The 1,153,433-nt window shown below is 39.2% G+C and overlaps 3 protein-coding genes across 4 annotated transcripts; 1 reads left to right on the top strand and 2 right to left on the bottom strand.

The window, feature by feature from the left end:
- Positions 1-368,767: 368,767 nt before the first annotated feature.
- PLK2 (polo like kinase 2) lies at positions 368,768-374,986 on the bottom strand. The gene is made up of 14 exons (XM_075136495.1): positions 374,666-374,986; positions 374,037-374,144; positions 373,766-373,882; positions 373,443-373,572; positions 373,072-373,159; positions 372,568-372,663; positions 372,140-372,338; positions 371,900-372,047; positions 371,389-371,486; positions 370,635-370,758; positions 370,129-370,369; positions 369,900-370,029; positions 369,701-369,811; positions 368,768-369,579 (listed from the first exon to the last, which is right to left on the bottom strand). The coding sequence occupies exons 1-14, from the start codon at positions 374,885-374,887 to the stop codon at positions 369,388-369,390; spliced, it is 2,004 nt and encodes a 667-aa protein (XP_074992596.1). The 5' UTR covers positions 374,888-374,986; the 3' UTR covers positions 368,768-369,387.
- Positions 374,987-438,716: 63,730 nt separating this feature from the next.
- Positions 438,717-571,721, top strand: RAB3C (RAB3C, member RAS oncogene family). Its single transcript, XM_075136396.1, has 4 exons — positions 438,717-439,145; positions 506,689-506,807; positions 558,012-558,136; positions 570,051-571,721. Exons 1-4 carry the CDS (start codon positions 438,918-438,920, stop codon positions 570,236-570,238), a joined length of 660 nt encoding a protein of 219 aa, XP_074992497.1. The 5' UTR covers positions 438,717-438,917; the 3' UTR covers positions 570,239-571,721.
- A 41,044-nt stretch (positions 571,722-612,765) lies between these two features.
- PDE4D (phosphodiesterase 4D) lies at positions 612,766-1,146,823 on the bottom strand. 2 transcript variants are annotated; one of them, XM_075137366.1, is made up of 16 exons: positions 1,146,704-1,146,823; positions 1,063,119-1,063,354; positions 738,877-739,068; positions 724,657-724,693; positions 719,706-719,779; positions 718,379-718,428; positions 662,628-662,740; positions 626,239-626,332; positions 622,488-622,660; positions 621,399-621,497; positions 621,145-621,309; positions 619,327-619,426; positions 615,399-615,553; positions 614,752-614,874; positions 614,067-614,249; positions 612,766-613,465 (listed from the first exon to the last, which is right to left on the bottom strand). In XM_075137366.1, the coding sequence occupies exons 1-16, from the start codon at positions 1,146,743-1,146,745 to the stop codon at positions 613,061-613,063; spliced, it is 2,241 nt and encodes a 746-aa protein (XP_074993467.1). In that variant the 5' UTR covers positions 1,146,746-1,146,823; the 3' UTR covers positions 612,766-613,060. The 2 variants fall into 2 exon arrangements, with proteins under 2 accessions (XP_074993467.1, XP_074993468.1); XM_075137367.1 differs by lacking the exons at positions 1,063,119-1,063,354; positions 1,146,704-1,146,823 and adding an exon at positions 767,113-767,445.
- Positions 1,146,824-1,153,433: the final 6,610 nt, after the last annotated feature.

Below are 1,153,433 nucleotides of genomic sequence, written 5' to 3'. Positions count from 1 at the left end.
GGAGGCCACTTGGAGCTGTGGGTCACTTCAAACTCCTTTCCTCTTCTGTCTTTGCAGACAGGGTTCTTCATAATCTTTGACATTGTACACCCTTTGATTTTACCAGCTCTGGTAGTGGGATGTAGAAGGCAGAACTGAAATGATCTTGGGCAAAGAACAATAAGTATTTGCACAAACATGGAGCTGTTGCATTTTCAGGATCAATGTGTTGTTACTGATGTGAAAACCTCGAATGCTATGTCTCCTAGCTAGCACTCTCCTTTGTTAGTCAATCTTTGTGGCTGGATCATCTTTTTGGCTCTCTGGATGAATACTCATTGAGGTAATTCCTGGGCAGTCAAAATGTATATACCTGGTTCTAAAAGCGTAAGGACTTTTTTGCTCAGCAGAGCCAAAAATGAGATGTGTGTCAGAAATGTTTCTGGAGAGCAATTATTGAATTTTTGAAACTGTCCTTAGGGCACTGAATGGCACCATGAGGAGCTCTCTGAGCCACTGTTTCAGATGAAAGCTGCTCTGTGGGCACCATGTCCATGGACATGTATTTTTAGCCTGTACTGGATCTTACAACTTTGGCAAAAAATTATCTCTGAAGACGAGTGGCTGTTTGTCTCAGTAGGCAGATAAAGAGCAGATACACAGAAATATGGTAACTTTGAGGTTGTGTGGGTACAGAGAAGGGCAGTATTGCCCTGTTTCTCTCTTAGACCCTACCAAAAACACGACTGGGAAGGCTGAAACTCTTTCAATCTGATGTGGAAAATGCTCCATGGACTGTTGTATGTGTAATCTTTAGACAGAAGCCGTGTGGACCAGATGATGAGGTGAGAATACCAAAACTGAGTTTTGCATTCTGCATAGAAAAGCAAATACTTGTCTCTTGTTTTCTTGGAAGAGGGATGCAATGTCAATTTTCAAGGGAAAGGAAAACTCACTTTTTAACACCCTGGATAAATAATTGCGAACCCTATAAACTTTTGGCAGATAAATTCTGTCCTTTGAGTGTCATGGCACACTGTGATTTTCTACTGAGGCACATTGATTTAAATCATCATTATTAGTGAATTTTTTTTTTCTGGTATCATTTACCACAGTGACAGGTATTACAGAAAATTGTAAAACACATAAGATAACCTTTGGCAGATGCATTTATGGAGTTTCTTGAAGAATCAATTTTTTTTTAAAGTATTTAACATTTTATCAAACTGTTTAAAAAACTTAGATAGTAAGAAGTAGAGTAGCAAGAATTGGCTTCCATCACATCATGAGGACACTTCACATTCATAGTGTTGCTGGTGTTTGCAGCAACCTGATCTATCTTATTCTCCACAGCTCATTCTAAGAATTTCTGGTACCTGTCATCATCAAATTCACTTCCCTTTTATTAAAGAATAAAATTGGATATATATGCATGGTTTGTAATTGCATAATGAGCATGCCTTGCTTTTGGATTTTGGCTGTCTAATTCTTACATGGTCTTTTGAAAGCAACCTGTCTTTAAAAGTTTTGAAAACAAACTCCATCTGTCCTAGCAACTATGTCTTGTCTCCTTCCTTGATTATGCCCACTATCAATTTCTTTTCTTTTCAAATAAAAACATAGATGACTAAATTCTCCAGTCACTCCCTGCTATTCCCTCTGACTGTGAGTCCCTGAGCAAACAAGATTTCTCATGGGTGGTTTGTAAGGAAATGGAAGACAAGGGAGAGAAGGGGAGAATTTGTCAGAGTTTCTAATTGAAATTATTGGCGTGATAACATTACAGCTGGAAAAGCAATTTGCCAGAGAAACAGCGGTGAAGGTGTCTGCAGAGAAAGTATACCCTGGTTATCACCGAAACCTCTGCAGTCGACTGAGGCCGCTCCGTACTCCACCAGAGCAATTCAGTACTGGGTGGCAGAGCAGTGGGCTTTCATGGCAGTTGGGATGTCTGCAGGAAGGATCACTGGACATGAGACATGCCAGATATCTCTAATCCAAACAAGAATAATTTCAGATTATTTTAGCTATTGAAATAGATTCTTCCCCCTCTGCTCCACTCTCGTGAGACCCCACCTGGAGCACTGCGTTCAGCTCTGGGTCCCCCAGCATAAGAAAGACATGGTCCTGCTCAAGTGGGTCCAGAGGAGGGCCACTTGAAAAAGATGACCAAGGGACTGGAGCACCTTGCCTATGAGGACAGGCTGAGAGAGTTGGGGTTGTTTAGCCCGTAGAAGAGAAGGCTCCGGGAAGACCTTATAGCAGCCTTCCAGTACTAAAATGAGGCCTACAGGAAAAAATGGGGAGAGACTCTTTATCAGGGAGTGTAGTGATAGGATGAGGGGTAATGGTTTTAAACTGTAAGAGGGTAGATGTAGATTAGATATTAGGAAGAAATTCTTTACTGTGAGGGTGGTGAGACACTGGAAGAAGTTGCCCAGGGAAGTTGTGGATGCCCCCTCACTGGAAGTGATCAAGGCCAGGTTGGATGGGGCTTTGAGCAACCTGATCTAGTGGAAGATGTCCCTGCCCATGGCAGGGGGGTTGGAACCAGATCATCTTTAAGGTCACTTACAACCCAAACGATTCTATCTATGACTCTATGATTAATGGAAGGGCTTTTTTTCAGCACTTAAGTCTTGTCCAATGCAAGTCACTGGTAAAGTATTTGTTATCTATATAACTTATGTTTGATCGCCTATGGTAATTCTACCCTAGAAGAACTTTTCTCCAAAGTCCTATTTATTTAAACAAGGCTAAGATCAAAGCCTCTTTCTGTAACTCACAGAGCATTTTTTTCTGAGTTGTTGAAGGAATAAGCCTAGTTGAGTGAGATTTTTAAAAAGCTATTTTCTATTTTATTTGAAAGACTACTGTGTGCCTTTAGAAATTCAGAAGAAAAGTGCCTTGTCTGAAGAGTTTTAATTTGCAAACTTTTTTTGATTCTGAGAATGACTTTCATTGCCTTTTTTATTTTTTGCTTCTCCCTTACTAAACAAAAATGACCAAAAAGTGAGAAGGAAAACATTTAAAGACTGTTTTAATCTGGAGAGCAATGTAGAGAGAAGGAAGAGAAAGTATGTATGGAAATTCGGAGGTAGGGGATGCGGAAAAGGGAAATAAGTGTCTCGTTTTTTTTCTTTTCCCATTTTTTCCCATTGCAGGGGGGGAATGACAGTAATCCGTGAGTAATTTTTCACTGTTTTTTAAAGCACCTTTACTTTTCTTTTTCCCATTAACAATTTTTTTCAGTGAAAACGAATGTAGTATTAATCTAGCCACTGGAAGAACTGCAGTAAATTTCACTTCTTCCATATTTTCAAATGATGCTGTAGATTGAGATGTTATACACAACTGTTAGACTATATGGTGTGCAACGGCTGCCATTAAATGGAAAAGTCTTGCTGCCTTTGACCTCATGGAAACGTTGTTGATGTCAGCAGAGGAATGATAGGAATCAGGTAGAACTTCTGTTCTAGAAGTCATGGACATGCAGTAAGGAAGAAGGTTGTGGTTTTACAGCAGCTTGGGGAGTGCCAGTAATTCAATATTTGTTTATACTAACCCGTGCGTTTCTGAGCACCTGGCAGCCAGATGGGATCTGTAACAGTAGTGAGCACACAACTGCATTGCTGTTGCGTTAGTAAGTGTGCATAACGCAGGCTGTGCCGGCTGTTTGCTGGCGTGGGAATAGAGGTTATACCTGACCTGGCAAGGTGTTTTGGGGGCAAAGTTATCCTTCCAGGTGTTTTGGAACAAATCTGCATTGGCAATAGTGAGTTTGCACCAATTCAGCAACTCGCACCATGCAGCTGTAACAGTTTCTAGCTGTGATTACAGATGATGGTCTATGTAGTGATCAGAGGTGCCAATACGGGGCTTCTACATGTCTATGGCTGTAGCTGTAAGCTGTTGATATGGAAGTACTGAGCTAGATAAAAGGCCTCTGCAGAGCTACTGGTGGCAGGGAAGCTCCTTGGATGCTATGTTTGTGCTCTGGATGCCAGAGGCTTGCACAGCCAGTGCCACTGGGGTTTTCTGGATGAAAAAAAGGGCTGTTCAGGTGTGGCTCGTCTGCTGCAGACCCATGTGGGCAGAGCACAGGCTACCCTGGGAGACCAGCCCTTGCCTGCACGGGAACGACTTGCAGAGGTTGCACGCACCCTCCGTGCAGGGGAGGGGAGCATTAAAGCACACGAAACTGTTTTGTTTGGGGATTGGCAGAGGAGTGGCCTGTATGAAGTTTGGTCTCCTGAGATAGTACAGGTAGGGTGAGTTTTAAAATGAATCTGCTCTTGTCTCATGAAGTAATTGCATCTGTGTAAGGTGTGTTCAGATCTCTATCTAGCTTATTGGATCACATCTGTTCAAAAATTTGTCTGGTGTTGTGCATTATACTAGATAGCTGTTTTGCATAGGAATCATATCTCACAGAAATGCATCAGTTCCAGGGCTCTTATTGAAGATTTTGCAGAAAGAGTGCAAGTGATTATGGTCACAAAGGTAGTGAGTCTTACTCCATATATGTAATAAACACACTTCCAACATGGATTAATGTCATCTTTTATAATTCTTTCCTGTTTGTGCCATGCACCTCTTAATACGTTTTGGATGTAATATGTCTGTGGTTCGAGTAGCAACTGATGTACCTGGATAGCTGTAGTAAAATCCTTACTTAATATGATCCACTGAACTTAAACTTTGTTATAGTTCTACCGTTTTTGTGGTTGGTAACACAATGAACACGCAATGAATCTAAATATCGTCCTCAAAGAGACTCTCTTCCCTTGAAAAGACTTGGTTTGGGCCAATGCTGATGCCAACCATAAATCCTAATTGCATCCCAATTTGCTAGCAGGTTTCAGTTTGTAGCTTTAGTAAAGAAACTATTCCCACTTCCATGTGGGAAAGATATTTTTCCAATTAACTATGTGCTAAGTCCAAAGTTTGATTTGCACAAGTATTTGTGCAAACAAAACCCCTTTCTTGCTTGGATGCTTGTGCAAAGAGAGAATAATAAAAGGAGTATGCATGGCAAATCTAAACTTAGGGATGAAATTTTGTGAACTTGTTTGCATTCACTTTTTATTTTCACAGCTCAATTAACCTCAGAGGAGTTGCTTTGTATTTCAATAAAAAAAGAATCATAACTTGTTGACACAAGTTGATGGTGTTTTTTTTCTTTATTGGTTCATTCAATTTACAAGTGGCTGAAGAGTCAGCATCTGTGAAGAAAATATAAAAATCATGCATTATTTTTATTTTTCTCTTGTGTTTTGTGGTTTTGGTATTTTTGTTCTGTTTGGAAAGAATCAGGATGATGTATTCAGGTCATACAGAGGTAGAAAACTGCCTTACAATTTATTGGCAGCAAGTGAGATGTCTGAAGAATGTGTGTTAGAAAATTATTTCTTTTTCCTTTGTTCTAAATAGACTGTTCTGGATAAATTAGGCCAAGAATCTTGAAAATCCTGGCTTGGCTGGTCTTTACTTGACTGGTGTAAAATGTTCTTTATAGTTATGAAGAAGTCATGCATCTCTTAGTAATTGTTGATCTAGTATATACTGGAAATCTGAAGGAGTACTAAAATTTGGAAAAGTCAAGTGTAATATCCAGTGCTTATAAGTCTATTGTCTTGTCATCCCTTGCAAGGAAAGAAAAAGGAAATATGGGGGTTCAGTGATAAAGAGATTAAAGGATTCGGAATGTATTTAATGGAAGCCACCATGATTTTGGATGAAATTAATCATGTCAAGAAACCTTCATTTGATTCTGTTTCATTAAAATGCATAAAAATACAATGATGGTATTAATACTGCATAATCTCTAATTTAAAACTAGCACACTATGATATCAATAAAGCAAGTACTGCATGGATTAAAAGTTGGACCAAAAAAGAAACGTCACCAAATGGAAGTATTTCTAGCATGTGCCGTGTCCTAGATTATTACCAAGCCTTACACTATTCTGTGTTTTCATCAATGATCTAGATGCAAATATTCTCATACTGTAATCAGCAGTGATTTTATGTTATGAAGATTGGCAGAGTTTTAATCAATGATGAGGACATAGGAGCTGGAGGGAGGAATCAGGATGTCTCAGTATAGGAGGCCTATTTACACACAGTTTGCTAATACAAATACAAACTTCTCTATTTAGAACCAGGCAATGAAGGTTGTCCCTTAAATAGGAAATCCAAAGCAGTGAGTCTGGAAAGGCTATAGGGACTGATCTGTCCCTTGCCATGCCCTGGGGTAAGGGAGGTTGATACTGTTATCAGAAGAGCAATGAAGACGAGGAGGGAAGGGAGAAGGGGGACCGATGCTGCAATATGGTTTGCACATCCAGAGTCCACTTAAAACGCAGAACAACTTTGAAGTTGGTGATGACAACAGCTACAAAAGCCATTGCAGGGCTGAAGGGACAGCCTGTCAGTGAACAACTTAAAATAACTCAGTCTACTTAACTTAGCAAAAGAGGGCTGAGAAGTGATTTATTTAAATTTTGTAAGTATCTTCAAGTAATTTTTATTTGCCTGTAAGTTACATGCTTTTTTCATGGAAAGCAAATAGCAATAGACTGAATTAAGAAGGTAAGAATGGAAAATTTCATTCCTTTAAAACAATACTGTTCATTTTTACAAGAGGTAAGCTTCAGCTGGAAAAGTTATGCTTTAGTCAGAATCATGCTGTTGGGTTCAATACAGGGTAATTGAATGAAATTTTATGGTTAGTGTTTTATAAACAAGCAGCCTAGATCCTTGAGTGCCGTTTATTGGTCTTCTGTTTTACAAATCTAGAAACTGGAAGGAAAACCATGGATAGTACAACTGCATCTTAGCTTGCCCTTGAGTAAGGCTGTAATGCGTTTTGGACAGCAGGCTCTGTGAATCTTGGCTTTCTTTCAGATACTACAAATAAATATTTGACTATATAAAGCTCACGTAGGTACCAACTTGAAATTTCTATTCCTCCAATCCACATAAAAAGTTAATCTGCAATTGATTGTTAACCAAATTGCAATGAAGGCAAATGAAATAAGTTCTGAAATGGAAGAGACTTGAGCCTGTTGCTTGCTGTCTTAGGTTGAAGAGTAAGCAGAGATGACACTGCTTTGGGGAATTTTCCCTTTCCTCTTGCCAGCGGAAAGCTTCTTCCTCATGTGCTCGTTCATTGCTGCCATTCTTCAGAGGTTGCTCCATGTGCTGAGGCTGTGTCCCTGTGTCCTGGTTCCTCTCTCCATTGCGCCGGCTGCCTGGGAGCAGGTCATGGGCCCTGTGGTGAGCAGAGAGGCAAAGACCTCGTCTGATGCCTCAGAGCTGATGGGAGGAAGGTAGTCACCAGCAATGCCCTCCCTTTGCTGTGTATCCACATTATCCCAGGAACAACACCCTGGCTGCTCTGCCAGGCAGCCTGTTAAGCTGCCTAGTGGAGCTAGAATAAATTGTGAAGAGACCACAGGGTGTTGCAGGGTGAATGCCGAGCTGGTGCTACCTGCCTGACCGGGAAATGCAGAGAGTGGGTGTGGAGCGAGGCCCTAAGAGGACCAGTAGAAGCTTAGGATACTTATGTCTACTAGTTACCTAGAGGAAGCCAGTACAGACCATGTCAGTACAGCACTTGAGGCCAAGCTAATTAAATCCGCTGAGAGAGATAAAATGCAATGGCAGGTATATTACCTTGAGCTTCGTGCGATGATAACATGGTTACATTACCCTTTTCAGGCTTGGAGCATGGGCAGAGCTGGCCTGCATCTGCCACAGTTTGTGTTGTAAACATCCCCAATCCAAACCCAAGCACAGGTGCACGGGCTTGGCCATCTTCATGATGAGAAATCAGCAGTTGGGCACTGCTCAGAACGCATCACTTCCGTTGTCCTGGGCCAGCATGTCCATGGGAACATGCTTTGAATCCACACCTTATGGATAAGGGTTTTATGCCTAAATGACTGGGCAACACTGTATAGCAAAATAAACTGTACCAAATCTTAGAAGTATTCTATAATCAGGGTCTACTCAAGACTATAATCTAACTTGATGCGTTGCTCATCTCTGTGTTGCTCTGCGTGACCTGTATTCAGCAAGGATGGGCACCCACATTAAAGATTATTCTTCTGGGAAATATCTGAAGCCCTATCCTGCAGAAAACATTTGGTAAGTGGATTCTTGCACGCTTTCAAAAGGACTGTAAGATCTGCAGGTTTTTGGCAAAAGTTTATGTTAGGATTGAGAGCTGAAATCGCACAACAGAAGAACTTGGTTTCTTCTCAGACAGCTAATTTTGTGGCAGAAAGGTCTGGAATAGCATACTGAAACCTGTTCTGCCTGTCAGATGATTGTTATATATCAAAGAATACAATAGCAGCCACTCCCACGTAAAATTAGCTTTGTTTGTGTATTGCCTACCAGAAAAGTATATTTAAGCACAAGAACAAAATGTATCATGAGGGTTGAGGATTTCTATGGTTTGGTTCTGCATCTCCTCATTTGACATTTGTGTAGTTTGACTGATTTCAGTGTACTTACACTGATACAAATAATATCAGGTCTTTAGTGTAGAATCTATTTGAAATGATGCAGGTTGTTTTTATATTTGTGCTCTTCGGTTAAGCTTTGTTTTTAAATGTGGGCTCCATTGCAAAAATGAGGCTGTGTCTGCACATGTTTTTTTATAAGTAGGATGTCTTTGTAATACTGGAAGTCTTAAAATAGCTGAGCAACATGATATCCTCACACATTCTTTTCTAAAGCTGATACATCTGTGGTGGGATCACACATTACTTGGATATAATTTATTAGCAAAGCAGGGAATTTTTCTCTGGAAGTAATCTCTCCCCACCCTCCCCAAAAAAATGCAGTTCTGAAAAATAGGGAAGTTCCATGGAAAAAAATCAGTTTTGCAAAAAAAAAACCCCTACCTCGCCTGATTTTCTTCTCCCCATTAAAAACATTAAACCAGGAATTCCTAGATGCATTTCTCCTGGGCAGACCACGATGAGGGTAGCCAGATCTCTCAGATCTGGGCAGGTCTCCATAGTTGGTACCTAGCAATGCACGACTCAACCCATGTTGCCAAATAGTGCAAGCTGCCACCCTTCATTTCCATGCTAAGGCAATTTACACTAGCTTTATGGCACGAAAATGTTCTTCATCAAATGTCTGAAGGAAAATGACAATATTTTTCTCTTTGTTTGTGGGGAAATATCTTATTTTCCAGAGAGCTGTCTGTAAGCCAGTTGACTGGACAACTGTAACAGATACATCTGTTCTCCTAGAGGACTGTGATTCTTGAAACCACTCCCCTAGTTTTGATCTTAACCTGCAACTGGAAAATGTTCTCCAAGGCTGGGTTTCTGTGTTCTGGTTCTAAAACATTTCATGTAAAACCCTGCTTGAAAATTAATGTTTTGGTCTGGGTTTAAGATTTTTTGGGTAAACAGAGATTTTCTTTTGTCACGCTATTCCTGCTGCATGTGAAGCATAACTCAGTTGATGACCACATGTGGATGATTTCAGACTACAAGGATATTTTAGTTATGTTCATAGTTATGTTTAGTTCATAGACATATGAACATATTCAATGATTTATTCTTTCACAGGCATTGAGTAACTGATTCAAAATTCAGTTATGGCTAGAAATGAAGGGTGGAAACAGAGGCAACAAAGGTCAAACGAGGTCTTTTGACTACTAGCAGCAGCTACCTTTGGCTGAGGCTACATGGTGCTTTGTGCTTGCACATGGCAAAAGGACCGCTCTCTCTGATAATATCATCTGGCAATGTGTCCTCAGAACCTGCGGTGAACATGGTGCTTAGATGTACTTAAAATTCATAGTTTTTTAAACTTGTCAGAAAAGACTGTTAGACAGCTGTCTTAAAAAAGGGGAGGGGGGAGGAGTAATGAAAAATATCTCCGTTTGATGGCTATGTTTATACAGCAGAGCCCACATAAATAATGAAGTTCCCCTCTCTTCTGTGCTTTTGGGTAAAGAAATAATTGCAGGCAGCATAAGGGCAAGAGTATTTGCTTTGGTCCTGGCATTTCTGGAAGACACTTTGGACATAGGACAGTAGTGCAGTGTCATAGCAATCTTAGTTCCTGCACCAGAGACTACACTGTAGGTTTGCAAAAAGGTTTTGATAGGCATGACACCATCTGCTCCTTCATATCCCCTGTGAAGAATCAGCTGTACATAGAATTATACTGGTTTTATACCAACATCTGAGAATACTTTGGAGCCTTTTGTCAAGGTTCAGAGTCAGAAGTTGCCAGGAGGCCATAAGATCAAGTAAGATATCAAAGTCCTTCTTCCCTAATAGTTGCATAATGTTGGCATGACATATGAGGAATAAGATTGCCGTCCAGTTTACTATGGCTTTTGCTGGACAAATTTCTAAACAATAAAAAATCCTTCATGAAAGACCAATTTATGTGGTAAGGAGTGTGCGGTCAGTGTGCCAACATGAACTGCTTGCTTACATTGACTGCAAGGAAGGCAAATAACCAGGGATGCTATCTATCAAAGCGAAGACATTAGCCTGAAATGGAAATATTATTTACTTGAAGGGATGAGGAGGTTAAAAGACTCTCGAGGAAAATATGTGGCGTAACTTTGAGAGACACTTCACTGCTAAAAGTCAGTATAGGTTTTGGGAAACAGTACAGAGAATGTAGAAACTGAAAAGAATATAATTTATTTTTATCTGAGGGGCTGAAGGGCAGAGTTTCAAATGAGGTTTCCTTCTCCTTGGAATTTTATGGGACTTTTAAAGAGGAACTGGAAACTGATGTGCACAAAAGCTTGGGTCTGTCTGTGATCAAGCAACAGCTCGGCCAAAGGAATGGCTTTTTCTAGAAATCTATTTGAAGGTGAACAGAAAAAGCTTCTGAGAAGTCATTAGCATCCCAAGTACCACAAACCTGGGGTGGAGGATTGTGGCAGGCTCTGTTTATTTTTGATGCAGCCAAAGGAAACATGCCTTACAGACTATTCCTGAGTACTTCACATGTAAAATAAAACATAAATAGGAATATTAATATGATTAGGACCTGGGTTATAGCATTCATTCATCCTTAGCATTTATTTTGTGCTCCAGCAGAAGTAACAAAGGAATAAAAATTCCTTTTGTGCTCTCCACTTGCTGAACTGCAGGACCTTGCTGGGTTACTTCGCCTTTAAGGAGCAATTGAGGGCAAGAAGTTGGGCTGTGTCTTTGGTGTGACCCATTGTTACTACTTTGTTTTTTGAAAAATGGTATTTGCATGCAGTATTTGCTGCAAAGGGTATTTGCTGGAAAATCGACAACATGCTTATTTTTCAGAGACCAAATTATTAGCCTAAATGCTAATAAAACCACTTTCTTATTCTATTTAGTGATGTGAGGTGGTGACATCACTATGATATCATATCAATATGATATCAACTCCGTGCTAATATCATGTATTAAGCTGTATCATCCTGGTTCTTGTGTGTTGCTGTCTTTAATCTAGATATGTTGTTTGGATCTGTTTTGCTTTGATTGTCTACAACATATTCCTCAGTGAGTGAATTAGAAATACACGATTAAAGTCTTAATGAAAATTTGATTTATAAATTTTTATTTTGCTCTCAGAATATACAGGAAATGACAGATGCAGTTTATATCAGTTCTGAGTTTGTGGAAGGTTCCTTAAGGAGACGAACCAGTTCATTTATGAGATGAGCAAGTTGATGGAGCAGGGCAGCACTTAGGACAAACCTTAGCATCCCTTTAACTTTTTAAATAAAGTCCAAAGACTGCAGAGTCTCCCGCTTCTTCTCCCCTTCCTTCTCCCGCCTTCCCCAAAAGTGCTCACTGCGGTCTGGAGTTTCTCTTGCAAAGGTGGAGGCTGCCTACTTCATACCTTAGATATAACATTTCCCAGTGTGTGCTAGTGTCCCAGAAGCGTGCAAGACAGCGACACGAGGAGCAGGGAGGCTGCAAGCCCTGGGAGAGAGATGCAGCATCTACTTCCAGCTCCAGCCTTTCCCCCTGGCATGTGCCTGGCTTAGGTGCAGGATTTGCCCATTGCCACGGGCACTTGTCCCGATCTCAAACGTTGCACCTGCATGCCCTTTCGGGGTGGCCCTCGGTGGTGGTGCTCACACCCTGCACACACAAAGCAGAATGGACCCCTGTGTTTTCATCACAACAAATGCTACCCAGTGAGTTTTTCAAAGCCCTTTGCCAGCTGGTTGATGCAGATAGCAGAGCTATTTTGGCAGCTACTGGAGGCAGGGAGGATGCAGCCAGGTTGTTTCCAGGGCTTACGAGCCTCCTGGCCCTGGGAAGGGTGTGAGCTCTGGCTGCTCTCTCCTCTATCAAGATGAGTTATTGTGAAGGTTTGAAATTGGTGTCATAACAAATGTTCAGGCTTGGGAAAAAGTTTTGAGGTCAGACCTGAAAGGAGGGATAATGCCCTTTTCCCAAGACTGTCTCTTTCCCACAGGTGCTTGTAGATAACTATATGATGCTGAAGATGATAAGATAATTAAGCTGCTAAAGGCAGGCAGCATTTGAGAATAAACCTGGCAGCTGCTCTGTGAAGTGGCTTTGGTTGAAAGCTGTGTCCTGGTAGGGTGAGCTGTACAAACTGTGCCGCAGAACCAACAAAAAACACCTTTTTGGCACAGAGAAGAGTGTCGGACTGATTCACAGGATCACAAGTAGGTTGTGGCCTGACAATCGCTTTATTAAGCAAAGCTGTCAAAGTGGGAGCACGTTTCTTAGGAAAATCAATTGCCCAGATTCAGGTTATATCAATCCCAGAGGGCAGGTTTCTGAGCAGCCCCACAGGCAGGTGGCTGGGAAGACCAGTGAGTTTGCTGGCAGCTGTCCACCACGATTTCTTTGCAATCCCAGCCCTATTCAAAACATCTGGACTTTCATAAATAGGTGTTTTTCATTGGGAAGATGTTCTCCCAGAAGTTCTGAGTTATTTATCCATTGTTATTTAACTAAAATAATTGCTCCTAACAAGGGATAGCCAAAACCCCAGAGCTGAGTCAGCACTCCTTTAGGAGCAAGCAAATAACTCTCTGTTAATTCTTTAAATATCCTCCACTGCTACTTAGTGCTTTCCACCTGAAATACTTAGTCTGAATAATAAGAAAAAAAATGTAGCATTTCATTTTCTGAGCAAACATTCGTGTAACCTAGATGAGAGTAACTCTGGGTATTTTTAGGAGTTGCTGCTCAAAATTCAGTCCTGTTGTAGAAGGTCAGATTTCACGGTGTGTTTTACTTTTAAGAAGTCTAGCAGCCAGATAGGAGCTGAATGTGTTGAACTGGGACATAACCGCCTAATATGACTAGTTAACCAGCAGTGTAGCTCTGTCTCAAGGTTTGTTTAGATGTTGCCTTTAGACTGATGATGAAAGTTTATGGTTCAATATATAAGCATGCCTAAATCTCAGACAATTGGCATTCTTGAGACTGTGGTAGATTCCTCTAGTGCACTGCCTTGCAACTACTTTGCTAGGAGACATCTTAGTTTGTGGATTAGCTCTGATTTTAAATCTGGCTTGTGTTTAAAATAAAACATTTATTCTTATTTTGTTGAACTGGAAAATAAGAAAAAATATTGTTACCTTAGGACTTTTTTTTTTACATTTTTTAAATTATTCAGTGTTATGTTCAGAAACATTTCTAAACAAAGTTATTTTTAAAATGAAAAATCAAACCATTTCTTAGTATTTCTCTTCCCTTCTCTCCAGGCTTTTTCAGCTGAAACTAATAAATAAATCATGTGCCTGTCTGCAAATAGTTATAGTTGTACCCAAATCTGCATTTTTGCCCAAAAAATTATTCAACTGAAAAACCTTATCCTGTGTTGTATGAGGTAATTCTGCTTCTTCAACTCTTTGAAAGAAATCAGCACCCCAGTGTAAACACAGAATAGGCTGTGGGATGTTATTCTGTGTACTTTTGTAGAAGAAACTATTTCCCTGCTAGTCAAAGATCATTTTTCAGAGCTGTGTGGGTCTGGTAAAACTAGAGTTATATACCCTTGACTTTTATTGGTTCAAAGTATAACTAAATAGAAATGACTGGGTGCATAAAGCATATCGATGGAATTAGGATTTCCAAACAATGTTTTGAAGAACACAGATGTTGAGAGACACTGCCTGACAGAGCTGTGTGGGACATGCATGAATCATAGCAGGAGCAGGGTAGAAAAATCAGCTTCTGTCAGAGAAGAGCAGCCTATTACACTGAGAGGAAAAAATGGTGCTATTGAAACTTGACTTGTTCTATGTGCCATGGAGCCTTCTAGGATCACGGGGTAAAACCAAAGGTCCCTCTGGAAACTGGAAAGATGAGAGGCAAAACCTGACCTTTGGTTGTCCCTTTAGGAGAATGGGGAAAAAGCTGGCTTCTGGTGGGTTTGGTGACTGAGAAGAGCATTACCCTTGTGCAGGTTCCACAAAATGGTGATTGCTGCATTGATGGGAGGTTCTTAACAGAAAGTTTGTTTATTTTTGGAAATGGTAGTTCCAAAAAGAATTAGGAAAGCAGAGGAGGAGTCATTTTTGAAAGTTTCAGTATGGTTCAAATTATTTCAAGATGGTGGGACTTTCTGAAGTAGCAAACCTGGCTTAAACGCATTGCATGGAAATCTTGCCCTATTCCGAAATCTCTGTCCAAAGGCTCAGCTTTGGTGAGTGGTTCCAGGGCAGAAAACCTGGACCTGCTGTTGTGGCATCAGTGCTGGGAGTAGCAGGGTGGTTTTCCTGGCGTGGAGGTAACGTGATTCCTTTACAGAGCTGTTTTAACAGGATTATCTCTAACCCCCATCATTTCACTCCTCTGGTCTGTCAGGCAGCCCTATACATGTGAGGGGCAGGAATGGGCAGCTCAACGGGAAGCTGTGAGCTGGCTCTGCTGCTGATGGGAAAATGCAGGAGGAGCGCTGGCCTGGGGTACAGGAGAGGGGGAGCACAGGAGCCTCAGGAGAGGCCGCTGGGCAGGGGGGAGCAAAGGGCGAGGGGGGCACTACAGGGCATGGCTAGCCTGGGTGGGGAGCAGCGGGTTTGTTGCCAGTGGAAAACTTGGACTGTACTCCTTTTCTGCTTGTTTTCGAGCTTGCTTTGACCTCTCGAGCTGAAAGAGAGACATGGGAAGGAAGAGCTTTCTTGTGATAAGAGCAGGAGCCTATGCTGCACGTTCCTCCCACGGACCAAACAGGAAACGTTTGCCGACAGCATCCCCTTATCCGTCCTCATTGCTGCTCTTCCCAGCCAGACGCTTCGAAGGTGTGTTCTCGCTTGACCTCCTTGTTGTCAGGTTGTCATGAGGTTAACACAAACTCATTATCCCATCATTTTTGTGGTCGCAAGGGGATTTACACACAGGCTGAAGAACTGCAAAATAGATTGAGGGGAGGGGGTTAGTGTAAAGAATAATCCTGCCAGGCTTTAATTTTTCCTCATTTAGCTCCTCAGTCCCTTCTCCTTTTTTTCAGTGGATCAGTATCCAATTTTACTCTTGAGCTTGGTTTGACCAACCCAACCTGAACCCTCAGTATTTTACCTCTCCAAAATCGCTCACGGTTTCACCTATCAATGCCTGTGTGGTTACAGAAAGAACCATACTCTGGACAGGGCTGCAGGAGCACTGAGCGGGGGAATCACCCCTTCCCTCAGCCTGCTGGTGCAGCCCAACCAGCCTGCCTGCTGTGGGGCACTGCCGGCACCTGCTGCTCTCCTCCCCAAACTTGGTGAGGGTGCACTGCATCCCACTGCCCAGGTCACTGGGGAGGATGCTCAATAGCATCGGCCCCAGCAGGCTCCCCTGAGAAATGTGACCCTTAACTGGTTGCCAGCTGGACTGTGTGTTGCTGACCCCTGATTTTTAATCCTGAATGTCCCTCCAGTATCCCAGCCCACCCTGTGGTTCACTCAGCCTGTCCTTATTTCTAGTTTGGATGCAAGAATACTGCATGTGAAACGTCTTGCAAAAGTCAAGGTATACATTACTATTGCTAATCTTGACATTTGTTCTTTTATACATTTTTTTTTTACTTTTTAAAACACCTAGATATTTAAAAATACCAGCAAAATTTATTTTAAAAAAACCAGACTCAAAATGTAAAGGCTGTACCAAACTTTGATAGCTTTCTTGCAAGATATTTTTAAATACTCTTACTTGTAATTCTCAGAGGCTTCCATTAAAAGTTTGAGACAATAACATCTCTCCATGGTGGCTACTTTTATATCTGCAGTACCTAGTGTTACTAAGCAAGGGATAAAATTATTATTATTGCTATCAGAGTACAGCCTAGAAACAACCAGGGGAGGTGGGGCCCCAGAAGAAAACGCAGAATTACTGAGACTTGCTGTTGTTTGGTGGTGGTGATGTTCAGCTGCAGAATGAAAGACAAAATGTGAAATTATATTTTTAACAAAAAATAAAGTAGGCATAATAAAACCAAGTCAAGACAAAACAAGAAAAAGGTCAGTATTGATTAAAGATTGTTATGAGTGAACTTTTACTTAACAAACTACCAGATGTATAAATACTATGTTCAACTTCAGATAACTGGAAGGGTAAATTTTTCAGGGGGCTTTGAGGCAGAGAGCATGGAAATGATGATAAACAAGACTTCAGTCTCTTTGTAATTCTGTGCCAATTACTGTCACACCAGCTTTTCTTGGATCATTTCTAGCCACAGCTGGAGCCTTTGGAGGTAAGAAATATTCCTCATACCACTATCCCTGGGACAGCAGCTCAGGCTCCAGCTCAGCAAAGCACATGCCTGACTTGAAGTCTGCGTTTCTGATCTGTGAGGCACGTGAATGCTGGCTGGGAAGTGCCTCAGCCCCAGGATTGCCTTAGTCCTGTTATCAGCAGCGTGAGTCTTGGCCATGTGGAGGGGAAAATCCCACGTCTCTGTTTGGATTGTGGTGAGAGGAAACTGTGAGCAAAGGAAATCTTCCCCTGCATGGGGCGCGAGGAGCCATGGGGAAACCTCCCCTGCTCCTCGCCCTCCATCCCGGCGCAACCAGCAGCCCGCAGCTTCAGGACAACATTGTTGTGTTATCAAAACATGAATGACTACTTGTCATTTATCTCACCAACATATTTTTAAGCCTCAGCCTCTGTCAGCGCTCTATACTGTCTGGGTTTTAATCTGCTTTGTTTGTACTCTTACAAGCAGGTGACGGAGGCCCTCTCCAAGCAAAAAGAAACACTGATTGCTTTGGTCTCTTCCACTGAATGGTTACATTTTGGCTTTGATTCCTTTTCCTTTTTTAAGTCACTCTTGCTCTTCCATTGTTTTTAGTTTGCAATGTACATTGTTGGTGTAAAGTTTTCTCCAGATACATCCTTCCATACCTCCTTCTCTCTCCCCCCTCTAAACTATGCTGTCAATATAAAGCCATATAAATAGACTCATTAGTCAAAATACATCTTCCCAGCTTTTGGTAAAGCAGGGGATGATCCAAGGGGTTTTTCTGAGCTTTACAAATATGGCAAAGCTATTTTTTGTGGTGTGTTCTGCATGCCATTTCCACATGTGATAGCACAGACTTTCTGCTTCATCATGCAATTGAATAAGAACATTTTAAGCACCTCAAATATAAATAGAGGGCATTTCTGGAAGGTTGAAATAGGATCATACCAACTGAAACATGTCAGTGTTGGTTTGCTTGAAGAGGGAAATGTTTGAGCAGTGATTAGATTCTTAGTGCTAGCTCTTACCAAAGCTCACAGTCAGTCAGGTAGAGCTGGGTAAGCACCAAGAGCAAGTTCCAGCAGATAACACAGAAATCAGTGGCCATTGTCAGTGTTTCCAGCAGCACTGCTGTTTTCTTTACTTCAAGGCAAAAGAAACAGGGCTGAGTGGTAGTTTTTGTTAAACTATTTCCTGGCAGCGTGCAGGATAAGCTTATTTGGAAACAAACATATTTTTCTAATCCCTGGCTAAGAAAACTTGACATCTATCCCTATGCGTGGCATGATTGCTCCAGCAGGCTTTCCCACATGTATTGTACCCAGACCTGTTACTGCACACATTGTTGTAAATATATTGTGGTGGTGGTGGTGGTCTGTTTCTGTTTTTCTTTCCTTTTTATTTTTCCCTTGTTTTTTTTTCCTTTCTCTAGTATATGTCTTGCCTGTCTGTAGAGAAGAGTACTAAACAGATGCATGGAGAGCATGGGGTACATACATACCTATTTTTTAACATCTTCTGGTTTATTCAGGTCCTTCCTTTCTGACCCCCAGGGAAATCTTCCCTGTGTGAAGACACCTGCCTGCACCTGAGAGAGAGTGTATTTTCTGGCACTGACCAGGAAGCACCAGGAAATTTGAAAAAAAATTCCTCCTCATTGCCTTCCATGACTAAAACTTTCATTTTCACAGACATGATGTCAGAAATTGGATTCTACAAGTTTTACTCACAGTTATAAGATATTGTTATGTGTATAAAATGAAGATTCAGTTTTCCTTTCCCTCTGGGAGCTGGGCTAAAACACCAAAACCAATAAAAAGCTAGCTATAGAAAGTAGAGAAAATGCTTCGCTTTGCAATAGCCTGTTCTCACAGCTTTTAATGTATAAACCTCTAACAGATAACAGGTTTTATTTAAAATGCACATTATTGCATCAGCAACATGTATGGTAATTTCTTAGTCTACTAGAGATGTCATAATTGCTTCTTTTCTTTAAATAAGTTTGTAGAATAGACCTTCTTACTCTGTCAACATGTTCCTGATGAACTATTTTATTAGCTTATCTTATTGTTGCTTTGTACTTGATGGCTTGGTAAGAAATACATTTACTGTCTGACTGCATTAGAAATAGATTTGCAAGGTGGAAGTAAAGATGGTCATTCATGGGCAGCATGAACAAAGGAAATCTACAGCAAGCTTTTACACAGGGTAAGAGCCAGAGAGCTGATGGACCGTTACCTCTGTGGCACTTGCTTAACAACTTGCTTAAGAATAATCCATTGACTTTAGGTGCTATTGTTTTGGTGCAGAATTGGTCAGACTGGCTTTGTGCATTCTGACCATGAGAAATGTTTGCAAAAAGATATTCTGGAATTCCACTCGTCTGGTTTAGTTTTGAAGCAAGGTTCATAGAAAGGGACAGCCCACCTACTGTCTGGATGGGTTTGGGCAGGTCAGCAGTAAAGCGAGCAGCAGGATGTCAGAGGCGGGCCTGAAGATGGTCATGTGAGTTTACCTGCATGCTGGAGTCGATGGAAGGTGCTGGCATGGCAGGGTGGAGCGCAGTGCTGGGTGCTTGGTGTTGGGCTAGCCAACAGTGCTCAGTATTTTTCACTAAAATACACAATGTTTTTTATCTGGAGTCTGTCCATCATGATGAGCAGTTGTGAACGAGTTAAAGTGCTCTCTGCTCTTATTTGTCCAGGTTATCAAACACTTTCAGATGCAGAAAGGAAAGCAGTATTTAAGAGCTGTTGCTATTGAGTTATCATGCAAGACGTACTGGTAGCTGGGTGCTCCAATTTCAGCCAGGACACTCCAAGAATTTGAGGGTTTGTGGGATGCCTATGTGTGTATGTAAATGCCCTTCCCTAATCCTAATCAACCCTTCCCTCTTCTCCACTGTCAATGTTATTTGAGGCATCTGTAGTGCAGAGGGGGACCATTTCATGAGCTATAAACACTGTGTGTATATTCCCTATATGTACCCAGACCCTCTCTTCTGCATACTCAGGATTTGAACATCCTGCATCCTCAAAGTACTTGGGGAGTTTTTATAATGGGAAATGAATAATGGTTAAACTCGGGCGCATGCTTCAGGCTTATGCTGAACAGCTCTATGTTACACGGCCCAGCCAGTGGTGCTGCACATATGGGTCAGTCTGTCATGTATGACTATGGGCCTCGTTGTTCCCTCTGCATGAAATGGTTATTCCCCCAACAGCCAGCATCCCAAGCTGTCATATGTTCTGAAAACTCTTACATTTCCATGAAAACATGGGAAAAGCTGTGTCCTGTCATGGGTGATGAAGGATTTAAACATAAACTACAGGAAATCTCGGACTGGCAATTGCATCAGCAGCTGATGACCCTTCTGAAGCTGAAGCCTGCAGCTCAGAGCCCCATTCCTCAAGGTGGGGATATGCCTTGCATTATAGCTACTTGTGGTGCCAGGGAATGGGAACAGAAATGCGACAAGTGAGCATATGATGGATGCAGAATTTCTTTGTTCTGGATTTTTTTTTCTGAAAAAATAAATATACAGGGTGAGAATGTATGCATTTCCATTTAAGAAGAGAAGCACAAAGCTTGCTGGCCAGTGTGTGTCTGTGAGAGAGGGAATCAGGGTAGCTTTTGCCTGCCTTGTTAGTGAGCCATTTTATGATTTTTGACATATGTTAGGTGTACCTAGAGACTTGTGTTAAGGTAGCTCATCTGAAGCTACTTGTGGACGGTGGTGCTGTCAGTAGCCCAGGGCTTTTTGCTACCTCCCTGCTTAATAGAGGACACTCCCTTTCTCAGTTATTCCCTGAAGGAGATCTTCATAGCTTTCTCATGGAAAGCATGCCTTTTCCTCTGCTGTCAAGGAACTAAAACTCATGTGAGCAGTGCATTGCCCATCCCTGCAGACAGCTGTGCCTGGTAGTGTGCTCGGCAGGTCCTGCCCTGTCCTGGGTTTTGCCCATTGATTTTTGCCCACTGTGTTTGACGGACTCTGCGCTGTATTCCTCACTCCCAAAAGCAGGTGCAGATTTTACAAGTGCGATACACAGATGGTGTTTCCACGGCTTCGGCTCTCTCTGCACAAATAGCTCTTTCCCCAGGAAGGGTGGACAGGATCTGTTGCAGCAGTGGTGGCAGCATGTCCTGGCCACTGGCTGTGGGCTGAGACACAGCACGAGGCGAGACGTGAGCCTCTAGAGGTCACTGACACACCAGGGCTGGCGGCGAGAGGGACAGGGCTGCTCTGGGCAGGGTGTGTGCAGCAAGCTGTGTGTAAATAACAACAAAGAGCAGAGCAGATTTTGTGCTTGAGATCTGCTGCAAAGACATGAATGAAATGAGAGGCAATGGCTTGTCCAGAGGAGATGCCTGAGGCCCTCAGGGGCACTGTACCGCTCTGTGGCTGATATAGTGCCATGGGATGGAGGTTTAATTCATCCGGCAGCACAAAACTACCATGGAAAGTGCTGCAGCCGTAGGGCCTGGGCATGGGGCTGATGTCCTGAGGAGCGGACAGGGGCGGGGGGAGCTTCCTAACGACAGTGACCTGTGGGTACCATCGCAAAGGCTGCCAGGTTTGCCATGTAGCCATTTCCCCAACCTCACCTGCCACGTGGTGATGCAGAGTGCTGTTGCTACATGTAAGCAACGCCTGGGTTCCCAAAATCACCAATGCGTCAGAAGAGGGAACGATTAATTCGTTTGTAGAGTGCCTTCTTGCGCCTCCTTATAAGAAACCCCAAACGGCTGGGAGAAACCAATAACCTGCTGACGCCAGCCCAGATTCACCCCGTGTGTGTGTAACCACCCCGTATTGGTGTTAATGGTGAAAAGCAAGGAAGAGTATAGTCAGGCAGGGAACTCTGCCCAGGGGTGGAAGAGGGAGCTGTAGTAAAGGGGTATTTGGGCTGGGTAGGACCTGGGGTCCCTAATGCCTGCCATGGAGTCACCACGCACCTAGCTCAGGCACCTGAAACGTGCTGCAATAACTGCAGGTCTCCTTGGAAAAGAAAAACTGTCAGGGATGTCAGCCAAGGCATGTCTAGTAGTAATGCATAAGGACTGTTTCCTTTGTAGTTTATCACTGTAAGGTTTAAGTAAATTTTATCTTCTAATGTGTTTCCCCTTGAAGTCACCAAGTCGGACAAGAAAATAAAGCTCCGTAGTTCACAACTGTGAACGCGTAAATGTTATTGAAAAGCCAGGACGTGGTGGGGGATAACACTGACGGGGAACTGTCCATCTCCGCTGACCTGGGCGTAGTCGCCCTCCTTTCTCAGCATTGTTCCTCCTGCACTTTGAGCTGGGGGGAGAGGAACTCCCACCCTGCAGCTCCCACTGCCCGTGGCCCCCCCGCCCTCCTCTCCTTCCTCACCCACCCTCCGCATGAGGCTGGCTGCCTTCGGTCAGAAAATCTGCTAGGCTTTGCACAAACGTCTCCTAATGTAAATATCAGAGCACTATAGAAACCCTCTCTGTTGGTGCCGGTTCTTCTAAGCTGTGCTTTCAATGTGCTGACTGCGTTGGTTCTTATCATAAGTCAGTCTCAGCAATTAAGTTTCTTTTGATCACTTGGGTGTGTGTGGGGTTTTTTTTTTCTTTTTAAGTACACTTTTAATAGTAGATGAATGTAGTGACAAAATATACAACCGTAAGATTTTTAATTTAAAGGAAATGATAGTTAATTGCTTTGTAAACTGACCAGACATTATCATGCTTCTCCATACAAAAGAATAGTTTTAAATGTCAATTTTATAGAGGAGAATACTAATGAGGAATATTACTTTAAAACGGGCCATTTATGTGCGTGTAGGAACACGTGAAATTTGGCATACAGATTTTGAGTAGAGTATGTTAGTCTGATGTAGTTTACTATGCTGTTTCACATAAACAGCTATATGAGTGATTGGTGAAGTTTCTTTGCCCATATAGGTATGGTACCTGGGTGCTAGTGCCCCTGAATGTGTAGCTAATTAAATATGGCCAGTTCTACACCTTGTTTCTAGGACTTCCTGACAGCCCCATGCCACCATCAGTATCTGCTGTTCAGTCCCAATGAACACAGAAGTGTTTTTCACTCAGTAGCAGACAGATGCTCAATGGGACTCACTCCCTGAGTTTTTGTGTCCTGGACTTTTCTTTGTCCCTCTTGACAGCATTGCATGTTGCGGAATGTTGCTGTACCACCCCAGATGCGTTCTGCTCCATGCAGTATTAGACCTCTCCAGAGTGAAATATAAGGGAACAAAATTTGAGCTTTTGTTTTAGTGTGAATTTTAGCGCTTGCTATTAACGATTTGCATTCTACAAACTCTCAGCAGACTAGAGCATGTCCCATCGCTCACAGTAGCTGGGAATGTCTGTGGTCTATTTTGTTGAGCAAAATTACATTTCTGGGGCTAGCTCTCGTGAGTCACAAGACATGATTTTTTTGCTGCAACTACGAATATTCCAAGCAAATCCCTCTCATTTTAGGGAGTTAGATCACAACCTTCTTGCAGCATACGTGCAGGCTGCATTTTTAACATAGCATGTGACAGAAGTGTTGCTGTAAACTTTTTGATGAAGACGTGACCAGAATGCTCAGCTTTTCTTGCTGTCAGTGGTAGTGCAAGGACAGCACTGCATTTGCTGGTACCTATCCCAGTTGGAGCTCTTGGTTACATTTGCTTTGTACATTGCATTTGATACGTAGATTAGTATTTTTGTTATTTGATGAAGACTACAAATAGTTCAGACTCATATAATTAAAAACTAGGGGTTATTTATATATAGCACCTCCAGTGCTCCTCCTCGGAGAGCTTTTGGGTGAAGCTGGGCAGGTATGACTATGGATGTTCCATAATTGCTGAGGTTCAACCCAGACATAGGGCTCTACTCAGGTGCTGCTCACTGTAAAAGGAGGTTTCTATCATGCAAAACTCAGGGTTTCTTTTCTGTAACATCTCCCTCATAAGCATGTAATTTGTAGCTACTGTGAGATTTCTTATTCCGTCCTCAGAAAATTGCCTCTCTTGTTTTGGGTAGCTATACAAACTGCAAAATATGATTTTGTAGCATGCTTAATGGTGGCAACTCACAAGTGTTTTCTTACACCATGGTAAATGCAATGTAATTTAAAACCAGAAGAACTTATGTATGAATCAATTGAAGGTCCAGCCAGCCCAGTGTCCTATTGCAAGCAGTGGCCTGCTTAAAGAGGAGGATGAGGAACAGGGGATGTAGCAAGTGATTATCCTCACCTCCAGTAATTGATGGTTTAAGAATTTCCTGTGCTAAAGTTTGCATCCGGACCATTGTGTCTAATAATCACCAGTGGGTTTATCCTCCACAAATCCCTTCTTTTTTTTTTTTCAATTCCTTTTATGCTGTGGCCTCCACAACATCCTGTGGTAATGAATTCCACACTTCAATTAAGAAGTTATGTGGAAAAAGCATTTCCTTTTGTTTAAGCCTGTTCATTTCTTTGGGTGACTCCTTATTTTTGTATTGTAAGAAAACATGAAAAATCATTCTCTACAAACCTTCTTCATGGCATTTATAATTTTGTAGTCTTCTACCATATTCTATTCATGGTTTGTTTTTATAGTATTTGATTTTCATTTACCTCTCTTCTTGAGCTTTGTCAAGCAGTCCTCTTGAAGAAACCTAAGACAAACTTGATTTAATCAGAATGACAAACTAGAAAGGTCAAATGAAAAAACAAATTAATTTAGTCTCTCCTTTTATAGAAGCTCTTCCAAACCTGCCATCATCCTGGGCTCCTCCACCTGTACCTTTTTAGTTTCTACATATACCGTGAGGTGGATTGGTATGAACTACCTGCAGAGCAGAAAATACATCTGTGTCATTGCTCCGAACAAAAGTGTAACTACATTATCCACTTTGACCTGTACTGCTTTCATAAAATTTCTTTTATTTGTTTTGTTTGATAATCATTGAACTCTGATGTTTTTTGTGTACTAGCTTTCCCACATGCTTTTGGCTAACATAGTCTATCATTATGCATATCTACTTAAGATTATTTTTTCACCCACATATATTATTTTGCACTCACTAGAATTTCATCTGCTACTTTCTTCAGGTCACTCTGCTGTTCTCTGCTTTGATGTTCTTCAGCACATGCCCACAGGCAGTTTTAGGCTGGATAAGCCTATTTTAAATCAGTTTGATTATTTTGAAAATTCAGGTCAGAAATGCTGTAAACCAGCCTCTTTACTGGTCTGCTGAGTGTATGTGGGCAGTGATAACAAGTATGATTTAAACCATCACTCTTTACCTTTTTGATACAGACTATTCCTTTAGCTGTAGATTTATATGAAGACTGTAAAGTCTGTGCTTGAACAGAGAAATCATCTGAAACTTGTCTGCGCTGTTCAACCAAGTCTTAATACCAGCTACTGCTTGAGTGAGCCAGAGAAGTGATATGAATGCAACTTTCCCATTTCCAGGCAATCTGAATGCAGACAAGGAATTTCTCTCTTGGAATGGCAAAAATCTTGCAATCCTGAACCTTTTCAGTGGAGAGGACAAGCATCCAGCTCTGCCCAGCTCTGGCTATGAGAAGCTAAAGATTTGATGGGAAGAAGGATGTTCGTACTCCTCCTTCTCCTGAATTCTGTAAACCTTCATAATGCTTTTCACATCCTACCACCCCATTTTATTTCTGAGTAATTGTTTTAAAAGCCATTGTACCTGAGTTCAGCCCATCATTCCGTGCTGCTCTTCTGGGTTATTTTTCATAACACAACCTGTTTGTTTCTGCAGGCAGTGCATCCAAACAGATGCCTTTCCGTGCCACTGTCTGTCCAGAACAGAGGACCAAGGCCTGCCATTGCAGGAAGATCTCCTGCAAAGGTAGAAATGAGATCTTTGAATGCTCAACTGGGCCCCCAAATACCTTCAGTTTATATTGCTGTACAAAATGTGCCTATGCTGTACAGAAGCATATGGTCTCTTAAAATGAAAATTGTCTTATGATCTGTGTATTAGCTCCTCCAGCATAGAGGGCACACACATCTGTTGTTCCTAAAACTGTTTTTGTAGCCACCCTTCATGTGAAAAAGGTTGTTTTCCATAACTGGATTAGACTGAGCATCATGCAAAGCTGATGTATGTGCATCTGGCCAGCCAAATAGGAGGAGCTGCAATATAGCATGATGACTCTGGCTTTTTTATTTGCTTGTTTACAGGTAGCTTTTACAACCTGTCATTATGTTTGTGGCTGACTTTTGGGAGTATGGGTTTTAATTTACTTCCCTTTATACATGAGAATGCGATGGTATGGCGGGCACATCCTTTTCTGTAAAACATTAACATATCCTGGAATGGGAAGAAGTAGTAGTTCTGTCAATATTAATACACCTACCTTTCCTCTCCAGAGGCTTGCATGCCTAATACATCATTAAATCCAGTAAAAGAAAAGCACTGGCTTCTCTCTTTTTGAGACCAGCATATAAGAGAAGTGATTCTGAACTCTCTGTCATGCTGAGACAGCATGTGCTGTTAGAAGTTACTATATTTCAGCATTAAAAGCAATATAGAAAGTACAGCAGCCTGACTGAAGATGTATTTCAAGATCTTTTCCCCTTCTACTGAATAATATTTACTTTGTTTTATTTGAGCAGATTTTAAAAGATCATTATAGTTAAAGTAATTACCACCAGTTTAACTCTTGTACTAACATTGCTTTCAGATTAAAAAAAAAAAGAAACCTTATCTTTTTTACCATGACAGATGATAAATGAGTTTAAGTATGTATAAAAATGGAGGGTCAAAATCCTCCAGATCATTTTTCTGTTCCCATGCATATGTTAAATACTGAGAACATAAAGGTCTACAAGCTAAAGGAAACAAAATCAGACAAGCAATATACTGAAAACTTCAGGGCTCAGCTCTCTTTTTAAGGGTATGATTGAAATTATTTAGTGAGAGCATGACAGCATTATTGTGACTAATGTAGATTGGCTGTATTGGTGGACATCACTGAAAAAGGAGATTTTTGCAAAAGAGATTTTAATGACGACAGGGTGGTAGACATTGCATGACTTTCAGCTAGGCAGGTTTTCTAGCTGGCCTGTCTGGTCTGTGCATAATTTGCTTCCAGTTACTACCCGCTAGAGAAACCTGTTGTTCACTCCTCCTATGATGCTAAGTGTATCAGCACTCCTGGAAATACCAGTTGCTAAGAATAACAAGAGAAAATAGAGCCAAAGGGCTTAATGTGTTAATTGTTTGCAAAATGTTCCTGGTGCCAATTTCCTTAATTTCTCCGTGAGCTGGGGCTTTTTGTTAAATCCACAGAAATTCTCCTTGCTGTTTTCATAAAATGTAGCTACTTTATCTGAACTGAAGCTCCTCTGGTGTTGCAGGATGTGGGTGGCAGAACTCTGAAATGCTTTTCAACTAATCTCCCCAGAATCGTGTTTACGGGATAACGCAATAGACACAGTTTTGGAATTACACTTTCAGCACAGCTGTCATGTGGAAAATCTCTGGCTAGAAAATATTTATGGGAATGGCCTAGAATAGCCCACCAGTGCTGCTACTGTCTGAGGTCTCCTTTTTGCTATCTATGGGTCTGCTGAAGAAAAAGGTAATGTGTCAAGGAAAGAGATGTGGGAAGAAAAATCCTTTGTAGCGATGGTAATAGGGGCCGTGCCAGCTCCAGAGGGAGCCTTGCTTATTTTGTGTAATCAGAATAGGCTGTAAAAAGATGATGGCAAGTGAAAGGATTTTAATGGGAGGGATGAAGGAACTGTTTTTACTAGCTTATATCTGAAAAGGTGGATTTGTGTGACACTGATGAGACTGATGAGACTCGTCTCCTTTATAGCTTCTCTCAAACCTGAAAATTTCTGCCATTAATTTTGTCACTTAGGCAAAATTCGGCCAGTTAGGCCACAACCTTTCCCAAAATCTTTAGCTGTGGTGACCTGGATTTCAGCGCGGTGTCTCATGGATAGTCACTGTATCTCCAACACCATGCTGTGTTACATCTTGAAAGAAAACTAAGGCAGATTTCTGCCAAAATTACACTTTGTGTATGCTGCTTGGGCTCTCTGAATGTGACAATATAATAGTGTTATCGATGAGAAATCTGCAGAGTCCCAACTGTAACAGTCAATTTTGCTCAACATAAGAAAACCGAAATTGCTGCTTGGGCTTATTCCTGTGGTTCATTAAATCCAGCCCAGGCTTTCAGTAGCAGTGGTCAGTGCCAGAAGCACTGAAAGCATAAAAGAAACTGGCCCCATTGAAAGATTTGAGATAACTTGTCTTCCTTCTGTTGAAAGTTAAACTTAAGGTGGAATTATAACTTTTTCCATAAGGTATAAAAGTAATTGTGTTTTTAAAAACTGTGGGTTTTTAGTGTTTAACTTGCTAAGTAAAGCCTTCAAAAGTTAGGATATGGCAAGCTAGTGCTTGTCTGTGAAATTGTACTTCCACCCCTCGCTTTTCAGTACATAGATGTGGTAGGGAATCTGTAACAGACCAGCCACTGGAGTTTCAGCCATGTAATGTAAAACTAATGGCACAGGGAGTTAAAACTCCAGTCCAAGACCATGACCTGTAATGGATGTGCTTGAAACATGGCTCATTTTAAGGCAATCTCATGTCATATACATGAGATTAGTAAAGTGTCTTCAGGCTCTTGGAAATCATCAACTTCACCACCAGGTCATTCAAGGTTTTGCTATTGTTACTGTTGCGTGTATAAGGCCTCTTTTTACTACTTGCTTTTAAACCTTATTATTTTGAAGAAACCCTTTAAAACCTTGCTTATTTTCTAAGTCATCTTGAACGTCAGGTACCAATAGTAAACACTTATCAGAAAGGCAAATCTTGACAAACCCTGTTGGCTGCCTCTGGCGGGCTGCGGGCTCTTTGCCAGTGCTGCCTCAGTCGAGGACAGCTATTGGAACAGACCTCTAAATTATCTGGACTCTTGTTTGATTGCCTCGTTTTTGTCTACGAGTCCTGCCTGCATGCTTCTGATTACGTTTACAGTGAAGGCATAGTTCTTGTCTTGTGAGCATCAAACTCTTTCCCTTGCATCTTCCTGGGAATGAAGCGATTGCCATTACCTAATTTTCCCAGGGAAATGAAGTTGAGGTGCAAGAGGGCAGCAGTCATATCCACTGACAGGCCTGACAAGAAAACTTAATGTAGGCTTAATGTAAAAAAGGAATAAAACGGCATCTGTTACCATTCCTGAGGAAATACGCGTGCTGAGAAGAGGCTAAATAAATAAGAGACAGGTCTTTTTTGGGGGAAAACAAAAGGATTAAGTTGGCTAAGCTATATCTTGTCACTCAGAGAGTATGAAATGAGGGTTTCTTTTTTTATTTGTCTGCAGCTGGCTTATATTTCTTTCTTGCTTCCATATCTCCCTCTCGCAGAAAGCTGCTGGTCATATGGCTTCAAGGCTGTTACTGCGTGCAACACCAAGGCTACTTTGTAGACATAGCATGCCAAACAAATGATGGTCTTGGTTTTCCATGGAAGACTTACAATTCCGTGTAATCAAAGTGGGCGCTGGAGGGAGGAAGATGGGAGAAAGAGGTGGTACATGTCTATTGGAGTGTTAATAATAAGGCACAACATTCCTTCTAGGCAGTCTGGTAGGAATTTCTGTTTTAGCTAGGAAAGGCCTAGTTTTGGTCCTCATGATCCTGCACTGAGATAGGTTTACTGGAACAAGAGCAAGAAGAATTTAAAAATCAAGTATTCCTGATATCTATGTGGTCTTTGTAAAGGTTTTTCGTTTGAGTGTGACTATCTCCATCTCTCCCTCCTACAAGATCGATACTGTGTTTTTCAATCACCTCTGTGTTGTGTGGGTTGATAAGAAGCAATGTTTACTGTGTTGCTCAGCTCTGAATAAGCTGTGTCGATGTTGCAGGTCAGTCAGTGCCCATCCTGCAATGAAAGTCTTAAGAGGGCCCCCTCTTAAGAATTAGCATTTCTGCATTGGTGGTGAAGGACAAAGGTCATAAAGTAAAAGGGACTTGCCTGTATACTTTATCTTCTTTTCCTGAGTTACATTTGTGTATATGTTTGATACTGTTTATTCTGCAAGTGTGTCACACTGAAAGGTGAAAATTTTTTGAGTTATGGATTAGCCAACTTGCATTGGTGTCTTCTATTTTGTGATCTTCAACTAACTTGGCAGGTTGGTAGATTCTCTGAGGTCTCAAAAATTCTTAGGAAATTTTTCAAGATCTCTTCTTCACTCATGTTTAATATCCAAGAAATATTTAAGAGTCTAAAAACTTAAGTGTTGTCTTGCTGTTCTACTGGAAACGCTGCTCATTTGATTGCTTGTCGGCTGCCTTGATCTGTTTTTAAAATCTTTATGCCGATATGCTCTGTCAGCTATAAAACTGTTGGCATCGACTTAGTTAATGCTTATGAGTTTTTTTCTGGTCGGCTCATTATTCTGTTTCATCAAAGGTGACCTACTTGGGTGGTAGCTGCCATGTATGAGAAGTGCAGACAGTAACTTATGCAGAGGCTCGTGGTGTATAGTACTGACCAGGCATGGCCTAAAATAACCCTAAGCTGGACTGCTTAGCAAGGAGTTGTCACTTCAATGCTTCAACAAGTCCTCCTGAAAGAGGTAGGCATACAAAGAATTTCCGAGGCTTGACAAAACCTGTCCATGGAGGTAACATTTGAGGTAGTCAGCTTCATTTGTGCACTTGCTGTTTTGGCCTTTCAACTTCATTTACAGCCCTGCAATTCAGTACTTTCGAATTTCCAGTTTAGTATGTATTTTGCTGTCTGGCAGAAATTATAGTGGTTCTTGGTGCATTTGAGGAAAAAGCCAGGGGGAATTGGGGAGAAATTAATCAATATTTTCATGTAGCAAATGTTTCTTTTGAAGTCAGCACTATAAATCAAAGAGATAGTTAAACCTCAAATACAGGTTTGATAACGTAAGCCTATCAATAAATCAGCTTCTCTTCTATGAAGATTTTTTTCTCTTTGAAATTGTCTTACAAATAGTGTAGTCTCATCTCATTTGATAAAGAGAGGATAATGTTTATGACAAGAAATTCACAAGGTCTCCTCCCTGAGTGCATATGAATAGATAAAGGAGCTGAAGTACCTTTAGAAAACAGATATTACATGAAATGTGGGACACACCTCCCTCACCCTCCCTCATATTTAAGAACTGGAGTCCTGTTTTATTTTCCAGGGTGAAATATGTGTTGGTATTTTACACTAACCTTATTATACTGGTCTAATTATATTGGTCTAATGATCAAGGATGTTTTTGCAAGAGAGCTGTAGAGCGCTAACGCAATGTCATGATCTTTCTCACCCTCGAGTTACTGGGCCAAAGAATGTTCTTTATTCTACACTCCTGTGAGAGGGTGAAGGTCTATAATCTGAACCATACAGAAATTCAGTGTGGTCAGAAAACATCTTATGGCCAAAACCCTCTGAAAACTGTGATTGGAATTTCAAAGAGAATACTCTTTAAAACAAGGAGCAAATTACAGTTTTACCTGAAAAGATGTCCCCAGACACCTGAAGAAGTCCCTAAGCCACCGAATAGCTCAGTCTGGCAACTGTTGTATGTCTTATGCAAAGCAGCCCCTGGTCTGTATGATATAATTCTAAATTAAATGAGTTTTTCAATGTAACAATCTTTTATTTTGAACACAACTCATTTTGCATTTAACAGCATCCAAAAAGATGTTTTCTTCTTTCACTGAGGGAAACTGAACCTGAAAGAGATGGAGCTTTGCGTACATCTGTCTGCTCTGAGAACCATACCCGTAAGAACTGGCTCCAAGTTTTTGCTGTAGGTGTTTCACATAGAGATTTCTTAATTCCAGATCTCTTTCCTCCAAAAGAGAAAAAGGCAAAACAAAAATCTAATCCTGCCTCTTGGGCTCAAAGCTGTGCAGCTGTTTGAAATCATTATGCCATGTCTGAGATCTAAAGTAAAGAGAGTCCCTCATATAAAAACTAAAATTGTCTGATTAAGTCTTTAACGCTGTATAATTACCTGTTTAAAAGGGAGGACTTAATTTTTGGCAATTTCATGGCCTCTTACAGGAAAATGCAGAGAAAACTCCCAAAACTCAAATTCTGTCAAAACACGACTGGCAATATAACTGCCATGTGTTCTTCTTAGGGAAATAGCTGCAAGGTTATTTGTTAGCCTGGCAACATAAAACATCCTGCAAGCCCTGGAGACCTCTGAGTATCTGCTTACAGACAGAATCCAAACGTTGGATTTATGCACAGGAACATCCCCTAGGATGTCCTCAAAACATGAACTCCTTACTTTTCCCACAGGCCAGGATTTGCTGTCAATTTTTGGTATTCATGGCAAGTGCTTGTGGGAAGGGATATGTATGCTAGTAGATGACATTCTTCATTACTGAAGCTCTTTCAGTTTATGTTTGTGTTCTTCTCTCTCTTCTCTCTGCTCACGTGAAGTTCCCTTTGCTGTGTCCTATTTGCCCCATGAGTCCTCAAGCTCTAGAGAAAGCAAGGCATGTGAGGGATAGAAAACAGGTAGGTAGAGATGGTTCTATATTATTTTCTATTCTGAGATTTTTTAAGTGACAGAACAGGCTTCAGGTAACAGCTGAAGCTGAATGTTTGCTGTCCACTGGTAGTTTATTATTCTGCAGGCATTGTTCAGCTTCTCATTTTGGAGTATTTTCGAAGTGTGGCCTGTTTTATCATGGCAACTATTTAAGACTGTCTTTCAGGTCTACTTTCTTGCCTCTTCAAGTTGCTGAAAGGTTTGTTTGTATAGAGGCACCAATCTTAATCCTTTCACAGCTGTCACAGTCTGCCCATTTTAGAAGTTTTTAAGGTTTGCAGGGATCATCACATTATCTTTTTTTTTTTTTTTCCAAATAATTGTTTAGGTTCACTTATATGCCCAATATCAAACTCATTGCTATATGGAACCAAAACTATATGGAATTCTTTTCTTCAGAAAATTGAAATATGTTGTCCTCAGAAAAAAGGGAAGGTGCCAGCAGTGCTTGATGCCTCTGCCAGTGCAATGAAGTGTGACTGGGTAACACATGTCTAGATAATCCAAACTGACAACATAGCCCTCCTTTAAAAGAGGGTTAATGATTCTCCCACACTACACTTCCTCCCAAAATGATTTGAGGGACAAATTACCGCTCTCACTCAAACTTCAAGGTTAATGGGGTAAAATAATTCAATGTTGTCTCAGAGTTCTTGGTAGTGTCTCCAGCTCCAGCTAATTCCAAATGTTTTTAATAAAACCTAAAAAACAAACAAGAAAAACAGAAAAAGCAGCTCTCAATCCATTTCTGTCTGATGTGCCTTAGTAAAGATCTGTAGAAGAGTCTTCACAATATTTTCTCCTGTTATTGTCAGTACAATTCCTATGCAATCACTGATGGGTCTTGTTATAGGCTGTGCTTAAAGGCTCAACCCAAAGCTCTTGCATTGCAGGGTAAGGTTTGGTATGAGATGCTGAGTAGCATGCCTTTGAGAGTTATGCTGATGAAAAACAACTGGGCTCGCTTATGAGCTGTCTTTCCAAGAGAAATTACTTGTCAAATACTCTATTTTATAGCCTGTCCTCTTTGCTGGAGTACAGGAGGATGAAGCTCAGCAATCATTAGCCTTCCAGTGCTAATGTAGGCTCTTGGCCCCTGGGATCTATAATGTACCACCTAGCTTTCTGGAGCAAAAATTGAGAGCACTGTGACTCATATCAGCAAAAGTCTCCCTTCCCTCAGGGAATAAGAGTATATGTGTGTGCGCGTGTTGGGGGGAATGGGAAGTGGGCAGGGAGAGAGTGCTGAAGAGGAGCCATACGGGTTCCTGACCATGCTGATGCTGCCTCTTGCCAGTATTGAACTCTGCAGTGAAGATTACAGCAAATGTTTGATTGATGGCTAGTTTATCTTCATTTCTCCACCCTGTTTGGAGTCTGTGCCCTCATGACTATTGGTCAAGTAGTTCACATCCCATGCTTTTGTGAACACCCATTGCCACCACTTTCTGAATCGGGCACTACCCTGTTGTTGTGAGTTCAGTATTTCAGACCTGTGTGCCTGCAGAGTGGCCACTTAGGTTTTGTTTTGACAATGAAATTACTAACTCAGCAGATCCCAGGGGAGAAAAGGCATGGGTGGTTTTGATGCTGATGCAGCTAGGGTAGGTACACTCAGGGCTCAGTACTTGGGGATTTCCTTGAGTACGTTGAAGCATTCTGCAACCTCTTGTGCATGTGTTTAACAAATTTGCTAACTCCATGTAGGAAATCACTTTTCTATTAGCAAAGAAATCACTCTTGGGAGAGAGCAGAACCTGATATCAATTTGAGTGGGATTTGGTCTCTTTTTGTGTTGTTTCAATTCTGTCTTATGTTGCATAAGGGACGCTAGTCAACTAGGTTGTGTTAAGTAGCATCATTATTTCAAAACAGTCTGGGGATACTCTGTTGCAGAAGGAAGAACCAACATATTTCTGAGACCAGTGCATCACTCTACATCCTTTTATTGGTATAAAAGTAACTTCTTTCCAGTTTCAGTGTTGAAGTAGGAGACTCTCACAGCTGGGAAACCTTATGGTGATCTTAGTGCTCTTCTGTGCTTAGAATGGCTGGAAAAGATATTTCAGACAAAGCTTCAGAATCAGGGAAGCTGCACAGCCGTTCTTGGATTTGGGGAAGAAAAAGTTATGTGGGAATGAAGAGAAGATACTTAAACGTGTAGAAAACTATTCGTTTTCTTCCTTCTAATAAAAAATAGTTACTATAGTGTTGAAATGCTTCATTTGTGAGCCGAGAGCTGTGGAATATAAACAGTAACCTGAAATGTTTTAAATGTTTTAAATCTCGGTAAAGTCTCAAGTTCAGTACTCACCTTGTTAGAAGTATTTGGTAAATGATATGTGCCCTGCATACAGATCCTATGTTTTGGAGCAGATTATCTCCCAGATACGGTAGGTGGAAAAGAAAAGGGATATAATAATGAAGAAGACAACATTCATAGAATCATAGAATCATAGAATCATAGAATCATAGAATCATACAGGTTGGAAAAGACCTCTAAGATCATCGTGTCCAACCGCCAACCCAACACACCATGCCCACTACACCATGTCCCTAAGGGCCTCATCTACACGTCTTTTAAATACCTCCAGGGATGGTGACTCCACCACTTCCCTGGGCAGCCTGTTCCAAGGCCTGACCACTCTTTCAGTAAAGAAATTTCTCCTAATGTTCAATCTAAACCTCCCTTGGTGCAACTTGAGGCCATTTCCTCTTGTCCTAGAGGACAGCTACAACCCTAAACTTCTGAGTGTGATAAAGATTGTTTTGGTCCATAGTATATTAAGATCAGGAACTGTCTGAGACCATAAACAAATTTTAATTAGTGTGATCTCTTATATGATTTGAACTGAGTTTCTAACATTAGTAAACATGAGTTCTGTCAGTAACTGTTGGATATTTTCCTCCTTATTGAATACCTGGAGAAGAATTTGAATATCCGCATTATAGGCAAGGCTGTAGTAGAGTCTACACATATTTGGCAGGCATAAATGGAAGCCAGAGTTACGAAATTATATATTTGTATTTGCTGAATGTATTTGTCATAGTCATAAACACATTTATTTTGTAGGCAACAGAGCAAGCTGTGCAGTAACGTCCATAATACTTTTGTATTTACAGAGACTAAGTGGTGTGCCAGTTTTCTTTCTCACACAAAAGCATCCTTTTTATTATTACCTCCACCCTTGTTTACAATTTGCCTAGCATAATTGTTATGTTTCTAGCTGAAAGAAAAGGGGGAGCTAGAACCACACAATTGTCTTAGTATGTCCAGTCTTCCTTTTTGCCCCTAGTTGCTGCATGGTGTTTTTGAAGAGATGCAGAAATGTTAACAAAACTATCCGTAGGCCAAAAGTGTTACTGGAAAGACCACATTTTGTAATGGTTTAGATCTTGCAGGGTCTAATTTAAATAATAAGTAGATCAGAACTCTTTGTGATAATGGCTACGTTTATGATTCAAAGCATCTAGGGAAAGACAGATAATCAAAAAAGTGGAATAACTTGTTGAGCTTTCTTTGAGTTGGTGGGAGAGTGAATTTCTCTACTAACCACTGAAGAAACTGGAGGGAGTATTGGCCTTCTGGTATTTAATAGCTCTATGGTTTAAATGGGGCCAAGGTTTCACAAGTTTCCACTGCCTCACTGATGCTTAGTACTCATTCACATTAAGGACAGCCTACCCCATTCTGAGGGTGAAATGGCTCTAATGTGGGAGTAAGCGGTATTTACTCCCATTTTTAAGGCCTTTTTTAATACTAGAGCATCATAAGCCATTCTTTAAGTAAACAGGCCCTGGGAATTGAAGCGTATCAAAACAAAAACAATAACAATGGTCCTGGTGGTTTGGCCTGTGCTCAAGAGCAAATGTGTGGGAAAATACAATAATGTTCAGGCTGATTGAAGGTGATCTGATGGAGAATAATGGGTAGGTAACTCATTGATTAAATTCTTTATAGATCATATATCTTCCCATGAATGAGTTGCTAGAAGTCCATGGCACGGGCACATCCATCAGTTCTCCTAGAATGGTTGTGACATGGAGTCTGAACTTCGCACTTTCTCGGTGTGGCATTTTGTCTAGCTTTTGAAAGTTATATTCAGGTTTCCAAATCATGGGCACAGTCCTGTCATTGGAGACTGGCACTATAAAATGGCAGCAGGCAAGGCAAAGAGGAGTGTTCTGCTTTGATCATTGCACAGGTTTTGTGGCTGCAGTTTTAAAACTTGCTCTAACCCCCCTGAGATGGCTGGTCACCATTCATTTTCTTCTTGTGTCATGAACATCAAGCAATGAGAAAAAAAAGCCTACAGAAAATGTTCAAACGTTGCATAAAAGTTTAAGAAGCACCTTATTTATCTAAGAATGAGAGATGTTTAACATAAGTTACTTTCCAGTATCATAATGGTCCTGATGGACCATTGGACTTCAGGTCCCTAATTCAGCAAATAACAAACAAAAAGAAAATGATGTTTTGAGACAAATGTTTGTTTGACTCTGGTTAAGCAGATTTTTTTTTCTTATGAGTGAAATACTATAAATCCTTTATTTATGTTGAATTATTATATTCTCATGTAGGTTTATAGGCATACTACAAAGGATTTTCTGTGCTTTCCTTTCTAAGGTGAATGAGTCAGTTTTAAGAAATTTTTAATGAGTCAGAAATACATGCATTGTTTTACGTATGAGTCACTACGAAATATGATCAAACATTATTTTTAAAGATTAAAAAGTCTCTTAAGCAGGAATATTGCAAATATATGACCAAATATATGATCATACATTTCATGGCCTTCTGCCTCCTGGTTATTTACTACTGTTATTATGGCTATTTCTGAAGAATAGGAAAGGTGTAGATAAAAAAATTATAATCTATATTTCTCAAATTTATGTGTAAGAAAATAACGGAGTTCTTAATTTCAGCTAGTTAGGAATGGGCTGCTATTGTACAACACTGAGCAAGTTACTTTGCATGTTCTGGTACGTTGTCTGTTTTAATCACCTCACCTCTCTCTGAAATGCCAGCCAAAACAAACCCCATTATTTAATTTCATTTTTAGGGATTTATTACTGTTAAATTCAAGAATTCACCACTCCTTTTAGATATAAGCCAAAAGCATTAAATAACCCCAGAGAATATTGTATTATCTTTTGAGCCTCACTCTTTAAGATGATGTCGTTGAAATGATTACAGCAGCTGGACCTGGGACTGACAAAAGGAAGGGCTGATTTCTGTAGAAATTACATCCCGACATCCTAATTAAGACCTTCCTTTCTGATATCCAGTGGTATGTGGGGCAGCTTCCTTTCTCCCCTTTCCTTGACACAACTTGTTGAAGAGGAATGCGAAGGCTGGGTGTGATCTTCCCAACATCAGAGTGAAAGGAAGTAACATACCAAACAGATGATGGCATAAGTGCTGCTGAATCTAATTCCACCTCCACCCCTCTGGGTCACCACTCAGCAGTATTTCAAAAGGCTAAAGTCAATAGTAATAACAAAAAGCCTATTCAAGATCTGTCAGTATTAGAAGTGGAGATAGAAGGAGAGCTAATTAAAAACTGAATTTATTGATATGTTGCATGTTTTATTTTACTGGGTAAGCTGTGCTCAGGCACTTTGCAAGTTCAAAAGGTAAGGAGACTTCTGCACCAAGAATGCACTTGGAAGTGCTGACTGCAATCCATCTTTATAGAGCTGGGTAAACCTGTTCAGCATGAATAACTGTGCTTATTCTCCAGACAGGCTTTATTCTGAACTCAGTAGTGTGAGCGTCCCCATTCCTGATGGTACTTACTTTGAGGGAGGTGATGGAAGTTGGTTTACAACTTTTATTAATCCTCCCCCTGCAACTCTCTCACGTTTCTCATACCTGATGCTGCATTTATTTGTGTGAAAACCTTACAGCTATCCAGCAGATATTACTTTTCGACATCGCCTTCCTGGAAAGGAGTGATTAGTCAAACAGCACTCCTGATGCATTCATAGAGGTAGGGGTGTGGAGGGAGACATAACACCGGCTGCCTTTCTAGGCAGAGCTACCTCTGCATAGTTTTGTTGCTTTCTGGCTGCACTTCATACTAAGTACTTGAGGCTGCCTTCAAGTTCCCTTGGCATCAGGAATGGCAAGGGGATTAAATGGAGGCTTTAGTGCATTACGTGGGCATTGTCTAAATGAGCATCTATATACTTGTGGAAGAAGGCGTGCAGGGCTGTCTACCTGGTGGACCCGCTCCACGTAGTGGTGGTAACCACTGAGCCAAGGAGCCTTTTTAAATAACTCTCCATGTAGCATAGCCTGTCTTTAATGGAATTATTGTGGCCATCAAAGACAGACCCCAAATCCATGCCTGGCAGTGTAAATACAGTCCAGAAAGGCCGCCAGCTCAAGCATCTCACTTCTGTAGAATGACAGGGGAGATGTAAGCTGTGGTGAAAATAAAGACATCAAGAAGTTGTTAGATCTCCATTAACTACCTCCTGAGAGGAGAAGGCCTGTCTAGATTCAGGCCAATTGCTCTGAATGATGAGCCAGTACTGCGCAAAGAACATACAGCTAACCACCCCAGACGGTGCACACGTGTTAGCATTGAGCGCTCATTCACATTTTCTACTTTCTCTGTATGCTTTGGTATACTTTTCAATTAAAGTGTTTCTCTGTTTCCAAATACATATTTCAGGATCCTGTATACCAAAGTTCAGAACTAAAATTTATTTTTCACAGTGTTATCTAATCAAATCACAACAGTAGCCATGCATTTTATGAATGCTCAGTAGTTTTTTGAAGAATAAAATTAGCCCTGCGCTCTTGCACAACCTGACTATAATGATGATGCACTATGCATGAATGATGAAAGGAAATGATTTGGCAAGGAATTAAAAAAAATGTAAAGATGAAAAGTACATTAAAAGTTTCCTTTCTAATCTTGAGAAGATATATTAACCTAGCAATATTAAGCTGATTGCTTTGGGTTACTATAATTTGAATATCATTTAATCTCCATTTAAAATAGCTGCATTTTTTTTTATTACAAGCTTCGATAGGAAAGTCAGTGATAATGAGAGTTTGATGCTTTACTTATGGACACTTTTGCTCATAGCTCAGTGATGCCTCTGTGAGATACCTTGTGATAATTTGTCGGAGAAGGAATTACCCTATAACATTTAATCATTACTTCTTTGATGTGTGGTGTGGTTAACACGCATAACATACCTGATTCAAATAACTTAGCCTTGATACAGAACTATCTCATCCTTTAAGTTATATTGATTTTTGCCATAGCAAAAAGAGCTTGCACTCCATAATGCAAATATGTAGAACATGCGGATTTACACCTGTCCACAGGTATGCTGAAGTTCTCTAGAGATTCGGGACAAATACCGATATCTAAACCCAAGAAATATGAATTAGAATAAGCATTTCACAAACGTGCTGGAAGGAATGTAAAGAATAAGACAACGTACTGTGAAGGTACAATACACAGTACAAGGCCAGCTGTAAGAAATGCACTGTGTAATTCCTACGGACTGAAATTCCATATCTAAATAACATGATTTTAGAATCTGTTTTACAGCATCATTCAACAACTAAGATCATAACAGCAACCATAAGATGGAAAGGAGGCAGACAAGGTCACAGGAGCACAGAAAACACAGTGACACTGGAAAACCTCAAGTATTGCTATGGGAGAGAAGAAGGAATTACTGAGTTACTTCCGAGAGGTGCACACAACCCATTTCAAGGTGCAAGTAAGGTGGCATTAAGGTGTTCTAATTTTTTTAACTAAGGGGAAAACAAAGTCAGTTTGTCTAGCCATAGATAACCAGGGTCAAAAGGAACACTCAGGAGAAACAGAGTCACTACAGAAAAGCCCGATTAATTGTTTCAACTGGTATTGACCAAGGAGAAGGGTTCTTGCCCCACAGTCCATCACTACAGAAAGAGAGAATCTAGAGTTTTAACTGTCAATTTAGAAGCAAATTTAAAAAAGAAAAGTTTTAGAAGACATGGATAAAATGAATGTTAAAAAAATTGCCGGGATCAAATGGTTTTCATGCAAGAATTATAAAAGGACTCTGATATAAATATTTATGTCGCTTAAACATAGTTCAATAGGCATAGAAGGTAAATAGCATGGTGCTGGTCTTTAAAAAAAAGGTGTGGAGAAATATCATTGAAGACACAGTCCAAAAGGCTTCTGTACCCTGCAAATTTATAACTGTAGCGAAATAGTAGAACTGTACATTAACCATAATAAAATAGCAGAACCAAACATTTACCATAGATATCTATGACTTCCTTTTGGAGTAGAAAGGGTAGTTTTTGCAGGTCATACCACACAAACCTGTCAGAATTCTTTGAGGGGAGCTGAAATTTTGTCCATACGTAAATCCAAAGTATGAATCTGAATATAAAAAGGCTTTGACGTGGTTCTTTATTGAAGAATAATGAACTCAAGTTCTCACAGGAGAAGAGAGCTTATTTTTCTGTGGAAAAGCAACCAATTAACAGATAAGAAATAAATAGTAACAACAAAGAGTCATCTTTCACAGTAGATTGCCAGCAAGAATGAAGGTCCACCTCAAGCTTCTCTAGTACTGACATGTGCTGACCAGCTTGCTCTTAAATGATCTGCTATGGGGATAAGTTGTGAGTTGGCAAAGTTTGCAGATTACATGTAGTTATTGGGACAGTCCAATCAAAAGCTGACGGCACAGGGTTGCAGAAAGATCTTAGAGTATTGAACAACAGCATGATAAAAGAGCAGATTAAATTTAATGCTGGTAAGTATGAAGTAATACACATGGGAAAAAAAAAAACCAATTATTATAAGTACAGCCTCTAAATTAGCATTCAAGAAAGAGATTTTTGAAAACATTGTTTCACTAGAGGTTAAACCACCAGTAATACTATTAGAAATTTTTACTGTCTTCTAGTTTTATGGTGTAAGAGAATAAGCAAAGGATGGTTTCCAGGCAGAGGTATTAGCTTTGCCAGTAACTTAACTGTGAAAATACTCAAATATTAACAAAGAAATAGAGAAGAAGAAGAAAAAAAAAAAAAAGAAAGCTGCACTGTGCTACTGCAAAGCCATGGTTTATCTGTGCCTTGAATATTGCATGGAAAGCTGGTCATCTTATTTCATAAAAGTAGCAATAAAGCTAGAAGATAGTTTGAGAAGTTTGTCAAAGCTGAACAGAGGTATGGAATTACTTCTATCTGAAGAGAAATAAAGTGGGACTCTTCATCTCAGATAATAACAGGTAACACAAGACTGTGGGGCATCTCATAGAAAGGTCAAAATCATAAATGGCACAGAGAAGGTGTGTAGAGCATAATTTCTCACAATGCAAGAGATTGGTGGGATCAGGTAAAAAACCAAATGAAAAGGAACCTACCTCTCCAAAAAGTATATAATCAAATTAAGGTGTCTGTTGTAATGGATTTGTTAAAAGTATAAATGGATTAAAAAAGAGCCTGGGCAGCTTCACAGATCATAGTCCATCACTGGCGCAACTTCCAGCTTGACAAGTCCCTAAATTACTAACTGAGAGAAGCTGAAAAGATTTCTCAGCAGAAAGGTCACAATCTCCTTGCCTTGTTTGTCATGTTCCTAACCACCCACTGCGGCTACTGTCACCGTCACTGTGGTGGGGTGGATGAACCAGTGTCTTAAGCCCAAGTGAATAATTTCAAATCCAGCCCTGGTAGTGGAAAAAACAATCAAAGAGGCCTTATTCTGCCAGTATTCCAGCATTATGACTCATTTTTTATCTAATGCAATCTTCATGCCAATTAATCATATGGGTTGCAGAACAAATATTTTCATTTTAATAAGAATGATAGAAATTTGTATGTTGAATATGATCTCTATTCTTTCTGTGCTCAGAGGAACTGACTCACCAGCTAATGTTAATATCCAGTTTGTACTTAATATGTTCAAAATATAAGGGTGTAAAATTACTCACATTGCCACTTCATTAATTTACATAGTAAATGTTCCTCATCCTACTGCTGTGAGTGAACAACTACAGAAAATGACAAGTAACAGAGAAGAGACAGTAAAACTTTTCTCCTCTATTACGCTATCTAAAACCATGCCCACATAGGAACAAGAACGTATTGCTTTCACAACAGATATTTTAAGAGAAAAGTATAGGTATTAAGCCAATATCAAAGAGTTTTGTTGTTATGAAATTTTAATTACTTGCATTTGAAATCACTGAAAAGCTAATTTTGGAGTTGGGAAGGAAGTGCAGCTTTCCTCAAAGCAGTGTTATTTTTGCATTTGCCCGGTAAACCCAGTCCTTATAGATCTAGATGTCGTGAAATCAAAAGTTGCGATAATGCCATGTCACAATGCCATGCTAGAATATCACTTGCTTAGTCATTGTCCTCTGGAGAAGCAGTGTATGAACTATCATCTCCTGGGAAAGCCATAAACCTAGAAAAGCCTGTTTTTTTCACAGCCTATCTCTAAATGGAAGGAACCTCCCTTGTATTTCCTTGCATACCCACTCAGTAGTGTCTAGCATGGCATCTTTAGATCAAAGCATCTAATGATTTAGCTCTGTAGCATAAGGGACAAAGAAAAGCACCAGGCATGTCCAGAATTAGCCATGCTTTGCAGTAAGTGAAAGCCCTTTCGGTAAGGGGGGCAACTTTATTGGATTTATCATTGCTGTGTACCCTGTACCACCATTTACAGTAGGTTGAAGAAAGCTGTGAGTTTGCCAAGAGTTTCTCCTTGTGATGTGGGGGACTTCAAACTTCGCACTGGGATAAATAACTTTGCAAGGTTCAGAGGCTGTGCAGAACTAGACCCAGTGATGGAGGAGGAATACTATATATGTCCATGTATACTTATGCACTCTCTCTGGACAGCAGAAATTCGTGGGCAGAGGGAATTGTTGATGCCACCACATTGCCTGTAAAGTGAGAGAGCCCGCTGATGGCTGGCTCTCAGTCTAAGAAGTGGCCTGGATTTTGCGGTTGATGGGTAGAATAGGGAATGACCTTGGTCAGGAGAGAAAAATCTCCTGAAAAATACAGGCCTTCTGAGAGAGGTGAGATGGTGATTCCCAAGATTAAGTCCCTGTGGCAGGGGCTGATGGCTGACTTGGTTCTACCTGCTTGAGCAGAGGTGAGTTTGGTTCTTTCAGATTCACTCTCTTTCCATGATAACAGTTTTCTGCCTGCGCTAGGTCATTGAGTGCAGGGTGGCAGCTAAGGACAGTTGTGCATGAGGGTATTTCATCTTCTCTCCAGATCCCCGCCGTGGTATATCAGGCTAAAGAAGTGGAAAGAAACCGTGCCCTTGTGCTAGGATTGCACCAGCTACCAGCACCCCTGGAGGAGTGAGAGGGCTAGAAGAGAAGCTCATGTACCCTCAGACCATTATGAATTCTGCAGGTGAACTTTGTATTTTATATTTTTTTATATAAGGGTTTGTATGATTTCATACTTTTAGAGTCCAGGTTGGGTTGAGTAAGGGCTGTGATTTCTTAAGACTTCTAAGCAATTTTGGATAGTTTCCATCAACTACACTGAAAGCCACTACTGTTTACAATTCTAGCAGGTACAACATACGTATTACAGAAGCAGATAAAACTGTCATCTGTTTGCTATGAGAAACCTAGACAAATACCTTCAATACCAGAAAATGCCTAGGTTTTCAGTGTGATCTGAAGAAAGAGGCTTGTGTCTTGATCTCCGAACTACAGCTCCTGGCTCTCATGAGATGGCTTTCATGTTAATTGTCTCCTCAAGGTTATTTCTCAGGCTCTTGGCACTGTGTTGGCTTCCTTGGCTTGTTACTCAAGCCTGGCATTGTCTTTTGGTTATTCCTGCTATTCATATTCCTACTGCTTATCTTGGCCTCTCCACTCTGTTTCTCATCCTCCCTCAACAGAGTTGGCATTACTACCTTCCCAAGCTTTTCTCTTAGAAGCTCTGACAAATTTTTTCATCTCCCAAGGCACATCTATTAATTCTCCTAGCTGATCCTTATCTCTACCAGGTTTCTCACCTGTTCATTTGCCCAGAGCTTAGCAGTGTTACAGCACACCTCTTAGTTATTCCAGGACATTTCTTATCCCCAACCATACCTTCGCTTCGTTTGCTTTGTCATGTGTTCCATCTGCCCATGGAATTAATCTCTCAGGATCCACTTCTTCCCTCTCCCAGCTGGTATGGGTATAGTGGAGCTGCTATGAGAAATCCTGCTTTGCCAATTCCACTCAATCAGAGCAACTAGCATTGCAACTGGGGATGGACTACCCAGGTACTTATAAAGTCTGCCACGTTCAGACAGCCCAGTATCCCAACCTTCAGGGACCATAGATGGGCAAGCAGAACTCCTCAAACAATGGCCTGTGAATGTCAGGACAGGAAATAGTACCGATTTTCTGGTGATAGTTGTGCACAGAAACTTTTTAAAATGAAAGAAAAATGTATGAAGTTAGATGAAATCATATTTGCAACAACTACAAAAGAAATCTCTAGCAAAGTTTCACCATCATTGCACTGCTTACTGTATTGAGCCTCCCAGACAGCCTGTCCCAAAATACACAAAGAAACAAGGAGACATGTCCAGGCATGCACTTTCATTTGTGATTTTACTGGTGTCCTTTGACAGCTCGAGAGAATGAGGTGACTCTGCTGAGCCCAGTTCCTCTGGGAGCTGCAGGTTTGTGTGCCCTCTGCACCCTTTCCAGACCTGCTAGAGGTGTTGCCTCTTCCATCTCCAGAGCTGTTACCCTTTCACCAGCCACAACAGCATCATTAACACCAAGTTCAGTTACTCTGCAGAAAACCAGCTTGTGGGCTGTAAGCCTGAGCAGCTCAAGGGCCTCCCTAGGCTGGTAGGCATCACTGCAAGTCAACAACATGCGAGTGCGAAGAGTCCAACTTCAGTCTTTGCCTGGGGCCTCTGTGAACCTTGTGCTTTCCCTCACTGTCACACTGCATGCTCATGTTGTTCAGAAGAGGGTATGTACTGACCTACTTCTGCTTGCTACACTGTGAGATCAAGTCTCCTTACTTGCATCCTTTTCCATTCTGCATTGCAATTCTGTGCTGAGCAATAGTTTCTTATTACCATATACAGTCTATGTTGAAGATAAAAGGTATATGCCATGAACAAAGGCCATTAGTTTTAACTAGCTTCCTTTCAGAGAAGTTAAAGGATTTTTCTGCATCATAATATTTTTGCTGTAGCATGCACTGAGTCCTACTCATCAGAGTTTACCATGTTCAGATAACCTGCTTTTGGAATTTGTGTGGGTTGTGACTTTAATTTGCTTCTTAATGAAAAAGAAGCAGCCCGTCAATGGCATTTGTGCAGATGAATCCCTCTGCTATGATGAAAGAATTTATCTTCATATTCAAAGAATGCAATTGTCCTGAGTCAAGTTCTGCTAATCAGAAGCTATAAACAACCCAGCTCTGATGAGCAATACTAAGTGGGGAGAATGCAGGTAATCAAAAAAATGCAGCTTTGCAAGTGAAGCGCCTGAAAGTATATAAGTGCTTCTGTGCAGCGTACTCCTGGTCTGCATAAAAATAAATAAATAAAAATGAGAGTATTTTATTTTTATCATGTAGGAGTTGCAAAGCACAGTGGCTCAGTGGTATGATCAACAGATTTTATTCTTGGAGACAAAAATAACATGCAATCATCCAGCAATAAGAAAAACATTTGAAATCAACCTTTCCTTCTTAATCTCCTATACATTGTAATTTTTTGCTTTGGGCCATATCAGAAACCTCTTACTAAATGAACCGTTTCTGGAAGAGCAGGCTTTCTATCTGAATAGGAGATCTCAGCCTCCTAAATTAGAGGCAGAGCAATAAGCTTCCACTTGGAGGCTTTGCTCCACCTTCTCTCCGATAGTGAGAGACTAACCAAAGCCAAATCTGAGAAAGAAGCAGAAATGAAACCAGATGGCAGGAGACGTCTCCCATGCATCGTGGTAATGTTACCACTGCTTTTACTGATTAGTGTTAGCTGCAACTTGATGCTGTGATTTGTAATTCTGTTTCTCTGGCAAAGCTAACTGGACCAACAAAGAAATCACAAGATCAGAGGAAAGCCTCTCAGCATCTGATTCTAGAAGGTTTTGGAGGATTTTTCAAGGCTCCTCCAAAACATTTTAAAAGACTTTGCTCTTTCAGTGAGTATCCAAATTATAGAAGTCGTGCATGTATGATAATGCACTGATTTCCTTCATATAAAGTGTAGGGGTTTTTTTGTCCTTTAACACCATTTGCAGTTGGGATAGGATGGTGAGATTATGAAAAAAAATTAAAATCAAATTTGCAAATATATTACTCAGAATTTTCAAAAATCTCAAAATTATGAGTAAAACAGCAAAAGAAAATGAATGATCTACCTTTTGGATCTAAAGAACTTCTACCTGTGATATATACACATTTTCTTACGCAGTCACAAGGGATGGGTTAAAATTTTAAATGATCAGTAATAAATAATGGTCTTAGGCCATTGTTCAGCATTTAGAAAAATTAAAATTTTTGATGCCTCAGGGGTTAATTTTCTTCACTCACAAACATGAATTGGTTGTCTTAACTGATAATATTAAGGAGAAAAAGGGCAACATACTTAATTCAGGACGACATGCAAAACAAATTCCTCAAATCTATCCATTTCACGGTCCTTGGCTTTGGAGAGGCAGCAGCCGAGCCAGCACCTTGCTTGCCCTCCTCCAGCCACCCCTCGTTCCGGCGACCCTGGGCAGGGAGCTCCTCCTGCCCCTGTCCTCGCAGCAGCTCCCTGCTCGCCTGGCTTGCAGGCAGACCTGGCTGGCCTCTGCTTCTGGGAGGTGGGGAATTTTAGGCATCAATGCCTAGATCATATGCAGGAAAATATTTCTAATGCTGAGCAATACTGCCAAAGTATCACAGGGCAGAGGTTTCATCAACATTCCTCTTCTCCTAAAATCCCTGCCATAACAGCAAATTGAGGTCTCTCTTGCAGCAGCCTCCTGGGAGTGCCTGAGCTCCAGAGAAAGGGACAGCCAGCTCAGCACAGTACCCTCTGAGCTCTACCTCTTAAACACACACACCCAAAACATGCATTAGCTCCGAGAAACAAACTCTCATGTCACACTTTAGGTTTCACGGAGGAGTGATTTTGAAGGACTTCCAAGACAGCAGGGTTGTTTTTTTTTTTTTTTTTGAACCCTTGACTGGAATGTCATACCGGGTTTCTAAACTTCCCAGTGACCATAAAATTATCTCAACAAAATGCTGTACAAACACAAGACTCCTTTTCATCTGGAAAAAGGAGTCTGGACTGCTGAAATTTTGGCTGCCACTTCTAAATCTTCACGTGCAGTGAAATCCGTGATTTCGCTTGTGAACATTGCACTTGGCAGAAGTACATAGAGGAAACTTGTATTCCTGAATCTATATTTGATCCAAGTGTCTTCCAGCAGTTTACAATGAGCCACCATTTCTCGAAGTCCTGCCTAAGCTGCAGCAGTGCTTTGGGGAACGATACTGAGCTTTGTGTAGGATTGACGCAGGGAGCATCCAATGCTGAATCTAAATTCTGCTGGGGGAGCAGTGAGAGGTACAGAAGACTCATTTGTCTGTGCCTGTCAGTTAAAGGTAGTTGTTAGGGTTGCGACAGGGTAGCACCAACATGGTCTGCATACAGGCAAAATCAGCCTTATCGTTTGGACAGCTGAAAGAATCATTTTACAAGAGAACTGCTTTTGCTTTCTTGTACTCCTTGGCCCTGTTTTGGAGTTAATAATATTGTTGCAACTTTTTCTTAATGAGTAGCTTAGCTCCTGGAGTCTTAGGAGGAGCCCTCTGAGCTGATAAAATATTTGGTGGGCTGGTTCTCATGAAGAATATGCTTTTGTTTTTTTTCTGTGTTGAAGGGCTTTAAGATCTCAACCTGGTAAATTCTGCAATTCTTTTTTCAAGAAACAATGTTTTGAAAATTAATAATTCAACAAACTGAAAAGCAGGGCTGCCAGGATTGCTCAGCTATTGCTGTTGTGTTGTGCGGGCAGACTCACGTGAGCTGCAAGTCTGCCTTGAGCACGGTTTGCAGATTGGTTGCAGTGGTGTGGGACTCATTTTGGGCTGAAAGACCTCCCCAAGAGCCCAGGTGAAGAGATGGTTGGTGCCCAATATTAAAACTAACCCTAATGTGGGTTTGCTTTATAGAGACACCAGTGTTGACACATAACCCGAGGGAAGGAGGATGGGCTGGTAAATGCAGCGTGACAAAGTGCTTTTGTGTAGGAGGTAAGGAATATGTTCAGTCCTCAAAAATAGCCACGCAGCCCTTGAAAAGACGACAGGAATTTACACATGTAAGTGAGAGAGTGGTTGAGCTGAGATACTGGAGTTGTGACATCCACTTTGAGTTTTTCCTCTGTTACTCATGATCTTCCATTAAAATTTGTCAGGAGTGTGCACAGTGGGGATGTGAAAGGGGAGAGGAGCAAATCCCATCTTCCTGTCGGAGGTGTCAGCCCATGTTGGGCTATGTGGTGGATGGGTCTTCAGCTGAGGACTCCCGCAGTTATTGCCCAGCACCACTCCTTCTCCGTATGTTTTCTACACCTGTTTTAACTACCTAGACAACAGGTATGGCATTGTCTTGCAAATGCGTGAGTTCCCAGCACAGGGCAACAGGAATCTGGGCAGGAGTAAAGCACACTGTTGTCTCTAAACCATTGCTTGACAAGTGGAAAGGGATTGCAGAAAAATCCCAAGGACCCCAAGGAGGCTTCTCTAGCAAAGTGCAAGGACTCGGGCTCCAAGCTTATGTGTCCTTGTTGTGCACAACAGCAGTAGCCTCCTGGCCATTATTTATTTTTGCTGCATATGTGTGAGGAAGAACTCAATACCTTTTGGATATTGTGGTTTACACCAGCATTATTCATGTCTTTTCCCAGGCCTTTACAAGCTGGGAAAGTCACCTTGTGTTCAACCAATACTGGGTGTATCCTGCTTCAGCTATTGTCAGGGAGCCAGCATTTCATCACTCAGCAGGCACATTGCAGTCGCATAATGGAGGCAGGAACTCAGCTGAAATAAAGCAATGCTGAGAGCTTGTCAGAAATGTAAATGATATTGCACCTATTGTCAGCGACCTATCCTCTATTGTTCTCACAGATGTTTCCCAGCCGAAAAAATGCTGGGGAACCTGCATGATGAAACCAATGCCTGCTTACTGTAACATGCTCCGTCAGGAACAGCTAACTGATCTCATGCTGCAAATAGCATACGTCTGTGGTAAGGAAAACTGAGTACTGAAACCTGGTGTTCATAGCGCTGCAAAGCTGCAGCTGCATAGTTTCCACTGGCTGTGTCAGCATCGTGGGGAAGGCTGGAAATGCACAGTTTACCACAGTCTGGGGGGAAAGGTGGTTCCTCCTGACCTGTGCTGGAAGTAAAGATAAAAGGGTCTCACCAACTTTGGTCCAGAAGAAGAAGGATTGCTCTTCATAGAAAAGCGAAAGAACAGGAATTTAGATGAGAGCCAAGCAAAGAAAAACTCTAGCCCCAGTAAGTTCACAAGGGATTTCTGGGTACGGTTTGTTTAGCTGTCCTTAAAGAAAGGAAATCTGAAAAGATGGTGGTTTTTAGAAACTGAGAATAAATATGCAGGCATGTTGACATATGTGTTATTGACAGAGAGGTGAGATGCCATTTTCTGCAAGCACATTACTTTCAGGTACCTTACTGTGAGTATTTTGCTCCATTTCAACAGTGTGATACAATCATTTCCCACGATGCTTATAACCCAGGCCTTCAGGGTTTGCTCATGAGGACAGGGCTTGCTTGTATGTATGAATTTGGCTAAGCCTGACCACAGAAGAGGGCCTAACTCAGAATTTTCCTTATGTGAACTTTGAGATGTTGGAAATGCTTCTTATGCTGAATGCAGAGGAAAGTACCTTGATTAACTTACTGAGTATATTTTTGCAATAGTCTTGTTGAAGTGATAGGTGTTTTGACCTTTCGTGTATTTAAACCATTTCAAAGAACTCAAATTTCAAATGGGAAATTGCTTTGGAAAGGAAGGTGGAGATTTCATCTTGGAAATGTCAGATCGGTTGCTTTAATAAATGTAAATCTCTTAATGAAGGTTTTATTTTAAAAATGGAGAGATCCTTAAATGCCAGTCCCTTCCTGAAAACAGTTTCTGCTTTGATGAATTCTTGTTTTCTGACAACTAAAATATTTTGTCAGAAGACATCCAATCTGTTGTACGTGCAAGCACTTCTGTCGTTCGGAAGTACCGCAGGCGCTTAGTCAGTAGGTAACAGAGAAGAGGATGAGTTAGCGGGTCATTGCCCTTTGGACAATTATTTTTGGCCAGTGGCTCCTAATGCAAAAGAATTAAGGAAAGTTGGCAAAGAGAGACAAGGGAGAATAATTTCCCATTTCCTCTTCTTTCTCATATGCTTACATAATATGAAAAAGAATGCCACTTTTTCGGATTTCTTTCCCTACCACTTTCTAAAATTTCTTTCCCTGAAGTTCTCCTCTTCATTCCTCCCCAAGTTTCTTTTATGCCTTCTCTACTGTTTGGTACTAGTTGGTACTTCAGTATATTTCAAAAATTTAGTTCTAGCTTTTTCATTAGGACAACAACAGTCCTAAAGTCAGATGCAAGTAATGACATTGTGTATGTACATTGCAGAAGTACTGCTCATCACTTTTAAGAGGAGTTTCCCATGAGGTAATGGCATGAGTCAGCGTGGAGGCTGTGCAGCACAGACACAATGAAACGGGTAATTTGCACAGAGATAAGTGTGATTTGTTTTGTGTCTGTTGTCTTGACCAATTCTCTGATCATACCAAGACCTCTCTCTTTTTTTCAGTAGTGATGTTTGCAAGAGAAATAAAAATGTAGGCATACAGTTCAGTGTGATGTGAGGCTGCACATCCCTGGAAGAAACTGCAAAGACAGCTAAGGAAATCAGTTACTTGTAAGTACCTGCCAGACAGTGAGTGCACAAGGTCAAATTTGGTCTGTGGAAAGATGCAGGCAACTTTTAGCAACCTTGATGGAGGTGACATGTTTGTTCTTGGTTTGGTAGGAGCTGGCCTAGACATATGAAGATGCTTTGCTGTAAGAAGAATTTTTTCTTTACCAGAAATACCTCCTCGATCTAATAACGCAACACATGCAAAAATAGCCTGTGTATCAGTCAGGTCTTTTTTCCTTTCTGTTTAACTCCCCTTTGCCTTGCTAGGTGTGAATGGAGCCACTCTTCTCTGAGTCCCCCTCCACTTTGGGGTCCTTGGAGGCAAGGGGATGAAATGCAAGGTCTTGTATTCACATCAGGTTGAATGTGATCTTGATCCCTTACCTTTCCCCTTCCTATAGAACCACAATAAAATGTAGCAACCATTTATTTCATGGTTGACCTTCCACGCCATTCATCTTAAGCCTGAATAGCAGAGACACAATACAGACATGTACTTTCCTTTTTCACAAAACCTCACTGCAGGTTACTTTGTGATATCACAACATGAATTTTTTTGATTTAAAGCACATTCTTCTACTTATTTCTAGAAGCCTGCCTTGTAATGGGTCACTCGTCTGTAATTTGCATTTTAAACCTGTCATCAGAGAACTGCTTAGCAATACCTGTTGCAAGTATCTTTCTGCCTCCATCTCATCTGCCTTTAATCCACTGAGTGGGTGTTTGCCTTTGATTGTAAGAAAGTTCCCAGATGTGTCACCTTTCATTTTCAAATTCTGGGAAGGTATCTTCCAGTCGTTTGACCATTTTACCCACCCTGCCCAAATTTAAGGCCATGCCTAGAAAAGGAGATTCTGCAATGTTCCCAATGATGATAGGATTTTTGGGGCATTTCTTGACCTGGTGAGACTGCATAAGAAAAGGGAATATCCCTTTTGTTTATGTGGATGAAATTATCAGGTTGGGAAACTATCATCTCAAGAAAATGGGAGAGTTTATTTCAGTGTCTGAGCTAAGAAATAAATCCCCAGTCCCTTGAGGAACTGGTAATTAAGTCAAATTACTTAAGGCTTTGCAAAACACAACTTTTTCCACATTAAAAAAAAAAAAATCACAATTTTATTGGTTAGGTGAACATTATTTATGTGATTAGAACTTCTGGTGTATGATGGGTGCAAGAAAGGAGGAAAATGACCACAGCAAACACAGAAGCATGTGAGTACACAGTAGCACTAAACACTTTTGGTTAAACGTGTCTGGGTTTGGATTCACGTCCTTGGACAACCCCAACACACAGTCCTCTTAATTCTGGTCAAAATGATCCTATTTATCTAAACTGAATGGGAACAAATGCTATTAATTGAACACAGATGGAGTTTTGTTATATGATCTAGAGTAAAAAGAGAAAGACAAAAAGGGCTATTTAATCACTTTGAAAATGACCTTAAATACTTTTCTCATTCTTTATACAAACAGCAAACATCACTACTGTGTTCTTTCATGAAATTAAAAAGAACCCATGACCATGGGTGCATGGGTGCTGTGGAGCTGTAGGCTAGGTGGTGCTGAGACCTCCTGTTCAGCTCTCAGCTGACTTTTTGCAGAATTGAAGAGCTTGTTTTGTGCCACAGTCAGACCAAATGTGAGAGAAAAGCTGCATTGTGCCAACTGCATCTGCCAATGGGTAGGTTCATGATTCAACTACTGAACATGCTTGTATTTAAAAACAAACAAACAGCTTACAAAGAGAAGCAGGGAAGAGTACATTAAAAATGTATTTACTGCAAACATGCCTTTCAGCCTCCCATTGAAGCGTGCGTGTTGGGATTTGTTCATCTCCAGTTGCTGTGCGATGTTTTCTTCAGACTGGCAGACAAGGGTTTTCTTTACATGCTGTTGGGCCTGGATCCCAGGCAGGAATGTGATTATGTTAAAAATCTGATCAGTAAAGCAAAACTCCACTTTAACCTGAGAGAACAAAACCGCGGGTATCTGGTTGCAGCTCAAGGCACAGAGTCATCAGGGGGCTCTTTGAACCCTGGCACACTATGAGATATGTAAGGAATCGCACAGACTCACAAATGTTGGACTTTTGTACTTCATCTCTTGACATTGGAATAATTTACAAACCAGAATTGGAGTTCATCTCCCCCTTTGGGGTGAGCACTTCTGTGCTGTGCATGGCACCCACCCGGCGAGGGGCACCTTTCCCCTCCCCTGTTGGCATCCGCATCTCCTCCTTCCTGGCCCAAGGGTCTGCATTTCCTTGCTGCTGCCCTGCCCTCGCTGCTGTCCTGAGGGAGCATCCCTTCTCCTTCCCTGCCCCACAAACACCCCACACCTTGTCCCCCCACTGCACAAGCGAGGCTCGTGCTGCCATGTGCATTTAAAAAGAGAATCTGCTCATGCCAGTGTGGCAGAGGGCACTGTTAAACTGGCTTGCCTTCACTGTTGGTGTTTCAGAGGAAGGCCAATGTGAGGGACAACAGGCAGAGGACCAGCCCCCATGCTTGCACCGGGGCCAGGGGGGAGCGGGACGCATGCAGTGGGTCTCAGCGTCAGCTCTGCTGAGCAGATTGCAGTGCTCCTGCCACGAAGAGGCACTGGCTGGTGAGAACATCTGCGAAAAATTATGCAAAGACTTAGAGCAGAGTTTTCGCAAATAAAATCATTGTGATTTGCACTGGCCCTGAACTGCGGTGTAGGTCTGCCTCGCATTTTCCCTTGGAAGTAATCAATCTAATGAATTCTGCAGTGGTGCTTACCTTATTATGAAAATGACAGCGCAAAATCCAAATGGATGCCATCCTCTGTTCTATACCTGTGGTGCAAAGAACATTGAAAGGTTGTCCATAGAGTGCTTTCCAAAAGTATAAATAAAACACCGTACTCTGGCTTTCAATTTTGATTTATTGCACTTATTTTAATGCTTTCATTTTATTTGATTGCTTGTATATGAGGAAGAGAGAGAACAAAAACTGTGAGTGTGATATTAGAATATATTTTTTTCTCTTTTCTTTTTCACATAGGTCCTGAAATGAATAAAATGAGGTCAAATAAAGTTTTAAAAATTCAGTTAACCCTAATTTCTACTAGCAGTAGTATACGGACCTCTCCTTTTATGCCCACGGATTTTCTTCCTCAGAAAAATTAGGCTATCTTAAGAGTTAAGTAAAGCTGATAAACATTGTTTAAATCAATGCAAGGGGTGGGTAAAGAGATTTCCTCTGGGATACCAGCAGAAACTATTTAAAAGTTCAAGGGAAGAAGCTTCCACAGCTTTCCCGGTGAGACAGTCTTGCAGCTCATTAGTGCTTATTGAGTCTTTCCTGTTCTTTAGGCCCACCCTTCCTTTATTTTCTTATAGTGAGATATTATTTTGAGATAATAAAATGTAACAGGACTGGTCAAGTTTGCAGCAAATTGAAACCCTGTTTAATTCTGCACACTACTACTAATGTTTTCTGCTATAACACCCAATAATTTTTGCTGACTAAATTGCATTTTTGTCTTGCTCCATATGGCAGTGCTTTCTTAGGGAAATGTAGTTGCTTTACTTGGCTTGAAATATGAATAAAACCTAACAGAAACCTTTCCCTGAACCTTTCTTCTCCGTCTAAGCCTACTTGCGTGTATAGTAATTCTGTATAAAGGTCACTTCCAATTTTCTTCACCCTGAAGGCTTCCCAGTAAAACCTCAGAAGATGTCCTGACAAGCTCTGCCTGACATCTTTGCCTCCAGTTTCAAAGCGATGATGACACCACCGTGTTTGCCTCCCTGGGAACCTGGCAAAAGCCCGAGCGTGCACAAAGAGAGACTTCACTCATTAAAACATATAGAGATGTCATACAAAGGAGCCTTTTCCCTTTATCTCTAGATAAGATTTTAAAGAACGGAAGGGAGGGAAGAGAGGAGAAGACCTTTAATGCATTGTCTTTTATATTAATGATTTCCATAGGACTTTCATCATAGCAAATCTCAAATTTCTTAAGATCTTATGGACCGTTTAATCACACATGCACACATGCACACATACCATCACCTGTTAACTGCATGGAAGTTGGAGGCCAAACTAACTCAGGCACACAAAGTTTGTGAGCTGCAATGCCATGAAATGCAGTCTTACGGTAACCTGGACGACACAGGTCACTAAATGCTGGCATTGCTCTCAGGGAGTGAAAGTCATCTGACTTCAGTGGAAACACGCTGACCTGTTTCCCAAGCCAGTTTGGCCTGGAGCTGGGTTTCTCTGCAGAGTGCACAAACCAGTTTACGCTGTATGAACCATCCCATGGGAGCAAACAGGTCCTCGCCACGCTGCCCCCTCCGGACCCCCGCACCCATGTCCCCACTACCGCTCTCGCTCACCGCAGTCTGCCTTCTGGGGAGTAAAATATATGTCCCGCAATTGGTTTTTCATATTCTGTTTAACTCCTTTTTTTCAACAAAGTGCCTCATTACATCAGATTGGCGAAAGGAAACAATTTGCCAGTTGGCCGGTTTTTAGCATACCCTGAACGGAGTCTTGAATAGTTCCCATAATATTAATGTATGGTGTCTTTGTCCTCAGGGCATTTGCTATTGCCAGATGTTTCTCTCTCCTCCTGCTGCATGAAGCTCAAAATTGCAACATATGCTGCAAAACACATTTCTTTGTTTCTTAACTCCTGCACCCACATTTTCACCTGATTTAATCAGCATAGCTAAAATCAGTCTAGGGCAGATATTCAGCTCTTCTGGAGATACTCTGCCAGGCACCTGGGTCTGCCTGGTTGCTCCTAAAGCCCTTGCAACAGGATAGATTTCTGTGCAACCCTTCCTTCTTCTTCTCCAGAAGTATGCAAAACAGCACCTGTTTCTTCAGAGTCAGGGATTTAGCAGATGGGGCAAAATCAGCTTAATGACAAAGACAAATAGCAGATAATGTAACGCGGGCAAGAGTGGAAATAATGCATACATTTTACTGTTGTAAAAGGACAAAAATAAAGCTGTGTGCATCCTTATTCAGTTCCTAAGCCTGCCACTGCCAAAGTGAAACGGATTTTGTGCGCTGAAGATACCTGAGCAGGAGGCAGTGAAATCCGAGGTGGTGAGCACGCATGGTCTTTGGGACCACAGATGGTCTTTGGGGAGCCATGTCCATGGAAGGGGTCACCACCACCGGTGGCTCATTACTGCTCTTCTGCCCCATGTTGCTACACAGGACAGGTGGCCCACAGCACAGTTCATGTGCTGCTCCCTTACCTCCCACCGTGACCAGGAAAATCAGGTGGGGCAGTCTGAGCAGCAGACATTACCTTTAGGCCCATTTTCCCTCTTACGAAGCCCTCCACCAGCAGAAGACTGGAGGCAGCAACCCTAGGCTGGGTGCTAGTGAGCCTCTGGAGGTAATCACCTCTCCCACCAGTATGCCAGGAGCTAGCAGCATGAGTGATGGCCTTAAAAACTCTTAAATGTCTTTTATTCAAGAGCAGTGCTCTGCAAAGATTACAGCACTGAGAAAGGAAAGTCAGCAGGGGTCTATGGTCGAGTTAGGGTCAATGGATTGCTTCATGTGTGTCCTGTGGCCAAGGGCAGACACGTTTCAGTGTTTTTATTTTTTTAAACATCAGATGAACACTGAATTTTCAGATTTTCTGATGTTTTTGTCTTTGAGAAACCAAAGCCTATTAAAGATACGCTCTCTCCTGCTCTGCAAGTGGTCATTAGCTATTTCAGTCCAGGGGAAAAAAATAATTCCTTTGAGAAAACCAATGGTAACTCCTTTTTAATGTCTCGTTTTCTTACAAGTGGGATCTAAAGGCAAGTCCTAACCATGGTCCCCTTACTATCTGAAAAACAACTTACTTTCTTAACCCAGGTGCTTGGTAATAGCAAACAATAGTTTTACTATTTCTTTTTTCCCTTTTGAAGGGTATTGACAGTTTTCTGTTGCTAAATAAAAAGAAGGTTTTCAGTTCAGCAGTCTGACAAATGAGGCATTGTACCAATCTATACTCATAATCAAAATGAACGGTGCAAAACAGATCTTAGCAGCTCTTGTAATAGCTGTAAGTGCTGCGTTTTGTAAAGGAGTGATTTTGTTGGTGCAATAACATTTCATCATATCTTGAACAAAGCCTGTAGGGTGATAAGAGGACAGATAAAATAACACTTTATCTGTGCAAAGAGGGTATCCACGGCTCGCAGAACATCTATACAACTGAAGTTCCTTAAGACTTAAGGAAATTTTAGCCAAGTCTTTTTCCTCAAAAGAATCTTGGAGTAAAATATAAATTTGCAAGCTGTATTGTAAATACATAGGTAGCTGAAGATGTTAAATTATTTTATGGAGCCTTGATGTTTTTACAATGACCTTTTATTTGAAGTAATGGGAATATTGGAGCTACAAATTCTAGCCAGAATTTTAATGAGTTTGTCTGAGCTGTGCTCGCATCTCTTTCACATTCATTTACAAGGAATGTCAGGACCCCTGACCATATTGTGTAAGTCTTCACTAAAGCAGTAGGAAGTCATATCCTTCCAAGTCCGGGAGGGCCGAAGTCTAACTCATGGCTGGTTGTAAGGAGTCCCTGCTGGGGCTGATGCTGTCGAGCATCCTCCTCCCTTGGAGGATGCAGATGGCCGACGCAATGGGAGGTAGCGCACTCTCAGCATGTTTGGGGATGACACCCAGCTGGGGAGGGCTGTGGGATACTGGAGACCAGGGCTCTACAGGGGCGCCTGGACACTGAGAGGAAGGGGGGCAGCATTGTGTTTATGGCATTTATTAAATAAATAAATAATAAAAAAAAATAATAAATTCCACTTTGAAATTTTTTGCTTACCCTTCTTACTGGAAAACAAAACTCAAAAAGATGATTTAAGAGACCAGTCACTATGTAGCAACCATATAAAACTCTTGAGTTCCAGTTAATTCTTGAAAGCTGATGTAATACAATTAAAAATAATTTAGCCCTGTGTTTGAATAACAATGAGGAAAATATGTCCTCTTGGAAAATGTTTAGGGAGGGAGAAATAGTTCATTGTGAATTATTTGGTTGATTCTATTCAATATTTTATATCCTTGTGAAGTTCAGGATCACAGGGAGCATGGAAACGAATACTTTCATCCTAGACCAATTTCTGTTACTGGCAAAAGCCTGTGTGACCGAAAGAAACTCAGCAGGAGGAAGGCACTTGGAAAAAAATGTTGATAGCAGAGTGACGAAGTGCGTCTTGTCCACCCTCGTTGCACTATGCAATCCCACTAATTCCAGTGACATAGCATGAGTAAAACACCCAGTACTTTGACCTGCATAAGAATCATACCACACACTAGGGAATGAAGAGGTCAAGAAAAGGAATATTCCACTCCCCAGACTCCATTCTTTGCTACATAGTTAGCTATAGGTGTAATAGGGAATTATTTCCTACCTTCCTCAGGCTATTTTAATGAAACACTTTCATTATATTGGTATAACTATGTGCATGCGAACTCTTTTTTATTATAAAAGCAGATATATGTGAATTTCAGTAGTGCTGGGTTCTTTTTTTTCGTCCATAATTAAGTCACCATTAACCTTTTCTGTTCTAAAACAATAATACTGGCTCAGAGTGAATATATGTAGTGGAATAAAAAATGTTTTGATTTTCAGTTTGAAGGTGTGTCAAATCTGGCCCAGGATCAGGCAGGAGGTGGAACGTGCTGTGGTCCCCATGGTAAGTGGCACATTCTTCTGTGCGTCCCCAGAGGTGGTGGGTTGTGCTGATTCTGGTTGAGGAGTTCTCTAGACCTACCAGGTGCTCTGAACCCCACTCTTCTTTGTATGATTTAAATTTTTGTTCGTGTTGAGGCGAAGCATGCTATGGTAATTGAATTATCTTCAGCGAACAGTTATTTCCCAGGTGAACGTGTATGACTGATAGTTGTAAATCAGAGTGTAATTTTTTCTTATTAATCAGCAAGTTTTGGTAAATAACCTGACTTGCCAAAAAACAAAATCAAGTTCAGAGCCATGTGTGGTTTGAGGTTTGTTTCCTTTCCTCCTGATGTACCCAAATTGGCCTGTTCAGCAGGCAGCAACATGGGGCTGGCTCTCTGTGTTGCTGTGATGTCTACCCAGACCTGCAGGTAGGACATCCCCCTGCAGATGCTGTCAGAGTGACTCCCAAATGGGACTGTTACTCTCTTAGCCACAATCTGTTGGTGAGTTTGTCTTTTGTTTGCATATTGCTTGTAAGCAATTTAGCTATTAAGAAAATTACTAGCAAGATCATGATAATTTATATAGTTGCATAGTATTTCTCATGTGCATAATGTAATTCACTAATTTTTTTTTTATAATTTTACCTTTCCCAACTAGGGAAGTTATTTTATATCAACTGAGATAAGCAATGTAGAACCACTGATCACTGATCATCAAAATGCAGTAACTTACTGCATTTTGAACAAGCCCAGAAATTCTTGGCTTTGTTTTGAAGAAATATTTCTTTGACCATTTCTTGCCAAAAGTAGGGTGACAATAGGTGTTCCTTCTTCCCAACCGCACCTCACCTCTGATGTCCACAAAGGCTTTGCCCTGCCCAGGAAGACGATTCTCCAACAGTTCTTTTTTATTTGCTAAGCAAATTGTTTTGCAAAAAGTTTCTGCTGCTGTCCTCATTTGCTGGGTGAGGGGGAAGTGCTTTTTTTTTTTCTGTCAGACCGATCTTATCTTGAAGATCAGAGATGAACTTGTGTTTCTGCTGATTTTCCACTAGAGACCTCCATCAGCCCAAATAACTAGTTGTTTGGTAGTTATGATTACTGGGCGTTACTCAAACAGCTGAGGAGGATATGGCCTTGCCAGTTGGCCTCAGGGAAAAGGCGGAGTCCCAGGTCAAAGGAAAATGTTTCTGCGAACATTTTTTTTTTTTCTCAGAGAAGTTGAGGTTTATCCAAGCAGGTGTGTTGTGAGAACTGAAGAGGAAGGAATTTTTATGCCTTGAAGCAATGGCACAGAGATGGCAAGAATGATATAATCTGAAGTATGTCTACTCTTTTCATAATACAGTCATGGAGAACTTGAAAGGCTTCCTCCTTCTGAAAAGACCAGCCCATGTACATCCAGCCGTCTTGCATTGATGAGCATAAGTGCAAACATGTTCAATTCCTGTAAACTGAAGAATCTGGAAGTAAGATTCCCGGTTTACAAGAATCACAGCAATAATGGGGGAGGGTGGCTTTCAGCGGCCAAGGTCAGAGCAGGAGAAGCCTGGATTTCTTGGATTGTTTTGCTGGACTTCTTGTTTAACTTGAGGGCCAAAGCAGCTTCCTCTGATGAAACAAAACAGCTAAACCTGCAAGAGCTGCCAGGATTTAGTAAGAATTCTGGTTTCGGTTTTTGCAAGTGATTTATCCCTTGAGTTTAAATTCTTGGTTTCTTGGGTACACACTCTGAACAGTTAGAGTAGATCTGTGCCTTTGTTTTGACGTGAGTCTCATCTGTTATATTATCAACACCAACACTTCCTGTGATTGAAATTTTGTTTGCAACATTCTCAACAACGTTACCTTTAAATTAGCATTACCTTTAAAACACATTCTGCAGTGTGATAATGAAACAAAACTGCAGTTATCTTTTACAGTCCTTAATTCTCTTGAGTGAAAGTAGCTAGGAAGATGGAAGTACCTGAAATACACTAAAAAAATCCTATAAACTTGTTAGTGCATTATTGCTATAATAGTTGAAGTCTCATCTCCTATTCTTGCAACTGTGATTGCTCCTTGCTTGAAACCATTATTGAAACCTATTCTCCTAGGAGGCTAAAATATAGGTAAATCAGGAAACTATAGGTAAAACAACTGATTTTGTTCGATATATTTCTGGAAATTATACCCTCCACTTGCTGCAGGTAAACCTTATTGCAAACTGAATATTTGGGCTATTTAACTTGGATTTCATTTTCATACAGATCTTTCCGATAATGTGCAGCACTATTCTGGAAAAAAAAGGCTGTATTTTCTTTTTTTTTAAACTGTTGTTGTATAGTGTTAACTATATGTTTTATGCTGAGTAACGTATAAGCATGAAGATGGTCTTTGTATTTACATGTATGCATGGGTATTGTTCAGCCGAGCTTTGTGGGATTGATTCCATGCCTACACTTAAATACGTCTTTCAGTGCAGAAAAGGTATGATACAGTGGGAACTTGGGACAGGGACTTCTTTAGCCTCATAAGCTCATAATATTGTCCACGATTTAGACACCTGTTTGTGTCTTCCATATCCTTTAAAAGTCTTTCATGGCTTATCAATCAATAATAGTTTGCTTAATGTATTACTGATCCTACTAGGTAAGGATCTTAGAAGGTGGTGGATTGGAAAAATACTTGTTGCCTATTGCAATAAGCAAAATTGTGATGATGTATTTGAAAGCACAGCACTGACTATAGGGGAAGGCTCTTTCAAGCAACTTTAAACATCTGGATGGTGACGACGTACTTTAGCCAGACGTTCCAGGCTTGTATCTAAGTGAAAAGGCAACTGGTAAAAAATCATCTTAAAATACATTTGTTGTTTCACGGAATAATAGAATACTATATGATTTATTCTCAGAAGTGTTCATGATCTCCAATTGTGAATGATCCACAAATGTGAGAAACCAGGCTGTTTTGGTTGAAATTCAAGTTTTTCGCCATGTTTTGCTTAAAAGGGAGGGTAGGCTCTTGACCTCTAGAATGTCTTTTCTGAGGGAATGTGTATATGTGTTTCAATATAATTTGTTAACTTTGGTCTGGCTCAAAAGAGATTTCAAAAGCAATCTTGCTTAAAACACATATAGTTGCCGGAGGATGAGGAAATAATTTGGTGGGCTCCTCGTCAAGGATTTTTTGGCTGCTCTTGGCAGTAATTAAAACTTCTCTTGGGGCTATTTTAAACAAAGGATTTAAACACAGGGAATCCAGAAAGTCTATGTGCATTTCAGGTAATAAGCAGGTACTTTTAATGGTGAGGACCGAGACACATGGTCTAGCAATGCCCAGCTATCACTTACCAAGTCCTTGAGAGCTACATTTCCGACTTTCTGGGGCCCCTGATGTTCAAGTTGTCTTTCAAGAGTGTCTGCAACGGCCAGAATATGCATCAGCTTTCCTTACACTGATTTTTGTGGGAGCTGGAGGTAATCAGTATGTGGCAGGGAGAGGTTTATCACCTCTGTGAGGCTGTTGATTGCAAACAGTGCAGCATTCCTCTGTCTTGGGAACCATTACTGCCTTTGGGAGAGACTGAGACATCAGCAGAACAACAACAAAGACAAGTGTAAACTTTAAATTGCAAATGAAATTAATCTGGTAGTCTATATCTAGTCCTTGGGAGAGATTAATATTAAACCCATGAATCATGGCAGAAGTCCTGCTGTACTAAAAGAAAGTCCTACTAACAATGAAACAGAGTGATACCAAGAACACGGCTGACAAAAGCCCTCAAAGGTATCAGCTTTTACTAAAATGCTAACACTTTGGGGACCTATGAAAATAAGTATGCATGCATATGATGTGAGTAGACCTGGCTGAGAAACATCTCTTATGAAATAAACATCACCAGGAAGTAGACAAAGGACACTCTCACACACTTGAAGTTCTTTCTTCCCCTTTTTTTAATACTATTTTGCATGGGATTCTCAGAAATTTCATAAATGCATGGCATATTGCACAAGTCAGGTGCTGATAGTGTAGCCCTGTTTGGTTTGGTCAGTTAAGCTGCACACTTAATATTGCTTGCAATTTTGTTCTCTTATGCGCTCATAGCAGTGACAGAAAGCATATACTTCAAGTTATTTTGAAGTCTGCAGCTGAGATTGCATTCAGTGATACAGTCCATGATAATAATAGGAAAAGGGATGTTTACTGTAGACTATCAACCCCCTTCATCTTGGCCCAAAAGTTGCACAGGGTGCCAGCGCTGCCACCAGTTCACACAGGAGGGCAGGAAGTCCTGCCTGCTTGGGCAGGTGGGCAGACAGCCAGTGTCTTGGTGAGAGAGGTTGAGCTGGACAAATTGCTTAAGCAGGCTGCACGTAAAATGGATTGTGTTTTTCTTAGAACGGGTGAATGCACTAAAGTAACCAAGTAATTTCAAAAGCATATGTAAAGCTCTATGGAGTGAAAAAAAAGCTCTATGGTGAAAGTGCCAGCAGAGGGTATATTGTATGGGCTTTAATCCTGCAAAATGCAGCCAGATTTTCTGGCAGACCCGCTCTTGGTGAACAATGCAAGTAAAACTTTGGGCAGCACCTGTGGTTTTTGTTGTACCCATGAAGTCTGGCACAGCAGTACTGTCATTTTAACATCTGACATGTCCGTGGGCAGCAAGTCTTTCAAATGTGATGTTGTGCTGCTTTTGCCCAGGGTAGAGTTAATTTTCTTCACAGTAGCTATAGTATGGGGCTATGTTTTGGATTTGTGCTGCAAACCGTGTTGATAACACAGGGATGTTTTCGTTACTGCTGAGCAGTGCTTACACAGAGTCAAGGCCTTTTCTGCTTCTCACACCACCCCACCAGCGAGTAGGCTGGGGGTGCACAAGAAGTTGGGAGGGGACACAGCTGGGACAGCTGACCTCGACTGACCAAAGGGGTATTCCATACCATATGATGTCATGCTCAGCATGTAAAGCTGGGGGAAGAAGAAGGAAGGGGGACAATTTTTGGAATGTTGGCGTTTGTCTTCCCCAGTAAGCATTCTGCGTGATGGAGCCCTGTTTTCCTGGAGATGGCTGAACACCTGCCTGCCGATGGGAAGTAGTGAATGAATTCCTTGTTTTGCTTTGCTTGTGCACAAGACTTGTGCTTTACCTGTTAAACTGTCTTTATCTGAACCTATGGGTTTTCTCACTTTTACTCTTCCGATTTTCTCCCCCATCCCACAGGGGAGGAGTGAGCAAGCGGCTGTGTGGGGCTTAGTTGTTGGCTGAGCTTAAACCATGACAGATGTGTAACAAAGATCCTTCTTTTTTGGTTTGAATTATTTGCAGAATTTTTTTTTTAATATGAAAGGTATCACATTGCTAAGACTGGTTAGCTGCTCCATGGACGTGTGGAGCACAACCCGCTCCGGTCAGGCTGCTTGGCTGTGGATGGGCTCAGAAGTCCTGGTATTTCCATATAACGTCACTGCGTGTCAAACACAGCATTGATGTCCCTTGGCAGAGCCCCCGTGCAGGCAGGGCAGGCTGCCCCCACTGCCTCTCTTCCTTCAGCTCTGCCAGGTTTTTGCGGAAACGTCGCCTCTCACTGGGTCTAACCACCATCACCTGGTGGGCAAATGACTGCCTGTAAACTCTCTTTCCTCTTCTGTCTGGTGCTGGCACCCTAGCAATGTGAGCATGCTGGTCACTCCAGTGCCCAACTGGTCTTCATTTAATTTAGTTTGCAGCCTCTGGAATTTGAAAGATGCCAAAATATATGGACTTCAAATAGTAAAAACCTCCTCAATTAGTAATTATGCAGCACTTCTTGTTTGCACTTTTGAAGCCACTGGTAAAGCATGGTTAAGCGGGGCGAGGAGAGCAGTCCCACCACCTACCCCTTGGGTGTTCCGCTGGGGTGCTGGTGCATAGGGGCTGCAGGCGATGAGCAGCGAGAGCAAGCCTCTGCCAGAGGGGCGGTTTGGGGAAAATGAATTAAGAACCTCGCCTGAAGGAGATGATTTTTGGGAACTGATTAATTTGACTTCTCAGGAAATGACTCTTCTAACCTATGCTATTATCAGATGCCTCCTGTTTCCCAGTATTTTCTGAAGAAATCAAGGAAACAGAAAAATTATTGATTTCACCTGTCCCAAGATCTCATGGAGAATGTGGGGTAGACTCTGTTTGTTGTCCTGCAATTGTACAATCCTGCCTCTCTTCTGCTCAGTGATGCTAAGACTCAAAACCCCACCATTTTCTTTAGTTTCCTTTTTACCTTCCTTTTGGTATTCTGCTCTGTGAAAAGAAATTTTAAAGACCTTGAATTTTAAAAATCAGATCTCTCTAGCCCTCTCTTTGGAAAGTTCTCAGGCTTTTCTCTTTCCATATAGATATTTTTTTAGTTTCACTTGAACATAACTTTTGTATTTCAGTCTTTGCATGTTTATTATAGTGTTATAACTTGATGGCACGTAAAAGACATGCAGTGTACTAGTCTATGTAATTACAGAAATATTTTCTGAAAATCACATTCCTAGTTTACTCCAAACTATCACAATATTCCATTCCTTCTAATAAATCTTACATTTGTTCCAAACATGGGATCTAAATTTCACTGCAATACAAATGTTTCCACACTGAGCCATGAATTCTATTCAGTAATAAATATTTTCTAACATTAAAATTAGCTCACCTCTTTGCACAAGTCTTAATAGAAGGCAATAAATGAAAAAGTAAATGTTCAGAAGGAGAAATACGGATTATTTTTTCACAGCTTCAGGATAGGTTATAAAAAAAAGGGTTAAATTACATAAATCTTTATATTTTTTCAATATACTATTAAATGATAGGTTTTAGGAATATGGATTTTTTTTTCAGCATTGAAGAAAGAAAGTTTATATAAGAGATTAGTGTGGACATGCATTATTTTCAAAAACTGAGGTGACTGCTGGTTGAATCTGTCAAATATACTCTTGCTCATGTGTTTGACTTTAGATTTTGTGTCATTTTTTAAAACGTGAATCCAAACAAGTATGTTTCTAACCAGAAGTAAAATATACAATTTACAGAAGAAATTGCATAGTCCTTCACTCTCACTTAAGTTCATCAAGTGTTTCAGCAGCACAGAAGAAAAACTTTAAATGATGGACCTGTCATGTTTAAGTAGTTTTTTCTTTCATAAATAGAGGCCACTTATTTTCAACAGATCACTGAAGTGTGGTGAAACGAAAGGTTTCAAACGCTTTTTAAAAACCTATCATTGTGATCAAATTTGGTTTCTGATACTACCTTTTTACTGTACTGTGGTGTTTTCCCTCCCATGCTAAAGAAATAAGTGTGGAAGTTTTATTACCATAAAATACCACTTTTATATGCAGGAATTTCTGAAAGAAACACAGGGCCTGTTTATTCGGTCTACAGTAGGTCCTTGCTTGCTGCTGGGAAGTATTCCATAACTGGCACTGTCCTTTGGAGAAGTGAGAAGTCAGAAAGGTCTATAAAACATTTTTGCTTAAATGTCATCCATCTGAAAGCTTATTTTCACCAGAATAAATGAATAGGTAGAATGAAATGAGGAATGTTACCATTTGACTAATTTATTTAGTATTTTAAAATGTACAAGTTAAAAGAATCAGTTTAGACTTACTGAGAAATATTGAGTTATTTCCCATGCTCCTAATGAAACAAATACTGGAAAATCATTGTAAATTGAAGTACTTGGTTCATCTTTTTTCCCCACTAAGTTTGAACTCTGTATTTTGGGATTTTTTCTCCATTTTTTCCCCCCAATACCTGAAAAGTTTCTGACAACCCAAATATGCAGTTTTGATTAATTAAAAAAAATTGTTCATTCTCATGAGGAAATTTGCTGAAGTTGTTCCAACAGACTCTCCCAAAAGTATTGATTTTGGACACAATGGCACATTTAGGGTCAGTGATATCATTATCTAAGTAGATTGATACAGGAGTAACAGCTGCAATCAATGATGCATTTTAATTGAGGCTTGAATTTGAGTGCGAACTACTGCCAATCTATCTTAGGGTAACCTAGTACAGATTTTGTGCATTTGCCTTACTCCAGCGCTGCCTCCGTGTGCCTGGAGACTGTCAGAGCAGTACACAGGATTACTTCCCTGGGAGAACCTCCTTGCCGTTATCTAAAGTGAAGAGCATCTTCCATTGTTTCATGGCTAAGTGCCTGCGGGAGTTTAGTGTGGGAAGGATTTTGGAAAACCAAGTACATTATAAAATAAATGATTTTTGGTTTTCCTCCTTTCTTTCATAAAAACTACCGTGGAGCACAAAAAGGTTGCTATTTTTAGAGACCGTGAAGCAACCATAAGAGCTATTGATCAGTCTCACTCTTTCTCTCCAACTGTTGTCCCAGATAACACTGGATCCCTCTCTGGCTCAAGAATTTTCTTGGTATTGTTTCTGGTTAAATATTTAAGAATAAAAATCCAAGACTCACTGAATTGAATGGAATTTTGCTCATTTACTTCACTTGGGCATTTCCAGTGATTCGTAAATCTCCAGAGAGGAGTTCAGATAGAAAGCACCTGTCAGTGCAAGAGCACCATGCGAGTTCAGCCATGAAAGTGCCTCTTCGCCAACTCCTATGCCTTCATGAAGAGGGTCTGTACCTTTGTCATGGTTTAACCTGGCAGGCAACCAAATACCACGCAGCCGCTCACTCACTCTCCCCCCACAGTGGGACGGGGAGAGAATCGGAAGAATGAGAGTGAGAAAAACTCGTGGGCTGAGATAAAGACAGTTTAATAGAAGAGAAAAGAGAAAATAATTATAATAATGATAGAATATACAAAATGAATGATGCACAATGCAATTGCTCACCACCCGTGCTGACCAATAACCAAAAAGCGATCGGTACTTCCTGAATCACACCTACCATTCATATACTGAGCATGATATCACATGGTATGGAATACCCCGTTGGCCAGCTGGGCTGGCTGTCCTGATTATGTTCCCTCCCACCTTGTGTACCTAGCTCAGTCAGTAGGCATGGGAGCTGTCCTTGGACTAGGAGGGCACTTAGCAACAACTGAAAACATCAGTGTGTTATCAACATTCTTCTCATACTAAATCCAAAACACAGCACTAGGAAGAAATTTAACCCTATCCCAGCCGAAACCAGGACAACCTTGCAATCTGCATCCATGCTGGGGACTCCTCCTGCCCTTCCTACCACTGTGCAAAGGAGATCTTTCTGCCCCAAGAGCAGACCTAACCACAGCCATGTGTCTCAGGCTGCTGATGCACCTCTGCACACTGCTCACCTCTGCGTGTTCATCGCAGCATGAAAATAATGGTTGCTCATGACTGTGTGACCCAAGTGACTGTATGCACAGAGGCTGTGGAATATCTTCTTGCTTGTACAATATGTGCAAAAGATGAAAAGGAAGGAATTTTGGTATATTTGGATGGTGTAATGTATGTCCCTACAGACATGCACACAGCAAAATAGGTAGTGCAGGAGAAACAGCAGAGTCTACAGATTGGATTATTTTGTAGGTGTGAGGTGACCAATAATTGTTCTATAGCATTCACGTGAGCAACCAGCCCACCCTTGGTCAGGTGGGATGCCTGACTCGTGTCTGAGGGCCCCAAAATATAAATAGGGGAACTTACAGTGCTCACAAAAATAATTTGCTTGTTTTGTTGCCAAATTGCTCAAATTTGGTCTATAACGAGTTTGGAAGATCAGCTGTCAAGGTAATGATGGAGGAAGCATGTAATAAAAACTGCCATAGTTAGTAACTTGAGTATCAAGCTGTGCTGAAAATAAGAGCTGGCTTTCAGGCTTTGCTGTTCTCAGAGCATCTAGGACACCAAAGACATTGGTGCACATATGCTTGCAGTCCCCTTGAAGTAGCCTGCCAAAAGGTTTTCATGCAGGAGGTGGTCAGTCCCAAAGGCAGTTTGATTGACGTGGGGCAGCATCCCACAGGATCCTGAGTGAACAAGGCACTGATCTGCCTAGACAAGACAGAACTTTATTCTCACCTGATAATTTGGTTGCCAAAGGATATACATGCCTTTTGTCATTTGGGGACTCTGTCCTCTCTTTTTGCTACTTCTGAAGCCAAAGCCAGGCAGGCAGCTTCACTCACAGCAATTGCAGCGTGGCTGCTGGGAGGGTGAATCCTACAGATCAAAGGCTGGGGAGATGCAGCTGTGGTCCTGTGCAGTGGGACATGGACATGACCTGACTCTCACAAATGGAGATCACCCCCAAAGCAGTCTGGCTGATGTTTAAGGGAGGGCAGGGAAATTACTGATCTGCATGTGTTCCCATTTATTCCACCTGTGGTAACTCCCATGGTATTTGCCTGCCAGTTCCTGTGGAGAGCTGTGGATTGGGAGAAACCTTACAATGTGTCGCTTCAGCTTATTATAGATCTTGAAATTGCCTGTTGCTAATGCTGTCTGATGTATTTTGCTCCTGATGAGTTTTATAGATTGTGCCGCATGAAGTTTTGATGTTTCTTCTGAAGTATTGATTTATATATAGCTTTCTCTACTTCCTAGCTTGAGTCGGTAGATGGTCTTGATGATTTCTTTTATAAATATTTCAATAAAGTCTTTCTATGTGGTGGCATTTCCACTTCATTCCAGCTGGGTTGGCAGACATAAGGTTTTTATCCAGCACAGAACATTATGAAATTACAAATCTCTACAACATAAAACTTAACAAGCTCATGGTCAGAGCTGCCAAGTGCTAACAATAAGTGGGGGTTTTGGTCTTTTTTAAAATTCAGAACAATGTGGGAACAAATATCAGTGTGCACATGAAAACTACCTTTGTTTATAAAAAGGTTTTTGGATTTTAGTTGCAAGTTGAAAGAGAGGAGAAGATATCTGACAGAGACATCTGTAGATCTCTGTCATTCTCCCTCCTGATCTTTTTCCTGCCTCTGCCTATGCAGGCAATAGCATGCAGAGGAGAAGAATTTGCCTGGACCCTTCCAGCTCCCAAGCTGTTCGCAGCCCATCATTTCCACTTCTTGCTCTGTCTGCAGCTTGCAGTCACTCGCAGGATAAATGGAAAAGGAGGAACACGGAGGTCCTGGACCTTTGATTAAATATTTGGAGAGAGAATTGCAAGAGAAAAGCACACACAATTTTACACTGAATGCTGTGCAGTGATGTCAGTGTGCTGGAAGTCTGGAGCCAACTATGAGGAAAACATGGAATAAATATAGAACAGCCGCAAGGCAGGAAAGTGTAGTGCCTTGCCAGGAGATATGGGACCAAAAAAATGCATCTTTAATCCAAGTGGGAGTTACCAATGAGATCAAATGAACCTTGCATGCTCTTGGTTCTCATAAGGCTGTCATTTGGCTAATTCATGAATGGCTTTGAAAGGGACTAATTAGAAGCTGAATTGAAACATTTTAACAGTTGAAAATTTCAATTTTTTTCTTTGCTTTTTATTCTAACAAAGAATTTTGGCAATTTCTATCTACCTGGGGAATATCCTTTCCGCCATGTCACATCCTTTATAGTAAAAATTAGATTCTGTATTTTTTCATGTTCTTTTCACAAAAAAATTGAGTTGGTTTTGCTAGCAATATATTTGGAGTAAGAGACAAGTTTCCTTCCCTCAAAGGGAAATTTGAATCTTGGAACACACGTGAAAGTTTTATATTGCTCCAAATACTTTTTTTCCCCATCAGCTTAATTATTTGTACAAAAAAGTTTTACACATCACATCACACCAGCCTTTTTCAGTATACTTTTTGCTCCAGTGCCTGAATGGGCATACCCTAAGGTTTTATTCTCATGCCTTCTTTTGTTGAAGAGTGCTTAAAGCCAAATAGCCTCCTCCCTCTATGTTTCTTATTAAATGTGGAAAGCACTGCCCTGGCGGAAAGCCACAGCAAGTTATTCTGGCATCTGGAGCAGAATGTGGAGATGAACCATCCCCCTCAAACTCCTCCATCCCTGCAACCCCTATATTTATCCACCCTCAGAAGGACTCTGTTGAATACAAATCCACATGGGGAATCACACATGCCTGGCCTTCTAGTGGAAGTGCTTATACAGAATTAAACTCTTGGTTTCATCAAACCATGGGCCACTTTTTGATGATGCCCAAAGATATTCTTTGCTACCCCTGGACACCACATAGCACCCAAAATTCTGACGCAATGCTGGGAATATGACATATGCCATTGATTTCAGTAAGTGTGGATGGGTGTTTTAATATAAAAATCCTTGGATCGATATTTAATCAACAGTAGCTTTGAGGATCTGATTTCAGTTAGGCTATATTTAGATGTTTCTTTACAGTCACAAAGGGGATTAGAAATACCTATTCATATGTTGATGTGGGAAAGTATAAGTAGTATAAAGTGGGTTTAAGCTGGCATGAAGACAGAAAATAGAACAAGAACAAAAGGTCTATCGCAGGCAGCAGAAGGAAGAGACCTGAAGGAAAATCCAAGCGGATGTCATAAGCTTCTTTAAAGAACATCTGAAGAACAGGCTATTAGGAGAAATGGTACATGAACTGCCTGGCAATGCTGCAGTGAAGTTCGTGTCTCTTTGTTCCTTGGTTTAACAGTAATGGAGCAGGAGAGCACAGCAAAGCTTGACCACTGACCTTATGGAGGTTTGTCTCCTCTCTGGTCTTGTGTGGCAGCGATGATGGATGGTGCCAACAGACGGGTCGGTGGGAGGCCCTGCCCGTACCAGCAGCACCCAGCACCCTCGTCCATTCCGGTGCTTCCCAGAGGTGCCTGGCTTATGTGGATATGTGCGGGTCTATGGGTAACGCACTGGGCAGCCTTGCCCCAAAAGAGGGGACCTGAGTGTGGGCTGCTGCCTCCGTAATTGCTGATGCCCTCTCACAGCTTCTTCTCCAGCTCTTGGCCCATCAGATGGTTAGAGGTGATTTGGTGACAGAAGAATCTGTAGGACCTTTTAGGAAGAAAGGTGCTTTCAGATTCAGGTAAGTTCATCTGTCTCATAGGTTACCCACAGCAGGTCTTACAGCAGGGAGACTGCACATGTGATGTGGCCCATAAGTTGTGTTTCTTGTGCTACACCTTGTAAATAATATAAGGTTATAAAATTAAAATGAAAACCAGTCTATATCTTTATTTTTTATCATCTGGAAAAGGTCCTCAAAATAGTGTAATTTTTAACAGTCGTCTTATTGCTTCATAGTACAATTTCCCTATTGTTGTGATCCTGCCATACATGCTTGGTGTGATTATTATTGTGTACTAACAGTCTAGCACTTTTAAAAGCCATCTACAAAAGTCTGAAATTCTAAAAAACTCTCATTTTCAACTTGTTAAGTGCAATTGCATGTGTGGTGGGTAAACTGGTTGAGCTGTTATTATCTGAATATGCTCTATATATGTGGCTCTGCGTGTTGGGTCTTTGCTGGTGGCATAGGATTGATCACTTAGAAGGAAACCAGGTGTGTATTTCTGCCTTCAGCACTTTGTGTACAGAAAGAGCTTGCTGTCGTATTCACGCCGATAGTTCATTGTGGAGCCCCTTGAGAAACCCAGCAAACTCTATTAGGGGCATGTTTGAAGGAAAAAAACTTTCATAACCACATTCAGCCTTTATTTTCACTTTTTACAAGTCCTCTGAGGTATTCACATGTTATATGAATACGAAACATATATTAGACTTCAATTTGATAAAGTAATGAGCAAACTTCAAAGTTTGAGGAGTTCACTTCAGTTCAGGCAAGTACTGAAAAATCCAAAGGTTTGCTTAGATCTTCTCTGAGAAGGCCTGGAGTTGAATGGGAAATGTAAAAGAACCTACTTTCTTTTCCTCCTGAGATTTTATACATGCTCTCTTCTCAGCTGCTCTGGGAACAGGAAGTGCTGAAGCACTCAGACAAGAAAATCAACTTTAAAATATTGAATCTGACTTTTTGAAACCTTAGGAAAGATTATTTGCTTTCAAGTGGTCATTTGAATCTTTTTATCTGACCCTAATAAATATGCTGCACAAATGTCTTTGCGATATTTCTGGAAGACCTTCTCCTCTTTTCAAGAAGATATCAAAGTGGAGAAATGGTAGCTTTTATGGGTGCTAAGAAGGTTTTGCTTTGTTTGTATTTTTTGTTATTCTTTGCCTTTTGGTGGTATCACTGTAGCACGATGTCGTGGTTTAACCTGGCAGGCAGCCAAATACCACGCAGCCGCTCGCTCACTCCCCCCGCCCCCCCAGCGGGACGGGGAGAGAATCGGAAGGGTAAGAGTGAGAAAAACTCGTGGGTTGAGATAAAGACAGTTTAATAGAACAGAAAAAGGAAAATAATGATAATAAATAATGATAGAATATACAAAATGAGTGATGCACAATGCAATTGCTCACCACCCGCGCTGACCGATAACCAAGTAGCGATCGGTACTTCCTGGATCACGCCTACCATTTATATACTGAGCATGACGTCACATGGTATGGAATACCCCATTGGCCAGCTGGGCTGGCTGTCCTGATTATGTTCCCTCCCATCTTGTGTACCTAGCTCAGTCAGTAGGCAGCTGTCCTTGGACTAGGAGGGCACTTAGCAACAACTGAAAACATCGGTATCAACATTCTTCTTGTACTAAATCCAAAACACAGCACTAGGAAGAAATTTAACCCTATCCCAGCCGAAACCAGGACAGTATCCACCCCTTATTCCATACCATTTACGTTATGCTTAGGTCTCACATTTTTCGATACATTTCAATTAATCACCACTATCTTATATATATATATACATATATAATACATATACATACATATATATACATATAATACATATACATATATATACATAAATACATACAAATGTCCATTGAGTTCTTTTAGTCCACAACTTTGGGGTCCATCTTGCCATTTTATTCCTAAAAACTGGATCTCCTGTGCAGGTCCCTTGACCTTACTTTGTTTTATGGCAAAACCGGCCTTCAGAAGGATTTGAATTATTCTCTCCCCTTTCTCAAAAACTTCCTCTGCTGTGTTGCCCCACACGATGATGTCATCAATGTATTGCAGGTGTTCTGGAGCCTCACCCTGTTCCAGTGTGGTGTGGATTAGTCCATGGCAAATGGTAGGGCTGTGTTTCCACCCCTGGGGCAGTCGGTTCCAGGTGTACTGGACGCCCCTCCAAGTGAAAGCAAACTGTGGCCTGCACTCTGCCGCCAAAGGGATGGAGAAGAAGGCATTAGCAATGTCAATGGTGGCGTACCACTTGGCTGCCTTTGACTCCAGTTCGTATTGAAGTTCTAGCATGTCCGGCACGGCAGCACTCAGTGGCGGCGTCACTTCGTTCAGGCCACGGTAGTCTACTGTTAGTCTCCACTCTCCATTAGACTTTCGCACTGGCCATATGGGACTGTTGAAGGGTGAGCGAGTCTTGCTGATCACTCCTTGGCTCTCCAGTCGACGAATCAGCTCATGGATGGGGATCAGGGAGTCTCGGTTGGTGCGGTATTGCCGCCGGTGCACTGTTGTGGTAGCGATTGGTACCTGTTGTTCTTCAACCCTCAACAACCCCACAACAGAAGGGTCCTCTGAGAGACCGGGCAAGGTGGACAGCTGTTTAATTTCCTCTGTCTCCAAGGCAGCTATACCAAAAGCCCACCGGTACCCTTTTGGGTCCTTGAAATATCCTCTCCTGAGGTAGTCTATGCCAAGGATGCACGGAGCCTCTGGGCCAGTCACAATGGGGTGCTTCTGCCACTCGTTCCCGGTTAGGCTCACTTCGGCCTCCAATACAGTTAACTCTTGGGATCCCCCTGTCACTCCAGAAATACAGATGGGTTCTGCCCCTTTATAGCTTGATGGCATTAAGGTGCACTGTGCACCAGTGTCTACGAGAGCCTTATACTCCTGTGGCTCTGATGTGCCAGGCCATCGAATCCACACAGTCCAGTAAACCCGGTTGTCCCTTTCCTCCACCTGGCCGGAGGCAGGGCCCCTCTAGTTCTGGTCATAGTATCTGCTTCTCACTTCTTGCAAACATGAGTCAAGAATTCCTTCATTACAGTCCAAAGTAAGATCAGCCCTTCTACTCTGTCTGGGGAACTGTTCACTGGAAACTGGACCATCGTGAGACAGGTTTTTCCTGAAAACTGGAGCAGCATTTTTCCTGGGAGAACCCCCTTGTGTGATTGTTTTTCCTTGCAACTCACGTACCCGTGCCTCTAGGGTCAAGGTAGGTTTTCCATCCCACTGCCTCATGTCCTCTCCGTGGTCACGCAGGTAAAACCACAGGGTGCCCCGTGGTGTGTACTTTCGATATCCTCTCTCTTGAGGAGAAGAACGCTGACTCCTAATGGCTGAGATACTGGTCCGTACAGGTGGGGAATAGGACATACCCTCTTCGAGTTGCTGGACCTTTCGGGACAGTTTCTCCACAGCCGAGACAAGGGAGGAGGAGATAGTTTCTTCAAAATCCCGAAGTCTGCTAACCACCTCATCCACCGTTGGTGCTTCTTCCTCTTTCCAGCACAGTACTGCCAACGAACTGGCGTACGATGCTGGTGCGCTCCGTACCAACTTCCACCACATGGGTCGCGTGCACTGAACGTCATCTGGATCTTTGGGCGTTTGGTTGTTGTCCAGGTCACTATAAACCACCTCCAGCACGCCTAGTTCTCTCAGGTACTGGATACCTCTCTCCATAGTGGTCCATTTGCCTAGGCGATATATAACATCTTCCTTGAAGGGATACCTTTCCTTCACACCTGACAGCAGTCGCCTCCAGAGGCTGAGGACCTGTGTCCCTTTTCCAATCGCTTTGTCAATGCCTCCTTCCCTAGCAAGGGATCCCAGCTGTTTGGCTTCCTTCCCCTCCAATTCCAGGCTACTGGCCCCATTATCCCAGCATCGGAGCAGCCAGGTAACAATATGCTCGCCTGGATGACGGCTGAAATCTTTCCGCATATCTCGCAGCTCACTCAGGGATAGCGATCGGGTGGTTTCTGTCTCGTTTATGAGTTCTTCCTCTTCCTCCTCCTCTCCTCGTGATGGCCCTGGTCTTTCATCATCCCTTTCTAAACGACCTGATCTCTGCTTCCAAGATTTCCTCTTCTGTACAGGGGCAACGGATACCAGCAAGGGTTGGTCCTCTGGTTCAGCTGTAGTGCCTGTTGCTGGGGTTTGGGTAGCTGCAGTGCCTGTCGCGGGGGCTGGAGTAACTGTAGTGCCTGTTGCCAGAGTTTGAGTGGCTGCAGTATCTGTTGCAGGGGTTGGAGAAGCTACGGTGACTGTTGCCGGGGTTTGAGTAGCCACAGGGGTTGTCATGGGGGTTGGAGTAGCCGCAGTGCCTGTCGTGGGGTTTTGAGTAACAACTGTGTCTGTAGCCGCCCCCAAGACTCGCCGCTCCGCCCGCCCCGATGAGGCACCGCTGCTTGCCCTCCCTCTTTTCTTGTTCCTGAGGGTTGATCTCTGGACAGTATTCCTGAATAGTTGTTTAACCCTAAACAAGGCCTGAACCACATTCAGGAGACATAGCAATATGAACATGCTTGTTTGAACATCCCAAGGATATTCAAAATTCTCAGGGAATATTGTGGACATCTTTGTGAAGAGGATAGAAGAAAAAGGAGTTTCTGACGATATGGAAGGGAAGATGAACAAGTGGGAGAGAGTGTCCCATCCCGTCTCCCCCTTAAATTCATTCTCCGAGGAGGAACAAGTGCAATTACCAATAATTTCTAAGAGGTGGTTCCCGAGGTACAGAAATGACGGCAGTGCCGAGTACAGATACCAGATTAGACTTACGACCAATGATTTTATCACCTCATAAAACAGCAACAAAATGATAATCTTGGCCCAGTTCCGACTGATGATAAACAGCACAAAAGGGAACACATACTGCAAGCAAGGTATTACATGACCCAACATTGAGAGCCAGCCCCACAACTTTGACAGCCAATACATCAACATTGTGACCAATCAATATAATGGATGCTTATAACAATTTTGCCTTAACACACTTTGATCAGATCTATCGTTATCTCAACCCTTCGAGCCCCACGTTGGGCGCCAAAAAAAAGGACTGTCGTGGTTTAACCTGGCAGGCAGCCAAATACCACGCAGCCGCTCGCTCACTCCCCCCGCCCCCCCAGCGGGACGGGGAGAGAATCGGAAGGGTAAGAGTGAGAAAAACTCGTGGGTTGAGATAAAGACAGTTTAATAGAACAGAAAAAGGAAAATAATGATAATAAATAATGATAGAATATACAAAATGAGTGATGCACAATGCAATTGCTCACCACCCGCGCTGACCGATAACCAAGTAGCGATCGGTACTTCCTGGATCACGCCTACCATTTATATACTGAGCATGACGTCACATGGTATGGAATACCCCATTGGCCAGCTGGGCTGGCTGTCCTGATTATGTTCCCTCCCATCTTGTGTACCTAGCTCAGTCAGTAGGCAGCTGTCCTTGGACTAGGAGGGCACTTAGCAACAACTGAAAACATCGGTGTGTTATCAACATTCTTCTCGTACTAAATCCAAAACACAGCACTAGGAAGAAATTTAACCCTATCCCAGCCGAAACCAGGACACACGGTGTCAGGGCTCTGGCCAGGCAACTCAGTGCCCCGCTGAGGGCACCCACAGCCCAGGATCCCCAGCCCTGGCCTGAGCTATGTTGTAGGTGCGCCTGCTCCCAGTCCTGGTCCCTGCTGCTCCCAAGCTGTTGTTGGGATCCCCTTAACAGGTAACACTTGCCTTGTTGCCTTGTTACCTTGTTGCCTTTTTGCCTTGCCCTTGCCCTTAGCTCTCGGCTCACTTTCCCTGGTGAAGCAGCCAGGGAGGTCTGTGGACCTTTCATGAATACGTCAAGCTCTGCTGCTAACCTTGCTGCTGTATGTTTTCTTGGTTGGGGTGAACTGTAAGGACCAGCAAAATCAACAAATATCTCCAAGCTCTTTCAGCTTTTCAGGTGAAACATCTTGCATTATCTTTTAGCGAATCAATCTCAGTGGAGTCCCTGATTTGCTTGCCATATGGGTCTTTGTATTATAAATCTGTGGCTGCTTTTTTGTTCTGTTTGTTTTTTTTTTTTTTTTAAATTGTAATTTTTTTGACTGTGGGCACTGGCTGAATCCTTGAACGAAAGCTAAAATGGAAAAAGTAAAATCAGTACCTTCATTTTCTCATTTTCTCACAAATTGCAATCTTAGCTGAGAAACTGATTAGTTTGGTATGAAGTAATTCCCTGAAAAAAGAAAATAATCTGTTCTCTGGATGTAGTGATACAGTCTAACATTAACAGTTTTAAATAGTGGAATTATTACCTCTTTGGGAATCATCAGTCAGCATAATGTTGTTAGGAAGGCTTTTTCTCATAGATGGTCTGTTTTCAGTCTCATAACTTAATCTTCTTGCATGGATGTATGAAACCTTCATGTTAGGGGATTGATTAGTAAGGCCCAGCTTTTCTGTATATGACACCTACTCATACATATTTATGTTTGTGCTTGCACAATTCAAATATTCATAAACAGTATAATTATAAACATATAATACATATATATGTTACAATACAAACTTGATAATTAATTTTTGCCCTACTTTCTAGTGAGTTCATCAGTGCTAGGTGACGAAGTCAAGCCATGAGGAAGACCCTGATTTTGTAAAACCTATTCTCCTGTTTTAAGATGCCAAAAACTTGAGAAAATATGGCAAATTTAAACACAAGAAACTCATATGAAGAACCATAGGCTATGAAGCCCTAGGTTGCACTGGCATCTTTTTGCCAATATGAAAAAAGCCAATTTAATTAGCTTTCTAGCATCATGCTATGGCTTCTTTCAGGGTTGCTGTTCTAGAAGTAAACCGGATTTACTTCAGCTGACCCCTGAAGAAATACTCTACCGCTTTTTTACTCATAGATCATTAGAAAATATGAGCAGAAGGAGCCTGAGAGTCCATCCTCTGCCTCTCACTGGGTCCATTGTATCTCCTGAGAGGCATCTTCCCAATCAATCTTAAAGGTGCTGCTTGATTTCCACCAGAGACCCTAATCACTGTAGGCTCTTTGCGTTGCATCCTGCTTGGTGCTCCTGCTGCTGAGTGTCTCATTTGAAAGTCACTGATAGCTTTAGGCTCAATCCTTTCCATTCACTAATGAGCAGGTTGTAGATGGGAATAACAACAATCTCTGCAGTATTGGACAGAGGCAGTGGTAAGATTCAAGAGAAAAATGCTCTGAAACATTTCTGGATCACAAAGACATCTTTTATATCTTTTCTGTGTTTTTATTTATCAATGTAATAACTGTTATCTCTTTGGAAGAGAGCATAATCAAATACTGCTTTCCTGGCATATTCAGCAATATTTTACTCACTCTCCTGAATTTTAAGTCTGCAGAAGACATCTGCATGACTTTCTTTTTTCCATGTTTTGTTAAATAATCTGATTTTTCTTCCATACTTTTTGTTTACAGGTGATGTTTCATTAGAATTATTTTAAAAGTCTCATCATGAGTGCTAGCTAGTGATGGATCTTCTCTTCTCTTTCAGTAACTTTGTGTGTGTCCATAAAACAAGTGTTCCAGTGACAAGAATTTTCCTGTTGGCTTCCCATGATGTACAATGGACCATAAACACTGTCACTGAGCATTTCTTTTTACTTCTGTGAAAGGATAGCAGATTCCATACCAAATTGTGCTGTCTGAATTCAGGGAAGTTTAAAGCAGATGAATCCAGCCATTTGCAATGCAAATACAAGAAACAAATATTAAGACCTACAGCTTTATTAAGGTTGCAACATCTTGTTTTTATAAGGAAGTTCAGGTTGTGCATATGCAAAAATGCAATAGATTAGCCCAGAGTAAAAATGATAGTGTCTGTTTTAACAGTTGACATGTATACACATTTTCCAGTTCATGCTTTAAGAAAATCAGACTCCCAACATCATTGGGTTCTTATGTTCTTCTATAACACTCTTAGCTGCATTAAGTATTAATAGTGAGAGAGGATATATATGACAGCTCTGTAGAGGTAGGAGATTTGAGTAATAGTATGACCTAGTCGAATCATTAGCCTCTTATATATTCCTATATTCTCCCTTTTATTCAAAGTTATTCTTTTCAACCATTCAACTGTGTTGTTTTCAAGAATTCTCATTGATGAAAATAGTGGCTCATCAGGTGAAGAAAGGAAGGTGGTTGTGATCTTAAAAAGTGAAATCAGATCCAAGTAATTTGAAATTTGAGGTTATGAGAGCTGAGACTGCTCTGTAGAATCACTGAACATGACCCAGGAGGTTCAAAACTTTTTAGCTGATGGGGACCTTGATAGAAAATTTTGTAGCAGACATTTGTGTGAACACATGCATACATAGGAGGTTTAAAGTGAAAAATATAATATAAAACAAGGTCATTATTTATTATCTTCATAATTATTTATTATCCATATTAATTATTCATCATCAAGACAATGTTAACAACATTGAGAGAATGAGAACTATGAGAATACCCAGTTGTGATATCTTGTAAAACAGAAAAAATCAGCTACTCCTTTGTGAAATACCTTTACGTGCCCATCTCTGTGAGCTTAGAGATAGTCACAGACATCCCCCACTGTGGGCTTCTGCTTGAGCAGACAAAGGCACGAGTAGACTGTAACTCATTCAATAATCAATTTTAGATAGGATCTGTGGGAACACATTTCATTTTGGAGTTTTCATTGATCATTCAGAAGCTGTAGGAACGCGGTTAGCAACGCGGCTGAGTGCGAGAAGGGCAAAGACAAGAGAAAGTTACAAAGTCCTTTACAAAAGTATGGCTATTTTTTCCCCAAGGTGTAACAAATAAATAGTCTTATCTTATTAGTATTGTTTTGGTAATGAATAACCCATACTGTCCTTGTTTTTTTCTCTTAAACCTCTGTTGTGTTGTGCTGACACTTCATGTCACTGTTAGGACAGAAATACAAAGAAAACCCTTAAAGAAGTTGTAAAATTCTGGTGGAGACGGACTCCCACTGTACCTAGGGTAAGAGACTCTCACTTGACCTCAAGGTTAAGTACAAATTCTGGTCCTGTCTCATTAAGTACGAATTCTGGTCACATTCCTAAAAGTCTGAACTCAGATGTACCCTGGTGAAATCGATAGAAACACTTCAGCTTAAAATTGGTATAAATGCTCATGTTTAAAATTAATGTGTGTTATGTTTTATATTCCATTCATTTCACATTTTCCCTTTGAGAAAAAATGAATCCCTTTCCTTTTCTTCCTGTTAATGAATTTATTTTAATAATAAGAATAAGAAAGGTAATGAAGCTCTTTTATTTTCTGCAGAATAATTAAGGATTCATTGGGGAGAGGGAAGCATTGTGGAGGCCGCTGGCTAAGAAATTCACAAAGAGAATTAAAAAAACAGAGTTTGAACCTCTAGTCCAATTAATATTTATATATTTTATAACAAGAGGAGCAACTCCCACTGGAGAAAGCCCTATTTTAGACTATTCATTAGTTTTGCAGAGCTGTTAAGTCCCTGCAGATATCTAAACTATTTGGACCTGAACCCTCTTCCCCTCAGATGAGTAAAGTCGCTTTGGATTACATAGTCTAGGTAAGTGGACTGCAGTTGGTGCGTCCTTTTGAGCTGTTTTACCAAGCCAAGTCCCTAATGGCTTTGTAACATGGGGGCAGCAGAGCTGTATTGGTTGTGCCGGTCCTGAATCAGGGACCCGTGTAGGCACCCCACTACCCTGCACTCCCCCTGGTTTTGCTGGCTGCTCAGAGATGTTGAGCAGTGCCCCGGGGAAAGCCCCCGGACCTCTTCTTGGGGTGCTTTGATGCCAGGATTAGTGATGGTGAAGTCTGGAGCAGCTTTGGTGAACTGGTTCCCAGGTAAAGGCCTCCCCTCAGTTTTAGGACTGGTCTCGCTTCCCACCTTGGTCTCTGCAGATGTCCTTCAGCCAAACACTACACACAGCTGGACAGGGAAAGCAGAAATGTCTATTCTGCTGCCTTCTTCCTCATCCCTCAGAGACTTACAGAAATGTATAGGGAAGCAAAGGGGTGGTTTGAATATCATTTAAACAAACTCTTTGATTTTCTGTCCTTGTGCTTGCACTCATTTGAATCATGAAAGAGAATCTCCAAATCAAGTTATAAACAACTCATCAGTATCCCTTCATTCTTCTGGGTACCAGGATGCCAGCAACCCCCCAGAGATGAGCTGTGAGCTTCGAAGTCTATAATAACTGTTTTTAAATACAGGTATATAATCCTACATGAATCTGAAAGGTTGCATTGCAGATTACTTTATTAATTTCAGAGTAAATTTGCCTATCTTATGAGTAGAAGGAATTTTTCTCCCTATCTGCTAGTGCTGAAAATCAAGGATCTGAAATTCAAATGGATGTTTTTTCTACCTTAGCATAAAGGTCAATACTTTGCAGTCAGTACTTGCATAGACAATTCACTCTCCTTGGTGTAACATGATACATGAAACAGAAGATGACAGTCCACGCTCTTGGAAAGTTTTGGCTTTTCTGGAGAAAATGTTTGTTTTATTCATAAGGCAGAGAGATGAAATACATGTAAGAAATGTGTTGGCAGATCTGCGGTGTTGCTATTTTTACATAACCACTTTCAGTGAATCAGATTTTTAGATTCCAAAGAATGCATGGATGTATGTACAGGTTAGAAAGACAAATAAATACATTTAAAACAGGGGTTTAAGTCTCACAAGTTTTCCTCTGTCTAAGATATTAAGGACTTAGGAGACCCAGGAATACAACTTGCAACACCTTTTCAGCTCATGGTCTCACATCTGTGTAGAACTTTATAGCTCTGAGTCAACTCAAAAGTTCTTATTCTCCACACAGTGAATAAATGCATGTGGGTCTAACCTCTGCTACACCATCTGGGATGGCTAAATCTGATGTTGTTACACCAGTCTTATACCAGATCAAAATCTAGCCCTTGGCATTTTAAAAAAAAAAAAAATCATATTTATACAGGCTCAAATAAATGTCTTTATAGCATGAGTCACAGTCTGCAGCTTGATAATGACAAAATATCTCATAATTTAGTCATCCTGAAACATTTGCCATCTTTATTGTGTGTTTTCTCCTGCTTTAAAGAGGTTCTGTGATTAATATTGGAGCCTTGCTCCCTATTATTTGAGAACATTATGGGCAAAATTGTCAAAATCTACAGCCTAAATTAATTTATGGATTAAAAGTAATCTTGGACATTTGCTGCTGCGAATGAACATTTTATTAACAATGTTCATTACATTTAGACTTCAGGTAGCAACAAAATACATTCTCACTTTTAAATTTCATGTTGGCGGTGTCACTCCGGTGTACTGTGGTGCTGGTGACAAGTCGACACTTGCCTGCTTTTGCCAAGCGGCAGGATCTTAGATAAGGCAGATATTTCCTGTTCGGTCAGGGATGCCATTGTGTGGGCAGTGCCTATGAGCACTGGCTTGTGATGCCAATCATTCCAACCGCTTTTCAATCTGGTATTTGAGATGCCACTCATAGGCTGGGTCCTGCTGAAGGTTCCCTCATTCTATTTCCGGCTTTTCCATTGACTCAGGAACAAGGAAGTTGGTTAGCTTTTTCTGCCCTTCGTTATCTCTAACTTCTAAGTAGATTTAGTACTTAAAACCAGTCAGTAATTTTATGAAAAGTATCATTTGTCTGGAAATACTGATCTCGCATACAAAAAGAATTCACAAGTGTGAGCAATTTTTTGTTGCCAAAGCTTTTACCAGAAAAAGAAGCCACTTTTGCCAGAACTTTTATTAGAAAAAAAGCATTTTTCCTCCAAAACAAAATTCCTGATCAGAGAAATAAGTCTTGCAGTGAGGGTACTCCTTTGGGCTTTAATATTCTATTACTTATACAAACTGTAAATGTTCCAGAAGAAGAGACAGAGAGAGCATAAACCTACTTCCATGTAGGTATAATGCTATTCTGTGCAAGATCACTGGTCATGGGTTTCTATCTCTTTGTGTTTATATGAATGTAAGACATGCCCTCAGTCGCATCAGAACGAAAAAGGGGAAATACCAAAAATGTGAAGTTTCAGAGGGTGAAAGGCCCATTTGCTTTCACCTACCTTAAATATTTATTTCAAGAGGTAATTAATGAATTATTTTCTGATGAGATATGTTCGAAGTGCCAGGGACCTGATTGCCACATGCACTATTACAGTAATACTACTACAGTAAGCTACAGGTTTTGGTGTTAAAATAATTATGATTTCAGAAATGATAATAGCATCGTTTGTCACCTGCAGCCTGAAGCAGGAACTCTTCCCCCATGCACATAATTGAGAAATAGGACCATAGATTTAAAAGTTAGTATCTAGTGGGAAGCCTTGTAAGCCTAATGAGATTCCTGGTCATCAAAATTCTACTTGGTTTCTTGTGTCACTTGTGTCATCACTAATACTTTACTGAGTTTTGCAGTCAGTGAAGCAATCTGTTGGAAATAAATCTATCTGAAAGACTCATATCCACAAGCTAACCTGCAAAAGGACTGACAAAATGACTTTAAAAGTCATTAAGCACTTGTGTGATCCTAAGCCAGACAGTGTTTTTTTATAGTGAATAAGTTTGTTGCTTCAGGAGCTGCCAGAAATTTTGCTGAAGCAAGAGTAGGATCTGATGATGAACTGGAGATGAACTGTTGCATTATTCTCAAGGACGAAGTGACAGATGCCTTGGGATCAACAGAGCAGGGGTGGATGGGCTGCCAGGATCTGAGGCACGTGTCGGAGACTCCCACTCCTCCCAGACCGCAGAAGCTGGCTGGACAGGCGTTCATGCTCCCCGTGCCACCATCGCTGCAGGGCGAGGTGCTGGCACAGGGACATTTTCCGTCTGGGCATGAACAGACACAGATCATGCTGAAAATAGAGCTGAGCAGGTATTTTTACCGCAGTGTTTAATGGAGGGCAAAATGCCTTTCTTGTAAAATTGAAGATTTCTCCAGCGAAATACTGATTTCCCTGAAAGATTTTGCTTTCCATTAAAAAAAAAGGAAACTATTCAATTTTCAATATTCCTGAGAAGGAATATTTTAAGTTTTCAGTGGACCAAAGATATTTTTTGCTATTCATTTTAAAAAACTATTTCCATTGTTTTTTATTGCCGTGCATGGTTTAAGGTTCTCTCTGATTCTCTTTTCCATAATGCAAACCCCTCTAAACTGCATAGTGATACGCTGAGTGAAGAAAACTAAAAAAAAAATTCGACATAGCGGTGCAAAAAAATGATCTGTGATGATGTTGAATTAACTTGAACAGTTCAGTAATCTGGAAACAAAGAATGATAAATTACATAATTGGATTAAAAACGTGTGATATTCCCATATTTTGAAACCCACATTTTGCAGAATTTCTCTTTGGCCACATTTTTTAGGTTTTTTAAAACATTTTTCCTGGTACAAAGCCAAATGTTAAAACACTCATATGGATTCATTGTTTTAATAAAGACATGGTTAACAGTTTTGAAGTGCCACCATAATTAATAAACTTGGTTTGTATTATGCTGATGTGAGAGCTATTCCCTTGGGTACTTAACCGCCGAACGTTCAAGTGTCTTCAATTACAGTTAATGGCCCAGGGCTCTCTGGCTCCTCCTGGCAGCCCTGGTACTTGAGTGCAGGGATGAGGCAGCGGGTTACATCAGTCTAATTTGGGAGCAATGTCATTCTGAGTAACACCAGGGACAGAACTGTTCCCATGACATCTCGGCACAATTCACCTTCCACCAGGAAAGCTAAGTGTTGGTGCTGAAGCTGGCACGAGACAGCATACCTGGGTGATAAGCCGGTCCCTTTCTCAATGTACTTCCCATGCCCCACGCGTAGCAGCATGCCCATCACATGCCGCTTTGGGGATGCTGCTGCCCAGCTGCCCTCTGCCTAACTGCAGCGTGGCAGCTATCAGCAGTGCTCATTTCTCCCAGCCTCATGTTTGTGGTGGGGTCTTCGTTCCTTGGCATTCAACGTCTTCTGTGTTTTCTGTAGCGTTGCACGAAGCACAGTTGCTGGCAGCCCATGGTGAGAGCAATGCACCATGGGTATTTAAACAAGTGCTTTTACACGCCGTGAGCACAGCATCCCTATTAAGCCCCACGGAGGAGGGGCAGAGTTTTTCTGTGTCATTTTAGATAATTGCAACTATTCAGCAGTTAAAAATGGCTCAACAAATATTCTTGCTGTTCTATGGAAATCTTTATGTCCGTTTTCACATCCACACGTCTGAGTGGGAAGAAAACGATTTCGTTCTGATTCAGAATAATTTACCCGTCACTATGCCTATCTCACACTTGGATAATAAAACCGGGATTCAGAGTGGAATGCAAGTAGGGGGTTGTTGTAATGAAGCCGTTCATTCAACAACAAAAAGTGGAACACGAGATTGTTTTGCTAGAATCTTGCAGCACATAAAACCAGAGTGAGAGAATAAATAGTTCTGTGTGCCTTTACCAATGGTGGTTTTTTGACATCATTGCTTTTTTTTTCTTGCAAACAAAGCCCATCAAAGAAGAAAAGCAAGATTAAATGGAAGACAATTAATTTCCATCTAACAAATGTTTTATCAGTTACAGGCTGTTCAGATAGTTAGGAGAAAGTACAATACAATAATAAAAGGAGAATTAGCTTGCCTTTATATCAAGAAAACAAATTTTACCAGGAACAATGGGCTTGTGTTGCAGCAAACACTCGGAGAGAAGTTGACAGTAACACTCAAAGGTAAGCAGAGAAGATGACTGCTAATTGCAGATGTAGGAGGGAAGTAGCAGGCTAGGAGGAATTCTGTCTCTGCTTTCTGGGTGGGAGAGATTTGTGTTGGGTTAGGTCACTCCACGGTTGTCTCAGCATTCAGTGGTTTGGAGTAACATTTCCAAGGAGGTGTTATGTTGGTGCCACCAGCATTGTAGCAAAGATATTTTGGAAGTGTTTGACACTGGTCTAATTCAGCCTTCACTTGTGTGATGCACTCATACACAGAGATTTTGCATATTAATTTCTGCCTGCCCTGAGTCTGACCATGACCATGGACCCAATTTCTATCATTATTAATTTTTTGTGTGCTTTTTTCCCAGTTCACGGTACCTGCAATAGTGAAAGACTTGTGTCACAGCCCACCAAAACAGTGCGCAGTGGCTCGTGGCCTCCAGGAACAGTACTGAAAGCGGTGTGCAGAGAGGCACTCCTAGCACTGACTTATCCACAGTGTCTCTCTGGACAACAGTATTCCCAGCAGTATGTTTTGGATTCACCTTTGAGCACACTGGTGTGGACCAGAAACGGAGAAAAAAAGGAAAAGAAGCTAACCTGCTTGTCTTACTGGTGGTCCCTTCTGTCGGTTCACATCCTCCTGTGACCTGGTGTCTTGCATTTCACCTACATGGAAAACTCTTATTTTGGGTTCCAGCAATGGCCTTTTCTCCTTGCACGCCATTTGAGCAAAGACTTCTCTTTCCCTGGTGATCCTCTGTCAGAAATACCAAATCTCAATTGGAATTTAAAAGGCTGTGAGCAGCTCCTACCTGTCTGCTGATCAGACCTCAGGACCCGATGCCACAGCCTACCAAAAAGAAGTGGTATCTGCATGGGGTCAGTACGGCAGCATTGGTAGCCGCAATAGTGGAGTATGCCAGGGAACTAACACTTTCATCATCAATGATGATGATGCATAATTGTTATCCCAACTGCTTTTTGTGAACAACCACTTTAAACTCATTCTGTTTTGGAGAGCTCTTAACTTGGAGCAGGCTTTTGTAATGTAACAGTTCAAGAAACTCTTGTGAGCAGGAGCAGGTAGATGGGTATGACAGGTTCTCAACTGAGAATCACAGCAAAGTCTTTCAGGAAATTGCTCCAGACTTTCCTGCTCAATCTAGATGAGAACCTCTTGGCTGTGAGGTGGTACAGGATGTGCATAGGCTGCAAGGAGACTGGTTAGAAAGTGGATGAGTGTGGACTCCGTAGGCCCCCTGATGCAAGAGGCACAGGCTTAGCACAGGCAGTTAGGGTATGTAGTAGCAATGCATTAAAAAAAGGACAATTTGGTGATGTCTTGGGACAGCGTTTTTAATCTTCTACCCAAGTTTTAATACCATAAGGAAAACAAAACATATAGATTTAACTTGCTGTTTCTTAAAATGCCTAATAAAATTGTGGGTTCTTACCCATAAAACAATGCCAATGTTTTCTTTGATTTTTTCTCACAACAAGGGTGGACAGTCAGTTCTCTGAACAGGAGTTGCCAACTTCAGCTTCCGGTACCACAGCAGAAAAAAAATCTGTAAGGCAATTAATTGACATGAACAAGGCAGTTGGTCTGCTAATGACATTTAACCAAGCTCACTGGAGAAATAAGCCAGTATATTACCTCTGCTCTCTTTTGCAGTGCTGCTGTCATATCTGTATTTGTTCCAACCACTGCTTCGGCAAGGTTATTTGCAAGAAATGGGCTCTTATTTTTCTCAGTACTCTGGAGCTGAACATTGTCATAGTAGTTCCTGCTCTGTTTTATATTAGTATTGTATAATGTCATTTTTATTTATACATGTGTATAATACAATGGCACTCAGTGAGGCTGTAAAAGGGAGTCACGCAAACACATCTTCTACATTTGCTGCTCTCTTCAAAAATATAATGGCAGAAGAGGTAGGAAAAGGACATCTGAATGCTGACAGCTCAATATCACTTATTATAAAATTGCTTGTATTTTTCCAAAAGTATGTTAATTTCTTACACTTTATGTAGATCATGGGATGTAGATCTATATGACCCTTCAGCATCCTGCAAATGCAGTACACTTTGGAAAAATACTAACTCTCTCCAGCTCATTAGCACAGGTAGCTAAATGCCCATTCACTGTTCAGTGTGACATTTTGTTAATGATGTCAGAAGTATTTTATATTTTAAGTTGTATATCTTTCCTTACTACATTTTAAAAAGTATCCTTTATTTTCTGATGAAGTAGAACAACTGAAACGGGAAACAATGGTTAGCAGCTCTGGAAAATAACTTGTCAAAATGTCCTTGATGCAATTCTTAGGAGTCTTAAATTTATGATTAGAAAGATATTTTCATGAACACAGAGCTCATGCATATAAATGTGAAATACAGCTGGTTTTGGTTTAGATATTCATCGGTCATTTACTCAGATCTTCAGTAGTTACTTACTTGAAAAAGGTGTCTGTCCCTCTGTTTTCTAGCCCTAGGATTAGACTGGGTCTTGAGAGACACATAGTAGAAATCACAAGTACAAGACAAGGGCACATTAATGCCCTTAAGGAATACGCTGTTGTCAGCAAATATTTAGTAATTAGAGTTGGTAGACCAGTTATGTACATCAGGCAATATTCTTTTCAGAAGTATTGACGACTGGAAATACACATCCTGCTTGCTAACAGAATAATACATCTGTGAAACCCAGGAGGTGAAAGCGTAAGAAATTTAAAATCCCTATGCAAAAATATGACGTGCTAGCCTGCTGAATAGTTTTACTGTTAGTGCAATGGCAGCTTCTATTATTTCAGAAATGTGCCAGTCTGCTGGTAAGAGCCTTTGTTAGTGCCTCTTATCAATTATTTACCAAACCTGCAGACTCCTGAAACATCAGTTCCCTAAACTGATGGGGATTTCTGGGCTGGTGTTCTAACTCTTAAGGAAGATCCTAAGAGCTCAGGTGCTGACACTGACCCTAAGTGTTGTGTTGAAGGCAACTTTGAGGGGAAAAACCCCCACACAGAGACTATTAACTTGTAGTACAGAAAGTTCAGATAAGTAGTTTTTGCACACTAACACAAAGACGTGGATAAAGGAGAGCTACCATGTGTAATGACCTTTATATTTAAATGGAGATGTGCCTGGTAGTACACAAAATGCTCAAATGCCTCTCTGCCTTTAAGTTTACAGTGAGGTGGTTATGACAGGTTTCTAACAGTTTCCATAAATTATAGAAAACCCCAAACTCTTTGTAACAGAGACCTGGCCAGAACATTTCCAGAGAAATACAGTGTTGTTGAAAGCACTATTGTATGTTAGCTGAAACGTTTTTCTGGAGCAAACTCATTTTGGTGCGGTTTTGGGTTAGGGAACCCTGAACTCTGTAGCTGGAGGGGAAAGAAGGGCTGTGCTTTATTATCCCCTTGCCTCTCGCAGAAATGCAGCAACGGACTCTGAGAGAGCCTCTGGCTTGTCCTTGTGCAGAAGCATGATCAGAGTCAGAGGAAGGTCTCGTGTTGGCAACACCAGTTTAAAAAACACTATTTCATGAAAACGCTCAGAGGCGGCAGTGAATCTGAAATGAATGGATCTCAGCCCCAGACCCGGAACAGACTTCTCGAGTTGACCTCTAAGATTAAGCAAAGACGATACTCCTACAAAAGAGCTCTTACTCATCATAGAGCCCAAACCACCTGTCAAATTCACAACCTGATATTTGGTAATACAAAATTTCACCATGAAGGAACTAGTTTGCGTGGGAAGGTACCAATGCTTATTCGTGAAAGAAGTGATGTCCCTGTGTTGAATCATCTTTAATGATGAGCTATTCTAGTTTTTTTGATGGGAACACTTTTAAACCAGGTCCTACACAAGATTTTGTCAAAAGCGAAGTTAATGAGCTGTTCATCTGCATTTCATCAATTACTTATTTTAAAAAATATTTATAGTGAATTGTTAACTATCATAGTCATTAATAAGAGCTGGTGTAATTAAAATACATATGCTGCAGACTCCTCCCCTCTCTCTTTGGTGTTTTACTGTAGCTTTAATTTGAAATCACTCTGAATTTATTGCATAATCATACAACCATGATAAAGTTCTGGTTTACTCTGTCCATCTCATTTTAATTTTTAATTGTGTTAGTTTCTAAAATATTAAGAAAGTATTTAAATGAAGGTGGGGCCCAGATGGAGTATTGAGATTTACATCTGAATTCTTAACATACTAGCATTAAGAGCATCATGGCATCTTGGCATTTGGTGAGGAAATTAAAAAAAAACCCCAACCTCTCACTTGCTGATATGAAATGAAAATGTTAAATCCCCTCTTATGCATCCAACTGCACCAACAAGTGAAAAGGTGTTAATAAGGAAGGGTATTGAGCAGGGTGACTTTTCTAGCTGAGAAAAACAGGATGTATTTATGCATCATTTCCAAATGTAGTTCCAGAGAAAGAGTAGGTAGCAAAAGGACCATATGTTCAAAAAAAGAGCTGTGAGATCCTGCATGGCATAATGACAAATGTGGGAAGGCATATTTATTAGAGAAAGAGTGTGAGTAAATATTCATGGAGAAGAGTGGATTGGAACTGTTTTAAAGGTTATAACAATAATCCCTAGGTTATTTGTCTTGCTTTCTCTCGATACCCATTTCCCTTTGAAACACAAAGTGTCATTTGACTCATTGGACTTTCTGACTGTGTTGGACCTGAGTTCAAGGAAGAGTCACTGGCAGGTCACTCACAACATAGGTAAACCTGCTGGAAAAGAGAGGGTTTTGGTTAGCAATACTCCTTCTAAGTAATTTGACTGATTCTCTCCTAAATGTTATCATTTTTATTCTTGTTGCTGGAGAGGAGGATTGGCATGACAGCGTACTGTGAATGCAGAGTGATGAATGCAACTTCAGATGTAATGTGCATTCCCATCAGCGGGAGAATAAAAATTACTTTCTTGCATGAATTGTGGAAGTGAAAGCCTCAGTTTTTAGTGACACAAGTGGATATGAGCTTTAATCTTGAACAGCATTATTAATCTGTGTGCAATGACTTTGCCATCCTATTCCCATCCCTTGGGAAGGCTTCATACTTCTTTGGCAATCTTGGCTAGAAGTGAAAGCGTAAATGATAGCAGGCAATGTGCAATGCAGAGGGTTGGTCTGAGAGACTGTGGAGTATTACTAGGCTAATCTGTACAAGTTTGCATTGCAGTTACTTGTGTTCTGCTGCCTTTGAATATAGATGTTCTTTTCCTGTTTCTTTTCCACTCCCTATTTATCACCAACATTAAAATTCCAGGAGGGCAAATTCTTTAAGACTGTAAAACAATTATACAGCAAACTGTGCGGTCCCCAGAATTTTAGTGCTTATTCACTGACAAAACACCAGAACTTAAACCTATTTAGTTAACCAGTTAATTCAATTCAGGAGAGGATGCAAATCTATTTATACAAAATTATATTTATGACAACAAGCTATTTTGGAGACAGAGAAGCTCATGGCAGTGCATGTCTTCAATGCAGCAAAGTCCCAGTCCTTAACTAGCCCTCCTGAATCCAAAACAAACAAAACATCACCATCATCTTTTCAAACTAGATTTCCCAGAATAGACAGCCTGTTTGTTTACCCAAAGTACAGACTGACAGTCTTTTAATATACATTAATGAGAAGGTAGAAGTAGCAGAGAGTTCTTAATGGGATCCTGACCTAATTAAAATAAAATGAAAAGATTCCCTTGGGTACCTAGATTGTATGTAGGTTAGACATTTATTCACATTCCCTCATGTCTCTCTCCATGGGGGAAGAATATGAAATGATACATGGACTTTCATTTTGAAACTGCTAAAATCTGGGATCATGGAAGAGACAAACTCCGTTGACCCTTTATAGGTGAGGGGCCCTCACTTAGCTGCTGACAATTCATGATACATCAAGCACTAAGGACCACATCCGGCTCTTTCGTAGTAGTATCGTTCCTGCCAGCTGTAAAAATGGCTTAGTCAGTTGAACAAAAAAGACTGAAAACACAGCAAGAGATGAAGTTAGTGTCTACGAGGCTACAGAATAATGATTTCTGTTCTAATTATGCATAATAGCTCGGTTAAAGTTCAGCCTTTCCTGGCAATTCTTCCTTCAGAAGACTTAGTTCTGAAAATGTTCCCAATACTGTTTTCTTCCTGATGTTGTTCCTTCATTTCATGAAATATATTCCTTGTGAAATGCAAAACACCTACCTGAAGATATGTTTTACGTTCAGCCTTACCCCTTGGAACAAAGGAGGGATGCAAAGTTCATACCATTTGCCTTATTAAATCTCTTTCAACAAACTGGAACTTCTTCCAAATATTCAGATTTTCACTTGGGTTATTTCTAAATATTCTTTGATTATGGATGTGAATCTGAGTCTATGAAAAGTAAACTTTCTGTCTTAGATGAAGTGTTCATTATAAGTAGCAGAAAGGCTTCCTATCATGTCCAGCGAGTTATGTTTCTGGCCTCCAGTTTCCTGCAGAGCAGATGCTGGCCTCTAAGGCCAGTCCAATAATGGGAGCATGCTTGTCACTTGTCAGGCAACATCGGATAATACTATCAGTCTGTTCCTCCAGCTACTTGGCAAAACATCTTTGTGAAGTTTGTAGAGATGTTTCAGTAAAATAAGGTGCTGTTTGTCAAAAAATTATTGTAACAACCATTGGATAATTTGACATTTTTCAGCTACTCTTGTACTTGACACATTACGTTTTATTGTTAGTTTTCAATTTGAATTGTTGGAATACATTGGGAGCTTTAATATTTCAGCAGTGTTACCAGCTCTTTAATGGAAGTTTTGTGAGGATATGTTTTGTTGATGGCCTGGGGAGCAAAAGGCAATTGTGTTTAGTCTATTCCTTGTAACTGAATGTTCTTCTTGTGACACCAGTGCATTTTTCTACCTTGTGACAGCTCTTCCAGCTTTTGTACACACCAAGGTACCAAAGTAAAAAAGAACACAGTGGCAAGAGCCAGTAAAAACTTTCTGATGCTCAGGTGACAAATGTATGATAACAGATTTTGGTTTTAAGCCAACCTTTCAATGCTTAACCTTACCCTCTAAGGTATGGTCAGGCTCTTCTAAAGTGCTAACAGAAGATAGTCTCCCAGGTGAGTTACTTAATGAGATGCATTTGGAACAATCAGTCAGGATCTTTTTTAATGAAGAACTAGGGCCTTTCATGTATAATCTGTAATAAGTGTCTTTCTTTTGAAATGTCAATGTTTTTTCAAGTGAAAAAAAGAACATCCCCAAATTGAAATATTATAGTTGGGTATGTTTCAGTGGTGACTCACCAGAGCTACTGTTCAGTTACATCATGTCCTTGTTCTCTCACATGCACTGGATTCAGCTTCTATAGCACAGCAGAAGCTGGAAGGCTCCTCCGTATTTCTGGCTATTACTCACAGGAAAGCGTATGAGTCGTCATAGAACATGGAGTCTGAGTAGGAACATGAAGCTTCTGTACTTCATATGAAACACCCAAGAGTTTTTTCTGAATAAAAATATTTGGATTTTAGCTGGAGTGTTTCAGCTTTTGAGTCATCATCGAAAAGTTTAGGATTTCAAAAGACACAAAAGAATATTGCTCATACAAATGCAACAACCTCTTTTCTTTCTATTTCTGAGTCTGCTTATATCACAGCAGCTCACTGTGGTCCAGGCTGGTAGCTCTGAGCAAAAGGCAGCTATGGACTTGCTGCTGACTTACCATTGCCACATGTGTGGTATGTCTACTTCTTTTTACTGATCTGCTCTTTACCACTGAACAGGACACAAGGGTGCTTTCATCCTGACTAGTTTCTGGTCTGCGAACACACAGCCACTTTCTATTGTGACTTCCTGTAAAGGTGTGAGGGCTACAGAGGATACAAAGTTCCTGCACAAGAGTATGGGGACCTTCTGTAAAATTCTGTTATTTAGCTGTAGCTAGGGTACCGTTTGTTTACTTATTAATGAGAATGTTTTTAAGCAAGAAATATCAGGGAAAAATGTTGTGATGGAGGCAACTTATTCGTAAGAGATTCTCTGGATAACTGCTGGTGCTAAAGATGGGATTCATCTGACCCATTTTAGAAGTTTACTTTGATGGGATGAATTGTGCCCTGCGAGTCCTTCTTTCTCTACACTGTGCATAAAAGGAACCTAGTATGACTATTTCAGATGTAAGCCTCTGTATTTGTTCAGCTGAATCTCACTGTTATGTGTGAATGCTTAAGATTTTATTTAACAGGGAATGGGAGAGAATAAGTACTCAGGGGATGTATAGATATATATAGATATAGATATATAAATAGGGAGAAATAACAAGCTGAGGACTGACCTGGGCTGTAGAGAGAAAATCTATAGCTTTTCTTACAAAGGAAACAAGGCTAAATCACACTGACCAGATTGTGAACAGCTACCACTAATGAGCAGTCACATTAGCTATTACTAACAACAATGGGAATGTTTCTCTGAGAGCTGCTCACAATATGCCCCTGAGATTTAAAGCGAATACTGGAGGGAAAAAAATCAGACAGTAAATGGGTCTAGGATGGGTGAAAGTAAGAGGAAAGAAAAGAAAAATGGGAAAAGGGATAGAGCAAAAATTTTGAACAAATGGTAAGACTGAAGGCTGAATTTCACTCTTACAACCCTTAAGAGGTTATAAGACTCAGCTGAGATGGGAAGAGGTTCTAAAACAGAGTAGATTGATTGAAATTTCCTGAGTATAACAGACCATAGCACAAGTTAGGAAAATTGTCTATTTTTTTTTTTCTTTGGAAAAATACAGACATGCTTTTCATTAAGCCATGTCTAAATAAAATATTTATAAAGTCTTTTCTGCATTACAGGATAGAATTTCTGATCAAAATATATATATAGAGACTATTTACTGCTTAATATTTACCTGGAGTATTGAAGAAGTCCCCAGTCATCTTAATTCAAATTAGGATTTAAATCTGTGCCACCTTCACGTGTGCCTTGACAAGATGATTTGGTTATTCTGTCACGGGATACTCAGGGGTATTTACATGGTTTGACTAAGGCAGAAGTATGCTCACATCTGTGTGTAATCCATGGAAAGAGAATCTACTTCAAAGGAAAGTTCAGGGTAGAAAACTAATATCAATCTTTGAATTTGCTTCCTGACTGGCCTGTTTTCACCCCTGACTACAGAGGGAGACTAGCAGGTCAAGTAAGCTGCCCGGAACAGGTGCTGTCTCCTCCAGTAACACCTTCACTTCAGGATGAACATGCGGCAGAGCAGCATCTCGGGGCTGGGTCTGCAACATCACTAATTACTGTTTCACTATGGAGCTGCTCCACTGGGAGAGCCCAATGTGGTTGCCCAGGGCCTGATGGCTCAGTCTCTGCCTTTGTGATAGCTGGTTTGAAGCAAGGACTTAAAATCAGGTTTTGCTATCCTGTGTGACTACTGTCACTAGGACACAGGGTCGTACTCTGACCCTCCAGTATTTAATTCCCTAGATGAATTGGAACAGTTCTCATAAGAAAAATCTGCATGATTATCTGGTGGGCAGGTGTCCCCCTTGCAAAGGCAGACCCCTTCATTGGTTAGATGTGAAACTGTTAAGCACATCCTAGCAGATTGCCTAGACACCATTCAATCACACTTGCCTTTTAAAAACCTCAGAAAACCTTGATTTGGTTCAAAATAAATCAGGATAATGTTGGAAATTGCAAATAGTACCATCAGATGTGAAAAGTATTTCTTACCTAGCTTCTCTCACTAGATTGTTTTTCAAACAGTTTGTCGTCAATGCGTAGGAAACTACCCATCACTGATAAAATCCGTAACTAAATAAAGGTATAGCTTAATTAGTGGCATAAGTGTAACCAAATAACTGAAAATAACGTCATTGTTGCAGAGTGCCCTTGCTTGTGTATTTCACCCTGCAAACAGATTTCTAGTAGTGTACATCAGTGGATCTGGGCTGAAAGTTGATTTTTTTCCCTTGCAATAATATTGTAACACTTTGACCTTGCAGTACTTTACTAAAGTAACAGGATTTGGACTCCAAGTTTTGAAAATCCGAAGTATTTAAGCTATTAGCTTCCTACTGAAATGGACAGAATTCAACTGATTTAAATGAAAGTACACATTGTACTCTCTATGGGACCAGTGATTTTGGAGAATAGATACATTAAAAAAAAAGTCAGTAACAATCGTATTTTAGGTCATTTAGAAGACTTTGAAAACCTCATCAAATGATTAGTGAATTTTGTTATTAAAGTTTTGTTATTAAGGTTGCAATAGAGCCTTAATGTTCAGCTTATAAAAGTCACTTTTTGGGTATTAAATGCTCCATTCCCAATTTCTGTTCAGAAATGAACTGGATCAGAAAGCAAAAGCGAAGTCTCTTACCCTAGAAAACATTGACTTGGCTTACACTGTGTTGTTTGATACTGCTGGTGTCATCACTGTTTGCTTATATCTGCTTCAACATATTCTTGCTGAGTACGAGCGCTCAAGGTGATGTTTGTGCTGGTTGAACTGCTCCCCTATGATTTACCTAGGCTGAGGTCATCCCACAGGAAGATAGTTTGGAGGCAAAGGGATTGCTCCCCATCAGTTGGGCTGGCAACATTTATTTGGATCCGTGCTGTCAAGTAAATGAGATAACATGATATAATAATACTCATTCCCCAAAAATACAGAAAAGGAGAGAGGAAGACGGAGGATCATTTCAGTAGCCTGGTTTATTGCATAGCCCTAAATCAGCCAGGCTGGCTTAATGCAGAGGCAGAGAATTGCACTGGGACAGGAAAAAGCAGATCTGGGGAAACACAGCTTTCATGATGCCAGCATATTATGAAATTACAACTTTGTTTTTCTTGATCAGACTTGAAATTGGAATTTCAAAGGGACATGCTTTCCTTCCTAATGTGTAGCAAGTATCCTAAGCCTCTTCTGGACTCAAAGGGATGTCACCAGGACAGGTCCAAGAAGGTGAGCTCCATGACCCTTCCAGTCCTGTGTTTCTCAGCTTTGGCGTTTGTGTTTCTTGCTCTTTGTGATGGGCCAATGTGGCTGTGTTCCCCCATGGGGCTGTCTGTTGGGGACCCTGTGATCAGACAACGTCTGTGGAGGCTTGCTGCAACCTCTTTGCAACAAAATGCTATTAAATCAATAGGAAAAACACGGTCAGATAAGCTAAAGAAAGAAAGCAAGCTTGTATACATGATTCTTGTGTAAATAGAGGATCCCGGCATTATTTTCTCAGTTTCTCTCTGTACCATCGACTTTCGTCTTGATTACATTGCCTGTCAGATGTCCAGGCCAGGTCTTCTCTCCCAGAGCACCAGATTTACCTTCAATTGAGCTAAGAAGGGGGAACTGTTACCCACAACCCTATGTTACTGCTCGCTGTGGACAGCTTCTCTTTACTGTTGTTTCCCTTCATCCTCCCACCGCTCTTGATGACTTGCAACCATGAAACACACTAAACTGAGGTGTGTGCAATATTCATGGAAGTAATGCGGAGGTCCCTGGCATTCAGTATTTGCCACCAGTAATTGCTGTACTCAATCTACTGACTCTTTCTAGAAAAATACATTTTAATAATTCACTATAAATTTGTCCTATAAGTACTTTAATCTAATGGGTGTTATGGTCCACAGGGTATGAATCAGGTGTGTGCATGTATAAATCAACAGCGATTCAGCTAAAGGAAGTGGTGCTGGTGTGAGACCAGCAAAATGAGGCCCACTATAACAAACAAATTTACTGATCTTTGCCTGAATTAAAATGGGGTATGGGCAAATGACTTAGTAACAGACAGGTATAAATCCTGTGAGGTGCACCGCCGTAGTAGTAGTCTGGAGTCCCTGTGTCTTTGTAGGTGAATTTGACCATTTTGTGGTAGATATTGAAAAAAAAGTTAATAGGAAAAGACCAAGTCAAACAAACACAAACCCACAAAACAAACACAAACCCACAAAACAAACATTCCTCCAAATCCCAAGTCACTTTTAGATTAAATAACATTGTACTCAAAGAATGGATTTTAATATACAAAATGGTATAGATGCAACAACAAGATGTAAACTACCACACTAGCAAATCATAAACAGACTTAATGTATTATCAAGGCAAATGGTCATTATGAGAACTGATGGTCATACTTTTACATAGTAAATTAAAAGAACAATTGTTCTGGAAGGGTTGGGTCAATCTAGTGGCAATTTTGGATGAAGTATTTTTTTTAAAAAATAGAACACATTTCAGCCTTTTTCTTTAGAAAAAAGAGTTTTTTTCATTTAAAATGTTTTCTATTCATTTGGCTTTATTTTCCCATCATCACCACAACTCTCCCAACATCTTTGGTCTGAAGTGTTTTTTTTCTCCTTGATTTCTGGCTCTCTTTACCCTCCTCAAGCAGTCTGGGCAATGAAATTTTAAAAAATGTTATTTTCCTAGATTTAGCCAGTACCTGATGTGTCTGAGAAGGGGAATCCATGTTTAGCCTCACTGACTGCATAAAATGTTTGGAAATTGAGTGCAGTATATCAGGAATGTGGCTGACTTGGAAACCTGAATGCAGGTCCCAATGTTCCTCGATATTCATAGTCAAGCTTCTGGCCTGAGACGTCTCTATTTTAACAACTTCTCTTATCCATATTCAACTGAATTTCAAAATAGACATGAAAGTATCTGGATAAATATATTAGGTTAGATTTTTGCCCTCCCTAACACTACCTTTTTTTTTTCTTTTTTTCTGAGGGACTGAAAGCTGTCAGGACTGAAATGCAGTTGGCAGTCATTGAATCAAGTCAATCTTCCACATCTGGGTGGAAGACAGATCCACCTGGTAAGGCAATTCACCTCTACTCTGTGTGACTTATGTAAATTCATTCTAGTTGCAGTCGCTTCCTTGCTTCATCTTGTACAATTTCACCCAGAGTAGAACAAAGGCAGGTATTTCTTGTAATGTCACCCTTTTCTGTGAAGCATGTTGGATGCAAATGAAGCTAAACAAGGTATTGTCATATATCCATCACGCAGCTTCTGCAGTGTCAATTTACCTTCCTTTAGGGAGAGCTAAAAAGAGTAGCATGGAGGATTCACAGGGTATGACAATGCACAAGTAAGACAAAGGCTTCCCTAAAACAGCAGAGTTAACTGGCTTCTGTGAGGGTTATCTTTCCAAGAGTTCATCCTTTTGGCATTTATTTCTCACAGTTCTTACTGAAAACTGAATTAACATTATTCTTGAAAATCACCTCATTTCAAGTTACTGGCTTTTTTGCTTACTTTAGTATCTACAAGCGCATGCACAAAAATTAATACATCTACATTTAATTACTTTCTAATGATAAAGATCAAAAAGAGGTTTTAGAGTTTGATTTGATTTCTAGCCAGAAAGAAAAAACCATGAAAGGGCTTTAACTCCACAATTTTTCTTTTCTGAGTTCTTTACCGCTGTTTCTTCCCAGACTAAACATAATTATTGTCTTTTTCGTCAGATGTTGAGCACTAGAGAAACACTTTTTTGAATTTGTCACAGGTTTTTATTTTATCAAGACTGAATTTATTCTTTTTCTGGGGTTTGTTTTAACCAACTACAATTTTGCTGAATTTACCTAAGAAACACACGTTTGTTTTGTCTCTTAATATGTTACCATGCAAAGAGCTGCAGTCTTTGTTAGAAACGGATTCTGAGCAGAATCTAGAAATAAATGAGTAATGGAAACTAGGTGAAAGCAGGATGTAACTACAGACCATGAACTTCCATAAGTGAATGCATGGATGGAGGGATTTGGTTTTTCTAGTCAATAACATGAGTTTCCTGCTACTCCTCCTTTAGGCCATTTATTTTTCTCAGGGATTTGGACCTTGGCTTCACAGTTCTGCATAATCTAAACTCCCATAATCAAACCAGTTGGTGTACAGGCATAAGACCCTTGTAAGCAGAATGAAAATCAAGTAAGGTGAGAAAACAAAGGACTGAAGAAGATATAGATCATCACAACTCAAGGTAGATGCTTGAACACTTTCCTTTTCACTCCCTTACTTCTCTGTGCAAAAGACAACCACTATCAAAAGGATGTGATTCTTCAGACACCGTACAAGAGATGTAAGGTCTCAGAGTACTAGGATTTTTTTCTGCCAATATATTTAATGGAATGTTTTCAAATGATAAAAAAAAGTATGTGTGCAGTTATCAGTTGATTTGATAGTTCAAATCAGGTTTCAGTTTTATTTGTCATGACAAGGAGGAAAAAGGAAGTTGCAATAGGAGCTTGAAACAGCTAAATTTTCAAAGTATGATGGGTAGCAAGCAAAGGAGAAAGAGAAGGAACACTAGGGTAGTTTGCCTGCAAATGAGTTCACCAAGTAGAATAGATGCTGTCTGAAGGGGCCAGAAAGAAGCACAGAAAAGTAACATAGCTTGAACTGAGCCTCCAGCATGTGAACAGGTGCTCAAAGAATAAAGATGAGTTACCCCCCATCCCCCCCAAATTAGAAGTTCACTATCAAGTGTAAATTTTGGCATCCAGAATTTCACCTCTATACATGACAAATGTCATGAAACTTCAAACACACACAACCTTTCATGAAGGCTGTTGAAACTAATGTTAACATTTCGAAGGAAAATAAAATAATAGGCCTCTTATGAATGAACTGGGTGATTACCAGTAACATAATTCATTTGATTTGTTTGGCAGTATCAGCAACATTGTGTGATCTTTAACTACATAAATTAGGTAACAACTATACAACAGGGTTCTTGATTTCATAGTGCATTTGAAATCAGTGACCTCTTTTAACAGCATCCCATGGTAACTTTAAGATTTTTTATCAATCTGTCCTTTACTATGCAGAGGACAGCTGCCTTTCTAGATTAATTTTCAGCTTTTATAAAATTAAATATCTGATTTGGAATTCATTTGTATGACATCCCTCAATACTGTGACAGTTCAGGGACAAAGGCAAACTACAAACTCTGCTTTTGATAAATAACTAAAATCCTATTTCACTTTCACTGTGCTTAACTGGTACAAAAATAAGTTTATTAAAGAAAAGCATAGGTAGAATCTGATTTTTACAGTACAGGAGAAGGTAGGGGTCCCCTTCTCAACTTGACTCAGCTGTGCCATATTGCATGCATGTACAGAAGATACCACTACTCTTTGGAGAGGTTGTGTGCTTGCTAGGCACAGGAGATTGGATTAAAGACTGACCTGTTTAAACTGCATTTCCATGACTCTGAGGGTGGAAAAAGTCTTTAAAATGTTGCCTGTTCCAGGATGGAAACACCGCCACCAACGAGCCTGGATGTGTGCATCATAGGGTAAGAAGGAGCTCTGCAGGGCAATGTCTACTAGTTCATGCTGCAAGCCTCTGGGTAGGCTTTTCCAACATGCAGAAGCAGTCTTGCAGTGGTTCAGTGCCACAGCCCAGGCTCATCTCAGGGCTTGAGGAAAGCTTGTACAAAGGAGGTGAAAGTGTGAAAAGAGGGACAAAAATAAGAGTTATCAGAGAGAAGAGATGAGGGATAAAGAGGTGAAAAATATTAGTGAAAAAATGAGGAAACCTGCAGGGTTAAATTTTTGTCGTTTAAGTCAGTAAAAAGCCAAAACAAAAGCTTCCACTCACCAAAGTGGAGCCAAGTTTTGGCTCAAATTGAAGAATTGTCCTTACAGTGGCATCAAAAAGCAGAATTAAAGTATTGTTATGCTGCTGTCTCTGTGGAGGAGAAGATGATAAACCTCTACTTTGCCCCACTTCTATTTTCTGTTCCAGGTCGTGTCCCCTGTTCACACTCAACAATAGCAGCTGCCCTTTGATCCTCTCAATGAAAAATCAAGATAAAATGGCAGGTAGAGTTGCCAGTTAATAAAATAGATTTTAGTTTTAATCCCATTAAATGTAACTTAATTCAATAACCAGAAAAGATTCCTTGGGAACTTATGATAGGACATAGCTTTGGGAACTTATGATAGCACATACTCCCAGTCACTGAATTTATCAGCTGGCTTAGAGAATCTCATAATTATTCCAAGATTTAAAATTGTTTATTAAATAACTTCTGTAAATAGTCACAAGCAATTTGCAGCAAGTGATTAATACTGAATACCTGAACCTTGCTTGGAAATCACTACATTTTTTTCTGTTCACTGGATGGATCAGGACAGAATATACACTGAAAAACCAATTCTAAATGATTCTAAAATCAACATTCTCTTGCAAATGGTCTCCAGTGTTCACTTAAACCACTAGCTTTTGCAAATATTTCTGCCAGTAAACTGGCTCAGTAGTATATTTATAGACAGCAGATATGACTGAATTCATTTTTTTAATTGGGGTGAATATCCACAGGCATTTTGAAACAGGCACCTAGTGCCAGTTGCATTGCAACTTTCCTTACAGAAAAAAAAAACAAAAGAGTATGACCAGGTGTGAGAGTTATGTGGTGAATTTCTCGCATTGCAGCAATTCAAGGAATTAATAGCATGGATGAGAGTTTTTTCTAATGAACTTACATTCTGTCAACTCATTTGAAATAATTGCATATGACTGGCCCAATTATTGCACAGGAACATGCTCTGCCGTTGCCTGATACGATACTTGGCACAGTTTGAGCACATACCATGGCACATATTTTTTATTACTTAAGAATCTGAGAAGTGCCTAAAAATAATGAAGGAGGAGTATATTTATTCCTACGTTTTCAGGGGTTTGACAGCTTTCCAAAGCCTTATGCTCAGAAAGCAATCCTGCAAAGCCTTATTTGGGATGTCTTATTAGCACTGTCTCTGTTTGAGACATTCCTTTAAAATACAGCTCAGATTTTATAACCAGGAGACACCATTGTGTGTTCTGATTTCCTGCCCAAGATTTTCTTGAGGAAATTATTGCTCTTTGCCCACTAAAGTATGTTTTAGAAAAATGTCCTGCAATAAGTGACAAATGTATACAATCATATTAATCGCTGCTCTTTTCTGAAGCTGCTTTTATGTACTATTTAATAGGTCAGTTAAGCCAAACATAACTGAAGTTCAGGAGGAAGGGAAACAGTATTAAGAAATACATTTTCTTTGTTATTAATCTAATCTCAATCTTTAATATTTTTATGTAAAAATCAAGGTAAGCAGTAAAAATCAATCTGGTTCCTGTACTTTTCCGAACATTTTAACGCAATTTCCACTTTCAGTAACCTCAAGAAAATTGGAAAAATTTTTAGTCAAATCCAGGGTATGTAACAAACCCCTGTTTTTGTTTACTGATTCTCCTCTCAGAGCAGAGTGCATACACTTTTCTATAGTCATACTAAGCTCTCATAATGGCTATAGTAGTTAGAGAAAATAGCAAATTCAAAATCTTACATGCAGAGTCTCAAGATATTAAGACCAATAATTTATTGCTATTTAAGCAAGGCAGTCCTTGAACCTCATTTACAGATCAAAGACTGTTAAAAATATAACCCCTTTTCCTAGATTTTAAAATCTGAAAATAGACTCCCTTTCCTCAAGAATCCAGAAAGTCACTTGCAGAAATAATTCTGTCAAAAACTTGTAAATCAATACCTATAAGCAAAAAAATTTGGCTTGAATGAAATAGCGTATTTCAACAGAAATATTTTGCTGAAAATATTCTGATAGCTCTTCATGGTATGTCTATAAAAATAGTGCACTGCTACTAGAAATCCATTTAATTAAATTAATAAACATAGTATGTGAAACCTGCAAACAAAGTGAAACCTGACACTGCTGGAAATATTTTCTGAGCCATTAGATAATGAAGAAGTTCCCTTGTGACTGCTTTAGGGATTATTTATATCACTGTTAATGATATTAGACAGGCATACTTACAACTTTAGGCAACATGATCCTTGCTGTGTCTTTCTGTTTCTTGCTTGTTCTGTAAGAGCTACAACTTGCACTACAGACAGCAATCTATATTTTAAGAGCTGATGTTCGCTAAGTCCCAAAACTTAGAGTCAAAGTTACAGAAAAAATGAAAGCTACAATTTTTTCACCAAAGAGGAAATTTGATGCTCTGCAATTTGGAAGAGAAGCACAAACCCCACAATATTCTAAAGACAATCTCCTCACCCCAACTCCCCCAGTTTGCAAAGCATCATGTATTTCTGAGGAACTTTGGCTTACTCTTGGAAGTCTACATTAAAGTGGCTCTCCAAAAAGCTTCTGAACAAACACTCCTTTACAGAGTTTTTGCAGGATTTGTATACCCTCTTGGTATGATACAGTGAAAAAGGAGATTTGATCCTGGCCTAGCTGCCAGTGGTATATTTTAGTTCAGAGTTTACACTTCTTTAAAACGTAGTAATTTGCAGAAGTCACGCATGAGGCAGTCACAGGTTACATTGCCAGGGTCTTTTAATGCTAGTTTTACTCAGCACAGATCAGCTTTCATTCTGCAATCACTTCCTTAATATGAAGGCGTGCACTTCACCTCCCCCAGCCAAGACATTGTGGAGTACATTTTCTTTTTCCCTTTTGAAAAAAAAAAACAAACTTTTTTGGTCCTAGTTAAATTGAATTGTAATTGGCAATATGTTTCGAGCATTTGGTGGTGTTCAGGGCACCCAATACCCTGAGATATTCAGAATCTTGTAGAACTCCTTAGTTTAAGGAGAAAAAACATCTTGGTACTTGACAAAAAAAGAAAGAAGAAACAAGACGTGAAATGTCACACTGCCTAAAATAAATAAGAAATCTTGTAAAAAGGGCAGAATTAATAAAGACAGAAAGATTAACATATTTTTTTCTTAAATGAAAAAATATGATTTTTCTATATATTTAAAATCTTACTTAGACATCCAGCAATACTTCACTGTTGAAATTTTATTCAATAATTGGAGAGGAGATCTCCAGGATACAGACAGATCACATATGGAGAATTAAGAAAGCTGAGGCTGAGTAGCTGCAGGATTCTTTTAAAATAAAGCCTGACTCTGGAGCTCAGATAACAGTCATGTGTAGCAGCCTGTGCTATTCGCTTATGAAGCCAAAGGCGCAGAGTTCTGCTTGGGCTACCAGCACATGAACAAAAGGCAGACAAAACATAGCTATGCAGTTATAAATGCTTTACCGGGCAGCGACACCGGCAGCACAAGAAGTAGAGAAGGAAATAAAAAATGACATAGTGCAGACGTTATAGATTAAGCCAGACACAAATCAAATGAAGGTTACTTTTTTGCTGTCTGGGTTATAAACCTGATTAATCAATTCACAGTAATGTTTGAGCTGCCTTAATTCATACTTGGTAAAAGTACCAGAAAGCCTGCGATTGCAGCTGCAAAAGGCAAAATTTTCAGAAAAGAAAAAAGCTGCTTTGGCAATGGCAAAGCCTAAGTTAAAGAATCTGAAAAAGAACAAATGTGGAAGCTTGGGGGGAATAACCACTGGCTTGTTGCACCTCGGCTTTGGTACCTTTTGCTCCTTCCCTTCATTTCTTTGAAGCTAATCACAGATTCCATTTCTAGCAAAGCCAGCTTTAAATACTTGTTTTGCTGAGATGTCCCTCTTGAAAGAAAACCTAATCATTACTGTAAAAGGTAAAACAAACAGCAAAAAACCCTACCCTAATATTTGCATTATGAAAATCATGTCTATGGCTCCCCAAGACTTTCTGTGCAGAACTTGCTGAACATCTGACTCTTGTGTTGATGGGTCCCTGTGCGCTCAGGGAACAGCAGGGCCCACAATGGTAAAGGAAAAGGTAGTCCACCAGTCTTACTCTCTTTATTCTTTGGCAAATCAGTATTCAGTGGGGTTCAGATTGGGGGAGTCCTTAGAGTGAAGAGAAAACACAAAGAAATTGAACAGAGAGAAGACCATCAAGGTAGAGAAAAGTGATAATGAATTTTAGGAAAAAGCACAGTCAATCACTAAGAGAGACTGGTCAGAGGATGAGATCAAGAAGAAAGGCAATTTTGTTTCATGCATTTCCTTTTTTTTACTGCTGAAATGGCAGGAGGAAAATGAACCAGTGATTTATTTTAAACATAAACGGGAAAAACTGTGGAGATTGATAGGCTGAGTCAGAGATCTCTGGGAATAGAAAGAGTGAAGAAGTGAAAGAAAAAGGGCAACATGCAAGAAATGACTTTTCTAATAGCAAAATAGTTTGCCTGTATGCCCAACAGTTTGTTGACATTCTAGGAGTGTTCTGCATCTCTGGATGCATTGTGGGGGAGCCAAACGAAATATTTTCTCTGCATAGAAGGTATTTTGCATTAATAGACAAACTATTCTGTGTATTGAACAGAAAGCTTTTGAAAGAAAAAATGGGAGAAGAGAGAAGAATTGGGCTAAAATTAATAAAAAGGCACATTGAAAATTCAGATCTTTGCAGGACCATACTGCATATGCGGATATAAATAGATGCAACACTTAGATCAATATAGTCCATGTTCCCAAAATGACCTGTGAGGAGCTGAGTATATAGGACCTCATCAAAATAAAAATTGTTGGCAAATAGACTGAATGAACAGAATTATAATGTTTTAGTGGAACAAAACAAACACTACCATATTAAATGTTAGTATTATCTTATACACTGTATAAGATAGCAACCTATATATATAGGCTATTCTGTACAGTAAACTAAAGCTACTAGTGTTCATTCTATACAGCTAAGCAATGTTCTTCATGTCAATACATAGTATAAAAATTATCCCAAACTAAATAACAATTTCTAAGGGAAAATTTTGCTCACAAACCTGGAAGAGTGAACATAAACAAAAAATGAATAGCAGAAATCTTGCATTACTTTCAGGCTGTTCATTCTGCTGTAGCATCTTTACCTCAGAATCTCAGAATCACAGAATGGTGGAGGCTGGAAGGGACCTTGTGCAGCCCCTTGCTGAAGCAGAGCCACTTACAGCAGGTTGCCCAGGACCATGCCCAGACGGCTTTTGAAGATCTTCAAGGATGGAGACTCCACAACCTCCCTGGACAACCTGTGCCAGTACTCCGTCACCCTCACAGTAAAAAAGTATTTCCTGATGTTCAGAGGGAACCTCCTGTGTTTTAGTTTGTGCCCACTGCCTCTTGTCCTGTCGCTGGGCACCACTGGAAAGCAACTGGTTCTGTCTTCTTTACACTGGTCCCATTCTTGTTTTATTCTTTGTTCCCAGATTTGAATAATAGTTTTCAAGAATTTATATTTGCTGTTCTTTTTGTCTTTGTGTCTTGTTCACTTTGATTTTCCAGCTTGTTTGCCCTGAAATAGTTTTTTGAAGAGCCAGCTTTTGCTAGATGCTTCTTGCATCCTGGTCAGTATACTCTGCATGGCTATGATATTCCTAACCTAATATTTTCAAAAGTTTTTCAGAAAGCGCTATTGGGATGGAACTGTATGATCTTTTAAACGTTTGGTGGATGCAATTTTGCTGTTGCTTAATTGTTACCACCTATTAGCTGAGTACACTGTATTTTAATAAAACACACTCTCATCAAGCCAACAAATGTTTTCTCCAAGTGAATTCTGCAGTTTTCTTTCTATTGCATGATGATCAGAAGTGAATCACTGTGAGTGGGGAGGAGGAGGAGGAGAAGGGAGAGAAGCTGAAAGTATCAGACTAATTGTGATTAGACTTGCAGTTGAAATAATAGAAAATTACCATGCCAACTTCTTTGTTGTTTTTAGAAATAAACATTGCAGCACTGGAGTCTGTCATTAACATTACTGTGGATTGCTTCAATGCACAGTGTATTTAGTTGTGATCTTAAACAGGAAAATGTACAAAATATGGAGAAACAGAGCCTAACATGACTAGATGTGTTATATCTACAGAGACACATGCTAGCATTTGGTACAGGCTGTTTCTCTGATCTCCAGCATGACCCTTCCAAAACCGTTCAAGTTACTGGTCTCAGTTTATTAAAACAAGGAAATGGATGTGGTGACCTGAGAAGCCTTTTAATTTTTGTTTAAAACGGTACCTATTTGGATAGCTTCCTGCTCACAGGTGTCCCTCCAACTGGAAGGAGGGCTCATCCTCTTCTCCGTTAACTGTCATTTAGTACTCTAGTCTTTCCTAGTAAATCACTCCTTCTAGCTATTTTTCCTTCTTCAAATTCTTTCCATTTGTCTCTCAAATAATTAAGTATCTGTACTTCTCAATAGAAGATGCTTATTTTAAGGATTACATGCCAAGATTCAGAAATCCAGAGTGTAGACAGTGAGAGCAGAAAGAGTGTACCTTCCAAAAATGGGCAGGTACTCTTCCTTCCTATTTTACAGCAATAAGCAATAAATAACTGCTTAGATCAAAGGCAATCAAATAAGCTATTGGCGAACTTCATCACCTCTGAAATACTCTGAAACACAAGAGTCCTAGTAAAAAATCTTAAACAAGCCTGTGAGCAACAGGACAGAGATTGGCAAAGTTGCATTATCTAGACAGGCTGAAGACTGAGAAACACGCTATTGAAATTTTGATTTATCCAAAGAAAACTAGTGTGTTTTAGACTAGACACAACAATGTAAGAATAATAACTATTGATCAATTCATTAGTAATTGATGCTGCAGAGAGAAAACACTTCTGGTCCCTTCATCAACTAAATCCTGTGTCAAGCTATAACATTTGAAAAGTCATCCAGTTCTAATTTCAAGGATGGTGGATTGACATGGTGTTTTTTTATTTATTGATTACACTCACTTTTAAAAATAGTCATTAAGCCTTAGTGTGTCTAACTACATTTTCCACTGTCAGATGTCAATAGATCTTTTCCTTTTAAAGAGTTTCTTCTCCTGCTGGTAAATACTTATAGATTGTGATGAGATCACCTCAACTTTTTCTTCCATTTGCTTTAAAAAAGATTTATTTAATCTTTTCCTTGAATGCATGTCTCAGTACTTGTTTGTAGTTCTTTGTTATTCAATGAGTAAAAGAGACAAACACACATATTTTTTAAGGACTGTGAAAAGCCTTGCTAGATAAAGGAGCAAAAAGACAGAGAAGCAATCTGTGTCTTTCAAGTAGTTCAGAATGAAGAATTGATAGCTAGAGGTTAAAAATAATAAATCAAGACATACCTCCAACCTTGGCTAAGGAAAAGAAGTGTATTGCAGCAGTTGCCAGATCTTGTCACCTCCATGTGAGCTATATGCTAGAAAGAAAAAAGCCCAGACACAGCAGTTTGGACAAACATTGGCCAAGAAAGAAATTCTATTTACAAGAATATGGGTAAGAAAAAGGGTCATAAGCTAGTCTGAAAATAAAATCGGACATATGCCTTTGTTGTAGACATTAGAAAAACTGCAGATGGGTAACATGTGTGCCAGTTCTCAGACAGGCAACGCAGAAAGAATACTCAACTCCTTGAAAAGTGAAGGAGTCCTCATTATCCATGATCTTACAGTGCCTGGCAGCAAAAGTTTAATGAGGCCTAACCAGGCATTTCCTTCTCTCTCAGTTTTTTTTTTCTCAGGGAGTAAAAGTTCAAGAGTTGATTTGCTACACAAGGGATTAACAAGGAGATGGGTTGCCTTTCCTAAGTGAAACCTTCAGTCCATCTGGTGTTGATCCCAAGGAAGAAAACAGGTGTTAGTTGTGACACATTTTAGCACAGTTACACAAGTTTTGTGCGAACACCCACCACACAGACATTTTCTTCTTTACACCCACTCTGAGCCAGAAGTCAGGAAATCTGCACTGGTCAGGGCCGTCAGCTGTAGTGGAAAATTGAGGAGGCTGTAAAGAGTATTTTCCTGTCTTATCCTTTGTTTTCAGTATACATCTGGGATCAGATAGGGAAAAAAATCAACAGTGCTAGTGATGGTTCAAAAACAGGACAGGCAAGGCCCAATTTTCGTTGCAAATCAAATCAGTAAGGTTTGAGTTCTTCCTATCAGGTACCTGTGCTGAACTATTAGTTGCCTATAAGTTCCCTGCATGCACCAGTAAAGCTAAAAATTACCTTGCCAAAATGCAGCTGTGTTGCATGCCAAGGGGAAATAAGTCAGAGACTGAACTTCAAACTTGAACGTGGGGATGTGAGGTATTTTTATCCCTGTATTTGCCATTGGTTTCCCTTGTGACGCCTGCAACTTCTTCCTCAAACTTTTCGGAAAACCCCACCTAACACATAAAATTAATCAGCTCACAGGGGCATTTCAACAAACATTAAAAATGTGTGTCCATAGGCCTATTGGTGTTCTCGAGCTGGGATCAGAGACATGCTCTTCCTGTGACCCTGAATGTTGTGACCATGGTGTGCCCTGCTGCTTTACAGCTGAGAAGAAACCAGATACAGACTGCAACAAAAAGCCGTGTCCATGTTGTCAACGTTATATTTTTTTCCCGAGAGAGACACTCCATTTCCTGAGTAGAAAATGGAAGAACAATTCCCTCCTCTATCCACAAAGAATCAATAGCCCAGGGGTTAGCACATCCATGCGACACGTGGAAGATTCAAACATATCTACTGCATAGATTAACGAGTCTATTTATGGGTCTCTTCTGCTGGAACTGTTTTGTTATCTGGAAATATGTAAACATTATTTGGCTAGAGAGAAGGCGGCTTTGGATTTGTGAGGTGGAGGTTGAAGATCCTGCTGTGATGAACGTTTGTGCATCCAAGAAGAGTCTGAGAGTGGCTCACTGCTGAACAGCCAACAGATGAATAGATTCAGGTGGCACAGGAATGTGAACCTGAGTTTTTCAGTCCTAGACAAACTTACTGCCCTTCATACTAGTCAGAGTGGGACATCTTTATATGCCTAGGAATTTAATCAGGTGGGATGTTAACCAATGGTTCATGCAGCCTGACACTTGATTTACCATGGCAGACTGCTTTAGTAGTGTGTTAGTACCTGTCAGATTTCTAGACATCAATCAAACTCCATGAACAGGCAAATAAATTTATATTGTGCATGCAATATCCGATTGCTCGGTCAGTGAAGGGCATTGGAAACACTGAGGACTTGTATGTGTCCAACTGGACTACAGAGAGGTACGTTGGTCATACCATTTATAAACCTTTTCTTTGGCAGGTCTCCAAGGGACACCTCTGAAGAAACAGAGAATCGATAACCCCCAAAATCCTTCAGCATTCTCAAATTTTTTCTCATTCTTGCATAACCAGAGAAGAGACCAACGTTATCTGGATCTTTACATAAAATAACTAAGGCAGTAGGAAGATGAGTTGGCATGTCCAAAGTACATGTAATATTGGTCCTGGAACTGAATGAAAATTCTATATAAGTTGAAATTCATTTTGAGCACATTGCTCAAAATAAAAATCAAGTTTGGAATTGGCAAAAAAATTCAAACTGGATTTCTTTCAAACTCGGATGGTGTCAACAACACATAAAATCAAACTTCACCTCAGGAACAGTATAAGCAAAAAGAGGGAGTATGAAATAGAGAAAAAAGGAAGCTTATGGAAGTTAAATTTAGTGTACAGGAAGTATTCCCTCATGTGTCTTTCCATTATTGCTGTAACAAATTGGAATATGAGGAAATGCACGTACTGAGTAACAATCACAACAATCTTTAATTCCTAGCAGTTCAACTTCAGTCTGCTCAAACTTTTCAGCAGAGGGTAAAATAATTAGATCTTTATTGCCTGATCATTACATCCAATTAATATTTATGTCTACCCAGCCTACAGGACATGTCCTCAGAGTGCATCCAGAAATGGGGACCAGAGCACTGAAAGTGTATCTCATATACCGCTGTTTCAATTCCTCCATATCCCTGAAGAGCCCTAACTTGGCATCTAGAAGTCTTCAGAGAAATTCAAAGCAACCTCTCCATCTGAACAGCACAGGGGCAGAGACTGCTGCAGTTACAGAGCATATATTATTTCAGCTGCCTCCAGACTGGGACTGCACAGGGCAGGGTTTCCAGACCCAGCTTGTGTATTCCTCAAGTCTTAAGATAGAGATTTTCAGGATTTTGTGGTCAGCATGGTATAGAAAATCTACCTGGATTGAACTTTAGCATACCCTGCTGTGCAGGCCTAGGTGTCTGGTGACAGGACCTAGGGCATGGCATATCAGAGCCCAAATGGCAGCCTAGTCACCCATGGGGCTGGCACTGAGCCTCTGGCCGCCAGATCGTACCCATGGCAGGGGGTACTCCTGAGAGCCACAAACCCTCATCATCCCCGTGCAGCTCTGGGAAACTGCTGCTGCTTACTCAGTTTCACTGAGCTGCTGTGGAACCTAGGATATACGGCTATGAAGGGTCTCAGGCAGTATATTTAGAAAAAAAAGAAAAAAAAAAGAACACAGAAAAGATTGTGGCACCTTCTTTTTTTGGAAAGGAAAGGGGTTTTTTTGAGGTGGTGAAGGGAGAGAGTAGGAAGCCTGTGAATCACAAATCCTCTGCTGCAGTCATATGCAGTTAAAAATGCTGGATACCTTGCCTTTTTTAACCTCTAACTGGAACTGAAAGGTAGAAATAAATTTTTGTGGAAGGTGTAGTTGTGTTAGGACACAGTTGTGTTAGAAATTTTAGCCTTTTTATTTGAATTTACTGTTAAATCCCCATCTAAGGAACTCCATCCTGTAAGAGGCAGAAAATATTGGCTTTAATCCAGCAAGTCGCTTGAGCACACTTATTTTTGCTAAGTCAGTGGTGCCATTGGCTCTGATGTGATCCCAGAATTTAACGTTAAGTATATGTCCCAAGGCTTCATGGGCTTGGGACCCAAATTTTCAGCATCTTACTGTTTTTATATTACCATGTCAGGTGAAGCCCCTTCTGAACACTTTCTTTGTGAAAAGAAAGAAGAAACAAATCTCACCTATATTACTTATGTGAGTTTCCTTATACATGCAGGCTGTATGCCAAATCTCAAGATTTTTATCGTTAAAACCTTTATAAAAATAATTAGAAGATTTTGCAGTACAGAAAAAATTAGGTAAGGGAAATCAAAGTAAGCTGAGCTCTCATAAAGTCTAAAATAATTATCTAATTGTGGCCTGTTCCATTTTTAAATTACCATAATGTAATAAGATGTGCTGTTTTTGAGAATACTATCAACGTCAGAAAATATTACAAAGTGTAAGTCCCAAGAAGCAAAAAAAAAAAAAAAAACCTGAGCAGATAATGTCAGAAACTAGTATTATGAGTATTGAGAGGAAGGATAATAAATCTTGAGATTCAATAATACATCTATTTTTCCCTTAAGTAATAGAGATGAATATATAATTGACAAGTCTTGTGAAAAGCTAGTAAACACTGTATGACTTACTATTTGACCAAATTTGCATTCAATATAGAAAAAAAGCTCTTCTATTTCTGCTTCATGGTAGAGAGTCTGCATCATTTATGAAAGTATTATTAGTTTTTCAGTACCAAAAAAAAAAGTTGTTGTATCACTTGCATGGCTGACCATCTGCCTACTTTTAGTCCAAGGATTAAATGTTTATCATCAACAGTTTTTGAAGTGTTGAAATGTACTCATTTTTATTCTCTCCCTTAATTCTGTTGTTTGCTTGATAAGTTTTCCAGCACATATGGAAGGATTAAATGAAAAGTATATTTAATACTTTCTTCTTTCAATGGTACAAACAGGTTTGACAGTTTTTAATTTTCTAGGTGGTACCAATGAAACCTTCAGAACTCTTATTTCATTCTCTTGCTCCGTAACAAGAGCAACCTGGCCAGAATATTTATCTAAATGGAAGAAGCTGCTTGTTTGAGTCCAAATGTTGAATCCCTCCACTTGGTCTTCCTATGACATTCAGTTGATTAGAAGTTAATTAACTTCTAAGAATTAACTAAGAATCCTTATTTCCTCCTCAGTTTCCCTCCTTTTCCCTTCTTAGCAATTGTGGCTTCTCTGTATCATTTAGTCACAACAAAAAGGTGTCTTCTACCTTGACATCACTGCATCCCCACCTGTAATACTGGCTGCTTTTTCAACACATCAGTCCTCTCCCATGTGAAGAGGAAGAGAGATGTGGAGACGAGAATTCTGCCACATCACTCTAAAAGTATTTTTTTTAAAAAATGGTAAAGCCTGACATGAGCTTTCTCCTTCTTATTCCCTATGACTGTGGCCTTCTACTTCCAGGGCACCCATGGTACCAACTACTTCCAATTTCTCGGTAAGCCTTTCCTTGTTTTTTTCATACTGTCCCTAATACACAGAAGAATCATATTGCAAAAAAAAAAAAAAAAAAAAAGCATATTTATTTTATGCTTCCTCTTTAAATACTCCTTTGCCAAAATGCACAGTAAGAATATTGAAAAATCCCTGATACGCTGAAGACTGCATCTTCTGCTGACCAGCATCATCTCACCATCTCCTCCTTTGCCTGGATTTAGCTGCTGTCTTGTGTATTGGTCCTTCTTAAGTGGGTGTCATGAACCCCCATTGCATGAACTGAATGGAGGTTGTGAATCCTCAACTACCAATGGAAATGGAAGCTGGCTGCAAAAAGAAATTTGGGAGCCACTGGTTTTAAATTGTAAATTTTGTGGACAGGTTATCTTCTGTGTACATTATCATACAGAGTGGTATCTGCGGCTATTTGGTGCCTTCATTTAACTTCAGTGCCATTTTTTAAATGACTGATTGTCATCACTAATGAGGATAATTTTAAGCTTGAATAAGCAGGCATAAGCCTAATGTATCTAGGCCAGAAATGACAAAACTTTTGGGGGTGAAGTACCACACGAAATCTAAAAACCACTGTGGATCCATGTTGGTGCCAAGTTTGGGACCTGTGCCAATCCTTTACCACCACCAGGCAGAAGCAGAACTGCCTGGACAGTTTGATGTCCCATGACCAGGAGCACGTACACAGCACCACGTAGTCCTAGTTGCACAAGGAAGGGTAGGATGTTCCTTTGATAAATTGTGTCCATCAAAGAGATTGGGAGGCTATATAATATCCCTTATCTAACCAACCACTACAGAGGAGGTGCAATCGAAGGAAATGGCTCATGGCTTGGATGTATCATTATATCCTGATGAGGAAGCTGGGAACAAACCAGAATGGCTCTTGATCTGCTGTGAGGGAGAGAGCAGCCCGCGGTCAGTGGTTGGTCACCTTAGTTTCCTGAAGCTGTGATGATGGCTGCTCTCCAACCTTGCACTAAACATAGCTTGAACATGCAGAGGAAATGAGGGTCCATAGGGAACAACTCTGGTCTACTTAGTTCTTATAAATAATTCTGCAGAAGTTTCATATACCTTTTCTCATATGTTCCAGCAAATGTGGCAAATAACTGTCTGGAGAGCACTGATATCTGAAAATCCCTGAAATGTCTATTGAACCTTTCACCCATTACTGGGAGATATTTTTATCAAATGCTCTTTAATTTTCCAACAAAGGGAGAGCAGAGCTAAAATCATTCTGCACTGATGTAAACAAACATAGATCTTACTGGATAAAAATAACACATTTGAAGTCACTTTGATATCTTTAATTGCTATGTATTTATCAATTTATGTGGTCAAAATTCTGTTCTGCTTGTGGCATAATTAACCTAAATTATGTTATAATGTGATATTAGGACAGACTTTTCCTGTTTACAAAGCTGTGGCCATTACTTCCAATTTTCACATTACATCTAAGCAGGCTGTTCTAAATGAAATTTCCAAATTGCTAAAAATATGCCTCGTGAAATGAACTTAGTAAGCTGACCTTCTGGGAAAGTAACTCTGCTGTAAGTCATTTTGAATTTACTCCATTCAGCTCCTCCCCTAACTTTTTGTTATGTTCTTATTCAAATGTGATATGTCTTGTCTATCATCTGTGGTTTCGATTTCAGTCATAAAATTGGTTGAATAAAATACTTAAACCTGCCAGAACTACATGCAAATCTGCTAAGACAAAACTTTCCTAAATAAGTAACTGCTACCTTGATATTTTTATCAACATACATAGAAAATTAATACATGCTTCATTTGCAGAAGGACCATATAAGTAAGAGGAGTTTGACTGCATTATATCAATAAACTAATTAGACTAGATTTGAAACTGAATAATCAGGATTTGATACTGAAAATCATTGATACCAACAACAAATACAAACTGCAGACAGATTTGAACCCTTTATTTGCCCTTATTGAAAATTATGTGCAGGCACACACATATAAAGATGTATTATTATAAACATCATTTTTTGGTTTACGTCTTCAAAATAACATAGGTGCACAGTTTAGATCTACAGTTGCTACACCTTCATGTGCAAACACAACAAAAACATCCCAACCACCTTCTCTGTGAAAATTCACAGGGGTTAAAGGTATTAAATTTTAATAGGTTGTGAGACCTGGGCTACACTGACAGGCTATGTCTAAGGACTCCAGCTTTCCTGCATTCTAACTTAGTTTACTATTTTTGCAACAAGTGCCTTTAAATGCTTCATCAGAGTCACATGATTCTGCTTTCCTGTAAGCTTCCTTTATTCGCACATCCTCCAGGCTAATTACGTTTTATCTCTGACAAAAGATGCTGCATGCCTTTTCCTTCCTACCTGGGGTTTCAATCCAGGAACTTCCAAGGGAGCAACACTCTCGACTCTCACCCGGAGAGGACACAAAGCAGCACAGTAAGACTGAGGGGAAAAAGGCTCCTGCTGCCAAGGGTCACAGGGCATTCCTTAGCAGGAAACAGACACTCCACATAGGACATTTCTGCAGGATTTATTTGGCAGGTGGGGAGGCAACAGTGCAAGTGTAGGGACAAGTTTCCTCAAACAAATGCGTGCCACGTCATTCACAGGCACTTATTGTGCCTTAAGTCTACTATTGTATCTATCCTCTCCTGAAAGACAAAAGTAAGGAGATATGCTTTGAAATCTGGTCACTGCCAAATGTGGTCTGGAGACCGTGTTGCAACCTCCCTCTGCTTCTCCTCCTTCATATATTTTGTTTGAAGTGCTCTTCAGAGAAGGACCAGTGAGTTTCATTTTTTAGGTAGGTTGGTTACAGGGCATGTATTAATGTAAGTCAATACCTGGATGAGTAAGATTAGCACAACTCAGAAGAATACGAATGTTCTGGTATCATTTATTTCCAAGAACCCTTGTTTGCTGTGTATCTTACACATAGTGTGATACAGTGAGATAACTGGCAGGCTGAGATTTGTCATCCATCTGAAAGCAGGCTTTTGCTAACTCAGTACCTCTCTTACCTGCTCGTGCCATGGGAAAGGAGCGTGGTGATCCTGTCTCCTGAGATGGTGAAACTATTTCTTGCTTCATGAATAGCAGAAGGGACAGAATTGCACTGAACTCATCACAGAGGAATTCCCAATTTCCTTTTTTTGCCTTTTCCACTTTCCCCTGCATTGGGAACGGGCACCTTTTTGAAGAGACTCCATCGAAGAAACCACTGCACCTTTTTGATAATTAGAACGAGTGGAGAATTAAACCCTTCCTTCAATTCAGCTGCTCCCTGTTACTAGCACCTCTCAATGGGGAGTCTATATCAACTCCTGCTGAAAAGTTATTGCCTTTGCTGCTCTCCAAGCAGTTGCTATTGGAGGGTTAATGTGGCTGTAGGAGATGAAAATCTTTGGAAATGGGAGCTTCATGAAATGAATAGAAGAACATTCAAAGAGAAAAGGGAAAGTTAAGAAAACATTAAAACTTTAAGTCATGAGATGCCACACACAGAAGTGGTTTGCTCAGCCCTCACATTATCCCCTTGTGTACACATGTCATGAGATAAGACATAGTCCAGGATTCAGAGAAATAATATACCTCCTTTGTAGCTTCCCTCAGTTATCAAGATTTAAGGGCTGCTTTCATCTTTTACAGGAAGTTTTTGAAGCCCACAAGTGTTTTGTCTGCTCAAACATCTCCTTTTAAGGCTAAGAAGAGGGATGGCGAAGAGCTACTGTTAGAAATAACCAAAAGCAGGCAGCACACTCAGATGGATGCTGGACATACAACCCACATCTTTGGTAGAATGTCCTGCTGAGGCAAAAAACAGAAATAAAAACTGTCCTGTAAAGTAATACAATACGATGCTTGCCAAACAGCTTCTGTCACTTAAGAGTGGTAAGCCATAAAGCGGGCATTGTTTAGTAGTGGAGAGTTGCACTTCATATTTAGCTAGTAGAAATTGGGATAAATCCATTGACTTCAAAAGAACTAAATCCATTTGCACTGGCTTAAAATCTGAGTTACCGCTATTTTCTCTTTTGTCTGGACAAAAGTAATTTTGGCTGAAGGAAACTAGTTACCATAACAGAACAATGCAAGCCTGGTTAATGTCTTTATAAAACCACTTTGAAAAGTCAATTTCTCACAGAGGTTGTGCTTAAGATTTTTCAAAGCTTTGCTTTCTAATTTCATTAAAATAATGTTACAATGCAGCATCAGCTGTGACTTTAGTTGAAGAAGATCAGGTGTCTTTTTTAATATGATATTTAGAGATTTGACTTCATTTTTCAGAAAACAAGGCCCCGACCTAAAAATTAAAATTGCTATTTCATAGTTTTGTTTTGTTCCAATGTAACAGAAAAGATGAGGAAAAAAAAAAAAAAGCAAGATTGGCCTTTAATGGAAACTAGAAGCATAAAGAGTTATCTCCATGCTACTAGGTGTTATTATCCTATCTGGAAAATTTAGGATTCTAGTGTGGTAAATGCTACAGACGATAATTAGAATCAATCCTGGATTTTACAACACCTCAGTGCTAGTGCAAGTTGCCAGAAAATCATCACTGGGCAGATACTTACCTTATAGCACGTTTCAGGATTTGAGAAGTCACGTTTAAAAATTGGCACAGCAAACTGGACAGAAATACGAGCTACTCCATAGTGCCCAGCCAACAAGACTATATTATTTTGGAAGGACCTTTTTTATTAATGAAAAAGGCACTGAGTCATTATGCTAAATAAGCAATCACTAATGAATTTCCAGAACTAGGATGAGCTTATGATTCAGGAGATTTTTTTAAAGACACAGAAATTCTTACCGATCTCTTGCAGTGTGTTGTGCCCTGAAATTCTCCCCTTGAATTTAAGGGGGGGGGCCACTGTAAAGCTACTTTGTAACCCCTGTGGAGCAATGAAAGAATCCAGATGTCCAGAATATGCACCCACAAATGAGACATTCAGTATAAAAATGACGAAGTCAGACATACTAGTGCTCATTTTTGTGCATGCAATCACTGTACACATATTGCATTAATTCACAGATGGGATGAAAAAAGAATGAGCATAATTTTCCTTGATCTCCCCTATATCACATAATGTTAAATTTCTCTCCCTTATCCCTGCTCAGAGCCTGATAACTTGCACTTCAGTGACATACACCTTGTACATGTTAAAATACATGCCAGAAAAGCAGTCTGTGCTTGAAGATAACAAGAAATGGAGCACTTATCACTTCACTTGAAATGTTGCTCCAGTGATTAAACGTTCTCACAGTTTAAAAGATGAGTTCAATGTTTAAAAATGTGTCTAACTTCAGTTTACGTGGGTTCACGTCCCAGCTACTGGTTTCTCTTACGTTGTTCTCCTGGTTGTGTTAGTGGTTGGTGCCACACTGGAATGGGTTTGCCTAGAGATTTTGTCAAATTGCCATCACAGCTAGATAGAGCCACAGCTAATCTGACCTGGTGTTGAAGACAACCTTGCTTTGAACTGGAGGTAGGACTAGATGATCTCCAGACGTCTCTTCCAACCAACATGTCTGTGACTAAGAAGTATTCAATATCCAGTAGGAAATTACAAGTAAAGAACAAATACACATCAAATAAATTTCAGTCTCTTTCTCCTCTAAAATTCTCAGCCTTACTCTGATACCTCCTCCTAATGATCTTGCCAGAAGCTTAAACTGAGACCTAGCAAGCTATTTCTCAGACACTGTGGACAAATCTATCCACTGAAATTCAAAACACAGAGCTTTTTCCTCCCACCACCCCAAACCTGAACATTGACACATTTCCTAAAACTGCTAGATTCTTATTGCAGGGCACCTTTACTTAATACCTTTTGTATCAATCCTTCTCACGCAAAAAATAATGTTTCTCTGCTTCAAACAGTACATTACCCCATTGCAAATATTCATCAGGAGATTCTACTGCAAAAATATATTAGCCTGTCACTGGTCATGCCAACTCTTCCTTTGTCCCCTTTCCCAGCTTTGTCTTTTGCTTCAAACATTTATTTTTATCTGAGCTATATGCCCTCACGTGTTTGGTTTATAAGCTTCTGTAAGTAGCGCTCATCTTGTTGATCACTGGTGCTATTAAGCACAGCGGGTGATATGTAGTTAGCACTTCTGATATTGCTATACACATAATAATAAAAGGCTGAAGAATGGAAAGGCTAAATTTATGACATGGATATAGTCCCGATTGACAAGTGTTCAAGGAATTTTTGTTTTGGAGGGAGCAGCTTTGACTTTCAGATTGGGAAAAATCCTTTTCCTCAGATCCTGACAAAGAAATACAGAAGAAAAGAAATATTTCTGAAGTTACCATTATAGGTAATAAACTCATCATATGTAGAACATTTCAGAACTAGTCAACAAATATTTTTATTCTGTACACAACAAAGAAACTTGCAGCTGTTGAGATTTCTAAGCATGTTCTGCAAGAAGCACTGCAATCACTTGAAAATAATTGTTTGACTAAAGAGCAAATGAAAGAATGAAAGCTTTTTCAACAAGAACTTGGGTGGCTATGGGAAGGGGAAAAGGAGATAACATGCAGACCCCCTGGGAGCAGCATAGACAGTCAGAACAAAGTTCAGGTGGCCAAGAGCAGGAGCCTGCCATGGGACTGGTCACCAGTGGGTGTCCCCCCAGGCCTTGGGGTGAGAGGGGGCTTGGAAACATTTCAGCTCAAGTCCTGGCTCCACAGAAAAGAATGGGAATACTGTCACTACTTCAGATGCAGCACTCTAATTCTGCTATGCAATGTAAAGCACTTAAATTTACATTTAAAATATCTGATATTCTATTTGGAAAAGCGTTCCAATTTTAAAACAGGTTCAGAAACTGAGCAAGATACTGAGAAGAACAATGAAAAGGTAAGACTCAGAGGAAGGAGTTTCTCTGAAGACTCATTTGGGTCAGTGGTGTTATTATGAAGTGGAAGGAATTTTTCATTTGGAAAACTCAAACTAAAACCTTTAGAAAACTGCAACCTTTAGAAACCCCATGTTTACATTTCAGAAGTTATGTCAAACCCAGTTTCTAGGCAAGCTGTGCCACTTTTTATCCGGGGGGGGAAAGCAATGGTGTAGCATTATTCATGGAGTTCCTTGGCAGAATCTGTACTTCCTTGAGAAAACCTGGTAGACAAAGTTGGGTTGTGATTACTTACGTATTCACTAAGGTATATTGAACCTATGATGGCATACTGCATCCTAATTTTTTTTCTATTAGTTTGCTGCCTTTATTAATAACTTTCTGCTCTTTTGCTTCTCTTTTCTCAGTACAGCAGTAGGAAAAGCATTTGAAGTGTTCAGAGTCTTGTTTCCTTGGGAAACTAAGGTAATGAGAACAAGCTACTATCCTGCCTCTTTCTCTAACAACTTCAGAACCCTGTAGCAAATTTTAACCAAATTTAAAATTTACTGAGACTTTGTAGGAGTCATGAGAACTAAATACTGAATATGAGAGATACGCTATTAGGAAAATATCCAGCATGAGCTCAGCTTTCACTAGATATCAAAGATATTCGCAGGCCGAAGCTATTTGAAGCCAGAAAATCACAACACAACTTGTTTAGCTGTACCTGCCTGATACTCCTCTTCTCTGGGGAGGAAGGAGAAGAATGGGGAAGTGCTGAATGTGGGGTTCAGGGAATGGAGGAGACAAGGATTATTCTAATAGCAGCAGTTATCAAGCCTGAATAATTTTGAAATTTGAAGTAAAGACTAAATCCTTTTCATTTTTCATGGTTCTGACCAAAAAGAAGACAAACTGTGTATTTTCAGTTGTTTGTGTTTATATTTGCATGACTAGTACATTAATGGACCCTAAAACTGATAGCATGGTTCAAGAGAGAAAAAACAAAGCATTGTCTGCTATGGTGATTCCCTTGTGCAGGTAGGAGTCAATTTTGCATTTTACATTGAAGCTAATTGTAGCCCACATACTGTTTAATCAACAGTCATGGCAAGCTTGAGGAAAAAAAAATCAACGCAATCCTTGTGCTTCCTAGTATGAATAGCATTTGATGACACATTGCAGAAACAGCCAGAAATAACATGAAAAAGGATGTTTCACAGAACAGATTACATCACGAGCTCCAGATACCAAGCTTAGGAGGCTGCAGTTCAACCCTTATCCATCTGCTTATGTTCCCTTCAAAAATCATGTGGTTTTGTCCTTTCTATTTCTTTGGAAGATATCAAGAGAGCTAGAGGCAAGAAGTAGGTGGAAGTTTCTTGGCACCTACCACTCTCAGCAGCAGCATGAGTATGTGCTAGGGTCAGACCCATGGTGGGGAGCGATGGTGCTCAAGTGGTGAAATTCTGCTGGGAGACAGGTTGCTCACCTGCTCCCAGGGACCATCCATTTGGGGGAGGAAAAGCTCAGCACCTCCTCTGTCTGTCCTACTGCATCCAAGCAGTAGACTCAATTGTTTTTTCTTTTCAAAAGTTAAATGTGTTTTAGTATTTTTTTTCTATGTTTTCTTAAAGTGTGTGTGTGGGGTTGTGCATGGTTTTTTTTCCCACTCTTTTTATGTCCTTTAAATAGCATAACACATGATGTTGATATTTTTTGAAGATTTTTTTTTCCCCCATTCGCTGACACAACTTTTGAATCAAATGCCCAGATGATGGCTGAGTAGAAGTCAGTCTGGAAAGTCACCCCTAATAGACATGTAGGTCATACTTAGATTTTGATATAACAGGACTAAAGTAAGAGTCAGCTGAAGAAGTGATTGGCCATAGGTGCAGGTAAACTTATAAGTCAAATTACAAATTCAGTTTGTGGCAGAGGATGTGATGATGCATTTCCCCCCTCCCCCTGGGACATTCTACGATCTCAGGAACTCCTGTTAGGCCTTAGTCATTGTGTAATGAGTTGGGCAGTTGAGCGTCCCTTGACCATACCAGGCACTCTTGCATGGCTAAGATGCAGAACGACACTGATCGTACCAGGAGCACCGGCTACCTGATCAAGATAGGGAACAACAGCAGGGGATAATTTGTCATCTGACAGCCCTGAAGCATTCCCTACCTGGATCATAACTCAAGTAGAAAGATACCATTGTTACTGTGGAACAATACCATAATTCCTACCCCAGACCACCTCAGATAGTGGCCAAGATGGAAATTTACTGATGACTAAAGCCAATCATCTTGCAAATGTATAAACAGCGGTCCCAAGTGAGACCCTTTGAGTTCTCCTGGACTGCAGCAGGCTGCGCCTAGAGTCTCCTTCTGCGTGGGACGCCTCTCAGAGTTCACAGACTCTCAAGTTTGTGATATTTGGAGGACTGTCAGGACCCGGGCTGAAACACTCCACGGCCGAGACACTCCTCAGGGCTCAACCCTTTGCCCGTTCTGAAATGCCAAGACATTTAACGTGAGTATTTCACAGACTCAAGGGGAATTTTTAACCAGTATCTTTATCCAGCTATAGGCCTTTGTCTTTCATGAATTTACCTAGCTATGGGCCCTTGTGTGTGAATAGATCTATATTGTGTGTGTGTGTATTGATTTAGATAACTAACAATAAGCATAATCTGTAATTTAGTAATTGTAGTAAACTTGATTAACTTGCTTTGTAACTGTTAAATTAGTCAATGGTTAAGTACTGTTAAAATCTTATGATCTACCTTAAAACTGAATGAACTTTAGGTCGTCGCTAAACATATATAACCCCTTAGGTATAAACCGTTGACCAGGTCTGAGACTAGGGGTAGATCCAGCTACACCTAGACTCCCCTCTGAGAATGAGTTTAGAAAACAAGGGGGTCTACTCTGAACCTCGTGACTCAACGGAAGGGTCTTCCTTACCCTTTTTGTTCTTGGTCTTTCTATAAATCATTTCAACATAATTCTGACATGATTTTCCCTGTGTATACTTAATCCATGTAGTGAGTAATAGCGTGAACCTTGACATCAAATTCTGTTAAGTCACGCTTTTACAAATTTCTATTAAAATCACCTTTTGCTGATACTTTTGCCAGTGATTCTTTAAGTGGCCTCAAAACCACTCATTCGTGACAAATTGGTGTAGTCGGTGGGATCCTAAATCAATATTTCGCGCGAGAGGATATTCGATAATTTAAGTTATTCTGCATCCCAGTACTCTAGTAGTTTTAACTACTAGGGTTGTGTATTTTCTTATTACATATCTGGAAATGGCAGCTATTGACATTTGGCAGCTATTGACACCTGAAAGTGTAATACTGAGCATGGTAGAACACAAACCCTTCATTTTACAGTTAAATAAATAGTAATTTTTTTACTGCTTACATACACCTACTTAAGTATTTGCAGCAATGATCAATTTTATAGAGGCTTATATGTGAGATAATTCTGGGCAATAGCACACCTGCTTTGGTTTAGTCATTTGGACTCAACAAGCTGAAAATCAGCCCTGCAGAAAAGGATCTGGTGGTCCTGGTGGATGTGAAGGTGAACATGAGCCCCCAGTGTGCCCTTTGGGCAATGACAGCCAACAGCATCCTGTGCTGCATTAGGAAGGGAATTGCAAGTTGAGGGAGGTGATCTTTCCCCTGTACTCAGCATTGGTGAGACACGCCTTGAGTACTGTGTCCAGTTCTGGGCTCACCAGTACAAAAGAGACATGGACATACCCGGAGTGAGTCCAGTGGAGGGCCATGAAAAAAGATTAAGAGCTTGTAGCTTGAGCATCTGCCATACAGAGACAGAGAGACCTGGGACTGTTTAGCCTGGAAAAGAGAAGGCCCAGGGGGAATCTTATCAGTGTGTATAAATGCCTAGTAGGATGGGAGGGAGGGAGTAAAGAAGGGAGAATGAGACTCTTCTCAGGGGTATCAGTGCCAGGACAGGAGGCAATGGGCACAAAGTCAAATACATGAATATCTATGTATACAAAAGAAAGTGGCCAAACACTGAAACAGGTTGCCCATGGGCGTTTAGTGTCCGTCCTTGGAAGTACTCAGAATCTGACCGGATGTGGCCCTGAGCAACATGATTTAGTTGATCCTGCTTTGAGCAGTGGGGTGGGACTACACAGTCTCCAAAGATCCCTTCCAAGCTCAACTGTTTTGTGATGCTGTGATTCATGTTTCCCTGTATTCCCCATATGAAAATAGAGCCTCTTTTACAAGCTTACCTGTTTGGATGTTGGGACTTAAATTGGATAATATGTTTTAAACAGATGTTTCAACTGTATGAATTCAACTTTGTCTTGATTTAAAACGAGAGAACTGTTTGGATTCAAACAACTGGTACAACTTTCCTTGGAAAAGTTACTACAGGATGAACTACACTAGAAGAGTCTGAGCCAAAGCGTGCCTTGCCTCAGTGCTGTCCTGTTGACTTGATCAGTTAAATTAAACCACAGACTCAGGGGAACATAAGCCTGTAAAGCGATATCATGACTTCACAAGACAGCTTGGAAGACATGATTCAAAAATCAGTATAGCCTGATATTGACAAAGATCTGGACTCCTTACCAAATTAGCAAATCTTAACAGGACCCCAAGTGACAAAACACAACCTAGACTATATTTTCTATCAGTTGAATGTATCACAAAGTTCTTTTATGGCATTTTGTGGAAACAGGTGTGCCATAACTCCTGCCATTTCTATCCCCTTGAGTTCCTTGAGCAATTAACAGTGAGGACTCAGTCCTGTTTGTTATCTCCAGAATATTATTATTAGCCACCTTTCCTTTACATTTTAATAGCTCTGAAGAGGGGAGGACTCCTTTGCACTGCTGAAAGTGTGTCTTTCCTCTGCTTTTATGATTTCTCCAAATAAACATTGAATGGATGCTGTAGTATTTTTTTGAATATATTTAAGGAGCTAAGACAATGAATCCTGTTTAATAGATTCAGGGTTTTTTTTTCCATTCAGAAACTGAAAGCATAAATCAGAATAGCCAGATTATGAGGCACATACAGTTTAATATCACAATACTAGACAAAAGTGGTTAGAGATGTCTGCTAGGATAAGTGGTTTGATATGGAATATTTTGCACTGGCACTGTGATGCAAATCCTGATTCTTCCCTCTCCTTCCCCCATTTTGTCTAGTAAACAAACCTAACAACATAACTTAAGCTCAGATGTGATCATGTCTATTGCCACCAACTCATCACTGGAAAGAACATCAAACTGTGAGATTGGAGATTGATGCCAGAATAGTGTGACTCGTCTCGATCAGCAGGTTTTGTGGCCATGCATTTTCTTCCAAAAACAGGGAAATACCACAAGTGTTGTTACTACATTTCTTCTCTTTCCCATAGTGAAGGGGTAGCTTTGTTTAATACAGATCCATCTTCATTCATAGACTCTCAGTAGGAAGTACTGAAATACTGAGATGAACTGTAACATACCTATACCTTCTCGCAGATTTGAAATAAGTCTGGTACGCTTCCTAAAGCAAAATACAGCTACTTAACATTCTTGTAAGTCATCTCACAATTACCATGATCCAGAAAAGGACACAGGCCCAGGTTAGCATTCAGGAAACTCTTGTCATGGGCAGCTGAACATTCTCAAGAACTTTATTAGGAGAAGGCATAAATTAAATTAAAAAGATGGGAAGAAATAAGTACCAAGCAACACATAGAGCTAGAAATTCTTCCAAAAGATGATGAAAGAAATCCAACAGAACAAAATAAACAAGGAACCTCTGATACTGACGCTGCCTCCCTTCCTGGGTGATGAAAGGAATTGCAGTACACTGAGTTTCTTACAGTAACCACCAAAGAAAAGAAAAAGAAAAAGAAAAAAAAAGAAAGTTGAGACCTTTTTCTATCAAAATACTTTGTTTGTTCATTCAATTAATTCACTTTTAGTAACTCACTGAATAAAAGTGAATTAAGTTTTGATTTTCTTTCCCAGGCTCCCTGATGAGCCTGTCTCCCATAATTAGCTGTGGCTAGTTACTTCTGTGTTGCACCAGAGCAGATCAAAGAGGTAAAGCAGCCTAGCACATCACACGGGATGTAACCCATCCAGAAAACTCTGTCCTCAAGGAATCCGCACATCTGTGGATTTGCAGGCAGGGAACTGAAAGCTCAAGGAAGTAAGTGGTGAATTAATGCCCCTTGGTAGCAGCTGGCACACATTCCCAGATCAGGTTTGCATAACCCTAGAGCTGTAGGGTCGCAGTATTTAAAATGAGGCTTCTCTCAAAGAATAAACTAAGTTGACTCAGGTCAACCAAATGGTATCCTCCATCAGCCCACAAATGTGGGCTCCCAACAGCAAGGGCGTGACCAAAGGCTGCTGCACTGAGACTCAGAGGTTCACAAGAGTCTGACCAAGTTCCAAAGAGAGTCTAACTCTGCACAGCTAATTCAGATATGCAGTGTGGCATGGCTTTGTTAACACCATACAGAGCCTAGTCAATCTGTTCCCAAGGAGCCCATACCTTTATCGTGTTTATAGGTAGCTCCAATATTATTATGCAGAATGTTTTGTGCCTAATCGTTCTCAATTCTGCCAAAAAACACACAGCAGGCAGCATTGAAAAAGAGATGTTAATGCAACTAAACTCAATTCTGAGAAGACAGGCTAAGAGAGGGTGAAGCCATCTCTAGTAATACTGTAAAATTAAATTCTAGGTTTCAGCTATTTGAACCTTTCATTCAAAATTTAAGTGCTTAAAAGTTTTAATAAAAAGGGTTAAGTTATGATCCTTTTATGAGATGTTTTGACAACTTGAATAAAATCCTTGGTCAGTACTTTATCAGATTTAAGGTGACAATGGATAAGGGAGCTTGCAAATATCTAACCCAGGTGTCATTCAACTGCTGGGATGGGTTTGGGTACCTTTCCTAATGCCTGACTAACACTGTTCTGGGAAACTTTGTGGGACACCAATGAACACTAAGAAAGAATTTAGAGGAAAAATAAATAGAGAGCTGCAGGTAGCATAGAGAAACATTGATAGAAAAGAGGCAATAAGTACCAGGGGGGAGCAGAAATAAAAAGGATCAGGAGCTACAGTAGAATATGATAATACAAAGAATGTACCCCCTTGTCCATCAGACACTGCCAAGAAAACAAAACTCTCAGCAAAATGATATTTCATGCTGAGAAATGTATGCACTTAAGAATCTACTGATCTATCATTAAAAAATGATTCCCCTTACCCATCTTAACTGTGCTCTATTTACATGGCACTTAAGACGTTCATAAAATGCTCCTCTACTTGGCACACTATTCATTTTATGCAAGCGACAAATGGTCTAATCAATTGCATTGGTTCCAGTGTAGACATGATTTGCTCAATAACTGACAGCAGACATGTAATTAGGATTGTGTTGGAATTTCTAGAGTGGTCAAAATTAAAGTTAGTTTTCTAATATAATATTTATGTATCTAATATAAATTAATGAGAGGTAATAAGCATTAATCACCTCCTGTCTGCAGGTCTTACAAACGTTAATGAAATAAGTTGTTAATTCTAGGATAAAGATAGATGACATAATGAACATTTTGACTAAAATAAGACAAAATAGTCTCTGGACCTGGGAGGGGACTTTTCACATGAGAGATGCAGCATAACAAAGACTGAAGCTAAGGGACACTTTACACACTTCTGCCCAAGATAAATGCCAGATGGTTTGAGAACCTGTCTGAAGTGATGAAAGACTTGCCACCAAAAAAGCCATGAATAGCACTGGAAGAACAAAGAGAGGGCAGAATCGCACCACCTTGCATTTCACTTTTCCTTCACATAAAATCTGGACAATATCAACATTCCGGATACATGGTCTATTTTCCTATTTGCCTTTAGACATCCACCTGAAGATGCTGTTTCTACCCCTTCAAGGGAGTAATTTGGATTTATATGTTAATGACACTTTAAGCCATCTGTCAGACATGGATTGTACATTGCCTCACTTGCCTGATCCTTGGCTGTGTTAGGAACAGAATAAGAATGGATTTTAGTCACTTCAGCTCAGACAGAAGAAAGCCAAGGTAGTAATACATGTCAAGGTAACAAAAGCCTCGAGCAGTTGAAACTCCTCTACAGTTTATGTAATTATTTATTTTGCCAAAGAAATTAAGAGTTTTGGGATACATCTGGACATGATTGCTCTAAGCCAATGTTGTTATCTCTGTTTACGCCAAGTTTTTTCCTTGGAGACCAGACCAGATTCATCCATCATTTACGAAACAGGCCACCAAAAATGGTTCTAATTTGGAGCATGCTGAGAGACCACTTACTTGGCTGGTTAAGGCAGCTTCTACCTAAAAAAAACCCAAACTACTAGGGATGCATGTAATCGTGATACATCTACATGCTACCAACTCCCAGGCCTTCCTGCTTCTTCTGTCCATAGCTCCCAGATACGGGCTCTGATCAGTTACAATAAATAATTTGGTGACTACCAGATCCCCAGTACAGCAACCAACATTCCTGCTTATGTACTTCTGCATCTTCCCAGATGCACCATTTGGAGAGGAGAGCTGTGGGTTGGGCAGAGAAAACATTCATATTCCCAAGTTAAGCTCTTAACTTTCACTTCCCTCTATGGATTTTATTAAGAGCCAAGATTTAAGATACAAATATCCATGTGTTTCTTGGTGAATGAAGGCCATGGAATGAACAGGAATCAAAGCCAAAGGTTGTTCAGTCAGCACTGATTATAAAGTACCTAGAACATGTGATTGTTATTTGCAGTAACCTGCCATGCAAGAAAAACATTTTCTTGAGCTGCATGTGAATGTAGCAGTGCGAATAGGGCATTGCAAGACATTAAGTTCTTTGCTCAGAGGCTAAAAGGGAGCCTGGAAGTTATTTTTATTCTCAGATGAATCTAAAATGGGGGCTGTCTTTCTGAAACAAACTCTTCCTCTCAAAGGTCAAGCAAGGTAAGCTGAGAGACCTAACTACATGTGTTAAGTGCTGTGTAAACCACCAAAAAACCCTTCCACAGCTCTATACCCACAGGATTTTCATTTTTCTTGGAAGCAAGTGATGACTTCAAAATAGAGTAGGTATGGAGAAAGTTCTGTGATGAATAGAAAAACAGCTGAAACTACTCTCTTGTACACTGTCTATATGCTACGTAGTCTAGCACAACAGCAATCGCATACCTTTCCACAGTTCTGGGAGGATTGCACCGCATGGCAGTCTGGGAGCAGGGTGCTGGACACCTGCTCAGCAGATCTCATCAAGGCTATGGTTCAGGAACATGGAAATTTTAACTAAATTATTTCCTCAGCTTTTTCAGTGGAACCAGTTTGAGAGATGTGAACGTGCACAGGCAGATTTATTTATTTTTTACCCCAAAGCTGTTTTTGACAAATAAGTAATTTGCAAAAAGTTAGAGTCAATGTATTAGTACTTCAGTAAAGCAACCAAATCATCAGATGCATATTCTGCTCCTGCAATGATGTAAGTAGTTTGACTGGAAGAATCATACATAACTGGTGTGAGGGCCAGTTACATTAATAGTGGTCTCTTTAGCAGCAGTATTTTGTTCTTCTGCATAAAAACTGTACAGTAGCTGGCAAAAATCCAGCACATTTATAACTAAGTTCCCATATACAAAGTTGAGTTTAGCTTACAGTCCCATGGATTCCGAATTTCTGTAGTAACAGCTTCTTTTTCTTAAATGAAATATGCAGATGAATAACACAGAAACATTCCATATTTGTTATGGTACTTATTTACTATTTCATTTTAATGTTCAGTAGAAGAGTTATTTGTCTTCCAATTATTTTCTTACATAGAATGGAATTAAAACGGGCATTTTAGCATTTGGGTTGAACTGCCACTTTCAGTATCCTGGAAGTAGTGTAAAGACATCTAGGTCATGCAAGATCACAATATTGCTCTCAAGCTAGCAGCTTATTGACATACACTGGAACACTTCAGGCATTTGAGTAATTGTTTCAGGCTGCCTGCAGAATTGAGACTTCGTTTGTAGAGTTCTCAGTATTTGCAGCTAAGAATCAAAATCTTAAGAGGTAAAGCCTTGTCTAGTTGAGTTTTCCAGTCCCAGTAGCAGCATTTTGGTGTAGATGCATACAGCTTGCACCAGTGGAGTTCACTCTGCTTTTCCTTTACAACAGTTCTGCACCAGGAGCTGTTTTCTGACGTCTGCCAGCTGTGAGGTAAATGAGTGCTCTATTTATAGGTAAACTTCCTGTGACCCATGGAAAGACATTCTTTCATTTCCCCTTACATTTTTGCCTGTTCAAAATCCCGAGAAAACTATTTCACTTTTCAGTTGTTAGTGTCTTTTTTTAACCCATTATATAGATATGCATTACCTGGAGATTTTTGTAAAGTGCTCACTGACATACCTGCATGAGATTGTACCAGTTAGATCAGAACACCTGTTATCCTGAAAATATCCCATACATTTTTCAATAACTTGATAAGTTTTCTTCCCTTTTGTGAGCATATCCCTTTGACTCATAAAACAGCATAGTATGTTTAGCTTGTGAAGAGAGACTGAAAACTGAAAAGGAATAAAAACAAGAAGAAAGTAATATTTCTAAGGAAACTCTGCTCTGGGTTTTCAGATTATTTTTTAAAATTAATCATGCCATTCTGTTTTCTGATACAACCAACTTGCATGGCTTAAATTTTGCCTCCATCTATCCCATTATCCCCCTACTCCTAGTTTTTTTGTTTTAACGCAATGAGAAGCACCAGACTTTCAATTTCAGACATCTCAAGCACATATTTTCCTCCACGTAGAAACTGGTAGTATAAAGCCCCTGGACAAATGTTCTCAGCATCCTAGCAATAATTACAACAGGAAACATGAGCTTTATGACAGGCAAAGTTACCAAAGAACAAAGGACTATGTTTTTGTCTTTGCCCAGACTGTGTTGGTTGCATTCATTTGCACACAGCTGTTTACATCTGAGCTGCCTTTGCAATGAACAAGGAGAGCTGGATGATTCACACCCTAAGGTAGCCCAACCTACTTTAGATGCCTCTTTCTAAAAAAGAGATGAGCCACAAGTCAGAAGTGTCAGTATTTCTCATTTCACTAAAAAGTAAACTAAAAGAAACTAGTTCAGAAATAATGCTTGGAGTTAGGAGAGATTGGTCCTAGCCTGCTGACTGTCAGAAATTTGCATATTTGTATGCATTTTCCAAAACCACCAAAGCATTTTGGTAGCTGATCTGAAATGCTTTGAAGGCTGATTTTAGGGAAGAGTAAGCATTCCCAATTGCTGTCAGTGGTAGGTCAGATTACGAATCTGCTCAATATTTGGCTGAAACATTGACAGAAAAGCTTTTGAGACTTTTTTTTGGCAAAATTTTCCAGAACCACCAAAATCTTGAATTTCCGACTTGCTTTTGGAATCCCAAGAAACTAGTAGTAGTGTATGCCTTATGTTCATAACAAATACAAACCTAGGATTCAATCTCTTGAATTATTTTGCTAAGAGTTTACTTTTTGAATGTTTAAGTCAAGACAAACATTTTATGGGGCAAACTTATCTGGAGTTTGGGACATTAGAGGGACAATGTGTTAGCATGGAGATATATATATAAGCCCCAGAACAGTAAAAGCATTGCAACATACCCAGCAGATTTGGGAATACCTGGCATTCTGAAGACAAAAAAAAAACTAGTAAGACTCTTTTGCTGAAATTACCCCTAACACCTAGCAGATGTAGAGAGCTGTAACCAGTCTTCTAGGAGGAAAAGCAAAAATTCACCATCCTTCTTACCTAAATATCGTGAATTCTAGAAAAGCAGTATCCACAGAAGTCAGTAGCAGCAGTCAGTACCTTGAAGTACTATCGGAGACAACCTAGGACTGAAAATTGCCATCAATTCCTTAACAGCTAGATACTTCTATTAAAAAGTGTTATCACATTTCCAAATTCAGAAAAACGTTCTCTACTTCTACTGATTTCCCAGTCATACAAAATACTAAAATTCTGGAAAAAGGGCTGTAAGGTCTTTTGTTTTGTTTTGTTTTGTTTTGTTTTTCGCTATGCTGTTTATTTCAAAAGATATTAAAATGCCTGTAAAACTTTTCCTCTTTATCCCCTACAATAGTTTATTTGACAGATAATGCCAATAAATATTTATCGGATGCTTATTGTACTCAAAATAAGTTTGCATACTGTGAAGGTCAGAGAAGCCTAAAAATAGGTGTATTTGCATAATCCAAATAGCACACGGGTCATTCCACTAACATAAGCAGACAACCTTCCCTCCCTCCCATCCCCCCAAATATCCAGACTTTTCAGATCTTCAGGTACTAACATGGGGCCATATTAGTGCTGGCATATGACCTACTTTTGAGATATTGTTACTGACCTCTGTAAAATGCCACCTCTGCTAAATTGTGGTCTTTAGAGGTTTGGGCTCTGGTGGCAGCTTCAAGTGCTCCCATTGCACTTCTGTCCCACTGCCTTTGCTTTTCACAGACCACCCCATATATTGATTATTTCAGATACTTTTCTTTTAGTTCCCCTATGCAAGGCTATTATATTATTTCAGTGAGCATGGGCTTGCCCCTACCTGTCTCCACATGTCTTTCTTGCTATAAAGGGTAGTTAAACTGCATCCTACTGAGTTTATTAAGCTCAAATTTAATGCCTAAATTTAATTAGATGATTGTTCTACCTGTTACAGGTTTTACTGCCATATTCACCTGATGTTTCTCTCCTGCCTTGCCTAAAATTCTTTTTTTTTTAGGGTTCCAAAAACTGAAGAGCTGCTCAGGGAGTTCTTGGGTATCAGAATAAGGATCTTTTCTTTTTTTTTGTTACACACATGAGTTTTGTTGCACTACTTTATTCTGGGGAATTGTTGATACCAGAACCTGACAGATGTTTTGTTTCCTTGGAAATAAAACTGAAATACTGATACGTCTCATATGAGAGGAACCCTAATATGTTTGTTTGGAGTACATTGAAACACTGCTCTGATACTACTTTGCTAAAAAATGCTTCTTCGCCTCTAGCTCAGTTCAACTTTTCCCAGAGCCTCCCTGGTTTTCTACAGAATTATTTTATAACTTTTTGCAGAAAACTTTAAATTTTGGTAAATGTTTTATATAAAAGATACTCTCATTAACCTAGTGTTAAGTATTTTGGATGTCCTTTCTCACAATTAGATTTCATTGGCTTATTTCCTGCCCTTTGCCTTGGTTGTGTGCTCTGTCTTTGTGAGATTACACAGGGTTTTCCTTAACTTAAAAAATCTTATCTTTTGTTGATGGGAGTGACCTCACTATTTTTAGAGCATAATGCAAGACCCATCTTTTCACATGAGCCTTTCCTCAATAACAAAGAATGACATCATGTCCCAGGGATACTTTTAAGAAAATAATCAGACCTTTAGTAATTAGATATCAAAGATTAAATCAAGACAGGGAAATCGAGGCCTTTTACAATATACATCTGCACAAGAAACTCTTGCTTATAACCATAGTAACTTTGATTTGCCTAGCCAAGGAACTGATAGCAATGAAGCTACAGCAGCTTACGTTTCAGCAATCAAGTACACACCAAGCTCCCAGACAGGATTATAGAGCTACTGGGACTTCTCCAGACTACACACATCAAGGCCATGTCTAGCTGCCTGCAACTATATCCCTTGATTACAGTGCAGCTGAAAGACCGTTCTCACCCACAGGGTTCATGAAAGCCAGCACCTGAAGGTGTGAGGGTCACACAGTCAGCACTGCTGCACCTCTCATCCATCCAGAGGTTGCGGAAAACACACCACACTTCTGCTCAGAGACCTCCAAGAATGTAAGGCTCTGGTCCTAGCTTTCAAGACCAATCATTTTTCACCAGAGTGATTCAGCTGCATAAAACAGAAGCGTGAACCATCTTTATGGAAGCCTTAAGACCCCTTCAGGCATTTCAGTGACTGCAAGACTGATGCTTATTTTTACCTCTAATCTCTGCCAACATCATCATGAAAGTAACATCCTCTCACAATCCCAATTAAAGAGACCATGGATGCACCATGAAATCCAGTGCGACTTTGGTTTTTAACAGTGAAGCATGCAGAAGGCACTCAGATGCTACAGTCAGTGTCAGGAGTACAAAAACCCTGAAGTGAGATAATTACAATAGTTAATCATGCTCTCTCTCGTGTGGGAGAGCAAACATCTGATTGATGCAAGTTAACATTTAAGAGTCTTCAGGCAGAAATATGTTGGTAGGAGGATTTACTCACAGAGAAGGGGAGATTGCAAATGTTTTGCTACACGAAGTGGAGTTTCCTTACTGTGGAGAGGGTTAAAAAGCGAAGTGAAACACTCCCGTCCAACTGATTTGGAGGAAGCAGACACCTCTTCATCCTGGGCACTCTCTGGGAAACTTGACTGACCTCAGTTATCAGGATAAGAATTAAATCTGGGACAGAGAGAGAAATCCAGAGTGGGAAATATTCTACCGGCTGGGCACAACAGGCGTTAGTGAAGTGCCATATACGTTTACTATGACAACAAAGTCTTATTGACACCCTTTCCTTATTAAGAGAACAACCATTTTCACCACACATCTGTTTCCCACGTGAGGCAAGTGACTTACATCCTTAACTTCAATATTCAAAAATACATATAGCAAAAGCCTTTCCTCAGTAAGCAAAGGAGCTTATAAGTTATCATGTCTGAACAATGGTTAGTATGCAACTGATTCTCCCACTTATGAGCTACAAATACACTGTATACCATCAAGAGCTTTTAATAATTTTGTCATCTAGTTCTTTCAAAAATATTTTTAGATTTCTGCAATATGTTCAGCTGTGAAAATGGCATGTATCCAATGTTAACAATAGACTCTAAGCTATGAATCACCGGAGGAAGAAAAAAAAAATCACAAGAATAATGTTTAGTCATATTTGTTGGGATATACCAGAACAAGTAAATGCAACCCTATCCCTCAGTGTTCTGGAAACTAAATGTCTCAATGCAAAACTCCTGAATTCAGTGAGAATTTTGCCAAAGGAAACCTTGCTTTAAAATTCAAAGTACTTTGAGACTTGCAGTATTTTTGCAAACAAACAAAAAAAAATATTTATGAAATCCTGCTGCAGCACTTGGTGAAAAGTTTTTTGCTCAGTATTGAGAGCCTTATGATTCAGGAGGACGAAGGGAGGGGCTATGGTCTAGCATGTTGCACGTGATACTAAGGATGCTGGGTCAGCTATAATACAAGTCTTTAAAGTCTACAAGTTAAGTGTCATAATGCTTGAATAGTAGATGTCAGAGCCCTTATAAAAAGCTTTTCATGAACAAAGTGCTCATTAGTGGGCTGCCTAGGGATAGTCAGCAGGAAAATCTGATTACAAAAATCTCACGTCAGCTCACTTCAGGGAGTCTGTAAGGCAGTGCCTCTGCCAAGTCAGGATCTGCAGCCCAGAACCTTCCTCCTTACCCTCAAAACACTGAATGAGGTCCATTCTTGACACTGAAGAGACCTCAGTACTTGCATCCTCTTTTACAGTGTATCCAAAGAGCATTCACAAGTAAGCAGGAGAACCAGGTTCAACTACTTTTCCTTGCTTGAAGGGTTTCGAACTTACATGTCTATAAGGAAACAACCCAACTTTTATTGGCTATTCTACATTGGAAGTCTCTCCTCTTCATCCTGTTTAAATTGTTCTGCTGCACAGAAAAAGGATTCAAGATTCTTTTGACCAGAAAGAGAAAACAAGTGGCAGTCTGATTTGATAGCCAGGTAATCATCACACTTACCAGAGGGGAAGAGTCCTTACTCCTAAGAATGTTTTAGGCATTTTATCTACTGACCTTTGAACAAGCTACAGGAACATGCAGAGCAGCCCATATCCTGGTACCTACGACAACATGACGGATGTGGGTTTGAACTCCCTCCAGCAGAGGATAGAACTGAACATGGAAGCATTGCAATGGCCTCAAAATTTCACCCAATGTTTGCAATTTCCCACCTCCTTCAAATTGCACAGCCAGAACACCATGCTATTAATATCACTTGATAAGCAAACATTTTCAGCTAGTTAGATCTCTCATGTTTATTTCTGCAACTCACCTCTTTAGTAATATCACAACCTCACCAGTAAGAAACTATCAGAGTCAGTTGTGGAAAGGGACGGCAGGAGCTGAGCACAAACCACCAATGTGTCACTACAGAAACTATGAAGAATTATAGATCACCTTAAATTAATTTTCTTATTTTTAAATAAACATAGTGTAATGGTGTGTTGAGACCTCCTCTTCCTCTACAGAACATGTACCACCCACACTGTAATCTTAGTACTTTCTCCTCCATTTCTCAGCGTTTATGGAACAGCTGCTGTTGGAGTGGACAGCCTTGAGAAGGCAACAGGAATGAAAGCACCAACATCACCGATAGCACTAACTGAGGTCCTAAACCTATATTCAACGGTGTATAAAGTGAATATTTTTCTTTGAAAATTCAGGGTGGATATTGCGGAAACAGGCAGGACCTACGTCTGCAAGCTGTATCATTTCTTATCCAAAATCCAGAGAAGTCAAACCTACCATCCTCATTTGTCCATCTCCAGCCTCTAACAAGTATTTAAGTAAGTTTTTAAATTATTAAAAATCATTTCAGAGAAACAAAATTACCAGTAAATTTCATGACTAATTTCAAGATCTAGTTCATGACTAGAGCTTGAAAAAGAGATACAGAACATTCAAATGGTTCCATTTAAAAATAGGATTCTTGGATTAAACAAACCTAAATAGAGCTAACAAAGACAAAGAGGATGAATTAACTGAGGCAAATTTCAGTTGGAGGAAGATTTTTTTTCATTTATTGAAAATCCAGGGGGAAAAAAAAACTATTTTACCTTAAAGCAAAACAAGTTTTGTAGCAAATGACTTGATGTAGGTTCTCAGCCCTACTTCTCCTCTTCCTTTCCTTTACAGACACACAATCCTGGCAAATTTATTGCAAAGTAAAGAATCAATGTTTCACTGTGAAAAAGCATCACCTTTTTACTTTGAAACAAACTGACAAAAGCAATTACAGCACAGATGGGAAATTCTCCTGCTGTTAGTATGCATAGCTGCAAGTGTTTAGTTTCAATAACCAAATAGCAAGATGGCTACAAGATAAATTGTCTAAGCAACTTCCTGACTTCTGTTGAGTGCTTCATCCCATATATAACAAGGTTCCAATGTTCAAGTGATAAAGTAGCACCAGTCCTTACTTATTTAAATGCTGATAATATATTTCACAGATAACCAACTGTTAACTCCTTGTACCCATTAGCTTGTGGTTAGGTTTATCTGCTCATATACAGAAAGTCCTGTTCTGATCTGCACTGGATTTGCATCTGCCAATTCCTCTTCATAAATATGAGCCTTTCCTGGGAACAGCAAGGCATTTATGTCAGGAAGTGATTGAAGTATGATCTTCTCTACACCTAGAAATGCTGCTGTGAATAACCGTAAGAGCTAGTCTGAGCAAGCAAATTCCATTACATGGAGTACTTCAGAAGTTGAATTTCAAACCAGCTTCATTGAAAATTGTTTTTTCCCCCCTCACTCTTTTTTAAGGTTAAATGTTGGACTGGGAGTCCTCTTCCAGAGCATTAGCAGAGACTGTCTGCTGCACAAATACTGAAGAGCCCATTCCCACCAAATCTGGATGGCAGCCCAAATTCTTAAGAAAACTTGACAGGCAGCCAGCCCAATGAGGGAACACAAAACTGTCTGCTTCACTACCTGGCATGTTGAAAATCCAGTGTTTCTCATCCAGGAGATTCAGCAGATCCAACTAGCAAATGTAAGTGCTGAAACTGCTGACTGCAGTGTCAGTAGTACACTGCGGATGCTCCAGATCCATTGGCTTCTGGCAGTCTGGATCCCCCATAACCTGCTTGATGGGCTCAGGGATGGATACCCTGGCAGAAACCCAGAAAGGATTCCTGCAGACTCCAGAGAAACACCATCTTTGCTGACATCTCCAATTTCATAGACTCAGTAAGTATGGATAGGATAGAATTTTTTTTCTGACCAGCTTTAAATTATTACTACAACACTAGTGATTTGATGTAATCTTTTGTATTACTTCTGCTGCTTAGCACTATTGATCTTGCCTCTGTTGCAGGAAACAGAATTGGCAGTATTGAAGAAATAAATTGGACAAGCTCACTTCATATATTTTTATTCTGTTAAGCCACAGTCCATGTTCCAGAAAAGATCCAGCTTAAAATTATTTTAAAGGATGTTAAGTCAGTGTATTGGATTTGTGTGGCAAGGTTTTGGTATCGGGGAGGGTTACAGGGGTGGCTTCTGTGAGAAGCTGCTAGAAGCTTCCCCTATGTCTAATAGAGCCAATGCCAGCTGGTTCCAAGACGGACCCACCACTGGCCAAGGCTGAGCCCATCAGCGACGGTGGTAGCCTCTGTGATAACATATTTAAGAAGGGAGGGAAAAACTCTGTGCAACAGCAACCAGGAGTGAGAATATGTGAGAGGAACAACTCTGTAGACACCAAGGTCAGTGGAGAAGGAGGGGGAGGAGGTGCTCCAGGGGCCAGAGCAGAGATTCCCCTGCAAGCCCATGGTGAAGACCATGGTGAGGCAGGCTGTCCCCCTGCAGCCCATGGAGGTCCACGGTGGAGCAGATAACTACCTGCAGCCCATGGGAAGGACCCACACTGGAGAAGTTCATGGAGGACTGTTTCCTATGGGAGCGACCTCACACTAGAGCAGGGGAAGAGTGTGAGGAGGATGAGGCGGCAGAGACAATGTGTGATGAACTGACCACAACCCCCATTCCCCGTCCCCCTGCACCGCTCGGGGGGAGGAGGTGGAGAAATCGGGAGTGAAGTTGAGCCCGGGAAGAAGGGAGGGGTGGGGGAAGGTGTTTTAAGATTTGGTTTTATTTCTTATTACCCTACTCTGATTTGATTGGTAATAAATTAAATTAATTTCCCCAAGTCAAGCCTGGTTTGCCCATGATGGTAACTGGTGAGTGATCTCTCCCTGTCCTTATCTTAGCCCACAAACCATTCATTATATTTTCTCCCCCTGTCCAGCTGAGGTGGGGGAGTGATAGAGCAGCTTGTGGGTACCAAAGCTTTTTTTCTTAAAACAACCCCAAAATAACCTGCCCAGTGTCTGCTTCCCCCAAAAGAGAAAGACAACATACAGCATAATTGCTGAGAAAGACAGGAAAGGAAAAAACATACTTTTTCATAAGGACAAGCAAAAAACCTGAAGGGCAAAAACACACAAAAAGTAACAAAAAACTCATCCATGCTTCTTGGTTTCAGCACCTCTGTTACACTTTGAAGTGAAGAATACATGTCTCACCTGCAGGTATCCCCCACTGCAGTCATTCAGATGCACTGCTGGGAGCTGGACTGGGGACAGGTCCCAGCTGGGGCACACGAGCCCTCTTCCACCACCCCCAGCCACATGCTCCCTGTTGCTGGCAGTAGCAATTCCCTCTGTGCTTGAGCTGACAAACTGCAGAAAGGACCAGTCAGTCACCTGTCAGATTAATTTACTATCTGCTTAACTGTGGCAGTCTCTGGAGACACGCACCCTACTACCCTACTAATTCATTAACATTAAATAGCTAGCGGGGGAGGGGGGAGAGTTCAGAAGATGTGTGTGTGACCCAAACTATATTATAAATGAACTGCCCTGGATTGCCCACAGGTGTGGGGAGGGAAAAGCTAAGTGAGAAAGGCAAGGTTCTCCCTCAGAGGTAATCCTAAATGAGTGCTAATTGAAGGTGTTGTGACTACTTCTGCTATTGAAAATGATGTTGCCCTTGGGATAAGACACAAAGAGAATATATTGATGACTAAGTGGTATTTAAAAAATCCTGAGAGACTTTCTGAGAGGAACATATTCAGCCAGCATCCTAGTCAAACTCTATTTTGGGAATATACATCATGTGTACAGAAACAAATACAGCTTCATCTGGAAGAGGCCAGTATTTTTTCCTCCTTTTCCTTTCCAGCAGAGGTAATGGCCATGTGGTTGATTTGCTACACCTCACTGCTTGTTGTTGTTAGTGACAAGTAAGACAGCCGTGACTAAAGATTTTAAAGCACCCACTTTCTCTACAACCTTCCTCTGCTTAGTCCTCTCCTCTCCTGCTGATTTTTACCCAGTCTCATTCTCCCTTTAATGGCATGTTATTTACCTCTTTTTCAGCCAGTTGGGTCATTCCCAATTTGACCTTATGTTATCTGTCAAGTGATCCATCTATGGCCTGTCATTTTTCATACCCTCATTTTTTTCTGTCTTTCATTGCGTTTGCACATAATAGGCAGATATTTTTTCCTCTGCTTGTGCTCTGACCAAAAAAGTAAAAATAGAAAAAAAGCCAACCCACTTTTGCAAGTTCATATGAGCATGTCAGAAAACCTGAGTTTCTAAACTTAAACTCTCAAATTATAAATTTATGAACTTGGACTCAGGGCTGTACCAAGGCAGATACACATCTTCTCCCCCTTCCCAGTATGAATAGAGTAGAGTGAGCTTGCATCAATAATTGTTGCACTTGTATTTGCCCATAAGGTAGTTTGCACATATGAAACCTGGACTGCTCGCAAAGATCTCTCCTGAAGCAGAGACTCCATCAGTACTATGGAATAGTTGCCTTTCTTGCCTTACACACATCTAGAATAAACTCTGCCTTTCCACCACCCCCCACCCTTAGCATAAAATTATTGACTTCCGCTTGTTTGTGATTACTGCAGTCCCAGATGCTTTTGTATGGTATCTCTGCCTACCTGAGTATTTGTCTTCTGCAGCCATTTATTGGCTTCTTCTTTCTATTGGTAGTATTTTGTTATTGTCGCACAAAAATTCATACTGTAAGGTTTTGGAATGACTTTTCATTTTTGTCAAGACCATTTTGAATCCTGATCCTATGCTCCAGAGTGCTTACAAACCACATCTTTGTTTTTGCCGTCTCAGGTTTTTTATGGCTATATTCTGTCTTGGTTTACTCATTTGGTTATGGAGTTCAGAGGCCTTCAATTGCTAGAAGCTGTTATTCAAAACAAATAAAAGGGAATAAAATATTTCTCACAAATTCTAGGTGCATTTTTCACTAGTTGAAAGCTCTGTAAATTGTGTACAATCACAATCACATTTTTACTTGTCTTTAATTTGCCTTATTGTATTCTCAAAATAATATTAGGAAGGAAAAATATGGATTGCTTTATACGTGGTGTGAGGTTTAAGGGCTGAGCAAGTCTGTTTTGCATTTGCTGACTACACCTGCTAATTATACTACAGAGATTTCATAGCTTGTGCATTGTGCTTTTATATGGCTCATTCTTTCATGTCTTTCCCTTGAGTTCCCCTGATTTAATAATCCAGATAGCCAATAGCCTCACTATTGCTGGAAAAAGCCAGCTAATCTCCTCAGGGCTGCTTACAGCTTCTTTGGCACAGTATTTCTGTCTGTATTCAGTTATTGCCTACACTGCATCCAGGTGAAGATTGCTGTAGTTTATTCTGAAGTGGTGGAAATAACCTCATGAGGTTATAATTAATTTCACCTCATCACATAGTAGAACTTTAATCTTCAAGGAACAAGGACATTGGCCTAGACCCATCCAGTCTAAAATCAGAGATTATATGGGTGAAGAGGCTATCTAACCAAAGCCTTTTCTGTAGCCCATGGAAACTACCTTTTACTAATTTTTCTGTCTGTAAACAGCACAGGGCTGACACAATCCTAAGATATATATTTCTGCTAGGTACCTAACATTAAGTAGGTTGAATTTGAGTCTACATCTTCAACATTTCTGTGATGGTCATGTAAATGTAATGGTGAATTTGCCCTTGCTACTATGATTAACAATTTGTGTTCATTATTGAATAACTAAGGGGTTGTAAGTCCTAATTTTTTATAGGAGCATTCAGAAAGAAGGCACTAAAACTCCACATGATTCCTCATTACTCAGAAATATTCTAGATGAGCTTATGTTGCTTGTCTAATCACCACTATGACTACTTCCCATGCAGCAGAAGGCTGGAAAACATGATGATAACAGACTAATTTTGAATTCCTCTAGTCATCCCACAAAAATTCTCAACCGAGTTTCATTAAACTCGGGATAATCAAATGACCTTGACAGAATTCTTTCAGTGCCTGGGCATTTGAAACACTGACAGCTGATAAAATATCAGTGAGATATCCAATGTCAATACACTGATCTGTGGCAAGACCAGCTTTTAGTTTTTTCCTTGGAAGATGTAACACCTATGACAGAAGGGAAAAAAAAGTTGGAAAAAAAATCAGAAAAAAAGTAGGGAAAGAAACAGGCAGGACTTCAATGTCTTATGTGTGGAAAGGAGGTAGTTTTATTATTCTAAGGACTTTTCCTCTTCTTAATTCTCAAGCCTTCTTCAACCAAATATCAGACCAGTTCTGTGATTGTAGCTATGATTTATACATATACATACAGCTTCACTGTATTTCTATTCTCTCCCTAAGTAGGGTGTCTTGGATTTTATTCTGTTTTTTCATCTGCTAAAAAGGTGCAGAGTAAACTCCTGGATACACTGACATTTGAGTCAAAGAGTTTAAGTCCAACTACAGTTGCTTAAAAATCCACATTAGTATTTGCCAAGAGTTGTGAATAGGACTGCATTCATGCTTAAATGCACGCACGCATGGTGGGGGGAGGTTTCCCTACTTGAGGTTGGACAGGATGTTATCTTTCTTCAAAGAAGAGGGAAAAGTGAATAGTCGTTGAAAACTGGGAAAACCTAGAAAAATGTTTGACAATAGAAGTTCTTAGCAAAGACGAAGGTTTTACACAATGGACCTTCTTAGTAAATGGGAAGGTTTTAGAGACTTCTGGCCATGCTAAATTCCTCCCCCACTTCCTTGGGCAGAAGTCCAAAATCAACAGGGAGGTACATTGGTTGTAAATGTCTATCAAAGTAAACTGAAATCTGTGACCTTTCTGAACTCTGTAAGTACATCTTTAGCTTGTAAGCTGGAATTTGGAGTTACAAGCATCACCAGCAGCTGATGCTTAGCCCTTGATCAGTTTGCAGGTAATTTGTACTGAATCCATATCCATGCTGATTCCAGTGAACACTGAAGGTATTTTAAATTTCTATGTTTACACTGTCTACTGAAAGCTCTGCAAGCTTAATGCTTGAGACTTTGTTAGTTATTGTATTTTGTGCTCTTTCACAGATCTGAATTAACATTCTCTCCTTCATTTAAAATATGCTGACTGTGCTTGCTTTCACAGAGGAGTAATTGAGGTGCCGCTTCCTTCTGCCTTTTGTTTGGCTTAGGAGCATGTAAAATTATTGTGAATATGGAAATGTTTTGTTTAAAAAGTAGAAAAAGATGGCCAAATGCAATAAAATACAATGCTTTCAGGTTTCATTACACTTTCTGTGAGTCCAACACTGGCTGTGGATGCTGGACAGCAGACCAGGTATTCATGTGAAATCTCATTAACCTAACATCTGCTTGTGTGACATGGTCTCTGCAGATGCATTACTAAAGAACGATAGCTAGCTGTAATCTCATGAAACACAGCAAATCCGTCTAATACTTTCATACAATTGTAACCATAAAGAAATAGATCTTCATAAAAAAGGCTATTTTTGTACTTCTGCTTCCTCTTAACTGCAGCCTGAAATTAGAAAAATTTCAAGCACTTGTCAAATAAAGTGCTTGTTTTGGCAAATTCTTTAACTAAAACTTTTTATTTGTCTTTTAGAAAATTTCCCAGATGTTTGAACCCCTCCCTGAAGTCCCAAAACAAACAAAAAAATCTGACAGTTTCTAGTCAGTTGAAATACTGCATTTTGACAAGTTCACCTTTTTAAATATTTCACATTTTATCTTATAAAAAGCAAAATAGTACCTTCAAAACACAAGCAAAATAGAAAATTTCCTGAAATCTCAAATGATGTTTGTTGACATTGTAGTCTTTCTTCATGAAACAAAACTGTTACACTTTGAAAAAGGTTTACGCTAAATTAATAGGGGTTTATTTTTAATCAGAAAGCTGTTGAAAAGATATTTCTCAGTTATTATTTAGAGTCATAGAAAAGGTGTGGTAGCTGAGGTAACAGTTACAGGGTTTCCCTGACTCCACTGTCATGGGGGCCTTGGTGGGATGCGGACAAGCAGAAAGTGCCTCCTGTTACTTGGGGCAGCATACAGCCTAAGCTGTGTCTTAAGGAGGTACACTCCACTGTACACAAACAAAAAAAACCCCAAACCATCATCAAACTATTACCAAGTTTTCTTTCTCATTTCTTTTAAGTGTGGATAGAGGTGTGGATTTCTCAGGGGCTCCATCCAAACTGCTGTCACCTGCTGTCAGCGAAACACCATGCACTGGAACCCAAGAGTTTCTTGACAGCCCACTACCACACCTTGTGAAACTGGGATCTCAGTAATGAGGGAAGAAACATAAATAAGATAATGCAAAATACAGCTTCTACATTCAGTGAGGATTTATCATTTGGGGCCTGAATGAGGATCTCGCCTGCTGAGAGCAGCCAAGTGGTGCCTGCCAGATTTAAATCTGTTGTTCCATGGCACTGGGAAGTCTCTCAGTTAGTTAAGCAAAGTTAAATTTGGGGGAAGGAAGCATTTCACCTACTGTGCATTCATTGGCCCAGATTCACAAATTTTGGTCTCCAAGTGGACACACTCTTCAGTATAATTTAAAATAGAGAACAAGATCATGTTTAAAATTAGCTTAGGCCCAAGAACACAGGCCACTCTGCACACTGATTGGAAGCGTGATGTGCTCTGGCTTTGAGTCTTTAGGATTTTGGACATTTAATAAAGAAAAGACTCAACTGAAACTCTTCCAGTGGCAGCCACAACATCTGCCTCTTCCCATTGAATTCTTTGGTGTGCAGGATGAAGTATAGTCTCTGTCATACCTTGCCCCCTCCACTGGTATTACAGTTTCCCTCCACTATCCAGTATCTTATTTTCTGAAAACTAGCAGTCTGGAAACTTGGAGATCTCCTACCTCTCTCACTAAGGAATGGCATCAAAAGGTTTTTAAAGGGGGGAGACAGACTCTTTCCCTAGCACTCAGCTGCATGTCTCATTTTCATCAAGCTAAAAGGAAAGAAAAGCAATTTAGCATATTTTTTGTATTATATGGTGTTGAATACTTCATCTATTATCTACCAGCAAGTAGTTGCATTAGTAATATTCATTTAGCAATAATGAGATTCCTTGTAATCTGCATTTTGGCTCTATTTACTAAGAATTACCCCTAGTGAGCAGCAACTTGTTTCCATTACATGTGTTTAATTTTAATATGTTTACAGGGATTAACAGCTCAGCAATTGATGACAATGGAGTACTATAACAGACAGGGTTAAATCATGCAGGAAAATACTAATCAAATACTTTGTTGGATGCATAGAGCTGTATTTCAGAAAATGTATCCTTCATCCAGCAAAATTTGACCAGTTCAGAGACATTATCAGTCCTGAAAGTGATCCCTATGATTTTCTAGGACTTCTTGATTTGAACTCACATCTAATTGTATAATTCCATAAAGTACATGAACAATTGCCAAGGTCACTTCAGATAACCTTATTGCTTTTTTTACTCAAGGAGATAGCCCTTCAATAGTGAGAAATATGATATCCAGGAATTCCAGCTTGCCCTCATGTAATCTCCTTCACAGAGTACAACAAAGAACAATTGTGTGAAGCACAATGACCTCAGAAGCTTGAAAGCTCTCAAGCTATTTACGAATGTGAGTGGAGACACTGAGCATGCATTCAGGATGAGGAAACCTTGACCAGAAAGACCCATTTTAGTTGTGAATTATTTTTGTGTGAGGAAGCTTTAGCAGAAAACAAAAAGTACAAGTACTGTGATAGCCAAGTCAAAGACAGGCACACTCATTTTTGCGTTAGTTCTGAGAAAGCATCATACCTCTTCAGAGATTAGTGAGAGCAGACGTGACAAGGAGTGTATATGTCCTTGAGAAAATTCACACATGTCACTATGAGGAGTCCTTGTACACCTGTATCAGTGGAGATCTAAACTAATAGAGAGATTTCTCCTTTCATTACTGTAATAAAAACAGATTACTTTGATTTGTGAACTGACAGCTCTGTTTATCCAAGGAAAAATAACAACATATTATTTCTTGTTGGTAAGTAACCTGCCTATGTATGTGGCTTACTGTCAAGCAAGAGATTGCATACCAAATTATCCATGGCAAATGAGCCGTGATGTGTCCATTCCCCAGATAATAGGTGCTAATATGTCTGTGATTGTGTCCATGCATGTCTGGATAGCAATCTTTTCTACAGACTGACAATACTTAAAGGAGAATTTGTGGGCTGGACCAAAAGAACTGTCTGTGCTACTCAGCTTCTATCAAATAAAAAAAAGTAAGCAAAGAAAAAACACGCCTTGCAGTTGCAACTATACCTCTGTGATTTACAGCATCTGCAGACAAACGTGTTATCATCACTATTGCATGTTATAAAAAACAACCTCTCACATATCCTCCACCTTGAAAATGCCTTCACCTCTAGGAGTTTTAAATCATAAAAAGCATGATTTTATTCAGACTATCAGGAAACAGGAATCACCAGGTAATTTTGCACTGGAAAGAGATAGATGTACTGAAGGCCAGAAAATATTATGGGAATGTTATACGCAGGAGCAAATGTCAGAGAGATTAGGAAGTGAAATAATAGAACTTCAGGAATATCAATTCAGAGAAGGACAAATTTGGATGCACGCCTTAAAACATTAACAAGTTTTAAGGGAGTGTATACTGAGAAAGTAAGGTAGATCCTGTATGTAAGAACTGTGTATAATTAAAACTAGGCAAATACTAAATTCTGAAGTTACATCTCCATGTAGGATTTTGTTGATTATATAAACCATTGTGATTTATGATGTCTCCCACAGCATTCTCCTAGAGAAGCTGGCGGCTCATGGCTTAGACAGGTGCACTCTTCGCTGGGTAAAAAACTGGCTGGACGGCCGAGCCCAGGGAGTTGTGGTCAACGGAGTTAAATCCAGTTGGCGGCCGGTCACGAGCGGTGTTCCCCAGGGCTCAGTTTTGGGGCCGGTCCTGTTCAATATCTTTATCAACGATCTGGATGAGGGGATCGAGTGCTCCCTCAGTAAGTTTGCAGACGACAGCAAGCTGGGTGGGAGTGTTGATCTGCTGGAGGGTAGGAAGGCTCTGCAGAGGAACCTGGACAGGCTGGATCGATGGGCTGAGGCCAATTGTATGAGGTTCAACAAGGCCAAGTGCCGGGTCCTGCACTTCGGCCACAACAACCCCATGCAATGCTACAGGCTTGGGGAAGAGTGGCTGGAAAGCTGCCCAGAGGAAAAGGACCTGGGGGTGCTGGTTGACAGCCGGCTGAACATGAGCCGGCAGTGTGCCCAGGTGGCCAAGAAGGCCAACGGCATCCTGGCCTGTATCAGAAATAGCATGGCCAGCAGGAGTAGGGAGGTGATCGTGCCCCTGTACTCGGCCCTGGTGAGGTCGCCCCTCGAATACTGTGTTCACTTTTGGGCGCCTCACTCCAAGAAGGACATGGAGGTGCTGGATCGTGTCCAGAGAAGGGCAATGAAGCTGGTGAAGGGCCTGGAGCACAAGTCTTATGAGGAGCGGCTGAGGAAACTGGGACCATTTAGCCTGGAGAAGAGGAGGCTCAGGGGAGACCTTATCGTGTTCTACAACTACCTGAAAGGAGGTTGTAGCGAAGTGGGTGTTGGTCTCTTCTCCCAAGTAACTAGCGATAGGACAAAAGGAAATGGCCTCAAGTTGCACCAAGGGAGATTTAGATTGGACATTAGGAAAAATTTCTTTACTGAAAGAGTGGTCAAACATTGGAACAGGCTGCCCAGGGAAGTAGTTGAGTCACCATCCCTAGAAGTATTTAAAAGACGTGTAGGTGAGGCATTAGAGACATGTTTTAGTGGGCATGGTGGTGTTGGGTTGACAGTTGGACTCGATGATCTTAGAGGTCTTTTCCAATCTTAATGATTCTATGATTCTACGGTTCTATGTCAAAGAGAACTAAGAGTGCAAAAGCCCTTGAAAATATGCTTACTTATAATACACAATACTTTAAAAATTGTTTTGGAGGTACTTTTGAATACATTTCAACCTTTTGGACAGGGTGTTGTTGATTTTTTACTTCAAAGAATATAAAATGAACTTCTCTGATGCTTTCCTTGCTTTTTTGAATAAAAGTGATTTTATGTTTAAAATAAAGAACTCTGATTTTTGCGTAATTCAAAAGTCACTGACAAGCAAGCAGTAATCATCTTCTGTTGTTACTGCTATTGCTCATGGAATCCTCTCTGAAGCACCATAGCTAAGTTAAGAAAGAGAAGGGATATTTCAGGACCTAGAAAATGAAAACACAGGTACAGAATGACAACAAACTCCACTAGAGACTCTAGAATAGCATCTGGTGATCACAATTGCTACATTTCCAGTAAGAAGACTCTAGTTAAGAGTCAGTCTTAACTTCATTTAGGAGCTACGGCCATAAAGTCTTGCAATCCTACTATGTGCATCTTCATTATGACCCTACAGTGATCTGGTAACTAGATACAATACTAGATAATAACTTTCAAATACAAATTTCAGTTCTCAACAGACAATAGCTCTTTTAAAGTTGTATCTTATTTTCAGTCTATTTCTAGATTCTGTTTTAATCATACACCATCCCAAAATAAGGAACATATGTCAGTATATGGTGACTCCACCTAAGTCTTACAAGACACATAAGTTTTCTCTTTAGATTGTGACTTTACTGAGGTAACAAGGACACCACTGTACAAAGATTTAAAAATCAGGAATGTGAAGTCATATCCCTCATGTCTGAGAAATGAGAAATTACCTCTAAAGTAACACTAAGTATCATGGATACAAGATGAACAAGTAAAACAAATGCTACTGGCACCTTTATCATTACTTATCTGTGTCAATTGCTGAAACAAAAAAAATGCAATTATGTGAAATACAGTCAAGTGCTGCTCCTAGGCATTTACTAGTTCAATGTCTTTCTAATGCCAAGCTGCCAAAGACACACACACATGAAGATTCTGAAGTAACTTGTACTCCAGATGAGCTTAGTTTAAGCTGTTTACTTTCCAGAGTTTAATACACAAGTTAGGGAGCAAGTCCTCACCTTCTCATTTGGAAATAAAGCATTATAATGTTATCATTAAAACTGTTAAAAAATATAAACTACCATTTTCCTCTTTTCTTCTTACCATTAACAATATAAACTGGCATTTTCTTCTTTTCTCCTTTGAAATTTTTTAATATTTTTCACACAGCTCTTTATGATATTTTAGTAAATACAATTGGTAAAAATTTTAAACACCTGGCAAGTTATTTTTTTAAAAGAGATTAGTTTTCTTTGCATTTTCATGCTGCACTGCAAAACTTCCTCTGTTTTGCATCCTCAGAAGTCTGTGTTTTATGAATTCACAAAGAAATAGGCAGATAATCAGGTTGGGACATGAGGAGATGGAAAAGAAGGCTAAAGAACAAATAATCTTCTCCTTGTACACCACTTCTACCTTTTGAAATAATATGGTCTCCATGACCATAGGATTTCAGTACATTGCACTTTTTAATGTTTCTACTCATTGGCATAGGAAATCACTATTTCCCCCACTTTACTTTCCGTGGGTGGATATACAGAGATCTGCAAATGTAACTAAGTACCTCAATTTTGTTGGAAATGAGTAATCTTAAACACCTTTGAGAACTTAGCAGTTCATGGTACAGCACAGATATGAACCCAGATCTCTTAGGCGGCAAGTTAGTACCCTACCAAGGGGGCTATGTTGCTTTATTCCATAAAACGCCAACAATTAAGTAAAATAGCTCAGAAGTCTTTCTCCAGCCATGAAGAAAGAGAGCAAGAGCTACAGCCCAGCTTATAATAATACGATTAAATTCTCTTTCCTTAAAAGAGCAGCTATGCCCACACTGCTCAGTGGGAACCATCTCTGGTCCTTGCTAACCCTTGAACTGTGCCTGGATGTCTGTGAGGGTGCTAGCTGGTGTGGGTCAAAACTGTGTTATGGTGCATGCTATCAACTAAACAATGATTACAGGACACTACTTGGGCCTATGCCCTGGCTGCATTTAATATATTATTGTAGATATAGCTAATTACAGTAGATAAAGCCTTCTAAGACATGAGTATTTGAGAAAAGAAGAAAGACTGGGAACTTCCTCACATGGGGGTAGATTTATCCGCTTTGGTCTCTTTGTATAGCATCTCACCCAGACTATTTTCAGTCAAACTCTGTACAATGGCTATGATGTCTCTGTGTGAAATGGATATAATTAGCAAAGCGCTTTTTCTCCTCTCCCTCCTGCCCCTCAACACACGTACACACACTCTAACTCAGTTCTCAGGAAAAACAAAACAATTCTGTGAAACAAGTCAATTCAAAGTAATACAATGAATCTGCCAAAATAACCTTTAAGAATGACGAGGAGGAAATGATTTCACTTTTTGTTTTATCCAGGGGGTGCTCTTGCATAACCTGTTCACTGTGCACAACAGCTCAGTTCCAGTCTGATGCAAGGTATATTTGAAAGCAATGCTGAGAACAGAGTTTAAGGTGGAGGTTGTTCAAAACCCCATGTTTTCCAGGAATCAAGAAAAACTTCTCTCTCTTTGTGCTGAAGTGTTTTAAAGTGCCTATGAAAGGCATACAGGAGGGTGGTCTACAGACAACTGCGAGCCTGAAGCTGATAACCGTGTATTCAGAACTAAGGGCTCATAAAAATCTAAAATGTTTCTGGTTGTGAACATGTATTACAACTTAGTGGCTTATATCCTATGAACCCTTGCTTGACTTTTCTGAATACTGCCTATGTTTTCTGACTGCATTTGATTCAAATGTTGCTTAAATGAATTGACTAGGCTGACCAGCTGGATCCAGTACCTCTATTAAAAATTCAATTTATTAGGTGAGACTAATCATAGGGTTGGCATTCTCTCCAAATGTCTCCATTATGCTGCAGGAAATGCAGTATCCTTTCGGCATCTGCACTGAGAAATGAGCATTATCAACCTTGCCGAGAACATGGTTTTAAGAATTTTGAAATAGCCACAAAAATCATGCATTCAAAGACACATACATGTAGGAGTTTATGAAAATGCACATTTTAAACAAGCTAATTCAGCTCTCAGAGGCATGTTTGAACACAATGATACCCTCTACGCTCTGAGCTCCAGCTGGCAGATGGCAGCATGCTGGCCCAGTGGGATCACCGGGAGGTACCGTGCAGCACGCTGACACAGAGCTCTCAGTACGCTAGAGCAGTCTCTGCCACCCTTACGTCCAGCCACTAAATTATAATCCCATTTTCTTTCGTAACCTCCCTAACCCTTCCAATCTCCTGCAGGAAAGTCAGTTGAGTAAAACCTGAAGGGCTTAGGTCTTTCCTGAGATTTTGGGAATGAAGGAACTAAGGAGCAGAGATGCTAATGCTACCCACCTCATACAACTGCAAAGAGATGGGAATAAAATGAGCGATCACCTTAAGTGACCTCTTGTCATTCCAGGGAGAGTTCTAGGAAGGCAAACAGCCTTTTTGAAAACTACATTTTTTTCTAAGTTTTTTTTTTTGTAAGCCATTTACTAACCTCTTCAATTCAGTTTCATAAAACGAAGTTTATTCCTTTATATGTTGCAACGTCCTGCTGACCTTAATGGGAAATTTTTATTTCCTTTAATTACTTAAAAATATATTAGGGCAATGGGCAGTAACAAATTGCTTTAGCTTCTTTTGTAAGTTCCTTCATTGGTTTCTGAGATGATAAACTGTTTGTAATATACCTATAAATACACTCATTAAAGTGAAGATTACTCATGACAAGATCCAAGTCTGAGTGCAGTATCCGGCTATCTCTCAGAATATCATAATGATTCTCCTTTGGGGGCAATACTCTGACACATTACTATAAATTCAAAGGAATATATAAAAAGCATAAATCAAGCCATGCCTTTTCTTCTTCCATTGCTTGCCTGTAATCACTGCAACCCAGCAGGTGAATTAAATATCTTAGAGATGTTTAGAGATGTCTTAAAGGCTCCTGGATCAGGAAAAAAGAAGACTCAATATGAACCATGGTCCAAGGTGAAACAGAACAATACCTTTTAGAGGTTCTGAAATAGTGCAATACATTGTATGGAATTATTAACTTCCATTTTTCTGAACTCTACTTTTTATTGTCAGAACCAGAACATGAGCTGATAGAAAGTAGTTAGATAGCCTACTTTCTGTACTTCTAGCACAATGAAATGTGAAAGGAGAAAATAAAAGGAAAATCTGAAAAATTACATTCCTGTGTGATCTCCAAGTTCATGTTTCTGGCCCAGGGTGGCTATCAATCTAATGCATTCCATTAATGGTTGAAAACCAAAACAAGCTAGATAGTTTTAGGTAAGCACTGAGCCAAAATGATCTTTCAGGAGACTCTCGAAATTCACTGTTGGGGTTCTGAAATAAAGATTCATCTTTATGTCAGGTTTCCTAACATTTATTAATTAGCAATGTTTTCAATGTGAATGAGGTTTTGATTTGGTATGGGATGGCACTGGGACATGACATGCGAGAAGCCAAATATTTTCAGCTTCCATTATCTTTAAAAGGAACAATGTGATTCTCAGCTCTGTCTGCAAATGCCCAAAGATCTCATGTGTTTAAATGTAGACAGGGTCAAAAGGTTAAAATTACCATGTTCCTGTGTGGCTGATTAAAAATATTCTTTAAACCCTACAATGCCTACAGAATATTGATGGATGCACATTTCTGTGCTAACATTTCTTTTTGTTAATATTACAGCTGGGCAGAATATTTTGCAACTATTCCTTTGCAATTTTGGGTTCAGTTCAAAAGGATTGCTATTGCTCTTACTTCTTTTATGAATGTTGTTGTAGATAGCTTTTTGTATTATGTTGACTACCCATCCAATTCCTGAACAGAGGAAAATGGCGGGTTGTTTAAATAAGAGATGCAATCCGAGTTGCATATGATCTGCAGAATAAGAATTTTTCTCTCTAGAAACTTGAGAATAATTTCAAACAATTTCAAGAAATATATTCAATCTTAAAAAACCCCACAGTTTTAGATTAAAGTAAAAAGTAAACAGAAAACACAACTGCTGTGCCATGAAGTACAGCAAGTTAATGACAAATGGAGGATTCTAATAATGCCTGTCTTTCCCAATCATATTAATAGCTTTATATTAAATTTATGAAAAATGTCACTGTAGACATATGACTAATGGGAAAGCAGTTTGGGCTGGTTTGAGGGGAGGGATGGGAGGAAGCTATGTTTGTTTTTTAGTGTTAGCTACTTCAGTAAAAAGAGATTTTTAGAAAGCTGACTTTCATAATGCCCAAGAAATGTAATTCAATCTGCATAGGAAGTTTTTTCGCACAACTTTTCCTTGTTCTCCTTATGTGCACAATTTGAACTTTTAACCTTTACACATATTAATTTATGACTTAAGCTAGTATATGGAACTGCAAATTTACCTTTGCAGGTGTCGTGGTTTAACCCCAGCCAGCAAAAATAAACGCCACGCAGCCGCTCAATCACCCCCCCCCCCGGTGCGATGGGGGAGAGAATTAGAAGGGCACAAGTAGGAAAAGCTCCCGGGTTGAGATAAAAACAGTTTAATAATTGAAATAAAACTAAGTAGAACAGTAATAATAACGATGAGAACAACAACAATAACAGAATACACAAAGCAGGCAATGCACAACACAACCGCTCACCGACCGCCGACCGCGTGTCACGAACGGGGGGCGAGCCCCCCCCCCCCACACCTGGTTTTTATACTGAGCATGATGTCACATGGTATAGAACACCCCATTGGCCAACTGGGTCCACCACCCCGGCTGTACTCCCCCCTCCCGGTGCAAGCATCACCCAGCAACAGCCAAAGCATCAATGGGCCATCAACGCTCCTTTCACACCAAACCCAAAACACAGCACACCCCCCAGGCTACTGGGAAGAAAGTTAACCCTGTCCCAGCTGGAACCAGGACAGCAGGTAATGCTGTTGTATTAAGTTTTGCTATCTTAAACAGATTTCATTATCTCCCCATTGTCCATGGGGTACATTTAATGAATGCAAACTGTGAGGACTTGTGTCTAAGCAAACAGACTCTCCTGAAAGAGTACATAAAGTGTGCATGGCTTTCCTGACGGTAGTAATTGCTGTTCATTCCTTTTGGCAGTGATTTCTTTATTGTTATCTTTTTGGGAAGCTTTTATCAATAATGTTTTCTCTATTTGCCTTGGTATAGGAATGCATCTAGGAATAAGTCCTCCTGTGCTCTTTCTAAGCCAATTTTGGTCGGCCTAATAGTGAAACGATTCAAAGAATTATCTCTACCATCAGGGCTGACTTAAACAGCAGTGTTAGGCTCCAACTCCCTTCTTTCCTGCACAGCTCTTTTTATTGATAGTGTAGTCTCACAAGTTGCAACTACTATATTGCTATGGATGAGAATTTTTTGAAAGGCTTAGAGTTCTCTTTAGGAAAATACTAGCAAATTTTTTTTACTGAGAGATTTGCTGTTCAAAATTCAAATTCTTGCAGCTTAAAGCAATTGCCAGTATACTTTCAGTTGCTTATTGACCAAATTTCCAGGAGAGTGCATTCCCTGCTCGCCAGCAGCACACCACCTGTCAAGGGGGGCCCAGATGTCCTGCATGACTCTGGCCCTGACCCCAGAGCAGGCTGGGCCCTGAGTACAGGGATCAGCCCACTGGGCCAGCTGCATCAGCCAGCAACTTCTTCCCCTTCTCCCATGATTTTATATGTCCCCAGAAAATTCTCCAGAGAGAATTTTAAAATTCTTGGTTTTCTCTTCAAATCACCAAAATCCCCCACAAACTGGACCTGCCTGTGCAGTTTGGGGCTGAAAGGGTCTGCTGCTTCTGACTTCGTCAAGGCACAGCCCATTTCAGAGTGGGAATGCAAGGAGAAGGCTCAGCCTGGGCACAGGCTTGCTACCCTGCTGACCGTATTCTCACTGTGGTGGTAAGGAGTCCCTTTCACCCACACTCAGTCAACCTTGCCTGTGTTTTTGCACAGTGGTTCAGTGATAACAGGTAGGGAGGCTTCTAGCCTGGTGGCTAAGGTACTCCCAGGCCTGAGAAATGGATATTTGACCTCCTTAGGTAATTTAAATCAAATCTACCACTTCCCAGGCAATTTCTAAAGTAATCACTGAACTGATGTAAGAAAAGTAAGGCATACCTTGACCATTAAAAACAATGGAAACACCATTTTACTTGGAAAAGTAGTACTTTTATGTGTAACATTCTTACAGTACCTCTGCTCAGCTGGGTAAGGAATACTTATGGAGATACCACCTAATTTTGGCCTTTGGGTTTAAGTGTTTTAAACTGACCTTCACCAGCACCAATTTCTTTCCATTGACTAGAATAGGAACTCAGCATGCAGCTTTGATCCCCTGAATTATACCTTTATTATGTACTTAAAACACCCTTTAAACTCTGAGTCCCTCTTGAGGAGCTGGTACATTGGTCAGATTGGGGTCATTAAGAATATACACAGAAACAGAACTGTGAGTGCCTGGAAAATGTCTCAGGCCAGTGGAGATCAGTGCATTCAGGGCTTGTTTTGAGGGGATCTGAGGGTGGCGCAAACAAGTCGGAAGAGATTGGAATAAAAGTCTGACCATAACTAGGAAATGATATAAAGTCTTCCTGCTTGATAAAGATTTCCCACCATAAACAGAAGGCCATTCATATCATTTGCTATCCTCTCACAAGTGCCAAAAACTTCAGCAAAAGACAAACAAAAAAATGGACCAACAATATATAACAATTCTACAGCCTGTCTTCAGGCTGTGTAGAAGCTGTAATGGTGTTACAGCTAGACATTGACTCCACGTAGGACTTTGCATCTGACAGACTGTTTCAGGTAGAAGAAATTCAGACACTACAAAATAGGCAGCTGTGTAAAAGGTTTGAGGGATGCTTCTACCTTTGTATAGGTGCCTGCTCTCAACACCCTCCAACTAAAAGAGCACTGCTCTTTTCCTACCTGCTCTGAAGGTTTCATCCTATGCTGATAGTGTCTTATGTAGACTGTGGCAGGCGCTAGACATTGTGCTTAGTCAAGACGATAAAAACAAGGAGTTTTAGGATGGATCTGAAAAGCACATACATGGCAAAGCATGGAAAAGCATATGTTCTTGCAAAATGTAAGGATTAACCACCAGTAATTTTAATGTAGGTTAATAATAATAATAATACACAGAGAAGCCTCTTCTCAGTATGTGTAGACTTGAAACTGAAACGAGTGGGAAGCCTGTTTGAGTAAAGCAAGTGACCCAGATCGAACTACTTGCTAGCTATCAGGCCATCAGTCCCTAACGTATTCCAAACATTCACTGAAGGCAATAGGAAATTCTGGTCTAAGGCAGTAACCCTTGAAAACAAAGATGTGTGCAAAATGCACTTACTGTGCATTCCTATAATATTAGTGCATGCCTCTGTGATTTAACTGCACATTTTTAAAGGCCTGCTTACCACCCACCACAAGGTGAAATATCTGTATTGATTACAACTTGGCAGTAAGTGCTGTTGTTACTGTTGCCATGGTTCCCTTCCCACTACATAGCAACATTTACACTCTTAATTAAATAAATTTCTCCAAGTGAGTTCTGATTACAAGGATAAGACAAAGGTTGATGGATTAAACTGGTCCAGGGTGATTACTTACATTCTGCATGCCATTAACATTAGTGTTTTCAGTGTCAGTCTGGTAAAACCTGCAAAAATTAATGAAAGATTCTCTTAAGAGAAAAAAATAATTCTGATATTTCTCTTTTTTTCATCAGTTTCAGGGCCATCAGCAGCCTTTACACTTCTTTTCCTCCTTTATAATTATTTAAAAAAGGACCTTTTGTATCAGTAAGGCATCAGTATTTCTAGGTTATTTGAATTATTCTTGTATCTTGATAAACGTACAAAGTCCTCAGTAAAAACTAGTCTGTTTACTAAACTTCTTAAATTCTGAAGCCTATTCTGAAGACATAAAGAAAATGACAGAAGGAAACCCTGAAACACCTAAGAGAATAAAGCAGATTGCAGGCTGTATAACTATAAATAGATCAGTGGCTGTAATAATAATTCAAACAGGGATCCAAGCACTGTTTAAAAAGTTTTGACATTGCCTGCTTAGTCACCTGTCTTAGCTCTGGGTGACAGCTTTCAGACAGAAAATTTCTGGGAAAAAAATCTGGAAAAATTACAGACAGTTGGTGAGATCAGGTGGAGTTGCGAAAAGGTTATTTACCCAGTTCTTTGTTAGCAGTAAAGCTGCATTGCCAAGGTTTGGAATACAGTTTAAGTTTAAAGATGCCTGCTGATATTACCTCATTTAAACATCAGTTTTGAGAACGAAGACAGTTCCCAAAAGCCAAAGGTTATATCATTCTTCTAGTGTAGAAAAAGCCCTGGTATTCTGTTGCAGAGAACTAACAACTGGAGCCAGAGTCAGAACATCTTCAACTAAATGTATCTTCATTTCACTAGAGTGAAATTTGTTTTGAAGAGTCCTATCAGTTGCAAGAAATGTTTTCACAGGAGGGGTTAAGAGTTATGGTTCCTCTCGGCATTTCCAACCAGAAGTGAGAGAGAACCAGACTGAAAACTTGACATGTGCTAGCCAAGGACAGGCATTTTGAGGCAATTCTGTTAGTAAATATATATTTGAAGGTTTTCATTTTTTGTTCCAGAACAGAAATCATGAAACAGAATTGGATTCTACCAGCCTGTTCTACTAATACTTATTAATGTTTGGATTACATATCAACCAGGGGCCAAACCAGACCAGAGCCTTACATTGCAGTGCCCACAGAGTGTACGGCAGAACAATGCAGACTAGGCAAAGGGCAGGAAGGTCAAACAGCAGCCCTGTGGCCTAGCTTATGGTTCTGATTTCCCCTCTCACTAAACTGTACTGCCTCCCATAGCCCTGGCAGTGATCTCAGGGAAAGACAAGGGGGAAGAATGAGGTATCTCTGTTTGCCAAATAGAAAACGCATTACTATGGAGATACTATGTTTGAATTTCAATATTGGCCACAACGAACAAATGGGGACAAAACCAAACTTTGACCTGATGATAACTGCTGAATACTATCTGGAAGGCAGAGTCCGAGTGCACTGCCGCTTATCTTTTTACCTCCCATTTTCTTCACTAAATCCACTGTAATGAAGAAGATTCATAGAACAATAAAACCCATGAACTGATTAATTTGTAAAGACTATAGGCAGCTATAAATTTTCTTCTTTTTTTTTTCTTTCAGTGGCTGTAGGAGGTTGACATTGTCCAACTGGGGGACCAAACCTACATCTCTCAGGCCTGATTTGTGGCTGAAACTGGGTGCTCCTAGGAAAGGTTGGCAGAATCGCTCTTGAGATGTAGGTGATCAAATTAACACAGCATGATATGAAATGCACTTCTTAGCTTAGAGTTCATTCTCTCTAAGCAAATAGCTTAATTTTGGGTCAAGTGTCCTTCAATAAGATGTCATATAATATAAAATCATCTTCTTATAGGCTTTCATAATGATGATAAGAAGACAAGAAGCAATCATATTCCAGAGCTATTCTTCCATGAGTAGAAAGGATAACAGAGATCAAAGAAGAGAAGTGGCTAATAAAATAAATATAACAGTGAAATTATACAGGGAGCTAATATTTTCTACAAGCTATTTGCAATAATGATAAAATGTACTCTGTGAAATTGAAACGTGTCTAGGAATTAAAGACCAAAAGGAAAGCAATCTGACAAGTAATGTGATGTACAGATTCTTTCAATATGTTCCACGAAGATGAAATTGCTTGGCTGTAGTGAGGTATTACGGCAGTATGAAGACGAGACCATAAACAGTTACACCCAATACACTTTAAAAAAGTTTGCAAGCCTAGCTGTCATGGGAGGGAAAGCCACTGAAATGAGACTGACACAGATGGAGAAGCCAGAGCATCCCTCAAGAATATAGGATACATAGTGATCCAGAGATGACATAGTCTGCTGAAACACACTGCTATAAGGGTGCTGTGAAACCTCATAAAGTGCCAATAGCAGCATTAATCTGTTTGAGAGCTGGCATTTTCTCCAGTGTACTTTTTTGTGACAACAGAGACCAAGAGAAATGCTTTTGTTCACAGCATTTAGATCTGACAGGACATGACATGCTCCTTCTATCACCAGTCCAGCAGAACCCAAGAAGGTTGTTCTTCATTGTTTGTTGCAGAACACAGCTACTACCTCAGGTGAATGAGAGAAATTGTGTTTTATGAAAAGAGATCTGTTACTACGCCTTTTATTGTGATAGTACTTAGAAGCATTAATCAGTAATCTAGGCCTAACTGCAATGAGAGCGATGCTCACTTTATTAACAGATTATTTATAACCTTAGACCTGAATTCTGCCATCACTTTTTCATGTGCACAGCTCTCCTGTAAAAGAAAACTTCACAAGAGTCACTAGTACTATTCATATTAAAAGTTAAGTGGATATTGAAGAATTAATAGGACTAGGACATTGGCATACTCTTTTTGTGTAATGGTGAATGACAGTAGCTTTGACAAGGTTCTGTAAAATACCTGGAGGAAATATTCTAAACAAAGAAAACATAGACATTGAAAGCCTAAGTCACACCTAGATTTTGTCAACACTTCTAATTTTACAAATACCTCACAAGCTAATATCTCTCACTCTCAAATACCCCTCATTTTTTTAGCACATATAACTGGGAAAATGGAGTCACAGAAACTTTTACTGGGGAAAACTGCTGTGATCATATGTTCACACAGAAATAGCATGTAAGGGATAAGGCCACAGTGCCGTATTATTTTTTCTATTAGGTCATATTTATGTGCTCTAAAAGGCAATTTCGTACCACCCCTATTTGGAAGTCCACTTGTGGGATAGCTCTCCACTCTCTTTTTACCATAAAACCACTGCTTTGGCCTTCAGGTGCCTGACATACATCTCACTGAAGGGAGTCCTACTCGTTAAGACCCCTTACAGATCCTGTAACATCAGATCTGCTGCTACTCCAGTTTCATCCCACAAAATCAGTCTTTGAATTACAGGCTCCAAATAAAATGGTTCAACAGTGTCCTTTTTGTCTTCTTGTTGCACCTGAATTCCTTACCCAACCAAAGTGTTCCATACTTTACACTAGGGCCAGCCTGTCGCTCCCTACAATCTTTACTTCTCATAACCACTCTGTTTCTTGTCCATAATAATGTTCTCAAAACAGAGCCAATACAAAAACCCAGTGATACAGTAAAACACTGAGAAGAATATAATTAGGACGTATGTAAATTAAGATTGTCAGAACTAACTGGTTTTCCTCTATCCTACAGGAGGAGCAGAAAACTTACTTCTTGCAAAGTTCATTGCTCTAAGTTTTTGTTAACATAGAAAGAAAGAAAATAGCCAAGAAAATAAAATGAGAAGGGACAGTTAAACATCTGTCATTAGCATAAGAAAGATTATTTCACTGAGAGAGGGGAGTTCCAGCCAGTCACCATCTGTTTATAAAACATATACAGTTAATATATAAAACCCAATAACTTCTTTTGAAAAGAAAAAAAAACAAAACCAAGACTTAAAAAGTGAAAAGAAAACCATAAGGAAATAATAACACACTTAAACGTTCTAACAAGAATCTCTTCCTTGGCAAACAAACCAAAACAAATTCCCCTCCAGCAAACAGTCATGGAGCAGTCACAAAATTCATTGCCACTTACAAAGTGCTATAGGGCTGTTTCCGTTCTGCACTGGCCTGTAACAAGGCAAAATACGTTAAAGATACAGGGGTGCTGAGCTACTGCAGTAGTGAGGCCACAACCATGGAGCAAGGATAGAGGACTAGAGCATCTCTGCTACTGCCTGAGAGTAAAAAAGCCACTCTGAAGGTCTTACAAGGTAGGTCCCTTTTTACCAGACTCTCGTTTGAGAGAAAGTGCAGATATGGAGGAAGTGGAATAAAGTGCGGAGCATTATTGAGGAGAATGGCACTATAAAACAATGGAAACAATGAGGAAAAAATGCTGTTAGAAAATTTTATTATACCATAAATGAAAGTCACAGAAACCTTATCTGAGAAGACAAAGATCAAATAGAAGTTAAAATGACCATTTTACCTTGCACAGTGATATTAAAGTGTACAGTAGTATAAAAATGTAGTATGAAATGTCCCAATATCAGATAGCGTAAGCATTCCTCATGCACAATAGATTAAAGAACATGAATATGAACTCCAAAATAACACTGGACTTTCAAAATACTTCAGCATGCTCCATATGGATTTTTTTGAAATCTATCAGAATGAAAGCTCATCTTTCTGAAAAATCTAGAGTCAGAAATGTGCACTGAGCACCTGAAAATAATTCTGTGATACTGCCTTTGTTTAAAGAAAACCCCACCTTGATTCTTCAGGTTAAAGTTTTTTCCAAGTATAAAATAGAGAAAAAGAGATGGATCTGAAAAGATCTGGTTTTTTTCTTAGGTACAAAATAGAGGAATAGATCACAATGAAAGCTAGCTGCTCTTTCACTGGAGCCGTGCCACAGAGCATTCGTATGAAGAATAACTCAGAAAGTTTGTAAATTACAGAATAACCTTGATATTAGATCAACTAAATGAAAAGCTTGCACAAGAGTGGTTTAACTGTCTTCAAATTACAAGGTTCTTCCAAACTGAATCTATGAGATTGGTTTTGTTTAAACCCGAAATCCTAAACATATATTTGACAGAAGGAGTAAAACAAAAAGATTTAGCAGCTCTGAGACGACATAGTAATCAAGAACAGATGTCTACAGAAATTCAAGCAAGAGGAATACTCTTAAAAATTATCAGTAGGTAAAATTCTTGAACTATTTAGGCAGCTCTCAGTATTGCTAATAGCCCATTGCAATCTTCATGTTCCATGTTAGCTTTATAAAGGTGTCCTCGGTACATTCATTCACTCTACTGCTACTTCGTCTCAATATACTACGGCCACAAATATTTCTTATATTATTTTTGAGCTACTCCACCCAGGATGTGGTAAATTGAGATATGCAGGAGTACAAAAGACAACATTTATTGGGGAAGAATAACAGCTCTGCTTCTTTTACAAATGAAACTGAATATCAAGCTGAGAAGTGTCACTGAGCATGTTTACCCATTTTGGAATTGCTGTGCAGCTTCTGTGATCTCCAAAAAACCCTCAGCCTCAGCAGTGCTCCTGTCACATCATCACATGCAAGCACAACATCACAATTATAAAACCCAGGGCATTTTAGCAATAGGTGCTTAGGATTTGGGAAGTGTCTGGATGAAGCTGAATGTGTTTGTAACCATATCCTAGCATAACCTTTAATTAAGGGTGCTAGAGGGACCTTCCCTGACTCTGTAAACACTAAGTCTGTAATTGCATGCATGTCATCATTTTGAAAGGCTTTCAGGCAGTGGGATTTTGCGAACACTTAATCCCCTAAACCCTTTTTACCTCATGTGTAGAAATGTGATTGCACTTCAGAAACAAACTCTTCAAAAAGATACACATTTTTGTGTGTACAGCAAATTTGAATCATTTGACTTTTCTTATAGCTCCTGGACAGCACTGAGCACAGGCCTTCGGGACGATACACAATCATAGGGATGAAAGGCTGCCTTCATTTCCTGTTTTAAGATTCCCTCAGGGGAACATACATCTTACAACTGAAAGAAAATCAAGTAATGTCAGCACCTTGACTTCTGTGCTTCACTGGAAAAGTATATGCATAGCAGCTTGATCCAACATCAAAGATGAGTTACAAGAGCTATTACTCACCTTCACATTCCTGATGAATACGAAGAACTGCACTGAAATCAAAGGAAGGTGCAGTTTGTGTTTTCCTGTGGTAATACAGTCTCCTCTGCTTTGCCTGCCAAAACTCTCACCTCTGTTTGCCAGTCAGGTGACCGGAGGCCTAATTATTTGCCTGTACATGAAAAGTTTCTCTGTGCATGTGGTCATTGCACACACCACCACATGGCCTCAACCACAGAAACCTCTTCAGTTGATACAGTAAACACATATTTTTAGGGACTTCTCTCAACTTCAGCTCTGGACACAGTGCAGAAGTGAGTATGGGTAAATATGTTTTATAAATCTTTAAGATGCACTTTGACTCAATTTCCCTACCTTAGAAATCTTCCCTGAACAACACTGTGTGTTGGCTGATCATGAAAATCTCGTGGATGGCCTCATCTCCACACTGCCTCTTTTTCCCATGCCCCCCAAATGTAGAATGAAGGACATGAGATATTCCTCTGGCAGCATTGGTGTCCCTTAAGCTGTGTTGATCCTGCTGTTGCCAATTCATTTACATGCTCTAACTCAACAGATGATTTTGTCATTTATCTTCATGTTGCTACAAAGCAAAACACAGCACAATAAATTCTTCACAATGAGAAGAGTTAAGCACTGGAACTAGTTGTGCAGAGAGGCTGTGGATCTGCATCCTCAGAAATTTTACAGGATAAGGTTCTGGGTGACCGAAGTTGACTTTGCAGTTAGCCCTGCTCTGAGCAGTGGGCCGCACTAAGTGCCATCATGATGCCCCCTCCAAGCTAGATTGTGCTATGATTGTGATTTTTAAAGCAGCATTTGCTGACTGAAGTGCGTAAACCTGTTTTTTGCTGTGCAAGGGGAACAAGGTATTTATTTTTAATGTGAAGTACTCTTCATATGATACTCACTGTGACCTCAGTACTTCCCTGCTGCTTCAGTACTATCCCAAATAACAATCACCAGAGTGAGGCAATGTTTTAATGGGTGCAACATATGTCTGAAACTGGGAGGAACCCAACCATACAGTGACAACTACAGAAAGTAAAGTTGCCATCAAAACTCACTTTTGTAGAATTTTGCAAATGTCATTTAATTCTAAGGAAGTTCAAGAAAACTGCTGGCAACCACAGCCTGCAAAGACTGAACTCTTTCTGCCTGAAGGAGTGTGAAGTTCTCCACGGAAAGTGAAATTTTCAAACTTTGGAATGCCATTACATTTATGAAGAGGTGAAAATAGCACAGTACATTTCCCTATAACAGCTTAGATCCACTTTTGTGCATAGTAAGAACAAAATTTTCGTGACACTAGTGTGGTTGTCTGAGAATAGGGTGTACTTTTTTCCACAAGCAGCAGCTATCAGCACGGCTGAGTTTAACAGAAGCCAGAAGCCATAGGAAACAGTGTGAAAACAACCTTTCCTGAAGAGTTGAACATTATTATTGTTTATTCCTTGAGTTCTGGTAGATATCAAAATATTTTCACTTACAGAAAGACAGTTCTTGACCTGCAAAGTTTACAGCCTGAGAAAAATTCATGCACAAAGTACAGGAGACATGACTAAAGACTACAGTCATTTTCTTGCATTTGAACAGCAAACTTTCACCACTGAAGTATTAGCAAGTGAATGAAGTAATTGACAGCACCTATTTAGAGTCACAGTAGCAATATCTGTATTCTTCTGGACAATGGTACTGGAATAATGGTTTACTGTATAAACTTACTTAGTCTAAACTTGCATTATGCTCATCCTTTTTGGATGCAAACCCACCCTTGGGTTATACTAGGTAGAATATATTCCTCTGTAGTTTACTACCTGGGCAAAGTTTTCTAGTTGTCGTGGTTTAACCCCAGCCCGCAGCTAAACCCCACGCAGCTGCTCGCTAACCCTTCCCTTCCGGTAGGATGGGGGAGAGACTTGGGAGAGCACAAGTAGGAAAACTCCCGGGTTGAGATAGAAACAGTTTAATAATTGAAATAAGAGGAAGTAGAACAGTAATAATAACAATGATAACAACAACAATAGCAGAATATACAAAGCAGGCAATACACAATGTAACTGCTCACCGACTGCTGTCTGTGTGTCATGAATAGGGCCCCCCCCCGGTTTTTATACGGAGCATGATGTCACATGGTATAGAATACCCCATTGGCCAGCTGGGTTAACCACCCCGGCTATGCTCACCCCCACAGCTTCCCCTGTACTTGGCAGGGCATGGGAGGCTGAAATGAGAAACAAAAGTCCCTGGTGCAAGCACCACTCAGCAACAACCAAAGCATCAATGGGCCATCAACGCTTCTCTCATACCAAACCCAAAACACAACACATCCCCAAGGTACTGGGAAGAAAGTTAACTCTGTCCCAGCCAGAACCAGGACACTAGTATAGCACTTTGTGCAGCATCACATAGCTGACTCTGAGATCCCCCTTGGCTAAGCCTGATATTTCTACCAGACAATATGAGAATACAAGGCAGCCAAGTTTGTTGCTAGATTTTTGGTTCTAGTGCTCACCAGGGTAACCCTTAATTTTTTGGGTTATGTAATGTACTGATACATTGACAAAATAATTTTGATGTTGACCTAATAACTACAGGTAAAATACGATCCAACTTCTATTGCATATGAAATTCCACTTGCTTTCCCTGGAGTCCAAATGATTTAGATTAAAATCAGTTTCTCACCCAGGGCAGCAGTTTTCTTCTTCAACAAAATAACTAGATCTCTAGAAGCCAATTTCATAACCTGTTAATGAAAACGTTTAGCAAAATGACATTGAGTCCTTGGATTCTTAAAACATGCCATTTTAAAAAGCATTTGGACAGAGTGACTATTCTACTACTCAGGAACTCCCGGCAATGAAAGCGTGTTTTAACTTTGGTTTGCCTTGTTCCACATAACTGCTTACAGTGAGCTTCTTAGCTGCAACTATATTGACATATTCTTTTTGACGAAGGTTTCTCAGTGTCACATCAGTGACATAGGATTAGATACCCTCCCTAGTGCATTTGATATAAAGAACTAGTGAAGGTTTTTCATACAGCCACTTGATAAAACACTCTGTGAAAATGGAGGAAGTAATACAATTGCTGCTTTGCTTTGCCCCAGTGAGAGGGGAGATCTATCAAAGAATGGGGAAGGAGGAGGGAGGAGGAAGGAAGTTCATTAGCAACCCTTCCCCCATTAGCTCCTGTTTCTTCTTGCCAGCCATAACACTGGCCTGTGTATGCCTATCAAGTATGATAACAGACTGAATGATGCCAGGGCTACAGGAGGGGAGCACAAAATGGGAGAAAATAAGGTCTAAGACTTGTTTCTATGGCTGTCGCACACTGCCTGTGGGACCCCACTGCCTGTGGCTGTGTGTCTATGCAGCTGCCTGATACCTCTCTGGTGGGGACAGTGTAGTGATGCTGGGCGTGCCTCAGCACCACCACAGGACCCACATGGAAAGGAGGTCACATGACGGCTGTATCCAACTCTACCTGAGGTTCTTGACCTCAGCTGAAAGCAACTGTGTAGAATGCAGACCTAGTCTCATCGAAACGACCAAGAAAGTTCCCACTTGCTTAAACTCTAACAGGCTCCGTTTATAGTAACGTTGTAATTGTATCTAGGCTTCTCTGCAACATGGAGGAGTGGCCTGTGGGTATCACCAAATGCACCTCCCAAGCTTCTTCATAACAGATGATGTCTTTGATGTTGGAACTTTTACTCTACAAGTGTCATTCTGTAATAAAATCTCATTTTCTAACTCCACATGTTCTCAGATCCATTTTTTACTTACATTGGATTTACTATCCTTTTCATTTCACTTACTTGTATCTTTTTGGAGCATTCAAAAGTCAATGCGATTCTGAAGCTTTTTAAATGGTCATTAGGCACCTTTTCCAATGAATACAGTGATAAAACTGCCTTTAGAGAAGTGAAGTTCTGAATGACTCAAATGCAGCAATATTTGTTTTCAGCTGAGTGAAAATAGTGTTTACTTTCTCTAATGCAGTGATTTCCAGCTGTGAATTTGACATACAGAAAACAGCTGAGGTATCCTTAGACCGATTAATGCTGCTTTCAAAAGAAATACCCAGGTAAAGAGGTTTTGTGAGGGTGTGGTATGTATACTGAAAGTGTTTGTATCACATTTGGACTATCTGTTTGTGCAGTGCTGATAGGTCATTTCCCTTGGAAAGTTAATATATTAAAAAAGATATGATGCACGTAACAGTAGCAAAACATGCTTTTCAGCAACTAGTAGTTGTAAAGGATGAAATATTTGCTACACCGAAGATAGAGAAAACTGTGACAGTGAGGTCACTGAGATCAGAATTTCACTGCGAGAGTTTTTTGCATCCTAAGTCAACTGCAGGTTTTACGTACAAAGACACAATGGTGAAGGTCATATTTTAACTAGCCTGATTGCACTTCAAGTTTAACTGAACTATAGGTTGCTGAGTAGTATTCCAGTGCACAGATTACACTTACACACTAGCTGAACTAGGTGGGAAGGTGGAAGCAGCCTACCCAAAGTAGCTTGAAACAAATTTATCCCGCTGAGAATATTATGTGGTACTAGGTTGGGCATGTCTGCGCACCACTGCGATGTGCAGGCTGGACACAAGAAAGGAGCATCTCCTGGGGGTTGGCAGAGCCTTGCTGTGGCTGTGATTCAACCTTACAATTTCTCCTGTGGCAAAACTATTTTAAGACGTTCCTGTCCTTCATCTTTCACCTTCATCCAACTGTATCTGTGAAAGGATATGGATTAAATGAAGCTGTGCAAAGAACATTTTTCCTTCTGAATTTCATTTTTTGAAATTAATAATTTCATTGATTGAATTGGTTCCATGATTAGCCTTGTCATTCTGATGAATGGAGTCAATAGCAGCTTGATAGTGGGAACAAGTAATATGGGAAAGGGAGGGGTGGGAAAGTCTTAACCAAGCTGTATGTCTGGAGGAAATGTCCACGCAGTGATCTCTCAGATGTGTGCATTGTTCATATGGAACGGTTTGAAGAACGGGGTCATTAAAGCAGCCTCTTGATCTGCTTGTGAATAATGTCTCAGTATAGAACACAGAAAATTTGTCCTTCTCGCTGGAAATGTGTAAGTTTTGATCTAGTTTTAAAGTGAATGATTTGCTTGGGAAAACTGTATGATTTAACTACATTTGAAATATCTCTTTTGTTGTCTTTATTGCCTACTGTCACACTAGGGAGATATAAGTAAGTGATGCAGTAAGACCATTTGCAGAAAGAATTAATATTAGAAGTGGAACTGTAAACAAAGACAGTTAATATTGGAAGTTGTTAAAATATTTTTAAAAAGCTATGGTAATAACACCACCCCTTCAATTAGGAGGCATTTCTTTTAATAACTTCATAATTGTGCCTTGATTTCACTGAAAGACTGGGGAAAAGGTTAGTAAATGAATACTTTTGGTTTAGCTTTGTGTGTCATTCCTCTGACTAGTTCAGCCCATGTGCTGTCAGTTTTTCACACATCCATTGTGAGTAGGGTTGCATTTTTTTCATGCTCCGGATAGAATTGGTTTTAGAAATCTTTATGGCTCTAATGCTAACCACTGATGTTGTTAACTGAGCTACTGAAGATCTCTTTGCAGTATTCAGTTAACAATACCAAAATACAGAAGAACTGTATGATACTGCTGTTGCAAGTGATCCAAAGAAGATAATGTTTCTTCTCATTAATATTTGCTATTACTAAGGCAAATAACAAGCAGTCAGAATCATGTGTTTCTTCATTATTTAAAATTCTTAGAAAGAAAATACATTCTAAAAAGGAAATCCACTCCTTTCCCAAATGTAACAAAGCATAGACTGGATTTATAGAGCTGACTTGTGTTTTGAACATCTAGGATGGAATTTGTCTTGTTTGGCCAAGTTCCGATTGCTTTCTGGTCCTCTATTCCTCTGACAGCTCTTCCTTTACTGACAGTTCACACGCCATAATGCTTTGAGATAGGAAAAAAACCCCAAAAAACACTGACAAGAGGAAAATTGTACTTGGTGAGATCTGTGACTCCACTGATACCAAAGAAAAATTCTCTCTTTATGCCTTTTTTCATATATTTCTGTTTCAAATTGGTGCTACTATTAATAACAGAGTGTTATTCAGTGAGAATTCAGGCAAGCAGGCAGTCATTAATGGAAACATCCTGTGGTCAGCCTGCTGACAGCTCTCTCCAAAAAACTCCAGCCATAAGCTGGTTTTCAATGTGTTGGTCTTTTGTAATCCTAGCCCCTGTTAAAGATGTAGGGGCAGCATTGGAACACTGATGTGACTTATGTCGTAGTATATCTTATACCTGCATAACCAACATCAGAGACTAAACCTTAATGACAGATTTCTAGGGCAGCACAAAGCACTACACACCTAACTTCTTCCAAGTTAGACACTTCCATTTTTATAGGTATGATCTGTAGCTGATGTTTCAGCAGTGCTTAGGATTACCTGTCAGTATACTTTATTTTAAAAGTTGTAGCTTTATTACATTTTGTCCACTTGATCTGAGTTTTTCACTCCTAAAGATGTGAATCAGTCCAGCAGTACGAGAGGCATTTCACTCAAAACAGTTTACTCTCGGAGAACAAAGACAGAGAAAATGTATTGTCTTCCCCGTGTTAGAAAATTCTGGAAATTTTGGAAATTTCTAGTGTTTTCTATTTAAAACCTGGCAAATTTTTAGCATTTATACTAAGAATGTGTCTTGTGCTGTTATGGTGAAAATGTCCTGGACGTTCCTCCTGCATATGGCCCAGCCCAGAACTGTCTGAGACAATCCCTCAGATTGTAACTGTGTGGTAGACAATACTGATCAAGGAACCAGAAATTTAAACAGGGACACTATATTGCTAGTGTTTCCTCTGACCTCACTGTTGGGTGCAGGCAATGAGAAGGAGATGGAAGGGCCCAGACTCGTATGAAGAAAATACAAGAGGCAGATGGGTGAGAAGGATGCAGACTGCACAGGGAGAGGCAAGTGCCTGTTGTCATGAAGCTGTAAGAGAGATCCATGGAAGACCTAGGGAGAGACAGACCTGACCGAGAGCACAGAGAAGGAAAGTGGGCCTGGATCTAAAGCATATGTGAAACATGGGTCTAATAAACCAATGAAATGAAAGATTTACAAGGAGGCAGACAAGTCAAATGAAACTGAGACTGTCCAAGACAAGTGATATGGACTTGCTCTACGCTGCTGAAGAGGAGACTGGAATGTGAAAAATGTTATGAGGACAAGCGTCCTGAAGACTGAACTGCAACACATGCTATTCTTCTAATATAGCTTATTGTGCATTGGTGAGGATATGTATTAACCAGTACATTAACATATAGAGTTCAAATCTGTGTTCAAATTTCAAAGCACAGAGAACATGGAAACAAACCGTGCATGGAATTTCCAGCATTGCTGGAATGTAAATACTGAATTCGGGTAAGAAATCCTTCATCGCCCTAAGACAAGGACTTACATTCATTTATTAAATATAATTAAAGAAACCCTAGATGCTGGAAGGAAGAAAAAAAATAAAAACATAACTCAGATCTTTGTCATCAGTGTAAAATGACAGTTATGTTTCCATAGCAATAGAAACCGGTGAATGAGCTACTCATACTGCATGCCAATTAGCACATCCAACTCTTTGACATGACTTTAGGTTGCTATAGCAACTATTTTTATACTAGTGTATCAGGTTATCAAAATTAGTTACAAATGGTATCCAAGGCATTGTAGTTCTTGTGATTTCATTAATCTCATCATATTTTTATATATTTGCTGATTGAGAGCCTGTAAGTGTAGCGAAGGCAAACCTGTGAACAAGATCCTGACCCCAGCATCACAGATGTTTAATCCAGAGTAACATCCCAGGCTGCAGGAGGTGCACTCTGGAATGATGTGGATGCTGCTGGCAGGACAGTGACGGTCCTTTGTGCTCCTTCTGCAGCATCGTCAGCTGGAAGAGCTGGTGCTATGCATCTCAACGAATTTACACAATTATGGGTAAATAGGTTATAATGTACAGGGAAACCTGAGGGATCTTATGTTCAGTTATGATTTTATCTCAGAATGTAGATCTAAAGGAACAACACTGTAAATAAATCCTTTGTTACATGAACAGAGAGTTATAATACAGCATGGATTTGACTGAAGACAAGTATCTTAATCTGGTTTTCTGGGGGAGAGGAGACTGAAGGATCAAATTGTTTCCCTTTCCTTTTTTTTTTTTTTTTGGCACATACGATCTTTCTTGTTAACCATGCTCTGGTATAAATAGGACTATTTCATAGCAAGTCAACCATCCAGGAAGCCCTTCTAATCTCACTGGTGCAGCAGGACTGTTGCTTTGTGTTGTGTTCTGTGCAACTGCAACTGATAGAGGCAGGCTGAAGTTCCACTATTGAGCTTGGCAGATTACTTCACAACCTAAATCACTTCTGCAAAACTCCACCACCTTCCCCTCAATGAGACTTTCCTCGACCAATTTAAGAGACAAAAGTGCTGTTCGTTCACTATAATTGGCACTTGTTTTCTCCCAAATCTGAGGGATTTTGTAGGTCAACCAGGTTTACAATGATTCCTTTGTTCATTTTTTATCAGCTTCGCGGAAATTTCTTTAGGGTTTTAACAGAATCACAGATGGCTGGAAGGGACCTCTGGAGGTCATCTTGTCCACCCCCCCTACTCAAGCAGGGCCACCTAGAGCCAGTTGGCCAGGACCATGTCCAGATGGCTTTTGAATATCTCCAAGGATGGAGACTCCACAACGTCTCTGGGCAACCTGTTCCAGTGCTTGGTCACCCTTGCAGTAAGAAAGTATTTCTACGTCCTCTGAGAAACAATCCTTCAGGTTTCCCAGCAAAAGTATAAATTTGTGTGTGTGTATATATATATATATACGTAATAGGATACACTTCCAAAGATGGAGTTCATTTACATAGCAACTTTTTAGCCATAAAGCAAATGCTGATTCCCACTAACCGAATGCCCAATATATCTTTAACTCCCTAAAACCAATTTGCAAAGCCTTTGTAAATGGTCTGCAAAAGAACTCCTTAACTGTGTCAGAACCATGATTGGACTGGCTAGTCATTAGGACACCACCCACAATGTCTTGACCAGCTGTGTCCTCACTAGTATGAGTGGGTGAGTGCTCAAGAGGCAATAGTCAATCAGAGCCCAGAGAGCTCTGTAGCTGGATGTTCCAGAGCCTCCAGCCCTTCTTATCATTCTGTCTAGTAGTAAGAAGTCACTAGAGGTGTCCTATCTCTATGGATTTGTTTGGACTTTTTGCTTTCCAAGGTCACAAAAGGCACCTGACCAGACATACAGCCCAAAAGTGCGTGTATTAAACAAAGAGAGGTGAAGTGGTTCTTCCCAGATCAAAAGCTCTGAACATCTTCTTCTAGCATGGTAACAGATGGTAAAAGCTTACATGGGTTCAAAAAGTGAGTGGACAAATTAACTGAAGATGAAATACTGAGAACTTTTAAATGAAAAGCCATTCCCATAGTGCTAAATAAAACAGGACCAAAGTACTGAGGCCAGTCAACTCGAGTCAGCTTTGTCCAAGCTGCATAGTACTTGGTCCCAGGTTTCTTTGGTGCTTTCTGTGGTCTCAAAACATTGTAATAAATGTTATGTGGGGGTTGGGGGGTGGGGTAGCTATAAGTGGATATTGTGCAAATAGAGTTGCAGTGATCTTAGTGGTGTTTTTACTGCATGAAACTGAGGGGGTTTAATGCATAGCCTGCAGTGAAGTATGAGGGCAGCTATCTGTGGTGGACTAATGGTAAAGGAAAAGCTGCAGAAAACTGGACTCAGATCTGATGCAGTCTTGTTCATTCTGCCAGTGGGAACAGTTCTTGGCACAAAATAGTCCCTGAACAGTGCCTGAGCACTCTGTCTCAAAGACAGTTAACCTGAATCAAAACCATGCCTCAGGGCATGCTCACAGTTAAGCATCATGGACACTTAAGAGTCCAGTGCTCAAGCTTGCTCCCAGCACAACACAAAATGGCACTCTTAGTGCTGTAAAAGGTTGCCATTTGAGACAATAATCTTGGGAAGCATGAATGTCTTCTGGTCCCATTCCTATAATCTTTCCAAAGGATTTAATATTGGCAGGATACTTAGCTAGATGGACTGTGGTCTGGCTGAATACAGCCATTCTTACATTTGTTAAGTTGCCCCGCATGTAGGAACCATACTAGAAAGCCTTGTTCTGACACTGAATGAAAGAACTGACTCCAACTGCGCAGCAGCAATTTCCTCCTTTCTAGGACCACACTCGTTGTACTGTTCTGAACAAATCTGGCAGCTAGCTGAGGTCTTTTGTTCCTGCCCACATCTTTTCTTTGGTTGAATTTCTAGGGCATCCCCACATGGCAGGAAAAGAAAAAGCCTTTGGAGAGCACAGCATCAGCATTAACTAAGTATAATTCATAACTATTCATGGTCACAGCCTACTTTGCATCTAATAAGTGAGCGTTCCACAGAGGGCATATTGTATTTTTATACTTTCCTGAGATGTATGAAAAAGTGTCGTGTTCTTCCAGCCATGACCTTAACACACATGCTTTTTAACAAATGTTGTTTTAATGTTTGACCCTTGTGCTCTGTCTTCCCTGGAGGCCTGAATCATTACCAAGTTGAATGCTGCAGCTAAGTGTTTTGTGCAGGCTTTGTGCTGTGCTGGTTCAGTGTGCTTATAGTAGCCAGCCTGTTTTCTGTAAACAGTGCTGAAGGTAATTATGTACTGTTACCAAATAGACATTCCTCTTTTCTCTTTTCCAAGAGCAGCCCTCTTGGGAAAAAGCTGCAGAAGAGGATGGAGGGGGAGAGGGAGGTGGATCCTCCAGATTACTGTATCTGACTCTATCGATATCCCTCCATAGCTGTAGTTCTCTAGATACTTCCAATTATGTTCTTCCTTGGGTTATCTTGTTAACATGCCAGATGCCTGGAAAATTCAGTTATTTCACCATGACAACAATGATACAAACATTCAATTAATGTTTATAAAGCTCAGGTATGTCTGTATAGGAAAGTGCCATGGAGAGGTGTAGTGTGGTGCAGATTTCTGCCTAGGATGCAAGATATCATACAGTACAGGCCAATTTACATTGTTATCCAGGGCTTCATGCCCTACAGATACATCTCAAATAGCTAGTGCACTGGTAAGGAAGTTGCCTTTTCAGAAGGCCATTAAGAAAAGGTCAGGAAGATACAGGACTATTTGGGAGGGATATTAATAGCAACAACCAAAAAGCAGCACAGACAAAAAAACAATCTTGAGTGTACACGCTGTGTTTTTTTCAGTGGATATACATGGCTTTACTGGAGTGCTTGGAATCATTACCACCTCATTACATACTATGTTCTCAAGGCACGAAGATCAGGTTACAGGTAAGCATCAGTTTTGGGAATAGTTCTCCTCAGACCTTAAACCTGTTGAGAAGCCACAAGGCAACATGGCCTTTTAGGTTAGGGGAAACCTCTGGCTTGTTTTTTTCCTGGCTCCTTGCTGTGTATCAGAAGTATCAGGAGCGGATGCACATTGTATGCATATACAAACACATATTCCTAAAACATAACTTTTTCTTTTTTTTTAAAGAAAGCTCTATTCTAATTTAATAAATCCACATTCTAGATACAGTTGCATTTAAGGAGATTATTTTAGTCCGTCTCCCATGTCTGTTGGAGAAATAGGTGGGGTAAACACAAGCCAGACCTGAAACCTTTGCCATGGTTGGTTTTGGTTCAGTATGAAGTCACATTGCCAGGAGCTCCAAGAAGCTGAGATTGTGATTCTTTGATGATTTCAGAGATGTGCATTAATGCACCAAGCCCTCTTTGGTTTCTCACAACAAATACTTTAGGACAAGCAGCTCCAATTACCAGTTTGTTTCCTCTTCCTCCTTCTATGAACAAGTGGCTCAGGCTGGCACTGCATGCTGGATAGGAGCACAATGGAGTTCTGCTGGCAGAAAAATCGGAAGCTTTGTAGTAGCAATGCTTGCCTTCTGCACTGAAGAAGAGGCAGTCTTCTTTAGAGCAACTGGTGTCACACAGGCACATGCTGGAAACAGCTGTGAAATCTTCAGAACACTAGCTGCAACCATGGAAGTAAAAAAAAGGGGTGTGTGCAAAATGTGACTCCTCACCATTCTCCTGAAAATACATCAGCAGGTTGCATTCACCTTACTGGGTAAAGCAGCATTGGGGGATAACAATGATGTCAAAAGAGCCACTTATCTACGCTATTTGGCTTTTACAGCACCTGTAGGATCTGTTCCAGGAAGACCCTGGTTAGATTCACAGGCAAAACTTTTAGTGTAACTTATTATAAGCCTTTACATGACCCACCTTGCGGCATGGGCTTACCTGCAGAAGAGCTGGTGCCCAGATGTAACTTCCAGCTCTCCCACCTGCTCCTGCTGGAATGATGTGAGATGGACAAGATGGCATGGGATTCTTAAAAGTGTCTTTGCAGAAAGGGCTGGAATGTCACCTATTGAAAAGGCAAATGCAATCTGATTACAAGAAACTGGTACTAAGATAATAGTTTACAAAGGTAATTAAAGACATATTTTACTGCCTGTTTTTCTACTACCTGATTCACACCTTTTACTTGAAATGTTTTACAAGTATTTGTCATGCTTTGTCCCAGCACTGAAAAATAAAGTGCCTGACTGGTCTCATTATGAAAGCTCGTGACTTAGCACCTGTAACACAAAGCACTGGATTTCAGTGTGCAAATCCAAAATGAAACAAAAGGCTCCCTCACTGTGTCATTAAAATACAGATGTCAGTCTATAGGAGAACACTCCCATTGGTACTGAAAAGATAGCTAGAGCCAAAGGCGTAACTCAAGTTGTAGACATTTGCTGTTAGAACAGAGCAGTAGAAATATGGTAATGATTAATCCAGATGATTTTTTTTAAACACACACACAGTTCTATTGAGATTACAGAGATTTTCTTCAACAGAGAAGTTACCAGAGGTGACCTGCTTTTCATGACAGGAAATAAATACTGTAGCAGCCTTTAAATACTTCCCCTTGATCTATCCAGCCTTACTATAGTGGATAGGTGGAAGATTTTACATGAAATATTGAAAAGTATCATCATGATTACTCACTTCAACTTTCATAAACCCTGCTGTGATAGTTCATATATCTTCCCTCATACAAAACCATGGAAAAGAGAAGACAGGCATAAGTCAGAATACCCTTAGAGAAGTATTAACATTTTATGTTACGGTTGGTAAATTTGAAGTGTGGGATGTAGTATTTTCCCTTGATATTGTTTCTGATATCATATTTTTGAACTTTCAGAAGAAACACATTCTTCTGTCATTTGGGAATTTATACTGGATCCAGTCAAACAAATGCATTTTATAGTAGTGAAAATAACACTGGAAGATCATTCAGCATACCTTTATACATTTGTTATGTAAATGATGGTATCACCATCATTTAGCATTAAATAAACTTTGCTGTTCATATTGCCACAAAGTAAGCACACTTATATTAACTGGCATATTAATTGTGGATCTAGGAGATCCATTCAGGCCACAAAATAAGTTTATGTCAAGTAACAACAAATCCGAGGAGTACTAATCTTCAGTTTCCTGTCCAGCATATAACAGCCTTTCCTTTCAACCTTCATATTTGCAAGATATATCCTCTTTGTTCCAATATAAACATTACTGAAAGAACAGTTTATTTCAATTAAGAGACCTACAAAAGCAAACATTACCAGTGTTAAGATGTGTGGCATACTTCTCACATGCTCCAGAAAAGAGAACTCCTGGTTCTAATAATTGTCTGGGAAAACGAATTACTGAGTTGGAAAGAAAACATCTAAGTATCCCCGATGGTCCTGCTAATGTTGTACATTCCCTTTTATACACAGGCCTCGTTATCTTCAAAGTTTTCAATGAATGAACCAAAGCAGATTTCCTAAGTGAAATACATTTTCTTTCATTTGGGAAGCTGTTTTCAGCCTGTAATGAATGAAAGGTTCATTTATTGTGAATTCTTAAGTATTCCATGAGCATTACTGGAGGCTTTGAAGAAAAGAGAGTTGACAGCGTGTTAAGGAGCTTTAGGCTACATAAAAATTGGATTCCTCCCCCAATATTTTTCTGCAAATTGATGAACTTTTTAGTGATAGAATAACACTTAGAGGATTTCTTTCTCCACTGTGCCGAGTACTGTAGCCTATACCCAGAAAAACACTTAAGCTTGCAATAATAAACTAATAATTAGTCTCACTGACATTGGCTAAACTATTGAGGTACTTCATGTTAAGTGTATTAAATCAGACTGTTCAGTACCTTGCAGAATTCAGAATTATAAGGCATTAATTTAGTCTCAGAAATCAGTAAAGTTACACCAGATGTAAGTAAGTAGAGCTGAAATCAAACTTTTCCCCCGCCCCCACCCTGTTTCTGTTAGTGGATGTTGGCACATGTTGTCCTATTGAAATTGGGCTCTTGTGCAGCAAAGAATACAAAATTCAAGGGAACAGTGAGACAATGAGAAAGCAGCATGACTTAAGAATGAGGACAGGGTTGGTGTTTGGACTGGATTACAGACATTGTCTTACTGTCCTGCTGCAAGTACTCTGAGGATGCTGAAGGCCATGTAGGCAATTCTGCTCCCCCAGAGCCCTTGCAGGGGCATCTGGGCCATTCAGAGTCTCACAAACTCTGTGGCCAGAAGAAAACATCATGACCAAGTGCTTCCCCACCCAGCTTTATTCCCTTAGCTCCCATGCAAATGATACACAGACAAATAATATCTCCCAGAAGCTGCAAAAATCCAGCCTATATTTAAGTACATTTTTCAGGGAAGACATTTGACACCTTTGTTTTAAAGATTTCAACTTACAATGAGTTCATTATCTCCCTCGATAAACTGTTCCACATGCCTAATTGCCCCTCAAAGACCTGTCAGGAATTTTCCTTTTATTTCAAAGATAAATTTGTCCAAATTGACTTTTTGGCCACTGAATTTTGTTATGACTTTGTCAGCAAGACTGGGAAGGTTCTGACTGACAAACCTCTCCCATGTACAAGTACCTGTCACCCACAATGGCCAAGTCACCTGTTTGCCTTTGCTTTGATAAGCTGAACATACTGGCATTCTTAAGTCTCATATTACACATCTTGTTTGCAGAAACAGCTTCTCTGTAAACACAATTTGTGAACCAATTAATCCTTAACAAGGACATTAAGCTTGACACTGCTTTAACTGGGGTTCTGGTTCTGTCTTTCTGAGGATGAGAGTAAAGAGCCCTTAAAGTATATATTTGAGCTATGAGGACTTCACAGACTGAACTTTTTGCATCTACATTTTTTTCTATTTAAAGTCATTCCATTTAAGAGAACATTTCTGATGCAATAGACTATTTGTCCATTCTTTTCCACACCAAAACCTATAAAATAACTTTTCTATTTTCTGTTTAGGTATTGTATTAAAATAAGAAAAGATTTGTTAAGGAAAAGTTGAAAAAAAGTTAGAAATTTGAGGAGGGTGGGAGGGGTCTGATTAGGGATCAGGGAATTTGATGGTCCCCATGACACCCTGCCTAGGCCTTGGGAGGCAAAGATGTTTACGCCTGGGTCCAGGTTTGAGAATTTGGTCCCTGTTTCCCAAATATGCTCATGGTATGATGCAACTTCTATTTCTTGCCAAACATAGCATCACTGATATGAAACATTATTATGTCAATAAACAAAAGGTGAGCAGTTAGTTTGCAACATGTTGTCCCTGTCAGAAATATATGGGTAATTTGTATTAGAGTCCTTTTTTAGTCAAACTTTCCCTTGCACATGTAGGCACGGGGTTTCTGTGGGGAAGAAAGAGGATGGGAGTAGAATCTTTTTTAGTCAGTCTATCCTTTGCTCTGCTGTACCATGTGGTGTTTCTTCAGCCGTGTGGCTGTGCAGCTCTCTTCCCTGTGCTCAGTTTGGAGCTTTATCTGCACCTATTCCAGTTTATTCTATACTTCCCTGGGTACAACAGACATTGGAGGTAGCACTTTGGGTTCCTTATCTATGGATTATAAATACACACTGCATTAGTAAAGTTCTTCACACTGATATAAAATCAGGAAGCAGACACTGAAATGGGAAGATTTAAACTACTCATTTGAGCTTTTCCATTTGATTAATTTTACTATGGCAGCCTTTAAAAATGCTGTAACATGTCATTCATAAATAATTTCCTGCTCTATGCAACTACTAATGAGATTTTTAGGTAGGTAGACACAGAAGGGCTGATACTGGAATGCTTCAGCCCTCTCAAATTTTGTAGCAATACTACAGACAAGTGTTTTGCTTCTGTTTTCCCCCATTATGAGAAACTGCTTAGTTTATGAGATGTTTGTGAGAGGAAATGTTCAGAGAGCATTAAGCACCTAACAGAACTGACTGGGAGGTGCTTTGCTCCTGCTGCTCTGCTGCTGTATCCTGGGTTTGACCTCCAACTTACCAGCCAGCAGCTACTGTAGACCTGGCTTCTCTGGAGGAGAGTTTGCTACTCATACCAAATTATGTGATCCTTTTCTAACACTAAGAAAAGTCTCACCGACACCTGAGGCCTGATAAAAATTCCATGATACTCAAGGGGGAGATTTTCTTCCCATTTCAGGAGACTTTGGACAGTTTAGTGAAGCAACCTCTAAATTCATTTACTTTGGAACAAGAAGCACAGTCTAGATGAATCCTCTCAAAAACCAATGCATTAAACAGCTGAAATACCTAACTTCTGTGTGGGAATGATTTTAAGTTTTTGAACACACAATTTATTTTTTTACACCATTTCTCCATTATTCCCTTCTAGGAAGCTAATTTCACCTCTCTTGTTTTATATCTACCTCATTAAACTTATGATCAAATATGTCAAAAGTAAATGTATTCACTTTATTGACTAAACAAAAGGCAGATGACAGGCAACACAAAAACCTCTTTAGAAAACCCTGACTTTTCATATCATATTGGATATAGGTTTATTTTCTCCTGCAGATTCACTAGCTGAACTTTTCTTAAACTCCGCAGTATTGATTATATCTCCCCATAATGCAGACAGATATTTCAATTTTTAAAAAAGCTATTCTAAAGCTTATTTGCAAGCAGTTTCTAAATCTTTGATAAATGTAGTCAGGTCAAGTTATGTGATTACGAAAACCAAATTTCTATTATGAATATGAGAGACAGTGAATGCTATAAATTACAATAAACATATCAAATAAAGTTAGAGAATTGCAGTACTAGAAAGAGTTTGGAAGGAGGATTTCCATAAAATATAATGTATTGAAAGCAGCTTAGAAAGTTGTAGTTAGAACCATTTTTTCCATTTTGGGTGGATGTGATACAGAACATTAGTTCGGTCTAGTTGATTTGATGTTGAGAAGTGAAGAATAATTTTAGAAAAGGGAAGAAAAATTGTGTTGATGTGTTAAATCATGAAAAAATTAAGAATGTTATGCAGACTTTCAGACTCCTAACAGTAAGATTCATCTCACCTAAATTTGGCTGTCTAAAAGTATAATCCTGGCTAGCTGGCAAACCAGACTTTTCATAGAATCATAGAATCATAGAATCATAGAATCATAGAATCATAGAGGTTGGAAAAGACCTCTAAGATCATCGTGTCCAACCGTCAACCCAACACACCATGCCCACTAAACCATGTCCCTAAGGGCCTCATCTACACGTCTTTTAAATACCTCCAGGGATGGTGACTCCACCACTTCCCTGGGCAGCCTGTTCCAAGGCCTCACCACTCTTTCAGTAAAGAAATTTCTCCTAATGTCCAGTCTAAACCTTGGTGCAACTTGAGGCCATTTCCTCTCGTCCTATCGCCAGTTACTTGGGAGAAGAGACCAACACCCACCTCGCTACAACCTCCCTTCAGGTTGTTGTAGAGTGCGATGAGGTCTCCCCTCAGCCTCCTCTTCTCCAGGCTAAACAAGCCCAGTTTCTGTTTTGGTTCAGTTTCAGTTTCCTGTAAACAACTCCAGTTCCCTGTTTTGAAACAGGCATTTGTAGAAGGAGACTCATTGATTTAGCCTCAGTTTCCTTTAGATCTTCTGAAATTTCTCAGTTTGCATATGCACCCTTGATCATGGTTCCTTGATGTTTTTTGTACATTAGACCTTTCAAACAGCTTGAGTGGAAGGACTACTCAACTTCCTAAGAGTTTAAGAAACGTTAAAAAAAAAGTGGACTTTCAAAGTTAGCTCCAGCTGGAGCTGCAAACACGCTGTGATAGCTCAGCTGCCACCGGTGTTATTGTGACAGCAATGAAGAAGCACATTGTAGCAGAAATTTACCAGGTTTTACCCCTTAGCCTTGTTCATCATCAGAAGCTAATACACTGTTTCTTCTGAAGAAATTTTGTTCCCTTTCTGTTTCTTCTCACTGTTCTGCAGCTGTTTATTTAAGAAGCAAGAGATGTAACAGGAATGCTCACACAGAAATCAGATTCTTAACTGGAAAACTGCCATATCCTCACCTCTTAGAAAAGCAATGTGATAGGGAGGCAAACTGAAAAAACGAAGGATGTTACTAGTATCAGAAGTCCTATGAACAGATCTTGAGCTGATGTCCTCCATCAGGAATGGAAATGGAAATGGAAATATGGACTCTCTATATTCTGGGTCTTTCTTTGCCCATAACGTTAAGGAAATTAGTTGCAACCACTGCATTTTTAGTGGACCTAATTGTCCAGGGATATTCTGCTAGCTCCTTAGCATAGGCGGATGTAACAGTTAAGGAGTGTCTGAACATAGGGGCTGAGAGGAACAAAGCTGCTCAGTGTTACGAGGAATGAGATGCTTCCATGCATGTCAAAAAGGAAGAACTTCTGGGAAACTTTAAAGATGACAGTTGAAGCCATTATGAAGTTTAGATGCCTCCAGAGTTAGGCAGTAATCAGAGAACAGTTTTCAGAATGGAAATTTTTGATATAAAAGCCTTCACTCTGCCTATATCCTATCTTAGGTATCTAAAGCTTGACTTGGTCCAAGTATCTAAGAAAACAGGGCAGGTTTTGGAGCAGGGTGTCCTGTAGGTACTAAGTCACTGAGAGGTTTCAGTAGCTTAATCAAATGCATGGTAGCAATGCAAATTCACGGGCCCTGTGTCATTGTATTTTCCCATGCACGGCACTTCCTGCACCTTTGTCATTTCACTGTTTAATAATCCACAGCTCAATCATAGCAGCTGAGCATCTAAGAGGACTACAGTGGATATAAGTCACCTCAAGAAAAGAGGGCACAACTTCTGGCCCAGGGAAGGTAGGCCAGGCTCATAAAACCCCAGCATAGGGCAGGATGTATCCCTTTGGGTTTATTCTCCACTAAAAATACACTTCAGTGTTTGTGTACACAGAAGGCAAGCAAAACCCTACCTGAGGTTTTGGTGGTCACAGGTGTGACTGATCTCTAGCCACTTCCTGACTGGGTTACACTCATGCCAAACAAAGGAGTGGTTCACAGTTACAATACATATTTGCTTCAGTCCACATGGGTTTTGTAGCCATTTTGAAGGATTTCATTTTTAGATTTTAATAAAAAGAAAGGAGCACAAATATATTTCCAATGAAAATAAAAGCACTCAAAATTTGAAACTGGACCTGTTTTCATAACTTTCTTTCCCTTTCAGATTAAGAAACTCTGAGTGTTATCTTTTCAACAAATATTTTGTTAATAAACACTCATCCATGCCCAATTTGAGTGGATAAGAATGAGGGAATTTTGCCCATGACAGTACAAAAAAAACCATTTTTTTGAACAACAAATCTGATTACATTAAGCATATCCTTTCTTCATGAATTCTTCATAGTAAGAGAGTTTAGCAGTACAATTATTTTCAACTGACTGGAAGCCTAGAGGAAGAAACATCTGTATATTTTGGGAGCATAAAAGGTCCCTCTGTCCAGAAGCAGAAGTATCCAATTCAAATGCATAGCTGAAGAATGCAGAAGAGGTGAAGGTTTAGCTTTTCTTTTTAGTTAATTTGTCCTCTGACATGTGACTTGAGCTGAACTTGTTGGCATAAATTCATTGCAGCTTATCCTGTAATTATACTTCCCGCTATAACTGGGGGAAAAAACAGCATGCTTTTTCAAGAGATGCTTTGGTAATGTTCCTTAATGACAAACTGAGACTGTATCTGAGGGGAAAAGAATGAGTCAAACTGCACATTTTCTGCAGTCAGAATCACTAAAGGTCAGTTGAGCAAAGCAAAACAGCTCACTGTTTCTTTGAACTTAAATCTGCTCTATCTATATATCCTTGAAAAGAAGTCAAATTGGAATCTTATAAAGTCAAGGCTGATATTTCCCTGTTGATATTTTTCATGTGTCTTAATACTGTCTTACACTGAATAAATCGGGTGCAAACCTTGAGCAACAAAGCTGGTCAAGATGCTGGTGCTGGTTCTGGAACTCACTGTACTAATGAGACACCATTTGTTTATCACAGTACCTTGTTTTCCTCCACCTGAGACTTAGATAAACTGAGGCCTTACCCAGAGATCAACTGATTTAAAGACTACCAAGGCCTTCTGCATATCACTGACAGTGTAATTTCACTCAGTTTTCCTGTGTGGAAGTCAAGCTCATAAAACCATAGCTCAGGGCAGGATGTATCCCTTCCTGTTTATTCTCTACTAAAGGCTGGTTTTAATGATTGTATGTGCAGCAAACAGCCTTTTATTTTTTAACTTAAGACAAACCATGAAATCTGATATCTGTAGTCCCAGTCCAATAAAGCTGAAATTACCAGTTTTGCCCAGGCTTTAACCCTAGCAATGGTAATCCACACAACAAACAGTTTCCTCAACAGATTAGACTAGGGCAATGTACAGTGATCACTGATATTTGCCAGTGCTTTTCATAGAGATTACACTTTTTTTCTCCACGTGGGTGTTTCCACTCTTAGCAACATCCAAGACCAGCCAGGATTGTAGATATTAGTAATAGCGTTACCCATAGGGACGGATCAGGGACCTTGTGTAGGTGCAAAGCAGAAATGTAGCAAAGATGAGCTCAGGATGCCATTTCCAAAAGCCCTGTTACAGACATAGAGAGTTTAGGATTAGCCTCCAAGCTAAAGCTCCAAGCCGATCTCCTCTTAAATGTGTTGTTTTATTCTTTAGTCTTAGGATTTGCCTAGAGGTTATACTAACCATTAGGGAAGTAGTTGTGTGGTGCTCTGCTCTGCCACTGTACATTGCCTGTGCCAGTCCTCATCTGCTCTGGGTCTTCGCCGGCACACTATGTCTGGCTGGTTATCTATCTGCCCTCCACAATGCCACAGCTCACCACATCACTCCTGCTCTCCTTCTGCCAGGCTTGTGGGGAAAGTTCTCTTGTGGATTACTAGCCTTGCAAAACTAATTTCCTGGCAGTAGATCAGCTCATGTGCATTTACTTGCCCTGACTGTGGCCAAGAGCTATTGCTCTTTATGAAAGCAGAATTTCTTTTTCATGACTCTGCACAAGCTGCTGCCAGGACATGTTGGCAGCATTTTGCTTTAAATGGTGCTCTGAGGCCAGGAAAAATGGAGGCAACAGTTCCCAGTCAGGAGCAACGCAACCTCAATTAATGAATGGGGATGGAAGAGGCCTGTCACAGACTACGGTTGCTAGGTGAGACACGCTAGCTCACACTTCTGGAAACCCACTGTTATGAAAGACACAGTGAGCACCAGCTCACCTAGAATGCTTTAATAATGGATGGAATAGGCAAAATATTAATGTGAAATATTATTATGAATATTTTGTGAATATTATATTTTGGTGAAATATTAATGACACTACATGAGGATCTTACCCCACTGTCTTGACAGCAGAGCAGGTGAGAGATGTGACAACATATACCAAGATGTTATTCCACTGTTGGTGGAAGTGAGCAACCCCACAGCTCACGGCAACTATTTTGGGGTTGGCAAGCCTCATGCTAGTAGTGGGGTCATAACTATTTGGAGGCAATGAATGCTATGCTCTCTTCCATGGAAAATAATGGAATTTGTATAGATGACCTTTGCAAGCCGGTAAGTGTGATTAATAACATGCATTCTCATTCAGCCCTCTCATTGCAAAGCACTATAGGATTGCTTTGGAGAATTCATGGACTACTAATACAGGACATTGCCACGTTCATGATTGAGATAATACCACAAAGTTGTAAAAGGTATCTTATGAATGAGGATATTTGACCAGTACAAACAAAGTTAATAAAGGGGCAACTCCTGGAGGACTAAGGCCGTTGCCTTATATTTGTACTTATATTTATATGTGATATTTGCGCATGTATCAAATAGTATTTTCCCCTTAGCTTTATTAAAGTTTGCTGATGCTAAAAAAGCATGTCAGGTCCTGAGTTAAAGCAAGAAGTTCAAACATTGGATAGCTTCTTATCAGCCTTAGTGACCATGTCTATCCCTAGCATATCTTTTTCTGATATATTTACTCAGAATTAGGATGATACTGATGCTATAATGGGTCTCAATCAATATCTGCGTTTATGTCCATGTCATCAGCCAGGCCTTCCCTGTTCCCCACTCTAGGTACTGGTGAGCCAAATGTTGCCTCACCTATTCCATGTAGATAAGGGGATTGGGGCAGAGGAAACTGATAAGTATCTTTGTTTTCATGGACTCTCTCTCTGGTTGGTGTAGCTGTATGAGAATATAAACTACTCCTATCTTAATAAACCTTACTCCCTTTGCTCTTTTATTCTGGCACTAAAACTTCTATCTGTTTACAATTTTTCCTGCAGAATTATTCTGCAGGAAGAAATGATCAGCCAAATGTGTAAAAACATTTTGTAGGGGCAGGGATGGATGGGAGACCAGTTATTTGTAGTCAAGGTAAGAACAATGTTATGAGTTAGACTGCTGCAGTTTTAAATGATGTTGCAGGGCTGCATATTCCAGAGCAAGAGGAAAGATCAGTGGCTCCAAGCAGTGGGAGAGAAACTCCCTGTTAATATCACAGGCACTGTGTGATTTTTCAGATGGACAACACAGGGTGGGTACTGGGGCATCACTTACCCCTGAAAGAGATCTTGGAATTTGTTTCTGTTGCTGGATGCTGCTGCAGCTGATGTATGTCCTTTGTCTGACACTTTGGAAATTGTGAAAAGGAGAGTAAGGAGTTAGAAGGAGATGAGTGGAATACTTACAATTGCCAGAAGGAACCTATGCAAATATTTTGCAATACTCTTTGTAATAACAGCAGCAATGGAAGACTTATGTCCTGATTCTTTCTGCTTTTCCCTTAGCTACTTGGCTGCAAAAGAAGACTATTTGTAGCTGGCACCCAGTTCTAAACTCAGGCTCATACTTGATCCACAGATAAATTCTGACTTTAAAGGAGCTCATGGTCTTTTAAAGATGCATCAGTTAATCAGAGAAACAGCAGCTGGAGAGAAAAGAAAATTCTGTCCCTGACTTCACCCTTGCTTCTCTCTGCAGTATTGTATAGTTTTCTTGATACTGCATTCTTCCCACAGCTGCTTAGAGCTCCCAGATCCAGTGCATACATTCTCCTTCTAGAATGCAAGTTCTGAGGTTTTTTCACTTTGGTTCAAAGCCACCCCAAGGGTCTGTACCACCAAACAGCTGCACTTTGAAGCATAGGCATCCATGGGGCTACTACTCCATATATTCCACTACTGAAAATACATGAAGCACGCTAAAAGCAGAGTAAGACCAAGAATGTTGAGAAGTGGGGTGTGAAATTCTTATCAAAAACATCTGGGACATCTGTACTCAGACATGGTGTCTCAGGCAGTTGTGAGAAAGATAACAGAAGACGAAAGCTACCTCTTGGCCTCCCCAGGACTCCCATGGGCTGTCTGGTTTGCCACATGGTGTGTGCATGCACTCTGCCTTAAGAAGGTAACGCCCTTCAAACTGCAGTGAATGTGAAGCAAAGGCAAGACATTGCACTAGGAGAGCGGAAGTACTTAGATGCGTAACATGAAGGACCATTTTGGGAGATGAACTGTTAACTTGAAACACATCTCACAGCTATGGCTTGAGCTGCAAATGCATGGGGATTGACTTAATGAAGCAGTCTGCCTCATCAAACGAAACTGCTGAATAAATTTCAGGGTGTTAGCAACACATCAAGGTCACATACCCCCAAGAAAAGCTACTGCATGAAAAATAAATGGGAAAGTGCCTGGGCTCAAATTATCCTGCAGCAGGGGATAAAATGTTTAGGCAGCAGCATGCTGAGGCCTGTAAAGGCATCTAACTATGCTACACACTGAATGGATTGCTTTATAGATTGTCAAAAACTTTAAACATAAATCCTATGTACAGGACATGAAGGGCTTTTTTGAGAAGTGTTTTTGTGCTTTCGATATTTACAATGCTTTTTGATAGGCGTGAAAGAAAACTTACACTTAGTAGGTTAATAATACAAAGCAAGAATAAGAACAAAAGACACATCAAGTGATCACACTTGGTGAGATGGAGAAATTTAACTTCAAGGAAGAAAGGGGATGTCTCCATAAGAAACTTAAAAAAAAGCCAGTTAATTGCTCAGAAAAATATTTTAGTTTGTTAGGCCAAGCTCAGAGTCTTCCATTGCAACACTGACTTACCTAGGATGTGGAACATTTTTCTGTTTGACTTCAGAAAAAAAAATCTCCATGTAAGGAATCCACTCTATGGGAGCTGTGAAGAAAGAACCTTTGGGAGGAAACAGGAAAATTATGTGGAAATAAGTGATTGGAAAGAATAAAATACTCTAAAAAAGAGCCCCTCAAACCTGGATCTGCCTCACTGCTCTGCAGCAATGCTTTGGTTGCTAATGAGAGATTGTAGTTGTTGATATCCATTATTTGTAGTTATTATTTGATAAATGCATGGACAGGAATGGTCACCCTCATAAAAGATTGCATTGTGGGTGCTGATCTTTGCTATCTTTTCCATTTTCCATCCACATGAAGTTCTCTTGTCCAAGGAGAGTTTCCTACCAGTCATTTTCTTGAGTTTATGTTCATCATGCAAATAAACTAAGAGGTCGTAAAATGGATTGGCATAAGACAGAAAACCTGTGATTAGGGCACCTGACTGCAGGGGGAGTTCCTGGTTCTAGTCTCTGGTCCCAGATTAATTTCTGTACCTTACATTTAGCCTAGGCCTGTGAGCAGCAGCAAGAGCAGCAAAGGTCCTTCTTTTCAGCCAGTTTTCCTAAAAAAGAAGGTTTAGTAAAATCCATTGGAGACCCTGGTCTGGTGACATTGTGCAAAAGTGCTGCATGCCTGCACTGTAGCATCCAGTGCAATATAGGGCTGCGAGGCATCAGTGCAGCAATCTGCCGGAGTGCTGACGAGCTGAGTTTGGACCTAAGTCAGGCTCACTAATACTGTGCTCTTGTATGTCAGGAGGATATTCTGATTCAATCTGGCATTGGTTGGCAACCCATCAGCCATCTCAGGCTTGTGCTCTGTTGACATTGCTGGCTATTGTTAAATTTTGTCTTACCTGAGGGGAACTGGGATACTCAGAAAGCATTCTTTGAAAAACTTGACTACTATCCAGGAAATTCATGTTTTTTGTAGTGTCTGAATAGCCTGAATGAAACAGAAAATTGTCTTTTGTTAATTCACAGGCCAAATCACCTCCTTCCTTTTGCGAGGTGAAGCAGATGACAACTGACGAGCTGAAGAGGTGAAGACAAGCTTCTGTTCTTGGTAATCATAAGTGCCCTTTAACGCCAATGAGCTGTAAATAACTGACATTTGTTTAGTAGATATGATATGAAAAGAACAGGACTCCTGGATTTTTCGTAATTTCCTGAAATATTGCTCAAGAAATTTGTGCTTCAACCCTTTACGTGGCTTCACTCATTTTACTTTTTGCCAAAAACCTATTCTGACTGGTCACTAGCAATTTTATCCTATATTGAATAACTTATCTAGATACCTTTAATATATCAGTTAATAATTCCAGCTCAATTTCTCTGTGGACCATTGAAACTTCTCCCTCTGCACTTAGCAAAGTCTTATGTCTGCTTTTTAATATAAAGTAATCTCATTTTTAATTGCATCCAATTACATACAGGGAATTTAAGAATACATTATATGTTATAATACCTCTTGTCTCCCTGTGAAAGTTTAGGGAAATTCTTTTCTTTCTGAGTTTGTAGTCATGAACTTAAAAGCAATACTTACTGGCTATCACTTTTTTGGACATATTCCATCAGTTTGGAAATATTTTCCACTTCTTCAGTTCCAAAGACAGGAAATAAAAGCGGATCAGAATGATTTCCGTTGTGATATATCTGTTCTACCAAAACGAGTTGGTATTTCTATATACATTAATATCAGGACCCTTGCAACAAAATCTTCTGATTCTAATACAGAGTTCAGGGCTGGTTGCTCTAGCACATGTCTACCTGAAGTCATAAAAGATTAAATGGGTGTAGCAGCAGCTGAAAGTCGTATTACTGGCACAATACTTATCTGCCTAGCTAAGATCGTTGCATTGATCAACAATAACCTACTTCAAAAATTCAGTTCCTGTTTTATTTGTGCCTCTATTAAGTGGTCTACAGCATATTTCAAGATGCAGACATAGATGACAAAAGCATTAATTGGATTATGTAAATGAATGCACATACAGTTTAATACTGCATGTCTATGTTCAATTGTATTAGCAAAGAACACCAATGTACCCTCTGCTCTATCCGGTCTATTAATTATACTGCCTGTATCCAAAACTGAGACTTTGAGCTTCTGCCTTCTACAAATGAAAAAAAGCCACTTAGGTGCAAACAAATGGTGTATATTTTCAAAGTAATATAGACCTTTTTTTCTCAAAACATAAAGCATTATTTTAACATAATGTCTTATGTTATCATTTTAAAAGGAGATGAAACCTTAAAAGTTCTCTGTTTTACTTTAAACATAAAATTTTTAGCAGAACATCAGCCTTTCTGTTTGTGTATGCTATATACCAATGATAGTAGTACATGTAGAGCATGTAAAATATTCAGAATGTGGACAAAAAAACATGTAAAATCTGCTTTTTAACAGGTGCGGGGGAAAAAAAGTGCTTTTGATCTTGAGAATTACATATGCAGGCTTCTGTGTTAAGGCACAAAAAGAAAATACATCATTAATGAGAATCCTTCATTAAGACCATATATAAATAGTACACCTACATGATCTATCTATCAATTTATATTATAAATAAACCTGACTTTGGCCAAACTAGGCACTCTGTAAATGCTCTTCCTTCCAGAAACCCTGATTGGGTCCCTGTGCAGAGCAGCCACCATTCCATCGTATCTTCCAGTGCACTTACTCAGTACACCTCCTGTGTAAGTCAGTCAGCTCAGGCTAGATCCAGAAAGAAATTTAAGCACACGTTTGTCAGTTCAGATCTCTAGTCTTCAAAGATGAAGATCATCAAGGCCTTTGCAAGACTGACACTGAACCCCAGAGGTCCAAAGTGCTATGCACCGATATTTCCAGGTGCTAAGTTTCACCGGGCTCATGGAGTGGCTCTGTGTACGCGGGTACCCGGCAAGGTTGGGATTGGCTGTGAGCAGCATGCCTCCCTACTCTCCCCCGGGGTGAACTTTCTCCTCACTTGCCACTGCAAGGCCAGGTCTGTGGACAGGCGCGCTGAGACCAAACACACTGGACTGGGCCTCTCAGAAACCACAGGCAGAGAAGCCAGCACCACCCCGCCTCCACAACCTCACAGCTAGGGCTCTTAGCTCAGAGGAAGCAAGTCTAGGCTTCAGTACATGCTCTGGGAATATTTAAGTACTGTTTTTGTATTAACTATTCATCAGAGAAAGAACCGGAAGTTCTGTCTCGCATTGCCTGCATTAGTGCCCTAATGAGGCTATAGGGTCCTTCTCAACCTCTCTCTTTGTCCTCATGAATATTTCACGTGTGGAACAGTTAAAGCAGTAGTGCATGATAAAGTCCAGCCCTGGAATACCTCCCAGCCAGGTAATGCAGTGGAAATGTTAGTTCATGCCGCCCCAGAGGGCGAAGAGACAGGAACCTGTGCTTGCCTGCTCCCGCATGGGTGCTCTAAACCCAGGCAGCCTAACAGGAGCCTAGTCAGGACACAGCTGCCCTCTTGCTTTCTGAAGTGGTCCTTCTGTCAGACAGATCAAGCAGCTTACTGAGAACCCAGACTCACTGTGCTAAATCTTCCCTGTGCCTTCAAATAGAAAGAGTAGCTGGGCAGCCCCAATGCAAGGTGAGGACCTCGGCAAGCAGCAGGTGTGAACCCATGCCTAAGACTGGAAACTGCAGTTGCTGCCTTTGTGCTCTCCTCACGCAGCCACCATTTCGTTTGATTACATGGTTTCCCTCGCATACCCCATTCTTACCTTGGGTTTCACTGACTTTCAAGCTTTCCTTCCGTATTTATCCAGTCAGTATTGCCAGTGCCTCTTTAATGTCCCTGCATTGGGTGCAGGTGGCAATGTTTTGATAGCAGAGGGTTGCAGGGGTGAGGGGAGTCTGGGACTGCCCTGTTCCGGATACCAGTCCCAGCTGGTTCCACCTGGCTCCAACAGACCCGCCACAGGACACAGCTGAGCCCCTCAGCCAAGATGGTGGCGCCTCGGCGAAAACGTATTTCAGAAAGGGCAAAAATGCCAGGGAGCAGAGAGGAGTGAGGAAAAAAACAAGTGTGAGAAATGACAGTATGAACACCAACATCAGAGAGGGAGGCAGAGGAGAAGGTGCTCCAGGTGCCAGAGGAGATATTTCCCTGAGGCCTGCGGAGAGGCCCCCATGCTGGAGCAGATATCCACACTGCAGTCTGTGGAGGACCCCATGCCAAAGCAGGTGGGTACGCTCTGAAGGAACTGCAGCCCCTGGGGGATGCACGTTGGAGCAGGTTTATCCTGAAGGACTGCAGCCCATGGAGAGGACTCACTTTGGAGCAGGGGAAAAGTGTGGGGAGAAAGGAGTGGTGGAGAGGAGCTGTTACAGACTGACCACAGCCCCCATTCCCCATCCTACTGCGCTGCTCAGGGTAGGGAGGTAGAGGAGTTGGGAGTGAAGGAGTGAAGTTGAGCCTGGGAAAAAGAGGGGGTGGGAGGTTTGGTCTTTGATTTTGATTTGGTCTTTGTTTCTCACTATCCAAATATATTTTCGTTGACAATAAATTATATTCATTTTCACCAAGTCAGGTCTGTTTTGCCCATGACAGTAATTGGTAAGTGATCTCCCTGTCTTTACTTTGACTCTTGAGCTTTTTCATCTTATTTTCTCTCCTATTCTGCTGAAGAGGGGGAGTGAAAGAGTGGCTGGGTGGATGTCTGGCAGCCAGCTGAGATCAACCCACCACAGTCTCATAGTCCAGTATCCTGAGTATCTGTTCATCTAAGACCTTGTTCCATAAGCAGAACCTATTTTCAAGGAACTATTAATGAAGTTTGCCTCCTCCTGGTTATTTTCTTTCCCCACTCAGACAGTGCTGCATTTACAGTTAAGCCTCTGCATTGCTCTAGTCAATATCTTTAAACACAAATGAATTAAATTCAAGCCTACACTTTAAGAAAACTTGGTCTTATTGTTTCCTTCTGAAGCAAAAACTCTTCAAGGATTAAACTCTTTGCAGCTGATGTACCGGCATCTTTATTAATCAAGCACATAAAAATTCCTAGATCTCTTTGAAAGGCAGAAACAACTTATTGGCTGAAGCAGCAACAAGCTTACATTTATGGCTTTAATTATTAGAGGTAGTTTGTAAAATTCTATGGCAAAGATTAATTTTTTCATAGTTGGAATGGAAGTGCAGAATATACAATGCCCATCATTTGGTCTGTCTAGTATAAGGCAATAACAGCGCAGGGCTGACGGTCACTGAACACCTCTTTGTCCCTCAGAAAAAGGAAACAATATGATAATACAGAATATATTTGTATCTGAATATCTACTGTTATAATTTATAGTCTTTGCATAAAACGCTACTGTTTTTCACAGCTCACCTAATCCGGATGCTAACCGAACGTTCAAAAGCACAACATTCAACGTTCAGCTCTAGTGAGATATCAATTATTTGAGGGTAATAATTATGTTAGCAAGTCAGAAAATATCGCTTTCAATTTTGTCTTGCTACAAGCCTCATGTGTCGCCTTAGGCAAGATACCTAATATCATCATGTTTCCCTTTTCCCATACAATACTTGAATAATGATCTTGACATGGGATATTTATTTGAGAGGCTTTGTTCAATGTGAAAAGCACTTTGATATCCTTAGATAAAAAGTACAAAGTGAGTATAACCACAGTTTTCTGTGTAGTAATAATAGCTCCTCTGACAACCCCTACAAAAGACTAAGAATGTCATAAGAATGGAATTTTAGAAGTTCAATGAATTTCATTAACCAGATCTTTGCTCTTATATTTCAGAAGTCACAATTCATAATTCACAGGTAGTTTTACTAGCTACTCTTGGCATATGTCTCTGTTGAAGCTGCATTACTAGTACTGTCCTGCTTTCACTTCTCACTTCACCAGATTCTCTTCATACTCTATTATTTTATGTTAGCCATGTCATTTGGTTATTCAGTCTACTTCAGGGCTCTACATTACATTTGTGACTTTTTCAGCGAATGTAAAAAAGGATTCTAGTAGAAAACATCAGCGGTGCCTTACATAGTACAGGTACATGCCGAAGATGAATAGGAATTAACCCTACAGAAGTTCCTGTATGTTGATAAGCGGTTGGTATACTGATGTAAGCTGTCAAAGCAAACGAATTTAACTAAATTCTGAATCAAGTTCTTCAGCTCTTAAGACGTTGGTCACCAAACCTGGGGTTTGTAGTTCACCCACTAGATCAAATGAATGTTCTATTGCTGCTATTGTTGCTATTGCTGTTCATATTTTGAGGGTTTTTTATCTGATTGGCAAAAGGCCTGTACACTGCACCAGGCTGCAAATACATCAGAGCACTGAGCAGGTTTGCTGCAGCTGCAGCATCAGCTGCAGAAGGATAGATGGAGCTGCACAGCCAGCCCTGCTGCTGCCTCTCCTTGTGGGGAGGCCCAGCAGCACCAGCTCTGGCAGCTCCAGCCTGGCTGACTCCACTGGGGGGACATCCAACTCAACTCAGCTGTGAAAACCAGTATCTGGGGTTTGTGTTATGGAGCTGCTCATTACTGTGATTGAAGAGGATAAGCTGCTCTCTGCAAGTGTGCAGGAAGGCTGTGAATTTCAGCACATGTGGGACTTGCATTTCCGTAAAGAAACCCTTGCTATCCCAAAAGTAAAGAGGCTGTGCCCTAAAGGCTGGGTTTCAGCAGCAGGGACTATATCTGGTTTGTCCCTTTTGTACATGCTAGTAAATATCCATCAGTTATCCCGATCTGTATATGATATGTTTGTTTATAGTTAAGTATCTGATAATTATTGACACATAACAGTAGCTTTAGGAAACACAGAGACCCTCTGTACCTCACTTTATAGAGAGAACTGTTAATGTCCTGGAGTAATTCTCAGTGCTATACCAGCAGCTTGATCACTGTACCATCTCTGTTCTTACGGAGCACATTAAAAAAAACCCACTCAGCCACACTAGCATGGCACCTCTACAGACTGTTGAGGAGGGGTTTAATTATTAATTTGCAATTACTGTTATAAAACAAGATGGGGTAGGGCAATTCTTTATTGGGGCAGACACATTAACCTACCAATGTAAAGAGCATAAGCTGAAACTTCAGATTTGGGTCCTACAAAAACTTCACTCCCACGTCTTCCCAGCCAGCTATGCAAATCAGATATCATGCACACGTGGATGGTTAGACACTTACATCATGACATGTGTACAAGTGCCTGTTTTACAACCACACTCCAAGTATTTGCATTAGTATTTTAGGCACAGTCTATCAGCCTACTTCCTTGAGTTTGCAATTCTGAGAGCTCATTTTAGATCAAGCAGTTTAAAAGAAATCACGATTTTTAAAATTATTGTTCTCCCAAGAGCCATAGTCACAGCACACTGTGCTAAGTTCTGTAAAAACTGATTTCAGAAAAAAAACACCTACACCTACAACCTATCTATAGAGTAAAAGAAAGGGAGGGCATATGTGTGATATATCAGAAACAATGAGAGACACAAACTTTTGAGTTTTATAACTTTGAGAATCAAGCTATTTTGGGCCAAATATGATGGTTTTTTCATAGTGTACTTGATGATCTATGATAGTGCAGAACAGTTTTGTTTTTTTTTTTTTAATTTCTTAAGAGCATTTGTCAAAGAAAAGAAGGAACTTTGCAAAAGGGGATGAAAGAGGTAAGGAAAAGCCTTGTGAAAACATTTTAAAATCTCTTGAAAGGCTATTCCAGTAAACGAAAGGCAGTATTGTCCCTCTAGGTCTGAAACGCTGATATTTCCATAATTCAGTGCTGCTGAATGGTACGTGTATTAACCTTACGGTTTTCAGTCACTGGTTATGGCAGGATGGTTATGTGCAAAACAATTTTTACCATATTTTAATGTGGGTGAGGAAAGACTTTCAAGGGCACAAATCAAGGTTATGTCTCCAGCTCTCAATTATTTCAAGTAAGAGTTAGTCATATAACAGACAATGTTGCTTTGGAGAAACTCTTCCCTATATTTTTTTAAGGCATTTTGTTATTTTCAGTCCCTTCATTTACAAGATATGAGCCATGAGCTGCCTGTCTGTTTGTGAGGATATTAAGGGCAGTTGCTGTCAGACTAGCATAGCCATGCAAAAGTGAGCTTACCAAGGGAAAAAGTCAAATATGAAGCTAAGCTGGTATTATAAATAATCCGAATCCACCAGAACTCCAGGCAGCGGGAGGCATCTGCTATTCATAATTGCTAAGCAAGAGTTGAGTGACTCCAAGATCCAGCCTAACCACTAGCCTGAAACAGTGGAAAAAGACTCAGCAGACATTTCTTCTTTGGATACTGTGCGAGCAGCACTCTGACTACCGATTTGTACCTTGCTGCTCTCTCAGGATACCCTCCAAGTGTTATTTGGCTCATGTTTCTTCTCTCTTACCCAATGTTGTACTCTGTGGCTGGACCTCAAAGACACAGCTTGACAGAGAGAGGTATGAGTCAGACTGCAAACAAGCACACAAAATTTACATGCACTGCCCTGACGTCCTGCTTCTTATACATACATGTGAAGCCTCTGCCTGTTACTCAGCACCATAAGTAAGTGACCAAAGGAAGAAATACCCCTTGTATGAACAGGACAAGAAATTTCTCCAAGATTTCCGTACTCATACAGACTGAATACAGATCCGAGATTAAAATGTGATAGGGACACAGGAGTCACTGTGATGGATCAACGCAATGGCCTACTTAATGTAGTACCCACTCACTGACATGTGGCACAGAGAAGCTGGAAGTTCCCTTTAGAACAATGCAGCTGAGAAAGGGAAATGCGTATAATTTTTTCTACATGTTGCGTTATTCAGTCAGGTTTTATTGAAGGCCATTAACAGATTCTTTAATTTGTAGCAAAGGATGAAGTGGCTATCTCTGTAATTGAAAGGCTGGGTTTCCATGCCCATTTGTTATTTTTGCTGGTTTTCACCAAGCCGAACTAGGACTCTTTATACTGATGCCTAAAAATGGATTTGGAAATCAGCTGGATCATGCATTAGAAAGTTATTGCCTAGTAGGCACGCAGAAAAATGTCATTTAGTTGCATGCTACATCTCACCTCCCAGCAGCTACTAGATTGTGATTTACCCTTTTTGCCTTTTTGTCTCTTTATTTCAGCTCAGACTTGAATCTTGCAGCTGCTTTCTCCAGAAAAGCCTGAAATAGAAACCAGTGTTGTCACATCTGAAATTCCTTCAATCCCCATCTCTAATGCTATAATATATTAACCTCTGACTTTAGCAGCTGGGAACACCTCAGCAGTTTAAATAAGATCACAACTGAAATCTAGAAAAAAATGCAAGAGGTTAATAAGCAAAATGTTCCAGCTTTAAGGTCTGGTAATTTGCCAGCTGCCAGAACCAGAAGCACATGCCATGCTTTGCTGGAGGATGCTGCTGCTCTCAGTGTATTGTGTGAGAAGACGGAGGAGGTGGAAATAGCATAGGGTCAACTCCACAAAGGCACTTGAGTGAGTCTTCCTTCTTCTGGGCCAAAGTATGTTTTCTGAAAACAGATAGCTGTGCCCAGAAAACAGCTACCTGTACTCCTTCATGGACAGATTTCAGATAGACTAGGATGGAAGAAAACAGCTTCTGGTGTGACAAAGAAAGTTGTGAAAGGCTTGGGGGAAGCTCCCTGCACAATGAATGACTGAAGTGCAGCAGCAGAGCTGCTGGTGAAGGGGTAACAAAGGAAAAAACATACCAACTAATTCTTACGACAGCATTGAACTTTTACTGAAACGCATCACATTCTCTCTAATTGTGGTCAAAGCAGGTCAGTAGGCCTCAGATGAGCCAGGACTCTGACACAATGCAATAATTTCTCATTATTATGAATGGTAGTATTCACACAGCCTAATCACCCAGACAAATAGATTGCTTTTGTAAGTCAATGAAGATTCAAAACATATATATGTGGTGTTATTTTATAGTCTGTATCAAGAGAAATTAAATCAAAGGACAGAGAGTCTGTGTCACACAACAATCCAAAAATAAATGTTTGGATTTAAATTGAAGATTACTGATTGCCTATCCTCTGCTCTAAACACTAGACAACACTCTTGAAAAGACACCATTTGAAAGCATAATCTTACTAGTTCTCAAGTAGCTGTGAAAAATCAAGAAACACATAACTGAACTGATCAACTAGCATATAGTATCAAGAAAGTACATCTACTGAGCTGACCTAATGTGTTAATATGAGCAGGAAGGAGGTATCAGAACATCCAACTAACACATGAATGACTTATGGGTATTGTCTCTGTCTACCAATGTGCAGCCAGATCTAGCAATAGCAAACATTTCATAAGCTTATGTACAATTTGCTATTACTGTAAGTGAGGGAAGACTAGAAAGGGACCAGGCCATAATATTGCATTGAATCACTTAAAGCATAATCACAGCTGTGTATAATTATTGTCCCAAGTAAGTAGCATTTACTGACATCCAGTAACACTGGATTTAATAGAGGTAGTCAAGACTGCAGATGACTTTACTTTTCCAAAACACTAATGATTAGGATCGGTTTCATAAAAGCAGTTTGACTTCAATCTTAGTTTTCTCCGGACCTGCTGCTAGAGATCAGGTGCTAAACTGGCTGAAACAAACACATATTGAGGTTCAATCCAGCACATAAAAATGCCAAATGAGGTTTCAATTCAGCAAACTCCTAAAGCCTCACTTTCAGCATGCAAGTAATCCCTGCTGAATCTAGTGGCTCCACACAGGTGCTCAAAGTTGAGCAAGTTTAAGTCACTTTTCAGAACTGGGGTTTTATGTTATATGTGGTAATGCAGTTATTGCTAAAAAAAAAGAGAAAAAAAAAAGAAAAAAAAAAGAAGCTTTGCTGTGTTGTGCTTTATTTATGGATTTATAAGGATGTACCACATGATCTGCAAAATTGGGGAAAATACCAGCCCTGGATTAGTTTAATGGGCTCAGTTGCCTAGTCATGCCACAGAAACAGCATAGCCAAAGGAATGTTAATGTCTCTGACCTAACTATTTTCATTGTTGCAACATCAGCAAGGTGCTACTGAAATAATCCCAAAGGTATTTTCAAAGGAGTGGGGAGATGCTGTTTCAAAATCTCCTTAATGATATCCCTGCCTTTAGCCATACCTATGGAGAAACCTCAGTGCTAACTTCTGGAGCCGCACCTCTGTATCAAATACCAGAGTACTTATACTTTTGTATAATAATAATAATTAAAATACAAAAATGGCTTTTCAATAGTAAGTTTTGCATTACAAGCCTCACAATCTTCTACTTCTTATTAATGGTATGTGTATGATTTTAAAGGAGCCTGGGATCAAAATTAAAGTATGTCTTCGTGAGATAACTCTCACTTGGTTTCTGCCCGAATGTGTGCTCTGTCTGCAGTCTGTGAACAAAACCTTAAGCCGTTTTGAAAATGCTGAAATGTGTACTGGGACAGAGATTTAGGTAAATCCCTCAGTTTGTTTCTGTGCCAGGGCTCCAACACAGACAAGTCTTCAATTAAAAGGAAAGAGAGGGTCTTTTTTCTGAGTTACTGACTGATCTTAAACTGGCACAGACTTTTTTAATGTCAGCTGAAGTAATTGTAACTTTGAAATCAGTCTACTAAAATAGCTATAAATGGCCTATTCCATAACAGAGTATAAAAGGCTAAGAAATTATGAACAGATGTTAAAAGCACACAGCGGACAAGCTGATCGGGAAACACTGCAGTGAGACTGGGGCTATAAACAAACTGCTGGATTACACGACAAATTTTAAAAATATTATTTCTTATAGGAATTGACAAATTCTGTAAAGGTGTCCGAACGGGACATCGAGGTAAACTTGACATCTACCAGGGAGTAGAGGCTGCAAAGCTGTGAACATTTAAAAGACACCTCCATTGCCTGAGCAACATGATGCAGTGAATTACTTATGTATGCTGCAAATTCAGAAGCCAAATGATAATTTTTGGTCTTTACCATTCAACAGCTTTTGGTTCTGTATATGCAACAGTAGGTATAACACTCACTACAATGGAGAGGCTGCTTATGAAAATTGTAGTTTTTTTCCCTGTCGATCAGCATAGTTTATTATAGCAGCTCTGATGATGATCCACGAAACTGTCAACCTCACATGCATGAAATTTCCCTTGAATTTTCTTTTTAAGAATGCTTTAATTTAGTTGGCAATTACAATTAAAATGTCATCTGAAGTTGTAGTCTGAAGATATTGTAGCAAGTATGTAAGAGATGGGAGGAATATAAAGAAGAAACAAATGAGAGAAAGTGTTTCTTGGTTGTCATAGCTTAAAAGGAGAGCTTGGAGTTTTCTAGCTAACCAGTAATTATTTAAGAATGGCCCTACAGAAAGAACAATAGGGTTTTTTCTAGGTTAAAGCATCAAATGAAAGCTTAAGTGAGATATTTTAGACAGTCTGATCATTCCTCAGCATTTAGGGATTTTTATCTTAATTCTGTGCAGAATGTCTCTGAATTTGCACAACTTGTTAAGAAAATAAAGAAAGGATTTTTTAAATTGTATTTCAAGCATCTTTACCTAAGAAATTAAAATTATTCTGATCTGCAAAAGTAATATTAATTAAAGTACTGGAAGTGCATGTTTCAGGGTGTGTGGAAATGCCCGGGGTAAATTTTGGCCCTGTGCTGAGCACAAGACACTGCATCTGTCAGTCCAATACACATGCAGATAATATTAAATATTTATCTGAGGTATAAATGCCTATTATAGATTTCACATAATTCTCTGTGAGGGTGTTTAAACAAAGTAATGACTATTTTGACACAATAAAAGCTGACCAAAGCCAGGAAAATCAAAGTCAAAGAATCAGTCTGTAAACATCAGGACAACATCTGAGACAAGGTAAGTCTTTCCATCTGAATGTGCAACTTCTGTTAGTTTGTGAATTTGCATGTCACAGTTACCTTCCTTTTCTAAGAGCAGTCTTTTATAACGTATATATAAAATAAAAGATTATATATATATATAAAAATAATATAGACACACGCATATGTATAGAATTAAAAAAACATATATCTTTTTACAACAGCCTTCCTTTCTCTCTCTTTCCTTTGTCATATGCCAGGCCCTGTTGGCATGGTTCTCCTGACTCTGAAAATTGTAAAACTGCCTGATTTTCTAGAGGGGTTGAATTAAATCTTAACTGTATTAGGTCTGAGCATATCTTTTAAAGAATCTAAATAACCCAACACATGTGGTGGTCATAGAGAATGTTAGTACGTTCTCAGCAGAGTCAGCCTCTTTAGAATAATGGGTTCAGAAGCAGGCAATCAGAGACTTACAGGTCTGCATTTTTCTAAATGAAGGCTTACTGCTCTACTGGTGACTTGGAGAAAGAGACTTGCTGAGGAGTGGAGAAGAAAACAACAGGAGAAGAGAGGACAAACCTACATAATATAAATGTTTTTTCTGCCTTACACCTGTTTTTGTGCAAATATTTTAAAGGAAAATCATCGTGAGAGAAACGAGACTTAATTTAGTAGTTTTGGAATACCTACCTGAATGCAAATTATGGTCATCTGCTTACTAATTGTTTTCATTTCTGATTATGTTGCAGAAAATTCATGGCTAATGGCTCTAATTAATAACATGAGAAAAATAATTTCCTGACTCTGGCTGTATGTTCCTTATTTACATACCTGAATACAGAGGAAGGTGTGTTTCTTGTATGTCCACACAAAGCAACTATGGCCTGCCAGTGCATGGGAACCGAGCAAACCTTAACCCCCACATGTAGTGAAACTGAGTGGCTTTTCCAGGATGTGATACCCCAATGGAAGTTTACAAGCAGAACAATGAATTAATCTAAAAGAGATATGTTTTGTATTTTCTACCTAATTGTTCTCAGGTGGCTATTTTTGCAATTAGTAACTTACAGATTTAAAAAAAAAAAAACAGTTTAGAGTCTTTTTCGGATGGCTTTTGATTTTTGAGGTCATACCAATGCAACCAAACTGCTATGGTTCTGGTGCCACACTTTCTTATTTACATGCATTACGTTTTCTTAGTGAATGAAGTTGCAGATCGTGGGAGAAACGCTGTACCAAGGACTTGGCTGAGTGAGGCACAGCCTAGGAAGGTAGTGTGCAAATTACTCAACATTACTCAAACAATGCAGCTAATTCCTATTCTACCACACCTTTGTTATTCCAATCCCAATTATCTCTTGAACAGAGGCTTCAAATTGCACTGTATTTTGCAATCAGATTGCATGCCCAACAGACAAAGATGAGATCAGACTCCGGACATTTGGAGTGTCCCAGATGTTATTTGGTTTTCAGTCTCCAGGGATGCCCTCACCTTCTGTGTTAGTCAGCCATTCATTGTAGCTGTTTCACCGGTCAGAAAATGAAGCAGGAAAGACACTAGCCTCTTTAAGCTTTTTAGTCCTTTCTGTCAGGATGAATGCCTTAGCTGTGTAATGTGATTCACAACCATTCTCTCTTGGACCAAGATTTCTAAATTTAAATTATTTGGGTACCACCGTCAGTCTTCTTGTCCTGACCTACAATATTGAACTACTGGAAGAGACCTGGAGGATGGGGACATCCACATGAAGGGATTTTACTTTATATTTAAGTATGGACAGATAAACATATAGAATTCAACTTTTGCTAAAGGCAAGACTGATTCAGGTGAATCCAGTTGTTTTGCCTCTTGCAAAAATCACAAGCAACTAAAATTTGTTATTTGGATCCTCCTGTCTGATTCACATAGGAAGAGCCTCGCTCTTCTATACATCCTCTAAGTGAGGAAGGATGGAATTGTACGAACAGAAATCCCTTCTCAATCTTAGCGATCAAAAATGTTCCCTATTGCATGACAAGAAAATTTTACTATATTCTTCCTTCCTAAAGGCCCCAGAACCCCTGAGGCTGAGAAATACTGGCTGCTCCTATCTGTGTCTTGTATCATGTACAATCTGTCAGGCAATCATGGGTTATTTAGCTTCCAGTTGATATCAATACTTATAAAGAAATGAATAAACAGAAACCAAAGAGAAAGCACTGTCCAGACACCACTTTTTGCCATGACTTCTAAGGGTGATGTATTTTTTTGGACAGATTAATATTTTGTTATATTTTCCTAGTATTTATTTGACCATAAAATCAGTAGCAACAACTATTGCAGAAAACATTAAAAGAAACATTTTATCTATTCAAGTAATGCCATTTCTACTCTTTCCCCCCACCAAAAGCAGTTAAATTATAATCTGATATCACCTCTGTCATTCCACCAGCATGGTAGCAAAAAGTGTTTCCACTCCTCCCCATCTTGCAGGTCATCAGGCTTCAGTTGCCAATGTTGTACTTCAGATAACATTTCCAATTTGTACTGATGTATACAGGCATCAAAATATGCCAGAGAAAAGATTAGTACACCTTCAGTGCTTTGATATATAGGCTATCAGCACTCTTGCAAACAATGCAAACATAGGATCATACCCATGTACCCCTGTGACATGGTATCGCCACTGTGAGTAACAGTCCGTGAGCCTTGTTCTGAATTTGTAAAGCCTCAGGAGTAAGGCTTGTCAGACTTGTTCACTCTGAACTTTTCTTGACCTGCTTGCAGCTTTGTTTTACTTGCTTTAGCTGTGACAGTAATTTCTCTAATTGACCAGGTGTCTATGGCTAATTTGTTTTTCTCTTGTTATCTTTGTGTGGTACAACCACAGTTTTACATAGCTAGCAGTAACAAACAATTATTCTGTAGAGAATGAGATGTTTATAACTCTAACAAAATGATGTAGTGTAAAGTCCAGTAGGATAGCAGAGGCCTTGAGAAGCAGAGACACTGACTGGATGCAGCATAGAGCAGTACAGACATGGGATGATAAGAAATGGGGCACAAGCTTGACGCTGGAGACCCCTCAGCTACAAACAACTCCCCCACAGTCAGTTAAAGAACTGCAGACTTGGAGATGGACAGAAGTAGTTTTAAGAGTAACAAAGAAAACAAAGAAATAATATCTAACATACATAAAAGCCACAATATAGAGTGTACTTGGATGTAATACAGAGCTGCAGACCGATGAAGAGCGACAAGGTGTAAAAGCGTGTCAGCCAACATATAAAAGTGTCCCCAGGTGGATCCTGGAGTAAGGATAAGAAACCAGCTACATGAACATAATCATAATCCACTTGGCAAAAGACTCCAGGTGCATTGATAACTCAATGTAACATCACCACCACCACAACCAGAATGAAACTGCCTACCTTAGGACCAGAAAAGCAGTGGAAGGGTGAACATACCACCAAGAGAAGGGGTAGAAACTAAGTGTGTATATAACAATTTCAACTGTATTATTGAGACCTTTTCTATATAGAAGTATTCTAACTTTATTATTATTCTTTCTTTCTCTGTAACAATTAGGCATGGACAAGTAATGGTTAGATTCTTAAGATTTCAGTTATATGAACAATAAATTCTTGACTGTATATGCATATGTGTAGGGTGTGCTTCCTCTTTGCCCATAAACAAGATTTTGAGTGTAAGAGCATGACTGGTAAAAGTGGGATTGCTGTTGCACCCAACGTTGCAATGTTGCTGTTCCTAAGATGTTTATCTTGGGGTATGTATTAATCTCCTATTTGGAATGCACCAGTTTGCTAATTTCAGTTTGTGACCAACATATGGAGGAATCTGGTAGGCATGAAACACAAATGAGACCATTACCTGTTCAAAAAAAATGCCAGCTACCAACACAGTCTGGAGAAATAGAAGGGAGAGAAGAAAGCACCATGTATTCCTACAGCTGAGTGCTGGGTCCAAGGCCAATGGTCCCCATCCCACCATGGCACTGGTGAGTGCTTCCAAAACACTTTCCCTGGCAGGGGCCCCCTGTGTGCAATGGGGAGAGGAACCGCACGATTAGCTCTGGGTGAATGCAGACAGCGGGAACAGTAACTCTTCCATCACTCTGGCTGGAGAGATGGGTCAGAGTTAGCTGGCTCGCAGGGGTCCTTGGCCCTGGGCTGGGACTTGTCATGCCTGGCTACAAACAGATGACACCCTTGCCCATTTTCCATAGAGCACTGGAACCTGCACTGTGACTCAAGGAAGATGATTTGCCATTCAAAGGTGGAAAACCTCCATTTGCCTAGGAAAACCTTGGCTTGAACTGTTAAGGAAAGTCAAGGTGGAGTTTGGAGGATTTCCCTGTAGAGACACTGCTGTTCAAGACATAGGGGAATCCCTGTTCCTCCCTCTCTTTCTGGAAGTAAAACTGCTTGACAAATTGCTTACTCCTAAAACAAAAAAAGCCCAGAGGCTGTTTTTATTCCTTGAGTCCCAGCTCCAACAGCAAAATATCGCTTTCATGCAGTTAACCTCCCCAAATCCCCTCTTTGTATGGGCAGCTCATCCAAACTGCATATTGGGAATGGGTCCTGGTCCACCCTGAATACCAAACTAGGCTTCTCCTGCAAGTACGCTATTTGACCCAAATCAAAAGCATGACAGGGACCGTGGTCACAGAATGGATGATTACATGTCTGTGTCAGGCCTACAGCATGACTACATTTCGTTTACTGGTATAGAGGCAAACATTGAGACAAATTTTGCACTGGTTTACACTGTAAGCAAATTCACTGGCAGAATTTTTATCTTTCCCTGTAATTTAGTTGAACCAAGCTAATATCCTGCTGGCTTCTGAGCTTCTCTGGCTATGCTAGCTGTGCAATAAAAAGAGAAACTGCCTGAAAATTTACAGCACACTTTACTTCAAGTCTGAACTCCCTGCTGTGTCATAAGAAAGGCTAGGCTGTGCTCCAGTGCTTGTGGAGCAGGGTATAGCTATTGCTGGTCAGAGTTACTGGTACTCATCTGTCAAAGGGGAGGGGTAGAAGAGCCTCATATAAAAATTTTTTCTCACTTAGATACAGCTGTGACCTAAAATTACTTGTGACCTTTTCTGGGTTTTAGTTCAACTGATAGAAATGTTTCTGATACTTACACAGTTCATGAAGATTAATGAAATGACTCACTTAGGCAGTGTAGGATTCAAATTTATATTTGGTTTTAACTCCTGACCTCAATAGCAGTATGTTCAGAAATATATTTTTAAAGTAGTTGTATCTGAATACACCCTCTGTGATGTTTATGAATGTAAACACAAGCATTGTACACATCTTATAAAAACTTCTTTGCTGACACTGGGACTTCAAAACAGTATTTCTACAATCTGAGCTGAAAAGCCCCGGTTCTGCACCTCGGGGTTGTATAAAGCCTGCATCCCTCATTACAGAGAGGGAAAACTGCAACGCATGTCTTAGGTTACATCAGTGGGATTCATCTGTCCAACTCTGGCCACTTTTTAATCAGGTGCCTGTAGAGCACAGGACCATGTGCACAGCACCTCATCTGTCCCGGTAGAAGGGAGCCATGTTGCAGCTCACTTGCAGAGAGAAGAATGAACCTTCACCCCTTTGCCCATCACTACTGAGGTTGGCAAGCTGTGCCCTACCTTCTGCTGTCACACCTCAGGGAAAGGAGAAAAGCAGAGGCAAGCTGTCTTGGAGCAGTCGGCAGGGCTGGCCAGCACTACACAAGGCAGTATAGACCCAGGTAGCATGGTAATGTTGTCTTCTAATAGTTTCAGTATCTTGTTGGTATCAAATGAATTTATAAGCATGACACTACTGCATCTAATCATACCTGTTTTATTCCTTTGTATTCAGTGGTGAATGGCACACCCTTAGGCCCTCTTCTTGGCAGGTGCTAAACTGTATTAGAGGCAGTTAAGGAATATCTGAATATCTGCCTGATGTTATTCTGCCCTGTAAGCAACGAGTGCAGTTTGCAGAAGGGCATCAGGTGGCCGTGACAATGAAAGAGAAGCCCACAAGTCCCATCTGGGAATGGCGGGGGTGGGGAGGCAATTTTGGGTTTGGGATTTGCTCTGTGACTTATCTGAAGTCTAGCTGCTATCTAACCAGACACAGAGAACCTGATTTAGCTGTCTTCCAAGGATTTCTTGTATGTGGGAATCATCTAGTGATCTGGATCTGTTAGCCATGGCAGAACCTCTACAGATCTTGTAGAGACCCCCATGGAGAGTGGCTTTGACCAGGGAAGGTGAAGCATCTAGAAGATCTTCTGGAGGTAGAAGGACAAGGAGAATATCTTGGGGCTTTGAGCAGACAGCTTAAATTATTCTACTAAAAACACTGATGTGTGCTGAAGCTCTCAATATTATAATAGTATATGGGAATAGAGTATGGGAACATAAAAGTGGCTCAGACTCAGCTTTTGCAACCCTTTTCTCACTGACATGCACAAGCAGTTCCAGAGACAGTCTTTATGTTCCAACTTGACAAAATGCAAAAAGGAAACAAATAATAAACATGGTGAAAAGTAAGCAAGTTTCTTACCCCTTCTTTAGAAAATAAAATTCTAAAGCAAAATTGGTATCAAAAGTAAGAAAATGTATTTTAAATTTAATTATTTTTAAATCAGAGGTATCGTCAAAGTATATAAAGCTTGCACTTAAAGCAGTGAAAGCAAGAGCATTATCATTACATATATATAAGACTTTACAGTAAATCCTTTATTACTTCTGACTCAGAGTTACAGGGAACAGTTTCACTTCTATCCATAAATTCCTTTTGATGAGATGCCATTTATCTCCAATAGCAGGATGCTTTTAATTAAAAGGGGAAAAGATAAATTGAGATGATACCTCATGTCTGTTATCTTTATTACTGTAAAACACAAATACAAATTTTTCTACTGTTTTCAGTCTACCTCACATTCTTAGGAACCAAATAGGTAAACCTTAAAAATAAGTGTTTGTGGGAAGTTGTCTTGGCCACATCAGTTTTTACTGAGCTCATAACATAATTTCACTTTTCTTTTGTGACTAAAAGAAATGGAATCTAACTTGGATAATATGTTCTTATCTAAAGCAAACAGTCCTTACAAACGGTGGAGTATGTGTATGAACTACCCTACTCACTGACCTTCAAAGATGGATGCCAGGTATCAGATAATAAAGCAAAAGAAAAAAAATTCTAGCAAATTTCTGTGAGCATCTGGCATATTTAATGGTGTCAATTTTCACACCCTCTCCAATGATACTCTTTCCAAACTAGCCATAAGAAAACAAATATCCCATTAAAAAAGAAAGAAAAAGTCAAGGCTTACATTTGATTTCCTTTTGACTCGAAAGAATTCTGCACTTTTTCTGCTCCAGTGCTAGTAAAAAACTACTATCCTGAAATGGGAACACAGTATCTATTTTCCTTTATTATTATCACTGGAATAAATACTTCAAAGCACACAGGGGAACACAGGCAAACAGACTAGTGAGCCGTGTGTATATAATCTGCTGGCGTTCAGAGAGAGAAGGAAATTATTTCCTTATAATCCCCCATACCAGCAGTATCAGCACACACCTCGGGAGGCACACAGATCAGCCAGCACACAGAACAACACACAGTCGAATCCCGCATGAAACCATGTCAGCAGCTTTCCTCTAGCATGGGTCCAGAATGCACTCCCAGGGGTTACTAATATTTAACAACCTGAGCTCGAGGTTTGACTTAATAACAAAACTGGGGAAAATTTCTGTGTTTTCACATTCAACTGAGAATTTATACAGACAGAAAAAATACGTCTGCCTCTCCTGCCCTTAATTTTCTTTCTTTCCCAACATTAAGCTCCAGTCCTCAAATAACATCATGATGTGAGGAACACTTCAGTGAAGAGAAGAATGACCAATTACTTTTAGTTACAAACTGAACTATTGGATTCATGTTTGTCTTTCTCTTCCCAAAAGTATAGACAGTGCATAAATTCTGATCAAATATACAGATTATTTAACAACACTGGGGAGAAGACCAGAAGGACTATTTCATTCCTTTTAAACTGAAATTTACCTCATCTTTATATGTAGTTTTAAATTTTTAAATGGTTAGGACAGCAATCATGATTCCAACAAATAAATCTGCCTTTAATTACTGTGGACTACTCCAAATGAAAAACACTATAACCACTTGTAAGTGCCTGCTGATTTAGCTGTTTGGGTTACATTATCAAAAGAATCCAAGAACTGCTTGTCCAGTTTCAGAAAGACTGATGTCCCCTCTCCCTTGTGCTTCTTGGAAATGCTAGTCTTTGTTAATTTAGTAAGGATAATGTCAAGCTTTTTTTTTCTAAGGAATGTTTAAAAGAAGTGACATGCATCAGACCACCCCAAAAGGAGAAACAGTTTTCATATGCTGTTATGGTTAGCTCCCCCAGATAGATGGTGTGCATTATACCTTTTTTATGCTTTTGATTTAAAGTACACTGAACTAAGCTTCTGTGAAACGGTGTACTGTTCTGCAAGCATAACAAATTGTGTTGATTTTAGTGTAATACTGTTCTTTCATATCAACTTTGGTTCATGTTTGTGAAAATATCTTTCCACAATTTACTTTGAACGGAATTCATCCTTTATCCATTACGCTATTTGTTCTCATACTGGAGATATAAAATCATAGAATCATAGAATCATACAGGTTGGAAAAGACCTCTAAGATCATTGTGTCCAACCGTCAACCCAACACCACCATGCCCTCTACACCATGTCCCTAAGCGCCTCATCTACACGTCTTTTAAATACTTCCAGGGATGGTGACTCCACCACTTCCCTGGGCAGCCTGTTCCAAGGCCTCACCACTCTTTCAGTAAAGAAATTTCTCCTAATGTTCAATCTAAATCTCCCTTGGTGCAACTTGAGGCCATTTCCTCTTGTCCTATCGCTAGTTACTTGGCAGAAGAGACCAACACCCACTTCGCTACAATCTCCTTTCAGGTAGTTGTAGAGCGCGATGAGGTCTCCCCTCAGCCTCCTCTTCTCCAGACTAAACAACCCCAGTTCCCTCAGCCGCTCCTCATAAGACTTGTGCTCCAGGCCCTTCACCAGCTTCGTTGCCCTCCTCTGGACACACTCCAGCACCTCCATGTCCTTCTTGTAGTGAGGGGCCCAAAACTGAACACAGTATTCGAGGTGCGGCCTCACCAGTGCCGAGTACAGGGGCACGATCACCTCCCTACTCCTGCTGGCCACACTATTCCTGATACAGGCCAGGATGCCGTTGGCCTTCTTGGCCACCTGAGCACACTGCCGGCTCATGTTCAGCCGGCTGTCAATCAGCACCCCCAGGTCCTTTTCCTCTGGGCAGCTTTCCAGCCACTCTTCCCCAAGCCTGTAGCGTTGCCTGGGGTTGTTGTGGCCGAAGTGCAGGACCCGGCACTTGGCCTTGTTGAACCTCATACAGTTGGCCTCAGCCCATCGATCCAGCCTGTCCAGGTCCCTCTGCAGAGCCTTCCTACCCTCCAGCAGATCAACACTCCCGCCCAACTTGGTGTCGTCTGCAAACTTACTGAGGGAGCACTCGATCCCCTCGTCCAGATCATTGATAAAGATATTGAACAAGACCGGCCCCAGCACTGAGCCCTGGGGAACACCGCTCGTGACCGGCCGCCAACTGGATTTAACTCCGTTGACCACAACTCTCTGGGCTCGGCCATCCAGCCAGTTTTTTACCCAGCGAAGAGTGTACTTGTCAAGGCCGTGAGCCGCCAGCTTCTCTAGGAGAATGCTGTGGGAGACAGTGTCAAAGGCCTTACTGAAGTCCAAGTAGACCACATCCACTGCCTTTCCCTCATCCACGAGGCGGGTCACCTGGTCATAGAAGGAGATCAGGTTGGTCAAGCAGGACCTGCCTTCCATGAACCCGTGCTGGCTGGGCCTGATCCCCTGGTTGTCCCGGACATGGCTCGTGAGCACCCTCAAAACCAACCGCTCCAAAATGACCCATTAGTTACAGAAACATCTCTAGCTGTGTTCTTTGCCTGTTTAAGGATGATAACTCTGAATATCTGTAATGTGCAGGGAAACTATTTCCAAAGCATAGCAGTGCATTTGTTTGTTCAGATGGGTTTCTTTCCTTTTTCTCCATTTAATTGCAACACAACAAAGTGCAAAAAAATATGTGAACTGAGAGGTGTATGAGGGCAGTTCAATTACAGTATTATACAGTAACAAAAAGAATGGGGAGGATAAGGATCAGGGCAAAGTCATTTACAGGTAAAACAAAGGACTAAGGCCATCTTTTAAACCTCTGCAATAGCCAGGTTTATCACTATAATCAAAGGCCAGATCCAAAATAGGATTTAGACACCTTGAACAACCAGACTTCAGATGTTCCAGTCAAAAAATGCGATTCAACTGCTGCTAATTTTCCTGACTTCAGCAACCACCTAGAGCTTTCTAGATACTTCACTCTTAGTCTACAGCAATCCAGAAAGGCCTGTAATTTTGCTTCTCCAGGGGCGTAATCCAGCAAGCATGCTTGATCCTCTGGATGGGATTTATCTCACCTAGCCATAGGCTCTATAATTTAGATGTCTGTGGCTGAGATATTCACCCGCAGCTCCATTTGTGGCCAATGAAATCCTTGCAGGACTCAGGTTCATCAACCTTATTGTCTGCCTTAGTGTCCACAAAACCCTGTAAATTCCCAATTCTCTCCATTGACTGTAAAGAGATTTCAGACAATTAGTGCAGACTTTGATATCTACTGTCCATATTAAGCGAGATGAATTCTAGCCTTTCAGACTCTTTGTAAAAGATAATGTCAGCTGCTTTCTCTATAAAATGCACCAGAATACCAGGAGGAGGTAGAGGAGCCTACAGCCTTTAAAGAACAGGATAGGCATTAATGCACTCATCCCTGCAAAAATTCCTTGACCCGAGGGGATTGAGATCCATCTCTTCCACTCATCAAGATAAGGACGTCTTTACAATACAGACAGATGTATATAGAAGTAGGGGAGAGGTTTACCTACCATACCATTTGCTAAAACAGGGCCAGAAAGGGATATGGTATCTCTTCATTTCCAATATTCACTTTAACATGAAATGTATAAGCAGCAAGGGAAGTCAAGACTAAAATCCAGGACTCCCACTCTTAAATGAGTGCACCAATGACTATGCTGCTGATTGATGCTCCTTAACTCTCCTGCCTTGACTCCACGAACCTTGCATTCCTTTCTTCAAAAGGCCTAGGCCTGACAATAGAGGTGGACAGGAGACTCACATGCTATAACAAGATGAGGGATGTTGTCCCAGGGGTCAACATATGCTGGTTTTGTTGTAGGGCCCTAAAGGGAACACCACTGCTATGTCTTCTCACCACACACAGAAGAAAATCAAATGCATTGAAGACATCTAAGCCAAGTGCACATAAGCTCCACAGGGGCGGTGGGAGGTTAGGGGCATGTCTGTGTTCAGCATCTCCTATTAACTTCTCTTCATTCAGCTTGAATTGCTGAGGTGATTCTTAAATGCCTACCTCTTCTCATAATTTTATCAGGAACCTAAGTGTCTAACTTTGGTTTTAGACCTCCAGTCTGGGGATCAAATAGCTAAAAGCTGTATGCCACATCGCCTGACTTGCAGGCTTCCAGACAAATCTTTCCCTGGATTTGTCTCTATAAGCTTATCAAATGTTTTATCAACAACATATAGCCCATATGACCAGGTAAAATTTAATTTGTCCCAGGTCCATAGCCACAAAAGCAGCTAGTAAAGAAATGCCAGAGAGTATAGTAATGAGAGAACTCAAAGTCAATGAAAAAAATGGTGGAAAATTTAGCAGGTTGAAATTTTTTTCCATATAACTGATAAGAAATAAATAAAAAGGGAAAGAAGAAGTGGAGCACAATTACATTGAAAGAAAAGTTCTAAAACAAATTCAAAATCATATATTCACTGTCCAAAGAGAGTCACGATCATCTGAATCAGGCTGCCTTCTCACTCAGTGAGTTTATGTTGAATGCAGCGCTGAAATCTGAAGGCAGGAGTCCATACTCTGAAGCACACTGTGTAAACGGGGCACTGCGTGATAGCAACTTTAGTATAAAGTATAATACACACAACAGGAAATGACAGCAAAATTATCAAATGCAAATTCTATTCAACATGCAGAGTAACCTCTCTCATTTTTGTTTACCTTTGGCCCCAGTTTAGGAGACACTTCAAAGACTGCTCTCCTAACTGGGGCAGTCAAATATCAGTGCTATGATAATATTGGCTGTGTTTGAAAAGCAAAAAATGGTGGGTGTGGGGATCTTGTTATAAGGACTTTCTTGGTACCTTTCTGAACCATATTCATGCTGAATAAAATTCAGAACACTACAGAAAGCAGGAGATCCAATTAACTACCTCAAGATTTACAAGTGTTAAAGATACACAGGACTCATACTTGCACTCTGCACAGGGTCAAGTGTCACTTCTGAAAATTAGCAAGGATTTTGCTATAGTCACTTGGAGCTATTTGTTAGTATCCCCAAACCTGCTGTCTAGGAGCAAACCTGGACCACTTTTCTGCAATCTGAACCATCAGGGAACTTCCATCCAAACAGAGCTCTGGAATTTGCAGCTTTGAGTCTACTTGCAGCTATGCAAAGAGCTCCTCATTGTACAGGAAACTATGAATCCTCTGTCTCTGAGCTTTCAAATGCAGCTGTGCTGGACCAGTAGACATTGCCATGACTTGCCCAAATTTCTCCTAAAGAGTTATTATTGCTTTTCTATGATCTTGATGTCTACTGAAGATAATGCACATAAAAATTTAGTCTTGGCAGTGGTTTTCTTCATATTAGGCTGTCAATCTGTACGACTGATTGCCTCCTTTTACCAACACTAGTGGCTGTATCAGCTGAAAGAAGCAACTAAGCCCTGTGTAATAGATAGAACTGACCCTAAAGGTGGCTTGAAGCCCATAATGCCAAAAGCCAGCTTGATCCCCAGAAAAAATTGAGTTTAGAATTGCTGCCAGATTAACAGGCTTGAGATCACACAAGCTCATGTGAAAGCCCATCCTTTCTGTGATGTGCTTGGACCCTTCCTACATACCCTAAGGGGTAACAGAAAAGGAAGCTCTGAGACAATATGGTTGCTTTGTGTAAAAATTACTTTAGGGGAACTGCAAAAGGGTAAAAAACACTGAGACTTGGGACAAAGGTAAGGAAAAGAGTCCAAGGAAATGGATTGATGTTGATCATGGAGCACAGCTGAATATTAAGGAGAAACTCTCAGGCAATGCAACAAGAAGCAAGGTATGGAAATGAAGCATGACAAAAAGAGAAGGAAAAAAAAGGGACAGCATGTAAGAAAGCATGCAAACAGGAGGAAGAAGAAGCTCAACACAGAAGATGAGAGCATTGCACTAGAAAGCAAGAATAAAGGGAAAGACTGAAAGATAACAAACTGAAAGGAATATGGAGTTGGAACAAATAGCAAATGAGAATCAAGTGATATTTTTCATGACGTTTTTCTACTTAACTGTGTTTGTTGCCTTAGCTCAAAAGTGGAAGAAAGAAAGGGATATTTCTCTTGTCTTTCTTGCAGGGCTGGAACTCAACAATATCCCTCTGGAAAACTACTTGTCTATGTTTCCATTCAAAGTACTGCAATTACCTTCCCTCTCCTAGACAACAATAAACCTATGCAAATTACATAAGCATTTTATTGATGTATCTAAAGATTAAGTGCAGACCACCAGCAAGCCAAGATGAGATGTTCTATGCCACAGTTTCTAAATAAACCTAGAAAAGTTAGGTACTGGATTCCTATTAAATCCATTAGGATCAAAATCACTGTTTTAGGAAATGTAACTCAGAAAATATGAAATACATGATGTATTGTTACATGAAAAAGGGAGTAAGAATGGTAGATAAATTATATATTTCTACTACTGTCATTAAAAGAGATATATTTGGCAACATGTTATTGAATTTATTCTTTTGACAACTGCAGCAAATCTGGGTGGACTTAAATCTTAGGGTCACAGCTAAAATCCCAGCAATGTACAGATGCAGCTGTTTGCTGTCTGTTATCAATAATCTTTTATCTTCCCTTTGAAGCTAACCTATCCATCAAGTTGTATGAAGCTCAACAGGGGTTTTTTGTGATTTTCTTTTCAGAAAGGAAACAAAAACTTTTTTTTGGTATAAAGTTTAACTAGTGGAGACTTTTCTTCTTTTCCTGCCAATCATACATTCTTGGAGCAGTGGGAGTTGCAGGGGCTTATGGAAAGAAAAATGACAGCCTTTGCTCATCTTCTCAAACACTTAAAGAAAAAAAGCAGAATCACTTCTGCATTAGTGGTGTTCTTCCTAAACCTTTAAAATATTCAACAGAAAACTCTTTGAAAACATTAAATTTTCTTTCCCCAAACATGAAAAGTAAAGTAACTACAACTGGGCTACCAATAGGTATCTGCCTCTGGGAAAAAAGGTCTCTGGCTTGAAGGTGGGGATATTGAATATGTTCAAGCAAACAACAGTAAACAAACACTTCCTCTGAGCTTTGAACAGATTTTATTTAATTTTTTAAAGTCTCAAGTAGTTTACTCTGGTTTTTGCAGGCTTCACTATAACCCAGTGCTGGCACACAGAGAACATATACACATTCACCCTGGTATTTTTCTGGGCTCTAAGTTAGTAGCAGAGATTTCCTGAGAAAGCCTGATCCCACATGTTTTTTTGGTACAGGGCTGTTTGGCAGTATGGGGCATCTCTTTCACTAAATCTCACTGCATCCCTTTTCCACATCTTAGTTTGTATATTTTGTGGGAAACACAGGATATCTGTTAATGCAAAATTTTATGACAACTTTGCCTTCTAAGGACTTTCTTATCACAGCTGATGTTTAAACAATTAGAAGTAGTGGATTAGCCACGGAACAATGATACTGAAACCCTAAGTGAGGAAAAGCACAAGGAAAATGAGTCGATCAAAGTATTTCTGAATATCTACAGAGTAATGTCAAATAAGAAAAAGGGACACTTTGCAGTTTTCCTTTTCTTAATTTATTTTAAATTTCAGACAGTTTTGTGCTACAAAGATGGAAGTGGCTTGCTTACAGTTCATTTAGGATTAATTGGCTTTCTGCTCATTGAGTGCAAAAAGAAAATTTTACCTTAGGAATGGCATAGGAATTTCCAACTGCTTTAGCTTAACTTATGTGAGACACTAACGGAAACATGAATTTTAGCTGAGGTCACAGTTTCCCAAAGGAACCTGTGAATAGACCTCTGTGACCAATCTACTGTGTAGAAGCAAAACATGCTCGACAGTATTTTTGAAATATGTATTCTGCAATATATATTACAACTGGAAAGGCAAATGAGCTCAATGAAGGATGTATTAACATACGTCCTCAGATAAAGCTGTTAGACTGCAAAATTAGACAGAAAAATATACAAGGTTAAGGTAGTAGATAAGTGAACAAGGCTGGCTGCAGTCTGGGTCATTTCAAAATACTGTGGTTTACATCTCTCTCTGTATTGCTTCCCAATTTTAATATTTCTAAAGCAGCTCAAAATAAACAGCTGAAATATTTTTTAAATAATATATGGTTTGCACTGTAGGAGAGAAGGCACAACGTTGAAGATCCACTAGAAGCATGGGAAAACAGAATATAAGATCTTTAGTTAATTTAGAAAATAGAATTCACCATGAGAAGTACTTTTACAACCCATTGTAATATTTGTAAGAAGCTTATTCACAGTTCACAAATCACTTAAATGTCATGGGCCACATTAATAGTAAGCGTGGGCATCGAAACGGAAAAAAATTGCTGCTGCATACATTTTGTATGTTTTGGATTTCCAGTGTATCTAGTATTCAACTAGAAGCTGATAAAGTTATAAAAAAAATAATAATGAAAGATTTCTTTTTACCTGCCTGATCTCATTAGTGAAAATTTCTGAACATCTTACTCAAGCTGTTACAATTGGTGAAATGGATGCATTCTGGAAGAACATGTCCATAGAATAAATATGCAGTGCAAGGCCCCACACCAGTAGTTCTCTGACCTACCAAGACAAAAACTTGCCTGAATCAGTAAATAAGGATAAAGATCGCAAAACTTGAGACTAATAATCACCCCTTTTTCTCTAATGCAAGAGATTTCTTCTGTGGCTTAACAGCATTTCTGGAACTAGATAATCATATCAAGTGATCAGATATGCTGAGCACTAAATTTGACAGTGCCCACAGTCAGCAATCAAGGGTACTCAACCTGAAACCAGAGAAAAACTTTGATCTGAACAGTAGTTGTTTGCTTTGCAGTTGCCGTTACAGACTCCTGACACAGATCGGCCTCCTCTGAACTGGAAGTTAAATGAGTAAAAGCAAATGTTGCAGATGCAGCAGTTGTGCACATTGGGAGTCTTGTGATTAACCCAAGCTGCTTTCCTAGCCTAAACCTAATTCAGTCACAAAGACGGTTTGCCCTTTCTTGAAAGGTGACCTCATTGAAACATTCACAATCTACTGCTGCCCTTCAGGGACACACTTTCAGAACAAGACACCCAGTTCAGGCTTAGAAAATCTCTGGGCTCTGTTTTTTTCTCAGTCTGCTTCTAAGATGCGTTTTAAAAAGATTATGAGCATTGTGTAGCTCAGCTGCTTTCTGTATACTTGCCAGCTTAAGTTCATCGCCTCTCCACCCCACTCATCCCTTAAGATACGAATCCAAACCTTTTCACTAGGTCAGGTAGCATGACAAAAGGAGCCAGCTACAACTGTTATCAACTACCAAACTTTTAAGCCATCCATTACCCAAGTACTAAATGTTCAACTATCAGAGCCATCATTTACTCAGGAATGGACTCTTCTGTGGTCCTGTACCTCTTAGGGCATCGAAGTCATGAATTCAGTGAAATCACCATTGTTTTGCTGCACAAGAACAAGAATCTGTTTTCTGTGCCGTGTAAAGGCAATCTTCAGTATCTCAATTGTGGTAATGGATGTATAGCCACAAGGATGTACAACAACAGTGCCTGCTTACAGTGTTGCAGGAACTGCACTAGCCAAACAGATTGGCTGAGAGTGCTGTGAAAACAAACCTCCTTGAAAACATAAAAAACTTGGTCTGAGTAAGTGTTGCTCTTCACAAGAGAAAAAGATATTTCTTTATTCAATAAAGACCAATATTCTCAGAAAGAAGGCTTCGCCTCTCAGGAAAATCCTTACTTCTATTATTTGCTTTTCCCTATTTACTTTCCCTATTATTTGCTTTTTCATACACATTAGTGTATGAAAAGAGTTTCCTCTTTCTAGCTTGATGTCATTCAGACAACTGCAATTATTGAAACAGTCATGTACTAAAAATAACCTCATTGTCCCTCAAGCAGAAGAAACATGTAAGCAGGTTGTTTTGTTTTCCTTTGTTTTCCTTTGAAGTAATCTACTAAGTGATACAGATTTATTCCCTCATGACAAAGGTTACTGGAGACGGTTATTTCACTTCAGGCCCCTGCATTTCTCTGGATTCTTCCTGACTGGCACCATCCTGGATCTAAACCTTTGGGTTCAATACAGAAATAGCACTGGGATGCATTTGGTGAAAGAGGAAGGAGATGGACAATATTCCATTGCATCAGTTGGCATTTTCTGAGAACTTCAGTTCTGCTGAACACAGCACACTGCTGACAACTCTGGCAGTGATGGAGATGCTGGTTCCATGTCTGAGGTCTCAGAGGGCTGCATTCATGAGTCAAAGAGAGCAGCCCTGCATCCCCATGGTCCTCTCAGGCAATATTAATAAGGTGACATAGAGAGGGGTTTTTTGTTTGTTTGGGTTTTTTTAACAGAAGGGAGAAATGTGGAATCCTTTAATGGCAACTCCCCAATGACTCAGCTGGGGTCAGGACTTCCAATAAGAAGGAAAGAAAGGAAGTACGTCTTGATAGACAAGACGTGTGGGCTTCACACAAAACCTGGGAATAAGGACATAGAAATACAGGTGGGGAAATTTTTGATTGACTACTGGGAAAGATTAATGAAAGGGGGATTCATTAAGTGGTGGACATGAGGGAACCTTGAACACCAGGGAGGGTGGAAGTCATACTCATAAAAACATTAGAAATATGCACTGTTGTGAGCAATGCTGCATGGGAGGCGTAAAGGTCAGATGAGCTTGTAAGTCTTTTCCACATCTAACTTTAGCTATAGACATTTAACAAAACCACACCTAAAACTCTGAGGCAGCCATCACTAATCACAGTGTCAACAGAGTTGACATGACTAATTGTGGAAGGCCAGATGCTGGTGATGAAAACGTCCTATGAGGTCATCAATCCATGCCTTCGACAATGCCAGACTGAAGATGTTGTCACAGGATGGAACATTTTGTATTTAAAGCATGGGGTTGGGTGCCAGAAAACAAAGGCTATATTCCTGGTTTGCTTTTGACTTCCTGCATGGTTTCTGCAAAGCCGCTTGGACTTTCTGTACTTAAGGTCCACTATCTACAAAGCCAGTAAAACACTTATGTGCCTCACTGTATGGCTCCAAATTCTAGCATAGGCTAGAACCCAAAGGCCTTTATTGTGGAAATTACTGTACACATATACAGAATAATTACTTATTCCTGTTGCACATTTCTAAGCCTATTGCTGCACAGAAGTGTCCAGGAGTGTAACTTGGGCAAACTTGCCTTTGTTGTAAATGGTGCTTCTCACTTTTAAAAGATATAATGGATAGCACAAGTAACCTGAGACTGTCCTGGGAACTTTCAAATCCAAAACATTTTTTAATTTTTGCATGAGTGTTCTTTGCTCACTCTTTCCATCACTGGTTTTTGTTTTTAAATGACAGTAAGCAGCTAATGAGAAACTGAGGATTTAAAATTATCAGGAAAAATTGTGTATCTATTTTTGACAATAGTTTAAATAAATTAATTGAATTATATGCACAAGGTATTACTGGCATCACTTCAGTATACCTGCTGATCTTTGGCAAAACCAGCTGCTGTACTCAGAGTTAGCACAAACATTTTCCTAACAAATTATGGTGGCTGCGTGCAAAAGAAATAATCAATTGCCAGACTGACGCTTCACCTGTCAATGCTGAACACTTGCTTTAGTGATCTCACTTTACTCCTGCAGACGACATGGCAGCCACAGATATAATATAATATTCTTCCCGTACATCTTCTAAGAGCTCCATTTTTTAAAAGATATTGCAGAGATTTTGTCTTGACATTAGGAATGAGGAATGTGTCATCCTCACAATTTTCCATCACATTTTACCAGCACTGTATCATATTCATATAGTAAAAAAGTTATTGTAAATGGTAGAATCTTGTTTTATTGGTACTGTCTTACAGTCAGTAAGCTCATATGATAATATGCTAATGCAGAAAAAGAAAGGAACTTTATTGTCTTAACATTGGATTATTAATATAGAGAACTAGGTGATCTTAGTGTCTCAGTGCTTCTGTATTTTTAAAATTTAATAGATGCTCTGCTAAATTTACTGGCCAAAAGCCTAAGTGTGTGACAGATGAATATGAAAATAACTTTTTCATCGCACATACTCTGAGATTCCAAAAATATGTTTTTTTTAATGCTAGACAAAAACATTTTCAATGTATTTTCTTTTTAATTGGAAAGACAGATCTCCCAAAGACTTTTTGGTGGAAAGAAACATGTACTCTGCAGAAGTGACTGGAATTTGGGACACTTATACTGATACTCACCTTTCTTAATTTTAGACATCTAAAATTTGAACTTGTGAGTCTGATCTCGTGACCTTAGGCTGCTTATATAATCAGTGGAGAAAAGTAGAGATATGCCAATTCATTTGACTGATGCTGTATATCAATTTTAGTATAAAATGAACCTCCTTCTAGAGGCAGTTTCTAGGGTAAATAGCCCAGAATTGGATGTTTAGCTTTTAGACATCGAAAGTTAAGGTAGATGAATTGCATCCTTAGTTAAAAATACCTGTGTGTGTAAATTGGAGAGGATCGATCTCATTCTAGTTTTCTCCAAAAGTCCAACCTGAGTTTAAAAAAAAAAAAAAGTTGAAAAAGGTATGTTTCTGTAACATTTTTCATTCTAGAAGAACTGGCATTTCCTGATGGAGAATTATGGAGATAAATTGCCAGACACATCTACTGAAAGGTCTTCAGTAGAGTTCTAATTCTTTCTAACTATAAAGAAACCTTTATTTCTCAGAGAAATTACTTCAAGAGATTTAAAAGGAATTAATGCAATATTTTCTTCTCTTTGTGTATTAGGAAGAAATTTTGGTGGGAGGTATACCAGGGGTTTTTTCTGTGCTCTTTCCCTGTGTAGACATTGTTAGTCACTTTTGGAGAGGACTCTTGTCAAGATGGGCTTTGTCTAATTACTATGACAATTTTTACTTTATTGCTTTGTCATAGTTCCATCAGCATCAATGCAATTGTACAAATATTCATCTTTGAAGTGAGATCATAGTTAGCTAGGGAACTGCTTCCTTCCTCCATGTGTTGCAATGTCCATGACCTAACAAACTCCACAAGGACAGACATGTTTTTTTGAGGACACCAATGACCAGACAGCACTGTGGGATCTATGACGCATTAGACAGAAAAGGATCCTGTATGGCACATTTACATGATTAAATAAAAATGTAATAATTATTATCACATATTAAAACAGATTTTTAAACTGCTATTGGAATTCAAATTGTTATTTAACTCTCTCTGCACCAGAGATCTGCACTTGTGGACTCTTGATGGATATCAAGTTTTGGGCTCCTCAATATAAAAAAGACAATGACATTCAGAGGCAAATCCAGCTGAGGGCCAAGATAGTCAGGAGACTGGAAAACATGAAATATACAAAAGGCTGAGGGAACTGTTTTTATTCAGCATTAAGAAGAGAAGGGTAAGGGGACACCTCATTGCTGCCTGTAGCTACTTAAAGGTAGAGTGCAGAGAAGATGGAGTCAGACTTTTCTCAGACATGCACCAGGATAGGATGAGAGGCAACAAATACAAGATGGATTGAGGGAAATTCCAACTAGATGTGAGGAAAAAAATATGAACTCTGACAGTATATGGAAGCATGGGATTTCCATGCTTGAAGACAAGCAAAACCCGGCTCCACACTGCCCTGAGCAACCTGCTACTGGGCCCTGCTTTGAGCAGGGGATTGCACTGGGTGTCTCCAGAGGTTTTTTCCAACATGAATTATTCTTTCATGCTATACTGTCCATGGTCGTTCATCTGCAAAATGGGAGCTTAGCAGGGGAAAAACCCTGGCCTTCTTACAAGATTTACAAAGTCTTTAAATTCACTTATTTATGTACAAGTGGAAGAATCATGCCCCCATCAATCTTATTCAGTTCAATCAAGCAAATTGTACTGGATTGTCTGTAAAATATCAAGGCACTCATAATCACTGCAGAGTGAGTGTCAGTGAGAAAAAAACAGCCAATAAATAATACAACTGGATTTACAAGAATTTGAGGGTTTATGCTTGAAAAAGGACCTGTGTTGTAATTATTATATTTTATGTTACACTAGCATCCGGGTTAAGTCTAAATGATTCACCAAAAGACTATCAGGATCATAACTTTCTATATAATTGCTATACATTTATTTTTTTATAGTATAGAAATGATTTTTTAAAAGAATTTTTAATGAGGTACTTACCTTTGAAATTTGATGTAGCAATTAGAATCCTTAATGGTACACTGAAACTTTCCTTTGAAGCCATTCCCTCTTCCTTCCACTTATGAGTTGAGGGAAGGGGATTTCTTTTTTAATTATTTTTGCTAATCCCTTTGGTGTACACTTCATTTACCAATGGCATCATAAATCCTGTATTTAGCAGTGGTGGTTTTGATCTTTGTACCAACATTTGTCTTTGGGAAACTTTCGCCCTACTGCAGCATACATCAGAAAATGAAAGACCATGTGTTTTCAGTTGCCTTAATTACGCGTAATAATAAATATTCATTTAGGAGCAGTAGGATATCCAGTGTGAAGTGTCAAGTTCTTACACTGACAGTGATTATTACATTTTGAAAGTAAACTAAAATTAAATATCACACATATTGAAATGCCTATAAGTCAAATATTCTGCGCCCTGCACAATAAAAATATGCTTGATGGACAAGTTTGCATATTAAAATGAGAACAAAAAAGCTATATTCCTTAATAAAATAATATGTCCATTAAGATGACATCTCTGTGCTTATAAGGAATATAAAATCAGCAGATTTTACACAGAAGGAACACTAAAGAAAAGAAGTCACCCTAAATAAATTATCTTAATGTAATCAGTTTGAGTCTTCTGTTTTGCATCCATATTGAGTTTATAGCTTTACAGCATTTAATTTGGGGTTAATCCTATGATTGGTGGCTACAAGTAGATTTTAAAATTTTTTTGCTCGGACTCAGCCCTAAAATCTAGGAGGTCATTCCATATCCTGTCATGTGAGCAGAAAAGGGTGTGAGCATGCTTCTCTCTCCTCTTTTCTTAGTTTCACTGAGTTTACAGTTCAAACAACTTTAAAATCTCAAAGTTCATTTGAGACTGTTTCCATGGCACATAAATTCAACCTATGCTTTGACTTTACAGAAATATTTTGGGCAATGCTACCATTTCATGTGATTTCACTATGGCTATTTCATATAGTTCTTGATTTCACATATTATTAAATCCCTTTTAGTATAATACTCTTCAAAAATATTATTATGCAACCAGGTTATATTGCATCTTTTTTTTTTGCTAATGCAACAGTTATGATATCAGTGAGAGCAAAATCTGGCAGTCCTGATACAATCTGAAACTAGTTTTCACATTATCCCAAATTACTAAGGCAGGTCCTAAGATAGCATTGCCCATCTAGAGAAAATTAGACAATTCAGTTGGTGAGCCATATTTCAATTTTTTAAAAATTAAAAATGGCTTTTAAATGAAAGACATCATATTCATGAGAGAATGTGCCGTATCTAGAGCTTCTAAATAAAGATGTGCAATAAAGATGGGGTAGAAGGTACAGGAAGAAAGGCCTCAAGTTTGCTCTTGGAAGCCAAATCTTGGTCCACATTTAGGGGCTGCCTATAAAGGAAATTGGTTTCCAGTGATAATTCAGCTCCCTTCATTAAGAGGGACAAACAGTTTATGAGAATACAAACCTTCCCTATCGCTGTCCCTTACTTTCTTTCAGCCTGATCCACACTCCAACCCATTCTATCTTACGAAATATCTCAAGGTATGGTACAGGTATAGAAGCAATCCACAGCTAAGAGATGTTTCTGAGATATTTTATGGAAGAGGAATTTATACCTTCTCCAGTGTAGCAGCCTAAATTGTGTTATCTGGAGTATAATGCTTTAAAATACTGAAGTGTTTTTATCCCACTGCCACCCAAGCAATGCCCCTGTCGGAATACACCTCGGCTCCCATAAAGCCATGGGACTGCGTATCCTTTCTGTGGAAACATGGGATTAGAGAGAAGAGGGATGGAAAGGGGCTGCACAGTGCCCAGGCCTTGTCACTGCACAGGCTCGGGATGCGACACGCACCCAACCCAGAGCTTTGGACTCTTCTGCAGCCTACACCCAGGCACTGTATCACAGTCCCACAGTGTTGCTGAAAAAATAGAGGTGCCTCTCACAATCATAAGGCAAGTCCTGATTGTTCCAGTTCCTGCAGGGTTCAAGGACATTATCAGATGTCAATAGTTGACACTTTCACAAGCTGGGTAAACTCAACCAATCTCCAAATGTGATTTGCAATGCAAATGCTTGCAGATTTCCATTCCTCCCATCCCAAAGCACCCAAAGAAGCACATGCAAATATTTAAAGTCTAATGTTGAATTTTGTCCCTGTTCATTGCAGCCTTGCACTTTCTACTCCCAACTGAAGGAATTAAAAAAGTTTTGAGTATCTCTACAACTACTCAAAACACCACCACACATAGTACATATAAAACAAATTGCACAAGCGGAACACCATTGTAACTGTTGCTGAATCAATTTTGCTCTTCATTTGTGAAACACATTTAAGAATGCCTTCTTAAGAAAGAGGCAAAATGTTGTGAGAAGCAGGCACATAAAAGAGAGAATTGAATTAATTAAAAAAACTCACAAAGAAGTCATGTTGAGGCAAATCATTGATGTGAAGACTCTGGGAGTCTCTGCTGTATAACCAGGGGATTTCCCAGCAACCTGTCCCAACTCAAAGTGAGCACAAGGTGCTGGGGAATGAAAGAACAAAATAGTTCCTTTGTGCTTTCAATTTGAGGGTTTTCATAATCTTCAGTGAAAAAGGTTCGTATACCACACACCTTCAAGGATGCAAAGTATTGCCCATTAAAGGAAAAAAAGAAAAGAAAAGAAAAGAAAAGAAAAGAAAAGAAAAGAAAAGAAAAGAAAAGAAAAGAAAAGAAAAGAAAAGAAAAGAAAAGAAAAGAAAAGAAAAGAAAAGAAAAGAAAAGAAAAGAAAAGAAAAGAAAAGAAAAGAAAAGAAAAGAAAAGAAAAGAAAAGAAAAGAAAAGAGAAGAAAAGAGAAAAGAAAAGAGAAAAGAAAAGAAAAGAAAAGAAAAGAAAAGAAAAGAAAAGAAAAGAAAAGAAAAGAAAAGAAAAGAAAAGAAAAGAAAAGAAAAGAAAAGAAAAGAAAAGAAAAGAAAAGAAAAGAAAAGAAAAGAAAAGAAAAGAAAAGAAAAGAAAAGAAAAGAAAAAAAGAAAAAAGAAAAAAGCTTCTGTGACCTGGTTAAAGCTGGTTAGTAGCTCTGTGGCGGAGACCAGACTGCAGCTCGAAGAGCTCATTCAGGCTGACACATCTGGGCAGATAAGGGCAGAGAATGGAAGTGTTTGGGTCAGTCAGAGTAGAAATAACAGGTCTGAGTGAACCTGGGGGATATGAAAAGATGACAGTGGGTTTTTGACAGCCAGAGAAAGCAAGAATATGGCACTGTGTCTCTGCGGGTAAAACACAAGGTGTCTGTGAGCGGACCCGGGAACATCTCTGAGGATGACAGCATGTCTGAGAGGCTCTCTTTGAGGGTGAGGGATGAAATGTGGCAACAGGAGTTTCTGTGTGTAGGTGTCAGGCAGTAGGAGAGCGGGCATCTGTGTGGGGGTGAGTATGAGTGGTCAGGAGTGGAGAGTGGAGGAAGGAGGATTATGAGGAGATGTGGTTCACACTTTAGGAGACAAAATATTAGGGAAACGAAGCAACAAAAGGCAAGCAGAATAGCAGTGGGGAAATTAGGACTATGAGGTTAGATGGGGGAAAAACGTGCTCCACAAAAGGGCTGAGGATGAAAAATACTAATACTAAAAAAATGAAACTGAAAGACAAGTCACAAACCAAAGGAGGAAGCATCAAACAAAGGTACGCCTGCAGAGGAGAAAAGTAATGCTGCAATGAGAATAAATTTAAGAAAGCATAAACAGGAATGAGAATATTATGAGCCTACAGCAATCTTCCGAAATTATTCCTTGTGGAATTTCTGTAGCTATGCAGGATCCTGCAAATGTGGGTCTCAATCTGCATAGAAAATGTCACATGATATTTGGGTCACAAGCCATTTGCCTTTATCCCATTCATTTTTCATATTTGTGTCCTATAGACACAGTATGAAACACAGAATTCCTCCACTCACAGTACCTCCAGTAAAATATCTGTAGCTGTTATACATTGAATTTTAGGAGGGGACGGTGTCTTTCTCCTAGAGCTATGTGCAGTTTGGGTGTCTATTATAAGGAAAACAATATACCCGAAATATGCATCATTTCTTAAGGGTGTCTTGGGTCAATGGGATGACATTGTCAGGAAATTTTAATTTCTTTTATCATTATCAGAAGATATTCATTCTCTGTGATATTTTATCTGTGATGGAGCAAATGGTTTCATTTGTACAGACTACGCCATGCCAGGCAATTTCAGCAGATACAAGGTATCTGCCAGCACTCTTTACACTCTTCCTGCCGAATTGCTGGCCTGGAGAGCTGTAATGTGCAGGTTCCTCCTGCCAGCATCACTGGTGGTGCAACAACATGGAGTCAGGTCATGCCTCCCTCTACTCCCTCTCTTACTCCTGAGAAACTGCTGTTAAACATAGAGCACCATTAAGGCCAGATTCTCCATGTGGATCCGTTGCCTGCTCCTTGTATCCTCTTACCTAACCCCGGTGGGGTGGCCGCTGGGGGCCGGGGTGCCTGCGCAGCCACTGCAGCTGCCCGGGCTGGCTCTGGAGCAGCACAGCAGGGGCAGAGTCAGCTCTTTCCAACAACAGCTTAGGAAGCACCTGGTTAACAGCGTGAGTTTCATAATTGAATAACTTTGGCCGTCTGTTGGAAAGAGGTTTCATTTCTTCCTGTTTTGTTCTTTTTTTTTTTTGTAGAGGGGGGATATTCAGTTTTACTCTGGAAAGCGGGCTCATTTCTCTGTGTTTCAGAGCAGAGGATATTTCTGCAAATCACCGGTAAATGTTGTTATATTTTTGATTAATTGAAGGCAGGATCTCAAGGATCAGGAGGAATTAGAATCAAATTTCCCTAAGGATTAACATTTGAAACATAGCAAACTTTGAAAAATCTTTATTGATATATTTTGAGGAAAACTATTTTTTCCTAGGAAAGGAATACACATATGATCCCTGTCAGGCTCTCTATGGTTGATGGAGTGTGTCCTCCTGCAAGAACTGAACAGAAGCTAAATCAGTTGAATCTGAGATTAATTTCAGAAAATACAAGGCCTACAGCCATTCCCGTCTCTTTCAACAGTTGTGATGTAGAGGAAGTCCAGCTCCTATGAGAGGTTTCAGCATAAATACGAAACTTTGTAATAAATTTTATGGTACTATTTGCATGGCAGCGCATTTTGGAGCCATGTTTATGTACTTGGACACCTCACTGACATAGTCACAAGTAATGAAACAGCCAATGCCCCCAGGAAGCTTGCACTAAAGATAAATGACAACTTAATCACCTTTGGAAAACACAATATATTCTTAAAATGTTAATAGAGTATAATGAATAAAATGTATTGTTGCACAGAAAGGGCAAAGCGGACTAGTCAAACAAAACAAAGCAAAACAAAGATGTAGTCTTTTTTCTTAGTTTAATGATGAATTTCCTTTGCAGAATGACACAGTTTTAATCTTCTGAGAGGAAAGATGAGGTATTCAGGTAGTTCACTGAGTAACAGGAGCAGCTGTTGGCCAAGAAGGTGTGAGCGGACGTGGCACATGGCTCTGGAGCTGTACATATATTCCCTTGACAGAAGAGACTCTAGCCCATCTTTTTAAAACCAACAATGAATTTAAGTGTTTTCATTATCCTCAGATTACGTGTATATACACCTTATGTATCTGTATACACCCCTCTCATATTTTATTGGCTTAGAATACCAATGAACCAGATCACAAGATTAAAGCATCTCTGAGGGCAGAGCATTTTTAGGAGAATGATGGGGAAGTCCATTTCATGGGATTGTGGGGAACAAATACTCAAGGCAAAGTTTTCACTCCACAGGAAAACTTGAACCCGCACTAGTTTTAGTTCACACTGTTTATTACTAGTTTGTTGGCATCCCAAACCTTTCTAAGATGTTTGATAAGTTTGATTGATAGGATTAATTGAAAGAATATATAACCCAATATATAGGTTTTACCCTCCCCTTCAAAAACAGAAATCATGAGGGACATGGTATTCCTTTCAACAGTCACCTATTGACCCCACCATGCTGCACATATACCTGTGTGAATTAGGTAGAGATGTGCAGGCAGCCCTTTTATGGTACAGCAATGTGGAACATGACTCAGAGCCCCCTCTTCCCTACACATAATCAGTGGAAGTCTTCAATGGCTGTGTATATTTTTTAAATCAAATAGAGTTTTCTCCTCAGTCACCTCAACAGTCCAGCTCTAAGCAAGTCCAGCAGGACTAAGCGAGTCTCACTGAAGACATGTCTGTCTTCTGTGTCCTGTGCACCTGTCTTGGCAGGGCACTGAGCCTGAGCAATTACAAATTTCCTCTCAGCTGGGCTTATGAGCTCAGGCAGATGGCTTTGGCTCAGGCAACAGTCAGCACCCATCCAGGTAGATACGCCCTGGGCTACAAGGCATGAAACCCCGGTGGAATAATAGACCCTCTGTGGTAAGACACAGGTGTGATCAAGTGCACCTGAAATCCAGATCTTACCTAAGCTTGGCAAGTTGCCCTGCAGCAGGGGCCACTTACCTTGTGTGCCTAGCTTGAAAAGCTGGGCTTCCTCTCCCACCGGCAGAGCACCCAGCAGGCTGCTCAAACTGCCTGGGGTTAGGGGTCTGAATCTGATGTAGTGGTATGCCTCACCTGCATCCTCTTCTCTTGTCCAACACGTCATTTCAAACTCAACAGAATTACCGTCTTGCACAAAATATGGAAACACACTTATGACAGTTCTAGGTAAAATAACTGGAGGATGATTCATATAATTCCATTTAATCTTTAAAAGAAAAAGAGCAACAAACAGTTTGCTGTTATCTCTGACACTCTGCAAATCCCACTCTGGACTGTCATCAGCCAGGCTAAATTCTCCAGCACATGGCAGCCACCCTGCCAGACCTTTGTGCCCAGAGGCAGAGCAGCTGCCCATGGCACAGGGTTAGCTGGGCAAGCGCGTGAAGTCCTGGCAGGACGACCAAGAGATCTTCTGTATCAGCCGTGGGAGAGGCTGGAGCCTGACCCAGAGGAAACACTTCTCAGACCTGCGCCGCATGGTTGTGTCCATTCATCCATTTTGCTGACTTAGCAAAATACGGAAATAAAAGCCTAACTCTAAGATTAGTACATGACATAAAGGAAATCCATGGGACTACACAAAGTATATTTCATAGACAGGGGGGCTACATGGCATCAGATACCTGGTAAGAGGGCTGCAACACTGCAATACAATATCTTTCAGATTTTAAATATTTTTCAATGGGATGTTTTATCTCAAGTGAAATAGGGTTGTATTTTGTTTGGTATTTAATTTTATTAGACTTAGACAAATTACATTTAGTGCCCCAAATGCGATCAGCAGTTTTAAAACCTAGCTGATCCTAATCCTCTTCCATAACTCTGCTCTGCCCTGGATATCATCCCCTGACCTCTCTGTCACAGTGCTTTAAAAATGTAAAACTGCTGAACTCATTACACTGCAGACTGAAGCATGAATGCGTATCAGCTGTCCTCATTAGCCTGTAATGCTCAGAGGTCCTCTCTGAAGGATAATTTACATCTCCCACAGTGGTTGAGTGACTGAGACAAAAAATACAACTGTAAAATAATAATATAAACCTATTTTGGGCGTGGGGAGAGTGTTTCCTGGTTAGATCGAGGTTGGAGATGCTGTAGGAAACATACCAGAAACAGCTGGAGCTGCATTCAGCCTCCTGAGAAGGGGGGGAGATGCGGATGGGATAAATGGACACAAAACCAAAACAAGAGCAAAACCGCATTATCATGTTTGTGCTTTTTGTCAAATTTCATTTCCCTTCTTTTATATATGGAAACTCTTTTCTCTGAATCCCATCTTATAGCATGGATTTTCAGCTCCCTTTTGCAAAAACAAAAGCCAAGGTTTTTTTGACATACATTCTAACAGTTGAATAGCCATTAAAAATTATGAGGCTGATGATGCAAGGCTAACTATTAAAGACGAAAGGGAAAGGTTCATGAACTGTAAGCAGCCAGCTTCACTTCCACAGAAAGTTATGACAGAGCTCGGTTTCATATGAAACCTCCCATCACACCAAACCAAGTCAATCTAGAGCTCTTTGCTGCCTTATCATACATTATGAATAAAAGAGAGGTAAAGAAGATGGAGACAGTGAAAGCAGAAATGAAGAAAACAGAGCCAGTGCTAGAGAAAATGAGCATTTCTTGCACTGCCACTTGTCACAAGTCAAGTGCCAGTTCTTTTAAACATTTCACTCCCAGACCCACCTGTCTCTGAACTCCAGTAGGCAAACTGAAGGCTCAGCACACTTGAAGGATCTCAGAAGTGGCGAAAGGAGAGGGATCAGTAAAGAAAGCAATTCATAATGTTCAGCTACCTCTGAAATGGGAGAGCTAGCTATCCTCAAGCCACTGTGCCTTACATGCTACTAGCAACACCTGTCTACCTTTGGGGTTGCCTGCATAGCTAAACACAGACAGTTGCAAGCAGGTTTGGCCCACAGTGCAAGCTGGCAGATAACCATAACTACGAGAGGTAATAGTCAGGAGAGGAGCAAGTCCCCCCCAGAATGAAGGGATGGTTTTACAAGCAAAGTGCAAGAGGAATGCCAGAATGAGCTGAGAAAGCAGCACAGTTTCCTTGTGAAACACTCCAAATCCTCAGGTGGGTGCTGCTAAATCCACTTCTGGGTTTTATAAACTAAATCACAAACACAAACATTAACCAGAGATGTGATTCATTTTCTTCCTCCAAACAATGATCTCTGAAATTTTAACTGTGTCTTTAATATAGGCTAAAAGATCACACAAGCTAATGATCATGTCAGCTGCATACCTTAAGTTGTGGGGTTTCTTCCAAATTACTTGACCATGGTGGCTGTTCCCTTCAACTTCAAGGGAAATGCTTTTATGAGAAAGTGTTAGGATGGAGGGGAAGGAAAAAAGTTTAAACAACTTTGCTTTATAGACAATTCTTACAATAGCAGAGTTTGATTAGTACATCCAACACAGGAACCTGACAAAAGCTAGAGCAAAAACATCAGACAGAAGGTGTTCAGAGGGATCAGATGTGTATCTCAGAAAAATTTATATTTTCATCTTTTTAGTGGCTCCAGAAAGAGCTAGTAGCTGATTGCTGATCTAGATCTAATATTTTCCAGACCTGCAACAGTATAGGTACCAATCCTTACTTCTGTGAGTAATTTCATGTGACAAAATAGGCACAGGCATTTCCAGAAATGGGCACATATGCATCATCCTCACTGCGCTGTATGCTTTAACCAAGTTTTGCTAGTGGAATAATACTCATTTTTACAATCCACTACAGAAGCACAAAAACATCACCAGTATGCCTCAGGCTTCCTTATAGAATTGAAAGGAGCAGTCTTCTCAGCAAAACTCTCTTTTGCTTCCTTCTATTAATTTTTTATTTTTAAGAAACAACAAGAAGCAAAGCAATTTTTTATTCAAAGTACGGTGCCCCTGCCTCAGTTTTCAGAAGAAATTTTCAGCTAGGCCACCGTTCCTTGTGCTTCAGCACGCCTCAGTGAATCTTCATAACACTGACACAGGAATGGGAACTGCATGTCAAGTCTAACGTTTTACACAAAGTATACACCAAAATGAAGAACAGCTATTCTGTTTCCGGGTGACTTCAGATATTAGGAAAATATAGTTTCTTATCTCAGTGTCTTTGCAGCCTGGATCTCTCTAATGTGAATGAAAATGTAAGATAGCACAATTAAGTGGGCTTTAATAGAGAAGGCTTCTTTGTTCACCCACAGAAAGCACAGAGGGGGCAGTGGTGATTAGAAAATGGCAGCAGAGTAGAAGAGGATTTTAAAAAATTTAAATTAAAGGTATTCTTTCTTACTTTCTTTTTTCTCTTTTTTTTCTTTTGCTCTTCTTTCTCTCTTTCTTTTCTTTCTTTCTTTCTTTCTCTCTTTCTCTCTTTCTTTTCTTTCTTTCTTTCTTTCTCTCTTTCTCTCTTTGTTTCTTTCTTTCTTTCTTTCTCTCTTTCCTTTCTTTCTCTCTCTCTCTCTCTCTTAAAGATTATCAGGGTTTACTTTCTAAAGCACAGACTGAGCAAAAACACAGTGAACAAAAGCAATGTCAAAAAGTGAGCGAGATTATATGCATTCTTAAAGTCAGGGCTGTATTTAAGAATTTGGAATAATTGGATGTTTAGTATGCATTTTCTTAGCACAAACATTCTATAAATATGACATTTCAGTATGTCTTTTGAAATATAATGTTTTCTCATGTAGATATATGAAAGATATAGTCTATTTAAAATTAAAAACATTAACTTGAATATTAAAAATGAAGAGAGAAATTAGGATAATCAAATTGCCCACTACAAGTTAGTCTTTTACATAACATGAAAAGGGCCGTTCCAGGCAATATATGGTCATTCGTCTGACATCTACATCAGCCCCAAGCTGTGACAGACAAAGCTGGACTACCTTCATATCACAGAACCACATGGATAATGCAATAATCAGAACTTCAGCTGCTGAATAAGTTTAATGAAGCATGACAATAAGACTATATGAAAGAAACAGTCATCACTTGAATAAAGAATGGCAAAGAGCAGGAAAAATGTTGAAAATGACAGATTACAGCAGCAAAATGGGACTGACATCACATACTGTCGGGGCAAAGAGAAATGGACAAAATGCACAAACTAAATGTGGGGATATCTTGTGTATACTCTTCTCGTTCTGCTTTTTCAGAATGAAAGAGCATACATACACTGAGGCCTGACAGAAAATTGCAACTTGTCAACAACTGCTGACAGCTCTGCACAAGAACCGAAAACCCAGTATTTTGTCCCTGTTAGTGAGATTATGGAGGATTAGACTAATAATAAAAAACACTTCTTCCTGGAAAATCTTCTGTGTAAATCTTCTTCTTTACATGTGGGACATTCTAGCTACAGGTCTTGCTAAGAACTCACTGAGTTAAATCCACCCTCACAACTTTAAAAAGATACTATAAACGCTGACAAAATAGTTCTGCTCCAAGCCAGAATTTGCTTCATTGACTCAAGGTGATTGTCTGTCAGGGCTTCATTGAAGTCAAAGGGTTGTATAAAAGACAAATGACAAAAGATACTGAATGTAAGTCTTGGGAGGAGGGGTTAATTTCAAAATATAATTTTGCTTTGATACTTCAATAGCTATTGATACCTGCAGGTGATGGGATGGAATTGGGCTTGGTTTGACTGATGGTTTTTTGCTATCCCAGGGAGTACCTCCAAGAACCGGGCACGGGCGCCCAAGAACAGTATGGATGCCAGGTGCCTATTCTCATGAAGCAGTGTCCAGGTCTATTGCATAGAGGGAGTCAGCAGAAGAACCCTGACCTGAACATCTCCTTGGTTTTCTTTTCCTGACAGACGGTAATGCCCATGGGCTTTAGCCCATACATGTGCTTACCTTCCAATAAGCCCCAGTTACCCTGTAAGTGAGATTAAGACTAACTGGCCTGGCTAGTTAAGGCACACAGATATCACATATTCCTTCAGTTCTGGGTGCAATTTAAAAAAACCCAGCCCACACCAAAGAGTTTACAAAAATATACATGCAGAAGTAACTTTGTATAGACCTGAAACAGAAGATATGAAGTCAACATTGCTCAAAATCACACTGAATATGAGCAAGTTGCTACCCCAAACAGCTGCAGAATGCAAGGCAGACTCTACCACCACCTTTCACTGGTGAGTCAGGAGCCAGTTCCACCTGAGCAACTAGAAGTGCTCACTGCATCTTAGCTGGGGCAGTGGGCAGTGGGATACCCAACACAGTGTTAACTCCAAATAAGTGGGACAAGATTAAACCATCAGGTCCTTCTGTAAATGCTTTACCCCTGTAGCACATAAGTCTTTTGTTTGAATTCACAAGAGAATATAAACTACACCTCTACTAGAAAACAACAGGCTGAATGATATAATTGAAATGTCTAAATAAAACCAGCATTGTTGTGGCATCTTTAAATGATTCATGCTCTGCACCTCTCAGAATGGCTAAATTTTAATCATGAGTCCTAAACTGGATTGTGTTATCAGAATAGAAAATTAGGTTTCCTGTGCGATCGCTCATTGTCAAGAGCTTAGATTCTTTTGGGAAATAAGGAAGATGGGACAGGAGAGGAAGATAAATGCCTGTTATTAAATTAAAAGACAACCCAAAATGTCATACCTAACCTTTATTTCTGCCCAGTTATTCATAACATCTTAATTTCCCTCTAGACCCTCACATAGGCATCAGCTGACCTAGAAACCTTTTGATCAGAAATGTGATTAAGCTTGTTTAAGAATAAATTGCCTTTAACCTCTGTCTTTTCTTTGCCAGATCCAAATTGCTCAAAGTTCTTTTCTGCCAGGCCCAAGAAGCCCCCTGCTCTCCTCAGCCAATCACTCCAATTGCTCTTAACCCCAGTCGTCACCCCTGTGGACATAGTTCTTCCTGCAAGAAAGACTACACTTATCTCAGCTACCACCTAGCCCTGGAGATACAGAAAATCCTTAATCACTGTACTTTTTAACTGTAAAGCTCTTTATCTGCCTAAAGCTGTGCTTCTGGCTCTGCTCAGAAATGTTTCAGCCTCGATGGTTTGGGGCAGTTCAGCAACTAATCCAAACTTAAGCTTTATGAGGATTCACAAGCTAGTTGCTCTTCTTGTCTTGCCTCCAGGCTTCACCTAGCAGGTATCTTCTTAGCATATGCAAGACACAGAGCTCTACGCAAATCATGATCTTGTTTTTCTTCTATCTAGTATCTGAATGGCTAGAGCCCTCACCTATGGCAATTCGGATTCGATTCCTTTGTAACTCAAAGAGTTCCTTTGTTCCTTAAAGAGACTGCCATAGCTGCTAGGCATAAGGTACTCTGGAATGAGTACTTCAAATTTCTTTCTGGAGCAGTTGTCATTTTTGTATGGAAAAATGGCAGCAGAGGCAGAGAAAGTGTAAGCGTGAGCATGACAGTGGAAGCTTAGTAACAGAAAAGACTGGTGCCCAGAATGTTTTTCACTGAAGAACGTCCTGTTTTATGCTAAATATGCAGCAGAACAGGAACTAGAACCACCATTATTGACCATGATGGTTTGAAAAGGAAACATGATTCCTTTACCATTGCTTAATCTTCTTGAAAGAGAGTTGGTGGTCATACTTCAGGAACATGCTTGCAGTTGTGAATGCTGAACAGATGGAACCAGTCTCTTGCACGCCAGCTGGGATGCCAAAGTCCCAGCATTTGGTCTATGAGACTCATCCCTCTCCTCAGCCTTTCACCCACAGGTAAACAAGCTTTCCTGTTGGAGGTCTGCCTTTTGCAGACCCCATTCCTGAGCATCAAAGGCCATGTCAGTAGTTTTCAGATAGATGCACCTATGTTAACATAGTATGTTGAGGAATACCTTACAGAGACACCAAAGGGCTATGTGTACGCAGGACCAGGTAACTTTGGCACAGCATCACGCAAATCCTATGGTATGGCTTCTAGACGCTCGGCAGCAAGGCCATGCCACTTACCAGGTCAGGAAGTTGCTGCACTGCATTTCTTTGCACCCCAGGTAGACATGTCCTAACTTGCTCTAAGTTTCATAATAAGCCAGAGAACCCACTTGGACTTTGTAAACTCCATTAAATACTTGGCAGGAAGGTGCTGTAAAAAATTAGATACTGATTGACATGCAGCAACAGACAAAAGTTAGATGTTTAGAAGGATTATGAGCATCCCCTCAGCACCTATCATGCCTTGTTCCTGACAGGGGCAATGAACGGGACATACTTCTACAGGCAATGCCGCAGTTCTCTGGGTTTACATAACACCATAACTGTGGTGTTTAATATGAACTGAAATTCTAAATTTACCAAGTTTTTAACTGTGCTTGTTTGGACACTTAAATGTCCATGTCTGGTAGGAGGTCATTAGTCTCTGGGACAGGTAATGGCCATGTAGGATGGTAACTACTTCAGCTATCCCATGTAGCTGGCTGCTACATGAAAATCAGTATTTCCCGTAGTCAGTGCCTACTTTGTCCTTGTAAGTCCAGCCCTTAGATATCAACCGAGTCAATGAATGACTTTTCAAAGCTGAACTCAGATACTCGAGAGCTAGGGGGAGGGCTGAAAAGCAGAATGATGAGTAAAACCTCAAAGGTTTGGTAAGACATAGGGTTTCTCTGGAAGGAACTTCCGCATTTTTTTTCCTAATTACTATGTTGTTGGTCTGCTTACAGATGATAAGGCAGTAAACACTGCCAAGAGCCTTACACAATCCCAATGGAATTCAGATTGCAACTGGTAAAACAAATCATTCATAATCACACAGAACGTTGTATATACAGATGTCATTTTCCGACATACAATACAGTGGAAAAAGTAAAAATATTATTATTTGAAGTAAACTGACCATCTCACATTGTACCTTCTGTAAAATAAGGTTTAATCAGCACCTCTATGGCTAGACTAACACACTTGTAAGTGCATACAAGAAGGTACGTTTATAGAACACATCTCACCTGTGCAACCACTGGTTGTGGAAGGAAGGCAGCACAAATTTCAACAACTCTGTTTATCAGCTTTGGTGACAATTATGTAATAAGTTTGGAAAATTTGCCTTTGAAAACATCCTGGACTGAGAACTACTCTTTGGACTAATTCTAAAGCAATTATACAAGCCAATTATTAATTTTTCTTTATATGGCTTATTTCATGGGCTTTGCTTTTTGCTTTATTATTTAAAAACACTTCAGATTTGTTTGGGGAAAAAATAAATTACATTTTCAACAATAATGACAGCTCACACAACTGTTTTCAAAAAACTGTAAATGGCCATATAGAGCTGAAAACCAGTTCTTAATTAGCCCCAATATACCTATGTACTTATAAATTACCTCTGTACGATTGGTAATTCAGAATCCTAAAATAGGTAGCTTTAACTCAGAATATTTTCATCCTTAGCATGACTTTAATACTTTTGTAAATCATAAATATTTTACAGTGTGAGAGCAGGATAATGCTACATGGTTTTGCAGTTGTTTAAATGTCCTACGCTATGTGACTACCATTTCAATAGAATACCCCTCTCTACTGTTACTACTCTCATAATGCATAAACATGCAATAAAGTCTATCACATAGCATACAGTACTATAACATACTTAGACTGAAAAACAACTTGTGCAGCTAAGATCCTTTGAAATAGATTTTCTATCAGCTGTACTCTCATTAAAGCTCATAATAGCATGGGAATAGTATGGGAATAGCTTGGTAGTTTTGGCTCTGAGCTCATAAAATGCAGACTTGCAAAAAGAGCTGTTCTGACATGTTCTGACATGATGCTAACAATTACAAGCATCACAACATAGAGAGATAGGAAAATGGCAAGTTGAAAAAATTTTACTGTTTTTTCCTGGGAGGAATCAGACTGGTTTTTCTCTTCCTGATTTTGCTAAAACTGTCTTTGTAAATTGGGGTAAGACAAAACCTTCTTTGATTTACCCACAAAGCAAATAAGCATCCAGAAAAAGCCAAAAGAATAAGTCATTCTATTACTTGTTTCAAGCACGTCCAACTGCAGATCTTGGAGATGCTGAAGAATTACAAAGCAGACAACAAACATGCTTAGTGCATTCTCCTGCCCTGTGCACAAACACTGCCTCTGTGTTGTGGCAAGCACTTCTTATTTTTACACCAGTCTTGCATGGTTGTGTGAAGATAAAGTGCAGTCCTGGTACAGATCTGCCTATTACAGTCGTTTTCCTCTTCAACAAAGGAAGATCTGTGGCACGCATCCCTGTGACAGTTCTGTGATACTCAGATGTCCCACTGGCAGAAAGCGGCTGCATCACTACTGAGCATTTGGTCTCATGAGTCTGCTCAGTTTTCTGCATGAATAAAATCAAACATGGCAGCGCTAAGATTAAAGTCCCTTAGTTACCATTCCTTTCATATTCGAGGAATATTACAGTTACTGGAGGAATGTTACAGTGCTGACAAACCCTTGCTTCTTTCCTCAAAAGGACCAATTTAAGGCCCAGGCTGTCCTTATTCCATTCTATGCAAAAGGTTCTATCAGCAGTGAGGATAAGATGTGGCATAATGAGAATTACGATGATAAGTCTCTACCTCAGCATGATGAGAAGAAGAGCTTGCCAGATGCTGTGTCATGAAGTAGTGCTCTTAGAGACATTTTATTGTATTCCTCAACTTTTTTGTTGTATTTGAACCATGTCGCTACTGCATAGAAACTAAAAGAGATTTTTATGAGCACACAGCACTGATGAACAGGGGCAACTATATTTTTGTACTGGCAAATGCTATTTAAAAAAAAACTCATTGTATTAGTATGTAGGTATCTGCAGACATCCCTCTCCCCATCTCTCACATAGATCTTTATCCTCTTCCTCCTGATACATACCCTACCCCAAAACTACAGTTCTGGTGCAATAGCCATAAATATTCTGCAGTCGGGACTCTGCAAATCCCAGACCACAGCACAATAATCTCACATACAGCAATTGTCTATAAGCAAAGCTTGATGATATTTTTTGGATTTAGTTTGTTTTCTTATAGGCAGCAAGTTTAATGAATCACATAGTTGGGGAGGTATTGAAACTGTTAAAATTATTCAGATCAAATTTGGTTAATAAATTTGAAAAATAGTTGAAAAATTAAAAATATTTTCAAAATAAGTTATATAACTCTTCCTCAAAACAAACGAATGTCACAAGAGAAAGTTTAAAAGCAAAAAAAAAAAAAATTATTTAACTGAATTTAAGTTGTCCAACAGATTACAGTAACTGGATCAAAATACTCCCTATTCACAGATTCTATTAATAACAGGTGCAAGTCTAGTAAGCAATAGTCAACCTCTATAAGAAACAGAAACATGCATACTCAGTACCTCACAGTACAAGGCCAAATGTAACATATTTGGCTCTATATTACCGTCTAGTTTCACTTCTTTCAATTTTGTGTGCTTTTCAGGGTAGGCTTCTAAAAATTCTTAGAAGGCAGTTTATTTTTTTCTCACGATTTTGTGATCAATTTGACTTCCTTAAATAGGTTCAACAAAATAATTCGTGAACTGCCACCTTAAAATTTGCAAAGCTTGTAACAATTTTCTTTTAACCATGAATGATCATGAAACCTTTGCAAGACAATGTACAGATTTCCAGGACACCTTTCTGTAGCTTTAGGATTTTCCTGCTTTGTGGTTATGCAATGGAATGAATCTTCGTGACTTGCAAATGCCAGGGGGGTTTCCACTTCCAATACACAGTCACAGCCTGCTCAGCAATCAGTCACATAATACATAGCATTTTTTCATCACTCTGTCAATACATTCCACAAGGTAAGTGAGACTTAATATTCCTATTTTACACAGGAGGAAACTGAAAAAACAGGGACGCAAAGAGAGCTGCCCAGGCCACCACCCTGGGGTGTGGCCCCCAAGGGAGTAGATCATACTGCCTTACAAAGTGTCGTGGATACCCAGTCCAGATCTGAACACCTGATGGCACATGTGTAGACTAGCACTGCAGGTTCCTCACAATGTTCCTCCCATATTGAGGGATCTCAGTAACATGTAATGCTCACATGATGCTCAGAGTATTACAAGAACTTTCCTGGATTTACCTGCATAACAGTAATACACCTAAGCTTATAGAGTACAGCACCCCTGTAACAGAAGTTTAGGTTTAGACTACACAGAACTGGTATGTGTACGTTAATTATTTTGGAAAAGTGGTTCCTGCTTTCTATTTCCTTTCAAATAGGTCAAGTTCAGGATGCCTTCAATGAAAATTTCCTAGCTGTAAGAGCAAAATACCTCATCAATTAAATACAGACATGTCTCTGCCAAACTATCTTACTCAGACTGGAGTTCCTAGTGTTAGAAGGTGATCTATTTTATCCATCTATGTGCTCCAGTGTATATACATGCCACCTGACGCAGACTTCACTGCACAGAAATGTAAATCGAGAAAGACTGGGCATTCTAGGACAGAAAGAGGTGTTTTGGGTGAACACCTCTTCCTGATTGAAGGGAAGTGAGCAATCTGGGAACTTCATCTAGAAGAACAATTTTAGCCAATTCAAATAAATGCATCCTCCAGGCTATCATAACTTCTGCCAGGAACTGATTCATCCACGGTAGGCTTCTGAGTCTGGGTGATGGAATCGTGATGAAAAGAGTGAAGCCTCAGTGTTTTTCACAAAACAAGAGTTTTTTCTAGGTTTGTTCTTCTCCCATTCCTTTTTGCAAAAGTGCATCAAGCCCTGGAACAGCTAAAGATCTAATTTCTTAATAGCATTGGACAGGTGTCCTCAGACAGAACTGTTTTTTTTCTCCTTTTAGTCAGAAAGTATCATTTTTTTAAATGAAAGACATTCCTGAAATAGACATAGTGTTACAGATAAAAGCTAAAACAAGAAGAAACCTTGCTTAGTAGTTTGATAGTACTGAAAACAATTCTGAAAATTTCAAAAATTTATTTAGGTCTAACCATGCTCCCATAAAATTAACATCCCTAAGTCTTACAATATTCAGTTCTGGAGTCTTTCCATTGACAACTACTATTAAGAAAGCACATAAACAAGTGATGCCTTGTCCAAAATAAGGCTGAACACACATTTTATCAAATTAAGAAATGTATCGCTTTCTCATCTGCTTTCGTCTGCTAGCGTAATACCCCTACTTCTCATATCATGTCAGCCTTTTCTGTAGCACAGGACACATGAATTAAAAATGCAAAGAGAGACTTATAAGATAAAAAGATGCATAAGTTCCTAAGCACAGAATTAAATTCCAAATTTATATATAGACTTGTCAAATCTCAAAGAATTATCTGTATAAGAATATTTGCATAAATATCTACATGCAGGTAAATACTCTTTGTGTGACAGAGAGATAGAGAAAGCATCTAAGATTTTACAAGTAAATCATGTAGGTTGTTATTATATGAATGATTATCTAGAAGAGAATCAAAGGGTAAACTTACACGAATTGTAATTATTTTAAAAATTTTTGTTCTGTCTACATAATCTTCTGTTACTCCTGATGTAAAAATCTTGTTATCCTCAATGCCAAGGAAACAGAATAAACAGAATAAAACCTGTAAACAGAATACAACACTCATGTCTTTCGTCATCATGAGGGCAATGATTCATTTGAAACACAAATTAATTTTTGACTCATAGAAAACGAATATGTTTTGCTTTTAATGTTGTAAATTACATGACCTGAAAGCAATAATCATATTTTGCATTTTGATAGAGCTTCTCACCCTGATTTTTTTTAATTGTGGAGTGTGTAATCAGTTGGTAGTTATCTTGCTATGTGCACACTGAGACTGTAAGGTCTCTGAGGGAAGAACTTTCTTATCCTTTCTAATAACTACCGTAGTGGGATTCTCTCTCATTATAAGGGCATTTTAAGTCATTCCCAGCATTCAAGCACTTCAAAACAACTAATGAAGGTCAGTCATTATTATATTTGCATTACTTGTAAGGAAACTCAAGCCTGAAGAATTAATTTTCTGAAGCTTTCAGGCATTTGATTCTGCCTAAAGAGACTCGGTTCAGAGCACATTCACATATGAATGTGTCCAGGCACACTCGGCACATGTACATGCCAAAAAATGTTCTGCATTCTGCTGGGCAAGTATGTGGAAGTAACTGCTCTGTAAATATCCCACTTTCACAGCCAGTGGGATTGCCACGATCCAGCTTGGGCAAGTATCAGCTGGTACACAAGCAAGTATCAGGTAGCAAGGTGAATGCAAGCTGCCAGTTATAGTCTTTTCTGAACATCTTTTAGACCTCCTGCACATTTCAAAAGCAGCAGCCGCTGAGCGGCAAGGAGCTAGAGGAACAAGCTGATGGCCTGTCTATGGACTTTGTCAGTTTTCCATACAATGCTTCAAGTCCCACCTGTCCCAAGTTTAGTAGATTCCAGAAACACAGCTAAGAAACTGCAGGCAATATCATAAAGCTTGCAAAACAGGGCAGTTACTTAGACCATCAATGCAGCTGTAATGACACACAAATCTTTATTGCTTTGTTTACCAAGAAAGGGGATATCTAGGGGAGCTTAGGCCTGGCATACACAGCCTTTTGGATGTAACAAGCACTGTACAACCCAAGCAGGCTGTTGCTGCTTCTGAAAAAAAACCTCATGTATATAAACATGCAAATTCAGTGCCCCAGTGTACACTCGGCCATTTAGAAAAAACAGACAGAGAACCTTTTTCAGTCATTCTTCAGGCTCTGGGAAAGCAAAATTGCAATAGAGGTTTCTCTATCAAATGACTAATACAGAGTGGCTGGCATTGCATGGGCATAGGTGGATAGGATGTCTTAATTGTTAATAAGCACTATTATTACTGACCTGTAAAATTTAGGTCACCTGGACAGTTCTAGCACTCTCAGTATTTCAGTGTTACCTTTCCTTTACTCATCTTCTATAGCTAAGGTTAGACTCTTAAACACCTGAAGAACTGACATTAAAATTGTGGCATCTGCAAGTTAAGTTGTCCAAGACCTTTTCTTCCTCAGGGAACACTTCCTGAACAATATTTATTCTATGAATTTGTACAGGTTTTGGATTTGCAGAAATGTTTATTTGGTTCTAGACAGAACAAGTTATAGCCTCGAATTTGGATTCTCAGCAAGAAAAATTGTTTGATGGAACCTTCCTGTGCTCTCCTACTTGATTCCATCAGAAATACAATATTCACAAAAGCTGAAAAGCAGCTTTATTCTTGACTCTTCAGTTACATTTGGTATTCTCCTCCTATATTTGGAGAGTAGAAGACAAGGGAATATATATCATTATAGCACTGTGATGTTTCAAAATACAGTTTAAATGCTTTACCATATATTTACATTCTATTTTTATTTTTGATGAAAGTTTCCCTTTTTTCCCAAGAGCTGCAATTGTCAAAAATTCCTTGTCAAAATATTCTCAAATGTTAATCAGGAGAGGAGAGCATTTAAACTGTATTTTCTGTCATGGAAGGGAACTGATTGAATGATATTTAAAATCCTGATAATTAATGGTTATTTCCATGTAAAGTAGTGGCAATTCTACTGTGTGAAGCTAATATTAAAAAGCATATACATCATGATGCTAGGAAGTTACTACTTCCCCATTAAAAAGACAGAATAATATATTCCTCTTTTGGAGAAGGAATACACAAAATTTTGGTAACAGCTTCAGCAATGGACGTTTCATATTTACTCTTACTTACCTCTATATGCCTTAAAAAGTCTGAGTAAGCTATAGATTGATTTAGTCCAAAATATAAAATAACTTACAGCTGTTCAACATCTTGGGCATGAACTCTCACTTTTCTGGATTTATCCTTTTTAATCAGTGTCTGATTTTGTCTCCTGACACTTCAGGTAGAATCGTGGTCCTAATAATTCACAAAACTCTCACTGGATTTCAATGAATCTAAGTATATTACTTATTGCCAATCTGTTCATTGCCCCTATAGAAAAAAAGAAAAATTACTGTTCTGTGTCACTGCTATGGTTATCTGGGTTTCAACCCATCAGGATCTCTCAACCCACCAGTAATCTCATCTTTGACAGATGTCCCAGGCAATGCAACCACAGGAAGATTACTGGATCGCTGTGAAATTATGCAGCTGCTTAGTGGTGGCTTCCCATGTACACAGTCTTGCCCAAAGCAATTCTGAGGCGGTGCAAGATAACTCACCCTAAGTGAAAGTGAAGGTAAGACACCTTGTTTAGGGCCATGAAAGAAAGACTTGTGGAGAGAGGATAAAAACTGGACTAACTGCCATTATCGTAGCCAAAAGAATAGAAGCAAGGTCTGTGAATTCACCACACTGTTTGTTGGCAAAGCCAATGCATGGTGCTGGGGTCTCTTATCCTTTTTTCTCGAAATTCACGTGAGGTAAGAAAGGGAAATTGGTCCTACCATAGCACTGCTATTTACAATCAGAGGTGTGACTCTTCGTGCCTAACACCCTGAGAGCTGTGTTTTCAAGAACAAAATTAGCACATTCCTGGCCATATAAGACAGCTGTAATGATATAAGCCTGCATCAGACAGGGTAATTTTATGAGCTGTTTTACAGATATCTTTATCTTTTGTGATCTTAAAATAACAGCACTGTAAAACAAAGGGACTCTTCTTCCTTCCTCCCATGGAAGCTGAAGGACACCTGGTAATCTGTCCAGAGATGAAATAGTGTTTTATACTAGGGAACAGTGTTGCATTTTCCTTAGCATGGCTATGGGGAGATAAAAGATGTTTGTTATGTTAGGACATTATGTACCAGTTATTCAGACACTATAAATGGCAATGCTCATCTGAGTGTATTTTGAAAGTTACAGGTTATGGATGCCACAGAAATGATGCAGCCACCTAGCTAAATTGTGAAAATAGACTGACCACAGCAGCAGAATGACATTTTAAAAAATGGTCTCATTTTACATTTGACCATGGAAGACTGACAGCTCTGCAATGATCACTGAAAGAGAGTGCCTCTTCCAAACATATCCAGGTCAAATATCATGACCTACACATACTCACAAGAAGGTCAACAAGTACAGCAGCTTACTGAATGGCTTGTGTGCTTCTTTCTAATGCAGTGATGGAAACAACAGTAACAGGTCTACAGGTAGGGTGAGGGTGAATGAAGGGGGATTCAAAAAGACCAAGGGACGCTACAGCCCACCCCAGGCTGCTAACAAGAACAGTGCAATACACGTGGTGGGGATCATGCGATGTGATGACTCGCAGGTTAGCTAAACAGTCATTTCGCCACCCACCATTCCCCAACCCATACTGCAATTGCATCCACTCCTGATCATATTCCCCATCTCCTCTGTAACAGGAATGAAAAATGCCATAGTATTTGAAAAGGTCTACACCTACTTCTACCAGAGGTTTCTAAAATGTTTCCTTCCCCTTCCTGTAAGCACCTGGGTACCATCCATAGAGAAGCATTGTTATTTCTAGCCATGCATTCTCTTCCTCCCATACCCCGCAGGGGGGTTTAGAGGCAGCTGGAAGGAAATGCATCATCTTATGGCAGAAAGGTCTTTTTTTCACTTTCCAGTAATCAGAAACTGCTATAGTATTCTTAAAAGTAATTTATCTCTAGTTCACATTTGATAATTGTGTCTTTGTTGCCACAGACAAAACATCTTAGGATGCTGCCTTCCATACATTTACTTCATGAGTTAACACTTCCTAGATTGTCTCTTTCACACCCATGCGTATTAATGCAAAGCATATATAGCACTTGCAACACAATTACTGTGACGAAGAACTTTCCAGACTTTTGGCAGGAAGCTACAGGGAAAGGCTCTATATAGAGCTTGGGAAGGTAGTTCTACACTCTGTGCAGAAAGGAGATACTCTTAAAAGGTATCTGAAAATCAGCTTATCATTTTCAAGGTAAGAACAAAAGAAAGTGCCAGTTTCAGATGTTTGTGGGTGAAAGTGATGTCTTTTATACAATTGTAATCTCATGTGCCAAGGCAGCAAGGTAATTAAATGTGTAAATGACATCACATCTACCTCAGCACATTTTCAGTCCAAAAATTGCAGACAAAATCAGGAGACAGCTTTTCAAAACTGAGATGACAGGCTGAAGTAAAAATGTTTGTAAACAAACCCTGTCCATTTTTTTGCATAGTAGATAACTGTCTTGAACCTTCTTCCTAAGCTGTTCTAATAAAGAGTGCATACTTATGCAACTTCAGCAAACCAGACGGAGAGATAAGAGCTGTCCCAGAACAACTGACCTTACCAGGCAGCCAGTCAGCTGGAGGATGAGGAGTTATGTAGCCCCTCCACATCTGCAGGGTTAATGTGATTTTCATACACAAGCTCGCATTAGAGAATGATACAGAACAATGATGTGTCTTACCAACCAGAATCTGAGCCTGACTAGATATAAATCAATCCTGAGTTTTACAGTTTTACAGCAATCCCTCTCTTTTGTATAGTGGGCTTTGTCATAAAAGTCAGGAAATTTGGCCTGGGGTTTTGGATCGTTTTTTTAAGGCTTTTGGTTGGATTTTTTGCTAGACAGCACCAACTGTTTAAGATACGTATGCATATCAAACACACATATGTATGTTTTAGCCTTTGCACAATATTTAGAGGCTAAAAACAATCATGAAATGCTTAGCTGTACCTTTTTTATTGACACAGTCTTCCTGTTCCTATGACTAGTTTCCTCTAAGGAAAATGTGACGTGTTGGATGATTTCCCATTTTCTGTTCAGAGAGGAAGTGTACAGGCCAACCAACATTTGGCTTTTCTGCTAATCTTTAGTCACTGAAGAACACCTGCAGCCTAACTGTTAGCTTGTTCTGCTGCTCAAGGTCTGTAACTACCAAAATGCATTGTTCAACAAGGGAAAAACTTGACATTACACCACCTGGGAATAAAATAATTTCTAATTTATATGTGGCAATATAAAGGAGACACACAGACCGTAATAATTCAAAAGAAAAATAAGTAACCACTTAAAATCATATACAGAAAGCCTACTTTGTCTTCCTAACACAGGAAGATGAAAAGTGTGAAAAAATTAAAGGACTTTACATTCTGCTTTCATTACAGTCACAACAGTAACACTACTGCTGCAACCGCAAGAAGAAAGCAGGAAGGAACAAAATCTCCCTCCCACTTCATATTTCACCACTGGGTTGTGTAGTGTTTCACATGTTGAAACAACATATCTAATTAGCTTTCTGATATAATGAGATGGCTTCCATATGATCAAATTGCAAATAAATACAGAGAACAGAGCCAGGTACCTAGGAATTCCCAGAACACCTCCACAAATGTTTCCACACCACAGAGGAAGAAATATTCTCTGTTCAAGCTTTCTGGTAGACGTAGGGCCATGGAGATACCTGTAATACAAAACAGTACATGTTGACATTACGCGTTTCACAGCAGCTGACCACATTCCAAAATAGGAATGTGCCTGGACGACACATTTACATTACTTCATCTCAATTTCATACATGTTGAGGTCATGTTTATTTCTCATGCCTTATCAACATCATAACATCCACATCAGCCATTGATTGGTTTTCTGTCATACCTTACAATCTACAGACAGGCAACCTCCATTAAATTTTCTTCTTGACCTTCACATCTCATGCTATGAATTCATTACATCACTGTTTCTTTTTAACAGTCTGAATCAGATATTGCTACTGTGCAATGTACTGTGTAACGCAGTACATTATTGTACAATGTCAACACCTGAATGAAACTCACAGAAAATCAGGATTAGGATCAGGATTAGACTAAAACTAGAAGAAGCAAAAGAGAATCAACAATTCCAAAGACTCCAAAATGCTTTTTGAACTTCTAGAAGTTTAGAGTACATCCTAATCATAGCGGGTTTTAGTTAAGAGGAAAACAATTGCTTGTTGTATATTACAATTCAGATTGTTTTCCTTTCTTATCTTACCATATTAATACACTGATATGTTGCACAAAACATCCCCTCTGCTATTTCTCTACATCTATACTAAACTAAGCATTTCTTCTTTTTAGGCTCTGTGCTGAAGACATCTTGCCACTCTCAAATATGGGAAGGGAGTAATGGGAAAGTCAGAGAGAGGTGAAAGCCTTTCATCAGAGGAAGGAATGCAGGTTTGTCTGTTCAGAAAGACACTTGAGACGAAAACAGGACTTTGCAAGAAAACTGGTGACATTTTTGCTATTAGACAACATAGAGAAAGAGTGGAAAAAATGTCGGGGTGATGTCATTTGCACGGGTTGCTGCTCATCAGTCAACTGGGGTACAGAGGCTTACTAGAGAAAGATCTGACTGTGGATGGAGGAAAAATGTAACTTGGCCCAACGCCCTGTCTTTCAGAGGAAGGTTTCACAATAAATTTGAAGCCTTCCATAAAACTGACATGTCTGAAAATAACTGAGCAAATACAAATTTGTAAGGTTTTTTCTTGTTCCTCCCTCTCTGCCATTAGCTCATTTCATGACCCTAAGCAACTCTGTAATCTCTTGGTGCCTCAAATTACCTGCTCTGAAAAGGCAGATTGAGGATGTTGGCCTTATCTGAGTGGGTTTCATCACAGGTAACTACTTTCAGAACGGCTTCTTGTTGAAGCTGATTGATTGCCTAGGCTCTTTCTACAGACAAAAAAAAAGAAACTAGGACTTGCAAAGGGTGTTACATCTTATCCAAAGAGAGGCGTAAAATATCAGAGTGCTCTGTTTCTCTTCAAAAGCCTTGTCTCTGTCTCTCCAGTGACTATAGAAGAAGCCTTGATGACCAGTTTAAAGCAGACACCTAAAATAGAGGACAATGAGTCTCATTTGTCAGGAACAGAAATTAAGACTTATCGCTTAAATGCTACATTCCTACATAATATTTGTGTGCCAGTAGTTCTTCCAGACAAGTACCCTTATTGCACCAATAAACCATATATTTGAAGATAAAATGTCCTCTTATCTTTAATCTTGAATCTTGAAAGCAGTAAGGGATTCAACAAAATCTCATGTTGATCTCTCTGTTTCAGTCCTGCCCTGAGCAGAATTTAGTTTGCTTTTACTCATTGTCTGTGATCTCATTTGATTTAGGTGCCTGCCTGTCACAACTACTATGTTCTTTCTCAGAAACAGCTCCTCAGCTGGCCTCTGCAACTGTGTTACACTTCCTGCTGCTTCCTTCCAGTGTACTGCAAGGGAACAAAATGCATTTTCAAATCCCCAGTGGCAAGAACTGAACCCGCTATGCTGGCCACACAATTACAAAAAATCCAATATACTGTTCAAAATGTGAGCTTGATCCTGAACTCTTTACTTGAGTGATGCTACTGCTGAAGTCAGTAGAAATTTTATTTAAATAAAAGTGCAGATCCAGGTTTTTAGACTGTGAATTTATTTTTATAAGTGCCAAGTTTATATAAATATAAACATATACATATATATACATGCATGCATGGGGTTTGTTGAGTAGAGGGAGATTGTCAGAGCTATGAGTGAGAATTAATCACGCAACTCCCAATGACTCGGGACAGAGTCCCTTTGTGCTTTTAAAAACCTCCCCTATCATCTACATCTTTTTCTGACTTGGTAGAGCTGTTGCAAACGGGACATTTCACTAGTGACAGCTGTTGTTTTACATTTTCCTTTAACTGGCAGGTTAAAACAAAAAAAAGCAAAGCCTCAAGGAAACAATGAGAAGTAGTGAGTGCAGGGAGACAGGCAGAAAGCAGCATCCTCAAGGTATCTACAAGGGAAGGAAAAGCAAATCTGCCACCTGTTCCAGAGAAACCTGTAGTCTCTAATGTTCCTTTTGTACACTTAGTTAGTGCAAATGATATTCTGTTTACACTAAATGCAATGTTTATTTTTTATTTTAATGTATTTCATATATAGCCATAGCCGTGATCTTTTGTGTAGACAGATGCAGTTATTTGCCCGTTTTGCTGGAATGCAACAGACTATTTACTCCATAATAAGTAACTTCCCCGAGTTTTGTGAGTTATCAAGCTGCAGAAGACTGATCTTTAAATCCATAATATCAAATATTTGTTCAGTAATTGCATTGTCAAAGGTTTTGTTTAGCCTACAATAACCTGCAAAACTGCAGAGACCACATTGTTAAAAAGGACACAGTGTCATAACAGGTGACCCTTTTACCCAAACTTTTCTGCCATATATATGGGACTGGGCATGTTTTGTCCAAGTTATAGTGATTTTGCAGTCCCACTGACTCTGATAGAGGATACTTCAAGATTGTCACAAGGGTAACTGACAGCCAAGTCACGCTGCTTTGAGTGAAGCGTAAGAACTTTGCACTGTTACAGTTAGGTAGGTTTTAATATCCTGACAGTTCATTTTGCACCAGCTGTGGTGCATTACACTGCACGGTGCAGGTCTATTTAAATCTGTAGTGTGCATCTACAAATCTGAATTGTCCAAGCTTGGGCAGGTAAATGAAGAGAGGAACAGTACTACATCTGCAGCCTGTACTTGCCAGATTTTAAATCCTACACTCTGATGTGTGACTCTTTTAGAGCTTTTACTTTAAAAGTTTCCTGAAATGAAATAACACCCCAGTATATGGTTTTTTTCCCCTAGCTTCATTCCTGTAGAAGGCCAAACTTTTCTTGCATATTTCTTCCTCTCTCCCACAAAAATAGAAAGGAAATAATTGTTCCAAAGTGGTTATCCAGCATGAAAAAATTCTGCCAATGAAGTGTGAAGTTAAAGATATGTAAGATGTGCACACCATCTACAACTGAGAAATAAAGTCCAACGGAACTGGACTCCAAGTAAATGCATTCTGCATTACTTGGTGTACTGTCTTTTTACATCTGTCCACTCTTTGCTAATAAATCAGCCTTACAATATCCCCCATATGCCATTCTGAGCTTATTTATTTGTGGTATTTGCATTTGTATTGGTCACATACTGTGAATATTACCTCTTCAAAAAGGTAATCAACATTCTCCTGACTTTCTTAGGAATTCTTTCTTTTTGCTTTTCCTAAACTAAACATGTTGCTAGAGCAAAGGCAGAACACTTACTGTGTTTCAGAACTGATGTTTGGTTCATATCTATAGTAATGAGGATTTGTCAGTTCTAGTTCTTTGTGGTAAATCTGTTAGTATTCCTTATCCCTTGGACAGGCTTGCTCTCAATTTATCAAGCTCATGATGTTTTGCTTCAGTAAACTTCAGTGCAGGAAACCTGGCAAGGTGCTACCCAGGGCCTTTAATTTCTATGTTGCTAAGGAAACTGTATGTACATAAAAAGGGAAACAAACATTTTAAATGATCCACCACTCCAATTTAAGCCCTTTAGCAATTTTTACAGATTTCATGTAGTTGTATTCTGAAGGCACTAAAACAAGGACCCTTATGACACTTGGCTAAAATATTCTGTCTCCTTCAAGTGACTTTCCAGTAACAGAGTTTTAATTGCACACCACAGAAGTGTGCGTTATACTTTTCGATATCTATCACCCTGTAGCCATTGTCGCATGCTCTCATTTGTTGCAGACTACTGTGAGGAGGAAATTAAGATGCTCCATGCAACAGCTTCATGGTAACAAAGAAATCTGGTGGAACTAAACACTCTCCTCTTTGGAATGGCTGGCACAAGACTGCGTTGTCAATGCCATCATGTTCATACAGTACCTTTATAAAGGACAAATTTAAATAAGCCCTAACACTTTTGAAACACTATTCCACTTGCACAACAAGTAACTTGCTTTCCATTTTGCACCCTGCTCTGCCAGATTTCACAAAAGTTACTGCAGTGTAATCTACAGTAACTGCACTAAATGCTGAAGAAGAGAGTTCATCGATAAAGCTGGGAGAAAATTTCAAGAATTTCCTGTGGAGATTTTCAAATACATTGTTACAATTCACAAAGAAATATTTGGGGGCTTTTTGTTTTTTTCAGAAGCGGAAATAGCCCTGAATTTTAAAAAAAATTGTGTTACCAAAGTATCCAGAGCATCCTTTCATATCATAAGATAGTCTCTGACGAAGAAAATTCTTAAATAATTCTTTCTCAAATGCAAGAGTGGCAGGAGTCAGAAGAAACATGCAGAGGAAGCAGAGAAAACAGGAGATGAAGTGATGATAAGTAGAGAACAGAACAGCTCCTACCCTCAGATGGGCCATGGTATGTCACATTCAGGTTCAGGGACCATATTTCCAATTTTTGCAAATACTTGGGGGAAAAAAATAAGGAGAATATGCTTTGTTGTGGGAGCCCTAGAACTTTTCTCCATGTAGCAAAAAATTCAAGCTAAGCAAGAGTATGATATACATGTTCAAGAATAAGGCTGTCTGTGTGTGAGAGTTATGCATGAGGAAGCTATCCTGGAAGACCTGTACATGTAGATAGACCTTTGGAGAGCTCAGTCCATTTCCTTCTCCATACAGTGTCCTCAGCTGACTTTTCACAATGTCTTCATGAAGGAAGAATTATGGCTGCAAAAGAAACTTTTTATTCTATTAATGTAGCTGAGTGGCATAACCAGCACCAGTGAACAGAAGCTAAAGATAAGAAAAAAGAGGAGATAGACAAGCTGCAGCAAGGTAAATTCTCATGAGACATATGAAAAAATTTCTCCCCAGGGAGGGTGGTCAAACACTAAAGCAGGCTGCCCTGAAAGTTTGTGGGATCTCCATTCCTGTCGATTTTTAAAACTCAACAAAAAAGGCCTCTGTAACCTGATCTGACTTTGAAGTTACTCCTGCTTTGAGCAGCAGGTTGGACCAGATGATCTCTAAAGGTCTATTCCCACTTAAGCTGTTCCAAAATGCTGTGATGGTCTCACTGCCTTTCATATCTTCATATCAAAAGTGTATGCAGTTCTAGAGGTGTTACGTTACCAAATTAAAGTAACACTTGAACATAAACTATGGCATGTGAAATAAATACAGTACGTGTGATAGGACAGAGCAGGTGATTCACAGTCCCCTTTTGGTCATTGGAAGTTTATATTAAAATATATATGCATACAAACTTACTGACTTAACCAACAAAATAGAATGCAAAAACCTCACCAGTTTATTTTTCCGTCCAACCTGTACATCAGCAGCACAGAAATATGTTTGCTGTGATTTTCTTGACACACTACAACATTTATGTTATACCTTCCAGAGCCAGCAAAGCTGAAGATATTGTAGTACAATATTGTAGTTCATAGCTACAGTCAGATCCAGCTGGCCTTCCTATATACTTCAAATAAAAGAACGAAACAGATATGAAGCAGGTAGGGATAACTTTTGGAATCTGGATTTTTGAAACATCGGTTTCCATGGTGACAGATAACTTTTTTTAAAAAACATGGTTGCACATATTAATCTTCAAGAATCTGAAAAGAAAGAAAATATAGTCATGGGAAAAGAAAAGAATAAAAAAGACTTTTTAAAAAATTTATTTTATTAAGAATGTGAATCTGGTTTGTAAAAAGAATGGATTTTAAAAATAAAAGAAACTCCTTGCTCAGTGGACCGATTCCTGGAGAAATTCCAGTTTAGGAGAAAAGAATAATATAGGTAGGGACAGAAAACCTTTTAAATTTCTGGATTAAGAACTGCACCCCTTGGAAGTTTAGACGTGCATTATTCCACCCTGCACCAAACTTTTATGAGAATTCCTAAAGGCACATTAAACTGGTTTTCCATCTCTCATGTCCCAGAGTTCTTTTTAACACTGTGAAAGCACCAGGATTCCTCACCCTCTTACCAAAGAACAGGAGCGAACTTGCAAGCAAACAGATTGCAATGAAGGTCTGGATGCAGTCCATTTAAGCAGATCCTGCTAATTCTCTCTACTATATCTTGTGTGTCACCCTCTGAAGCAGGTAGTAAAACTGTGTACTAGTACATCCAAAAATACAGTGCCGTGTTGGATTCCATGAGCGGTAGTTAACTGGAAGATCTTACACTTTTTAAAAGCTAAAGGAGCACAGTAAAAGAAGTTCTGCTCAGAGCCAAAATATTGCAAATTTTGGAAGAGACTTTACAGCAAAACAAAAGCTTCCAAAACAGTTTGGGAAGATCTTAAAGATTTTGCATTAGTTCTAGTGTTACTTAATAGATGACAATTTTTACGCAAATGCAGCATTCATGAAACCCTATCTTTGTTCCCTCTCTGGCTGCAGGCCCTACTCCGAACGAAACAGCACAGCAGAAGGGAGGAGGTGCCATGTTCTCTCCAAGCTGGGGGCATGCAGTGTACTGCTGTTCCCTTCAGCTCTCCACTACCCAAAGCCTTTGCCAGGGACATTGCCGAGTCACACTGTCCTGGTCCAGGGCCATGGTCCCCTGCCACATCTGCCCCATTAGGATGCTGACTGTTGACACAAGGTTGGTGTGGTCTGGTTACTGTCTTCACTCAATTTAATGCATTTTAACATAAAATCCTAACAGATTGCACTCAATGATAGCACAGGAAGCTTCATCTGCAGCATCTGGCTTCCAGGCTCTGGATGAGAAAGAGGAAATAGGCTGTGTTCTTTAAAACAGGATAACCAATTGTAAATCAGCAAATACGCTTTTGTTGTCTTCAGGAGATGCAGAGGTAAATCATATTGTCTGCTATCGTTATCATTGTGAATTTGCTGAAGGGGAAAAAAGCTCCGCCCTGGCACACAAAAGAGCCTCCCGCCTGCTAACTTTGACATTTTGCTGTTCCTCACTAAGTGTTCTGCTTGTGCAACCCCACCAAGTTTCCCCTACGTCACTCTTGCAGCCTGTTTCCTGGTCACTTTGGCCTCTGCAGGAACTTGGCAAACCTCTTCTCCATGTGGATGCTTATGTGTCATAATAAATTGTGCCCGCCCATCCATCCACCCACCCACCCATTTAATAAATGTGCAGAAGTGACCTAGGATTTCCTCTACAGGGAATGGAGAGCAAATAAGTTGAATCTGGCAGCAATCGCCACATTTCAGTGACTTACACACTTTCCCCTACAATCACAATGTGACAACCCTTTCACATACACTGCTGGTTGTCCAGCATAACAATAGCTCACAAATATCATCTTCCTCAATTACTGTCCCTTGACCAAATATCATTTTCCCCAGTCATTGTCCCTTGACCACATGTGTCTTGATCTTACGGATACAACTGCTATTATCACACCAATGCTAGTGAGTCCCAAATAACTGATACATTCTCTCTTTCCCTCCAATCTCTAAAAAGAGATGCAGTTTACAGACTGGGATGTGCAGACACAGAAAAATTGCCTTTCCTTCATATCTCTCCCCCAGGCTCCAAAGTCCACATCTAAAGTAATAATGTCTTGATTTCTATGGATATTTGGTTTAAGAAGTGGGTGAAGATTTCAACAGTCATCCTCATGCAGAAAAGGGGTTGCCTAACACGGGATTCATCTGACTATCTTCAGTTGTCCATATCCCAGTTAGTTGTTCTACTAATGGATATTGATAATCAGTGGAGAAAGCAGGCAATCCCAGCACATCGGTGATCTCATCTCAAATTAGAGACAAGACGTATTATATTATTAAAGTACAAACTCCTCTCCATTGGCTATAAAAAGTCTGGATAACCTGCCCTGACATAGATATCTACAGTGCAGGTAAGTAAGACTCCAGTGTCTCATGCCCTTTACATAAATGGCTAAACAAATACTAAACAAATGGTTAAACAAAGAGCCGGATACAGCAGTTCAGTGCATGTGACTCTTGATTCCACTCTTAAAGCTGATGGTAGCCACTGGAATGCTGCATTAATAGCAATACACCACTTCACCCACTGCCAGTGCGGCTGGTCTCCCTCATCAAACAAAGCTTTTGAGGAAGATGATTTAGTCACTGAGAAGTTGATCAAAATCCATCTAGATTCATGCAATACTGGCCTGTATTAGACAGACCTCGCAGATCTGTTGCCACTGTGAAGAAGGGTCACAACAGGCCATCCTTTGGACTGTATTCCAAAGACTGCAATTCCAGCATAGCTCTGCGTGTTGGAAGTTGTGTTCATGCAACTGTGACATTTACAATTTTGCAAAAACTGCTTCTTTGTTTTCTGCATTTTATGTAATTATAAATCTATTTTTATTGCTCGTGTCTAGATTTGGTACTGCAGAAAGTTACTTTACAATTTGAAACTGTCCTTGCTACTTTATAATCTGTACTTGAAAACTGGAAATGAAGATAAAGAATCAAGATCCAGATACCGAAATCTTAACTGACATACTATCCAAAGTGGTTCTGAATGGTGAACGTGTCACACCCCTCCTAGAAACAGTCTTCTGGCTCAGAGAAGGAAGCTATGGAAAATGGGTCCTCACATAGTTCTGCAACTAGTCTTTTTGAGATCTGAAGATAAAGCAGTGCTATTTAATCATCTGGGAACAAACTGCTTAATAAAATGTTCTACATAGAAAACACAGGATGCAAAGAAAAAAAATGGCAAGAGATTCATTAATCTATAAACAAATTATCTGTAATTTGTATAAAGCAATCCTGGTATTGAATACATTCTGCATTGAAATATTTTGTTCCCTGGCTTAGAATAGGAAGCAGCAGGATGTGTGAGGAAAGGGAAGTTCGGGGGTAAAGGGTGAGTGAAGGCAGAAGATTCAGAAGAGCAAGAGACGCAGTGGAAAAGGGGAAAAACAAGAATTAGAGATGGAAGGGCTCAAAAATATTCAAACATTATTCAACAACTAACCTAAATAAGTCCTGTCACCAATGAAGAGGAACTGTTAGGACGAAAAACCAGTATATTAACCCTGGTGACACAAATTGCTGATAATGACTATTCAAGCTCAAATGACAAATTGTACAAATGTACATAGTTTCAAGCACCTTTCAAGCCAGAGAGGAAGAGTATAGAAGATACTTTGTGTGTATTGAGCACTGCTGCCCTGCAATGGTCCAGTTGGATCTGATTAAGCAGTTTCCTTGGGGAAGAGAGAGGAACAGGTGGGAATTTGCTCTTCCAGAAAACACACAATATGACCTCTGGAAATGAGAAGGAAATATTACTCTACCAGACTTCTTGAGCATTGCACTGCAGATGTTAGCCTAAATCTGCCTGCTCAGGGTTACCTTCACATCAGTCCAGGATTCCCAGCATAGAGCTGCCTAGTGAGCAAAACATTATGGAGAGTCTCGAGGGGGGAAGCACATACCTTTGCTTCAATTCTTAAAATATCCAGCCTCCTGCCACCTATGTCTTAGTGCTCTTGGCTATATCAGCGAGTAGAAGGGATCCTGGGGGGAGACCCATAGGAGAAACATATCTCACAGAAGACTGATCATTATTGTCCTGTTGTTAAGGCTCCAGAAGATGATGTTAGAAAGGACAAGACAGTGATTCGACCATTTAGAGAAGTTGTGCTGGTAGTCACTTTTAGGGAAGCATGCTAAAACCATATGATAGGCTTGAAAGAAATTATCCACTGGGAGGAGGGGGAGGAAGAAGGTAGATATAGCCAAGAAACAGGGAAAATAAGACAATGGCTTGCTTCTCCTGCCATTTGACACCATGGAGTAAGTGGATTTAATTCTATTCAAAGTACTTCAGCCCTTTCCCTTTCTGAACAACCATAGATTTAACACTATTTTTTATTAACCCTTTTTTTTTTTTTTTTTGGTGGTATTTCTTAGAGTTTGAAAAACCGTGTCAGAATGCAAGTTTCAATTACTTCAGTTACTTTTTGCAGCGTGTTATAATCCCAGACTCTTAGGACAACAGTTCCTGTTTTAACCAGAGGCAGTGGACAGGTTATCTCCTTGGACTCCAGACTTGCTCTCCACTTGGATATACCAGAGCTCATATTTAATGACCTTCCTAGTGTTCTACAACACTTCACATTCCCTCCCTCCCCCATCTTTCAAGAGCAGTTGGAAACTGAATAACTAGACAGTTCTGTTCCACGATAGCGTTTCTTCAACCCCACTATCATAAAGATTAGCTTCTTCGAATTGCTGGATCATTTGATCTAGCATTCCCCAAATCCAACTTCTCTCAGAACTTCATGTTAAACTCTTCAGTCAGCTAAACTACTGGATTTCCAGAGTAACCCTATTAACTTCAATGGTGTTTCTCTAGACTTGCAGCAGCTCATGAGGAGGGTCTCACCTGGCATGAAATACCAAACCACATCACTTCTCATCTTGTCAAACTCATTTATACATTGCTACTGCCTCTTAGCTTTGGGACATTAAAAGTTGTTCCAAATTATTGTCACCCGAGGTCTTAAAATAAGGGAGCAGTAGTGCTCTGTATGACAGGAGCACAGGACAAGGGGAGGAAGGTGGAAACCTTGAGAGCCTGGTGCTCAACAGAATCACAGGAGGAAGCTTGCACGAAGAACAAAGTGCTTGTCAGGAGGCCAAGAGCATCAGTGGAATCTGTGACATATTTCTGGGATGGATGAAAGAGAAAAGGTTCCATACTCAAGTTGTAGATGTACCGTCAAACACAGCTTTTTTTTTTTTTTTTTCCTGGGAGGAAGGCTCTCTATCGCACTTCCACCACTTTTATTGCAATACCAACAAATAATTAAATGCAACAGTTTCTCCCTGGGGTGCTCTCTGAGATGCAAACATTCACTTATTAAACCATAGAATAGCAACATGGCTGCTGGGATGACATTTTGTCAGAATTACCTTGCTAAGTCCTTTTTTTCATGGTGCAGCATGTCAATGTGCTATATACTTGGCACAAAACTAGCTCTCCATAGAGTTTTTGTTTCATTTGATTTTTTCCTTTTTTCCTTAAACAAGATCAATGTTTTGAAAAAGAGCCAAAATAAATGTAAGTCTCTTTGCTGGTGGCTGTGCAAGTTTTTAGGTGCAAGTTTTCTGTTGATTTCTGCCAGGAACATCTGTCTTGAACTCATTTTAGTCTTACTAAGGTTGTCACCCTTCCGAAAGGAATTCCTGTTTCCCTTCCTTTCACACACATACACACTGCTTATCAGGGCATCTAGAGGAACACACAGATCTGTGTGATTAAGAAAAAAAACCACGGCCTGTCACTCATCATATCCCTCGGATTCAACAGAAAGGAAATTCATTTTAGTGAGCATTGAAACCAAACAATAGCAACTCTGCAGCTGGTTTCAGGGGTCTGATGTCAACAACATTAAACACATTTTTATCTCATTTGAGATTTATTGAAAAAGCAGAGTGCTTGATAAACAATGGTTGACAAAAACCAAAACAGATTAGCTCAGCAAGTAAAGTGGAATGAGAGGAGAATTGTGCCATACATACTTTGGAACTTATCAAACAAATCCATTTATTATAAAATATTAGCTAGTTGAAACATAATTTCTGTTAAGGCTTATCAATAGAGCTACATTTCTTTGCCTGTGTATAAGAATTATGAGCTTAATTATTGAGAAAAATGTCATTTTTTGAGATTTGTTGCATTTAAAGCTCTTAGAATGAAAAGCAGTTTTCATCAATATTTATTCATCCCCTCAAACCAACCTTCTTCTCTCAGAGTGACAACATTGAAAAAAGAAAAAATAACAGCTATTCTTTGAAGCTTTCAGAGATGACATAGTCAAGGATTAGTTACAAAATATTTTTGCTTGCTCTGTAAGAGGCAGTATGATCCAATTGCTTTTTCTATTCTTTACATGGGATCTTCCTGTTTTCTTTAGCTCCCACACTATTCTTTCTTATCTTCTATAAGAAATCCAGATGGCTAAGATTTAGGACAGCCCATGCTTGGTGACTAATGCATTAATGCAGAGGAAGTTACGTTGCCTGAAGAATAGGCAACGAGTAAACAACTAAAAGATTGTTTACACTGTCTGCAAAAAAAACGAGAAACGTCTGAAAATGCCTTTCACAGCATCCAAATCTCACCCTCCCATTCACAACATTCTGTAACTCCCTGAGGATCTTTCATTACTTTCCAGTATTTCTTAACAGCAAATTGCTTCATCAAAAAAATGCCTCTAATGCCCATCAACATGAAGGGATTTTCATAAAAATGTGCAGTATTAGACAGTTCATCTAAACATGAGTATGGTCAGCCGCTGGCCAAACTCAGCCCAGACACTAGGCAGTACATGGTACCACCCGGTAGCTTTGCAGAAGCCCTTATACATGGAGATGAATGTGTCTGTGCCATAGCCAGTCAAGGGACCTGGAATCAAGGCAGAAACGCAGATGTCCACATGGAAGACTGTCAGGGACTGAAGTGTGGTGAATTGTGTGAGCTAAATCTTCCCACGGAAGGGAGTGGGAGGGAGAAGAAACTTGCTTCCTCTAAAGGATCAAAGCAGAAAAGCAAATCCAAACTCATGAACTAAATGCAGTGCACCATCTTAGGCTACATCTGTGTTAATAAATTAAATTGTGCCAAAGAACATTCCTGAGCACCACGCATATTGTTAAAACAGCCTGTGGCGTGGCTTTGGTTTAAATGAAAAAACATTCTTTGAAATGTGACCATATACGCTGGCTGTTTTTTGCATCTGCAGTGTGCATGTTCAAGAGAAAATCCATTCATACAAAGGTGACTAATATGTCAGGAAGAAACCTCTTGAGGTAGATAAAGAATGGCAGAGGAATAAGGATTGGAGGTATCATGCCTACATATAAATATGGTTACAATAAGGGACGTTTAGGTACTTTTCAAAGTAAAAATATAATACCAGAACTTACAGATTAAGTCAGTTTGCAAAGTTATGCTCCACTAGATGGTCTAAAGCTGGTTAACTTTGGCAATAAACAGCACTGTAAATTGACTAAAAGATTGATGCTGTGTTGTAAACAGTGGGGACTAGCACAAATGATAAAAAGAAAGAAGAAAAATTATGGCAATTAATACGCCATCTGATGCCTTCCCCTCTGGGAAATTAACATTAAAAGACTTCCTACATGATTTTCCAGAAATTATATTCCTTTGCAATTAGCTTTTATGTGGTATCCACTTAAAGGCAGTATACACCTCATGCTGTCTGGAGGCTTTTTTCCTTCAATTATTAGCCCCTGCTCAGGAGGAAGATATCAGCAGTCAATCAGAACTTCCACGGAGTGCAGCAATATTCCCAAGAAACAATAGCAACCACCCTGTCCTATAGTGACTTGCTAGGAAAACTCTGCTCTTGATTTCCAAGTTTGGACGAGTAAAAATTAGTTAAGTGTACCTGTTACCTGGAAGATTAAAAAAAACAGATGCATTGTTTTCTGTCATTGACACAGCTAAGACCTTTTGACTGTTGCACAATTATCCCCAAACCCATGACAATATGAACTACAACGATCCCAAGCGTAAATGAGTAACCAAGCAGCTTTTAAAAGGCAGAGGAGAAGCATATTTATGGATTGATCGCATGCTATGATACTAGATAATGCTATCATACAAATAGCAAACATTCCCTAGCTGATACCTCATGAGATCAGTTTTACTGCTGAGGACACAGGCAGTCAGCCTAGAGGCACTCCAAGCCTGACAGTGCATACTGTCACATCCAATAGTGCACACAAGGTAAATCTTCTCCTTGTTTTACCATTACAGGACAAAAATGGAGAGGCTGTGTCCCCGCAAATGGTATGTTGGAGGACAGAACAGGTCTGTGAACATGGCTTGCCCCCGTTTACCTCCGCACGGTGCTTGCCCCATTTACCTTTAAGAGCTCACTGTCTCAAAGGTTCAAATTCTTCAGCGTAACTGTAACTGCTTTGCAAAACAAAGCAGCCTTGATCTGTTTTATTGAGCTGCTTAAGAATTTTCTTTATGTAAGGTGAAACTCAGGTAATCCACAGACATGAAAGCAATGCCTTTGCTTTTTGAACATTTCACATTGATGGAAGTGGAGCATCTGAGGCAACCGGGACACAGTTGAAGCATCTCCTGCTCTTAGAGATATCTGCTTCTTGCAACTCTCTTTAGGCTGCTCTAAAGAGCGCTAGAGTCTTGGACCTGCACAAGTTAGACCAAGGAGTGGAGAGTATGACAGTGAGTTGCTGCCACCATTTTACCAAAGTGCAGCTTGGTTGCAGCGCAGAAGAGTTAAGCTCTGACTGTCAAACCCGCACCACCCAGATCATTCCAGTAGACTTTCCACTCATAACTACCTTAAGCAAATACTTTTTCACTTCCAAATGTTTTTAGTATATTTGAGCAGCAACTAAAGAACAATACTGCAGGGTTAAAATAGAAATGGAAATCCCATGTGCTCTGATGCTGGTGGAGCTTTTGCATTCATTAGTCATATTTCTATCCTGTTTGACTATGTTATTACTATTTTCTTTCATTCTTTTTCCAGAGGCTGCCTATAGTTACGCCTGATGACAGTTATTGTTTCCATTGTTGCTTTTCTAGTGCAGTGCCCAGAATGGCATATTGCTTTGCTATATGTAATAAAACATTAACAAAAAAAAAGTATAGAAAGGATCTGCCCACTAAAATAACAACAACATGCCTCTGGCATATGAACAGTGCTGAAAACCTTCCATCCAGAACTTCCAAAGATGTTCCTAGGTCTGCAGAAACATCACATACAGAAGATTAATAGCTGTATATATTTATTTCTAACTCATTCCAGAAGACAAGAAGGAAAAATGGGAACCATTATGAAAAACAAATAATACACTCTATACACTCTTTTATTAGTGTAGTATTTGTAACAAGGAAACTTCTCCTATCCTGAAAATTATAATCCTGTATTGGAAGGCAGCAGTTATTTAACACTGAAGATGAATGATCTTCCACCACATTGAGCTGCAACTGAAATCAAGGACTAGTTAGTAGTGGACTCTCCCTCTAGGATTCAACAACGAGGTAGCTGAGGTCCCTCAGGTCTGTAATGCTGTTATTATTTTCCTTTCTCTCCCATCTTCTCTAACAGACAAGCAATGTGGAGTGATTATGCACTCCTCTGCAGTACTACACCTGGGTTTGATGACTATGGAGAAGAATGTCAGTGCTGAAAAGAATAGAGCTTCTTTATTTAGCTACAGCCTTGGCCATCTTTTCTTTGTGGTAGCTGCAAAGCAATTTCTAATTTGACAGAAATAAATACGCTTCTAGCTCCAGAAGTGGCAGGAGAGCAAGGAGAAAGGGTGAAGGAGCACATAGGCACTAAGCTGCCATGCTCCATGCTCAGAATCCTCCAGGACTGATGGGGTCTTCTCCAGTCCACATATCTCTGCCTTCCCATTCCTTGAGGCATTTGTGCATAAACAAGCCTGACTTTTTAATCCTTCAAAGTATGACTGTATCCTTCAGTGAAGGATATTTTCACTGTCTTATATTAGACATCAGATTTAAGCGCTTCAGCTGATATTCAGGGTTGTCTACATAGATAATGAAAGGCATCAATGAATCACTCATGGGAAGAGCTGAAGTTTGATCTCTCTCCCTTCACCAGCCACTCGGGTGAAGTGAGCTTTCTTGAGCTGAGCTTTCAGGCTGCCTGAGTGCCTTTAAGCACTGCCACTTTTATTATTGAAATCCGAGACATTAACACAACGTTCACATGTGGGAACTCTTCAGGATAAAGCCAAATTCATTTCATCTTCATAGAGAAACTCACTTAGACAAGATAGAATCAAGATTCAAACTAGTCCCCACACAATTAAAAAAACCCAACCCTCCCACCCCTCCAAACTATGAAAAAGAGAGAAGTACCATCAAAAAAAAGAGATAAAAGTATCAGAGTATGTGCTAGCTTTATGGCCTACTATATATTTTCCTTTAACAGTTTCTGCAACATTGGGAAGTGCAATCCCATGTCACAGGTGGGGATTTGATATAAAAATGCTAAGACTCAGAACATGGCTGAACAGGGAGCTTTTGCTGGGATTCAGGACAAAAAAGGAGAGTTTACCACCTTTGGAAGAAAGGGCAGGCAACTCAAGAAGAGTACGGGGATCTCGTTAGGTCGTGCAGAGAGAAAATTAGAACAACAAAAGCCCAGCTAGAACTCAACCTGGCCACTGTCATAAGAGACAACAAAAAATGTTTTTACAAATATATTAACGACAAAAAGAGAGCCAAGGAGAATCTCCATCCTTTATTGGATGCGAGGGGAACATTGCACCAAGGATGAGGAAAAGGCTGAGGTACTTAATGCCTTCTTTGCCTCAGTCTTTAATAGTCAGAGCAGTTATCCTCAGGGTATTCAGCCCCCTGAGTTGGAAGATAGGGACAGCAAGCAGGATAAACCCCCCATAATGCAAGAGGAAGCAGTTAACGACCTGCTACGCCACCTGGATGCTCACAAGTCTATGGGGCCAGATGGGAACCACCTGAGGGTACTGAGGGAGCTGGCGGAGGTGCTTGCCAAGCCACTCTCCATCATTTATCAGCAGTCCTGGTTAACTGGGGAGGTCCCAGATGACTGGAGGCTTGGCAATGTGACGCCCATCTACAAGAAGGGCCGGAAGGAGGATCCAGGGAACTACAGGCCGGTCAGCCTGACCTCGGTGCCGGGGAAGATTATGGAGCGGTTCATCTTGAGGGCGCTCACAAGGCCTGTGCAGGACAACCAGGGGATAAGGTCCAGCCAGCACAGATTCATGGAAGGCAGGTCCTGCTTGACCAACCTGATCTCCTTCTATGACCAGGTGACCTGCCTAGTGGATGAGGGAAAGGCTGTGGATGTGGTCTACCTGGACTTCAGTAAAGCCTTCAGTAAAGTCTCCCACAACATTCTCCTAGAGAAGCTGGCGGCTCATGGCTTAGACAGCTGCACTCTTTGCTGGATGAAAAACTGGCTGGACAACCAAGCCCAGAGAGTTGTGGTGAACAGAGTTAAATCCAGTTGGTGGTCGGTCACGAGTAGTGTTCTGCAGGGCTCAGTTTTGGGGCCGGTCCTGTTTAATATCTTTATCAATGATCTGGATGAGGGGATCGAGTGCTCCCTCAGTAAGTTTGCAGACAACAGCAAGTTGGGTGGGAGTGTTGATCTGCTGGAGGGTAGGAAGGCTCTGCAGAGGGACCTGGACAGGCTGGATTGATGGGCTGAGGCCAATTGTATGAGGTTTAACAAGGCCAAGTGCCAAGTCCTGCACTTCAGTCAACCCCATGCAATGCTACAAGCTTGGGGAAGAGTGGCTGGAAAGCTGCCTGTCGGAAAAGGACCTGGGGGTGCTGAACATGAGCTGGCAGTGTGCCCAGGTGGCCAAGAAGGCCAACGGCATCCTGGCCTGTATCAGAAATAGTGTGGCCAGCAGGGAAGTGATCGTGCCCCTGTACTCAGCACTGGTGAGGCTGCACCTTGAAATTCTGTGTTCAGTTTTGGGCCCCTCACTACAAGAAGGACATGGAGGTGCTGGAGCGTGTCCAGAGAAGGGCAATGAAGCTGGTGAAGGGTCTGGAGCACAAGTCCTATGAGGAACAGCTGAGGGAACTGGGACTGTTTAGTCTGGAGAAGAGGAGGCTCAGGGGAGACCTTATCATGCTGTACAACTACCTGGAAGGAGGTTGTAGCGAGGTGGGTGTTGGTCTCTTCTCTCAAGTAACTAGCAAAAGGACGTGAGGAAATGGCCTCAAGTTGCACCAAGGGAGGTTTAGATTGGACATTAGGAAAAATTTCTTTACCAAAAGAATGGTCAGACCTTGGAACGGGCTGCCCAGGGAAGTGGTTGAGTCACCATCCCTGGAAGTATTTAAAAGACGTGTAGATGAGGCGCTTAGGGACATGGTTTAGTGGGCATGGTGGTGTTGCGTTGACAGTTGGACTCGATGATCTTAGAGGTCTTTTCCAACCTTTATGATTCTATGATTCTATGTACAGTATTCAGATCCATATACTCAAATTTAAGCGTTGGCTTAGTGTTAGAGTACTAGAGTCCTAAATGCTTTAGAGGGAATATGCTCAGATAGGTCTCCTTAGGTCAGATCAGAAGCCTGTGTCATTGGAATGGATCTTCCAAGCCCAACGCTAGATCACGTCTTGGGGGAAGTTGTCTTCTAAGGCTGATTTGAACAGTTGAATGTGTTTTTTGCCAGATGATGTTACGTAAACCCTCTTTGTAAAACTTATATTACAATCATGGACAGATTTCCAGACAGAGGTTGTGTGCCCAAATATTTAAATACACGTTTAGTAACAAGCGAAACAAAAGACACAGGATTAATAGAATAGAATAGAGTAGAATAGAATAGAATAGAAGAATATTTCAGTTGAAAGGGACCTACAATGATCATTTAGTCCAACTGCCTGACCAGTTCAGGGCTGACCAAAAGCTAAAGCATGTTATTAAGGACATTGTCCAAATGACAGGCCTGGGGCATCAGCTACCTCTCTAGGAAGCCTGTTCCAGTGTTTGGCCACCCTGTCAGTGAAGAAATGCTTCCTAATGTCTGATCTAAACCTCCACTTGGGCAGCTTTGAACCATTCCCACGTGTCCTGTCACTGGATACCAAGGAAAAGAGCTCAGCACTTCCCTCTCCTTGTCCCCTCCTCAGGAAGCTGCAGAGAGCAATGAGGTCACCCCTCAGCCTCCTTCTCTCCAAACTAGACAAGCCCAAAGTCCTCAGCCGCTCCACATAGGACATGCCTTCCAGCCCATTCACCAGCTTTGTTGCCCTCCTCTGGATGCATTCAAGGACCTCAACATCCTTCTTAAATTTTAGTGTCCAGAACTGCACACAGCACTCAAGGTGAGGCCGCACCAACGCTGAATACAGAGGGATAATCACCTCTTTTGACCAGGTGGTTATGCTGTTTGAAGCACCCTAGGATGTGGTTTGCCCTCTCGGCTACCAGGGCATGCTGCTGACGCATATTGAGCCTGCTGTCAACCAGCACCCCCAATCTCCAGTTGTTTTTTGAAAGAGTGTTTAAGTTTTTAAGCTCCTTTTCTTTCTGCAGAGAGAAAATGAAGCTGATACGAACTTTCCAAGGGTCAGACACACAGACATTCATGTAGGCTTTTCTATTTCAAATACACAGAGGCTGAAAAGATATCTTTTAGTTCTTGCTTTTGCAAGCTTTGTGCTACTCACCATGATATTTCCCATGCCATTTTGATAAGCAAGCCCCCCATCATTTGCAAAGAGCTTTCACTGGCTTCTTGCAAACTGGAGGAAATGAGCAATGGGTATACCACAGCCTGTGGGAATCTTCAGATCAAATCCTCCAATAATCATAGTCACTAACATCTTACAATATAATGTTATTTAATCACAATGTCATTGAGAGATCATCTGAATTGATAAGTCTTTGGGGGAAGATAATGGACAAAAAAAAAAAAAAAGGAGTCCATATTAGGTACTTAAAATCTAAATAGGCAATACTCAGAAGTTGTAGTGGTAAGGAGCCAGAGCAGGGGTAGACTCATACACACAAAGAGACACACATTAAAATAAATACATATATATTTAAATTAAAGTAGCATTATGATTCTTTTGTGCCAAAGCAGAGACAAAGTCAAGCAGATATTTTTTTCCTTTCCAATAGCCTGTATAGACTGTCTGCTCAGATTTACTTTCCAGTAGACTGAAAACAAAACCTGAATATTCCAGGTGGGCAGCAAGGGGTCAGATTTTCTGTCTTCCAGGCAAAATGTTGTGTTTTCCTGTCCTGGTTTCAGCTAGGATAGGGTTAAATTTCTTCCTCATGCTGTGTTTTGGATTTAGTATGAGGAGAATGTTGATAACACACTGATGTTTTCAGTTGTTGCTAAGTGCCCTCCTAGTCCAAGGACAGCTCCCGTGCCTACTGACTGAGCTAGGTACACAAGATGGGAGGGAACATAATCAGGACAGCCAGCCCAGCTGGCTAATGGGGTATTTCACACCATGTGACGTCATGGTCAGTATATGAATGGTAGGTGTGATCCAGGAAGTACCAATCGCTACTTGGTTATCGGTCAGCGCGGGTGGTGAGCAATTGCATTGTGCATCACTCATTTTGTATATTCTATCATTATTATTATTATTATTTTCCCTTTTCTCTGTCTTTATCTCAACCCACAAGTTTTTCTTGCTTTTACCTTTCCGATTCTCTCCCCATCTCACTGAGGGGGGAGTGAGTGAGCGGCTGCGTGGTATTGGCTGCCTGTCAGGTTAAACCACGACAGTCTTTTTTTGGCACCCAACGTGGGGCACAAAGGGTTGAGATAACGACACATCTGACCCAAACAGGTTAAAACAAATTTGTTATAAGCATTCATTATATCGGTTTATGAGTCGCTGGTCACAATGTTGGTTTATTTGCTCTCAGAGTTGTTGGATCTGTTCTTGGAGTTTTGGTATGTAGCACCCTGCTGGCTGTATTTGTCGGTATTTATGTGGGGTTTGTCATCTCTGGGAAATGGATTAAGGTTATCGCTTTGCTATATTGTGTGACACTGGTTTATGTTATGATAAAATTATTGATCAGGAGACTGCACTCAGCACTGCCATCATTCCTGTTTTTTGGAAGCTATCTTTTGGAAACAATTAATAATTACACTTTTTACCCCTTCTCCTCAGAGAGCCAATTTACAGGGGAGACAGCTTCCTTTACCTTCCCCTTCTCCTCCAGGTTGATTATAACAGCTCTTGAGGATTTTGAATATCCTTGGGATGTTCAAACCAGAATGTTTCTATTGCTATGTCTCCTGAATGTGTTTCAGGCCAGTTTAAGGTTAAACAACTATTTAAGAATACCACCCAGAGATCTGCCCAGAGGCTGGATAGTTATGGGTGGCAGGGTGTGTGGGATAGCATGGGTAAGTGCCTAGGACAGTGGTCACCTCCAATGTTTTGGAATTTCACCCCTGAACAAGTGCTGAATACTGAAAAACTAGTAAAATATTTGAAGAAAGCATGTTGTCATCCTGGCAATTCCAGAGAAACACAAATCACTGCAATGTGCTGGGGCCTGGCCCATGCCTATCGAGCCCTGTTCAACACTATTCAGAACCCTCAAGGGGGAGAGAAGGTCTCTGGATCTGATGACAAAAAGACGGACACTGCGGTTACTCCAACCCCTGCGACAGGCACTGCGGCTGAACCAGAGGACCAACCCTTCTGGTATCCATTGCCCCTGTACAGAAGAAGAAATCTTGTAAGCGGAAGTCAAGTCATTTAGAAAGGAATGATGGAAAAGCAGGGCCATCACGAGGAGGGCAGGAGGAAGAGGAAGAACTCATAAACGAGACGGAAACCACACGATCCCTATCCCTGGGTGAGTTGCGAGATATGCGGAGAGATTTCAATCATCGTTCAGGCAAGCATATTGTTACCTGGCTGCTCTGATGCTGGGATAATGGGGCCAGTAGCCTGGAATTAGAGGGAAAGGAAGCCAAGCAGCTGGGATCCCTTTCTAGGGAAGGGGGCATTGGCAAAGCGATTGGAAAAGGGGCACAAGCCCTCAGCCTCTGGACGCAATTGCTGTCAGGCGTGAAGGAAAGGTATCCCTTCAAGGAAGATGTTATATATCGCCTAGGCAAATGGACCACTATGGAGAGAGGTATCCAGTACCTGAGAGAATTAGCCATGCTGAACATGGTTTATAGTGACCTGGACGACCAAATGCCCAAAGATCCAGATGATGTCCAGTGCATGCGACCCATGTGGCGGAAGTTGGTACAGAGCGCACCAGCGTCATATGCCAGTTCGTTGGCAGTACTGTGCTGGCAAGAGGAAGAAGCACCAACGGTGGATGGCGTTGTTAGCAGACTCTGGAAATACGAAGAAACTGTCTCCTCCTCCCTTGTCTCGGCTGTGGAGAAACTGTCCCAGAAGGTCCAGCAACTTGAAGAGGATATGTCCTATTCTCCACCTATACAGACCAGTATCTCAGCGATTAGGAGTCAGCGTTCTTCTGCTCAAGAGAGAGGATATGGAAGGTACACACCACGGGGCACCTTGTGGTTTTACCTGCGTGACCACGGACAGGACATGAGGCAGTGGGATGGAAAACCTACCTTCCTCCTAAAGGCACGGGTACGAGAGTTGCGAGGAAAAACAATCACGCAAGGGGGTTCTCTCAGGAAAAATACTGCTCCAGTTGTCAGGAAAAACCTGTCTCACGACGGTCCAGTTTCCAGTGAACAGTTCCCCAGACAGAGTAGAAGGGCTGATCTTACTTTGGATTGTAATGAAGAAATTCTTGACTCGCGTTTGCAAGAAGTGAGAAACAGATATTATGACCAGAACTAGAGGGGCCCTGCCTCCAGCCAGGTGGAGGAAAGGGACAACCGGGTTTACTGGACTGTGTGGATTCGATGGCCTGGCACATCAGACCCACAGGAGTATAAGGCTCTCGTAGACACCGGTGCACAGTGTACCCTGATGCCATCAGGGTACAAAGGGGCAGAACCCATTTGTATTTCTGGAGTGACAGGGGGATCCCAAGAGTTAACTGTATTGGAGGCTGAAGTGAGCCTAACCGGGAATGAGTGGCAGAAGCACCCCATTGTGACTGGCCCAGAGGCTCCGTGCATCCTTGGCATAGACTACCTCAGGAGAGGGTATTTCAAGGACCCAAAAGGGTACCCGTGGGCTTTTGGTATAGCTGCCCTGGAGGCGGAGGAAATTAAACAGCTGTCCACCTTGCCTGGTCTCTCGGAGGACCCTTCTGTTGTGGGGTTGCTGAGGATTGAAGAACAACAAGTACCAATTGCTACCACAACAGTGCACCGGCGGCAATATCGCACCAACCGAGACTCCCTGATCCCCATCCATGAGCTGATTTGTCGACTGGAGAGCCAAGGAGTGATCAGCAAGACTCGCTCACCCTTTAACAGTCCCATATGGCCAGTGTGAAAGTCCAATGGAGAGTGGAGACTAACAGCAGACTACCGTGGCCTGAACGAGTCACGCTGCCACTGAGTGCTGCTGTGGTGGACATGCTAGAACTCCAATACGAACTGGAGTCAAAGGCAGACAAGTGGTACACCACCACTGATATTGCTAATGCGTTCTTCTCGATCCCTTTGGCGGTGGAGTGCAGGCCACAGTTTACTTTCACTTGGAGGGGCATCCAGTACACCTGGAACCGACTGCCCCAGGGGTGGAAACACAGCCCTACCATTTGCCATGGACTGATCCACACCGCACTGGAACAAGCTGAGGCTCCAGAACACCTGCAGTACATTGATGACATCATTGTATGGGGCAACACAGCAGAAGAAGTTTTTGAGAAAGGAAAGAAAAAAATTCAAATCCTTCTGAAGGCCGGTTTTGCCATAAAACAAAGTAAGGTCAAGGGACTTGCACAGGAGATCCAGTTTTTAGGAATAAAATGGTAAGATGGACGTCGTCAGATCCCAATGGATGTGATCAATAAAATAACAGCCATGTCCCCACCAACTACCAAAAAGGAAACACAGCTTTCTTAGGCGTTGTGGGCTTTTGGAGAATGCATATTCCAAATTACAGTCAGATCGTAAGCCCTCTCTATCAAGTGACTCTGAAGAACGACTTCAAATGGGGCCCTGAGCAACAACAAGCCTTTGAACAAATTAAACAGGAGATAGTTCAGGCAGCAGCCCGTTGTCCAGTCCGGGCAGGACAAGATGTGAAGAATGTGCTCTACACTGCAGCTGGGGAGAATGGCCCTACCTGGAGCCTCTGGCAGAAAGCACCAGGGGAGACTCGAGGTCGACCCTTAGGGTTCTGGAGTCGGGGATACAGAGGATCCAAGGCCCACTACACTCCAGCTGAGAAGGAGATATTGGCAGCATATGAAGGGGTTCGAGCTGCTTCGGAAGTGGTTGGTACCAAAGCACAGCTCCTCCTGGCACCCCGACTGCCGGTGCTGGGCTGGATGTTCAAAGGGAGGGTCCCCTCTACACATCATGCAACCGATGCTACGTGGAGTAAGTGGGTCGCACTGATCACACAACAAGCCCGAATAGGAAATCCCAGTCACCCAGGAATCTTGGAAGTGATCACAAACTGGCCAGAAGGCAAAGATTTTGGCATATCCCCAGAGGAGGAGGTGACGCGTGCTGAAAAGGCCCCACTGTATAACAAACTACCAGAAAACGAGATCTGGACTGGCAACATAAGAGTGAACTGTTTATAGTTCGGTGGGCCCATGACGTCTCAGGTCATCAAGGAAAAGATGCAACATATAGATGGACTCGTGATCGAGGGGTGGACTTGACCAGGGACGCTATTGCACAAGTTATCCATGAATGTGAAACATGTGCTGCAATCAAGCAAGCCAAGCGAGTAAAGCCTCTTTGGTATGGAGAACGATGGTTGAAATATAAATATGGGGAGGCCTGGCAGATTGATTATATCACACTTCCACAAACTCGCCACGGCAAGCGCTATGTGCTCACCATGGTGGAAGCAACGACCAGATGGCTGGAAACATACCCTGTGCCCCATGCCACGGCCTGGAACACCATCCTGGGCCTTGAAAAGCAAGTCCTGTGGTGACATGGCACCCCAGAAAGAATTGAGTCAGACAACGGGACTCATTTCTGAAACACCCTCATAGACACCTGGGCCAAAGAGCATGGCATTGAGTGGGTCTATCACATCCCCTACCATGCACCAGCCTCTGGGAAAATCGAACGATACAATGGACTGCTAAAGACTACACTGAGAGCAATGGGTGGTGAGACATTCAAGCATTGGGACACACATTTAACAAAGGCCACCTGGTAGTCAATACCAGGGGATCTGCCAATCGAGCTGGCCCTGCCCAATCCAAACTCGTACGTACTGTAGATGGAGATAAAGTCCCTGTCGTGCACATAAGAAATATGCTGGGGAAGACAGTCTGGGTTACTCCTGCCTCTGGCAAGGGAAAACCCATCCATGGGATTGCTTTTGCTCAGGGACCTGGGTGCACTTGGTGGGTGATGCGAAAGGATGGGGAAGTCCGGTGTGTACCTCAAGGGGATTTGATTTTGGGTGAAAATAGCCAATGAACTGAATTTTATGATGTCAATTGTTATATGGTATTGTATATCATTATTTCTATGGTTGCTATCAATGGTATAACAGTGAAAATCACCCAGATTAATAAAGAATGAACTAACTCCGATGAAACCGAGCAAAGTGCAACGATGATAGAACTGGACGAGCGCAGCAATACTGAAATTAGAACTGGCTTCAGGATGCAACAGCCCAACACCACACACCATCTCTCCTGCCCTGAAAGACTTATGACAGATGGAGCTCAAAGTCATGGACTAAATGAACTGAATGGACATTTTAGAGGGATAGTCCATAGACTAAGGGAATGATATCTGTGCGTGCATATATATATATGTGTATATATAAAAAGCAAGATAGTGGTGGTTAATTGAAATGTATTAAAAAAAATGTGAGACCTAAGCACGACGTAAATGGTATAGAATAAGGGGTGGATACTGTCCTAGTTTCGGCTGGGATAGGGTTAAATTTCTTCTTCATGCTGTGTTTTGGATTTAGTATGAGGAGAATGTTGATAACACACTGATGTTTTCAGTTGTTGCTAAGTGCCCTCCTAGTCTAAGGACAGCACCCATGCCTACTGACTGAGCTAGGTACACAAGGTGGGAGGGAACATAATCAGGACAGCCAGCCCAGCTGGCTAATGGGGTATTCCACACCATGTGACATCATGGTCAGTATATGAATGGTAGATGTGATCCAGGAAGTACCAATCGCTACTTGGTTATCGGTCAGCACTGGTGGTGAGCAATTGCATTGTGCTTCACTCATTTTTGTATATTCTATCATTTTTTTTTTTTTTTTTCCTTTCCCTTTTCTCTTCTATTAAACTGTCTTTATCTCAACCCACGAGTTTTTGTCACTTTTACCCTTCGATTCTCTCCCCATCCCACTGTGGGGGGAGTGAGTGAGCAGCTGAGTGGTATTGGCTGCCTGTCAGGTTAAACCACGACATTTCCAAATACTTAAAAATTCTTCTTTGGATACTTATGTGTTTTGCAAAAATGGCAGCAGAATATCATGGGAAATTTCCACCATAGCCTGTTGTACACATGAGCTCAGAAAGCATTCAAAATAAAATAGCTCAAAAGTGCACCCAGGCAGCGGTGGCATGGGCAGTGTATGAATATACTCCATTTTGCTCCTGCTGAGTCAGTGCCGGCTGACTGCTTCCAAGATCCCCTCTGCCCCCAAACTCACCTAGCAGGGAAAAAAGTTACAGCACTGCTGCCATACCAAAACAGAGTGGGGAGCATCACCCTGCCCACCTTGCACTCCAGTGGTAACCAAGGATGGGGAGAAGTCTTAACTTGTCCAGTCCTTGTTCCCCTCCTCCTTTTCAGAATGGCCAAAATTGCTGAGTTGTAATCTATTTCACATTAGCGAATCAGGCTTCCTAACTCAACATCCAAATTCTTTATTTGCTTCCAGTCAAAACCAAGATCTTTGGTGATGCTAAGCTGTTCTATGAAAATATCTACTCAATGCTCTGTCAAAAGAGAAAATCAAGGTTCAAGAATTACTAGGAAAGAGACAGAATAATGTGTCATGTTATAAATCCATTATGTGCCAAAAACTTGATAGGAAAGCGGTTCTGGTTCTATAAAATTGGAAAATAAAGCAGAGAAGAGCAATAAGGCCAACTAGAAAAGCTCTAGCAGCTTCATATGGGGAATTATTAGGGAGACTAGATTCTTTAGACTCTAGGGATTCTCTAGACTCTAGGGAGACTAGAAAAGAGATGGTGGGCATGGGAAGGGATGACAACAGGAGGGCATAATAGAAATCTGTAAACTTATGAGTAGAACGGAGAAGGTGAATAGAGCATGACTGTTCCTTACCTTCTTCTCTACAAAACATGTCTGTATCAAATGTCAAATGGCCTTTGACATGGTCCCGCACAATATCCTTCTCTCTAAACTGGAGACATATGGATTTGATGAGTGGACCGTTCGGTGGATGAGGAATTGGTTGGATGGTCACATCCAGAGGGTAGCGGTCAATGGTTCAATGTCCAGATGGAGATCAGTGATGAGTAGCGTCCCGCAGGGGTCCCTACAGGGACCGGTACTATTTAATTTCTTCATCAATGACATAGACAGTGGGATCAAGTGGATCCTCAGCAAGTGTGCAGATGACACCAAGCTGAGTGGTGTGGTTGAGAGGCCTGAGGGACGGGATGCCATCCAGAGGGACCTGGACAACCTCAAGAAGTGGGGCTATGTGAACCTCATGAGGTTCAACAAGGGAAAGTGCAAGGTCCTGCACCTGGGTCGGGGCAACCCCCAGTATCAATACAGGCTGGGGGATGAAGGGATTGAGAGCAGCCCTGCCGAGAAGGACTTGGTGGATGAAAAGTTGGACATGAGCCAGCAGTGTGCACTCACATCCCAGAAGGCCAACCGTATCCTGGGCTGCATCAAACGAAGCATGGCCAGTAGGTCAAGGGAGATGATTCTGCCCCTCTACTCAGCTCTACTCACCCCACCTGGAGTACTACATCCAGCTCTGGAGTCCTTAGTACAGGACAGACATGGACCTTTTGGAGCAGGTCCAGAGGAGGGCCACAAAAAGGATCAGGGGGATGGAACGCCTCTCCTATGAAGAAAGTCTGAAAGAATTGGGGTTATTCAGCCTGGAGAAAAGAAGGCTTCAGGGAGACCTTATTGCAGCCTTTCAGTACTTAAAGGGGGCTTATAAGAAAGGTGGGGACAAACTTTTTAGCAGGACCTGTTGCTACAAGACAGGGGGTAATGGTTTTAAACTAAAAGAGGGTAGGTTCAAACTAGAAATTTTTTACAATGAGGGTGGTGAAACACTGGAATAGGTGGTAGATGCCCCATCCCTGGAAACGTTCAAGGTCAGGCTGGACGGGGCTCTGAGCAACCTGATCTAGTTGAAGATGTCCCTGCCCATTGCAGGAGGGTTGGACTAGATGACCTTTAAAGGTCCCTTCCAACCCAAACTATTCTATGATTCTATGATTCTATGAAAATGCAAGGTGGTGGACTCAAAGTAAACAAGAGATTCTTTTTTAGTAACACAGTTAAGCAATGGAGAGCCTCTAGGCATAGGACCTTATAGGTACCAGACACTTACATGGGTTTAGAAAGCATTTGGGTAAGTTCAAAGAAGAAAAATTATGTCTGGTAGCCTTTACTTGTATGAACGATGCTCCTGTTGGCTAAGGGAATCCTTGGCCACAAATTGCTTGAGCCTAGAAGACTGTCCTGGGTAAGAATTATCATGCAGTTTCCCTGTTGTTATATATTGCTTGGCACTAGGTAGTGGCCCCTTGCAGAGATAAGTCAGGAGAATAGATGGACCTTCATACATGTCCTATTGAACTATTCATATATTCAACATTCATTTTTCTTCCAGACTGGTACAAAAGAATAGCTGGTGCTGAAAAGTGAAAGAAAAGAGCTGTTCTGGTACACAGGTACCTTCCCTCTAATTTTTCAGCACTGGCAGTATGACTGCATGCATTCCAAATCTTCCACAGGGATCCTCTAGTTCACTGATTTGTACTGTCACACTTACAAGCACCATATAAATAAATACTTATCAGATACACTTGTGTTGGTATTCAGCTCTCAGGCCTGCAGCCTCTTAAAGTCCAGCTGTTCCTCTAGGTACAACCATAAACAAAATAAAATGGAAGCTGTCTCCAAAAGGGAAATGGTTGTCTGGAAATTCCTGTACCATCCTTCATCTTGCAATGTTTTCAGCATATTACTTAACAACGAACAATCCAGAAAGTGAACTTTGTTCTGTATTATCACATTGGAGCTTTCCCATCTACAGCCAAAGCAAGCGGTAGGATCACAAAGGCTGACTGTGTATTGATTTTACAAGAGACTGCACATAACTTCAGAGAGCACCAATGACATCTTTTGCTGTCAACACACCTCACTTTCCAACAAAGTAGGAAATAAAACCCTATTCACCTTTCAGCTGAAGGTTTTCTGTGCTTCTGACCATTTCTGATTAACCAAATCATCTCCAGGTGCTTACAAATTAGATACCACGTGTCTGAGATAAACAGGTCACTTTAACATAATTACTTTTTTCCTTTCACAAGAGAATTGCTGAGTCATTTATACCCACCCCTCTGAGAAAAAGAATAATGGAGCCCATAGAACCCTCTGGATATTTAGGTTTTTGCAATGATACTTTTTATTATATAGCTCATAGAGGAAAGCAATTTTCTTGCTCCACTGATTTGCCTACAACTGAAAAACATTGTTTCAGGCTGTAGTAATTATCATATTCATTAAAAGAATCCTACTTAACTCAGCCATGCTGGGATCTTGTGTGTTCTTTCGTCCCAGTAAACTATCCCTTTTGACATGAATTACAGGCATTTCATTGGATGAGACACAAACACGTACCATTCCGGGTCTGGGGCCATATCTGTCTTTCTGCTCTGCATCTGCACAGTGCTTATTTGAACCTGGGTGGCAGTCCATGAAAAAAGTAAAAATCTTTTTATTATTCCAATAAAAGATAAACACAGCTCAGCAACCTAAGCATCAGAAATAAAAGCAAAAATCTCAGTATTTTGGACTGCAAAGACAGTTACTTCCACAATGATACAGGTAGTTTAGCTAATAGTTTTTAATTGTTGCTCTTACTTGCTTATTGTTTGTCTGCTTACCCCAGCTGTGCGGAGTAGGCATCAGAGCAGCACAGGGATAACACAATCGTTTTAGGAACGTAAACAGGCCTCATAACATTTGATGTTCCCAGACACCCCTTGGTGCTTGGTCAGGTTACAGATTATTTAGCTGTCCTGAGAATTTCCCTGACCTGAGTTAACTGTGGCTAAAGTTTATCTCTCATTTCCTGCCCTATCCCCTTCATAAACCCCAGCTCCTGGTTATACTGTCCGGCACTGAAGTCAAGCCTGAGTGTGTCACAGCTTAGGAACTCCGGGACAGCTTCTGCCCCATCCGCAAGGCTGGCTGCTTCCTATTTCTTCCTCTCTCATGCCTTGTATGAATTGAGTGAATCTTAAACAAAGAGATTCAACAAAATCTCAACACTGGTTGTCAAAATACTGCAAGTCTAGAGACAGCTTTACTATGCAAGACCAGGCCCCTTTTAGTGAGGCAAAAAACAGCAGAGGACTCCAAAACTACCCTAATTGAATTGCTTCAGTTGTGCCCCATTTTCTTCACCAGAAAATGTGTCTATTATTCCATCTCTTCCCCATTTCTCTTTTGTGATTATAGATTAAAGTATTCATTAAGGTTTCTGCTAACATACATTGTCTGCCAGCTGCCTCTGAGAATATATTTGCCTTTCAGGAGGGCTGCTTTGAACTCTTTGGCACCCCTTTCAAAGCGTCACCCCTGCACTGAACTGTGTTGTAATCAACTAAGGGCAGACTGTCAGTTCATAAACATTTCAGTTTCAAAGCAGCAGAATTGTTTTATATTCCTTTACCGAATGGAACTTGAAGCCAGTAAATCTGCTATTGAATTGGAGCGTACGGCAGAGTGCATGCTCCACTGGAAGCGGAGAGAGGAGACTGTCACCGCAGAGGATTTACCGCTGCCTCCCCTAGTCAGGCATAGCTTTGCCCTATAAACTCGGCCGTGCTGTCTTTTCACACCAAGTCTGGCATCCTTAGAAAGCCAAATCCAGCTCCACAGCCTGCTTTGTTCCTTGATCATCTACCAAGCATCCTTTGAATGAAAGATGCTGTGCATGCATGCCAGTCCAAAACATTTAAAATGCAGACTCTCTCAGTTGCAGTCTACACAGGCATACTGTCTTGTGTCCTGCAACAGCGGTGACTATGTGCAGGCCCAAGCACACAACTTTCATTGTATGGAATCAAGGCCTCAGTGCACCCTGTGTAGAGAGAGAGAAATAGAAGAAGATGGGTAAGGAGATGTAGAAGATAAAACAAAGCTATTCCAGACTCATTAAATTCAAAGTGTGAGTAGTTCAGGGATTTTTCACAGATGTTCAAGTGAGCAGGGCATCCGAATCCAGTTAAAATTCAGTGCAACTAGAAATATTAACTCACATAGGCTGCTTTAAATATTCCAGGATCCACAGGCTTGTTTTTACCAACAGTCATTTTTGACTGATATTTGAATAACCATATTCTTAGACTCCTTATTCTCCTCTAGTGTAAGACTGCCACAAAAACTAAAACACACCATTAGACTGCCTTACGCAGAGTTAGGAATGCTAGTTAGCTTCATTACTGCTGAAAACCTTATCTGTAAAATGTTGTAGAAGAAGAGATTTTTCTTGGGTGAAGGAGCAAGCAAACCAGTAGACAAGATGGAGATCATAAAGTGGTAACATTCACAGTGGTGGCACCGTGTCTTAATTATATACCTATCTGAGCCTGCTTATTTGCCAAGCAGATCTTTAGATGCAAAGGCAAACTGTCCTCTTACCAGGGAAAGAGAAATTCCGTCTCAGTGTTTGCACTGAGAAGAGACATGGAGGAAACAAGCAAACAGAGTGGTGGGTGAACAACCACACAAGCTCGTCTCTCACAGGAGTCCAAGGAAGAGGAAGCACACCCACTGATGTGGACCTTACATTTTACCCTTTATTAGTTTCTAGGATTTTAACGGGTTTAGTCACAGACTTATCTAGGTTGCCTATTTCAGTCTTCCCAAATCTAAAAGAGAAGAAACTAAAAGAGAAAGAGCTAAAAGGTACCCATTGTACCCATTGTTTTTTACTGGCAGTGTTTGTATTTCCTAAATCTGAGTTTTTTCCTGAATTTCTTAATCCTGTTGTTGCTTCAGATAATCACTGAATATTCTTGCTTTCAGTTTCTTCTGCTATGCCTACATTTAGATCAAGGGTTTGAATCTGTCAGCTCCTGCTCTAGAGTCCTCTATTGGGTTACTTCACAATATTCCTCTCTAGGAAGCATTTACAGTATGTCTGAAGCACTATATAAGCATACATTAATTAATTCCTATAGCTTTCCTTTGCAGTAAGCTCTTTGTGTACCTCATGCTGTTTAGTAAACTGAGGCAGATCTATGCTAGAAACAGTTCATCTGGATTAGCCTCCTTGATTAAACTGCAACACACTATGCCTTGTAGAAAGCAAAGCTTTATCCACCATTCCCTGTATTTTGTTAATTTTTAATTCCTAAGAGACTTTTTATCAGAAGAGTGCCCCCAGTAAGTTCTGCTCACTGCTGGTCTCTGCTGGTGTCTCTTCCAGGGTCCATATCATCCAGGTTAACAACTCACCACACAGGCTGTCTTCTGGGTATTTCTCCAACCCTTCCTCACTTGAAATTTTTGCTCCTTTACCTCCATTCCACTCAGGTCATCACACATCCTTGTAAGAACTACTGCAGCTATTCTGCAGGCATTTATTAACACAGAAATCAGTTAAGTGTAAACCCAGTTTGCAGCTATCTCCTTTACCCTGCTACTGTTCATATTGCTTCAAATGTAAGAGTCTTTAAACTAATTTCCAAATTCCTGCTTGTGCCATTGCTGTTAAAGGTGTACTTGTTTCCACCTAAATTCAGCTTTTATTCTTTGAATTACATCATCTTTATTCTCTTAATTATCAGTACAACTTGTTTCTTTAGACCATTCTATGCCATGTTTGCTCAGGCTTCCCCTGCACCCACTACCTAGGTTCTTCTTCTGACTTTGGTATTGTGTATCCCAAATCAGCTGTGATCAATTTAATGGATTGCTGTTGTTGTACAATTGTTTTTGCAATTGCTTTGTGTGAATGCTTATCAGCAGGACCAGAGAGGCCTTAGGATTTTGGCTGCTCTCTCATAGCACACTGCCTTAATGCCATAACATCTGTTGTTCCTCCACTCATCTCCAGCAATACTGCCCCTCACAACCACAAAAAATTTCAGTTCGCTGGTTCATCATTCCCTCTTCATTCACTTCTAACCTCTGTGTGGGTTTATCAAAGTATCTGTTACTGTAAGATAATGAATCTTTCCTGTCACCTCTTCCTTGGTTCTCTTTACTCAACCTGCTCATTGCTTTCTCTTGGTACTGAATCATTTGAATGTAGCCCATTGCCCAGAGGCACTTTGAGAAACCACCTAATATCATGATAATGATATGAAACCTATATTAGCTCTGACCAGTATTTGTAAACACTTACAGAGGTGGAAATTTCCCAAACAGTCTATCTTATACTGTCATTATTACACTTTTCCTAGTATTTAAACAAAATCTTCCATCTTAAGGAATGATTTCTGAAGATAAAAGCATTCGAAAAACTGCTGAGAAGTGGGACTTCCTGGCTTGAGCACAGTCCTATGCTAACATATCCATTTAACTTTCATAGAAAATCTTTGTGTTTCTGTCTTTCATCTACAGCGTGTGCACCTTAGTTATCTTGTCTGTCTAGCTAAATTCTTTGGGGCAAGTTTTTCTCCTCAGTTATTCACACAGTTCATCCAAAGAGGGAAATGTAGATGAGGAGTATATGAACTCCTCACTTCTGTAAGCACCAGTGCAGAACAGTCTGTTGAAAATAAGTGTCATTAAATGAAAATTTCCACTCTTGATCCTTTTTCTTCTCCACTATAGTTACTCTTTCATCATAACTTTAGCATATCCGTAGTCAGAGGATAGTATTTGAGCGACCACCTATTTAATCTCCAATCCAACAGCAAAATTTGAATTGGCAAAATTATTCAGGAAAAAACTAATATCATCATACTGTGAAAGATGTTTTTAAATTGCTCAACTGCAGTTGAAGTTCTCCTGCTATATACAAAAGATATCCCTGTTTTCAGGTGTTACAAGTGCATTAGACTGAAATTTCATATACAAATTATTAACCTCAAAGAAAGTTTTCAGATCAGAAATCTGGGGCTCCAATTACTTGCTTTACCAAAGTAATATTTAAAGGGAATTAGATAGTGAAAGAAATGTATATTTTAACTTTATTGTTAGAACTAGATTTTTCAGTACAAGCAGTACACTTGGAAGTGTGTCTAGTGCCTTCCCCCAATCTAGATTTTCAGGATTTTTAAATATAATCTAAATCTATCAATCAAGTCAGCCCTGTGAAAGCTGTGTAGGGGTAGGTAGCACCATATTCTTTTCTTTGAAATGCAGATGATGAGATTAGAAAATTTGCTGCTACTCCTGTTGAAGAGTGACAATTCAGTTGTGTCCAACTCAGTCTCCTTACAGAGCATGTCTGTTTGCTTTACAGACAAAGGAGATCAAAGCTGTACCTAAGGATTGTGTTTGCACACCTTAAATACTTGAAGCATCTCTCATTCATCTCATTCTCAGGGTCACAGCATATAAGTAAAACTTTATGGGCCAATTAGAAAAGTAGAGTGTAATATCATTTGACCACAGCTGCCTCTGGGATAGAGATATCAGCAAATTAGTTTGCTTACAGCTTGGCTACACAAAAAATAAGGGAACCTCACAGGAATTACGAAGATAATTTCTCCAGGAAGCTGCTTAAAAATTTCATCTTGAAAATGATTAAAAGTGTTTAAAAATCCTTGGTGGTTTTTTTTTTACATTTTTTCCCTGTTTGTTCAGCTATAAATAATACCTGGAAAAGCATTCCTGGTCATTTTCTCAGGCAGACATTTCGGCTCCTTTGCATTTCCAAAAGCATGGTAGCTATGGTATCAGCACACAATTTTACTATCAGTTTGCTGGGAATTTCAAAAACATTTGTCCCCAAGTACAAATACATTCAGGGCGACTCAGCTGTGATTTTCGACAGTGACTATTGAATGTACATGCAAATTTGGACGCTTGTGTAAATAGTTGATAAGCCCAGAATCTGAAGAGGAATAGAGGGGGATAGGTTGCATATTTGCCTGAGATCAAACACTGTGCATCTCAGATGTTGTCCGAACCACCCAGTCAGTGGGAGATGGGCCAGTGGTACTCGTAGCATGTATCTGTCCAAGTAGACAAACATCTTGCTACATTTCCATAGTATAGAACTTACATAACTTATTACAGAGCAGGCAAGATGTGGTGTTTATTCCATCAATGTGTCATTCATCTTGACTTTAAAACAGGGTTGAAAATAACTTTCAGAGAAATTACTTTTGCATTCTAGACCCACATATTGTGCTCATTTTAACTTGCACAATATTTACTTCTAATATATTTGCATAGCATGTTTTTAGTTATAACTCTCTGCTGCTAGGCACAGTTGTAGACAAAAAAAAATAGTCAGTGACCTCACTTCCAGGCATGCAGAAGAAAACTACTAGCTAGCCCTGACTATTCACCTTGAACAGGACCAGACTGTAAAATATCTGAGCACGGGCATGTAAATATCCGTAACAAGCATTCCAGGCTTTCAATATTTTGGAGCCAATCCTGGATACAGGAAATACAAACATCATGTGGGGAACTCCTATCACATGTTCTACCTGTCATTGCTCAAAAGACTGGTGCAACAGTTCAGCCAAGACTGGCTGTTTATTGAAGAGCACGGGATGGGGCTTCCACCTCCCATTGTCCTGAGAGCAGCTTCCTACACCAGGAGCACATCTGCTCACCGAACAAAGACATGTCCACATCTTAGTGATAGCATGTGCATGCAAGATGCGCATCTCACACTCATTCAGTAGCCGTACACAAATGCTATGTATTCAGTGGGGCTGCAAGAAGCAGTTAAGGCCATAGCTGAGTATAGCAGCCCTGAGGATCTCAGAGACTGAAAAAGCCATGTGGCCTTTCCCTCCCATTTCCTCAGTACACTCACCCAGCAGTGCTCCATCCTCAGTAAGGAAAGGTGGGAGATTAAAGAAGAAAAACATAAAAAGAATGAGAAGAAACAGGGAGAAGAATGAGCTCATCCTGTAAGAAATCTCCAGATATCACAGAGTTACTTTATTTCTATTTTGGGTATTTTTGGGGAAATTCGCTTTCCCAAGGGAAAAAAAAAAAGTGAGTCTGAAGACAGAAAACAGCTAAAACCTGACAAACTTGTACAAGTGTGTTCAGCCTCCTGCCTCTTGATTGGAGAAGCCAGAACTTGAGAAAATAGCACTTGTTTTCTTGCAAGGATTGTGTTAAAGATGCAGAAATATTGAGGTAATGTGAGATTCTTGTGGAAAATAAAATAAAGAAGGAACAGGACTCACTGGTAAACAAGACTTTTTTACAGCTAGCAACAGTTAAGAGGGGAACCAATGCAAAGATAATGAACATTAACTCAGAACTGCACTATGTTCCTCCCATGTGTGTAGCCCTCCATTGGTCAGCTGCACCTCCCATCAGTTCCCTTACTCTCAAGCCTTGTTACAGATGCTGGCTCCTGTGCAAAAGGGTTAGAATCAGACACTCTGCTCCCCCACAGCCGCGGCCACATTTTGGGAGGAGTCTGTAATGGAAATTTTTACTCACATTCACATCTTTCCTCAGCAGTACATCCGCACACTGTTTTCAAAATGCTGACTCCAAGGAGTTGAACGTTGTCCTTGCAATTGCCATCATTGATGATTGTGTGCAAAACTGCAACTTGAGCCAACACGAGCTCTCATGCCATTTTGTGCCGAGGCCTTGCTTTGCTTGCTGGCATTCCATGGCACAAGGAAGTGAGTCTGCAAACCAAACTTGAAAATAGCACAATTTCATAAATAGAGAGCATCTGACTCCTCCAGGGGAATCCTTGAGCTGGAACCAGCCTCTCAGCTTTATCTTTACAAATGGCATTCTTGGCTGAAAAAAACCCCACAGTAAAAACCCAACAAAAAACAACACAAAAGCAGAAAACTGAAAGAGGAACTAAAGAATGTGAAATAGTTTGAGAAGGAAGACAGAATATACTGTTCCTTAGCAAAGAGTAAAACCAGACAGGCAGGATTCCTCCATTATATATAGGTGTCAGGATGAAAAGTTTGATGCAGTAGATTGCGGACATGATCTCAGGGCGTGAACTGCAACAAGATTTGGTGGCCAGCAATTATTGACCCAGAGATTGCTACGATTTTCCTGTGAAAGATTAAAGAAGTTTGAGTCACTGTGAAGAAGTGTGCCTGGCACAAGGCACTAATCACCCTTGGTGCGGCACAGCACTGGTTTTAATAAACAGTTTCCAGTATTTGCACTAGCTCTTTTTGTGACACGGCTGAATTGTCTTCTCACACTGAAAGACAGCGTCATGCACCTTTACAGGGATTCCTCTTACAAAGAGATGAACTCAGGTGGAAGACTGAGCCCATGGGACTTTGAACTGGTAGGAGTGCCATGGGAATTTCATTTTCATAACTGGAACTACAGAAGTCTGCATTAATCTTCCATTAGGGCGCATGCCAGTCAAGGACATGTTCATAGCCTCTCAGTTTTGAACAGTGTTTAGAATGGAATAATACAGCCTACGGTGACTTTTGTAAAAGTAAATATGGAAACAGATATAACCCATGCATCAGTGAGTGTAGAACCTCTTCTGTGCTGGCCATGTCTCAAATCCGTGCTGGCCATATCTCAAATCTGTGCTTAAGAAGTTGTCTTTAATTTTTAAAAGTGATTTGTTTTATACTGTAGAAGTTCCCAGTTTGGTCATCTGTGTGAGACAAAGTGGTGGCCACAACATAGGGAACCCTAACTCCATTTGTAGCAGATGTGGCTAACTAAGACTGAGAATATCACACAACATTGGTTTTGACAACAGACTTGGGAAGATAGCAACATCCATAAGAAATATAGTTTGGACAGCTAAGGCCAGTGATTGCCTAAAGTGTTACACCAGTGTGCACCCCTAGATACCATAAACATGAAGCTACTTGGGATGGAAAGGGAAGATGCCTTAACCCAAAGGTGAACATACTTCTAAAGCCAGGACAGCTTCATGAAGAGTTAGCAGTCAGAAAATAGACAAAAATTATGTCCCCAAAATATTAGAAACTAGCTTCTGATTCAACAGCAACATGCGTGTTTCTTGAGCAGATTTTCTCCACTTAATATTTTGAAGAAGATTTTTGTAAAACAGTGATCAGGCATCATTAACTTTCACTTTGAGCATATGAACAGCTTCAGTGATATTTATTTGGTTTCTCTTCAGGCCAATTGCTTTGTGAACTAGAAGCAAATAACTCATAACAAAACATGTTTTTGTACCAAATGACTTGAACATGTGTATTCTTATAAAGTGAAAATCTTGATTAACAAATGAAACAACCCAAAAAACAAATCAAAGTGGTGTACAGGATGAACACAACCAACAAAGTGTGAGGTCACATAAATAAAATTTTGTTTGCTACAGGATCATCAGTAGAAGCAGTACATATCATGACTTCCCTCAGTGTCACAGTAAAGAGTTTTAGGAAGTCTTAACAAAATGGGCGCCAGTTTTAACTGTATACACCAATGCACATTAATTTCAAAACATACAACTTGCTACTTGGAGTCATTACGTAAACAACATGAAATTTAAGAATCTGATCCGATGCCCCTTTTTTCACAGGATGATTTTTCACTGATGTATTTGTTTACTGATAATGCAAACAGTAAGCAATAAATTTGTGACACAGAGTTCTGAACAAACATAGCAAGTACGCTACCTATATGAGTTTATATTCACCCAAAACTTTACTAGAGTAGTTTTTCTCTCTTCAAAGTAAGATTAAAGAAAAATAAGAAAATGAGAAGTTTTTTGGGGGATTGATGTATTTATCACAGGTGAGTCCTGTATCCAGCAAAGCCTGAAGTCTCTCCTTTTCAAAAAAGAGGGAATACAGGGGATAGAGGAGACAGTGAAAAGAGTCTCCAGCTTCATTCAACTGCCTATTAATGCAACTTCCATGCAGTTAGTGTCTTAGTGAACTTAAGCTCTGACTTAATCAACACAATCAAAACTTATTTGCATAGACAAAAGCTGTGATTACATTTTCCTCAAAAATCAGATTAGAAAATAAATCATTGCTATTGGAAGAAGAGAACTAACAGTTTTGCACTGAAAGCAATGTCACAAATAGGTGTGAGGTAGAGAGGAAAAAGAATTGTAAGGCCCACTTTCTTATTTAATAAGCAAGAGCGTGAAAATATTAATAGCAAAGTTTCCCTTCGATTTTCAGTTTCCTTCTCCAGGTATCTGATGCCATGACACCATTCACAAAGGTCCTCCCTCTTTTCCTCTTATTCTTTTGGCACCAGGCCTTCGTTGCCTTAAACTAAGGCAATTAAAACACTTTTTCCAGTCCAGATGCTACCTCTCCCCCTCAGTGTAGGCCCAGGAAAATATTAAGTAAGCATACACAGAAAGCTACAAGACAAAAGCAGTAGTGCATCATTACCAATTCAGTGAAACCTAAAGGTTTTGTTCATCCACTTTCACCTAGTTTCAATACTTGGCAATCTGAAAGCAAGTGCTAGAGCTAAACAAGATGCAGTAGCTGGTCAAATGCATTTTTTGCTCTCTTTATCCAGCAGAAGCTTTCATTATGCTTCTATGACAATACTACTGAGAAAATCATCTTATCAGCTTCTACTTAAAATTAAATCCCACTATGCTAAATAGCCTGATATGTCTAAACAGTACAGACCTGAAACTTTATTTTGCAATGTTTCCTGGCTATTCTTTATTTACTATAGGAAGAAACAATTCAGAGCTTGTCTGGGCATTTCATCCAGACAACTGCAAAATATTTCTGAGAAGTTTCAGAATATTGAATTTTCCTGATAAGGCTTAAAGCATTTGTGCCTCTTTCCAAAGTTTACTACTTATTTCTCACTTTATAATGAGATTTTCAAAACCCTTAAGTGCTTTATTTAAATTAGTATTTATAATAAGCTGATTTTTTCCTTCATGGTGAAGTGATCTAGCTCTCTCACACAGGAATACAGTAGTATGTATTCTATGTGTATATAACATATTATACATACATACATAGACAGGAAAGAATCACTTCACAGGAGCAGGAAAACAATGCTGTGCATAGTCAGCCTGGTTCTCAGAGCTTTGCCTTCATTGCTTGTACATATTGGCTACAAAAGGTCAGTATGCTTCATTCACTTTACTTTTGTATACATTGAAAATTGTTTAACTATACTAATTTCATAGTTTTGCTTGAGTGGATTTATAGCTGTTTTGAATTAGTTTTTCTTATTTCAACACATTTCTAATTAGGTGGAATCCAACAATGAGTGAAAAAGAGCACCCAAGCAGAAATCTGCACCAGCTTACCTGAATCTATTCTAAAATTACTTATAGTTAAGTGAGGACAAATAGTGTAAAAACCAGCCTTTACCTTGCTTGCAGCATTTTTATCTATGTTACATGATGTATGACCTTCAAGAAAAAAAGTCTTAAATCCAGTCAGCCACTAGGATTTGGAACACCATTTACTATTTAGCATAATGTAACACCTTCAAACGTCACATTAGTCTTCAACATTTTGATCTATGAATGAATGTTTCCACTGTATGGCAATAAAACTAGCAATCTTTAGTAGATATTGCAATTCTTAAAGAGGACCTAAAAATTGAATGTACCCCAGATAGGTTGCCCAACAAACTACATAAGTCCAGGATGAAGCTAATCTATAGCAGTTATTAGGTAGGAAAAAACAGTTCGATTTCATGCTCTAAACTAGTGGCAAAACACAATTTACATACATAAACTATTTATATCTAAATAATATTAAGCAAATTCCTGTTCAGGAAATGATCCTGTTACATAGAATCAGTGGGACACTTTCAGGTAAAGCTTTTTTTTAAAAATTATTGATTTTTTTTCTAATTTATTATCTTAATTATACATACATGTATGAGTGCATAATTATGCATACATTCTTCTGCACCTTTCTTTAAAACCGCTGATATTAGCACAGCAAATCATATTAAAAATTCACAGTTCTCAACCTATGACTCTCAACCTAGTCTGTACTATACATGTCCCGACATAATCAATGTACAATACTCAGACTGCTCAGACAAGCAGTGAAGAGGATGCAAGAATTGACTATGTTCTACAGCTATACCAGACATCAAGGTCTTAAAATGAATACTGTTAGGTAAGCTCAACTACAAAATGTATGGGCAGCTAGGGTTTTCATACAAGGCTAGGAAAACACCACCCAAGTATTGAAAACAAAATGTAATTTATTTGGTATTTTATGCCATAGTCTATGTCTATGTCTGATTTAGAAACCTATATGTATATAGGCACAGAGGTGAGACTGACTGGCCTGCTGTTCCTTGGGTCTTCCTTTTTTCCCTTTTTAAAAATGGGGGTTATGTTTCCCCTTTTCCAGTCAGCGGGAACTTCACCAGATACAGTGGATAGTGGCTTAGCAACTTCATCCGCCAGTTCCCTCAGGACCCGCAGATGGAACTCATCGGGTCCCATGGACTTGTGTACCTTCAGGTTCCTTAGATGGTCTCAAACCTGATCTTCTCCTACAGCGGGCAGCTCTTCATTCTCCCAGTCCCCACCTTTGCCTTCTGCGGCTTGGGCGGTGAGGCTTGAGCCCTTGCAGGTGAAGACTGAGGAAAAAAAGTCATTGAGTACCTCCGCCTTCTCCATATCCCGGGTAACCAGGTCTCCCGTTTCATTCCAGAGAAGGCCCACATTTTCCTTAGTCTTCATTTTATCCCCGACATACCTATAGAAGCTTTTCTTGTTGCCCTTGATGTCACTGGCCTGATTTAATTCTATCAGGACTTTAGCTTTCCTAACCTGATCCCTGGCCACTCGGACAATTTCTCTGTATTCCTCCCAGGCTACCTGTCCTTGTTTCTACCCTCTGAGGTTTCCTTTTTGCGTTTGAGTTCGTCCAGGAGCTCCTTGTTCATCCATGCAGGCCTCCTGGCGTTTTTGCCTCTTTGTCGTGATGCATCGCTCCTGAGCTTGGAGGAGGTGATCCTTGAATATCAACCAGCTTTCTTGGGAGCCTCTTCCCTCCAGGGCTTTATCCCATGGCACTCTACCAAGCAGATCCCTGAAGAGGCCAAAGTCTGCTCTCCTGAAGTCCAGGGTAGTGAGCTTGTTGTGCACCCTCCTTGGTGCCCTAAGGATCTTAAACTCCACCATTTCATGGTCACTGCAGCCAAGGCTGCCCTTAACCTTCACATTTCCACCAGCCCCTCCTTGTTGGTGAGAATAAGGTCCAGCATAGCATCTCTCCTCATTGGCTCCTCTACTACTTGGAGAAGGAAGTTATCATCAACGCATTCCAGGAACCTCCCGGATTGCTTGTGCCCTGCCATATTGTCCCTCCAACAGATATCAGAGTGGTTGAAGTCCGCCATGAGGACCAGGGCTTGTGAACATGAGGCTACTCCTATCTGTCTAGAGAGGACCGCATCTGCTCGGTCTTCCTGGACAGATGGCCTGTAGCAAACCCCCCCACCGTTATGTCATCTGTCCCTGCCCTCCTTTTAATCCTGACCCATAAGCTCTCGGTCAGATCCTCATCCATCCCCAGGCGGAGAGGGTGTAATAAGTACATTCACTCATGACTAGAAGCAGCAGTTAAAGACCAGCAATCCCTGAACAAAAGAAGGGAACAATAGTGGCAATCATCTGTAAGGCCCTTTTTCTCTAACTTTTCTGATGAGGGGGAAGATGAATAGAGTAAAGTGCAGTTTGATGGAACAAATTTTTTCCAAGAAACTACAGATCAGATGCTGGCACTGGAACATAAATCTCACAAAAGGCAATAGAGCAAGCGACACTGCAGAAACAACACATGAGGAAGAATGGCAAAGGAATAGGATAGAGAAATTAAGGAACTGATCTAGGAATTTAATACCTGACTGAAAGTGGTAGAAGCTGAAGGTTCAGTGTGTTTTGAATTCCTTAAAAGGTTTGCATATAAACTCTAAAACATTATTCCATGTAAGGAAAACATATTTATGTGTTTTATTACTGCTTAGATCTGTTTAAGTCTTACATTACTTACAAACACACTATGTCCTGCAACAGGACCACAATGCTGGGCTTCTGCACCTAAGCATGCTTTGCAGAAGCAGTGCCCCCTGCCCAGCCTGCTGGGTTTGGCAGAAGGGTCACGATACTAACTGTCACATACTATTAAGATTACACAGGTCTATCACACAGGACCAAACAGGCAGCCTGACAGCAGTAACATTACCAATCTAGAGCCCAATCCTATGCTTTTTGGTCAGACCTCTCATCACCTTTGAGAGGAACAGAACTGCAGAATTTTCCTTTAAAAGAGGCATGTTGAAATGAACTAGCACATTACTCATCAGCATTTGATCTAGTGTTTCAGATAAACCAGAGAAAGGGTATCGTGATTTAACACTAGTCAGCAACCAAGCACCACACAGTCACTTACTTACCCTCCCACCCTGGTGGGATGGGGGAGAGAATCTGAAGAAGGAAAGTAAGAAAAGTCATGGCTTGAGATAAGAACAGTTTGATAATTGAAATAAAAGATGATAATAATAATAGTAATAATAATAATAATAATAATAATAATAACAACAACAACAATAGTAATAGTAATAGTAATAATAATAATAATAATGGTGATGATGATGATGATGGTGTAATGAAAAGGAAAAACAATGAGGGAGAGAGAGAAAGGAAATAAAAACCTGGGAAAAACAAGCGACACAACTGCTCACCACCCGCCTACTGACGTCCAGCCAGTCCCCGAGCAGCGATCGCTGCCCCCCGGCCAACTCCCCCCAGTTCATATACTGAGCATGATGTCATATAGTATGGAATATCCCTTTGGCCAGTTTGCATCAGCTGTCTTGGCTGTGCTCCCTCCGAGCTTCTTGTGCACCTGGCAGAGCATGAGAAGCTGAAAAGTCCTTGACTAGCGTAAGCACTGCTTAGCAACAACTAAAACATCAGTGTGTTATCAACATTCTTCTCATGCTAAATCCAAAACACAGCACTATACCAGCTACTAGGAAGAAAATTAACTCTATCCCAGCCAAAACCAGAACAAAGGAGAAGGATATGTTGCTGGGAGGCTGTATGTAGTTTCATTCCAACTGTTTAAAAGACCCTGGCATTAGATGTAAAGTGAAAATTAAAGTAAAAAAAATTCCTCTTCACCTGATCCTTCAGGATGAGCTGCTGTTGACACAGATGATATAGCAGTATTCATCAAAACACCAGCTCCTTTAGGAGGAAGGAAATCCCCTTACCTCTGTTTTCACAGAGGAATTTTAATAAAGAGCACCCAGAACCATAGACACTGCTCCTACCCTGGCATGTAATGCACACATCTTAAAGTTAATAGTTGGCTTTTTTGAGATCTGCAGTTTTGAGGTCAAGTTGTTTCTCAGTGGTAGCACAGCAGATATGCACTGGATATACAAAGGCATGCCAGCAATTTTGAACAGTGGGCTTGTACAATATCTTCAATTTGTTATGAAGTCTTTGGGATGTAACGGGTTGTGACCTGTCAGCAATTCAAGTGTGAAGTTTGTCTTTCTGGACAAAGGGTCCATTTCACGGTTAACTGCAATTTCAGGACCATCCTTCCAGGAACATCTCCTATGGCCAGAGATCCAACTGCTACATTATAATAACTATTCATATTTAGTAGTCAGTAGGGTTGCCTGGGAAGTAGACAAGGGCAAATTTTTATAGAAATCCTGAAATGGATGTTCACTTTATCATAACGACACTAAAATGCAATGTTGTCCTCCTAATATCTTACTCTAACATCAATCTACTTTGCAAGGTAAATTTGGCAGTGGTGATAAAATAAAGGAGAAAGATTGATTTTAAAGTCTCAGGCTCAGGAGATCCAGCCTTTTCTACTTTGACTTTACTGATAGGAAATATCTATATAAATAACTGCACAAATCCTGTGAGATTTAAGTGTGTAGATAAATGAAATGCTCTGATGTCAAACAATTATTATTTGTAATTGTCAGGACTTGTGCACTCCCTAAAATAACCAGAAATCCAGCTTATTATAATGCCATAAATAAGATAGATTACATTACACTTTAATTTGGAAAACTTCAGTAAGCAGAAGACTTAAACCCTAAGGCAATTCAAGTACTTAAGTGCTATATATTTTATTTGCTATAGGAAGGAAAAAGAGTGAGTCATCCAAGCTGATATTATTTTCTACCATAGACAAGTTTATACTTCAGTGTGAGCAGGTCTCTAATTGAAAGTGTCAAAAGAAAACATTTTCTGTTACAATCTATTGCTGAATTCTAACTAACTAACCCACCTAATGGATCCTATGCAAAAAAACAAATGTTGGAAGCAAAGCATTTTTATGTGTTTAGGTTGATATCCTGCATCCTACTTCATAAAAGATAAAACTCGGTAGGAAACTACATTTAATTAGTAACGCTAAAGGAGCTTACACAAAGAGGATTTCTAGAATTAAATCCTATAGCTGGTAGTTGCTAAATGGACTCAAATTTGAAAGCCCTCTGAGCAGAGTTTAACTGGGTCTAAATGGAGTGATCAGTCACATCAGATGTATGGCAGACAAGGAAGTTATTTTTCACTCTATAATTTATAGATGCGTGGAAGCAGCTGGCCCTGTCTACCTTAGAAAGTTTAACATTGCACATTTATGGGTGCAGTTGAACTGGTTTTGAATATAATTGTAAAAGGAGATAGGACCAAATAATTTACAACAGGTGCTGTGTAGTTCATACCTGTACCTCCATTACAATTTCTGAACAATGAATGCAGACCTGAGCATCAGCTCAGTGTGTTTATACTTGCACTAAACAACATCATTGACTGCTTTTCTACTTCAGCTGTTGACAATATCCTGGAGGATACACAGTAGGAGATTTAATACACATAGACAAGTTTTTGCAAATCATGTTTTCATTATTACACTCCATAATGCAAGACAGTTAATACTTTTGCTTTGAATTATTTGTCTCCTATTAATTTATTTTCTCTGTGCAGTAATACAGCAGTTTATTCCTATTGTCTTCGAAATAGTGCATGCTTCTTAGATTTTCTGTTTGGGAATAGAGACCTTAAAACTAAGTACAAAACAAGATGGACATTTTTTTCCACATAATTTCCCTGTGTTTGGAGTTCCTAGTTCCTCCCTCATCTTTGAAAGAGGTAACAAGGCTAAGAGGAACCACAGGCACCTGGAAAACAAATTTATCTTGTGCAAACAAAGCTTTCAGCTTGTCATCTCCATGTGCAGTATATCTTGCTTTACTAGTTTTCAGTTACAATTAATGTTAATACCTAGTTTTATTGTTTTTCTAATTCCTTTAAGGACATGTGGAGAAGGAAGACAGGTTCTTTTCTGTATTCCTTTCTGTGCTGACAGGAGTCAGCCGGACTCTGCATCGCTTGTGCAGAATCCCTTGGGGAGGGAAGTTACAGGACAGAACCACAAATCAGGTACATCGGTCTTTGTGCAGTGCTCTTCACCTGTGGTAAGAAGACAGGAAGACCTCAGTGCAGTTCTGGTTTGCTGGGATTTTAGCAGCCTAAACTAGTACAACCCAACCAGATTTTGCTGCTTATGAGACTTATCTAACTCCCCATAATACAATTAGCACATTCCTTCCAAATGTAAATTTTTGAAGTATTGAGAGCTTTTGTGCCCAGCGATGTATTGTTAAGATCACTCTGGCTGCTGTTACACTGACTTCCACTGAGCTCCCACACCTGAGAGATAACAGAAAATAATGGGCTTGGGTGGATGTCTAAACATCAACTCAAGTGTTTTTCATGCGGTTTTCTTCTTCAATGCTAGCACTCTCGATTAAATAACTTTCTGGTAACATCAGATCTCAGGTACAGGCACAGGTGTAGCCAGGACACATTATTGCCTAGGTGACTAGAAATAAGCAGAAGTTAAAAATAGTTAATAAAGTAGCTAAAAATAAATAATGAGAACTGAAATAAAAGAGCAGCAAAGGACATTTCAATGGTAAAGGCAAGACCAGGCATGGTAAAATCATTTGGACAAGTGTAGATTTGAAAAGGTTGATAATCTATACATGCTGGCTAATCTGATTAAGCATGCCAAGAGTTTGTCAGGTTGTAAAAGTCAGACATATTGATTAAAAAATTTTGCTGGATAATTAATATTTTTCATTCTTTTAGTTTTCCCTAGGTATTTTCAATCCATTCAAGAAGCATTTTTCCTTGTCAGGTCTTGAATTTAGATGACATTAACAGGAGATCTAATTCAGCAACAGCTTCCATTTCTATCTGCATAATGACACTTAATGATAGGTTTCTATTGCATTTTACTGTCACATAAAAATGCTGGTATACACACAGTCTGATAACGTTAAAAAGTATCTAGATATCACTAATCCAGCATAGCATCAGCTATCCACTTCATTCTGCATTTGAAGGTTGAAACTTAATACATTGTCTTGCCAAAAAAACAAAAAAAAATTCACTGGGGAAAAAGGAACATGTCTGAAACAATCCACAAATGTTAAACGCAATCCTAGAGACCTTGCTCTAATCTCAAATATTTCGATTTAGCTTGTTCTCCCTCATTATTTGCCTATGCTTTTCAAAGCTATTGATTTTCAACATCATATTTTCTCTTAAACAGCTTCGGGCTGCATTAATTTCCCAGCTGTAGTTCCCTTTCTAGTATCAGCCTTTGGCTTCACCTTTGTTTCTTGTCTTGTTTGGAATTTTTTATCGCTCCTATAAAGATGTTTTATGTTATAAGTGTTCTTGCTTATTTATATGCTAAATATCATGTAATCTGGAATTGAATAATATCAACTTTGATTTCTACATTACTAATTAAAATATCAGTTGAGATCTCAACAGAAAATATTTACAGGCATGCTTCATTTTGACTCCAGTGAGACTCCTCCCCTGAGTCAAATGTTCAAGTTTAAGCAAAACAAAGACATGGAGGGACCTACTCCACCATCAGGTAATCCTTTGGCAGCTCAGAAATTTGTTTTCCAAGCCACTGAGTGGAACAGGCACAAGAAACATCCCAGGAGTGTGTCCCACCCACCAGACTATTGGGTATCGTAGAAAAGCCATCTTAATCTGTTGGCATTACTCCACTTGGGATAATTATTAAATATTCATTGAGCCAAAGAGAAGGAGACAAGGACTTTCAGGCTCAGTGGTTAGGGCACTGAGGTGGGAACAAGAGATTCCAGTCTCTGCTTCACTGAATATTTAATTATTTATAAAGCAGAACAGCTCCAAAGAGAAGATTAAGAAAGACCCTCTCAAGAATAGACAACAACCTGCAGATTATCGCATATGGAAACCTAGATTAAGTCCCTACCTCTTATCAGACAGGGTAAGGATTCAAAGCTCAGCCTTTTATATCCCTCAGAGTACTCCAAGGACTAAGCAGTTGAGTAGAACAAACCTAAACATCAGCATGTCCCCAAAATCTAAACCTTCTTACATATGACACCTCATGGGAAGGGTCCATGATTTGGGAGTGCTTAGCTGGATGGATTTGCAACTGCAAAAGATAGTGAGAGCCTTAGCATTTCATCACAGTTTTGGTATGGGCTAGCAAACTGTGTGGTTAGAAATACGTTTTCCAGCAGAAACTTAGGGGTTGAGCACTTAGTCAGCAGAACCAAGTGTGGACAGCCCTGCCTAAACTTCACCATGCTCTCAGTGAGGTGCAGAGCATAATGGCATAAGAAGAAATTGCATTTTCATACCATTTTTTTCTTTTGTTATTTGGTATCATCATAAGTAAATGAGAGGATTTATTTCAATTTTTAAGCAAAGAAAAGACTTGCATAAGCCTTTAATCTTACATAGCTTGGCTTCCAGGTTGGTCTGATAAATATTTAAGTGAGTTTACTTTGTCATTATTATTTTACATAAATCTCTGTAATTATTTAAAGTGGTTGTTTTCATCTAACTACTTTGTCTTCTTTTCCCTCCCCCCAAAACATATGAAAAGATTAAAGCATTTGATTTTTCTGTTCTGAAGAATAGCTTTAGAAAAGTTAAAATCAGCAATTGAACTTGAATCCGCTAGCCTTTGCAGGCCCACAAAAAGTGAAGTCACAGTGTTTTATGAAAGGGAGTTAAAAATGCAAACAGAATTTGTCTGTCTTTTTTCCTCCTTCCCTTATAAAAGACAGGTTTTACCCATTTTCTTTAAAAAGCACCACAGATAGAACAAGATTCTCATCCTGTCAGTAGAAGAAAAAAGATGTTATTTCCACTAATGCCAATACCCATGGCATGGCTATGGTAAGAATCTGCTGTGTGATCTGAACTTTCTTTTCAACCCTTGCTCTGTTGGACACAGAAGACACCGAAAAAACAGGGGTCCCTTACCTGCAGCAGCTGCACACTGTACTGATAGTGCTAGAAGGAGGATTATGAGTAGAGCCCTGGGGATTAGGGGTTCTGGGTTTCTGGTGAGGCCACAGATTTCCTCCATGTCCTTGACTAAATCATTAAGCTTCAGTGGGCCAGATTTTATTCTTAAGTATTTCAGCACTTCATCATGTAGATTGACACCTAATACCTTTAAATAACTCACACATGTTCCTTCATTTCCTGCACTGCTAAGTCGTCTTTTCCCCATGGAGTGGTGTGAAGCTCAAGTCATTAACATATGTAAAATGCTCTGAAAATCTCATATTTAAACCTGTGGAGGCCAATAAAGCACACTTGTATTCTTGTTTACAATTTCCTCAGGCACAACAGTCTCTCCAGAAAACGAATATTTAAAGAATGACCAAATTCTATCTCAAATGTTTGGCCAAACTATAAAAAATACCACTTAATGCTATGTGTAACATCAGCACAGTATCTTAAAATGACATTCAGTTTCTTTGCAACATATACTGAAAACATGCATCTTGATTCACTGAAGAGAAAGAAAGTGTGGGAAAGGCATGTTGGAAAAAGTGAAAAAAGTTATATACCGCTAAAGCAGTGCACATTTTTCAGAATACAAATAGTTATATGCAGTAGAAATCTACACAATACCTTAAAACCTTCTGTTATTCTGTGAAACAATGAGACTTTGTGAAAACAGATTTATTTCCATTCTTATTTTACCTAAAGGCTTACCAAATTAATGGAAATGTAACTGTGAATTAATAAAATGCTAAACTATTTTTAGCTGGAATAAAATGATCACATATTGTGCATAGTTAAGTCACAGAATAAAGAAATAAGTTTAGAGTATTGCTACCATAGCGCCATGTCAACTTTAGCTACGTTTAGCTCAAGTGATGTGTAGATGTTCAGTGTAACATAGCATACTTAAACAGGTGTGTCACCTGCTTCTTTGTGAATGTAGGACAGAATCTAATTCCTGAAATGTAACAGGAATGAAATGCATCATCGCTGTGTTATGGTTTTAGTATATAAGGCCTTTACATGGTTAATTTATTAATTGATGTTCTAAGCAAGTTAAGGATATTAGTATTCTATTGCATAATTACTTTAGAGACAGTCTAAAGGCATGAATCTAAAGAAACTCCTGATCTGATGACTCCACAATTATATTAAAATATATTAAAATAATAACCTTCTATAAACATAGTTTTAATCACATTTGTGAAATTTTTCATTCACAGCTTAAGGCATCATATGATCAGTCTTTTTTTTATCTGGGAATACAGTAGCAAGTGTGTGTACATCTCTAATTGTGAGTTAGCTTCACACAATTCTAAAAATATACCCGATATGACACATCAACTCACGAAACACCTTCTAATAGTGACCATTTCAAGGCAAAAATCTTAGTCCCAGCTGGACCCCCTGGCAGTTTTCCACAACATAGGTCCAGAGCGAGGAATTTCCCCTCTGAGCTCTACATCCCAAATCCCTGCTTTGCCAGTGGCTTGATCCTACAGGAAGCTCCTGCTGCTTGTTTTGTTTGCTTAGGCTCCTCCATTCAGGCAGATTATCTGGAAGCAGTGCCCCTGCCTGAGTGAGAGATAGTGTGTCTTTACAAATCTTTCTGCCCTCCATGTTTATATATTTTGTATATATGTAATTTATACATGTTTTGCTCCCTTATTATTTTTGAGTCTTACTAAACAAAGCTAGCATCTCCTGGTCATCTGCCATAAACAGTTTCCTCTGCAACATATGCATTTTTGCCATGTATGGACTGTCTTAATGCCTCTGTCCTTGGTAAACTACAAAAGTCAGCACATTAATATATTTCTATGTAGCAACAGGAGAATGGAAACAACATGGAAAGGTTAATGTTGGATTCTTGAAGCTATAAGACTTTGTGGAAGCTTTTTAACCTTTATGTCCCCATATGAGAAAAAGGAAGCCAATCAGCCAATATAGTACAGAAATTTAGAAGAACTCATCAGAACATTTTTATTTCTCCTTTTTCTCACACAGGCCAAATGCATAGGAAGATAGATTTGGGAACTCATATATCAACCTCAGGAGAAAAACACTTGCTTCTCAGCAGAGGAGGACAGATACTGTCCATCCCAGTCAGCAAGCAATGACTCACTTCCTACCCAAGTCCTTTTATCATTGAATTCAAGAACCATTTAGTGCTATTGTAAAAAACGGTAGCAACCCATGACAATTGAGGTGGAGGAATGAGATGTAGCTGCAGCTGGGAACCTACAGCCACAATTCCAAAAGGAGAAACAAAGGGTGGAGCAGGCTAGAGGTTCCCTGATGAGGGGTAAAGCAACCTGTCTGCTGATTAGATCTATAATTCAGGGACAGGTTTTGTCTGTTAGACAGCAGGGAGTGTTATTCTAAGTCAATCCAGCTCTCTTAGTGCTACCTGCCCTTTCTATGTGAGTGCTAACAATATGCTAGAGGTGACCCATAGCAGGTCAGAAGTGACTTCAATATGCTGGAGGCTCAATTGGAGTAAAAAAGTAGAAATAAACACATGAGTAAAGGTCAGTCAGGTACAAACACATTCTAGAAACAAGCACTGGGGTCAACAGGAAAGCTTTAGCCTCTTTGACAAAGAACATCCCAGGAAGGAAGAACTGTAGTAAAAAGTTGGGTCCAGCTCCCAAAGAGAGGGAGAGAAATGACTAGGTACAGATTCTCAGTTCTAGAAAGGAAGGCTTTATAATTCGAAAGGGGCAGGTAATAAAAGACTACGAGAAAGCAAAATATAGTAATAACCTAGTCAGAGAATTAGCTTCTAGGGGAAAAGAGAAAGCAGCAAGAAGACCACATAGGTGATAGGGATAAGACTTATTGGATCACACTCTGATGTCTCTACATATGTTAGGAGAGTAGGAAATTAAGAGAAGCAATGAGAAACTAAGCATGCAGCCAAAGCCGTGACAGAACTGACATCAAGGAAATGTGGTAGAACAAACTGTGAGATAAGTACTGGTATAAAAGTACAAAGTCTTCACAAAGAACAGAAGGGAAAGTTCAAAAATATACTTTTTCGGTATATGTACTTATTCTGAGCATCAAGAGCAAGTCAAAGGGTAAAGAAAAGTGTGAAGAAAGAAGAGTAATGTCACGGTAGGGTTCTATCTCTAGTTAACTGTGGGAGAGACGTAGTAAGTCTAATGCTACATTAATCTAAGTCCCAGCCACTTAAATACCTTTTTATACAAACTTGCTAAGAGATAATTGGATAAAATGAAGGAAAAATATTAAAGAAGAAAGAAGAATTGAATAAGTATCAGAAAGTGGAAGATAATTTGCATGAGTTTAATGAGAAATTAGGTGTTACTCTAAGAAATGGAAACGTCAAAACAGGGATAGTGTTCTACAGAGAAGCAGACTTCAGTAAACTCTGGAAATTGATAGATAGTATCTCTTGACAGATAGCCCAAGGATTCAAGGAGCACTAGCTGTAATTTAAGAAGAGGTGTTCAAAGCACAGCAGCAAAGTGTGACCCCCAAGAAAGAAAAAATAGGGTATGCGTCAAGGGAGTCTTATGGGTAAGAGACTTATAAGCCTCATAAGACCTATCAGGAGCTTTTTAATTATTTAAAAATAAGAAAGAACTTAAAAACAGAAGGCACATAGCTGAAGGTAGCCATCAGAGCCCAATCATATGATGTAAAACTAGAAACTACAGGTAATCTAACTGTCAACTGGAAGGACACATAAAAAATAAAAATAAAAAGTTCCACAAATATATTAGAAATGAGAATATGCAAGGGGAATTAGAAGAAGCTGAAAACAAATAATGAGACATGATGTATTTTCTGCTCCAGTCCTCCCACATAGTGATATTCTGAGTGCATTTATTCAGTTAAATAAAAGGAAGCTATGGAATGCTCCCTATCCCCAAAAGGCAGCTGATATTAGTGAAAGCCTCTTTGGAATTATTTGTATTTATGAACAAACCTTTTCTATTATGAAACCACAAAAATTATAACTAGTGTCAGTAAAAGATTTTGGATGGCATTCAATATTGTATGTGGCAACTGGTACGGTAAAGTTGGATGTCCAAACAGTGGATTCAGAGACGTAACTCAAAACTTTTGGTTCACACTGTTTTTACTCCTTTATCTCAAACCTGAATTTTTCCAGTGGTTTTCAGTAGTTTTAAAATGATACTCCTCTACAAAAATATTAAATAGGGCTCTTTATTACTAATTAATGCTATAGGCAAATGTATACCTTAGGGTTGCCTTCAGCAACATCCTCCATGCTACAAAACTTGGGTTACAGTGTTTCGGTTTGGATTCAGCAAGAGAATGTGGATGGGATTCAGAAACACGTCAGAGACTTTGGAGGAAAGGATCACAACTAATGATGATCAGAACGCTTTACAACAAATTGCAAAAATTACCTGAAATCAGGTAATTTTTCTGTGTCATATTTGAAGTACAGAAGGTCAAAACTATTTAATGTATTTGTAGTATAATATGTGCTGTTCAATCATTTTTACTGCCATGACATTTTCTTCTTGATGGAACTTCTCAGGGGAAGAATAGTAAGGAAGGATGTGGCATAAGAAGCCACTTCCCTTAAAAACGTATGAAGTCATTTGGTATTCATTGTTCTGGCAGCCATTAGGATGGATTGATGGAAAATGCATCTAGTAAATGGAAAAACCCCACTCATTATTGGTATGTGTTCTATTTAATCCGTTCTTCCAACGTCACGCTCCTACACAGCAACAGCCACCTGTTCTGAAGAGCACCCTTTTGCTTACCTCTGGTTAGGGCATGTCTCATTTGTTTAATATCTTCCCAGTATTAACAGACCGAGTTAGTACAATAGTAAATACAAAGGGTGATCCCTTGACTTCTCTTTGGCATTAAAAACGGTAATCTTCTCTACATTAACCAGCAAGAGACAAGGTTGTTTTAATAGAAATGAAGCTAGGGTTTGGTTTGGAGTACTTCACTGATTGCAGAAGGCTGTTCTGTTTTTTTCACTTTTTTTTTTTTCTTCAGATGATCAATCCCTACATACTACTATTATGTTGAAAAGCGACAGCCTACCTAAGAATTATGCTCATGTTTCATCAGCCTTCAATCTAAAGTGGGTTAGGAATATATATATATATTTTGTCCAAGGATGCCTATTCATCATTATGATTCATGATGCATTGGAAAAGTTTCTCACAGTCAGTGAATTTCCTGACAAAAGGGGGGTGGGGAGGGTGGAAAGAAACACACTCCAAAACACACTCAAATAACAGATAACTAGCTTAGGAAAGTTCGTTTGTTTCTTTGCTGTAAAAATGTTCTAGACACTATTATTTCATATTATATGAATTTCAAGATACTTGAAAATAATATGAAAGATGCATATGAAAATCTTTACTGAAAGAGAGGAATAAAAGGTATAAAGTAATTCAGAAAAGCCTAATGATTAGGGATCAAAAGACCCAGTTTTAAGCCCTTGGTATGCATTATTTAATGTCAGAACTCTCTGGTCCCCTGTCTCCCCAGTGACTGTTCTAACTTCTAAGCTGATCTGACAAGTTGTGACTGAAGTTATCCTGTGGAGTTCTGATTGTATAAATAATTGAATGTTTTTTGGAGCAGAGGTTTGAACCTCACTCTTCCCAAATGAGTACTCTCAACTGCTGGGTGGTACAGTTCCTCCTCTCACTACTTTTCTCTGGTTCAATGAATATTCAATATTTTATATAAAGTGGAACTGTTCCAAGAAGAGCAACAGAAGAACAAACTTATTTTCTTTTATCTCGGCTCTTTACCATGACTGCTGCTACACTGTCATGTGTTCCTGTTAAAAACATATCTGGCTCAGCACCATGCAGTCTGTCAAATTCCTTTCAGCCTCTTTAAGAACTGTATTTTGAAGGACCTCCTTTTCCCATTGGTCTTATAGTGCATCCTATCTTATTATTTGGTCAGTAAATTTTTAACATTCTTCTCCCTACCTTTTTCTGCGAAACGCCCCCACTTTCTGCGAAAGTTTCATGTGTTTTTACTGGCAGATTTTTCATAAGTTTCAGTGTGATCAGATTTGATTTCCATTACTTTATCTGTTGTTGGCATACAAGGCACCACGGTAAGGAACAAGTGATTAATTTCAATTGATCAAAAGAACAGAAGGGAAAAAGAAAACAACAAAAGGTAACATGACATTACTTCAAAGTGTAATGAATGCAAAGGCTAGTATCCTTCTCTTTTTGGTATTATGTGGCACAGCAAAACTCTTAAGAAGGGTTTTGAAATACCAAGCATAAATGTATCTTTGCTGTTTTTTAAAAAAGTAGAAAGTTATAAAAAGTAATACTAAAAAAAGATACTGAAGGAATAATCTTTATTCCCAAAAAGAAGACCATAAAGAAAGCTGAAAAGGTTTTAATTTTAAAATAGAAGGCCATTCTGAGGTGAAAGAAAATTCATCAAGACAGCAGTGAAATATGGACAATACTCAAGAAAGGGAAGAGAAATCATCAGTATGTCCTATGGCTAAAGCGTAGTTCATAGTGATTTTTAATTCTCTTATGTTGCCTTTAACAGAAGTCCTTAAGTCTTAAGTGTTGTCTTTGAGGTTATTTATGACATCCCTAGGAAAGAGACTGATTGGTGAGCCTTTTTGCTGTTCTGTATAACAATCCAAAAAATATCTCAATTGCAATAAGATTTCAGGAGAAAACTCTGAGATTTTTTCCTTTTGAGGAACACTGTCATTAGGATGGAACATACACTTTTTTAGTTCACAAATTAAAACAAGAGCCATGTTATTTTTACATTTACTTTAAAACTAAATGATTACCAGCTGCTAGCAAATGTGTTTGAGGAGCAAATCTTGTGCTCTCGAGAAACTCACATCAGCCAACAGTCAGTCCCTTTCTGTGACTGTTGTCTGAAAAATGCAAATAATTCCAAATTCCAATGTATGGACATATCATACCATGTAAACTCTTGTAGTCAGTATTTCTGAGAGCTGGATATGCTATTCCACTGAGGTTTCAAAACAAACGTATTTTGAGACATGCTGTTTGACCTGTTGCAGCTGTAGTCTTTGCACCCATGCTTCTCTGGTTTTCCCACATTTTTTAGTTTGTCTATAGCATTTTGAAATGCCTGGGCTTACCAACCCCAAGTGCAGGAATCCAGACCTTTACTTCCTCAATGTTCTTAAATGCCAAAGGTTATCTGAGTCAATCTTCTTCAACACATAGTTGAAATAAGTACTGAATGGGCTAGAAAGGTTAATTGCTGAATGACTGAAGTCTTTCTCACTCAGAAAATTAAAAAATGAAGACATCAGGTATTTAGGCAGCATTTTCTCTCACTCTGGGGGAAAGTGTACTTGCAGTTATTCTCCAGTGCCGGAGAAAGGATCAACTTGTGGAGTCTATACAATTTTACTGAAGTGTTCATAGAATATGGTGCATCTTGAAGGAATGAAGTAATAAGACAGTCATTTTGAAATCTTGGCATTTTGAAAACCGGCACATTCTTCTTTTCTGCCTTTCTTACTATATTATTTCCCAATGCACTTAGTACAGAAACCCAGCAGATGTAGACAAAGACAGTTGTGTCTTTGGTTAGCGAGTTGGCCCAAACCGTAACACTTCCATCCGTCACTGCTTTCTAGGATCATTACTTCCAGCAAATTAGAGTTCTAAATTTGGTCTGAAGACTGAGAGGCAAGCTTAATGGCCCTACAGGATATTATCACAAGCCATTGTTGACTATTTTCTTATGTTTCAAGTGAAGTCTTAATTATGGTATCACAAGGCATTATGCCAAGAATCCCATTTTGTTTGAGCAATCCCATTACCCAACTTTTTGCCTTTTGTGATTAAGCTAGATTACATTTTTTCAATTGAGTTTCCATTTCCACTTTCAGCAGTGATGTAATTCTACTGTACTCTTTTCCATTCCCATTTCTTGGTAAATCAATTAGTTTGAATATTGGTTTGTGTTTACTTTCCACAATTTGCAAAAGAAGTGTTCTAGTGAATGAAGCATTTTTAAGTAAAATCCACTTTCCTTTGGAATATTATACATTATCTCATAAAGAGCTCCCTGCTTTTCAGCTGTTTAGGAGGCTATAGGAGGCTAGAGAAAATCCATCTAGAATGAATATTCTAGATGCAGAAACGTAAGGAGTAGTTAGAAGACTTTTATCCTAGGAGACCTGTGTCTAAATTCTGTCTAACAGTTGGTAGCACAAAAAGTGGAATTTGTTGCTATCACGTAACTTATAAGTGACACTTGTACACTTCAAAGTTGTAAATCAGTGCAGCTGAATTACACCCTTCTTGCTAGAGATCCAGGACTGAAAGGACTTGAAAGGCAGAGATAGAAAAAGGGGCAGAACTAGTTACACTGACAAACAACCAGTGCCTGTCATTCTACGTACTGAGATTGACAAGTCTACAGATGTGTATCACATATTCACTCCATCAGATTATGTGGCTTCCCCTCCTTTTCTTCGGCTCTTTACTTGCAACTCTTGAGGATGAGCTAGAATATAAAAGCTCTCCATTTAGGGGTGACAGAGATACAACATAAGCCACACGCAGAGAAGCGTCTTTGATTTGCTCTTCCAGGGCAGATATCAGTTACATTGGTGGAGCAGGAAAAGCTGACACCATTCCCTGCCACAGCTGGACAGCTTCAGGGAATGAGAACAGCAAAGCGCACATACCTTCACTGAGAACTCAACTGTCATTATTGCAAGAAAGAGAACTCCTTCTGGTATCTCTTGACTTCTGTTGAAAACTTTCTACAATAGCAATTTTATCCCTTAGAATTTCAATGTAAAGGTTATTTCATTTGCAGTGACTTATTTTCTGATGGGATGAAACTATTAATTTTTTTCCTGAAGGGACTTTATTTATTTTTCATCTCATTTTACATATAAAAGTCTGTGCATCATGTGCTGGCTCATCCTTTCTCTCAGTGTAAAGAGAGATCAGAAAGATTCTAATCTCCTTTTTATTGTTTCATGTGTTTAATCTTTTTCTTTACTTAATGCAATAGGGGCTATAAAAAAAAATTCTTCCTGTAAATATATATCTATATTTCCAGATATCAAAGGCTGAGATGTGGTCTGGCATTTTTGAATGACATGTAACATGGTGGGATGTAGACTGTAATTGCTATGATGTAACAGACAAACTATTTGGCTAGTGCAAACACTACTTCCTTTCTCAATTAAGTCTGCTACTACTTAATACTACAGGCTGCATTCTGAGGAAAGGAACTGTTCAGCTTCTAGGAGGAGGCAATAATTTATTCCTCTGAACTGTTAATTAAAATACAAACACAATGGCTTTCAACTCAGATTTAGCCTGCATTATTGGTTCTGGGTTTTGAAATGGAGATTGTTGTTGGCAGCTGCAGGCTGCACACAAAAAGTTAAGACATAAAAGACTAATTTCTGTCTTATCACATGGAAGTGCAGATTACCCCCTTTCTTTATGATGAACTGAACTAACTGCTTAAGCTCTAGAATATAATACAGAATTAGGCCAACCCACTGGGATAATTTCAGTGTTGGACAATCAGCAGTAAATTTGGGTCTCCAGTAAAGGCAAAGCAATGAATAAAAATATAAAAGAAGCTAGTAATATGTGAGGCTTTGCTCCCAAAAATACTCAAAGGTAAGGATTTAAGACAGCATTATGTTCTTTTCTATACCTGCTTATTTCCGGAAATGCATGTGTATGTTTTTCATATAGAGCTGAGCTGCTATATTCCTACTGCTGTTGGAATTACCCTCACGACATTAGAAAATATTATTTTTCTTTATTTTTCCAGTATTCTAAGAACAATAGCTTTAAAGCAGATATACAGTGGCCCAACTTATTCGTATAACTTGCTGAGGAGACAAGTAACTAATGCACACAAGAAAAAAACAAAAATCCCTGCAAATGCTCATCTGAGCTATTAAATGAAATCACTGACATTATTTTTGCATCCCTCTTGTGCTTACCTTCCAGTAGTCATGGATGAAATGAGTTACTTGTCATGAATATTCACTAGAACAGTAAATTTAAGTGGCAATATATTCATCAAAAGCATATTTCAAATTGGTATTTATCATATTCAACAACAGAACACAATGGAGATAAAGCTGCATAATCAGTCACAGCAGCCTGAATTTGGAATATTCAAAAACAACTCTGAAAGAAGTTTTAGGTCTTTTATAGAGTAAAACGTCAAACACACTTATAGCCATGACCAGTCACAAAGAAAATGGATTAAATACATTATTTGTCTCCAAACCAAATTTTTAAAAGGTTAGAATTTTTAAGGTACTGTCTTCTATGGAATACTATGCAGTCTTCTTTACAAGCAAATCTATCACCTTTTTCTTTATTCTAATAAACATAGGTGTTAGAAATCAGTCTTGTGTGATCATCTGTGCCATAGTTTTAAAGCTGTTGCCTTCCGTACAATCTCTAGGGCTGCACCACGTGTGTGAAAGTGGGCACCGTGCATGTTAGATACCCTATGGAATGCAGACTAGCCAGGGATGGCGCTGGTCTCCCAATAGCCCTGTGTCGTATCTGCCAGGCCTGCGCAGGTTCCTAAAATACCCTTGCCATTAAAGATGTCACTAGAGCCCTTTGCATAGACTGCCACAGCAGAAATCTGAATAATCTAACGTTAAAGAATTCCAGAGCTAGGGCTTCTACCATTACTTTTAGAAACTCTCCCACAGTGAACATGGCCAAGTTTTAAAGGCACTCCCTTCCCTATATGCTCAACAACATTTTGCGTGACATGAATGTCTTTACCACACAAGGCTCAGTGCTGGAGATGCTTCTTGTACTTTACCATCAACAATATTTACTGCACAGAAGAATTCTTGCAACACAGTATAAGAATTCTCCGGAGTTCAGTCCTTACAAGGACTATACAACACAGTACAGTAAAGTCCCTTTGTGGAGCGAGTACTTTACAAAGCTGGCACAGATTAAACATTTCCATTTTTTGTCTGAACATGCCTTAGAAGGAATAATTTCTAAGTCATGCAGCAATTAGTTAAGGCATGTGGGTGCAGATGTACTTCTGCAGCTCTGAATGCTGCATGTTGTTGCGAGCTCTTCTGTATTTCAGTTCACTCTCACCCTAACCTGGAATTCTTATGTTCAGTTGTAAGAAGCCTGAAAAGATTTTTTTTTAAACTCAGCATTTAAAGGTCAGTATAATAGAACATCTCAATCATGCATTTTAATATGGAAATCTAAAGACTAAAGACAACAAGGAATTTGGCCTTTAGTTCTTTAAGACTTATTAGAGGAGTTTCTTTAATTATTAACTTATTAAAAATGAATCTGTGCATATAAAGTATCTTTTGTTATTGAAGGAAGTGTAATACACAGGAACATATTTAATATCCTATTGAAATGAGGGGGAAAAAAGGTAAAAAAAGGCAAGAGAAGAAAGCATGTATTAAAGATCAGCCATAAATCAGAGACAAGACTATAGATAACTCCTGGCTATTCAACAAAGTGCCACACATAGGAGCCTTTCTTCAGAGAGCTCTCTGTTTCTGAGCTCTACTCACACATGATTAAGTATATTTCCTGAGGTAGCACAGGCCTGTACATATCAGCCTCCATCAGAGCAACAAGCTAACGACATGAGGTAAAGACTATGCAAGTAGAAAGGCCTGGATCAGTAGGCAACATGAACTACCCCTGTTTGCAATTGATACGCTACTGCTGTGGATTACTTTCCTCTTTTATGAATTTGCATGTGAAATGGTTCAGCTAACCATGGCTGAGCTAACCAGAAAGACGTGGAAGGGGCAAAAGACAAGAGAGGTAACAGGGCAAAAGTAGAATGCAATGGGTGAGCGAAATGAGGTCAACCAGCAAGGGGAATCTCAGCAAGGACAAGGCTGAGGGGAGGAGAGGAGGCAGCCAAGCAGTGAGGGGAAGTGAATGCCCCGGGGCAGAGTAACGAACACTGCTAACTTCTACTCCAGGACAATAACCTAATGCTGAATCTACTCCTTCATGACATGAGGAAGAGCATAGTATTTTCGTGCAGCCACAGAAATCACAAATTGAGTGACAAATTTAGACTGGCAGGGATCTCTGGAGATCAGCTAGTCCAAATGCCTGCTCCAAGGAGGAATAATTACAGGGTTAGACGATGCTCTAGTGTCTTACTGCCCTCATCGTGAAGAATTATTTTTCATTTATATCCAGCAGGAATTTCCCTTTATGTAAACTGTGACTATTGCCTCCTGCTCTTTTGCTGTGCAAGCTCTCAGAAGACCCTGGCTCTGCCTTCTTTCTACCCTCCCTTTAGGTTGTGGAAGATTGCTGCTGGATGCCCTTTGTCTTCTCCAGGCTAAACAATCCCAGTTCCTCCAGTCTCCTCCTTTGTTGTTGTCGTGGTTTAATTTTAGCCAGCAAAAATAAACCCCACGCAGCCGCTCAATCACCGCCCCCCCGCCTCCGGTGGGATGGGGGAGAGAATCGGGAGGGCACAAGTAGGAAAACTCCCTGGTTGAGATAAAAACAGTTTAATAATTGAAATAAAACTAAGTAGAACAGTAATAATAACAATGAGAACAACAACAATAACAGAATACACAAAGCAGGCAATGCACAATGCAACTGCTCACCGACTGCGTGTCACGAACGGGAGGCGAGCCCCCTCACACACCTGGTTTTTATACTGAGCATGATGTCCCATGGTATAGAATACCCCATTGGCCAGTTGGGTCCACCACCCCGGCTGTGCTCCCCCCTCCCGGTGCAAGCATCACCCAGCAACAGCCAAAGCATCAATGGGCCATCAACGCTCCTTTCACACCGAACCCAAAACACAGCACACCTCCAAGCTACTGGGAAGAAAGTTAACTCTGTCCCAGCCAGAACCAGGACAATATCCACCCCTTATTCTATACCATCTACATCATGCCCAGGTCTCACATTTTCCATACATTCCAATTAGTTACCGCTACTTTTCCTGCCTTTTGATATATACGCACACAGGGATATCATTCCCCTAGTCCATGGGCCACCCCTCTAAAATGTCCGTTGAGTTCATTTAGTCCATGACTTCGGGTTCCACCTGTCATAACAGTCTTGCAGGGCAGGAGAGATGGTGTGTGGTGTTGGGCTTTTGCATGCAGAGGCCAGTTCCGGGCGCTCGTCCGGTTCTATCATCGTTGCACCTTGCTCAGTTTCATTGGAGTTCATCCTACATTAATTTGGGTGATTCTTACTATAATACTGTTAATATGGCATATGGTAGAAGTGATGACATACAGTACTATGTAATAACTAACATCATACAATTCAGTTCATTGGCTATTTTCACCCAAAATCAAATCCCCTTGAGGTACACACCGGACTTCCCCATCCTTTCGCATCACCCACCAAGTGCACCCAGGTCCCTGAGCAAAAGCAATCCCACGGATGGGTTTTCTCTTGCCAGAGGCAGGAGTAACCCAGACTGTCTTCCCCAGCATATTCCTTATGTGCACGACAGGGACTTTATCTCCATCTACAGTACGTACAAGTTTGGATTGGGCAGGGCCAGCTCGAGTGACAGATCCCCTAGTGTTGACTAACCAGGTGGCCTTTGCTAAATGTGTGTCCCAATGCTTGAATGTCCCACCACCCATTGCCCTCAGTGTTGTCTTTAACAGCTCGTTGTATCGTTCGATTTTCCCGGGGGCTGGTGCATGATAGGGGATGTGATAGACCCACTCAATGCCGTGCTCTTTGGCCCAGGTGTCTATGAGGGTGTTTCAGAAATGAGTCCCGTTGTCTGACTCAATTCTTTCTGGGGTGCCATGTCGCCACAGGACTTGCTTTTCAAGGCTCAAGATGGTGTTCTGGGCAGTGGCATGGGGCACAGGGTGTGTTTCCAGCCATCCAGTGGTTACCTCCACCATGGTGAGCACATAGCGCTTGCCCTGTCGGGTTTGTGGGAGTGTGATATAATCAATCTGCCAACCTTCCCCATATTTATACTTCAACCATCGTCCTCCATACCAAAGAGGCTTTACTTGCTTGGTTTGCTTGATTATAGCGCATGTTTCACATTCATGGATAACTTGTGCAATAGCGTCCATGGTTAAGTCCACCCCTCGATCACGAGTCCATCTATATGTTGCATCTCTTCCTTGGTGCCCTGAAGTGTCATGGGCCCACCGAGCTATAAATAATTCACCTTTATGTTGCCAGTCCAGATCTACCTGAGCTACTTCGATCTTGGCAGCCTGATCCACCTGCTGGTTGTTTTGGTGCTCTTCACTGGCCCAACTCTTGGGTACGTGCGCATCTACGTGACGTACTTTTACAGTCAGGTTCTCTACCCGGACAGCAATATCTTGCCACGATGCGGCAGCCCTGATGGGTTGACCTCTGCGCTGCCAGTTGTTCTGCTTCCACTGCTGCAACCACACCCACAGGGCATTTGCCACCATCCATGAGTCAGTATAGAGATAAAGCACTGGCCATTTTTCTCGTTCAGCAATGTCCAAGGCCAGCTGCATGGCTTTCACCTCTGCAAACTGGCTCGATTCACCTTCTCCTTCAGCAGTTTCTGCAACTTGGCGTATAGGACTCCATACCGCTGCTTTCCATCTCCGATGCTTTCCCACAAGGCGACAGGACCCATCAGTGAACAGGGCATATTGCTTCTCATTTTCTGGTAGTTTGTTATATGGTGGGGTCTCTTCAGCACGCGTCACCTCCTCCTCTGGGGATATTCCAAAATCTTTGCCTTCTGGCCAGTTCGTGATCACCTCCAAGATTCCTGGGTGACTGGGATTTCCTATTCGGGCTTGCTGTGTGATCAGTGCGACCCACTTACTCCACGTAGCATCGGTTGCATGATGTGTAGAGGGGACGCTCCCTTTGAACATCCAGCCCAGCACCGGCAGTCGGGGTGCCAGGAGGAGCTGTGCTTCGGTACCAACCACTTCCGAAGCAGCTCGAACCCCTTCATATGCTGCCAATATCTCCTTCTCAGCTGGAGTGTAGCGGGCCTTGGATCCTCTGTATCCCCGACTCCAGAACCCTAAGGGTCGACCTCGAGTCTCTCCTGGTGCTTTCTGCCAGAGGCTCCAGGTAGGGCCATTCTCCCCGGCTGTGGTGTAGAGCACATTCTTCACATCTTGTCCTGCCCGGACTGGACAAAGGGCTACTGCATGAACTATCTCCTGTTTAATTTGTTCAAAGGCTTGTTGTTGCTCAGGGCCCCATTTGAAGTCGTTCTTCTTCCAAGTCACTTGATAGAGAGGGCTTACAATCAGGCTGTAATCTGGAATATGCATTCTCCAAAAACCCACAACGCCTAAGAAAGCTGTGTTTCCTTTTTGCTAGTTGGTGGGGACATGGCTGTTATTTTGTTGATCACATCCATTGGGATCTGATGACGTCCATCTTACCATTTTATTCCTAAAAACTGGATCTCCTGTGCAGGTCCCTTGACCTTACTTTGTTTTATGGCAAAACCGGCCTTCAGAAGGATTTGAATTATTTTCTTTCCTTTCTCAAAAACTTCTTCTGCTGTGTTGCCCCATACAATGATGTCATCAATGTACTGCAGGTGTTCTGGAGCCTCAGCTTGTTCCAGTGCGGTGTGGATCAGTCCATGGCAAATGGTAGGGCTGTGTTTCCACCCCTGGGGCAGTCGGTTCCAGGTGTACTGGATGCCCCTCCAAGTGAAAGTAAACTGTGGCCTGCACTCCACCGCCAAAGGGATCGAGAAGAATGCATTAGCAATATCAGTGGTGGTGTACCACTTGTCTGCCTTTGACTCCAGTTCGTATTGGAGTTCTAGCATGTCCACCACAGCAGCACTCAGTGGCAGCGTGACTCGTTCAGGCCACGGTAGTCTGCTGTTAGTCTCCACTCTCCATTGGACTTTCACACTGGCCATATGGGACTGTTAAAGGGTGAGCGAGTCTTGCTGATCACTCCTTGGCTCTCCAGTCGACGAATCAGCTCATGGATGGGGATCAGGGAGTCTCGGTTGGTGCGATATTGCCACCGGTGCACTGTTGTGGTAGCGATTGGTACCTGCTGTTCTTCAATCCTCAGCAACCCCACAACAGAAGGGTCCTCCAAGAGACCGGGCAACGTAGACAGCTGTTTAATTTCCTCCGCCTCCAGGGCAGCTATACCAAAAGCCCACCGGTACCCTTTTGGGTCCTTGAAATACCCTCTCCTGAGGTAGTCTATGCCAAGGATGCACGGAGCCTCTGGGCCAGTCACAATGGGGTGCTTCTGCCACTCATTCCCGGTTAGGCTCACTTCAGCCTCCAATACAGTTAACTCTTGGGATCCCCCTGTCACTCCAGAAATACAAATGGGTTCTGCCCCTTTGTACCCTGATGGCATCAGGGTACACTGTGCACCGGTGTCTACGAGAGCCTTATACTCCTGTGGGTCTGATGTGCCAGGCCATCGAATCCACACAGTCCAGTAAACCCGGTTGTCCCTTTCCTCCACCTGGCTGGAGGCAGGGCCCCTCTAGTCCTGGTCATCATATTCGCTATCCACTTCTTGTAAGTATGAGTCAGAAGTCCCTTTGTTAAGGTCGGAAGTGGAATCAGCCCTTCTACTCTGTCTGGGGAACTCACTGGAGACTGGAGCAGCAGTTTTCCTGGAAGAACCCCTTTTGTGGTTGTTTTTCCTTGCAACTCATGTACCCGTGCCTGTAGGACTGAGGTAGGTTTTCCATCCCACTTCCTCATGTCCTCCCCGTGGTCACTCAGGTAACAGTCACAGAGTGCCCTGGGGTGTATACCCACGATGTCTCCTCTCTTGAGCAGAGGGACGCTTGCTCCTAATGGCTGAGACGCTGGCCCGTGCAGGTGGGGAGCAGGACATATCCTCTTTGAGTTGCTGGACCTCCTGAGACAGTTTCTCCACAGCAGAGACACAGGCACGTAGGGAGGAAGAGAGACTTTCTTCATATTGCCGGAGTTGGCCAGCCACTTCATCCACTGTTTGTTCCTCTCCATCTCTCCAGGTCATTATTGCCAATGAGTTTGCATGTGACACTGGTGCGCTCCGTACAAACTTTCGCCACACGGGTCGGGTGCATTTGACCTCATCTGGGTCTTTGGATAACTGCTCGTTGTTCAGGTCATCATAAATCACTTCCAGCATGGCTAATTCTCTCAGGTACTGGATACCTCTCTCCATGGTGGTCCACTTGCCTGGGTGGCATGTAACATCTTCCTTGAAGGGATACCTTTCCTTCACACCTGACAGGAGTCGCCTCCAGAGGCTGAGGACTTGTGCCCCTTGTCCAATTGCTTTGTCAATACCCCCTTCCCTAGAAAGGGATCCCAGCTGCTTGGCTTCCCTACCCTCTAATTCCAGGCTACTGGCCCCGTTATCCCAGCATCGGAGCAGCCAGGTGACAATGTGCTCCCCTGGACAACGGCTGAAGTCTTTTCGCATATCTCGCAGCTCACCCAGACATAGGGATCGGGTGGTCACCATCTCATTTATGGGTTCTGCCTCCTCCTCCTCCTGTTCTCGTGATGGCCCTGGTTCATCTTCATCCCTTACTAAATGAGGTGATTTTCTTGTGCATGTTCTTTTTTGTATAGGGGCGTCTGATACCAGCATGGGTTGGTTCTCTGTCGCAGGGGGCAGAGTAGCTGCCATGCCTGCCGTGGGGGGTGAGGGAGCTGCTGTGCTTGCCGTGGGGGGTGGGATAGCCACAGGGCCTGTTGCTTTGTCATCAGCTGCAGAGAAGTTTCCTTCCTCTTGGGGGTTCTGAGTGGTGTTAAGCAGGGCTCGGCAGGCATGGGCCAGGCCCCAGCACATTGTAGTAATTTGCGTCTCCCTAGAATGGCCAGGGTGACAGCATACTTCTTCCAAATATTCTACTAATTTTTCAGGGTTCTGCACTTGTTCAGGGGTAAAGTTCCAGAACACTGGGGGTGCCCATCGCCCTAGGCATTTGCCCATGCTATCCCACTCGCCCAGCCACTCATAACTATCCAGCCTTGGGGCAGATCTCTGGATGACATTCTTGAATTGCTTACTAACCTTGGATAAAACCACAACAATATTCCCAAGGAATACCAATAGATGTATCTTAATACCCAGGGATGTTCAAGGTACTGGCAAGTTATTTTAACAAAGGAGATGACATCATAGAGAAAGATAGCGAGGGTGCCATTCTCTATTTCCTCCATAAAAAATCTCTCGGAAGAAAAGGTATAATTGCTAATGGTCTCCATGAGGTGGTACCCGAAATACAGAAATGGTTTCATCACGAATCCCAAATACCAAATAACCCCCAATGCCAGCGTTTTAGTAACAAATCTCCCAGGCAAAACATCATTAATCACTGCAGAGCACAGCAGACTACAAAACCCGACGCCAATCTTTAACAGGTACAGTAAAAATAAGAGCACGGTGCAGAATAAATTAATACGTTAACAGATAAAAATTACTTAATATGTTCTAATTAATCTGTCGTTATCTCAACCCTTCACTGCCCCACGTTGGGCACCAAAAAGGACTGTCGTGGTTTAACCCCAGCCAGCAAAAATAAACCCCACGCAGCCGCTCAATCACCGCCCCCCCGCCTCCGGTGGGATGGGGGAGAGAATCGGGAGGGCACAAGTAGGAAAACTCCCTGGTTGAGATAAAAACAGTTTAATAATTGAAATAAAACTAAGTAGAACAGTAATAATAACAATGAGAACAACAACAATAACAGAATACACAAAGCAGGCAATGCACAATGCAACTGCTCACCGACCGCATGTCACGAACGGGGGGCGAGCCCCCTCACACACCTGATTTTTATACTGAGCATGATGTCCCATGGTATAGAATACCCCATTGGCCAGTTGGGTCCACCACCCCGGCTGTGCTCCCCCCTCCCGGTGCAAGCATCACCCAGCAACAGCCAAAGCATCAATGGGCCATCAACGCTCCTTTCACACTAAACCCAAAACACAGCACACCTCCAAGCTACTGGGAAGAAAGTTAACTCTGTCCCAGCCGGAACCAGGACAGTTGTACGTAACAGCCTCCTAACCATCCTGCTGGTCCTCTGACAGGACCTCTTCAGTTTGTCTGCATGTGCTGTACCAGGGGTCCAGTATTTCAAAAACACTTATGTGTGCAGATTAGAGGGAAATAATATTTTCCACCAATCTGCAGGTTACCCTCTTGATTATGCAGCCCAGCATATGGTTAGCCTTCGTTGCTGACCCACCTTCAGCTTGTGTACCAGGATCCCCAGCTCTCTTCCACAGAGCTGCTACCCAGACAGTCAGTCCCTGGCCAGTACAGTCACATGCAGTTATTCCACCCAGATGCAGGACTTTGCATTTGTTTCCGTTGAACTTTCTGAAATTCCTTTCACCCCATTTCTTCAGTCTGTCTATGTTCCCCTAAATAGCAGCCCTGCCCTCCCAAGTATCAGTTGCTCCCACAGTTTTGGTGTCATCTACAAACTCACAGAGGGTTTGCTCTCTTCCGTTATCCAGATCCATTATCTCTTGCTGGTGAAGATGTTAAATAGTATTGGCTCCAATATTGATTTCTAAGGAACACCACTTGTAAATAGTTGCTAGTTAGAAAGAAGAGAGTAAGAAAAATAATTATACTTCACAGTACTGGAACCTTATTCTTGCTGAATTTAATCTTTTTTCATCACTTTCCAAAGCCTTCTTATCTGTTGTTCATCTTTTTTTCTTTTAGTGTTCCTGCTCTTTCAAGGCTTTGTTTTAGCTTAGATATCTAAAAAATCTCCATCATCTGACAACAGCAGGTCCCGTTCATTGGCTTGAGAGATTTTGTCAGAGGAAGACACACTCTGTTACCCAACACAGGAGGAATCAATTATGCTATTATTACCTGGTTATGCTAAACTGAAGGCATCACACTGAAAACCAGCCTAGAGCTGAGATAATGCTTTCTGAAATACTGATGAGGTTGAAAAGTTTTCATATAGAATCACAGAATCATAGAATCATAGAATAATTGGGTTGGAAGGGACCTTAAAGGTCATCTAGTTCCAACCCCCCTGCCATGGGCAGGGACACCTTCCACTAAATCAGGTTGCTCAAAGCCCCATCCAACATGGCCTTGAATACTTCCAGGGATGGGGCATTCCCAACTTCACTGGGCAACCTGTTCCAGTGTCTCACCACCCTTACAGTAAAGAATTTCTTCCTAATATCTACTCTAAATCTACCCTCCTCCAGCTTAAAACTGTTACCCCTCGTCCTATCACTACTCTCCCTGATAAAGAGTCCCTCCCCATCTTTCCTGTAGGCTCCCTTTAAGTACTGGAAGGCTGCTATAAGGTCTCCCAGGAGCCTTCTCTTCTATAGGCTAAACAACCCCATCTCTCAGGCTTGTACTCATAGAGGAGATATCAGAAGCTGTATTTTCTTTCAAAACAAGGGAGCGAGGCATTCTTCAGTATTATGTCAGCTGAGAAAATTTTTTTTAAAAGGACTTATGTGTAGGGCGAGCACGAACAGCAAGGAAATATATGGTTAGAAGTTTTGATTCAGTTCACTACTGCTTGCATCTATTTCAGAACTGTTGTTAAAAACAACACAAGTGCTGTAATGTACTCACAAGACAGGAACTTTCAGAATTTGCAAGATCTTTGTTATTTCTGATTATATATAACCTGGATCCGCACAACTTCCTTTGCTTTTTCAAGGAATAGTTTAGTTTGCCATAAAATGGGAGGGGGGGTGGACAGGATGGGAAAGCGAAGAAAGTTGTTATTCTACTCTGTGAACGGAATTAGTTGGCATAAAATGAAACCAAGTCTTAACAGCCTTTTCCTGAGGCCTGATCATTTTGCTCTTTCACATTGAAGCCTTTCATCATGAGCAGATGCAGAGAAGAGAGTTAAAGACCTGCTACAAAAGTTCAGTACTAATCCTTTCTTTAAGTTTCATGCCAGGGACAAGCAATATTATATGCAAATCTGCACAGAGCGGAAAGTTGAGGAAACCTGGATCTCTAAGAAATCTCACGGACATAAATTGACAAAGAACATTTGGAAAACACATGTTTGTCAGTGCAAGAAACTGATATCCTGGAAGTGCTCGTAGGGACAAAGATTAACAGAAGTTTCAGCCCAGATGTAAGAAATCTTCATAATACAAGTGGCCAGTTCCACCTACATGAGTTACAAGGAGAAAATGGAACATAAGGAACAGTTTAGAGATTAAAAATATGCATTTCCAAAGGAATAATTGTAACTTATTATAATTACAATTGTAATAACATTGTACTGTTACATATCTCCACTTGAGGCACAGATAGAAACAACACAGACCTCACCCTCCCTAAATTATCACAAGCAATTTGCAGCAAATGTAAGACTGGTGTTCCTCAAGAGGTTTCATCCTTAACTCCATGAAATAAGCCCTAATCTACATTCAAACCCTTTCCTGAGGTATATGAATGGTATATTTTGGAGCAACATGGCCTACTGACATTTTCACTGTGACATTCTAACACTTGAATCAGGAATTTATGTTTGCCAGTACCAGAATCAATAATTTAATTCTCCTCTACTGTATTGAATCCTTTTGATTTGAATATCAAAATAGTTTTTGCAGTTTTCCAAAACTTAAAATGAACCCACTACAAAAAAATGAGACAGAAGGGTAAAAATAAGGATGAAAATAAAAACAATTCTAACATCTAACTAGACCAGAAAACCAGGTAACATTTTCTCCCAGTGATAATGACTTGTGAAACTAAGGTTCAAATTGTTGTAACAATGCATCACTTTATTAATATATTTTAGGGAAGCTCTTTTGGCATGTAAGAACTTGAATGATGCAGGGGCCTCAATTATCCATGAAGTTTTGAGAAAGCAGATCTAGTGGGAATGATAAATTGAGAAGTTTTATGGCCAAAACAAGTATCTGTGATTCTCTCCTGTGGCTCATTTAAGTTCTTATTATGTTGCCACCAGTCCCACATGTTGTTTTCATTAGTGACTCAGCAAAAAGGGCAGCCTTCATGACCCCTGACTGTCTGCCTCCTAAGTGAGTATATCTGGAGCATCCTTGGTGCATTACACAACTGTCCAGAGTGCTAAACACAAAAACCAGTCCCCCCTATTTTAGCGCAAGGAAGGAGACCGGGGAGAAGAGGAGAAGGAAGAGACAGGGCCATGATTCAGATCCCATCGACCTGTCTGGCTGTGCTTGAACAAGGGTAACCTACGTTCTACAAAATGTAGCAGGCAGCAGGCAGCTTTTTTAAGGCATTAAAATAACTCATATATATAAAATAGCATATATAGTCTTCTACATTGAAATGAGCTTTGCCATCTGACAGCAGTTTAACTTTATAGCTCATTCAGTTTCTTCATTCTTCATGGTGTCCTCGCAAATCACTTCCTAGACAAGCTGGGGTGACCTGGGTCTGAGGACACATGCACTGCTAGACCCACTACAGCCTGAGACTCCATGCTTTCTTGCTGATAAGACAGTCTCAGGTCTTTCCACACAAAATGCTCCCCTAAGATAACTGCCAGCACTAGAGGGCAAGTAGGCCAGTTTTGAGTTGAATAGGATCAGTGAAGCCACCCTACAGAAATTCCTTTTGATTTCACATTTCTGATGGTGTGAGTGACCCAGCGACAACTCTGCTTCTGCGTTCCTGATAGCCTCTGCAGCCCTTCCCCTTCTTGGATCTGGCAAGGCTCTCCACATCTGTAGCCCTAACACACCAGACAACTAGGAATAAGAAGCGAAGCCCTAACAATAAAAGCCAGACCTTTTAGAGGATGTTTCAGCTACGGAAGTAATCTCTTTACAAACGACCTGCAGGCTGGATTGATGGGCCGAGGCCAATTGTATGAGGTTCAACAAGGCCAAGTGCTGGGTCCTGCACTGCGGCCACAACAACCCCAGGCAACACTACAGGCTTGGGGAAGAGTGGCTGGAAAGCTGCCCAGAGGAAAAGGACCTGGGGGTGCTGACTGACAGCCGGCTGAACATGAGCCGGCAGTGTGCTCAGGTGGCCAAGAAGGCCAACGCCATCCTGGCCTGTATCAGAAATAGTGTGGCCAGCAGGAGCAGGGAGGTGATCGTGCCCCTGTACTCGGCACTGGTGAGGCCGCACCTCGAATCCTGTGTTCAGTTTTGGGCCCCTCACTACAAGAAGGACATGGAGGTGCTGGAGCGTGTCCAGAGGAGGGCAACAAAGCTGGTGAAGGGCCTGGAGCACAAGTCTTATGAGGAGCGGCTGAGGGAACTGGGGTTGTTTAGCCTGGAGAAGAGGAGGCTGAGGGGAGACCTCATCGCGCTCTACAACTACCTGGAAGGAGGTTGTAGTGAGGTGGGTGTTGGTCTCTTCTGCCAAGTAACTGGCGATAGGACGAGAGGAAATGGCCTCAAGTTGCACCAAGGGAGGTTTAGATTGAACATTAGGAGAAATTTCTTTACTGAGAGAGTGGTCAGGCCTTGGAACAGGCTGCTCAGGGAAGTGGTGGAGTCACCATCCCTGGAGGTATTTAAAAGAGGTGTAGATGAGGCCCTTAGGGACATGGTGTAGTGGGCATGGTGTGTTGGGTTGATGGCTGGACACGATGATCTTAGAGGTCTTTTCCAACCTGAATGATTTTATGATTCTATGATTCTACGATTCTATGACCTATCGCAATTTTATTTTACAGGTTAGCAAATTGAGTTACCCGAAGTTACTTATCCAAGGCTCACCACTCAGCTGATTCAGCTCTCTCTGAACAGAAAATATGAAAATTCAGCTCCCATACAAGCTACCAAATGCATGTAAAAGGTGGGGTTCATTCTTCTGAGGCTTAACAGATATCCATAAGATTTAGCACACACAGTCCAATGTGAAAGAAATTTCTGCAGGATTAAGAGATGTAAAATAGCTGTATAAATTAACAAATCAATTTTTAGTAATATGTATGCCACCCAGGACATGACTCTTCTGTATTATTACATGAGCTCTGTATGTACTGCAGTACATAGCTAAGAAGAGAAGTCTCTCACAGCAACAGCTTTCCGATCACTCTGGTAATGAGCTGTCTGCACAGAAATTAATAAATAAATAAATATCTATTTCTTCCCCTTTATAATGGTGACGATTCAAAATGCTAAGTTAGTAATACCATGAAAGAAAACTAGGACCACTGGCACGTCAGCCTAAAGCTTTCCACACTATCAGTCAGATTACCCAGACCAAGGGTAAGAGATACTTCTACTAAAGAAAAACATGTCACAACTGGAAAGCATGGCACATGCCTCAAGCTCCAGCTCAAATATTAATTTACCTGCTCAAGGAGCCTTAAGGTGATGCAACTAAGCCCAGGCACCAAGAGAGAAAGAGAGAGAAAAAGGAGGGGAGACAAAGGAAGGGAGGAAGGAAGGAAGGAAGGGAAAAAGAAGGAAAGAAAGTATGAAGGAAAGAAAGAATGAAGGAAGGAAAGAAAGAGAGAAAGAGAAAAAGAGAAAGAAAGAAAGGAAGAAAGGAAGGAAGAAAGAAGGGAGAAAAGAAAAGAAAGAAAAAAAGAATAGTTTAGTGGATGTTTATGTTATTGACACAAATTTAGAGTGATCAAATACTGCTTAATAATTTGCTCCAGACAGTCATTATTTGTGTGTTACATTTTCCTGAACTGGAGGATTTTGTGTGTTACATTTTCCTGAACTGGGGAACATTTGTTGTGTAGGGCTGATGTGCTGTCTGGATCATATAACTGGGGAGAGGCAGTAGTACCTTGAAGTACCACCTTCCCCCCAGCACAAATCTCTCCATATTAGCACTGTGCTGCTTCCAACTCCTTGAATTATACCAAATAGTAAATCTCTACACAGAGACATGTCATCAGTTCAGGGTGTAATATGATATAGATTTTAACCAGCTTCATTCTTCTGTATATGTTTGGGAATTTTTGTTTCTAAAAGAAGTTCTGTAGGAGTTAGATGAAAATTGTGATTATTTAAGAAGGGTGCCAGTGGGCACAGAAGTGAAAGATAACATAACTGTTGAAGTGCAGTGTTGAAGCTTGATGTTGCTGGTGAAGAAAGCATGATTATTAATAGATCTTTTAAAAAATGTCTTCGTGTTCTTCCCTCTTGTTAAACAGCCTCCCTTTTAGCCACTTTTGGGTTAAGGGGTATTCAGGGGTGCCTTGGTATCTGCTGCAATAGTTTGGGACCTGCTCTGAGCTACACACAATTTGTCATGGATAGTGAAGAAAAGAGAGAGGAGAGCCACCAGATCCACTCTCAGTACATGCCCTCTGCCCGCAGCTGAATATTTAGCAGCAAAGATCAGTTCCAGCAGCTCTAAACAAAACCTTTTCCCTAAGGTTCCTGGAGACAGTTTACTTTAATGTCCACAGAGCTGAGCAGAAAAACCATTCCACAGGTCTTTTCTCACACATCAGTGTGGGAAAGTCAGTTCTTTACTTAACCATTCCCTCTGACACATAAGCACACACCTCCCTACATAATATACATATATAACATTAATAAACTGTTTAATTTAAAATACATTGAGTCTTGTCCTCTGTTTAGCCCTGGGGACTAACATATGACAAACCTGGCCTGACCTTTTTTCAAAACCTGGTTTCTTGTTTGCTAAGCCGAGAGGAAAAGGTTTATGTTACTTTGGAAGAACTCCATGATTATGTGAGGAACAGCTCTGGCAGCATCTTATCCCTTATTTGGTCACACATTTTTGGCTACCCCTTTGAGAAATGTGGAACAGGATTAACTTCCCCAACTATAAATGTCTACACTGTAGCCACCTACATCAGAGCTAATCAACTGGACTCCCTTGCAGTGGGAGGAAAGAAACAGGCACTTGTAAAATGCAATAAATCTTGCTTATTTTAGACATATCTCTTAGAATGAGATTAATCAGTCTCTGCATGCATTTATTTTTCTTCATTTGGTGGAAGAACTCAGAGATGTCCAAGACAACAACACTATAGATTTCTGAAGATGAGCTGAATCCCACCCATCCATTATTACGACAGAATCCTTTATAAACAGAATGTTGTGCTATCATCTTTTTTATTTCATACTGGTGTGATGTATTAATTTGTAAATTTGGTTTTTGACAATGTGTTTAAATGTAGTTAACGTACTGAAATGTTGTGCAAACTCTGTAGGGAAACCATTGTTCCCTTTTCTGCTTTAAAGAATTGTAATCCTTCAGCTAGGCAAGTACAGCTGAAGCAATATAACCTGCTCAGGATACATGCAATTATCTCAATATAAAGAGCTTATGTCTTTTATTCTAGACCAAGAAGGGAAACAATAATCATATATTGAAATAAGGAATTTTTATACAAGGAAAACTGTAGTCATCCTATGGACTTTACTGGCATAACTATGTATATTAAAAACACCAAACTCTGGTGTTGTTACATGTTTGTGTAGCTCAGCCCTTAGGAGAAACACATTTTAACAGTGCCCTTGAACGTTTCGTACCTCTCAGCTTGTCCTAAGCATGCTGCTTTAGTGCTGAATCTGCAGACATCGGCAGTGTAGTCATCTTCCCTAACTTTTGGTGTCAACAATGTAGATACCTATCTCCAAGCTAGCAGAATTCCTTTATAGTCAATGGAGTGGGATGCTTTTTGGCATTTTAAGGGCACAATTCATCTGACCTATTTTATACACGTACTTTAAGAAGAGCTGAATCATGCATTAGAAATGCCCGTTTCTTTTCATTGACTGTAGTCTCTCAAAGACTAACACAGATGTACATTTCTCTCTCATATATGTCTGCTTTTCAGCAAATGCATCCCACCTCCCTGTTTTCCACAGTCTTTGGCCTTCTGGCCTTGTCACTGTTAGTGAAACAGGACCACAGTGGAAGTACTTGTACAGGCATACCCATCTCACTATTTTAGGAGCACAGCTCCTGGCATGATTTTGGCATGATGCCAAACAGCAGTCTCCCAGCAAGAGGAGGACCAAGGACCATTCTCAAAAGGCAGTTTGAATGCAGTAACCTTATTTTGATTCATAAGAGATTTTAGACCTACAGACATGAGCCATGCTATGCCCCGCAGCTTTGAGGCTAGAGAACTCTCCCTTTGGATATTAGACAACATGGTCACTATGGTATTTGGCCACAGGTTGGAGAGCTGATTCCAGCCACGTCCAATAGCTAATCTTTACCCCACCAAAGATGAAAGTTACTGTATACCAGAGTGTTCACTGCATTCAGGAACTTTTGCAATGTGGAGAATATAGTCCGTGACAAGCTTTTAGTTTACGGCATTCATAAATGCCTTTTATGAAGCATGAAGAAATTCATTATCAGATTTTAAGTGAGCATGTTTCAAAAATGTTATTATGTCTGTGACTAACCAAACACCTATGATTAGTTCTTTTATTGCTGACATTTCTAAGAGAAAATGTAAATGTTCTGTGTGGTAACCATCTAGCTGGTTTTCTAATTGCAGTCTGAGAAGACCTGCACAAACATGTATTGATTGTCATCTATTCTTACAAAGCATAACAGCTCTGTCAACCTTCTGGTCCCACTTCTCACATTTACAGTTGTAGAGGGCTCACCATGGAGAAAGCCCTGCCCCACACCTGTGCCTGACTTTGTACCTCAACAACTAGACACAGATCTACGGACTTCCTGGCAAATAGCCCCAATATGTGTGCCCATGTTTGCTGGCACAAGTGCTGGGATCTCCAATAGGTAAGTTTTCAAATGTGAGGAATATATCTAGAAATTACATTTGTTGAGGTGGAACATCAAATGTTAGAAAATACATGACTGTGCACTTATTCAGGAAACTGAAATAAAGTAGAGTCATCCGCACTCTCTAGTTTTGCTAGTATACTACTGGGCTTGATAATTCCTCCACGTTTACTGACCAACAAAGGCAGTTGAGAATTTTGGTAGATGTGAGAAGTCATTACAGAAAACAAGCCAGCTGGCCAAATTCTGCTCACTTAGTAGTAGTAACTCTGGAGTATATCTGCCTTAGTATTAACTTGGAATGGAAATAAAAAATGAAATATAGCTTAGTGCAGTAGAATTTGCTATTTAATCTCTTTTTCCCAACGGTGTTGGTGACATTATTGTAAACTCTTCACCCAGACATTAAGTTCCTGAGACAGAAAGTTCTTGTACTGTGTAGGATGCCTATCCCAATAGGACTCAGACTCCCATCCTTTAGGCCGTAACATTATGCAGAACCTTGAAAGAAAACCCAAAAGCTATCAAACACCACACAAATACCAGTTAATTTCCTTAGCAATCCTATCTATGCTCCAAATACTATAACAGCTCCAGAGACACTACTTTTATCTCCCTGATAAATAAGATTTTTAATCCTTATTCCTGCTGGGAAGCAGAAGGCATTTTTTTACTACAAAATTTGGAGCAATTTTCCAATAGAGGGTACAGTCCAAGAACCTTAATTAATGTCAAGACAGAGACCTATTTCTTAGGTGATAAAAAAGGAAAGGACTCAATATGCAATATATGTCTTCTGTTCAAATGTGCTTTTATTCCTAAATGTCCTTGTTTTCAGAAGGTTAAAATAGGACCTATCTAACCAGTTCTGACAAGCTGTTGTTTTGATAGCAGTTATAAATTATGTCATGATAAAAGGAAGCTACACTTAATAACTCAGTCTAAAAGAGTCACAGCAAGACCCTACTAGGCTGTTTTGTGGCTTAACCAGCAGCTTGTAAGATATGAACAAAGTGAAAAAGGGCAGGGGAGGTCAGAGGCAAATACTCTTCTTCCATCATTCCGCCAGGTCTACTATATCACTGTAAGGATTATGTCAGAGAGGAGCAAATGCTGTTCCCCACTGAAATCAAAAAGGCAATGCTTTTAATTTTTACAATAAAAGCTGGAGCAAGATTTCCATGAGATTTCTTGTTATGATCATTTGCTTGGGTTTTTTTTTTGCTTTGTTGCTTTTTCAGTGTAGGCATTTTAAGGCAGAACTGAAAACACAGTTAAGGCAAGACATGTGCTTAGGTCTCTATTTAAAAATATTTTTTAAGAATCATTGTGGTTCAGTACATTAGCACACTGACCTAAAGGTCAATGGAGACACGTTTTATTACTTATTCTGCCAGTAAATTGCCTTGAAGCCTAAAGTAAGTCACAGTATCTTCTGTTTTAACATGCTGTCTACACGACACGCTGTGGCCTCCAATCTCAATGCCTTCTAGTGATGCAGATAAGCTTTAAAGAAAGTATCATTCAAACACATAAGTTTAGTAACTATCCAATTTTGTAGAATCCTCCTTCTGTACACTGACTAAACTTTACAAGCAAACGTGTGAAGCAGCTTAGTTATGAGGTATTATAAACATGTGCTTCTCGTATCAGCCTCTCTTCTAACTTTTTAATGCAAATTTGCCCCACCATGCAATTATGCTGGTGGTCTCTCCTGGTCTACACATGTCTACTGGCAGGACAGTCCACTCCTTGGCATAAATCACTTTCATTTCTTGAATGAAAAGCTTTGATGGCAAAAGGACATTTCCTTTAATGATGGTACCTATGCCTGTATGAGGGTTTCTGCTGTGTCAGTTAGGATATCAGATTTAAATGCAGACCAAGGCAAAGATTGTGCCAGCTTTTCCATTTAAAAAATTATCTCCAATTACTCATTGCTTCCTGAAATTGTTTGGTTATAATTGCTGTGGGCTAGTTTTTGCCCAGAGTTGTCATTCTGCTTCAAAATTTTAGCAAAGAGACTATCTCTAAATGTGCTTTAAATCTGAGAAAGCTGAAGGGGAAAAAAAAAAAAAAACACTTTCCATACAATAATACATTTTCATTACTGGTCAAGGAACTTTGAGAAAGAGAAATATTCTGGCAAAAAAATAGTCTTTAATGGGGAAAAATATCTTGAAAAATGTTTTTGGAAAAACTAATGATGATGTTACTGAGTTATGCAGAGTTCAAAATTGTATTTTGGGAATTATTCTGGTTTCATCATTTTCTTACCCAAGCAGGACTGTGTGTGCATGTGCAGTTAAATTAGCTGATGGGAATATCTCCAAGGAATGCATTAAATAGAATCATAATTAGGAATAAAAAAAGTCAATGTTTGCTGCCCATATTCTTTGCTCTTAAAAAGTGTTCAGGACGGGAATTGCATTAACTTGTATTCTGAAGGCTGTAAATCAGAAGAGGGTGAAATTATGGTGTAATTCTCATGAACACATTTTAATGATCCTTCTTTTTTGCCAGATACTGTACTGCAAATGTATTATCACAAGGTAGCTCTTAACACAGAAGACACATGACTTTTTATTCAAGCTCTCATTCAACACATTTGCATCCTTGATGAATTCATGAGCTTCCTAGTTGAAAGTCTACCCAATGACTGTTACAAAAAAGGCCTAATATGGTTTGAAGGGGAGCAAATGTTTAAGTCAGAGAATCTAAGTCAGAATTGTATGACCCGTATACAGCCTCCTGCTGCAAATGCTTCTGCAATTTCCCTCCTACTGAAAATGTCACTTGTTTCACTGTTACTCACCACAGATCAGAATTTCATGAAAGCTTTGAAGGAAACAGTAAATGGGATGAGGATCTTAACACCCCCTACTCCCCAATTAAATATCTTGGAATAAAAGAATAAGTCTCCAAAGGCTGGAATGCTATCTTGAAGCTATAATAACAGTGCAAATCCTATTGCCCTCAAAGGAATAAAGTCAGAAAACAAGATCCTACGGGTTCAACCTGCATAAACCTGCCTCTAGCACTGCATACATTTATGTTCTATGGGAAAATCCTTCTGAGCATGGACAGGTGATTATGTGTCTTGGAATACCAGACAGAGGCCTGGTAATTAAATTTCTAACCAAACATCCTTCCGTCCCCACTCCCTCAATTAAAGAAGTTGCTCCACATGTCATCTTTTCTGGAGCCCAGCATGTTTCTGTCCCCATGTCATAACCCAAAATCCTGGAAGTGTTTTCCCATTATCAGAGCTCAGGGAGAAAACAGAAGGGAGAGACTTGTTGTAGGAACAAATCCCAGTCATTTAACCCAAAACAGAGTGTGTGATCTTGACACGTGCATTTGGCACCCTGCAATATGGATGTGTCCTTATCTCACATGGAGGTTATAGCCTTGCATGTAATTTTTTTTTTTTATTTGGTCACTCCTCCTTATTAATTCCTGTACAATGGGGTCACTGTCCCTTTCAAGCAGAGTCATAGGATCTAATAGAAATACAATCACGGGGCATACGATTTGCATCTGGAATCAGACCCATGAAACTCAGGGTGTAGATGAAAGGTTTGGCAGAAAATATGCGGAGACTGCTGCCAGAACTATCCCAAATAAAAAAAGACGGGAATTACCCATCTGTTTAGTATCCCGGTTTCAGTCCTCAGGCTTGACAAGCAGAGGTACACTGTAGAATAACTAACACCTGACCAGGCTGTGAATATTTTCAGAGATCAGTCTGAGATATGTTTAGAGATTCTTCATGCGTGAAGATCCATTTTTAAAGTTACCTCACCCTAGCTTCAGTCACTGCAGTCTTAACTATGAAGCACACTGAGCTAGCTTATGAAGATATTTATAGATTCCCACATAAAACCAGTGCTGTATGTTTGCTGAAGAGATTTTTTGTTTCTTTGCTTTTAATACACCCAATATGTTAGAAGCAACTCATCTGGCTCCCATTTGGGATCACTTCAAATACACATGCAGAAATTCCATGCTAAGAAATTTCTTGTAAGTGGAGGGATCTGTCTTCCTATTTTAGTACTAATTGGAAAATGTTAGGCTTGTCCCATAGAATCTGAATTACAAAGAGAATTTGGCCAGATTAATCCTTTGTCTCATAACACACCCAAAGCATACACAGATGCCTCAGGCTTGCACACCCTGGTCTGGTTTATTGCTGTAATTAAGCACTAAACCTGTCTACATCTTTTTTTTTTTTTTTTTTCCTGAAGTGGTTTAACAACAAGCACTATCAAACTTTGCTTTGCAGTTTCAGCCATCCCCAGTCTCAAAAGCAACATCATAATGTCATGCAGGTGAATGTAAAAGAAAAGTTCAGACAGTTTCTTGAGGCTCTCTTGGAGCTGGAAAAGACAGAAGATATAAAATAAAGTGTCCATGCACATAGCTGACAATGGCTAATTTTCTGTCTGGAAAACAGCTGCAGTAAAATTTACAAATGGAAATAAAGATAATTAAATTCCCTGGGCACTCTAAGAGAGTTCCGACCAATTTCTCGGGGATTATTCCCAACTCTGTCAAAATGTATGGAACAGCTACAAATGCAACACAGTAGTTTTCTAAATAAATTTTGTGCCCATATAAGCTTAAAATATATCCAACTCCTTTCAATTATTATTTAGCAATACTTAATTGAAAGGATAGATCAAGAATTGTCTTTTTTCAGTGCTAATGCCACAGCTGGGATCCTACTGCTGATGAAAGAGGTTGGTCAAACTGTAATATTTGAGGGGCATTACCGACCACTTTTTTCTCTGATAAGTACATCATTATTCTGGCTTTTTTCCCCTCCTATGCTGGCTCTCTGATCATAGCCTAAGCTATGCCACTGGCCTAGGCAGGGAGCAGTTAAACCAGGCTATGAGAGGAGGAGAGCTCTTCCTGCTCGCCGAGGTGCACTGTCTGTTCATTGCATCTCGGAGGAGCAAGGCACCAGAGAAGCAGCTCTTCCAGTGCTGTCTGAAGAACAGGGACAACTGAACTCCTCGGAGCACACAGCATTATTATATGCACATATACCTCATAATGCCAGAGAGACAATGCCTGGGGAGGAATCTCCATGCATAACTGCAACACCCAAAAAGCACTATGATAAAGATATGCATTTGAACTGAGCATTCAATATACAGAATGATACAGACAACTTTAATTAAAAATGTATATAAGAACAACTGCCCTGGGTGAGACAAAAGTCTGTCTAGGCTCGTATCCTGTTTCATTCAGTCACCCAGAGTGGATGCCTACCAAACCCAAGAAGAACATGGTAAATGTACTGTGGTGGTTCACAGAATGCTCCTCCCAATTCCAGTTTAAGAAACTGCCGATTCAGAGGTGTTTGTCCTCATGATTAATAGCTGCTGATGGACTTTTTTCTATGTTTTCTCTAATTGGCTTCTGAAAGCATGTAAGCTTTCAACATTCTCAGCATCTTGCAGCACCAAACTCCACAGATTAACTACATGTTATCTGGACAAGTATCTCCTTTTCTTGTTTTGAAAGTGCCATCTGACAATTTCCTCTTTGCCTTCTCCTTGACAGTTATGATTTTAAAAACATCCATATATCTTCCCTTAAATGTCTTGTTCTGAGGTTGTGTACCGCTAGGTGGTATATATATGTAACTATTTGCTTACCTTTCCTGCTGTTCTCTGTATTCTTTTTATTTCTCTTTACCATTTTTGGGGAAGTGGGGGGTAACTAGAACTAGATGGGGTTTTCAAGGAATGTGTGTATCATGGATATCTTCAGGACTTTTTCTGTGCTGTTCATTATTTCCTTTCTGAACATTAATATCCTACATAAGTTTTTTGTTTGCTTTTGGTTGCTATTGAACACTGAGCTGAAGTTCTCAGTGAACTGTCCACAGCAGCCTCAAAATATTTTTTTCTAAGTAATATTAGTTAATGCAAAGATTTTTGTTATATATAGCTTCTCAAGACTGTTTCTTTCACATTACATTCAATTTATCAGCATTTAGTTTAATTCGCCATTTTATAGTGCAGTCACTGATTATGGAACTTTCCTGCAACTCTTTGGATCACCACACATCATCATGTTCACCCTGTTCCCAAATTGTTCTTCACTATGTTTAACAGCACAGGATTCATCATAGCTTTTTTTGGACTATACTGAGAAGCTCCTTCCACTCTGAAAACTCACAGTTTATTTCTATCTGAATATATCATAGGCCCACAAGAAGATCTCATTCCATAACGCTACGGTTTCCTTAAAAGCTTTTGGAGAGGAACTATGCCAAAAGAGTTTTGAAAATCCAAACAAATCTTATCATTTTTGCCAACAATCCATATCATCAATTATTTCTTCAAAGAATTCTGATAGAATTATGACAAATGATTTTCTGTACTAAACAAGTGTGGGTTAGTTGTCATCACATCCTGGTTATAAATATGTTAATTAATTCCATTATTTAGTGTGATTTTTAGCAGGTTTATCAATATGGTATGTAGTTCCTTGGATCATGCCTGAAATTATTTTAAAAGTGGTGACGTGTTAGCCATCTTCCAACCCTCTGGTACCAGAGCATTCAGTATAAGGCTTATTTAAATATCACTGTTAGCAGTACAGCAATTTTATATCTGAGTTCTTTTAGAGAGAATACCATCTGCCTTAAGCAATTAGTGTTCATTATATTGATTTATTTTAGAACCTCTTCAACTGTCCCTTTATTTGAGACAGTCCCTTAGTGTAATCTCAAATGCTAATTAAGCTGATTCATTAAAATATATTATATATAGCTGAAAGTAAAATCCCTTACAGTTCTTAAGAACAATGGATGTACACCATATACACAGAATAAGTGACTGCATCTTGGAAAAGGATGTAAGGATCCTGGTGGAAAAGCAATAAAATCTCAGCTTGAAGGCCAACGACATTGGCAAATTAGCTACTACTACCCTTTGACAAAAAAGGAGAAAGTAGGAGCTAAGAGAGAAAGCAGAGCTCTTAAGTAGGAGCTAAATTGAAAATAGGATCTACACAATTTTGCCTTATATAGATCACTGGTAAAACATTATTAGAGCACGTCAGTGCTGTTGGCTGTATTTTATAATACTTTGAAATATTGGGAAAAGTACAGAAGGAAGTCAGAAAAATCATTTAAAGACTGGAAAAGACACCATCTTTTCACAAAGGAAGCAATTAGTTATTGAATAGAGGCCCAAGGCGAGCTAGGTATTCACTACTGTTTCATGTCTTCAGAACAAGTTAGAAAGCCTTTTTGATATATAAGCTTTGCCAAACATTAAAAGCAACTAATCTCTCCCTTCCCAAATTTCTGTCTGTAAGGAACAATTTTTTCATATGGGACTTATGAACTTACAGTTTCTTCAGCGTGCTTGAAAATTATATTGTTTCTTCCCCAGAACTCCCAGGCCCATAGCCTGAAAAAAAGGGGAAACAATATGGATGCATGTGGATGTCAGAAATTCTGCAAATCTGTGAATAAATACATAAATAAATAACTCAGCTGACAGTGTGGGTAAGCACAAAAATTAATTGTTGCTGACAACATGATACCTGTGAGATTGCATCCTTTTCTTTGGTAGCTATGCATTTCTTTTCAGATCATTTGTCTTTCATGTACTATTGAATGTAAGATGTGTCTCAATGATTGATTGACTGATTGAAACAAGGACAGAAAGAAACAATTATTGAACATTTAAGCCCTTTTCTGGGTCATCTTTGAGGACGTATCTTAAGGAGACCAGGCTGCCATTGAAGGTAACAAATCTATCATCATGTATCTGTTGTGCCAAATGCTTATTTTGATTGTTTGAATTATGTAACTGGAAAACATTTTTTTCTCAGAAAGACCAATGCAACCAAAACCGATTAAATAGCTATGGGTCTTCAGGTTTGATTGTACAGTTATACAAAACACTCTTTGCAGAATAAGAAAAGAAAGCTCATTCAGCACTTATAGTGGAATAAGTCCTGTTGATAACTCATGTTTAGGTTGTAACTCTTGCCAGAAAAAGATATTTTTGCTTGCACATGAGGTCTTACACAACAAATGAATCACTTGGAATTTTACAGCAAAATGTGGAACTACAAACCTCATAAATAATTGTGATCTACATTTCATCCCAATATGAACAGAAAATTATGACTGTGATTACTGTCAGGTTAACCTGCATGAATTTTCCAAATTGCAGCTGACTGGAAACAAGAGAGAGAAACAGTCCCAGTCATGTGGATTTGAAAGCCAAAGTTTCCCAACATTCAAGGCATTCAAACACGAATGTTAGAATCAGGTCTGGGGTAAAGGTTTGGCTCTCAAATTGTTAAATGGAGACCTGGATCTATTCAGTGCTAATCATTCTGCTAAATCAGAACCTGTCCTCACTTGTGTAACTTTAGATGCTGTATTCCCCAGCCCACTCTTTGTCAAAGTTAGCAATTAACTCTCTACCTAATGGCAACACAGCGTGAGAGCAATTGATCTGCTGGCAAGGTATCAGTGCAACACATCAGTAATCCATCATTCTGCTTCATTCATTGATGAAACACAGTAGGGAGCTGAACACCAGCCAACAAAACAGTCCTGGCTGTGCTTCCTGACTCCCACGTGATTAAGACAGAGGGACCTCAGGAATGAATGGGCAAACAGAAGAGGGACAAGCTAAAAGTTTGAGGACATGTTCTCCCACGGTACTGCTGGGATGGAGAGTAAGCTAACAAAGCCAACTGGGAGAGAAATTTCCACCAAAAGAGAAGCATCCCTCGCACCTCTGACCAAGTTCACTGGGAAAATGGACCAAGTCCACTTATCTTTCACATGGACCATCAAACAATACCAAACAGTCCCTAAAGCCTGCACCCTGCAAGTTACTTCATTAGCAGTGAGCGCCCTTAGCAGACATGAATTTAACAGGGGGCCTCAAGCTAGTTTGATGCCTCACGCAGTGCATGGCCACACATGGCTCTCTGAACAGCTATGGTTACTCATGTTCTTTCCCTCTGCTCTTTCCTCCCTCCTCCTTTGTCAGCGTCCTTGACAAAGAGAGTTGTATTGCAGGGTCACTCAGTAATCAGAGACAAGCCTCTGGCAGACGCCAGATTCACACCAAGTCCCTGAGCCCTGCTCAGCATGGGTAACTTCACAGCACATTACCTCGATCCAGCCAGCTTGTACCAGAGTCTCATAAAGATATAATACCCTCCTCTGTACAGAACAATTCCCAAAAGCTGTTATTATACAGGAAGGATGCAGACTAACAGCCTTCTTGGTTAGAGCCTTACCATTTTGTTAACAAACATGTTCTTAACAAACCTGTTCTTAAGCAGCAGAAAGTCTCCCACTCCAAGCTTTACCCACAGGATTACTTGTACATGTCATAGCTGTAGGATTGGCGTGTCCTTTCACCACATTTTCGACCTTCATGATGTCTAAGAAATTGTGTGTTACCAACAGCAGGGCTTCCAGTTATTTCCGTCCAGGTAGCGTGCTCAGACAGGACAGGACCTGTGAGATGTACCTGTGTCAAAGCACAACACAGTGCTAGCTTTGTGCACCTACAGTTTCATTTGTGCTTCCTGCAAAGTATGTCGAACACTGTACGTTTAGACTCTCCTATTTACAAGTTTATGAAAGAAAAAGTTTTCAGAAGACACTTTACCATCTCAAACATAGCAGCAAGACAGTGAAACTGCCAGTGTTGGCATCTCTGATAGGTTGAATTTTTGTCACACAGGATTTGGGGTCTTCGTTTTTTTCCTCAACAGAATTAACTCAATCTGGTTTGAAACTCTCTCAGTAAAACTCCCATATCAGCATTAGCAGTGTGCACAGCATGAGAAACCCACAAACAAAAAAAAAAGCCAACAATTGCACAAAGGTAGAGAAGGTGGAGAAAGTCTTTGCAAAACAATGTATATGCTGGCGGAGCCATGGATTCACTTTAAATGAAATGGGGGAGAAATACAGAAGAGAAATGTAGTCATACCCAGATAGCAATAATATAGTCCTGTAAAATTCACCCTTAGGGGTGAAGTTAAGGGCCTAATAATGTCCCTGGATTTGTGACAAGATCACAGTGGCTCACAGTGCCATTACAGCTCACTGATCACTTGGTCTCGCAGACCTCCCAGACACCCTGTGGTTTCAAGGGCCCTTGGAACTGAAGAGTCTGTCCAAGTTCAGGGCATGTCAGCACTCTTCCAACAGCTCTTCAGCAGCAGTTTATTCCTAACTAATTACTCATTTTAACCACAAGCATACATAGACTCCATAACACTCAGAGGTATATTAAAAATCTGAATGCTCAGCTGATACTCACACAAAATCTGCCCTTTTCCTCAAAAAATTTTCCGCTAATTTTATTTTGGTGGAAAAAATTTTGGGGTGCATGATAAAAGTAGTTATTACAGTAATCTCTTTGATCTAGGGATCTGATTTTTATATAGTTGTTTGACATTTTACAACTGGTTAGAATACAACAGTACTGAGTGAGATTGTTAACTAAGCTAATTATTTATCAGCAAAGGACACCTAAAGACATTATGGGCCAGCAGAGCCAAACAGCAAACCAGTGGGAGAACTGGAGCTTCCAACAATGATGACAATCAATTGTTCAGTCCCTCAGGAAAGTAATTAAAATGAAAAGAGGAAACAATTGCAACGATCTAATAACACGGCTTCTTCATACAAATATGTTTTAAAAGCATCAGTTTAGATTTTTTCAGAAAGCTTGAAACATGACATCCCCCTCCCCTTGCGTCCAAGGCCCCTCAGTTTCCTCAGAAATCTTGCTGTATGTTCGACAGTAAGGCATTTATTTCCTTGACACTCTTCAGTCATTCAGACTGGCAATCACATGGCAGCTCTAGAAGAGCTACAAAATGTTAAGATTTTATTGAAGTAAATATGGAAATGAATATCAAAATCAGATATTTGTTTCTTTTTAATTCTTTTATTTTTACTGATCCCAGATTTTTTAATAGCATGCCATCTGACATAGGATAGCCCCAGAAGTACTGTCATGCAAATCACATTTAAAAAAAATGATACTGAAAATGTGTATCTATAATTACAGAATTGCCAGAAGAAGCTTGGAGTTCTTGTGTTAAAGCCCATACTGACCTCACACTGTGCTGTCAACATTAAGGAGGACAGAAGTTTTAGATGGGGAGGACAAACTCATTGCTGAAGTATTTACAGAATAAGCAGTGAAGCTGTTCACTGCTTAAGAAATATGTGCAATTCATTTCAAAAATAAATAAGTCTCACTACAACAAACTGCAAGCTATTTTGGAAGAAAATACCACTCTAGCTGAAGCTCTGCTACTGCACAGAGGTTAAAGATTCATTGGGCAAGAAAGTGAGCTGATTCTCTTATGCAGGAAGACACTGTTGCTGTCCCCTGGCAGATGTGAGCTGCGCCTTCCTTGGGTGCCAAAAAGCATTTCTGCATTTTACCCAGTGACTGTTCAACATGAAATGAGGACTGTCCCTAGAACAGACCTGGCACCCATGACTTTCCCTCCCTGCCCTATGTGCAGACTGGAACATGACGCTGCATTCCTGAAGCAATAGGCATGGAGGAGCAGGCTAAATACCTTGCTCCAGGTTATCAGGTTCTGAATCCTTCGTGGGTGGAGGGATGCCAGAGATCACTGACGAAGGTGAAAAAGCCTTGGTGATGCATGGGATTTAAGACACACTTTTGTTGTCACGGTTCACATAGGAGTATTCCAGGGATCTTTTACATCTCTCCCCTGAGCAGAATCTCATCCCAAGGAGTTTCGCCTTCCACGTACACTGTACGAAACTGCAGGTAAGGCTTTGGATTCCCCTGTAGCATCAGGCATGAAAAGATAAATATTGCAATGCTGAAAAGTGTGGCAGCCTCAGTCTCTTTTTTAATGAATGCCCCTACCACCACAAAGCAGTAGGTTCATACACAGTGCCTGGATCATGATAGTGCCTGGATAGAAAAAAAATACCTCGTGGTAATAAATATCTCTGTAACTGTGCATATCTTCACTTCTGTGAGCAATAGAAATTTTGTGAAGACTTGAATTTTGGGATCTGAATCTGCAAAAAGGTAGGTTCTTCACGAAACAACATACCTGCAGGCTTGCAGAATATAATGGTTTCAGTTAAAACCAGGACAAATCCAAAGCTGCAAATGCCAAGAAGAAATGAGACAGCAAAACTCTGAAACTGCAAAGTTTCAATGAACATCTGACAACGTATTAGCCCCTATAGCTTTCTAATCCATGAAACATTTTGGAATATGAGCACATTTGCTAAGAGAGGACAGACTCAGGGCAACAGGACCTCTTCTGTAACTCTCTTGGTTCTTTATTTAAGCATTATCCATTTGGTAGACACTCGGCTCTATATAGGTCAGTCAGTGCATGGAATAATTATGCTCTGAAAAGGAACATTCATATCAGAAAGGGAAATTGCCTTATTTAAATATGGTCGGAAATAATTGAGTAAAGACAGCGATAGGGAAAAGTTCACAGCAGGAATGCATGACAATGATAGGTCATGTTTGCACAGTGAAAGCTTTGACACAAAGCTTGTGTCACTGTTAGCTCAATGGAATGTTAGTCACTCTGTATTAGTAAGCATTTGACTGTATGATTTCCTAACAGAAGGTGCAGGACATGTCTGAACACTTTTTAAAATAGTGATAATTCCTTTTTCACATTGCAGAGCCTTGGCTCTTCCTGGAGGCGGGAAGGAACATGCAGTGCAAAGCTGTTCTGGTACTTTACAGAAATTCATATCGATAGGGATGTATTTCTAATCTGTAACTACTCTCCAGCTCTCCTTTCATTAACAGTCTGTCAGGCTTCTCCTGTAAATCTCCATTTTCATGGCTTATAGCTCAGCCATAAAAATTCACTGCAACGTAACATTTGGCAAAAAATCTCAGCCTCAGCACAGGTCTCAGCTTCACATTTAAACCAAAAATTAAACTCTTAAAAAAAGAGAAATAAAAGAAAGACCACAAATATATTAAAGTGCTGCACTGAATTCAGAAAGAAAACACAGGATTCACACAGAAGGCTAAGTTAGATATTGAATGATACATCTAGCACTCAGGTATTGAAATAATTTCCTATAGCAGACCATCTTCCTGTGCAAACACTGTCTCATTGTGTACACGTGCACTAAGGCTGAAACAGGGACAGGGTTGGGCTCTGCTTCTCCATCTGTGCATGTGAGAATCTGGCTGTTCTTTGCAGCTCAGTCTCCTCACTGACTAAATCAGCTAAATGCGGGTAGATGCTGGACCACTCATTTTACTAGACCTAATAGTAAAGTAGACCTAGTAGCAGATCTTAGTAATAGACAGATCTACTATCAAGTTCATTGGTATGTTAAAGTTTATGCCAAGCATAGCAAAGAAATGGCTATAACTTGCGTTGACCAATGATATTTCCCCGGAATAATATGCCATGAAGTGTCATTTCTAAGTGCTTCTCTTGTCCACGCCTGTGCTGGAACCTGCAGGGAAAGGAAGCGGTGGTGGCTATGCCATCGCCACATTCACCAAGGACCCCACCACACAAGCCTTCCCAGCTGGCTAGGGTCTATTCCTTTTGCAGTGCCTGGCTGGTACAAGGGGATGGAAGAGGACAGACTTCCTTCATCTTCTTATTTATTCTAACTTCTACTGCAAACACATACACTCCAGGGTTCCTGCACGCAATACAATACAGATGGTAAGAGCACTCTTTGGTTTCCTTTCATCTCTAAAACAATCCTCCACCTCAGTATCCTTAGGCAATTCCTAATGACACATCACTAATTAAACAGAGATATCATGGCCAAAACCCATGAACAAATGACAACATAACAACCAGGCTGGTCATACTGTCATTGCAAGGAAAAATAAAGGGCTGACAGCAGAGTCTTTGGGCATCAGCGGTTTACTGGACACAGACTGAGCAAAATTTCCCAAGCTACAAGCCTTTTTAAGCTGCAACACTTCAGGCTTTGTGCCTCAGCTTTCCTGCAGGATGTTTGCAATATGTTTCACTCCATCACATCCATGGTTTTTCAGCTAAGGCCTCCATACTTGTGCAGTGTGACATGCAGGGTGGAACTGAGCCCACAGAGACTAAGACTCCAGTAGGTACTTGAATGAATGTTTGGAGGATTTGTTACTTAATTTACATGATGGCTTACATACTGGGTTTTTAAATAAACTAAATCTTTCATATAGACCTCACTAATTGTAATTAAAATGTGTGTAGTACAGCAAGATTTTAAAGAAATATCCCTAGAGCTACCCAAGCAATCTTTCAGATGACAACTAAAGATTTGTACCTCTACCTCCAGTAAAATGAGATGCTACTGACATTTAAGAATGTCTTGGAGGAGCAACTACTTTTGCTGCAAATACAGAGTGATTATGTCATGAAACTTTACATTTAAATAGATAATACATATGTGACTACACCAGTGTCAGTGATCATAGCAGTGGCCGCTATTAGAATTTTTTGTTAGTGTGATTATCTTCAGTATCAGTCCATGACACATAATAAGAGGCATCAGAGATCTTCCTGCATTGTGAGTATATTCTAAAGAATGAAAACATAACTGTATTTTCAATGGTTGGAATTATTATTAGGTCATCCAAGTGAGGAAATGATAGATGCTTCCAGAGAATGTAGCATACATGATGCAAAAGAGGTACCTGAAAAAAATAAATCTCAATGACCACTTAAGAGCAGGCTTTCCTTTTATTGTGTAAATGCAACTCAAATTTGCATTATTTAGAATTATTCTTGTGGTATGAAAAAAAAACCTTGTCTAGGAAACTACCCCGCTATATTATGGTGTAATAATAAATAAAATAATCACAACATTTAAAAAGAGACTTTGCCACAATGAAATCATTGGATTTGGTTTATTTATACAATTTTCAAGAAGAATTGTTTCTCCGTCTTTTTTCAGACCTCATTAACACAGAAAATATATCTGTCTGCTTATGTTTTTCTGTTTGCAGCACAGTTTCTGCCACATTCACGTACTTTTATCAGTATGTCTCTATGGCTAAATAATAGGGATGTATACTTTTTACTGCATGACTTAGGAGACACAGGACAGAAAGCTTAGCCCAAGAGGGCTTGAGAAAAAAATTTAGTGTTAAGCAACACAGATGTACCCATCTGCTCACCATTAAGGCATGATAACTCCACACTGCATCTCACTGGTGACTCTCTAGCGAACTTATAGGCTGCTTTTCAATCAAAAATGACCCCAGTCTACAAAGTTGCAGCCACATCCCTCTAATTGTGGGTGCTATGAGGAGGGACAACATAAAATGATTATGTCAAGTCCAGACTGCAATTTAGACAACGAGAAATACCTGAGGTTTCATTACAGAGTCTTTGCGTGCCATCATAGAGGCATTGAGAGCCACAGCGGATGGAAAACGAATTTTTCTCAAAAGCTTTTTCTTTTAAAGGCAAGTTACAACAGATATCCCAGGTCCTACATCCAAATTACAAGCACCGACTCCCATGTAAGCTAACCACAGCGGAATTCCTGCAGTGGTAATTGCATTCATAACATTTAACCAAGATGTGAAATTTATACTGTAAAAAAAAATTGCTGAAGCTTTAGACTGTTGGTTATCCTTGTTTGCTAAGCATATTTTATATTTTTGGTCTTCTCGTTTCCCCATCTGCAACTAGAAGATGAAATGCCAGACGGAGGCAAAAATGTTGCTCTTGCCATATTTCTGATTCAGATGTAACTCATACAAAAATATCTTCAGATTCTGTTCCAAAGAACTAAATCCAGTTACAAGTTACAGTGTTTTAAGGAAGTTTCCAGCAACCTGAACATTTGAGAGCTTAGTCATTATCTGAAGCCCATCCATTATTAGTGCTTTCAGCCCTTAGAGTGAAAGTCAGGCAAAGTTATGCAAAGTTCACTTACATGCCACACTGGAACTGAAAATGGTGGTAACTGAAGGGTTATCAAAAGAGGTTAAATTTATCTTTGCCCCTGAACACAGAAGAACATTTCTAAGCTAAAACACAACTGGTAGTACTCCTATGGATCCACAGACCCCAAACACTTGCACAGCCTGAACAAAGCATTTGTGGTTCGTTTTAATGCACATAAGTTTAGAGAAGGATATGAATTCTACTTCCCCACAGTCCCTCAACAGATAGAGAATTACTCTGTTTTGTGCTTTTGTTGTGGAAAGAGGACAGAGAGAATGGGAGAAGAAGAATTTTTATCAGCCATCATAATTAACTGTTCATAGTAAGTGTTACATTTCCATCTCCACATCAGTGTCAAGTGATGGGATTTAAAGATGTCAGATCAAATTAGTCTAAAAGAGGTATTGAAAATGAAGCTTTATTCCAAAAGGCATGATATAGGGGGAAAAATGAAAAGTAGTTTGGCAATTGCTTGAAAAAAAATCCAGATTTCTTTCCTGCTACGTTATGTTCTGTCTGGCAACGTAATGTAACATATTTAGCAACATGTAGGCAATGCAATGGCAGGCCACAAAGTACCCTGCTATTCTTTTGGTTATGTATATTTACTTAAATATATATACATACATACATATATATGAGAGAGAAATATTTTAAGAGAGGCATTTGTTTAGCATTTCCCCTTCAAAGAAAGCAGGATAAACAACACATTTTTTTAATCCAGTAGAGTTCATTTGCAAACTAACTGCTGTAACAAAGAACGGTCCAGTCCTAGCTTCCTTGCTAAAACCTATTAAAGAGGCAGGTGCTAACTAGGCTGTTGAAGCTGCTGAGTACATGACAATCAGCGAGAAACAGCATCTCCCTTTGTTCTTCTACATTTGTTTTACTTTTCATTATGTTACTATTCCATAATCACAACTCCTAATCTTCAAAACTGACAAATGCTGCTTGAGAATTTAATCAATGAACAAGTCTAGGGCACTCCTGTGCCAGACAGCTGTTCCTGTGTCTGGGGTTTAGTGTCATGGCCACATCAACAGATTTAAAGTACTGGCAGAGTGCCAGTTTCACATTTCAGCCTTTGTTGTTATGTCTTTAGATATGGGTGGTATAGGAGAGAAAGATGTTTTAGAAAAAAAGTAAGAGATAACATATTTGTCGATATTATATCCAAGCAAGCTATAGAGAACTTCTGTTGAGGGCCTTTCTCCTCCTGCTCAAAATAGGTCATTTTATGTGGTTGCTTTTCTGGATTTTAATCTCTCAGGCTGCAATCCTGCAAACACTCATGCATGTGATTAACTCTGACTACCCACATGCGTGAAGTGGTTGCAGGATGGGGGCTTTAATTTGTTGTGACAATGTCATGGGGAAGGGAGCTAAATGGCAATATGAGAGGAGAGCTGTATAACTGAGGCCATAAAAAGCAGGCTGTGTTAACCCTGTACTAGGCAAGACTTTGCTAATGACTGCTGCATCTCCCCAGACCAGTAGTTCACATTATACTGTGTTTTGTTTCTGAAGATGCCAGAATCACTATCAAGAAGCTCACAGGAAAAAAACAAGGAAGCTCATTATTATGCAAATTTTTGCTTTGAAGAACTTTTTTCCCAATGCCTTTCTATTACCAGTTACACTTGGGAGTGTAACGGCTTTGCTCGCCTGTCCAGGATGGCAGGACAGAGACACATCAAGCGTTTGACATTCCTGAGAATTGACATGCACAGAGTGAAGACTGTACCTCCCGCATTTATGCAGCACAGTGCTATGGCCTCTTTCTCTGTCCATGATCCCCTGTGCCAGATGCAGCTGGTCCGCAGATTAGGATGATTCCCTAATTGTTTGCATCTAGGACAGAAAGCAGGAGATACTGTGTCCAATACTCAGAGCAACTCTGTTTTGAGGCATTTTCCCCAGCTGCAGTTTAGTGCCAAAACAGCATATAACTTGCCACTTGACTAGCCCCTACGATGTGAAGACAAGAGATATCACATGCAAAATGGAGCGAGCATACACATACCCCAACCAGGGAAAGATGACCATGCTGTCTCATGTACTAGAAAAGACCTGCTACTTGGCTACCTGAGTTTCAGTCATACCAGTTCACAAAATAATGCTTTTCCTGAAGTTCTGCAGGCTTTTTTTCATATGAAATGATGTTATTACTGTTTGGCATAGGTTGTGCTTACTGGATACTCCATACTGACATCTACCCCTTTTGTCTCAAGTGAAAGTTCAGTATTGCTCTCATCATCTTAATATTGCAGGACAGAATAATTTTTCATTTTAATCACAATGTAGTAAACGTTGGCAGACAAAATGATAAGCAGAACTTGTAAGAAAATATTGAAATATCACTAGGAAATGGAGAGAGGGTGGGCCACAAGCATTTCTTCCCAACCTGCACTAGCACAAGGGACTGTAAGATCAGCTTGCTGTTGTAATTTAATCAGAGCAATTTAATAACAGCAAAGAATACAACTTTTAGAAATATGAGTAAAACTAATCCGTCTAATAGAAATTGGACAACATAATGCAAACGCTTATAATTTTAGCAAGTGGCTGAGCCTCTTATATAACTCCCTGCAGGTGCTAAGGAGATTCTGTCATCATAATGTATTATCAAGTGCCTTACCTCCAGTTTTCAGTTCTGTGAACAATTCATCAGCAGCTAGAAATCAAAACTTCCTACAAAATGATTGATTCACTCCAGAGGTGTCCATCACAAAGATGTAGGTAAAGTCATAAGGGATTGCCAGGTGTCAAACTGTAAACCATTGAGAATCAAGTGATAACATTATTGTGGTCATAATTCTGTACCAAAACCAGAGAGTTTTATAAAGCAAGTTCTATAAGCAATGGAATGGATAAAAAATGGTTGCCCATGGCTTCCTGTAATGTGGTTAGATTCTTCCCAAGAAAGAGCAAGCTCTGACTGATGCTTCTTCCACTTTCAAAATGTCTGTCTCTCATGTAGATTCTCAGATATCAAAAATGGGAAATGATAACACTGCAGCACTTTTGCAAGTGGGAGAAGAGGCGCATCTCTCACCATCTACTTGAGCCACTACTTCATGAGAGAAGGGAACTTTAATCTCTGTAAGCACTCTACATCACTATTAAACACAGAAGATACTGGCCAAAATATTCAAAATTGTTTGTAGAAGCATACAAACTCTGACTGCATGAGCTCCACTTCTTTTGGAATTCAGGCTAGAAAATTATACATTAAAAGCTTTGTAATTTTTCCATATGGCCAGATGTTATGAACCTACATTCATAGACAAGAAACAGCATGAGAAAGGAGAAAAAGCTTCCAAGAAATATTTAAATTGCAGCTTAAGAGACTCAGAATAATTCAGGGCACCACCTCACAACCTACTGTGTTGCAATGAGCACGAAAGACATAAACCCCCTGTGATCTAAACTAATGTACAGTATGTCTACATATGGGACTCCCAAGTGTGCCGGTGCATAATTTGATCAAAAACCAAGGATACAGTTTGGCCTAGAGTGTGTCTCAGCATATATCGTTGTGAAGAATGGAAAATTTGCATCTCTATCTGGTGGCTTTTATGTCTTACAGGACTGAAAAGTGTTTAAAATAGCCATGGTTCTTTCAAAGTGTTTTTGCCTCACTAGATGTTCAGAAGTTGCTATCGTCCAGCCAGGTTTTGGATTTCCTTAATCTCTTATTTGGTCTGTGGCAACAGGGTTTATTTATTCACAATAGACAAAAAAAGCTTTCTTCTGGCCACATTCAATGCAGTTTGGCCAGATGAAGAGCTGTTGTTCTGTTGCAGATTTTGCGTGAATGGAATGGGGCAATGTTTGTACTGGAAAAACACTTTCACACATAAATGCAGAGTCTGTGATGCAAACACATTTTCTGAATTTGATTTCAGAAAATAAAAATATTTTCTGTTTCAATTCTAAAAGATTACTGCTTCTGAAGTCTTTTTTTTTTCTTTTTTTTTTTTTTCAAGTTTGATTGCAAAACTAGGCTACTTGTCCAAAGACAGGGAGATTCAAAGTCAGGCACCCAACAGACATGGTACATGATGCAGTCTAGGATCAAGTTACAGGTTCTGAACAAGTTGTAACATTTACCTGATCCAACACAGCTCAGATACCGTGTGGCTGAGAAGATGCAGAGCGGCGTTAGTACGGTGCTACCTGAGCTAATTTACCTAACTCCTTTGTGCCAATTAATTAGGGTGTAGCACTGAGCTGACATAGCAATTCCGCATCCAGTTCTGGAGTTACTTCAGATACCTCTGCCTGTCGCTGAGCTGCAGGGTGTACACCCTGCAAAATCATTTCTGGAGAATGTGATAGTGTTCTGCACTATCCTGTGCTTAAGTTCTAATTCATTCAAGCTCTTAGCATATGCTTAAATTCTGATATGATATGATCCTTTTTTTTCTTGTATCAGACCCTTTTATCCCTCAGATATAGAGATGTGGAAAAGACATAGGGAGGTGAAACAGACTACCACAAACCGGATTCATACGCTCCTACATGTGGCTAGCACAAATGGCTTGAATAGCCAGCAATACTTTTCTAATAACAAAGGTAAAAGAAGATGGAAGAAGATGCCTCTTTTGAAGTTTAGAGCATATTCCTTTTGACCTTTTTATGCGTTGTCCTTCCAAAAGGAAACCCAGTGAATGTTTACACTGCCTCTAATGCGCCAATATTCCAGGCAGCATAACTGGTACCAAGCAAAAAACCAAAACAAAACCAAAAAACCATCAATCAACCAACCAACCAACCCCAAAAAAACCAACATAATTCCAATAGCAGTGCCAAAATCTCTAGGAGGATTATGGTTTGTATCAAAAGTCTTTTGGGTGGGTTTTGTGAAACATGGAAGTTTGCATCCTGAGTGTCACATACAAAAGACTTTCTCCTAAAGATCGTCAGAGTCTGAAGTTAACTACTCTCTATGGAATATGTCTCCATAGTCATACCTCCAAGGTAATTATTTTCTTCCCTCCTGGTCTTTCTGAACATAGGAATTTTAATTAGATTTTTACTAAGATGCTAGGTATGTCTCCCCTGCACAGATATGTATACCCAAGTCAGCATTAAACACGCTAACTCAAAAGCAAATAAGGCTGCCTCTACACTGTTAACTTCTATACACCTTGGTCATTCCCAGTACTGAGACTTGAAATTAACTGGCTGAAATTAGCCCATTTCTAGAATTTAAACTCCCTCACTGCCCCAAACACAATGATCACATCCCAGCTGCCTTTTGGGAATGCTCCTCAAACCATGCTAATTCCCTTGCCATGTTCAGGAATTGTTTGGCCCAGAGACAGTTGGCTCAGGTGAAAGGTGTGCCCAAGTCTAATGATCTAACAGTATAAACAATTGAGTTTCAGTGCCCAGGAATGCTGTCTAGCACTTTTTAATTTAACTGTACAGAGGAGTCCAACAATCTACCAGTAAGAACACAGACTTCTGGACAGGTGTATTTACCCTGACTGTCTAGTGGGGCTGAGCAGTCTGAACTGAGCTCTGTGGTGCAGCCACGGAAGTGCTAATCAAATTGCTCTTTAAAAGCTCTGTAAGCTTCTTTTGTGTAGATAAGATACGCCCTGTCTTGTTTCAAGCACTGTACACTATTTGAAAGGAAACTGCAAAGACACTGTGGCATGAGTGGCTCTGTGACATCCTGCAATCTCTACCCACAGCCTTCTCTAAATGTATAGTGCCAACTGCTATGCCCTGTTTTACCTGACAGGAAAGACACTAAAAGTCCTTCTGTAGTAGATTACGTTAAGTGTCCTTGATTCCAGACAAGATCGGGCTCTCTGCAGAGGCTTAGCCATTTATGTAGTCTGCGATCATACAGGAGTGGCACAGTGACAGAGCAGTCCTGTGGAGATCGCTAAACACTTCAGATACCTGTACTTTATTAGCATTACACAGTTAACAGCATGGGCATCTAGCTAACTATTTAAGAGGCCTTTTTGCAAGAGTGACACCCAACAACGATTGTATAAATACTTCAGTGATCATCCCACAGCTCTTTTTGGCCTAAATATCGGTAACAAAGAGGAATTATGAAGTTATGCAGTCTGTGCCCTGTCACTGACAATGGCCAGCACTAGACGCTGCAAGAAAGAGGTCTGAGAAACCCCATTACACATAGTGGAGGAATAATTTCTCCAATGGCAAGTTTCATTCCGCTCTCAGGCAATTATCGATTGAGTCACATTCTAAAGCAACAATCTTTATATCTCCCCTGAAAAACTTACCATCTTTTATGTTATTGTGGGTGATTATGTTTGTACAAGTGCCAAGTGGCTCTTGAATTTCTTCCAAGTCTTGGTTTCACTGCATCTTTTGGCAAATAGTTTCCCAGGCTGAGTATCTTTTCCCTTTTTAATGTATGCTGCAATTTCAGTATCATTGGATTCTCTCCCCTGGCATGTTCTTTGATTAGGAAATACGACCACACAGTTTACTTTCACTCAACTATTCCTATCTCTACCATCTCCCTTGTATTGTTTTCTTGCCTAAGCGTTGCTGACATTTTCCAAACTCTAGAAGGAAACTATTTCAGTCATACATACTTGACAGGATATGTCACATACTCCCTGCAGCTCTGCATCAAGAAGGTTTGAAAATAATCACCATCTGTGTGGATGTCTCTTGATTTGTAATAATTTAGAAAGTGCTTGGGGTTTTGATTCAGGGTTTTGGGGTTTTCTTTTTTATATATAGTGAGAAATCTTGCATTGCAGTTAAAAGAGATCTCTTTTTGGGAGGAATCTTATTTATGTTGTCTGCCCACAATAATTGGAAGAAATAACAATGATTAGTCAACAATAATTAAAAGAGAAATTAGCAAAGATCAGCCATGAGACAACAGAATGTGTTACCTCTGTCTGCATGCATACTTAATGCAATGTATATCTTTGTGCTCTGAATATCAATCTGAAGTGGAAAGGAAACAGAATCCTCTTCAAAAAAATTACAATCATACGCTCTGCCTGAGAACAAAAAGAAACCAGAATGCTAGCCCTACTCTTTTCTTTTAGTTCTCGCAGACTTGGTGACAGTGAGAGAGAAGGCTGCAAGCCCTGCTGCGATATAAACCTTGAAGGATTTGCTGACACACAGAAATAACCTCAAACAGCTCCTCTACAAGAGGTATTTTGTACTGTTCTGCTCTTACAAGTGCCTCTTTGAATGGCTATTTTGGACTATTTCTCCCGGTAGAGAAACTTCTAAATGCCAATTTATTTCCTTTCATCTACTGATGTTAAGAGTATAACAGCATAAGAATCTGCGAAATGCAATCACAAATATCTGCTGTTCAGACAGTATATTACTAGGAAATTTAGCATGATATGCTAAGATTTATCTTATGGATCTAAATCTGGTCCTAGAGGAGTCAGCTTTAGATCCTTTTCGTAGCATAGCATAGCTTCTTTCTCTACAAAGAAACATCAACAGACCAGTTTTTAAAATAAGGCATTTATGAGAGGATGAGAATCTGATCCTTAGTGAATAACGTTTATAAAGAGCTGGAAAAAATGTACATGGCTCCTGGGCAGGGAGCAATACCAAAAGAGAGGAAGCCTCTGGCAGGTATAGCCTGTCAAGAACATCTTGTAGTGAATACTCCTATTTATGGCTATTCCTCTATAACTGTCTGAAGGGGCAGTCATACTGAAAACATTACGCCTCAAACAATGAAGAATGCTATCTTCTAGGAGGAAAATCCTATGTATTCAGAACAAAGCAGGAGAAAGGATAACATGGCAAAGATAAATGCAGTGCCCTAATGCTGCTGATGAGGGGGAACAAACATTCCTTTAAATTCTGACAGAAAAGAGACTTGTGCAAAAGTTTGTATCAGCGTATAGTGAACACAGCAATATAGAGAACTCAAAGATTTAGTGTATATACCAGTTTATATTCTACTGTCAGGACAAATCCACATTTAAAATACCTAGAGCTCTCCTTACCAGGAGTCTCTCCAGCCTTTGGTTTTTTTTTTTTTTTTGAGACATGTATTTATAGATTTAAAACATTCCACAGATAGGAAAACTTTCTGTCATGTTTTGTTTATGTCTTTGCAGGCAGAAAGTACAGAAAAATTCAAACCACCAGTGAAAATTCCATCAAAATGGAAGGGACAAGATGATTTCAAGAAGAAATTGTAATTTTCTATATTTAAAAGGGTTTGGGTAATTTTTATTGTTTAAGCAGAGATGAGGTGTTGATTTGAAATCTAAAGTAGTGGGAGGTTTAATGATACAGAGATAGAGAATGTTTGGAGATTATATGATTCATCACACCAGCATGGTGGTTTTAAAATAGATATTTACGTAGCTAGATTGATGGCTACAAATTTTCCACTGTTTCACCTATTTCACTGTGCAATGTTTTGGCATGCAGGATATGCATGGCTGTGAGGTCAAATAGAATCAACATACTATATATGCATAGGGATCAGTGTGCTTCCATTCCAGATTATTACATATTTCATAAAAGTTCTCTGGACCTCATAGTAATACAAAAGTCACACCACCTTCTGTCCTCCTCCATGTTGTGCGTTAGATCATTAGATGAGGAAAAGCACAAAGCCAGTCTCATTTTCCTTACAGACTTCACACACTCTCTCCTACTGAAAAGGTAGCAGAAGTACTATTGCTGCTAGGTGCCAGCAGTATGGAACTCAAACAGACTGATCACTGGAATTCACCAAGCACTCAACTGGGTCTTGCAGCCCATCCTGGGCTCTGTGCGACTGATAGCCACATCAGGCAGTTTACAATACCTGGTTACATCTACAAGAGAGGCCACAACAACAATTTCAGCTTTACAGACTAACTCCCAAATTGTTAATACTACCAACCACCACCATTTTCTGTAGGCTACTAGGTAACATTATCATCAAAATTCATGTAGAAAACAAGTGCAGTGCTACAGACCACTTAGCACGGCCTACAAAATTCCTGTGAGACACAGGAAGTGCTGATGAAAATGCAGTCTTTGACTTTATTGATGTTATGGGTGAATGGGAGGGCAAGAGGAACTGCACAGATGTGGAAGATGGTATACTGCACCAATTACTACTGAAGGAGCTTTGACCTTGTCAGCCAAAGGGTGTATCAGCATCTGGATCACTGAAAACAAATTGACCATGTTAGTAGCTTGTAGTATTTCTATAAAAATGACTATATTTATGTTTGCTTTCAATCGTGCTTCCCCATCTTTGTCAAGAATTCATTTTATAGCAAGGCAGGGAAGTCTTTATCAAAGGGGTAGCGAACTGTAAAGGGTGGAATATATAAATAGAAGCATCTCTGGCCTACAGAAATCACTGCAAATTAGTGATAGTTTCAGGATTCTTGATGTATTGGCCTTTAATCCTGGGAAGAGGAGAAAATGGGTCATCCTTTTCACATTGTTCTGTAGAGAGTAAAATCTGATGAAATAACATGAGCTTGTTAGTTTCAGTTGATAATTTCTACCCTTTTCACGAACTGTCAAATCAGTCAGCTGAGAAATGCAGTGCTAAGGGTATAAGAGAATAATGCAATCAGGGGAAAAAATACTGAAAGATATTTTTAGACAGTTCAATACAATGAGAAAAAAAGTCACGGTGTACTGTTGAACAGAAGTTGAAGAAAATGTGTCCATTCCCATGGGGTGCTTGAAATATATAGCAGAGACACCGTATGTGTATTATGAGTAAAACGCATATGGATTGAAGTGTTTCTTACAAAAGGAATTTTTCAAAGCTAATTGTCAAATGTCAATTTAAAAATACAACACACAACATTAAATAAACAATTTAATTGCCCAGCTCTTCGTCTAGCGCAGCTAATTTATACTTCAGCCATATGAGAGAAAGAAATTTATTGCCTTAGATTTGTTATATTGCTTTAGCAACAGAAAGAAGAAATTTGAATAGACCAGGGACTGCTAATCGTGAGGAAAGGGTAAAGCAGACAGGTGAAACTATTTGTCAGTCTTGGTCACAGACAAGGCATTTAGTTTTTCCTCTCCCTTTAGTACCATTCTGAAATTATCTGAAACTAGAGGCCTATGCTATTCCAGAATTTAAAAATAGAGAGATTGACCTTTTTTTTTTTTGGTGCTTCGTGCATTCTGGGAAGCAATGAGAAGTCAGGTCAACCAACAGTGTCAAGCAAAGCAGCTCCCAGGCTGGTTTTTGTGGTCTGTTCCCATAGCATCCGACAAACTGGAAGTGGCAGCACAGAACTGGAGCATAACAGCCCCCAGCCCAGATTACAGCATCTTGTGGCTACCTTCAAGATGCTTCCTTTGCTAGTAGCTGGTAGATGAGTTGGCTTAGAGTTGCCTCAGCTGTTCTATGGCTTCTATACAGTAACCTTATTGGGGTTTTTCCACTGAAGCTTTGCCTACTGCTTTATTGTTGTAAAGGGACTGACTTCCCACTGTAGCCAGCCAGGAAGCTGCCCAGTGCAGCACTAGGAAGATCAAGGATCTGATGGGTGCCAGGCCTGGTTTCATTCCAGATAAGCAGTGTCCAGACCATGTTGTTTAAATAAAAGAGTGCATGAACTCCTGCATTAGATACTCACATTGTGTTAGCCCAGAGCACAGCAATAAGATGTTCGATTACTTTTAGGGAGAACAAAAAGTGTATTAGCATATTTATCATTATACTTTAAAATAAGATTGAATACTCATTAAACATGCATAAAAGAATGTAAATGGAATTAAATCCTCACAGGCAATTTTCAAACATAGGACTTCACCGCTTCAACCAAAACCTTTTGCCATGGTGCTCTGTTGAGATTAAATGTACACGTAAATTGGTGTTTTCCCACTCCCTCTGCAAAAAAGCAATTACATTTTCAGAGCAGTTAGTATTTACTTCTCCTTTTGTCCCTGCTACCACCTTTTCATCCCTACAAATAAGTCGGCTACATTCCTTTTCTAGTCCAACTATATACAGCCTTTGCTAACAGCTTCCTTCCTGTAACGATTCCTGAAAGCATTAGGTATTTAATAAAACCAGTATTTTTTTCCCCTTTGTGATTTATAATCTATTCAGAATAGCACGGGTTGACTTAAAGAATCCTGTTGCTTTCTGTGTACTCATCTATGAGTGCCTGTGTTAAGGGGAACAAATTAATTGTGGTATTTAAAATTATTGGTTTTAGAAGCTAAATCTGTCCTGAGACTAACACCGTGTATCGACAAAATAAAACAGGCTATTTGTTTATTTGTCAAATCTAGGTTGTTGTTATTTATTATCTAGCTTCATTTATAGATAGGATGCTTATAAAACAAATACAGATTAGTTCAGTTTTCTTTTGATTTGAGCCATCACAGCAGTCTCAGTCTTGCATAACAAGTGCACCAGGCACAGGTTCAACCCCCAGCTTTCCCAAAAGCAGAAACCTTTCTTACTAAATCTCCCTTAATATGACAAATTCACATTAAAACCCTACAGTTTATACCTAGCAAGAGTAGCATACTCTTTATATCTGCTGTGTTCTTCACTAGGAGTTTGGCTGGAGAAACACTGACTAAAACCTGAGAAATATTTCACAATTTGGACTAATGTCAGTAAAGAATATTGAAGGAGTAATCCTAGCCCTGTTTTTTAAGTGTTTTCCCTATTTCTATGGCCTAAGCTGAAATAATCACAGTATCAAGTATGACAGATACAAAATTACATTCCTTTCACTCAATTTGCAGCAGTCATGTAATTCCAAAAGATCCAGGCTGTTAAATAACAGATGCATATACTGGACAGAACAGCAAAACCATCTGTATCTTCACAGACAATATGACGTTACAGTAGATTTCACCTTGGAAATACAGCACTTAGCATCCTTGGTTTGAATGCAATGCTTTTCATAAAACTCACAGCAATGCTTATTAGAAGGCTTTGAAAATCCCAATTTTGGAAGAAACCACACTGGCCAGCATCCAGGAACCTTTATGCAGTTCTCTTCTAGGCACTTTTACAATTCAGCATAGGGTAATGTCCTTGTTCAACATACTGGGAGTGGCCAGCGCGGATTTGCTAAAGGCAAATCATGCTTGACCAACCTGATTGTCATCTCTGTAGAAATGACTGGCTCTATGGATGAAGGGAGAGCAGTGGATGTTGTTTACCTTGACTTTGGCAAGGCTTTGGTGTGGCCTTCCACAGCACATTTATAGCAAAATTGAGGATGAGTTTTGGATAAGTAGGCTGCAAGGCGGCTGAAGAACTGGCTAGTACGCAAGGTTTTACCATTGCAGTGGTTTACCATTGAAAGTATAACCGATAGTTAGAAGCAGCATTCCTCAGGGGCTGATGTGGGGGCCAACATTGTTTAACGTCTTCATCAAGGACAGGGACCATGGGATGAGCTGCACCCTCAGCAAGTTCATGGATGACACTAAACTGGGGGAGTGCTCAGTACTAAAGGGGAAGTGGCTAAGGGGGAATGTAGCTGCAGTCTTCCACTATCTGAAGGATCATTACAGAGAAGACAGAGCCAGACTCTTTTGGATATGTACAACACAATGACGAGAGCTACAAGTGAAACTGCAGTTGTATGTAAGGGAAAAAATTCTTCACAATGAGGGTGGTTAAGCACTGGAGCAGGTTGCCCAGGGAGTCTGTGGGATCTCCATCCTTGGAGAGTTTCAAAACTGGAGTAGACAAGGTCCTAAGTAAACTGGTCCACCTGTTAAGTTTGTCTTGCTTGGAGCAGGAGGTTGAACTAGATGGTCTACAGAAGTCTCTTCCATCCTAAACTTGTCTAAGACTTTGTTCATACATTCTTCAGACCTGCATGTGTGACAAAGGTTTATGGGCAGGCACAGCTGAATCTTTTCCCTGAACCAGGATGTTTCCTATAATAAAGTTCATTTTTTACCAGTTTGCATTAAAAAAAAAAAAAAAGAAGAAAAAGGACTTTGCACTTTGACAAGTGCATGTAGCTTTCAAAGAATCTGAGAATCCTCTACAATAATAAAGATTATTCTGTCACAGAAAGGGAGTCCTCTTACTTGAAATTCACATACATGGAAATACATTCATTTCTGGGTGGGCAACAGGAGAAATATATCTTGAGTCTTGCCCTATAAATGTGTTGTATAAAAATAAATAAATGAAAACTCTTACATTGTTCTGACACCTTAGACCTCACCGAAGTATTTTTAAAGACTAGAAAAGTACCTGATCATTCATGACATTGTTTTGTTAATGGAACCTGGCAGAGTGCAGAGAAGTCTTGTGTTCCCACCCATGAATCTAAGACAGATGTGCATTTAAACACCAAAAAGATAACATCAATGTTTACTATTACTTTGAAGTCACTTCAAGCCCTGCAAAGGCTCGTATTTAGAAACTTGCTTACCAGTATCACTTAAAGAAAGGTTACTTCATAGTGCCATGTGAACCATGACTTATACTTCTTATATTAGGCCAGCGTCCTAGAAGGACATTACAGAGCAGTTAGAAATTTTAACAGGTCTGATGCAGCCAATGTGTTAATGTGTGAACTTAAAAGAAATTTCTGAAGAGCCTGAATATAAGAAAATGTCGAATAAAGAACAGCTTATGAGTGATTTAAAGGCAAAGTCTGTTGAGATGTTAGCCAGTGATGTTTACCGAATTCCTACTGAAATCCCCTTGGTACTTTCAACCTGTATGAGAATTAATCTTGCATTACAACTTCCTTTCCCAGATAAACAGACTTCATCAGACCTCAAGTCTAAAAACACTTCTTTATACTACTAGTATCATATGTATGCCTATGCTGGGAAAGAATTTGGAATACTCCTATGATTACCTTCCTATCTGGAAAAAAAGAAAAAATTACTCTGTGGTTGCCTTTATGCCCAACGAGAACATTTAAGGATCTATCCCACTGGGAGAAATCCTCTCCAGTTAGCCAACTGAGTTAATAGGTTGTATGTACAAGTGTTCAGGAAGAAATTCTTCACGTGTCCTCAGAGTACCTGCACAGCAGGGCAAAGATCTCGGAGACTTGCCACAAGGGGGCTGGGAAGTGAGGCTGTAAGGTATGGCACACAAGGCATGCCTCCCTAGCTTCATGGGGGGATCAGTAAGTGCTGTGTTCCTTTTCGGCCTATTCCTGAAATCTGCTCAATATACGTCACAATCTTACTAACTAGTTTTAAAATGCCTCAACTTTCTTCTTCACTATTACACTACCACAGCTTGGTTCCTCATGCAAATTGGCTCCATTGCTGAGGAGCACACCCTAAACTTCAATTTAATCTGTGAATTAACCATTTGACTATCCATATATAGGAATTTTCCACTGGTCTGAAAAGTACTCACCCAGGTTTTGTTTGGATGACACTATATAAAATAAAATAAATTAAAAAAACCCCAAGAAAGAAACCAAATGGTTTGAAGGAAAAGTGAGGGGGCATTGTGTTCCCACAGTAGACAGCCTTCTATTCAAGGCACCTCATCTATTCTGTAAGAGTTCTTCACTATTCCTCCAGATGAACTTCCCTAAATTACCTACAAAGGTCACACAAAATGTCACAGAAATCATCACAATCTCCATTGTGCAGGAAATGGCCATGTAATCCCTGACAAACCCTGACAAGACTGACGAAACTCAAGGAGAGAAAAGTGTCAGAATTTAACTCTTCAGTTTTACTTAGCCATAGAGTATCAGGGAAATTTTTTTCCCCCATTTTTTTCCCCTTCCCAGATATAACCTACTTTTGTAGATTCACACAAATAGAAGATGGATAGAACATTTTATTTTTGAGAATAGTATTAATTCTCGCTCTTCCATGGGGTAAACAAAAAATAAATTACACTATATTTTGTGAGAGAGAATAAAAACTGAAATAGAGAAAGTGGCTAAGTGTATTCTAGTGTCATCAATTTCAATACAAATTTGGAAAATAGAGTAGAAGTGTAAACCACAAAAAGAAAATGGGAAATATTTAACATGTAAAAGCTAATGAATATTCTAGCTGAGTAACTCCAGATAAGCAGAACAATGTGTTAGAAGAAGTGTTAAACTATCTGGTAGCACAATTACAACATTCTTAGATTTTCAAAAGAGAATAATGAATTTGAGGGTCTCAATTTTGTTTGTTTAATGAGGTTTCTTACAGGAACCAGAAATGTTCACCACTCCCTGAAAAATGTATCTTCCTTTTAAGCTGGATAAAGATGAACTGCTTACATTCAACAGTTCTACAATTCAGCTTTGAGTGGCATCACTTTTTCTATAATTAATGAGATTTTAGTAATCTTATTATAATTTTATATTTTGCTGCACATAGTATTTATAAGCCACATTTAGCAGGGAAAGATTGTTTAACTTGTGATCTGCATCAGTGCTGATCCCATTCTACTTCCAATACTAGCAAACCAGAGCAAAGAATAAAACTGCGTGGTAGGCAAAAAAATCCAGTGTTTTCTGAGGAACTCCACCAAGGTCAGATGAAGGGGAAGCCAAAGGCATGCGCACTCACTCAGAGGTGTGTGATCTCTTTGTAGGCAAACTACAAAGACTAAAGACTAAAACACCAAAGTAAGAATCAGTTACGATGGCAAGGAAAGCAGCTGATAAAGCAGCACAGAAAAGGTGGGATGCCAAGCATGCTTCTCAGGTCATCCTATACAGTAACAGGATGTCCTGTATTAAATGACTAGGTCTTACTTAGTATATTAAAAAAAAAAACCACAACAAAAAGAACAACACAAGAGAGAGGGATTTTCTAATATTTTTGCAGTAACTGACTACTTTTCCCAGTGTTTATTATCCCACATTTCCCTAGTTGATGCAGAGCAGACTGATCCAGACTTAACTGTATTTCCCATACAATAAATCTAAAGAGTCAGACTTGCTGTGTGTGTAAGTAGCATAAGTTTGTTCATATTGACTCACACTTGAACACTTGTAAATGTTCAGCAGCTCTGATATAAAAAGACAATTTCTCTCTATCTTTAAACCAGCTTTCTTAAATTGTCTTAATAAAATAACATTCCTTCAGCAGAAAAAGGAAATGGAGCCATGTTCAGATAGACTAACTTTCATCTAACTTGTGCTTTGGCATTGGAAAGAGCAAAATATCCCAGGAGGGTTTGAAGAGAGAGTCAGAAGACCTAGCACAGGAACCAGCACAGAAAGGAAACAGGACTTATCTGGAATTTGCACCTGAGTATGAACTTATATTATCACACAAAATTTCTTACCAGGAGTTTTGGACAACTATTGTCTGTGTGAGTTTGGAAGCTCTCCACATCAGCTTTTCATGCTGGAAAGAAAAAAAAAAAAAGAAAAAGAGTCAAAAATTAGGAGGGCTAGTAAAATCTAGGAGCATTCATGAAACAGATCAAGTACAAGCAGCTATCACCACTTTCCATAGCTCAAAAAAGGCAAGTCTCATATCTCAGAGGAGATGGCAAATTTTGCAGTAGTTCTCCCTAGAGACACTATTCTAACCTCAAGTATTATGCTCAGAAACCAGCTTTTCACAAGTCAGCCTTTGAAACTTTGCTCCAGAGCTCATCCACTGCATATTCAAGCCATGCTACTGGCAGGGGAGTTGGGGGGGAGCACATTCTTTGAAATGTGCTCCCAGGTGGTATGCGTGAATGGAAATTCACACTTCAGAGGACATGTTTAGAATTACCCATTTGTTGAAAATTTAAACACTGCATGAAAACACTCTAGATCCGGAACAGAAGATTTCAGAGTTAGTGACAGAGTCAGTATGTTTATACAGATGGGCACAGTAGGTGTGATCACCACTGCCCATTGCAAGCAATCTGAGTAAGCCAGCTCTATCCACAAGTCACATAGCTATGCCATACCCAAGCCATCCTTTTTCAGGGTGTATTTGGGATAACAGCTACGAGGACCAGAGATGCTTGCTTCTGACCAGCTTGGAGCAAAAGGAGTGTGAGCTCAGGACCATTTGCTTCTGCCTGTGGAGACATTTTCTCAAAAGTCATGTCTCTGGACTTGATTGTGCTTTTTATTTAGGTTAATGGTTCACCGATCTTAGTGGTGTCAGATGAGGCCATATCACTTTGCTGTGTCCTGTTACCCAGGTGTGTGACCCAACGGCCTATGTCCCCTACTTTGCCAATGCCAGCAGTCTCTGTATCTTGGTCCAACAGCTATCTCTGTGTTTTCTCCATATCATGCCCTCTGCTCAGAGTGCCTGTCCTGAGTCGTTCTGCAAGTTCACTGTTCTGAATTCTCTTAAGTCCATCCCCCAGACACACTCCTTTCACAATAGCTTAATAACATTAGCCAAATAGGACATACGCCCTAATTAGAATAAAACAACAAACAAACCCCCTTAACTGCATTATACCAAGCACCGTCCCTTGCCAAGTGACCACATAATCTTATTGTTGTTCCTCCTGTCATTCCTCACCGCCTTATTACTCAACAATTATTCTATGTCTATAATTAGTTCACACTACTGCAAGAGGAGATATTAACTCAGCTCCTTGGGCCTGTCTGAACATTTCCTGAAATCAGAAGGGTTTTGCAGAGGACAGCAGCCACTGGTGGCAACTGCTTGGCAAGTCCCTCAGGAGAAGGGATCTCGTGTCTTTTCTCTTCAGAAAGACACTTAGCCACCCCTAGAAATCATCAGCACTGGCCACATTCCAAAAGATCTGCTATCTCAGGCCCTTACCTAATGAGAGCACTGGTAACAAATACAGCTCCCCTTTCTCAATGCAGTTCTCCTCATATCAGTGGACCTGTTAATGTGACCCAGGTGAGCATGATTTACTCATAATAAGCACCTAAGGCAATAAGGAGTGTCTGTTCCATTTAAATTAGGTAAGGATTTCACATTCCTTCATTTTTGGGAAGCATTCATCATAGACAAAGAAAGTGATTCCTTCTTAAAATGAGACCAATAAATCAAATTCAGCCAAAATTATAAAACTTCTTTATGTTTCTTTAATGCTCTATTCAGAAAAGAAGTCGTCAAATCTGTGCTGCAATTTGCTCTGCAGTACCTGAAATACTACAAAGTTTCTTCTAAATTTAACTTAAAACTGTGTTATGGATTTACTTACCCCTAGATAATATTAGGTAGAGTCATTCTACTTGTTCTACTAGTGATAGACTACTATCTATGCCTGCTATCTTACTTTGTAAGCATTCTTGAAAGCATGAGATTTAAAGTTCTTAAAGTTTTATGGTTGTTTTACATCTGTTAACTAGTAGAAAACATTAGATAACTGGTCCCTTCTCTCTAGTGAACTCAGAAAGCTTTTTTAATTGCAATTACAAATATGAAAATGCTCTTTCTTTAGGCTATCAAAGAGAGAATTAATTTAATGAAATTTCTGAAAGTCTTTGAAATGGTAGACAATACACTGACTACATTTTCTAGTTTAACAGAGTTCAAATTGGTTAAAAAGCAGCATTTATAAACCTCTGCTATTGAACAGAATCACAACTGCAATGTCCAATACTCAACCTTAGAAAATAGTAGAGCAAAGGTTACTTGTACAACATAAACTGGTCACATAATTACAGGATCACCCTTTGTTTTTCCACAACCCTGGTTTCAATCTGTTTTTACTTTTGCAAAATGGATGTACTAGCGCTCCTTAACCAACAGGCTGCTTCTGCATAGAAGTGTGTCACTATCCAGGAAGAATTTGTGAAGTGGGAAGCCCTAGAGAAGAGCCCCTGAATACTAAACAGATTCCCAAGGGGACCTTCCGCACTCCAGGTGTGAGTTGGGTGGATATAACATTCAAGAAGGGGAACCAGACCATGAGTCACAGGGACAATGCTACAGACTCTCATTTTGGGTCAGGCCACTGTTTCATGTTGCTGAGTTGTTACTCTTTTCGGGTAACTGTATTTTCAATTTCCACACTCATCCCTGAAATCTGTTTATCCCATAAACTGTCATTCTGCTTGTCTGTTCCAAATGTTTCAGGTTATGTGAGCCCTGTATGCCAAATTCATTATATCTGGATACACAGGAACATTAAGGCTCCTGCTATGTGGTATATTTGCCGTTGCTATTACTTAGGTTAGCTAATATGTGGGTTTTTCCCCCTACTTCTCCAGTTACACAGATGCTGCATGATGCAAAGTTAGCCAGTAACTAGTAAAACCAAGAGACAGGAGGCTTACTGTTTTCTTCTTCATTTTACCTTTCTCATTGAAGGATGGACGGTTACAATGACTTTCTACTGTGCTTCTACATTTGAAACTATCTGAAAAGGGAAACCTGAGGCAAAAGAAGACACTAATTTCACTTATTATGGATAAATTAGAAAATAGAAGTTATTTACTTTGTCATTTATGCAGATGATGGGCAATCAAATGAAAGCAGCAACAACCAAGAAATCAGAAAATAAACCATGGTAAAATACTTGGAGACAGGAAGCTCTTTCCATTGCAAGTAGCAGTACAGAACAGGTACAGAATACAAAAGTCACAAATCCCCACCATTGCTGAAAGCGTAAACTCAGAAAATCAGTGGTCGGTTCTAAAAAGGCCACCCGTACCTCACACACCTCAGGCAACAACCACCATATCCCTGGTCACCCGCCCCACATAGCCCCTCACCAGTCAGGAGCCCAGCTTCACAGAAACAGGATGTTTTAGTTGCCATGCCTGTTGTTTAGTCATTAGCCTTCTTCCCTCTGAAGACTTCCAGCAAGGATACCAATTAGTGCAAATGGCTTGTAATTAGCAGTGATGATTTTTGTAATGTGGATACCTTCTCAGTATGAACAGGAATGAGCCACCAACTCATTTCACATGGTCCATAGGCAACCATCAGGAGGTAAAGATTTGCAGTTAATAAAGGCCCATGTGAGAACGAAACCAGTGACTCAGAGGAGTAATGCATTGTCTTGCAATACTGGTCCCCAGTGCTAGCACCTCTAATCTAACTGGATCATTGTTAATCCTTTGTTTTACTGAGAATATGAAAAACACTTACTTCATATTTAATTTCCTCAGAGATGCATATTGTGTGTAGTAAGTGTGCTGCCTCCTGACATGGCATCTTCTCCATTACGTGGAGGGGAATTCACTCTCCCCTGTGTGTCTCCTGCTTTCGCCTGTCCCGCTCCATTCTGGTCTCCTCCTGCCGGCACGCTGTCTGCGTCCACTGCCTTCACTTTCGCACTGCTAATCCTCCACTTGACCCATTTCAGCACTGCTCTTTCAGCTCTTCCGGCAGCAGATGTGGAAAGGTTACTAATAAGTAAGTTCAAGTATCTTCCTTATGTTCTCAGCTCTGTATAATGTGGAAAGGCTCTGTGTTTTCTGGGATTTTGAACTTCACTGGACTCGTTCTTCTTTCTTGATTCCTGTTGCTGCTTTTTTCTCTGGTCAACAATTTCTTCCCTTGGTATTTCACCCCTGGTCCGTGCCCACTTTTAACACCAGCGCAGTGCGTCGGCTGTCTTCTCTGTCACCTCCTGTCCCCTCAGAGTACCATCTCTAACAGCTTTTTTTGACACAAACTCATGACACTTGAGCTCACTCCCCTGCTCCAAACACACGAGCTCCCACTTACTCCTTCTTTTTCCCTTTTACTGACTGAAAACGGATCAATTCTTCTATGGCATTTATTCACTGTTATTTTCTCCTCCAAAGAGCACTCTCCTCTTCTCCTCCCCAACCCCACTATGACCCTCCTCCATGTGGCAAAGGTGGGCCTCCCCTGCCCCGGGCCTGCTGCGAGGTCTCCCCTGGGCTTGCCCGAGGCCTTCTGCGGGCCTGAGCCTGCAGTGACATCTGTCCCAGGGCTGTCCCCAGCTCCTCCGGGCCTGCTGTGAGGCCCGCCTCAGGCCCGCCTGCCGCTGCCCCGCCAAGCACCTCATGTGGCTGGCTCCTTCCCCCCTGCCTCCGCTTCCTTCACAACACGTTTGCTCTGGGGGAGGGTTCAAAACGGGTGCCTCTGCCTCCCAGGATCTCCCCTCCACCAACTGCCCCAGCCAGCCCTCCCCCATGTTTCCTTCCCAGGGCTCCCTCTCTTGAGTCATGGTTCTCCAGCACCTTCCTTTCCTCCTGGTGTTATCAGCTCCCTCACTTTTTCAGAGCCCCTCCGTAAACCCACGTGTTCCCACATACCCTCTTGTGCCATGACTCACCCTCCCAAGCTAACCTTCTAATTATTTATAATTAGCAATAACAAGAAGGAACTGACATGATGTGGAGATGATCAGATGTGAGGATGAGAAGCTCAGTGTAAATGCTTAGAGAGACAGAAACAGCATTATATACTACTGAATAATCCTATAATCACTCTGTGTACATTCCCCTTTCCATAACCCTGCCTGACACTATCACTCCCTGCGTCCTGTTACGAGATATCTAACCTCGATTGTAAGCAGATACCATCCACTTTCATTTCCATAGGTGCTCAGCACCAACAGAGATCGGCATGTCTGCAAATCAGGCCAGCTTTTTTCATTTTCTATGTAAAACATCGTACACAACTGTTGCAGCCTGTGCTAATATGTAATAAAAGGCATTTAAATTAGCATGAGCTTGTCTCAGCTGCCTTGGATTCCCTGTACTAAAAAGTCCAGCCTTTCCTGTTCTATCCACTTACTGCACCTCTCATGCATTTTTTACTGCAGCTATCCATGACTTAATGTGAGGCAGGCATAAGAAGCTGGCCTTGAGGATGATAAGCAAATTGTTTTTTTCCCTTAGATTAAACTTACTTTGACGGCATAATCTTGCTTCCTTTCTTCTGCTCTCATTGACTATCCTCCTCTACCACATCCTACTTTATAACACACTATACTTCCCCCTTCTCCTCCCACCAGAACCAGTCTCCATCCACTGGAGCCAGAATCCCACTACAAAGGCCCTGTCTCTTTCTCTTCCCCTGTGAATGACAATCCAAACCCATAAACCTCCTTCAAACTTTTTAACATCTTCATTTATAATAAATAAGGAAAAAAGCCTTATCACCATAAGTTATAAATTTCAGAGGCTACTTTTAAGAGCAGAAAATTTCACATGTGTAGAATTTTCGTGAATTGTCAGAGTTTACATATTAATTTGATTCTAATGCTTATGTCTGTGAAATCAGTGTTTGAAACGAGCAGGAGCAGGTGAGGTCTTCCTGTGTCTGCAGTAAAATTGAAAAGGGAACCCCAAAGCTTCTTTTATTCATCTTGTTAACAGTGTTGATGTGGTGGTCATTTGATGTGAAACACTGTGAATTGAGTCCTTCAGAAGAATGGTCCACAGGAATGATGTCCAAGATGACCAGGTCCTAAATGGGTTATTTGAATTACTATAGCACTTTGGAGTCATCGTTGTCTAGGAAGACCTAACTGTGTGATAGGTTATCAGCCCCAAAGATCTTAAATGAGCTGGTGTTTATTCCCCAGGGTGGGATCTTGAGAAAAAAGTACAGAAAATCGGAAGGAGGGTAGAAATGAGATCTGCAGGAAGGGGAAAGGATTAGCTGAGACCTCTAGTAATAATAGTAGTAAAGCACTAAATATGCTGTGGAGCGGGTATCTAACTTTTTTTTTTTTTAAAGAAAGTGATTGAATTAAAAAGAATTTTAATGTGAACTATCTATCCATTCAATATCCACAGTCAGAATATGAGTATTTCTCTGGACTAAGTCTAACAGGTCAGTAGAGAGACTGGGATTGTTCTCTGGTGGGAAGACGACCGAGGTTGTGCTGAAGTCATTGGGAAGGATTGGTGAGGAGAAACAGAGCATTGTGCATGTTTGGGGCTCTGAGCTGACTCCCTCCACTTTTTTTTTTTTAATCTACCTCTGCTTAAGATTCTCAGTCAATGGACAGACACCCACGCACCCACCCATCCACCCACTCACTCATGGAGCACACTTGTTCTACCCTCTCCTTTACCTGACTTTTGAAATTATCGATGGAAAATAAGCAGTCATTTTCATGATCATTCAGGATAAGTAAGGGAGGCAGAGCATGGAGTAATCTTCATTTCTAGCCTGCCACAAAAGAAAGCAGCGCTACATTCTGGCAAAGTGCTGGGGAGTTCATTCAGTTCTTCTACTCCGAATCCTTCGTGGAGGCAACTGTAAAGTACCTTATTGCTTTTTAACCTCTGAAGAAAATGTGTCTAGTAATTCCTTACCTGGGCCAGTTTGGTACTAATAATGCCTCTGTGTAAGGTACTGTTGATTTCATTAACTCTTTCATGTTCCTATCATGACAGTTTAAGGTGTTTCTTCAAATAGTAAATAGGAAAGAGCAGTAAATGGTCAGTCAAGGTAATACCTTACTCCAGATCACATCTACATGATACAGACAATGTAAAATGTTTTTTTCCCCATGATTTCATGGTAGAGAAAAAGAAAAACAGCAACGGTTTCAAACTTAGCCTAATTCTATATCAGTATGACAAAATCATTCAAATCAGTTTTGTTTCCATACTAAAGGTAATTTACACAGATAAATCCCAGAGGCTTTACATTCTATTATACTAATTTCTGAACACTGATGAACTATAATCTTTGTTTTCAATGCTGTATATTTAAATGGAGTTTAGGCTCTTAATTTGTATGTATTGGCCTAACATTGTGGCAATTCAATCAAAGACATGCCTGCCACTATTGATGTTACTAAGGCATAAAGAGTATAAAAACAGACCAAAAGAAAAAAGCTATGGTCTATGCCATGCATGATTCTGGTTGATTCCTTAGGTATGCCTCTAGTTGGGGGTTCATAATTACCTATAAGAACCTATAATTTTTTTTGAAAATTCACATTTACATTTAGAATCCATCTAATCAAGCAGGAAATTTGCAGTTATTGATGGGCAGCTGAAGGAGCATTCTCCAATCTGACTATTTTCAGAAGTAATGAAATAGCTTTAAAGTGACTGAATCTTTTTCTAGTTTCCTAAGTAACCTGGTCAATGTCAGAAACTTTGTTCAATCTTGGAGAGTAGCATATAACCCAAACTCTCAATTTTTTTTTTCTCATATATAGTATATGAAGTGATTTAATGAAATGGAACAATTTCAGAACACTTTAAAGGGATTACAGAATGCCCTAGAACACTTGAGTGACTAGTGGCATCACTGGGTAATACATTATGTTAACGCGGAAGCATGACCTATTTGAATTGTTTCCTTGACTAGTTTGCTACTGGCAGGTTAGCACACTGGGCTGTACAAGTATGTATGCATATTTGCAAAAATATATTTTAAGATTTGCTGAGCATATTTTGATAAGAATGCAAGAGATTTTTTTTTTTACCAATGTTATTTTCTCTGTCCACCACTCATACCTGAGAAACCTATGTGCCAACTTTCACCTAATCCTTTAATCCCCACATTTTCATTCAAGTACCTATGCTCCTAAACCCAACTTTTATGCTGTGTTTACTCTTGTTTTCAATAGAAGAGATTAAGATCACTGCCTGACAAGCATAAAATCCAGACCATATACCTTTTTTTCAAGAGAAGATAAGACATTTGTTATATAGAGGAGTGGACAAGTACTTTTCTAATATTAATCTTGCCATATGCAGAATTACATCAGGGATGTTACGTGATTGGGTAACGGAGGTCAATTAGTGCACTCCAGTGTCTGATTTAAGACCGGATCCACCCTGGGAAAGAATTTCAGAATCTTTGTTCCAGATGCAAGTTCTTATATACAAATTTTAAAGCAGCTTTCCCTCCTTGGGTTGAGGGACTAAGGCAAAAGTAGTGTACTTTGAAATGGGTATTTCTCCTTAACCTGATCTAAACATCTCTCTTATTTTGCAAGATGAAAATAAAAAGTGAGGTAAGGATACAGAGCACTAACTGGAAAGATACAGAAGGATTTAGAAAGCACCAAGCATCCTGGTACCACACATACACATTGCATACAAATAACTGATTCACTTAACTGTATTTAAGTGATATGCATTACAACTGTTGACAACCAACTAGCATCCTACAATAGGATTTGGGGCCTTTACATCCACTTTTGAACATCCTACACTTGAGGTCACTTTCTTTGCTTACACCAGCCTGAATTTCAGCCATAGAAAGATGATTCTGTTACCCAAAGAAATTATAGCAGCTGAAGTAAAGGTTCATACTTTCTCCAGCACGTAGACAGTCAGAGAAAGAGCTGTTTTTCCATTTGAAGAAGTTAAGTACTATAGCTCAAGTAATTTTTGTGTTTCAAATGGACACAAACTGTATGCTTACTGGTGTCATAAACAAAAAGTGAGATCTTACTTTGTAAGAGAAAAAGGCACAACAGTGGCTGTATGTGTGCAGCAGAATTAAGTCAGTCATGGCCTCCCTGGAATAAAATCAATCATTATCCCTTGAAGAAAGCAGACAGCTGGGAAGCTGAATTCTGCTCACTATAGCAAGTATATATTTAACTTCACTGAACTGCCTAGAGTTACATTAATGAATCCATCTGAAGAACTCAATTAGGTCTTCCTGTCTAGACTTGAGAAGTAAATAAATATTACCTAATGCATGGTATTCAATACAAGGAAAACAATCACACTTATACACACTTGCTGCAAGATGAAGCAAGCCAATGATACCTCCTCTGCTTGCTATTTTGGGTTGACATCTGTACTTTGTTTAGTCTGCACTTTATTAAATTGACTGCCTGCTCCTTGCATTCAGCAGCTTTGAGTGAAACACTGATGGCAATTGGGGTCGTCTTTCAGAACAGACCTCGCTCAGTTATATGAAGATTAATCCAAATTAGTGGTTGAACTACTGCTTGCTGCTGCATCAGAACAGTTGCTCGAAGACTGCTATGTGTTCATATAGGTCCAGGTGCTATGTAATATCTAGATAGAAATAAGCCCAGCCCACAAGTAGACATCCCCCCCTGCACTGGGTCATGAGTCCTCAGTAATCCCATCTATTTGAATAGTTTAACTGACAAATGGCATTGCCTTCAGTTTAGGAAAGCCATTGCTCTAGTAAGTGTACACTTACTTATTAGCAGTGGGATTGCACTTAGCAGCAGGCCATCCTTGTGCTGTCCTCAGCTGTTTTGAGCTACATTACAAGAGAACTTATGGCATACCATAAATAGTGTCTGGTCTTAATAACACTTACGGTTGTCTAACGTTATCAACTCAGTAGAGTAAGCCCAAAGTTGACACTACGTCAGCCTTTAATCTTCTCACCATTTTGGTTTTACTTTACTGGGGTTACCATTTAGCCAAGGGCAGAAAGACACACACAATGAAGCACAACAGAGGGGCAGTTATAGGCATCGACAATTCATTCTATCATTTAGGTGTCAGGATAGTTCAGCCCCTTGGTGAGTAAGAGCAATGCTTCCACAGCAAGTTAGAGGAGGAAGCTTATATAGCTTGTTATCATAGCTACTGTCCACCGAGTATCATCCAGAAGGAAGGAGTTCTTTTCAGTCGGTGTAAAACATCAGTATCAATTCTGGGATGTATCTTGAAAAGATCCATACTTTCGTTTTTAGCCCCTAGGACAATAACCGAGTGTCAAGGCCTACATCATTACTCTGCAAGCTCCATCAGCAGTTGCTTTAGGGTTGCTGCTATAATTAACAGCAGCATATTGGTGCTTGCAACTACGAGTGTGCATAGACACGGACAAACTGCTCAGTGTTAGAATCTGTCATTCATATCCTGTAGCAGACTTTTTTTAAAATGGCATAAGGAAAGCAGCCCTGCAAGATTTTTGGTAATGCAAAGCAAAGCATGTTAAGTTGTACTGTAAAAAGAGTGGAGAATGATGCTTCAGATTTCCATTCTCTTTATTGCCAACAGATTTATATTTAAAATGCCAAAGTCCAAAAAAAATGTTGTGTAATAAATACTTCACTTTAGGCTGTAATAAATTAAAAAAAAAATTATTAACAAGGAATGCACTTTGCCAGCCACAAGTGTGGGTATTTTTGAAAAATAAGGAAGAAAAAGAAAAAAAAAAAAAAAAAAAAAGAGTATGGCCATAGTTCACAGTTAAGCAGCCAGAAGCTGCTTATTACAGCTATTCCACAACAATGGAGCTCTCCCTTCCCTCCCTTTCCAGATGCGTATTCACAGTTTAACTCCATCAGAAACGCTCTCTTATAGAGCTATAGAGCAAGCAGTCACACTCTGCTCAGACTTCAAGTCAAAAATATCTTTAACACACACATGAAGCAAGGAAAACTATGGTCCGAGGAACTCCTTGTCACACCATTTTAGTCCAACAGTAGGTTTAGGCTTGTGTCTAATAGATGTGTGCCCAGCACACTAGGACAGTCAACTTTTCGTACCACCACACATCCATCATCAACATACTAGTTGCTCCACCACCTCCACTGTAGATTTCACAGTGAACAAGAGGGTCCGTTTGGTTTAAGAGTCAGTCCCTTCAGTTACATCGCTGCAGCAGCATGTTCAGAGCATATTCCATTCTGTGTTTTAGTTCCAACGAGCATCCAGAAACCAGAAGAGTTGTCAGACGAAACGTTGTGGATATCCTCTCTTCATTGATGTAGGTAAGGAGATACTCCTCATTCTGATTGCAAATGATGATTTTCGTGTGATCGTGATAGAAGTTCACCTGCAAAAGAGAAGCGAGTTCCTGTTTGTATACTTTCTCCTCTCAGTTTCTGGCACTTACCTAGTTTTATTACAATAAAGTATTTTAGAAATATTTTCTCTGGTGATGCTACCAAACTTACTTGAAACGTGCCATCATTGAAGAGCATCATTAATGCTTTATCAGATTTAAGCCACTGTAAGAGGTAAAGCCTGGGCCTGCGTATATCTGTTAGGCTGGGCAAATCTCCTCCCTAAGAAAGGAAGCAGACACTATGTTAAGCACTCAGTTCACATTTAGTTCATTTTTACAGCTCCAGATCTAGGAGGTACTGAACTTACATCCATGAGGTTCTCTTCCATGTAGTGAGAGAAATACTTCAGTACAGTTACTTGGCTAATGAACTGCTCAGGAGCCTCTGTGGCTGAGAAGACAGAGCACTGGCCTAGTTCAGCATAGTAGTGGACTGTCCTGTGAAAAGACAAATAAAGTAAGGAGGTTAGAGATGAGATAAAAGCATTTCATGTTTAAACCGCCTTAGTGAGTTGTCAGTTTTGTAATCATTCTTACTTTTTGTCTGGCAGGAGGCTCATATGCGCCCCATTATTGAAAAGGACACCAACAGTGTGATCTGACAGCTGGTACCCAAAGCCGTACTTGTTAGAATAGTCCACCCATTTTGTAACCCACTGGAAGGATGCTGTCAGCTGTTCTTTGGGAATGCTGTCTGCTTCTGGCATGTTCTCCAGACATCCTCGCAATACCCTTGCAACTGTATCAGCAACACTTCCCATGGTACTGTCTTCCAGGCCTGAAAGAGAAGGATTGTTAGACTGACAAGAGCACACAGAGAGCAGGCTTTAATTTTAAACCTTTCAGTTATCTAGACTGTAATTTTAAGAAGTTTAGCCTTTATGGCTTTCCAGTTTTAATTCTTCCAAAATATTTGGCTGTAAAATTTAGAGCATCAAAAATAGGGGGAGGAAAGCAGCTGTTCATTTCAAGCCTCTAAGACTGAGACATGAAGAAAGTAAAGGTGGGATTTAGAACTAGGCATTACATTTTGCTGCACTTACATTCACTGCTACTGCTGCAGCTTCCCAAAGTTCCTCTGACTATCATCCGAATAGAGTCTCCAATCTGCTTAGTTTCTGGTAATGCTCCCGGCTTCACTGCTGTTGTCATAAGAGGCTGGATCTCCTAGAAGAGATGTCAGACATATAAACATCAAACATAACACAAGCCAAGGCTTATACACAAGTTTTGCATAGCTCTCCTGTCTCTCAACAAATGATAAATTCTAGGGAAACTGGTATCAATGTTTCCAGCAAGTACAAAGAACTGCTGTTAGACTGAGCTTAAGGAAGCACACCAGGTCTTTCCATTCTTTAGATCTTCAATTTGCATCTTACATGCTATTAATCAGTCCTCTGCTCTCCTGCCCTAGCAAGAGAAGAGCCATGTGCAGGTCTGAACACCAAATTGTAAGAGTTAGACCTCAGCAATTTATTCTTTAAGAAGTCCTAGTTAATTATTCCCTGTATTTGGAATATTGGGAAAGAACACCTGGCAGACAAGTTACCACACAGACGACAATGGAGTCTAGGCAAATGCTATAATTACTCAAAAGCCAAAATTGATAGTCTCTCTACAAGCGCTACCATACCTTGGTGAAGCTTGGTTAAGCCCTCTTAAAGCAACTCTGCTAATCATTTAAGCTTGATTATGCTGTGTACAGCCCTGGCTCTGATATCCAAGTCAAATATAATTTAATTATAGCTACTCCACCCAACTGTTATTGGATTTGAATTGAACTACACTTGCATTTACCTCCTCTGTTCTGTGTTTGTGGGGCTGCTGCGTTATCGAGGTCTTCTTCAAATCATGCCTGAGCTTGTAGATTTCTTCGTCTTCTTTAGCTAGTCTGTCTGTAATAAAGGAAAAAATACTTAACGCTGCACCTGGAAGTGCTGTTCAATTACAGAAAGCCTAACAAGTTAGTTGCAGAAAGCGCATTTTCTCCCTCCAGTAACTTCCCCTAAGCCTCCCAGAACAGTGGTGCCATTATACACAGATCACTAAGAGACTAAACTTTAACAGACATTACAGACTAACAAATCGTCTATATAGATTATCAGTATGCCACAAGAAGCATTTACTTACGTAAGATGGCATAAGTTGCAGGCTACCATCTATACTTATTGATAAAGAGGTCAAAACTAACCCAGGGAAGCTTTGAGACATAAACACAAGTGCTCCATTGCTATCTCATAGCTGTACATTACTAGCATGACATTGATAGCATAGAGACAAATTTCAACCATAGCTACAATCCACTTACTATGTGTGTCGAAGTATCTGGCTTTATCCTTTTTACCACCAAATAAAGCAGCAGCTGCTTTTTTGAAGAAATTTTTAGCAGGACTTGATAAATGGAAATCAGGAACAGTGTGACAACAGCTAGCAGAAAGTCTATCAGGTGTAAAGCCCTGTGGAAATGAGATTCAAAAAATAATTTTTAGACCACAGGGTGATTTTTAGGGTGGATATTTCTTCAGCCAGAACACTAGACAGTACCAACCTGCACGAAAAATTCATGCCGAATTATCTCATCTAAACTGGGCCGGTCTTCAGGATTTTTTGACAACATGCTAGCTATTAAGTGTTTCGCAGGTGCCAAGAGAGATGAAGGCAGGCTGTACCTTGCTTCCCTTATACATCTGTATGTTTCTTTAAGATTTGTGGTCTCAAACGGGGGTCTTCCCAACAGCATTGTATACCTGTTTAAAAGCAAAGGAAACCAATTTTATTTATTTTACACACCCACAATACTTATCTACAACTACCGAAAAGGCTTTGTCCATCTCCTAACACGAAGGAGAATTTCTGCACTTGGGCTATATGCGTATAAAGGGCTGCAAACTGATGCAGTACTGCATCCCTTTTGAACTCTTAAAAGCCTAAGCCAGTGATAGAAATATTTCATTTCAAAGGCAGTGAAGTACTTACATTACACAGCCTAAGGCCCAGATGTCAGATTCACAGCCGTGTCCTTGTTTGTTGAGGACTTCTGGAGAGAGGTAATTTGGTGTGCCACATATTGTTCTGCAAATCAAAGAGGCCACAGAGCCGGTTAGTATTTCAGATAGAAAGAGGAAAGAAGCTATTTTTCATAGGGCAGGTTTTCCTCTCAAGTTCGGACAAGAACTTAAGAGACTCCTAAAGAGGAGCTGTATGAATGTTAATAGTGTAGACGCGTTTCATGGTGTCTTCATGATACGGGAACAGCAGACTCATATCTGCACTATTTGTCAGTCAGGTACTCTGCCTCTGGCATTTGCTATTATTCAAATGGTCAGAGGAAAGCAGAAGTCAAAGCATGGCAGCCTGATTTCTAGAAGGGGAAATCTTGATCCCAGAAGCAATTAGCTTTTGCTATGGAACAGAATTTCTCATTTCTAAATGAATTTGGCTTCATTTACTACTAGACTTTACATTTTTTGATGCTCCTACCTCCTCCTGTGCTCCAGTGGTTCCAGCCTAGCTGCCAAGCCAAAGTCACCCAGTTTCAGTTCCATGTTCTCATTAATGAAGAAGTTACCTAGCAGACACAGAAATTCCAGTTAGACCTTTTCTTGCAAGGTAGGAATGCATTTGCCACAGGTGCTGAGTCATACTTTGTTCAAAGCCAGAAGCTAGCCAAGATTTTTTTTTTTTTTAAAGTAGGAATGCTTAATGTCATCCCTTAAGCACTCCAAGTTTCCACTGTAAAGACGGACTGAGCTGATTCTATTAATTAAGCTATCACCATACAAGTGTAAAGTGGTACAATGCTGACAGGGCTGGAGGAGTGTGTTTTGAAGTCGGCAAGGTGCAGGACTTACCTAGTTTAAGATCCCTGTGCAAGATTTCCTGTTCATGAAGATACTTTAGCCCTGACACAATTTGCCTGAGGTAGTATCGTACTTCTGGTTCTGTCAATACCTTCCTCGCTTTTAAGATGTGAGCCATTGACTGCAGAGGGAAAACAAAGGCAGAAATGTCACTGAACATTCACGCACAAGATTAACCTTAAGCAAAAGTAAGTGAATGCATAGAGAAATGACAACTAAAGAAGCCACGAAAAATACCTTTTACACATCACACATTTAAATTAGTTGCAGATTCCAGGTAAGTAAACACTGGATTTCTCCCAGTTGATGCTCACCCTTCTACTGCAGTACTCCAGTAGAATGTAAATATTCTCTCTGTCTTCAAAGTAGTGGTAAAACTGCACAACATGTCTATGATTAAGCATTCTGTGCAGCTCAATCTCTTTATCAATCTGAAAAGAAAAGAGGGGGAAAAAAAAGTGTTGTTAGCCTTGCGTCCACAAGTTGAGCGGACAGCTCTACCAGAACATTTCAGGAAAAGGGCTGGGCAATCCAGCACACAAAGAGAGTTTGAGGAGAAAAAAAAAGTCATTCATGCACACACACCTTTTCCCTTTGATGAGGTTTTGCTACTCTGCTGTGAGGAATGATTTTTGCAGCATAAACTTTGTTTGTTGTCAAATCTGTCATCTCATAACACTTGGCGAATCCACCCTAGAGAGACACACAAGAAAAAGGCAATTATAGCAGGTATGAAAGAAGTCCCACACTTAGTCATTCACCAACTCATGTATTAGTCAAGGAGCGCAACTTCCTTTGCAAGGGACAATTTGGTAAAAGGCAGGTCTTGGGTTCATCGCCTAGCTGTAGGTTCGCGTCGCGGCTCCCCCCCGCCCCGCATGCAGCATCAAAGTCGTTTTTGTAGGCTTGCCCGAGCCGAAGGCACGATTCCGCTTGTCTTTGGGGGCAGAGACGAACCGGGGACAGGAAGCGTTCTCGGGCCCACTGCCTCTGGACCGGGCCAACGCAGGGCCACATGGGACTCCGGGCAGGTGGGGGGCGGCAGTGCAGCGCGCTCCAGCATCCCCCGGAGGAAAGCAGCCCCGCAGGGGCAGCGCCCGGCGCACGCACCGCCCGGACCGGCGCTCCGCACCGCGCTTCGCCGAGGAGGGCGGCCGAGCCGGGGTACAGCGGCCGCCGCCCCGGGAGGGCACGGGGCCCGCCGCGGCCATTACCTTTCCGAGCACCTTCCCGCGGCAATAGCGCTTCCCCGTCGTGGGGTCGGTTATAATCCGGGAGACCTCGGCGGCGAGGTGGGCGTGCTGGTGCTGGTGCGGCTGCTCCTCCGCTTTCTTCCGCCGCGACTCGCCGCCGGCCGCTCTGCCCAGCGCCGCCTCGCAGCCCTTGGCGCCGCCGCCGCCGCCCGGCGGGTAGGCGATGGTTCGCAGCAGCTCCATCACCGCGGATCACCGGCTCCGTCCTGCCTGCCTGCCTGCCTGCCCGCCCGCCCGCCCTTCCCTTCCCTTCCCTTCCCTTGCCTTGCCTCGCCTCGCCTCGCCTTCTTTTCCCTTCCCTTCCCTGCCCGCCCCGCCGCCGACGCGCTCCCGACGCCGAGCAGCGGCCCGGCTCGTCCCTTATATTGCGGGCGGAGGCTCCGCCCCGGCGCTGCTGGACGGCCCCCGCCGGGGCCCCGCTCCGCCCGCCCGGCTTGGCCCGGCCCCGGGGCGGCCCGAGGGCAGCTGGGCCGGAGCGAGGCGCCCTGCCCTGCCCTGCCCGCAGCGCGCGTCCTGGGGCAGCCGGGGCGGTGCTTTGGGGTCGCCCCGCAAGGCGCTCCCGCTGCGGGGCCTGCTCTGCCCACCGCCGCCCCCCGGTTGGGAGCGCGGCGGGGGGAGCCTCAGCACAAGATGTGTCTTCCCGACTTGAGTATTGCTGCTTCTGGGACAGCAGGAATTTCTGATAGACGATCAGTGCTGTGGCCCGTATGGGCAGCCCCCTAACAAGTGTCTGTTGCTGCGCAAGAGGAAGGGAAGGAGTTTTTCCTACCTATGCCTAAGCAACTCCACCACAGCAGAGAGCCAGGGCCTGTTTTTTATCTCAGCAAAGCTGAGGCCCAGGGACGTGCTCAGACAGTGCAAGTCATTGGGGTGCATGCCCTAGCGCCGAGGTACCGTGTCCCTCCTTTTGGATGGTGAACCCGTGCCTAGTGACAGTCCCCCAGAGCTGTCTGACAACAGTCAGCTCTAAACTCTTCTTTTCACAAGCAGAAATATTTCCTTAAACATCCCAAATGCACATAGATTAATTTTGAAGACCCCTGAAGGAAACTGTAGTCCAGGACCTCTGATCTAGATGTTTGAGTACAGATGATTGTTGAAGTGTGAAGTGTGTGTATAGGAGAAAAGTTTTGAAATGTGAAATAGTTTTGCATTTCTCCCATTCTGAAGAGGCAAAAGTGCTGAAGTTCATTACTTCCTTGGTTTGTTACACATTTCTGAAGTATTATTTGCTTGTTGGTGCACACTAAGAATACTTCTACTCGCTTTCATTGCTGGTAAAAATCGATGTCTAGCTGATTTAATAGAAATGGCTCTCAGAGCATGTAACTGCATCAATTATTTCAGTGTTTGTCTCTGAACATCCCTCATTTCAGATCTTAAAATAACAGCAAAATATACTTATTTTACAGTGTCAACATTAGGATGCATGCTTTATCAGAACCCCCCTGCCCAAAACAGCAAAAGTGCAGAAAAACATTTAAGTTTCCCTATATAGATATTGCATTATGAAGGTAACAGGGCTCAAGTGTCAAATGGATTGTGTACACTCTACTTCTACCCATCCGCAGTTTTTTACTGGACATGCGCTCCTGCATGCAGGTGTCCTAATTCCTACCTCACTCTGCAAAATCTAGTCAAGTTATGTTAGTATTACTAGGGATTAACCACAGGGATAGAGGTAAAAACAAGAAGAGGGATAAATTGGAATACACAGACTGTACTGAGTCCTGTGCCCACTCACGCTTTAGCTTTACAAGCATTGGCTTCCTGGGCAAATATTGTTTCCCTCATGAAATTTAACTTCCTCCAAGTTTGTATCCGTTATTGTAAAATAAGTTACTTAATGTGAACGTGATTTCTTGATGCTTTGTTTTCTGTCAGTAAGTTGCTTTGCTCAGTTGTGCTGAAAGGCGTATGGGGAAAGGGGAAAATAGGCAGGATAGACGTACGCGTTTCCCCTCCACTGGAAAGAAGTGGTACTACACATGGCAAAAAGCAAATTGAGAAAAACAGACTTTGTCTGGTAAAGGCTTAGGGGAGATTGTTAAGCTTGACTTTAAGAGGACACAAGCACATGGTTAAAGCTGAATATACAAAGTGTTCTGCTAAGCAAGACTAGGACTATTTATTCTCACATACTTTGCTGAAGCAAAGTCTTTAAGCTGTGTTCCTTCTGAGTTACAGAAAGCCATGAGGCTGTCAAGCTGTCCCGTGCAGCCTGTTCAGTTACTCTAAGATTGCTTCTTCCACTTTGGCACAGGTAGCATTTACCTAACACTTATCTCAAGGTGCCAAGTTTACCATACTATTCATTGCGAGGTTTTACAAAGAAAAAACTGGTGCGAGAGTAAGAATTTTTGACATTCTTAACCCCGATGATGAATTGTGTTTCTGCGTTTCTGCCTCTGAATTTGCTCCTTCATCTTTCCTCTTCTCCAGTCTTTCCACCCTCTTGCAAGTTCTGCCCTGCCTTCTAAGTCCAAATATGCACAGCTCATCAGGTAACTTTAGCTGTAGGTACTAAGTTCAATACTTAAGTGCTCCAGAGGCCTCTTAAAAGCTTATGTGCTGGCACTTACATTTCTTACACTTACGTTACTTACATTTCTTAGCTTCCATCGAGAGCTACTGGATATTTTGCAATTAATATATTTCACTTTTTCCTTCTAAACCTGTTCTCTTGGATAAAAAAACATTAATGCAAAGGCTTGAAACTGACCCTTTCATATTTTGCAAGATGAAAACCCTCCTAGCTAGCACACTGTAATCTCTCTTTTTCTTCCAAGTTACATCAACAGAGTCCTCAAGTGTACCTGCAGCCTGCACAAGAAGCTGATTTGCAAGCTAGCTAAGAGAGCAGCAGCTCTGTAGCCAGATCAGTATGCAGCACGGCAGTTACCCTGCCAAGAAACAGGGCAAACATAGCCTGAACTCAGGCTTCAGACATGCCTTCTGTCTCTGGCTCCAGAGAAAAAGTAATCCCTTATCTCTACAGCTTCATTTTGACAAAAGTGTACAGCTTTTTCATAAAAGCCTGATTATCGAGGGTCTGAGAAGCCTGGGCCTGGATAAATGCCTGGGTCAGATGAGGAATGGGAATTTGACAGAGTCATAAGTGGCCTAATTACAGGCTTGTGGGAAGAAGGTCTTGGCAGGAACCACTCGTTCTTACCCTAGCATTGGGAAAAAGAGCCTTGGCATTGTGTTCATGGCCGTGAATTTGCCAGGACAACCAAGTCCTTATGTGAAATCAGTATCAACGCCATCTACCTGGCCTCCAGACTGTCTCACAACTGAACTTCCTTCCTACGATGCCACTAATATGCGTTTCCATCACCAGTATGCCAACCTGAGCCAATTCACTATGCTCCTACAGTCACACACACCGATAGCCCTCCAGTCCGTACTGGGCTCAGGTGGCAGCCCATGCTGGTGTGGCAGGCAGAACTGGCTTTTTACCCGGCTGGCTTCATCACTTGCTTTCTGCTATCAAAACATCTGCTCTCCTGACTCAAGTTAGCTGTCGGCAGGACGGTGTTTTCCACTTAGGCGGTCATGGAGTGCCCTCAGCTGCTGAAATAAAGCTATGACAGTTTGTCCGAAAGGAGTGTATTCTACTTAAAGATGGGACTAACTAATGAGCCCCACAAATAGCATCGTCCATGTATCATGGAATACATACCAACATACACGGGTGATAAAAATTACGCAGCTTATTTCTAGAACATCACCTGTCGTGGTTTAACCCCAGCCAGCAAAAAGAAACGCCATGCAGCCGCTCGATCACCCCCCCCCCGCCAGTGGGATGGGGGAGAGAATTGGGAGGGCACAAGTAGGAAAGCTCCCGGGTTGAGATAAAAACAGTTTAATAATTGAAATAAAACTAAGTAGAACAGTAATAATAGCAGTGAGAACAACAACAATAACAGAATACACAAAGCAGGCAATGCACAACAGAACCGCTCACCGACCGCGTGTCACGAACGGGGGCGAGCCCCCCCACACCTGGTTTTTATACTGAGCATGATGTCACATGGTATAGAATACCTCATTGGCCGGCTGGGTCCACCACCCCGGCTGTGCTCCCCCCTCCCGGTGCAAGCATCACCCAGCAACAGCCAAAGCATCAATGGGCCATCAACGCTCCTTTCACACCGAACCCAAAACACAGCACACCCCCCAGGCTACTGGGAAGAAAGTTAACCCTGTCCCAGCTGGAACCAGGACATCACCCTATAGAAACTATGTTATTAAAACTGTGGCTTTTACACAAAGTGCTTCACGATCCTTTGCGACTTGTCAGAGGAGAAGGGTAGTTATGTCTGGAGAAACTCTTGCTAATCCTACTGTATTTTAGTGATTGACTAAGTCTCATTTCTCCTCTTGACTTCTTCCCTAGCTTATCCCCCTCATTTCATTCTTCTAGTTTAACTTTTTCTACCCCACCAGCTCCACACCAACCTTTTCCCACCACCCCGTATGGGTCTGTACGTGCCCTGCTTTTGTGTTCCATGCTTTCCCTGTTCTCTGGGGCACTTGCTGTTGTTCTTCCAGTAAAGTACTCATTTCACAGCTTGTAGGTTATCTAGCATAGGCAGCCTCACCAAATAAAGTATAAAACACATAAAAGCTGAACTAGATACAGAACTTAACATTTTCTCTGATGCTGCCATGCCAAGTGTGCCCCTTCCCTTGCAGGATTTTATTATCACAGATCATCCTCACACACAGGTGAGATACCATTTGTCCTCCCTAACTCACTGCATAGCTAGCAAAGCACTTGTTTCTGCTATAATTCATGTGTTTTCATTTCCTTTGTATGAAGCTTGGCAAAATTTCCAAAGAGCTGAATTCTTTCGCAGTGATTTGAAGTGATCTACTAATTAAAAAGCAGGCAGACTACCAAGAGCTTAAGGTAATCATATGTTTTCCCAGAAAAATCTCCAGAAAAGAGGGTGCTTAGCCCAGTGGTCACATAGGCTGTGCCAGTTTTTGGTTCCTTCTGGGGTAGTGCCAAGGCCTGTTCCCACCCTGCTGTTTCCGTGTGGGTTCCCTCGGGCTGGCAGGAAGGTAGGGCTGCAGTTGTAGTGGTTATGTGTATTAGGTCCCCAAAGACACAAAACTCTTTCTATTGCCTGGAGTTTAATGAGAAACTACATGGTCAGGATGGCTGGCTGGCTCTGAAAGGTGTCCCCCCAGTGCAAAGATCAAGTATGGGAAATAATGTAGCTCCAAGTGTCAAGTGAAGACAAAGAGACTCAGCTTTCTCTTATCCCTCACTACTCTCACACTCCTTCCCTCTGCTGCTTGGGTTGAGTGATGTCTCACAGCTCGACTTCAGGCACTAGCCCCTGCACTCAGAAAGTGCAGTAACACCTTCATACAGCACCTTCTTCTACGAGTGAAGTCAGACCACAGGTTTGCACATTGTGGTGTTTTTCTCATTTTGTTTTTTTTCACAGCTTGACTTGCACATCCTAGCCCAAAACAAAGGCTATACTAACCTCAAAGTTAACAGGACTGCAAAAATAAAGACTCTAAAGCCTTTGCCTTTACCTCTAAAGGTTGATCAAAATTATTTTGATCTTTGCAAGGTTAATTGTTGAGGATGTGTTTGCACAGACAATACCATCAGATACATCATGTCCTTCGATGAAATTCTCTACAGCCTCTATTTGTCCCCCTTGCAATGCACTGGGGAGAACCAAGAGTGCCAACTGTATTACCCGTCCATAAGAAACAATTTAACCTAATGACCACAAACAAATGCAAATACTTCATGCAGTGTCCTGTAGGAATCACACCCACTCTGCCTCTGCCTGCAATGTGAATGCTCCTAAGTGCTCATTAGCCAAAGAGTATCTGTCCAAAAGGTATTTAGTGAGACATCCTGGTACCCTGGCCACCCTTTCTGCCAGCAGCAGCTTTCTCCAGATGCTGCTGCTGCTGCTTCTGCTGAAGCACTGGTGATTTTCAGTACACTCTTGAAGGTGCTTGGAACTTCCTGAGACCAGGATTTAAGATACCGCATGCCAGTGATATAACGATTATACCCAGAATTAGCCTGCCTCCCATATAAAAGACCGCTAGGCCTGTTACGCAACTGCATCAATCATGCAGAAGGAACAAAGATCTGAGTGATGGTAAAGCATCATGCCCAGTATTAGAGACACTTGGCTTCAAACCTGAGGAACAATCGGAGTAGTGTTTTGTGCCCTAAAAGAACTGTCTAGATTCTTTTGCTTTTTTTTTTAGCCCTTCTCAATGCCCAAATATCTTAAACATAAAACCTCCTTGTTAAAGGAAAGAATGCCAAAGGGTAGTCAAAATCCTCTAAACAGAACAAAGAGCTCACTACTTCAGTCAGTTTGTTTCCCTTCCTGCTCTCCCTTCCCCTTTCTACGTTCAGTCTTCAACTACTGCAAGACACAGGACAGGAGACAGTTTCCTACCGGTTAGGCTGAGCACTTATTTTCTTTCTATGGGTAGGAAAGCAGTTTCCTGAATCCGCAGAGCAGAAGTCAGTGTTACTGGTGCTCAGATAACACAGACAACACAGGAACAGAGTTATAAGATATATGGGGTAAGAGCCCATGTCAGAGGTTACCTGTCTCCATGACACTCCTTCCTGTCAAGAGCAACCATATCTGTTTTTCATGCACATATTGCCAGTAACTAGTCACGTACAGGCTACTTCTGACTGCATATTATAAACATGAAGCACAAAAGAGGAAAATTAGTATTTAGGAGATTGAAAGCATTTGTTACCTTATTTTCTGCAATTAACTATGCTTGTAGAACAAAACAGCTACAAAGAACTAAATGTTACAGCAGACAGGAGTACAAGTCATTATTCCTAATCCTCAACAGTTGCATATAATGTTCAAACTCAGCAAGACAGTGATGTACATCATCTAGCTATAGAGAAACTCTGGGAAGTTAGAGTTGAAGGTAGAAAAGTTGATGGTCTACAGAGAACTGAGTTACTGGGTAATTAGATACAAGCCAGCGCTTCCTTTCAGCACTGCAGGTACTGCAGAGGCTCTTTGCTATCAAAGCAAGATGTGCCAGAAGCAATCCTGAACAGAAAGAAGAGAGAGCCTGCTCAGGAAGGAAAAGTGGGCTGAAAGCTGCCGTTATCAGAGCCAAGTGAAGGAACCACATCATCTGAAAAGGAAGGGTATCCTGCGCTCTTTTGCCCATTGGCATTAGATTAAACCTGGTTAACATTTATTACCTTTCCTAGATTTCTTCTATTCACCACTCTAATATCAAACCAACAGGCTTAAACAAAAGCATGTAGAAAGGAGAGTTAGAACCATATGTTACCATCAAACTCGTTGTTCATCAGACATGACATTACACATGTTCAGAGATTCTGGGGAAAGCTTCTGTGAACGATGTTTTTCAATAAGCTGTTTGCTGTCTTGCATACGTTAGAAGTTTTTCTAGGTGTTTCTTACCTCCATTTTGTTTTATGCATAGATCACTACAGCTTTTCCAGGTAAAAGTACTTTTTATATTTATGTAAATATTTAAAAGTAACTGGCACTACATTTAGTTTATTGGAGTTACACTTGTTCTGACTGCTAATCTGAAGAGTTGAAGCATGTCATTAGCAAAGTCAGTGTACCAAAAAAAAAAGTCACATACAAAAAATGGCCTCTGATGAAAGTTAACGTATCTAGGAAATGGAGACATATAAAATCCGGTCTGCTGGCCTCTAAGAATAGAAATGAGAGCAGGTGGTGGTTAAGACAGGATGGATAAAAGAAAAGATGAACAAAAAGCATGCCCTAAATAAATAGGTGTGAAAGTGAAAATCTCCACTAGATTTTTTTCCAGCAACTCACTTTGATCTTTTCATTCTAGCATCCTTTTCCGATTGAAGCTATTATTAGCATCAGCCACCCAGGGAAGGTAGGTAGTCCAGTGCAGTACTTTCTTCTTCCTGAGCTTAGCAGCGCGGTCCATCAATGGCCAAAGACCTCAAGCAGTTATTGGACATCTGCTCTTTTAACTAGGGAAGCCAGTACCTTGAATAAAGCTCCTCATCAGTACAAAGGAAAAACCCAGGGGAAGGTATCTGACAAGTGCAAACAAAGCCAGAACTATGATTGAAAAGCTGCTGGCAAAATGACTAAATCCACTAGCCAGAAGGGTAAATATTGCCCTCAAAACATGGAGAATCTGTCTGGGTGCAGTCACTGACTCCACAGACTGGACATCCGCTGGGGACTGTATACATAAAAATAATACATAAAAATATATGTGCCTCCCAGCACCGTAGCAGATGCTTTTCTGTACACCTGCATTAAGAAAAGAAAGTCAGGAGTACCGAAAAGGAAAATGAGAACTCAGTTCCACAGCTACAAACTGACCCAGGCATTTTGTCCAGCACAGGGGATGTTTTGAGAAACTTTAGTGCTATCTAATTTTTAGGTCTATTTCAAATTGACATTTTAAGCAGGTTTGGGTTGTGGGTTCTCAGTCAGCCTTTAATGTTCTGTATTACTTAACGTGGGGCAGTTGAACAGTTGCTATTAGCTCAGATCAACTGTGACAAATTTATTGTGTAACAAGTACATCACAATTTCATATCTAAAGTTCATAGTCATAGCGCACAGCAAATGCAAAGTAATGCAGAAAGAAAACGCTCAACTGAACTTACGACAAGGTAAAAATGTGAACACAAGTAGTTATTGCAGCTCTGCGATGCCAAGAGAAGGTGTGGTGCCTGGCAAAAAGCAAGCCTTCAGAAAGGAAGTAAAATATTGCAAATACAAGTTTAGCAACAGGATGTGATAGCTCAGCCCACAACATGGATTATTGGACTTTTGAGATGGGCCTGAGCTAATTTTAGCTCTCATTTCAAGTAGAGCAGGGCACTTCCTCCAGTGAAAGAGAAGCAGTGACCTTCACAGAGAACTGTGAGGTTTCTCCTATCAAAGTCTGCATTTGCTTTAAAAGCTCCTGCTTCTATTTTAGACTTCCAGGAGGGCTGCTGTGCTGAAAGTCCTGTCTCTTTTTTTAGATAAATCAACCTGAGTAAATAAAAAAATATTACCTCTCCCTTGTCTGGTTTATATCTTCAGATTCTCGTGGCAGAGATACTGCCACCACAAGCTTGCTGATTTTTTCTTACTTAGGTACTTATTGCTGTTGGCCTTAAATGACAGATTTGAGAATTGTGGAAGAATCAGCAAACTTCTGACCCTAACAGACACAGACAGCTTTCAGTCATCTGTTAAATGGTGACAGGGACTCATGGTCAGGGTTCCAAGTAATACCCATTTGATAAGTAAAATGTATGAAGGAAATCCTCCAACACTCACTTGCACAAAACACACCTATTTTTAAGAATTAGAACTTTGTTTTCCTGCTCTCTTGCTCCTTGGTGATGGTGTTTCTGGTTAGACATACGGTGCCTAAGGAAACACGGCTTCTTCTAGAAGAGCAATACGGATTGAGAGGGGCAGAAAGAGAGTAAGCAGCTTTGAGAAGTCCAGTGATGAGAGACTCTGGTTTCCTGCCATTTCAGCAGTCAGACAGGCTGTTCACACTTGTATGTGCTTTGCAAAAACCAAGAAAAGGTCACCTAAGTGGAAAACAATGCGGTGAGTGTTATTTTGCAGCTACTTTAGAGTACTTTAAAAAGCCATACCAAGACATTAAATATACATGGCCATTTGTGGTTGGAACAAATGTTTTCAAACACAATTCAGTCCCACACAAAGCACTGCATCAAAACCCACTTTAGAGCTATCCCGAGAACAGTTAGACTGGTCCCCAAACATGTCTTTGTACAGAAAGAAACAAAGCAGACACAAGGTCTCTGACCAAGAGAGATGCCCAAGTCTATACATATTAATGACTACAGACTTTGTTGGACTTCATTAGACTCAGGCTTACCAGGTTATTTTACCCTGTCAACACAATGCATGGAAATATTTGTCACATGAGTCTGCCAGCAGAATTTCTTCTCCTGCACAGGCCTTGCCATGCTTGACAATATTTACTAGGTACTGGAGGACTTGCTCCAGCTTTACAAGCACAGCTCTAATTCAGACTCAGAGAAACTCTGTATTCTTATATCACTGTTCCCCATAAATTACCACCAGATAACTGAGACTTTTCATAGTGATGAACTCAGTGCACAGTCTCATCACTGAGGAGAAGAACTGGCCAAAGGGAAAAATAAAACAGACTGTATTGTATTCTGTGCTGAAGAAACAAGGGAAAGAACACCTGGAATTTGCATTGGACTGACATACATTCATTCCTACTTGAGAAACAGACTTAGCTGTTAGGACTTCTTTGCTGGAACTGATGGGAGAAAACTTTGGCAATAACGATTCTGTCCCCTAATCTTTTCCTGCTTCCCCCATCTGTGACTGTTCTTTTGTTGTGTTTTTTGGGGTTTGGTTGTTTTGTTCTGTTTTTCTGCTTTTAATCTGTCTTACCTTCTCGTAGTCACTGTGTCCCTCTCATGATTTTTAATTGGGTCATATCCTCTGCTTCACTAATTTCTTAAGCTAAGCTGGACTCCATGAATCAGTCTCTTGGGCAGCTTTCAGGCCCTCTGCCGCCTAAACCCTTTTCAGCAGCAGCCTGGGGTTCTCTCCCATTTGCATTAATTGAACGGTTCACTTTGCTCTGGGACAAAGGAAAAGAAGCATCTTCAAGTGGAGGGAAAGTCACACTCAGCAGCAGCTTTGGGAAAAAGCTCAAAACCAACTTTGGAAACATCAGGAAACAAAACGTGTGGAAGCATACAGAAAATTAAGCTTATGGTGAGAGGAGGGGAGAGTAGCCAAGTTGTATAGCCAGTAGAAAGAACAAAACAATGCAATAAATTCAGAGGAAAGACTGTTTGAAGTTACTGCTTTGCAAGAAGTTAATGCCAAACACTAAGCTAGACACATTTTATGGTTAATAAGTTTGGGACCAAATGGATGCGAGTCATCTTGCCTGAAGCAACTCCTAGGTGCTTTCTCTCTCACTGCTGTCTGAGAAGGAACAATGTATGCAACAGTCCTCCTGAGATATTGCATGAAGCAGCATTTACTGAATTACAATGGGTTTAGAAAGAGAACAACATTATGGGGAGAGAGCGCGCACACCTCAGTAAACAGCAACAGGCTCAGGAACTGGCAAACACCTTGTTCCATGAACACTAATTATACAGCTGCTTGTTCTGCGGGCATCATCCTGTGCCTCACGAAAGAGTCATTTCATCAAGGGAACAAAGCAGTGCCTATGAGGGAGTTGAGATACTCTCCAAATAACAGTTATGAAGATACTCATCCACTGCATATTCTCTCAACAGATTTGATTCATTAATGTTCAAATTAGTGGCAGAGGAGATGGGATAATAAGATCTATCACCTGCTTTGTAATTTTATGAGCAATTATGAGCAACTCCTTCCTCAGGGATTGCAAAAGACAGATTGATTCAGGAATGAAAGCTATAAGGTGTTTTTCTATGGTTACATTTTGCTGTATGCATGCCTTGTGGCTAAAAACAGTATTTTCCTCCAAAACTGGAGAGAAAGCTTTGCACCTGCAGAGATGTGCTGACTGATTTGCTCAGGACACCTGAGTTACATTGTACCAGGGCCAGAGAGAGCATGTGCAACTGGGGCACAGCTCCTCAGACATGGAGGGTGCAAAACAATTAATCATGAAACTCATCTGGCTGTTTGGAGTCAACACTGGCTGAGTTCATTCACTGGACAGTGGAGGGATAAGGGGGATCTTCTTGCTGGGTGCAAAATACTTTTTTTACCATTAAACAGGACCCTATTTCAAACAGTACGAGAAGGGAATAACTAATGATATATGCTCTTCCCATAACTGTGTTGAGCTCCAGACCAGGTAAACTTCTGGTCCTTTCTTCAGGCATTGCTTCTTCCAGGTCCACAGCTATGACCCCCCCATCACCTCCCCGCAATCAAACTGATGTACGCTGGCACCATTTGGCCGTTTCGTGACTGCCCGATCCTCCATGCACCCAGGCCCGTGGTTCAATAGGCTGCAGCCAGCAACTCCCAAGAGCCTGCTTAAAGCACACGGAAAATGCTTTAGCAGAAAAAAATCTCATAATGCAAATGGAAAGAAAAGAATATTAAGAGACTCTGCACGTGGTTTTTCTCTAAAGGCAAATAGGTGTAATTTATATCCCCCACCCTTTTGGGCTATGACAATCCCCAAAAGAGTTATTCCCCACTCCCCAAGAGAGTGATTCCCACTGATACCTCTGCAGATTCCCTCCTAACTCCTTCTCCTTTGGCAGACATAATGGCTTCAAAATGAGCTGAACTGCCATGTCATTTAAGTGTTTCCCAAGAGGAGTGTGTGACAGTTCATCTCCAGCCCTAGGTGTATGATGCTTGGCAATGCTGCTTCCAAACAAGTCCAATAAATACATCCAGCTACCATTTAAAAACTGTTCTTCTCCCATCCACGGGAGGAATTTTTTTTTTTTCCCTGGCAATAAGTGGACAGGACAGAGCCACTAATAATTTTTCTAAGAACTGTCTTGCCATAAATCATTCCAAATAGATGTCGAGCACACCTGTGTCAGCCCACTCTCCCCTTCTCCAGCTTATCAGGAAGTGCAGGCACTTCCAGGGTGAGAACACTAGAGGTTTCTCTTTCTCAACACTTTCCCCTGAGCAAGAAAGCCAGAGTCCATTCTCTCTCTGGTGCCTGGAAATAGCAAAGGAAGGCAGGCAGCTTGAGCGAAGCTTGAGTTTCTGAAACTGCCTGTTTCTGAAATAGGGCCCAATGCTTCTCCTTGCTGTGAAGCACAGACACATGAACAACTCATCAGTCCAGGACTGGAACAAGACCTTCTGGCTTCCTCAAAATGCAAAAGACTTCCTATGGCAGCAGTCAAATCATCCATCTTCAACCCCTGAATTTCAAGGCATGAATAAATGCCTTGAGTCCAACTTTTTCTTAGCTCTGTCTCTCTACGTTCAAGTGGAACCTTGCACTAAGAGGCAGAACATGGCATGTTCCTCCAAGCAGCACATCGCTTCCTTCCAGCCACTTGACGGCAGATCTGAGGGATGAAGGTATACTTCTATCCTCAACAAGTGGCTCATGCTCATGTAATTAATAGACCCAGTGCCCACAGGTCAGATATTTCTTTAATTTTAACGCCTCCAAACAGCTCAACTGATGTTATCCATCTCCTTACATGTGAACTGTGACCGATGGAAGCCAAAGCAATATAATGATTTACTGTCTTTCTTAGCCAGTAATGTTTATGTGGACCCCGAGGGAAGATTAAAGAAAGTTTTTACAATCAGCAGTGATAGAAAATTGTAGCTTGGTATTACAGGTGCAATTTTAGCTCATAATTGACTATACCTACCTTCCTTTCCAATACACAAAAGTTAGTAGCAGGCTAAGCCCAAGTTCTATTTTGAATATCTGTCTGTCTGAAAACATTTGGTGCTCAAATAGATCTCAAATGGCTTAAGCTATATCAGGAGAAAAAAAAAAAACCATGCCAGATTTAGAGGACCTTACACAATATTTTCATGAAGAATATTGGCATCAAGAAGACATGCACAGGTGGAGTGGGGGAGGAGAATACACAAAGGAGATGAAAAACTGAGCAGTGACACCTACTAAATATCTCCAGGTTCCACCTTTCACAGACTTTAGAGAATAACTTTTATGAAAGATGAACTACTTTTTCTAAAGGGTTTAGTTCATGAGATAGTGCTTATGAAAAACTTACAGAGAAATGTTCCCATAAGTCTGACTAGCAAGAAGTGCTCATACTTTACTACAAGCAAAGCAACTTGCAGTTCAATTTTAAACAGTGTGTCTGCAGGCTATCACTTCCACCTATTTATGGAAAAACTTGTTAATATTGAGACATACTCAGAGCAGTGTTTAGCAAGAATGGCCCCAGGCAAAGGATTCACCCACTGCAAGAATCACTAGGGTTTTCTCTGCAAATAACACTCAAAATCCAAAGTAAGCCCATATTTGCTGGGAGATGTCTCAGCAGGAATGCCACATTAAGGATAATGATTTCATCTTAGAATGCGCAGCCCTGGATTGGTGATCATTTATTTAGAGGCTGCCTTACTAAGGAATATGGCAACTGCTACATGGAGCTGTTACAAGGGGAATTTCCAACCCTTATAAATAGATATTATTTTGGAGACACATGAGCTTTCAAGGGTAATCAGCTTTAATTTAAAAATGTTCTATTACAAAGGACCTTTAAGTGAGAAAGTCTTTGAAAATGAAGTAGTTCCCAAGGAATTCTTAGCTTCCAATGTAATTATCTCCTTAACAGATAATAATTTTCACAACTGAATATGTTTTTTGGAGACATAGCCTCCTGCAGGTAGGAGAGAGATGCCAGTCCTCCCTCCCAAAGAGTCAGTTTCCCCTGCCCCCCCACCCCCATGTCCTAAGCTTTTCTCACATTTGGAAGAAAATATACAGAAGGGAAAGGTACTACAAAGAATTACTATAAAAGTTTCATTCTTCCATAGTCTTCTCAACTTCTTAGAGTGGTGTCTTCCATGCTTTCATACTCATCACTCTGACAAGTATTTTGTAAAGGTAAACTATAGCTGCAATAGGTAATAGCATCTCTTCGTAAGTTTTAAGAAATTAAACATTAAAAACCAAGTTCTTACCTCATTGTCCTAGTATCTTCTAAAACCAAAGGGGAAGAAAACAGAACAGCTATTTATCTGGCAGCTAATTGATTATTCTTTTCCATTCAGGTAAGAAACCAGTAAATCATTATGTCTGTGCAAGGTTGTTTTTCTTAATAACAGCTTTATTAAACTCAAATTGCGTCTGACTTGTTGCATCATTGTTTGTGGGTAATAATCTAAGTATTTGAATTTTTCATACTTTTGAAAGAGGAGCTTAGGTGAAAAACAAATATTGACACTCAAATCATACACTTAGATCCCACAAGTGAGGTGGAGAAGATTAATAGCCCTATTAAAAGACAGCTGGTGGTGTAGTTTTAAATGCATGTATTGGCTTTAAAAATATAAAGCTAATGCATGCATTTATTAACCATTAATTATTAACCATTATTAACCATTAACAAGTTCTAAGTTGTATACATTACATCAGTTTCTGGTTTCAGCTTATTCAGTCATTCAAGATACAGAGGTGGGTTTTTTCCTGCAGTATGTAACTATATACACTTTCTTTATATATAAAAGCATTTATTTTCCTCTTTTCCATTTTCAGTATTTGCAAATCACAACCATACTGTTCAAGTCCCTTTAAGATGTGCCATTTTTGATAAACAGCAAATTCTTAGTAAAAGCAGGAAGAGAGATTTCTATCCTTCACTGACACGGAAAGGCAACCTACCTGCTCATCAGGCACCTGCTCCCTTACACTGCCCACAATTCAAAGCAGAGCATTAAAGACTGTCAGTGTTGAGTTCAGTGATTCCAAACATCCCTGAAGTCTGCTGGACTACTGTGATAGAAGCATTAAGACATTTTGGAAATACTCAGCAGTACAAAACCAGAGTTACAGTAGGATATTACCATGGAAAAAAATAATTGGCTTTAAGGAAGAGGGGAAAACAGCATTCAGCTGTTGCTGCATAGCCCCTGCTCTGTACACAGGTGTAGCGTGCTGGCTGGCTCCCCAGAGGATAGACAAGGATGAGCTGGGGAAAGCAACAGTAATAGTTTTCTGGACACCTCCTCTGGAGATGGATAGTGGATTTAGAGACCCCATGTCCTGACTCTCCAAGTGAAACTGGAATAGGTGGCATTACTTAGGGGTTCCCTTTCAGTGTGGGCCCAATACAATCGCAGCTGATTAACATACACTTACAATGTTCATGCAATATCCCTTGCTCATCAAAACACAGAGCAACGTTAATAAACATTATTAAACGGGTGCTATCTGAGAAGATGATCACAGTTTGACTCGTGCCATCCTGTTTATTGCAGTGGATTATAAATGAGAATGAGGTCTGGCGCATAAACATCTGCTTTTGGGTGCCCAGTTTTGGTGAGCTATTGAATCCCATGTTTCACCTCATACAATCATTAATCAAAGCTCCAGTACCCTGATTTTTGTGTGTTTTGATAAAAAACATAGCAGTAAAGGTGACACCATTTTAAAAGACCTCTGCTGATCCCAGCACAACAGACCATTGGGAAGCTCATCTTCTCTGGGAGGCTGAGCAGAGCAACCCCCACTTGCTAGGACCTCCTGGGAATTGCCACCCCCCTCTTTCCCTCACTATGCACCTGATGCAGCCAGCACAGAGCCACTCCAGACAGCACACCTGCGAAGGAAACCCTCTGCTCTGTCAGTAGCAGAAAAGGAAAAGTAGAGAAAACATCCTTCGTGTTATAAGAAAGCTAAGGCAGAAGAGAAAGTATTTTTAGGAAGCAATCATTTGGACACCGACATGAGAACCTGTTGTTGCAAGATATGCAGTAATATGAATAGTACAGTTTGTTCCTTATCAGGCTTCACATTGTTTAATATCTGCATTTAAAAAATAACATTTTCCAGCTTGTTTACTCAGCTCTTTCCTTCCCAATTTTATCTGTTATTAATTACAATTGGAAACCATAAAAGCCCAATAGCACAAAGAACACTTTGCAGCAGCCAGCCACCGTCCTGTTAACAGCATTCACCCTGCATTGCATGGCTGCTGGTGATGTCCAACAGCTTGCTGTTCCACAGAAATAAGGAATAAAACAGGTTAAAGCAGAATCAATGTCTTATCACTGAAGACTACAGCTTGCCTTGTTAACAAAGAAGGAACAGAAATCCTTTTCTGATGTAATTTGCAGCAAGAAAAGGCAGTTTTGATGGAGCTACAGAATTACAATATGTACAACACAGCTAACCTATGTTCTCTCCGTATGCCAGTCAATTCTCTTTTAACCACAGCAACTCAATTCAATTCAAAGAATTTTCTGTGCAAGCATTAAAGTTAAAAACTTTAAATGCAAGCCTGCCTAGTCAGTTGCCACAGAACATTGGCTTTTGGAGGCTGTTCAGGCAGGTGCTGTCCCTGGGCTTGCCAGGTTCACCTATGTTACTCTACTGATTGCCTGCTGAAACATACAGACTTGTCTTTTGAAACTACAACTCTGACTTTTAATAAAATAAGTTTATTAATTAAAGAACAAATAGTCTTGTTTAACTACAGAGCAGATATAATGTCTAGAAATAACAGAAACTTACCAACTAAAGTGCATCTGATGTAGCAGCTCTATAAACAGACTACTAAGGGCAATTTACATGTTTGTCAATTAGACAATTAAGGTTGTTTTTCAGTTAGCAACTTAGTAACACATGCATGCAAAGTAGGCATATATTTAAGGAGAGCTCTTGAGCAGGTAAGTTGGATGGTGGTGGTTCTGTTTTTTCTAGATAGGAAAGTTGGGGGGGTCGACTATAGAAAGGGCTATATTTTTGGTGCCTTCTTTAGTAGTGTACTCATGTGCAGAGTCTCAGGTAGATTGAGTTACATCTAAGATGAAAACTTTGAAGACAGAAGGAAGCATTGTATTATTTTCCTTCATTGTATTATTATATTTCTTCAAAGTGAAGCTTTGAGGAAAAAAAAAAGACGACTTCTGGGTAGATAAGATGTAGTTATCCAAATCCTAGTCTAACAATTTCTGAAGTGCTTTGTTTTTCACAATGTGTGTGGCTACTAACACCTGGGGTTTTTTCTTCTTTTGAAGTAGGGATGACTCATGACCTCTAGGAAGAGATGATGTTTGTGTTCACAGTGTTTGTGTGTACCCTGCATAGGAATAAACAAGGTAAAATAAGCCTTTTGTTCTTCTCCTGAATAGACTAGGTGTAGTGAGGAAAGCACAGAGAGAAAGATACATGCTGTTCCAAAATAGCTTAATTGTTTTGTCTGTTACAGTCTAAGTATAATAACATAGTCAAATATGGGTTGACTATTTTGATTATAATATTAAGAAAAATCAAAGATATGATGAGATTCTAATGAACACATTTCACAGGAACTAGGTATAAGACTTTCCAGCATCTAAACAAGATTGTGGAGAGAAGGAAGCAGACTTTTTAACTACCAGGAGCACCTAGCAGGAGGGTTATACGTCTCAAAACTGGATTATCTGCTGCCTTCTTTCAAAAGCCTAGCTGCCAGCAGACAGAAACCTAGCTAATAGTCTGGGCAGCAGGATGGTACTTGTAACAAGCAGGACTCTCCATTCTCAAGGATGAGCCTAGAGGCTTAAAACCAATTAATCTTACCACGAGGGAAATACAAATCTGGCTTTGAGCTTATAGTACTGGTTTTATTCTGTCATCAGTATTGCCATGTTAGCAATAGCATTGAGAGAGTTTCCCCAGAATGGCTGAAAGCAACAGAGGCAGTGTCACTCTTTTGCACTGTGCAGCATCATGATTTATTATCTATGGATGATGATGTCTAATCTAATGACAATTTTTTTAATGGTGTGTTGTGGCAGGGTAATAGTGGCCACAGAATCATAGCATCATAGAATGGTTTGGGTTGGAAGGGACCTTTGAAAGTCCAACCCCCCTGCAATGAGCAGGGACATCTTCAGCTAGATCAGAGCCCCGTCCAGCCTGACCTTGAATGTTCCCAGGGATGGGGCAACTACGACGTCTCTGGGCAACCTGTGCCAATGTTTCACCACCTTCACTGTAAAACATTTCTTCCTTATATCTAGTCTAAATCTGCCCTCTTTTAGTTTAAAACCATTACCCTTTTATCTTATCGCAACAGGCCCTACTCAAAAGTCTGTCCCCATCTTTCTTATAAGCCCCCTTTAAGTATTGAAAGGCCGCAATAAAGTCTCCTTGGAGTCTTGTCTTCTCCAGGCTGAACAACCCCAACTCTCTCAGCCTTTCTTCATAGGAGATGCATACCATCCCCCCACTCCAAAAGGTCCACGTCTTTCCTGTGCCGAGGGCTCCAGAGCTGGACACAGTACTGCAGGTGGGGTCTCACCAGAGCAGAGTAGAGGGGCAGAATCACCTCGCTTGACCTGCTGGCCACGCTTCTTTTGATGCAGCCCAGGATAAGGTTGGCCTTCTGGGCTGCGAGCACACATTGCCGGCTCACATCCAGCTTTTCACCCACCAGCATCCCCAAGTCCTTCTCGGCAGGGCTGCTCTCAATCCCTTCATCCCCCAGCCTGTATTGATACCAGAGGCTGCCCCAACCCAGGTGCAGGACCTTGCACTTGCCCTTGTTGAACCTCATGACGTTCAGAGGGGCACACTTCTCGAGCTTGTCCAGGTCCCTCTGGATGGCAGGAACAGCTGTGACTTTGTTTAGGACAGCTTTCACTCAGGTGAGGAGTCTTGGTTTGCTCACTGCTTCAGAAGACATCTCCGTGTTACATATCTTGGTTCACTGCCTTTGCACCAGCTCATCTTTTCAGGGAGAAAACTGCAGAACATTGAGGTTTCTGTTTTAACTGGAGTGCTTCCCTTCCTGCCTCTTGCCTTGTTGAGGGTTCCTTCACCCTGTTGCTCCAGGCTGTGATGAGAGCCCCCAGGTGTACTTAATGCAACTTCCTTGTTAACTATTTCAAAGCAGGGAATATGTTTTTTTATTTCTTGTATTTGAAGTTTGGCAATTGTGGAAATTTTGTGAAATGATGTTATTATTCAAATGTCCTGGTTTGTTTTTTAATCCTTTGGCAATATCATGTGTTCAAAATTTTAAAAAGGAAAAAAAAAATATGTTACCATCCTGAATAGGGTTTAAAGTAACTGACTTTAGGACTAGACCTCATTTGTATTCTGCTTGCTAGAAACTGCCAAGAGAAGATTGTCTCCCAGTCTATGATCCATTTGTCTGGACTTCTCAGATAGTCTTCAACAGTTCTTTTTCCTGCATACCAGCAGGCATCATCAAAATCAGCTCCCTCCTCTTCTGAGCAGCTAGGATTAAAAACATCTGATAAATGCATATTGCCCTTTACCTGAAAATCAGAGCTGAATATAAAAGACATATCAGGTAGAAAATTATGTCCTCAAAAAAGACTTCTCTCCTCATGAAACCTAATCTAGCCCCTGGGGTATTCCTCTTAAAACTGCCCAAAGTTATACTAAAGTATACCTCATACTTTATCCAGTTATAGGTGACTTAGATTAAGCAGTCCTTATATGGAATCATGCTTCCTAGAATGCCTATAGAATTAAGATTTGCTTCTTAAAGTTCAGATGAGAGGTTTAGGTTTTATTTGATAGTCAACAGAGGACATTTAACTGAAAGGGGTTTATTTTAGACCTCCTACAAGACAGATACAGAAATATATAGATTACACAATTCTGTATCTCTTTGCTGGTGACCAGCTGTTTGCAGCCATTCGAGGTTGTTACAGAGACAGACTGAAAGGTACAGGTGAGAAGATGAATGTGACTAGGAGAAGCAAAACTCAGATCCTAAGCCACAGTTTGGACTTTGCAGAGGAAGAGTGCTAACATACCACATTTTGTTTGGCCAATGGTCACTCATTGAACGTGGCAAACATCTGAGGCAGCAGTTAGCAGGAGAGCACAAGGAGAAGAGAGATTTTGAAGCTGCATATAGATCAGAAGGTAACCAAAGAAGGTCAGTGTCTAACAAAAGATTGTTACTTTAAAGCAGTTGTGCGGGGTTTTTTGTTTCCAGATACAATGTATGCTCCAAATAGGATTTTACAACTTGTGAACATTTGAGGTCCCATGGATGGGAGTTTACACTCCCCTAGTGTTACAGGGCAGTGCTTGGCATTGATTTTTGCTGCACTTCCTTACAAAAACAGCACTTCCTTACAAAAACAACAATTTTATTGCTGAGGATCACTTTGACCGGCCCAAGGGTGAAATGGAAGTTCATAGAATCATAGTATAGTTTGGATTGGAGGGGACCTTTAAAGGTCATCTAGTCCAAGCCCCCTGCTGTGGGCAGAGACATCTTCAAATAGATCAGGTTTGTGGGTTTCTAATGGATATTTCTCCAAGAGGAGAGATTAGATGTGTGGAGAGACCATCTAAGGACCCAGTGACAGCAGTTGGTGAAAGCATCAGCCTTTTATGCACTGATCCTTGGGGCCCCTTCCCACTCAGTCATGCCAGGCTCTATCCCACCACCTGGCCAGCCTTCTCACATCTGCATTTTATGGTTCTCCTGCAGGAACAAGTTGTAAGGAAGGTCTTGGTGCCATTTCAGGCAGTAGCTTTATCTTCAGGATAGCAGTGGTTTGAGTAGCAGCTTGCATGCATGGCAGCATTTGTCTGATATCTTACTTCCAGTTCACCTCATAAAAAGCCACGTATAAATAATCCCCAGCTTCAGCTTGGATCCATTCTTACATCAGGATTTGGTGTTTTGTTCACCTTTCTGTATAGGTGAAATTTGTTCAAGTACAAACTTTAAACCTTATTTGAACACCACTTCAGGGTTTTTAGGGTCAAATTGGATCAGACAGACCAATGTTTATTTCAAAGACAGGGCAGACTAAAGCTGAAGGGAAGAAAAATGGGTTTTCTCACCTAAATTTGTGCATAGCAAAGCATGCTGTCTGCATACAATAAACAAATCAGGGGAGAGAAGGAGGAACCAACAAGTGGAACTGGAACCGTAGCTTTCGCTATGATGCCGTTATTCTCTTGAAGTTAGTTCAGTATTATGCCAGATTTCTACAGTGCATAATAATTTAGGTCCCAGATCAAGATATATCAAGGGATTGTGTCCATAATGCTCTCCCTGTATGGAATAGAAGGTCTCCCAAAACAAAAACCTTTGGCTGGGAGAAGCCAGTCTACCTGAATGGTCTTAATTGGTTAGGTAATAAAGACTTCATTATCTGCTCAAAACACAAGATGCAGTGTACTTCAGTCATGCATTATGTTTTGTTTAGTAGCATTAGTAAGCTTCTTACTTAAGCCTGTATTATGTAATTAAAAAAATAGATAAATCATCAGGGAAAAATTCAGTAGAAGGTTCTGAAGCCTGATCTGTCTCAAAATATAGGCTGGTTATTAAAAGGGGATAACTGGAAAATTAAAGGGTACAATACATGTGCTGTTGTAACCCTTTCAAACGCTGAGATTCTCCCCAATGCCCCTGCTTTTGGACTTGTGACACTTGATGCTTTTCCTGAGGCCCTTCCATGGCAACAGGCCTCTCAAGAGCACCGTAACCTCCCCTGCACCTCGGCTCCCTCCCAATTCCTGTTTCTAACATTCCTCAGCACCCTGGTCTTGCCAAATGTCAGCCTTTCACAGGCATTTTCACAATGCCAATCAGCTTATAAAGGAAAGCTAAATCTTCTTTTGCAGTGCCTGGGGATTCAGTTACCTCCCCAAATCTCCAGGTGTGATATTGTTGTAAATATCTATGTCTGAGCTTTATTTACAAGGACAAGCTCCCTACAGGGGAAACTCTGAGCCCAGAGGAATTGGTGGCTTTGCTGATAGAAGATGGACTCCTGATGTGGAGCTCTGTGGCTTGCAATGGCTCGGTTGTTTATTCAGAAGCAGCTTCCAAGTCTCTGGTTACTTTGAAATCATTGGCAACTATGATGAAACACAATTAGAGAATATGAAATATTCAGGGTTTTTATTTCCTTCAGGATTTTTTTTTTTTTCACTAAACCCAGCAGTGACCCAGATTCCTCATCAGATTTAGGTTTGCTTCTGTTGCCTGGAAGCTGGAATAACAATTGCAGCTGTCTGGTGCAGATCATGACCCCTTTGCCCCGATCCCTGACACCTTGCAGGAACACTTTTGCAAATAGTGGGCAGGATAAGTATGCCAGTTATGTTCTTTGGTTTTGCTTGGTATACAGAGAAGAGCCAGTGATATTAAAATGAACTTCCATTAATTCACCCTGAATTGAAGCTTGCATATTCCCCAGGCTTCCTTAAATTTACATCTACAGATGGTACATGTTTGTTGTGTTGCTGAAAGACATAAGTTAAGATTTTTATCTCCTCATCTTACGGAAATGTACAAAGAAATAGTGGACAAAAGGCTGTTATTTGCTTTTGCTGGACAGAGATTTCAACAGAGCATTTGAAGACTGCTCCAACTATTTTGTTTTTCTCAGTTTTTAATATGGTGACAAAGTGGCTCTGATTTAAAACGGTGACAAGGACAGATCTGCTCATATTCTATTCTATATCAAATTGTGATATATAATTTGACCTCCCTTCATCTTGGAGGATGTACTTCAGCTGTGCTGCCCCAATTGTTCCTTTTGCGTTTGCCTTCCTTCAGGGTAAGGGAAAATTAGAGTGAGTTTCTTCAAGCTTCAAAAATCTTGGCAGTGATAAAGACTCACTTTAATAAGCAGAGCTTTCCAAGCTCTGAGATCTTAGGCAAAGACCACTGAGGAAAATATCTCATTTCAGCAGAGATTATAATGCTAAAAAATAAATCAACAGAGGAAAATGGGGGGAAGGAGGAAATTAAAAAAAAAAAAGTGGCTGACAACCAAAAGCAAGTACGAAATTATATTCTTTCTTCCTCATATCCTAATACGAGACCAATCAAATAAACACCCATAGCGTCATTTTCTGGTTCCAGCAAACGTATGCGTGGCATGAAAATCACTGAAATGGGCGTTTTAGCCTGAAAGTCAGAGACTGAAAGGATGGCCAATTAATTCTCATCTTTCACAGCATGCTCCACTCTGTGACAAGAGCAATCCTGGTTGAACACTGTGCCTTAGCAACTCTCCTCTTCCAGCCTTAGCTTGTGAGCCACTCTCTTGAGAAATAAAGTAGAGACATCTTTTTCCCTGGTCTAGGTCATGGAAAGCTGTAAATAGCTCCTAAGGGTGAAATTAAGGTTGAAGGAGGCAAATAGTGCCATACTTAGTGTATATGCATTCATGGTACCATCTGTAGGGCCCGTTTCAAACTTGTGCTTTATGGCAGAGCTGTAGTTGGTAACATGGAACTGGAACCAGTTGCAATTAGGAAATGAATCAATGACACCAAGACTATTCCTTGCAGGTTACTGTCCAACCTATTCACAACAGATATTATCATAGAATAGAATCATAGAATCCTTAAGGTTGGAAAAGACCTCTAAGATCGAGTCCAACCGTCAACCCAACACCACCATACCCACTACACCATGTCCTCAGCGCCTCATCTACACTTCTTTTAAATACTTCCAGGGATGGTGACTCAACCACTTCCCTGGGCAGCTTGGTCCAAGGCCTGACCACTCTTTCTGTAAAGAAATTTCTCCTTATGTCGAATCTAAACCTCCCTTGGCACAACTTGAAGCCATTTCCTCTCGTCCTATCCGTTGTTACTTGGGAGAAGAGACCAACACCCACCTCGCTACAACCTCCTTTCAGGTAGTTGTAGAGCGTGCTAAGGTCTCCCCTCAGCCTCCTCTTCTCCAGACTAAACAACCCCAGTTCCCTCAGCTGCTCCTCATAAGACTTGTGCTCCAGGCCCTTCACCAGCTTCGTTGCCCTCTTCTGGACACGCTCCAGCACCTCCATGTCCTTCTTGTAGTGAGGGGCCCAAAACCGAACACAGTATTCGAGGTGCAGCCTCACCAGTGCCGAGTACAGGGGCACGATCACCTCCCTGCTCCTGCTGGCCACACTATTTCTAATACAGGCCGGGATGCCGTTGGCCTTCTTGGCCACCTGGACACACTGCTGGCTCATGTTCAGCCAGCTATCAACCAGCACTCCCAGGTCCTTTTCCTCTGGGCAGCTTTCCAGCCACTCTTCCCCAAGCCCGTAGCGTTGCCTGGGGTTGTTGTGACCCAAGTGCAGGACCCGGCACTTGGCCTTGTTGAACCTCATACAGTTGGCCTCAGCCCATCGATCCAGCCTGTCCGGGTCCTTCTGCAGAGCCTGCCTACCCTCGAGCAGATCAACACTCCCACCCAGCTTGGTTTCGTCTGCAAACTTACTGAGACAGCACTCGATCCCCTCGTCCAGATCATTGATAAAGATATGGAACAGGAGCGGCCCCCTATTGCTAATGCTTAACTAGCCTTTCTGTTAGAGCTTTCCTCATGGTCAAAACTTTGCTGCAGTATAAGCCCATCATTCCCAGCCCCATTTCTGGTGAATACAGAGAAGAATTTCTCACTTTCCTCCTTTTCAGATATTTGAAGAATGTTTTATTGTCTCCTAGTCTTTTCTGGGTTAAACAAACCCAATTTTTTTTTGGTGTTTCCTCACACAGTTGCTAGACCTCTGCCTGTATTTGCTGCCTGGACTCCTCTGGATACTTTCAATTTGCCGATATATTTCCAGAAGCAGGATCATCGTGTCAGGATTGCAACCAAAGCTTTGCAAGTGTGACATGCAATGGGAGGACTGTGTGGTATGTCTCCCCAGTTGTGCCTAGATTTCATTTTTTAGCTGATCCCATTTTTCAAAGTATTGCTCTTTTTTGTATGGTGGTGTTAATCATTTGATGTTTATGCTTTCGATACTCTTTTCGTAGAAGTGCAGCACAGTCAAATGTTCCATTTCATAAGCCCATGCTCTTGATTGCTTCTATTTCCATGTGTGGAAATTACTGCTTTCCCTTCACTCATTCCATCCTATTTTTTCAGTTGATTCAGTCAAATTTGTTTTTTTTTGTCTGGGAGGTAGGGCAGTGGGAGGGAAACACCTTGCACAATTTTCACAGCTGATATTTTCAATAGTTTAATTGGGTAAAAAAATCCTCTTTCATAACTTTGTCTTCTCTTCTTAGGGCAGCAAGTGGCAAATGCTAGAGAATTCACCGCTCGGGGTAATCCTGGGCGGTATCGAGGGCAAGGAAGAGGCACACGCATGGTCACTGTGTCTGTGATGACGTTCCACAGATGAACATGGAGATCACATCTGGGGTTTGGATGGGATCTTTATACTGCAAAAATCCCAATCTACCAGTGAAACTGCCTGGCCTTCTGTATATGGTCTTTTGTGAAGGGTCTCTGTCCTATGCCTTCCCCAGGGCTGTGCCTGGGCACTGCCTTAGGTGCAGGCTGGCTGTGCTGGGGAGCACCTTAATACTTATGCACTTGGGGTGGCCAGACCCCATTCCCGTGCTCAAGCCTATGCCCTAGCCTAGTTAGGTCTGTCGCAAAGATCTAGCTGCAGGTCCCTTTGGTGTTTGCTAGCTAACTTGCTGCCTGAATCCTGGTTTTGGAAGGATAATATTAATCCACAGCACAACCTCTTGTAGGTAAAGGTGTGTTTTATGCTGGCTTATAAAGTCAGCTTGCTACCCTCTGCTAACCAGGACTAACAGTGACCTGCAACGTGATGGCACGAGATAACTCTCTGCTTTATTCTTAAATCAATTTAAAGGTTCAACGTCAATTCCCCTGAAAGCGGACTATTACAGGACACACTTTTCCTTGCATTTGCAGGTGATTAAAATAGCCCAGAGTGACTTGCTGTAACAGTGCACTTAGGATCCGTCAGCCATTTAAAATCCCAGAAATAGGTAGAGGGTTATTATATCCCCCATCCTCTGCCAATAACTGTCACTCCCACTAAGATCCATGATAGTAATTTAATTTCCATACAGGACACTGTTAATTTAGCAGACATGCAAGAAAAGTACAAAAAATCTAAGCTGAAATGACAAAAGTGTCAGGACAAACAGGGCTTCCAGAGTGGAAAACCAGTGTTTATTAAAATATGTATATACATATATATCCTTCATGTTTGTACTCTGAACTCTAAACACAGACAGCAAGGTGAGTCCTAAATGTCTGGGCTCATGCATTAAGTCTTATCAAACACATTTTGGAACATTTTGCTTGTGTTTTTTGGAAAGTAATTGTATTTGTGAATAAGAGAATTGTACTGAAACCTTCAGAATTTCACATCTTGGCTACCATAATACCTTATTCATCTGTGAAGTGTATGCTATTTTTTATTAACAATTACTGTATTCAGCAGAATTCTTTCTCTTTTAAAAAAGAAAAGAGCAGGCCTGAACCAGCCTGACCAAAACATTTGATCAGAAACAGGAAATAATGCTTAAAATTAGATTGACCTTTTAACTGAAAAACCTTTTGCAACTGGGGAAACATTTAAAACAAGGTTAGCCTGAAAGATCCTGGTGGCTCAGAGGTGGTTACTGTTTTTTTGTTGGGTATGGTTTCTTTGCACACTTTTTGGGTTTCTTGTGCAACTGCTGCCCCATAGCAGTTGCCAAGTAAGACCATCATGTGTGAGAGTCTGTGCTTATTTCCCATAATGCCAATAACAATGCCTAGAGGTGAGCTCTAATTCACTTTAACCTACAAGGCATTTACATCAGACTTGTTGACTTTTGTATCTTGGGATGATGAATCCTATGGGCTGTCTCGAAGTGAAATGAATGTCCTTGTCCCTTCATATAACACTGTCTACCCTGCAGTAATGACAGTTCACTTGCTGAAGCCTTTCTCGGATGAATAAATCTGTGATTTATTTGCTTGTTGTATTTTGCTAGTTCCCTAATGCTTTGTGTCCCCTGTGTTTTCAATTTTTCCTGTTTTCTTCCTCCCTTCCTATCACTAATCTCATATCTCAGATAATAGTAAAGATTTTAATCTTTTTTTAGCCCAGATAAGGTCATTTAGTCTCTCCTGTCCTAAAAAAATAGATCAGAGTATTTTGCCTAGTGACGTTTCATTTAGCCCTAACTAGTTTTTGACCTGCTGGGTTTAGGTAATTTTAGAAAGCCAACCACTGTTGATGCTTGTTTTCCACCACTTGGAATTTTTTTAATCTTGTTATCTCTTTAAATGCTTAATTGTTCTTTCTGTTAATCCTGCATTATTTCCAGTTTGAGCTTTGCTGACTTCAGCTTCAAACTTCTTCTATCTTGCCTTTCTCTGCTATACTGAAATAATGTGCTACCATCAGCTGTCTGTTAGCCATGTGTGCAGAGTGCAATTAAATAATCTCTTACCCTCTGTCTTACAAGCTGAATCAATTAGGCATCTGTCAGCCGTTAAAAAATAATTTTTTGGACATTTCTGAAAAGTAAGGTCTTCTAACTCCAGTGCAGGTGAGGGATGTTAAGGATACAAGAAGACTGTATAAGGGAGACCCATGCATATGTAATACTTTGGTGGCCTGAAATGGTGTGGCTCAGTCTCTGGCTTTCCATATCACTCTTTCACATGTGGAATAGCATCAGCATCCTATATTTTAGTATCCTTCTGCCAAAGGCTTCTTTGTTCATTAAGACTGTATGAAAGACAATAGGCAGAGAGAAAGTGTCACCTTAAAATGGCTGATGTTAATACTTTGAAAGCCTGAGTTAGGAGTTATTTTTACTACAGTGAGACCATCAGCCACTAGAGGCCCTTCATGTCCAGGAGACTGGCTGAGCCAAGATGCTGTAGAATATCGCTCTGGTTTGATTTAGTGCACCCAGAGGAGAAGTATTAAAATGATAAACCACCTAACTGAGAAGCAACGTTCAGAGTGTCTGTGTTAGGCACCTCTGACAGGATTTGGTCTCTTCTCAGCTGCTGTGTTATTCAAAAAAACCCCTTGATATTAAAGTCTCTTTGCTCAGACACATCTTTTCATTCCCTCCTCTTCATCTTATTTTGTCTGCTTAAATTGAAGTATGGACACTTATTTTTTATACTGTATCTGGTGTTAGTGCTCAAGCCACCTTATCTGGAAAGCAGAAGGGGACCCTGGGACCCAGGTGGGAGAAGCAGCAGCAGGGCACATAGGCAGCACTGCTATATGTCCCTCCCCAGTTCAAATAGACAAAGTAAATTAGGTTGGACCTGCCACAAAATGGGGACTCAGACCTGCAAATATTTATTGTGAGTGCTTAGATGGAAGCATAAGAGTCACTTGATGAGTTTTCCCAATATACTCTTGGGAAAGGGGATTCACAGTGAATTACAATTATTTATGTTACTACTATGCCAGACCCTCAATCTGAATTCAGGTTTTGTTGTGCTGGATGCTTTTCAAATAAGAACACATATGGTCAGCATATGATGCTGGTCCATCTCTCAACTCTAGAGGGCAGGGCTTGGGATGTACTGATATACCGAGAAAAGTGTCTGCCAGAAGAAAAATGATCTTTTGCCTTGTAAAAAGACTAGTATATTCTGCAAATCTACTTCCTGAATATCAGGAGAGATGCCTGGCCACCTCTGCTGTCACGGCCCACCGCCTATTTCACAACACACAGAAGTGATGATGAGGAAAACCCGGTGTTTCTCAGGTGTTGCCTGTGGGGTTTTTTTTTACTATGTATCGTCTTTATGGCAATTAGTTATCACTGTTGTGGTCTTTAGTGTTGTTATAATATTCATACAGAAATTAAAATAGGATTCCAATTGGAGACTAAATGACTTTTCAAGATTGTAGTTAAGTGAGAGAGGAGTTCTTTCAAATGATTCACACCTTGCTCAGGATCAAAATAACTATTTGAAACACCCCAGCAAAACTTTGAAAGGCTGGTAAGATCAGAAGAGTCCTTGAGCTAATCAGACCAACAACAAGAAGAGCTATATGTTATTGGGAAAGTTGTAAAATATAACGCATGAAGTGATTTCTCAGTGTGCTAACACCAGCACAAAAGCAAGCAGATCTGCATGAAGGAAGGACATTAAGCTTCAGCACGACGAGAAACACATTACTCAATAACATTCTAAAAAGTTGTATTGAGTCAACAATCCTGTTTGCGGTGGACAGAGTGTGAGCTGTAAGCAGCATGATTAATATGGAAGGCTTGTTAGAGATTACCAGCTTCAAAGCTTTATAACAAACAAACAAACTGCTCTTGGTGGAGATGTGCCCAGCTTTGTGTTTTTCTTTAGTCTGTATTCTTTCTTTACACTTTTCAAAATAGTATATTTTAATAAGAGCCTTTTCTTGTACTATTGGCTATTAAGGTACTGGCTGATTAGTAAGGAAGGTAAAATATTTTCTAGTTTTGCAGGAGAGAGTGGCAGGAAGAAAATAGAAGAAGTAGAATGGAGTATGACTTGCCTAGAAATACTCACCAGCTGAACAGAAAGCAGGTTGCAGGTCATGAGGCATAACTCTGGGGGGAAAAAGCCTGAAAAGAGGCTTGTGCTATTTTAAAATTCCTAAAGGTACAAGAAGTGGAAAAACCACATATAATCATAGAATCCTTAAGGTTGGAAAAGACCTCTAAGATCATCGAGTCCAACTGTCAACCCAACACCACCATGCCCACTAAACCATGTCCCTAAGCGCCACATCTACACGTCTTTTAAATACTTCCAGGGATGGTGACTCCACCACTTCCCTGGGCAGCCTGGTCCAAGGCCTGACCACTCTTTCAGTAAAGAAATTTTTCCTAATGTCCAATCTAAATCTCCCTTGGTGCAACCTGAGGCCATTTCTTCTCGTCCTATCGCCAGTTACTTGGCAGAAGAGACCAACACCCACCTCGCTACAACCTCCTTCCAGATAGTTGTAGAGCGCGATGAGGTCTCCCCTCAGCCTCCTCTTCTCGAGGCTAAACAACCCCAGTTCCCTCAGCCGCTCCTCATAAGACTTGTGCTCCAGGCCCTTCACCAGCTTCATTGCCCTTCTCTGGACACGCTCCAGCACCTCAATGTCCTTCTTGGAGTGAGGGGCCCAAAACTGAACACAGGATTCAAGATGCAGCCTCACCAGTGCGGAATACAGGGGCATGATCACCTCCCTACTCCTGCTGGCCACACTATTTCTGATACAGGCCAGGATGGCGTTGGCCTTCTTGGCCACCTGGGCACACTGCCAGCTCACGTTCAGCCGGCTGTCAACCAGCACCCCCAGGTCCTTTTCCTCTGGGCAGCTTTCCAGCCACTCTTCCCCAAGCCCGTAGCGTTGCATGGAGTTGTTGTGGCCAAAGTGCAGGACCCGGCACTTGGGCTTGTTGAACATCATACAATTGGCCTCAGCCCATCGATCCAGCCTGTCCAGGTCCCTCTGCAGAGCCTTCCTACCCTCGAGCAGATCAACACTCCCGCCCAACTTGGTGTCATCTGCAAACTTACTGAGAGAGCACTTGATCCCCTCGTCCAGATCATTGATAAAGATATTGAACAGGACTGGCCCCAAAACTGAGCCCTGGGGAACACCGCTCGTGACCGGCCTCCAACTGGATTTAACTCCGTTCACCACAACTCTGGGCTCCGCCATCCTGCCAGTTTTTCACCCAGTGAAGAGTGCACCTGTCTAAGCCGCCAGCTTCTCTAGGAGAATGCTGTGGGAGACAGTGTCAAAGACTTTACTGAAGTCCAGGTAGACCACATCCACAGCCTTTCCCTCATCCACTAGGCAGGTCACCTGGTCATAGAAGGAGATCAGGTTGGTCAAGCAGGACCTGCCTTCCATGAACCTGTGCTGGCTGGGCCTTATCCCCTGGTTGTCCTGCACAGGCCTTGTGAGCGCCCTCAAGATGAACCGCTCCATAATCTTCCCCGGCACCGAGGTCAGGCTGACCGGCCTGTGTTTCCCCGGATCCTCCTTCCAGCCCTTCTTGTAGATGGGCGTCACATTGGCAAGCCTCCAGTCGTCCGGGTCCTCCCCAGTTAACCAGGACTGCTGGTAAATGATGGAGAGTGGCTCAGCAAGCTCCTCTGCCAGCTCCCTCAGTACCCTCAGGTGGATCCCATCTGGCCCCATAGACTTGTGAGCATCCAGGTGGCATAGCAGGTCGTTAACTGCTTCCTCTTGGATTAAGGGGGTATATCCTGCTTGCCGTGCCTGTCTTGCAGCTCATAGGGCTGAGTACCCTGAGGATAACTGGTCTGACTATTAAAGACTGAGGGAAAGGCGGCATTAAGTACCTCAGCCTCTTCCTCATTCTTGGTGCAATGTTCCCCTCACATCCAATAAAGGATGGAGATTCTCCTTGGCTCTCTTTTTGTTGTTAATGTATTTGTAAAAACATTTTTTGTTATCTCTTATAACAGTGGCCAGATTGCTGGGCTTTTGCCTTTCTAATTTCCTCTCTGCATGACCTAATGAGATTCCTGTACTCTTATTGAGTTGCCTGCCCCTTTTTCCACAAAGTGGAAAACTCTCCACAAGTGGTAAACTCTCCTTTTTTTTCCTGAGTCCCAGCCAGAGCTCCCTGTTCAGCCAGGCCGGTCATCTTCCCTGCCAGTTCTTCTTAAAGCACATGGGGACAGCCTGCTCCTGCGCTTTTAAGATTTCCTTCTTGAAGAACGTCCAGCCTTCCTGGACCCCTTTGCCCTTCAGGACTGTCTCCCAAGGGACTCTCTCAACCACTGTCCTGAGCAGGCCAAAGTTTGCCCTTCGGAAGTCTATGGTAGTGGTTTTGCTGGCCCCTCCTTACTTCACCAAGAATCGAGAATTCTATCATTGCATGGTTGCTACGCCCAAGACGGCCTCCGACCACCACGTCTCCCACCAGTCCTTCTCTGTTTGGAACAGCAGGTCAAGCAAGGCACCTCCCCTGGTGGGCTCACTCACCAGCTGCGTCAGGAAGTTATCTTCCACACACTCCAGGAACCTCCTCTACTGTTTCCTCTCTGCCGTGTTGTATTTCCAGCAGATGTCCAGTAACTTGAAGTCCCCCATGAGAACAAGGGCTAGCGATTGTGAGACTTCTGCCAGCCATTTGTAGAATGCTTCATCTGCCTCTTCATCCTGGTTAGTTGGTCTATAACAGACTCCCAGCGTTGTTGGCCTTCCCCCTCATCCTTAACCATAAGCACTCGACCTTATCAATCGCAATTGTTAAGCTCTATACAATCAAAACACTCCCTAACATACAGAGCCACCCCACTGCCTCTCCTTCCTCCCCTGTCCCTTCTGAAGAACTTATAGCATCCATTGCAGCACTCCAGTCATCCCACCGTGTTTCTGTGATGGCAACTAAGTCATAGCTGTCCCGCTGCACAATGGTTTCCAGCTCCTCCTGTTTGCCGCCAATGCTGCGTGCATTGGTGTAGATGCACTTGCGCTGGGCTATCGATTTCACTCCTAACATTGGCATGCCACCCCTAGGCTCATCTCTGGTGAGCCTGGTTTTATCCCCTTCCCCCTTCGAACCTAGTTTAAAGCCCTCTCGATGAGCCCCGCCAACTCATGAGTGAGAATCCTTTTCCCCCTGTGAGACAGCTGAACTCCATCTGTTGCCAGCAGGCCTGGTGCCATGTAAACCTCCCCATGACTGAAAAAGGCAAAATTCCACTGATGGCACCAGCCTCTGAGCCACATGTTAATCAGGTGTGTTTTCCTGTTCCTTTCAGTATTCTTCCCAGCCACTGAAGGGATTGAGGAAAACACTACCTGTGCTCCTGATCCTTCAACCAATTGCCCTGGTGCCCTGAAGTCCTTTTTGATCGTTTTTGGACTTCCCTCCGCAACCTCCTCACTGCCAGCCTGTATAACCAACAGCGGGTAATCATCAGAGGGCCGCACCAGACCGGGGAGTTTCCTAGTAACATCTCTAACGTGGCCTCAGGGAGGCAGCAGACTTCCCTGTGGGATGGGTCTGGTCGGCATATTGGGCCCTCTGTCCCCCTCAGAAGGGAATCGCCTAGGACAATTACCCTCCTTTTTTTCTTAGCAGAGGCAGTCATAATACGTGGGGCTGACTGCCTCGCCCCAGGCAACCCCCTGGACGAACCTTCATCTACATCCTGCTTTGCCTGGGCCTCAAGTTCCAGAGCCCCATATCTGTTGTGTAAGGGCAACTGGGAAGGTGAGGGAGGCCGGGAGGGGATTTGCCTGGCGCCCCGAGCAGGCCATTCCTCCCTGTCTCCTGGGTCCCCTCCTTCTGCCTGGCAGCAAGAGGGCAGGGGATCCTCTGCTTCTTGTGGAGCCTCCATGTGCTGCCCTTGCCTCAGGGATGGTAGGGTGCGGCTCCACCAATCCATCTCCCTCTCGCACTCCCTGATGCTCCTTAACCTCTCCACTTCCTCCTTCAGCTCTGCCACCAGGCTGAGCAGATCACCCACCTGGTCGCAGCGCACACAGGCGTTGTCTCTGCTGCCCCTCTGTACAAGGGACAGGCTCAGGCACTCCCTGCAGCCGGAGGCCTGGACAGCTGTATGCTTGTGTGGGGGCTCCGTCTGGGTCGCCACATTCCTTCTGCGATGGCTTTTGGCCGAGTGGAAACCATGGCTAGGTCCTCTTCTGGGAGGGCGATGACCACGAGTTGAGCGAGCCTCTGGAGCCTGGAGGGGGCTGCGCCCTGCCCGCTCGCCCTCCCCGCCCTGCCTGCGCGAACTGCCGCACCACGTCCTGGTCGCAGCACTCCGGGTTGCTCGCACTCTCTGGGGGCTGCTCTTGTATGTGAGGGGGTTTGGCCGCCGTCCCTCCTGCCCTGTGCACGCTGAGTCAGAGCTGCCACCCGTCAGGAGCTCAATCCTCCAGCTCGGGGGGGCTGGGGCAGCCCCTCTCCACTTTAGGAAGGGTCCCCCGGCGCGATCCTCCGCTCCAGAGCCCTTCGCCTTGGTGGCTTCGCTGAAATGGCGGAGGATATCTATCAGTATTTTGACTTCATTGCAATATACATTTATGTAGTGCAGATCTTCTTTAATCTTTCTTTTCCCTTTGCTTTACTATCCTTCCCTTTACATACATGAAGTTGTGAAGGGGAAGGGAAAACACTTGTAAAATGTTTTAGCTGCTTTCCAATTTTTCTCCTAGATGCGGGTGGCAAGGCATAGCTGGAGGGAGGCCGTGAAGGACTTGAAGGACTGGCGGCACATGTCTGCCTCAGCCTTGCCGAACGGCCCAAAGCCCGTGGGCACTCAGTAAAGGTGCTGCAGCACGTCGTCTTTAACAATCAGACGCAGCATTACCTGCCTGTGAAACACATCGTGAGCTGAGAAATGTTGGTGCCTGGACAGGAGCCAGCAGATCCCCAGGGAGGTCCTGGGGTTTGTACTGCAATGAAGGCAGGGGCAGCTCTGGCCTTTATTCTTCTCTTCATCTAGCTATGACCTTCTGAGGGACATTTTCCTGGAAAATCAAGTCGATGTGGCCTGATGAACATTGACGCCCCAAGGCAATGGACTGGACTATTTCATTCTTCCTGTGTCATAATAAAACCCATCTGTGCCTTGTCTCTGCTGGGATTTCCCACTGCAGGCAGACACCGTGCTGTGAAAGGAAGCCTGAGATAATTTTCTTCAACCCTTTCCATCTAGGTCTTTATGGCCCTGTCCTGAGCGTGTCTGCGTATGTCCAGCCTAGGGAAGAATGATTGCAGTTTAAGGGTGTTCGAGGTCTTGGACAAACCTCCTTTTTCCTTTGGACTCTGCTTTTTCAACACAAGTTGAAGTGTGGACAGAAGTGGTTCAGGTAGACCAAACTCAGAATAGCACCTGGTCTTTCACAGACAACACCACAGAGGCACGTCAGTGTTGGGCAGAAGAACTGGGAAAACTACGGGTCTTACCCTGACAAGACCTCCTAGAACAGAGAGGACCAGTATCTCATGTAACACTTGAGCACAAAATAGTCGCTATGTGGCCATCACCATAGACAAGAGGAAAGGGCCAAGATTGATTCTCTTGGAAGACAACCTGTATGGAGATCCAGTGTTTTCATGGGCTTTAATTCTTCCAGATCAGTTTGTACAAATATATATATAGAAATCTTTAGAATATCAAACTGCATGGAATGAGCACCAGAAAATGTTACTAATATTGTGTTAAGCACCCCAAAATGAGAAAATGAAGGTTGTCTGTGCAATATAATTCGATCACCTTGTATGGCTGCATTTATGATAATCTTCTCAATTTCAGATTGCATGTGTTTTTTCCACTCTCTTTGCATAGGATAGGTATAGGCAGCACTCAGTTAACGAGCTTCTGTTTAATATTTACTGCCCACAAGTCAGAGTCTGCTCTGAAGACAATATTATTAATTTTCTCCTTGGTTTTCAATAGTTCTTGTCAATACATTATGTGTACTTGAGAAAGTTGGTTTTTTTAAAACAACTGCTGGTAGAGTTTAGTCATTCCCGTTTTAGAGTTGGTAACAGAAAGACTTAGATAAGAGAGCAGTCACCTCTTTTTCTTTTTTTTTTTTTTTGTATGCCCAATCCCAGATCTCTTAGACGTAACTTAAAGAAAAGTAGCACTATTCAGTATGCTCTGAGTCCTGTTTTTGTGACCTAGACAGTTTCCTCTAGATTCAGTGCTGCTTCTAAGCAGATCCTATATATTCATTAACTTAAGTGGATAACATTGTTTTTACAAAATCAAAGTGTCCCTAGAGGACACTGGATTTTTAATTACATTTTCAACAGGAAAGTGTAACATTATTTTGAGGTACTTTCTGCCCACAGAAATGGAAAATTTTAGCACAATTTCACAAAAATTAGAAGCTGCTGACAACTCTCTTACAATGGTGGGTGTCTGGCAGTGCTGGGGTAAGCTGTCAGTCCCATTTACTACAAGTGCAGGACTTGCTGTGAAGCAGAGTGAGGACAGCTTCTTCACTTCTCTCATTCAATTTTTTTGCCACTGAAAAAGCAAAAGAAAACCAAAGAAAAAAAAAAAATGAATTTCAAGAGTCTGATCATAACAAATTGAATACTCTCTTATCACCATCTTGCCAGCCCCTTTCTGGGTAACTCATGCTTTAGACTTGATGCCTTTTGTGAAATCCATGGCTGTTTGGAAGGAAGGAATGGAAAGGCTTTTACTTAAAAGCTCCCAGTCTTTCTCTCTTGAAATTGCTACAGCTGCTAGAATTGAGCTTTGGTAACTCGTGTCAGGCTCTTCAACTTATGTTGATGTCTGATCTTTAAGGCATTTCTTTTAAAAGCAATTTTCATTACTTAAATACGCTTTCCCTCAGTACTCAAATGTATACAAGTTAATAATTACTGAGAATGGCTTGATACACAACTGTATTCCTGTGTTTAGTAACAGTAACATCATGCCTAATCTTTGTCGATAAAACTATTATTTTAATTGATCAGTCTTTTAAGAAACATATTTAATGAACAGTAAAAAAAAAAGTAGGGCAAAGTCCCTAATGATCAACAATACCTGTTAAGTAAATGAAGTTGTATTTGCTGTTGCCAGGATGCAGGCTGGAAAAAAAAACAGCTAGTCCTTTGAAAAATTGTATGAAAGGCGCTGGTTTAAAATTCTTTTAGCTCAAATGAATGTAAGAATCTTTTTAGCCTATATTTTAATTGTGTAAGTCTTTTGTCTTGCTAAAATTATAGATTCCGGAGTGTTCGTGTTTTTGTTTTGTGAGCAAGTTCCTTGCCTTAAATGAAAAATTCTTGATTAGTGTAAGGAAAAAATAGGATTATGCACATGGAGGAGAGCTGATCATTTTTACCTTTCAAATTTTTTGTTTGCAGACCACCTCATCAGCATTGTTTAGTGGATGGACAGAGTGCCTTACAGGGACTTTAAGCCAGCTGTTAATTAGGCTTTTTTAAAGCCACTCTTTTCCAAATGAAGTGGTTGAGATATTCTTCAGGTTGAAAATCATGGACTAAGTGTTTTCCTGCTAAGTAAATTTCGAGCTAGAATGTGATTTATGTCCTGTCACATGATGGTTGTATTGAACTATTTTTGCTGAGTGTTTCTGGGAAAATGGTATACATACAATTCATTTACCGCGTAAGCCTGTCTTAATGAAGATCAGCTAGAGAAATTAAGAGAGGCATTTGGGGTAGCAGTCAGAGCTGCTAAATCGGATTATTTCTTCAAAGTCTGTATGACTGGCTGCACTTGTGCAAACAGCCTAGAGTGGGTTACACTTGCAAATACTGGTGTAAATGAGTACATACTCTGCAAAGCTGCAAAGAAATGGCAGCCTTTACTGCTGAATGAGATCACATCAGAAGTAGGTGCTTGGCCACTTCCAAGATGGACTTTTGGTGGGTAAGCGATACTTTTCAAAACCTAAGTACTGCAAAATTGGATGTCCATGGCAGAGCACAAGAGCAGCTTTCTAGTTTATTTTGTGCCCTGCTTCAGACCTCTTGCTTATCTAATTTAGAGGGCTGGGAGATTAAGGATAGTAACAGGACCTTTAAGACAGGCAGGTACTTCTAGACTGCCACTTTTCCGACATACTGTAAGCACAGATTTGAAAATCAAGTGCAGCCCTTGAATGAATTGTCTAAGGGGAAAAGTCCACTTTAGAAAGTGTTAATTGCAAGTGTTCTCAAATAAGTAACTGGCACATGAAAAAGGAAGGAATAGCCTTTCCAAGTAGTATGTTGTCCTGGAAGAAAACCTTTGTTCAGAAGGTGCAAGATCTAATGGTTCTGTGGCACATGCTGGGTGTATACATCCGTATCTGTATGCTACTCTTTGATCTGATTGAGTAATTTGCACAAATGAGTGTATTCATTTTGCCTGTCCCTCTGTCATGGATCCCCTGGATTTTCTTGCTGTGAGAAATGATTCAGAAGTTTTCCTGCGTTTCACACCTTTAGATACTGCGGCTAATTCAGCCACAGGCCTGGAAGCCTAGGAGGGTTACGAAGGGCAGAATCAAAGACTCTCAGATCTGAAGCCAGGAGGGAAGTGAACTTGGGTCAGGGTCTGTGGTCAGAGGAAAGTTGAGGGAAGAAAGTAATAAATATGGAGAGCAGAGATGTGTCTGTGTGGGAGGTCAAACTGTAAGGGCAAGAATCAGTGTTTTAATTAAGAAAATAAGAGACAGTCAAGAACTGAAAAAGAGTAAAGATAGCATAGACTAGGCAAGATTAGCATTTTTAAAGCTATTAAATTAACTGTAAGGAGGAAATAAAGAAGAAAAAAAGTTTAATAAAAGGTGTATTTAAGTTTCATTCTAAAGTTATTGCAAATTCAGAAAATATCCATTACCTCCCCTGAAGGTCAGGCACACGACGGTAGGAAGATTAGGTCTGTCAAACTAAAAATAATAAATGGTATCAGTGTATGAAGAAGAGATACTGAATGAATGTCGTCAATCCTGAGAAATGGAAGGAGTAACTATGGTCAGTGCAATCTGGACTTTAATAGTTATTTGATTCAGTGCCTTACAAAAACTTAACAGAAAACTTAATCAAGAACACCCCAGAAAAGAGCAGTGTTAAATGAAATGAAACTGGTTGTATGTCTGTAAACAAATTACGGTGATGGGATGGAGAACTGCCTGGATGAGAGTGTGTATGCATATGTGCGTGTATGAAAAGCACTGTCCTCCAAGAGCCTGTTATGCCAAGCTGAATTTCAGTTCTTTATTAGTGATTGATCCAGAAGATGGGGTTAAGTTTTTAGCAAGTACTGTACTCGCAATACTCCCTGTGCACATTTAACTTCCAGTAAGAAATGAATAAACCCAGAAAACGTTTGCTAATAGACTTGTGAAAAATCAATCTCCTAACTAAGGATTCAATAGAACAGTAATTACTCACAAAGGAGAAATGAGATACCAGACCGCCTGCAAGAGGAGAGATAGCAGAAAGCTACTTAGGTATCAGGTTGCTGAAAAACGACACAGTTAAAAACAAATGAAGAAAACAGAAAACCCAGCCAGTATAGCTTTGACTAGTATGTTAAAATATTTGCCCAATTCTGGGTTTAATGTGGTCGTTTTTCCGTACATTTGAAATTTCTGTATTGAGATTCCTCTCCTGGTCTCTTTTAGCTACAGCAACATAGCTATCAGAAAGGATAGCTGAGAAGCAGTGCCAGTTTGATCACAGGACATGGAAATGCACACAAAGTTGAGAACTCTGAACTCTTTAAATTGCATAGAATCTGAGGGCCGAAATTAATGATCTGATGAAAAATTATTGTGATGCGAAACATCTATGAATAAGAATTTCAAGTGAAATGTTAACATGCCAAAGAAATCAGAAGATGCAAGTGTCCACCCCTCTGAATTCCACCAGCCTGTATAGCGTGGGATGGAGGGGGGAGATTCTGCTTAGGGCATCACCAAACTTGGGAGCAACTGTTATAAAAAAGAAAGTTAAAAAGCTGCCTGGATGTATATTTAAAATGTGATGTGGTGCCACAGTACTAATATTAATCTTTTCTTTATCTCATAATAGAGAACTCTGAATAACAGTATTAGGAAATAATATTCTGAAATAAATATTGGGGAATATTCTGAAGAAGAAAGTAACATGAGTACCTGAAAGTAATATATGACAAGAGGAGGGTGCAAATGGTGCAAAGGTGTTGATGATCTTATTTAATTGTCATCAGAATTTAATACTTTGAAGGTATATTTTCAAGAGAAGAACATTTGTTGAGTAGCTAAAATGCAGTGAACAGTAGCAAACACATTAAAATTGTTTTGGAGACATTAGGCTTTGGTTTAGTAAGTGTTTAATTTGAAACAATGTAAACAAGTTTGATAATGAGATTGAGTCAAATATAATCGGAGGCTATGGGGAGTGTTTATTTTCCTCTCTGTGCATTCGGGGATTTGTATGCAGTAGTTAACTCCTGTGAAGCCACAGAAGGAGTTAGATATGAAGAGTGAATCCCTTGTGCAACAGATCCCTTTGGCTTCAAAGGGCAAACAACATGAGTAAAGATTGGTTAATTCTGTAAAATTATTTTGCAATGCTGATTAGAAGTAAAAGAAAACAAGTCCCAAGCCCATTTCTAAAGATGTTCAGTAGTAAAGACATGCTGATCTCACGGAAATTAGTGGAAAAACTATTGATTTTTATGGACCTGAAATTCACTGAAGGTCTCCAATGCTTCAGCTGCCCATCTAAAGTAATTCTTGCACTAGTTCAAAAGCAGATTTCCATATGCTTTTTAATGCACCTTGTTAAGGGATCTCTGAAACACAAAAAGTATACCAAAGGAACCGAGGCATATGAAAAGTCAAGGGACCAATTACACTAAAGGCATCTTCACAGCCACTGACACGGATAATTAAGATCCTGACAAATCTGTCCAAAAAGTGTTTCTAGCCTGCCTACCCGGAAGAGCCTCTGCTGACCAAAGAGCAAACAAATAGAGCGAGGAAACAGTGAAAATTATTTTTAAAGTCCCAATTAGCTTAGTCTAAAAAGGGGAAAGTCATTGCTCCATTTAAATATGGGAGACTAACCTTCATAACAATACAGTCAGCTTGCAAGTTGCAAACCTCTGGATATTATGTTTAACTGCACAGTCTGAAGCTGAGGGAAGGCTTAGCTTATACAAGCCTATATAAGCCAAGCCTGTATAGCTTAGCCTATATAAACTAAGCATTCCCTCAGGCAGGATTCTTTGGGTGGAAAGGTGCAAACAAAGCAAAGTGTCAAAGTCACATCTGAAAATCAGTGTTACACAGCACTTGAACATTGAGTTCAGGATCCTAGGAAGAAGAAATAGAAAAGATAATAAGAAAATACTGAAGGATAGTAAGATTAAAATACTTACGGATTTTTTTCTCCATTTATCTCAGTTTCTGGAAGAGAAATGTTCAGCAGGGGACATTTCGTAATGGAATAAATTATATCTGTTAACACAAGCCAAGAGCTTAGTTTAGTTGCTTATTATTTTCTTGTTCACTGCTCCAATCAATTTCCCTCTGTCAGTTACCAGAGGGTCCGCCAAAAGAGATACAGTATGTGAGGCTGAGTTGCAGCCATCGAAGGCACGGTACAGATAACTTAAATATATTTGCTGGACATCATTACATGTGAGAAGTCAGTTCTGATTCCTCAGGGGTGAATTATGGGTGGATGTAGTCATGACCTTGCTTGGTAGTTTGCTGACAGTTAAGGTAATGCAGACTCAGACAAATGTCTCATCGTGTTCAGGAATGGTAATAAGCTACTTTCTTATTTCCTGCTGGGTGAGAGCATTTAAAGAAAGGCAGCACATGTGATCCAGCACTGCCCACTTCCAATTTTTTTGTAGGCGAGGAGCTCTATGCTGTTGACACTGTTTCTCCAGAGAAAGACTTTGAGAAGGGACTTGCGAGCTTTTCTAGCACCCATTTGAAAATAAACACAAATGTTTTCCGTTAGCAAATGCAGAAAGAGATGGTAGAGGAAATGGAGTAATAAGGGTCTGAGAGCAGCCTGAAAGAGCTGTATCATGACATTAGCCAGCGCAGATGTGACATCAGCCTTTACCAGGGTTCTGGGAAAGAGCTGGCAGGAAGGGAATGTGGAGGGTAAAGACTGTGTTTTAAAGTTTCCTAAAGAAACTCAATCTTCCTGTGATCCCTCCATGAGGCTTAAATAATCTTCAATCTCCCTTTTTCAAAACAATTACGTTTTACATAAAAAAAATACTGATAGCATTGCATGTTTATCACAGTGTAATGACTTGACTCTGACCCAGAATGAACACCCCTTTCCTTAATCATCTATAATTATAATCTTAGCCAAAATAATTCTAAAATAAAGGAAACATACACTTTATTTTTGTACCCAGTAATTACAAATTAAATTGAAGTCAATGTAAATTATACATAGTTAATGATATTGTCTTTGTCCAATTTATCAAAAATGCTAGCCAATAAATAGGAAATATCCTATGATACCTACATATTTATTTTGAAAGATATTGCTGACTTGATGCTTATAGCACGCAACATTTTACTAAGCTAGTATAAGCATTAATTTATTACCTTGAAACACAGACTTCTTTTATGCTTGCTTCCTGTGTGTGCAAGAGAAGATTTTTGATGCTCTTAATAGTTTGATCTTCTTGTCTTCAAGCAATTGAGATTGTAATGGGTATACAAGATACCTATATTATTATCATATAGGAAAATTAGCTATGAACAGTTAAATGTTATTAATTGCCTTTTTTACCTCAGAATTTAGAATGGATGCTACAATCTACTGCAGAACAAATACAGCACAGCTACTAGTATTGTATAATAGACAGCTGCCAACTCTGACCTCTGTTACTTAAACTGATATCTGCAATACACAGATATGCAATATGAATGTAAATAAAAACCTCCACTGTGTCTGTTCAAAATAATGTATGTGTAATCTATATGCAATTCTGGTTAGCACAGAGAAAAATGTCCCACTTTGAAGATGACAGTTTAATGCTGTCTGTTTTTGGTGCTTTTACCAAAAAACAACTGATGGTGGTCATTAGGGAAAGACAGCCTAGAGAAGATCATGAGGAAAGCTTAGGTCAAAGTTGCTTCCTTTGCCAGCTATGCTGCACTAGTAAGTGTCCTTTATTACTAGATGTACTCAAGAAGGTTACCTACACTGCCCAGAGCCTGAAATACTACTATAGACTATATATGCAAACCCTGGAGTGCAGAGCTACAGACTTGGGAAAAGCAGACTACTTCAGATATCTAAAACCTACAGGAGCAAAAAAAGTGCATCGTAGGTAACCAGATTTGTTCTCTTATGGAAAAGTGTTGTGAAGTAGAGGGCACTAGTGTAAGTATTTGGGTTTGAATCTGGGATGGTTTTACTTATGATGTGTGGCACTTACAAACTATGTTTGTTTTCAGCATCAGCTGGTGGTTTTTTCCCAGAAAGATTTAAAGAAGAATCCTGGGGCCATGAAAAGTTTGTAAGAGCTCTTCCCTCTTCTGGTGATATGTGCAAAGTGCTCGCCAGCCTTTGGGCTGTAATGTTTCTTTCCTTTCTTGTATTATCCCCCTGCCTCCCACCCCCCCACACAAAGGCAAACACAATCGACTTCTGCATAGTCATTGCAGAAACTCAGTTTCCCCTGAGTGTCCACAATTATATGAATTTCTGGTGCCTCAGTTGCTCACATTGTTGAAATGTGTGTGTTTCTCATTCTCCTTTCCATTCAGAGCCTGGGCATTGCACCGGTGTACTTTCCTGAGTTGTGGAGGCAGCTCAGGCAGGTGTCTTGAAATTCTTCCCTATGACAACCCCCTCTCTTTTGGTAAATACTGTTGCTGCCAATCAAATAGAATATGCAGCAATTTTCCACTGAAGAATAGGAGCAGGTGCCATATCTGTGATAAACCTTGACTCTGAAGCCGGGGAAGCCAGCCTCTTGAATGCCATTTCGCATGGTTGACTCAAGAGCCGCTGCATACATACAGCATATTGATCGATACATCTGCTTTTCTTCTGTATAATTGAAGCTCCTGCTGGCTTTTGTCTTCACTTGCTGATGCATTGCTTTTAGAAAGCAACATTATGTTTGTTACCTGTGTAAAACAAATTGTTCATGCGGTGAAACTATTCCCATTTGAGAGGGACATGCTGCAAAACTCAGTAAGCACCCATGGTAGAATACAAATGGATGCAGGTCTCAGGCAGAAAAATAGGTTCAGCCTTCTCATTATTCCCAGAAGAAATGAAATCAAAAGGTTTAAAAATACATGGAAAACAAGTTTTCTGCTTAGTTAGTCTCCCAGCTTTTTGATACTAGACCTTTCAAATAAAACAGAAAATATATGGCTTTGTCATCATGTTCCTTTAGCTAAACAAAAGGCTATCTGGGTCTAACAGATTACTTCTTTCTTCAGCTCAGTCCAAAGAAAGTCTTTGCCCTGGCTTCTCGCAAGCTATTAGAGCTCAGAAGTGTGATGCCAAAAGATCCATGCATGAAAGATACGGTATATGTTTCTCCATTGAATGCATTTTTTCCCGTCTTTACTGATGTCTGATGCTGCAGCTCTGGCCACCCGAAAAACATATATTTGAACAGTAGAGGTCTTGATGTAATGCTTTGCCTACGTCCTTAACCAGAGTGTTTCATTGCCACTGGTGGTTGACTGAACTTGTCATATATTTCAGTAGCTGTCATAGGGCTGGAATGGTCTGGGACACTGGATGAATACAAAGAGGTTGACATTACCGCAGTACATATGTTTTTACTTTACAAGGCTGACGGGTGAGTAATTATGAAGGCAATCCTAGTGACAAATGAGATTAACAACCACAGATCTACATTTCATATTCTTGAAACTAGAGCCGTATGACCTTGCTTTGTGTTCTAACCAGATGAGAATAATAATGTACTAAAATCTGAGGAAGCAGATACAGCTTAAAGTAAATCCTTCCTTTTGAATGTACCTATTCCAAGAATACACAGAATGATTCATAAACGAGAGAAAATTTTAAAAACAAACCATCAGGCCCTGCTGAAAACTAACTAGAATATCTCAGTGGATAATTTTGGAACTGTGTATGCCATGGAGAATTTTGTTTTCCTTCTGCTATGCAAAGCTAGTAGCGAGACTTTGAGAAGTACTAAAAAAAATAACATTTTCTAGAATCTTGCATTCTCTGGAAGGAATATTTTTACTTGAAATTATTTGGACTGGCAAAATGCTGCCTGAAAAACTATCCCAGAGAATGTTAGCAAACCCAAAGGAGGATTAAAATTTGTTGCCAGCACAACATTAATTCTCATTCCTTTGCCTTTCAATACAGTTACCAGAAATATAGGAACAAGCTTCTCATAGTACAGAGTTCCAACTGTAGAATTAATTTCTCTTCTTCAGAAAGTGTTTACATAGATGCTGCTTCAGGAATAATTGTCTGCTTATTATTTTTATCCTTATTTGTAACTATCTCTCTTTTACTGGATCATATTAAGCACCATTTTCAAAGAACAAAATCTTACTGATTTCCTCAAGATCATTTTTGTTGTTTTTTTTTCTTCCTCCCTAACACCCCCAAAACCAGCACCAATTAAGATGAGATAATAATATTATCTTATTTTACAGAAAAGGAAATGGAGACAAAGAGAATTCCTTAAAGCCACCCAATGAATCAGTGGTAAAGGCAGAACCCAAACCTACTTTCAAGCAAATTTCACACACATTCATTCTTCCAGAACATGCAGCTTGGCATTTTGATTGCACTTGTGAGAACTAAACATGTATGCAGATTAGACTGCACTTAGGCACCCGAAAAATGAGGAACATAGAAGCTGACTGTGCTGAGAGTTTCACTGCAGCATGGCAGTGTAAGGGATCCTTCCCTGAGGACTGCCCATTACTCCTCCTTGCTAGAGGTTGCTGGGAAAGAGCTAATGGAATGACTTGTGTGAGTGCCCATCATCAACTCTGGTGGGAAATCGGCCAGCTCCGTGCAATGTCTTAAAATGACACAATGGTTTCTGTAGTGAATATCTAACTGTGGACTCTCTGGCCAGCTGCCAATAATTTGCTTGGTTCCTTATGCAGAAGTCATGATGGTAGAACTGAGTTCTTTTGCAAAACATTAATCTACCATATCCCATCTTTATCTACCTGCCTTTATGGTCTCGCTTTCTACATATTTTGCAGGTTCCAGAACACTTGGGACAGACTATGCAAAGAGCCTGATTCCGTTCCTGATTAATTCCTCAGCACCCTCAGTCCTGTGTGCCAAATGAGCATGCCCCTAGAATTGCCAGGCAAAATGAGCTAAACCATGTTACTATGGCTGAACCTGCCCTTATGTTCAGATGTTCATGTTCAGTTATTATTTTGGCGCAATGTAGAATTTTGCAGTGAGCAAAAGCAAGAGAAGGAAACAGACATTCAAAATTTGGACATACTCATATGGGACACAACCCCCCAATGCTTTTTCCAAACAGATTAAGAGACAGTTGCAGATAAAAGAGAAAGGATGTGATGATTTCTCTGACACAGTTAGAAAGCTCTCCTTTAATGGAAAATAATGGTGACCTAATGGTAGGGGCTACTGCCAGCTCTCTAGCATGTTAATGTACTGCGTGTGTAACAAGGAAAACAGTGAAGTGTGGAAGCATTTAACTTAGTAATAAGGGGTAAAATGGAGGCAGACAATATGTCATTAATCATGTATGGAATCTGCCAACCACTCAACATCTCTACTCTGGTAAAAAAATTACTGGCTGCTTTTAGAGACTCCAGATGATGCTTATGAAGTTGATGTGACATTTAAGACCAAGTTGGGGCTCCTTCCTTGGTTTTGAATTTCAGCCTAAGGTCTCAGACCTGAAAGAAAGTGGATGCCTCTAACTGAAAGCTAATGAGATCTACAGGGGATCAGCATCTCACAGAATTACATCCTCATATTTGAGCTCCAGAGGCTTATTCTTCATCTCTCTGATGAAACAGGACTGATGTCTGAGTAGTCCTGGTGATTGGTGTTTTAAGTACCTAGGCAGAATAGAAAATCAAGTGATGATTCTTTTTCTTCCTGAGTCATGCATAGCTAAGGGACCCAAAAATAGCTATTAGGTTGTTTCCTGCCACAACAGCCTCTTCTAACACAGCTGCAGAGTATTCATGGGAAGTACTTGATAAAATCACCGTGATACCATCAGCAGCAACTGTGTTTCTATCTTGAAATGCTTATTAGATGAGAAAAAGCAAGCAAAATTAAATATTAGAGCTAGATGTGAATATATTTATTTCCTCATTCATTTTTACATTTTTGGCTGAAAAAACCGCAATCTGACTACAGGCAGTTCTTTTAAGTTTTCTTCTTGTTGCCTTCTTTTTTTTACTTCAGTCTATAGTTACTGTAGCAGAAACTTTCAAAAGAAAACCTAGTGAACTGCAGAACTAGTGAACTGTAATAGTATCTGTCATTGTCATTTCCATTCATTATTGGAAGCTTTATGCTAACATCATACTGAGGAAAGACAGACAAGTCAGATGCAAAATGAATGAACACAAGACCCTTAGAAGTCTCATTGACTGTGTGTATATCTGATAAAATCGGTAAGATTATTTCTTTAACCAACCAGCCTTTTGCCAAGAGTAGGAAAAAAAAATCAGCCTGCTTGGTCTGAGAGCCTAAATGCCATTGTTTATGGCTGCTGCTTCCCTTGGCTGTTCTGCAGAACTTAATACAGCTGAATTCATTACACAGTGTTTGCTGCTATGCTATTTTAACAACTATTTTGGCAGTGCACAAATGATTTGACAGGAGGAACTGTGTGAAAATTCCTACCAGAGCAGTAGCCCCAGAACCCCTCTCTCTAGGTCATCCGATTGATCTGAGCTGCTGTCAGCACTGAGCCATCAATGTCTTCCAATGACCATCCAGAATTGTGATGTGGTATATCATGGATCTGGCAAAACTCTACTTTGTCATGTTTAAGAATTTCCATGCTTGGTAGAAATTAATGCATGCTCTTTTCTCCCATCAGAGCTTCCTCTTGTCTAGGATGGATGTTGTGATTAATGGTATAGAAATGCATGGACAGTAAAAGAACCATTCTTCTGATATACAGAAAGCTTAGGATGATGACATTTCGCCATGAATAAAAAGCTTGTTGCAAAATCATTACATAAGCAATACATTTAATCTGTAATTTAAGTGCATTTTTTAATTTGATGATGCACGCACTGCTATTAAATATCTCTACAGATAGATGCACAATTCCAAGTATGGGTTTTAGTTCCATAATTTCTATAACCTTTATAACCTGCCCATCATGATGAATATACACTGTTTTGGACTTCCTCTTGAATGGTATGCAGACTCTGAGTGTAAAGCCCTTTTTCAGGAAACAGCTGAGCAGACATTTTAAAGATATTTAAAAGCTACGCTTTGTACCAAAAACTGTGCCAGAAGACCTAAAGTACTGCCACCTTCAGCTCCAGGTGGCAGTTTGTCCCTTGTCTGCAGAGGTTACTGGAGATGCAGACGCATAGCGGTGTAAGTGCTCAGGTTAGGTAGTGACTGGAGTCAAGAGTAAGAGGCTTTTTTCTTCAGCCCCAGGACACGTAGCAAAGGGAGATGCCTTCAAAGGGAGATGTATGAAGTGCCTGTTTGATCTCCACAGACCCGGGTGAGCTTAATGCAGACAAGGCAGTGTGCTATGCAATAGAGAATGAAAAACACAATGCAAGTTTTCCCTTTTCTATACACCAATGAAACCATTGCATGTAGAATACGAGGATGCAGGAAATGTGATGGCGTATCTGGTGCTGTGACCCAGTAGCCATAGCAACAACAGAGCAAAGACAGATTACCCCAGTGCTCATTTCCATCAACGGCAGAATTGTAGTGATTTACACTGGTCCCTTATCCACAAAATGAAAAGCTGCATTTCAGTTCTGTGTTACCATTTTAGTGGTTGCAGAGTTTAACAGGGAAGAGACCGACAGTATCTTCTATACTGAGAAACAGAAGAAGAAAAAAAAATACCACTGACAGGAACCGCTTACTTGTCTTTCATTGTAATGCAGACCTGTCAAGTCTCATGTGATGAGCATCAGACTTGCACCTTTAGCCACTGCTTTCTCATTCCCCACTGTGGCATCTCCAGTTCATGCATCAGCAGCATGCTGTCATGCGGCCTGACATGTGAGTCTCATCTGTTGGGATTTTAAGGACTTGCAGAATCTGGCAAGGTCACAAAACCAAGCATCTATACAGCAGTGAAGCATCTTCATCTGTTGCAAATATAACAACTTCCATGGTTTACCCCATGACAAGATTCTATGTAGTTTATCTGTCTTCTAGCCTGACAAGAAGTCTCCACAGATTTTTTTCAATGGATGTGTATCTGAGATCTGTGCTTGAGGCAGATCTTGTCTTGTTTCAGTGTCACATCTGCTTTCAACAGAATTTCTAGTTTCATTTCAGAACTGTATTTTGTTAATTTATGCTGGCCTTCTTGATGAAATAGTGTTTAAAACTGTCATTGGAAAGAAACATTCCTGGGATCTTTAATCACCATTTTCTTGCTCTCTACATTTCCTGTTTACCTACTCAAATATAAAGATCCCATACTTTTTTTTTTTAAAAAGAAAGCTCTAAAGAAGGCATACCTCAATATTTACATTTTGTAAGCATAAGCCAGACTCGCAAATATGACAGACTGAGTCAGGGTGAATGATCTTTACTGCTTAGTGAAAGACCCGTGACTTTTTTTTTTCTTTTTTTCTGCATCCAAAGTCCAATCCCAGGATAAGTCAAACAGCATGCAGGAGTAAAAGAAATACTGTGTTCTAAAAGGTCGGGGGCGGGGAAAGAAAGCTATTTGACATTAAGGAAGAGAACATGAGAGAAAACATTGTCAAGATGTATAGATATTTCAAAATGGTGGCATTTCGTACCTAGCAAGAACCTTTATTTTGTTAAAGCGAAAACCTAAAGGATTTGTATTTTGATCTAAAAATTACAAGAGAGGAACAATGATCATTAGTTAACTGTCTTAGCCTTATTATTCTCCCTCTTAACTTAGGCTTCTTCTACTTCTGAATCTTACCCACTTGTTAATTTTATAACCTGGCCTACACTTTGAAAGTTTTGAAAGCACAGAAAATATTTGTTCCTAATACATGCATTGAACTTGTGAAATGAAAGTTACATTGCATTTATATTGTTTTTACTTATGTAGACCACTAGTGCGAAATTGAGAAACAGCTTTGTTAATGTGTCCATCGTTCCAGAATTCGCTCATCCAAAACAACTCAGTTGCATACAAACCAGCTGTCTCCTGGTGCCTTTGTTAATACAAGATTCCTTATATTTAGTATGCAGCCCTGAAAGTTATTGCTTATCTTCTATGTACGGTAAAATTAGTATTTCGGGCAAAAACCAAACTGTGTTACAAAGATTGAAAAAAAGTCCTAAAATCATACTGTTCTACATCTAGATAAGCCAGATTGACTGTACTAGCTATCTCATGTGCAGCATGCCCATTCTAGGTTAGCTTTTATGATGACATATGTTATTTGAATGACTATTTGCCATCACCTAAGGAAAATGAAAATTTCTCCTTTTTTCTTTAGTCGAAATTACCAAATAATAACTAATTTGTTCTGTGCATTCCATGATTCAGCATTTGGTATGAAAAAAACTTGACTCTTGTGAGTGTTAGCTAATGAAAAGGAGGTAGTATAATCAAAGCAGTCACTGAAAACCTGAACTGATGTTCATGACTACTTCTGCAGTGTTTCTACTAAAAGAGTATCTAAGGAAAAGAATATCTAAAAGAATTAGATATTTTACTAAACTGGGTCCCTTGTACATTAGCACCTGGTGAAAATAGCTAGTTCATAGTAATTACGTACAAAAGAGAGCTTCAAGCATACCATGTTCCAAAAATGTTAACATTTTGTAACCCAGTGATTAGTAATCAACAGAAATTCCTGCCCCGTGAAAACAGTGCTCTGCAGACAGGAGTATTCAGGAATATTGTCACAGCATGCCACTGGACTAGAATGCTTGAGGTGCAAAACCTTAGTTGTGCCTAGCATTATACTATTTAATTCTGGTCCGTTTCTTTCCCATACCATCTTCAAAAGCCTCTGAAAAAGATAGAAAGAAAAGAACAAAATTACTGCCAGAAGACAAATAAACAAAACCTGAGGAATTAAAAAAATCCATATAATCTCTTCAACCAACACACAAGCAAAATCTCATCATTTCTTGCATACTTATGCCTTTTAAAAATTAAACAAAGAAACAGAAAAGTATTGTTTATGCAGAGATGCTGTTTACTTTAACATTTTTAGTAAAAAAAAAAAAATCATCCCATGCTTTAAAGAAGAACATATGACAACTTAAAAAGTAACCCTGCTTTATGTTCTATTGATAGTTCCCTGTATAGAGGTTTTAGGTGAGAGATTGCTTAGAGACATCAATGCTAAGATAAATGTCAATATAATAAAAAGATGTGGAGGATCTTTGTCTTGGGATAAATTTGGGAACCCAGCATCATTTAAGTCTTGTAATTTCTAATACAGTATCTGCAGTAAATTTACTTAAAAAGTTTAAGAGAATAATATATCCAGAGTATCTACTTTCTAAATTCTATAATCAAAAGCTTCTCTGAATATTTTAATCTACTGTTTCAAATATCTATTTAGCTAATATTTAAAATAACATTCCAAAATGAGAACTGTTTTATGGAAAGCTATATTTTAATATATTCATGGTTGTATAAATATAAATATATTTATAATACTTTCTTAAAAACAAAACTCTGTAAAACAAAGCTTTAATAGGAGGAAGAATATCTCTCAGTTTTTCCGTAACTGCAATTGATAACAAATATAATGTTTTCCCTGTTTTCAGAGGGAAATAGGCTGTTACTCATGATTTTTTGGTATGTATTCACCTAAAATCAATAGCAAGAATAAATCATATGCATAAAAAAAAAAAATCGGCTCTTAGCATGCTCATGCATGCATGCACACATACAGATGGTCTAAAATGTTGAGCAAATTCATGATGTCTGCATGCCCACACTGGCAGAAAGAGTAACATTCAGCGTTTCACGCAGGAAAGAAGACTCAGCTGCAAAAATGCATGGTACACATAATGTCTTTGAAAAAAACTCCACTTAATTCCTATTTTCATGTTACAGTGAGGTAGGTTTAAATAGCTGTAAATGAAATTAAAAACCTGCAGAGCTAGAATGAAATTACTTCTGACATACACTTTAACCCATATTCATGTCTCTATTATACAATTTGCCTATGTCACAGCTTCTATAGGTGATTCACATTACACAACACATACCACGTAGGTGGAAGTGTGTAGTCCAACAGGGCAGACTGCTGTTTTCATGCTGCCTCAGCTGCTGCACGGGCCTTCTCCTGCCCTTCCCTCTCTGCCCGGACAACGTCCAGCTCTCAAACCTTGGGCAGACATCCCCAGAGTGAGCCACCTTTGCTGCTCACAGCCACGGATCGTCTTCACCCTTTCAGTAAAGAAGAACATGCAAAAGCTTAAATCTGAGTACAACACTGTTTATACGTTTTCCTACCTTGTGTGGACCTGTATATTTGGGCCCAAGATAAGTATGGACTCTGCAGTAGAGGATGGGGTGATGGAAAGAGTGCCAAGACAGACGTTTAAAACATCTTCCTGGACAATAAAAACCAGTGCTGGGGATACATGCAGGAGGTTTGGTGCTTTTTTGGTGTTTTACTGTCATTCCCTCGTGATGAACTCAATACCGCCGTCAAAAACGAGTGCCACCACCCAGACGCAATGACGCCGTGTCCACGCGGGGCTGCCGCCATCATACAGCAGCATGGCCTGGCGCATGCCTGCTGCTGTTGTCAAACGCTGGAAAAAATCGCAAGTGAGGAAAGAGAAAGGGACAAGGGGATGTGATGAAGAGGCGGAGAAATCATGGCGTATGTAGGGACTGTCGCTATACAATAGCAAGGACATTAACCAGCAGTCGCCATGCCAAAGGGCGCTCGGCCTCGCTCAACCCCAGGGCCGGCTGTGGGGAGCAAGGAGGGAGGCAGGAGAGGGACCGAGGCACGGTGGGCACTGCTGGCACTCCATGAGCGCAGGACGGTGGCCGCCCCCAACCCTCCCCCCGGGTGCCCGCGGGCCGCCGGGCGGCGGAGCCCGCCCGTCTCCGAGGCTCGGGCCGCAGAGGGGCCGGGCGGGGCGGGGCGGTGAGGGCGCCCCCTGCCGGCGGGGCGGAGCGGGACCAGCCCGGCTGCGGGGATGAAGGGACGTGAAATGGCCGCGCAGCGCGGACGCTTCCCGGCGACCCCGGAGGAAGCGCGGTACAGCGCCGCGCCGCGCCGTGCCACGCCACCGCTCTCGCTCCCGCGGCCCGGCGCTGCTCCTCCGCGGCTGCCGCCGCTCGGGCTGGGCCGATGGGACCGCGGAGGACAGCGCACCCGCCGAGCGCACCCCCTAGCTCCGTCCCCACTTTCTGCCTCAGCGCGGGCAAACCGCGCCGCGACCCCCGGCAGGGCGCCCCGCGCTGCCTGCCCGCTGCCAGCCCCGCCGCCTCTCCGCGGCCCCGAGAGGAGTTTGCAAAGCGCCGCGCTCGCCCCGCCGCCTCGCGGGTTGCACCGCCTCCGTCCGCGCCGTCCTCCGCGGCGGCGGGCCGCCGGGCGCAGAGCATCCCGGGAGCTGTAGTCCTTCCTTCCTGCCGTGGCGGCGGCGGGCGCGGGGGAGAGGGCCAGGGGGACTACAGCTCCCGGGGGTGCGCGGCAGGGAGGGGCGGTGCCGGGGGAGGAGCGGGGACAGCTCCGGTGCTGATCGCGACCCGGGTTTGTCAGCAGAGCCCGGGCAGGCGGCGACGGCGGCTGTTGGCGTGCGCGAGCGAGCGGCGAGCGGCAGCCGAGCGAGCGGCGGGCCGCGCCCGGCGATGCGGCACGAAGCGCCCATGCAGGTCGGTCCCCGGGCCGGAGCCGAGCGAGCGGCGAGAGAGGCGGAGGGCGCAGCGCGGCCGAGAGCCGGGCGTTCGCGGGACGGGGCAGGAGCCCCTCCGCCCTGCAGCAGCATGGCGGGGCCGCCGGGCCGGGCTCTCCCGCTGGTGGCCGGAGGGTGTGAGGGGGGAGGGTGTGAGGACGCCCCTTATGTGAGGAGGCCCGGGGTGAGTGACGGCCCGGGGTGCGTGTGAGGGGGCCTGGTGTGTGTGTGTGAGGGCCCGGCGTGCGTGTGAGGGGGCCCGGGATGCGTGAGGTGCCCGGGCTGTGTGCGATGGAGCCCGGAGGGGGGGGGCGTGTCCCTGTAAGAGGGGTCCCCGGCGGGCGATCTCGCCGGTCGGGGGGGCAGCCGGAGCGGGAGGCTGGGCAGCACGGCCCTGCGGTGGCCGCCACCCCGCCGCCGTGCCCGCGGGTGGGTTTCGGGTCTCATTCGGGCAAACCAAGCAGTGTTTTACAGATACCGCCCTTTGAGCATTGGTCGCAGCTCCCCTGGGAGTGAATGGATGTAAGTTGTTAGGTGATGAGATGTAACGAGGTCCTACCTGGATGCGCAGGAAGTTGGCATGGTATCTCCACGTGTTTATTCAAGGAGCAGTTGCCCATCTGCACCAGGGAGAGTGGCTCATGGCTAGAACGGGAGTAGCAAAGAGGTGGCCTCTTTTCATCAGTTTTTATATATATGGAAAAATATAATGCCCCGTAGCAGTGGAGAAACAGGTGCTATACAGATACAAGTTACAGTATGCAGAGTTTTTAGCAGTTTCTAGGTTGTCAGTTCAAAACAGTTTACGCTGGTGAAATGTACTTCAGTTATTAATCAGGACCTATTTTATAATCTCATGCAGGAGCTCTGGGGGCCCCAGACTATACATTCAAACACATGACTGTTTTTTAATAGAAGATCGGTTATGTTCCTGGTGGATTGGTATCAATCAATCCCGCTGATTTTATACAATGCAAAGAGCACTTCTGTAGTCTGCTGTGATTTAAGTTATGAAATGCAGATCTGTTCACTAATATTTTTCATGCTGGATCCATCTACTCTGGCAGTAATAGAATTTCAGCCCGAAGGGAAGATCTGCATCCTCTCCAATATGCATGCTCAAAAAAAAGTCTGAAATCTTAAGTTACATTAATACAGAGTTGGGTTTGCTTGACTTTGGACAGAGACTGATAATCTCATAAATCTTTTGCAGAGCAATTGCTCAGATGTCACATGCTGAAACCTTTCAAACAAAGAGGTGCGCTAGAAATAAGCCATTATCCAGTAAGAATGTCTTTCAGTTTTCAGATTGGAGAACAGCAATAATTAGGATGCTGTTTAAAAGGTCTAGTTCTGCATGCTTACATGCACATGTTGGAAATGTTTATGTGGTATGTGCTGTTTCTTTACACATGCTTATTGAGATACTGAAGTCATGTTTAGTATGTATTGGCTTTGGAGAGCATTTCATTAAAGGAAATTTTGCTAGTAAAGGATGACAACTGCAGATTGGTCACTATTGCATTTGACATTTTTGACAGGTGTTGAGTTCACTGATGTTGTTAAATAGTTGTGGAAACAAAATGGTGGTACAACATTAAAATAAAATCTAAAGAAAGGAAAGTCCTGGTGTAAAAAAAATGTACTTGACACATATCAGAGAACAGCTTCTTGGTTTTTTAATATGATTATCAGTACAAACGGAATTATTGTTAAACATAATTGAATAAAAGTCAGAAGAAATCACAGCCTCCTAGTATAGAAAGAGACAGCAGAGAGCTATAAAAAACCCTAAAAATTGCACTTTTTCAAGGCTGATGAGATGGTCAAACAGTGTATATTTTTAAGCATATCTCCTCCAAAATTATAATCACAAGCATCTGGATTTTTCCAAGATGTGAAAATGCAGTCTGGCAGATGAGGTTTGATCTTCACTTCTAGTTTCTGCACGTTTTTTCTTCCTTCTGCTACTTACACTATTCTCAGCATACTCAAATATTATTCTTATTAAAGATTCCAGTAAAACAATATTCTATTGTGGATTCTTCTTCTTAAGAGTCCTTTTGTTTTCCAACATTAGACTAGTATGGTTGGTCCTTGTTCAAAATGTGGTTTAGACTGGCTGAACTAATTGCTTGATTTATCTCTTTTAGCTATCTGATTTCCTATTACATGAAACAAATGGAGTTGCTTCTTTGCACACAACAAATTTATGGAACAGTCTGTTACAGAGCTACCATCTCTGAATTGTAGAACAAGAGAAAGGGTGATCAAGTGTATGTCTTTTGATCATGACAAAAACAACTCAGAGTGTAAGCATTTTTTTTCCATTTCCATCAAGCAATAACTAAAAACAAAACTAAAAAGTTAAAATATTTTAGCAGGCTGAGAAAAAGGGCCTGTGCAGTGGCACTGTCTTTCTATATTTATCATAGAATCATAGAATCATAGAATCATACAGCTTGGAAAAGACCTCTAAGATCATCGTGTCCAACCGTCAACCCAACACACCATGTCCACTAAACCATGTCCCTAAGGGCCTCATCTACACGTCTTTTGAATACTTCCAGGGATGGTGACTCCACCACTTCTCTGGGCAGCCTGTTCCAAGGCCTGACCACTCTTTCAGTAAAGAAATTTCTCCTAACGTCCAATCTAAACCTCCCTTGGCGCAACTTGAGGCCATTTCCTCTCATCCTATCGCCAATTACTTGGGAGAAGAGACCAACACCCACCTCGCTACACCCTCCTTTCAGGTAGTTGTAGAGCGCGATGAGGTCTCCCCTCAGCCTCCTCTTCTCCAGACTAAACAGCCCCAGTTCCCTCAGCTGCTCCTCATAAGACTTGTGCTCCAGGCCCTTCACCAGCTTCGTTGCCCTCCTCTGGACACGCTCCAGCACCTCCATGTCCTTGTAGAGAGGGGCCCAAAACTGAACACAGGATTCGAGGTGCAGCCTCATCAGTGCCGAGTACAGGGGCAAATGAATTCTTTGTTTCAATGAATTGTTTCAATGAATTCTTTGTTTCAATCTCGAGCTCGTGCCATTTCTCTGTAGACAAGAAGGGCTAACAATTAGCAGAAAGGCAGCCCAAAGAGTCCTTCCAGAGAAGGAGTTACCTAGTGTAAAAGTTTGCTGTTGTCATCTGCTGGATATAATTGGATCTGGGTCAGAATTTGTGACTACTTTTCATTTTTCTAGCCATGTTTTCAAAGAACAGATAGAAGTCTTCGTAGTCCTTGCGGCCATAGAGAGGGCTTTGGTTTAGAAGTCAAAAGCAATGAACTCTCTTTTCTGTGAAACATAGAAGTATGTATGGTTTCTGCATGTTCTTTTAAGAATTGGTCTGAATTAGTTGAAGTGTCTGTGTGTCTCTCAGTAGTTTCCCCTAAGGCTCTCGTGGTACTTTCAAAAGTGGAGATTCAATGGGAAATTCTCTGTGATTCGTACACTGATTCACTCACTTTACGTTTCACTCCTTATCTGATTGTAACATGCAAATTTTCCACATACCTGCACTTTGCCAAAATAAAAAAGCGGGAAAGTAGTTTGGATAACCTGTTCTTAGTGTTTATCAGAGCATATGGACATTAATGGTGGCAGTTTGTAGAAAATGCCAGATCTCTAGAGACCTTCTCTTTCACTTGCCAGGGCATCAGATCATTTCAAAGGTGACTGAGGCCATAGAGGTGAGGGAAAACTAGGAAATGTAAATAATCTGTTTTGCCAAGGAAATAAATGAGAACGTTTTCTTCTTAGCTTTTCATATTCTTTTGTCACTGGCAGTGGTTATGCCCAGACAAAAGAGGTTTATAACAAACACATCCAAACACAATGGAGAAGGGCAGCAGCAATCAAAAAGAATGCTTTCAGATATTTAAGAGGTTATTATAAAATTATGATGAAAAAAGTCAGATCAAAGCTATTAGACACAGGAGTCAGCATGGCAATTCATCCCCAATCACTCCACAAAATTATTAGATATGTCAGTCTTGTTCAAATTAAAAGCACTGGAGTAGAAGAGCCTGCCAAGCTACTGAGTGCATAGAGCAAGTTATGTACGCCTTTTTGTTAACTGATCAAGCTGCATTTGGAGTCAGTAGTCCTCTTTCGGTCATTACCCCTTTTTGGAAATGCAATGTGGAAACTCGTTCCCTTGCTGGTCAGATACTTCCTAATCTCCAGCTTGGAGGCAGTCAGAGCTAGTTTATACTCACTTCTTAATGTCCAGTGTCTGCTCCAGTATACATCAGTGTAAATAGTTCTCATTCCCTATGTACACTCCAGATTACTCTCTAGAGAAACAAGCTTATGTTTTGCTTACTCTTTTTTTTTTTTAGATTTCTCTCATAAGATAAGCTCTTCATTCTTCTGGTCTTCCTAATAACCTTTTTCTGTACTTTCCAGTTTGAACTCACCTTTAATAAACATGCTTGACCAGAATTGTTACTAATGGCATCTCACCAGTGCCTTAGACAGTGGCATTAGTATTTCACTTTGTCTCTTGCCCTGATGCAGCTGCTTTGGAAATTGAGAAGCTGCACAGTCTTTGCTAATCTTATGACCCTGAGTGTTGCACTAAATAGGGCAAATGGCAGAGGGCTGTAGCCATTTTGTCTTCATTCTCTTTTGTAACCCTCCAGTAAATCCAAATTTATTTATTTATTACTGGAGTACCTGTCCTGACACAGCTTGTATTTTTTCTTTTCAGAGCTCCACTATTTTGGTGGCTTCTTGACATCCTGTGTTAGACTAACCCACTTAGGACTTTATCTCTGGTTTTGCCACTATTTAGAGAAGGGGATTTTGCTGTACTACCTAGAGTGGGAATTGGAAATATGTTTCTTAAGCTACCCTTTTCATGGAGAAGGTAAACTTAGGTTAAAGAAAGACAAATGAGGGATAATGCCCTCGCCCACCACAAATAGATTCATCAGAGTCCGTATGCTAGAGCCTTGCCAGAACTGTTCTTTACTGCACCTTGCATTCTGCTGTCCTGGGCAGCTGCCACCACTGTGGCCACGTTTATGCTACTTCTGCTGATATGAAGCAAATAGAGCTTCCTTAAAAAGTTTTAGACTCTCACCTCTCTGTATCTTCCCGATATTCCCCAACTTGGCATTTCAATATGCCACTTGTAATAAAACTTTGCATTTCTAACTATACCTTTCAGACTGGGTTATGATATGCTTACACATATTCATGAATCTAACCTCATAATACCTTGAAGCAGATAAGCTTCTCCTGATGCTGCCAAGTACATTGGCTCACAAGCTGTGCTCTGCAGATGGCTGGCAATCTGTAAATTCCAAATAAGTGGCTGGTGCATTGTCCACTGAACTCTGTTAAGTCTTATTAATTGGTCAGTTAAAAATTAGATGATAAGGATTTGTGAGAATTGGCTGTGGTCTGCATCTGTGGATACTGATGTATTCATTGAGAGTACACCAAAAGTAAGAGAGGTTAAGCAGCTTGCCCAAGATATAGAAAAAAGGAAAACAAAAGTAATAGGATACCTCTGAAAGAGTTAGGTATAAAATCCAATCTCTAGATTATTGGTCTGTTGTTTTACCTAGAAAATCTTTGATTTCTTCATGACTGGGTTATATTGTCGTAGTGTTCTTATATATAAGGATCTTGGTTACATTTTGACTACTCTGATGATGACATTTGGTCTGCACATTAAGGACACTCACTTGTGATGCATCCTACATACAGTCCAGAGAGTTACAAACATTGATTTTTCCCATTGTATTCCATTGTTTCAATATCCATTGATTATGTTTGAGTAATTTTATTTTACAAAAAGCAAAAACATCACCTCATAAAAAGCTGCGTGTGCAGGGAACTCTGTCTTCTTACTAAAATAATGGCTAAAGTATTTTTCTTTTTAGAAAACAATGGAAATATATATATTTCTACACTGTATGTAGAAAAGGAGTGTCGCTCTTTGAAATAACTGTAATTTAGCTAATCAGTGTCTATTTATCCTTACTGTAGATAGAAAGAAGGCATTTTCCCTGGGCTTATTATCAATCTTCTCCTTTAAGACATGCCTGTTATTATAGTTTTTAAAAGAAAACAATGTATTTTTGAAAGGCACAAAGGAATGAACCTCCGTATTTTCAATCCCAGCTTTTCTTGCCTTTTGCATCATATTTTCCAGGGGCAATTCATCCTGCATTAGGCATCCAGAGTGGGGTGCATATATAAGTGCAAACTGAAGTGATGTGCAGGCCAGGGAGGTCATGGCTTGCTGCTCTGCTTAAGTGAGAAAGCTTTTCAAATTAATTCTGTCAAAGAATGAGGTCCTCTAAGACCATAAAGAGTAACATAGACAAGTGTTTGTTATTCTCATGAAGGTGACAGGTAAACACATTCTTTTTCAGACATTTGTTCTCAATCCTGCCCTGTTTAACCTATTCTTTTGGGTTCAAGGAAACAGCTGAACATGACACTTGAAAAGTACCTGGGTCTGATATAGAAAACTTGCCTATGCCTATAAAAAATCCACATTTAGGGCATTTAAAGATGCGCTGTAAGCATACAAAGCCATCCTTTTTTGTCCTTGGACCATATTCAAGCCGAGGACATACCTTCTCCCAGTTTTGATAAGGACCAGGCCTGTGAGACCTCCTGACTATAGGTCTTCCGATCATTGTCTTGAGCTTAGATTTCCCAATGGACCCTCAAGTCTGTCCTGAGTCCTCTAGGAGGTGGCCTGAGACTGCCTTTGGTGCTAATATCCTGGCAGGTGTAGGGATCTGAATAGGGACTCATTCTAGAAAAAAGCAAGTATGCAATATGCTAATGAAAATAGCCTTGTCATTCTGTCTTCAATTTTACTAAAAAAGGACAAAATTTTACTGAAAAGAAAACTCAATGTGTTTTACTGAAAGAGATGTTTGTTTAATGTATCCATTTAATCATTTGAGAAGAGAACTTTGTCAAAATGAAGGTAAGAGTTTTGCTTTCTTGGAAACAGCATATCATAACATTAGCGAGGTTTGCATGTTTATTTGGTTCTCATCTATGTGTGTAGTATTTAATTATAGGTCTGAACATGGCATTCCTAGTGATTATTTCCAGCATCATTTCCAAAGGAGGAACATAACATCAGCACTAGCTTCTTGACATTTCTTTGCCAAGTGCCTCCATAGTAGGGACAAGTCCTGTTAGGAGTGAACTGACATTAATACATCAGGAAGTGGGCTACAGTGCATCCCATACTTGCTTGAAGTCAGCAGCTTGCATTTAAGAAAGAGAAGCATTGCAGGCATATTCACAAAGTTCAAGAGGGCCAAGCATCTAGGTTTCCCTTACAGTCAGCAGAAAAATAGAGACTCCTCTAGAGTATCATTTAGAGCAGGAGTCTGATGTAGGTGATGTGAATTGTACTTGAAAGAATCTGTCTCTGCTTACTACACAATGAGTGATTTTGGGAAGTAATGGCTAAATTTTAGTACCCGTGCTGAGTTTGATGTTTCTTCAGACTAGTGCAGGCACTAGCACTTTTCTAAAACCCATTTGGGTTTTGGACATGAGAAAGGATCACTATCAGTAGTCTAGGAAGACCGGCTCTCTAGGCTAAAGTTAGTCTCTCCAAACAGTTTGAATTATTATCAATACCTCACTAATCATCTCATGATTTCCCAGGTGGGAGATGGAGAAATTAGTCCTTTCCCATGCCTTTCCTATGCCTTCTGTATCCTGTAATAGGCAGACATACTCCTACCCCTGAAATAAAAACTGGCTGCAATTCTGTGTTCAACTTGCCCATAATTCTGCCTATGATACTGCAAGTAATGCATCCTTAAGTTCAAGGCACAGTGAAGGTGTTGAGGTTTATTTTTTTATTATTTTTAAGAACTTTTAAGGAAACCATTTTATGGGTAATGCACATAAACACATTAATTTAGAGGAGCACTGAAATTTCTTTGTGGGGAAAGTCTGTATTTAAAACCATTCACAGGAAACATGTTCTTACTCAGGAAGGCTACACAATGTACAAGATTTAGCAAAACTATTATTAGAATCCAGGTGTCCCGATTCCTCTGCTCATTGAATCATACTGTTTCTGAAGTGTAAGGCATTAAAGTGCATGGGGATGAATTGTAAGGCACATAATACTGAGGGCAGCAAATGAAAAGAAAGATAAATCCCCTTTTTGTAAACCTTAAGCGAGTTGAAGAAGCTGCATAGAAGACTTCCTAGGAGATAAAATCAAGAAATGTTTCTTTTTCTTCTTCTTGCTAGAAGTGGTAACTACTGCTTTCAACTGCCGCATTACAGAGAGGAGGCAGAAGGGCAGCAGAACAGGCTCCTGGGGAAAGTGTACAGGTTACACATTGGCATCCCCAGCCACTGCACAGTCTTTTGTCTGCTGGACTTCATTGACTTGTTGTTGCAAACTGTGCACAACATCAGCATACTCTTTACTATTTTATAGCCAGTTGTGATTAGACTGGTATAAACAGCATTTGATTTTCTTTTTCTCATGTTCTAAGCAAAATATCCCCAAATAGCTTTACAATAAGGGAGAGTAGTGAAGGTGGACAGGATTTGTTTCTGTCTTTTGCTCTAGAAATCAGAAAGGTGAAAGACTAGTGATGTGTATGCCTGGTAATACTTAGGATTTTGTTCTAAAACTTCTTTGCCTGTGGAAGAAGTGAATAAATATTAAAGCCAATGCAAACACTCAGGGTGCAAGCACGTAAGTACCCAAGACTACATTTAATCAAGAACTTTAGTCACTACCAAATAAAAGGGTAATTCTGAAATCAAACACTCCCTACTGCATTATTTATGAAATATAAATCTTACACTGAATTTTCTCTCAAAAGCTTGCTACTTCCATTGTCTCCTTCAGGACTTTTTGTCCCCACTTCTATATGCCTCTTCAGTAGCCCAAAGAAGCTGGCATACTATTATTTGTACTATGAGACAGCAGAATTAGCTCAGAAAATTTATGCAGTAATTGCAATTCTGCTGAGAAGGTGGGTTAGTGTACAGCCCTCATCCTGGTTCCAGCTGTCCGTTCTGATTGCCCAAATGCACTCTGAGACGTCTAACTTAGAAACCCTTGATGTAAGCTGCTTTTCCATAAACTGTTATGTTAGGTTATGATGTCTGTCTTCCTGTCTGAAATTAGTGTGCAAAAGCGTTGCCCTTAGTATTGCCAAACTCCAAGATTTTGGCAAGATCCCAAAATACTTGAGATTTTTCTTAAAAAGCATAAGAAGTGAAACACTACCTAGTTCTAAGTTCTTTATTTTTGCCATCTGTTTTTTGAGCATCCCAGGTAGAATTTTGGTCAGGTTTTCAAGTTAATCTCTGCAACTCTCCTGAAAGCCAAAAGTGTACTTTTTATAAATGGAACCCATGATCTTTGAAGTCCCTAGAGCAAAATAAGCTTGCTATTTAGCAGTATTCAGTAATCTGTGCATATTCAGGTGTTTTCTATGGATTGGAAGCTGTGTTTTAAGGACTCAAATTTGAAAACATTGACAACTGCCACTTATGATGATGTTGCATTAACATTGCGAATTCCAAAACTATAGAATTAGACTAGAACTAGAAAAAATCAATACTTTCAGAGGTATATACCCAACTCACTATTTAATGGTATGATAACTGAAAGCTGGTAAAGGCAAAATGTTTTGAATAGGGTTATAGCCATTACAGAAGACAGCAGCATATTTACAGTAAAATAAATGGTTGTGCTGGTTTTGGCTGGGATAGAGTTAATTTTCTTCATAGAAGCTAGTATGACGCTGTTTAACCCATTGTCAGCCTGGGTTAAACCACGACAATGGTTCAAGAATTTTATCAGATGTAAAACATATTAAGCTTTTGCTTGGAAATATACCTCCTATGTTATAATGCAGCATTGATCTCTTATTTCCTTCTTGTACAACTGAAGTACCTTTGACTATATTTTCACTGTCTATTTCATGCACCACATTTTCTGAAGGTAGATCTTTTTAATGATAGACTCAAGAAGTGTCCTGAATTTTTAAATTTTTTTTCTTTTTGTACCAGTCACCAGTGATGTTTACCCCTTCTTTTGCAGCCAGAACTATTACCATGTATACAAGAATCATAAAAAAGGATTAAACCTCTGTGAACTTCTTCTTAAGTTCATTCATATCTGGTATCAAAAACTCCAGTAAAATCTAAATGTTTCCAGTTTTATATGATAAAAGAGACAATAAACTATTTCTTTTTATTTTGAATTACAGATGGCATCTGCTCAAGATTCCAGATACGGCCAGAAAGATACATCTGACCAGAACTTTGATTATATGTTCAAACTGCTCATTATCGGCAACAGCAGTGTTGGGAAAACCTCCTTTTTGTTCCGATATGCTGATGATTCCTTTACGTCTGCATTTGTAAGCACGGTTGGGATTGATTTCAAAGTAAAAACGGTTTTCAAAAATGAAAAAAGAATTAAGCTCCAGATTTGGGTAAGCCAAAAATAGTAATTTTATGAACTAAGCAAGCTGTAGTAGTTTGATAGATAGCATTTAAGCTACTGTAGGTTTTCACTGAGTGTCATAACTTTTATATATATACATATATATATGTATGGCATATTAATGGAAAAGCAGTTAATTATTTCCTGCATCCTTTTTCTGTCTTGAATAATAGAGTGTAGACAGTATTTTTAAGGTATTGAAGTACAGCAGAGTATATATTCTGAATTAAATTCCATTAAGAAATAACACAGGTTGACACATATTGATATCTGTGCAGTGAGGTATAAACAACAATGCAATATATAGGCTATTGAAAGTGATATACGTTATTAAAAAGTATCTTGAAATACCAGTTAGGATCTGGTTTCTTCCCAGAAAAATTATAAATTCATATAGGAGCTATGATAGTGGATGTGTAACAGAAGGCATAATTTTTTGCTCTGTTAGTTATGTTTGTCATGCAGATCACCTGGAACATCTTCCTCCTTCTGCTGAGGAAAAAAACGTGTGGAAAGAGTGAGTGTAACAGCTGTGTTGCCCAAGTGTACAAAAACCCTCGTCCCTTGATTGCACCTTAGAGATGGTAGAAAGATGTCAAATGTTGGAAAGCGTGGTGCCAGGGAATAGGTGTTCTTTTCTGCAACCTTTCCTCAGAAAGAAAGGATAGCCAAAACTTATTTATGCAGGAGCTGCTGGTGCTCCGTGGTCACTTAAAGGAGAGGGGGGGATAGCAGAACATTTAGCAATGTGGGACCTGGAGTTAAAGCTTCAGGTCTTTGCCATCTTCCTTGGGTGCTTGAAGATTCTGGGCAATGTTTCCTTTGTGAGATACTCATAACAGCCTTATTAACCAAGATTTTCCTTTTTTTGTGCATGAATACAAGTAATTTAAAGATTTAGTTAATGATGGGCAGCCATTAAATCTCAGGAAACGTCAGATCAAATACGACCAGTTCATCTAACAGATTTTGAACAGCAGACAAACTGAATATCTTTTTAATATCGCACAAAGGTGAACTTCCCAGAGTTTCCTAGGCTATATCCCCTTCATGTCTTTTTAGGTAGCTTCAGCCCTTGATATCTTAAATCATTTGTTGTTCTGTGTCCTCTAAGGACTGGAACACAGACTCTTTGCCTCTCAACCTCTCTACCTTTTTAAGCTTAGATTCTTGCTATTATCGTAACAGTGCTACATACTAGGGAACTGTATGTCATGTGCATGCTTTCACTGCAATAACTTGCTAGTTTCATTGTAGTACTTTAATGTTGGAAATCACACAGTAATTCACATTGACATTACCTTATTATTTTTTTATAATGGAGCAATAAAATTGTGTTCACATTATAGTCTTTACACAGTTCTTTTAATCACCAAGTATTCTCTACAATAGATTTTATTGTTCATGTCTCTCCTAGCAAAAGCAGCAACGTTAGTTTATAATATTGTATTAATGTGATTAGTTTGACACCAGTATATTTCTCATAATGCCTCTCCACGGCAGACTACAAATATGTGCTTGGCTCAAAGCAGTCCATTAACCTAAATGTGTTCAGGGGTATCCATGGCATAGAGAGGATGTAGCAGCTGTATTCCTGCCAGCTGGAATAAACTTCCAGTTCTAGCAAAATGTACATTTTGTTGCTCTTTGCACGGCAGTAACATGCCAGTCCAAATGGACTCTGTCAGTCCTTGCCTGAAAAAAACTGCAGTTGAAATGAGTGAAACAAACAGAAGGGCTCCATGTTACTTAGGGAAAAGGGAACAGAGGCTCAGAGGATGGAAGAGACCTTCCAAAAGTCACCTACCAGGACGTAGGGTTAGAGACAGGACTTCAGATCTTACTTTCATGCTAAAGCTTTTTACCCCAGCCAGTACTGCATCTTGGTTTGCTTTTTTTTTCCCATTCAAATTTTAATGCCAGTTCTTAAAAGGCTTTGTCATTGCCAAATTAACTCAAATTGCAACAGCTTACTATTGCTGTTTGCACTTTTTAGATGGCGTGTTCTGCATTGGAGTACTGTGTTGCAGTTATGCTTGCTAGTAAATCGGTTGACTGTTGCATCTCTGAGACCTTGAATAAAATCAGTTAAGTATCTCAGAAAGCTATTCTAATGCACAAAATCTGAAATAGAGCACTATTACCCCATCTCGTAAGCTATATCAACAGCCGTATTGTTCTTAATATGCAGTATCTGCATATGTAAGATCTGTCTATATTATATTATACTTTATTACTTTTCTTTGATTATGCAAATGTCTTTCTAAAATGAATAGTGCTCCTGGAATATCCATTTCCATTTCAAACTGTGTTTATGAAAGACCATTTATATCAGATAAAATATAAAATTGAATGAATCACAGTGAGTGTGATTTGATGTTAGTTCTGAGTAGAAACTTGCATGAGGTTATAACACTTCTTCAAAATCACTGGCAAAGTATTTGGTGACATCATGTGATAAATGATATTCAGCATCTATGAAATAAAACATTCTGAAAAATCTCACAGGTTTGAATAGTCAGAAGAAACTCGAAGTGCAACTTTAAAATGTGTTCTGAATGACAAGATCAGAACTGAATTACTTTGCAGTGAAGAAATACACGGAATGCTACTGCTCTGCTGTTCTTCCCTGGCAGTAAGATGCAGAAATGTGTAAATAGTAATGCTGTTAAGTCACTAAAATTCCCTAGCTAGAGACACAATTAATCCAATATGTGTCCTGTTACAATTTTGTAGATATTCTCCTTGGGTAGACATTTAAACTTCGTGTTTAATAGCCCTTTCATCATGATACTTTGTATTCAACTTGAAGCATGTTGGACCTTGAAACACTGATTTCCTCAAATTGAGATTCTCATATGCTTACCAGTGAAGGGTGCAAGTTTGCCTGAAAGGCAGCATGGACATTCAAGGAAGCAGAGTCATTATTTCTTAATAAAATTCACTGTGTGATTATCACAGATGAACTAGCAAGAGTTAACAAGTTGAAGCAGGTGCTGTCTTACATACTGGAATGCCCTGCAGGTCTTTTGTTTGTTTGAGGTTTTTTCTTGGCAATGATGTCTTATTCTTGAATTCAAAGGACCTGAATTGAATTGTCTTCTTTCAGGGTTCAAGTTAGGGAGGATGGTGCTCTCTCTAGTACTTACCATCAGAAAGAGCCTGCTGGGAGCACTGTAACATTTGCTTTTTTTTTCTTCTGAGCCAAACACCTTCTTTCCAATATTTCTTACTGGAATGGAGAGAGGTTCAGAATTCAAGTGCTATATTCGTTAGTGATAGCACATTACCTTGTCATAGGACCACCAGCTGGCCCTGAGATTTTGTTTTACAGCAAGTTATGAATGTGACAACGCTGATATGGACGTTACAAAGACATATATTAACAAGTTTTTACCTTTTAAAGGAGAGAAATCCATAAATACCTAAAAAGGTATTGATTTCTCAACAGAAACTATAGGATGTTTTGGAAAGGAATTGTGTCTGTATGCGGCACATACATGCATAGGATAAAAGTCCATCACAGGGCTTTAGGATGTTTTAAAGTATCAAATAAAATTTTTTCCTCCATTTGGTTTGAGCTAGTAATATTAAAAGGATGGGTCTGGAAGGCTATAAGAATCTTCCGGTTTCAAACTGCTAGGTTTCGAATTACGTTGAATTTAAAAAAATGGCTTGTCAATACTAGTTCTGACAAAAATACACACTAAAGAAAATGATTAAAAGCTCAAAGAGGTGCAAATCAGAAAATAAAATTAAGTTTAACCTTATAAATCTATCACTGTATTCACTGTATAAATCACTACATTCAGTATACTCTGTAGCTATGATGCCATAAAGGTTTACATTACTTTTGTAAACTCTGTCTATGGTTTAATAGAAATAACAGACTGCAAGAGCTTATGAAGAAAATAGAGGCTAATTTAGACAGTAGAATTTGTTAGCTAAGATTTGTCAAAATAAATCATTAGAATGGGGGAAAAAAAGGAAAAATAAAGTGCAGATATTCATTCCTAGAAAACAGAATAAGATTTACAAAGACAGGTCAACATATTTGTTTAACTGACAGTGTATCCATACCACATCTTTAGCTCATATTTAAAATTTACTTGATCAGAACTCTCAGTGATTTCTAACTGATTTCAGTACACATTTTGTTTGAGGAATAAAGCATCAAGTTTTCCCTCTCTGATCTGTTTATTACACAAAAATGTTCTAACTGCACTCATACAGCGATATTTGCATAGTTTCTGATTGCAGCACTTCTTTGTGCAAATATCATATAAGGACACTGCACTGCCTTTTGCTGCTTAGATGGCTTTTCCCTGGGACTAACCATAGACTTCATGGACTAGGTACAATGAGCACACATAAATAAAAGATACCTTCCTAGAGAATACAGTGTAAGAGCTGCTTGTGTCAGCATATCTTTCCTAGAACTGTGTGTGACAGTTTCATTTGATACCCCAAATGTTGCTGTCTTCACATCAACTGTTTTCTATAAATTGTCATAGGGCATAGGGACTAAGTGAGGACTAGATTTTATAAGCTGAATGAGGAAATCCAATGTCATCATTCAATAATTAAAACTATAGTAGTTGTTCAAAAAAAATCAATAAATATTAGGCATCTGATTTTTTGCTCTACAAGCTCCCTAACAGTGCTTTAGCAGTAAAAAGGGGTTCAGTTAAAATGAGAATAATTTTTTGTGTGTGTTAAAGGGATCTGTGGGAATACCAGTATGAATGAAAATTACCTTGATATTGGAGTCTTTAAGGGGTATCCTACAGTAATTTGCAAGTGTGGAGGCAGTGCAATATTGCAGAAATATCCTGTAAGAGTGACTGAGGCTATAGCATCAGTGCAAGAATCACTAAATACACTGGTTCAGAAGAAAGGTAGTGAAAGCTGAAGCAGTAAAAGGGGAGTTAAGAATAGCGTGTGGAGATAGCGGATAGCAAATGTAGCAAATGTTTCATCACAGGAATTCCAGGGCCTGATTTTGTCACATGTGACTCATCTGAGTATTTTTAATTGGTATGCTAGCCACATCAAAGTTTATTTCATGATTCCTTTCTCAGGTGCTGGTGACAATGTGTAGCTGCTGCTTTGAATACACAGCCTTTTTAGATGAGGACAGTAAATCTAATATTGAAAAAGAAATTTCCTCATCTTAGCATGAAAATCAAATGTGTATGCATAATATATCAGGCAACAAATGATTTGAAGACAGCAATATAGAAGGCTGAAAACTGCAGGGATTTGGGATTTCTGTGGATCCATCTGTACTAGTATATAAACCATACCAAGACTGTCTTTTGGCTCTGAGTCCAGCTGGCACGGAATAGCTTTTGCCCATATGTTTAAACTCTTTTAGTCTCTGAAAGAGGATGGACACATCCAGATTTTGTACTGGGAAAGGTCTCTGTCCTGTGTTAAGTCCTGAACCTTGCCCAGGAACTGTTTGGCAGAGTGCTAGCAAGCCTGGGTCAAAACCGTGCCAGAAAACGTGCTGACAGTTTCACGGTATAGACAAATTCCATAGTCTTGAAATGCTCCCCGGCACAATTTAATTTGCTGTTACAGGCACAGCCTGAAAGGGCAGCAGCTCCAGCCAGCTTTGGGTTAGGCTGTCCTGTCTGTGGTAGCAAGCAATGCAACGTGCTCACAAATGTTCTGTCAGAAGGCTCTAAAGGAATCATTCCTGGCAAAAGACGGTTAATGAGGAATGTAACTGTGACGGCCAGAATGCAAACTCTTTCTGGACTTTCCCTATTAGCTGAAACAAGGTGAAATTCTGAGCAGCTTTTGTTTTGGTTTAACCTGCCCTCCAATAGGTGAATGTTATCCTAGTTGTGGTTGGATATTGTTAGCCTAAAATATTCCCTTTCTTCTCCTTTGCTTATTTCTACACAGTAAATATCTCTGAAGAGCCATGAACAATATTTACCTGAAAGTTTGGGGGTAGGATCCTATTTTCATACTGCTGTATTATTTCATGCAGTGCTTCTTACATCTTCTTTGAGAGCTCTTCCACTTATGTGCAAGTCATATTTGGTATACTTAATTTCTCAGAAATACTGGCATTCATTAATCATTATTTTTCCATAATTGTTTTTTTCCTCTATTTTTTGTAGCACCTGGAGTTTTTCAACAACAAATACTAAAGATTTGCACAGCCAAGGGAAAGCTCATTATAGTACAGACAGTACTATTGTGTTCAGATCTCAGTCAGACAACTGCCAGGATCTTTGAATAGCTTGGGGATCTTAGCTACTTCCAGAAGTTGTATATTTTCCTTAATTCAGGGATTCTTAGTGGTCTCTTTACCTTGCCCTGTTTATTCTATATTCTGTTTCTTGTACCTGTTCTTCTGTTTATATTAAAGTTGCACCCATGGATCCAATTCAGCTCCGGTTTCCATTGTTTTAGGTAAGTAGCCAAGAAAAAAATTGTTGAATAGTTGACTTTTAGACACTCAAGTGGGAATGAACAGGTGGCAAGGGGAGATGGCTAATGTAGATATTTGTCAGGGAAAAGAAAGCTGCTTACCTAAAAAGCAGACAAGACAGCTTGCCTTTTCTCTGAACTTTAGTAGATGCTAGTAGTTTATACAATCTATATAATGTATACATAACATAGATAGTTCATATAGCGTAAAGTTTAAAGGCATCAGAGCAGAAGGAAATATTAGAAGAGACTGAAAAGATGATACGTGTGTTGCTATTTGAAGTTCGACTGCAATTGCTCATATAATGAGGCATGATGTGACAGAAAGCACCAAAGAGTCTGAGTGAGAATACGAGCGAGAGTTTATTGGACAGGGCACTGTAAATGCTGTAAAAACTCAGGAACAGTTACAGATACTACATGTGATGGCTTGTATTATTTCCTTGCAAATCACACTGCAAAAGCGGTAACAGATGTGATACTGCAGTCCTTTAGTGGAAAACACAAAACAGAACTCTCTAAAACTTTTTGCAAGAAATGCTACCTTGGAACCTATTCTGGGTGTAAAATATAGATGCATCCATTATAAACAATACACATCTTGTAAAACTACTTGATGTATTTCTTGTATAGAACCAGGGCCCAGTCTTCAATGCCAAAGAAGACCTTAGCAATGTAAAGGGCATACTCAGTTCAGATGGACTTCAGTGCAAAGAGCACATGCTGTACGCTTTGTGAGACTGGCCATGTTGGCCAGTGATGGCACTTTTAAAATTGATATGCTTTTATTTAAAAAGTAGCACTGGCTATTCAAATATTGATGTGACATTACAATCTCATTGCTATAAAAAGCACAGGTCTTGAGGGTTTCAAACATTGGGTCTAAACCCAACTCAAAAAAATGATGGTGCCTACCGCTTCAGCATCCTGGCTAGAGAGCCCTGTGGCCTGATCCAGTGTGCTTGCTCTTGCACTCATGCACCGACGTGATTGCAAACTCCTGGCCTTAGATAGTTTGGAGAGGAAACCTGACATAAATGTCAGGTAAATGCAACTGCAACTAGCATTAAATTCCACTATTTTTCCCAATATTCCAATGGTTTTGTGAAAGCCTTCTGTAATACTAAGTCAAAGTTCTGTGCTTTACAAAACCCTCCATTGCCTACTTCAACAATTTTGCTGAATAGCTTTGCTTGCAGCATAGAAATCAGGTCCCTGTGACCCGCTTAGCTATAGATATATATCATAGCTGGACTTTCAATATTCTCTGACAAAGACTCCTGTTATCAGTAAAACAATACATCTGTATTCAAAGGCAAAGATTATTTGGAAAGAGAAGGTGGCATTTAGCATAATTAAAATTCTAAATAAGGCTTGTCTTGCTGTTTAAGTGGAAATTTTCGTGGGGATTCTTTAAGAGAAACTGAGCTAGTTTAAGACACTTTCTAGAACACTTTTCTAGTGTGTCTTAGGCAGTTTTCTTCATTGGGCTCCTGGGAAATGCATCCTGCCATCGTTTAGGCCCACAAACCATCATCCTGCCAGACTTAAAGTAATTGGAGCTCCCCCTAGCCTGTGACCAGACAGTCTGGTTTAACTTTTTTTCAGCTGCCTTTGCCTTCCACATCATGATCTGTGAGTCACCAGCTTTACCTATGTAGGGAGGCATACAACAGTGGAAGAACTGTCATGGACCAGTACTTACGTGTGTGCAAGCATCACATAGATGATAGGCTCCTTAAAAAATGGTGATGAGAAAGGGAAAGGGAAGATAGAAAAGTCTTTCATACATGTGTACCTGAATAGCAAGATTTTTGATTTTGCTTGAAGTGAGGAGTCAGGATGGGAAGGAAAAAGGGAATGGAATGATTTTGCTGTGATAGGGGTCTGAAGCAAGAACAATAACCTTGGGCTAATGTCGAAAAACGAATAAGCTATTTTAATTGTTCAGGCTCAATAAAATCCAGAAAAATCTGACAGTATACTTTAAACTGTGAGATGCAACTTATACTTACTAAGCTATCATTTTAAGAGCAAGAATAAGTCTATTTCTAAAACGGAATTAATGTTGACAGCATTCCTTAAAGTGAAATCAACTGTGCTGCCAGGTCCTGTGAACCATTTTAGCCGCACATTTAAGACGTATACAGCTGCAGTGAGTCTACAAAGGAAAAAAAAAAGCCCATACAGGCTCTTCGATGCATTTTAATAAGATTCATGTTGTCGATTGAGCAAAATGTTGCACTCTTGCTGTGCAGTTCTTGCTTTGAAATCAGGGGACCAGAGCCTTGGATGGGAGCCATAATGTAAATACCATGAAAAGAGGAGTGTAGAAACAGTATTTAAAGCTCACTTTTGCCTTCTCCTGCTGCTCAGTGCAAACTGTTTCCCTGTGCTGTGTTAGAACAGCTTGAAGTCATTCTGAAATTATGCTGGATTGAGAGGGGCACAAGTGACTGATGGAGGATGGGGGTCACACAAAAGCAACTCATTTTTATTTAACACTATCCAATTTGCATTATGTTCTGGAAGTAAGCTTAAGTGCATTTTGTAAGAAGCCAGAGCTGTAAGGGGCTCTGTGTCACATCAGGATAATGTTGGTAGTAGTTAACACATTATGGACAATGCACCCAGCTTTTACATGTGAAATGGTGACATCAAGCAAAACAGCATCCCTGGAGGAGTTAGGTCTGTATTTACATTGTTATTTCTTGGTCAGCTAAGAAAAATCAGTTAGGACGTTGGTTGCATTTTTTTCTGGTAGAGAAGATGCTTTTTCCACTTTTCTTTCTTTTCAGTGTAGTTGAAGGCTACTATTGTAGTTCAATCTTTACTGAATAAATATATTGTTCTTCTGTAATCATCTAGGTATTTTCTGGTTTAACCCAGATTGCTTTATTACTCACTGCTCATAAACAAATTCTTTCCGTAACAGTTTTTAGCTGTTATGACTTTATTCATTCATTAATTGCAGTTTGAGAAATACAGAGGATTCTGCCTTAATAAATTCAGTCTACAAGTCAGATGGAAGTTGTTGATGGTGTAATTCAGCCAACTTGTTTACTCTAAAATTAGGGTAGTACCTAGATATAGAGAGTGCTTACTTTCCTGCCCATCAGGTTATTATTTAGGTGTATTTATAAAAAGAAAAAGGAATTTAAGTCTGTCACAGGAAATCAGTTGTTCTGTTCTGACAGCGAGAATGATACTTGGTGGACATTTTTGCCCCATATAGATTGGATACTATTGACTATGGTTTATTTTATTGGGAAATAAAGCCAACCCTGCAGAAAGAAATATGAAGTAACCTCTCATAGGGGTTTCTGGTTTTCCTTTCTAGATGGTTTGGTCTGTCACACTGGTTAGAAAGGCCTCTATTTGTTCAGCTTAATGAATGATTCTAGGATGAGCTGAGCTAAAAAAAGCCTGAAAGTGTAATATTTTATAAGTCTATATTCACCTGTAATTAGGACTCATATTTTCTGCAGTGTCCTGAAATCTTCTGGGACTGCTTGTTTCTGACCTCTTCTCTAAAAGATATTCAAATTCTAGTCATCATATGAGACTTCTTAACAGCAATAAGTACAATATACTTCAACTGTACTTTCTTTGGAGAAATCCATTTGTGATTAGTATTCCTAGATTTTAGTGGATATGATCACATATGAGACAGCTTCACCTATGCTAACTGTGAACTAGAAATGCAAGGGTGAGATGTGGAAGCATCCCAGTTGGCTGGATGTAAATGTAAGATTCTTTAACTGTATGAACAAAAGGAATCAAGGAAATTTCCTGAAGATGGAGTTTAGTAATGAGAAGAAGGGTGGGTAAGGAACTAATGACAAGTTGTCCTGAAAGGAGAGGACATCAGACTTAGAATGCATTGTGGAAAGGTTTTAGGACTCAAATAGTTAGTAAATTTAATACATAGTAGGTATCTGCTAATAAAACTTGTTAACGATGGGAATTTGGGAAGTGTTACCAGTATAGAAGAGGATTAGTATATCATACAGAAAAAAATATTGACTTTCAAGTGTCAAGTAATAGAAATGGAATGTAATTTAACAGTGCCAAATTGAGCACTTTGGGAACAACAGTAAGAAATTACTTTATAAACTAGAAGTTATTCAGTTAGCCACCACTGAAGAAAGGCACAATCTGGGTATACAAGAAAGAGAAAGGATTCCTACCAACCATCCAATGAAAAACAGTTAATACGGCTCTTGCATGTGCCTGGTGAAGTATTTGCAGAGGAAATGGGACTATTCCATTATCTACTGCACTGGAGGGACTTCATATGGAGAAAGGAACTCAAACTGAAGACAGGTGCAGAAAAGCCCTGTTGTAATGAGTAGGGGAACTAAAGGACATAGAAGGAAACAAAAAGTGTGGCTTTTTTTACTTTAGAATCATAGAATCATAGAATCATAGAATCATACAGGTTGGAAAAGACCTCTAAGATCATCGTGTCCAACCGTCAACCCAACACCACCATGCCCACTACACCATGTCCCTAAGGGCCTCATCTACACGTCTTTTAAATACCTCCAGGGATGGTGACTCCACCACTTCCCTGGGCAGCCTGTTCCAAGGCCTGACCACTCTTTCAGTAAAGAAATTTTTCCTAATGTTCAATCTAAACCTCCCTTGGCGCAACTTGAGGCCATTTCCTCTTGTCCTATCGCTAGTTACTTGGCAGAAGAGACCAACACCCACCTCGCTACAACCTCCTTTCAGGGAGTTGTAGAGCGCGATGAGGTCTCCCCTCAGCCTCCTCTTCTCCAGGCGAAACAACCCCAGTTCCCTCAGCTGCTCCTCATAAGACTTGTGCTCCAGGCCCTTCACCAGCTTCGTTGCCCTCCTCTGGACACGCTCCAGCACCTCCATGTCCTTCTTGTAGTGAGGGGCCCAAAACTGAACACAGGATTCGAGGTGCGGCCTCACCAGTGCCGAGTACAGGGGCACGATCACCTCCCTACTCCTGCTGGCCACACTATTCCTGATACAGGCCAGGATGCCGTTGGCCTTCTTGGCCACCTGAGCACACTGCCAGCTCATGTTCAGCCGGCTGTCAACCAGCACCCCCAGGTCCTTTTCCTCTGGGCAGCTTTCCAGCCACTCTTCCCCAAGCCTGTAGCGTTGCCTGGGGTTGTTGTGGCCGAAGTGCAGGACCCAGCACTTGGCCTTGTTGAATCTCATACAGTTGGCCTCGGCCCATCGATCCAGCCTGTAGAAAACGAAGGCAAGACTAGTTTAGAAAACGAAGGCAAGACTAGTGCTTTGTTTTTTGATGAAGTAATTTTTTTTCAATAAATATACTTAATTTTGTCCAAAACGCACAATTCTCCACTGAGAAACAGTTTGGACAGGAAAAATGTGTAGGCAGGCCTGTTATTTACGTGACATCAATGTGTCGTGTAAATGACACGTTCTTCTAACCTTAGAAGAAACCTGTAACAAATGAACAGGATATGAACTGATGGTCTTATAACAGACAGAGGCATTCATGAATTGCCTTAGAAAGCATGTGTGGAGTTGGGCTGACAAACGGCACATGCACTGTTCTGAATGCTCCCAATTGCTCCCTCCCCAAACATACAGTGGAAATTAATGCTTGTATGATATTTGGTGGTCTTGCTTACAGTACCTCAAGGACTCAAGTATTTGTCTTGCTTCATGTCCATGAGCCACCATCCTTCTTCCTGTTCTTATTTAGGCTAAATTCCTTTCGGAAAGTCAATCCATGCAGGTGCTAAGAATGCTTTTTTCACAGCACTCTGCTTCAGGCAGTTTAATGAAATGAAGGGATCAGAATAGTGTCATTAGCTGGCTGCATCCCGTAAGATAGAGCTGGTGGCAGGTAGGAAGAGTGATAACAGAAGCGTGACTCAAGGGCGATCAACAGGAAATCGTTTTCGTCATTGGATATGATGAGTCTGGTAGACAAAGAAACTCCCTAGACAGCAGCTGTGTGTGAACATGTCTGTTTGCCATGTTGCACGTAGTACAGAATCTATCAAGGCAGAAGGGCATTAAAAAGATCATATAATGGTAAGGGGGGTATAGTTGCTTTGGCTGGGAAATGGAAAGGCTGAGAAAACCAGTACTGTGCTAATTAGAGGGTAAGAGAGAAAAAAATGATGTGATTGGTATGAGGAGTCCTGTGAAAATGAATGTCAGACCTGAAGCAAGACAGTCATTAACAGCCTGAGGGATAAAAAGACCTTACAGAAAAGTCAGATAGTCCAGGAGAAATGCCTTTACGCTGAAGATAATGAATGCCATTATGATTGTACAGGAACAGGAGTCTTAAAAGCTAAATGAAAGAAACAATGATAGAAGATGACATTTGTATATAACACCCTTATTTGGACATCAGCTCTGGGAGTTAAATTCATATATATTTAGAGCTAAAATCATGAGCGCTTCTTGCTTTATTTGAAAGGCTAAGACTGCCTACAGAAATGTCCTGTTGTAAACCAGCCATTATAAAGACTGGCCTATATGAGAGGAATGAGTCTGTGATTTTAGAGGGATAGAAAGAAGAAAACCTGGAATCTCTTAATATATTCTGTCAGTCCCATACATGTAGATAAACAATGGAAGTCCTTGCTAAAGGACGTAGCAAATACTAAAAGTTTACATGTGTTAAGAGAAGTCTGGGCAAATTCATGTAAGAGATACTCACTGAGAGTATTTATAGACATAGAAACTACTTCTAGCTCAGGAAATCACAGAGCGGCATGTGGTTGGAGGTAAGGGGGATGTTAAAAAGAACTATCATATATGTCCACCTGTTGTTGTAATTTTCCCTAAGCATTTAATCATCAACACTATTACCGAGGATACTGACTAGGTACACTTTTGATCTGACCCAGCAAGACTGGTCATACATAAATGTTTATTTACTGGTAAAACAGATCAGTTCTTTGCCTTCTTACAGGAAAAGCTTCCCTGCTTTTTATGAAGCTGTATTTCCTAGCTAGAAAAGTGCAAGAAAATTCAGTCACAGGCCTCTGATCATGTACAAATGAGCCTTAATACTTTGAAAATAACAGGATCCAGGGATAGAGGAATTTTACCTGCCTGTCCTTTACAAGGTTTTCTGAGAGCTTGTGTAGTAGTGCACAAGTAATCACAGAAGAGGTTGGAGGTGAGGCATGGCAGGACTGCAGTCTTCTTGTTTCATCATGGTGAAGGATACAGGATCAGGAACTGGGTAGATTCCAGGAAATCTTATGGTAATACTTGTGCTTTGATTCCCATTTTGAAAGGATTGCTAAGAGGCTAAAGTTGGTATAATTTTCTTGTAGTTCCTGATAGATTACATACTAGCTTCCTTTTGCTAAATTATAAAATTTCTTTACTTCTTTTTAAGCCTCAGATATCACAGTCTATTTCCTTCTGAATTCCTTTAGAAATCCTAGGCCCCAATGCAGTGGTTCTTAGCCATTCATATTTGGACCCATGGTGTCCTGTAGGACAGCCAGACGTGGTCTGTGAAATGACCGCAGATTAAAAAATAAAATACATTCTCATACATGTAACCAAAGAAAGAAAATGAGGAAAATTAGTAGTTTGCATTATTAGCCCAACCTGTATTTGGCTAGAAAAAAAAACTCTTGTGGGGCATCTCTGAAAAATAAGTTGAGTAACCTTGACTTAGAAAGCCCTATTTTCCCTCTGCAAACCAGGAACGCTACTATCTCCTACCTGAGTTGCAATAACCATTCTCTCTTGAGCTCTTAATTTCCTTTTTCGTCTTCCTTTGTATAAACTATGGAGTTCACTTTGACCACAGCACAGCCCCTGGGACTTAATTCTTTGATATTTTTTCCATTTTGTGTTGCCAGCTAGGAAGTGAAATAGAATTGTATGACTTTCCTTCTCTTTGCATATAAAAGAATAAGTAAAAATGTACGCCTTCTTTGTGAGAGGGGAGAAGGTTTTCAGGGAAGACTGGCTTAGGTTTGGATAAGGAGATTGCTGTATTTTGAACATGTTCTGGAAAGATGCTAGGGGCTGCCTCGGTTGACAATTCATCTAATACATCTTTTGTCTCAGTGCAATCACTGTGCAAAACAAGGTTTCCAGCACACAGTGTGCTACCACACAAAGGGTCTCAAACACAAAGCAATGACACAGGAGCACAGCCCTCATGTAGTAGAAGCAGGCAAAGTTTTTCTAAACCTTTTTAAGTTTGGGAGCTTTTTTCTTTTCCCTTTTGCTCTTTTACCTGATTTACTTCTGTGTAGTGCAGTGAGAACATAAAGAGTACTCAGTGGGTTTGTCTAATTTACAGCACAACTCCAGATAAACTCTGCTGAGTGCAAAGGTAATTTTTTTCCCCCCTATGTACAGAAGTTCTTAGGATATAGGATCGATCTGCAGGCCAGGAGAATTCACTTCCTACAGCTGTTTCTTTCTGATTATGCAGAAGGGAGCCTGTGTTGATGATTTGCCAAAAATATAACTTTCAACAGACCAAAATGAGTGTATGTCTTTTGTGAGAACTTGAGTTTTCAAGAGCAGCACTCATATTTTACTATGACTGTTTCTTTTGGAAGCATATAGTTAAATCCACAGGTACAGTCCAGTGACACAAGGATATCTTGTTTAGTGTGTTTATAAACCTGGTGTATGTAGAATGAATTTTAAATGCTGGAAGGTTCTTTTACTTTAGGAATTAAAAAAAATGGGTAGGTCATCCACATAATATGTCCATTAGTATATCTTCCATTGATTTGTCTCATTAAATGTAACTCCAAACCAAAGTAATACAGGATTTTTTTCTGATTGCCTTGTGGATTTTGTCAGTGATATATGAACAAGGGTTTTAAATGTGGTTGTGTTTCATAGTTTTTTATCACATATAACTTTTAATAATAGAACAAATCCTCCTCGATAGCAAACCACTTCCAACTCTGAAAGAACCAATGTTGAATTACTGTGATTCATCCTCTTGGTATCCCAAATTGTATCTCCAAGGCTGCCAGACTTCTAGCGTTTTGGAGAGTAATAGGCTCTGTTTTCTGTTTCTGGAAGGGATTTTGTAGTCTGGCTTTGAATAGGCTAGAAAGGAAAGAAATAAGTTTAACAACTTTTAATGTCCTTGAAGGTATTAGTTTAACTGATTGACAGTCCTTCATCCAGAATTGAATCATCTGTAAATCTAACTTAGCAATTACCCTATAATTTGCATCTCTTGCATACAAATATAGCCAAACTCCTTAAAACAAAGTAAGGATTCAGAAAAGATTTTAGCTTCATTACGGCAAGGAAACAGGTGAATTTGACAGCATTATATGAAGTTCAAGATCTAACAATTTTACCAAGTGCTGCGACTGTTGTGACTGAGTCAGCAGCTACGTTGTAGGAAAGTCGACCTCTGACTATTACATCAGAAGATTTTCTCTTACACAACTAAATTGAGTGATGTTTTCTGGACCTATCCTGATGAAATTTCCACTCAGATTTCTAAATTTGTTAAGCTTGTGGACAGAACTTCCAAACCTGGTGATGTTTGCTCCTGGGTAGTTCAAACAAGAAAGCCTTCAGATAAGTGTACAATAGCAACTTCTCGTTTTACCTGTTCTGGAATTGTAAGTAACTATTACACTTAGGGACAGATTGTCAGTTGATATACATCAGTGTTGTTCCACCAAAGCAAAAAGAGCCAAGTTAACAAGCTTGGTAAGGTGGAGATCCAGGTTTTATATGGAAAATGGGGGAGAGAGAGGTAACATAGAAGTGGAATCAGAAACTTAAGGTCTTACTCAGCTAAGATTTAGGTACTTGCTCTAAGCTAGTAGTCTACCATGGCTCTATAACTGGTAGTCAGAAATATATATCTTCAGAAGGTGATTTATTCTGTGCTAAAATATGCCTCTAAAAGAAAAATTTCCCATAAAAATTTCCTTTTTGGAAATGTATGTTCTATTAAACTGAGAGAGAAATAGGCCTAAAATACAGTAAAATAGATGCTTATATTTTAGATGGCTGAATCCTTCCCTTAGCAGCTGGCAAACAAAGGAATACCTTTGACAACAAGAACAGCCAGTGGTTGAGAGATTACTCTTGGTTTAGTCATGGCTTTTCATAATTTTTCAAAAATCTGTGTGCTGTAAATTAATGACCACCAGAGTAGCACAAATGATATTAAGGAGACAGACACTAACCAATGAATCAGTGTTATGCATGCAGAAGCTGCCTTTAGCTGGATGCCATTGCTGAGATGACGCCAGTGGTTAATAACATTAAGGCATTTTTTGTTTATTAGAACCAGGTGCCTATGTACTCATTCTGAATTGCACTGTCTGGTGAAGAAAAGGATTTTGCAGAAGGAAAATTAAGGTGGGTACTAATAATTATTAGTCAGGAAAGTTTAGAGCTCTAAGATATGAATATGTCAGCTTTGTTAAATTTTTGAGAAAGGGTGTGGGAAAGAGAGTGGCCATCAAGGCAGAATTTTTAAGCAAAACAATAAAGCTTTCTAATCCCACTGTGTATGAGTAGATGCTTGCATCCATTTTATGGAAAAAAAGTTATATTCATGATTTGGTCTGATGTCTCTATGGAGACCAAATGATTGTCCAAATTTTGTTGTAATCATGGGTCTATCTTGAAAAACCTTTGTGGCAGAATGCAGAATATTCTAGAAAGTCACTATACTTTCTAGTCCAGAAAATGTTTCTTATGCTATATTTTTGCAAAAAGGTGCAAAACTGAGAGTAGAGCTCATAAAATTTATTTTGTGTTGAGGTTATGTTTTCCAGTCATTCGAAGATAGGTCATAATACCTGTTGCAGGCTGATAAATTTATGATCCTCTGTACACTGCTAATCGTTTCCAGAGGTGGTGTTTATGATGGATGCTTCCCATGGAGAAAGAGGCTGCACTTCCTTAGATTAGCTATTTTATCAAGCATTTCTGGGCATGATTTTTCATAAGCAAAAACTACTTTTGTTACAGTCAGTGGCATAGTGCCTCATAAAGAACTTGCTAAGGAGGTTGTGTGATTTCTTAAGCCTTTTAAAATTTTTGAATGGTCATTTTTAAAACTGCTTCTAAGAGTTGTCTTCTTTCCCCAAAATCTTCTACAAATGGGTATGTTTTTATGTTTGGAAAAGGATCACATAGATTTTTCCAAAGGAACACGGGCCAAAGTACTCCTGGGGCAATAATTGAGATCAAGAAAGAACTTTAAAATGACCTGGCAAGAATTTCCTTGTTTTCTCCTGTTATCTGTGGGAGTGAGCAGGAATCTGTGCTTCATAACCATAGCTTAGGAAAAAGATATGTAATTAATTCTCTCAGTGATGAATTCTGCTCACCAATCAATTTTCTGATTTGTTTATATTTGTCAGAGAACAATGCCTGCTGCATTCTTCTTACTGTTAATTAACTGGACTATAATTTAATTGTCCCTTATATTATTCTGCATCAGAAATCTTAAATAGTATTTTTTCCTAAAAGCCAGGCATTTCCCTTGAATGCAAGCCAAGATTTTGCAGCATATGTCTTAAGTAAATGAGCTGCATGTGATACTAATCATTTCGGGTTTCTCTTTTTCAGTCTGTAATAGGCTGAAATCTGTACTTTCCTGTGTCTTTTCAAAATTATTTCTGGGGCTCTTCAAAGGGGAGAGTTATAACTCATTTTTGTGATTTGGCCTCCATGCCAGTAAGCTGCTCACTTGCATGAAAGTAACATGCTCGCCCCTACCATCCACATATACGTGTTCAAGAGAAACTGTGTTCTTTGTGTTTGTACTCCCTCCTGCTGCTCCTGACACTTGCAAGTGAAAATCCTAATTGTCAGTCTTAGATCTCAGTTCTGCAGCCTCTATGTGAGTCACACAAATTAGACTATTGCAAATAAAGAGGTTACTCAGGCAAATAAAGACCAAAAGACCAGGTGCGTATTACCTATCCCTTAGAGGTCTGCATCTGCAATCATTCATCTTCAAATTTTACCATCAACTTACCTCATTTGAGTCACGGCTAAATATGTTTCTACATAGTAACAATTAATTCCTGGTGGCAGCTGCCTGTTCTCAAATCACATTCTGTACCCATGTGCCTGCAACACATACAGTTAATTATGACAGAGGACCTGGAAATGTTATTAGAGTCCAACCACTAAGAGACTCTTATTAATTACATACAGGGTTACCTGTGATTGGTTACATTGTCCACTTAGTACGATCTGTGTAGTATTGAGTCTGCACAGAGAAAAATCATAAGAATTAACACAGAGAAAGAAAGCATCTACTTTCTACTCTGTGAGGGAGAAGAATGCCTAAAGATCTTCAGAAATAGGAGAAAAAGTCATATTGATATCTTGTATTTCTGCAGCGTCTAATTTGTGATGGAATATCTGAAATATCGATGCTAGATGAATGTATATGTTCCTTTCTTCTTGTTACCTGTTGTAAAAAATTACTACGTTTTGTGAGGTATGTTAATGCTCTTTGGGTTCCCTACTGAGTTTTTGAGAAAGGAAGGAGGAGAAAAACATTAACTGAGAGGTGCACTTACAGACTCAAGAAACTTACTGCTTTTCACAGCAGACTGTCACATCTTCAGGACATGTTAGTCTTCTTTTTTGAACACACATCACCTGTTCATGTAGAGTAGGGGTAGGGTGGGACCTTCTTTTTGCAGAAAAAGAGGTAGAGAAAGTCAGAATAGCAGCTAGGTAGAGTGAAATAAGAGAGAACAAACCATATTTAGGAGCAGAAGTATGCTATGGCATTTTTTCCCCTCAAAATATTCTCAAATATTAATGTGTCTCCTCTCTCATTACTATTTCTTTCTATGAGTGCCTCATGTTACACTGGATAAGAAGAGATTTTTTTCAGCACTTAGCAAATAGGAAACAAGGAATCAGCATGGCTTTTCCACTCTTATGACAAATATCACTGAACCTTTTGGAATATCCTAGTAGTTGCTGGCAATGGGCTTTTGGCAATAAGGTAAATAATGGTGTCTTCCCCACAACATTGACAAAGCAACTGAAGATTGTCATAATTTGCCCAGGATTACAGAGCAAAGCTGTCATTTCTCAGCTTTCCTCATGCTTTTAGACATTGTTTCCATCCATTGCCATTAATTTCTCAGAACATCTGTGAAGTAATCAGCATATGGCTTTCCTATGTGATTGCTAATGAGCTTATTAAAATCTACAGCACAAAATTACAGTTGCATGTGATTTTTGCCTTACTTTACACTGGGCTTTTAATTACCTGCAGGCACTTTATGAAATACTGTGGCTTAATAACTTTGCAGTGTTATTCTCTTATGTTATTTGAAAATAGGGAGTTCAGTGGGCTGGGAGTACTTAGCTTGGCAGAGAAGTTTGGTAACTTTTACTTAAAGCAACATTTCTCCCCAGGCCTTTGCTATAGAGAACATGCTAGATGATATCCTAACAGTAAAACAATGGATTCTGTAGAAGTTAGGTGTATGCAAGCAGCGTGTAGATCTTGTGCTAGCTCTTTGTATAGGGATAAATATCAATCTTAATCCTAAAATGACAGGTTGATATCAGAAGAACATGGGACTATTTAAATAGTGAAGAATTTCTAGCTAAATTCCCAAAGATTTCCCATATAATAGCAAAAGCCACTGAACTGTTTTCATACTAAAATAAAAAACAAATTTTCATGTCTGCCAGTACTTGAGAAAAAGAGCTACTAGGAAACTGGAAAATATTGGTCTTACTTCAGAAAACAATAATTCTGCATTCATGTGTTTTCCTTTGTTTTCATGTGTTTCTTTCCCTGCTGCCTTTCATAGGGTTCATAGTGAGGGATTCAGTTTAGTTTGGCACGTTCATTGTAAGATAAACGTAATGTTTGTTCCTCAGGTTTTTTCTTCTTAAGGGTCAAACTCCACAATGGTAGGAATTAAGTGGAACTAACAGCACTAATCATTCCCCTTGGATGGATTGTGGGAGTAGCTGATTTATTCTGCTCCATTTTCAGTAATTAGCTCATTAGGTTCCTCCTGCTATCATTCTTCTGATCTTCATCGGATCTCTGTGTTTGCAGTGACTGGATTTTAAATAGAGAACCTAGCACAGATAAAAGGTCACAACTGTTCATTTTAAAATTATCTTAATTTTTAAGCACAGTTTTCTTCGGTTTTACTATAAAGTCTTTCTGTCATTGGGATATGGAATGATGGTTTGTGTGAACTGTGGATGACACAGGTGCATTTTTGTGTGTGTTTTCTTCATGGAGGCAGCAACTGGAACAAGCCTAGTGTGCAGATGCTTCAGTGGAACCAGTGCCTCAGGACATCTTTATGGTGCTCTTGAGCTTGGGACAACAATGTGCAGAGATAGTGCGAAGCTGCTGGCAGCTGGGAAAGAGTTATTTTTATCACCTGATATAAACGAATATCCCTTCTGTATGGGGTAGATAAAAGACACATACTGAAATCCCTATGGCATCACAGATCCCTTACAAACTTTCAGGATAGTCAGTGTGGCATGAGTATCACTGCTTATTATGTCAAAGGAATTTAAGCTTATTCTGTCAGAGGAATATTGTATGTTCCTTGCAAAAAAATATAGTATTAGTGATATTCCTGCCAAAACAAATTGATCTGGACAAGTAGATTCATTATAGAATCATAGAATCATAGAATCATTAAAGTTGGAAAAGACCTCTAAGATGATTGAGTCCAACCGTCAACCCAACACCACCATGCCCACTAAACCATGTCCCTAAGCGCCTCATCTACACGTCTTTTACATACTTCCAGGGATGGTGACTCAACCACTTCCCTGGGCAGCCCGTTCCAAGGCCTGACCACTCTTTCAGTAAAGAAATTTCTCCTAACGTCCAGTCTAAACCTCCGTTGGCACAACTTGAGGCCATTTCCTCTCGTCCTATCGCCAGTTACTTGGCAGAAGAGACCAACACCCACCTCACTACAACCTCCTTCCAGGTACTTGTAGAGCGCGATGAGGTCTCCCCTCAGCCTCCTCTTCTCCAGACTAAACAACCCCAGGTCCCTCAGCCGCTCCTCATAAGACTTGTGCTCCAGGCCTTTCACCAGCTTCGTTGCCCTTCCTTGGACACGCTCCCAGCACCTCCAGGTCCTTCTTGTAGTGAGGGGCCCAAAACTGAACACAGGATTCGAGGTGCGGCCTCATCAGTGCCGAGTATAGGGACACGATCACCTCCCCGCTCCTGCTGGCCACACTAGTTCTCATACAGGCCAGGATGCCGTTGGCCTTCTTGACCACCTGGGCACACTGCCGGCTCATGTTCAGCCGGCTGTCAACCAGCACCCCCAGGTCCTTTTCCTCTGGGCAGCTTTCCAGCCACTCTTCCCCAAGCCTGTAGCGTTGCCTGGGGTTGTTGTGGCCGAAGTACAGGACCCGGCACTTGACCTTGTTAAACCTCATACAGTTGGCCTCAGCCCATCGATCCAGCCTTTCCAGGTCCCTCTGCAGAGCCTTCCTACCCTCGAGCAGATCAACACTCCCGCCCAGCTTGGTGTCGTCTGCAAACTTAGTGAGGGAGCACTCGATCCCCTCATCCAGATCGTTGATAAAGATGTTGAACAGGACTGGCCCCAAAACTGAGCCCTGGGGAACACCGCTCATGACTGGCCTCCAACTGGATTTAACTCCGTTCACCACAACTCTCTGGGCTTGGCCATCCAGCCAGTTTTTTACCCAGCAAAGAGTGCACCTGTCTAAGCCGTGAGCCTCCAGCTTCTCTAGGAGAATGCTGTGGGAGACAGTGTCAAAGACTTTACTGAAGTCCAGGTAGACCACATCCACAGCCCTTCCCTCATCCACGAGGCGGGTCACCTGCTCATAGAAGGAGATCAGGTTGGTCAAGCAGGACCTGCCTTCCATGAACCCGTGCTGGCTGGGCCTGATCCCCTGGTTGTCCTGCACAGGCCTTGTGAGCGCCCTCAGGATGAACCGCTCCATAATCTTCCCCGGCACCGAGGTCAGGCTGACCGGCCTGTAGTTCCCCAGATCCTCCTTCCGGCCCTTCTTGTAGATGGGAGTCACATTGGCAAGCCTCCACTCGTCCGGGACCTTCCCAGTTAACCAGGACTGCTGGTAAATGATGGAGAGTGGCTCAGCAAGCTCCTTTGCCAGCTCCCTCAGTACCCTCAGGTGGATCCCATCCGGTCCCATAGACTTGTGAGCGTCCAGGTGGCGTAGCAGGTCGTTAACTGCTTCCTCTTGGATTATGGGGGGTTTACCCTGCTTGCCATCCCTGTCTTCCAGCTCAGGGGGCTGAGTACCCTGAGGATAACTGCTCTGACTATTAAAGACTGAGGCAAAGGCGGCATTAAGTACCTCAGCCCTATCCTCATCCTTGGTGGCAATGTTCCCCCCCGCATCCAATAGAGGATGGAGATTCTCCTTGGCTCTCCTTTTGTCATTAATATACTTGTAAAAGCATTTTTTGTTGTCTCTCACAACAGTGGCCAGGTTGAGTTCTAGCTGGGCTTTTGCCTTTCTAATTTTCTCTCTGCACGACCTAACGAGATCCCTGTACTCTTCTTGAGTCGCCTGCCCCTTCTTCCATTCATTATCCACACAGAGCTGTAAATGGTTTGGTGTTACTGCCCTATTATTATAAAATCTGTCCAGCCTTGCTCTTTCCAGACTTTTTCAAGGTATTTTAGTTACAGCTTCATTATAGAATTATTTTCTTGGTGTTTCCAAATTCTTTCATCAGTTGTCCAAGTGTGAGGCAGATTAGGACTGCTATTTTTATTTTGTGCAACACACAGTTTTAGAGTAGTACACTAGATGACCAGCTGAGATAAGTCTGTGTTATTTCTTTGGTTTTTATGGAGCTACCCTGACCTACATGAGCATAGCAGCTAGTCCAGTACCAATTAAGACATCAGCTAATATGCTTGAGAATGATCTTCCTTATTCCTCATTGCCTCTAAGTAATTCCCAAAACTGTGAACATTAAAATTTATACTTCTCTCTAATGAAGCAATGTGTATTATTTACACAGGTAGCATCTTCATATTCATATAGACTTTCCAAAGGGCTAGTTTATTTTAGACATAATTATTAGACTTGAGAAAAAGCCATACAATTGTCATGAAAAGAATGAATTGCTCACCAGTTCAAATTATATTAACAGAACAAGGACGAAGTAAATTTGTCATATTAATAAGCTACTGAAAGATCTCACTTCTTGCATATATTTAAATCACTGTACTTCATGGGGCAGTTTAGCACTTGTTTCTGCCTTCACTGGTCAGGCTAAGTGTGATTGACAAACAGTGCCAGTGTCAGATTCTATGTGCTGGCAACCTTGAAACCACAAGGATGACAATCCTAAACAGGATTACTGATATGATTATTGTGGTGATCAGGTATATGTTACCATGGACAACAAGTTGTTTTGCACTGTAACACAGACCCTGCCTCAAGAGTAGGCTAATATTGTAAGCAAAGAGTGTCTTTGCCTTGTCCATGCCCTGACACTGCTCATAGAGTCTGATTCATTGAAATTTGCTCCTGTTAGACTGTTAAAGGCAAACCTAAGATACTTCTCTCTGTCATTTGCTAGAACCTGAGTGATTTATTCGAAGCTGTATATTTTGTTTTCCGTGGTAAATGTATAGTGAAACATTTGGACTTCAGTTTTGCCATTGCCACAGGAATGGAGCTCTTTTGATCAGAGAGGTGTACCCATGTAATAATAAAGGGCAACCACTCCTAATAATAGCAAATCACTAAGGATTAATGTTGATATTTTGTTCCCTTGGTTTCTTTCTTAGCTTGTTTCTCCAAGATCTGATTGTCTCATAAAACCACATAAATTTTGATATAACAAAACATTATATTATTGTGTTTTTAAGTCAGGAGAATAATGTGCTTCTCCAATTTATATTTGAACTATAGCTGGTCTCAATAGAACATCATTTAAGCTTTAGGAATCATGACATCTCTCCCTGTTCTTTTTCTCTTCTGCTTAGAAGTATTCTTAACTTCTGAAATCCTGCAAAACCTTGGCTTCCTGCATCAAAACCTGAGAGTGGACAGATACCTTAGCTGTAGAGTGAATGACAGGGATTCAGGCCAAAAAGTAGCTACTGAAGAGCATTTGCTGGTAATTGTGTTGTTTTTTTGGAATTAAAATTTTCTGATCAAATTTCTGCTGAGGAAGGTTTCTGAGGTTCTGCATAGAATTTCTGTCTGTAATCAAAAGTGGTAGAGTCCAAAGCAGGCAGTAGGTAGTGGGATCTGTCACATCCCAAATGAGTTCTCACTGCTGTTGATATAATGACTGTTCTGGGATGAGTCTGTTGTGGGTTTGGTTTTGTTTTGGTTTTTTGGGGTTTTTTTGTTTGTTTTTGTTTTGGTTTGGTTTTTTTTGTGTGGTTCATTTTGTTTTGTTTTTTGGTTTGGTTTGGTTTGGCTTTTTTCATGAAAAACTTTTAAGGGTTTTTTGTTTTATCTAGATATGAGCAGGGAGCATTTTAAGAAATCCCTCTGATAAAATGGAAAATATTATTTCCAATTTATAGTATTCAGTCTATGCAAGAGAGCAGGATTACAGGAATAGGGACAAAAAACTGTTTTGCTTAGGTTTTTGTTTTAGGTTTTTTTTTTTCTTATGGTTTCCCTTTTAAATTTCCTGGAAAACTTTTGCTGATACATGCAAGGAGTAAAATTTGAGTCAAATTGCAGATTCAACTCTCCTTGCAAACTGGGCTAATCTAATTGTGTTGGCTTGTGCTTTTGTTGGCTAATTTTTTGGGTCTGGCTGAGCTTCAGCAAGACATTTAAAGAATGTATATTATTTGCATACATTTTCATGTATTGCATCATGAAATTAGAGGTTACTTTGGCAACATGAATTACTGGTATGGTTTGGAGCTTTCTTAAGAGCAATTAGTGGCTAGAAGATATTTTCTTTTTCTAGATTCTTTTGTATTATGTGACTGTACTAGGAGATGAATCAAGAGTGATTTGCCACAAAATTATGAATTGGCATATCTTAATAATAGTAAGCCTGCCTCTCCTGGCACGATTCTCCATGAGGGACAAACTAACCACTATTTCATAAGCACCAGTTATCACACTAACATGTTACTCATCTTCCACTGTGTTTATACCTGAATAGAAAAGATTTAAATCAGTCATCGTCAGCAGCATGGGAGAGTAACTCCAATCTACTGGTGGTATGGTTTTCCAGGTGCTTTCATTTCAGACCTTTCAGACCTTTCAGAAATGGTATCTGAAATAATTTGCACACTTAGAAAAGAAGAACATGCATTAAAAAAATAGCAATGTCACAGTGCTGTCAACTGAAATAAGCCTTAATATATATAGCAATTAAAAAATGCTTAAAATCTATACTGGAAATGTTGAGGGGTTTTGCTGGTCTTTTGCTTATATGATTCTAGTGGAATTTCAAATCTTAAATATATTCCTTACTCTTAAAGGAAGGTACTAACAGTAATCAGTTTGCTTTTTTTTTTTGGTCTGGTAATTAAGCATCCCCAAAATTCCTAAGTTGTTAAACACCTCTTATACCTCTTAAGGCCCAATATCTTCAGTCTATCTTGCAAAAAGAAATTATGAGCCTGCAAATTCTTCGGATAACATCCTTCCTTCAAAGAAATGGTCAGGTATTAGGCTTCCTATCTAAGAAGGATGAGGGAAGATAAATGTCATGAATTGAGACAGATTGAACTTCTAATTAGAAGGCCAGTATGGCCAAGTGAGTCCAAGAAAAATTAATGTGGAGGTGAGAATAAAAGTCAAACTGATCTAAAGGCTAGAGAAGAGGACAGCTGGGGGTATTTGTGTCAGTCTCATATGGAGCACACAGAGTGAAGAGAGCAAAATCAAGGAATAGTATTGCTGAGTATGCTGCTGGATGAACCTCGTCCAGTATGGGTTGCCTTTTAGTGGCCAGGAAAGTTCTTGGGGGTTCAAGTGGAACAGGATTCCTTAGCTATCTTCAAGTTATTGTGTCTTTTAACAGTTAAAAATAATTTAACCTGTTGGATAACTCAAATTACTATAGACAAGGCGCATGTATATACACATATATTGTGTGGTCCTTAATAATATACATACTACATAGAGATTCACCCTTGATGCTGCTGGCAAATTTATAAAAGAATTCTGTAACACTGGGGACTCTATTAGCAGGAGCACACCTCTCCTCATTAAACTGCATCCATGATGCTGTGCTGAGTTCCCCCTGCCCTCCCCACCTCCCCCAACATACAAGAATGACACCAACATACTGAAGCAAGTTCAGCAGAGGGTCACCAAGATGCCCAGGCAGCTGGAGCTCTTGCCTTGTGAGGAGAGGCTGGGCTTCTCGGTGTGGAGGAGGGAAGGCTTCAGAGGGAACTCAGAGCAGCCTTCCCATACCTATAAGGAGGTATCAGGCTTGATATAAGGAAAAGTTTCTTCACTATAACAAGAGTAAAGCAGTAAAAGAGGTTGCCCTGAGAGCTTGTGCAATCTTATTTTTGGAGGTTTTCAATATCCAACTGGATACAGCTCTAAGCAACATGGTCTGATCTTATAGCTGACCCTGCATGGAGCTGAGGGCTGGGTTAGATGACCTCCCAAGGACCCTTCCAACCTGAAATATTCTATGACCCTACAATTAACCACGGAAGAGAACTGCATAATTGATCAATCTGCAGTCGTGATTTACTGCAAAATAGTTGCTGCAGTGGGATTTAAATTTTTATGGTGCTTAGAATTTTGTAATAAATCTGTGTAAAACTGGAAGTACAATTATGCTTTAATATCTTCTTTACACTTGACTGTAAATTATAAATTTTTTCTGTGGTGGTTCTGTTGGCTGAGGATGGATATGCCTATAGAATCAGGTTAAGAGACAGGATGTATTTGCTCAGGTATAACACTGTAGAACTATTTCAGTTCTGTGTCCATCCTGTAGATATGCTCTGCAAATCAGACTGAAATTAGTATGTGAAGAGGGGTGAGCCCTATTTCTTTTACTGCCTGACAGGTCCTACTAAGTTTGCACTGTCATGACACACAAAAAGATGAAATTTTGCTCTCCAGGACTATATAGCATATACTCCTGACATCTGTGGAATGGGGATGCTGGAAATGATCCTTATGAATCCTTTTGGGATGTGTAAGTGAGAAGTACTACACCTCAGCCAACTGTTACAGTAAAGTAAAATCAGTATTATCAATAAAGCTTCATCAGTTGATTTACAGTGCAGTAAAACACTAGTTTTTCAACAGATAAAATAAAATCAAGAAAATAAAGTTAATAAAATAAAATCTATAAAGTAAAATCAAATTATCAATCTAAGCTCCATCAGTTGATTTACACTATAGTAAGATACTAGTACCATTTCTGTTTCCTGGCTGGATTACTTAAGTGCATATTACAAAGGAATAAACATCTCTATTATTTGCAGCTGTTGTGGTTATGTTGGCAAGGAGCTGTAAGAACAGTTGTGTGCACCTTCATATTAAAAACAAAAGTGTGTTCAGAAAAGTGGGGGGGTGGGGGGGAATGTGCTCTGAACATGGCAAATTTAGCTGATTAAGAACTCAAATTTGGCCGTAACTGTACAGAATTAATAGCTACTGTTTGAATTGTGACTCAGTAGTATTGCAGGAACCCTTTTACATACCCACCAATATCTGAGGTTCCTAGGTGGTAGATTTATGGTTCTGTTGCCAAGCTGCCCACTGAACCATGATGCATATGTCCCATATGGATAGTACAGCATCCAGGGATTCAGTCTACTCAATTCAGGTTGTCCTGAGAAAGCCTCTGCCGTGTGCTGCAGTACTGAAGAGCTGGACTCCACTAACAGTTCTTGTCTGAGTCCTCTCCTTTTCCCTGTGAGAAGAAAGCAGGACCCAGGAATCACTTGCATTGTTTGAAGAAGATGGAAGAACAACCTCTGAGCGGGGGAGCATGTGGCAGGCTGCCAGCAGATAGAAGGATGGGAAAGCAGCATGTGATAGGAAAACAGATAAAGCAGAAGAGTGGGAAGAGTTGTGGGAGCCAGTTTATTGCCCAAATTGGTAAGGTTCATAGGTATGTTCCTGTATGTTATATGTGACACAGAGGCACTCAACTCCTTTTAGCAACCAACTCTATTTAACATCTTATTTGCTTAAAGATTTATCTAAGTCTCTTCTCAGATTACCATCTTATTCATACTGAGCCACATGGATTTCATTATATTAGTAAAAACTACCTAATGTAAGCAATATCAGAATAAAGTGATAGAAAAGACTGTTGGTTTAGACACAAAGACCTGTGAGATAAGGCTTGATAGCTTACAAGTCAGGAAGCCTGGTTCTGTGTCCAGCCTTGTCACTCCCTTTTGAGAAGCAGCTGTCCTCCTGCTTGTTTGCCCTGTGTATAAGGACGCTTTCTTTTGGAAGGACCCTCAAGCTCTCTGCTTGATGCAGTGTAGGTCTTTTACCCAAACCTTTTGAGTTGACTTCTCCTTACAGAGTAAAGAAGACCTCTTTCCAGAAGGACATGTTTTGTTGTTGTTATACTTTAATGAATCATATTTTGATTTGGGGTTTAGTATTTCTTGGGAACATCTAAGTGGAGGAGAGCAACAGTTCATTCTCTAGTCAAAGTGAAATATGGGTGATATTTTATAATTCTCTTGATGCTCCTTTATCTCCAGGAGATAAAAAATAAAGGAAAAATTCAGCTGGGGGGCATTTTGGTCCATTTCATCAAAATTTGAAGTAGAAGTTTTTTTGTTTTCACCTGGTCTCTATTTATAGGTTCTTTTCTGAATTGAATGTTTCTGTAATGTGAGACAAAACAGCTTTCTACCATGTTTCGCGTGTACCCATATATTTATTGATGTGCTATATATAGCATTTATATTGCATATAATGCAGGCAATGGCATTTTCACAGAATCTATGGAAACACTCTCCCCTGCATCCCCTCCAACAACTGTACTGATGTTGCTTCTTCTATCACCTGACACAAGCATGGGAATTGGAATACTTTTTCTCTTCTCATCTTCTTCATTTAAATTAAGAAGTTATATGTATATTTCACACATTTCAGAAACATTTTGGGGAAGGTGCTTGTGCAGCAAGAACAATCATGAGTTTTATTTAAAACCTAATCCTTGTTTACAGCATATCAATTTGTTATGTGTTTAAAAAAAGGAGGGGGTGGTGAGAGGAAAAAAAAGACCGAAAGACTCCAAAAGTCTGGCATTCAGCAGCAGTGCAAGTTTTATAAGTGTGCAGGCAGTAACAGGGAAAGGTTAAACCGCCTGCCCAATGCCTCTGGTTGCTGAAGGCCTGCTTCTCTGCTAAGACTCCATTTACTTTCCTTTTTTTACATGGGCTATCTGAGGACTTATTTCAGGTTTTGGTAAGGCATTCATGTTGTCTGCTGTACTGGCTTGTGTAGATGAAAATACCTTTATTTAAGCTTTACAACTAAAAATATTCTTGCATATAAAAATTTCCAAGCGAGTCCCAATGTGTCAGAAAACTGTTCTGAGGTAGTATGTGTAGAGCAAGCAGCAATCAGTGCCATCAGGCAAAATTATGTTCTAAATCACTGATTGCATTGGTGTCCCAAAAGTGAAGAGCATTTTAATTCTCGAAAAAAAATCATTAAAATTAAAAGGCCTGTTTTGTATTGATGCTACCTGGATGATTTTCAGTTGATTTGAAAGCAATTAACAATGGATTTTCTCTTCCCTTTTTTTCCACTGTACAAGGGATTCTTTGAATTAAAAATATTCAGCTTCTTTACCTCTTTTTTTTTACTCTAGTTTTTTTTTTTTTTTTTAATTCTCATTATTTCAGTGGAGATCTGGTATTTTTCCCTTTTATGAAATTTAAAATGTTTCCCCTTTGCTAATAAATGCAAAAAGTGCTTTTAAACAAGGCAACATTGTTCATTCTTGTTCATCTCTGTTAGTCAATGTTGATTCAGAGGCATTTCTTGCTCATAACTCTGTTAGTTGGGGGTTAGTTGGGGGCAGAAGACGAATCCCCAGTATTATTCCATTGCTTCAGATACTGGATGTTCCCAAGAACACTAATAATGCAGACCAGTGATATCTTTCAAAAGGTACACTTTGTATCTGGTTTTCTGATCCAGAAATATATTCTGCACAAGTCCCATTCATAAATAAGTGGAAAGCATTCTGGATACTTAGTGAAATTGATGTTCTTAACTCACTATGAGTGGAAACATGCTGTAGGCTACATTGAATCTTATTTCTTGGCTGATGCTGTCTGCTTTTCAAACAGCTTAGGTATATTCTCAGTGACCTCCACTCTCTGTTTGGCAAACATCATCCCATGAGGCATCACTGCTGAAAATCAACTGCAAAACAGATTTGAATTCTTAAATAACTGTCCGTGTGGTTCTGGCCCCTGCTCTTAGCATCATAGAATCATAGAATCATTTGGCTTGGAAAAGACCCTTAAGATCATCGAGTCCAACCACAAACCTAACACTGTCAAGTCCACTACTAAACCATGTCCCTCAGCACCGCATCGACAGGTCTTTTCAAAACCCCCAGTGATTCAACCACTTCCCTGGGCAGCCTGTTCCAATGCTTGACAACCCTTTTGGTGAAGAAATTTTTCCTAATACTCAATCTAAACCTCCCCTGGCGCAACTTGAGGCCATTTCCTCTCATCCTATCCCTTGTTACTTGGGAGAAGAGACCAACACCCACCTCGCTACAACCTCCTTCCAGGTAGTTGTAGAGAACGATGAGGTCTCCCCTCAGCCTCATTTTCTCCAGGCTACACAACCCCAGTTCCCTCAGCCGCTCCTCATAAGACTTGTGCTCCAGGCCCTTCACCAGCTTCGTTGCCCTTCTTTGAACACTCTCCAACACCTCAGTGACTTTCTTGTAGTGAGGGGCCGAAAACTGAACACAGTATTTGGGGTAGAGTCTCACAGGTGCTGAGTACAAAGGGATGATCACTTCCTTAGTCCTGCTGGCCACACTGTTTCTGATACAAGCCAGAATGCTATTGGCCTTCTTGGACACCTGGGCACACTGCCGGCTCATATTCAGACGGCTGTAGACAACAGGTCCTTTTCCTCTGGGCAGCTTTCCAGCCACTCTTCCCCAAGCCTGTAGCGTTGCCTGGGGTTGTTGTGACCCAAGTGCAGGACCCGGCACTTGGGCTTGTTGAACCTCATACAATTGGTCTTGGCCCATTGATCTAGCCTGTCCAGATCAATGCTTGAAATCAGTAGATCTTTGTGCATCTTCTCTCCATGAGTTTATCCTTCTTTGTTGGGTTGGGTTTTGGTTTTGTTTTTTTTCAGAGGTACTGGTAACGTTCTGCCTTTCCCAAATGGTTATTTTGTAATGAGGACATGCCTGAAGACACAAAGCTAGCTGAGCAAGCAGTGTCATAGTTCATATATGAGTATGCTTTCCTCACACGTATGAATTTATTCACACGATATTGCATTGTTTTCATAGCGATGACATTTCTTTCCCAAGAAAAAATAGTTTAAGGACATTTGTGGAAGAGGCAGTAAAAGGAGAACAGAGGCAATTGCATTCCAATTGGATTCAATGTTTGTGAATAACTATTTTCACTATTGTTCCAGATCTGCTCCTCAGTAATTAACAACTGAGGAAAGACTTAATCTTTTAATTAGTATACGGATATATTACAGAGTGAATACTAGCTCTGCATGTGCAGATGGCTGTCTCTGCTGTGAACTATTATGCTTTAGTTTCAATGGAAAAATACGGAATAACTCTACTGAAATATAAATGTCTCTGTGGACAATGAGCTTACAGAAAATAGTTGCCAGTTCTGGCAGAAAGGAAGGTAAAACTAATTATTCATGTTCTGTGAGTGGTTGAGATGAATGGGAAGCAGCAGATCCTGAAACTTCTTCTGATACCCGAGAATAAAGGTCTCGGAGATCAACTGACATTTTTGTTAGCCTTAGTTTGCAAACCCACAAAAATGACAAGAGCTGGGGTCTGGATTTCCTAACACTGACTAGGTGTAGGCCCCAACATTTCTCATCATCCCGACTTTTCTTGATAAGGACTTTCTGCTTACCACTCTCCCTTGCCACATGATGGGAAAGCTGTGCTCTGTGAAGGGTGTGGAGGAAAGAACTGTTGAAGGGAAGAGCTGGAAATCTTACTTCCACTGAAGTGAGTAGTGGGTTTGGCTCTGCTGCTGTCAATGCTAAGATCTCCTTCCTGGGCAGCAGAAGAAAGGAAAAGTTTCATCTCACAGTAATGGCTTCCTGCAGGATGCAGTAAGAAAAGAAGTAAGGGTGCAGTAAGAGTAGAATTACAAATCAGCTGGATTATAGCTAGGAGATTAAGGAGGAAAATATTTCAGGGAAAAAAAAAATCACTCTTCTTCTGAGATAGCAAATCTGATTCAAACCACAGAGGAACTACTATGTTTAATAAACCATAGATTCCTATTGACATATTCCTATCAGAATTTCCATACTCTGTTTTGGCTCTCCTGTGTTCCCCTGAGACCTATGAGGTACGTACTTTGCCTTACTAAAGAAGCCTCCAGTGGGTATGACATAGACCAGTTTAAAAAGCCTACATTTTAGCAATGCGGTATTAATTAGAAGAAAATATTTGGGCTCCACCATTCATTTTTGTATAAGTAACTGATTTATTTCTGTAGCATAAGAAGTAATGAGATATTTTTCTAAAGAATTATTTTTAAATTCTGTACAAGAAAATTATCTGCAGGTCTTCTGGAACCGATTTAATTGATCAAACTGACTGTAGATTATACTAATGATATGGCTGCAACACCTGACCAGCGGTTGTATTCACCACAATGTTTGGCTTCTTATGGTCCTACAGGACAGGAACAATAAGAATCTACATCTTATGAAACACTTTTCATCTCTATACTTCTATAATTTCAGAATTTTAATGTTCCAGCTCCTAGGTGGTACAGGAAACAACAGGATCATAAATACAAGTGCGCAATTCTCACAATTAACTGTATTTAATAGCTGGTGCTTGAATGCAAGTAACAGACATTTCTAGCTGGGAGGAATGACATGAGAGGCAGTTTTTCCTTGCTTTCCCTAATGAACTCTTTAGTAACTTGGCCATTTTCCATATTATGGACTAAAGTATTGCTTTGCCTGTGCTACTGCCTGATTGTCATGGCTTTTAATCTACTGCGTACCCATCATGTATATCCAACTGTACTACTGCTTGAATTTCAGGAAGGTCTAGCATGGCTCTCTGGAGCAAAGTTATTCACATTAAATATTTACACCTGATTAAATATATACAGAAAAATAAATCATACTCTTGCAATGTTTTAGGGCCCGATCCATCTTCTATATGTAACATTAGCAGGTGAGATGCACGGAGTTGTCATTTGATCCAACAGTAGAAGCCAATACTGTCTGAATATTTTCTGTCCACCCATTTTGCAATAACATTATAGCATGTGCACCTCTTGCCACATAGATAAGTTTATCACCAAGGCATATGCTTACACTTTAAACCTTTTGCATATGATAGTCCAATGCTCCTTTTGAATGAGTAGCTAATGTGGGGCGTTCATTTCCCATAAGGAAGCCAATGTATGGATGAAACAGCATCATTCTTTGAAGTTAATTTAATAATGGGATATGATGTTCTGTTTATAAAGCATCCTTGTTTTATGACAGTAATAAAAAGAAGCTCTCAGAAGAATAATTCTGCAACACTGGAAAATGGAAGCTGTCTGCCATTTAAAGAGTGTCTCTATCAGGCTCTAATTCAATTATCGCCTTTCAGCTAGCTTCAGTTAGCATCTTTAGCAGCTGACAGCCTAGCAAATCCCTACCAGCTGAGGACTGGCCCATACACCTGACTTCATCTCCATGCTAATATATAAGGGAATCTCAGTTGTTTTCCATTGCTATTCAGCCAGTTTCTGGGTTATATTATCTTCAGCTTTTATTTTATTGCACCTGTCTTTGGCTTTGTCCTGATCTGTATATCAGTTTCTGCACTATATTCTCCCAACCCACTTAGCTCTTACCTTCATCCTTGTTCATGATCTTGTTTTCTGCCCTGCTTATAGTGATACCTCTTTCTGACTGACTTTCTTAGCCTTTCTTCTGTCATGCCTGCTTCTAGCGGTGGATGCTGCGTTACTCTGTGGTTGACATTCCTCACGTTTTACCTGCGTTCAGACTGTATCTGGTCTTGCAGCATGTGTACACCTCTGCTTGTGCACCTTAGCCAGACCTCTCAATTATTTTGCTTGCCCTTTTAGCTTTTCTTTCTGATTTGGCCACACTTTTAGTCCTGCTTCTTCTCTAGGTCCTATATTCAAGTTGGAGCACACTGACACTCCAAGTTTCCCATCCCCAAGTGCTAGCTTAATTTGTGTGGTCTGTTAGCCTTCAAGTCTCAACTCCAACAGTAACTGAGGATGAAAAACTCAGGATGTCAGTGTTTAAAAGATAAAACAAGAAGGAAATTGAGCAAATTTGTGTGGAGAAGGACTGTTTATATGTATATTTTTATGAATTGACTAGATATTCTCCAGATCTTCTTCAGACCTTTTCTATTTTCATAGCAGCAAGCCCGTAAGTGTTCTCACTATTTCTTTTACAACTTCATTTTTCAAGCCCAGCAGGGCCTATACGAGAGAGCCTTTTAATGTGGATGAGTTGTCAGGCATTTTCTGTCCACTCCAGAGCTTATTTTAGACCAACATGAAGTGCAAAATCTAATTTTGCTGAAGTGGGGAAATGCTCCAGGCTAAGAGATGATAAAATTATTGAATTCCACTCTTTTCTCAGGATAGCCTGTAGGTTTCCAAAAAACAATGCTGCTGGATGTAGAGCACTGAGCATTGAATCACAGTTGCCACCACACCGCTGCATATAGAAAGCACTGGTCTTGTATGAACTCTTTTGCGGGATCAAATTTGTTTGATAAATGTTTGTGATCCCTTTGTATGAGACAGCTTTATATCATATTTATCTCAGTCACTCTAATATTACATTAAATCAATAATGTCTGTCATTGTGCAAATTATATACAATCATGATGTCAAATTAATTTCTATAAGAGTGCATTCTGGATAACTCAGTAAAAATGTGCCAAGCTGCCCATTCTGAACCTGGATCAAATTTATGCTGCAATGTGTTCCCATATATTTGTGGAAGTATAAATGTCATTATCAAATAAATCAGAAGTTCCTAAAATATAGCTGAAAAAGACAAAATTTCTGGCAGAATCCAGTTGCTGTGATAAATGCATGTGTATTCCACAAGTCTTGATAAAACAGACTTTATATAAATATCAAGCTATAATATACCAGAAGACTATCTTTGTAGTCTTAAGATCACTGAGGAAAGCAATGGAAATGCATTCATTTGTTACTATCCTTGGGACATGGACAGATGCAGAGAAGATGAATATTTTCCATATTGAAATGTAATGCAAATTGCTTATCACTTTCAGGGGTTTTCTCAAAAAAAAAAAAAAAAAAAAGGCTGCAAGTGCATATTATTGTCTTAATTTTCCTTAGATACAGGTTTCATTCATACACGGAAATATGGAACTTCAATATTTCAGTGGAGTAGCCTTAATATTTAAGCTGAGAATTATGTCAATGTGTTTTTCAGGAAATTGAAACAGCTTTTAGATTTTTACATAAGAGCTTTTGTGAAAGTGCTGAATTGGAATAAATCATCCATATTTAATGGAGACTGTCTAAAATATTTCCTCTCTCTTAGCTGGAAGCTATGGGTAGATATATTGCAGCATGAAGATATCAATGCTTTAGCCTGCTCACCCTGAAAAATTATTGGTATAAATCCAGGATTACCTCTGTCTTAAAAATGATCGTTTTAACCTAAACTGCCTCATATTAAGAAAACTTTGTAACAGGGATTGTACCATTTCTGGGTGAGTTCAGAATACAGAGAAATTAATCTCTTCCTGCAAAGGTGCTTTCTTTTTTTCTTGTCAGATGCATTTATCAAGATATATAATGTAGGGACATTGGTACCAATGTTTTCAGTTTCTCTGACATCTGGCCTACCACAGGTAGTCTAAAGGACATGGAAGACTGTTTCTTCAAATGTCTGGTGTCAAGATGATTTCTATAGTGATTTACACAACAGACAGTAAATAAAGTATACTCTTGTCAAATTAAAATAGGTAGTTGAACCTTAGTAATGCAAGTGCTGTTATGCAGCTCCCCCTTTAAAAAATTTCATTAGGAAAGTAAACAATTAAAATAATCGTGTGCTTTTCTACTAGAATTTGCATTCATTTGATCTGTTCTTTGAGGAACTAAAAACACAGCCTCCTAAAAGAAAAGAAAAAAATACAAAGGAATTGGTATTGCTTCAATTTGGCATAATTAAAATTATTCTGAAGGTGCTGTAAGTCTGATTCTACAGCCCTTACAAACTGAGCCATCTGTTTCAGCAGGCTTGAGGAGAGCCTTGCTATAAATCCACATATATAAAACTTTGCCATACCTCATGAGAAGAAGCAAATAAAAGATGTACAGAGGGGAAAACTTTAAATAAGATAAATCAGCCTAGCTGTGCTATGTTTACAAACATAAACAAATAATTTTTAAAAATGCTCAGAATGGTTAGGGCCTCCACAAAGAGAAAAAAGTGGACTCTCAACTTAAAAGGCAGAGGTAAGTGTTCTTTTTTAATACTGCCAATTGTAGCAGGCTTGGTCAGACCTTCTTAGGCGAATGTTGGTTGTATGGTTTAAATCACAACATTTTCACTTTTTGACTAAATGGGAAATAAATCTTTTGAGTAAATGTTAGGAGAACTACACAGACAAGAGCGGTGAAAACTTTCACATTAAGAATATAGAAAGTCAGCCTGGAGGATCATGAACAAAACCAAGAAACAAGCTAATGTTTGGTGCTTAGTTCAGGTCAGAGACATTTACTTATTCTGTGGGATTGAAGTGCAATTATTTCCTATGAAAAGTTTGGAAGAAAAAAATTCATGATAAATTAAATAGGCTACTGTAGTTGCTTTTCATACAGTTCTCTTCCTAAATACACAATATGGAAAAGTAACTATTTGTAATAATTTAGAAAGAAAGCTGTCAATCAAATGAGTCATAATAGTTATCTTAGGATAGTTTTTATATATGAAGAAAAAAGTAATCTATGAAGTAACCTGCTTTATTTTAGCTGATTTAGTGGGCTCTATGAACTAATGACTTCCAGACCTCTTTAGCTCATGCTAAACTTCCATCACAATATTTGGTGCGCTGGTGAAGTAAATACCCACCATAGGTCAGAAAGCAATACAAGTCTAACACGTAATAGTAAGAAAACAATATAAATCTAAAAGTCAGCCTTCTGTACAGGTTGCTTTAGTGAACGTGCTAGGCAATCTATGCTAGAAATTTCTGGGAACTGTAATTTTGAACTTTTTACTTTTGAGAATTTTGAAAATACTGTTCTGTGATATTATAGGCTTGGAAGGTCTGAAGAAAGAACATTAAGTGAAACAGATTAGTTCATGGGCACTGCGTTTACAAAATCAACCAAATCCAAGAATATATAACACAGAATAGAAAGGCCTACTGAATGATAGAAAAATATATTATGAGTTAAACCATTCAAGTAACAGATCCATATTTACCTTAAGAAAGACTGATACTGATTAAATCTGGTACACCTGTCAACAGTATTAAGAAAGAACACTTAGCTCTGTCTTTTAAGTTCAGAGTCCATTTTTTTGGTCCAACACTCTAGTAAAATTAGAAATCCAAATTACTCATGGAGACTATTGTGTCTTTTGCATAAAAAATACACGTTCAAGCTCCTGGTCTTTGAACTTAATTCTGTTGTTCCCATTTGTTAAATAACACATCTTGTTAAGATAGTGAATTACACTTAAGAGGAAGCTGCAAGTACTGGGTATAAAGGTCAGTTTCCAGTAACAAGAGAGGCATGCTCTGTGACTGTCCCTCAGTCTGAAAAATGCCGTTTCTCCAGCATGGAATTTAATTTGTTTGCACCCAGTAATACAAAGCTAATACTTCAACGAGGCTGAAAGGGATGATTTAGCAAGTAATGGCCCTGAGAGCCGGTATTTCCTGACCTGGCAGTAGCAGTGTAAGTTGCAGATCTGCCCAAGGCGTATGAAAAGGAATGGGGGATTGTGACGGATATCAGAGTTCTGTACAAAGCCTGTCCTAGTAAGAGTAGCTGCATTTCCTGTAACCGTGGCTGTTTTTCATGTGGAAATAATGTGTGTGTGCATGTCTATATTGTCACTAAATCTCTTCTTCATTTTCTTGTTTCTTTCTTGCTATTTAAAGTACTTTAAAAAATATTTTCTGAATAGCATTTTATTTTTTCTTTCTTTTTTTTTCTTTAAGTGAGAGAGTAATATTTGGCAAAGGTTTAGCGCAGGAATGCTTGGATTATTGCTCACTTCGATCGCTATTGATACAAATCAAATAGGCGTTTTATGAGCTATTCATATTTCTCTAATTTGCAGTGAGGTTCAGCTCTGAAGTTAGTCTATTTAAAGAATAAACTGTGACTTTCAATGCTTTCCCAGAATTGGCAGCTCAAATGTCCAGAAGTTCCAGGCCTGGTAATTCATGTCTTAGTAAACAGTTAAAATCTTGGTCTCCTTTTAAATCCTTTTTTTGTTCTAAGTCAGTATCACTGTCAAAAATTCAAGCTCTAGTCTGCTTTTTTCCTGATTAAATTAGGGATTGGCTCATTGTGCTTTTATTCTAAATTTAAATAATCATAGTACAGTAGCACATGTCACGTGGGGAAAATGTTGCCAATTTCATATAGTGATTATGAAAGAAGTCTGTCCACAGCTCAGTGGCTATCCTCCAGCATATAGATGATGGCACATGCTATTGGGTTTTACAGCAGAGATGTTTATCATTACTTTGTTTACTGTTTGTGTTCATATGAATTTATTACACAATGGTTTTTTTTAATGTTTCTTTATAACACAGATTGGCAGCCTTTGCAGTTTGGGGGTTTTACTCTGTCCTTTTCCTAGTCATTAAGACACAGATCCATGAAGTGATTTAGATGTGCCAAGATCTTTTCTAGAGGCCTGGTTCCCAGAGTAGAAATCATAAACCTAGATTAGACCTGCATTTCCTAGTGCATACAGGTAGCTGAACACGTAGGACCAGAACTTAAAACAGCCAGATGGTGCCTGGTGTGAAAGGCTGGTATTTGTAAAACAGCAGTAGGAAGCATGGGAAATGATAGGTCTGAAATTTTGTGATCCTGAATTAGTTACTTTCATGATAGCCACAGCATAGAAGCATAGAACAGCCCAGGTTGGAAGGGACCTCGAAAGATCATCATAGGAAAGGGAACCTAGATTTGGTAAAAAAAATAAAAATTGAATTGTTAAAAAAAGAATGGAGGAGTTGGAAATGCAAAGCAATTTTTTATTACTGTTATTATTTTTAGGTTTTCCCCAGATTGTCCCCTAGAATTCTCTGTAGGATATTAAAATAGTATGGTTCACAGATTTTAAAATTGGGAGAGATCACTATAGGCAGCAGTTTTTAAAAAAGCAAATGTCAACAAGGTCTAGCTCAGGAATTCCTTGACCTAACCTAGTAAAATGCATGAAGCCAAGTGCTGGATTTAAGTGGCTTCTATGTTCTCTCTCTGTATGTTGAGTAACCAGTTTATTCCTAATCTGTTGGAAGTGGTGGTGACTAAGGAATTTAGCCAGCATGGGAGAATTCAGTGCTTACTGCCGCCAGGCTTACTGAGAGCCACTGTTCTCATCTTCATGGAGAAAGTCCAACCTGCAGGCTCTGGAGATAAATCTTCTCCTTCCGTGTCTGTCTGTAGAAGACATAAGTCTTCTCCTTCTATGTCTGTCTGCTTCACTGAAGGAGCAATGTGAATTCCTAAGGCCAGAGACAAGAGAGGGCTTTCACTAGGTGAGAGGAGTCAAAAGATAAGAACTCTTTCCTCAGAAGTGGGAAACAGTCTTCAGCCCTTGGACTGAGCAAGGCATTGAGCTGTTTTTTCTCCTTCTTGGGTAAGAGCTCTAACTGTGAAGTTACCATATAAAAATGGTCACTGACACCATAGCCACCACAGAACTGTGGTTTTCATTAGAAAAGAGAGGTGGCAGTAGCTGCAGTGTTTTGTGCTGAACTCGATATTGTCAGCATGTGTCAAAAGCTGCTTTTAAGAGAAGCTCCCTGGGGTTTTAGATACATGGGTTCCTAGTTTGTGGTTTCCAAATATATTTATATATAACAAGAGGGACCCTTGACCTAGACAGGAGGGGGAAGTTTTACATGTGTACAATGACATTAACAGGCCTATTACAAATGATAAGGTGAGACTAAGTCAGGCAGGAAAGCTGTGGATTGTATTCATGGTGCCTGAATTCTCCATCAGGCACTAATATTTCACTTAAGCATTGGGAGTGTAGCCTCGCAGTACAGAAACACTGTAGTCAGTCTTTCTGCTTTAAGCACTTGATTTCGAGATCAAAGTTTGACTCCTTGGTCAAAGTTGTTACGCTGGAATTCATTTCAGAGTCAGAGGGATTCTAATCTCAGTCAAAAATTTTCCCACCGTAACTTTTTTCTGATATCTGTGGTTTACATTTGATGAAAGGTTATTCTTGATCTTCACTGGGCTTTTGAACGAGTTCTGCAATCCAGGATAAGAATTATTGATGCTGATTTGAGAAAAATAAATTACTTCATACAAGTCTGTTCTGTCATTTTTTCAATTGACAAATGATTCTAGGAATCAAAATTTCATATAAAAGAGATGACTCCAAGCCAACCATCATAATTCATTTTAGACAACAGTAATGAAGTTAGGGCTTATTTTACCTTTAAGCATCTGACTAATTCTACTAACAGAGGACTCTCTAAACACTGTGTTTAAGTGTAAGTGTGTAAGTGTTTTGCTGGATCAAATGTTCCGCACCACATAGGACTGGAACAACTCAAAAGATACCTGGCAGTACCTGGGTTTTAAGAGAGAAATCGCAAGAGAGGAAACACAATTGCTTTTGTAGAAGCACATGGGTGATGCTTCTACAAAAACTGGATAATAGCAAATACCCTAAGTATTAACAAGTAAATTACCACAAATCATGGGAAAACGTGTTTGAATATCCAAATAGGTATTAGCTATACCCACAGCTCATATTAAATATGGGGAATGGAAAATCTGGCCTAAACTGAATTATCTTCTTCAAATAAGGCCATCGCGTCTGTGTTCAACTACACATTGACTCTGTAGTTCAAGTGACCTTACTTATGTTAATGTAATTTATAGATTGCCTTCTGAGAGCATTCGGCAGGGGTTGGAACAGTATGCAGTTCACAATTAGATTAGTTTCAGAGCACCACTTCATATTACCCATGATACACACCTTTGCATAGAAAACATCTGAATCACAGTTATATTACTGCTCTTTATTTGCAGCAGTGCCCACACTGTGCTTTCTGTTTTCCAGAGACTTGCCCAACTCTTGCTCTAAGTAGCTCAGTGTAATACTGACCAGAGGCCTAACGGGGCAATTTGCAATAGTTGATTACAAGAGGTCAATGGCTCACTGTGGGCAGTATAGCAGAAGAGTATAGCCGAGGACTCAAGTGGAATAGGGCTAAAAGTCTCGGGGCTGAGCTAAGGGAGCTGCCCCATGCACAGTGGAAGCAGACACAGGAGAGAATCAGGTGAAAATATAGTAGTGTGGATGAATGAATGGATAAACTGCCATACCCGATAAGCAGAAGTTGGTCGTGCTCTGGTGTTGTGCAGTCCACAGCTTTTCTCCCTTAGTGCAGTGGCGTGTGGTGTACAGTCAGAGCTGCAGTATCCAACTGAGGGTACCCAAACTGACAAATGCTGGGTTGTCATATGTGAGTGGTGGCTGCCAGCTTGGACAATAGATACTGAGATTGAACAGGGGAACTTCCTCCAGAGCTGAAAGCCTGAGATGCTGCATTAGAGCTGAACAGGGAAGCCTCAGCAGCAAAAGGTGTAACAAATTTCTTTTCTGCTCATAGCACTACAATTCACACTGCAACACATCCTTGTTACTGTAGTTGGCAATTATCTTCTGAAGATAAAAGATTTTCATGTTGAGTTTTTCAATTTTCATCAACTTGGGTGAACGATTCTTTTGATTTTCATTTAAACGCATGGTAGTGACTCCCCCTAAAAACATGCAGCAGTTATGATCCCTTAAGAAAAATGCAAATTGATGTGATAGGTTTTTCATTAAAAAAACACGTCATGATTAATTCTTAAAAATTCTTTGAAAATCAAGAGTTGTCTTATCTGATCAAAGTTTTGGGTTAGGTTATAGGTTGGATTAATATAGCATGCATTTTTATATACTGAATAACAGAGGATATTATCTGTGCTATTGTTTCCTAATGACATAGATCTAATTTATAAGTTTATTCTGTGTGGTTAGTAACATACAAAGTGCAGAGGAATACAAGATACCTATTAGAAGTTATCTATATTTACAGAGGTAAGTATTTTTAACTGTATCTTTCTTAAAATTTAGTCCTTAACCTTATGTCAATTAATGTTTATTAATGCTATCAAATTTTGTCATATAATCCAATCAAATACCCATTACACATCCCTGAGTGTAAATGTAAGTAATATAATAGTGGGAGGCATCTTTGTTTTGCAGTCAGGCATTGTGTTGCAATTGTATTTGTTTTATTAGAGGCAAGATATGTCATGATAGTATACAGCAGATTTTACTGCTTTAGGAGCAAATGAACTCTCTACTAAGGATTCAGTCACTCTTCTCAGCAAGAGAGAGAGTTGGAAGGGAAGAGGAAAGTTGGCATGGTTAAGTCTTGGATTTAATATTCTATGCCACTATACATGGACAATTTACTCAAGCTATTCTGTGTTTTAGACACTCCACCTGGGAGGTGTTCAGCTCACCTATTTCTATAGAGATCTAGTTATTAATGCACAAAGGAACTTTAAGAGTCAGAGAGAAGATGGAGAGGACAATGCATCATGTTTAAACTGCAAAGTATAGCTGTTGTATTGAGCACTAAGAAAGAAAAAAGTGCACCCTGGAGAGATTTTTCTTGCTTTAGCCTTCAGCATTCTGTTATACTATTTACTGAAGTAAAATAGAGAGAAACAAACAAACCCCCAAACAATTCTGAATTTCCTAAGTTAAGGGAAGTTTTTTTGAGCCACCATCATGGAATATGAACAATCTTAGGTCACTAATCAGGACCCATGTTTCATTTATGGTCACTGGTGCCTTGTGACCCATACCCTTGCCCACGCCTCATGCCACACTTCACTCAGTTCAAACTTCACTAGCCCTAATCGTACTACACAGATCCTGGGGTGATGGTCGGAGGAGAAGATAGATATTTGTTTGGACCTCACAGGTTGAAAGTATACCACCTACCTTAGACACTATATTCCTCCCTTATCCCCCTTTTTGGTAGGGTTTAGTCTAAATTATCCTATATAAAAATGGAATTGACAATTTTATGTTTGAACCTGTATACTTTTTTTTAAAGGAGGGACTTATATATAATATATATATTTATATATAATAGATTTGTTGCTATACACTTTTCTGCTAAACATTATTGGAATGGATTACAGGTTATTTTCAGCAGTCTTTCCAAAAACTTGTTAATTCAGGGCATGTTCTGAAAAAAATACAGGGTGACTCTGACATTCCAGTTTTTCTATTTTAGATAAGCGTATGGTAAGTCTAATACAAGATTTGAGAGCAAAGAATTATTTTTGTGGTTAGTGATTTTGCTCCAAGTTCAGTTAAATTGTGTTGTGAGATTAAGATCATGCTTGGGTATATGAAGTGACTAAATTGAGTATATTTTGCTTTAAAAGTATTAACTACTTATTGATTGAATCTACTATTTCCCTATATTACATTGTCAAGTACATGTCATACTTTATTATGAAACATCCATGCTGGAACCACTTGAACTTTTACTATATAGTATTTGGTGATGAGTCAACGGCATGTGTAATTTTTCCGTAAATACTTGAGTTGTTTTTGCTCCTGGTATATCTGCTTTGGGAAAGGTCTAACACTGAAATAGCCTCTTAAAAAAAAAAACAAAACCACCACATAATTTTTCTTGGAAGTTAATATAATTACAACATAGAAACACATAACTACAACAGTGCATTACATAAAAAGGTAAATGTGAAACCAATGTCAGTAGGAATAAATTACTCAAAATTTTAATTTGGGAAGTTAGACCTTCACTTTGGTTTGCATCGGTCTAGATTTCATTGAGCTATATGTGCTTGATTAATTATTTTGTGTAACTAAGGACAGAATTGGGCCTCCTTCCTTGTAGATTTCAAATCCTGTTAATCATTGCTATTATTTTTTTAGTGTCAGTTACATCCTCAGCTTTCTTGAACACCTAATGCTGTCCTGTGGAGCTGTCCTCATTCACAGTTTTGAAGACTGGGTATCTGAAATACTCAGAAACTCCTGTATAGGTACAGAAGAGAAGCTTGATTTTCATAAGGTTGTAGAACATATAACTTCCTGCAGCGTCCAGTAACTTTGATGGTACTTGGCATTAAAGAAAATGTAGTACAAAACCAAGGATTGCAGTACATCCATCTTAGCCAAAATTGTGTGTCATACAGATCACATTTTCATCATACTGAAGACTAAAAGGGAAAAAATGGGAAGAAAATCGTATGTTCCCCACATTCATTTGTTGCCTCTGCTCATCAGTAATGGTGACTTTGAAACCTAAAGCACATTTCAATGCTTCTAGAACTCAATATAATTTCCAGGTTTAAGTATTGAGTTCTGTCATCTTCTAAAATTGCTGTTTGTTTGTTATGGCAGCTGTTTGAAAAGGGCTATTTCACCTTCCTCCCCACTCCATTAGCATCAGCTAGATTTAGCAAAATCAAAAACTTCTGTTTGAGCTACATGCTGTGGGCTGAAACATGAACTCCTGGGAGCCTATGTGGAGCTGACTAATAAACAACTCTGGCAAATTATCCTCCTCTTTCTTACTTCCTTGAAGTAGCAGTCTTTGAGCATGTTTACATGTGAAATGATCAGAATTCAGATTTTTTTAAAAATTCCCCCCTTCTCCTCCCCCCCCCCCCCCCAGTATTATAGAAAATATGTCAGAAAAAAACTCCTTTCTGGGGTAAATTCTTACTTTGATCTTTCTTTATTCAAGTCTCCTCTTTGGCTGTCAGTCTGTCTTGTCAGTCACAGTAGCATTTTGTCAGCTGATGGATGATAATTCAGTTATGTCTGCACAATGAGAGAACATGTCCCACAACTTAATCAAATCAGGGTAGAAATAATCTTCAATTTTTATCTAAGATCAAAGAACACATGGTTGAGTGTCTAATAATGCAATTTCCAGTTAATATGCTGGTCAGTGTTATATCCAGTGAAAAGATTGCTGGCGTTTCTATTCAGGTGGCAGCAGCCAAAGGCAGAGATTGCATGCAGGAAAAATATACATCCACCGAAAAAAAGATGTCTGTTGCAGTGAAAGAGGCCTGCAGAGGCACGGTTAAGGAACCTGAATTATGTTAACTCTTCTGTGTAGATAACAGCTGCTCTATCAAGGGATTTCTTAACTTGGCTTTTGAAATTAATTTAGTCTAATCTGTAATTGAAAAAGATTAATTTGATTGGCTGTTGTCTACATTTAACTTTATATTTTATTTTCTTTGGTAAATGTGAATGTGAAATGTGAAATAATGAATGTGAAATAATTACAATATCTTAGTGTGCTTGCATTTCTGATTCATACTGCTGAGTTTAACTCTTCTGTAAGGTTACTCTCCTCTTTGTTTATAATTAATGAAATGTAAAAGTATATGGGAACAATTTTTAATAGATATATTTTCTTCTCCTCATGCTTTGATGAGGTCAATCAGAATTCTGGGACTGTAGACACAAATTTGCAATGTGAAAAATTTGCTTTCTTCATCCCTGACATAAAGACATAATACTTAGGGCAAGTTTACAAAAAAAAATCTTGATATCACAATAGGAATAGTGGAATATATATGTTTTATTTATATTATATACATATGGTCATATTATATACATATATATTTAAAAATTTGTGTACATATACAGTAACATGCATCTATGTGACCTATGTATTGTTTACAAATTAATGAACCCTACTCTTCCTATAAAACTACTATTATGTGACAGTTAGAAGACTGGGAAGGAATGGGATAGAGCTGTAGTAGAGTATGGTGGCTTCCATTAAGCTGCATTCTAATTTTAATGAATTTTTAAATTAGAGAAGAAATGGTGTATAAATTAAAGCAGAATTGTTGTCATCAAACATCTACTACTTCAATGTAGTCAGCCCTGCGCTGTAGGCAGCGAAGCTCTGTGAAAGTTATTTACACTCAATTTGGTTTTAGACTGTTCTTTGACTGTGTATAAGCCCGATGTCTGGTTTTGTAGTATCTAGTGCTCTAATGTAGCTCTGATTATAATTATACTTGCTACAGATTTCACAGTTGGTCATTTTTCTGCTTCCATTAGACTGTAATTTCCTATTCCTTTATGATGCATTAAGACAGAATAACTCTGATTACTGGAAAAATACCTGTAGTTTGAAAATCACAGCTGAAAAATAACACTAATTTTATAGTACATCATATGTAATCTAAATCCTACCTTTAGAAATTATTTATAACAGCGTGTTTTATTTTATTGAAATATTTGCATTCAAAACTTTTCAAATAACCTATAGCAATCATTCAGCTTGGTAATACATGTAAGAATTATAGAATGTTTTTGGAAAGAAAAGTGCATTTCAGTCATGCCTTCTACCTTGACAAGTCAAAATCTTTTCATTCTGTTTTTCTTTGGTACTTGATTTGACCTCTTGTGATGGCATTGCAGTTTCAGGACTGATAGAATGATTCCCCTTTACTTGATCAGCATAAATGGTTTTGGATCTTCCTAAAAGGTTAATTAATTTATTAATTATATGATCTAGGTTTTCTGTCTTTAAACATGTATTTTGTTACTTAAAAGAAAAATAAGTGTGGCTGTAATGTAACTATTACAGCTACAGAACCAAGAAGACTTTTTTCTCTAACTGTATTCTGCTTGAAAATTTCATGTTATTGATCCCATAATCCACTATTTCACTTGCTTAAAAAGTAAGCCAAAGGAAAATAAAATCAGCAGTGTAAAATTAGAAACTCTGTGAGAAATCTATCTGCTTGCATTCTAAAAGGATCTGTTGTGTTTGGGTGACGTAATAGAGGCGAATCTTCAAAATAATTGCATAAATTCGCAGGTGTAAAGTGATAGAGCATCTCTTCTGCCTTTGTCTGTGTTGTGCTCTATAAACCTGTAAATGTGATCTAGAAGACAGCCTGGGATAGTCAGGCCTACCAACAGTCTCTTTCAGCCAACATTTTTATGATTCTGTTACTCCGTGGATTTCCACAACCTATGACCTAGTACCTATTTCTGGTGGGAGTTATTTTATGGTTTTGGCCAGTAATTCCTTGATGGATTGGATTTGATCCCATTACCTGCCATAATTAAATTTTTCACATAAACATAAACTTCAGCAAAAGTTCATTTGGATAATTCAGCATTTTCCAGTGAAATAACATTGTATCAAAAATCCAGAGTGGCAGTATTATTACTTAAGTTAATTTAGCACTGAAATAATGAGAATTTTAAGTGAGTAAAAATTTTATTTGATTTTTTTTTCCGTAGGATCATATTATTTACTGTCTGTGAGTAGTCAGCAAACTGTTATTCATATGTAGCAGGTAAAAATGGTCATCACTTCTAAATGATAAAGCATCAGCAGTTTCACATTCCTTCTCTGAATTTCTAAACACAATTAGTTTTAAAATAATGTTAACCCTCACCTCTCTTTCTTTACCTAAGTCTAAAAAATCAGATTTCCTTAAAAGTCCAAGAAGTAACATTTGTTAATCTAAGATTTGACCCCTGATTACTGTTGTAGTCCTCAGCCAGCAAAGCACCTGAAAGCTTGAATTCCTTTTGGAAGTTACTTCTCTGCATGAGGATCTCTGCATATTTCTTTTTCTCATCATTTCTTTTTCTCATTTAGTGCATCAGCCTAACTATGCATTTATAAAGTTTCTCATATACTTTGTGTTAAGAACTAGTTCTAAATTCTCTTGCCAAGTTCCAAAGACACCTGTAAAACTTCAAAACTTATTCCTTCAAATGTAGAAATCTTGCTGCTTCTTTGTCTGCCTGATGCTTTTTGAAATACAAATATAGGACGAAAATTTCCTAGTTAATATCCTTTTCCTTTTGATACCTGTTCTTTGCTTCATTTATTGCTCCATTTATTGAAGAAACTTTTGAATAAATATCTTTCTTTTAACTGTTAGGACGAGAGGAAATGGCCTCAGGTTGCGCCAAAGGAGGTTTAGATTGGACATTAGGAGAAATTTCTTTACTGAAAGAGTGGTCAGGCCTTGAAACAGGCTGCCCAGGGAAGTGGTGGAGTCCCCATCCCTGGAAGTCTTTAAAAGACGTGTAGATGAGGCCCTTGGGGACATGGTGTAGTGGGCATGGTGTGTTGAGTTGACGGTTGGACTTGATGATCTTAGAGGTCTTTTCCAACCTTAATGATTCTATGATTCTATGTTGTTGAAACCACTGTTGCTCATCCTTCTTTGTAGAGAAAAAAAAAAATTAGATTTTCTAGCAGGATTTTGATAAAACCTTACACTAAATATTAGTTTTGAGCCTTCTTGAATGTTTATATTGCATCAGACCAAAGGTGCAATTAGTCCAGTATTTTCTCTATGATGGTTGCCATTAACGGATGCTTAAGAAAAGTGGCTGAAGAACAGGTAAGTGTATTTCTACATAAATAGACTTTAAATGCAACCTGTCTTCTAGTTTGTCTAGGCATGTGAATTTGCATACTCACAGCTACCCATATGCCTATGTTTTTCTCGCAAAGGTTATAGTTTGCATGGGAAAGTCTGTTGCAACCTAGTTGGTAGGTGACAAGCATGCTCAAGTTGTATTATCTTCAAGAGGTTGGAAAGTAAATGCTCAAATATTTAAAGCCTAAGTATGCAAATTGTTTATGTATTTAAAAACACAGCACATCCAGTAAATCTCCCTAAATATATTTAGTAGCTTTATATGCTTGTACTTTGATAAAATCAGGATCCAATTTAACCACCACTCTTTTTGAAGACTTTTGTCAGAGGTGTTTACACCTAGGGCCAAATCCTTATGTAACAAAAATTTATATAGCATTTTTTATACCAGTGTGATGTTATAATACTTAAAAAAATAAGAAAAAGAAATGTCCAAACTCATAAAATAGCTTTGCAGTGATCAAGGAAGTAACATCACTGCATTTCCTCTAGTTCTGGATCATGAACTATCCCTGCTTACAGATTGTCAGCGGGGGTGTTCTATGTTCTGCTTACAATGATACTGGAAACTTATCTGTTAAATAAAACTTCCTAATTATTTCAGGATTTCTTTGGACAAAAACCTAAGGGAACAAAATGTGACCATTTCTGAGAGAGTAATAGAATGAGATAGTGTGTTTTATTCTGCTTCCTATATGAATATATATACCTGTAATGGTGGTACTGATACTAGCTACTGTACCAGTGGCCAGGACTCCAGAATAGCTGCCATAGGTAAAAAGACTGATTTTCTCATTACTAAAATAAAACAAGAAATGTTAATATTAGATTTATATTTATACTGTATGTATATTTTTATTTATTTTTATATATTATTTATTATTATTTTTGAATAAATATATTCATTTTAAAAGGATGTTGAGGTACTTGAATGTGTCCAGAGGAGGGCAACAAAGCAGGTGAAAGGGCTGGAAGACATGTCCTGTGAGGAGCGGCTGAGGACTCTGGGGTTGTCTAGTTTGGAGAAAAGGAGGCTGAGGGGAGACCTCATTGCTCTCTGCAGCTTCCTGAGGCAGGGAAGGGAAGAGGGAGGTGCTGAGCTCTTCTCCCTGGTATCCGGTGACAGGATGTGTGGGAAGGGTTCAAAGCTGCACCAGGGGAGGTTTAGACTGGACATTAGGAAGCATTTCTTTACCAAGAGGGTGGTCAAACACTGGAATAGGCTTCCCAGAGAGATGGTTGATGCCCCAAGCCTGTCACTGTTTAAGAGGCATTTTAATAACATGGTTTAACTTGGTCAGCCCTGAATTGGTCAGGCAGTTGGACTAGATGATCGTTGTAGGTCCCTTCCAACTGAAAGTCTATTCTATTCTATTTTAATAGGTTTGGCAATTATGCTTTCTGGTGAGACTGTGTTTTTCTCAAAAGTTTGAGTTTAAAATTACAAAGAAGTCATTAGAATTGCTAAATATGATTCTATATATGCTAAACACATAGCTCTCAACCAGTCTGAGGTAAAAAAGAGGAGACACCAGGGGCCAAACTAAACAGCAATTTAGCTGAAATCTAATTTAATTATGCCACTTTATGCCAGAACTCCCCAAGAAAAGAATGCAAGGATAAGGGCACTGTACTTCAAATAATGTGAGATTCATAGATTAATCACACCTGACATATTTAACTTCTTTTTACAACTCTCTCTTTAATAATTTACAGTCTTAAGCTAGAACAACATAAAGCTTATGATTGGTTGATGTGCATTAAACTATGTCAGCTGCTGAGACATTTTCAGGGTAAATAAATATTTCCTTGTCAGAATAACCTGTGCTCTCTTAAACTACATTTCTCTCATCAAATACCAGTACATTAGAGAAGTGTTCAAGGTACAACCTTTTGATATGCAGCCACAGTGCAGAGGTATTTACTGACAAGCAAGAGAACACAGAGGCCTTTAGTTTAAATAATATATTTTCCAGATGAAAACCCACCTCAAATCATACAGTAAATTATATTGTTGTTTCTATTTGGCATCTTTAACCTTTCTTTCCTTGGTGAGGAGATTCTAGCAATGCTTATGGTGTATCTAAGAATTACATCTTGTTTCGATGAGACTTTTTTTCTTGGTGACTTCAATACAATTTAAAGATTCCCCAAATTAATAGAGAAATCCTATCTAGGTGTAGATAATTCTAGCAGCGTATTGATGACAAAGGTATCTTTTTGTTATAGAGGATGTGTCCTCTTAATTTTTTCATAAGGAAACTAAAACAATTAAAAGCCAGAAAAATATTTTTTCCTGGGTCTTGTAAGAGTAGTTAACTAAAGATCAGCTTTGAAAGAACTAGAGAAGTCATGCAAAGTCTAAAAGTCTTGGAGCCAGATTCTTGGTCTTTCATGAATCATCTTTGTGTCGCAAGCTGTCTGGATGCAGCAGTGGATTCCCATGCTGTAAAATACCTTCCAGGACCTGATGGCTGACATAATCTGTCCTATACCACCTATCCTTTCTCCATCTTTCCCTTTAACACAGAAACATTTTGGACAGGTTCATCTGAATGTGTTGTAGACAACAGAAGAACTGACCTGGAACATAATGTTCTTTAATGATTCTAGCCAGCTGACTACACTGTATAATAACTACCATTGCAAACCTAGATTACTGATCACTACAATCAGACCCAAGAAAAAGAAAAAACTAAGATGACGGGGAATTCAAAGATCTCACCCACAGTCACGTATTAAGGGAGTGTTTGATGATGACAGACTGTTGGAGGGCAAAGGAGTTAAAAGTGGAAGAAAAGAGAGTTTGATGGAGACTGTCCTGCAAACACAGCTCTCAATAGTTCTCTGTCAGGGGAGGGAACATCTCCCTGAAAGGCATGAAGGGGTTGCATTGCTAGTGGAGAAAAGATGGTGGCATTCTGCACATTCGATACATCACTGGTGAAGTTCTCCAGAAAACACCAGGTGCTTTTTTCAGCTAAGCCTTGGAATCTTATATTACCTCCCTAAGGTACAACAAACAAACAGCTATCAAAATTTCTTTAGGTATCTTTGATGTCTGCCCCAGAAGACAATGTCTGCCCCAGTCATAGAAAGAGGATACAGAAGTTATCTACAGATCACCACACAAGGAATCTTCCAGACAGCTCTAAAGCAGCATTTTTTTGCCAAGGCAAGAGGAAACTGTTTCAGCACAGACCACACTGTAGTCCAGTACTTTCATTCTGCAAGTTTTCTAAAGCACTAAGCTGTGCCTTTTACCAGCCCTCATGGAAGTTCTGAATGGGACTGAACTTCAGCCATGGCTGAACTCTTCCAGAAATATTGCATTTATAGTTTCTTGCTTAAAAGAGGTAAAATGTGGCTTGTTCTGTGTTGCAGATTGTCTCTTTTCCTTTTCATAGGTAATTGAGATTTAAAACATTTTTATGTAAAAAGCATAAGTTAATAGTAATTCTAATGAGCCTTTAAATGTGTTTTGTAAACTTAATATTCTGCACAGAAATGCATTCTTTTGCTCCTGGGAAGGTTAGGAAGGTTATTAATATTTAATAGGAACATTCCTGTAATTTGTTCCAAATGAGAGAAACTTCACTGCAGATTTAAACTGGGTTTTATCACAAGGAAAAGCAGAGGTGGAGAGAGAGTTTCTAGTAAGAATGCTTGGTTTATAGCTTTAAAAGGTCCTTTGTACCACTAATTCATTTTTCTCTTAGAGTTGGAGAGTTACAAAATTATGCTTCTAAAAAAGGCCCAGAACAAAAACATGCTAAGCTCGGTGTGTCATGAGGAAAGAATTATGTTCATAGCTCTCAATAGCTAAGAGGTACTGTTAGCTAATCAGTGGACAAGGATTTGCATAATATTGTAACATGATGATACTATTATGCAAATTTGTTCAGTGCAATGAGCCACTAACATAGAGCTATTATCAAAATGGCTGGTCAAACTTTTCTCTATCTATGGATCCCAACTCATCCTGAATAATAAAGGCAAGCTAATTAAATATAAGTAATGAATATTAATAGAGAAAGCTGTGTTCAAGATGCAGAATAGGACAGAATGACAAGGGAGAGAGAAATCTGAAAACTTATTATTCTTATTTTATGAATAACAAGTTCTAGAGAGAAGTAGTTAATCCAGAAGATTTATAAGTATTCAATCAAAGTACAGAAATGGGAAGAGGAAGGTACTCTGGCATTCCAATATACCTCGATATTGTTCTCTGCTTATGTGATAATAGTCAGCTTGACTCTAATTTTCTGAACTTGTATTGTAGCTCAGTGTTTTTTCCAATCTCTGCTAAATGAAAGGCAAATGCCTTTAAAAAATGGTGGAAGATAGACAAAGATGTAAAAGCTTTAGTACAGCTGTAAAAAAACCCCACCAAAAAAGAAAACAAAACCCTAGCCCCCAAAAAAACCCCAACAAACAAAAAAAAACCCTACATTTATCATACGGCAAGAACACACCTATTTTTAGGCTACAAAGTACTTTCTGGATGGAAGAGCCAGTTTAAAACACTGGCAAGTTGCAAATACCTTTAGCAGTCACCAAAGCCAAGTGAGACAAGACTGAAGGACTGTTTAGTGCCTGCTTCATCTATGAATGAAACAGCTCTGCTTCTGTCGTAGTTTAACCCGGCAGGCAGCCAAACACCACACCGCCTCTCACTCACTCCCGCCGCCCCCGCAGTGGGACGGGGAGAGAATCGGAACAGTAAGGGTGAGAAAACTCATGGGTTGAGTTAAAGACAGTTTAATAGAACAGAAAAAGAAGGGAAAATAATAATAATAATAGTAGTAATAGTAGTAATCATAGTAGTAGTAGTAATAATAATAATTAATAATAATAATAATGATAGAATGTACAAAATGAGTGATGGACAATGCAATTGCTCACCACCCGCGCTGACCGATAACCAAGTAGAGTTTGCTACTTCCTGGACACGCCTACCATTCATATACTGAGCATGATGTCACATGGTATGGAATATCCCGTTGGCCAGCTGGGCCAGCTGTCCTGGCTATGCTCCCTCCCAGCCTCTTGTGAACTTGGCAGAGCATGGAAGCTGAAAGTCCTTGACCATAGGGTACTTAGCAACAATTAAAAACATCAGTGTGTTATCAACATTCTTCTCATACTAAATCCAAAACACAGCACTAGGAAGAAATTTAACTCTACCCCAGCCGAAACCAGGACAGCTTTTTATTTTCCTAATATGCATAAGTCTCACAGCATTAGGATTGACTCTGTTGCAACCTATCCTCATCCCACTGTAAGCATGACAACCACTGTTTGTTTAGTGTCTAAATTACCAAGTATACTCCTGGAGCTTAAGGAGACTTTGTGTCAAGTCTGAAGATTGCCCATAGTGTATTTGAGTGTCAGATTTCTAGGATTACCGTTCGTTGTAACGTTATTATAGGTCTAAATTTCTTTCACTGAAAAGCAGGTTGTTCTCATCTTCTTAAGCTTTGCCAGAATTCAGTGCCAGATGACAGCATTCCAAGATTATTTTGGTTTTAGTAACAGTTTTATTTTTAATATTTTTAATATTTTTAATTTCAGTCCATATTAAATGCCTTTTGTTTTTTCATTGTGCATTGGGACACATTTTTGATCTCTGACTACAAAGATTAAAAAAAAAGAAAAAAAAGTTGCTGTTCTTGTACAATCACAGGACTCTGGGAGCAGGCGCTTTAAAAACAAAATATGACAAAACTAAGAATAACGCATTTTTCCAGTGCTGCTTCCTGTATGGTAATAGCTGCCTGTAGAACAAAGATCCTTATCACAGCTTTGCTGGTTTTGTTTGTATATAACTGTTTGTTCAAAATGGCTCTCTGTTGCTTCACTCTTTTTCTGAAAAAATGTGAGGAAATTTTTACAGTCTGATTTACAAGTATTTAAAAATAATACAAATAGAAAGTTATTCAACTGATTTTTCCCTACCTGTAGTTACAAGTTGGGCTCCAATATTAATTTGCCTTTTAATTTTACTCATTAAAAAATACTTGCATTATTACATGAAGTGCAAATTAGATTTTGTAAATTCGTGATTTCCACTATACATTTTTGGCAGCTGTACTTAATGTTTGATTCTGTAACACTTTACATAAAATAAAAGAAAAAGAAGATCTTGAAAGCAAAACCTGAGCCTTTCCAGAAAGAGAAATTCTTCTTAAGACCTAACATGAAGCTTGGTTAATCTGTTTTACTTTTGAAGAGAATGCCAGGTCCTACTGATCTGACAGATACTTTATAAAGTAAATAAGTCCAAAGATGGGGAAGAAGGACAAGAGGAATTGATCCTCATCTCCAACAGAGTAGGAGAGGCCACAACCAAAGTGAAGACTGGACAAGAAGAAAGCTGCAGCTTATAGCAGGGAAAGAGGGAGGCATGCACTGAAATGGCAGTGGGGCTCAAAACTTGTGTCCAGAACTGGGCTAGAAGGGAGATAGTGATACCATGGTTTTCCTAAACTTCGTGCTTTAGGAAGAAATGGTAGCTGAACTGCAGAGAATGAACATTTTATGCAAGTCTTAAAAATAAAAGAGGAGAGAGAACACAGAACAGGAAAGGAGAAAACCAGAAGATTTAAAAGGAAATTAACTTCAGGCACAGTCACCAGCTGCATGGATGAAGTGAGAGAAAGCAAATCTGGCAGTAAAGTACTTTTACAACCCCAACTTGGACTTTGTAGGAGCCAAACTGTCTCTCTAGCGCAAGCTCCACCCCACCTTCTGTCAGCCAGGACAGCCCTCCCAGGCCCTTTTTTACTAGCCACCTTTGAAATAATACCTCTCCCCACAGCTCTGGCCTCTACGATTTCCAGCTGGCCCTGCCATGCTCCCGCATCCCTCCCATACAATGAATGATCTCTCAGCTGTGATTTTGGGGTGACTTCTAAGGACTAGCATATTCGTCTAGCAGATTTGCACTGGCAAGCTGAGTAGTTGACTATTCATGCTCCAAATGTTTTTTTGATATACATATATATATATATTTCTACAAACACATGCACACACACACATATATATGAGACAGAATTCCAGGGAAACGAAAGCCAAGTGTGCTACAAAATAAGTTTGTGTTTTGCAGACTGAATTCCTTCATGACAGGCTTATTAAAAGTTCTTGCTGCCAAATGCTGTTTACTTTCACTTTCAAAACTGTCTGCATTAATAATGAGCAACTCCACTTGGAAGTTATTTACATAAAGTATTGTTCCTGTCAGTGGTGCAGTGCTAGGCAAGGGTGGGAGGGAGAGCACACACTCAGCAAATGAATTCAAGGGCCTGATTTAACATATTGCTCAAAAACATTGGTATAGTCTAAGCTGGTATGGCACGTTCCATCAGGTTAACTCAGTTAACTGTACTTTGCAAGCCTAAATAGTTACTATTTTCAAGATTACTATCAGAACCTTGGTTTCTCTATTTTGTATTTTGAGATTTTCCAGCCCCATAAACTCTTAACTTCATGTGGAATAAAGGTTCTTCTTGAGTCAGCTAGCTTGCTATTCCTATGTGTTCCTACTTGCACAGATGGCTATTATGTTATATCTCTCCATTACTCTGGGAGCATTGTTGTCAGCAGCTGGTGCGTTCCTCATACACTAAGGCCTTCAATGGTATGGCAGTTACACAGCAATAATGAGAATCTGTAGGAAATTCTGATAACATTATTAAAGGGTTGTTTCAAGGGAGAAGCACAGGACAAAACTTGGTTCATGTGGTTACTGTAAAAGTAACTAACATATCGTCACTTTAAGCTGTATTGTACTGTCAAGCTTTAAGTTTAACTCAAATGAACAGCCAAGGTAATCGAGAATTATTTATCTCCATACCATTTGATACATATACGATAAAGGAGAGTTGGCCAAATACATACCAGATTGCTATCTTCATCCTGAGCCAGAAACAGATATTTTGCACTCAATCTGTACCTCTACCATTCCTCTTTCACTGCCTATATGTATGCATACCCTGTTCAAGATCTTCACTGATGGAAAAGCTTTACTGGTTCTTTTAGCTATTGAATTTCTGGCAAAAAGCAATGAATTTTTGTAATATGAAATTATACATATCAGGATCTGGAGCATAAAAATGTTTGGAAATATCTAATTATAGGCAAAAAAATTAATTAAGGGAAAAAAACCCCAAACATACTAGAGGCATCAGAGCACACAAAGCCAAACTGTGCAAGTCTCGGAATCTTCCAAATACTTTGGACCATGGGCTATTAGCCAGCATGCTGTATGCACTGCTCAGAAACTGAGTAATTTCTAAAGTACTATGCCCACTAAACCTTATCATTCTGTGATTTAATAGCTAAAATCTGGTGCCTATTAAAAAAGATTCACTAAGATAGGATGACCTAATTGGTGTGGGCTGATGGAATTGTGAGAACTTTATTAAAAACAGAATTTATGAAAGTGAATATAATATTTGAAAATATTTCTTGCAGCTGCTGAGACCCTTTTTGTTTTGTTTTGACTAAGATTTGTAAAATATCTCTTCTTGTCTTCTCTGCATGGAACTTTTCATAAAGCTTTCCCTCACTGTCATTAATTCCCTTCTGCGTTTTCACGCTACTTCTTTAATGAACAGTCAGTTGTCCTTACCAGACATTACTTCCATGAATGAAAAGGCCCCCAAGATGATCTATGTGTCTTGTTTTCTGCCCATAAGGATGGAAATGAACTGCTTTGGTTAAAATGCCAGTCAATAATAGGTCAAATTTTATTCTTCCTCAGACCTACTTTATTTAGTTTGCTTATGTTCTGGTTTCGGCTGGGATAGAGTTAAATTTCTTCCTAATGCTGTGTTTTGGATTTGGTATGAGAAGAATGTTGATAACACACTGATGTTTTCAGTTGTTGCTAAGTACCTTCTCAAGGACAACTATCCTCTGCTACCAAGCTAGACTGGGAGGAGGGAACACAGCCAGGACAGCTAGCCCAGCTGGCCAACAGGGTATTCCATACCATGTGACGTCATGCTCAATATACGAATGGTAGGTGTGTTCCAGGAAGTAGCGATCATTACTTGGTTATCGGTCAGCGCGGGTGGTGAGCAATTGCATTGTGCCTCACTCATTTTGTATATTCTATTGTTATTATTATTATTTTCTCTTTTCTGTTCTATTAAACTATCTTTATCTCAACCCACGAGTTTTTCTCACTCTTACTGTTCCGATTCTCTCCCCGCCCCACGGGGGGACGGGATGTGGGGGGGGAGTGAGCGAGTGGCTGCGTGGTATTTGGCTGCCTGCCAGGTTAAACCACGAAAGTCCTTTTTTGGCGCCCAACATGGATTGAAATAATGATAGATCTGACCAAAGTGTGTTAAGGCAAAATTGTTATAAGCATTCATTATATTGATTAGTCACAATGTTGATTTATTGGCTCTCAAAGTTGTGGGGCTGGCTCTCAGTGTTGCAGTATGTAATACCTTGCTTGCAGTATATGTTCCTGTTTATCGCTATTCAGAACTGGGCCAAGTTTATCGTTTTCTTGCTGTTTTATGATGTGATAAAATCATTGGTTGTAAGACTAATCTGGTATCTGTACTCAGCACTGCTGTCACCTCTGTACCTCAGGAACCACCTCTTAGAAACTATTAGTAATTACACTTTTTTCTCCTCAGAGAATGAATTTAGGGGGGAGACAGGATGGGACACTTTCTCCCACTTGTTCATCTTCCCTTCCATATCTTCAGAAAGTCCTTTTTCTTCTATCCTCTTCTTGAAGACGTCCACAATATTCCCTGAGAATTTTGAATATCCTTGGGGTGTTCAAACAAGCGTGTTCATATTGCTATGTCTCCTGAATGTGGTTCAAGTCTTGTTTAGGGTTAAACAACTATTCAGGAATACTGTCCAGAGATCAACCCCAGCAACAGACACGGTGGCTACTCAAATCCCTACAACAGGCACTGCGGCTACTTCAACCCCCTCAACAACCACTGTGGCTACACAAACCCCCAAGACAACCACTGTGGCTACTCAAACCCCGGCAACAGACACTACGGTTACTCCAATCCCCGCGACAGGCACTGCAGCCACTCAAACCCCAGCAACAGTCACTACAGTTATTCCAACCCCCGTGACAGGCACTGCAGCTACCCAAACCCCAGCAACAGGTACTACAGCTGAACCAGAGGACCAACCTTTGCTGGTATCTGTCGCCCCTGTACAGAAGAAGAAATCTTTGAAGCGGAGATCCGGTCGTTTAGAAAGGGATGATGGAAAAGCAGGGCCATCACGAGGAGGGGAGGAGGAAGAGGAAGAACTCATAAATGAGACGGAAACCACACGATCCCTATCCCTGAATGAGTTGCGAGATATGCGGAAAGATTTCAGCTGTCATCCAGGTGAGCACATTGTTACCTGGCTGCTCCGATGCTGGGGGCCAGTAGCCTGGAATTAGAGGGGAAGGAAGCCAAACAGCTGGGATCCCTTGCTAGGGAAGGGGGCATTGACAAAGCAATTGGAAAAGGGACACAGGTCCTCAGCCTCTGGAGGCGACTGCTGTCAGGTGTGAAGGAAAGGTATCCCTTCAAGGAAGATGTTATATATCGCCTAGGCAAATGGACCACTATGGAGAGAGGTATCCAGTACCTGAGAGAATTAGCCATGCTGAACATGGTTTATAGTGACCTGGACAACGACCAAATGCCCAAAGATCCAGATGATGTCCAGTGCACGCGACCCATGTGGCAGAAGTTGGTACGGCGCGCACCAGCGTCATATGCCAGTTCGTTGGCAGTACTGTGCTGGCAAGAGGAAGAAGCACCAACGGTGGATGGCGTTGTTAGCAGACTCTGGAAATACGAAGAAACTGTCTCCTCCTCCCTTGTCTCGGCTGTGGAGAAACTGTCCCGGAAGGTCCAGCAACTTGAAGAGGATATGTCCTATTCTCCACCTGTACAGACCAGTATCTCAGCGATTAGGAGTCAGCGTTCTTCTGCTCAAGAGAGAGGATATGGAAGGTACACACCACGGGGCACCCTGTGGTTTTACCTGCGTGACCACGGACAGGACATGAGGCAGTGGGATGGAAAACCTACCTTGACCCTAGAGGCATGGGTACGTGAGTTAATGGAAACACAATCACACAAGGGGGTTCTCCCAGGAAAAATGCTGCTCCAGTTTTCAGGAAAAACCTGTCTCAAGACAGTCCAGTTTCCAGTGAACAGTTCCCCAGACAGAGTAGAAGGGCTGATCTTACTTTGGATTGTAATGAAGAAATTCTTGACTCGCGTTTGCAAGAAGTGAGAAACAGATACTATGACCAGAACCGGAGGGGCCCTGCCTCCGACCAGGTGGAGGAAAGGGACAACCGGGTTTACTGGACTGTGTGGATTCAATGGCCTGGCACATCAGATCCACAGGAGCATAAGGCTCTCGTAGACACTGGTGCACAGTGTACCTTGATGCCATCAAGCTATAAAGGGGCAGAACCCATCTGTATTTCTGGAGTGACAGTGGGGATCCCAAGAATTAACTGTATTGGAGGTCGAAGTGAGCCTATCTGGGAATGAGTGGCAGAAGCACCCCATTGTGACTGGCCCAGAGGCTCCGTGCATCCTTGGTATAGACTACCTCAGGAGAGGGTATTTCAAGGGCCCAAAAGGGTACGGGTGGGCTTTTGGTATAGCTGCCCTGGAGATGGAGGAAATTAAACAGCTGTCCACCTTGCCCGGTCTCTTGGAGGACCCTTCTGTTGTGGGGTTGTTGAGAGTTGAAGAACAGCAGGTACCAATCGCTACCACAACAGTGCACCGGCGGCAATATCGCACCAACCGAGACTCCCTGATCCCCATCCATGAGCTGATTCGTCGACTGGAGAGCCAAGGAGTGATCAGCAAGACTCGCTCACCCTTCAACAGTCCCATATGGCCAGTGTGAAAGTCTAATGGAGAGTGGAGACTAACAGTAGACTATTGTGGCCTGAACGAAGTCATGCCGCCACTGAGTGCTGCTGTGATGGACATGCTAGAACTCCAATACGAGCTGGAGTCAAAGGCAGACAAGTGGTACGCTATTGATATTGCTAATGCGTTCTTCTTAATCCTTTTGGCGGTGGAGTGCAGGCCCTAGTTTGTTTTCACTTGCAGGGGCATCCAGTACACCTGGAACCGACAGTCTCAGGGGTGGAAACACAGCCCTGCCATTTGCCATGGACTGATCCACACCACACTGGAACAAGCTGAGGCTCCAGAACACCTGCAATACATTGATGACATCATCGTGTGGGGCAACACAGCAGAAGAAGTTTTTGAGAAAGGGGAGAGAATAGTCCAAATCCTTCTGAAGGCCGGCTTTGCCATAAAACAAAGTAAAGTCAAGGGACCTGCACAGGAGATCCAGTTTTTAGGATAAAATGGCAAGATGGACATCATCAGATCCCAATGGATGTGATCAATAAAATAACAGCCATGTCCCCACCAACTAGCAAAAAGGAAACACAAGCTTTCTTAGGCGTTGTGGGCTTTTGGAGAATGCATATTCCAAATTACAGTCAGATCGTAAGCCCTCTCTATCAAGTGACTCGGAAGAAGAACAACTTCAAATGGGGCCCTGAGCAGCGACAAGCCTTTGAACAAATTAAACAGGAGATAGTTCAGGCAGTAGCCCTTGGGCCAGTGCGGGCAGGACAAGATGTAAAGAATGTGCTCTACACCACAGCCGGGGAGAATGGCCCTACCTGGAGCCTCTGGCAGAAAGCACCAGGGGAGACTCGAGGTCGACCTTTAGGGTTTCGGAGTCGGGGATACAGAGGATCCGAGGCCCGCTACACTCCAACTGAGAAGGAGATATTGGCAGCATATGAAGGGGTTCGAGCTGTTTCGGAAGTGGTTGGTACTGAAGCACAGCTCCTCCTGGCACCCCAACTGCCGGTGCTGGGCTGGATGTTCAAAGGAAGGGTCCCCTCTACACATCATGCAACCGATGCTACGTGGAGTAAGTGGGTCGCACTGATCACACAACGGGCCCGAATAGGAAACCCCAGTCACCCAGGAATCTTGGAGGTGATCATGAACTGGCCAGAAGGCAAAGATTTTGGAATATCCCCAGAGGAGGAGGTGACACGTGCTGAAGAGACCCCACCATATAACAAACTACCAGAAAATGAGAAGCAATATGCCTTGTTCACTGACGGGTCCTGTCGCCTTGTGGGAAAGTATCGGAGATGGAAAGCTGCTGTATGGAGTCCTATATGACAAGCTGCAGAAACTGCTGAAGGAGAAGGTGAGTTGAGCCAGTTTGCAGAGGTGAAAGCCATCCAGCTGGCCTTGGACATTGCTGAACGAGAAAAATGGCCAGTGCTTTATCTCTATACTGACTCATGGATGGTGGCAAATGCCCTGTGGGGGTGGTTGCAGCAATGGAAGCAGAAAACTGGCAGCGCAGAGGTCAACCCATCAGGGCTGCCGCATTGTGGCAAGATATTGCTGCCCGAGTAGAGAACCTGGTTGTAAAAGTACGTCACGAAGATGCTCATGTACCTAAGAGTCAAGCCACTGAAGAACATCAAAACAACCAGCAAGTGGACTAGGCTGCTAAGATTGAAGTGGCTTAGGTGGATCTGGACTGGCAACTTAAGAGTGAATTATTTATAGCTCGGTGGGCCCATGATGCTTCGGGCTATCACGGAAGAGATGCAACATATAGATGGGCTCGTGATCGAGGGGTGGACTTAACCATGGACGCTATTGCACAGGTTATCCATGAATGTGAAACGTGAGCTGCAATCAAGCAAGCCAAATGAGTAAAGCCTCTTTGGTATGGAGGACAATGGTTGAAATATGAATATGGGGAGACTTGGCAGATTGATTATATCACACTCCCACAGACCCATGACGGTAAGCGCTATGTGCTCACCATGGTGGAAGCAACCACCAGATGGTTAGAAATATATCCTGTGCCCCATGCCACCTCCCAGAACACCATCCTGGGTCTTGAAAAGCAAGTCTTATGGCGACATGGCACCCCCGGAAGAATTGAGTCAGACAACGGGACTCATTTCCGAAACACCCTCATAGACACCTGGGCCAAAGAGCACGGCATTGAGTGGGTCTATCACATCCCCTACCATGCACCAGCCTCCGGGAAAATCGAACGATACAATGGACCGCTGAAGACAACGCTGAGAGCAATGGGTGGTGGGACATTCAAGCATTGGGACACACATTTAGCAAAAGCCAACTGGTTAGTCAACACCAGGGGATCTGTTAATCAAGCTGGCCCTCCCAATCAAAAGTCTTACGTAGAGTAAATGGAGATAAAGTCCCTGTCGTGCACATAAGGAATATGCTGGGGAAGACAGTCTGGGTTATTCCTGCCTCTGGCAAGGGAAAACTCATTTGTGGGATTGCTTTTGCTCAAGGACCTGGGTGCACTTGGTGGGTGATGCGAAAGGATGGGCAAGTCCGGTATGTACCTCAAGGGGATTTGATTTTGAGTGAGAATAGCCAATGAACTGAATTGTATGACGTTAATTGTTATATTATATTGTATATCATCATTATTTCTATGGTTGCTATAGCAGTAAAATCACCCAGATCAATGAAGAATGAGCTAACTCTGATGAAACCGAGCAAAGTGCAACGATGATAGAACTGGACGAGCGCAGCAATACTGGAAATCAGAACTGGCTTCAGGATGCAACAGCCCAACACCACACACCATCTCTCCTGCCCTGAAGGACTGTTATGACAGATGGAGCCCAAAGTCATGGACTAAATGAACTCAATGGACATTTTAGACGGATGGCCCATAGATTAAGGGAATAATATCTCTGTGTGTGTATATATATATATATAAAAAGACAAGAAAGGTGGTGGTGATTAATTGGAATGTATTGAAAATGTGAGACCTAAGCATGACATAAATAATAAGGAGTGGATACGAGTAACAGCACTAGGAAGAAATTTAACTCTATCCCAGCCAAAACCAGAACAGCTTAAAAATAAATATCAGTCAGTGCAAAATACAAATGTTACACTTCAGAATTTAAACCTAAAAAGATGGTCATCAGATTAATTCTATGGTCTTCCAAAAAAGACTAAGATAACATAGCAGCAGCCAGTAACCATGCCTGAATTGGAAAAGCTTTTCTTCAAGTAGAAGTACAAAACAGTACCTGAGGATAAAATCATAGTGATTTACAGATATAAATGTGATGAAATATGGAAATTAGTTCTTTTCTGCTCAGTTCTTCTATAAGAATAAAAACTAACAAACAGAGAGAAGGACCACTTACATTGTTGCATTATTTGTTTCAAATAAATTAAATCATTGTAATAAAATATAATATTTAATACCAAACTATTTGATGTTTCTAATGTGCTATTTCTCCTGACAAATGGTATCTGAGTTCCTTAACAGTCATACAAAAAAGCTGTCTTTAGGGCATTTATGAATATATTCCAGTGAGAATACAAAGGAGATGCTTATGAATGTGTGGAACACAAAAGTTTTGACAACATTGATTACTTGTATTTGGGTTCATTTCTTACACAATCATAAACACTCTACTGCCTAATTTGTACATTAGGCCAACTAAAATTTTAGTTGCTTCCTTATAGCAAGTGAATAGAAAATAATACCAACAGGAATGTCATTATCGATGTTTAAAACTAATAAACTCCACTTTATTCATGGTCATCCATCTGTGCCATATACTGAAATACCACTTAAGAAAATCTTCTTTTTTATCATCATATTAACATAGCATTAGCTACAGGCACATATTAGATGCCTGTATTGAAAACAACCCCAAATATGTGGTTCCTTCCCAGACTGACCCGTATCAAATGCCAAGGTCCAGAAGAGCATCACCTATCCCAAGATGAGTCAGTGTTTGGATCTTCAGCAGCAGCTTCATTTCCCTTTGTGTAAAATTATTTAAGAACTTTTATCGTGATTTGTCTTTCTTTACACTCATTTTTTATTCTCTGTAATCAAGAGTGCTGGGCCCGCACTAGCTACCTTTAACACTGCACAGAAAATAGTTGGTGTCTTGGATAGGAAGCCTCACTGATTTATGGCTTTGTTGCTAGGGCTCTTCACTCTTACCTGCAGACAGGCTTCAGTGGAAATCACCCACAGCAAAATAAGATTTGCTTCCATAGCAGTGGGTCCCTGCTTGTCATACCATCATATTTCCAACCATACATGTCACTGATAAACAAGTAGATAGACACTGACAAAACTTGTTTGAAAATCGTATCTCTTATGTACAGAAAGGCTGTGTGCTTGCTATAGGCCATATTTTCCTTCTGTCCCTCTGAGCTCTTCAATATCAAATCAAATAAATGAAGGCAGCAAAATGTGAGAGTAAACCTTATTCCATAAAAGAAATACAAAGAAATGGTTTTAAATAATGGCAGGTGATTCTTCTGCTAATAAATTATTTTACTCAACATTTCAATGATACTTTTGTCTTGTTGACAGACTATGACCTACTGAGAAAGAATTGACCTCTAAGTATTAGAATATGCACACGCTTAGCGCAAGACTCTTAATTCCTTAATATTCAGTAATACCACCAGAAAATTTGGGAGCAGTTCTGTTAATGCAGCTATCCAACCTCCAGACCACAGTTGGTATAGGCTTAGCCAGCTTAGAGTATAAAAAGAAAAAGTTTAGGCCTGTCTGGCCTTTCCTGTAAAGACATAACCTAACCTTCTGTGAGACCTGTTGGAGTCTAACTTCTACATTAGCTTTCCATCTTGGATCACTGCAACTACATCAAAGCAGTAGCGGCTGTAATCCAGAATGAACAAAATCCATATATTTTACCTAAGACCTTGTTTGGTTTCAGTAACTGTCTTGGTTTCTTATTCTATAAGTGGTTTCTGATGTATGTAGAATCTCTTTTTTTTACTTTATTAGTTTACAAGATGAGTGATATATGTGTAAAGAAGGAGGCCCACTTAATCTATTTTCCTCGTTCAAAAGGCAGTACTACTAGCCCAGGAACAATTTCAGAAAACACACCAAATAAAACATTGTTTATCACTGGTTATTATTCTCTCTCTGTAGGAAGGCAAATTAAATAATTTTGTCTGTACTTTAAAGTAAACTATTTCTTATCGACTCAAAAATCTGAAATAATGAAATTTAGTTTCAAAGTTTGTTAAAATTGAATACACGCAGATGATCTGTTAGACAGTTACAGGATTGCACTGAAATGTTATGTATGTCTCATCTAGCGCTTTTAATGTTTATGGTTTAAAAATGTTAAATAGGTATGCTGGAACAGGAAATAGTTATGCATTTCCTGTATTTTAATTATTGCTGTTGTCTCACAATCTTAGTGCAGACATGGGTGGTTATGCTAGACATTGCTTATAAATGTAGTAACAGGTAGCCCCTGCCCTGAAAATTTTTTAATGGAAGTCAGTAAAGCAAGCAGTAGGAGAAAGGAAGACTTATATTTCTTACTTTAAAGGCAATTGAATGAGATACAGAGAATGAGGGAGAAAACTGGTTTGAGGTAAGGCACTGCTAGCAAAATTTTTTTTTTTTTTTTTTAGATATCATCCTTATTTTAAAAGCACTGCCCTCCAGCTTTTATTTTGTCAGCACAGAACTGTATTGGTTCTAAAGTTGACAGGAGCACCAATGGCTTAAATCACAAGAACAGAACAATTAGGCATTGCCTTTTTGGTTAGGATGTTTCCGGACTTCAGGAACCATCCTGATCTTGTAATGAAGATCTTAAGGATGCTATTTTGTCCCAGCATTTTATCCAGGACATGAGACTTTACCTGTCCCTTCTGTCAAACTGGGAAGGTACAAGGCAGGAGCACGAGACAAGGTTCTTACCCGACTCTCAAGTGCAACGACATGAATTAGTGAATGATTCAGGATATATGACCTGACAGAGGGCCATGCTGTTCTGCTTCTCTCCATTCTCACCTCATGACAGAGTGGATGTGTCCCTCCTATTATGATCCAACGCAGAATTCTCCTTTTTCCTGTAATTCTCAGTTTTCTCCCCTTTGATTAGTTTTGAGTAGGATTGCAGAGTTGTATAATAACTGTTATCAGAGCTTTCTTTTTATTAAAAAAGATATCATTTGTCAATTTATCTGCAATATGTAAAAATTTTGTTTGTTATTATTTCAGGACACAGCAGGTCAGGAGAGATACAGAACAATTACCACAGCTTACTACCGGGGTGCAATGGGCTTCATTTTAATGTATGACATCACGAATGAAGAATCTTTCAATGCTGTGCAGGATTGGTAAGTAAAACTTGGAATTCATATTGAATAGCATAGAGAATATTTGATATCACTCACCTGCTGTGACAGTGTAAATTATTTTGGAAAACTTATATCCAAATGCAGTGCCCAAGATTCTTACACCCAAATATACAGTGGGGTTTTTTTCTGGAAAGACAATGAATATTTTAAAACGTATTGCATATAATTCATTGTAACCATTGTGTTTTCTGTGATTTCATGTGCGTTATTCATACTACTAAAACCAGCAGCCTGCTAGTGTGGAGAGTAACTGCTAAGATACCAGAAAATGTTCCCATATTTCATGGGAAAAAATGAGATACCATGTGTGGGGGTTGTCTTTTAATTTAATTTTTCATCATGTTGCTTTTAACCGTAGCTGTACATATACATTATGCTGTCAGTCTTGTGCCTCAAGTGTAAAAATGATGAGCAAACTTCATCAGAATAGCAGAACCTAAAATGGCTGATACTTATATTACCTTGTATTATGTGAATGTCAAGATGTCTCCATAAAAGTGTGTCATTTTAGTCAGTCATGGGTCAGACAGGATCCAAACAATCGAAGGCTTTTTTTTTAAGTAAAGCTGACCCAAAAGGAAAGCTAGAGCTAATCTCAGTGATCTCTTCCTTTACAAGTTATTTTAATATCTGAGAGCCTCCTAGCAGTGCTCTGGAGTGATATGAAGAGCATTTGTCACATGTGCTCCACATGCCCTCTTGCATGCTGTTCCCATGGGAGAACTGTGTTTGAGAGAGGATTTTGTTCAGAGTTTGTGTGATTTGTTCAGTATGTTTCTTTGGGTTTTTTTTAATTTATTTTAAGATACGCACTACTGTGTACTTCTTTCAGGACAGGCAAGGTCAGAAACGTGTTTCATACTTAAAGTAAAAGGCAGTGATGCTGTGATGCCTGTTTCTAACAGGAATTTTTGCCCAGCCTCAGACTCTCTGAGAAAAAACTTTCTCGCTTTTACACTCTTCTACTTATTATTGTGGTAGAAAGTGTCACTGAACCCATGGAGCACCTTCCCTCTCTCCACCTGGAGTTCTTCTTGGTCTGTATATGCTAAGCCTGGTCATTCACCACACTGAAAATAAGAACTGAGAACCTTAGCTCGATTCTGCTCTACAAGAAATGGAATCTTGGGTTGCCAAACATTTCCTGTGTAAGCGCTAGGGATGTAGTCATTCACACTCCTCCAGGGGAAAGGGGCAACTGCAGAGTGTGTTCCACCTTCTCCTCTCCATCAGTTAGCTGTATGACTCTACACTGAATGGCTCTTATGAGCATCTCTTTCCATTTATTAGAGAATCGATAAGCTTATATGACTAGTATAGACCAGACAACTATCCTTTGGACAATTGAATGTATCTGAGAGGAGTCTCTGCTTGATACTCAGATGAAGACACATTTGTTATGCCAAAGGGATGTTTCGTAACAAGCTGGAGGTATCATGCTGAGTGCTTGCTGTAACACATTTGTGAGTACTGCTCTGTTCAACAGCATGAGACAGAATCTCCTACCTAACAGGAGGTAGCTGAAAGTGTTATTCATAGATGCTGCTATGAAAGTTTAGCAAAAGCAGGGAATCAAGGAGTATACCCAGCCTCGCAGCTGAACCTGCAGTTGTGGCTGTCCACATCACTGCTTCTTGGGTCTGCCAGCTGAAGCACTTTCTTGCTTTGCTTCTGCTGTTCTTTGTCCATGGGCTGATTCTGTTCAAGCACTGGGTTAACTGGGTGATAATGACTGTCTAGGACCAGCTGTAATCTGCAAATCTTATTGCCCCATCTCTGGCAAACCAGATGGCATGCCATGTATTATCTAGCTTCCCCTGACACAAAGGTTTCTTTATAGCAAGTGTAAATATGAGTACTTATTATAATAATTTTCCCACCTGTTTGTTTTCCAGCCTCCTAGATCTGGTATGGTTGGCACTCTGTCTCCCGGTGAAAAGTAACGAGGCTTCATACTAATTTTTTAAAAAAAAAGTCCCTTTAAAATAAAAGAAAATGTTTTAAAGCTATGAAGTTCTTAAATAGGCTTGTAAAATATGATTTTTCCATCATTTTTATCTAGAAGCTGTACAAACAATTGGCAGCTACAATACAAATTTGGTGGACAGGAGGGATTGCATTATTATGTGCTGAGAGCTACTGAGCAGTCATCTGCATGATGAAAAGGATGACAAAGAGGCAGAGTGCCTTACTTCTCAGGGTGAAACATAGATTTGCTTGTTATTTTTATTTTTAATTTCATGAGCCCAGTTGCTGCCCTGCTGTTCTTCCTCTGTTTTATTCCTCCCATATCACAGCTGATAATTGATTTTGATTAGCCCATGCTCCAATTTTGATAGTTACAAATTACAAAACTACAGCTTGCTTCTGAATGTGAGAGAAGTTAAAGAAAACTCGCAATTACCAATGCTGCAGAAAAGCAAGCATGGCTATATGCATGTGTCTGTGCATTTGTGAAAGATATGGGGGGAGGGAGCAGAAGCTTTTAAGCCTCTCTGGGGCTTAAAATGCTTTTTGCTGTGATAAATGTGCCTCTGAAGGCAGTGGTGCCATTTCATATACATACACAATAGGCCAAATCCAAGCTCAAATCACATCAGCTTCAAGGATTGATCTAGAAACTGCACTGCAGTCAGGACAATGAATCTACAGGTGCCTTTTAGATTTGGATAAAGGAATTTGGTTTAAAATGTGTGTTGGGATGATTCTTTAAAAGCAGTTAATTCAAAGCGGTTGTACTCATATTGAAAGGCATTTTTTTCAGTCTGAAGTCTGGCTGACATTTCTGCTTTATAACAACAGATGGATAATCTATTTCGTATGTCAGCACGCATTTATTCAGCTGTGAGAAATTCTATATCTAATTTGACTATTAACATTTGATATTAAAAAAAAAATCAGTATCTGAAATTTTATCTAAACCTATTAGCATCAATATATGCAACAGTATAGTAGCCAAGCATTTGTCCACCACTCTTTGAGACTGAGAAAGGGTTTTGTCTAAAAGCTTAGCTAAATGACTTGGAAGTCCAATAAATTTCAACCATACTGCAGACACTTCAGGAAACATTCCTATCTTACCTTCCCTAATGAAAATAAAAAACCTTAAAGATTGCAAATGACGGTACCAACAAAAGTTGTAACCTAAATAGAGATTTTTTTTGAGATTCAAAAACTTTTGGCATGAGAAATTTTGAGTTGATACTTCTGATAGTTCTCCTGTATGTACACCCAGTGATTTATTGCCTTCAGTCTCATCCAGAGGATATGGAGAATACACTGCTGGAGCTCATGTCCTATAATTGTTCAGTCACTTCAGAACTGCTGCCTTCTAGGGTATCTTCAACTAAATAACCTGTGTTCTTTGAATAGCTATGTTCCCTGTATGGTTTCACATGTACTACAACAGATGCTGTTTAAATAAGCCTAGCTTGGCAGATAGTTCAGACTGACCTACAAAATTGACAGGTCCTTAATAATTTTTTACCATTTGGGCATTTTTTGTATCATTTATATAGACTTTATCAGCAGTTAGTCTAAATGTTTAAAAACTTTGATAAAATAATTGAAGAGTTCTCTTCAATTTCAGGTAAGTTTCTGAATGTGTTTCCTCTGAAGAAAATGGCAGTGGCAGTAGTCACAGCTCTGAACAGTATTCTCCTTTATAGATACAGATTTTCAGAAGTTCACAAGGAGCAACAGTTTCTTTTTTAATTCAGGGTGAGTGGATGTGTGCTGAAAGTCTGGCTGCTAGCAGAAACAGCAAATCAAACATGCTTTGACTCAGCAGATCTCCTATGGAGCTCTGCCCAGGTTTTGAAGCTGCCTTTTCCAGGAGGCTTTCTCCTTCAGAAATGCAGCTAATGCTGCAAGTGTTGCAGTATTTTGGTGCATGTTGGTCATGCCACCTAAAAAGATGCAGATTTTGGGAACAAATTTATTTCCTATAAATAGGAACCACTTGTAGGGCATTGTTTTCTGCCTAGCTGAGGTCTAAATTAGAATCAGGGAATAACCAAAATATCCCATTTAGCTGAATTGTTTAGACAGCATCCACATGTTTCAAGTAATTGGCCCAGTGGAATCCGATTTTCTTTAAAAATTCCTTCTTATTAAACCTGAAGGGGAAATAAGTGAATGTTGAGAATGGCTCCATGCCACTTCAATGCATATTTGCTTTAGTTCAGTTATAATGTCACAGTGGTTGCATTCATTCCTCTTTTATACTACCACCTGTAGCATTTACGTTTGTTAGCGTTTTCCATCACTACATTTCACTAGGAGCTGTTATGCCCCCTTTCCGATTAGTGGTTCCGTCCACATAATGTGTTAGCTTTACAGTAGAAAGGAGAGGGTGAAGGCTTTGTATTATCTTTGCAAATGCTATAACTCAGTATGTTGAGTTCTATAGAAGTGCCAGGAAAATAAATGCCTCTGCATTGAAGTTAAACCTGTTTTTATAAATACAACCTTTCTAGACTTACAATGACTGAATTGGAGTCGAAGAATTATTTATCTGCAGTGTCTCCAGCTAGGTCAGAAACAGCAGGAATGTAAACCATAATATAAAAGGCTGAAGTTTCATGTTCTAGGTTGAAACCCTAGACTTGAAACTTTGCTAAGTCCAAAGGCTAGACAGGGACAGAGAGCATATTGTGTATAGTTGTTTACGCTTACTTTAAGTTGCTCCTCTGCACCTGAAAACATTGTCCCAACTTCAAGTGTTTGTCCCGCAATATCTTTATCATTGCCTGGTGATTGTTGAAGGCACTGCTGTGGAGGGCTTCCTTGTACAGGAATTAAAAATTTGAGAATTCCACAGTGCTGAAGTCTCAGATTCAGGGGTGCTTCCTCGGGAGACACACAAGGCTGAAGGAGCCTAAGAGAGTTTGAATTATTGAAGTTTTCAGACGATCTGTGTTTTCTAAGCCTGTCAAGGTTTACAGAATCAGTTCTTCCAATTCTGAGGCCTATGGGAGCAGTGAGAACAGCATCCTAGGAAAAACCGTGATTGCCCTCACTCTTTAAAAAATAAAGTATTATTTCTCAAAAATGATAAGATAGATATTTTTTAATGTCCCCATTGGAAAGGATTATGGTTACACATCTTCTTAAGAAATTCAGAGGGTCTTCCTTGAAAGATGCTTCTCTTTCCTGTTTTCCTCCTGCTTTTTTCTCTGATGTCATTTAAACAGCTCCCCTTCATCTGCTCAGGCAGACTCCCTTTGAGTCTGCTCAAGCTCATCACTTTTAAGAAGGAATCAGCTGGCAGAAGGTACATAAACTGCCTATTTTAGGAGGAGACAGAGGGTTAGGACACAACAGGTAATTTGTGATTTTAAGAACTCTATTGTGCTGTGTTTAATTCTGTATTTTTATAGGAACTATTTGCAGAATTTAGTACTAACAAATATGCTTGGAACTGCATGAAAATTAAATTAATTTCAAATTAAAGCCAACAGAATGAAATACTGATTGTGCATCCTTCATCTGAGCTCATAACACATGGGAAATGGTTATTGGGAATTGGGTCTGGACAAAGACAATAGAAATGAAACGGTAGCCATCTGAGTAGATCCTGAGCCGTGCAATATGAGTTCAGCCACCAGAAACGTGGGTTTTTTTCCTATAATATACATGGCTTGAATTAAATTCTTCAAGGTAACATTTGAGGTTGTTTTAAAGCAGAACCTTAAAAAGTGACTATGCTACTATCAATTCAAGAAAACATTCAGAATTAAGGCTTTAAAAATATGAGCATTCACTACAACATGGCATTTGGCAGCTGGATTTACTGGATATGCCAGTACTAGTTGTCATTCTGGACAACGTTGTGGAAAAAAATTGTTCCATTTCCTCAAACTATTAGGTTTTCTTTCCTTTTAGCACCTCCAGTGAACTATAACTTAGCAGCTATGGCTACAGTTCACTAGAAATTGTTTTTTTCTGTGTTGCATCATGTCTTTCTTGTAATAAGAGACATGGTGGCATTTTTTGAATTGTCACTAAGAGAAAAAATAAAATTTTAAAATACATTAGCATGTTAATGGGCAAATGTAAGAAGTCCTCAAAGGAAATTAAGCCCATTAAGTTAATGTCAGCACTGCTACATGCACTTCTAAAGGACATATGTTCTAAAGGATTCTTTCTTTTTGCTTCCACCTCTAAAATTTCAGTCTAATATTCATGCTCAGCACATGCTTGATCTACAGACAGGCTATTTTTCTTTTACCTCTCAATATTGAACTTAGTTCTATCATTTAAGAAAAATCCATTATTTGCTGTATATCAGGGAACAAATCTGCAAAGGGCTTCTAGGCAAATTTAGCCTCCAGCCCTCTTTGCCAAAACATATGACCTGACGTGCAGCACAATTTGTGCGGTTCTGCTGCACAGAGCGCAGACGCAAGCTGTGTATGCCATTCCCTGCGCACGTCCTCAGAGCTCTGTCCCGTGGCCTCTGTCCAGACGCGAGCTGCATCGTGCCCACTGGTGATCCACGCACAAACTGAGAGTCTGCCATACAGCTGACAGCAACCTCCACACAGCAGTCCAGTTTAGGGCTGGCTGGAAAAATATTGTGATGGAGCATGCCGATATTAAATGTATTAACTTGGGCTTATTGTGGACAGAGATTTAAGCAGATTCCCTGTTTTTTTGACATAGTTATAGTTTTCAGCCAAGCAGGTGCAAGAAATTGCACATTGGTGGATAGTTTCATGTCATTCTCCTATTTAAAACAAAAGAATCAAACGCTAATATTGCACAAATTATATTCTGTGAAAAGAAGAGGGTGAAATTTAAGGATTAATATTTCAAAAGAATCATAGTTTGGTGTATTTTTTGATTTGTGTCTAAGACTTGCTTCTGCACCATGGATGAACATAAGGGGAAAGGGGACTGATATTCTTTACAGACTTAAATAAAGGAAACAAAAACATATTTTACAATTTGAAATATTGTTAGTAGTTGCAATTACATGAAATTTACATGTCTTTTAATATATTTAAACAAAATTCTGTATTCCAGGTCAGTTTGCTTAGCTGTTTTCCACCCATTGTTTGGTACAGTATTCCGGATGTAGTAAATTGCATATGGAAAACTTAATTCTCTGAGATGACATCTTATCTTTTCCCTCAAAAGTCTGTCATCAAACTTTGGCTCACAAATGCTAAACTGGTGCTAGCTCAAATCAGCTACATGCTTTCCAGTTTCACAGACCCACTCCAAAGTCTTCCACGATGTTTCTCCCAGCATATCCAGAAAAAGAGTATCCCTGCATTTCAAACTCAAGGGCGGGAGTTTTTTAGAGATTTAAGAAGCAGCATACACTGCAGCTGAGTCTTCCTTAAAAAAAAAAAAAAAAAGGCATCTATGATGATGGGAAAATGTTGCAAATAGATTGGTTTATGTTTTTAATTACAGGTTTCTATAATTTTCAGCAGATCACTCATGACAGACCAACAAAAAATACCCAATGTTGTCCAAACTATTTATTTGTTGCTTGAAGTTTTGGAAGTGCCAGAAAGTAATGTATTACCCTCTCTTATCACTGACATTGCCAAATACATGGCTTTAGGTTTGCCTGGAAAACTCTCGGTGACAAAAAAGAACATATGCCTGTTTTTTCAAAGGCTCTTTTAAAGCCTCTTTAAAGGCTCTGATAACATATCTGATGTTAGGCTTAAATAGCCTAGGACAACGTTGCTTTGATGAAGATACTTTCTTACCTTTTTCTTTCTACTAAACCCTGAATTTAAATATGCATATTATACATGGAAATTTATGCAAATCCTTATCCAAGTGGTTTTTGTCTTGAAAATAGTAAACCTTCAATTTAAAAGTTCAAACTTCATCATAAAATGTTTTCAGTAGGCTTAGTGTCAAAAAAATTATTCACACATTGTAGCAGTTAATCAGGAAAGACAGCTGTTAAGTTTGCATGACGTTTTTCATTCTTTCCTATTTTTATGTTCTTAAATCATAGAAAGAAACACACTTGTGGAACTGAAATTACCCATATGTGGTTCTTGGTTCTATTGGCTCTTACTCACATTTGCTCCTTTAATTCATTTTGCTGTGGGACTAAGCGCTTCTGCAGAAGGTCCTACACCCCCATTGAACCTCCATTGAACCAGATGTGCCACTTTCTTAGATACCAGGCAGCCACCCTGGTATCAGGGTGTTCATTCAACTGTCCTCAGCTGCATCAAATCATATTAATGATGCCAGTGGGGAGTCTAATAAGAAAAGGGAATAAATACTGCCTGGACAGAATTGTCTCAGGGTGCTCCATGTCTTTCTTTTCCCTCAAATCTGATATCGGGCAGTACAGTCATGAAGTCGTCGATAGCAATCACTCACCCAGATCCTGCTCAGTCACTGGTGGAGCTCCTCAGTGGAGCTAATCTCAGTAATATGCTTCAGGAGTTCACCAGCAAGATTAAGTCACCCTTGACTTCTACTGGACCTAACCTGCCTAGTGAGTGGCTTAAATAGCTGCCTATTATTTTTTCTTATTTCAGCTGGTAGTTGGTTAGGACTGCTGTTGGCCATAACTAGACATGACTTATAGCAGCATCATGGATTGCATCCTCGTTGTTAGCACCAGCTGCAGACTGATAACTTCATCATGAGTGTGGCTGCATCTCCTCTACAGCCCCCACCTCTACAGATAAGGGCTGCAGTTCTGGGAATTAATTTCTTCTCTTCTTGTTAGAGCTGGGCAGTAGTAAGGAAGGCTGCATCACTCCTTTCCTAGGCCCTTTTTCCTCATTCATAAAAATGTGACAGTCTTGTCTGATATGAAACCACCAAAATCTTTTATTTGGGAAAACATGACAAACTAGCAAATCATGCCTGGCTACTATCTACATCTGGCAAGAAGAAAGTCTGGCTTGACTATCCCCATACCTCAGTTCTAATTCCCAGGAGCATATGTGGCAGAATTATTCTCTAGTTCGTGAGTTTCTGCCTATTGCTCTCTATGATCACACAGCAAGAAACAGAACATACCTATTTTGTGGCCTGCTATCTCTCAGCTAGTAACTGAACTGAACATCAATAATTAATAATGATAGTGCAGATGTGACAGTGTGAACATAAACTTGCTTTGTTGGACTGGAAATTTCACAGTGGAGTTTTGTTGCATGGCTGATGAGGCTGATGAGGCAATAGATGCTCAGCCATTCAGAGAACTGTTGTTAACTAAAGGAGGTGTCTTCCGTTCTGTACCAGATCCTGCTCTTCTTCAGATATGGGCACTGAAAGTTAGACTGAGGTAGGTGAAAGCAGACCAGATGATCAGATTAACATCTAAATGCTGCCGTGCTGAACTGCTATCCATTAATTAGACTATGCTAAGATATTCTTAATGAGATTTTCAGTTTTGTCTGCTTTTTCCTATGATAACACTTTTATTTTTCAAAAAGTTAAAGTGGAAAATGCTTCTGAGACATCAGTGGTGAGCTGCTGGAGTTTATTAGGAAGATAAACAAACTTAAGTATGATAATATAACCGTACGCTAAAGGAGGTATATGAAAGATTGATTCCAATATTTAGTCTCGTCTGTCTCTTTATTTTATAGAGAGACACAGCCAGTAGCAAAAGAAACAAAACCTGGCATGTTATCATCAACTCACAATATTTATTTTTGTTAGTAATAAGTGTCATAAAATCTTGTGGCAGTGGCAGTTTTTGTTGGCTGAACAGGAACTAATACACTCTTTTTATCTCCCTGTAACTGTGCATGTTGACAAAGTTACAGTGTTGCTCAGTGTTCCCAAATGAAAGCTCTGCTGCCAGCCAACAACATGTGAGTCTTATCAGTGACTCAGTAATGTCCCTAAACAATTCCCACTCTCAGCTCAAGTTGCCAAAGATTTACTTTTCTCCATACTCTAATACTCTAGATCTGTTATTCTTAACTTCAGAGGAATACGATGGCCCCTGCACCAAACTCAAACCTTGAGATTCGCTGAAGGAGCTGTTCCTTTCGGGGATTTCAGGTTTGCAGTTACCTTCTGTGGGTTGGGCTATATGTCAGTAGCACTAAAGGCTGCAGTTTCATTCATGCAGCCTGGAGGTTCTTAGTTCAAGTAGCCAACAAAACCGAGACCATACAAGTCAGCAGCAAAGCAGCGTACAGCCTTGCGGGCAGTCTGAAGAAGTTTAACTGAGTTCCCTTTGCCTCATTTGCTTCCTCATCTCTGCTCCCCTCGGGCCACTCCTCTTCTCCTGCTAGCTTCTCTGCTTTTGATTCCTCCTTTCCTCTGATTTCAACATAGCTTGTTTAGAGTGTCAAGCATTGGCAGTTTTAAAAGGATGATAGCTATGTGAGACGCAGGCTGTATGTGGATGAGTACAAGAACTTTCACTGGAATTCAGCCCTCTGATCAAGCAGGAAAAGTGCCGTCAATGTTCTTATATTGAAATTCAAACTGCAAAGTGACATGGCAATGTAACCCAGTAATAGTGGTTATTTTCAAAGCATAACTTAATGATATTTACATCTGGCCTGCAAATGAAGCAACCTTTAGAGTGTCTTTCATCAGAATATTGCAAGGCCTTGACCATTAAACTAAGATATTCATAGTGATTGCTTAATAATGACTGTTTTCAATTTAAAAAAAAAAAAAAAGTCTATTTTTCTCAGTCCCATTTGTTGTTTGAGCCACTGCCAAATCCACACAGAGAACGTCAGGGCATGAACAATGTAACTTTTGGAAATTTCAGTTTCAAGGAAGTCATGAACAGTGAGTTAAAACAGATCTTAAAACTATTTTGGTGGTAGATTCCAGCTGGCTGCAGGACCAGATTGCATGGTACTTGAAGGACTGCATATTTCAGCTTCTTAGGAAGCCCAGGACACAGATATTTTCTGAACAGACAATGTCTGGTACAAATCCAGCAGACCTGTAAAAGCATTACAACCTAGCTCTGTCTGATTGTTACAAAAAATCCAAAGCTACAGCCTCAAGAAGGAGTTTACATCAGGAAATCTATTTTTATCATATGCAAGTGTGATCGGTACCCCCACTCCCCTCCCCCCCACTCCCAACCCCTGGTAATATGGTTAGCCTAATTAACACCATTTTATAAGGCAAACCGGCCATTCGCCGTGACTGAGCTGGTCATGTATTCATTTTCTTTCCCCTCATTATCAGGCCCTGAAGGTCTTGTGAACCAAGTAGACAAACCAAACAGATTTCTTCTTCCCCTCCCCACCGGCCTCAAGGTTCCTGCGTGCCAGGCCAATTACTCCCTTCCTCACCAGCCTTGAAAGTCCCAGGCACCCAGCCAACCAGGTGGTGATGACCCCATCACAGAACAGAGAAGCATAACAGCACCCAGAGCACTGTCTGTAAAATTAAGCAGTTACAAGTCCTAAGTGGGGAACCTGGACTGGAGCTGATGCTGGACAGTGAGACCCAGGACTCCCAGGTGGCCAGGGACACTTCCACCATCATCTGTGTCCTCCGAGGACTGAGCGAGTGACTCATCTTCTTTTGTATGATTCTTGAGTCTAGATTATGATTGTTATATTTATACAGCAAACCATGTATTAAGATCTAAGCCAGTCTGCAGAGGGTCTAAGAGGTTAGAAATCATAACTTAAGTTAAGGTCTAAGTGATTAGAAATCATAAGTTAAGTTGTAATATAAATTCTGTATTACGCTACCTATAGATTCTACTACATTGATTCTGCTTGTAGAAATCCTGTGCCATTCTAATCATAAAATTCTGTTAATTTAATGACAATTTAATTTAATTGTAACTACGATTTAGTGTCATCATCATTCTGCCAAGGATCCCTAAAAGAACCTCTCTGTCCCCTTAGTGTTGGGTGACAGCATGTTAAAGACAAATAAACGTTTCTGAATTTCTAGGTTTATGAATATAAAGTTATTATAAAATAAGGAAAAAGAAGGGGAAATACCTTGTTAATCCAAATTACAGGTTCTACTTCTACCCAGTGCTCACTCATGTTTCCCAAAACACAAGAAGCATTAGAGCCGTTCTCTTTCTGGAGAATAAGTAGGACAGAAAAGCCTGTCTTCCACTTGGACCAAGGTTTTAGTGTATTTATTAAATAGGCTTTAGCTGAAAACATACTTCAGCAGCACCTAATTTCTCCAGACATCGTGTGATACCGTTGCAGAACTGGCAGTGAAGACAGTGAGCCTTGGAGGTCACAAGCTGCTCATAAAACTCCCCAGAGGAACCAGAGGAGGCACTGTTATTCTGCTTTAACCCTTCTCTGTGCTGGCCACCAAACAACTGAGGACCATCTCAGTGGCTGAATATGTTGCAATACTACACAGAAAGATGCAAGCTAGCTGAGCTTCCCTAGATTCCCAAAATTCTGGCATAACACTGTTTCCAATACTTAAGCTAATTTGCTCCATCCAAACTTGGATATCACTGTGCAGTGCTTAGTTCATGCAGTAGAGACTTTAAATACAAATTATTCTCCTGCAAAGTCATTGCAGTTCTCCCTGTGACAAAACCTAGCATACATAGCCTCAGCAATTTAGGGATATTCGTTGTAAGGGGTCAGGCAGTGACAGCTCAGTGATCACATGTGACAAGTATTTCATCTCATTATACATTAGTGCTTCAGCAGGAGATTGTGAACTATGCTTTCAGTGGAGTTGGGGAGAGGGAATTAGAAGGCAATGGACCTGTGCGTAACTCCTGGAAACACCGAGCAAAGTGTGGAGAAGCAGATGCTGCTACATACTAGGTCAGCTCTAACTCTACCAGGCACAATAGGGACCTCACTCCATCCTTTCCTCTTTCTTGCTACCACTGGGATTTTTAAAAGTGCAGCTAAAATTTGATTCAGATATGAAATCACGAGAAGAGTTGTAGCTGTCCAATGTTCACAGCTTTCATAGGCTCTCCGCTCACCTCTACTTATAGCAAACATCCTCTGCCATGAGTTCACACCATAGGAGGATCATACTCTAAGGGGAAGAATAAATCAGTGTATTTTATCTTGAATTGCCTCCTTGCACTATAAATCTCTATTTACAGTGAAAAGAAAGTGTTATATCAATTAAAAACAATTGATAGGGAATGGGTCCCTTGGAAAACCATAATACTGTCAAAACTGATTTCAGGCCCAGTTTGACAGAGACGAATCTGCGTGACGTCCCCAGTTTTTCCATACCTACATTTTAAACTGTGCATTTCAGATGTACACTAAACAACAAAACTAGCATCTGTCATGTGAGGTGGTTGTTTTTCCTGTTGTTTCTGGACGGCAAATCTCCGTAGGAAATCCATATCAATTGAACACATGAAATTCGCACTTAGCTATGTGTATACATTAGCAGAGGCAAAGTGTATTAAAGGAAGCAAAAATAAAGAAAAAAAACCCAAATAAATTCTGTTTCAAAAGAATTCTGAAGAAAGAACAGGACCCTTTCTGTTAGCAGTTTCTGCTGCTAGTCAGTGAGAGTAGCCTGTATATTACAGCTCCCTTGCTACAAACAAGGAGATAATAGAACTGAATGTTACAGCCTCTGGGAGAAAAGGAGAGAACAAAATATGAACCACCCAGAAAGGATGGGGATGCAAACCTTCCTTTGATGTAATATTTAATATCAGTCCTTTCAGTTTTGGTTGCTGGGAGAGAATCGGCAAACATATCATTAAGACCCAGTGACAAGTCACCCACAAGAAACCTGCAGCTGCAATCAAAAAAAAAAAAAAAAAAGGAGAGACATAGATTAAAATTGCATGTGTGTAAGCTGTGGAAAAGTTGAGAGAAATAATAAATATGACTTTTGTATTATATTTTTAGATGCACAAATTGAAATTAGCCATCTTATTTAGTACAGTCTTTATAATCTACGTTTTTTCTGAGCTTTTAAACCACAAATGCTCGACACTTTACATAGCAGTTAAAGTTATATTTCTAATCAGATTTAAAGACATTTCCTTCATAGATCGAGGAAAATCAATATTGATCATTCATCTTAAATACAAATGCTTATTCATTTTTTATAATCTTCACAGTGTTTTGTTGTCTATCTGTCTACTATTTACATGAGTAGATTACAGAAAATACAAAAATAACCAAGAATGATCACGAAATGTTGCCTCTAGCTGAAAACTCATACAATATCTGTTGAGAGAAATTTATATTCTGAAAGTCATGGGTGTTTAAAATGACTTCTCAGTCTCCATGGAGACTCTTCATTGGGTTAGTTACTGCAGTCAAACCTTAGCTATATAAACAAAAGCATGAGTACGATGGCTAGAGGGGAAGTCTGGGTTTATCTGAGGTTGTTAAAGGGCTTTTCATACTGTTTACCATAGTAAAACAGTCTTCCGGATCCAGTGTATTACTAAGAAAACAAAAACTAATCTGTTCCTCACATTTAAGTTACGGTTTTAAAATTTAAATGGTTATTTAGGTGTCTTCATTTTTACCTTCCCAAAGGAGAGAACTTCTAGAGCTCATATTTTCAAGAAATTTGGGATATGTTACAAACTCTTTTATAAGACTATCTAAACTGCAGTCCTTGAGCTAAAGCTTAATTTGTTTTAACTCCAGTTCTATATTTAAATATTTCTCTCTTACACAATAAAGTCACACAAGAAAAATCCAGTCAGAGCTTACAAAAGCTGTCCTGCCAGCTTAATGTGAAATGTCCCAGGAGGCAGAAGGGAACTGTGCAAGGGGGTGACAAAACTGCATCTCTCTTAAAGAGGCTAAAAGTGCTGTCCCACACAGCAAACAGGGAGTGCAGACAGAGAGCAAATGATCTGGGGCCCTGTCTCCTTTTTGGAGAGGGTGGTGAAATCCCAAATGGACAGAAAGAAGGTTTTTAAAGAAGGGATCTGAAAAAAGAAATAGGTCCTCCAGGTCAGCCAAGGACAAGCAAAGGTGTTTGTCAAGAGTGGTAGTTATGTTGGAAAGTAGATATATTTCTAGCAGAGAAGGACTGGAAGGTGATCAGATATGCTTCAGAGCTTTCTTCAAGGCAGTTTCTGCAGTAGGTGAAGGGCAGCAGTTCTTGCTGAGGGGCACAGCCCTTGCAGCGGGAGTGGGGTTCACAGGGCTGCAGAGGTATCGCAGGGACCTGGAAACCAGAAAATGCCACTAACCAGAGGGATCTGAGTGACAGCTGAGGAATGAGGCAGCATGGATTATCCCTCACAGCTTGAGCACCTGTCTTCAGACTGTGACTGGGACAGAGCAGGAGGGCTCACACACCAAAATCAGTGGGGAACTGCTGCTGGAAACTTATCTTTATTTGGTATTTCTGTTATTGATCTTTATTTAAGTCATACATCCCCTCATGCTGATTTCTCTCCCTTGTCTCCACTGCAGCTCTTTAAAAATCATATCTCACTACTCCGTGGCTAGCCTACTCACATCTTCATTGTCATTGGTGTTCTTAGTTTTTCTCCTGAGTCCAGAAAACCAGCATCTTTCTTGAGACTCCTCTTCCAAAAACAGCCTCTTCACTTAACTGGCAAAAGGCTTCATGGGAAGGGATAAAGGAGGAAGGGGAAAGGCTTTTGCTAGGAAGGAGGAGAATGCTGCAGACTGAGAGCACTTTATAAAGTAGATGGAGGTTTCTAAAATATATTTAAGCAAGTCTTGGAATGGTTCTGTTCTCAGTTAGGGTCTGCCAGAGCCCACTCGTGGACACATACATATTGCTGGAAAGTCTCTGAAGCAGCTCTCTTACATTTCAGTCTGATTTTATGTAATAAACTGCTGAAGTTGACTTCTCTGACAGCAAAGGTTATCTTGAGAACAGTGCAGCAAAAAACCAAACACGGGTGTTTCAGTATTGATCTGGTATATTCATAGCAGAAAGCTGAAACTGATAATGACAGTCCTTTCTCCATAAAGTCATTTCCTGAGCACTAAGGGCTAGAACGCACTTTCAAACCACATTCAGCTTAAAACAGCAGAGAACTGTGCTGTCCAAGAAGAAGTGCTGGGGTGGCTTGGAAAAGCACAGTTATCCCCACTTGTATGGGCAGCACCCTGCTGTAAGAACACAGTCAGCTCTTCTCCCTGAGCATGGCTGGTAACCCACACTGCTTTCTGAAGGAAGAATTTCAAGTACTAGAGTTCATCCCATGAGTTACAGAAAGATGATGAAAGTAAAGGCTTATGTTAAATTACTGGGTAGGTTAAGATGGTTCATATTTCTATGAGGTGTGCAAAGTGAGGACAGCTGGACACTATCTCCCATGCTCCTCTATCCTAATATCATATACAGAGGAAATGCCTAAGTTTGCTTTTATGGCTTCCAGACTAAAACTGCCTCATATGCAGCCAGTTTATTCCCCAGCCATGAACAGACCTTGCTAGCCTCTCTGTGCTTAGTCTATCAGGCAGAACTGGGGGAGCATTTTGAAGTGTAAAGTTGCACTCTATGTGCATGTTGGATTAAAACGTTGTTGTAGAATCCCACAGATTGTGTGGGTCCCTGTCACAGCTATATTGCATGCAGGTAGTTTTTGCCTTTGTAAAGGCAAAGGTCTTCTGATGTGCAGCAGTATCGCCAAAACACAGTATATTGAAACCAGTTTCTAGATTTCATTTTCTTTAATAAAGACGTTGGAGGAAATTAATAAAAATTAAGTTTTACAAGCTGCAAAACCTTTAAGGCAATTTATAATGTAGGCTCATTCTTATTTAGTAAAATACTTGAATCATTAGCTGTCTTATTCCATGATGTATGTACACGTCCAATTTGTTTCTATATTTCCTATGTGTATTCACCCTGTTAATAGTGCTTTGTTGTAGTGGAGTCAACACCAATCTCTCCTAGGCTTAGAATGACTTGGACTAAAATCCTGATTTTGATTTTGAAAAAAAGGATCTTCTCCTAGTAGTAAAAGTCACAAGGAGGTGAATGGCATCATAAAGTAACTGTTTTGGTATTTGAATATGTTTAAGTTGTTTTTATTAGGGATCTCTGATATGACTATTAATTAAAAACTCCAGGAAATGCAGCACTACTTTCTTATGTAGTAAGATTTGAAGAGAAAAACAAACTTAATACATTCCACATGAGAATCCTAGGGAGAGAAATGCTCATAAACACAAGTGTTTGGATTCATTTTTAAGCATTAAGTCAATCAGTCAATACAGATTTCATTACCTTCATTTTTACTGTATTGCTCTTCGGGGTTTTTTGTTTATGCTGAGGGCACTGTTGCACTTTCCTAGGTATACTTAATTGAAAACTATTGATTCATTACATTGGTTGCTCTCCTTTTTGATTTTTATCTTTTTTACAGCCATGGCCAATTTCATATACATAAGACCCTGCTGCAGAGAGAGACGAAGTCCTCCTCACTATGAAACATCAGGTTTTAAATGTCTTCTGCTTTCTCATTTTCAGCTATAGCTAAGACCATCAAGGATGACATCAGCCAATCCTTCCTAATTAAGGGCCTGAAAAATATGAATGCTTGGAGTATTGTTTATTTAATATTCAGCAGTTAATCAGCATTTTTAGCATTTCTTTTGATTACCATTTCCTGGTGATTTTTTTTTTTTTTTTTAATTGAATTCTGCATTTAAAAAACCAAGGAAACTAAGGGAGTGGAAAGAGAGAATTTCTGTTAAGAATGTATACATACCTTACCTTGGAGTACACGGTTTCCCTCTGAGCCTTAGCAATGAACTCTGCTGGGAATGTCTTTCAGTTTTGCTTAGGATTTAGGGGGGAAAGAAGCAAAAGGCATGACGAAAATGAGATGGCATCTTTTCTGTTAAATCAAGTGACTAATTATTTGGTTGTGTTTTTCTGCTTGTTTTCTGCGCACATAAAGGTGTAAATTAGGATATTTGGGGGATGTAGATTATTTCTTTGAGCTTTGGCTTTTGGGGAGATGACTATATAATAAAGAAGAAAAAAGGATGAGTGCAAAATAAAAGGCCCAAATTAAATGGTATCAGAAAGGGGGGGTTAAAAGCGTGAATAGTGAGAAGCGTGCTTAAGAAGGATAGGAAAAAATGGTAAGAATCATTTCACTTTCTTGAAGAAAGAGAATTGAGAAACAAAGTCGTTCTGATGGGCTTTCATCAGGTCAGCAGCATTGGCTGTACTCATTCCAGCCATTTTCCATTTTGGGAAACTCCCCATGTCTTCACTGATGGCTGACAAGCACATTTTATGCTAGCTCACCGTGACACGAAAGAGCTGTGTTGTGTAGCCTCCAGGCCAGAGCAAATTGCTGTATTTAGAAGCCGCAGGAATCTGTCTGCTCAGCGAGGGCACATGCCAGGGCTGGTCAAGCTTCCTGGAGCACCGGCGTCCTTGACGTTTTCAGTAGAGCTTTAGACCTCCATGGGATATAAGCCTATCAAGTTTTAAACAAATTCCAGACAGATTCTAAGACAAAAGGTCATGTTCACAGTAAAAAATATGTCAAAATGTATGCCTCCTGACATATATAAAACTGTGGAGATGAAAAATGAAAATAAAATACACTGGAGCTGAGCTTGTTTCTTCCTCCAGACATTTATTGCTTTGCTCAGTGTATTAATTCATTGCAGCAGCTAATTCATAATATCCATTTATTTAAACACAATACTATGTAATCATGTATCTGTAACTTAGTGAGCAAGTAGCAAATATAGTATAAGCTAGAAACATAACAAACACCAGAGTGTCTGTTGAGCAAAGCACATCCAATGTTTGGTGTCTTACACACATTAAAGAAGACAGAGACACTGGGTTTTAAGGTACCTAAAAAAACTTCAGCCAGTGTGTTGCTTCTCATGGTGATTAAAAGGACATTGCCACTGTATTCCTTGAGAAAGTTAAGATTTAATGTAGGTCGTTTATAGATCAGCATTAATATTGTGCAATTATTTTGGCTATACCTCACACAAATTATATATCGAGAGTGCTTGATTGTCATTTTCAAATATGTATGACTGTTAAAGGAGTACTTGGAAGATCTACCAGTAGAATACCATTTTTCAATATTCAGAACTGAAGAAATAGTTGGGTTTCAGCTCTTCAGCTTAAGGAACTGTGGTGTTGATGAGCAGTACAATATCAGTTTTCCCGCATACATTTCAACCTGATTTTTGATGTTGCTGATCTGTACTGAGCTATGACCAAAAAAAGAAAAAAAAAATTTAGGGAAGAATGGAGTCACAAACATGAAACTATTCACTTACAAAAGATTTCTCCATTAGGTAAAATGCGATCTGTGATGATACACCATCAACAGATGTCCTAGGAAGGAAGGTGTTAATCTTCAACTAGACAGAGTTAATTAGAATAATGGAAGGATATGAGAATGAGGTCTGTAAAATATATTACTTACACTTGTATGTCAATACATAACAGGAAAAGCAGACAATTGGACTTTGGGGGCATTATGAACTGCAAAGAGATTATAGCTTAATTGTTGACACTTTTCTATATGAATGATTTTTATGATGGATTTTTAAACTCTATTGTAAGAGTGTCAATAATTATCTGATCTGAACACAGGATACACTGAAGAAGGACCTGGAAATAAATGCTCTGATAACAATTTTCTGCCAGATACATGCCCAGCATTTTAAAGACAAGTAGATCCCTGTATACAGGTAGGGAGCATATCCTATCTGACCTGCAGCTGGCTATGTCACTGGGCTGGGCAAGTCCTGTTTCTGTGGCCAAACTAAAACAAAATATTTCAGTCAGTCTGAGAGTCTTCTCTTTTATCTCCAGAAGAACAATATTACTAAAGTAAGAACCACGAGGAAAAATATCAGAGTGAAGAAAATATTTTGTTGTCTCTTAAAAATCATAAAACTTTGTGGTGAAAGGGACTGTGTGGCTTGCAAAGCACTCCACTTTGTTTTCTTTCCATGGGTTGAGGTTCTGAGGTACCTTTACACTGTTTTTGGTGTTTTAAATGTTTTCAGAACTTTACCAAGGACCATGAGGGCCAATAATATCCCTTTTAAAAAAATCATATGTAATATCACTGTCTCAAGAGCTGGTATTTCAAAGAAAATGCTGAGTTTTATGAGAAATTTTAAGGGAAATAAAATCTTGGCATTAGGAATGCTGCAAACATATAACCTGTAATATATTTCCTTGCAAGAAACATACCCTACCACAAATAAATCCATCTGTTCTCCCTGGAAATTACTAAAAAATGGATGGCTTCAGAAAATATGATATATACAATGACCTTAAGAATGACTCTAAAAATCACATTATCACTTAGGTATGATGATGTGAACTAACTGTACATTAGGAATGCAGCCCAATCCTATTTTCACTGCTTTATGCAGTTCCCAATTGTTTTCTTCCTTCATCAGGTTCAGTTGAATTTCAGTTGGTGAGTTTTTGGCTTTCCTTTCTTTCTGCTCATTCCCCAGTTTGGGCTTTCCATGATGCCAAGGAACAGTGAGTAAATTCACCCAAAATAGTTCAGACCAGATGATAATGGATATGTGCACCAGGCAGGCAACCTGACTGCTTCTGTGATTTGATGTCACATCTCTGTGTGATGCTGCATTGCATTGTATCACTTAGACACCCAGACTACCTAGGAGGATCCCTAAATTAGTAACACATGGTGCTGTACACATGCTCTCCATCTGTATTTCTGTGTGTACACATCCTGCATTAATGATCCTTTCTGTTTTCATTTCCTATACCCTGAAGTTTAATAGGATATGATGAGAAAGGTAGATTGATTTAGACACAGTTACCCTTCTATTGTTAATGCAGTGCATTAAAGGTCTTATCAGAACTGAGTGCCAGCTGTAATAGGTTTCATGCAAAAATGCCATGTAAAATGTCAGTTCTTACAAAACTAAAACAAACTTTTGGAGCTGAGGTCATGGAAGACAAAATAATGCTAAATATCTAGTGGAATTTTATCTCAGGTTTCTAAGTTCTGCAATAGGATAGGGAGTGGCTTCTCTCCATAAAAAATTGTTTACCTATATTCATTAAGTAGTTATTGTAACGAAGATAATATGTTAGCCATGTTTTTAAGTGTTCACACTTCAAATACATTGGAAACAAATTCTTGTCAGGGAGATTATCACATCCTTCTACACTTTTGCTTTTCTGTTCTCAACTATCTCACTTTAAAGGCTTAGAAACGTAGCAGAAACAAAGTAATGCACTTAAGCAGTACACAAATATTCAATGTGGATAGGAAGACCTTTTTGTATAAACTTTTCAAAAAGTTCCACCTTAAATCCATACACAGCAGTTGGAAATAGGTCAACACCGAGCTTCTTGTTGTTTGATGAAAGAATTCAAACCTGTTTCCAAGGTAACCAATCCCATCCTCTATAAATCTCTGCCATGCTTCCACCTGTTTTGTGAAGCTGAATGCTTTTTCATTTCCTGAGATATAGTTTGAACTTTAACACACACATGTACACACACACCACATGCTGCTTTCTTTCCACTGTGACAAAGGAGACAACAAAAGTAAATAGGAGGTGGTTAATATTTAAACTGTTAATGCAGGTGTCTCAGTAGCACATTTTTAGAGGTATTGTAAGTGGTGCCAAGCAGCACTTGAACAAATAGCTGTTACAGGAAAGGCAAATTAATTTTGGGTACCTGGAAGTCAGGTCACTATAGTGTCCTTTGTTCTCTGCTCTCCACACAGGCTAGGAAGGATACTGTATTTTATAGAGAATAATGAGGACGTGTCAATAGAGGCAAATTATATTCAATAATACCATTTAATGCATAAATTTCCATCTTCTCTGTTGCATTAGGTAGTTGCTCCACACATCTGGTAATAGCATGTAGAGGCAGAACACTTACTTTAGAGTTCTCTTTGCATGTTCCACACGCTTCTACACACATTAAAATATTTTCTGTAAAAGGTCTGAAAGATCATTCTTTTTTTTTCTTAAAATTATTTTTTCTATTGACACAGTAAGCCTTTGGGAGGGTTGGAACACAAAATGTATGGCAGGAAAGCACAGGAGAGCACAGAAGAGTACAGAGTGGAGGAAGGCAATGAAAAAAACCCTTGCAAAAATATCTTCTGTCTGGAAAAAAGCGTGGACATGATACCTGCTTAAGGACATGCTGAATGTTGCCAGTATTTTATGGAAGGCATGTCCAATTATAATTTATTTTGGTTTTGGTTTATTTAAATGTTGACCATACAGGCAATTTAGAATTTTCCAAATGGGTCTCAGAGTAAAATAAAACAAAGCAAATGCTGCAAACAATTGGAAACTGCTCCTGCTCTGATGCAATAGGAGATGTATCAAATCTATAAGCTTACCTTTAATAAAGGACTTAATAATGATACAAAACATTATAATAATCCAATATTAATGCTCTAGATCTACTAATCTATTAATTATATAATTCACTAGTATTAATCAAAGAATGTCTAACTGCCTTAAATCATTCATAATATACTTCCCTGCAGTCTGATACACACTTTTGGTTTAGCTTTTGAAAAATTAATTTGTTATCTGAAAAGTGACTAGTTGTATCACTTAGATAAATCAGCGTAATAGAAGATACTACCTGTGACAGACAGCGTCTCAAATAAAAGAAACAGCTGATTCACCGAATAAAATTCTGCCAAGGCCTCTTCAACTACATATGAGTGAATACAGTGTTGTTCAGATATCCATGCCTTACATTTAATTTGTAACACCAAGGATCATCTTAAACTTCAGATTGAGAGGGTGTTGTAATTAGTCTTCTATTGACAGAATCAGAAGAAGAAAGCCACCATCATGAGTAAACATAAAGGCTTGCGATTCCTTTGGGTAACTCTAGTGAAAGTGACTTTCAGAAGCATTTCCATCTGTAATGGAAGTTCTGCAGAGTCTCAGTGCAGGGTGTGCAGTTCAAGAAGAAGCAGTGAAATGGATTCATGTTTCTTTTATGAAAGTCGAGAGTGTTTCTCTAACTGCCTCTTCTGGAAAGCGTGTTATAACAATCAGCATAAAAAATGTCATAGGTCATTTCTGCCTACATCATCAGGAAAGCAAAATGCATCCTTTGTACATGGGCATATTTATTTTTAAAGTATTTATTTTACAATATTCCTTAATTAAAGTTGTTGCTATAGCAGTATCCTATTTAGGTCTTGTTTAATAGCCTTTAACGTTTTGGTCATAAGAGAAGACCTATTAATTGTGTTATTTTAAAAACTGCTTATTATCTTGATCATACAAAAGTTGCAGAACATGTACTTCATTCCTACTTTGGGGGAGTTTTGGAGCTTGACAGTAAATGCTTCTGTTGGTAATTGCTTAGGTTACTGCTGGATTTTTTTTTTACCTTTGATCTCTCTGTATTTCTAGCCCAAAGTTGGTTTTCTCTCTCTTCATATCTAGCATCTTCAACCTCTTAAAAGTCTGTTTACTTTCTTTATGTATTGCATATTAATCAATATGTTCATTTGTCTTTGACCCTTCAGATCTGTGTTAATACAGATGATTAAGCAACATGTTCAGTTAGTTATAATAGAATCAATCTCTCCTAACTTTAAATTAGGTATTAGTCTAAGCCAGTCACCAAACCTCTATTTATAATCAAAGAAGAGAAATAAGAACCTGGGAGCGGAAATTCATCTACCAAACTTTCACAGTCATTATACAGCAGAATGAATTGCTCTCTGGCAGGTCCTGTGCCTTTGCTTTTACCATGGAAAGGAGCCAAAGGAACTGACTTAGAGTGGATGCCTAGGCTTTCAGAGGCTGAAGTTAAAAGTGCTGAATCCTAGCCTTGCTCTATTTTGTTTTGGACTTATGATTGCTCCCTGTTCCATGAAGAAGTAATGTAAAAATATTGTGGGCATTCAGGATCAAAATGTCCAGACACGTTCTTTAACTGGCTAGCTAAACAAGTCTTCATTTAGTAGCTGTTCATGGATAAAGACATTTTGGGTGGATTTGGGGGCACAGGGCTGTTTCACCCGCTTTAACACATCATTCCATTCTTGGAGCGTGACCTTCAATTTGTGTCAAATATCTTGGTTTTATCTTTTGTTAGAATTTTATAATAAAGGGACTCTGACAGTTTGGGAGATTCAGACTCATCGTGTTTTCAAATGTGGTGCTGTAATGCATATAAAGGAATTTTCTCTGGAATACAGTGTACACAGCACATCTGCAAAGCACAAAGAGAAATGCTGATATATGCCTGGGTGACTCTAATAAGAAGTGCAACAAACTGATTTGCCATGGAAAAGGATATTCAGAACCCTAGTAAGCCAAGCTTGTCAACTACGTCACTAAGAAAGATGTGGCATGAAATCAAAATGCTCCCTGCCAACAGGGGCTGTGCGAACCCCAGAATAGCGTCTAGTTCATAGCCCTATGCTAGACATTCCCCATGGACCACTCTCAATGCTCACAGTTTCTCATGGGCCATTCAACTTGTCTCCAGCTGAGGTTAATAATTTATTTTTCTTTGTGTCTGTTTTTTAAGTATTAGAGTATTGTTATTATGTTGCCTCTTCTACGACCCTTTCTAAATTAAAATTCTAATCCTTTAATATTTGTTCACAAGTTTCTAAACCTTTGATCTGTCATGTTTCTGTCCTCTATAATCCTCCTAATTTGTCTTAAAGTATACCATGCAAAACAGAACAAAAGTCATGCAAATGCTGAGTAGAATGAATAATCCTTGTTCTTTATAACACATCTTAACTCTGCCAAGAGTCAGATTTGTCTTGTCACTGTGTTACCTATGCTCAGTTTTTGGTCACTTCAGCCCCGGACTCCTTTTCTTTAGAAACACCATCTAGTCAGTTATTTCAAAGCTCAGATTTATGCATTGGCTCTCTTCTTTCAAAAGGTAGCACTTTGCACTTGTCTGTATTAAATTTCATCTCATTGATTCCAGATTGCTCCATCAGTCTATCAAGACCATTTAGAATTCTGATCCCGTTCTCTGAAGGACTTGCAGATACTTCCCTCCAGCTTGGTGTCTTCAGATTTGATCACTGTCTTCCTTATTCTGTCATCCAAGTCATTAGTACAGCAGCAGATAGAAACTCATTGACAGCCCATGTTCAGAATGCCTTCCTATCTTGAAAGTGAATCATTCATAACTAATCTGAGGGCAGAGTTTAATTTTGTTCAGTTTTTCTTCTGCATATTTCCTTTGCTGCTGTATAGAAAATTCCTGTTACATGTTAACCTTACTAAAATCAAAAGGAATCTCATTAATTTTCTGCCCTGTACCTGCCAGGTTAGTTAGCCTGTCAACGAAGGCAACCAAATTGGTCTGATATTCTTTGTTATTGACGTAGCAATGTCAGTTACACATCTATGGTGGCTATGTCTTATGAACTCGCTCTATCTAAGGAGCCAGGAAACTGTTCTGGTGTTAAATATTTCCAGCCATTAAGTGGGCTTTTTGGTTTATAATTCCTCAGCTTCTGCTTTTAACTTTTTTTTTTTTTAATGTATTCTAAGATTTCCTGTGTTTAATTTCTTGGGACCTTCTCCACAAGTACTCAAAGATAATCGCTAATAGTTTAGAGATTACTTCAACAGTTCCCTTAAGGCCTTGGGAAGCATCAGGCTCTGTTGACTTAAATATGTCTACATTGCCTGAACATTCATTAACATCTTTGTTATTTTGGCATGCATTTCTCTCCTGTTATTAACTGGCATTACGCATGAAAACCAATCTTTATTTTAAAGACTCAATAAGGTATCAAGTACAGAATATCAAACACTTGGACTTCGTCAGGCCGTCATAACTCTTCCCCACTCAGTCAGCGGATCTGTATTTCCCCTTATTTCTAGCTTATTTCTAAGGCATATATAGAATTTTTTATTTGAATTTTCTTATTTTTATATCCCTCCCAAAATTGTGTGAGATGTAACTCTTGCTCCTTGTAAGAATCAGATTTCTACCAAACCAGAAGGATTCAGGTATGTAGTCATAGCTTTGTTCCATGGGAAACACCTTTCTGCTTATCACCAATCACTTGAAGGCATTTCCGCAAATGCAGTTTCTGTGCGAATATATTCTCCTACTTTTTGTGTACTCTGGAAAACATGCTGGGGAGCTAAGCACTTTTATTAAGCTGTACCAGAATCCCCATTTTTAGATTCCTCTCCACCTTAGATGGGGAAACTTTCAAAATCATTCCTTAGTCAACGGAATGCAAATAAAATCTGCTTTTATTGGACCAAGTAATACAGCTGGAATAAAGAGACAAGATTTTAGGCTTTTTTCCTGAAGACTTAAAGAAGGATATATGTGGCTGAAAGCTTTTCTGTTTTCCCAGCTGTCACTTGGCCTAATAAAAGGTACTACACCCTTGGGCAATCTCCCTGTATGCAGCTGACATTCTGTAGATGATTTCCTTATACAGCCGGTTAGGAATTTTTTCACCTGGAGTATTCTCTGTCTTAGATTTTACCCATCAGGGACAAAATAGTTTTCTTATGGAAAATGCTAGCTTTTATAACTAAGCTTCCTCGAGTCCTTCAGGAGATTCAGAGAGATTTAGTCTTTCCTTCCAAAACATATTTACTGCAAACTTATTCAAAGAATGGTCTTAATGTACTACCTAAATTAAGGACAAATTTATGTCTTCAGAGACACAAATGCCAGTTGGGTGGATGAGGAACTCTGTACTGTATTTGATTGGTCAATTAACAACTGTTTGACTGGATGACTGAGAGTCACCTCCTCTGCTATTTTGTGAATCAATATGCATTTTTTACTGTAAAACAACCCTATCCACCGAATCTTATGTTTTATATTAGCAGATATTCTTCACAGAAAAATATGAATGGGATAAATGCATGTAATAAAACAGAATTTTGACTGAGACTAGACAAAATGGTCATACTTTGTACACAAATTCTTGGCACAACAGTAAACCTTTGAGATGACTGACCTCAAAGCCTCTTGCCAAGGGATATCATAAAATACTGATGTGTTATGGGTGTGGGGAGGACAACAATGCCTTGACTAGTGTGTGTTGCTCACACTTTTGAGCAGTCCTCTATAGGTCTGCATAACTTTCCATCCATTTCTGATTTAACAAAGACAATTCAGCCAAAAGGCTCGAAGACTTTTACATACCCGTTATGACAGACTTGAAGTTGGTGCCATATCTTTCTTCATCCTACTTAACAGTTCTACCTCCCCCAATTTCTCTGTGTAGGAATGCCATAACCTAAACAAAAATAATTTTGGAAAAACACCACATATGTTACATCAAAATACTAATTTCAAAATATCTTAGTCCTCCTACAGAAGATCTGTTTTATTTATGCATTTGCCTGTTCCCTAATTCTTTGCATAATTAGTAGAATCACTTGTAGTGTCAAAACTGAAAAAGAGGGAGGTTTGAGCAAATCCTTCATTTTTATACACAAATGAAAAACCAAAATTTCCAGCATTCACAGGGAATGCCACAAGTGGTGTTGTAACTGTGATGATCCAAAGACATAAGTAGAAACTCATCAATATGCAAAGGTGTTAATTTTATTAAGCTACTCAGTGTGTTTGAAAATTGCAGAGAAGGCTTTGGATTGCCTCGAATCACTCTAAATTCAAGCCACAGTAAGGCAGGATACAAACAGCTGTTTTTAAAATGCACAATATTGTTACAAATATTTATAAATGGAAGGGTTGGCAAGCTGAAAAAGAATCATAGAATCATAGAATCATACAGGTGGGAAAAGACCTCTAAGATCATCGTGTCCAACCGTCAACCCAACACACCATGTCCACTAAACCATGTCCACTAAAAGCATGCTTTGTCTACTTACACCAACATTAAATCAGAAGGACCTTCTCCCACTATGTGAATTATTTGCTGTAAACTATCCTAAAAGTATTCTGGCACTGAACAAGTAACTGCAGGATGGATTTTGTTGTGTTTCTTTGACATGAGAGCTATGTGAGACAGGTGAAGAAGGCACTGACAACTTCATGCCCTCTAGCTCTTTTATCATGACAAGTTGTTCAAACTCTCATTCCTAACATCTTCAGAGAACATCAGGTTTCTGCTGTGTATGGATTCAAAGATTTTTAAACAGACTGTTCTACTAATCTACAATTATCTGCAAACTTGTCCTTTCAGTGCTTTGGTTTTTTTGTAAGAACTTACAACTTAGTCATGGGAGGGTTAAAAGCATCCGTATTATCTCTGCTTATCAGAAGGCCTTGATTTACTCAGTGCTGTACCCAAGCAGACGTCTCCACTTTGTGTATGGTAATCGTTATTGGATTTAATGGGAAAAATTAGATGTTGAGCATGAAGAATAGAATTAATTTCATGTAAAATGTTGAGGTCTGGGAAAACTATTTTTAAATACTCTTTTTTGAGGCCTACAATTTTGTAAGTCTTATATGCTTTTTTCAGATAAAATTATTGTTGTTTAGTTTCCATCTGCTACATCTTAAATAAAGATTCTTTTTTTGTTATTTCCATCCATCAGTTACAACAAGCTGAATAAAGACTTTCAGCTTCTTGTGTTCATGTGCCTTAAACTAGTCATAACTCTGGCTTGCAGATAAGACACGTGAAACCCCAGGACAGGCTTTCATCCAAGTACTAGGCAGCTGTAGCCTGCTCAGTTATTCAGTCCACTGTAAAATGACAGAATAATTTTTAGTACTTTTTTGAAAATTTCAAAAATAACTGAACAGTTTTGCAGAATGAATAAGACATGTTTCTGTCAGTGAAACTAATAAATTACTTGTCTGAACCAGAAATAAATTAAGTGAAGCCACCATTTGTTTTAGGACACTGACAGTTCACAGGACAGTTCCTCGAGGGTAGGAAGGCTCTGCAGAGGGACCTGGAAAGGCTGGATCGATGGGCTGAGGCCAACTGTATGAGGTTCAACAAGGCCAAGTGCCGGGTCCTGCACTTCGGCCACAATAACCCCAGGCAACGCCACAGGCTTGGGGAAGAGTGGCTGGAAAGCTGCCCAGAGGAAAAGGACCTGCGGGTGCTGGTTGACAGCCGGCTGAACATGAGCCGGCAGTGTGCTCAGGTGGCCAAGAAGGCCAACGGCATCCTGGCCTGTATCAGAAATAGCGTGGCCAGCAGGAGTAGGGAGGTGATCGTGCCCCTGTACTCGGCACTGGTGAGGCCGCACCTTGAATCCTGTGTTCAGTTTTGGGCCCCTCACTACAAGAAGGACATTGAGGTGCTGGAGCGTGTCCAGAGAAGTGCAACGAAGCTGGTGAAGGGCCTGGAGCACAAGTCTTATGAGGAGCGGCTGAGGGAACTGGGGCTGTTTTGTCTGGAGAAGAGGAGGCTGAGGGGAGACCTAATCGCGCTCTACAACTACCTGAAGGGAGGTTGTAGCGAGGTGGGTGTTGATCTCTTCTCCCGAGTAACTGGCGATAGGACGAGAGGAAATGGCCTCAAGTTGCACCAAGGGAGGTTTAGATTGGACATTAGGAAAAATTTCTTTACTGGAAGAGTGGTCAGACCTTGGAACGGGCTGCCCAGGGAAGTGGTTGAGTCACCATCCCTGGAAGTATTCAAAAGACGTGTAGATGAGGCGCTTAGGGACATGGTTTAGTGGGCATGATAGTGTTGGGTTGATGGTTGGACTCGATGATCTTAGAGGTCTTTTCCAACCTTAATGATTCTATGATTCTATGATTCTATGACATAAAAATTCCAATTTCCATATCATACAGTATGCTTTTTCTCAAGTCTTGTTTGTATCTCAAGCCTGTTTTTATTTCTACATTTCTGTGCCAGAGTGACTAGGACTGAGCATCTTGTTCCAAGCAAGCTTCTGCAAACAATTTATGTATTGGAGTTATTGGTTTTTATGATGAAGATCGGGTGAAACTATGCTGTTGGTACGACGGCCATATGTCATTAAGAACAAATGGAAGAACCAGTAAATATTCCTGTTTTGGAAAAAGCTAGTTAAAAAGTTTAAATTTTCTACTCTCTCTCTATATATACAATATTTTGGAAAAAAAAAAGAAGTTGTGATCAAGCTGGCATCATGAGATGTTGATGATCTGTAAAGGTGGCATTCACGTGACAAGATGTCAGCATCTGCCCTGTGCTAGTTACTTTAGGCTCACTTTACAGTCAGTGCAGAGAATTGGGCACTTTTGTCTCATAATTTGTCTCATCCTAAGACCAACATCTAAAATGGTTTGTGTGATTTGTGCTTGAAAACTGCTTTCTCTCTCCAGTGAGGGAGTCAGCAGTGACTGACCCACAGTCATGAACACTTACACTGTAAATGTCTCAGGTTAGGTGAGGTGGAGCCTATTCTATATATTTGAAGGCATAAGACAGAGAAACAGCCAAAAATGAAAAAGAAAAAAACATGAAATGTGCTCCTCTGAGAAAATGCAAGGAGTTCTTTGTGCAGGGATTTCTTTGGGAGATAGGCTGGTTTTATGAGGTTTGGGAACTGTGAGAAAAATTACTATCTCCTATTTAATTTCTATTGTGACCTCAGCTTTGAGCACATTTTTTATATATAAGAAAACTGGATCAAAGATATGTGTGATACTCTCCTACAAAAATGAAAAAATAAATAAACCAACAAAAAAACCCCCAAAAACCCTGTATACAAAACCCTAAATTTGGCTAATGACCTTGGGCAAGAAGGTGTTTTTTAGTATTCTCCTCAATCATGTTGTGCACGCAGCCAACATTTTGCTTGGTTATTTAACTGTTGCAGCATATTGAGCACCGGTTTTCATTAAGCAGCTTGCAATGACACTTGAGGTTTTTCCTAAGTGATTGTAGTTACTTTAGACTTCACTAGAGAAGATGAGTAGTACAGATTATCCCTTCTAATGTGCATGTTTAAAATTTATCAACACTAGATTTTAGCAGCTGTTACTCTGTCCATTCATTTAGATTCCTTTACTCCTGCAGAAATTTTTCAGTCATTTCTCCATCCTGACTATCTAACATGGATTTGTCCATGTGTTCACATTTTACTTTGTTTTTCAGAATATTATTTTTACTGTTTCGCAAAAATCAGAGGCATTGCTGCTCTTTTTTCACAAAATTAACATTTCTTTCCCTCTTTGTCTTGTAGCTCTTAGCCAGCTCCTATTCTATGATGATATTTTAGTGCTTATACTATACTTAGCTACTTGTGTTTACCACACAAACAGGTGCAATAGCCTGAGATGTTACTTCTCTGCCTCACCTATCTGCAACTGCTCTTCCTCCACATTATTGCTGCTACACACAACTCAGCAGAACAAAACATGTATCTGCACCACAACCAGCTCACAGCCCAGAGCCATAGTTCATCATCAGATAAGCTTATATGTTGCCGTTGATGTAAATATCTCAGAGACATCATGTTTAGTCTGTGATACTAAAACTCCAGCTGGAAGAGCGGAGAGATGACTGGGGTTTCATGTGTCCAAATCCTTGAGCTTCTTAAATTAAGTTTCAAACTTTTTAACAGTCCAAATAAACTATGTCAACCAACTGGTCACAACTAAGAGGAAAACAATTATTGAGCTTTATAGAAAACATTTCTTCAGAGTACTTGAGCTGAGTACAATTTTTCCTTCAGAGTTTTTGTGCAGAAGAAATGTTCTTCTCCTTGACCTTGTAGAATTACACATAAAATCCTTGAAAGTACAAGAGAAACATCAAGAGTTCTGTTTTTATCTTACGACCACAGCCTCAGAATGCTATGAATTGGGGGGGGGGTGTATTTCATGATGCCTGTAAAGCACCCTACATCATTCTGTCATTATAGCAATAATTAGTAACTTTAAATACAGATGCATTGCTCTTTTAATATAATTCTTGTTTTTTCCTTAGCGCACACAGTTAGCTGATATTCAGCCTTTAGCACAGCTGTTTCTCTGTGATGGAGTAATTTGTTATATTATTCAGGTATAATATCTTTTTCATTTACAAATACGCATGCAGCATCCTGTTTCCCTGAACACAGTAGAAGCAAACTGGAGCCAGAGGTCTTCATGTGTGTCAGTCTACAAAATTCTCATGTCTTCCTCCTGCATGTAGGTCTGGGTTTGGTTTCCTCACTTGGTTCTATTTTGGCCCCAAGAGCAAGACAGCTACAAACCAATACCATGTTGTAATCCCATGTGCTTTGCTCTAACCTGCTGTCTGGCTTAGTTCATGGGTTTTTCTGTCAGTGTTTGCAGCTCTCTTTGTTATTGTCAAGTCTGAGGGAGTGTGTGGCATACCATTGTGTTAATCACTGTACATGAATATAAAAAAATAAAAATCCCTGACCAAAAAAGTATGAGTAAAGCATGAGCAGAAGCATAAGCAATAAAGATATAAGGCAACATGAAGAAACACAGGATATCAGTGAAACAGTGAGAATTAGTGTAATAACTTCATTCACAGCATCCCAGCTGGTTGCTCATTAAACAGAGACATCACTACACAGGTTGTTTTTCAGCAGCGATTTAAAGGGGGATAACATCATGCTGCTTTTTATAAAGGACAGCTTGGGAGAATGTGTGGAGGTTACTATTAGAATAATGAAACATGTTGGCCACCCAGGCTGGAGTTATCAATAAGGCAGAGGTGAGGTTTGGTGGCATCATGAAATAGGGGAAATGTGAGGGGTTTTGTACAGAAGTATTCCAACCAGATGCAGTAATTTGGGATTTCAGAGAAAGAACAGCAGCTTTCTCCCATTTGTTTTCTTTGGTACTGAAAGAATGAGCCAGATCATGTCAAGATCACCATAAGGTCAAATATGTGGATGATGTCTGATGTCCAGATATCACACACTGTGCTGGAGACCCTCAGGAAGCACTGAAAATGAGAGACTTGCAGTTCTTCTCATGGCTTGTGGGCAAGCTCAGGAAGAGGATGGTTTAGTGTTTGCATCCATTTAGTGTATCTGTGAGAGGTCAAGCAGAGCATAGCTCCAACCATTCTGTGACGGTCTAAAAATAGACTCATAAATCCATACTGAGGCACTTCAACAACCAACCTAGTTTAGTAGAACTTAACACCCGAATTCAAAGCTCAGGACAGCATGACTCCAAATTTTAGATGTCCTTTCTCTGAAAATCGTTGTCATCAACTTTGAAGTGTTACAGCACAAAATGCAAAATACAAAATACATTGCTAAAAAAACCAAACCAAACCAAACCAAAATCTGCTAGGATGCTACCGTTAGTATGTCACTGATTTATATAGCAATACTTCAGATTACAAATAAAAATACTTCTCTTCCTCTTGTCCTCAGTCTGAGAATTAAAAGTTGTGGTGTGTTTGCTTTTCCTTTGACCTCTGTAATCCAAGGTATTAGACCTCATGCTCTTCACAGTGAGTCCTCAGGACCACCTGTGCCTCCTTACTCCCTGCTGTGGATTTGTGGTCAGCAGTAAGACTCTGTTACAATCAGGATAAGAGCCCAGGTGTCCTGCTGTATGGAGACATATTCTTAACAGGGCAGGCAACACTGATTATTTTACCACAAATTCCTTAGCTAAAGGTCTGCACGCAAGGAATGAGCATGCAGCATGCCTGAGGTATAATTTTGGGGAAACCTGTTTGCGCCACCTTTCAGGGGTCAGGATAGAGGGCATGGTCTTCAGTTTCCTTCTACAGAGATGTAGTGGAGGGTGTCTCCCTTCTCCCAGCCTTTAGCATTTATACCTGCATTAAAAAGTATTACGTATTCTTTTTAGAGCCGTGAACAAAGGTGAGGGACTGAGGCATATAAAGAGATCAATTTTGCATTACCTACTGTTTCTCTGCATGAGGGTTTTATAACATAAGTAATTTATTTGATTGCTAGGTATGCTTAAAGTGGTTGCCCAGAAAGCTTTGAACTTCACTGAAGTACAAAAAGCAAGCTGTTCATTTAATCAGCACATTTAATTCATCCTGCTTTGCATGCTGTGCCACACTGTCTTCTTTCCATATAAGGATTCTGTGGTATCTTCCTGCAGCACCCCTGCCTCTCTTCTGAAAGCAGCCAAAGATGGCTTTGTGCATATTGCTTATATATGCTATAGGCCCAACTCCTTTTCGGTGTGCAATGTAGCAGCTACCTCCTTCTCATATATCTCTTCTCTTCAGGTGAGTTGTTTATATTCAAGGGTTTTTTTCACAGTGATAGAGAGCATGTTCTTAATTTATCTTGCTTTTAAATATTTATTTTTGCTCTGCATGACTAAGTGGGAAATGAATCAGCAAACTGAGTTTTGGTTATATTAAGGATCTGTATCATTTATACGTGTCTTCTGCCTTTAGATGTTTCTTTTTGTTCAATACTTGTTATTCATCACATTTCTCTCTAAGCAGCCATTGTTTAGAATCCAGTGAGGGTTTTCTAATGCAAAAATTTTAGAAAAATCTTCAAGGCAAAATTGAGGAGAGGGAGGAAAGATTTTCTAATTTAGCAATCATATTGTATTAACAAAAATATGGCATATTTGTTCTGGGATTTAGTAAGATTAGGGGTATCTGTTTTTTCTCTCAGACTCATTCACATATCATATATAAATATGTAACATGTAATTTACAACAAATTAATAGGACCTTTTGTGTCCCTTTCAGTGGTCTCTATTTTTTATCTGATTTACCTTCTTATTCTAAATTGTTTAAGGACAGTGTGGCACTTCAGCCTTCAGAGATTATCTGCCACAAATGTTAGAAAAGGTACTTGATTATCCCTTAGCATCTGTTCATGAATACCCCACTTTACTTAACTGGACGGGTTTCAGATAACTCATAATTTCTTTCTCAGTCACATCCTTTCTCCATTCTAAGTCCGTCCCCTGCCAGACATCCAGAAGGTAGAAGTTAAAATTTGTTTATAAAATGATTGATCTATTTAGCACTGCTGTGACAAACGGGAAAAGAGAATATAGATTTCAACCTTGTTGTCCAAATTCTCTTCTCTACTTCTTTGTGGAAGACTGAAGCTATTGATGCTCACCTGGAGGTTATGGGTTTGCTGTGGGAAGCACTAGGTCCATGAGACAAGCCCTGTTTCTCTGCAAGCTCTCTGCCTGTTCCCCAGGGACTCTGTGGCCCTCAAGAAAGGAGAGCAGTTCAGTTGCATTGCAATTCTTTCTGCTTCCCCTCCCAAACCTCCCACATCTGTGCTTCAAGATGGCCTTGGATTGCATGCATTTGTTTTTATAGACTGTCTATCTGAGAGGTAGTCATCGTTTGTGTCTTTGAACACAAGCCCTGATGAGACTGAACCACCTGCTTGAAATTTCTTCTTTTTTTCCGTTAATAGAGTACCGCTGACCTTCTCTTTACCACTTGATGGGTCCCACTGGCAGTTCCCCAATCTGCAAGTCCACAATCCACAGTACAAAAGCCTACTTACAGAGGACGCTTCGTGTCTGTGAGCAGAGCTATCAATAAAGTCCTTGTATTAGATAACAATCTGGAGATGACCTTTTAGCTGTCTTGGGCAAATCTTGAAAAGAAGGATCAACACTCAGACCACAGTAAGATTTGGCAGAGCTAGGAACTAAGCACTTAAACTCCTTTTGGGACTCTGACCTGCAGCCCCCATGCCTATAAGGGTTAAATGAGCTCAGAGCAGCACACATTGCTAAGAAGACAATGAGGGCTAGCTGAAGTTTCTGAGGTGTAAAGGCTTTATACCCAGAGATTTCATGCTCTAGTACCATCAGATGCTGATAAAGGCATGTATAAATGAAGCCAGGTTTGCTGTAATCTCCCATTCAGCTGTGAACAACAGAGACCTCACTTTCAAATGTTGCTATGCAGAATTTAGCTACAGTGAAACCCAGGAATTTTCCTAGATGAAGATAGCCATAGCCTGTCTTTGTTGTGGGACCTGGTGGTTATACCATCAGGCTTTTCGGATACATCGCTCCTCCCTTTTAGTCTTTCTTAGCTCTGCCAATCAGCATAGGAAAACACATGGTTATCCTCCAAATACGTTCAGAGTCCAATGTGGTGCCATTCACAGACAAATGGTCGGATGAGGAATTCTCCTCCCCGTGGACTTTCTAATAGGCCTTCCTGAGTTACATCCAGCTGCAGTGAGTGAGGCTGTTAGTAGCACTTGGGCTTCTGGTTCCCTGCATATACAAGCAGTAGCATTACTTTTGCCTTCTGTTGTCAGGTGTTTTAACCGTCAAAATCATTGAAGTTTTACCTTTTTGAGAAAATAATGAATACTGAGATTCTGCATAGCAAAATGAAGCTTTAGAAACAGGGAGTAGGGTCAATGCATTTTGAGTTGTGGTCACAGACTTGATACAGCTGAACTAAACTCAAAGGAAGAAATGAGGTTTGTTAACCTTGGTATGTTCTGTTCCTTTTTCTTTTTTTTTTTTTTTTTATTTCCCAGATCTGTTTTGTGGCAGTTGGGTAGTTCTTGGGTTTGCAAAAAAAAGACAGAGTTTGCCTTCTCTTTGAATACATGTGATTACATTTGAGTGTGTTTAGTGCTTATTTTACATCTTATTCTGGACATAAATAGTTAAATGGTTCATATGGAGCTAATTGCTGCAGCATTTAGGATTCTCACAAGGAATTCTTACTGATTGTAAGTGATTTTTCTTAATTAAGTTAGAGTCCCTACTAGCACTTGGTCTGTGGGAGATATAGGTCCCTGCATCCACTGTCCTGCTGTCTCCAAGCTGGGGCTTCTACACATCTCTAAGGATGAGGAAAAGGCAAAGCTGGGCCTGCAACCTGGTCCAGGGTCAGGATGATATCCATAGAGTTTCCACATGACAAAGGAGCATTGGCATTTCTCGTCTGCTCAGCCTAGGAAATGTGCCCAGACCTCCACAGAATTCTTCATGTCTACCCATCAGGTTTTTTTTTCCACTTACGCTGGAGATGCTTGGTTTAGACTGCAACTATGTAAAGGAATATGAGGAGAATAATACTCTTTCCACAGCAGAGATGAAAGAGAAGAGAGCCTCTGCTCCTTCTGAGAAAGAAATTAGAAGACAGAGACTGTAAATAAAAGGGGGAAAGGAAGCTGGGTGGCGGGAAATGGTGCCGTCTTGCCCCAGACTGTAATCCTTCTGCAGTTCTGCAATACACACACAGGTGTATACAGCTGTCCTTGTAGTCTGCTAAGTCCCGTGTTTTTCCTTCTTGAGTTACAGGTAGTGAACATGCCTTAGGGGATCAGTCTTGACTAGAAATGTTTCATAACAACAAAGCTTATATAAGTTCATTAGCTAAACGATCTCCTGCGTGTTAGAGCTCTGCAGCAATCTTTCTCTGGTGTGTGAGATAAGTCTGCTTGGATGTTTGCTAGTTTATATCTGTAAAGTAGAGGTGTACGGGGAACTTTCACTTGCTACTGTTATTCTGTAGATAAATCTTATAGTCTATCAGTTAGTTCTGTAACCCTGGAGACCTTGACAACATCCAAAGCTGTGGGTGAGACTCCTCAGAATAAATTTAGCTGATACATTGCAGACATCCATATCCAAATTAAATGCATGAGAATCCCTTCTAGTCAATGGCAAGAAACAGACACTTTTCACTCGTTACTCATCTCATTCTAAAGCAGTTGTCTAGAATAGACCAGAAGAATTGCACCCAAAAAGACCTCTGCCACCCCATCCGTGTCAGAGCTGTGAAGAGTTGTGACTCTTAACCTGTCTAGCTCTGCCAGCAGAAATGTCTAATAGAGATGTGGTTATACAGGCAAAAGTTTTATTGCTTTATTTGGATTTGCTATAGGATCAGAGTTGGCAGTGCATGATAGTTTATTACATTCCAGGGCAAAATACTGTTTTGTTGATATAGTTATGTCCACACGGGAAACACTTTCTGGTAAAGTGCAGTCATTTCCTCTGCTCCATGCCTTATAAAGACCCACTGTCCAACTCATTCATTCACACTTACTTGTTTGCAATTGTAAGCTTTCATTTCTGGAACAGTGCATAGCAAATGTTGTATTCTTTTGATTTTCCAGTGCATTACTTCACTCTACTGCTCTGGGGATACAGAACAATTTCACTGATGAACTTTTGATTTTGTGATGCTTGCCCTTAGAAGTTTTCCATCCAAAGATTACTGTCTGCCCAAGCACCTGTTTAATGCACACACATCCCTCCAAAAGGGATCTCTACCCACTGAAGTCAGTGACAAAGTAATAAGAAGATATTAAACACTTCTTTTTTTATTACCAGAGAGAAGCTGTAACCTTAAAAATGTGTTAGCTAACATGGTTCAAACAGTATGCTTTAAAGTGCTCACAGGCAGAGTAAGATAAACTTTAATTTATGAAAGTTCAACATGAACCCTAGGAAAGGTTAGGCTGTATCATATTGAAATGCCACTGTGTTTCATTTTCAAAAGTGTTGGAAAGTTTTAAATCTAATCTCCAAATTTTTTACCAAAAAATTGTATTCATGCCTGCATACGTTGCTGACAGCTTCCGCCATACTCAGGATTTCCTTTTAAATCTGGCTTCTGGGGTCAGGGCCAAGCACTATACTTTTGTTTTAAGAATTGTGATGGAGAACAAAATTAAAATATAGAATAGCTAGGGTTTAAGAGTGTCGTGGTTTAACCTGGCAGGCAGCCAAATACCACGCAGCCGCTCACTCACTCCCCCCACCCCCAGCGGGACGGGGAGAGAATCGGAAGGGTAAGAGTGAGAAAAACTCGTGGATTGAGATAAAGACAGTTTAATAGAACAGGGAAAAAAAAGGGAAAATAATAATGATAATGATAAAATATGCAAAATGAGTGATGCACAATGCAATTGCTCACCACCCGCGCTGACCGATAACCAAGTAGCGATCGGTACTTCCTGGATCACGCCTACCCTTCATATACTGAGCATGACGTCACATGGTATGGAATACCCCATTGGCCAGCTGGGCTGGCTGTCCTGATTATGTTCCCTCCCACCTTGTGTACCTAGCTCAGTCAGTAGGCACGGGAGCTGTCCTTGGACTAGGAGGGCACTTAGCAACAACTGAAAACATCAGTGTGTTATCAACATTCTCCTCGTACTAAATCCAAAACACAGCACTAGGAAGAAATTTAACCCTATCCCAGCCGAAACCAGGACAAAGAGGCAAATACATATATGTGTATATATACACACACACACGTAAATATATATATACATATACGTGTGTGTGTATATATATATGTCTCTTGATTTGTGAATCAGGTAGCAGCACTACCGACATTCTGAATGAATAAGCAGCTTCTTCATTTTTTTGCAATGTTTTTTCTTGCTTTATTTTTAATCCTAGAAATAAAATCTAAAGTCTAATGCCTCCCATCATCCTCTGTGAGTGAGCAGAAATAAACGTGCAGTTTACTTGCTTGCAGGGTGAGTCAGCAAGACAATCCTGCCCCCCTGTGCCAGGCAGGATGTAGACAGTGAAATGGGTTTTACTGTTTTTGGCTCCTGGCAGCCCTCACAAAATGAATTTTGATCAGCAGTATCCCAAAAGCAAAGTGTGACCAGACTAATTCGAAATCTACCTTCAGGGCCTCAAAGAAAAAAAAAAAAGGTACAATTATATAACTCATATTCATCTGATTAACCAGTATCAGTTAACAGTGAGATTAAGGTAATTGCCATTTTGCCAGTCCAGTTTCAGGTGTCTGTGAAAAAAGGCAGAAGACCAAGTGTTCAGATGAAAACCAGGCCACATGTAGTCTGACTCAAAATTTCAGACCTCAAATCTCTTGTGCTTGCAAGCGTACAGCCACATAGGGAAGTTAGGTATTGGTGCAAAGACGTAATGGTGGAATCACATCTTTATGCCTAAGGTTCAAGTATAGTTCTGAATGTCTCGTTTGCTCTGCTTCCAGAAGTTAACAAGATAAGAAACTAAAGACAAAATGCTGAAAGGATTTATACCAGTTCTGGTATAAAATGTACTATTACATAAATAACATATCCTTGATGTTTTAGTAAAACAATGCTATCTATCTTATCAACAAGAAGTAAAATGACTCACATGATAGCCCTGACACATGGTTTGCAAGCTGGATGAATCCTTAACAAGGATAGTCCATGATAATTTATCACAGGTGGCTTCAATGACCTAGTAAGCTTTTTTAGTGATTAAAATTAGGTCTGATTGTTTTAACCCCTTCGTTAAAACATGAACACAGGCACTTCAGAACACAATTTATGTGCATATAAGACTGAGTTTTTTATGAAAGAGTTTGTGCAAAATACCAAATGAGAAAAATAACCCAAAATGATCTAACAAGATTAGATATAAGAGAAGCAATAGCAGAATTCATTTAAACTTGAAAAATGAAGGCTAAAACAATAGAGGAAATAAAATCCAAACCAGTGAATTTGAGAAGTGAGAGAAACTTGGAAGGCATTCCTCGAGAAACAGGCAGAAAGGGATTAATAGCCATAAATATGCAACAAATTTCATAATGAGATATGACAGTAAAACATCACGGTCAATCCAGAATTCCAGAGAATTGTTTAATGAGAAGTTCCCTAAAATAGGAACATCTTGTTGCCAGACACTTGCCATACATATTGCAAATATGAATCTGGATTTGCTATTTAAAAGAGAAAAAGGATAAATAAATAACTCTGTGTGACCCAGCTAAATTATGGCTACAGAACTCTCAATGTTGTTACGAACCAAAAGAACTTGACTGTGCCTGTAAAAAATTTGCTACTTCCAGAATGCCATTGCTGTGCAGATGCTCACTGGGGCTGAAGGCGAGAGGCTAATAGATAACTCCAGAAGTGCAAGGGAGGCTCTTCGGCAGAGTAGTGCAGTCCAGCATTAAGGGATCATTGCTGGTGCAGTGAAGAGGAAGGTATTAGGTAGGACCATGTAGGACCAAAAGGACTTGCTCAGCATCAGTATTGCTTGCTTAACTTTTTTTTTTTTAAATTATCAAAAGCACATCACTATGAGAAAGAAAAACAGCAAATATGAGGACGCATACATACATGTCTGTATCTGTTTCGTGATATATATATATGAATACAAAATGGTAAGCAAAAAACCTATTTTTAAGGGACAGCAAATTGCTTATTTACTTAGAAGAGTAATATACTCAAAGAGATGCTGTAGTTGCTTTAGTAAATGACTTCAGTACTCCCTAATTTCACAGCTATGTTTTTCAAATACCAGAGTTAGGATCAGCTGTATTGATTAGGGTCATTACTCAGAGTTCTAGCGACAGTCTGTACAATCAGCATAAACTGGTGATTAACAGGATCATTTATTTGGAAGCATCTGGAACACGAAACCATGGGGATAGTCAAAAGATGTGCAAGTGCAGACTGTATTTTGCCTTTTATTGTTTCAATTAGTATTATTTTCCTGTAAATACTTTTTTCCATCTCCTTTCAAGCCCTAACTTTTGATGATTGTGTGCAGTGTGCATATGTAGTAGTAGCTTTGAAGTATGATAATTTAATGGTGGGTTTCTCAGTGGGGGGGGGAAATAAAATGTACAGTCTTTTGTCTGTGTGGTGAGTTGCTAAATCACTTCCCACAGTATGACACAGCTTGCGGCATTATACATGACATAAAAACTCTTCATTAATGTGTGTCATTTCTGTGTCCCACTGTGAAAAATGTGTTATATTAGTTGGTCTGATCATAAGTAAACCTTGTTGTAGGAGAAGATTTTGTATTTCTGTGAATAAGAATGAAATATTGAAATGTATTTTATATTGTTTTATCATGACACAAAATACAAGGAAGTAGGTTGGAAGATCTCTCTGCCCTTCACGTCTAACACAGTATTTGTTGTCTCTTCTCCCACTGTCTGTATAAACATCTGTTCAACTTTTCTAAGCAAAAAGAAGTATATACAACACAATATCAGAAAAGGAAAGAAATACAGTTGACTTTAACAGGGAATTTACTGTCCGTTATTAATTCAGCCAAAGACCACCTTGCCTAGGAGTAGGTCAGAAGCTTCCATAGGAGTTCTCTGTCACCTGCCTCCACGACAAAAAAGCCTCCAGGGTGTGCAAAGTCGGGGTGACATGTTGTGTGTTGGGACCTTACTCTGCCTAAGGCTGTTCTTAGACTTACTGCCAGCTGTTTAAGAGCCAGCTTCGGTGTGCTGGCTGTGCAGGTACAGGAAAACACCTCACCTGGTGGGCTTTTCTAAAGAGACAGCCATCAGAGCTAGTGTACAAGAGATACTGGGGAGGAGGGATATGGAGTATAGTACTAACTTAGAACACAGTCTTTTTTTTTTTTTTAAACTTTTTGTAACTTTTTTTTACTGTTTTTTACTGTTTTTTTACTCTCTTTGCTTTTCTTTACCTTTTTACTTTTTTACCTTTTTTGTTGCTTCCTTTTTGTTGTTGCTTCCTTTTTGTTGCTTCCTTTTTGTTGCTTCTTTTTTTTTTAAAATATAGTAAGTGCATAATTGGGAAGAAAGCAGGATGCAGTGATTATGCCAAAGTTGCAAAAATTAAGGACATCTGCAACCTGATTAATACAAATTAAGTATGCCCTGCAGGCTTCCGGTCCTTCATTGTAACTCTAAGTAAAGGAACATACGTAAGAATTAGACTTTGAACATGAATGTCTTTTGCCCACAATATATTCATTTGATACCATATACCATTATCCAGTGGATTTGCATTTTAGTGTCCAGCATCATCTTCTGACAACAACGGACACTTGGTACTCTTATTTGAAACAACACTATACAGAAAAGGCACCAAACCTAATTCATGGTTTATTAAGAAAATTATTTGTATATTACATTAAAAATGGAAAGTAATTCAATAAAGTATTTAGCAGAGGATTCTGGATGGGAAGGCACTTCTGTGTGCAAGGTAAGAACAGATAGAAATAGTTGATTAGAAAGAAAGAAAATTCTGATTGATGAATCTCTGTGATGCCTACCTCCCATCTTAGCTACCACACAGAATTACATAGTTATCCATGCCATGTCAATTCTTACTGCATTGTGTGAAATGCAAACCCAGAGTGGACATTATTGAACAAGCATATACTTCCTCATTACAATTATGGTAATGGATTATCACTAAGATATTTACGTAAGAATAAATGTCAACAACACACAGAGAATATCAGCTCTTACATCTTTACTTGTTCTCTCCTTTTTCTTTTTTTTTTCTTTTTTTTTTTTGAGTAACTAAACATTTTGCAAAATGAAATGTCACATTTGCTTACATAATGTTATCAAAATGTATATATTAAAGATTAGCTCAGTTTTACCCTCCAAAAGAACTGGATTTGTTTTGATTATCTTTATAACCTGTCAAAACTGAAATGTGGCACATGGTGTTCTAAAATGAAGTTATGGCCTCAGAAACTTGTAGTGGAGTCTTCTGTTAAGGTAGCTTTTGTGTTTTGTTCACTGGCAAAGCTAGATTTATTTTCCTTAAAGTAGATGCATTTCCTACTAGAACAATGAAAACCTGTGATAGTCTGGGTAATGTGCATTTTGACTAGCCTTCTGGCTGAAAATGAACCAGAAATTTGTTAGTGTCACATCTGTCATGCAGCTTCTGCATCATCAATTTATCTTCCTCCAAGGGAAGGTTAAACGTGTAGCATTTCATTGCATGGTGTGCACTCTTTGGCTCTGCACAAGGAAGATAAAGCCTGTCAGAAGGAAGTCGTGAGTCATTGGTATTCTGGTTTCTTCAATATCAGCTTATTTCACAAAAGGCATTTTTCATTCATTTGCGTTTCAACCCAGACAGAAAATATAATATTGTATAAACAATAACTGAGCCTTCAAATACAGTCAGTCCTGGCCCATATTAATATACCCCGGTCTGTTGCAAGAGTAAAGGGGTTGGTATATCCCATTTTTGCTATTACATCCACTTCTCCCCAGATCCTTTTCCCTTGCTGCTTTGTGATACTGAAGATGGAAGAAATTTATTTTGTTCCTTTTTTCCCCTTCTTTGCCCCCTCCATCCATGTTCAATACTCCCGTGTTGCTGGGACATCTCAGCCTGTTCTCTATCACATGTTAATAAGCACTTGCAGTCAGCAGGTGCTGGTACCATCACTGAAAATAAGCATCGCAAATTCAGTCATCTATTTTAAATAGAAGTGGAGATGCTAGGATGTCCACTAGATTTAAATCTTCCATGAGAAGGATTGAGGTGCAATTTCCCCATTCCTGTCACAGGTTCGTCTACCTCAGCTTTCTATTTTGATAATTATTTCCTTTATTGATTGCTTTTCTTGGTTTTCAATAATTGCTTCAATAATTGTAAAGGGATTCATGAATTCAAGAGGTAAAAGAATTTGTATTAGCCATAATCATTTAGCTTTTATGGCCCTCAGCTGGAGCATGCCAGAATGAGTAGCAATAGCCTGGATTTAAAAGTTGCAAATATCCAGATCTTCCTCATCAGTAAGAGAGGAATGATCCTGAGATGTTTCTCAAAGCTAGTTCTGTTTCTTGGGGCTCTGTATCCCCCCAGCTACTCATCAGTTCTGGCAAATGTTAGGATCTTCTTTTTATCATTACCGATGTTATTACTAATTATTTCTAGTATATTCCTACTATGCCAGTAACCATGGCCACAGAAAGTCTAGTTTTCAAGTATTGCAGGATCTTCTGTCTTGTTTTTGCTCAGAGTGCTTCAAATTTTTAACCTCGGCACTGTCTTCAAAATCCCAATCGGAAAGTTGAGTTGGGGTTTTTGGTTGGTAGATTTATACATTTTGGATGGCTCGTCTCCCACTAACAATGGATTATTTACTGGAGAACAGATGGAAAGCCTGAGGCCACCTCTCTCCCTGCCCTCCCTGCAGCAGGGTCTGAGCGCCAAGTGCAGAGCAGCTGGTACAGAGCCAGCTTCCAAATGGCCATCAAGATGGAGCATTGCAATCATTTATCGTGCTGTATAGAATAATCCGATCTAGGCCCCATCTCCATCATATTCCCCAAGATGAGTGGGATAGAGAGAGGAGATGGGAAAACTCCAACATACAGGGGCATTTCTAAGGCACATAACCTATCAGGATTGCTGGAAATAATAGGAGACATAAAGGAGGGCATGGGGAAAAGAATAGAGCATATGGTACACACTTGGTAGTATGAGGGAGACCTCAGACTCACCCTGTGGAAAAGACGGCTTGCATGGGGAGAGTGCCAGCAGCTCCTCACAGACAAGGAGGGTGGGAAAGGGCTCCTGACATGATCCCGTCCCCTGAAAAGATCGGAATGGCAGAGCTTCCACTTACCATCCCAATATGTGTCAGGGGTTGGAAAGGGCTGTGCCATACCTTTCCACACTATAGGATGGAGACTGGAAGGCGGGAAAGATACCCTCCATTGCCTCAATTACAGAAGGAAAATTATGTCTCCTGAAAATGCTGGAAAGCAAGCCTTCCTGCTCAGAGGTAGCCAGGCATTTGGCACGGTCACTTGCAAATAAAGGAAGCAAGTTCAAGTGGGGACACTGAATGCTTTTGGATATACCTCCAAACTCATAGCTGCTTCTCTGACACTCCCCCTCACCAAATACTTAAACAAACTGAGAAAGTTTTAGAATAGATAACCTGGACTCCCCCCCCCCCGCCCCAGATCCCATCACTACGCTGTTCCCCTAGTAGTTCAGCTAAGGGGTTTTGGAGGCATCATGCTATAGACAGAGATGGGAGAATTTTAAGGATCAATCAATGAACTCAACATAACAGCAACTTCAAAAAATAAAAAAGTTTTGGTAGAGGTTTTGTTAATTCGATTTTAGGTTGGGGGTTTTTTTGCTTTGGTTTTTTTTATTTGTTTTCCTGGCAAGATGATGCACCCTGGTTATTTGTGTACTCCTTTCTGAAACCAGAACATCAGAAGTACAACATGTTCCCTGAACTTGCTGGAATAAACATTATACATGGCCCCCTCTGGAGCATTTTCATTAGCGTGCTTCTCTGCTGTCAGTGCATGTGACTTACTACATAATTCATCTAAAAAGCCCATAGAAAGCAGCCCCTCTAGGGATAGCAGGCATCCTTGGAGGACTCTAGGTCCAAACAGTGTTGTGTAGATTGTGACTGTCTCTAAAAGTTCATATTTCTGATATAGTTACTATATGGGCATATCTTTATTGAATATATCTGTTTGCTATCCTTGCTGTCTGTGGGTGGGAATATACTAGAGACTATTCCAGATTAGATTGATGTTTGTTCTGGACATATATGAGTTAGTAAAAAGTGATCCTCTGGAGATATATTCAGAGTGAACCCTAAGGTATGCCAATCACTGGGTGCAACCTGAAATGTACAGAGTACAGCAAGGTGGCAGGTTTGGCTTCTGTAGCAATTTCTCCAGGGTATAATGCAGTGTTACCCAGGCATAGCCGAGCTAATTCTGAACTCTTAGGGGAAAATATATCACGCTGGATCTGACAGCTCGAGAAAGGCAAGGCTGCTGCAGCTCCATGCCCCAAGTCCAACCAGTGGTGAGGCTGAAGATGTATTCTCAGCAGGCATATGCACACAACACACACATGTACAACACATGTATATGCATATATACATGGCCAGCCACACAGATCAGAGACAGACACACAGAGCGCTCCCACAAACACAAACAGCACCAACAGCCTTATCCTGCTCCCTTCCCTTGCAGAGCAGCATGGAGGTCCACTAGTGAGAATATATATCTGTGTAGACATATATACAGCATGGGTCCCTCCATCAGCTGGGCTCATACACTCAGTCTGCCCAGTAGCTGCCCCTGGATCCCAGCCTCCCCAGTTGTTGGCACCTGGACATACAAGCCTCCTGCATTGAGCCGTGGTGACAGTTTTCATGCCTGGACAGTGGGGCTGAGGCTCTCCTGGGACAGCTCTGGGTGGGGCCTGGATGTGGTGTCCCTTCTTCTGAGTCCTTAATTTGGGTTGTCACCTGCCTTTGTGCCCCTGTGCTCCTCTGGGCTTGTGGACACGGGCGTTTGGCAGGCTGACAGCTCCTGCGATAGGCCTGGAAGCAGCCAGGGCCAGGATATTATTTGGGCTCTCCCACCTGCCATTGTCTCTCTGTGCTCCTTTGTGGATGTGCAGATGAGCTTTTACCACGTAATTTAACGTGAACAAGCTAGTTTGCACAATGGTAACATCACAGCAGTGCTCCCATATTGCTCTGTGCTAGTTACCTTGGCTTCCAGCATCTTGGCTATCTCAGCCGAGATGGGGCTGTGTATTTCTGAACCCCACTCTATCATGCTGTGCAATACTCCTTGTCAGCTGCCCACAGGAGCACGCACAGACACACCACCATTGTGGCCTGGACAATTATTTGAAGCTCTTACATGTTCAGAGGTGCAGGGTCACGCTGCTGCACAAAGGTTAGTCTCCTGCTTCTTTTGTTCTTTCATGGTTGGTTTCAGTCTTACTGCTAGAACCAAGTTCTTTATGAAACTGATTCTTTTATAGACCTCAAGCAGAGTCTTACCTGAAAACAGATGTAGCCCTTTAAGATTGTACCTGATCTTTTCCTAAAAGAGAATGTGCTGCAACGTAGACCTTTCACCTACTGCTTCCTCTCTGTCATGAAGGTGCATTTCACTATGCTTGGTTATAACCAGAACTGGCATTTAATTTTTTTGGCAGATTTGGAGGGGGGTAGTGCATGATAATAGAGTCTTTGGTCTTTATAATGGTGTGTTCACCATTTGAAACCTGTGTGCTCATGAGAGATGAGGTAACAGTGGATAGCTTTGCCTAGGCAACACTGGTTTTATTCTCTCCTTATGTAAATGACAGTGTTAGAAGTGGCAGCAATACAAAATCTCATTATACTCTATTGAACTAAAAAGCAATATTTTCAGAAGAATATTTTGTGAACTTACAAGTATTACAAGGCATTTCCTAGGAGCAGAACTAGGTAGCACAGTAATACTGAAGCAGTGTGCATACGAATGTGTGCCAATGTGAACTGTTTCACTTTGCCTTTCCTTTAGGGTTCATTTCAAACAAAGTAGGATTTTTGTGTTTTTTCACATAGTATTTCATTCCGTCAAACAAAGGAAAAAGGCCTCCATATTGTCTTTGACAGTCTTCTGTCATAATAGTCCAAAACTCTTTTGGAGATTTATTTACGTAACTTTACAGTACTTTGAACCAGTAATAGAAGATACAGCAGTGTTTTAAGATGGGCAAATAGCATTGCTTTAGTTAGCATTCAGCAAGTGCTCTTTTCTGGGAAGGAATATGGCAGAATTGCAACACAGGGAGAACAAGTCTTGTGTTGATCACTGTAATGGATCATTGAACTCCTGCATTAATCTGCCTCTCTGGTGTCTATACATTACAAAAATTCAAGCATGTTGCAGATTGCCTGCCTACCATACAACTAGAATGTAAAAGATTTACAGGGTAAATTACTATTGACACACACCAGAATGAGAGAGAGACTGAACAAGAATTGCTGTATTCAGCTTACTGCAAACATCAGCTTTGCCTTTTCATGTCTTCAATCTTCCTGAGACTAAACTTCTTTACAAGGACAATGGTTTGTATTTTGGATTAATCAGAAGCCTTGGTCATTTGAAAGGTCATGTATGCAAGGAATAGCAAAATCTCTTTTTTAAGTGACCTGTGTGTTGGCTTTTGTGGAGAATTGTGGGAATCAAAATCTATAGAAGTCATTAGTGGAAATGTCTGAAAGAAAACATAACAGTGATAAGCCTATTATATTCTTTGAATCCAAGCTCCTACTGATGTGGGGTTGGGTAGGGATACATTTGACTGATTTTCACAGTCAGTCAGTCGTATTTTTGCACCACAGTCTTTTGCAAAACATAAGCCTTTGGAATTGTTACCAAGGACAAGATCTCTTCTCTTGTTGCTTAAAAAATTCTTTATAACTAGAAGATGAAACATAAGCAAACCAGATAAAAAAGTCTAAGAATAAAATAAGTCGCTTTGGTAATGAGAAGCATTTGAATGCACAGGTTCATAGTTCATAGAATGAAGAATCATGTCTGGCTGCAGTAAAATGAAGGGGGTTACATTCTTAAGAAAAGAAACTCATGTAAGGCTCTGGAGCAAAAGTCTGCAAAACAAGGCTCAATGAATTCTCTTTACACTGGTGTGACGATATTTCTCCGGGTTGTATTTCTTCATTCATCAATTTCTTATATTTCACCTTTGCAAAATGTGCAAGTAATTCCTTCTGTAAAGCTTAATATTTTTACTGTATATTTTGCTTTTGAAATGTCTTCAATTTCCTGCTGACATAAGGGGAACAAACTGACCCCCAACTCATAACTGTTCAAAGCTAAGCTCTTTTAGAGTCCTTAACAGACTAACATCCTCTGACGTTTGAGCTACTAGTATTTGCAAAGTTGCTATGGTGACAAATGTAGTTCTGGTTAAAAAAAAAAAATAATAATTCTATTTTGCTTAACCACAAATTCCAGAAGAACTCAGCATGGTTCCAAAAGAACATTTCTGCCAAAATGAATGCACGGTGCCCTTTTTTCTGAGCAATTGTATCTTTAGTAAAATATAAGTGTACAGGGAAGTCTGACCTCTGCTTTGGTCACAGTACCTTATGATTGCCTACTCAAATTAATATAAAAATTTAAAATAGCACAGTGTCCATTTCTTGAAGGAAATATCAGAGCAGGCCCAAGGGAACAATCTGTAGCACAAAATGCCTGGGGCTTGCTTGAGCTTCTTTTTGGTCATTCTGATGAAGTAAAACAAGCCTAAAGGCAGTGCGATCCTTCCCCTTAAATTCCTCTGCCTGGCACTGCAAACCCATCACACATGGCTAAAAGGTGCTTTGACTCATGCAGCGGGGCCTGTAGGCAATGGCATTGGACCCAGAGTGACAAGGATAGCTGTAGCAGGTTTTGCCCATGTCCATCCCTCTGGTCTTGTATAAGCAAAGCCAGCTGGGAAGATTTGATCCATTTTCTGACTTTCATTAGAAATGGTTGTCGGACTACATCATGATCTTCTTTGTGCATTAAATATTTTGCAGACAAGGATCTGAATATGTAGAGATAACGGCTGTGTTATGACAAGGGGTCACTAGTGAACTTAGCACCCACACAGACCAGCTTCCAAAACACTTAGGAGACAGATTTTTGAAGTTATTTCATCTTTTCTCACAGAGACCCAGAGCCCTGATACACAACAGGATTCCCTTCCAGGGCTCCCTCTCCTAAATGTGTAGTTAGACAGGTTAGTTTCTATTTCAGTGCAGTTTTCCTAAGCAGCCTGTATTGTCCTGGGGGGGGCGAGGGGGCAGGGGGGAGAGAGAGAGATGCTCTACATCTTTTTCTCTCTCCATTGATCATCTGGGGACAGAAGATATATTAATATCCTACCAAGCACTTGACTCAGAGCCTAAAGCCAGACATAGTCACAAGTCCAAGGCAAAGGGTAAGTGCTTATAGTAAGCTTGCTGCACCCTGCGTTACCTTCAAGGGCAGATACTGCTCTCAGTTAGAAGGTGGTAGCCAGCAGCATCACTCATGGCTGAGCCTGGAGCCAGAACGTGGAACTTTCCCTCCTACCTAAGTATCAGCAACTGAGAGGTGGTACGAGTGTGCTCCTAAGTTGCCCATTAGCTGCATCACATTCGAAGTGCAGAAAAGAGCTTTGTAGGCTAAGCTGTTTCACCACCAGCACGCAAGGTCCCATGGTGTTTCAAGGCCTCAGATACTCCAGTTCAGCTATAGTCATGGTTAGGACTTGTATAATTTAAATGGAGGGTAAATCAAAGTTCAAACTCAGCCCCTGTCCATGGCTTAATGCACAATGTAAATGTTGATGTCGTCCTGGTAGGTCAAAGAGCTATAGTGCAACGTGCTGGAGAGAAACAACAGAAGGAAGACAGAATGGCTTTGAAGTTTTGCTGATAAATTTAGATCCTGATTTTAAAAGGTTAAAGACAAGAAATGAATAAGCTGTTGATTTTGTTTCAAAGCTCTGATTTTAGATTATAAAGTTTGCATTGAAATGGGAAAATACTTTTTTTAATTGTGTAGGAGAAAGTGTCACCACTTCTTTCTAAAAATATAGGAAGAATGTTGATGGCAGGAGAAAATATTGAAAGACCGTCTTCTTTTCACAAGCAAAAGTAAAACCTGTGTTGATATTATTCCTGTAATAATAATTCCTGACAGATAATCCTTAGTTTATCTGAAATCCAGAATTAAACAGAATCGTGTTACCCTAGATGTCAAAATCAGTATTGTCTTTTTTGTCTTGTTAGAATTCTGTTTGAAATTGATTTAAGGGGAATTTGCTTTGCTTTGACTACTCTCTCTCTCTCTCTCTGTGTCTCTCTTTTAAGGTCAACTCAAATCAAAACATACTCCTGGGATAATGCCCAGGTTATTTTGGTCGGTAACAAATGTGACATGGAGGATGAACGGGTAATCTTCACTGAGAGAGGGAAACATTTAGCAGAGCAACTTGGTAAGAAAAGAAATGACAAAAGCTTTATGATTGCTTGTGAGAATGCACAAAGTAATGTTATTAATTGCCACAGTACTTGTAATGAAATATTCGTGATACATTCACTGTAAAGGAATACTCATACACTGCCTCCCTTTTGTTTCTGCAGTCTGAGGTCTGAACTGCCCTTGTTGATATCACTAATACTGTAACATCGTTAGAATGGACATCTGTCCAGGGACGACCTTATGCAGAACTGTGACATGTCTGTCATCTAAAAGTGTCCACAAGACCAATGCTGCCTCAGAGGCTGGCTTAGGCTAAAGATGTATCTGATAAAACATTATTTATGCTGCTGCTTAGATAGGAAGTACATTATGGCCTTTGTGATAAGCAGCAAGATTATACAATATTTTTCGATAGTTATAGCTATAGGCAGATACCTCCTAGCCAGGGAAAAATTTTTTAAAAACCACCAACAATCAACAAAAAAAAAACAAGGAGAGGAGAGGAGAGATTGAAGAAACAGCTTACTCAAAATATAAACTAGACTTTTTTGCAAGTTGAGAACATTTAGGTTATGATTTCCATTACCTATAATCCAAAACAGAAAGACGCCAATATCCAGCTCCCACTGCTAACAGTTCATCTACTGCACATTTACCGAGGTGTAAATAACATGAACCTCTGTTTCATAAAGTCTCCCTCTAGGAGGCAAATGTTGTCCACACAGAAAATTATGGGGCTGTGAACATCTCTGTTCTTTCTGTTTCTGCCCAGCAGTGATACCCTTTCATACCATGAAATGTTTTTGAGGTGTCACTGGCCAAATTGTAATGGAAAATCTCCAGAGCATCATCATCATCATACCAGCCTGTTTTTTTCCTTCAAATTTGCTGATCTCTGGAAAGCATGCTCAGCTGGTGCACAAATCAAACCCTGGCATCACTGGAGATCAATTTCTGTGCCGTACTGGGCAAGGGTTTGTTATTATTTTTAAAACTGACTGTGGTAAAGGCTCAGTCTGGTGAATGTGTGTGTGACTACGATCTCCTTGTCACTCTTCCTATATAGGTGTTTAGGGGAAAAGGTGTTTTAAGAGTAACTGCATGGGAAACAAAGAGAAATGATGGCATTTCACAGTGTACCACCTGTGCTGGATCTAATTCCATGCTGGTGGTTCTTAACTTATGTATATTCATAGCTCGTTGATCTTATTTTTTTAAATAATTTTTCTAATTGTACAATTGCTTGTCCTGGTAAATAAATTCATCAGAATAATATATCTTCCTGTCGCATCTGTCTAAGTAAGCATTACATATCTGTAAAAGCACACCTCAAAAGTATACATTAAAAATGACCATGAATTAGTCCTTGAAAGGTGACAGAAAAGATTTAACAGCAGGTTATGTCCAGAAAAATTGCCAACATTTGTGCAGAACTGAGTTTCTAAAACTGTTTACAACAAAACCCAAATGGTTACCATTGCACCTGCTTTAACAGACAATATTTTTCTTTACAGAAATACCTGTCACATTATATATATTTCTATAATCTGTTCTTCCCTCTGTAAGCATTTCTAATATTTATTCATTTTAATAGGAGCTAGGAAAGTATATTCAATGGAGAAAGAGATTTAAAAAGTGTAACTGTATACTTTTACCCCAAATTTAGATCAGGCACTAAAATGTCTGGCGATGGACATAAATTTGCAATGTAGCGTTTCAAGATTTTTTTTCAAGCCACATAACTAATCTGAATTTCTATTCCTTGAACTATTTTCCTATAGAAAGATTAATGCAGTGAGTTGACAAGGAATCCCCAAGGTCATGAATTTAGCAAGATGAGAAGGAACTTTGCATGTTGTACAGTCAAGATTCCTCAGCTGTAATAATCAATGCTTGCAAAAAAAGAAAAAAAAAAAGAGTAATGAGATAGATATCAAAACTCATGTTGCTTTAAAGCAAACTCAGACTCTTGGGATTTAGAAATCAATCTTTATGGAAGCAGATTATCCTCGTTCCCATCTTTATCTACTCTGGGGTTTTACTTTCTCAGGTACACATCCTGTGGCTATCTCAAGGGCAGATTATTGTATTGGATAAATTGTGGCTCTGATCCCATATGTCATTTACTGGACTCAAACTGCACACACAAATGTTTACTTGTTTCCTGTACAGCTGCAATCGTTTCTTAAATCTGCTCAGAGATTGTGGGAGGTGGTGTCAGGAAAAGCAGAAGAACGAATTTCCCTGAATTGTAGTAAGTGCTCTGACCACATTGGCCCGTTTGAAGGGCACGTGTTGTGTCAAACACTTGGGACTGTCTTTTCTTTCTCTGCCAATGAGTTGATAACATCTCTTGCGGGCAAGTTTTAAAAATAACAATATAGATTTTTGTGTCCAGCAAGACATTTGAAGACTGTGGGTCCTTTGAATGCCATGGTCTGCAACGTTGATTGCAGCCACAATTACAAGCAAGCGCAACGCATGAGTGTTGTACAAAGAACATATTGTGAAACACTCTGTTCTCAAGTGTGGTTTTATTTTCAGCCCTGGTTTATTTGAAGTCACTGAGAAAATGAATACATGTACATTTTGGGCTGGGTTTTCAGAAGGTCAAAAAGAGCACTGGGCATTTAACCCTCAGGGCAACATGGTGTCCTGTTGAGAACAGCGTTATCGGAAAATTGTGCCTCTTTTGCGGCTGCTGACCTCCTTGAAAAGTGTGGCCTTCAATTTTATTAATGAGGTGTAATCAATCATTTCTTTAAATCTCAGTGCTGGTTTATTTCTCAAGTGTAACCCGAACAAGTGGTTTAGATCAACCAGCAATAGGCCTCGTTACCTGCGAAGGCCTGGCTAAACTAGGCAAGTATCCTGTGGTAGCTCTGAGTATCTCTCTCATAACACTGATGGAAGTTCACAAAAGAGAGAAGGAATGGTTAACAAAACCAGATCTGACCTTGAAAGGAAATTAACAGAATGTTTATGAAGACAGAATTTGTCTCATTTCCATTTTACGTTTTTTTAAAGTTTGTTGTTAATGACATAGGGCATGACACTGGCGACAGATCATAGCAGCAAGCAGTGTACTACCTTACCTACGGTAACGGCCAGAAGTGCCTTCTGAAAGATATAAGAGGGCAAACATACAGTGATACTTTCCCAGACTGTAGCAAATTATATTCATGGGTCTTATGAACCAAAGGCAGTATCTTCATATTCAATAACCCTTTCATGATTTTTTCCATGGACTTGTCCAATTATGTCTTTGAAACCATATAAAATCTTACTATCCACAACATCCTTTAAATATGTGCAGTTTATCTGAGTTTTCTGCTTTGAATTGATGACCACTTGCTAGTTTTATCTGATGTTTTTTCACTGTTAGAAACAGTGAACAATTGTTTGCTGTTACCTGCTCTGTAACCTGTCGGACCTCTATCATACCCCTCCGTTTTCTCCAGGCTGAAATTCCCAGACTATTTCATCATTCCAGACACAAAGACCATCTCACACCTTAGCCATTCCTTGTCACCCTATTCAGTAATTTTTGTAAGTGGTACAGCTTTTTTTCAGAAATTAGTTCATGGTTGTTTAACATAATAGCATCATTAAAAGAGTAATGTTAGAAGGAGGTGAAAACAGACAGGATCAAATAAATTCAGTTGAGTCACGTAACTTTATCTCACAGAGATATCATACTGAGAAAATATAGAAACATGACAAACCAGACAGTAGAGAGAACTAACGTAATGTTAATATTGACACAGGAATCACAGCAAACACATTTAAACAAGTTTATTCACTAATCATTGCAAAAAAAGGGGTGTGGAACATCATAACATTTATGCTATTTTGTCTCTTCCTGAATGTTTGCTCTCAGCACTACATGCATTGGCTATTGAGTGAAGTCCCAATATTGTCAGCACTTACATGCTTTAAAGCATTTTAGTAAAAAGTGCTTGGAACTTCTTGCAAGCAAAATGCATGCACACTTGCCAGCTGCATTACTCACTCTTTTGACATATTCATCTCATGCATGTCAGCTGAGTTCAAAGCTTCATATGTGCATGAAAGTTTGGTGTCACTTGTCAGAATAGAAATAAAAAGAATGACTCACAGATGGCATGAATTTCTTGGTCCTTTTTATTTGTGGTCTCTATGATATATTGTGATTTACATTCTGGCAAAGGACTAGCAGGCAGAGGTTTACACAGAGCTTTGAATAGACTGAGTAACTGCACAGTTGCATATATGCAAATGGACAGTTGCATATATAGCGATGTACAGCATATGTAATGGCATACAGTTTCTCCATTTATTTATGACATTTTGCTGCACATGCAAATTAGGTACATAATCTTATATGTGTTCTTTGGTTACTCATGTGCTTCTGTACAATTCCTATTTGTTATGTGTGTGCTACACATTATTTCCACACTCATTAGTTTTTAATTGCAAATACTGCCATTACAGAGTATATTATATCTTTAAGACCAGGGCCCCTAAGGTTGTTGCAAAAGTACAATTCTACCATAGGTCCAAACCATGCCTATTGTGCTCATGCTGCACCAGCTACTAGGTGGGGTACTGTAAGATCTGCCCCAAAAGTCTGGCCACCTTTTCTCTAAGGTCCTGTTCGTCCTGTCCCACCTTTTTGACTCAGGTTGGTTAAGGCTCTGGGAAACGGAGCTGTTGTATCATAGAAATGATAGCTGGAAGGGAGGACCTCTGGTGATCATCTAGTGTGATGTCCCACTAAAATCTACTCTGGCTTTATGTTCTGTCCAGCAGTTTTCAGGGCAGTGCCCTTCCCAACAGATTTTCTGTGCCTCCACGTTTCTTACACTCTGCCACCCGGGGTCACTCGTGGCTGGGGGCATCCAGCACATCTGAGCATGCCTTAGGGTGCACTCACCTGCTTTCTAAATGTATCCTGGCACACTGTCTCTCCCAGAGGCCACCAACCAATGTCAGAAAACAAAACGAAACAGGTCCTTTCTGGGTGAGCTCTCACATTCCTTTCTGCAAGGGCCAGCAGAAGCCAGCCCTCACACTGCATTCAGCACACCTGCAAAGGGCTCTGAACGCTACGGGCCCCAGCGTCAGCAGTGCCCGGGGCTTCAGTGCTCCTCCACAGCTTGTCACTCAGAAGGGTAGTCATTTTACACCTCAGGTTTTAACATATACCTTATTTTGTATATTTTGGAGTGTTTTTCCCCTCTCCATCCTTTCTTTTCTCATCTCTTTTGGGCCATTTCTTCCTCAAAGTCTTTATTTTCAGCTTTTTCTTTCTTTCCTTCTCTTGATTCCCAGTGCTTTGAAAAGAAATTCCACCAAAAACGAAAAGAAAATTTCTCACTTCAAACCAAAATCAGCCTGCCTTGCCTATTTTGTTTTCATTTTGTTGTTGGCTCAGGCATGTATGTACATAATGGTCATGCTGGGGAGATGCCAGAGACACGATTCAGGAGTGATTAGATTTCTTCAAATTAAACCCATTTAGCATCCCAGCAAGCCTGAAAGTGGAGCGTTTGTCAGTGTTCTGTGTTTATACAGGGTGCAATTCAGCATCCAGCACTTCTGTGTGATCTGACCAAGCCTGCAAGACCGGGCGGGCTGCTGAGGTGGGGCAGGAACATGACTGGTTTCTGAATCCCGCCAGGGCTGGGGTACAAGACAGCAGCTCCCAGGCGCCACGACTAGCGTGAACCTTCATTTGCCTTGGAGGATGAGCCCTGCGGGGTAATGTGTACATTAGGCATCTGTGGGTACACTGGAGGTATTGGGCATCTGTGAGCTTAGGCAGCAACTGAAGAGGCATTTTTAGGGCTGTAATTTTGCCATCTAAATTGGGAATCAAGTGGGACTTGGCACCTCAGCACACAGCTTGCTAGAACAGCAAGTTCTGTTTTGCCTCTGTGGCTGGCTGGAGGCCGTGATGCAGAAGGCAGGGTCGCCAGCAGCTTTGAGAGCACGGACATATGGCTGTTTCTAACTTTGCATTAGAAATGAAAATAATTGGGCTGTGCAGGAACATGCCTGTTCATAGTTCCACCCTTCACTGTTTTTTAGCTCTTTTTAAAGAGCAAATGTTAGTGCCAGGGGAAGGAGACAGACTGAGAGCACTGACTGACAACAGAGTCTTCTGTTTAGTTACAACACACACAGGGTATTGGCAGAGCAATTAAAGGCTCCTGTCCCCAGGATGATTTTTTACAGTGGGGAAATGCCAACCTGCCGTTGCTTTCATGCATTTGGAGCTGTGTTACAGGAAAGTTACTTAATGACAATGGGAAGCAAGGGATTGTGTTTGCTCAACAAATGTCTCATGTAAACAAACAAAAAAAATTTCTTTGCCAGGAATCTAATTTATTGCCCAAATGCACTCATTTAAAAGGTATCTGGAAGCCACAATCAAAACCAGTACAACTGGAATTTATATGGAAACCTTCTGTTCTGAAAGACTGAAAAAGAAGGTGTTCGCTATAGCATTACCAGTAACTGCCCCTCAAGTTTGTCTGTTCTGTCACAGCTGAGAGTCCCCCTTTACTTTTTTTTTTTTTTTTTTTTACACATTTGGCCACCCTAGGGGTTGGATAAATATATCAGCATTTCTGCTAACAGTCTTTACATTAGCTCTATCCAGAATGGTGCTAAAGCACTGCTCTTCGCAGAGGTAATATTAGCAAAGTCGTATTTTGGGGCTTAATGTTGTTTTAATACTTTTCTTAACATAGTCCAGCCCTTGGGCTTGTTTAGACTGCAGAGGTCCCATCCAGCTGGTCTACAAAGCAGAGCACAGTGTAACCAGATCTGCTACCATAGTTGCAGGTGTAGGAGATACTTTGAAGAACAGCAATGGTCACCAGCTACTTTCAGACAAGTTTCCTAGGAGAGATGACCTTTGCAATCATGCCACATGTGTCTGTCTTTCTGTGAGAGAGGGGTAGAAGTCTCAAAGATATTAACAGTTCTGAGGAAGTGGACATCTGAGCAGAGGAGAAAGGTCTTGCCGTTGCCTTGACTGACAGCCTGCAATGAGAATGCAAATCTTATTAGATACTACTCAGACCAGGCAAGAAGATAAATGCCTGGCAGTGCCCCCTCAGAACTGCACACAGGATGCAAATGCAAGAAAATAAGGCATCATTAGCTCCTCTCCTTTATATACTATGACATTGCTAAATGATTAATTCCCACAGCTTCCTAGATTTTGCCTTTTGTACACTGCTGTATTACAAAGGGAGCAGCTTCCTGCAGCCACTTCTTGCTCTGACGTTGCAGTCTCCTACTACTCCTCAAAATACTGGATTGAACAGGGCACTTGCAAGAGCAGCACTAAGAATCACAGTTCAAGCTTGTCTTCAGAGAAGGATAATTATTGTGGGAACACACCCTTGAGGACATCTGTTAAACGTAACATAACATCAGGGATGTCACCTGATCTCCTTCTATGACCAGGTGACCCGCCTAGTGGATGAGGGAAAGGCTGTGGATGTGGCCTACCTGGACTTCAGTAAAGCCTTTGACACTGTCTCCCACAGCATTCTCCTAGAGAAGCTGGTGGCTCATGGCCTAGACAGGTACACTCTTCGCTGGGTAAAAAACTGGCTGGATGGCCGAGCCCAGAGGGTTGTGGTGAACGGAGTTAAATCCAGTTGGCGGCCGGTCACGAGCGGTGTTCCCCAGGGCTCAGTACTGGGGCCGGTCCTGTTCAATATCTTTATCAATGATCTGGATGAGGGGATCGAGTGCTCCCTCAGTAAGTTTGCAGACAACACCAAGCTGGGTGGGAGTGTTGATCTGCTGGAGGGTAGGAAGGCTCTGCAGAGGGACCTGGACAGGCTGGATCGATGGGCCGAGGCCAACTGTATGAGGTTCAACAAGGCCAAGTGCTGGGTCCTGCACTTCGGCCACAACAACCCCAGGCAACGCTACAGGCTTGGGGAAGAGTGGCTGGAAAGCTGCCCAGAGGAAAAGGACCTGGGGATGCTGATTGACAGCCAGCTGAACATGAGCCGGCAGTGTGCCCAGGTGGCCAAGAAGGCCAACGGCATCCTGGCCTGTATCAGAAATAGTGTGGCCAGCAGGAGCAGGGAGGTGATCGTGCCCCTGTACTTGGCACTGGTGAGGCTGCATCTTGAATCCTGTGTTCAGTTTTGGGCCCCTCACTACAAGGACATTGAGATGCTGGAGCGTGTCCAGAGAAGGGCAACGAAGCTGGTGAAGGGCCTGGAGCACAAGTCTTGTGAGGAGTGGCTGAGGGAACTGGGGCTGTTTAGTCTGGAGAAGAGGAGGCTGAGGGGAGACCTCATCGCGCTCTACAACTACCTGAAAGGAGGTTGTAGCGAGGTGGGTGTTGGTCTCTTCTCCCACGTAACTGGCAATAGGACGAGAGGAAATGGCCTCAAGTTGCGCCAAGGGAGGTTTAGAGTGGACATTAGGAAAAATTTCTTTACTGAAAGAGTGGTCAGGCCTTGGAACAGGCTACCCAGGGAAATGGTTGAGTCACCATCCCTGGAAGTATTTAAAAGACATGTAGATGAGGCGCTTAGGGACATGGTTTAGTGGGCATGGTAGTGTCTGGTTGGACTCAATCTTAGAGGTCTTTTCCAACCTTAATGATTCTATGATTCTATGATGCTATTATCAGGGGTGGTAAATAAAATTGTCTTGGTTGTGAGCAAACACGCTCAAACCAGATGGTCTTCCAGATCAGCTGGTGAAATATTAACATAGCTCTTGTCCGTATTGTCTGTCGAATTGTGCTTAAAATTTGCTAGGTAGTGTATCCTCTTGATATCACATTTTCTCAGGAAGATGAGAGGGTGCAGAATGTTCTTCCCTTTGCATATGGCTCTCCTTTCTGGGTTTTTTTCTTCCTTGTTTTTCGAAAGCAGGCATAAACAAGTGTTAATGAGCATTGATGAAGAAGCCTCTGCACACCCAGGACAAGTGTGAGGCAGAGAGGGAACAAAGTCAGTAATTCAGGCTCTTCATGTGTTTCAGGGCATCTATCTAAACTGCTCTGTGTGCATTATAGCTCACCAGGTGAACAACAGCACCATGCCAGTGTCCTGGCTGGCCCCTGCTGCTGTAGTGCTCTGCGGGGGCTGCTGAGAGCTTGCCAGCTTTCTTTGAGTCAATACTGTTGGGAAGAAGGTAGATAAGGGAAAGAGATGTAGTGTAAGGAAAGCAAAGGGAAAACTGAATTAAACACAAAAGAGGCATTTAAATTAGAACATCCTGATGCATGTTCCACACACATTGTTCGTATGTTCAGGCAGCACTTTCATATTTTGGATTTTCTCAGTTTCAGCTCTGTTTTGCCTTACCTACCCACTTGCCTCTTGGGCTTTGTCATATCTTTGCAGTAATCTGTTCTGCCCGGTCTCATCCACATCGGCAGTACAGATCATTACAGGTGGTGGGAACATTGTGTTCTTTGAGCTCTGTTGCCCTGAGCATCACCAGAGAGTTTCCTCACTTCAGGCTTATACTCAATAATTTTTTCTCTCCATTAATAACGAGCAGTTGAAAAAAAACTGAAGAAAGTATTAAAAGACATAGATTTGAGGGCCTCAGACACAGGCATTTTAGAATCTTAGGGTGTCTAAGCACTATTAGTAAAATAATTGCAAGTCAGGAAGAGAGGAGAGGTCATGGGGGAAAAGGCCTGCAAAATATTCCATAACAAAATGGAAAACAACGAGAATTCAGATATTTATTCCAGGCATACTCTGCTAGGAAAAATGCTCCATATCTCTTTGAAACTGTTCCACCGAGAGAGTTTCTGTTAAACAAGCAAAAAAAAAAGAAACACCACTCTAATTTATTGGGATCTTTTGCATAAGGGAACACTCACGTGGGGAATTGAATCCCCTGTACAGGACAGTCAGTTGCTGTCCGGATGGCACCAGGAGCCTCCGTTGCAAGGGTCTTTGTAATGGTGTCTTCAGCTGCATCAAATGGGACTCTCTGAACTCTTGTTCTGCTCAATTCTTGTAATCCAGATGGTCCTACTGCCCACTACATACCATGATCCTTTGGCAGTCATTACTTTAAACTGTGCACAAAACATCTCTCAGCTGGCTTGACTGGCTTCAAAAGACTGTTCTGTGTGACCATTTCTGCATCTGCAAGAACGGTTTCCACAGACCACCTACAAGTGTCTTACCTATGTGCAGCTGAATCCATTCTACAGCAGGAACTGCCTGCGGGGAGCCCATCAGCATGCCCATCAGCATATAAGTAGTTCATATCAGATGGCCTATGCACAGCAAGGGCTGCATGGGGGACTGTCCAAAATTCCCACCTGTACTGTTCCTGTAAAGAATAAAGCAAATACTTTGTTGTGGAGGCAGCTGGGAGTTCAGGTCAGCACATTGTCTCATCTATGCAGGGTCTAGCTGGGGAGGTCCTGGATCACCCAGGCAATTAATGACTAAGTTGATGGGATGCGTATACAGGCATAGCCTGATACCAGCTACACCACTACTGTGACTGCAATTTCCTTCTTACATCAAAATTGTAACTGAAATTCCATAGATTTCACCACAGCTGTAGTGTCTATTTTTATTTTATTTGAATAAATATGTTTGTAGTTGCATTTGAATTTCAAGTGACCTTTCGAAACAGAAGATTAGCCCATTCACTAGAAAACACACACAACGTTAAAAAAAAACACCACAAAAAGCTGTTTTCTGCCCTCTGCCAAGAGTTTCAAGTGATTGACATTTTCTTACTGGGATTTTTCTCATAATTAAACACAGTGATAGTTGCACATTGTTATACAGATTTAATCAGAAAGAATCAAAATAGTTGTGCAAAGGCTAAGCCACTTCTGTAAAATTGCTGGTGGATTACAGGTTCTGTAAACTGTTTTAATATTGAACCATTAGGTAGTGGAAAGACAGAAGTAGGAGAAAATTTTAAATTACCAGGGAACCTTCAGGTGAGCGATGTGGTAACTGTGGGAAAAGGTGGAGCATGGGGAAAAAGGCTTAGAAACCAAACAATTAAAAAAGACAAATGTTTGGCAAAGGAAGCAAGAAGATGGGAAGACCCAGTGCTGGCAGAAGCCTGCTGCATTGCAGGCTGACCAGCAAGTTGCAAACCTGGCCCAGATGAAGGAGGCCCAGACATGGGAGATGAGACATGGGACAAAGAGGGGCAAAGAAGAGAGCTTAGGAAAGCTGGCTCTGCTCCATAAAGGCTTCCAGTGTCCCTTCTGAGTTAAGGATGGCTCTGATTTTTGCTTTTGGGGTAGTTGTTGGGAATGGATAGATAAAAAGTCCTTCTCTATAAATTAATTCAGGAAGTTTTCTTCCTTATGTGCATTCATGTATTTTTTTATTAGTTTAGTTTGTGGGGTTGGGAGTCCCTTTGGTCCCACATATTCATCTCTAACTTAAGTAGATATCAAATTGCAGAAATCTTTGCTTGTCTTGCTTGATTTTTTACCTGGTTATTTTCAAATACAGTTGTCTGTTTTGGCACCAGGTTAATGACATGATGGCTGTGGCTGTTTCCAGCTGAATAATGCTCAGAGGAACACAATAGTCAGAGATGGAGCAGTAGATTATTCCTTCCTAATGGCTGGATATATAGGGCATTTCTAAAACAATAATACTCTCAAACTGGTGTCAATTTTTAGATTAAACTGTTTTAAAGTAGAATTTGTCTAAGGGAATGTATTTGGGCCAGTTGATTTTATCTGGCTTGGTATAAAGCAAATAGCACTAGTATACTTACTCTGATTCTGTTATAATTTTAACTGCTTTTCTAGTATCACTCTTTCATATGTGTGCTCTCACATGTTTGCTTTCTGAGTGTCTCTCCACTCTTCCTTGCCCAACAGAAGTTTGTATATTTATTGGAGATACTGGAATATGCATTGAACATAAACGTGTTGTTTATTTTCTTAGGATTTGAATTTTTTGAAACAAGTGCCAAGGACAACATTAACGTCAAGCAGACGTTTGAGCGACTCGTGGACATCATCTGTGACAAAATGTCGGAAAGTCTGGAGACGGATCCCACTATTGCTGCCAGCAAGCAGAACACACGGCTAAAGGACACCCCTCCTCCACAGCAGCCCAACTGCGGCTGTTAATGCAGCTATCAGCAAAGGCAGCTCCAGTGTGTTCTGTTGCCAACAGAGTATTTATGAATGGTCTATATGCCTTTATTTATACTGTTTTATTAATTTATCTGGGAGAAAAGTGTTTTATTTTACATCAGCAGCTGGTTGAGTATGCATATGGAGATGGAGAAGTTATTAGTTTGAAAGGACGATCCATTTTTTAGCATCTGGCTTTTGCATGCAGGATGGCTATTAGTTTCTCTTTTCTTTTTACTGTTTTATATTACACTTACTTCAGCTGGTGCCATGTCCTCAGACCACATTTGCCTAGAATTGACTCTTGCTTCATCAGTTTCAAATTATATAGTTGAATCCTTAGGGTAGTGGCCAACGTCTTTTAGAATAAGCTTCCTGATGCCACTTATATTTTCTCCTGACTGAAAATCAATTTAGAAATATTCCTCTAGTGAGCCAATCCCTCATTCTGTCCAGATCATTTGTATAAGGGACACTTCCTGGAGAGTATTGCCTTGGCAAATCTGCATTCATTATATTACACATCATGGCTGATTGGAAATTGCAGAAGTTAGAAAGAAGTTAGTTCCTGGACCCAAAGACACCAAACTTCCCTGTGAGTTTTCAACTGGATGTGGGTATTCAGTGCAGACCCTCAGAGATACTAGGTACTTCATCCTGTTTAGATAGCTGGTATGTTTACATTTCCACGGGAGCTGCATGTCTATCTAATACTTTTCTGAAACTGGACTTAATTTCTCATTCCATCATTACAGACATCCCATTAGTACCTACCCCAGTAATGGAGGGCTGACTAGCTCTTTTCATTTCTACTTGCATGAGATATTAACCACACAGTTCTATATTACCCCTGACAGAGCCAAATCCATTATGCTCAGTGGTTCATAGCCAAAAACTGTCTTGTCAAGTTGCTGTCAAACCTGCATACTCAAATTTTCAGGAATTTCATCTCCCATTCAGTCACTGAGACAACCATCACCACACTGGCCACAAATGCCTGCATTTTATTCAGACCTATTGCAGAAGTGCTGCTGGTGCCAGTGAACTGGAGTTTGACCTCAATTTTACTTTGATGAGGATATCTGTTTTGACAAGACAATCAGAATTTCACAAAATTTTTAAAAACTTAGAGAGTAATAAAAAATTGTCAACATTTGTAGTGTTAGGCAAATACATTTATAAGATCAGCAAAAGGCTGTGAAGATAGCAGAATAAAGTACACAAATTCTTTTTTAATAAAGTGTTAAAAATAGTCATATTTCACAGCTTTAAAAAGTACTCCTCTAGTAATTAGTGTGGTTTCTTACATCTGTGCCCTGGAGTACTTTGTACAACTGCTTTACTTGTGTCACAGTGCCATTTTTTAACTAAATGGCATAATTGAAGAAGTGTTAACTGTTTTATTGTTCCAATTCAACAGAATTTAGGACAAGACTGACATTTCTTAAATTGTCTGTAATGGGAAAAATAGGAAGACAAATGAAAAAAAAGGAAGTAACACAAGATACTGCAAACTGCTCACAACTGCAAAGAAATCCCTCTACAGACATTACTTTTTCTGAAGGTAATTTATATAACCTCTGAAACACACTAAGAGAAATGGTCACTTTTTTTTTACCTTTTTTTTTTACTTTAAATAACCTGTAAAATGAATATGCCATCAGGGAGCTACATTGGCTGCCTCACTTAAATGAATAACTGTTCTTTCTTCAGTCTGGGGTTTTAAACCATCTTCCGTCCTGTTAGCTAGTTTACTTAAGCACTTGTTTTCCTAGTAGACATGGAGACTGGACTTCATTTGTTTACTTCCATGAAGAGAAAGCACTGTCCTTTGGGACAGCCCCCACTTTGGGGCCAATGAGCAGCCAGAGGGAAGAGGCATGTGCTATCCCAACCATAACCCTGCCTCTCTCCAGGGATGCTGCTTTTCTCTCCTCCATCTAAGGCAGCATGTTGATAACTGTGCTGAGAGACTTTCATTAATACCTCTTGACCCACTGGGTACCAGCTGCTTTGGAAAAAGAAGTCATAAGAAGCTGAGGAAGCTTTGTGTGAGATGGTGGGCAGTTTTCCATTCTTTTCTTCTTATGTGCAGTTATTCCTGCTGGAGAAAAAGGAGCAGGGAGGCCTTGAGACAGCACTCAGCTTCAGCCCTCATGTCCTTTAGAAAAGGTTTAGGTTGTATTACTAGTCTGAGCCATCTCAGGCAAGGCAAGGAGAGAGGAGGACATAGTCACATATTACATGAGCTTGGGTGTATCCTGGATGATGCAGCATGGCTACGAGTGCAAGTATTCTTCCAGTTTTGCTCCGGGATTCTTGCTGCAAAATGGTCATCTCCTGTGCACATTGTAACAAGAGAAAAAAAGACTCCAAGATGCCTCTTGCTACAGCCACAACTTGCTTGTACTTCATTGCAATGAATTCCAGACCCTCCTTGCCTCTTTATGACCATGTAGACTCTAATCAGTGGTGGCAATACTTTATTAGCATATACCTTTTTAAAAAAATTGAGTGATAGATAAATAGTTCTTTACTTAAATAGGATGAACTAATTGCTTTTCATTTACCGTCAAGAGTCCGGGCAGAAGAGTAACAGCAAAATCAAAGAGGGAGAATCTCTCCTTCACATTTCTGAGACAACTAACCTCCTAGGCCTCCAACATGCCTGACCTTCTGCATGGGATGGGGAGGATGGGGGAAGCAGCTGCCAGAGTAATAGTGTTCATTAGACTGCTGGCCATGTGTTATAAGGAAAAGGTTCATCTGAAGTACAGCAGCAGAACCAGTCAGTATTTAAAAACTCCTAGGATCTTTGTATTGACACTCAGACGTTGTCATAGAGTTCAGAATTAGTGAGATTAATTTTTAAACTGTTCGCATCAAATCTTTGGAGGTTTTCAAGACCAGACTGGCTAAAGCCCTGGGCAGACTGCTCAGACCCATTAGTTGACATGGTTTTGAGCAGGAGGTTGGAGATGGATAACCTGCTGATGACCTATCAAACCCAATTTGTCCTATCATCCCTTCCTCTGAAATTGAAAATGTGTGGAAGTTCAAGTAGACCTTTTCTTATCAATTAGGGTTACCTGCTGATGGAAAAGTAGGATTTGCCATCACAGGTTGGCTTTTGCAGCCACATGTCTCACAGCAGTATTGAGTTTTCTGCTATAAGTGTCAGCTGGAATGTGGCTATTGTAGAGAAACACAAAAGACAGAAAGGCTTTTGGGAAGTAATTTAGTATCCCTTCCCCAAACATTCTAAAAATTGAGTTTGAATTCTGGGGCAACCAGCAGGATTAGGATTTTCTTTCTATTTAAAATTATTCCTTGGCCTGTTCATAGGGTAGGATATCCAAAAGCGGCCCATGTCAATCTAGTTCAGTTCCTTCAACCTAGTTTGGCTCTTATTGACTTATGTGATAGAACTGCAATTTTCTTAAATGCAAGTAGAGTTAGGCTGAACACTTTTGAAAATCCCATCCCAACCTGATCAGGGCCAAAATTTAAACAATCAGTGGCTCATTCTTCACACATACCCAATAGTCACTGATTGTGAGTTGTTGGAGGAGACAAGCAGGATTTGGCTAACTGGTGTAGCACAGTTCCATCGTGAGAAAGTGCCAGGCTAAAAAGAGTTCTATTTTAGCGATGGAAGACGGCTGGATTAAATTGAAACCTGGGATAAGAGATCCAAAACTGTTTTCAGCCTCATCACAATTCTTGGTGAAAAAGTACTTACACATTTTGCACGAACTTGTTGTCACACTCAGCACAGAAATAGGACTGAATGTCATGGAGCCTTATTGGTCCAGCCACAGACAACCTCTTCAGCTGAGATTTAGGCCACTTGATGAGATACAGCAGTTGACACAAAGAGCATGTCAAATTTCTGAGAGATTAGACACCTTTGGGCAGAGGGTCCTGAGCTCCATAGTGCCAGCTGAACTAATACTACACAACCCATTTTCCAAGCTTTGATGTAGTCTAAAGCTTTTAGCAACTAGCTAATGCTGTGCATGGGTAATGCACAAGCCTTATGATGCTCTGACAGTGTCTTGCTTGCTGCATGATCAAACTAGTGCTCAGAAAATGCCCTGGGAGCACGCAAGAGCATGGGATGTGACTGGTTCCTGCGGTGCCTCCTGGCACCGACCTGCTGAACAGCTAGCAAGCCCTGCTGAGTTGAACCTTCAGGTGCATGTTTTCGATTCTGGTAAGAGTTCATGTTCACAAGACTTCTGGTCCTTAGAGCGCAACTAACTTAATACTATATCTTTTTGTTGTTGTTGTTGGTTTGTTTATTTAGACCTGTTTGTTTGGTGTTTGAAATACATATGAGCTAGCCTGATTTTCTCTCTGAACAGCTGTGTACGTGACTGTTATCTGGAACTGTTTGTTCCTTTGTGCTTATACTTAATGTAATGCCTAGAGAAACTACCTGAGCAACTACATCTATGTGGCCTTTCCAGAGCACCAGTCTGAAAGATTAAGTTTTCTTTGCAGTCTGCTCAGCTCTGTATATTCAGCTGTACCACCTGCACCTTCTTTATTTTAGGAATGAAGTGCTATTTCAGGGTGCAAAAAATCTGCTGGAGTTTGATCCTAACTTTGAGAATGCTTTGAGTTTAATTGTCATTTTTAGGAAAAAAAATGGTGGTACAAATTCTACATCTGATGATGATGCCTTTGTTTCTTCAATAGCAGATGAATTATGCTGCATTTGCATTCCAAAAGAAGCCCCCCTCCCAAACTCCCCCCCCCCGCCCCGACTACTACTCTTTTCTATATTTGTTTGTGAAAGGCAAGTTTTATTACTTGCATTTTTAAGGGCATCAACTAAATTACCGTTCTGCTGACAGACAGATTCCTCCTTGGCCTGTTTCATATAGACAGACACACAGCGTATGAGCCTAGCTCTTCTTTAGGATGACAGATTTAGCCATGTGAGACCATGAGTATGTAAATCCTCATAGATAAACCCTCAGGGGGTGTAAAGCAACACTTCACTTATGCCAAAAGGGGATTGAGTTGTGTTGATTTACACCATTTAATCCATACACAAAGTCTCTTCTGTACACTCTGTCTCCAGATTCTCTAAGGTTCATCGTTTGTCAAGTCTCATGTAAAGCAGCAACTCATTTCAATTATTTGAATGATTTCTACCACTTTTCTTTATTAAGGGGTAAATGTAGTTCACCTTTGCAATTTAACCTTTTCTTTTTCTTTCTTTTACTTCTTTTTTTTCACTTTGTTTAAACATGGATGTTCATTGAAGCAGAAATTGTAACTACACACATATAGTATACACATATAGACAGCAGTACATCTTTGACACTCATTCAGTTCCTACTCTTACTTGTTCATGTTCAGTGCAGCCTTCCCTAAATGCCACAGTGGAATTTACCCATAAATTGTCATTAGCACTGGAAATCAGCTGGGTTACATTCGCAGGTTCCAGCAGATGTAGGTGGCTTGTCATTTATAGAATAAAGCACCTGGTATTTGATTTGGGGGGGAAGCAAAAGTCCTAATCTTCCAATAACTTCGGGATCACGCATAACATGCAGAAATGAAAGCTAGAGATTGCTTACCACTTCGGGCGATAAATTTCCTCGAGTAATTCTGACATGTACCTGCAACTAGTGTTAAATGAAATGTTTGTGCTGTAACTCCTGTTTAATATTTTGTCGGTAATTCAGATGTGTCGTGGCTCAGTTGGACTGTCAGAATGTGTAGCCTATATACTAGTGTTTGTGGAATTCAAATGTCTTAAATGTTGCATGAAAATACGTTGTAAAAATAGATATGTTTCCTATTTTTGAATACCTCAAAACTGAGGAATCATGGGCCAATAAGTGCAATATTTAATTATTTACTCAGTGTATATAAACTTGTGTGAAAGGGAGAAGTGTCATGTATGTGTGATAAGCTGTTGATGATGCCTGTGTGGCTTAAGATTTCCAGTAGATGTACGTGTCTTGTAGTAAAATTTATATAGTAAACACTTTACCAGTGTAGTGTAAGAATACTCTATTCTTAAGTCATTTAAACTATTTTTCATATATGAGACAATGGTAAAAGATATTTGTATGTTTACTGCAAGTGCATGTCAATTTTACTTTTAGAGTTGTGAGTGTCCTTTTTGAAAATTATCATGTTACACCAACACTAGTGGGACAGCGCTTTCAGTCAGAAGATGCTTGTAACCATTTCTAAACTACCTGCCTATATTTTTAAAGCATGTTCTCTAGAAACATTAAAAGAACCTCCCAGGGCTCAGCAGTTACAGTGAGTTATTTATTCTTAAAGAATCTGTTACATGCTCTATCTACCTGAATTGCATAATATCATGCGGGCCTGTTTTCTTTAGTCTGATACAGTTAACTCATAATACTTACCTGAAACATTAAATAGGAGTATCCAATACTATTGCAGATGACTTGGCAAACTTCAGTTGGTGCCCTGAGTTAACGTTTTTGGGAACAAGTCAAAATGGTCCAGCACAGTGGATGGTGACCTTAATTAGTCACTTCTGCCAATTAAGTTTCTTAACTTTTCTAGATCCCAAAAATGGAAGATACATCCTTAATTACATTGACCTAGACTCTTCACTCAAGTGTTATATGGCCCTCAATGTTGAACAACCCCACTGTTAGCAGTAAAGCTGAGGTATAAATGGAAACAAAATGCAGCCCAGAATCTAACCATGAAATTAAAAGGAGACATCCAATCATTTCTTTTTCCTTTCCTGTTATCCTTGCATATTTCTAACAGTTCTCTAAGCACACGAGCAAGGCCATTACTATTCAGCAAATAGTACATTTGGGCACATTCAAGACCTTAAACCCTGAATCACTGATCTGCCGTGGGTTCCCAGCTGTGCCCACAGACTGCAGAGAAGCTCATTCTGTTAATTCTTGCTACATCTCTGGTTTCAAGGGAACGTGTCATCTGCCTTGGGAATTTGCATAATAGAGATGGGCCACTGAGTCTGGGCCAAGGGGAGTAACTGGTTTTGCTGAACAATTTTCATAACAAATTATGTTAATTAGTACCACATCAAAAGGTACATAAGTAGATTTTTAGTTTGATCTGATGCATTTTTGTGACAATGTACAAGTGTTGATTTAGGTTTGGAGTTTTTGTAAATCAGCTTGATCAGGAAAAGAACCAAACTCTAAGGCCTACTGGAAACCAGTATCATGGGTTTCCTTTCCTATGTCATCAAATAGTTTCTCTGAGAAAGCAAAGTAGCCAGATGGTACTTGCAATGACCTGAGCAGCCCTTAAAATTCTCCGGTTTTACACCTTCTGCCACGAAAACTTCTGCAAAATTACACAGACCAGACTGAAATGAAAACATATGTGGAGAGAAATTTGGGATTGCTCAATAAAAAAAGCAAATTCTCAATATCTTTGTAGCTGAGCAGCAGAAAAAGTAACAGTCATAATATGAGGTACCACTTAAATATAGATGGAGACTGCTACAGAACTGAGGATGCTTTATCTAAACTTTTTATTGCTAAGTGACCTGACTGTTCAAGGGCTGGCAGATAATTTTACCTAGCATTTTTATTATTCCTCATAGACATGTGATTACATATACAAAGATAAATGCTTACCTTGAAAATATGTAGCTGTTCTGGCTCCCTCAAGCCAACTTGCTTGCTGAATTCTTCTTGAAGAAAAGTTGAAGTACTTGCTTAGGATACATTTGTGAGGGGGTGAGACTCAATCTGTCCCTCCTACCCCAATTCTTACTGCAATATAGTTACTGTGGTTCTAAAAAATATGTTAGTTTAAAACGCTGCTGGGTGACAAATTTTGTGAATCTTCTGCATACATCCACAGGAGCTCTCGTCTGAACGTGAAGTACAAGTTTTATCCATGTGCAGAGTTTTAATTCTATGTGGACGTAGAGACCATGTGTATTCCATTGGATATTCTGTTTGTATGTGAATTCTGTATACCAAGTGGATTTTGTTTGTCTAATTTTTTGTTGGAAGTTTTTTTTCCTTTTGTGATTACAATAAATATTCAAGAGACTATATTCATGAATATCTCAGTTGTGGTGACATGATCTCACTCTCTTCCTCCCTCTATTTATTTCCTTTCACTTACTAAAACTGGGAAAGAATTACTTCAGTTTTGACAAAATAATGGACAATGATACCTCATCTGCAATAATTCATTTCATTAATATCCTCTCAGTATCACTGGTGAGTCGTAGTTCTGTCTGAATCCCACAGAATTCACTGGAGACTTTCACAGAAACATAGAATCATAGAATCACAGAATAGTTTGGATTGGAAGGGACCTTTAAAGCCCATCTAGTCCAAGCCCTCTGCCATGAGCAAGGACATCTTCCACTAGATCAGGTTGCTCAGAGCTCCATCCAGCCTGACCTTGAATGTTCCCAGGGATGGGGCATCTACCACCTCGGCAGGCAAGCTGTTCCAGTGTTTCACCACCCTCCTTGTAAAAAATTCCTTCCTTATATCTAGTCTAAATCTACCCCCTTTTAATTTAAAACCATTACCCCTTGTCCTGTCGCAACAGGCCCTGCTAAAAAGTCTGTCCCCATCTTTCTTATAAGCCCCCTTTCAGTACTGACAGGCCGCAATAAGGTCTCCCCAGAGCCTTCTCTTCTCCAGGCTGAATAACCCCAACTCTCTCAGCCTTTATTCATAGGAGAGGTGTTCCATTCCTCTGATCATTTTCGTGGCCCTCCTCTGGACCTGCTCCAACAGGTCCATGTCTTTCCTGTGCTGAGGGCTCCAGAGCTGGACGCAGTTCTCCAGGTGGGGTCTCACCAGAGCAGAGTAGAGGGGCAGAATCACCTCGCTTGACCTGCTGGCCATGCTCCTTCGGATGCAGCCCAGGATGCAGCTGGCCTTCTGGGCTGCAAGCGCACATTGCCGGCTCATGTCCAGCTTTTCATCCACCAGTACCCCCAAGTCCTTCTCAGCACGGCTGCTCTCAATCCCTTCATCCCCCAGCCTCATGAGGTTCACACAGGCCCACTTCTCAAGCTTGTCCAGGTCCCTCTGCACGGCATCCCATCCCTCAGGCGTGTCGACCACATCATTCAGCTTGGTGTCGTCTGCGAACTTGCCGAGGGTGCACTCGATCCCACTGTCTATGTCATCAATGAAGATATTAAACAGTACTGGTCCCCATACGGACCCCTGTGGGACACCACTCGTCACCAATCTCCATCTGGACATTGAGCCATTGACCACTACCCTCCAGTCCCTGCCTTTGCCTTCTGCGGCTTGGGCGGTGAAGACCGAAGCAAAAAAGTCATTGAGTACCTCCACCTTCTCCATATCGCGGGTAACCAGGTCTCCCGTTTCATTCCGGAGAGAGCCCACATTTTCCTTAGTCTTCCTTTTATCCCCGACATACCTATAGAAACTTTTCTTGTTGCCCTTGATGTCCCTGGACAGATTTAATTCTATCAGGGCTTTAGCTTTCCTAACCTGATCTCTGGCCGCTCGGACAATTTCTCTGTATTCCTCCCAGCATACCTGTCCTCGCTTCCACCGTCTGTAGGCTTCCTTTTTGTGTTTGAGTTTGCCCAAGACCTCCTTGTTCATCCATGCAGGCCTCCTGGTGTTTTTGCCCGACTTCCTCTTTGTTGGGATGCATCGCTCCCGAGCTTGGAGGAGGTGATCCTTGAATATTAACCAGCTTTCTTGGGGACCTCTTCCCTCCAAGGCTTTATCCCACGGTATTCTACCAAGCAGATCCCTTGGCTTCACCAAGGTTCATGAGGTTCAACAAGGGCAAGTGCAAGGTCCTGCACCTGGGTCGGGGCAACCCCTGATATCAGTACAGGCTGGGGGATGAAGGGATTGAGAGCAGCCGTGCTGAGAAGGACTTGGGGGTACTGGTTGGATGAAAAGCTGAACATGAGCTGACAAAGTGCGCTCACAGCCCAGAAGGCCAACCGTATCCTGGGCTGCATCCAAAGAAGCAGGTCGAGGGAGGTGATTCTGCCTCTCTACTCTGCTCTGGTGAGACCCCACCTGCAGTACTGCGTCCAGCTCTGGAGCCCTCAGCACAGGAAAGACATGGACCTGTTGGAGCAGGTCCAGAGGAGGGCCACGAAAATGATCAGAAGGATGGAACACCTCTCCTACGAATAACGGCTGAGAGAGTTGGGGTTGTTCAGCCTGGAGAAGAGAAGGCTCTGGGGAGACCTTATTGCAGCCTGTCAGTACTGAAAGGGGGCTTATAAGAAAGATGGGGACAGACTTTTTAGCAGGGCCTGTTGTGACAGGACAAGGGGTAATGGTTTTAAACTAAAAGGGAGTAGATTTAGACTAGATATAAGGAAGGAATTTTTTACAAGGAGGGTGGTGAAACACTGGAACAGCTTGCCTGCCGAGGTGGTAGATGCCCCATCCCTGGGAACATTCAAGGTCAGGCTGGTTGGAGCTCTGAGCAACCTGATCTAGTGGAAGATGTCCCTGCCCATGGCAGGGGGATTGGACTAGATGACTTTTAAAGGTCCCTTCAATCCAAACTATTCTGTGATTCTATTATTCCAAGACAGAAGATTTACAGCTTAACTGGTTGACATGAGGAAAAAGATGTGCTTTAAGCCATGGTGAGCTCAGGTCATCAGTGGGAAGCACAGAGGATGGGAAGCTGCTGTGAGGTCCTGTCCTCTGTGGTGTCCTAGCCAGAGGGTCTGCCTATCGTCTGGTCCCAATGCTCTGCCAGGGCTTGAGAAGCTGGAGGTGCTGGAGGAGTGGCAGGATGAGGAGACAGCCCAGCCCAGTGAGTGACCTAGCCCAAGAGTGAGCTCAGGCAGCTCTGCAACCCACCGCAATGGGATGGAAAATGAGACCAGAGACCATTCCAACCATAGAAAAAAGGTGTGGAAGGGCCAAAGCCCACCCAACCCCCCTGTTAGGAAGATAAAAACCATCTTCTCGTAGAGTTAGAAACTCTAGTATTACACTCTTCACTTCCTAACAGCTCCCACAGGGGAGGGTATCTGGCCCTCCCCTAAGCAGGAACATGCTCTCCTGATGAGATACTGCCTTTTCCTCATGTCCAAGCACAAGCAAAGAGTGACCTTGGGCAGGCAAATTATCACCCCTAATGGTGCACTGCAGCTAGCCTGATACAGCTCGACAAGGCGCAGACATAAGCATGCTCATAGCACAGCAACCTCGTGCTGTGGCCTGTGCTGGGTTTTCGGAGGCCCCAGGAAATGCATACGCACTTGTTACAAACCAATGTCTGTGGCTAGAAAATAAGTCTATGAATAGCTGTAGAACATCTGGGGATGTCACACAGGATGTCTGCCTCTCGCCAGCCTCTTAAAGTTTTAAAGCTTAAATACGGTTTTAGGAATATAACATCAGACAGCCATTTTTTAAAACCCTGCCCTGCTTTTCTTTCAAGAAGATGCACCTTAAGCGCAAAGCTGGCCACAGTATGTCTTCATTTTACTGTTATCTTTAATACTCAACAAGGCAGAAAAAAGCTTAGCCCCTGACCCCCATACTACCAGATCCTTTGCAGGTCAGCAACACGATGCGTGCAGCTTGTGCTGCTCCACACGCCACCCAGCCAGCCTTGCCTTGCAGCAGCGAGGCGGCCATCAGCTCAGGCAACATCTGGTGGGTGTCTCAGGTGGAACTTGCCTTTGAGCCATCTCTTTTATTTCTGTTGGGGAACAACATCAGAAATTGTGTAGAAAATAAAGCCCATTTCAAATAGCAGTTTCTCTCTTCAGCAATTAACAACAGGAAGACAAGTTTTCTGATGTCTTCCCTGCAAGAGGACATACAACTCCACATGCCACCTAGCAAAGCAGAAAACCACTAACGTTTTACTGTATAACTAAAGTCAACATGCAACAAATGTTACTTTGTGTCTATGCAGGATAAAAACATCTGCACTAGCATTACTGACAAGCTGGTTAAACAGCCTCCTCTCACCTCGCAAGGAATGGGGACTGTCTACCAGGACAGAGGTACTTGGTGGCCATTTCAAGCCTGCAGGAGGTCACTTAACCCAGGGCACGCACAGGATTTCAGACACAGCCTTTCATTTCATGATTCCTACACTTTCGGTCAATAGGCTGGCTGCTATGCACTTTTATTATATGGGTGCTTTCCATACTATGGTATTAGGGGACACAAGCACCTGGCCCTGGGATGAGAATTTCAGCCTGGAAATTGCCTAATTCCTCTTCTGCATGTAACTTCCAGTTTTCTTCCACTAATTACTTTCCTGAAATATAATAATAGAGATTCCTGAAATATAAGAGTAGGGATTTTTCCTATTGCATTAGCAGATAATGACTTCGCTATTACATTTCAGAGGGAGCCAGAAAAACAACTTATTAACCTGCTAAGCCTTCCTTTTTGCATTACCAATCTTGGCTGAAGGTAGCCCACTCCTGCACAGTCCCATAGTGCAGAAATCACTAACTCAGTGTGGCAGGTGCCTGGCAACTGCTACCAAAGCAAAACAGAGAAATCACAGAACTACATTTTGGAGACATGCTGACAACAGACTTTCCCCCTGCATTGAGCTCATTGGTGGGCTAACCTCATGAGCTTGGGTCAGTGGCTTTGGCGTCTCAGCTACGCAAACAGATGCTTTCTCCCCCATTCACCACTTACATTCCAAAGAGAAACTGTGACTTTTTAGTGCTGGGATTCTGGGAAGTGAGTCTTATTTTTTTTGAAAATAAGGTCACATAACCAGAACCATTCACTGTACTAGGAAAGGTGCAGATAAATGCTGCACTCAAATAATAAGCCACAGCATATACGCATGACAATGATGAGAGACAAGCCACAGCAGGAAAAGGCAGCTGGGCCTGGATGGTTTTGATGACCACAGATACCGTGCAAAGCTACTTCCAAGTATGAGCAACGGAAACTATGTTCTTGTGGGCAGCTTCTTTCCTGGTAGTCTGTTTGCCGCCAGCCACCCTTCATGATCCAGCCACGAGATTTCTGAGCACTGCATTTACTTGGAGGGTGCTGCTCCAGCCCAACAAGCGGGGACTCACATAGCTCAGCTACTGGTTTCATCTTATAGTGCTACAAGAAGATATGGGGAAAGGGAAAGAGGAGGTTCTACGAGAGCTGCACAAAATCTTGGTGTAAAAGCAATAATCTTCAGGAACAAGAGCAAAGTTAGTAAATCAGGAATGACCTAGTCCCTTTGTCCATTTTAGAGGTCCCAGGGCTTCTGGCAAGTCAGAGTCCTGATGTGTGCAGTTGGTGAAGCTTACCATGGGTCTTACACCCTGGGCTATGCATGCCTGGGTACAGATACCACAGGGGGTGGTCACTAGGACTTGCTGCTGCAGCCCCATGCTGCTGTGGTCAGCATGGCCAGTCCTCAAATTGGTTGGGTTATTTCAGCATGACATTGAACTGCCCTGTGCTGATGGGCTCAGCTAAAAATCTTGCTTTCTCCATTCTGCCTCTGTACTTTTCTTTGCACTGATAGGAAAATCAAACGCCAGAAATGTCTTTTAACTGACTGTCACTTCTGGTCTCACAGCAAGAACCAGCCCTTGCATTACCCAACACCCCATACAGGTGCTACTGGCTCAAATCTCTCCCAGTTCCCTCCCAGTCCCTTTTTTCCCCAGGCCCCTCGGGAAAGGAGCAGCAGGTGCCTTTCTGCTGTGCAGAATGTTTATAATTGCATTAGATAGCCCTCTAATGTGTGTGTGCCGCAAACGCGCCTCGCTGTGCATCGCAGCCACTCGGAGACGCCTGGCAGGGCCCTGTCCTTGTCCCTGTCACTTGCCAGGCAGCAAGGGGAGACACAAGCACACAAGAGGGGAAAATTAACCTTTTTGTATTAAATTGCCTAAAAGAAAGCAGTTGAGAGGAATCTGGATCAGAAATTACTTTCCTGACTGTGCCTGCAGGTTGAAGGGTGGCTGCTGGCCTTTTTCTTCATGCTCGGGAAATTTGCTTGTCAAAGGGGCGGTTGTTATTTATTACTTTTGTATTTGTTATGGGTATTACTGCGATCACCAGAGCATCCACCCACCTCCGCAGATTACTCGTCGTCTACCTGATTGGAAGCCATTTAGAAAGGGGCTTGCTTAGAAACCGATCCTGTCCAGCAGCAGCTTCAACCATCAACGCCCGTTTTTTTAGAAACACCACAGGGATCCATACTGGGAAATCAGGGGAGAGGGCAGAGGCTGAGGCATGCATGGGGCAAGGTGGGCACCAGAGCTGACCCTGGGCACAGCCAAGAGGCAGGATGAAAAGGGGCAGCTTTGGGGTATGCAGCTGGAGCTGGGCAGCAGCAGGAGACGTGGCAGGGGAGGTGGCAGTGGAGGTGGCAAGGGGCATGTAGAGCTGCGGGGAGAGCTGGTAAACACCAGGACAGGAGAACGTGGACTTCAGGGAATACATGATAAAGCGGGGAAATTAAGCAATCTAGGGAATATGAAGAGAAGGAATGAGATGGAAGAGCTGGCAGAGCGCCCTGCTGATGGGAAGCAAGAGTGGGGTCTCACCACAGAGCTGCTGAGGACACCTGTGCAGCCACAAGTGGCTCTGAAGCTGAGTGTCACATTGCGATGTTCACAGGGGCTGGAAGGGCTGCCTGATTTGGTTCAGCAAATATGGCTAAAATACTTGGATTAAGACATGACAATTTTTTGTTTGACTCAAAAATGAGGATAAAACAAGTCAAAATACTGTAATCCCTCCAAAGGCCAGCTCTGGAGAATGAACAATTTGAACTTCTGTTGTTCAGTGAAGAAATCTCTTTCTTCAAAGAGCAAAATCTTTTTTCAGAGCATTTTGCCTTGGGAGCAGTTTTGTCATTTCAGCTTTCATGAGAAGAAGTTTCCATTTTTAACCTGCTTGCTCAACACCAGGCTGCTGCTCAGCCTGGTCGATAGATTGAGCTGCCCCATCATGTGAAATTCACTTTTCCCGTCACTCTGATCTCTGTAGCTGAGTGTCAGGCCAGAGCACCAAGCCAGGCTGCATTTTCGCGCTGCGGCAGTGCCCTGTTGTTCACCGTGAGCCACAAGGCAAGCCGGTGTGCCGCGCAGTCCCTCGGTACAGGAGGGGGTGATGCCCAAGAGCTTCTCTCCTCATCAGAGCAAGAGTTGAAGTGGGGGCTCAGTGAGCTTGCAACGCACACTGGTGCGCCGGTGACCACGGACAGTTGCTTTGACCACCTTCCTCTGCCTCACCCCACAGCTGTGTGCCAAAGAGGGACTGCTGGAGAACAGGTTGTGCGGACGAGCATTACTGTATCCCAGGAACAGCCCAGCTCTAAATCTAGAAGGGATTATATCGGACCAACGCGCATTTTGACCTAACCCTTCCCCACTGTTTCCTGTTTCGAGCGCAGCAGGACGGGGCTAACCCGCGCCCTGACCCCGCTTGGGGCTGCGCTGGGAGCAGCGGCGGGCAGCAGAGGGAGCGCCGGAGCCGCCGCAGCGCAGCGCAGCGCAGCGCGGGGGCGGGGCCGCCCGCCGCCCCCCCGCCGCCCGCCACCCCTCCACCCAGCCGCCCCCCGGCCGCCCCCGCCGCCCCCGCGGGGTGCCCCTTTTATGCTTCGCTAATGTTTTCATAATACTAATTCCCTGCATCTTGCCTTTACGTCTGTGTACAGCTCTTTCCCTTTTTTTCTTCTCAGAAGAAGAGGGAGAAGGGCTGTTTTCTCCACGCCAGAAATGAGTGGCTTCTCTTGGCCACGATGTGGCGACAAGGCTTTTTTTTTTTAGCTCGGTGCCGCCTGCTGAATCCCTTGCAGATACCCGTATCTGCTACCTTTTAGCTGTCCGGATCCAAGCGTGGGAAGGTTTCTGCTCCACTCCGGCCCTTTCCCCTTTTCCCACGTGGACCCCATCCTGCTTCGCCCGCAGCAATATTTTGATGGCAGCTGCTGACGCTTTTCAACTCTGTCTTTAATTATAGATTTCAATATTGTCATTCTTCTAATTTCCCAAACCATGAGGCTGACTCCAGGAAAGCTGTGAGATAGGCGCCTAAAAGCTATATAATATATTGGCTTCATCCCTTCTATTGTCTGGTGCGTAGGGTTTTTGTCCTTACTCCAAGTGCGTCTGAGATGTGTGTTTAGTGTGTTAAGAGTTGCTGCTTAGGTGAAGGGAAGAAAGAGCAAGAAGGAGAAATACTTCATGCTCTCAGCTCTCCCAAATATACAAAGTCATCAAGGATGCTCTCCCACCATCCCTCATGGGCATCCCCGTCTCTGCCTCCCCATTTGAGCTCAGCACCACAGTGTTCCATCTGCCCCTGACACCTCCCATGTTGTCAGCCTTGCTCCGAGCACCGAGGGCTGGAAGCTCCCTGGAGAATTAGTGCCAAGAGACTCTTTTTGTTTTCTACCAGCTTTAAGACAAGACATTATGGTTCCACAGCCAGAAACACCTCAGCATAGACAAGCTTGGAGGCTTACCCAAACTTCTGCATTTTTTCAGACAGCAAGGTTAGTTATGCATTTGCCAACACTTCCAGGTGGGCTCACAGGGCCACCCAAACCGGCTCTCCTGTTCAGGTCCTGCAACCCAGCCAGGAGGAGGAGGTGCTGCTGCACAGGATCCGCAGCCTGCGGTGGCCTGGGCAGGGGGATGGCAGGCAGAGAGAGCTTCCCACCTGCAGCAGCTGCAGCGGGGGGGAAACACACACCTTTAATGTGGGTCCATGATGCAGGTGTGCTGTTTGTGTAAGCGGAGGTTTCATGTCTGTCCCCCCCATTTCTTGTCCCCCCTGTGACCGCAGGGATAGGAATGGGGCAGAGATGGTTCCAATGGGGAGATAGGAAACACCTTTCCGCCCTTCCTTGTAGCCTAATGCATCCTACCCTCCAGTGGAGAAAGTATCCTGACATGCCATGGGAAGGGGTTTTGCCAAGATAGCAAATGAAGGAAACTTTACACAGTGTATAGGAAACGCCCTTTAGCACGTTAGGAAGAATTTGCTTTGCCACATGGCAGGGATGTGGTGCGTGAGGCTACAATCTGCAAAAATGGTGTATCCCATTGCTAATTCACATGATATTATTGCAGGTCACACACTTTCTAGGGTTCCTCTTAAAACCTTAGCCCTAAGACTGACTCATCAGAATGCCCAAAAAATGTTTACATTTTCCAAAACATTTATTATAGAGGTAAGCTTGCAAACCTGAATTTAAAGGCTACCAGACCCACTAGTGAAATAGCAGGAACACCAAGGATATTTCTTATTAACTCATTGCCCCGGAGAAGCGGGCCCACTCCTGAACTGTGGTCCTCTGCGTGGGCAGTATGGTGCATGGGGGTGTGGAGTGGTCAGGGACAGACCAGCCCCACTTTGCACCTAGCAGAGGCTGTGAATATCTCAGTCCTCCCCATCCTTCCATCTGCCCCAAAGATGGGGGCCACCGGGTTTGGAGGCTTTGGGCTGGCGTTTACATTAACTGGAGGTTTAAAGCTTTGAGAGAGAGCAGAGCTGGCTATAAACGCTCAGCTAATGTTCTCCTAAAATATCAGGGGAGCCTGCCCCATTCCTGTGTGGGAGAGGCGGCTGCTTCTCTCCTCGCGTGCCCCACATCTAAAATATTGCAACCTACTGATCTGCTCCTGTCCAGCCAGAAGGCGGAGTGAGAAGATGCTCAGCTCAGACAGACAATGCTCGATGCTCCTGCCCTCACCAGGGAACTGCGCAGTTCCCCAGCCCTGGTCTCATGGCATCGGTGGGGCAGGCAGCCGGGAGCACAAAGGCTCCCTTCATGGGGTGCCTGGTGGTGTCCCCTCTTAACCTCCATTGCAGACAACGCAGAAATATTTCTCAGCAGGGACACACACAGGGCGTGAATCCCAGTGCTGCCTTATGACTCCAGAAAGGATGCCGACCTAATTTCTGAAGGCTTTTGCGGGAGGAACATGTGCTGTTGCCCTTTGTGTGCAAAAGTGGCCGGGAGGGATGGCCGAGGTAAAGGGCACTGCCAATGCTGCTACCTAAAAATGTGCTCACAGAGGAGAAAGGGAAGATTTACGTTCCATGTAAAATCTATTAAAGCTATGGGTTTCTCCCTCCCAGTCTTCCCCACCACTTCTCATTTAAAGATGTGACTCCTTTTGTACTGCTTTTTTCCCCAAGGGAGACAGCCTGGCCCAGGCCGCAGCCACAGACAGCTCTGCCGATGTCTGGCTCTGCTGGGGCTGTGCTCCCAGATCTCAGCATCCTGCCTTAACATGCCTGCAGCAAGCATTTCGGATAAATAGTCCAGCTCTAATTTATATAGCAATGGCAGCGATCATTGCCCACAGGAGCATGAAGCATTCAAGACAGGAAAAGTAAAACCCAGAAATGTTGGCGAGACAGAGCGACTCACTTGAGGCATGAGTCTGCTGTGCAGTGGCTGTTCCTGGGGAGGACTGCTGTGACCCACCAAGGGACTTGCCATGTCCACTTTCACCCTTTTATGCCCCTGCTTTATCTTGGCCATGAGTTGGTTGTAGTACCAGTCAAGGCTTTCTCTCTGAACGGTGTCTCTGGCAGAGGGAGCTGTGTTGTAAAATCCTTGCTTCCCTGGCAGGCCAAGAGCCACCTGGGAGAGCTCATCCCTGCTCCCAGCACCATCCTGGTTCTGCCTCCCCTGCAGTTTCCACCCACTCTCAGTTTCTCAGCTTAAACTAAGACAGGCGAGGCCCGAGGAAGCAGAGCGGAGTCTCACCGCAGAGCGGAGCGGGGGAGGTCCCGGGTGTCAGACAGGGAGAGGCGCCTGCAAGCGTAAGGGGCGGCATGGCAGAGGCTGCAAACTTAGACCTTACTGAGAGATGTGGCAGTGAACAGAGCCATTTACGAAGTGTCTGGGTGAAGGAAATGGCATGTGAGAATTAGGAAGTATCAGGTACAGAGCAGGTTGTGAAAATTTGCAGATATTGAGTGAAAAGTGCAAACAATAAGAAAAGCTGAAATAGAGAACATGGGAGCTGCTTCAGACCATGAAAGCATCTTATTTTTCATACCAGGCACCTCTGTAGTTGCTCCTTTTTGAGTGAGAGAAGATGCTGCCCTGCTGCCCTTCTGCAAAGGGAAGCAGAGCTTTTGCAGGGCAGGGAGGGCAGGGTGATAGAGGTTGCACATTGAGTGACCTGTGGTCATCCACAGTCATGTCCTGCACCTGCATTTGACGAGGGACCTTGGAAACCTGCTGGTTTGTGGCTGATTCCATAGTCCCTACAACAGAACAGCCCTCATGGACAACACCAGTGCTCTCATGAGGTCAGTTGCTCCCCTGTTGCCTGCTATAACACTTGGTGAAGGCTACCTTAATCCGGGTCCAGGAGTTGTGGTGGCCCAGGAGTGACTTTACACAAAACTGTGCTGCAGGATCCAGTGATCCCAAGGAGTTGGAGGGCCATGAAAAACTGGTGGAGGTGGTAACCACATCTGCAATGGAAGCGTAATCTGCTTTGCCAGAATGCCTCTGCTGATGGCTGGAGGGCACAGACAAAGTCATGTAAAGTCTTCAGGCAGCGGTCCTGCCCAGGGAAACCCTGGGTGGAGAAAAGCCTTTCAGGGTGAGAGAGACATTTCCTGTCATTTTACTGGAAAATCCCTTCCTTGGACTCATGGGTTCTTACTGTTAGCTCTCCTAAATTTCTTTAAAGCTAGATCACACACTGACATACAAAGGAAAAAAGAAATATCTTGGACTTGTCAGGAGATAATGCTGATTGCTGTGCTGGAGCCTTCCAGTTCTTGATGCCCAAACAGATTCCTGCACAACACACCACTTCCACCAGATAGTGGCTTCTCTAGTTTAAAGTAAGCATCGTCTCAAGTAGGCTATAACTCTCCAAATAAAAATAATTTCAAGTATCTGCTTGCAATCTTATAGATATTCTACAGTCTCTTTAATTCTCCAGTACCTGGGCTGAAGCCTCTTTTTTTAATATATTTTAGGCTTTTGGAGATTAAGGTTTTACCTGTATTATAGCCACTTAGTGCTCATCAATAAATGCCACTGTTTTCAGGTTTAAAACAGGAGGAACTCTTCAGTGAAAACAACTGTGTTTTTGCTATCAGTTACCGTGATGACTGTCTCTGGAGCAAGTTCACAGTGTGTAACATTTTCACCTTTCAGCAAAACAAAAGAGCCTCCCGAGAGAGTCAGCCTCCCCTCTGCCATGCTCCTCTGTCTCATCAAACACTTTTCATATCGTCATGGTGGAAATAGAAGTCTCCAGAAAAAGCAATTTTTAACATAATCCAGAGAAACATTTGTTAAATGCCAAGTGCTTCCCAAATTTTTTACATTGCTACATGACTTTTTAGTTCAGTTGGGTTTTTTTAAAAATAGTTTTGAGTCAGCAGAGCAACACAAATTAAAGTCTACTGTCATTGTGTGCTAACAAAGGTTGCCTTGCCCCTGCAAAAAAGTCAGATCTACATGAAGAGAAAAGCAGCAGCGTGTATAAATAGAGGTGTTCAACACAAGACAACGGTAATTATCTAACACAGCATAGCACACCGATGACTGCATATTAAATGCGTGAAGTCTGATTCATCCTTCATGCTCACGTTAAACAAGAATTTCTCAATAAAATTCCAAAATTACCTATGCAAGGTTACCAGTTCATGGTGTTTTACTTCCAAAAAGGGCATTTTAGTGCTGCTGCATGTAGAATGAAGGCCGGAGTGTGCTGGCCAGCAGGTGTGTTACTTGCTTTAGGATACAGTAGTGATATAATGATTAACCTTAAAATCCTTATTCATTTAAATGCTGAGGATTACTCTCACCTCTCTATTTATATGCATTGATGTCTGTGGGTATGCCTCAGGGGCATGTGTGCACAGGAGAGGAAAGAGGATCAAAAGCTGAGCTCTGAGGAAGTAGCGCTGCCAAAGCCTGTGCAGAAAGAGGGACAGAGACAGAGACCGATGCAGGTGGGTCTGATGTAATCTGATTTGGTTTTGCTTGGTTTGGAGGGGAAGGAGGGCTTGAGCAACAGTCAGGAATCACTGCAAGAAGGAATCCGTGTCTTTCTCACTCCTGTACCTATTCAGAGCCTTCAGTTTCTCCTGCCTTCCCAAAGACACTGGTATCAGGTCTGCAGGTGTCCATGCATTATAATTTCATAAAAGGCTAAAGCTATTGGTGGTCTGATGTTGTCTCTCTGGTCAACCAGAAGCAACCACATTGGTATTACTTTTCAAAGTCCAGCTTGGCGCACCAGCTGTCCTCGTCAGATAGCATAGGATCAGGTACCTGCACCATCCATTTCCTTCCCCAAGACCACTTGCACCAAAGCATTACCGTTATACACTTCGCCATGTCCTTCCTGAGCTCCAACGAGGCTTTCTAGGAATCCAAGTTGTCACCATGCTGTTACTTACTTTAGGGTCCTCAAAGATCCCTCTTTTTTCCCCACAGAAATGCCCTGTCAGATGTGGGGAGGATGTTGACCATGCTTATATACTCTGTATACAAATAAACCCTGTTCTAATCACGCACCGCTAAGCAGCATCATGACAGCTATACTGTCAGGTTCCTCATTCAGCAGGGAAACCTGGACATTTGCACAATGTAGAGACTTCAGGTGGGATTTCCTAGTCCTCAGCAGCATCTTTGTGCCCTTGCTCAGACACCCAGGCACTTTCCTGTCTTGCCAGTTCAGACAGGACTTGCGCATATACGCGAATTTCACTTTTGAAGACGATGATTAGTAAGAGAATGAATCATAACACAACTGGGAAGCCTGTCAGTCCAGCTCTGACAAAAAAATTACCCTTTAGAGAAAGAAGTCTCTTCAGAAGAAGCAGTTTCTCCAAACGAAAGAGAAAGCACTTTGGCGTAAGAGGCGAAAAGAAAAGTCTTCCAGCTACTTGAATATCATACTGGAAGATTTTTTTTTTAGTCAGACACTGTTTTGAGTAACTACGTGTGATTCCAAGAGCTGAAAAGGTCAGATTACATGATCTAATGACTCTGCAATCCTCAAAGTCTGCGTGTGGATAAGTAAATGAGGAGGGAGCTGGGGATTTTGGCTTTTCTCAGCTGAATGACTCCGAAGTCGAAACCGCAAAGAATTCCTGCCTCCACTTTCAGTATCTATAGCGTTTCCGTCACCAGGACTGACGCTTTCTTCCCCACCAGATCATGTCACTTGCTTTCACCAGTGGATTCACACATTGTTTGGTTCGTATGTGACACGCTAACGAGAGCCCATCTTTAAAATAGGCATTTATGAGTCACCTGACATTCCGCCATGCTCTCGAAAAACCACACTTCGAAGACATAAGACAAGGGCATGAAAAAACACTCTTAAAACCCCTGAATCATCTCCCCTGACGCTATCATTCTCAAGCAGTCTGAAAATGCTGCACATTCCTGGAGCAGTGCAGCCTGATTTAAACACAGCGAGCACATCTGACCATGGCTCAGGGCTATTTTATTTTCCTTCAGGCTGACAACTTTGACGAGGACCTCTGGAAGCAATAGTCAGGTCTCAGGGCAACGTGCCCACTTTCCCACTGCTGCCTGCCAGGCTGGAAAGCCTCACATTTTCCTACTGCGGGAGCTGCTAAAAGCTGGAGGTATCGGGGGGAGGGGAAGAAGAAAAAAAACCCTCACATGCCCGCAAATGTGCAATTTCATTCCACCATTCTGTGAAATACGTTTGGCTTTCAGCTCGTTTTCACATGGTGACATGTTAGAGCATATGTTTTCAGTACTTAGAGAAAAAATTTTCATGAATGAATTTACTGCCATCAGCTTCCCGAAAGCAAGCCTTAATCGGTCTTCCATGGCAGGCATTTAAAACTCTCCATGTTTCTAATGAGACCTGCATAGCTTCAGATGGAAGAAAAAACATCCTTTAGGTATATAACTGTTTCTACACATGCCCCTTGAGGTCTGCATAGCAAGATTTTTTTACTTTACATTGATCAAATTAGGTTAGGATTAGGTGGCACAACCATGCTGTAGCGCATGTGATGCTCATGGTGTAGTAGGTGATTCAATACAGGCAATGAGCTAACATTATAATACTCACTCTCTAGTTCCTGTTGTTTTCATTAGGAGCCCAAATTTCCAAGGCAATTTATGATTCTAGTTACAAGACAGCTAGATGAAATTTGCACCTGCATAGGGGATCCACGAAGACCAGTGTTCCACTTACATCCCACTTCTAAGCAGTGTTTTGAACAGCTTAATAGTCTGTATTGATTTTCGGGAAGAATCACCCCCATCTTCGATATCAATCAGAAGTGAAGCCACTGTGCACGTGGTGGTTTACAGCAGTCCTGCCAGGTCACAGCACAGATTCAGCCCTTACCATGGCCTCCTTGGGAATGTGGTAAAGACGTCAGCTTCAGCTCCCCGTTCTGTTCCTGACATCCTAAATGTGCTGCGTGGGGTACAGGGTGCAGGCTAAGCCAGAGACCTCAAGCTTTTGCAGTGTATTGTGGAAAATGAACACGTCAAGCCAAAACACCTGCTTGCTTACGCTTGTTCACAGCATTGAGCCATGCAGAGAGCAGGGACTTGCAGCTATGTGTTATCCTCGTCCCTTTGCCTCTTCCCTCTCCCCCGCAAAGTTTCAAATTCTGTAAGATTAAGTTGTAAAAAAAACAGCTCCTGGCACAATTTTTGCTTTCGTACCAGGATGTCCTCTGTGTGGCTGAATGAAAAGCCTGGGTCAGGATGCAACACTGATACGGGAAGTGAAGTCTGAGGCTGTTGTGGGAAAAGGGTTTGCGAAGTTGGCCGACAGGCGTTAGTCCAGAAGGCTATTACCTTGGGAATAAGCTTTTCCCCACAGCACAAGGGAGCTGGGTCTGGTCAGCACCAAGTGGCCTGGACATGAGCAACCGAGGGTTAACCTCTGCCACGGTCAGGTTGATGACCCTATGCTGCAGAAAAATGAGGCAAGGGAGTGGTGTAATTCTGCCATGGACAGTCTGGCACAGCTCCTGCTGCTTTAATGAGCATTGCACACAACTCACCTGAGAGCCCAGCATGACCTGGTGCAGACTAACGAAGCCATCCATGCTTGCCTTGCCCTGCCACTGCTGCATCTATTCATAGGTATTCGTATCATCAGGTGTCACAGCGAGAAAGCACAAAACAGAACACTACCTTATTTTTCCTCCTTATAAAACCCCATCATTTCATAAGCCCCCCTTCATGTCCCCCTTTCTTGTCAAGCTACAGATACCTGCCCAGAAGATAGGTGGGAAAAGAGGGTGGGAGGTATCAGTCGTTGCTTCACATGGTTTGGCATTAGCCTGTCACAGCGTGTCAGGGGACTCATCCGAGGCAGGAATAGCAGGTGACTCATAGGTAGTGTGTCTGTGCTTTTGTACATCCCTGGTTCAGGTAGCGCATTTGCTCATCGGGTTTTATGTGTCACGCAAGTGAGATGGGAGGCTTGTCAAGGCTGAATCCACCTGGGGCTGGCTATCAGCGTGCGATCCCCAATGCTCGGTTCACAATCTGCTTCCCTTGCTTGTTGAGATGAGTTTTCCACAAGGCATTCAGTACCTAGAGAGGTGTGCTTGCTGCCAGGGCTGGGTACAGAGCAGAGGGGCTCTGCATGGGGCAGTTCCCTGAAATGGTGGGGCCCTAGGACATGTGTCCTACTTGCAGGTCCGTACGGCTGCACCCATGACACAGAAGGGCAGATGTCACAGTGTGCATCGCCCCGGGAGGAGCACCTGCGCTGGCACAGCTCTGGCTCGCTGCACACACATGCCCTCAAAGAACTTGTTCAATGGTCCGTGCTGCACAATTCGCATCCCAATACATGGACGCTGATTTAGGTCAGCGAACTTGCTTATTAGGGTGGTAGCTGGCACAGGCTGTGGGGAGAACTGCCTTGCAGTCATTGCTTTTCTACGTCCCTAAAGCAAAATAGGTCTTATGACCACCTTTCCTCCCCCCTGCCCTTTTGCTTTTTTCTCCTGTGCGGGAGAAGGAATCCTTTCAGACACAGACGGGATTTCCCAAGGAGTGTCTTGATCTGTGTCAGGTGTTTTGCTGCAGAGTGAGTCATGAGTGTCCTGGAGACCTGGTGGCATGATCTCTGCCGCTCGGCAGCTCCCTGCTCATTTCAGCAGCGGAGAACAGCATGCTATTTTCATTACTGTCTCTAACTAAATACTGGGAGGATATCCAGGACTAGCACTAAGGCACCCAGCCATAATTTGGCCACTAGCACATGTTTTCCCATGCTCCAGGGGGAACCCAGGCTGCAGAGGAAGTTCCTTTGGTTGGGAGATCTCTCCATGAGATAGGGCAAAGCCCTGGGCTGTCTCCAGGAGCTGGAGGAAGCCAGCTTGCACAGCAGTGCCCTTCTCTCTCTTTACTTCTCCAGTGCCTTTTAGGGCCTTTCTCCTTGCAATGCAGACAGAGGCTCCTGTCAGAGCCTACCGCCCTGCTTCCAGGCCAGCCAATGTCCTGGGCCTCCATTTTCTGCTTGAAACACTCCTGTGAAGTCATCTCTGCAGTTATTCAGTTAGCCCCATCTACATTTTATCTTGGTGCCCACGTGAAATTAATTGCTCAGACCCAGTTCACAGACCATTTTGGCAGGCCAGAGGGTGCACCTGGATCTGACTGCCTGCAGACACCACCTTTCCCCACAGCACTTCTAGGGAGACCAAGTGACCTGCCTTAGTGACCACATACCTGGAGCCTGCAGGGCCAGGCTCCGCGCTCCCACCCAGACAGCCCACGGTAAGGCATGGTGTCGGCATGAACACCTCTTTTCCCAATATATGCCACTCAAACCCCTTCTGGTTGTGGCTCTCTCTCCAAATACCGTGTGAGGACCTGCTTGATCCTTAGATTTAACAGGTATCTTTGCAATTAGTGGTAAACCACTGCCTGCCCCAGGCGCTGCTCTGCCCTGTCCCTCTTCCAGGCACATGCAAAGAGCTTTAATGCAGGCAGAAGGTGCTCTTGCTCCCACCGAACAGATGCAGCTCAGAATATGGGCTTGAGCCCAGGTTTCATCCCTTTCCAAGTGGCTCACCAGCTTTTTCTGCACTGAGAAGTAGCCTTGACAAGTTTTGACACTGCTGGGCTTCCCTGAGCCAAGCCACAGTTATACCTGGGCACTTGGGCTGTATTTTGCTTTTTTTGTTTTGTTTTGTTTTTACCTTTTTCCTATGCTGACATCTGCCAAGACCAGCTCAGCTTTTTACCTCCATATTTTTTCGTTCTGATTGCAGTTCTCCAGCAGCAGAGAAGACCGCTGGGTGCTTCAATGCAAGGTATCGTCCTTGTACTGGTGGACCACAGCCCCACGGCTCAGTGAACAGCAGAGAGCCTGTGTGCACGCGCAGTGAATTGTCCCACTCCATCCTGTACAGAGATGTGGATAGTGTCAATGTGAATGCAGCTACACCCATTTGGGTGGGTAGGAGCATGCGATGACAGCACACCATTTACACTGGGCTGGCTTCTCTATTCTCTGATGAGCATCATCTCTGCTGTTTGAGAAGTTGCCGGCCCTTTTCCTCTGCAGAGACAGGGGAAGGGAACAGGCACCCCAACATTAGTCGTTTCAGTGCACATTTCCACGTCTTTGCACAAATCCACCTTCAGTAGCAGTGTCATCAGTGATGCTGGGCTTTGCGTTGCAGTGGTTGAGTTGTGGGCAATGTTCCCTACGGGTGACTGTGCTGTGGGAGAGGTACGTCCCCCAGGGGTACAGCAGGCAGGTCAGGGATCCCACAGGGATCCCACATGCTCATTATCTACTTCATCCAGAGTCACCACAGGGAACCTTGCATCTCCTGGTACCTGGAGTGAGCCAACTTTTCCTCTGATGGGAGAATGGGGCCAAAATCCTTTTGCATAAATGCTGCAAGGGTTTATTTCTAATGCAGCATCGAAGATACCCTTTATGGTTGAAAATACTTGCTGTTGAATGATGTTTACCAGGAAGGAACGTCTGAGGAGGATGTTTCTGGGAGACTCAGCACCACAAGGAGAGTAAGTTTCTCTGTTATGTATCTATTTACCTATATTACTCACTATAGGTATCCATTCCAAACAACATAATATGGTAGAGGTGAGTTGCCCCATCCTAGCAACAGCAAAAAGATCATAATGACATTCTTTGTAGTGCTTAACCAAGGAAGTGGAAGGTGCGAGAGTATCGAGGTGATGACATACGAAGTACAAAGAAAGAAACCTCGTGGGACCAGGGATAATGACAGCGATTGAATGCCCTGGTCTAAAATGCCCCATGTGTGCAACAAAATTGTGGGAGGGCGGGGAGTTACTCAGAGGAAAGGTGTGAGAAGTGATAATGAAATGTGATGAATATTTTAAATGCAGTTAAAATACAGTTGACAAGTGGGTTAGCTCTGCAGAGCTGCGAGAGAAGTGGGTTTGGAGGAGGGCAGACAGGGTGCAGCCCCTCCAGCACTGCAACCTCTTCCAGCCCCTTCCCTCCTGCCAGAGCCTGAGTGGTGCTTCGAGGAAGGAATTTTGTTACAGCCTAGCTACTGGAAGGGGAGGTAATATTTAATCCCTTTTTCAGTGCCTGACAGGAAAAGGAGTGAAGATTGGAGGTAACATGTTTGGGGGTGAGGGTGCAGAAGCTAGGAAAATGAATATGCTGCTAACACAGCAACAATGACAGCCCTTTGCACTCTGCCCATAGGATGGGCTTGGTGGTACAAAAAAAGCACTCTGTTATTCAAAGTGCTCTGGCTAACATGCATTATTTGAGCCAAAGGAGATTGGAATAAACAAAGCTTTGAGCAGGAATGCTGGCAGCGAGTCCCAGGAGAGGGGTGTCAGCCCCTTCAGCACGGCTGCTGCAGCAAGCTCCAGGCTTTCATCGGCTCCCCGCTGACATCCAAGAAACTTACTGACCATTGCAGATGAACATAGCATTAACCAACTTCCATCTTTTCACTCATTCAGTAGTTTTTAAGATGGCCCTGTCAAAACTTACTGCCAGTGACTTTGTCATGAACAAAAACCAGACATAAACAATGACAGAGTTCTGCAATTTTGTTCCGTTTTTATCAGAAAGCCTGTTCTGCTCTCTCTCTTCATTTAAATTGGAAAAAAAAAAAAAAGAAAAAAAGATGAGGCAGTATTTTACCACTCACTCTAGTCTGTACAGCCAGCCTCTGTGACTCCCTGGCCAGCTCGCTCCTCCTGCAGCTAGGGTGAACACACAAGCAACAGGGCTGTGAGCTTGCTCCATTCATCTCAACTGAGTGTTAAATTCAAAGTCTATTTTAATCATTAAAATGATCCTTGAGACTTTCCTAACCACCCCAACACGGAGAGTACGAAATACTTTTAAAGTCCAGGCAGAGTTAGTTCTGTTGCATGATTTCCCCATGGCTCTGTCATTGTGAGCCATTTTAAGGAATGTCTGAGCTGTGTTCCTCATACGTAACACAGAAACATCTTAGCTTGCATATGTGTATGTGTGTGTGTGTTTATAATTACTTGTGTTTAGCTACTTAATTGTCTTAAATCTTACTTGTAAGGCACATGCATTGTGCTGCTTCTGTCCAGAGCAAGGGGGTGGTGGCTCAGGACTGCGCTTGTCCCCCAGCTCTCAGCCCCTTCACAGCAGAGCTGGAGGAGTGAGACCAGCCACAGCAGCGCATAGTCCACCACCGTAGCTTGCACGGCTGGTAGAGGTGAGTGTAGTCAAAGCCTGCAGGCCTTGCATTGAAACATTCATATGTTCCTTCTTGTTGACACTTTTGCAAGGAAGGTCCTTTCTTACAGACAGCCTGACCAGACGTTCACCCCTGGTAACTGCTTGAATTGCTCCAGGTAGACTCACTAGCCTGGGCTCTAATGAGCTGTGTGGGGCAGCTGTTTTCTGCTTGGTGCAACTACACCAGAGAACCATGTTCACCCACTCACCCACACACCCACACAAGGTGGGTGCCTTCTCAATAAGTAAAAAAGGGAGGTATATATATACATATATATGCGCGCTTTGTCACACTAAGAATAGATTATTTCATATGCCTTTCACTGATAGAAACATAATAAACTTTCCTAAAGTGCTAGTTTCAAAAACCTACTAAGCAATAGTGATTTCTGTACTGTAAAAGCTTTTTGGAAAGCCTTAACGCACAGACATGTACAACGAACTCTATGTTGAACTAAAGCTTGTTAGCTGATGTTAAACCCACCACCTTGACACAGAAAATTGCTCGAAGTAAGCAGACATTAATCTCCCTCTGTATTGGAGGAAGTTACTACTTTATTCTTGGTGAGAAGAGATGATAAAATAAGTAGATGGACTAAAATAGGATCCCAGTCTGCCACGGACACGATTAAGCTGTTCACTGCTGTTCGCCAGGGCCTGAGTTACTTTACACAAGCTGTCCTGTAGACATTCCTTCAAGGACTTTTTCCCTCCACGTCCCAGGACTCTGACAGCAGGAGGTCCCTTCCTTGCCTTGTGAGCAAGCTGTGGCCCCTCTCTCTCAACACTTGCTGGATGCCGAGCTTTACCCCTGCTGTAAGGGTGCTCCCAGCATCCTTCCATCCACCATCACCCTCTGTGCTCAGATGCTCACAGGGAAATAAATTCCTCAGCCAGGATTACGCCCCCTGCACTGCCCTGCCCCATCCACCAGCCCTCCCCGAGAGATGCCCCGGTGCGCGTTGGGGAGTTGCTCCAGGCAAGCAGTGGAGCCAGGCACCTTCGCAGAGCGGGACCGGGAGGTCACGGGGCACCAGGGGCTGGCCCTTCATCTTGCTGTAACCTGCCTCATGAACAAACTCCGTCTTTTTTATCTCTTAATTAAGGGATCCTCAGAGGCCCTGTGCTTCCCTCGCCTCTAACAAGCACAGTTATGTTGCTGTGCAAGCCTTGCTGCAGGTGTCAAGGTTGTGTTTCTATTGTGTGCTTGTTTCCTCCTCCTGGGGAACTTTCACTTCACCTTAGATGGTGCGCTCACCTTTTCTCACCTACCACTGTTAGCTACAGGAAGAGGCACAGATTTTGTTTACTTCTCTTACACACCCAGCCATCCTTTCCAGAGCTTTGGCGTAAGAGCGGCTGTGCAGATCTGCAGATGTGCTCTCCCCTTTGGCTGTGACAGAAGACAATGCGGCCGAGCCCGCTTCCCCGCTGTATTAATTATTAATGAAGCTGAACACTGGAGCAGTTCAGCTGAAGCAGCACATAGGAGAAAGGAGTGATTCATACCCGCTCTTGCTAATGCTTTCAGAGTAATTCACTGGATTTCCAGTGACCCACAATTAAATCCCCCTTCCCTCCCCTTTTTTTAAATCAGGCACAAAACTCTACCCTGTTAGAGAACATTTCAGTTTACCAGAGGCAGAGTCGTCTGTCTATGATTCCATCAGGCCACGTACAAACCAGCCCCACTGAAATGCAATATGGGGTTTCGGATATGGAGCCTGTTTCAGTGGGATTTTTTTCGACTATTGATCTGTTTTTCACAATAATATGCTGCTCTATACTGAAGTGAATGTGTAGAGATTAGCGTGTGCCCAAAGCAGCATTTCCCTTCTGCCATGAACACACAAAATGCTATCAGGGCAGCCGGTGACCTGTCCCCAGAAAGCGGTGGGAACCCACTGCCTGCTACTGAGTAGCTACTGGGAGGGGAAGGGGAGGCACTGGGATTTCATCTCCGTTGTCCTTGAATCCAGTACAGCAGAGGAAAGCTTGGGTACCCCCATGAGGATACCTTTTGCTAAAAGGAGCCAAATCCTAACATCCGTTCGCCAGGAAAAAAGCCACCATTAGTGCTGCCAGGGAGGGCTGTGACTACAAGGAGAGCTGCAGGACTCTGCAGAGACGCAGCAGAAAATGGCCCAAATGTATCTAAAAATAAACTGCCAGGCTTTTAATGTTGGCTGGGGATAAGCAAGAGTACAGGTAGCCCAAAACCTGCCCCTGCTCGCCACACCACCTGTCATGGTTTAACCCCAGCCAGCAACTAAACACCACGCAGCCGCTTGCTCACCCCACCCTTGGTGGGATGGGGGAGAGAATGGGGAGGGCAAAAGTGGGAAAATTCATGGGTTGAGGTAAAAACAGTTTAATAATTGAAATAAAACAAAGTAGAACAGTAGAAATAATAATAATAACAACAACAATAATAGAATACCCAAAGCAGGCGATGCACAATGCAACTGCTCACCATCTGCCAACCGATGCCAGGGCATCCCTGAGCCGCGATTCCCCCTTCCTGTACCACGCCTCCTAGTTTATATACTGAGCATGATGTCATATGGTATAGAATACCCCGTTGCTCAGTTGGGTCAGCTGTCCTGGCTATGCTCCCTCACAGCTTCTTGTGCACCCAGCAGAGCATGGGAAGCCAAAAAGTCCTTGACCAGTGTAAGCACTACTTAGCAACAACTAAAGCATCAATGTGCCATCAATGTTGCTCTCATACCAAACCCAAAACACAGCACCACATGAGCTATTAGAAAGAAAAGTAACTCTATCCCAGCTGAAACCAGAACACCACCCCCAACTTGTCCGCGCACAACATTGCCGTTGCACTTGGTTGTGATTTTGACCGCTCACCAAGCAGGGAGCCCTGAGGATTTTGCCAGCCCATCAACCTGCCAGAGAAACATCCTGCATTGCCACCCATGCTTCCTCACACCTGGCAGCTTGTGCAAACAGCCCATCTGGAGCAGACGAGCTCCAGCACAGCCCCCACAGGCATCCCAGAGGAAAACAGCACCAGGGCCTTGCCACCATCCCCAGCTGGTGGAGTGCTGGGACCAGCAAACCCAGCAGAGCAGAAGGGCTGAGACTTGAAGCGACCTGAGTCAGACACAAGGGCTGAATGGGATCTGCAACAATATATTTTAAAAGGGCATCCCTGTTAGTCTCTCTGGACAACTGTGGGCCAGTGAGACGCACCAGCAGGTATTAATATTTACGCAGGTAGGGCTTGCACAGGAAACTTTGGTGGGGAAAAAAGGGACAATGCTATCAAATATTTCTAATAGAGCTTGAGTTTGAGAGTTGCTTTGCCTACCTGCAGGGGAAAAAAACAAACTATAACCGGTTCAGTTACAAGTCATGCTGCTGAAGGCTTTTTCAGCTTGGACAGTCTAATGCACAAATTGTTTGAATACTAATGGTGTTCATTAAGACTAGTTACTGACTGTGGAGGAGGGCATAGGGGACAGCCTGGGTCTTATGGCTCCCACAGGACAGCTCCTGTAGCCCTGCTGGGGACACTGCTTGGTACCACATCTGCCCTGGCCTTGCAGTGCTGTTAAGCATTGCAGATCAGAGGCTCCAGCAAACAGCATAGCACCCCACTCCCATTTTGGGAAGTAGGATTTAAAGACCCTTTAAATTTACAGACCGCTCTGTCGGTGCTGGCCGGCTCCAAGCGAGGGGGCGGCGGGGGCAGCAATGCTGCAGGGCGACCCACAGGAGCGCAGCGGGTTTCCCTCCCACCGCGGCTGCTGCCGGCACCACCTGGGAGACTTTTGGGGGTCAGCCTCAGGGCACTGGCGGTTTTCCAGGTGATCTGTCCCTCCGATGACTTCAGAGCAGCTGGCACCCCAACCTATGTGCTGCATTTAGCAATGAGCAGCTACTCTGGCTGAGCCCGGGCACGTCTGCTGCAGCACTGCATGAGCAAGGGAGCCACTGTGCAGGCCAACCCGCCGGTACATAACACTCTCTGATCACAGTGGGGTTTTTTGGTTGAGATTTCTAGCTCTTTAACCCTTTTCAGAGCAGCAGAGTATCTGTGGTTGAGATATTCCTTGAGTAAAGCTTTTTTCCTTGGTTTCCTCCTGTTTCTCCCTCTCTCCTCAGTCCCCCCCAGCCCCTCCACAGCTTTTCAGCATGAAGACCCAGGTGCCTACAGCACCGGGGAACTGTGGAGATGAGAGGACACAGCAGGAGGTTGTATCTCTGCTAAGAAGTGTCAAACCCCTCAGCCAGATGGCAATAATCTCATTTTCATAATTTTTTTCCCGTTTTTCTCTAAATTTCCTTGTAACATTTCTCCCTTCCCTTTCCTCACTTCCCTGAGGGTTTCATACTTGACTTCAAGGCAATCCCAGACAGACCATTTTTGATAGGTTTCAATGAGATCTCATTAGCTAATTGCACCTGAGGCTAGCTTATATGAGTAACCTTCAGCAAAACTGGAGGTCTTGCAGACATACTCTTCTCCTGAAAAAACAGACTAGCTGACACCTACTGTATCCTAATCATGCTCCTTCTACATACAGACACTAACTTGTTTAATTAAATGGAAGCGTACCGGGGGGCGGCACTCACTGCCCTGTATCTCTCCCCGCTCCATACAGCACTGTGCCCCTTCCCGCAGCCACTGGTGCTGGGGAGTGGGAGGCACAGCCCCCCAGGAGGGCATCTGCCACTGCTTTTGTGTTTGGCATGCACCGGGAACCATCATGCTTCTTTAATGGACAGTACTTGCCAGGGAGACGATGCCTCTGGCAAAGCAGCTCTTTCCTCTGGGGTCCAGGAGACGGCTGCCAATTGTAAGGAGTGGAGTCCCCATCCCCCCTGACGCCAGGAAACACAGCCCACGCACCAACACCAGCTGCCTACATGGCTGTCATCTAACTTTTGAACCCATAGCCAAATTTTACCACATTTAAGGGCCTAAATTTCTAATAGTTTCATGAAGATAAACAGCCATCTGGGGGAGGAAACCCCCACATGTATCTACCCGTGCAGCGGTAGGCTCAGCCGGGAGCTTACGACTTCAGAAAAACCACCAGAGGAGAAGAAAACCAGCGTCATAAGCTCTGTGACGCGCAGAAATGCGTGGTTGTCTTATGGCAAGTGTCCAACTCCCACTGAAAAGGAGCCCCAGGGAGCGTCCGGGGTGGGATGCCGTCACGCCATGCATCGTCACGCAGCCCAGCACAGTGCTCTGGCACGTCTCCGGACAAACTGCAAAACTTTCCTCTCCTGCCGGCCAGGGAGAGTTTCTTCCAGCGCTGGCGGGTGCAGTGCTCCCTCCTGCAGGGATTTTGGCACGGTCTCACCCGGAGAGCGAGAAACTGGGGAAAGGGGCCAGGCCGTCCTCCAGTTGTTGGTTGTGGGCAGTGTCTAAGCACTAAGCACATGAGAGAGGCTTCGGAGCTCCTAAATAAGATGTGACTGCCTTCCTTAGGGACGGGGGAAGAGCGGTACATGAAGCACAAGCTGCAGGAGCTGGTGAGGCCATCCAAGTGCGAAGTTATCCAATGTACATGGAAGTGAAAGACGCAGGTTTCAAAATGCACACACACACATCTGTGCACACAGCTTAGTCATACCACAACAGCAGAAAGCAGGAGCCTGCCTCCATGAACTGCACCCATCCCTTCCTGCGACAGAGCTGTCTTCTCCGCTGGCTGGACACAGCCACGTTGACCAACACAGTGAACCAACCTCATCAAACTTAGCTACCTGACGATGGGAGGAGAAGGCAACCCAAACCCAAACATATGTTTGGATAAGAGGAAAAAGCAGACCAGCCCGGTCCTTTTGGACGCCCTTACCCCTTACCCAACTGGCAGCCTGGCTGATGAGGGCTGTGCTCATTAAAAAAACGGGGGGAGGCACATGTGCAATTACACGCCGCTGTCTCAGTTCAGCTGAGGAAAACAGGGCCAAGGCTGTGTTGCTAACGCAGGGTGACACACAACCGCTGCTGTGAACAGCACAATGCAATGGTTGGAGCACTGCAGCCCCATCTCCCCTCCCCAGCAGCTCACAAGCCCAGGACCTCATACTGGCATTAGGAGGAACATGACTGCCAGCACCCCTAAATCCTGCTGTATCCTTTCCCTCCTACAAGCGTGTGCGGACGGAGCCGAACAATGCAGAAGGTTAAGCAAGCATATGAGGTTAGACTGGAGGCTGTTACTAGAAATAGAGATAGAAAGCTTTTTGCTTGCAAAGAAAATACTTTGCTATTTTGCAATAAATAGCCCGACTGCTTTATGGTTTGAAAATTACTGTAATAGAAAAAGCCCTTCCAAAGAGCACTTCCCTCTCCTTCACCCCACACTCTCCCCCCATCATTTGCAGAAAGGACCAGCCCATTCTCAGGCAAAGCTAAACCAAAGTGAATTGCATGTGTTAAATACCTTTAAGGGTAGGACCTGCGGCTCCCAGCACACACAGCACATCGCTTACTTGTAACAGTGACTTCCCCAGGTCCTGGTCCCCAGCAAGGTACCTGCAAGCACAAATTGTGAATGAAAGCAGCTGACACAGCTCCTGCAGCCTGAGTTTGTCGCACATCAGCTTCCAGTGATTTGGCTCCCTCGCCAGCAGCTGGCTTGGTCTGCTAGACAAAAAGATGGACTGAGGGACTATCACATCTCTGTCCCCATGTGATCAAACCATTTTAACCTTCTCTTGGGTAAGGTAAATAGGTAAATAGGTCATATTCCTTGAATCCCGCTAGACAGCAAAATTCCAGGTTGTTACTTATTTTTTCATTGCATTTTTTTTTCCCCCTCAAACTGCATCTCCAAGCATCACTACCAAACCTGAACACCGTGATTCCAATAACATCCTTAGCAATACTAAAGGTTGTTTAAATAGTCTCCTATTTACTGCTTCTCAAGGATTTTTTTAGCCCTTTCACAGGCACAGCTTTGTAAAGGACAATTCCCTGCAGCTGCCATCAGCACAGCATCATCGCACACATGCTGTATCACTGATTCCTTGATAGTCTCTCACCTGATAAATGTGTCCCACATTCTTTATCCCCAGATGCATGTCGTTATTAGAAACATACTATCCCGGTTTATGGGAGGAAATGAGAGAGAAAGCGAGAGAGCAAGCAAGATTGCTTTGAAGCAGGGCTACGGCTGCTTCTTTGCTGCAAGCTTTGTCTTTGTGGTACATGCAATAAATAAACACAAAAAATTTTAAAACTCCACAGAGCGCTTCTGTTCTCCTTCCACATCACGACAAAGATCCTAAAACCAAGAACTGCTTTATATGTGGAGCCCTGTAACAAACCCAGGTGCCGGTGGAGGTCCACAGCCAACTGGATTATAAAGGCAGCTCCACATGGGCTGGTGCTGCTCTTTTCATCAGAGGAGGGGCGCTGCTCAGTGTCTCTGCACACCAGTGATCCCGCCTATCAAGTAGGCTTTCTGTCAGGCTTCAAACAACACCACAGTTTTGGAGGTCTAGCTCTGGCTACGGTCAGGACAGCCAATGTAAGCTGCTAACCACAGTCTGAGAATGCACAGCTCTTAGTTTGGTCAACACTGCAGTCAGTCAAAGTTTTGAAAACTTAAGTTAATAAGAGATTTGGAGTATTAGTTTTCTGGAGAGTTTCAACTGTCAGAAGGTACTGAAGTTTTTAAGCCACCTTTAACTGTCTCTGTCTCGCCCCATGTAATGATGGCTCATAGGCATTTGCATAGGCCAACACATGTGCAATGCACACATGTACAACACACATGCCAACTGTACTTTAATTACTACATGCTGCATAACGTGTATTTTCTTTTCCAGCCTTCTTCAGGTAAACAATTGTCTCTGCTGCATATTAGAGATGCTGATAATGTAGGCATCTGGACTCCATGGATGCTGGAGGAGGACAGGGTAAGGGCTGGTGGGAGTGAGAAGTTCAATGTTTGGAGGTAACCGTGCGACGTGACTGCTGAGCTTCTCATCTGCATTTTCTGTCTGCGCAGCACCGTCAGCACCAGCATCAGTTAATGCTATCTGGGGCCACAAGTCCGGGATCTTCTCCCTCTCACTCAGAGCTGTTTACCCAGATACAATGTCGTCATCCTCTTCCTCCTCCCATGCTAAGGTCTAGTTTAGCAGAGGAAGTCATCACACATTTTTAGTCTTTAAAGCTGTGCTAAACTCTGTATTGTATCAAACAATTTTTTACTGTCTAAATGTCCATCTTAAATACATATGTAGTTCCTACTACTCCAGGAACTCCAAGGACCTCAAAACACTTGCTTTGTGAAAAGTAAAAAATACACAGCTTTGTACTTGGGGAACTGAGACAGAATCAAACTGAAACTCAGTTCTCCTAATGTCCATATCCAAGGCACGAGATTGCCTTTGACGAGGTGAAATTATTTTAGTTGGATGGTATTTCTCCCTGCCCAAGTTTTGCTCCCAATTTGTCACTCTGATTTCTGTTTGGACTTCCTATCCCCCTTTATTACTTCTGCAGATTTCTCAACCGTTTTGACAGGAGGAAGCTGGAGATTTTCTTTACACTCCAGGCTAAACTAAATTGAGCTACCTAGAAGCTTTTATAACATCTCTAAACTTTCATGTTGGGTTCCCCCCCCCGCCCCCCCCCCGGAAAAACTAAGCAAAATTATTCACAGCTGGTAGAGAAACTGGGCTGGTCATCCCAGTAAACACTATGCATGCTAGCAGCTGTGACTTGTGTTTTCAATGCAGCAGAGAGATCAAGCAAATAAAGCTGCAGCTATTCAGACAATTTGTCTCATTAGGAAACAGAAGAGTCATTCATTCAAAAATACATTCAACTCCTATAGCAGCAGCTGGTTGCAGTGAAACAGGGGATCCATTTTGGTTTGGCTCTGAAATTCACTTGCCTATTCTGACCCATTATTGCCATGCACAGAGACTGACAAAGTGCTGCCAGAGGATGTAGGAAGCAGTGGGCTAATCCAGGCTCACTGCATGCACAGCTGTGGTACCTGAGCTCCTTACTGAAAAGGTTTTAGTAGTGCCCACAAGAATTTGGGATTCCTGCTTCTCTTCATAATAGCTGCTAGGCTATTACACAAACCATTTTCCCATTGGGGCCGCTGGGAACCTGTGAGGATGAGCCTGCGAAGACAACAGGCACCACCTGGTTTATCTGCCCCGCTGTGCTCAATGCAGCATCCTTCATCTTCCCAGCACAGCATTTACCAGCCTCTTCTGCCACCAAGGTGTGATTAAAAAGGAGTCCTAAGGCTTGGTACTCCTTGCAAACTAATCCCAAACAAGGATCTAAGAGACTTAAGGAAAAAATGGACCTAGAATTTTTCTTGTACTCAGTCAGAAACTATTTTCAGTTAAGCAAACAATCAACTCCCCAAACAAAACCCTCACTCTGATCAAGGAGAGGTGCATGAAAATCACCTCCAAGAGCTGGACCTGCATTAAGACCACATTTTTTCTTCAAGACAACAGCTGTCATTTATGAATTTTATTTTAAAAAATAATTTCTTTTTATCATCCATTTAGAGCTGAGATTGTCTGGTCAATATTTAACTATGGTACACTCTTTCTTTTTTCTTTGTGGTATCCCAGCATATTGCTCTCTCTAGGCAATCTGTAGTCTTCTAGTTTCTTTAAAGGTTAAGTTTTGTTTTCTCAGATTAGGCTGCTTTTGCCACTGAAGCCAATGGTAAAATTTCCTGAAAACTGAGATTGAACGCCTTTCTATAGAACTGTATAGCACCTTTGTGGATTAGACTTCTTTATGAAATACCACATTTGATTGACTTTTCTGATTTGCCCCCACATTTATTTTGTATTACCTATGCAAAACAGTATGATGACAAAAATAGGGTAATCGAATTATTCTGGAAATATGCTTTCTCTTAAGATGTCACAACTATGGGATGCATGTAAAAAAACCTTAACTTGCAAAAGAAAATCAAATACAGTAATTAGGCAGAATCAACCCATGCTTTTATTTCCATTGCATATAAAATTTCATATGAAGGTATTGATGTACAGTACTATCCCATAGGCTGTAAGAGAGGCTAAGAAACCAGTGAAAGAATAGTCAATGTGCAATGTTCACACAAGTTGCCACTCTCAAGACATACCCAAAGGAAAAATCAAATTAAAACAATAACAAAAAATTGTTCAGGATTTCTGTTGTTATAGTGTCCCTTTTTTTACCGTTTAAAACAAAAGCGATCTATTTACTTTGGGCCAGGGCTGCTAAAATCTACAGTTTGTGTCAAAAAGGAGGCTCTGTTTTTCCTTGAAAAAGAATCTCTCCTTTCACAAAGTTGTCGTATGCTACATGGGCTGGGCATCGCTGGAATGGAAGAGAGGTATCTACCTCGCTCTGGCAAATTCATTGATATCAGCTCTAAGTAGTTTGGAGCAACATGACAAGTCAAACAGCAAGAGATGCTCAGTCCAACCTGGAAACCTAATACTAGTGTTATTAAAAGATCTAAAGGTTTACCACTCTCCTGTAGATCTAGTGCATTATGCTATACACACCTGTACAAAGCCTTAGATACATCTATATAAAATAAAACTTTGGCTGCTCATAACACTAATATTGGTGTTGGAAAGCATTTCCAAGATTAAAGTTGTCTTTTGTCCTACTCCATGGATTCTGCTTATACAGTGATAATTTGTGCTACTAAATAAAGAAGGCATGTTACAGACGATTATAAAAGTGTATGAGTTACACCCTTTTAATTCCAATTATTCCATTTCCCAATATGCATTAAAATCAAATGCTTATTAGAGATGCTTTCCAAAGCTGTTTCAGTGCAATTCAGTACTGAAATACAGCACCAATTTTTATTTTTTTTAGGAGCAAAAATGGCTGCAATAATCCCTGATGATAGCCTGTAAAAAGATAATCAGAGAGGCAATACAACAATTATATTGCCAGAAGTTTGGAAAAGCTTGAACTTCCAGAAGGGTCATGAATGAAAGCTCATAGCAGTATCATGCATATTAGCTCGTACAAGTAACCCCATCAGTTAGCATCTAAAAATATGGTAGAAATGCCCAGCCCTATCCCCACAGCTACCTTACTTTCAAATGCAGCAAAACAGAAGAAAATATTGTTTAAAGTTAAGGCACAGCCCTGGGACCAAAGACCTGCAGCTTTTTTTATTGATATATCTTTATGTATTTTATACTTTTCTTGAATCTTCCATAAACAAGCTCTAAGGTGACATAGAATATATTACAGGAGAAAAAATGTACAAGGAATATGTATACACAATAATCATTCTCTCACCAAGAGTTTCCAAATATAGCAACACCATCCTGACAAGGATGATGTTATAATAAGAACTGATAATTTACAATTAACATTACAGTATGTACATTACAATAAATACATGGTTGTAAACAGAGACAAACAAGACTGTATTACAGGTAAGGTCATTTGGTGAGAAAAATGCATGGCACAAATAAAATAAATAATGCATTTGAAAAGAACTGTCAAAGCTTTCTGTAAAATCCATTTCATTCAAGTTTTTTAAACTTCTGAATGCTATTTGTTCTATCTATATTCTTTCATTATTGTTTTTAATAATTACACAAAACAATTTAAGAATTCAAATACAGCATTACTGAGTACAGTAACTTGCAAGCTAAAGTTAAAAGCAAAGTGAATTTTCTTTTTTTCCCCACTCAATACCCACTCACTGCATTTTCTTATGGCAAAAGTATTCAGAACACATAAAGCCACTTGTAAATTGTATTTACAGTGTGCAGTGTGCAATGCTAAAACACACTTTGGCAAAAGAGGAAAAAAAAGATTGTACAGTGCATTATATCCCCATCTCTAAGAAATGATATAATTTTCTATTATTTGATTGTCCACATGTATGGGTGTATATCTCACAATATGGTGTTATTCTTTTCCCTTACTTTCAATTAGTGCAGATACAAAATCTTTTCAGGTCCCTATTGGTTATTTTGGAATTTATATTGCTTTTCCATTATTAAGGTTCCAGGCACTCTTGGGGACTGAAAGGATTTTTAGATGGATCAAGTACAGGAAGAAATGATGAAGAACAAGAAGAAGAGTAAAAAACCAAAAAAACCCCATGAGTTCTCTTCATTCTCTTTCCTCCGTTAGCATCTTCTGTGCTAAGGCCCTGTGTGGGCTTAAGGTAGACAAAACTATGACCTGGACATAGAAGAATGCAAAATCCATTTAAAAGCTGAGTTATTAGCCAATTGTTTTTAAACAGGTTTTTATTCTAGATCTCAGACACTTAAAAAAACCCCTGTATTCATATCTGCAAATTTACTACAAAATGAATCCAAAGGGGAAATAATGGCTCTTGCTATCTTCTTTTGTGAAAAAATCATCTTGGTATTGTCATTTTACGAGAATTTTACGAAGTGGGAGTCTGCTAGCTTCCCTAGGCAACTATTTCCCATCTTCTACGCTCAAAACTACAATTTTAACGAAGAGTAAAGCAGAGGAAATAAAATTCCTTCTTCTTTCATGTGACCAAACAACAGGACTGGAAAATGACAAGTCCAAACTCCTACCTCCCTTTAACTTTCCAAGTTACAGAAGCTTTCAGTACCAACCAAACTGAAAAGGAGGATTCCCTCAGCACAAGCTGGATAAAGGATTAAAAGATCTGAGATTGAAATAATGTGGAGTAAACTACAACTCTCATGATGCATTGCTCATTTACTTAAAAACATAAAAAGAAAAGTCTGACCTGGCTCTTCTTGCAACAAAGACATGAAAAAATAATGCTAATCATTATTTTTATGTTGTATAATCTCAGATTAGCAAATGGTTTAACTAGATAGCTGACACAGATAAAAAGTTATTAAGAGAGTCAAAATTGGAAATACTACACTAATGCTTTTTTCGCCAGAAAGAATATTCCATACATTGTATTGGCCCGTTCTGATTAAGCAGTCTATAGCTCTCAGACAAAAATGGTCTGGAAACCATGTTTCAGAGGGACAAATTTTATTAGTATAGCAGAAGAGCTGCTTTTGTATTAAGATGACAATTCATTACCTTTCTTACAGGCTCTAGTCCTGCAAATCCTTATCTTAGTGGTTCCAGTTGGTTTCACTGGGATCACTTCTTGTAGTAAGACAGAATTGGCAGAATCAGGCCACTATGAGGGCAAAAGTACAACCTAAGTTCCTCTAATAAATTTGGGAAAATTGTGATAAAAACCAACCAAACAAAAAAGTCATCATACTGAAAGAGTTTTATGTAACAGAAAGGATATATAAAATAGTAGACTTTTACAGCTCAGTATTACCATGAGATTCTAAGGTGCAAAAAAAAGAAGGAAAGGAAAAAAACACCTAGAACTATTATCCAGTGTAGCACAGATTTGTACTGAAAACTTGCAAGTTACTCTTTGGAAAAAAAAATAACCAGTGGCAGATGCAGTCTGAAAGTGTTTTTCTTTAAATATAATACCTCAGTACATTTAATAATAAAAGTAAGCTCTACAAAAGATCTCTCTTTTACATATTATACAAAATGCAGAGGTTAGTGCAACCCACTGGGTCACACTTTTTTCAGTCACGTATCAGGAAGACTTGAAATTAGAAAATTATGCAATTTCCACAGCTCATCTTCCTATTGGTAACAGAATCATGTTGTGTCCCATCATTTATGTGCATTTGTTTTCCAGTAGGAACCTCAGTTTATTTTCTGTCTTTTTCCTCTCATGATGAACATTATCCAATGCTTTGCTTGTGAAATACAATGAATTCAAAAACTATCAAAGCATACCAGCATTTGGTTGGCAGGTGGTACTCCTCTGAAAACATCTGCTTTATTTAATCAAATCTGCCAAATGGAGAGCTTATTAAAATGTAGTTTATGAATGTTCTCCCCCCTGCTTTCTGATGCCATGGAGGTGAAAATTCTGGTTACAATATTCCTGAGTGCCAAACTGAGTCATCAAGGTCAGTTTTTATCAACAAACGTCCTGGCAGATGACAGCGAGTTGTGACCATGGCTGTAGCACATGACATACACTTTGGAAACCATTACCTAATCAAAACAAAACAAAACAAAACAGAGAAAAAGAGGAAAAGAAAGGGAGAGGGCAAGAGAGAAAGAGACTGCATCTTCATTGTTACGTGTCAGGAGAATGGTCTTCTACCACACAAGGTTCTGTCTGGTTCTCCTCCTCTTCTTCCCCTACTTGCTCATCAAGAGGAATTTCAGTGGATTCTGAATCCTGGGTGCAAAGAGTCTTGGAGTCACTGCAGCTGGTGTCTTCTTCTACTTGACTTCCACTGTCCTTCTCGGTGTCTGACTCACCATCTTCCTCCAGTGTTAGTTCAAACTGGAATTTTTCAGTTTGGCCCTGCCTACCCTCTTCCTGGTCATCAGGTGCAGGAGAGGGACTTTGAGGGATTGTGCTCTGGTACCATTCTCGATTGTCCTCCAGTGTATCTAAGATATCCTGGGCATCCGGGTGAACAAGATCTGCCCACGTCTCCCACAGAGGATGAACAATGTAGTCTATAAAACCCACCTGTTTCAAATGATACAAAATTAGGATGAGCTCTTATTCACAAAGAAATAAACAACTATGTTTACAAGTCATGCAAAGTATGAGAAATATAATGCTAGTAAGAGACACTAGATGCTCTACCCTTAAAGGTGGCTGAAAGGAAACCATGCTGTTTTATGTACTAAATAGGGTCTTTTACATTTCAAAAGTCTGATTCAGGATATTGGATAAAGATTTGGAAAGGATTTGTTTTCAAATGAACTGTTCATTCCCAACAACTCCACTGCATCTAGTGAGCTAACAAGCTGCTTTATATTTAATTCTGCTTTTGAAGGAAACCCTAATGAACAGCTGTACATGCTTCATTGCAGATCATGATGTGTATGCTTCATTGCAGATCACGACAGCGATGGAATCCCTTCAGCAAACACACTGCCATGCACTATGTTTTCACAGTAAAAATCTCAGCTCCCCTCACTTACTACTCAGGAGCTGAATTAATTAACTGGGAGGAAAAAAAGGAAATAGTGCATTCAGAAATTAATCAAAACATGGCTACGGACCATCCTTTTCTGTTAAAATGTCATACTGTGTTATTCAACTGCCGACTCAAATCAATTACCTGTGATTTTTCTACAGATGCATTGTGCTTATCACACATGGGACTTATCTCCATTCCCCTCTCTCTTTCCCGATCTCCCTGACGGAAAAATTCCTCCATTATTCTGTCTGTCCATTGGCGGTAGAGATGGAGTGGCTTGGTTGGATTGCTTAGATCTGCACAGTGCACCATATTCTGGAGAACCTAAAATAGATTGAACACCTGCCGTGTTATTACACTGGAGAAAACCAGCTCCTTTTCCATTTACACTTTTGCTGGCTGTGAAACAGAATCTTGAAAATACATGCAGTGCAAGATTTATTCTAAACAGCAAAAACTTAGGCGCTTGGGTGTTTTTCACACTTGCAGTAATAGCCATGAATTACCTCGCTTCTGCTGCTTCTGCCTGTATAAGGGACAGAAAATCTTTGAGAGAAAGACCAATCAGGTGCTGATAATGTGAAGGGAAGGCCAAAGCCTCATTTTGTCCAGAAGTACTCTAGAACCTCGTTACTCTCTCTCTCAGAGAGTCACTCAGTACCTAACAGAGTATGTCACAGGCAGGAAACATAAGGAGTAGAGGGAAGGCAGTGAGTCATGGTGTGAGAATGGACAGCTGATCTATCCCATGCTGGAGAATGGGCAGGCCAATGTTATTAAGGATGTAAGTTAATACAAGTGGCCACGTGCAGATGAATTTTCTTACCTGAATCCTGTCTGAATAGTTATCAAGAAGCAGGACACCAGAACTAGTCACTTTTTTGGTTTCAACCATAGTTTTTAAATCAGCCAATAGATTCATATGCTTAGACATGTCTGTTGCAAGTACCTTGAAAGAAATAAACAAATAAATTAATATTACATAAATTATTCTGCTGATTTTTAAAAAAATCTTTGAACGCATAAATAGACATTTTGGGGGAACCCCTAACTCCTGTGTCTGAATACACTATAAAAGTCTGAGTCCTGTATGTCATTAGTGTCCGCAATAGTAAGTTTTCATTTTGTTTTTTTTAAGAATATGACAAAATGATTGTTCAGAGTTGTTCAGAATGATCTGATCAGCCTAAATTCATTATCAATTCAGTAGCAAATTTCTAACTGTGATGGTGAAATGGCGTACATGCCAGTACGAAAACAGCTTGAAGCAGGATTGACCTTCTAAAAAGGTATAGATGGTTATTGAAACTGAAAAGAACCCACTATTCATGTTTGGATAAGACACGATAAAACTTCAAACTTTCACTTCATTGGTTATGGGTCTCATGACACGTAATTTATCATAAAATGCTTCTGTGCTTTATTACTCAGTTTCCTAGCACGACGGAAGAGGGACTCTCAAGCAGAACTCACAATGTCAATGACCATTTTCCTCAATGATTGCCTCTGTTTTTTGGTCAAATTCTGGAAAATGTCACAATTTTCTTCCTGCAGCAGCTTGAAGCCCACAGCTAAGTGATGATTCTCCAGTACTGATGAGTCATTGTACATCAAGGCAAGTTCAGAATCTGCAATAACAATCGCAGGGCAGAACGTTACTGAAGCCTGTGCTTCTACCAAATCCCGTAAGATTTTTCAAATCCGTTACATTCATAACAAGATTTACAGATGAACTTTTAGAAACAGAGTTCCTGTAGTTCACACAGTATCAAAAGTTACAGAATTAATGACTGAACATCTTAATGAATCAAGGCAAAGTATGTTGAGGAAAATAAAACACTTTGCAGTGAAGCATGTACACGTGCCTGGAGTGGCACGTTAGAAAAAAATATAAGGAAGGTATTTTTCAGAATACTTTTTCATATCTGCATGAGGTCACATGGGAAATATTATATGTATAAACGCACCTAAACTAAAACACAGTCTGGTGTTCTCTCTTCTCATGCCTCCCTCCCATCACGACTACTAAAATTCCGTTGTTTAAGTCAAGTTGCAGCTATCCAGCACTCAGACTGAGAATACACAGCTGAAGCTTTGATGCAGGTCAGGCAGAGAGCACACACCTTGGTTTTCAAACCATGTCCTTCTGCAGTTAGCTAAGGCACTCAGATGCCTAGCCATTTAGGCCTATGGGTCATTAGTCCATGACAATTGGATATTTTGAGAGGAGGCTGGTAGGATGGTAACAGTTATACCCCTGGTCTTTTTCTTGGAAGGTCATGTGGCTTGAAAATGCAAGCACTGGCCTTGCCTACTGCCTCGTACTTGAGTGTGGTCAACGCCTGATGCCGTAATGCTGCCTTCTCCAACAGAAGTATTCTTAACTTGGTCACTCCACATGGCTGTGAGAATAACCTACACCTTCCTAGCAATGCTTGTGCTAAGGTACACACGCAAGATCTGCATTTGTCTGCTTAGACCTGCTGAACAGCCAGCTCTGACAAATAAAAGCGGTTACAACAATTTTCTGCACAGCTTTAGATTCTACCTGGGGATACCACAGTCAGTTTGCGTATGTTTTAAGACACAGCTCGCAAATGAATCTGTCATAAAAAACAAATATTTTTTACGCAATCACACTTGTCATGTGTGATACTGGCTTCTATTTATTACAGCTGTTCTACCCTAAATCTAACCATACGTCAGTCTATTCTACTGTTTGTTCTCTTTATCTTCTTTTACAGCAGCTTTGTTTTAAAATCCCTCTGGCTCAGCAGGGTGCCTGTAAAAGCTCTGTTCTTCAGATTTCATTAGTCTCATTATCCATTCTCCTGCTGTCTTCCTCTCCTGTCTTGAATACATCGATCTTTTGAAACCCTTCCTCTACCTTTCCTTATCCCAATGGCAGCAAAACCATAATAGCAAAAGGAAAAAGAAAGTGAATTTGTCAAATGATCTCTCTTTCATCTTTAACAGAACATTTACAAAGCTTGCCTATTTGTTATTTTTCTTACAAAGACAACAGGCACTAGTTTATTTTCCTTTCAAACAGCCTTCTCATGAGACCCAACTTCAAAACAGTCAACATTGCCAAAACACTTTGGAAGGGCTGGAGCTACACACAGAGCTAAAATGTGCTCAACTTTGTAACGGAGGTGGAAATGGAAGAAAGTTCCCCTTTGGTAATCTTTGTAACACATTATAAACTTTAAGAGTATTTGTCTGGAAGGACAGAGTTGCAGTGATTGAATAAGCATCTCCTCTGATGCTAAAACAATCCATATTTGTTTGTTCTTTAATAGCATTCAAGGGGGATCAGATTTTTAGACAACTGTGTAAATACACTTTAAATCCTTAAATAAGGAAATAATATTCAGAAATATCACGTGAGTAATTACAAAGAATAAGCCGAAATATGGTAAATATGTACATAAAGTAACTGTGAGTCTATTATGCTTATTAAAATGTATTCTTATATTTCTTAGTGAAATGTTAATACATTGTAAGGTTCACTGGAAAACAAAACTAGGTGGAAGCAAGTGATCTGCTAGAGGTTAGGAAAATCTAGGATTTGAGAGACCTAAATTAGACGGTCTTTGTCTCTGTCCCTACAGTTTCCTCTCTGTGCACAGAACAACTCAAAAGGGATAAAATCCCTTTGTCTCTTTCAGCTTGGCAACAGCAGTTCCAGTTAGTGATGTTACTTGATTGACATGGAAGCCTTCTCTATCAAAAGCTGAATCGAGGAAAACAAGACATTTCTTCTAAGTCACTAAATAAGCAGCATCAGAATCACTCCTAACTTAGCCAAATTTCAACTGTCTGCCTAAAGTGAAAGCTTTGTGTATCACTACTGGTCCCTTCAACTAGCCTTATCCTGCTTAAACCTGAACAACTTGGTGGCAGCACCTCAGAGTCACCAATATATCCTGATATTCAATTTCTGATTAAACTAATAAATAAAAGCTTTACTTATATATGCTGACTCTTAAGAATTTAGGTATGACACACTGTTTTGTGCACAAAGCTTGATTCACTCTCTTCCTATATGATGCTGCTGAACTGTACTGGTTACGAACAAAGCACCAGAAATCTAGAATCAATCCCAATCCCCCTCCTTGCAGATGAGTCATCAAATTGAATTTCACTACAGGGCAGCCCTCAGGCCATTAAGGCAAATAAAATTAGATGCAGGCTAAACTGGAGTGGAGGTCTTATTTGAACGTACAGCAGCAATGAGTCAGAAGAGGAGTTCCCTTCTTCAAACTATATTGCTGATTTGGGGTCATACTATTTTAGCATCAGTGCAATAGATTCACCCACGTGCGGGAATGACAGTATCTAGAAATGTGCAACCAGATGGGTCAAATACACAACCCTAGGTACGTTTCCATTTCTGTAACTTTTTCTTCTTCTGTGCTTGGATTATTAGTATTATTTCAACTTTTGTACTTCTGGGTCAGTTATCATAAAAGGAGAAGTTTTCAGATGGCAAAAGAAGTAACATTGTATGACGGAACTTGCACTGACCTACAATGTGCTACCCACTTATAATAGTAACATACGCCACTGAAATCAAAGCAGGTTACATTGGGGCAACAAGCCATTCAGTAAATGTGTCATGATCAGGTTCAACGATGCTAATAATGTTTTTCTTCTAGTAGAAGATTAAAGAGGGGGGAGAGGTTCATGCAATGCTGCAGAGAATGGCCTTGAGAAATGCAGAACAAGTACCCTGGGTTTCAAATTTCGAGATGACATTAGGGTCTCATTTCATTAGGGCTTTTTCCTCCACAGATGGAGTGCCAGCAAGAGACTCACATGCACACACAAAAAAAAAGAGGTTTGCCACAGCCTGCAGGGACAGGCTGAGAAATTCAGTCCAAGAGGCACGAGTATGCAGATCAGAAACCAAGTACAGCAGCCAGGGAGAGACAGAGATGGGCCTGTCAGTCTGTTTGCTAAAAAGAAACTTGATTTCTAAATTTCTTAAAAATATATGGCTATCTTTAGTCATATCATAGCTTCCCATATAAACCCATAAAGTGTGGTTGTCTTGTTTTTTTGATTTTTTTTATTTAATCTTCCTTCATTTTTCTCCTACAACTTTATTTATTTAATGTAAACCAACTAATTTCCAGAAGACACCACATCCAATGCATTGAAACAGTGCCAGGATTATAGTTCATGTCTTAGTAATTCTTGCTAGAGGGTACTATGTATATTATTTCTGAAGTTACAAAAAATGCAAAATAATATGCAGGTTAAAATACAAACACCTATCTATTTACTGAGAAAAAGTACAGATAGAAGCAAACAAGGAATGAACTGTGTATTTTTCAGGTGCTACGTGCAGATCTTGCAGCAAATTTTTGAGAAAACCACTGAACATCAAACTTACTTGTGTTGATAAGAAACTGGTTTGAAACCCCAGGATGATCTACATCATGTATTGCACTGGCAAAAATTGCTGCAAGAATCTCCAAATCAGTGAACACTGCCTAGAAAATCATGAAACAGAAATGACAATCACTAATCAATAAAAAAGTGTTTTCAATAAAAAGGACTCTACTTTTAATCTAGATCTGAACAAGGAAAACACATTTGAAATGTATCTCAAGAGATTTTACACATAGGCTATCACAACTTTTTGTAATAATAGTCAATTATGTAGAATTTCATAAATATTTCAAGTTTGGCCCAAGTAAAACAATCCTTACTTCACACTGACAGCATCACTAAATTCCGTAAGAACTCAAGTTTTTTCAGTTTCAGTCTGTAAATAAATCCACTTTTACTAGATCACCTATAGCACAAATTGAAGTTAAAAATTTCAGCCCGACTCCTCCTTTCAGTCCTATAATTGAAAGACGCGCATCTCCTAAATGATGCTAATGTTGGCAGACTACAAGGCATCTTACTTAACATTTACTGATTTTTCTTCCGCATGAGATTTTTAGGAAGACAGGAAGAGAGGACTGCAATGGACCTGGCATGTCACTGAGCCCCCTGTTGTCACAAGCATCCACATTATATAATTGCTTTCATAATTGATCAAGAACAGCTCAGAAGTGTGTAGGTCAGCAGTGGCACTGGGCAGACATTGCTATTTTACTGGCTAAAGCTCTGCTGAGAACAAGGCCATGAAAAAAGTTGATCTGGAAAAAAACCCGAAAATGCTACTGACGACCAGTTCAGCTGTTTGGTGAAACCAGTGGTGATTTAAGAACATAATCTGATCTTCCTTCTTGAGATAATGAAAATCTTTGCCAAGAGAATTGCCAAGTCTTTGAGGATCGAGACCTGCCAACAGTCTTAAGGTTCACTTACAACCCTCTTGCAAAGCAGGTGGTAAAGCAGAAGCATTCAGTAACATGAAAGATTGGTCATTATGAAAAAGAGTCAAAATGCAACCCTCCTTGAAAGTGAGGGGAAATCCTTTTAAACTACTAAAATTTCAACTGCTTGCTTTATCTGCCTTTTTCCAACAATCTACTGGGCTATATCAATGTTTGCTATGCTGAGACCTGAATTGCGCTTAAAAAAAGGAAAGTAATCTCCATCTTTCTTCCACTTCCTTCTACTTCAGAGATTTACGCACTTTCGACAAGAGAATTCTTCAGAAAAGAACATGTGATATGTTTCTTCTTTCCAAACAATTTTGAAATATTTATGAAAAAAAAAAAGAGATAATCCAGTGAAAATCTACTACATGTTCCACTCTGCCTGAGAAACAAACACAGAAGTAGCCTTTCAGGACCAGAATGAGTATGCACAAAGAAAAAGCCAAAAAACAAGTGGCCTATTCCCTATTGAGGGAATCTCATTTTATCACTATCTTTCCTAAGCAATTCCACTAACTGTGGTTAATGAGAATCCCACATGGGAAATAATGACAGAACAGGATGTAGTATTAATAATGAGATGGTGGAAAGAAGTTATGCATTGTGTTACAATGAAAAAGGTTATGACAGCACAAATCTGCAACTATAAAACCACGATTTAAAAGAAAAAGATGTGACATTTTCTGCACAATATTTACATGTAAATAAGCTTTGATCCTCACAAAATATCTTTAAAAGAGCACAATTAATGAAAGAGATGTTAAGATTTCTTTTAAAAACATTGCAGAAATGAAGATCTTTAATATTTAGTTTAGAATTAACTAGAAAGTCCCTTTCTCTCATGCCTGCCTCTTTCCCACCTCAGCGTAGTTTACCTCTAATGCCGGGGTTGATAGCAGGACATGGGTTGACTGAACAACATCTGCAGCATGTATGTTATTGTGATATGCCACATCTGCATGGTAATGGTCTTCTAGCGTCATCAAGTAAGTTATTAAAGTGTCTACTGGAATCTTAAATGTTTTTAACAAGTCCCGTTCCTAGAAAAGGGAAAGAGAAACAATTACGATTACAAAGCACAGAAAAATCTCCAAGATAAGCAAAAAGCAGCACGGCTGCTGCTACTTGCCTGAAAAATGGTGTGCATGATGACTGTCAAAGGTCTGTTTCCAGATAACTCTGCTACTCTGAAAACCTGAAGGCCCCATTTGTTCACATCCTCTAGTTCCTAGAGCAGAATCAAGCAACAGACACATTGAAACCTAACACATAAATTCCAGCGTTGTTTGACTGAAATAGCAACAAACAGCAGACTCATGAAGATTCCAACCTTGCCACTGTGAAAGTTATATGCTAAACTCTGCAAGGGGGAAAGCTGCTGCTACTAATCTTGTAATATTTGAATTTGCAGCTACTAACTTTTCAGATTTTAATTCACTAAGCAGGAAAGAGTTCCCCTTAAGTGGATTGCTCCAGGGAAAAATGCTACAGTATCTTGAATGAGCTGGACTGACACAGTTTGCTATCTCACTGCCCAGCGACAGCAGAGTTCAGCAAGGAGGAAACCTCCAGAGATACTGTGGTTCTGCTGCTGTCTCCCTGGTTCTCAGAAACACTCTTCAAGTAAAGGGGGAGATTCCTCAAAACATAAGGACAAGCAGATTCCAAAATGCAAAACTCTAAAATTAAATGAATAATCACTTTATGCCAGTTTTAGATTATTGCCAACTAGTTAGCTGCGGGTGCAAAAATCATAGGAAATGCCACTAAAAACAAAAACACAAATGATGTACATCAAATGATACAGCTAAAGATAGGATCTGGAAGGATAGCTCTAATGCTATATATCAATTGTGCATTTTCAAAAAGCATAGGGCTGCTGTATATTTTCATTCCTGTGACAGTATATGGTATATTTGCTCTTCATTCCTTAGATATTATTTATGAACAAGCAGCTTTATTAATGCATACACAAATGCTAATTCACATTCCATCTCCAGATGAAATCCTGCTCATGTGGAAATTAACCCTTATGGTCTGATTCAGATTTTACTTGTTATTTTTCCACTTCACCAAATTTATACTATTTCAAGTAAGACCTGCTTTTGGTGCTACAGCTTGAAATCAATGGTCATAAGCAGAGGATGAAATAATACTGACAAGTCCACCCTCTATTTTAATTCAATGGTTTAAATTAAAGGATTTTTATATTCTCTACCTTGGCAAGAACATCTTCTTGGTCTGTTTTAACTCCAAATCTGGGAATACTGGAATTAGTTAGGCTGGAACTGTGCATCAGTTTTTTGACTCCACTGATCTGGGACATTGGCCTCTTCTTTTTCTCTTTCTCCTTCTGCGTCGGAGAAGGGATTTCAACTTCATGTTGTTTGTCTTCAAAAGAATGAAGAAAAAGAGAGTAACTTTTAAAGGAACTACAAATATTTTTGTCCATTTCACTATTGAATAGCATCTTACGGATACTGTAATTCTTAACAACACTTTTTTTATTTTTATGTTTGGAGATTTTGCAACAGATACTTCATATCAAGAGTAATAAAAACATGAAAAGATAAAGGTAGATCTATACCTCAGTATAAGCAGATCTCTATTTTACAAATTGCCTTATTATTTCTGAATTGGCTTTAGATATGACTTGTGACTGTCTGATTTCCACTTCTCCTGCACCCCTAGTGCTGTAGAGAGGGTCAAACCTTTCATTGTAAAAATGTTACTACAATTGAACAGAAATCTAAACTTCCATTTTGCAAGAAAATTAAAAATTTCTTCTTTTCCAGGAAAAACACTCTCTGAAATTGTATTTCAAAAACAATCAAAATGGTATCTCATGTAAACCTTTACAAAACATTTTCAGGACTCAAAGGACCTAATACTTGGGGACTGGTCCTGTTTGTGTTAAGACTCTGTGCAATTCAGAAGGCATTTTACCAGCCACATCTACAAGCGCTTTGGATGCAGAAGCAGTTCACGCCAGCAATGCAGTGCATTTCTGCACCTTCCAACCAGAGTAAGTAATACCAACAAAAGGAGTGTTTTGCTAAATCGTAACATTTTGCTGTGGGCTTTTGCCTCCATAGCAGTATCAGCAACGTTACTTCATATACCTCATCAATGTATGTGCCAGCAAAACTTTAGACAAGGATTAAACTGAGAGTAAAATTATATTTAGGCCATTGCCAGCTGATTGCTGCAGGAACAGTATGGGGATGTAGAGCATTGCAGACATCCGTGGTCCCCAAAGAAACCTAAGTTAGTGCAACAAAGGACTCTTCTGCCAAAACTGCTAGGAATTTGCATTAAATTTTGTTCTTTTTATTCATACTATATTTCAACACAGAGTTTTAATGACTCCCTCCGAATTATCTCTTCTTTGCTGAAATGTGCTTGCACCTTTTCTAGTCCTCAAGGAATACTCCAGCAAACCCAGGAAAATTCAGAACAGATGTTTCTAACATAGGAGCCTAGAAAAAAATTACAATTTAAAAAACACCTTAGAACAAAAGAAATAATAAAAAAAAAAAATTTTGGCGCTCTTTAAAACATATGTCTATTTGTCCCTTCCTGCAATGGTCCTTTTCAATAAAGACACTGAAACCAGATGAGGGTAGCAAGTCCATTTCTAATTCCCAGATTGTTACTGTGTTTGCTTCTTCACTTACTTTCTTTTTTCCATTTCTTTTTTTTAATTACCCTTTAGCAGCTGCATTTGCTGGACACCTCAAATTCCAAACAAATCACAGCAAAGAAGAGACTGTGGAAATGTCACCAAGCTTTAGCCTGTGGCACCGCGTTCCCCGATTGCCCCCGCCATACTTCACCACTCTCCTCATACGGACAATCAAGAGAAGGGGGAGGCGGAGCGCGGCAGCTCTCGACTGGAGCAAACCAACAACAGATGAGGAGCAGTGACTCGTGTTCGTGCTTTGATGTTTACGGTTTCGGTCATATGCACGAAGTTTAGACTCATCAAAGGGAGGTTCGTAAGCCGAGCTGTCAGGCTAACTCAAGTGAAAGGAAGTGTCTGTCTGAACGACTTTAGATCTCCGGAGGAATTCCACGGGACTGCCTCTGCTTTTGTAACTTATGAGCACACAGGGCAAAGGATCCTGCGCCCACCCGAACATCCAGAAAAGACAGCTTGCCATTTTGACCCTGGTTGTGCTGTGCTCATTGACAGGTTCTCTTACATCTTACGTTCATAGGAAAACAGGTTAGTGATACTGAAAAATAAAAACCTTGCATATTATTACACTCAATGTAGGAGCCGTAATTCTTACACAAGGAATATATTTGCTGTCATTATGAATAACTTCATATATGTCATATAGCCCTACTTGGGAAAACAGTCCTTTTTTTTATAAGAATAACAGGAAAACCTGTTTTCTCATGACATGTTCCTAACTTTTAAATGTCAGAAAGTCTGTAGATGTGCAGGAGATGAATTATGTATGAAAAAAAAATTAACTAGTTAGATTCATTAAAATTTTCTATGGAGAGAATGTTTTCCCTTTTCACATTGTTGCTCAGAACCTACATACTGAGACTGCATATTTTGAAAATACTCTATTTAAGCAATAATTCTGTAGATGAGGTATTTTCCCCGCTGTATTCCTCTTGTACCTACAATTTTAAGTATCCTAGGTTTTCATGGAACCACAGAACAATACCCATGGCTCAGTAACTTTGAAGTGACTGCCTCTCCAGCCTTCTTTCTGCTCAAGAATGAGGTCTCATGTAAAAGGCTGACAAATGCATTTCCTTACCAAAATGAGCCTTAATTTTTCAAGTAAAAGCAAGCAGAAACTGGTATCTCAGTCTTTTCAGCCTAAGTGGGTCACCTTCTCAGGCAACTGCACACTGTGACTTTCGGGGCTCCTGAAGCTGTGCAATATTGCTTCTCCATGACAGGGGCTCATCCCTCTCTTACTGTCTGAAACCCTGCGGTGCCACACCGCCCAGGCACGCTGCTGCAATCATGGGTAAACTGAACAGACACATTAAGCGATCCATTTAGGATATGGTGACAAGCAGGATAAAATGTACTTAAAAAAAACACTTTCAAAAAACACAGAAAGCACCAGCTATGGTATCTCACACAAATAAAACAAGATGTATCTTAACACATGTGACTGACACTTTTTAAAGTACTTGTTATCCTAATTTAGACGTATTCAGCTGCACCTCCCCTTACACGGACAGTCTTTATGAACCAATGGTGTTTTGCTCAAAATTTGTTTGAGGTTAAGTGTATTAGCTTTATCTTCATGTTCAAAATCAACAGCATGGAATGAAGTTTTATTCATTTTCACCAGTTTTAGCAAAAAAATACACACTTAGCTCTACAAAGCCGTAGAGGAGGAGCCATACTCTTTGTAATATTGTGTCAAGCTTTTTTTAATGCTTACATCCCACCATGCAAGCTCTTGAGCCGTGCAAATTCTCCTGGCAGCAGTCTGTTCAGATGTTGACTTAGTCATACTCATCCACCCACTCATGTGGAGGCAGGGAATACCAAAGCATCAGAATTGTGCCCTACGAGATTTTATGAGGTTACTTGTGCTTGTGTGCTTCCAGCACACTGAAACCTCTTCGTGGTAACTTTCATAAGGGAAACAGAGTGGAAGAATTCTTTTTAATATATAATTAATTCATTATAGATTAATTTCTTAACACGGTAACAATATAGTGGTTGTAATGTCACATGAAAATATGTATATGAATATTTATCTGTAATTACACACACAAGGAAACCACATACACAAACTAAATGAGCTGTGAGGAAATGGATCTGACATGATCTCTCTGCTCAAAAACTGCATGTTGAGATACTAAACGTACAGTTTCTGAAAACAGAAATTAATATGGAAAGCTACTTGCTTTTAAGCTATATCACAGCCCAAAGAGAGATAAAAAACCAAAAGGCAAAGAAGTTAATCCCATCATAGTCTTACCTAAGAATGTGTTTGATATATATTCTGAGACCTGATTGCCTGACCTGCTCATTTCAGATAGGTGGGTTAGCTCCCGGTTGAGCATTCTTTTAAACTGGAAAACAAAACAAAACAAAAAAGCGTAAAGTTAGTGATCAAGATGTATTTTAGTTAGGATGAGAAAATGCAGTCAATTTATAATTGGGTAAAGGACATGACGTTAAGAATATATACTAAATTAAGGTAATTATGAAAGCAAAAATCACATGTAACATCACTGTACCCTACTAACTTATTCGTCAGTCGGACAGCGTAATTCTTAATCTCCTAAAATACTCCATGGTGATTCAATTACTAAGGCACAGGGTCCTCTTAGTAACTGAAAACTTAAGACATATGTATACACACAAATAATTAATATTACCATCTTTTCAATTTTTTTATTTTAATTTGGAGAAAAAATACAAATGTATTTACATAGGACTCCTTCTCTACTACGGTTTTCTTATCATATGTGTAAATTAATCTATTTGTGCATTTTTTGCAATCCATTTTGTAATATTTCAAGTTCAGCTTACCTCTCAACATTAATCTACTCAAATATATTTGACAGCACTGCTCAAAACAATCAAAATATCTTACTGATTTCCTACACACCAATATGAATAGAGGTAGGTTTTGTTGTGTTTGACTTAAAATTATTATATTGGATCAGCCCAATGATTTGACCATTCCACAGTCTCAGAAAATTGTCAGTACCTGTGTGAAACATCGGAGTAGAAAATACCCAACTGTGGAAACACCTTCCTTTTCCCCTCTAAGTTAGCAATTCACTCTAGGCACTCTATAGGATAGAAGTGGATATTAACATTCCACTAAATGTGTAATTGATTAGGTGCCCATCATCGAGCCTTTCTTGATTCCTACTAGACTCCAGGGTTAAATGATATCTTGTGGCATTGTGTCCGACAGGTTAATTGCATAGTATAGCTCTAGCTATCTTACATGCATTTTCATTGACTATAGCTCTGCTCTGGTATCATCAATGAATAGAACTCAGCAATATTTATTAGCAATTCAAACAACTCTTGCCAATGTAAATTAGCATCCATCTGTCGCTATTGAATTTTGCCTCCCATTGTGCCATCCTTTTGCTGCTAGATTTCTCAGTCATCTTTTCTCTTAAAGCTAAATGATTTGTGCCATTTTCAGAATCACCTCGCACCTTGTCCACCCAGTTAGGACTATTTATTACATCAAGCAATACCTATCCTTAGTATATATCTCTGTAAACATTCCTCTATGTTGAAAACCAGTAACTTATTATTCTATACGAGATAAAGCACTAGACTAAACATTAACCACCTCCTTTCTATCCCACTGGAATCATCAAAGCCCTTTCTTCAAAGAGGCCTTGCATAGTGAAAGGTGTTATTTTCTTCACAATGTCTTTGTAAGTCACCAATTACCTTATTGCTCACAGTGTGCCAAATAAAAATTACCTTTAATATAACACTCTAACCATTAACCACTGCGTTTCCTGCCATCTTGACATGCCATGAGCTCAGGAAGTTCCCGCTACAAAGACTGAATCCTACTTCAGTCACAAGCCAAAGGCTCAGCTTTGATCTCAGATATAGCTGTGCACTAGCAAGTGCTCAACACATTCCTGAAAATTAGAACCATACTGCAAATACAGTTACACATACTATGAACTACAGGACTATACATTCTGCACGAAACCAGTATCAATCTCTACAGTGAGGTCTGCTGTTTGTCACCAACGTCAAATGTTAAAAAAACAAGTAAAGCTTGCCAAGCAGTAAAGTGACTGGTCCAAAAATCCTAAGAGTATTTTTAAAAACCTTTCTTTAAACTTTTAACATACAGTTAAGTCACGCTTACACGCTTTTTCTTCTGTACCCAAGAAGGTGAGAAACAATTATTTCAGGGAAAAACGGAAGATCTTATAGAATGGCTTGTCTCCAGATGATATCCAGAAACTGCAGCTTTAACTTAAATATCGTCTATAGGAATCGTAATAAAAATGTCAGAAGCTGACAAAATCAGATTAACTTCCAGGCCTGCCATCAGTATATCCATTACCACTCCAATATTCTCTCTTCTTTAATTTAATCCAGCTAGTTCACCGGATCCCAACTGAATAGGTCCTCATCTGTCTGGTTGTTTCCTAGTAAACCATTTTAGATGATGCCCGACTTTGCAATGCTGTTTTTGCTGCAGAGCAACACTACTGGGTCACGTTCTGTGCTTTGGAAAAAGACCATCCAGCCACCGCTGGTACGTACTCTTCAAGAACTCTCCTTAAAAATTTCCCAGCTTTGAAAGGGGAGCGAATTGGTGTTTGTTTGCACTATGGTTTTTCTGCAACTACCTGACACCACAAATAGGAAGGACTTTTTTTTTTCCCCTCTAAATCATAAATTTAATTGCGGGGAGTAGGTAGGGAGAAAGTTTGTTGTTGCACACTGGGAATCATCTTGCAGAACTTATGGAGTGTATGTTATTTAAGAATTTCCAATGAAATATTTATTGTATGGGTGTCCACAACAAATAGAAGGTGCATGGCAGTCTTTTCTAATGCTATGTTCCCCACCAGTCTGATGCAAAGCCTTGTCTTCCCACCTCCCATCATCCCATAAATCACCAGAACATAAAAGCTCAGCCATCAGCATGAAACCTGTAGCTGCTGAACATGGGTGTACAGTGAAACAAGTCCCCCAGCTTCTGCAAGGCCCTCCTGCTAACAGTGAATTCAATAAGTAATTTCCTCATACTCTTTCACATGTTGCTGATGCCACAGCAACCAGGCTTTAATTGACATTTATTTTGAAAACATCTGGACTAAGCAGTTTAGAGAACTGTTTTGATTTTTGAATTATATGACAAAGCCTTACGACCATCACCCACATTGAAACAGACAAAGTTGAAGACCATATGCAGACAGCAGTTTCTGATGCAGAACAATAACGCTCTTTGAGAGCATAACGCCCCCGCATAAGAGATAAACAGTGATTGAGATGTTCAGATATTTTTGTTGATTATACCCTGTTTCTGTGTATCTGTATGTTACTTAAATTCTCTGATGTTTAACAACTTGTCCTCTGGGGAAAAAAATCTTTTTTCTGAGAAAAAAGCCCCAAAACATCCCAAAGCCCCTACTTTTTCGTGATTTTACTTATTTCTCAAAGATTTCATTTGGGGCCAAGTGCAGCCATACGTAGTTGCTGCTTCAAAGAGTGTCAACTTTCCACATATTTATACATCCCTGCACTATTACTTTATCATGAAACTCTGCCTAACTCTCACATGGCTCCCACAAGATCTTACTGCAAATCAGAGAAGTTTCTGTTACATTTGCAAGTCAACACTGTTTCAGACATCCAGCGGACTCCTCTTAGGTGCCTGAGAGTTGGCTAGACTGCCCATACTCTCATCATTTGTCCTCTCAGAAATAATATTTAGCACTTTACTCAGAACAAGTCAAACAAAACAAGACACGAAACCACCTTGTCACTAACGTAATGTAAATGTTAAAGATAATATTTTAAATAAGAATTTTAAAAATCTGAAAGCCATATACTTTCCTAGTTGAAGAAAATCTATCCTAATGCATCAAAACTCTTGTTACTAATAAACATTTTTACCTTACACTTTAATTATGATATTGTCAGCTCAGCATGTGGAGGAAGCAGAGGTTTTTGGCTGATCTATGCATGTATTGCGTTCTCCCTCAGAAAGAAAGATTTTCCCACGTTAAGACTAGGCATTGTTAAATTGGAAAAATGACACATATATATCCCTTTGGAATATCACAGCCCTTGACTATAGTCTAGGAAATTCCCCCTGGACATAAAATGTCCATTAAGCCAATCATATACAGTTCTCCACTCCTGAAGACCGATGTCGCAGCAACAGAGCAGTAAAGTATTGTCTGAAAAAAATCCTAAAAATATTTCCTTAAGCAGAATTTTTCATTTCATTTTTTTCTATTGATTTTAATGTTTTTATTTTACTCTTAGCATGGGGGGGAACCCACAACACAAACACAGGCACAATATTTAAGTAACTTTAAAAATATCCCGAAGTAACAAAAGTACATGTGCACTTTTACCTCCCTTCAAAAACCTAGGAAGGAGATAGAAGGAGAACTCTAATACATGAAAATAAATGTGCATACATTGATGAAACAAGAACAGTTTCCTGAACAGTGGTCACCTCCAAAGAACAGGTCACAAAAGAGGGATTGAGCTTGGTAGCTTAGGTCCTTCCAGGCTGAAGCCCACTATGTGCCTATCTGTGCATATATATTACTGCTGTCAACCTAAGATAAATATACATGGGGTTTGGGGGGAAAAAATAGGATGCTTTTTTGATGTCAGCAAAGGTACATAGAAAAATTTAGACAAACTTTTGCAGTAACCATGCTCCCAGATGGCAACCAGAGCACTGATACAATTTTGGGAAGACTTTAATCTATACTAGAAAGAAACTGCAAGTTCAACTCCAAAGATGTGCAGAAGATCCAACTAGAGTCAATTCATGGCCACGAAAAAGTTTGGGCTGCATGCTTAATATATATGGGGTTTATTGATTACACTTTAGAACATTTTACATTTTTTGCATGAAGTTCCTGAATCGGTAACAAAAAGCTTAAATGAATATGCAGCCTGCAGTTAGTTGTGTTGGGAGAGGAAGCACGCAGAACCACCCTTGGTATAGATGCCCTATCTTGGTAGGACCTCTTCCACCCAGGCTTTCTGTTCTTGAACGGGTGATCTGCTGCATCCCAAGGACTGTAAAGAGGCTGCCTCCGCTAAAGCCTTTGGCACCAGCACAGAAGGTGAAGCTAGGGCTAGAAGGTAGTCCATGGAGCAAAAGGCCCCATCCTGCCTGTCCTTCAGTTTGAGTGTTAATCAAGCTCCATGCCCAGTGGAAGCTGGAACCAAAATGCTCAAGAGCACCTGGAGCCTTTCACTGCACTGGCTCCCAAACCCACATGGCAACAGATCCCAGTTTCAATCTTTCTGGCTGCCTCTTTTCTATGTAACATTTCTAAAAGTACATGAATGGAACACATCCATGGAACACGCATTCAAAACTTGGAACATTAAACTGAAATACCTATCAATGTTATTTTAAAAAGACATTTGTAACTCAAAAAAGAATAAACTATATTATTTTACTGGATTTGAAGTGTCTTGTATTCTACAAAAACAAGTCAAGGAACTTAAAATAGGCCAACCTTACAAATTAATGTAAGGCTTCTGTTTACATTACTTATCAGTGCAAAACTATCTTTTATTTTAGAGCATTCTTAAAATATAAACAGCATTCTTAATAACTATTGGAAGCCCATGTGTTTAATTAATATCAAGGTCACGCACTGGTTTTTATACATAAGCTATAGTGAGGTACCTATCTCTAAGCCGGATGGTGTGATAGGGGTGCTCATTGTTTGAAGGAAAGATACCCAATGAAAGCCAAGGGTAAATACTCCACATGACATTCTCCAAAATATAATTAACAGAAGATAAAGTACAGCCTGAAGCATAGAGAAATTACAGAAATATATGTATAGTAAGGAATGTAAACATCTGTAATGATCTCTGAGACTAACGTGTTTCATTCCTTCCTTGAATTTCATAAATACCCTAAATCATTGTTTTGAATGTCATAAAAAGCAGATGATCTTTGCCTCTCTTCACGTTTTTGCTATAATGTGTATACTGTGAACTCAGAAAGCACTGAGTACTAAAATTGTGTTCAAGAACTATTTAGCTTCTTAACTAAAATCATTGTCTATAGACAGTATAGGACACTGTCTATACAGAGGACATTTTTTTTCCATGTGTAATCGATTACAGCTACCCTGCTCTCTGCTGAACTTCAATTATCAAAAAATCTATCAATTTTAAAGGCTAAACTGTAAGAGTGAACAATTTTTGAAGACTGATGGTTGAATCTTTCTAATTTAGCAAGTAGGAACATGACAGCAGCTGCTTGGAAATGCAGCAAATACTTCCCAGTAAATTACAATAAATACCTCACTCTTAGCTGAATGGAAAGTAATTTCATCTTATTTTTTGGTAAATGAGAAAGGAATCCACCTAGTTAGCATAATGGGATCCAATTTCTTCACAGACAACTGATCAAAATCCTTGAGAATACACTGTAACGATTTTGCATTAGCGGAGAATGGTCACAATGACCTAATCGGACAAAATGACCTAATGAGGGTTTTACATTTCTATTTAAAAAAACATGACCTATGATAAAAGTAGGTATTAATACAAGCAAGCATAAGAGATTCAGTCATGTGTGAATATAATGCTTGTATTATTTTTAGTCATTTAATTCAACACTTGCATTATTCAGTTCAGGAGAAATCAGAATTTTCTTTAAAGCAGGATGATTTGGAACAGTTATTGTATGTCAAGCATAGGATGATGTTTCTTTTTCCTTTTTACACACTGTGGTTTTATATTAAGTGAATTTCAGTTCTGTATGTTGAAAGGCATATTGATTTAATTCCTTGGTGCAAAACTTTTCCATAAAAGAGGTAAAAGCTTATTTAATTCCATTTTCTAGCAGTATTGCAGTTTCAAGCTAGTTCAAAGCTGCTCTACATAATAATGTAGACCAATATTAGAAGATGACAATTTCCAGTGTTTTAATTAATAAGCTGTCTCTCTCTCTCACACACACACAGAGGCTACCAAAAAAAGCTGCTGGAACATACTGTTGATAATTTCACATTTCTTCAGCTATTAAAACCGGTATGAGTCATGCATTCACCCATTATCCTCAGCCTCTTTACTCATGCTGTCTCCTATTGTATGGTATCTCTCAGTTTTGATTTTTTTTTAATAAATCTTTTAATGTCTAGAAATACAGTTTTGTAGCAATCTTTTTTAAAAGAACACAAAACTCTTCAGTATTTCTTTGGCTTTAGAGTTGGTCTGAATATCCACTGAAGCAACGTTATTTTAAAAGTCCCAGCACAGTTTCTAAGAAAGACCATATGCTGTGCAGTTCATTCTCATTGCTGAACAAAGGCTTTTCTGAATTTTTACTTTATATTCATATTACTCATAGCCATATCACCCACAAACACTCATGCTATCCACTGATCATGCAATCATGCACTGCAAATCAAGGCTCTTAAAAGGTAAACCAAAATCCTACCTTTATGTAGCCCCAGGAAACTGACAGTAAATAGTTTGCCTCAGGCATTTTTGATTTTTTTTCTATACTACCAATCTAAGCTAAACAGTTCTTTGCTCTCCGATACTGCAAAAGACTTCCAAGAAGAAAGATTCCTTCTTTTCTCTCCTAATTCTTTTCGCTGATCTTCAGGTTCTCAGCAACTGTGTGCAGGGGAGGCATACTGAAATGAAATCCAACCGCATGGTCTTCTGATTGTATAAATGCCATTTGTAAAACTCCAAGCATTCAGAGGCAACGTTGAAGAGACATATTGTACGAGCTGAAGAAATATCTGAAGAGCTAGGGATATTCATATTTCCTGAACACCAGGACTTAATGAATAATGTATGTCAAGATGCTCAGCTGCTGGGAAGACTTGCTCTATCAACAGCTACCAAATAAGGACCTGAAGGGGAAGCCACAAACAGTGCCAGTAATCCCTCCCATAGAGCCCTAACTAGCAGCCAATAGTATGTCACCCTAAAAGATATAGATCCGAGGGGCCGGAGGCATCATGTACTGTGATTTCCCATTGGCCAGCGCCGGGGACTCTCCTCGGCAGGGGGTATTTTTTTTTTTTTTTTTTACGGCAAATGCCATTTAAAAATGGCATCCCTGCCTGCAGCATTCACACGCCATTCAAAAATAATTGGGTTTAGGTCTCCTCAGCAGCATTTACCAGCTCTCTTCAATGGACGTGCCATCCAAGCAGTTAAAATTAGTATTGAGTATATTCATGTGGATTGCCTAGCAGTTTTAATTTTTTATACGGAAGGGATGTATATTTTGAGATTTTTGTGAGGAAAAAACAACAGAAATAGAGCTACCAGGTTTCTTGCGCAATCTGTGATACACTGTAACAATGAAAACGTTTTTGGCTCTTATGCCATCTAGATTAAAAACTGATCTACTTAAGACCACTGGACCAGTCTGCCAGTTTCTATTACTTTTTTATTTTAAGAGATAAAAGCAGTTATTATTAAGATAAAGCAAGTCACGTGTCTTACAATTCCCAGTAAACGTTAAGTTTCCATGGTGAAGTCAGAAGTGAGATAATAAGAGTCCTCAAATTCTCACTGTATTTATTCAACTTTTGTTCCTTCTGCCTTGGCAGATTAATATAATCAATTACAGCTATACATCACAGGAAAAAAAGGGATTAATTGAAAGTGGAGTGTGTCAGTGAGCTGACTCAGAGCTTTAAATAAAATACCCCACCATCTGCCATTCAAAGACCAAAACTTAAAAGGAGGAATGCATTATCTTGCACCACTCTGCATGTGCACTACTGCGGCAAATTTCTGAGCCTTTGTTGTATCAAAAGAAGGGAGAGTTTACCAATATGACAATGGACAAATGTCTAAGGACAAGCTGAATGAGGTGCAGCGTTCAGCCTAAGCCCACACTGCTGATTCACTGGAAGATGCTGACCGACAACAGTCATAAGGGAGGTTTTGGCTGAAGTGGTTTCTACTTCTCTGGGTGATGCTACACAGCAATGTCAGCCACACTAAATGCTTGAGGAAGAGCTGAACCTGCAAAAATCAATAAGGCAAAATATGATATTAACAAATTTCTTCCTTACAGGAGAGAAATATATAGCAATATGACAACTGGATACAGTCAACAGATCATCCAGCACTTGTGTATTTTCCTATGGAAAGCATATTTTCTTCCTTAAAATAGCTAATATAAAAAACATGTGAATGAACACATTACTGATGCATAGGTACAGTTATACCTGTCCTGGATCTATACAGGTAGATGAATATAAAACAATTAAGTTTTGAAAACAGACCTGGGTTATTAGAGACTCAGCAAGACATTGAAATAGCCCCAAAAGTATTTCTGGAAATATTTCTCCTGAGTCTTACAGCTCAGCTTTGAAACACTGAATATGAAGCTTGTCTACCTCTGCGTTGCATTGTTTTCTGATCACTCGCAAGAGAGCACTGCTGCCACCTACCCAGCATTAACACAGAATTGAAAACATGCGGACTCCCTTCAGAAGGCAATTTCAGTCACGACTTAGAAAATGGTAAGATAACAGCCATTATACTTCTGGCACTTAAGAAGTGAAGCATGTGGGTTTGAAAGTTCGGTTGCAATAGGTAGGACAGACAGAGATTGGAAAGCCAAGTTTTTAAATCACTTCTTTTACTTTGTTACTTCAAAGGCTGGTTCCTCTTTAAATCTTATTAACAACTGTCCCCAAATGCACGGAACTTGTTTCAGATGAGGAATACTTAAAATGGCTGCTAGGTAAATTACACTAGTTGTTTAGCATGTATAAAAAACCTTCCTTGAATTTTTTTATTCCCCACCAACATACAAGACAAAGGCACATCCATAAGTTACTGAATTACAATTTATTTAATTTATTGAAGGATGTTATTTATGGAGCTATTAGCTCGGTAATTTTGATGTAAAACCATGAAAAAAACATTTTCCTCCAATGTACATATATGTTACAACAATTTATTTTAGCTACATATTAACTATACTGATAATAGGAAATTACATGTGATATTGACAGCTTATTACTAATTTGTGTGATTTTTCCGAGACCCACAGCCTCAACCTCATAAAACTATCAATTGCTGTGATATAATTTACTAGTACGACTTCACTGACTCAAAAAGCATGCCTTCTGACTTTGGCTACATGTAAAAGTATGACCTTAGAAATTTATAGTTGGGAAATTCACAGCACATTCACAGCACTGATTTACAGTAATCATTTTGGCTGATTTTCATCCTCAATTCCCAGGTTGGAATAAGTGAATAATTAGCTTTAGAGGAGGTTACGGTGGATAGATAAGTGCACAGCAAATAGCCGCCACACACAACTAAATACCTAGAGTAATTCAAGATACGAAAAACAGAAGTTAGTAGCCGCCACACACAACTAAATACGTAGAGTAATTCAAGATATGAAAAACAGAAGTTAGAGATAAGTGGAAATGCAGCAACGTGGAAGGGAAATTCTTGTTTTCATACACACATACAGCCATGAAGATAAAACATGGGGGAAGAAGGGAATAATGACATTTTTCTACAATGATCCCGATCAAGCAAAGAATGAAATGAGAAAGGTATAATTTGAAATGACAGTAACTGAGTAATAAAATAGTTCAGAAAAAAAGGAAGTTTTTAATGAGCACTGTTGTGTGTTTTGAAAGAATCAAGACAATGATCTTGAAAGGCAAAAAGATGATGAAGTCCCTTAATACCCACAGGAAATGTTAGCCGTTATTTAATCAACAAGCCTGGACAACTTTCTCCACAGGAGTCATAAAAAGAGGTGGCAGAGATCCCAGGAGCTGTAATGTTCAGCTTTAGTAAATTTTGAAAGACTGAAAAAAATGTTGATTTTGTGCCAATTAAAATTTGCAAGCTGGATGGCTGGGTAACTTCAGGCCACTTCACAAAACATCAGTCCTAGGTAAAATAATGGAAAATCTGAAATATACATATTCTGGCATTGCCTGATAAAGAACTAAGACACAGGAATGTAATTAATGTCAGTCAATATCATTTTATATCTTTGAACATGTAATATTCTTGGATTGTTGTAGGGCATTTGATTTAGTACTGTATAATATTCTGCGACAGCTCTCCCAATGTTGAGAGAGGACACATTAAATGGGTTAAGAACCTGATTATTGACCCATTTCTAACAACCATCAACAGGCTGTCTCCATCTAATGGGACAGTTTTAAGTCAGGCTCTGCAAGACCTGAGACTATTTTATGGTATTCAATTTCTTCATTGGTGATTTGGAGTTAAGTCACTACTATGAAAACTTCCACAGTGTGAAAACTTCCAGAGAACAGAAAAATTGGGGGAAGGAGGGGCGCGGAGATAAACTATGAGGATGTGGAAGTCATCACCAGCAGCCTCACTCGTTTAGTGTGTTGACACCGTTCACGTGAACTACAGTTCATGGAATTTAACTGCAAAGATACCTAGCAATAAGGAACACAGTCTATGAGAACAAAACGCTGGACTACACTGAAGAAAGCACAAACCCTGAATAGTTTACAGAGTTACAACAGGACATCTCGTAGCGATACTGTGACGCCCCAAAATCTGCATCTTCTGTGATGCTAAATAGAGAGATACTATGAACACACCATTCTGGCAACTCTGGTGATGGAATAGTATATACAGCTCTAGTGTCTCTGTCTTCCTAAACGCTGTCACGTAGACAGCGTTTCTACAGCACGTAGAAAAAAAATACAAATATTATTCAGGGGACAGAGAAAGTGTTTTATACTAAAAGAAAAAACTCAGGTTATTTAACTTCAAAAGAGAATACAGGTTCTGTGTAGAACCCTGGCGAAGAGAACATGGAGCGTACCAGACCTGGGTCACTAGCACCAAGGAAGCAACAGGAAGCAATGGAAGGCAGCTGAAACTGCCTCAAACCAACTGAGCTGAAACCAACTCAAACCACGAACAAGACAAGTGGATTAACAACAAGAATTACTAAATTAGCATACACCAGCAGTGAAGTGGTAGATTCGCTGCTGCTTGATATCTTCAAATCAAGAAAAGCAGTCTTTTTGGAAGATACGTTTTAGCTAAATGCAAGTCATATATTAGCCACGCACATGTCAGTGAGTTCAATACTTCTACAGTTATGTGCAAATTAGCCTTCTGAGAGACACAGGAGATCTAATAATCCATTTGGCCCCATGAGTCTATGACAACTCAACCTACCTATTGCAGACCTCATTCTAGAAATTTTACCTTCCAAATAACTTGTATCATGAAGGTTGTTTATACATCTTCTATGAACATGCTCTGCTTGAAAGCAACTTTAAGAATTTAAAAGCTGTGCGTTTGTGATGAAATCAGGATTGCCGTAAGTTACCTCAAATGTTGTTCTTACAATTGAAGCAGTAATCTCTACCTCTGTGCAAACTTCTGGAGCTGTCAGCACTCATAAACGATTTCTTGATTCTCTATAAAGCTCTGTACCATTGCCATAGTCAGAAAAAAATTACTATTAACGTAAGTTTTATTGTCCTTCAACAAGAATGTGAAGAATTTCATTATTAGGTTGCTCTTTTTTTTAATCATTCCAAGTGCGTGATTTCACCAATATTAGTGAGGTTTTCATCCCTTTATTTATCTGTCATATTGATGATCACAATGTGCCAGAAGGACCTATAGCCTGCAAACCACTGTAGAGCATACAGACCAGACCTATGGAATACAAGACATTCAAGGAAAGCTCGTTTTTCCCAAGATCCAGGATAGAGCTTCTGATACAGAAATACATTATTAACAAGGACAAGGAACAGAATCACATCCTCAGCAGCCTGGGAGAAACCTTGATCCTCTGAAATAAAGTATCTGTGTTCCTTTCTGGCTCGTGTTAGTAAGCAAAGATTCCTGATATTTCAGTCAACAGGAAAGTAAGATGGCAATGTTTCAGGCTTGAGGAAAAGGCTAGAAAGGAAGGCTGAAGGGCCACTTTGTTCATTCAGTTGCAGTGCTTTTGAACTGTCCCACAGGAGACTTACAATCTTGGTCTTTTCTTCCACAGGTCAGTAATGGGTAATATGGAAGCTCCAGCAGAAATGTGCTTAGCTTTGAGGGCCAGAGAACAGTGCTTTTTAACTCTCACTGCAACCCCTGGATTGACTATGAAGCTGCACTAGGAACCTTCAAAGAGATGTCTGAGCATCAATCCTCAATACAAGTGTGCTGGACGTAGTGCATATTGTCCAGTAAGTGGCAAAAAGTAAAACAAAGAGGAAGACAGCTACACATATCACAGATTTTAATTTTCAAGGTCATGCGTTACAAACAGGAACAGATAGCCTGAACATACCTCATGAGCCAGATGAGAACCCTGTCTGAAAATATCAAAAGACATTTTTAGGCTGACCGCCATGCAGCAGAGAACAGCAATAATCACCCATGTCAAATCCCACTCCTACTGGTCACAAACACAAGACACTTTTCACAGCATTAGCCATCTGGCATTTATGCTGGCATGCACCCTAGCAGAAAGCCTCCCCACAAAATGGAAAGTCTGCTCACTGCTGAGAGACCACAGCAGCAAAGAATAGTCTTTTCACCCAGCAAGCAAGGCATGTGGATGGACTTAACCCAGCCACAACCTAGAACTGGTCTGGAGGAAGAAACAGGACAGCTACAGACAAGGAAACCATGCTGAATCAACCAGCCTCGCCAAACTTCTCTGGGTTCCATCTAAGACTCCCTGACTGAAGAGAGAGAAAATGTAGAACTTAATTAAAAAGAAAAAAAAAAAAGAAGAGGACTTTTACAAGAGGAGTTATTCCAGCTGCTGCAACCAGCTGCCACACACCCAGTGAGCAGCAGGGGTGGAGACAAAGCTGGGTTTTACACTGATACCAGGAAGAGATGAACTCTGCTGGTGGCTGAGAACCAATGGCTGTAACTGGAACAAATCCCTAACTCTTCCGAAGGAGTCTCAGCTTTAAGGATCATAACTGTAGCATAATTACGCTGCTTTAAAAAGGCTTTCTTGGCAGCTTCCCGCTTGTCAGAATGGCATTCATTAAACATGATGGAATAGCCGAAGCTGTATCATTTTATAGATCTTTTTATTTGGGAATATATAATTCTCATGCATCGAATATGGAAATTGCTGAACAGACTGAGATGACAACGTTCTTCTGAACTATTTTAGGGGAAATACGTAGTAAAACCCAGGAGCTGAGTTGTTTAATAAAGAGTTAGGCTCCTTATTAATTAAAAAAAAAAACAAACAAAAAAACCAAAAAACCAAAAAACCCCGACTTTCTGGTAAAACACATAATTCAGTGTTTGTATTTACTGCCCTCTAGCGATAATATAAGCATTGACTACAAATGTATAGGAACAAATTAAACTTTTTTCAGACCAGAAATCTCAAAATTTGGCCCACTAATTTTCCACTATACCACAGCAGGGTCTTTACAGCTATTCTCTACAACTGCAGTATTTTCAATAGACATTCCTGAACAATTGCACAAGCAACAAAAATTACACCCTATTACAACCCGTGTTTTGGGGACCACTGGCAATCTGTAAGACGCAATATTCACCTACAGTTTTCTTGCAGGAATTCTTCTACATAATGATAGAGTACAGTATGCATATACTGGTTTCTAAAAAAAAAACCCTGCAGTAAATGGAGTTTAATTTCAACAAATATTTTGCTGTTTACAATATTCTGCTATACATTTATTTTCCCCTTAATTCAATGCTGTCAAAATGATGTGAATTACAAAAAAGCTACTGTTAAAAGCTAATTTAGATCAGAGAAAAGTGGATCAGGGTGTGATAACAGTGGCAGTTATGACAGCAGATTTGAGGAGGCGGTCGCCCTAGCAGAAAGCAGTGATGAATAGCTCAGGTGGTTCTCTCTTTATCCTGCTCGGCAACTGACAGAAGCAAATGCATAACCACAATCCCGTGGTTTCGTTCATGAAATTACTATTGTGAACAGTATCTGATGTGAACAGAAGGCTTTTCCCTAAGAACGATGTTAAAAAAAATACCTTTACTTGGATATATATATATGGATAGATTTTTTTTATATATATATCTATATCTATCTCACATCATAAAACCACAATACATATCATGATTTTATGCATGTATCAATATGTATCCACAGCATATTGACACAAACATACAACACATCTGCATCACAACGGGAGAAGTTGTGAAATAACAGACCAGAGTTACTAATACTCTGGCCTGGAAATGCTTCAAACAAATATCCTAGGTTAAGGCAATATTTCTTAAAACCATTAAATTATTGCAGTGTTAGTGGAAATACCTACTCCACTCAGTTAATTCATCATAACAGCATATTTCTCAACAGACACCAAACTGATTTGCTCAAAGTTTCTCTCATTATCTATAAAAGATGCTGGCGCACAAATCAAATGGGTGCTCAGCTTGCACTGGGTATGAGCTCAGGGAACAAACTGAGATTTCATAATTTCGTATTTTTCATATATACTTGATATGCAAAAATCCATCACATTTATGCTATCTATTTTAATGGCACGCTTCTCTTGCTATTACTCCTCCAACCAACTTTGGAGGGAACAATCTAAAACGAATCTTTCAAAACAGCTCTAGCAGAAGCCACAAAATACCACCACGAGAGGGCCCTAACCTGGACTCTTATATAGTGATTCGTTCTCTTACAATATTCTGGCAGCAATTTGTTTGCTTTACATTAATTCTCATATTTTATAGAAACTATAATTTGGATGGAGAAGCAGAAAATAAAATAGAAATTATTTAATTATCACTTCACCTCCAGGAGTCGCCCCAACACACTTCTTACATGAGCTGCTCAGGCTTTACTGCGACCAAATCTCAGAACCAAATATTCTATATTCCATCAGAAGACCCATTCCCTGGCCTTCCAACCTTCTTTTAGGAAGTGTCTTCTCTTGGAAGAGCATAACCAAGACCTATCACATATGGAAAGGAAAAAATATTTATTCTCGGTCCCTTAATGCTTTTTTTGTATTTATTTACGTATTATGTAAAGTGTATATATATGATGACTTAGAATCATAGAATCATAGAATCATACAGGTTGGAAAAGACCTCTAAGATCATCGAGTCCAATCGTCAACCCAACATACTATGTCCACTAAACCACGTCCCTAAGTGCCTCATCTACACGTCTTTTAAATACTTCCAGGGATGGTGACTCCACCACTTCCCTGGGCAGCCTGTTCCAAGGCCTGACCACTCTCTCAGTAAAGAAATTTCTCCTAATGTCCAATCTAAAACTTCCTTGGCGCAACTTGAGGCCATTTCCTCTTGTCCTATCGCTACTTGGCAGAAGAGACCAACACCCACCTCGCTACAACCTCCTTTCAGGTAGTTGTAGAGCGCGATGAGGTCTCCCCTCAGCCTCCTCTTCTCCAGGCGAAACAACCCCAGTTCCCTCAGCCGCTCCTCATAAGACTTGTGCTCCAGGCCCTTCACCAGCTTCGTTGCCCTCCTCTGGACACGCTCCAGCACCTTCATGTCCTTCTTGGAGTGAGGGGCCCAAAACTGAACACAGGATTCGAGGTGCGGCCTCACCAGTGCCGAGTACAGGGGCACCATCACCTCCCTACTCCTGCTGGCCACACTATTCCTAATACAGGCCAGGATGCCGTTGGCCTTCTTGGCCACCTGGGCACACTGCCGGCTCATGTTCAGCCGGCTGTCAACCAGCACCCCCAGGTCCTTTTCCTCTGGGCAGCTTTCCAGCCACTCTTCCCCAAGCCTGTAGCGTTGCATGGGGGACTTGTACAGGACAGTGAGATAGCTATAACAATTCTCAAAATAAAATAAGGAAAAAAACAAGTGAAAAATAAATCAGATATGGGACAAAAGAAAAAGATAAGACTTCCGCCTCAAAATTGCATCCACGGATGGCATAGCAACTCATTCGTAGTCACATCTTTTTGTCCATTTTCCCTTAGAGACTTAAAGACTTGGGGAGGATCTGCTACTGCCATTTCTGGTCCTTCTCCTCAATTCTTTCCGTTACACATACCCATTCCTGTCTTGGAAGCAATGACGACCAAACAGCCAGAGCACTGCTATCACCTTCACTCCTTCCCCTTACCTGCAAATAAAAACACATCCTGCCTCTCCACCTTCTCCAGGCAAAGCGCAGTGAGAAAGCCACGTGGAAATCTCAGCCTCAGATACAGCCGCACAATTTAGCTTATACCGTATTTTGTGTTTCATTGAGCTGCCACTTCTTTGTCATGAATCTGTTTGAATCTGGACATTTTCCAAACAACATATTATTACCACTCCCTGATTCTCAAAGTGCAGCCCCAGCCAAGGATGCTTTGTCAGGGCAACTAATAGATAAAACTGGCAAGTTTTGCTGTAAGTGGAGTCTCCGGGCTGCTCCTATGCTCCTCAGCAGTAAGCTCCTATGCTTTATAGACACTTCAACATGCTTTACCTAAAGCAAAGAAGAAAAAATAATCTGACTTGAAAGACCGGTGTGATCTAATATATGCATCTCCTTTACATGGCTATGCCTACTGTCTCTGCAGCCGTGCAGAGACCTGCAGTCCAAAGGCACTTAAGAAGAGTAAACGTGTCAGAGGTGCTGCAAAGACATAACACTTCAATAATGCATCTAAAATTATGGAATACCAATGTTGAAGAAATGCTGCTGTTAATAAAAAATATTGTGCCTTGGAGATATATGTACTCTTGGCTCCAGCTAACAGCCCATGCCCTGCGGCACAGGAATTCCTACAACTTGTACGTGTTATCCCTGCTATGGCAACCGCAGATGCCTTTTCTACAGCTTATTAGCATAAGTAAGATTTACAAGCTACGTAAGTGTAACGCCTCATAAAGATACTTGTATTATAGGATAAAAACACAGTGAAGTTTAAGCCTTTCCCAAGACAACTTGTGCTAAATCCCTAAAGGTATTCACTCTAGAGAAATGATAAAGGTGATTTCTTGTAATATCAAAATGCTTCTCTGCAAATAGGTACTTTCTCATTTAAGTATCATGAAAAGAGAAACAGGATTTTTTTTCTGAAATATATTTTTAGGAAATTCTATCAGTTCCCTTCTTACTGAACGGAAAAGGTTTGGCTTCAAACATATCTGACAAAGTTTTTTCTCCTTTTCATAGTTCGTATCCAGTTAACATTTGCCTAGTTAACACTGGCAGCCACGACTGACAGACACAGTAGGTAAAAAATACGAGTAAAAAGTTCCAGCTTTCCACCAGGAATACTGCACTTATTCCTTGATCACCCCACAGATCTCATGCATCTCTCAGGCTGTTACTCACAAACAATTTAAAGATATCTAGAAAAAAAAACTTCTGCAGTTTTCCTCTCCTTTTCTCCTTTATGAGGGTTTTTTCCCTCAACACATAAGTGTCAGTTTGGGCTAAGAAATAGGTCTGTAATAGAAGGAATATAAAATGAAGACTCATCTGAATAACTTAAATTTTTTTGATATATATGTATATGCACCCTGCAAGTCAATGCCTACACCCCATAAATATCTCCTGTAGCACAGCCACAATGAGGTTTGCACCCACATTAAGGATTTTTGCATTCAGCTACGTCTAACAAATGGGCAAAGAGGAACGATACTTCACTCACAGCGCTGTGGTGAGACACTCACCCTAAGACTGATACAGCTATACCAGCAAAAACTAAGCTTTATGGGTATTGCCTATTTCACACAGAAAACTGGCTTGCTATGTACGGACAAAAAGCAGCTTCACTGGTATCGCTGGACTAATTTTACTTCTCCTGTAACGTGACATTCTTATTTTAATGAGGTGTTCCTGCCGTAGACCTGGCCAAGCACATGCTTTAACAGTTCATCAGAAATCTTGTTGAATAGTTGCCATTTCGTATTAAAAGAAATGAGTCTTAATAATTTTTTAAAGCTAGAGTCATGCTTAACGTACATACTGTTCTTGTGAAAAAGCAAAAATTAAATATGACTTTTTTTTCCTAATTCTAGTATATACGAAAACCAAATACGAACCAAACTATTTCCTATCCTTCTAAATACTTGCTCAGTTTACAAAAAAAACACAGAAGGTAAAAGCCATCCTATGAAAAAAAACCTATGATACTACAGACAAAAGCAGAGAACTGTGGACTGCAAAGTAACTACTAACACTGCAACGAGCTCAGTACAGCTCTGGTATAAACACATCTTAGCAAGTGTCTTTAAAATCATCCACATTTTGAAGGCAGACTGCAAGTTGCTTCATGCAATTTTGTTGGTTCAAGCTCCAGTTCTTATTAAACCGTTGCTGTTGTATTTCTAACTAAAGTGCATGTGATAGTGCCATTGTTCTTTCAAGGAAAAAACTCAGCAAGGATTACTCTTGCTACTATTCATTCCAATGCGTCCTTCATACCTTTCATTTGATTATTTATTTAGATGCTCTAAACATGCTCTAAATCTATGTAGATTCACAAAAAATGAAGATCTATCCATCCAGAACAGGAGAAACAACCAGTCTCATCCATTACAGCCTGGTCTCATGCATGCAGGGAAACACACAAAAATGTAATCCTCCTTTTTTTGTCCAAGTGAGTGCTTCACCCAAATGCCTCTAGGTCAAATTAAGCAAACAAGCATGAAACCCAAGTGGTTTCCAGTCCCTCATTCAGGTGTACTGTGAGGTTGGGTTTACCAGTACACATGAGAGATGGAGACAAGATAACAAAACCAGGCCAAAGGTAGCTCTGTAGTTTCCCGAATTGCATACTTATTACCTGTGTGATTTAAATCCCTTTTACAAGAAGTCTCAGTATTTGCATGAGGAAGCTCATGGTATATTCATGTTTCCTTACTCCGTGTCTCTTGATACCAGTAATTTGCCTCTCATCCTACACGTAGGATCTGAATGTCTTTTTGGGCGCCGACTTCTCGCGTCGTGGTGACAGCGTGCGGTGGGGTGCTGCTGTGCTCGGCTCACGCAGAGCCATCGCTCCGCTCCGTCACCTGGCGCTGGGTTCGCCAGCTGTGGATGCCTGCATGCCTGGCCGGGGTTTGGCAGGTTCAGACCCAGCCACGCTGGGGAGGCGTTGGCCGAGTGCTGGTATGGATAAGTGATGCACCCACGCCTGACAGAGAACACTCCTCGCCGTCCCCTGCCAACACGGACGGGTTCCTTTGGGTTTGGCAACCCTGTTTAACCTTGCGCTGGAGCAGAGTGGGCGAGTGCTCAGGCTGGGCAGCAACGAACAGCTGAGAGGGAGTTGAAGAAATGACTGTTAGCATACTTCATCCCTAGCTGCTGGAGTTTCCACATAGCTCATCGTTTGTAATGGAGGCAGGAAGGAACATACAAAGGATCGGACTTGCTCGGGAGAGCACGGTCTTGGGAACTGAAAGCATCAGGAACAACAACTGAGGGTCAGGAGATGCAACTGGATGCCTGGTTCTTCCACGAGTGTAGACCTGCAACGTCGATCTATCCTGTGAACATTTTGTTCCTTCCCACACTGTGGACTGTTGCGAGACGGGGGCATTAGCCCAGAACCGCTCTCATGCTGCGTGGCTCATGTACCCTCCAGGCCGGAGCCGGTTCTCGTCTCGCCAGCTCAGAGCCTACGGGCTACAGCCAGGAGCCCTCCCAAACACAACCGGTTATGCACTAAGTTTTATTTAAGGTAGCTACAGAGAGCTGATGAAGCACAACTCCTACACCTATTAGTCTCCAATACAGTCTCATCACAACAGCTGAAAGGATTTTGTAGGAGCCCTCTCACCTGGGTGAATTTCACTTCTTGTTACGAAAGGAAACTAAGACCAAACAAAGCACCAAGATTATCTCAAGTCACACAGTACGTAGGAGTATAAACATATGCATTTCTCATTAACTTTGTAGAACTGGATTTCAGGTGAGAGGCGCACTTTCGATAGTCCTCCAGCTTTTTTTACACTATTTTTGCATTATTGACAACTGATTTTTCAAACATCGAAAACATCGTCATGCTAACTTTTCTAGAAGAATAACTACATGGAATATACAAAAAGATACCAAGGTTTACTTGCCGCATCAATGTACTCACCCCTCAGTAATGTTACTGTGGGTTGCTCCTGAGCAATCCCGGTTTGACAGAGCACCAATAAATTGATATTTACAAGGAAACAATTTCACTGCTAAATCAATATTTCCTTTGAAAATGCTCAAATGTGGCTTGTATTTAGCAATTTCCAGTATGTACTGTAACACCATGCAGTAATCACCTTTTGTAAACACTGCTTTTATTCATGGTTTATAACCAGTGAATATTTTGTATTTAACAATGATTAAATGTACATTAGTAATTAATTAATTAATATGCTTTAGCTTTGATAATTTAGGTCACTTATGAACTTGTATAGCATAGCAAAGCATTAAAGATAATTTCATCTGAAATGTAAGACCTCTGTTTAATCAATGATAACGCACAATCACGTATTTTCTTTTCTGAACACTGAACTGTAACAAATCCTGCCATTCATGCAAAATTAGAAACCAAAAGGTAGACTAAAAATCATGAAAGTAACATCACGTACTGAAAACTGATTAGGTTCCACTAACAAAAGCAAAGTATATCATTAGATTGGGATATATTTCTGATGAACTTGCAATATGAATACAAAATACACAGATATTATTCAAGTAAAAGATTATCTATTAACCTTTCATTATTACTACGTATCTTATCAAGAAACAAGGCGTTTTTCATATTTCAATCCTCTTAAACAGATGCTTTTAAGTCTCTATAAAAGTCATTCCTAGTTTGAAAAACATCTTAAAATCGAACAAAACCAATATGCTCTAAATAGACATGGCATCATCTTCGGCTTGCATTTTTATCAGTAAAAAAAAAAGCTGGGAAAATTTGGCTGCTTTTTGCGCATTTACACACGATGTTTGGAGCAGCTAAAAAAGCTCTGAGTAGCGCATGAAACACTGGAGTGACCTCAGCAGATGCAGAAAGACATCAGTCTATCCATTGACGTGGGGGCTTACACACACACACAAGCCCATTTTTGCCATGAGAAGGACAGAAACATTAAAAAGGCTCACAGTCTGCAACAAATTAAACTTCCTCCAGTCCTCCAAAACCTCTGCTTAACAGCCGATTCTACTAACTCTTTATCAAAGAGATAACGATGCTAAACAAAACTGGCTATGGGCTCCTTCCACAGCCTGAAGAAGTACATTTAAAGACTCTCATTAGCCCCAGCACGCACTAGGTCAAGTTCTAGCTGAATCCAAACAAACTGTTGAAATGCCCCAGGCAATGGGAGTGATGCTCTAGTACCACCTTCCAGCCCCCCCCAAAAGCCGTACTTCTGCTCAATCTCCAAACCAGAGAACAAAACTGAAAGGGTGTAACAAGTGTAGTTCATCTGTATTGGACTGTATAGTTAACTAGGGAATTTATGTCTTGTCTAAGGCAAATCCCATTAAAAATGAGTTAGGATGTAACATTTGATAACTTCAGTGAATATTAAAGTTAATTTTTATACCCACTTCACCAGATTGATGTGCCTATCCTAATAATTACTGCTTAATTTAATGCTACATGTGTAAAAAGCATATTCCTAACTTTTAAAAACCAAACATGCTGCTCACTTTTAGACTGTTTTCTCAGCACGTATTAGGTGATGCGGATTCCCGATATTGCCCAGCCCACTGTAAGCACAACACATTTTTCCTGACTAGAACAAACATTTGCCTTGTCTATTGTTCAGTGTACTGCTGTATTAATTATCTCATATTAAAATAACAGTATAAATACATAAAGTCCCAGGTATGATTAGAAAATGTTCCAAGAGCAAAATGACTATGAAGCAAAGTTGAGCTATTCATCCGAGCCTGCAGACTCCAAGTCCCCCAGTAGTCAAAAGGTACAAGTCAAAATGGATCTTATCACTTCCAGTGCTGCCACCTCCGAGCCCATCAGCAGGCCACCCGGCAGACGCAGCACGGGTCTGCGTGACTCTCGCCGTCCAGCAAAGCTACATGCATCAGCAAAGGCAAGAGACCATCGCTGGGCAGGACGCGGGGTGAAAAGACAGATTGGGGAACAGATCGATTTGTGTAGAGCATGGTATTTCACAACAGCCAAGACACTCTAAAGGAACCTAAAAAAGAAAACAAAAACAAACCCCAGATGACTCCTCCCTCAGGAGCAATTAAGGCATGGTTTTGTCCTTGGAGGCACGCTATTCAAATGCCTGGGTGTAACAAGATCTGAGACCACCTGTCCTCTCAGCCTCCACTTCGGTCAGTCAGACAGCTTTAGTTTTCTATGACCAGGACATTTTTCAAGCTCTGATAATAATTGCAGGAACAAACCTAAAAGCCCTTTGTTCATCAGCATGCTTTTATTTATACCACATCTATAAAAAACTAAAAGGCACATGAGCACAGGAATAGCATCCACCTGGAAAGACAAAAAATTCACCACAACATAGTTATCAAATTCTTTTTCTTCCTGCAGTTCTACTTTAACCCAACAGTAGAGTTTTATTTTATATTGTTATATCATTCCTATAACCAATCTTTCACAGCTCTGTGAAACAAAGATCAGATTACAGATGTATATTCCTGACCACCAAAGAAAAATCATTACTTAATTTTTAGCCCCTAAATGCCAAGATTTGTTTCTGCAGAACTTTTCCAGAGCACTTTATCTTCTTGTATTTAAAATTTAGTCATTCCATTTTAAAAATCAAGTTCTGTAAGCAGGGCTGTACTGAAGGCTGTGCTAGAAATGCCAAGCTCTGACTATGTATCGACCAACTGCATCATCTTCACAGTCATGAGCTTCAAGAGCTCTCCTATAATAAAGCCTCTGAGACCTTTTCAACAATAACCAAAAAGAGCTGCAGAAAATCCCTCCCAGCTAGAAAATGTAAATATTTGTTTTTACTGATGCTAAGAAAAGAGGAAAAAGCAACTAATTATGAAAAATTACAAAATGCAATCTTACCTGGGTCCAGTATTCAGACATACAAAACTTTGGCCATGCTTCATAGTACAAGAAAAACACAGTCATTTTACTGAGAAATCTGAGCCCTGGGCTTTAAAGTTTATGCCATCCAAAGAGATATTCTACGATTTGTCAAATAATTCATCACATTAATATTTCTCAAGAGTAAATGTGCTTATAAATTTTCCAGCTAAAGTTTCCATTGCAAGTGAAAAATAATTTCATTTAAAGACACCCTTACATACTTAATTTCAGATTTTGGTTTTTGTAAGCTGTCTTCTTGCAACTAGTGTGTTTCAGAAAACCTCTGACGTGCACATACAGAACAGCTTTGTAAATCCAGAAAAGATACTTTCTGGCTTCTTGTTGAGCCACACTAGCCTGCATTTACTCCAAAATGGCACCCTCATCTCTGCTGGTTGCTATGGCCGCACCATACGTCAGGCTTGCACTTTTTTTCCGGACCTGTTTGTTTATGACAGGCCTAGGTGCTTCCTATTATGGTGCCTGCATCAGCACAGCGTGCATTCGCAGGAGCGGCGCCGGGAGCCAGCATCCACGGCCGAGGCGATCAGCATGCAGCAGAGGACGGAGATGCTGAGGAATCCGAGCATGCTCCCTGCAACACCACACACAAGGGTTGCTTCGAGACACGTTACACAGCATGCAAATAATGCATCCCATCTGGCTGAAGAAGGCCTTTTAACTCTAGTTTTCTGTGGCAGCAAAAGCTGAACACGGGTGAGCTAAAACTAAGAAGGAAGAATCCCAGGAAACCACATGTTTAGAAAGCAAATAAATACTGCATTTTGCAAGGGCTCAAGTACTTGCCTGTCCCCCTGGTTCTGAGATGCTGCTATTGAGCATCAACGAGGCAAGCATTTTAATTCACATAACAAGAGCACAATAAAAAACATCTTTGCAAACGTGCTCATCATTAACTTTCAAATGTAATTCTAGTATTTTATAGCTTGTTTCATTCATTTCAGCTATGAAAATGAAAACATTTTGTTTGTTTCATGTGTACTTGTAGGGGAGGTCCCTTTCTGCACAAGGGAAACACAGCCAAAACCAAAGGTATGGTAACTCTCACACTTCCCACACACCACTCCTAACGTATCGGGGCTTACCCACCATACAGTAGGAAACAAAGCGACCAACGCCATGTCTGTGGCAATAAAGCTTACCAGCGATAGCCAAAGATTCACGATACCGCTGACATACTCAAGAACCCCAACCACCTGCAAACCCAGCAGTAGCATAACTTAGGGCCCGGTCATTATCCTTCAAAATCATCTGCAGAATCACAAAGCAAAGCAAAACTTTTTTCTCAAAAAAAAAAAGGTCATAAAATCTTTTAAAAAAAAAAATTCAAATGTTCCTCTATTTGTCATCACTTATCACAGCCCCAGTAAAGTTTGGCAAATTTCAAGCACAGAAAATACGTTAACTGCTCAAAAGATGGTGTGTGTAAAAAGTCTATTTTCTAGTCCATCTTGCCCATTTTTCATTAAAACATGCGCAAAGATGCTCAAGTCCACAACGTCTACTTGGCAGCCTACTTTTCAGTTGTTTCTGCTGTTCATACTCTTTCTTGTTCTATTAATGAAACAGCACTACCTTGCTATTTACACTAACCCCTATGGTGCCTTCTGCTTACCATTCTTTCCTGCTGGAGTTGCACTACTTTTCCAGCGTCCCAAGCATGAAGTCTGTAGAAACACTGCTAAACAGCACAGCCAAAATGTCATCTTGGGTGTTTATCCTTTCTTTGTTCAGATCAGCTCTGAAAACTAACAACTGTTTCCTTGATCAGCAAGTACACGTGAATCATAGCCTCACTTTGCAAAACACACTCTTCGTTTAGACCACCCTTTGAAGCTCCAATAGGTGGCTGATGTAATATGAAAATCATTGTTCCTATATATATGAAACCTTCAGGGTGAGGTACCTTTCAGTTTACATTTTACAGCACGTAATATACACTGACACCTTGAGAAAGAGTAAGACAAAATATCTGGCACCTTCATTTGTAGTCCCTGCAGTTAAAATAACTTTTTCGGTACCAACTGGTGCATTGCTGGCTTCCTGAATCTATTGACTGGTATCAGGATACAACAAGGGAAGGGTATTCCATAATAAAATTCTACCTATCCACTTAATGGTCCTCCTCTTAAAATTTTATTTATGTTAATTAAAATATCCGTATTGTTAGTCATTTTGCTCTTGGCCATTAGAAAAGACATTTCTGTTACAACTGTTCATTCTAAATCGCAAAAATCAAGTTTATGAAAACATTAGTATCTCAGCTGGCAGCATGAGGTTGTCTGTAATTCTGGGTAAAATTATTGAATTAGGGCTATACGGCCAACCTTGGCCACAAGAAGATCAGATAGCCTGTTTAAATACCTGTTAACGCCCGCTTGAACAGGTCCTTTCAATCATGTAAACTAATTCAATTAAAAACCACATATCATTATATCCATCAAACAATACTCTGGGCCTTATGTATCTGGGGAATATGACTGATGTAGCGGAATGGTTATGAGGTTGCAGTCAACCATATACATTTCCTCTAAGGTCCAGCTGTTTATTCCAGAATAAGAAGAACACTGACTTTGTTTTGATTGCTTCATATGATTTTGAAAAACCTGCTTGTAAGTGTCTTCAAAAAGACAAACTTCAAGCAAAAAGAAAATGCCACTGGTTAGTGAACACAGGCAAATGAAAGCTACCATTAACACACATTAAATTAGTGAGGGAGAATGACGAAGGAGCCTGAAAACCAGCCTGGACTAGTGCACATTAAAGTAATTGCTGCCTCATTAACATTTTGCCAACATCTAGTGTTGATAAGACTGGATTGCATTCTGATGTTCAGGAAACCTGCTAATGAGTGATCTTCTAGCTGAAAACCCACGTATGCAGCGGGGAGTGCAGGGAGTCCTGCCGCTGACTGCGCCATGCAGACACTAACTGAGCAGCACGGCTGAACACGTGAGAGCGGCTGCAAGATGCTCTGATGGATGTTTCCAGACTTGGACTGCCACAAACGCATCTTAACTGCTCCACCTCAGTTCCTGCGAAACAGAAATACTTCTGATCTGTAAATCAAGTGACGTGAAAGTCAGAGTGTATCACTGTACCACAGTGCAGGCAATTTTATTTTAACCAGAACTTGCAGTACATGCAGAACTTGCAGTAGATGGAAAAACAAACTTAAAGATCTGTGCTGTTTCACAGGTGAACAGCTAACTCAGATAATAATATTATGTGTTTTATATTCTGGGCTGTTTTAAATAGATCCATAAGCTACTTCCATACTTTTTCTACAAATTAGAAACTACCCTTGACCAGGAAAGATGAACTCTTACTATGCAAAACTACATATTAATTGCAACTCTGATATTTCTTATCTATAATAAAAGATCAAAATCATTCAAATTTTAAACTGGAAGCAGACCTTCCAGTTACTTTCCTTTGCCCTTTTGCTTTCCCTCCCCAACTAAAACAAATGGCAAAAATGCATAAACCAGCAGCCTCTTCCATAGCAATTATGAGCAGAGGGTTCAATTAAACGTTGTCTTGCTAAGCGATCTTATAGAAGTATTCAGTCAGCTCAATTTCATTAGCTGATCATGTATTAGTGGGTTACAACTTAATTCATTAGAAGTAGAAAGCTGTCTAAATTTTATTTGTAGATAATCTCGTAAACAGGCCCTGCACATCAGCTTGATCCAGTGTTGCTCTGCTGCTTGTGATTTATAGCAGATGATACTATTGCCTTTGCAGCTCCATTTCCACACCCGGAGCAGGCAAGCAGAGCCGACGACAGGCAGAACTTGCCCTAGCACAGCAGCGTCTCCCTTGGCTGGAGATTCAGATGGAGCAGCAGTCCCACTGCAGCACGGCTCCGCCACCAGCCACCGCAACAGGGCAGCCACGGGGAAGCTGCAGCTGACCTGCTCAGAGGTGAACCCCAGCTCAACAGGCAGTGCTGGCCACCGCCCTGCTCACACGGTTTCAAGGCAGTAGCATCACTTTCTGTCATGCCTTCGCTTGCCTACATTCAGTTTTGCAGCTACACAGGGGACTGGCTGCAAGTTAACTAGAACTGGGATCAATTTCTATTGAGATACGCTCTATTTAAAAAAAAAAATCAGAATAGGACATATCCATCCACAATACACTTAATTCTGTGGTAAGTCTCCTAAACTCGGGAAGTTTTGGCAGATGATACCAAAACCCCTACTAACGTAACTGAGACAGGAGACCAGTTTCTTAGTGCAGTTTCTTTATGAGGCAGGGGCTGAACTGACGTTTCAGCAAACACCACATTCATTATACCACAACTTTACATAATAGCAGAAGCTGCCTCTTACTGGAAACACAAAATTTATTACAAAGAAAAAAAATAGAAGAAAAAAAAAGAATGGCCACTGCTCTCTGAAATGCTTCATATCTTACAGTGTAACCTTGATTACAGCAGCACACTACTATGAATACAATGCAGGAGTTCTTGGTTCTAAATACTGTCACAAGGAGCCACAAGTATTTAGATACTTATCATGCCTTTCAGTAGCCATGAATTCTACCTTTATTATTAAGCAAGAAGTTATGAAGTACTCATGTCCATGAAGCCTTTTTGAAGTAAAACCTTTGGGGGGGGGGGGGAATCAGTATTTTTTGTAAATGCCACAAAAAGGCACATCGATGTTTGCATCTTAATTTTAAATAATTCAACTGCTGGAAAAACTTCATAATTTTAAATTCCTCTATTATGGTGGTTGAAAGGAAAGTTACTTTCCCACATCAAGTCCTAGTTATTTAGTCTATAACATTTTGTCTATATTGTTCTGTGCCATTACCCTAAAAGGAAAGAATCTTTCATGCTGTGGCATCTCCTATAATTAAAGAGGCTACAAAAAGGGCTGTTTGTGTGCTGGTATGGACCATTTGCTTATATTTATGGAAAAAATTATCAAGTTATTAGTGATTGGAAAGCTATGCAATCCTAGAAGCAGCTAAGAAGCTGGAAAGTGTTAAATCATAGCAACCCTCAGAGAGTCATCATTCCTCTTACGTAGCTCTCACATCCAGGACTTTTTAAGGAAGCAGCAAATGAGAAATGCAGCCATCAATTTGTTTTTTTCTAAAATTTAACGTACAGCCTGAATCTGTGAGATTAAGGGTTCCTAACTTGTTTTGGAGCCTTGAAATGCCAGTGTTCTTTGTATCAACCATTATAGGTCAACTGTAGGCTCCTTTCCGTTGGCGCAGAACAGGACAGCCTGCACGGTGTACTTCTGTTGGAGAAGAGCCCCGACAAAGAGCGGAGGGGACTCACCCCACCACCCAGTTAAGATGTTTCCAAATCACAAACGCCTGCTCGTCATGGCCCAGGGAGGCAAATGTTTGCCATCGTGTACCCCCACAAGGAGAAGGGGCTACTTGCAACTCAGACACCTTGAGCCTCACCCACCACACTTGCTTCTTTCTCAGCAACAGACCTACAGCTCTATCATTCCACCAAAGCCCCCACTTACTATCCCCACAGAAGAATGGGACATTTCATGGTTTTTCTCATTTGACACCAACGCAAAAGCTCCTATGGAAGCAGACGCGTTTGCACAGAAGAGATTCAGCCACTGCCGAACTGGCACCACTACTCCATCCACTTGTTTCTGAGAAGACAGAAGTGTTCATAAATGATACGGAGGGGTTGATGCAAGCCATCTGCACGACAGCAAGTTTCACCCATGATCTCGCTGCAGCACGTCCTTGCGCAGTACAGCCAGCAAAGTGCTATCTCCTTGGGGGGGTGGGGGGGGGTGTGTGTGTGCACGCGCACGTGTGTGTGTACACACGCGCACCCCCCCTCACTCATCACTGCGGTTACCCGAGGGCAAGTCTGCTGTTCTCCAGAAGCGTGAGTAGTCTTATATGGGAGCAAGTAAGGTTGTGCACAGGGAACTGCACTCCAGCCCAGGTCTTAAAATCCTTCAGCGCATGGAAAGGGAGGAGTGTGCCTGTGAAAGTAGTCCTTCCTTACCTCCACACTCCTCTTTCCCTTTTGTCTTGTTATGAGGTACCACAAAATTGGGGAACCCACACAAACATGCATTAATTCAAATTCAGGCTCACCACTTTATCAGTATCCCTTTACTCTGTCACTGTACAAACTAAAATCCTTAATGTATAAAAAATTTCCTGATGCTGCATTCAACAAGCTTTTTCTTGCCAACAGCTGTCCCTTAATTGTAATCTTCATCCGAAGCAGCGCTCTAAAGAGCTAAGCAAATCCTCGGATTTTCCTAGAAAGATCTGGGAACATCAGAACCAATTAAACTATCGTGTCAGCCAGCCAAGTGCAATGGTATTGCCAGACATTATGTAAGAAGACTGTCACATAACAAACCCCATCGAGTTTTTCATCTGGATATACAAGCTCTTTAAATCTGAGAAGCAAAACAGAGATACTGCCTGCTCTGCAACAATTTAGTCATGACAACAAGAAGCTTCTTTTCTACTGTTACATTTCCAGCACATATTTTTCCTGTGCAATAGCTGAAACTCAAGAGAATGACTGATGTTTAAATCCTCTTAAATGGATATGACAACATTATCCTGTCCCTTAATTGGAAACAGGTCCCTCTAATCGGTGGCTATGACAGAAGAGGATACAATTTTATTCTGGCTGAGGTTCCACATTTGGAAAAAGTGTTGCAAAAAAATTACGCTCCTACATATGAAATGTAATTTCTGACGACAAGCTCCTAACCGTGTGACGAACCTATCCCCAAAGTTGGCAGCAAGAATTAAAAAAAGACAACGCTAAAAAATAGTCTGTTAATAAAAGACTGAGCCAGTGGCATGAGCTATGTTTACGAGTTCTAGACTCAGCCCATCTAGGCTCCTACAAAATTACTGACCACCATAGCACTTAATCTTTTCCACAGCATAAGACAAAGATAAAACAGATGAATGGACTAAATCAGGAGTCAGAGCCTGTCATCAGCTCCATAAATTTTGGGCATGGGAAAACTCATAGAGCTGCTGTCAGCCTGTGGGAACACGATGCTGCTTCTCCATCCAGTGGCCGGTGCCTATGAAGAGCTCCCAAGAGGCAGGGGGGCCTTCTGGCCCTGCTCCTCTCGCCCCAGCGAGGGTCACGCAGGAATGTGGGCAGCCGGGCTCTCCCCTGCCCCTGGGAAAACCCAGCAGAGGTAAAACATCACTTCTCTTTGAAGCATGTTAGGGAATTTATACATGGTCCATTATTTGAATTAAGTAATTAGTTTAGCCTCACTGTTTCCCCAGATATTACATTAGCCAGCTCTCCGTTGCCTTTGTGAGCCTTTTAGCACTGTAAAGGAGGAAAGGAAAAACACTTTTTAGCAGCAGGAAAATGTGATGATAAAACAGCTCAAATTAGCAAGGGACTTCAGGAGGGAATGTAAAAAAAAGTCACCGAACAGATTTCAAGTTGTCTTTGTTTCCTTCAAGTGTAATTTTAGTTTACATTAAATGTTTACAGGTGGGTAATTTTTTAAAATAAAGTATCATTAAGATTATTGTTTGAGCATATATAACAGGTGACAAGTACAGGACCATAAACATAAGCCAAAATCCCACTAACATTTGCACCGAGTGTTACATTAGCATACTCTTTGGAAGTGCTTCGATAATGATATACAGTCTTCGGAATGCTTTGGGCATCTTCAAAGCACTCAATCTCAGAAAGTTTTTTTTTTAATAGTAACTAGCACTAGTAACTGCCTGTAAATAGACTTGTGCGTTAATCTGTGAGCATTTGCACATACTGGTATACAAGTTGGACAACTCTAGGACAGTTTATACTTAAAAGTGGTTTCATAGTTAACATGGTCAAACTAAATGAAACCTAAATCATCTTAGCTTTTATAGCTAAAAAAGCTTCCTGGAGAAAAGGCATGCACATAAGTTTACAGTGGGAAAGAATACCCAATGAATGACCTTTTCCAAACTCTTGTGCATTACCAGTTATCAGCAAATCCTGCAAAAACGCTGTCATTTGCAGTAAACTGAAACAGAAGCAACATGAATTGAAACTTTTTCCGTCTCTAAATTCAGATACGCAGACACGCAAAAGGAACACACTAGAGATGTCTGATGCAAAATCCTGATTACAGAAGTGAAAATACACTTTTGCATATCAGTTTCATTATAAGTATTCCTCCACGTTCGACTAATCTACAATTAATGCTGATTAGCAGACAGTGGTTGCTACATCTTTATTATTGGCATTCTTCATTTATTTATTGTCTGCCACAGAATAACTCTCAGATCCATAATCAGGGACTTAAGCTAGGTACCGCATAATGGAAGAAGATAGTTCTGCTCCCAGAGAACTTAAAATCTATTAATTTTTGCTTTAATCTTGTTTGGCAGAAAAAGAAGAGGGGGTTATTCATTAAAAAAAGAGCAAATGATTTAAAAAAAAGGAAAAACCATCACCCTGCAACCTGGAAATTTTAAAAAGATCATTTGCTTTACAAGTGTATCAAAGCGTACCTCTGTCTGAAGTTAGAAATCACAATCAGCAAGCTAGTATCCATCTAAAAAATATGTTTTTCAACACAGATACTACTTACAATTCAGTTTAGCAGAAACTGATATGGGTTAGCAACTCTGGAAATCAGAACAGTTAAATACAGGCGTCTAATTATGCCTTGGAATCCTATCTTTAGTGACCCAAATTGGTAAACTACCGCCTAAAATGAATTTATTTCTGTTCAAGTAAGCATCATGCAGAAAAACACAACAAAAGAGCCACAGCCCACTGACGTTAGCCAACATGAACAGTACATGGTATAGAAAATCAGAAATAGGTCTCCAAAAATTTAAGACATCTTAGTCGATTTTCCGAATTTAAGGTGCTTCTTATTTGTCTTCTAGTTTCGGAGCCTTTCAAGACTACAGGGTTTCTACAGGAGAATGAGAAACTTCCTGTGCTTTTAAAATGAAGCTGGGATTCTCTTGTTAGTACCCAATTCCAGAAGCTGGTAACTTAAGAAAGCTCCAAGTATTGTAAGAATTGTAACAACATAATGACAACCGACAATATTTTAAATACTATGTCCTTTTGAAAACAGATTTATTTATGAACTACGCCTACGGGTGCATGACAGACCTATCCATCAGTTACTTCATGCGCAATGCCTCCAGGCACTTGGAAGTCTGCTTTTCACAGGGATGGCTGGGAAATGGGACATCATCTGGATATTACAATCATTCTGGTGTAACTTCGGCAGTCAAGCATTACAGCTGGCTTCCTACAGAGCTGACCTAGAGCACGTTTTCAAAGTTTTTGGAGTTACACTTACTGCCACAACGTGCAGGGGGTCATCTGGAGATTGTGGAGAGCACCCCGCTCTGCTTCAAGCAACTCTAAGCAGGGAAAAGGCTCTTTTCATACATCTGCATCATCCCACTTTCAGTCATCCAAAGCTGTGAGCTGGCACGTCATAGACTACTGCTAATTGAGCACGAGGGGCATCTAAACAAAATAAATACCCTTTGATTGGGATATGCTAACGCGAGTCCTACGCAAGCATTACCGATGGTAAGGGGATTCCACACAGACGTAATCAACTGTTCAGACTGCCAACTCACTGGACAAAGAGGGATCGGAGATAAGACTCATTCCTTGACCTACTTCAGGCACTCAGGACACACAATGCTGTTTCCTCCCTGGATTTTTTTCCTCTACTATGGCAGCCTTTGCATGATGGGCAAAAGCTCTTACCTGGCGCACAGCTCAGCTCTTATGCCGCCCCTTATGTCTTGCACATGCTCACATAAATAAGGAAAACTAACACTGATGAAAATGCTGTTATATACAAAAAAAGAGGGAAATAAATAAGGGAAGTGGCTGAGAGACTGAAAAAACCCCAATCCATCAATCTTGCGGGCTAGTTCTTAAAGAAACCCAGAGAAAGGAGGGAAACACTGTGAGAAACCATGTCTGTACCAACAACATTCCTTTTCCTGATTTTGTCATCTGATTTTACAGGACTTACTCTAGGGATAGAGAACTGGGTACTCTCGAATATTCATTGCTGTACTGAATTCTACATCCTTTGCCTTAAGCGAAGTTTCTCTACTTCAGTTTTTCTGTAAACTGAAATAGTATAATTTACTTATATGCCTCACAGAGATGTCACAGTTTGCAGTTGTATTACAATAGCAGGTGCTGTATAAATGCCAGATACATTTTAATAAACAAGAGTAAAATGATTCTTTAGAACAACTTGTTACACACCTAAAAACAAAATCCTCCTGCACTAAATTTTCTCACATTATTATATGGGCTTGCTGGTTTACATTCAAGATTGTTCACATTATGGTTAATGGCACTGATTTACTTTTTTTTATTTCCTTAAAAAAAAACCCAAAAAACAACCCCCCAAAAAACAAACACTAAAGATGTCACAGATTTCTATACAAGGGGAGCAGATGTCCCAAAAAAGGGGAAAAAGTTTATCTTAATAATTGAGCATGACCTGCAGAACCAAACAGCAGCTATTCCTTCCCAATCGTGCTCTTTCTAAATACTGCCACATGAAACAGTAAGTAGCAATAAAGTGCTTTAGACATGTATATCCGTTTGTGATAGACCAAGCAGACTGAAGCAATACATTACTGCAATATAAAAATCCCAGTGTTGATGTAAAGCTTGGCATCATTCTTAATGACCTTCAGATTAACTATGACAACTAGGCTTACTGCGTACCCTGCATTGATCCCTTGTTTGCGTGATCTTATGTCGGAAACAACAAGATGAAAAACTTCTTCTGAATCACATTTTCCTTTTCATTTGAATAAACACACGTGAAGAATGTTTATCCTCTAATGTATGGCAAACAATTCTTTAATTAGTTCAAACAAATACAAACAAAACATAGTATCAGATGTAGCACCTTTATGTTTACTTAAAGATGCAAAGCAGTTGTCATGTTTTATTTTAAAAACAAATTCTCTTTAGGATCTGAATATAATTGGCAAAACATAAGACGCCTTGATTCGCAATTAGTTATATCTGATTCTAAAAATGGCTTGTCCTCACTGTTCATAAAATATACTGCATATTCTATCTGTTTTAGGGAGGTAATAAATACTTGAAGAATGTCCAGGATCTTGTGAAACAGTGGCTACACAGACATCACAAATCAGGGAACTGATAGGTGTTCAAACTTGTTAGCAAGGAAAGATCAGGCCCTACATGTTAGTCTGATCTTACTTTCTTTGAAAACAACGTCACTGGATTCAAACAGTGCTAAAACAGACTCTGAAACTCTTGACTTTGTGACTTGCCGGTACATACGCAATATGCCCTGAATAATGAGATCTTTCAACTGGCAATAAAAAACTGAAAACACAATTCTGAGAATAGGGCCATGCCAGGCAGATAGTTACTCTTAAAACGGAGATTTAATTGCTGCTAAGAGTCTCTAAAGACAAGAAAAGCACATGGCATATTATATTATGGGACTAAACCTCAGGAGAGTGCAAACACCTCACATCTTACACACAATGAGTTGAACATGCACTTAAAAACAGTCAATAAGAAACAGCAGGTATTTGGTAAGGGCAGTCAAAGCAAAACAGTGGAATTTTAAAAAGGCACAAGCTGAGTCAAAAACACTATTTTCTGACTTAAAAAAAAATCCTAACTGCAATTAAAATGGTTAAAAGGTGCTAAAATATAGATCATCAGCTGCTTTTGCAGACATATGAGAGGCAAAACCAGCCTATTTATTTGATTAAAACTTTCTTCTTCTTTCATTGCACATGTAGCTCCCCATATACTCAGAATATCAGTTGATGACAAATATAAAAATAAATTCTGAAGCAAGACAGCAGGTTCATTAATTCGGCTTTAAAAATTAACTCCAGAAATGTAGCTACATATCGTTTGCAAACCAAGAACACGAAAGAAAGCGTACTCATGAATGGAGCATGGTCCCCGGCTAACACACATCCTCAACTTGCAGGAAGGGAAGGAAGGGCACGCTCTGCCTCAGAAACATACCTCTGGATCTAGGTGTCTATCGTGACTATTGTGATGGCACCTTGGTTCTGAGTGAGAACTTCCATAACAAATCGTCTTATGAGAGCTGTTAGCATTACTATTTACAAATAAAATTCAGCGTGCAGCTCCCCTGGGATCAAGAACTACCTTTACCACCTTTTCATGCCACTTTCTACACCATTTTCCAGGAAAGATCCCTAGTTCAGAACGGGATGCTGGAAAAGAGCGAGCAACTGAAGGGATTATCGCCAGCAGCCAAAACCACTCTCTTTTTGTTTTTAAATTGAGACACATAGGGAAACACTGTAGCTTTCCAAGACCTGCATCACTTTCACAACTTGTCCTGAAATTTAAGAAAACTGTGGCTAAACCACAACAAAAGCCTTTCCTGCACCCACGCGCGCAGAAGGCTGTTGCCTCCCGCGGCAAGTTGCTCAGCCCGGGGTGCTCCGCCGACACGGGGATGCGGGCCGGGGGGGGCCCAGCCGCCGCAAGCGCCACCTGCCCCGGGCTGCGGCTGCGGCTACGCCACCCCCGCCCGCGCCCCGCGCGGTGGGAAGAGCCGGGGCGGCGGCGGCGGGCTCCTACCTTGTTCGAGGCCATTTCGCTGACGGAGTGCCTGGTCTGCAGGGTCTCCAGCTGGTCCAGGCACCAGTCCAGCTCCTCCAGCGTCTCCCCGGCCAGTTTTTGGTAGGCCTCCTCTGCGAAGAGAGAGGGAAAGGCGTACTCAGTTCGCAAGCGTTTCACAGGGCTAACGGCGAGCTCCAGCGGCTCCATCCTCCGCTGCCCGGTGCGCACACATGAGTGCTGCTCCCTCATATTGCCAGCCCGGGCGGCGGGCGGCGCGGCTCTTCCCCGCCGCGGGGCCGAACTCCTCTCCGGAGCCTCCGGGTCGGCGAGCGGCGGCGCCGGCGGGAACTTTCCGCCGGCCGGGCTCGCCGCCTGCCTCGCCCGCCCGCCCGCCCCGGAGCCGCGGCGGGCCGCAGCGCCGCCCCCTCGCGGGCAGCGCCGAGCTCCGCGGGCGCGCAGCAGCCCCGCGGCGGCGGGAGGCCGGGCCTGCCGTCGGCGGGGCGACGCAGGCAGGGATGAATCAGCGCGGCCGCCGGCTGCGGCCACCGCGCTTCCTGTTTTCGCAGCTCGCCGGCGGCAGGGCTGCTGGCGGGGACCCGCCGCCCCCCCGCCCGGAGCCGCCGCGGGCTGGGGAGCCCCGCAAAACCCGGCGCGGAGTCGGCCCCGGCCTCGGCGCGGCACCCACCGGCCGCGCGGAGCGGTCGTCCGCGTGTTTTCTTACCTACCCACAGGGGCACCATGAGAGATAATTGGTTAATGTTTATAAAATGAGGGGAAGATGTAAAAACACGTGTAAGTGCTCGGGATAACGATGACCCGCCGCAGCACCAGCTGTTAGAGGAGTGTTCAAAGAACTGCAGTAGTGTCGGCGCTAACCCGAAAGCCCCTCCGTGTGTGTGTGTGCCTGTGCGCGAAGAATCACATGCTGGCTGTAAGCAAAAAAAGGGCTGATGAACGTTCTGGAACTGGACCCGGCAACACAACATGGGAAATGGACCCGAAAACGGTATGGAAAGTCACGGTTTAACCAAAACTGCTGTATGTCACGTTGGAGCTAAACTGTCTAAACACTTGCAGAAGTTTCACTTACAGGGAGGAAGGCATCCCCTTCTTCAATAACTCTCCAACAGCAGGAGAGTTGTTGGTATGCAAATAACTTGAGAAAAATAATCCCATGTCGAGGGCGCGAGCAACACCTACAAAGCCTGGCTATTTTTTTTTTCTGATGTAGATCGGAAGGGTAGAATGCTTCTCCACGCTGAACTCAGAGCTGAGTGAGTTTTAGCCCAGGCACGCTGTCTTGCAAGCTGTGTGTCTGAAACATCAAGCTTTGAAACTCCTGGCATGCTAAGTGCAAACATAACTCCAAGGTAGAGAAATGTTTGTTCAGTGGGCTTGTTATTGCCATCTAAAATATCTCCCTTAACTTGTTTCACATCAAATTAACCTTATTTTCAAAATGTCAGACAAGCAAAAAATCAGGCAAACAAATTAACTAAAACTCCTTTTTAAATAGAACACCCCAGCATGGGCTACTGCCAAATAGCTCAGTGCAGTACTGTTCAACATCTAGGATACTAGATTCGTATCTTTTCACATTTCAGAGCACATGCGCAAAAACTTCGGGTTCCTTCACAGCTATTAAACTTTGCATACTTGTGGCTATTGCAAAAACACTCCACAATTTTGAATAATGTCCATTCACCTCTGGAAAAAGGCAATGCGAGAAGAAGAAATTTGGCTTGAGATTAATTGGCAGAACCATTTAAAGAAAATTTTGCAGTGCCTGCCTATATCATGATTAACCTGCTGCTTCATCAAACGCAACGCTAAACGATACCCAACAAAAACCATCCCCATTGAATTGTAAACACTGTCTTTCAGACGTGTCATACTTATTATAAATGCTATCTGATCCAAAAGAATTCCCCTGGCAAATAAAGTCAGGATTTTCCAGCCTGTTTATCCATCAAAAGAGAATCTGTGACGTTCTGCAACACAGCAGACACCAGAGCTCACTACTTCTTGAACATGACTGGTTTACTGACCTCACAGTGTAGATTTCATCAAGATCAGTACTGGAAATAGAAATAACTCTGTTTATAATATGTTTGTAAGTGTACTGTGTTAAATGCTTTTGATGAAGTGGAGACACGATTAACGTATGCATAGTTATCTGATGACCTTATACAATGATTTCATTGAGGATAAAATGCATAATGAAGTGAGGTAAAACGAATCTGTATGACATTATTTTGTTGCTACCCTGCAGCATGCCCTTCAGCAGTTCTTGAAAATCAGATATTGGGAAACTTGTGTTTTTCTTCACAAGTAAACGTCATCCCTTCTAATACTTAAGAGAGTAAAAAGGTATGGTTTTTCTGAGAAGTATGAAAAGAACAAAATAAACTTGAGGGATACCATATTTAGGTAAAAGTAATAAAATGCTCAGTTTGTTATTTATTTTAAAACTTATTTTTCTTGTTATCCATGTAGCCGTAATAGATACTACTAACAGCACCTTACATTCAGGAATCTTTACCTACTATCCACCTTCCCAGTATATCTCAAAGCACATCAGAAGCCAGAATCCATCGCTCACAAGGAAGTCCCATCACCTTAGGATGTTTCTCACAATCTGTCATTTCTGACTCCCACACTTCACGAGTCTGTGGCTGCCGTGGGGACCCGACTGACCACTCAGACCAAGGAAACTTCTGATGGCCCACGCTAGGCTAAAGACTTGCTGGACTCAGCACCTCCTGCCAGTTCTCAGATCGCAGGGCCCTCAGGCCAGCCCTGATAGCTTAAATGGAAATAAAAGGGTTTCTAACTGGTGACAAATTACCCATCAAACAAGCACGCCCGCTTTGTTCCCGCAGTTCTGAAGGGCAGAACAACCATAGGAAAGCTTTTTTCTAAACAGTACTGAAGCTCTAAGTTTGGCCCACACTTTTGTTGTTATACAATATGGTGGAAAATGTCGAGGTTAACAGCTTTTCAAGTATAACACCCCTCACCACTAAGCTAAGAATAAAAAAATAATTATCAGCCACGCAGCTTTGTCAGCCTCACAACACTGTTTCTGACCTCTGTGTTACCTCTAAGGTAGCACCCTGTAATTATTCCCAGTCAGGACTGATCTACTAATCAGTTTTTTTGGTATAGGCACATGATCAAGCCCCCCTCCCTGGTGATGAAGTCCTAAAAAAGATTAACTTCTGTAAATGAGAGGGTTTTTGAAATTTCAAAGGTTCTTTTTATATCTCATTAGGCTTTAATAAGACGGAGAGAAATATAGTTTAATACCAGTTGCTTTAACAATTTGCATGTTATTTCATATATGCTTTTAGAAAAAAGGAAGTGACAGCAAATGTTCTCTTTACAGTTCACAGATTACTACAAACAATTCCACCACATGTAGCTTTTAGTACAGTACATAGAAAAAACAAATGAAAGGCTAGCAGAAAGAAAAAGCTCAGCCATAATCATTTGGCACTGCACACCTATTTTTTTAAATAGGGTGTTCTACTGTCTGTTTTTATAAAAGACTTGATTCTTAGCACAGCTCCTAACACAGCACCAGAGATAGCTGTACATGTATTCACACTCTTATTCGGGAACAACTTCTGTTCAAAATTTTCAGAGGGGAAAATTACTACATGGCAATAATTAGGAATAGTGTCCACTTTATTTAACATGATTTTCATATACTGCCCTACTATTCCCAGAAAATGAAAAGCAATACTAGACTTTTCTACTAGCACTCAAGTGTATTTGTACTAACCTTTGCAGTACTTGAAGGAATTTCAGCACAGCGGAAGGAAAAGGTAAGTACAGATTCTTCATTGTTGTCTGCTCGGTTGGGATTGTCTGAGTGATGCAAAGAGGCTGGAAAAGAGTTGACTCAGCAAGCGCACAGCCAAGGGCTTTGACCACTGTGTTGCCTTAAAATGGGAGGTCTTGGAAGGCAAGACAAGGTCACTGCTGAGCAGTGGTGTGATCTAGATAGGCTTGGCATATGCGTTGTCTTTTGAAGGTGCAGGCAGCTGGAAGAAGCTCTGGAAGCCTCCAGGCTACTCTAAATGAAGAAGAGCTGAAGATCTACTGTGAGACTTAGACCCTGGACATCTTCCCTGATTTTCTGACCGTCTTTTTGCTCTTCTACCTAGCGTAAGCTTGAAGTTTGGAGCCACAGAATTGCTGGGCCAAGAGTTTCAGTTTCTCTTACTACTACAGCATTTCAAAAAAATCCTCTGTGGTTCGAACTAAGAATTTTTCTGTAAATGAGGATGTTCGTACTTACAGCCTTAACTGATGGCCTATATATTGAAGTGACTGACATTTTAGTCAATGTTGGCACCTTCTATTAAACATAGCCATATTAACACTGATTCAGCGTAGAAATAGCATGTTTTCTTAGTCACCCATTTTACAACTGAAAAAAAAATTCATTTTGGTTTTAGGTTTTACTGAGAAAATCGTAAATATTGTGACTTAAAAGGCTATCTTTGTGGAGTGTTCATATGCCTTACTGTTGATAAAATGTAATTATGAAAGATACTTTTGTTTAACATCTAGAAATTTGCGGACATCCCTCCACAATCACACGTAAAACAAAATACTTTTGATGAGATTTTGGAAGGAGCATCTGGAAAGACAACTCAGCTATAGCAGATTTCTCAGGAACTGTTTTGATGGTCCCACTCTGAACGCTCACTTTCTTCCATGCCCGGAACCGCTTCAAGTTTCCACTCTAGTGAAGAAAACTCCTTTGTACCGGTTAGTAGCCTTATGCATAGACGGACTGTGTCCAAATGACCAGGACTAGTCTTTTTTCAGGATGTGATGATCTGCAGGACTCCCCCAACGTACTGCTTTATACAATGCCAGTAGCACTAGCCTTAGGCTATGGAAACTGCCTTATCTCCTTGAACAGAGAATGTTGTAACCTCCAGGAAACAATAGGAGCAAAATGATAAAGTGCAGTTATGCACAACTTGTCAAAATACTTGACTACACTTATGTTATAAAAAAGGACCCGTATAAAGAAATACACGGACAAAACACACATTAAATGAGGATCTAGGAAAAAAGGTGGGTTTTTTTCCCCTCAACATTTTGTATTTCTCTCATGGTCTCAGAGAAATCCACATATGCCATATAACAATCCGTCTATACACTAAGACTGTATTTCAAGGGCAAAGGTACGAACAACATGTGTTTACATTCTTACAAAACCAGGTTGCAGATATCTACGAAGAAATTATCGGGCTCTTGGAACAGGCCTATTACAGTTAGTTCAGAGTAAATAAGGCACTTTTAACTCTAAATATAGAAGAACTGTATCATTAGGCTATCTCTATGTAGTTCAGTTTCACGGCATGGGGATGGAGATGTTACTTGTGCTAGCTTCCTCTTTGTTAAACATTTGGTCTACTTCTTGGAAGAGGCTTTGGAACGAAGTTACTCATACTGATACAATTTGTTCTAAAGTCTAGAAGTATTTCTGTATTAAGTATTTGCAAATTCATCCTAAGAAACAGTCTTGCGATGCCAGAGAAGTACAGCAGGCTATCAGAAAAGTATCTTTCATTGAAGCCAAGCAGGAAAACACACATTCAGTCCATACAGCATATTTAAATAATTTACTGCTTTAATGACAGAGCACATTAAAATGTTTGCAGTGTGACTCTCTAAATCCACTCTTTGCTCTTATCAAATATCCAGCAAGGCCAGATCAATGTTCTTCTGTTACCACACATCCCTGCCCAGTGCTCCCTCCCCCCTAAAGTGACCACTTTAGCAAAGGACTAATACATTCCTTACTTCACTGCCTTTAAGAATCTGCCAGAAGTCACTCACTCACCGGTGAAAAGAAGTAAGCCCTTCCATCAATCAAGCCCTGGTCCAATCAACCTTGCTCAAAATAAAAAAATAGAGGAAAGCTCTTGATTTTCAAGTAGTAAAATGTCCTTTGCAAGCATTTTTGTTGGTTTCTTTTCATGAACAAACTGAGTTTTGAGAAAAGGTCTGTTTCTTTTTTAAATCTCTTTTTTTCCCAACAGTTGTAATTATGTTGATTCTGTACTCTGAGGCCTGTGGGCAAGGAGTTCAATAATGGATTCATTCCTCAAGCTGCTTTCTTATCCTATCTCTTGTATCACACAAAAAATATTTGTTATAGGTGAGAGGATGTATCCTCAAGATCAGTTTCACTTGTAGCTGTAAACCAGTTTGTTTCTGAGAAGGATACTGCTATTGATTCAACATAATGAGGGAAGTGAGAGATTTTCAAAGTAGAACAAAATTAGAGGCAACGGGCACCAACTGAAACACAGAGGTTCCCTCTGAACATCAGGAAACACTTTTTTACTGTGATGGTGACTGATCACTGGCACAGGTTGTCCTGAGAGGTTGTGGAGTCTCTGTGCTTGGAGATCTTCAAAACCCATCTGGACACAGTCCTGGGCAACTGGCTCTAGGTGGCCCTGTTTGAGCAGAGTGATTGGACCACATGACCTCCAGAGGTCCCTTCCAGCCTCAACCATTCTGTGATTCTGTGATTAAACTAGCAGTTGAAAAAATAAAAGCCATTTTGGCAAAAAAATGGATCGTTCAAATAGCCATGATGCCATGTTTACTGTTCTGTAGTAGTCTCTGACCCTCGTAGAAGGGACCATTGTCCCCATCAGGATTTTGCTGAAGAGCTCAACTCCTATATATTATTCTGGGCATTACGATGAAAACAAGAAATACAAATCACTAAATTTATATGTGTAAAACGTCACTGTTAAAAAGACCTACTAACAATTTTGTTTTCCTACTTTCTTAGAACATATGATCAAATACAAAGGAATAGATCAAGTTTTTGTCAAAAAACAATACAAGCTCATTAGAAACCATCAATTTCACTTTTAAGCAGATTACTGCTGGTTTCATCTGAGATGTCAATAGTGCCAAGACCCAGAAACTGTGTTCTGTCACAAAATCTTTATTACCAAGTGAAACTTGTTTAGATCAAGCTGAAATGTGAAAATTGGGAGCCCCATCTGAGAAAGAATTTCAGGATCCCTATTTGTTTTGAGAGTTCCTCAAGAACTTTACAAATGCATATTCAGAAATCACTGCAGAATAAAATAAAAATAAAGATATCTGCAAGTACCAGAAAGAACAAAGTCCTGTTTCCCTAAGCATTTGTGTCTCCTGGTTGATTTGACTTCTAAACTTCACAACACCCAACAGTGCAGCCTGAGCTCACACTATATTAAAAAATTATAAATGCCAAAGTTCAGAAAAAGCTTCAGCTGGTCTTTGCCAAAGAAAGCTCAATAGAATTCCTGGTGTCTGATAAAATGGGAAAGCTGAATGAAAGCTTTCCAAGAGTTGAGGCATTCATATTGGCTCTTCTCCATCTAGATCCTCTGGTGTCTAACAAGAAATGTGCTCAAACTGCAGGTTTTTTTCTTAAAAGACAGTGTTAATAGGCTCCTTTATGAAGTTGCACATTTTTATGTAGTTTATATATAATAAATTTCGTAAATCACTACCTCACTATCAGATTTAGGTAACAATGGTCAATGGTTTCAAAAGTTAATAGGTGGCTGTTAGTGATACCACCTATTTCCTAAGGAAAGCACTCTAAAAATCTCCTGAGTGTTTCTGGTGGTAACTCCAATTTGAACCAGATTTGCATGATATTGATAAGATAAACTAAAGGAACTGGTGGCAAGAGAGAGCAGCTGGAGACAGGCTTTATCTCAGCGCCCTGGAGACTGCAGGAGAGAGGAAACCTCTCAGCCTTGCCCCAGTTGGGTAGCAGGAAGCTTGCTGTCTTTCCAACAAAGCAAAAGGGGAAATACAAGAACACGCAACTTCATTCATCTTCATTCCTGAAAAGAGCAGAAAGGGCAGTAACAAGAATTAATTTTCCTCCTTCCCTTTTATGAAACTGTTCTTCTCTTCACACCCAATTAGCTGGGGTGTATTTACATGGCACAAGCGGGCTACACTTTTGCACTCTTCCCTAGACTAAGAACACAAGCAACCAATAAACATTGCTTTTAGCTTCAATATTTATTAGGTTTTTAATACTTCCTTCTCAGGTCAAGTGATGTCTGAATCAGCCTTTGGGCTAGGAGCACACTCCATATCACTGGACTCTTGTGCCCTACTAAAGATAATGGAAAAACGTGAAGTTCCTGTCTGAATGGATACTCTTGATGGATTATTCCCAGTGAGCATGTGCTGAATCAGACCCTCACTCTATAAAATCTACAGATCATCTACTGCATCTCTTGTAAAATTCCATGCTTATCTCTGACACTGCTGAAGAAGTGAATACTCTTTTTGTCTACAAATTATAAGACTAAGGAGATGGATAAACTTAGTTTGGTTTTATTAAGATAATTCTAACAGAACCTTTACTATTATCATAAATATTTTTATTATCTCTTTTGTTTTAGTGGCATCGCTTATGAATAGATCAAAATATTATTATAGTAGTGCCCAAGAGATCCATTCAGGATTAGATCTCATTATATAATAGATGGTGCAAATACATCAAAACTTTGGGTCTTCTCCCCTACTTTTTTAGGCACAATCTCACTTCCTATTTATGCTGGTTTTAAGATAATACTGTTTCCACTGGTTTGATTTTTGGCTTTTGTGGAGGAACACAAACACTCCTTTGGAAGTCAGATACACCTCACTATTATTAGATTTATTCATAGATAAGGGACCTACAGTTTAAACTGAATGAACTGTGTTAGTCATACAACTTCTTTACGCTGGACAATGAGTCAATCATTATTTCTGCTACACTTCTGTATCATATTGACTCAGGAAATTATCCCGGAGGCTACTAACCCTTGAGCTGACACTCAAGTATCAGTCACTGTTTCTGTGGCTGTGAAAAGGCCAGGTTGGGAGATGGTTTGTTTTGGATGACAGGTAGGCAACGGACAAACGTCATCCAGCAAAACCACAAGACACTCAACCTGCTCCTCCATGCGTCAAGTTGAAAACTCGACAAACACTGTGTCAGTCTTTCCCTTACAGCAAATTCCAGCTCTTTCACAATATTCATTAACAGTTCATTTCCCTGAAACCCACAGAAGGATTTTTTCCCTCCTATTTTCTTTTAGAAGCCTGACGCCAAACACTCAGCATTGATTTATGTGCTGCTACAATCTTTCATATTAACTGATGATCTGCCCCTAATTTTTAGGCAGATGAAATAAAAGAGATCAAAAGTAATGTAAGAACAAAAAGGTTCAGGTGAGATACATTGCAGTTATGATTAATCCACCTCATTCTGGAGCTTTTTTTTTGAGAAACATTGCCCAACATGTTCTTTTCTTCTCCCATAGATATAGGTCCAAATTAGAACTGATGGCAAACTTTTTTCCATCCCAGAAAATTTTTGAGATTTAAAAAAAAATGAAAACATATACATATCCTACTCTACAGAAGGGTAACACCAAACTGCTTGAAAGTTGTTTGTTTGTGTTTTTTTTTTTCCCTGAAATGCAATAAAAGAAAATCTTACCCTAAAATAGCCTGATCATTATGCAACTGTCCTGGAACAGAGAGGATTCAAATTTTGTTCTGTTTCCCACATCCTGTGTGAGCGTCCTGAATGCAGGGTTGTTGACTATTTTTGAGGTGGATCTGTTGATTTTTTTCTGCTCAAGTTTTTCTGGTATGGATAAATAATAAAAAGGAAGCTTCTCCCCTCCTAGCCTTGCAAATGATCAGTCTCTGTGGTTCAATTTTTTATTTATTTATACAAAGTGGAGGAGCTCCAAGAAAAGATGCTGAGATGCACACCACAACTGCATTGTTTGAGATCCTTCCTCATTATCATGAGGATGGGGAGATACTTCAGCCCGGGAATGCCCTTTTATTGCTATTCTCTTAACACTCTCAAAGGGAGCTCAGCAATTTTTCCCAGAGTACACTTCAGTGATACTGGTACACTTCCACAAAAAGTTTTTGGGGTTTGAAAATTATTATTTTCTAGTGAAAAATAACACTAAGATTTCTGAACCTCTGAAGATAATCACCTACATTTGGCAGTCGGTCTGGGATCTGAGCAGAGGCAATTGCTACAGGTTTCATAGTGCTACCTGGGGCTCATGTGCACATTTGCCCTGAGAATGAAGGAGTCTTAACAAGCTTGCTAATGATTCCTCATCAGTGCTGCAAAATGAAACTTGGCACAGTAAAGAATCAAAAACTAGTTTCTCAAAATGATTTCCTTACAGCAAGAAAGAGCACTGTGGAATAAAGACCTGTACTTCATGACTCAATTCATCATTAAAAGCACATTGCCTTAATCCTAGAACACTCATCTATGCAAAGAGATGATTTCAACATGTCAACAGGTTCTCTTCGCTTTTTTTTTTTCCCTCCGAAAGATGAGGTTTGTTAATCATCTTTTAAGGTTATCTTTACCAGGTGAACTAGAGCTATCCTAATTTCAAAACATCATTTCTGTAAGACTTTCTCATCTACATGGGTTTCAAAGGAAATACTGGAACATACCTAAAGGAACACAAATAACTGTATTTTTCACTATGGATAACTTCTCTTTCTCTACAAACCTGTAGCTGGACCTTATAGCTCTGTCCCCATATCCTACACAAGAACTGCGCTGTCTGTTCTAGGGTACAAAACCAACCAGAAATCCACAGAGCTAAGTGCAAAACCATTAACATTCTGCAACTCAAGGTATGAATATGAAGGCAGTAGGAATATACAGACATGGCAGTAGGAAAGTAATCAGTTGTCCAGGCCCGGGAGATCTGGTAAAAGTAATCTGTGGGTTTTCTGCCAGCAGGGAGGGTTTAATCAAAGGAAATCTCCTCTGTTAAATGTTGTCAGGAAAAAACCAGTTTTTTTCCTAATTCAGATGTAGTCTACATTTTATTATTCTGTTCCACCTTCTATAATAACCTCTCTAAATAGATAAGTGTTTTGCCAATAATTACAAATCTTTTCCCCATTAGCAATTGAGAGGGCAATTTCTAATTTTATAGAAAATAGAACATTTACCAACATTTACTACAGCAAGCTTGACCTTAATAAAGACTATTTCTTGTTGAAAGCCAAAAAAGAATCATTTGGGACGGCTGCTCATTGCACAGGCTATGACAGTCTGGACTGTTGCAGTTGCCACCAGGTCCTTGACAGCAGTGCTGTGCAGCTCTCTCAATTTTTAAAGCAACTTGAAAGGGGCCATTATTACATTTTGAAAGAGGAGCAAATTGCATTTCTGTTAAAATAAATAATAATAATGTTGCATCTAATATGAACTTTAATACAGTACCTTCCTTTAATGGTGCAAGAGTGGATTAACAAACCATATCTAAATTATATCCATTTACTTTGCACTCATTTTGCTCAACACTGACACACAAGAGTAGTGGCATGGCATTTACAGATTGGTACAGGGCACTGCACAACTGATAACAAAAAGCTATATAGATTATAGAACCTACCTGAAACTACAAGAGCAGTTTAGCCATGAACGTTTTTCCAGGCAAGTCAGCCATATCTACAAACACCAACTTCATATCTTGCCAAATATATCATCATATTTTAAACTGCCAGCCATGTGACTGCCTACTAACTACTGTAGCTTAGAGCTGATTTAGAGGAAAGGACACCAACTCCCGGTGCAGGAGCACCTTCTCCTGCTGCATGTTCCTGAACGCACTGTGTTGGTGTAACCCAACATGACTCTACATTTCCTTTCAGACCTGACAAGTTCAAAATTTCTGGCAAAATGGTTTTATTCTGCTTGGCAAAGCTTGCTTAGTCATCAGTTAGAACCAGTTTCAAAAGCACTGGTTGTTTCTTTATAGCATTTTAGCTAATTTTAAATTAACTAAATTTATGTGTGTAGTTTGATAAAGCAAGTGATGCTGTGCCCAGGCAAATCAGCACTGGCTTTTTTGTTGTTTTTTTCCCCCCCCCCTAGAATCTATTTAGTAACTTTCCGTGTTATGGAAAGTTCGCTATGATATGGTGCTCAGGTCACAGGAAGTTTTGCTACAGCTCAGTTTCTTTAATTTGTGCTTAGGAACAAGAGAAGTTTATAAAACAACAGGAAAAAGCCTCAAAAAAGAGGCAGCACAGCAGGCAGCTCTCAAGACTAAGCAATGTCAGTCATCGTTAAATAGGTTCTCACAAACCTACACTTAATATACTGTCACTGGTATTTTTGTATTTTGTAATGTTTGTTCACTAGTTTTAATTCACTAGCATTTTTGTATTTTTATAATATATATATATTCATATATATAATTAGTTTTTTCCATGCTAGTCATACTGTCATAGACCTCTATCATGTGTGATAAACATTTTTATGCACCTGAGCACATTTGTCCTTTGAAAACCTGTATCAAATTACCTGGTGCTGAAACATGGACCATGGAGAAACATCCTTTTCCACCTCAGCCCAAATCTGCTCAGTAATAGCTCCTTGCTATAAATTGCTAATGTCATCACATTGCTGGCAGAATAAGTTTAAGAGAGCTAGTAGGCTTGAAACAAGAAGAGCTAAGACAGCTCAAGCTGTTTAAATCACTGATCTGAGGTAAATTAGCTGATTTTGTCTGGAGCATATTAGGAAGCACACACAGAAATTACTTCACTGCGAAAAAAATTTGGGCAGTAACTTTTAGCAGCCTGTAGTAACCTCTGTGACGAGAACCTGAAAGAGGACATCTGCCAACAGCTTTAAATAGTGATATTTCCTTAAAAGCTCAAAAAGAAAACAAACTGTGGTGCTCCTCAGTTCTCAAGTTCTCAAGTCTCAAGACTTCAGCTTAAGAACAACTATGCTTGTTGCTCTATTTATTCAACAGAAAAGTAGTTACTTCTCACAAGCTGACACAATGAATGTTGGCAGCTTTACTACAAAGTAGTAACCCCATAAAATCTCTGATATATATACTTTATGGTACAGCAGTTTATTCAGGAACTATTAAAAACATTTTCTCTCTTGCATAATTAAGCTATATTGATAGAACAATTCTTGGTTACATCTGAGACTACATGAAAAGAGTGAACACCTGGTCTTTTCACCAGAATTACCTTTAAAATTCAGAATTTTTTTTTGTTTCACAAACCATCTCTACAATCCAGAAAAAAAGTATAAAAAACAGGAAATGAAACTTTCTGAGAACTCATCTATACACCAGACCTTTGGCTACATGCAAAGACATATACTGTGTTAGTATAAACTAGTGGAAGCAATTCACAAAATACTTTTGGTTTTGGATGTCTGCCTATGTTTGAATCTTTTGGTCAACCTCAACCAAACCTAGCAGAGGTGTAGAGATTTCAAATGTACTAGATTCTGACAGGTTTCTTGAAAATAAGTCACCAACTAAAGGGAAAATCTTTATTAATGCCTCTACTGAGTGAAGAGATGTAGGGTGTGCTCACTGTACCTGTAGAGCACAGAGAAGCTGCAAAGGAGAGAGGGCTATGCATTGGTAGGGAAAACTTCCACTGGAAGTTGCATATGTTAGAATCTAAGGAATCTAAGAGTCAGAAATAAATCCATAGGAAACCAAGCATTGCTAAGCCTCCTGCTTGCAGAACTATCTGTTTTCTAAAAAAAATCTGATTAAAGGTTTTTTATCTAACCATTTCACACAGTCATTGGAGTTTTTTTAATATCATAAGAATTCTAGATAGTTTTTTCACATTTGCCAAAGGAAATCAGTAAGATTCCTGAATAATCTTTCTTTTTCTTTCTTCCCCTTATAAAATCCAGTTTCAGTACCCTACCTGGATGTGCCTGCTTCTGTGATAATATTGACCATAGTGGTGATACACACATAGAAGGTGTCCAGCTTTACTCTGAGCTCTCCCAGAGACTTCCCTCACAAGAGAAGGAAGGCAGTTAGGAGGGAAAGTGATCTTTTTATTTTCAAGCTGATAAAATATGGTAAAGGCAAGCATGAGAAAATATGGGACACAGCAACAGCATTTTTATTACCATGAGGAAAGTAATTCCTGAGCAGATAAGGTATTTTTTCCATGTACTAATGCATTTAGTGTCAGAGATGTGCAGTTATGATACAAGTCAATTCTTTCAAGTAACAAATATAAGAAAATGCAGGAGCTGGCTGTACTTTCTGTACAAAACTGACCGCCTAAGCCATTTTTGTGGTGTTGGTGCTGAGAAGCCAAGAACCAGTGGTAAGGAACAGATGGTATAGCCATTGTATGAAATACAGTCTTTATTTTAAAAAACAAACCCAAATACCTAAGTAAAATCCTAATTTAAGGTATGAGTGAATGGAGCTTCTAAAGAACCCTCTCATCTGACAAAAAAGTGGAATAAGTTGGAAAAAAGTACTTGTAGTTTTTTAAAGAGTTGTAAAAGGCAGAGACGAATCACTGGCCTCTCCGTGCCTCTCCCAGCGGTTACTGACAAGCTGTTGGTGGGATGTCACTCTTGTCCTTGGCAGTCCTTGCTTCAGTCCCAAAAGTGTAAAACAGAATAACGCAAAGTTTGTATATATCATGTTTCCAAGAATGGATCAAAACTACTTTGCAGAAGATAATATAAAAGATGAAGAACCTCTAATAAATAAAAATAAAAGCAGAAATGGAAAAAACCCAATATGATGTAAAAAATAAAACACAAAATTGAACCATGGAAGTAATCCAAAACCTTTTTTTTTCTTAAAGAAGAAAAAAACCGAGTAGCAGTTTTACTCCCAGTAACAAAATTCACGTGTGGACTTCAACATTTCCAGTGATTGCATTTTAAAATTGAAAAAAAACATCTTGAGTTCTGGCAGCCAACATCGTATTTCTCCTGCACCAATTAGAGCATCAGCAGCTGAATGGAGCAAAGCTCCTCTACACGTTACTGATGAAAGGAGCCCACATAAAGGAAACACAAGTCTCTCAAATTTTTTTCAGGGAAGAACAGGCATTTTAAAATATTTTCAGTTAAAATGCAGGTATTGGAAATCAAGATAAATACAATTTTTAAATTCTTTTATGTTTCTTTTATATTTTAGGGACTTAAACTTGGGCAAAAATGCACTACTGCCAATTGTTTTTTGAGCGTAGAGAGATTGAATAATGTGGAAGAGGAAAGCGATAGTTTAAAATCAGGTATTGCATGAACTAACAGATACTTTTTAATAGGAGATACAAAGACAGTGAAAGAACAGATTCAGAAGAAGCACAACGGATGGGTGAGTGACATTCTTCCAGAAAGAGACAAATACAAGTAACTTCCAGTGAGGGCAACCCAAACTCATGGTATCCTTTTAATTGCAAAGGAAGCTCCTGCAATACGTGAAGGAAAGAGATATCAGCAGTCAGTGCATCTCCAAAAGTAAGAGGAAGTGGAAGCTCCAAGATGGATCCCTTCACTTCCATCTGCTTAGTCTCTACTGGGTACCTGTGCAATAAAGAGTTCATGCTAAAGGTCCTTAAAAGAAGGTCTGTTGGTTTTGATGGCAGCATACACACCAAGCTTCCTGTGTGTACCAGATGCAAGCCTCCCAGGGGAGGGGTTAAAAAATACCAGGGGTTTATAGTTTATGATGAACATTTTGTTTGATTGTTTTCGAAGTCATTGTTGTAGATAATGAAACTCAATGAAGTATATATAAGCCGATCGAAAAAGAGTAAGATTAGCTATAAACCGAAAAGAGATACACCACTTGGCCAGACTCCACAATGAGACAATGAATTTTCCGAAAGGGGAAAAAGAAGAAAAAGGGGAAAACTTATAAACTGAAAAACAGTCATTAGATCATAAAACTTTTCAGCAGGAGAAGAACAGCCGTTAAAGGCCCAGTTCCAGTGAATTCTTGCACAGAATTCCCACTGATTTTAACAGACCAGAATTTCACTAAAGAGCCACTCCACAGAGTTGTCAGGAGTGACAGCAGGAGTGAGGAAAAGAGGTCGCAAAATAACAGTGCCGGTTGTGTTTTCGTTTTTTTTAGGATTTGAAAAATAAGCTGCTACTATATGACAATTTGTTTACACCTCAGATGACCTTTTTTTTACTAAGGGTTTCCAACAAGTGCCATCCAACACGGAACTAATATTAGCTCTAGTTGGGTATAACTCTTTTTTTTTCCTAAAAGATAAATTACTTGAAAAATTACTATTTTAAAGGCTACTTTTGGAAAACTTCCCATGAGAAGTACAGTGTACCGTGCACATCAGTGTGCAAAGCTGCTTCTTGTACCATCTGGAAAATTGCACATCATACCTTTGTGGGGAGTTTGAGACTTTTGACACTAAGAATTGATTATTTCAAAAAGAATGTTTACTTAGTAGAAACAAACTCGTAGCAAGCTAGTACAAGTAAAGTAGCTGAACCTTCTGCCGTAAGAAATACTAAATCAGACTTTGATTATTAGGTAAACTCTCTTAACCTCTGTGACATAAATAATGTAGCACTCTAAATCGCACCTTTATCTTACTGGATTTCATCACCTGTTTTAACCTTACACACAGAACAGTGTTCTGCTTTAAATTCCATTTGGTCTAGTATAAAGAAGGACATTGTTTTTTAAGGCAAGAAGAGTTTTTTATACTCATGGGTATAGTCTTAACACCTTATCCTCTAAAACACAGTAAGTGTCTGCAATGGAAAGTATAGAAAAATAAAGGGCTACATCTTAGCTAATAGGTAGGTATCAGTGATTTTAATAGTGGCACACTGATTTACTGCAGCTGAGGATGTGACCCATAGCTTGCATTTGTTTACACAAATGTAGTAAAATATACAAAGACAACTGAATTCAAACTCATGTAAGTAAGAAGCTAAATAAATATGTAAAATTAGTCAAGCAAACATGACAAGCCATCTGCTTCTTGAGATTAGACAAGTGGTCAAGGTAATGAAATCTGCAAGGCAAAAATGAGTGTTTCACATAATCTGCAAAGTTGTCTCATAATAACACAAACCTTAAAATGGTTCATTGTCAACACAGAATGGGTTTCACAAACAGAAATAATAGAATATTAGTGCTTTTTAAGAGGAATCATCATCTCTTTTTTCAAGTTGTATGATTATTTCCTTAGAAAATAATTTACTTCAACAAATTTTTATTATAATTTTTTTTTAAATAAAACCAAACAAACAATTCACAATAAGGGAATCAGTTCCCCAAAGCAGATCACTCCATGGCTGAGTGCTGGCCACACCAGCTTGTCCCAGCTTAAATGGGACTGCATCTTTCAGTCACCAGAGTTGTGTATTTTTTTCCTCCTGCCAGAGGTATTTCTCCTACAGAATTTCTGTCCTGTAAAACTCTGGGCACAACTCTTAACTTCTTTTGGGGTCAGGTGTTTCATGACAAAATAAAACTGAAGTGTGAAGACTGCAGTGGAACCACCATCATTTGCCTTGTTCAGAGCTTGATCTAACTCATAACATGGCAAAACAGTAATTTTAAAAATCAATTGTTTTTGATTGAAGTTTTGTTTTGAATGGAAAAGCAAAGCATATCAGCTACCTTATGCTGGATCGACTTTGTTAGTATATCATCGCCAATAAACAAAGTAGCATCGAATATCAGGGAAATGGAAAGTGCAGGACTGAAGGGATGGTTCCACACTGTCGGTTCCCGGTGGCGATGCTGGCATACGTTGTTCTGTCCTTGCTCTGATGACTGCAGTCATTGTTAGCCATCTGCGTACTACCCTTCCTTTGGGGACACATGGTGATGTAGACCAGAGAACTTGTTAAAAATAACTCTGCAAAACCCAGTTATTTTTAACCTGGCTAAGTTCTCACCAGTTTGTTCTGTGCCTTCATAAACAATAGCACTGGCGCAGATGAGGAGATGGCCCCAGGGTAGGGGAAGAATGGCTTGGGACAGAGTATGGATCTCTGGATGCTGGCACTGTGGCCAAGGTATGTGGCAATGCAGTCTTAGTGGAACAACCATTCACCAGCAAAACACAGTTTCATTAGAATTTACGAATACATATTTTGAGCAATAACATACCAGTGACAATCATTTTGTTTGCAGGCTTGCAAAAAAAAGGTTCATATCCAAGTACAACTCTGCACTTTCAGCGAAATATACAACATTGAGGGAACATTTGCTAAACACTAAGCCCTTGGTTGCCATGGGAATAGTTTTCTAATAAATGGAAACTGGTCAATCCTTGTGTTACAAAATTAGCTGTACTCAGACTGTTTCTTTAAATGCTAACTCTTTAAGGCAGATGCCAATAAATCTTGATATTGGTACTTTAAAGGTGATATAGCTTAGACAATTACCATTTTTGACTGTGGATAGGTAAAGACCTAAGTAGTTTAAAGTCTTTGAGCTCTTCATTGAGGACTAAGAGAAACAAACTCTCTCTCCCCCATCCCTTCACATTGAAGGAGAAAAATACCACAGCACAGTCCAAAAGAATATGTATGGATCAAGAGTGGGAAAAGCACATGAAAAGTGTTTGAAGACAAGAAGACAAGACAGATTCAACTGACCAGAGAACTCTAATGTCTCTACATGTTACAGATCTCAAATCTGAACTGGCACAAGCCTGCTTTTGAGGACATTGCTAAAGTTTAATAAATAGCATATATATCAGGATCTAACAAATTCTTTTAGCAATCCCACACAGAGCACCACAACTCCCCTTGCCATCAACCTGGTGCCAGCAAACAGGTTTTTAGATTTAACAGAAAGTCGCAAGAATGATTGGCAAAATATGACAATCATTAGAAACGCAAACGGAAAGAAAAATGACTCAGATTAATTTCCATCTATTCCAAAGAAACCCAAGACTATAGCTGGAAATGACGATCCCTTTCTTGAGTGCTGCATGTAGCCTGTTTAATAAACATATAAGGAGCCAGCCAACAGGAAGCTCAGCTTGCCACTGCGGACTAATGAAATGCTTTGAACTACAGGCAATATGTACACCCAAATTACATACTGCGATACTCACAATATTTGAGCTGCTCCACAATGCAGAAGCCAATTATTCTTGGCAAGCATCCTCATCATGCCTCCCAGCTCCCCATCATTCACATGTGGAGTAGTGCCACATCAAAAGGACCCAGCCATAAATTCTATAAATCCTTACAGATGAAGATCAAGTGGAAAAAATACTCAACCTTTTGGAGCAAGTAAGATTTTGAATAATGTAGCATTCATCTACTTAGAGGTGTTATCAGGCTAATAATGACTTTTTGTTATCCTATAGAGCAATAAAGTGAGGCAATGGGAAATATGAATTACATTAAATGAAAAAAATCAAATATATAACTTTTAATGGACTTTTCTTGTACATTTCTATAGAAACTTACTCACTAGTTGGTGTCAGCTGAATTAATTACACATACTATAAAAAGTCACAAGAAATTCACAACTGAACTTGAAGTCTCTAGTGCTACTTAGTGCAGAACATTGCATTAAGAAACAGTCCATGACCTAAAATATCCATATTCCAACAGACAGGGAAACACAGAGGGGCAAAATGAGTTGCCCAAGTCTCTACTACATACCTTGTTCCTTCCACAACTGTGACCAGAAGGCAGGTCTCTGAAACGCAGTTCAGGATTCCACCTAGGAATCACACTGCCCCAGATGTGATTAAAAATGGTTCACAGGTACACTGTTACCTTCAAAATCTTCTATTTTCCTTCATAAAATAAGAATCATTTGGGGGCAAAATTTGACTTGCAGCTCAAGTTAATATGGTAGTGATGACAAGTTCTCAGAGAAAATAAAAGATGTATCTAACTCAAGTGTTCCATAACACTGCACCACCAAGGGCTGTGATACTTGAATGACAGTCTTCAATGTACCCAAAAGAGGAAAAAGTTATGATTGGAAAGGGAGCAAATGTTCCATTTATATCTGCTGCAATAAATAAGAATATAGGAGCTTTCCAATTGAGGCAGCTAGCGAATCAAATTAAAGAATTAAGATCTGCTTGCTTATCATAAGAAAAACTTTACTGTTAGCAAAACAGTTAAGTGGAAGAAAGAATTCCTGAAGGAAAAGAATGTGAGAAGAAATGCAATCTCTATAGCATTCAGAAGGAATATGATATGCTTCCTGGGCTGCCTGTGTGCTAACAAAGGCCGCAACTTGGTGATACAATTAGTGGCTTACAATAGAGTCATCGGCCAGCAGTCCTGCATCAGGCCTGAAAAACGGCAAAGTTTGGCCAAAGAAAAGAAACACACTGGTGCCACACAGATAATTTTAAAGGGGACTGTGTATTAGCTCTGCCAGAAAATAAAACTTATTAGTAGGAAAGCAAGGACATCAAGATTATAAGCTTTTAATCAATACAACCAACACAACAAAAGCCCTCAGATGCTTAGGCTATGCAGCCAAATGTGACACAGAAGGTAGGTGCTGAAAGAAAAGCATTCCTAAAGGAAGCTTATTCTCTCTTGTTCCATGGAGAAATTTGAAGTGCAAGAAAACAGATAGTCAATTTTCTCAGTTTTGTAATATTTTTCTTAAGTTCCAAATTATCATTTCATGACACAGATTAAACTTATTTCAGCAAAATTCCTAACCTTTGCTAATACCTGGTTTTATATTTAAATATAAACCTGTACTTTTAGAATATATCACTTAAGCAGTCATTGGCTGTTGGATGGGTAAGAGCACATTGAACTCAACAGTGAAGCATGAGGCCAAAACCCAGGTGTTTCTTGGAATTTTTTTGGGGGACTGTGTTCAGCTAATCCACCACAAATGCAGCTCCTACGACTGAAACTGGTCCCGATTCAAATAATTGGAGATAGAAAGTTTTATTATCCTATTACAAACTCCCAAATGATTCAGTCCTAACACATACTAGGGCATAGCTAAAGCACATTCCATGGGATTAGTAATTCATATTTTAAATGTTTTTGGAAATTTACAGACAACTGATACACAGAAGAAAAAGGCTGTCATCGGGCAGCACAGAAGCACTGTATTTGACATCATTACTCCCACAGACGACCGCAGCAATGGGCTATGGCCTTAGACCCTCACACTTGGCGATGTCCTGAAACAAGACTAAGGTTAATCTTCCCAGACTCTCAAATTCACTCATAGTTTCTCTCCTACTTTAATACAAAGGAGAGCACTTTTGAAATAATTGGTTTGAAATAATTCAGATTACTTCTATTTACTATTTTAAACGATCAAATAATTCAGCTAGTATCTTTAACAGTAGTTTCTTTTTAGCATTAAACCGAAATCACAGCTCTAATTGCTCCTAAAATTCAGCAGCGAGTTTAGGATTCTCTTACTATATTTTCTTCCTGCCTTTTTACACAGCCCATTGGTTTATACTCCCTACACATAAACTATAAAGGATTTCACTGCACTTCTCTACTTTACAAATCCCCATTGAGAAGCACTGCACATTTTGCCCAGATTAGCATTTTTTATCACTATAAATACACCAGTGTAATGACGCTCAGTTAAAGTCTCTAAATATACATAAACATTCAGAACCACTCACCCAGATTCACACCATCCGCAGCAACAAAGTGTGTGAAGCCAGTTAGTGGTGGGATATTGGAGAATAATCAAACCCTTGCCCCATGCTGCCATTTAAGGATCTGATACCAGAAAGTAGTTTACCAGTGTGCACCTGCACGCATAAATTCAGTCTGCCCTGTCATGTCTTACTAACTCAGTATATAAGCCTCCTTCACACAAACACCTAATTACAAATCTCCATGAACATCCATGAGTAGTGTATGTCTGAGTTTAACATTAATTTCTCTCTTGCCTCGATTATAAATATCCTTTTAAAAGGATTTTAACTTCCATTATTTCACCTTTCTTTTAACGAAAGACTGAAATACAAATTCTCACCAAAGAAGGACAAACTCTTCTTCAAGTTCCTGCACTCCTGCCACACCATGCACAAATTAAGGCTTTCAAGGAAGGCTATTTCTGCTTATTTATTTGTTAAGCAGAGTATAATTAAACAGAAAGAAACTGTAGCACAAATACAGTTTTCTGATTCCACATGGTGCCTCCTTCACTCTGTGAAAGATTCCTAACAAACCAGTGCATGCTGCAATCTAATTAAAATTAAAAATCCCACAACAACTATTACAACACTAATGAGGTAAAGAATAATGTCAGCCAACATCCTCTGGTAAGGAAGCTGAACGAGTAAGAGAGAGGATATATATAATGTCAATATACTTCAAAGAGAGTGCCAAGTTCAAATGTAAACAAATGCAAAGCACTAGCAATAAAATTTAAATTAGTGGTTTGCAGTGATGTCATCTAGCAGTCTGATGTCAGGCCCGAAGAAAACAATATACAGGCAGTGGAGTGAAGCACATTTGTCCGAAGTCCACAAGAAAGGACTGTGTTTTCCCCATAAAATTAAATAAAAAAAAAAACCAAACCAAACAAATAAAAGCAGTACCCAGGGCAGGATGCTTATTAATTTTTTAAAAGCTTTTACTCTGTAAGTGGCAGTGTATTCAAATATTTCTTTTTTTTCTGCTTTGTCTATTGGAACTCGCTGACACAAAGGGACATTTTTGTTACAGTTAACGTAGTCTCATGCACATAATGTTGATGGAACGAAGAAGTATTATTGATTTAATGTCTTCTTTCAGCTGCATTTTTAGTGTTCAGATAAAATACCTAGTAAAAAAGTGTTTTGTTATTTTATTAACAAGTTAAACAGAAACGCAACCTTTAAAAAACTCTGTATAACAAGTTCAGTGGACGCCTAACAATTTTTCATTGTTGAACATTTTCTGAGCTATTAAATTACCTTACTGAAAATACTTACAAAACCTATGTACTATGCTTTTATTTCATACCTTGTTTTGCTATTATTTCTTTTATTGGAAATTATGCAAAAACCAGAACTATTTATTAGATATTCTAGTATTCTACCACTATCAGAAGTCACAAATAAAAATTAAACATGCAGTTTTTATTCTTACAGTTTTCTTGAATTCAGTGTGAGCACCATTTAATGACAGCACAGCCCATTATTAATCTTTAAATGAAGTCACCAAAGAACCTTAAATTGTACAACTGGCTAATGATGGGGCACGGGCTTTCTAATTTTCCTCAAGATATTGCCGAAAAGACCCTAGATATTGCTGTTTGTATTGATTAAGTGTAACTCACTTCAGACTTTAAAACCCTTTGCTTTTGCTTCTCATGTTGTTAGCATTGATTTGCAGAACCTAATAGTTCAGGCTTGCACAGGCAAATCTGGCAAATAAATAGCCTCTGTAAGGAACATGTGTTCACCTGTTTAGAGAACATCTACAGCATATAACTTTCCTACTTTGCCCTCCCTCAGTAGGAGAGCTGTAAAAATCAATGCAATTGCAGTGAAAGTAACAAAAGCATCGTTAAGGTATGAAGAAACATGCATATTAGATGCTGCTTAGAAATAATTTCAGAGCTTGAGAAAGAAAATACCCAGCAGGTGCTGCATGGCAGCAGGACCTGGCAAATGGAGGTACCAGCAGACGTGACCCAAATGACGACTTCCATCAAGACAATAGATAACACAATAGATGTAAAACTCCAGGACAGTATGGATATAGATCTGAACTTTGCAACTCGTTCAGTCTCTCTATTCATGACATTATACATGACACCCCCCTTCTTTTCCAGTGTGCCAAAAATAAGCTATTTACATCAGGTTTTAAGTACTTTACAAGCTGTCCCCTCCCGATCTCATTCCTCATTCAGCCCTGAGACATTATTTTCCCTCACTGATCAGGTCACTATACTTTTAAACTGACACATCTGCAGTTCTCCTATCTTGCTTTCACACATGCAGGATCTTAGCAAATCTGCCTTATCATTTTCATGGACAGTGTGTCCCTAAATTCTCCATTGCTGTGATGCATCCAAAACCTTGCTAAGAATGAGACTGTTGCTGTGTTGGGTCCATTGTTTCTCATGCCAAATAATATTGTCAATATTTTTCTTTCCCTCATAATCTATCACCTCATTCCTTTCTTCTCAATCTAGCCAGCTAGTAGCCTTCCGCTTTTACATTGTAAATAAAAACCTCTTCATAGACCACCAGTTATAGCTTACCAGTACAAGTCCTAGCCTAGGCCTGGGGCTCATTTGTGGTACAGTAGTACTGACAATGAAACGACAATGAATGTTGACATTTTCCTTAAGTTTGGGAATGTTTGGATATATGCATCATCTATAACCCAGTAAACGAGGCTTCTCTTTCTTGTTGTTAAATCAGTGATGGCAACACTTGAGAAAATCAGAGTGTAGACTCTATCATCTTCAGAAATACTGAAAAATCCCATTTTAAAAAGCGTATCATAAGCTGCAACTTGTAAATTCTTCTGATACTAAAATACTTCCTGTACTTCAGACTTCAGCCAGTGAGTCCTGACCCTGCAAACTTTAATCAGATGACAAAAATATGACAGCCTAACATCTTCAGTATTTTGACATGTGCACACAGAAGGTCCACCTGACCTCATTGCTTCTGTTACTGCTTTCGTATTTCTAATTGTGTAACAGAGGATAAATATTCAACATCCAGATTTAAAAATAAATCTTCTAGGACACTTTATTAAGTGTTAACCATGTTCTAGATTTAAGAATCTACACAGGACGGAATTGGTGGAGGAAACAATGTACAGGAATTATATATGTGCTCATTATTTGCCAAAGTTGACTATCAATAATCTTCTTTTACAGGACATTTTTAAAATAATATGCAGGGCTTTCACTGTAAATGTTAATCCTTTAAGAAAAACTGAGAGTGTTTTTCTAAAAGTCTAATCTGAAAGGCCACAAACAGCATCGTGCTGTTGTCTTTCAAAACAGCATTGATACCAGAGATGTTGCATCACGAAAAAATCCGGGACACTTGCAAGAGTCACCAGTTGCAAGAAAGCTGCTCTGCAAACTTCCCTGAAGGTGACTCTGCTGCACGCGCTGCACAGAATGGCGACTGCTCCATGCAGTAGCTCAGGCTGCAGCCAGCGGACCGCCAAAGGCCATGTGAAAGGACTAATCTTTTGTAACCTTGATCGATGTTGGCTGACTAGTCCCGGGAAGTACAGTCAGGCCTCTGCTTCTGTGGCTCACGCCGTTATTACAGCCTGTATTTCCTAGTTAAATTGATTAGGCCGCACCATACATACTACCTTGTGTATTAATATTGTACACTTAATCTGTAACTTTACCACTGGCGTACATTTTATTACATGAAGTGATGTAAAATACAACAACTCCCATCCCTGGTAGCTCTTATACTTTTATGATATTCGTAAAAATATATGCCTACATTGTGATGTTCTGAGCAAATATATCAGAAATATGAAAGATAAAAGCCAATAATGAATTAATGCTTTGCTGTCTAATTCAATAATGCACAAACAACCCATGGTAAGTATTACAGACCAAGGCAGAGTCACGCTAGACTTATTTCAAGGACAGCTCAATTACAATAAAAATACTGTAACAATTAATGTACATTGCAATAGTTCTAACACAGTCTAAGGATTTTAGATGGTAAATGAAATCAGGTCATGCACCAAATAAAGGAATACGAGTAATAATGCTTGTCTTGTCCTTAGCTGAGTTATTTCATGGAACAGAATATTTATGTGCAGGAAATATGTCATTGAAGGGTTTTAGGCAAATCCCTTTGGAGAAATACAGAAAGTATCACTGTACATCATCTCTTTTTTTTTATACGTCTGCCCTGTTTCCAACAGATTTAATGGATTACTGAGGTATGATATTCATACAGTATCAGATACATGATGTATAGTGTTAAGCTGAAGACAACTATAAAACTAACTAGGAAAATGAAATAGAAGTTAAGCAAGTTCAGAGCGTTTTACAATGGGTCATGTGTCCTTAGCAAACAGGGGCATTCTGATTTCAGAGCAACACTGCTCTCTGAGAAATTAGTTAAAAAATGTTTCCTTTAAGTGAATTAATCTCCACATCCATAAGGCTATGGAAACTTAGTCATCTTAAGCAGCATTCAGTTATAATCCAGTTATAGATTGCCACAGTTAGGCACAGATTGTTTCTTTTAGCTATGTTTTCTAGGCTATCTCATAATGCATCCACTTTCCATTCTGAAAATGGGAGCTGTTTCACATCACTAACACGTGGATTTTCAGAGGTCACAGTGACACATCCAAAGTCAACAGAGGGAAAGGCACGCGGAGTTAAAAGATCCTCTAAGCAGATTGCTGACCCCGAGGCTTAGGAGGAAAGAAGTTTTTTTATCACGTGTTGATGTTCTAGGTAAGGGAAATTTTTCCTGATGCCTTTTTTCTGACACTACTGCTGTATAACACCGTAATTAATAGCTCTCGGGTGGACCTGAAGGCCAGAATCCTGACACATTACACAGCCTCCCAAAATCTTTAGAAATGTAGAGCACACCTATGTGTCTTTATGTGCAGTATCATAACATAATCCCAGCCTAAAACAGAGAAACCTGTCATCCTACTGATGCTATCTCACTTGAAGCCTATTTTTAAGCATGTATTAGGGGGAGGGGCATTACAATTACTCAACATCAAAAAGGCGATAAAGTCATAAATAAGATTAAATGGAACAGCTATAAATCTGATGAAGTCAGAGATGTCGAGATTTGCTTGCAGATAGAAAAACACATCTGATTTTGATTTGACACTTACTTTACACAGAAATAATTGATGACTCTGATGACTTTATGGGGATACTGATGAGTTAGGGAAAATTCAGATGCGGTACATACAAAATTATTTCTACCGTGTGTGAAAGTGCATCAATCTCTACCTTGGCAACCACAGAATATTTTTAAGGCGACTCCAGTTAACAGACTTTGTTTTCTTCCCCACCAGAAACACAAACTTACAGGAGCGTCTAAAACTCCTCTCTCCCTTAGAGATCTAAGTTGCTACGAAAAACAGTCCACCAACACGATCACACAGATTTCAAGTGCTGTAGAACTAGGTTCCAAAATACAGCGGGCCGTACCGGGGATACAGCTCAGCCAATTTGCTCCCCGCCTTCAACTTCACAAGAGGCAGCTGCCTTCCGGGCTGCCTGCGGCAGCACCCTCCCGCACGGCGTAGCCCCCCGGGCGGGGGGCGCTGGTGGGGGCGGCGGAGCCTGCTCCGCCTCGGCCTGCGCCGGGAGCCGGCGGCGGTCGGTGCGCTGCTCGCCGCTGCCCTGTGGTGCTTTTCGGCGAGCGGCCGGGGCTTTGCGGCCCGCGGGAGCACGGGAGGGTTTGTCCCGGGGACCAGCACCGGCAGGCACCCGCCTCGGGTTTTTTCCCTGAAAATCTACTCGTCGCATCTTTTTTATATTAAGCCTGGTTTAACTATCCACGTGTATTTATTTCAAGCCATTCAGCTCGCAAACGAAGGAATTAACTTGGTTTTGCTCGGTGGCGGGGGCGCCGGTGCAGCAGGCGGGCGGCACGGTTCACGTCGCTGAGGGAGGTATCACCCCAAACGGCGTTTCTCGGGTGAGTTTTACTTCCCCCTGCCGCAGCCCCGCGCCCCGGCGAGATTTCTGCCCCGTCCGGAGAGCCGGCGGCGTGGGGCCGCAGCTCCGCGCCTCCCCCCGAGCCGGCGGGCAGCGGCGCTGCGGGCGGGCCCCCGCCGGCAGTACCCCCCGCCCCCCGCGCTGCCGCCTCGCTGACGTCAATGGCATTCTTATCGCGCCGCCGGTGACAGCAGCGGCTGCCCTCAGAGGCCGCTTGCGCCCGGCGCTCCCCGGCCGCCGCCAAGCTGCGGAGTGGAGCCGGCGGCAGGCGGGGCGGCCGCCCGGCTCCCGGCGCTCTCAAAAGGTTTCTCGTGACGTGCGGCGGCGGCGGGCGCGACGTCCTGGCCTCGCCTCGTCCCGCCGCCTCCTAAGCTCCCGGCGGGGCCAGGCCGGGAGGACCGCGGTTCAACCCGGCAGCCCTCCGGTCACGCAGGGCAACCTGCCTTTCCCTCACGCACATCCGCGCCCCGCCGGGCCGAGGCGACCGTGCCCCCGCGGAGCCCTCCCCCCCGCCGCTGGCCCTCGTACCCCGCCCTTGGCGGAGCGTGTGCCGGTGGAGCACGGGGGCTGAGGCGGCGGCGCCTCCCGCCGCCCGGCACCACGGGGAGCTCAGCGGGGGGAAGGACCTGGCACCCTGCGGTTTCTGCTCGCACCGCAGGCGGTGAGTTTTGAGAAACGGCATTTCTTCCGGAGCGTTCCAGCTGCGGGGATCTGACACGGAATGTTCAGCGCGACGCTGTGAAAACCTCGTGGAGGGAACGGGTTTCAAGAGCGCGTGGCAGCGGGGAGGTCGAGGCTGCTGATACGCAGGTGGGATATGATGTCAAACTGCAGACGCTGCGGTGTAGAAGACTAAAAGGACAAAGACCTGCTGAGATTTTATGGGTTAAATCCATTCCAAGCCTGAGCTGGTGGGAAAAGTGTGGCAGAGGAGGACTGTGATTAGTTTGTCAGGCTGGTTTGGTGATGTCAAGTAGAACTGGATTTACACTGAAATCTGCAGCATCCATGTATTTACATGCTCACAAGGTGTAGCATGTCAGTCTGGTTTGCACGTCACAACTGACTCAGCCGATTGCTAGTTACCCTCATCAGCTGTTACTGCAGATGGCCCAAAATGTCTGTTCTCACAAGCCATCCTCTCCCGTTTGCATCCCTGCTATATGTCTATGCCTTTATGAGTTGTCTGTACATACATATATACACACCCGCCCTGATGTATTTTATACATATGCATACCATATGTACAAAATCCCACAAAGTGAAGTTTTACAAAATTGCTACAGTTTATGTCCTTGTCTCTAAAGCAAAATTCCCCTTTGAATGAAATACACTAGCATCATTCTAACGCATCAACCCGTTTTTCTATATAGCGATATCAATACCCAGATTGTTTCTTTGAAACAGTCAGATACATGCTAACACAGTGTTTGTGCACCTGTACACTGTTACTGTGCGTGGCGTGAAGCAGTAACACCCCACCCACCCAAGAAGTGAGTGCCGAATCACATTCAGCCCTAAAAAAAAAGAGTTAAAACTTCATTACTTTTGAAAAGAATTACAGCTGTTGGCCCTGTGGATGAATTTGGCCCACAAAATGGGAGGTGGCACCTCAATGGATTTGCAGAGGCAAAGCGTAACAGGCAAAGACGCAGCTGCTGCTCATGAGGTTTTTGCACTCTTTCATTGTAATACCTATACTTCACAAATATTGTTGTTACTTTCGTTTTGAAAAGCTTTTCTTCTAATGCACAGATAATGGAATAGAAAACTGATACGGAGACGATACTTGTTTCTTTCCTCCTCGGTAAGCACATCACTGGTTTCAGATGCCCATTTTTTCAATTACAGGAAGTGAGTAATTTCCACAGAAGGCAATAGGACTCAAACAGGTTGATGTGTAAGAGAAATGAGTGGAGATCTAGCAACGTTTTCTTAATCTGATAATCATGTGCTATTCCTGGTCATGGTGGCAGCTGTCTTTTGCAACAATGGAAGAAAATGTAAGGGAGAAAATAGAAAAACAGAGTCTATCCCATTATCTACGTTATTTAAAATAGGTGGTTCCTCTTCAGAAGGTCAGATGTGTTCATGTCCTGCCTCATGAACAGGATTAAGCCACAGTTGGCCTTTGCTGAAAAATGACTGAAAAAACTCTGTCAAAAATGGTTTGTGGCAACCAGGCTTAATCCACTCACAGGCAGCTCCCTAAAGCCAGGGCTAAATTCCTTATTTTTTAAAATTGGCCTATTGTTGTTGTCACTCTTCCAGATGCAGCAATAAAGGTGCAAATACATACCAGATCAGATTTGTCAGTGAAAACAACTGCTACAACACCAAATGGCATGTTGTGACAGGACTCTCATCATTCATGCCACCTTATGTAGCGAGGTGAAAATCCAGAGAAAGCAAAGCTGAGAAATGAAGTCAAATCTAGGCCAGATCTGAAAATGGTTAATCAAATCCTGCTCGCTAAGGTTGTTGCTTCAATCCCAGACTGGACAGTCAAACGGAGAACAGCAACTGAGATGCCAGTGAAATGGAGCACAGCTTTCTAGTCATTAAAATACACTTTAAAAAAATGGTTAAGCTTCATCCGTACTGGCCAGTGACAGAATCTTACAAAACAATTTTGCCTGAATTCTGTTTATATTTGTGGGAAAATAACAGAACATTGACAAGGAGGATTGTAAACTCTCAAGTGATTTGCACCTGAGATATTGAAAAACACATATATCATACTAATTGTTGTTTAGCCTTCTGTGCTTGACAAGCAGAACATCTGTGTTTAGATAACATAGGCCTGTGATAGACTCAGAGGCACCCTATCAAACATGCTTGAGATTCCTGCCCTGCTGTGAGAAAAATCAAAGCACAGTGGTAAACTACACCTGCGTGAATCCCTGATACATGGGCGAAAACAGCAGGTTCGGCAATCCTCTAGCAAGGACCAAGCTCCGTGGTGCCTGCACTCCCGCTTGTGTGCCTCTGCCCAGCTGCTGCTTCAGGGATCCCCCCGTTGGCGAGGTAACGAAAATAAATTTACTCTTTGCATTTCAGCCGTGGTTTTGTGGTTGTTCCTGCGCCCTGCTTGTGCTGACTCACACAATATTGAATACAATAGTTTTAAGACCCTGTAGAACTGGCAGCTTTGAATGGGGAGATTTATGCCAAAAGTCCATTACTATAGCCTATGATGAACTCAGAGTCTCTGGCACCAGGAAAATAATATTTTGCTCTTTGTTTGTGTATAGATTTTGAAGGAAATTCAAAAGTTATTGTGAGATCTCTGAGTCTAAGCTTATAAAAACCAATTCTGATTGTGTAAGTCTTTTAAATGGGGTAAGAATTCTATTTGTCTAGGATGTAGATTCCAGTTAAGATCACCAATATAACAGCAAAGCCTGCCAGAAAAGAATTTCTACACCATACAAAGTGCTTTGTCTCTACTCTTGCAAGAGTAAATAAAATCCCAATGATTGTGACATTTATAAAGGTATTCTAAGAAAGTCTGAAAAGATTATAAAATTGACCCTTCTTATTAGTGTATTTAAAAAAATAGACTTGTAATGCTTTTCTGAGTCTAATATGAAGATATTAGAATGTTATTGACCTGGCAGATACCTTCATATACACATTTACTATATATGCTGTACCAGGATGGGATATCAAAATATTAAAAAGTAAAAGTTAAGCAATTTTAAAGTTAGAAGCCAGATTGTATTTTTTTTTCCAGGATCAGTAGCCAGAGGATAAATATTTCCTCAGGTGTAATTTTTTAGCTGGGTATTTTTGATACATCCAACTAGCAGACACATGCGCAGTTACAACCGCTGATCCATGCTCTTTGCCTGAGGAGTAGCCTAGAAATTCCATTCCCATTTACAGTTGTAATGGATGACAGTCTGTTGTGCTGACATTTCCATTTTTTCGTCAGAAAAGCCTGATGTTTATTCTCAGCTACATATTTCCAAAGTACTAGTTACATTGAAGCCATCTTTTTGCATTACAGGAATTTCTGTAATGGCAAGAAATCGCAGTTTAAAATATGGCCCGATAGACATAGTGGCCGTGTAAGTACCATGAGTAACATTCTCTTCATGGAGAAACCCTTTACAGAAAAATACAGCAAGCAGAACCTTTTTTTCCCCCCCTTTAAAGAACAATTCCGGCTTCCGGCCTCAGCAAACTGAACAGACTGTATGGAGAGAACGAATTTAAGAACTCTATCTCCTGAATCCTCTTCCTCTGCTAAACGACCTCACATGTTAAACAATGACTGCCCTCTATGTCAATGACCAGCTGTAGTGCATGGAGCTCTGCCTGGGGATGGTTGAGGAGCTGACCAAGAGCTTATGAGTCAGGATTAAAGTGAGGGCAGGGACAGGTGACATCACAGTGGGGGGTCTGCTACAGGCCACCCAACCAGGAAGACCGAGCAGATGAGGTCCTCTCTAGACAGATAGGAGCAGCCTCACGTTCACAAGCCCTGGTCCTCATGGCGGACTTCAACCACTCTGATATCTGTTGGAGGGACAACATGGCAGGGCACAAGCAATCCGGGAGGTTCCTGGAATGCGTCGATGATAACTTCCTTCTCCAAGTGGTAGAGGAGCCAACGAGGAGAGGTGCTATGCTGGACCTTGTTCTCACCAACAAGGAGGGGCTGCTGGAGAATGTGAAGGTCAAGAGCAGCCTTGGCTGGAGTGACCATGAAATGGTAGAGTTTAAGATCCTTAGGGTACCAAGGAGGGCATGCAGCAAGGTCACTACCCTGGACTTCAGGAGAGACTTTGGCCTCTTCAGGGATCTGCTTGGTATAGTACCATGGGACAAAGCTCTGGAAGGAATAGGGACCCAAGAAAGCTGGTTAATATTCAAGGATCACCTCCTCCAATCTCAGGAGCGATGCATTCCAACAAAAAGGAAGTTGGCAAAAACACCAGGAGGCCTGCATGGATGAACAAGGAGGTCTTGGGCAAACTCAAACACAAAAAGGAAGCCTACAGAGGGTGGAAACGAGGACAGGTAGCCTGGGAGGAATACAGAGAAATTGTCCGAGCGGCCAGAGATCAGGTTAGGAAAGCTAAAGCCCTGACAATTAAATCAGGCCAGTGACATCAAGGGCAACAAGAAAAGCTTCTATAGGTACGTTGGGGATAAAAGGAAGACTAGGGAAAATGTGGGCCCTCTCCGGAACGAAATGGAAGACCTGGTTACACGGGATACAGAGAAGGCTAAGGTACTCGATGACTTTTTTCCCTCAGTCATCACCTGCAAGTGCTCAAGCCTCACCGCCCAAGCTGCAGAAGGCAAAGGCGGGGACTGGGAGAATGAAGAGCCGCCCACTGTAGGAGAAGATCAGGTTCGAGACCATCTAGGGAACCTGAAGGTGCACAAGTCCATGGGACCCGATGAGATCCATCCATGGGTCCCGAGGGAACTGGCGAATGAAGTTGCTAAGCCACTATCCATCATATTTGAGAAGTCATGGCAATCTGTTGAAGTTCCCGCTGACTGGAAAAGGGGAAACATAACCCCCATTTTTAAAAAGAGAAAAAAGGAAGACCTGGGGAACTACAGGCCAGTCAGTCTCACCTCTGTGCCTGGGAAGGTCATGGAACAGATCCTCCTGGAAAGCACATGGAGGACAGGGAGGTGATGCGAGACAGCCAACACGGCTTCACCAAGGGCAAGTCCTTCCTGACCAACCTAGTGGCCTTCTATGATGGAATGACTACACCAGTGGACATGGGAAGGGCTACCGAAGTCGTCTATCTAGATCTCTGTAAGGCCTTTGACACAGTCCTCCATGACATCCTTCTCTCTAAGCTGGAGAGGTATGGATTTGATGGGTGGACTGTCCGGTGGGTGAGGAATTGGTTGGATGGACGCATCCAGAGGGTAGTGGTCAATGGCTTAATGTCCAGATGGAGATCGGTGACGAGTGGTGTCCCTCAGGGGTCCGTATTGGGACCGGTACTGTTTAATATCTTCATCGATGATATAGACAGTGGGATCGAGTGCACGCTTAGCAAGTTTGCAGATGACACCAAGCTGAGTGGTGTGGTTGACATGCCTGAGGGACGGGGTGCCATCCAGAGGGACCTGGACAAACTTGAGAAGTGGGCTCGTGTGAACCTCATGAGGTTCAACAAGGGCAAGTGCAAGGTCCTGCACCTGGGTCGGGGCAACCCCCGGTATCAATACAGGCTGGGGGGTGAAGGGATTGAGAGCAGCCCCGAGAAGGACTTGGGGGTACTGGTGGATGAAAAGCTGGACATGAGCCAACAATGTGCACTCGCAGCCCAGAAGGCCAACTGCATCCTGGACTGCATCAAAAGCAGCATGGCCAGCAGGTTGAGGGAGGTGATTCTGCCCCTCTACTCTGCTCTGGTGAGACCCCACCTGGAGTACTGCGTCCAGCTCTGGAGTCCTCAGCAGAGACATGGACCTGTTGGAATGGGTCCAGAGGAGGGCCACAAAAATGATCAGGGGGACAGAACACCTCTCCTACGAATAAAGGCTGAGAGAGTTGGGGTTGTTCAGCCTGGAGAAGGGAAAACTTCAGGAAGACCTTACTGCAGCCTATCAGTACTGAAAGGGGGCTTATGAGAAAGATGGGGTCAGACTTTTTAGCAGGGCCTGTTGCGACAGGACAAGGGGGAATGGTTTTAAACTAAAAGAAGGTAGATTTAGACTAGATATAAGGAAGAAATTCTTCACGATGAGGGTGGTGAAACACTGGCACAGGTTGCTCAGAGAGGTGGTAGTTGCCCCATCATTGGAAACCTTCAAGGTCAAGTTGAGCAACCTGATCTAGTTGAAGATGTCCCTGCCCACGGCAGGGGGGTTGGACTGGATGACCTTTAAAGGTCCCTTCCAACCCAAACTGTTCTATGATTCTATGATCTGGTAACAGTCCACCTTCTAGCAACACAATACATAGTCGAGTCTGAGAACTGCTAGAAGCAATCTTGTATAGCGGGGAAGTGGCTATTTGGACATTACACATATAATATGTTTGTTTAAAGCTACGTTGCCACTGCAGCCAGGGATGTGATCATAACGTGAACAGATACAGCTAAACCAGCTTTCATTTGATAGCCATGAAGCTGTGAGACTGTGGGTTTTAGCCTAGGCTTTACTAATACTGGGCTCTTACTCAAAGCACGCTTTCCTCCTTCATTCCTGTTGGTGCCTGTCAACTAAATATAGTGAGCTCAGGTATATCTATATGTATTGTAGTCCTCCTCATTTGCAAGGCTGCCTTAGAACATGCTGGGGAAGCTCTTTCCCTGTACTGAAATATTAACGCTAGCTTCCAAATAACCTTGTCTAAGCATTGCCAGATGATGAGACTATCAGTAACTCAAACAAAAAAAATGGTAATCTGCTGAAATACTGTAATAATGGGCTTTGTCATGGAGAATATTTTGAGCTAGTGTTAACAAATTCATTATTTTTCCTAGAATAAAGTTTATAAGGCATTTAATATTAATAATTTTGTATTTAAGAATGGTGAAATTATAGCATTGGCATAAACTGCACAAAAGACAAAAAAGGAGAATGTTCTAAGTGAGTTTATGACCCAACAGATAGAAATATTTCTTGATAAAAACAGTTCTGAAAGAATTTAAAAGGCTGAAGTGATAAATGTTGATTTGAGACCTATTGTTATTTAACAGATTAAAAAGCATTGAAACATAACTGAATCCAATATTATAAGTAAAGATGTAAAGGTGCTTGGGTCCAGTCCTGCTTTTATAAATGCTTATACACAATCTATTTTGTCAAGTTTTTCCATGTAGGTCTAGAATTATTCTAATCTCTCTAAGCCTCTGCAGCTGAGTTTTTTTTGGGTTTTGTTTGTTTTTGTTTTTTTTTTTTTTGTGGCTGCTGCTGCTGTTTTGTAAAGAGGATGTGAAGGAAAATAAAGATAATAAAGGTAGTAGATCATAAAATATGATCACACATTGCAAGATTGCGTTTAAAGAAAAACATGAAGACATTTAAGTAGGAGAAAACAGGACAGATTATAAGTCAAGTCATAAGGGGTAGAAGAAAAAACTGAATGAAAGAAAAATAGGCATACGGAGAAGAGAGTAAAATAGGGATTTTCTTTGTTTAAGGGAATAAATTGAAAGAAAAAAAATTGGAAATTAAGAAAGATTCAATTTTTGGCAAGATTCTCTGCTTTAACAGAAGCCTTTTCCGCCTTCTGCAACTTGCCAAACAAATCTAAAAAATGACATTAAATCTGTAATACACCCAGCAGACTGTTTCAAGACATTTTCAGACATCTTGCCTTCCTCATGCTATTCCAGACTAGTATGTGCACACCCTAGCAGAGTTACTCCCTCTGTCTTCTCTCTGCAGTTGGACTTTTAAATGGTTGATCACCAGCTTGTCAGAGTATGTCGCAGACATGAATGGATTTGTCCTCACAGTGAGGTAGGCAGCGTGAGAGAGGAAGCCACAAGTGTGTGTGTGATCATACAAGAAAGCTTAGAATAATTCCAGTTGTGAGTCTTAGTGCCTAACGCTGTGTCTGTACAGCCAGCTTCTGAAGGCAGCCTAAGTTGCAGTCAAAGGCTTTAGTGCTGCTGGCCATAAGCAATCTCTGTCGTGCAATTGTGGCAGCACAGTTTCAGGACCATGGAGTCCTGCTCAGGCTGCAGAACTCCCAGCTGCACACTGGGCTCCATGCTCAGCTTGCTGCTGTTTTGATTAAACTGTCTAAGCTTTCCTCTGTGGTCAGACTTATGCACGTGGACCGAAACAACTTAGCTTTTAGCTGCAACACATGAAACTTAGCATTAGGAGCTTTTAGCTGCAACACATGAAAATGTCTTTCAAGTCTCTTGACTGTTTTGTCTTGTTGGAAACATCACTCTGCATCTTGCACCTTTTTCTCAATGAGAAGATTGAAAACAGTCTAAACTGAAAGATAACCTGCATGATAATGTCTAGTTACTGTTTTTGAATATATTAACAACTGATTGTATTTATTACCTTTTGAAATCCAGGTAATAAGCACCGTTAATCTTCATTAAATTCATTTTTAACAAGCTGAATGACACACAGTCATTTTCTCCACAGAAGGACAACAAAACTATTTACCTCAGCAAACTGCTCTCCAAGCTAAGCATTTTGGGTGACAACATCATTGTTCGTTTCAGTTTTTAACACACTTTGCTTATGGAATGCAGTGGAGTCTGTACGGTTAAATCTTACTTTGGACCTTTTCTGTCTAAGAATTATATGTCTTCTTAGCTACAATCTGCGTTAGAGTTGATGGGGGATTGTTTTGTTTTCTTCTTTTCTCAGAGACATGAACTTGCTGTGCTGTGCGTCTCAGTTTCATGTCTGAAGGTCATACCTGGGTAGTGACCTCCTGTACTTCGATGTGCAAGACTTTTTCACATATATGAGAAAAGGGCAGCTAAATCTTTAAAATGAATCACTGTGTTTCAGAAAGAAATCAGCTTGGGACAAGAGGTTAAAAGAAAGTAAAAAAACATGTTGGAAGCATGAAAGCTGAATGTGTGCTTTTGCCTTTTAAATGTTACTCAGGTAGATGAGGGTAATGTGCATATGGATGATGTTTTGTGTAATTTTTATTTCTTTCTAAATATTTTTGAAAGGCTCTATAACCCAACTTCGTTTTATCTGTTTAACTGAGATTCCAATAAACTAGTTTTGATGTATGACCCCTACTACCATATTTCAATCTATAGTTTCATTTTCTGCAATTCAGATTGCCACTTTGTGGGGATTAAATGATGACAGCATGATGAAAGGCAAGCTTATTGGTTCATATACTTCTACACAGTTCCTTAATTTATTTTACAAATGTGGTTGTTGTCAAATCTCTTAATCTGCGTAACTTTTTAAATGGGATTAAATTACTTCAGCATCATATGGAAATGTTTGATTCTGATCTGGGCCATCTTTCTGCCAGTCAAATAATAGTTTTATTTTTGTGGAAACTTTCCAGCTCTGGAATGCGGAGTGCCGTATGCTTGCTAAAGTTTTCAATGGCAGCTAGTGATCTAAGGCAACACTTAACACTTCCATATCTTCAGAAATCTTGTGTAACCCCAGCACTACTTTTTGGCGGTAGTACTGCTTAAGCTAATTTCAAGTTCCCAGGCTATCCCACCATTTGCTGCTTAAATCTATCCTTGCAGCAGCCCATTCATTTGTTTTCAGACAAGTATTTGAATAGCTGTGTAGTGAATCGACTGGAAAACTTATGGACTGAAAAAAAAGATGGAGAAATAATACAGGTTATTTTTCAGTCTGTTGGGTTCCTTGATTATTTCACCCTGTGTCTGCACAGACAACTTGATAGCGTATTGCAGGGAATAGTGAGAGGAAAGAAATGAGTGATGGGCTTCAGGAATTACATAAACTGATTCTTTTGCTCAAAAATACGTGTTGATCCATAGCCTATGTCCCATTTAAATCTATGGGACCTAAATACATGCCTCAAGTTTTCTGAAACAAGGCTTAAAGTAGTTAAATCATAGGCGGTTAAAAAGAAGAATAGTTAATTTTTAAACCAATTGAGTTGAAATTTGGGGGTGTCTTTCAACTGAGCAGTTTAAAATGAAGCAGAATGAGCCACTGTATCAGTGTGCGAGGCAGACCTGGAGAAACCATGCAGAACATGAGAAAGTCAAGTGGCCTTCTTTGATTGGGGTCGCAACTATGAAAGTCAAATGTTCCCACTTGTTGCTAACACTTCTACAGACAGAAAGTCTGCAGATTTTCAGGAAAAAAAGGCTCTTGAGGAGTATAAAGATTAAGTACAGATACTGCATATGCTTCTTTCAGTTGATTACATTATCTAGTATGCATTACAGAGTTTAGATAATAGGCCTGACTACTTTTAAATAAGGATTTAACTCACAGCTGTTTCATACCATTAATGACTCCAAAGGAAATTATATCAATCGAGTTTTAGGAAAGCTTTTTCAGACATAATCACAAAAGTTTGCCTTAAAATGGGATTAATGTCCCTTTGCATGATCACTTTTCATCCACCTTTTTAAAATTGAGAAATTTACTGCAGAACATAGAGGTAGCAGTCAACATCTTGAAACATTGCATCTGGAAGGCAGCATCTAGCATCTCCTTGGGAGAAAGATGGATATTTTATGGTATATTTTAATTTTTTGGCTGGATGGAGTTGTAACTTTTAATCAAAGAACTATAGCTAATGTGAAAACTTTTATTATATTTTGGTTTTATTCTATGAAATTTTATTCTTTAGAATACTGATGTCAACCTTTTTTATTTTGCAAAAGGAAACGTGGCTCTAGTAGATGTTTTATAATCCAGCCCTGCAGGATTGAGCTGTGCTTGGAGGGAATGCCTACAGTACTGGCCTCTCACAGGACCATCAAAACATATAGTTTTCAAAAATCAATGTCTATCAGTAAATCTGCATATATTATGAAGTAAAAATACCTATTTATTTTGACAACCAATCTTCAAAGAGGTTCTTGGAAAATCTGTGCTATTTTTATAGCTTGTATTTCATAGACAAGACTAATGCCATCTTTGGAGAAAAGAGATTTCAAAGTAGAACGGGCAAGTATTTCAACACACCAGGTCTTACCACAAACCAATATTATTTGTTGAAGCAACATTTACTCCTTTGAGCATCAACATTGTGTTCCAGTGGGTATGTTTAGACAATAGCATTTGAGGAACGGAATTGTGCCTTTGTTCTTTGGAATGTGTACTGAGGCTACAAGGATCCTTTGTCTTCCTAGTGTCTTCCACTATGGCTTATCACTGCACCCTGTCATACTGCCACCTGTACCTTCTAACGAACAAATAAGCCAAACAGGGAAAGTGGTGAGACATGGAATTCAAGGAGTATAAATCTGCAAGGACTGTTGAACTGCACTAGGCCAGAGAGAAGTGTTGTAATAGACTCATTGGTGCTGCATCTTCAGGCTTTACTCAGCAAAACAAAGGCTTGCAGACTTCATTGTGAGAATTAGCAGGAGCAAGGAAATCACATTTTGGTTTCACAGTATCATACAGTGAAAAATCTATGGCTGTTAAGTAACATGCTTACATACATTTCCAAGTAGCAGAAGCATGTGAGAACTAAGTGGTTTCACCACCTGACTATTGCTTTCCTGTGTGAAAGGCATATGCGTAGTATGTATGACAGCTGCTTGCTCTTTCTCTGAAAACAGCGTCATGAACTGCAAAGGCATAGATTGCTTTAGGACTAATCCTTCTCTGCCTGCCTCCTTTGTCCGATAGATTTTCAGAGTTGAAGATTGGGGAATGACAAGGTTCAAACAGCCTTTTTATCTGATATGCCAAAAAAGTTTTGAGATTCACCAAAAAAAAAAAAAAGGAACATGCTGGAGAAGAAAAGTGTTTCTGCAGCTGAAATGCTGAAATAGATCATACAGATCCCTTTTTGTTTAGGAAACAGAAAGGACAGAATACAAAAAACAGTTTGGGAGGGGGTTTCATTTGCCATTGCTGCTGCTTCTATTTGCCAAACTCCAATCAAAAAGAAACAAACCTTCCCAAAATTCTGATTTTGCTTTTTCTCTTTAAGAAGTGGGATGCAAAACCAGTTATATTAACAACAACAAACACATCAACAATAATAACAGTAATAGTATTGAAGACTCTTCCCCAAACAAATGTTCGTTTCTTTCCCACTAGCTGCCTTCCGTTATCTGTCAGACCTTTCTGCATCCCATCAATAATATTTAGTTAGCTCAGGTAGCCAGACTATGTCAAACTGTTTTCTGATTTTCTCCTTAATTTCTTTGGCACTGACTTCTTCCTGGGCTTTTTCTTCTAATCGTCTTTGCCCTCTTTCAATTAAAGACTAATTAGTCAAAGGTTCCTACAGTATGTCCACTAAGTAAGACACTATCATATGGCTTACTTAATACAAGAGGAATTTTTAAATACTTGCTAATCTAGTAGTCACTTCTGTAATATAATCCTGAGTTATTTCCTGTTTCTTTAGCATAGTAATAAGTTATCTAGTTGCAAAATTCACTCACTCAGATCTAATCCTACCTTGTTCATTATTATTAACAAAAGAAACCTTTTATTTTTATCATCTTGTCCTATGACTACCTTAATTTGTTGTCTATCATCTTCATTTTTTATCTGGCTTAGAATAAGTTCAACTTCTAATGTAGACTTTCAAATATAAATATCAGTTGCAGAAATTAGTTTAAAATACTGCATGCTGAAAGAATAATGAGTTATTGAATGAAATGGCAATTTGCTACCAGTATTTTAATGTAAATATTTGGGAATAATGTTTCGTATTTAGTATCAACTAAAACTTTATGCATGTGGCCACAGCTGCTTCATTAATTCAGAGTATCATCATAATGGGGATAAAATCAAGACATTCGTCGTACAAAAAAGTCTGCTCCTACACAGGATGGAGCTGAATCTTCTTAACTGTGAGCTGGTTAAGGACTTTGATTAAAAACCCAAGATTTTCCAATTCTTTTAACAGAAGGCAAGAGTCATAGAGCTGTGCAAACCTGCCTGAGTACTATGGCTTGAATTTGATTAGGAAATTTTAAAGAAGTCATACCCTGGTGCTTTTAACAGTTCAAGTGAAAGTTCTCCAGTAAGAACTACTGGCTCTTTCAGTGCCTCCTGTCATTTCCCCTGAAGTCCCAGAAGCAAGTCCGGTAAATTCCGTGCTGCAACCCTTCCCTGGCAGGTTTCTGCTACGAATTGCCTTACAATATCTGGGACTATGTTAGGCTGCCCGCTGCTGGTGTCTCTCTTACGATAGTGACACCAAAGTAATGTCTGTTGGATGCCTCTCAAGGTCTTGCCTAGGCACTTGGGGGGCTATGCCCTCTGCGGAGCACTCGGATTGCCTGAGACACCTGCCTGCCTCCCTGGACTGTAAAGAAAGACTGTGGCTGTTCAGAAGGATTTGATATACTGAGCCAGCCAACTGGAAGCATGAAACACAGGGGCATGTCTGAATACGTGACTAAGATGTGCCCACCAGTTACTTCCATGCTGACCAGTTACTTCCATGCTGACCAGTTACTTCCATACTTCCCAGTTCCCACCACCAAAGGTCTTCTGAGGTGAGTTGCCTAACATAGGAAAAAAGGTCTTTTTGCATGAAAATATTAGAACTGCTGGCCTGAGGGCAGAAGCATGACTTTTAGGCATTTCTGATTCTTGAATTTTTTGATCCCAGTTCCTGAGAAAGTGCAGTAGGCATAAATCGATTTTCCTAGCGCCAGACCTGGAATTACTCCTTCCAGCTGAAGATGAGTCACTTTGCAGAATGTAATGCAAAATGCATGAGGTCAGAGAGAGAATGAGCAAGAGGGAGGCTGTCCCTGTGTTATGGTGATGAAGTCCCTCCTGGAGAAGGTGGTGTGCATGGGCAGGTCCTAAACTGTGTGCACTACTCCTAGGGTAATTTATTCACTTTATCTGAGCACAGACAAAAGGCGACATGGAGAGACCTGCAGAAGTTCCTAGTCCACAAAAGAAGAGCTGTTATTCTTGCTTGTCTCCAGGGTTGTCTGAACCCAGCTGCTGGCTGCTCTGATATACTGCTTTGTTCAGGCTCCATACTCAGGAGCCTGCATATAGTAAAAGGAGAACTTAGGCACTTTAATGGGTGATCTCAATGTGGCCCTTAATTATTAAGGGAATTCTCAGGAAAGCAAATAGGCTTTAATGGACCAGTTTCTCAGTAACCTGTTAATGGAAAAGAGATCTGCTTTCAAATCTATCTTTTCAATTGGACAGAAGATAATGTATCATTGACCAGAGCTGTCAGAAGCTGGATGAAGTGTGAAACGAAGGTACACTTAGACTGCATCCGACAATCATACCAGAAGCCACATCTGCACAGTTTTATTTTCTATATTCATCAGCCAATGGGCTGCATTCATAACAGGAATGAGAAAAATTATATAGACAAGAGTCCTGTTTTTCGTTCTGATTATTCTCACATCAGTCCTACAAACCAAATCACCTTTCACTCTTTTCAGTTGTTCTGCTGTTGTTATCGATATGTAAATGCAGCCTGGGGTCACGTACAGTTCTCAACTACCAGTGACCAAAAGTGACACAGTTGAGCTGAAAGGAGAAGAGGAAGCACATGAAGCTTATCATCCTGTCTGTCTTTCCAGTAAAATGGACAGTTTGGGTGAAATGGTGATATAGGAACTTTTACTGATCCAGCAAAATATGAGATCAGTTTAAAGATAAGAAGCAAAGATCTATGTTGGCTTGCATATCAGATTATCAATGTGGAGATTGATAATGCCTCTCATGTTTTCTTTTTAAACTGATCACTATTCTAACTCCAAAATGTGTAAGTCTATTTCGAAACTAAAGGCTGTACTACACTGCAGTACTAAAGAAAAATAACCTGAAGAGCTGGATGAGCTTACAAGCAGAGGTCAGGCCTATACTGCTTTGTAGTCTCTATGCAGTTTGATAACCTAACCACATATTTCCACCGAAACAGACAGTCAAGAAATGAAAAATCATACATAAGGGCCAAGTGTTGCAGTCTACACACTGCAAAACAACTACAGTTATTTTCTAATTGTTGATTCAGATGGTTAGTTTCAATTATGTGGACATGCTTGCCAGGAACGTTTTAAAGTATGATTGCACTTCTCTGTTTAAGTAACTTGCTGTTTTATTAAAGCTTACACATTTGACTATCAGGTATCCATGTTGAAGTGCAAAACGAAAGGTTCACATAATAGTGAGGAAAATGCATCTTTTCATAATATATGTTAATTAGCATTTTTAAATAACATAATGTAAACCACCATTTTGCAATTAATATAGTCAGGGCAAGTCATTGTTTAAACATCCTAGGTGATCCTGAAAACTCTTAGGTTTCTCATACTTTCGCTGTATGGAAAGCCTGAATTTTTCAGATTTTTCTATGGTACTGTGCAGTAATCAAATGTAGAGAGTATTCTGTTTTGTACTGTGGTTTTATTCACTTCCTTGAATGTGAGATGATACATGAACAGCTTATGTTGTCCAAAACCATGTCAATCCTCTTCCTGCTGTTCTGCCTCAAGAAAGTTTATCTCTGTTTGACAAACCCACCAAACTTAAAGGAACACTAGATAAAGATTTCATTTGGAATCTCTCACTCAGAAAAGTTTTGCAACAGTAATTAAAGGTCTACAAATCAAGCATTCAGTAAGCCTTCACAGATGTATCCTGTCAATAACAACTTCTTGCCTAAATCAAGGAAGGGGGCTGAACTGGGGGCACAAACACTATTCCCTTTAAAAGGGAAATAAAATTTAGTAGTTATCTTTTCAAATGACCCATTTTAAGCGGGTATTTTTTCATTACAGCACATGACAGTGCTGCACAAACTGTGACACGGAGAGCTAGTTTTTCACAGAATATAAGCAAATATGGCCTCCATTTATGAATATCAAATGCCCACAAACTCCTTACGTGCAAGGAAAGAAGCTGCTAGTTCACCCCCGAAGGTGACAAAGTGACTGTGAGAGACTGGGTAGAGAGCAGACTTCTGTCTCTCCGATTCCCTGCCTGTTCACTGCATACGTTGTTTACTATGGGCAGGAGACGTATGAATGAATTACAGTCTGAATGTAATTTGTGCCCTGTATCTCACAAAGCAATATGATTTTGTTTTTATTGCGGATAAGAAGGCTGTAAATGAGATAACTCTCCTTTTAGCTATCATGACCTAGATAAGGCCTTTAATGACTAACTGAAAAAAGTAGCTGATGTAAATATTGCTGTTTTCCAAATCTGTTTTTATTTTTGCAAAATATTACTGATCATTTAAAAAAACAATATACAAGCCTCTTTAAAGTACTTTGTACAGTAGTGATGGGGGTTTGATTCAACTCCACTGAAGCTGATGATTGTCAATCCCTTATTCAGAACGTTCGATGGAAAATTGTGAGCTTGTTTTGCAAACAGAATAGCTGAAACTAGCTAAAACAAAGGACATCTGCATTGCTGATTGGTTACTGAACTATATGGACCAGCTGGAGGATTTCACCGGAAGCTAAATCTATATTTGCTCTGGATTGCACAATATAAATCTGTTTCTTTTTATCTGCTATCTGAATTCACAGAATCATAGAATCATAAAATGGTTTGGGTTGGAAGGGGCCTTAAAGGTCATCTAGTTCCAACCCCCCGCCATGGGCAGGGACACCTTCCACTAGATCAGGTTGCTCAAAGTCCCATTCAACCTGGCCTTGAACACTTCCAGGGAGGGGGCATCCACAACTTCTCCGGGCAACCTGTTCCACCCTCACAGTAAATAATTTCTTCCTAATATTTAATCTAAATCTACCCTCTTTCACTTTAAAATCATTACCCCTCATTTTATCACTACACTCCCTGATAAAGAGTCCCTCCCCACCTTTCCTGGAGGGTCCCTTTAAGTACTGGAAGGCCGCTATAAGAAGAGCCTTCTCCAGGCTAAACAACCCCAACTCTCTCAGCCTGTCCTCATAGGCAAGGTGCTCCAGCCTCCTGATCATCTTCGTGGCCCTCCTCTGGACTCGCTCCAACAGGTCCATGTCTTTCTTGTGCTGAGGGCTCCAGAGCTGGACGCAGTACTGCCGGTGGGGTCTCAGCAGAGCAGAGTAGACGGGCAGAATCACCTCCCTCGACCTGCTGGCCACCTTCTTTTGATGCAGCCCAGGATACGGTTGGCCTTCTGGGCTGCAGGTGCACGTTGCCAGCTCATGTCTAGCATTTCATCCACCAGTACCTCCAAGTCCTTCTCGGCAGGGCTGCTCTCAATCCACTCATCCCCCAGCCTGTATCCATGTTTGAGATTGCCCCGACCCATGTGCAGGACCTTGCAATTGGCCTTGCTGAACTTCATGAGGTTCACACGAGCCCACCTCTCTAGCCTGTCCAGGTCCCTCTGGATGGCATCCCTTCCCTGTAGAGTATCAACCACACCACTCAGCTTGGTGTCACCCACAAACTTGCTGAGGGTGCACTCTATCCCACTGTCCATGTCCCCGACAAGGATGTTAAATAATACTAGTCCCAATACGGACCTCCGAGGGACACCACTCATCACTGGTCTCCACCCGGACATCGAGCCATTGACTGCAATTCTTTGAGTGTGGCCATCCAGACAATTCCTTATCCACCAGGTGGTCCACCTGTTAAACCCATGTCTCTCCATTTTAGAGACAAGGATGTTGTGTGGGAGAGTATCAAATGCTTTGCACAAATCCAGGGAGATGACGTCAGTCGCTCTTCCCTTATCCATCAATGCTGTAACCCTGTTGTAGAAGGCCACCAAATTTGTTCAGTACCTCAGTCTTCTCCATTACGATTATAGCCAGGTCTCCTGTTTTGCCCATTGCAGGCGGGGTACAGTTTCTTTCATCTTCCTTTGTTTTCCTATGTACCTGAAGAAACTCTTCTTGTTATTTTTCATGTCCTTAGCCAAGTTCAGCTCCAGCTGTGCCTTGGCTTTCCTGATCCCCTCTCTGCACTCTTGAGCCATACCCCTATAATCTCCCCAGGATGTATATCCCTGCCTCCACTGCCTATGCATTTTGGTTTTGTGTTTTAGTTTGGCTAAGAGATCTTGACTTAGCCAAGCTGGCCTCCTGCCTCCCCTGCCCGACTTCTTGCACATCGGGATTGAAAGCTCTTGCACCCTAACAAAAATGTCTTTAAATATCTCTCAGCTCTCATTCACTCCTTTGCCTCTGATGGCAGTTTCCCAAGGGCTCCCACTAGCACCTTAAACAGCTGAAAGTTTGCATTTCTGAGGTTTAGGGTTCTGACTTTTTACCCATCCTGTACCCCTCAAGATTGAGAATTCCACCAGGGCATCATCACTGCAGCCCAGGCTACCTCCAATCTTGACTTCTCATATAAATTCCTCCACATGCCTCTCCTCTGGTCGGGCTCTCCATCACCTGTACTAGGAAGTTGTCTGCAACACACTCTAGTAGTTTCCTGGACTGCTTGCAGTTTGCTGTGCTGCTTTTCCAGCAGATGTCTGGGTGGTTGAAGTCCCCTCTCAGGATCAGGGCCTGTGAGCGTGATGCTTTCTGCAGTTGGAGAAAGAACTCTTCATCAACCTCTTCTTCTTGATCGGGTGGCCTGTAGTAGACACCAACCACAAAGTTTCCTTTGTTGGCTTTGTCTCTAATTTTCACCCATAAGCTCTCGGCCTGTGCATTGCTGTTCTTCAAAGATAGCTTTGTGCAATCAATACCACTTTTGACACAAAAGGCAACTCCCCACCTCTCCTTTCTTGCCTGTTCCTTCTGAATACTTTATAGTCATCAATCACAGCATTCCAATCATGTGATTCATCCCACCAAGTTTCTGTCATAGCAGTCAGGTCATAGTCTTCCATCTGAGCAGCAGCTACCAGCTCCTTCTGTTTGTTTCCCACACTGCATGCAGTGGTATAGAGGCACTTCAGCTGGGCTATTGGCCACATCCCCTTTTTAGAGGAACTCGCCCTAATTCCCTTGAGGCAGTTCACAGGAGTTTCCCTGTTGCTTCCTAATGCCTCAGCAGTCCCTGGCTCTTCTTGAGTGCTTAAAACTTCATCCCCTTCCCCCACTAAATCTAGTTTAAAGCTCTGTTTATAAGTCCAGCCAGGTTATTGCCCAGGACAGTCTTGCTCACACTTGGTCAGTTGAGCCTCGTCAGCTGTCAACAGGTCCGGTTTCTCAAAGGTATGCCCAAGATTGTAGAAGCTGAGACCTTGAGCTGGCAGCTACGCAGCCAGCCATTCACCTGTTCAATTCGACTCCTTTTTCTCAAACCCCCTTCTCCAACTGGGAGCATAGGGGAGAACACCACCTATGCTCCCTATCCCTTTAACATTGTTCCAAGGGACATAAAGTCTCTTTTGATATTCTGAGTTGCCTTGTTGCAGCACCATTCAATCCTACTTGGAAGAGTAGGAACGGGTGATAGTCCGCAGGCTTTACCAGGCTTGGCAGCCTCTCCGTGACATCACCGATGTGAGATCCTGACAAGCAGCAAACTTCTCTAGAGATATTGTCTGGGCGACAAATGGGTGCTTTAGTGCTTCTCAGCAAGGAATCTCCAATTACTAACACCCTATGTACTTTTCTGGTGGCACTAGTTCTAATGCGGGTGGGCGGTTGGACCAACTTTGCACAGCTGGGCTTTCCTGGGTCTTGCCCGTTACTCACTCTCTCTTCATTCTCCAGCCCCAGGACATCGTACCTCTTATGTAGGGGCACTTCAGCTAAGTCTCAAGGCAGGGCTGTCACTCAGCTTGTGAAAATGCACAATACCATGTATCAGTCTTTTGCTCAGATGCCCGGATACTGCGCTGCCTGCTAAGCTCCTCTTGTAACATGGCCACTTGCTTGACGAGTTCCTCCAGCTGGACATACTTGCACCCATGACATCCACCTCTGCCTTTGGACCCTAGGGGGATTTCCAGGTTCTGGAGTTCCATGCACAGTTTGGGTCTGGACAGCTCTTTCAGTTCTTGGTGGGTCAGTCTGGGTGTAGGTGTCCACACAGGAAGGTTTTATCACTTCCACCTAGGTTTTAGTCACAGCTTTGCAGTTGTGGCGGGTGGAATCCATTTTGTTTCAACAGGAGGCTACCTCTGACTGGCTCCCAGAAGAAAATAGCCGTTTTCTGAAGGCTGCCCTCCCTGTGTGCCCTTCCATGCAAACTGCCGCGCAAACTGAATTGCTCAACAAGAAAAAAATGCCAGTCCATAATGCATCGCCCCAAATATTCAAAGTGTAATTTATTTTCTCAGACTGAAGCTTGACACATACATTCATAGTAGAGTTTATCACATAAATGTGAATTGGGGTCTGGTCTAAAAAGATAATAGAATGGAGTACTTTCTAGGTTCAGATGTATCTTAAGTTTTACCCGCAATTGCAATATTGCCACCCATCAAAACAAACCTATTCAAGAAGGCACTGTACCCCATGTAGACCGGTCATTTAGTTTTTAATCTTTCTTCCATCTCAACCATCTGTTTCTGCTGTCCTTTCAGTATATAAAGCTCTGAGATCAGTACCTCATGTTAATTCTAAAACATAACAAGGATGCAGACCATAAATAAAATTCAGTATTATATAACAACAGCCTTTTGAAAGCCTTTTGAAACTCCATCCCATATGAAGGACTACTGATCTTCTTCTCATTGCATTCTTATTTTATGTGTTAATACCAAATTTAGATTGATCAATCCAAACAGTGGTTTAACACAGACCAGTGTTAATTGTTTTAAGTTATGATAAAATATATTTTTTGTGACAAAAAAATGTGTTTTCCATTTCCTTAGCACTTTTCTCTGTAGTTTCAAATTGCCTACTGAGTTTCAAAACTTAATGCCACTGTGGATGCTTAAAGGCTGTCAGAAGTACCAGTAGCAAGAGAAAGAAACAGCTGAAGAGAAGAGTTTTCCTTTCATGTTGGTCTGTGCCATACAGAGGTCTACTTAACACCAGCAGTATTTTATTTTATTTTTTTAGAAAGGAAATTACTTCTTTATGGAGGATGGGTAAGTTCTGAAAGGATGTTATAGACATGAAAGAGCAATAGGGTTGCATAGATGATAATTAAATGAATAGCCATGCAAGAAACCAGGGTAATGAAGTCAACTCTGAATTCTACCATGTTTTTTGTGACAAGTACTTCAATTTAATATAAAATAGAATATTAGGCCTGGGATGTGAGTTTCTAAGAGGCCTTTTGTTTTTAAAGGCAGGAGTTGAGTTGGATAGAAATAACAAAATGATAAATACTTATTTATCCGATTGACAGTGACAAATAGCACTTACATGTATATGTGCTATGGTGTCTTTCAGGACACCATTAATATGAACAGCTTAATGTAGGTATATAACCTTCCACATGGTTCTCTTTCAGTTTGTAAGTTCGTCTCTCTTGTTCTACTGCTCTTCACACAGCATAAAATCCACACCAAACAACACAATGTGCTTTTTTTTTGGTCTATCTGAGAAAACAGTTGTAATGAATATGGCTGTCTTCACATACTTCACATAAAAGAGGAGTTTCAGAATCATTCACAGAAGTTAAAAGGACACATTTAACTGACTCTTAGTAAGAATTCTGGTCCTAAATGCGAGTATTGAACATATTCCCCTAGGAAATAAACTGAGGTGAACTGGCACATGTGTGCCAATGACTTGTGCATATAAAGCACTTGTAATGCTCGAATTCAACCACTGGTATATACTGTTAACCTGCTGTGAGTCTGCAGATACACATCTGCTAATTTCTCAAATAATAGATGTCATTTACCACAGACTGAAAGATGTGAAAATGCTACAAATCATATTCAGACTTGAAAATATATGTGTCTGTGGTATTTACCCCGAAATTAAAATAATTGTCTGAGGTGAGTTAAATTCATTCAAAATATCCGTAGGTGTATGGGTATAAGCAAAAGTACAAAGAACAGAGCGGTTTTGTATCATTCCACATACTGCACAAAGAGCAAAGGCCATGTTATGAAAAACATGCCCCTTTAAAACCAGGGTGTCAGGTTTCTCCAGCGCTTCAGGAAAGCACCCTTTACTCACTTGAGTGAGGATTTCAGAACATTTTACCTCACCTCTGCCAAAAGTTTGGCAGTGCAGTTTACCACAGGAATACTCCTCTGTAATAAGATAAAAATATATTCAGTGGGAAAATTAAGTAAGAGTGGGAAGTTCTCATTATAAATGTAATTCTGCTGACTAAATCTGGAGGAGTGATACATATACTGCAATTACATCTTGAATAAGGCATGTTTTGCGTATCTGCCTGAACCTGGGTATGAAATCTAAGGTCTTTAGCGTTTTAAAACGTGACACTGATATTGTATTATGAGTTTTGTTAAAAAAATGAAATATTCTTTATTTTTAAGCCTCTGTTTTCATAGACGTTAGGATCCCTTCAATCCCATATACCCACTTCCAAGCTAGTGGCAATTACCCCCAGTATTGCATGAATTAACCTCTGTAAGGTATGCACTTTTATTTTTTTTTTGTCCACTAGTGTTCTCATGTTTACTTTATCCTCTGCTGTGTTCTGGTAGAATCCCAGACACAGGAAAGAATAAAAGGCATTTGGATTATTGAGGACATCTCCATGCAGTGATACACTGTACAGTCCAGTCAGGCCCTGGAAGAGTCAGCAGGGTATGTAACATTTTGCCTTCTGGACTTCTGAATAGTTTAAAGCACATCAAGAATGTTACTTCTTATTGAACAAGAATTTACTCGATTTTAATTCCATCCTGTTATTCAATAAAATCTTTCAGTTACAGAACTGGTATGAGTAAGAGATACACTTACATAAAGATATACACACTCAAAATAATCTATTATTTCCAATGTCATAAGATGTGACCTACTGATTTTCATCTGTAACCTTTGTTTTTTCTTGTTATGTCCAGCAGCTTGTATTTAGAAGTTTAGTCTGTATGAATATAGATGTTTAGCTTAGTGATATTTGTTTAAGTGTATCACACGGAAAGAGAGGAGGCTAATTTTTAATTAATTAATTAATTAATTAATATTTCATTATTAAATAATGATTGATTATCCTTTCAATGTAATAAAATAAAATCTCTAGCAAAAGACTGGTAGATCCCATTTCACAACCATAAACTTAATTGGGAAACCTGAAGCTAATCAAAACAAATAATGAAACGTGTTGGACAAAGCTCATAAAAAACATGCAAGAAATTCCTTTTAATTGGCAGGATATTGACTTCTGCTGGATTTAAGATGCAGAGCCATGCATATAAAGAGAGTAAATCAAGTCCAATAAGAAGCAATGAAAGCATGGAGTAGCAAATTAATTCAGTTAGATTTATAACCTCATAATCTTTGCAAATAGTTTATTTCTCTATCGCCATGGTTTTTGTATACATGACAAAATCTGAAGTGTTTTTTCTGACACTGAGCCACATGCTTCCTACATTTTAATAAATGAAATGTAGTTTGTTATTGAAAAATTCCATTTTTTTTCCTCTATCTGATGAAATAGCTTTGGGTTAGTTTTTGATGAAAAATTGTTAAGTGTAAATAACTTTTTAAAAGTTTTGCAATTATGATTTATTTTATGATTAAACTAAATGATTTTTTTGTTACATATACAAGTCTTCACTTATAGGTCCTTTGGCACTGCATTTGTCATATAAAGGGCCACTTACATAATCTATATTTATACCCACTTTAAAGCTATTACTATGAATTAGGTATTACGTCTATCTAACATATGTATATGTGAATCAGACCCTGTGTCTGTGATTTCAGGTTAACTAAGACTTGCCTGTTAATCAGTAGTTGTGATAGTATTCAGAGGCTCAGAAACTCATTCTTTTGGACAAACTTATCCCCTTCTGCATGCAAAATCTTTGCATAAAAGCAGCTGTCAGGCTGAGTTTGCAAATTGTCATTAGTGGGCAGAGAAACTGTCAGATGCCCTATCTGTTTTAAATCTGACACATATCAAGAAAGACCTTATATGGTTCCTTCCTATTTCAAATTATTCTGATTTAGAAATGCACTGTAAGAACTATAGTAATCAAAAGATATCTAATGCTTGCTCACTTTTTTATCAGTCAAAAATTAAAACTTGCAATCTCAATCCTTGAGTCACAGCTAGTTTCATTTTTTTGAAAATGAAAAGTTATTTATAATTCACTGATTGTGTTAAGAGAATTACTATCAACTTGAAATGAAACACCATTCATATCACTGCCTGGAAAACGTGACTCATAGCGAGAGAAACCCCTCTCCTGGTTGAAGCACAGAACACCACGCATGGAAGCACTGTAGGGAGTTATCCCAGATGGTCTCAGTCATGGGAGAGAGATGGCACTTTTAGGGAGCAATTTATCTCCCTTTAAAGAAGTCATCTAACGTAAGTCAGTTTGCATGTGTGCTTATTCACACTGACTATAAGGGGACTTTAAAGAGCCTCGACAAAATAGATATCTACATCCTAGATGTCTAAAGCAAGTAAGAAAAGTGCCACCTGAGAAGTCTGTTGTTACATGAAAAGCTCCCACCTCCTACCCCCTAATAAAAGGAGTACTCAGCGTGCTGTAGCATACTTGGCTGATACTGAAGATCAAGTATGCCATTGATATTTATTAGCTTCTTTCAACACGGTTTCCAAGAGGGATTCATGTGGATAAATTGAATAGAACAGACTATATTTTGGTCATCAACTTCTACATACTTACATTGAAAAATCGCTGCAAATTTTAAGGCCACCGTGGTTGCTGTTGCTTCTAAGAACTTGAACATTTGATTCCTGTGCTGCTTCAGTTCTCAATTCCACAGTTCCTTACTGTTTTGCTAATGCCTTTTCTCCTGCATTTATGTCTCAGGGTGAAGTCTTAAAATAATACATGGGAGAATTTTGCTCTTGCTATTTTAGTCACTTGGTTTTACCAAATCCCTTTTTATCTTGCCCTTGTTGTTTTCCCCGTATCTTCTGCAGTTGTTCCCTTTTGCTACACTTTTGCTTTCTGTGATCGTCCCTTTCCTCAGACAAGAGTCTTCCCAAAGACACTTCTTCCAGGAAGCTTAGCAACATAAACTCTCCATCTTAAATGTCTGTTTATGGTTTAGCATTGACATAGTTCAGCGACTGTGCCTTCCAGTCACCTAGTTTGTTACACTGGTGATTGGTTCTCGCTGAGATTGCTAGCTGAGCCATCTGGATGATGTGATGGGGCTCTACCTGTCTGGTGTATTGTTCTGGATACTCCACGACACGAACTCTGAGAACAGCATAACCAGCAGGATTTCTCAGCAGGAAGAATCTGCACAAGCTACATTTCAAACATTCCCCAGAAGAATTTGAAACGCTTAGTAGCATCTGAAAGGGTTTTCAATCATTCTGTGAAGAGGAGGAAAAGTGTTTCTAATATATCTTCCTTCTTGGCATAGCGCTGTAGCGCAACATGTTTTACTAGGATTTTATATGCCCCAAGAAAGCGCCTATGAATACTTCTGCACTTATGCCTTGAAATTTGTTGCTATGGAAATATCAAAAAGTCTATGACTAAGAACGGGCAAACCCGTTCAGGCAAAATAGTACCCAGCCTCAATCTCCATTCAACAGTCAAAATAAATTGTAGCGATTTTCATACTTTATGGTGGCTTAATATCTTTCCTGTATTATTAAAGTCTTTTAGCCACCTATATCCAATGTACACAGGCCCCAGCTCACCCAGTTCAATGCATAATCTGGGCACAGCAATTCCAGCAGCATCTCTGAGAAATCAGATTAAACTAAATTAGATTAAATTATCCTTACTATTCTTTGCTTTCTCTTGCTTCCTTTAAATTTCTTGCACAGAAGTGTTTTCTAGATTAATTGCAGCGCTGACTGCACCACCTTCCTTCTAAACATTAAAACCTCAGATGATTTATTGCTTCTGACATGTAAAGTGCACTCTGACGATTACCTGAATGGAAACCTTCAGATTGGGGGGAATTTAAAAAAAGCAACAGCATCTCCCAGCAGAGTGTGTCTTGGGTCCTGCTGTCTGAGCAGCTTCTGCTGCTGGAGAAAAGAAGCTGACCTCAGCAAACAAGTGTGGGAGAGCACGTAAGGTAGGCTCACTGTGTGTTCACATGCATGCATACCTTCTCTTCTGGATATCACATTTTCTTTTACTGTCAGTGGTTTTAGTGTATTATAGGCTTTCTAAAGTTAGTCCCTTGGAACCAAAGAAAGAGCCCTATTTTCCAGTATCTCTATCTCCAGTTAAGATAACAGACTTCCGGATGACTGCGTTGCAAGAGACAAATCCCACAATTAAAAATAGGTGTAACATCTATCAATAACTGAAATGTGTCATAGAGAGTAATTTGAAACCAATGCCCAAAATTACCTCTTAAATGAATACATTAACAAAGGATTATGATTATAATTGATCTAAGCATTTGTCTGTCTCCCCTTCCTATTTATGTAATTACCATGAATTTAAGTATGATTGCAGAACATTCTTAACTAAAATGCTTTTCTGTTTATAGAATAAATTTAAAGATTTAACCCTCTGCTCCCTCATAAGCCCTACACAGTAATGCTCAGATTACATGATGAGTTCCTAGGAGAATAAAATTATACAGAACTGCCAAGATTGGGTCTTTTAGAAGTAAATATGGATATTGTGTGAGGCTAGATGAAAAAAACTAACAATGTTAACACATTCCAGCGCCTAAAGACAGAAACTATTGAACATGACAAAGCCACACTTCTCCTCAAAAGAGTTGAAGTACCATTTCTTCCTTGAGTTACAAATCTATTATACAATTAAAAAGACAAGTGCTATTTTGAAAATTCTGGAAACATTAAGTTTTTGGTTTAAATGATAAATTGTCTATTTAGTAAGTGTCTGTATACTTTCATCAAGAGGCAAACCAAATGCTCTTTCACTCTGCCAACACACCATAGAGAATGTAACTACCAGGAAAATTACACAGTGTAAGAACACATGGATTAACATGATGTAAAAAATACGAGGTCAAATAAAGTGTGTTCCCATAAAGGTGTCCAAGACCAAGTTGCCATAATAATAACCAAAAGTGCCGCAGGGTAAAATTTTCAAAAGTGTTCACATGACTTACAATGCTAGTCCTGTTTTCAAGTTAGTGTTTCTTTAGAAAAATAGTGTCTTTTACAAAGGAATTCTTTTTCTCTTATGCACCTACAAGTGTTATAGAAATAGAATTTACTGTCCTAAATCAAAAAAGTCAGGTTTGAAAATTTCTTCTCATTGCCTAAGGGCTTGTAATGCAAAGACTTTGCCTTGGTATAGCTACAGAACTCCATGTCCCAAATGCAAGATTGATGCATTCCTCATGCCAGTTCTTTCTACTACATTTAATTGCAAAAAGTTACTAATGAAGGTAATCATGACATGATCACACACTGATATATAAGGAAAAAAAAAATTTGGGAAAGATCTTAAATTAAAACCAGGATAATAAGACAGAAATCAGAAAGCTAACATGATACAACACTAACAGTCACCAATTTGAGTCACCACATGACTCAATTCCTCTTCAATAAAACAGATATAAGAATAAGAAACAATATAAGGTTATTATTATAAAATGCAGTTTTCAGTGAGACGTTTTTATAAATAAATATTGAATTTAGAAACCCATGATGGTTTCACAAAGGAATTTTAGTCATATTAATTCTTCTTACCTGTTATAGTTGCTTTATTAATAGATGGTTGGTTACACATTGGTGATCGTCTGTTTAAAAGAAAAGGAAAAAAAAGTATAAGCCTGATAAACTGACAGATGACTGAATCCTTGAACAATATAATAGAAAATACATTTCCTTAGGAAATTATTTGGAACTGGAATACCCTGACATTGCCAAAGAAAAAGTTTGGTTAGAACTGATATTTCTTTCTAGTGTGGAAGGGAATTCACAACTGACCCTGAAACCTCTCTGCAGATTGGGAACACCAAGACGGGAATATTTTAAGGAATTTACAAGTTCATTAAAAACCTGCCTAATCTATATAGATTTTATATATAGATTGCTATACTTAGAGTGTATACTTAGCTTGACGTTTGATTTATATACATATTTATCATTATTCTAACATGGCTTGCACTTCCCATGTTCTCTGACCTGAAATTAATTCACTCTATTATTCACACCTTAAATTATTCACTCTATTATTTTGCATATACATTTCACATGTTATTTTGCGTATACCTTTCACAATAATCTTTAGGGCAAACAGCTCAGTGGACTGCTTTGCCCATTGAAGAAAGCTAAAAGTTGCTGGACTGACACAGCTGTGTAGGGATGTGTGGATGACTGCAAGCAGTGGCCCCATAGGGTCTGCATATTCCAACCAAGGGGGCTGGAAATATCTTTTAGTGGCACTAAATGGTAGTGCAATGCAATGGTAGGCAGCTGTCTTTGGAATGCTAATTATTCCTAAATTCTAGATATGCACATTTTGAGTGAGGAAAATGACTCCACTACAAAATTTGCCAGTGTAACAAAAGTTAATGTTAACTGTGACGCTGTAACATGATTGGAGAAAGATCATACTTATAATGTCTCATTTATAATCATGAACTACTGTGGGTAAGTGGGATGTCATTATCTTGCATGAGTTAGACAGAGTTCTAGCTTCAGACCATGCAGGTAGCTCACTATGAGTGTGAGCTGTCTGCTCACTTTGATTCATTTGCAAGACTCAGACACTGCCTGAATGATCGTCTTTGAATGATCTTTGACATATGACTAATTTATTGAAAATCATATAAATTGCACAAAACCACTCCAAGTTTATGCAAGGACAACAATGCAAGAGCAATTAGTAGGCAAGGGGGCTGTTGTCTCAGCTATCAAGTATAGCATCTTCAAGGGATTAATAAACTCATTACTCATCTGGATGTTTTATGCAGGTTTGGTGGCACAGACTGAAATTTGTAACATCTAATTGTTAGTCTACATTTAAAAAGTATCACTGCAAAAAGTTCAGTGGCCAAAAATTGACACTCACTTGCTGGGTGCCCGATCTTGTAAATTGGTTAATGCAGCAAAGTTATTCCGTACAGTACGCAGGCTGGCCAGCACCTGGAATAGACAAAATTGTTTCAATCTAAGTTTCTGCACAGGTGAGACTGATTTATCTCTGCTCCATTATGCTGAAAGAAAAAGGAAAGGACATTGCAAAACAACTGTAAAAGGTTTCCAGGGTTGGTTTGTCTGAAGCCTTTGACCATTATTCAACAATAACATGTCTGTAATACAAGGGCGATAGAGTATTTCTTTTTTTTCCTCATAAACAACTCATTATTTGTTTAAAGGCAGACTTACTTGAAGAGGAGGAAAGTTTTTCACAGAGTACTAATTAGTTCTTTAAAATGACCATAAAAGCATTTGTGTTTGGAAGATAATAGCCCATTCAAGCCTAGTACTTCATGCATAAGAAATGATTACAGAATTTTCCATTTGCAGTTCAGCCGCCAGAAACCTCAAAGGACAAAGGGAGTTAGATCGTCTAGACTGCCAGGAAAAATATAAGTGGCTCCTTTAAGGAGTGCAGTTGAGTCAGCGGCTTAGTGCAGAAGGCCAGAGTAAGAGGAAGGTATCACCTGAGCAGGTGGGAAATGTCTGCAGACTCTTACAAGCTTTGCACATTGGGAAAGATGACATAAATGAACTACTTCCTTTCTGGACTTAATTTTGTGGAAGATGGCAGCTAGTGGAGGCAGTAGAGGAGTGTCTTCTTGTTATAAGTGGCGTAGGCACTCTCTTCTGGAGGTAGTTGGATAAATGCAACAAATTTTGTACCATGTAAGACTAATAAGATGCACCTCTTCGACTGGGGAGAGGCAGTTCAGCTGATGTTGGAGAGGAACCACGAGTTGTTTGGAACCAGACTGGGAATGGGAGAAGGCAGCAACACTAATCATTGGTGTGTCTTTGCAGAAGTTGCCCTTTGTTGTTTCTCAGCCCAGACTGGGCTGGTTCCCTGGTGAACCCATCCTAGGAATAACAAAGGTGGGAATGGGAATTTGCGTTCCAGGGTTCCGAGTCGAGGAGGATACAACCCGCTTTTCATAGCCCCTTGAATTTATACATAAGGTAGGAAGGGGGTAGGAGGCTGAAGAGAAAAGAAGGATTTAGTGAAAGCTTCTAACAGACAGAAAATATTCAGGAGATACTAATGATTGGCAGTATTCAAGCTACTGTAGGTAATTCCCAAATGAGTTAAGATAATAAAAATAAAAATACATTTGTTGCCTAATTAGACAGTATTAATTTAGTTATATTTTCATTTCCAAAGACCAGGAGGCAAACTCACATATTTTACATTCAGCGTGGAATAAAAATAATTATGTATGCCAGCAAATTTACATGACCAGGGTACAGTGACTCCAATAAATGTTGTATTTAGATGTTGGATATACACTGATGGAAATCAGGCATGAACTGAGCAGAAGGGGAAAGAAAATCTTGGAGTTCAAAAGTTCAAAAATACATATATACAAAGAAAAATTGCTGCAGTTTGAAAATGTTGTAAAAGGAAAGGATGACCTGAAGGTGGAAGGAGAAGGAAAGCATAAACAGAAAAAAGTTAGGCCTATTAAGGTAAGACACACATTTCAGTAACTGCAGTCCATTTTCAGTTCTCTTCGGTCAATCTGCCTGGGTTCAGTTTATGTGTGCCAGGATGCTGAGACGGCTTGTATATGCTAGTATTGTCAGAGAAACATACCTATGTGGCTCCCAGAGCTGTCTCAGGCCATGAAAAAATGTAGTCGGTTTTCCTGGTTGCAAGTTCCTATTCAATAAGCCCTGTTGAAATCAAATTGGCTGTATATTCAGGTGCACTGAAAACTGGGAGGACGTACAAAGGTAGCTAAGTGACTCCTCGGTGAGTGATCTCAGGTACAGCCATGCTTATTAGCTCTGCTTCTGCTGGATTGCAAAGAATGACTCTGTACCTGCTGCACAGGGCTGAGTTTCAGAAAGGTTAGTAGGCTAGGCACGATGCCACGTGAACCTACATGTCGGATCTGAAATAACAGGACATTTAGCACCTGGGGTGCTGGGGAAAGAAACGTGCAGGGCTGCAAGGTTGATCAGGGCCAGTTATGAGTGGAGGCTAATGAGCGTTGCTGGACCCACGCTTGGGTCCCTGAAGAGCTGTGAGGGAGTCTCTCTACCGTGCCCACCACTATGCACATTGACCAGATTTTTCCACTCTTTGGTTTGTATCTCCTTCTATTTGTTCTTCTGGCAATGAGATAATTGTTTTGTAGGTCCAGGGGTGAAATGACCAGCATCCCAGCTGCTTCAGGATACATGCACGTATTTTGAGTTTCTGCAAGTGCAAGGCATCCCTGCATACATATGAATGTAAAAGTGACAACAAAAACTTTGGCCATTAGCTACAGTGGAGGTAAACAACTTGATTTACTGTATAAAGGTATTAATATTTATAAGTCTATTATATTATAATATAAGTACATAAAATAATATTTCAATTTTTCATCGTAATTTGCTTTAAGTGACAGTTTCTCTGTCTCCAGAGGTTCCAGTTGTGCTTAATGTTTCTAGAGTTAGATTTGTGAGCAAAAAGCAACCAGTCACCTCCAAACCTCTTTAGGTTTAATCCCTAAGTAAGTAATATTATTTTCAAAATCAAGTTATATACAAACAGTTGCAAGTGAATTAAAAAAAAATCAAACTTTTTTGACGATAAAAAAACTACAGAATTGGTCCTTAAATTTCAAATAATTCAAATGATTTTATTTTGAAAAGTGAAATTCTATGAATAATTGAATTACAGCAGTTGCTGTATATTACAATATAGGGAAGTGCAACTAATAATATCCTTGTGAAAGATTTTTTAATTTTAGCTTACCAAATTCCATTCTGATAAAAATAGTAAATTATCTTGTCCTGGGGCCAGATTGTATGTGGGGGTCACAGTATGCCACCCTGCCTCCAGTTAACAAATGCAGCCACGCTACCATGGTGATGTGCTGAATAGTAACTGAAATGCTAAAATTGGAACTATTACCACCAGGTGGCTCATGATCAGATGAAACAAGCCTCCTGATCAATTGAAGAAAATACGGACAGTTTGAAGGAACATGTGTTTCACATGCCATGATCTACTGCCACCAGGAAGCCCTGAATGGATTAAAATGGTGCTTTGGCTGTTTGGAACACAAAAATGCATCTACATGATGAAATATTGCTCTAGGAAGACATTAAAAGGGTGGTCTATACAACGTAACTGGCGATAGGACGAGAGGAAATGACCTCAAGTTGCGCCAAGGGGGGTTTAGATTGGACATTAGGAAAAGTTTACTGAAAGAGTGGTCAAGCCTTGGAACAGGCTGCCCAGGGAAGTGGCTGAGTCACCATCCCTGGAAGTATTTAAAAGACGTGTAGATGAGGCGCTTAGGGACATGGTTTAGCGGGCATGCCCTCTCAACCGCATGTCAATTCCACCTGGGTCAAGGAATGTCACTTGTGATAACTCACTCTGTGACTACTTTGTCTCCTGTTCAATGCAAATGAAAACAGGTTGATTTAAACCACTGCTAACAGGGTTTTGCACTGAAATACTAAAAGCTCTCAAATAATCAATTACAGCACCTTGGTGCAAGTAGCAATAACATTCAACTGCTCCTGCTCTAATTGCTGAAGCTCGTCCATCAACACCAACATGAATATGAAACTATCCTTAAAACAAATAGGGTGTTTTGTTCCAGGAAAAAGATATCCATAAATGGGGTGTAATATTTGCTGCTTTTGTAGGCATACTATAACTGGTCTTACCTATGTGGCATAATTTGTAATAAAAATTCAGATGACAATGAACATGAACTTAACTCTAGTAAATATTATTGGATTGCTTGACCACCATACAATTTGTATTTTTTCTGTGCTCACGGCATAGGGTTTTTATGTTTCCTGAGGAACTAAAAGCCAAACAGGTTTTACTTTTTTTCCCCTTCTTTTTTTTCCTGTAATTTCTTTTCTTCCATTATTGTTGAAGTATATTTACTATTTGAGAGACCTTAAAGTATTCTTAGAAAAGGCCCTGGCTTAATCTTTTCTCGGCTAATAAAAGATGAAGGTATTCATATTAAAGATTTGATCAGCCAGTGTCTTATAAACACTGTATGTTTACAATATAATTAAATATATAATAACCTATTAAATTAATATTAATTGTTTTAACAGCTGATCATTAGACCAAAACAACCTGCATATTCAGACTGAAGTTGGACACATTCTTCTTATTTGAGACTGCTGTGTGACTCAACCTTTCTCTTTTCATTCACCTTCAATCACATATGAGTTCCAGATTTATTTTTTGTCCCTGTAGTCACACTGAAGTAACTTCATTCCTATCTATTACGGGGTAAAACCTATCATCATCAGTTCAAGGAACATCAAGACAAGACAGCTCTGTTGCTAAAAATTGTGGAGTTTCAATCTAAATTATATCGAATTTTGAGCTGGTATTTTAGAAAACAGAATCCAAATGGAAAAATCAAACAAATAGAGATGGTTTTGTAAGGGACCATAAATATTCTGGGTAAAAGGTATCTTGCATCTAAAAATTACCTTGTATTGAATGCATAAAAGGTGTTCAAAAGGAGAAATTGTAATTGTAAAAAAAAGGAGAATAACAGAGAGCACAGATTTATCTTCATCATGACTCTCTGCTACAGTATTTGAAAAGAGATCAGTGGAAGATGTTTATCATGTTGTTGCACTTCAACTTTTCAGATAATCAAAAAGCTTTAAAAAAGAGAGGTATAGATAACAGAGTAGGAGGTTTAGGATGTTTTGTTTAGACAGTTTTTTCCTGTTTCAAGCAAACATACCTTATATAATATTAACAATGGAAAATAACTGGTTTGGCCATTTGGCCTTTAAATTGCAAGATCATATGAGAAATATGGCAAAATTGTGCCTACCTGAGCAAATGGTGTCACAATCAAGTCATCTCCATGTCTGAAAAAATGAGCAGAGTTGTAAGTTAGGTATTACTGAAAACTTATCTCACTGCTTTAACAGAAAGAAAATCAGGTTTTACAATGCACTGTAGGTAACTCTAGTTTTATTCTTCAGCAGTTACTCACTACCGCTGCTTTGCATATTCTTTGAAAAGTAGATATCGACTTGGTTGTTGCCCAACTGCCTGGCACGTCTATGGGATGGCTGATGAACCAGCCGGTTTCTGTGCTGCGAGTTGGGCAGGCAACCGACTGCCCAGGACTGATCTGCAGAGATTTCATCCCAAAGGATGGAGGTGAAAATACCAAAAGCGACCTCATTGAGGGTTACCGGCAGGTTTGAGAGCACTGGACGGACGAGTAACTGCAAAGTAAATACAAGTAGGCTGAAGGGCTGTTGATCTTAAGAGTGGCATCTGTAACACTAAGGGTCTGGAGTCAGACCTCTCCAGGGGACCACAGGGACAGGGAAAACTTGGGAGTTTTCAGTTATCATATCCAGTATATGACAGCAATCAAGATGAAAAGAAATTTTCCAAAGACAAAAACCCAATATGATTCCATTTTTGATTCTCCTGTATTTTCCTACAGTGAATTTATTGTGATGAGTTACAGCTTTCAGCAGAAATTACCATTGCTTTGGTGCTATTTTAATGTTATTTAAGTTTAAGCATAAAATATGAATATTTAACAACAGGTTTCAAGTCCATGAAAATCTAATCAGAAAGAGGCTTTCTGATAAATGGAGAAATATGATTTGCATTTAAGTTGCTACAACATCATTCTTATAATTTATATACTGTCCACAAGACAGTAATGTTTCTGCAGGTATTGCAAGAACCTAATAAAAAAGCAATAAGTACAACCTGTAAGAATGAAACAAAACTCCCCAATATTAAAAATTATCATAATGCTTAATATCTGTGTAGCTGTTTTTATTACTATCTCTTCTATGTCTGTTAGTTGAAATAGAGAAATGGATTTTTACAGACCCTGCGGAAGAAGTCTGCACTTTTAACAAGGTCTTTGCTGGAGTGGTTGGAATAAGGTGTTGCTTCAGGTTGCTTCCAGCCTGGCTGGAAAGCTTGTAAGCCAGATCCTCACACCAAATGAGGAGAAACATGGCACCATGGGAGGAACTCGGAGGCTTTAATTGCCCAATGAAGCCAAATCCAATCGGTTATTATAGACACCATGAATCAGCCCAGGGCATTAACAGGGGAGTTAATTACTAGCTGGGTTTAGTACCTCTTCACATTTTCATTCGGTCGTGAAAACATCAGGAAATGCCCTAGACTATAATTTCTGATCAGGATTGCTTAGTGAGTTACACAGCTACACAAAGGCTTCAGCAGAAGATAAGCCACATCCACCTTTTCTTTTCTCTCCTGTTCTCCACTTAAACAGCCATAGTGTGAATATGTATGCTACCTCACTTCCAGAAATATTATGCTCTTTGTCTTCAAATTTTGTGAAATGGTATTATCTGCTGTGTGACAGCTGGCTTACCTATTCCTCAGTAAAATCTCTTAATTTCTTCCCTTTTATAAAGAATATTTTTACTATTTGCGTATAGCTACTCCATTTTCTCTTCTGTTTTGACACTTAAAAGAGGCACAGCCGTGTAGAGCAAGGAATCCTGCATTAGTCATCTGAATGACTTCTGCAAAGATGGAAAAGCCTAAAGCCTCAAGTAAATTATTTGCCAGTCTTCCTCTTGCCTAACCACTTTCTCTGTTACTCAGGTTATTTAGGCAAAAAGCAAACAAAGGGTTGAGCGAATTCTTAGAAATGAGTGTGTTTTCTGAGCGATCAAATTTTGCAGAGAAATTGTATCCAAAATCAATATGCAAACCCATTTTTTCATAATCTAGTCTAATTTCCACATTTGGAAATCATGAAGGGGCAGAATCCTGGAGATGGAAACTTTTACAAGTAACAGCAGACTGGACAAAGACCAAAAATATTAAATTGTTTCTACCTGTAAATAAACCAGATAGAGTAGAGCTAGTTCTTTATAGCGTCACAAGCATCTGTCAGTGGCAAACACTCTGAATTCCCCACATACGACACAAATGCACAAAGTATTCATCAGTGCTTCAAATTCCCAGGCAACAGCTACAACATAGTTATTAACTGTTAAACTGCAGATTGGCAAAACTATGAAAATAGGATGGTCCTTCTTCTCACCATCTCCTGTGGGCTTTCTTATCGGAGGTGGTACTTTCTTGCTCTTCTTCCCATTCAGTGCCCCTGTTTGCTACCCCTTGAATGCTGAGGCACTTCTAAGAGGCAACAAGTACATGTTTCTGGGCTTTCTGCCCTGGAGGGTTTTTTTTCTTTTCTATAAAATAGCATGACCCCACGCCTCTAATTTTCAAACTTCATTCTACTTGAGCTCTTGCTGGATTGCATTTCATGGAGAACACTGATAGAATAACGTAGCTTGTTATTTTTTAGAGGGGGCATTATTAAATATTAATTTAATTCACTGAAATCAACACAGGATTTAATTTTCACTTTTCAAATGCCCCTTGTGTCAAAAGCAGAATCCCAGAAATTATCATTATTTTGGCGAAAGCGTGATACTGAAAGTGCAGATATCCACACCTTTCGCAAAGCAGTTTAGCACACACCAGACCCACGTGAACAGAAAAGCAATTGCGTAGTGTGGTGAGTAATCTTTAATCCACACTGGGTCAGGAAATCTGGAAAAGGTGAGAGTGCTCAAAAAGGGAGCAGACACGTCTAAAGCGGCTGTGTTATTTTTTGTACAGAACAGCAAGAACATATGATTCAGTCAAAGTGCCATTGATCTACAGCGTACTGCAGCGTAGTAAAGACTACAATGTATGAGTGTGCTGCTGTTTTCTTTTCAGATGATACGGAAGCTGATAGATGATTCTGTCTGGATTCTGGACAGGATAGTGCCACTTGTCTATATTCAGAAAGAGCAAGAGGCAGAGTAAACCCTGTGCAATATATCACAAGCTTCTAAATATAGACAGAGCTGTTAACTTTTAAGGTTAGAAGAAATTGTTCACATCAGTGTTAGACTCTGTTAACTAAAATGCCTGGCATACTTGTTCACATCTTCATTTTTCAAAGGAAAGACAGATTTGAAAGCAGAATAATTTTCACATAGCCCCAAAATTTGAAACGATCGAATCCACCACCACCAAAAAAGACTGCTAAAGCACACAAGAGTCCACATGAAATGAATCACTGTTACATAAAACCCAGGCCAAATTTCCATTAGCAGACCAAAGATTATATAACGCATTGCAAATTATTTATCACGTTAAAGTGATAGAGCTTGGCCTTCTGCAAATTTTCTGGGTTTTGCTTCCTAACCTTTGCTATGGGACATACCTGAACTCACCCCATATATCCTATGATGGTCCCCACCCTGGAGAAGAGATAAAAGTGCTATGCTAATTCAGAAGTTAGATGAACATGTTCAGCTGACTGCTGCCAAACAAAAAGTACAAAAATTTTGCTTCCTTTCCTCAAGATTGCCATTAATTTGTCTCTTCTATCCCAATTACAGAACAGTAATTAACTTTGCCTCCACTAAAAAGGAACTTAGAGATGCATGCATAGACAGACAGAGAAGCAGGCAGGAAGATGAACACAAGGATAGATGGGGTGACTGCATAACCTTTATTTCTTAATTAAGTTGGGATAATTTCATATTATCATCTAATAAGAGGAGTAGCTAGAGAGACATTCTGCAGACCTGCTAGGATAGAGTTAAAAAAGGAAAGGGTGTTTTTTCAATGTGATCAGAAAAAATTCAAGATATCCATTAAGGAGGAGTGAGTCCCAGACCATATAGACCACTAGAAATGTCAGTCGGCACTTGCCAGTGTGGAGTTTTGCAGGGAAGGTCCTGAATAGGTTTGTTTTTGTAAAGGCCGTAGTAAACTCAGATTAAGACTTTCTAGACACACATGAAGAATACCAAGTGAGTGATCTTAAGAACACATATTGCAGATGGGAGACATAAACAGGATAAATAAGAGCTCTGTCTAAATAGAAGGGGGAAATGTACAAAAAATATTTACACCAATTTGACACATACCATTTCATGGACAAGATATGGTCAAAAGAAAATTCCTGGTTAAGCTTGATACAATTTTTATAGCCTAAATTGTAAGATTAGAGGAAAGAATCTTGATGCTTTGTATCAGTTTAAAGCATGATCATACTGGTTGGCCACACTCTGCCATGTGAATGAAAATCTCACTTATCTCCCCAGGATAAGTGCTGGCTGAGGATGCTGGCCAGGCTTTAAATCCAACTGGCATAGTCTGTGTTGGATTCTCTGGCTACAAACTTGGGACACAGCCTATTTGAAAGAATAAAGCTGCCAACAGACTTTGAAAAACCCTAGGGCACAGTGGCTGTCTGGAATCCCTGCACTGTGCTCCACAGCAAGGATTAAGGCTTTTGTCACATTGTCACAAGAATTGACTCCTATTTTACAGTGTTCTTTTTGGGCAATTTTTTTTTTTTTTTTTAATATAGAAACATAGCAAACATAATCGCAAGGGAAAATCCATACTGTCTATACACAACATACAAAATAGGAAAGAAGATGATCATGAAAGCAGTCTTCTGTATGAACCAGAAAATCTATTGCAGCCTCCTTTTTCAGTGTAAACATCTAAATTTGGATTGAACATGACATCCGCTCATTTTTGTATATAAGGCTGATTCAGACTTACTGTCCAATAACATGCTATAAATACAGCTTGAATGAGACATTTGTGTTTTGCTTGCACATATGCTGGAACACAAATATACCACGTGCAAAATCACAAATGGAGAACAGAGAGTGAGGTGATCATTTACCCTAATTGCTAGGATTTTTTTTTCTGCCCCAATAACATTTTACAGGTAAAGCCAAATAAACACACAAAAACCATATGAATTAGGTATGCTGAAAATATGCGTGTTGCTCAGGTTCAGTTTTTAGCAGCAATAAAATCTGATTCTAGATTGCACTCTGATACAATAATGGAAACATCATGTAATGACACCAGCCAGCAGAAGCTGTGCTCTAAGGACAGAGAACAGGAGGGGTGGCTGGCTGCTCCATGCAGCTTGCACTTTATCATCATCTGCATTTGGAGAATCCAAATGGGTTGGTTTGTAATACTGATTTTGCAGGGTCAGAAATCATAGTGCTCCGAGTTTGTTTATTCTGCAAGAACAGTGCTTCAGTTCATCTCAATTTCTGAAGACTTTGAAAACAATTTTCTAGTAATCCTAACATGAGAGAGCCCAGGCCTGGCTCCAAAAACTAAGGCTGACTGGGAATATGAGGCCCCTCTTAATGCTGTGCCCACGTTATGGGGTGTGACAGAAACTGGGTTACAGCTTTTCCCAGATAGTCAGTGGGTTGTCGGTGATTTGCATCTCATTGAAAGGTTGAGCGCCATTTGGGGGATGATCTGGCATCTAAGGCAGGGGCTAGAGGCTACGACACTGTGAGCGGGTTAGGATTTAGGGTTGAGAGAACAAGAAATTGAAATTGTTGATGAAGTCACGAGCTACAGAGGAGGGGGTTGTTTTTCCCAGAACATTTCTTTATTTCTGAGAACAAATACCTTAAAGGATTTTTGAAAGAACTACTTGAAACCAGTTGTTCTATCACACAGTAGACAGACCCTGAATGAAGCAGACTCTTGTCAGCTATTGTCTGAGTGTTTCTGAACACCACATTTTCCTATAGAACCATGCAGTTATGTCCTCCTGATACTTCTTTCTAATACAACAACAGAGCTTGCTCTAGTTAGTCAAAAGTATTGCTGTAATATTGGGAGTTCTGGAGAGTCCAATCTACTTAATTTCAATTGAGTTTGACCAGATGGAAGAGAATTGGCTCAGAGAAGCCACCGTCCCTGAGAAGTACATTATCCCAGCCAAAAGAAAGGCTGGTTATAGTAGTTCTCCTTGGACTACTTAACTAAGCAAGTTAGACTTAGGAATACACACTAAAGGGAAAAAACATTTCTCCAGCATAAATCTCACCAGCAAATACTGCAGACACAAGTGTTTCCAAACACCCTGATTAACTTTATATGGAGCACAAATCAAGTTACTCCACTATGGCATGTTGATGAAGAAAACAATACTTGGCCACCTTATCAGAGATCCAAAAGACAGCTCAAAACAAATGTGGATTATTACACTGGCTAATACACACCAAGATATGCCATGTCCTAACGTACCTGGAGTTTTTCAGGTATAATGGATATTTTGTACAAGAAAGTTTGAATACTTGGAGACTGCTCTGTTGAAGTCATCAGTGTTAGGTTACCCAAATTACAATCTTACTTCCAGTTGAACTTCATTAGGACTCAAGGTGAGGAGCTCTCTCAAGACTTGGAAAGACAGAATGATCATATCCGTTACAGACTAAAGGACAGGAAAGGAACAGTGAATACCAAGGTGTTTTTAAATCAGTATTTTGAGATTTAATCCAGGCAGTATCAGGAAGCATTATCTGGTTACCTGTGTACCTCACTGTGCATGACCAGCGTCATATCACAGTGCCTGTGCTTTGAGCAGATGAGAAAAAAGAGACTTTGCTGGGTGATAAGGGCAGCTAACTACATCTCAGTGATGGTGATCCAGAAGCTTCATTCAGGATTGTTGGATAGACTGGAAACAGAATCAGCTGTCTAACTCTAAGAACGGGAAGTATTACTATTTTTCCCCATTCCGCATCATATGTTATAAGAACACTATCAGGCTTCTTCCAGCTCCCATGAAAGTATCATAGCACCTTTGGAAGAGTTCAAGGAAGACCAAGGTCTCTTGTGTCAGACCCAACTACTTCCTTGCTCAGAGAGTTTAAACATTTTCCAAAGAGACTGCACTCACACATCTGACTTGGGTAATCTGCCTGAGGAAATCATGTAGGTACTGATGTAATGGGCCATCACAGAAGGATGCCAGCATATGTGCAAGATATGAAAACACAGGACAACTCAAGAAATCACCTGTATCATATTGCCCCAAACAGCCACCAAACTTCAACGCTTTAATCCTACCATAATAAAGCAGAGCATTTAGATGACAGGTGGATAACTCTGAGCAATCGACCTGCGTTAAGTCTGACAGAGAATTACTCAGTCCTAAAAAGAAACAGAGCATGGACTTGCCACAGTGTTTCACTGGCATAGGTGGGTTTCCTTCTAAAATCAGAAAGCCGTCTACCTGGGGGTCACTGAGGCGGTGGCGAGGGAACAGAAGCTTCTGCAGCGTGGGGGTTGGTTTGTGTGTTGAAGGAGGAGCTGCATTAAGCCAGAGGATGGAGGACTTTGAACCAGAAAAGAGCTGAACTCAATCAGAAGAGTCCAGGCCAATTCAGCAGTGCTGTTGTTGGACTGCTTATACAACAGAAATCATCATTACAGCCTTTAAGCAAGGCTGTAAAACAAACAAGCATCAGTGACTAAAGGATAGGTTTGTGTTCTGCTTAGGTTAGAGAAAATTAATGAGTGGGTGTCCACACATGACTGGAAGCAATCAAGTTAGTGCAGCTTAATGAGTTACTATTAATCAGTTTTGATTGCATTAGCTGACACACATAAACTCTTGGCTGGTTGCAAACAAAAATAAAATGTATTACCTGGAACTGCTTTTAAGCAGCAGATATTTGGTTGCTTGCTTGTCCCTGCCCCATATGCTTAAGTGTTGAGAACAGATACGATTGTGTTACTTCCGAGGAATAAGAATACGTGACTTTCCATGTGAATCTCCTACTGATGCAGGCTGAAAGATTTCCTCTCTAAAAGAAATAAGAGCAGAGCTTCTGAGAACAGCACCTACTGAAGGTAACTTCCCAGCCTGAGCGAGCTTGCTCTCAGCCAGCCACAGGAAGATTGTCTCAGCTTCAAGGTTTAGAAAAAAGGGTCCCCTAACCAAATTCAAAGATCCCTAAATGTACGTATATAAGAAGAAACAAGAAGACTTCAATAAAAACAAGGCAAAACCACCAGAATTTCAGTTTGTCCATTTTCAGGGAATGAACTCCACAGCTAACGCAGCATTAGTGCCATTGCAAGCATACAGAGCGCTGTTTGTGCCCTGGGGGGTGAAACAAGAACTAATGTTCTTCTGGGTTGTGAAATAAATCCAGCTGTGCGTGTAGGTGGTCAGTGAGCTGGAAAAGCAGGATCCCCCAAAACATTCAAGTCCCTCTTTACAAAGTTCCCTTTCTCCACACCGCTCCCATCCTTCAGTGTGGCGTGCACACACGCGCACACACGAAACGCACCCATCCTCCCTCCCCTCCACTGCAGACCTGCCTAGCAAGCCCAGAGATGAGTGGTGTTGTGATGTAGCTGAAATCCCAGCTAAGAATCGATTTTGGTACCATGGTTTTAATAACATGCCACCTTTGACTGAAGAGGTTTAGGAATTCACTCCGCTTTATTTAGCACAGGAACAGTAACTTGCCACCTTTGTTTCAAACACTCATTATTTGCAGAAGAGGGGAAAAAAAGCCTGATGCGTTAAAAGTGTTTGAAGGGGAAGTGATGGGTTTCACAACTGAGAGTTATATTTGGAAAATGATTAGGCTTTAGATTCGGACATAAAAACAATAATTATTCTGTATTGTCTGAATGTAAGACAAAATCAGTTTGCATTTCATCAAAAAAAATCCTGATTCAACCACCATATAAAGGCATGTTAGAACACCTTAGAACCTCCTGAATTAAAAAGCAGATCAAAAGACGCCAAATATTCTCATTTTGTTTACAGCATAACTGATTTCCTGATCAAAAAATGAAGATAGTGCAAACTTATTATTTAAATTTAAGCAAACTGGATATTACTGAGTTCTTTGTTTTGGATTCCATTTGTAAAATGTCCCGAGCATCTGGAAAGGACACAGTGGTCGTCTTAAAAAATGTTTTTGTTTATAACTCAAAAAAAGATTGTACTAAATATGTTATAACTAATGTACTAAATGTTATAACTCAAAAAAAGACTTACTAATTACTTAGCTTAATTTAAACTGCAACCTGGAGATTTCTTCAAATTAAAAGATCTTAAGAACAAAAAAGCAAAACCCAAAGCAGCAAAATATCAGCCTATTTTTCCTAAAGTCAGGTAAGTACATTTCTTTCCATGAACAAATAAATGTCTCAAGCAATTTAATACATTTTTTCATTAAAAATTGTTTCTAAGCTGAAACACACATAGAAAATGCATCTTAAAAGATTTTTTTAAAGCAGGTTGGACTTTGAAGTTTAACTGGCTCTTTTCAGCCAGTTAAAAAGATAAAAGAATCTGATGAATCATAAAGAATTTCAACAGCAGTTTATCTGGAAAGACAGACGATTATTTCTAATTTGTTAAACTGAGGTGCAATTACTCTGCTCAGTAACTGCATGTCTTTTCTGCTGTCCTACAGTCTTGGCGAGAACCTTGCAGGGAAAAGGTTTTTTTTCTCGTAACTTCAGATGCATACTCACAGCATTTTATTAACAAATCCAGGCCTCGCTGGCTCAGAAACAGAAGAATAAGCTGTATCACTAATAATTTGGCTTCCTATTCCGGATGAGAAAATATACCCTCATTTCATGATTTTATTGTCATATTAAAGGCTCGGGTGAACCTTATTAACTGTGCAGATTTGCCATCTTTGTCTGACATTATTTTAAAGTACATTCCCTTTATGAATCTGATCCAGATTGAATACAATGCAATATTTTTAAAAGATGAGCAGACTGTCCAGAACTGGGAAACATATGTGCGAGTTTACCTCAAAAATTCTCTTCTCTGGCGGTTGTTCCACATGCCAGTTAAAGGGATATTTCAGCCCATTCGCAGCTTCAGGTCAGGACCAGACCTGTCAGTCACTGACAAATCAGGGAACTCCCTGCCTTGGAATTTCCTTTTACTTAAAGTAATATTTGCAGCCAGAATAATTCTGTTATTCTTTATTCTTTGCAAAATTACAGATTATTTTTGCTTTATTTTGGAAAAAAATATCCACACAAATTAAAAATCCCACAGCTATTTCTCCAGCTATTGAAGAAGGGGATAAGTCATCCTGACAAAACAACCCAAATCTCTGTGTGTTAGTATCCATGTTTATCAGACTACAGAGGCTCTTTTTGTTCCAAAGTAGTCCACATTTGGGTTTTATTATTCGAAGAGAGGACTTTTTAGATTTTTTTTGGTAAATGTGGAGCCAAGGCTTACAGATATGTTCAAATACAGTCTACAAAGCAGCACGTCCTCTAGGAGAAGGCAGGGTAATACTGTAGTTATAGGGAAAAAATCCTGGAGTAAATTGCACCCTCTTGACATTTGTTTTACCAGGAACAGCAGCAGAGGGATGCTACTATTTACAGAAGGTATTGGCAGAATAGCAGTAGGCTGGCCAGGTTGGGGAATGGGTGTACTAGTGGCCATTTGGCCATTTAGCAGATCACCAGGCCAATGACCCTGCAGTCCCCTGTGGTCAGTGTTCCCTGGCTGGGTTCTGGTGCTTTAAAGATGGAAGCAAGGTTTACTAGAAATTAGCAAATTTTGTGTAATTGTACTAATCAGAGCTTATCACCTGAGTGCTAAGTCTCTCTAAAGAAAGCCAGAAAACTCCCCACACCAGCTACTTTTTTACTGAGTGAGGTTCAGTTGGCCAAGTCCTGAGAAGACCAGGATGTTGCTGCCGAGCTGTGTTCTGTGATCTTGTGGAAATGGGAAAAGGGTAGACTTAAGCAGTGCTTATTGTCACATACCTTTTCCCCCAGATACATTCAGAAGACATAGTCGAGCTCAGATAGGCTTCTGTACCGAGAGTGTGTTGGTCCTCTACTCTGGTCTGCTATACTCTCGTCTGCTTCTTCAGGGTCGCAGACAGGCTTCTCTCCCTTTAGAGTGGCAGTTAAAATATGGGCTCTGCCCTAGCTAGTGGACTGCTTATTGGCTTCTTTCTAGTGTTCATGAGAGCGCTAATGATTTCACTGAAGAATCCATTTTTTAACCTGGTGATTCTCTACAAATTCAATCTCATGCTCTGTTAATCAGAGCAGTGATCCCTTAGCAAGAAAGACATAAAAAGTGTTACCACTGCTGCCTCTGTCTGCATTTGCAAGCTCTGAGCAGCAACAGCAGTTCAAACAGGTGAGTATTAAGTAATCAGGCCACCTTTGCAAGACATCCACATTCAGAGCTCCCTACTTCACTGATGCCTTCAAATGTAAACCTGATAATTCCTCCAATACAACACTGATGACTTCTCTCATCTTTCAGCTGGCTTCTCTTCCCTTTTTTCCCAGTGTTGCAACTGTGCTGTTGGGGACTTTTTTGTTTTCAATTCTGCATTCTTTATTCTCCTTCTCGTTAAAATTGTTTTCCTGTCTGTCATCACAGATCCTGCCCTGTAATTCCTCATATTAGCTCACTGATCCTCACTGGCTTGCTCATTCACTTCTCCTTCTCTTGCACATCCTCATCTCTCTGCTGGAAATCCCATAGCCAGGCTTCACAGCACATCTGTACTCCTCTGCCTTGGACGCTGCATCTTCCTGTCTAAACCACCTGTCTCTCCAGTTCACCACCTTGAATGGCTTTTTCTCATCTCCTCCTATCCATACTGCTTTTTTTTCCTCTCTAGGACCACGCTATTTCTTCCAAGAGATAATTGAAAAAATGTGTTACTGACTCCCACTCCTTTTTATTTGTTTTTCCTTTCTTACCATACAGCTGCTTTTTCTGCCTCTTTCAGTGCCATAACTGCACCCACGTTTGTCCCACTAACCTCCTCTCATCTAAGCAGCCCTGCACTCATCCTGTCTTTTATTCTTTTCCTTAGCTAATCTGGCTCCTCACTTTAAAATACACTTTAATCTCTCTGATTTTAAAAAACTTTCCACCTCCCCCTTCTCTGCCCTTGTTTCTGTTATTTTCCATCTCAACTCGCTGAATGAAACTGTGAGGTTTACTACTTTGGGCATAGGGACTCACATTGTACCTTCTCCTGGGGATAGTATCTGACTGTGTTAGTCTCTGTTATCACCTTATGCTTCAACTTTGAGTTGTTTGTAGCAGAGCCCATCTTTTCATCTTGGGTTTGCAAAGAGGTGAGCATGACTGTGTTCCCTTCCTCGGCTGGAGCCCAGAGCTGCTGCAGCAGCGAAATAATAAATAATGACGGAATGATGAATTCAGTACTTTAGCGCTGCCATCCACTGGCCGTCTTCGATTATGACGCTCCAATATTTGACTAAAATCTTGAAGTTTTGTTTTTGTTTCATCTGCTGTTACTGAAGTGGAATGCATTATTGTAAGCACACTATTTGAGAGTAATGGAAATGCCAGAAATCTTTGTGTTACATTCCTTCCAAATAAAAGATGCATGCCCTTTGCTTTCTATTTTGCTTTACAATGTGAAATATTGAGGTTGGTAACTCAAGTGCTGAAGAATCAGGGGATTCCAGGTTAAACTGTTATGTACAATTAATTGATCTGCATTACCTGAACGATGTGTATGTTTTGTAATATATTTTGCTCACGCTTAAGAAACATGCAATACTTAAAATTAAGCATGTAGATAGACGCACAAGGGAAACAGGATAATTTGGGAGTAATCTAAAATTTGTGTGATACTTCCCCTGACAACTCTTCCAGCCTCCACCACGTTTAGGAATGGTTTCTCTATTTTAATAATCTTCAGTGGGTTTCTTTTCCATGAGCACATCTAGTTTCTCCTTGAACCCATATATAAAGAGCTTGTGGTATTTTTTCTTCATTTTTTTCCTCGCTATTTATCTTTTTAAACTTTCCCCTCTTTCATTCGTTGGTTTTCTTTTACTTCATTTCTGTGAAATAACCAAGCTTGTTATAATTAGGCTTACTGATATATGATTAATATTCCACAGTTACAACCACTTGTCTTTTACATTTCCTAATGTGTTGCCATCCTAAACAGCGGCAGGAATATTTACGTTCTTAGTACAACAGCTCCTCTATGGCAGGAGACTGTGAAAATCTGTGAAAACCAGATGTGAGGTCCAATAAATTTTATACGCAGATGTGTTTTAAGAAAATTTTGAAAGGAAGAATAGATACGAATATCCAAAGCGAGGTATAATTAGATGGACTAATCAACATTTCTAATAATTATGTGTAAGCTGAAAATAGAAGTGTTCAATTAGAATGACTGCAAGTTAAATATCAGGTGAAATTTCACTCATTATTATGAAAACCTTTTTCCTTTGTTGTGCGTACTAATGCTGTTATTTTTTAAAGAGGATACTGATTGGGTTTTGCCTCATTAAAAACCAGCATTTATATTAATGCTGGGTTTTTAATGCTTTAGACTTCCTTGTTCACTAGGGGACCCTTACAAGCCTGGTCCTTTATTTTAGTGATTTATAATTGAACCATAAACTTGGCAGTGACATTTGGAGCAGATAAGGCAAACAAACAAACAAAAAAATAGTTATTCTTAATTTCTACTACTTAGAAGTGACTAGAAGCTAGGACATTTAACATGTTTTTAGCATCTTACAAATAAACAGAGATTTGCATCTGACTCCTTCTACCCATACAACCTGGGGTCTACACCGACTTGAAAAGTATGATCCACTAGCAGAAAATACACACATCACAGAAGAATAGTGAGAGACGATAGAATAACTTTCCAAAGGCCTTTTGTTAAAATTTTGCCATTTAGTTAAAAGGATATTTGAAATAATTTTTGCCTCTCTTGAATTTATTAATTTCTGCCAGCTGGTGCATCTTTTTTCTAAAAATCTAAAAATACCTGTTGCAAATAAATTGAATCTTTTTCTTAAGAACATTAAGAAGCAGAAATTGAGTTTGTATCGCTTCTCTTGAAAATAACTTAACAGCCAGGAAATCAGAGTTTTCCTTAGTGTTTTGACACACCAGTATTGACTGTCGTCATTATTCTGTCAAAGCTAACAAAGTGCATAAACATACCAAGTACACCCTCATGATATCCTTACTTTCAGAAAACTGCAGTAACAAATACAAGCTTCATTAAAGAAATAAACAAACAATTATCCATGACTAAGTAGCATAAGTGATTACTGTCTTTGATTTTTAAAAGAAATTTCTTGTGGCTGGAAAAATCTTAAGACAGAGGACAAAACATAGGCTAAAAGTATTTTATAATGTACTTACATATCACTGGCAATGGAGGAGTTCCTGGACATGGACTTTGGAGAAAGATCATAGTCACTGTCTGACCGGTAAAGGAAAGACTCCCTACGTTGACTGTGGACAAAATTTGCCTGAAGAATTAGCCCTGATCCGGGGCTCGTCATGGGGTCCAAGGGACTTCGTCCCGATGACGTACCATTGTCTACATCGAAACTGCAAAAAAAAAGGAGAAAAAGATTTATGCCATTGACATAAGAATTTTGAAAGTAAGAAACATTCTTCTGTGAATTAATTACTAGGTAATTCCTTCTTGGTAATAATGGGGAAATAAAGACCTGGTCAAGTCCACTGCTAAGCCAAAAAACAAGGCACACAAGAAATATACTTTAAAATTGCTGATAAACAAAAACAAGTCTGAAGAAAAAGAAATTTGGTAGAGAAAGAAAACACTATTAGGAATACAGGAAGCCTTATGCTTCTCTGCGTGTAGAGTATCCGTGAGCTCTACACCTGAGGAAACACGATGTTTCATTGTTTTCTTCCTCAGGCTCCATCTCTCCTGAGCTGGACCCCCATTATCCTGTCTCCCACTGTTGAGGCAGTTGAGGGCTCTTTTGTTATTGAGTACTGAACCCTAACATTTCATTACTACCCAAATATTTCAAGAACATATTTTGTCTTATCCCAATAAACAAAGTGCTGGGTTGGGATTAAGGTGTATGTGTGTGCTTGGGCATGCTTGCATGCATTAGAGTTGCTATTTTACAAACAGATCGAAGAAGTGAGTTCTTTGCTCACTGCTAAGCAGCGCGACTTCTGTGGCCATTTGTGTCTTTGAACTACACAGTTTAGAACCAGCACTTCTGGCTATTGTATTTGGTATTAAAAGTGGTAAACAGGCTTACCATTCCTAGGGAACACTGCCGTCATGAGAGGCAGGAGCATGAGAGGAGAGAAAGAAAGAGAAGGAGAGAGAAGGTGCTCTTTCATGTAGTCTGTGACATTTCCACAAAGGGCTTTGAAAATCAGTGCAAAGACCTTGAATGGGAGTCTGCAATCAATTAGAAACTAGCGTAGGGTGGGCAGTGCTGGGAGGATGTGCTCATGGCAACCCGTGTTGCTTAGCAGCCCGACAGCTGCGTTTGGTACAGTATGGAGTCTTTTTGGAGCGTGTGGCTCCGTCTGTGGTATGCAAGCTCAGAGGTCACAAATGTGTAGATTAGCAAGATTATGTCTCCATCTGATGGGATGGAGCACATTTTATCCAGCCAGAAGTGGAAGATGGCTTTTGTTTCCCTAGTTGGTTGTGTCTCTAAAACCAAAGATCAATTTTAGTTTTACAGCATAGTAGGAAAGGTGTGCATGACACCTTGGCTTATAACTACTTGGGCTCATTTGCCATACTAATGGGAACTTAAATAATACTGCTAAAGCATTTAGGAATGAGGAATGAATAGAGGATCTTTCACATGATTTTTTTAAACACGGATAAGTGTTAGCATCATAATACATATTTGCAATGAACGCATCTAAAGTACTCATTTTGAAGATAGTGTTCACGTGAAGGACACCCACCGATTTTCGATTATATCTAATGGCAGCGGAAGAGAAAATAATCAGCACATGTCATCTGTTGATTAGACTTCAGCCTGGCACAGGTGTCACAGCAGGTACATGCTACTCTCTGCATTAGCTTGTTTCCTGCTGTTATTGACCATTGACCTGAGGTTGCAGTTAGGTTGCCGCTTTGATGTTTTACTGAAGTGACAGCATTCCCATGGCCTGTTTTTCTTTGTTAAATGAACTAATCAAAGAAACATATATTGCCTATTTTGGCAGATATGCACATTGCCTGGCAGAGAATGGACCTTGGTTTCATGTTATTTTGCACATATTCTGGAACTGCAAGCTTTCTGCCGCTCTCAGACTCTATTATTTATTTTTTATTCACCTTTCACCGTTTGAATGTAGAAAAGCAAAATGTCTTTTTTTTTCCAAAAAAAACTGTTCAGAAAATGGTATTAAACAAACTTGAAGAGAGCTTAGCAATTTAATCCTCTTTTCACTGTAGTTTTCTGAACATTTCACTGTCAGTAAATCCTAACACACACACACACTTTTTCCCAAATTTGATCTCTTTTGATTATGCCTGAATAATTTTTCTGTGTCCTCAGATGTGCTACTACTAGATGACATTATCAATCTCAAGCTAACAAAGCTTAATCAGTAAGACATCAAATGACATGGGTGATCTTGGACAACGCAAAGCTCCTCTTTGCATTTCATTTTCCTTATTCATTGCATCTTTGTGACCATAGTGAGACCTGCTCACAAAAAAATATTGAAAAAAATATTGGAAAGGGCAAGATAACATGAAAACTACAGTAAAACATCCTTTTCAGCTTATAGTGCCATAAGTTAATAATCATATTGCCATTACTACTAGTATGACTACTATTATTCACTATCAATCAATATATTTTGAGTTCAAATTCCTGAGTATTCCAGAAGCACAAAATACTCACAATGCCAATGAAGAGTTTGGAACATCTGTGAGCTCATCATATCCAAATTTCCTAAAACTTCTATTTCATTGCCTAAATAAAATATTTTTTTTTCTTTAAACAGCTGCAAGAACACAGAGACTCCTAAACAGTACACAGTCTGTATGTTTTGTTTTGTTTTTCTATTGAGGGCAGGGGGGCAGATCTTTCATGCAATTTTAGGTAAAATAGAAGAGAATTGTTTACTCCTGTGCTCAGTAAGGCTAATAGCAGTATCATTTCAAATATATATAAGCTGGTCTGAAAGCTCTAAAGCAAAAGTTAAAAGTGGGATAGAAATAAAAGAAGGTAAAGGTAAGTCTGTCTCACAGCAGGAAAATTTGAATAAGGAGTGATTATTAAATTGATTTCTTTAACAGTGGACTTAATTATTCAACTGATTAAAAGGTATTTTATTGGATTAAAGAAACATATGGTTTTGTTTGCAGATTTGTTTTCTTTTCTTCACCCACTTTTTGTGGACATGATATGAATATTTTATTACCAGTCTTACTTCTCCCGGTTAGAAACTAAGGCAGGTTTCTATGAGTTTGCATTGACAGATTAAAACATAGTGAGTTTTTAAAATGTAAAAGTCTATTAGATCAAATTGCAGTTTCATTGGCTGAGAGAGGACCTGTGGTTTGCATCACCAGATAACTACAAGTATGTGCAAGACTTGCACATGGCTGTTGTGACAGGAATTTTATCCTGTGATACCGTGTTGTGTCCACTAGATGGCTGTCAAAAGTAGTGAAAGGGATTCAAATATATCAGCTAGGATTTGGCTCATACTACTCAACGAAAATGTCTTTTATGTAAATATGCATCAAGAAAATATGTTCAGTCCTACAGTCAAAGGGGGACTATGAACACAGCACTGGTTTGCCAGAAACATATGTTTATATTAGAAAGTTTCTAAAATGCTAGAGCAGTTAAGTGTCTTGTTTAGCTCTTACTTACTGAGACATTTGCTAGCACTTTCAGATACCAAAGCTTGTAGAAATCTAAATGACAAATGTGTTATTACACTGAAAATCAAATTAATTGTTTCTTTGGCTGAATCACAAGTCTTAATTGCAAAAAATGGCGCTGCTGATCACAGTGCATCAAATGAACAGAGAATCAGAATGGGGAATTGAAGACTTTCACACAAGTGGTTTGTTCTTTCTTGATGCATACGCTGAAAAAAATTAAAAGTTTAAGACACAAAATAGGATAGTATCTTTATTTTGCCTGGATAGAAATTGCAGAAAGTCAGTTGTGGTTGCTTAATATTTATCTTTCCACTTCTGTTAAGTTTTAAACAACAGCAAGAATATGCTGCGAATTAAAAAGTTCATGTTCAGTGAACAAACCAAAATTTATTCTCTCCCTAGCGTGTTCCTCAGTCTCATTGCACTTTTGGTGGAGGGTAGTCTTTGGAAAGGAAGAGGGAGCATGGAAGTTGTTACTGAAGGCACAGGAACTGTTTTGCTACCATTTCACAGGCAGAAAGTGGCCATTTAAAGACAGAATTTTCCACCGTTGTTCTACAGCCAGCTTCGGGCGCTTTGCACAATACATGCAAACTGAAGCTGCTTTTAGTGTCAGAGGCATTTGGCACAGCACACATCACAGAATTTTCTATGTTCAAAAAGCTTTGCTGCAACTCCAGAGATGCCAAAGCTATGAAAAGCCAGTGCTAATTCAGCAACTTTTGTGTCTGCATTTTGACAAAATGATTTATGGCATTAGTGGATACTGTTTATTTGCAGAGTCTGCCTTATTCAGTGTTCAGTGATGACAAATATGACATCAAATGAAAGTTCAGCCTTTTTTCCTTTTTTGGCTATTTATTGTGTTTGCGTGACTTGCCCACAATGTATCATCCAGGCTCCGTACTCAGATGAGGATAAAGGTGGTGAACTCTCTTGAGCAACTTGTAAACATTCATGGCTGATCTTCCCTGTGCTCCTAATAGGACAAGAAGTAGTAATATCACAAGCAACCTCTAGGAAGATTACTAATGATTTGCTTCAGACAATAGTAGGACTTTGTGGCAAGGACAGGAGAGGTTCTGGATCCTGGATCTCAGCAGCACTGCTTCATTGTTAACGACTGCACAGCTTCTTTAGCTGGTGAAAGAAACCCTCTGTGGACTTCCTTTGAGTCCTTAAATAACTCTCTCCTACTCTCTGCAAGGTTGCTAAAAGAAAAAAGGGGAAGATCTGTGTACAAAACATAGCTTTTAGTTACATAAGGAGTAATGGCATCATAATGAATATGCACAAGAACTTGTAATTAAGGCTGCATAGAAAATCTTAATGTTGGTCTTCCTTATTACTGAGAGTTTAGCAATTTAATCCTGTAGCTTTTTGTTGGGGATTTTTGTTGTGTTTTGTTTTTTTTAGAGAAGTCAGCAATAGTAGAAGAGGGAAGGAAATAAATTCCATCCCAAAATGAAGAATTTACTAGGCTTTCTAAGAATACAAATTGCACTCCTGATATTCCCCATTTAAGTCTCCCTCCACCTTCAGCCTATCTAGTCTTGGAAACTATGGGGAGGGAGAGAGGTAGGAGCCAAATTAATTGATCCTTTAGGGACACCTTATCTTTTAAAGCCGTCTTTAAACATTACAGAGGGACAAGCAAGTTCTAGAGGAACAAATTTTGTCCCCCATCAAAGGAGTCCATTCTCCTAGTGTCAAGCAATCTCTCCGGCCATCTGTCTGTATTATTACCTACCCACGCATCTCAACGTCCTTACTTCCCAGAAGTCCCATCCTGTCTTTTCACCTGGAAGCACAATCCCACCATCATACTGAATGGGCGCATTTGGCGTAGCAGCTGTAATTCACTGAAATTATCACAGAAGAGCTGCCCTGTAGCAACTTCCTTTGGGCAAGGTCTTGTTTAGTGCAAAAGCAAGGTAATAAAACTTCATTTACATCTCCAAGGAAAAGGTAAGCTATTTATCGCTTGTGCCCTGCGATAGGAGCCCACCCCTACAGGAGGCAGCCTGTAGCTACTGGAGAAAGGTGCCTTCAAATGCAGAATCCAAATTTGTTACTTGGAGTGCTCTGGATGAAAAAAGCAGTCGGCCACCTCAGCTGGCTAAAAAAACGGCTGGACGGCCGAGCCCAGAGAGTTGTGGTGAACGGAGTTAAATCCAGTTGGCGGCCGGTCACGAGCGGTGTTCCCCAGGGCTCAGTACTGGGGCCGGTCCTGTTCAATATCTTTATCAATGATCTGGACGAGGGGATCAAGTGCTCCCTCAGTAAGTTTGCAGACAACACCAAGCTGGGCAGGAGTGTTGATCTGCTGGAGGGTAGGAAGGCTCTGCAGAGGGACCTGGACAGGCTGGATCGATGGGCTGAGGCCAATTGTATGAGGTTCAACAAGGCCAAGTGCCGGGTCCTGCACTTCGGCCACAACAACCCCAGGCAACGCTACAGGCTTGGGGAAGAGTGGCTGGAAAGCTGCCCAGAGGAAAAGGACCTGGGGGTGCTGGTTGACAGCCGGCTGAACATGAGCCGGCAGTGTGCCCAGGTGGTCAAGAAGGCCAACGGCATCCTGGCCTGTATCAGAAACAGTGTGGCCAGCAGGAGTAGGGAGGTGATCGTGCCCCTGTACTCGGCACTGATGAGGCTGCACCTCGAATACTGTGTTCAGTTTTGGGCCCCTCACTACAAGAAGGACATTGAGGTGCTGGAGCGTGTCCAGAGAAGGGCAACGAAGCTAGTGAAGAGTCTGGAGAACAAGTCTTATGAGGAGCGGCTGAGGGAACTGGGGCTGTTTAGTCTGGAGAAGAGGAGGCTGAAGGGAGACCTCATCGCGCTCTACAACTACCTGAAAGGAGGTTGTAGCGAGGTGGGTGTTGGTCTCTTCTCCCAAGTAACTGGCAATAGGACGAGAGGAAGTGGCCTCAAGTTGCGCCAAGGTGGGTTTAGATTGGACTTTAGTAAAAATTTCTTTACTGAAAGAGTGGTCAGGCCTTGGAACAGGCTGCCCAGGGAAGTGGTGGAGTCACCATCCCTGGAAGTATGTAAAAGACGTGTAGATGAGGCCCTTAGGGACATGGTTCAGTGGGCATGGTGGTGTTGGGTTGATGGTTGGACTCGATGATCTTAGAGGTCTTTTCCAACCTTAATGATTCTGTGATTCTATGATTCTATCTGCTAATAAGAACTGAATTTTCATTGATCCATTTTAGGTAGTTAAATTCTGTTTTACTTTACACACTAAATATATTCACTGAATTAACTGAATTCAGCTCTAAATCTATCCAAAGATTTGCTAATACACCAAATAATTATCATGATTTCTTTGTGAAATACTGATTTTAGACACATTTTACATTCATTAACTAGACTGGGCAAGCACTTTGGTTATGTCTTTATGACTTCTCTTAGGCCTTTTTATTGTTTATTAATAAACTAAGCATTAAATTGAGCCAACAACTGACTTGGGTGTCCCCTTTTTTGCCAGACATAGTTATCTCCAGAGCTTAATAAAGACGAAACTTTAGAATTTTCTTTATCAAGAAGAAACAAGTTTTCAGTAATCAGCTCCTTCCATAGGCTCCCACTGAACTTTAGATGTTAAATAAGTTGACCTGTACTATCAGAAAAAAACCTGTAAAAATAAATCAGTGGATTTATATAATTGAATAGCAGGTCTAAAATTTATTTCTTATATTAATTCTCTGCTCGGGACCTTTCAAAATGTTTCCTTTCTGACAGTGTCTACCCAGTGATGCAGAAGAGACCACATCTGGTTTTCTCCTTCTGCTTTCCTTTCTTTCTCTTCCCCCACGCCCAGTAAAAACTAAAGACCTCAGTAAAATGAGGGGAAAAAAAGAGAAATATTTATACTGACATTTTAGAAGGAATATCATATCAACTCTCTACATTTGAAGAAAAAAATTTATATGTGACCTGATATTTTTCTCTGTAGTGAAGTTAACAAAAACTTTTGTCTTCCATTGCTTAAAAATATGTTCAGTGAATTGTAAGCAAACGATATTAAAAGGAACAGATGATCTAAATCTGAATTTTCTTATACCACTGGAGATTTCAAGCCAACTATCTACTTGTGGCTTTGGGTTTCCAGTTAAGCGATTCAGCAAGCAAGCCCTATGATTAACTCCATTTTTAGAAGCGGTGGGATAGATTTTCCAGTATCAAAACTGCAAGCAGAAGAAGAAAATGTGACATTTCGTGAAATTGCTTTTAGCAGCAGAACCTGGCTTTTGCTTTTGGCATAACTGTTTTTGGAAACATTTAGAGTGTAGCAACGCTTAGTGTTAATATTAAAAGCCCAGGCAAATAGAACATGTGCAGGACAAAAAAAATTCTTTGAAGCAAAAAGGTTTGTAAGAATTAGTCTACTCAAACATGTTAGCAAAGGAACTCTATTTATTTGAGCTTCTGTCTCGTGATTTTCTAGCAAGAGTCTTAGGAAATGTAGCCGATCTCTCTAAACAAACTGTTTCGTGTTTTGTTATGAAGCAAGGAGTTTCCTGTGATGACGATTCCATATATTTGGGCATCTTGCTTAGAGCAGTCTCCTCATACTCAATTCAAGGTGTACTTTTCATGTCACCTCATTATTCTTAATTATACCTCAGTGGTCTATGCATTTGGTATACGAGCCTTTGTTACACCTATTAAATCAATTTGCTTGTTGCGCTCAGCCATATTGGAACTGTTTGTGTGATTCCTTTTATTCTTTACTTGGAGAGAGGTTCGTCCCTCACACGGCAAATTTTATTCTTGGAACTTGTCTCCTGCAAGTGAACGTCTTCCTAGTAACGTGATGTTCAGATAAGAATGCCAGATTCCAGATCCTGTTACATGGATTTGATGTTCTGATGTTTCTTCGAAGCTGAAGTAGTTGTCTTACTGCAGTATAACAAAAATGCAAGCAAAAAATGCAAGAGAAACAAAATGCAAAATAATTTCCAAGAAATGTGGTAATCTGTTCAGGCTTCTATTAGGTTTAAGTCACTTTGTATGGTTTTTCTGATCTACTAATCCTACTGGGACCAGTATCCCCATTTTTAGATGACAAAAAAGGCCACCGAGACATTAACTGTTTTTCCCAATGTTTCTGGTAAAATCTGTGGAGGTTGAGGTCTGAATGAGGAAATCTGCAGAAAATATTGAAGAGTTGGAACTATTTTGGGTAACATGAGGTAAAGAAGGTTGAAAAATAGAACTGCTTGATCTAGACATGAGAAGGAGTACACAGCAAATCCGAAGGTGCTCCTGCGCAGCCCACCAGCCAGCGGGCCCCGGCCACCTGCCAGCTCCCACTGCTGCGGGCGCCTGTCAGCACCACTGCATTTCTAGGAGTGCAGCAATTATCACTTAAATCATGGCATGTATTGTTTAAAGCTTAAAAGCTCAAGGTATTAAGAGCTTCAGAGCTCTAAAATTTTTGTACTTTGTTTTTTCAAAATTGTTTCACTGAAATCCTTTCCAATTCAGTTCTTTCCATTTCAGTTCTTTACATTCTGGGTGTTTGGGTTTTTGTTGTTGTTGTTGTTGTTGTATTTGTATTTTTTGTATTGTATTATTTTGTATTTTATATTGTATTTTTGTATTTAGTTCACCAAATTTGCTAAATCTTTAGTTGCTTCCACTTCTCTAGACTTCTACTAAGTGTATCAAGGTCCACTTCATGGTTTTGGCTCTGGAAATCCTTGCTACAGCTTTGCCACATACAAGCAACAACCTTTAAAGGGAAACAAAAAGGTCAGGAGCTTGCCTTAGAGGGGTGCTGAGACTGGAATATCTTGAGTGTATGCGTTCATATTTTATTTTATGCTGATTGTAGATCCTGAACACATTCACTGAGTACCTGGTATGTCAAGAAATAATTCTCGTCACTAGTCCAAAAGAAATTACAATCTACAATAATGGATCATTTGGGGCTTATTTTTCTTGATTTTTATTACACTATTTTAATGCTATATTCTATTATTATAGTGCCTAATAACATTACTTAAGAGGCCTGCCTGACACTCCACATTATAAGACTGCGTTTTCTTCTTATCATTACTAAATTCTGTCTAGTTGTGCTGAAATTTTCCTTCCAATTTTTTTTTTTGAGGGAAAATGGGTCAACTATTGATGAGAAATATTTAAAAAAAAAGCTGGAAGCTGTTTTGTGAGATATTCCAGTGACTCATATTTTGCAGCAGAGAAGTGGAATTTAGCCAAGTGTCTGCAAATTGCTTTTTTTGCTGATTCCGTGAACATCTTCATAAATTTCAAAAAGCTTAGGCCAAACTTAAGTCAAACACCTTATCTATCTGCATTATTGAAAAAATATTAGATAGTATATTATTTTTTAAAAATCTCCTGCGTTGCTCAGGGTCTAAGAGGGCTCTGAGGAGCAAGCCCCTGTCAGTGGGGTATTTGTCTCATTCACTGCAGAAGGTGGGTACTGAATCAGGCAATGGCCTACAGAAAGGTAAAAGTGCTTTTATCATCAGGAACTGGAAATAATACTTGCCCAAGCTGTAGAGCACTGGATACTGAACTAGTCACTTACACCAACTTTATCATACGTCACTAATTATGTGTTTCTCGTTCTTGAGGTATCCACTCTGAATGGCTGTTGCTTGAGCCATGGGGGCATCAGCATTTACAAATACAGATTAATTCAGAACATCTGAGCAGCTATTGGATGGATCAAAGGTCTATCAGATCCGCTATTCTCTCTCTAGTAATTGCCAAAAGCGAATGCCAATGGAAGAGGGTAAGAACAAGCAAGTAGAAGTATCCCCAGTGTATCCCAGTGTATCCCAGCCCTTCAGCATTCTCTCACTCTTTCATGAAAGCTATGCTCTGAATATATGAGTCACTCTATGACAAGTAAATCAAAAACCCAAAGTCCTAGACATCTCATTTTGGATACTCAATTTAGGGAATACTTTCACTTTAATCTCTATGTTTTAATTCTCCTTATGTTAAGTAAGGATGATAATACTTTCTCATATCACATGAGTGATATGAAAATTAATTTAATCATCTCTGAGAAGCAGTAAGCTATCACAGTAATGAACACCATAGAAAAGCAATGAAAGCACTATAACTGCTTTTCCAATAGGCCTGAACAGCAGGAGGTTGTCAGTAAACCACGTGGCCATATAATAAGCAGCAAGAAAATAATAGAATACCAAATATCTCATTAATTGAGTTGCATTCATTCTGTGCACTCAGTGAAGTAAAAGCATTATGGAATCATATAGGTAAAGTCTTTATCAAATTATTTATGCAGAGGACTAAACCAAGGTTCCTAAGTCAATTGTAATGTTGGCATTTCCTTCTTTTGTGCTTGACTTTTCAATCATAATAACGTGCATATGAGGTTATTATCTATACATCTGTGCACATGTTGGACAAATGGCCTAATCTCTCTAAACTCTTGCATTTGCTGTTGTTTTTCTCCAATTTTCTTTCTCAGCCTACTGTAGCACTATCAACAGCTATTACCGGTAGACCAGAAATTTCAGACTTCAAAAGCAGTGTTGCAGATTTGCTTTCTCATGCTTAGTATACAGATGAACAAGTGCACGTTCCAATTTGGTTATAATGCATGTTTGATTAACCTCATCTTCTGCAGGCTTCAGGATCATTGGAACATCTCATTCATAGTCTCATTATGACTAACTACTATCATAATATAAGCATGGTCTCTCTAAAATCTCTTGTGCTCCTATATTGTCTATGAAATTTCTGTTAGTCACTGTAAGATCCCTATTGCAGGGGATGACTGTTGAACTCTGAAAGCAAAAGCTGTAAAACAAAAGCTGTAAAGCTATAAATACTGTGCTTTAACTATTAACAAAATAAAGAACGTATTATGAGGTTTAAAATTTTGTACATATTATGCAACTCGCATTTGGTAAAATACCTAAATAAGCAGAAGTCTACGAGTTCTCAAGAACCATTCACAAATTAACTAGAAACAAGAAAACACAAAACCAACTGCTACAATCTTCTAATGCCACACACAGAGCTAAGCTAAGCACATCTCACCAAAGAAATGAGTCTTTCTCTGTGGAGGAATGCGGTAACAGAAATATGAGTTTACTCTCTTTACTTGCAACAAGGCATTTTTTCCAGTATTAAATGAACTTGGAAGCAGATTTGATGTAGTGGGTTGAAACAGGAACTGAAAAAAAATACACTTTTTTGTAAACGTGAGTGATCTGACAAACCAAAGCTGTTAAACACCACTGTGAACTGCAAAACAAAAGCAAACATTCTCCTCATAAAGCAATACCAACGTGTTTTACTAAAATTTACAACTCAGCCTGCCCCATACAGAAATATGCATCTATAGAACTATTAACACGTTCAAGGACAGCTCAAGCTTTTCTCATCAATTACAGAGTTATCTGTAAGCGCAAGCCAAGTCCAGAGAATGAACTTTGTGCTCCAGTTTGCGTTAAGAATTTGGGAGGGGAGCAGACTGATTGCTTACTGCTGTGCTTGCCCATCAACCATCCTCCCTGCTGGAACTACTCCTCTGCTGCCATTCTCCATCAGGCAAAATGTGCTGCCTGTCCTCATCCTTTCTGCAAGCCCTCCCTCTAACACCAAAGGATTACATGTTTAAACTCCCAAAAGCATTGCAAAGTTTGGTCAAATCGTAACAATTGAACTACAGAATTTCTTAGGATATAACAATTAAAATGCCATCCGTTTACAAACAGAAAAAAACAAAATAAATCAAACGCATAAGGGCATCTTTTGAATTAAGTAATTTCCTGTTTTCAGGAAAAACTGTGTATGATTTATTTTACTTTGTGCAAAAAAGCTGTTTGGCAACTTGATTCCAAAAGTCTATTTTCTTGATACCAATGTCACTACTAAAATTGGGACAGGACACGCCATAATTGCTAAGGAGGTGATTATATCACTCTGGAAACATTGCAAGATGTGCAATCCAAGAGACAGGGAAGGAGAAATGCCGGCATCTAGCCTCAGTCCCTACAGCTGAAAAAATGTCACTGTAACATTGTTGCTTTTGGAACAAGCCTTGTCTCCAACTATTTTCCCCTGACATCTGGTTATTTCATCCTGTGAAGTGTTCCCAGGAGAATCAACAATTTTGCCAAATAAAAAGTACTTTTCGAGCAGTTCTTTTCAGCAAAACTCAACCTACATGTCCAAAGCTCTGCTAAACTGAGCACACACGTGGCCCTGTGGTTATGTGCCCTCCCCAGCTGGCACCGCTGTAGACGCACCATCCATCACCCTGTCTAGCCTGCCATTCTGGAGCAGAACTCACGGTCAAAGTCTTTGGCTCTCGAGGAGAAACCTTAAGCAGATGTGGGGCCCCCCAGGCAGCCGAGGGAGGGGCATTGCTGGTTTACTATATAACCTGTCAGGAAATCCTTTGTTTCGTTCTTTGCTTTTGCAGGAATGAAGTCGGATAAGAGGATACAAAAACCTCTTCTTTCACTGGATGAGTCATCCTAAGTGAATCGTTTTACCCCCTTTTGTGCTTCCATTTCCCTACCTGCAAAATGGGTACTTTGTCAAGTGCTAAGAGCTCTGGTCATTAAAAAAAAAAGATTTTGTAAGACCTAAAGTTAGTACTACTGGGAGTAGTAGTAAGAGCAGTAGAAATATCAGAAATGCTGCTTTTAAAGAACCTATCAAAAGTGGATTTGGGTGGGAAAAAAAGAAATTAAGAAATTTTACTGGTTTTCCTCATAGGAAACATGTGAAGGAATAGGAAGAATAGCAGGAAAGAAAGACTTGCTTATTTACTTGTTTTGGTACATTTACTTTTCAAGACCTTCTCATCATTAAAAATGGAGTGGAAGAAGACATTACACTCGGTATTTCTGTAAGATTTGGAAGCAAATGTTAATTCTGTAACATTTGGAAGCGAATTGGAATAATGGCAAAAAAAACACCAAGAAAAGAAAAAAAAAGAGAAAAAAAACTTCACAAAAATTTATTATAAGAAATTTTATGAAAAAAAGTTTAGAAAAGAAAGAATAAAATCTATTTCACTTCAGGCAAGAAGTTTATTACCTTTTTTTTTTAAAAATTGGCTTTTATTTTCTGTCCGCTCTATGCTGTACTTCTATAAGACACAGAAAATCATTATGAGTTCTCCTTTCAGGCAGAATAAGGTGATCTTTTTTTTTTTTTTTACAGAAGAAAAAAAAAGGACTATAGAATTTAAGAAAAAAAAAAGCTGAACAAGAGTAATTATTGCAGCAGATGAAACATTACTGAGATCTAAATGAGAAAAACCTGGCAGTGGCCAAATACGTGCTTGGCGTACCCTACTACACAGCCCTGCCAGGATACCATGTGGGCAAGTGTCTCCTCCTGGAAATCTGGTATTTGTGCCTTAAGGAAGCCTCGACAGTACATATTTTCCTGTACTATTCTTTTTTTACTCCCTCCAGCCATGGCTCTTTGCCAACAGACGAGAACCTGCCCATCCATGAGAAAGACATGCTATTAAAAAGGATAGCCAATTAAGCAGGCATGTGTACTATTTTCTTCTTTGAAATTTTTCTTTGAGTGTTAAAAGTTAAAAGTTAAGGCAAGAAAGACAGAAACTCGTTTATATCTGACCTCTCTAATGCATGAATGAAGAGTGTGAGTGAAATACCAATACAGTTTTCACTAATTTAAGTGTCAACATACGAGTGCAAATTAGAAACAGTAAGCATAAATTTGCAGAATATTCATGGATTTGTACAATTTCAGAGATTTCTACAAGGATCCTTGAGACATGAAGCCTTTGATTAAAACAAAACAAAATCCTTAAGGAGTATTTAAAGTAGAGAAGAAAGGAAGGGAAATCTCTGCTTGTACTTCAAATATTAAAGTTCATACAATTCCTTGACACCTGAGAAAGTAAAATAACCAGTATTGGGAATATCTGTATATTTTTAATTTTCATGAACTATGATGTTACACAGTATGTTTGTGATTGTTTCTATGTTCCATCCTTTACGGAAAGCTGGATTTAATTTATTCTCTAAGCAGCTGCAATAAAGAATATTGTGCAAGAGTTGACTCTGCAAAGCTAAATTTCAGGAAATGGGGCCTTTTCTTTTGCTTCAGTGAATACAAACATCTGAGGCTAAGTTAACATTAAAAGAACTCGGAGGTAACTCTGAAACCAGACGCTGGTCCTAAGCCGCACAAAGATAGTGCAGCAATGTCAAACAGGTTCAGAAGGCTGCTCTCAAAATCATTGTTCACCAGGAGTATTACGATAAAATCCATAACATGATAGAGAATATTCACACATTTAGAGAGGAAGAGCAGCAGGCAAAGGTGGAATGGACTGGACATGTGTGTGGAGAAGGGGGAAGAAATACACCAAAGGATCCTTATCCTGCAAATTCATCCTTTTTAGCACATAAATCTCTAGCACACAAAATTCTGTTTACCAATACTTTTCATGAAAGATTGAAGAAAAGGGATGTGCTCATGAGCAAAAGTACATTCCAAGAGCTGCTAGCCCTTAGATTTTCTTCTCCAGTTAAAACAACTGTAGTGGATTTCTAATTAATATTATCGTTTTATTATTATTGTATTTCAATAGTCTCTTCCAAGGAGTTTTGAAAGTAACTGGAAAGTTACTGGAAAGTAACTTTTTTGTTGTTTTGTCATTCTGAATTTCTAATTGCCAATGAATATTTAAATTAAAATAAAATCTTATTTTAAAGCAAAAACCCAAATATTACCATGATTGTATCTGAAACAGAAAAATTGGAGAAGGCAGAGAGAGCAGCTGGTCTATCTTAATGATAAAAGAGTTTATGGTGTTTTGCTTTCATTACAAGAAATTATTCTGGACTTCTATTTCTAGTACCAGCAACCAATATGAAAATAACTATTGGTTAGAAAATCAATAAATTTTTTGTGAGTAAGCAAAATGTTCTGAAGAGCTACTATAAACTGAAAAATGCATGCTTCCCACCCATCTAAAACCATGTAATGATACTGATAGCATAAATACAAAGTTATATTTTACTGTTGAAATAAATAATTGCGAGAAAGTTGCAAATGCAGAATATCAGTAACAAAGTCATAAGGTAATCTTACTGACACAGAGAGGAATGCATTTCTGAGGTGGGAAAGCTGTTTGGACAAGATTAAAAGCTGTGATGGCTTTACAAAATGTCATTTCCTAGTTATTCATTTCCAGCCTTTTCCAAGAATGGAAATTCCAAGAAGAAAAACACATTGCTTCACAGCTGTGAACACCCTGCTTGCCAAAAATGCAAATGTAATCACTATCTGTGAATCAAAGACAAATGATGGCACTGCTGCTAAATATGAGTAAGGACTTCATGGAAACACAGATCTCTAGAGCTGAAAGTCAGATTCATTTAGAAGGGTTATCTGTGCATGTGCACAACGGCAAGCACATCGGTTATAAACTGGCTGGTACCAAGAGGAACATAGCTGTAAGAGATATAATCCTTTTAATAGGCAATTGTGGCATTTGGGTTGCCACAAACACTAAGACTTTATGAAGGCTGCCACTACTACCAGGGGTTCAAAGAATGCTTCCTAACATTTTTCCAGCTCAAATCTCTGGCCCTTAAAGAATGGAAAACATATGTCAACAATTAAGTCACTAATCATAATGTTACCAAGCATAAAAACAGTGCCTGCATCAATATCAGTTGAACCACTTTATATGTTTTCTCACATGTCCTGGACCCTACGTGGCATTGACCATAAATGGTCATTTTGGTCATACTGAAACCTAGGCAAGCATGGGTCTTCCCTAAATAATATGGAATTCAGAGCAGAGGACACTAAGGTGACTATCACGGGACAAGAGGGACATTAAAACAAAGACAAATCAGATACTGGCTTGGCCAGTGTTTCCAAGAGTATAAATCAAAAAATAAACTTCTGCAGACTAGGCTGGAAAGGGCACAGCTTCAATATCACTGAGCCAGCCAGCATCGTTTTCAGGCTCATTAGAAGAAGGGCATTTGAACAGTTTGCTCAAGAACTGACACAGAGTAAGTTGAACTTTTTAAAAGTAATTAATTATGCAATTTTAGGGCCTACCACTGATCACCAGCAAGGTTTGAACCAGGATCCCATTGGCTTTGATCCATGTGTCCTCTTACCATGCCTTCCAAAAATATTCTAACTTTTAACAGATCCCTTATGCTGTTGAATGTTGTAATATTTTTTTTCTTCTGTGTCTATGACTCCTTGATTCTTGTCAGATTTCCTCTATGTGTGGGTAGAAATGAAAGATTAATATCACAGGGATTTCCTGTGATAACAGGTAACAGCGGTAACAGCCTGGTAAACAACTTTACTGTCCTCGGGTTCTAAATCACTGATTTCTTTCTCTTGTGAAGCTTATTGGTACATTTTGAACTGCTAGCAACTTAAGGCAGACAAAAGTATCAAATCAGGACTTAAACATAATAAACAGGGGGAGAAGGTAACAATCTAGTCAGCTCTTTGGACACTGACTGTCTTCCAGAGCTAGCAGAGTAGCTATTGAAATGGGCACTGAACAATGAGCAGTGAATACTGAAACTTTGGGTTTTGGGATATTTACAGGGCAGATTTTGGTGTACCGTGAACTGCTGAGGGGAAAATACTAAATTTCAAATTTTGAAAGTCTGTTTGCTAAAGCACAAGAAAAGAACTGAAAATTATGAAGGTGATGTAAAAGTGGATCTACAGTACTGAATACTTTGTGGACAAAACAGTCAAAATGCTCGCTATGCAAGATGTAAACCAAAGAGCAGCCAGAGTGACTTAAGCAGAATGTTTTTTCCCTTATCACAGAAAAGGCACACGTCTACTATCTCATTATCTGATTCATACAGAGGTTTATACTGTAGAATAAAGACAGAAATTAAGTCGGGGAAACATCATTGTTTTCCAGTCTGGAGAGAAACAAATTACAATAGTTCCTGATACACACCCAATTCCTCTTTTCAGCCCTATTTTGTAGAAAGAACACAATCAGGTCTGGTTTGACTTTCTCAGAACCTCTGAAAAAATAAAGTGTGAAACAGTGGGTATTAAAGGGTAAATAAATTCAAAGAAATTTAGAGAAGAAAGGAATAAGAGCCAGAATATGAGCCAGGAAGGAAAAGCTATCCAAACCCAATTGTCTGCTGCCATAAATAAGCATTTGCTTAATTTATGGTATAGAGTTTCTTCCATTTAAATGAACAGAAGATTTGTTCCCAAGTAAACAAGATGCCAGGAATGGTCTAAGCAGAGTCTATTTGGAACAGCAGCCTGTATTGCATGAATTGTTTGACATCCAGGTGGCTGAATGCTAGGCAAGAGATAATAAGAATAGTAGGAAATTTAATTATTATAGAATTATAGGATGCTTCATCTTCAGAATTCAGTACTGTTTTAAGACTAAAGTAATGTAAAATTGAAGGATACATGAAGAAAACCTGAAACTCAGTTGGAAGCATTAGCAACATCTCCCTAAATGTCCCTTTCAGCCTAGCTACCTAGCTACAAACTGCTTTCAAGCTGAACTTTATAGAAGCATGCTCAAGTGGAGCAGACCTTTGTACATTTTCAATTGCTTTCACATCACTGAACATGCTTAGAAGAAAACTTGTGTTACAATAGAAGTGGGTGGAAAAGGGGACTTGGTTCTCCAACATCAGCAAGGGATCCCTTCAGGGCCTTAGTTCCATTTCCAGTCTGAAAGAATGTATGGTGGGTTTTTTCCTTTTCCATTACTGACCTTCTTAGGGTAACTCTGTGTGTGTTTCTTTTCGGTAGCCAAAAAAGTATGCAAGCACAGCAACAAGGGACTAATATGGCCTCTACTACTGAAAAATGTCTGCTGATGAGTATAACCAGAACATCTACCAGCAGATGTACTGATGTTACTGTTGTTCTTCTGCAACTTGACATTCTCATTTGTTGTAAATTTTCATTTGTCATAAGTGAACATGTTCCATTTTATCATTATTGAGTCTGTCAGAGCTGGCTTAAATAGTGGTCTTGCACTCTTACTGCAAGTGCAGGCCCACTAACTTTTAAATGTTCGTCTTTACTTCATCATATTTCTGTCTACAAAATGGGGCTATACTTGCCGACAAATTTTTTATGCAGTTTCAGACTTAACAGACTAAAAATGATGAAAAACTGTACACAGGAATTGGACAAGATCTATCCAACGTTTGTGAAATGGCATTTCAGTCTATCAGACATCCTTCCTCTGTATTTCCTTTTTCCTATGTACGTTGCAACCCCAGTAGATAAAGGCGTTATCATTCCATCTTTATGCAAAGCATGAAAAGTAAATATACACATGAATCAAGAATAAGAAGTAAATACAGAAAACAAAAAATGGTTTTTGTTTTCTAAAAAGTTGCCAACACCACTTGGCAAAACTTGAAAAAACGTTTGTTTATAGATCATGCAGGGAAGATTTACAGCACAGATTTGCACAGATGTCTGAATGTGGAGGCCAGGCTCCCCGGCAGTCCCTGCGGAGAGAGCTCAGAGGAAAGCTGGGAGCACCTGCCTGTGTTAGGATGTCACTCCTGATTTTCTGAATGGCCTCTAGACCTACGCCATTTCCTCTATTGAATATATGAGCATGGGTGATGGGATTGTCTTTAAAACAGTGAGATTTTAAAAACAAATAACAGAGCCGCCTTTTCTCACCTTTTAATTTTTGAAACTTTCAATTCAAATTTACAACCTTTTCTGTCATCATTAAATCTTTTATTTTCACATGTGAGAGCTGAGAATTTCACATGACCATAAGACTTGGGTTTATATAAAAATTACTTGACTGGAACAGAAGTTAGGATGGGAAAAAGAAAATAGTATTTACACATACAATTTAATTCAGACACACCTTAGGGTGGCATGAGATGATAGCAGTAAGACTACAAACTGTTAAGACAAAGGGGATCACTAATGGAAGTGTGATGCACTTCATTTGGTCATATACAACATAAGGAGTAGAGGCTTTATCACACTGTGGCTTCTTACATTAAATATGAAGAAACATAACTTGTGAGGGCTAAATCAAATTTTTAGCACACTGGACAGACTTGGAAAATACACAGATACAAAAGATGAAACAGCAAGTTACAGTATATATAAGATATATGATATGTTATATGTAGATATATACACATCCACAAAAGCACACTTGTCCAATTTTACGGGCATCACGCGTCTAAAGTGCAAATAATCTAAAAGGATTAAGCTGTTTACTCAACTGTATTTGTGATACAACAATAAGGGCATCAAACAGTGTAAGAAAGGTTGAACAAAGAAGGATGAAAGCTGCAATAACACAATTATGCAATTGCTCAGTTTTAAGCGTATAGATACCTAGGTATTTTAATTTGGAAGTTTGGAAGGCAGAAACTGAAACCAAGTGGGTTTTTTCCATGAAATGAAGTCAACATTATGAAAATAACTGTTTTGTCGCAGTCTCGCAATGGCAAATTTTCATGACATTCAAATGAGGAAGGCTATTTCAAAGTCAGTTGGAAAGGAAGATTTAAATGCAAATAAGGAGGACAGAAAAAGTGCAAAAGAAAAAAGGGGAGAAGTAAAGGTAAACTAGCTACGGAGTTGGACCCCAAATAATAAGGCAAATGTAAAGTGGTATGACAAGAGGAAAACAGATGTTGGCTAAGGCAAGGAAACATCACATGTCAAATGACAGCACTGCTCACAAGCTTCAAATCACTAAATATGGAAATTTCAGAGACAATAAAGATGACTATGAATATAAAGCTCTAAGAAGGAAGATGACCTTATGTAACTGGTCTCATGTAGGGGATGCCTCAGGGCAGCAGCGACCGAGAAGCTTTTGTAGCAATTGGCTGTTTTTTTCTCTATATATACCTCTTGGAAAGAATTTCCTAAAGGTGCTTGCTGGAATCTTCCCTGACGTTTGTGAGGGTGGATGCTGGCAGCAGCTACGAGATGTAGTATGACACCACGTGGAGTTAGTCATTGGGGTTCAGAAAGCAGCATAGCCATGTCACTGGGGCAGGGGGCTAACTGGCCTCAGTACAGCATCATCCCACCAGCTCCCAGGGCAGCACAGCTGGCGCCAACGTGCCATGTGTTATCTTGCGCTCTACGTATGTAGCATTTATGCCCTTCTTTCTTTGAAACGTGTTCTGGGTACATATTACAGAGCTATTTTTTTGTAGGGTCTTATGTAATTACACACGGGAATGTCTTCAAAATGTTGATAACTAAACAATATAATTTCACCAAAATGGGAACTTTTCACCAAAAAAAAATTATTATTATTATTATTATTAAAAGAAATTTAAGGACAAATTTCAGAATTCTCAGAAACTTTTTTCATCAAAATAAACCTTTTTGTCTAGTCTGACATGATTTTTTATTCAAATAGTTGATTTGAATAGTAATTTTAAATTATGAAATTGAAACAAAGCATAATGAAACTACCAAAATGAAATTTTTCAACTGATCTGTGCTGAATTTATTTTAAGATCTCTGACAAAAAAAGTCAGTTATTCATACTTCTAAAGCAATTTTCTTCCTTTTTTAATGCCTAACACTTTCATAGAAGGGGAAAAGTCTTTCTTAAATATCTATAGAGAAAAGTATTTTTGACTTAGTGCTTGAGGTTTTAAGTGTATTAGTGTTAAATATCACCATCAGGTGCTGTTATAAAACTAGCAAATGAAATGGAGAAGAAACAAATTTAAATCATGAGTTCCTCTCTGTGCTTCTTGAATCCTTGAAACAGAGGTCAGATGAGCAAAACCGGTTTCTGCCATTGAGCTTCTAAAGCTGTGCACTGTTCTGTCTTTTTATACATAACAGGTTTGAAAATGTCTCATAATTTTTGAAGAAAGAAAAAAATATTTAAAAGATTGTATCATATCACACTATAGCCATGTCATGCACCTATTTAAGTCATACATGCACACATCTTCACAGTATCACCAATGTCAACAAACAAAGGAGTGCAGAAATCTACTTACGTCTTTTGTAACGTGACTTAAGAAACATGCTTTAGTGCATATTAGTCAGAACTAAAACCCACTGTAGCTGAAATCTGATGGGAATCACAGTAATGAGGTTGACTCATTTGTGCTGCCATTAGCATGATGACATCACTGCTTAGTGACTTCATGTATGTGAATTGACCACACTTTGAGCACAAGGTTCTTTCAATATTACGGTCAGCCTAAGTAGTTGGTGTATTCTTGCTGCTGTGTTCCAAAACATTATATTCCATTCTGGACTTCCCTTGTTTTATATGAATACTCTCCTTATACTATAAAATAGTGCTACAACTACTAAATATTAAACTATGTATTCAGCATAACCTAAGTTAGTTGCATTAGAAAGAATTATTCTCCTTAAATGTGCAGTCTGCAAGTGCCCGTATACAAGTTAGGTTCCATTTATATGTATTATTTAGCTCAGTGGAGCTTTTGTTGATAAAATCAGTGACATCAAGAGCACATCGCCTCTTGAGGCGGACATCTAAAATATGTGATGTCATACGCTGAAACCGAGTATTTTTTGGGTACTAGTTCAGGTATTTTGGTCATTCAGGCTGAGCTTCAAGTGAAGCTTGCTGCCCTCTCCCTTACGTTACACTAGGGATAAACACTGAAGTGCCTCGTCACCACTGGCTTCATAGTCCAGTTATATTTGAACGGAGCTTTGTCCACGACCTGATAATCTACAGATGTGCACAGGAAATCGGTGTGAGAACAAACTGTGCTGTAAAGATAAGATTATATCTTCAGAAAAATTGAGAGTGGATTGTTTGTACACTAAAGTGGCAGAGAACTACATCGTGTGCTTGCATACGGTGGGGAAAGAATATTACATATGTTTTTCTGGATGTAGCTTTAAAGAGAATGTCTCTGAGGAAGTGCCCTTTCCTTGCTGGAGTCAAACTTTGCCATTTGTTCTGTTTGGCATGGTTTGCAATATTTTTGTTTGTTTAAAAAAACATTTATTATTTCAAGACAGCAGTTCTTAACACATTCATGTTAAAGTAATTGGATTTTATGTTGGCAAGTTTAATACTTCTGCTATAAAAAAATGCAGAGATGAGACCATGCCAGAAGATTGTATTGGCAAGAAAAAACACTAAAAATTCTCTAAAATCACTGACTCAACTTGAAATGACAGTCAAAAAAGCTAATAGCATACTGAGAGTGATCAACAAAGGTACTGAGAAAAAAAGCAGGTGTAATTTTACCACCGCATAAAAATCTTAGTATGTTCACGCCTTGAGTAATGCATGCAATCTGGTCTCTATATTTCAAGGACAAAGTGGTGTTTGAGGAAATACAAAGAACGGCAGCTAAAATGATCAAGGGATTTCCTTTTTAGGGAAATCTAGGAAGGCTACAACCCTTCAATTTCTACAGGAAAAGGCTGAGGAGGTTATGACTGAGCTTTACAAAATCATGATGGATAAAGTGAATGCAGAATCTTTCACCAAATGCCACAATGACCGAACTAAGGGACACTTGTTGAAACCAGTAGGACACCACTTTAAAGCACAGTAAAGAAAGTCCTTTCCCACAGAGTCAGAAAGGTTGTCAGAAGGCTGTGGAGGAAAACAGTATGAGCAAATTCAAAGAAGATATTAGGCAAATCCATGGGCAACAGGTCCTTAGATGGGCTGTAAAGGGAACAGGCAAGGATGAACCCTATAACATCCCTAATACAACACTAGTAGATGCTGGGCAATATGATAGGAATGGATTGCAGAAGTCCACAGGCTTTCACGTTCTCCATTGCTGCAGGTGAAGACAGAATACTAGGTTAGGTAGACCATTGGTCAGGCCCAGTAGTACATGTCTTATATTGTTAGAAAAGAGAATACTTGATCACCTTAAACAGAATAAATAAAAGCACATATACCACCTCAAATTTCTATGGTCGTCGTGTTTTGAGGCCCATACTGCTTATGAAAGCCTATTTTGGTAAATGAAGTGACTTATAAATTCCATGAAAGTCAGACTTCATGCAGGAAAGGTCGTCTCTAGCTCGCAGGCTTTGTTTAGCATTCAGAAATCCCCCAATTCTGCGTATGATATTTGGTACTTCAGCGTCCCCATGAGTTTGGACACTGTGCAGTTTGCATTGAACTTTCCCAATGCACTGTATTCAACATCTTCAACTACTAAAAGTCTAATTGAAAATTATGCAAGGTCCCAACCCTCTTTTCAAGAGTAGTTTCATAAGCTATGGCAACTGGGGACAGGTAATATCACGAACAATGACAACAGGCACTTGCCTCCCACAAACAATCATACTACCAGAGAGGAAAAAAGATTCATCCAGTACAGGAATAAACAACCTTAACTCTTCAACAGCCAAGTGGTATGCATGCTGTTAATATTATTCACAGGTACATTTGCATACTGTTCTCTGCCCTGCAGACAAAGACTTCTTCAAGGAATACCCTGTTTTTGCTCTTGATCTCCCCAGCACTGGGATTCCCAGTCTGAAAGTCAGCAGTTACTTCAAATATAGATCTGATGCCAATAACCTAGAGGTATATGACTCATTCAATAGCATTTATTATATATAAAAAAATCATTTTTATACTGACAGTAGGCTTGCTAGAAGCAAGTGATTAACCAAGGAACTGAATTGGTTTGGGATGGCCAGTCTCTAGGCAGTGTGATGTAGCCACAGCTTCCTCCTGCCAGATGTGGGTACTAAAAGACTGGGTCACACTCATGGCAGAGTTCTCCTTTGTGGTACCTTTAAGTCAGAAAGCCAGTGCAGCTACCTCAGGTCAGCACAGCTGAATCTCATCCCATTCTTCTGTCCTAACTCTTCTGCCCCAGAAACAACACTATCCACTGATGTCAGGCCACAAGCATTTTCTTGTCTCCATTCAATAAAACTTTAATTTAGCATCCTTATTGTGATCTACCTATTAAGGGTACGGTCATGAAAAGCTCATCCAATAGATGAGTTTTGTTCCACTTAATCTACAAATATGTTATAGACTGAGAAAGTCATACCTGGCAACATCCTTCAGCAATTTCCAATCTACCAAACTTTACAATATTGCAGACAAGCAATATCACCCATTTCTGGAGTTAAATAAGAGCAGATGTATTGTTCTACAGAATACCACAGACTGAGTCATCAAAGGCCTATGCTCTCAGGGGCACCGGGGAGGCTGGGATGTGCCCTTTGCAGATCAGTCAACCCCAAGTTCCAAAAAACAGGAAAGCCCGAATTGGCATATATTACAAAAAATAAATAAAGACACAGGAAGGCCAACGCATAAAGTAAATCAGTAACTATCAACTCTAGACACACCACGCAGAAAGGATTGTGGCAAAAAGCTGACAATATTCCTGAGGCTTATTAGTTCTTTGGGCTAACTATCTGTAGCATGAAAAAATAAAAAAGTTCTCAAATCTGAGCAGCTGCACCTTTTCCAGCTGTTAAGCTGTTGTCCAACAACCCTGGTTACTTGTTTGCTTGACTTGCCAACAGTTCCTCTCTTAAACCTCCAAAATTTTAATTCAGTTCCTCCAAAATAGTATTTTTTTATGAGTTCAAACTTTTCCTTCATTACCAAAGGAAAAAACAACAGAAATATGACTTTTTCTGTGAACACTGCTGCTCTACTCTTCAGCGAGAAATAGTCAAGAAAGTGGAGTCGTATCCTCATTTAAATGCATGTACTCCTGTCTCAGCCAAGATTTTACCTTACAGTGAGTTTCCTCACTATCTTGTTATTTCTTCTCAGGAATAACAAGACAAATCAATCGTCTTCACTGAAAAGTCTGTGCCATCATTTATCCCTTCCAGACTATTCCCCAGAAATGTTCTGATTCACAACCACACTTCACAATCACATCCTGAAGCTAGGAATGAGTGGGAATGAGTGGCAGAATTGAGCAGCATTAATGTAACAGGTAATAATCCTTAAATAAGTCACCTTCTTATTTTGCACAAATACGAACCATCTGCTTTTACTTCAGTCAGTATAACGTCAGGAGAAATTTTCCAAGGTGCATCAGACCGCACTGTCATGGTCAGCAGCAGCCAGCCCTGACCGAGCTGACTTTGCAAGGGGAAGCATCAGCACAGCCTGGGCTCACCTGCGCCTCCTCAAAAGTGCACCTCTGCCCACTACCAGCAGGTGATACCCTTTGGATGCTTCATAATATTGATACTGAAAAGAATGTCATGCTTTTACCACATACCCTGAAGTTATTGCATCTTTTGGACAGAGGATGAGTGTGATTCAGGGAACCAAGAGCAGAGGTTTCTCTGACTTGTCTCCAAGTCTCTTCCATCCTCCCACTGGTCTCTGCGTGTTGGGAGCTTGGTTTCTGTTCTTCATGGGAACTTTGTTCCTATGGGAAACTGCAGTGCAAGGACATCCTGGGACCATCTCTCTCAAATCCTTGCAAGAGGGATATCCATACTTCAGTACAACCCTGTCAACTCAGTCCCTGTGCTCCCGGGACCCACAAACCCCGCTGTGGTTTTCTCACATTCTCCCACCTTCTCCTTCCCCCCAGTTACTCCTGCTCCTCCAACACACAGCAGGATTGCTATGTTAATAAATAAAGAAAGGAGACTTGCATGCCATAGCTCTCCCTGCCTCCTGGCCTGAACATCCATCAGCATTCCTGACTTCATCAAGCTACTTGTCCCTAAGCATTTCGGTGCCGTTTAATACTGTGGCGAGACTGCAGTGTTGCTATTCCCCAGCCCCACAGAACTGCAGGGAGCAGTGTTGACCCACAGGGACAAACCCACAGGCTCCTGAGTCTGGTGATTAAGAACACCACCTGAAGTCATGCAGGTGATTTGGAAACCGGTCCTGCTCAGGCCCACCATGAAGGTTGTTTGGTTGGGCGCTGTGGGCTGGCCTGAGCTGCCACCTCCCTGGAGGCGGCCGGGAGCTGAGCTGGGTGCGGAGCGGCCGGCGGCTCCCTCCCCTTCTCTCCTCCCTCTGCACTCCAGTTTTCCTCTGGTCTCTAGCTGGGGCAGGGCTTGCCTGGCTTAGCTCCACGCTGCCAGAGAACAGCATGTACCTTGTCTAGTCAGCCTCCAAGGATCTCCTTTCGGAGCTCAGGTAGTGTTTCCAAACAACAGGGTAGCAGAGGACTCCCATTCACAATTAGCAGAACAGGTATTCTCACCTACCAGATCAACGCTATAACTAAAGGCATTGCCAACAAAAGGGAGGCAGGCAGGTATTTTAGACAGAATAACTTGGTGGTCAAATCAGACTGCATGTATCGGCCACAAGGATTTTTTTCTTTGAAATGATTTTTTTTTTCCCTGCAAGAATCAATGAAAGCGGTCAAAAAGAAATAATTGAAAGGCAGAAGAACTAATCAGAAAAATACTGATTTATTTGCACTGTTGTATGTAGTAATTAACATACGTATGTTTTAGCTCACTGCCTTGGAGACACCTCACACAGTGTAACACTTTAGCAATATATAGTTCACCAACATTGATTTACTTTATTACATTTTAATAAAGATATAGAGCCACAACTTACTGCAGTTATTTCAGCAAAACTCTTCCTTAGCAGTTTCTGATGACAACTGCGACTGCTCTTTAGCTTGTGTAATGTAGTTATTTCATTTTCTTTTAATACAAAATGGTTTTAGTAAAGGACAACTGGAAAAAATTCCTAACTGCTTTAACGATAGTACTGACATGGCTTTTAACTCAGAACCAAGACTATTTGAAACATAAAGTTTTTAATAGGTTAATGTTCAATTAACTTGATATACGTCCTCACAAAGAAATGTATTTAGCTACTAGTCTATCCCACAGTAACACACCAGCCATTTATTTCTAAAGAAAGGCTATATTTTAAAATACATCATTTTATACCTATTAAATATAGCCCTGAACAATTAGTCTATTTAGTGTTTATTAAAATGATGGTGGTTTTATTAAAAACACAAAGAGAGGAAAAAAATGTGGGAGACATTAAAAGAGAAGAGGGAATTTATTTTGCATACCTAAGAGAAACCTGCCCTGTTGGTGCCTATTAAGCTACGTGTAGCATAAAGTTCTCATAAGAAAAAATAATTAATCAAAAGACAGAACTTTGCTGATTGCTAACTGAAAAAATCTGCAAGAAAATCATACACACAGATCACTATTACAGTCTGCTTTTACTCCTCAGCCTCTGAGAGGAGGGGAAATGTGCAAAGCATAACACAGCACAGTCTCACACATGCCACTATAAAGTCTGTCTCCTCCCAGGACACTTATCTCTACCAGTCAGTCTATTTATGCAGCAAAACTACATGTAAGTATCCCAAAATAGCTCACGCAAACTATAGCTTCATTTTACCCTCCAGCCTCCAGAACTCCAAGCTTTATATTATAACTTTGCTCTTGAATAAATCTACTGAAGATTTTTAGAAGGTACCTGTAAGCGCAAGGATTGAACCTGACAACTGAATGGGAAAAAAAGTATGTAATGGGTTAAAAAAACGTATGTAATGGGTTCTCTCTGAAAAAATGCTACACACAGTATTGTACAAGAAAAAGCTAAATAATTTTGTTTCTCACTATTTATTGTGAAACTCAACAGCTGAACATCTTCAATAACCATGCAAAATCTATCAAGTCAAAATTAAACCCTGTGACTTTCTTGGGACATGTCTGTATGTCATAATAGGAAAGGCAGCTTGAAAGAAACAAACCAAACACGTTACCACATTGCATCGGCAGTCCTTAAGGAGCTGGTAGATCGGGATCTTGGCTTCATAACAATGCTCATTTCGAGAAATTCCTTCAGTACTTCTAGCAGTCAAACATTAGTTGTCCTTACAAAGCTCATTCTCAAAGTACTCCATTTTGAAGTATTTTTTTAAGTCCTCTGCTTTTTAAAACCCTTGAAATCCGTCTCCTGTAATAATCCAGGCTGTGGAGGAAGAATTCTAACACGCTGCAACTCCTTCCTTTTTCATGCTGAATTTACTCTAGCACTGTGCTGTTCGGAAATGACAGTGCTTTTCTCTTCTGTCTTGTATTGCCCTGGGAGGAACTAGTCTATTTTGAATCTATTCTCCCTGCAGGTCACATGGGAATGAAGGCAGCTGAAAAGAGTCTCTATCTCTTTCTTGCAGTTTGATAACAACAGGTTTAAAGGTCAATCACATTTAAAAAAAAAAAAAGGAACAATACTGATGGATAATAAATGAAAGGAAAAGATGAACTTAAGTTACAGTAACATTAGTGAGTTTGCAGGGAATTTCCACTTAGAGACGTGTTAGATAAATTAGTCTCTGTGGAGTAAAGAAAGGAACAAAGATTCTTCATGCCAAATTAACTAAAAGTCTTACCTAGAAATTTAATTCTTCCCTTTCTTTTTCTCCTAACCCTTGCCTAGACACTGTGAATAAGTACTATTGTCTAACTTCACAAAACAGAAAGTATTCCCTGTCTGAAAGACATTCAAAATGCTGTGGGGAAGTTAAGTAAAAATAAAATTCCCTGTGGACTGTTAAAGTCAAACACACATACAGATAGCTATTGTTATAAATCACTGAAGGACAAAATACCTTAGTTAAAGAACTCTAAAATGACGTCCTCTCTACTGTACTGCAGAAAGAGATCTTTTCTTGTTACAATAAATACATTAATAGTTTATGCATTACAAACAAACTTGCATTTATAATTTCTAGCCAAATACTTATCATAAAAGCTTTACAAGTTAATTCCTTTTAGGAAATACCACTGTAAGCATGTTTGGCAATTTCAGCGTTAGAAAAGGAAAAAATGCAGAGAAATGGATAGTGAATATACCATTTAAATTATACATTTTGAATTTGCTCTCAACTGTGTTAGAATTGTTTTTAAACTGAAAGAGCAAAGTTATTGCTCAACAAGTGGTTACATGCATAATAGCCATTCCTTTGTATAGTTTTTAAAAGTGTTGCAGTATATTACTTTTGATGGTAGTGCAGCTAGGTTAATAATGAAAGCAAGCACTAAAAATTGTATTTATAAAATTTATATAGACTTGGCAAATAGAAGGGAAACATGATAAACAGGCTATGCATTAAAATATCAAAAAATTCATCAAATAGAAATGTGTGTAAAGTGTGTAAAGCTCTCTAGAACCTTTGCACTTTATTTTATAACAGTACAATAAAATGCATTACCAACTACATTGTGTATAAACAGGAAAAATCCTAACTGCCCTGGAGGCTTGTGCCAGTCATCTGCATATGAAGTGCTCCACAACAGCAGAAGGAATGTTACCAAGGTTTCTTGCTAAGCATTCTGTTCTTAATGTTTTCTGGCACCCATCTTTCAAATACCACCTAGTGGTTAACGCAGAACCTTTTGTAAGAGTCCTGTGGAATCATAAAAGTTAACCTCAAAGAGTGGAAAAAGCATCTGTGGTAAATTTAGTTCAAAGGGTCATACAGTCATGGGACTTTTAGTAACAGTTGGGTCTGTCACTGTGCAGGTCACACGTCTATAGAAGATGACATAAATCAGGCACCATGATGTGAAAACTTTTTATTCCTTAAGCAGATGAAATAGGTCATGAAGAAAAACAAAAATCATATGAAATAAAGGTGCTGGGCTATTACAGAATAACTGGCCATTTTAAAGCTTTTTTTTTTTAAGTTTGCCTGATTATTTATTATTGATAAATATCAACATTATTCCCATATCAATGAAGGAACACAAAAAAACGAAAGAAAATAAAGCTTTTGACTAAGTGGCTTCACAATATCATTGGAATGGAATATTCAAGGACTACTTCTGCTATGCCACACAGCAGGCATCTCGGGATGGTTTGTTCTCAACAGCATAACAGACAAGATGCTGCCTTTTTACTTGTAGTTAATAGAAATAAAACTAGAAATATACTGTAGTATATTTATATACTAAATATTACTATAAAATATAAATACACTGTAGTTGCAGATACTTACATAATTAAGGTGGTGTTTTTCAATACAGATTCAGAAAAAAAAAGTCTGATGGAAATGCAGATCACCAACAGAGGTAAATACTAACACCTATTGCTAACATGCTTTCTTTTTTGGTCTCCTTCATCAGCTCCTTAGAAATAAACCCCTGCCCTCCAAGTGCGTGCCAACTTCAGACCAGGTGCTATTATGAAATATGTATTAATTAGCAACAAGATGACTGCAGTGTTACAACCATATTCCAAGCAGTCAGATCAGAGCCTGTCCTCAGATAGCAACCTTAGAAGCATAGGCTTCCTGCAGAAAAGAATGTATCAATAGGAGGGAGAGCTCACAGTCCTCCAGGGAATGTTAGTTTTATGTGAAATTCAAAAATCGACTTCGGTGAATCTAAAAAAAAAGGAGAATTTGAGAAAATGAGGCATTAAAAAGAGCAACAGTAAGCAATCAAAAAACCACTCATCTGGATTGGTATCTTGCAAGCCGCATGCAAAGCAAAAACCAATTGTGATTTCTCAGCTCCCTTAGTGGGAAAAGATTTTTGCAGGGAACCCAGGGATTCGGTAGTCAGTATGAGAAAGACAAAACTTTTCTAGAGAAGTTTCTAGGGGAACTATTAGACCAACTTTGGCAGTTAGCCATAGCTTCTAATTTGTACATAAAACCTGTTGTGGTAGTATTAATATCAATGGCAATTTTATCTAAGTTTTAAATAAAGGTAAGAACATACCAGTCCACTGTGCTCATAGAGATGACACAGCCTTTATTTTAGGTCCCAGGTCTTGGTATAATAATATAAACTCTCAATTTCTCATAATTTGAGGAATTAAAAGAGAGAGAAATTAGGAGAAATTAAGAGAATAAACAGAGAAATGCTATTCGACTCTGATAGCAATTGAAAATTCTGATATCAATTAATTAATTGTTAAAATAACCAGTAAGAAGCCATCAGCAAGAGAAGTCAATGAAACTTTTCAAAGACATAAGAAACCACAGTATCAGATTCAGCTTCATTATAAGAGCTAGGACATATCAGAAGATGGTATGTATATATGTATTCTTTTTTCCCAGAACAATATTTTATGAGTGTCCTGGTTTTGGCTGGGATAGAGTTAATTTTCTTCCTAGTAGCTGGTATAGTGCTGTGTTTTGGATTGAGTATGAAAAGAATGTTGATAACACACTGATGTTTTAGTTGTTGCTAAACAGTGCTTACGTTAATCAAGGACTTTTCAGCTTCCCATGCTCGGCCAGGTGCACAAGAAGTTGGGAGGAAGCACAGCCAGGACAGCTAACCCAAACTGGCCAACGAGGTATTCCATACCATATGACATCATGGTCAGCATATAAACTGGAGGAGTTGGCTGGGGGGCAGCGATTGCTGCTCGGAGACTGGCTGGGCTTCTGTTGGTGGATGGTGAGCAATTGCATTATGCATCACTTGCTTTGTATATCCTATCATTATTTTTTTTTCCCTTTCCTTTTCTGTTTTATTAAACTATCTTTATCTCAATCCATGAATTTTACTTTTTTTTTCGATTCTCTCCCCCATCCCCCTGGCGGGGGGAGTGAGTGATTGGCTGTGAGGTGTTTGGCTGCCTGCCGGGTTAAACCACAACGAGTACATGCTACTGCATTTTATGTTATTAAATCCAAAATGCCAAGATGCAAATTATGTACAGATATATATTTAAAGTACTATAAAGAAGATAAATATAAGCATATTCATTAGTGTACACTGCATGTTTATAAAAAGATGTGCATGGCTTATAGGTGCATGTATTATATATATAGTATATAAATATAAGCATTTATTTGAGACAAATGCAGTAGGCATTTGTAGCATCTGATTTGTACATGTAATTCTGTAACTTCAAAAAGATCCTATATCTTTTCCTTTTTGGAATCCTTTTTTAGCGTGACAGGAATAAAGGCTCTCGAACTGAGCTCTTGTTGGTATGCCATTACAGTTACGGCAAGTGTGGATTGCATAATGAAAATAAGGAAGAAAAGATTTTAAATTAATGAAAATACTAAAAGATGGAGCCATTCAATACTGCTAAATACACTAATAATAAAAACAGCAAGAAAAGCAACAATATTTTTTATCTGCATGTATCTGTTAACTGAGGTTTTGGCTGTACAGTTAAGCTGTCTAAGGAAGAAAAGACAGAAGCTAATTAAAACACCAATAATAAAACGTGTGCAGGATTCAACCCACTTTGAGGAATCTTGCATCTTAGTTACTCATCTTCAAATTAGTAACTAATTGAATTAAACCAGTGTTACATTGCACAGAACTGAAAATTAAAATGAATTGGAAAAAGCATTGCTTAGGGAAGGTGCAGGACTGACTGTTCTGTTCCATGCTTGGGAACATCTTTGTCTTGAGAGTATGAAAAATTTGCTTAAACATTCTGAGTTTTGGCTTCCTCATTAAAAAACAGGGATAACGCACATCATGCTGCTTGAAAAGCACTTGGACATCAAAGGGCTGAAAACATGCAATAGGTGCCAGGTTATTATTGCTGCTGTTGCAATCAAGCTTAAGAAACAGATTCACCATCTTCCTTTTTAAGACAAAGTGAAAAGCTCCTGTAATCTGATAAGATTCGAGTTTAACATTGTAAGTTAAACCTGCAAGAGCTGATACCTCTTTTCCTGTTTACTGGGGTGAAAAATTCAGGAATTTCTAGCAAATATGCATTGCTTTAGGACATGTAGGGACACTGGCAATGTGTCAAGAGAAACAGAATCCTGGAAGCCTAACATCAAGCCTTAACAGGTAAAGAATGACTGGGCTCTTAAGTATGTTTTTTGGAATGCACATTAGCAAATGAAAGGTATACAACAATTTGCTGCTTTGTGATGTGCAATCTTAGTTTCATCATAAATTTATTTCAGTTAGGGTTATTAAAGTATCTCTGAAAACCTGGAGTTGGGCTCATTCACTTAGGACTATCCCCAGCATTGCTTAGCTATTATTGCATCTGGTCTTGTGCACCCTTTGTGTCTTTCTTTTCTTTTCTTCGTATATGCTTGCAGTTTACATGTTTAAATGAAATATAGTTTTCAATATACAAAGAATATGCCCTGAGATCTGAACCCAACCTTTCTAATCTCTAGGAGCACATACTCCACGACAGGAAACATTTTCTCACAAGCTAAGCACCGTATCAGTTAGTTTTGCTAAACTGTGAGTTGCACAGTTCATCCTGGTTCATCCACAGCACTAGTTTATCCTCTTATGTCCTGTATTGCAGAACAAGACTGAAGGACAGAAAAGATTAACAATCTTATATTCTTATATTACCTGCACGGGTGGGTTTGAGAACTAGTAATGCAGGTATAGGTTCCAAAGAGACATCTTTCAATAACAAACATTAAGCCAGAGAATTAGAGAAGGAAGTTTTTGACCCACCAGAAGATTTAAACACTGCTCACATTGCAAATGATTTAAAAAATATTCTTTTGTAGGGTGTTGACAGAATGCTAGGAAATTAAACTCTTCTGTTCATTTCTAGGTAACATCATATTCCCTTTTGACGGGAGCGACTTTATCAAAAAGGAAAAAGGTATACATAACTGCATAAATAAAATAACAGAAAAATGTAATAATAATTACAGCTTAAAATTCTTAAGAATGGAAAAAGGCAAACCAAAGGGCACAGAAGAAATACAGCATATGTCATTAGTGTTTCCTTTCTATATTAATTTGCATTTAGCTGCCTGGATCAAACTATCTGACTTATGAATAAATATAGTTTATTTGCTCAGTGATTACAGTGTAAATAAAGTTACTACGTGCTCTACAAAGGTTTTACGCAGACTCAAGCGTGCAAAACTCCTCATAGGTAACATGGCAAAGAGGGCTTTCTGTGAGGATACCCTATTCTGCCACGCTGCCTTGTCTGAGGATACTCAGTCTCGGTAGCCTTTGAAAGTGCCAGGTGCTGCTGCCTGAGCAGTACGGTGAGCAGCAGAGAGGCATGTCTTGGCGACAGGCCTTACAGTGCTGCGCTCCCTCGCATAGCAAAGGCAGGTTCTTGATATATGTTGGGCTTAAAATGTGTCCCTCTGCCTTTATTCTGGCCCACTTCTCATTTGATTTGGTCAGTTATGCAATTAGAGATTAGCAAATTCAGTACTAACTGACCATTGCTGGTCCACGTAGACTCGGTTGCAGAAATAAAGCTTTATCAGAATAGCTTCTGTAAAGCTGTGTAAATAATAATAATAGCTGTGTAAAGCTTCATTGCTAGAGATTCAGAAAGAGAAAAAAAAGAGATAATTTTTAGGAGTAGGAGAATTTTTTTTTTTGACAAACATTATATTCTAGGAAACAGTGTGAGCGCATGCTATTAGCTATGCGTGTGGTCTGTGGTCACGTCTAGCATCAAGGTTAGAATAAAAGGTATCTGCTAATGTTGGACTAATACTGGATAATAGTGAATAGCCTAAAATTAAATATTAGCCCACTGGAAAACTTTGGACTTCAGCTGAGCTAAGACTGCCTAATGTGTCACGTTGTTTTTCTCTTTTTTTAAAATAAGACATAAAAAATCCCCCCAGGTATTCAACCATGTCTATATATGTATATAAAAAACTATAAAAACATGGTTTGTATTATAGAAACATAGTCTTTTTGTCAGCTCTAAATGGACGTACTGCAATAATGACAGCACTAATTACACTATTAAAGGAAAAATCTATTGATATCTCCATGAGGTCTTCTGTTCTTCAACTATTTGCTCTGCACAAAGTTGGACTACAATTTCTTAGCTAAGTAGTTGTTTAAAAAATAAACATCGGTGGCTCATACTTAAGTCAGTACAGATTTAAACAGTAGCTCTGTTTTCCAAGTGCAATGTGTCAGTCTTTGTGGCTAAAAAAAGGTTAAGACTAACATCTTTTTCTCTTTTGTTTATGAAGCAATGGCTGGTAGGAAAAGCAAGAGAGAACTGTATTCCTTTTACAAAGATTTCATAATTAGGGCTGGTCCTGGACAAAGTTACTGTTAACTGTCAGGCTTACTACTTAGAGACCAATGACATTTTGTAGGATATATCCTCTTTCACCATCATCCTACTCAGAAGAATGGGATAGTTTGGCTGAATATCACTCAAACGCAAAAGTGAGAGATTAAGGAGAGACATCTGGAAGACATTTAGGAATACCACCATTTCAAGAAACAAAACTTACATATACAACCTGAAAATTTACACATACACTTCAGTTTTAAGTATGTTAGCTAATCTTATATAGCACTTTTTTTTCAACTTTATTTTGTGTAGAACAAAAATTTAACATTAACAGCAAAGCTGTATTCTCCAACCACACATATTCTAAAATTAATATGTTTCAGTAACGCTTTTGTCTTTTTGGAAGCAGTGAAGCAATCAACTTTTACTATCAGAAAGCCTTCCTGAAAACAAATCTGAGGTGGATATTTACATCAGTGTAACAGCACAGTTCTCTACAAAACAGGAGAGCAGATTTCCCCATGTTCTTCACCAGAAACTTGGCATCCGCAGGTATTGGACCATGACCAGCATAAGTCAGACATGGATAAGACTCTTGTTTGGTAGAATGACATCATCTGTACTTCTAAGTGCTTCAGAAAAATATGAGGAAGTAAAATTAAATCTAAATTATTCATTATGCTACCAAACCTTTCTTGAAGAGGAACTACACCTCTAGAGCATTGTGTTTCAAAAAACCCACTTGAATTTGTATAAAAATATCTAATCTTGTTTGTCTCCTATTTGTTTTTGAGGTATGGAAAACTCCAAAGACTTAATCTAGCTGGTAGAGGGAGAAGAAAGAAAAAAGGAAGCATTTTATATGAACACTCAGAAGTACGAACTTTGCTTGATTTTTAACACAAAATTGTCAAACTGTAATTAAAGGAAAAAAGCTGTGTGATTAAAAATGTGGCAACTTACTGGAGAGCACTTTATAAGCACAAATGAAGGTTAAATTGAGAGTACATTACTTGCCATGAATTATTCACTGAGCGCTAAACAAGGCACACTAAGAAAGGAGTTTTCTCACTAGCCCTGAACTGTCGGAAGTTTTGGTTGCTGATTTAAACTGATCAGCTAGGTTCCCGCTACAGACAACTCTGATAGGTACTGGCTGGTGTAGTCTATTTCCATGATTCAGACATCTTCTTTAAGATAGTGAGATCTGCTCCTCATAGCTGTCTATCTATATTTCTGTGGACTATGGCTGCCTGCCTATTTTACATTAGAAACCTAGATTTTGGGCAATTCAAGATGTACTTGATATATGTACTTGTACTATAGTACCAGCCTAAAAACTATAAGCTTCTATAACATGATTTTTTTTTCCTCTTCACTTTCTTACTTGTAGCAGTTGAACTGAATGTAGATAGGATTAAAGATTTTGCTTTTATAGAAATATAAATTTCAAAATATTTTCATATTTGGCCTCACATCTCATCATATTTTGATCATGTGAGAGATGAACAACGTCAAGACATCACCTCCCCAGTCATAACTAATGTAGTAATCATCATGGTTCAAAAATGCTACAGCTCTGACCTCTTACCCCTTCCTCCCCGGGCAGGGGGAAATGTAAAGAGATCAAAAGGAATATATATAGTATATCAGCTATGCCTACCACTTAAAACTTATGTAAGACCGACTTCTCCTGAATACCCAGACATCTGGAAGGGGAGATACAGTGTGTTCTCATGTTTGTGATTCTAAATTTCTCTCCAGTTTAGGGATAATTTATTAGCTCTACCTGAATTTGTTTTGTTTTTATCTCTTTGAATTTTCCCTTATTACATAACGTACCATGCGTAAGAAAAGCATGTTGCAGAATAAATCTCAAAGAAACTGACAGCTACACTGGCTGTTAAGTATCACCAGAGATGACAATAGCCAGAAACCTCATGTTGTTGTGGATGTATAAATTGTATAAATTGGATGTAAGCATTTCAGTATTGCCAATGCAGTGCCATGTTGGACATGGACAATGTGCATCTCTCCTTTTTGCCCTTCTATGAGATACTAAGAGATACTTTGTGTGTCATCAAATTCCTGAAAATACATCATAGCTCAGTATATTATATAGGTTTCCATAGAGGCATATTTATATGTAGGACAGAAATTCTGAAACTAGCAGAGTTTTACTTGATACTTACTTAGTGTTTTCCTTTCACATACTTTAATGACAGCCTTCTAATATAACAAATCAATCTTTTATCTTTTCTTGATGCTCTGCTTCAGCAGTTGATTAGCAAAGCTATCTCTATTTTTAACCATTGAATCCAATCCAGCTAACTTCCTTCTAGACGTTTGCTGCTGTGTTAAATGCAGAAGAAAGAATGTCTAATTAAAAAAAAAGAGGAAAGGCACCAAGTCCTTCTCTTTCTTGACTTAGGGTTTTTTTTAAATAAAGGGTGTTCATCAACCTAAAAAAAAAATCATCAATGTACAATTGCAATGGGAAGTCCTATCTGTTCATTTCCCTTCTGTGATCAACATGTCTGCAAGTCCATTACTGATGTACTACTTCAGATAATTTTCAATGACGATGAAGAGCAGTTCAAATTGATTAAGGGGCCTGGACTTAACTCATTCTTTTTCTTGCAAAAGAGTACCTCTAAAAGAATACGGATAACCAGGTGTCTCTCAACTTGATACCTTTTTAAAGTTTTACTTTCTCAAACAGAAAACCCCCTAAATAGTAAATTCTCACTTCTTTGAAGAAATATGACACTTTTCTTTCCACTCGTTTATAAATCAAACAAATCATTGAAAGTAACTTTTCCTCTAAATAATTTTTCCTTTAGAGGAATATGCTTTTTCAAATAACATAACCTTTGTCATGGTAGCTTTTTAGAAAGGTTAGATTTACACATTCTTCATAAGAAGAGCTACATGGTCATGATTGTTACCCATTATAAAATAAATTACATTTCAGTTGTAAAGTACAAAAATTGAAAAATGTTATATCAGTTATGAGTTTTGTCCTCTAAATTGCTGTAATTGGGTTGGCCTAAACCTCACAGATCTTCAGTATTTAATTTGCTCTTATATCAATCAATGCTTCAAATTACTTCTTCCTAGCCAAATCTTATTTTCATTCTCCTTGAGCTCTGACAGATTTTGAAGCCAGAAACTACTCCCTGACTCTAAAAATTGTTTCACACTCAGCATCCTCTCTTCTCACATTTCAACTCTGCTGCCCAACTGAAATCTTGTTTTCTTCTCTCAGTTTTACCCTACATCTTCTCCAAAATAACTCCATAGCCCTCTATTTTTGACATCTTCTTTCTTATCCGCTATATTAAATCTATTCTTAAATAGTTTTAAACACCAGGTTTATGTTGAGGAGCCATTATGTAGCCTTCTGTATTAAATTCTTACCTTATTTTACCTAGCCATGCATCTCATACCATTTTCTGATATTCCCATACAAACAAAATGTTAAAACTGAGCTTTAAATGAGCATTATCTCATAGGTTTTTCTGTCACTTGGATAGCACTCTCACTTACTCATGCTATCCTAAAAAGTTTTCAGCCTTGATCCTTCATTTTGCCCAAGCCAGCCTTGCTGTAGCTGAGTATCACTGCTTCCATTTGGATAATATTTCTAAGAGTTATTCTGTCCAGAGTCCCAAAACATGATCAGACCTTTATTCCCCTCTGGACTTGGCTAGTATCACTGCTTCCTAGGCAAAAAGACTGCCACGTCTTTGTGGCTCACTACTTCAACAGTATAATTCCATTTTTATCTCCCTGTGTGTATGTATGGCCCTTTCTTGTATGACATCTATATTTTTTACATAAATTCCATTCTCTTTCCTCTAAGACATTTTCATCTCCACTGTATCTTCAGTCACCAATTTTTTGCTTCTTTTTCAAGCATTTTGTGCTTTTCATGCAGACCCTGTCTGCAGGGAAAAAGACCCCATCAAATTTCATATCCCCTCAACTTTCTCTTTTAAACAACTCCTCAAAACATGCTCTTCCTCGAATGGCCAGAGAACAGCCATCTCTGACAACGGCTAGAGAACAACAGCTTGGACTTCTATTTTGTATAGCTTGATTAAAATCCTAGGCTTGCTGTGGTCACGGAAATTTTGCTACTTCAGTAGATACAGAGTCACATTGCCTACATTTTTTGGTGACTATCTCTTCTCCAAACACAGCTGTTAAAGTTGCCTTTTTACTATTGCGTCATATTTCTCCCAAACATCATGAGCTCCTTGGAAGGGGATGTCTATGCCACACCTTGAATCTGTTTCGCACATGCCTGAAACTTGAGAATATTCAAGAAATTAAGCAATAGTTATGCAAGGATTAAATTAATTTTAAATTATTTTAAGTCTGTGTTGAAGCTGATCACAGATACAGTGCAAAATTACAGTACACATATTAAATTGTGTTTGGCGGTTTGCTTTGTAAATAATGTCCTTGTGTCGATAGAGATTTATAGTATGCTGAATTGGAAAAGTATATTTAATGATTTTATAGAATTTTACAGCAAAAATAAATCTAAACTGCAACAGTTATTATTTGAAACTACTTAATTTAAGCAGCATGTATAATAGAATGTTCTCACTATTGGTTGCTTTAGAGACCATCTGGGCTGTATTTCAGTGCATTTGCATGAAACCTAGAAAAAGTAGAGTCAGCATTTTCAGTCTACTGTCAGCATTTTACATTTAACTTTGAAAGGTGCTTTGTTTGGTTTCTGTTACAAGTCCAAGGGAAGGTTAAAAAATAAAACATACTGGGTTGAAAAGCCCATTCTGAATTCTTATTCTCTTTTAATTCCCACTCTAAATTACCTAAGAAAGTACTACGAAAAATAAACTTCTCTAAGAAATGTGAAAGTTTACATTAAAATAATTGATTCATTTATAGAAAATTTCAGAAAGATCTAGATCTAAAAATATTTCGATAGCAAAGTTTTTTCTTTGATATTCATACACAATTGTAACAATTCAGAAAACTATGTTATATTTGATATTGCAAACATTGTTAAAGACTACTACTGACATTAAATGTTGGCTGTAATAATATGTTTTAAAGTGTTCCATGCTTATAGGCACATATTTCATAACTATTATCTAACTTGAGCTAACATTCAAAATATACTGGCAGTTTTACAAATCACAGCAAGAGGCACATTTCTGTCTCTGGAATATGAAGTTATAAAATGTTGAAATTTATTTTTGCTGTTTAAGCAACTTCTATATATGTAAATAAACTCAGTCCTGCAAAGTCATGTCCAGCTGATCAACACCCAGATAAGGTGACATTTAAGAAGAGAAAAACTGGCTGAGATTTTTTTGCCCTTTTGTTTCTCTCCATCATGTTCATGTTATTTTGGACAAGAACACAAATAAATGATTCACTTTTGCCTTTTACAACTGAAAAAAAGGTCTTGGCATATAAAACATTTCTTAGTTACGATGCCATTCTTGCAAAGACAAGGATAAGCTACTAGGATGTTTTGCCTAAAAAGTTCTCAATCTAATACATATTGTGCTGATTGCAGTTGAAAAACTATGACTTCTTCAATGTTTATTTTAAATTGTATTTAAGAGTGTTAATGAATTTAATAATTTTATGAACATTTGAAGCTTAGTTATCTCAATCCTTTTGTCCAAAGTCCTCCAAAGAGTGCATTGGAAGTTCTCCTAGCACATGGTTTGCATCTGCACTGTTTTTCCCTCTAGCATAACAGTTTCCCCACTCAAGCCCTCTACTGATTACTTGCTTTACGACCCTTTGCCAGATGGTTCAAAAAGTCACCATTTTAGAGAAAGCTCTGGGCAGGAATCTTTCTTCTGAAAAGGCTTACACAGAAGGAGATTATAACAACTACTAATTCTGCCAATGTTCTTTCTCAGAAAGGCACCTAAGGAAAATAAAGACTCAAGAATCTTTCTAATCTTTAATAAATTTTCAACTATCTAGAGAAAGAGAATAACCTAGAAACAGAAAACATTGTTTTAACTGAAGCAAATTAGAAACCCATTTAAAAGCCACAGCTACTAAAATTCTGATTGCAGTCCTCAGCTTTGTAGTTCATGTCCTCCTGTCTGAGGATATGCGTATTTTTTTAATACAGGACACACAGTCCCAGCGAACGAAGCAGTAACATCTGTGGCTGCCTTGCCTGACACGGATGTGTGCCAGGTTGCACACCGCTAGAGGCTCAGAGGTCTCAGGGAGGAGGCTGAGCTCTCAGGAATGGACAGGGTACCTTCAGGTCTACTCATTCACAACCTTGTTAGGGATGACCATGTATTCCAAAATGTGGGCCAGCAGCTATTTGTACCAAAACAATGTCTGCTCTTAACTTCTAAAAGAACAAGGATGTCAGAGAAGGATTGTTCCGTTTTATGAAACAAAACAGGGCAAGATCTGAGACTATTCTTCTAGGATCTGACTGCAAGTTTTCAAAAATGTAGACACTGACAATGAAATCTGTAGTACCAAAAAAAAAGCATTTAAATGTGTTGATTTTGTAAGTTCATAATCAATGCAAGACATTTCTAGAGAAGTCGGACTTGCAGAAGAAAGTATCTTTCAAAAAGTAGGTTGACAGTACTAGAAAAACGGAATGAAGTTTGAGTGCACAATCCTTTCATTTAGATCTAAGAAGCAGTAAACAAAAGACTAATATGAATTAGAACTAAATGTGCTCTTAGTTTAATCTAATTCTATTCATTAATTAAACCTAGAGAAAAAAAAATTGCAATACCTGTGAAGAAGAAAAGGATGCTGGAAAAGGAACAAATAGCAGATCCATAGTGAGCAAAAAGAGAGAAACAGCATCTATAGAATAGAAGGTGGCCAGTGGGAGGATGGGGAAAAGATAAGATTGAAAAAACCAGTACCTCTATAAATTCTATTAATTTTAGAGTCCAGTAAAATGACAACTTTTAATTCCCAGGCTTGTCTTTTGAAGATATTGCTAGGCGTCCTTTGTGTGTCACACTGAGGGATGAGATACGACATAGCTGCTGTTGTTTCTGACCTTCCTCCATTGCTTCAGAAAGATGATGCTAGATTGCAGAACTTGTATATTTTGACTCACACGGTTTCTATGACGACATCCAGTGCATGGGATAAAGTATATTACACTGATAAGGAGCAGATGTAGGATCTATGGATTTTGATATTTCTGTTGTGAAAGATATTGATTGTGATGGCTTTGGAGTTGCGTTGGCCTTCTTAATATATGAAAACATTAAAACTCTGCTTGTGGGCCTTAGAATTTTGCCTTTATAGCTCGGTCAAATCCTTCTGGTTTTGTTTTATTTCCTGAGAATGCCATTTAAAATAGCCCTCCTTCAGCTCAGTATACTAAGGTGGAGAACACGGGTTAACGAAGCATTAGAGAAAAGAATAAGAAAAAAATGCATTGGAGCTTTAGAAAAACATGAGTTATTTCCCTGACACAAAGTTCTCTTCAACTCTTATCAGCAAATGAAATCTTAATGAAAAAAGCCATTGAACATCAGAATAGTTAAATCACTTTTCTAAACAACCTTAAGGCCTCTCCTACAGTACAGTCATCCTTTCATCCTTTACATATCCTGGTTTTGGTCTGGTTTTGTTTTGAAAATGAAACTTATGTGATCTTTTATCTCTTGCAACACATAGTATTTAAAATAAAATTAGTAACTTGAGTCTTTCTCTCCTGCAGGGATTTATCCACAGATATATGGAACTGACAGAACTTCAGTAATTCTAATCTGCAGTGTAAACGTGAATCTGTGGTTTAAATCTGAATATGCATGACAACACCACATTCAAAGTTATCCCACTTCAGCTTTTTTAACATAAGCCCTTTTGATAAGTTGGAGCATTTACACTGGAGCAGCAGAATATGTTGCTCTTCCCTTGGTAGGTGTAACACTGGAAAAAGTAACCTGTTTTCCCTAAAGTGGAAAACATGACACATATTATAAACAAATACAACAACAACAACAAAAAAGGGCATTTTAAAATCAGACCTTACAGAACATGCTCCAATAATACTTTACTTGCTTTTCTTCTATTTAGACTTCAGATCTCAGTTCTGCCCCTATTGTTTATTTTCTTAACCATATCTGAAATCAACCTGGGATCTCTTTCAGGCTCAGCTGATGGGCCATTATTCCTGAAGGGCTAAGCCCTGCCACAGCAGACACGCCTATTAAGTACACAAAGTGATATCTAACTGCTCAATATATTTAGTTTACATGACAGATTTTAGATACATACACTGATTTTTACTCTGTTGCAACTGATTTTTAAATTGAAGTTAGACTGCTGATAACACCTTCCTGCCTCATTTTGCATTATAACTTCAGCAAACACCACCTCTATGTTATAGGAAAAAATAAAGCACAGAAAAAAACCCAGTAAACCGCATGGTTATTTACATTGGTAGAGAAAAAAGCACCACCAATAATATATTACGATACTTAAAATTCAGTTTGCAGGAAGAGTAAGATAGAAACCTCACCTAACAAATATGGCCCTATGTTTTTATTTAAAAAAATATTAACTATCACCAACAAAAATTAAAATAAATAATGAATAATGAGCCAAAGCATTTACAGCTTAATTAACCAGGTTTGTATTTGAATGAACAATGGAGACCGTCTTCACATCTCAGGGGCCTATCTTTGTTCATGTGTGCTCTGCTTCACTTTTCTCTCCCAACATATAAAAATTAGAAATATGAAGATATCCATATCGCATGTTATCCATTTGAATTTCATGCTAAATGATTCTCCAAACCTTTTGCAGTCCAGGTATATTCCTTGGTTTTAATCAATCTGAATTATATATTATGGTATGTCACTTTCCTGACAGTCATCTCAGCAAGATAGGTTTGGTTCAATTCAGTTAACATGGTTTCACAGGTATCGTGGAAAGAATTTTTCCCTGTAAATTTGCTGGTATAACTAGCAAAAAGCTGAACTAGCTCAGCTTTTTTTTTCTGAGCAGTATTTCAAATTTTTTACTACTTTCTCACAACACGTGCAAGTCTCAAAGTTGAACCAAATCAAATAGACGTCAAAGAGCCAATTCCTGAAAATTTTTCACTGTACTTTAGTCTGTCTAACACAGCAGTGTGCTACAGAAGACTGTTCATTAATTCAGTGCATACCAAGTTACAAGTAAAATGTATGGTTGCTTTTATAGTATATTTGACTTCTGAATAGTAGGATCAGGAATACTCAACATTGAACAGTGTCCTACAGTTGCATTGCATTGTCTACTTTAACTATGCCTCCAGAATTTTTCTTTTTTAGAGAGGAAAAATTAAGTACAAGTTTTGTATTTGAACGAAAAATAGAAAGCAGTAACAACAAAAACACTTGACTTCCTCACCAGCAAAAACTAACTTTGTGTACCATGTCAGAAGGATTGAAGATTAAATGCAAGGTTTCAAGGTGGTATTTTACACGACCTAAATTTTATAGCATTGACTAGATCGCTTTGCAGCGGTTCAAAGAGGGAGGAGCTCAAGTAGCAGTGGTTTAAAGTGCCTACCACTTTAAAGTGTACAGACCGAAGGGCACATGTGGAGCAGGAATGCTGTTTTGGTCCTATGAGTTGATATTCCAGGAAATGTCAGCACTTGAAGGCCACTTTGGTGACCTGGACAGTAAGGCAGCTAAGTTTGTAAATTAAGTTTCCAGTAGCACTACTTAAATGGTATTTCCTTCATTAAAAAGGTTTTTTTTAGAAAGCCTTAAAGTTTTTGCCATAGTTTTGATTAAAATTAATTGATGGAGGCATTAACATGTAGTTTATACATTCTGAAAATCTGTCAACAAGAACCACAATCAAAATCTTTTGTCTTGATACTAAATTCACCATGGTAGTGTTGCTTTGAAAAAGAAATGAAATAAATGTTTCTGCAATTATAGTGGCTGTGAGAGACATAGAGCTGATAAACAACAACAATGTAAAAATTTTACTAATACGGTCTGAGGCCCGGAAGAAGAACTTTCTCCATGGCAGCACCACTGACCTGCCATGTTTGTCTACAAAACAGCTAGGGATTTTCCATAAAATTTTGCCTCGAAAACTGTAATGAAGCTGTTAAATGACTCTAATCAAGGTGCTCCTTGTTACTGGCAACTTCAGATGACTCTGACGTATGCCTGGCCATTACACAAATTATTCATTATTTATTACATAAATAATTCTAATAGGTTAATTTATGTTCAGGAAAGGGGAATGTATATGTTGATCTCTTGAAGTCAGTAAGGTGTATCCATGAAGGTAACTCAGTGGGGCAGACTGCCACTTCCAGGAACTCCTTTTCCTAAGGAGCTGCAAATCTTGTATTGCTAAAGGCAGGTATTACAGATCAAAAGGCTCTCGGCAGCTGGGAAACAATTTCAGCCCGGCAAAAGGGAGGAATAAAAGAATTGAGCTGCAGCAGTATGACGCAGCTTTTGATAATGATTGCTTAGACAGTGGTCGTACGTCACTGTAGTACACCACCTCTTTCATCTCATGCTTTTCTCCCCATAACAGTTCTTTCTTCTCTCCTTTTCACTCTTTGTGCCATATTTTTCCGTCATGTAGTCAAATCAAAGCTGGGTATTAAAGTTGTAAAAGTTAATTCTGTGACTCCTCTGAATTTTCTGCAGTTACCCATTTCTTAATTTGCAGCTCTCAGTCCACAGGTATTAAGATGTTACTGTGCAATCCACATTTGTACGTGAAAAATAATATCAGACTATTTTGAATTTTAATTTAAAGAGGTACTGACAAAGCCTAAGCAAATCACTAGATTATTAGAAATACACAAAATAAAGACAATATTTTCTTTATCTTCTTGCCAAGTATGAAAATAGAAGATTTTTCCATAAATGTGCTATGAACAAAGTGTACTCTACTAATGGTAAATCAAATCATAGTGCTATTACATATACTTAGTGACAGAACAAACAGAAAGAACGTAACTAAAGCAGGCAATTTGTTAGCCAGAAAAAAATTCCAAAAACATGGCAGAAATTCTGCAATGACTTCAATTAAGGAATAGGAATATATAACAACTATAATGAAAAACAATTATTTTGGTTACACATAAAAATATTGAATATAAAAATGTTCCTAAACTACAGATGTAAAATTTATTGAAGAAAAAAATTCCTTTCCTTAAGTATGTAGAACCATAATGTCTTTCTAACAGTATACTCATACTTCACTTTCCTAACCTATCCAGTATAAATGCAAAATGATGCTGCTGCACCAAAGAGCTGTAGGACTTAAAATACAGATGCCTAAGAATGCTTTACATCATTACCACAAACTGCTTTACATAGCTTTACATTATTACCATAACTCCTAACGCGGCTATTTTGAGGGAAGTAACTTTGTAAACCCGCAGAGCTGGCATGAACACGCTCATGTCTTACTGAAACACTGTGTACTTGGAAGCAGTTTTACTCTTATCCTTTTATAGTAACAGTGTATGATATTTAACGGTGAATTAAATGTTCCAGGATCAAAAAAAAATTGTACCAAAAAGAAATGTTATCTACACTGTTTAGAATTATCATATGAGATTATATTTACAATAAATAGCTAATAACAACCATTTATTTCTCTTTATCAAAGTTAAGAAGCTGGCAAACTGCAGCTCCATCAGACATTTCTGCACTGGAATAAATAATTTTCACTGATATTCTCTGACTGCTTTTTATCCTCCTTCATTTAAACTTATATTAGCTATTATAAACTATAATCAAAATGACAAATTAATTCAAAATGAATGGTCCAAATCATGAAATATCTTCTTGGTCAAAGATCAACTGTGCCTTTGAAAGGGTGAAGAGAGTGCAAATTTAGCAAATATCTCTCTCAGTGGAGAGAGGACAGCTTTTCCAGGATTGTCTGCTGCTTTCTTTACATCTTAAACTAGTCCCATTATACGGTTGGAAAATCTACACCTTGAAAGAGTATCAGGGAAGAAGAGGCTGGTGAGTTTTGCATGCTAATAGCAGTCTGGGTGAATCCCTTATATTAACACATAACAACTTTCTACTTCGAACTCCAGAAGAAAGAGTAGGGCATCGTGAGGAGCAGCCTGCGTCACACTTCCACCCTCTGTGCTGTGAAAAGGAGAGTTTCAGATAAATAAAGTTTGCAGGGTGTGACTGTCAAAGTCACATTATCCTGCCCTGCCAACCTCTGAAATGTTATTTCCAGTCTCACACACTAAGGTATTTTTCTTAAAGCTCCTAGAATCCAGCTATTAGATGAAAATATCAAACTGCATTTTAAGAAAGCTCCTGTCTTTTCTGGTTTTGGGAAACCCTTTCAGATTTAACCACTTGAGACCAAAAAAAAGAAAAAAGACTTTTTAAATGAACCCTTGTGATTCTCCAAGGCATAATTAAAAACAGTTGGAGTTGACAGCACTGTAATATCATCAAGCAGAATATAATATAGTCCAGTAGAAAACTGCGATCAGTTTATTTTAATGGAGCAGAAGGGGAGTAAACCCTTCTTGGTTTGGAGGCTACCATGGACTAAGGGCCTCTCCAGATGAGTATTTTGTCCCCTCACATTCTGCTCCAGAGAGCAGGAGAGGTTCACGTTATGGACACCAGGCTTGCCATGCCAGCTAGTCCCAGTTCACCAGCTGGAAGGATTCCTGGGCTGTTTTATTCACTGTGTAGATACAACCAAGGAAAAATCAGGGCACTCACATGGCATTTAATAAAACCAGTGCAGCTAGCACTTCCTGATAGCATCAAGCTACCACAAAAAGAGCTTTCACATCAAAATTTTACAGAAACCTAAATTTTTTTACGTTCAGTGTGGATTAGACAATCATATCATGGTAAGATTATGTGTTTAACAGACACTACCTGGATTACTACATATTTTTATTTAAATTTGATATGGATTTGCAGGCTAATATTTGATGTATTTAGGATTCCAGACTGAAAAGTATACACAGCATAATTAAATTTTTATATCTTTTTATGATATCCTAGCAGGGATAGCCAAGCAAGAAGAACTGTGACAGCAAAACTTAAGCCTTGCTGGATCACAGAGGTATCTGTTTCTCTGCATGTGAGGATAAAATTTTGTCTGTATCTTGAAACAGGTTTTTAATGAGATCACACTACATTTTGCTATTGGCCCCAAGTATAAATTAGTATACCATCTATGTTATATCATCAATATTCTTATCTATAAAGAATAAGTATTACTTTGGCATTAAAATGTGCTTGTATTTGCACTGCAAAACCACTCTGGCTAGAATTCCTTCTGTTTTCTATGATCCCAAGCAGAGTTTATCAGAAAACAGAACTACATATATGTTCATGCCAAATTCAGATAAGCCTCAACATATGCCATGTTCCAATATACACTGTTCTGTGTCATCTGAGAGGGAGCTTAAACAGAGACTATGGCTAAGAGGAAACATGGAACAAATACAGTTTGCAACTTACATGCTCATTAAGACTGCATGATTCCCTCATTAAGGGAGCCATCTGGATGCTGGGATTAATGTCAATAAATTACATGAATGTCTTCTTTTTTCCTTTCTATTTGAAATAGAAAAATATCTGTAAAAATCAATATTTTGTTCCAGAAGGCTGACATCACTAACCACACATGCTAGTGTAATGTAAACTTCATGATTCTCAGGTGCCAATGACGCTTCTGTTCGGGAGCCCATCACTTCGAGATATCTCACAGCAAATTCACGGGAGTGTTTTCCTTGTACGATGTTTAGAAGAAACTTAATTTTCTCCTCTGCTACCAGTAAAAGCCTAACTCAGTGGATTTTACTTCTACTGTTTTACAGACATACCCCAGTTCTCAAATTATCAATTTTCTGACTGTTTAGTCCCTGGTTCAATGGAGTGCAAATGATGTTGAAACATTTGGCTTGTCTTCCAAAGCATGATATAAACCAGATGAACTTTATTGCTTAAACCAGCTGATTTCTCTGCTTTTCCCATTTAATATTTGCATGACCGTAGTCTTTTCCATTTTCTTTTTATTTTACGAGTAGGAGGAGGAAAAAGTAAGGAAAAATTATGTAATTGGTTGGTTACCTAGAAGTTGAAACATGTTGCACACACTTAGGAAAACCAAGTAAACATAAGAAAATATCCGCACCTATTAATATCATATGATTTAAGGTAAAAAACTGCACCATTTGCATAGTGCTACATGATGCTTCTGTCTTACACCAGAGCTGTCCAAGCAGCAGATCCTTCTTCATCTGCAATATTTAATTGACAATTATGTGGCAGGTACTGCCACATTTCAGTTTATCAGAAGGAAAAGAGAACTTTAAATTGAACAGAAGAGACTAGAGTGTTTCTAATTTGAAAAAAAAACCCCACCACAAAACAAAACAACCAACCCTGCGGTACTGTTCCCTAGGCATGCATTCCCTTTGGAAGGGATGAAAGCTTCAGCCAGCCAGCCATCCTCCTTGTGCTCTGTACGCCTAAAATGGTCATATGCAGAAGCAGAGAATTCACCACTTAAGAAACTGGCAAACTTTCCCCTGGAGCATGAACTCCCTATGTTTTTCTCTGTGGGTGAAAGGCTTCTCACAGAAGATCTGATGTGAGCCAAATATAATTCCTGACAAAGCAAGTGGAAAGAAAGTCATTGAAGAGTGTCAACCTGCCCAAGTGCTTTTGTTTGGTGCTAGTACTTCTCTAGCAGCTTGTAAGAAGGGCTTGTAGTCATGTCTGGAAAGAGCTTGGGGAAGGAAAAGGTGCCTGCAGATGAAGTGTCATGGGGACACGGAAATATCTGGTATGGCTCACTTCACAGCAATTGCAGATTAAGTTGGATTTACAAGGGTAACTCATAAGATATATTAGACTAATGCATATGTAGCTCAAGCTGGAGTTATTTTGTATTTTTCTTTTTTATATTTGGCTTCACCTACATCTGTTATAACCAAGAAAATATGAGGCCTCCTGTTCTCTATCTGGAGGCAACTATATCCCACTTAAGTAGTTTTGCTTTTTTTCATTTTAGGTTTCTTCACTAGCTAAATAACTTCAGCTAGTATTTAGAGGAGTTAAACTGATCCTGTTTGGGAGAGACAATAGATATTCTTAGGCTTTGCTGTTGTTTGTTCTGCTGTGTCATTTTGCTTTTACAACTTCAACAGAAATTTGTACCAAAGCCTGTGAAACCTAAGCCACTAAAGAGCCGAGTATTGACTGGAAATGTTGCAAAGGTAAAATAAATAAAGGAAAGCCGAGTTCATGTGGACAAACAGTAACGCAAGTACTGTGTATTCAGCTTCTTCCTGGCAAACTTCTGACAGTTTGCTCACTTTAATGTAGGATATATACACACACATATATGTGTGTGTGTGTGCATACTGTATATATAATATACATGTATATAATGACCAATTGTGTGAGTATGTTGATGGGAAGCATCTGTCTCCTCCTACTGCTGAGACCCCCAATTTCTGCGGTTGCCTGGAATCTGGCAGCTTGCCTGAAAGACTTTCTAACCTCCTAACAAGTCAGGAATCCTGAAGAAGAGAGGCTATAAAAAATCTAAATCATATTTTATATTTCATTATCTTAAAAAAAAGAAACATTCTTCCCATAGAAAATTGCGTAAAACTGGCTATTCATCACAAGGGATTTTTTTCTTTAGAAATGCAAAATTTCCAGTGAGATTGAAACTCTACCTCCTGCAATGATCCCTGTCACCTTCACTCAATACTGTGTCCTTGTAAACTTCTCTCAGAGGAAAGAGAACGGGCATACATGGAACAAGAGAAAACGTACATAGTAATGGGAGTGAGACTATTCCGACAGGGTTAAAACCACAGAATATCTAGTCTGGTCAGTACAGACACTATCAGGTCTTTAATGGAATGGGAGGTTTGCTCATGACTCAAAAGTAGTTAATAGAGGGTAATAATGGAAATGTTATAATAGGAACATTATTAAAATCATATTTCCATGAAAATAGGAATATTATAATTTATCTAGACCATGTGTCCTCATCAGAAGCTCTGGTTTACTTCTAGTCACTCTGCATTAGCAGGAACATTGCAATAGGAGGAGTGGTTAAGAGATCTGCAACATGAATGATATGGACACAAAATTTTTCCATGTGAAAAGAGGCAGTGAAAATATACATTACTTAGAAAGCTGATGAGCAAGAATGGTATACAAATAGATAAAACAACAACTAATCCTTTAGCAACATAAGGTCGCAATGGTACTTAAAACATTCTACGGCAAAAGACAACAACAGAATGAAGAAACTCCTGCACATCGCAGAGAGTTCACCTGTGGAAGTGAGTGCCAAAAGATACTGCTGAAGGCAAAAATTCAGCAACTTTTTTATTAAAAAATGATCAAAATTTGCTGTGAATAAATAAAATACCCAGACTTGTTAGAGGAAGCAATACACACAGTAAGGAGAGTTCTGGAGTACTCATACATAGGGAACTGCTGAAGATGTTGAGATCCTCCCTCGAGGAAGGTTATACTGTAACCACCAAGTTTCTTACTGTTCTCTCTAAAGTTTGCTGCTGGCTGCTGTCACAGACAGGGGGCTGGATTAGCTGGCATGGACCACCCCTGTGATGAAATATAACACCCCTATGGCTAAGGACACCAGACTGGTGTCTGTGCCAGACCCTTCCTTTTCTCTTTTTTTGCCTCATGAAGAAAGGCACATTAGAGCCTTAAATTACCTTTTAGCATATTGCAGAAGTTTTCAATTAACGCTCACATATGGCTTTCATAGAGACAACTGAAACATTAAATGACCTGTAGATCTTAGTGGTTTCTGGGGTTCAGAAATAAATTGTATTTATTAGTTCCAATAAAAAATTCCAGTTTTTCAATTTCCTTTGCAATATAAAAAAGATCTATTCAGATCCACAATGGACATAAACATATTCTACAGTGGCATAAAATAAACATTTTCACGTTACCCCCCTTCCACTTTTCTTCTTTTTTAATGTAATATCTAGAAATTAATTACAACATTTTGACATGGTACATGCTGAACTAGCGTCAGCTTGTTCCTGGGGTATTCAGTATCAGATTGAATGATAGATCTATTTATAGTGCTCCTAGAATTTGTTATACATCAGGGAATTGCAAATCAGATAGTCCTGACATTAACATAAATATCCATGGACATCTAAAATTTGTAAATCAAACTGAGTATTTCCTGGTGTTTATGGTTGGTGCAATCTTTTTCTGCATCCCAAGGGATTCTAATGTCCGTTCCCAGCCTAATCTGGAAGGCCAGTTTTGTATGGAGATTGTTTCAGCCACAAACACACAGCCCAGCCATTTATTTATTGTAAACCGTAGCAACACTAGTCATCATTTTAGATCGGACATTAGGAGAAATTTCTTTCCTGAAAGAGTGGTCAGGCCTTGGAACAGGCTGCCCAGGGAAGTGGTTGAGTCACCATCCCTGGAAGTATTCAAAAGACGTGTAGACGTGGTGCTTAGGGACATGGTGTAGTGGCATGGTGGTGTTGGGTTGATGGTTGGACTCGATGATCTTAGAGGTTTTTTCCAACCTTAATGATTCTATGATTCTATGTTCATAATTGACTTCACTATATACAATAACATTTCCTGATGATTATTCATACAGGTTCTGGGTTAGCATCAGTCTAGGCTGTTAGAACTTATTTAATCATAAATTGGAAAAAACTTGTTGATAAAATACCGATAGATATACTTCAGTTTTCTGTATATTTTACACTAACTAAATCACTTCCAAGGCAGTGGCAAGAACAATAAAATCCCACAGACTAAGCACTCGGGTATGGCTAGTCCAAAGCAGCAATAAGGAAACACTGACAGACTCCACCTGTCCTACTGTGATAGACTCCCTCAACCTATCTGTGTGAGGATCAACAACATCTGAGAAATTTAAGCAAAAGCTGAAACACTTGAACATGTTACTTGTCTTCTGTTTTTTTTCCTGCTGTTGGGGATCTATGAACTGGGACTTGACTTTCTGAGGTTTTAGGAAATAGTGTAGAGGCTCTTTATATCGAGTCATTATCAGGAACTCTCTAGGCAGTTTTGTCAACGACGTAAGTCTGCAGCAACACCAAGAGTCACGTGCACCTGCTTTCCGACTGCTACTTAACCTGGATAGCAATATGCCTTGCTATTTTGCCACTTTCCCCAAGATTTCAAATTAACATAACCAAATGTCTGAATTGGGTATGATGATATTTTGGCATGTAGATTTGTCTAAAATAAGTCTGAGTGAGACTCAAAACATCATTTTAATAGTGACATGGCTGTGTCACTCATCATGTTCACTAGAAAAGTCCACACATGCATTCGAATATTGTATTTCCCAGACAATCTTGAATGAGTCATCAAAAAGAACCAAACTAGTTCCAGTGTGCTGGGACTTTAGTCCCTAATAAATAAAACAATAAACTTTAATCTGGTTTCTATTCCCATTTCATTACAAGGCTTATAATAACAAAATAATTTAGAATATTACACTCTGCTCACTAAGAAAGCTTGACATCATTAAGAAATCCCTTTAGAGAAGGGATTCCTGAAAATTACTGTTTGAGAGAGAGATTCCACTTTCCAGCCCAGCTGCCGAGAGTTTAGTGGTTTGGAGTACAATTATCTGGCAGGAGGGAATCTGCCTCCTAATGTACGAATGCCACGAGCAGCTGGCTGCAGAACTGGTGTTGGCGGTAGCTTCAGCCACATGACCATTCCTCTGGTCCAGGGAAGTATGCCAGATGGCATCCAAGGAAGAAAAACAGAAAGAAAGCAGAGGAAGCAACAAAAGAAGCTCACATAAACTAACAAAGAACCTTTCTTTCTTTTCCATGTGAAGTTGTAAGTTTCATGATTACTGTCTCAGGAAGTGTATCTTCATAGCTAACCAAACAAAGACGTAGTTCTGACACTGCCATAATTTAATGAACTTACTAATTCTTTGATTATTCAATTTAATGCATACTATTGCCAGTGTCATTTCTCCATAACATCCATTTTACTTTGGAGCTTACAATCTCTACAAACTACTCTCCACAAACACGTTTTACCAGCAGATTTTCACTCTGAGTTATACACAAATCCTTCATTGTGGAAAAAAAGACTTAAGGACCAGCCAGACAATCAGGGCAGATCCTGCTGCCTCTGGAGAATCTTCTAAGTGGTCCTGAGGACCTGTCATTAAGTCAGTGGGAGATGTGAGTGTTCAGCATCTAGCAGGATTGAGTGTCATATAACATGTTCTTATTCATACATCTCAGTTATGTGCAGGAAATTTTGATAAGTGCTTTAGTTCTTTGTCATCCATGCGTGATAGGATTTAGAGGTCATGAAGACGGCTTCTGTCTCTGCCCGTTCTTCAGAGGTCTTTGGAGCTCTAAAGTGTAACTGTGCTATTATTAGAAGTCAGTTTTTACAGTCACATCTAGTGGTATTTTCCTGAGCAAAACTAAATGCAGCAGGAAACACGATTCCTGTCTGCATTTCAGGAAATGAGGTGTGCTTCAGTTTAGAGAGATTCAAGGCTTTAAAAAAAAAAGAAAAAAAAAAAAAGGAAAAAAAAAAGAAAAAAAAGGAAAAGAGGTAAGCTCGTCTGTGAATTCTGGAAACATAATAAAGATTTACAAATATTTTGTTTGTATTCGACTAAAAGAGAGCAGGATGGGCACACCTCCCTACAAAACTAAACAACCCTCCTCCTTCTCCAGCCTGCAAAAATATACTGAAATCGTAAAATGATTCGGGAGTCTCCTGAGTTTCCTCATCTGTGAAGTACCCACTCACAGCCTTGGCTCTACATCTAACGCTGCGAATACTTAGAATCATAGAATCATTAAGGTTGGAAAAGACCTCTAAGATCATCGTGTCCAACCGTCAACCCAACACACCATGCCCACTACACCATGTCCCTAAACCTACTTGCGCTTATGGTGCATAGTGAATCATAAGTGAATCTCTACCAGTTTTTTTGGTCTGCTTTCCTGTTTTTGTTCAGTACAATTTGCTGAGGCTTTAAGCTATGGTTTATTTGATGGGAAGGGCAGAGGAGGAGGAGCTCTAAGTGACTGCATTGCATTCCAGCTCTTCCTAGAAAAATTGCATTGTCTCAAGGTATTTTTTTTTCCTACTTTGAGAAAACTTGCATTAGCCTGGCTCTTCTACCACCTTCTGAAGGATGCAAGCCCCAGCACTTGCTGATCAGCAAAGAAACTCAAATCACTATTTGGCTATAAGGGGGGTATCAAAATATCACAGAATCTCCCAGAAATGAAATAGGTAAATTAAAACATAATGGTCCATTTAATCAATAGATTCTGAGTATCCCACAGAAGAAACACTCTTTTTTTTCCCAAAATGTAGCAAAAGAAATTTTAAAATCATGGCCAACTTCATGATTTAAATTAAGATTATGAAGTAGAACAGCATGGTTTGCTAAACAATGCTCATCATGGAAACCTGGATGGTACTATCAGGTATTCAGTTTTAGAAACCAAAGCCCCTTGACATCAGATAGTTGAGTAATGTGAGCAGAACTGTCAGTTGACATAAACAAGATTATTAAATTACATCGGGATCAGGTACTGTAAAATTTTGTAGTAGATTTCTAAATATAACCTCCAGTGTGAATGGAGCCATGGCAGTGACATGGCAATATGTATACGAAGGATTCTTTAATCCTCTTCTCAGTCGAAACTTATAGTTAAATTAAACAGTAACAACAAAAATGGCTCACATTCAATAATACAACTATGACCCAGTTTTTATAAAATTATCTTCAACCTCATGCTAATTCTTTAAAGCTCCTGAAGAACAAACATATAACACTTTCTCTATGGTACGACAAAATTCATTCACACTTCTGGACTTTAGATAAGAGTTCCTTGCTTTTTATTTTCATTAACAACTTTTAAGACTATTTTGACTTTTTTAGATGGAAAAATTAGACAATGTGCTATATTTACATAAGTTAATAATGAAAATAATCAGATCCTATATTAACATGCTATTTGAAATATTTTTCTTTTTGCTTCTGAAACATTGATATAAGTTTGTAAAAGAAACATGAGTAGCTTTCTTTAAGCAAAAGAATCCATGATAAGAAGATTGCCTTAAGAGAATCTCAATTGAATTATATGATCTAGTTTTAAACTTTTAGAAACTATTACAAATACCATCTTTTTATTCTCTATTCAAATCACATCTGTTATTATTATTTTTTGTCATAAAAACAGGTCCCTCTGTATGAAAACCTAGCTTTTGCAAAAGAAAACACTGAGAGAAGTTGGACTGTACCTAGCCAGCTTTTTTTACAGTATTCACATAGACAGTATTTGCTACCAATAATTCTACATAAAGCATTTGGCTCCTTTGGCATTTGATACTGTACACATATGCAAATACATGTGACTGTTGCATCAATTAATATTAAAAAATTATCATTAAGATGATATGTAGTAAGTTCTTCAGTGCATTATATACAAATGGGAGGATCTTTTCCTAAAAATTTTGTACTTGAAAATGTATATTGCATTTATTATAGACAAAAGCAAGGAAGTTAGAAAACAAGTATTCATTCAAATGCAAAAAGCAGTATGATAAGTAATGGAAAGCATACTTTGCTATTGTTATTTTTAAATAACAGCTAAGGGAAAAATAGAATCTGCATGTTTTTCTCATTGGTAATATTTACTTTTAAAATGTTGAACACAAAAATATTTAACAAACATGGTTTTCTAGTTATGTAAAAGCCCCTCAACTATAAATATTAATTCAGATTTGGTATGCTGTATCAGTGTATCATATTTATAACTAAATATATTTACGTATAATAAGTACTGATAATATTTAGAATTAATATTTTTATGAGAACACTGACATAAATATTAATGTTTTTTTTTCCCTGACTTGGAGTGCAAAAAAGATTCAAAATTATTATTTGCTTGAAAAGTGCAGATTCATAAATTTCCATGGTCACTTATTCATAATATTTTCCAATCACACAGAAACAATTACTATTTTCCTGATATACATGTTCAGCAAAGCCTTTACAAGCTCCAGAGAGTAACAATTAATACAAGACATTTCCAAATTTTTATATACTATAATCCTACAGAAGAATAAAAAAGAGCCACAGTTGCAACTATTATCACTGTCAATTACACTGCAAGCCACCAGAACAGATACCTGTAGGACTTCAAAAAGCGAAATCTCATCTTATTTCTTGGAGATGGACGAGGGATATAGGCTCCAAAAGGATCCCACAGAAAGGCCATTGGCAAAGTCAATTCTAAAATGGTCTAAAAAATATATCCCTGAGGGCAAGCAGGACAGTTGTGCTGGAGGTGCCCCGCACTAATCATGAAGCACTTGTAACTCTGTAAGGGAATGTCCTTTTCCTACGGTATGCTTTGGCAGAGATGTGGCTGGCTGAGAACACAGGCTAGAAGGGATAACTGGGATTTCCTGCTGCATGAGACTTGCCCTTTGCATGAACGTTTCCTATATTCAGGCTCTTATCGCATTATTCAAGTGAGCGCTCTTATGGTAAACCCTTGGATAGTTATAGCAACCACTAAAGAGCACAGAACCGTAGAACTAAGGCAGACCAGAAATAGCCAATGCTCTGATTATTCACTGCTGCCCAGACAAAGGCCTTCAAACTCTTAACCGTCTATTGAAAATACTTTTAATATGGATTATACTCGAACAATCTGTTTCGGCTGGCATCAGACAGCCAAGGAGTATGCAGAAAAAAACCCCAAATCCCCCAAAAGAACTCCAACCCAAAATCTGCTGTGTCCCCCAATGTGTCCCCTCATGGCACAGTACGGAGCTAGTAACCAGGGAGTAAAACTGCTATTGAAAACATGCCCGCAAACCCCTCAATTGCCTCTTTGTTTAATACTTAACTCTCTTCAAGTGTGTCTTCCTTGCTCACAGTTTCTAAAGAGAATCAATTTATAACATTAAGTAGCTTTTCTGAAAGGGCTTAATCATCTATGAGAGATCAGCCACTCTAAGAACGTACGTCTCAGACTAGTAGATAATTTTCAGGCCTCTTGGCAGCTTTTCTCAAAGGCATCACTACCTGTACTGAATTACCGCCAGTGACTTTGAGAACTGAACTCAGTTCCCTGCTAGCTGGGGTCATTCCGGTTCAGTGTCTTTCTGTTGTTTGTTTTGCCGGTTTGGGGGTTTTTGTTTTTATTTTATTTTATTTTTATTTTTAATTCAAGCCCCAACTCTTGCATGCAATTGTTTCAGCCTAGCACTAGTAGGGTTGAAGGCAAACAACAGTCTACAATTCAGTTCTGACACCACTGAGGTCATGCCAGCGAGACCACCATTATTTCCTCTACCAACTCTGAATGTGGCTATGATCTCCCAGCACTGGTAAGCAGAGGATTCTCTAATTCGGGTGATCTTTGAAAGAAATCTAACCCAGATATTTTTATTCATAAGAAAGGTGATGGATGAGAAATTGAGTATTCACCCAGAGCAAGGCTAAAAATTAAAATTTAGGATTACTCAGGGCTCTACTGGAAAAGGTCAGAGAATAGAAAAATAAATTCCCAGGGATAAATTATCAATCTATCAATCGATTATCTGATGAAATGTACTATTTTCATGGTAAAGGGTACTATGAGAAACTACACTCTTCAGAAGGATTATAAATATACTATAACTGGGTACATGTTGCTCTTTGGAGGAATCATTTTTCTTCTGTTACACCGACAAATGCACTACAGGGCCAACTGACAATAAATCTCTTCACACCATGAAATAAGTGTTGAATATATAGGGTTCATAGGAGAAAGCACTGTGTCCAGGCGAAAAGTCACATTATTTCTGAGCAGTTTAAAGAATATACTATATAATTAAATGATAATAACATAGCATCTAATTTCCACAGAAACAGAATTGCGATCATTCCAACAATGGTCAGTAAGGTGTTCTCTGGATATCATAAGGTATAGTCTTCTTTGCAATCATGAAATCATTAAAACTGGACTGATTAACAGATCACTTTAAACATACCTGAATGATAATACTGGATGTGAGCGTTGCCAAAATCAATATTTATCTTCTGGCAAATAAAACCAAAGTAGGCTGCATTTTTATAAATACATCCTAAATAACTTAATATTGCCAGATATGTTTCCTTTTCACATTCTGTTTCTAAAAAGGAGTTTGTACAACACATTAATACAGCAGCAATATTTTTTTTCTTTTGTTATAAAGAAAACCAAACATGCTTATTATGAGCTCTCTTTCCTCCTCCCTTAGTGCCCTTCCTTCCCTATTGCACTAAACCTGCTAATGCAGCCAACCACAATAAGGTCATAGAAATAAGCTTCTTACAAGATTACTAAAGACTAAATTTACACCTTGATATCAAAAACACTTATTGTCACTATATAGTGGCATGCAGTAGATCACTGTATCAAAAGAAATCACAGTGTTTATGGAAATGCAAGGAAATGAAGGAGTAAATAACTCTGTAATACACCTTGACTTTTACAGAGAAGTCACTAGGCTTTTCCTGCCTTTTTTCTTTTCTTTCAGACAAAAAGAAAGCAACGTTTCTAGAAGCTCTCAAAGAACATAAAATGGTTTCACATTAAGTTGTTATTTGTAAGCAGTGTTTTGTGGAAAAAATAGCTCAATAGCGCGAGTAAACAAATATCTAATTTTATATACGAGGTAAAATCAATCATTGCACTCAGTGATAATCCAGACCTCTTACAGAAATGCATAATGTAATAAACATTTATGGCGCAATATCTTTGACATTCTATGCAGTTTTGTGATTGCAGCTTTTGCTCTACATTTTTGACAGATATTGGGATATCAGCTTCACACTCCTGGCTGGTCAGTGGCACCACTATAGTATGTCATTATTGATGGTTTCGGGTTTACAGGATCTACAAAGAGTGAATTATTAAGGAAACATTTCTGTTACTGTTCTCCCAAATATGTAAGCTACTGCTATTTTTTTTAGAAAAGGTTCATATAAATGAATAACAAAATAATATTTTTCTAAATTAAAAATGTGAAACTTAAATGAATAATGAACACACAAACCCACATGAAATTAGACTCCTTTTTTGGTCACTTGAGGTCATGTAAGTATAAAAGCTCTTGGTAGTAAGCAGGTCTGGTGGTAAGCATAAATATCTTTACAGACTCGGTTCACCTTCCCAGCCATGTCCTGACGCATTTTAGAACTCAAAGGGCCAAGTTTTATCCCTAAATTCCTCTCAATGTATCCAAAGCTCAAACAATTCAGCTTTAAGGACCGCAGCAAGAAGGCTTGCCAGTGGTGGTGACGGTGTGTTCACAGAAATTCCACTTTACTCTAACCCAGCTCCGTGCTTTGGGTCATATGATGGGAACGCACTATAGCATGGGGACGCATGACAGATCGTTGCTATTCAACAGAGCACGTGACAGAAGTGTAGCCTGGACCCGGACACTATGACTCCTACCATAGTTTCTTTAAGTGGCCTCCCCCTCACGCCTTGATCTTGTTGGTCAGGTGCAACCTGTGACAAATTCCTAGGTCTGCTTCATCAGCTGCATTTGACATGTGCTGTCATGAGCGGGTGGCGGGAGGGACGTTACAGCGGCAGCGCATCGCACCGGGAGCGGAGGGGCTGCAGCTCAACCACCTGCCTCTTGAGCAACACGGGAAAGCAGGACGACTGCTTCCTGTTTTGATAGATGAAGTAGCGGTAAATGTAGGAAACAGAAAAAACAATTGAGGTTATTACTCTGTAAGTTGTGGGAAGCAACGGGGCTTTCTTGCATGCTTCTTCATGGCTTCTGCATAGTGCTGTCGTGCTCCTCCCCCGGGCAGCCTTCCCAAAGCCTCTGCCCTGCGTGTTGGTCTATTGTATGGAGTGTTGTACTTGGAGAAAAAGGATGTTATAGTTACTATTGCGACAATAGCAATATATAAACCTTGTTCTTTAAAAAATGCTTATTTATCCACAACTGGAAACTCTGAAAGAGTTCAAACTGAGGTCATTGCAGTGGACAGAACGGTTTACATTAGAGTATACAGTATTTTACAGATGCTTCTCCCAGAGTTATTCCTTCTGTTTTCAAACACTGCCTGATGGTTTAGTTGGACATCTCCAAACAGAATGCCACTGAATATTATGTAGCTAAAATCAAATATTTACTCACTGTTTCAAAGAGATGGCTTGCACAATCTGAATTCTAAACAGCTTAATAATATTTATGCACATTTTATTACAGACAAGGTATTTTTCCAGCTTTGTTCCCCTCTCTTGCCATTATGAGACAGAGATGAAAGACAATTGACAAAACAAGAATTAGGAGTAAACCATTTGAATATAGGATAAACTTGCATTTTAATTTTCCCCAGTAGCATGATAGTGTCTAGAGTTTCATATAGAGCTACCTCAATAAAACTTCATGCTGGAAGGCTAAGAATTAAATAAAATTATTTTCCACATTTCATTTTGTTGTTAGATAACTTGAAGTTTATTTTTGTAAAATTTCTTTTACCTTGCATTTTTTATATTATTCCTGTTCAGAATGTTATACTTCCATGACACAGGTATTTTCTCCTGACAGAAGTATCCTGACTTTGAAGTATTCCTTTTCCACATGAAAAAAGAATCAGCCCAACAGAAAACACAGCACCTAATTCTGTCTTTGAGTAATAAACTGGAAGTCTGAACTTTCAATCCTGCAAAAAGCAAGTACCTTTTCTTCAGTCTTTCTTATTTTGCATCACTCTGATCTATTTTAACAGGCCAGAAAGTCTGAATGTATTATTTATGATACCAGCTTGGCCCTATTAATGTGTTCAATGAAAAGAAAAAAAACCAAATTATTTCTCTGGGGACTAAGTATCAAGAAAAATGCATGTGCTGCCTATATTTTGTTAAGCTTAAATAAGATTCTACCAGGACTAGTAGACTACTAGGACTAATATCTCACTGCAAATTCTTTGTGTTATTATTACTTATCATCCCTTGTTGGTTTTAATGCTTAATTCTGCAGCCCTTGTTTCTGAAAAAATTCTGGCCACCTTATAGGTGGCTAAATGGGAATATTTCTGTAAGATCTTTTCCCTTGAACAACGGTTTCTGAAGTGGTTTCTAGTACTGATACTATTCCTGAGGTTGGAGAATTCACAAGAATGCTCTCCTCTAAGAAATTTTTGGTGATTAATAAAGAGTCAGCATAGCCTGCAGCCCTTCTGTCAAAAAAGCAGCTCGCAGGTGTTTTACATATCTATTCTACTATAACTGTGAACTTCCAACAGTTTAATTATCTCCCAGATTCTTCTAAAACTATTAAATTTTGTGGAAATGATACAGGGTTAAAAATTATCTAGAAGGAAGACATACAAATATGCATGCTCAAGCATGTACTCACTCACACATTGATTCTGTAAATAAGAAATATAAAAAATTCTGAAACCATCATAAAATACCTGAGTTTGGTTCTTTGAGTAACTTTATAGTAGTGTTATTTTTTGCTAGTGCTAGTTTTACAGATTATAATATAACCTGATTTGAGCTGCACATATGAATGGTTTTGTCTCATCAGTCAGGAACTATTTGTGGCCTCTCATATATCTGTTGTGTGAAAATTATTCTTAAATAGTTGTGATTAATTTAAAGTGAGAGAAAGTTTAGTGCTCTGGTCGTTGCTACTAAGGCCATGCAATGAAGCAGCAAGCTCTTGCTCAGAAAGTAAAATGAATATATCTGTGCTGGAAACAAATCACATGGAGAACTAAATGTGTGTAAGATAAAAAAATTCTTTCCTAGAGATTAAAGTACTAATACTGGAGAGCAAGAAGAGAGATGTCAAAAATGTACCAGCCTAAACTGATAGCTCTTTCATTAAACACACATACAGACACTATCTACTATAGGTGACAGATAGCATCAAGCAGGGAATATAAGAATGAAAGCCAGGAGAGACCTGAGCTCAGAAATAAGTTGGTTTAATCAGGAAGGAAAGAAAGCTACTAGACCAGGCAGGAATGTTAAGGCTATTGAAATGTGTCTAGTCAAGTTTTCAGTGGAGTTTGCACAAAGAGCTTTTACTGAGCAAGATTTTTCTCTGAATTCATTGGCAATTCCTGCAGCCTGTGCAGGGCAGATGTTATCCTTGGTACAGTATTATGTGTTCATCTATGGCCATTACACAAGCACTGCACACTGATCTGCAGCTTAAAGGGTTATAAACCACAAAATTCTGTAAAAGCCACAACTGAAAGTATTGTTTTTAAAAAGGTAGCCAGATTAAATAACATGAGGTATAGAAATGCTCTTATTCCTGATAATTTTCCAATAAATTGTATGAACTGTATTTACAAAAAAAAAAAAAAAGAAAAAAGAAAAAAATTATTTTACAAAACAAAGAGATACTATCCCAATATATGTTGTGGTCATTACGTTTTAAATCATTGCTTAAATCAAAGCTCTTCTATTTATCTATTCTTTCAAAGGATGCTGATATACTTCAAGGACAAGTGGCGTCTCAAGAATTACTGAGGAACCTAATTTTAGTACAAATGAAATCGAAGAGCTTGTGTAAACGATTACCAGGCACCTTTGACTCATGTTTGCAGCTGGCTCGTTGAAAGGGGATTTCACAAATAAGCAAAAGGTATATCCAGCAAATTACCTAGGAAAACTTTCAGTTGTTCCTAGGGACATTAAACAAGCCCGATTCCTCAAAGACCTGTAAGAGAATCATGAATTAGAGTAATTCCTTGCCCTGAACATTTCCAATCCTATGTTTTTAGTGGGATTTCAAGAACTATTTGGCAGAAACCCATTGTACCTCTAGCTGACTGCAACAGAAGTGACATTAAAGCCACTTAGATCAGAGCTAATTTGAGAAGTCCTGCCTTAGGGACAAGGGCAAAAATGGGACAGCTTTGGACAGTACTGAAATATAAAAGAAACAAGCTAAGTTTATAGTCTACATTTTAATTTACTGAATTTACTGTTAACACATATAAGACATCCCATTTGCATCACATGTAGTATTAAGTGATCTTTTGTAAAGATGGAAACAAAGATCTTACTTTAATGCCTGAGCACAAGAAGATAGAATTGACATTGCCAGCAAGACTTGGGAAATCTGAGTCTTAAAGTCTTTGCAACTCAGCCTTGCTTGTCTGTGTGACAGTTAAAAAGCATGAATCAATTCTCCAGATGCTCAGATAGGCAAGTTAATCTGGCTTTCAAAGATGATAAACAATATTTATAGGTAAGTTCTTAAATGGGGACATATGTGTTACGTATCAAAGTCTTATTCAAAAGGAAGGAACTATTAGAGGAAAGGCATTAGGGTTGCCCAGGACCCATTTGCTTGAGAACTAGCAAACAGTGGTTTTGTTTTAGCCTCCATGAAAAACATACCCCATGAAAATAAGTAGAGTGGAATGGTAGTCAACATGGCAGACAAAAACACTGGAAAAACCCAGAAGAGTTGCCTGCAAGAAAAGAGTGGAGATAACTGTCTTGTCTAAAATACGTAAACATTGATTTAAAATGCAAGCTTCCCAGGAAACACTAAGGTTTTCCTGAATAAATTGACTGAACCAACATACTATACATTTGTGTTCAAAGAGAACCTCATTTGTGAAACTACTTACTAAATACCACTTCAAATACCTATTTTCTTTTTGTTTTTTTTCACCAGCTTATTAAAAAGCAAATTATGCATCTGGGAGTAAAAAATATTTTCTCATTTAACAAAAATGGAAGTTGAAGTAGGGAACTTAGCTGATTTAACGGAAATCAAAAAGGAAATCAGTACCTCAACTAGGACTGAAATCTTGCTTAACACATGACTCTAATGTAATCATAACCTGTAATAATATAAACTGCATCTTTAAACAAGTAATTATACTGCAGGTAGGAAAAAGTATTATATTATGTTTTTATTGATTTTTCAGTGTATTTATCCCCATTAATTTTCTCCTTAGCTCTTTGAAAATTAAAAGAATTATATTTGTAATTAATTCCTTTAGCTTTAGTGATTATTCAATTGCACAATCCTAACACAAGAATTGCAATATAAGATGATGAGAACAGTTTTATTTAGAGTTTATATAGAAAGTACTATCATAAAGTTCCTAACATAAATAATCAGAATTAACTTATGGAAGAGGATGAAATGAAGAGGCAATGCTTGGCATTGCAAGTTACCCTGAAAGCTGAACAGATCCAAAACTAATCTGTTGTTGCAGGTGACTGAAGAAAATTCACTATAATGAATTTACTGAAGATTTCTTGACTGAAATAAAAAATGACACAATACCATAGCGTAATACTTCAATACCACTTCATGTTCAGAGCACATCAAAACTACAAATAAAGCTGTAAAGTTATCAATCAACATGGTCTTGGACCACCTGCTCCAGGGGACCCTGCTCGAGCTGTGGGGGTTGGACTAGAGGATTTCCAGAGGTGCCTTCCCGCCTGAGTGATTCTGTGATTCTGTAAACCAATCCAGCTTCCCATAGGTTTTAAGATCATGAAAACTATGGGATTTCAGAAGTGCTTTAACTTACTTGCAAAGCTTTTCTCTCCTTCTGGCACACTTTCATGCCCTCTAGTGCTCAAAATAATAAAAACTGTTTCTCTCACTTTGATCAATTACATCTAAAATAATAAGACATCCTTAAACTAGGTCATTCCTCTGATCAAGAGAAACAGTTCAGGTTATGATCAAAAAAGGGACAAAGGGAACTGTTTGTTAGGTTAGTTGAGCTTTTAGTAAGACAAAATAATGTAGTAAGTTCAAAGATATAGTGGTTCAATGATTCTAGCATAAAGGCAGTGAGCAAAATGCAGAGCTACATTGAGAAAGCTCTTTCTAAATGGAGCAACTTCCATGTACCTTGCAAGAGAAAATTCATGTGAAATATACAGTAAGTTGCCTATCGTTCAGGCGATTTACAACGCACAAGGAATTGAAGCTATAGTTCAATGACGAACTACCACAAATACTTCATTTACTAAATTTAAAGAAAATAATTATAAACATCTTCCCAGAAATCATCAGTATACTTTAACAGGACTTAACACTATAAGATTTATTCTGTAACAAATATTTTACTATGACACAGAAGAGGATGAACTCACACATATAGGGGTAAATGTTAAGCAGTAAATACCTGCACCATTTTGCTGAGTATCAAACTTTAGATTTAGTATTTTATTTTGTACCACCTGTTAAGGAATGTTAGTGACCTAGTAAATGTTTTGAAACACTAATTCAGACTTCCTATTTTAATCATAAAAAGTGTAATGGTAAAAAACGACATAAGGAAAAAAACCTACCATAGCTATCTTCTGTCAAAAAACAGATGAGAAGAAAATCCTTACTGCCACAGAAGGATTCTGGCATTCTGATCTAGGGTTCTTTAGCTTGTTTTATCCATATTACACCTTTAATAATTTAAATAATAATAAATAATTTAAATAAATAATAAATAATATAATTTAAATAATTGCTGGAGCATGAACCATAGGCTCTTAATCTAGTACTTGCACTACCTACCAGTCCGAAGAGTTACTTTTCCTCAGACTCACTCAGTCAATATATTAATATCTTAACCAGGTTAGACCAAATTAGACAAAAGACAATCCTAATTAGAAAAAACAAATAGATGAAGTTTATTAGTGTCTAAGAAATCTAAACACAGGGGTTCCATTCCTTTGAGCAGGAAGACATGAAGATGGGACTCCCGCATACTGAATCAGATTGCTAAGTGTATTGGCTCTGGCTGGGATGTAGCTAATTTTCCCCATAGCAGCCCTCATAGTGCTGGTATTGGTATTGTATTGGTCGCTAGAAAGGTGGTGATAACACACCAGTGTTTTGGCTACTGCTGAGCAGTGCTGGCACAGCATCAGGGCTGTCTCTCCAACATTCCCTGCTCACCAGTAGGCTGGGAGTGGGCAAGATCTTGGGAGGGGACATAGCCAGGATAGCTGACCCAAACTGACCAAAGGGATATTGCATACCATATGGCTTCTGCTCAGCAAAAAAAGCTAAAAGAAAGGTGCGGAGGCAGAGGGGGGCATTTGTTATTACGACATTTGTCTTCTGGAGCAACCGCTACGCGTACTCAAGCCCTACTTCCCGGGAAGGGGCTGGACATCGTCTGCTGATGGGAAGCAGAGAATAAATCTTTGTTTTCCTTTGCTTCCGCGCATGGCCTTGCTTTTGCTTTATTAAACTGCCTTTGTCTTGACCCACGAGGTTTTTTCTATCTTATTTTCTCCCCGCTCTGTCCTGCTGAGGAGGGGAGTGATAGAGTGGCTTGATGGGCACCTGGCATCCAGCCAAGGTCAACCCACCACACTAGGGAATTACATAAGCAGTTCTAAAAAACACTCGCTTTGAAACATTACCAAATATAGACAGAATTTCAAACAAAATATACATATAAGTGTCCTAGACCAGAAAAAGGTTCATTCTCATCTCCATCAATGGCCAAAAGCAGATGATTTTCAAAAAGACTTAACAGCAGACCTGGTACGTGATAATTCTTTCCCCCAGTATACTCCTAAACTTCAACAAAGTGACTCAGGGACTTCAGAGCTAAAGATAACTAGGCTTTGCTTTTCTTTTTTTCTTTCCAATTCATGGAAGAAACTGCTTCATTACCATATACGTATTTTGGTCTGAGAGAGATGATGTATTCTGTATTTCCAACGTTTTCAGCCAAAAATTACTTTTCCCTCATAAGAAAGACAGTCTTGAAAACCCATACAAAAGTCTGAGCTCTTCCCCCAGATTTACCTGGAATATTTTATGTGACTTTAGCTGTATTACCTTGGAAATTTGTGCTAGGCTTTTATAGCTGCATTAACTAGTAACAGAAAACCTGAGCTTCGTACAGAAACTTTACTCATACTAGAAATACAATTTTGGAACAAAACTACTAGTACTTTTAAAAACACAAGTAAAAGGAAAATAGAGATCTGAAGTTCCCAGCAGTGATCTTCAACTTGGTTTCGTAACAGGATTTCTTTTGGCCTTACCTGCAAGGTGTAAGTCAGCACTTTTGTTCCTCGATAGTCTTAAATTATGTAGATGTTAAGTTGTGATTATATATTGTATTGCAAGGTTACATTTGAATAAAATGTTGAGTACTATGCTGATTTGCAACATTAGTCGCCAGTACACTGAATCATTTTTATCAGCTTCACAGTTCTGTAGAACAGACAATATTTAGTTGAATGAACAAAGATATTTTGGAAATTACTTCAATGATATTTCTGTAAATTGACAGTTGACTGTAACAGATGAAGCTGAGTCATCAGTCAATCATGGCTGAAATCAGGAAGTGCAGCTGTAGAGTGCGTTGATTTCATGTCTATTATGTTGTTAAGAAAGTTTCAAGACATTTTACCCTTTCTGATCAGATTTTGACTCAGTATAGGTCATCTTATATCATTTAATAATTTCATCTACTTTATAACAAAAAGCTTTGCAGAGTTCAGGTAGCTGGACTCCTCTTGTCTTTTGTTAACTTTTCTCCTCATTAGAAGCCTAGATATTTTAAGTATTTTCAACCATAAACTTTTCTGATGGATTTGCTTTAAGAATCACTTGAAATGCATCTGCTGTAATGGACATAAATGAAGTGTGATTTTCATAAAATACCAGTCTTTTGCTGTCTGTAGAGCTGCCTTTCCAAAATATAGGTAGATTTGCTATGTTTATCTACACTGTGCATTCACTGCCTTAGTCTGACAAAAATCTCAAACCTAATAGATTTTCACTGCTCTTAGTATTTTGGAGGTGTCATGGATTATCCTGACCGTCTGACATCAGACAGAAAATGTCACTGCAAGAATAGGCAAAGGCTGCCTGGCTCAATGCAGTTTATCATGACCTAGACACTTGGCAACTAAAGACACTGTTGAATGAAGTTACTCCCACAAGCTCTGCTGAGTTTTCCTCCCCAGCCATAAAAGCTGAACTTCCTCCGTTTTTAAAAAAAATAAAAAAGATAAATACTTGAAAAACCAGAAAATCTCACCTCAAGGCTGGTTTCAAAATTATTGCACAGCAACATTAGTATAGCCATTGTTTAAGAAGAATAATGCTTTTCAACTAACTTCAAAGCTAACGAGAAAATTAAACACTGCCAATTGAGTAGTAATGCTGCAAAATCTTACTAGTTTCTCTTACAGCGTTCCGCAAAAAGCAACATATTCTGTTCAGGGAGGTTCATCTTGATTTGAGGGCTACAATGAGTTTTGAAGTAGATAATACTTCTGTCCTGGTTTCGGCTGGGATAGTTAAATTTCTTCCTAGTGCTGTGTTTTGGATTTAGTATGAGAAGAATGTTGATAACACTAAAATCTGATGGGTTTAGGTGTTGCTAAGTACCCTACTAGTCAAGGACATTCAGCTTCCATGCTCTGCAAAGCACACAAGAGGCTGGGAGGGAGCATCGCCGGAACAGCTGACCGAGCTGGCCAACGGGGTATTCCATACCATGTGACATCATGCTCACTATATGAATGGTAGGCATGTCCAGGAAGTAGCAATCGCTACTTGGTTATCTGTCAGTGTGGGTGGTAAGCAATTGCATTGTTCATCACTCATTTTGTATATTTTTTATTCCCCCCCCCCTTCCTTTTCTGTTCTATTAAACTGTCTTTATCTCAACCCACGAGTTTTTCTCACTCTTACCCTTCTGATTCTCTCCCCGTCCCACTGCAGGGGGAGGGGGAGTGAATGAGTGGCTGTGTGGTGTTTGGCTGCCTACCAGGTTAAACCACAACAGCTTCTAACATTGTATACAGAAATAGATCATCTTATTTAAAAGTTAATTTGTAATTTACTGAAAGTGTTTTCAAGAGCAGCCATTAGGAGAGTAGTAACAGTGCCCTGGCATTTCAAATGCAAAGCATACCTGCACTTTTGTATGTGGTTCACCTGCTATTGTCTGGTAGCTATGACTGATATTAAGCCTTCTATTTTAACAATGATATTATTGTCCCTGTCTGCAAAAGCTTCTTATTTAGATCCAATAATACACATTATTTATTAATGTAATTGCCTCCACTGATGAATAATTTACATTGAACAATTTAATTAAATGTTCAAGAAGACCCCCACTGCAAAACATTTAATTAAAAATAATCAAACCACGATAAGAAAAAAACATTACTCTGTTTTCCAAGATTATACTTAGATAAATACTTAAAAGTCAAGATTAATACAGTATCTCAGAAGTGCTAACAATTGGCAATTGGCTTCTGTGGGGGGAACAGCACATTACAACCACTTGATGTTTAAAGTCTGATTTCCGCCCTTTTAATTCACCATATTTTGCATGGCTTTATTTTAGAGCCTTGGCATTATGTAGTTTGCTTTGTAACAGACTACTTTTTGCTTAATAAGAACAACTACATAATACTCACATAAAGTATGCAGGCAGACGGAATAATTGTATCGGCCACTTAGTTTTATGTAGTTATTGTATTCCTTGCAAAACAGCACATGACAGACTAAAGAAAGTGGGAAGTCTGTACTGTTCTGGTGACTGTGTTGCAAGACCATTTTCCAAATTTGCAGAGATATCACCCTTATGTTCCTGTCTCCCCCGGAGGCTCACAAAAGGACAGCTGTAGAGTCCCTCTGGCTCACAATGAAACTGCACACAAGGTGTCTGTGCAGGAGGACATCCAAAAACTCATGGGTTCCATGAAGTCTGGCCTCGTCCCACCATTTACAAAGAAAATATGTGAAACAACATCAGAGAGAAAAAGCAAAAATGAGTAATTTCATTGTGCCACTGGCTAACCCATTTCTCTTCCTAGTGAAAAGAACTTAGAACATGAAAAAAATTATTTGCAATTTCCTCAAGGAACTAGATTGCCAGATCCTGCTGTATCTTTTCCCTTTCTCTTCTGAATGTAAATATCTCAGCAAATTACACTTCTTCTAAAAGCAATTTCTATGGGCCCTGAAGAGGCCCAGTTGTCTCATTTCACTATTAAAGGTAACTAATACCCTCCTTCCAGCTTCTAAGCAGGCAAATAAAATCTAGAGTAAGACAGGGATTTCAGGTGAGGAATGTGCAAATAACTAGTATTCCAGGTTTTCAACTGAAAAATCAGGAAAAGAAATATTTTCCAGAGCAGAACAGCTTTATTGGGCAAGATGGAGAATCCTTTATTCCATATCTACAATACTTCACAGATCATGGCATTGTCTCAACAAGCCTGGGTTTAATAATCTGCAAGAGAATTGGATTAGACAAATTCTTCCTTAGCCTTGAAAGCCTTTTATGAGTTACTGGGGGAAATATAAAGACCTCTGGCTTTCCACTAGCGATTTTATGAATCTAGATCTGACTGTTTTTCTAATTAGCATGTAAGTTAACATTTTAAAAATATTTTTAGCTAGCTTACATGTCTTAAAAAAATATTCACCTGGCTTTATTTCAAGCAGCATCCAAAGAGGACTGTATTGCTGCTTGTGTAAAAAGAACACATTGAGAATTGGAATGGATACATACAATCGGTATACAATTACCAATATCTTAAATACATACAGTTCAGGAAACATCAGGCTAAAGGTTGACTATGCAAATTATCTTTGTCCTCCTTGTACATGTGCATTGTGCTACAATCTTTAATGAAAGGACCACATATACACTTTTTATCCACTGGAGTCTACCTCATCCACTAAGATGGAGCTGCAGAGGGGAGAGGAAATATGGACAGATAAGAGGAGAAGAGAGGTACGTCTTATAGCCATCCTTTTGCCCAAATTAGAAGGTATGTAGTAAATGAGATGGGAAATTACAGAAAAAGAAAGGATGATCTTATTATTAAGGAAACTGAATGCAGAACTAAAGAAAGTCATAGATGGCAATTATATTTTCCTCATATTCTGGCAATCTGAGCTTGCTTTGCTGAAGTGCTGAGTTTATAAACACAGATGAAGTTAAAGGAAGTTTTTTCTGAACACATGAAAAATTTTATCACAGGTCCTTGGGGCATCCAACTAAGTACATAAAATTAAGAGTGAAACTTTGTTCTTACTTTTGCTATATTCAGCACCTAGAAGAGAGCAATATTAGTCACTCATCAGTCAGTTCTCATTGTGAAGAAAAATAACTTCTGCTGTAAAGTACTCGAGTATTGCAGCAATGAACCACAGAATCACAGATTGATTGGAAAGGGTCTCTGGAAGTCACCTCACCCAACCTCCTGCTGGAAAATGGGCTATCACCAACCCAGAACAGTTCAGCCATGACTTTGTCTAGTTGAGTCTAATAAACCTCCAAGGACGAAGGTCTGACAGTATCTCCAGGCAACATATTAAAGCACTGCACTACCCTCCCAGTAGAAAAAAAGCAAAATTATGTCAAAAACCGACACCCACCTGCCCCAAAGCCACAATTTGTGACCACTGCCCCTTTCTAGACCATTGTCCACTATGAAGAAGAGCTTGCTATGTCACTGTTTGCAACTATCCTTCAGTAGGTGTTATTAGACTGTTACTAGCCCCAGACTATTAGGTCTCTCCTTAGTCTCTCTTCACTTGAGAAAACAAGCCAAACTCCTTCAGCCTCTCCTTACTCCACCTTGGTAGCCCTCCACTGGATCTTTGATGGCTTCTCCAAATCTCTCTTTAACTGGAACCCCAAAACTACAGCAAGTATTTCAGTAACTCACAAGTTCTGAGAAAAATAATTACTTCCATTTATCTGCTGGCCACAACCCTCCTAATGTGGCTCAGTAGACAGCTTGCTTTGTTCACGATGAAAGTGCGCTATTAGCTCATATTCAACCAGGTGTCCATCAAAATCTCCAGGTGCTTTTCAGTAAATTGCTACTCAGCCACTCACTCCCTGCCTGGGTTATTCTGATCCAGGACTCTGCATTTCTCCTTACTTCAACTTCATGATTAGCCCTCAGGTCCCTCTGGTCTGAAGTTCTGACATTTGTCATGTTAGTCATTTCCCTTTTGCCCCCCGCCCCCAAAGAAAAAGGCATCCTGGATGTGCTTTGCTTCTTTTGGAGTGCATATAGTCTTAATTTTGTCTCAGTTTTTAATTCCCAAAGGGTATTTATCAAGCAAGTTGAGTCTAAACTAAAATGTTGAATACATAAAAGTTACAAATCAGTTAATTAGTTTTAAAAGTACTGTATTTTATGCTATTTTTAGATTATTTTGAATTTAAAAGACTAAATGAAAAAGGTCAAGTGAACTTCACACTAATAACCAACTAATGAATCAATTTTCCTGCAATGTTAAATTAAGATAAAAGCCTGTTTCATTCTCGAAAAACTTACACATTCATTGGCAATGACCCATACTTCACATGTACATTTAAAACAGCAACTTTTAGTATGGATGTGCCATTTTTTTTGCCAGTAATAATTGAAGTTTTTTCCTTCTTAAAAATGAAATTTGTATCTTCAAGGATAATTCTGGGATCTCCAATCTTTCCTCTTTTAGTAAAGAGGATCTCAGAGACTGGGACACCCTCTCAGCACAGTTTCAATCTCAAAATCGATTCTTCTTGCAGCAGGCGCTACACACGCCCAGAGGAAAGGCAGCCAACCTCCATTTCATAAAAAAACCATATTGCTCCTGTGTATAAGGCTTTTTCAACACACTCTCTGGCATTGCTGTTGGCAACATAATCAAGAACCTGGTCTTCCAAAAATATTACACGTTCTTTGTTATATATTTGGACATAGACAGCCCCTACTAGCCACCATTGGACGCAAGATACTGCTTTCGATGGACTCCTGGTCTAATCTATAACTGGTTTTATGCCATTTTTTCTTCACTTAGTAATTTGGGAATTTTTTTAACATATTATGAAAAATAATTTTGACTTCTCTTCCAATGGTCTACATTGTTTCTGGTAACAAGCAACTGTTCTAGATAGCTTAGGAAGGAGGATGAAAGAAATCTATTGTTTCATTAGAAATAGAATTTAACTTCACTTACTTTCAGTCATTTCAAAGTTAGGGGTTTAGTTCAATATATTCTTACTATGTCTATGTATAGTAATGGACAAAGACAGGTACCTTGAAAAGATGATTCATTCCACCTGTATTAAAGGTCAATTTTGGACAAAACTCTGGAGATGCCTTTCTCTTTTCAATACTCACAAAAGAATTGGATGACTATTAACAAAGATGCTTGGCTTTTAAATGACTATGGAGTCGAATCTCAACCCAGCTGCTTAATTACTATTACATAGCTATATTAATTTAACAACTTCTGCTAGCTCAGCCTTTTTTCTTCAAGCTTCTGATCTTAACAACACATTATTTTTTGTCAAAGAAAATTACTTAAGGGCTGCACAAAAAGGGTAAAGAATTAACTCAGAATTAGGAATATCAATGTTTTTTTTTTTTTCATTTTTAACCAATACTTTTAAATCTTTTTCTTGGTTGTGGAATATTTGATCGTGGAATATGTATTCTACACATCTCTTGCTACATAGTTAGAAAACCCAACACATACTATTACTTCTCCACATATAAACACCTTTCTTTTATGCAACTTGTTATGCAATAGTTGGAGGATTACATTTCCCATTTTCCAAATAATAATCTTCTTGGCCAGTTTATCACCCATTTTCAAATTCTCAGTACATCTGGCTCTCAGTCATGCCATGCAAATGAGGGATTGGGGATGGGAGGTTGTTTGGGTTTTGTTTTTTTGTGGGGGTGGGAGAGGGGAATTAGCCTAGGAACTCTCTGGCTGTTCTAGCTCTGAAATGCCACAGCATGATGGGAGAGACTAATACAGCTCTAGAGACTTATGATGGACTTATCCCAGACTAATTATCATAAAGTTTGCTCTTTTTATGAGACAGCATATTCTGGCTGCTGTGATAAATCAGCAGAACAGGTCTCACTACAGCTGTCAGCTTGAGGATGGCATGTTTAGTGACAGTCCTGGTATTTCCTTGTGCTTGATGACATTTCCTTTGGGAGATGTTATTTTGTGTTATAGAATCCACAGTTCTAATAATTTCATTTTGTGAAGCTGAATGCTATTTCCATACAACCTTCAAAATGCACTTTAGAGCAATTCACATCTAGCTTCCCTTTGATAAGTAACATTACTTCAACAGGTATTTTATTTCAGAGAGCTGTCATATCGCACGTTTCAGCAGTCATCAGTACTAGGCCTGTCTACCCCTATGCATTTACTTTCTCATCAGTAAGACAATAACTTATATCAAAGTTCCACAACTGTATCTGTTATTATCACTGCTTATTATCTGAGTCACCATAGTACTCAGCAGCCTTCAAAGTGAGCTAAGGCTCCAGATTGTTAGCTATGAAACAAGCATATTCAAATCACGGACCAGCTTTTATATTAATTCAAATATTTCCAGTAAGCAAATCCATCAATATTGATAGCAAAAAGTTATCTAAATTTATTAAGGTTGATATTTATGTCTTCACTCTTCCTTTTTTCAGGAAAATATAGCCTTTTATGAAGTGTCTTTGTGTACATTTTGAAATTCAACAGAAAATCTTTGGGTTTCTGAACTTTCTTGATTTACCTGAATCAGAATTATCTATTTCTGCAATATCACATAGACATAAAATACACTCTTACAATTGCTTTACCAGCCCATGAAGATATATTAATGATCCACTCTAATATCAACAACATTTTAAAAACCACTGTTAACAAGTATCAGAACAATAGATCTGAGTGATGTTTAAGTGACAAGAAAAAGTTAAGTATTTCATTAAAAAGCAAAGTTTGAAGAGAGGATTAAATCATCATCTTATATTCCATTTAGATATCGTTATAGGGCTTAATCACTACAGCACTTGAGCAGATGCAAATGAAAGATGCATCTGAGCAGTTGCTATAATACAGAGGACTATATTTGTTATGTGAGGTTCTAAATCCTGGACAAAATTTGAGTTGTTTAGTGAACTAAAAAAGGACACAGAAGTCTTTCTTCAAATTATCGTATCACCAAAAAACCAACTGCGGTAGTTTACCCATGAAAGAGAGAGAAAAAATATGTTAGTAAAAGGAAGAAGCCTTATTAGAAGGGATTGTAATTACAAGTAATCATATGACTTAGAAACTGAAAAGGATAGTATTGAAAATCCACTTGAAAATAACAACCTGCTTTTTAAAAAAAAAACAAAACAGTTATCTTTTTTTTTTTGAAAGGCAACTTAGCAAAATCTTGGCTGTAAGGAGCTGCAAAGAAAATTAATTTCCATTTTAGGGCTACTTTAGATGGTCAAAGCAATATCAAGCAGATTGCAAAGAAGATGCAAGCAAGGCAGAGAGACGCAAATTTCAGAAGAGTGAAAAAAGATGTAAAAAAATACACTGGAGAAAGTAACTTTATGCTGTTCTCTGTGAACGGAGAAAGTAACTTTATGTTGTTCTCTATGAACAGAGAAAGACATGACCGAAGAAGCAAGTAAGACTGAAAGTAGCTGTGTGGCATGAGAGGCACATCAATATAATTCCTTAAAAATATAGGAGTAAAATAGCAACTACTGAAGTTGGATTTGTGGTGCAGTACTACTAGTCCTGAGTAGCCACTAGCTTGTAACATGAAACCTTCACACCTAGGCATCTCAACAAAACTAATCTTTTTCCTAAAGCATAGAAGTACAAGTAAATAACTGGAAGAGTCTTCACATCGTCTTAATATTTCTACTTAAGACATCAAGCACATATGGCTCTGGAATCAAGCAGCTGCAAACTCAGAGGAGCATATGTGAAAAACAAATGGGTATATCGTCCAATCTTCCGTGTTGCATGTATGCAACTCCCGCACTGTTAATGGGTGATATTCACCCTTATCAAGTCAAGAACATACCCCAAAACATAAGCATCTGCTTCAAACTTCCTGGCTGTTGTTGATTTGTCTCAATCATAAAGCTATTTAAATGTACATTCCCATTACTAAATAAAAAAAGTAATAACGATGCAGTGGCTGTGCTTATCTATTTGGCAACATCTGTTCCTTTGTGGCTGGTTCTTATTATTTACTTTTTGGAAGGCATTTGTTAGTTGACATCCAATAAGGTTTTCTAATAGCTATTTGATTTTGCTTTTATTGAAAAGTAATGAGAGATTAAGGAAAATATACAATTGTGCTACATGTTTACACAAACCATACATCTTATAATTTATCAGGACTCTCATCAATTAAAGATGTCAGTGACAAGCTTCCTAACATTTTTACTTCTTGCCAGTGATTTCACTAAAATTATAAATGTGTGATTTGAGAACAATGTTATGATGGATATTTGCCAGATGAGTTACAAAACAGACTAGGATCACTAAAAGCAGAAAGAAAAAAAGTAAGAGGTCATACAAAGACCTTTTCCATGTGAAGGAAGCTGCAGCTATACAACTGAATATTGTATCATGTAGAAAATCTTAGCTCGGTTTTTGTATAATAGAAGGGGAGATAAAGGGACAAACAAAAACCTACTACTCAACTCTTAAACCGTTTTTGAAAGCTTGTATCAGCTTTGGCCAAATCTCTAGTCTGAAAATTTAAATGTATTATATACTGGGCAAATTTCTGAATCACTGCAATCTCATTTAGTTAGTACAAAGATATATAAATGAACTCACTTTGGAATTTCTTTGAAAATTTTGCAGCTAAATTTATGTAATTTAATGCCTCTGCACTACTCACTTAAAGGACTCATAAGCCAACAGAAATGTTAGTAGCTGAAAAAAAAATTAGTTATCTTTTAAACAAGACTGACGTGAAATTCAGTGACATAAGTTAGAAAGGAGATTCAGATGACCCCATTCTAATTGTCTAAAAAGGCCCTAAGTCCAGGAAGCTCTGAAATTTTTGTGTTACATTAACCCTTGAATTATACGTTAACATTAATTCATTTAAAAAATGTTTTTCTTTTGTACTGAGAAAAGACATATGTTAATAAAAACATCAGGAATTTTTTACTATACAATAACGTACAGCTATGTGATTGAAGTGGGCTGTTTTGTAACACCAACAAAAATAGAAAAACAAGTGCCAGCTTTTGGCTTTGCCAAACGTACAAAACATCAGAATGGGTTTTGGTTCTTCATATTTTGCTTTCTTTTTCAAAATAGTCTTTCTAGAGCACATCCAGAATCCACATGGCTTGCACAATGGCTCTCCCATCAGATAGTAAACACGATATGCAGTTTCATGTTGAGTGGTAACTGCTGTTATGCCAAGTGTTGCCCATGAATCCCATATTTCAACTTCCCTTTGTGCATTCCTATAGCCCATTTGGATTATCACATTATGCAGCACTCAGTCAGCAGCTCAGTCCAGTGATCACTGTGGTAGGTCGTTCATCCTCTTCTCCTTTGAACATGTTAGATACAGCCCAAGGGGCAGGGAGGTCAGCAGTATAAAATTATACGTTAGTGATAAGAGCTGCTTTTCATTTATAACAGAATTGGCTCAAATGAAACAGCATTTTACATTCACATTGGCAGAAACAACAGACTTCAAGTTTCAGTACTTTTGCTGGCACATCCATAGTGCATAAATCTACCAGCATTCATTCATTGGTGTGTTTCCCTGAAATTTGGTGTTGCCTAAGCCAGGTCATTTAGGATGTATCAGTAGTTGGTTTCAGTACATTGCTCTCAGTGAGGAGAAAGTTTGAAATCAGTCTCTACTTGCATGCTAAACTAATACCAAGAAAAATCACTTAGTTGGTCTTACCTTTTTTTTTTCCCCCAGCCATTGCTATTGACTATGTAAGATTTAGTAACTGATTAATGAACTACATTCTAACTGCAACAAGCCATGTACACTTCAATAGTAACTCTCCTGTACTTATTGTTACAACAAACAACAAACTTGTTATTTCTAAACTACTTTCTTACTGTGCAAGTCATTATAATTCCTGAAAATACACAGTGCCGTCATTTCTTCACTGGGCTAATTCTGCTTATGCTGTTCAGATTGCTCTTTAAATTTTGCTCAAAAACATCTTCTGCTTTTTTTCTTTTTAAACAAAATCAATCAACACATAACATAATATGCTGTAATATAGATTTTTTAAAAACAGTATTTCTCCAGTAATCCTGACTTGTGGGGAAAGTCACCAAAACTGAAATAACGAAAAAGTCATCAAAAATTCATCTTGTTTAACAACAAACTAAACCAAAAGAAGCTAACAAAAACTCTGATAGTATTTTCATCATTTGAGTCATCACTTTAGTGCCTATACTTGCCTAGTAGTGTTGACAGCTGTGACAATTCCTTTTATTGTTCTACTTTGAAATCCTCATCTCTACACTATGTTTCAAATGTTACTCTCCAAAGCCTCTCTCCAAAAATTGATGTAACTTTCAATTTTTTAAGAAAATGATCTTTACTCCATTGTATGTGAATATTTACTGCAGTTCCTTTTAATGTTAAAAAGAATTACAAAAATCCATGCAAAAATACATTTCTCTAACTTTGCATATAATACTCAAAATAGGTTTTATTAGAAGTATAGAAAGACACATGAACATATATGAAAGATATATATTTCAATTTTTAGGTTGTGACAGATATAAATACTTCGCCAGTGTCCTCCAGCTAAGCCGTCTTTGGAAGAATTTCTCCCAATTACAAAATTAATTTAATGCAAGAGAGAAACGAAACATTAGATGCAATAATTAAAACTGAACTGAAATGCCTACAACTTAACTGGGGAAAAAAAATTTAAAAGACTTTTTTTTTGCTTTTTTTGTTTTGTTTTGGACATACTTGCATAATATTTTCATGCAATTTTTTCCAGGCCAACAGGTTTAGAAACTTAAAAATAAACCTAAGATTCTCACCTTACAATTTGTGTCAGGGAATTAGAGTTGAAAGTCATGCACTAAAAAGAATGCCACCTAGTAAAACAGACTATGCTGTAAATGTTCGTTTAGTCACAGCTATCTTAAGCCTCAATTCAGATGCACCAATGTTTCTAAAAAAGAAGAAACAAGTAAAAAACAGTAATTAGAGTCTCAGTGAGCTCTATGCAGCAGCAGTCAATCACCCATTGTTTTCTATTTTAAGAGAAATTAATACAAGAATATTTCAAATGAAACAAGTTAAATAGCAAATATGTAATAACATTTCATTCCTGCTTGTAAGAAGAAAAGCCAGAAGGAATAAAAGGGATGGCTTAATATTAAAAAAAAAAACCAAACACTTTCTTTCTACTATTAAAAATCGGCTATAAAATAAATATCCTTAATAAATTATTATTCTAAACCTATGCCAGTACTGCTCACAAACAAGAAGCAAATAAATTACATAAATACAAAGCACTTTATTAGCCTCCACACAGCAATTTATATTGCAGAGATGTAAGGGTGGCGGGTCAGGATAGTTGACATCACCTGACATTCACAGTGGGAAAGAATGTGTGTTTCATAGAAACTATAAAGAAGAGCATGGGCCATTATTTCAGGCACTTTGCCTACAAAAAGATCCCATATTAAGGGGAGGACAAAAGGGACAGAAATTGCAAGGTAGTGCGAGTGAGGATGGTGCCAGTGCTGTAAGTATAATGTGGTTAGGCATCTTCTCTATACTAAAAGGTCAGGAGAGAAGATGCAAGCTTCCAAAACAGCTAAACACCATCCATGACGATGGAGGATGAGGTAGGAAAGGGAATGGGAATTTTACCATACGGAAGAGTTTCGCAAGCCAGTTGAGGATCTTCCTCAGTGTGCCACTAGAATATGATATAAGCTGATTTGAAAGCACCATCACCTACTAAAGCAGCATTTATTTCAAGCATCCTAGAAGTGTTGAAAGTTATAATTTCCAAAATAATCTACCCGATGGAGTTTTACAACAGGGCAAACTGAAGGTATACGATACAGTTTTCATACGATAAGACAACATACCTTAAAATGACATCTAAACAAAAAGCAGTTTTTAGACAGCATTTCAGACAGAATAGAGCATGAGTACTAAAATGTTACAATGCAGGACTTGCTTGTGAAATGAAGTCGCTCACATCAACCAGACAACAGAACAGAAATAAATTCAATAGCTAGTCAGCTCCCTGTTACAGGTCAGCTTGTGCCACAGATGAAGAAACATTAATGACAGGTTTTAATAAGCAAGTTTTAGATCAATATCGGACTAGCCAAGTGCTCATTACATTGTCACTTCGAGCTCTACGAGTTCATCTAAGCACTGCACAAGCAGTGCTTACAACATCCTGCATTTAAAAAAAAAAGGTTTCCCCTGCATATTAGATATAATTTCCGTCTGTATTCTTTTTTCAATAGAAAAAAAAGCAGGGATTCCTTTATATCTCAATTAGAACAAATAACTTTTTTCCCCACCAATTAGTTTCCAATGAAATCAATTGTTTCTTGGAACACGACGCGCTTTGTGGCATGGTTCACCATATATTGGGGCTCACTGATTGTTTCGTTCTGTTTTTATGGACATGAAGATACAACTAATATATGAACATGAGTCCAAGTCCTAACTTCCACCACTGTGTCATTGCAATTGAAACATTGCCATGTTCCAATTCAATAGCTTGGCGATTTGACAAAAAAACCCTACTTGTATTCAGATGCAGACCTGTATGAGAAACAGTCTTCTTGCTTTGACTAGTAGTATTGCAATTCTGAAATTTCATCCTATTCTAGGAACAGAATCCTAATGCAGAATGGAAATTTCAAATGACTCAAAATTTTAAAAGGCTTGCATTTCAGGTTAATTGAAATGTATTTGGTATTAAATGCCTGAAATGTTTCGGTTTTCAGTTTTTTCTATTAGCCTTTGGAAGCCTCATGATATAAAAATCTAAAACCAAAAATCTCCTTTGAAACAGAAATTTGACACATTTCTTCCTAAAGACAAAATGGAATTATCAGTTTGAAAATCTCCGAACAATAGGGTGTCATGCAATTCTGCAAAAAGTTTTCATTTTCAAAAAACACTGGGAAATATTCAACGAGCACTATTAAAATATAAAAATGCTTGTCTCAGTTTTGGTAACAGCCATGAAAACAAGCATGACGTAATTTCAAAATATGTATATATATATGCGTGTCTGTATGTAGAACATTTACATGTGCGCACATGAATGATTGTTTTTTTCTCTAAAAAGAGATCTGCTGTTATCGAAACAATTCATAGTCCTAACTCCACAACCTAGGTATATCCACGTGGCACTTCCTGGGAGTATCTGGTTCTGAAAGATGCAATTACTCCCCCAAACTTTGATATCTCTTTTCATTGATGACAAAAAACAAGTCAGCTGAGAGACTTCTTGCACGTTGAGTAACACAAATAGTGTGATCTTTGAGAGAAACTCTCGTATCTCATACACCTACCAAAAGCAAAAATAAACTATGCTACCTAATGGCAAACAACTCCCCTAAAATTCCTCCCATCCACGCTCCTTCTAGACAGTTAAATCTGTGTTTTCTTCTATTAGCCATGAAAAGTGTCATTGCAAATCCATACTCAGGAAGACTAACTTGGTGTATTAGGAGGTAGGAGTTTTCCCAGTGACCCAGTCATCTTAAATATTGCATAGTCTAATTCAGGTTCTGGCTCCAAAGTTCCAATAATTTCTTTCATTTCCACTATATGAATACTGCCATTAACCTTAATCCTTTAAAATATTTTAATTATGAGTTCTACTCTCTCAAAAGCTCCTAAATAATACTTGGCACCACAAAACTAATAATCATATTCTGCTTAGAAATTCCTTACCTACTATTTTTTGCAAGTTCTGCCTTAAACTAGTGCACTGAAACATACGACGCATGAACATTTTGTGTATATTTGAAATTAACTTGTGTGTAGCACCTCTCATTCTCCCTGAAAAAAACAGCAAGGAGTTCCAGCTGTTTGGAGTACAATCCTGCACTGTTGCTTGCATGAGTTTCTTAAAGAAGATGAAACAACAGGTAAAGAGCTATGACATTGCTTGGCATGTGGAAGAGCTTCAATTCCTAACACTATTTTTAATTATTGTTTTTAACTGATTTGGGTTTGAACTTGCATAAAAGAAAGAAGAATGCACAGTCACACAACGCATCAACATCTTTTATGAAAACCCTGAGACTAAAGTGTTACACCAACTATAAAAGAGGTTAAAATCTTAACTAGGATAGTTATTAAACAAGGGAGAGTCTTCTTTCTGAAAGTCAGTAGTACAGTGGCCTCAGATTAGTGTGATGCTTTAGAAAGGCCTTGGAGATGGGGGCCAATAGGTGTATCACATCATATTCAGCAGATACTAGCATCAGCCTCTACGTTCTTCAAAGGTAGCAGAGACTCGAACACATTCCCCATTGATAAGACAGTATAAAGGAGGAAATTTCTCTGGCTTATACACACAAATAAATCACTGGTGGTAAAATCAAGTTATGAATTTGTACAACAGCATTTAAATTTCACTGTTTTTTTTTTCTCCCCAATATACCCATCAGCTCTGATGAAGTTATATTAATGTGTAATCACCAAAGACTGGAGTCTACATGGTGGCAAATAGTTTACAGAACAGAGTAATATGCCCTTCTAATACCAAAAAACAAAATTTGGGCTTTAATATAGCCTGATAATATCTTAGGACAGAGAAATATCATCTTGGGAAAAGTTATGTATTACATTGATTTTTCAAACTATGAACAATTAACAGCATATTCAAGAGGAAAGCAGATTTTGTAGAAAAATCATGGAGCGCTCTAAGCATCTCACATTAAATCAATAAAGCAATTCCCTAACATGTTAAAAATAGGAAGATTTTTTGAAATACTACTCAAAATTTTCTTATTAGTTTGATTACTGTTTTTTAATAGAGTATTATTTTTAAATTACATTATCAGAAATGTTGTGGAAAGGCATAATTTTTTTTGGAAACTGAAGAAAAGTTTTCATTGAAGTTTTCACATCAGATTTTTCATTTTCCATGTTAAAGTAAAAAGGCTTTTTCTATTTAAAATCTACATGTAACCTTGTCATTTCAATAAAAAGTATTATGTACCATATAAGCACATGAAGGACTTCAGATTATAAACATTGATTCAACCTGAAACTACTTTTGGGAAGGCAGCTGGAATAAAAGATCATTTTTCTTAAAGCAACTTTATTTTAGAATCTCACTAGTTTACCTTTTACTCAAAAGAGCCTCTGCTAAAACACTAACCAGATATCAGCAGTTCTCTGATTCCACACAGAACTTTACATCTGTTTTTTCTAGTAGGACAGAATCAAGGGAAATTGATTTTTTTATGCAAGAAGTTTCAGTAAGTCTTTCAATTCCATTCATAAAGGAAGTTTCTCTTCATGGCACAGTTTGATAAAACTGAAGAGAAAGAAATTCTGCCACACTGAACACTATGCAAAAGGCTGCAAAAATATGCAAACAAAATATGATATACACTAAAATATGAACCAAATATATTCCAGATAAACAAATTGAAAATATTCCATATAATGCATAATATCTGACAAATATGATTAAGAAATAATTTGTGACTAATCAAACTCCTAGCATATTTTTGCTTGAAATTTAGAGAGCAATAGCCCTAGTTTACTTGTATTAAAAAAAATAAGTAACATTTCTTCCCTGAAAAAGTATCTAGTTATTTGTAACTGCACATACATACAGTACTGTCCTGTCCAAATGGTAAATATGCTGTTCATATCTTTGTGTAAAACAAATATAACTTTGTGCTGCTATATTTATTGCTCTTACTGTGTTTTTTCCTTTTTTTCACTACACTTCTCTTCCATGATTCAATACTGAATACAAACACAGTGAGATGGTTTTTTATAGCATGCCCTTTCTCCCCCTTTCTCTACACACAAGCACAGAAGATTTAAAGGCAGCAACCTGTAGACAATGCAAACGCTTTGCTGAAGAATAATAAAGTCTCATACCGTCTCCTTTGCTGTTTAATATCAATTGGCTTGTTAATAGCATAAGGCGATCCGTGAATGTAAGCACTCCGGAATCTAGCCACTTTCTCCAGAGTCGGGTGCTCACAGCTAGATGGTAAACTCATTTTATCCCAACAGAAGCAGCGTAAGACTAACAGCCAAAAAGATGCATTCCTGGGAAAACTGGAAACAAAACGCTACATAATCAACTTCATTGAAGTACGCTGCCTCAAAGGAGCCAAACACTCCTGTGCCTGGAAAGCAAATGCTCCTCGTCTCAGCTGCGGCTGCCACCCCTGTGGATGCAGGAAGTTGACTGCCTATTTCCACCCAGTCATACTCCAACCAATTACTGATTAAGCAGATAAAGTCAAAAGTCTCTCATGAACAGTTTCCCCCACCCCTGGGCACTAATCTTTTCCCTCATCTTTTTTTGGTGGACACAGACCGTAAGCACAGGTTAATCAGTTAAGATCAATGTCTAAAAAAGCCACAGACTGAATGTACTTTGAAGCAGCAGATGGGCCAGGAGAGGTACTTTTGCATATATCAAAAGATCGCCATGGGAGGAGGAGGGTCTACCCACGGGTACATTTGAAAAGGTCAAATAACTTTTCAGATTCTCGCTATGAACTCAGACTGATTAGATTTGTTCTGCAAATGATTTCAGGATTTAATCTATGTGAAGACAAAAAGATGATCATATAATTTGTGATATATTTTATGAAGTTTTATATTCTGTGGTATGTTTCGTATTGCATAGCAGTGCATCCTCCACTAACGCAAAGTAACAAAATAAGTGTATAACCTCATACAAGAACTTATTCTGTCTTCGATCAACAGGAATTTATTAAATTGTTTTCCCATATTATAAAAGATACTGTGGGTTTTTTATACATCCAACTACTCAAAATTATCCATGGGATTGTCTTTATTTATGGAAGTGCATCTACTTGACCCCCACTATCTCAGCCTCTGTGCAACGCTCTTAGAGGTCCCAACTACAAAAAGCAGAAAAGTAGTACTTCAGTGCTGCTTTCACACACAATCAAATTATGATGTGGATTTCACACTCTAGCATGAGAATTCGAGGGATACAAAGGAGATTTACATTAAGTACAGAAAAAGCTCTATCATGGAGAACTGGAAAACTGGGAGGGAATTTGTGTATATAATATATAAATATTACATGCACCTAAATCTATCTGGCTAATATTAATCCTCCTGAATTGCTGGAATTAAATCAAAGGAGGCTGCAAAGGTGGAACCCCAACAGGAAACAAGACAAAAAGAAAGATAAGGCTCCTTGCGAAAACAATGGACGGGGGAGTGTTCCCGAAAGGGGAATACCCTCTGTCTGGCTCCAGCAAGGGTGGCAACATTTACCTTTCCCAGATTGCAGAGCACTAGAGAAGGAAAAAGAAGCGAGTGGCAAGAACTTGCCCACCGTGTCTCAGTAAAAGCAGACAGGTAGCAGGGATACCCAACAGAATGGGAGGCAAGCTGCCTCCCCTTGCACTGCTAAAATGAACTGGAAGGACGGGTTCTTGCACGATGTGCCAAAAAAAGTTCAGATGCTAAACTCTGGGCACATATGTTTGTTTACCTTTTGCTCTATGTGCTTTATATTTTTGAAGAGACAAAAAGAGTAGTTCTTTCTTTGAAAAGACCGATCTGTGAATGAATTCAGCTAACTCTCAGGTTAGAAGTAACCAAAGTGACCGACTTTGCACCGGACTGGTGCTCTGGGCTGCAACCGCAATGCGGTCGCTCCGTGTGCTGCCAGCCCCAGTGCCTTGCTGGAAACAGAAGCAATTTGTCCTGTACCTTTGGCAGGTGTCAAAGTCCTTATATGACTTTGTTAGGTGACAAAGAAGCCAGGCAAAAGATGGACAGTCATCTATCCTTTCCTCTTTCCTGGCATCTAATACAAACTGCCAATGTAACAGTTAAGCCTTTTTTAGGTTGTTCTTAATTCTATCTGTCTATATAATTGAAATATAATTTTGCATGCACAGCTATTGTAAGATTGAGTTCAAGTTGGGTAAACTTTATACTGTGTTAACAGCCACTCTAAGGAAAGAAGGGTACATACTCTTGAAAAGATGAAAGTGACTGAAATGAGATCCCCTGAAAATCTGCATTAGTCTTTTAAATGTGACAATAATAGTATAGGACTACATCTGATTCTATTTAGGGTATAAGATATCAGCAGTTAAAAATGCTTTAGAAATTAATTCACCTTTGTACAACAGAAAGCTAAAATGAACAAATTAGTCTAATCTAAGCCCCAAGTAGGAATTCTCCAACTTGTGAATACAGCTATTATGAAGAAAAAAAACTAAACAGCAAACAACCCTCAACCCCCTACCTTTCAGCTTTTTTACATTAGTTAAGAAAGGGAAAAAAAAAAGTAAGAAAAGCAGGGAAGTTTAACAAACATTTAAGAATAATCAGATTAAATTCAAACTAAGGTTTTTTTCTTGGTTGTGGTGTGTTGGTTTTTTGGTTCGTTTTTGGTTTTTTTTTTTAAAGTGCATCTAAAGACAGCTGTAAAGCAGTATTTCTATATATGGAACAGATTCTTTGTTGTTAATGAGGTGAAATAGATTCTTTCCATTTCATAATTTCATTTCTTTCCTTTTCATACACACAACTGGAAGTATTTGTTCTAGATACAAATATTGACTTAATCGGTGCACTGAAGATTCTTCTCTGAGGAAAGAGTTAAAGTGTGCACAGCAGCACTTCAGGAGCCAAGCTGTGTCAGTAAATTCTCTGTTCCACTGCAGCACTTCAGGAGCCAAGCTGTGTCGGTAAATTCTGCGTTCCACTGCTGATGTTTGTGCCCCAACCAGTGCATTCACTGGGCAGCCCTCAGCAGTGTTGGGCTGGAAGAGCTGGGAGGCTCCAGTCTCCCTCCCAGCAACCTTCCCCTCTTTAGGGGAAATACTGATTTACTGGGAAATTTACAGCAAACGGTGTCTTCCCATCTCATGGTCTGTGGTCACACGTCAGATGAGTATCAACTGCAAAGCACTTCCTACAGGTCTGAAGAACCCACTGGGTGTGATTATTTTTATCGTTTTTGGGTAGATTTTAAGTATGGAGCTATTCTAATTTTGAAGTCTCACTGGTATCAGTTATGTTCAGTGGAACTTGTCTTTTACCTGAGAGCTCCTTTTTCCTCAGTGAAGTGTGAATCTTTGAAAACTATACACTAAACATGTTTTCAGCTTTAATACCTTTGTAAAGTATGCAGCCAGAAAAAAACGAACTTAACTTTGACATAATGTTTCAGAAATAATGTGTGTGCAGGTAGTTAGACTATCCAACTCACTATCAACTAGAGAAATATCAATGGAACCGTATAGCATCAGGATATATCAAAAACATTTTGAGATTGGATTGAATTTTATGGAATATTGACAGAAAAATTAAAAATGCTTCATTTTGATATTTTGAGAGCAATCTGAATTTTTCATGGAGATGTGGTTTAAAGTATTTTACAATATACAAAAATACTCTGAAGTCAAAATTTAAGTGAAATATCTATTTTACATTTCTCAATATGAAATATTTAAGTCACTATAAAATTAATCCATCTGAGATTTTCCTTTGTGGAGGGATTTTCATATTTTGGGTTGCCACACAGCTTAACTTAGATCTCTCAAAACTCTTGGCAAAAATAAAACTTTAATCATAGTTTGTGACCATGACATAATTCAAGATTCAAGTGTTACTTAAACATCTTCCCATTTACTGGTCTTATAGATAGTTTTTCAACACTTTTTTTTTAATGTTGATCTTTACAAACAGCTACATTTTTATTATCCTTTATTCATATACCCAACCCAAGTGAAACAGAGAAGACTACCATTGTGTCTTTTAAGGAATTCCATTCATTGTGGCACATGGTACATATGTATGAATATTGTCTGTATCAAATTTTGACAATATCTGCAAAGCTTTTAAAAGTCAGTTTGATTTGTGTTTGACACCAGGAAATAACCAGATATTAAGAATGATTACGAAAATCTTCTCTCACTGTATGAGACATTTTATACAAGATTTTAACTTTTATTACTACTATTAGATAGCACCGTTATTTAGACTTGATGGCCTCAGCCAATGTCATGGGCTTCACTAGACTACAGAACATTTTAAGGAAAAGGCAGGTTCCACACCCAAGCACATGAAAAGGTTTTTCTTGATCTATATAGCGTCAGTTCATCTACTAACTAGACCTTTTTTCTTGTAACAAGCGTTTCTTCCTGGAAATATCTTGAATAACAGAAAATTGACAGATGACACGAAAATTGTTTGACAACATGTGACAAATTTTTCTGATGATGATATGGTCTGTTCAGAATACAGAAATAATTAAAAATCTTCTTTTTTATAGTCATAGATTGGACAAAGCTTCCCCGTCCTTTAATTGTTTTGAAGATTTTCCCTTCATATATATTTATTTGTTTAACTAACTCTTATAAATCTTGCTGTTGAGCATTCCCTGACTGCTGAATACTGGCAACTATTTACCTCTCAGCAGATAAGCAAAAGAAATACAGGAATATAAGTGTGATTTCAATTCTTCTCTCCTTGACTGATGAATATTTGATTGTCCCTCCTATCTTTTAGAGGATGAATTTCTTCAAAAATGTACTGCTGATTTACTTATAAAGAAGATTATTGCAGGAATTGTCCAAAAATTTTCTTTTTTTTTTTTTTTTAAGTGCTGAATGTGCTCTGACTAACAGTGAACTGAGAAAGTATGCTATGTGTCTCCAGAAGTGTCAGCCAAAACAAGCACACAAACAAAAGTCCCTAATGTAAGAGTCATGTAACAAAGTTGTGAGTAAGAACAAGCTCTTACCTATACCACTGCACAGTTTACATAGACTTCTTATGAGTCTATCTGTAACGTATAGGGATAACAAAACTGGTTTTATATGGTTCATATCAAACATGCTGGAAGAGACTGTGGGTTCAAAGGAGTGAGACAAATACTCACTAACAGCATATGCTTGGCTTGACTTTGTAATGTTTTGTCATATTTTAGCCTTAAATTTCCCTTACAAAGATGAATCTGTTTTTAACATAACACTCTTTTAACTCTGCAAATACACACTTCTGCTATTGAAATGTGGGACTTCATACTGCTGCCCTTGAAGACCCTTTTTCTAATTGAATCCTACACACTTTTCTTCCCTTTATTTCATTAAATACCCCAGAGGAACTTTCATGAAGACCTTCTATTCTCTCCCTTACATATCATATAAAGCCATTAGAATAACCACACTGGAACCATTCAGCACCCCATTTGCAACACTGGTCAAGAAGCCTACTATTCATTTGGCATCATCCTAATGACAAAACCAGAAAGGTTCTATAGATTGATTTTCAATAATCACATTGCAAAAAAATCATATTGTTCTGACAGAAAAATTATTTAAGGACATAAAGTAGCTGATAAATAGAAGCAATTAAAAAATCAAGAGTTCTTATTAAATCCTGTCTCCAACCATAGATAGTCAGTGTCACTGTATATAATGTTACTTTTTAAAAAACATTAATGACATACTGCTGTAGTTACACAGCAGAACAATTCTGTTTATTCATCTCTCCAAATGAACATCTTCCTTGAACATCAGCTGCTACTACTATATTTAGAATAGCAAGGTAGTAATGCCAACATTGTTTATTGAATAGGCAAAATAAAGACATTTTAGAAATGTTAGGTTCTGTAATATGCATTACTTCTGTAGCATACTGACTGCTAATTCGGACGTTTAGGATTGAATTTGTATAATCTGTACAGGTTAATAATCAACTAATTTCTGAATCCATTTCTTAGGTATATACTGTTCTTTTTATGTGATATCACCTTCCATGGATTTATTTCTTATTTTGCCAAAACCAAACATGTGTCATGTATTTGCACACTATTCATCAGGACTAAATTAAAATTTACAATATACAGGTGAAAGACTATGTATCCCATTACAGGTTTCCACTGATAATTTTCAAGAAAGCTATTTTCCATTAGAAATTGTCAGTTTATGAAAGTTATAATTTCTGGTTAATTTTCAACTTTTATTGGTTGTTTCATTAATAACTTCATGAATAAATCAAAGAACTATGCTGTCCTCTTTAACACTGCTATTATCAAGACTTTTTGATTTCCATAGAAACACTGCAAAGAGTAGACATCTCTCCTCTGTATAAGTTGACCTCCACATTCTACGACATTTGAAAATGTATAGTATTGATCTAGTAGTATTTGTTATCTCTTCCCAACATGATATAAGCAAGCTGTCTTAAAACCTTCCTTTAAAAACAAAACAAAAGACAGCCCCCCAAAATATTGTCCACAAGGCTCTGATGTTCCACACAAATTACCCATGAGAGAAAGAGTAGGAGGACATGTCTCCAGCTTAGTCTAACTGATGAAGAAAAAAGGTAGAGTGATATCCTTTCCTGAAGGCAAAGGAGTCTTAAGTCCCACATTGTCTAGGAAAAAGGAGGAACTGTTGCTCTAAAAAAGGGTGATGTAGCATAATTATGGTATATAGCTTGATGCTGGTCCTAACAAGTTGAGTTCTTCTTGCTCTGAGGAATTTTCATGATACTTTGTTTACAACATTGTTTAATATGATCTACCACTCTAAAGATGTAAGGGTTTCTTTAGGAATCAAACATAAAATATATTTTCCTTGTGTTTCAATGAGAATGACTCTTAAGCTCCTGAGTGTCCCACAGTAGTCTTGAAAATACAGCAACCTCTCAGAGTTCTGTGTAGATAAAGGTGAGGGTACATATCTGTGTGGGTAAAGGTATGCATACATATAGCTGAGCTGCATGCCAGCCTCCCTTTTGCTCTTGGTCAAATACTGCTACTGCTTTTGTTGTGTTGGCTAGGATGATCATCTGAGCCCTTGGTGAACTGATTCAACTTGTTAACTGAAAGAGCAAGAACAACAGTAAGTAGTGTTTTCTACGCTAAGCATTTGAATTGCTAAAATGAGACCAGTTATTCCCTAAGAACACCAATGTCTTTCCATTAAGAATGCCTAGTGTGACATCCCCAAATGTAATGTCTACAATAGAGATCTCTGCCTTTAGCCAGGTGGGTCCCATCCTTATTGCTCCATTTGTAAAAATGTTGAACATTTTCATTTATAAGTGATGTTGATGACAAATGTGAGCAAAAAGGTGCCATAAAAAAAAAAAAAAATTGAAAAATCAGGATCTTGGTATTTAAATTCAGCACCCAAAATAATTAATGCATATTTCTGCCATTAATCTTCCAGTGTCTGGAAGCACTGCTACCATTTTATCCATTCAGGTAACTGTAAAGATAAGTATACAGACATTTGTCAAGGCCTCAGATATTACACTGCTGAACATTTTGGAAAAATGAACAATGGAACAAATCATTTGTTTTCCTGGTCAGGGCTCACAATATTATACAGATTTTGGTACCAAGTTTTTTTTTTTTTTAAAAAAAAGATAGGGACTCTCCACAAAAAACAGCGAAGATAAAATAAAAAACAGTCAGTCCTGTCTATCTCATTGCATACATGAGGCTAAGGTCCTTTGTAAAAGCTGGCAATTATACTTCCGAAGACTGTCAGTCCATGTATGCAGGGTCAAAATTAAGTTTATAAAGTAAGGATAATTTAATCCTTTCCAAAGTTGGAATGTCAAAGTTTGCAACACAGATTTTTCTTAATGCATTTTTTTTGTATGGAGTTTTAAGTATGTTGGAGCAGATAAAAATGTGAAAATATTCACAGTTATGAAAATAGTGCAGAAATCCTAGTCTGTATGCAAGAAACAAGATCCCTTCTTTCCACAGAGATCTTAAAAGTACTGCACTTTAACATTTCCTCCGTAATAGCTTTTATTTGTGCTGCACCAGCCATAGTTCATTAAACTAAAACAGAGTATAGGATTCTTTTCCCTGCTATCACATCCCAATTCCTGATCTCTGCTGGAAATGAACTGCAGTCTTTGAAGAGAAAATTGTGTGGTGATTTGCAACTGAAATCAGCAGAGAATCTGCTTTCACGCACAGGGGCACAGCTTCTGCATTACTGCATGTGGCATTGTGACAGGTACGCTATTATGATTTTCTTTGAAAGAAAAGAATGGGTTTATTTCTCTTGCAGGAAGTGTTGGGTAGGGTTTCCTTTCCCTTTTCAAACCGTTGAAAATAATCAGTAGTTAGTCGTCCTCTCTTCCTATGTATGGATATACCTGTTTCTGTCCTATGTCTATTACAGATAAGTTCTGATTTCTATCAAGATAAAACAACTCACCACCATTCTCATAGGAAATCATTCTCTACAAAATGGCCTTATTGTACGAAATGAGTCACTGCTTCCCAGAGTAAGCTGAAGAGCAAGAGTTAGGGAAAACAATACACTCACAAAGTATTTGCAAAAATTACTTCGCACCGCTCTCAAATTTGATGAGCAAGTGTTGAAGATAACTATAAAAGTGAGGAGAAAAATAAAACCGAAGCCATTTAACCCCATGCAACGCTACAGGCTTGGGGAAGAGTGGCTGGAAAGCTGCCCAGAGGAAAAGGACCTGGGGGTGCTGATTGACAGCCGGCTGAACATGAGCCGGCAGTGTGCCCAGGTGGCCAAGAAGGCCAACGCCATCCTGGCCTGTATCAGAAATAGTGTGGCCAGCAGGAGCAGGGAGGTGATCGTGCCCCTGTACTCGGCACTGGTGAGGCCGCACCTCGAATCCTGTGTTCAGTTTTGGGCCCCTCACTACAAGAAGGACATTGAGGTGCTGGAGCGTGTCCAGAGGAGGGCAACGAAGCTGGTGAAGGGCCTGGAGCACAAGTCTTACGAGGAGCGGCTGAGGGAACTGGGGTTGTTTCGCCTGGAGAAGAGGAGGCTGAGGGGAGACCTCATCGCGCTCTACAACTACCTGAAAGGAGGTTGTAGCGAGGTGGGTGTTGGTCTCTTCTCCCAAGTAACTGGCGATAGGATGAGAAGAAATGGCCTCAAGTTGCGCCAGGGGAGGTTTAGATTGGACATTAGGAAAAATTTCTTTACTGAAAGAGTGGTCAGGCCTTGGAACAGGCTGCCCAGGGAAGTGGTGGAGTCACCATCCCTGGAAGTATTTAAAAGACGTGTAGATGAGGCGCTTAGAGACATGGTGTAGTGGGCATGGTGTGTTGGGTTGACGGTTGGACACGATGATCTTAGAGGTCTTTTCCAACCTTAATGATTCTATGATTCTATGATTATCTCACTTTTGTACTGTAAACAATCATTCACACATAATCATTTACAGTAATGTGCAAGTAAACATCATCACAAAACTTTTGAAGCTTTGTAGCAAAGGCTGGCTTTCCCTTCATCACCTTAAATTTGAAGTCCATTCAAAACATACAGCTTTGCTAAAGACTGCCAATAAAAGCTATCTTCTCCTGTGTTATCAGAGCCTTAAACTAGTGAAGAAAATGAATTCTGCTCTCTTTTGACGCTAATCAGTATCTTAAAATTAAAAATGCTAGAAGTGACCCTTGCCAAGATCTGAATGTTTTCTATGGCTTGAGCTTAAAACTGTGAACAGTCAACAGATGACACATGATGTCATCTTAGGTATAACTGAAGCAGGTAAAAAGCCAGAGGGAAATTTCCGGAAAACTGCACTGCAAGCCCTGAAACGGAGGTAGACAAGTTTTTTCTGGAACTGAATTTGGGTGAATTATAAAGGTCACTGTCCCTTTTGTCTTCTGTAAGTGTCAGTGTAGATCCCATTGTGGGCAACTGACAGATTTTACCCCCTCAAGTTGGTGCAAATAAAAAGTGCCAGCATAATCAGTCAGAAAAGACCGTAATGGCACTCTTAGACTTGTCATAGGATCCTGTTAACTTTATGTGTTTGACACACCTGAACACCATGTTGCTTGTTTGAAGATTTTGAGAACTGCTCTATCTCCAAGTTGGCAGAGTCTTGCCTGAATGTGGATGGAGCAAGCCTTCATGTTTGATGGGAGAGATATGCAAAAGGTACACTCTGTTATCATATCAGGACAGAACTCAAAAAGACGGTGTGGAACTTAAAGTCTTTTTATCTATTCAGACAGACTTTGTCACCTTTGAAAAATTCAGGTCTTTTTCAGAAATCACAGAGAAGGCTCTGCATAGTGTTCTTTTGATATAATAAAGCAAGGCTCAAAGTAAAATTTTGAAGATTTTACTGGTGAATGAACACCTAGATTTCAGTGGAATTTTGAAACCGCTTTAGTAACTGATTTAAGTTGATGTTGCTGTGAAGAGTCCTTTAGGGAGATTTGGCCATTATTGTGCTCAAAGCCTTTGTATTCTTCCAGTTGAGGAAGTAGCCATTAGAAAAAACTATCTGCAGAAAGGAATGGTGTAAGCAGAACAGTTTGAAAAAGGCCAAAATGAGACGGTTCGTGAGTCACAGGGAGGTGATTGTAAGTCTGAGTCAGGAACGCATTCTTTGGTTCAAAGAGAAACTTTCTTTGGTATGTAGTGACTTTGCATTTGGATGAAGTATCTGACCATAATAACATGAAATCAGACCTTGGAGCTAGGTAGGCACAGATTAAATTTCTATCCTGGATGTAGTCACTGCACATCACAGTTTCTTTCCAGACCAAGTATATAGATCTACCTAAAAAAACTGAGTACAGAAGATGTGGCCTCATCCAAATACAGTTTCAGAATATGGGCAAATTTTCTGTTGAGAACCCTAGCAACTAAAAAGCATAAGAGCCACCGTGGCTTGTGTCTAGCAAGTCAGTTCCATTTCAGTGCCAAACTCTTGAAGCATAAAAGGCTAAGATGGCTAAGTAGCAAGAGTTAAATTTTGTAGGATAGTATCACAAGATAGTATCACGATATAGTATAGTAGTGTACAACTACATAAGCAAGATCTCAAAATATGATTTTTCACTTTTTAAAATACTAAAATATTTGGAGACACAGGACAAATTTTTGTTTGCTGGAAGCCTCCACTGAAAAAGCAAGTATTGTCTTGAACATCAGATTTAAGCTTAAAAATAAAAAAAAGTATTCTAGAATAAATCTCTATAGCAGGAATGAGAAAAAGATCCAATAGATACCACTGTTGTCACTCTGCCACTTTGTTGCCTAATAACAAAAAATTCATAAAATTATCCATCCAAACATATTAACCACACTGAAGTCCAATAAAATGTCTAGCTACTTAACAATAATAAACAGATTTCCCAAAAGAGCTTTGTATTTCTTTCTCTTTTTTTTTTTTAAAAAAATAAAGCTGTACTAAGAATTGTATTCTTACCCTTTGCTAGACTTGTAATTCACAAGGTTGGGGAGCATATGCCCAAAGGATGGCTGGAACAGGGGAGAAGATAGGGAATGAAGTCATGCTGAGAAAACAGGGCAGAAAAGGATGAGAGACAGGACCTGGAGCCAGAGCAAGGAAGTCCATGGTTACCCAGCAATGACGGAAGTTTCCTGCGGACCTCTGGTGACCTCTGGTGCAGACTGCCATGCTGGACGGCGCTTGTTAGTTCCAGGTCCAAACTGGAAGAGGATAAAGCCATCCAACTTGGGGAGGAGGCAGGAAACAGACTACTCTTCTGCACTCAACAGGGCAATATTAAAACATTTTTGTGAATGGCTTCCAACAACCATGGATATTTGTTACAGAGTGCACAGAAGATACGAACTAGCATCTCATTTGTGTTGTAGGGAGAGAAAGCCCTGTCTTGTTATTCCTTACTCAGTGGAGTGATTTAGAAAATCTATGAAAGGTTTACTACCTTCAGATCAGTCACAAAAGCAAAATTAAATAGAAAAACCTAGCTCCCATAATTTCCCTGTAGATCCCTTGTAATTTCTATCTGCAAGAGAATCACTGTACCAAAGTCAGCTAACTCTATAGTCCAGACTTACTTGTATCAGGGTTTTCCAGCAGTCTCTCTGAACAAACTTGGCCACAACAAAACTTGTTCATGACAAAACTACATGGTATTAGGCATTTTACGCACATTCCAAATATGGAAAGTATGCAGTATGTTATCTTGTAATTATCTGATGTTACCTTAAACATGTGAGAGTATTTGCCTCACACTGAGATATGAACAAAGATTTTGAGCTTATATTTTTAATATTGCCCTGTTGAGTGCAGAAGAGTAGTCTGTTTCCCGCCTCTTCCCCAAGTTGGATGGCTTTATCCTCTTTCAGTTTGGACCTGGAACTTACAAGACAAACCAGGTACATTTCCATTTCTGCTATCATCAGCTGTAGGACACGCTACCCATGACTGCTTCTCTTTTATTAGAACATCTGTTCTAATATTACGATCTACTACACTCTTGTCCCTATGAATACACAGCTTTAATTCTTGTAACAGCCTGTTAGAAGATACGTTATTTGCTCTTTTGAAGAACACATTTTCAGAGCTTAATTCTGTGTCTGCACCATAATGCAGCAAGTATGGAAATGGCAAGGAAAATACATTCAAAACCCAGTAAAAGCCCATTATATGCTAGACAACAAAAGTTTCATAAAAAAAAATTGTAATACTCAAGCTTTTAAGTCAGTAAGACTCTGCTACTAAACACATGATTTGCATCCAGTCTTCCTCTAACAGAAAGAACAGCTGCATATTAAATTGGTTTGACAAAACATGTTAGAAAAACATTAGTAGAAGTGGCTAGAACTATTCCAGGTAAAATGTCAATATTTAAAACCAAAAAAGATTAGATTAAAAAAAAAAAACAACGCCAAAGCAAGGCTGCATTTTAGTTCAGCTTGGTCTGTGTTTATGAGCACGCAATTACGTTTGTGCCATTTCTCAGCACTGTCACTTGTGCATGCATAAGATACTGTAAGATATTGTGCGCATACACAAGATATTACCTAAATAATACAATTTGCACATTGAATGGTCCCTGCACAAATAAATAGAAGACCTTATCTGAAATATGCCTGTTTCTTTATTTTGCATGGTACAAAAAAACCTCATTCTACCTTTCAAGCCTCAATTCCTTTCCTTTTAGGGACCCCTTTCTGAATGGTTCTATTATTTGTGCTCTGAGGATGGTAACACAGGGATCGCAGTAGCCAGTTCTCAACAGGCTCCTTGTCAAAGGACTCACAAAAGTCAGATTCGACCTTATTTTCTGTCAGAAAGCAGTCAGTCTACAAAAAGTGCTCGTACAAAAAGTGCAAGGTTTGCCAGACCCATGCCTCACAGTTGATTTTTACCATATCGTGGGACTTGCTCCTCTCCTCTGAAGGGTGTTTTAAATGAGAAGAAAGAGGTTTAAAGTTTTAGGGAATGCAAATATAGTCACAGAGGGGTTTTTTTACATATATTTTAACACACATTAAACCTCTCCCTTCACATGCAATGCATTATTTTGAAGGAAAATATTGTGGGACAATATATTTCTTCATGTAGAAAAAGCTTTACAGGACTGTACTGGTTATCAAAATTTTTTTTTTTCCCTTCTAGAATTACAGAGCAAAAAGTGGTTTTTTTTAAATCACTGGGCAAAATAGTTTCCATTCCATGACAACTCAGAACAAAATATATTTTTTTAGTATTATAAGCAGCAAAATATAGTAACAGTAGGTATTTTGTATGAACTTTCAAACTAATTATAATGAAGTCTTAATGAGCTTTCTCATTTCTCTATTACAGCCACATAAATTTTGCTATGCCAAAACTACGATATTGCCCTCTACAGGTTGTTTTAGTAATATACTCTGTACTACATTCTGTTTGCCTGAAGCTTGTTACCTCCTATACACCTGAACTATGATATCTATTATGAAAAGCTTTAAAATTATGTCTTTATTATAATATTAGCCAGTATTAGCCTCCCTAATATTCTCAGAACAAATACAGAAGTTTTAAAGATCTCAATATAGAGTAGCTACGTAGATTCATCAAGAAAGAAAACTGCATCCAGTGCCACAAAAAGAACACATTAAATGTGAACACATTAAATGTGAAAAGAAACAGCACGTGTGGTTTTTGATTTGTTGTTATTGTTGTTCCTTTAAACTTATTGATTTTTTTTTTAATTGGAAGAATACTTGATTTTAATAGCTGGATTGAATAATTTAACTATATTACAGACAAAAAGAAATTTTGCATTAAAAATAGACATGACAATCTCCTATTTTCAGACAACTGTAACCATTTAAGGGAACGTCTTTAAGGGAACTTTCTTTTGTCTGAATGTCTTTAGTTATTAAAAAGCTGGATAAATCATTCTTTAAAATGAGGGAAATACTGAAAACATTGCCCCTGTTCTTTTTACTTCTAGGCAAGACAGAATTCCGTATCCAACCTTCCTATAATTGCAGTAAATACTGTCTAGTCTTCTCCTTTTCAGCCTTTGAATCTTTCTTCAAGTGAAATCTTTTCTATGGAGCTATTTTAATTTCCATTTTCCAAACTCTGTCTAGCTCAAAAATACTTTATTTAAGATTTTGTCATCATTTCAGATACATGTGTGTGTGCCTATGTCTCTGTATGTGGGCAAATACAAGCATGGGGAAATTTAATGTAGACAGAGTATAATTAGGCAAACTAAAATTCATGCAAGATTAAGGTTAATAATTATTTTTTAGTCTTTTGCCAGGAAAGCTTTAACGGCTACCAAGCCCAAGATCTTGAGTTTTGCAATGAAATACGTATAGATTCCTAAGCCAGTACCAGTCTTGGGGGATCCACAGTTTGATACTGGTGCTAGAAAGGACAGGTAGATGGATGAGATCCGCCTCTGCCAGTACGTCAGTCTTCAAAGTCATGACCAGGGCCCCTGGAATCCCCTATAACAGCACTAAGCTTTCAGAGCTCACATTTGGAGAGTCCAGAGGAACTCACCATGCGACATCACTTCCGACATCTTTGATTAGGTCCTGAAAAGCACTGGAGTGCGAGATTCATGTTTCTGCTGCAAAAACCTTCACTTGTGTCATTTTCCTTGTAATTATCTCTTTTTCATTATCCTCCTCCTCTCTTCCCCTTCTTCATCTTCGTGGCCCTCTAACTAAAAGCTATCAGTCCTAGCTGGCTAAAGGTGCATCCTGCATTTCTGTGACTATAACTACAATGGAAGCTATCAGTATTGTTGTAAAAAGCTTCAGTTCAGCACAGGACAGCCAGATTTTGAAGAAACTCAGAAGGCCATCTGTTTTACCTGAGATTGCTTCACCAAATGGTTGTGAGACAAACTGCAAAGAACCATGGTTAGCTGCATTTTTCCGTCTTTTTCACTTTTTACTTTTGTTTGTTCTTGCCTTATTCCCCTTCAAGGAAGCAAGATCAAATTGTACTTAATAATAACAGCATCACTAGCACTTCAAATACCTTATGTAACCCTTTTCCCAAAAGGGCAATTCCTTCCATGTTTGATATGATCCATATAACTGTCAAACATAGAGATTTCTGCCATCAAAACTCTCTGGTTATGCTCTATTTCAACTTTTTAGGAAATAAAAAGCCTCTACATTAATAACATGATCCTGGACCATGGAGAGGAGGGAGTGCTGCCTGCAGTTCACCTGGGCAACCTGCAAGTGCAGTGAGCATTCCATGAACAGTTGCTGTAATCAGCTTCTCTCTTCTCACCAATTCTACACAACCTAATCTTTCGTAACGGTTGCATTCCTCCAAAAATAAAGTAGATGAGCACGTAAATCAAAGTGAACGCTTACCAAATGGCCCTTCATTTTTGTTGTCTTGTTTTTTACCTCTTTTGTTGCACTTCGAGAAGGCAGAGAGGAATGTTATGTTTTCTGTCAGTTTAATGAAGAAGAATACAGAGAGTACTTACCTAGAAAACAGAACGTTAAGAAAGGAATTATTAGAACATGGAAACTTACAATTTTTACTTACATCATTAGCACATACAAATACTTACAGAAGCACTAGGAAAATGGATTGTTTCTATTTAGGTATCAATGCTAATTGTTTTATGTCACTGCACCATGAATGTGAACTTAGCATATAAATATATATATATATATATATAAAAGGACCCTTTATTTCTTCCATATTCAAAATTATTTCCAAATTTTATGAATCTTCTTTCTTACAGGCACTGTTCATTAACAAGAATTCTTAGTATTTGATACAGCACTTATATTTGACAGTTTCTGTAGAATGTATTTCTCTTTTTCTGTGGATAATCTCATATAACTTTTTATTTCAATTATCAACTATAAAATTAGCTGCCAACATATATTTTTGTGCAGTTGAGTTTAAAATTAGGTTTTAGTTTAGTATTATTGAATATCACTACATTTTCTAATATCAAACCATGTAAGTAAAATGTAAATTCTCAGATCTTCACAGAAAATGAAGTTTTACAGCCATTATACATACACGTAGACCAAGTTTTAGGTAGATTAAAAATGAAGTATTGCAGGCATTTTATGATGTCTAAAGTTCCCTTACTATTTAGCTCCATAAAAAAATTCTATGCCATACACTGGGACAACAGAAAAAGATTATAGAAATAACTTGAATTATAGGAAGAACTATGTAAGAGGAAAGAAGAATGCCCTGCATTTAAAATGTGGCTAGACCACCAGGAATTTACCAGTGCTCAGGACAGTGTTTCTCTCTAGTAATTTATCAAAAGCATGCTAACAATAAAGAGTAAAGACTTAGTGTTTTAAAAAATATCATCTTCAGTAGTGTAAAAACATATATACTGTCACCTTAGTTACAGGGAGGTTCCTGGCCAAAAAAACCCCACAGCCTAAAAATGTAAAACCAAAGAATAAAGCCCTACTTTTTAGCACTGCTGAATTTCCAATCTATTATACTTTCAGCAGCAATACCATGGCTGAATGCTCAGTCCAGAAGCGACACTGAAGAGCCTCATGAGGAATACAAGGCTACACAAACAGATCTGACACACGTTAGAAGTCATTGCTACTGTAAAACACTTCCCTCCAGGCTTTTTTATTCATCATTTTTCTGGCCTGCGTTTGATCATCTCTTCCTCCGCAAAATCAAAATCACCCCCTGGTGTTATTGACTAGCCTAACATCTGGACTTTCTGGGCTTCACTATCTGCTTCTTCTTGGTATTGTCAACTAGACACAGTTAATGAGACTACAAGCACACACCAATCCAGATGTTAACCAATGACAGGTGCAAAACTGGAGAATACCAGAGTGGAAAAGTTACTTGCCTGCCTTTGAAATGATCAGACTGCTGTCAATAGGATCTAAACTTTGTTTCCTAAATCCAGTTCTACTCAAGGGAAAAACCATTCTAAACATGTAACAAACTATTTAGAAACCTGGTCATCAGATGACTGTCACGAACTGTGGCATTTACTACTCTAAATAAATAGATAAAACCCCCAAACATGAGATCTATTAAAAGGTGAGAGGACAATAAAACAATTAATCATGTACATCAACTGTTTTTTTTATCATAACCTCACTGTAGATGAATCTGTATTTTGTGTTACTGTTAAATCACCATATTTGCTTGTTAGAGGTCCTATAAATCTGCATGGTAGCAATTGTGTGTGTATGATACATTCCTACAAATGCTGTAGCTATCTTGTATTGAAAATGCCATGTTTTTTGCTATTCTTAATAGTTTTGCCTAATGATTTAGAAATGAAAATTAATAATACAACTCTTGCAGAAAAGTATGATAAAGAGCCTTTTATTAGACTTAATTTAGAGCGGTTACAAAACTGACTCTACTTTGGAGATAAGTCTTAGAGAAAAAAAAAAGTGAAAATATTTTCTGGACGTAGGTACAGTGTTCTGCAGAAACAGGCTGAAGAGGCTCTTCACTGGCTGAAGAAATGAATATTATTAATTAAAGACCTCAGTACATGAAGGCTAATAATATTTATAATCAGGAGAAGCTGACTACTGACACTTTCATGTTTTACATCTGTAGGTTAAGTTACATTTTAACTCTTTTTCAAGACAGGTTTCTAAGACACCTCTTTTGCTTTCACGATAGCTATTCTGTGGCTCTTAGAGGACAGCAGAAATAAGAAGATTATAAGAAAATACCTGTGATAAATGCCATGAGAAATACTTTCATACTAAGGAAAAAGAAAATTCAGCAGTTTGCAAAAAATCTTCATTTTAAGTTTTTTTCTGTTTTAACACATTAAGACACATTTTAGTGGTGTAGAGTATAGCTAACTCTGCCAAGCACCATAAATAGCTTTAGATGCTTCTTCAGACCCAGAGGATCAAAACAAGACACACATCCCTGTACACTATCCCAAAATAGCATCATCTATCTCCTTCTCCCCTCATACTTGCTTCAGTGATAAAAGAGTTGCAAAACAGTTTTTAGAAAAAGAAGTTTCCATATGTCATACAACCAGAAGGGGTTTTAGGGTAACTGGTTTAGCTTTAATTACGTCCTCCTTCCCTCTTTAGTTAAAGACGCTATAGCTATTATGTATAAAGCTATAACATTTGTGATTTTCAAATAGCCAGACCTTCAAAGGATACCAGCTTCTGACAAAGAGCTGTAGGTTTGCTTGTTGAACTACAGCTCATAGACCTCTACTTCTCCCACCACAGCAGTAATAATTCATACACTCCTGGGTGTCATGCAGTGTCACAGCTTCTGCTAGCTGCCCTAGGACCAGGAAGAAGCTGGAAACCTGTGCTGTGTAATTGTATGGACAAAGTCAAGCCCAGGTTAATGTATTCTTTTTCTCGGTGGGGCTTATTAGCTTGTCTGCCAGACTGGCTTATATCTCGGGCATTTCAGAGTGTTAATGGAAAGGGCACAGGACTTCTCCATTGACATTAGGAAACTGGCGAGAGTTGAATGGATGACTGTCTCACTGAGACATGATGAGGAATATTGGGGGAGCTGGGTCTGGATAGCATGTATAAGGGGAGAGCGATATAATTATTGTATTCACCTACCTATAGAGAGGATATAGAGGTAGAGCAGAATCTTCTCAGCAATTCATGGAGAAAGGACAAGAAACAACTTGATCAAACTTTGATGTTAGCCCTGCTTTCAGCAGAGGATTGGATGAGATAGCTTCCAGAGAACCCTTCCAAGCTAAATTATTTCATGATTCAGTGATTCTAACTCTGTAGTTACAACTAATAATAATACAGTTTTACAGAAAGAGAACAGAAATGAGAAGGCCAGAGCAGTCTTTATGCCTTGCCCTTTTCTGGATGTGCCACCATGCATTTATCAGCTGTAGGCAACACTCTTGTCCCATCCCCACAACAGGACTGAATTTTGTTTTCTGTGCTTTAAACTAACAGCTTCCTTATTGCAATCATTTTTTTCTGCAGTCCACATACTCTGTGAACAACTGTCTCCAAACTGAGAAATTAATCTACAAATGCATGCTCTAAACACGTAAGTATTGTTAAACATTTCCTGTTTCATTATGTGCCATGTTATAAAACAGTTTTGCAACTCAGGAAAGGTAATAAACACTTCCTAAGGAGCAGACAGTCTTATCAGTGTATTAATTATACCCCTTAGATGTGTAAATTGATACTTGCTTTTGATCTTTTTTCATCTAACCCATTTGAGATTTACTTTTTTAATTCCTACAACAATTTTGAAATGTCTGTAAACTTTTCTTATTGTGGCTTGTATATGTGGATTCTGGGGTAGACTATGTTCTTTCTTAATAGGGTCTGGTGAAAGGAGCGTTATGGAAATGACACACAGGAACAAAACCAGGGTATAATATTAAATATCTTAACAACAATACAATTTCTTGCTGTATTGAATTAGTATTATAAGAGATTAAGTATGCTATTTAGTAATGTCTGTCTACCATTACCTATTTTGTCAGCCAGCCATGCTTCCTAGTGCCATATGAGACGGACAGATATCCTGGAAGCACTAGGCACGGCTGTATTTGTATGTTTTCCAGTCCACAGAGGGAAGATGGAAAGGATCAGCATCTCTCATAGCTTAAATGAGTTTAAATATTACAATGGACATCTTCATGAAGTCCAAAATTATACACAACTTTATAAAAACATGTTTCATCTTTATAAACCTATTTCCTTTACATGCAAGACCAGTGTACATTTATAATGTTCAAATCTTGGCATTGATGGATAGACTTTCAGTGTTGCTGTTACAGAACTCCTAATTAAAGCCACAGCTGGGGGAAGAATTATAAGGACAAGAAGAAATCTGGAGCAATTTTAGTTTCCTCCCCCCGAAACACACTCAAATCCTCTCAGCCTTTTTGTAGAAAAGCTCAATACCAGATGAAGAAGCATAATTTGCTTCTCACTAGACTGCAGAATAAAAATACTTGCATAATGAATATTTGAAAACTGATTGCTGTGTGGCACTGCCACTACACACATTGCATTAGCTTTCCTTCTACTCTTTCGTTTGTTCTTCATAGGAAAAGAGATCAAAGATGCCCACTCTGAAAATAGTTACTCTCAAATGCTGATGGTACATCAGCAGTACACCAGGCAGAGAAAGTAATCTTTGCATGCTTCTGCTCCCAGTTTGAGACAGTGTAACACAGACAGCTAGAGAAACTGACAACATTAGAGACATTTATGGTCTAATGTCATATGCATTTTCATCATGAGGAAAAAAATGTTAACTGCTGTCTACCGCAATATTTCTGTCACCCAAAACTGTTTTCTTCCCTCTTTCCTCCTCCCCCATACTTTCTCCCTTCCATATACTTTTCTTCCCTTACTTTTGCATAAATTCACTGCCTTCATACTTGTTCATTTGGGAATGCTATTTAAACATTTAGGACTCGGACATCCACAAGCCTAGCAACTGGCTGTGACTTTTACTTTTGTTCAGCAGCCCATTTCCTCTACCCTCCCAGCTCACCCAGCAAGGTGTCCCTGTCCTCCCGGAAGAGGTTGCTGTTTCCTGGGAGAAGCTGGTGAAATGGAACACGCAAGCGCTGGTGAACTGCTTCAGCATAAAGACTCACTTCAATGGCTGTTGGAAGTGAGTTGCACTAAGTTACTGGATTTTGGACCGAAGTGGCCAGGAGTGCTCTCAGGCTTCCTGTTCTGGCCAAGCTCCGGGGAATGCAAACACTGTGAGGGGAAAGTAATAAAAGCATGAGGAAAGCGAGATGCCTGTAACTATTTGCAAAACGATCTCCACCCCATCCTGAAAAAGAAACCAGAAAAGATCCTACAGCTGCATCACTGAGAAAGGCGAGGGCTCAGAAGAGATTTTCCATCAACAGAAGCAAGAGCAGCAGGGCAGTCGCCAGCCCTCTTGTCAGAACAGCACCCTTGGTAACAACCCCCTGAAGAGCTAGGGCAGAAGGCTTCTGCCTTTCTGTGAAGCAGGCAGGTTGCTTTGTCAGTACTGCACCTGCAGCAGGTCCTGCAGAGACCTTGCGTTACCATGTGGAGTGACTGAGAGTTTCAGTCCTGGCTGCATGTGCTTATCCTGCTTGCTGCAAAAGCTCTGACGCCAGGGAAATCAGGACCTTTCAGAAAGCCTGTTTCCCATGGCTACCAGGTAAGATAAAGCAGCGATGAGTTTTCAGCTGCTGAACACATCATGTCCGTACCTATGTCTCTGAGTTTTAACTGTGAGCATATCTCAATATGCTCCCACTTGAAATTTGTGCAGGCTTCTAAATTGCATAGTCTGCAACCATGATGGCTAGAGTAGATGTCCTGGTTTCAGCTGGGATAGAATTAGTTTTCTTCCTAGTAGCTGGTATAGTGCTGTGTTTTGGATTTAGTATGAGAATAATGTTGATAGCACACTGATGTTTTCGTTGTTGCTAAGTAGTGCTTACACTAATCAAGGACTTTTCAGCTTCCCATGCTCGGCCAGGTGCACAAGAAGCGGGGAGGGAGCACAGCCAGGACAGCTGAGCCAGCTGACCCTGGCCAATGGGGTATTCCATACCATATGACTTCATGCTCAGTATATAAACTGGGGGAGAAGACCGGGCAACGGTGATCACTGCTTGGGAACTGGCTGGGCATCGGTCGGCAGGTGGTGAGTGATTGCATCGCGCATCACTTACTTTGTATATTCTATTCTTATTCTTATTCTTATTATTATTGTTGTTATTATTATTATTATTATTATCATTATCATTATTTTACTTTATTTTATTTCAATTATTAAACTGTCTTTATCTCAACCCACAAGTTTTCTCACTTACACCCTCCTGATTCTCTCCCCCATCCCACTGGAGGGCGGGGAGTGAGCGAGTAGCTGTGTGGTGTTTAGTTGCTGGCTAGGGTTAAACCACAACAAATATGTTTTAAAGAGATTATTTAAAGGATCTCAGAGAAGCTATAGTATTGAATTGCCTTCTACCTACTGCTGCTCTGTCCTTTTCACCACTGCAATTCCTCTCCTCACAATCTCCCCAATATTTAAAGAGAGAGTTTGGTAGTTGTAATTCCAATAGTCTTCAAACATTTCAATGAAAAACATACCTCTGGAAAACAAATACAAGTAACTGATAGCTCTTCTTTTAAGAGCATGTAATACTTTGTGCGTAACTAGCAATATCTTAGCAATAAGACGTGACCAATATGTCATTTCTGATATACTTTGCAGTTGAATAGGACTGCATTTCAAAGCAAAACAACATGTGATACATCATATTTTAAGGATTTAAAAAGTTGCTATGACAATGAAAATGCTGCGTTTTTCATAGAAGTTATAAGAAGTGGTTAATGACATCAGTAAAAGATGATCAAGATAATACAAATTGCCTTACATTTGTTAAATGCAAAGAACACACATAGGAAGGTATGGCTGATCAAGTAATGCTATGTATCATCCTCTTTTCTTATTATTCTTTATTTATTGATAATGTCTATCCTTTTACTCAATAATATTTACACAGACAGGATCAGGAACTTTTATATAAGAAACTGCTGCTATCCTGCCCATAATGGGTGAAACAACACTTCTCAGGAACATGCCTAAGAAAGGGTGAGCAGCTGCATGCAAGTCTGGAAACACTTGGGAAGAAATGACAGACACACACAGAAGAACTGCTTCCCATAATTTCTAGTTGAACCAACAAGTCTATGATCCATGCTACCTAACACAGCAGACCAGTCCTAACAACTGATAACCTAAAATTTCCTTACAACATGAGACAAACCAGCTCATTGTTTAACAAGAGTTACACAGACAGATAGTTCAAAAGTTTAGGTCATGATACACGGCTAACACACTGGTTCTGCAATCAATATTCCCATCTGTGGCCAGTCAATTCTTCTTTATGCCACCCTGATTTCAAGCTGTTAGCAACTCAGGAAACATTTGCGCTTTGAAGGGTACTGTATTATGGAGCCTCATTTATATAAGAATTGATAAGTGTTCTGTAGGATAACTGTGAATATAAATGAAGTATAATAAGTTATTCTTAATATCTTTACAGTACCACTTGCTATAATTTTTTTGTGGGCAACTATGCAAAAACATAGGCAGAAAAGATCCTCAATTCTAGGGGCTTACTGCATAGTTCTTTTTTCGTTTTCATTTGCTATGAATTTTTACATCTTAAATACAGACTTTAAATTCTGTTACTTTTTTATGACATAATAATGCATCAAATTTATTCTCAGTAGCAAAATAACAAAATGTTCTGCTAAGATGCATTACCTTTTGCATAGAATCCAAAATTCATACAGCTTTACACGATGTAAAGTTACTCAGAGCAGAAGTCAGTAATATAGCAACACTGATTGACAAGAAAACATTTGCAGTTGCACCTCTGCCTAATTAATTCAACAATGACATTCATCACTATATACTTTGGGTATCCTAGAGTAGTGTTAATTACTAGCGACATACAGTTATAAACATTTTAACAGCATATTTTCTATGAATATTAGATTTTTCTGTAATAAATATCTTGTAAACACATTGCGTAGATTTATAAGATAATAGTTCTATTACAATTTCTGATCTGTAGGTTGAGATAAATGTTGGTGTATGTTACATCTGTATACAGCACACATTAAATGTAAACAGATGCACATTTATGTCTAGATATACTGAATTCAATGAGCAATATATATTGTTCTGAATCAACACAACAAGATGATCAGTTAGTGCTATAAAAAATTCTGTTAATGACTTCTGAGTAGCAAAATATCAAAACTAAATTCTCTAGAGATTATCTAGTCTACAGTAAATTCATTTTCATTCTACTTTCTTCTTGGTTCTGCAAACACTTTAAAGTAATATGAAATACTAAGTAATTTTCTTAGAATGGGATAAGCAAAAACTGTCTTTGCACAAGAAAATGTCTATTCCCAACATGATTAGTGTAATCTTACTAATAACTACTGTTGTGCCTCTTTACAGGTATACTTAGATATTTTTTATGTTGTGCAGAAATCTGATGATGCAATAAAAGAATGTAATAATGCATCTTCCCTGGTGGTAACAGAATATTACATTGTATTACATTATCATGATGATTGAACCTTGCCTTAGACCATGGTTGGTCCCTATACTTTTAAAATAAAAATAAATAGAATTTCTTCACTATTTGATCATAGAGGGAATCATGTAAAACATAGTGTTCATGTAGTTAAAGACTTCAAAATAACACCCACACTCAGACAGCAAGAATTGCATTAGCCGAAACCACGTTGATATTGACAAGGCAAAGTGCTGGGTCCTGCACTTGGATCACAACAACCCCATGCAACGCTACAGGCTTGGGGAAGAGTGGCTGCAAAGCTGCCCAGAGGAAAAGGACCTGGGGGTGCTGATTGACAGCCGGCTGAACATGAGCCGGCAGTGTGCCCAGGTGGCCAAGAAGGCCAACGGCATCCTGGCCTGTATCAGAAATAGCGTGGCCAGCAGGAGCAGGGAGGTGATCGTGTCCCTGTACTCGGCACTGGTGAGGCCGCACCTCGAATACTGTGTTCAGTTTTGGGCCTCTCACTCCAAGAAGGACATTGAGGTGCTGGAGCGTGTCCAGAGAAGGGCAACGAAGCTGGTGAAGGGCCTGGAGCACAAGTCTTGTGAGGAGTGGCTGAGGGAACTGGGACTGTTTAGTCTGGAGAAGAGGAGGCTCAGGGGAGACCTTATCACTGTCTACAACCACCTGAAGGGAGGTTGTAGTGAGGTGGGTGTTGGTCTCTTCTCCCAAGTAACAAGCAATAGGATGAGAGAAAGTGGCCTCAAGTTGCGTCAGGGGAGGTTTAGATTGGATAGCAGGAAAAATTTCTTCACCGAAAGGGTTGTGAAGCACTGGACCAGGCTGTCCGGGGAAGTGGTTGAGTCACCATCCCTGGAGATATTTAAAAGATGTGTAGATGTGTCACTTAGAGACATGGTTTAGTGGTGGGTTTGGTAGTGTTAGGTTAACAGTTGGACTCGATGATCTTAAAGGTCTTTTCCAACCTAAATGATTCTATAATTCTATGATTTTCTGATTCCTCAATACCTCACTTGAAACTTTGTTTAGAAAGTAATTGAATACCTATTTTCTCCTCTGAAGTGTGACTTTCCTATGAAAGCCTGGAAATCTGGGTTCAGTTCTTGTTTCTACCCAGCGAGATTGCATAAGCTGGGGAAATTGCTTCACTTCCTTGTAGTTTAATTTGTCAATAGGAGCCTGAGAAAAGTATGTTTCTAATAGCTGGCACTTCATTAAATAAAAATGGGAATACTGCCCATTAAAATAAAATGTAGTACTGAAAGTCATACAGAGCTTTTACCTATCAAGTGTCAATAATTAGGGTACCAAAAGAATCCATATGCAATTTTTCACGTCTCTTGATACTAAAGCATCTATAAGACAATTGCATTTACATTCAAGATTTACAATCTGAAACTTTCTTCACTACATTTTGATAAATGCTTTAACCCTTCTGGAAATTCACTCTCAAAGAACATATGTATGAATTACAATCTATAATGTGTGTAAAAAATGTAAAAGATAATCACCCATTTTCTCTGTTCTAATTTTCTCAAGAAAACACTCAGGAAATAGGAATCATCTGTCTTTAACAGAGGTTTTATTTAATACTTTCTGTACTGTGTTGCTTCTTTTAGTACATGTACACAGAAGTCAGAATAGTTGGGTTGGAAGGGAGCTCTGGAGCTCCTTCCTGCTAGTCCAAACTCCCTGCTCAAAGCAGGGCAGATATTGTGATGTTTTTAATAAAGAAACGTGGCAAGTTGTTGGAAGAAAAAGGCAGTCAAATTTGTAGTATTTGTTCACTCTTGTTGCAGTTCACATTAAATTTATATGGATTGCTTATCACAAATAGCAAATGAATCTATTTCTCCCTCAATGCTTAAAAAGAAACTTCCACAAGCCCCATGAAACACAGTGCTGCTGTGCTGCTGCTGCCTTCGTCTTTTGTACACCTACCAAGTTCCATTAGCTTTTGCTTGCATCCACCAGAGCAAGTGGAAAGAAGCAAAACCCCGTGAATCATAGAATCGTTTAGGTTGGAAAAGACCTTTAAGATCATCAGGAGAATGCTGTGGGAAATGCTGTAAAAGGCTTTACTAAAGTCTAAGTAGAAACAGCCTTTCCCTCATCCACTAAGCAGGTCACCTTGTCATAGAAGATCAGGTTAGTCAAGCAGGACCTGCCTTTCATAAATCCATGCTGACTGGGCCTGATAACCTGGTTGTCCTGTGAGTTTTACCTGAAAACCTGAAGTTTTACCTTGAACAATGCAGTTTGTGCTTGGAAAAGCCATGATCCTGCAACTGGACCTACATGTTTAGACTAGAACACGTGTATCTGGAAACATACCTATATCATACAGCCATAGAATCATAGAGTGGTTTGGGTTGGAAGGGACCTTTAAAGGTCATCTAGTCCAACCCCCCTGCAATGAGCAGGGACATGTTCAATTCAGGTTGCTCAGAGCCCCGTCCAACCTGACCTTGAATGTTTCCAGGGATGGGGCATCTACCACCTCTCTGGGAAACCTGTTCCAGTGTTTCACCACCCTCATTGTAAAAAATTTCTTCCTTATATCTAGTCTGAATCTACCCTCTTTTAGTTTAAAACCATTCCCCCTTGTGCCATTGCTACAGGCCCTGCTAAAAAGTCTGTCCCATCTTTCCTATATGCCCCTTTAAGTGCTGAATGGCCATGCAATAAGGTCTCCCCGGAGCCTTCTCTTCTCCAGGCTAAACAACCCCAACTCTCTCAGCCTGTCCTCATAGGAGAGGCATTCCATCCCCCTGATCATTTTTGTGACCCTCCTCTGGACCTGCTCCATGACTGTCCTGTACTGAGGACTCCAGGGCTGGACGCAGTACTCCAGGTGGGGTCTCACCAGAGCAGAGTAGAGGGACAGAATCACCTCCCTCGACCTGCTGGCCACCCTTCTTTTGATGCAGCCCAGGATGCAGTTGGCCTTCTGGGATGCGAGCGCACATTGCTGGCTCATGTCCAGCTTTTCATCCACCAGTACCCCCGAGTCCTTCTCGGCAGGGCTGCTCTCGATCCCTTCATTCCCCAGCCTGTATTGATACCGGGGGTTGCCCCGACCCAGGTGCAGGACCTTGCACTTGCCCTCGTTGAACCTCATGACGTTCAGAGGGGCCCACTTCTCGAGCTTGTCCCAGTCCCTCTGGATGGCATCCCATCCCTCAGGCGTGTTGACTGCACCACTCAGCTTGGTGTCATCTGCAGCCTTGCTGAGGGTGCACTCAACCCCACTGTCTATGTCATCGATGAAGATATTAAACAGTACCAGTCCCAATACAGACCCCTGAGGGACACCACGTCACTGATCTCCATCTGGACATTGAGCCATTGACCATTACCCTCTGGATGCGACTCTCCAATCAATTCCTAATCCACGAAACAGTCCATCGATCAAATCCATCTCTCTCCAATTTAGAGAGAAGGATGTTGTGGGAGACCATGTCAAAGGCCTAGATGTAGTCACTGATGTATATACTGTCCAGCAGTCTTACATCACTATAATTCATATACGTTTATATACATTACATACATTTATATCAATACACCACTACATATTTCTCTATGTCGTTCACTGACTATATTTACTAGTGTTTCTGTGATCAGTGTTTCTGACTACCCCCAACCGCAACAGAGCGGAGTGCTGTCTTTTCTTTCCAATTTCCCTCTGCTGAACCAAACGTGATTTGCTCCACTCCCCCACTTTTCGAAACACTTCCTACATGCTGGGCAGATGCATTAACAAAAAAAAGGACTTCCAAACTGCAAAATCAAACAGGCTGTGTTTGAAAATACTCCGTAAGATAATAGAGTTTTCTATAAGTTATCTATTTAATGACATTTCATTTTTCTCTCCCACAGTTTCTGTGTGACTGCCTCATTTAGCAATCATTAGCATGCCAAGAGGAGTTACACAGACAGCTCAGGCTAGCAGTGAAGGCAAGAATGAGTCCATGGTGGAAAAAAAGGGTCCTATGACGTGATTGCTCTGCTGTCACCAACCCTGATGTTACCATTTCTTTTTCTGGAAAAATCCTTATTTGTACCTCAGATTTACAAATATAAAGGGTCAGAAATGTTTGAAAAATTTTCCACATTACTAAAAAAATGAGAAAAAACAACAAAAATGCTTTTTCATAGAAACGTATTCATTTTGAGCATTGAAAGTTTGATCAAGAAAGATTCCAGGGGTCCATAACTGAATTTCCAGTCAAACTTCACACAGAGTCAAGATCTCCCCAGGGCAGTGTCATCTCCAAGCATGCCAGTGGTTAGGAAACCTTGTCACTCAAAAAAACCCTCTTTGAAAGCCCTGTCTCTCATTGCTTTAAATGGCTGTCCTTGAAAAGGCCTAAATTCTCTCTTTTGTTAAAAATTGTAAAAGATGAAGCTTTTACAAACAAATGAACAACAAACCCAGATCCTTGAAACACTTAGTGATTGGACACCTTTTTTTCTAACTATTGTTTTTCATATTTGCCTGAGGTAGTGCAAATCAAACAAGAAGTCTCCTAATTTTGGTAGCCGTGTTTTCAGTGTGACAAACACAATATTTATCTTACCCTCATAAGCCAACAAGAGACTAACATACATGAGTTGAGTTACGCGTGTTTAACAATCTACAGGACTAGGCTCTTTAATGTTAGCAGAATAGATATAATGTAAACTGCTAAAGCTTAAGGGAACCGTTAAAGCTGATTTTCTTTGAGAAGCATAAGGGATTTAGACTCCACTGAAAGTCCCAGCATAAAATAATTTTATGAAAACCAAATAAAACTAATTTTTATTTATTAAGTAATTTCTATTCTTTGCATTAGAAGTTATATACCTATAAGTTTATGCTTATAAGTTTATAAGCATACTTATAAGTATACAGTTATTTAAGTTTAAAGTATATAAGAACATATATAAAAATATAACTTATCTCAATATATAAGAATAGAGAAAAGTCTATAAATATATACTTATATATACATTTACAGATATAAACAATGATTTATATAAACAAAAGCTGCGTTTTGTTTTAGAACACAGCATTTGGAACATATTTACAATTCAATGTTATAAAGCCATATGAATTTCCAAACTGCATTTCCAAATTGCATCATGATGATGTAAGAAAAGGTGCTAATGACAGGATACTTCAAAGAAAGGTAAAAAAGTATTTCCTTCAAGCACTGAGCTAGGCAATAATTTTTTCATTTAAATGGAGGGAAGAATTACTTCCTGATCCCATCTTAGATAGATTAGTATGCAAAATAAAAGAAAGGGTACCCAACATGACCTTATTTCTAGTATTATCACATATAATATTATTTTTATTAAATAATTCCAAAATCTTTAAGAAATATTAAACTAATCATAGAATCATAGAATCATTAAGGTTGGAAAAGACCTCTAAGATCATCGAGTCCAACCATCAACCCAACACCACCATGCCCACTAAACCATGTCCCTAAGCGCCTCATCTACACGTCTTTTAAATACTTCCAGGGATGGTGACTCCACCACTTCCCTGGGCAGCCTGTTCCAAGGCCTGACCACTCTTTCAGTAAAGAAATTTCTCCTAATGTCCAGTCTAAACCTCCCTTGGTGCAACCTGAGGCCATTTCCTTTTGTCCTATCGCCAGTTACTTGGGAGAAGAGACCAACATCCACCTTGCTACAACCTCCCTTCAGGTAGTTGTAGAGCGCGATGAGGTCTGCCCTCAGCCGCCTCTTCTCCAGGCGAAACAACCCCAGTTCCCTCAGCCGCTCGTCACAAGACTTGTGCTCCAGGCCCTTCACCAGCTTCGTTGCCCTTCTCTGGACACGCTCCAGCACCTCAATGTCCTTCTTGGAGTGAGGGGCCCAAAACTGAACACAGGATTCGAGGTGCGGCCTCACCAGTGCCGAGTACAGGGGCACAATCACCTCCCTGCTCCTGCTGGCCACGCTATTTCTGATACAGGCCAGGATGTCGTTGGCCTTCTTGGCCACCTGAGCACACTGCCGGCTCATGTTCAGCCGGCTGTCAATCAGCACCCCCAGGTCCTTTTCCTCTGGGCAGCTTTGCAGCCACTCTTCCCCAAGCCTGTAGCGTTGCATGGGGTTGTTGTGGCCGAAGTGCAGGACCTGGCACTTGGCCTTGTTGAACCTCATACAGTTGGCCTCAGCCCATCGATCCAGCCTGTCCAGGTCCCTCTGCAGAGCCTTCCTACCCTCCAGCAGATCAACACTCCTGCCCAGCTTGATGTCGTCTGCAAACTTACTGAGGGAGCACTCGATCCCCTCATCCAGATCATTGATAAAGATGTTGAACAGGACCGGCCCCGGTACTGAGCCCTGGGGAACACCGCTCGTGACCGGCCGCCAACTGGATTTAACTCCGTTCACCACAACTCTCTGGGCTCGGCCGTCCAGCCAGTTTTTTACCCAGCAAAGAGTGCACCTGTGTAGGCCATGAGCTGCCAGCTTCTCTAGGAGAATGCCGTGGGAATGTTAATCCTTTTCTACCCTTGGAGAGATGCCATTTTTTCTGCCATTAAATGCTGCTATGGTTTGGAGCAATCTTATCTAAACGCTGACAATGATTTTCTTCGAGCAGGAAAAAAAAAGACAACATTAGGCGTAACTGTAAGTTATTTCTCGCTTCAGTAATCTTTAAATGTAAAAGGCCAGCGTGATTTCTGGGGGGGATTCCTAGGTTCTCTTTTTCCACTGCCATGAACTTTGCATAGACATTAACTCACCCTTCAAATAAGTGGCAGCCAAGTCTAAATTGCTATGGTTCTGGTTTGTTGTTCTTTTATACTCACCTCACCTAATCTATTCTTAAACATGAGAAATGGACTTATCTCTAGATTCTTAACAGGTAAGTAAAATTCTTAATATATTATTTTCCTACTTTGAAATAAATAACATTATAAATTTACTTCACTTAAATCATGCACATAATTCCAGTAACATCTAGCATGTTTTAGGGACATGGCTTAGTGGTCACGGTGGTGTTGGGTTGACGGTTGGACTCAATGATCTTAGAGGTCTTTTCCAACCTTAATGATTCTATGATTCTATGTTTGTACTTCTCAAAAAGGGGGATAATCATGATCTAAGGAGTATGCAAATGAAACACCAGAAAGACACAACCAAAAAAGACAACTTGCTTTAAAGTGAGACAGACTTACTACAAAGAGTGTAGTACACTCATGTAGATATGAAGTCTACAAGGCCATTGTTTATTTCCTTTTTGTTGGCTATTTTTGCAGCTCACACATACTACCTACATTTACCCCTTTGCCATGTACTTTTCTGACATAACTATTCCAGGCACAGCATAACTATTCCTGTGCTATTCCAGGCACAACTGAGAACACATATGCACAATTCAAGTTTCATTGCAAAAGTATTGTATCCAGACAACTAATTGAAGACAATTTTGTCTAAAAGTATAGTCTCAGAGAAAAGGATGTTCTTCATCTTAATTTACACCAAGTTGAAGATGAATTTCATTCCTGTGAATATATGTCTAATGGAAGAATAGCAAAGCCAGGACGGAGCCTTAACAGAGTTTTGTGAATCAACAATTAAGAAAATTCAGAACAGAATATAGACTCAAAATTACATGAGTATATTATACATTCTTCATTTTACACTGAGTCTCAGGTTGCCTTTACATGCAGAAAATTAAAAGCGCAGACATCCTCCTTGCCAGAAGAATGCCCACAGAAGCCAGCTTCCAAATGGCTTTCAGCGTTCCCAGGGCCAGCGATGCCAGGTTTCATCAAAATCTGTACCCTGCATAGGCAGCTCCTGACCTCTGTAAGAGTCCCCTCTCTCCAAAATTATTCCCAACTTAAAGCTGACCATCATAACCTGTCCTGGTTTCAGCTGGGATAGAGTTAATTTTCTTCTTAGTAGCTGGTATAGTGATGTGTTTTGGATTTAGTATGAGAATAATGTTGATAGCACACTGATGTTTTCATTATTGCTAAGTAGTGCTTACATAGTCAGGGACTTTTCGGCTTCCCATGCTCTGCCAGGTGCATAAGAAGCTGGGAGGAAGCACAGCCAGGACAGCTAACCCAACTGGCCAATGGGGTGTTCCATACCATATGACTTCATGCTCAGTATATAAACTGGCGGTTTGGCTGGGGAGGGGCGATCGCTGCCTGGGGACTGGCTGGGCATCGGTTGGCAGGTGGTAAGCAATTGCATTGTGCGTCACTTATTTTGTATATTCTATCATCATCATCATCATTATTATTATTATCATCATTATTATTTTCCCTTCCTTTTCTGTTCTATTAAACTGTCTTTATGTCAATCCACAAATTTTACTTTTTTTTTTTCCCGATTCTCTCCCCCATCCCACTGGGGGTGGGGAGTGAGCGAATGGCTGTGTGGTATTTGGCTGCCTGCCAGGTTAAACCACAGCAGCTGTATCAGCACCAATGATTACTAGAATTCACTCATTTCTAATATCTTTTCTCTGACCTTTTTATTATCTTTTAAGTAATAATCATAAATGTTTATTTCCTATTAATGTTTATTCAAATTCTCAACCAAAAAGGTTCAGATTTTTTTGGAAGTGTTTAGAGTTATTGGGGCTGGTTGAGGGAAGTCTTCCCTTGCCACAGAAATGCTAAGCTTTGTTTCATATTTTCCTGCATACATTTTGTTTAACAGTCTTTAAGACAGATGCCACCTGTGCCCTGAGCAGCACAGTGCCTGTTGCCAAGGAAACAGCATTCTTCTCTTGCATCTTATTCTCTTCCCTCCCTCTCTCCTTATTCCAGTGTTTCAGCATCCTTTGCATCAAGGGCAAATAGAAAAAGGTTTCCATGATCGCTGACATATATAGGAAAAAATAACGCCTTCAAATACTTGCGTAAGTGGCATAATGTTCCAGTAATATCACTGTCGTGGTTTAACCCCACCGAGCAAATAAACCCCATGCAGCCACTTGCTCACTCCTCCTTGCCTCCGGTGGGATTGGGGAGAGAATCAGGATGGCACAAGTAGAAAAACTCGTGGGTTGAGATAAAAACAGCTTAATAATTGAAATAAACCAAAGTAGAACAGTAGTAATAACAATTACAACAACAACAATAACAGAATATACAAAGCAGGCAATGCACAATGCAACTGCTCACCGACTGCGTGTCATGAATGGGGGCGAGCCCCCCCATACCTGGTCTTTATACTGAGCATGATGTCATATGGTATAGAATACCTCATTGGCCAGCTGGGTCAACCACCCCGGCTGTGCTCCCCCACCCCACCCCAGCTTGCCTTGCACGTGGCAGGGCATGGGAGGCCGAAAAGAGAAACCAAAACTCCCCGGTGCAAGCACCACCCAACAACAACCAAAGCATCAATGGGCCATCAACGCTGCTCTCATACCAAACCCAAAACACAGCACATCCCCAAAGCTACTGGGAAGAATGTTAACTCTGTCCTCGCCAGAAGCAGGACAATCACAAATTTGGAAGACTTGTTAGCAAGACTGCAAATCACAAATTGTGTCTTTTCACTAAAATTTTATTTTGCCATGAATATGACAAATCAAAAGAATAATAATAGATAATAGGGTATTTATAAGCACTCCTACTAAGAGCTGTAGTATGCAGACTGTTGATCCTGCTCAGACATATGCACAGAGCCATCTTGGTCACTCTGAAGAAAAAGTCTTTATCATAATTGCCTGCAGTCCAGTGGAACAGCTCATTAGATGTAACCACAGGTACAAAGATTTTCCTCAACAAAACAGCCAAGATTTAGTAGCCAATTACTTGCAACAAAAAATAAAACCCAATTTAAACAGTAAAGGTGGATCACAGAAAACTCTGCATTCTTATAATTCTGGGTTTCCTACAAGGCCCTTGTTCCCCAACAGCCCACTTACAGTTGTCTGAGCACCTAAATGCGAGGTGAAGCCATCTGATCAGGAGATGATGCCCCATTTCCCAGAGCCAGAGTACACCATTATTTCACAGCCTTTTCTTGGGAAACAAAACCAGTTCCCAAATATTGTGAAAAACAAAAACAGAAGAAAAGAGGAGTCCAGCCACAGAATAGACAACAAACACAGAAATGGACTCAGAAATGGACAGCATTATTCAGCCCCTAGAGAAATCATGGATTAACTATTCCTGACTGCAACAATAACCGCATCCATTTCTGGCTTCAGCAGACAGAGCAGGAATTTCAACCAGGCAGTAAATGTTATGTTTTCAAACCTTTCAATGCCATTAAGAAATAGAAGGAGGCAGAGGTGCTGCCAGGGCCTTGGGTGCATCAAGCGGCCATGCCAGCTCTGCCCAGCTCGCCCCCTCCCCAGGTGCCCTCAGCCCCGGTCCCAGCCCCATCCCTGCTCTCCCCCACGGCGCTTCCCGCACGTGAAACCTCACAACCAGTTTGCCTTCATGGCTGAACATGCATCCTGGGACAGCAGTCTGCTGCTCGCCACCACTGATCAGAGAGAAGGAAGAGACAGAAGAGAATGGTCTTTTACTACGAGAAAAGGTGAAGCTTTCCCAAAACTCTGCTGCAAAGGCTTTTAGTTTTCTTTTTCTAAAAACAAAACAAAACTGTGCACTTAATCTATTAATCACTTTATAGAAAACAAACATAATTTACTGCTGTGCTGCATATTATGCTCAGGTATTTTGTACCTGTAGGTGAGGATATCTTCACTAACAAAATACAGCATCCCAAACAAGAAAATGCTGTAGTCATGGAGGGTCCTAGACCACACTGTAAGAATGTGAATCTTTTAAAACAAACACTTAATACGAATAACTTTCATTTTTGATTATATATCTTCTATATTTTAAATATATAATAATCAAACTGGCCTGCTAAGCAAAGGCTCAGGTACTATATGAATGAGCAAAGACCAGGCAGGTTCAGGAAACCTGGCCTTCGCTACTTTCTCTTATGCAGGATCAGTGATGCTTTGTGAGTGATATTCTCTGTGCACTTAATTTCACCGAAAATTTAAAAAATATAAATCTTCCTGACAATTATGTTCACAGATATTGGTGGAACCTTCGCAATAGCTAGCTAAGTATATACATATTGAAGGATCTCATTGTACATAATTCCACCTTGTATCTTGGATCGTGATCCTGCACCACTGAAGCACTTAATATTGTAAAATATACATATCACTGTGTTTGAAAAAAGACAGTTCTACTGACTTTCCTAAAATTTTAATGGAAATGATCCTATCATCCTGCACCACGTAACAGCCAAATTTATCACTGTATTTGCAGGAAACCTGCTAAAACCAAAAGTAAGCTACAGGGCTTGCTGTTTTTCAAGAGAATGTATTTGAGTTAAAACGCATTTCACAGTAATGTAAATGTTTGAACTGCATTTTCAAAAAGACAGATTCTGAGGTCCAGAATTATGTCAAAGCCATACCAGGTACTTCTATTTATTGAAATAATAGAGAGGAGAAACCTATCATTTTGATCCAAAAATGTATTTTCAATGTACTCTGCTAGTCATGAAAACTGATAGAATGCTTATTTTTATTGTAATTAGGACTGAAATGAATTGCGACTATCAGGAAGAGCATGAAATTGAAACCTCTTCCTCGCGCCAGCTCTGCCAAATGTGAATCCAACAGTTCAAATTAAAATGAATACTTCTTTTATCCCCAAATTGTAATGAGGTAGTGTACAAATACATTTATAGAATGAAATCTCCAATATTTGAGATAGCCACATGCCTTTCAGCAAGAAATTTCACACTGGTCTCACCAACTCACAATTTAAATATAAATGTATCTAAAGACACTCTCTTAAAGGTGACTGATCTTTGAAGAATAATACACAAGAAGTCCCAAGAGATCACAAACACCTCATTATAGTGTTAGCAGTGCACTAAAGCAAGAAAGTAATTTTCTTCCCATCTTTGCCCTTTTCAACACCAGGCAGAGACACTGAATGCATCATGGTATGGCTGGAAAATATGCCTAATGAGGGAATCCCAGTTCATGTTGTTAGGTGTGGTGGAAAGGTGGTGGAGACATTTACTGCTAAAGCGGGGTGGCAGTGGGTGGAAGCTGGCTTTCTTTTTTCTTATATGACCTCTGAGGTCATATAACCTCTGAGGTCATATAATTAAAGTAGACAGCAGTCTTAATTAATATACAGCACTGTCCCCTGAACTATAAAAGTAGTGTCCTGCATTTCGCAGAGATTGAAACCATCTATTCAATCTCATCAATTCAGAAGTCTTTATGACGAAGTCTAATTTTTGTCACATTCTAAACTCTATTCTGCTGCAAGACAGTCACCTTGCCTATAATTTATGCTCTAACAAAAATATTATTTATTCAGATAATTGCAAGTTTGGAAGAATTATTCAGGATTTTGTTCTAGAAATTTGGAATCTGTCGTGGTTTAACCCCAGCCGGCCACTGAGCACCACGCAGCCGCTTGTTCACTCCCCCACGGGGTGGGATGGGGAAGAGAATCAGAAGGGTAAAAGTGAGAAAAACTCGTGGGTTGAGATAAAGACAGTTTAACAGGGAAAGCAAAAGCTGCGCACGCAAGCAAAGCAAAACAAGGAATTCATTCACTGCTTCCCATTGGCAGGCAGGTGTTTAGCCATCGCCAGGAAAGCAGGGCTCCATCACGTGTAACGGTTACTTGGGAAGACAAACGCCATGACTCCGAACGCCCCCCCTCCTTCTTCTTCCCCCAGCGTTATATGCTGAGCATGACGTCATATGGTATGGAATAGCCCATTGGCCAGCTGGGCCAGCCTTCCTGGCCACGCTCCCTCCCAGCCCCCTGCACATCTGGCAGGGCATGGGAAGATGAAAAGTCCTTGACTACATGAACAATATCTAGCAACAACCAAAACATCAGCGTGTCATCAGCATTATTCTCATACTACATCCAAAACACAGCACTATACCAGTTAACAGGAAGAAAATCAACTTCATCCCAGCCAAAACCAGGACATAATCAAATTAACTTCTTAAGTAGCATTTAATGTAGATGAGCTTCTTAACCACATTTTCTCTACTGGATCTCCTGGCATACTGTGTGATCTTCTCCAACGAAAGTGGTAATAATTCCATTGGTGTGCAACAGTACTTTACAAAATGAGTCCCTTTTCACATGAGTGGGTATATTTATTTTGACAGAATAATAAACCTGATAATGAATCACTTTGGACACTCCCTGCATATGTTTTGAAATTTGATTTTACAAACTGAATATTCTCTATGTTGATTATATTTTGCGTTTATCATATTTTATTCTAAAATATCCTAGGTAACTTAAATACTTATCTAAAGTTTTTTTTTCCATCATTTAAAGCCCTATATATACATATACAATTACAAAGGCCGTTCAATCTCTCTTACTTTGTAACAAAATCAAGTTATAGCCAGCAATAAGCAAGCTATGATCCAACTTAAATTCATTCTTAAAAATCTTAACAAAAGGCCAAAGAAACTGATATTTCAATAAATAATATTTCCATATAAAAAATAAGCACACATTAATGTTTTAAGGAACACTATATTCATGGAGCGCTGTTGTACTCCTATTTTAGCTTCTTTAAAATAATATGTGAGATCAACATATGTGAGTAAATTTAATAGTCAGCTGAATTAGGAAAGAGTAAGTATAATACCAGAGTATTCCTATTAAATATTTCTACCTTTCTATCAAGTTTTAACAATTATGACTAGAAGTAATATTTTCATACAGCTCCAAAATAATTAACTCATGTTTCTATGAAAGGTATTTTGCTCCTTTCTGCTCTTTTCACAGTCATAGATGATGACAATAATTTGCTCATGAACAAATACCCATGCGCAAGCAGTAATTTTATTTGCTTGCTACTTTTTCCCTCTAATTAAAGGAAGATTTATTTTTTCTTCTTAAAGTTAACGATGTTAACAGCCTTTCATCATAAACCACAGAATATCACAGCAGGAAATAATACGATCACATCCAAGGAAAGCTATCTTTTTTTTTTTTTAACATATTCCAGAAATAACAGGAGGTAGTGCTGAGAAGCTGAGAAGAATAAGAATAAATCTGAGTGTAATGCGGACTGTGATACTAAGTCAAATTGTCTACTTCTAGGTGAACTAAAGTCCCACTAAAAACACCTCAACCGATGATTCAGTCTTTTGGGACAACAGAATTTGTTCTTATAATTTAAAATAATTCTTCATTTCTTATGCAGTACCTCAAAAATTTTCAAGGCTTCAACTCTTGCTGCATTAAGGAAACCCTGTGGTTCTTCTATAGTCTATGTTCATATCATTGGTGTTCATTAACACTGAGACACATTTTATAACTTATTTTACAACACTTGAGCTGATGGATTGCTACAGCACAGAGACATCTGCAGAGAGGGTCTTACCACTTAGTACGACTCAAAGGGCTTTGGGGATGACTGAAGGGCATTCTAACATTTTCTTCCTTTTTGTTTTTTGGGAAGTGGTGCACAAAGTAGCTATTTCCTTAGCACAAAAACTGAATACATGTAGTTACTGCAGCAAGTATATCTTACCAGTGTAGCACAACTTTATGAATGTGTTGAGATCATCACATCTTTCAAGACTTTTTTTCTTAGATATATCAACAGAAGTGTGCTACTAGTACTAGCTACTAGCTTTTTTGTTGTTGTTGTTTTCCTAAGGAGGATCTTTGGAGTTTATTGATACATTGAGGACTATCAACACACAAAAAAGAAGCATTTAAATTATTTCATGTATATTTAACATATGGTATGCTGAGTTGAGTTTTCCTATATAGTCTATTGCCTTGACAATAGTTTTCATTCATCATAATGAAGGCATAATCAGAGCACCACCTGAATAAAAGCTTTTTTAATTTTAGACAACTACTACATGAGATCTCACAGTTGCCTTGGCAGCAGCCATATGTATCACAGCATATGGAAAGATATACTATCTGTACCTTCAGTAACAGAAATTGCATTAGAAATTGTGAAACTGGAAGGGACTACTGTGATCACCTAAACCAACTTCTTGTATAATGCAGATCATTATTAACTAATTCCTCTTTGAAACAAAACATATCTCTAAAATATACTGTTGAATAATCTGCAGCAAACCTTGGTAAATTCACTTAGTAATTGCCTATTTTATTTAAAATGTAAATATTGTTTCTACTGTCAATTTCCTAGCTTCAGCTTCCAGTCATTCAATATTTTTTTAATATTTATCTCCTAGGTAAAGAGGTTTTCCGTTATCAAACTGTAGTTTATTTGTCAGTATGTCTGTGCGTCATTGGATTACCTTTCAGTTCTTTGTTGGAGAAGTAAAATTGATTGAACTCCCTCATTTTATCAGTACAGATTACTTTTTGCAATTTTTTAACTTTCTATTTTTTCACAAATGGATTTCTGTTCTGCCTGCTTCTCCAACTAAAGAACAAAAATATTAATTAAATCCTTTTTCTTTCTTAAGATTGTAGGCTGACAGCTTTCATCTCATACTGCATAAAGTGGATTGCTAAAATGATTTGTCTAACAATCTTGAAAAACAGTCTTAATTCTGTTGGTTTTACATTCTTCCTTGCATTCTTTCACTTTATCAGTTTTCTACAATGATTAGTTTCTAATTTATATACTTTGCTACTCACATCCTCTGTTTTTGTCACAATTCATGTACAGCTGTTTTAAATAAATATTTGTCATGTTCAATCAAAATATTTTTGTTTCCCTTGACTGAATTTTGTATTTCTAATGTACTGAAAGTAAAAAAAAATATTGCAGACAGTTGTCCATACTCAAAATTGATGATGCACAACCAAGGTCTGAATATAAGTTTTGTAACAAAGGTTGCTGAGCGTTCTCAGGGCATCTGAAAGGTAAAATATTTTTTCATAGGCTGTCACTGTGTTAATAAATTTTAGGATCAGAGGTAGCCTGGACCTTCCTCTTATCTCAAGACCTTCCTTCATTTCAAAGCACCAGTGTCTCCCTGTTCCTGATATTACATAGTCCTGAAAATATAGGAAAATATAGTGAATTCTCAGAGAAGACTTGATAAAGGACAAATTATTATTTGGTAAATTAAAGTTGAGTGTGTTTTATTTCAAACTTTAATCTTTTTTCCTCCTTTATCAGAGCAAATTCTTGCATAAATCTTTGCTTTGCTACATTAGGTAAACTTAAGAAACTCCATAGGACTTCAGGTAGCAAAACTTCTTTCTGAAACACAGGATCACAGCCTCAGCCTTTGAACTCTCTGTGCATTACCGAGGATATAAACTAAACAAATACAACACTTTTTTTTCCTTGCCTGCAGAGATAAAGCTTCCAGCTTAGCTTTTTTCCTAGTTCAGTTCCAGATTTCTCAGTCTGGTGGGTTGAAAAGATGTTAAAGATTTTTTAAAAAACACCAAGTCTAGCAATTCTGGCAAACCCTGAAGGGATAAGAGATCATCAGGGCATTTACCGATATCTGTTGTTATAACAATACTAGAAAATGTCCACCAACCTAACAAAGAATTGATTTTCCCATCAACATTCTTCCTGGAATATGTTCAAGCAACATTACTAGCATGAGACTGCTGAAAGAGCAGGAAATTAGATTTCTTTGCTTCTTGATTGCCTCTTATAAATGCATTATGTAGGTGTGCATAACATCAACTCAAATACCAATATTTACAGAAAAAATATTATCATGGAAAGAGAAGGCGGCAAATATTTAGTATATAAATTAGCATGATTTTGAAGCAGAAAACAATTTAAATTGTCTTACATAAAATTTTTCTGAACTAAAATATTTTTTCTTTCTCACAGACCATGTCTGTTACCAGATCCTCAGGTTAGATACCAAAGGTAGTTGGATGTCTCAAAATTTATTTCTCAAAGGGTAGCTTTCCTTCCACTGGTTTAAAGTACAGACCAGTCTATGTATCATGACAAGATTAAATAGAGATCCATCTTATTATGAAATGACTCAGGCCTGCAGTCAGCCAAGGAGAAACTGTGTTGGTATCTTATCCTTTAACCACACTTGGTTTTAAAGTATAAGCACATAACGTCAACATGTTATTTAAAAAAGTAAATAGCAATCCTAATGAAGTCAACCTAGTAAAGCAACTTCTTGAAATCTTCATTTTCACTTTAAATTTGCATTAACTATAAGTGCAAGAGTTCAACCTACATCCTTTACACAATCATTCCTACCAGTTATTTGCTAGGTGGCTAGGACCAAATTCCTTGATCTGACTCAGCTTACACATTTGTATAATAGGTGGAAAACTTCAAAGAAAAAGCTTTATGACAAGGCTGTATTATTTGTTGTAAATAATCAAGCAGAACAAATCATAGGGGCATCCTACAGCAGGGGGAGCTCTAAGACAAGCTGTATGATCTAACATAGCACCAAAGTCAGAAATAAATCATAAAAGTGTATGGAATGCAAGAAAGGAATGCAGGGAGGAAAGGGATTTGATGAGAGACAACATGAAACACAAGACAGAAAACATTTTCTAAAGATATTTGAGAGACAGACAGAAAAGAAATCACTGATAATAACTCAAAATGTGATACTAAATACAGAACATTATTTTATGGATTAGAACTAGACTATAGCATAAAAACTATCAGAGAGTTCCTACTTGCAGCTATGGCCTGAGGTGGAGAGAAGGTAAAAAGCAAATCAATGACAAACATGAAAAGCAGTTTGACAGACCTTTTAAAAGAAGAGTTTCAGATAGACAAGCTCTGAATGTATCAGTGAATTCTCCTTTCTTATAACAAAAAAAAAGTATTTGAAGAACAAATATCTTCACTTTCCCGACATGCTTAACACATCATTTATACCTCAGTAAGCTACACTAGATTTTTTTGGTGTCTTCACATTGATTTTACACTTTTTTAAGATAATTTGAACATTTATTTTCAGGACTCTTGTAGCTTTTTTCCAAAGTGTTCTTTGTTATGATTACTATCTTACTCATTAGCCTCAACCTTGGAGGTCAGATAGTAAAAAAAAAAAGACCATCTGAATGTCTAGTCATTTGAACAATTAGGTAGATAAATGTGAAATGTGATGAAGTTCTTGGAATATGTCTGGTGAAAACAAGTACTTTATGCAAATCATAAGTGAGAGTGGAAAATTCATCTTCAGAAGAAGATGGTCACAGCTCTCTAGCTCACTGCAATACTATCATCTCTGCTTGCAGAGCTAAAAGCAATAGGGCTATTAAGAAATTGTACGTATCATAGTCTCCCAAGAAAAGCTTGAAAAATTAAAATCCGTATAGACATAAATACACAAAGCCAAGATAACTAAATACAAAAAAAGTAATATGCCCAGAATGATATCAATGTACCTTTTGAAATTAGCAAGTACTCATTGTACTCATTGTAAAATTCATCTGCATCAGTATTGGTTTCTTTTTTTTTTTTTAAATAATGTATATTGCACATGATTCTACTACAGAGAGAAAAATATCCAAAATAGGGACAGGAAGATAAAGAAATTCTAAAAGCAATACTAACAAAAGGCTTTAGGACTTTTTGATTCATGAGCCAAAGCAAAATAAAGTCTGACACAATGAAATTCAATTTGTTTCCCATTTTAATTAGGAGAAAAATCATTTACACATTTCAAGAAAATGAGTAAAATGTACAAAATCGGTGAACATCTTAAGACAAATCTATGAACAGCAACAACAATTATGAATGGGAGACATTGTGAACATGTGTATAACAGGGCAATGCCATGCAGAATCTACTTACTGATCTTTCTCATCCTGAAAGTGTCATTTCCTAACCTCAACAGCTGTTAAAACAGGGGCATGGCCACTAATCTTTTTTCCTTCAGGACAGGCTGGCAAGTCCCAGATATTTCTGAAAAGACCACTCTGTAAACTCCTTTGTGTATGTGGGTGAGGGAAGTCCTCGCATGGACTCTGCAGCGAATCAGCTGGCATTTGGAAGCTTATCTGGCTATGCCTCTCCTGGTATGCTCAGCAGTAAAATGTTATCGCTGGTTTCTAAAAATATCTGGCATCATTTAAAATCCACTACTGCATTTGACTCTACAGTAATCTCCGCAGCAGTGAACCACATAGACTAATTAAAACTATGAAACACTGTTTCTTGAATTTCTTTTATAATTTTCTTGCATTTGAATGTATACATTGGCCCTTTTTGTTGTTTCTGTGGGGCAAGGTAATTAAAAGGCAAATTGCATCCTCCGTAGTTCTTTAATAACTCTGAAAATTACATTTCACTAGTAACTAGAGGCAGTGAGTGGACCCATAACACTAGTGATGATGGTTTTTCCAACTTTGTGCAGGATTCCTGCATAAATTCCAGCTATAAAATTATGACTTTGCAGTTGAGGCTGTAAAGCTTTAGTTTCATTGCTGGAGGTTTCTCCTGCCTAAACCTCCAGTGACTCAGCCAGGATGCCAGGTATCACACTAGGTTATAAGTATACACATTTTATACACTTTGGGAAATTATAGCTGTATTGAATTGCAGAGAACAGTTCTGCCACTGAGAGATAAGCTACCACTTTTAAAATAGAGTCTACAGAGCCAAAAAGAGACGTGACATGAACTATGGGCCTAATTTGCAAAACACATGTATTTCCTCCTGGAGAAAGTGTACTAAAAAGCTGTTAATAAAATGAACAAAAGTGGATACTGCATGTGCTTTAGCTGACCTGCAGAGCACTTTGTGAGTGGGAGTGAAGGACACAGTTCCCTGCTTAATTCTGGCACAGAAGTGTGATTAGAGACTAGATTTCCTTAGTATCCTCCTATCTTCCTTCCCACCACTCTATCCTAGCTTCAAGAGAGTAAATTCGTTAGAAAGAGACAAGTAAATTTGGCTTTGAACAGTTAAAAAAAAAAAAAAAAAAAGACTAATGGATCTATTATGTATATTACATTTTTTTAGCCACTTAAATAATAAAATATAATTAAAACTACTAAAATGATTTATCATTTCAAGTTTTTCACATTAGAATAAGAACCAGAATGAACAATCCCAAAGAACCATTAAAACTCATATGCTTTATTTCTGTACTGAAGATCAGGACATCTTGAAATTAAAAGCTGGTAAAGAAAGGTGTTAATGCTTGCAGAGCCACGGAGTTAAAGATATCAGATAACTGGGTGAATTCTATTCCCTTCCTTTCATGGGGGGGGGGGGGGGGGGGGAATCCTGGAAAAGCAGGATAAAAGAACAACATGAAAAGAACTTATGCTACATATGTGTATGAAAGTGTATGCATATGTAAGAGAGAGAAATTACCACTTTAAAGATTGCATTTACACCTTTTCAGAACATCAAAGGTAAAGGTAAAAAGGAAAATAAACAAGTAACGCAACGTACATCCTCAGTTGCTCAAGAAAGTTATGTCCGCTAAATAGGCTTAAGAGCACACCTGAAATAACTTCTTGACCTAATTATCTCTGCTTTCAAGTTTTGGGCTATTTTTCATCAGCAATATCCCATTTACTTGAAGTGTACCAGTGTCTTTGGGATCTTAAATAGAAGTAAGTGGGAACTAAGATGAAAAACATTTTAATTCATTAGGTAATCCATCAAAAGGAAATAAAATGGACTGGTAAATCGCTAGAGGGTGGGAAATTAAATAATTGTATATTCTTTGGTCCCTTTCAGTTCTGTCATAACAGATATTGCAAAGTGATTATAATTAGGCTTACATAAACCTATTTTTTCATTTTGTCACACCCAGAGTTCTTGGCTTACCTTTGCTCTAAACATCTAATGAATGCAGTGGCTTCAACATATATCTTAAGCTTTGGTAAATGGTGCAATATACAGCAGTAAAAGTATCCTTAGGCATACTCTTTACTTTGTGATCTAAGGTAAGTTTAAACATCACTTTAGAATATGATTCTATGGACCTGATCAATATGAGCTGGTTTCAGATTACCCTAGATTTTCTTCTGACAGTTTGTCTCAATCTTCTAAGATTTACTGTGATCAAGAGTGACAACAACTTTTTTCATGTTTGCCTATGCATATATTTATCTATTTTGAGAAGCCTTGTTCAGTTCCAATGAAGAAACCTAAAATATATTTTCGTCTACCTGCCCCAGAATCAAAGAGAGTGCTTCTAATGAAAGTGATTAAATGTGGCAGAAAGGTAACTGCACATATTCTGAAGCTAGTTGCCCTTTCCCAATCACCACTACCGCATACTTGAGCCTGCCAGATGCTACCGTACGCTTGAGACTGCTACCCCACGCAGAAAGGATTGCTGGGGAAGGTAAGGATCCACATGCTGCAGGATGCTGCAGGCGTGACAGGTTTCCAGTGGGAAACTGGCACTAAGCAGCATAGTCAAAAAATGCCTGAGATACACTATTGCTATCTTCTTTCAGAGCAGCATGACTTTGAGATGAAGGCCAAAGCTGGTCCACATTGTTTTATTATTTATCTATGTTATTTTAAATATACAAGGTTATTCATCTTTGATGCAGACCTGAAGCTACACCAGAGAAGAACTGTTCAGAGTAAAACGTAAAATCTATTCAACCTGACAGCTGAATCTTTATAAATTCGTGTTGAGAAATGGATTAGGCGGTTCACAGATCAGGGTAAATCTACATCACAAAGTGTAAACCAAATTTGGTTAATTTTTCTCTATAATTAGTGTCTATGTTGAAGATTTGAATAATTCATAAATAGATCTGTCTTACAGGTATTAGTATCATAAGAAGTTTAAGAAATTATTAGCAATATTTTAAAATTCTGCTTCAGTAACAGAGAAAAGTACAAACTCCTATCTGAATAATTAAAAAATCTTCATAGTTTTAAAACTCTAAACATGTTTTCTAGGCAAATTAAGTAATGCTTTTCTGGCTGCTCTTTCTCACAAAAGGAGTATGCAAAGACCTATTGAGTCAACACTGAGGAAAATATACAATACACTGCTCACGTGGCTATCTCCAAGCCAAAGAGCATATTCACACAAGCATATAAAATTAGTATTTAGTGAACCTATCTCCTTGTTTCCCTAGGGAACAGTATCAAGAACAGAAAAGCCTAGTTTTGGGAATATTGTATCGGCCCTGTTATGTAGGCTAAAATTTGTTCATAACACTTGCAGCACCCCAGGTACACATATTACATAAAATACCTTATGAAATCTCTCCATTACTGGCACTGAAAGTTTTACAGATAGAAATTATTGAGTACTTTTAAGATAGTATGATCCAAAGGACAAGCAGACAAAAAATATTTGATTACCCAACATAAGAAAAATATAATTCAAAGTTATTGTAAAAGTTTGTTAATAACTTTCCTAGTTGTAATAACTACTTCAAAGCCTGTTTAAAAACTTTAAAGCACTGTTTGACATTTGTCAAAATAGTCATAGGATATTCTATTTTCCCCCTTAATATAAATATGATAGATGCATTGTCATACTATTAGGTATCAAGCCATTAAAAAAATAGTGGCCAAATAATGATACTGCAAATATTTGGTAGGGAATCAGCAGGACCAAATGAAATTTACCCCAGTGTGTTTGTGAAACTAGCTGAAATAATATCTAAATCATAAGTGATTTTTTTCATGAACTGCAGAATAACGGTAAGAGCACAGGGCACTGGAGAGGGCACACAACGCCAATATCGAAAAAGCAGAAGAAGCCAACTTAACTTCAATACTAAAAACAAATTGCTAATCAGTTTGTAAGAAGCTAGAGGATAAGCTGATAATAACCAGCCAAAATAGCTTAAAATCTTGCCAGACCATTATAACTTTCTTCGACAAAGAACTGGTCAGATACATGTTGAAACTGGAAGCTATAGGTTTCATCTATCTTGAGTTTAGCAAACCTTTAGATATTGATTTATGTGTCATACACAGAAATGACACAGGGATACCTGGGCTAGATTCAATTAGTATTTGGTAGAAGCAGATATTGTGGACAAAAGCAAAAATAGTTAGCAACTTCTATCAAGTTGTAAAAGCACATATTGCATGAAGTCCTTCAGACTGTCTCATGCCACATGTTTCCATTAGTGACTTGAAGTAAAGCATAAAGTGATAAAAAGTTGATTTTATAAGTAGAAAAGGGATGAAAACATTTAAAGAGATGGATTAGCCCGCATGTGATCTTGATAACCTGGACACTGAGAACAATGGCATTTAAGAAACAAGCATTGAGTAAAAGACTTTTGGAAAATAATCAGAACAACTAATGCCAAAGAAGAAATTAATGTAATGATACATTAGATCACAACTCAGTTTCACCCAACAGCAGTCTCAATGTTGTTGCAGAATAGGAAAATTTCACTTTTGGGGACATTAGCAGAAATTATTATCTGCAAGAAATGGGCAGCAATTTTTTTCTTTAATCTGAACTGGGAAGGCCTCCAGATTAAACAACATACCAATTTGGGGCACAATATTTTAAGAAAGGTGCAGAACAATAAGCCCTGAACACCTTGAGCCGATGGATCAGCACCAACTCTCAAAAATTCTGTGTACCACAATATACTTCTGCCACCACACTTTACACTGGAAAATCTATACAAAACCTGTGTTCTGTGAGGTCCACTTAGCATAACCTTGTCTGGGCATTAATGCAAAGCATCCCAATAAGCAAAGATGTTACCAACATCCATAAAGAAAGGCCACGTTTAATCACAACAAGGGAAGACCAGGAAAAACATGATAACAGCTTTTGGTGGCTCCTCCAATACTGTAAAAAATACATTGATTGATTATTCTCCATGCCCTCTGAGCTTGACAAAAAGCTTGCTTAATTTGCAGCCAGGGGAATTTGGCTTAGATACTGTTTTAAAGATAATGATGGCCAAAAACTGGAATAGATTATCCTGTTCACTGGGTATTATGCACAACAGGTCAGTTAGGTTACATAAAAACCTTCATAAAGTTGTCTGGGTATATGTAATCCTGCATCAGACCATTATATAATGACCTCTTCAGATATCTTCATCCCTATCATTCTGGTGGAAATAATAATACCCATTCCATTCAACTTTCAAAATTATTTTGCAGGGAAGCAATATAAAAGTTTATTTATGAATAATACATTAAAATCTTAAAGGAGCATCTGTAAATTGGATGATAAATGGAGCAAATTATGTAGATAATCAGAAGTTATGGAAGGGGAAATATATGGTTTTTTCAGACTTGAGAATGACAACTGTCAACACTTAGACAGCATCCCCAAGGGCTTCCCATTGTTATCAGCACCGTTATTTTTCTGTACTACTGTACACTTTAGGGACCATAAGTCTACTCTGATAGCTGCTGAACAGAACAGCAACAACAAACCCAATCCTTATCTCAAAGACCTTAGGCTCTGAAGAAAAGACACAGACATAGGCAGACCCTGATGAATTAATACAGCCAGGAAAACACATTAAGATAATAGCATAGTATTGTTCAGCGTGGTAGGGAGTAGGCATAGCATATCAGAAGTCAAGTCATAGCCTAGATTTTGTGTATGTTGTGGCACAGAGAGTGGCATGCACACTTATCTAAGAACCTGTGCAACATTTATCAATAGAGCAGATTAGCTAACTTACTGAGCATAAATAGGCTTGGTTTACATTTAGCGGTCGTAAGATAGAGTGAAAAAAAAGAGAAACAGGTAAATTAATTTTTCATTTCCATTTGACTGTTTCCGAAAACTAATATCTTTTTTTGGACTCTCTTCAGACTGTTCTCATGGAAAATTAAAATACTGACTGCCAAGCAAGGCACTGGAGATTTTGATTCTCCCCTCCAGCTTAGGTACATAACTTCCTGGATAAAAATCAATAGGCATTAGGCACTTAAACAGTTCTGCACAGCACTCTGGCCAGAATAAATTATGCTGAGAAAAAGGTCACAGATCTTAAGCCCAAAACTTTTTTAGACGTGTTAACGGTCTGTATATGAAAAGACTTGTCCTTTTACCACTCTCATTTTCTCCTTTATTACATATTTTTGTGATATGTAAATTGTGTTTTGGCACTGTTTAATAACTGATGAGTTAAAACTTTTAGATTTGGCCTAAATTTACTGAAGAGTATAGACTGTCAATTCTCTCAACTGTTATTGATATTATGTGGATACCACTTCAAAATTCATGATTATATATTAAAGCTGGAAAATAAAAAGTAGTACACACTGACAAAGAATGTAAAAATGTGGCAGATTCAAATACACATAGAAAACAAACATATGAGAAAAACATTTTCATTTCCTCTTTTTATGTAGAAATAGAGAACTGAAGAATGATTTAAAATATTCATCTGACCTTTGCAACTCTGGTTCAAGAAAAGATCAAAGACATCTGGTGAAGCTATAAGATGAAGGCATAGTCTAAAAAGTAATGGGGCTAGAAAGTATCATAAGAAAGAGGTGAACCACTGTGCTTAATTTGAAATGTACTTACACGACTTCCTAAATCCCAATGCTAGAAGTAAATTTTTTTCTATGTTTTTTCTTTTTTCCCCTAAATATATGGTTTCAAACCTAGATTAAATAACATAATTCTTTATGATTGCAGTAGACTCCCAGACTATGTATGGATAAATTAGATGAATAAGCGATATTTCTATAAAATTCATTCTTTTTCGGAAGATAGCAGAATCTGAAGAAAACAATAGCAAGGTGTTTTAAACTCACAATTACACTAGTAAAATACAAATGCAGAGAAAGATAATAGTCCTATGCCAAATAATTTTCCAGCTAACTTAAGAAGAAATATAAAGTCATTTAAAAATAGAGAAGTCTGTGAGACATAATAGAACAATATGAGGAAACTTTGCTGGCACCAACTTACTCATTCCAGGACTACAAAAGGTCTAGAGAACCCAAGCATACATCCTGCATGTGGTTTTCCTTGTCATTATTTACTGCCGGGAATGTTCCCGCCTGCTGTACAAAGCCTGGCTAGTTTTTGTGCAGAGCACTAAGCGTCACAGTCACTCTAGTTGGTACTTAGGATGCAGGATTATGATGGAATTCTTAAAATTATAGAAGGCACAAAAAGCACAAGAAAGGAACATTTGCTCTGCAGTTTCCATATTGTTCTTCACCCAGGCAAAAGAGCAGGAATATCTATATCCTGCTAAATAGACTATCACAAAATACAGCACTTTCTCTGTGGAACCATCGTAATGTCCATGTTACACACACTTGGGCTGTGTAGAAAATCACTGTTCAAACCAATTTCAGAATGTTACTAAGGGATTAAAAGAACAGAATATTTTTAACAAATCTTCATATCCCTAAAGATTTTATCTCAAACCCTTCTTAAAATCCTTACCTCTAGGATGTCAGTGAGAAAGTTGCCATTGGCCTCAGCAGGATCAAGTTTTACCTCAGGTCTTTGAAGAACAATTTAAGGTATTATTTATTATTCTAAAATCATAATTTGAATTTGCTAAGACATTTTACTGTAAAATTTCACTGATCATGTACTATTCCACCACATTTATAATTGAAAGCATAAGAATCTTCCAGCTTCTGAGTCAAAGCAGAAGGCAGACAACAGCAGAACTGAACTTCAGGGGTTTACAATTCACGAACTCTGTAAAAAAACCTCTCTTCCCTTAATGTCATTTACATTTCTTTCTAGGGCTGCCTTGAAATGTCAGCTGTTCCCAAGTAAGGGAAAACATTTCTACACAAACTCTATGACAAACTAAATGGGGCCTTTTCAGGCGACAGCACTGTAGATGCTTTTTCCTACATGGCTGGTTGCAGCTGTCATTTCAAAACCTCACATTCTTGGGCTATTAGGTAACTACCTCCACGTCAGTTATTCTCTGTTCCAGTGTAAAGGTGACTTCCATGCAAAACAAGTTATCTACTCAGATTATTTTAAAAACAGAAGTGATTGCTTTCAGGGATTTTCTTATTTGATGAATGAAAACAGACTCTTACTTGACTTGCTTTAAACACCTTTTTTTAAAGTCAACTTCATCATTAATGGTTATTATAACCAGAAGTGATTTCTTGTTTCTCTTCAGAAACCTGAATTTTAGGATTTATTTCATGAGCATACTTTTCCTGTTACCAAAGTTACTTCACAAAGTGGGCATTTTTTCCCCCATCTTTTTCTTGTCTTAGAGACAGCCTTTCAAAATTAATGCCATGCACTTTGTGTAATTTACAAGATTTATGACCTTAATGCTGTTTCTGAATTTTTTATGCAAAAAAAATGTCATTTTCTCCATAAAATTTGTATGGATATATTGAAGTTCTGCAGGTACAGTTAAGGTAATTACCTTAATAGAGATTTGTGTGTTCCCATTCAGTCTTTTTATTTCTATTCACCAAGCTCTTGTGTCCTACCTGAAGTTACTCTGCAGCTGTTTCATTTACCTGTTGGATACCTAACCCTTTCCTTGTGCTGAATTTCAGTATGTAATTTACTTTTAAAATTCAGCCTTCCATTTTTAAAAGTAATTTTCATTTAAGAATGGTGGATAGACAATTACAAAGATTTCAACAGAAAGTACCTTGTCAACAATAGTTCCAGTTTTCTAACGAATAGATGAAGATTTGCAAACATGCATATTTACTGTTATCTTGAAGCTTCAAGCAATATGAATTGCAATATTAATCAACATGTTTTTCTACAAGGCTGCAGTAGTTCTGCCGGAATTTCATTGTTCATTATATCACTACATAGTCTGACAAGACCTCAAATTTCTTTCTAAACCTTCAGCTAAGAAAATAACTGTGCAAGAATCTCAACTTTATTTTTACAGCCTGTTTCCAGCTTTTCCAGGAAAAATTTCCAGCATTCCAGGCAATGCAGTGCCGAGCCTGTTTCATGTCTGCAGTTGCCTGTTGCAGCAGTCCACCAGGGGTTACAGTGGGATGCAGGGTGGGGAGGGAGCCCCCGAGGCTGGGGAGGAAGAGGACCCGCTGCCTGGGAAGCAGAGGCTGCCTGAACAGCAGATCTCCTGTCTCACACAGCCACACACAGAGTTAGTGGGGTTGCACCCACTCGTATGACAGCAGTATGCTGGAGGATGGCTCTGCACAGGCTAAGTGGTGACTACTGCTGTGGAGAGTGACCCTTTTAAACAGCAACTTTGCTACTCCCAACTTCTTGGTGGCAGTAGCTGGGGAAGCAAGTCCATCTTTCTAGGGCACTCAGCTCAACTCACCAGCTGGAACATATTACAGTCTTTGTCCTGGAATGACAAATCTCATCTGCACTACTGAGAAGCCTCAAGCATCAACCAAAGAGCAAATACAAGGATTTTTTTTTTTAATCTAACAGTTTTATAGACAAACTTTGGATATTTTTTTTTTTAAATTTTGATCCCTCAGGGTTGAAATACTGTTGATTAAAATGTGTGACGTTATCCCTGTGCCTGTAGTCTTTTTACACAAAATGAAGGCATCACTATGAACTACAGATGTAATTAGAGAAGTCCCTCTTTCCTCACCTCCTTAACTGTTCAAGTTTTCACCAGTTGCAAAAAGAAAAAAAAAAAAAAAGAGCTGAAAAGGGAACACAGAAAACAACAAAGTAGCTAGACAGTCTGTATAAAGTAAGCATACGGCCATTTTGCCCTCTCAGTGTGTTTCCAACTAGGAAGACCTATTAATGACTTACCACAAACTTACTCTTCCCAACTTCTCCAGGAAATGGGACACCCAATCTTGTGTAATTTTTGCAACAAAAAATTTTGCTCTGATAAACAGATTGATAAAAATTTTACTGTGGTTAAATAAATACATTAAACTCAGTATTTCATTAGAATCAGCAAGAGACTTTTCACAGTGTATGTTTTCCTCTAAAAATGAGAATATCGAGCATAGTGAATTGCAAAGTCTTCTGAAGGAGAACTTACAGACTGAGACTTCTTCCCTCTTTGAGGTCAGAAAAAATACTGCTGTGTGAACCAATTATTTGCCTGTGATGCTAACCCCCTTCACAAATACTTCTGCCAAGCCTTCAATTCCAGCCACAGTGCCCTCATTTTTCAAATTCCCAGGCTCAGTTATTTATTCAGGACAGCTCATTTCAACAACTAAATGATTGGTAAAGTCAGACTACATTTAGCCGCTAGCATTCTTTGGATGTCTGACCTGTAGAAGTGTACAAAAAATATTACAAAATGTGCAAGTCCGGAGTGGGACTGTGGAGCCTCTCTGCTCTGACAAGCTCTCTGTCAATGCCACTTCAGGGGTCCTGTCAAAGCTGGAAAGACATTTACCCCTTTTTTTATGAGGGGAACAATAATACAGGAACAACAGCTTGTAAAACACCCAAAACATTTCAATAAAACTCTTACTAAAACCATTCAGTGAAATCTCAACCCAAAGAACTATTTTCCAGTTCTCTTCCCATTTCCTAGTTTATAGGGCCACTTCCTTCCTAGTAATCTCCCACTAGAGTTACAAGGCTATTCTTCAAGTAGCTATTGCTGTGTTTTTCCATAAAAGATTTTTATTTTTTCAGAATATGCTTTTCTTTTTATTTTTTTTGTTTTAGTAAAGTAATGTCACCCTTTCATGTAATTTTTTTCTTAATGTATTTTAAAGTAGATTTATCACAGTGAGGTTACATACTTCCGACTTAGTGTATATAAAACAATTAAGAAATCCCCCAACAACGTTGCTTAAAGTGCGAACATTTTCAGAGTAACAGCAAAGCTATACATGCAATGTAATTAAAAAGCTCATCTATACACACACACAACACACACAGAGGAGCACGGAGGCATGATGGCAGGAGGGGGAACCCCCATAGCCCAGTCAGAGAAAGGGAGCCCCAGCCTGGCCCCTCCTTGGGGAACCTCAGCCCCATGGGCTGGGGGTGGCAGCTACCATGATGAGTCAATGGGAGAGGCTCACCACAGCACCTTACAGATTGAGGGGGTGCTGCCAGGGGGCATGGGACACGTCATGGGACGCCGGGGAAGAGCACTTTGGGACTGCATGGGACTTATCATGGGATGTAGAGGGAAGGAAGCATAAGCAGGGAAAGGGACAGATCAAGGTGGTTTGGAGAGGAACAAGCATGGGAAAATAGAGGCATAAGTGGTTAAAACGAGCTGGTCGCTTCCCTTATCTGGCCGTGCCCCGTGCCGGATCCCCATGGTCTGTCCTGTCCTCTTATTAAACTGCACTTCTAACTCTCTTCCTGGGCGAGGGGCTTTCTGTTCTGTGTGCGTGTGTGCCAACAACGAGCATCAGACCACTTCTTACTGTGTCCGTGGTGCCAGCAACTGGAGAAGTCCATGTGTGGTCACTAACGAGCATCAAGCAAGACTAGCCAGTAAGTAGGTTGAGTGGCCTGGGAGCCATGCGCTGGGAGTGAGGCACCTGGAGGAGGTGGATACCAGAGGGACCGGGGCTCCAGGCTCCGGGGGTTGGAGGTTGACCAAGAGGCCCACCTGCATGTGCGTGTGTCAGACTGGGAGGCAGCAGGGCCAGGTATGGGGTGGGTCGGGTCTCTAAGCCTGGTCATGAAGGGACCCAAATGAGGAAACCAGGGACCAGCTACTGGATATGTAGCTGCTGGGGCGTCTGAGTCCGGCTCCTGGAGGGACTGACAACATTTATATGTCCCACTAACGGACCTTCATCCTGATCAGCCGGAGCAGAGAACAGGATGCGGACAGTGGTGTTGTTTGTGTTCGCCTGAATGCTGAGTGCTTCTGTCTGTGCCGACCTGTGTTGCTGTGACCATGCACATGTGCTTTTATCAGTACCGTACACGCGTGTGTGCCTATGGGGAAGGCATGCTCACCCTGCACGCAGAGTGGACCTGACAACATGGAGCTGCAGCAGCCTCCCCTCTATCGGGCATGTATGAAAATACAAAATCCAAGATTATGTGCAAAACTGTATGCATCGTTACACTGTATGTATACACTTAAGGAAAAAAAATGCTACTTCCCCCCATAAAGTTTGAAGGAAAACTCAAAAGAGAAACTACTATATCGTTTCAAGACTAAAAATCAATACAGGAGAAGAATAGAAACCATTAGTTCAATCAGCATGCATGTTGTTGGCAATTTTAGTATCCATGACCAACTTACAAAGTGTGAATTATTTACTCTTTTTTTTAGTTAGTACTATAAAAGAAAGAAGAAAAAAGAATCTGCTGAATCAGATCTTTGGCGGATGCTTTCGTCTGAGCTGTAGAGGAGTTTTCAGTAATTAATAGCCAGCTGCACATCCTGATATAATGCCAGATGGGTCCTGCGTCATTAAGTATTACTGAAACAAGTTACTATTTATCAGGCAATGGTCCAGGAAAAGAAATCCTTGGAAAAGCAAAACAAGAGACAAAGGTGCATTTAAGGAGTGACTTGAGAGTCATTATTTAATTCCATTTTTAAAAAATGTGTGCATAAAATGCTATTTTCTTGCGCAAATTATTCATACATGGGAGAGAGAGAATCTATTGCTAATCTACATTTACATTTCAAAGGTTGTTCTTTTGACAAAACTATCAGCACTGTTGATAGTTAACATTCCTTGATAGTTCTTTTAAGGTGTTATTTTTCAGCTGTTTATGTCTTTGCCTAAAATTATCCATCCAGTCAGAAAATTTTTGTGCTGGGTATATATCCCAAGGTACTTCTTTATTGACATAGTAGTTTTATAGAATGAGATTCTAAGCTCCCATGCAATAATGGGGTACCTAAACCCATTCACACTCTTCAGAGATGATCTCCATAGGTACTTCCTTCAGTTTTGGGTGTACTTAGCTCTGAATTTTGCAGATAGATTAGTAGGAACGCGCAGTATTCCCAACTGCAAAATAAGCTGATTTGAACAGTATTTGGATTACGTTTTGTACTATTAAATACTAGAAATGCTGGATAATTAGTCTCTGGATACTTCAAATTACTTACTCCACATTAGCAGACACTTCTGCATACCTCAAATCCCCATCTGTAGAATGGACCTAACGATATTTTGTCAGTGCTGTTACAACACATCCTTTAATCTTCGTAAAACACCCAGATTCTACAACGGGAAGAGCTAAGGAAATCTCATGAAGAAATAGGCCATTTTGAATTTGATGCAAGTTTTAAATTATTTACTTTGAGAAAGAAGTGCAGGGCTATCTACTGTACAAGAAATACTAAGCAACCACCAATGCAGGGAAGTAATAAGGTGTTCTGTATACTATAAGCTATAGTATGCCTTCGTGCATTTGGAACAAGTAACTCGCACACATAGGAACGCCAACTTCAAAGTCACCATATGGTGCAAGTCACCAGAATTGTAACAATTCCTAACTTTTGCATTCTTCGAAATGTGTTGTTTTCAACATCATTACATCTGTTTTCACATAAGTTCATAAACAACAGTTTTGCTTTTTGCTACAAAAGTGAATTTTATATGGTGCTAAATTTATTCAAACAGCTGCATGCGAAATTACTCCTTAGTACATTCTGTAATTTTTAATGGGAGGAAATGCGGATTCTATTAGAAAGCCTCTTTGCAACTATTCAATTTGCATGTGTATAACAAGCTCATGAGAATGTAACCGGTTATTTCCACATCCCCCATCGTTACACTTTTTGAACATCTGAGGTTTAAAAGGCAAGAAGTTGGTCTGGTACAGCCAGGAAAGTATTTAAACACTTTTAAACCAATATGTAAATATTTTAACTCTGAATCAGATTAATAACATTACGTCCTACTATATGGAGGTACACAAAGTAAGGATGGACAATTGCTTGTCCTGACACTGCCTTCAAAAGTGGGTGTAAAAGGGTTTTGGCTCTATATCTCATAGCTCAGTCTGAAGGGAAGTAAGCCCAGCCATAAATACTTTCCCTATAGTGTAAATGACAGGACAGAAGAAAATTAACTGGGCAAATAAAATTTCTACTACAAGAATATTTAAAATGGTAACAGAAACAACCCCAACCAAACCACTTAACTTCATCTTTGATATCAGGTACGATCATTCTATCCACACTTGAACACAGATAAATGAAAGACAAAGAATTGTATGACATCCAGAAAGAGTTGTTTTTCTCAGACCTTCTTAATGATCTTATCCTAAAGAGGGTGAATCAAGGTTACAGGCTAACAGACAATTACTACCACCCTCAAAGATGATTTCTTTTTTACATATGACATAATTCCTTTGTTAAAAAGCAAGATCATAAACAAGATCTTCTTTAGTGAAAAACTGTTAATATCCAACAACAGCACCCAGTATTCCCTGACTAAGTTTCACAAATCTAAATTTCAGTGAGTAACCAGTTGAGACAAAAATATAGTTTAACATAACGTAACCTGGCAAGATCCACATTCCAAGTGAAAAGGGAGGTTGTTCTCCATACAACAGGCTGTTCTTACTTGGGGGATTCCCTGCCAAAGGATGTTGTAGATGAAAAAGTTTACATAGCTCCCAGAGGAGATTGGACAAAAACTTAGGAAATATTTGAGCTGAAAATAATTGGAGGCTGGGAGAGTACCTGTGAGGAGGATGATATTGTGCTTTTCCTGTGGACATCTGCTTACAGCCAGAATACCAGTCTAGAGGTACTCTTGGTTTCAACCATTACATGCACTCCTGTACCACTCTTACACTTACACAGTATAGCTTGAGCATATACAATAAGCTTGAACTAAAACAATTTTACCTGAAAAAGATGATAGCTAGCATGATCTAAAGAATTAGAAAGAAGTAGTTAAGCTCCAGGTCCCACCATTTTGCCCTTGGTGTGCACTTCTCTCTGTCTTTGAATTTCCACCCCACCCCTGCCCCTTCATTTAGATTAAATTCTTTGAGGCAGGGATTACTTCTTGCTACGAATTTTAACAATACCTACCATGAAAACAAAAATCTTAATCTTGATTATAATCTTTACACTCAATTACACTTTAATCTTTACACTATTACCCTTTACTGTAATAGTAAAGAACAGGTAAGATGTTTCTTAAAAACAAACACTACAAGAGAAAGTGCTTTTGGTGCTTCTATTTATCCCTCTGCAAGTTTGGTAAACAGAAAGGAATGTTCCTAATTACCTTACGAAAATGCATTTTGATGTTCTCACAGGAAACTTAATATTAAATCAATCATTTACTGTTAAAATCAAATATCCTGGAAAATACAGAATTAAAAGGAATAAATAAGGAAATAAGGAATAATAAGGAAATAAAAGAAATAAACCCTCAGCTTTTTCATGTAAGAAATATTTTGAATAATAAACCATCCATGTAAATACAAAAATGTATTAAAAATAAGATGGTTCCCAATTTCTCTCTAGAATAGTGTCCATCATAGAACTGGGTCATTATTAAACAAATCGGAAGTAAGAACCTTAGAACTGCAGATCCAAATTCCAGACTTTTTAAGACAAGAGAAAACCATTTTCCAGCTTCTGGGAAATGAACGTTACATGTTACACAATTTTTTTCCCCCCCAAAAAGCAACTTCTAATTCCTACAAATAGAGGAATTTTCAAGATGAGGGGTGGGGGGGGAAGTTAAATTCTTGTAGTTTAAATAAGAACTAAAATATACTTTTTGCATTTAGGTTAGAAGCTGTCTTGTATCTTCCTAGCTCCACCGCTGACAGACAGTCACAGAAAATCACTGTCTCCTCAGGAGAGATCTGGGGGATATTCAAACTTCAGATTTACCTATAATTTTCCCATATGAACTGTCACAGAAGACACTTTGGTGGCCTACAACCTTTTGTGTTTCTTCCCAAATCTAATGCATCTTGTGCAACAGAATCATAACCAAGGAGAACTGGTGTCAAACATATCAAGCAGGATGCCAAGAAGGCAGCAGAATTGAACAAAACTATGTCTTTCAGTATTTGAAAATTCTGTATTTATTCATTAACCTCTGACACATACTCCTTCCTCCAAGCCATCTTATAAGGCTCAGTGCTTCACATCTGCTAATGTCATATTGCAAATAGTGGTAGTATTCCCTGCTATAAAAAGTACCAAAATTAAGACACTAAGTTGACATTACAGATATTTCACTATTTCCTCCAAGGTCCTTATGAGAGAAGAAGCTTTGTTATAGTTTTACGTGTTACAAGAACACAAGAGTTTTTTGGGTTTTGTTGTTTTGGTTTTTTTTTTCAAAAATATACTGGTAAATATGTTGTTTCCATTTTTATGCTATATTGTTGGCAGATCTTCTCTTTCTTCGTATTTTCTTTCCAATAATGAAATAAAGATACAGCTAAATGTAAAATAAACTTAGAAACAGACACAGCTTTAGCATTCTGATGACTGACAAAGAAAGAAGATGCTTAATGGAACATGGAAAAGTGAAAAGTTCTTTTTCAAGTGTTGTGTCACATTATTTTTTTAATCCTTCCAACAATCACACTTTGTATAGATCTTATCTTATGTTCCAAGTCAGTGGTACAATAAACAAACAGTGAGAGAAAACCATGGTAGGTGGAACTGTGCCCTTTAGCACATTGGAAATATATTGCTACCTTTGAGATTTACAGGCCGTCTCATTCCCCCTCAAATTTTCCATTAATGTATTTTTATTGCTAACAACCTTAGCTTGTATCTGTTGAAGAAAATCATGATGCAGGAAGTACTTCAGAGTGGAAGGAACCAGCTTGAAGAAACATGAGTCTCAGCTAGTTACCAAAATTTGGTTGAGCAAAGACTCTGCTTCCATTACATACCTACACAAAGTGATAGGTATGAAGCCCTCCCAATGACAGACAAGGTATAGCACTTTTTTTCTCTGGAAGTTTTTCTGCTTTTCTGAAAATTGCAAGAAAGCTGTGTCTGACCAAAGCTGACAAATACAATTTATGAATAACTTTAGAAATAATTATTTTCTTAAAGAATGTTATGCAAGAATAATAAATCATATAGCAAATCACAATAAAAATTGAAAATGCATTACTCCTCCTGTCCTAGATTTAGCGATATCATACATTACTTTTTCTGGTTGAGCTGGATGCAGGAGCCTTCCTGTCATCTATTTCTTGAGAAAAGGATCTATACCCTTTTCTCAGGAAAAAAAAAAAATCCAGCCAGATCTTCCTACCTACACTCCCAGAACAATTCCAGCTTCCTATGAGTTCTGTAGAAGAGTGAGGTATTCCAATCCAGGTCTATCTGCATGCAATTTTTCTTTTAACTGTTCCTTATTTCTAAGACAGAGTAACAGGTGGTGCATAAAAATTAAGCAAAAGGTCTTGGTGTCTCAAAAAAATGCTAGCTATATGCACAGTTAATCAATTATAATTATCAGCATCAAGCTTGATGACCTATAGACTTACACTTGATAACTCCCCCAATTTATATTCTGATGCATGAGTCACTTTTGTTTACTACCTGAAATGTGTCCTAAATGAAAAGATAATCCTGGAGGATTCTGAATACTCTTATCTACTGTCTCCCATCTTAAAAAATCTGCATTTAAAAAGAAGTCCTGGTCAAATGCAAAATGACAACTTTTTAAGTAATCTTCTTAGGTAAGATTTAGTGAAAACTTAAATATTTGGACTGGCATAAAACTCTCAGATTTGTAAAACAGATCTTCTCAAAGCATTTAAGCCACAGAGTGACTCTGGATATATAGCTTTGTCAAGAATAATTAGTGTATGAAAATAGAGGCCAGTGTCTAATTTATATATATTTTTTTGAATATTTGATTTTCATGACTCATGCACAGGGCACACTCAACAAAAAGCACTTCTCATAATAGAATTATTAAAATTTAATCTATAAGATTATTAATTGGCTCTGAAAAGAATACAAGAAAACAATCTACCTTAAGAACTCTGCTGAAACACTGATTCATAGGGGAACAATTAATCCAATAGTTTCAGAATGGTATCAGAGACTTTGTTACTGAGATCAGGCCTACACTTTTAATGGGTATTATTAACAACATGTAATTTTAGGATATGTAATATCTTGTAAAAAAACATACTTTCAAAATTATTCAGAATGTTATTAAACAGACAAGGGTTTGATCTCCAACAATAACCAGAAGACATTATCACTAGTAACAAGCACACTGTGGCTCTGATGAGTGTGAGCCTCAGGTCTTCCACCACACACAGTTGACTGAATTGAATGCTGGGCTGTGGGGTGTTTTGGCGTTTTTCCTTGCTGCAGCATACTGGCTAAAGACTTTAGAAAATCCCTGAGATACAGCAGCTCGGTGTCAATATGCTATTCCTTCTACACGGGAGGGGGGTCACCTCCAGGCAGAAATGTTAATGGTACTCAGTGTACTGTTTAACACAATAAAATAAGCTGTTTAACACAGCATATTTTGTCTCTTATTCCTAAACGTCAAAAGTTTTATCCTCAGGAATTTGTTTTGACATTGAAAAGCCTGCAAACAATCAGCTTACTGATTTTGGGAGATAGCTGAAATATAATAATTCTGGAACATTACATTAAATAAAAAGCTATCCAGACACAATTTTCAAATTTGCAACCTGAAGTTGGGCACATACACATTAATAAATGGCATGACTTTGACAGATATTTAGCAAGCTCAGCTCTTTTTGACTTCTGTCATATTTTCTAAAATTAGAAATGGATTATTCCACTCAGTACAAAAATCAATTTCTTGTGCCAGCAAGTGATGATTTATTGTAGTTTATTTAAAAAAAAGAAAAGCCCTGAATTTTTGATTAAGCAAGGGTAGGGTAGCATTTTGTGGGGTAGGGGGAGGCGGGGGATGTGGATTATTTTAAATTCCCACTTTTTAACCAAGATTTTTCATTCAAACATATTGATTTCATTAGATCAGGTTTCAGATAAAGAAATTGCAGTGAAAGGAAAAGGTGAGAGAACTCCACCCCACACATCCAGGGAAGAAGAGGCTAACAATTCCAAAACAAGAAATTTTGTTAAATGGATATTAATGAACATAAAATATAGACTGTAGGCAAACACAGGAAAACCAAAATCATTCTTTTCCGGTTTTCCCCAGCCTGTGTCAGTATGTTGCTCTGTGTTCAGCAGTGCCAGTGTTTGGAAAGGCATGACCATGTGTATCCAAGGCTGAGGATAAGGAAGGACTAGCCCTTTCAGTCGCAACACATATTTATATCACCTTAAAGAAAAAATTAAATGCCAAAGACCTGAACATTGATTTGAACCCTGTAAGCAGTTGTTAGAGAAAAAGAAGGGGGACGGCAAAGTGAAACACTAACACTAGATATTTAATCATTTTATAATTATAAAACAGAACTAATTCAAAAAAATCTCAGTGTGAAGTCTTGATTCTGCAGAATCACTGAAAAAAAAATCGCTGAACCGATTACCTCACAATTTTCAAAGACACTTAAGTAGGCCATTTGAGAACTCTGACATAGGTTTTCACTGCTGCCATTAGAAATGAAAGAGCTATTTAAATTGTCAAAAAATACTGTTGACAGAAGAAAAAAAAATCAAGTATGAATTGTGTTTTGCTCTTACAATTATAGCAATTTGTCATATACCTTTTGAAATAATTTCTCTCAACAGAAGTCTATCAGAGACAGCAACTATTTTTGTGGTGCTTCTGAAAAGTGATTTTTTAACACTGGCACAATTTTCCAATTACCCACATTTGCTATTTGTTGTTAGAATCTTACAGGATTTTAAAGAACTTCTGGAGCATCATGATCCCATTTAATTGCTTTCATAACTTAATCAAGCTTTCCCGTAAAACTGCCTTGAGTTTTTGCGTTTCCACTGTATCCACTATCTTTCAACCCCTTCAAATTAGAATTCTGTTTAATATTCAGTCAAAAGAGATTCATGTCTACCAGAAAGCAAAAGACCATTTGCAATGGAAGATTTTATTATCTTTATATTCCTTGTAGCAATGTACCCTTTTATGTTGTTTGCAGATCCATAAAATTATTCTGTAGTTAATGTGATCAATGATGTTAAATTACTTTGGCTGGATTTTTTGTTTGTTTCTGCCTGACTGTGATGAGAACACAGGCCCTTGTTTATCAGAAAGTTAGTTCAGAAGATCTGCACATGATTCTCTTTTTAATAAGATGTGAATGTCAAGGTCAAGGGGCTAAATCATGACACGGTAGAAATGAAGTCTAATAATATTGAAACAGGTGTCTGATGTGTTGCAAAGTTAAAGATATCATTAGGACTAGAGAAAGAGGAGAAGAGCAGTCACACGGGTCTTTAAGAGTGATACCAGTAACGTTAGTGAGAATAATAGCTGCTGACGTCTCAATGAAATTAGCTACAGCAGAGCTGGATTATGAGGCACTAAATTAGTACTAAGAGAACTCAGACCTGACCTATTAATCACATATAGAGCTAAAAAGCCCTACTGGGTACAAAACCTGTTTCTTCTCACCAATGAGAATGTAATTCAATAGAAACTTTCTGACATTTATAGCCACAGTCTAACGCAGAAGTAAGGTATGTGCAAGAAAAATATTGAAATAAGTATTCTGAAACTTCTGCTAAGGAAATTACATCTTGATTGAGGAAAAAACCAAGAAAATAAGGTAATATGTTTGCTAGCTTATAATTTCTGGAAAACGTTTTCTCTCTACCCTTAAAAAATTAAAGATAGAAAACTCTTTCTTAGGTTCCAGCAACAGTCATCATGTTTTCAATCTTTTATGTATTCGTATTGGTGTTCTATAACGTTTACAGCAAGATGTGCAGCAAGAAAAAATGTAGCAGAGGTACCAATTTTGTCTTATAAAGAAAAGATATAAGTATTTCATAGGAAATATAAGTAACTGACAATGTCACCAGAAAAGTATTGAAAATAACTGTGAAAAGTGAAATAAAATGCAAATGAGCAACTAATGTACCAAACATTACTGAAGGAATAAAAAAGGTGAAAGCATTCTTAAATATGACACAAATTATATGCTTGGAAAGTTAACTAGAAGTTGTTGAACAAACATCTTTTAAAACATCAATCTATCCTTTATCTGTAGTGAGGAAAAGCAAAAACATTGTTAGGTATTGCCAAATACACAAGTTAAATCAAAATAGAAAATATTTATACAATTGAATGAGACAAAAAAAAACTAGTATGCCTGTCACTGTATTTCAGATATTACACTACTCCTCCTGACAGAATATGCACAAAGGAACTAAAGTGATACAAAATTTCATCCAAATAAGCTATGAATAATGTAAGAGAAAATTAGGCTGTCAGTGAAAGATATCCAAGTTGGTATTATCTGTCTAGCATGTTAGCAAAAAAGCTTACTATATTTCTTGCAGTTACTTAGTTTATTAGAAAACATAAGAAGTCAGAAATTTCAGAAAAAGATGTATTTTGTCTGGATATACAGTACAATACAGAAAATCTTCAGTAGAAATAATAGCATTATTAGATCTGTGATGCATAGATATTAAACACATTGTATACTTTATATTTAATAGATTATTATATTAAGACTATTTTATAGAGATATTTCATAACAGATCAGGTTGAAAATACTTGAATTACATAGCATAGTGAAATTGAAAGCTATCATTAAAGCTATATTCAATTGTAGAAAGCAGTTGTGCTCGGTTGTGTACTATTTTTTTGATCCAAATGAGGTATGACTCCTGTGTATTAAAAAATTATAATATAATCTAACAAGGAAAAGGGAAAAGAAGTTTGCAAATAATGCTGCTGAAGTAACTGGATTTTTGATTCAGCTATGTAATTAAAAAAAAAATCAATTTGGATTATTAATAAATTATTTTTAATCTGTTTTTCTCATTGAGATGAAAGACCTATTGAGATAAGAAGCTGCTGCTAGGGGCATCATAATTTATTAAACAGCTCAGCCATGAGACAATAGGATCTATATTTAACTGCTTCTGCTGTTTGCAGATTGCCCTATTCACCTTGATATAGAACAACTACTATGGGAGCATTCTATATAAAATATAACAGCTCAGAGAAAGGGCAGAAATACATATAAGATTACTATGTGGCCTAGCATTTAGGGCATTCTACAGGACTATGGAATGGGAGAAAACTTAAATATAAGTCTCTGCATCCTTAGTGATATTTTTGTAGATGAGGATGCCATCAAAACCATAAACTCCCATTTGAGCTTGGCAGACTGCTCCAGCACACCTTTTCACCACCTATGCACCACCTTTTCACACGTTGAAACTATTCATGCAATTTAAGCCAAAATTGCTACTGATATTGACTGAAACCACATTTCCAAAGAATGCAGTATTTACTAAAATGTGGTTAGATAACTTGGTACAAAAGTTTTCCACTGGTATCAATCCCATTTTCAAAGGTTTATATGACTTTTTGAACAACCATTTTCATGAATCTATTATTAGATGAATAATCTATTTTGTGGATGGTTGCATCAATCTCTCTTTCCTTGTTTTAGTAACTTTAAGAAAAGTAGCTGATCACTAGCAATTTATTTTCAGACAGGTAAATAATGAATATAAAATAATGAAATTATTTTAAAAGGACAACACTAATAGTGAAAATAGAAAGAGAACACAAATGGGTATCAAAGATAATTTAAGATATAATTAAACATTACATTTACACATTTTATGTATACCTGTATTACAGATACAATACAGGAACTATATGAAAAATACCAGCTGCATCGCTAAAGCAATTCTACCAGATCCCTGTTACTCCCAAAGTTTAGTCCTCAGAAATGAGAGGCGGTACTATTTAGTCATTTGCAGACAAATATAGCAGAACCCATGGAATATAATTTGGAGTTATCTTTCAGAAATACATCCAACGATGATTTAAACTCTTAAAGTGACAAAAAAAAAAAAGTAGTTAAATTAATTCATTCACCAAAAAGAAACTTAAAAGTAGAAGGGACATTCTCAGTGACACAGACTAGTTGCCCTGCTGTCACAGGCTCCACATCATACAGCCCTTTTCACAGCTATTTTTAACATGCTACAGTCAATTACTTTCATGCTTTTCTCCAATATGTTATTGGAAGGCTGTTCCAAAGCCTCCCTTGTCTGATAGAGTTTAGGAGTATTCTTAATCTCTAGCCTGAAGGTCTGAGTGGCCAATTAAACCCTATTGATTTGTTCTATTTTGCCAACACAGCTCTAACAGAGAAGTATTAGAAAAATCCAATAGAACTGTAGTTAAATCTGCCTAGCAGAGGTTGGTTTAACTTGCCCTTAAAACTCTGCAACAATAAAGGATCCACAAGTGTGAAATTTCTCTTATCACCTGAAGCACATCTTTATCAAGAGTAACTTTTCTAAAATTTGGGTTTTTTTAACAAGAATCCTCTTAGACGCTGCAGCCAACCACCTCCCATCATTGCAGGTACGTATCTAGAATACAAAAATTCTCTGACATTTGCCATTTAATTTCATAGTGCATAAGGAATTCTGATGTTCAGTAGTTGAAAACCTCTGTGCAGTAACAAAATATATTGCCGAACACATTGTATTCCCTACACTATTTGTTTAATTTATTTCCCTGTCCTGACTTCTAATGTAAACAAAAAGTATTCAACAATATCGTTTTTTTTTTTTTCTCCTGAAAATGAAACTGCATTGATTCATAAGTGTCTCACATAAAAATCCTTTATTCTAGCTTCCTAAAAGTCATGGCAGACAGGTGAAGACCCCAGCAACAGGAAAAAGGGAAACACTGCACCCACTTTTTAAAAGGGTAGAAAGGAGAACCCTGGGAACTACTGACCTGTCAGCCTCACCTCTGTGCCTGGGAAGATCATGGAACAGATCCTCCTAGAAGCTATGCTAGGGCACATGGAGGACAGGGAGGTGATTCAAGACAGCCAGCATGGCTTCACCGAGGGCAAGTCCTGCCTGACCAACCTAGTGGCCTTCTATGATAGAGTGACTACATCAGTGGACAAGGGAAGAGCTATGGATGTCATCCATCTGGACTTCTGTAAGGCCTTTGACACAGCCCCACAACATCCTTCTCTCTAAATTGGAGAGAGATGGATTTGATGGATGGACTGTTCAGTGGATAAGGAATTGGTTGGATGGCTGCATCCACAGGGCAGTGGTCAACGGCTCGATGTCCAGATGGAGATCGGTGAAGAGTGGTGTCCCACAGGGGTCCATACTGTTTAATATCTTCACCAATGACATAGACAGTGGGATTGAGTGCACCCTCACTCAGCAAGGTTGCAGATGACACCAAGCTGAGTGGTGCAGTCAACACGCCTGAGGGATGGGATGCCGTCCAGAGGGACCTGGACAAACTCGAGAAGTGGGCCCCTCTGAACTTCATGAGGTTCAACAAGGGCAAGTGCAAAGTCCTGCAGCTGGGTTGGGGCAACCCCCGGTATCAATACAGGCTGGGGAATGAAGGGATTGAGAGCAGCCCTGCCGAGAAGGACTTGGGGGTACTGGTGGATGAAAAGCTGGACGTGAGCCAACAATGGGCGCTGGCAGCCCAGAAGGCCAACTGTATCCTGGGCTGCATCAAAAGAAGCGTGGCCAGCAGGTCGAGGGAGGTGATTCTGTCCCTCTACTCTGCTCTGGTGAGACCCCACCTGGAGGACTGCGTCCAGCTCTGGAGTCCTCAGTACAAGACAGTCATGGACTTGATGGAGCAGGTCTAGGGGAGGGTTACGAAAATAATCAGGGGGATGGAACGCCTCTCCTATGAAGAAAGGCTGAGAGAGTTGGCGTTGTTTAGCCTGGAGAAGAGAAGGCTCCGGGGAGACCTTATTGTGGCCTTTCAGTACTTAAAGGGGGCTTATAAGAAAGATGGGGACAGACTTTTTAGCAGGGCCTGTTGCGATAGGACAACGGGGAATGGTTTTAAACTAAAAGGGGGTAGATTCAGACTAGAGAAAAGGAAGAAATTTTTTACGGTGAGGGTGATGAAACATTGGAATAGGTTTCCCAGAGAGGTGGTAGATGCCCCATCCCTGGAAACATTCAAGGTCAGGTTGGACAGGGCTCTGAGCAACCTGCTCTAGTTGAAGGTGTCCCTGCTTACAGCAGGGGGGTTGAACTAGATGACCTTTAAAGGTCCCTTCCAACCCAAACCATTCTACGATTCTATGTGCTTTTCATGTAGGATCCCACAAGAGACTCAGAACACTAGATAAAAAGTTTTCCTTATTTTTCTAGACATGCAATCACATTTGCTCTTTCTTCATGGTATCCCCTAACAAACATTAATGATAGTGCAAAACTTACATGAATAAGAGTACAGGACACCAAAGCCTTTACTAGTCACTGTTACTATGACAAATCTCATTCCAACTGCATTGATGTCCTCAACTTATGTTCCTGAAACCTAAAATTGATGCATCTTGAATAATCAGCATTTTTAGAGCACTTCAAGCACTGGTGAATAGCTAGGAAAGAAAAATAGTTTTCTCAGAAATTTAGATATGCTTCTAACGATCTCATTCCACATTCTCTGTAACTGATGGTTAAAATACTGAGTACGTTTTCAGTAAGTATTATGTATTATGACACCATGGTTGTTCTGATGAGGTTTTAAAGGTTTTCTGGCGCTTTCCAAAGCCTTACTATTACCTATGGTATTGATAACAGGAAGAAATAACACCACTGGACTAGCCTATCACTTTGTAAGTGAATTCTTCTTCAAGAGTTCAGAGGCGGCTTAAGCACTTAAGAGCTAAATGAAGGGCTTTTGAAAATATTCAGAATATGTTGTTAACAGATTAAAATCCCTGGCTAACAGAGATATGGGTTCATCATTACCACAAAATCCATTTTGTTTGCGTTTCTGTCCTGAACATGTCTGCACGGATGTACTGTTTCTACACCCAGACTTCACCGGCTTCACTTTCACAGTACACCTGAATTGCAAGACTAAGTTGTTGCATGAAGAACGCGAAGCTCAGCCACCTGCCCCTCCAGTGACTCACCTGCACGTGCGCAGGGTGAGGGTACGGGAGGCAAGACGCGCTGAGCTGACAGCTCTGCAAGGGCTTTGCCTGGCCAGCCGCTACGAGCAGCGGCATTGCCAGGACACAGAAGTCCCTCCCTCAGGGAAAGCGCAAACTGAATGCACTTTCTAACCAACAGTGTTTTTTAAAGGAACTTAAATTTCAAAACTTCTGCCCTCTAAAATTTGGTTGAAATCAGATTAACAGGTTCCAAAGCTATAAAAGGGGGAAACAGGTACGTATGTCATGTAGGCCTCATTTCTTTAAGAAACCAGGAAAAAAAAAATTCTCGTATATAAATAGTTATATATCAAATAAGAATCCCAAAGCACTTCTTCCTGCCCAGCATTCTGCATCTGTTCCCTTGATTAATACCCAGTAAAATACCTTCAAATACATGGAAAGCAAGTGGCATTTCAGGAAAGCAGTGAACTTAAACTCACAGTCACAAGTATGCTTACATATTTTATATTTTCCAAGCATCAAAATCTTTATTAAAAGTACTGCATAAGGAAATGAGCAGTCTTTTTTTTTGGGGGGTGGGAGGCGATAGAAATGAAACATTTCAGCAAAGGATGCAAAAAACCTTTTTTTCAGAAAAACTGAAAATCCTGCAGTTATTACCCCATGTGTTTGTTTTCCTTAGTGATTTTTTCTTGTTAATACAGATGGCACTACTTGTCTGATCTTTTCTAAATCTTTTCTAAATACAGGTTCTAAAGGTAGATTCTGATACATTCTCATGTATTCTCTTTCAGGAAGTAGATTCATTCTGCCTCTCAGAATTTTTTTTTTTTTAATATTGTATAATGAATGAAACAATGGCCTGAGTATCCGATCTTGTTGTAGGATTGCGTGAACTGATGGTTCAAAAATGTACATTATGCAAAAAACTCTTAGAACTTTTATTCATATTCACTTTGCAGGGAATAAGCAATGCTCTAAATCATCATCTCTAAAATCCTTCTTGTACTTCATGGAACTAGTGAGTGAGCCTCTAGCTGGTACAATCCCTACCTTATTATGACTTAATCTCTGATTCCTGCGTGGTTGCCATAAATAGCCATATATTAGCTCAGCTGCAGCTCAGCATGCGCACCTTTTTGTGACTGTGGTATTCCCAGTGGCAGTTACTTCACCACAAGCCACATCTCCTTGCAAAATGCAATCCTGCTGAAAGAAATATGATTAGGCTCTGAGGATTACAGAGCCTATAGAGATTCCGTTCTTGCTAAAGATACTGTACAGCATATAGCTTACCAACATATGCTGCAATAATTGAAGCATGACAGGTTTTAAAACTTGAAAATGTTTATTTTATAGATGACCAACATAGCATCTTAACCGTCTTTTTATCCAGCTATAACTTCAAAACAAAGAAAGATGGTCTAATATCCCAAACTAATCCCCCATTAAAATCTGCCTAATTTTGGAAAGGGTAATTTCATTATTTGTAGGTCAGACATTCTAATTTGGATTAGAAAGGGAAAAAAAAACCCAGCAGTTTTTAACTACTCCTCTTCTCTGGGCAATTCCTAGGATTATTATATTTTATATGGGACAGGTCAGTCTGGTACAGATATTCCAGGAGGGAGAGACCACTTTCTATGGCAATTATTCACAGGGCTTAGAAATTCTCTGGGGGAATGGCACAGTTATCGCTGCACGTTTACCCTGAGGAGCATTCCAAGAACACTTAAGATCAAAATACCACACAGCAACCGGGAAAGAAAAGGTATTTTTTGATTGGTAACTTTCACCAAATCTCCATTTCAAGATCTCTGTGTTAAAGTACAGTCAAGAAAACGACTCTCTCACAACATTAGAGACAACCAGCAAGAAATGTGGAAGGGCTGAAAGTACAAAAAAAAATAAATGGATGTAGAGCTAGGTATGTCTTGGCCTGTACCTGAAAATATGCTTCTCTGCATGACACGATCCTGGCATTCCAGGAATTTATCTCCCACTTTTCTCCCAGGTGTAAATTTCTCCATACATCAATACTTTAAGTACAAGATGGGGAAAAGGATTATTTTTATTTCACCATGTCTAGTTGGTTTATGACTTGTTTGGAAACTAGCTATTCTGCCATCATTTTTGTTGCCTATTTTATTTTTTATTTTATTTGGAGACTGGTAGAAGGTAAGACACTACAAAGATGACACGATGGGATGCCAGATGAAAAAAATTGTCATATAGTAGGACATATGCAGGAGCCAAATACAGTGCAAGAAAATGAAATAGTGTGGCTACTTTGGAATGTCTGTAAAGGTTCAGACCCACTATTTACAAATTAAAATATTGAGGAAAGGTAAAACACGAGAGCTCAATAGCAGTTATAGGCCATGTTTGGTAGGGTAGTTATGTCATGAGATCTGTTGCATGAAATGATACTTTATAATGGGCAGGAAATATTGGAGTCACAGATTTCAAGAAGGTTGCTGCAAGCTTTTGGATCCTCCATGAGTTGAAAAACATTGGATAAAATATCTCTATCTGAGTTTAAGAATTAAATAAAGTATCAGAAGTTGGAAGTCTAAATTATTATTTAGATGCCTAAATAATAAATAAGCTGGATGCAATCAAATGCAAAACTAAATATATTAAGTCCTCACACCAGTATTTTTTTACTAAATAATTCCGCTGTTGGAGGATGGCATGAAATGTACCTTGTTATTTCATAATATACTACATCCAACTTATTAAAATTGTGGGTTTTTTGTCCTTAATGTGTACATTTTAGTTAAGTTGAGCATTGATTTCCATACATTTCTGAACGTATCTGGATATTTAATGTGATAGGATACTTGTTCCTCTGTCTGAAGTTCTGACAGTAGGTATGAATGACATGCCTCATTCCTTTTTCAATTATTACACTTACTCAATTAAAGATGAATTATCCAAAAAAGTAATACTGGAAGATGACGTTCTTAAATCCACATGAAAACACCATGAAAACAAAATTTCACAAATGGTCTAAGATACATAAAAATCTTAGACTTTGATGTGTTAAGATGATTTTTAATTGGTCAATATTTCATCAATATCTTAATTAACAACTAAATTCCAGATTCACCGAACCAAACTTTCCCCTTAAAATAGCAGTCAAAAACACAGTTAATTTTTAATGTGTCTCAAGTATTTAGTTGTACACTAAATGAAACTAACACTGTAATTAATCATTTGGTAACTAAAATCTACTCACTTCCCTGAAGGCATTACTTGCCTATGGAGAATATAGTTGGATACAAAGGCAAACAAAACCAACTTTTGAAACATTTCTTCCCTGGTAATCACACACGCATACCAGTGGGGTATATGAGCGTCTATGTTTGATGCTTCTACTGTAACCAGAAAGGCTATTTCACCTTGAAGGTCTTGTCCAGTTCTGAATCTGCAAGGTATATTACAAATGAGCTGTATTTTTTTCTAGTTTAAAGGAAGTTAAACTCTGAAAACTTTAAATCATTTGTGAATAACAAAGGATATATTGACATCACCAGAAAACAAATCACTCTTAAAAATCCTGATGGTTTAAGAACTCGTTCTTTAAAATCTGTTCCAATAAATTTGTAAAAAAAATAAATCCAGTAATAACATGGAATAATACACATGAAAGGAATGCAATATAAAATGTTATGACACAACATGGAACACCTTTTTTCCTAAAATGTTCTAAAGGTCATGTGGGTGTTCAACTAGGCATAGAACTGACCTTAGAATTTCACCAACTGTTGTGCTGAGCCCAACAACTTGTGAAAGACACACAAACTTTCTGTTAAGAGTTACATCCATATGATAAACATAGGTAACTGATTTAATCCTTAGCTACTAACTGTTAAAAATGTGCCTGTATTTCAGATCAAATATCAAAGACCATTTGTTAATGGCTGAAATTAAGAATTTTATAAGCGCTATACAAAAATCATGAAATCAGGAGCTACATTTCATTGCAGATGTAAAGAGTTAAAGTCATGTCTCTTCTTCTCTGTAAGAATTATCTGTTTTCCTGAAGGGGACAAGCTGCCATCTGTCATATCAAAGTAACCCAATCAAAATGAGACAATATTAAATAATACAATCTAAACCAATTGCTTCAGACAATTGAAAATATGAAGCCATGTTACTTTAGGAAAAAAATTAAACCTTCCACGATTTTTGTAAAATTACTGAATAAAGTAATTCTGTAAAATTAAAAGTTGTGATATAAGAAGACTAGAGATCTTCCTTTTGAGAGATTAACTAAGCTAACTAAAACTAGAAGAAACAGTTCCCTTCAGATAACTGAATTTGAGACTCAGGTATACTGAGTTTCACTATAGCTTTCCAGTGGTTGAATATGTTTAATATTCAGGCAATTGTTTTAATCGGTTCTCAACAGAAAGAAGGATACTGCCTAAATAAGGCAAAATACTAATTTTCATACCATTTTTCCATTCTCATCTTTAAAAACAGTAATAAATTCTCAAGGTAATCTAGTTATATCAACTTAGCCAGTTTTAAAAGTAGAGAAATAAACCCCTTCCTTCTGTTAATATTTTTACATGCTTTGAAATATAAATGGATCAGACACTTAAAAATAGTTATGAGTTTCCTAAGCAAAATTGTTCATTCCTTTTTCAGATGGTGTGCTTGGTTCTATCCACTTCTTTGAAATTTTTTATTTTGTGTACTCCATTTTGCTAATTCCATGGAGTGAGTCACATGGGGAAAATTATTCCATTTATTAACAGCTACTGAAAAGTAGCTTTTACTGGAAATATTCTTGTATTTTTTAATGGTTAAAAAAAAAATTACCTTAAATCATTCTGCTATTATCAAAGAATTAATCCAGTCATAAAAGAAACATGAAGCATCATGTATTCACTTAAGGTTTCATCTGACAATACTGATTAATATTAGCATAAAAATTGCCAGTTAGCATAGTGTACAAGTGAAACCTATTTCTATTTTAATGAAATGAAACTATAAGCTGTAAATTTCATTTGTTGACCAACCTTCCTCAGTTTTGTAATTGTCAGCTTTCAACATTTTTAATGATTCTTCTCTCCCCTCCCTCTACTCTTCTCTTTTCCCTGCCCACAAATACTATGCTGAAAATATCAAACAAAATAGTAAATCTTCATGTATAAACATGGACAATTCTTTGGTTGTCACCAAATGCTACATATGTGGATTTCAAGTTAACCTGCTAATTTACTAGAATATTTAACACTATCATTTCTTGTCCCAGTAGGAGCCAAATTCCCATCCTCAAGTGAACCCATCTGTGAATGAAAGACCATAGCCACTTAACTCAGGCCAGAATGTTTGGGAACAATGTAAGTACCCATAAATGTACTTACGAAATACTTTATAAATGAAACAGCATAAATAATAAGTAATATTTAATCAACTTGTTTAATGTAATTTTTTTTTTTCTTCGCTATTAAACTATTGTTTAAGAGGTAGAGGTGTAGGGTAATTTTTGCTGAGTCAAAGTGCAGGTACGGATTAACTCTTCCCAAAGAAGAGAAGGTGGCTCTTTTTAAGCAAGTAAGGCTGTAGAGGAACTGCATGAATACTCAACAGGTGTTTTATGACTAAAAGAAGCTTCAATTTAGTTTCTATTACTGTGACTTAAGTTTCCAAGAAGAAACTTAAGAAGATAAATCAGGATTATATCCAGAGACAGTAAGACTTTATAGGATCCTTCAAGAAATAACTTGACTCTAACTTAGCCTGAAAATGACTGGTTAAAAGACGTACTCTACTTCTAATGAGACACAGTGTTTCAAAGTGTTTTCAGTCTGAATTAACAAAACAGGTAGTGCATCCAAAGGACAGAGGTATGAAATAACAACTTCACTTACAGATCATATGCTGAGGACAGAAGAGCAAAAGACAGGCCTTGGCAAGGGTCCACATTTCAAACATACAAAAGTTTGGTTTGAATCAATTGCAGTAATATAAAGATGAGTACATTAGTGATCCAAAAATGCAGGTTAAATGATCTCATTATTCTGGAACAATAGGTTAAAGTCCCAACAGGATACTCATCTCTCTAGGACACCCAAAGTGAGCAACGACAGTTTACATTAGCTCATATAGTTAAATTATCTTGCCTGCGCAGAAACTTTGCATGCAATAGTGCCATAACCATTGTGTGGAAGACTATAGAGCACTTCAGTGCGGAGGGATGTAATTTACATATACAGATACATATCTAACCTACCCATCAGGGGTGTTGTCAGGCTTAGCTGACCAGTGTATCTGGAGAACTTTCAGCTTTTCATATGGAAACATTACAGAAATTCAAAGCACTGCTAATATAAATTATAAACAAGTAAACCCTTGCCCTATTTGCAAATAGTAAAAATATTTTCATCTCTTCACTGATATTCAGCATGCTGGATGCTGGTTAGATGCCACCGGGCAGACAAGTTGTTAGAAATATAAAGGAAAAGGCAATAGATACCTTAAAATGAAACACTCTGTTTCATTCAGTATCTTACTACATCTTACTACGCTTATTCTAACTTGAGCAATAAACTTCAACAATGCCTGAAGGAAAGTTACACCTGTCACTGAGCCTGAGAAAACAGGGAATAAGGTGACCTTTCATACTTAGCAGCACTGTGAAAATCTACTAGCCACAGAGGATTAAACAAAATTCTTTGGTCTTAAAAAGATTTGTTCTTAGTGTAAGAAATCATGATTTTTTTTCCCCAAATTCAGGTTCAAATCCAGATTTCCAAAGGAAGAACTGAGCTATTCCTCTACGGTTTTTATGTTAATGCCTCAAGTATAAAATATCTAAAAACTAGTTAAATACTGTGCTGAAAAGCACTTCAGAAAGCAGCTTTTTTTCTTCCCCCACTATAAAATATACAAAATTTTCTAGAACAAGCAAATCAGTAAATATCTGCATGAAACATTTCATCCTGGTTTGGGTTAGAAGAGTTATGCCATGAGAAGAGCATAGCACTGGTCAGACTCAGTTCCCCATGATACCGTAGTGAGCTGAGATGACTCATCATGTTCTAAGAACACAACGAAAAGTTTATTTCGTGCATTAGCATTGAGATCTTCATTTTCCACCAGTTTTCTTCACAGTTACATATAATTTTATTCTCACAAATTGGAAGAACCTGCATAACAATGGAAAGCCAAACCATTTTCGGCTGGCTGAAAACCATGTGGGGTTCTATAAAATGTACAAATAAACAATTTAGTATCATTATTTTTGAATACTGGCAAAAACAGAAGACAGAAGCTTATTAACAATTGCATTCATTCAGGGATGCGCTGAAAAGCACTAAGGTGCTTTTCAAAAAGCTAGTTAGTCATCAAATTAATCTGAAGCAAAGGATAACATCTATAACCATGCATTCTCATCATTTTGCATTAGATAAAGTATATAGAACAATAATGATCAAATTAAGTAAATATAGTGGGATTAAAAAGGAACCAAGAAAGGATTTTCTTTTTCTTTATTCAAATTAAATTTCATTTGATCTTAATAGGCCAAAAGTTGGCAGAAAAGGATGGACAGTCATAGGCTACATTTTTGGTTCTGAAAAGTTAGTGTATTCACCTGTGGATTAATTTCAAATCTTTACCAGTTTAAAAAGAGCTATTCTTGAGCACAGGTTTTTCACCTCTATTTTTCCTATGGTAAAGCTAAAAGGCATGTGCAATATTTGTTTACACAATTAGGCAAGCCAAAATTGAATACCATGTTTATCTTTATTTGGTTTGGCATCAAAAAGGCAGATAAAATGTAATGGAAAGGAAAGCTAGGTTATATAATTCAGCAGTAAATATTTCTAAAATTGTTCCCAGTGTGAATGGCAGTAAATACATAATTTATGTTGTATAGTGTGTAATGTGGTAAGTAGTTATAAAATCATCCTCCTCTCATCACAAATGTTTCTCACTATTGTTAGGACTAGCTTTACCCTCACCCGGGACATCACCTGCCCCAGCCACTGCACCCCTTTAATCATTCGTATTTTGTATTCGCTTCTTTACAATCCAAATGTTTGAAACAGCTTCAGACAAAATACCTCTTTTTTGTCTACTCCAATCTCAGTTTTATATGCCCTTTAGAGTCCGTTCAGATTATAGCTACCCTTATCTGTCTGATATAGTTGTGCTCCCATTTGTACTGCCTGGGAACATATATATTTTATAGCTGCTTTTTGCCAGTAGTCAGTTCCTACCTATTACTAACATTACCAGGGGGGTTCAGATACTGGAATTCTCACTACACCTCCAAAAGCTTACGGGTTCACATTCAAACCCTACTCTCAGGGCCGTCGTTTTTTGGTTATTCTTTCCCTAAACCCACATAGAGGACGAAATACGAAAAACATATCCACCCCCTTGACTGGTTACACAACATTAAAATCCTGGACATATATTTCAGAACGGTTCATTTTTTATCTCCCCCGACTCTTCCTCCCCATATTCCATGTGAGATGAGCAGGAACTAGCACATGAAGGCACAGTGCATGTCTCTAAGGTATAGAAAATATCTTAGAAAAGCAACATCTCTAAGGTACAGAAAATTATTAGTTCTACTTATGAAATACTTGGCTCTGTATGCATATAAAGGTTACAAATATTATGATGTATATGATGCTGGCCAGCAAACACCTTTGATGTGTTGTATCAGCATTGGGGAAACGTTATTAAAGATGATCCACTAATATTTGTATTAATTGGGTCCCATGAAAGATATCCTTTCCTTTATCTTCATTATCATCCTTTAATGGACATCTGAAAGTAGCACAAGGTAAGGTTATATACATGTAGAAGAATTTGTGCCAATTCCTACTCACAGTAGAAAAGGTTGGCATACCTTATATGCAATGCATGGATTTGTGAAGGTTCAGAATTAAAAGAAAAGCTGTAATTGGCAACTTAAAACCCTGGCACCCATAAACGCTCCTTACAGACCTACTGTATCATGAATAAGCAAATTTGCCAATTGTCTGAGAGTTGAGATGAACAACAGCATGCTAAAAACACTTCAATTCTAAATTAAAGTCTATGATTTGGTAAGCACAAACGTAGGCATGGTATATATATTGCATTCAGTTAAAATAGTAAATGTAGAACATATCTTTATCTTCATATATCTTCCAGCAAACACTTCTGCCAGCCTTTCCTAGATAATGCGCTCACGTACTGTGGCAGACAGCAAGGGGCTGGCAAGGAGTACACAGGGAAACCAGGTAACTACCTTTTAGAGAAGATAAATAAAAAACAGTTTTGTTCCAAACCCCTTTCAGCAGACTTCAGGGTTCATGTTTGAAAATCACTTAGTCAGAAGATGAATCCTGGGGGTTAAAACATGCTTAAAATAATTTCTCTAAGTTATTAGAAACAGAAGTAGGCCAAATTCTTAGAAGACAATGGAAACAGTTTTCCTGTTAGGTGTGGACTGCAGTACCCTTTCCAACGCACTTTGATAAGTAAACAGCCAAAACAAAAAGATGAAATGCATTCAAGATCACATTGTTCATTTTTTAGGTGATGTGGTTTGAAGTTGGCTCTAAAGGGACTTTATGTAGATTAAAATGGTCTTATGGAAAGGTGGAATAAAATGTAATAAAAAAACCCAATAGATGCATTCAAAGGAGAGCGTGTCTACTAATTGTTTATTAAAATCAAGTACTAAGAGCGCAGGAGCAGCCAGCACCTCCCCCCCCGCCCCCCCGCTCTGACGGGCTGCTCTCGGCTGCTGCCATTGGCTCCGCGCGGAGCAGCCGGCGCCTCCGGCAGATGACACCCGGCTGACGCCAGCGCTGGTGCTGCCAGGCTCCGGGGTCTCGGCTTTGCACCAGCCTTCTGAAACACAATTTTGAAATGCCATAAAAAGAACGTGGCTTTAAGAACTTTCCTGACACATTTCCCAGGGAAAATCCTTTCTTAGGTTTTCCTGCAAATCAGCTACATGCAGAGGCTAACATACGCTAAGGGCAAATCTGTCAAGCAAACATGCATCCTAAAGCCAATCCCTCAATTTGAATGCAATTTTTTTTTTTTAAATAAGCTTCCATAATATGTTTGCTTCTAATATTTTGAAAGACTCAATATTCACCTAAAGAGCAAAAGTTTTCTGGGGAAGTATTTTTGCCTTAGCTAATAATATTAATTAAGCACTAATCAACATCAGGAGCAAGACATGACGCAACAACCACTGGTAGAATTTATAAGCAAGTTAACTCCACTATATTGCAAAGAAAGTTACAGAGAAAGATTTTTCAGTGAGCAAGAACTATAGATGCCTGTGATTCAAAGAGGAAACAGATGTTTTGATGATGATAAAGGGATTTTAATGCTATATGATTGTCTTCCAAGCAGCCACATTTGAGAACCTACCATACAAATACATTTATTAAAGATTACTGAATTATCATATGAATGAGCATTTTTTCCTGTTTTCAGGTCACTTGAATGTGTATAAATAAATAAGTTCCAGGACAAACAGCACAACATCATAGCGGGAAAATATGTCTTCATTATTTCCTTCAAGTCAGAGTAAGAAAGAAATGGGAAGAAGTGTTCCTTTGATACAGGAAGAAAATACGTCTCCCTGCTCAAAAGGCTTTTATCATGTAAGAAAACATGACCGTAACAATACAATTTTTATGACTTGCCTATTTTGTAAAGGCAAAGGAATGCCAAACTCATACTACTTCATCACTACTATCTCTGTAAGATTTTCATTTTTCTCATAGCCCCCTTAGTTCTCATTTGACATTAATGTAGGGAAAAACATAGCATCTGGTAGTTGCCACAGTATTTTGCAAACAAGCATTTTGAGTTTAACAATCTGTAATGTGTATTGATTACTCACCATATCCATGAATGCCTCCTAAAGGGGAAATTATTCACATGCATCATGTTCACAGATCTTCCAACATCAGTGTTTTCCTTCTCAGACAGATTTATCTGTTATGGTATTCATAGATGCATTCCAGAACAACTGCATGAGCAGTTAACAGCAGGGATTATTGCAAGAATTACTGTAATCCACAAAAATAAAAATTCCCAGGATCTGAAGAAAGACTTCTCACAGGGTTTTCTAGGTACACGTCCATCCATTTATGCATCACTTGCTACTTAAAAAACATTAAACTAATCAGTAAACAGAAACTGTTATGACAATGCCAACAGTTTGCCTGGGTAAAAATCCAAGTGCTTTGACTGTGAATTAAAGCATCTTCATATGCAGCATTTTGGACAGTTGGAAAAGGTTAGTCAAAAGATAGTTTCTTGTCATCCATGGCAAATCAGTGGTTAGGGGGAGATGTGTAACTTCAGATTGCTTTGCCATGTTCAGAAATGAATATTGCTTTTTCTTCTTTCTTAGACACATATTCATCAGTGATCACTTTAATGCAGCTTTACTTTCTTACAAGCCCAGCGAACAGGATGATGTTTAATAGCCATGTACAACAAACCCAAACTTCTTTCTGAATTTGATACTGTGGGTTTATTTCTTCAACTAAGAAAGAAGGAAGGAAGTATGCTTTTTCTGCTCCATAGGACAGGACTACAGTTAGATACCGTCATGAGATACAATCATATCATGATCAAATTCATTTTTGCTGTCTAACCCCATAATAAGGCTGCCTGCTCCCTTTAAGTAAAATGACTAAGCTATCGACTCTTTCACTGCAGAACCTGGTTCTGTTTTGATGTTATACTGTATATAAAACCACGTACATCAATTTGTACGTTGCAAAATGAAAGCAAAGCTTTAAGTCCCGTGTTACCTAAGCATTCTTTCTCAGCTGTCCTTTTTTCCCAGTTCAGCTCCCAGATAGTAGTTATCACTCCTGATGCTCTGGTAAATATCCTCGGGAAGATTCTTAAGCCCAGGCTAAAGAGACGGCGTGTGTTTTGAAGCAACGCAGGCAACAGGCTCTTGCTTCCTTTTCCCTGACAAGGATTTCCAACCTACCCCTCGGGCTCCTTGTATCCTCGCCCAGCAGCAGCTCCGGACAGTTGCGGACTCCGTGGCACTTACTCTGCAGCAGACTGGGCTCGGCTGCGGTGAGGGCTCTGCCTGGCAGAGGCTGTGCTGGCGTCAAGGGGGCCCCTCTAGGTGGGTTCTCCTGACACAGCACATCCTGCCCTGCCTCTCCCACCGGCAGGCGGAGGGGAAGGACGGGGGAGTTGGGGAGGAACAAAGCCGGAGAGCCTTCCTCAAAACAACCTATTTCTCTCGGGTGACTGAAGGCAAAGAAGATTTTGCATGGAAGTGCAAAAATCTGTAGGAAAAGATACATGTAGGAAATGGAGTTTACTGTGTTGATCTCTACTGAGACATAAAAGATTTCTAGACAAGCTTTTATACCTCAGCGTGCCCAGGCCATATATCGTTTGCTTGCCATTCTTTTTAAATGGTTTATGCTGCACTAAGGCTTTTTAAACGTCAAATGACCCCTTGCCCTTTTGGACAGGAAATCCTGCAGTATGGAAGCCAGCTGCAACTTCAATGACAGTGAAACATGATAAGACTGTGTGTTTGATTAGGGTGGGGTGGGCTTGGGAGTAACGTGATAAGATATTGCACTGCACGTTTTTATAGATCCTATTTCCTTAAGCTCAGTTCTGTTGCTGTCACAGCTCTATTCTACAATACCCCAAATTAGCCCTAGTACAGTTGATGCCATTCTGAAGGAAGAATAAAATATTAAACTACTTGAATGTCACAATGTGTTGACAATGAAATAGCATTTATTTCAATTCAGTAATAAAAAGGGAGCCTACGCTGCTGCACACATTACCGTACTTTTGAAGACTTGGAGCACCAAAATACAACAGATTCCAAAATTTAAAGGGCTCTAGCATCATTTATGTCCTACTGCTTTATGCAGAAGGTTGGGTTTTCTTTTTTCATTTAAATACAACCATGACAGAAAGCAGACAATGAGAGTTACAAATAGTGAGAATGAAAATTAGATTTTTCTCACTAAGAAGTTGCAAAACAAAGTATATAATCATGTTCAGTAAAGATAAATATTCAGTATAACTTTTAAAAGGACCAGGTAAGCCGTTACAACTGTTATGATATGTTCATGCTTTATGTAAAAAGCACCACCCCCACCCCCGCAATTACTTTGGGAATTTACACCAGAGACATTTGAAAAGAATACAAACAAAACTGTGAAAACTGCAAGGTTGTGTGATTAATCTGAATATGAAAAAAGCATTACACCTAACTAATCCAGTTGTCTATTGCTTTCTCTAGGCTAGATCCACTTACTATGAAATATTAACTACATCAAACGCTACACAAATCTGCACCATCATTATTATTTCATATTGTACTTACCTAACTGCATACTTGCCTGATCATCCATGGGCACTGACATTTTCAACACTAGACTTACTTAATGCCATGTACTATCTTGAGAAAGAGCTTCTCAACACTGATCTGGCACCTAACGCATTTGAAATCTGCGAATGAGTCTATTCTGCATCTATATGCCAAGTTTTCTCTAGTATTAAGTTCAGCACAAAACACAGCACCCATTGACTCAATTAATTCCATTCAGAAGCAGAGTTGCAGAAGGAGAGTGGGCGTATATAACTTTATTACATAGCATTACAAACCAGTTAAAGAACTCACCAACAAAGTGGAATACACAATATATGGGCTTTCCAGAACAGGGATAAATTAAAGCCAGAGACTTTATGCAGTAAAGAATTTTTGTTACATTTGCAGTATAGGCTGACTTGTGAAATTCTTCCCGTTCAAGCCTATAATAGTTTGCTAATCAGTTCACCTTGAAAAAAAAAATGCAACAGCTAAAAACATTTAGTGGCATTAACTTTAGTGGCATCATTTTTTTTGACCAGGTAAGCATTTTGGTATGTCAGTTCCAATACAGGTTCACCAAGTTCTTTGAAAAAGTAGTTCAAGAACAATTTCAGTTCAAGAGAAAAAAAAAAAAAGATAAAAAAGAAAAAAGCAATTCAAAGCAGATTTTGCTTTGATTCCTTGGTTCTCCTACCAGAACAGTGCTCTGACCATTAGAATTTAGGCTATAGGAAGGTCTTGTGCATCTTCCCCGTTCATACAGAATCTAGTCTAGGCATGAAGAAGCTGGAGGAAGAAAGACAGAGACATACACAGGAGTCTGCAAGTGATAACGGCAGATGGAGGAATCCCAGATTCCAGTCCCTTCTACAAGGTCTCCTTAAGAATTTTCCACTAAAATTAATTGGACAAAAGTATGTTTGTAGCAGGAACCAGATTATCTGGAAGCACTTCTTGCTTCCAAATAAATAGTCACATTGGACTACAGAGTGAGAATCTATCCTCTTTCTCTCCCTTACTGGTCTTGAGAATCTTGCATTTCTGACTGCCCAATGAAACACCTAAACAGGGAGGAGTGAAGAGTATGTCCTATAAACCTTGGTTTTAATCAGCCTGTTAACAGTGCAAAATTGCTAACACCTTTCCATTCTGTTCTTTGGGGGTAGGAGAACTAAAGAGAGGATTATTTGCATCTCCATTTCTTAATTTCCACATAGTCTTCCTCTCACAGCACTCAGCTTTTCAATTACTAGTGATATCAGAAAATTCACTTAAGAATTGACTAAGGTCTGTGTCTGTTAAACCGAAGTCCTACAGAGTATTTTCTTTGCCTCTTCTCATAGCTGCAAATGCACTAGCAGACACCACAGGAAGAGTTTACCTTGTGACATTTCTCATCATGATCATAGAATCATAGAATGGTTTGGGTTGGAAGGGACCTTTAAAGGTCATCTAGTCCAACCCCCCTGCCATAAGCCGGGACATCTTCAACTAGATCAGGTTGCTCAGAGCCCCATCCAGCCTGACCTTGAATGTTTCCAGGGATGGGGCATCTACCACCTCTCTGGGCAACCTGTGCCAGTGTTTCACCACCTTCATTGTAAAGTTCTTCCTTTTATCTAGTCTGAATCTACCCTCTTTTATTTTAAAGCCATTGCCCCTTGTCCCATCGCGACAGGCCCTGCTAAATGATGATAGTGCTAAGACAGATAAAAACTGCTGTTCTACCAGTGTCAGATTTTTAATATAAAAATCAACAAAGACACTGAAAATATATTATACAAACCATACAGGTCATGAGAAACAAACTTAACCAGGAGCATATAGAACTACCATTTATAAGCTACGAATGTGTACAAATTTTCTGAAGAAATCAGTTTAATTTACTAAATCTTCTGTTTTTTACAAAAAGGGCCAAAAAAAAAGTCATTGAATCAAATATTTTGGTGACAATACAATAACATACAGGGCAAAACATGTATCTAGGAAGGTAAAGCTAATGCTTAAAAAAATGCTGAAAAACTAGCTCTTAATAAGAGTACACAGAATTTCACGAGTGTCACTGCTGAATAGTGATAATGACCAATGGTAGCCTTTCTGAGACAGTATGCAAGATGAGCTGGTGACTTCAAGGCAAATATCAAAGAAAAAAACCATATCAGATTCGGTAATTGTATAAAATGTCTCAAAATGCCCTCCAAGTAATGAATGATTGTGGAGCCTGAAATACGCTATTAGTGACAAGGAGCATGCATTGAGATCAAGTCTGAGGTATGTGATATAGGCTAATGCAAGAAACATGTTGCTAACATAAATATTGTGCAGGCAATAAAAATTCTTTTCAAGAAAAAAAAAAGCAAAACATGTCATTTTTGCATGCATTTTTTTAAAACCACTAAAGAGATTACCCAAAACAGAAGGAAAGAACTGGATAAAAATTAACAGTCACTTAAATGTTAATATTGATTCATTTGCAATATTGTGAAAATATAATGTATGAATGTGACAATTCCTTGGGATTTGAGCATACTTGGGATTCATTTCTATATTTTGAGTGTTAGGATCCCTTTATTATTTAGAAATTCTCCATGAAAACCATATAGATTAAAAAATCAACTTGATTAATGAAGTGGTAAGAAATACATCCCACTGCATACTGTTAAAGGAAATAATCCAAGTGATAGGTCTTTAGTCATACAGCTTTTTAGGTCCACAGAAATTATCTTCAATAATAATAGCATAGAAATAAAGGCACAAATTCATCTCGTCAGAATCCTCAACAGAGTGAGTAGATAAGCCCAATAAGCTCCTTACCACATTTTAGACTGCTCTACTCACAGACAGGTGTTATATGGCTGTATGTCAAGCCAAGTAACTTAGCTTTTTGTCCTGTCTGCTTCCTCTACTATCCACCCTGCATGGAAATTAGCTGACTATTACAGCCCCTTCTGGAGTAAGTAAACTATTCCTTCGGAAAGAAAAACCTGTGCAACTTTAGTAGCATTTTGCTACAAGCAGTCCAGATAACAGTAGGTTTATTTGTCGCTTTTCTTCGTATACAGTCTTGTTGCATCCTACAGGCCTTCTACCCTCAGACATCTTCATGACAAACTATAGAAACACCATTCCAGTGGGCTCTGACAGAGCCTCACATGATTTCAGACACTTTGAACTGAAAAATGACAGAGAAAAATTGTTTATCTGTACCCAGAGAAGGTCTAAATGAGTGCTATGCAGTGTGGATATAACCTACTCCACATATCTCGCCCTCAGGGCTTGAGAACTTAGGGCCATAATTATCTCATTGAAATTAGTACTAAAAGAGAAAACTTCAAAAAACATGTAGTTCACTTTTGAACAACAATCATGAATTAGGTAATGTTGCTAAGACCTTGTGGCTATCCCTTAAGAAAAAGAGCTTAGTTATCAAGTCTATTTTTGTTCCGAAAATGATGTGCTCAACTTTAAATGTAATTTGAGCAGAACATTCTCCATCCAAGCCCCAGACCTTTTTGAGGTCCAAAGAATCTTCAGGTCAAGAACTTTGAAGAATTAGTATTTTATGTGTCTTCTATTAACTTCTTAGCTTGTTCTCTCTTTCTTTTTTCTTTTCAATTAGAGCAGGAGATGGTTTCAGGTAATCTCATTCTAAAATGTAAGATCTGCTCAGGCATATGAAAAATAATTATTGTTCCTCATCTCACTTGCTAAACGTCAGTTCTCACTATACTTTTGCTGTGCCATTTATTTCTTATAATTGACGTAAAAAGATCCTTAAAGTTGCATAGATTTAAACTGGAATAGGTGGAGTGGTGTGGAAAGGAATGCCAGTACATCTCAAGGAGATTAAACTACTTTTTTGTCTCATTTGAAGAGAAATAGTCCTGCTCTCCTTCATACTACCAATTGGTGATGCCTGAAGAAATATAACTGTCCTGCATAGCAACCTATCTCCCTAGATTAGGCAGCACCGGTTACGCTCACAGACTCATCTCTTCCCTACTGCTTAAGATAGGGTTCAGATGCCTTAAAGTTCATTCGACAAATATAAACAGAAACTTTACAAGTATGCAAAACTGCAGATCATTGTTCTCTCTTTTTGCATTTGACTCCTTTCCCTGCCCATCTACTGACTCACAAATCTCCTTTTCTTTAAGAAAAGCAGGAGGAAGAAAAGCAACCATGGTTGCTGACAGAATAGAGATTTAACGTATTAAAATAGGGATTAGTTTAAGCTTGTATTTATCAAGTAATTTTGCCTCCTATGTCCTAGCTATCTTATTTATGGTCAGAAGCAGAGCTTGAGCTCTCTGTAAGGAGTCATGTTATTCAACTCATTGCTATGGAATATGTGGCTGGTATCACATTAGCAGTCTGGATATATACCTGTTGTGAAACAGGAGGTGACTTCTGGTAACCACAAAGTCTAAAATTTTACTTCAGTGAAAATATTAGGTAACACTGAAATTCCCAGAAACAGTTTGGCAGAAGTTGTTTAAGAAAGCCAATTGTATGTTTTCACAACTGTAAGACTGAAACATTGAGAAAACGGTAACAGTTTTTTATTTATACAGTGGTAACGAAGTCAGATTAAATACACTTCCAGTGAATAGTTATGACTTATTCTATCTGTAATATGGAGATTATTGTGTATTGTTTTTAGTCATACTCTATTTCAAATAGAACATAGTTCAGAGTACTTGAATCTTAAATGACAAGATGGAATGAAATTTTACATGTTCATACTTCAAGAAAACCAGAGAAATTCAATTTATTCCAGTAAATATTAGTTACCATACTATGATACAATATTATATTTATTCTGGAGGAAGAAGCTTAAAGTGAAACAAAGCATATGATTTAAGATAATTCTATTTATGTAAGTAGTTTGTCTTCAATTTAATAAGTGATGCCAAAATAGGGATTATTTATTTTGCTTACAAACTTATCTGATAAAACTGTTTCTATTTTCAGTTCTTTTTTCCCAAACCTGGGTACATTAAGAACGTTGTGCAGATGGCCTGTGAGCCTACAAGATGGAGTTAACAGAACAGTGCTTGCTAGCAGCCCATACTTAGGTTAATTGATGACTTCTGGAGAGACTTCTACTCTTTCCTTTACAAGATGATGTTGACATGAGTATTCAAAAGTAGCTGAGAATCTTACGTGAGAAAACATAAACCTTTTCAGTAACTGAAGAATATCAACATGAAAGGGCATAAGTATTCACTAGGAATAACTTCTGTTTTTTTTTTTAATCACAAAGTATGCCTTTACAATGCACACTGGAAACTCAGCTATATTCCATTCGTATTAGCTTTACCTTCTCTGCAGGGTTGTGGAGAAAAGGTAGCCTATAATATGTTTGGGGTTTTGCCTGGCATCAAAAAAAAACCCCTTTTTTTCCCCCTACATCCAGTAATGTTTGCGTTTCACTTGCTACTAATTTGCTTATTAGCCTAGTGAAGATGGCTTCTTTCTATATTGCCAAGCATCATATGTATTCTGAACACAACTATATTATGTAAGAGGAGTGATAACTACCTGAATTGAACAATGCAGAATTGATTTACAAAAGGAAATGGAGAAAAAGGACTCTTCATTGACAATTCTTATGGAACCTTTCTTGGACATACTTTTTTTTGACACTTTCCTGTCTAGGTGGCATCTTTTCTTGGATGGGGAAGGAGAAGCGGTAAACTGGGATACACGAAAGATAAGGGACAATGCTTTGAGACATTTTTTCCTGAAATTTCATTTTTCCTAACATATCTTATTTTTCTATCAAGTACACTTTTCTGATGTCCTCAAATACACAGTTCAATCAACTAAATTTCAATTTATGATTTATAATATGGTTTAGAACATTGAAATTATCTTGTTAATCATCTCATAAAAACTTCATAAAGATCTGAGTTGTAGATCACCCTATCAGAATAATCAATGAGCGGATTTCTGTTTTGTTTGGAGCTGCTTATTCATGGAAAATATTTCTTGTTACTTTTGAGATGGGAATAGACATACTGCAATTGTTTTGCCTTCGAGAAATTGAAATAAGAGGAAATTTAGACTATTTTCTATGTGAGGATTCCTGAAACTTCTCAGACACCTTCACGAATTTTTTAATACCATATTTTCATATTAAACAATCTAGATCTTCCAGCTCTCTGTCAGATTAGAACCTTTGATATAGCTTTTCTGAGAAAAGAACCTGAACCACAATAGTATAATTTCCTTCTGAAATCAGAATATGAAGTCAGATATTTGAGAGGTAATGTACACTGATGAATGAAAACCTTTTTTATTTGCCCTGATTTGCCTTGGTTTTGTTTGTTTTAATTTTTTTTATGAGTAAAGAATTTCTGTCTGTTTGTAACTTAGTCATCAATAAATGTATTATGTCCAAACCTTCAGGGCCTGCAAAATCAAATCATTTCAATATTGAGATTATGTCAAAAAAAGGGTTAGCAATTACAAATGTAATATAAGTAGTGTTGAGTCACTGAACGTGTTTTTCCCTTGTGGTCAGCCTATCCTCATTGGCATCAACAGACTTTCTATTTTCTTTCATAGTTCCAAAAAGTTTCAGGACTTAAAACTTCTAAGTATTACATTCCCTCCTACTGAACTACTCCAAGATCCTGTTGTCTTATTCTTCTCTATAGTGATATTTTCCTAACACTGAGTCATATGAAAGTGTCAGTAGTGCACTTCTACAGCCTACTGTTTTTAAGAAAACCATGAATAAAAATACTAAGTGAAATCCTAGAACTCCAGTAACATTTTACTTGGGAAATACTACTTACCTTCTGACAGACCTTTGTTGTCTTCTTTTTACTAGCTCCTCATTAGCCTTAAAATTCTTTTACTGATACCCATGTTTTTTATTTTAAATAGTAATTTCCCAAGTGACATTGTAACAAAAATCATCTACATGAGTCCACCTACTACTTTGTCTGGAAAATAGTGTTAAGATTGCTGAGAGCAACTTAATTTAGTAAGCACATATGATTTTTATGTCATTTTCTATTTGACTTGATGTCTAGTAATTCTGGTCTTCAAAATGTCTTTTTTTTTTTTAAAGAAAAAGGCAGTGGTACCTGTCTAGATCTCTTCCAGTCTCTTTAAATACAAGTAACACATTTACTATTATACTGTTCCTGATTTTATAATCTTATTAATAATCCCTACTACAAAACTGAGATTTCTTGTACCAGTTCCTTCAAAGTTCTTGAAAAAGATCAGCGAGTCCCCATAGCTTAAGAGCATTAATGCCTGAGGTTTGCTTCTATATCAATTGTAGCAATTTAGATTTACCTTTGTTCCTATTATCTGTCGTGCCTGTCCTGGTGCTTAAAATAATTTTCCTAATTAAAACTAAGACAAAGGAAGATATTCCTCCATTTCCTGTAATTCCAAAACCAACCCTATAGCACCAGTCTTTATTTACATTGCTTTTACAGTTTATGCACCTTTTGTTTTCTGAGTATTTGATAAAGAAATCGATTGAATTTATCTTGTCAGACTATCCAATCCTTACCATGGTTTACAGATTTTTTTGCAGCACAAACATGGGAAGTTTAAGTTTCTCATAATATCATAATTCCTGGTACTATTTTTTTTTTCAATAAAGTTGGGATGTTTCTATCCAAATCCAAGCACTCTTGCAGAAGAGCCCCTTCTACCAGGTAATATTCACCCAAAACAATTCTTTTGCATCTATGCAACACCTTCCTTTTCATTTCCAGTATTATTTTTTTCAATTCATAACTGTAATTCCCCTCCCTCTATGAGTGGATGCGCAGATCCCATAGAGCTCATTTCTGCAAACTGACATTGAAGTTATTTTCTAATGGCCTTTCACAGATGCCTTTAGAACCAGTCCACCAACCCCCAGGAGTCTGCAGAGCACATGTATGATGCACATGCACAAATTGCACAATGCCATCCTCCTACCTTTACTCACATGTTCTTAGGAATAATATTTTATTATTTGGTAGGACAGGAATTATCATGGTAATTATCTTTTGTATTTTTTTTTTTTATGTCAGGTGTGCACAAAATGTGAATGTGTAATTGTAAATTCCTGTCTGGCAATTTCTAGCATTAAGTAAGTGACAACTTGTATTCTAACAAAAGTACATCTATTGTATTGTATACTATTGTAACTTGGACTAGAGTACAAAAACTAAAACTCATCATTAAAAAGACATTGCAGCCAGTGTCTGCTTCTTAAGTAAAAAGTGGTTAAGAATCAACCCCTAAACTTCTGTTTTCTCAGAATTTAAGGAAATCACATAATTTAAATTGCAGAGTGCCCAAATGAAAGCTAATTCAGGTAGCAGTTCTGGCTCCCAGCTGCAGATGGTAGGAAAATACTAGACCTTTTATAGTATTAAGACATTCCCACTGTCCCAGGAATAGTATACAGATGTTGCTCTTATATATACTGCTGGATGAAAATTTGTTGTTTGTGCATATGTAGCTGGAATGTGTATGGACAAGTACTCGGCGCTAAGTACATAGAATTTTATAGCAACATAGAAACACAGACACTTAGGGTAACTAAGAAACATAAAAAAGACAAGATCTTTATCTCAAATAGTTTACAGTCCTAAATTAAGTAGAAAACAGTGGGAAATTATTATTCATTACATAGAGAAGTGGACTAAAATGTTCTTAACAGAAGCAGAATAATAAACTGATTATAAAGTACTTAATGAGATTTATTAAATGAATATGGGCCAGTATTCCCTGTATACAAAGCCATTCTTGGTTTCTTTTTAATTTATTATTTAGAGGAGTACAATAAAGATCAAACATGTGACAATCTAAGTAGCAAACCTCTCTGATTTGCAGATTGAAGTACAAATTTGCATGAGCTTATAGCAGCTTTTTCTGAAGACTGAAGTCCAAATCCTACTGCATTTAAAATGCAGAGTAATCCAATGCCATCCCTGGTGTTAACCACTACCAGTGTGATTGCGAACAGACTGAGAAGTCCTGAGAACCCTCACTGATTATTTCATCAGATATATATAATGTGAGAAATGGAAGTCTCCCCCCACAACATGTCTCAGACTACAAAAAATATAATGTTTAGAGACTGGAGAATCAGCTTTTATGAAGCACACAAAACATAAAAACATGTCTTTTTTCTTATATGCTCCCAATATTTTTGAAAAAAATTTAAGCAAGATGAGACGGTGAGATACAATGTGACTCATACACTTTAAGTTAGACATATATTTGATGTCTTTGCAGGATCAGTTGAATCTATGCCTAGTTTCCCATTATCCCTGGAGACTGATAGCAAGGTGTTGCACTATATTGTATACTTACATACTAAATATTAGAACTAGTCAGGGAAAGTGAGAACTTATTTACTTTCCAGTTCTATTAAAATATTCCTGCAAACATAAGTCACCTCTGTGACATCAAAACCAAAAAAATTAGATCTTTTTCTGGTATTTAATTATTGAAAATGGGACCTTATAACTGGTACAAAGGCAGGCATCTACAGGTCCAGTTAAAAGATTAGGTCTCCAAAGTCAAGCCCTCTGATCACTAGCTACTAACACTTGGGAAATTTGGAAAGCTGTCATGACATAATTTGGTCTTACTTTGTTTTGCCAACATAACCCATGAGAAAAATGGAAACTTTTTAGTACTACGGAAAGCCAAGGCAGCACTGTTTGAAGTAGAAAACACTTATTTGGCATGCTATGCCTGGGCCGTAGTGCCTGGGCTGCTCTTGCTATTTATCCAAAACTGCATATATTAAAATAAACTATTTGCAATGCCTCAGTAACAACTATCAAGTGCAATGTAGACGAAATCTAAGAGAGCTTATTAGAACAATTAATCAAGAAAATGGATACATTTGAAAGTTATTTTTCCCTAAATGTTCATTTTTCAGATTTCTTCTTTTAACTAAAGTTACTAGAATACTATTATTTCCTGATAGTCTGATAAGTAGCCATAGTTCCTCTAAAAACAAGTTTTAAAAGCTCTTGCTTGTGTCTGCCTTCATATGAAATTATCCAAAGTTGCATATGGGATAAATCAGCTAAAATAAAGGAGTAAGAGAGCATGCTTTCGAAGCCTGTTTTGCTGATGTTCCCTATTTTCAAAATTGGGCAGGTAATTTTTGATAATCAAATGAAACAAAAATTTCTGTCTGTAAAATTCCCAAATATTTTTTCCTTAGAAAGTGATCCCCATAACATATATTTCCTGGAGTTTTCTGAGAAGATTCTGATTTTTTCTGATTTTTTTTTCATAGCTTGAAAGCTCGTGTGTATGAAGAAACAGGACAGATGTTTATTAGTAATCACAGGCCACACACTGATTTTTTGAGTAAATGACATTGTCCTTAAAGGAGGATAGCAGCCTTGCTATGTTTACATTCTCAAATACTCTCCTTCAGTTCATGTAGATAACTAGGGACAGAACCATCTCACTACTCCCTACAGAATAATAGTAAAGCTATACACATAATTTCTTAATGCCCTCATGATTTGCATTTTAAAATAATGAAACGCTGGTTTGTGCCCAAGGTATTTCTTGTGTGGATTAGGTAGATAACTCATTGTGGAAATGATCTTTAGCACCTTAAATATAAGATAGAAGTATAATAAATGTGACTTACAGCTTCTTATTGCAGTACTAAGCTAAAACTGAAAAGCTACTGAATGACTTCTTCACAAAATACTGGTCTGGGTTGCCAACTAGATACACCTGTAATCAAGTAAAGCCTGATGCCAGCATCTGACTACCTTATATCTTCTCACAGTGACTCACATTAGTGTATTTTGTCAGGTATTAACTTTAAACTTGTTCCAATACTGGACTAAATAGAAAATTGTTGCTGGAGCATTTTCTCCTATTTATTGTTATACTTTACTGACACTTCGTCCAGAAGACTCTCAATCTCTAGAAAATACTCTGTTGAGGAAAGAATGCATGAATTTCTGGTAACTAAATGATTCATCTTGCATTTGACACAGGTCAACCAAAAACCTTCTATATTATTTTACGGATCTCTGTTATGAGGAACACATTTACTACTTATAAGAAGGCTCAGAAAATTTCCCATTTTCTCAAGTGGTGTTGGGTTGCAAAAAGATTGGGAAAAACAGTTCTAGACATTTATGTAAATCAAAAGCTAAAAAGCTAAACCTCTAAAAGCTAAAACTTTAACTAATTGACATCTTTAGATTTTTTTTTGGTGGTTGTTTGATCACTTGAAAAGGTATGATACAAGACTCTCTTTTTAAAAAACTAATGGAAGGTCTGATTTTCCAAATGAAAAATTCAAGGGCAAACCAATATTTTTCAAAACTAGGAGAATAACAGAATTGCTTAAATTAAGATTTGAACATCTGAATTTGTCCTCTAGAAGGCTGGACATACAGCAGCTCCACTGAATAGTAGGAATTTGGAAAGCTCAATACTTGAAAAATCAGGCAGTTTCTGACCTTTTCTTTCCTATAACATACATATCACACAGTTTCTTTCTGTACTTTGCTTTTTCCATCACATCTAGCTTCAATATTGCCATTTCCTTTTGCTCATGAGAGATCATTAATGAATTAAAGAAGAAAAACCAAACTATGATATGAACAAAACTAATACTGTCGTTTTCCATATTCTGTATATCTACTTACAGTTTTGGCTAATACACGTTATGCTTGTAACACAGAAACCCAGATTTTTTTTTAAATTGGGACAATGACAGATTAAATTAATGCAGAAGTCATACGCAACATAAAATTGCCAGTTGCTACTTAAAGAAGGAGATGGCTGTTGTAGATTACAAGTGTGAGTAATGGCCCATCTGGACAGAAACCATGACATCTGTATGAAGGGAATGCTGCCTAAATCCAAGATCACCTGCTCCTCCTTTCAGTCTAGTGCTTAGAAAACAATATTCAGAAATGGATATGAAACTCCCAGTTCCATTATTTGAGCTGTAAGTACCTCTTTTCGCTCATCCTTTAGATAGCTGATAACTGAACCTAGTTTTATTTTATTTCTCATATGGAACAAAATTTGAAAAAGAATCCCTGAAAACATCTGTAGATATATGAGCAATAAAGTTCACAGGAAATTTTCAAACATATTTTGCAATAGCTATTGTAGCCATAACTATTTACAATAACTATTTATGCATTTATAGCATAAATATACAGCATAAAATTCACATTTTTCACAGCTGGCAAGAAATAAAGTTACATTCATTAGTTGAAGAAGAAAAGTTCTAAACTGAGAGGACGTGCACTGTAATAAACATACATAAAATTATTACACACAAAAGTATTTTTCCTTCAGCGTTAACAGACCCAAATGGAATTTTTGATGTTAAATCAAGTAACATGAAATCTTGGCATATAGGTTTTCTATAATTAATTCAGGATGTTAAAATTTTAACTTGCAGCCACTAGTGCAGCTCATCTTGACACAATCAAAGCACATTTCAGCTAATTTTACATAAATTTATTAAAAGGTAACAGGCAGAAATTGAAGTGCGTTGAAGTATCATGTCATAATGCTTCCACTAGTTGAACTATTCTTACACATTCTATTCTGGGATGTTTCATAGGCTTATGAATATCTTCTGAATCTCTTAGTTACAGTGTTTTTCATTCAGTCTTTATAAATTTCTCCATGTTAATATTTCAACAGAACACAGATGTCTTCTACACATAAAGAAATATTATACTCCATAATGAACCATTAATAAAGGGTTTTACAAAAAATTTTGCATAAGCTCTATCAAAAAGGATGACCAGAAAGTTTTCAATATAAAGTTTGCTTTAGTACTGTACAATACCTGATCTGTGCCACACAAAAAAATCACTCCTGGAGAGAACATTTTCAATCTCAGTTAGATCTATCTTAGGTGATTTTGCAAAGATTAATTATTCTTTATAAAGTGCTTTAAAGATATAAAGTTAACCATGAGTGCTAAATATAATTAATATAGTTAAAGCTATAAAGCAATGGTGTATGTAGTACTGTTCAATAATAAATTCTTTTGTGATACTCAGATATGAGTTTGAGGGCCAACTGCAATTAACCATTAGAGTGTTCTATTTTTAAACCATGACACGTCTCCTGGAAGATCATTTCATGATCCTTCATGAATTTTCTAATGAAGATATATGTAATGAAAAACTGAACAAATATCTTTGAATATGATAGGAAATAATGCTTAAAGAGAGTCTTACTAATAACTAAAGACTTAATATGTAATCGTCAAGATTGTCACATAAAAAACCCCATGGAAATAATTATAGAAAATGTTTTTAGATTATCAATTTTTAATGTATTTCTTAACAGAGCTGAAGACTGAACAGAATGACAATTTTTTATTTTCAAAATGTAGTCATGGAACTGGGTTCTCACATGAATATACAAGGAATATCCTGTGACAGGTGGTGTTTAATGTTACCCATGCAGTTAATACTACACACCTCAAATTAATTTCAGGTTTGAAGACTCATTTGATAAAATTCCTTTAAATAAGTTTGGACAGGGAAGTTTTATGGGAGCAAGCTTTTTCATCTTCTCTAAATTTATTGTGATGTTTTAAATGTTATTTATGGAATACTATTACACTGACCCAGATGAAGTATTTGAACAGGCCCTCCTTTTTTATAACAATGAAAAGACAGCTGTCTGTCCTGAAAGAGAGATAACGGAGATTATCTCTGCACTGCAAACCCATACATTTGGTTTCAAACCTTTTTCTGCAACTGCATTCAAGATTTTTTTTAAGCACCAAAACATACACATTTCTTAAATAATGTGTTTCTAGGCACCTTCTTGTTTTGGATCAATTTAATTGTTAAGATTTCAAGTTTTACAGGTTGCCAAGGCTGTAACTGAAGAGTAGTACAACGGTGGAAAGCTTTGACAAATGATAAGGAATGATGCACCTAAAATGTCTGGCTGTAGACAATAATCACAGAGTCACATGACTGGTGGAATTAATCATAATTCCCATTAAGAGCCTCATCAAAAGTACAGGCACAATATGACAAGGGTTTGGTGCCTTCATATCAGAATGTGAGGCCTGAGATTCATTCTAACATTGACATTTTATGTGTCCTGCAGGCAAAGAAAATTACTGTTATCACAAATACTGCTTAGTCAAACACTGCATTTGGGCATAGTAACCTGAAATTTTCAAGCTGCCATACCACAATTTTCAAGTGTGCCTTAAACATTGATGTTTTAGCTATGAAATTGGTAGCAGTATGAAACCAAATGGTATCCAACCACATCTAAAAACCAATCATAGTCATGCAAATATTCATTATAAAATATATCAAAACATAACATTTTTAAAAAGTCTCATAAAATTTGAGGCATGTTCTTAAGCATGGCTTAAGGATATACCCTTACTTGTTCATGTGCAGTTTAGGTGAACATACAGCTCAGTCAGGTGATGAAGACTCTAGTTGTACATTTATTTTACTAGGAGAGATACATTTTCCATAGAATTCTGTAACTTTTTCATTGTTCATAAGAAGCTATTTTTTCATACAATTCAATTTAATTCAGGTATAAATGCAAAAACTTTAATTACAGATTTTTGGGACAAAATTATTTGCTTCTCATGTAAGTACAACACCCCCTCTCCAGCACTAAATCTCTATATTTTTACCGATAAACTCTTAAAACATGCCATTCCAGAAAACAGACACTCTCTTTTTGAGTTTTAGATGTGTTCATATGATAACTATTTTGCAAATGAGTAACATTCCTATAGAAATCTCAAGGCAAGACCTATAGGACACAGATTAAGCATTTTCTACTTGTTTCAAAATATATAGCCAAACTGTAACCTTCGTTAAAAAGTTGTGTAACTTTCAGGGTCTCTAGGCAATTTATAGGCACACACATGCAGAAATAGTTGAAGATACTACAGCACAATGATGTTCAGTACTATGCCTGAAGTGTCTGATAATCAGCTCACAAGCAGTTGAAAAGAAAGCTGTTAAATGATGACAGCATTGTTGCAGAAAAGCAATGATCTGAAACAGCACAGTTTATAAGAAATTATAAACACCTGGACTACCAAAAGTAGAAGTCGTTATCCATGATATGGAAAAGGTTCTGGGGCAGTTGAACAAAGCATGCAAGAATGTACTGTAAGGGTATGCTGCAGCTTGTGGCATATTTGGAAAAATGGAAAATATAAATTTGCTGTTTTTCTTTTGCAAGAAAAATAAATAAATTCTTGGGAAAATCAGCCAGTTCTGGTTTCTTAGGGTTTTTTTTTGGTTTTTTGGGTAGGGTTTTCTGTGTGTGTGTGTTTTGTTTGTTTGTTTGTTTTTTAATACACAGAGACAAGCGATGTTTCACTGATCAATATTTGTACTGTCAGACGGCCAGCATTTCTGCAAGCCCATGCATCTGAGGTACCGGTGCTTTTCAGGTACTGGTGAACTACAAGATCATTGCAATGCCATTTAGAATCATAGAAGCATAGAACAGCCCAGGTTGTCAGGGACCTTGAAAGATCATCTGGTCCAACCTTTCATGGGAAAGGGAACCTAGATTTGGTTAAAAAAAAAAAAAATTGAATTGTTAAAAAAAGAATGGAGGGATTGGAAATGCAAAGCAATTTTTGATTATTGTCATTATTTTTAACTTTTCCCCAGATGGTCCCCTAGAATTCTCTGTAAGATATATCAAATAGTATGGTTCATAGATTTTAAACCTGGGAGAGATCACTATAGGCAGCAGTTTTTTAAAAAAGCAAATGTCAATGAAGTCTAGCTCAGGAATTCCTTCACCTAACCCAATAAAATGTGGTTTAAACATTTCAGTTGTTTGGTTTTTGTTTCGGTTTTGAGGGGTTGTTTTGGTTTGTTTTTTTAAGAGAGCTAGTCTAAAGACTACAAATGTTGGACAGTTCATTTCGCATTTAAGTGATTTGCTTTAAAATATCTTTATCTATCTTGCTAACTGTATACAGTGATGGAATATTGTCACAGTTTTCCCTGCCAGGTTAGAAAGCATGTACACATCAACTATTTTAGCTCTGTGTAGTCTCTTGTAGTCTTTTCACAGTTAATATCCAATAATTATTTTAATAATTATGCAATAATATCTTTCATGTGCAGGGTGTGATTTTGCCCAACACTGTCTGCTCAAAGCTTTGGTACAGGCCATTTGCAGCATATGCTGTTCTGTTTGGGTAATAAATTCAAGGTTGAGCAACAAAAAAAAGACTTCTGAAGAACAAGAAGTTACAAAGGTTTACCAATAAAAATATTCCAGTAGAAATACATTACTAGTTTCAAATATAAATCCCTTCCTATTTATTCCTTTGATAAGTCAGTGACCTGTCCTATAGCAGTCCTATAGATGCCATGAAAATATTCTCCAGATTTCCAAGTTATTCTTCTTTGAAACATATGTGGTATTGCACTTTTTTCAAGTAATGGTATCGAGAACTGCACAATCTTCTGGTTATGGTCGCACCAACACCTTGAACAAAAATACATCCCTGCTTATAATCCCCTTTCTGCATTACTAATGACTAAAATTAGCTCTCTTCATTGCATCATTGCTCTGGAAAATGTATGTTTGTATTTCTGCTTTGATCCACCAATTCCTTCCATTCTACTTTCCGGAACGGATTCTCATGTCAGATGACATACGCTCTGGCTTTGGTCTTACCTTTGACTGTACTAAATACTGAATTAGTTCTCACATCCCAAGCAAACAAGACTAGTAGCAGTGACTCATCTTTAATACCATTTCTTCATCACCCATTTTCTGGGCCTTATAGTATTCAGAAAGAATTTCCTGTTACACATTTTTCACAATCCATCTTCACTCATAATTACTTTTAGCACATTCTAGCTGTGCATTCATGCATATTGATATTCAAATAAATAAAAAAAAAAATTTAAAAAGAAATATAGCAAGGCATTAGTATGTATATATAAAAATACTAATTTCAATTTAGCAAATAAATAATCTTTATAATTCAGGCTAGTTCTCACCTGAAGACATATAAGAGTGTTATTTTAGAATTTTTTTTTTCAGGAAGCTTTAAGACTAGAACATGAGAACATGAGGTTGCCAACTTAATGTTCCTCATGTAAATTTAAAATATTTTTTCAACTTGCTATTGAATGTAATAATTTTTATTATTCCTAGTATCTGAGGTAACTAAATACATTCCCTTTACCAACCATTACAGGCTTTATCCTTGAAATAAATTCCTAGTTTTCTTTCCATCACAATCAAGCTGAAAAGAAGTCTAACATTGTGCAGAAAATGATCAGCCCACTAAGACAGACAAATCCAACCTGCTACGTATGTGAATAAAAATGGAATATCAACGACATTTATTTTAAACTGAAGTTGCAATAAAACATAGCATATTTGTAAGGATCCTCTGACTGAAGCCACTGCCAGGAAAGCTTGTTACACGGTCAATTAACAAAGGTGGGAAAAACAAGTATAAAAGACACGTATATGAGAGATTCATCATGTAATTAACTATTTGCAGTAATTATTCTCCAAATACTTCTCATTTAGCCCTAAATAAGCAGATAACATAAAAGTATTTGCAATAGTTCTCAATATTTAATGAAATGAAATTTTGCTACAAAACACTGCTAAGTCTGAGGTAGGGCTTAATCAGTTGCAGCAATTCTGTTTTTAAGCACATATCAACACCAAAGTGCATACAGGAATTTCAGTCTGATAAGACAAAGCAGATTGCTTTTATTATCATAGAATCATAGAATAGTTTGGGTTGGAAGGGACCTTTAAAGGTCATCTAGTCCAACCCCCCTGCAATGAGCAGGGACATCTTCAACTAGATCAGGTTGCTCAGAGCCCCGTCCAACCTGACCTTGAATGTTTCCAGGGATGGGGCATCTACCACTGCTCTGGGAAACCTGTTCCAATGTTTCATCACCCTCACCGTAAAAAATTTCTTCCTTATGTCTAGTCTGAATATACCCCCTTTTAGTTTAAAACGACTCCCCGTTGTCCTGTCGCAACAGGCTCTGCTAAAAAGTCTGTCCCCATCTTTCTTATAAGCCCCCTTTAAGGACTGAAAGGCTGCAATAAAGTCTCCCCGGAGCCTTCTCTTCTCCAGGCTGAAGAACTCTATTACATACCTTTCCATACTTACTAATGACTGAAATCTAAATTTAATTTAAGTTTTCATTTGTCATCACAGATATGTCAAAACACTCGTGACTTCACTGAGACCAAACATCCAATATTTTCAAAAGTATTTCTTAAATTTTATTTCAGAAATGCCAGTAATGTAGTGTTTATAAGTACTGCTATTATAACAATGTATAGCAAATTAGAACCAAAAGAAAAATAGTTTGGGAACATGAATGGTTACTGGTTTCTTGCTTTCAAGAAGTGAGTGTATCTGAAAATACTTTCAAATTAAACACCCTGAAATTATTATTTTAAATTATTATTTATTTACTTATATAATTATTATTTAAATTACAGAACCATACCTTTTGTATTAAAAAAAAATTAAATGCTTTAAGAAAAGTAAATAATAGCTTCTTTAAGCTTTAAAATATACTCTAAAAGTGAATACATCTAAGTGTGATGTATTGAAGCCAACAACTCATCATATCTATGGTAAATTTTTTTTTTTTAACATTTAGTATGTTATCAAATAATAACAAGATAAATTAAACATATACTTGGAAGTGCAAAGTCTGTATTGGGATGACCAAAATATATGTCCAAGTATTTTTAACGTGGGTCGTTTAACTAATATATAGGGAAGAGGCTGAATGGTTTTCAATTGTCCTCGGTTGTGTAAACACTTTTCAGCAACTGTAACTAGTACTGGATCAGTTTCTGAAAATGCCTCTAAATTCCAAGAAAGAACCAAATAACTTCAGATAAAAAGATTCAAATCATGAAGTCGTCTACCTCCAGAGACTATGCAGCCCCTACACTCAGGGTCGCTTTTGATCAAAACATATATAGAAGGAAGACTGAACTTCCTTAACTACCAACAGCGTTACTACCTGCGACACTGCCAGCCTCAGCATAGGCTGTGTCCACCCTGCAAAACAAAAGGCGGCCCAGCAGCTACCAGGCTCTGGAGCCATGATCTCTCCTTGGCTCTTCTTCAGACCACTCAACTAGCCCTCTCTAAGATAAAACCAGGATAGGGTCCTGAAGTAGTTCACCCTAAAGATGACTCCCAGCAGGTGATATGGACCAGACTGCATCAAGTTTGGTGCTTTTGACCTACACAATCCTCCAGCGTACCTGAGAGTTTTTGATCCCCAGATATCACTAAATGCCCTCATGCGACATCTCAAGACACTCAGTGTAAAAACAACAGTGCAGTGGACTGCATTACAGCCCGTGTTATTATTTATTATTTCAAACACTTTCAACTGAACAAGCATATGAAAAATAATTATTATCTTGCTATCACAGCAGCATCATATAGGGCCCAGAGGGAATTCAGAGCCAAGTGCTGTGCAAAGACAACACATGCCATCTGGTCTAGAGTCCTGAGCAACTTGGGCCACTCTGCATCATTTAATTTATGGGTTAAGCATCACACCCAGGAACTGATACATTTGCAAGATAGAGGTATGTCTTCTTCAGTCTTCATAAAATTCATGCTGTGCGGACAGTCTGAGCAGAAATGGACTCTGAAATGGACTAAGGTTTGGTCCAAAACACACTCAGGAAATTAGGCAGAAGGTCTTGATAACTTAGGAAAAAAGTTCTTCAAACACAGACACAGAAGATTAGCTCCTCTAATTTTGTTGGACAGATTTAAATAAATTATTTAAATCTCCAAAATTAATTATGATTTAAATTAGCAAGTGGAAATAATTATTTAAATAATTTATTTAAATCTTAATTTGCATTTGCATTTTTCAGGTTTTTACCTAAAGAAATGTTCATCTCCTTTAAAGTTCACACTTATTTTTACTAATCAAGATACAGTATACCTACATATATTTTAAGTAATTACATATTTCAGTAGACATTTAATAAGTTTCTTGGCTTTTTATACTTTTTTATGATGTTAAAATATTAAATGTCACCTTTTCTAGATTTGATGATAACATCTTTTATTCAAGGTTTCTGAAAAGCTGCATTTCACTGGAAGCTAAAATTCAATTGCAATACAGAAATCAGCACTTTAAAGTGTTTGTTGTTACTAAAGTTGTTATTTATAGAAAAGAATTACTATGCTATAGATATTTGAAGAAAAACAGTGGTGGGCATGGATTTCAAGTGGCATGCAAATAATTGAAACTACAGGAAGAGACTTCTTTGTATCCTTCCAGAGTTCAGAACTGAGATTCAGCCTTGAGGGTTTTTGGGGATTTGGGGTTTTTTTCCATTTTCTTAAAATGATTAGGAGAAGGAAAGTAGTAGCTGGCAAAGCAGGAAAACTAATCAGCTTTTCTATTTCATTATTGACCAAAGCAATCTGAATAAAAGAAACTTTTTTTTTTTGCCTTGGGCTGTGTAGAATAAACTACTGTTTCTTACAGCCTTTTCTTTTCAGTGTACTAGGTTTAAGTGCTTGGTCAGGAATTAGGATAACAGTTGAACTTTCTGCAAAGCTTTGACAGTAAATATACACAATGGTCTATGTGAAAAAAAAAAAAAAAAACAAAAAACAAACCAAAAGAAACAGCTTGCATTATTTTAGTAATTACTCATTCTCTACTCATGAAATTATAGTCATGAAATAGAATGGGAGAAACCCATTCACCTATTGTACTCTTCACAAATCAAAGTCTAATTCACAGAAATAACTACTAGACACAAATACGAAAGGTATAAAATAAACTAAAAACTGTTTGAAACCTAATCTAGCAGCCTAGATTAGACTACATGAGATTAGATCACATCATGTCAGATCCTGGAAGCAAATTAAAAAATATCTGGTGTTATCTTCAACTCCAAATAGATAGAACACCACTTGTTAAATTGTAAAACATTCATTCAATAATTTAATGTGTCTGAAAAGTTTCCTTTTTATAAATTTATAATTTGGAGGGATGTGACTTACTTTTAACATGAACTCTCTTTAGAGTTACCCAGAATCAAGATGATGTTTTATTCTGGAAGTTATAAAACGCAGCATAATTACATAATCAATATATATGTAACTTAAGGAATGTTCTCAGTGTTTAGCCACAACTGGCCATATTATTATTATGGGAAGAAACTAACAAGCATAATTCCCAATATTTAGCAGTGATTTCACAGTGGATCTAAAAAGCAGAATACAAGAGTATTCTACTTAAATAAACTAACAGTTTAAGTATTTATTTATTTAAGTATGCTACTTAAATAAACTAGTACATTCAATGAAGGTAAACAATGAGGTGTAAAACCAGTAATATATTTATTATATAAAAATTATATAATTATATAATAATTTATAACTATATATTATGTGTAATTATGTATAATGCATGTGTCTCTATTCCAGAACTGTGATGACTACATTTCAGTTCTTAGTACAATATAGTTCCTGGTCATTTGTTAACTTCTTCCTCAACGTAATACTTTTCCAGGGTAGTAATAAACACTAACCAGCACCAATAATGTTTACTATTTTGATAAAATATTTCTTTATCAAAGGGGATCCATTCAATAGGATAATAGATATTATATGATAGTTTATGGACCCAACAATGTCTCTCTCAGCTGAATGCATGTGGGAATTCTTCCTTTAAGCAGTTATGATACGACTGATTTAAACACTAATTTTTTAAAATAGTAGTTCAAGAGATTTAATTTTCAATTTACCAACATTTTTAGAAGTGACATAAAAAGCTCCTTTTGGGAAAATTCAGTGCTTATGACAAGACTCAATAACTCACTTTACAAATTCATATTCTTTGGATAAACATTTTACCCAGTCCTTGTTTCAGGAAAACTTTCCTATTCATAGTCAAGATACAGATTTTAATTAATTATTGGCAGTTTTGTAATTATTAGTTTCACACTTCTACTGTATTGAGGCGAAATAAAGTGACTGGTTATCACTGAATTGAACCTACTGCACAGTCATTAAATTATAATTTTCAGCAGCACTGTCTCAAGCTTTTCAAGCAGTGATTCAGAAAATTCCTGTATCATTAAAAATCTGCCAAGCAATCTTGCTCAGTTAAGACTTTACACAACATTTTACAGAAAGTCCTTAAATGCCTCCTTAAAGATATGACAACAATAATACATACAATACTAACACATACAATGCTAAATTGCTCATTTGTTCCCGTGATTTAACATGTCAGGCTATGCATTCTGTGAACTTAAAAAAAAAAAAAAAATCAATAATATAATTTAGCAATGGATATATAACGTCACATCTGATTCCAAGAAACTGTGACCAGACTCTTCCTGAATAAATGTAATTGTTTTAAATATTTATGTTTTGGCCTCCTAAGCTTTTCATCTTTTGTTGCTGCTTAGCTGGAATTGCAACAGCTTCAAAAGGAAAAATAAACTAAAGAGGCAAATAAGAACAAAAGCTGAAAGAAAATGTTTCTAATAAAGTTGTTTCTTCAACTTTTCCCAATTCAGCAGGGGATAGAATAGTAATGAAACTACCATTTTTAAAGGTTGTGGTTTTTTTTATTATTTTTATTTTTATTTCCTGTGACATGGAAAGAATACTATAATCTGCAATAAAGTGTTTCTTGCCGCTTCAGTTTTTCTTGGCATTGTATCAGTCTACTAGGATGTTAATAGCATGTTGCTAAAGCTTGAACAAGACAATTAGTGTTTCATCAGATTTATAAAGTGGGACTCTTTTAAAAATTATTTCTTTGTACATTGTTTCCTGAATAAGCCTGGTTTGGGTCTAAACTTGGGGATGAGACAAACGTACTTGAAATATCTGGCTACATTAGTAATACTGTTTTCTGAAGCAAATGGCCCCAGGACACCATTTTTTAATCTGAAACTATGCCTAGGAAATGTGCTATTAAAATTCTGTGAATAAATCTGTCTCTCTGACATCTTCCACAATCTAACAAAGGAGGGGGAAACAGGGATTTGTTTCATGAGCTAACATTTAATTGCATGAAATAGTTGATTTTTTGGATTATTTAAGAGAGTCTCATTTTATTTCCTAAGGTATACAGCATCCAGCAGTACTAACTTAGATTTAGAAGGCCATGTAGTGCTAAATATATTTAATAGATATTTCAGTTGCTGGGAACTGAAAATGTATTTCCAGTTACAGTTATAGATTTCACCGCATTTTACTCATTTTGATGACACAGCTTCATATTTTCCATCAACTGATACCCCAGACTGAAAATTTCATATGTTTGCAAAGTACTTTTTTGATGATCAGCTGACAGAGGAAATACAGATTAAATAATATTACTTAAAATATTGTATTTTAATCCTTTTGGTTCTGGGATTCTATGTTTCTTATGTCTGTGGGCAATTGTTCATCTCTTATTTGCTATCATAATAGAAGTAATTGTCACAAAATATATTAATTTCTGTAATGTCATAATTGATACTATCAATAAATAAATTTAATACTGGATTTACAAAGAAAGGGATATGTTTTCTTTCCTGTTTGCAAAGAACTAAGTACATTTCTTGCTGTTCTTTAATGTAAAGAAATATTACACATTCTTAAACATTTTGGGTTAGTAGAGAGTAAAATAGACTAAAATTAATGAGAAAAAGTGGGAGATAAAATTGTACTGTTAAGTCGATAACAGGGAGGCTATGCAAAATGAAAAAAAAAAAATTAAGAAAATGGAATATAAAACAGAAGGTTTTTGAACATAGTCTTTTAAAGTACTAGCTTACAATGATAACTTGCAAAAATAAACTCAAGAGAAGCTTGCCCTGAGGACATTACCTAAATTTAGTATCAGTTCAGTGTTTGTAAATTAAATGGTCTCCCTCCCATTAGTATCTCTAATGTTTTTCTGTCTCTATCCTTCTGCTGTTTTTTAGTATAAAACTGTTTTAGCGGGTGCCATTCTTTAATGAACCTTGACTATGCTATTCTGCATGCCAGCAAAACAGGTTCCAAAGAAAAACTAAATAAGATTAAATAATTAAATACTGCATCACAACACATGTATACAGGGAGCAAGAATGAAAGCCACCTGCCCAGGCATAAAGCTGACATTTTTTAATTTTCCAATGTTCCCACTTTTTTAATTAATACTTTTATGTTATGTTTAGTGTCATAGCCTTTCATGGAGTAGTGAAATGGTAGAAATGTTTTTAAATTTATGCAATACACCCAGATGTGATTACAGTGCACTTTCATCAAGGTTTATTGGGAGCCTTGCAGAAGACATTGTATTCAAGGAGTCAGAGTTCTTTAATAGGCCATGCCTGCTCTATTGGGCCTCATACTTCGGGATCGAGAAACCCATACGACATTCATATCACCTGTAACTTATATCTTTGGGAAATGTAAACTGTATGTGGATCAAGGGGTGGAATGTATCGATGCTGACTGAGAGACTGCTGCACATTTGGTAGGTAGAGGTCCCACAGAACAGTTAACCTGAGCAGGCACCAGCCGGTGCTGTGCTGCACAAATCCCGTGGCCGCAGGAGAGCCTCAGCCAGCTCGATCACAACAGGGAAGCCTGCGGGCAGCTCCCACTGGCTACCATGATTACCCCACCTGCGTGGCCTTGCCTTTATCTAACAGCAGAGCAAGAAGTTCTCATGAGAACATCCTTTGGGAATAGAGTTGGGTTTTGTAAGGAAATTATATAATAGCTCAAAGGACCAAAAGGGAGAGCTTCTCTCCACGGGCAGGATCTGTTCTGCTCTATGCAGTGTGCAGTGGGAAAATCCATTCGGGCTCTGTTCAACGCTGCATGAACATAGGGTGCCCAGCACCTGAAGGGATGCAAGATTTACTTGCTGTCTATATTCCTCTTCTTTTTCTGTCTTATTAAAGCAGTTATCATATTAAGCCATTTGTTGTTAGGCCTTTTCTTACTGAGATTCAGAAAGAACCCTGCACTTTCTGTCCCTCTCCTCACCCCCCACCCCAGCACAGAACGGAAGGAGACACTGTACTGTACAAATTTCCACCGCTGGAGGTCAAACACTTGCAACATAAATTGGAAACGGATAATTAAGACTCCACAAACCTTGCAGAGTGGTCTGGCAGTCTGGACTTCGCTTTCCCAGGATAAGCAGGGTAACAACTAAACAGGAGCTGGGTGGTCCTACCTTTTACAGAGCGTGTGAAACTGATAAGCAATTTCTTTAGCCTGAAGTAGGAGCACTGCGATGCCCTGGAGTCTGGGTCCCAGGGGAGCTGACCAGGGAGGGCAGCTGCCTCCAATGACTCCTTGCTCACATATCACACCAGACATGTGAGGTGCCACTGGGAGCATGCCCATATAATGTATATCTCCCTGTGCCATACAGAGGTGATGGCTTTGTGTGGGAAACGGCTGTAGTCTCTGCTATGGCCATGCTTTCGAGCTGGGGGCTAGGTGTGAGCACTGCTCAGGAAGCATTAAATCGTAATACCCCTAGTGAACACTGTCTGCTAAAACTTGGTCAGATTGGGGTTGCCAGGGCTATACGTATTGTGACAACTGCCGCATCAGCTCCCAGATGTGCCTACTAAAGTCTGTTACTGTTGCCTTGTTGATGGAGCAAACTCTGGGGTTTAGAAAGTCTGTGTGTTTAGTTGTTTTGGTAGGCTGCCAAACCTTTCTAAGAAATACAATCAGCAGAAGAAAAATGGTATTTTAAGCGGTATAATTAAGCTAAAATTGAGCAGAATTTATCAGAAAGAGGAATTTCTCTATCCAGAGAGCTTTCACACTGCTGAATTTTAAGAAATCTCAGGATTTTGCTGCAAATATTGGAGGTATTAGAATATGCTAAACATATATATTGTTTGTAATTCTTTGTATAACACCATGGCTAACTCAGAAGCAAAACAAATAAAAACAACAAAAACAAAAACTATTGCACAATAGGTTTTTTTACACATTCTGCTATTATTTAGAAAATTCACAGCGCTTTCAGCTGGAGAGTGGGAAGAAACAGCAGGATATCAATTGCAGATTTTTCCTCATTTTAATACCTATGGTGTTCTGATTTTGTAAATTCTACATCCTTGAAATCTTAATCCAGCCTAGGATGGTGAAAGCAGAGGGAAGGGGGCAAGGAAAAAACATGTCAAGCATTAAAGAGGATTAAAAAAAAAAAAAATCCCTTTGCTTTGTTCTCATTCTCTATCAAATGAGAATTGGACCTGCTGCCCTGAAGATGGTGAAGGGCTAAACAGACTAAGGAAGTGCTGAATCAGTCTGCAGACTTAGGTTGCCATTCCAGGGAACCCAATGCTTGGGTCTACTGGTAGAGGAGTCACCTGTGTTTTGAGAAACCCACATTAAAGCCTCAATGCTGGCACATACAGAGCAAGAACTTGTACCTGGGCTTCCTAGAGCACAATTAAGTACCCTTTTAACCACTTGCGTATTGGTAAGCGTGAGGGACTAGCTGATCACTGTCACCTGACTTTATGTTAATAAATTTAGAGTTTGGGTTTGTTCCACAATAGAAATGAAACATTAAAATCTGTTCTCCCTCCAAAAGACAATTCTCATTTTCCAGCCAGATCTGGATATCCAGGACCCTACTTTTGCCCAGTGAAAGCACAAATGATTTTCTTTTGCCTCTCCCTTAAACTCCCACAGAGATGCATATACATCTCGTTTCCTTTTTTCCCTTTTCCAGACAGACTTGTTATTCTTTGCTCATTGCTGAGGATATCGGACATCATCACTAGGCATGCACAGTAATATTTATAATACTGCAGCATACTGTATGCAAAGCTGTCCAATACTAAATATCTCCATCAACAGTTCTCTGTGTACAGCACTGCATTTCATACAGTCTTCTGGAAAATGTTAACTGATGTAATGACAGTGTCTTTAGGAAGAAATCTATAGACAGGGAACACTGTCATCCTCTGTTGGTCAATCTATGACTAAAACTGTACAGAAAAATTGGAAAAATACATTTCAGTATCTACACTCACTTAAAATAACAAGAAAAATTAGGGTAAAAACTTACTCTAGGGAACCACATTTTGTTAAACTTCTGATAACCATCCTCTTTGACATAATATATGCAATATTATACGGAAAGAAACTGACAGCAATGCTTATGAAATAATAAAGGCTATTGCTGTAGCACTTTGACAGAAGAAGAGTTTACATTTATGAAGTTCCATCTAGAGGAACAAAGAAACTAATATTTTACTACGAAAAGACTACTCCATAAGACTCTTACATGACCTTTTCAGTTGTATACTATTAATGAATGCACTGTCATTATTTCTTCCCTGGTAAAATTGTGATAGCTTCCTGATAATCATAACCTAGAGTAGCAAGCTCCAATATTAACACCCTATTAAACACTCATTTCTAAAAGAAATGAGTACATAGCACCCCAGTGTAGGAATCTACAATATTGGTTACAATTTACTGAATGGCTATATGCTTCCTTGTCTCACCATGTTTTGCTTAAACTGCCCTCATTCTTAGCCTTTCCAGTAAGTTCCTAAGAAATTAAATAACAAAAAGGAGGTATCCTGAGAGAATAAAATGGCTGATTTATTTTGTCCTTCAGGAAAAATCTACAGCTTACCTTCAGGCTTTGTTTCCAAAATGTTTTATGTCACATAACACTAAAATGGAAACCCAGGTAAATTTGCCACAAAATCTAGTGGCAAATTTGATGGCATGTTTTGATAGTCACATGCTAACATCATCTGTGTGCTGGGTCTCTCAAAGAGGCAGTATGGCAACTTATTCAATGTTTAGCATCACTAGGACAAGAAGGCATTCAGAAGAAACTAATAAGGTGCTTTGAAAGCTTAGGATTGACAGAATTCCCATCTCAATTCTAGGTCAGTGAATTGTGACTCTTAACATCTTAAATTCACTGTTTCCTGCTAGTATTTCCTTTTTTTCTGAGATTCAAATGTAAACATCTGCTTGAGCTTTTTCAGAAGTTAGGAAACTTTAGATCTTTCTTTGATGTCCCACTCCATGGTCCCCATCTGACATGAGAATTCGAATTTTTTTTTCTTGAATAGCAATAGATGCACAATATCTGATGGTAGCACCTGGAAGCAACATAAATGTTGTAATAATAATGTAAAGTGTTTTCCTGCTTTTTTACATTATTGAAGTGGCCTCTCTCACCGCCTCCTATTCCTTACTTCCCAACCCCTGAAGAGTAAGAGGCAACTAGCACCTTTCCTCTTTCCCACCCCCCCCATCCCTTGGTACCATCACATTTATCTGAACGCCTCCACCCAACACCTGAACCAGCGTTACTGTTGTGCCTCCACAAATTTTTCACCTTCTTGCTTTGTAAACATTTTAGTGTTCTTGAAAGAGGTGGGCTGGGTTCAGCATAGCTGCTGTAGAAGCTCCTTTGCTGCATCTCATCTCCTGATAATGTCTGCTGCTACCTTATTTCTGTAGGGCTATCTCTCAGTATCACACCTGCTTCAGCATGGTCCTCAAACTAATAAATCCAAGAGATCTTTGATATTAGTACATCTTGCCAGTGAAGTGTACATCACTGCTTGGTAACTTGCTTGAGTGAGCTGACTGATTGAATCCAGTATTGGATTACTGAGAAGGATATACACAGAGACATGCAAAAGTCATGATCTGTACCCCATCCATTTCCAAAACACAGAAGTTTCCTTTCATTGTCTCCAAACACTTGCGTGTTTGATTGTTATTATGCAAACTGGGCACTTAAGATCATAGCACTGTTGTGAGCAGGATTTGCTAACAGAAATATACGAGGGTTTGGAATTGTCTTTTAAGGTACATGCAGGCTTGGGAAGAGGCCAGCACTAGATGCATTTGCAATTTTTTTCTGTGAAAGATAACTAAATGTCTTACAAAAGTTTAGACACACAGCCTAATTTTAAGTTTAATAAATATAGTTATTAAGAATAAACATGGCTGTTTCAACTCCAACTATTCAAATCCAATTGTTTTGAAAGATACATTGTTTCTAAGTGCTGATTCTAACAAGAATAAACAATGCTGAATTAAAAAGGTTCCTACAGATATTGCATTTTCATGCTTACAATCCCTAAGAATCTAAATCCCTTTTTGTTCATTCAATGCCATGGGCTTTCATGGCTTAAAGCACTATAGCTTATAATTAGCTAAGCTATGTCAGATACATGACAAACCTCCAACGCCAGCCTGAACATAATAAGAACTATGCTGGTATGTTCCTCATTAATATGACAACAAAGTGGTAGTTTTGACTTCGTTTGTCAGTTTGCAGAGCTCCCAATTTCCTATTTATAGCAAACATTATAAGAAGGTGTACATGCTGGAATGAAATTCAGTTCAAGACATCAGCAAGTCCTTTTATCAAGGACACTAAAAAAACCAGCCTCAAAAACCAAGGCAGCAGTAAAAGAAAAGAAAATAAAAACCATGGCTATATTCCAAACCCACTTTGTTATTATTGATAGGTTTGAACAATGCTGATGGCAACCACCAGAGCATAATAGTGATGGTGGCCTGTATCTCACAACTATAAAAAGCTTCGCTAATTCCAAGGAGTGTTTCAAGCACTCTTGGGCTCAGTAAAAAGGGCAATTAACAGAAGGCAAATAACAGACGTAAGAAACTGCGAGTCTTTTACCAGTCTTTCTGGTCCAGTGAATCATTGTTTATAGAGATGGAAACAGTTCTTTTGGGCGCTACTGAGAGACTCACAGACCAGAATTAACTGTGGGCTGTCGGTCAGGTCAAAGCCATGACCTGGGCCATGTAGTCCAGCATTGAGAACTCACATTCCTCACCCCACCCTTTTTTCTGTTCAACCTGTTATCTAAAATAACACTAATGAATTTACCTAGAGCTTGAGGATAAGTTATGAATCCGAATCTTTAATTTGCAACAATATGAATCAGTTTCACTATGAAAATTCACTTCCATTTCAGAAGGAAAATTCTACCTCTATTTGTTTTTGCTAAGATAGAACTGATATTCCTTTTATCTTCAAGTTATAAAACCTTAAAATTCATAGCCTACATTGCAACCAATAACAAGTACAGAAACTTACAAATTAAACACTTATTTCTATATTATATAACATAACTTTGCACATATTTAAAGAGAGAAAGAGAGAATATATGCATTCAAGACTAGAAATATTTTAGAAGTGCAAGATTATTTTTATATATTATATATATAAAACACAATAGTACACACATTTTAAACATGCAGTACATCCTGCATAAATGGATTTCTCCAAAGAATTTAAAAACATGGTTACAAAATGCTAGAAATGCTGCTATCCAACTAATTTAATGTAATCAGCACAACAATCTGTTGCACACATTTTGTCCTGAAGTCCATTCAGAAAGGATGCCTTATAGAAACCTGAAAGTAACATATTTCGCATTGGAACCACTTATGGTATTTTTATTTAATGTTCATATTGAAATAGCTTTCTGAGATCCCATTTGCATCTGCCTGCTATAAAATAATTTTGAAAGTCACAGCTTTTTCCCACAGAGTTTAGAAGACAAAATTAATGTTATAGCATATAAAATCTCCATGTTATTTATTTTAAATATGAGGCTGTGAATATATAAGGATATATAAGGCAGTGGATGTGGTCTACCAGGACTTCAGTAAAGCCTTTGACACTGTCTCCCACAGCATTCTCCTAGAGAAGCTGGTGGCTCACAGCCTACACAGGTACACTCTTCGCTGGGTAAAAAACCGGCTGGACGGCCGAGCCCAGAGAGTTGTGGTGAACGGAGTTAAATCCAGTTGGCGGCCGGTCACGAGCGGTGTTCCCCAGGGCTCAGTACTGGGGCTGGTCCTGTTCAATATCTTTATCAATGATCTGGATGAGGGGATCGAGTGCTCCCTCAGTAAGTTTGCAGATGACACCAAGTTGGGTGGGAGTGTTGATCTGCTGGAGGGTAGGAAGGCTCTGCAGAGGGACCTGGACAGGCTGGATCGATGGGCTGAGGCCAACTGTATGAGGTTCAACAAGGCCAAGTGCCGGGTCCTGCACTTCGGCCACAACAACCCCATGCAACGCTACAGGCTTGGGGAAGAGTGGCTGCAAAGCTGCCCAGAGGAAAAGGACCTGGGGGTGCTGATTGACAGCCGGCTGAACATGAGCCGGCAGTGTGCTCAGGTCGTCAAGAAGGCCAACGCCATCCTGGCCTGTATCAGAAATAGTGTGGCCAGCAGGAGCAGGGAGGTGATCGTGCCCCTGTACTCGGCACTGGTGAGGCTGCACCTCGAATACTGTGTTCAGTTTTGGGCCCCTCACGACAAGAAGGACATGGAGGTGCTGGAGCGTGTCCAGAGGAGGGCAACGAAGCTGGTGAAGGGCCTGGAGCACAAGTCTTATGAGGAGCGGCTGAGGGAACTGGGGTTGTTTCGCCTGGAGAAGAGGAGGCTGAGGGGAGACCTCATCGCGCTCTACAACTACCTGAAGGGAGGTTGTAGCGAGGTGGGTGTTGGTCTCTTCTCCCAAGTAACTGGCGATAGGACGAGAGGAAATGGCCTCAAGCTGCGCCAAGGGAGGTTTAGATTGGACATTAGGAGAAATTTCTTTACTGAAAGAGTGGTCAGGCCTTGGAACAGGCTGCCCAGGGAAGTGGTTGAGTCACCATCCCTGGAAGTATTTAAAAGACGTGTAGATGAGGTGCTTAGGGACATGGTTTAGTGGGCATGGTGGTGTTGAGTTGATGGTTGGACTCGATGATTTTAGAGGTCTTTTCCAACCTTAATGATTCTATGATTCTATAATTCTATGATTCTATCAATTAGCCCATGTGTGCCATTAACTTAGGAACATATGCATTAGCTATCTGATTTTCAGAAATGCTCCCTGAGAGGTTTATCTAGTGAAAGAATAGGAATTAATATACTGGATCTCACTTTAGAAAGGGGAAAATAGAGTTTTAAATGTTCTAAGAATGTGCTTTTCTAAGGTATGATTGAATAGTCCTTATTGAGGAAATAATAGAATATAAATATCTACTAAATTGTTTACATGAAATATGGCTTTGAAAATTGAAATAGTTCCCTTTTTTGTAGTAATGTTGGACAAATAATATTTGTCCTTCAGAACCAAGTTCTTTCCTAATGAATTGAGCATACAGCAATCAAGAAGACAACAAGCAACATTAACCTGCAACTATTTATAACTTTTATCTACATGCTGTAAGACAAAAAGACTAAGTCAGTCAATTAGAAAATAGAAAAGCTTAGCTCTAACAATGAGTGCCGTGGGAATATTTAAAGTAGGTGCCCTTTGCACATCCTTAAGAAGATGGAGTCAGATAGCATAGCCAACTCAGGCATGGTTTTGAGAGAGCTCTGCCTACACTTTAAGACAGGCACATCAGATACACCAGAATGACTTTTAATCAATGAAGATGACTTTTCATCTATATTGCTGACCCACCCCACAGAGTAGGTTCTTCCCTTAGAGTTCACCCTCAGTCCAACAACAAATTTCCTGAGCTTCTGCCAACAATACATCCCCAGCCATGTCCTTAGGAAAAGCCTCTCTTTCTCCCATTGCTTTGGTCTGGCCACGCATCCCACTCTTTTCTTTACTCAGAATTTGTGTCTCTCCCTCCTGATGCTGTGGGCTCCCTGGCTTTTTGTCTCTCAGCCTCTCCCCTGTTCTGCTCATCCTTAGCTGCTCTCTGCAACGGTAGAAACTCCCCTTTCTCCAGAGAGCTTTGCCTATACAGTGTGAAGTGGCTAGAGCACGGTGAATGGGCACCTTCATTCCTGCTGGGCACAGAACTTAGCACAAATAGGTAGTAAATCACAACCCATAAAACGAATCATCCAAGACATCTCATTTTCTTTAAGAGACGAGACCTTTCTGTTCTTTGCAACTGATGTTACCTAATTATGTTTCAAATACTCACTGAAATATTGGACAGCTTTTCAAATGTCTACCAGCTATATTACTGAGAAAAATAATGACATCTAGTGACAAGACAGAAGATCACAGCTCTGTCTTCCCTATGCAGGACTGAATAAATGTTCATCTCTACACTTTTAGCAGTTATATACTTACTGCAGCTTCAAGATTAACTGTTTCTTGTGTTAAAAATCAGCAGAAATGATAAGCCAAACAAAACTTAAAATGTCTGACTTGCTTGGATCTGTATCCAGCTGCATTTTAAATGCACAGCATTTTAATTTTGCAACTTAAATGTCCCTCATACTTTACCCTAAGATCTTATACACTGACATGTTCAGAAAGCAGTAAACTATAACATGCACTTCACAGACTTTTTTGTAAAAACTAGCAAAAATGAGTGTACTATTTATATATTCCCCCAGCCCCCCACCCCCAATATGGATGCTACACCAAGAAAGTTCAGAGTTTTGTATTATTCTGCTTGCAACATAAAGAAATAACATAAAAGCTTGGTGGTAACACTGTAGTTATAGATTAAAATATGTGAGTTCAGGCAATACTAGTGTCTGTAATCTTTTCCGAACTGTTGGTTTCTTTTTTCCCCAGAGGGCATTATTTCTGTCCCAGTGTCCTAGACAGTGAATGAATTTCTGGGATATAAAATTCGTACTCATGTTTCTGCATGGTAGTTGTCCTTAATATTGATCTCAGCCCCCAAATGCCTTTCTACATTATGTATCTTTTCCAGCTTTTATTTTACCAACTTGACAATATAACATTGTGTAAAGCAACATTTGTACTATTTAGGAGTTCATTTTATGTTCTATTAATTACCTGATACAAAACAAGGCACTGAACTACATCACATTATTGTAATGTAATTGGCTCTATTGTATTCTGGACTCATTTCCAGCTGTCCTTGATTGGAAATTTGTTATAGAAAGCCATAATTCTTATTTTCACAGTAGCTACATTATCTGATGTGTCCTATATATTATATTACAGTTCTTTCATTTCTTCCTGATAAACTTTAAATTCATCTAGAAGGCTGTTTCAGTAATGGTACAGTAATTTAATCCTCTATTTCCTTGTTAAAGAAAGATTGCACATGATATACTGGCCCATTTTAGTTCGGGAAAATACTGGAGCATATTCCTGCAACATATCCTTTTATCCCAACAGCTCAAGTATGTATCTGAATTCCATTGGATAATAATGAAATTTAGACATATTTGCAAGTGCTGGTCTGAATAGTAACACAAATAAAAATGTACTCATATTTTGTGCTGACCTTAGATCATCTCTGTCCTGTTACATATACAAAGAACAATGTTGCAAATTCCTAAAAACAGGCATTTTGAAATAAGAGATTTATTTACATGGCTACTTATTCCCATTAATGGAAGTGGGCAAAGATGTTTTGCCTTTCAAGTCTGCACCAAGTTTTAAACAGAGCACAACTCTGCAGGTACTGAATGAATAAACACATCTCCTTTCAGTTTAGTCCCATGCTGACTCCAAAAGCTGCACTACAGAACTTCAGAAAAAGCAACCAAAAAACTACATCAGTAAATTCTTATTATAGATTATGCTTGTCAAAATATAGCTTCTAGTTTAAAGACTTTTCCAGCTGTTCTGTTTTTTCCTGCCTAAACAACGAACATTTAATTATTAATAAAATTATTAATAAATTATAAAATAGATTGCATATTTAGATACAAAATGTATTGCTTCTAATGATAATGAAAAATCTGAACCGCCAACTTAGTTGAAGTTTATGATGATGGTAAAATAATATAGTCATAAAAACAACCCCAGTTTGCCTAATAAGAAAAAAAAATTATTAAAGTAGGATTTCCAAGCAATTATAATATAAACCCATCTGGTTTTCCACATAAGAAACAAAATATGAGTTATGAAGAAATTTGTAATAATTGGAACTACAAAAGATGAAATGACTTATTTAGTTAACTGGTCCATATTGTTTTTCAGGGTGACAATAGCTATCTTAAAAAGAAACACAACCCGTTTTTATATATAGCTGACCAACTTCTACATTTCTGAAATAAGCACAATTTTTCATTCATTTCAGAGTTCTTCAGGATAAGACTCATGTTATGGTACTGGTCTGTAAAGAATATAAACATATTCTCTTTCTGTAAAACAGGTTAGCAAAATCAGCAACCACAAAAGCTGGGTGGTTATATGCCCACAGCTCAAGGATGCATCTGTGTTTGTATTTTAGTTTGGCTCAGGAGTGCATTTTGAAGCTAGTCCACCTTTACCAGTTTCGTTTGCATAGCGGAGAAGTCCGGACGCACACACAAAACGCAAATGGAGTGAAACCAGAAGGTATGTACCAGCACTATATGCACAGTGCACTGTGGTCATTAGGACCTAACTAGAGTTAATTTGGAACCCCTGAAACACAGGCAACGTAGACACTGGTTTCTCAGTACTGACTGCTTCACGCTGCAGTAAACCCCCCATTATGATACCTTATTTGACCGTTAAGATACAGCCTAAGAGGTCTTTAAAGATAACAATCCCTCTGAGAAAAGTCCTGACAAACACTGAGGATGTCTGTAGTTGCACTGTAGAAATCACTGATTTATCATATACCATCACCGAGATTGACAACTTCTTAGTAGAAAAGTCCCTAATACCTATGCTGCATAAAGCGAATTTTCCAATCTTCCTCTATATTGAACCTGGAACACCCACAGGTATCTGGATATAGTCTCTTTCTCCCACTTTCCAGGGAAAGCAGGTCATGCTTTGAAGACACAGGCGTAGAAACGAGCTCCTGAGGGATGACTGTGTGTATGAATTTCTAACATGGAACCTGCTCTGCAGTACAAGTCCAGGAATCTAACCCAGAGTGAATGTGGGGAGGGTTACAAAAAACAAAAAAAACCACCAAAAACAAACAAACAAACAAAAAAGTGAGCTTGCCCTACAGAAGAGTAGTAGTACCTACCTCAGTGATTCAAATCTTCAACATATACAAACATATCTGTACAGTTAATGAATGTCTGTGCGTCTCTGAATGTGTTGCTGCTTTCTAAGGCAGGATGTGCAAAGTCAGACATGTATCAGTTGTAAATAGAGATTTAAATTGACATTTTCAGTCTTGCACCTAGCAAATTTTCTTAATTTTCTATTTCCTGGTATGAAGTGGAAACGTAATATCTGACAATACACTATTGTTTTGCACGTATGTTTAAGCTGCTCATGTACCTACATATAGTCCAGAGAATGATTCATCAGAATTACTGAAATGTAAAGGCTCCTGCTTTGTGGTATGCTGAGTGTTTCAGCTTTCACTCAAATCTGCAGGTATTGCAGTTAGTAAAGACCACAGAAACGTCATCATCATACAAGATTTCTGTGTATTATTTGGGTCACAATGTATGAAAGATATCATTGTATCTATGCTTTAGATCACAAATACTCATATAAATCATACAATTGCATATATTTAACAATTTCCAACCATCCAAGAATATTAAAGTGGTTTATAGCATCTGTTAATTCAAATGTATAATTTGACCTTGCAAATTGGACATTAGTAGCCTTGAGTGGTACACAGTGATACTCCATTTTCTTTAAAAAAAAGCCCTTGATGTCATTTGCTAGAGCACATCACTAGAGGTCAGAATATTGATTTCTGCAAATTCCAGCCAAACGTAAATGCCATATTTTTCCACTGAACACCATATGACCACTAGGTAAATAGCTCGTATTCTGTTATAGGTATGTTCCTTAAAAAACTTCTTTGCATACAAGCTTCAAGAGCTTTGGAGAAAAGAACACAGAAACTCATTGTATATTTATTGATTTATTGCTATAAATCTTGATGCAGGTCTGCAATTTATTTTATAAAACAGCAGCATTCAAGGCAATTCATCTGACTTTATGTCATGGTATAACCCCAGTTGGCAGCCAAGCCCCATGGAGCCGCTCGCTTACCCTTGCCGTGAGAATGGGGGAGAAAATCAGAAGAACAAAAGTAAGAAAAGTCATAGGTTGAAATAAGAACAGTTTAATAATTGAAATAAAATAAAATAAAATAATAGAAATAATAATAATAATAATAAATTGTAATGAAAAGGAAAACAACGAAAGAGAGAGAAAGAGAGAGAGGAAAAAAAAACAGGTTAAAAAAGTGATGCAACCGCTCACCACCTGCCGACCAATGCCCAGCCCGTCCCCAAGCAGCAGTTGCTGCCCCCCGGGTTATATACTGAGTATGACGTCGTATGGTATGGAATATCCCTTTGGCCAGTTTGGGTCAGCTGTCCTGGCTGTGCCCCCTCCCAGCTTCTTGTGCACCTGGCAGAGCATAGGAAGCTGAAAAGTCCTTGACGAGTGTAAGCATTGCTCAGCAACAACTAAAACATCAGTTATCAACATTCTTCTCATACTAAATCCAAAACACAGCACTATACCAGCTACTAGGATGAAAATTAACTCTATCCCAGCCGAAACGAGGACATTTTAGATTTGTAGTAAAGTGAGAATAATGTGCCATATCATTGCTAGTTGAAAACACTGCAATTAAATCGTTTATAGGTTTTCTTACTCGAGTTCTAAACATCCAAATGTTCCACAGAAGTGCCAGGAATATTGCCTAGGTTTGCACTGATCTAATGCAGCATGTGTCAGAGAAGAGGATGTTTTCAGTGTATTTCCTACAGATCTCATCCAAAATCCAGAGAACACAGTAGAAAGATTTCATTAGACATAATAGCAATTCCTGAGGAGTTAAAAATGTCAAGACATTAAAAGATTTTGTGTGTACTCACGGACATATGAATTCACAGAAGGGCACAATGCAAACACTCACCAAACTATGTAGTTCTTCATAAATGGTACTTACCTACAAAGCAAACAAACAGAAAAAAACCTTAAGTATCTATACAGACACACATGTACATTTTAGTATCTTAAAATATGTCAGAGGATCACAATATTGTACTCAATTCTACAAAAGGTTCCAGTCAAAACATATTCCTAGATTTACAACTTACACACCATTGGCCATGTATAGTCACAGATACTTTAAAAGGATTCTCATATCAGCTTTATTTTGCATTTTTCCTTCTTAATTTTGGAAAATCACCACTTCTGCGGTCTAAAAAAACTTGCAAAGTTTTGCTACCTACCCTACATTCAAATTTTAAGAATCAGCTACAATGCAAAAATATGGCAAAAACGTACAAGGTTTTAGTGACAAAACTAAATAATATAGTAATAACAGCTGTTAGAAGAAGAATTAGCATATTCCTAAGCAGTTTATTGAAAAGATTAAAAGTTTATCTTTTTTATACGGCTTTATACTTTAGTTTCAGATAATGCTACTTTACAATTCCAACTATTTCTAATATCACAGCTCCAAAAATTGTTCCAATATTGTAAATATTTAGTGCTAAATAACATTGTTTATTGATAGGTCTGACTCTTCAATCACATGTGTTGCCTACCGTTGATAGATCGAAAAAACCAACATGGCACATAACTGAGTTGGACAACTTCACAAAAATCAGTCAATAATCAGACTGAAATAATACTTTAGTCCTCAGATACCCATTCATGTGACATATATTGGAGAGTGGATAAACATGATTAATCTTGCCCTTTAGAGTCATTTCACACCATTAAATTATGTGGCATTCACTTGTTTTCAGTTCTTTCACAGGGGAGGGGAAAAAAAAACCCAAAACCTAAAAAATCCAAACCCCAAACCAGGAGAAACTTCTTAACTGGTAGGAATTTCTAAGCTGTTAATTTCTCCCCTGTGCTTGGACAAAGGTCACCAGAATGCAATTATATTCTACAGTTGTGTAAAGTAGGTTCTAAAACACTGTATGCATGTGAATACAATGAAAAAAAACCAAAAAACAAAATCAAGCTTTACGTTCAAGTACTAACATTACTGCATAGCATTAGTCCACACTGTGGTACAGCTGTTCTAAATTACTTTGTGTTGCTACATGCAAATGTTTCCATACCTATGTGTCTGCAGGTTACAATAAAATCAGTTGTTTCCCATACTCCACAGCAACAAAGACGCCTGAACATTTGTTAGCTACGGAAAGGTTTCAGTTTCCGTTCAAACTAGAGATAAGAATGAGATTTGATATGAAAGGTCTGTTATGACACTGGCAAATGTAAGATTGTTTAATTTGTTTCATATCATGTTTTATTGCTTGTGAGTTACTTCTGCACAGAAAAACACAGTGTCAGGGCCTACATCAAACCGAGCTATATTATATATTTATGAATTAGCAGTGAAGCTGCTGCACTGGGCATTGTAATGCTGTGCCCAGTAACCTGGTTGCAGTAGTAATTGACTTTGCTATTTCCCTTTCTTTATCTAGGCTCTACAACACAAATGCTCCACTTTGCCAACCTAGGAATTTTGTGGTTCAAGCAAACATGCCCATCTGTGCATGACGTGCATGACAAAGCTGGAAAGATGTGTATATTTTTAGAAAAAACTCTTGCCTTAATGACTGTCCTCATCACAGTTGTGATATACAGCCAGAAAACCATCAGACAAAGGTGAATTTTGATAAAGCAGAGATGTTATCCCAAACTCAAACTCAGAACAGCAGACATATATATCTTAGACCATCCAAAATGGTAGATGGTCCTGCTCCATACAGTCTCTTTTTATTGTAATCATTGTGATAGCATACACTTGAATTGGAAAGGTATTGGAGATATTTCCTCAAGGCTGACAGACATTTGAATTTAGGAAGGCTTGGAAAAGGCACTGTAATTGAGAATTTTCCATTTCAGCCATTGAAAAACTGCTAGCCATTGAAAAATGCTTCCAAACAAAAACTTTAAAGGCAGCAAATGGAAGCTGCAAGAGTTGCAGTTGACTTCAAAACATAATTTTAAAAAAGAAATCATACTATAAATTGTCACAAATGCCTTTATTTTTCTTAATACATGCACAATTTATATGATTCCTCATGAACGAAATATCAAGTTGAAATTCCTAATCTATTTCTATTCCATTTACATGAATTTTTGATCTCTTGGTATTAGTTTGTGAAAGCTATTTACATCAAGCTAAAGAATAATGAAATGGAGGTTACATGGAGCATAACATGCTCAACAGAAAAAATCCCATAGCATTCAAGGATTCCTGGAAAGATTGATCTTATCAACTTCTTCAACATTTTCCAACATATCAAGCCCCATATGTAAGTCTTAGCAGACTGATAGGTGTGCCTGCTGCATATAGGTGTGGAAACTTCCATCTATATCATGGAAAGTTTGTCTGCAGAGACCTGGAGACAATCTAATTGCTCATGAGGATCAACTGTATTACCTCAGCACTTCTTACTGTCCTGCCTGAAGTCTAAAAGCTAGCTCACAGTCAAAGTGCATGCAGTGCTCAGTACTGATTACTGAATATATCCACAGATAACAAAAGTAAATTTATGATTTTTTTTAATAGCAAAGGGAAAAAAAAAGAAAAAAAAAAAACAAAGAAAATAGTTTCTCCTCCATCTCAGTTCTCAAAAAACTGAAAATAAAATTGGACACTCCAATTAGGTGCTTGTCAGTCTTGAAATATCCTAATCCAATCAACCCTGCATAGAAGTCTACATGAGTATGAAATCACATATCTACCTGACAGTACTCATGTGCTTAGTAGCACTGAAACCTTATCATTGCTAATATAAGTATAAAACAATGGCAATTTTTAATACAACATAGTTCCAGGATTTTGTGTTGGTTTTAGTTGATTTGTGAGTTCAACTTATTGCAACTAAAGTAGCTTAAGAGTGTGTCTCAGTAAGCAATGGCCATTCTACCTACACAACTGTGCCAAGAAAATTTACTTCCAAGCTGCAGGTCTTTGTCATTCCACTTTTGTATCATTCTAGAGAACAGAGCAGCAAGTACGCTTAAGCGTGCTGTGGGTTTATAAGACAGTATTAATGTTTTCAAAGATTCTTAAATATGAATTTTTGAGGCAGAGTACTTTTGCCACTGTATGTTATATAGTATTGCGTTAACTAAGCTTTTAAAATGATTAATAATTCAAAGCTGCAAGTAAACTTTCCTTGTGGCTGATAAGATGGGAAACATTAGAATATTATCCTCCTTTCATACCAGCTCAGTTGTTGTGTTCTTGGATGTTACCCAATCAACTGTGGTCTTTTTTGTCGCTGCTCTATTTTTTTCCCTTAAACATGAATCTTAACTTTTCTAATTTCTCAAAAACTCAAGAACATTTGCATTTTTCCTGTTAGGAAACAACATTAACAATAATCCAAAAATGAATTTGGAACATTAGAACTCTACAAGGATTATCAGAAATGAAACTAGTTTAGCCAAATGATTCATGTTCATTTCATGGCATTAAAAGGACTTCAAAATTCTTTGCAAACTGCAGTTACTGATTAATTTAGTTGTATTAGGATGACAGAAATCATAAAGAAATTAACCAGAAAGCACAAGCACAGATTTTCTGCATCAACATGCAGTTTGGTTTTTTTTTTTTTTATTTTATTTTAGCTTTGAAAACATTTTAATTAATCCTTAAGCATAAGAAAAACAGATCTTTACAAAGCATACTGAGGTTCACAACATCAGGAGACATGAATCTGAAAGTCTGCCAACAAAATGACAACCTAACTGTGCAATGTATCAGACACTATGCAACAAAAAAAGAATTGAGTTTAGTCTATATAAAGGACTAATTCTACTTCATTAAACTTAGGCTGTTTGCTTTCTTATGAATTATTAAAACCGGAAAGTATGCTATAAAAATAATGCAAATACTCAGCTGGAAAATTATACGTTCAAGGAGTTATTTACTCTCAGATTACTTTATCAAGGGCTTTATAGATATTATTTATTTATTTCCCCCCTTATTTCTAAAATAAGGACTTCCAACTAGCCTGAGGCTGACTGCTTATCTACTGAATTTGCAGTAAAATAAATAGGAGCTGAGAAACTATTACCTGTCCACAGACATGACCCTGCTTTCACACCTGCATTACATATCCTCTTTTAAACATTAGAATCTCACGTGCAGGATGTTATCTCTCACTGTAGTTCTCAGTGTATGCAACTACCCAAAGCAAATTAGGAGGGAATAGTTGCGGAACACTTTTGATACAAAAACATGGGGTTTTTTTTCTATGTAAGCATAAATCTTGTACCTTCAGTCTGATGACATGCATTCAAAGTTATTAGCATTCTAACACAAATCTTTCTGTCATTATTTTCTTCTTCTACTGGAACTACAGGCAACAGTATCCATCTTCTTAAAAGCAACAGAAATTAACGATGTCGTATACTATCACAGAAGATACATTAATCGGAACAGAAGAGCGGAACAGATAGGCATTTCTGAAAGTCCACAGGAAGTCCTCTGCCACTGATGTTGGTAGTCTTTTCATGCCCACACCAAATCTTGTGTCTTAAAGAGGGAAAAAAAGGATACGCCAACTGAACTAAAACTTTTTTCTTATTATTTATGTATGATATTCACTACAAAATGAAAAATAATCATCATCCCCCCAACAATTACTTCATGCTGTGCAAAGTCACCTGAGCAGGAGAGGATTCTCCTCTAGTAACAAGACAATACAGAATTTAGATTTCCTTAATCTCAATGCTATTCCATAACTGCAGATATATTCCTTATGTCTGTTATCTATTTGACGGTCAAAAACAGTTTCTCAGAAGCAGCCACAGAAATTCAACCTTTCAAAACGTGCAAACCAATCTTATAACTTTCTACCAATGAAATGACTGGCTTGGTAGATGAGTGGAGAGCACTGGATATTGTCTACCTCCACTTCAGAAAGGCTTTTGACACTGTCTCCCATAAAGTCCTCACAGAAAATTTGATGAGGCATGGGCTAGATGAAGTGGGGTGGACTGAAAACTGGCTGAACAGCTGTGTCCAGAGTGTGGTGACCAGTGGCACGAAGTCTAGTTGGAGGCCAGTGACTAGCAGTGTACCCACAGGATCAACACTGGATCCAATCCTGTTTAACATCTTCATTAATGACCCAGATGATGGGGCAGAGCATACCCTCAGCAAGTTTGCTGATGACACAAAACTGGGAGGAGTGGCTGATTGCCCAGAGGGTTATGCTGCCATCCAAAGGATGGAGAAATGGGCGGACAGGAACCTCATGCAGTTCAACAAGGAGAAGAGCAAAGTCCTGCACCTGGGGAGGAACAACCCCAGGCACCAGTACATGCTGGGGGCCACCAAGCTGGAAAGCAGCTTTCCAGAGAAAGCCCTGGGGGTCTTGGTGGACACAAAGTTGAATGTGAGGCAGCACCGTGCCCTTGTGGCAAAGAAGGTTCATGGTCTCTAGGCTGCATTATGAGGAGAGCTGCCAGCAGGTTGAGAGAGGTGATCCTTCCCCTCTGCTCAGCACTGATGAGACCACACCTGGAGTACTGTGTCCAATACAAGAAAGATATGGAGCTACTGGAGACAGTCCAGCAAAGGACCACTAACATGATCAAGAGTCTGGAGCATCTCTCATATGAGGAAAGGCTGGTAGGGCTGGGACTGTTTAGCCTAGAGAAGACAAGAGAAGGCTTTGGGTATCTTATAAATTTGTACAAATATCTGGAGGTTATAAAGAAGATCATAGAATCATAGAATAGTTTGGGTTGGAAGGAATCTTTAAAGGTCATCTAGTCCAACCCCCCTGCCATGGTCAGGGACATCTTCAATCAGATCAGGTTGCTCAGAGCCCCATCCAACCTGACCTTGAATGTTTCCAGGGATGGGGCATCTACCACCTCTCTGGGAAACCTGTTCCAGTGTTTCACCAACCTCATTGTAAAAAATTTGTTCCTTATATCTAGTCTGAATCTACCCTCTTTTAGTTTAAAACGACTCCCCGTTGTCCTGTCGCAACAGGCTCTGCTAAAAAGTCTGTCCCCATCTTTCTTATAAGCCCCCTTTAAGGACTGAAAGGCTGCAATAAAGTCTCCCCAGAGCCTTCTCTTCTCGAGGCTGAACAACCCCAACTCTCTCAGCCTTTCTTCATAGGAGAGGTGTTCCATCCCCCTGATCATTTTTGTGCCCCTCCTCTGGACCTGCTCCAACAAGTCCATGTCTTTCCTGTGCTGAGGACTCCAGAGCTGGATGCAGTACTCCAGGTGGGGTCTCACCAGAGCAGAGTAGAGGGGCAGAATCACCTCCCTCGACCTGCTGGCCACGCTTCTTTTGATGCAGCCCAGGACACGGTTGGCCTTCTGGGCTGCGAGTGCACATTGTTGGCTCATGTCCAGCTTTTCATCCACCAGTACCCCCGAGTCCTTCTCGGCAGGGCTGCTCTCGATCCCTTCATCCCCCAGCCTGTATTGATACCAGGGGTTGCCCCGACCCAGGTGCAGGACCTTGCACTTGCCCTTGTTGAACCTCATGACGTTCAGAGGGGCCCACTTCTCGAGTTTGTCCAGGTCCCTCTGGATGGCATCCCATCCCTCAGGTGTGTCAACCGCACCACTCAGCTTGGTGTCCTCTGCAAACTTGCTGAGGGTGCATTCAATCCAATTATGTCATTGATGAAGATGCTAAACAGTACCAGTCCCAATATGGACCCCGGCGGGACACTACTCGTCACCAATCTCCATCTGGACATTGAGCCATTGGCAGCTACCCTGTGGATGCGACCATCCAACCAATTCCTCACCCACGGGACAGTCCACCCATCAAATCCTTACCTCTCCACTTTAGAGAGAAGGATGTTGTAGGGGACCGTGTCAAAGGCCTTACAGATGTCCAGACAGACAACATCTGTAGCTCTTCCTATGTCCACTGATGTAGTCACTCCATCATAGAAGGCCACTAGGTTGGTCAGGCAGGACTTGCCCTCGGTGAAGCCATGCTAGCTGCCTCGAATGACCTCCCTGTCCTCCATGTGCCTTAGCATAGCTTCCAGGAGGATCTGTTCCATAATCTTCCCAGGCACAGAGATGAGACTGACTGGCCTGTAGTTCCCCGGGTCTTCCTTTTTTCCCTTTTTAAAAATGGGGTAATGTTTCCCCTTTTCCAGTCAGTGGGAACTTCACCAGACTGCCAGGACTTTTCAAATATGATGGATAGTGGCTTAGCAACTTCATCCGCCAGTTCCTTCAGGACCCGCGAATGGATCTCATTGGGTCCCATGGACTTGTGCACCTTCAGGTTCCCTAGATGGTCTCGAACCTGATCTTCTCCTACAGTGGGTGGCTCTTCATTTTTCCAGTCCCTACCTTTCCCTTCTGCAGCTTGGGCAGTGAGGCTTGAGCACTTGCAGGTGAAGACTGAGGAAAAAAAGTCATTGACTACCTCCGCCTTCTCCGTATCCTGGGTAACCAGGTCTCCTGTTTTGTTCCAGAGAGGGTCCACATTTTCCCTAGTCTTCTTTTTATCCCCAATGAAACTATAGAAGCTTTTCTTGTCACCCTTGATGTCCCTGGCCAGATTTAATTCTATCAGGGCTTTAGCTTTCCTAACCTGATCTCTGGCTGCTCAGACAATTTCTCTGTATTTCTCCCAGGCTACCTGTCCCTGCTTCCACCCTCTGTAGGCTTCCTTTTTGTGTTTGAGTTTGTCCAGGAGCTCCTTGTTCATCCACGCAGGCCTCTGGCTTTTTTGCCTGACTTCCTCTTTGTTGGGATGCATCGCTCCTGAGTGAAAATGGAGCCAGGCTCCTCCTAGTGGTGCCCAACGACAGGAGAAGAGGTGATGGGCACAAAATGAAACAAGAGGTTCCCTCTGAACATCAGGAAACACTTTTCTTACTGTGAGGGTGAGCACAGGCACAGGTTGCCCAGAGAGGTTGTGGGGTCTCCATGCTTGGACATACTCAGAAGCTCTCTGGACGTGGTTCTGGGCAACCTGCTCTAGGTGGCCCTGCTTGAGCAGGAGTGTTGGACCAGGTGACCTCCAGAGGTCCCTTCCAGCCTCCACAATTCTGTGATTCTGTATAAAAACAGACTGAACAAATAAGTCTAATTTACATTTAATAGGGAATAATTCATCTTCCTTGTGGGAATAGACTAGATAAATTATTACATCCTTTTAAATGCCTTTTTCACAAGACTTCTTATGCTCTTCAAAGAGCGTCTCATTTTTGGCATGTATTTTCAATATTCATTTTAAATAAGTGAGTCAAAAAAACATTCTTTGCTTATTTTAAAAGAAAGCACATGAAAGGATCATAAGCTATATATTTGTTCTTTAAATGATTGTTTTTTAAAAAACACTGATTATTTTTTCCCCTCATTTATGTCCTGCAGTCTACGCTACGCATTAACTGTCTATTTTATACATCTTCTTCAACAAATTTTTCTGGAATATAATTGCTCTGTGGTCCTTTTGGCATTTCTAAAATAGTACTGTGACCCTTCTGAAATTTGTAGAACAGATGAAAAACAGTCTCAAGTTTGACAAGGGTAGATAACATGATCAATCACTTTCACAAGTCTTTTCTTTGTTTGTAATGATAGTTATTTCCATCCTCAAGAACAAGCAAATACAATCTGTCAGTTATGTACAAAAGGTGTTATTCTCTCACTCTCTTTCTTTTTCAACTATGAAATACAAAACCACCAAGGAGACTTTCATCAAAAAGGATCCACACTTAAAAGTTTGAAAGTTTTTTAAAAAGCACTTTATTTACACATCTTTTGCATACACTTGTATGTATAAGATGTTTCTCAGAACATACCTCCTATAACATCAAAAGAACAAGGGATAGTAGGAAGAAAGTTCACAGTATGGTGCCACACGTTATGGTATGTTTGCTACATATAGATGTTCTGCCTCAGATTTTGCCCTAAATTATCGTCTAAACCCACAGGAAGTTGCCTTATTTCAGTTTTAGCATTTCTGTATGAGATTACTTTTAAGTCTACTCAAGAAAATATGTAGTTAAATGAATATCATAAATTAGCAAGGCATATTATCTTTCATCCAATATTATAGTAGAATGATTATTTAATCATAATAACGGACTAACTATAAATACAGTACTGGATTTGTTTCAAGTCTTTGTTCTGTTAATAGTAAGCACTAATTACCTTATGCAAAGAAATCCAAGTCGCAGTTAAACTTCCTTTAAAAGTTGTAATTATAATCTACATTGTTTCATGACTCACTTTTTATAACATAGTGCTGGAATACTGTTGCTCAGCAAAACTGAAATTACGTCTACATAATATATTGTTTCCTTTTTGCACCAGCGGTCATAGAAAGCCACATGAGAATGCTTCATAGGTAAATCAGCTTTGGGGAGGTAGGACCTCACAGGCAAGCTCAGGTAACTGAGCTCAACCCAAAAGCTGAGGAGTTTCTCATGCTTACCTACCTACCTCTTTCATGTAATTGTGAAGAAACAACTGACGACTTTTTCTCTCTTTTACCAATTCTACTGAGTCAGTCTTATGCTGTTTGTAACAATGCATTTTATTACTATTACTAATGCATTGTGTTACTACCACCACCAAAAAACAAACATTCCACAACTTGACATCCTTTATGGATTAACTTTTTTAAAACATCTCTAAAGTCATTAACCTTGTCTTTTACATTCCCAAAGTAATTTGCAGAGAATGTATTTATATGCGTAACAGTGTCTGATCCCCTCAAAATGCCTGTTTCAATTGCCTGTTGTAACTTCTTTCAAGATAAGTTTGTGAACCTTCATACTGTGGTCTCATTTTCATTGCATTGGTAGCCCAAATGACAAATTGAGCTTTGCTCTAAGTTTCTATCCACAATCACAGAACCCTAGGCTAAGTTCTAGGATGCTATAATTTAACGTATCTGGCATGCCAGGATGTGTAAATGAAAGTTCTAGTTTTGCTGGGGCTTAGGCCAGCAAAGCGGAGGTGGTGTGGATACTAAAAACCTCCTGAAACACAGACAAGTCTCCCTGGGGTAACAAGTTTTTACAAGTTTATTGCTCTGTGGTTTTTGCTCACATGCTCATTTTTACCACGCAAGAGATGTGAAACAATGCAGTATAGCCTTTTTTCTTAGTGAAAGAAGAGTAAGTTCTCACATCAACCAAGGCATTGCACTCAGGGTGGGTGATGATTTTTTAAACACACCACAATACCTGGGCTTGCCCAACAAAATCACACTTTTTCCAAGGATCATACTTCTATGATACTTTTGATTTAAAGAAAAAAAAAAGAAAAACAAACCCCCTCCAAAGCCCCCAAAGCATTTTTTTTCTTTTTCCCCAGGAAGCTCGCTCTTTCCTTCTGCTTTACTGACCTGCTCCTCTGCCAACGCGCTCTTAATGAGAGATGGAACATAACCCGGGAAGACTTCAGGTCTGCTCTGCTTAGTGCAACAAGAATCACTGCAGCCCTCTTGTCTTCCTTCAGCCCTCACTAGAATTTCCCATTCTTGCTTCTTTCTTACTTAGGATTCATCAAACTTCCAAAAAGGCTGCAAATCTGTTCTGTTCAAATGCATTTCTCAGCAGAGTAAGAAGGAGAAAGTGAGGCTAACCCCCATCACATTCTTCTCCCTAAAACTGGAGTAGAGGGGTCCATGCAAGCAGCTACTCTCAGAGGGGGCCAAGAAAGCAGTAGTAGAGTAGGATCAAGCAACACTGAAGACAGACCAACTTCCAAAGATCTGTACAAAGCACAGCATAACACTGGTATCACAGATGTTGGTTTTGTGGCTAAACGTTGCTGTATAGCTTGTATTAAGCTGTAAATATGCTTAAAAGGGACATTACAATACTGAAACATGGGGCATCAATGACAAATGTGCGGAAAACAGGGAACGTGCTGCAAATTCACACAGTAATTTACTTCACTATAACATGAGCTGAAGTCATAACAGCTCATCAGTTGTTAATTTTTAGTCAATTGTTAATTCAGACTTTCTGAACTGCTAATAAATTTTTCATGTGTAGCCCCTTCTTCAGGATCTCTCAATCCAGAATATCCTCCTTGACGTAATTAATATGGATTAAAGAGGATATGCAGCAACTACTGCCATTTTATCTTGCCATTCATTAAAACTGCATGCAGTGAACATATGCTTTTTATATATGTACAAAGCTACAGTTCTGTGAATCCATAACTCAGCTGGATACATTTCAACCTCTGGTTTAATTTCTTCTCCTTGACATATTCAGCCCATACCATAATCCAGCTATAAATGGTCAAGTGGAGAGTCTTAATTTGCTAGATAAAATGCCAAATATGCATAAAGTATTAACAGAGAACATGCAACATAATTGATAAAAATTATATAATTTAATAAAGGGTGTATATATATATATATATGTATGCACAAAACCACCTGAAATCTTTCCAGATGAAAGCAGATAGAACGTCAGTGAATTAATTTTCATTTTCCATCCTTAAAAAACTATGCAGAAATATGAAAGAGTTGTAAAGTAATAATTTAATTTCCCGTTTATGCCTTCTGCAGTAGACTAAACCTTGTGTTATAACACTATCCCAAAATGTCCTTTAAAGAGAGAAAACATGTGACGCATACCTTTTCAATGAAAGAAATATTAAAAACAAGTAAACAGTGATCGGAGAAAATCTCTACTGGTCTCCAATCAGCTTAAATGCTCTCTGAAATTCCTGGGAATATGTATTTTTACCTGACAGCATGCCACTGCCTCCCTGCTTGCTGGTCTTTAGAATAAAAAAGCCTCCTCTTTGCTGTGGAAAACAACAGCAGATTTTACATTATTCTACAAGAAAACCATTCTTAAGAAGAAAAAAAGACAGCAGTGGTCTACACCCTATGTAATTCTTTCTTGAACATTCTTAATCTGACTCTATTGAAAAACAAACAACAGACATTTAACAAAGGCAATATAAAACACCCATATCCTAAAAATCATAGTGATGGAATTATAAATTTCTTGAAAAATTTCTGCTCTGTAATTATTTAATGACAAAAAAAATCAACCTAAGCAAGAGGGACAGCATGGTATTTTCATTTATTTTCTGCAATATAAAAAAAAAGGCTAGTTTTAGCAAAAAAAAAAAAAACAAGAATAAAATATTCTCAAGCCTCTACAACAGCCTTAGCAGTGTTGTTTAGTTCCTTCCACATCCCCACCCCAAACCTCTATTAAGTTCTTGGGCTTAAACACAAAGAAACTTACACAGGCACATTCACGATACAAGTCAATCCAAGTAAAAGTGATAAATCAAATCAATCACGTTACCAAAGAGTAAAATATTTAAACCAAAACTTACCAAGTTGTTTGAGTTTCTTTGTAAAGGTTTGTTAGATATCGTCTAAGTTACTATGTGCACCCTTTCTTTTCCTTTTCCTCATCTCAGTTTAGTCAGTGTCATTATAAGTAACAAAGATCATAAGATATTATGTTGTTTCCATTGAAAGCAAGTGCAAAATCCTTCAAAAGAAGAATTAGCCAATGTTCTCTTGGGGCAAGCAATGATGTTAATTCAACAGAATTTGAGGCTGATGCAATACTGTCTAGCAGGCAGAAAAACAATATTCAGAATATATGCAAATGACTTAGCCAATTCAATGAGCAAGTGAAGTCTTCACAGCGACTGTTATTAATTACTAAAAAGCATTAAAAGGAAGGGAAGGATTTCTTGCCTCTGATACAGTCAATTTCCACACTTAAATATTGGTGAATAATTTTAGCCAAAGATGACAGGCCTGAATTCACACTAACAGCTCTCAAAATATTTCTTTTCTGGTTGGGAATACTCCAGGTTGCAATGGTTGGATATAGACATACAACAACTCCCCAATCACACACACAGAGAGATACAACCTCACTGGATTGGACCGTAAGTTCACCTAGCTGGGTTTTTCACTCTCTGACAAAGGCCACTAACAGATGTTCACAGAAGAAGTGAAATTAATATTTCAAGAATAGAACGGCATTTCTCATAATATTTCCTGTCAAAATATAGCAAGCTGAATTCATGGTTGAATTCACATCATCATTGCGTTGAGTAGCTCTCAACAGACTTTTATCCTAGGATTTTGCCTAATCATATTTTGAACTCATGTATACTTTGGCATCCACATAAAAAACTTTACTGTGCATTCTGTGAAAAAATACTTTGAAACCTGCTGCCTGATCATTTCACTGTGACCTTGTTCTTACATGAGAAATAGCAAGTGACTTTTTCTTATTCATATTTCCTCTGCTGTTCACAATTGTATATGTTTTCTTATAAACCCAAGCTCTTTTCCAAACTGAAGCATCCTTTACATCCATCACGATCACTCCTTGCTGTTCTCACTATTTCTTTTCCAATAGCTCTTAACAATCTTTTGTTAAGAGTATCTTTTTAACTCCTCCTTAGCACCAAGTTGATTATTTTCAAAGGACTACCCACAATGATTGCTAGAACCCTGTCCTCAGGGGTGTTATTTAATTTAAGATCCACTGTTAGCTATGCATAGCTAAAGTTGTTTTTTCTCTTATGTATTCATTTTTATTTATTGTCAGTGAACTTTCTTCAACATGTTGCTTCCCATCGAATCAGCATTGCATGACAGATTTGTCTGTTTAGGAGCTCTTAACAAAGTACAATATAAAAGCTGTTTTGAAATCCATATATACAAAAAGAACTGGGTCATCTTCACTCATGTTTGATGACTCCTTAAAAGAAAACAAAACAAAACAAAAAAATCCCACACATACAAAACCAAAACAAAAAACAACCAAAGAAACAAACCCATAAAACCCCAAAAAAAACACAACCAAAAAACTCCCCAACCTCTAACCAGTTCTGAAGCATGCTTTTCTTCTATAAAAGCCCATTTCACACTTCTCTATTTTACCATACGCACTAAAATGTTTATTTTCATTCTAAAAGTTTCTGGAGTTCATTCAGTACAGAAATCAGACATGCTTGCTTACAATTCTCTGGATTCTCCTCCTTCTCTCTCCACAAACAGTTCTTTTAAAAATCCTGCATCATGTTTGCCACCGTCTGATTTTTTGGTAATAACACTGATCTCACTGATTGATGTAAGTAATAGTTTTACAATTTCGTATTTAAGTTATTTTAGAAATCTTGAGTGAATAACATCTGGACCTGGAAACTTACTACTTTTACCTTAATTTTTTATTTTTTAATTTTTTTTGAGACTAGACATTGGTCTTTGCTTGAAGCAAGCCTTGAACTCAACACTTGTAAACAAAAGCTCTAATGTAAGACATAGCCTAAGTTATTTTTCAGCGAACTGTAATAAGAAAAAAAATTGTATTGTCTTTCTCCTGTTGCTTTGACTTCTTTGAATGCTCCTCTTATCTCTCAATCATTTATCAGCTTATATACCGTTACACATACAAACACGGAATTCTTTCCAAAATAAATTATAAAGTTGGCTAGAAAAAGCCCATTACCTACATGTGTGAAACCACAAAATCTGAAACAAGCTCTGATGAAAACAAAGGTATGTTACCAGCTTTTAAGTATTACACGACACACTTTATTCCAAGAGGTAATGTACGACAGAATTTACACAACTAAAGCCTACACTGGCCTTTAACACTGGGAATTAAGCTTGATCAAGTACAAAGCATGATACAGTTAAATTTTGGCTGTTTAGAGAGGCATGCAGGGATCTAGAATGCCTTACACCAGTAGCGTATTCTTTTCCACTGACTTTGCTGGATTCAAAAATAACACTTGTGGAAAAATATTCTTTTTGTCCAAACATGAAAATGTTCCAAAACAGGTTTGACTAAAAAAGTAAAACTTTACTTAGAAACCGTGCATTATCTAACAACATTAGGCTCTATTCTACAGCTATTCAAACAGAAAGAGCTAGTCTTTGACAAATAACCTGACCAATAACACAAATTTTGGTTTTATCCTTTGTATTACCAATGTATTAATTTTTTTCTTTTGGGGGGATATTTGACACAAAAAATAGCTAATTTCCATTAAATTATATAGGATTCACTTGTATTTCATTAAGACTATTAATTCTACTATTTTTTAATCAATATTTTAAATTATAAACATTGCAAAATTTAACAGTCCAAAACACAGAATACTTCCTGCTTTAGCAAACAGCATAATATACCAAAGTTTGCCAGGCATGAAACTTACCAATTATTCAGACAGGATATTAAAAATTGCCATTTTCATTGTTGGAGTTAGCTCTATTTTTCATTGAAAACACGCTGCTAACAGAACTGAAATAGCCCTATATTACTGAAAATTTCTTTTTTTTTTCCCCCACTATTATATTATACTGAAATGTAGTAGCACTAATCACACTTTAGAAAAAATACAAAGTTAATGGGTTTACCAGTGTTTGCCTCCTAAGTTATGTTCTGCTCAATGCATATTCTGTTCTATCAAAGTCAGGGAAGAGCTGGAGCAAACTGCAAATGAAGGAGACCATTTCACTTCAGTTTCCAGACAACACAGAAAAGTGTAGTGACTTTTTGGTCATTGTTCCAAAAGGTGCTACAACTCATAAGTATCGTGGATTTTAATTTTAAGCATTTGCATTTTTTTCCCTGTCATTCCTTTCTAGTCATCATGTGTGGAGGACATCTTTGTTCTGTCTGTATAATCAGTATAGCTACTCCTTGGAGAAAGTCCCTCGGTAAATGTCTATTACTAAAATGATACAAAAGTCAAATGATAACCACGTAACTTTGCCAGCTCTGGAATTTGCTCCTCATTTGATCTGGATGGATCGGAGAATGGAGAGGAGGTAGGATTCTGACAGAGAGCATCTAGTAGCTTGAGCACCAACTGTTTCACAGGATATTTAATTTAAAGGAGCTTACTTAAATTATATTGAACAGTAATAGGGATACTCCTCCGGAGTTAATGTAGTCTTACTTTATTTGGAGAAACTTACCTCCAAAATAAATAAATAATTTAAAAATCATTACAACTATTTAAGTTATAAAATGAGAATTTAAACAAAAATAATTACTTTATTAGTGATGAATTAAAATTAATCTTACTAATTTTGATTTACTTTCTGGAGTGTTCCTGTTCACTCTTGTAGGCATCATACAATCTCCATCACTGGCAACCAGAATTTTTAAACCCTTTAACAGATTTTTACTGTCGCAGATCTCCTGCAAATTTAACTGTGTTGCTATTAAAAATAGCAGAATATTTACTGCTACCCAATTGCAATAGGTTTTCAGTCCCTACATATGTGAAATGTGTACATATGTAGTGACATACGTTTACGTCACTTTTGCACAACACTGCATAAATACATGCATATATTAATGTCTAAAATGCTGTTAAAAGAGAACAAGCAAAGTTCCTACTTCCTCTCCCTAATTAAATATACAGTTATAGGATAACAGTGATGGCATTGAGACAATTTATTCCTCAAGCATGTGTAATTCTGGGCTCAGCCCGTGGGAGGAGGCCTGCTCAGAGCCACGGATGTGGTATCACACCCTCCGGGCAGCAGCACTTCGCTGCAAAGTGATCTCTAACCTGAGCAAACTCAACAGCCAACAGACTTCTTCTGACAACATACCGCCCACACCCTTACCCTACGTGTTCAGACCTGGGCTTTCGCTGGCATCCTGGGTCTCTAACTACTGAAAGCAGTGCCGTTCAAAGAACAATAAAGTCTCACTGCTCCAGTATTTATGCTCTGTTCAATGGCTGAGAAGAATCAGTTTGGAAGGAAATCGTTTGTTTTGCCATGTTGCTGTTAATTCTACACATTTCTTCCCTCCCCAAATAAAACAGAACTTCTACTTTGGTTGTCTAAGTTGGTCAGAAAGAAGCATAGATAGATTGTGTTTTCTGAACTAAGTTATTTTTATAACTGGTTGTTGAGTTTCTAAATGGATGGATTATTATGATAAACAAAAAAATAAATTCAAAGCTGTACAACAGTGTACTTATGTAATTTTAATATAGAAAAAAATAGTCTCAGGTTAAGATTCACTTTAACAACAGCCACAAGCCAATTTCCTTTAATTACACTTCAAGATGTAAATCCTTTACTTCTGTTTTCTCTCTCTCTTTTTATGTATTTATTTATTAAATTTTGCCCTTCTCTTTCATTCCTGATTTCACTTTCTTATTCTTTTAGTCCAATGGGTTCATTTCACCATTGCATGCATGTCCTCCTGCATTGGCAGCAATAATTGTTCATGCATTTGGGATTTTTTTGTTTAAGAGGTAAAGAAATGTAATCTACATTTAATAAAACAATATTTACATTTCTATTGGACTTACGATATGGAAAAAGCTTATTTACAAAATAATACTCTTGGGAAAATTAATCCATTATAATTTCTTTTAGCAAAGGTTTCATAACATTTTAGCCAACCCTCCCTCCCGTTTTTCACATTAAGGAAAGGGCCAGCATCACATTAATTTTATATTTGCTTTTATTTTTTTCCCCCAGAATGCAAGAGCAAAGAGGATTTGAACCACATTCAAGTTCCAATATCTAATTAGATTTTGTTATGTTTAAATTATTTCGCTTTTAAAATACATTTTTACTTTTTTTCTTTTTCCTTGCAATGAAATAATTTTAAAACATTTCACCTCCTGAAGAATCTCTGTAGTTCACAGTACTGTAATATTTGCATTGCCCCTGCTTGAATTTTTCATTAAGAAATATTTCTTTGCCACCATACAAATATTCCTACTTTACACTGGAAGAAAAATATTTTGTGCTTCTAATGTCAGTATGAAAACTATTAGAATAAGAACCTTTTCTTTTACTTTCTTACCCACTTGCTGTTGTTTTCAGAACTGTTGAAACAGAATCATTTCTTTACACAATTTCAGTGAGTGCTCTCAAAATTCAGGGGTCTTACAGGCCTACAGGTGCAGAAGCAGTGCACATGAAGGTCTCAGGAAAGTTATAACCCTTACAATATCCAAGATTTATCAGACTGCAAAGAAACTGTTTACTTTGCCACATTAGTCTTAACCCTGTATCTACAGAATGACTCGCCACTCATTGAAAGCAATGCCATCAGTGACAAGTGTGGACTAATTGCCAAGGTTGTGAGTATGGAAAAGTACATAAACAAGAAGTAGAATGTAAAATTAAAATAATTAAAAACCGAAGAGAGTATATATTTAGACTTCAAATTTCCAAGTTTAAATTCTTTAGTATTTAATTTGTATGTCTATTTTCTGAAGGCGATTTTTGGGTTCAGATCTTAATTTTAGCAGAGAAAACAGAACACTATCCCTTACAAATGCAAAACTTTAAAAAAAGAGTTTTAGACTCCAACTAGTCACCATAGCCCTTGCAGTTGAGTCACTGATAGGTAATCATTATAGAAATATACCAATATCAGCCAAGATGTCTTTGCTCAAAAAGATCCACATTTTTTTTTGATCCCAGAGGGCTTAGATTACTTTTGAGTAAGAGAAATTATATTTAAAATGGAATATTTAAATTGGTTTGCTCAATAACAAGCTGAACACCTGGAAAATACAATCCCACAATACAAACAAATGTGTAATTTCTGCAATGTTGCCTGTTAGACAGCTACCAATATTTTCTGTGTGGGTTAATGTATTTAGTCAGGTGTTATGTGGCTCCAGGATCCAACATTAGAAAGTTCATTCATCTCCCTGTCAATCCCTCTTAATATAGGTATGGAAGGTTGTTAGTACAGCTAAGCCTGCAGAAGAGTAATGAAGGAGACATAATAAAATGACAAGAGGGTTTTTTGCATTATAAAAACAACAACAAACAAAAAATCCCCAACCTACACTCAGAAATTGCTTACAGAAAAGGATATTAAGATTATAAGACAGTTTCTCAAACTTTAAGAAATGCCACTATTGTTTGTCTTTCTGGCAGCCATAATTTGCCCTCTGTGTACGGCACACATTATGATCAATAGAGGTGCTCTTTAACGGTGATCACAACCATTTTTTCCATGAGACCAGTACTTTGGCTGAGCAGAACAGGCATATTTTACAGACAGAAAAGGCCAAAAATCTGTTGCCCCTCAGTTTTTGCTGACGTTGGAAACTAATGAGCAAAGCAGGAAACATATGCTTTGTATTTAAGAAAGAAACACTACTCTGTCAAATTGTATTTTGGCCTTTTCTTCACTTCAGAGGACATCTACACCTTTCTGAAAGCAGGCACGGTTTTTCATTGCCTGCTCCTTCTGCGAATCAGACACAACTGAGCTTTGAACTGCATAGTCAAGGTTGGTGTGGCATATCCCTGAACTGGTAAATCTGATGACAAGCAAGATAAACTAGTTCAGATGCACTTGTCATACTCAACTACATTAATGTTCCAGATTTTTGCTAGAGATCAGTGGCTAGTCTTAAAATTACAAGGAAAAAGCCCCTGAAGCTTGTATTGGTTTGGTTTCTGCTACAGTTAAAAAGTTCAAAACAAGGACAATGTTTTCTTAGAGACCTACAATACCTAGAATGTTGACATGACAAGAAACCATGAATGGATATTTAATATTTGGAAGATGAAAACCGAACATTCTCTTGATCTGTAAGCAATGATAGCACTTCATACTTGGAAAGCATTGGAAAAATATTAACAAAAAATTCCTGAGATAAATATTATAATGTTTCATTTCAAGTATTTAGAAATTAGGACAATAGAGTATAAACAAGTCTGCTGAATCCAAGGAATGGGAACTGATGGCAGAGCTACGTTTAAAATCCCAGGATATTTTGACCCAGTCTCACACTATATCCACAATGCCATGTGTCCCTCTGCTTGAATTTGCTTACAAGACTCGGTAACCGTAGCATTTATTTGCGTGTTATTATTTTAAGTGGGAGTTGGATTTTTATATTTAGTTAATGCACATACCTTCTCTTTAAGCTGAGAAGCTCATTCTCTAGAGCTACATGATTGTTGCACACAACAATCACACAGCAATCATGCTTTTATTTCAATAGAGCAAAATAGATGCATAACTCTAGTTTATCTTTTTGTTTTCCATTGTGAACTCATAGTGACATCGCTATGATGATAGAGACATTGATTTAAAAGGGACACCATCATTTTTTCTACTGATTTAAGTGCTCCTTAATAGATTATTTATTTAATCAAGAAAATCTTTTTCAAATGTTAAAACTGTACTTTACAATTCACCTTGAAAAATTTAGAGATACCCAAAGTTCATCTCCTCTTATGTTGGTCAAGTCACTTGAATTTCTTTCCTCCTCAAAACCATTTAAGCAGTCGATAATTAATGGTTAGATATTATAATTTAGTACTCCATTCAAATAAATGAATGGAGCAGAAACAGGTTTTACAGAAATGTTTCTATAAAAGTATTTTTCTATTAAAAGTATTTTTGAACTACATCACATTTTATTCTAAACATGATACTGATTATTTTTATTATTCATTGCATGAAAGTGCAATAAGATTCAAGTACCATTATTTTAGGGGCAACAAAGCTCCTGAAAAGGTAAAACAACTTCATAGTTACATGAGGGATTTTGGTACTAATTTGTAATCGTGTTACTATGTCAGGACTACTATGAAAGCAATTAAGAAGTTTGCTGGAGAACTACTGAGAAATTAATTTGCCACTCTTGGCAACTAGCACACAGAAGAGGGCTTTGCTAGAGAAACAGTCATTATTTCTCACTCTTTAGACTGGATGATGATAGGCAAACAAGAATGGTGTTTCTGTTAAAGTAGTCTGAAATTAGACAGTCATTTATAATACTGTACGTGGCCTACATTATAATCCATTGGTCAACATACTGAGGCATCATCAGTCTTCAAAAAGACAAAAAGTGAGTCAGACAGTTTTAGTGGCTTTCAATCAGATGACTTTCATATAAGCCCCAGCATTACGATACCTGCTTTTCTCCAGGCCTTCTATGCCTCAAATATAAATGTTGCTGACAAGGCATTACAACTAGCTGGTCAAGTTTTGTCCCTTACTCCCACTCATGTAACTTCATCTGCATTCAAATACTCCAAAACTAGCTAGCCTGCTACTTCTAAAATTCCTTATATAAGAATACTGTTGTTCATGAAGCCTTTACCTTATTGTCTGCAAAATAAAATGTATTTAAGCAGACTACTTCTTTGCAAAAGTACTCTAACCTTTACAGTAAAATGGGGTGTTTCCACTATAAAATTATTATATGGATGGAATTAATTCTGCAAAAGTCATTCAATATTAGTTACTTTTGCAGAGTCTATATAATGAGGTAAGTATAGTCCAAGGTCTAAACATCCTTAGAAGGATTAAATTATGTTTTATATAACTACTTTGTTTTATGAATGAAGACTGTATCAAAGAAAAAGTAAATTATCCATTGGTAACTACATCATCCTTCTATCGAAGTATTTTTATTTTACCTTATATACACTAAAGTCTGGAATAGCCCTAGTCTTTTCTGACATAGGCTTCAAGAACTTTCCAAACAAGTTTTCTAAGCATAAGTTCTTACATAAGCTGCCATATGCAACCCTACTTGTTAGTAAAGCGAGGATCGCCTTTAAAATATTAGGGGATTTCTATTTCAAAGTCATTCTTTTTTGTCTTCTGTATAACTCCCTCTATAACAACTAAAGCATAACCTTCTATTGCCAAAAGGGTGTGGATGGAAACAGCAACTATTGAACCTAGCTCATAGCACCAGCTTATATACAAAAAATATTACCAAACAACTTTTACAGACCAAGGTCACTTCATGGTTTTACGTGCCCTTACCTTCTCTATGTATTTTAACAATGATGTTTCATTGTGGGCATTCAAATAATTGATGACATTTTTATAAGAGTTTTAAACATGAATAAATTTCTTTTATTTGTTTTTGATTGGTGATATCTTTGCACTTTGGACATGCAAGTAGCAGCTTGTAACAAAGCCACAAGACAAAGCATTTTTTATTGTGTGAGGTATATCTAGAGCTACTTTGTAATTAAATGCAGCATGTAGTCTGGAGAACTAGATAGCTTTGAGAATATATGGAGGATGAAAGATAGAGGCTTTTCTCCTTGGACTCAGATGAGATTTTATTTTTATTCCCCCTGACATGTGAAATAAGCTTCACATTAGAAAAGGAGCTACTCCTGCTGAGCGTATCAATGGCATTTGCAGCAGATGCTCCAGGGACTGAAGGAATTGTGAAAACCCTTTTCAATGTTGTCTATACAGAGTCTAGCTTAATTTACAAATTAAAAATTCTTAGTAATGAATTCCATTTCTTAACAACTTATAGAACATTAAGTTTAAACTAGTTTTGTTTGACAGTTTGCAAAAAAAATTGATTAAAAAAATTTTTACTTTTACTGATACATTCCCAAAGGTCCATAAGACACGTCCTTTAAATTCATCAGCACTGAGATCAAGTTCTACATTCTAAAATACCCTCTGAAGGGAGCAAAGATTAAATAATCCTCCGAGAAGCCTTATAATTAAAAAAGACCTCCACAACTATTACATGAAGAGCAGGACAATGAGATGGCAGATCATTTGTACTAAGGAGAAAATGGGAGTTGGAACAACTCATCCAAAACCAATCTTGACAAAGATTCTGAAAAAGAGTTTTATAACTGTGAAGACAAGTTTTCAATTTTTTGTGGTATATATTTACTTGATAGGAACACTGACAAATGGTATTCTTGGGAAGCACATCCTTTCAGTGGGTGTCAGTTTACAAGCCAGATTAAGAGATTCCTGCATAGGTCATAGAATAAGATTAGATCATCGTTCCAACAAAATCTGGTGAACATACAAGATTATTACCAACAAAATATTTATGTTTTTTCTTACAGAAGAATTTCCATATAATACAATATAGGATATGGAGGTTTTGGAAGAATGGTTGACAAGCCACTGGCCTTCCTAGGTGGAATAATGGGTATCAGACCACCATTATGAAGAGACAGCGGTGTGTACGATAGTGTTTTAGGAGTATTTCATTAAGGGTCTATCAAGATCACACTGAGATCTTTAAAAAGGGAAGGCTTCCAGATTGTAGCAAAAACCCACAAACAGATCAGAAAGAAATTTTGATAATGTAAAAGGAGAAAATAGAGAATAATTTGTAGATATGGCCACTGAATATACTGTGAATTTGCTAAAAGAAGAGACATGGTTTAAAGGAAAAAACCTATATATTTAGAACAGCAGTAATGGCAGAATCTATAATTATATTATAATAAAATTATAATACATGTATAATGTAATATATTTATCATTCATTGCCATCTGAACAGAATATATGGTGCTGTGATTTGTATGTCATAGCTCAGTAGAACTCCCTCCTGTGCAGCCTCCAGGTGAGGCGAAACAAGGCATTCCTTTCTCTCAGCAATTACTTCGGGGACGAGGGGCTGGGAAACTCTGAAGTATTTCAAATTAAATATTTCAGGCACAATAAGTTAGTGTTTTCCAATATTTTATTAGAAAATTCCTTACAACCTCTATCCTGAAGTTCATGCCTAAAAATCTTTTTTTCTGTTGAGATGGTTTTTACACACCGAAAGATGCAGTCCAATCTTGAACTCAGCATGCTTCAATCTTAGTGTTACTTTTTAGATTGCTAACAATAGTCATATGATGGGATTTAATTTTTCTCATAGCCTGTTTCCCTCCTCCCCCAATCAACGTGTGTTTTAATATTGTTTCTCTTGGCAAGTTATTGTTGATAAAAGGCCAAAAGCTTGGTATTGTCACAGCTACTTCTATACTAGTGCCACCAGATGTCACAAACTGTTGTGTCGCTACAGTCACAACTCTTTCCCCAATACATATGCCTCATACAGTCACTGGAGACAAATATAGTCCACCCACAAGAGAACCACACAGAAGTCTTCAGACTGTGACTATCATAATAAGTAAGAAATATTTCAGTACACAATTGTTCTTAAATAATTGTTTTGTAGCTGGAGTATCTAATTTAACTCTCTCTCACATACGTTGCATTCCTTGGAAACAAGTGAGAGAAATGACAATGTCTCTCCAAGTATGTAAGTTTCAAATATTTCTTCGGCAGTAAATTATTTTTAATGTGGGGAATAGAGCTCATGGTGCAGTCAGTTCTTAGGCCTTTTAATGAATATTTTTCGTGATCTTGCTGGATTTCCACATTTAATTATGTGGTCTAATCTATTTCCCATGACAGCATGCATTTACAAGTCATTATTTTTCTTTTTGATTATGTAATGTGCTACGTGCTATGATTGTAATTAACACCTTTGGAGAATTCAATCTCTGTCATGTGAATGTGCATAATAATGAATAGGTCCAAGAGGTAGATGATATTTTAAAATAACGTACATTTTATTGCTTTTGACTGTGCTTATGAAAGTTCAGCAGATTTTAACGGTTCTTACAGCTGCACAGCAAGACTGGAAATACAATAGTTAGCTTTTCTGATTCATCGTTCAGTAAACCTTCTCATCCCCAAAAGAAAACAACGTATGACATCTGTGATTGCGTATGTCTTCTATAACGCAAAATTACATTTATCGTAATGGTAAAATAAATATATTATTTATTTGAATATAACTGGGAAATTGTTATAATATTAAAATGCACATCATAAATGCCTATTTTTCCTTTAACTTATTTAATATGGAAATATATATTGTTCAGATAAAGCTGAAAAAATCACATAATTTATAAAATCTATTCTGGATAAAACTTATTTGCTCTCATATTCTGTTTTTTTTTTTGGGGGGGAATGAATATACAGACAGATATTCTTAAAACACCTTGTGGAGATTCCTTCTCTAGCATGCTCCTCCTCCTTGTCAGGATCAGCAGATGCAGATTTATCACAGAAGCCCAGTAAAACATACACCACAAAAAACCACACATATACACAAACCCCACAGTTTACATGTTCAATTAATTCATCCACAATGATTTTTTTTTAAATTATCAAGGTAATTCTATCAAGACATAATCCCAAAGATAAATTCATGCATTAAAAAAGACTGTGAAAGTTTCTGCATATTCCAGCTAAAGTTAGTCTGGCCCATAAAGTTAATGTATTTAATTGTACATCATTCATTCTCACACATTATTACACTTTAAAGTATTCCAAGCTTATGTGAACAATCTATTGTCCATAAAAGTCTGTGACTGCTAGTCTACAATAATCAACCTCACTGTCAGGAGCATACCTGTGGAGCACTTGTCACAATGAGGTTCTAACTGATCAGTTCTACCTGTTATAATAAAAATATTTAATGAGTACTCATAAATTTGGGACACTGAGGATCACAAAAGAGATCTGATCACTGTCTAAGATAAGTACAATCTAAAACAGGTTACAGTTAAAGCATTATGACATGACCACAAGTGTTTGTTTATAAAACAAGAAATGAAACAGAGTATGTTCTTCTTGTCTTACATTTCACCTCATGCATGCACAGTATTTTACTTTTTTTCTCTATTAATTCTGTACATGTTCTTTTTTAAAGAATTGAATGAGAGGCTTAGTAAAAGGAAGCTGTTGAAAATAACAGATAGAAGATCCTGAAAGTTTACTAAGAGAGGAATATACAACTACAAGAAAAAAAGTTCTGTGCTAACATGAAGTGTTAGCCACGTACTGTCACACTATGTCAGATGAAGGAGAAAGAAAGTAAGGGTGCTTGCTGAATTTTGAGAGCTTAGAAAATGGAAAGTCAACCCACTATAAATTTATTAAATGTACTAATCTATATAGTATAAAGTAGTAGAGGTTTTACAGGATTATTCCCTAAAACTTTGCAGTGAGTGGAGATGCCAATATTACCAATATTGTCTAGTGACCAAGATCAAATATTATTTGGGTATGAGTGGAAGGACAGGTCTGGCAGCGCATCCTAGAACAACAGAGTGACCACACTCTGCTGCAGACATAGTCTAAGCACCAGTGACTTGACCCAGCTAGAGACCAGTTCTAAGACTGGGGCCATATTCCCTAAATCAGGACAGAAATAAGCCTTCTGTTGGCAAACTTTTCACTGCATTTTCTGTATAAATCATAAGTCTGCCAGTAGTCTGCAGACAGAATAAAACTTGCTGGTTCCAGTCAAGAGTTGCTCCTTATGGGACTGGTAGCTTGACAAACACAGATGCCGATTCCCCTCTCCCACTCTTTCACTTAAATGTTAACTCACCTATTATTGGAATGAACTCTCGCAAGTTTTAAGCTCAGTGTTCTCCTGGACCACCAGTGGAAAAATCATGCTTGGTACTAGATGAAACAGAAGTATAAAACCCTCAAAAGTTCATGAGATAGAGTAGAAACATCACAAGAGAAAAAAAATGGAGTAATACCTACAAATCCCAAAGACGATGAAGCTCTTCAAGAATGTATGAAAGGAAAAGCCAGCTAGTTGCTAGACTGTGTTAAAGAAATTCTAGGATTATCTATTCCCGTAACAAATATATCTATTAAGAGATATGAATTACTATGAGAAATCAAAAAGGAAAAGAAACTTCTGAAGTTTTTATAACACATTTGAAACTTTAAGTTATGTATATGCAACTATACAATACCTATGAAATCCTTAATTTAAGGCCAAGGTAGATTGGAATCTTGAAATTCAAAACAGAGAAAAAGGCTACCATGCAATACCAATTTCAGCTTGCATAAAACATTGAAATATGTCAAACTGCAGAAGAAACAGACAGGGTTGCACGGGCTGGGGCAAAAACAAATAACCTGTTTTAGCAAAACACAAATAAAATAGTAATACACACATGCAAAATGAAAATGAAGATAGCAAGTTTGCAAAATGCAATCAAAGTGATCCAACAAGAAGCAACATGGAAGACTGCTTGAGTCTAACAGGCTTCCCAAGATATTACACAGTAAGCTAATAAAAACATTCTACAAAAACTACTGGAACTTTCTGAAATTCTTAAAAAAAAAACTTAAGGAAATCAGAGAATTTATCATGCTGGAAGCGTACAATAGTTAAAACCCTTGCAGTCACACATAATAACTTGCAATACAATTATAGTAAGATATAATAAAAATTTGTGGATGCAGAAGCACTCTTGTAAATCAGTTCTTTGCTTTTGAGGTAACTACTAAACAAAAATAGAGCTATAGGAATTCAGTTCCATTTCTGCTAAATTATTTAGAATTGTCCAACACAGAACACACCGTTAAAGACAATAGATCAGACAATAGCATGGCCTAGGCAAAGCACTTCAGCTATTAAAGAAGAAATATCAGATCTACAAGGCAAGGAGATCATCCACAACAGAGAAACGCCTAATGAAAGTGCTTGAGATACATTTTCTTTTGGAAAAAAAGGAGAGATGCAACAGGTACTGCTATAAAAGACAACTCTAGCAAATCTAGTCAGCCAAACTTACTGTTTTTTTTTCCTTTCTCAGTTATTTGTCACTGTACAATGAAGACTTAGAATTTAGTCTTTGATTGTTCATTGATCTTTCTGATGTGCTTTTGGGTTTCCTTTCTGATACCAGGAGCTCTGCTCTAACATGACTCTCATTTGGGAAAATGCATCTTTGCCTATTCCTTTTTTATGGGGAGGTGAATTTTGTCCTCATCTGCCTCTCCTCAGGCTTGAGCTGTGGAGAAACTGTATTATTTCTCTCTGGTAAATTAACTTGTCAGTAGTTAAGACCATTATGCAGCATCCTCAGCTTATTTGCAAGCCACTCCGTAGATACTAGACAGCATCATGTTCCCCTAGGTCATTCCTTGCCTCTGCACCACTAACGCATCCATAGGCGTGCACAGATCCCATCTAATACATGTACTGTCTTTGCAAGCCTGTTGCCTATTTGTACACAAGCATCCACACAAGCGTGCCCCTCTTTAGGTAACAGAATTTCAAGAAAAGAGTGGATATGTGGATTGGGTTATCTTACACATTAGCAATATATCTCTGTGACATTATTGTGAATTAAATTATTTCCTGGGAATAATTTATGCATCTATTGTGAATATCTTTACATTATATGTAGAGAGGATCACATAATATTCCAGAAAAGGAGTAAGGTAACCCATTTTAAAAAGTCTGAAAACCAATAGAAGAGAGTCCTCTGTAATATGCCAGTTGTTACCGTGACTAAAACCTAAAACCAGTCAACTGATTTAGAAAGTGTGAATAAAACTGAGGTGAGAAAAAGCAAGGAAGTAGTAGAAGAAATCTCAGATATTTTCTTAACTGAACAGAAACCAATTGGGTCACATATGCAAATGTGCAACTTATCTTAATCTTACTCAAATAATCTTCTCTTCTTAAACTATACATTTTATTTTAATAGTTTGAAAAGGATGTTATTGTTAATTAAATTTTATTGCATCTGTAACCTGATTAAACACTGCCTTTAATCTCATGAGTACATGCATCTAATTAAATCGGGAAAATATGCTGCAATCTGGCTTCTTTTTGAAATATTCTTCCATAACCCTCAAATTTTTTTCCACAGAAGTTTGAACTACTGTGCACAACTCTCTAGAACATTTCAGCTGTTAGTATAGAGTGTACCTACACAGAGTATAGAGACTACAAATCCTATCCTTCTCTAGTGTTCTTAGCATAGCTATCACCCTACTCTGCTTTGATGGATCTTCCTTTTGAAATGCTTTACATACACCAAATTGTAATTACTTTAGTTCCCTGAAAAGCACTGAGTAAGGAGCTCAGTGAGGAGAGGAAAACATAGACAGGCATTAAAAATCTTTGAATAAAATAAATCTTGAAAATGGGAAGAAAATCGTAGTGAGAAAAAGTCTATAGTTTCAGTTTGGTATAGCTTCAGTATAGTTTAGTAGTTTCAGCATAAATACACGAACCGGGCAATGTAGAACCACATCAGGTTAAATATGTTGCTCTTCTGCAATAACTAACACTGGAGGGTTTTTTTGTTTTTTTGCAATTAGGGCTAAAAATGCATGAAAATATATTGTGCAATAAAAATAAACAAATACCTGAGTTTATCAGTACCCTTATGTCAGTTACATTTCTGAAACTTAAAATGGCACACCTTACCCATATCTGTCTAAACTATTTCTAAGGCATCTATCGTTTTCATATCTGAATGCCAAAGTCAATGTAAAACTATTTACTATGGGTGGGGACAAAGGTTGGCTGAATTCAGATGAAAGTACTCTATATAACTGAGTACATACTTGTATTCTTAGTCAGTAATCGTATTAAACGGTTAGGTTCGGGGGTGTATGTTTTAAAAAAAAGGCTAAAGAGCAAAAACATGAAAACCCTGAACATGAGAAAGTACTAAATGAACGCCAGAAGAGCTGGAGAGGGGACAGCTATCAAAGGGGAAGACTGACAATGGACCCATGAATAACAAACGCACTTTATATAATGAAAAAAATGTCATTATATCACTACTTGCTGTATCTGAACACACACAAGTAAATTGCAGACACAACAAATATTCTGTCCAAAGATGTATATAACAGAGAAAAAACGGCTGTTTGAACATTTTTTCTGTTCACTGAGAAGTATTAAAGCAGCAAATAGTAAAGGCCAAAGAAATCAAGCACATGCATGCCATGACTTCATACTTCCAATTAAATAGATACAATTTAGTTGCTATGTTGCACTGACCTTACTATCCTGCTCCAAATATTAATGTTTCTTGCTTCTCCTCCCTTTCCTACAGAAAGGAATTTTTCATGGAAAATAAAGGAAAGCTGACTTCCCACATAAGTTACTAAAGCTGTATGAGTTAGAGTATCTAAACATCCTTCCCTAGGCCTTCAGACATGTCCCTCACACACTGGCTGTTCACACAGCGGGGAACCGACAACCTTCTTCCCCGGAACTGAAGGCCCTCTCTTCTCACAAATCCCAGCACCTATGATCCCACTCTAATGATCTCTTCTGCCAAACGGCACTGGGGTAATAGGCAGCTTAGAAAAGGCATACGAAAAGCCAACCAAGACAATCCAGAAACTGAATTTGTCAAGCACATACCGGAGGACTTAATTTATCTTGTCTGTGCCTGGTTGTAATACGTGCTGCTGCATCATTAATTGACCAGATCTTAAAGCATTATGATTACTTTTACAGTAAGACAATATAATACAGATTTCTGAGGAACTTGAATTGGTTTTGGCGAGAGTATATTTGAATTCCTGGCCACGAAGCTTCGAAACACTTGTTTCTTTTCAGTTGTTATGGTTGTTTCCTATAGACTGTAGACTGACATTGACTACAGACAGAGTGATCCAGGCTAAAAGTTCAAGATGACTTAAGTAGTTTTAATTTCGCAGCTATAGGCAAGACTAGCTGTAATACTCTCTGAAGCTATAAGTTATTCACAAATATCTCCAACAAAAATGAAGTCCCCATGCATCTCTACTGCTTAAAACCTTCTATTTCAACTCTTAATTCTGTATTTTTTCCTCTCTAAAATCCTAAAATTAGCAGTTTATCTTTCAAGTGTTAGAATGAATTCAGAGTTACAGCTGGGGAAGGATAAAGAAGAAAAGGAAGGAGAGAAGGACTCATAAAATGTCTGAGGTTAACGGCTTGTGATGAACTCTGAGTTGAAAGAAATATTGGGAAATTTTCCATTACACTCTTGTAAGCAAAATCAAGTTATCTAACCACATTTCTGAACACAGTGTATGGAAACCGAAAAACAAATTAAAAAAAAAACCTATTAAGTCGTGCCTTCCTGAACACAACTGATACAGAGGGAACAGATTTAAATAAATAGTTCTGTCAGTTTCTTAAGCACTCCTAGTAAATGGCCCAGTTTGTGTACAATTTTCATGACAATTTTTATGCAAGACATGGTTTTCAGAAGACACAATGGTCCAACTTTTTTAGAAAGAACCATAAAGCTTCTTAAGGAGGTCTTAAAGGCTTACATACTACATCACCTTTTTTAATCACAAGTAGTTAACATGCCTTTTACATAATATACCATTGCTCCACTGTGTAAATGGACATATATGTGAACACTGCATCCTATGATTGTATACCTCATCACATAACAAAAAAATGAAGGCATTTTGGCAGTTCACAACCAGGCCATTTACGCAGTCCTTACAAGACCGAATATTCCTGCCATATGACCAGAAATGATAACTCAGTTATTTATGTGAAAGGATAACAGTCACATGGTAAACAAAATGCATTTTAGTGTCAACAGTTCTACATCCCAGGTCATTACAGGGGGAGAGCTATAGGCCTTATGAAAGAAAGGGGGAAGAACCGGGTTGCCAGAACAATTCATCAATCTACCACCCATTTCTTGACTGTATCTGAATGCCATTTCAGAGCCTGGAGATCAGGGAGTTAGGTACAATCTAAGTGAGTTTGTTCTGGTGCACTGGATCTGTGGTGGCTGTATTTGGCATCACTGCAACACACAGCAATATCTTTAGTATTATACATTTAGTTCTTATGCTACCTATATACATAAACTTCTAACCATAAGAAAAACATAAGAAAATACTAAATTTATAAAACTAGCAGTATTTTAGAAAGTCAGAATGGCTTTCCAACTTAGTGGTGGCTTGAATAACATCATGTTATTAAAATTTTTTAATGCCTATGTGAACAATGGACTAAACAAGAAAGATGGATACACAAATTCAATCACTATTCTTAAAGTACAAAGCAGATTAAATTAGAAATACAAGAAAATTAGAGGACTTACAGAGAAGGACATAACTATGGTGGAACAAACTATATGCACTAAAACCAGAATGGATCCTCCATAGTACAACATTTTGGAGTAAGCTTGCGACTGCTCCATTTTCAAAAGCCCTTTTTTTCTTATTTTATATGAGCTGCCTAAAATGGATAATGTGGATATGGAATTAAAACCACTATACTGCCTATGGAGCCAAAGCACCTAGAAATCACATGTCTATCACACAGCATCTCAAGTTTTCTAAATAGATAACCAAGTGAAGACATATCAGTAGCTACAGACTTGATGGGATTTGGCAATAAATAAATTTTGTAAGCAAGCTACCGTGTCCCTTTCAGTACTGCTTCCCTTCATACGCCTGTAAGTCTGATCACATATATTATTACTTAAGATTAGTGTTTTTTTCTCCTCCATCTTCACTTCTGAAATACTGTTCTTTGCAGATAATTTATTGTAACACTCTGCTTGACTCTCTACTTCTCTACTTGCTGAAAAAAAAGTGCTGCTAAGATGAGCCAGTCTTACAAATCATTTAGAAATAACTATGAATTGTTCAACGACAGTATTTTGCAGACCTACTATTTCACATATTTGGAAAAACCCAAACATTTCCGACACTCCAAGTCATACTGAAAAAGGCACTCTACCCAAATTCAAAACTTTCTAAAGCTCACTAGAGGAAGTGTGTTTAAACAAAATTCTACTTTTTAATACTATGCCAGCCCTTGTCCTTTCATGTTGCCCAAACCTGTTTGTTCACTTCATATCTGTCCCTTTTAATACTCTTCCTTTCTCTGTCTTCTTAAACTGTCTATGATAAGTGTCATAGCACTTACATAATCACACATGGTAATTTCCCTCTGTAAACTTTCACAAATACGTATTTATTTGCAACTTACAATGTAAAACAGCTCAGCCTGAATTTTTTTTTTCTTAGGTATAGACTGTTTCATAAATTATTTAATGCAGACCAGCAGTTAGAGATCCTTAATGTTGTTGGGATTTGTGCATAACTGTTAAAGGAACATGAAATATCCTAATTTCATTCAGTTTTCTCTGTTACATTCTCTGTTACAATTTCTGACCAGGTACACTGGTTTCAAAACAAATATTCTTTAAGTATAAAGGCATACTTGTTTTTCTCATCCTTTTCAAGGGTAATAATATTATTTTATCAAAGGAGTATTTTAGCTACACAAATATATACATAGTAAAGGTTTAGGCATACATGTAAACAATGTGCAATGCACATACCAGTCACATAGCTGTGGTGTAAACCTAATTTCAGACAAATGAAGATAAACTTGAATAGCATATCCATTTGTTGCTTAGAATGCATGACTTACTTTCTTTGAACATATTTCATTGTGCTCCTTTCTTTATATTACATTTTTATTTGAAAAATAATGGGGGAAAAAGTCTCGCAAGAAAAAACAGAACAGATCTCAGGACCATCAAAGCATACAGGAATGTATTACTGAGTTACAATAATCTCATATGTAACATTTTAAAAAAGAATAAATTAAGTAATTAAATTAAGTAATGAAATTATGCTGCTGTTTTACAGAAGATGGATGCAACAAAATGAATGTCTTTTATAGATTTGATCACAAACACATGTCTAAGAAATGATCAAGTTACAAAAAAAGTAGTACTAGTGAATCATTTAATAAGGGGTTCCCTTTCCATCTTTCCTGTTTATTCTAGCAACTGCTTTAATAAAAATCACTGTTTTATACACAATATCTATTCCCACCATTCTTCTCTATCATGTCCTTCTTAATTTGAGCACTGTTGAAAGGTAAACAAACTTATGCTATTCTGCTTAGGGGTGGAGGAGTCATAAATTGCCAATAAATAAATAAATAAAATATATTTAAAAGATACATTAAAGAAAAAAAAAAATGCCTACTCACTCTGGCCTGAACAGCACAGAATGAGACAAGTACTTTTCCTTCTTAAGACTCCAGTTTTTATTTCTGGGGGAGGGGAAGAAAGGAATTATTACCTAATAAATCAGAGGAAATAAAGTAGCTTTTGTGCAAGCAAATATATTTTTTCTTGCTTTACATAAATTACTATTCTAATATTGGGTCTGAAATTAACTTGAGTCACAAATTAGAACAGTCTCTTTCAACCAGAGGGATTCATGCAGAGATCAAACCAACAAATATAAGCACTGACATCAAGGAGATAAATGCTTTGAGAAAAAAATTTAATCTGACATTTCATGACAACTCTCTCAGTGCTTACCAGGTATGTGCCACAGTGAAACGCCGCTGTTTTGGTATGTTGCTATTTAAAAGCATCCTGCGCAAAAGCCTTGGAGAATTTCGAGGAGAAATAACTGGAGACAGCCGGGGAGAAGCAGATGAAGATTTCCTAGATGTCCTGGACTTTTCATGTTGCAACAGGTTTTCCCTCAGGGTCTTCACAAGATCTTCATTTAACCATGGATTTTGACAATGTGTATTATCCACTTCAGGAACAGCCAAAGTGTCCGGACTTGTCTGCTGAGCCATGTTTCCCAAGTAAGTTTGTTATTAAGGTCTAATACAATCAAATATTGGCTTAACTGCTTAAAATATTTCCTTTCTAAATCAGTTCCCAAGATCTGTGCAGAGCTCCAACTCCAGTTCAGCCTATTCTGTTTTCAACATGGTGTCGCCTGCCCTCAGCGTCTCTCTACAGATAATGATCTACAAAGAAAAAAAGCAAGCTAACTCCTCCACAGAAACCTATTAAACATTACCACTCCTCTCACAGCCCTACTGCCAAAGATCACTTATTAGCTATCGTAGCAAGTGAGCACGGGAGGAGGAAACTGCTTTAGTACAGCCTTTGTCGGAGCTGTAAAGCTGCCTGTTAAACTATTGGAACTAACGTGCTGCGGCCGCTTGAGTGACTCCTGGTTATGTACACAAAAAGTGCTGGAGGAGGGCTTAAACATCAGATGCATGCTCATTTTGTTTGGTTATTCTTTTCGTTTGCTTACCCCTGAACCTTCAGGGAGGCTGAAAGGAAGGGGGACTGCTGAATAACTCTACGTTTTTTTCCAGGATCTACAGCATTTATCTTTGTAGTCCCCATTTACAAAGCAAAATTACAAACTTTTACCTCTTAAGCTAACTAGCAAATGCTACAATTCAATAATAAAAAAAGGGTTAGGTTCTGCCTTCTCCCTCCTCGCCCCTAACCTCCAAGTCAGTTTATCACAACCAGTTTTCAAATGTGTTTAGAAAAGGCTAATACTTGCTACCTTACATTTTCCAGAAAAACAAAACATTTAAGATCTGCACAGAAACTGAAATCAGACTATGACAGCTACTGGTATGTGTTTAATGAGATGTTCTTAACTTAGTATATCATCATATCATGACCACTACTTGAACTAAGGAAGTGCCTTTTTTTTATTCATAGCTGGTGGGGAAATAAACTATTGAAAGAAATTAAAATAGAACTTCCAAAATATAAAAAGGCAAAAGTACTTGCATTTATTTGATCAATACATACTGCTATTATATTTCGGTTTTAGAATATCTTTTTTTCATGGCATTATGCAAACAAGATATTGGTGCAGTTTTCTGATCCAACAAAACCTTTGCCAATCAATCCTGAGATTTATTTTTTCATTTTTAATTAAAATAACTCACTTCAGCTATTCTGAAAGACAAAATTTTATAAACGTTCAATTTTTTTCATAACTCACTGATAGCAGACAAAGCCCTATAATAACTGGTGGTAGGCTAATATTTGCTTAAGCTTGGTACACTCATTTTTACAGCAACAATAACAATCTTTTCAGTTATAACCATACTTCCTGTTCATCCTACAGGAAGAAACCATCACCATTTTGTGAGAGATTTCTTTTTAATGTCAGAACATTCGTTACGTATCATTTTTGCTGGTGCAATATATTTTTCCTCTTTTACTTTGTCTTACAATCCAGCTTTCCTTTGTGAATAAGAATTTCCTTCTGGAGCCTACACAGCATCCAGGCTTTCAATGGAGTAAAGGATGTTTGACCACAATTACATGACCAGGTGTGAAAGGCAAATACTGTTTTCTGTCTTATGGCAAAATCAGAAATCCTGCAAAAGCAACCTTCTGTCACAATGGAGAGGAATCACCTTTGTACTTAGCACCGAAGCCACAATTCCTGATGAGGATTATAAAGAGAACATCATGATGCTGACAGAAGTAGAGCAGAACAGCAACTGAAAGGTCAACTTGCATTAAGAATGACGTTGCTATCAGGTGTCAGCCCCATTATGTAGACAAGTTTAACTGTACTGCGTCATATGTGAAATTTGATAACAATGTATATACAAATTTAACTCAATATTGAACAGCACCACAGAATGCAGAAATCACTGTACGTTTTTGTGTATTTTTCTAAAATTTTACAGAAGATTTAATCACTATGTAAAAATTAACACTGACCAAATATAGAATAAAGCCCACATATTATTAAAACTACAAAACCAAAATTTTAAACTATGTTTTATTAAGAACAAAATTTAAACTGGAAATGAAGTGTTAATCCACAGACAGAAAAAGAATTGGATTAAATCATAACTAACATGCAACTAACACAATAATTGCTTCCACTCTTTTTCCATTGGAAAAGTAGTACACACAGCACTGGTCCTCAACAAGCAGACAAAATAAAAGCAGAATATATGAAAATGTTTATTTTAGATCCATGAAGAACAAACATACTGGTCCGTATTGGGACCGGTACTGTTTAGTTTCTTCATCAATGACATAGGCAGTGGGATCGAGTGCACCCTCAGCAAGGTTGCAGGTGACACCAAGCTGAGTGATGCAGTCAACACGCCTGAGGGATGGGATGCCATCCAGAGGGACCGGGACAAACGCGAGAAGTGGGCCCCTCTGAACGTCATGAGGTTCAACAAGGGCAAGTGCAAGGTCCTGCACCTGGGTTGGGGCAACCCCCAGTATCAATACAGGCTGGGGGATGAAGGGATTGAGAGCAGCCCTGCCGAGAAGGACTCGGGGGTACTGGTGGATGAAAAGCTGGACATGAGCCAGCAATGTGCACTGGCAGCCCAGAAGGCCAACCGTGTCCTGGGCTGCATCAAAAGAAGGTGGCCAGCAGGTTGAGGGAGGTGATTCTGCCCCTCTACTCTGCTCTGGTGAGACCCCACCTGGAGTACTGTGTCCAGCTCTGGAGTCCTCAGCACAAGAAAGACATGGACCTGTTGGAACGGGTCCAAAGGAGGGCCACAAAAATGATCAGGAGCCTCTCCTATGAAGAAAGGCTGAGAGAATTGGGATTGTTCAGCCTGGAGAAGAGAACACCTTATTGTGGCCTTTCAGTACTTAAAGGGGGCTTATAAGAAAGATGGGGACAAACTTTTCAGCAGAGCCTGTTGCGACAGGACAAGGGGTAATGGTTTTAAACTAAAAGAGGGTAGATTCAGACTAGATATAGGGAAGAAATTTTTCACAATGAGGGTGGTGAAACACTGGAACAGGTTGCCCAGAGAGGTGGTAGATGCCCCATCCCTGGAAGATGTCCCTGCTCATTGCAGGGGGTTTGGACTAGGTGACCTTTAAAGGTCCTTCCAACCCAAACTATTCTATGATTCTATATCACCTCTCTACTAGTCTATTACTCTTTCTTATTTATTAATAAACACTAGTAATTCCATGTGAGTCCAATCATTTTTTTCAAACAACACAGTCTGTATAATGAGACCTATGTTCTTTTATGCTATGAAATACTGCCATCTGACGTCTGTTCCAGAGCATGGTCTTCAGATAGCTGCAGTGGATTTATAATACTAGACAAACCTAGCCGTTGGAGATCAATGAATCAATGACGTCAATAAGACCATTAACATTTATTACAGTGGGCCCGGGATCATGTTTTAAGTTGCACTAAGTTACAAAGATAATTGTAAGAGAGTAAAGTATTGGTTCACAGATCAGCAGTTTTATTACACTTTTTCTTAAAAATATTAGAACTAAGTCAACAAGGACCTTTAGCTTGGAACCCTGCTTTACAGGTATTGAGTTGGCTTTGCCGCATATTCAAAGAGGTAATATACAATGTGTATAGAACAGCAGGATAAGGCCTTTTAACAGGAAAAGTGAACTCAATCCTTTTAAAATAGCACCATTTGCATGAATAGCTAACTAAAATACTTTTCCTTACTTGATTAACAGGTTAAATTTTTGAATGTAGATGTTCCGTTCCTCCAGATACCTTATTTTGACATAAGCCTGCCTCTTCCTCCTCAAAAAAGAAAAAAAAAAAAAAGCCAAAAAAAGTCTGGGAGTACCACATGAGATCTTTACACACTCAGAACCACAGATCAATAATTTTAATTACTATAAACAGTCTAACAATATAAAAGATTTAAGAATCTGTTGAGCTAATTTATGTAGTGCCTAGCATGTATATGTACTATGAAAACTCTCAAGCATGCTCGTAAAATTAAATGAAAGCCTATTATAGACTAGAAACATGAACAGACTTCACTGTAATAAAAAGCAGAGGTCTAACTTCCAGCAATATCAAATAACCACTATAGAAGTTAGAGAAAATGCTTATCTTACAGTCAGGACTGGGGAGAAGACAAGGCAGAAAAAGGGCAGAAGCATGAGGTAGCCTGCCCAGGTGCTAGACTAAAGTCTTGAAAGAAAACTATTCCATAATGAAAAATTATCATTTCCCCTAGCTACACATTAAAAAAAGACAGTAAAGTACAATATTTTTTTCTATAAAGATTCTGATTAATTAAGGAACAGCCCTGCTTGACTATGTTTTAATAAAGACATATCTAATTTTCCTGCAAAGATCACCACAATTATTATTAAAACTGGAAAACATTGTCAGCTACTCCTCTGAAAAACTTCTTCAGATAAAGACCACAGTATGTGTTTTTCACACACGTTAAGAAAGAAAAGCAGAGAGTACAATTCCAAAAATTGCTGTAGGGTTTTTAATCAAGATTACAAAAAACCTATATTTAAATGTTTTTTACAGATGAGTTAATTTTCTGGGCTCTTCCCCACTCCTAGTAGTGAAATGAGATCACTGAAAGTGGTCTGTGAAATTCCACCAAAAAAGATTTTTACTGCTTCTTTTGAAATTTTGAGAGCTTATACATATCATATTTCCAAAAGGTAATACTGGTAATGCTTTAAGCATGTCCATTTTGTATGTCCCAATTGCATTTGATTCACTTTCTGATTAAATGTTCTAATTTAATACACTCACTGTTAAACCTAATTTTGCAGGTTTTGCTTAGTCACAGCTGTATAGGTAGAAATTATACCAAGATCAGATTTAACTCTGCCTGCTATACATTTAACTAAATCATCATAAGGCTCAGGACAAGAGCAGGGAACTAGAATCTCCTTATAACAAAAATTCAGTATTACAAAAATCTAGAACTGCCAGTAGCTTCTATTCTCTTCCAGTGACCACTAAAAAATGAAATGCAAGCATTCAATTGTTGTACTTTTTATAAACTTTCTTATGAAATATGTTCCTTATAATAAATAAGGTACTTAAGTATTACAGACTTAAAGTGCTGACATTTCTGTTAATCACGAAGACTAGAAAGAGCTACAGCATACAGAAGGGAATAAGCTAATAGGTTCTGCAGGTAATGCTGTACAAGATTAAACATGTATTTGATCTCACATAAAAGAGCCTAAACAAGGATTCAAAAGTAATTTCTGTGTTTACAACTACTTTGAACACGGAGTATGATAAAGTTACTTTAATATTATAACTACTAATCAACATATAGTTGATTACTATTGTGGCTATTTTAAATTACCTTTACAGGATTTTTCTTATTGAAGCATAAATGCAGTCACTCAAACGGAGCAAAAGAACTCCTTCACTTAAAATATGAACAGGAAAAGTTATTAAAATATCTTACTTGGGACCAAGTAGAGAATTCCAGACACATAGGAATGCAAGATAAGAACAACCCTCCGACGTGTTTCTTCTTTGAAAGCAAGCAGATCAGTATCACAGGATCATAGAAGAATTCAGGTTGGTAATGACCTCAGGTGATCAAGTCCACCCTCCTGCTCAAAGCAGGACCAGCTGTAAGGTCAGACCATGCTGAGGTACTAGAGCACCTGAGAAAGGTGCAGAAGAAGCAGAGAGAAAAGAAGACAAAGTCAGAGGTGGTTGTGAAGAATGGGTGCTATACCATGGTTTAAATTCCTGAAGCAAATAATAGAACACTGAGGGTATGGTGTTACTGAGAATTCTAATTCTAGATAAGGTAGAAAATAAGAATCTTGGATGATACTATGATTCTTATTTGGAAAGAGAGGTTAATGCATGAATTGAGGAGCATAGCAGCCAAGGAAGAAAATAAGGATAAAAGAAGAAATTAATAGGTGGTAGGAAGTCTTAATAAAATGTTATGTACCAGCAAAGTTAATAGTATCATTTTAATACCTACTAATTGCCACATTCTCAAAGAGCTGATATGATATTTATGAATTTGCCAAGTGCAGGGTAGTGCTTATCAGACCGTTTTCCTAACAGTTACATGCATGGCCTGTTGGGAAGACCGTAGGTACCATGGAGCTGCAATACGTGACTAAAAAGAGGATTGGTTGCACTTAGCATAGAAATGGCAGGCATCCTTCAATAGATAAAACTCTAATAGACAAAGGTATGGAAAACAAGCGAATTCTAAATATTTCAAGGAAAATTGCAGGCTCCTGTGTTTTTATTCTGCATATATGATCTAGGTAAATTTTCAATAATATCCTACTTAAAATGGCATTAAAAGACCGAATCAGGTCAACTTTCCAAATATAGTCAGACAGACATACATTTAGAAGTATATTTTCAGAAGCAGAACAGAATAAAGAAAGAACAGCTTGTGGTACACCCAAAGTTGGGTATGGTATGTTTACCACCATCAACAAAACACTTGCTGTCACTTAAAATTTTGGAGCATTTCTGTTCTTGAGAAGTTCCTAATAAAAACTGTTTTCATAACATCAGCTCAGGTTCAACTTGCAATTCAATAAAGTGTGTTGTATTTAGTTAGTAATTTCTTTTTTTTTTTTTTTTAGTGTTTGGAAATATTGTCATGATTCTACGAAACTAAAGTACTGTTCAGTTGCTGATTCCCCTGAATGAGCTGCTGTATTTTTGTTCTCTTTTCTGTGCATGGCAGATAACAACAGAGATAAGAGAACACTGGTTATATGATAATAAAAGAACACAAGTAGCTACAACAGCTATGTATTACAATATGGCTAGGGTCCATTCTAAGAAAAAAGAGGAAAATTTTGCAATCCATGCACAAAGACTGCAGCAGTATTTTATGCAAATGTCAGAGAAAACACTTAGTCTTATACTTTTAAAATAATTTGCTAAATGGAATACAGAACCATAACAGAACTTCTAAAAAAGCTCCAAACTTTAAACAGAACAGTGCAATGTGCTTCTGAAGAATGAATTGAAAATACAGATTCTCTGAAATCTTTGCAAGATTCTACAGTACTTTCTACAATTCATGCTGCTGCAGAGAATGAATTAAGGATATTTTCAGAATACAGTTTGTTTCTGGAATAAAACTTTATAAACTGAGTGCTTTTGGGAGCCATCCACTATTGTCCCATAAATAATACAGTAAATGGTCTGTCAAAGACCTTCAGCTTAAAAACACGCATTGCCATATATGCACACAAGAAAAGAAAACAAAAGAAGTGGGGGAAGCGGTCATCTCAAGAGCAGTCTACTTAGCATTTGGTCATAAATGAAATCGTTATGTCAACACTACAGAGGATAGCCTGGAGATTTCCTTCTAACAAGATTAGATGTTCCTTAACTTAAACAAAAGGATTAAGAAAAACTGCTTCTATAATCAAGAGCTTCCATTAGAAAGGACTGCCAACGCAATCCTGTTTGACTACATAAAGAAAGCTATCAACATCTGAAAATAAAATGCCTTTACTATACCAACTCTTGGAAAAAAGGCCTCAGCCAGTATGACACGTTAGAATAAATGGATACTTCATAAATACAAAAGCAGCATTTCTTTAAAAAGATGATATTCTGTGTGGCAAGAAGCTTGGCTTGGCAGGAAAACATAGGCAGATGTATCATTCCCCACACATATGCGTTAACAAAGAAGTGAATGACCTCCTATGACAAATAAGAATAAACAGAGTAGCAATAATTGCAATTTCTAAACAATTGTGCAAGAAAACATTTCCTGGGGTAAGATTAAAGGAAATGAATGTACTTCTACACAATTACATCAAAGAACAGACAGACGCATCAGGCAGCATTTCTGCCACTGCAACGCATAAAGGTATCTGTAAACTATTAGTTAAATGCAATTGAAGGACATGGCCCACATCAGCAGAAAACAATTATAAGCATAAATTGCTTTGCAGAGCAGTCCTGAGGAGAGGGGAAAGGAGAGGGCAGTGGAGAGGACAGGGCACACAACAAGCCAAGCCGAGCCCCACCTCCCCGGTCTGTATTTAATATGGGTATGGGCTTGATTAAAAAAGTATAGTGGCTAGGCAAGTTGTGATTGTAATCCTGGATTTCTTAGGGCTAGACCTGTGACAGATACTGTTAGAACTTTTGGAAAATCAATTAGCTTAATGATGAGAGCATCATTTTGTCTGTTGATATCAGTGAATGCATGATGGCTTTGTAAAAATCTAAAGATTATAAAGTATCACAAGTACTTGGCAAAAAACATATCAACATTCCAGATTCCCGAACTTCGGAGTTTATTTCTGAAGCTAGCAGGAGCAATAGCTCTTACCAAACTAGACTTAACCCAGGTCCTCCAAGCATGGTGGTTAAGCCAGCATATAACGTACAAATAAACAAGTACATTTCTGAGAGGTCAAACACATGCACAGAAAGTTTACTTAATAAGGAATCTAGACCATCTGTTATATTTCAAGTAATCTGTTATTCTGACCATGCATTAAAAGCTGGGAGGAATTCAAAGAAATATTTATAAAATCAAGAGAGGTTAGAAAATAAAAAAATTAAGTCTAAAAGTCTACAGTAAGGTTACATAACTAATTCATTGTCTGGAGATGAGCTATTACTTGATGGCAAAAAAAAAGTGCATTAGCAGAGAAATCATGGCTACAGAGAAAGCATTAATACCACAGGATGCTTCAGAATTTGGAGATTTCTGCTTAGACTGTTGAACTTTTGAATGGTTCGATTCAAGCTTGTTATTGTAAGTTGTTTTTTAGAATCTTCAAGTCACAAAAATTTTGAGTAGTTGATGAAAATATACTTTTGAAGAAAACCATTCATACAATCCACTTATAGTCATTTCCGTATCTTTTCTGTAGATGGTAAAGTGGTCATTTTACATATTTGTAAGAACTGGGATTTAAACAACACAAAGGATTTGCTTCTACAATGTCATTAAGAATTGAGAAAGTGTATTCCCAGTCAGGTAATAAGGCTTTCTGAACAAGTTTTGGGGGAAGAAAGTTCCTTCCCTGCATGGAATGGGATTGCGATATTATGAACCTGTCACAATTTTTCCTTTATGAAGTTCCCCAGAAAGTATGATTTTCATAAATCTTTCTGGAATCAACAGTAGGTATTTGTGTATTTGCCAATTCTGCAGTGTGTTTCTCTCCATGTTAAGAAGTAGGACTTCAATGGTTTCAGGTAAACTTTTGTGGATATAAATGGAAATTTAATTCTACCCTGCATAATTCTACCCTGCAGTCTTAAGTACCGTCATTTTCTTCTGAATGTACAGAAAAAACAACTTTGAAATTCCTTGCTACTTTTGGTTTCATAGGCTTATAAACTTTTTGTATAATAAGAGATCTGGTTTTGCATAAGCAATTTTGTTCGTCCTAATATTTGCCCAAAGCTTTGGAGAAGTTTTCCTTTAACTTTTGCAAGAACCAGAAACTAGAGCACAATGCACAGTAGAAAAAGGTAATATATAACTAATTCCATAAAAGCAAATGGTAACAAAGTTAATTTTTTTAGTGCATCTAACTAGAGACATCCCAAATAATTTCTTGAAGTACATCCTATGGGATAAAAATATGATTAATTATGAAAGTGAAGTATGGCTGCTCTAAGATACTCTATGTACTGCAACAGCATTTAAATAAGAGGGTCATATATAGCCTGTCAGGTAAAGAAAATTATTATGTTTATGATAGAAAGCAAACCTAATTACCAGACCTTTAAGATCTCCTGATAGACTGCCCAAAACTAATACTATAGAGAGGTTCTGTGTCTGAGCCTATGTCCACTGACTGGGGACAGGAACAATCTCTAGAAGTAGTACAATGAAATAGTAGAAGAAATCATCAGTCCTCTGTCACCCACTACATGAAAAATCCTAAACTAGAAGCAGTTCTTACCTAACACAGGATTATACACATCTGTGCCACCACTTCATCACTGGTTTAAGGGACACTTCTATTTTTAGAGAAGTTAATGTTTCAAATGTTCTTGTTGGATATAACTGTAATGAAAATGTCCCTTTTTTCATTTATGAAGCTGAGGGCAAGAAAAATTGTCAGATTTTTGTAGAATATGTTAAGCATTTGTATTACATTAACGCCGACAGATTACTGACTGAAACCAAACCAAACTAACATGACAAAAATTTATGTGAAACATTTGAGTTGCAGTTGCAGAATCCAAAATTTTAAGCTGAATTTTAAACTATCCTTTCTGTGCTTAGATAGGATATTCTGGTTTTAATGTTAACAAAGAACACATGTAAGAGCTCATTAAAAATAACATTTACTGGCAAGTGGAAAAGGAACTAAGGACTCAGAGGGATTTTTATGCATTTGAATGTAAAATACGAAAAACACAAAGGCCAGACCATGAAGCAGCTTAGTATTTTTTCAGTTTTATAATTCTGCTGTTTGTTGCTTGTTTTCACAATGTTTGTTTTTATTATTAGATTTGAGATAATTAGATAACGTCCTAAGACTAACATCACGAATAAATATTGAGTCTATTTATACTTTGACTCTAAAACTAAAGGCAAAAAAAAAAAACTAAAAAAGAGAGAAATTCTTCCTGAGATTATATTATTTTCACTGACTAAGGCAGCACAGCATAATGACAGATAATTTAATTTTCTGTAGCAGGGAGATTTACCTTTCCAAGTTTTATTATCCCTGTTGCTTGGAAAGAAAACATTTTACAAGTGGCAGGCACTTACAGCTCGCAGGACCCTGAGCACACTAACGGCTCCTGTGCCGGAGCCCCACATAAGCACGCAGAGACGCGCTGTGGCTGCGTTGTGGCCAGCTGCTGCCCCAGTTGGCTCCTCTCCTGTTGTAGGTAACTTTGTCTCCAGCTCCGCCTCCTGTTCCTCCTGTCTGGACTCCCTGGACCTGACTCGTTCCTGGCCTCATCTGGGGCTGCTGGCTGTTGTACCCCATCACCAGCCCTGCTCGGGTGCTGCGGGATTGCACCCTGCCTGCACCAGGGGAATCCTCTGCTGCTGGCACATATGAGCAGCCCTGCTCTCGCTGCTCCCTGGGGCAGTCATACCACTAGCTGTATCTAACTCAGTTAAATGTATTATCATAATGTATAGTCAGAAGGGAATATTCCAATGGTTGGTCTTGACAGAAGAGTCAGTCAAAAGGCAATGCATGAAAATACTACAAGTTCATGCCTTCTGTGACTTTCAAGGTCACAAAATTGAAATTGTGCTTTTCACATAATGCAGAGATGTAGAAAAGCAAAAAAAAGAACCAAAAAACATCCATGCTTAATTTACCTTAACATAGTTATGCAGTGTACCTTTCCGCTTCAGAAATTATTCCAGGAAGAATCAGACAACACTGTAGGACTATCAAAAGAAAATTTCTACTAGCCAAAAACTCTTTCTTGATATTGAGGGCACCAGGCCTGACTCAGGTTAGAAGGGTGTCTACGGACAGTGTAGTAGTTGCATTTGGGGATTCTTGCTGCCTGCCCCGATACAGAATCAAAGAAGTGGAATACTACAGTCTGGAAGAAGGTGTCTGAAGACAGCCCATTTTCTTTTTAGGAAAATTGGACTACCTTTAAAGATTTTAATGTGCTCATAGAATCATTTCTAGAATGCATAATCTTGTCCACATATAAGCTTAGAAGTCCTTTGCTATCAAAGGAGATTGGGGCTGGGTACCTCTTGAGGGAAGTAAGAGAACAAGACTGCCTCTCGACACAAGCGTGTAACCACAGAGCTGCATTTAGGATATTGGTTGCATAATGAATTATTGTCATAGAAATGAGCTCCCTCTCTGGCAATCAAGACTCCTGTAGATGTTTGGTGGAATGAAAGGAGGATTAACGGAGTCAGTAGATTTTTGTTATACCTGATTAAAAATGCTGACGTAGAAATGAAGAATATCAGAAAAATTTTAACTGTTTAGCCATTCAAGGCACTTACATTCCTTTGTGAACATTGAGGTTCCGACCTGTCTGTTCCTTTAGTGGCAGCAGTTTGCATTAGTGAAGAAGAAACTCTCATCTCCTATGTAGATCTTTGATTTACTGTTTTTTTTAATATGGTCATATGAGAAGTCATTTTTTGCCAAATGATATTGGCAGGATCCCAGACGGCAGACCTGATAAATAATGTCACCTCAAACAGTGATAGAAGATGTCCAGACACAAGTGTGATGAATCTAAGGAAAATAAGAACCTACTGGGTCAGACCAAAGGTCCATCTACCTGAGTATACATTCTCTGACAGCTGCTAAGAGTAAAAAATAATTGAGGAGTAAAAGACAAGAAGCGTGCAATGACACTTCCCATAATAGCCAGCTTCCAACAATTTGCAGTGTTTGGGACATCTCAAGCCGCATGTTGTCTTTTTACTTAACGGAAGAAATCAATGGATTTTTCTTCCATATCTTTGTCCAGTAATTTCTTGAACCATCTAAACTTTTAGCATCCACAATTCCTGATACAAGGACGTCCACAATTTGATTAAAAGTTTTGTAGAGAGCAATGCATTTTGGTTCATTTTGAACCTGGGAGATACTGATAGGAGAAAGAATGCATAATCATATTGGATTCAAATTTGTGGGATGTGCTGACCTCAGTGGAAGGCTTTTTTAGAAGGGCAATAATAAATCGCTTGAAGGAAGGGAAGATAAAGTGAAATACTTTCTCTGCTCCTACCCCAGAGTTGGAAAGTAATGGTATGGTTCAGTGGTGGGATGTTGATTATATCAAAATGGCAGCGTTCTGTTGCAAAATAATATCCAACTAAGTGGTCCCAAAAGTGGCCTACTAGCGAGCTCTGAATATATACCATGGTGAGTAAGATGTTGCAGAAGAAATGTTTCTGGTTCTCTGAGGAGCTTTCTCTTGGAAGCTCCCTTCTCATCACATCTTGATGGGTACAGAGAAAGATTAGAAGGGGTTACAGAGAAGATATAGGTTAAGAAAAGCAAGGGGCTGAAGTGCTGTCTCTTTTCACTCCCCAGGAACCTCTGCACAGGTGAATATTGCAACTCTTAAACCATCTCAATTGTCAATGTTCTTCATGAATCCCATTTTGCAGAAACTATAAAAGACTCATGAAAAATGGTCCAGAAACACCTCTAAATCTCCTATCTCTAGAAAAGGACCTGGAGGTGGTGTGTGCCTGAGAAGGCACATGGCACCAAAGGAAGATGAAGCAATTAAAGAAATGAACCAGAAAGTACAGTATGTGTGTACCTTCTTACTGTGTAATGCTTAAAGTGTTTAGTTTTCTTTTACCCCTGCTCAACTGCAAGAATGTATATCTCATATTCAAAACAAGCTCTCCTGACAACCTAAAGGTCAGGCAGTCTTGTAGCCTACATGGAAAGAGCAGAAAACAACCTCTGTGTCCTGCAAATGTGTCTGAGATCCTTCCATAATCACATAAACTGCTCTTACAGGAAGATGAACACAAAAAAAATGTTATGATGAAAAATTATCTAACACAATAAATATGCTCCATAGTCCATAAATGCGCTTTCAGATAAACACTCGAAGGAAAAAATAAAGATACAAAAGAGAAAGAGTACATAGAAAAGGGCACAGGAAGAATGGTACACAGAGGAACTAGAAGGAAAACCTGGAGGTCTAAGAAATAGCAGTGATGGTGCAAGACAAAGAACAGTACTGAAAAGTTAGTTCTGCCAATTTTGCTAAATGAACAGCCAGTTCTCTGGAAACTTTTTTTCTCAGAGGAAAAAAAACTCCCGTGGGATGTTTGTGTTATTGTCCATAGATTATGAATGTCATTATACTGAGAGAGAGCTTTACAACTTCAACACTGTAAATTGAGAACCTGGGGAACCATATGTCCGGGACAGAAAACGGTGTGAGTTTGTGCCTCGCATGCAATTTACAGAGTCATATGGTGATATAGCGATCCCATCCATCCACACAGCCAGAACTCTCATCCAGAAAATCATTATCTTCCATCCTTTCTCCTTGGTCTTGACAAATAGTCTTGTGAGCAATTCAAAACACTGCTGACAAGAATAATTTCCCCAGCCTATCATTCTGATATGACAGTCTACTCAATTTTTTCTTTTCCTTTTTTGCTGATACAGACTGCCTGCCTTCGCTTCTAGAAATCTCGTCTGACTGTTGCATCCTACCTCTTTTCTTTCACCTTGCTGAAATGTCAACTTCCACTTTAAGATTTCTCTCAGCCCCCTGTCATTACTAAATGCCTTCAAGCCGTGTTCAGGATAGTATTTTACTTAGGAGAAGCCACCTATAAACATCTGGAAACTTTATCTCATTATCTAACTTCAAATTCTTTGTTGCAGTGACTTTAGAAAAATGACAAACTAGACTACTGAAAACAATACTTACTGTAGTCACATACTCACTTTTAAATCTCTGTTATAAATTCATAGCAGAGAGATAAATCTGCTGCTCTATGTTGCTTTAAACTGCAAGACTTCTTTGGCAAGGAATGTTGTGTTTGGGGTATTCTTGTGATTTTTTAATTATATATTGCTTAGAACTTGGGAAAACATAAGCAATAAACAAAAATGACAGTAACAAAGAGTGCTTGAAAACCCAGGTCTATGGTTCTCTTAATATGCAACAACAATGTTCTATAAGTGCTAAAGAGATATATGAGTATCAATTACCATCTGCTGTAGGTCAAGTTGATGCTAGCTACAAAGCTTACAGTAAGAAAATGCTCAAAATTTACCAAATGGGATGCCTGTAAACATTTGGGGAAATACAAGTAGAAATTCTCCCTCTAGCGGACTCGAAGGAGAAGTACAGAATTACAGTAAACCCAAGCAAATACAGTAACAAAAAGCTCTTTTTTTACAATTCGTTACTAGTGAATGATTTTTTTTTTAAATTATTTAACATCTACCTTACTGCAGTAGCTCTGAGCTATAGCCAAGAACTACATCCCCACTGGGGCAGATTCTGTACAATTACAGAATAAAAAGCTTCAATAAACAGCTTAAAATTTAACAGATATCATAGTGAAAAGAGGAGTAAGACAAAAGGAAAGGAAGAGTATAAGAAAACAGAATTTTTCACATATAAGGCAGTGATCCATATGTAGTAGTTCCTTCTCAAGATTTTGAACACAAGCTCAAAGATTTAAGGAGGATTTCAAGAACAATTAAATATATCTATAGGTGTTCTAAAGATAGCTTCTGCCAAACATGAGGGGTTGAGACAGAAGAAAATATAAATACTTGTTAGAAATCTAAGAGGAAGGTATTATAAGCTCATCTATGGACTGATGAAAGCCAGATGCTCATTTCTTGCAACGGACATAATTGGTGAGCTGGACAGAAGTAATGATGAATTTTGGAGGGGAAGACAAGCAGCTGGTTTTTGATGTAATAGAGAAGTGAGAGTTAGAGGACTGGTGCAAAAAATGAGTGGACATAAAGGAAACTGCTCTATCGTTTTCATGCTTTGCCTGAATGGATGTAAACAAAGTGGTTTTACAGTTTCCAAGTCCAGGATTACAAAGGCTAACGCAGCATGATAAGATTTAGTTTAAAATTTCATCACCATTATAGGAAAATTATAGTTTTTGTTCACCTTGAAGGATTTTATATTTAATTTTCTGGAAAGCGAACAGTTAAAGTAGTGTTTGGATTTTGGTTACTGAGAGTTCCAGATGGTTGTACTTTTTGGTCAGTCCCAGTCTCTTTATCTCCTCCCTCGTCCACTCACACATGATTACAAAGCCCATTCCCTCTCTCTTCAACTTTCTGTTCATAATTTTGGGTTAATTTCAGCCCCTTCCCTACTGCAATTTTCCGTGCTGCAGCTGCCATTTCCCCTGTTAATTTTTGCCTTCTGAGCATAGCTAGAAATTATAACCTGCAGTCCAGATGAAGGGAGGCACAGCTGCAAGTGCTACAGCCTGGGACAAGAGAGAGGTTGGACTTGATTAAAAATGTGATCCAGGGTTTGGAGTGGAGGAAGCAAAGCAGAAATTATAAGTGGCAGGTTTAGCTTGATATATCTCAGAGAAGAATGGCAGGCAAGAAAACCCTGTGTTTACTGAATAAAATGAAATCCTAGAAGACAGTAAAATTACACACAGAGTTGCAAGGTAATCCCAAATTAAAGGAAAGTGCAGAGCCTTAATCAAATGTAGTTAATTCAAGTACATCTCTAACATGACCAGTAATGTTTCATCCCAGTTGAACCATATCTGCTTGTAATCACGGGTCAGTAAAAAATGTTTGGTCAGTACTTTCCATCTGAAGGGCAAAATTTGTACATTTCAAACTGAGTTAAACATGTTGTGCATTGTCATATTGGCTATACTGGGAAGCATGGAATATGTTTAGCCCTCGGTTCTTTACCTCACAGTTCATAGAGGTTCATTTCTTCCAGTTGATGAAACTGAAAGCACCAAGGGTATAATTTCTCGTACACAAAGTGACTGGAGGATGGGAGGAATCAGCTATGGGAAAGGTAAAGTGGCAGACACTAGGCTGAAACTGAGAAATGTGCTTCTAGCTGAGCTCCTGTGAGTGCACTGTAAACTCTATATGGCACACGCGGAAGCTGCAGAGGCAAGCCAATCAGGTATGTATGGCACATAGGATCCCAGAGTGGGAGAAAAACTATGGTACCTGAAAACTCCCTAACACTCCTTAGCAACATCTTTTTGGCCTTTTTCTCATCTTGCTTTGCACTGACCTTAGCAAGCAGGTACCTCCTTGTACTTTGTCATCATTCAAATACAATTTGAACATTCTTTATTAGTTGACATTACTAGTAGTTTTTTCCCAATAATAAAAAGTTTCTTTCTTTGTTCAGACACATTTAAACTTAAGCACTCATAAATCTGACTTTCTATTTTTCCCCTGTATCTCCAGGCTGCTACTAAATCTGAGTTTTCTGTAACTGCCACAGAGAACCACAGTTGTGACACCACCAGACTGGGGGTGGTTGGTGCACTGGAGGGCAAGGCTGCCCTCCAGGACATAAACAGGCTGGAAAAAAGGGTGGACAGGAATGTCAGGGAGTTCAACGAAGGTAAATGCAAAGTGTTGTAGCTGGGATGGAATAAGCCCATGCAATGGTACAGGCATTTTTTTGTCTAGCCAGAAAACAGCTTCCCAGAAAAAGACCAGGGGTTCCTGGTGGACAACAAGCTAATACATTTCAGCAGTGTGCTCTTGCAGCAATGAAGGCCAACCACATACTGGGCTGTATTAACAAAAATGTTCTCAGCAGACTGAGGGAAGTGATTGTCCCTGTTTTAAGACGACATGGAGAATACAATACTCAGTTTTGGGCTTCCCAGTGCAAGAAAGACACTGACATACTAGAGTGAGTCCAGAGAACGGCCACAAAGATGAGGCTAAGAAAACTGGGTTTGTCCATCCTTAAGAAGAGAATGCTAAGCCGAGATCTCACTGCTATCTGCAGCTATTTAGTAGGAAGGTGTAGAGAAGATGGAGTGAGACTCTTAATAGAGCTGCATGGGCAGCAGATACAAACTGGAACATGTTAAATTCTGACTGGATGTACACAAAAAAAAAAAAACCCAACATGAGGATGGTCAAACATTGGAACAGGTTGCCCAGAGAGGCTGTAGAAACTCCATCCTTGGAGACATTCAAAACCCAACTGCACATTCCCTGAGCAACCTGCTCTAGCAGAAGGCTGGACTATAGATCTCAAAAGTTCGTTCCAACCCATGTTGGAACTTTCTGAGTCTGCATGCTGTCCTACCACTCACCACTATGGAATAGGGAATGCTTTTTAAAATTAATTCAAGTTTTCATAATTAGGTTAAGCCCATGATATTACACTGCAAATTTATAAGAAAACCAGCAAATAAGCAAATAAATGCACGAGAGAGGGGCAAACCCATCTACAAGATTATGTATAGGGAAAGGGGATAGGCTAAATGCTTCGTTCTGTTTTCTGGTTTGAGAACTGGGCATAATATAAAGCTACTGGGAATGAAGTTCACAGGTAAACAACTCTGTTCTTCATGTAATAAATAGTTGAACTATGAAGCTTCGTGTGAAGAGCTGCTGTAGATAACAAAAGTTTCTATGAGCTGAAGGGCACACTAGGTAAGTTCATGGAAGAGAAATCCATTTCATGTTGTTAACTCAATAGGACCCACATCCTGCTTAGAAAGGTCCACAGCGGAAAATGACTGGGAGATGAAAAAGTCTTAAGTAGGCTTATCATAGATGCTTGTGCTGTTCTTATACATTTTCTTAAAGACTTGTTTATGGAGAAAAACACAGTCAGAAACAAAAGATGAACCACTGGCCTCTCCCCAAACAATTGTTCTGAAAGAGGGAGAGAGACAAAACAGTGCTCAGCCAATTAACGGTTAAAAGACATGATAACATGCAAGAGGGGAAAGCTCTTTTCTGAAATGGAAACTGCATAGATTTGAAGATGAGCAATTTCAGTTTTAACTTCATGTGAAGCAAAAAAGAGAGCGAGCAATTGCACTCAACAATATGTTTAGGAACAAAAGGAAAAACCTTGGTTGAACAATAGGAATGGACTTGTTTAACAACAGGATACTACAGCAGAGGGAAAAATGGGAGACCAAAAGAACACAGATCACAATAGGTAACTGAAGACATCAGAATAAGCATAAATTTTGCTTGTGAAATCAGAAAGTGAGAGTAAGGAATTTAGAAACATGTTTTAAAGAAAGTAGAGAATTTTAAGAGTGCAGTTTTGACAAAAAATTTGACCACAATATTGCAAACCTGAAAGACTGGATATGCTGAAGTATCAGGGGAGTGTCCTGGTTCCAGCTGGGACAGGGTTAACTTTCTTCCCAGTAGCCTGGGGGGGTGTGCTGTGTTTTGGGTCCGGTGTGAAAGGAGCGTTGATGGCCCATTGATGCTTTGGCTGTTGCTGGGTGATGCTTGCACTGGGAGGGGGGAGCACAGCCGGGGTGGTGGACCCAGCTGGCCAATGGGGTATTCTATACCATGGGACATCATGCTCAGTATAAAAACCAGGTGTGTGAGGGGGCTCGCCCCCCGTTCGTGACACGCGGTCGGCGGTCGGTGAGCGGTTGTGTTGTGCATTGCCTGCTTTGTGTATTCTGTTATTGTTGTTGTTCTCATTGTTATTATTACTGTTCTACTTAGTTTTATTTCAATTATTAAACTGTTTTTATCTCAACCCGGGAGCTTTCCTACTTGTGTCCTCCCAATTCTCTCCCCCATCCCACCGGCGGGGGGGGGTGATCGAGCGACTGCATGGCGTTTATTTTTGCTGGCTGGGGTTAAACCACGACAGTCCTTTTTGGCGCCCAACGTGGGGCACGAAGGGTTGAGATAACAACAGATTATTTAGAGCATATTAAGGAATTTATATCTGGTAACATATTCGTTTGTTCTACACCATGCTCTTGTTTTTACTGTACCTGTTAAAAATTGGAGTTGGGTTTTGTAGTCTGTTGTGCTCTGCCGTGATTAATGATGTTTTGCCTGGGAGATTTGTTACTAAAACGCTGGCATTGGGGGTTATTTGGTATTTGGGATTCGTAATGAAGCCGTTTCTGCATTTCGGGTACCACCTCATGGAGACCATTAGCAATTATACCTTTTCCTCCGAGAGATTTTTTATGGAGGAAATAGAGAATGGCACCCTCACTACCTTCATCTCCTTTGTTAAAATAACTTGCCAGTACCTTGAACATCCCTGGGTAGTTAAGATACATCTCTTGGTACTCCTTGGGAATATTGTTGCGGTTTTATCCAAGGTTAGTAAGCAATTTAAGAACGTCATCCAGAGATCTGCCCCAAAGTTGGATAGTTATGAGTGGCAGGGCGAGTGGGATAGCATGGGCAAATGCCTAGGGCGATGGGCACCCCCAGTGTTCTGGAACTTTACCCCTGAACAAGTGAAGAACCCTGAAAAATTAGTAGAATATTTGGAAGAAGTATGCTGTCACCCTGGCCATTCCAGGGAGACGCAAATCACTACAATGTGCTGGGGCCTGGCCCACGCCTACCGAGCCCTGCTTAACACCACTCAGAACCCCCAAGAGGAAGGAAACGTCTCTGCAGCTGATGACAAAGCAACAGGCCCTGTGGCTACCCCACCCCCCACGGCAAGCACAGCGGCTCCCTCACCCCCCAGGGCAGGCACGGCAGCTACTCCGCCCCCTGCGATAGAGAACCAACCCATGCCGGTATCAGTCGCCCCTATACAAAAAAGAAAATGCACAAGAAAATCAGCTCGTCTAGTAAGGGATGAAGATGAACCAGGGCCATCACGAGAACAGGAGGAGGAGGAGGCAGAACCCGTAAATGAGATGGTGACCACCCGATCCGTATGTCTGGGTGAGCTGCGAGAGATGCGAAAAGACTTCAGCCGTTGTCCAGGGGAGCACATTGTCACCTGGCTGCTCCGATGCTGGGATAACGGGGCCAGTAGCCTGGAATTAGAGGGCAGGGAAGCCAAGCAGCTGGGATCCCTTTCTAGGGAAGGGGGCATTGACAAAGCAATTGGACAAGGGGCACAAGTCCTCAGCCTCTGGAGGCGACTCCTGTCAGGTGTGAAGGAAAGGTATCCCTTCAAGGAAGATGTTATATGCCACCCAGGCAAGTGGACCACCATGGAGAGAGGTATCCAGTACCTGAGAGAATTAGCCGTGCTGGAAGTGATTTATGATGACCTGAACAACGAGCAGTTATCCAAAGACCCAGATGAGGTCAAATGCACCCGACCCATGTGGCGGAAGTTTCTACGGAGCGCACCAGCGTCACATGCAAACTCATTGGCAATAATGACCTGGAGAGATGGAGAGGAACAAACAGTGGATGAACTGGCTGGCCAACTCCGGCAATATGAAGAAAGTCTCTCTTCCTCCCTACGAGCCTGTGTCTCTGCTGTGGAGAAACTGTCTCAGGAGGTCCAGCAACTCAAAGAGGATATGTCCTGCTCCCCCCCTGCACGGGCCAGCGTCTCAGCCATTAGGAGCAAACGTCCCTCTGCTCAAGAGAGGAGACGTCGTGGGTACACACCCCGGGGCACCCTGTGGTTTTACCTGCGTGACCACGGAGAGGACATGAGGAAGTGGGATGGAAAACCTACCTCAGTCCTACAGGCACGGGTACATGAGTTGCAAGGGAAAACAACCACAAAAGGGGGTTCTTCCAGGAAAACTGCTGCTCCAGTCTCCAGTGAGTTCCCCAGACAGAGTAGAAGGGCTGATTCCACTTCCGACCTTAACAAAGGGACTTCTGACTCATACTTACAAGAAGTAGATAGCGAATGTGATGACCAGGACTAGAGGGGCCCTGCCTCCAGCCAGGTGGAGGAAAGGGACAACCGGGTTTACTGGACTGTGTGGATTCGATGGCCTGGCACATCAGATCCACAAGAATATAAGGCTCTCGTAGACACCGGTGCGCAGTGTACCCTGATGCCATCAGGCTATAAAGGGGCAGAACCCATTTGTATTTCTGGAGTGACAGGGGGATCCCAAGAGTTAACTGTGTTGGAGGCGGAAGTAAGTCTAACCGGGAATGAGTGGCAGAAGCACCCCATTGTGACTGGCCCAGAAGCTCCGTGCATCCTTGGCATAGACTACCTCAGGAGAGGGTATTTCAAAGACCCAAAAGGGTACCGGTGGGCTTTTGGTATAGCTGCCCTGGAGACAGAGGAAATTAAACAGCTGTCCACCTTGCCCGGTCTCTCAGAGGATCCTTCTGTTGTGGGGTTGTTAAAGGTCCAAGAACAACAGGTGCCGATCGCTACCACAACAGTGCACCGGCGGCAATACCGCACCAACCGAGACTCCCTGATCCCCATCCATGAGCTGATCCGTCGACTGGAGAGCCAAGGAGTGATCAGCAAGACTCGCTCACCCTTCAACAGTCCCATATGGCCAGTGCGAAAGTCCAATGGAGAGTGGAGGCTAACAGTAGACTACCGTGGCCTGAACGAAGTGACGCCACCACTGAGTGCTGCTGTGCCGGACATGCTGGAACTTCAATACGAACTGGAGTCAAAGGCAGCCAAGTGGTACGCCACCATTGATATCGCTAATGCCTTCTTCTCCATCCCTTTGGCGGCAGAGTGCAGGCCACAGTTTGCTTTCACTTGGAGGGGCGTCCAGTACACCTGGAACCGACTGCCCCAGGGGTGGAAACACAGCCCTACCATTTGCCATGGACTGATCCACACCGCACTGGAACAGGGTGAGGCTCCAGAATACCTGCAATACATTGATGACATCATCGTGTGGGGCAACACAGCAGAGGAAGTTTTCAAGAAAGGGGAGAGAATAGTCCAAATCCTTCTGAAGGCCGGCTTTGCAATAAAACGAAGTAAGGTCAAGGGACCTGCACAGGAGATCCAGTTTTTAGGAATAAAATGGCAAGATGGACGTCGTCAGATCCCAACAGATGTGATCAATAAAATAACAGCCATGTCTCCACCAACTAACAAAAAGGAAACGCAAGCTTTCGTAGGCGTTGTGGGCTTTTGGAGAATGCATATTCCAAATTACAGTCAGATCGTAAGCCCTCTCTATCACGTGACCAGGAAGAAGAACGACTTCAGATGGGGCCCTGAGCAACGACAAGCCTTTGAACAAATTAAACAGGAGATAGTTCAGGCAGTAGCCCTTGGGCCAGTCCGGGCAGGACAAGATGTGAAGAATGTGCTCTACACTGCAGCCGGGGAGAATGGTCCTACCTGGAGCCTCTGGCAGAAAGCACCAGGGGAGATTCGAGGTCGACCCTTAGGGTTTCGGAGTCGGGGGTACAGAAGATCCGAGGCCCGCTACACTCCAACTGAGAAGGAGATATTGGCAGCATATGAAGGGGTTCGAGCTGCTTCGGAAGTGGTTGGCACTGAAGCACAGCTCCTCCTGGCACCCCGACTGCCGGTGCTGGGCTGGATGTTCAAGGGGAGGGTCCCCTCTACACATCATGCAACTGATGCTACGTGGAGTAAGTGGGTCACGCTGATCACACAACGGGCCCGAATAGGAAACCCCAGTCGCCCAGGAATCTTGGAGGTGATCACGAACTGGCCAGAAGGCAAAGATTTTGGAATATCCCCAGAGGAGGAGGTGATGCGTGCTGAAGAGGCCCCACCATATAACAAACTACCAGAAAACGAGAAGCAATATGCCCTGTTCACTGATGGGTCCTGTCGCCTTGTGGGAAAACATCGGAGATGGAAGGCTGCGGTATGGAGTCCTATACGCCAAGTTGCAGAAACTGCTGAAGGAGAAGGTGAATCGAGTCAGTTTGCAGAGGTGAAAGCCATCCAGCTGGCCTTGGGCATTGCCGAACGAGAAAAATGGCCAGTGCTTTATCTCTATACTGACTCATGGATGGTGGCAAATGCCCTGTGGGGGTGGTTGCAGCAGTGGAAGCAGAACAACTGGCAGCGCAGAGGTAAACCCATCTGGGCTGCCGCATTGTGGCAAGATATTGCTGCCCGGGTAGAGAACCTGACTGTAAAAGTACGTCACGTAGATGCGCACGTACCCAAGAGTCGGGCCAGTGAAGAGCACCAAAACAACCAGCAGGTGGATCAGGCTGCCAAGATCGAAGTAGCTCAGGTAGATCTGGACTGGCAACATAAAGGTGAATTATTTATAGCTCGGTGGGCCCATGACACTTCAGGCCACCAAGGGAGAGATGCAACATATAGATGGGCTCGTGATCGAGGGGTGGACTTAACCATGGACACTATTGCACAGGTTATCCACGAATGTGAAACATGCGCTGCAATCAAGCAAGCCAAGCGAGTAAAGCCTCTTTGGTATGGAGGACGATGGTTGAAGTATAAATATGGGGAGGCTTGGCAGATTGATTATATCACGCTCCCACAAACCCGACAGGGCAAGCGCTATGTGCTCACCATGGTGGAAGTAACCACAGGATGGCTGGAAACATATCCTGTGCCCCATGCCACCGCCCGGAACACCATCCTGGGCCTTGAAAAGCAAATCCTGTGGCGACATGGCACCCCAGAAAGAATTGAGTCAGACAACGGGACTCACTTCCGAAACGCCCTCATAGACACCTGGGCCAAAGAGCACGGCACTGAGTGGGTCTATCACATCCCCTACCATGCACCAGCCTCCGGAAAAATTGAACGATACAACGGGCTGTTAAAGACAACACTGAGGGAAATTGGCGGTGGGACATTCAAGCATTGGGACACACATTTAGCAAAGGCCACCTGGTTAGTGAACACTAGGGGATCTGTCACTCGAGCTGGCCCTGCCCAATCCAAACCCTTACGTACTGTAGAGGGGGATAAAGTCCCTGTCGTGCATATGAGAAATATGCTGGGGAAGACGGTCTGGGTTGCTCCTGCTTCTGGCAAGGGAAAACCCATCCGTGGGATTGCTTTTGCTCAGGGACCTGGGTGCCCTTGGTGGGTGATGAGAAAGGATGGGGAAGTCCGGTGTGTACCTCAGGGGGATTTAATTTTGGGTGAAAATAGCCAATGAACTGAATTGTACGATGTTAGTTATTACATAGTACTGTATGTCATCACTTCTATGGTTACCATATGCCATATTAACAGTATTACAGTAAGAATCACCCAGATTAATTTAGGATGTACGCCGATGAAACTGAGCAAGGTGCAACAATGATAGAACCGGACAAGCGCCCAGAACTGGCCTCCGCATGCAAGAGCCCGACACCACACACCATCTCTCCTGCCCTGCAAGACCGTTATGACAGGTGGAACCCGAAGTCATGGACTAAATGAACTCAACGGACGTTTTAGAGGGATGGCCCATGGACTAAGGGAATGATATCTCTGTGTGTATATATATGAAAAGGCAGGGAAAAGTAGCGGTGACTAATTGGAATGTATGGGAAAATGTGAGACCTGGGCATGATGTAGATGGTATAGAATAAGGGGTGGATATTGTCCTGGTTCCAGCTGGGACAGGGTTAACTTTCTTCCCAGTAGCTTGCGGGGTGTGCTGTGTTTTGGGTTCGGTGTGAAAGGAGCGTTGATGGCCCATTGATGCTTTGGCTGTTGCTGGGTGATGCTTGCACTGGGAGGGGGGAGCACAGCCGGGGTGGTGGACCCAGCTGGCCAATGGGGTATTCTATACCATGGGACATCATGCTCAGTATAAAAACCAGGTGTGTGAGGGGGCTCGCCCCCCGTTCGTGACACGCGGTCGGCGGTCGGTGAGCGGTTGTGTTGTGCATTGCCTGCTTTGTGTATTCTGTTATTGTTGTTGTTCTCATTGTTATTATTACTGTTCTACTTAGTTTTATTTCAATTATTAAACTGTTTTTATCTCAACCCGGGAGCTTTCCTACTTGTGCCCTCCCAATTCTCTCCCCCATCCCACCGGGGGGGGGTGATCGAGCGGCTGCGTGGCGTTTATTTTTGCTGGCTGGGGTTAAACCACGACAGGGAGAAAGAGAGAGTAAAAGGAAAATAAGTATATACAGATTTTTTGAAAACCACAATGAATTTATGAAAATTTATAGTGATGATCCCCCAACAGCAGTTATTGCAAATCCCATTTCTTACAAAGGTGCTGTTTTTTAGACACCTTCAATTCTGAATGGACTGAGAGTAGATTTAAAAGTGAATCTAGACCTGAATATATACGAAATGAAGTTATTTCAAGGGAGAAAACAATACTGTTTCTGCTTGCAAAAAACATGCTTGTTGGGATAAAAAAATAACAATAATGCAATCATTCTTGAGGAAACACAGAAGCTTTTAGAGACTTCTAATGACGATGCTATATTGTTTTCAAAACACCACTTGAAGCTAAAGCTTTTTAAAAAAACATTTTCCCTTCCCATAATTGCCATCCTAGAGAGCACTGCGCAGCAGGAGAGAAGTCTGACCTTTGAAAACATTTATAAAGGACTGCATTAAAAATACAGAAATATAATTTGAAAGTCTTTTGAATGCACTTCCTACAACATTGCCTCAGATTCTTATGTACTTCCTATCTTCAACTGTAGTAAATGTATGGTAACTCAAATCCCATTATCCTGTCATAAAGGGACAGGATATTCAGCTAGTTTTGGCTCAGGCTAAAATTAAGAAAATCCCATTTCTTTCTTCTATTAATGGGGCACATAATACAGTATAAATTTTTTCCTACCCTTTATCAAGAAGTTCCAAGGTTTTCATACTTAAAAGAGACAACAGATCAGTACGATAAATCCTTCTCTTTGTATGCCACAAAGACTGCCTTTCACAAATAGCTTTTTATTTTTTAAAATAAAATCTGGATCATTCAAAGGACTTCTAAATACATCTGGCAAGGTTCTCTTTACTGGATCTGAAAATTTGTGCAGAGATAAGGAAATTGCCTTTGTAGTGTTAGAACATGTCTTAAGAAATCATTTTATTAGTACCAATGAAAGAACCTTTAAAGTTCTCACTAGTTTTAAAAAAACACTGAATTGCTATCATTAAAACATCTATGAAACTGATCCAGAGAAGCCCCTCTCCGTGTCTTCAACAGTGCAATTTCTGTGGCTTCTTTATCAGTAATTAGGTAAGTAACCTGTACGTGATGCATCTCTTTTCTTTACCAGCACCAGGAAATAAAATTAGACTTTTTTTTTCCCCAGACACCAGTGTAAAAATATGGCGCTCCGACTCTGTGCTACAATTAAATTTCTTTTTAAAAGTTTCATTTTTATTGTAAAAAGAATCTATTATTCAAATACGTATTTCCACACCAATAATTAAAATCCTGACACCTGAGTGGTGTCCCACAGATGGAAGTACAGATGAAAAACAACAGTGGTCTGAAGTTCTGCAGCCAAGACATGCAAGCTATAGAACTGACAAACAGTGCTGAACATTAAAAGAAATTTGAGAGCATTTCTTTAGTTAGGTCACAGAGTCCTGTAAACAGTGTCATTTTTCCTGAAATTCTACAGATTGTGACCACACATATAAAATGAAAATAGCATGCCTCGTCTTCACATATAATCCCATGCTGTATTAATGAAGAAAGAAAAAATTCAGAGATCTTCGCTACTGCATTTTCCTCAACTGTCCTATGTCATCCTCTTCGTATTTGTTCTAGCTTAAGAAAAAAACATGCAACCGCATTTACTCCGGTTCAACAGTAGAGGGGGCCAACTTCCTTAAAAAAGATCAGGTTTATGCATTGACAAAGTTGAATATAATGTCTTTCATATTACTAATCAAATAGAAAAAGCAAAAAAACAATTGCAAGTGTATTCTGGAAGAAAGTTGCTGTGCATTCAAAATAAATGGAGTTATTTTAAGTCCTAACTTGAAAAATGAGAGTTCTAATTTAGTGTGAAAACCCATCTGAATTTTACCTAATTTTTTTACATTTTAGAAAAACAGGTGCAGACAGCCAATCGAACAATAAAAAGGTGGGAAGGCAATTACAGCACACAGCTACCACTATCTACCCAGGATAAGAGAGTTTCCCACACAGTGAAAAGCTTAGAAATAGAAATTCTATGGGGGTTATCAGTGCGGCCTGATAAAGCTACATGTGAGCATCTGTGCTCTGAGGAGACAGGAGCTTCATCAGGACAGATACTTTGTGTTGGATGGCAGTACAAAGAGCAATGCATGATTCAGAAGACAATGGAATATACTAGCACGGGAGGAAATACTTTCCAAAAATTGTTTTGATGGATGATTTTTATTTCTACTTTCTAAAGCTAAATTTATAACAACAAGAACAAAAGGGCACAACACCAACTGCACCCTTGGTATATATTTTGGAATATATTTTGCAACAGACTCAAATACTATTTTTTCTGAAGATAAGAACAACAAGGAATTACAATATTTATTTGTTTGTTAAGTAATCAAATGCAATTTAAAAAACATTAAATACTGCCTTGAAGTTATGATGATTGTATTACAGACCACAGCCAATGCTTAGCAAAATCATAGGAAGTCTTTGAATTGATTAGTTCAGTTTGGGTCATGCTCTTAATGAGTTGGTTCATGAACATTAAAAGTACATAAAACCACAACCCCATATTCTTTAAATGAGCTCAGTGGCACTGTAATGATCAAATCAGCTACCATCTGATCCCACCAAGGATTCATAGAAATCTTTCTTTGCAGTTCTTCCCACTGAAAACGTAACTGCTATTCCCCAAACAAAACATTGAAATTTCTCATTTTTCCTTTTTTTTCCCTTTAATTACACATACTGAGGTTACAGTCTTTTTATTTCTCTATCATAATGAGTAGTTTGTAACTTTCTCTTAGCTGACCTGTTTAATTCACCTTATATTTAAGCTAATCCTAACCAAATAAACGCAAGAAAATAAGCCTACAGATGCCTGCAAACTATTACCATTAAAAAAAATGTGTTGGCTGAAGTATCATTTAAATACTAAAATGGGAAAACAATAGTTTCTCTGTTTGGGATTTAAGATTTCCAAACATTACCCTTATTATTAAAAAAAAAATAAAAATTTGTATCTTCTTTTGAATTGCATATAGTCACCCTAATACTAATGTTTGCCTATTTTTGCTAAATTAGTCAAGTTCCTTTGTCAACAAAATTTTTAAAAAGGATTAGAATGGCATGTATTTTCTAATAACGGAATCTCTTTGATCTCTTTGGAGCTTTTTTGGTGGGAGGGAAGATTCTTACAAAGAATATTTAACAATGTTCAAGTTATTTCAGAAAAGTGCCTCAAAAGCTTCAATGAAGCATCAAAACCAGGTTACAACAAACAGTGGTGAGGTATATTAAAAATACACCAAAAAAGGGCTTCAATATAATATTAAGCAACTTTTAATCTTAGGAAATCAATAAGGATAACATGTTAATAAGTACTATCTCTTGTAAAGATCACAATTAAAACATAAAAGACAGATTTTGTGCATAGAAAAAACTATTTTGCCTCAATGCATTCAAAAAAATATTCTTGAATATCTGTTTGTTCTTTTTGTCCCTCTTTCTGGGACACTACTCAAAGTTATAACTGTTTAATCTACAAAGTTTACATATGATTTTCTCTTCACTCCTTACACTGGAATACAGTGTCCGCCACCACAGTGGTTAGAATGCCACATTTCCAAACCATCTTGAGCAGTTAATTTTCAAAACTGAAACCAAATAAATTACACAGATATTTGTGATTTAGGCACATCACTAGAGATTAATTAATCAGTTATCCACACAGTTAAAACTATACATATACATCCACATATTTAAAACTATACATATACATATCCACATAGTTAAAACTATACAATTAATTTTGTAATTAATTTTACAGACTAAGCTCCATAGGTAAATATATATACGTGCGTGCACAAGGTGATTAGGGAGTTGAAAGGAAGAGATTTGTTCATACCACCTCAAGCTCTCAGAATATGAAACAACAACAAGAACTTATGAAAGCAATTAATTCTTTATATGGGCATCTATTAAACATTTCTTACAGAACATAATAAACATTTTTATAGAAATGAAAAAAAAAAAAAACAAAAACATTAAAAACTGAAGGAACCTAATTGCTTGGAAGTGTAAAATATATTTGTTTGCTGTAGCCTTGCCACAAGGGCTAACGCGAATTGAAGAAAAAAGAAGTAGGAAGAGATATTCAACAGCCAAATACCAGAATGATTGCATTAAAATAATAATTTAAAAAAAAAAAAAAAACATCCAGGGAACTGAACTTTTTTATAAGCTATAGAAATCAACTGTTAAGCAGAATATTATCTATTATAGATACTCAGAACAGAATATTCCAAAGTCTCTACATTGTGGGAACCTGGATTCTTCTGTACTGTAATTAACTCCAGACAAAATTCTTCCCTAGAACCAAGTACTGATAAAACAGAAAAAATTACACAAAACTCAGATGCTCAGAATGTTACTCCACTACAGATTAAGCTGATCATACTCTGAAATCGCGTGCCCTTGCTCTTCAAGCCATGTATTTTTACCTTTTCCTTTGAATCAGCCCTATTACTTGCAAGGTAAATCAGGTGAGAAAGCTGAGTCTGTTGAAATTATTCCCACCAAAACCTCCACGGAATCGTAATTAGTTTACAGGTGCATGAAATACAGAAGTTAGTTTACTCTATAACATCTGGAGTAAAGGAGGCAGCTGGAAGGGAGATTTATTAAAGCTGATCTGAAATGACATGAAAATTCAAGAGTGTCTATGGCTGTAGTTAAACAGGGTTCCCTCTCTACAAACTTAAGTTTATGTCCTAGTTTCAACTCCTGGATAGAGTTAATTTTCTTCCTAGTAGCTGGTATAGTGCTGTGTTTCGGATTTAGTATGAGAATAATGTTGATAACACACTGATGTTTTAGTTGTTGCTAAGTAGTGCTTACATAAGTCAAGGACATTTCGGCTTCCCATGCTCTGCCAGGTGCACAAGAAGCTGGGAGGGAGCACAGCCAAGACAGCTAACTCAAACTGGCCAATGGGGTATTCCATACCATATGATGTCATGCTGAGTATATAAAGCCGGGGGAAGAAGAAGGAAGGGGGATGTTTGGAATGATGGTGTTTGTCTTCCCAAGTAATGGCTATGAGTGATGGAGCCCTGCTTTCCTGGAGACGGCTGAACACCTGCCTGCCGGTGGGAAGTAGAGAATGAATTCCTTGTTTTGCTTTGCTTGCATGTGTGGCTTTTGATTTACCTATTAAACTTCTTTATCTCAACCCACGAGTTTTCTCACTTTTACCCTTCCAATTCTCTCCCCCATCCCACTGGAGGGGGAGTGAGCGAGTGGCTGTGTGGGGCTTAGTTGCTGGCTGGGGTTAAACCATGACAGTTTAAAAGAAAAAAAGCTTCTTCACATGAATATAGTCTTAAAATTCTACAGCTAGATATTTTTAAACAGCTCTATGTGTTCTTTTGACAGTTATGAAAACTTGTATTTTTAGGTTTTATTCTTGGAGTAATTTCTATAAATTAAACTTTGCATTTTGAGATGAAGAATGGTTTCATTAATAAAAGTTTAAATTAATCATTTAAAGAAATCTTTTTCAATCAACATTATCAGAAATAGACCTTTGGCTAGAAAAAAAGGTTAAAAGATTAAATATCTCTCTACAAAAAATTCCTGATTATGTTGCGTCTATTTTCGTAAGGAAATTAAGCTTTTTAACACTGTGTTATTTTCATAATGACTTTGGAAGAAATTGACCAATTTAAAGAAAGCAACTGTCAAAGCAACACTATTTATGGATTATAAATTCTGCAAGACACCTATGTAAGGGAAAAGAATGATGTTTACAGCTCCGCTAAGCAGGCTTAGTGTGAAATTTACATCCAAAAAATACACATAGAATAGAATATTTATAAATGTCCCAACTTCATTTAAAAGATTCATTTTGAGAACGTACTGCTTCAGACACCAAAGTCATTCAACTGCAACACACCAATCTGTAGCTAAGCAGGCTCCCTTAGTTCTACTGTTCATTAAACTTATTTTTCAAGGCTAGAAAAGGGTAGTCCGTGGTGTTAATAAGGTATGCAGTCAGGACTATGGATATTCTACTTGTACCATTGGCCCACATTAAAATTATATTAGTATTTATCTCTATTTCTTAGAAAGAAATTGAAGCTTTAATAACAATACACTGCTTGCTAAATTTGCATATACTCTAAAACAACATGAATATCTGTAGTAGGTGTTGCAGACAGTTCAGAAGTGAGATCACAGATCTGATTTTTGGAAGTCAGGTTTAGATCAGTTTGAATGATTATGTTGAACTGAGATACTTATCCTAACGGAAATATTCCCACAGTGTAAAAAGTGTACAGTGCAGCAGTTGTATTACAAAATGTTGATTAAGAACCTAAATCTTAAAATTTCAGGTGCTTTTTGAAGAAATACTTAAATCTTATCAGATCTACATTTAGAAGAGTATAAAATTATTTATGCTGCCAATATTCTAGCAGGTAATGGACTACATTCTCTTTTAGCTTTACCGGGTGTTTTCTCCAGTTGTAAATTCAGGGATGGATCAGAAGGTATATTAAATGCAATAGTTTATTGGTTAAATATTCCTTCTAAAGAGTTACATCGGGGGCCAAGTATCTACTTTCTAAAGTAATAGTATTCTGCTGTCATTGCTGTTGTATTTCCTGATCCAATTTAAATGTTCTCTGTTCTCCACTATTGCTTTTTCAGGAGAATTGCTAAACTTAACACTCTTTGCTGGCCTCAAAGGGAATCACAGAAAGCACTTCATAGGCTGATGTTTCTTCTTTGAGTGGTCTATACAAATGAGAAAACTACTCCATGTACCTTGAACTTAAAACATCTTTAAACACAGAAACTAAAGGCAGAGTATGGTAAAAACAGTTTATTGGTAGGAGAAGATACAGGTGCTCTCTTGTTGCTCAATTTGCTACGGTTTGATACCGAGCTTGGACCTGTTTCTATTTATTTGACTGCAAATTATACTTGTGTCATTGAACAGTATTTGACCAATTTTAGATAGGGAATAGGGATATTTCACTTTTTTCATTATGAAACACCTGTATTTTTTTTTTAATTCTGGAGTTTTAAAAATTCCTGCTATTCTTTCATTCATTTTCTTTGGTTTTTACATGACATTAAATAACAGTTTCCTCCAAGAAACCAGTGTTTACACACATGATTACACAAGTGTGGCTTTTTATGAAAAATAATAACTATAAGAAATATTTTCAGCCTGTTCAGTATAACAGGTATCAGCATAACAGGTATTCAGCCCGCATACCCAAAATATTCTATGCCCAACGTTCCTATTGTTCTCAAAGGAGTCCTTCAATGCTGAATAGATGTGAAAACTGCCTACAGCAGACAAGATTTCTCTTGAAAAATCTGCCATCTGCCTCACACTACTGTGGCCATAATCTTCCCCTGCTGTCTGCTGGCGAACTTTAAAATAAGAGTATACATGAATGCAAAAATCGTATTTTAGAGTTTAGGATATTTTAGAGAATATTTAGATATTTTAGAGAATCTCTAAATACTGAAAACTTTTGAAAAGGTGATCTCTTCAAAGAAATGCCTTAAAGTAAATAATTAAATTCAGATCTGTTTAAAAACCCCAAGCCAAAACCATAATTATAATAAACAGTCTTTATGCATAAGTATAAGGAGAAAGAGAAAAATTAAGGAAGTTATCTAAGGGTGTGCCTACATTAACAAGTAGTGAGGCCCAATAGGAGCATACCTGAAGAGTGAAATAGCTGGTAGAGCCAATACCCATGCTATTTGTTTCAGGAGCTTTAGTTCAGCCTGCCTCTGTTCTGATCCCATAGACAAAATGCTCATTAGTGGTTGGAGTGCCAGAGAGTGTGCTCTAACATCTTCTGGTTTAGGTTTAGAATATGAGAGGATTTAAACTAATGTGTTCTAAGACACTTACTCAGTGTAAACCAAAATAAGATAAGGGGTTTATCAGAATTTTTTTAAAAGCACAGTCCTGATCCAATCTCAAATGCTTCAAGTAGACACATTGTCTCTTGGAGCAGACACAGTGATAATATATAATAGCTCCAGTAACTGAGTACCTTCATATTCTGTTTCTGAACTACATGTATTTTGTCACCCAAAGAAAACGTGATGCTAGGCAAGAAGACTGTCATATTCTGGTCAGGTGGAGGCACTCCAAATACCATGATTTTCTACGTTAATGACTGGGAAGAAAAGTTTGCTACATCAGCATATCATGTTCATATTTTCTTCATATATGGACGTACATAACTACCAAAAAAAAAAATATTTCTATTACAAAGTGAGCTTTACTTCAAGGATGAGATACTTTGCTCATATAAATATGGATCGGCAATCTTTCTTTAAACTACTAAAATGTTAATACTGAGGGCAGGCACTCCCATTGCCCACATATGACTGTGTCCACAGATTGTAAACCACTGTTGTGGCAAAATGATCACTAAAATGTCATAAAGGCAATAAACAACAAAAAGTGGAATAAACAAAACTAAAATAATAGAATAGTCTTCTATCCCTCTTCCAATGACTTAACTGGGCAGCTGAAGCTTACATATTTACAGCATTAAAATATTGCAGTTATATGCGAAGAAAATATTAAAATGTTCTATAGCCAGTATAGAAAAATTTGTAGACTCACAACAAATATTATTCACTATAATTCTGCCTTTTATCTTGCTGAAAGATTTTCATACCTCTGTCTGTTACCTGTAGTCTCAATTTCTAGATATCTGACCTTGGATTTTACCATTTTAAAACCTGGTTTTAATTTTACTGTGTTCTCGATCACTCTGTAAGACCCTGCTGGTATTTCATCTTTATTCATGGGTTCACTGTTTTCTTAATTTCATTTACAAACTATCTGCTCAAGCTTTATTTTTTTATCTCCAAACCCTGTGTACAGTAAGTCAATAATAAAGTGATGTGACGTCCTTCTAGCAACACTTGCATTGAAGATTCTCTACCCGAAATTACTTTTTGACATTACCAGTTAGGTCTTACTCAGTGCTACACTGATTTTTGCATAGTCTAAATTTACTAAATCAGAGTATCATACAGTTCTAAGTCAAACAGCTCAAGGAATTTGAAGAATAAAATAACACACTTCGATAGCCACATTTGTAATCTCATTTAAAAATAATATTAGTTATATAAATATAGAAAGGAAAATAAAAATGGTGAGTATGTATCATCAAGTACCAATCAAGATATAATGAATATCCCACAGAAAAGAGTTAATAAATCAATAACTCACATATGAGAATTTCCTCAAAGAGATTAAATCGTAGACAAAAGTTCGCAAGAAAGCAATCTTCAAATGAAGACAAATAATTACCTGCAACCTAAATTATATTTCATTTATATAGTGTAACATCACTTTAGCTATCCATTCTAAAGTATCTCAATCTCTAAGTAATAAGATTTCTAAATTGTACTACAATAAAAACATTATTTTAATTAACCTGAACTACAAATTATAATTCTGTGTTCTCATTCCCACTAGATAGAATTCTGCATTTAGAATACCCCTTTGTTCTCTAGGGAAACATATGGTCTTGAGTGCTTAAGGAAATATGAGTCACACAATAAGTTGCCTTCTACAGAGCTGCACATATGAGTTTATGGTAAAAAATATTAAAATCTAGTATTCTATAGACTTCTGTAATTACAAATATATTGCATCATCACTCTTCCTTAGACACTTAACATTAAATTTTACAAATGTTTTATTACCTGATGTTCCAAAGTAACATTTTGATGAAAACTGTAAAAAGGCCTGGGAAAAAAAAAGCTGTATCTCATTTCACAGTTTAGTGTTTTACAGTTTTATTTTATACTCTGCTATGGGATGTCTAGATCAAGATGTAAGATACAGAGCTTTCATTAGCTTTTAAAATTACCTAAGGTGGTAAAGCAGTACTTAAGCTAACCACCTAGTTACAAAAGTAACCTTTGCCATAGCTGTCTTCCTTTGTAGTTGGAAACCTAGAAAGCTTTTCACAGGAAATTTGCAGAATTTGTTTCATTTGAATAATATGGTAGGTAATTTGACTTTACAAAAAGCAAAGCAATATGAAAGGTGTTCTTCTAAGTAAGGTACTTCCTCTTTAGTCTTCAGATAGCATGGCATACCTTCTCCCTGTATTATTTAGAATACCTCACAGTATGCATTACTGTATCATTTGCCAAAACTACCAGAGAAACAGGCTAAATAGTGGATCTCAGTCCAAACACATAAGTAGTTGTGCATAATTTTATAGAAAATGTGTCCTGTGATAAAAAAACCCACAAAATGGAATACACATTTATTATGGATATCATAATATACTTCAGATTTTGGAAAGGGGCAACATCACTCTCACTTAAAACTGTTCATCATCTCAGAAAATTTATCCTCTAATCAAGGTGACTTCAGATTACGCAGCTACAGTTAAATTTTTGGTCAATTCCACATTAAGCAGCAAGGAAGTGAAGAGTGATCAAGTTCAGGGCTTAGTATCAAAAAACAAGGTACAATTCAGAAAAAATCCACATTCATAGATTGCAAAACTGGCCATTCATCTGTGTTTTTAAAGGAATTTTGTGCTTCTAGTGACACTGGTGGAAAAACACTGAAGAATAAATTATCAACACCTATTCAAATAGGACTGGGACTTAAAGTGTCCTTTCATATATGCATAGAGTCATATATATATTGAATAATAGATAGCTTGACAGGACCTGTATTTGATAACCATTCTCTGAGTAGATCTCTTTTATATTCTCTAAGGAGAAACAGAAAACACCGAACTGATGCATGTTCCAGCTTTCTCATTATTTGTGGGAATTCATCTTGTGGGTTTAAAAAGTAAGACTTTCTTGCTCATCACTTTGATCACTAGTTGTGCATAATTTTATAAAAAATGTGTCCTGTAATTAAAAAAAACACAAAATGGAATACACATTTATTATGGATATCATAATATACTTCAGATCCAAATGATCAAAGCAGCGAATAAAGAAAATCCCAGTATTTCCCCAATTTACAGTAAATTCATTTTACGACTCTATTTATCTGGTTATTTATAAAGTAACTGAAAGAGTAGTTTATATATATGGTTTTAAAATTGAGCCTTACAGAAAAAAATTGTTTTCACTAGACTTCCCATCTAGTGAAATTGTAGAACTTTTATGTCTGTTAAACCTACTGCTCTATAAAGCGTCTACTGATTTACTTTATTTCCGTTATCTTATTACTATATTTTCTCATGTGCATACTTAATCCCCATTTTAATCAAGGTGTCGCAGTCATAATTAATGTATATTACTTAGTCTCAAGGTATTTCGTATTTAATCTATTGAGTATTACTGAGTCTGTACATTTCATTAAGTTCTATACATAGAGACAATAGAATGTCCCCGCTTCATATAGACGGAGACAATGAAAGCTGTGCAATAAGCCTTAGTAGTAACACAGAGTAACTCTTTGTACCTGCATTTAACTTATTTTTACAACCTCTCTGTTGCTGGTCTTTTTATCTATTTTCGATAAATCACCAGAATCACACATGCACATGAATGTTCAGATAATATGTATACATATATAATTATTATATATTCACAGAAACATCAAATAATAATAACAGATGGATGAGATACATTCCAAAATTTCCTGCCAAGCCTATCTACCCAAATATTACATATTTCAAGATTCACTGTATTGAAAATTATCTCAAAAGATAGATAACTGCCAAACAGCCCAAATTTCTGACCTAATTTTTTTTTATTTGAATGAATGCAGTGCTTCTGAAGGTGAAGTGGTATTTATGTGCTGAACAGAGTCTGTATGAATAGACCATACAGAATTACCACTAGGTATCCAAAGCCTAAATATCTGTTATTTAGCCATTGCATAAAACTCTGTTAACTAATTGTTGGGAATTAAACTAACATATAGGGCTTATATTGCATTAACTAACCCAAACTAGTTCCTTGTTTTCAACTCTAACCTCATAGAAAATGTGGAATAGCTTGTTCCTCAGTTGCAGTTTTTCCTCAATTAGAGTTGAAAATTATGATCTCCTCAGTGAGAAATTATTCTGTCTTAATTCTACAAGAAACTTTAAATTTCTACACAAGACAAAAATCTTATTTTGTGTGACCTTCCATTTGAGGTGGCCATCCTTGTGCAAGTAAATTTTTATATCTTCAAAATGGGAGTTATGTGAGCGCTTTATGAATAATTGAAGTACTTTATATGTTATAGCCTCTACAGTGTGTGCTAGAAAAGTCTAGGTTTGTAATTCCACTTCAGGCTACAACACTGTAAATGAGTTATTCACAGTTATTTCCCCAGCCAAGTGTGGGGATGTACATTTTTTGCCGTATCAATATTGTGGAAATTCACTTTCATTTCCCTAATGCTTTTGTATTTCCTCCCAGAAGTTCTCATATTTTTGGTGATGATCCTTGTAAAAGATGGCTCTATTGCCACTTTTTTAAAAAGCTGAAAGGGTCTACTATGCATTAGAACACACTCCAACCTTTCTCTTCACATTACAACTTAACATACATGTTCAGACTTTTTGGAGTGCATTCCTCTGCATAAATTCCAGCCAATTTCCTCACTGTCCCAGCTCTAAAGCAAGTAGTTGAAATATGTTTTGTGTCTTTCTAAAGTCTGAGTTTTCATATATTTCTATCAAAATCAGTTAAATAACTAATGAGACCTAATATATATAATATATTCAGCTTGATTTAAGTACCTCCCTGAAATCCAGAGGTGGCAAGTAATTCAGAATTAAGTTAAAGTTTTCACCTCTTTTTCCTTTATGCATAGAAGTTACTGATTGTCGTGGTTTAATCCCAGCCGGCCACTGAGCACCACGCAGCCACTTGCTCACCCCCCATGGGTGGGATGGGGGAGAGAATCAGAAGGGTAAAAGTAAGAAAACTCGTGGGTTGAGATAAAGACAGTTTAATAGGGAAAGCAAAAGCTGTGCATGCAAGCAAAGCAAAACAAGGAATTCATTCACTGCTTCCCATCGGCAGGCAGGTGTTCAGCCATCTCCAGGACAGCAGGGCTCCATCACACAAAAAGGTTGCTTGGGAAGACAAACACCATCACTCCAAATGTCTCCCCCTCCTTCTTCTTCACCCAGCCTTATATGTTGAGCATGACGTCACATGGTATGGAATAGCCCATTGGCCAGCTGGGCCAGCCGTCCTGGCCACACTTCCTCCCAGCCCCCCACGCACCTGGCAGGGCACGGGAAGATGAAAAGTCCTTTACTAGTGTAAACATTACTTAGCAACAACTAAAACATCAGTGTGTTATCAACATTATTTTCATACTACATCCAAAACACAGCACTATACCAGTTAATAGGAAAAAAATCAACTCCATCCCAGCTGAAACCAGGACATGATTTTATGGTGATCTATTTTGTGAAATTAAAAGAGAAAGGGAGGCAACATTAGACTGGATCAAAAACCCCACTGCTTTTATCTATAAGTACTTGAACATACTGAATGCAGGGATGACTTCTCAGTGTAATAGAGGACATGTGCCACAATGCCACAATGTCAACAATGACACCACAACTCTAAACTGAAACCTCTAGGTCTAAGCCTGGACCCATCGGGCATGAATGGCCTTCTGCACTGAGAGTAGCTTAAAAACCTTCATTATCTGTATATACGGGATAAAAAAAAAATACACTGCTTCAGTCAATTGACATGTAAAACTTATTTTAGTTCTGCTGTTAGATTAGTGCAGTTTATGTCTAGCCACAATGCTTGTTTGAATAGCGATGCCCTGCTTTGACAGATAGGATGCAGTCTGACATCCCCTTAAACTCACAGGGCTATATTTGATTCCTAGCTGACACTAACAAACATTCCTACATTTATAGAACAGGGCTGTGAAGGTTTTCCGAAGCAAAAAACTCCCAGTTCTGCAATTCACTTCTTCATTTACACTGACACATGAAGAATTCAAGCAACCACATGACAATACCTACAAGCAAGACCTATAAATTCGGCTTTGGAACAATGTCTGTCGACTAAGATAGGGAGTTTACTGTTTGTTTGTCTGACACCTGTGCTGGGCAGAAATGGCTGTCGTTCATTGTGAACTGTTTTATGAATGCCTTCTTAACTTGGCCTCTATAGGAAAGTGGCATATGGGTATGCAGACACATAAAAAAGCTATGGGATGTAAGCTGGAGTGCTTACGGCGTGTCCTCTATTCCTCACAGCTATGCAAGTGTACTGAGCTAAACATGAAGTAGCTTCATCATCAACAAAATTTCCTGTGACGGCACAGTGTACAAATATGCAGTTATCACAAAATAGCTGAAATTCAGCCTGCTTACACCTATTACTTCCACATAACCTCCTTTAGGGGTAATACTCTTCACTAAACAGGGCAAGAAACTGCAGCAGCTATGAGTTCAGTAGCAGATGGGGTCAGTACCTCTGAAAATACTATATAGCCCTATATTTATATGGCAACAATAATTTTGCAAGCAACATATACTTTGGTGGGGAACAACCCTCAGGAGAAACTGAGTGTTTCATTCTTAACCATTTATCTTGATCTATGTTGTTCTTTAACTAAACACCTTGTGCTACAATAATATAAATTTCCATCTAAACTGTTTGGCCTATGGTTTCAAATGCTGGCTGTTGCTTAGTTTCCATAGGTTTCCTGGAAAATCACAGCCCTAATAGTAAGTAAACACAGACATACAAATAAGACACTTCTGTTTACGCACCCATGAATAGCTGATACCTTTTTAATCAACTTCCAACCATATAATTTTATCATATTGCCATCTTCTTGTTACAATAGACTTGTAGGAAGTGGTATGAAACTTTATTAGCCTACATATAAAGCATATCTACTGTCAGTTATATTTTTCCTCCTTTGATTTAGAGATATATGTATTCGTCTCTGACTGCCTGAAGTGAGTTTTGAATTATAGGTACCTACAGTTTCAGGCAGAATCTACTCTCTCTTAATAGATACATCATATTTCTTAGTATCTTATTAAAAAATTATAGCAGACATGAGCCTAGAAAATTAGTGGGATTGAGTAACTATGAAAAAAGATGCAAATACACTTTTTTTCATGAAATAGAAAATTGACCAAAAAACATGTGTAGAGAGCTAAATTCATCACTGGAATCTGGTCAGAAAATATTTGAAACTGAGTACATTGCAATTTGCATTCAATTTGTAACATCATCATAATTCAAAATACATTAGGTATTCTGTGGGATCAAGTTACATCCATGTGAATGGTTACTGAGTTCTCTTATTTCAAATATTGTGATCCATGTTTTTCAGTCATTTTTATAACTATATTCTGTCCGGAAAGAATGGGAAAATATCACTGAGAGCAGAAAGTAGTGCAAAGCAAAAAATTTTAAAAGGAAGCACAGAAACCAAACCTTTTATTACAGTTCCACAAATACGTCTCAAGGTATCCCTTGGATAAGTTCATTAACTTCTTCTGGTTTTTAGGACATTGATGTTAGAAAAGAAGAAGCCATGGCCAAAAAGAGATTGTTTTGAAAAAATAATAAAAGGATTTGTCATGATGTAATAAAATGTATTAATGTAGGAGTCTCATTCTCAAACAGTTGCATGAGATAGTTGAACACAATCAACTATGTTGCTAAAAGAACAGACCTTCCTGGCAAAATGAACAAAGAGTTTCATTGGAATACCAGACATCAAGGCTTTTTTTCATATTTCATTTACAAATGGATAACAAGTTAAGTACCATTTCATATTTATGTAAAATCATGTTATAACATTTCTACTGAAATACTTTAGAAAATACAAGTATGTAGAAAAATATACAGGAAATGAAAGACATCAAGTACTACAGTAACATACATATAATCCTGTACCTATAGAATTCCCAAAATAAAGTCAGATGTTGCACAACTCCTCTATACATGTTGAGGTTAGATGGTACAAGGAACTAAAAAACAGTGAATGTAGCTGCCTAAGAGTATGACTACATTTTGTAACTGATACTTGTTCAGGGGTGTTCTATGCAAGGTAGTAAGTGCACACTGAAAAGCAAAACTCATTTTCCAGATTTTAGATGCAACTTTTCCTATCCATCTGCAAAGATAGCACTAACATCCACAGTCTCATTATTTTATATCTCCTTTATTCACCTAGAATGCTGCTGCAAATAAAATTACCTAATCAATTTCTTCAACGTCTCTGTCTCCCTTGGTGCATCCCCCTGCTAGTTGTTTCCCCTTTCTATAGCATCAAATACAAACTGCTCCTTCAAGGTTGTTCATTAGTTATCCCCATCTTCTTTATATCTTATTTCCTGTATGACAACTCCCACTTCCAAATCAGTTCACAATGCCAACCCTCAATTAACACTTGTCAAATTTTCAAACGAGCTGAAAATGTTCTTTTCTCATTGCTAGGGAGAAATCCACTAGAAAGTTATTTGCAAAACTAACCCATTACTCTCTCTTAAATTCCATTGGAGTGGCTGCTTTCCCACGATATTTGCAAAAATATTGATGATATTCTATATAAACATGACTTAAAGTTATTAAGCCTGACCAGTCAAACAGTTCAGCATGGGATCAAGTACTGTAGATTTAATTGCAAACCATACATCCTGCTATACATTAAGCCTATTTAGATGATAGGTAATATGCAGTGTTAGCATCTCACATAAAATAATCCTTCAATATCAAAAGTAAGGGCTGACATGTCCTGATGAAAAAACAGAAACAAAAAAAAAATTAAAGTCTTTTAAAACAAAAACACATCTGCACCACTTGTAGCACACACAAATTTCACTGGTGTTAAATTTTAATATTTTCCCAAAGGACCATTAAGTTTCTTCTAAGTAGTGGAAAAAAAGGCAATTTTATCTGACTCCACCACCTTCCTCCCACTTAGATGCCCTTCTGCTGGTCCTAAGAGAGAGAAGTGCTGACAGATCATACAGAAATAAATAAAACTCAGAAGCATTTACAAAAACTGTGGAAGCAGAAATGGAAGTTCATATAATTTAAAAACTGCACAGTACAGGAACAGTGCTTATGGGATAACTTGGAAATATGCTTCCTTTCTGAGAATGAACATAATCAAGTGCTGCTTTTTCAGTATCAACACTTGTTAGTGTTTTACAACTACACTTCCTTATGTAAATGCTAAAACACTGGTTTCTTGTGCTGATCCAATATTCCAGGATACTCCAGCTGAGATGCTTGTCTCCACAGCTTTAAGTGAGCAAGGAGTTCATATATGGAAGGAAATCTTTTTAGGGCACTTTGGAATTCTGATCTAGGTTAAGCTGCCCATAACTACTGTCTCTTTTCTTTGCATTTCTGCATCTGCAATCTGCTATCATATACCTAAATTTTTGGATCTTTTGAATAATTACTAGATGGTTTGATCTTTGGAATGAGTCACCCTTCTCCTTGAGGCTTCAACACTACCAAAACCAAGGCAATGAAAACATAACAATAAAAGATACACAGAATGGATATAAATAACCACTTTGTGTCTGAGTCAGTTAGACAGTAATACATATTTTCCTGCTTTTATAGCTTAACATTGTACCTCAATAAAAGAATGCTTTATATCATTTTGAATAACCAGCTACATCCTATTTGTGTAAATGAAATCTATTTTATATCCACAAAGTACCATGCATATCAGAAATCAGTAATCTTTCCCAGGAAAGAGGAGAAGAGTTTGTGCTAGTTTCAAAACTTAACATCTAATAATGTAAAAGATACAAATAATGTTGTTACATATTTTTAATTTCCAGCTATGTAGCATTTTTATTAATCAAAACCAACATTAAATGGTTTTCATCAGCCATGTATTTATTATACTAGTTGTTCTATATAGTAAATAACTTATATAATTAGAATACATAAATATAATTAGATCTTGATTTATGTAGGATGAAAACACAACATATAAATTCTCTGGATTTGATCCAGTTCCTTCCAAATCCACCAAAATAACTTTACCACTGCATTGGATTTTATTAACGTGGATTTCAGCAATTACCCAGAAAGCAGTTATTTTACCTACAGTTTTCAGAATTTTTTTTTCCTTAGGTTTAGAACAGCATTATAAATATAGAATTAACTTCTTTAAAATAAATAAAATAAGATAAAATTCAGGAAGCTTAATGTTGAAGAATCAAATTTAATAATAGATAAATGACAAAAAGCGACACTAAGTATGTTGAAGATGATATAATCACAAGTGAAATTAGAGCTCAAAGATCCAGCTGGGAAATTAAGTATTGTGAAAGTAACATATTCTTTTCTCTCTGCTAACATCCTTAATGTTAATATGATTCATGTCATAAACTAAAATAGCTATGTAAGTCCCAGAACAAAGTCATTTCTTAGAAGCAAGAAAACTGGTGTACGTTTAATACACAATCAGTTAATTATCATTACTAGCTAGAATAATAGATAGGAAAGGAGAATTGAACACTTTCGAACTACTCAAGATCCATCAGCTGTGTTTTGTTTGTTTTACAAAGTCTGCTCAAATGGTGTATTTTTACATGTATATCGTGGTAAGAACTTTGAAAACAGAACAGTAACAGTACCTTAGTCTGTCTTTAAACATCTTTTTTCATGCTGAGAAATACATATTCACATATATATTTGATAATCCTTACTGGGTTTTCACATACGGGGTAAGAGTTGATACACATGGACATATCCTCCCTTGTAGCCATGAGACTATAAAAGTAGGGATCAGACACCAAGGAACTTCGCTCCATTCTACCAAACCCTTTGCTCTTAGGAAACCAACACAAGGCACAGGATGCCTTGGCATCTTTATGTTTTTTCTGCTGAAAATGGGACTGCAGAAGGGTGGTCTAGCCTTGAAGATGCTGTGCGCTTTAAACTTATTTTGGCAAATGAGAAAATATGATCCAGGGTTTTTAAAATAAGCACTTGCTAAGTTCGGAATACTTCCAACTTTTGGGAATATGAGGAAGTTCATCTGGAGATATTCATCACCGATTTTCACTAATGATTTTAATTTAGAGTTGTGGGTGTTTTTTTCCATCTAAAATAATAATTATCTCTTTTTTTTTTAAGCTTTAGGGTGAAACTGGAGCATCAAAAATCTAGAAGACTGAAATAAAAATTCAGACTTCAGTACATTTGAGGTATAGCAAGAATGGGGGTAAATTGGTATTAGAATTTGATATCCCACATATCAAACGTGTTCAGTCTGTCATATCACATTGCTAATGACTGTACTCACTGCTGTTACAAAGCAGCATCTTGAAAAAGCATTCAGCTTATCTGAATAAAACTATACAGTTGAAAAATTTTAGGACCGTTTGAATTGTATATTGCATACCTCTCTTTTGTTTCTCTTCTTTTGGTGACAAGGGCAAACAAGTCATGAAGTTGAACTTAAGCAATGTTACGGATCATATTAAGCCAAACATCTCTTTAGTACTAACAGAAGAGTCTTTTCTCCTAATAAATATGCTTGTAAAGGCAGCGATGCTCTGGGATCTCTCGGTCTTCCTGTTGCAAAGTCTAAGAAGGCAAAGTTTAATGAAATTTAGACTTGAATTAGATTATTATACATAGCTCAAAGGGGAGGCAGAGGCAGAAGCAGAAGCATTTCTCTTTCACTATTTGGCACATGGTAATAATGCATAAACATAAACTAAAGGTGATGTATCTAAAACAAGCATCAAAGTGATTAAGTTCTCTGAATTGAAATTAATTGACATCTACTTATGTGTAATTTCTCAGCTAATTTCCTACTTATGCACCAGTGGAAAACATTATATGGTTGGAAGGGCAGAAAATGTACATGTGGGTTTCAGTCTGCTCATTTCTCTAGGTTTCTACACCAGTATAATTTCTTTGTTCTTTCAGTTTTGCTACTGTGAACTCAAACCAAATTTTTTTCTCTGACCTGTGTTTCAAACTACACTTTAACATTCTTTACCCTTGCTAAATGCAGATATACTTTGATAAAAGAGGGGTTCTTTAAACAGAGGTAGAATCAAATATTAAAATTCACATTTTGGGCATCACTTTTTCTAAAACAATATAAAAAATATTTGCCAGATCTGGTAATTTTCTTCTTCTGTTCTTCCTGGATCCAGTCATTAATTTTTCAACCACATTTATAGTCATTAAAAGTTAAATAGGTCAGAAAAGATTTAATGTACATTCTGGACAAGCGTATAGAAAAAGTTGACAATAGAAACTTCACTGATACAGTTTTGCTTCTGAGTGTGATCCAGGTAAGGATTAGTCAGTTGTTCCCATTCATGTGGGTTATGCTATACTGCTGCATTATTTAACAGACATAAGAATTTCACAATGAATAATTTAATTAGTTGCTGCATATTTCACCCCAAGAAAAGAGGCACTTTAAGTTACTTCCTTACCTTGTTTTCTTTGAGTATGCATCTGTCACTAAAAGAAATCCCACCCTATACTTTATTTTTATACTACGCTACGCTTTATATTACACTAACACATCTACTACTACAGCATCAACATTTGCTTGTTATTTCAATGGGACTATTAAGTCACAAGCTTTTCTTCTAGCTGTTTATAGAACAGTAAATGTTGCATCAAAAGTTTTAGCAATCTAATAGGGCTTTCTACTGACCCTATACTACAAGTTACATTATAAAAACAAAGATGTTTTGATTGTAGTCATTTTTCATGCTTCATGAGCTCAAGGAAGTACTTGATCTTTATTTATTATTATAGGATTATCAGGAACAACAACTGGGGGAAATTGCACAACAGCAAGATAAAAATTAGACAGCAGTTCTGTTGAAAAGCATTTGGGGTTACTGTGCATTAGAAGCCGATTATGATACAAAATTGCCATGCTGTTGGAAAAAAGTCAATCATGAAACTAGGATAAATAAACAGCAGCATAACCTGCAGAACACTTAAGCTATGCCTCTGCGCTATCCACTCTTAGCATTTCCTTAGCTGAAGGCTTTGATCAGTTTTGGACGTGTTATATAATGAAAAGTATGGATCAAAACTGGAAAGAGTGTAGAAGAAAGGAGCAACTAGATTAGGATTCTAAAAATATGGAATAAAAAGAAAAAATGAAAGAAAAGAAGAAAAGATATGACACAGGTGTAGGTACTTCTGCTATGAGATCTCTTCCAGCTTTATGATTCTAAGACAATAAATAGAAAACAAGATATTTTTGCCATACAGCTCTAAAATGTATATGTAAAAGGCATCTGATATGCCTTTCACAGAAATAATTTATAGTTTTTGAAAAACTGCAGAATTTTTCCGGAAGAAAAATAGACTGTAAATATAAAATCCTTCTTAATGCAAAGATCTCTGCTAGTCTTCAAAAGACCAATATGGGAAACTAGCTTATTTGTATTTTCACAATGACACGTAGCGTTTCTGGCAGTATGAGGTGGGAGGAAAAGTACTTTGCTAGAACAATCTCCTGCCATACACCTAAACTACTCTGTTGGCAACCCTATTAAAATCTACATTTCCCAGATGACCACCTTTCTTGTTACTGGTTTATAGTCAGTAAGCATGAGTATTAAGTTAGTTTAGTTTAGTGAGTTTAGTTCCTAAGCGAAGTCAATAAATCACTGTAGAGATAGATTGATGGAAGCTAGTCAGAAAAGTGGTTAAAAGATGGTGAGACTTGCCAGACAATTTTTGTAAAGTTTTAGTGGTGGGCTTTGTTTGCTCAGACCAATTTCTATCTCTTTCTCATGCAATATCTTTGTTTCTTAGTGTCCTCAGAGTGTTATTATTTGTTAAAATTACTAATTCCTTTTGTATTTTTTAAGCCACACTAACGGAAAACAGAAATTCAGGTGACCACCGCAGTAATTTTTTTTATGGTATTCAGTATTTACTCCTTGTTAACTGATGAAAATAAGATGGATCTTTAGGGAAATTTCTGTAATGTGAAATATCAAGGAGGCATTCTTCTCTCACGTATGGGAAAGCCTATAAGCAATGTAGATATATCAAAACACCTATCTTAAGTGTAAACTTATTCTTACAGCCAAGCACAGATTATGCCTAAAAATTCCTAGAACATTGGTGCATAGAGAAATGTGAGTTGCTGATAATCTACGGCTTATAACTGGACAGAGGGAAATGAAATGAACATCCATTCCTGAAGCTTGTATATACGTGTAGCAGTCCTTTATGTCATTATCCTATCACTAGATGGGATGTTACTACTGTTTTATTTAATCATATCTCAAGTGTCTGAGAGAGAGCAAGCACACACATGTGCATCTGCAAAAAGGCATCTCGATCTTAAATCTGTGACTTTTTCTTTTAATATTATAAAAACGAGTAGAACAGTTCAGCAGAATATTTATCCTCCTTCCATTTACTACTAGACTTTCTTACCAGTAGCACCTCTACTCACTTCTATAAAAAATCACTTCACTGTTTCTTGAGAACCCAGCTGTTGCCTTGAAATATTTGGTGCTATTTCATTTCCTAAGCGGAGAGAAAAATAAATAAAGAAAGAAAAGAAGTTGATGAGTTTAACCTAAAATTACGAGTTTAGACCTAACAGTTGAAAACAACGATGAACGTGTCCAAAACTTGAAAGGTAATAGCAGCTGCTCTCCCTCTCACCACTTTTTATGGTCAGCTGCTGTATACAAGTGAACATGACCACATCCCAAAACATAGGTGTGATAACTTGTGGTGATGACTGAGTCATGTCCATCCAGTGATTTCTCAGTTTCAAAATTTGACTGGAAATTTTCATCCCTCTATTATAACATATTCAAGGGGGGTGGAAAATGCACTTTACTTCATGAACTTGCAGATCCCTTGATTACAGCTTTGCAGCACTTTATATTTTCCTGAAACTCTGCTCTCTATATTTAATGTAAACTTATATTATTAATTGACTCCCCTAACTCTAAATTCAACACCTGGACTCACTTCCTTATGACTGAATATGTTTTGGTTGTCTTTGCATGTGTATATTTAAATACACATCCAAATAGTTGTTTACACATAGATTTTTAATGTGGTGATTTTGATTAGCCCCCCTCATGTATGACCAAGTGCTCGTTTTACACATTTACTTCCCTGTGGAATGAAGCTCTAAGACTTTGGTTCAGGAGGAATAACAAAACTCAGCCAAGCTATTATTCCAAATATATTGAAGTTTCTAGTGATTTTTAAGACCTCAAAGATGGTATATTTTTGCTTTTCTTTCCTCTATACCCTTCTGCTCTTGTTTGAAATGAGCTTCCCAGCTCTACACTGTACAGTCCAGAAGAAATTTTCCAGGGAGGCCAAATTTGGGAACATCTTTTGAAAGAGGTTATAATGACAGCGGCAAAAGTAAAGAAAAGAATTGGGTTTCAAGGCTTATTTTGCAATCTCCAATCTTCATGGCATCACATCGTGCAATGGTCTCTATCTGAAACCTTAAAATAGTAGAAGTAACAGAAAGTTAAGCTCAACAGTCAGAGGCATAAATTCAAGTATTGGACCTAGAGACTTATGTATGAAGTGTTTTAATTTCTGGAATTGGAGGGAAGGTTGGCCGTCCCTGGAGCAAACCATTCCCATCATGTCTATTTTTTCTGTCTGGAGCTGGATGGCCTTAGAACAGCTTGGGCCAAGGTAGGAGGGGCAAGAGTGGGAATGTTCACAACATCTCTGAGAGGTACTAAATTCCCCAACTATTTGATCAGAAGGCACAGTTCCTTTTTTCCCTCTTTTTTTCCCCTGACTATTCTTGCAGCCGAACTCTTCTCCTGAAATCTGAGAGAAAAGAAGCTACAGGTCCCTCCCAAGGAGAAAGAGAGTGAAGAGATAGTCTATGCAAACTGATCTACCTAAGCATCTAGTCATTCCTAGAATAGTGTATCTAATAAATAGCAGTGGAAAACAATGCTTCCAGCTCTAGACTTTCCACTAGACCTGTGGAATTACTAATTCAGCACTTGTGAGACTGCACCCAGAGAACTATGCTCGGTTCTGTGCTACCTCCCTGATCAGAGAGACGATACAAAGACGATGGAGCCAGACTCTTGGAGGTACACAGTGACATGATGTGAAACAAAGGACCCAAGTCAGAACATAGGAAATTCTGATTAGATATTGGAAAAATGTTTCACCATGAAGTGGTCAAATACTGGAACAGTTTGTCCCAGAGAGGCTGTGGAACCTCCATCCTTGGAGTCTTCAAGACTGAACTGGACACAGCCCTGAGCAACCTGTTCTGAATAGACCTGCTTTGAGCAGTGCTTGGACCAGGTGACCTCTAGAGGCCCCTTCCAATCTAAATCATTCTATGATTCCATGATTCTATAATGCTATATGTCTTTATTTTCTCTTTGGCCCTTTCACATTTATATGCACATACTAAGTTAACTGAGCATGTGAACTTGTCTTATTTATCATCAGTCTCTAGTTATTTTTCTTTAATGTACTAGAAGATACTCAGAAACTATGGTGCAAATATCGTAGCGTAATACTGTAATACAGACTTATTTAAAATAACTGGAACTAGGCAGGCATTTCTGTGTAATAGCAGCCGCATTATTAAGCTAAATGGTTAGTTTGAAATTTTCACAACAGGACATGCTAAGTCATTGGGAAGACACAGGACAGAGGACAGATACAACTGAAAAGACTTTGGGCAATGAACAACAGTGGGGCACCTCCTAGCTACTAATAACTGCCACATACTGCTCCCCTCCTGTAACCCTCGCTATATGTAACTTAAGGCCTTAATACGTCAAGGAAGAGATGTAGATAACAGGATTGTTGCATTCAAAATAAATATCAACAGAATTTAATATCTTACCTATACATTTTCATTCCTATTAGCAAACGTTATCACCACCTTCAAATATGCAGTATAAACAAGCATCACTCAATGTAGTTTCTCTAGATTACCAGCAAAGCTTTGGATTTGATCCAGACATGATGGTGATCCACTATAATACCAAAAAAGAACCTCAGAAATAAGCTACATTCTTGTTTACAAGAATAAACTCTTCTAGCAATGCTCTTCTTTTCTAGAGCTGCAATATACCTCATACTGGTTAAACTGGCAAAGGAAAGTTTATATTCTGTATGTTGCCACGTACCAACCTTTCAAATCTATCAAGTGATATGGGGTGGTGTTTGTCTAACACCCTTTCTTCATGAAACTCTTGCCTTTCACTAGCGAAAAATTCAGTCTTGGAACTTGTCCATCAAGACGATCTATTTAGCAGTCAAATGGTTCTGCCTTGCTTTTGGACCTACACATTCCCAGCTTCCTGTTACATTTACAGTTTTAACACATCAGCATAATCTCACAGGTTTTCCAATCATCTGCTAGCTTCAAGGTCTTCTCTAACAGAGGAGCACTGTGTAGTTAAAATGATTGAACTCCATTTAACTTTTATAAGAAATTCTCTAAGTTCTTTCAGTGTTTTGTGCAAAATTCCCATCTAAATTACCCCTCAGCTGTGCATCTGGTGTCCCAAGGAGAGACGTTTAGAACGTCAGCTGAGTGTCACAGAGCTGACACCATGGCTCTGTGTGTTCCTTCACGTAACCACTTCTTGGTCAGACATCTCTACTAATACTTAAATAATGTTGCTATATTAAAACCTATTTTAAAAATACTAAAAGAAAAACTGCATGACGTAGTTCCCATTGAGAAATACATTAAATGTTAATAATTTTAAGGTAGAAATTCACATGGCTATGTCTTTCACGCAAAGTGTTTAAATCCTGATTAATCTCTATTTGATTATGATGGGCTTGTCCTGCTAAATTTACTAGGTTTATATACTCACTAACTTAGGAAACTGGCACCGTTCATTTGCAGCAACATTCATATTAAAATAAACATATTTTAATATGTGAATTTTAAAAGCTTGTGTTTTTACAAATTTCAACAGCATGAAAATTAATGCTATTGTTCAGGTCACACAACTCTAACAATCCAAAAATGTAAGCCTTTTGAAACAAACATGAGGCCCTTATAGTCACTTATTTAAAATATTTGACAATATGAGTTTCTTATTTAATTTACCTTTATGGACAATTCATAAAGAACATTAATCCAACAATGTTTACTAAGTTGTAAAAATTATTTGCATCTTTGAGGGAGGGCTAGCATGTTACAATTATTGTAACATCTTGGGTGCCAGTACCACTTAGTAGTAAACAAAGCAATAAAACACTGCCAGACAAGTAAACAACAAAATTCTTAATTAGAGACTGCTACTAAATTCTGAGAGCATTTTCTATTGGCCTGTAAGTTGGAAAACACTCATCTTCCTTTTCCTTAGATTGGAACTAGCTAGGACATAATAGATCAAGAGCAGTTTTCAAACCAAGCAGGAGTACAGAATGGGTTTTAGGATGGAAAGAAGGGTGCATTTTATTGGAGCACACAACAGACTTTTGCCAAGATTTGCAAAGACACCATTATTTTTCCAGGTGCTCTATTTGTAGCTACAGAAGGGCTTATCTAGCTAAATGATTACAGTGTCATACAGTATCCCAGGCTTCAGAAAGTTGAGAAACTAACACATAAAACTCCTTTCTTCTAATAGAGAATAAAGCCTCTGGGCCACTGAAATATTACACTGCATTCAACCTTGAATGTTATTTTCGTTTCTTAGCCCTTTACTGAGTGGCGTAAGGACAAGATTGACACTTCAAGAAAAAATTGATACTTTGGAGCGATCTCGACATGTAAGCAGTGCAGTGGTGGATGTTACCTGGTTAGACCTAGTCGCATACAGGGAATGAAAAGGGAGAGGAAGTACATTTTTTTGACAGCAACACATTTTAATGGCCACTTATCAAAATACAGTTTTAAAATAGACATTATTAGGGAACAAGCACCAGGATTACTCAACTGCAAAAGGCTAATGTTGTCTCACCTTTGTGCAGTTGCTTATGTATAAATGCAGAAGAAATGCTGGTTTCGTGAAGAAGTCTAGACCTGTACATCACTTGAGATAAAATTTACAGGAGACCTATTGTAAAAAAAAGATGGTCTGGGAAACCTGATAAAAAGAAGTCTAAGATCTAAGAGATTAGGATGTATCTTAAGGATACAATATCTTGGGATATTCCATGACTAGTGGAATTAGGACTGATGGTATTTCTTCTCTATTTTTTCCAGCCTGAAATTTCAGTAGTGAAAAATAGAACATAGAAAAATGATATGGCAGGATGACTTAATTGACATATGACTAATGGCCTTTAAAAATGCTAAGTTTTTTTTAAAAAAACTAAACTCTGAATATAGACCATGTAATAATGATAGTTATGTGAGAAGCAAATAAACGTACCTGAAATTTTTGAAGATAACCAGAACACCAGTTCCATTTATTACACTGAATGTTTTTGCGCTATTGACTGGAAAATTATTGGGGTTAGAGTATTTATTTCTCAATTCCATTAGTACTATTTATTATTACATAGTACCATTTATTCTATGATCTAAGCAATCACTTTAACATAAACCTGTAATGATTCTATTTCTGTTTTTATTTTATGAGAAATGAGAAAAGAGTGCCCGAGAGAGATTAATTGACTTGCCCAAGACCACACAGCAAACAAATGGCAAAAAAAAAAAGATCACAGATAGTCCCAGCTATCTTCTTGACTCCTCTGGCTTTTGTATAGCTCTTGTGTATATGAATTCAAAGCGCTTACCTTCTTGTTTGAAAATATAGGAATAATCTTGACTTTTACGAAAAGACATCAATCAATTATTCCGATACATTGTTCTGTGTAATGAAATGCTATTGTATTCCTTGAAGGAAATATAGCGCTGTACTAAATAAGTTGTGTACAAAGTTACTGATGATTATATGGAGCCAGAGGAAGCATTAAAATGGTTATAAACAATATTTCATTTTCCGAACTACAAGCGCATTCAGTTTAGAATTTTTGCTGGTTGATTTTGCCTTTTAAATGTTAATTCTCTTCAGTCTGGATAATAAAGATGTACTAGTCTGTTCTAACTCTGATTTTAACACACGTAATTCCTTCTCCTACATTCTTTTGAAAAATATAACTGTTACATATTTTTAAGTTTTCTACAAAACTTAAAATAGAAGAAACTTCAAAATTGTATATTTGGCTTTTTAACTGTTCCTTTATGGTTTTCATTGAGGTTTTAAGAATTAGGATATATTCAGAGCAAAATAAAATAAATTCTGGAAATGCAATCCTATATAATTTTTGCACATTTGAGCCATTAATTTTTAATACCATCCCTAATACATGATGTGTTTTCTGTACAGTTCTATACAGAATTTTTCCCACCCTTTCATATTCAGAGTAATTTGGGGTTTTCTGAAAGACAAGCTTATCACTCTAGACCATAATAAATCCATAGGAATGCATTAAGAAATGTTCTTCTGACAAAAGGTTAAATAAGGGAGAAATATTAAAAAGTCTTAAAGTGAAAAGGGAACTGAAATACTTCAAAAAGGACCAGTGTCTTTTTCAAAAGTATTGGGGTTTTTTTGCAAGTTACTGGTTTTACAAGAATACTAAGAAAATGTTTTGCTTTGTTTTCCATGAAAAAAACAGTTGACCCAGAAGTTGAAATGAAAGTCCTGGAAAGACCAGCCTTTTCTGATATTTCTTGAACATATTTGTAAAGCAATTTGTTACAGTTCACTTTGTGTTTCCATATTATAGCTGTTTGCTTCTTTCAAAATGTTTAACTCTGAGAATTTATTTTTGCTAAGAAAGTCATGGAATGGCCAATTTTATTGAGCTGCTTTACTCTGCTTTGCTATACTACTTCTAAAAAAGAGGCACATCTGAAGCATTTTTACCAATCCCATAAAATGAAAATAAAATCCACTGACACCCCACCCTTCATTAGAAAGCAGCATGTCTTGTCAAAACATTGTTGCACTTATAAAAAGAATGGAAGTTTAAAACACACCATACTGTTCACAGAGAATTTTAAATTCCTATTTAAATAGGCATCATAAGAATTGTAATTTAAAATTTTAAAATGGCTCCAAAATCCCTAACAAAAAAATAATATGTGTACTTTCCCTTCCCACCTTGACTTGTCATCCCCTCAATAACTAATCACTTATGGAATAATGCTGAAAATACTCAAACTAATCATTACGATTTACAAAAATTAAACTTCTTTGCATTCAGAAAACAGAAATGCATTCAGTCTTAAAGATCAAAAACCCTAGATGCCTCGTGTTTTTCCTATAAAAGAAACAGGAATGTATTGAAAAGAGCATTAAATTGAACATTTGTTCATTTTGGAAGCATATGGTTTGTTCTTTCAAATCTTACATAGTGAAAAATTTAACATCATTAACTTCGGACAAGCATGAGTTCACACAAGTGATACAAAGGTGTAGCAACAGAATGGCTGTGTAAAAGCCAAAGATATTAAAAGACAGATTTTAGAGATTACTGATGTGAAAGTGTAGTTCTAATTTAGAATTGCTGAACCTCTTTTTATTTCTCAATTATATATGAAGTGGAAATGAAGCCAACGTTAGGTAGAAATAGAGCAAACACTGCCAGAGAATATTCAAGTATGTCTTGCTCAGATTTATGGCCATAATAAAGAATACAGTGTGTACCACAGAAACACACAAAGAAATCTTCGTTCAGAAAGGATTCTATTATTTATTCATCGAGCACATCATGCTATAAAAATCTGATTATCCAGGAAATCAAAAATCTACAGAGTAACTATTAAGTATTGTCCCTCTGCCCACCATTCTCTCCATAAATCCTTTATTCACAATGTCCGCTTAGTATTCAAATACAAGCGTGTGGCTTTCCACTAAAAGGAAGGGGTTCCAGCTACTAAAAATGAAGACCGAATAATATAGTGATCAATCAAATACAATCTCCTACTGATTTTGACAGAGAATTTGATTTTAAAACAGATGCCTGTGATAGCCATCAAGGGCAAAATAGGCATTGGTGAGCTACACACTGCAAAATAAATCTACAGCTCATTTAACAGGGAACAATAGACTAGTAGATGACGGACTCCTCCCTTTGGCTAAGAAACCATTAGTCTGTTTTCTCATCTCAGCCCATTCAAATTAGCAGGACCCTAACCCTGGATTTGCCAGACTGTTTCCCACCTCCCAGAGCTCTCGTTATTTTAACTTTGTGCGAACAGCACACGAATTTCGTCCTTCCCACTCGGCACCAGCGCTGCGGGTTCCCGGCGAGCGCGGGCAGCAAGGGCAGCTCCAGCGAGGAGGGGCAGCCGGGGAGGCAGCGGGGCGGCGCGGGGCAGGGGCGGGAAGCGGCGCGGCGGTGGAAAGCGGGGCCGGGGCGGAGCGCAGGGCCGGGGCGCAGGGCCACCCGATGCCGGCCGCCCCGCGCTAGCCGCCCCGCTCACGGCTCCGTGCTGGCACAGATGCGGTCCCGCTCCCACCCACGTGTTCCGCGATTGGTTTTCCACCCACACAGGCGTGTATGGGACGACGTGCCGCCGCCCGTGCCCCCGTCGCGCCCGCTCCAGACGAGCCCTGCCGGGGGGGCCCGGGAAGGCGAGCTGCCCCGCTCCCTGCAGCCTCCCGCCCCGGGCTCCCCAGCACGGCAGCCCAGCCCAGCCCCACCTCCCTCTCGGAGCCTTCGCAGCCGCACGGCGTCCCTTTCTTCTCCTTCCCGCCGCGGGGAGCGGGGTCGGCCGGACGGGGATCCCGCTGTGCCCACACCTCAGCGGCCCCCACCGGCTCCCCTCCCCGCGGCCGGCAGCAGCCATGTCGGGCGGGAGAGCGGCACCCCGCCGCCGCGCCCCCACACGCACACGGCCGGAGCGGTGGGCCAAGCCCTCTCCTACCGTCTGAGTCCCTGGAAAGAGGAGGGCCAGGACATCCGCGATTTCTTCAAGCCGGGCCTGTGGCCGGTCTCCACGGCGTAGGAGGCGCGGTCCATGGCTCGGCAGTAGAGGTATCGCTCCGTGTCGGAGTAGCCGCGGTGCCTGACGCGAGCCCCGGCCAGGCAGCGGCCCCGCGAGGCAGGCGGCGGCGGCGGGCCGGGGGGCTGCTGGTGCTGGAGGAACTGGTGCTGCCGGAGCTGCGGCGGGTAGTGCTGCTCGTGCCGCCAGAGATGCTTGGGGGCATTGAGAGTCCCGCTGCCCCCGGCGCCGTCGCTGCCCCCGGCGCCGTCGCTGCTGCCGGGCAGCGCGGACAAGCCGCTGCCGCCGCCGCGCTCTGCCTCCATGCTGCCGGCGGACGGCAGGCCGGCCGAGCCGGGCGGGCCGGGGCGGCGGCGGCCCCCTTCCTCCGGGCAGCGGCGGGGAAACTGTGCTGAAAAGTTGGACAGCTCCTGCCGCGCCGCCCCTCGCCCGGGAGTGGGAGCGGCTGGGGCGGCCGCGCCGCCGAGTCCTCCTGGCCACGCGGGAGGGGAGGCGGGGAGAGGGGGGCGGGAGGAGAGGGGCTGGCTTCCCGCTCGGAGATATGTAAGGCCGGGCTGGAGCCCGCGCGGCGGAGAGCGGAGCCGGCGGCGGGCCGCGGTCAGCGCGGAGAGCGCGCTGGGGTGCGCAGGCGACGGGGGAGGGCAGGGTGGGAGCCGGCCGGCCCAGGGGAGGACCGGGACCGGGAGCGAGCGCGGAGGGGCAATCCCTGCCGCTGCTCCAGCCACCTCCTCCGCGGGCGCGCCTCTCCCTTCCTGAGTCGGAGGGAGCCGGCGGCAGCACGGCGGCGTGTCGCCGCCGGCCGGACGAGACTCCCGCCCTGTCGCGCCGCAAAGCGGCGGCAGGTGGCAAAGCTGCTCACGCCCCTGTGCACCGAGAACTTTGCGGTGGGTTAAAGATGGGTTCTTGCTCCCTAAATTCCTCCTCCCGCCACCTCTTATTCCTATATCATACGTTCAGTCTTTGCCACATCAGGTTCAGAAATCGTCTGTTTCCTAACCTGAAACCTTCCCCTGGTCTGCCATCTTCACCGAGGAGTAAGTTCTCTCCCTCCTGCGAGTAAGACTGGCCGTAAATCAATGCGAGGACGGTTTAATTATAGCGATGCTGAGCCTACGGCTACAGAGAAGCTTTTATATTAGAAACCTCTAGTTTCAGGAGTTTGTAACTGCCGCAGAAAAAATCATTTAAAGTTAAAATTTACAGAACAGGAACTCCATCCTAAAAAGCATTTCTTAAATTAGTTTTACGTTTCAAATTCTTTTGTGCTCATGTGCAATCAATAATCCTGAACTGAAGGAAGTTGCATTTTTTTAAGTTGCCCTTTTTCTTTTTCCATTGCCTTTTTCTTTTTTTTTTAAGTAGAATTCATATTTGTCCTGTGTGGTAATGTTCTAAAATCTAACACTTCTCATGCATGGCAAAATTATAATTGCTACTTTTCTGACAAAATATGAAAAAGACACATGCAGGTGTTCATTTGAAAACTATTAATATGTATTTGTGTGGTCTTTCTATTCTCTTTGCCAGAATATCAATACTAAGCAAGAATGCATTGCAAAAATCTGTCTCCTACAGGACCTTTACAAAAACATGTATTTTCTTCCAATCAGTGTTCGTCTACTCATTAGACTGTTTTGATTAACTTCATGCACAACTTCTACTTCCTCAATCACAAAATTGCTCTTGCCATCCGTTTTCCCTTTCCATCACAGATCTGCAATCATTTTAAACCTCATAAATTCTTTCTAAACTTCTTAATTTCTTATTAATGGAAATGTACACCTATGTCAACTCTTTAACCATTCTCCATCTTAAAAGTCACCCTTCCTTCCCAGACACACAGTGCTCCTAAAATCAACATTCACCCTCTAAACATGTACATCTAAGCTTCTGTTGGGCAAAACTCCCAGTCTGTGTTTTTCCAAGTCAAAAGTACTTTCCTAGATAATCCTGATAATCATCTGTCACCCCTTCATTTCTTCTTTCTTGCCCTAATAACTTTTGGTTTCACCAACCAATTTCAGACAAGATAATAAGTTGTTAAAAATATTGTAAATACTGGGTAAGAGCTGAAGTAGTACTTCCATGGAAGGAAACTTGAGCTTGAACTCATACATTTATGAAGTTCTGATTCTTCTGCTATTTATCCAGACGTACAAGATTATTTCCAAACAGACACCTTAGATGCTACCACTTGCCCAGCTGTAGCAGTCTGTGACATTCCCATACTGCAATGGGACTGTATTTCACAATTGCTAGTTCCCTCTACTTTCTTAAAATTAGATACAGCTTCTGTGACCAATCTCACTATAATTTCACAGAACCATAGAATTGCTGTTTGGAAGGGCCCTCGTGAGGTTGCCCAGTCCAACCTCACGCTCAGAATGGGACTATCATCAACACTAGATCACATCAGCCACGGCTTTGTCTGAAACTCAAAAAACCTTCAACAACAGAAATTCCCCAGCCTCCGTGGATAACCTGCTCTGGTGCTGCACCACATTCCTAATGAAGAAGGTTTTCCTGACGTTCAATCTGAACCTCCCAAGCAGGAGCCCTTGCCCCTCCTTAAACAGCATGTCACCGCTGAGAAGAGCTTAAATCTGTCGTCTTTTGCAACTACCCTTCAAGTAGCTGCAGGCTGCCATTAGATCACCTTTCATCTCCTCCACAGCAAACTAAGTAAGCTCAGCCCCCTCAAGTGCTCATCACTGATCACGTGCTCTAGGCCCCGACCACCCTGGTAGCCCTCTCCCGGGCTCCCAGCATTCCCTTGATCCCCCAGCTACAATCACTTTGTCACGTAGTTTGTTTTATTTATGATGAAAAGTGCACTGTTTGGCTGCTACCCACCGTGCCAGACCATTGAAGCCCCCAGATCCTTTCCAGCAGGGTCCTGACCCAGTCAGTCACTTGCCGGCCTGTGCCGGTGCTTCAGGTTATCCTGTCTGGGTGCCGAACGCTGCACTTCAATATGGGCCCCAGTATCAACCCCTCATGGTGATGTGCTCATTACCAGCTGCCAGCCAGATGCTGAGTCACCAGTCTCTACACTTTGACCCCACCTAACGGTCTGTTTATCCAGTCTAGACTTCCTCAGTTTCCAAATGAGAATGTTTTGGAGGATTGTTTCAAAAGCCTTACTAAACTGAAGGAACTGTTCTCATTTCTGCAGTCTTTTCATCATGGAAGGTAGTCAGGTCAATCAAACATTATTTGCCCTTGGTAAATCTATATGTAGAGTAGTCCTGACTATCTTCATGTCCTTTACAGGTTTGGATATAGATTCAGAGATGTGTTTGGACCTTTCCAGCAACTGAGGTGAGGCTGATCAGTCTACAGTACTTTCAACCTCCTCCTTGCCTTTCTTAAGGATGGGTGTAACATTAACCTTTTCCCAGCTGACAGAGACTTACCTTAACCATCATGACTTTCCACAAATGAAAAACAGCAGCCTCACCGTCACACTGGCATTGCCCTTTGGATCAGTCTGATCTGATCTCACATATTTGAATTTATAAGGACACTTCTGATATTCCCCATTCAATCCAGTATTTTCAGAATACACCTACTGTTTCAGAGACCAAGAGATAATCAAGCATATTAGCATTTAAAACAAAAAATATTAGCTCTGAGAAACACACAAAAAGGCAGCAGAAGTACAAGCTTATCTATGTTACACTGCCAATACTTTTGCAAATAGAATGGAAAGTACTGCATCAGAATTCATCTAGACAACTACAAGAATTCCTTTCAGACAAAATTTTTTTGGGGGGGGAATTGTGTTTGTGGGAGTGTTTCTTTTTTTTTTTTTCTTGTAGAGAAACCTTACTGTAGCATCATGCCAATGAGACTTGCAAAAAAGTAGATAAACCTTCACTAGGCTATCTTGTTTGAATTCAGGTCAGTAGTGCAAACTGCATTAGTGTATATACAGATGTAAGCTAAGATAGATTTGCTGACAGCCATTTTTGGTAAGAGTCCATCCCTGATAGTTTTTTGGCTTTTCTTCTGAGATTAGGAAGAAGGGAACCAATTAGACACATGGATAGTGATGGCATATTATAAATGGGCACCTTTTAATTCAGAATTAATGGACTTCTTCAGTCCTTCACATAGGCCATATGAGACAACTTTCAGTCGTCATGAACAAAGACTGATTAAATATAGCTATACTAGTAACTTTCTAGTTCATAATCAGTTTCCTGACTTTTTTCGTTTCAATCTACCCCATATTTCTTCTACCTTTTCACCTGCCCTCAGTTTAAGAAACAGGTATGCTGTCAATCTTACATGATATTTTGACATGAAAAAGAAAAAACTTTGCAATGTCATAACTATATCACTGTTTCAAATTGTAATCTTAATCCATAACCACAGATAATATTTGCAAAATACAACTTAAACTGTAATTATAACTAAGTTTAATAGACCAGCAATTTAAAATGAACAGAGTATTAGAAAGTCCAGCTCTAATCTGTTAAATCTTACAATGACAGTGACTAATTTAGTGGATCGTTTTAAGAATGAATAAGCTTTTTGTGTATTTCGAAACGCATTTTACATTTTTTTCTGTAGTAATGCTACAGAAAGACATCTGAGTGAAATAATGACAATTGTCATATACTTGAAATAAGGATTAGCTAGAAAGGCAAGGTTGTTGGAGAGAGATGACTGGCATCAGTGGCCAAGACAGTCTTAGATCCTTCCTCTGCCACCTGTAATTCTTACCATGCAGCAATTCCTTACCTCCTCAGGTGTGGCGGAACAGCAGCGTGCAGAAGCTTGCTGTAGACCAGATCACTAACTGGGTTGTTTCACAGGTTGCTGAACTGATCTAGCCCAAGTCAGTGATCTGGTTTACATGGCAGCATGGCATGATGATGTTCAATCAGAAAGCTTTGCTTGACCACTGAAACAAGTGTCACAGACTAAAGCCTTAGTTATACATTGTCATGTAGCATTTGTGATCAGCTTCAGTTGCGAACTAAATTAATACTTCTATGTACTGATTATAATTATCAATACAGAAAGTAACCACCAAGTTTCTGGAAGTGAAATAAATGCATTAGTTCATCAATTCTCATGTAAAATAACAGAGGTGTGAAAGCAGACCATCTTAATTTTTACAGTGTTATTAATTTTTATTAATTTTGTAGAATTTGTTTAACCTAGCAATTCTATGACTTTCAAAATTGTCCAGACATAAAGAAGCCAACAGCTCCCAGTTTGCTAACACGCTGTTATGGAAGGCTTGATTTTTTAAGATTATATTTTGTCTGTATCCTCTTTAGGATAGGAATTTTTATTGACTGACATAACAGATCTTTGAATTTATGGCACCATACAAACAACAAGAATAAAACTGCACACATGCATCCTATGGCTCAAAACCCTTTCTTTTACATGAACCCTTAACAATCCTACCAAAACCTAGGATATAAGCAGAAGTTGTTTTAAATTTGTATTGGAGTGAGACAAGTCATGACTCCATATAGAAGGCAATTAGGTTGGGGTATTTTTTCCATTTTTTGAAAGTTAAATAAAATTAAATACTTTGAGCAAGGAGTATTGATTACTGCAGTGGCTTTTGGAGGATGGAGAATAATTTCTAGCAGATTTAAGATGAAACACAGACAGATGCATGTCTGGTTTTGGAGCCTGAGCCCTATGCTAGAAATTAGCTCACAGTTTGACACCTGCTTTCCCTGGAGAATGTGGGCCTAAATTGTTTTTTAAAATTTTACTGGAATGTCAGGGTTCAAGAATGAAACTAACAATATATGAATATGTTTTTTCCTGCAAGCTCTTTAGGGCAAAATCTTTAGGGTTTTTTTTTAAAAAGCTAGCATACAGCAAGCATTAATACAAATAAATTAAAAAAAAAAGAACATGTTAATCCTCTCTTGCTAACATTTCCATTTTTGAAGATCAGTATAAAATTGAAATTTTCCTGGTTACAGAGAGAAAAGGTGAAAGAACAGTGGCCGAAATAAAATGTCCTTTTGCAAAACCTCTCAAATAAAAACCCATACCAAAAAGATGCTTACAACCAAATGTTCTGCTTTCTAGTCAGTTGTTAAAGAACCCAATTTCTGCATAACTACATTTGGGAGATTTGTGTTTGCTCTCAGAGGCTGAAAGAAGCACAGTATGGAGAAAGAAGGTTAGATCTGGCTAAAATGTGCCTAGCTAAGCTTACCTCAGAACCTCTGGAGGAATGATTTTACCTCTTTAGAATTATTATCTAATTCTCCATGTGGAAGCTTCAAAAACTTCTCTGAGCCTCCACTTACAAAAACAGGGTTCCTATAGACTAATCAGATTAATTATTCTGGATGAAGTACATCCACGTTAACTAGCCCAGACCATCATTCTCTCCTCACAAACTGCGAATCGTCTCTTCCTTGGTTCTGCTGGTTAAATGGTTCTGCTGACCACTCTCTCACTCAGTTTTCTGAAATGATACACCCTAAAAAAATTCACACCAAGTTAGAGACCAGTCAAGCCAATAGTTTAACAGACCATAGAGGTGGTAACCTCCAATAGAAAGGAGGTGATAAGACTTGGATCTCACAAAGCCAGAGCAGTCTCTTTGACCACTCCCCTATTCAATACAGGCTGTGATGGGCTGACCCTGGTTGGACTCCAGGTGCCCACCAAAGCCACTCTATCACTCCCCTCCTCAGCTAGACAGGAGAGAGAAAATACAACAAAAGGCTCATGGGTTGAGATAAGGACAGGGAGAGATCATTCATCAATTACTGTCATAGGTAAAACAGACTTCTCTCAGGGAAATTAAATTAATTTATTACCAATCAAATCAGAGTAGGGTAATGAGAAATAAAAATTAAATCTTAAAACACCTTCCCCCACCCCTCCCTTCTTCCCGAGCTCAACTTCACTGCCAAATTCTCTACCTCCTGACCCCGAGCGGCGCAAGGGGACGGGGAATGGGGGTTGTGGTCAGTTCATCACACATTGTCTCTGCGGCTCGTTCCTCCTCACACTCTTCCACAGCTCCAGCGTGGGGTCCCTCCCACAGGAGACAGTCCTCCTCAGACTTCGCCAATGTAGGTCCTTCCCACAAGCTGCAGTTCTTCACAAACTGCTCCAATGTGTGCCCCTTCCTTGGGGTGCAGTCCTTCAGGAGCGGACTGCTCCTGCTTGGGTCCCCCACAGAGTCACAAGTCCTGCCAGCAAACCTGCTCCAGCGTGGGCTCCTCTCCATGGGTCCACAGGTCCTGCCAGGAGCCTGCTCCAGCGGGGGCTTCCCACAGGGTCACAGCCTCCTTCGGGCACATCCACCTGCTCCGGCGTGGGGGCCTCTGTGGGCTGCAGGTGGATATCTGCTCCACCATGGACCTCCATGGGCTGCAGGGGGACAGCCTGCCTCACCATGGTCTTCGCCATGGGCTGTAGGGGAATCTCTGCTCTGGCACCTGGAGCACCTCCTCCCCCTCCTTCTCCACTGCCCTTGGTGTCTGCAGAGTTGTTCCTCTTATATATTCTCACTCCTCTCTCTGGCTGGCTTTCTGGAGACGGCTGGCATTGGCTCTATTGGACATAGGGGAAGCTTCTAGCAGCTTCTCACAAAAGCCGCTCCTATAGCCCCCCACCTTCCAAAACCTTGCCACGCCAACCCAATACACAGGCTTACTCAGGTGTCATTTTAGAAATGGTTTATAATAGCACGTATATTGTAATAGCTATATGTTAATTATAGCATTGGTGTATTCCATTTGTATACCTATTTTATAATTAGTAACAGTATTGTGTTATTAAGAATAATAGGGTTTCGCATTTACATAGTATTTTTCATCCACTTCATCTCAAAAATACAAATAGGGTGTTGCTACCTGTATTTTACACAAGTGGAAACTGAACCACAGGGCACAAGGCATGGCACACTATTGAGGCAGACATTCAATTACAGTTAAATATCTGACTTCCATTCCGGTCACCTGCTAATCTTTATATTTAAATCATAAAAAAATCCCATGTGTATGCCCAGTTGTTTATTACACCGGTGTGCTAAGACACTGCCAGAACATTTTGTTCCTAAAGCATAGAATATTTACACTTCCCTGCAAAATATGCTATAAATGGGACCTAGCAGCTTTATCTAAAAAAAAAAAAAGTATATGATACCTTTTTGTCATATTTCATATACGAATTCAAGGTAATTTTTTTTTCCTACTAGCCTAGCTTATTTCACCACAGAATCCTCAAAAGTACTGTCTTCTGAAAACTCAATAGCAACGGAACATTCTACTTTTGAGAGTTGTAACTGAAAATTATTTAGAAAAATACGTTTCTTTTCATTTTCCTGGAACTTGCCTTAGCCTCCTTACAGGAGACTGAAACCTCCCTAGCGAGTTGAGGCTTGAATATGAGAACTACTGCTCCAGCTGTACCCACCTATTAGCCTTGTATTAGCATCTCAGAGCTCTCTGTGTAAAGCACACCAAAATGCGCAGAGATCCATAAAATAAAATGTAACATTTTACCTCATAAGAAAATGCCACTTTAAGTTACCTTTCACATCTCTTTTTAAAAACATGTCCTCGCTTTCAAGAAATACTTAGAAAAATTGAAAGAATAGTGTTCAAAAAATAACAATTTTGTTTGCTTTTATATCTTTGTTTACAAAGGTTTTGACAATATTTTCAAGGCTCTGTTCAGCTGATGGTGGTAGCATTAACAATGTACTAGATAAGCTGTTGTATCTCTTACTCCTTCAGAATGCCACTACAGTTCTTAAGAGATATCTATGACAATACTGCAGTGAAGATAAGTAATTCTGACATACAGAAAATAATTGGGAGCATCTTATTTTGTCCCTTCATTCCTGGACTAAAAAAGACATGCAGTCCTTACAAACCACTGTATTCTATTTTTCGCCTGACTGTAAGGGAAGTATGATGTCTAAGTGCAATAGAAATCATTCAAAATTGAGATAAAAACATAACATTGAAGGTCAATATATTAAGGAGATAACAAGTATAACTGGATCAGAATAGAAAATATACAGCAATTTCATTAGGAAACTAATAATGTCCACCCACTTCATGTCAGAGAAGATATTTCTGTAATAGTTTACATACCTTGTAAACAGTGGTAAAGTGAGAGAAAATTACTTGCATTGTCTGTATAACAAATGAACCAATGCTGAAACATGCATGTTAGATGGTAATAAATTTTGTTCAGTAGTATTCACCACTGACTACAGCACTGATAGTAATCCTGTTATAATTCAGCACAATAGCACTTAAGAAACTGTACTATATTTTACATATAACCATAGAGTTTCACTGAGTTCTTTTAAGTCCAATAAGGTTGAATTTCAGATACAGTGGACAGTCACTAGCTGTTCATATAAATTTTTTTATCATGCCTGACTCATGAAGCAGAAACACATTCCTGCTGCTAGCAATGGAAAAGGAATTCAGCAGATTATCATTCCATAAATCAATTGAAAATATAAATTATTAAAGAGGAAAAAATTGAGTGCTTTAAAAAGGAGAGATCTGATTAAATATAGAATATGTTGTTAGATGTAGAACTACAAATCGTAGAAAAAGAAAATATTACAAGAACATACCCTTTTAAGTCTCACATAATCTACTTGTAGAATGTATTCACATTAATCATGAACAACTTTACCCTTGCAAATGAAGGGACAGTTACGGTAAGAGCACTGTATCTATTTCAATATATATTCTGAAATCCTATTGCGGAGAGAAATTAGCAATCAGTAGTCTTTTGTTGAATGCCTTTTGTAAATTAATAATTTACAATTATTAATTGTAATAATTTAATTTTATTAAATTTAATTCTAAATTAATAGAATTAATTTAATTCTACTAAAACTACTATTAACATGATAAAAGGGGGATTAATCTAGAACTGTATAATTATGCAGGTTTGATGCTTATCACCTGCTAGGAAGGCTGCTTTTCCAGTTTGCAGAAAGATATTCCTGCAGGTAGCTCCATGGAGACTTATTTTTGATATAGTTTTTTAGTGAGCAATAACACTTTCCAGTTTTCAAAAAAACCCAACACTGTAATCTCATTAGCTGTCTAATCTAGTGCCTTCTATACATAAGCATAGCTAAAATGTTTAATTTATTACCCTACAGATGATATTTTTGAGTGTTCTTTAATTTTCCCTGTGTTCAGTCACAATTGATTCAAAGATCTACTTTTCTTAGAACAAGTGTGGTAAAATACCAAATTAATTCTCACAGAAGAGAAATATCCTGACTCACAAAGCCAACCCTCTCATCTTACCCAGGTAATTTAAAGTCTGTCAAGTATGTAAGAACCATGTGTTTGATACTGCAGGTACATGGACAGACACAGCTAAAGCCTGGGCTTTGACACCTCCAGGCTGATGCAGAGCTCTACTGATGAAAAGCTGAGCTGACTGAGATGAAAGGCATTTTGCACCCTCTAAGATCACAATTTCATATAGCCTCCCACCTGGAGCAACGAGCAAAGGCTCAGTCTATTTCAGAAGCACACTGAAAATCACAAGCTAGATTCTCGCTAGTGCTATATAATTACTGAAAGTAAAAAGGGGGGCAGATCTTAAAAACATTCCCTTGAGTGCCTTGTTTTGCAGCTGGAGGAGGAAACAACAGCAACGGTTATTACTTTCCCAGTTGGATAGCACAGGAGCAAGAGAGGAGGGATTTAGCACAGTTAGCGCTCTTCCCACCACCTCCTCTTCTCCACTGCACCACAACAGCAGATTAAATGAAGCATAAGCCCCGAGAGAGGCCCTGTGGAGTTTCTTCCTTTTGTAGCAACAGGGGATGGTGCTACCTTGATTCAAACTTTGTTTCCAGAGTAGTTCCTGAATAATACAACTACACATCATCCATTGATCTGGAAAAATCACAAAGTGAGAATCTAGCCCATTTTGAACAAGGTGTGAAGGATAAAGGTACTTCTCCAGTTTATTTTCCAGTCTATCAGTCAAATTATTGATCTGCACACTTCAAGCAGAGGAACGTGGGTGGCATCCAAGATATTTTGTTAAGGGTACACTTATATGAAACATAGTGACTTCAGTTTGCAGGCGTTGAGGAGCATTTAATTCCTATAACTTGCACAGCGTTAAGCCCTCTTAATTTTATTCTGACTTCTACAAACGAGAAAGCCTACAAGTTAAAAGCAAACTTCACTCAAACCTAGTTTCACTCAGTTCTCAGTGAAAAAGCATGAAACCATACTGGACTAACAAACACTAGGAAAAATTTCCAAAACAACAAAAAAAAAGAACTGGAGTGCTTAATCAAACTCCAAGGTAGATGAGTTTTGCATGATTTCAAGTTTTAACAAATCTCTTGAAAAAGGTGCTAGAAAATTCAAGACCATTCAAATTCTAATTGGTCAAGATTGTGCTTTTGGATACAGCTGGTTAATATGTTTATTCAGAACTAGGCAGTATAATACTTTGGCTCCTTTATATTACCCAAACCATATCTGAAGCTAGCTACTCATTGTCTTAATTAGTTTCATAATTTCTAGTGAGGGTTTGGATTACTGAACCCCCCTCCAATATGAAATATTTCTGCTATTTAAGTTCTCTTAAAGAGACAAAAAAGGGTACTAGGTATTCCACTAATTCAACTGAACCAATATTTTTGATAGGGCTAACCTTGAAATAACTCTTTTTTAAGTATATGCTTTCCTGTCTACATCCCCTTAATTTCTTCAAGCTCTCACATAAGCTTTAACAGTTTTCTCCAACTTTGTCAAGCCAGATAGAGAGTAAAAGTAAAAATGCTTTAAAAATAAGCTTTAGAATGGTTACTTTGCAGGAAGAGCAATACCGGTATATCAGTTGACCCTTCCCAGGTAGTAAGAAGACAAATGAATGGAAAGGCTGATGTCAATAGATTTCAGTTAATTACTCTCAAAGTTCCTAAAAATATTTCTGGATTTCTTTTTTTTTTTTTTTTTTTTTTTAAGTAAAGCAGTAGATCTATCCACCATTGTTAGAATGAATAATAGAATTTATTTGCTTCTTGGAAACAGCCTTCAAAAGAAAATTACGTTCTCCTGTATAATATATTTCAATTACTGGACAGATTAATTAACATGTACCTAATCTTAACTTTGTCAGACACAGACCAAAATCTAAAATATGATGAATTGAAACTAATTAAAGTGTTGAAATCTCTAACATAGCAGAAACTACATATTTTTAAATTAGAAAGTCAGGAATCAGTATCAGTCATTTTTTCAATAAATTATTTTTAAACAAATAAATCATATAGATGTAAATTATCTTAACAAATTATATTTCCAGTAAAAAGTTTCTTAATTACTTGCTTCTGGTGAATCAAAAATATTAACAGTTTGAACAGTAAAATGTAATTTTACATGTCAGTGGATTACTTATTGTTTAAATGAAGGATAGAGGGGAAAGTAGCATTCATTAATGCGGGTAAGTGAGTGTGAATATTGCCAATTTAATTTCCCATCTGTAACTCTCCAAAGTAAAGGCCTTTATTGAAGGATATTAACTTGAGATATAAAAAAAGTTTTAAAGTGTTATTTATCATAATTGTCATTTGTTACTTGTGCATCTTATACTCACTGAAAATATCCTGGTGATATGAATGTCTTTATTTACTAAGCCTAGCTCATTTTAGGTTGGTAGTCCTCCAGCTAGAACCACTGAGAGGTTTTTCTGTTGTCTTCATTGAAACTTGGATTATTCAGCTCGTATTTGAGCTACAAGTGAACATTATTTGAATTGCAATATTTGCCTGTAGCCTGTATAATATATGAGTTTTAGTTATGCTCTGAAAATATGAAATTCATTGGCTAAAAATTCACATTTGTCAAATGAATCACTTGCATAAGAAGAGTACTGCCCTCCAGAGACAAATGTGAAAGATCTCACAGACAACCATTTGCGCAGTAAAATGCCATGTTTTTCAAGTTACTTATTTTACAAAAATGGTGGAATGCTTTGATCCTATCTTATCACTTCAGCTAGCACCCACATCATATTCTTCAACCCTCTCTTTCCTCTCACCAGCATTTTCAAGCAGAGAGAAATAGAGAAAGATTAAATGATTAAAAACTACTTTTCACTCCTTTAAAAAAAACCAGAAGCTGAGCTTCTGCTTGATATTTGCTGGGTTTATAAATCCTATAGGGATGCTAGCCAGATTGTGACTATCCAAGCAGCAATCACAAAGAGGAGAAACTCTGAAACCATTCCCAGCTGTGTCTCTCTCAGGTCAGCGTTCACTGAAGCACTGTTGCCCCGCTTCCCCTCTATCTCATCAACGGAGCCTTACAGAGGCAAGAATAGTAGACTTAGAAATTATTACCTCTTTTAGAGCAGTGTGACTACATGCTGCTTGTACTAATATGGTCCAGTGCAATCAGGACATGTTACATTTGTACTTGAAAACAGATTAAGATGGGGTCGGAGACAGTGGAAACTATCAGTGCCTAGCCGTTATTGTTAGAATGTGATTAACATCTCAGGATTAATGGGGAATACTGGTGAGATTTTATCATTGCATTTTTTGTTACTGGTGGTTTGGAGGTTGAGAGTCTCGATATTTTTTTAAAAGTGAATGCTTCAAAGAAAGAAATGTTTATATATTCAGTATCATTAGTGTGTTCATGTACAATACAGCAGCTTTCCATACACATAAAAAGTTGGTCATGAATATTTTTGCAAAAACTTGTGTAATCTACATTCTTGTAGGAAGCAATGAATATTGCAATATCTACCTACAGAATAAATTAAGTACAGGTTTATTTTCTTACAATCTGCTAGGTATCATAAAACATGGAGTACTAAGTTCTGTCCTCAGGTTCTGCAAACCAGCAAACAGCTCATACTTCAGGGAATCAGGACTTTGAGTGCCACTGATCACTTAGGCAATGAAATCATCTGGTTTGGATCTTATTCATGATGGATAGCTGATATTCATTTAATGTTGAGGGAAAACCCACCACCTGTAGCTCAATACTTATGATTTCTCTGACTGAGATATAGTACTGGGTAAGAAATCATAAACCACTTACTGCTTTAATTACTGAAATAAGTGCTGACAGTAAATGCTGTCATAAATAGAAAGTGCTGGGCAGTTTCAGTTGAAATCATCAAGAGAAAAAAATGCAACTATATCCTCTAAGTGAAGTTCAGATTCTAGTTCATACTCTTACACCACTCTACTGGTAGCAACAATACTCCTGCTTTGTTTTCTTTTATCCATGCTACCTTTTTTACAGCTTTTTGTACTCTTCAATAGTTGTGACATGCCCTCTTAATTCTTAGTTAAGTACATCATAAAATAGATATGTTTATGTTTAAGTAACTATGCAGCTATTAAGCATCATACCGGTCTTCATCTTTCCTATGGAAAATGCTATACGAGAGAGGAATGATGGTAATTTAAACAATTTCAACAGCATCATTTACTTATTCTCAATATCACAGTTCCTTAGTACTCTGTGTTACTTCAGTAATACTCTATGCACGTTTTATTAGACTTGACACAAGGTAGAAAACTGGTACCATAGCTTTTCCATGAGATTTCTTTGCTTGTCTTCACTGTGCTTCTTGGCAAAACCCTTACCACAATTAATCTTGGCTTATAAATTTAACTCTCTTTGTTTTGCAGAGTGAGAAGATTTCTCCAAATATCTTCAAAATTTTGTATGAAGTGTAGGTGTTTTTTCTAATAACTTTCTAAGATATCTATATTTTTAAAAGTTATTTTAATTTATAATTAAACAAACAAGATAGCATTTACTGAATTCCCTGTGTTAAAGCTGCCAGTCCTACCTCCTGGAATCACACTGATGATCAGCAAAAAAATTTGTGTTATTGGATTTCTAAATAGGATTCAAAAACAAAAGAGAGCTCCCAAAACAATTCTTCTCATTGTAATGCTAATAGCATCTCATTAATTGGTGCAAAAGACAGTAGCAGTTGCTACTGCTGTATTACAGGACTACCATGAATATAACGTCTCTTGTCCTGCACTATCATCAGGGTTCATTAGAAAGCATTCTAGAGAGGCTTTGCAAATATTTTTTCACTGACTATGCTGGCACTCTGAGACTGAAAAAAATGTTGCATTGTCAGTTGCACTGCAGTTTTTCAAAAGTCTAAATTCAAATTAAAAAGTTTTAGGCTTGGACCTCTCTGACTTCATCATTCTTAGCTACCTAGCTGCCCAAGGAACATATTCAAGCAAGCAAGCAAAAACCTCCAACATTCTTAGAAAATTGCAACATCTACAATTGTATTTCAATTATCTTCGAAATACATGTCCTCTGACTTTACTATCCTGATTATTTTGGGCTACTCCTACTCAATCTTCTTAAAATATCTTCAAAAGTTTAGTGTTTAATTTTCTGGATTTTTTAATCACAGGTCAAGAAGTCTGTTGTTCAGCTTTACTTGGTCTTTGGTAGATTGCTCTTACTACTATTTTTAACAGTTGTTTGGGTTTTTTTCCAAATTCAAGGTATCTCAAAGATAGGTAAAATAACCCAATATCAAAGTGACTGTCCTCAAATCTAGGGAAAACCCTTACATCTAGCAGCTCCTAGCAATTCTTCACCTTTCTCAGAAATTGCAGATTTCACATCTGTCAGTAATTATTGTGTAAGGGCAAGCGGGTATATCCAAGAGCATCAAAGGAATAATGGATCTTCAACTCGGCCTGTAATTCAAATGCCACTTACATTTGAACTGGGATTCAGGATGCTTGGGTTCTATTCATGGCTGTAACAGAGATCCCAAAAAATGCAACAGCCATGATTCCATTACTCAGTAGGTATTTGGCAAGAAGAAAAATTCTGAGAGATGAGGTCATCAGAACCACAGAAAAGCTTCTAATACAAGTTCAGTACTACCAGTGTTGAAAGAAATCTAACTCTAGAGTATATTGACCTGCAATGATGCAGCTGCTTTTCAGGTTAGCAACTTCTACTTTATTTCGTGTATCTCTTCTCTAAAAAACAATGACAGAGTGCATCTAGCCTCTGGTTTATCCAGGAAATCAATGAATCATCTGAAATACAAGCATGTTAATAAAGAGCTTAAAGATTTTTAAACTACCAGAGAAATCAACACTGCTTATTTTATGTTATTACCTTAATGCTGGGATTTTAAAGGCTTTTCTATACCTCCTTCATTTTTGGTGATTTCCTCCTCTACTACAATAAAAATATCATAATTCTGTAAGTTTTTAAATAATTATTATTTGCGTTAAGCTAGCATGTCATTTATATTTAACAGAGAAAATCTTAAGATCTTTTTTTCCTCTGTTTTCAATTAAGGCTAAATTTACAGAACAGTCTCCAGAGGAAACTTCAGACTACTGATGACTTTACATTAATCTCCCACACAGCTTTTAGTTCCTCTGTGTAGGCCGCATCCTGTCCGCATTTAATTAAACAGGATTTTGCCACTATCTCTATGTGCAGAATAATCAGACTTTGCAAGTATATTCTACATCAGGAAATTTTAGCATCAAGCATAAAGACAACAAAAGCATAGTTATTGTCCAAATTTATACCAATTAATCTGTGAACTAAAAAGCACAATTATATATTCATATTTGATGAAGAGGAGCAATTGCTACTGATTCATGTATACATAATAAATGAAGCATCTCAAAAGAAACATCTAGGGCTAAGGATTATTTAACACATTTTACTTTTCAAGTATAAAATCAGATTAGACCTTTTACTGAGGAAAATTACTAGGATGACATCAAGTTTTACTACAGATTATTTAATATCTTGCTGTAGTTCTCTCTGTATATACAAAAAAAAGTGCTATTCACAGCTGTATTTACGTTACATAAGAAAAAGCTGACAATTCTTTTTCCAGAATTGCGTAAGAGTTTCTATAATTTCATTATCATAACATGGCTTGGAAACCATGGTGCTGAATATCATATAAGTTACTTGATACTTTGTATAAGTTACTTTATACAGTCTATTCAATGTTCTCCATCAATCATGCACATGTCCAGTGGTGATAATTTCAAAAAACATTGAACTCAGGTCTTCTGCCAAAGATGAGCAATAGTTACAAAAATGTTACAGAACATGAAAAAGAACTATCTTACATAGTGGCAGACCAAGAAAAGCAGAATACGTATAATTAACAGATGTTTTAGACAGTGATAGAGATTATAGTAAACACCTGTAAGCATCAGAAAGATGTAAACATCTGGAGGAGAAAGGGGATATGAGTCAAAACAGAGTAACAGAAGGAAATTAAAGAAGGAAATGCTCCAGCAAGGTTGCAGTCAGAGAAAGACACAACTCCCTCAAACTTTTCAGACAAAGTTGTCATAAAAATCCAATTGCTCGAGTATAAAACTAGATAAAAGCGGCTGAAAATCCACACTACTGATTTGTCTCCATTGAAAAGTCTCAATTTCTGCATGTTCAATGAATTTTTAGATCACACATAGCTATCAAAAATTATCACCATACATTTATTTTCTGTTAGGGACATGCAGACGTGTCTAACACATTAGACCTGATAAGGCCACAGACTGTCATAATGAAACCTTGTATTGTAGAGTCCGAGAGATTCTGCAGCCCCCTATTCACACATTTCTCATTGTTAAACTGTTTCATTTAATCATTCTGTCACCTATACCAGAAAAAAGACCAGAGTTACTTTTGAATTAAAGAAAATTATAGTTTAGAAGGGATGTGGCAAGAGAGAACAGAATGAGACCATTACATAGCCATTACTTGAGACTGGACAGAAACTTATTTTGTTGAAACTAATAGCAGTCAACCAGATCTTACTCTATCACTGGAGTAGATCCTCTGATAAGGCCCACATTTTTACTCTGTACTCAGAAGTTCAAGCAACAGACCTATGAAAAACATCTCATAAAATTGGTTCACTGCTGGGAAAGAGGTAAAACCAGAGTTAGAGCCTTTCATGGCTTGGCTCTTCTATTTTCTTTGCTGTTACAAGAACTAAAAATTATCTGCGCATATATTTTTGCAAGATAATTTTGAAGTCCTTTCTTTTCATCTCTCTCTTTTATAGACATTACCTCTTTTAAAGAAGACCATTTTAAGGAAAGCAAAAATTATGGTATATTTAAGTCTCAGGAGGATCTGATCCGATTACTTTTCAGAGAACTAATGTTGAATCTCCATTTGAAGTGAAAGGGAAAGCTGTAACTAGGACTTTTAAAAGAATCAGAAGAAAGTTTGGAGGCTTAGACTAGAAACAGAAAAAGAAAGTCAGTAGATAAGTAAATGTACTTAACAGGCTATTTTCTCAGAGAGTACACCTAATATAAACTATGGAATTCACTTTCTATGCTTGATCATTTCAAAGTACCATTTTGATTACAATTGTGAAGAAATCAACTTCCTCCTGTTTCCAGAAAATCCCGTTTATTTCCCTGTGTTCCAATCTGGAATACTATTCATCCTCTGCTCTATGAATTTTCCTCTTAAATTTTTTAATGGGAATCAAAGCATGATCTCAATAAATTCAAATCTTACTTTCTGCTTTTGAGCTTTCTATTTAATAAGAGACTGTATTTTTCAAATCAAAAAAATTGCTCAAGTGAAGAGAAAAAATAAGTTCCATCCGTAAGAATACAAAATAATTTTTTGCTCTAAATACAGTTTCAACAAAAAATTGTGTCATTTAATGAAACAGCATTTTGATAAAAGTGTTGCATTATAGAATGTTCATTCTGTTCCAATACTCTCTAATTCTGCAAATGAAATGCCTTACCACCACTATTTGAAATATTCTATATATATATTTGGATGTGATGTTGTACACTATTTAAACAGCAATCCTCAAAGGTGTTAAATGTTCAAATTCGAAAGTGAGATTTGGACTCTGCAGTAACTGCATCATTTGCTAGTAATGTGGAATGTTATTGGAAATATGTTCAAAAGATATAACTTAAATTTGTAATTCTAAATCTGTACTCACCAAATCATAACATAAACGAAAGCCTTACTATGCATATGCTTACATACAAATATAATTTTATTAGTAAAGCTATAGTTCCTAATGGTCTGAACACAGACAAAAATTCTGCAGAATCAAGTTGAAGGAATGCATATTATGAACAGATGACAATGGTCTAGAAAAAAGAAACTATTACAATCCATTTTATGAGAGAATGGCCATACTTAGCCAGACCAAGAGTCTTTCTAGCCAGCATGCTGTAACCCATACTGGCCATGAGCAGGTACCTGACAAAAGAAAGAGCAGAACAGGCATAGCTAATATGCTCACCAAGGCAGACCTTCCCAAGTAACCTCCCCAAATCCATCAACTTTCTTCTCAGAGGATTTCCTTAGCCCAGTATGTTTTAAGTTATAAATAGAACAAGGTAATAAGGTAGCATTCAATTTTATTATGAATTGTGTGTATTAATTTTTAGGCTATGTGATAAGATGCTTGTTTCCACACAGAATTATACTGAAGCAAGAGAGGTAAGGAATGCTGACAACAGCTTGATTTGCTGCATAGCCCAGATCCTTTGCCAGTGCACCACCTTGTCGCTTCTGCTGATTTAGAGAAAGGAACGGATGAGAAAAAATATAGCCTGTAATCAGCCTTAATTGAGATGATACAACAGTGACTGTGCACACAGACCTGCCACATAAATGTTCAGAATTGGGTCACATAAATGCTCAGAATTAATATGCTTCTACTTTGATTCTCTCTCCCAAGTATGCATTGACTGCTCAGATGCTAGGCACTATTCTGCACACAACTACATGAGGTGCCTTTGAGCTGCTCTATGCTGTCCTTCAATGGTTCACCATGTCACTCCAGGCCAAGACAGCTTGGATGGAATTGTCCTAAAGGCTGGATTCACCCACAGCTGTTGGTTGGATCACCCTCTTGAAGTGATTCCTGTCTTTCCCTCAGTTTTATGTGCCTGTGAGGGTCCAGTAGGTTTCTTGTTTGTATTTATAAGCTGCTGCTGTAGGGATGATTGAAATGCAAATCAGAAAGAGCCCAAGACATCTTCAATAGTGAAGCTAATCTAAAGTGACAATTTCCAACATTAAAAAATCCTCGTAAGGAAGACACTATGTATTCCTCTAATTGGATAAGCTTTCTGATTTCTTTTGTCATCTCTAAATTGACATTAGTATGATGTAGTGAAAAAGTATATATTAAGAGATTATTTTGTTATGCATTTCTTTTCACACTGCTTTTTCAATAGTGAATCAAACATTGCATGTGGACTTGGGTTTGGCTGATTGCCTGAAGAAATATTTTAACAAAATAACTATTTTACTGGTTAACTGCTCAAAAAAAGACAATACCTGAAAAGTAGAAATCTTTTAAAAAATATTAACATAATACTTCTTCCACTTATGCTACAGAAAGTAAAGTTGATCTTAATGAATTCCCAGCCTTCCCCTACCTCACTGCAACTTTAATCAATTATAATTAGAAGCAATCTTTTACTTTTTGAGCTTTCCCTTGCAAGGTGAGCCGTTGCAGCTGTAGATCTTGGCACCAACAATTATCTAAGCAGATAAGTGAGCAACAGAAATAATCAACAGGAGAAATCATTTAAAGAGATCACTTAGCAAATGACCGGTCTCTTTATACCTACAATCAAATCAGCCATGAAACAAGAAAACAGTCTCTCCTACTATGTTTAACACAGCAGCACCAAATTATGTGAATGCAAAAACAGAGAACAGAATGTAGTCACATTAAGAAATCCCTCCTTTTTATGGAATGCATTCAGGAATATAATAATAATTGAAAATTAAAATAATATTTTATCATTAAAATCCTACATAATCAGCCAGTGACTCACTTTCCTGTAGTATGCTGGATAAACTGTGATTAAGGGCTTAGAAACAACCGTAGGACACCAAATTGGCTGAACAGGAAACTTCTGATAGAGATGAAATGCAAAAAAAAAACCATACAGGAGGTGGAAGAAGAAATACATTTGTAAAGAGGAATACAGAAGCATCACTTGGCTTTTCATGAATGGCATCAGTAAAATCAAAGCTCAGCTGGAGATGAACCTGGCAATGGAGATGAAGGGCAGCAAAAAGGTACATCAATGGCAAAAAGAAGAAAAGGAAAATGTGGGCTTGCTGCCAAATGGAGTAGGCCACGAAGTGATGAAGGACATGGAAAAGGATGAAGTACTCAAACCCTTCTTTGCCTTATTTTACTGACAAGGTCTGCTCTCAGGCCTCCCAGGCCACCTTGTCCAGAAGGAAAGTTTGGGGGAGTAGAAGGTACCACTCACTGTAGGGAAAGATCAAATTATGTTCTGCTTAAGTTAATCGGTCACGTTCACATCCCTGCACGTGGGATGCATCCAATGGTGCTGACAAAGCTGGTCAATGTCTTTGTGAGGCCATGTTCTATTTATCATCTTTGAAAAGTTGTGGTGATCAGCAGAGGTCCCCAGTGGCCTGAAAAGGTCTGATGGTAAGACCGTCTTTAAAAGGGAGAGGAAGAGGACCTGGGGAACTACAGGCTGCTCCAACTTCATCTTAGATCCTGGGAAGGTTATTGAGCAAGTTCTCTTGGAAGTCATTTCTAAGCATATGAAGGACAAGAAGAGATTGGGAACACTCAGCATAAATTTACGAGTGGCAAATCATATGTGGCGAACCCAATTCCCTTTCATGAAGAAATTCCTGGCTCTGTGAAAGACAAGAGCAGCAGCAGCAAGGTTTTTGACAAAATTTTGTTGAAACCTTGTAGCCAAGCAGGAAAGATATGGACCAGATGAGTGGACTGCAAGGCAGACAATAAACTAGTTGGACCATCAGGCTCAAAAGATAGTGGGCAAGTGGTTCCAAATCTAAGCAGCAGCTAGGTAAGAATGGAGTTCCCCAGGAGTTAATACTGGAGCAAGACTGATTAACATCTTCAACAACTATCTGGACAGTAAGATGTATGCACCCTCAGCAAGTTTGCAGATGACACCAAAACGGTGGGAGCACCTGATACACTGGAGAGCTGCCGTTTACAGGGCCTTGGCAAGCTGGAGGAATGGCATGACAGGAATCATATAAAGTTCAGCAAAGGCAAAAAATAACCTCAGCTCAGACTACTACCGGCTGTTACCTGACTTTTAAAAAGTTTATCTCAAACTTTATCTGCTAATATATAACCCTGCAGTCAAAGAGAACTATACCATGTTTTAGATTTTTTCAGATATCTCTGCTGATTAAAATGCCTATTTTAAATAGTAATTGTACCTTTTTTTCTTAAACTAGAAAATATATGCACACATACACTATTCATCCACAATTTACAGTAATGTCTGTTTCCAGTCTATGCTATATAAATAATGATTTCAAAGGGCAAAGAGGTCATTTTTATTATTGAAAAATTAAAAATTTTACCACTGCTGAACGAAATGGTAGCATTTGATCAAAATTCTGATTTTTAAAAAGGATTTCAGAATGAATAATGCGGGACTGGACACAGTACCTGCTGTCTTCCATAGTCTACCTGTGCATCAGATCTAAATCATGAATTTAATGCTAGGCACAAATTAAAATAATCCTTTTCTTTGGGACATGAGGGGCTGGAGATAAGCGTGAGATCTGAAGCCTTCCACAGATATTAAGAATTACTATTATGCAAGTATTCTGGTATGGGACCTGCCATCCTCATAGCTTCCTTACCTCTCCTCAGCACCTAGTCAATACAAGTCTTGACCAACAGAATTATTTTTAGGTTGTTCTCCAAAATGATTCCAGAACGTATAGCAAAATAAAAATTGTTGATGCTGGTCATCAGGACAGAAGATTCTCTTAAATGCCAGGGCTTGGATACCACAAAATATTAAGGCTTCTAACGTCCACTTAACCTCACAAATTCCCACTGATTTTTCCCGCTGATAGATCTGAGCTTAAATGCTGACTCAATTTTGGTTTCTGCACTAATTAAATATGCTTTTCTTTGTAACAGATACTGCAGTCAGGTAGAGTTCAATGAGACTGAGTCAGTATGATAGAAACATAGGTTCAGTGTGAGTCCAGATGTATAACAACAGTTATGTGTTTAACTCCTACTAATAACAATTAAAAACCTTCTCAGACGCGGTCAGTAAAATTCCCCTTGACATACTAACTTTATTTTTAAAGGTTGAGATAAACTTGAGGCAACTCTTTTTTTCCCAAGCTCCATCCTCAGCTTTCTAACAGGTAGTTTTAGACACAAAACCAGGAGCCAAAAACTCTTGAATCATAGTTCATAGTTTGATTACTGGTTTGTTTTGTAGCCTTGGCCAGTTGCACTACTCCTTCGCATGCAAGTTTTCCTATGCATAAAATGAAAATAACACTGCTTGCTCACTAACTGATGTCCCAAAGATGACATGAGGATATGCTCATGTTTATAATGTTTTTAAAATAAATAATATACTGGGGATAATTTTAAATCAAGTTTTTATCTGATTTATTCTATCAAAACAGAGAGTTTTGATTGCTTCTTTAATGGATACTAAAACACAGAAGTTTTAAAGCAGTACAGTGCCTATTTAATCCACAGAACTTAACTTAAGGAAAAACTGATAAATTAGGACAGAAGGAACATTGAAAAAAGATATTTCAGAGATTAACTATCATGTAAATCATTCTTGTAGCTCCCTAGAGTTTCATAAACACACTAATATACACAGTTTCAGTTGTACATAAGCGATATAAAAGCAATTTAAAATAGATCTTATGTTGTATAATTATAATAATCTTTCCCAAATGATGTTTGAACAAAGAATAGGGTAAACAGTAAGAAGAGAATTACAGATAACTAAATGAAACACAAAAAATTATTTTATATATTTCTATACTGAAAGCCTTTCTAACCACATCTCAACTCCAAAATAACTTTTTACTTTCAAATAACCCTTTTAATTAAGTGTTCAAGTACATTATACACTCTTACATTTCTGGAGTTTACATGATATTATGTCAGTCATATGTATTAAGAGGACAGAAGAATTACAGCAACAACTGGGGTAGTTTACTGCTTTAACACTGAAAAAACTATCCTTTAAAGGGAAAACAATAGACTACATCAGCCTCTGACACCTTGGATCTGTACCATTGAGAGTGGGGTATATATATATACGTGCCATTGCACTTCATAGTGTCCAGCAAATGTTGGTCCAGCCAGCTCAAGAATATCTATATCCTATCCTATCTTCTCCTATCCCATCTCTTCTTCTGGGTTAAACAAGGCAAAGTGATAGTTTCTATAACAAGGAAGATCAAAGAGACTTTCATCATATTTCAGGAGGCTGTGAACAAATCAATTCCATCATTACATATAGATTTGACCAACTGTCCTAAATTGTACCCAAGTGTTTTGAAGGAAGAAATCAAATTTACAGTATCACACTTACTATCATAATATAAATATTTACTTGAGTATTTAATCAGGGTGGGAACTGTGGCTATTGGGCAAAACAAATATAGAGGAATGTAAACCTTCTTTGAAATGGTTATAAAGAAGGTAAGATCAAATGCTTTAAATCTCCTGAAACAAATATGTTCCCATGTATAACACTCCCCCACCCTTTTAATACCAGCTGCTTTGGCACAAGCAAAAGTATTCTGCTGTTAATCCCTTCCTATCTGTGCATCCCATCTTAAATGGCATCATAGCTGTTACCTACATCAAAACTGTTGATAAACTTAGTTACAATTATTTGAGGAAAATTGGCAAAACTTAAAGCATGTGGACATATGCACACTCCAAATATCCTAGCTTACAGTAAAATATCACATTTAATATTCTATATATATAGGCTAAATATATTGCTTATTAAAAAAAAAAAAAAAAAAGTAAGAACTGAAATATCCAAAGCAATTGCCTGCCTGTTTCTAATCCTCCCCATAGAAGGTCTGGCAATTGTTACATTTCATAAATGTCACTGTTGCTACCAGCTGCAGCCTCAGTCTATCAATTTGCAAACACTTGTTTTTATAGCTCATGTCAGCGATTTTGCGTCTGAAACTTCAATATATGACATAAATCCTTCATCTTAATGACAATCTTTATTATTGTCTCAGTTTAACCTGGGTGAAAAAAAAATCAGAATCTGGCTCCCTGTATGCATGGAAAGAAACAAGAAGGGTGAAAGGAATGACAAGACACTGTGATGTCTCCTTTGAGTCAGAAGAGTAAGAGTTTACAAAGTGTGAAATGTTTAGAAAAACATTACGGAATATCTACTTTCTAGTATTTCATCTACTCTACTGTTTTTTTTAAAAAAAGAGAAGCTTTGTTTGAATTAGTGTAGCTCATTCCTCTACAAAACTAACATAAAACCAGAAACAACCCTGAGACATCATAAAGATAAAAAGAGAGAAGAAAAGGGAATGAAAAAGGTAGTGTGTGCGTGTGCATGTGTATGTGCGTGTTTAGGAATGGAATGCATATTTTATTTTAAATATCCAGTGTCACTGGTTTTAGTTTTGCACATTCCAGGTATTTAAATCACAGCATAAGATGCTTTATAATGCTATCGTCTTTGGGATCTTTTAGCATATTCCTCCAAAAACATATATTTGTAATTTAAGACGTTTTCAGTGGTGAAATTCTTCCACCTCAGAATGAGTTTCCATGACCCAAATGCTCTTCTACCTTCACCTACCCACTGAAGACAGAGAATACTCCTGTCTCCCACCCACACCTTGGCTTCCTTTTCTCAACTGCACATTTCCATACATTCAAAGGCAATGGAGGTAAGCTGTATTTCCACAGACATAACAGGTCCCATAAGTTTGTGTACTTGTGCAGACAAGAAGCTGGATAAAAGGATAGCTTTCTCCAGCTGTTCAGCTGGCATTACAAGCGTGTAAACGGGAAATGCATAGCTGCTTGAGAGCGCTAACAACTGAAAAATGGCACTAAACATCTAGAGAATTTTAATTTCCTGAATAATATTCTTCCTGTAGCAGCATAAGTGCTCTTTAGCTAAGAAAGAATCATAAAAGCTAAAGATTTTATATTACAAAGAAACATCAAAATTATAATTGCTTCTGCTGTTGTGTTCAGTTTGGGTTGGTTTGTTTGTTTAAACAGCCTGGCAGCTCCATTCAACAATCTGTAGATCTGCTATTTCCCTGTCTCTCACAGAAATAAACTTACTTGTAGATAAATCTTGTTTTGTCCAGTTTCAAAACACATTCTACCAATCACAGGAATGAATGGCATAGGCAGGGTACAAAGTTATCTCTTAATGCCCAGGACAGATTCTTAGCCACACTGAAGCCTCTCACAGAAGTGATCATCCTCTGAGTACAGCAGATAGCTACCCATAACAACTGATATGTTTTAGGTTTGTTATTTATTTGAATACCCTTCAAACTGTCTTGCTCTTGCATATTTGAACCCAGCCTAGAAAATAGTGCAGTCTCCAGAAGTCTGTAATCACTTAGACTTTTTCATAGGATAGACATAATGTTTTTCATTCAGCTTTCTGACTTTCTACCACATCAGGGACATTTTTTTTTTCAGTCCATGTTACTAAAACTAACAGAACACAGAGTACCTCCTGTGTATTACACAGTTTACACAGGTCATCCCAAATATTATTGAAGTTTCAAAGCCAAATACTCTGAAATTTAGAAAGGCCAGGAATGTGAACTGTAATCATTCCACCTATACTTATTTTCCTTCCATATCTCAGACCTATCTTCTCTCCAGCTTCCATGGATAGAAAACAGAAAAATCAAGACACCAACCTATCTTCATTATATTTATCTCCAAATAGTATTTACATCTGTGAACAATCTAAATGTTTACATGCTTTTATGGGTGTAGTCTGTGTTTCTATGAGCATGTTTGAAGAACTGGTCTCACCTATTCCAAAAATAAAGATATCCACATGGAAATAAGTTTTGTTAGTAATAGATGGTTTTTGCCATAGAACCCTACTGAATACTTATGCTTTTCCTCACGTACTACACGTCTTACATTCTTTTCACAGCTACATTATTCAGAATACAGTATTCCCTCTGAAAATCTGGCAAAAAGTTCTTAAGTCCTGCATTTCAGCTCTCAGTGTGTTCATCTTTCCTTTTCCTTGTATATTCTTAGGTTGCCAAATGGCTCCACTGCCTTCACCACTGTAAGCAACAATTTTGTACTAAACAATTCACATTTTGGAAAATAAAAGCAGAAAATAGGATTGCATCAGAAACATTTAAGAAGGGGAAATGTTGCTCTAGAAAACGTGCATGATATAAGAAGTCACAGATGTAATATGAAGAAACTATAATACAAATCACTATAACCAAATATGTTCAACTATTTACATAACAAATAATACAGATATACAGTAGCAGGCAAAATCCTCTCACGATTCCTTGAAACTTGTTTTGGCACTCTTTCATGTAAAAAATTTTCTGTGTATAAAAAGGTTCCTATCTTTATTATAATAAGAAAAAAGGGGTTATTCAAGCCTCCAGAAGTCTTCGTTCTGAATATAAAGTATTAGCGATGTTCAGAGAAAATGTTTTCTAGTGTTTGTATTTAGACATGACCAAAAGGATTACAAGAAGTATTATCAAGTGTCAGCCAGAAATTTACATATTAATATTCTATTTGTCTTTTTCACTTATTTAGGGGATTTAGAAAAGAAATAAACTTCTGTCCTAGAAGCAGCATCTGCTGTCCTGCACCTGCCACTGAAAATGTTGAATCAAGAAGAAATTGCTGGACCTTACCTGCTGGACTCGGCAGAGGTAATGGCAATCAGAGGAGGAATCCTCAGTGGAAGAGTCGTGGGTCTTGGGATAGTCTCGGTATCATTCTTTTTATCCCAGTCTGCCTGTTCTAACTGCCTGAAAGCCAGGGGGGGAAGCTGGATGTTACGGGATGATAATCTCCGCACAAGATAGGGCTCCATTGCCTGGAAAGATTCTTCGTCCTCAGTGTTGCGATGCAGAGCTTCTTCTGAAACCTATGATCAAGGCAAAAAAATACCTATCAGCCACGGCTTTGTCTAAACTCAAAAAACCTTCAACAACAGAAATTCCCCAGCCTCCGTGGATAACCTGCTCTGGTGCTGCACCACATTCCTCATGAAGAAGGTTTTCCTGACGTTCAATCTGAACCTCCCAAGCAGGGGCCCTTGACTAAGTAAGCTCAGTCCCCCAAGCGCTCATCACTGATCACGTGCTCTAGGCCCCGACCATCCCGGTAGCTCTCTCCTGGGCTCCCAGCGTTCCCTCGATTCCCTAGCTGCAGTCACTTTGGCATCTAGTTTGCTTTATTTATGATGAAGAGTTTTTAATTCTTTTAATTCTTTTCCATAAGCTAGTTTCTTATTTATACTTTATTATCATTATTGAGAAAATGAAAAAGAATGAAAAATGCAATAAAAAGTTTCTAGGGTTTAGATAGTTTGGGGTTTTAAAAGCAAACAGAAAGCTATTTTATGATGAGATTAACACACTGCTATCTAAAATACGTACTCATACCTGAACAGGGGACAAAAAATTAGAAAAATTTCTTTAGAAAATATTAGAAAAATTTCTTTCCCACAATATGCTTTCTTCCCTACAAGTTATCTAACTTTTGGAAGAAGTGAGAGTCCAAATACCAATAATAAAATAAAATAAACATAGTAGTCAGAGATTTGCAACTATACACCTCTCGACAGGAGAAAATTCACCTTAAATTCTCTCAGCTGTCCCAACTCCCATCTTTCTCTCTTGCTCACAGTAATTTCATGCTAATAGTAAGTGATGAGTACTTAAAACAACCACTGCAGTGCTTAGAAACAGTGAATAATTAGAACCTCTGAAGGTCAGGCCCGAATGAAATCTTAAGTCTAAACGTTAGTAAATGTTATTTTTAATTTAATCATTTAAACCGCTGGTAATATTCTCTGGGCCATGGAAGAATGGCAGACAATCCAGGAAATAAATCTTTAACTGATATTGATTTAAAAAGGAGAACATTTCTTCAGAAAGTTTTCAGAGCTTTTAACAAACAGCTCACCATTGTGAGAGAAAATTCTCAAATAATCGCTTTTCTGAGAGCACTGATACTCTGAGAAGAAATTGGCTTTTTTTCTCCATGTCTTACACAAAGTCTTTTACCATTACTTGATAAATTTCCTAGCGCAGAGACCACTGTCTGCACCTATTGCCTTGATTACTTTCCTGTGAAGAAACCCAAGTTGTGAGCAAGTCTAAAGATTTTCTACATCTAAACTAAGAATTAGGAATACAGCATATATAGCTATATATTATTCCACCTACGTCAGGTGTGGCAAACCCAAGTTCACATGTATATTGTGGTATACTTGGTATATAAAATAAAGCAAGCTAGACTATGCCCAAAATTTACAGTCACACCTTCAGTTACAGCACAGACATGGCCTTCAGTTTGACCTGTCTCATGAGGACAGATGCACATCTGCAAAAAAACTTGCATGGCAATTTATTTATTCCATGCGCACAGGGAGAACCATTAATGAAACATCTTTCATGATGAGTAATATTAATAAGCTCCATTTATACTCAGAGCTTGAGCAGTTGCTGTGAGCTAACTATTTCTAATTAAATTTTTAATCACAAAATCTAAATCCATAATTTAGCTATTTTTCTTAATCTAGCTGTAATGTAGTTTAAGAAAACAAAGATTATAAAATGGTATGCATTAATGCATGTCCTCTGAAGCAAATCAACAGCAAAATCAATCACTGTGAAAATACTACAAGAATTAATGTGTTATAGTCATCCAGGGAAAAGTTTAACTTCAGGCTTGTATTTTCAGTGTGTGCATACTGGATATTCAATACAGCTGAATAAATTAAAAAATAATAATGAAATTAATTATAGCTCTGCAAGAAATGAAAAATGCTGATATCAAAGCTGAAAATAATCTATCACGTGAGGTTATTTTATCCACTTCATCAGCTGATTTTTTGTACAGCTCTGAAAATCATAAAAATCTTTGAATTGCAGCCACAGACAATCAGAATGAGATAGCTCAACTGAGAAAGTGAACTCACTGGGCAACTTCTTCTTCAACTCATATGCAAAAATTAGAGAGGTAGAAGATTATGGATTATAAGAAAACCATAAGAGAAAGAGAAAAATTCCAACCCAAATATTAAAGCCAAACTTTGGAGAAATCAAACAATAGGCACCTCATCTACATTTCAAAGACAATGGAAAAATAAATAAATTTGAGGAAAAACAGGCCACCAATTCAGGTACAAATATTCAGGCATCTAAACAAGGAAATGTTGATCATATTGATTTTACTCATCTTGGCAAAACAGAAGAAAAACATGCATTGCTCGTTTTGTCTTATTTGTGAACATAGTTGTAAGGAGCATTATGTTTACTCACAGAACCATAGAATTGCTGTTTGGAAGGGCCCTCATGAGGTTGCCCAGTCCAACCTCACGCTCAGAATGGGACTATCATCAACACTAGATCACATCAGCCACGGCTTTGTCTGAAACTCAAAAAACCTTCAACAACAGAAATTCCCCAGCCTCCGTGGATAACCTGCTCTGGTGCTGCACCACATTCCTAATGAAGAAGGTTTTCCTGACGTTCAATCTGAACCTCCCAAGCAGGAGCCCTTGCCCCTCCTTAAACAGCATGTCACCGCTGAGAAGAGCTTAAATCTGTCGTCTTTTGCAACTACCCTTCAAGTAGCTGCAGGCTGCCATTAGATCACCTTTCACCTCCTCCACAGCAAACTAAGTAAGCTCAGCCCCCTCAAGTGCTCATCACTGATCACGTGCTCTAGGCCCCGACCACCCCGGTAGCCCTCTCCCGGGCTCCCAGCATTCCCTTGATCCCCCAGCTACAATCACTTTGTCACGTAGTTTGCTTTATTTATGATGAAAAGTGCACTGTTTGGCTGCTACCCACCGTGCCAGACCATTGAAGCCCCCAGATCCTTTCCAGCAGGGTCCTGATCCAGTCAGTCACTTGCCGGCCTGTGCCGGTGCTTCAGGTTATCCTGTCTGGGTGCCGAACGCTGCACTTCAACATGGGCCCCAGTATCAACCCCTCATGGTGATGTGCTCATTACCAGCTGCCAGCCAGATGCTGAGCCACCAGCAGTGGAACTTGTTTTCTGCCCACCTAGCAGTCTTTTCATACAGCCCAGGTTTCCTGACCGGAATTCAAACTAGTGTTTTTTAAGAGTGTGGTCTGTTAAGAGAGATTTGCCACAATAAAGAGGGCAGGGGGGGAGAGGGATCAAAACAAATTGCAATCTCAGACACTATGATTGAGCAATCCAGAGTATAAGCAAATAAGTAAGATTACTTTTGAGGCTTTGAGAGCTTCAAAAGATATTAGGGGAAAGAGTGACAGAGAGTAAGAGACATTTGATGATGCAGAGAGCTTCAAAGAGAGATCCAAAAGAGACTACATAAACGTACGTATATAAAAGCATGAGAAACAGCATGCTGAGGACAAAGGACATTTTTCTTTGGACCCAAACGCTGTCTTATTATAAGGACTATTAGAAAGTCAAATAGAGGCCAAGAAGCCCTTGTATGTAGCTCTGTGGAGAAGATGGAACAGGTCATGTATCTGAATGTAGATATACTTGAAATGGTATCACTATAAGAAAGACAAGAAAACTACTAACCAGTTTGATAGAAACAAAAATGGAAAACTTAAATTGCACAGCATGAAGTTACATGAGGGTAGAGATGTTACTTTTATGAGCTTCTAATTACCAGATGGGTAAAAGTAAACAGCAAACAATGGAACATCAAAATCAGTTGTAAAAGATCTGAATTTTCAGAAATGCAAGAAATATGTGAAAAGCAAAAGAGTTGGTGTTAACCATCTTCCTGTTGCCTCTAAATCATTTACTTAAGTACAGAAATCAAGCCACACAGCATCAGCACATAAATGACTTTTCAGCTCCAACATTCATAGCAGTAAGACCTGAATGTGAGATAGACAGGTTGTAGACATATATAAATACGTATTAAGGTAGTGTACCATAATATGTCATAATACCACCTTTGTGATAAAAAGAAAGAATTTGGAATGCCTGATAAAATTGTTAGGGCAGTATATACTTTGAATTGTCAACGTAAGGATGGTTACATAGGAATGAAGATTCTTATTTTATTTGGCATTTATAGTTTTTCTTCTTTCTTTAACATTGATATGGAAATAATACAATAATTTCAAAATTCTTAGGAATCAGTGAATTTACATATTTTATATATTTGTGGCCTATTGAAAAATTGTGGTTTCTGAATTACAGTCAGAAAGAAATATACAAACATGATGGTGGGTGCAGGACAGGCCAGTTAAGAGTTTCTTGTAAAGCTGTTTTAACTATATGTAATCTTATGACTAATCAAGAAAAATACATACTCATAACAATGAGCAAGATCTAAAGATTCTCCATGTTAATAACCCATAGGAAACCTGCCTTTGAAAAAGGAAAGAGATGAAGGCAAACTGTGAGACTAACCAATGATCAACTTCAGGAAATAAAAATTTTATGATAAAAGATTAATTAGAACAACCAGTTAAAGTTTTTATACAGTCCTTGACTGCCGGTCACTCACAGAACCCAATTCTAAAGTCAGCTTCTAATGTACATCTCGCAATCACTACACGATGACCTTGGCAAGTCATTGACGAAGAAGCATAGACAAAACCACAATTTTCCAATAAAACATGGCAAAATCTATTCAGTTTAAAAAGTTCTGCCACCACTTGAGATACTGCCAAGGAATTACTTCACCATCACGTTTCAACTTTTCTAAACAGTAGGCAAAATGTCTTAGTTCATCCAAATGGTATACACGATGCTGTCTGCATACCAGCTCTCAAAAGCAACAGGTAATAACTCATATTTGCTTGCATGAACTTGCACTGCACACTTTTTTTATTTTTTTCATATTGTCTTTCTGACTGCTGTACTGTTGATCTCAGTTTAGGATTACATCCTTTAAAATGTTTAAATTGAGCTGCTTTTTAATGTATATTGAATACAAAAGAAATCTTTTTCAACATCAGGAAAGCAGGATTTTTGTTTGCTTACAAGAATGGAAGAGTGTTAATTAGAGAATTATTTACATCAAATTAGTTAGTGCATACTAACCAGGTTCGACTCTGCTTTTTTAGTCTGGGAGGTCATAGGTTTTATGCTCACTTTTAAGTAAAGCCTCATGGCCCTTTAACCTTAGTGTCCTCAAAACCCAAATTTTTTATATCTTTTTTATTAGGAGCATAAAGTGACCTTATAATTCACCCAAAACCCCACAAATACTGACACAATAATTTCCTCTGAACTGATCAATTTTTTTTCTTCCTTTCAATTTATAAATCTTTCTTTTCACCTATTTCTCTATATAATAAAGACCTCTTCCTGGGTTTTCTCACAGATTTATAGGGAAGGTGCATCCCTGGCTGCCTCTGCCTGTCTCTGGTTCTTTTTGTGACTGCCCATTATCTTGCAACCTAGATTTTAGTCAGTCCTCCCAAAATCTTCTTTCACCATGTTAGTACTTTCATAGGTTCTCCCACAATGTCACTAGCTCGATTAGTCTCTTCTAGCACTTTTAATTGCTTCTTTCACTGAGTAAAAGATAGCTATGATATCCAGTAAGCTCTGCACTTACTGATAAACAGTACAGCTGTTGGCAACTACCACCACTGTAGCCTTTCTCATAAGTAACGCTTTTCCAAGTAGTTAAGACAGAGCACAAGAATGACAGCTTTGGACAGAAAAGTCATACAGCAACAGAGAGAAAAATCTGTCTGCACCATAACTAAAACTATAGTACTAATAATAACTATCTCCTGCTTTCAGAACAGAGTACACAATTTTACATTATTTTGTAAAAATACTTTAAACTACAGTCAAAAGTTTAATTTTAAAACTATATAAAACTAAATAAAGGCACAAATCAGCCCTTATGAACATTCTTTTAGATCAAAAAACTCAAAGGAAAAAAATTAATTCCTCTCATATGGCATGCTTATAGAACATAAACCAAAACCTACAAAAACAACACTAAGAAGGTCGCAGAGAATATAGATATTAGAAAATGCCAGATTAATAAATATTAGAAAATGGCAGATTAACATCCATGTGTGCTACCTCAATTCAATGTTCTTATGTTTACACATTACAAAACAGTGGCCATATTTCAAGAAGATCCTTGCCTTATTTATTGCACAAAATTGACACTTCTCAACTAATAGCTGTTTAATATTTTATTTACCCTCATTGTTGACTGTGTCTATATGCTTTATTTACTACACATTACACAAGTTCTGGCTTGCACACACAATTATTATAATTAAAAAGAAATAATGGAAGTGGAAGTCAACTCATTTAGTAAGGGGTGAAGCACCTTCTCCTAAGAGGGAGCAGGAGAAGGAATCAGAAGAGGCAGCCTGTTCTGCAGCAGAGCAGTCACAGGAACAGGAGGAGGAAGGGACTGAAATCATAAATGAGACAGATCGGTGAGACATCCGATCCCTATCCCTAAGCGAGCTGCAAGATATGCAAAAATGTTTCAACCATCAACCAGGTGAGCTAATTCTCATCTGGTTACTCTGATGCTGGGATATGGGGGCCAATAGTCAGGAATTAGATGGTAAGGAAGCCCAGCAGCTGTGATCCCTTGTTAGGGATAAGGCCATTGACAAACGGATTGTAAAAGAGGCAGGAGTCCTCAGTCTGTGGAGGTGACTCCTGTTGAGTGTGAAGGACAGGTATCCCTTTAAGGAAGATCTTGCAAACTCCCAAAGAAAATGGACCACCATTGAGGGAGGTATCCAGTATCTGAGGGAATTAGCTGTGGTGGAGGTGATCTATAGCAACCTCAATGATAACCACGTATCCAAAAACCCGGATGAAATCTGGTGCACACGGTCCATGTGGTGAAAGTTTGTACAAAGTGCACAAACGTCATATGCCAACATCCTGGTGATAATGAGCTGGTCAGACACGGAGGTACCAACTGTGGATGGATTGGCCAGCCAACTCTGAGAATTCAAAGCGAATCTCACTTCCTCCCTATGGGCCTGCCTCTCGAGTGTGGAAAAACTGACCTAACATTGTCCCACCAATCCAAGAAAGATAGGTCTTCCTTACCCACCCTGACTAAGGCCTCAGCTCTTAAGAGTCAGCCTTTTTTTGTTCAAGGGAGAGGGTACCGGTGGTGCACACCATGTACCACCCTGTAGTTCTATCTCCGTGACCAGGGGGAGGACATGAGGAAGTGGGATGGTGAATCTACCTGGAGACTAGAAGCTTGGGTACAGGAACTGCAAGAAAAAACAACAGCTAAAAGGCACCCATCCGGGAAAATTACTGCTCTAATGTCTGTTGGATAGAGCAGAAGCGCCGATTGTACTTTTGACCCTGATGAAGAGACTTGTGGTTTGCAATTACAAAAATCAAGTAATGAAGATGGTATTCACGTGGAGAAGTATCCAGTACACCTGGAATCAACTGCCCCAGGGGTGGAAACACAACCCTACTATTTGTCATGGATTGATACAGACTGCATTGTTACAAGATGAAGCTCCCGAACACCTGCAGTATATTGATGACATCATTGTGTGGGCAACACAGTGGAGGAAGTGTTTGAGAAAGGGAGAAGAATAATCCAGATTCTTTTGAAAGATGGTTTTGCTATAAAACAAAGTAAGGTCAAAGGACATGCACAGGAGATACAGTTTTTAGGAATAAAATGGCAAGATGGGCATCGTCATATCCCAATGGATGTGATCAGTTAAATAACAGCTATGTCTCCACCAACTAAAAAAAAGAAACACAAGCTTTTTTAGGTGTTCCCCAGGGCTCAGTATTGGGGACAGTTCTGTTTAATATCTTTATCAATGATCTGGATGAAGGGATCGAGTGCACCCTCAGAAAGATTGCAGAGGACACCAAGTTGAGAGGGAGTGTTGATCTGCTCGAGGGTAGGAAGGCTCTACAGAGGGATCTGGACAGGCTGGATTGATGAACCGAGGCCAATTGTATGAGGTTCAACAAGGCCAAATGCCGGGTCCTGCACTTGGATCACAACAACCCCATGCCATGCTACAGGCTTGGGGAAGAGTGGCTGGAAAGCTGTCCAGCGGAGAAGGACCTGGAGGTGTTCGTCAACAGCTGCCTGAATATGAGCCGGTAGTGTGCCCAGGTGGCCAACAAGACCAATAGCATCCTGGCTTACATCAGAAATAGTGTGGCCAGCAGCACTAGGAAGTGATCGCCCCTTTGTATTTGATACTTGTGAGACCGCACCTTGAACACTGTGTTCAGTTTTGAGCCCCTCACTACAAGAAAGACACTGAGTTGCTGGAGCGTGTCCAAAGAAGAGCAACAAAGCTGGTGAAGGGTCTAGAGCACAAGTCCTGTGAGGAGCAGCTGAGGGAACTGGGGTTGTTTAGTCTGGAGAAAAGGAGGCTCAGGGGAGACCTTACCACTCTCTACAACTGCCTGAAAGGAGGTTGTAGCAAGGTGGGTGTCGTTTTCTTCTCCCAAGTAACAAGGAATGAGACAAGAGGAAATGCCCTCAAGTTGTGCCAGGGGAGGTTTAGATTGGATATTAAGAAAAATGTCTTCACCAAAAGGGTTGTCAAGCATTGGACCAGGCTGCCCAGGGAAGTGGTTGAGTCACCATCCCTGGAAGTATTTAAAAGACGTGTAGATGTGGCACTTAGGGACCTGGTTTAGTGGTGGACTTGGCAGTGTTAGGTTAACGGTTGAACTCGGTGGTCTTAAGGGTCTTTTCCAACATAAATGATTCTATGATTCTATGATTTCCGAAACAACTTCATAAACACCTGGGCCAAGGAGCATGGCACTGACTGGATGTATCACATCCCCTATCATACACCAGCCTCTGGGAAAATTGTACGATACAATGAACCACACTGAGAGCAATGGGTGCTGGGACATTCAAGCATTGGGATACAAATGTAGCAGAAGCCACTTCTTAACAGTAGAGGATCTGCCAGTTGACCCGGCCCTGCCCAATCGAAACCCCTGCGCATTATGGAAGGAGATAAGGTCCCTGTAGTACATATAAGGAAATGGCTAGGAAAAAGAGTCTGGTTTATTCCTCCCTTGGGAAAGGGCAAACCTATCTGTGTGACTGTTTTTAGTCAAGGACCTGGGTGTACTTGGTGGGTAATGCAGAAGGATGGGGAATTCCAATGTGTACTTCAAGGTGATTTAATCCTGGGCGAAAATAATCCGTGATTTAGGTTGTATGATGGTAGTGTTACATGATGCTGTATGTCACCACTGCTGTGGCTGCCATATATCAAAGGTATTATAGCAGGAACTTCTTGCTGCCAGCCAGGCTAGAGGCAAGAGGAGAAATTCATTGCAATGTTAAACCTTAGGGCCTAGTCCAAAGGGGCCAGGGGTAGAGACTGTAATGAATATACCTTTAAATTGTTGTAATCCATAATTTGAGTTGCGTGTTATAGGAACTACTACAGCAGAAACAACGTGAATCAATGAAGGACGAACCTCACAAGAAAGAGTGCAAGTGCAGGAATGACTCGACTTGAGCTGGTTTCAGTGCCCAGTAACTCCATGTAACATACCATTTCTCCTGTCCTGAGTGAATACCATAACAGATGGTGCCCAAAGTCATAGACCAAATGAATTCAATGAACATTTTGTGCATATTTATGGACATTTTACAGACATTTTAGGAGGGAAGGGGTAGTTAATGAGAACATGTTGTGATAGCATGGGACCTGAGCATGATGTAAATGGTAGGGAATAAGAGGTGAAGAATGTACTGGTTTTGGCTGGGATAGAGTTAAATTTCTTTATAGTAGCTTATATGGGGCTATGTTTTGGATTTGTGCTGAAAATAGTGTTGATAACACTAAAACAGCAGTGTTTTAGTCACTGCTGAGCAGTTCTTACATAGCGTCAAGACCTTTTCTGCTCCTCACACCGCCCCACCAGCAAGTAGGTTCGGGGTGTACAAGAAGTTGGGAGGGGACACAGCTTGGACAGCTGACCCCAACTGACCAAAAGGATATTTCATACCATATGATATGCCCAACAATAAAACTGGGAGGGAGGTTGATGGAGGGGCCTGCTGCTCAGGTACTGGCTGGGCATCTGTCGGTTGGTGGTAAGTAATTGTTTTCATTTGCATCACTTGTTTTTCTTGGGTTTTATTTTCCTCTCTCTTTGTTTTTTTTTTTTTCCTTTTCCTTACAATTTTTTTTAAAACGTTTTTTTAATTATTAAATTGTTTTTATCTCAACCCATGAGTGAATTTCTCATTTTTACCTTTCCGATTCTCGCTTCCATCCCAAGGCAGGGGGTGGGGAGTGAGTGAGAGCAGCTATGTGGTGCTTAGTTGCCGCCCGACATTCCTCATAGGTTTTTCTTAGACGCTTATCATCTCAACAGCTACAAGCTTCCCAAGTGTTAATTTAACTCTGTAAAACCTACTGAAGATACAAGGATGGCATTGTCCCTTTTTTATAGCCAAGAGTCAGAGACACAATGAGATAAACTGAAAAACAGCCTCTAATTTTACTTGACCAATTTGGGAAATACAAGTTTTAGAGTACTTCACATTGGCTTCCCTTAAGATCATCAAGCGTGTTTTCCTCTGACTTTAATTTGCAAGATCTTAGCTCAACATGAGCTAAGTTTGGACTCGATGATCTTAGAGGTCTTTTCCAACCTGTATGATTCTAACATGTTTGCAAGTAACACTACTGGCTCACAGTGGACACTCAGAAAATGAGGAAAACAGTAACTGGACAAAAAGGTTTCTTTAAGCAATTTATTTAGTGTTATATAGTAGTTCTATTTATATCACCAAGTTTTCTCTAAGGTAAGAGACAATTATCTTAACTTTCTGACCATTTGTTCACTCCAAATCTTCCAAAGCATTTGCTAAACATCTTTCAAGTTCTGCAAGAAATGGGAAGACGACCATAGTAACCACTGCTACACAGTCCTCACTGATCCTACAAGCAGCTTTAGCCTACAAGGTCATGTCTAAGAGAATATGTGATCATGCCATTAAAGTTTATTCTACTATATATATTGTATATCATAGTATAAGCATAAGGACAAGGAAAAAAAAGATAATTCTGGCACTGCCTGATTTTTTAGTGCTTGACTTTCTACCTTAGTGATTTTTATGACAAATTTGGCATGTAACATGTAATTTTCTTTCAGAAAATAGATGGCACATTTCCATCATGGGGAGTGACGTTGACACACACTTCATTCCTCAGCTAAGCTGAAACATTAGAGTGACTACAAAAAGCAATGACATGCAAACAAATATTTAAATAGAAGCAGTAAGTTGTTGTTAGCTAGTCATCCATTTAGACCTGCAGACAATGCAAATAAGCACTTTTCCAGTGAATTCTCCAGATATTGAGTATGTAGGAAAACATGAGATCTAGGAATTACTGGTTTAGTTTTCTGTCACAGTCCTGGATTCTGCTTCAGGCTAAATATTTTACAGAACACAGGTTATTCTTTCTCCCTGACTCTAAGACTGTCCCTTCTCCCCCAGATCCTGCAACATGTTGCTGTACATGGTCAATGTTATGTTTTGCAAGGCAATATCACAGCTTTACATAGCAGAAACACTCATTATAAAGGTTGCAGGGAGTACACTGAATGTAGTTTCTTCCTGGTGAGAAAGTATACATGCCATGTCCTGTTTCCCCCACTCCCCACAGAGAATTAGCCAGAGAAGCTCAGAAGTATCTTGCTGGAGTAGTGTTGCTGATCACATCCGTGGTAATAAAGAAAGTAAATGCTCCTGGATGCTTCAGTACCATGTGTTTTCCACACAAACAGTTATTTTTCAAACCTAAACTCGGTTTTTCCTCTACTTCCTCAAAATCTCTCAAAATTCTCTTCCTTATTCATTTTTCTTCTCTTGCCCTGCTTTTGCTCCTGTTCATTTCTTGAATTGGATAATTATTTTCTTTTTATTTTCTTAACATCAGCAGAAGGTCTCCAAGAGCCTACAGAGGACAGGAGAAGAAGGCGGACAACTGCACAACTGATTTCTGTAATTTGCTTTGGCATCTGTACTGGGATGGAGTTAATTTCCTTCATAGCAGCCCATAGGGTACTATGTTTTGGATCTGTGACACAGATAACACACCGATGTTTTAGCTATTGCTGCACAATGCTTACACAGTGTCCAGGTCTTCTCTGTTTCTCATGCTGCACCCCCAGGTAGTAGGCTGGAGATGCACAAGAAGTTGTGAGGGAACACAACCAGAAGAGCTGACCCCAACTGACCAAGGGGTATTCATTGCCATATGATGTTGTGCTCAGCACTAAAAGCTCAGGGAAAGAAGGAGGAAGATCGAGGGCATTCAGGATTATGGCACTTGTCTTCCCAAGTAACCATGACATATGCTGAGGCCCTGCTTTCCAGGACAAAATAGGATTGAAGAATATACCTTTTTTTTTTTTCTTTTTTCAGAGGTTTGTATTCTGACTGTCCCTGTGCAAATTTTCACAAGGATGGCAACAGATGCATCTGCAGTCCAAAGTGTGAGAATGCTAAGTTATTTGAAAGAAAGTTTATGATCATATTTTAACCAATGAAAAAGCCTCATTCTTGTTAACAGTTGAAGTATCTTGAGTTAGAGTTGTGAAAATAATTATCCTAAGAAAGACAACCAATACAGATAATGCTATCCAAGGTTGCAATTAAGAAGTCGTAAGCAATTTGTACCAGTATTCCATTATGAAATTGTTGGGCACGCTTAACAACAGCCAGTACTGGCATTACCACCAAACCACCAAGTACGACAACTAAGCTTTGGAACAGCAGGTATCTGACTTGCTACATCAAGTGATCCAAGATCATAATTGCTAATAAAAACAAAGCAACTCCAAGTAGTTCTGCTCCTGATGTTTCTGATCTCTGAGAATGTACACAACAGAAAGGAAGTTCCTGTAAGGTGTCTGTTAATGAAATCAGTCGAATAGAACATTTTAGGCTTTCTTTTTTAGGTCTGGAAGACTCTCTGTTAATCCTTGCCCTGTAACCAATTAATGGAATTCTAGAACATGACATCCTTTTAGATACCAATTAACCTATTTCAGCTCTTTTTGTATAGAGCGGACTCCAGGCTGGGTATTTAAAGTGTTTAAAGACACTTTAAATACCTAAATTTCTTCCTTAGGTCCCTCTGCTAATTTGATGAATCATTGCTGGCTAACTTAATGCTCATGAGATCATTTGCTAGCCTTCTAGTCAGCAGGAATGTTTCTTAGTTCTTATCAGTAGTTGCTCATTAATAGGCATAGATTTTTATGCAACAACAAATGATTGTAATCTAAGGAACAAAAGTCAGCCACATATTACAAACTTGCTAGAAAATAAAAACAGCCTGAGAGAAGTCAAAAAGCAAAGAGTCCTGACACAGAAATATGGATTGGGTTTTGTTGCCATTTCTCTGCAGGCCTCTTGACAGACTTAACAAAATTATCCATTTCTCACCTTCCTTAGCTTTTCTTTGAAAAACATTTTTTTGGAAGTATCACAGCATGCATCTCTAACAAAGTAGTTGTGTAGTGCCAGTTCTTGAATCATCCACAACCAACCCACCCTGCCACACCCTCCCATCCTTTCCATCTGCTGCTCAATCTTGTGACGTGGATCAAATGACTACTGACATCCTAAAGTTTATCCATTCTCTTCCAAGAACAAATAAGGAGACTTCCAAGTGCTTAAAAAAACCCAACACCACAGTCATTCTTCTAACAACTTTGCCATGCCAGCATAGTGCTCTTTAAAAGAATACCAACTGGGGAAAAAAAGGTACAGCTTCTTAACCTCTGTGTGTGTTCTTGCATTACCATGTCACAGTATACATCATGCCTACACAACATTAAAATTAAACTAGAAGGTAGCTGAAAAATAATCATCTCGGTATGTTTATTTGCAGCCCAGAGGCATACTGAGTACCAAAGAGCCAGAGCCCACAATGAAAATTCATTTTGGAAGTTTGACACATGAGGCAAACAATTTCTGCTAATGAATGATGGTGTTGTTTCTAGCCCACCTACAGAACAACTTCTTGACTCAGCTCTGTGGTTGGCTTGAGTTAGAAAATAATAATCTCTAATAATTCTACCTACTTCTGTACAAAATAATTCTCTCACTTGCACCAAAATATTTTGAGTAAACTGCCCAAATATTTGTTTCATACTTTTACTTAGAATAAGTAATTATTATTTTATGCTTTACTAGAAGCTGACATAGTAGTATTTATGATAACTTAAAGTGTTTAAACAGTTCATCTAAACAGACAGTGCATGGGTACTGACTGTTTTAAATGCCGGTAATACATTTACAGGACACAAAGAATAGGTGTTGGCTTGAGAATATTAATATCTGGACTTTCTTCTCGGCTTTACTATGGATGTTCTTTCACCATCACCATGCCTTAGCTTCTATACCTGAAGAACTGATATAATTATTCCTATCTAGCTATGAGTGTGTTTAAGATCCACTAGCACTGTTTATTAGCATAGCTATTTTAGATCTAGACTAAACACACTATCCTTCTTTCAGGCAATTCTCTACTTTCCATTCCTATGTATTCTCCAATTCTTCCTCACCAATAACCATTTTAATACTTTGAAAATATAACCCAAGAAAACTATCAAACCAGTAAAAAGTTCTTCCTCTTGGATTCTTTACTTTCTATTAAAAAGTAAATAAGCCTATATTATTCACAAACCATGTCAATGTTGCGTTTCACTAGACTAGATTCATTGCTGCTCATTATTTGCACTATGGAAAAAAGAGAAAATGATGATTCAAACTCTTAATCTCATAGTTAAATAAAATGAACTTCTATACAGTCAGACATTTCTTTCCCTCTTTTGTCTATGATGCAAATATTTTTAGTGGAAAATCACTTCTAAAACATGTTCAGAATAAATTTTTTGCTATATCTTTCTTCAAGTAGTTTAAAATAATGACATCATTTAAAATTTTATTATGTATCTCAGCACAAGTTAAGAAGTACTAATGTACATAAGAAAATGAACAATTCTTAGTGATAGTATAGTTAATTAGATGGAAATGGTGGAATTGTTAATGGTGCAAGAAATACCCATGTTTATTTCTGTTCTATATTTAGAAAGATGAAAATTATTTATTCAAAGCAAATGAAGAGGAAGTACTTTCCAGGCCATTAGTATGGAGAGTTTTCTAAGAAAAAAAATTTTAAGTCAGCAAATCAACTGATTTCCAGAGACCCTAAAAAAGTTGGCAGAGAGTCCTTTAGTTCTTCTCACAATAAAAAACCTCGAAAGCAAAGGAAGTCTTAAAGGATTGGAAGAACAAATTAGATGACCCAAATTCCAATAGAAAAGTGAGCCAACATCACAAAAAGAAATAAATCACGTTACTATAAAGATGTAAGAATAATCCAGTGAATCTGACTTTATAGGAAACAAATCTTCTCAAACAAACCATTGGCATTTTAGTTGTACATACAACCAGAGTTTGTAAAGCACTGACATGAAACTGATGACAAAAATAGTGCTATATGAATATGACTATCTCTGAGGCAGATACCCTGGGAACTTGCTACAGGATTTTCAGGCTCCCAGCCCCATTACCATGAGGTTTTAGGCTTCCTAATTTAGCAGAGAACTGAGCTCTAGCTTAGTAAACTCTCCCTGAGCTTTATTCTTAGAATTATAGAATCATAGAATCATTTAGAATGGAAAAGACTTTTAAGATCGAGTCCAACCGTTAACCTAACATTGCTAAGTCCACCACTAAACCATGTTCCTAAGTGCCACACCTACACGTCTTTTAAATACCTCCAGGGATGGTGATTGAACCACTTCCCTGGGCAGCCTGGTCCAGCGCTTTATAGCCCTTTTGGTGAAGAATTTTTTCCTAATACCCAATCTAAATCTTCCCCGGTGCAACTTGAAGTCATTTCCTCTCGTCCTATCGCTTGTTACCTGGCAAAAGGTAAGGTAAGTCTATCCCAGAGGTACAAAATCCAAGGCTCCAGACGCAGAACTGTGTATGCATTTCCAACATCCTCAGCCCGGGTATTGATTTATTAGACAGCTTTCCTGATCCTGCACTTCTTCAATCAGAATTTTTCCTACAAGCTCTTCTTTTTTATCTCTAGAGACTATTTGTCTGAGAGTATAAGTTTTTTGAAAGGATGTCTGCAGTTAGACAGATGCTCAGCAATGCAAAAAAAAAAAAAAAAAATCATGCCAAAAGCAAGAAAAAAAAATAACCAAAGCAAGTTATTCAAAGTCATGGCGATGGTATAAACAGTTTTGCATTTCAGATCAGTTCAAATAGGAGATTATGCATTCTCTGCTACACATGTAATGAAAAAGAGTAGGTATATAGACTTAGGTTTTGTGGGCTTCAGTAAGGCAGAACTACACTGACTTAAGCTTCATGATGCATTGTCAGTTGTGTAGGAGGACCTCGTTCAGTAGTGATCTCAAATCCTATGGAATTCAATAACTAAGCTAAGAACATGTGTCAGGCAGCTGCTGACATACTTGTCCAAATGTTTCAAAAATGGTAGTACAAGATTTAGCCTTTTAATGGCAGTGAAAAAATCAAGAAACAAAGGCTGACCCATACTAGCCCTAACTGTTTGGTATTTGTTATTATAAGAAAATCAGTTTGTTTACTGTTACCTGGAGTTCTCCTGCTAAGTTTACTCAAGGAGACTGCCCTCTGCATGGGAAGGAAGCTGAGATAGACACATGCAAAAAGTAAAGTTCCCAAAATGGACAAATGCTATTTCCATTCCTCTTCATAAGGAAAAGAGTTATGTGGCATCACAGACGTCAAATCTTTCAGGATAAATGAAAGCTTTGAAATGGATACTTTACTTACTGCTGTAAATGCGCCCTTCTGACAGGGACATACAAGAGGAAGCTGACAAAAAATTCACGTCAAGATTTTTCTTTCAGCTCCTAAATCCCTGTTTGGACATTTCAACAAGTAACTTGATTACCAGAAGTCCTGGAACAAAGTCCTTTTATTGATCTCGTCCAACGTCTGGAAATAAGGCTATTCCTTAGTGAGTTTTTTCCAATAAACCTCCTGAAACAAGGCCGTGACATTCCATGTATGTTACAAAATGTTGGGGAACCCTGATAGTGGAACTTGATTGTATGACATGGCCATAGCAAAGGAGTGGCTAGAGGTCCTTCTATGTCATTTGGTTCCCAAAAGGGAAATTCATCTTTTTTAATGCTAGTCCAGATACAACTCTGAGTACAGAGCTTTTCCCAGAAGTCTTTACCTCCTACTTTTCAACTCCAAAAATCATAGTTATTTAGCAGCTCGTATGATCATTTAGGTGCACACACTAAAATACAGATTTTATCTCTATATATTTCCAGTATATGTTTTGACATTTTTCAGGCTTAAATATTGCCAAGTTTGCAAAGTTTCCATTTCAGTTTAACACTGAGCAGGTATTAGATATTAGTTATTGAGCAAGATTAATATCAGAGAAAATCTGATAACTCTCTAGTAAACTTCAGGCTCCAGGACCCAAGACAGTTTTCCACTCCAGATTCTTTAACTTGACAGATATGTAACTGTAAAAAGGTATTTACAGAGTGCTTACACACTGTTATCCCAGCATCTAAAGACATCTCTAGTGCACTTCCAAGGAGTTAGTTTACCAAGTCTAGTAACCTACAGGACTGAATCTTTCTTTCCACCTTGGAGAAGATACAGGTTTTTGCCCTTCTTACAGAACCTCTCTTAGAAAAAAGTTTTGGACACTTAAATAATTTTTAATATCAGTATTTCTGGATTATAGTCTTCCAACCATCCAGCTACTACATTGTTATCATACAGAAAAAATATGCCCAGCTGATTTGTGTCAAAGAGCTAGTATGGTTCCTTTTCCTTTAATTCTACATATCTTTGGTTTTGAACAAAAAAAGATAAACAAACAAAAATTTCTTATAAAATTGAAGAACTGGTAGATCCATTGACCAACAATATGTTTTACAGACCTAATACCTAGACAAAAATACAGAAGAGGATATTTCCAGTTCAAGACTAATAAATATAAAATAGCCAAACAATCATTACTAAAAGTTAACACTAGACCCTACAAATTTCTCCATGCATATGTCACACATACCTCATATTTTATCTCCAATGTTCCTGTACATAATAGACAGAAATATTGAATTTTTGTACAAACTAGGAGTAAACTTATAGAATACTAAACAGTCTTCTGCAGAAACATAATTAGCAATGGAAATGAGTGAGCATGTTCAACCAATTCGTTCCTTATCTGTGCACTCTGCAGATCATCACAAACTCTGCTGAAGAATAGCTGGTGAAAAGTTTCTACTCTTTTACCTTTCTGTAGATAATGAAGATAGACACAAAGGGGACACAGAGGAAAAAATTACCAATACACTCTCTCCAGGGACTTTCTATCAATTATTACATTTTTGCTTTTTTGTTTTTACAGTAAAGACATAAACATAAAAAAGGCAGATAAGGTGAGGTTAGGAAAGAAGGGAAAGTAGGCACACTGTAACACTGTTACTATGATTCAACAAATTACTGTTCATCAAACAGAGCAAATTATTACATATGTAGTCTTAGGTTCTCACAAATGCAAAGTAAAACATTATCCTCAATGTCAGTGAAGTAAGTTTTGTCTTTTTTTGACTACAAACACTACCTTTTTTCATGTCTTCCACCCTTGCTACCATGCAAAAATTGTATGACTGAGTTTTTCAAGACATTCACACATCTGAAAGAATATCTTCTCAAAAGTTCCTCAAAGATGTTCTTTCTGTTGACCCAACTTTTCTGTTGCCACAACTAATAGTTTTTGCAAAGATTTCCATCACCAGGACAAGAAACCAGGATGTTCTGTGGAAGTCTGGCTGAAGAAAAAATGTATAAAAGAATCTTCACTCCAGCAAGAAAGAATAAATGAAGCTAGTTCCATGGTTATCTGTTACATACAACACAAGCTTAGAAGCTTAGCTCTGTGGACAAAAGGAACATTTCATGTAGAAAAGATATAGATTCTTTTCTGGAAGTGACTTTTACTGGAATATGTTGTGTGACTTACCTGAGCAAAACTCTGTTGAGTTGAAGAAAATAATTCTGTTACTTCTCTTTGTGCACAGATGACATATAACCCACTACTTGTCAAAAGTCTATAGAAAGCAGTATCACACTTCCAAAATGTTCTTTTTTAGTGTTGTGAGACTACAGGTTGTCCATAGGCTGGTTTATGGATTAATCTGTTTTTTTAACCTCTCTCTGTGAATGCCTTTTGACTTGTAGGGAAAATAAATTTTAAAGGGATAGGAGTGAAATGAAATAAATTATCCTATCATTTAAAAGAAAAGTTACAGAAAAGTGTAATATTGAAAAATTGTGTAACAGAATGAATTATGACTTTGAATACAGACCTCCAGATGCACCAATAGGAAGAAACAATAGATTCTGATGTAGACATAATCCAGCTCAGCTACATATACCCTTGCTATTACGCTGCCCTAGAAACTTGCAAATTAAAATTTACTTTTATAAAAATCTTAGAGAAATACCTATTAGAGGTAATTGAACTAAATAAAATAACACAAAACAAAATAAAAGAAAATAATCTTCTATAATAATGCAACTAGACATTATTCCATGCTCTACTTTAACAAGTATTCCTGAAAGATGTTAAACTATCAGTAAAGAAACTTGAGCGAAAAGCTTCTATATATCAAAACTGAATTTTTCAAGTGCTGTTTTCCAAGGTATTATTTTGTTATAATCTTTTTATGATCAGGGACCAGAGCTGCCTTGAAGCAATCCATCTATTGTCTAAAAGGGAAAAACACTTAAACCTACTTGCTGGGACATATGTCTTGCATTTCAAGTTGTTTGTAAGCAACTTCATAAGCAGGACAATACTAAACTTGACTATATGCAATTTCGGAGGTACAACTGTACCTTTAAGTGTATGTTATTATGCAGTTCACTTTGACAAGAAAAATTACAAGGGAAAGATGTTTCTGCATTTCACACTAACAATAAGCACATTACACACTAACAAGAAGCATAATAAGGAAGCTTCTGAATTCTTTGTAATGTCCTTTGAAATTGCATCCCAAGGTCCAGAAGCCATATCCTTTTAATTCACTAAGATTGAACTACTGTGTGAACAAGGCTTTGAGATATTACTTGTTTACGGGCAATGGTTTCAATTTTATTAGTGTTCTGTTTACCCACCAATAGTAAGCAATCCACAACAGAAAGTCTCTATTCAGAATAAATAAATATTTGAGAGTGCTGTTATATATCCCGTTTCAGTTCTATAGTAAAACAAATAAATTTTATATCACAACAGTTTCTTTATCTTTTTTGACCCCAGGAGAGATGGACGTGTAGGTTCATATTAATACTACACCTAGCCCAGTATCCTTTCTGATGACAGTTTGAAGAAGATGCTTATAGGGACGTTATATTAGAAATAGGTCAAGAGTAAAAACAATCAACCTCCCACTTTGATATCTTCTATTTTCTTTCATCAACAACTTTAAGTTTTGCTTAGGTGGGGGTTTCATTTGGACTGTTGCATTTAATAGACATCAATAGAGATTCAAGGTTAATTCCATTAATTTATACACCTTTTTTTGAATCTATGTATATAATTTCCTTTTACCTTTTGTATTTTTTGTTCTACAATTTAATTATATTTTCTGTCAAAAAATACTCCCTTTTGCTTTTAAACAGATGCCTGGTAATTACACTGTTCTCTATGCCTTTCTGGATAATCCCTAATATTCTATTTGACTTTTTGACCACCGCTGATTATTGAGTTGATTTTTGCAGAGAAATATCCAGAATAACGTCCAAGATCTGTATTCTTAGTTGAAATAAATCACTAAAAAGCCCTTACTATGAATGTATAATTATTTTATATTTCCCATGTGCATTTGCTGGTACATTTCAATACTGCTAGGTAAACCATAGAATCTTTTGAAATATCTTAAGACCAATTCAGTGAAATTATTAGCTTTAAGCAGTTTAAACTATTTTTTTCAGCAAGTGAAGAAGTAGCTTTTATTTTTCAGCACATTACCTTGCGAACAAGTATCTATAAACTCACTAGTTAAAGATATTTGAGAACAGTCCCTGACAAAGAATCTTGGTTTGCACCTATAGGTTCAGACTAATTTCTTAAAGGAGAGAAACTGCAAAGCCAGGAACATCTTCTATTTCTTATCCTCAGGTCAATAGGGAAATAGAATGTCTACAATTGTATTTAGGGAAGACTTTGCATAATGCTAGTGTAGGAAGACAGACTGGGAAATAATTTGCAATTTATTTCCTACAGAATTATCAGCAATCTGACAGGAAGCAACGTGCAGGGAATTTGCTGAAACACTAGCTAGTAAGACCATTCAGCTCAAGTTAGATGTTTATATTCTATTAAGTGATAAAGAGGAAAAATATTGCGTATAATTGTAAAAACATAGCTTGACAAAGGTAAATAAAACAAACAGTGCACACAACACAATGAAATCAGAATTTCAGGATGGTCGTCCTGTAAGTGTTAGTAAGCCATGATTTAATTAAAAAAAAAAAAAAGGAAAATCCAGGGATTATTAACCAAATCCTAAGAGTTGATCAAAAAGGCTTACAGAACCTACTGTGTCAGTAGAAGTATGTGAAGAGTTCTCCTAAAGACATATTTCATAATTAAAAAGGCACTGTCATATCTAAACACTCAAAACAAAGAAGACAGAAAAATGAAAAATAAAAGAAGGAAAAGGAATGAAAGTCTAAAGCCAATCCCACTGTGGAGTAGAAATCCAAACATCCACGCAAATACATGCCTCCATGAATAACCCCAAGAGTATGAATTTATTTCTATAACCATCTTCTCTCCACAAACGCTTGCCTTCATTGCAATCAAGGTACAGTTTAAATACAGTTTAATTCTGGCCCTCCCATCTGCACATAAAAACATCCAACCTGAGTTGAATAATGATTTAAACTCAGTTCAGTTGAACTGCCAGGGTATGGACAGAAATTCAAGTGATGATAACGTTCAAGATTGTAATCGTGCAGAGACAGATAGGGCTGCTACATCTCTCTTTTCATGCTTCACCATGTGATTATTATTGCTTGAGTTAATTCAATTATAACTCAAGCTGAAAACTCAGTAAAAACCAGTTCCATAACAAGGACATTGACATTTTACATAACATTGCACAAGTGCACTTTCTTCCAAGAAAAACATATGTTATCAGAGTTGAGTAGGAAATTGGTTTTATACCCTGCCAAACTGTTCAACTTCAGAATTGTTCCTGTTCCATTTCATATGGAAACAAAGTTCATTCAACATTTTCGTAAAAAGCAGAGTTTGAGATACACGTTTTCTCCCACCTTTCTCCTCATAGTCAAGTAGTCCAGGACACAGCACAACCTCCTGGAAAGCAAATGAACCAAGCTCTCTTAGGTTCACATCAGAGAATCGCTTAATCACTGAGCTTAGAAGGGATCTCTGGAGATCATCTGGTTCAGACCCTCTGTTCAAGCAAGCTCAGATAGTAGGTTGCCCAGGAGAGTGTCCAGTCAGGTTCTGGATATATCAATAGAGGGAAACTGCATAGTCCTTCTGGGCAACTTGGTCTAGTATCTGACGACCCTCGCAGTAAAAAAAGTGTTTTGTTTTGTTCAGATGAAATTTCATGTGTTTTAATATGTGCCCATTGCTTCTTGTCATGTCACTGAGCACTACTGAGAAGAATCTGTTTCCATCATTAGTACTCCCCCCAAGCGGCGTTTATACACATTGATAACATAACTCCTGAGCCTTCTCATCTCCAGGCTAAACAGTCCCAGCTCTCAGTCTCCCCCTGTATGTCACATGCTCCATTTCCTTAATCATCTTCATGACTTTTCCCTGCACTCGTTCGAGAATGGCCATGTTTTTCTTGTCATGGGGAGCCCAAAACATGACACAGCACTCCAGATGTTCTTTCACTAGGGCTGAGTAGAGGGAAAGGATCGTTTTCCTCGACAAATTGGCAGTGCTTTTCCTAATGCATTTCCAGTATGTTCTTGGCCTTTTTTACTGCAAGGACACATGTTGAGCTTGTTGTCCACCAGGATGCCCAGCTATTTTTCTGTCCAGATGGTAGCCCCCGATGTGTACTTCGAGGAGTTTGGTGTTTTCCCTGTCCTTTGTCACCAGGTCTCCTGACCCATTCAGCAGCAGACCCACATCTTCCCTAGTCTTCCTTTTGCTGCTGATGTAGAAGCTTTACACATCCCTCACTGGATTCAAGGGCAGATGGGCTTTGCTTTCCTAACCCCGTGCCTGCACGCTCAGGCAATATCTCTATATTTTACCTGGGTCACTTGCCCCTGCCTTCACCTCTTGTATGCTTCCATTTAATATTTGAGCTTTATCAGGAGTTCTTTCTTCATCCATGCAGGCCTCCTGCAACATCTGCTTGACTTCCCCTTTGTTGGCAGGCACTGTTCTTGGGATTGGAGAAGATGATCCTTGGAAATCCACTAGCTCTCCTGGAACCCTTCTTCTCACCAGGGCTGTATCCCATTCCTAGCAGATCCCTTAATAGGCCAAAGCCTGCTCTCTGGAAGTCCAGGACCATGATCCTGCTATTTGTCTTTTCCCTCCTCTCATGATCCTGAACTCCACCCATCTCATCGTCTTTGCAGCCAAGGCTGTCCCCAACATTCAACTCCTCTACAGGTGTCCCGGTTTCGGCTGGGATAGGGTTAAATTTCTTCCTAGTGCTGTGTTTTGAATTTAGTATGAGAAGAATGTTGATAACACACTGATGTTTTCAGTTGTTGCTAAGTGCCCTCCTAGTCCAAGGACAGCTCCCGTGCCTACTGACTGAGCTAGGTACACAAGGTGGGAGGGAACATAATCAGGACAGCCAGCCCAGCTGGCTAATGGGGTATTCCATACCATGTGACGTCATGCTCAGTATATGAACAGTAGGCGTGACCCAGGAAGTGCCGATCGCTATTTGGTTATCAGTCAGCACGGGTGGTGAGCAATTGCATTGTGCATCACTCATTTTGTATATTCTATCATTATTTATTATCATTATTTTCCCTTTTCTGTTCTATTAAGATGTCTTTATCTCAACCCACGAGTTTTTCTCACTCTTACCCTTCCGATTCTCTCCCCGTTCCACTGGGGGGGCGGGGGGATTGAGTGAGCGGCTGCGTGGCATTTGGCTGCCTGCCAGGTTAAACCACGACACAGGTCTTCCTTTTTTGTTACATATCAAGTCCAGCTGAGAGCCTCTCCTTGTTGGTGCCTTGATCGCCTGTGTCAGGAAGTTGTCATCAAAGCACTCCACAAACCTCCTAGGTTGCATGTGCCTTGCTGTAGTGTCCTTCCAGCAGGTATCAGGGTGGTTAAGTCCCTCATGAGGACTAGGACCTGTGAATGTGAGGCTTCTTCTAGTTTATCTACTCTTCTACTACCTCTTCCTGATCAGGACATCTGTAGCAGTCCCCTACCACAATATCGCTGATGTTGGTCTGCCCACTAACCCCAACACATGAGCTGGCTCATCACTTCTCCCTGTGCAGAGCTCCTTGCTTTCCAGCTGCTCCCTTAAATGAAAAACTCCCCTCCTCACGTTCCTGGACTGCTCTTCTTATAGACTAAGTATCCATCCATCCATCACAGCACTCCAGTCGTGAAACATCAGGTCTTCACTCACCTGCTGTCCTCTCAGATGGACTTCACTAAAGTATTGGCTGTGCTGGGGTAGGTCTTTCTCAGTTTCTCCTGCTGAAACAGATCATTACCTACAACTAATTACTTGCAAGGTGGGTGAGAAGATACTCACTCTTCATCTAAGTGGACAAGTTACTGGCTAGTACTTGTTCAAATTAAATATAAAACAGAGCAGCACAATGCACATGGAGAGGAGAGATGAGCAAGGAATTGAATTCTTTTAACCAGAAATCCAGTTCTGTATCCAGGGTAATCCTCAGTGAATGACTCCCCAGATGTCTCCTACATTTCTCTCCTGAAAAGTTTCAGTCTTCACAAATGGTTTTCTTTTCTATTGATAAAAGTAAATTAAAAATCTCACCACATACGTGTTATGGGACCTTGAACACACAAACTGATACAATCCGTGTCTACAATAATGAAAAGGAAGTGTTATAATGCAGGACATGCTCTGCTGCAGAGTAAGTTAGCCAGTTTTGAACTTGCACGCAAAAGATCTGGGAAGGGAAGGGTAGTCTCTCATTGTCTGCAAAATGTTGTATATAGCAAGAGCAACTACAGTAAGACACTAGAGATGATGATTCAGCAACTACTCCCCACAGTAGTAATTTCTACCAGAAAAAAGAAAAAAAGATTTTTTTTTTTTTTAGTAGAATTCCATAAGGAATAATGAGCTGCACTGCTCATTAGAATCAATTTTCTAAGAGACGCAAAACTCTGATCACGTTCTTAATTTGTCATACAGCAGTCTAAACAGCATACTGCTTTGTAGTTCTGACATACTGAGTTTGGCATTAAAAAACACCATGATTTGTTCCTATTAGAACGCACTGTAGGAGCTGATCATCCAGAAGGTTTGTAAGAGGGAATGAAACAATGATACAGTGAGTGCTTCCCTGGATGTCAATATGGTGGGCAAATCCAACCACTTACTTCTACTATGGCAGCAGAAAGAGCATTGCACGGTCACAGCAAAACTGCAACTTTCATCACTGTACAGGCAAGACTGGACGGAATGAGTTGGACCAGCATACACGTTTGCAGACACCAGTAAGGCTCATCTCTACCTTGCTATGCTGCAGTTGTTAGAGGCCAACACAGGGAAGGGAAAGGAAGAAAAAGTAGCAAATATTACACATCAGTGCTTGAGCTTTGTGCAGCACAGGGATGGCAGCATTTTATCAGGGCAGTCTGACTAGTGGTGGGGAATCCCTCCTTTCCAGTGTCTCTTCAGTGTCTTGAACCTTTCCTAGTTACTCAGGCCTGGCAAAGGCATGGGATAGAAGAGAGGAAAAGGGATTTCTCCATGTATAATAGAGAGGTACCCTGTGAGGAAACTGTTATGCTACTGATATGCAAGCATGTAGCTAAGACAGGAGAGTAGCAGAGCAGAGCCCCATGCATCCTCTAGTGGAAAACAGTTTCAGCTTTTATATATTACACTAAGTGACTCAGCTCAATATGACTCCAAATAATAGTGCTGCTCTGACATATCAAGGTAATAAAATTTATCATCATTTTAGGTTATAATACTTTGATATTTTACATTAGACTGCAAAAATGCTTTTATATCTCTTAGCATCCACTAGCAAAAGTACTGTGCTTTGTAAAGATCATTTATAGTTATTTTCTGAATAATCTCATTCAGTTCTTTGGGGTTGCATAAAAATTCTAATAACCCATCTTCTTAGGCACCCATGTATATGTCACACTTCTTTTTGTTTCTAATTTGTATTTTGCTTCTGAGGTCCTTTCAGCCTGAAATGAATCAGCCTACCCCTGCTGGAAATCCATATAATTTCTCTCTGCTGCAAATCTCTTTCTTCACATTATTCACTGTGCTGATATTCTGAACTCCAAAGCAAAGTAACTGGTGACTCACCTTCAGCTATCAGTCATTCTCATCTGTTCACTTTTTGAATTTTGATGTTCTTTATTAGAAATTTACACTTGACATCCAATTTCATCTTAATTCATACTTTTTATTATTTCTAATTGATTTTTTTCCATTTTCATGATTAAACTACCAATACTTTATTAGAGGTTTTAGCTACCCTGTGACATTCAAGTTATTAGTTAAAATCACTAATGTCAAGAGTTATTATTGTTTATTTATGAAAGCCAAATCATTCACCTGCATTCATGTTTTGAATGCAATTTAGGGTGCAGGAGTTCTCACAAGATACCCTTACCACTAGGTAATTCTGCTGTTTCTTCTGTATACATGTTCATCTTTTGACTTTTTCATGGAGAACAGACTGTTCTGTTCTAAATCTCCTACAGCATGCAAGCACATTTCACTCTCATATTGTCTATGTGTTGAAGACTGCTCTTTATGTGCAAAAAAAAATACATAAGCTTGCATTTCATAAGCCTGATTTAAATAACATATAAGAGAATATATACATGTATTCCATTTTCGTGCCCTGTGCCCCATCTCCTGTAAAAATCAATGACATTCCTTCTCCATCTGCATAGTTTAAGAGACATGTTAGATTTTTCTTCCCAGTTCCCATAGTAAATATTCTTGTGGGAGTAAGTCTTATACACCCTAAATTATTTTGTCACATATCAGTGAATCCTTGAAATTAGTAAAATTACAGCTTACTGACAGTGTTCAAAATTTCTGACATTCCAGACAATATTTTCTTTTCACTCTTATCTTTTGTGAAAAGTTTCTCTCTTCACCATTTCACTCTTTCAGGGTTATACCATTTATGACTTTATTTATGATTTCATCCAAAATTTTCATGCTTGCTCTTTGCTTGGTTTCAAATTGACTACTGCAACACTGTTTCTAGTAAGAGAATGAGACATCATAATCTTTCTTTTCTTTCCTGCACAACATTGTTAATTCATTATAGTCTGAATGATTCCTCCACCTTCTCTAAATATGGAAAATATTTTAAAATTATAATTTAATTTGTTTAGGGTGGTCTTTTTGTTAATTTTGTTTAACTATTTCAGTGTATTTTTCAGGTCGTTGTTTGTTCTATGACCTCTTATTCTCATACTGCTTCCATCTAACTTATGCATTTTCTTTTTAATTGATGGCTATGTCCTTTGATGAGTTCAGCTTGTCAGGCAAGAAAATTTTAACTTTCTTTCTATCACTGCAGCAGTTCCATTATTTTCTCCTGGGCTAGCTGTGGTGCCCCATTTCGGTAAAAACTTATTACTTGGTTCCTTAAATCACCAAAAAAGTTCAAGATTATAAGAAGGAAATTGAAAGTGTTTCTGTAACTCCTAGTTACCTTATGGTCACAGACACTCCATCCAGCCTTTCCCAACACTCGTGATACTAGAAACAATGAAAAACTACTGGCAGTAATCTCCTTGCCATGGCACTAAAAGGATATATACCGTAGGAGCCATGGCAGCAGGTCTTAAAGCTTCCCTTCTTCATGGGACTCTATCCACAGTGTTGTATAAGGATAAGAAAAGCCTTACATATCTCAGATCTCAGCCCTTTATCAATATTATCAGACTGCATGTGGATATATTTCAGTCCAAGAATTGTGTTTGTAAGTGGGAAGCCTCTACCTACCACTGATACAATGTCTGGATGCCTTTTCTGAGAACAGAAGCTGTTACAGGTCTTTTTGATGTGGTAGATGAGGACTTTTCCCGCTTGAACATAGTTTCTCTGAAGTAAGAAGTGAGAGAACCTAAGGAGCAAGGAAGTCCTTTAACAGAAATAAATCAATGCCCATTTTCCCCACGTTGGACAGCAATGAACATGGAAAATCCTGTCACTCATCAGTCCAAAGGAAGCTGAGACCAGAAAGAGGGTAAATTCTTGCTTTTTTAGTACATCAGACTGCTATCATGTTGTGGCCCTTCTTGTCCTTAAAAAAAAACCCTAAGAATTACCTCTGAATTCATATAAATAAATCCAGTACAATTTTACCTTTGTTCTATAATGCATTTAATCATTAAGGCAAGACATCAAATCCATTTGTGGTAAAACATACCATTCTACTAATATTTGCCTTACTACAAGATATGTTTAAGAATATCCCAAATTATGGAAAATAATAGATTACTCTGCAAAACCAGAAATTATAAAATCACATATTGTATAAAAAAATATTCCTCCCTTATATTATTTCCTGAATGAAAGTCCCTTTCAAATTGTCCCGGTTTCGGCTGGGATAGGGTTAAATTTCTTCCTAGTGCTGTGTTTTGAATTTAGTATGAGGAGAATGTTGATAACACACTGATGTTTTCAGTTGTTGCTAAGTGCCCTCCTAGTCCAAGGACAGCTCCCGTGCCTACTGACTGAGCTAGGTACACAAGGTGGGAGGGAACATAATCAGGACAGCCAGCCCAGCTGGCCAACGGGGTATTCCATACCATGTGACGTCATGCTCAGTATATGAAGGGTAGGCGTGATCCAGGAAGTACCGATCGCTACTTGGTTATCAGTCAGCGCGGGTGGTGAGCAATTGCATTGTGCATCACTCATTTTGTATATTTTATCATTATCATTATTATTTTCCCTTTTTTTTCCCTGTTCTATTAAACTGTCTTTATCTCAACCCACGAGTTTTTCCTCACTCTTACCCTTCTGATTCTCTCCCCGTCCTGCTGGGGGTGGGGGGAGTGAGTGAGCGGCTGCGTGGCATTTGGCTGCTGCCAGGTTAAACCACGACAGTCCTTTTTTGGCGCCCAACGTGGGGCTCGAAGGGTTGAGATAACGACACATCTGACCCGAACGGGTTAAAACAAATTTGTTATAAGCATTCATTATATCAGTTTAGTACTCGATGTTCACAATGTTGATTTATTTGCTCTCAGAGTTTTTGGATCTGTTTTTGGAGTTGTGGTATATAGCACCTTACTGGCTGTCTATACTGCTGATTATCAGTTTGTATGTGGGGTTGGTCATCTCTGGGAAATGGATTAAGGTCATTGCTTTGCTATACTGTGTGACCTGGCTTTATGTTATGATAAAATTATTGGTCACAAGCCTGTACTCAGCACTGCCATCATTCCTGTTCTTCGGGAGCTATCTTTTGGAAACTATTAATAATTACACTTCTTACGTCTTCACCTCAGAGGATGAATTTAGTGGGGAGACAGGATGGGACACTTTCTCCCACTTGTTTACCTTCCCTTCCATATCTTCAGAAACTCCTTTTTCTTCTATCCTCTTCATGAAGACGTCCACAATATTCCCTGAGAATTGTGAATATCCTTGGGATGTTCAAACAAGCATGATCACATTGCTATGTCTCCTGAATGTGGTTCAGGCCTTGTTTAGAGTTAAACAACTATTCAGGAATACTGTCCAGAGATCAACCCCAGCAACAGATACAGTGACTACTCAAACCCCCACGACAGGCACTGTAGCTACTTCAGCCCGCACGACAACCACTGTGGCTACTCAAACCCCTGCGACAGGCACCGTGGCTACTTCAACCCCCACAACAACCACTGTGGCTACTCAGACCCCGGCAACAGTCACTACAGTTACTCCAACCCCCGCAACAGGCACTGCAGCTACTCAAACTCCGCCAACAGTCACTGCAGTTACTCCAACCAGTGCGACAGGCACTGCAGCCACTCAAACCCCGGCAACAGTCACTACAAATACTCCAACCCCTGCGACAGGCACTGCAGCTACCCAAACCCTCGCGACAGGTACTACAGCTGAACCAGAGGACCAACCGTCGCTGGTATCTGTCGCCCCTGTACAGAAGAAGAAATCTTTGAAGCGGAAGTCAGGTTGTGTAGAAAAGGATGATGGAAAAGCAGGGCCATCACGAGGAGGGGAGGAGGAAGAGGAAGAACTCATAAACGAGACGGAAACCACCCGATCCTTATCCTTGAATGAGTTGCGAGATATGCGGAAAGATTTCGGCTGTCGTCCAGGCGAGCATATTGTTACCTGGCTGCTCCGATGCTGGGATAATGGGGCCAGTAGCCTGGAATTAGAGGGGAAGGAAGCCAAACAGCTGGGATCCCTTGCTAGGGAAGCGGGTATTGACAAAGCAATCGGAAAAGGGACACAGGTCCTCAGCCTCTGAAGGCGACTGCTGTCAGGCGTGAAGGAAAGGTATCCCTTCAAGGAAGATGTTATATATCGCCTAGGCAAATGGACCACTATGGAGAGACGTATCCAGTACCTGAGAGAACTAGGCGTGCTGGAGGTGGTTTATAGTGACCTGGACGACCCCCGAACACCCAAAGATCCAGATGACGTCCAGTGCACCCGACCCATGTGGCGGAAGTTGGTACAGAGCGCACCAGCATCGTATGCCAGTTCGTTGGCAGTACCGTGCTGGAAAGAGGAAGAAGCACCAATGGTGGATGAGGTGGTTAGCAGACTTCGGGATTTTGAAGAAACTATCTCCTCCTACCTTGTCTCGGCTGTGGAGAAGCTGTCCCGGGAGGTCCAGCAACTCAAAGAGGATATGTCCTATTCTCCACCTGTACGGACCAGTATCTCAGCCATTAGGAGTCAGCGTTTTTCTCCTCAAGAGAGAGGATATAGAAAGTACACACCACGGGGCACCCTGTGGTTTTACCTGCGTGACCACAGAGAGGACATGAGGAAGTGGGATGGAAAACCTACCTTCATCCTAGAGGCACGTGTACGTGAGTTGCAAGGAAAAACAATCACACAAGGGGGTTCTCCCAGGAAAAATGCTGCTCCAGTTGTCAGGAAAAACCTGTCTCACGATGGTCCAGTTTCCAGTGAACAGTTCCCCAGACAGAGTAGAAGGGCTGATCTTACTTTGGATTGTAATTGCAACGAAGAAATTCTTGACTCACGTTTGCAAGAAGTGAGAGATGGATACTATGACCAGAACTAGAGGGGCCCTGCCTCCAGCCAGGTGGAGGAAAGGGACAACCGGGTTTACTGGACTGTGTGGATTCGATGGCCTGGCACATCAGACCCACAGGAGTATAAGGTGCACATCTGGTGCACATCAGTCAATACCAGGGGATCTGTTAATCGAGCTGGCCCTGCCCAATCAAGACTCTTACGTACTGTAGATGGAGATAAAGTCCCTGTCGTGCACATAAGGAATATGCTGGGGAAGACAGTCTGGGTTACTCCTGCCTCTGGCAAGGGAAAACCCATTCGTGGGATTGCTTTTGCTCAAGGACCTGGGTGCACTTGGTGGGTGATGTGAAAGGATGGGGAGGTCCGGTGTGTACCTCAAGGGGATTTGATTTTGGGTGAAAATAGCCAATGAACTGAATTTTGATGTCAACTGTTACATGATATTGTATATCATTATTTCTATGATATAGCAGTGGTATAGCAGTGAAAATCACCCAGATTAGTGAAGAATGAACTAACTCCGATGAAACCGAGCAAAGTGCAACGATGATAGAACTGGACGAGCGCAGCAGTACCAAAATGAGAACTGGCTTCAGGATGCAACGGCCCAACACCACACACCATCTCTTCAGCCCTGAAAGACTGTTATAACAGATGGAGCCCAAAGTCATGGACTAAATGAACTCAGTGGACATTTTAGAGGGATAGTCCATAGACCGAGGGAATGATATCTGTGCGTGCATATGTATATATGTGTGTATATATAAAGAAAGACAGTGGTGGGTAATTGAAATGTATTAAAAAAAGATGTGAGACCTAAGCACGATGTAAATGGTATGGAATAAGGGGTAGATACAGGCGCCCAAAAGGTGGAATTGAACCACTCTGTCGCTAGACAGCTACAGGTTTGAAGCCTGCACCAAACCAGGACACAAATCTAATTTTTTTACAGACACACAGTCACATAGATTTGCCTGTTCTAGATGTGGATACTGATCTGGTCTTTATTAAATCAAGATGATCAAGATCATGCTAACTTGAACACTAACTGCAGAGACAAGAAACTCATCTGGTCCTAGCCTAGCAGAATGCAAACTGGAAATGGCTTTGGAAGGCTCTGCCTTAGTATATCTTGAACACTAGCAATGCCTTGCAGTGTTCCATAAGCTTACATCAACAACTAAACAGTAGTTCATCTTTTACTCAGATATCCCTATACTTTAAAGACACAATGCTAATAAGAGGTAATACACTGTATTCCAAACGTTTAACTAAATAAGACTATCAATATTCTTCAGTTGTAATAAAAAGGTAGAAAGGTAGAGTATGTTTCAAAGTGAAGCTATTTTGTAGTAAGATGAATGTTACTTTAACCAGCATTTATTTAATCAGTTTCTCCCAAATATCTCTACATATTTAATACCTAAACATCGCTGTACTGCATAATGCTGTGTGACTGTTCTCAAGGAAAACATAAGCTATGCAGAAAAAATAATTAGAGTAGGTGTTTTCAAAGCATGTTCTCATAATTTAGGGAGGCCATACAGGATTTATGAGAATAAATTTACATCTGATCAGTTTATAACAACATACAAAATCTTCCCCTGAAGCTTTAAACATATTGTATTGTGATTACAAACCACTATGTACATATATACACATACATATATATATGCACATGCATATATATTGCTGAAAAGTCGCCTTCTTGCTCTGGGATGTGTACAGCATGCTTAAAACTTAGTTCAGTCTTTAAAAAACATGTAACTGATACAAAATAAACTACACTGAGTAACTGATGGCTAGTAATAGAACTTTAAAACCAGCTTGAAATACTAGTCAAGAATTCAATATTCAATTCATTTAGTATTCAATACTAAATGTTCTCTGGGTTTTCTTCAAGCCAGACTCATCCAGACTAGGCAACTCCACAAAAGTAATTAGACCTGTTGTCATTTGATAGTCAGCATTGCTGTACATGCTGTGTACAGAATTGTCTGAAAGTTAGAATACTGAATGTAAATATTCATTATAGGTAAAAAGATAAATTATAATTAAAAAAGATAAATTATAATATTAAGAAAAAGGTTAGCCATGCAAGACCCTTTTGGGATCTCAAATCTTTTCTCTCCTTAAAAATCTAGAAAATTTGTAGGTCTCCTACAAATCTAGAAGACATTCTTACTCTCAGGACTTTATGCTTTTATATATATTTCCTGTTCCTTGCTAGGATGTATACTATTTTTGAAGACAGCCTCTTCACTTTAAAGCTTATCTAGACCACAGCTTAACTCTACTAGAAGGCAAAAGCTGTCTCTATTATACATTACATTAATATATCTATGTAGAGATCCCAAAAGCATCTCTAAATTCTATATTGATAATTTCACATTATAATAAACATTCAGCTTATTTATGTTATTGGAGGTATTTTCATGAAAAAGAGGTTAAAATATGATCAATTTTCATTTTTAGACTTTCATGACATGAAAAACCAGTAATGGTTACTGATATTTAAGTTAAAACAATTATTCCCTATAAATATAAGATTCAAACAAAAGCTGATTGTCCCATTCTGAGTAAGAACCTACATCTAAGTTTTTTCTTCATGTGCAACTTTTTTCCATTTATTCTTGAAAGTATAAATTTGGTACATCACTGTGCAATCTCAGTTCTTTAATTTCACATCCCTTTAATCTCTTTCAAGCCCTGCCATTCCTTAGCATTTGTCTAACTGTATGTTCTTTCATCACTTATGATGTACTACATAACCTTAGCAGCAATAACTTACTATAGGAAAAATCTTTACAACCAAATCAGAGTTATTCCTGTAACTGTTGTTGCTGGCTTTTCTATAATGCCTGCAACTGACAGGAGAAAAAATTCAAAGCTTTAAATGTATTAGGATAAGAGTATCTACTTTCTTTAAACATAGTTTGAAGTGCAACTCCTGTAGCTCTGTCATCACTTGGGTCTTCATGGTAGCAGCAGTGCAGCAGGAGCCATTTTAGTTAGAACAGAATTAAACCAAGAGGAAGTATGTGTTCATATAACAGCAAGGTATTTTTTTCTAGGCTCATCTGAGATCTAAAGGTGAGAGGATTATTTAAATTAAAGATTAATTGAAAAACATTGGGACATCATCATATAATTTTCCCATTGTATAGCCTTGAGAATTTGACTGCAGCTGCTCATATATTTGTAAACTCCCCCTCACTGGTGATTCTGAATTGTCTGTAATTCATACATCTACATACACACACAGAGGAAAAATGGAAAACAAAAGCAAAAGAAAAACATATGTGGCTAATGTAATCTTCTTTAAAAAAATCTACGCTACATTTATCAAAGAAACGACTTGGTGTAATTTCCATACTAGACTAGATTTATAGTTAACTATTCCAGTATCGGGCAGTGGGCAGCAAAAAATGTATCAGAAGCAAGTAGAGAAAAACCCTTGTAATAATCAGATGGGAGGAAATTTGATCCCTATCAAGTCTTACCCAATCCTAATCAAAAAATATCTTAAACACAGAAACATGAAATTTTGTATCCTTCTCAATTTTTCTTCCATCCTGTTTCTTCAGCATGAACTGTTACAAGTCCAGATAGTATTCCAGATCTATATATGCAAGTAATCCATTGATAAAAGTCCGTAAAGTTCTTGGTATCAGCAGTATAGAATGACAATTAATTACACATTTTGTTCATGTATTTAACACCAAACTCCTGATTACTTTTTTTTCCTGACCCAGGCTGTGTTCATTATCCTTCTGTAATCCAGTCCCCGCTCTTTAACATCTTTTAGGAGATGAGGTAATCAATATTTCACATGATAGCTCATGGTCAAAATCCCAGGAAATCTCTCAGTTTTGAATCACTGATTTACATAATCTTAATCTCAATATTTTTAAGTAGGTCTATGCAGTGACAAGAATTACCAGCCCATGATAAATTCTGTGTTTCTAATTACTTTTAAATTTAGACTGATATTTTAAAATCTAAGAATTTCCATAAAACATAATTTTTTAAGTATTCTATCTTCACAGGAGTCATAAACAGTGTTAAAATTGTAGACTGGCTCACTGGATTAGACTGCCACGGAACCCAAGCAGGAAACAGTCCTGGAGAGTGTGCTGACCTGCCAAATTTCCAGCAGAAATTTTGACAGAGTTATCATGTCCTTTGCATGATTTTACTGCACTCTTGCTACCTTTTCCCAAACTACTTCACTAAAAAATTTTTACCTTGCTCCACTCTGAACATTCATTCCTGGTGTTGACCACAATAAAAAGAGGTGAAAATGTTAATTGAGTTATTCTCAGCAAAGACCCAATCCCTTTTCTTAGATGATCATGTTATTATTTAGAACCCTCTAAGCTCTCAAAGTACTTCAGTGAACTTAAACTAATGAAGTACTGGAGGAAAACGTACTTTAATAGTAAGCATCACTTTAGATGAATTAAAGTGCCTTAGGAAAATATCAGATACTTCTATCTAAGGAGTCTCCTGTTGTGAAGATAGGTCCACAGAAGTTTATAACTGTATATGAAATCCCTTAATGCTAACTACACCATTTAATAAGTATTCCAACATTAATGAACTGCAACAAAATGGCATTTTCTAGAATAACTGTGTCAGCCTACTGATTTATCACAGGTTTCCTGTAAATTCCCATGAAGCTTGCAAAGAAATAATACAAATTCACACAGAAAATAATAGCCCTGGTAAAACAATAGTAAGAAACTGGATCAAACACAAAAACCCAAGTGTGCTGAACATTTACTTTTTATCTGAGCATTAGTTTATTTGGCACGTTAAATCATTCTCTGTTTTGAGGACCCTTATAGAGAACTGTGTCATTAGCAAAGCTAACACTGCCAGAAGTAAGTCAGAGTCTACGTTTTCACTTTCACACTCAGGACCTTGAAGTTTAAGATTTGGGATGGGTACACAAAATTTGACTAAAAATATTTGCTTCTCAAGTCTCTATGTAATCTGTTTTTCCTCCACTCCTGCACAGAATAATGAGGTTCCCATACATTCTCAGTGTTAAGCTACTTCTAAATGAATAATCAGTAAATGTATTACTTGCTACATTTGTGACTGGAAAAAAACAAGCTTTACAGTGATAACTTACAATTTACAATGATAGAAGATAACCTCTACAAATAAAAGGGCTTTGCTTGGTGCAAAAACATCATGATGCATATAGAATATATTCCTTAGCTCCATAAGACAATAATGTCTGCATTGCAGACAACATACCATTTTGGTCAAATTAATATGTATACATATGCTATAGAGCTACATTTCTGTCCTATGCATGTCTTCCCTTCTTAGTTTTCAGTTCCCTCGTACAAAGATCTTTACGGCACAGAGAAGGAAACAGAATTCCCGTCAATTTCTGCCTGCATAGTGCCTATACCACTTTCCATGTATCATAAGAAATATGGGATCTATGTGTTGCAGTGTAGGCGTAGGTCAGACAGACATATTTTACACAGCAACCTCTTTTTCCTCCCTTCATGCATGAGATAATGAGATTCTCATATACTCTCAGGCACCCAATCACCCACCAGGATGCTCAAACCAGCACTGGGTTATCCCAACCTGTATTGTAACACCTTGTACTCATATGCTGATGTTCAATGGCTGTGATTCAAGAAAAAATGTATTAAAAAGGTCTTAGGGCCAGACAAAACATCTAAGATGATGTATCAACATTTGTACTGTTAAAGAGAAACTGGTGTTGCAAGAATATCTTCAATTCTAGCAAATTGAAGCTGGTGAAAGGGCTGAGAAGGAATGTCTTATGAGGAGCAGCTGAGGACTATGCGTTTGTCTAGTTTGGAGAGAAGGAGGCTGAGGGGCGACCTTATTGCTCTCTACAGCTTCCTGAGGAGGGGAAGTGCAGAGGGAGGTGTTGATCTCTTCTCCCTGGTACCCAGTGATAGGATGTGTGCGCCAGGGAGGTTCAGACTTGACATTAGGAAGCATTTCTTCACTGAGAGGGTGGTCAAACACTGGAACAGGCTTCCTAGAGAGTGGCTGATGCCCCAAGCCTGTCAGTGTTTAAGAAGCATTTGGACAATGCACTTTATAACATACCTTAACTTTTGATCAGCCTTGATGTGGTCAGGCAGTTGGACTAGATGATCGTTGTAGGTCCCTTCCAACTGAACTATTCCATTCTATCACATTCTAATTCAGGGAGCAGATCCCGGATTCTGAATTTTTTATTGAAGATATTCCATGTACCACAATGACTTAGTCCAAAGGGAATCTTATGTCTCCAGAGAAAAAAATTGAAAGTTTATTCCAACTTTTGCCTTGGAATCCTTTGGAGTTTTCTTTGGAAGTAGTGAATAACAAAACCATCTACTAATCAACAAGATATGTAGGTTTTAACTAATTATCTACTTCAAAGAAAAAGAGATTATATGAAAAGCCTAAGATTGAAGGGACACAAATCCAAAGCTGGGAGTAGGGCTCTATAACTTCAGCATATAACACTAAGCTCTTTTCGATTTGGATGAACACAAAACCTGGGGGGAAAAATCAGCGCTTTCTACTGGCATAGCTTTTCTTTACACTTATTTCCCCAAAAAGGCTTGGTCAACAAGCAGCAACTGCTGATGAAGGAAAGTGGTCTGTATCTCTACTTTCTGGGAGTTATTACAAGTTCACAGCAAAGATAGAAATGATGAAAAAATTGATGGAAAAACCAAAGAATCTAGAATGGACATGTGAAAGAGCTATGCTTAGCTTTTGTGCAAAACAAAAACCTGTTTGTACAAATACAAAACAGTAATGACTCTAATTTTTACTTACTCCTATTTTATTGGTATTCTTGGCAAAACTAGACCCTTGATTTTTAAGTGCTGCAACTCCTTTGGTATAGCATATAAAACCAGAAACAATCCACATGCTACTTCACAGCGAGAAACTACGTTATCATTTTGAAGGACGCTGTTTCATCATGAAATAAAATATTTATTTTAAGTGTATGTTTGCAAGGGAGAGGGAACTGTCATTTGGTCTTTAACTGCAGCATATGCCAACGTATAGTAATGAGTACTCCAAATAAAACACAAACATTCCATACTGCCTCTGTTCTTCTATGTTGTTTTCCAATAAAAGTCCAGAATCTATGCATCATATGCTTTTATAAATAATGGAACCTCACTTTAAATAGTGCAGTTTTCTTATATCACCTGCCTTAGAGCTCGACTCTACTAAGTTTATAACGTTGGTGTCTTTCTTACATACGCACTTCTATCCTCTTCCCAAGATGCATGTGAGTCTAATCCAAAATCAAGGTATAGTGTTCTGTTTTTTCTTTCTTTCTTTCCCTCTTTTCTCTTTTCTTTTTAAAAGTAGTTTCTAGTCTAGGGTATCTATTTCCAGCAGTATTTTTCAATCATTGCACTGACCACAAAAAGAGCCACAAAGGAGAATAAGAGGAAGAGGATCTACAGGTTTGGTGAAGGCCACAGCTGCTTGGAAAGGAATGTGAAAAGTGAGGCTGACAACACCTGGTAAAATGGAGGGACTGCGTTGCCTTGTTACTCCCTGAGGAACATAGAAACCACAGCCATGTGCCTGTCAGATGCAAAAGCAGGTTTTTGGCTTGGCTACCACCTTTTCCATAAAAGCAGCACATACAGCCATCCACTCCAGACGTTAGAAAGCCACAGGTAAAAAACACCAAGTGAACCTAAACCGAACAAAAAAATAAAAAAACACCAAAACATCAAAAACAAAACCAAGAAATACTGTTACCCAATGCCATGCCTGCCTTCTCTCACAGAAAGTTTACATATAGATGTCTTGAGTTCCAGTTCTAAACCCAAGTTAATTTTTTCTCACAGGTAAGGATTCCCTCCCTGTCCAAACACAATTTAACTAGGTGTTCCACTTTTCTTTCCTACAACATTGGCATCTGCTGCACATGAGGCTATGCAGATCAGACTGACCACAATCTAGTTTATTAATGACTTCTGGTATAAATGAGGCCATCACATATCCTCCTTTGCACATACTGACAAAAAGTCTGCATTCAAGTATGTTTTCCGGAATTATCCTTGTATTTTAAATGCTGCTGGAAGGATAGTGTCAGCAGACAATTTGATATCATCATTTATGGCAAATTGGCATCACGATGATCTAGAAAAGTTCTACAAGAGAGAGTTTTGAGGTGCCTGAAAGCCCACCTCACAGCCATGCTTTTCTTACCAGTGATAATATATATTGTATCCTATAGAAAGAGTTTCTGGATGACAATACAGGACTGGATTTTGACCAATATAATAATGCTCAGAACTCAAAATCTGAGATACACTATGAAAGATAAACTCCTTAGACAAACGAAAGTTGTCTATGTCTGGTTCTTTGTGCAAATGGCATTTTGTGTTTTTGAAAATTTTTTTGCTTTTATTCAACTACTATGTCTGCCCTACCATTGACTTGAGTTGATCTCTTGCCTTAAAGAGATTTTTTCTACACCTCCTGAGGCAGGAGCATCAGAAAGCATAAAATACTTGGGCAAAACCTTGCACAGATATAAAATTTGGACCTGGTTGATCTATCCAGTATTAGCCACCATCATCAAGGTGGAAAGTTATGTCTATAATCACTTCCCCATGGGACACCACAGTACATTAATCAATGAGAGTCACTTGTGCCCCTCTTCTCTACAGGAGCTACACCTTGTCTGAATTCTCTGCTCTGTATTACCACAGTGTTACTGAGTTTCATGACAAGATTATTAAATGTCTGATACATCCTACTGGGTAATAACTTAATTTAGCAACCATAAATGAATCATTAGCAGCTGATTAAAACCATAGTCTTCCACTTGGCCTCATATTCCTTGAGGGAGCAGTTCAATCCACACCTAACCCCAGTTAAGTCTTGCTGACATGGTAAGAGAAGTGGCTCGTCATTCTCTTTTCCATTTAGAATTTAGGTGTTAGGCTTTTTTAACCTCTCCCTCTATACTTCATATCTACTCAATTTATAACAGGACATAGTCACTGTAGGTAAGTCTATTGGCCAGCCTTAGGTTTGTACAGATATAGGACATTGTTAAGATGTGAGCGTGAAGAATGCTTGAAAACAAGATTTCAGACAGGCTTGACATGGATGCAATAGGCTAAGGATACGATTTCAGCATTTTTCAATATATAGCCCAGCACAAAGACTATGTATGACTTAAGATGGGAGCAGTCAAAATAAATACTGGCATTCAGTAATTCTTGTCAACCAATCCTTAAAGCTCTTTGTATGCATCTTTTAAAGATTTCTTTCCTCCATCTCCCTTTTCCTGCTTCTTGAATTTGTACTAATTATCAGTTTTATAATATTGGCTTTTTATACTGAAGTCTTAACATTTGCACCAAGTATGTACATGCAAGTTACATGAAAAACTAAATCTCCTATTTACACTTTCCTATTCCAAATGTTTATTTTTCTTCTTGCAAAGCATCCATTAAAGCTGAAAATAGAACTCAAGTGTGGAATATTTGGTGCAACTTTTGTAATTTATGTCTCTTCAAAATATTATTTTCAAGGTCATTCATAAAATGGTACTGAAATTCAGCTTCTTAATAAAATCTGTTTGCACAGGTGCAGAGACAGATTGATTCAATTTTTGTTTAGTAGGTCCAGCACAATTGCTGTTAAACACAGCAAAAAAGCACTACACATACAATTTTAATTAATTTATTCATTCATTAAAGAATTAAAAATGTGATCATATTTTCAATTAAAAATATGCTGACTGAAACATTACAAATAGCCACTTTGATGTAGTAGGTACAGTATCTACTATTCCATACTGCTTGCTTCTGTAATTTTACTGTTCACTTCTGTAATTCTAAACAATGAAGACTTGTTGCTTAGAAGTTAGGTAACTAGCAGGTGTTGTGTTTGCAGGTGTGTAGAATTGTAACTAGTCTAAATTGTGTATCCTGGAAGCATCGTTAGGCTCTAGTGAAGAATAACCTTGGAAACCATAAACAAACGTGGTCCAAGCATGGCTCAGGGACAAATTGCGACCCTATAAGGTAAAGAGGAAATAAGTTCATGAAGAGTTCACTACCCTAATGACCACCAGAGACCACCCAAGACCCCCAAGGAGACCCTAAAGGCTTTAGTGCGCATGTGTTTAAGATGATGTAATATTATAATTAGTTCTCGGAAATGTAATGAATATGTAAAAGAGAAATTTAAAATATGTATGAGAAGCATGGATATAAACAGAAAGGTGACTAGACCAGGTGCGCTTGATTTGTGGCAAGTCCACCGAGCACCCAGGCCTGAATAAAACAATATCTCTCCTGAGCGTGTGGAATTGGTTACTTGCACGCTGGGCACGAGTCCGTTTTTCGGACAACAACTTCATGCAGAATTAGAAAGGTAAATGCCAAGATTATTTTTCTAACACAGGCAATGGCATAAATTAACATAACATATCACACAGCAGGATTTATATTAATATTTTATATTAAATAATTTAATAATCTTGTAAATGCAAGTAAAAAAACCCTCAAAAATATTTTTATGAAATAGTAAATAGAGACCTGTTTAATGCTTTCAGTAACCAGTAGTAAAGTACATGCTCAATGTCTCTCCTCCTAGAAGAAGAAAACTTGTAGACCTAGCATGTCAAGTAATCTATTAAACAGCAATTTACCTGTAGGGCATGAATGAAGTACTTTGGTCAAAAACTGTTCTGCTTTCTTCATTCTAACAAGACTTTCACCTTCCAGTTCAAAAGCAGAAGGCCCATTGATCTGCCTGAAGGCCAGGGTAAATCAGGCTTGAATATACCCGCAAATGAGTGCAAAGGGCATCCATGCCCGCCCCCACTCACAAGTTTAAGCAAAGGTGCTGCTCAAATTTCTAGCATGGTCTGAGTCATGCATCAAAACGAAAGAGCAGACAGTTGCCACAAAGCACTGAATAGAGACTAAAGTAGAGAGATGATTACCTATTTGCATTTCCACTGAGATTTTCTTTGCCAAATGCTAGTAGAAGAAAAAGCAAGGTGCAGGTCCTTGGCTTCTATACAGCATGAGCTGAAAAGAACTGTTTTATGTCTTCACAGTAAATGCCTTCATTTTTTTGCTGCTCTGCCAAGATAGTAGGCATTTCTGCCAGCTCATTTTCTAAGTATGTGTTTTCCTGAGCCCTCGTATCTTTGCAATTGCACAACTGCAAGAATGGAAAATACTTGCAGCAAAGCCCATTGTCCTTTATGCAGGCAACCCAGAGCATGAGGGAGAAAAAACAATGTGAATGTAATGCTTATCATGATGCCCTTAGACTCCACTGTTGGGAACCGATGTTTTTCCTCTCTGCACAAAGATACCGTACTCTGCCCCTCCCACAAAATAATACCACCTGCAAAATAATACATTTGAGCTTACACACATAGGTCCTGCATACTCAAGGCTGAATTCACACTGTTTTGAAGATTTCTTTATTTTAATTGCTCCTCCTGTTAAGACTTGATGTTACAAAAGTGTATTTTACAACCCTTATCTTTCTATGCTTTCTGAGCATCAGAAGAGATGACATTGAAATTTCCTTCTCTTCAATTATGGAAGATACAAAGATAATAGTTTTAAAATAAGCAGTTAACTTTAAAAAAAAACTTTTTAAAAAAGTCAGTACCTTTACAATAGGAAAAGTGCATAGTTGTACAATCAGAAAATATACTTGTCTATCTTGAAAACTTCAGAAGCAACATTTGCAGAATCTTACCATCTGCTCTAGACTATCTTTTAGACCAGTATACTTAGGATTGTGGATATAATCAAGGGTAGTGCAGAATACTAAATACAGTACTGTGTAAAATGGAGTTCTGCTACATGGCACCAAATCCTGAAAGAACTGACCAAAGCAGGTTGGACTCTCAGTGGAACAGAGCCAAGTGGGTATTGGAAAGAAAATTACTGTAATGGATAAATCACGTACAAGGTAGCACTGAAATTTTATGTAGGCCCACAAAGCATTAACTCAGATGGAGCACACATTCTGGAGAAGGATAAAGTTAAGAAATCAGAGGGCCAAATTAATCCCAAGAGTTATTCCCCTGAAGTCAAGTGAGGGCAGAATCTTAGTTTATTTTGTTATTTCAAAGAGAATCAGTATCAGCTGAAGCTGCACAACACACTTGATAAAATCAACAAATGTATACTCCCCTTTTCCAAGCACATCCATGGAGGAAGACCTCTCTCCAAAGTGTATGTCAGAGAACACTCATTCACAATTCCTATTTGGCGGGAAAAGCAGAAAGATTTCACATTCCCCAGTATTCGCATTGATTCTGCAGACTTGGGGCTCCTTTTTCTTTTTGCTTCCCCTGTTAAAACAGCTCCAAAGAAGCCATACTTTCTGCTTCTTCAGAGAACACGTTCTATTCCAGCAGGAGGGTCCACAATATATATTTAACCAGATTCTCATGGTTATGACAGCAATTGAATTTAGCTTCTGCTACTCTCTTTAAATGAGTGAGTGTTAGCAACTGATACAATGTAGACTCCAATCCATGTAGTATGGTTTGGTTATATGAATTTGCTTTAATTCATATAGAGGGAGGATGTGTGTGTACATTCATCTGATTTTTAGAATTACTCATTTATTTATCAGAGAAGTGGTATGCTATGAGCTCACCATTCCTTGGCCCTCAATTAATATGCACTGATGCAACATCATACAGTAAGGTAACAAGTTGTGAAAGTTACTCTTCCTATTTCCGAAGATGCAGAGGGAAAACTGAACCACCCCTTTGCAGACTTGGGAAAAGGAGCTAACTGAAGTTCACACTCCTCCCCTTACATCCACTTTTCCTGCTGAAGCTCTTCTGTGTTATTATCTTGGCTTCATTCCAAGGATTTGAAATGCACTCTCTTGGAATCACAGCTAGTAAATCTTCTTTAGCAACATCCAAATTAAGTAATGCAATCAAGTTTATGTTGTATTTGTACATATATATGCAGGTATGTAATAATTCTAGCGGGAATAGCATCTAGGCATAGAGGTAATTCAATGCAGAATTTAGCTTTAATGATTAATCATTACTGTTATTGAATCAGCTTCTGCACAGGAAATTCCTAGCAGAAAAATCTGCCTTTATATGATGAGCTGTAGTCCATGTCTCTGGTGGTCAGTCATAACTAGCCTATTCAGCTTACAATTCATAAACACACGATTTTATAAAATGTTCCATTTTCACAAAATTGTATTACTGAAAGATCATAAATCAACATACATGAACAGCACGTGAGTACTTCATATGCTTCATATACTTATTATATTAAATGAGACAATTTTATTCGTAACACTTATTATATATTAGCTTTTCATTCGTGCTCCAACCAATGTATATCCCATTTGAAGTCACCTTTAATTTCTGCATTCTCTTTCCCTTTTTCTACCATACAGCCTAAGTAAACTACTTCTATATTTCCCTGTTACTGTTGTGTCACAATTTTATACTTTAATATTATTATGTTCAAAATTCCATTATGTTGTCTGGATCTTTGATTATCCCCATGTTAGAAATGAGGAACAGATGGACAAAAATTGCAACTATACCCTTAAAAGAGCATATGTGTGGCAAAGACTTCTGAAATTTGTAGAGAGATTTAGTGGAGTAGAAGCACATATTTATGAACACTTTCAATATGCATATTCTTCTTCCTGCCTATGTTGTAAAGAAAATATTTAGAAATGTGAAAGCTAAGGTCATATAATAATAACTGAAGTAACGTTTTCATATTTTGGAAATATTTCATTTTCAATAAGAAACACTTCCAAAGTGAAATGAATCTTGCCTAATGGATCAATTTCTGACAATAACAGTAGCAAAACTAAGTGAAAAGTCAAAACCAACCAAGTCTCCTGCCTTCATGGAACACGAGATTGAGACAAATGAACAGTAATTCACAATTAACAAGTTCCTATCAAGTATTCAGTCATGACTAAAAATCCATTAGTAAATTTATGAAAGATCTGAAGGCTATTTCAGATAGAATTACGGAAGATACATTAATGTAGTTTAAATTGATTTGAATTCATTACTCTCTACATCTATCTGTATTTCAACATAGCAGCACCATTATATACAAACCACCAGCAAAATCAATAAACTAACTTTCTACAGATAGGCGTACAGCAAACGCCATTAAAGATCCCAGGCCACTTATCCCAGAGAATCTCAGGTTGCACTGAGATTCTTACCTTGCAAAATTAAACACTGAAGTATTTTATTACCTGATTTCTAGAAAGAAATTAGGTGGAAATATATTATTTCATGTTTATCAAGTGAATCTGATCATTACTTGTTTTTTTTAATGTTATGGAAAATAAACATAATTCTGTCACACCAATTAGTGTATCATTTGAGCAGATGGAATACAGGATTTATCCTACAATTACAGATAGATAAAAGAGTCAACATTCTGCTAATCATTAATCTAAAGTAATTATCAACACATTAATACTCACAATGTACACTTTTTTTTTGCACATTTATCTGAAAAAAAGCTGTACATAATAGATACTATAACTTCTGCAAACAAGTAAGTTCTATGATGCAAGCCAAACAATCAAAGGAGGCAAAAATACTTTAATCAGTAAATGATAAAAATATTTTAATAAGTAAGTGATGCCATGTATTTAACATACACTTGATGCACTAAAAATATCACTCATGGCAAAATTCATTTTTTGCAATATGAACTACATGTGAAAATTACACCTTATCAATGGTTTTGTGGTGTTTAAAGATATGCAATATATCTTTATTATACATTAACAACTAATTGCTACTGAAAGATCTTTTCATGTTTTGGCAAAAAGAGACAAAATTTGGTATCTTACCATCTGAGAACATGACATATTGAAGAATATTACCAAAAAATATTTAATAATAGGTTTTGAAGGCAAACACAATGCACAACACACAAGTTTGTTCCACTGGAATATTTCATGAGACCCATCTTCATTTCCCCCATTAATTAATGAAAATATAGCCATTAAATACCATCCCCAGATGAACACATGAGAAAAGCTTTAGCATCATTGGTTAGGATCAATGGGATTCCCCAAGAAGCTCCTCTTTTCAAATAGCGAAGTTTACATCTATCTGAAGCAGAAAGGGCAAAAAAGGGCATCCCAAAATCTGAAATACTTAAATGAACTTCTTCCTAGAGAAATGCTATGAATACTTGCTATAAAACAAGGTTTACATTTGTTCAGCCATCCTTCAATTGCAGAATATACTGAGTTTATGGTAGTTGCTCTAAAAACCTCAAGACTCTGGCTACGGCAGGCAGCACGGTGACAATCGGAAGACAGAGCTGGCTACATATCTTTTACAAGTTTAGAAAACACTTGGGCAGGTATCCAAAGAAGAAATAGCTGCCAGCAGTTAAAAGTATTACTTCCCTTTACATCCTGTTTGCTGAGGTTGCTACTCACAACACTGACATGTCAGCATAAAGGAATTTGTGTTGGTGCACAAATTGCTTCAACGTAAAATTTAGGAGTTCAAACCATGGTTCCTTTTAAACTGATATTCCTAACCAATAATTTAAATTTTTTAGAACTAATCATTTAACTTCCATTAAAAATCTTTCATTAACTAGGTCTTTATAACAGTGTTATGGAAATTCTTTAAAACTTATTTTCCCCCTCAAAGGCAGTTGAAAAGTAATTAGAACAGCATAGGGCTCTGCACAGGGAGAGATGATGAGCCAGCTCAGTCCATCTGAGAGGACAGCAGGTGAGTGAAGGCCTGATGTTTCACGACTGGAGTGCTGTGATGGATGGATGGATACTTAGTCTATAAGAAGAGCAGTCCAGGAACGTGAGGAGGGGAGTTGCCTTTCATTTAAGGGAGCAGCTGGAAAGCAAGGAGCTCTGCACAGGGAGAAGTGATGAGCCAGCTTATGTGTTGGGGTTAGTGGGCAGACCAACATCAGCGATATTGTGGTAGGGGACTGCTACAGATGTCCTGATCAGGAAGAGGTAGTAGAAGAGTAGATAAACTAGAAGAAGCCTCACATTCACAGGTCCTAGTCCTCATGAGGGACTTAACCACCCTGATACCTGCTGGAAGGACACTACAGCAAGGCACATGCAACCTAGGAGGTTTGTGGAGTGCTTTGATGACAACTTCCTGACACAGGCGATCAAGGCACCAACAAGGAGAGGCTCTCAGCTGGACTTGATATGTAACAAAAAAGGAAGACCTGTGTCGTGGTTTAACCTGGCAGGCAGCCAAATGCCACGCAGCCGCTCACTCAATCCCCCCGCCCCCCCAGTGGAACGGGGAGAGAATCGGAAGGGTAAGAGTGAGAAAAACTCGTGGGTTGAGATAAAGACATCTTAATAGAACAGAAAAGGGAAAATAATGATAATAAATAATGATAGAATATACAAAATGAGTGATGCACAATGCAATTGCTCACCACCCGTGCTGACTGATAACCAAATAGCGATCGGCACTTCCTGGGTCACGCCTACTGTTCATATACTGAGCATGACGTCACATGGTATGGAATACCCCATTAGCCAGCTGGGCTGGCTGTCCTGATTATGTTCCCTCCCACCTTGTGTACCTAGCTCAGTCAGTAGGCACGGGAGCTGTCCTTGGACTAGGAGGGCACTTAGCAACAACTGAAAACATCAGTGTGTTATCAACATTCTTCTCATACTAAATTCAAAACACAGCACTAGGAAGAAATTTAACCCTATCCCAGCCGAAAACCGGGACACCTGTAGAGGAGTTGAATGTTGGGGACAGCCTTGGCTGCAAAGACGATGAGATGGGTGGAGTTCAGGATCATGAGAGGAGGGAAAAGACAAATAGCAGGATCATGGTCCTGGACTTCCAGAGAGCAGGCTTTGGCCTATTAAGGGATCTGCTAGGAATGGGATACAGCCCTGGTGAGAAGAAGGGTTCCAGGAGAGCTAGTGGATTTCCAAGGATCATCTTCTCCAGTCCCAAGAACAGTGCCTGCCAACAAAGGGGAAGTCAAGTAGATGTTGCAGGAGGCCTGCATGGATGAAGAAAGAACTCCTGATAAAGCTCAAATATTAAATGGAAGCATACAAGAGGTGAAGGCAGGGGCAAGTGACCCAGGTAAAATATAGAGATATTGCCTGAGCGTGCAGGCACGGGGTTAGGAAAGCAAAGCCCATCTGCCCTTGAATCCAGTGAGGGATGTGTAAAGCTTCTACATCAGCAGCAAAAGGAAGACTAGGGAAGATGTGGGTCTGCTGCTGAATGGGTCAGGAGACCTGGTGACAAAGGACAGGGAAAACACCAAACTACTCAATGTTTCTTTGCCTTGCTCTTTGCTGATAATTCTGGCCTTCAGGAAACCCAGGACCCTCAGACCAGAAGGGAAATCTGGAACAATGGAGGAGGATCAGGCCAAGAGCAAGTTGGGCAGCATTAAGAAGTGCGCTGTCAGTGTGTCAAGGGAAGTGATCCTTTCCTTCTACTTGGCCCTAGTGAAAGCACATCTGGAGTGCTGTGTCATATTCTGGGCTCCCCATGACAAGAAAAACATGGCCATTCTTGAATGAGTGCAGTAAAATCCTACCTTTGGGAGTACGTTGGCAACTGGCCTAACACAAATAATTTGGGGAAAAAGAAGGGAAAAAAAGCAATAAGAATTTAATGAAATTGCATGCTTCTCCATCTTACAAATTGCTTTAAAATAGATTGCATTTTTCAAGTTACTCAATATACAAAATTACATACTAAGTCATTTTTGTGAAGAAACTTTGGACTGGTGTTCAATTGAGGAACAGTTCATAGTCAGCATTTGTATACATAACTTGAGCTGTGGGTGTGGTGACTACAACGCATGTTACAATTCCTTATGGGAAATGTTAAATCTTTAATATCTTTTAAGTGGTTACTTTTATTTTACTGTACATAGAAGTCCTAAGTATATGTTGTTTCCTACTAACACAGACATGGAGATCTGTCTCCTTTCATTTTTGCATAGGCATGAAACAAACTATGTTCTTAAAGAACACAGGATACATGGTAAGTTGTGTCAGTGTCTACTGAAACAAGGCTTCTGAAATGGAGGCAAGCCTTCTTTTTCTTATTATTTTAATTTTCTCTAGGAAGGGATTGAAAGAAATGAAAAATTAATTTGTGCAGCATGATAAGGCAATTCAAATGTAAGAATTCCAGTCAGGCCTTGCAGACCAGATGGCTTTTAATTTTCTGGCAATGATGTTAATTGGAAGTCAGGATGTAAACTTCTTTTTTAATCAACTTTAGGCATCTGAGGGTTTTTTCTAATCATATAAACAGCTGTACACTGGAAGCATCCTAGCATCAGTATTACATTGTACAGTACACATTAGCCAGGACTAAGGCTATAAACAACAAGTAAGGCTATAAACAACAATAATATTAAGTAACGTTGTAGACCACTGGTAACTACTTTAAAGACTCTAAAAATGAAAGTTTGGATTTTTATGAATGTCTTACATCTTCCCTCTCCATTTCTGCAATAAAATTTGTAAAAATCATTAAAAAAATCTTGACATTTATTTTGTCAGTAAAAAGTTATGCTCCTAGTTCAGCATACAAAATTAAAAGCCTCGGTTCTCTATCACAAAACAAGTAGGTAAGAATTTTATAACTTTCTCTTTTTGGTGCACTCTTAACAGAGTATATACATAGACTCTTAATTCTGTTAGCAAGTTAGTGATTTCACCATATTCTTTTCAAACAGAAGAAAAACTAGAGTACCTATCTTGCAGTAAAAATGATGTTATAATATCAAATCAGGAATTAATTATAGGGCAAAGCAAAACTAGGATTGTAATTGTCACAAATGAGTGGTTTTAAGGCCGTGTAAAGAATCACTGGCAAAGGTATTGACAAAGGGTGATTTTAATAGAAATTTACAGAAATGTGACTTAACATTTCAGAATACAGAATTCGATGGCAATACAGAACACAGAATAACAGAATTCGATGGCAAGGTTCACTCTATTACTCATTACATGGATTAAATACACACAGGGAAAAATTGTATCAGAATTGTGTTGGAGTGATTTGTACAGAGATTGAAGATAAAAGGGTAAGGGGGACGCTCCCATTGAGTCACGAGGTTCAGAAAATATCCGACTGGACCCAATCTTAGTGTCAGACTTGGACAACAGTTTGTGTCTAATACAAAAGAGATAAGAAGACCCTCCCATTGAGTCACGAGGTTCAGAGTAGACCTCCCTGCTTTCTAAACTCTTTCTCAGAGAGGAGCCTAGGTGTGGCTGGATCTACCCTTAGTCTCAGACCTGGGCAACAGTTTATGACTAAAGGGTTAAGGGTGTTTAGCAGCAACTTAGAGTCCAACAATACTTAAGCATTGATCAATTTGGCAGCTACAAAAAGGAGTTAGTCAAGTTTTTTCTACAAATACTAAAACAATTGAGCTATAGATTATACTTGTTAGTAATTGTACATATAAATGCGCAAAAAGATCTAGATCAATCAATACGTGTATATATATGCATGTGAATATGGTACCAAAGATAAATGAATTTATAAAGGCCTAAAGCTAGCTAAATTTATAAAGGTATACCTGTTAAAAATTCCCCTTGAATCTTGTGAAATACTCACGTTAAATGTTTTTACATTTCTCAACAGGCGAAGGGTTGAGCCCTGAGGAGTGTTCCAGCCCAAATCCTGGTGATCCTCCGAGTATCGTAAATTTGAGAGTTTGCGTACTCTGAGAGGCATCCCACTCAGAGGGAAATTCTGGATGCAGCCTGCTGCGGTCCAGGAGAGCTCAAAAGGGTTTCGCTTGGGACTGCTGTTTATAGGTTTGCAAGATAGAATCATAGAATCATAGAATCATTAAGGTTGGAAAAGACCTCTAAGATCATCGTGTCCAACCGTCAACCCAACACACCATGTCCACTAAACCATGTCCCTTAGGGCCTCATCTACACGTCTTTTAAATACTTCCAGGGATGGTGACTCAACCACTTCCCTGGGCAGCCTGTTCCAAGGCCTGACCACTCTTTCAGTAAAGAAATTTCTCCTAATGTCCAATCTAAACCTCCCTTGGCGCAACTTGAGGCCATTTCCTCTTGTCCTATCGCTAGTTACTTGGCAGAAGAGACCAACACCCACCTCACTACAACCTCCTTCCAGGTAGTTGTAGAGCGCGATGAGGTCTCCCCTCAGCCTCCTCTTCTCCAGACTAAACAACCCCAGTTCCCTCAGCCGCTCCTCATAAGGCTTGTGCTCCAGGCCCTTCACCAGCTTCGTTGCCCTCCTCTGGACACGCTCCAGCACCTCCATGTCCTTCTTGGAGTGAGGGGCCCAAAACTGAACACAATATTACTGAACACCAGTGCCGAGTACAGGGGCACGATCACCTCCCTACTCCTGCTGGCCACACTATTTCTGATACAGGCCAGGATGCCGTTGGCCTTCTTGGCCACCTGAGCACACTGCCGGCTTTTTAAAATATTTTGCTTGGGTTTGTTACTGGGCAGGCCTGTACAAGACAGCATTTTTATGACTGACCTTTAAAAAGGTTCTTTAATAATGAATTTTTCTTACCCTTATTACTTTAAGTGCTAGAAAACTTTTCTACACAAGCAGACTTCAATTAGTTTGATATTCTTGCCAGTGTACACACTATGTCACTATTCTGAAAGGATGATTGGTTAGTACATTTTTCTTTAGCTATCCACATTGAGGAAATCCTACAAAATAAAAGTACTCCTGCTTATAGTACCACTAAGGAAAATACAGATTTCATACAATGTACATTAATTAATCTACATTCCAAATAATTTTAAAATGTCATATTTAAAATAAAAAAAAAGCATTTGATCTGAGTCGCAAACCCTATACAGAGTACAGCTGCAAGCAGAAAATTGGTGATGGTAAATAAAAACTTGACATGAGAAAGAAGTCATCAAAGCATACTACAATTTTTAACTATTGCCATTAAGCATTACTATGAAAGAGTTCTGTACACACAAACAGAAGGTGTTTTAAGATATAATTCTGTACTGTCACAGATCTGAGTTTGCAAGGTTCAGTCAATGTCTTTGATATTGTCCCTTGGCTAGAATAATATTCTAATCATAATATAGGGTTATGTAGGATCACACCACAGAAGACCTGATATTTGCTTACAAAAAGAAGGAAATTTGATGTAATCTAATTGGTAGTTAGTTGCCTTATGAACACTGACTGTTAATTACTAACAAATACCTGTATTCAAGTTAATTTTTTTTTTGTCCAATTGTGAAGAAAAACAATATTAAGTGAATTGCAAATAATGGCGCTAATAAGTGATGACAGAGGCAGTAACTGAAGCATCTATTCACAAATAAAATTAAATGTACTCTAGACATTAATATGGACAAAACTTCAATATCCTGTTGTCATGCCTCTGATTTTCCAAGAATACGGAACCTAAGACAATGTCAGAAATATAGTAAATGGGTAAAGGAAAATGGCAATTAAGATAGTTAAGATGTCATAGAACAGAGACCTATTAAAGTAGTAATATTTTAATGTGAAATAAGTGGACATGATCCTACCTCTTGTCTGTTAGCTGAAACCATCATGGATGATTATCAAAGAGATTTCAGTGCAGCCCTTCTGAATAACTACTGGTTCAAAGAGATAAAGAGATAGATACAGACCACTGCTAACTGCTACAATGTGCTATTAACATTATTTTTCACCGGTCTGGCCAAGAATCAGATAGAAGTAGCTGTCAGCTTTGATAATGACTTTAACAGAAACCTAGCTAAAAGCTCTACTGTTGTTCAATTTAATGACTCCACTCTTTGAATATTTAGTGAGATGAAAGAAATGGTAACTACCAATTCATTATTTAGTCATAAAAGTTCTTTTCTAAACTAATAATGTGTAATTCTCTTCTAGTATAAATGACTTATTAAACAAAAACCTCACTGAAACATTTTATTCTAAAGCAGCTCCAAAAAAGGATCTCTCAAGAGTAGCATTTAAATGATGGAGCTGACCCACAGGGTTTGGATCCAGACGCAAATATAAACTTTTCTAATAATTAAGGTAGTTGACTTCAGGTTTTTCTATCTACAGTGAGAAAAAACAAGTACAGTTTTAGGACTTGGAAATCAGATTCCTCAGGATGTGGAACAACTTTTAAAGTCTAAGCTTCAGACTGGGCTTATCTTCCAAAGCATGACTTGGAGGATGAGCTATTACGATGCATTGATAAATAATAATGAATGACTTGAAATAAAATAAGGATGACATGGAAAGCTTACCTATACCAACTGAAAATATCCTTTCATTTTACAGCTTCATCTGGGATTAGAAATTCAAATATGAACATCTGCGCAAGAGCTTATTTAAGATTTTCAGAATAAGCTGAAATCAGAAATAATATGCATTTCTAGCCTGACTGGATTTCCCAATGAGTTCTGAAGTTCAGAACTTTGGAGATTCCCCGATCCTCCAGGCACAGCCATTGCTGGACCACCCTCCCGGGAAGAATTTCTCCCCTTTGCCCAACAAGTTATCCCTTGGTGCAATTTATGATTGCTGCCTCTTGACCTTTCACTGTGCACCTCTGAGAAGAATCTGTCTCTCTCTTCTCTACAACCACCCTCTGGGTTGTGGAAGACTGAAATTAGTTCCCGCCACGCCTGAGACTTCTCTTCTCCAAGCCAAACCAGCCCATCTACCTCAGCCTCCCCTTTGAATGGCATTTGTTCCAGCCCCTGACTACACTGGTGGCCCTTCCTCTGCTAGACTCTCTCCAGTCCTCATCCCTCTTGCACTGGGTAGGCTTAAAGCTGGATCCAGCATATTTCAGAAATTGAAATAAAAGTTGAACATAATTTCCTATTCTTACCATACATTTATTCTAATATCATAACAAGACACATTGCCACGATGTTAAAATATTTTTCCTAGATTAAGTGTAACAGCAGATTAGCAAAAGATATACCAGCAACTCCAAACACTGAAGCACTCTGATCTTAGTAATAGATACAGGAACCTAAAATTTAGTGACCCTGACCTGTTAGATTGCCTTAAACCTAAACCGAAGGTACTATCTTATCTTGGGCAGTAACTTTGAAATGCAATGATCTGACAATGGTGGTGTGAATTTAGCACTATGTATTTCTTTACACCTGTGCTTAAATAAGCAAGTGCCTATTGCCCTATCTAGATGAATAGTCATAGATGCGACAGAAATATGAAAAGGAGAGTTAGCTAATGGCTAGATATCAAATAAGAAGTCTGAAACAAAAGCCAGCCTGCAAATAGACAATTAAAGATGTTTCTTTGAAAAAAATTCTCAGGAGCTCTATACCAGCTCACATTCTAAAATTATGTTCAGGTCCAATTAAAACTAACATTTTTAGAAATAAAACCTCACACATTCATCAAAAGTGAATTTTGGACCGCAGTCCATAAACTGCAGAACTTTCATTGTAATATCTATTTGTAAAGGTTTCTTAGCGATTTTGTTTAGCTTTACATTTCCTGATGTATCACCCCAACAATGTCAGGGCAAAAATGTTACATGTGGGAAAGGGACCCACGAATATCAGATGCTCCTGTCAAGCAGGAAACCTGCAGTTAGAGCAGCAACAGCCATACTGCCCTTTTTGTTCTTTCTAGCAAAAGAAGGAAGAGCATGCCATAACACATCTTGGCATAGCACCATTTAATGACAGCTTGAGGGGGGGAAAAAAAGGAAAAACAAACAAACAAAAAAAACCCCAATGAAAATGGAGCGCACCTCACATTTGAGATAAGGAAACTGAAAAAAAGGAAGTAAAATAATTAAAATAGAATGGTATCAATGCTTGCATTTTTATGTCTATTAGATTTTTAGAATCATAGAACAGCTTGGGTTGGAAGGGACCTTAAAGACGATCTAGTTCCAGCCCCCTGCCATGGGCAGGGACACCTTCCACTAGATCAGGTTGCTCAAAGCCTCATCCAACCTGGCCTTGAACACTTCCAGGGAGGGGGCATCTACCACCTCTCTGGGCAACTTGTTCTAGTGCCTCACCACCCTCACAGTAAAGAATTTCTTCCTAAGATCTAATCTAAATCTACCCTCTTTCCATTTAAAACTGTTACCCCTCATCCTATCACTACACTCCCTGATACAGAGTCCCTCCCCATCTTTCCTGTAGGCTCCCTTTAAGTACTAGAAGGCCACTATAAGGTCTCCCCAGAGCCTTTTCTTTTCCAGGCTAAACAACCCCAACTCTCTCAGCCTGTCCTCATAGGAGAGGTGCTCCAGCCTCCTGATCATCTTCGTGATCCTCACCTGGTCCCGCTCCAACAGGTGCATGTCTTTCTTATGCTGGGGGACGCAGAGCTGAACACAGTACTCCAGGTGGGGTCTCAAGAGAGTGGAGTAGAGGGGCAGAATCACCTCCCTCGACCTGCTGGCCATGCTTCTTTTGATATAGCCCAGGATGCAATTGGCTTTCTGGGTGGCTCGTGCACATTGCCAGCTCATATTCGATTTTTTATCCATCAATACCTCCAAGTCCATCTCGGCAGGGCTACTCTCAATCCACTCATCCCCCAGCCTGTATCCATGTTTGGATTGCCCCAACCCAAGTGCAGGACCTTGCACTTGGCCTTGTTGAACTTCATGAGGTTCACACGAGCCCACTCTCTAGCCTGTCCAGGTCCCTCTGGATGGCATCCTTTCCCTGTAGAGTATCAACCATACCACTCAGCTTCGTGTCACCTGCAAACTTGCTGAGGGTGCACGTCCCCGACGAGGATGTTAAATAATAGTGGTCCCAATCCAGACCTCCAAGGGACACCACTCGTCACTGGTCTCCACCCAGACATCGAGCCATTGACTGCAACACTTTGAGTGTGACCATTCAGCCAATTCCTTATCCACCAGGTGGTCCACCTGTTAAATCCATGTCTCTCCATTTTAGAGACAAGGATGTTATGTGGGACAGTATTAAATGCTTTGCACAAATCCAGGTAGATGATATCAGTCACTCTTCCCTTATCCATCAATGCTGTAACCCTGTTGTAGAAGGCCACCAAATTTGTCAGGCACGATTTGCCCTTAGTGAAGCCATGTTGGCCATCACCAATCACCTCTCTGTTCTCCAGCTTCCAGGAGGATCTGCTCCATGATCTTGTCAGGCACAGAGGTGAGACTGACCAGCCTGTAGTTCTCCGGGTCTTCCTTTTTTCCCTTTTTAAAAATGGGAGTTGTTTCCCTCTTTTCCAGTCAGTGGGAACTTCTCCAGTCTGCCATGACTTTTCAAATATGATGGAGAGTGGCTTAGCAACTTCATCTGCCAGTTCCCTCAGGACCCTCAGATGCATCTCATCAGATCCCATGGACTTGTTGTGCACATTCAGGTTCCTTAGATGGTCTCAAACCTGATCTTATCCTACGGTGGGCAGTAGTTTTTTCTCCCAGTCCCTGCCTTTGGATTCTGTGAATTAGGTGGCATGGCTAGAGCACCTGCCGGTGGAGACCACCTGTGCTCCGAATCCCTTTAACATTGTTCCAAGGGATGTAAAGTGTCTTTTGATATTTCTGAGTTGCCTTGTTGCAGCATCATTCGATCCTACTTGGAAGAGTAGGAACGGGTGATAGTCCGCAGGCTTTACCAGGCTTGGCAGCCTCTCCGGGACATCACCGATGTGAGATCCTGACAAGCAGCAAACTTGTCTGGGCGACAAATGGGCACTTTGGTGCCTCTCAGCAAGGAGTCTCCAATTACTAACACCCTATGTACTTTTCTGGTGGCACTGGTTCTAATGCGGGTGGGTAGGTAGACCAGCTTTGCACAGTTGGGCTTTCCTGGGTCTTGCTTATTACTCACTCTCTCTTCATTCTCCAGCCTCAGGGCATCGTATCTCTTACATAGGGGCACTTCAGGGAGAAGGGGAAGATTCGTCCTCCTTTAGTCAGAAAAGGGCTTCATGCTTACATTTACACATTTGTAGCTAAATTCGGGTGGTATTTACCACACCAGCGGTAAATCGTATTACCAGAACTGAACTGTAGGACCTGATAAATCATTTACCAGTTTGCAATGAATAACTTAAGAACAAGCTCAGTAAGCTAATTATTTCCCAAATCTCTACACTGGGTAACAAATCTCTGATCCAGAAGTCCAACATGTACTATGTAACAGTACTGAATGATAGACATCATTTAATGTCCTCCCATTGAAACCAATGGCAAAAGTTCCATCTTCTTTCAACCTAGTCAGAATTTTAACCAAATACTAATCTTAAATTAATTGTTTGTGTAAAACAGAAATGAAGCGAACTCATCTGATGTTTTGAAGGCAGAAGGCTAAAGGTAAGAAAAACAGATTCCTAACAGTTAAAAATTTCTCAGTCCCTCTATCTGTTGCCAAGAAAAATAGTGTATGTGAGAGATTCAGCTGGCAAGTCCTTTTAAAACCTAGCTGCCATTATTTATCTATGTGAGGGAAATGCTAGCATACAGAGTCAGTGTTCATGAACACTTCAGGAATTGTTTTAACAAAAACTTTGGTTTATAGTCATGCACTGCAATATAAATGACATAGGTATCAGACTGATTTTGAATCGTTTAGAGGATTTCCTGCCAATATTAGGAAGGGGTCATGGCTTCTCTGCATGTGACATAACACATTCATGAGAGGATTTCCCAGCCAAAAAGGTATGACAAACAACCTATGCGTTCTTATGATTCCATCTTGTGAATTAATTCTGCTTGTTCATGGCTACACTGATTTACTAGAATAATTTTAAAAATTGGGGGATTTTCACTGTAATATTCCATTGCATGGGGATTTACAGTATGACAGGTTCCAGGCACCAGCTTCAGCCTACTGCAAACATTTCAGTAAGGAGTTTAATCTGCTTTTTTTATTTCATAATGCTCAAGACAGACAGTTCTGCTTCATGAAGAAGGAATCCATTTTCAGTGAGCACACATCTTTTAAATATTCTATAACTTGATTTTATTACTTAGTACTCTCACCACTGGAGAAATACTCTTTATTCAAAAGAAAAAGTTCTATGTCTTTAGCACACTGTGGACAATGCATATCGAGTTAACAATTCTAAACTTAATTTAACACAACAATTCTTTACAGATGCACTCCATTCTCATATTCTGTATAATAACATTATCTTAGGAATTAGCATTTAATGGTAAACAAAGGTGTTTATTCCTACCAGCAGGAGCCTGCCAGGTGACTGGAATCTAGTTTTACATTATGTTCTGTACAGTCGAAGTCTAGAGCTATACTTATAATAAGAAAATAAAAATCAGAAATTTATTTTAAAAGGACAGTTAAATAAACTTCTGTTACTCCAGATTATGCTGTTCTTATTATTTTCATAAACTGTTATTTTCCCATGACTGTATTCAAATTCTATGCCTCAGAAAATCATTCTTGGTGAAAAGTTCCTAATCCAGTCAGGATCAAATGTAAGAATAATAAAAAAAAAGTATCTATAAATCAGCAGCCAGGAGTTATATTAAGGAAAGGAATAGAGCTGAGATCAGAGTGACGTTGAATAAAAGGACCTTGAAGACCTGTGTTGAAGTATCTTCTCTCCAGAATACACAGAGCTATCTATTGAAATTGCCAGGGAAAAATGTCTGAAAAAGTTTTAAATCTGAATTGAAGTTTTGATTTTAAAAATAAACAGGAATTAAATGAAAGAGGTGTTCCTCCAAGGCACTATTATCATACTAATGTGTACAAGTTTCGTTCTTAATGTATTACTAATGCTGAGCAAAGAATTTATTTATTTGACCTCTTACAGTACAGTCCCACAAAGTTTTACACATCTATCTGCTCTGAGCACAAAGAGCCCTTCTGCATCACTGAACTCTTTGTAGACTGGGGACTTAATTTTAAAATATTCGTCTCCTTTTAGTCCTTGCTTGTTCATCAGATTGCAAGAAATACAAGTAGATGTGAATCAATGGAAAATGTAACATATGTCAGTCAAAAGTGAAAAATCATGTTAAATGAATCTACAGATACAATAGAAAGTGAAATTAAAATAAAAAATTGATATATTGAGAAATTTGTTCTTGAAAACAGCTACTTAAGCTTTTCTAAAGGGAAATCATGCCACACATATCTATTAAATTCTCTGAAGGGGGTCACATGGTTCTGATTTAGCTAATAACCTGCTTGGACTTGGAGAAGGTTTTCTGCCAGGGCTTTTGAAAAAACTGGGAAGATGCTGAAATGAGAAAAGGTCTTTGCATAGATAAGTAATTAGTTAAAAGAAAAGAAACAGAAGATAGGAGTAAATGGTCAGGCTCTGCCTTGGAAGATTATCATTGGAGTTCCATGGGAATGTGCACTGAGGTCCTTGCTATTCAATGAAGTCCTAAACGATCTATAAAAAGAAGACTGAGCAATGAGATGACAAGGTTTGATGACGATACTAGGTCACAGTAGTAGAAGTAACAGCTAACTGTGAAGAGGAGCAGAACACGAGCATAGTGAGTGACCAGACAATAAAACAGCAGCTGAAATTGAATATAGAAAAATGCAAAGTAACGCACATGAAAACAAAATTCTGACTTTACATAAAAATCAAGAGCTCTGAATTTATCATTACCATTCAGGAGACTGTGGAGTTAAGACTCCATGGAAACATAACCTCACTGTTCAGTAATGGTTAAAAAGCGCAGATGTTTGACATTATTAGGAAAGGAATAGGAAACAAAACAGAGCACATCATGGTACCACTGTATAAGTGTTCAGGTACATCTTGAAGCACTGCCTGTAGTTCTGGTCTATCCCCATTTCAAAAAGAACTTTATAGACTTCAGAGAGGTTCAGAGGTCAGTAATAAGGGTGATTAAATGTATGGAAAAGCTTCTTCCAAAGAGCTGCTAAATAATAACCACATTCAGAAGCAGCATGAAGAGATAGATTAGACTGATCCAAGAATCATTTGAACTTGGGAGGAACCTCTGGTTGTGCCTATTCCAGCCTCCTGTTCAAAGAGGGGTCAATACTGAATTTAGACTAAGATGCTGAGAGCTTTGGCCAGTTAGGTCTTGTTGGGTCATCCTCCAAAGATGGAGACTGAACAGTCTCTCTGTGCAACTTGCCAATGCTAGGTTGGTGTTCAGTGAAAAATGTTTTCTTCATATCCAGTCAAACCCTCCACTCTTTCCATTGAAAGCCACTGAACTGGCTCATCTTTATCAATATCTTTAGTCTCCAAAATAAATACAAAAATTACAAGGAGGAATCATCAAATGAAGATGGCAGGAGTAAGGTTCAAAACAAACAAAAGTACAAGAGTCTCCACACAGCTGGCTGAATTGTGGAACTCTTGCTGAGACTCTTGCAGATTATGAAATTTCATGTGGGTTCGAGGAGAAACTTGGTATATCCATTCACAGAAGAGTAATCCACTGAAGTTTCCTAATGAATGCTTAGGAGACATGATATTTGGCTAAACGAACATTTGTTCTCACCTGACACAGCTATTCTGGCATTAATGCTCTTTTAACTAACAATTTCTGGTAGCACATACCCGCCATTGATGGGAACCATAGATTCCAATTTTTCAGATCAGTTTTTCTCCTTATTAATTCTGTGTAATGTTAGCCCATCTCTTTACCCAGAGCTTGTTTACACAATGTGTATCAAACAAAGTTCTTCACAGTTTTAAACATCATGATTCTACAATCTACCTCTGATAAATCCACCTATGCTGGCTAGAGACCCAAAGCATCAGCTCTGCAGGCAAGTGAGGATTTGTTAAAAATATCATCAAGGCTCATGAGGCATTACAGATAATTGTTCTGATGGGCAAAAAAACTCTTTTATGAGTGCTAACCCTCATGCTGTTATGAAAGCTGAATTTAATACTCTTGAACACTAGGGATTAATGTTACTTGCTACATTCAGACAAAGAGCTCCTAAAATCTCCCCCAAGCTCCTCCACCAGTGCACTTCATGACTATCTGCAGCAGTGCATCACTCATTTGGTACTAAACTTCTCCTGAGTATATTTTGCTGATCATTAAAAATTGTCCCAAATATCCTGTCTTATACTTTGCATCAGCTGACTCCAGAATCTAAACTCATGTAATTTAAGTCATTTCACTTGGAAGGGGGAGGGAACAAAGATAAATCCCCCAAACAAGCAAAACCAGAACAAAACCCCAAAATTGAAGACCACAATTCTCCATCTCAGTGAAATTTTGCTGCTTGTATGACTTACTAACAAGAAACAGACCTTGCAGTTAAAAGCTGCAAGTTACAATATTTTAATATCAAAAATCAAGAGCCAAAATATTAACGTACCATAACAACTGTTTTATAACCGACATGTCTGCTTTTATGATGGATGCCATTAATATTGTTATTTTATTCTAGATAATAAATCCTGAAGACCTAATCAAATGTGGAAAATGAAGCAAGAAAATAGTACAGACACAAGGAAAGACAAATCTGGAGGAACATTTGTAGCTAGGGAGAAACCACTGTATTTTGTAGGGTCCATGAATGATATGTAATTCCCACAGTGGTTATATTTACTGAGCTGGCCATTGACATTTTGAATTTTAGGAGCATAAAAAGCTACCTGAATTAATTTCAAATTAAGATGTGATTATCCTTCCCATAATATGTTTTATTTTTATCAACTGAAAGCAATTCTAAAAGTTGCTGGCGCAAGATTTAGTTCAAAGATGGGAATATATAGAACTTGTGTTGAAAAGGGAGGTTCAAAGACGAAGATGAAAGAAAGGAACAAAATTACTCAGGCCAGAGCCAAAAGCTATAAAGTATCTGTATAACTTGGGGGTTTTTTGGTTTGCTTTGGTTTTTTTGGGGGGTTGGGGTGAGTGGGGCTTTTGTTTTTATTTTATCCTGAGTGGTGAAAAAAGTTGAATAACTCAGTAAACAGAAACATGAGAAATCTGCCAGGGGTAAACACACACAAGAAAATAAATCTCTTTCCCTGAGGAAAAAGATTTTATTACATTGCCCTGTTTTCACTTGATTGAAAGGTACATCAAAAATGTCTCTTTTGAAATAGGGAAGAGCCATTTCTTCTAATTTTACCAAAGATGTTATCCAAACTACCTTTGAATACTACAGACAATGCAGTCTAAGAGCTCCACAAAATCTTCTATTGCATCAGTCATCATTTCAGGCCAAACACCACTGAAAGGAGTTTCCATATAAAACAAAACACAAAACCCAGCAGAGGAAGTAAATCATATATTTGGAGTCAAGTCCAGATTTCCAAAGGTGATTCACTAAATTTCATTACAAGCAGAACTGAATATCCTAAAAAACAAAGCATGTACACATATGTGTTTACTCCCCTCAGAAGCTGTATTCTTAGTTTAAATTTATCAGATTAAGAAGATTTTTTTTCAGAATGAAGACACAATCTCACATTGTTTTTCTAGTTTCAAGATTCTCTCTTGCCAAAGGGTTGATAGTATTAGAAGAGCTGCACAGAATGATATAAAAGGAAACATATTTGGCCAATACAGTTTTCTCCACAGCATTTACAATCTGAATGTGCAGACTTTGCTGGAAAATTAAGTGTTCCAAGTAGGCAAAAAAAAAATTCAATATTACCTTAATGTCATTTATTTTCCTCTTTTTCCCCCTCTCTGTAGCTTCACAACCACTTGAAAATAAAGCCCAAAGTGGAAAGAATCTAGGCCAGGAGGTAGACATGAAATAAGAACAGAATTTCCTAACACAGAAGTGAGGAGCAAGTCGTGGATATTCATTGTCTGAATGTAGGAATATGACTTAAATTGGGAACCTAGATTCCTTAACTATTCAGCAGAGAAAAGGGCCCACTCAATCCCATCTTAAGATACTCTGAATTGCCCTGGAGATTCCCCAGTCAGCAGGAAACACAACCTCCTAATCTGGGCATCTGAACAGAGTACCCCTGGTATGACTTGATTGCCAATGACCCCCTTTGTAACCCAAAAGCAACTGTATCCCAAGCAACTCTGCTTTGATGCGTAAAAGATTACTTCTGTATCTGTTCATGGGAACCATAAACAAAATTCCATCATTTAAATAAATTATTTCCAACAGAAATAGCAGCTAGCTTCTCAGGTTGTCAAATGAAACAATATTAAGAAGCCTATGAACAACATATCCTATATGTCTGAAAGGCCTAACTGTGAATCCAGTAACAGACCCACAAACTAGAAAAGGCTCCTCAATTTTATCTTCCTGTTAAGGATTCTGTTAATCTTGCTCTGTGATCCAATTAAGCCTTCTACTACCACTACAGCCATATAATTCCTCTCGCAAAGTAATCAAAATCAATTGTTCCAACTCACCTAGTTGGAAGTCTGCTTGGAAATCTCACTTTCCTAAGTCATCTTATATTCAGCCTAAATTTACTCCTGGCCACTCCATTCTTTTTATTTTTGTACTGATGCTTCCTTCAGTTTAAGCAAGATCTTAATCCTTCCTGGTTTCCCAGACTTTATTTCTCCATTGCGATTACTTCTAATCTCCTCTTTAAGAGGATTCAGCAGCATGATTTCATATTACTGGTCCACATCATACTTCTCCCAGTATGGACAAACCTTTCTCAAACTTGAGTAATGAGAAATGTGTACTATATTCCAGTTGGATGGTTTTCCATTATACAAGACAACAGTATTCATTTCACTAGTGGAAAAAATTTACCTTATGCATTCTAGAATCCCATTTTTCTTTTTCACAGCAACCTCATATTGTTAACTATAAGTGACCTACTAAGACACTGAGGTCTGTCTTGTCTTCTGTACTTTGAAGTTGATAAGCCTCCAATTTACAGAACAAATATTTGTTATTATGTCCCCTACATGCGTGACTTTCTGTTTCAAATTATTAAATTCCTTCCTATTTCAGCTAGTCCACTAGGCCACTAATATCTTCTCAGGAGATAATCATAGTCTTCCATTTATCAATAATGCCTCACGACTTAAAATAAATCAGGTTAACCAAACCACAAAAGAAATCTTTGTGTAACCTCCCACCAACCTTATAGGTGTCACTCCAATAGAATCTGCTGCCTGTCCTTCAGATAATTTCTTGCAATTCTTAACTCATCACTGTCTTCTCCACACTAACTAATCAACAAATATGGGACATCATATCAAATGTTTCAGTAAAATCTGACTAGACTAAATCTATTGCATTTTGTCATCTAGAAAATGAATTAGGGAAGAAAGAGAGCAGCTTAGTCAGAGCACTCTATTGCAAAGTGGTGATGCATTTTAATATTATTTTCTTTTTAACTCCGTATTTATTTTTTTCTCCTCTAAAACATGTACAGTGAACTGTCAGACACCATACTGCCCCCAACTTAAATGACAGGAAGCCAGTAATAACCTTTTCAAAAACAATAATAATTCATAAGGGACAAACTTTCAGGCACAAGAAGTAAAACTATATTTTTTTTTTTAGAACAAAAAATACACATTGGACAGATCCATTTGGCAGACATGACAAGGAAGTAGAATATGATAGGAAAGTAGGGGTATGATTCTGCCTTTTTATACACTTTAACATTCCTTAATTTATTCCCTAGGAAATTTATTCTAAAGAATCTTTTCATTCACTATTTAAAATTTAGTTTTATGGTTTTTTTTCTACTTAACAGTATTCTTCATAATTTAAAATTTTCTCATTCAGCTGAAACCTTAAACTTTTCTTGCAATAAAAGCATTAATAAAAGCACATCTTTCTGATTCAGACATTTTATGACCTATACACAAAGTTTAGATTCAACTTACTTTAAAAATGCGTATGTATGTCTTTTCACTGTTTTTCATATGGATGCCAGTACATCACAGCACTCTTTGCATGCTACTAGTATGTACCTTCTCTATTTCAGTGTGTTTGAAGACAAGGTTAACTTGAAAATTCCTAGATTTATCTCAAACCCAAGGATTTGTAATCGCAGCTCAGGAATTCAGTTCACCTCAAATTAGTAACATATGCGTTCCACATGAATTCAATTTAGATATTGCTTTGCAGGAAGTTTTATGTTATCTGTATATTTTGACAATTGTACATCTCTACAACAGCCAATTTCTACTCTGATATGAATAGATTGTGTTTGAAATATAATTTGTTTTCAAGTTGCAGTATACATTTACCAACAATAATATGTATAGAAAATGTATTACACATATGTATTTTCCATTTTTGTCACTCACTGGTGTTCCTAATCCCTTGTAAGCTCTTGATTGTACTTTGGAGAAGGCAATCCAAGAGAACAGATCATATTACTCCACAAATTTCAAGCAGTGAGGTTTTACACCAAGTCTTTCTCAGATTGCAGTTGGACAAAAAGACCTCAGCTATCTGACAGCTGTAAGTGAAACATTTAACTGAATACCACTGGCCAGTCTCAGCCTTATACTGAGTTAAAGAATAATACACAGTTTTAATTGGAGTATGGCCACTTTTCCAAAGTGGTCTTTTGATTGAAAGGTATGTCAGTGGACTTTTAAATCCAAAATGTGAGCCATAATAATAGATTTCCTAGGGAAGCCTTCTTTAGACCTATATGGATTCATATTTATGAGGCAGAAGAGTAAGACTCAAGAGTCAACTGAAGCATATTTATATTAAATTAAGCTGTCTCATAATAGTATTTGTATAATAAAAGTATTATAGCAAAAGTATATAATCAACTGCAGCACATGCAGTGCACGCAGCAGGCTTAAATCCATGCTGTTTGATGAGTGATTTAGTGTCAGCGAATAAATTGTCCGAATCAAACTACAAATTAAACTTGTCTCTTTAGTAAGCTTTTGCAAACCACATGAGGTTCAAGAGCTAAAGACCGACCATTTCTGACACAAGCAATAACATCCTTATGCTTTTCATCCCAGCAATGAAAGGGGTGAGAGTGGTAGTCCCATCCATTCAGCCTAGCGTAGGGTTTATAAAAATCTAACCATTGCTGCAATTTCTCATAGACAACTGTAATTGTACCACTCAACTGATGAATATTCTTTTCTATCATTTTTAAGACTTCTATAAACACAGATACATATCACTTTTCAATTTAATGTCTTACCATTTCCAGATTATTTTCCAGTTATTTTATACATCTGAGTCTTAATGAAAAGAAAAAGGAAGAAAACTGAAATGTGTTTTTCACCATATGTCACAGTGAAAATGGGAACTTTTTCTTGCACTTCCAAAGTTCACATTAATTAAATAATGAAACAAAGAAAAAGAAAACACAGCTAAATGTCAAGAGCTTTCATTTGCATGACAGTTGAAGTGCCTTCCTGTGTCAACATAAGACCTCGATTATTTTCAGACTGCATTACCTGTCACCCTTAATAAAAGTTGGTCAAGCAGAGAGAGTTGCAGCACGCGCTGAATTTGGCAATGGCATAGCAGCAATTTATCCTAAGACCTGCAAAAGTGCAGGACACAAGGAAGGCCTGCTCCAAAAACAATTTTCCAAACAACTTCCAAATAGATTCCTGTCTGCAAATATTAAAAAACTTAAAAATGATAAACATGCTCCGAACAAGACGGAAGTGGGGTCATACTGTTGCCATTACTATCCTAGATTTTTCTTCTGTTTAAAAAAAGCAAATAAAATGAGACCTGAATTCTGGGATCATAACTGCCCGTTTTATACATTTTAAATTCAGTATCCCTTTGTTTCAAAGCAGCAAACAGAATTTACTCCAAGCATCTTCAACAAAACTTCCATAAGGCATTTCCTTTCAAAAAAAAAAAAGAAATTGATAGATTTAATTCATTTTCCTCTAAAATAATCTGTATAAAAATGGTGTTATGACGCCAAAAGATAAGCCTCTTCATCTAAATTGTGGAATTATTTCAAATCCTAGATATTCCTTTTACTGCTTTCCATACTTCATTATGCCACAAATCTCATTGGTCATACATAGATCTTTGTACATAGAACTATTGTATTTAATAAATATAAGCTTCTATGGCTGGTATCGTGAAATTGTAACAGCATGAAAAAAAGATTGTGACTGTAGGCATATGTAGAGAGGTGCCTGCTGTTGAACTTCAATAGAAACCACACTCCTTGTGTCCGTTTATAAAACTTTCTTCAGCTCTTAAAACACAAATTTAGTGCTTGAGCTCTGAGTCTCCAGAAGCACTGAATAAGCACAGAGGAGCAGATTTCTGGCACTACATAGAGTGCTGTACAGACATAAAAAGTGGCTACAACTCAATATGTGGGCAGGAACATCTAATCATGCTATGTTCACATGAGAATCAGCAATTAACTGCTAACATGCCATTTCTCACAGCCAATAAATAAAAGTGCTTACAAATATAATCCATTTTACATCCATTGAACCCATTTCATACAATAACATCACAAATTTATTTTTTATAGAATTTGTTATTTTAAAACACATTTAAAAAAAAAAACAATGTACTGTGGAGAGAGCAGGGGGAGTAGGTGGATTGTTAGCCAGTTGGATAGGTTCAAGGGATGAAAATGTGCAAGATCTGGACACAAATTTGTAGTACCTTATTGCAGATCTCAGGATAAATTCCTTATCTCTGTCCATAAAGCATTGCCCCTATTGACAAAATTTTCATTGGCTGTGAAACTGGCACTATACAAACTCAGTCCATAACAAAAATGTTGTCCTTTTCCAAAATTTAAGACTTCTTTAGCAATAGTATGCAAGCTTCCAGAAATTAAACTCTTAGAAAATCTCATGTATCCATTTATGCATAGTTAAAAATGTTGAGACAAGGTTTGCTAAAAACATTACACAGCAAAAGGAAAAATTCCACTTTTTTACTCCAGCAGAGAAATATCAATGAACAGCCTCAACTCTATATGTCCTGAGCTTGTAAAGGATTTTTTTATTATTTAGATTGTTGGTTTCATATAATCAAACTTTTGGGATTTTATTTTACATTTATGTTCCAATAAGAAGTCCAAATTTTAAAAACATTCCCCCCCCCCCCTTCTGCTTATCAAATGATATATTAAGCTACGTATCTTACCTTTACTGTCTTTGCTGAAGACACAGCTTCCTAGATTCTGTGCTGGTACTTTGAAAAATTTGCACTTTTTAGTACTTCATTAATGAGATAAATGGTTAGAAATACAGTTTATTGTTTGAGTCTTTGTCCTTCCTTGCTCCTGTTCACTAACCCAGCCAACAGATTAAAGTCTTTCCTACACAATCATCCTGTGTGGCAGCCTTGTTACTCTGACCACCAACTAAACAACACACATCTTCAAACACATCTGCCACTGCTACTGTCCAGTCCATAATTTCAGAGTTTCTCACACCCCTAATGAAAGGATGCTTACAATGTTATTTCTGTGTTGCCTTGGCAATGTCATGAATGTACTTTTCTTTCTATAGCACCCAGAAAGGAATTCTTACATCAGAAGTAGATTTGTTTTTTTAATAACGCTGGACATCTGTGATAGACTGCTGTATAGGGAAGAACATAAAAACATTATTTTACTGAGATTTGTGTAAAAAAGTTTTTATTAGCTATTCCTCTGAGTTGTAACACCCAAAATTTTCCCTTCCACCCCAACTAAGGCACACTGCACACTTCCTTCCCTTGATCATTTCCTCTCTGAAAACACTTTTGTAACATGACTGTTTATTTTAAAGTCCCATAAGGATTGGGGGGAGAGGAGTGGGTGGGTCATGGACAGAGAAAGGCAGAAAAGAGTGCTAATGCTTGAAGTAGTTGCCAGTATCCTTGACGCACAGCCTTGGGTACACACCAACGTATTGGAATTAAGGGTGTGTTAGCAAATTATTATTCACTCTAGGATGCTTCGAGTTACTATACCAGCATTCTTTCTTTTCCCTTCTCCCACTCCTGTTCTTGGAAGTAAGGAGAGGATATTGTGCACACTGAAACAACCGCAGCAACATCTGTAGCTTTCATCTCCTTCAGGCTTTTCAGACTGAACAAGACTCAAAGATTATGATGCTCATTCTCCTTGTAAAGCAACTGTTTTCTTTTTGGTCCATCAACTGTCTTCAAAATATTGACAGCATGTCATTAACAATGAGAAGAGACTGGCTGAAGAGACAGTTTTGCTTATGTATCTGCTCTCAAAAAGCCCAAAAGACATCACACAACAATTTTTAGATTTAACTTGCACCAAGATTGTCCCATTCTTATTGATTCATACATAAGGCTGGTAGGGGAAAAGATAATGCATGGACAACATTACCATTGGTTTAGACATGGTCATCCGTTCTACATCTTTCCTTTAGTAGCTGCATGTTGTCCCACTATTTAGATTCTTTGGCTGGGACTGCACTTGACTGAAAGCCAGTATGCAGGAATTCATTTTAGGTAGAACAGAGTGATTAAAAAAGCTAAACAACCAAAGGTAAGTGTGGAAGGGAGACCATCCTTTTGGCATCAATTTTATATCCACACTATAAAAGTAGATTGACATTCCATTGTATGTCTTCTGTTTACCACAACCAGGCAGCAACAAGCAGGAAAATGGTATTTTTGTCCTTTCAGAATGATGATTCTGCATTTATAAAACTTCATCATTCCCAGCAAAGGCACCTGTGTAAAGCTGCATAGAGGTTTTTAAGGCCACATGAAGTGTACCTTCTTCTGTCCCAAATTGCTCTCTTTCTCTTCTGTAAAATGCCAACTAAGGTACCTTACCAGACCCTTAATAAAAGCAATAAATCAATTTTAAACATATTTTAACTTGCTGTCTATCAAAGCCTGAGGGCTTTCTTTTGCAGACCTTCAAGGCATATTGTAAAGCCAATAGATACTTTTCCTGAGGGATTTTTTTTGTTCCAGGGGAAAGAATATCATTCAGCTCTGCAAAAATATTATTTTGGTATTCTTGATCATATGATATTTACTTTACTGCACTATTAATTTTTTTGTTTTTCCTTAGTGATACTGTGATGGATGAATTGTATCATATTTATTCTTTCAGTTCATACATCACAGCTAGTTTTCAATGCTCTTCAAGACAAAATAATGTTCTCTCTCCCAGACTCACTACTTTTACTGTGGCTTCTCTATTACATCTCTATTCATTGATTCAACCTTAGATAATACAGTGAATTTTTTTTTTAATTACTTTGCATTTACCATTTAGAGGGATTGCTCATGCAGAAACACAACCAGAGGAGAGGTTAAAGTTAAAATAGAGCCACAAACAGAAACTGGAACAGTAGAAGGAATTGTTATGCAGTGAGAAGCAGAATAAAGAATATACGGTTAACTAAAGGAAAAATGAAGAGACCTAGTACTTATGAACCTGGGGGGTAGGAGGGGAAGGTATGATTAGGGAAGAAATATCAAATAAATTTACTCCCTAATTTGCATCCCATTTTATCTTGACTGTTCTGCTGACTGATAAAGTCCATTAGGCAGCAACTCAGCAAATGACATTATGGTCAGCACAAGCTCATTAATTAGCATATAGCTAATTTTATTTAGATTTTATAAGGTAAAAGAAAATTCTCAATTTCTCTTTCCCTTTTCCATATGCACACACTTTTCTACAAATATAAAATCCTATAGTTGAAGAAAACAGGTGAAGATTTAAAACATACCCAGCCACAGTTAGCACATTGAGTCTTGCAAGTGGAACAACCAAAACATGGCAGTTTGCTTTCCCAGGGAATTATGCAAGTCACACTTCATTCACTGTGCAGTACACTTGAGATTGATGAGCTTACCATGAAAATATATAAGCTTTAGAGGTTCCAGCCTCTACCTCTGCTGCTGACAACTCATCCAAGAGCATAGCATTGTGGATTATTTATATAACAGAACAGGAATGAAAGAAAGAGTAGAGAACATTGTCAGTACAAAATTAGAAAAAGGCAGGAATTTCACATCTCCAAAATATCTTTTGCAAAGGCTGTAGGTAACTGTTGAGAATTCTCATGTTATTAGCTATTCAAAAGGTGCAAGACAACGGTGATTAACTGAACTTGGTACACAAAGTAATTGAAATAAATTACAGAAACATTGTTGTTTTAATTTCTGTTCATCCACAGAGGAATCTCAAAGTGCTGACTTGTAGTTGAGTAGATCACATCTGTTGTCTGCTCTTTTAACTACTTTAATTAAATCTTTGTACCAAAGTGCAGATGAAAAGTAAGAAGCAATAATGAAAATAGCAGATGCTTGTAAAATAACAACAGTTCTGATCAGGCTTCTGATCCAGTATCTGATTAAGGAAATATAAATGCTTAGCTGGGACGACATCCCTACACATGGTACTACACAACCAATGAAACCAAAGGACAGCTTAGAAAATACGAAGAAACACTTTCAATAAAAGTATTTATGACAGCTATTATAACCGTGTTCAAAAGCTGTCAAAGTGTTACAATTATTTTCTATATGCTCCTATTACCTAGCAATCTAGATGATAGAAATTTTTTAAAAATCTTGCAATCTAGATAGTTACACAATAACTTTTGATTCTATCACGAGAAAACACAAAAAGGAAATTCAAGGCAGTTATTTTTATATAATTTTATGGCCTGAGATTTTTCGGTCTGAAGTGATCCCAAAAGGCACAGGGTGGAAAAGAACTATAAAAGTAATTAAATGGTTAAGTAACAGGTATCATTGTTGTCTCTCCTTTATACCAGTTTAGTTTTGATTAAAGGTAGGTAAGATGCAGTACCATTTGATGATGTAAGAGAGAAAAAAAACCACATTAGTAACAGTTTATGTCAGATAGCAGTTTTATGATGTTTACAGCTCAATAATATATGGCAAACAGTAGTACCTCTCCTTAGTGAGGACCCTGCAAACCCTCATCACAGTGTGGGTACTCAATTGACATAAAAGTAATATTCAGCCTTGCAACATAGAATTTAAAGTATTAAAAGTACCATCTTTTGCCCTAAGGAGAATGTAGTTTGAAGAAAAATAGGCAAACATTCAGAGGTGGAAGGAAAGTGGTACAGCACAGACACTGGAAGAAAACTGTAGCTGTCTCCAAACTCCACTTTTGGGTGGTATTTGGTGTTTTAAACTGATTCTGTATGCAAATGGAGTGAATTGCTAGGTAACATATATAGAGATATGCCAGAACAGCCTGCAAAGAAACTTCGAGAAAGGTCCAAGTACAGCCATAACATCATGCTGGTTTTGTGATGGTCACCTCTACAAGCCCTCACTCAGGTCTTATTAGAAAATCACACATTCTCTGCAAAACATTATTATTCACCGCTTTATCTCATCTCATTTTCCAATGCAGTTTCTCTTTTTTCTTTCCTAAAACAACGTCTTCCAGGGACAGAGGAGCTGCCGTTTCAAGAGATGAACACAGAAAACCTAATTTCTCTATCAAGAGAGGATCATTTTTTTTGAAAATGTGTAGCAAAACCCTTGAGACTTGAGACTTTACTGTCTAAATTGTGCCGTTGAGCTGGTTTCTTATGAAGAGACTAACAGGTGAAAATTGTTTCTAGAAGGAAGTTTTTAAAGGTACCAAGAAAACTTCTAGCATTTTATTTCCTGAAGTAAAGCAACCAAAGAAGAGGCCAGAAGTAGATGCTTGTAGATACATAACAATTTGATGAAAACTTTTCCTCACTATCCATGTATAAAGTCTTCTACTCCCACCCTAGTTCATTTCTCTTATGTTGCCATTCAGAGACAATTGTTACTAAGTAATATCTAGATCTCAGCATGTGTCATGTAATATAGATATAGATCCCTGCTGGGAAATCAATGATATGCAATGTTCTGCCCCAGAAAGAGATGGAAGTTGGCTATTAAGTGACATTATTTACAAAGCACATGCAGTGTAAAGAACGTAGACAAGAGTGTGATAGCCTTTGTCTAAGTTTCCAACTTCATAAAAAAACTCAAATAAAAACTCAATAATTTATTTACCTAATGGAGAAATTAGGCAGTATTGCCTCTATGTATTTTCAACAGTTCACTTGTGTTTTGAAGTCAGTTTTCTCAAGACTTGGTAGTTCAAAATTTATCAGAAGAAAAACAGCATATACACTGACAAAAATATCCCTCATCTCATACAAAATTTGATGGTTTTCTCAATCCCTTAAAAAAAAATATTGAGAAAGTTAGTTCATTTTTAAAAACCATGTTGCAATCAGTTGTAGTTTGTATTTATTTAAGAGTATGCAAATTATCTAAGTGTCACTTAGATATTGCCGCATTGGCTTTTTCAGGTGACCCTTAACATTTTTTTAATTTTGTTTTTATTATTATTACGGTATTTTACAGCAAAATGTCCTGATTAGGATGATGTTATATGATCTAGTAAGACAGCTAACAGAAATTGGCTCAGTTTACACCTTGTAGCAGATTAATTATTTATTTTGGATATTGCATAATTGCTTTCAGCACCTTTCTGAATCTCACATAGGAAAGGAAGATGACTGGTCTAACATCCTATGACTGGTCTCTCCATCCATGAGAGACCCAAATAATGTTCTAAACCAGCAGGTACGACCATGAAATAACTATAAGCAAGTCTGAAAAGCATAGGTGTAAGCCAACAGCTAGGAACTGCAAAGCTCAAAAGTTATACCAAAGAAAGCCTGGTATTTAGGAGGGCCACATATCATAGTGAAATTCTGTCAAATTTAAAGAATTCTTTTATTTTCTATTCTGAAAAAGAAAAGGTGAAGTCATTAGTAATTGAGCCTGCTGGTAGAGTATCCTGAATCAAAAAAAAAAAGGGGGGGAAATGAGAACAGAAGCAGAGTACAGAGCAATACAAAAAACAGATAGATCTGAAAACCAAATAGTTGTCTAGAATGCAGGATGTGAGACAGGAGTGCTAACCCTAGAGCAAGTTTGAGCCTCCTTTAATCTTCCACCTCAGGACTGACGAGGCAGAGGCTGGTAACTCACAAACTGTCTTTTAGAGGCATCAAAATAATAAGCTATTTTTGTTACGACTTACTGAAATTGTGGTGGGCTGGGACAATTTTAATTGGTTCTATGAAGAGACAAAAAGGAGGAACTGGAAAATTTCTAGTTATTCTGCATATTTAAATGTGAAAAATACAAATAACAAAAGTGGAGTATAGCAGGACAAACTGCAGAATTTTCCCTCTGAGCTCTCTCTGTATAGGGACATGGAACACTCCCCTGTGATGGTCTCATTTGGTCTTTTGGGAATCTTATTCAAGATCTATCTCCAAAGCATCAGTTGCAACCAACCCAAAAGTTTCATCAAAAATCTTGGAAACAGGTTTGTCTCCTAGATCCACTTCAAAAATCAAAACATTTACATGAACCCAGCCTCAGCTCTGAAGGAAGAGACCAGCATTTTACGGCGTCACTTGCTGCACAGGCTTGGGTAAAGATAGTGCTCCTTGTACCTTTCTGTTAATTGTGTTCTCAAACTGTATTGAAGATCTAAGAAAAGGCGTGTTCTTTGAAACTTAATGAAGATGCTTTTTCACTGAGACCAAAAATGAGAGAATGATATTGTCAAGAGATTTAAAATTCACAGGTAGATTGTTACTGAGTTGCTACAGAATTGTTACTGAGTAAATTAGTATTGATTCAATACAAATAAGATAAAAATATTCCAGAAACCAGTTTGCTAATATAATCATTAAAGGAATTTAATGAAAAGCAGAACTTCCCCAGAACTTGGTCATTTTCTTCCTTTTTCTGAAGCTAGATTTTGGTCCAAATCGTATCAAAGTTAAAAAGGAGAGAGAGAGAGAAAAGAAATGGACAAACCAGATTTTCCCAGATTCTGCAATGCTGAAGGAAATAGGTAAAAACCTGAAGATTTAACCAGCACTTTCAAGAGTATTACTAGGTTTCCTAACCTCAAGGCACCAGAAACATCTGCCCAGGGGCTACAGATCATGCGGCTTCCCTGTTCATAGGCTGGCAGGAGGAGAGTTTACAGTGTTCCATCTGAGATGCTACATAAGGGAACCAAACCCAAGGTACTCTGAATGCAGTACAGGAGGTGAGAGAAGCCTAATATTTTGTAGGAAAACAAGTTTGCTATTAGCTGTTTTCAGGCCTATATTTGAAATTTTTCTGAATGGAACTACATATTCATTTAAGGAAAGCTGATCTTTGGTTTTCTCATTAAGGTCTTCCTGATGTACATTCATAGCATATGCTTTCTGCATTTCTAGGCTGTATATTTATGTGTGCAGACATGTATGTATACACAGGTAGAAGATGAGATACATAGCATGTGTCAGAAAGAAAAAAATTGTGTAGCATATAAGAAAAAAAAGCTCATTTTGCACATAACAAGAGAGCAGTCTAAGAGTTCAGGGGCAGTCTTAATTCTGAAATTTACTGCTCTCGTCAGCCTACTTAAACTTTAATAGTACTCAACAGTTACTAGCATTCTGTTTCAAATTCTTCATGTCTCCTGTTGCTGCCAATGGCCAAAAACCAGTAATCCTTGCCAGGGAATTATCTATGTTTTTCCATAACAACTCGCAAGAAACCATTTCCATTTTCCACAAAAATATCTAACAAATTATTCTGCCACTGACTACACTATTTGTTCCCCTACAAATATCCTCCATGTAACTGCTTCTTATCACTCTTTAGTACTCTTAGCATTTACTATCTATTGTACTTCCAAATGCTTGACATTTGCGTAATTCTATTAAAATTATTTAATATTTATATTACAAGTATGCCAAGAACCTCATCATGCTGGAGAACCAGCTGTGCTAACCACTGCAGGTACTCTGACAGACACAGGGATATTGATCATAACAACCTGCAATTTAAAATGACAAATGAAAGATAAGTAGGAAAGGAATGTACTTTAGGAAAGGAATTACACAATATTGCATTTCCCTCCGTATATAGTGTGCATCAGTTACATGCTCATTCCACTCATATGCCTCTCGCTCTGTCAGCATCAGTCAGCCTTCTCCTAGACGCCATTTCAAAATTTGATATGAAAGAGAGAATCAACAGATGCAGTGATCGCAAACTGAAGAACCTGAAAGACCACCTTCATATTTTAAGAAGAAAGAACAGTGTGGAGAAACTCAGTCACGGATTAGAAATATACAGTAATAAATACGTGGGAAAGAAAATAGGGAGAAACCATGTTGTTTGAATCTCTAATACTACTTTAATTACATTATCCACCACCGCCATGCTTCTCCTCTACTCCTTCCCTGACTTCAGCTTTCTTCAGTGTTAAGTGCAATGTGTAAAGTCCTGATCTTTATAGTTCTTCTTCTCAATTCATCTGCTCCAGGTCCTCAGTCATTTAAGTTATCTATCTATTGTTTCCTTTCCTTTCCTAACCCTTTCGTCTGCATTTCATTTAAGTTTATGCCCTTAAAGGTAAGTACATTCTTTTACAGTCATAGAGTGGGATCTTCAGGTTGATTTAATTTTATTTTCACCACTGTAGTAAATTATTACAAAGGTGAGGCAGTTTCCCTCAAACAGCAAAAACAAGAGGCTAGAGCTGGTTTCAGAGAACAAGAACGGGTTTTGGGCAATTAGTAAGCCATAAAACAGAGAAGTACATGTAATTCTGATACAAAGGGCTGAGACCTCCTTGCCCTTCCAATGAAACAGAGCCTGAACAATCCACTGTGCTTTCTGCAGATGGCCTGAATTCCAAAACTGCGTGGAAAGATTCAGAAGTATAGAAGTATTCTGTATTGCTAGGAAGATACAGCCTCACTGTAGATAATTATGCTTGGAGATAGGAAGAACTGGGACAGAGGATGCCAGTGACACAAATGTGCAAGAACTCTAAAAAGTAAAGACTCAGCTACATTTCAAGAGTTTGCTAGTGTAGCTGAGCTGTAAAATGCTGTGTCAGACCCACTCAAACCATCAAGAGAATTTTTCTGTTAATGTAATTTAAACTAAACAAATGTTATTGGCCCACAGATTAGTTTGTAAATCTGCATAATTGTGGATGACATTTGAGTTACAGGTTAGGCTGTTAGCATATAGATGGGGTTATTTTCATGTCCCAAAACGATGCAGTTATAAGTCACAAACTTCAAAGTACTGCCCAAGCCTTAGATAAGGAGTAAAGACTTGCTTCAAAAAGGCTGGAACATAGTTAAGAAGGTAGTCAGGAGCTGAACCAGGAGATGAGTCATGAAAAAAAGAGAGAATGATGACAAACGCATATGCATTAATGTCAGAAATATCAGAGGCAGAAGGAAGAAAAGCATGGAGAACAGATTTTGAGATCTGCTCAGAATAAGATGGCTGGAAACATTAGTCGGAATATCTATGAAAGGCTGGAGAGGATGAAAGACAGAAAGGAAGAAATCCAGAGTGAGTGGGAGGAAAGAAACACATTTGCAATTGCTTTGTCAGGAATACAGTAGCATCTTCCTGCTATAGAACCTTTTCTCTCTTTCCAAAAGATAATCCCACAACTAAAAGGGGATTGTCAAATGTACACATATGAGTACCATACATTAATCCAAAAAAATTTGATCGATAGTAATTGACTGTTAAAGGGATTAATTTATTAGGGGTCAAATCCAGCCATTCTTTCTCAGACAGGACTCTCACCAGGGACATAAATTACTAACCCGTGTAGAAAGAATGTTAGAAAACAGGCAGAAAGGGTTAAAGTTGTTCCAGGCATTACTTACTCTCTCTTCAGGCATTTCCTGTGCATCAGCTGCTGCTTTGCTTAAGGGAACTTGCTGCTTAAAATGTCTATTCTGCCAGGCAACCACAGTAACTGACATTAAGGGAACAGCAGCACCACTGAATGGGCTTCAATTTGCCCTTTAGCAATGTCCCACCTTTGCCTTTTCTATCCCTTGTTCCCTTTGCAAAGGCTGTATTATAGATGGAAGGGAGGAAGAAAGCAAAGAATACATAATGTAATTGCTTCCCATTAATAAAGAATGGTTAGTCCAAGCAATCTCCCTCTAAGTATCCTTGTATCAGCTCACAAATGGACCTAACCATTGGCAATGAGAGAAAAATCAATTTATTTGGAAGTAATGCAAATTTATTATGAAAAATGCTTCTGGAACACCGCAAGCTTCTCCCATTTCTGTTGACAAGTTGGTTACTTAGAACTATTGACCTAAAGCAAGGATTGCTGTTTGACAGAACTGCACTGTGACAGAAAAGGGCCTGGAACTCAACTTATTTGCAATTCCTTCACACTCTCTGTGGAGAACTACATCACTCTACTCTTTGGTGTAGAGTATCTTACCCTATCGCTGAATAGCTATTCTACCTGCTGAGCGGAGGAGTGTACTGGATTTGACTGGGATAGACAAGATGACATTCCCTCTCTCTGACCATTTGCTTACAGGAGGAGTGGCAAACAAAAAGCCCCTGGCTCTTGTAATCTCTGTGAGTCATAATCTAAGCAGAAATGAGCATAGGAATAAAGGAAGTCTTTAACTTCCTCTTCACTTCCCCACATCATAAGCAAAGGTTATGACAATCTAGCCTTAAGTACTTTGGATGAAAACATCTCAGTGAGTCAGCTGTTTGCAAATAGCTCTCCGCCTTCCTTTGCGCTTCATCTCTATGGATGCTCTGTGTCTGCTTTGCATTCGCATGAGTTCCACTCCACCTCCTCCCTCTTCCCCCGCCCCCTGCAACTTCTGCATGCAGCTAAGCTCGTAGAAGCTTTGCTGCAATCGGTCTGAGCCTTCCCTTCTGAGGTCCAGCATCTTTTGTCTCCTACTAATGATCTGTAGTTTATCCAGAAGTTACAGTTGTTGAAAATACACCTTTTATATGTAATACGTTTATGATTTCAAAACAGTCTCACAATTCTAGGCTTTTACAGATATTTTTAAGTTAAATGGCTGACCAAATACTGTTGAAGCACGCAGCAGCCTTTGTTCTTTACAACAGCATAAATGCTCTAATTTTGTTTCTGCCCCTGTTCCTTTTTTTTTTTTCTTTGTCATTGAAGTTGTTGAAATTCTACAGTTTAAGGAGGCCCGGTTGCTAAACATATCCTCTTGGTTGGTTCATTTTCCTGCAATATAGCTACTTGCTGATTTCACAAGAGTTGGCTCACTTCTGACACAATGTTCCAAGATGAACACCCACACAGTGTAACATTTAGACTTCATTCTTTTCTCCACATATACTAGCACTCTCATCACCTGAAAGTAGAATCTTACTTCCTTTAGCTGACCAAATATGCCTCTAGTATACTCCATAGAAATCTAGTTTTAATAGTCTGTTGAAAAGTTATTTACTGTTGATGGTGTGTTAATCGCCAGTAAAGCTGTGCTAATTTAACGGAAGACAGGCTGAAAGTTTGATTTTAAAAATACCAATTAATAATGTATTTCATCATGCTTTTTGATAAAAAACAAATTATCTTGAAATTTGTAAAGTTGTCTATATAAATACATTGGCTTGTTCATCCAGTTAGGTAAATAATGTGAAGCCCTTCTAAAACACACACAATAAAGTTCAGTGTTTTATTTTATTTTATTTTATAAAAAAAGTATTTTTTAACGTCACTTTCCCTAGCTGATCAGTACTAACTAAAACCCCTATCCTATACTAGAAGTAATTTTGTAAGAGGTCGGGGAGAGAACCAAATTAGATAGAGGGAGGGACGGAGGAAGGGAAGGAGGGAGGGAAAGAACAACACCTAGCTGTATTTTCAGAAGTACCAGATGGTAAGTCATGGAAGTTAAAGCAATAAAACACCTAGAATATTCTAAGCAGTTCAAGACACCAGAAAAATAAACATCTCAGGAAAGGAGGAATTTATTTATGAGGAAACCATTTAAAGAAAGAAAAAGCTACCTAAGGAAACTAACTAAGAGGGACTAGACAAATAGTACACACAGATTGAAAGAACATAAATGCAAACATCCTCAAGGAATGCTGAAAGCAAGAGTGAAAGAAAGAGATGACTACTATATAAACCCTTATTACAAAACACAGTTAAATGCAACTCCATAGGCTACCAACAGAAGAATGAATAGCAATACTGTGCAAACCAGCCAGGGAGTGGGTGGAAGACTAGCAGGATTATACATATCGTGCTGTCTGAGGACATGAAGTACAAGCAATGGAATAAAAATCTATTAGAGGAAATTAAAAAATAAATATTAATAATATATTTTCAATGACAAGATCACTTGCAAATGATTTTTTTTTAAACAGTATTAGATGCATTGTCAGAAAAAAATGGAAATGTTAATAATGTCTTTTATATCTGCAGTATGTATTATTCTACACTGTTAAACTAAGCTTCAGCTGTTCATGATGCACAGTTAGTTCTACATTTGGTGAAAAAACCAAAATGTTCTCACATATCTGCAGGTTCATCTTCTACATTAGATAAATTATGTTCAGTGACATCTGAAACCACTGAACCAAGACTTTGATTGCCATGCTTCCTAGAAACATAAAAACCTCTTTGAAAGCTATGTGACAACATCCCATGAAATAAAAATAAAAGCCATAATCTATTTTTCTTTTTAAGATTATTCAGTTCACTGATGATGTTTTTACTTATTCATTAGGTGGTCTTTTGATGAAATGACTGGTCTAGGAGACCATGGATAACTTTGACAATGCAAATTCAAATTGACAGACATGTAGGAAGATGGAAGATTTGATGTCACCATCAGGTGATATGAAATCTTTGGATGTACTCAACAAGGTAATGAGACACTTTTCCAAAGTCATTTATGTTAAAAGAGTGCCACTATCCCCCTATGAGCAGTAGTCAAGGAATTATTTAAACAGCATGCTACCACTTGGCTTAAAATAATTTCTTAGGAATTACATATTCTGCAATTTAAAAACAACAAACAGTAGGAAATAATTTATATACCCAGTTTAAAGAAAAATACCTGTAGCTGGTTATGATTAAGTTCACACAGCAAGATGGGCTAGGATTTAATACTAAAAATAATGAAGTTTATTTTGTAGGTTAAAAAATTCTCTTTCAGGGCCTGAAATGTTCAATGTGTTTATTGAACTTTTAGAACTTAATTTCACAAAATAGATACTAGGATGTTTGTACTAAAATATGAAGATCATTTGAATTAATAAAGATGATTATATTTGATAAAAATTCATTCCGTTAACTTAAACTGAAACAATGCTGGTCTTTCCCCCAGATTTAACCAAATCTCATTAGATCAGCTAACATTAAAATTTTATGCTTTGCAGTCTTTTACAAATTTTATGGACAGCCTCATGCTTCACATTATTCCTCAGCAGGTCAGACAACAGCAACAGTGAAACTTTATTAAGCACTCTTAATAACTATCTTCAGTTTATTGAGACATATCAGGCTGTTTATTTGATCCACACATCAAGCCGTGGCACCATGATGAATTTAGCATACTTCTGTCACTTTCCCCCTATGGCTATATATACATATGCTGATAGCGGTAAAATTACAGGAAAGAAAAAAATTATCTATATAGAATTTTTTTTAAAAGAAAAGCGCAACTGCTCCCAATAGCCAGGAGCTCAAGCAGATACAGCCTGCCAGATTCAGGAAGTTCTACACCAGGCCTGGTCACAGATGTCTGTGCTGCCTTCCCACACTTGAGAGAACAGGGAGGAACTTGAGCCATTCTGGATAAAGTCAAGTAAGCTTATCCTCTTGGTCCAACAACCAATCCCCCTGGACTGGGGCAGCAAAGGGGAGAAGAAAGCAGACACACCAAGGCATTAGGGGTGACAAAGCAAAGACAGCAGTCCCAATGGTCATTACAGGGCAAAGTGGAAGATACTCATAGGAAAATAAAAAATCTGGATTCAGAGTGGTTGGAATATTTCTCAAGTGAACTCTGTTTACATGCAAGCTGGGAGCCCCTCAGAAAACAAGGAAGTATAACAGTATCCTCCATCCTTGTAGATGCACACTGGAACCTTTCTTTCCTATTACTACTTATCAAAGCACTTAAATGAAGTGTCATTGTCTATTAGGAGAAGGGGCATATTCAACAGCTTAAACATAGCAGTAGCATATTAGAAAGGAACATTCAGTTCTTGCCTGTGCCTGTAAGGCAGAGTCATTGGTATATAATACCACACATTAATGTTGTTCCACAAGCATCTGGAAGATAGAAAAGGCTACAGAAGCATCCAATCCTCTCTATTTCAGCAGTACTCTTGGATACTGGGAGACATATAAACATAGGATAAAAAAACACCACAAAGACCAGAAAACAAACAAAATTAAGCCTCGTCCAAATCTATATATATATTATTAGCATATTGTCTCATTGGTCTCCTGGAATATTACACAGTCAACATTTCAACAATGCATTTTCAAATCAAGCGCAGTCCCTGATACCAACATCAGTGGAGGGGCATACATTTATGACTGAGTACATTATAGATAACATCCAAGTTTACGTTTCAATGAATGCTCAAAAAACCCTCATTTTTAATAACTGTGTAAAATACACTCTGAAAAATGAATGTCTCAAAAAAAAAATCACTCAAAAACATACTACAATAATCTTATCTCTGTGTGTGTAAGTCACACATAGATATTTATTTAGGCTACAGATATAAGAATAGGATACAACTATTCTTGTTCTTATTATAGGGTATAACTTATTCTTAGCAACTGCTATCCTGCTCAGAAAGTGGTATTTGAAAGGCTAACACAGTACATAAGTAGTATGGAAGAATACTGATGATAAAAATAGAAGCAAGGAAAAGAAAACCTTCTACTCACACTTTTGCTCCTCCCATGTAGAGTACAGGTATTCTTGTTCATGGTGACTCTTATGACTAAATCCGAAGTGTTCTGCAAGTTTCAAAGAAGCAGCTCTATCCCTTGATCATCCAAATACCAGCTGTTATACTGAAAGGAAATTAATTTATCTTGTTAGCATCAAGGTCTTTGCAAGTATAACATCCGGGCATAAGCCACTGCTTCAGCGTATAAAAGTTGCAAACATTCTGAGATCCAGTAGAGCAGATGTTTCATGTATCACTAAATCATACAATACATACAGTTACCCTGAACCATAAAACAAGCATATCCATGCACAGTGCAAGCTTTCCAGTCAATAAAAAATGCATGGCAACCCAAACAGTTACAGAAAGTTACAAACTTTTGAGGCAGATCTTTTTGCCGCAGTTATTTAATTAGGTATCGGCCATATTGTTTGTAATAATGAAATAAGTCTTATTGGGTATTTTTAGCCAGTTTCTTAATCTGAGGGGATCTGTTAACTTATATATTATTCAGACCAGCAGACATATGCTAAATTTAGGGGAATAAGGTCAGCTAGAGTGATTTTCAAATCCAAGTGCCTAAGGATGCTTAAATCAGCAATTGGGTATTTTCATATAGTTGCCAGAGTTTGACAAATTGGTCTTTGTATTATAATAATAACTAAGCAAAAGCCCTAGCAACTGATGATGGCGTGGCATGGCAGCTTTAAAACGCAGCATTTATCAGCCTCTGGGTAAGTGCATAGCAGTAATCATAGAAGAGTAGAGTTAAAGGGAAATTCATATGCTCCAGGATCAGGCAGTCAGAAGATTTATATTCTCATTTGCACCAGGTACAGCTCTGCACACATTTTTTTCCTTAGCTCTCTCAGCCAAAGATGAGGTAAAGTGCAATTTCTGACCAACAAAACTGTTCTAGTAAAATCTCCTAATGTAGAATCAATCAGCAAAATTACAGGTATGGCTTATTTCCCTCATGGGCAGGCACATCACTGGTGCAAATCATATGGGTACAAGAAATATTTTCCTGTGTAAGGCATCATCCACACAAGCATAGTTTTGCTAGTTTAACGTACTGTTTTAAAATGATTAAGTTTTTGAGAATCTCCGAAGCCCACCTCTGCCAGAACAGAAAATGAACTTTTAAATGTCAGTATGATACTAAGAGCCAAATATATTCACACAGATATACACACATACAGGTGTAGTTTCCTGCCTCCACAGGAGAACATCATGACCTGTGACAGATCTAAAAGTCTAGTTTTCCTTCCTAAGAAACCCACTCATCTCAATGCATGAGCAAGTCTCCAGCACACTACTTGATCTTTTGATTTGTTTTCTAAAACTCTGCCGCTTCCTTCAGATAAATAATGTGTTGATTATTTATGTATTTAATTATTTATAGGCAGCATCCAGTAACAGAGAAGCAAAGCCAACTGTTGAAGAAACAGCTAATTTTTTTTCATATTTAGATATCATATATACAAATATTATTGTTGGCAGTTTTACAACAATGAGATAGAGGATCTAATTTGCAATTACAGCTGCAAAGGCTACACCTCGTTGTGGTCCTGCTGGATGCCCTTCAGGGTAACCATGTTAGCCTCTGCCCCAGTGTGATAGTTGCTTCCTCCCTAACAATTGGCTTCTCTGACCACTCAATAGTTATTTACAAAGGTGAAACAAATTCTAGCATTAATTTCGTATCATCGTCCAGAGCCTGTGCCCACGGGTATATAGTTGGGCCCAGTCTGGCAGTTCCTGAAGGTAGTGCTGTCCGCCTTATGTATACCCTCACATTATAGTTAACAATATGGCTCAGCTGTTGCAGATTACATTCATATCGGTTGCCCCACAAACAAGTCCGTTGGACTTGCAAGACAAAATGGTCGTCAGAAACGTCAGAGACTAGTGGAAGAGGAAACTGATTTGAGTGGACTGGAGTTTATTAGCTCAGAGACTGGTGGTTTGGAATAATGTCATCCTTCTACCCAGAATGACAGTCTGGCCAAGCTGCCAGAGGTGTATGAGGTGCCTACCTCTCCCAGTCTCCAGGACATTACCATCAGCCCACACTCAATGAAGGCAGAGAGTGAGGAGGGGGGAGGAATACTCGCCCCCAGGAGCCATGGCTCAATTTTCTCCATAGCCATCAACACTTATCCCGGCTATCAGTAGAGATTTGCCATCCGAGGGTACACTGGTTGTGAAGGTCCCAGACAGAAATCCATCATGTCTGTGCTGTGGGAACTCGATAGGAAAAATGTTGGGACTGATTGAACATCTAAGGAGTGCATGGGAGGAGAAAGATCTTGTTCCAGCATTCCCTAGAATCTACTGAAAATAGCAAAAGCATTATGTCTATTGTTTCTGCACACAGGTGATAGAGTCTTCTGAGAAACCTAAGAATCACATCAGTAGATTTGGGAGCACATAGGAGGTGAGTAGTGGAGACTGCATTGAAAAAACCCCACAAGATCTTAATCAATTTGTGGGATATTGTTATAGGCTTTCCTTAAGAGAATTTGCATTCCTAGAAAACTGTCGTCTTATAAATCATTCATATACTACTTATATACTATATGTAACATATATGAATATATATAGGTATACATAAAAGCCATATCTATCTAAGTTTTGTGGAAAGAAAAAAGAATTTTCAGTGACAAGTCTTTTATTTGTCATCTCTACATAGAAAACAGTATCTACAAAAGAGTATCTTCACATTACTTTTTCTATTTAAAATAGCTACAGGATTAAATGGACACAAAAGTAAATAAATCATTGCTTAATCCATTCCAGCAATGCTCAAAATACACACAAGAGAAAAATATACTTAGCTAATTAAACTAGTTAATGCATTTAGACAAAATTCACAGAAGTCACATAAAATACCTGGGACTGTGTATGAAAGCAAGGTACAAGTTTATGGCTTTAACTCAGGAAAGAAGTAGTAGCACATTAAATGGGGATCAATTATTTCTTTCACATATTAAGAGACTTTCTGTCTTAAACACTTTCAGTCATGTTTGTACGAACATCCGTAATGTACAAATGCATACCACAGCCAGAAAGCAGGATAGCTGAGCTCTTCTAGAATAGAAGAGAAAAAACAAAGACTATTCATTGCTAGGATGAAGTTTGAAGAGCTTATTTCTTGCCCGATGTACATTTTATCAAAGAAACTGAAGCCCTGATCACTATTTTTCTGTGGATGTAATACCTAGAATCATCACATGATGACACAAGAGGAGACCTCATTGAACTAGCCCAGAGGTGCTTCCAGCAGCCAGGCTGGTGCAGTTTATTATAACAGGGACATGAGTCATACAGACAGATGCTCTACTTTCAGACCTTTAAAGCTTCCCAAGTTTTCATTCAAAGCACTATGAACCTTATTCCTCTTGGACACGACAGATATGACCAAAATATTAACCAAAGAAATAGTGCAAACAGAAGGTGTTCATAGTGGACTTAAAGAAGAACCATATATGTGCACTTTTATTTCATCACCTTAGTCACTAAGTCTTAATAATTACTATTCATATAGAAACTGTCAAACACAACAAAGATGGACAAAAAAGCTAGTGACTTCAAACTGAAGATTTTTCTGATATTGCTTAGCTTTTAAACAATAGAGGACAATTAAAATGCAAAAGCTTCTACTGAGTTGATAGCTCAATTACAAAACATTTTTATTTTTCTGAACAGGAGATTAAGAGATGACAAAATAAATACAAACATCTTCCTATTTGTGTTCTGTTTCTAGCTGTATGTTTTCAATTCTCTTTCAAGATATTTGCATGGAGTGGAGGTCCATTGAGTAAAGCAGCATATTCACACAAAACAATACGCTATAATTCACTTCAGGAAATTCTAAGAAGGTTAGAAAAGAAAATACGAGAAAAATATTCAAAGAGGAGAAATCATAGAATCATAGAATCATAGAATAGTTTGGGTTGGAAGGGACCTTTAAAGGTCATCTAGTCCAACCCCCCTGCAATGAGCAGGGACATCTTCAACTAGATGAGATTGCTCAGAGCCCCGTCCAGCCTGACCTTGAATGTTTCCAGGATGGGGCATCTACCACCTCTCCAGGCAACCTGTTCCAGTGTTTCACCATCCTCATTGTAAAAAATTTCTTCCTTTTATGTAGTCTGAATCTACCCTCTTTTAGTTTCAAACCATTCCCACTTGTCCTATCACAACAGGCCCTGCTAAAAAGTTTGCCGCCATCTATCTTATAAGCCCCCTTTAAGTACTGAAAGGCTGCAATAAGGTCTTCTCAAAACCTTCTCTTCTCCAGGCTGAATAACCACAACTCTCTCAGCCTTTCTTCATAGGAGAGGCGTTCCATCCCTCTGATCATTTTCTTGGCCCTCCTCTGGACCCGCTCCAACAGGTCCATATCTTTCCTGTGCTGAGGGCTCCAGAGCTGGACGCAGTCCTCCAGTTGGGGTCTCACCAGAGCAGAGTAGAGGGGCAGAATCACCTCCCTCGACCTGCTGGTCACGCTTCTTTTGATGCAGTCCCGGATACGGTTGGCCTTCTGGGCTGCCATTGTTGGCATTCTGAGCTACACGTTGTTGGCTCATGTCCAGCTTTTCATCCACCAGTACCCCCAAGTCCTTCTTGGCAGGGCTGCTCTCAATCCCTTCATCCCCCAGCCTGTATTGATACCGGGGGTTGTCCCGATCCAGGTGCAGGACCTTGCACTTGCCCTTGTTGAACCTCATGAGATTCACACAGGCCCACTTCTCGAGCTTGTCCAGGTCCCTCTGGATGGGATCCTGGTCCTCAGGCATGTCGACCACACCACTCAGCTTGGTGTCATCTGCAAACTTGCTGAAGGTGCACACGATCCCACTGTCTATGTCATTGATGAAGACATTAAACAGTACCAGTCCCAATACAGACCCCTGAGGGACACCATTCTTCACCAATCTCCATCTGGACATTGAGCCGTTGACCACTACCTGCTGCATGTCACCATCCAATCAATTCCTCATTCAGCGGACAGTCCACCCATCAAATCCATACCTCTCCAGCTTAGAGAGAAGGATGCTGTGGAGGACCGTGTCAAAGGCCTTACAGAGGTCCAGATAGATGACATCTGTAGCTCTTCCCATGTCCACTGATGTAGTCACTCCATCATAGAAGGCCACTAGGTTGGTGAGGGAGGACTTTCCCTTGGTGAAGGCATGCTGGCTGTCTCAAATCACCTCCCTGTCCTCCATGTGCCTTAGCATAGCTTCCAGGAGGATCTGTTCCATGATCTTCCCAGGCACAGAGGTGAGGCTGACTGGCCTGTAGTTCCCTGGGTCTTCCTTTTTTCCCTTTTTAAAAATGGGGGTTACGTTTCCCCTTTTCCAGTCAGCGGGAACTTCACCGGACTGCCACGACTTTTCAAATATGATGGCTAGTGGCTTAGTAACTTCATTTGCCAGCTGCTTCAGGACCCGCGGATGGATATCATCGGGTCCTATGGACTTGTGCACCTTCAAGTTCCTTAGATGGTCTCGTATCGGATCTTCTCCTACAGTGGGCGGATCTTCATTCTCCCAGTCCCTGCCTTTGCCTTCTGCGGCTTGGTTGGTGAGGTTCAAGCACTTGCCAGCAAAGACCAAGGCAAAAAAGTCATTGAGTACCTCTGCCTTCTCCGTATCCCAGGTAACCAGGTTTCCCATTTCGTTCCGGAGATGGCCCAAATGAAGAACAACAAAAAATTTGGCTAGACTGCTTGAGCAGATTCCAGGGTAAATCAGAAGATTTTAAAAGTAAGTGAGAGAAGTTCTTGTAACATCTAGGATATTATTGTTGTTTGTTTGTTTGTGTGTATGTCTGTCTCTTCACAGAAAAAAACATATTTTCTTTAAAAAGAGATATAGAACACTGTAAAATAATTCTTGCTGCACAATTTGATGGACTTGCACTCTTTCTGTTTGCCAGATAGCCTTATATTCCTTTAATTTTATTTATTTTTCAGAAATATTCACTAAAATTTGCACAGGCATACATTGAACTAGCCAGGAAATTCTTACGTTGTTTTAATATTTATGACTTGACCATAAACAACCTGGCATGTTTAATGCTTGTGTGTAACAGCTATCCATCCACCCTCTACCAGGCGTTTAACAAACAGAAACTAAGATAAAGACATTGTCTTCCATGAGGAGTTAACATTCTGCATGCCTATATATTGTGCTTGTTTACTTTTACACACGTAGTTTAAGTTTGTTTACCTTAGTTACTTATCTAAAACCTGGGCAAAGGGATTTCAGTATATGAATTCAGAATTAAGTAATTTTGGGGAGCAGACTGCTGGCAGCTAGCAAGATTATGGTACTATTTGTTTTACTAAATCTGACTCTAAAGGCACCTGTGTCTGCATCAGAGCTGTGTGTACTAAAATATAGCTCTAGGCTTAACTTTTTTCTCCTCTCTGATTCACAACAATACAAATGTTATACTTTATCATTTGGAAACATTCATGATCTAGAAAGATTTTAAACAGTGATTTAGGTTGCCAATCACTGCTTAAAATCTTACTATAAAAGGTGTAACAAGGACTTAAGATATGGCTTACTCCCTGTTGCCACCCAGCATCCATATGCATGAGTGAGATGAAGAACTCATACTGTTTATCTCTGACATGTCTATTTCTGAGCAGTTCTGGGCTGATAAGGTAGCTAAAATTCTCTCAATTAAGAAGATAGGAAAAAAAA

The sequence above is a fragment of the Calonectris borealis genome, chromosome Z (assembly GCF_964195595.1).
Source record: "Calonectris borealis chromosome Z, bCalBor7.hap1.2, whole genome shotgun sequence".
Classification (NCBI taxonomy): domain Eukaryota; kingdom Metazoa; phylum Chordata; class Aves; order Procellariiformes; family Procellariidae; genus Calonectris; species Calonectris borealis.
This window is presented reverse-complemented; position numbering and strand designations above follow the sequence as displayed.

What these genes read in the sequence shown, in the direction of transcription:
- PLK2 (XM_075136495.1), bottom strand. Translation starts at nt 374,887, where the DNA reads ATGGAGCTGCTGCGAACCATCGCCTACCCGCCGGGCGGCGGCGGCGGC. An exon ending in CTGCAGCAGTAGCAGTGAAT is followed by an intron (nt 370,370 to 370,634) that starts GTAAGTGCAGCA and finishes CTTCTCTTTCAG; the next exon opens with GCCTGGAAGACAGTACCATG. An exon ending in TCAATGATGGCACGTTTCAA is followed by an intron (nt 369,580 to 369,700) that starts GTAAGTTTGGTA and finishes TCTCTTTTGCAG; the next exon opens with GTGAACTTCTATCACGATCA.
- RAB3C (XM_075136396.1), top strand. Translation starts at nt 438,918, where the DNA reads ATGGCATCTGCTCAAGATTCCAGATACGGCCAGAAAGATACATCTGAC. An exon ending in GAATTAAGCTCCAGATTTGG is followed by an intron (nt 439,146 to 506,688) that starts GTAAGCCAAAAA and finishes TTATTATTTCAG; the next exon opens with GACACAGCAGGTCAGGAGAG. An exon ending in ACATTTAGCAGAGCAACTTG is followed by an intron (nt 558,137 to 570,050) that starts GTAAGAAAAGAA and finishes TTATTTTCTTAG; the next exon opens with GATTTGAATTTTTTGAAACA.
- PDE4D (XM_075137366.1), bottom strand. Translation starts at nt 1,146,745, where the DNA reads ATGAACAAGAATACCTGTACTCTACATGGGAGGAGCAAAAGT. An exon ending in TCATGCACACCATTTTTCAG is followed by an intron (nt 621,310 to 621,398) that starts GCAAGTAGCAGC and finishes TCCCTTTTCTAG; the next exon opens with GAACGGGACTTGTTAAAAAC. An exon ending in ACTATTCAGACAGGATTCAG is followed by an intron (nt 614,250 to 614,751) that starts GTAAGAAAATTC and finishes AATCTATTTTAG; the next exon opens with GTTCTCCAGAATATGGTGCA.